The sequence below is a fragment of the Diabrotica virgifera genome, chromosome 3 (assembly GCF_917563875.1).
Source record: "Diabrotica virgifera virgifera chromosome 3, PGI_DIABVI_V3a".
Lineage (NCBI taxonomy): Eukaryota > Metazoa > Arthropoda > Insecta > Coleoptera > Chrysomelidae > Diabrotica > Diabrotica virgifera.
The window spans coordinates 253,331,586-254,474,000 of NC_065445.1; the positions used below are offsets into that span (position 1 = coordinate 253,331,586).

Consider the following 1,142,415-nt stretch of genomic DNA (forward strand, 5'->3'; position numbering starts at 1 on the left):
AATAACGTGATGTTCTCTGATGAGTCAAAAATTGGCTTGGTATCTGATTCGCGAAGAACACTGGTTTGGAGGGCCCCAGGACGACAAGCCCGACTAGAAACAGCCCAACCGCGTGTCCCGTTTGAAAGTGGCAGTATTATGGTTTGGGGTGGTATTATGAGTGGTACACGGACGCCACTGCTGGTTCTGGATAGAAGTGTAACTGGTGCTGTGTACATCGAGGAAGTTTTAAATCCTGTCGTACGTCTATTCCGTGGGGCAGTAGGTGATTAATTTATGTTTATGCATCTTCGCACCTTCTCATCGAACAGCAGTACAAAATTTTTTGGAAGAAGAAGGAATATCTACATTACAGTGGCCCTCGAATTCCCACGATATTAACGTTATTGAACATACTTGGGACATTCTCAAGACACGCATCAAAAAGCGAAACAATCCCCCTATTACACTTCGTGAACTAAAAGATGCTGCTCGTGAAGAATGGGAGAGAATTCCGCAAGCCCAGCTCGACCAGTTAATCGGCAGCATGCCAAATCGCCTAGAGGCATGCATACAGGCCAATGGAGGAAAAACTAATTATATATATATATATATGTATATATATATATATATATATAGTCGATGTATATATATATATATATTCGGGTTCAAAACGTCCTCCGACGTTGTCCGATGCCTTGTTGACAATATCTTCTATCATTGCAGTTTTCATCTTCTAATCCTCGTACACTCATTGATCGTCTTACTCCTTGTATCCATGTCGTTCTTGGCCTTCCTCTTTTTCTGTTTTCTGTGGGTATCCATTTCATAATTTTCTTTGGCAGTCTTTCCTCTCCCATTCTCTGAACATGTCCGTACCACGTTAATTGTTTCTTCTCAATGCATTCTACAACCGTTTCTTGTAAATTCATTCTTCGCTTTACTTCCTCATTTCTAACCCGGTCCAATCTCGATGTTCTACTTGCTCTTCTTAGGGCGTCCATCTCAGTAGCTTCTAATTTTCGTAAAAACTAATTATTAGTTTTATTAAAAATTATTTTTTCTTTACTAATTTATTTTTAAATGTAAGTTGTACTTTCTACGTTGTTCACTCCAAGAGAAAAAATAATTTATTTTTCATATCGTTTATCTGGTTTTGAGATTTATTTAGTATTTTTAAGAATTGAAACAAAATGATGTTTAACTATTCAGAAAAGTTTATATACAAAAATCAATAAAAAGACGAAATATTCCAATATTCCAAACTGTTGGACATATGTGTATACACATTGTCATGGAGGCTACCAGCGTATAAATATTGGCACGAAAATCAAAGAAGATGCTAGTAATACATTATGTTTATAAATATCATTTACAACATTTGCCAATCTGTTCATATAATTCAGTATAATACAATAGTAACCACATCGTTGCTAATTGTAAACGTAATACATAATGGCATATTTCTTTAATATAAAGTCTTTACCCCAGTGAATACCATGTTTCTGTATTAGCCCAATTAGTCAGTAATTGTATTTAATCAACCGTTACCATAACGTGTGGGGGTTTGAATTTTATATGAAACATGACCACACAGACTACATCCGCAGAATATTAACGACCTACATACGCACTGCGTGTTAACTTACACTTAATATTCCAGAGGGACGATGTAGGTGAAACTTCAATCCGAAGTTCTTAATACTATTACGGTTTATCACGTGGCATCATTAGTATGTGCTTCTGATGAGGAATTAAGGAATGACTTTTTTAACATTTCATCTTGGAAGTTTTTCGTTAGATAAGTTTGTTATCAAAGTTGTTTATTTTAGGGAATTTGCGCAGAGTAAATGTTAGGTACGATATCCAAAAGAAACTCTCCAAATGAACGGATGTATTAGAGACTTTTAATCGTATACAGTGACGAGCGCGCTAATAACATAATACATTGCGAAGTAAAGAGAGATGAAACTAGTAGAGGTGGAAATGATCGATATAAATGTATAATTTACCATTACATTACATAGTTTCCCACCTTTAGACGAATCGAAGGAATATGACAACTGTCACTGTGACAGGAGAATTTTATAAAATACTCCCGTCACAGAAGGCTAAAGGTGGGAAACTACAGGGTGATTGATTAGTGGGGTAAAGCTCAACAGATCCGCTATAGTAATAGATAGCAATAAAAGTTAATAACAAAAATTGTAGCCAACTTTGAGCTTCACATTACAAAATTAGTTAGAATGTTACAGGGTGTTCGATAACACAGTGGCAGACCATACTTTTGTTTTTTTAAATGGAACACCCTATATTTTATTTTAAATCCGGAATCCTGTTAACTTCTCCATCAAAAAAATATAAAGGTTTGTTATGTTATACAGAGTATTTACAAAGTTATAACCAATTTTATATGAAAATCGTAACAAGTTCAACACCCTGTATAAATAAAAATAAGCAAAACAGCAATGGTTTATCAATGCCATATTTTTTACGTATTGTCAAAATTTTTAAGAATGATTGATATTGCCAATTTTCTTTATATCAAATACAGGGTGAGTCAAAACGCAAGTACATTATTTTCTCAGTAATTTTAAATGGAATACCCTGTATTTTATATCACTATTGAAAAGTACCTACCATTACCGTACTTTAATTTTTAGACAACATTCCCTATATCTAAATTTATTGGTTTTCGAGATATTTTCATTTTTCAATGGACCAGTAGCGTGGCCACCCAAATCACCAGAATTTAATAAACTGGACTGATTTTTTTGGGGTTACGTTAATAATGAAGTTTATAAAATACCTCCAACAACAAGGGATGAGATGAAAAATAGAACACAAAGTGTATTTCGATGTGTTAATTTACAATTGCTTCGTAAAGTAAGTAGCTCATTCAATGATCGTTTTTAGGCGTGCATAAATGTGTTAGGAGGTAATTTTGAACACCTTATCTTATGTAATTAAATATTAAAAATATTTTATTAAAAGTAGCTTTTAATTTTTTTCCAACATGTTTTTTTGCAAAATGAATTACTGATAAATAATTTTTCGTTCTTTATTTGTTACATTGTTACATTTACATACAAAAGTAGTATTTTAATTGTCATCACAAAATGCTGTATTTTGTGTGTTTTTTTGTAAAATTTATTACCAATCTTCTTTCTTTATTTGTTACATTTACATAAAAAAGTAGTTTTTAATTGTTTCAAAAATGTTGCATGTTGTGGTTGTGTTTTTTTTTGTAAAATGTATTACATACTAATAAATTATTTTTATTTCTTTATTTGCTACATTGTTGCATTAATCACCGGATTGATAATCAGTAATCGTCAATTGTCAATTCAGTCGTGGCTTACTTCAAATTTAGATAAATTTAGACACGTAAAATAATTTGCTCTGAAAAATGAAAATATCTCGAAAACTAATAAATTTGGACATAGGGAATGTTGTACAAAAATGAAAGTACGGTCATGTTACTTTTCAATAATGATATAAAATACAGGGTGTTTCATTTAACATTACTGAGAATATAATCTACTTGCGTTTTGACTCACCCTTTTTTTGATATAAAGAAAATTAGCAATATCAACCATTCTTGAAAATTTTGACAATACGTAAAAAAATCATTGCTGTTTTGCTTATTTTTATTTATACAGGGAGTTGAACTTGTTACGATTTTCATATAAAATTGGTTATAACTTTGTAAATATCCTGTATAACATGACAAGCCTTTATATTTTTGTGATGGAGAAGTTAACAGGATTTCGAATTTAAAATAAAATGTAGGGTGTTCCTTTTAAAAAAAGGTAAGTTTGGTCTGCCACTGTGTTATCGAAGACCCTGTAACATTCTAACTAATTTTATGTAATGTGAAACTCAAAGGTAGCCAAAATTTTTGTTATTAACTTTTATTGCTGTCTATTACTATAGCGGATCTATTGAGCTTTACCCCACTAATCAATCACCCTGTATATAATGTAATGTTAATTTATACGTTTATACCGATACTTTTCACCTCTTCTAGTTTCATCTCTTTTTACTTCGCAATGTATTATGTTTTCCATCTTTTGCGTTATTCTGCCGGATATTAGCGCGCTCATCACTGTATAATATCATAAGAGAGAAAATTTTGTCGGCAATATTTTCGACTGATATGACAGTTTGTTGCCTGGAAATTTTCGCGAATTAAATTTTGACAGTCAAATTTTGTCAAAATTTCATAAATGAAAATTTCCAAAAGGCAACAAACTTGAATAAAACCAGAAGAAAATTTTGCCGGTAAATAATTTTCTCTGGAATGATATTCGACAAGATTATTTCACGAGACAATTAATGCACCTTATCAACGCACTCTTTTCTACTAAAGCATGATTTTGTGTAATATTGCCCTGTAGCATTTGGGAACTCGAAAGTCCAGATTCATTTGTTGTTCTGAGATTTTCGATCAACTTCTGGTGGTGACTGGAATTCAGCTGCCGATATGGTCTTAGAGAGCTTGTATTTGGGTGACCCGTTAATTTAATTCACTCATGTTCATAAACACCTTGCTTGAACAAGGTTGACACAGCTGAAGATTGATAAGAATGGTTTGTTATTTTATGTTTTTTGTGTCTATTTCAATTTTTTCAGCTGACGTTTTTGTCCACTGAGATACGACGTTGATTCCAAGTGGACAGTTTTTGAACCAAGATCCATCCTTCCAGTTGGAGTGAACGGTAAGAAAGAGTCTGTCTGGTAAAATCTTTGGTCTCCTTTTCTTCCATTAATTTTAAAAATAATCTAACTGGGCATAAATTTTCGTTTGATGAATTTCTTACCAGCTATTTGCTGCTTGCCAAAATTTTTGAACCGCCTTAATTTGTTTTGGAAAAAATGCTGTTGTATTCAGTTCGGCCCGTAAATTTTCCCATAACATCAAATTCCTTCTGGAAAAAGTGAATCTTGCAGTTTACGGACTCATTGCCGCTCCAAGAAAGTTCAGATGACCAAAGGTGAAAAAACTTTATTTGTGCTCCATAGGGGGTTTACTCGTCGTAGCTTTGGATGATTTTTAATAGTTCTTCGGTGGAGAATGCTTTTGAAATTAGTTTTCTTTTTTACTAAATACTTTGAAGCTGCCTCCGCTGGGTATCTCTGGCCAATCTTGCACATTTGAAAGATATATCTGTGAAAGGGTCGATTTTTATGCAGTACTCCGTAAAATATTTTTCTTGTACCATTTTTGCTGTAGTATTCCACATTGACTTTGCAGGCGACTCTTTATAGTCTTCGCCATTGCCTTTTATCATGTTAAAAGCATAATCCTTAAGAATATTTGCTAGTTCCGTTATGGTAGTACATCTTTCAAGCGTAAAATTTCTCACCCATAGGAACTCCGAAAATTGAGTCCAAATAGAGCTTCTGGACCTCTGCTTGTTCTATGGGACATTTTTCGAAACCAATTTTTTTATTTCTTTACCTGACTGGCATCCAAATCTTGATTTTTCGTCTGGATTCATTATAGGCTTGGATCCCGAGTGCCAAAAAAAGTTGATTAATAGCAAGCTGAAAATTTTTTAATAGCTTAACGGTGTCTAGTCGGACAAACTTTCATGTACGGGAATACTGGAACAGGGGAAGTTTAATTTGTGAAACAGTTTAAAAATTTGGAACGCCATATTACGAAAACGTCCCATGTATTTTGTTGGACAGAACATCAAATTGATTTGTTACCCTTTCATTAAACTCTCATGCAAAAATCAGACTGCTATTACTAACCAACATGATTCCTGTCATTTGACATATTCTTCGTGTTCCACTCATTAAAATGCCCAGTTGGCGATACACCAGTCTGATTTTTGCATGAGAGTTTAATGAAATGGTATTAAATCGATTGGAAGTTCTATCCGACAAAATATATGGAAAGTTTTCGTAGTCTGACGTTCCAAAATTTTAACCTGTTCCACAAATAAAACTTCCCCTGTTCCAGTGTTCCCATACATCAAAGTTTGTCCGACTAGACACCGTTAAGCTATTATCAAATTTTCAGCTTGCTATTAATCAACTTTTTTTGGTACGCGGGATCCAGGTCTATTATATCTGTCCAAAATTAATTACGTCTCAACAACGTTTGTCAAACTGACAACAATACCACGGTTCTTAGACTATACTAGTATAGTCTAAGAACCGTGCAACAATACAATAACATGAGAATTACCTGACACCTTGGTGACGGATCTGTCATGATGCGGCTATGACGTTTTATCAGTTAAAAATAGTCTAGTGATAGAGTCAGCCATAGATATATTGATTTCCAAAAAATTCTTGGTAAAATAATTATTAACTACTTACTGTAAACATTACACAATGTGTTGATCCGTATGTCGGTCACTATTGTCTATAAACATAATATAACCTTGCCCGTAGCAACCTTGTACTTCCAGCAAATTACACTAAAGTCTTTTTTCTAATATTTGTCGAATATTTATCTAAATAATTGAATGATACTTCTTCTTCTTCAGCCTGGTTGCATCCACTCCTGTACAAAGGCCTCCCCATGAGTTCTCCACTCTTCTCTGTTTTGTGCTATTTGGTGCAAGTTTCTTCCCATTTTAGCTTTGATGTAGTCTAGCCATCGTTTTTGTGGTCTTCCTTTACTACTACTATGTTCGCGTGGTCTTCAGTGTACAATTTTTCTCGTCCACCTGTCGTTGTTTTGCCATGCCCCGTGTCCCACCCAGTTCCATTTCATTTGCGCAATTCTTCCAATTACATCTTCCACCTTCGTCCTGCTTGGCACGTCCTCATTTCGTATGTTCCCTTAGGGATATTCCTAACATGCCTCGTTCGATGGCCCTCTGTGTTATCCTTAATCTACTAGCTGACAACTCTGTAAGTCTCATGGTCTCCATTCCGTAAGTCCTAACTGGTAGAATACAACTATTGAATACCCTTTTTTAGATTTATTGGTATCTTTTTGTTTTTCAACACATCACTGAGTCTTCCTACTACTGCCCAAGTCATTCGGATTCTTCTATGGTGTATTTTTTAACCAGGAGGAGTAAACTAAAAAGACAGATTCACACTAGAATAATAACCAAATGCATCTTCTTTTTTGGTTGATCTAGTTGGCCCTCAACGGTAATCCATATTTTATTAAATTAATACGTCGCTAAAGAGTTCCTAAAACAACTCTTTTTAGAGCTTTTTATATAAAAGCAGACTAACAATCTAAAAATTAAAGGAATTACACAGAAAACACAAAAATCGCCGATATAACTTAATTAACCTATGAAATGTCACTAGTGTCAAAATTTGATGAATGTCATTAGTGTCAAAATTTTATAACAGTGGAGTAAACTTGCCTGCGGTTGGACCAATTACAAACAAGAAATACAGCGCGGTAAATTTGAATCACTCCTCTTGGTTAAAAAACAAACCATAGTTATAGACTAAGAGCCGCTACAGGTGAAATTTCTTAATCATTTTAGGCACGATGGAACCCTATAACTTAAATAGTAGAACCTAAAAGAAAACGTTTGAACACTGTGCCGTCACTTTTCAGTGGCACATGCGTCGACAGTGGCGCATCAAACTTTCCACTTATGGACGGGATAAATAAATTAAAAGATACCCTCCCTTACTAACAGAATTATTTTTTTTTATTTTTTTAAGATCTATGTGATTAACACATAGGATTCAGCGTAATTTTAACCCACCACCCCCTTCCGCCCTGCCCCCACCATCAAAAACTTCATTTTTCGTTTTTATTTTTTTTTTGGTGTGATGCAATCAATTTTAAATTTTCAAAAAATCCACACGCATAGCTGAGGCTTTTATAAAACATGCCTATTTTTAAACATAACCTCAAAAAATTAAAAGAATTTTTTTTTTTTTTCAAAAAAGCGTATAACTTTTTTTAAGGAATAGCTGCAGGTCTAATTTTTTCTTAATCTTGTGTATTTTATCAAACACTATATTTTTAATTTTTTTCAGATTTTTCCGTAAGGCTCTCCATCTTCAAAAATCCGAAAAACGGTTTTTTGGGGGTTTTGGGGGATTTTCCCTATTTTATAGACTTCATAATATATCAAATCAATTTTGTTTTTATAGGTTATATGTAACTTGAAGTAACTGAGTCCTTTAGAATATTTAAAAATCAGAAAAACACGTTCAAACCCCCCAAAACCCCCTTAAAAACAGTTTTTTGGATTTTTGAAGGTGACCAGCGTTACAGAAACATCTAAAAAAAATTAGAAATATAGTGTTTGATAAAATACACAAGACTAAGAAAAAATTAGATCTGCAGCTATCCCCAAAAAAAAGTTATATACTTTTTTCCAAAAAACAAATTTTAAAACTTTTTTGAGGTTATGTACACTCAACCTACTGGTCTATAAAAAATAGACGTGTTTTATAAAAGTCTAAACTATGCGTGTGAATTTTTTGAAATTTTAAATTTTATTGGATCCCACCAAAAAAAAAATAAAATCGAAAAATAAAGTTTTTGATGGTGGGGGCAGGGAGAAGGGGGTGGTGGGTTAAAATTACGATGAATCTTATGTCTTAATCACATAGAACTTAAAAAAAGAAAAAAATAAAATTCTGGTAATGAGAAAGGGGATTTTTTAATTTATGTATCCCGTCCATAAGTGGAAAGTTTGATGCGCCACTGTAGACGCATGTGCCACTGAAAAGTGACGGCACAGTGCTCAAACGTTTTCTTTTAGGCTCTACTATTTAAGTTATAGGGTCCCGTCGTGCCTAAAATGATTAAGAAATTTCACCTATAGCGGCTCTTAGTCTATTATCTCTACCGTTTGATTCTGTTTACCTAGTTTGATCGTATGACCTAGGTATATAAAATATACTCTTTGACACTTTCGATTTCACTTTCATCTAAGTCGATTGTGATATTTTGATTTGTCATCTCTTTTCTTTTATTTAAATTCATTTTTTTGAACTTCTTGAACACATCTTCTAATGGAAGAGTAAATAATTTTGGAGATATGGTGTCTCACTGTCTAACACCTCTTTCCGTTCTTATTTTGCTTGTTGTTAGGCCTTCTGCTACATTTATTTGCATAGTCGTATATGTATTTTAGGAGTATTCTATGTCTGAAATCAATCCTTGCGTTATTCATTCCGTCTAATATGGCCCAGAGTTCTATGGGATCAAATGCCCTGAAGAGGGTCATTGTATTCGTTACACTTTTCTATAAGTGTCCTTAATGTCTGTAGGTGTACTATGGTACTACAACCTTTGCGAATATCGCTTGTTCAACAGGTTGGTAACTATCGAATTTATTTGATATTCTCTTGGTAATTATTTTGGTAAGCAGTTTGTATGGATGTGGTAACAGGCTTATTGGTCTATAACGAGTTTGTGTTTATCTAATTTCTTGTGCAGTAAAAGTACCTACCCAAAAGGTTGGAATAACACCCCCAAAGGGGCACTTGTTCATTAGGATTTTAACTGCCTCCAAAGTAATTTAACCTCCAGCTGTAATCATCTCTTTTGTTATTACGTAGTCTCCAGGAGATTTTCCATTTTCCATTTATTTTAGGCATTTACAATTTCCTCGTTAGTAATTTCTGGTAGTGTTTCAGATCCTACATTTACTTTTCTTCGTTCCATATCATGGGTTTCGGGTTTTGCTACGCTGGAGTATAGTTCTGTATAATAATCTTCAACAATGTTTACTATCGGATTTTTGTCGTTTATAATGATTTCATTTTTATTTTTTATTTGGTGAATTTGTTGTCGGGCTTTGATATTTAGAGCTTTTAACACTTTCATACTTTTTTTTTTCTTTAAAATATAATCGATTTTTTCGGTATTGTTGTCCCTGATGTCTTGTCTTATTCTTGTTTTTTTTTGCTTTGGTAAGTTCCTTATATTCTAGTGAATTTAGATCCATACAGCCTCTGTTCCGAAACATCTGTTGTATTTTTTTCTCTATTTTATTATTTTTGGGTTACGGCATTGTATGGGTTTTTTGACTGCATTAATTACACTCTTTCTTATCGTTTCTTCCAAATCATTTATGTTGTAACGGTCTCAAATTCATCGTCTTTTAAATATATCGGGCCGGTCCTGTGGTGACGAATGAATTAGATGCAAGCGTTATACTGCGAAACACCTTTTTTGTATATATCCCACGATATGATGTTTTTCGTTTGCCGTTCAAATATCAAGAAAGAGCACGTGTTATCTTCGGCTAGCTATCAAAAGGATTTAATGGCATTTTGAGACAAATAGACTGGGAAATGTTTATGTTAGACCTAGAAAGTCGACATAAATAACGTCTATAGTATTGATAAAATTCTCAAGTGTCTGAGTTCTCAAAATTGGCCGTTAGAATTAGAGTCAGCAGTTTCGATGAGAACGAAAAATCTGTTTACGGAAAGTGAGCGTTTTTTTCATTGGTTAAGAAGAAGACTTGTATCTTCGGTGGGATATTCTTATTATCATTTTCTCGCTATCTTATTGGCAGAAGAAATGTTTGGTTTATTTCTATTGGATAAACGATCTGATGTTGGTAGAATGGGAGGTAACTTCTTTTTTTTTAAGAGGGAACCTGGGTTTGAAGGAGAACTGAAAGAGTTAGTTAAGTTTGGTCTGGCAGAGAGTTAAGTTTGAGCTGACATGCAGTGAAGAGTCCAGTTTTCTCTGTCTGTGCCAAAGTTAGGCTCAGATGGAATCTTGTGTAGATTCTGTAGTGAAAGTAGCAGGAGCGATGTGTTTGTCGTAAATACCATACCGGCATCTTCTAGTGTTGTTGTTCCGGTGAAATAAATGATATAGTGTTTCTAGTAGTGGCGTAGAGTATGCCTTTTCCAAGACTAACTTAATTCAATCTTCGCGGGACGTGGTTCCGATCTTTTAACTAAAGTTCAATTGCTCAAACTAATTTTTTATCATCAATTTGATGAAATGTGTCACTAATAATCAAAATAAGCAGTTACTTTGTTTTTATATATCTTTAAGAATTTTATCTTTTATATAAAAATACAACTTGTGTAATAGTACTTTCGATCAGAAATTGTAAAGTGAAGTGAAGTGTCGCCGTATCGCTTTACCAGAGCTCCAACCGAGCTATACACGAGGCCAGCAGCCCACGGCACCACCGCAGATCATCAGGTATTTGTAACAAACTGTTTAATTATTTTTCTTCGAACTTTTGAAAACGCGAAGGACTTAATATGTTTATTCACTTCTTACCAATTCAGTTTTGCCTTTTAACTTTTTTTTATATAAATAAACAGTGAATATGTTTTAAACTTATATGTCTTCTTATTTTGCACAATCTATCTCTGATCCTTATTGTAATAAAACATACAGACTACCACAGACATCAATGGTAAGTACCGAATGCTATTCAATGGAATGTCATTGCAAGTAGTTTTTTTTTGTAATTTTTGTATAGACCTATGGCAATATATTTCAATTTGTTGATGGCGCCCAATAATTACTACTTTTTCTCTTTATATTATATTTTATTTCAAGAACTCACTCCCTTAATTCTCTGATACTGTTAGCTTACCGGGGTAATATGAAAAGTTGTGTAGCACGAAATTTATCAAGCCTATGATCTAGCAATAATGTCTAAGTATATTTTTATGTTTATTAAATTTGTCGTGCTTCAATGTCTTTTTCTTTTAATTGTTTTATTGACTTAAGGTTAGACTCAAGATGTTTCTGGTAATTGGTACTGTGAGTTTTGCATAAGTTCTTTAGTAGGTAGGGTTCTACAACATAGAAGCTTCTGCATAAGTTAGGGATGTTACTGCAATTTTATTATTGTGCTTATTTATGAGAACAAAGACTGAAACAACTTACTGAAATGGTCTTATCCGTCATAACTTGATGTTGGAAAATTAAAACCTAAAGATAAAAGTTAAAAAAATATAAAAGTCGATATCTCAAAACGTTTTTGTCTTCCCTTATTATAATAAGAGGCACTGACCCGTATTAAGACTTTCCGAAACCTTGTATCATATCCCTATTAATATTAAAATACCCTGAAATAGGGCATTCCCGATCGAATTTCACAGCTATCCATTATCCGAAAATAAGGAAGGGACAGTCCAATAATGAACGTCCAGATTCGACAAATTGGGTAAAACTGATAAGTATTTACATCGAGAACGACCTAAATTGGGCCGGGTGGACCCTCGAAAGGACAATCCTTTGATATTGTATTCAAATTCCTGAAGGCCCAATCCGTTTCTATTTTCTATCTATATATACACAATCAGATGAAATGTTTGGGATTACTGATCAATCCCTCTTTCATGCCGATATTGGAGCGTATTCGAGTTTATTTAGAATGATATTTCGAAGGGTAAAAGTACTTTAAAAATATTAAAGCGATTATTTAAATGACCGACTGAAACATCAATATGAGAATACATTAAGACCATCGGTACATAATTCGCAAATATTTTACGGCTATCCCTACTTTTTCTGTCTTTACACGGCAAAATACGTGTAGTAAAATTCTCACTTGTATGGATATGTAAACTTTACTAGACAATGTCATCATTAACTTTAAAGATGGCTTTTGCATGTTCTTGGATAACTGTTACTTGTATAATTAATTGCCTTAATTATTAATTCAGTGAATTAATATGATAATTTTTCACTATGTATTCAGTGATTGTAATAATTTATCTACTGTACAACAAAAACTAATAATCAATCGAGAAAAGAGGAAAAGTGATAAAGTGATTTTTAATAATATACTGTTACTATGAAACGCTTACAATTTTGAACGTCTTTAACAACAAAAAACTTGGATCACTGAATATATCCTGGTGTATTCTCTGCTTTGGATATTCCATAAATAATAAACAATAAATAACTGTTTTTAAGTTCACGTCTTAAATCAATTATTTATCAAATACACTATCAATATTATTTAATCAACAACTCAAAATATTCCCGATGCCATGTCAAATATCACTGATTGTCACTGTCTGACTGACAATATACTGACAATATTCTATTCGACTAAGTGCGTTATATGACAAAGATAGATTTGGAAAATATTATTGTGTTCATTTTTTTCGAATCCTGAAAAAACCAATAAATATTTTTGAAAAATCTAAACGCAGAATGAATGACTAAATTATTACCGAGGGCCAAAAGTCCCTTAAAATGAATAAAAAGTTTATTTTAAATGAGATAGTTGAAATTAGAAATCACACTAAATTTTCTCTTAGTTTTTCACCCCTGTAACTTATTAAGATAAACATTATAGAAGTTTTCAGGGACTTTTGGCCTCAGTAAGAATGTAGCATTTCATTCTGCGATAAAATTTTTCAAAAATACTTATTAGTTTTCTCAGGATTCGAAAAAAATGAATCTCATTTGAATAGCATTGGAGCAGAAACTACGTACCCATCCCCTTAAGTAACTATAGAAAATCAAAAGTTTGTATAAATAGGGGAGTTAATAGAAGTTTGCTTACGGAAAAAGACAAACAAGATGAACTTTTTATAATTTCATTAAGAAATGTAAGAAACAACATTTGAAAAAGTTCTACTCCAGAAGTGGGTGCTTAATTTTTTGAAGTTATATTTCTTTACGCACGATATGAGGGTGAATTTTTATATGTTAAAACCTACGATCCGGGTGCATGCGCATTATAACTTTGTTCTGATTGGATGTTCAAATGACATGTCAAAAATTATCCAATATGGCAGCTGTAGCGCAGCTGTGGTTTGGACGGTTGACGGTTTGGTTATGTATGGTTGTTGCGTTTTAAAATTTGTGGGAAGAGAAACAGCAAAGGTTAGTTAATAGTTATACTGCCTTTTTAAATAGTTTTCATATTATATTTTTGAAGTTATACTTCAAAATGTTTTAATTTATGTATGTATCAGTCCAGAAAAGGTGTGGAAAGAATATATTAGTGTTTTTAAATATATTTTTCTACAAACGTGTTAAAAATGCAATTTTTAGGACTCCATAGGAGAGTTAAAAATGCTACTTTAAAGCACTAGTGCTTTAAAATTTTTAAGGCACTGCAGTTAAAAGTGAATTGTCAAATTGTGAAACGTCAAAATATTTATATTTCATTTATTAACATTAATATTAATAACACAACTTGCGCAATTTGAAAAAGGTGGTTTAAAAGGTTTTTTATTATAATTTTGTGTGTTTGGATTTGTCTTCCTTGGGCGTAAAATAATAAAACATCTATTTTTATATTTCACTTGTCACCGTGATGTCTAATTATGTATATCTGAAAGGTAAGTAGTATGCGGCTTTATGGCCTTGTTGGTAGAGCATTGGACCAGAGATCAAAAAATCGCGAGATTGCGGGTTCAAATCCCGGACGATTCATACTTTTTTCTTTTTTTTTAATATTTGGCATTGTTAAGTTTTGGTTCATTTTTGGTAATTATTGTTAATTTTTGTATTGTAACTGTTGAGTAGGTATATTTATTTCGTTGAAATTATATTATAATAGAAGTATAACTTCTGACGTGCGTGCAAAGTACACACACATTCTATTTTATTAAACAAATGAACTGCGAAATTAGTTGTCTTTTTAAATACCTACCTACGAAAATATAACTCTTAGAATAAAACTGACGTGACTATTAAAAAATTCAGAAAATTTTACACAAAAAATCTTATATAAAGATTTTTCTAAAATTAAATCTGTATCTTCTATAATTTTTTATTTATAACGCTAAAGTCACCCTTCTCACAAACATTGGCGGACTGTATACTTGCGTTCGGCGAAGCGCACGGTTGAGTTATTTTATTTTAATTCTTTACCTAATGAAGCAAATGAAATTTTACAAATTGGACATGAAAGAAGAACAACGAAGCTATCTTATAGTTATAATAAAATTAAGTAAAATATATGGGCGTAAGTACGGTGTGGGCGGAAAATGAGACTTACATGAATTTTGTTTAAAAATTATTTAAAAATGTGTAACTAATACAATTTTTCTTATAAAACTCTCAAACTTGCACAACTTACCTTTCAAATATCTTGCTCAACGATGTTTTATTAAAAAAAAACTCAAAAATTTAATTCAAATGATACGACGTCTCAAAAAATATAATTTTTCAAAACTTCGTAGTTTTACAGAATTACCACCAGTTTAAGACGGTATTACTTAAGTTTTATACAGATTTATTACAATTGTATAGGCGCTTTTATGAAGCTTGGGATGCCGTCTTTAAAATGCAATAAACTATTTTACTTTAGAAATGAAATAAACTATTTCTTTTTGAGAAAATTACGAAAGATAACAAAAATGTAATACAAAAACCGAAAATTACCTGCTAAAAAAATGTTTATAAAAAGTGATCAAAACTTTTTACTGTAAAACTTACCTAAAATGCATTTAATAATAAGCTTCAACAATAATAAATGTTCAAAAAAAATATTTTTTTTAGCTCTTATACAGTATGTCTGCGCAACTTGGAACCTATTGTTAACTTTTTTATTATCAGTTTTACATTGTAAAACTTAATAATACTTAAAAAGTTATTCTTTATAAAATACTCTGCATCATATAATAGGTTTGTTCTAGCATCAGTTTCAAACGGTTTGAAACCATCAGCGAATACTCGACCAGCGCTAGTAGAGGGGATAGCACTGGTGACTGTATTATGTTCTCTTACTGACCAACTGTTTGCTGACGGTTTCTGACTAGTTTGACTGTTTGATAGAACAAACCTATAATCTAAGATGCAATCATCAAATATCAAATTTTATTCATTTTAAACGAAGTATGTCAAAAAATATGAATTTCACTTAGGAGTAAAGTACCTTTATATTTCACAATATCGAAAATTGTTATTAAAAAAAGTTGTTTTGAATTAAAAAGTATGTTTCAGTGTTCAATTACATCCTTCTAATTAAAATATTGTGAATAATAAAGGCACTTAACTCTTAAGAAAAATTCATATTTTTTACATACCTCGTATAAAATTAAAAAAGTTTGATATCTGATAGTTGTATCTTAGACTTTAGACTAGATAGAGTATTTTATGAAGAATAAGTTTTTTTCGTAAAATTGATAATATATTAGTTATCATAATTGAAATAAAATGATGATGGGTACCAGTAATTTGAGGAAAAATCGATTTTTTTTCAATTAGAAAGATATAAATATAGTCGTATATTATAACATAGTTTTTAGTCTATAACTTTTAGTTTATAACTTTTCGTAATAACAATTTTTGATATTCTGGAATATAAAAGTACTTTACTCTTTAACAAAATTCATATTTTTGACATACCTCGTATAAAATTGAACAAATTTGATATCTGATGATTGAGTTTTAGATTTTAGACTATGCAGAGCATTTTATGGAAAATAATTTTTTTTTTTTCGTAAAATTGATAATAAAAATGTTTCCCATATGGTTTCTTGCTACGCAGACATACTGTATAAGAGCTTCTGCATAAGAATTTTCAAATTGTAATGCCATATTCGGATTCAGCATAATCAAAAACAAAATAGAAACATATTGGATCAATGTAAAATGATAAATTCAACGATATTTTTAAAATTATTTATTTATACAAAACAATTGTTATTGTTTAAACAATTATTAAACAATTAGCGGCACAATCTGTGAGTAGAACTTTTTACTTTAACATTTATAATATAAACTAACAAAAAAAGTTTTGCATCAATGCATCTTTTCGTTCTATCTTGACTCTCCTATAACAGCAAATGCAAGTAAGAATAGGTACTTTATTTAGCAACAGTTCAATTTAGAAGCAATTCCAAGAATTTTGTGATGAAAGGTGTTACAAACTGGAACAAGATACTACTATCCCAAAATTGGCCCTCATTTTAAAAGACTGGGCATTCAATATGAAAAGCTGTAAGGTGTAATGGTGAATACTATAAAGAAGCGGTGAATAAAACAATGTGGAACAAAATCGCCAAACTTATTCAAGATTTATATTATAACGAATTTAACCGAGTCACAAACCCTTTTAACCCTTTCGCGCCGTCATACAGCAAGTCGCACCTATATAGGAATACAACTATTTAAAGGTGGGCTTCCCCACCTGTACATTTGAATATGAACATTTGGATCGAACAAAAATACCTTAAATATGATGCAGACGTCTGCATCGCCGTATATGGCGAACGTAAACTCATGATGCACCTGTGTGAATGTCACAGTGTGACAGTCAAGTATGATGCACACGGGTGCATCAACGTATTGGAGGGGTTAAGGATGTGGAATTTAAATCCTCGCGAGATGCTAGAAATTTTATATTCGTTCTTAGTTCTCTTGTCATCTTTTTAGTTCTTATTTCTCTTTTCATGTCCTGTTGTCTTTTGTAATATACTTAATACAATAAAATAAATGTTACCAAAGACTTGAATGTTGTATGTGTTTATTAAAAAATAACCTTGCGAATATCACATGACAGTAAGAATAAATAAAATAATAATGCTCCACTTCTTCTCAAACTTGTTGTTATTGGAAGATAATCTCACCTTCGGGTCGTGAAATTAAAACTGTCAAGTGTCACTTGGGATACAAATAGATAATTTTAGAACTCTCGTGTAATTACTACTGATTATTTCATTCATAGAGATTCTGCCCAATAGATACCCAAGTAGCAATTTGTCGACGCGACAACGTTGTCTACCGCGTCGCAACGTTTTCTTACAACGTTGTTATTGCCTATAAGACGACCCTATTCTGCACTGATTTGGTGGACGATTTTTGAGTTGTCTTGACGTTGCCTAGGCAACCTCCTGTTTAAGCAACATCGTTTGGTAAGCGTTGCATAAGACAACTGAAGCGACTATAAAAAGCACCTGCGCGTGCAATGGTTGCTCAAGGAGTCAGACTAGTTATGTTTTTTTACCTATATTTTTAACACCTGTATGGTGTAGGATTTTACGGAGTAAAGTATTTACTCGGGATACTAATCGATAATTGTAGAGCTCTCATGTAATTACTACGGATAATAGATTAAGTAACTTTAGAAAATCAAAAGTTTGTAAAAAAGAAACTTTCATAGACTTAAATTAGTCAAAATGTACTGATTTATTTTGCTCTTATACTCATTTAAATCTCGGTTTACAGTCTGTCTAATTTACTTACCGTTGTACGTCATTATCTATGTCAGAGATCTAAGTTGACATTGTTGCCAAAGTATAAAAAAATCTTGAATCCATTTTAAATCAGATAGATCACATTGCAAACTTGGATTATACAACAAAACAAATTAATATTCAATGTAAATAAATAAAAACATTAGAAATAGAAAATTAGAATTAAGTTATAATCTTACCTTAAAGTAAATAATAATAAAAACAATAAATATAATAAAACAAATACTTAGAGTAAAGAATAAAAACAAATCTAAAGTGTCAACACCGCAACTGTCAAATAAATGTTACCAATTTATTCCAAAATGTCACCTTCGTTCGATTACAGTTACAGTGTGTTCCGAAAAAATGTGCTTCATAAAAACGCTTTATACAAATTAATCGAATCATATTATTGTGCATTCTTTAAGTTAACATTACTAGAAATCTTCAAATATTATTTCTACGCGTATATAATAAAATACGTCTAGTGGCTGTAATTTCAGTGTACTCGGCAAAAGGATTCTAAAAAAGAACACACCTACCGCCTAAATATTTCGTGTTGGTATCATATGACGTCACGGGCTATGACGCTGATGATGTGCAACGGTAAGTAGATTAGATGGACATAGATAGATAGATCATCATCCTTATAATCCTATTATTATTACTAGGATCTAATGGACTAAGTCTAAAGCTAAACTCGTTTACACACACAACTCCGTTTGGCTATTGTGGCATAGCGGCTAGTTTACAATAACTAATGTTTATTGATATTAGATTTACAGTTGATTACAAGATATATATTCCCTTATACTTCGCTTACACTTCGTTTGAAAATATCTACACAATAATGGGTTTGTCAATAAAGTCATTATACGCCATTTTTATATCGAATCACGCTATAACTCCATTATATTAAACAATTTTAAATCCTTTATATAAAAATAAACAAAGTCATTAAATATAATCACTTATGTTTGCTCACAACATACAAATACATATATATTTTATATATTGTTGAAAAGTCTGTAATAATAAAAAGATTTAATTGTACAATTCTTCCTCTTTAAGTATCGTCTTCCAATCGGAGGACGGATATCATCATCACTATCTTTACTCTATCTACCGCTGCTTTAATGAGTTCTATAGAACTGCATTTAATCCAGTCCCTTAAATACTTCAATCAGAACACTCTCCTTCTTCCTATACTCCTTCCTAATCTTATCTTTCCCTGTATCATCAGCCTTAGCAGTTCATACCGCTGTCCACTCATTAGGTGTCCCAGATATTGTAGCATACTTAGGGGAGATTGGGTACAATTGTATCGCGGTATAAATGTAACACTGCTTCTAAACATCTTGTTTCTGGTCGACTAGTGGTGTAATGTTGACCGTAGTTTGGCGATGTTAAGCAAGGGGGTTTCGTTGTTAGACGAAAATATTGGTTTTTACGCCAGGCGAGTAAAATTAATTAAATCTTGTATTTTTGGATAATCGCTCTAGTTTTAGAGTTATTGTTTAGAAACAGTGGCATAAGAATTGAGTCATATTATACATTTATCAATATATTTATTAAATTGAGATTAGATTTCGTGATCTGCTATAAAATTCTGACAAACCATTGGCATGTCATTGTGGTACAATTGTAACACTAGCAACGGGTACATTTGTAACGTGTATTTCCCATACCAGTATATACATACACATTATAATGTATGTATCACTATGTATGTGTGTATATATATAAATATATACATAAATATATTTATTAATAATATATATGTATATATTGTATTATAAATGTGCATATCTGTTTTGGAAAACATTTTTGATTTATATGTTTGATTTTATTTCAAGTAGTAGTAAGTAGGTCTTTATATAATATTTAATTTTTTATTGGTTTACAAGACACCTGTTTATAAATATTTAATTTGGAAAAAAGTTAGATAAAATTCCATGATTTTGACATTGTTACATTTGTCCCCTTTATGTGTTACAATTGTCCCTTGAATGGGTACAGATGTAACACTTGTTGTTAAGTTAAAATTATGCATTTTTCTAGTCACCTAATCAATAAAACTTACAAAATAAAATTGGAAATTGAAATCAAATGTTCAACCTATAGTCCTCTATGTTTATATCCTACTTATATGTAACATATTTTTAAATAAAAAATTACAAGTAAAACTTGTTACAATTGTACCGGACCTCGCCTACTTATTTTTATTGTGTTTATTATTTCCGTGTTATTGTGTCCGTGCTATTCTATGCATTCTCCTCTAACACCACATTTCAAAGGACTGCAGTTTATTTATGTGTTCTTGCTTCAATGTCCAGCTTTTAAGTCCATGTTGCAGTATCGAAAACAGGTAGTATCTCCATCTTCCCAAGTATTTGTATTTATCAACCCTTTCTATCGGTACATTTCCCAAATGTATGTGTGTTTGTATATTTCTTTCTTTTTTTTTTTTTTTGTTATTATCATAGTCGTTTTTATGTTCATTTTCAGTCCATATTTCTCACAGAAACTGTTTGTTTGGTTTAGCAGTAACTGGAGTTTTTCAGCAGAGTTTGCCATAATCACAGTGTCGTCTGCATATCATATGTTGTTAATAGATCTTCAGTTAATTATTATTCCTTCACTTTGAGATAGTAATGTTTGCTTCTTCAAAAATGGCTTCACTATATACATTAAATAGTAATGGAGACATAATACATCCCTGCTCTAACTCCTCTCCTGATTTCGATTTCTGGACTGAGTTCGTTATCTATTACAATTTGTGCTCTTTGATTCCACCAAAGGTTTGTTATTATTCGAAATTGTGCAATTAAATTCTTCTACAGGTATAAAATAATAGTTTAATATGCTGTAATGATTGATTTTAGGACTTACCATACCATTATAGGAAAAACTACTGACGAGATAGAGGAAATAGCCAGAACAATAAATATGTAAAGGAAGAATGAATTTATTGAATACAGTGGCAGTAATTTCACTTCAGGGCAGGGATAACGAACCTACGTTTAATGCAAACAGCGACGGAAATATGGTATGGAATAACCATCCTATTGTAAGTAAATTAGCCAAGCAACCCCAAAAAAACTTGTGAAAATTCTTCCGCGACCTCTAGTCCATGCGGAAAGTGTCAATGATGAGCTAACAGCATTTTTCAATTTTTTACCGAAGAAAGCGTACAAAGCGGAATATCATACACAAATATTTTTATTAGAACTTCTTCTCTAGTGTTGTTTCTTCGAAGGTTGGCAATCATCAGAGCGATTTTTACTTTTTATACCGCGTTGTTACGTTGATACTACATCCAAACCATTTCCCAGGGTTCTTCAGCCATGAGTTACGTCTCCTTTCTCCCTGGATTTCTCCTAGCAAAATGACCTGGAGTATTAGATATTTATCTTCTCTCATCAAATGTCCCATATACAGGGTGAATTTTAGTGCGGGATCGGTCGATAATTCCATTATGGTATAGAATATCGAAAAAAGTTATTTAGAAAAAATGTAGGCAATGATATTCTCTAGGCTAGGAAAACATGTCCATTTCTACAGAGTGATCAGTAACTGCGTGGTATATCAAACGTATAATTTTTTAAATGGGACACCCTACATATTTGTTCATATTTATATTCCTCTCATAATTCTTGTTCATATAATATAGGGTTTTGCATTACTACACAGAGTATTTAACAAGTTATGACCATTTTGATTTCGAAATCCCTATGAGATTAACACCATGTATATAAAGAAGTAATTCGTAAACAATAATTTGTTTTACATAATAAGATAAACAATATACTGTAGTTTTTAAGTTAAGTTAAACTGAAATCATTGACAACTATTTGTATACAGGGTGAAATACAACACCAAATTACGATTTTCTTAATTTTTTTAAATGGATCACCCTATATTTTATTTTTTCAAAATTTTGTATTTGTGATACTTTTTCATTTTTATATAGCATTCCCTATACCTAAACTCATTACTTTCCGAGATATTTTAAGTTGTCTTCAAATTTCGGGAATACATTAATTTTTTCTAGTAGAAATAAGTTAGTATTGAGTGATAATTAAACAAAATTATTTGTATTCAATAAATAACTAACACAAAATATAAACTATAACAATATGCAGTAAATGTACCAATAAGTGTGATATTAAGAAATTATCATATTTCCCTAATATACAAATCGTATAGTTCCTAAAACAAAAATTTGTCTTGTATATAATAATATAACAAGATTATTTTTATTCAATAAATAACTCACATAAAACATAAATCAAAACAATATACAACTGATGTAACAGTTTTTAGGCTGATATATCAACAGTATTCTAAGCCAAGAAGTTTTTAGTAAAACATTCAGGGCCGGTTGTTCGAAAGCTAATCAACAATGATCATTATCAAATATTTAATTACTGTCACCAACTGTCAAAGTCAACTTTGTTTGGGTTCCTGAAAACATAATATGAAATTACTTAATCAATTATGTTAATAATTGTTATGTTAATTGATTAACTAATCTCATAATTTTAATCAATTATGTTTTCAGCAACCCAATAAAAGTTGACACTGACAGTTTTGGTGACAGTAATTAAATATTTGATAGTGATCATTATTGATTAGCGTTCGAACAACCGGCCCTCAATATTATAAGCACTTTTAAACTACAAAACAAAATTACGATTTTCTCAATTTTTTTAAATAGATCACCTTATATTTTATTTTTTAGGAATGTTGTATTTATGATACTGTTTCATTTTTATATAGCATTTCCTTTCCCCAAACTTCTTAGTTTCCGAGATATTTTTAATTTTCCTCATTTGCCGGAAATACATTCAATTTATAATAAGTAGAAATAACTTAACAAGTAAGTATTGTGTAGTAGGTAATATATCAAATATTTGCATTCAATGAATTTCTAACAAAATATATAAACCATAACAATATTTAATGAATGTGCCAATTAATGTGATGTTAAGGATATAAGTCTAAAGTAAATGTTGAAAATGTCTACTCTCAACGTCTATGTAATTTTGTAACCGATATTCAGATGACCGAGCCACATTTCTTAACATTTTTGTAAGTTAATATTATTAAAAGCTCCTCTTATCCTATTTTTCATATCATCAGGCGTTGTTGAATGCTTCTGGTACACAAGGTTGTTTATATAGCCCCACATGAAAAAATCTATTTTGGAAGAACTGGAGCACCGTCGTGTAAAAACCTCAACCGTCAAAAAAATGTGGGATAATCAAATAATCGCAAACAATAGCACCTTTAACATTTATAGATCACCTAGTTTGACTACGAGTGTTAACACAGTAGGGATTTCTTGATGCATATTAATGAAAATTAGTATGAAAATTATAGTATTAATAACTGCGCGTCACAATCTGCAATTAGGAATGTGTTACTAAAAATTTCTTGGCTTAAAATACAACTTAAAAACTGTTACATCCGTTGTATATTGTTTTGATTTATGTTTTGTTTGTGTTGTTTATTACATAAAAATAATATTGTTATATGTATTACTACTCACAAGACATATTTTTTTTGTAGGAATTTTATGATTCTTGTGTATTAGGGAAATATGATAATTCCTTAATATTATATTTATTGATACATTTATTGCATATTCTAATGGTTTATATTCTGTGTTAGTTATTTATTGAATTAAAATAATTTTGTTATATTATCACTCAATACAAACTTAGGTAATTTTAGTAGAAAAATTAAATGTAATCCCGAAATTTGAAGTAAACTGAAAATATATCGGAAACTGACAAGTTTAGATATAGGGAATGCTATATAAAAATGAAAGAATATCATAAGTACAATATTTCTAAAAAATAAACTATAGCGTAATCTATTTAAAAAATTTGAGAAAATCGTAATTTGGTTTTGTAGTTCACCCTGTATACAAATATTCGTCAATGATTTCAGTTAAACTTAATTTAAAAACTACAGAACATTGTTTATCTTATTATACAAAATAAATTATTGTTTATGAATTACTTCTTTGCATACATGGTGTTAATCTCATAGGGATTTCGAAATAAAAATGGTCATAACTTGTTAAATACTCTGTACAGTAATGCAAAACCCTATATTATATGAACAAGAAATATGAGAGGAATATAAATATGAAAAAATATATAAGGTGTCCCATTTAAAAAATTATATGTTTGATATACCACGCAGTTATTGATCACCCTGTAGAAATGGACATATTTCCAAGCCTAGAGAATATCATTGCCTACATTTTTTCTAAATAACTTTTTTCGATATTCTATACCATAATGGAATTATCGACCGATCCCGCACTAAAAACTCACCCTGTATGTCAGTTTCCTTCTTAATTTGTTGAAAGTACTTCTCTTTCCTTATGCATACGTCCCATTATGTCCCGACAGCAGAAAAGTCTCTTTTATCTTGTAAATGTGCTTCTGGCCTGTTCGATTCTGATTAGTATGACTTAAGAGCTGTCATTGTGTTCATTAATGGTTGGACTTAGTTATTTAAATTTTCATACTCTTTCAATGGCCTGATTCTGTACGTATATCTTACAAATGTCCTGTGCTGTCTTCATTGTACTATTTCGTCTTGCTTGCAGTGGCGGCTTGTCCTATGAGGCAGGTGAGGCAGTGCCTCACCGGTATATCAATCGACTATTTACTTTATTTCGTTGTTTTATAATCAGTTATTTAAATATAATTTCCTAAATACCCTTATTTTTATGAAAAAAATTAAAATCGTACGGCCCTGACTCTTTATCTTCTCATATACCCGTCTTCCACGTGCCATTCCAACTTTCTCAAATCATTACCGTTGAAGCATGCCTCAGACCATCTGCAACAGTATTGGACAACGCCAACAGTAAAACCGGCAAAATTTGAAAAATGTGCCACCGATTCTAGGAACAAAATTCATCCTACCTTGAGGCATGCCGCGGGCTCCGCGCAACGGAATAGGAATAGCCGAACGGCCTCAGGCTCCGCGGAACGGAATGGGAATAGCCGAACTGAAATGACTAAATAGTTCAAACACAAGTCTATTGCAGATCATAGCTTTCTATATACACGCGGTATATACGAATGGATTATTATATTTTAGAAGTTTATGGATATGCATTTAAAACGGTGTTCATTTTAAATCATTATTCATCATCACCTAAAATATTGTTCTGAAGCTATTTCTTTGTGGCATTTATGTAATTTATTATTCTAAATGAGAAATAAGATTATACAATTTAACTTAAAAAATTATTTTATTAAGGTTTCCACTTCCACATCGAACGTTTACATACAAAAGTAGTTTTTCTATGGATGCTATACAATGTGAAACTTCTCTCACTACGTACATACATTCAAAACGAACAATTTCTCAGACTGTGAGATAAGTCGGCCATTGCAGTGAGGAATATTTTTTCTCGCGGGTTTCATACGTAGAATCGCGGTTTCCATGGTAACATGCACAATACAAACACAAATATATTTGTCAAATAAAATGTGTCAAATCAAAATTTACCAGGAATTACCTTTCAAAATTGTTCAAATATAACTGGTAACTATAATTTTAAGTCAATAAAAGTATATAAATACTAAGAATATTAAATACTTACATATGTGTATAATATGTATTTTATTTCAATTTTGGCATATAATCTACATCAAAGCACCTAAATTATTTAATTTTGAAGTTTGAAGTCTTGACAAAAACGCATCCATAGAAAAAGTACAGTGTACAACACGTGAGAAAACGACATATTTCTCCCTCGCTTGATTTGCGGCACTTGCCTCGTACCTCGGCTCATGCGAACAAACTTCTGCGCTCGTGAGAAATATGTCTTTCTTCTCTCTTGTTGTACAATATACTATTTTAAGTGTTTCAAAAATGTTGTATGATGTGGTTGTGTTTTTTTTTGTAAAAATTTTTTGAACATACTTATTCAAATCAGAGTGAGCAAAAGATTTAAGCGAATAATATTGCAACATGATTCCCACAGCCTTAGCTCATTCCCTTTATCTTCCACGATTTTTGAAAAAACGCACACTCTTAATGTTTTTCTGAAGCTATTTTCTTGTGGCATTTTTACAATTTTAAATATTTATAATGATACATGTTAATAGTATTTTGTATTTTGATAACGGCACCCGATTTGGGCGTCGAAACGTTAATAAAAATCATTTTTAAATAATATTGTGGCTTATTTCCCATTATAAATATTTAAAAACGCACACTCTTGTTATGTAGAATTTGAAGTTTTCAATATGGAATTGGAATTCAAAATAACTCTCTGCACTGAGGCTGAAAGCATTTGAGTCGATCGCATTCACTGGAAAGTTTTAGAGAACTAATCGACAGAAAATATTTCTTGAAGATTTTTTGTCCGGAATTCTTTGTGGGGATATCTTGAATAAAAAATTTTTGTAGATTATTTGTCCGGGATTTTTTGTGTGGATTTTTTGTCCGGGGATTATTTGTCCGGGGATTTTTGTGGGGATTTTTTGTCCGGGGATTATTTGTCTGGGTATTTCTTGCCCAGGGATAATTTGTGAGGATTTTTTTGTCCGGGATTATTGGTCCTAGCGTTATGACGTCACAAAATCTACCTTCTGGCCATTAAAGAGAAGCTAACCATATTAATAAAATCCCTCAGGTATAGTGTGCCTCACCACCTTATACGTGCTTATACTATCACGAGCCGCCCCTGCTTGCTTGTGTTGAGCGCATTGACATATTAAGCGTAGACAAGGCATACTCACCATAAAAGTGTAACGCGGAAACAGCATGGAAACACTCGATCGGTGGTCTATCTATCTCTTTTAACCAAGCGATGCCGCGCATGTGACAGACAAAGATGGCTAGACCACTCCATCCTATGTCGGCGTTACACCTCGATGCATTGAGTGGCATATGACTAGCCCGGTCTATCCTTAACATGTCTGTAGGTCCACTTAACATGTCCACTTTATTAAGCAATATCTGTAGGTCTTCATGTGATTCGGCTAAAAGCACTGTATCATTAGCGTATCTCAGGTTATTTATGATCATGTCATTAAACCTAATGCCTATGTTTTGTTCACCCATTGCTTTACTTAATATGTCTTTCGAGTATAGGTATATTAAATAATACTAGTGAAAGTATACACCCTTGTCAAGCACCTCTTTGTATTTTTATTTCTTCCGATGTTATGTCTTCTATTTTGACTACTGCTTTTTGGCCATAGTATAAGTTTGAAACTATTCTTATAGCTCTGAGGTCTAATCTTCATTTTTCTAATGCTTTAATCAGTTGGTCATGTCTAACTCTATCAAAAGCCTTATTATAGTCTATATAACACACGCACAGTTTTTGATTCATATCTAGACATTTTTGCGACAGGACGTTAAGTGCGAATGGTGCCTCCCTTATTTCAAGACCTTTAAGGAATCCAAATTGTGAACCGCTGATGTTTATATCTAGTTTCCTGCATATTCTATCATGTACCACTTTTAGCAGAATTTTCAGTGCGTGACTCATCAAACTTATTGTACGATAGTCAGAGCAACTCTTGGCAATATTCTTTTTTGGTAGCGTTACAAACGTTGATACCAGCCATTCACTTAGTATTATTCCAGTTGTATATAAATATGACATCGATTAACACTACCAAAACATGAATCCTGTCCTCCTCTATTAGTTTGAGAATTTCCGCTGATAATTTATTAGAACATTCAAGGAAAATTTTGTGTAAAGTTTAATTACGTGGAACAATTTTAGCCGTGTTATTTATATAGCCGTGTCGCATCTTTATTATTATTTATGAACGCGTTTTATAAGTAAACAAGTAACAACAAAATTACGTTAGTTTCTACTTTATTATAGGTACGCGCCTTTAATTACTTATTACCTTAAGACTGCATAAGGTATCAAATAGACTAGCTAGGGTATTTAAACTAACAACTAATTTCCCCGGGCAAATCCTCAATTTTAAAGTTACCTAATCCCCAACACAGTTTCCACTAAATTGTAGCAACACAGTCACTTGATAAGAACAAGAGCTTAATGGATTTTAGAATTAAATATCTTGTAGGTACATAACTTTAGTAATTATACTGTAAGTAAATTATACCATGAATAATCTATTTTAGGTGATAAAAAGGTATTATATTTACAATATAAAACAAAAGTATATTAAAGTAAAAGTGGATATTGAGGTGTTTAAAACACGAGCGATTTTTCGACCACGACGGCGCAGCTGGGAGTAATAATGTAGTAGTAGCCTAATAATGTAAAATGGTTAAATTTGTTATGTACAACAATCCAGAATTTTGAGGGACAGTTGGTATGTTACGCAGATGATACTGCACTCATAATTACAGGAAATACTTGGGAAGAAGTGCATTTTGCGACAGAGGTTTGTCTTAAAAATATTAGAATTTGGCTAAATCATAATCTTTTAACTTTAAATGTCGAGAAAACAAAATATGTAACATTTTCCCCAACAGTTACGGACCAACCATCTTTAAAGATTAGACTGCATAATCCCAGATGTAAAGATAATATATGTGATTGCCCCATACTAGAACAAACCCCTGTAATAAAATATTTGGGTGTTATGATTGATCATCACACAAGGTGGTCACATCATATTACCTATGTCTCTAAACGTATAAGAGCTTTAATACATAAATTTTATAAAGTAAGGTTCATCCTATCTAAGTCCAATCTTATTATGATGTATAATTCATTAGTTGAATCAGTTCTAAGATATTGTATAACTATTTGGGGTGGTGCATTCTCTACTAATTTAAAAAATTTGCAAACTACACAAAATATTTTACTTAGAATAATATTTAAAAAACCTAGATTATACTCAACATCTCTACTCTACCAAGAAACAAAATTATTCAAAATACGTCAAATTTATATACACCAATGTCTCCTAAGGACCCAATTTTCAAAAGTAAAAAACAATAAAAAAACTTCAATTACTAGAGCAGCTACTAATCTACATCTAAATACTAATTTATTTAAAAAAACTGTGACGCAGAGATCATTTTCCTATTATGGTCCTAAACTATTTAATATGTTACCAACGCATTTAAAAGAAATTAATATAAGACATAAATTTAGTAAAGAAGTAAAGAGTTTAATTATCAGTAACCCGGAAATGTTTAAAATATTTGAAAATGTTTGAATTTGATTTGCACAACCAATTCGTATTTTCTCCTTTTTTACTCTTTCATCTAATCATCTAATAATCATCTAATAAAAAAAAAACTAAATCACATAAACAGTTAAAATCTAAAAAGAAATGTATCGATTTGCTATTGTTATTGAATGTTTTGATTTATATTTTACTTTAATTTATACATATTATAGACAGTGTATTTAATAAATTATATGTACATTGTATATTATATTGACTGACATCAGTGGGAGGTATCCGACAAACAGATGCCTTGTGTCTAGGTCTGCCTCCGGATGAATCAGTCAGTATACAGTCAGTATAAGTATATTAATTAGGTCTGTTATATGTATATTGTATAATAACTAAGTGGTTGAATAAAAATTACATCAGTATACCTTTCGTTGTTATGGAAATGAAAAAAACAAAAATTAATTTGCAAAGATTAATAATTGTTATTACTAGTTGAATATTGCTTAAAAATGGGTTCTAACATTAATTACTTAAATAGTAAAGAAGAATCGCAGTTAATACCGCAAAAATCGGAAAACGCTTATTAAAAAAATACAAGTTCATTATATAACAAAAGGTAACAGATACATATGAACGAGTTGTTCTTGCTTATCTTCAGAAAGTGTCGGAGCAGTACAAGCTGTCGAGTATGTGGGCTATCCATTCGAAATTGCAAAGTATGTTGAGGATAAACAAAGAGGTTGATTTAAAATTATTTGTGAAAATGCATACGTTTATGAAGGAATTAGCAACAATAATGTGGCCAAGAAGGTGTATGTATTTAAGGAAGACGATTTGCGAAAATTTTTCACAGATTCACCGGCCATTACGTATTTATTTTTGAAGGTGCCATTTGCGCTATCTTTGACTCTTGCAGAAGATATCAATTGTGCGATTTACGCTTAAATGACATCAAGGAAGATGGAATAGTCCAGGGCGCATCTGTTTTGAGATGGACGTTGAGAGGTGACTCAATTTTTTTTTGCAGAAATTGCTTGAAAATTGCTTAAATAATAATATTTGAGTTATCCTTCCACTCAAAATGGTCGGGAACATTGTTTAAATAATCAAAATGTCAAAATATGACGGAAAAATTCGATTTTTTTGTTGGTTTTTTGATTAGAACTTTAAAACTATTCATTTTTGAGAAAAATGGTACTGACATAATAGTTGCATAATTAAATTTCCCACAATATAGAATTAATTAAAAATTTAAAAAATTTGCAAAAAAATTTGCTCTTGTTGCAAAATAGCAATAATTGCAAAAAATCCATACAAAAACAAGTATGGGCATTTTACGTTTTTCAACCATTTATGCTAAACTTAGGACCTTCATATTTCACCCAAAAAAACTTTATGATATAGTAAAATAACACGTAAATTTCATTAAGATCGGTTTAATAGATATTGCAAAATAAATTTTGCAAAATTTTTCGCAAAAAAAATTAATTTTTTTTAATGTTGCAGGACTGAAAATAAAGCCGACAGCAAGTTGAATTTTATTTTGCTTATAGAAGTGTACTGTACCTTTCATTTGCAATTTGCACAATTAAAATTGATTAATTACCACGGCATCAGGAAATTTTTTAAATAAACATTAATTTTTGGTGCTACGCGCAGGACAGCGGAGTTCGATTCACACAAGTTGATTTCCACCAAAATTTCTTCCAATCTTTATCTAATATATTATTTTCTTACTCTATATTTTGTCGTATTTTAATATTTTAATTCCACAAAAATCAAACTAATTTTATTATTGCTTGTGAAATATTGTTTAAACAATTGCATATGTTTAAAAATAATAAACTATTATTCTCTAAGTTAAAATATATGAACAAAGAAAGTTTTTGCTAAAAAAGTATTATTTCAAAGGATAGAGTATGTGTTTTTATTTTGCAATAAACAAATCTATTTATTTATATCGAAATGTAATAAAAATTAAAATGTATCGATCATTATCAAAGGTCATTGGAATGCCCAATCAGAGCAAACTAGCCGCTGTCCTGCGCGTAGCACCAATAATTAATGTTTATTTAAAAAATTCCTGACACGTGGTAGTCAATCGATTTTAATTTTGCAAATTGCAAATGAAAGGTACAGTACACTTCTATATGCAAAAAAAAACTCAATTTGCTATCTGCTTTATTTTCAGTCCTGTAACATTTTGAAAAAATAAACTTTTTTTGCGAAAGCTTAATTGCAAAATTTATTTTGCAAAATCTATTGAACCGACCTTAATAAAATTTTCAATATTGTTTTACTGTATCATTAAGTTTTTCTGGGTAAAATATGAAGGTCCTAAGTGTAGTATAAATGGTTGAAAAAGGTAAAATGCCAATACTTGTTTTTGTATGGTTTTTTCCCAATTATTGCTATTTTGCAACAAGGGTGACTATTTTTTAAATTTTTAACCAATTCTATATTGTAGGAAATTTAATTACGCAACTTTTATGTCAGTACAAGTTTTCTCGGAAATGAATATTTTTAAAGGTTTAATCAAAAAAACGAAGAAAAAAATCGAATTTTTCCTTCATTTTTTGACATTTTGATTATTTAAACAATGTTCCGGACCTTTTTGAGAGAAAAAAATTTGAGTCACCTCTCAACGTCCAAATATACTAATATTTTTACAGATGAGCCCTGGTCTAGAAGCGTATTGCTTATTATTATTCGATCATCTAAGACTGTGATGGCTAGACGTTTTACAGTTGCTCATAGCGATGCAATAATTAATTATGTGCTTTTGGTGAAGAAGTATTGATTATTGAGCCTCAAAAATGTAATTAAAAATCGAGTTCTCTTATGATAAAGAGAAGTGCACTAATCAAGTAGTTGTTATTTATATATGAGGCGCTCAGAGCAACAGTGGCCTAACCCCAAAAACGAAGGGTGCCGTGGCAGTTAGTAGGCATTCGCATCGGGTAAAATTTTTTGGAAAATATGAAAATATACATTGTTTTAAGCTATTTTCCCGAAAAAAATTTGCGGATTACTCATTCATTTAAATAAAAATCAACTTTAAAAATTGGTTTTTTCCATACATAACCTTACTAATTTCAGACATATTTTCCCCCAAATAGAAGTGTATATTTTATATTTGTAGGTACTGATCTTTTATTTATATCTTATTAATCCATATTAGTGCGGTATAATTCATTATTTTTATTAGAATACTGGATTATATTGAAAATATTATAATCCAACAAAATTTTAAATTCTCTCTGTCAACATTTTTGCAATCAAGTAATCAAATTCACAACACAAAATCACAAAATGTTTATGACATTTAGATCGACATTCGACAACGACTGTGCTAGGTTGCCAATTTTTATCGTAAGGTTTTCTGTTTCAAATATTGATGTAATTTAAATAAATCAAAATATCTTTGGAATTTGAAAATTTGTCAAAACAAGATTAGTTGTCATTCACGTTTAGTATCGAAAAATGGATGTAACTTCTTATTTTGATATTAATAATATCACACAAAAAAGCGATTTAGAATTAATCCAACATTTGCAAAGTGTTTGATTAATTAAAAAACAGTTTAAGTGCAAAGAAAGACAGTGTCGCCGTTTATGTACGGTGAGGTCAATGGAGAGATACAAATTAAACTATGTTTATTAGGGTGGGTTGTGATTGCGCGCAGCGGTCAAATACCTCCTGCGGTTCTCTCACTCTATTACCCGTAAGTTAGGTTTGGACCGAAGGGTTAGGTCTTCCTCCTTTCTGATCGCTGCGCGCAATTGCAGTCTGCCCGTTTATTAATTGTAAACTGCCATTTATTATGTAAACTGCCATTACCATTTGCCAGCTGCCAATGTCAACAAAAAAAGAAGAAAATGTCATTGTCAGCTGTCAATGTCAAAAAAAAAAGAAAAAAATATCGCTGTCAGCTGTCAATGTTAACAAAAAAAAAAAGAAGAAACTATCATTACCATTTGTCAGCTGTCAATGTCAACAAAAAAGAAGAAAATGTCATTGTCAGCTGTCAATGTTAACAAAAAAGAAAAAAATGTCTTTGTCAGCTGTCAATGTCAACAAAAAAGAAGAAAATGTCAATGTCAACAAAAAAAAGAAGAAACTGTCATTACCATTTGTCAGCTGTCAATGTCAACAAAAAACGAAGAAACTGTCATTACCATTTGTCAGTTGTCAATGTCAACAAAAAACGAAGAAACTGCCATTATCATTTGTCAGCTGTCAATGTCAACAAAAAAAGAAGAAAATGTCATTGTCAGCTGTCAATGTCAACAAAAAAAACTGTCATTGTCTGCTGTCAATGTCAACAAAAAAAGAAGAAAATGTCACTGTCAGCTGTCAATGTCAACAAAAAAAAAAGAAGAAACTGTCATTACCTTTTGTTAAATATTATAAATGTCATTGTCAGCTGTCAATGTTAACAAAAAAATAAGAAAATGTCATTGTCAGCTGTCAATTTGTAACAAAACATTAAACGCCAACAAAGTTGAAGAAAACTGTAGTGTTAAATTTGAATTGTTTAATTACTACATAGTAGGTGGCACTAGCAATAAATATAAAAATTATGTCACACATTAAAAATCCCTAGATTTCAAAGATAAATCGAGAAAAATCCCTCCTGTACCGATGCCCGTACGGTCCAGGTTTGGTTAGGTTAGGTCCATTTCCCCACAAAAATGCGTCAAAATTTGTTACTTGTAAAACTAAAATTTTTTATAGATTTGGCAACATCCAGCAACGTCACATGTAATTATCAATATGGCGGTCTAAAAAAGTGTATAAAATCCAATTTTCAAAGTCTTTTATTATGAAAACTAATGGATAATCCGCAAAATTTTTTTTTGAGAATAGCTTAAAATAATGTATATTTTCGTATTTTCCAAAAAATGTCTCTCATAGCGGATGCCTACTAACGGCCACGGCACCAAACGAAGTTTTGATTTAAATGCAATCTTTGCATTCGTATTTCCATTATACTTATGGGATGGCGCTACAAATTACGTAGCGCCATTTAGCCAATTATAGAGGTAGGTTGTGTAGACCCTTGTTAATCCGAAGATTTAATGTTGCTGATTTTATTGATATATTAATCTAAAAACCGTCAATTTGCGGCTTAGGCCATTGTTGCTCTGAGCGCTTCATATTAGATCATGTCCCTTGCAAATTACACGTTATCTAAAATTGGACGGTTCGGAGAAATATACGGGACATGCGATTTTACGTACATCCGCTACAATTATGGCGATAAGTGGCATGACAATAGATCAAATCCAATGACAAGTAGGATGGAAATCGGCAGCTGTGGCTACTAGTTACGTTGAAGGAAGTATTACCAATAATAAGACTGTTTCAAACATTATTCAGAGGGCCGTTAATGGAAGTACAACCTCATTGGCTTCCGAGAACGTCTGTAGTGTTAGTAAAAGACATAGTTTATGTTTCCTTTCGATTCAGAGGCGGTTCAGCATCCCAGACAGCTGTTTCTGTCTCTAGACTTCTTCAGTGGGGCTACCTGAATACCTCTGAATCGAAAGGTGTCCTCTTTGAATTCGTCGTCTCTTGTCTATAGATTGTAAAAGTCAGAGATTTAGGATGTTACCAGAAAGTAGTTCCACGAAAAGTTTAGATTTAAATTATTATTTATTATTTTTAATAAATTTTGGATCTTCACTGAGATTTTTGAGTTATGAACTAACTTTCAGATTTTTTCCTAGACGGATGAAGCGAAATGTGAATGCATATTGTAGAGTCCTTTTCGTCTTCTTTATTCGTCGTGTCTTGTCTTATAAATTGTAAAATTCCAAGATTTAGGATGTTACCAGAAAGTCAGATTTAAATTATTATTTATTATTTTTAATTAATTTTCCATCTGGGCTTTCATCTTTTCTTTTCGGTAGTACTAATTTGAAAAGCATTTCCTCTGATTTAAAAAACGGAAATACGGCTTAATGTTTAACTAAACAGCTATATAAAGTTTTTCATTATTCTAAACAAATTCCAAACAAATAACCCTAAATTTCCAAACATATCCCAACGTTTGACCACAAATCGGATAACTTTCCAAAAAAAAACCGACCTTCCTCCTATTCAATATCCTGTATATTATGACTAACACAGTGCCCTTCGCATCGCTTCTTTTGAATAGAAACCGCATTGCCAAAACACACCAACCTCAATATCAACCAAAAATTAGGTTATTGATTCATCTGTGTCTGCACAGGACACAGCATTTAGCTACTCCTGAATAAATAAAAGGGAGCGATATTTATACCCAGACAGTAAAAACGTCAGAATGGGAAAACGTGATAAATTGTTTGATTTACGAGAACCGATTGATGAATGTTAGGCCAAATAGACAATAAATTATTGGAATGTAAACATGTATGTGGTACAGTGTATACAAAAAACAGTGTAGCTGACCTTTTTATACCATTAAAAGGTTTTTAATCATGAATTACAGATGATAAGATGATAGGCTGATGTAGACGACAGAATATTTATAACATACTTATTAAGGGGATGGGCACGTAGTTTTGGCTCTAATGCTATTTAAATGGGATTCATTTTTTCAAATCCTGAAAAAACTAATAATATAAGTATTTTTGAAAAATTTAAGCGCAGAATGAAAGATTACGTTCTTACCGAGGGCCGAAACTCCCTGAAAACTTCTGTAATGTTTATTCTAATAAGTTATAGGGGTGAAAAAGTAAGAGAAAATGTAGTATGATTTTTAATTTTAAATATCTCGTTCAAAAGTAACTTTTTATTTATTCTAAGGAACATTCGGCCCTCGATAATAATTTAGTCTTTCATTCTGCGTTTAAATTTTTTTAAAATATTTATTAGCTTTTTCAGGATTTGAAAAAAATGGACACCATGTCCGTGGTGATATTTTCCAAATCGAACATTCACTATCTTTGTCATACAACGCACTGAGTCAAATAGAATATTAACAAGACAGTGACAATTTTATATATTTGACATGGCATCGGGAATATTTTGAGTTGTTGATTAAATAATATTGATAGTGTATTTGATAAATAATTGATTTAAGACGTGAACTTAATAATAAAAAGTTAATTATTTGATATTAATGGACGATCCAAACAGAGAATTGACCAGGGTATATTCGGTGATCCAAGTATTTCGTTGTTAAAGATGTTCAAAATTGTAAGCGTTCCATAGTAACAATATATGGTACCTTCCATGTCAAATCACTCAGGCAAAAATTTTGGATCTCCGATTTGTCTGAAAATTGGTGTATAGCTTCTGCGGGACGTAAAAATAAGATATTTAAGGTCAAAAAATCTTCTTCTTCTTTTTTTCTCAAAATGTTATTTTATGCGATTTTACAGTGATTTGGTGTTTATTTAAACAAATTTGCATTTTCTCTCGCAAAGTATCAATGAAAAACATAATATTTTAATAGAAAGGACTCAAAAATGTCAATATATGGCATTATAACAAGTTATTTTGAATCAAAACAAGTTTTTGATCAAATTTTATAGTGTAAAAAACGTTAAAATACCGTTTTTAACATTTTCCTCCATTCCCAAAATACGTCATCATCGATTTGGCTGAAAATTTGCCCACAGCTAGCCAAAAGATAGAACTTTAGGTGGTTAGAATGATTTGAATTATATTACAATACCAAAAAAGTTACATGCAGTAATATCAGACTCAAAAGTATATATTAGTCCAGTCGGGATAGCTTTGACCTTGAATGCCGACCTGCCCAAAATTTTATTTTTCTGATCTTTAGGGGAGTCAATAGTAGCCTAAATTTAAAATCAAGAATGAATTCCTCCGTTACGTTAGCCGCCATCTTGATTATAAAGGAGAACCTGTTTTGCTCAATATCTCCGCCATTTTGAACTTTTCGACAAAAATGGTAGGAACTGAAATTGTTCCAAAGAAATCGTGTTTACAATTATTACAATTTCCTTTTAACAATTTTTGTCGTGTGGTCGATATTTTCGAGTTAATTGTGCTTACAGTAGACGCCTATATTTTTGACTATAATATTGCATGTAACTTTTTTGGTATTGTAATATAATTCAAATCCTTCTCACCACTTAAAGTCCTATGTTTTGTCTATCTGTGGGCGAATTTTCAGCCAAATCCCGAATGGAGAAAAATGTAAAAAACGGTATAACGTTTTCTACACTATAAAATTTGATCAAAAGCTTGTTTTGAATCAAAGTAACTCGTTATAATGCCATATAATGACATTTTTGAGTCCCTTTTATTAAAATATTATGTATTCCATTGATACTTTACGATAGAAAATGCAAATTTGTATAGATAAACACCAAAACAATGTAAAATCGCATAAAATAACATTTTGAGAAAAAAAGAAGAAGAAGTTTTTTTGACCTTAAATATCTTATTTTTACGTCCAACAGAAGCTATATACCAATTTTCAGACAAATCGGAGGTCCAAAATTTTTTTTGCTCCAAAATTGAGTGATTTGAAATGGAATGACCCATATATATATTATTAAAAAATCACTTTTAGGCAGGCCGCACATCAAAGAAACATGAAACGTAAATTACGTTTCATGGAAATAAACCACTGCTAAACAAATATACGTCCGGCCATTTATGAGACTCTCCGAAAATAAAACTGTGTCATCAGCATGAACCACACTCGTTTCATTGATAGGCGGACTTTGAGATTTGTTTAACAGTGTTTTCTTTTCATGAAACATGTTTTTCGTTTCATGTTTCATGTTTTTCGTTTCATGTTTCTTTGGTGTTCGGCTTGCCTAACACTTCCTCTTTTCTCGATTGAGTATTAGTTTTTGTTGTACAGTATATAAATTATTACAATCACTGAATACATAGTTAGTGAAACAATTATCATATTTATTAACTGAATTAATAATTTGAAATTATACAAGTAACAGTTATCTAAGAACATTTAAAAGCCATCTCTTTAAAGTTCATAATGACATTGTCAAGTAGTAATGTTTACATATCCATACCAGTGAGAATTTTACTACACGTAATTTGCCGTGTAAAGACAGAAAAAGTAGGGATAGCCGTAAAATATTTGCGAATTATGTACCGATGGTCTTAAGGTATATGTATATGGCTTATTCAGAAGAAAAATGATACAACTCAAAAAATGCATAATTCCAGATCAAATCTTTTAAAATCTACTCCAAAGATCATATACCTCTACCAGGAAAAGTGTCACATATATATTTACTTCCAACTTCATTAGATGGCGGTAGCACCATTATTTATTTGGCGGTAAAATGAATATTTTTATTTCGAAACAATAAATCAATTTCTCTGTTATTGTGACAACATAGTCAAACCATGGCCGATGAGGGAAATCCTCCCTGCATAGAGTTTAGGTGGATGTACGACCGACGACGTGTTTCTCATCGGCCATGGTTCGCTCCGTGAGCTGTAAGCAGTGGCGTACTGAGCATGGTTCCGCGGGTTTCGCGGAACCAGGGCCCGGGCAACGCAGAGGCCCGCTCTAACGCGCTTTTTGCTTCTTTTGTTTCTAATTTGATGGGGACATTGTGAACTATACCCTATTCCACGAATACACGACTGTTTTGGATGATCTTGACAACGAATATTTTACTGTGCAGAATATGAAGAATGAAAGTAAATTGCAAATTACATTGTTGCTTATTGAAATAATTATTAGAGCCATTTACTTTCGTACTTCTTATGTTGCACACTAAAATATTCGATGTCGCGATAATCCAAAACAGTCGTATATTCGTGGAATGACCTATACACAAGTACACACTAAGAAATGTAACTGCTTAATAAATTTAAATTTTTGTGTAGGTACTCATAAATAAAAACGAAGAATGACTATTCATCAAAAAATTTGAAAACAATATAGACAATATGTAGTGGTAAGGATAATAAGGATAAATATAGACACTAATTTCTTTTAAAGCAAATCTCGTCGTTTGATAAAAGATCAGCCCCAACGTTATCCAAGGTTTTTTTTTTATTTTTTTAATAAATAAAAAAATATCAAAAGACTTGTTGGTTCAAAAATGATCTTAAATGAATCACTAATCACGAGTGTATGCAAATTTTGAACAGCCATATCTTATATAACCAATTTTTGTCTTCAGTAAACCAAAAAGTCCAACATATTTACAATAGTAAAACCAATATATTTTTACTAGTTGCAATTTTTGGTATGACCAATAATTTTTAAATTATTCTTGTAGAATTAGTATGTATTTAAAAAAATGTTTTTTAAAAATTTTTAATTTAAAAATAAATTTTTTTTTCAAAAATGAGCACTTTGAACCGATAAAATTTACAGATCATGTAAACAATAAATAAGTCAAGTAATTTGTGAGGCGGTAACGATTAATTTCATTTGGGATGCTAATTAGGGGATGATTTTTAAGATTTTTTTACCAAAAAAAAGGGACCAACTTTATTTTGAGCGTTACACTTAATATTTATGCTAGAAACTAAAAAATAAAAAAATAAATCTTTTTAAAAACGTGAAAAAGCTGTGATAAGTTTTTCCGTAAAGCGCTTCATTTTGTGGTTATTTCACGTTGAAATATTATTCGAATTGGAATTTGACGAATAACAACCTACTTTTCATTACCTACAGCTCTGCTTCTCCTGGGTCTACAGACTTTGCATATACACCATTTTTTCACTTTTTTATAGTCTATATTGTTATTAAGAATGGAGAATAATGGAGAAATAGATGGAGATGGATGCAGTAGAATTAGGCCTGAATGGATGAAGTGGAAGGAAGCGAGTGGTGTGCTGTGTGACAGAAAAATTCCAATGAAGTTGAAGGGAAAATTCTATAAAACAGCCATAAGACTGGCTATGATGTACGGAACTGAATGTTGGGCAGTGATAAAGAAAGAGGAACAAAGAATGCATGTGGCGGAAATGAGAATGCTTAGATAGATAAGTGGAGTGACAAAAAAGAATAAAATTAAAAATGAGTATATTAGGGGAAGTCTAGGTGTGACATTAATTGATGCCAAAATGAGAGAGCATAGGCTGAGATGGTTTGGTCCTGTTCAACGTCGAGACGTTAATCACCCAATACGAAGAATTGTTGAAGTGCAGATTCCTGGAAGGAGTAGGAGAGGAAGACCAAAGAAGACCTGGGGGGAGACGATTAGGCAGGACATGTTGGTAAAGGGGATTAATATTGATATAACCCAAGATACAACTGTGTGGAGAAATGCAATTAGGGAAGCCGACCCGTATAGGGATAAGGCAAAGAGAATAATAATTGTTATTAAAAATATTTTTTTAAAAAGACGTCTTAAAAAGTGTTTTTTTTGTGAAAAATGAACATATTCACACACGAATAACTCGACTTATCTTGAACGTATGTTTTTCACCTCCGAGAAGGAGTGAAACTCACCCCCAGGGCAGAAGCACACATCGGCACAATATGTATCACTTAATATGATTTATTTTACGATATATTATTATTTATATTTAACCTTTATTAAAAACTTTTGATATACAATGAGTATTTTTATTGGGAGGCGGGACCGCATACCAACTATCAGTACGCTATCAGTACGCTATCAGTACGTACGGGCCCGACGATCTATCAGTACGCTACTGGCTGTAAGTCTTGATACATTTCTGCTGTATTTTCATTATCATCATCATTATGGCTTATTCACTCCTGGCGGAGTGTTTGCCGCCCTTTTGGGCTCTCTTATTCATTTGTTGCGGAGAATCAGTCCGCTGTTATCTTTTATTATTATAGCAGCGTGTGTGACTTGGCCCTGTCTACAATTTTCCTCCATTCTTTCCGGTCCTTACAACACTCCTTTAAATTGTAGATTTCTCAGCTTCTTTATTTCTACTAAGACTTGATCTCTCCATCTTGTTTTGGGTATTCCCTTTGGTCTCTTTGTTGTTGGTCTCCAGCCAGTTATTCGCAGTAGTTTCATTATATTACCCCTTTTTGTTTATGATATATTATTTTTTAACAATCTTAGCTAACCAAAGTGTATTTCACTTGGTTAATCCTGGTACGTCACATTACTTTTTACCCTTCCATTAAGCCTTTTATTACGCTCTCCGAATCTGAGTAAGCATTAATGTATTTCCTATAATAAATTCCCGTGTGAGGTCAAACAGCCAATTACCGAACCCTAAAGGGCCTCATAATGCAACCCGACCATTTATGCTGAAATTTATCACGGAAAAGAAACTCGAATCTGTTCGCAGAATATTCAGGTCACTGCCCGGCAACATCTTAGGAAATTATAATAATGGTTTAATGCTGAAGGTTAATGGTTTGGTGCACATTCGAGCTAAATGCCGGATATTATTGCAGCCAAAATTTAAGAGGCCCTTATCGACTAGTGGCTTTTTGGCACGGCTCGAGAATAATACGTTGCAGTATTTTTTGAAGGGCATTTGTGCATGAGATGTACTTCAAATAGGACATAAAATGATATTAGCATAAAACTTTTAAAAACACTGAAACAAAATTAAATATTATCTTTTTCCATACAGGTTAAACCAAATTTTCAGTTTTCTAAGATATCCTGAGATAGTGATGGTGAATGTGGTGATTTTTAAATCACGCCGTGATAAGTGACCGTGATTTTTAGCTCACAGTGATTTTAAGCAGTGACTCTGATCGCCGTTCTTTTATGTACAGTAACAGGTAGTCACAATCATTGTAAATTAAACAACACGATCGCGATTTTTCTGCGTAAGGTTGTACTATAAAAACATATTACTGTTATTGAATATGTTAAACGCAACTAGATAGTTGACCTATATATGATATAACTTTACAATACCAACAATAAAGTACCTAATCCATTTAAAAAGTAATACAAAACTTTCTTGACAACGCTTCCTCTTTAATCAAAACAAATAATAACTCTAAAATATCAAGTTCATTTTTTTTATAATCTTTTAAGAATGATTTTATGAAACAAAAAAATATTGAATACGTCTGCAACAACATAAAGTACATCATATTTCACAGTTCCTAAAATTCACTGTTCGTAAATCCCCATGTTAATGATCGCTGAGAATATCGCAATATTTATTATAAGTATTTGCTAGATCGTTCTTTAAAATTCACGGTTCCTTATAATCGCCAGATGCTACGTCACGTTCACAGTGAGTATCATAACATTTATTCTATAAATAAACACGATTTGCGAGACCGTGAGTGCGAAGTGTAATATCTAATAACTGGTCACCAGTCACCGTTATTGTGGTTACTAAGGAAAGGTCGTTACCAGTGATTTTTAATTCACCGTGAATAAATCACCATTGGTGAAATCACGTACCAACACTATTCGCCAAAGAAAAAAATGCATGAAGGAGATTCAAACCAGTTATTAAGGGTTTTCCTGGAAACAAAAAAATCCCAATTACCAAAATGAAAATGGCTTGTTAAGAAGTTTCCAAAAAGCTAGATTGTCTTGTGAGTGTAAAAATTTCTTTTCTTCACTCACACCTGGGCTATTTCCTAGATAATTTATAAGATTACAGAGAAGAGGTGGAGAGGTTCCATCAAGATATTAAATTAATGTAACAACGTTATTAATGCAGGTGGAATACTACTTTTATGGCTGACTACCTCTGGTACCTCAAGAGAGGCTGTAATCCAGAGGAATCTACATCTAGAAACTCAAGAAAGAGGAAGTTTCTTTTGACCTAATGGCAAGTAATATTATGTTTTAATGTAGTCACCTAACTTAGTGGAGAATTAAAATGGAGTCACTTAACTTATAAAACTAATGATTGTTTTATTTTCTTTGTCCTAATATTTTCATTTATTACGCATAGCTGCTATATCAGACCTGTCTTTTCGTACAAAAGTTAGATGGCGATTTGTGGAAATCCTGTACGCGATAGGGAAAATCAAATGTCAGATTTAGAATGAACACAGCAAACGGGTTCTAAAACACCTTGTAGTAATATTAGTACAAGCCGTATAAAATATGCTTAAACCTCACTCAAAGTTAATAATCAAAAAACCAATGTCATATTGAGAACGCTGTGTCTAGGTACACGCTAACGTGTACGCAAATAAAAAAGTTAGGTACACGCGAATTAAACTTCATCAAGCCAGTGACGTCATTATTTAGCGTGCACAGTGACCGTATATTTTGGTACACGGTATTTTGATATGTTTAGTGTTTATTTGATAGAAAAATATTTGTTATTAAGGGAAGGGAAGCAGAACAATTCATATGTTTCAAACTTAATTGTAATAAATCAATGCATGTTTATTTTATAAAATATATGTTCAGGTTAGCAAAATAAATAATGTATTTAGTTGACATGTCATGTACAAAAAATATTAAAATAATTTTTATACGTAAGTTAATTATTATAATCAACTATTATAAATGTGAAATAAGCCACAATTTAACTAAAAAATGATTTGATTAACGTTTCGACGTCCAAATAGGATGTCGTTGTCAAAATACAAAAATTATTTAGATTAAATAAATTATTAGAAGACATTTTTTAGTAAGCAACAACACTTTGGTCTAATTTAATAGTAATTAATAATTATATAAATTTAGTAGTCTCTTATCTTTTTCATACTGTTTTAAAATGTTGTTAAACTCATTAAAAGAACTACCTAAATACTTGTCCACACTCCATAATTAATTTAAAAATATACACTAAACAAATAAAAAATAAGAAATCTCTTTACTAACCAATATTAAAGTGTAAACATAACGCGATTAAACAAATTCTAACACTCTGACTCTCTGATACTCGTGATATATACTTACCACAGCCACCCACAGCATACACGTGGCTCAAGTTAGCGTGTATGTAAAAAACCAGTAACAGTGCACTCTAAATAGTGACGTCACTGACTTGATGACATTTCGCGTGTACCTAACTTTTTTATTTGCGTACACGTTAGCGTGTACCTAGACACAGCGTATTGAGAATTAACACAGCAAACGAGTTCTAAAACACCTTGTAGTAATATTAGGACACGCTGTATAAAATATGCTCAAAAATCACTCAAAGTTAATACTCGACGTAAATATAAACTCGATCGTCCGTGACTGAAGTAGTGCGTGACTTAGGAATAAATAGTTTAATTTAAACTGTATATAAGTAAACCTTCCGTTAACGATTGCGACATGCCTTGGGCTAGGTCGTTACTATTTGTTGTTGTTTATACACGTAGTTTGAATAGCAGTAAATAAAGTGTAATATAGTCAGATTGGAGAAGTTTTATTATAACGTATTTAAGGACTAAAGGCACCGTATCCCAACAACCAATCATATTTTATTGCAAGCTTTCACTTCTCATTCATCGATAATTTTTTTTAATTGCAGCAATGTGATATTTTTCTCAAACTAAGTTCTCAATCCAGTAGTAAAGAAAACGACAATAAATATCGTTCTCACACCACTAGATTGACAACAGATGGAAACTCTTTGGTTACTACCTCCGCGACTTTCAAAACTTATAAGTCATACGGGTGCCGAGACGAAAATTAACCTTTAACTACCCGCGCATCAAGTTATAACATAACTACACGCGTGGCGTACTTTGTACGCCACAAGAAAATACACTTAAAAACAGCGGATTTGTTTAATTTTTTTTTGAAAAAATACACTTAGTTGTTTGTTATAAACCTTATTCGGCATCAGTGAATACTTGGAGTTCCTTTTCAGTAAGCCAATTGGGATTTATAACTGGAATCATGGAATAACTGGATTCCATGATAAATAAAATTACTAATAAAAAATTTTTTTAAATGTGATTTTTTACAGGAGAAAAAGTATTGTTTACAAAGAAAAATATATTTTTTGCCATAATGACTAAAAAACAATTAAAATATTTACTTATATTACGACTTATAGTAATATAATCCTGGGGTATATTGTCCACCACCGGAAACAACAAATAATAAAATGTAAATTACGATCTTTCCAGAATGCCGATTATAACGAAACTAAAACCAAATTGTAAAGCACATTCCAGTGATAGTTTAGAAAAATAAGCAAGGTCAAAAATTAAATTTTTAAATATATTTCCAGTAGAATTCTTATATCTGGCGTACAAAGTACGCCAGCGCGTGTAGTTAAAGGTTAAGATGAGGAAATTTTAAATAATTCACGTCCCATCTGCTCAGCGTGGTAAAGCTCCAACGAGAAGGTTTCCTAACTACTCCACAAAAGAGTAAATGAATTAAAAATGTATAAACATTTTCAATTTCTTTGCAACCTGAGAATGCAGCCGCATTATACTCTAGTTAAATCGGAGAGTTCAGGAAGAGTCTATACCGGTTTCGAGGATTCTTCCCCTCATCAGTAGACCCATATCCTCTTCTCTCCTATTCAACCAGGTACCTCGATCTGTGCCTTCCCAGATTGCAAAGAAAGAAATGTCACGAATATAGTAGCGACATCTGCTAAGAAACAAACTAAGTTCTCAATTCAGTAGTAAAGAAAATGACAATAAATATCGTTCTCACACCACCAGATTGACAACAGATGGAAACTCTCTGGTTACTACCTCCACGACTTTCAAAAATTATAAGTCATACGGGCGCCGAGACGAACATTAAGATGAGGGAATTTTAAATAATTCACGTCCCATCTGCTCAGCGTGGGAAAGTTCCAACGAGAAGGTTTCCTAAGTACTCCACAAAAGAGTAAATGAATTAAAAATGTATAAACATTTTCAATTTCTTTGCAACCTGAAAATGCAGCAGCATTACACTCTCTAGTTAAATCGGAGTTTACCTACAGTATATCCTAGAGTATAACTAGATGTCGCTACGATATCCGTGACATTTCTTTCTTTGCAATCTGGGAAGGCACACATCGAGGTACCTGGTTGAATTGGAGAGAAGAGGATATGGGACTACTGATGAGGGGGAAAATCACCGAAACCGGTATAGACTCTTCCTGGACTCTCTGATTTAACTAGAATATAATGCTGCTGCATTTTCAGGTTGCAAAGAAATTGAAAAGGTTTATACATTTTTTGTTATTTTTCACTTTAACGATTTGTCTTGCCCACACCTATTTAACTATCTAATTTTTGCTGTGTTTTATAATGTTCTCTACATTTTTCTACGAATGTCTCCATTTCTTTATTTCATATCGTATGTATAAATTCCAACTTCAATATACCTTAATATTTCTTGCACCAAATATAGTGAACTGTACACAGCACTTTCATTCAAAATACATGATATCATTCATAGCATTCGTAGGCTTTCGTTTGAGTGATTGTGTGCTTTGAAAGGAACATTGTTTACCTCGATTGTTTACACCGAGTTATGCAAAGCTCGATTGCAAAATAAAATGACCGAAGTATATTTGTGAGGCCGCAATGTTTTCACCAATTAGTTTGTGTGTACCTTCACTACATTCGGCTTTTATCTCCCTGATATGGTAACTAGTTTTCAGTGATGGAGTAGTTAGAATTCTGTATAACTAAATTCAGGATTTTATTCTTTTAACCAAATTAGTCCTTGCTTGTAAAAATAGATACCGGAATAATGAAATGGACTAACCGTAAAATAGATAGCCTTAACTAGATAATGATATTTGTAAACAAAATTTAGGATTAGCCATAGGCTCATCCTTATCTCCATTATTAGCAGATATGTTCATGTAGGATTATGAAAGAACATTGTACACACATAGTCCAGAAAGCCACTGCGCATCCTCTAGGAAAAATATTCCGATTCGGATGTTTTGCACAATCTTACTCAAAAAGGATTTTTTTTAACAAATTTGCATGTTGCCAGGACCAAAAGTGGGTCAAAAATTTTTTATAAAGTTTTTTTAAAAAGTTCTTTTTTGTTTTTTTTTTCTTAAAATTTTTTTTTGCATGGAACAAAGTTTTTTTAGGGTTTTTGGATCATTCCAAACAGAAAAGGTCTTTAGTGACCTTTCTCTAAAGTTGATAGTTTTTGACATATTTATAAGCGATTAAAAATTGAAAAATTGCGAAATCGGCCATTTTTAACCTTCAAAAACTATGTGAAAAACTTAACATTTGAATGTTGCCAAGGTAGGTAGATATTCTTTAAACATCTATTGATGAAATCCCGAAGAGTTTTTTGCAATACAGTATTCAAAACTCCTTTGTTTTTTAATTGCTAATCACGCGTGCGCGACACTAATTTCCACCGTTGCATGTGTATACAGTGGTTTCACCCCTATTCAGCGGTCCCCATAAGCGCGGTCCCCGATTGAGCGGTCTCAATACAGCGGTGCCCGATTCAGCGGTCCCCATAAACGCGGTCCCCAATAGAGCGGTCTCAATAAGAAAATAATAATATGACAATGATAAGTAATTAGTTTTATTGTAGGATATTATTTTAACCTATTCTTGTTTGAAAATATACAGGTAATATCTAAGTATCTGGTATATACCCCAGTTAATAGGGAAAAAAATCATCGATTTCATGTAAAAATGTTTCACAGTAAATTGGTTTATGTAGAATAATGTTATAAATATTTAGCCTCTAGGCTAGGATAAACTTTTACAATTTTACAAAAACTATTGCATGAATTAATCTAAAAAATTTTTTGCAAATTATTTACTATATTACCCTACTTTTTACGCAATTGCAAAGCTATATATAGGGTGATTTTGGGACAATTTATTGTTTATTTTATAAAATTCATGTTTTATGGTTAAAACTACTGTCCCCAAGAGGGTCCTGTTTTTACTTATTTTCCTGAACGATGCCACTCAAACGGCATGCTGCAGAACCAAACGCCGCTGAAATGGGTCGGTGGAATCGAGAACTGCCGAAACGGGGACTGCTGAAATGGTTACCACTGAACCGGGGACTGCTGAAAAGGGTCGGTGGAATCGAGAACCGCTGAAACGGGGACTGTTAAAATGGAGTCTTACCGTATACAGTATGGTGAAAATGAAAGGAATAAATTCGTTATTTGGTAAACCGGCGACTTTACGGAAAAAACCCGAGACAGGTCGATTTTTATTTTTAAGTTATGATATTGTGGCATATATGGTATACTAGTGACATCATGCGTCTGGGCGTGATGACGTAATCGATGATTTTTTTAAATAAAAATAGGGGTCGTGTGGTAGCTCATTTAAAAGGTTCTTCAATTCTCTATTTAGTAATGTAAACATTTACATAATTATTTGTACATGGTGTCCAAAAAATTTTTATTAATTTAAATTATTTGACAAAAAAACTAGAAGGACACCCTGTATTAATAATTATATAAATGTTTATATTACTAAATAGAGAATTGAAGAACCTTTCAAATGAACCATCGATTACGTCATCACGCCCAGATGGATGACGTCACTAGTATACCATATATGCCACAATATCATAACTTAAAAATAAAAATCGACCTGTTTCGAGATTTTTTCTTAAGTCGCCGGTTTACGAAATAACAAATTTATTCCTTTCATTTGCACCATACTGTCGGTGGAAAATAGTGTCGCGCACGCTTGATTAGCAATTAAAAAACAAAGGAGTTTTGAATATTGTATTGCAAAAAACTCTTTGCGATTTCATCAATCGATGTTTAAAAAATATCTACCTACCTTGGCAACATTCAAATTTTCAGTATTTCACATAGTTTTTGAGGGTTAAAATGGCCCATTTCGCAATTTTTCAATTTTTAATCGCTTATATGTTAAAAACTATCAACTTTAGAAAAATGTCACTAAAGACCTTTTCTGTTTGGAATGATCCAAAAACCTTAAAAAGCTTTGTTCCACGCAAAAAAAATAATTTTAGGAAAAAAACAAAAAAAAACGTTTAAAAAAATGTTTGACCAATTTTTGGTCCTGGCAACATCCAAATTTGTTAAAAGGGGTCCTTTTTGAGTAAGATTGTGCAAAAAATCCGAATCGGAATATTTTTCCTAGCAGATGCACAGTGGCTTTCTGGACTAACAAACAAGAAAAACAACAAGAGTACGGTGGAGATCTGTAGGTTATGGAGATATCGAAATAAACAATAAAAAATAATCAAACAAATTCACCATGAAAATAACATAAGGAAAATTTATTTCAGGAAAATAAATGAAAAAAAATAACAAAAAAGTAACGTAAGGAAAATTTCTAGTGTTTCCGGTTCTAGCGTCATTTGTTTTTTCTCTGCATAGAGCTTTTTTAGATTATCAATATATGTATCCTTTTCTATGTGATTTGGTTCTATTAGTTGCTTTACCTCCGTGTTTTGATGTGTTATAAAGCGCCATATTTCCTTTTGCAGACCATAAAAATAATGTTCCATTTCTTTCGAAAAACGTTTCCAGTGAACATTTTTTATTCATCTTACGAGTGAATGTGTTTGGTTTCTTATTGTCTTCTAATTATCGTATGCCTCTAGCGTCTTGTTTGATATGTATTTTTATATAAGTAAGATTTTTTCTTTCCTTTACTTTTGTAGGCACAAAACCATTGAGTTCTTCGCCTTGTTTTTATTAACCCCACATTTATTACAATCTATCTATACAATCTAAACCTGAATGTTTAGGTAGATAACAGACAATAAGTAATGGGACTGACAATAATTAGGAATGACATGTAGGGAGGCATCCAGTGATGCACCCCTTTTTTAAAACTTAGCCTACAACACTGACTATTTCTGACATAAACTTATACACATTAATTTAATACCTATTGTTCACTTAACTCTACGGAACTTTTCGTTTTAACCTACGAACTGTACGCGCTTTATTCATCAAACTTTTTGCTAACACGTTTGGATGCACTTTAAGTTTCTCTGTATGTTTGTTCGCGCACTTTTTGATGTCATCTTTGACGTATGGTAGTCGGGCGTCCGGATGAATGGCTTCATTGGTTATAAACCATGGAACTCCTAGTATTGATCTCAATATTTTTTACTGAAATCTTTGTACGATTTCAATGTTGAAATGTGCGGCGGTTCCCCATTATTCTATCCCATAAGTCCACACTGGTTTTAGGAAGGATTTGTAGATTAATATTTTATTTTCAGTTGATAGTTTTGATTTTTTGCCCAACAGCCAAAAATGGTTCTTAACTTATGACCCAGTTGTTTTCGCTTAGTAAATATATGCTTCCTCTAGTTTAATCTTCTGTCTAAGTACATACCTAGATATTTGAGTTCTTCCCCTTGTGGGATTCCTTTACCGTTTAAGTATACAGCCGGACATGTTTCCCTACGCGTGGTAAATGTTTAGCGATCTGTTTTCAGCGAGGTGTAGCGATTTGTTTTCACTAATTTTGACTCTCCATTTTGTCATCCATTGTTGAATTTTATTTAGAATATTTTGTTAAGATTTCTGAGGCTATTTTGGGATTTTTGTTGGATGATAGTATTGCCGTATCACCCGCAAATATGGCTGTAGTGATATGTGTACCTGTCGGTAAGTCAGCAGTGAATATAAGGTATAATATAGGTCCTAGTACACTTCCTTGGGGCACCCCAGCGAGAATTTGTTGTATGTTGTATGTTTGTGTATGCATTCTCATACTTTACCTGGAAGTTTCTGTTAGAGATATAGGACTTTAAGAGTATATAGTAATTTTTAGGTAAATTCTGTTTTAGTTTACATAATAGGCCTTTATGCCAGACTTTATCAAATGCCTGACTTACGTCCAGAAATACCGCCAAGCAGTACCTATTATGTTCAAAGTCATCGTTGATTCTCTTTACAATTATATGTACCTGTTGTATTGTTGAATGTTGTTTTATAAACCCAAATTGGTGTGGTGGTATTAGTTTTTTGTTTTCTAGTATAGGCATTAGCTTAGTAAGTGTCAGGTTTTCTAAAACTTTGGATACCACTGGAAGAAGACTAATAGGAGGGTAGATTGTATACTTTCTGGTTCTTTTCCTGGCTTTAGTATCATTGTTATTTGGGCTAGTTTCCATTGTGATGGGAAATTACCTAATCTCATTATAGACTTAAATAACTGTGTTTCGCACACAGTTCTTCGCCTTGGGAGCGATTTATTTTTATTAATGTTACTTGGGATAATAATAGGCGGTTGAAGTGTAGCACTGGCCCTGTTACCTTCCTTGTATACCATAGGCCCTAGATATAGCAGACTACCCTGCTATAATCCCAAAGCCGCGTCAGCGGTATAAAACGGGAGACTATTATTATTAATGTTTCTTTCGCCAAGAACTTCCTTGGTGAAAGGTTTTGGTTTTTATGATATGAACGATAAAAGTGATAACGTTTTAACAGTTATAATCAACAATTTATGTTTTTTTTATCTCATTGTTTGTTACTAATGTTAAAATTTAACTGGGTACGTACTTATTAATAACTTTTTTCTTATACTTGTATTTTAAAAGTTGAAGGAAGAGCAAAAAATAGAAAATTCTGATAATAAAATGTAATGTCAAAACGATAACTCTAACAGCGGTAGTTGAAATGAAATAATATGACATTTTGGTAGACAGCAATTCCTTATTTTTCTATGCATTTTCCTTGACTTACATTGTCGCATCTAATATTTTAGTCACCGCGCTTATGTATGGAGGCTTGGGAAATTCAGTTTAAATCGAAATGCCAATCAAGCAAGGAAGTGTTGGCAATCGATCCCAATATCGTTTAAATTTAAGAAGAGAAAAAAGATGATAGCATGTCTTTGAGGACGGTCTCCGACTAAAAGTATCAGAAGATTTTCAATTTTCTCAAGAGAAATAGAATTTTTAAACAGACGTTTGAAAAGTTTCGGGATAGAATGAAGGTGATTATTATACTGTCGTTTAATAAAAAATGTGTTACTGAAATGTAGGTGCATTAAGCTTAAAGCTTTAAATAATTTTAAGTTAAGCTTAAGAGATGAAATTTAAATTAACTACTTTTAAAGTAACTACAGTTGAATTATATATAAATACATATCATATATACATAGATATATATTAATCGCAGCTGATCAGTTAAAACCCAAATCAGTTATGAGAATGTATCTAAACTAAAATCATTTTTGACATTTAAAGTTTTTATTAGTTTTAAGAAGATCTCTGTTAATTGCTTAATATCTGTTCTTTTAATAACTGTATATTCATTTTAATAAATAAATGCCATTTCCAGGAAAGTCATTTGGTGATATTTCTTTTCATTTTCTAAATAAAATCTTTATAGATTCAAAGTCCATATTATGGCCTTCATTCATAAAATGTGTAGCTAAAGAGCACATGCCTGAGTATAACCTACAATCACTTTTATGAGAGGTTATACGATCTTTAACTTGTCTAGTGGTTTGGCCAATGTATTGGTTTTCACAATCAATACACAGTATACTGTAAAATACTCGGGTAACAGCTCTTTGATGATCTATCTTGCATTCTTGAAAATAGGTTACTGGTTAACCCTGTTTTACTAGCTATTTTGATGTGTAACTGGTTTTTATACACTTTGCGTGAGCTTTGGCGTGTGATGGCAATTGATCTCTCTGATAAATGGTAAAGAGATGACTGAAATTACTTCCGGCATGTCAGCGTTATCGTTAATCTTGCATAATCATTGTGACTTGCACTATTTACAATAGCTGGTGTGACAGATGGAGTGTTATTAAACAACAGTGGTTTATCTACGGGGAGGTAAAAAGGGTAAATTGCCTCCTTCCCTCTAACAAGGTCCAAAATTAAACAAAAAATTTTTTGAAGAATAAAAATATATTAGTTGATATGAAACTTAAACCGCAGACAAACAAATTTAACCCAATACACTCTAGTTATGAAAATTATGGGAACTTAATGCATAGTTCCCATAATTTGAGTTTATTTTTTTATGTCTTTTGGTTGGTGTTTCATTGGAAGTTCCTCCCTTAAGGCAAATTTCTCCTCCCGAGGCAAATGTCTAGATTCGCCACTGATAAACAATAGGTGTTTTAACATTGAAGGACATTAAGAATTGTCTAAAACAGATTATATAGCTTTTTAGATTAGTTTGGTGGAATGAGTCGTCAGCAATTCGTTCGATTCGTAGTTGGCATTTTTTGTTTTACAAGGGTAACCTTTGTTCAGTTTTATGGTAAGGCCAATAATTAGATAATGTATCAAAGGAACATGGATTCTTTATATATAAATCTTCTTTGCACATAGAAATAAGACAGATTTCAAGGGATAATGTCTTAAAAAGTGTTTTTCAGTTAAGAGCGCAGAACTTTTGATGTATTTAAAAGATCACAATTCAGTATTTGAATATCTACTTTCAAATTTGCTTATCTTCTCAGGCTATCTTTCCTTGCCTTTATTCGATAACTTAAATATCTGAACAGTGGCTTGCAAGGCTTTGATGTTAATATAATCACGGCCACGGATAAAGTTAACAGATTATTAAAAAAAGTTGAATTATGGCAGATGTCAATTAAAAACAGTAATTCTGATTCATTTCAGTGAATCATTGTCAAAGGTTCTGCCAGTTTGACCGATGTAAGTTTTCGGACAGTCACCACAAGTTAGTTTGTAAACACCACTCTGTAGTTGCTTTCTTTTCGGCTCTTATTGTTCTTAATATACTTGCTTAAGTTGTTATTAGTTTTGAAAGCTGGTGTTATTCCTTTCTTTTTTATGTATCTGGCTTTTTTTGTTGTTATCTTGCCAGTATATGTGATAGAGCAAAAGGTACTGGGTTCTTTCTGTGGTGGTGGGTAGACTAACTTCAGGGCTTTCTTATGGAGTTTTTGGTTTAAAATTTTGTTAATTTTTTGTTCGTTATAGCCGTTGTTTACTGATATTTGCTTAATGATGTTCAGTTCTATCTCGAAGTTATTTTTTGACATGGGAATTTTTGTCAGTCTATGTATTATAGTATGCTGCTAATTTGTGTTGTGTAGGTTGACCAACTCGGGACAAACAGCTCCCCACTCCTCAACCTGTTCAGTTAAAGACTTTAAAAAGGCAAACACATAGTAAACTAAATCACTTGAGAAAGGCACTCTGCCGAAACAGCTGTAGTCACATAGTTATAATAAATTTTGTGGAAGTATAGAAAACAAACGTTTTCAGTGTTTTATTGTTAGATAAAATAAACTTCCATCAAGTAACGGTCGACTCCATCAGTTATATGTCACATTAAGATGTATTTGTTTATTTTGTAATGTATTTTTGGGTATTTATTTTTGTTTTAAGAGGTAGTCAATCAAGTTTATAATCCTAAATAGACGAAGAATATTATGAAAATTAGGAAGTTTTATTTTTATTTAAACATATTTTTAAATAAGATAGGAATCTCATCTCTTTTAATAGAACCTCCTCAGCACTATAACGCGACCCTCACTTTGGGAATCACTATCTGATAGAAATCCATGAGTATGAAAAGTTTTTTGGCTTCAAAATTTGGGAAAATTATTCTCCTCTACAAGCACTAAACTATTTTAAGTAGTTTTATTTAAATTAAAATTGGTATTTTGGCAACATTTAAAACATATAAGCACCATCATAAGAAGAAAGGCAGATTTTATCGTCAAAACTGAACCACACAGAATATTTCTTCTTCTTCTTTCTCAGAATCCTTAGTGCCCTTCAGGGCGTCGGATGTCGGGTTCCGCCTTTTATGCATTTCTTCCAATCGCTTCTATTGGTGGGCAGGTTCTTCATATCCCTCATACTCATGTGTCTCCTTTCACCTATATCCTGGATATGGTCCATCCATGTCTTCCTCGGCATTCCCTTTTTTCTTTTATTTCCCATTTTGGCTTCATGTACCTTCTTTGTAAGTCTTTTTTGTTCCATTCGTTGTATGTGTCCAAACCAGCTTAATTGTTTGTTTTCGATCTTCCTAATTATCGGTTCTTGTTCCAGCTCTCTTCTTATATCCTCATTTCTGAATCTATCAAACTTCGTAACTCCAGCTAGTCTTCTCATGTATTTCATCTCGGTCGCGTTTATCATTGATTGATGTTTCTTTTGCACAATCCATGTTTCCGTCCCATATGTCATTATCGGATTTACTATGCTGTTATATACTCTGAGTTTAGTTTTGTTGTTTATTTCTGACTTTCCAAAAATTGTATTATTTAAAGAGAAATACACGTTAGTTTGTTGTCTTCTTCAGTTTATTACTTATTGCCAAGTCCGTTTTCCCATCATCTGTTATTATATTTCTCAAATATTCAAAAGTAGATACGTGTTCTATTACTTGTTCTTTTATTACACTAGTCAACAAAAAAACAAAAAAAAAATTGCGACTGATGTTAAAATGGCTGTACCGGGGAGTTTAAAGCGTCCTGAATGCGAATTCAAACACTAAAATTTTCTACCACGTATAGATTTTGAATTATCTTCTTCTTAAGGTGTCGTGCATTTCTACGTAGGGGTCCACGCATACATTGTCTTGTCAGGTGAAATGTTAGATGTTGAGTTATAGAATGCATCAAATATTGCTGTTTGTTATAAAAATTCTTTTATACTATATACACATAAGTTCAGAACTAGAAACAAAAACCATAGTAAGTCTTTTGTACACAAGTTTCGGCCTATCCCAATTTTCCCATAACACTATGTGGATTAATACAAACACACATTTTATCCTGCATAGTAAAAAACTAGGATAGCTCCTGGTTACGGTTCCTAAATATTGTAAGGTTTACCGGCTAGTAAATTCCATTTAAAAAAAATCCATTATTGTAATGTAGAACCTAGGGTTAAGCATGTCCTTTGGACAAGTGAAGGTCTCGAACTAAATCATGTAATTCGGCTTGTTGGATGCAATTCCTCGCTTTCGGGAAAATAAAAATCATTATTTTCTGATACATCATCGGGTTTACTTTTATCGCCATACATTTCCAAATCTTCTTCCCAATTTGCTGGGGGTCCTGGAACTGGTAAATCTTCTCCATGGAAAACCGGTTTTATTGCTGAAATAATATCTGGATATTCAATTTTATGCTTGCCTTTCCTTGGAAACCCAGACACTTTTTGTCATGCAGAAGTAACAGTCGTAAAAACGGTTTAGAACTGATAAGTTTAAATGGATAGGTTTACTGATTAAGGATTACCTTTGGTTTATTCTTTATTTAAATGTTAATGTGTTATTCGTAGACATTAGATATCCCAGTGTTGTTAAATTATGCACAATTTTTAGGAAAAATGTTAATTTGATAACATCACTCACCGATATATTACAAATGACTGTTTTAAAAAAATTTTAGTAAAATACTCATAACTGAAAAATCGTAACTCATTTTTTTTTTTGAAAAAATCATAACTCAAAAATCTTACGTGTTAGGAAATTTTTATCATCATATTTATATTCAGAGAGCAAAAATTAACAAAAAACAGCATTTTGAATTCCAGTCGCAAATTGGTTGTAAGCTAGTGTTATTATATTAGTATTCCTTTCTTTTTTCTCATCTTTTTTGATTATCACAAGTTTTGTTTTGTTGAGATTCATTTCCATTTTTAAATTCTGTATCTCTTTTTGCCAAATATCTATTATTTTCTGCATTTTCTCTACTGTGTCTGTGATTAAAACTATATCATCAGCGTATAGAAGGGAGTTGATATTTATTGCATTTAAGTTTTTATAGCCTACTATGTATTGAAGGTTTCTTGTTTGATCTTTGGTATTTTTGATTAAAGTATCCATGACTATTATAAAGAAGAGGGGGCTTAATCCATCTCCTTGTTTAATTCCCTTATCCCATTTAAAAGTGCCTGATCTTTCTCCATTTATTTGTACTTGGCCTTCTACTTCCATATATGTATATAGATTTTATGACTTTTATCATCTTTTTTTATATATTATAACTTTTCAATATTTTCCACATTATTTCTCTGCTTATCGTATCAAATGCCGCCTTCAGATCAACGAACATAATAAATAATTCATTCCCTTTACGGCATTGTCTCTCTACGGCATATTTAAAAACATAAAAAACGCAAAATAGTGTGTCATTTTACTAGTTTATTGTATTTTAGAAAAACAATTATTATAAAACAGTAACATTCAGAGTAGCTTTTAAGAAGATAAACATTTTTTGGTTGTGCTAGTTGTGTAACAGATTTGGGACAAATATAGGTCAGTAAGACAGTCCACGCTGTCATCCCATTTTAACATAGAAAATTTAAAAAAAGGACTTACATAACACACGCCAACAACACCAACTACGGCAGTAAATCCTTCATCAACTATCCTTATACACTGTCTACCACCGAAGTTCTCGCAATAATTTAAAATTCCATGCTGTTCTGGCGCTCTAACCTAACTTAACCTTGAGGAAAAACCCACGCTGTCACCTCGATTACTTTCTAATACTTTTTGACTTTCCAACTTTGCTCGAACGGATGTTTAATCCAAACGACGCTGACACACGACGGCTACAAGACGCGACATGGCAGTGAATATTCGAACACTCGATGCCCTTTCCGGCCGGAAAAATCACCGTACGTTCCCCGGAAAAGTGCGACTCTCGACTGCGGACCAAGATCTGAGGTCATAGAAGGCTTTGCCAGCATTCTCTGCAAACGAACAGCTGCAAATCGATAGACGATAACGCGCAGAAGTCAAACTTTATTCCCTTGCGCTTTTTTCTCTTACTTCGGGAATCAGATACTTACTATCAGTATTGAGGATTTAATTGATGCAAATTTGATTGAGCTTGGATGTAGGGAAAGCGGAAAATTAGAAAAATTCCTCTCATTCTTTAGTACAAACTGCCAGGTCAAGCAATTTTTCGTTACCAGCAGTGGTTATGTTTATATATTAAAATATTTTTTAAATTCTGCCCTAAAGCTATTTTCTTGTGGCATCATAATAATTTACTCTTTTAGTTGGGAATAAGGCACAATTTTGCTTTGAAATTAAATTTGACGTTATTAAAAAATTATTTATTAAGTCATCAAAATACAAAAAATTAATGAACTAAAGAAATTTTTTGTTTTTGTACCTTGGTAAAAAATGCAACGTTAAGCTAACAATATTCGTAAAAATCATAGCAACTGATTTGTCAATAAGACAACCACCAGTAGCGTACTGATAGATCCGCGGGCCCTGGTTCCAGTTGGGATGCGGGCCCCCGCCCAATAATAAACATATTGGGGCCCCCGCCCCAATAATAAAAACACACATTGTACCTATATTAAAAGTTTTTAATAAACATTAAATATAGATCATCATATATTTATAAAAACTCAGCTAATTTAAAACAGTAAATTAATATTAATCATATCGTTTTTCATACTAACATAATAATTGATTACTTTACTCCAGCAGTTTTTATAAATAATGAAAATCAAAAATTTTCTACATTTAAATCTCCAGTCATAATAATTAAAAACCTTAATATCGAATAACTAAAACCGCTTTTAAAAAATTAATATTAAAATGCAAATTACAACACAAAATGTATTCTCAAATTGCATATATGTATATTGGTAGGGGAGCCCAAGCGGGGATTTTTGCAGTTACTCGAGCGCGTCAGATTATCATATGGGGAGAAACCTGGTACCCTGCAGATGTACCTATACCACATATTGGCTCTTAACACAGGAGAGTTCGTTAAGGGAGGCCCGAAAAAAAAAATCTATCCTTAAAAAACTCGAAATTATCAGATTAAGATAAGGTGAGTTAATTACATGCAAAATATTAAAGTTAATTACAGACAAAATATTAAAGTGATGTATGAAAAGTTAATTGATCTAAATTGTCCTTTACCTGTCAATTTAAACGAAATTCTTTTTCCAAAAAATAAGCAGATGTTAAAATGTCTTTACGAATATGTAACGTCCTGTAAATTTAAATTTTAAATAGGCTTAGATAATAAAATTAAAAATTGTAAAAATATCACACAAAATTGAAAAATGTATTCATTAATATATTATAACACCCTGTAAATTTAGATAATAAGTAGGCTTAGATATTAACTTAAAATTGTTATTGTAATACCATACAAAAAAAACAAATAGTCTGGCTAATTGGCTATGTCAAAGCCATTAATAAATAAATAAAAAATTACATGCAAAAGAGTATACAGTGCTAGTCAAAAGTCCGTACCCCCCTCGTATCTTTTGAACGATTATACCTATAATAGTGAAATTTGGAGGGAGGAAATAAACGGACGTAAGCTTCTTAAAACTAGTCATGACAGGTGACGTAATAGTGACAGATGACTTTACAGCGCCACTGTCACAGATAATTTTAAATGGGATCTTATGACAAGTGACACATCATTTGAAAGGTATTGAAAATACCTATTCAGACATACTAGTTTTGTTTGAGTTTAAGCTAATTTTGATGAATAAATGAAATAATATAAAATTGTAGTTTCGCATTTAATAAATAAAAATTCTAAATTCCAACTATGACTACTTGTCAAAAAGGTTGATGTTGTCGTAAAAACTACTAGAGAATTGAAAAACGTCAGCTTTTTTGACAAAAAAACCATAGGCGGACATTTGAATTTTTATTAATTAAATGCGAAACTACAATATTATGTTTATTTAATTTATTCACCAAAATCAAACTCAACTTAAACTCAAAAAAATTAGTATGACTGAATAGGTATTTTGAATACCTTTCAAACAAGGTATCACTTGCCATAAGGTCCCATTTAAAATTATCGGTCACAGTGGCTCTGTAACGTCATCTGTCACTATTATGTCACCTGTCATGACTAGTTGAGAAGCTTACGTCCGTTTATTTCCTCCCTCCAAATTTCACTATTATAGGTATAACCGTTCAAAAAATAAGAGGGGGGGTACGGACTTTTGACTAGCACTGTATATTTCAAAAATCTGACGATTTGAGCCGGGCGTAAGGAAATGGGTGAGTCCCAAAGTTTCACAAGAGAAAAGCGAATATTTCGCGAAATGAATGACAGATCAAAAAACTAAAAAATATGTGCTCAATATTTTTTTAAAATCTATCGAATTATACTAAACACGACTTGCTATCAGATCGAAAAACTGTAAAATACACTTATTTAATATTTTTAAAAAATCTATCGAATGGCACCAAATACTACCCCTCACAGAGGTGGGTGGGGGGTTACTTTAAAATCTTAAATAGGAGCCCATATTTTTTATTGCAGATTTGGATTCCGTTCGGAAAAATAAGTAAATTTTATTCGAAACATTTTTTCGAATCATGCATAGATGGCGTTATAATCGGAAAAACAGATTTTTGGAAATGAAAAACTAAATTAAAAAATAGCAAGCGCCCACTAAAATGGAAAACTTTACTTAACTTTTTTTGGTTTTAGGACCTACTCTCCACAACCCAATAGGTCCCCATAACGCTCGAGTGACTGCACATTTAGCCCCTACCATATTGCATATATTTATAAATAAGTTAAATAATTAAATACAAACCGCTAGGGAGATAAAACGCTTAAATGAAAAAATAGCAAAAATAAAAACTTGGATAACTGTGGGGTTGATATCTTTAATCAAACGACGAGATTTTCTTTAAATGGATAGGCGCAAATTTGAGCTCCAATGCGTTTTAAAAGCATTCATTTTTTTCTCGAATCCTGAGAAAACTAAAAAGTATTTTTAAACAATTTAAACGCAGAATGAAAGATTGCATCATTACTGGGGGCCGAAAGTCCCTGAAAACTTCTATAATGTTTATTTTAATAAGTTACAGGGGTGAAAAAAAGAGACAATTTAGTGTGATTTTTAATTTCAAATATCTCATTCAAAAGAAAATTTTTATTTATTCTAAGGGACTTTCGGTGCTCGGTAATAATATAGTCTTTCATTCTGCGTCTAATTTTTTCAAAAATACTTATAAGTTTTTTCAGTATTCAGACAAAGTTACTAAATATTTGACACTGATACGGCTTTAGGAAGATTTTGAATTGTTTATTAAATAATATTGATAGTGTATTTGATACATAACTAGGTCATATCAGCTCTTAGATATTTCAAACTGTATTGATTCAACTTACTGACTTCTTCCACACAGGAAGGACGGAAGTTCTGATACGTACCTGTTAGTTCATTTCAGTTATCAAGAATTATTACTTAACAGTAAAAGTAAAGAATGATGATGCTATAAATACAAACAAAAGGATTTTTCGTCGAGTGTATTGTTTTGGGATTAGGTATTTTTATAACACTCCTCAATGCAAGTATAAAACTTGCAATGGCTGTGTCAATTTGCAAAATTTTACAACTTTCTAGTTTACGACTAATCCATGAAACGTGCTGATATAAATATAAGTTTTTGAGTTAAAAGGTACCTACAGGCGGTAATTATTTACATGTGTTGTGAGACCAGAACTTGGGTTCTAGTCACTTTTAGTAGATAAAACAAGTACAGGACCTTCCAAAAGTTTTCCTTGTGTCTAATATTAAATTTTGTTTTTATTTTTTTTTATAAATAGGTATTCTTCGTTTTAATTTGTAAGTACCTACACAAAAATAAAAATTTATTAAGAAGTTACATTTTCTATTGTGTACTTGTGTAGTGCAAAATGTCCCCATCAAATTAGAAAAAAAAGCAAAGAGCACACTAGAGCGGGCCCTGTTTCCGCGGAGCCCGCAGAACCATGCTCAGTACGCCACTGACAACCACATGTAAGGCATTAGAGTAAAATTCTCGCCTTAGTAATCCCAAAGTAAATCACGAGGAAAATACCAGGAAAAACCTCATGATATTAACTCTAGATGGTAAATATTTGGTCCTACATTTACTTTACTCTCAAAATTAACACCAAACTCTGATTTTATATGTATCAGAGTAGTTTCATACTCTTATCCTTTCGAAGAGATAGCAGTTTGAATTCATCTAAAAAGAGTTTATTATCATTAAATTGTACAATATAGATTAATGACAATAATGTAACTAAAATAACTTAACAAATACAAATATAAAAAGAGGAATCAAGAACAATGCTATTTCTTTACACATTTTCTTAAAAATGTCAATAAAACTACAAGTAAACAGACATGCCACCTAAAACTCTAAATAACTTAAAATAATTAAATGCTGTTTTAATTTAAAATAAACGTAGTTTTAATTTTACATATTATATTATTTTAAAATATGAATTATGTATCCTCGATACGTTATTGACTTACTAATCGTGGTATTTTCTTTCTATTGATTTGCTCTTTTAATATGGGTAACCAGATCCTAGTACATTCGGTCGAGGAATTTGAGACAAAATCATTCATTGTTAGTTTTAGATAAATTAGATACGTGTTTGTTGTTTTGAATGTTGTTGAAATGTTGAATTTTTCATACCTTTTTAATTTTTTCGGATGATCTTACTAGATTAGTATGTCAATAACATATCGAGGTTACATCATTTATGTTTTAAAATAACCTACATATAAAATCAGAGTCTGGTGTTAATTTTGAGAGTAAAGTAAATGTAAGACCAAATACTTACCATCTAGAGGTAGTATCAAGAGGTTTTTTTCCTGGTATTTTCCTCATGATTTACTATGGCATCACAAACACGAGATTTTTACTGACAACTTTGAGCGTGGTTGTCTTTTTGAAGACAAATCACATGCTATGATGTTTCTGATGCATTTTCTTAAGTTAAAGTTGATTTCATGTAATCGAATGAACTATCTTCCAATAAATTCGTCCCAGGAAAGCAACTGATAAATATTAGCAATATCATTTTAATGTCATCTACGTTGATATGTAGTGATATATAGTGATGAGCGCGCTAATAACCAGCAAAATAACGCAAAAAAATGGAAATCATAATACATTGTAAAATAAAAAGAGATGAAACTAGTAGAGGTGGAAATTATCGATCTAAACGTATAAATTCACATTACATTACATAGCTTCCCACCTTTAAACATCTGTGACAGGAGTATCTATTTTATAAAATTCTCTTGTCACAGTGACAGTTGTCATACTCCTCCGATATGTCTAAAGGTGGGAAACTATGCAATGTAATCTTAATCTATACGTTTATATCGATAAATTCCACTTCTACTAGTTTAATGTCTCTTTACTTCATAATGTATTTATGTTTTTCTTCTTTTGCGTTATTTTGCCGGTTATTAGCGCGCTCATCGCTGTATGTCCGAATTGTCAATATTGTAGCGTGATTAGTGTAATTACTTCTAATTACAATAAAACTAGCGGTTCGTAATTTATATACGACTTTATTTATATAAGTTACAGACGAATTTATCTTATACACTAAACTTATTCACAAAATATGCCCGTATTTATACCCAGTTGTTATTCTGGAACAATCGACTCCCATCTCGAGCTATCGGCTTGTTCCGCCTACGTGACGTACCTTCCAGAATTCTCCGGCGAGGCCTAGCACATCCGATTACGTCATTCTCGAGGTGTTTACTGTTATACGGGGATCGGCCAAGATTTCTCTTCCGCTACACTGCTCCCCTCTTAAGATCTGAGCGTCTCGATCAGCAACTCTAAATGAAGGCCCAGGATGGCGGAATCTACACGACTCTCCAGCTCTGCATACACCCTTCAAGAAGAAATAACAGTCTACTGTCTTTGAAGGGTACGACATCTTCGGGTTCATGCAACACACAGTGATTTGTACACCAGTTCCTCTGAAGACCACTTCAAGCATGCTTCTCACAATCTTCCAATCCAGATTTTCTACTGCATGGCCTATTTTTGGTAAAGCCAAATTTTTGATGTCATAATTACACACGATTTTCTTCAAATTAGTTAGAGCACGCCATATGTTCTCGTAGCTTGGCGTGTCCGTATAAGACTTTCTGGTCACCATATACAGCAAAGATCGAGGACCATCTTCCAATCGCAGTACTCTTCCAATTTTTGGCTGCTGATTTCTTAACTCGTCCAGGCGGCCGAACTTTCTATTGAATACGGACGATATTCCTTTAGTCATCTCGAGGTCTTGGGCAACACAGTGGGCCAGAGAGACGTTTTCTGGAACACCAAACAGATCTTGCTGAACTTCTGTGGTCACGCCGAATCTAGCACTCTTTCTCGCTGCGTAATTTGACATAAATTGATTAAAACTTGGCTGTGCGACATCTTTCATCTCCTGTTGGAGGACTCGTGCTTCTTCTGTTTCATTTGAGCCAGCATATGGTGCAAGACGATTTATGTGAATAACTTTTGGTTTACCGTTTGGCAACTTCTTAATTCTATATATTACGTCATTTATTTTCTTCTTAACTTCATACGGACCTTCCCATTGTCTTTGCAGTTTAGGACACAAGCCTCGACGACGTTGCGGATTATAAAGCCAGACAAGATCACCTACTTCGAAGCTTTCATTCTTGCATCGAGAATCATATTGATCTTTCATTCTGTCACTGGCTATCTGGATGTGTTGTCGGGCAAGTTCATGAATGTTGTTCATTCGTAATTTCAGGCGGTCAACGTAGTCTTCGCCTGCAACATGTTCCTCGGAAGGTCCGCAGCCAAACTCTAGGTCGCAGGGCAACCGAACTTCACGACCCAACATCAGGCAGGTTCGTGTTTGACCTGTAGTTTCATTTACGGCCGAGCGGTAGGCCATCAGGAATAAATGAATGTGTTGGTCCCAATCTCGCTGATGTTCAGATACAACTTTGGACAAGTGTTTACCCATCGTTCGGTTCATCCTCTCGACCATCCCATCTGATTGAGGATGCAGGGGTGTTGTTCTGGTCTTATTGGCACCAATCAATTTACAAACGTTTTGGAAAAGAGCTGACTCAAAGTTTCGCCCTTGGTCGGAGTGGATCTCCAAGGGAACACCAAATCGGCTAAAGAATTCTTTAACAAGTACCTCTGCAACGGTAGCAGCTTCTTGATTTGGTAATGCATAGGCCTCAGTCCATTTTGTAAAATAATCCATGGCTACCAGGATGTATTTATTTCCAGCATCGGTTTCTGGAAATGGACCTGCAATGTCGATAGCTACTCTTTCCATAGGACTTCCAACATTGTACTGTCTCATGGGTGCTCTCTTTTTACCAACCGGACCATTACCGGATGCACACGGTTCACATTTTCGGCACCATCTTCTTACATCATCTTTACAGTTCACCCAATAGAACCGTTCTCGAACCTTTTGCAGAGTCTTCGTAATACCAAAGTGTCCACCTGATGTACCGTCATGCAACTGACGCAATACTTCTGACACTTTACTTTTAGGTACAATTAACTGAAGCTTAGATTCTGTACCATCATCGTTCTCAAAGGTTCTGTACAGAAGATCATCTTTTAGTACCAGGCAATTCCATTGGCTCCAGTAGGCCTTGACTTCTGGACTACATGCACTAATGTTCTGCCAACTAGGTCTCTCACCTTGCCGCATCCAATCCAATACTCTTTTTATACATGGATCATCTTCTTGGGCGTCTTGTAACTGTTGGGGCTGCCATTGCTCATTAATTACGGTGGTTCGTCTGACGGGGCAAAATCGTTCCTCTAATTTGGCACAGTGATTACAATTCGCACTGCATGGTCGTCTCGAAAGGGCATCAGCATTTGAGTGAACTCTTCCGGCCCTGTGTTCTATCTCGTAATCATATTCTTGTAATCGTTCTAACCATCTTGCCATCTGGCCCTCTGGATTACGGAATTGTATGAGCCATTTTAGAGCAGCGTGATCGGTGCGAAGAAGGAACTTTCTGCCATACAAGTATTTATGGAAATGTTCGCAAGCCTTCACTACACCCAGCAGTTCTCTTCTGGTAACGCAATAGTTTCTTTCCGGTTTCGACAGGACTTTGCTGAAATAAGCGATGACTTTTTCCTGTCCGTCCTGGATTTGGGAGAGAACAGCTCCTATAGCACTGTTGCTAGCATCGGTATCCAAAACAAATTTTCCTGCCTGTCCCGGGTAGCTTAATATCGGTGCACTGATCAGAGCCATTTGTAGTTGTTCGAAAGCTTTTTGGCACTCTTCACTCCATGTATATTCTTTGCCCTCCTCCGTCAACTTTGTTAGGGGCTTGGAGATATTGGCAAATCCTTTGACAAATCGTCGGTAATATGTACATAGGCCAAGGAAACTTCTAATTTCATGTTTATCTTTTGGTACTGGCCAATCTTTAATTGCTTCAATCTTTTCAGGATCAGCTGTTACACCATTACTCGATACAATATGTCCCAAATACTTAACTTCTCGTCGAAACATGTGACATTTCTTCGGACTTAACTTCAAGTTCGCTGCCCTCAATCGTTGAAAGACTTCTATTAGATTCTTGGCATGTTCATCAAAGGACCTTCCAACCACAATTACATCATCCAAGTAAACCAGGCATGTTTTCCATGTTAGACCTCTTAAAACTGCCTCCATTAATCTTTCAAATGTGGCAGGGGCATTACATAAACCAAACGGCATAGCCGTAAACTGCCAAAGCCCTGATCCTATCGAAAATGCGGTTTTCTCCCGATCGGCTGGCTCCATGTCTACTTGCCAATATCCACTTTTTAAATCGAGTGTGGAAAACCAACGAGAACCGGAGAGAGTATCCAATGTATCGTCTATTCTGGGCAAAGGATAACTATCTTTTTTTGTTACCGCATTGAGCTGGCGGTAGTCGATACAAAAACGCGTTGAACCATCTTTCTTCTTTACCAGAACTACTGGTGATGTCCATGGACTGTTCGATGGTTCAATTACCCCTTGTTTGTCCATATCCTTGATAATCTCTTCGGCTTCATCTCTTTTCGCAAATGGAAGTCGTCTAGGCCGTTGTCTGATTGGCTGAGCGTCTCCGGTATTTATTTTATGCGTTACTATGCTTGTTTTGCCCTTATCCTTCTTATCAATAGCAAAAACATCTTGATACTCTATCAGCATAGACCTTACTTTTTCCGTTCGTTCATAGTCAAGGTCTTGGCATCTTTCAATGATCATCTCGACAAGGTCTTTTGGATACTTTGACTTTGATGATTTCTCATTGGTATTCATAGAGCAAATTGAAGCCACGGGAACACACTGCCCGATCAAAGCTCCTCTACTTAACTTAATAGCAGTTTCCCTTAAATTCATAACTCTTACAGGGATCACATCTCGAACTTTTACCAAAGTTTTCGCCGTTAGGAACTCGACATTATCCACATCTTCGACCATCCTTAAACTTCCCTCTCGGCAGTGTCCATCAAGCATGGTCATCAGAATTTTCTCACTATTACCGGGTATGGTTACGTCGCATGTAGTAAGTAAGCGGATGACATCTTCTTTGTCGTCGTGAAAGGGCAACTCTTCACCATTGATCTTGAGAACTCCATTTTGAACATCCAATATTGCCCCCACTTTCCTTAGTACGTCCATCCCCAATATGAATTCGTCGGAGATCTCGGCAATTAATACTTGATGTTCAACTGTGGTCTGGCCAATGGATACTGACATATTAGCCTCGCCATATGTATTAATTAGCTCACCAGTCGCTGTTCTAAGCTTTACTGTTGCAGGTGATAATTTATTATGGTCTCGTACTACATCTGGACGTGCGATAGTTCTCGTTGCACCTGTATCCACCAAAAATGATCTACATCTATTACTGATACGACCTTCGATGTATAAGTTGTGGATTCCACCGGAGGACGTAAGGTTGACAGTTACTATGGGGGCTCTAGTTCTCGAGGTCGGCAGTTGCCCCTTGGTGTCGACCCGCTCTAGTTTTCCGACGGCTGTACGATCTTCTTACAATTACGACGAATGTGGCCTACGTCTCCACAATTCCAACATCTAGGCTCGCGTCTCTTTGGCATCTGATTACTCAATACTCTCCGTATCATTTCTTCCAGACGTTCATCGTTGTGTTCGTCACTTTCTTCAATGGTTCTTATTCTATGGCCTCGTGAAGTTTGACTAGCCGTTTCGTGTTCCAATGCAATAGCAAGTGCTTCATCTAAAACTTTCGGCCTTGCTAGTCGTAAAGCTTTCTGTAGTTCATTATCTTTCAGCCCATTGACGAAGGTATCTACTGCAATTTCGTCTAAAACGCTGTCTGGCACCTCTGGATAAGCCAACCGCACCACACGAGCCACATCTGCTTCAAATTCTTGCAGATTCTCACTTGCTCGTTGACTTCTACTTCGCAGTTGTGATTTGTATACTTGTTGTAGATGGGCATCTCCATAGCGTTTTTCTAGACGAGTGAACAAGGTCTGGTAACAATTTTCTTGACCCTTAGGAATTGATCTTAATATATCTGCAGCATCACCTCGCAAAGCAGCAGTCAAGGAAACAGCCTTTTCCTGTTCGGTCCAATGATTGGCGGTCGCAATAGCTTCAAATTGTCTAAGATATATGGACCAAGAGGACTTTCCATCGAATGGTGGTAATTTGAATCTCATATTATGCGACGTTTCGTCTCTCGGTAGTTCATCTTTCACTACCGGATCTAACGCTGCTGCATTAACTGATGGTTGTACTTTTGTATCGGTTATCATGCTCTCTAGTTGTTTGATCTTTTCTTCTACGGTCTCTACACTTTTCTGCATCTTATCGAATGTTCTAGAAACTTCTTCAAATTTCTCGTCATTCTGTCTACAAACGTCTTTAATTACTTGAGAAACACTTTCAAATTTCTCGTCGCTTTTTCTAGAAGTTTCATCGATCTTTTGAGAAACACTTTCAAATTTCTCGTTGTTCTGTCTACTAACTTCTTCAAGTTTCTCGTCGCTTCTTCTAGAAGTTTCATCGATCTTTTGAGAAACACTTTCAAAATTTCTCGTTGTTCTGTCTACTAACTTCTTCAAGTTTCTCGTCGCTTCTTCTAGAAGTTTCATCGATCTTTTGAGAAACACTTTCAAATTTCTCGTTGCTTATCTTAGAAGTATCATCAATCGTTTCAGAAACAGTTTTTAATTTCGATAAGATTGCTTGTTCTGCTGACTGGAAGTGGAACGTCTCTGGATCATCTCCGTTCTTCGTTAGGACTTCCTCGAGTCGTGCTTGTAGGACTATCTTGAGCCCACTGCTGTCCAGATCCCGTTCCTCTAGCTGTTCACGGAGCTGTTTTACTGTAAGTTCTCGTAGCAACATCTTTGGTCGGCACACACGTACTTTCCAAAATGTCTTTTAAAAGTCTTTCCGAATACCGAACAATCAACGCACTTTAACTATTCCCGACGAATAAAGTCCAAAAGTCTTTTAAAGTCTTTCCGAATACCGAACAATTAACGCACTCCGGTTATTCCCGACGAATAAAGTTCAAAAGTCTTTTAAAGTCTCTCTGTAATTCACTTATTTATATCGCACTAAGTTTACCGAACACCGACACCAACTGTAGCGTGATTAGTGTAATTACTTCTAATTACAATAAAACTAGCGGTTCGTAATTTATATACGACTTTATTTATATAAGTTACAGACGAATTTATCTTATACACTAAACTTATTCACAAAATATGCCCGTATTTATACCCAGTTGTTATTCTGGAACAATCGACTCCCATCTCGAGCTATCGGCTTGTTCCGCCTACGTGACGTACCTTCCAGAATTCTCCGGCGAGGCCTAGCACATCCGATTACGTCATTCTCGAGGTGTTTACTGTTATACGGGGATCGGCCAAGATTTCTCTTCCGCTACAATATGAATGATTCAGATAAAATTAAATTATTGAAAGATTCTTTTAGTAAGCAACAAAAACAAAATTTTTTTAATTTACTAATGTTTTGTATTTTGATAACGATTTTCGAAGCGGAAATCAAAACGTCAGATAAACTTAACTTTAAAATAAAATTGTGACTGATTCTTAACTAAAACAGTAAATCATATTTTTAGTTAATAGCCTTCACTTATAAAATTAGTTAAATTGTCAAAAATTATATAAAAACAGTTTGGTTGATTTTATTTTTTATATACTCTTCAAATACTAAACTAGATAATTCACTCTAATTACTCACGAGTTTCAGTTTCTAATTCTAATTGTCTCATATTTTTAGTTAAATAGTCCGTTCTTTAACGGTAAAATATTGCAAAACCTCTAAATTTTAAAGAACCGCTTGGATTGACATAAAATTTGGCATATACATAGCTAACAAGTCAAAGAACAAAAGTGATATTGTGCCGATATGTGCTTTTGCCCCGGGGGTGGTTTTCACCCCCTCTTGGGGTTGAAAAAATATTCGTCCAAAGTAAGTCAGGAAATGGATAAACTGGATAATTTTAAGTAACTTTTGTTCTATAGAGTTTTTTCACTAAGTAAATACTTTTCGAATTATTTGGCAGTGAATATGTTCATTTTTTCAACAAAATAACCACGCTTTTAGACTGTTTTTCGCAAATAACTCAAATAGTAAGTATTTTGTCGAAAAAACATTCTTAGCAAAAATATAGCCTGTAAAAAACTAAAAAAAAAAATGGTGTATATATCACGTCTCTATACCTAGTAGAAGCAGAGTTATAGCTAATGAAAAATAGGTTCATATTCGTCAAATTCCAAATGGAATACTTTAACGTGAAATAACCAAAAATAAAGCACATTTCAGGGAAAACTCATTACAACTTATTTAAAGTGTTTAAAAAAAAGCTTCATTTTTGTTTTATAAAAAAAATTTCTAGCATCAAAATTAAACAAGTTACGCTCAAAATAAAGATAGTATCTTTTTGTTTTGGTAAAAAAATCGAGAAAATCATCCCCTAATTAGTATCTTAAATGAACTTAATCGTTACGACTTTACAAGACTTGACTCGTGTATGTATTGTTTATATGATCTGTAAGTTTCATCGGTTCAAAGTACTTATTATTGAAAGGGCTGTAGTTAAAAGGGGTTGAACGAGTCACTGATCACGAATGTATGCAAATTTTGAAACACCAAATCTTAATCAATTTTTGCCTAACAGAAAAACAAAAAAATACATGATATTCAGAAAGGCAATGCTGACTTTTTTTGTTTTTCGAGATTTTTGGTATCTCTTACAATTTTTAAGTTTTTTGAAAAAAAGCATATTTTTCAAAATTAAAATTTTTAATAATTTTACTTTGAAACCAAATTTTTTCAAAAATAAGCACTTTGAATCGATGAAACTTACAGATCATATAAACACAACATAAGTAAAATAATTTGTGGAGTGGTAACGATTAATTTCATTTTAATTTGATAATTAGGGGGTGGTCTTCTCGATTTTATTTTTTTTGCCAAAACAAAAGGGGCCAACTTTATTGTGAGCGTAACTTGCTTAAATTTATTGCTAGAAACTTTTTGTAAAAACAGAAATAAATCTTTTTTTAAACACTTTAAAAAAGTTATCATGAGTTTTCCCCAAAAAGTGCTTAATTTTTTGGATATTTCACGTCGAAATATTATATTTGAAATTTGGTGAATATGAATATATTTTTCATTGGCTATATCTCTGGTTCTACGAGATCAAGAGACCTAACGCTACACCATTATTTTTACTTTTTTATAGGCTATATTTTTGCTAAGAACGTTTCTTTCGACAAAATACTTACTTTTTGAGTTATTTGCGAAAAACCGTCTAAAAATGTGGTTATTTTATTGAAAAATGAACATATTCACTCGCAAATAACTCGAAAAGTGTTGACTTGGCCAAAAAGCTCTATAGAGCAAAAGTTACTTAAAATTAGTCAGTTTACCCATTTCCGGACTTATTTTGGACATATATTTTTTCACCCCCAAGAGGGGGTGAGTGTCACCCCCAGGGCAAAAGCACACATCGGCACAATATTACTTTTTTTCTTTGACATGTAAGCTATACGTACGCCAAATTTCATGTCAATCCAAGCGGTTCTTTAAAATTTAGAGGTTTTGCAATATTTTACCGTTAAAGAACGGACCATTTAACTAAAAATATGAGACAATTAGAATTAGAAACTGAAACTCGTGAGTAATTAGAGTGAATTATCTAGTTTAGTATTTAAAGAGTATATAAAAAATAAAATCCAGCAAACTGCTTTTATATAATTTTTGACAATTTAACTAATTTTATAAGTGAAGGTTATTAACTAAAAATATAATTTACTGTTTTAGTTAAGAATAAGTCACAATTTTATTTTAAAGTTAGGTTTATCTGACGTTTTGATTTCCGCTTCGAAAATCGTTATCAAAATACAAAACATTAGTAAATTAAACAAATTTAGAGCAAAAACCGTGAAAGAGTGTAATAAAAATAAATTAAAGCAAATCTGATCAAGTACATGACAAGTATGTAAAATGTCCAACGGACATTCTTGGTGGGTCCAACGGACCCGAGACGCCAATTCTTTTATCATTAACTGATAAAAAAAATTTTATTGAATTTTATGCATCACTGAATTTGTTTAGAAGTATGTTTCCTTTAACATAGTCATGAGCTATTCAAAATATTCATTAATTTTTTTGAAATTATTGCCTCGAAACAATTTTGTCACATAAAGTGGCAACACGGGCCCGTCGGAGCCTATTTGTATTTATACCTAAAGTATAAATCTTTGTTACAGCAGTTAATCTGGCAGTCAGGTAATGTTTTTATGTTTCCGGAAATCCAATAATAAAGTCTAAACGTGTAACAAAAATGTAAACATCTCTTTGATGTGAACATCAAAAACATGCTTACAATAGGTGTTATATCTATTCTTAATGAATTTTAAAAACTGATAATCATTGTTGGAATGCAATAATATTGCCCAACAAAATGCCCAACAATGCCCAACAAAAAGGACAGAAAACAAAAACAAATTTGTGAAATATGCAGTAGAAATGTGTGTAACGATCATTTTATAATTAAAAAAGTTTGTAAGTATTGCAATAAAGAAAAATAAATGACTAATCTATGGTTTTTTAATTTTATTGTTTTTTTTAACCTACTACTTAATAATAATTTAATTTGTCATATCAATTTGCTATTCTAGTTGGGTATAAGCTAATCTTGTGGCTTAGTCCCAACTAAAATAGTAATTGATATGACAAAGTATTAATTTGTGAAAGTAAAATAATAATATTTTTTAGACTTATACGTTTTATTCATTTTGTAAAGATTGTCTTTGTCGGTACTCTATACATGAGCTGCTAATTACCATAATCTTTTTTCAGAAGGGTTTTCACACAATAATAAAAGGCAAAAACAACGTAAGATTTTTCCAGGGTATGCGTAAACATCAACCCCTCTTTTCAAATAAAATGGGTAGATTTACAAAAGTTTTTATTTATTTATTCATTAAGTCTTTATTTGGCTCCAAATGTTTATTACTTGTGAATAAATATTTTTCCTACAAAAGTTTTCTTGCATTTCATTATTTTGTGCAAATCGTTCAGGTAGATCGCACCCTCGAGGTAGACCGTATACTATAGTAGCACCTTTTTTAATCTAGACAATTTAAATTTAACTTTAATAAAAAATCAAAAAAGAATATTAGAAATATATGGGTAAATATGAATAGTATATTCAAGAACAGTGGTGGGCCCAACGGACCCGAGTTGCCCGGTTACGTAAGTAAAATGTGTTGTCCGGATAAGGGATAATCATGATGTGGTCTCTCTGTCTTGGGGCAATTCCGATGTGAGCTATGTTATCAAAGTTAATCTAAGAGCATCCGTTAAAATACCCCTCGAACCTGACCAGTCTCCTCCATCCATACTATGGGGTTTCCTATTAAATCGATATCGCGTGCAAATGCAAACAGTAAGTTGAGTCTTTCTCGATGTAATACTGTAGTCAGCTTTTCGATTATTTCACTTCTTATTATGTGTTCCAGAGCTCAGTTAAAGAGTTGTGGTGCAATCTCACTGTTTTAGTCCATTGTTTAGTGCAGAAATATCTCCTAGTATTGTTATCCAACCTCTCGCCTTACCCTGTAAGAGGGTGTAACACTGCATACTTTATCCAATGCCTGTTTAAAATATATAAGCATCTGATGAAGCTCACGATCAAACTTCCAGCATTTTATCATTATCCGTTTTATTGTGAATATCTGGTCAATTGAAGAGCGGCCCGGTCTAAATCCGCATTGATAAGCCCCAACGATTTTTTCTGTGTATGTTTTGTTCTTTCTAGCAGGAATTTTGCAATGGATTGCAAAGATAATTTTTACAAAGACTTTGTAGGTAGTATTTAGGAGCGTTGTTCCCTGGTAGTTAATACATCGTTTTTGTGGATTGGTGCAATACCCCCTTCTATGCATTGATATGGCATTGTTTCTTCTCGTCAAATACCTATATATCTGATTTATGGTGCAATTTCCGTTATTGTCTTGTAGCAATTTTCACGTTAGCGATGTTATCCAAGGTAATCCTAATAGTACGGGATCCGAATATAGGTCGATCTGTACCCATCTGCTTGCCGGATGAAACATTGTTTTTATTAAATTTCATATAGGGTGGCCGAAAAGGCCCTTTACACCATTGAATTTTGTTTGTTATACTACAAACGGAAAAAATAATAACACAATTGTGTTTGGAAGTTATTTATTAACTATTTGTTTATCTAAAACATCGATGTGTATATCTCCATTGTCTCAACACAACTTGGTACGACGCCATGTTCGTATGCTTACCAAATTAGAAGAACAGCTGAGTGAAGTTCAATTTGGATTCAGAGCAGGACTAGGAACGAGGGAAGCACTTTTCAGCTTGCAAGATCTAATACAGAGAGCCAGGGATGTCAACTTCGATGTGTATGCATGTTTCATAGATTTCGAGAAGGCATTTGATAAAATACCACATGGAAAACTAATCGATATCCTAAAAACATTAGGACTCGATAGTAAGGATATAAGACTCGTCTCAAACTTATATCTCCAACAAAAAGCAACAGTTCGATTCCAAAATGAACTGTCCGAAATCCTCACAGTCGAAAAAAGAGTCAGACAGGGTTGCATACTCTCACCAGCATTATTTAACATATACTCTGAAAACATCTTTAGAGAGGCCTTGGACGAATCAGAAGATGGTATTGCAATAAATGGACAACTTATAAATGATATTAGATATGCAGACGATAAAGTATTGCTAGCAGATAGTGCGCAGGGGCTCCAAAGGATCATGGATAATGTTGTAGAAGCATGTAACAAATACGGCCTAAAATTAAACTGTAAGAAGACAAAAATAATGATCATTAGTAAAAACACCAACATAAACGCCCAAATTACAGTAAACAATCGAGTTAGAGAGAGTACAGAAAATATGCTATCTGGGCTGCAGCATTAAGGATACTTGGGATCATAGCTACGAAATAAAAACTCGTATTGAAAAAGCCATAAGCACTTTTAACAGTCTTAGGAAGATTCTGTGCAACTTGTCTTTAAGTATCAATATACGCATAAGAATTCTTAGATGTTACGTCTTTAGTGTCCACCTATATGGAGTTGACAGCTGGAGCCTGACAGAAGATGCCATAAAACGGTTAGAGGCGTTTGAAATGTGGTGCTACCGACGTATGTTGAGGGTCTCATATATACACCACACAACTAATATAACTATTCTCCAGAGGCTAAGAAAAGACAAAGAAATAATTAACACCGTAAAGAACAGAAAATTGGCTACTTCGGCCACATTATGCGTAATGAAAAATACCGACTGCTACAGTTGATTCTACAAGGCAAGCTTGAGGGCAGGAGAGGCCCTGGACGTAGACGTATATCCTGGCTGGCCAATCTTAGGAAGTGGACTGGTCTAACATCAACTGATTTATTTCGAGCTGCCGTAAATAGAATAAGATGGGTCAATGTGGTCGCCAACATCTCCAGAAGATAGGCACTTTTAGAAGAAGAAGTTCGTATGCTCATCCATCTCAGTATGTCCAGAGTTACTGACGTAAAAGCTTGGCGAACTCCGTTTCGAAGTCCTAATTCACAACATATCTGAGTTTTCTAACCTCCCCTGTAATGAAATCCCACAATGCATTGTCCGCCGTTGTCAAATCTGGACTTTTTGAAGGCCAAGGAATTGGAGAGCCTCGCCCAATACATCTATTCGGTAAGAGTTCATTCAGGCATTTGCGAAAAACGAGATCAAAACGGGTGAGGCGAGGCGCTATCTTGTTGAAAATAAACAGTGTTGGCAGTAACTTGAGCTGTCAATTGCGGTAGTAACTACTCGTTGCTTATTTGCAGATAAATGTGTTAAATTATGGAGCCTTCAAAAAAATATGGCCCAAGCAGATATGTTGAAGTAATTCCAGCCCATATCATAACATGAGATGGGTTTTTTTCACTTCCTCAAAGAAATGAAGGTCGTCCCTTTCCGAGAAATAGGCATTTAGATTTCAATAAATTGCACAGTCATTTACGAACAGAAGATTTTTTTGTCACATGCTCTCGGAAAGCGTTGAAGCAGTCATTGACACGCCTTAATTGTTTACTCACTTGTGGCCACCATCATGTTTCAATCGCAACTACTGTTGTCTGTCTGTGTGACCAGACCGGTGCCCTTGACGATGTGCATGCGCCGGAACGCAGATAAACATTGGCGCGGTACTGAAACATTATTATTATTAGTGTAAAGTGACTTTCCGGCCACCCTGTACATAGACAAATATTTTTAACATAGTTTGCCTATCAAAATCGTGTCATAGCTATCCTTAAGGGGGGCCGCCGTAGGGGTTGAAATAAACATTTCAAGCACATTTTTTTTTGAAAGTATGGTAGAATTATTTTATTTTTAAATTAAATAGGCATATTCAGTACAATTCAATTCATAGAGCATTCAAGAAAAAATTCAAAGAAAAATATTGAAAAATATGCCAACGGTGACAAATTTTTTAAAACAACGCAAAACATAATGAATTTTGCGCTGGACACCAGAACTAATCATTGGATCATGGTAAACAAAAAATTCAAAAATTTTTATTAGCTTATAAGTTTTTCGACGTAACGCTGTCGAGTTTTTTCAGTTTTATCGGATTTTAACTTTTTGATATCACTCAGAAGCCAAAACAACGATTTTTGCAAAAAAGGATGAAAATCAACATATTCAATATTTGTTAAAGAAAAAATAAGCATAAAACAAAAATTATCTCGACATCGTAACCTCAAGGAATGTCTACAATAATTAAAAATATACAAAATTCCAGGTGGGTTGGTCAAGTAGAGTTGAATTACAATGTCTACAGCCATTGTAAAAAGCAATTTTGAGCAATACGCGTTTAAAGTATTGTAAACTTTTTTTTTTCAATTTTTTTTGTGTGTCAAATCGTAAAGTGATGTACACCGAAATATGTTCTTGAATCGTGGAGTAATTTACAAGCTAAAATGAGAACAGCTCTTGACCGTTTCTCACTACGCACAAGCGCGCTGGCGCGAACTTGCTGCAAAGCGAGTGAAAGGTGGGGAGATAGGAAGATAGTGTAGAATATCCCTACTTCGACTCGTTTTGAAGCAGGTTAGCTCCAGCACGCTTGAATGTAGTGAACAACGGTCAACAGCTGTTCTCATTTCTTTTCTAAATTACTCCGCGATTCAAAAAGATATTCCGGTGTGCATCATTTTACCATTTGACAGAGAAAAATGAAATTGAAAATAAAAGTTGATAATACTTTAAACGCTTTTTCCTCAAAACTGCTTTTTTCAAAGGATGTAGACATTGTAACTCAAAAACTACTTGACCGACCCTCCTGAAATTGTGTATATATTTTATATAGACATTCCTTGAGGTAACGCTGTCGAGATATTTTTTGTTTTATGCCTATTTTTATAACAATAATAAATATGTTGATTTTCACCCTTTTTGCAAAAAAACTTTCATTGTTTTGACTTCTGAGTGACATCAAAAAGTCAAAAGTCGATAAAACAAAAAAAACTTGACAGCATTACCAGGCACGTAGGCAGGAAATGTACTTGGGGGGGGGTCCAAACATAACTCAATTTTTTTGTTAGATTAGACGGTAAGGTACTAAAAGAAATGTTTAGAGTAAATTTTAGATTCATCTTTTTGTTAGCAACTAATAAGAGACTACAAAACTGATTTTTATTTTGATAAAAAACAGTGGCGTGCCATTTTTTAATGTAATAAAATTATATTTTGGTCAATATCAACAGTTCAAAAAAAGGTAGAGAATAAATTCTTTTCATTAAATTATATTATCCTCTTTTAAAATATATAAAAATTAATATACTATTTGTTTTTTTTTTCGAAAAAAAATCAAAAATTTACTACCATTTCAGTTAACGCCATCTAGCGGCGACAGCAAACGTCAAAAATTCAAAACCAAATAACCTTTTCTTAGTGCAAATTATGCTCTTTCATATGAGCCTACGTTTGCTAAAATCGGTCAAAAGAAACGGAAGAAATCTTGGTTTGTTTAAAAAAACAATTGAACTTCCCCCACCGCTATATTTTGATAGATAGAACAAAACATTTTAGACAAAAAATGGAGGGAAATGGTCTGTAAATATGAAAATGATATCGATAAACTTTCATTAGACAAAATTCTATAAAAATCCCATTTTCTACTTTTTGTTGGTTGTTACGCCCTCTAGCGGACGTTTTACAAACTCGAAAATAATTTCCAGCAATTTCTTTTGGGTACTTTTATCACGATTTTTTGTTCTCAAACCTATACGACCAATATCTTATGAGATATGGCCGCTCGCTACCCTTACCTGATCACCCTGTACATAACTACTGGTTCGTCCACATAAGTAGGAATAACAATTTTTAATTTTCTTGTTTTTGTAAAGAATATTTTAATTCATTTTCTTTTCAATATTATGGGACACCCCGTATATACGAGTAGGCCAATACCTAATTCAGTGAGTATGTATTAATTTTTATCATTATTTTCAAGTAAAAACCTTAAAGTTTTTTGTATGTAATTACCTGCCTACTCGCCTCATTTTAAAAAGACAATTCGCCAACCAACTCTCTTGGTTAACAGTCACTTACAATCATTCCGAAAAGTGTATAGAAACTCAATATAGTCCTCGCGAGTGATTTATACTTTATACTACTCAGCAATAGCAGTACGAAAAATAGCAGGCCTGCTCCAGCTTGTGCAACGAGAAATGACAAGGTAGGAAATATTTTTATTACAATTTACTTTAAGGTCTGGTTTTTTTACTGTTATTTTTTTTATTCTATTTTAAATTCACCCTATGCTAAACAGTCCACTAATAAAGCTCACTGAGTTAGTAATCTCCTCCAAGATGATTTATTGATCCGTTACGAGCCTGATAGATCCATTTTCTATATTTTTTTCTTGCATTTTTCATTTTTCTAAGAGGGTAATATAGTCGGGGAAAGTTTCTTTTAAACCTGAATTGTTTGATTTTATTGTCATACTTTGCTAATTTACAAAGATCAGAATCAAATTCAGGTTATTTAACCGCATTTCCTTTGACTTTATTTTTTGTTATTCTTTAACATAAGGCGATAAAATATTCTTTACAAAATTAAAATCACGTATCAATTAGTACATTGGTTTTTTGTTTGTGCCGATCGTTAGTGGTACCTATACCTCAGTTAATGTTGTTTTTTAAGTAAAAAAGGAACACATTAATGTAAAAGTAATTATTATTAAATTGTCAACGTCGGCCAATAGACAAATTTTGTTATAATAATTATTATACAGGTTGACTCTATTATAGATGAAACTGTGTGTTTATTTTACACAGTAATTTTTATTTAAAGGGTTTATGTTTTATAATTATTTTTTGTCTATAAATATTCAAATAGCAGAGGACATAGTTTTCTATTTTATTAGCACAAAGTTCGGTTGTATTTTATTAATTTTCGTGTGGTGAACCTATTTTATTTCCTAACGCTAATTTCATATTTTTCTAAATTTATTAATTCTACATTTAAATTTACAAAATGGCAGATAAAATTAAAAAATATCAATCTTTAAGACAAGTTGAAGTGCAACAAATGACTGAAATTCATGCTGTTGCTTTAAAGGTAGCTGCTGACGATAAGAATTTTTACCCGGTTTTGGAAGTTATGTATGAAGGATTGGAAAAAATTCGTGACAATTTTTATGATCTTCATAATAAAATAATTATGTTAGTTTCTGAGCAAGATAATGAGGACGCGCTATTTAAAGTCGAAGATGATTGCCGTAGTAATTTTGACAAATTATATTATAAAATTAAATTAACATACGTGCAAGCCTTTAGAAAATCTTCAACATCAAGTCAGCAAACTACATCAACTTCACAGTCTCAAAATCCTTTACCTATAAATTATTTTAATTTACCGAAACCGGAATTGCCATCTTTCAGTGGAAAAATAACTGAATTTAGAAGTTTTATAGATCAGTTTGATGCTCGCGTTCATACTCTTACTTACTTACAACCAATTGACAAATTTAATTTGTTACTATCGTGTTTAAAGGGTGCAGCGCGCGATGCTGTGGATCATATTGACATCACAGCAAACAATTATCCAATTGCCTATGATCTGCTTTGTGAAAGGTTTAATAATGTTAGGGTAATCGCTGCCAATTTATGGAATAACCTTGAAAGTTCACCACAACTGACTTCAGAAGATCCAAAAGAACTACGCAAGTTGTTAGATACATTTTCGAAAAATGTGGCATCTCTAAATAAGCTAGGACTACCCACAGTACATTGGGATTTTATACTTGTTCAAATGATTTTAAAACGATTAACTGTTTCTTTAGTAACACGTTTTGAGCTTTTTCATAATAATTCAACCATCCCAAGCTATAAAAAACTGATTGATTTTTTAAATCAAAGTTGTCTCGCTTTAGATAATATTGATTTTCACACTAAACCAAAATCTAACTTTTCTAAAAAACCTAATTCTTCCAAATCTACATCATTGCTTGCTCAAACAGAACCTGAACCAAAATGTTCTATCTGTAAAACTAATGATACCCATGCCATTTATAAATGCTCCGTTTTTTTGGCAAAATCTCCTGTAGATCGATTTCAATTAATAAAAAAGAACAAGATGTGTATTAACTGTCTTGGATCACATCGTTCTAGCCTATGCAAATCTACATGGACTTGTCACTCGTGCCATAAAAAACATCATACACTACTTTGCTTCTCCTCTTCTAAGAAAGAAGAGAATGTTCAAGATTCGGCGGCATCCACTTTAAATTCAACGACTGGATCATCCGTTTCTGTGTGTTTTTCTTCCGCTGATAAAAGTACTTTGCTTTCCACTGCATGTATTGAGGTGCTTGATTGTCACGGTAACTACCAACCTGTTAGGTGTCTGTTAGATTCGGGAAGCATGACGTCCTTCATCTGTCAAAAGACCCTTAGGCGTTTAGGTTTACGTCCCATGAAAACTTCAGCTAACATCCAAGGATTAGGTTCTATGCAGTCGACCACTAATTTAGGTGGGGTTACCATTTCTTTTAAACCAGTACGTAAATCTTCTCCTATTTTGACAACCGATGCGTTAGTCTTGACAAAAATATGTGAGGATCAGCCTTTATGTAATTTAGAAGTTAATACTTGGCCCCATATTGCTAATTTAAAGTTAGCAGATGATAACTTCTTTCGTAGAGGATCCATCGACATTCTTTTAGGAGCTGATGTATTCTCTACAATTCTTTTGGATGGACGTATTTACGGCAATCAAGATCAACCTGATGCAATTAATACTATATTTGGCTATGTGCTTATGGGAAAAGTAAATATTTCAAAGGCACCTACTCTTACTTCTTTATTTTGCCAAGTTGAAGATACGGTTTCTTTGGATCAGCAAATAAAGAAATTCTGGGAATTAGAAGCAGTCCCTGAAGTTTTTTGCTTAGCTCCTGATGACGCTAAAGTGGAAAATATGTTTATGAATACTTATAAGCGTGAACAATCAGGACGCTTTGTAGTAGATCTACCTTTTAAGGAAGAAAATCCTGTCTTTCCTAATATTAGATCACTTGCTCTTAGTAGGTTTTATTCATTAGAAAGAAGGCTTCAAAAATCTCCTGAACTTTATGACCAATACCGCACCTTTATGAAGGAATTTGTTGAGCTCGGTCACATGGAACCTGTCCCATTGAATAACTTCGATTCACCTTATGTTTACTATTTATCGCATCATTGTGTTTTAAGACCTGAAAGTCTAACAAGTAAATTAAGGGTCGTTTTTAATGGTTCCGGGCATCTTCCAAATCAACCCTCACTCAATGACAAATTATTCACTGGTCCTAAGCTTCAGACTGACATCTGTACAATTTTGATTAATTTTCGATTGCATGGTTATGTAATTACGGCCGATATTTCTAAAATGTATAGGCAAATTTTAATTAATCCTACTCAAACAGATTATCAAAGAGTACTTTGGCGTTCTAATAATTCTGAACCTGTTCGAGATCTTCGTATCAACAGAGTTGTTTATGGTCTCTCTTGTTCTCCTTATCTTGCTATTAGATGTCTACATCAGTTGGCTAATGATGACGGGGATTCGTTTCCTCTAGCAGCCGAGGCACTTAAAACTGGAACCTACGTTGATGATATCATTTCTTCCTGTCCTAGTTTCGAAAATGCCTTAGCACTAAGAGACGAACTTATTGCCTTACTTGCCAAAGGAGGTTTTGAGTTGAAAAAATGGTCCAGTAATGTACCCGATTTATTGAAAGGATTAGCTGTATCAGATTTAGCAATAAAACCTCTTACATTTAATGATGATATTTCGTCCAAAACACTTAAAGTATTAGGGTTGGAATGGGACGCTTCTTCGGATACATTTGCTTTTAAAGTTCAAGTTTTAGACTCTTCTTGTACAAAACGTCATCTTTTGTCCAATTTAGCAAAAATATTTGATCCTCTTGGATTTTTATCTCCAATAACATTTCTAATTAAACACCTTATTCAAAGAATATGGACTCAAAAGATTGGTTGGGATGATGCTCCATCAAAAGAAATTATCCGTTTGTGGAAAAAATACATTGATGATGTAGCATATTTGAGTAAATTAAATTTACCTCGTCGTTTATTAATTGACGATATTTTACGCTTAGAAGTTCACTGTTTTGGTGACGCTAGCGAGAAAGGTTACTGCGCTGTCTTGTACTTTCGATGCTTATCACCTTCAGGCCAACCTTTTGTTTCTTTTGTTATAGCTAAATCTAAGGTCGCACCCATTAATAAGGGACTTACTATTCCCAGATTAGAATTGTCTGCTGCGGTTTTAGTGGCTCGACTAGTCTCCTTTGTTTCTTCTGTTATTAAAGATAAAGTAGAAATCAAGGAAATATACTGTTATTCTGATTCTGCTGTTACATTACGTTGGTTACAATCTTCCCCTCATCAGTGGAAAACTTTTGTGAGCAATAGAGTAGCTTATGTGCAGGAACGAGTAACTTCTTCATGTTGGCACTATGTTCCTTCTGAAGAAAATCCTGCTGACATTGGTTCAAGGGGTTGCTTACCCTCTGAGTTAATTAACTGTTCCAAATGGTGGGCGGGGCCAACCTTCTTACAATCTGATCCGCTAACGTTCTTTGAACTTAATTCAAAGGAGTCTACTAATGTAAATTTGGAAGTGCGGACTGTCGCATTGATTGCTGAAATTCCCAATAATTTTTTAGATATTTTATTGGATCGTCATTCGTCTTTAAATAGGTGTGTTCGATGTTTGTGTTACATTATTCGTTTTTTCCATTATGTAACCAAAAACCGATATGGTAATCTGGAAATAGGTTGTTTAAGTTTATTGGAGCAACATAACTCCTTACTGGTTTTTGTTAAACGAACACAGCAGATCTTTTTTAATACTTTAATAAATTTTATCCAAGATAAACAGCTGCTTCCAAAAAATTTAAGAAAGCTTTCACCTTTTATCGATGCAAAGGGAATTCTACGTGTAGGTAGTCGCCTAGCTAATGCGCCCATTTCGTATGATCGCAAATTTCCGGCATTACTTCCTAACAGTTGTAAATTAACTGATATGATTATTGAATCTACTCATCTGCAATATCTACACGCCGGGCTTCAAACTGTTCAATACCTAATTTCTCAGCGTTTTTGGATTATATCTTCCAAACGAGCCATTCGTAGAGTACTGTCTAAATGTGTTAAATGTTTTAAGGTGAATCCTTTGTCCCCAGTTCCGTTAATGGGAAATCTACCGCTAGCTCGAATATCTCAACTAAAACCTTTCAGTAATGTTGGAGTTGATTTTGCGGGCCCTTTTCCTATAAGAGCTTCCAAACTTCGAAAGTCTCAAACTCTTAAAGCGTATTTGTCGCTTTTTATTTGTTTCTCAACAAAAGCTCTTCATTTAGAGCTCGTATCTGATTTATCCACTGACGCGTTTTTAGCTGCGTTTAAGCGATTTGTCAGTCGTAGAGGCCGATGTCAACATGTTTATAGTGACAATGGCACTAACTTTGTTGGAGCCAGAGCAGAACTTAACAGATTGGCATCACAAGCTGCTTCTCATGAATCTATTCAATGGCATCTCATTCCCCCTTCTTCTCCACACTTTGGAGGTTTATGGGAATCTAATATTAAGACGGTAAAGGGTCATTTAATTCGCACAATTGGAGAACAAGTACTAACTTTTGAAGAGTTATATACTATTTTTTCTCAAATTGAGGCCATCATGAATTCGAGGCCAATATGCCCGTTAAGTTCAGACCCAAACGATCTTAGTGCGTTAACTCCAGGACATTTTTTGACCATGGAGCCTTTGAGTGCTCCGCCCGAAGAAACGTTGCTCGATGTTCCGCACAATCGGTTGAATCGTTGGCAATTATTAAATAAGTTGCACCAACAGATTTGGGAACGGTGGTCTAAGGAGTACCTCCAAACTCTTCATCAAAGGGCTAAATGGAATTCTCCGTCTCCAAACGTCCAACTAGGTACCTTAGTGGTAATCCGCCAAAATAATATTCCCCCGCTACAATGGCCTTTGGGCCGTATAATTGAGGTTCATCCTGGATCTGATGGTATAGTTAGAGTGGCCACAGTGAAAACTAATAGTGGTATATATAAACGCTCTATAGTAAAATTATGTCCTTTGCCTTTTGAGCCGTAACAATACTGCGTATTGTGGTGGGCGGTTGTGGTTCGTCCACATAAGTAGGAATAACAATTTTTAATTTTCTTGTTTTTGTAAAGAATATTTTAATTCATTTTCTTTTCAATATTATGGGACACCCCGTATATACGAGTAGGCCAATACCTAATTCAGTGAGTATGTATTAATTTTTATCATTATTTTCAAGTAAAAACCTTAAAGTTTTTTGTATGTAATTACCTGCCTACTCGCCTCATTTTAAAAAGACAATTCGCCAACCAACTCTCTTGGTTAACAGTCACTTACAATCATTCCGAAAAGTGTATAGAAACTCAATATAGTCCTCGCGAGTGATTTATACTTTATACTACTCAGCAATAGCAGTACGAAAAATAGCAGGCCTGCTCCAGCTTGTGCAACGAGAAAGGACAAGGTAGGAAATATTTTTATTACAATTTACTTTAAGGTCTGGTTTTTTTACTGTTATTTTTTTTATTCTATTTTAAATTCACCCTATGCTAAACAGTCCACTAATAAAGCTCACTGAGTTAGTAATCTCCTCCAAGATGATTTAACTACTATTATAAAATACGTTACTTACCAATTTCCACTGGTTTCACATGAAAAAATGTTGTAATTTTTTTTTGAGAACTCTCTTGTGGTGCAAATCTCTTCATGATAATAAGAATACAACGGCAAGACTAAATACAGAGTTCACTAAAAAACTCACTCACGAAAACTAAAAGAATTTTAACTTTTAACTACCAACAAACAGTACAATCACAATACAAGTTGAGTCCGCGAGTCTTTACCCGTGCGTCATTAATACCTGGCGAGATAAAACACATACTTTTTATCTAGCATCATTCTCTTCCACGCATGAACCTCATGACAAACCAGCTGCCGTTTGTTATTAAGTAAAAACACACGTTATTTTTATGAACAATCTAGACTCAGTGCATTAAAAAGAGATAGGTACAAAAAAAGACGATTCGGTATGTTTTCATATTTTAAACACAATTTGTTTGACGTTTCTGCTTTGTTTACTTTTGTGGCTGTCAGTCAGTTGAATTTTTTGCGGTTTTTGTCGAATTTTTGCCTTTTGAAGTTTCTTTATATTACACAAACAGTTGTTTTCACAACTAATTTTATATTGGATTTTGAAATTTTAAGGTAAATAATTATATTTTGGCAATTAATATTTAAAACATACAAAGCTAACGTCATTCACACATTAGAGAAATGATTGTGTTTAGATTTCCGTCAAAGTGAATAAAATAACAAAAATAAAATATGTTATTGAATTTTTTTTATAAATTGTTTATTTATTTATTAATCAATAATAATAAAAAAATTTATTAAGCTACTTCAAATGTAGCTGTAATTCTGCACAAAAATTTTGAAGCAAAACTTACATTTGACATTCTATATAATATTTGATAACGTCAAATTTTATAATAAAACCCGTAATCGTAACAGTAGCCACTTTCTGTCAGTTGTTGTTGCGTGAAATAGATTTCCGACTTATTTCGTATGCTTTAAATGATGACGCACGGGTAAAGACTCGCGGACTCAACTGTATAATTGTTTGAAAAACACTTCTTTTATGTAAAAATATTCTTATTTATACAGGGTGTTTGGTAAATAATGGGCCATAGCTTAACCTCAGGTTCCTGAGGTTAAAATAGGCCGATTTAAGCTAACTTACCTTAGTACAAAGTTTATAATAACCGAGATACAGGGTGCCAAAGTTAAACTTTTTTTTTATTTATTATTGAATATTTCCTTACAGGTATGAGATAACAACATGAAATTTGGTATGTGGGGGTTTTTTGGGTCGAGAAAACTAAATTCCCCACCAAAAATTATGTATTACCCAGAGGGCGCCACATACGCCTTTCAGCACTCATTTATTACGTTCAATTTCTTTTATCCCTCACTCTGGATAATTTTGACATTAAAATTTTTATTCTCCTATTAGTTTTTCTTAAAAAATGTATACTTCTTTCATCTCGCTAAACTCAACCGTTTTCGAGATAAACGCATTTTAAATCTGCGATACACCATCATTTTTAGCATAATATCATTGTAGTTACACCCGAAAAATAACTTAAAACCATAAAATTATCCAAAAATGTATCGCACTTCAAATGGAATTTGCGATTCAATGACAAAAATTTGAGAACTGGCACAATTATTATGGTTTTAAGTTATTTTTCGGGTGGAACTACAAATTATGCTAAAAATGATGGTGTATCGCAGATTTAAAACGCGTTTATCTCGAAAACGGTTGAGTTTAGGGAGATGACAAAAGTATACCTTTTTTAAGTAAAACTAATAGGAGAATAAAAATTTTAATGTCAAAATTATACAGAGAGAGGGATAAAAAAATTGAACGTAATAAATGAGTGCTGAAAGGCGTATGTGGCGCCCTCTGGGCAATACATCATTTTTGGTAGGGAATTTAGTTTTATCGACCCAAAAAACCCCCACTTACCAAATTTCATGTTGTTATCTCATACCTGTCAGGAAATATTCAATAATAAATAAAAAAAAAGTTTAACTTTGACACCCTGTATCTCGGTTATTATAAACTTTGTACTAAGGTAAGTTAGCTTAAATCGGCTTATTTTAACCTCAGAAACCTGAGGTTAAGCTATGGCCCATTTTTTACCAAACACCCTGTATTTGTATAACAAAATATCTTAATTTTTATTTCTAACTCAAAAATACAAGTGCGGTCAATGTTTACCCTCGCCTCGACTGTTTATCTTTGAATGACCTGAAATCTTAAATACGGAAAAGAAAATCACATGCAAACAATATTTCATCGTCTGTGAAACAAATCTTTTTAAAAAATGAAATGCATAGCCACTAGCCACTGTTATCTAAATGGATCGAATTACAGCTTATGCATGTTAAGACATATGGCAGGGTTCGATACTTAAAGTCAAGTGCATGCACAGTCAAAGAAATATTTTTTAGTCGAAGTTTTGTTACAATATGCTGATGATTTTAAAAATTAATATACCGTACCCTTTATATGATATAAAGGTATAATATTTTCTAGTAAAAAATAATAATAATTTAGTTCACTTTTTCAAGATAATAATAATAACTGGGATACCACAGCTCTCTTGATACCACAGCCGAGACATTTTTGGGGGGTCCGGACCCCATGGACCTCCCCTTGGCTACGTGCCTGAGCATTACCTCGAGAAATTCATAAGCTAATAAAATATTTTTGAGTTTTTTGTTTACCATGAGCTAATGATGAGCTCTGATGTCCACCGCAAAAGTAATTATATTTTGAGTTATCTTCAAAAATTTGCCACCGTTGACTTATTTTTTAAAATTTTTCTTTGAATTTTTTCTTGGATAATCTATGAATTGTACTGAATATGCGTTTTAATTTAAAAATAAAATAATTCTACCATACTTTAAAAAAATGTGCTTGAAATATTTATTTCAACCCCTACGGCTCCTCTTAAGGACAGCTATGACACGATTTTCATGATACTACGACAACCAGAGATAAAGCCACGCGCATGAATAAGCCTGTCTCTCTCTCTCTCTTCTACGCCTACGTCACTGACCGACAAACGCCAGGCCAAATGTTCGATTTTTAACTTGGGTTTGTTATTTTTATGCAGTTTGCGAAAGTTTTCGTAAAGCATAAAGCTATATTTTCGGGATAAAATTCTTAAATATAATTAGAAATAGTCATTACTGCGCTTTCAGCATGGTATTATTGTTAGTATTAAATCTTTCCGACTACTCTTTCTAGATTTAAAAAAAGATTTCAACATCAATTATATAGCAACATGTAATTTAAATCAAGATTGCTTAGAAGGACTATTCTCAGTAATACGTGCGGTTGGAGGTTTACATGATCATCCGTCTCCTTTGCAATTTAAATACCGTCTTCATAATTTTATTATGGGTCGGAACGATGAAGTTATTTCACTCTCAGCTGATGTAAGTAACCTACCAGAAACAACAAACATGTCACTTCAAAACATGAAAGCAGAAAGCTCTTTGAATCTTGATTGTTACAACAATGACGTAGTAGATTCAGTGATGATAACCGAACCATTCTTTAGTCAATTAAATCTTCCAGTAACTTCAGAAAATGAAAACCATCAAACAGATTTTGAAATGGAAGAGTTGTATTATGATGAACTAGAAAATTTAGCTGGTTTCATAGCTTTCAAATTACGACATGAAGAGAGTTTGGGCAGTTCTACAAATAGTAACACTTCTTCCTCGTGAGTAAATCATCTCTCAGAAGGGGGTTTGGAGAAGCCTTCAGAAATATTACTTACGAACTGTCGTGAACTAGAAAATATTTTTTGCCAATTCAATGGGGACACTATTAAAGTTGGCAGCAAAAATTATCAAAAATCTTTATTGGAAAGATCAGTTTATGTTAAAATATCTGGTGATGTGGAAAAACTAATTTTTAGATATCGGATGTATTTTCGAATGCGAGTTTTGAACCAAAAGTTGAAAAAAAAAGTGTAAAATACAAAAAAAAAATTCAAAAATCGTTACGTAAAATGAATCAAATGTAATATTGTTTTTTTGGTTTTTGTTTTGTTTTTTTGTTGTTTTTTCTGTTTTGTTTTTTTTTTTGGGCCGAGGGATGTGCTCCTTTTCTAGTCGGCGTAAAGCTGAGCGGGAAAAAAACTAATCTCAGAGTTTTGCTTGGAGAGTTTTAGGACTTTGCACCTCCTTAAACCATCCCAATACCGCTGGTTACTCCCAACATTGATTGGGATGTGTAATCTTTGATTGCACCCTTCTCGTGGTGGCCCTGTTGAAACTAAACTTAGCGGATCTAGACTACATAGATAGTCAATAAACAATCCCTGCGGTAATATGCAGATGGATAAGGTTATACCTGGAGAATAGGATAGTAATATCAATTTTGGTTAAAGCAACCTTCAAAGCAAGAGTAGGTACAGGCTGTCCACAAGGAGGAGTTCTGTCACCTCTACTTTGAGCAATCTTGGTAGATGATCTCAAAAATCTCTCCACAGAAGACTTTTTTGTCTAGGTTACACTGACGATATATCAATCGTCATCAGGGGCAGGTTTGCCCAGCTAGTGTCTGGGAAAATGTAAGAAGCCCCAAATATAGTTGACGACCGGTGTAAATAAGAGAGACTGATAGTCAATGCTCAGAAAACAAATCGTGAACTGCACCCAAAGGACAGCACTAGAAGGCTTAAAACTACCGGTGCTGGAAGGAATAGAGATTTCATTTGCCAAAAAAACAAAAAACCTTGGGGTTTATACTGATCATAGGCTGAAATGGAATACTCACATCCTGAAAACCACACAGAAAGCTACTAGGACCTTGGGCAAATGTAGAAGAATGTGTGGTGAGAATTGGGGCTTATTCGACCGTTTAAAAAGGGCCAGAGTAAAGAATGTAATCTAGAATTAGAGGACCACAATAGATCTCAAAAAGTAGCAGCGGAATAGGCTAAACGGCCACCTCTTTAAATCCATCTAAATCTATCTACTTAATTTTGTTTTTGTAATTTTAATACTTTTTTGAAACTTTACTTTTTTTATTATTTGTTAATAAACCATCTTTTATTTGACGCGGTTTATTTAAAGTTTTCTGCATGTCAAGAAATCCCTTAAATTTTTGCAATGAAAAAACTATTACGTTTTTTAGTACAGTACCTACATAATATATTGTATTATTTTACTGGTATGATTATAATAATTCATCAAAGTATAAATTAAACAGTGTAACAGAACAGACGAACGTCAATTTCAGTTGTTTAATAACACGAGAATGTATAAAACCGTATAAAACTCTATGCTTTCCCATAAGTCTCCGTACAAGTTTGTCGGGCGCTGACGTCATGCGCGCACCGGTTAAAAGTTGTTCTCGAAGTGGCTTTATCTCTGGTTGTCGTAGTATCATGACGATTTTGATAGGCAACCCATACTAGAAATATTTGTCTATGTTTGAAATTTAATAAAAAAAATGTTTCATCCGGCAAGCAGATGGGTACAGATCGACCTATATTCGGATCTTAGACTATAAAAGCATCCATTAAAAGACATGAATTATGAGAAAGTAATAAAAACTTCCCTCTGCGGATACCAGAAATAAAAAAGCGTACTTTTTAAATCAGCAATTCAATTTTACACGTTCTAAAACAGACTCCATCTCGAAGAGTGTAATTGGAACAAAAGTTTTCGTATGGATACTCAACGTAAAAGAAAAAAGCTAAAACGGTGAATGTAACGGCCGCTGTATTTTATAATAAATCCCCCTGGCGTTTTTAGTATCCTATGCCCATTATCGTCGTTCCATCCTTAAGGAAAAAACGGGACGGGACAAAAAGTAATAAAATTAAAAGGCGCTATTACAGGGATAGACTTAAGGAATATTGGATCATTCTGTTCACTTTAAATAACGATATTATACTAAGTAAATAAGTAAAAAATAAGAAAACACGTTAAGGATGCTCTAGATTTATTATCTATAAAGGGGTTTTAAAATTAGTTCAGGAACAAAAACAACAATGTACAAGAGAAGAAAAAATTGACTTAGTACGATAGAAATTTCTGTTTAAGGCCATCGGTACATAATTCGCAAATATTTTAGGGCTATTAATACTTTTTCTGTCTTTATACGGTAAAGTATGTGTAGTAAAGTTCTCACTGGTATGCATATGTAAACATTACTACTTGACAATGTCATTATTAACTTTAAAGATATGGCTTTTGAATGTTCTTGGATAACTGTTACTTCTATAATTGAAAATTATTAATTCAGTTAATAAATATGATAATTTTTTCACTAATTATGTATTCAGTGATTGTAATAATTTATATACTGTACAACAAAAACTAATACTCAATCGAGAAAAGAGAAAAAGTGTTAAAGTGATTTTTTAATAATATATTGTTACTATGGATCGCTTACAATTTTGAACATCTTTAACAACAAAATACTTGGATCACAGAATATGTCCTGGTCAACTCTCTGATTAGATCGTCCATAAATAACAAACAATTAACTTTTTTATTAAGTTCACGTCTTAAATCAATTATTTACCAGATAGTATGGTATAGTTAGACCCAAACCTAGACATCCAAAGTGAAAGTTATCCTCCAACACCAAATTGTTCTATATGGTCCACATAATGTTCAGAAAAAAGTCACACCATTTTGAGCGTCGGGTTTGGGGGGAGGGGGTAGAAATCTCCAAATTCGTAGTTTTTTTACGTTTTTCGTCAATATTTCTAAAACTAAACGGTTTAGCATGAACAACCCTCTACACAAAATTGTTTTACATTAAATTTGAAATAAAAAAGGCCCTATGCATAACCCTTCTAAAATGAACGGTTCCAAAGTTACGGAGGTAGTATAGTATAATTGGTCCAAAAAAAGACCTAACCCAGACATCCAAAGTAAAAGTTTTCCTTCAACACCAAATTGTTTTATATGGTCCACATATTGTTCAGTAAAAAGTTACACCATTTTGAGAGTCCGGTTTGGGGGGAAGATGGGGGAGAAGTCGGTAAATTAGTAGTTTTTTTACGTTTTTCGTCAATATTTCTAAAACTATGCTTTAGCGTAAGGAATGTTCTATAGAAAAATGTTCTACATAAAATTTAAAACAAAAAAGGTTCTATACATAATTGTTAACGGTTCCAGAGTTACGGAGGGTGAAAAGTGGAGGTTTTCGATACTTTTAATATTTACCGATTTCTCCCCCCCCCCTCTCCCCCCCCAAACCCGATGCTCAAAATGGTGTGACTTTTTTCTGAACATTATGTGGACCATATAGAACAATTTGGTGTTGGACGATAACTTTCACTTTGGATGTCTGGGTTTTTGGTATAGTTATATCATAAATATTGCCCAAAAATTATAAAAAGTATCGAAAACCTCGACTTTTCACCCTCCGTAACTCTGGAACCGTTGATTTTATAACAATTATGTATAGAACATTTTTTGTTTTAAATTTCATGTAGAACATTTTTGTACATAACATTGTTTATGCTAAAGCATAGTTTTAGAAATATTGACGAAAAACGTAAAAAGACTACTAATTTAACGGCTTCTCTACCATCTCCCTCCCAAACCGAAAGCTCAAAATGGTGTAACTTTTTACTGAACAATATGTGGACCATATAGAACATTTTGGTGTAGGAGGAAAACTTTTACTTTCGATGTTTGGGTTAGGCCTTTTTTTGGACCAGTTATACTATACTACCTCCGTAACTTTGGAACCATTCATTTTAGAAAGATTATGCATAGGGCCTTTTTTATTTCAAATTTAATGTAGAAAAATTTTGTATAGAAGGTTGTTTACCGATTTTTCCCCCTCTCCCCCCCAAACCCGACGCTCAAAATGGTGTGACTTTTTTCTGGACATTTTGTGGATCATATAGAACAATTTGGTGTTGTTCTGAAGCTAAAATTAGAACAATTTGGTGTTGAAGAATAACTTTCACTTTGGATGTCTGGGTTATGCCATCTTTTGGATCAACTATACTATACTAAGATAAACTATCAATATTATTTAATCAACAACTCAAAATATTCCCGAGGCCATGTCAAATATTTAAAATTGTCACTGTCTTGTCATCATATTTTATTTGACTCAGTGCTTTGTATGAAAAAGGTAGCGAATGTTCGATTTGGAAAATATCACCACAGAAATGGTGTCCATTTTTTCAAATCCTGAAAAAATTAATAAATATTTATAAAAAATTTAAACGCAGAATGGAAGACATTATTATTAATGAGGGCCAAAAGTCCCTTAGAATAAATAAAAAGTTTCTTTTGAACGAGATATTTGAAATTAAAAATCATACTACATTTTCTCTTACTTTTTCACCCCTGTAACTTATTAGAATAAACATTACAGAAGTTTTCAGGGAGTTCCGGCCCTCGGTAAGAACGTAATCTTTCATTCTGCATTAAAATTTTTCAAAAATAGTTACATATTAGTTTTCTCACGATTTGAAAAAAATGAATCCCTTTTAAATAGCATTAGAGCCGAAACTACGTAGGTACCCATCCCATCCCCTTAAATGAATATTGATCAAATGAATAGAATAATATATAAATGAAAGAATTAACGGAAATGCAACTAGTGTATAGATTTCCAAAGGATGCTACTACAACAGGGAAAAAGATAGAAGAACCATTAATGTCAATGGATTCAATTACATAGAAAAATAAAATGGCGAAGTCGCCGGTTTAATGAGAGTTTTGGCAAAGCAGAGGGAGCGGCTTTCTTTGCAAATTAAAGAAATGCATAAGAAGGGCTAACAAAATATGTTAAAGGCACGTATACACTATGTTGGTGCTTTGCGCTCCTGCAACTGCTCCATCTAGAACTGCTATCGATCTAGAACATTTACAACGACAGCACGACGATCGGAATTTACATAAAAAGCTTAAGGAGACTGCTGGAATATACAGAAAACGAAGACCAACTATTATAGTTAATCAGGATAACCAGGTAGTGCTAGGTGAAAAAGAGAAAATTCATATATGGGAAAACTATATTCAGGAGCTCTTTCATGACGAAAGACCCATGAGTGAAGTTTATACAGACGACCAGCTGACTGGCCCTTCAATTACTAAAGAGGAAATAGAAAAGGCAATATTATATTCAAAAAACAATAAGGCACCTGGACCTGATGAAATCCCTTCAGAAATACTCAAACTACTAGATGAAAGGGGAATTTCAGCACTACATAAAATATTTAATTTTATTTATGAAACTGGTTGCTATCCTCAGCAGTGGTTGCTCTCTACATTTATTCCCCTACCCAAAAAAGTCAATGCAAAAAGATGTGAGGATCACAGACTCATTAGCCTGATGAGTCACACTTTAAAAATATTCTTAAAAATACTACATCAAAGATTATACAAAAAATGTGAATGGGACATCAGTGATTCTCAGTTTGGGTTTAGGCAAGGTTTGGGAACAAGAGAAGCAATAGTAGCAACACAGGTGTTGGTCCAAAATTGTTACGATCAGAGGAAGGACGTATTCCTGTGCTTTCTAGACTACGAGAAAGCTTTTGATCGTGTCCAACATCACAAGTTAATGCAGATCCTCAAGAAGCTTGATATAGACCAAAAAGAAATAAGATGCATTGAAAACTTGTACTGGTATCAGGCAGCACAATTAAAAATAGACAATTCTATATCCAAATCCATACATATAAGAAGGGGTGTTCGGCAGGGATGTGTGCTTTCCCCTCTTTTATTTAACATTTATTCGGAAGCCATATTTCAAGAGTCTTTGGAAGATGCAGAGATGGGAATCAAAGTGAATGGAGTATTAATCAACAACATACGATATGCTGATGATGCTGTCTTAATTTGCGACAACATAGAAGATCTTCAACAACTTGTCACTATAATCGGAGAATACAGTAAGCGAATGGGATTAGAGATTAATACCAAAAAGACCAAATTCATGATCATCTCCAGAAACTTGGATGCATTTGAAAACTCCACCATAACACTGAATACTAAGTCCATTGAGAGAGTGAGCAAATTCAAATACCTAGGAACGTGGCTTTTTGAAGACTGGGCATCGGACAGGGAAGTAAAATGTCGCATTGAGCAAGCTCGACAAGCTTTCGTAAAATTCAGGAAGGTACTGAGCTGCTCAGAGTTCGACCTTACACTGAGACTAAGGTTTACTAAATGCTACGTGTGGTCGGTGCTGCTATATGGCATAGAGGGCTGGACACTCAAAACGAGGGATATAAACAGATTAGAAGCCTTCGAAATGTGGCTTTATCGCCGTATCCTAAAGATACCATGGACGGCGAAAGTCACAAATGTGGATGTCCTTAAAAGAATCAACCAAGAACGTCAGCTTTTCGAAAACATCAAGAAAAGAAAAACGGCGTATTTGGGTCACATCATGCGAAACGAAAAATAGCAGTTCCTTCAACTTACATAATCCAGGGTAAAATTGAAGGCAAGAGAGGAATAGGACGCAAGAAAATGTCCTGGCTCCGAAACATAAGGCAATGGACAGGGATTACCGACATACAATCACTGATACACATTGCAAGAAACAGAGAGTTAATGGAAAATGTGATCGCCAACATCCATTAGTGGATTTGCATTTGAAGAAGAAGAACTGCTCCACATAGTGGATACGTTGGCGGTTAAACGGTGCGCGCTCCGCCACGTTGCTCCAATCGGTGGCGGTTTATAAGTAGAGGAGCGCATGCCATACCGATTGGAGCAGTTGCAAGGAGCACGGAGCACCAACATAGTTGATTTGTGCCTTGTTTCATATTTAGGACCGAATATTGAATTAACTAATCTCTGTTGAGTTTGAGCCGAATTGCTTACGCCAAAAGACACAACAGTAAAATGAAAGGAACTTCTACCTATGACATTGAAAGTAATTTTTCTCTTCGAGAGGGATCTAGAGGGATTTTGGTCAGAAAGCCGTTCTCAAGTCAACGAAGCCTATAAATTGTGTACCTTTAACCCGGGAGCAGTCGCGCTCACTTCTGTAACGTAAGTAGTCGCGCGTAGAGGAAAAATCTCACAATATAGATTTAAATACGAATTTAAATCAAATTTATATTTTATAATATTTTTATTTACTCGTTATGTTAAAAATATCTATTTCTAACAATTTTAAAGCTAATTAGTTCTCACCAAAGCCATAAATTTCACAAAAAAAAATAAAAAAATTAAAGAAATTAAAAAAAAATAAAAAAAATTCTACGCATTACTACGATCTTCCTCGAGGCACTTACGAGGGGAAAGCAATGTTAAAAAAATGTTCATCAAGTTATCACGGAAAAGGATAAAATGTGAGATTTTTTCTCACGGCGCGACTGCTTCCGGGTTAAGTAAAGAAAAAATTCTATGTACATTGTAAGGGTACATTGCCAATATAAATGAGTCAGATTAAATAAATTATTAGAAGAATATCTTACTAAGCAACAACATTTTTGTTTAATTTAGTATTATTTTCTATTTTGACAACGATACCCGATTTGAATGAATGAATGAATTTATTTGACTACATTACACAATTACAAGGTTTGTAGCAAGTCAGATTTTAAAGATTTAAAATAAACAAGTAAAAACCTATCTATACATAAAATTAGAATATACCTAAAATACAAAAAAAATACCTAAAATATACAAATAATAATTTCACACACAAGTATATAACAAAAATTTCAATTTTAAATAGTATAAAATTATGTAAGTACCATATCACAGATCAGTAATAAAAGATATTAGATAGATGAGTACTTTCCATGAACTTCAATGAAACTTGAAATATTCAAGGTATTCCTCCATTTTTTTTAAAAGCATTTAGACTTAATTTTTTATATAACCTGGCAACAAGTTGTAAAGCTTGTAATCTAAAGAATTTCTTTTGGACTTAGACGGTAACGATTAATTCTGATGGGTGGAATGCATAAAACGTAGTATCTGCTAATGCTTCAAGTATGTACTACATTTTTGAAGATTTTACTATACTTGCAAAGCACTAAATGCTTTTTAAGTATAGTAAAACACTTACAAAGTATTTGTAAGAGTAGCAAGGCTTTTTAACTGTAGTAAAATCTTCAAAAATTTAGTACATACTTGAAGCATTAGCAGATACTACGTTTTATGCATTCCACCCATTATCTGCCTGTCTGGTGTTGTAATTATGAATATCATGTTGTTTCACAAGAGATACAGATCTCCTGTGTATTTCAACAACAACACTAAAAATATATAGGCACGGTAAAGGTAATATACTAAGTTTAAAAAACAAGGGGCGACAATGCTCCAAATAGCTCACGCCAGATATAATTCGTATTGTTCTCTTTTGCAGACGGAAAATCACAAGGAGTCAGATGAATCACCCCAAAGAATAGTTGCATAGCTAATATGTGAATGAAATAATGCATAATAAGTTGTTTTTAATGTATTTATAGTAGCAACTTTCCTTAATTGTCTTAAGAGAAACAAAGTAGAACTTAATTTATTTCTTAAGTTAATTATATGAGGTCTCCAAGTCAAGTTACTATCCACCGTTATCCCAAGCAACTTTACGTTATCCAAGTTTGAGGTATCTGTCATACCTTTAAAACATAAATGTTGGGATTTGCCCTTATTAACCCGCCAGTGGTCGCTATATGAGATTTTCTCTCACGGTTTCAGCAAATTGGGCACAACTTTTTTTCTGGGAAATTATACGTGCTGTAGTTCCTTCTAGTCTCCTAACTATCCTCCCTCGACAACCTAATAGACTCGTCCGCTCAGATAGTGACTCAGTTTACTTAGTATCACCATATTGTTGAGTCAGTGCGCTTCATGTGAGAGATTCTCTCATCAAGCGACCACCGGCGTCACCAACTTTGTATAAAAATTAATTTTATTTTTCCCCTTAAAACCTAAAATGATATCCTTTTATGATGAAAAAAAAGGCGCCGTGGATGTGGTTGATGATATGAAAATCCTATATTTTGTTTCACGGGTTAGTTGTACATGGTCACTTATCATATAGTCCTGTCGCCAGGGGGGGTACAACGGCCTCCTTAATTCAGATGGACTTACCCAAGTTTTTTTTATATATTTTGACCCGTAGAACACGAATTTTTTGGGTAACAGTTGATCCGGATGTCGATAAGATTGTTATAGACAAAGAACTTGAGGAATTACATAACAGCGATTTCTCGCAAAACAAAACATCTTTTTGTATTTTTTGGGTCATTTTATGCAAAAAATATTCCTACAAGTTTTTTCGTAGAATGCATAGTTTTCGAGATAACCGCGGTTGAACTTTCAAAAAATCGAAAAATTGCAATGTTTGAACCCGAATAACTTTTGATTAAAAAATAAAGTAGCAATTCTGCTTACCGCATTTGAAAGTTTAAGTCAAATTATATCGGTTTTGATTATTTGCATTGCTAAAAATTAATTTTTTTATTGTTAAACTAATCTATAAACACATAGTGTTTCCCGTGCCTAATACATGCGTTTTAACGCATGCTACGTAGAAATTGCCTCGCTTGCACTCGTAGCTACTCTACCTACTCGTTCGATTTTAAATGAGAAATCATTGAAAGCATCACTCACATACTAGGTGTTTATAGCTTTGTTTAACAATAAAATAATAAATTTTTAGCAATGCAAATAATCAAAACCGATATAATTTGACTTAAACTTTCAAATGCGGTAAGGAGAATTGCTACTTTATTTTTTAATCAAAAGTTATTCGGGTTCAAAAATTACAATTTTTCGATTTTTTGAAAGTTCAACCGCGGTTATCTCGAAAACTATGCATTCTACGAAAAAACTTGTAGGAATATTTTTTGCTTAAAATGACCCAAAAAATGCAAAAATATGTTTTGTTTTGCGAGAAATCGCTGTTATGTAATTCCTCAAGTTCTTTGACTATAACAATCTTATCGACATCCGGATCAACTGTTACCCAAAAAATTCGTATTCTGCGGGTCAAAATATATAAAAAAAACTTGGGTAAGTCCATCTGAATTAAGGAGGCCGTTGTACCCCCCTGGCGACAGGACTAATATATTTTTCAATGTTAAATATTGGCGGTATCGATAGTCACATTTTATACAAAGATAATAATAATAAAACAGAAAATCTTCGTGTTTTTTTAAAGCAAATGGCTTAGTCGTTGATGAAACCTCAACTTTTTTGTAAAATTTTGTAAAGAAAGGCAAAAGTTGGATATGTGAGAGAAAATCTCACGCGCGACCACTCGCGTTACAACTTACATAGCGACCAATGCCGGGTTAAGCTGAAGTTTATTCGCTAAAAACCAATTTTATGCCTTATTTTCGACAAAATTTGAAATGTATGATCCTCTCCCACTTCCCTTGGCTGGATAAATAAAAGTAGTATCATCTGCGAAGGAAACTGTTTCCACAGGATGCATATAGTTACTTAGATCGTTAGTATATATTATAAATAATAGTGGCCCCAAGACAAAGCCTTGGGGAACGCCATAATTAATAGGTTTGAAATTAGAAATAGAATTATGTAAACTTACAGCTTGAAAACGGTTTGACAAATACGACGTTATAAGTTTCAGGGCGATTCCCCTGACCCCATAGTAACCCAGCTTCTCCAAAAGTATATCGTGCGAGACAGTCAAATGCTTTAGAAAGGTCGCAGAGAGTAATACCGGTTTGTATACCATCCTCAAGATTCGACACTATGTCAGTGACCACATTCATAACAGCATTTGCCGTGGAACGTTTTTGTCGAAATCCATATTGAGTACCACTAAAGAACTTTTTTGACTCAAAATAATGATACAAACGCTTTTTAATTAATTTCTCAATGATCTTTCAAAAAATAGACACAATTGAAATTGGACGATAGTTATCTACAATATTTTTGTCACCTTTTTTAAATAAAGGAACTACTTTGCTATGTTTAAAGCAATCAGGAAAAACACCTGAATTAAAAATAGAATTTACAAGGTTTGTAATTGGAACTATAATGAAGTCACTAGTCTCTTTTATTACTTTGTTATTTAACTCATTAATATCTAAACATTTAGAATTTTTTAAACAATTAATTGTGTCAGATACCTCTTCTGGCAAAACCGGATAAAGATAAAAAGAATCACTGGAATTCGGGAAATTTCTAAAATTTAACAAATCTTTGTTTCACGCAAATGGCAGAGACTTAATTATATCAATTGCAATATTAACAAAAAAATCATTGAAAGCATCAGGAGATAGTTCAGTAGGAGGTGGATCATAAACAGATTTATTCCTTTCGAAATTGATTATTTGGGCGTCCAAACGTTAATAAAATTATTTTTTTTTATTTAATTTTGGCTTATTTACGCATAACTTAAAAATCATAACTCATTTTTTTTAAATCATAACCCAAAAATCTTACGTGTTAGGAATTTTTTACCATTATAGTCATATTCAGAGAGCAAAATATGAACAAAAAACAGCATTTTGCATTCGAGTCGCAAATTGGTTGTAAACTAGTGTAATCTACCTCTCAAACAAAATTAGGTAAATATTAAATGTCTTTTATAATAAATAACGGAATCCATGGCCTTCAAAAACGATTTTTTTTTCGATGGCTCCACAAAGAAGCCGCACCTGTATCCACCAATATACAGAGATACACAATCCAAAAGTTTTTACTAAAATACACCTGCGGAAGGAAGCAAGGCTAAGGCTCTTTGGGACCAATTAACTATATTTCCCGTTCGGAAGGGCGGGAAAATTAACAATTTGTTAATGGATTCAATTAGGAGAATAAAATGGCGAAGTCGCCGGTTTAATGACAGTTGCGGCAAAGCAGAGGGCAGCAGCTTTCTTTGCATTAATTAAAGAAATGCATAAGAAGGGCTGGAGGTCGTTAGGAATTCTAAATGTTTCTGAAAGGTATTTATGTAATTGCTGGAAGAAAAATAATTGACTGGAGAGGCTGGTGGAGATGTTTTTTAATTAAAATACCGAGTAAAGGATGGCTTTGACAGTGTTCTTAGAATTGTAATTCTCTATTGAGGGAATACTTCAAAATAATCTGGTGAATGATAGTTAAGTAGTATTACGGCTTTTTCAAGTAGAGTTCGATGAAAGCCTTACCAAATTAAGAAGTTAACAGGTACATTTAACAAAAAATAGTAAAACAAAAAATTAGGATTGATACTAAAAGCAAATACGAATGAAGTACAAAAAAATGACAAAAATGGAAAAAAATTAATATATTTATTATTACTATACACTCCATATTGGAAGCCGCTGATTTTATTCTTATTTTATGGTAATAAATTAATTTTATTATTAGATTAGTATTACAACCAAACTGCTAACATTAAAGTGGATGACCAGTTGTTACAGGCAATCTACATAGATGAGTAAGACAAGGATGCATTCTGTCCCCGGTATTATATAGCATATGTATACTCTAAACAAATCTTTGAGCAAGCACTGAGAGAATACAGGATGGCGTATTAGCTAACGTAGTACATCAACAACAACAACATTAGATATGCCGACGCGCATATCAATTGTCACGCGTATCATACGTACCTATTAATTCAATCAAATTGTGTTTTGACTAGGAAAGTTTTGGGGTAGTTCTGATTTCTTTCGTTATGTATGTATTTTGGGTTGCTGAATCTGAATATGAGGTTTGCGGACTAAATTTCGTGACGGAACATTGAGTAAATCGCAATAAAAGCGAAAAATTCTGCTTTTTCCGGCTTTTTTTGCTTAAATCTCGAAAACTATTAACTTTAGACTATTAACCATTAGTAAATGGTCGGTCAACAGAAATTAAAGTACTTAAGATTTCTTAAAAATATCACTATTTACTTTTTTTTAGACGAACCGTTCGGTCTAAAGTGCAAGTTGAAAATTGCCAATTTTTAACGGTCTCTGCAAAACCCACTTTTTACATTCCAAAACTTTATTTTTTATTAAAATGCTGTCATTTGATAAATTTACATCCTCCATCCTGTGGAAGATGCCTATATTCTAATTATTACGACAGCTCTTGAGATGACACCGTCAAGTGGATATGTGACAGTGGTGGGGGAAGATATCGACCTTCTGGTCATTTCGATTGGCCTGTGTAGTCCTAAAACAAAAAATATATTTTTTCTGAAACCAGGAAAAGGAAAGGTTTCGCAAAGCTTCAACCCTCATCTGACTGCTGAAAAAATCCTAATGGACCATATCTTATTCCTACAATGTAGGATCGCATGTCATGCGATGAGTGGTTGTGATACTACTTCCGCATTGTTTAATCAGGGGAAACTGAAATTCTTTAAAGCCCTGCAGAAGAACACAGACTTGCAACTAACCATGAAGACTTTTAAAGACCCTAATGCACATCAGGATGCGGTTGCTACAGCAGGAAACATGTTTCTCATATTGCATAGCTCTATATGGAAGAAAAAAGAGACCAGTTTGAACGATTTGAGATACAGGCAATACGTATCTTCATCATAAAAAATAAGATCAACATTGCCTCCCTCATTACCCACTACCGAATCTGCTGCACGACAACATTCACTTAGAGTTTACTATCAGGTACAGCAATGGTTATCTTTATATCAAGCCACACTTGACGAGCAACAAAAAGATCCAAGTGAGTGGGGTTGGAAAAAAATTATTAGTGGTCTCGTGCCAGTGCCAACCACTTTGGACCCTGCACCAAACTCACTACTACGGTATATTTCTTGTAAATGTAAAAAGGGCTTCCAACGCAATTGTGGATTCAGGAAGGCGGGCCTCCATTGTTCCCCAATTTGCACATCACGCGAAGGAATGTGTGACAACATTAAGCTCCCGAAAAATAGTTTTGATATAGACGTAGAAGAAACTGAAGAAAGAGACAGAGGTATGTAGAATCTCACAAGTTATTTCGTCATCATTCATCTCTCCTTGATATATGATCATAAGTCAGTACCTCACCACCTCTTTTATTTTCCAGTAGAACGACTCCTGATGCTGACGATGAAGCAATCAGACTCTGAGCCAGGACACGATGCCATCGAAGTGATTATGAAGTTTTGTGGTATTGAATTTGTATAATTTCGACCTTTTTTTTTCTTTTTAATTATTTGTGCAGAAAACTAGGAGAAATTTATCAAATCACAGCATTCTAATAAAAAATAAAGTTTTGAAATTAGTCCGTTCTTTAACGGTAAAATATTGCAAAACCTCTAAATTTTAAAGAACCGCGTGGATTGACATGAAATTTGGCATACACATAGCTAACAAGTCAAAGAAAAAAAGTGATATTGTACCGATATGTGCTTTTGCCCTGGGGGTGGTTTTCACCCCCTCTTGGGGGTGAAAAAATATTCGTCCAAAGAAACTCAGGAAAAGGGTAAACTGGCTAATTTTAAGTAACTTTTGTTCTATAGAGTTTTTTCACTAAGTCAATACTTTTCGAGTTATTTGGCAGTGAATATGTTCATTTTTTCAACAAAATAACCACGCTTTTAGACGGTAGTTCGCAAACAACTCAAATAGTAAGTATTTTGTCGAAAAAACATTCTAAGCAAAAATATAGCCTATAAAAATTTAAAAAGATGGTGTATATATCACGTCTCTACACCTAGTAGAAGCAGAGTTATAGCTAATGAAAAATAGGTTCATATTCGTCAAATTCCAAATAGAATACTTTAACGTGAAATAACCAAAAATGAAGCACATTTCCGGGGAAAACTCATTAGAACTTATTTAAAGTGTTTAAAAAAAGCTTCATTTTTGTTTTATAAAAAAAATTTCTAGCATCAAAATTAAACAAGTTACGCTCAAAATAAAGTTAGTCCCTTTTGGTTTTGGTAAAAAAATCGAGTAAATCACCCCTTAATTAGTATCTTAAATGAACTTAATCGTTACGACTTCACAAGTTTCTTGACTTGTGTATATATTGTTTATATGATCTGTAAGTTTCATCGGTTCAAAGTCCTTATTATTGAAAGGGCTGTAGTTAAAAGGGGTTGAATGAGTCACTGATCACGAATGTATGCAAATTTAGAAACACCAAATCTTGATCAATTTTTGTCTAACAGAAAAACAAAAACATACATGATATTCAGAAAAGCAAATCTGACTTTTTTTGTTTTTCGAGATTTTTGGTATCTCTAACAATTTTTCAGTTATTTTGAAAAAAAGCATATTTTTCAAAATTTAAATTTTTAAAAATTTTACTTTGAAACCAAATTTTTTCAAAAATAAGCACTTTGAATCGATGAAACTTACAGATCATATAAACACAACATAAGTAAAATAATTTGTGGAGCGGCAACGATTAATTTCATTTAAGTTGTTAATTAGGGGGTGGTCTTCCCGATGTTTTTTTTGCAAAAGCAAAAGGGACCAACTTTATTTTGAGCGTAACTTGCTTAAATTTAATGCTAGAAACTTTTTGTAAAAACAGAAATAAAGGTTTTTTTAAACACATTAAAAAAGTTATAATGAGTTTTCCCCAAAAAGTGCTTAATTTTTTGAATATTTCACGTCGAAATATTCTATTTGAAATTTGGTGAATATAAATCTATTTCTCATTGGCTATAACTCTGGTTCTACGCGATCCAGAGACCTAACGCGTACACCATTTTTTTTATTTTTTATATGCTATATTTTTGCTACGAACGTTTTTTTCGACAAAATACTTACTTTTTGAGTTATTTGCGAAAAACCGTCTAAAAATGTGGTTATTTTGTTGAAAAATGAACATATTCACTCGCAAATAACTCGAAAAGTGTTGACTTGGCAAAAAAGCTCTATAGAACAAAAGTTACTTAAAATTAGTCAGTTTGCCCATTTCCGGACTTACTTTGGACATATATTTTTTCACCCGCAAGAGGGGGTGAAAGTCACCCCCAGGGCAAAAGCACACATCGGCACAATATCACTTTTTTCTTTGACATGTAAGCTATGCGTATGCCAAATTTCATGTCAATCCAAGCCGTTTTAAAATATAGAGCAAAAACCGTGAAAGAATGGACTAAATGTAAAAAGTGGGTTTTGCAGAGACCGTTAAAAATTGTCAATTTTCAACTTGTACTTTAAACCAAACGGTTGGTCTGAAAAAAAAAGTAGATAGTGATATTTGTAGATAATTTTAGGTACTTTAATTTCTGTTGACAGACCATTTACTAAAAGATAATAGTTTTCGAGATTTAAGCAAAAAAGCGGGAAAAAGCAGACACTTTTCGCTTTTTCCGCGATTTACTCAATGTTCCGTCACGAAATTTTGTCCGCAAACCTCAGATTCGGCTTCAGCAGCCCAAAATCCATATATAATGAAAGAAATCAGAACTACCCCAAAACTTTCCCACTAGGGGGCTCGTAGAGTACAAATTGACTGAATTATATAGAATATGGACTACGAAGATCAGCGTTCGTAAAGAATAAGTCTCGTTTCAAAAGTCACCACTTAATACAAAAATTTCTATCAAAATCATTAGACGCTATGTGTTTCCTACGGTATTATACAGAGTGGAGGCTTGGACACTTTCTTAAGCTTTTTTAGGAAAGTTTGAGGCCTTCGAGGTATGGTGTTACAGACAAATCTTAAGAATTTCATGGGTGGATCGTGTGACTAATGTTGAGGTCCTACATAGAATGGGCAAGAAATGTAAGATTATTAACACAATCAAACAGCACCAATTAGAATATCTTGTCCATGTTATAGGAAACCAACAAAGATATGAGTTGTTTCAACTCATTCATCAGGGCAGGATATTCTTAAATATTGACCCTACAGCTGCCATGAAAAATTTTGGTGAAACATTGTATCGTTGACTTACTCCTCGACCTAAACTAAACTTTTCTGTGTCTTCATCTAGTCGAATGCTTGATGTAGCGTTCGCATAAATGTTTTTGATTAGTGACGTATACATGTAATGGTTTGGTGTGAAACTAAAGCAAAACTATAGCACCAAAAGTCTTCTCGTAATAGACACATTCAAAAACCAGTGGTAGGTTGTACTCAACGCATTTTCCATCATCATCGATCAGTTGATGGTTCTTCATTTTCGTTAAAGTTACTCTTACTTCTGACACAGTAATGACTAAAAGTACTTTAGATTCCTGATTTAGAAGAGCACATAAGCTATATATAGAAAATTATGCTCATTTTTATAGTTGATTTGTTCATGAACAGATTAACGGATGTCGCTAATGTTTTTTTATTATTTTAGATTTTTCTTTAGTATCACTGACACAGTCAGTGGCGTAACCAAGAAGGGGGTTTTGGGGGTTGTAACTCCCCCCCCCTTTGGGAAGTACTTTGAGCCCTATACGCCGCTTAACACCATTACTATTCCATACCCCTAGAGATCCTCCAGAAGTTGTAACCCCCACCCCTTAGGATCATCCTGGTTACACCGTTGTACACAGCTGTGCAAAGGTTTACCCAAACTTCTTGTTTGTACTTATAACGGGTAGAGAAAGAGAAATGTTTTCCTTATGTTAAGTTTGAGACACCCTGTAGGGAGGACAAGGTACAAATCTGAGTCAGTAAAAATTAGAGGATGTCAGAAAAATTTGAGGGAGTGAGAAAAAATTGAGGGGGTCAGAAAAATTTGGAGGGTGTCGGAAGAAATTGGAGGGTATTAGAAAAATAGGAAGGACCATAATAACACCAAACATTAAATGTATGTTCCTAGAATGTACACACAGGACATTGAAAACATTCCTGGAATGTCCTCAAAACCACAAGAATGTCCCCTTAATGTCCCAGAAAGTCATGTGTCAGCATTTTAAATATTCCTTGAATGTCTTGTTGGAATATTCCATGAATGTCTACGAATGTTCTTTTGACATTCACAGTATATTTTTTAGACATTCCCTGGATATAGTCGCTGATGTGACATAATACCTCCGATTTGTTTTTTCATGAGTTTTGTAAGAGAGACTACATAATTTTGTCAACAGACCTGTAAAAAACTCCAAAGGATTTTCTACAGGTATATTATTAATATAAAAGAAAATACAAAATTACAACTAATAATATACCTAATATTACAGAATAACAGAAAAATTAAAGTAAAAGCAAATTATTGACAAACGTCACAAGTACATTAGTCAAAATTGTAAAAATATAACCCGACTGTCAACGATAAGTAATACCTAAAGTTTAGGGAGATCGAAATCCGTATCCTAACGTAAGGTAATGCTTAAGTGGTTTAGGCAATTCTTATCGTATGGTGAAATCCGTTTTAGAGTTAGGAAGTACCTAAACCCACTTAGGTAATTCTTAAATATTTAGGTATCGTTGGTGAAATCGGGTATAAAAGCTTTTTTACAGTCACCTCCTGTTTTCATATGATATTTTTTGACATGTTTTGTAGTAAATTCAACTATCTATTTACTACAAACCATGTCAAAATTTACATGTAAAAACAGGAGATGACCCTAAAATAGGTTTTTCGTCTCCTACAAAATTCATGAAAAAGCAGGAAGTCACATCACCGACGATATACGAATCTGGTCATAACTAACCAATTAGTCCAGAGAAATAAGGTTTTTGTCGGGATACTTGAGCAGCCAGGTTACGAATGGATTTTTTGGGTACTATATACCTAATAAATTATAAATACAACAATGCCCGTCACAGTTCGGACGAGAAACTTAGTTATTAACAAATAAGGGTCAAAAATTGCAGTTTTTTCGTTTAAATCGCTACAAGTAAAAATAGGGTAATTAAATATCTTATTTATAATATTTTTCTTTTAGTAGATGAGCCAAGGTTTAAAATAGCGCTTTTTGTATTTTGGTTCGATTCTTTTTTGTTTCGGAAAGTGCAAAATAAGACTAAGGTTTCAAAAATAAAAAATGTGCTATAACTTTTGCGAAAATGGCCCTAAGACCTTCATATTGCACGAAAAGTTGAATCAAACATTCCATATAATGCACAAAAAATTTTAAGACGATTCGTCAATTAGTTTAAATTTTATTCAATTTGTTTATCGGAAAGAGCCTTTTTTCGCAATGTTATTGTTCAGAAATAATAATGACGTAGCAATTCTGTGGAAACCACATGCAAGAGAATAATAGTTATATGTTTAAAATATTGAAAAAATCATTAAAAAGTCGTTCTTATCACTCCGAAAAAAGTTTAGTAAAATAGAGTCATTTTTGGCTTATAAACAATTTGAATAACTTTGTTAATATTGACTACAGCGTAAATCTACTTTAGGATTTCAAAATCTGGCATTTTTATACGAATTTTCAGAAAAAAATTTTGCCTAGGTTAATTAGGTTCAAAGTTAGCCTACTTTTATTATGCATCCACTTTTATTATTTAATTCGCAGTTACTTCTATATACATCAAATTCTATATAAATCAAATTCTCCTGTAACAGTGTTAGTTACCATACTACTCCGAAACGGCTTGGTCGATTTTTATAAAATTTTACACGTTTATCCTGTAGGACGTTGAAGAGGTTTTAATCAATTTTTTATACCCATAAGTTATAAGGGGGGTTGCCCTCTGACATTTCTTTTAATTTTTTTGGACAAAATTATCTACCTTAATTTTATATGATGTAGAATTAAAAAATACATACAACCCTTAATTTTCACTCTTCTATCACCAACCCCTATTTGTTAATAACCATCTATATATTTACATCTATAAAATTCTCCTGTCACAGTGTTAGTTTCCATACTCTTCCGAGACCGCTTGACCGATTTTTATGAAATTATACATGTATATTCGGTAGGTCTTAGAATAGGTCGTAATCTATTTTTCATATCCCTGAGTGATAAGGGGAGTTCCCCCTAACATTTTGCAATGTTAGGTGGGGTTGTGTGTACATAACGTACTCTATAAGACTACGAGTACATACAAATTAAAAAAATTATGATCAAAATCCATCCACAAGTTCCAACGATATTAATCGCAGCATATGTTTGCAGAATCAGTTTCATTTTTTAAGTGCACGTATTTTAGTAATTCCCCTCCACCGACCACGAATTAATTCCGTTCGGACGCCATTTTTAAAGCTTTGTTAACCACTCTGTTGAGGTTTAAACTTTACTCAAACTTTTACACATAACCTATATATCTTCAACTTCAAAATGGCTCTAGTTAGGTTGCTTAATTATTATAGACAAAGTAGCCGTCAATTAAATAAAAAAAAGTGGCTAACTTTGACCGTAATTAACCTAGGCGAAAAGTTTGTCTTCGAAAACTCGTACAAAAATACCAGTTTTTCAAATTCCATTGTAGTTTTAGCCTTCAGTCAATATTGACAATGTTATTCAAATTGTTTATAAGCCAAAAATGACTCTATTTTTGTAAAATGTTTTCGGAGTGATAAAAATAACTTTTTAATGATTTTTTTAAATGCTTTGAAAACATGACTATTCTTCCTTCAAGTTGTTTTCACAGAATTGCTGTATCATTATTATTTTCTGAACAATAACATTGCGAAAAAAAAGCTCTTTGGGATAAACAAATTGAATAAAATTTAAACTAGTTGACGCATCATCTTAAAATTTTTTGTACATTATGTGGACTGTTTGACTCAACCTTTCATGCATTATGAAAGTCCTAAATTCATTTTCGCAAAACTTATAGCAAATTGTTTATTTTCGAAATTTTAGTTTTATTTTGCAATATCCGAAGCAACATATAATCGGACCAAAATTCAAAAAACACTATTTTAAACCTTGGCTCATCTACTAAAATAAAAATATTATAAATAAGACATTTAATTACCCTATTTTTACCTGTAGCGATTTAAACTAAAAAACTCTCATTTTTGACCCTTATTTGTTAATAACTAAATTTCTCGTCCAAACTGTGACGGGCATTTTTGTATTTATAACGTATTAGGTATATAGTACCCAAAAAACCCATTTGCAACCTGGCTGCTCAAGTGTCCCGAACATGGTATATTTTTGCCTTATTTCCCTGGTGTAAATGAGCAATTTTAATTTAACCTAAATTACTACTGTTCCTTAAAATGAAGAGTTTACCCCACAGCGTCTCTTATCTAATCTAACAAGATCGTGCACTATTCTAACATACACAGGCACACAAGCACTATGCTCTGCTTTTCACTATCACCTATCACTCAAACTAGTTCAAAAGGCTTTGCTCTCTTCAATCTTCTAGTTTGCCCAGTAGTATCGAGGAGCTGGATTTCCTCAATATTCTCGTACTTATAAGGTTGTTGCTCAAGACTTTCTGCCATCTTCTTGATGATTATTTCCAGGTTCCATTTCTAGGTCCTTATGGAGATCACTGTTTGTCACATACCAACAATACCAAGGAGCATCTACAATATTTCTCAGTATTTTGTTCTGGAATCTTTGTATAATTTTTATATTATTTGGTCTAGTACACCCTCATAGTGGGCATCCATAAGTCCATACAGGTCTTAATATTTGTTTATAAAGTAATAACTTATTATGCATCCACAATGTGGAGTTTCTTCCAACACTAGCCAATACACTTTTTATATATTTCTTTTGCCTTTCATAGCCACAAGGCTATACGTTTCCTTCCTAGTTTTTTTGTAGACCACTTGTCGATTCTAAAAAAAAATTAAAATGAATGGTAATTTTTCTATTCTTTACAATTAATAAAAATCAAAAGAAATAGGTACTATTTACAGGTAATAATATGCATAACTAATTCGTTTCATAAAGAATAAAGAAAATTGAAAACGGATTTTATAATACTTACATAATTGTTTAAACAAAAGAGATCCAGCCAGAGCAAAACTAACAGACAGAACAGCAAAAAAGCCACTAATTTCCATTTTCCATCCAATCAGAAATTTTTAGGTTATCATGAAATGTGATGACCACGCGACCCTACATAGATACACGCGCGGCAAATTTGAAAATGAACGCAAATTGAATAGTAAATGGGCTCTCTTAAAATATAGGACATTGGTAGTAAGTTCACAGAATGTCTTGTGGTAACATTCCACCAATAATTATGTCAGATGTTCACCGAATGTTCCTTGAATGTCCAGGACATTCAAACATTAATAGAACTTTGATAGTACATTCCTGGAATGTTTTCTGTTGTTAGGGGAGTCAGAAAAAAAGGATAGGATTCTGACTGTCAGAAAAAATTGGAGAGAAATGCGATAAAATAGGAGGAAGTACCAAAAAGTGACTGTAGTGACTGTAGAGGGCAATCGATTGTATCCGCCGTCGCGTGGAGATGGGTAAAATCACTAGTATATGCATGAAAAATACATTAATCGAATTTTTATATTATGTTAAATAACGTAATTCAACATTTTTTCCATAAGTTTACATACGCTATTTACATTTTAGTTTCAATTTAGATTTAATCTTGATATTAGTAGTTACTCCTCGTAACTACTAATATCGAGAAACCCCATATTCCTTCAATTTAATTATAGAGTATCGCTATAATCTAGTACAGTGAATGATTTGACGTCTCACAAAGATAATTCAATTGTCGCATCCAGAATCAAATTAATGTACATTCCGATGCAGTATTGACCATATGCTAATATTTGAAGTTGGCAGCATTGTAGTAGATTTGGGGGGCTTTGTTCCCGTTAGTTTGATTTTCTTCAAAGGTTGTAAAGGCTCTATGGGAAGGACTCTAAGAAATTCAATAAAGGGAATTCAAAGAGATATAATAAATTTTATTATCTAAATGTCATTATGGAAGATACTATTGTGCTTTGAGATGTCTAGTTAAAATAATGTTATGGTTCTTAGTTTCGTGTATAAGGAATACTAACTCCGTGTTTTTGGTACGCTACAGTTATTATATGTATAAGTTCTTGAAGTTATACTTCATTAGGCGCGATTGGAAAAAATGCATCGAGAGTGAATTTTTATAAAAACGAAAGTCTGAAATACGCTCACACCGACAAGATAAAAATGACTGTCCAAAGTTAGTAACTAAATCTTCTAAATTACGTACCAGTTCAAATAAATAATGTAAAAAAATATTGGTGATTTTGTTAACTCAAATTATATACAGGGTTGCGAAAAAGTCTGGCAACACGGTAATTTCTCGGAAACCGCTAGACCGATATTTATAGATTTTGGTGGATAGTGGTCTTCTAATGCGGCCAATATGATAGTGGTAATTATATTGTTGTCAGATCTTCCGTTTTTCTGCAAATCTAATGAACTTTCTTATTTCAAATGGAACGCCCTATATATTTTTTGCGTTTTGACGTCCTTAAGAAATACTGATTATTTTTTATGTTATATTACCTATACCTAAATGCCATAATTTCGGAGTTATTGCTACATTTATTAAAAAAAATTAAACAAATTATAAAAATCAATTTTTTTCGGCTCGGGTAGACATTATTTTAGGTTCGCTGGATCATTGGGGATAAAAAAGACGTTTATTAATTTTTCTCTAAAATTTATCGTTTCCAAGTTATAAACAATTTAAAACACAAATGGTTCAAAAACACAAGTAAGAAATATTATTTTTGGAACTGAAAAGTGTCTATATTCAAGTTCAAACCTTATTTTATTAGCTACCGATAAGTACTTTGGTCTTATTTCATTTTAAAATATTGTTCTTTAGTTGTTAATGCAGCCCGATCGTCCGTCCTCTCATATGCTCTTCATTAATAATAAAAAAAAACAATGTTTTAGAATAAAACGTTTCAAAAATTCTTACAGGAAGCTAATAGAAAAAGGATTGAGCTTGAATTTAGGTACTTCGTGGTTTCAAAAATAATATATCTTACTTGTGTTTTTGAACCCAGAAAATCGTCATTTTTCGATTTTTTTCAGTTTTAAATTGTTTATAACTCGGAAACGATTAACTTTAGAGGAAAATTACAAAAGAAATTTTTTGTTCCCAATGATCCAAAGAACCTAAAATAATGTCTACCCAAGCCGGAAAAAATTTGTTTTTAATAATGTTGTTTAATAATTATTATTAGTGAAATGCTTAATTATGTTTGGAATGGTGGAGATTAAATTGCTTTCAAATATATATTGTAAAATAAAAATTCCACAAGGAAAAAGTTTTCCTGTGGTTGGCTGTATACCATGTAATACAAAAAACAGTAAATCCTTTATAAAAGGTATATTTAAAATCCCTAAAAAGGACTACATCACTGATTGTGATGTAGCCCTTTTGAGGGATTTTAAATATATCTTTTATAAAGGATTTACTGTTTTTTTTTATTGTAAAATACTTATGGGGCAAGTATCATCAAGTAATGAAAATAACTTTAACGCTTTAATTTCATTAAACAAATGTTTGAGTCTATATAATTATTATGCTGATATATCCGTTGTTATATTCTTCAAGAGAAAGCCAATGAATATCACTTGAACTTATACATTGGCTTCGTTGATTATGAAAAGGCATTCGACTCCATAGAACTTTGGGCAATAGAGAGAGCTATGAACAACTGCAGGGTATATTCTCGATACAGAATGCTCATACATAATATTTATAAGAAAGTTACAATGAAAATACAAATAGATGAGAAAACCAAAGCTATACAAATCAACAGAGGAGTTCGCCAGGGAGACGTTATTTCACCAAAGCTGTTCACACTGGGACTTGAAGACGTGTTCAAAGACATTAACTGGGTAGATAAAGGAATAAATGTTAATGGAAGAAAACTGAGTCATTTAAGATATGCTGACGACATTATAATATTCGCTACAAGTTTCGAAGAATTAGAGACCATGATGACGCAACTATTTCAAGCTTCGGGACTAGGTCTTAAGATGAACTTGGAAAAAACAAAAGTAATGACGAATACACCGAACATTCCAAAAATAACGTTGAATGACATAGATAACATAGAAACAGTAAGCGAATACATCTACCTGGGACAGATAATGAAAGTTAACAAAGGAAATCAAACTGCCGAAATTACTAGAAGAATAAGGTTAGCGTAGGCAGGATTTGGAAAACTGAGTTGGATCTTGAAAAACACTAAAATAGAACAATATTTGAGAACCAGAGTTTATGATCAATGATCAGTGTATCCTCCCTATACTTACGTATGGTTCACAGACGTGGACACTCACCAAGGCCAATATGAATAAAATAGTAAAGGCACAGAGAGCGATGGAAAGATCAATGCTCGGGGTGAGGCTCATAGACAAAATAACAAACACATGGATTAGAAGCAAAACCAAAGTAAAAGACGCAGGAGAACAGGCTGCCAAATTAAAATGGAGCTTCGCAGGACACAATGCCCGACTGAAGGATAAAGATGGAATCACGAAATACAACAATGGAGACCGTGGTTAGGAAGAAGAAGTAGAGGAAGGCCACAAATGAGATGGGCCGATGACATAAAGAAGTTTGGAAGACACAACTGGAAACAGGTGGCGCACAATAGACAATACTGGATTGAATTGGGGGAGGCCTATGACCAAAGTTGGATTACTGAAGGCTGAAGAAGAAGAAGAAGAATGTTCTTCAAGAACAAAACAACGTTCTAAAAGATCGCAGTCACCTAATTTAAATATGTTCCGTGTGTTTTTATATCTGATCCTATTTAATTTCTCAACTTTTGTTTTAAAATTGATTTTTTTTTGCAAATTTTTTTTTCAGTTTGATCCTGGGTTTTGGCGCCCCTAAAGGATGGCCCTCGTGTGCGTTGCACACTTTGCACATATGATAGCGGGGCCCTGGTTATATGTAATTCATTATACACTGCTTTAATCGATTCAGATTAAAACAGAGACTCTTAAGTAACCGTCCTTAAACTAAACACAGTTTTCATAAATATAGATAACTTCTAATCCAACATACACCAACTTTGTGTGTACACAAGTCTAGACGGCATTTAAAAGGGATACAGTTGCTTGACTAGATAGGAGCCTGGTGGTTTTCTTGCTTCGAACAAACTTCTGGTTTCTCGTATTTGTGGTTACGTCCACTTTGAGCCATTTCGAGCTCGCTCTTTACGACGCAAAGGACATCTCCAACAAAGCTTTGGCGTATCGTTTGAGGGTTCACTAACAAGCTTCCCCAGTTCGTGTTTTATTTTGAAAGCTATAAGATAATTAATCGAGTTATTTTGAGGATCTTGACTCCCAGAGAATGGTCAGTGTTGACTTTAGTTGACATTGTTTACATTGAATTGTTTCAGTTTTAAACTTTATGGTTAATTTGTTTTTACTCGCAGATGCAGATATGAGCGGACAATTTTTAGGTGTGTATTCAAAGCATGACTGTCAAGATTGTCTGAAATAATAATTATCAGAAATATACAGGGTGAGGCAGATAAAGGGCCTATTAGAAATATTTCGAGAACTAATGGTAAGAAAATCATGAAAATTGGAATACAGGAGTTTTGAAGTTTGAACTATTTAATGAAAATAATTTGGTCTCTTTGCTACTTCCGGTTATACCGGAAGTTAATTGTAACTTCGTTTTTTTAAATGGGACACCCTGTATATTTTTACATTTTTGGATTCTCCTCGATTTCTTCTTTCTTAAAATATAAGGTTTTGTAATATTATACAGGGTAGGTTAAAAGATAATTACGTTTTCTTATTAATTTCGTAGCAAAATTCGCACCCTGTAGGATTGTAGCAGTTTGACATAATAAACTATATTTATGTTCAAATGATTTTTAATATAATCTACTATTGTTAGGAATTATTGGTATAGTTAAATTTTTCATTTTAGTATACAGGGTTGGTCGAAACTCGGAATGAGTATTTTATGAGTTTTCTTAATTGGAACACCCTGTATTTTAATATTGTAATGAAATGATATTTTATGGTACTTTTTAACTTTCTAAGCATTCCCTATACCTAACTGCTTTAGTTTGTGAGTTATTGGTGATTCAAACCAAACATTAATTGCAACACAAAATATGTGAAACTGTATTAGGTTGGCCGTGAAAATATTCAATTAACAAATAATTTTTTGGAACTAAATACATATTAATCTAGACTGATACTTAAAATTGCCAATAATGGTTGAGCTATCAAAATACCATCGAAGCTAAGATTGTTGGTGCGATTAACAATTAAGCACAAATTAAAGCAGTTAGGTATAGGGAATGCTTAAGAAGTAAAAAAGTACCATGAAATATCATTTCATTACAATACTAAAATATAGGGTGTTCTATTTAAGAAAACTCAGAAAATACTCATTCCGAGTTTCGACCCGGAAAAATTAAAAATTTAGCTATACTAATAATTGTTAACAATAAGTAGACTATATTAGAAATCATTTGAACATAAATAGAGTTTATTATGTCAAACTACTACAATCCTATAGGGTGTGAATATTGCTACAAAATTAATAAAAAAACCTAATTATCTTTTAACCTACCCTGTATAATGTTACAAAACCTTATATTTTAAGAAAGAAGAAATCGCGGAGAATCCAAAAATGTAAAAAGATACAGGGTGCCCCATTTAAAAAAACGAAGCTATAAGCAACATCCGGTATAACCGGAAGTAACAAATAGATGAAAATATTTTCATTAAATAGATCAGTCTTCAAAACCCCCTTATTCCAATTTTCATAATTCAGTTGCCTTTACTTCTCGAGATATTTCTAATAGGCCCTTTATCTGTCTCACCCTATACTTTATAAGTATTACAAGAAGGTAAAGACAAAGCTGTAATTTATAATCTACAAAAACTAAGCTGATTCCCTCTTTGAATAGATAAATAATATGGAATACTTCATTCATAGGAGATTCTGACCAATAGAAAGCTACAGAAATAGAAATTAAACTGATAATTTTTGGTAATATCCCGTCGTCAAGTATATTACATCAGATGCCCTTCGTTACTACGAAAAAATACATTCAGTGACATTAATGACAATTGAGGCAAGACCTCAGAGCAACAGTGGCCTAACCCACATCACACAATTTTACCAAAACGCTTTTATTACATTAAAGTTACTCACTACTTAAGTATTTTCAGATGCAGAGTGGCTTAAGTAACCATTGGTTGAGCTACTCTGCATCTGAAAAAATTTAAATAAGGGATAACTTTAATGTAATTAAAGCGTTTTGGTAAAATTGTAGGATGTGGGTTAGGCCACTGTTGCTCTGAGGTCCTCAATTAATGTTTTAAAAATTATAAAAGTGATTACTTTCAACCGTCAAGTATTTATAACAACTGTGTGTTTAATTGTACTAATTTGTACTTACATAAATAAATTACAATAAAATTTTGGTTTTAAACAGTTTTATTCATGAAATAACCGCAACAAATTGCACTCGATCTCTAAAATTATTATCGAATTTTTGCCCTCGTGACACTTTGACATAATTTCACTCCCCTTCCACTCGTGAAATTAAAACTGTCAAAGAGTCACTCGGGAAAAATTCGATAATTTTAGAGCTCTTGTGCAATTACTACTGAAAATACGATGGACATACGATGGTCTGGTATAATTCAACAGTTGCATCAAACCGTTGAGTTTGGTGCAAGAGAGTAGCTTTCGAATTGGTGAAGTATTGAAGAGCGGAAGGCGGAACTGTGTAAATTCTCCAAAATCCGGGATTATTTCCTGTCAAATTTTCGTTATTTTATGTAGTGTACAGGATTTATATTAGCATCCAAAAAATAAGAGTAATCCATATCGATTTAGTTTTTAAAAGTCTCAAACAAATATTATTTACATGTATTGTTTACATTACGTAAATGGGTGACATTGGTTTTGCAATGTAGGCCACTGGTTTTGAAAACAACGGAGGCAGCAATGATGTTACTATTAGTATTTTCATGGTCACATTCAGGTGTAGTCAATCATAACAAAACAATTACGATTTATTTATAGATAAGGAGAAAGTAAAGAAGAGAGATTATTCATTATTCAGACAGCGACGTGGTTAGATCAGATACGTTGTCCACCAACTAGTTACTGTCTTACTTAGTGTTCTAAATAAATATATTTTGCTAAACAGTGTTTCAACTAAATCAACCCCATCATCGGGGGTAACAACAATCCCCGTACCACCATAGTAGTTTTAAATCACCCGGTAGGTAATTCCAATTTTAGTAAACATTTTCTTAAGAGACCGATTTGTAAGATCACCTGACTTTTAGTTAGCTCCACCGGTACTTAAAATAATACCGTAATAAAAACCTTTTTGCCCTGAACAATTCATTTGTACCTTTTCTTTTATGTGGTTGTTTACCTAAACGCTGTTTTGACTAAAGTAGTAGTTTTTTGTGTTTGCAAATATTGTGTCGCCGGTCTGTTTTTATCTTTCATAATCCCTTAGAAGGTCCTACAGAAAAAGTGACCCGTTAGATTGGTCAAATTCAATTTCATCTCGTTTTGTTTGAAAATGTTCCCAAAAACTGTTCAAACCACACACCAAGGTAACTGTAAATTTTTATGTATAAAAAGGAATATTTTTTCGATCCAAAATTTTTCATTGAGTCAGTATGTAGTGAAGTTCGATATTATGTATTGTTATGATCTACTTTTTATTTCTTTAATATCAATTAGTCTTTATTTGATTACTCCAATTAATTATCTAATCAATTATCCAATTGTCACAAATCATACAAAAAAATTAAGAAAAAATCTCAGGGTGCATTTTTTATAATACAAAAAAATATCTAAATTATCTTATGTTTTACTTATCTTCTCTCGTGGTTTCAGTATCTCTTAGTTGGTTCTAATCGGGAAAAATATTAGGAAAAGGAATTAAATAGAAATATAAAATAAGCAAACAGAATTGTCTTTTATTATCAAAATCAATACTCTAAAAATTGATCAAATTTAAAACCTGTGGACACAGCTGTCCGAATGAAATTTTTACCACTTAAATTTATTCTAGTTAAAAAAAAACAATTTATCGGTTTGTTCCCGATGACTTTGATAAAACAAGCTAAACAAACAAATTTAGGTATTCGCAAAATTACCTATACTTCCTATTTACTTTTTGAAATATTGGAATCTTAATTCATATGCTTTTACTCAAAATTTTAGTTTCCGAACATAAAAATATCTTTCACATAAATCGACTGACCTTTTGCTTCACTCACTCTGATGTCTTCTCTTGACCCAAACCAGCTCTCCCTCGTTGACTATGTTAGGCTACCCCTCAAAGCCCTCTCCGTTCTCAAGCTTCAAATCTATTAGCATACCAGCACCAATTCTCCAACAAAACACAAACTCCAAAAATTCTCTCCTCTCCTTCTCACAGTAATACAGAATCAAAGAGGTATTTCGTCTCAATTTGATCTGTCTCTCGTTCCACTTTTCAGCTCGATTCTCCACTATCAAAACACCCACTGGTACTTGCTATCTAACTATCCACTAAAACGTTGACTGCTCTTCAGCGATGCCAATAACATAATGAATTCCTCTTTCCAAATCTATCTCAACATTCAAACAAAACTTTCCCCATTCCAAAGTGCCTAGCCAATCAGAAACATTTATCTCCCACCTTCCTCTCTTTTCATTCGAAAAACAAACAGTCATTCTTTCAAAAATATTCCTACTCAAACTTATGACTTTTCGGAAATTATCTAAATATCCCTATCAATAAACAAACATATTTAAAATTCCAAACTTTCTTTACCTTAATTTCCTAAGAACTAATTACCGTGGCTTCTGGCCTCGTGCATAACAAAACACCGTTATAATCTTCAAATACCCTGAACAATTATGGTCTATTCATATCACTTTCTTTCCAAATGTGTTTTATTTTTCAGGGAAAAAACTTACTAACGATAAATCACTTCTTAAAAACTACTTATAATAAATAGTTACAAATTAATGTACAGGGTGGATCAAATTTATGTGCCCGCGTTATATTAAAAAAAATTAAAATTTTTATTCTATCTTTGATTGATAGATTGATCCACGGTAGTATATAGAGACCTCTGACATATGAGAAGATATTTTCGGTACCTTATAAAGCTTTGGCGTATCGTTTGAGGGTTCGCTAACAAGCTTCCCCAGCTCGTGTTTTATTTTGAAAGCTGTAAGATAATTAATCGGGTTATTTTGAGGATCTTGACTCTCGGAGAATGGTCAGTGTTGACTTTAGTTTGTAGAACAAAACTATATGTTTGCGTCTAACGCCACCTGCTAACGTATTAACAAAGCATATGTTGTTTACCTTTTACAGAAACGTCAAAGTCAAGCTTAATATTAAATTCATATTTTTTTAAACTAAATAATAAATAGGTAAATAATAAAATATCTGTGAGTCATATCCCGGACAAACTGCACGACGTGTCGTCTTAAAATTAGCTTTAATTTAAGTTTTAAGGCTATGGGTACATAATTCGCAAATATTTTACGTGTATCCCTACTTTTTCTGTCTTTACACGGCAAATTACGTGTAGTAAAATTCACACTGGTATGGATATGTAAATATTACTAGAATGTCATTCTACTTGAAAACGTCATCATTAATTTAAAGAGATGGCTTTTGAATGTTCTTGGATAACTGTTATTTTTATAATTGCAAATTATTAATTCAGTTAATAAATGTGATATTTTTTTCACTAACTATGTATTCAGTGATTGTAATAATTTATTTGTACAACAAAAACTAATACTCAATCGAGAAAAGAGGAAAAGTGTTGTGATTTTTTAATAATATATTGTTATGGAACGCTTACAATTTTAAACATCTTTAACAACAAAATACTTGGATCACAGAATATATTATCCTGATGTATTCTCTGCTTGGAACTTCCACAAATAATACACAATAAATAACTTTTTATTAAGTTCACGTCTTAAATCAATTATTTATCAAATACACTATATATTAATAATATTTAATCAATACCTCAAAATATTCCCGATGCAATGTCAAATATTTAAAATTGTCACTGATTGTCAGTGTCTGACTGACAATATATGCTGACAATATTATATTCGGCTGAGTGCGTTGTAAGACAAAGATAGATTTGGAAAATATTATCACAGCATTGTGTTCATTTTTTTCGAATCCTGAAAAAACCAATAAATATTTTTGAAATATTTAAACGCAGAATGAAAGATTAAATTATTACCGAGGGCCGAAAGTTCCTTAGAATAAATAAAAAGTTTATTTTGAATGAGATATTTGAAATTAAAAATAACACTAAATTTCCTCTTAGTTTTTCACCCCTGTAACTTATTTAAATAAACATTATAGAAGTTTTCAGGGACTTTCGGCCCTCGCTAATAGCGTAATCTTTCATTCTGCGTTTAAATTTTTCAAAAATACTTATTAGTTTTCTCAGGATTCGAAAAAAATGAATCCCCATTTGAATAGCATTGCAGCCGAAAATACGTACCGATCCTCTTAAGGTAATTTGTTGTGTGTGAGAGAGAGAAAAAATGGCTTGGATGCGGATCCGTTGGCCACAGATTTTTATTTTATTTTTACCTCAATTTATTAGTTTTGTTATATTTATACCTATTTCACTTAAATGACTATATTTGTTTCTCTCAAGTAGTTAATGAGTAATTTAAATATTTCCATTTTATGACAACTTATTAGATATTCTATACTAATTGGAAAATGAACTTGTGTTTGCCGTAAATTATAATATAATTGATTTATATATCTCTCGTTAATTTTGCATTCAAAGAAAATTGTTATTTTTAAATAATATTGTCCTTTTCATGATCATTTTTCAGTGCGTAACAAATGATAGGAAAAAGGGTAAGTCCGTGATAATACACATTTATGACATTTATTCTAACATGACATTTTAGTTAAATCTGACAGTTGTCACATTTTATTTTCAATTTGGAATAAAGTATTTTCTTTGATTTGTATAGTCTTATAAATTATACAGATTATATTTGTAATATTATTATCTAATTAAAAAAAATATTTTTTATTATGGCGCCATCTATCGACAACTAGAATACTAGAATAAATGTTATAAACGTCACCGACGAAATGTAATCACCGACGTGCCTTTTTTTCTGTCACATACAATTTAATGCGTTAGAAAGAAATCGAAAAACTGTGACGCACTGAAAGATGATCATGAGAAATACTGTACTATAAAATTTCTCTACTTTAAGCCACAACAGCTCCAAATTTCGTGGCTGCGGTTGCTCTAAAATTCCCCATTTAATTGTAGTCCCATACGTTCAGCTACTTTCACTACACTCCAGAAATTTCAGGATTCGTGTGGCTGTTTATTTAGGAACGGCCGTATTATTAAATTGTTTGCACTTACCATTCATCATCCCTGGATACACGTATATGTTTCATAGCCACGTAGACCCAGCAGGGGGGATTTTAGTTAAAGGGTTTTTTGCCTCTTGCCTTTTGGTATTTTAAGTGGAAAAGTTCTATTTGGACATTTTTTAGTTGATATAATGGGTAGAATTAAAACGCAACGGACAAATATTTTTAATTTTCTTTGTCGAGTTGCAGGGTTGTCATGTCGAGTTGTGTTTTTTTTTGTTTTTCTTTTTTGGCTTGGACTATGGTCATTCAGCCAGTCTCAATCAAAAGTAAATGTATTAAAGATATTGTCAATTAGTGAAACTTGGTTATTATAATATTATTACAATTTTTACTTCTTATTTACCTACTAATTACAGCTAATGTACATACTATGTTAAAAAATATAAATATATTATACTACTTAATTTTTATCAAGAACACATAGTGTATACATTTTACAAATAAAAATATTAATATTAATATTAAAATAAATTCATTCTTTTTTGTATTTTATTTTAGTTTTTTTTTGTTTTGTTTTTGTTATGTTTTTTTTGTCACTACGATAGGATGTCAACCCGGATCAACCCCGCGGAGGTTTAAATTCTCTTGTGAATTTTTCTTTAATTTTTTTTTATTTATTTTTTTTATTTTTTTTTTTATTTGTTTATTTTTTTTTGTTTCATGTTTTTTATTATTCTTTTTTTTTATTTTTTTTTTATTTTTTTCATGTTTTTTTATTTTTTAAAAATTTTTTTTAAACATATTTTACAATTACCTATAACTAATTACAATAATATTTTACTATCCGACAAGAAAGATACCAAACAGTCAAAAATTTTCTTTTTATTCAGTGACAGAATAAAGAGAATATTTACAGGGAGTGGGATGTTCTGGTCTATAAAACTTTTAATTAGGTGATTGGTTAGGTGTTTATGCTTTTTGCATTCAAAAAATATGTGGTTCATGTCACTTTTAACCTCACATTCTTGACAAATATTCGAATCTAATATGTTTATTTTAAATAAATGTGCAGGATAACATGCATGTCCAAATCTAATTCTACTGATGGTGGATATGTATTTGCGAGGGAGACTGAAATTCTTATACCAAGGTTTTTCCGGAATAATCGGTTGCATCAAACTGTATTGTGTTGTTGATATGTTACAGTACCTTTCCCAGTGTGTTTTCCAGCTCTTCATCTGTTCAGTTCTTAAACAAGCAAAAGCATCTAGAATGCAGGGCTGATATTTGGTTACTGTTCCATGGATGAGGGAATTTTTGGCTAATTAGTCTACATGCTCATTATGTGTAAGTCCTGAATGTGCTTTGATCCACATAAGTTTTATTTTTGGGTTGTGTTTATTAATTTCAAATAAGATTTTTTTATTAAAAAAATGTATGGATTAGAAGTACTGCAAGGTAGTTGAGGTGTTTGAATAGCAGTAAGCACAGATAATGAATCAGATAAAATTACTGCGGAATTATAGGATGCCAACTTGAAATAAATTAAAGCCTCATATACCGCCGCAGCCTCGGCAGTAAAAATGGAGAAATTTGAGGGCAGTTTAAACATTTTTTCTATAAATTTATCTGGAATTTAAAAGGCACAACCAGTACTATTTGAACTTTTGGATGCATCTGTATAAATACAAACAGATTTTGACCAATTTGTAAGGTAGTTGTTTAAAACAATACTGTTTAATAAAGAGTGCTCATGATAACTGGGTTGTATTATATCTACTTGATTTAGTAACTCAAAGAAATCTTCGAAATCTATCACTTTATTTGCAACTGCAAGTTCAGTATTATTATTCGCAGTGTTTCGAAATGCGTCACATAACGGTGGCGAGTTTTTGTGAGCCCAATATTTATTTGTTAAATCAAAATAATTTAAAGTACTAATTTCTTTATATAAACAAGTGTTGTAACACCGGATCTTAAGAAGAAATTTTTGTTGGATTTGTCGTGTTGGATCCTCAATGGAACGGAAGGATAGCCAACTATCGAAACTTAAGAAAACGCTGACTCTAACTTATAGCTTTATCAACATTAAACATTAAGTTTACAACATCCATACACGTAAAGTTACGAAGATGTTGTTTCGCGGGGTAGTCTTTCAGACACCCATCTCACACGACTGCTAACTAGCATAGTAACGATCTTAATCTTAATATGAACATTAATGCTTCTATTTTACCCCTCTGCGGGCTTTTTATATCTTCCTATAATTTGGACTTTGAAAGTAAACGGTTCGCGAATATCCAAGCGGTACGTGAGGTTACCCAAACAAGCTCCGTCAATCAACCTTCGCTTTGTTTGTGATTGTAGAAACAACATCTTCTGTAACGACCTAATTATGCTTAAATTATCTACAGTTTTTTAAATACATATTATATTATACAGTTAAGGTTTTTTCCCTTACTGTACATCTTCCTTTGGGGTAAACAAAGTGAAATCTTGTTGAACAAGTGAAAAAGTTTAAGTACCTAGGATGTTGGATACAAGAAACTTTAGACCAAGAACAAGACGTTAAATGTAGAATAGAACATAGTTTAGGCGCCAGAGGGGTCACCGTGTTCTTCTTAATTCTGATGGACAAACTCAACGGTTTCATATGGATTTTTGGCTGCTGATTACGAATTTCGAGGGTGGAATTCGATCCGAGTGGTCAAAAAAAGAGTGTTAAAAATAAATTGTTTATAAGACTCTGTTTCAAATAAAGCTTGTTCGTTAATAAAAATCGAAGAAAAAACGTTTACTAAACTTAAATCCAACAGTTGGAACTCAAGATATTGTAAAATTAGTGCACAATGCAAATTGCAAATTGCAAAATAAGTATTTTTCGAAGCTTTATCGATCGTAACTTAGCTTCTACGCATGCAAATGAGCCGTGAAAGGTATTATTTTAAAGCTTCATTAATAAGCTTCTAAAAATAAAGTTTGTTAAATTACTTTATTTTCATTTGTTTTAAAATTATACCCGTTTGAAGTTATAATTTTCTTTAAAAAATTGTACATTAATTTGTTTAAAAGGGTTTCAAGTAAATTTGAGCTGTAAACATTTATACTTTAATTAACAATGATGATAGAAGAACTCAAAAGGAACATTTTGAGCTTTTTAAAATATTCGTAAGTTTATTTTTGGTCAAGATATCGATATTTTAATGGCGCGCAATGAGGCGCAAAATCGGCTCACAGTCGTCAAGTATGTAAGTATTTTTCGACGCTTTATCGATCGTAACTCGGCTTCTACGCATGCAAATGAGCCAGTATGTGATATCCATATCAAAATGGATCGAGTTCTTTTACAGCATCATCATTGCATATAAAACGAGCATTTATGTTGTGGCGGCATACACACAATTGACGTGCCTTGATGATGTAAAAGAACTAGATCCACTTTATATAGATATCATATAGATAATTAGACTCTGAAGCCCCAGAAACTTTTACTTTTACTGCCTACAAGAACAGACTTAGCACCACCATGTAACTGTAAAAATTGCTCTAAGAACTTATGCAGATGTAAAAAAGTTGAGATTGTCTGTATATCTCGATGCAGATGCATGAAAGATAATGTTTGTAAAAATAGTATTAATAAATAATATCAACTTACTTTTTAGTAATATTTCTGAAATATTAGTTTTTAATTTTTTTTTTCTCATTCAGTACAAAAAATAGAAGACAAAGTAAATAGAATGAAAGGTGATACGAGGTACAGTATGAAGATAACACATCTATACCTACATATAAATTATAATTTGCATCGAGAAGTTAGCGCGTGAACCTTTACGCGGTGAGCCAATCTCGCGCCTAAGAGCGCGGCTATTAAAATATTGATATCTTAGCCAAAAATAAACATACGAACATTTTCTTAAGCTCAAAATGTTCCTTTTGAGTTCTTCTATCATTATTGTTAATGAAATAAAAAATTTTAGTAGTTCCAAAATGACACAAAATCTATGCATCCGATAAAAAAGTTTATTTGAAGAAAGTGTATTTTTTTGTTCTTCTTAATGGCGGTACAGGCTCGTTTTTTTAATATTGTATTTAATTACAGAGTAATTTCCACATATTAATATATTTTTCAAATTGGGCTCTGTACCGCCATTCTTTATTATATTACGAATACGTGTGTCAAATATCTCGAAAAAATATTAAAAATTATAGCCGAAATCTTGGAACGCGTTTTCGCTACCTGTTGATCGCTACTGTTTCCTCTTAAAGAATAAATTTTTATAGCTCAAATTTGCTTGGGACTCTTATAAAATTTTAACTTCAAACGGATATAACTTTAAAACAAATGAAGAAAGGGTAATTTAACAAGCTTTTTTTGCAAGCATATTCATCAAGCTTTAAAATCAGACCTTCTAAGGCTCATTTGCATGCGTAGAAGTCGAGTTACGATCGATAAAGCTTCGAAAAATACTTATTTTGCAATTTTCAATTTTCATTGTGCACTAATTTTACAATATCTTGAATTCTAATTGTTGGATTTAAGTTTAGTAAATGTTTTTTTCTTCATTTTTCATTAATGAACAAATTTTATTTGAAACAATATTTTTTTATCTCTTTTAGTTTATGAGCCAGAGCCTTATAAACAATTTATAAACAATTAAATTGTTTATAACAATTTTTTGACCACTCGGATCGAATTCCACCCTCGAAATTCGTAATCAGCAGCCAAAAATCCATAAGAAACCGTTGAGTTTGTCCATCAGAATTGAAAAGGACACGGTGACCTCTATTTGGCGCCTATAGACTAACAGGCAAGAAACACCTTAAAGATGCGACAGTTACTCACTACCCGTAATTTTGATCTGTTCCTACGATACCGCATGATAAAGTGTTATATATATAGTGTACTATTACACGGCATGGAAGCATGGACATTAACAGTCACCTCGGTACGACGTTTAGAGAGCTTTGAGGTGTGGGTATTTCGTCCTATGCTGAAAATTCCATGAAATGAAGAAGTTTTAAGGCGTATGAATAGAAAACGTGAACTCACAGAAATTATCAAGAAACGTAAAACATCATAACTTGGACACATATTTAGACACGAGAGCTATAACTTCAGCTTATTATAGAAGGGAAAATAGAATGCAGACGCGGTCCGGGTAGACGACAAATGACCTGGCTGCGCAACATCAAAGAATGGACAGGATTAGACTTTAAAAGTTTAATAAGAAAAGCCCAAAATAGAGAAGACTTTGCAGAAGATTTTGTTTTCTTTAACATCTCGAATATTTCTTTTTCTTGTAGTGCATATCCGTTTCGGATGTTGGCAACCATCATGGAAATCTGTACTTTTCACACTGCTGCTCTAAAAAGATTTATGGATATTGTGTTGAACCACATAGGTACGTAGATTTTTCAACCAGAAAATCCTTTTTCTTGATTTGAGTTTTCCTTCTACTTTTCTTTTATGATATTTTAATGATTATTTCATTCATAGAGATTCTAGTAATGGACGACAATATAATCGAACAGGTAATGGATTGTAGATAATAATAGCTTTATTGCCCAACAGTTTCCCATTTATAGGACAAATACAGAAAAAAAAATAATCACATAATTCATTAGTATAACATCTACAAAGTAATAGTAGAGACCTAATCAAAGTAAAGAGAAGCCATTTTTAACAAATCATTAAGTGAGCACGAAAAAATATCACAATGATTGCAAATACTATTATAATTCTTACACATGACAAAAAGAGGCGATTTAACTAATATATTTGTTCTTGCTCTTGGACACTTAAATAAAACGTTTGATCTAGATCATAAATCAAATGTTAATGAACTAATTTCTCTCCTTAATTCTAAACTAACCATGTCAACTCTACAACATAATGTATTATTATCACATCCACGGTTAGGATAGATTCCATCAATTTTAAATATCAGATATTTTATAAGTTTTCTCTGTACGTTTTCAATATCTTTTGTATAACAATTATATATAGGATACCAAACTAAACTGCAATATTCTAATTTTGGACGTACTAGAGAATAGTATAATAATTTTATTGGTGTTATGTTGGTGAAGTTTCTGCAATTCCTAATAATGAAACCGTACATTCTCATAGCTTCAGAAACTTTTTGTTCAATATGCAAATTGAAAGTTAACTTGCAGTCAAAAATGACACCTAAGTCTTTGAGGCTATTACATTTTTCCAAAACAGAGTTCTGAATTATATAGTTAAAGTTAACTGTCGTCAATTTCCTGCAAAACTCACTACTTTACATTTTGCAGAATTTAATAGTAGTTTGTTATTAGTACACCATGTATCAATAGCAGTTAAGTTACGCTGAAGTTCTAAGCAATCGCCAATAGTGTCGATCTTACAGAAAATTTTCAAGTCGTCCGCAAAACACAATTTTTTACAGTTAATTTCTTGAAACAAATCATTAATATAAAGTAAAAATAATAACGGTCCTAGATTGGAGCCTTGCGGAACACCAGACTTAGACAGAATTAAATCTGACTTAAAGCCATTATAGAATACATACTGTCTCCTTCCTATTAAATAACTACCAAAGAATTTAATTAAATTAACAGAAAATCCTAAATTTGATAACTTGGATAATAAATACGGATGAACCACCTTATCAAATGCCTTCGAGAAATCTGTATATACGACATCAATTTGTCCTTGTTCATCTAATACTTCAGAAATAAATTGTGTCATCACTACCAGGTTTGTGACGGTAGATCGTTTATCTATGAATCCGTGTTGAAAAGGTGCAATATAGCCGCGAACACACGGATATATACGATTATACAGAACAATCTCGAAAATCTTTGAGAAGTTACACAACAGAGAGACAGGTCTGTAATTAGATATATCAGATTTAACTCCATTTTTAAATATAGGACATACTTTTGACTCTTTCCATATTTCAGGATATTTTCCAGTTTCCAAAGACAAGTTAAACAGTTTTTGAAGCGGTTTGACAAATATTCGTGTACAATCTTTAACTAGAAATGCTGGAATATTATCTGGACCAGTCGTCATTTTATTTTTTAATCTTTTAAAAGCCTCTAGAATTTCATTTTCTTCAAATTTCAAAAAATTAATGGTTGGTAAATTAAAACCCTGAACGCTGATGTCCTCTGGTTCATTATTGTCAGTAGATACATATACTTTTTCAAAAAATGTTTTAAAAGCGTTGACAATATCCTGGGGATTATCAAAAGTATTTCCCTCATAGCACATTTCACCTGGAATTCGCGATGACTTATTTTTAGTATGTACATAAGACCAAAATGATTTTGTTTCAATGGTAATACTGTCATGAATGTTTTCAATGTAATTGTTATATGCAGTTTTAATTTGCTGTTTAATAACTTTGCGCAATCTTTTAAATTCTATGTGATATATTTCGTTTCCTGTTTTTCTATACTTTTGACGGTTTTTGGCTTTGAGTTTAATATTTTTAATAATATCTGAGTGATACCAATTTGGATACTTATGTTTATAATTTTTTTATACCGGAACATATCTATCAACTATTGTATACAATATATTATAAAATTGCTTTAATGCTATATTTACATCATCGTAATTATCTAAAAAGTCCCAATTAGTTTGTAATAGTTCAGAATACAGAGAAGTGAAATTTGCTTTCCGAAAATTATACATTTTCGAATTAGAATTTGGTAAAAACCTAATTTCCTTTTTTCCCAAATTATTAATCCTTATCATAAGTGCAGGATGATGACCATCTTCTTTAACCAGTGAAGAATCATCATGAATAATATCACATTTCTCTGATGACATTACTAAATCCAACAAACGACCTAAGTTATTAGGCACATCATTGTATTGAACTAAATTAAATAAACTTAAAAAATCTAATACAGTTGATGTTTTTATATCTAATGTGCTTTGATCTACAAACTTGGCTACATTGAAGTCACCTAATATAACAATGGTTTCATTAAATATATCCAGTTGTTCTAAACATTCAAAAAAGTATTCGAAGTCTTCAGAACTTAACTTATCAATAATATAAAGAACTAAAACATAAAACTTTCTATAACCAACACAACATTTTACAGCTAACATATCGATTAGGGGAAACTGTAGATCGTATGTGGATACATCGATAACAGACGATTTAATCTCCGTCTTCAGCGCTAATAAGACGCCTCCCCCAGTGGTTTTATCTACAACATCAAATTTTCGATCCTTTCTATACACATCGTATTGATCAGGAAACAACTCTAGACTGGACACATCCTTGTTCAACCAGGTCTCACTTAAAGCAATAATGTCATATTCACCCTCACTTACACTAGTATAAAACTCTGAAACTTTAGAGTTAAGACCACGTACATTTTGGTAATAACATATAAGTTCACATCCTACAACACTGTCGGGCTCTATTGGTTTAAAGGCACTACCTTGGGTATACCATTCATATACTTGATTTTGAAAGATCCATTTCCACTCGCATTCATTGTAGATACTTGGGTGTGGAAATATCTAGCGACAGGCATCTGTGGCAAGAAACAAAACAGCAGGCAACGAAAGCAACGAGAATATCTGGTTTCCTGAGGGATATAATCTGGCGGAATAAATATATGAGCACCGAAAGCAAAGTCCGCATTTATAAGACATGTGTTAGACCCGTACTGACATACGCAGCTGAGACAAGGGCCGAGACAACAAAGACCAAACAAATAATGAGAACAACAGAGATGAAAACCTTAAGATCCATAAAAGGTATCACACTCATAGATAGAATACGAAACGAAGACACATTTAGAGAGCTAGGCGTTCAAGACATAGTGAGATGGACAAGAGCGCGATGACGCATGTGGAGAGACCACGTAGATCGGATGGACCCCGAACGTATGGCGCAATGGGAGAAGACCCAGAGGCCCAACATCAAGCGACCCATAGGAAACCCAAAGCGACCCAAAAAAGATGGTACGAGAGCTGGAACTCCGGATCGCAGCAGAGACTGTAATAGAAGAAACAGGACATAGTCCTATTACACGAAGAAGTAGAAGAAGAGAAGATAGAGATTCTGACCAATAGAAAGCTACAGAAATAAAAATTACAGCGAAAATTACACTCACCCATTTGTCTACTCTACAATTATCGCTTGATTACATCAGCGATTATTTCATTCATAGGAGATTCTGACCAATAGAAAGCTACAGAAATAAAAATTAAAGTGATAATTTTTGATAATTATATTACGTCAACATTACGTAATAATATATATTACGTCAGATGCCCTTCGTTGCTACGAAAAAATACATTCAGTGACATTAATGACAATTACTGTTTTAAAAGTTATAAAAGTGATAACTTTCAACCGTCAAATATTTATAACGACTGTGTGTTTAACTGTAGTAATTTGTACTTACATAAATAAATTACACTAAAATTTTGGTTTTGAACAGTTTTATTCATGAAATAATCGCAGCAAATTGCACTCGATCTCTAAAATTATTATCGAATTGTTTCCCTCGTGTCACTTTGACATAATTTCGCTTCCCTACGGGTCGTGAAATTAAAACTGTCAAAGTGTCACTCGATAAAAAAAATTCGATAATTTTAGAGCTCTTGTGCAATTACTACTGATAATTGCATAGTAGAAATCGAAAATTTCACTGTCATGTTTTTAATTGTTGAATTTTACAACCACATGCTAACAACAGCTTTGTTTATTTAATGTGTCAGTTTGGCATTTCACATATTTGCAAACATCTAAAGGAATCGGGAAATAATGAAACATTTATTATAACTGTGCCCAGGGCCGGCGATAACGGGCCTGCAAGGGATGCACTGCAGGCGGGTGCCCCTGTTTGGGGGGCGCCAGAATGAGCTTTTATCTGCTTGTGTTATGCAAAATACTTAAATAGCAAAATTAATTTTTTAAATGTGGTTTAAATTCGTCAACATACCCTAATCTGTTTTTGTTTATTTTTGCATATCACACATGTAAAATATACAAAAATATGCAATGCCGCATAGAAATGAATGATTTCTAGTAAAATAAACAAGATTCTGATACTGTTTTCTTGCCGCCTGTCTAATTTAAATTTTATGTACCTATTAATAGGTACCAAGCTAAGTATTAATCCCATATAAAAACAAAAACGCCGTCCACACTCTCGCCGAAGTCGATCGAGGTTCAACAAGGACGAGAGTGTAGACGGCCACCTTGTCTAACTTTGCCTAACTTCGTTCTACTTCCGAAATCTGTCGGTCTGGCGCGTCCGAGTCAAAATTTATCTTTGTCGGTATCGCACTGAATGTGTTCCTCGCGAGGTAGAACGAGTGTGTAGAGAGGCACTTCGGATTTCGGTCAACTTTGGCGAAGTAACTTCGCCGAGAGTGTGGAGCCCGTTTAAAGTCCGCACTTCACTCTCGCCGAAGTCGATCTAGGTTCAACAAGTACAGGAGTGTAGACGGCCACCTTGTGTAACTTTGCCTGACTTCGTTCTACTTCCATTCTCTGTCGGTCTGGTCAAAGGGATCTGGCGGTATCGTACCGATCTTTGTCGGTATCGCACTTCGAACGAGTGTGTAGAGAGGGTACTTCGGACTTCGGTCAACTTTGGCGAAGTAACTTCGCCGAGAGTGTGGAGCCCGTTTAAAATAAACATTTTACAAAAAATCTAGTTTAGAGCTCTTTAGATTTGGTATTATTTCATGTGATTATAATACAGGATAGTTTGTCAGGTGTACTCTGCAGTTAAAAAATCTAGTGTTGTATTCAATTAATATAAAATTATATTTGTTAAGTACTCAGTACTATTATTAAAGTACGGTTTCACATTACTGCAGAAGCATAATCTTGAGGTTTAAAGTTAATATTTTCATTTAGTTAAAAATAACAGTGGATTCAAAACAATATCTGGGGTACAAATCGAAAAAGTAAAGCTGAAAAAGAAGAAATGACAAAAAAAAACAATCTTAATTCTCTTAAAAAAGCAAATTTCTTTAAAAAAAAAGCAAATTTCTTAAAAAAGTTAAAGTGAAGTGGTTTTGTCAGATGATGGGCCCAATAAAACTGTAACCGACCTTTATTTTCCGTAGATATTTGCGGATAGCGGGACACCGACTTCAGTCGGTGCCTCGTTGCTCGGAACACACATTTTTAGAACACAAGTCCAAAATCAAGCCATTAATGGGGGAAAAGCTCTTCTATCTACCCCTAAAATCAGGTGGTATAACCACATAAAGTAATACACACAATGTCCCATTACCCAGGACATCCAAGAACCCAAGGTAACGTTCAGTATAAAGCCTCTTCATTCGTTATTTACTGCGATGGGGAGGGGAGGTGGTATAGCTTGAGGGTCAGATAGATACCACTCCAGGTTTTGGGCGGTCAGATAGGTACCACTCCAGGTTACGCAGTCTCACTTCACTGTTCCATTAGAACATACATAATCTCCCTGAGGCTGGGGTTGTATGAGTATCTGTGTGTATGTGTGTGTGTCGGGGGGGGGGGGGCGCCAGTGCTAGTTTTGCAGGCGGGCACCTTATACCCTAGCGCCGGCACTGACTGTGCCTTTAATAATTATTAGTTTTTTTAAGATTGGGTTTTGTTGTATTGTTAAATAAATTGTTTAGAAAATTATTATTTCTTCATTTGATAGTTTCACTTTCTTCTAGTAAATTTTTTCCCTAAATTACACTCGTGCATCAAAATAATCATATAATTTAGCTTTCCAGTGTATTGCCTTTTTAAAAACTACTTTCGTTTATTTTCACATTTTGGCGAAAGAGCCCTCCTCCTTCGGAGTCGGGTTCTTTCACCAAAATATGAAAATGAACTCTAGTAGTTTTTAGGCAATGCGCTTTCAAGCAATATTATCGACAATTTTGATGCACTTGAGTAATTACCTCCGATTATTTTTTGATGATTTTAACTTCCAATCGTATAGTAAGATATTTGATCACGTGTATAATTCTGTCCAATCAGATTAAAATTATACTGAGAATTATCTACTGTAGAAAATTACCGATAGAATTTTTTAAGTAAATTGTTTCTGTTTAATGGCAACCAGTTTCCTAGTTTTGACAACTGTCACATTTAAGAAATTATCCATAATATACGTATTAAAAAATAATCTTACGAATATCACACGACAGTAAGAATAAATAAGAAAATAATGCTTCATTTTTACTCAAATTTGTTGTCATTTGGCAATAGCCACTCGAGCCCTGCGGGCTCTCGTGTCTATTGCCAGACAACAAATTTTCGAAAAACTGTCGCATTATTTTCAATTTATTCTCACTCTCTTGTAATATTATATCCGATAATTTTTGATAATATCCCGTCGTCAAGTTTTACCTCAGATGCCCTTCGTTGCTACGAAAAAATGAACATTCAGTGACATTAATGACAATTCATGTTTTACAACCTCCCAGGCAACCAAACGACGTTTTTATAACGTAGATAACACGTCATAAAAATGACCAATTGACGTGTTTCTATGACGTAGTACTGACGTTGAATATCACGTGTATTTGTCTCATCGATTTGACGTTATAATTGTGACGATTTTAAAACGTAATCGTATCTACGTTTTTTTGACGTCGAGATCGTGACGATTTTCAAACGTTTAAAAGATGACGACCTTCATACGTCGGTAAAATCACGTCTTTAATACTTTCAAAAAGTGACCTCTTTCAGATGTTTCAAAATAGTATAAAAAATAGGTAACATGAAACCTATAGGCCTACTTCACATGTATCGAAGATATACTACCACTTGTTTAAGATCGCTTGTGCGCTAGAAGCAACATTGGTTCTGCATGATTGTACCAGCCCTCACGATAGAATTTTCACTAGTTGTATATACCTACTTACTGTGTTAAAACTGAAACAACATATATGTATATCAAACTAATAAATAATTTATTAACAAATTATCCAGCATAATTAATATCTTAATTTAACGCTGTCTTAATATCTTCATTTAACGCTTAATTAAAAACAAATAAACATAACCTCAAGTAGTTGTCAAGAAAAATTACTGCATTCAACTAACTCACTGAGCAAAAACGCATAAAAATATCCTAATTAACACGTTTCTTCAACTAAATATCTAAATGAAAAGTCTTATTTTATCACACAAGACACAAACCGCGTAAACAATAAATTATGAGAAATTTCTTATGAACATTTTAGCGTTATACCTAAACGAAATTGTTTGGAGTCAATACAAACAAGCAAGCTCCTCCCAATTTTGTGACGTCAGACTTAGGCTGTCTGAAATTAAAACGTTTTTTAAACGTAATTTTAACGTCATTAATCTTACGTATTTAAAATCATCTACAAAAGAAGTCTATATGACGTAATGTTCAAACACGTGTTATATTCAACCAAAAACTGACGTTTCCTCAACGTTATATGACGTCACTTGGTTGCCTGGGCTATCAAAGAGAACACCACTAACAGGTTTAGAAAATATTCAAGCGAAGATATCAATAAAATATTAGTTGAAATGATTTAAAAAAACAGTTTTATTCATGAAATAATCTCAGCGAATTACACTCGACCTCTAAAATTATCGACTTGTTGCCCTCGTAACACTTTGACCTAATTTCACTCCCCTTCGGGTCGTGAGATTAAAACTGTCAAAGTGTCAACTCGGGAAACAAATCGATAAGTTTAGACCTCTCGTGCAATTACTACTGTAGGGGAGTGCACATAGATTTTCACTTCGGAAAAAATCAAACAAGATAGAACTTTTTGTAATTTCATTAAGAAATGTTTAATAAACAACATATCAAAAAGTTCTACTCGAGAAGTGGGTGCTTCATTTTTTTATTAAACAAATGAACTGCGAAATTACATGTTTTTTTTTAAATAACTCCGAAAATATAAATTTTAGAAAAAAACTGACTTGACCATTGAAAAATTCAGGAAATTTTACAAAAAAAACCTTATATAAATAATTTTCTAAAATTAAATTTGTATCTTCTATAATTTTTTATTTATAACGCTAAAGTCACCTTTCTCACAAACATTGGCGCACTGTAAACTAGCGTACGGCGAAGTGCGTTATTTTAATGTAATTCTTTAACTAATGGATCAAATGAAAGTTTACAAATTGAACATGAAAGAAGAATAATTAAGCTATCTTATGGTTATAATAAAAAGAAATAAAATGTATGGGCATAAGTACGGTGGTGGCGGAAAATGAGCCTTACATGAATTTTGTTTAAAAATTATTTAAAAATGTGTAACTAATACAATTTTTCTTATAAAACCCTCAATTTTGCACAACTAACCTTTCAAGCATCTTACTAAATAATGTTTCATTAAAAAAAATCTCAAAAATTTAATTCAAATGATATGACGTCTCAAAAAATGTAATTTTTGAAATCTTCATAATTTTACATAATTACCACCACTTTAAGACGGTATTACTCAAGTTTGAATAGATCTATTACAGTTTTATACCTAAGTGCTTTTTTAAAGCTTAGGATGTAATCTTTAAAATACAGTATATTATTTTACTTTAGAAATGAAGTAGACTATTTCTTTTTGAGAAAATTAAGAAAGATAACAAAAATGTAATGCAAAAACCGAAAATTACCATCTAAAAAATGTTTATACAAAGTGATCAAAACTGTTTTCTGTAAAACTTACCTACCTAAAATACATTTAATAATAAGCTTCAACAATAATAAATGTTCAGCAAAAAAATTTTTTTAGCTCTTATACAGTATGTCTGCGTAACTTGGAACCTAATGATAACTTTTTTATTATCAGTTTTACGAAAAAAAGTTATTCTTTATAAAATACTCTGCATCGTATATAATCTAAGATCCAATCATCAAATATCAAATAATTAATTTTATACCAGGTATGTAAAAAAATATGAATTTCACTTAATAAAGTACCGTTACATTTCACAATATCGAAAATTGTTATTAAGAAAAGTTGTTTGGAATTAAAAAATTTGTTTTAGTGTTCAATTACGTCCTTCTAATTAAAATATTGTGAATAATAAAGGCACTTAACTCTTAAGAAAAATTCATATTTTTTACATACCTCGTATAAAATTAAAAAAGTTTGATATCTGATTGTTGTATCTTATATTTTAGACCAGGGAGAGCATTTTATGAAGAATAACTTATTCTCGTAAAAGTGATAATAAAATAGTTATCATAATTATAATAAAATGATGATGAGTATCCGTAATTTGAGAAAAAATTGAAATTTTTTTTTTCGATTAGAATGATGTAATTGTTTATTTAAACATAGTTTTTAATTTCAAACAACTTTTCATAATAGCATTTTTTGATATTCTAGAATATAAAGGTATGGTATATTTAACAGTAAATGGTTGAGTTCAATTAGTTACCACTATAAACATCCTGGATTAACCGATAATAGTATAAAAGGCCCGGTTTCAGGTAAAATTTATTTCAGGCTTTATTATGGGAGTACCGTCTAGTCAGTGTTAATTGTCAAAAGACCAACTCTGGCTACCTCGGTTGCTTATCGCTCCGGGTGGGTCTTAACAATGGGCCAGGTCAGATAAATTTAATAATATTTACGACCGCACTAATTAAACTCAACCATTTACTGTTGAACAAACCATACTTTATTCTTTAACGAAATTCATATTTTTGACATAACTCGTATAAAATTGATAAAATTTGATATCTGATGGTTGAATTTTAGAATTTTGACTATCCAGAGCATTTTATGAAGAATAACTTTTTTTCGTAAAATTGATAATAAAAAAGTTTTCCATGTGGTTTCTAGCTACGCAGAAATACTGTATAAGAGCTTCTGTCCCTTCTGTATAAGAATTTTCAAATTGTAATGCCATATTCGGATTCAGCATAATCAAAAACGAAATAGAAACATATTTGATCAAAGCAAAATGATGAATTTAACGATATTTGTTTTAAAATTATTTATACAAAACAATAATTGTTATTGTTTAAACAATTAATAAACAATTAGCGGCCAAATCTGCGAGTAGAACTTTTTACTTTAACATGTATATAAACTAACAAAGAAAGTTTTAAAAAAATATAAGCTTGTTTGAATTTTTCCGAAACAATGCATGTTTTCGTTCTAATTGCACTCCCCTATGATAATTTTGCTATTCGGGGCTGAGACCAAACAAAATAAAAGTTACGTATTAATATAGTAATCTCTAATACCTACATGTTATATATTAATATGAATCCCTACATAATATCATAACTAACTGATGACGTCGTAATATCACGCCTCTGCTTTGGTTAAGAAACTGAAACTCACTACTCAAATGGATGATTTATCAGCAATGCATACTAATGCCTGACGATATTAATTTGTCATTTTTAGTTCACAACGACGAAGTCGTTAGTTTAGGGATGAATTTTCGAAATGTAAACAAATAAATTATTCATAGTTGAGAGGTAAATGCGCCAGACGAAACTTGAGGTTTCTAAATTGCTTTTGTACAGAAACTTGCATACACAGTACAAAAGAGTTGAAGTTTATCATTAATTTTACAGGAAAAATACGTAAAATTTAAAATTAATCGTAAAATACAAAGTGCACCAAAGAATTTTGTAAGAACTTTGTATGATGTGGTTACCTATAGTCAAAGAGGAAGTCAATAGAAAGAAAATACCTACCACGATTAGTAAGTAACATATCGAATTAGTACAAATTTTATATTTTAGTATTACTTATTGTATATATATATATATATATATATATATATATATATATATATATATATATATATATGTATTATTGATATTTTTGTTATAATTTAAACATATTAAAGTCAGAATTTGGTATTAGTTTTTTGAAAGTAAATTAAATGTAAGACCAAATACTTAAGATGTCGGGATAGTATCACGAGGTTTTTTTCCTGGTTTTCCCTCGTGATTTACTATGGAATCTCTAACGCGAGAATTTTACTGTCATCGTTGCATTTGGTTGTCTTTTTAAAGACAGATCACATGCTATGATTTTTTTGTGACGGATATTCTTGAGTTAGGATTGATTTCATGTAATCGAATGAACTATATTTTAGTAAAGTCGTCCCAGGAATGCAACTCATGAATATTATCGATATCATTTTAAAGCCTTCAACTTTAAAATGTATAATATACGTCTGAATTGCCAATATAAATGAGTCAGATTAAATAAATGTTTAGAAGATTTTTGTTTATTTTAGTAGTATTTTGTATTTTGACAACGAAACCCGATTTGGGCTTCGAAACGTTAATAAAATTATTTTTTCGATTTAATTGTGGCTTATTTTCCATCTAAATAGTTCACACCTAACAGTGGTGTATTATTTTTATCATTTTTATTTTTATAAAAAATGATTACATAGAAAAAAATCACAAAACAAATAACGTTTGGTTCATCACATGGCCAAAATCGCTTAGATACTTTTTAATCTCAAACGTTACTGACCTACAAACGGTTTTAATAAATTCAAAACTAACGTTGCACTTATATTTGTGCCCGTCCAACACACAGCTGTCGGACACCGAAGACAATAACCTTAATTCCATCAAGCTGGAAATCTGCACCAACAGGTTGTTATTAAATCCCATTTTATTATCTTTCTCGTCCAGGATGGAGTAGAAAATGGCCAACAATCTGTCGAAAACAAACGGCTTAGGGCCCAGTTGAGTGTTTAATTGTTCGCTAACTTGGCTTTTCAATTTCATATCTTTCAACTTCTTTCTCTGTTTACCATGATATTTCATGAAAAGTCTCTTATCGTCTTTGGCAGGATTGTAGCTAGCCAGATAGGCTGCTATAAGCAGGTATTTAGCATAAAACGGTAATTCTAATGAGGGCATGGATTTTTCTTTGGCAGAAGTAGCTGGTTTAGTTGTGTCGATTCTTAAGTAGAGCATTTCTAGCGACGGTTTCAACGCAGGTGCTATATTTCTCCATAAGCCCATAGAGTCTTCTAGAGCAAGTTACTTTTTGAAAGCAGGTTCACAGTATTTCACAAAATTGATTCGAGACATGTATCGGAGCTCAGACAAGTCTTTACAATTTACAAGCTCTATAAAATGTCGACAAGCAGAGGTTTAAGTAGTTTTTATAAAAGTTTAAATGAAAGTCCAAAATCTGGTCAAAGTGTTGGCAAATAAACGTTTTAGGATCCTCAACTCAAAGTCTAAAGAAATTATTTCTAACAGATCGTTTTTGTTGTACTGTCGAAAATGTATCTTTAAAGGCTCGATTCCCCCTGATTTCGTATAATATTTTTCAAACAGGATCTCCGATATCATCACAACTACTAACGAAATTCCAGTGAGTTATTTTAGTCTCAAAAAACAAGGCAGTAGATTATGTTCCATATTTCTGAGCTCATCGGCATTGTCCAAAACCAAAACCAAACCGTCTAGATTCCTTTCCTCGTTGCATTTCTCCACGTTGTATAAAAAGTCCATCATGTTGTAATAAAATAAGTGAGATCCAAGTGTCAATATAATACAATATATAGGTATAACATACAATCAAAACCTACAATCCCATCCAATCAATTATACCTCGATGCATTTTTATCAAATTTTTATTTTTATAAAAAATAATTACATAGAAAAAAATAATGACAAAATAAATAACAAAGTTTGGTTCATCAGATATGACTAAAATCGCTGAGATACTTTTTAACATCAAATCCAACTGATCTACAAACGGTTTTAATAAATTCAAAACTAACGTTGCACTTATACTTCTGCCCGTCCAACACACAGCTGTCGGATACCGAAGACAATAACCTTAATTCCATCAAGCTGGAAATCTGCACCAACAGGTTGTTATTAAATCCCATTTTATTATCTTTCTCGTCCAGGATGGAATAGAAAATGGCCAACAATCTGTCGAAAACAAACGGCTTAGGACCCAGTTGAGTGTTTAATTGTTCGCTAACTTTGTTTTTCAATCTAATATCTTTCAACTTCTTTCTCTGTTTACCATGATATTTCATGAAAAGTCTCTTATCGTCTTTGGGAGGATTGTAGCTAGCCAGATAGGCTGCTATAAGCAGGTATTTAGCATAAAACGGCAATTCCAATGTTGGCATTGATTTTTCTTTGGCAGAAGTAGCTGGTTTAGTTGTATCGATTCTTAAGTAGAGCATTTCTAGCGACTGTTTCAACACAGGTGCTATATTTCTCCATAAGCCCATAGAATCTTCTAAGGCAAGTTCCTTTTTGAAAACAGGTTCACAGTACTTCACAAAATTGATTCGAGACATGTACCGAAGCTCAGACAAGTCTTTACATGCTCTATAAAAAGTCGACAAGAAGAGGTTAAGATAGTTTTTATAAAAGTTTACATCAAAGTCCAAAATCTGGTCAAAGTGTTGGCTAATAAACGTTTTAGAATCCTCAAAATCTAAAGAAATGATTTCTAACAGATCTTTTTTGTTATACTGAGGGAAATGTATCTTTAAAGGTTCGATTCCTCCTGATTTCGTATAATATTTTTCAAACAGGATCTCAGATATCATCACAACTACTAAAGAAATTCCAGTGAGTTGTTTAAGTCTCAAAAAACAAGGCAATAGATTGTGTTCCATATTTCTGAGCTCATCGGCATTGTCCAAAACCAAAACAAACCCGTTAAGATTCTTTTCCTCGTTACATTTCTCCACGTTATATAAAAAGTCCATCATGTTGTCGCATCTCGCGTAGGGCACAGGATTCTTTGGATCGAGCTGATGACCGGATATTTTATTTAAAATTGTCTCGAACAGAATTTTTGATGAGTAACATTCGATAATATTCACTATGGCGTGATTGATACCCAAGTGCTCGAGTGTCGAGGTGACCACAATTGATTTTCCACTGCTTGGCCCTCCATAAACGTAGACGCTTTCAATTTGAGGTTCATCTTTATATGCAAACAGATTATAGAGCAGTTCGATTTGGATATCTCTACATGGCAGGAACTGCCTCAAATTGGATAAATTGTGAGCCATTGTGCGGGGAATACGACAGCTGAAACAAAGGATTCGGTTAATACACAATCAGGTCTCGTAGAAAATTGAATGCAAATTTTATCGTAGATAAAGTTATACATATTCTAGAACGTAAGTTTAATTTGGAAGTTAAATCAACCGCATGCAATATCACAGTAGAGTTACTAGAAAAAGTGGATGTATAAATTTATGTATAAAATAAATTAAATGAGTTCTGCTGTATTACACTGCTCAAAAAATTGGGACACTATTTCTTTATACAAAATAGTCAGATACAGCACATAATCTTGTTATGTTCTCCTAGTAAATTAATGTATGTAACAAGAAAAACTGGTATAATATACAGTATGATGCAAATATATAGAATAAATTCATTATCACGTAGCGCTACAACCCTGGGTGGGTCCTGGCTGACTGTACAACTTTTTTTAAATTGGTTCGGTCTTTCATCAAGCTAGGGTCAAATGGAATGTTCACTTTCCGGAGACCTGCTTAGATGTTATCTCTCCATCGCATTCTGGGACGTCCGAGTGGTCTTCTGCCTGTGGGAATCTCCTCCCATACCAGTCTTACAAGTCTCTCGTTATGAAGTCTGTGCACGTGGCCTGCCCATCTAGTCATAGTGATTTAATTTCTTGAATAATATCGGTGTCATTGTAGAGGGCTTTTAATTCGATATTGGTTCTGATCCTATACTGGTTTGTAAGGTCGTGGTGAGGTCGGACAAGTTCTCCTAAGTATTTTCCGTTCAAAACGTCTGAGCTTTTCTTCGTTTTGAAGACGAAGAAGCGTTTTTGAACGCTTTGGTCATGGTCCGCGTTTCGCATCCATATGTTAGTACAGGTCTGACGATGGATTTATAGATTTTGATCTTGGAACTTCTTGTAAGATTTTTTGGTTTTATAAGCTTATCCAGTGCGAATAGACAGCGATTTGCCGATTGGATTCTGTTTTTTATTTCTTCAGTAACATCGTTGTCAGCTGTGATTATGGCCCCCAGATACTTAAAACGTACTCTTTCGAAATTGAAGGTGTTGACTGTCACATTTTGTCCTATCCTGTCTCTTCGTGCCGTTCTATTTATACACATATATTTCGTCTTCTCTTCATTAATCTTCAGACCTACTTCACTTGGTGCTCCTTCCACCTTGTTGAAAATGTATTTTATAGATAGGACGGAGTCTCCAACGAGATCAACGTCATCTGCGTATGCTCGTAATAGCTTGGGACCTTGAACTGAAAACAGTTCTGTTTTTATTTCGGCCGACCTTATGGTTTTCTCCAATAAAACGTTAAAAAGTAGTGGAGATGACGCATCACCCTGTTAGAGTCCACTTTTGATTTCAAAGCTGCCAGACAGTTTATTATTTACACGAACTTTAGATATTCCACCGGAGGCTGGGCTGAGCGGAGGTTAACTACCCACCCTCGGAAAAAGAAGCTAGTTATGAAAACTGGAATAAATTCGTTATTTTAGAAACATACGACGTATAAAAAATTCTGAAAACACTTCAATCTTAATTTGTGAATTGATATTAATTGCTATATATGCGTTGGACATTACGTCATCAGTATTAGCGTAATGGCGGATACAAAGAAATCGATCATGATAAATACTAATCGAGGTCACGGGACACCCCATTTGAAATATAAGTACATAATTTATGGTTTTCTTACAATTTCATCATATTAGGTCTTAAGTATAGTGAGACTAACAAACGTCAATTACATAACATCTCACCCCTAGTAGCCTATGGATGTTAAATCCAGGTACTGACAAAAAAAAGATGAAGCCCAACAAGTAAATGTTTTGAAAATGATAAAAAGGGATGGACTAACCTTGTTTTTATTGAGTTTCAGTATACGTAACCAGTTTTTATGTAAAATGCAGCCTCGTGGTATTGTTAGCGCAGATAATGGAGTCGTCTTTTTGAAGAATCTAAAGATGTTAGTTTCTTGTATCTTTGCTTATTTGTATCTGTATATATCGAAGGACCAACGATCCATAGCTTCATTGGCGATTTTTTCAGCAAATTTTAGAGACGAATAGTTGTCTGTAGATGATAATTTCCTTTCTAAATCTTTGAACTTTGTTGAATTTCAGCAATCTTTCTGTCTAAAAGTTTGTTATTCGATCACAATATTATGTTTCGCTGTACTTGCATCTCATTCTATAGTGGTAGGTTTAGAAAAAACTGCAAAAATAGGTCACCTGTTTATCTTTACTGCTGTATAGTGTTTGACAATGTCTGACATGTTTTAACTTGGTTTAATTCCAAACATTACTCCATAAGGTCCTCGAGTTCGTCCTAGGATCCATCGACTTTATTCTAAATGTCATCATCACCATCATTCAACCCGGACCTATCCACTGCTGGATATAGGTCTCTCTCAGTATTTTCCATGTATTTCTGTTTTGTACTGTTTGCATACAATTTTTGTGGATCCCTTTTTTGTCATCAGACCATCTTATTGGCGGACCACCTCTACTCCGATATGTTTCTTGTCTTGGTCTCCAGTGTATTATTGGCTGTGTCCACCTGTTATCCGACATTTTAGCTATGTGGCCCGCCCAGTTCCACTTAAGGGTCATAATTCTTTCATTTCCAAATGTACCTATGAGAATTGTGTGTGTTTTGTGTTTTATTCGCACTGGTTTTCACAACCAACTGGCCAGTCAATTTCATAATGATTTTTTAGACTATAACTTATCACTAACTCAGGGGAGTAATGTGTAGTGTGTGTGTTGAGTAAGTGTCTTGTTACTTTGCAAAGTCGACGTCATTTCATTGTCTTTGCAAAGAGACGCCAATTGTATCCGAACATCTGCGGTCCCTATGGTGAGTACCGATCCCACAAGGACGGAAACTATTTTCATTTATTAATTTATAATAAACGAAAAATCTCTGACCCTGGTGAGATTCGAACTCACGATCTCGAACTCGTAGGCGCTCTTACCACTGAGCCACAGAGGGGGTTACCTATGAGAATATAAGCAAATATTCGATATTTCACAGACATACATTTAATATGTTTATATTCATCAAATATCAACATTCTACAATCTCAGAATTCTATTGTAACGTATACATTAAACATCTTTCTCGGAATTACAGAGTAGTACAAGGTAGCTTAACCCTCGAAACCGTGCTCAAGCACCAGATATAAATTAAGAAATACAGCTATCGATCACACGAACACAATACGTCCTTTTTACCCTGATTTCATTTTTTATATACATCTTTTCAATCCATTAATTTAGAGAATAGATTCGATCGGGGTTATGTAATTGATTAATGGGAGTTTTACTCAAAAAGTACGAGAGATATAATGGAAAATATTGCTTAATATTTCTCTCTTAAAGGAAAATGAAATCTCGCGGCTTTTACGCCGGGAATATTTGAAACAAAGGAAACGAGAATAATAGAAAAGTCGTCGTATTTTTAATATACAGAGGCATATTTCTTGGGGTTCCCCAGTAACCCAGATATTCAGGATAAAGTTACAAATATTAATTATTACTTGTATAAGCCACTTTTATTTCGTTCGTTGCCAAAAAATAGAAAATAAATTATGATTTTCACAAGCAGAGGTCAGTAAATTGTGTTTTTGGCTAAGACTTTTAAAAGTAAAATCTGGTCCTGAGAGCTTTTTTATTATTTACTAGCTGACCCGGCAGACTTCGTACTGCCTCAATAGATAAGAACAAACTTTTGTAAACAATAAACTTAAAATAAACAAAAGGAATTCGTAATTAATAAACAAAAAATGCTCGACGTGAATGAGTTTTTATTATTATTTTTAATGAATTACACATAATGTTTGAAGTAATAAAGTTTAGTTAGAAAAAGTTTTAGTCCTGTCGCCAGGGGGGGTACAACGGCCTCGTTAATTCAGATGGACTTACCCAAGTTTTTTTTATGTATTTTGACCCGTAGAACACGAATTTTTTGGGTAACAGTTGATCCGGATGTCGATAAGATTGTTATAGACCAAGAACTTGAGGAATCAAATAACAGCGATTTTTGGCAAAACAAAACAATATTTTGTATTTTTTGGGTCATTTTAAGCAAAAAATATTTCTACAAGTTTTTTAGTAGGATGCACAGTTTTCGAGATAAACGCGGTTGAACTTTCAAAAAATCGAAAAACTGCAATTTTTAAACCCGAATAACTTTTGATTAAAAAATAAAATAGCAATTCTGCTTAGCGCCTTTGAAAGTTCAAGTCAAATTATGTCGGTTTTGATTATTTGCATTGCTAAAAATTTATTGTGTTATTGTTAAACAAAGCTACAAACAACTAGTGCGTGAGTGATGTTTCTATGATTTCTCATTTAAAATCGAACGAGTAGGTAGAATAGGTACTAGTGCAATCAAGACTATTTCTATGTTACATGCGTTAAAACGCATGTAAAAGCACGGGAAACCCTACGTGTTTATAGCTTTGTTAAACAATAAAAAAATAAATTTTTACCAATGCAAATAATCAAAACCGATATAATTTGACTTAAACTTTCAAATGCGGTAAGCAGACTTGCTATTTTATTTTTTAATCAAAAGTTATTCGGGTTCAAAAATTGCAATTTTTCGATTTTTTTAAAGTTCAACCGCGTTTATCTCGAAAACTGTGCATCCTACGAAAAAACTTGTAGAAATATTTTTTACTTAAAATGGCCCAAAAAATACAAAATATTGTTTTGTTTTGCCAAAAATCGCTGTTATTTGATTCCTCAAGTTCTTGGTCTATAACAATCTTATCGACATCCGGATCAACTGTTACCCAAAAAATTCGTGTTCTTCGGGTCAAAATACATAAAAAAAACTTGAGTAAGTCCATCTGAATTAACGAGGCCGTTGTACCCCCCTGGCGACAGGACTATTTGCAGTGCAACAGTTGCAATCTTAAATTTGTTTTTCTTATAATGAATATAACAGCTTTATTTTATTTACATTCAAAACAACCCTGTATTTATAATTGGGTTCGGGGTTGTCCAACTATATAGGTGTTGAAAAATAAAATAAAATTAAAATTAAATATCATTAAATAAAATGAAACAAAATTTCATAAAATTGAATAAAAGTTAATAAAAATAAATAAAACTGAATAAACTTAAATAAAAATAATAAATAAATTTAAAAAAATAATAAAATTAAAAAAAATTAATAGAATCTAATAAAAATAATTAAAATTTAATAAAATGAAACAAAATTAATTAAAATTAAATAAAATTTTATAATTTGCTGCTTGTTCTTTTCGTGTGCTCAGAACTTTTCTTCTGCTTGCCGTTCGTCAGGAAAGTTCGGTAGAGATATTTTTTGAAAGTTTCGAAAAATTAAGAAATTCATATTTTGCCCAAATTAAGTCCAAAAGTTAAACAGTTGCACTTTTCTTCGATGAAATTTGTTGCTCGTTCTTCTTCTGTCCTCAGAATATTTCTAAGGCTTAAGATATTGTATTTTGGACACCGATTGAGCTAGATAAAAATTTAGTAAGGTTCTGTTCGGAATTCAGCAAGGAGTACACCGAATTAATTTCGTATTTTTCACGTCATTATTGTGAGAGTTATGACGTCACACGCAACCCCCTTATGACGTAGAGGTATGAAATATAGACATTAACCTACTCCCAGTCCGGTCGAACATAGCTGCCAAATTTCATAAAAATCGGTCAAGTCGTTTCGGAGGAGTATGGCAACAAACACTGTAAAAAGAGCATTTTATACATATAGCTGTAAAAATTTTGGTGGCTACTAAAATGACAATATAAAACCGTATAAACCTTCCCTGAACTTCCACAAATAATTCAACATCAAAATTAGCCAAATCGGTCCACACATTCTCGAGTTTTAGCGAGACTAACGCACAGCAATAGATTTTTATACATAAGATGCAAAACTTTAGATGGCTATTAAAAAATAACGGTCGAAGATAGAAAAGTGAAAATTTAGGGTTGTATTTACCTTTGCCTTCCACATCACATAAAATTAAGAAAAAACAGTTTGATCAAAAAAATAAAAAAATATTTTAGGGGGCAGCCCCCGTTACGACGTACGGATATGAAAAATACATAACAACCTATTCTCGGTCCGGTCAAATACACGTGGAAAATTTCATAAAAATCTATTCAGTCGTTCTCGAGTTATGTGTTGGTAACTGTCACGACTTTCTTTTGTTTATATAGATGTAAAATATTTAAATGGCCATTAAAAAATAACGGTTAGTGATAGAAAAGTGAAAATTTAGGGTTGTATGTATCTTTACGTTCCACATCATATGCAATTAAAAAAAAAGAGTTTGTCTGAAAAAATAGAAATAAATATAAGGGTGGCAAGCCCCCTTAAGACGCACGGGTATGAAATATAGATAACGACCTACTCCCGGTCCGGTCGAGTACACTTGCAAACTTTCATAAAAATCGGTCAAGTCGTTTCGGAGGAGTATGGCAACAAACACTGTAAAAAGAGCATTTTATACATATAGCTGTAAAAATTTTGGTGGCTACTAAAATGACAATATAAAACCGTATAAACCTTCCCTGAACTTCCACAAATAATTCAACATCAAAATTAGCCAAATCGGTCCACACATTCTCGAGTTTTAGCGAGACTAACGCACAGCAATAGATTTTTATATATAAGATAATCATCACAGTTTTTTATAAACAACCTTTATGAACAAGATCTATATGCTCTTTATTGATTTTAACGTGTAGCCCCATTTTTTTGCTTCTGATTCCTTAGAAGAGGAAAGAAGGAAAAACTTCCTTCTATATCACTTTTTTGACTGTATTAGTTAGTGTCATTTTAACTAATAGTATCCGTTTCTCTGCTATTTCTAGTGATCTCATTGCTTTGTATAGTCCGTTTCGTGAGATGGACTCGTAGGCCTCTTTAATGCTAATAAAACTAAGTATATGCAGTTGTCAAACAATAATCAAGTAGCAAAAACCGAAGATCTAACGGTTGGAACATATACTTTCGAAGGAGTAAGAGACTTCATATATCTAGGCTCACAAATTAACCAAACTATATACATATTCGGTTTCATAACGTCTTACGACGTTGTCCGACTCCCAAACGCCACTGTATTCTGTCCTGAGTTATGTAGGTCTTCATTTAGTTTTCGAGAGCTAATCGCTCTCCTAACTCCCAGATTCCAGCTCTGTGGTGGTAGTCCTCGTTTTTTCATCTCTGGGGATTGCCATATCATAGTTTTTTTTAGGCAATCTTTCGTCCCCCATTCGGCTTACATGCCTATACCATATGAGCTGTTTTCTCTCAATATCCTCAACTATAGTGCCCTCTATACCCATTTGTTGTTTTATTACTTCATTTCCTATTCTTTCGGCTCTTGATATTCTCACCGATCTTCTGATGGCATCCATTTCCGTGGCTTCGACCTTTTTCTTATATTTCTCGGTTATTCTCCATGTCTCGGCTCCATAAGTAGGCTAGTTTTAACCATTGTCTCATATATGTTCCATTTTCTTTTCTTTGATATTTCTTTACTCCATAGAACTCCGTTTAGACATGCTATAGCTCTTCGTGCTTGTATGACTCGATTAACCAAAGTAACTGCAGAAATTAACAGACGTACAGTTGAAAGATTCTAAAAGTGCCGGTGGGAGATGGCGTCTATGCGAAGTATTATAGTCGGTGTATGAGAGTACTTTTTCTCTCATACACAGACGATAATACTACGCATAGACGTCATCCGTCATCCCCCACCGGCACCTTTAGAATCTTTCAACTGTATATATCTAGCAAGTATAGCGGACTATGGATTAAACAAACTTTTAACATCATAGTAACAAAAGCCTAATCTAGCCCGTAGTCGCTTACGCGTCAGAAATGTGGACGATGACAAGATGTGATGAAGAACTTTTAGGCTGTTTTGAACGAAAAATCCTCGGACATATTTATAAAGGCGTACAGGAAAACGAATTATGGCGCAAATGCTATAATTTTGGGTTTTACCGCCTTTATACTGAGCCTAATGTTGGTAGGTCTATCAAACTAAACAGGTTGCGGTGGCTAGGCCACTTAGAGATAATGAACGGGATGGAGCCGTCGAAATACATTTATAGCCAAAGACCGGTTGGAGTGAGAAGAAGAGGCAGACCCAGAGCACGATTAAGGACGGAATGGGACGTTTCATCGCTGCCTTTTTGATGCCGCCGATTCATCGTCAGTCCATTTCATCGCCGTCCGTTTCATCGCGTCCGTTTAATCGCCAGTTAGTCAGTTGATTTTGTATTACAGGAGATGACACGACGTTAAATTCAGTTCAAAACTTATGACAATTAAAAAGATAAAGAATATTATTATATTTACAGTTCTATTTCTACTTCCCTTAAATTTTATACTAAATAGTACTAAATTTGTAGTGTTAAATGGCCTTTGTAGAAATATATATGTATATTCAAATTTATGTAGTGTTAGGTTAGGTCATTTCCTAGAATTCCTAATTAATATTAAAAATAAATAATAAATGTAAATGTCGAAAATTGGTCGGAAATTCGGAAATAAATCATTTAGCGATTAACTGACTGGCGATGAATCGGCCGGCGATAAATTGGCCGGCGATGAATCGGCCGGCGATGAATCGGCCGGCGATGAATTGACGGCATCGAAATGGCGGCGATGAAGCGACCTAGGCCCGATTAAGAACCAGGTGCAAGACGACTTACAAGTACATAGTGTTAAGAGTACGAAATTGGAAAACGAAGGCGAAGGATAGGAAGGAATGGAAGTTACTTCTACAATAAGCCAAAACCCACTGTGGGTTGTAGACAGTGGCGGCTCGTGGTGATTTAAAAAGGATGTTCAATTAAGGAATGTAATTATAGAAACTACATGGAGGAATCAGAGACTACATTTCATTCTGCAGATGTGGAAATACCACCACCAACACTCCAAGAAGTAAAGAATGCAATAGCATCTCTTAAAGATCACAAAGCACCAGGAAATGATGGTATAAATAGAGAATTGATAAAAAAAGGAGGAAACGTTTTACATCAAAATTGTATGACATTATTCTCAGAGTATGGCAACAGCAGAAAATGCCTAGAGAATGGAATGGAAGCGTTATAATACCCATACATAAGAAGGGAAATAAAGAGCAATTCCGAAACTACAGAGGCATATCGCTTATTAGTACAGCGTATAAGATTCTATCAATTATCTTACTAAAGAGACTCACTCCGTATTCGGAAGATATTCTAGGCGACTACCAATGCGGCTTTCGAAGTGGAAGGTCAACAATAGATCAAATATTTACCATCTGACAAATATTAGAAAAAAACTGGGAATTCAACCGAGATGTACACCAAATCTTCGTAGATTTCCAGCAAGCATATGACTCGATAAAAAGAAGCAGACTATGGCTAGCAATGCTAGAAATGGGAATACAAAGAAAATTAGTGCAGCTCACTCAAATGTGCGTGGCAGACTCATATGCACAGGTAAAGATAGGAAACAGAACATCGATGCCATTTAGTATAACATCAGGGCTTAGACAAGGAGACCCTTCATCACCATTGCTATTCAATTTGGCTTTATAATACGCAATAAGTAAAATATCGCCTGAACTAACAGGGGGATTCGCAAATCGAGGATCAAAACTATTGTTGGCCTTTGCCGATGATCTAGATGCAGTCGCTCATTCTACAAGAGACGTAAGAGAGGTGTTTTCACAGCTCGAGGAGGAAACAGGTAACCTGGGCCTTCGAATAAATGAAGAGAAGACGAAATATATGCTGGTGACCAAAAATCCAAGACCAAGAGTTAGGCAGAACGTAACTATTAATGACCACAACTTTGAAGTAGTAAAAGAGTTTAAATATCTGGGAGCAGTAATCACAGATGACAATCACATAGAAAAAGAGGTCTCAGCAAGAATAGCTGCGGGAAATAGAGCATTATACTCCCTATCATCATTATTAAGATCTAAGCTGCTGAAAAGACAATCTAAATTAAGACTGTACATGTCAATTATTCGCCCAGTTGTTACATATGGGAGTGAAACATGGACTCTACATCAGCGAGAAATAAATAAATTGCTGATATTTGAAAGGAAAGTCCTCAGAATGATATTTGGTCCTCAAAGAGATGAATTGACAGGAGAGTGGAGAAGGCGCCGCAATGCTGAATTGGTGACTCTATATGGTACTGAAAACATCGTCAGACATATAAAAGCTAATCGGATAAGATGGGCAGGTCATGTAGTAAGATCAGAGGAAGACAGAGTGCTAAAGACAGTGTTCTTCGAGAGACCAGACGGTAGAAGATCAGTGGGCCGTCCCAGAAAAAGATGGAAGGATGATGTTGAAACCGATCGATCTAGGATTGGGGTACAACAATGGCAAATCGAAGCGCAAGATCGCAGACGATGGAGGGCCATAGTGGATGCGGCGAAGACTCACCCCGAGTTGTAAAGCCAGTCAAGAAGAAGAAGAAGAAGAATTATAGAAACGGTGAATAAAAGCCGCGGGCAATTGCGGCACAGGTGAAAAAATTTTTGGGGAAAAAACCCAGTGGGACTTAGCGGATTAGTGAAATTATTATACTTTCCTGCTTCTCACCAAATTATATATTTACTTATTGCATAGGCGTTCGTTAAAAAATTAACAATAGTAAGTGCTTCGTCTGTTTAAATGTTGTGGAATATTAATCATTTTTTATTATTTTTTTTACGCGCAAGGCGCGTTTTTTTCCTATACCCAGAATCTAGTAATTGGCGAACATCAATATTGCCAATATCTGAGAGTTGCAATTTTTTTTTAATGAATTTGGGAAAAATCCGTGTTTTTTAATTTTTGTTGATAAATGACATAAATCCCGAACGGCCGTTTTTGTCCACTCTGAAGAAATAGTTTCATTCTTTGAAAATACTAAACGTGGAATACAAAACAAATAATGTAGTTTATCACACCCGCACAACTACGAAGTTTTTTATATTGTTCAACTTTAAAGCAACGTTGAAATTTTTTGTTTTTTATAGCACATTATTGTATCTCTGGCCGAGGTGGACCATTATTTTTTATAAGAAGTCGATTTTCAAAAGTATTTGCATTTTATTTTATAAATTCCACTGAATAGAATCCATCATAAAACTATTAATATTGTATTTAAGATTTAACCGTATTTAACTAAATCCCACAACATAAAATTCCAAACTGTGAACCGAAACGGTCCTCCACTGGTCTCTGTGTGCACTGCACAAATCCTCACTGTTTAAATAGGCAAAATGCTTTTTCACGGATTTTAAGATTTCTCTTTCTAACTACAGGCTTAGGTTAGTACTGGCTGGTTCAATTTGAATTCTGTACCAGAGCATAGTATCTGTACTTGCCACGTACATCCAGCGGCGTAGAGCAAGTAACTATGATTAATAAATAAAGTTTTTAATGATTCTATGTCATTCTATGAGATTAAAAAAATATTTTAATAATATTATAATATGTATGAGATTTAAAAAAAAAAACTGTATTTTAATGAACTTTTATTGGGTGTTCACTGCACAAGTGAACCAATGGAGAAACCGCCCCTGGTTGTAGACCCAATGATGATGATGATGGTGATTGTATTTATATTATTATACCGCATGGTATGACGTGCTACGTCATACCAAGCGATAAGAAGTATTAATTTCAAATAAAAATTGATTATAAAATGTAAACTGTTTGATTCCGGAACAAATGCCTAATCTCTGGAATAAGGATTTTTTTATACGAAAATAATATCTAACTATTTGCAAATATGTATGTATTTGTATGATAAAAATTTATTTATTAAGATTTATGGAAAAATCGCATCGCATATTTGCTTGAAAATATGTACATTTTTACATTTTTCTGATATTATGTCAAGTAATATAAAATCGTCTGCTGCAGCTATATACCTATATACAAGAGGATAGTTTCACGGCATAGCATAAAATTTCTACAAGCATAAAATCCTTGTTTATTGCGAATGTCGAGAAAAACAGATGTCCCATTTGCTAGTTCTAGCACGTGTATTATGAGACGGACGTGTCACGTGCACCAAAATAAAACATAAAACTCAAGAAATGTCAGGGCGCTTGATCTCTTGTTGGAGGTGTCATATGACCTGTTTTCTTTTATTGTAGTCGAGTGGTAATTGAAAAGATAATTTAATGTAGCTATTTGGGAAGGCGCTATAAATAACATTTTGGCTTACATGTATTTACAGTTTGTTAATATACAGGGTGAGTTTTTAGTGAGAAATTGGTCGAAAATTTCATTATGGTACAGAATACAGAATAACTAAAAAACTATTTAGCAAAAATGTGAGTAATGATATACTTCAGGCTTGGATAATACGCCTAATTTTTCAGAGAGGTTAACAACCACGTGGCAAAGCAGACAGACATTTTTTTAAATAGGACACCCTGTATATATTCTCTCATAGATATTTAGATTCCTCTCATAATCCACTGTCTTACTATACGGGTGAACAATTGAGGCATGTACATATGCGAAATTATTAATATAATTTCAGACTTGTGTGGACTGTATGTTGAGGTTGCTGGTTCAAGTGGAATTAAGAGAGGGTTATGATAAACAGATAATATCTAAAATTAGAAAAAAATCTTGTGTAAAAGGTATAAATTTTTTTTATTAAAAATCCCTTTAAGGGCTACATCACAGAACATTTTCGATTTTATGACAAAAATCATCATCAGTGTTAAAACAGATTGGATGCCAGCTGAGCCACCAAAGAAATATTAGGGTAAAAACCCTTTAAACATTATACAGTGCTAGTCAAAAGTCCGTACCCCCCCCCCCTTGTATCTTTTGAACGGTTATACCTATAATAGTGAAATTTGGAGAGACAGAGAGCAAAGAAAACAAGAGATTTTAATCAGATTAGATGTATACGAGATGAAAATAATAAAATACTAATTCACGAAAGGATGTCAAAAAGAGATGGAGAAAATATTTTGACAGTTTATTAAATGAAGAATTTGACAGACAGCCTGTGGAGTTAACGGAGACAGTAACAGCAATGGTTACCAGAATAACAAACGCGGAAGTGGCTCAAGCGCTTCAAAAAATAAAGAAAGGAAAAGCAGTCGGACCAGATGATATTCCTGGGAAAGTATGGAGAGCATTGAGAGAGACAGGAATAAGTTGGCTAGTAGGTCTATTTAATAGAATTATGGAAGTTAGACAAATGCCAGACGAATGGAGAAGCAGTATATTAGTACCTGTCTACAAAAACAAGGGAGACATACAACAATGCTCAAACTACAGGGCTATAAAACTACTTAGCCACACCATGAAAATATGGGAGAGAATAATTGATAGACGGATACGTGAAGAAACCGAAATATCCGATAATCAATTTGGCATTATGCATGGCAGATCAACAACAGATGCAATTTTCATTGTAAGGCAACTGATGGAAAAATACAGGAATAAAGAGACCAACGCTCATATGGTATTCATTGATCTTGAGAAAGCATATGATAGAGTTCCTCGAGAGATTCTGTCGTGGGCACTCAATAAGAAAGGAGTCCCTGGCGAATATGTAAAGATTGTGAGAGATATGTATGAGGGAGTAACGACTAGTGTTAGAACAGATGTGGGAGAGACTGATAAATTTCAGGTGAAAGTAGGATTGCACCAAGGCTCGGTGCTTAGTCCTTATTTATTCTCATTAGTTTTGGACCACATAACAGCGAAACTACAGGGTAGTATTCCATGGTGCCTAATGTATGCTGATGATGTAGTGTTAATAGGAAATAGTGAAAGAGACTTAGAACAAAAACTGGAACAGTGGAGACAAGCTCTGGAGGAAAAAGGTTTAAAACTTAGTAGAACAAAAACAGAGTATTTGGAATGTTCATTTAAAGATGGAGTTACTACAAATAAAATGGTATCTTTGGATGGTGAAATGATTGTGAAAAGCAATAGTTTTAAGTACCTAGGATCAGTATTACAGAGTAATGGAGAAATAGATGGAGATGCATGCAGTAGAATTAGGGCTGGATGGATGAAGTGGAAAGAAGCGAGTGGTGTGTTGTGTGACAGAAAAATTCCAATGAAGCTGAAGGGAAAATTCTATGAAATAGCCATAAGACCGGATATGATGCACGGAACTGAATGTTGGGCAGTGAAAAAGAAAGAGGAACAACGAATGCATGTGGCGGAAATGAGAATGCTTAGATGGATGAGTGGAGTGACAAAGAAGGATAAAACTAGAAATGAGTATATTAGGGGAAGTCTAGGTGTGGCACCAATTGATGCCAAAATGAGAGAGCATAGGTTAAGATGGTTTGGCCATGTTCAACATCGAGACGTTAATCACCCAATACGAAGAATAGCTGAAGTGCAGATTCCTGGAAGGAGTAGAAGAGGAAGACCAAAGAAGACCTGGGAGGAGACGATAAGGCAGGACATGTTGGTAAAGGGGATTAACATTGATATGACCCAAGATAGAATTGTGTGGAGAAATGCAATTAGGGAAACCAACCCCGCATAGGGATAAGGCACAGAGAATGATGAGTAAAATTTGGAGAGAGGAAATAAACGGACGTAAGCTTCTTAACTAGTCATGACAGGTGACGTAATAGTGACAAATGACTTTACAGAGCCACTGTGACAGATAATTTTAAATGGGACATTATGGCAAGTGATACCTCGTTTCAAAGGTATTGAAAATACCTATTCAGTCATAATAATTTTGTTTATGTTTAAGCTAATTTTGATGAATAAATAAAATAAATATAAAATTGTAGTTTCGCATTTAATTAATAAAAATTCAAAATTCCGCCTATGATTACTTGTCAAAAAGTTTGACGTTGACGTAAAACTACTAGAGAATTGAAAAATGTCAACTTTTTGACAAAAAAACCATAGGTGGACATCTGAATTTTTATTAATTAAATGCGAAACTACAATATTATATTTATTTGATTTATTCACCAAAATCAAAGTCAACTTAAACCCAAAAAAATTAGTATGGCTGAATAGGTATTTTGAATACCTTTCAAACGAGGTATCACTTCCCATAAGGTCCAATTTAAAATTATCGGTCACAGTGGCTCTGTAACGTCATCTGTCACTATTACGTCACCTGTCATGACTAATTAAGAAGCTTACGTCCGTCTATTTCCTCCCTCCAAAGGACATCGCACACATCTTATGGAAAATATAATGTCACTCAAATTCAATAAAAATACCAATAGATTCGTTTTAAATTAACTATCAAATCTTATCATTGCGCCAACTCTCTATTTTCAAAAATAAGAGCAGAAATTGATATAAATAAATCTGAAATCAAATGGGTAGGTACATAAGTTAGAGAGAGAAAAAATATTTTAAAATACCCAGATTTTCGGTACTCCATAAATCAGCGAATTAGTTTCACTAATCCGCTTAGGCCCAGCGGGATTTAAGCTGTTATGAATAGCACTCAGAGCAATACTGATTGTAAACTAACATTTTATGGACTCCAAAAATGTGATTTCGATAAACTTTAATTGCAATTTGCGCCGTAATTAATCATAATTAAGAGTTGGCGCAATGATAAGAATTGATCGTTATATTAAAACGAATCTAATCGTATAAATTTTATTGAATTTGAGTGACATTATATTTTCCATAAGATGTGTGCGATGTCCTTTCACTATTATACAGGGTGATTGATTAGTGGGGTAAAGCTCAATAGATCCGCTATACTGTCGTGCTAAGCCCAAAGGCGGTAACGGATTTTTTATCGAAAATGAGATTGTTGTATTTCTACTTAGATTATAGATACTTAGAATATTTTTACCAAGTCCTTACAGTTGTATAACTATTATAATCGGTATCTAGAAAATATTTACAAAGTCTTTGGAGTTGTAGAAGCATTATAATATAATGAAACCTACCTAGAAATACAAAAATGTCATTTTCGATAAAAAATCAGTTACCGCCTTTGGGCTTAGCACGGCAGTATAGTAGTAGTAGATATCAATAAAAGTTATCTAATAACAAATATTGTAGCCAACTTTGAGCTTCACATTTTAAAATTAATTACAATGTTACAGGGTGTTCGATAACATCGTGGCAGACCAAACTTATGTTTTTTTTTAATGGAACACCCTATATTTTATTTTATATTCCAAATCCTCTTAACTTCCCCATCACAGAAATATAAAAGTCTGTTACGATATACAGGGTATTTACAAAGTTATAACCAATTTTCTATGAAAATCGTAACAAGTTCAGCTCACTGTATAAATAAAAATAAGCAAAACAGCAATGGTTTATTGGTGCCATATTTTTTTGTTGATTGTGAAAATTTTTAAGAATGGTTCATATTGCTTATTTTCTTTATATCGAATACAGGGTGTGTCAAAACGCAAGTACATTATTTTCTCAGTAATTTTAAATGGAACACCCTGTATTTTATGTCACTATCAAAAAGTACCGTTACCGTACTTTCATTTTTGTATAATATTCCCTATGTCTAAATTTATTAGTTTTTGAGACATTTTCATTTTTTAAAGCAAATTATTAATTAGGGGTCTAAATCCTTGCAAATTTTAAGTAAGGCATGACTGAATTTTTTAAAACTGATAATTTAAGATTGCTGATTATCAATCTGCTAATCAATGTATCAATGTAGCAAATAAAGAAAGAAAAATAATTTATTAGTTATAAATTTTACAAAAAAAAAACAAACACGAAATACAACACTTTGTGATCACAATTAAAAACTACTTTTGTATGTAAATGTAACAAGGTAACAAATAAAGAACGAAAAATAATTTATCAGTACAAAATTTTACAAAAAAAAACATGAACACAAAATACAACATTTTTGAAAAAATTAAAAGCTACTTTTAGTAAAATATTTTATATACATATTTAATTTCAGAAGGTATTCAAAATGAGTTGAGTGAATGAGTTACTTACATTACGAGGCATTTTATTAACACTTCGAAATACACTTTGTATTCAATTTTCATTTCATACCTTGTTGTTGGAGGCATTTTATAACCTTCATTCTTAGTGCAGGGGAAAAACAAAAGAGGAAGACCAAGAGTTATGTGGGTAGATGAAATCAGAAAAGAAGTCGAGAAGAAGGGATTGACATTGGAAAGTGCAAGAAACCTAACGCCAGATCGGAAAGCACGGAGAAAGCAACTCCACCAGCCTTACACCTAAAGGTAGAAAGGCTTAGGACTAAGTAAGTAAGCAATGTCAATCATTTTTAAAAATTTTAACATTAAGTAAGAAAATATGGCATGAATAAGCCATTGACTGTTTGCTTATTTTTATTTATACAGGGAGCTGAACTTGTACCGGTTTTCATAGAAAATTGGCAATAACCTTGTAAATACCCTGCATAACATAACAAACTTTTATATTTTTGTAATGGAGAAGTAAGGAAGATTTCGAATATAAAATAAAATATAGGGTGTTCCATTTAAAAAAAACATAAGTTTGGTCTACCATTGTGTTATCGAACACCCTATAACATTCTAACTAATTTTGTAATGTGAAGCTCAAAGTTGGCTACAATTTTTGTTATTACCTTTTATTGCTATCTATTACTATAGCAGATCTATTGAGCTTTACCCCACTAATCAATCACCCTGTAGGTATAACCGTTCAAAAGATACGAGGGGGGTACGGAATTTTGACTAGCACTGTTATAGTTGCATACTTAAATAAAACTCCTTAGGATGGATATATATTAAATAGAATAAGATACACCTAAGATTGAAATGTAAACAACTCAATTTACATCTCACGTGTTGGAAAGGTCCATACCTTACCTAAGGGCATTATTCTATTTAATATGTATCCATCCTAAGGAGTTTTATTTAAGTATGTAGGAGTTCTATTTTAGTATCCTAAGGAGTTATTTAAGAATGTACTTATGTGATAAAATATTATTTTCAGTAGTTTAACTAATTTTTGGCCAACTAGTCTTACCAGAGCAACATTTAAACAAGGCTCTGAAACCATAGTGGATTGTCAGGAAATATTAGCATTAAATGTAACTTCTTGACCAGATCAACATTCTTAATCATATATCAATGTTTTTAATCAAATATATTTTACTTACTCTATATCAGTCTCTATACCTACAGCCGGTTCCTAAAAAAACTGATACGACTCTTAGTAAGATTTGATCATGTTGAGCAGTGTATTTGATTGATCTGACATTATATTGATTATGACAGACAAATAATAAAATAAACAAACAACAAACAACTGATTCATGAAAAAACTAATAAGTATTTTAGAAAAATTTAAACGCAGGATGAAAGATTACATTATTACCGAGGGCGGAAAGCTCCTTAGAATAAACAAGCAGTTTCTATTGAATGAAATATTTGAAATTAAATATCACACTTTTTTTATTTTCAGCCCTGTAACTTATTAAAATAAATATTATAGAAGTTTTCAGGGACTTTCAGCCCTCGGTAATAATGTAGTCTTTCATTCTGAGTTTAAATTTTTCAAAAATATTTATTAGTTTTCTCAGGATTCGAAAAAAAAATGAATACAATTAAAATACATTGAGAATTTTGACATGCGTCACAATTTTGCATTAATTCAATGTAAAATTTTAAACTGTTGAATTCCAGCTTTCCTAATTATTTGACATCAAAAGACATTAGAAACTATTTGTAGATGATTGAAATCTGTATTGAAAACAACTGTTAAAATTGTTCTACGTAATTAAACATATTCCAAAATTTTGTAAAAATGTAAGACATTTCAGTTTTCAGCCCAAACTTAGGCCACACACAATGCGATAATGTTCACATTTTTGAACTGTCAATATTTTTATTTTATCATCTATTGTTTAAAAACAATACAGTTGATAAGATACCCTCAGTTGCGGAGAAAGTATTAATAATAAAGATTAATAATAAAGTCTAATAACCGTGGAACAGAATAAGCTATCTGACAAATTTTAAGATTTGGCAGTGACATTGACAGTATGTAAATATTAAGTATTTATCCTTCAAAATACACTGCTCAATTTTCTACAACATACGTGTCAAGAGTCCTATCAGTTTTTTTTGGAACCAGGTGTACATACATTATGCTTTAAATTTTGTTTAAAATGAATATTTAGTAATTAAACAAAAAAGATTCCATTGTTCTAGTTTGCGAATACAGTAAAACCCAGCAAATCCGAACCCTGCTAATCCGAACTTTCAGCTAATCCGAACTAACAGAAAGTGAAAAAAATTTAAAAATTCAAAAACTTAAAAACATGTTTATTATACAGAGTAAAACCAGACAATTGAACAATGTAGGATTAATAGGACTTTGACATTTAAAATTTCTTTAAAATGAATATGTACTTTATACATACTGCTTATTTAAATTAAATATAAACTTACGTCAGTCCTCTTGCAGTCAACTTAAATCCAAAAATATTGTCCACACTCTTGCGAGAACATTTTGAGACTCAAAATCAACGACAACGAAAGCTTTGAATTATTAGTTAGGCTAACTTTCGCATAACTCGAACTTTTCGGAATCCGAACAGGCTCTCCCCCCATTTAGTTCAGATTTGCGGGGTTCTACTGTATGTCATTATTCTCCAATTTGGTCTTTGATTTTGTTAAAGTTTTATTTATTTTCTTGTAAAAAACACATTCACATAAAAAAGTATCAAAATATTATTAGTATTAACACATTGGCGGACACATCTTCATAATCACACAGCGATGTCCCTTTGTAAGAGTCAACATAATAATATGTAGTGGTGTCTGTAAATGTGTTAGGGATAGGTTTTACAAAAAATGTGGATTGTCTATTCATTGGTTCAATCACTATTTAGATACAAAAAGTAACTTATTTCTACTAGATATTTGAGACATTTATAAAAACCAGAATGAATCTAAAAATCAACATTCAGATTTCTTCTATTTAGCTTAAATGCCTCGACAACGAATGGCCATTGGCTGGTACATTTTATTTCACAATCAAAGAGTGCAATGTGTAATGTGTGTTGAGTAAATGTGTTGTTACTTAGTAAAGTTGACTTCGTTGTCTTTACTGAGAGACACTAATTATTTACTAAGAGATATCACGAGAAAATATAATATAGAACCATCATATTATGATCAACAGCAACATAAGGAGTAGAAACATGAATCATGACAGAAAAGACAATAAACCTTACATAATGATAACAGAACACTGAGTAGAACGTTTAGTGGAACTATGGTGGGATTGCGTCCAGTAGGAAGACTAACGAAGAGATGGATACGCGAATTAAGAACCAATGCTAAGGATCAGGGAAAGGGGTGCTTAAAGGTGGATGCTGGGGGAGGCCAGGGCCTGACTTGGGCTGTACCTCCACCCATATAGCACACAACGTCTGATGTACGTCCATATAACGTACATTTAAAGTCCAAACGTCCATGGACCAAAACTGGACGTACTATGTACGTACATTACGGGACGTCCATTGGACGTTTGATTTCAACGTACATTGGACATCCATTTGTGGTCCATGGATATTTTACACAAAACGCGACTATTATATTAAGTCCCAATACAAACTAAATGAGAATCTTCTTGACAACTTTGTCGCTCTTCGCGCTATCAGTCGTGAAAGGTGTAGTATTAGGGGATTATCGCTGTTAATTGTTGTGGAATACTGAAGGATGGTTTATTTATGATAATTCACAGAATCGCAAACGTGCTTGTAATATACAACAACGGTACTGACTCTAAAAATAGTTTGGAACAGAAACAGAACAGAGATTAAACCTCTTTTAAGGTGCATGCTTCCTAGGGCGTCATTATCTGAATCTTGTCTTTATGAAAATACATCCTGTGATATATTTGTGTTTTCTGTTTATCGTGCAAGTGCAGTCGTGCATTAATGAAGTTCCTAGTTCCTATAATAAAGTATATATTATAATGAAGTTATAGTAAAGAGAAATAAAAAAGGTCTTTTGTGTAATATTTTTAAGTATCTGTAAGTTTAGTATTATAAGGAACTATTTCCTATAAAAGCTTTTTGCTATGTATTCACAAAAATATGGATATTGGATTGCTTTCAGAAAAGTGCCCTATAAATGTCCATAAGACGTACATTGAATGTACATAAGGTGTACACTGAAAGCTCTAATACAACGTACAATGTACGTTTGTAGCGGACGTTCTATGGACGTCCAATTTTGTGAACTCTGGACATTCGTTGGACGTCCATCGGATGTCCATTGTACCTTAGCGGGACATCCATTGGACGTTCCAATGTACACAGATGTACGTCCATTGGATGTCCATAAAACGTACTTGTGCTATCTGGGCATAGGAGGGAGAAAAGTGTTGTCAATGATATTGAATCGACAATCAATAGAAATAGAAACTGTTAAAAACATTTTTTTATCCAATCATTTTGATTATAATAACTACGGTTTGAATTCGTTAACTCTTGAGTTCATATAGAATATCTTGGCATCTCATAGGATAAGATGAGGTACAGAAGCTGATTTTTAATCAAATTATACAAGAGACAAGCTATCAACTCAATAGGATATAGGGTAAACAAATGATTGCCTCAATACTTAAGATCAAGATGAATAAATTTACTATACAAATAGAAATCTAAGATAAATACATAAATATCATGAAAAAGTTTCTTAGTAACAACAGAATTAGAAAATAGTTAAAAGATATTTTTTATTCTTTTAATGAATGATATATATGGTTATAAATATATAACAGTTTAAACGGTTATAGATGTGTAAATCGCACTTTTTCTACATTTTTAACATTAATATTTTGTTTTTATAAACAAAATACTAAATTGGCGGGAAAGGCACATTTGATAATATAACCTATAAGACTTACCTTTGAATGAATAAATCTCAATATTACTCCAAATCATACGACAGCTTTATATTTAATTCGACAACTAATTAATAATATCACTATATTAACCATTCCTTCAAAACTTTGAGGTATTGTGTTAAAAAAAATTAAAATAAATACTTTATTTTGAAATTCCAGTTGAACAAATTCTGACTACATTTACAATGTTGCCGTTGTGGACACAAAAAAAAACAAACTAATTTGCATAATTGAAATATACAAAATTTCATTATTTATTATTTTATAGTAAAACCTTTGGTAAAAGTCCCACGAATGCTCAGCTCTTATATTTATTTGCTTCAGCAAAGAAATAGATTATATTATAAAAAATATTAAAATTGTTAATAAAATATTACTTTCAAAATAAACTTGGCAATGATGCGTCTAACGTCAAACTAAATACTAGTCATGCGAAGTACCGGTAGATGGAGGAACACAAACAAACAGGGCCCGGATTACGTACACTCGATACGCATCGTATCCGCCATATTTTACTGTAGCGCCTTATGGGAAAATATGGCGGATACGATGCGTATCGAGTGTACGTAATCCGGGCCCAGATTTCTATATCGTTACGGAAATATATGCAACAGGTGACAGCACAAGTAGTACCGTGAGCCAGAAAACAGTGCGCAGGACCGTCTTAAGAAACATAATTTATAATAATAAAAAATATCAACAAAATACAAACAATACTAATACTAATACCTATGATAGGTTGCTGTTTTTTAAACAGTGGCGGCTCGTCAGAAGATGCAAGGGAGGCTTAGCCTCTCCATAAATTTTTTACACACGCTACACTGTTTTGGTTATTTTGAATCGCGAAAAACAAGCACTCTTAGTATTATACAAAATGTAAATTCCACATGATCATTATATTTATATTCATACACACGGAGCATTAACATTAGAACGCATGAGTGCGGTCTCAGTTTTTTCATTATTACTGTAGTCAGGACTGGGTTATCCCGAGATCCATGAACGGAGTCTCAGAGTCTAATGCTCCGCGCAGCGCAACAGCGTTTAACCCGGCATTGGTCGCTAGGTAGGTTGTTACGCGAGTGGTCGCGCGTGAGAATTTCTCTCACATATCCAACTTTTGCCTTTCTTTACAAAATTTTACAAAAAAGATGAGGTTTCATCAACGATAAAGCCATTTGCTCTAAAAAGACACGACGTTTTTCTGTTTTATTATTATTATATTTATATAAAATGTGACTATTGATGCCGCCAATATGTAACATTGAAAAATATATGTGGTAAGTGACCATTTACAACTAACCCGTTAAACAGAATATAGGATTTTCATATCATCGACCACATCCACGGCGCCTTTTATTACATCATAAGAGGATATTATTTTAGGGTTTAAGGGGAAAAATAAAATTAATTTTTATACACAGTTGATGACGCCTGTGGTCGCTTGATGAGAGAATCTCTCACATGAAACGCACTGACTCAACAATATGGTGATACTAAGTAAACTGAGTCACTATCTGAGCGGACGAGTCTATTAGATTGTCGAGGGAGGATAGTTAGGAGACTAGAAGGAGCTACAATGCGTATAATTTCCCAGAAAAAAAGTTATGCGCAATTTTCTGAAACCGTGAGAGAAAATCTCATATAGCGACCACTGACTATTTATGATGTGATATTATGAAATTATGCTTTATGATGATATTATGAAATGTGAATATTAAAAATGGTCAAAAATTTTTCTAGATACTTTACAGTTAGGTACAACCTCCCCTATTGTAAAAATCACGAGTCGCCACTAATTTTAAACGATTTACTAATTAGATTTACGATTTACTAAAACTACTTAGTCGCACCATCAAAATATAAGAGAGAGTAATGGATAGGCGGATACTTGAAGAAAGCGGGATATCCTAAAATCAATTTGAATTTATGCCACGCAGATTAACAACGGACGAAATTAAAAATACAGGAATAAAGAATAAAATACCAAATGGTTTTCATTGATTTTGTGAAAGCATACGATAGATTCCTACAAAGATTTTGTTGCGACCCTTAATACTAAAAGAGCTTCGGGTAAGTAGGTATCTATATAAAGATTGTGATAGTATTACAAGAATATTTGGGGAAGCACCAAACTAGTGTCAGTACAAGTATGGGAATGATTGATAAATGTCATCTGAAAGTAGAAGTGCATCAGGGCTGAGTGCTTAGTCATTATTATTTATTCTTATTAGTGTTGGATCTCCATAACAGGAAAACTACAGGGTAACAGTCGCTGGTGGTTAATGTATCCTGATAATGTACTAGTAGATAGAAAGCTTTAGAAAAGAAAGAAAGAAAACCTTTAAGTGTAGAAGTATTAGTGAAACAAGCAAATGAATATGAATATCTTACGTCTTACACCTTTGGATATGGCATTATTGAACTTTGAAAAACCATTCGACACCGCTGAACATTAGACCGTAATAACTGGTTGGAGAAAGAAAAAATTGACTATATATTCGTATATCAAACCCCAAGTATATAAGAAAAGGCCACTCAAGGAATAAACTGATCCCATTATACAATACCTATATCTGGAAGTTACACAGGGTTAGAGAGGCCATATCAACAAAAGTAACAAAGATGAAACAAAGTTATCATAAATTGAAGACTATGGAGTTACAAAATAAAGAAAAAATCACAGCTTAAACGGTTAGATAGTGCTGGACCTAGATCTAGATGAATGCATCTATTTAAATAGGAGTGGTCAAACTGTGGCTCAAGAGCTACGTGTGGCTCTTTAAATAATTATTTGTGGCTCTCGTAGTATTGTTCAAAGTGATATATAAAAAAGAGTAATTCATCTTTAGATATTTTAAAATTTATTTTTAATTCTTGAAAAGTTAATTATCCCCCGTATAACTTATTCAAAGAACTATTTTTACCGATCACAAGTCTCCAAAAAAGACGATTTATCAACTTTTTTCCTACTACAGTAAAAACCAAAAGTTATTACTTTTTATTGTTTTCTGGAAACACTGGAAAAGAAAGACCCTAACGTGGCTGAAAGTTTACCTCTGAATAAAAAATCATTTATGCAACTCATCAAAAATTGAAAAGAATATGTTCTTTCCATTTCCTTCCTCTTCCGGAAGTATGCAAATAGATTTTCATTTTTAATTTTATCTTTTCGCATTTCCCGGAATTCCATTGTGGAAATAGACCGAAAACTAAGAAAGTTTCATTCGAGAAACCCTTCTCCAAACGAGATTTTCGACCTTTCCTGTAGTTTAGTGTTCGCCATTAGGAAAAAGGCCCGGGCTCGGGGGTTTTTACCACCATACGGGGGGCGGTTAGTCCCATTCTGGGCCCATTTATGCACCCGACTAGAAATTACGATTCTTCGAATCGAATCAGGTGTTTTTGCTGTTCAGTGGCGGCACGTTGATGGCTATAAAGCTGTTTTCTTTATGATTAGAATTGCTTTAAATGTCTGCGATTTCATTTTTCACTCTTCTTTATGTTTCAGATTTCTTCCTCCAGTATTTTGTACGAAACCGGCTTCAGTAGATATCATGGTCGGAGGTTTTTTAATTTTTTTTGTTTTATTTTATACATATCTATAAACGAGACTTTCAATTGAAACTCGTTTCTAGTCCAGTAAAAATTTATTGGTAAATATATTTACATATACACATACTTATTATTATTTTATCAACCGATGTATATCCTGCTTAAAAAATTCTTGTGGCTGTTGCTCGAAGGAATCTTTTACGGCATCGTGTACTTCTCTCTCAGTGACAAAAGAAGTGGACATCACAAGGCGATCGATCCGGACCATAGGGTGGATGCTCTAATATTCTCCATTTCTTTCGTTGTAGATTTTCTTTCACTACATTAGCATGATGAAACCGAGCATTTTTGTGCAGTAGAATGACACCATGTGAAAGCTTATATAGATGTTTACTTAATGGAATGATAATGTACCTAAGATAATAATGACACCAAAATTCGTCGCCAGCGATTATTGAAGAAAGAAAGTCATTACCTACCGTTTTGTCTGTAGTCCGTGAAGTGTTCGAAAAATAAATCCAGGGGCAGGGGTAAGAAAACTTTATTCGAGAAACCCTTCTCAAACGAGATTTTCGACCTTTCCTTCCAGGCAACCAAGAGACGTCATATAACGTCGAGGAAACGTCAGTTTTTGGTTGAATATGTTTAGTGTATAGTGTGAACACACCTTTAGGTGTCAGTGTATTTGTCACATTGTCAACGTCAATCAGATCAGAGCACTTGTCAGGGTCTAAAATAAAACATGTACAAAAGTTTGTAATCATATATGTTTAATAAATATTTACCGTAATCTGTAATCCTTTATTCGATTAGTTATCGGAATATTAAATATTAAACATGGCGCTGCGAAAGTAAAAGAATATTTCAAGAAGGATTGTGACAGATAACTGAAATTTAACAGTGCTTGAATAGAGGTTAGGTTATAAATTCAAATAACCAGAAAAATGGCAACAAATTTAGGCCTGGGGTCTGTAAAACTTCCCCCCGATTTTGACTTGCAAGGGCAGAATGCTGCTACAGAGTGGAAGTTTTGGTACACGGCTTTCGAAGACTACTTGATAGCTATAGGGCAGCATGAGTCAACAGATAGGGTAAAACTGTCCCTATTGAGAAACATAATGGGAACCGAGTCAGCCCGTATTATGACAACATTTAAGATTCCAGATGACCAGGTTGATAAATATGATTATATGATAGAAACGATATCGAAGTATGTGAATCCGAGAATGAACGAATGTTTTGAACGTTATAATTTTTTAAAGAGGACCCAGAAAGAGGGTGAAGTATTCGAACATTTCCTAATAGATTGCAGACACTTGGTAAGAACATGCAACTACAATCGTAATGATCCAGATGAGACGGCAGAAGATAAGGCACTCCGTGATAAAATTGTAATGGGTATCAGAGATACAACAACTAGAGAAGCCCTTCTTAGGATAGATAAACTAACACTGGAAAAGGCCATAAGTTTTTGCAGAACCAGTGAGCAAAGTAAAAGTCAAAATTTACAATTTCAGAGTACAGGAAGCAATGAAACAGGTTTTGAAGTAAATGAAATAAGAAATAACAAAACTGTAAGTACAAAATTTTTAAAAAGTAACAAAAATTTAAAGCAAGGTCATGAGAAAATTTTAAAATCTACTGAGACGTTTCGCTGTAAAAGGTGCCAGACTCAGCACGGCCCCCGCAAATGTCCAGCTTATGGAAAAGCTTGCAATAAATGTGGTATTCTAAATCATTTTTCAAAATCATGTAGGGTAAAAAATGTTAAAAATGTTGAACATGAAGATGGCGACAGTTCAAGTGAAATTTTTGTAGATAATGTAAACTTAAGTAATAACGTTGTAGCTTGTAATTCTAGCAGAGGAAGTATCTGGGAAGAGTTTTTAGAGATTGAAGGGAGAAAAATAAAAACTAAATTGGATACGGGTGCTGACGTAAATATAATTCCTTTAAAAATATTTAAATATGTCAACAAACAATTTAGAGTCAGGCCAACAGAGTACATTTTAAAAGCTTTTGAAGGTACTGTTGCCAAACCGATAGGTATAGTAAATTTAAACTGTAAATTTAAAAATAAGGAAATTTTTGAGGATTTTGTGATCGTGGAAAGGGCAAATCAGGTTCTAATAGGTGGTCAAGCTTGTTTGCATTTAAATTTAATAAAAAGAATTAATATTGTTTCTACTGATAAATTCCAATCAGACATAACCAAACAAACTTTTATAGAGAAAAATATGGATATTTTTTCAGGTTCAGGTGTTTTCCCTGGTACATGCCATATAACCACTAACAAAAATTTTGAACCGGTTAGTCATCCCCCAACTAAAATACCTTTAGCCATACGTGATGCTTTTAAAAGCGAGTTAAACAGATTAGTTAAAAGAAATGCCATAGAAAAAATTGAACAAATTGACTATAGAGCGAGTATAAATAGAATAGTCTTAGTTGAGAAATCTAATGGAAAAATTAGGTTATGTTTAGACCCATTAGACTTAAATAAAAGTATAATTAGAAAACCCCGTACAAATTTAAGTATTGAAGAAATAAGTTTAAAATTAAGTGGTAAAAGTATATTTACAGTCTTTGACTTATCGGAAGGTTATCATCATTTACAGCTTGATGAAGAATCATCCTGGAAATGTTGCTTCGCTACCCCCTTTGGAGTATATAGGTACAAGGTGTTACCTTATGGACTTTCAGACTCACAAGACTTGTTTGAAGAAGAAGTTGAAAAACATTTTGGTGATCTTGAAAATGTTACAATTTGTCATGATGATATGATCGTTTCTGGAGCCACTCAATTGGAGCATGACAAGGCAGTCAAACAAGTACTAGCGAGGGCCAGACAAGTAAACGCAAAATTTAACAAAGAGAAATGATCTATTAAGATTAGATATGCCTTTGCTCCAAATTCCAGTATGTCTGCTCCTATTTTATTAAAACGTAGTTTTGGGACTGAGTGGGGTAATAGGGGTTCCCTACGATTACTTGGCATGTACTTTTCACAAGTTAGAGTCTGATGAGAGAAAATTAAATTTTAGAAGGGAAACTGCCAATGATAAAATATTAAAGAAAATTTCAGATTTTTATTATAATGGTTGGCCAAGAATAAATAGTATTTCACCATTGTGCAAGCCTTACTATGTCCTGAAAAATGATTTATATGTTGAAGCAGGTCTGATTTTTATGGGTGACAAGATATTGGTACCAAATAGTTTAAAGTCTTTTATTTTAAATTTAATACATAAAGGGCATTTAGGCATTAATAAAACTATACATAAAGCTAGGCAGTTATTTTTTTGGCCAAATATGTCATCTGACATTACATTATTTATCAAAAAATGTCGAACTTGTGAAAAGTACATGCCAAGTAATCGTAGGGAACCCCTATTACCCCACTCAGTCCCAAAACTACGTTTTAATAAAATAGGAGCAGACATACTGGAATTTGGAGCAAAGGCATATCTAATCTTAATAGATCATTTCTCTCATTGGATTGAAATATGTCCTTTACAAAATAAAACTTCAGAATCTGTTATAGATGCGATGCAGAATGCGTTTACAAAATTTGGTTACCCTCAGCACTTAATCGCAGATAATTTACCCTTTGTATCATTAAAATGCAGGGAATATTACAAGAACAAGGATATCACAGTCTCTACTTGTACACCATACCATCATCAGAGCAATGGTTTGTCTGAAAAGGCTGTTAGCTTAGGAAAACAAATTTTACGGAAAAGTTTAGCAGAAAAAAGTGATTTTAGAGACTTGCTCTTGGAATATAATAATACCCCTATCATTAGTTTAAAAGCCTCCCCAGCTCAAATTTTACAAAGTAGAACACTTCGAACACAAATTCCAGTGACCCAAAATAAATTAGAACCAGAAATTCAAATGCATATTGTCAATTATCTAAATGAACAAAAACAAAAGATGAAAATACATTATGATAAAACGAGTCCTAAATCCTTAATAGAATATAAAAAGGGAGATAAAGTAGTAGTTAAAAGTAATAGAGATAAAATATGGTATAAGGCAGTTGTTCTAGAGAAAGCTCGAGAACCAAGAGCATACTGGATACGTAAGGAAAGTAATAATAAAGTTATTAGGCGCAACAGCAGTCAATTAAAACCATCTTTAACAAAATCAAATTATGATGCTATGTTGGAACCCGAATTGTTTCCCGACCAGTATATACCTGAACAAAAAACATATTTGAATAATCAGATTCCTATAAGTAATAATGATATTGTAGATGATATCAATCTATTATTTAGGACAATAGATGTTAATAAAAATGAACAAGTAATCTCTGACCCAGGTACTTCAGGTTATCAAAGATCTCGTTTTGGACGATCTATTAAACCCCCAGTGAAACTTGATCTTTAAGGGGAAGGTGTTTAGTGTATAGTGTGAACACACCTTTAGGTGTCAGTGTATTTGTCACATTGTCAACGTCAATCAGATCAGAGCACTTGTCACGGTCTAAAATAAAACATGTACAAAAGTTTGTAATCATATATGTTTAATAAATATTTACCGTAATCTGTAATCCTTTATTCGATTAGTTATCGGAATATTAAATATTAAACAGAATATACACACGTGATCGAACATTACGTCATATAGACGTGTTTTGTAGGTGATTTTAAATACGTAAGATTAATGACGTTAAAATACGTTTAAAAAACGGTTTCATTTCAGACAGCCTAAGTCTGACGTCACGAAATTGGGAGGAGCTTAAACTTAAAAGTTACTAAACAAAACAAAGGTTATATTTCATAGTTTCATGTTTATCTTCATCGTCGTATTTTGCCTATTTTCAATTCATTTGGATTTTGTTTGCTGTTTTTTTGTGTATTTTTTAAAACTTTTGTTTGTCATTTGTGAACTTTATAAACTTACCACAATGCAAAGTGATTATTTAAGGAAATTATTATTGGAAACTCCAGATGTTAGACAAAGGTAGGCCAAACAATTTTTATAGTAGGTAGATACTGTTCATTTTTCCCTGATATTTATCAATAATGATGAATTTTGCAAGCAGTAACAATATTTCTTTTATTGTTTTAGATATTCATTGAAGCTGAAAATAATTGGGGATTTAGATCCATAAAATAAATATACAATTCAGTCATCAGAATTGGATTTTACAGTAAAGTGCATTCTACCAATTACTATTATAGATATTTATACATATCTGGTGGAGTCTCACAGTTATTACTACTCTGAGTAGCAGATGAAAGCATACAAAAGCCTTCAGGCACATAAAAGCCTTTACAACTGGATTTGTTTTGAAAGTGGGAGCAAAAATTGTTAATGATTTCTATATTATTGTTGGAAAGGTATGCCTTTATTTTATTTATTCACCATTAAGAAATATATGGATAACAGTATTAGTGTCTTTTGGATAAAATGGTTTTAAATATTAGATTTATTTACGTTTATATATCTCTATGAGACCAGACATATTGTCGTCCTAATTTGTACACGGTGTAACTCCATAATTCTCTGAAAATGAGTTATTACTGCCATGTGTTTGAAAAAGTCCATACTTCTCGTTTCAAAACGGATGCACATCCATATTTTTATCAGATGAGTAAATAGTGACATCTTCGTATACACCGTATCTCCCTTGCAGCAAATTTAGTACGAAAAATATGTAACTCAGTGTCAAAGCAAAATCGACCGACCTGCTCATGGTGGCGGTTTTTTGAAATTTTATCAGGACGCTTTGGGTATGTTTAAATGAGACATTTAAAAAAATACCGTGTCACGCTAGTGATATTATGTATTAATATAAACAGAAAATAAAAACGCACTTAATCTGATATAAATTCATCTATTTCCAATATTGATTATCAGTTTGATTTTGTATACATAACCTCACTATCGCAGTTTATGTCAATAAATCTTTATTAACGAAAAAGAAAATATTTTCGTTGCACTATAAATTACAGTATAAATTAATAACAAATGAATTCTAACAACTGTATTCGGTTATTATCACTACAAAATAAAATATTCAAGTTTAACAAAATAATCCCATAAGACTCAATGTTAAAACGTCCTGACAAAATCTGACAGCGTGTCACGTGACTGTAAGTAGAGGGGAGACGCACGGAGGCAATTGCAGCTGAGTATGCCCACAGCAAGACAGAAGAAGAACCCAATGAATGTACAGATGTTATAGCTATGCACATGGTTTGGAGATAGCAACATATGCATTCTCTGATGAAAAACTAATGAGTTTTGAAACTGTTCGGCCAGAGTGCTTGTTGAGCTCTCTAAACGAACTGAAATATAAGACGGCTTAAGCTTCGTGTTGCAGCGATATGAAAATGGTTATTCATTTTTAATTATAATGTACTTCTTCATCATGAGTATTTATGTATTAGTCTTTTAAGTGTGTATTTATTGTGTTAATTACTATCAACGTATAGCAATAATAAAGATATGCCTATGTATTTGTATCGTTTAAAGTATGAGTAATTTTTTTTTGAAATTTTTATTTAGCAATATATTACTTATAAACATTCTAACAATAAGCAACTTTGGGGCTCGAAGTAAAAAGTTGACTTTAGGTCAGTCCAATGACTGGACGTCTAGTATGGAAAAAACATGACATGTTTGACACAAACCATAGGGCGTCTGTTATAGGGTTTCCATTCACAGTCATTTGTTTCGAGCTTCCGTCATGTGTCACATAATATTAATATATCTACGTCAAAAGCCCTATAGAGCGTAACACTAGATTATAATCTCATTACGGATAGGTTGGATTTTGCTGCTTTATCACATAGGTCGAGACCATTTTGAGTATTGTATGTATATCAACAGTTTGTTACAGTAATTCTTCTTGACAACTATTTGAGGTTATGTTTATTTGTTTTTGACGATTAGTTTCTGTTAATGAAGTAATTAATTGTGTTATTGAGTTTAATTAAATTAATTTTTAGCCTTCTAAGATTACTTCTAAGAAAACTAGGTTTTTCATATAACATATTTAAAACGTGACAAAAATTACGTAAATTATGGTGGGACAAATCGACCTAAAAACTACGTTTTTCATATCACGTATTTAAAACGTGATGAAAATGACGTGAATTATGGTGAGACATATTCACGTGATTTTCAACGTCGAAGAAATGTGATAAACTGACGTCGTTTGGTGATAATTATGACGTTTTTTCAACGTTTTGTAAACGTTATTTGGTTGCCTGGGCTGTAGTTTAGTGTTCGCCATTAGGAAAAAGGCCCGGTCTCGGGGAATTTTTACCACCATTCGGGGGCGGTTAGTCCCATTCTGGGCCCATTTATGCACCCGACTAGAAATTACGATTCTTCTAATCGAATCAGGTGCTTTTGCCGTTCAGTGGCGGCACGTTGATGGCTATAAAGCTGTTTTTTATGATTAGAATTGCTTTAAATGTCTGCGATTCCATTTTTCACTCTTTTTCACACTTTCTCATTTATGTTTCAGATTCCGACATCATGGTCGGAGGTTTTTCATTTTTTTCTGTTTTGGACTCGTGAAACAAGGTGAATCTCTCTCACCGACACTATTTAACCTCATGTTAAAAGTAATAATAAGAAGGACAAACTTTGAAAACAAAAACATTATTACAAATCAACTTCAACTAGTAGAGTATGCTGATGATCTAGTCATCATAGCGAAGACGAAGATGACAGTTGTAAAAGCAGTTGAAAAATACATCAGGAAGCGAATAGAATAGGGCTAGAGATAAATCAGCACAAAAAATCAACACATGACGATAGGGAAGGACGACACAACTCAGAAATATCTAATAACACAGAATCATAAATTTGAAACTGTATCCACCTTTACCTATATGGGAGTAACAATAGGGAAAACCGGAAAAGAAAGAACAGAGGAAAGAATTCTGAAAAGCAAAAAACATATGGAATGAATAAAAATCTGCTGCGAAGCAAGACTCTAAGTACCTAAGAGAACAAGGATTACACATGGGATGAAAACAACGACGATTAACAAGAAAAAGGAAGATAGACTTCTGAAATTTGAAGGAAAAATAATGAAACCAATACTGGGCCACAATGTAACAAAAGAGGCAGAAATAAGAATGAAAACAAATGTCCAAACTGAAGAAGAATTAAAGAGAGAAAATATAGTCAGATACATAAAATCTCTTCGCTTAGAATGGATAGCACATATTATACAGAGATACCCACAATCAGATATTTTAAAAAGGATACCTAACTGGGCACCACTATGGCCCAGGTGTAGAAGAAGACCTAGAAGAAGATGGCTGGATGATGTAGAAGAAGACATAAGAGAAATTAATGTGAAAGACTGGAAAGTTCAGTGCAAAGACAGGAAGAAATGTAAAGAAGATACGACAGCTGAAAAGACACACATCAAGCTATAAATGACAGAGGTGTAATCTACCTCGCCAAGGCGTTAGCTATAATCCCTAGGGATTGTAATGATTAATGAATGAATCTTAATGCTTAGTTTCTTAGTTTTTTAATAGCTTAATGTTTCATCTTTAATCCTTCTATAACGTGTTCTGAAATAAAAATTTCTGTAACGGTAATCCAACAAACCTAAAAATAAAAATAACAAAGAAAAATTATAGAATTATTTTTATTTAAAAAAATGACAATTATAAACTTTACAATACATTTGTGGTTTATGCAGATATCACGTATTATGGTGGGCGCAAATTGAATCGTTTATTTCAGAAAGGGGTCAAGTGACTAATTTTGACAAAATGAGTTTTTGGTGGAATTTTTTAATTTAAACGTAAATACAGCTTTTGTTGCAGAAAGGAATCAATTGCTGCCATAGGTGTTGCCTTGGCAGCGCAGAGAAATTAGCGTTTAGTGCAGAAAGGGGCCAACAACGCATGACTCCTTGCTTAAAAATTGTGTAACCACCAACGAAAGGGGCCAAGTGCAAAAAATTATTTATTTTTTTCTTAAACGAATTAACAAGAAAATTCCACACCTGTAATTTTGAACCAATCAAAATACGTTATTTTGACAGATCACCATGGCAACGGAGGTATTTTATCGGAAATTTTTTGCTCGTGGGGTACCCAACAGCGAATTATAGTGGAAATTTTTTGACGTTTACAATAACAGAACATTTTTGACAGACTGGTTTTTATTTGTTTACATAATTTAGTTTTGATTCATTTTCTATCACTTGTAGTTACTCAAAACTTATGTAAAATTGAAGAATATACTATTTTCTATCTTGAAATGGTATTCCCATGCAACTACAATGAGTAGAAATTACGAATTTGAAAGCCTAAATAATTGCTGACAAAGCTATGGCGCGCTATTAATCTGTTCATGCAGCTTTGGATTTTCAAATGCAAATTTGGTGTGGAATTTTCTTACCGAATACCACGCGAAGTCAAATTAATATCCGGAAATTTTTTTTTGATCATGAATATTTTTAGAAAATTTCCGGAAATAATTGGACCTCTAGTGGTATTACTAGTGATAATTTTTTGAAAAATACAATACTTTTTGACAAACACTACAGGTTATTAGTGAGAATTTTTATTTTATATAAATAAAATTTTTGTTGAATGTAAACACCAACTTTATTTCAGAAAGGGGCCAAGTGCAAAAAATTATTTATTTTTTTCTTAAACAAATTAACAAGATAATTTTTTGAAAAATACAATACATTTTGACAAACAGTACAGATTTTAGCGAGAATTTTTATTTTATGTAAATAAAATTTTTATTGAATGTAAACACGTTTTTTTTTTGTTTTTCTCAAAAGCAGGTTTTTGTGACTTGACCCCTTTTTGAAATAAACGATTCAATTGCATTCATATGCGAGTTATCCAGAAATATTATATTCATTGGTATGAGGGACCACGCCTAACATGAAGTGTTAATGGAGGGTAAGTACAATGCAATAAGAATATCCTTCCTATTTTTCAGGAGAGGAATTTAAATTTAGGTTAGCACATGACTGGGTTTTGGTAGGGAAGTTTATGGAAATTTACACAAATAGATTAGTTTTTAGATTAGTTTTTAAGAATGTTATTTCTTTGGTGTTAAATTAAATTACAAAGTACAATTGGTCCGAAAAAGAAACAAATAATACAAATCAGTGTTAAAAGTCATGATTCAGCATGAATCTTGAGACATGTGACAGAATATGTGTTCATATGTCTCCGAAAACTGGAGGTACCATTCAGAGAATAAATAGGAAAAGAATTGATACATCTGAAGTATGGTATCGAAGAAGAATGTTTCAAATAACTTAAATAAACAAAAAAAAATACATTTTAAATTTTCAAGAACATAATAATAAAGAGATACTAGTGGTCCAAGAAAAGGCGAAAAGGAAAGAAGAAGTCGAGGGTGACCACTAACACGACTTAAACATCTGGGAATGCTAACAAAGATGATCCAATTAATAAAAATTAGATTGGAATGACAACAGACTAAATAGATTAGCGATTATTTTGTTCATCGGGATATGGCAGGACGAGAAGGATGCAATGGAGGATGTGGCACAGTGGACGAAGTCACTGATACCGAATCTGTGGAGTTGGCTGGACTGTACACATGCGCTTAGACTACTATCTGAGGCAGGTGCTCATAGCATACCGGAGCTTCCGTAGCTACTTGCACAGATTCAAAAAGGCTGAATCGGACAATTGTCTGTATTGTGGGGCTTCGGACAGGGTGTCGCATACTCTTTTCGAACGTGTCATATGGGCAAGAGAAAGGAATGAGCTAGAGAGAGTGTTTGAGTTGGTGAGGGAGATGACAGAGGCGATAGTGTTGGAAGAGCCACGGTGGAACAAAATCCACAACTAAGTGAGAACAGTGCTGTTGATAAAAGATAAGATAGATGCAGTTCTAGCAGGTATTCTATAAAAGCAAAATAATAAGAAATTGAAAGATTTGAAAATGGTGGTAGGTATGAGAGAGCGATAGGGCAAGTGGAATGAGGTGAGTGCCGACCGAGGTGCAGACGAACGATGACAAAGAGTCATCGGGACAGCTTATCACGGATCTGACTTCCTCTTGGAGGTAGGGCCGCGACGATACTGAAATAACGACGATCGGGAGGTACATACGTATGTGTAGGAAGGATAACCAAGGAGACATCTAGTTAGGTTGAGGAAGACGTGGTGGTCGGATGAGTGCGAGTGGCTGAAGTTGGTGTGTGAGTGCGAGCTGTTGAGGATTGGGCAAAGGAAGGACATCGGAGAGAAGTTATGCTCTACTAATGGATGATTCCACCCCGATAGCCTAGTATGAAAAGGTGGGGGGTTTAGCTGGTCCCGACCACATCGGAGCTTCGGAGACAGGAAGGTCCGACTTAGGGCCAAGCTGGTCGACGTGACTCTTGAAGAGGTTTTGCTTAAAAACACAGGACTGTCACAAATATTTACCTCCGTTGTCTGTTTGCAGATTCCCAACCTAATGATGAAAAAAAATATGTGAGATGGTATGGTTGGTCTGGAGTAGTGTGTTCCTGATGTTTGTATCTTATACAATGTATAATATTGATTTATATTGATCTTAAGACGACCTTTTAGAAAATTATATTTACCCGTTCATGTATCTTTCTCTCCAGAAAAACTAAGACTAGAAACTAGGACACTCGAGAGTTTTGAAAAGGAATTGGGAAAGGTCACAGGTGTGACATTCTCTTTTTTGACAAGGGCAAAGCGTTATTGTAAAAATAATATTAAATGGAGCATAAAAATGAATCGGAAAATAGTAGTGAATATATTGAATCGAATGTGATTTTGGCGAGAGAAATATTTGGTAAGGTAACATTAAAGTGCTTGGAGCATTCAAAGGAATAATCGGAAGTGGTGGAATTGCATTTAATTTTTAGATTTGTTATTTTAAAGTGGGTGCAGAAAGGTAAATGCGAAAATATCAGAAAAAAGTGTTAAAGGTTGAAAGGTTAGAATAATTTTAATGGCGTTGGAAAGTTTTGTAACGGTTTGTACGATATCTTCGAATAACAATATCCTAGACTGAAAGTAGATACCTACTTTATTTCTATTCAAAATATGTCACACCAAGATCTATACACTTTTGCAGACGTTCAAGCTAATTAGTAAAACAGGTATTCCAGTCTTCAGTTTACACCTGCAAAATCGCTGATTTAAAGGTATCGATGGTTTCTTCTGACGACTGGAATCGCTGCCCATGCATTAAATTCTTGATATTTGGGAACGTGAAGAATTCAATGGGTCTAAAGTCGCGTTTACACGATGGCAATTGGCGAGACAATTGTCATTGGACAATTGTCATCACGTGGTTGCGGACTGTCGGAGGCCAGTCCAGTTGAAAGAGAAGATGTTTACACGGGGCCAACTATTGCCAGGGCAGTAGACGCTAAAACATGGCCGACTGCTCGTCATCTAGAGGGAACTGGCAAAAAACAAGACAGCACTACTGGCCTACACCGTTCACACGGCGCCAATTGTCGCGACAATTGAGATTTCGAGTAGTGGGGGGCTCACTGGGCGCAGCTCATTGTCCTCAGTCTACTCCCGGAGACAACTGAATTTTGGGCCAATTGTGAGGGCAGTTGGCAAGGCAATTGGCCTGAAGTGTTTACACGAAGACAATAATTTCATGCCAGTCATTAAGTCTTCTGACAATTGTCTCGCCAATTGCCATCGTGTAAACGCGACTTAAAGTCGCGACTTAAAGTCGCGTTTGCACGATGGCAATTGGCGAGACAATTGTCAGAAGACTTAATGACTGGCATGAAATTATTATCTTCGTGTAAACACTTCAGGCTAATTGCCTTGCCAACTGCCCTCACAATTGGCCCAAAATTCAGTTGTCTCCGGGAGTAGACTGAGGACAATGAGCTGCGCCCAGTAAGCCCCCCACCACTCGAAATCTTAATTGTCGCGACAATTGGCGCCGTGTGAACGGTGTAGGCCAGTAGTGCTGTCTTGTTTTTTGCCAGTTCCCTCTAGATGACGAGCAGTCGGCCATGTTTTAGCTGTCTACTGCCATGGCAATAGTTGGCCCCGTGTAAACATCTTCACTTTCAGCTGGACTGGCCTCCGACAATCCGCAACCACGTGATGACAATTGTCCAATGACAATTGTCTCGCCAATTGCCATCGTGTAAACGCGACTTAAGGTCGGGGCCCGGGGCTATACAGTGGATGGTTTAACAATTCGATGTTTTAAAGCTCCGAAAACTCTATTAATTTTTTTTGGGCAATGTAAGCCCTTGCATTGTCCTGATGTGGGATGATTCACCGTTGTGTGTTGCTTTGTCGGAGTTTCGCGATATTTATGTCAACAAAAGATTGAGGTTACATTTGTGTCGGAAAGTTTTATTGGTTTCTCCCTCTAAGCCGCTATACAGGGTGTTCCAGACTAATTTATCCAGGCTATATCTCTTAAACGAATAGAGATTTTCGAATGGGACTCAAACTAATCTATTCCATTTTTAAAACACTTTAATATGGGGTAGAAAAAATCATCCCCTAAATATTCATCCCTTAATTACAACCCCTAACTTTTTTAATAGCACCCTGCAACTAAGGGTTGAATATTTAGGAGATTTTTTTTTCTAAGCAATATTAAAGTGTATTACAAATGGAATAGATCAGTTTTTGTCCCATTCGAAAACCCGTATTCATTTAAGAAATATAGCCTGGATAAATTAGTCTGGGACACATAATTAACAAAAATAAACTGATATTTTCTTGATTATTTACGAACCGATTTTATTTTTAAAAAATGTGTTGAGTAGACGATCGAAGATCACATCCAAAACTATAAAAAATTTGCAGGGTGCTATTAAAAAAATTAACGTTAGGGGTTGTAACTAAGGGATAAATATTTTGGGGATGATTTTCCCAGGGAAATGGAATAGATCAGTCTTTGTCCCATTCGAAAATCTCTATTCGTTTAAGAGATATAGCCTGGATAAATTAGCCTGGGACACCCTGTACACAAAATAAAAGGACAAACTTCGTATTCGTAATGGAACTAAATATCTAAAATACACAGAAAATCTTACCGTTTCAGTATTCAGTATTTCAATCTTACAGTAATCAGTAAAGGGAAAAATTACATATTTTACATAATGGAAGATATACATTGATTGTATTTACTAAATTTTTCCTTCTTTCAAGAGGTCTGTAATTAATTGGTCGCCAAATCCTACAATTCGGAAAACAAAAAAATTTCACAAAATCGTTTTGCCCGCTAGTAAATTAGAGCTGCATGAGGCAGTAGAATAGTTAAAGGTGTTAAAAGGCTACAAACGAGCTAATGCTTTTTATGCATGCATTTTTTCGAATCCTCAGAAAACTAAGTATTTTTGAAAAATTTCAACGCAGAATAAAATTATTACCTATAGGGCCGATTCATAGATTCATCACATTTTCTATAGATGTAGACTGAATTTTAGAAACTCATTTTATATAAAAAAATATTTATTTTAAGGGGAGAGGGGGGGATATGGTTTGGAATTTTTAATTTATTTATTAATTTAAATGAAAGTACATAAATAATAAAAATAAAAATATATATAATTTTTATTCAGTTGCGATGCGAAGGCAAAACAATATTATTTTTCACTTAGAATACGGAGCGCAGTCCAGCACTCTGAACCGACGATTTTCGACTCTTATTGGAGTCATCTTCGGAGAGGCGTAGGCCTGCTGCTCCATACTCGAAGTGACTCACCATGAAAGCTTATCCCCCCATTGCAACTGACGTGTATGGATTAGGTGATTATAGTCGAGGAAATGAAGCTGAAAAAATGGCAAAACCTCGCAATTTTTTCGTCCAGCATCGATTTGTACAAAAATTTGGGATTAGGCTCATTTCACCCTCTAGTTCATTTTGTATATTGAGCCGTTGTACGCTTTTGGTTTTTTTAAGGGTGAAAACTACCCCTAATTGTAAAAATTATAAAATAACATTTTAAACTTTAATATTGTCAACATTTGGTTCTTATTAGTTACATAATGATTGTTTTATGCTTTAAGATATAATATAATATTTCAACCCTTAAAACCACCCTTGTTGAAGCTATATATAAAAAATTTACTTATCCTAAAAGAATAATTTCGGCTTGCATCGATTTACATAAAAATTTGGGATTAGGATAATCTCACCCTGTACTTCATATTCTATATCATGCTTAAGGGCGTTGATTATTTTTAGGGGTGTAAACTACCCCTTATTGTCAAAAATTATATAAAAATATTGTAAACTTTAATATGGGTAAAATTTTTTGATTGGTTAAATAATGATTGTTTTATACTTAAGGATATAATATCATAATATTTCAACCCTGAAAAACCACCCTTCATAACATTACAGTTTTTATAAGTAGATATTTTAATAGATCTATACAAAAAAAAAGTAGAATTAAAGAATTACAAAAACATTTATTTACAGAAAAATACGAATTTACAAATATGTACAAATACAAATACAAATAGTTTTTTAGTCATCTTCCAGTATACGAACCGGTTCTGTGGTATTGTACATACATTGAAAATTATCCATAAGCGGACTATCCGAATTTTTCGAAAAAAAATTTGTTTTATAAACATAGCTCCTTCATTTTTGGCGACAAAAAGTTTATTCAAAAAAGACTTTGTATGATTTTTGAAGAGTTATAAGACTGTGTAAACTAAATTTCGTAAGATCCCTTAGTTTTTAATTAGGGTGGGTTTAAAGGACTCGAATAAGGGGGTGTTTGCTCGTAAATAGAGGTTTTAAACAACTATATCTCGCTAACTGTTCACTGTAATGAAAATCTATGAAAAAGGAATTTTAGTTGCTAAAAAGCTACAATTTAGTAGTCTATAATTTTTTTCGTATTTCTAGTATTTTCGGAGATATTTTGAAGTAAAAGGTAAAAAATGGGAAATTCCAAAAATATCATTTTTTTTAAACTCGAATTTTTATAAAATTAGGCCTTTTAAATAGGTCAAACATTTTGGGTGTATTGATAATATAAATATAAAAGGAATTACAGAAAGGTAAAGACCAACTTTTGATTAGGAGGGTAGTTAGGGGATTGTTTTCACTGATTTTTTTTCACTTTTTTTGATCATAAGTCGCCTAATTTTTAGGCTAGAAACTTTTCATTATTATTTTTTGAGAGGCCTAACTGTATACTTGAAAAAAGATTACTTAAGTTTTCCTCGAAAAATGCAAAGTTTTTCCGTTATTTTACTTTGAATATTTCAAATTATGCATTTGACGAAAAAAGCTAACTTTTAACATGCCGTATCTCGGTTTGTATTGGTCTTAAAGATATTACAGAAAAATAATTTGGTTTGCGTTACTAAAAGGAACAATTTTGATATCTACAATTTTTTTGATTAAATGCATATTTTTCGAGGTATCCTCAAAAAAACCTTTAAAAAAGTCGATTTTTTCATCGAAAAACTGTTACTTTCAAGCGCGAATAACTCGAAAAATGTTAGTTTTACGAAGAAAATATAAAAAACATTTTTTTCTTAGAATTACCTTTGACATCGATTCTGGGTGGCAACCACCCCCAAGGTTTTAGCGTACAGCGGCATGATATAGAAAATGATCCTTGGACTATTCCCTACCTTCTGTAAAAATTTCAAGCAAATCCATGCTGGACGAAAAAATTGCGAGCCAAAATGCTTCATTTCCTCGACTATTAGCGTCACCTGGCAATTGAAAGATAAAGTTTTCAATCCAAATAGCAACATTAATAATATTGAAGAATATTAAAAATATTACCAAAAGATTTTTAAATTAAAAACTTATTCGTTCATTTCCCTGGTGACACCTCCAAGGCTTCTACAGTATGCAAGCCAGATGGATGCTGCAGTGAAGACAAAATGGAAGGAATTCTACACTATGCAATTCACAACCCCGTCTGCAGCGTGGTAAAGTTCCAACGGAAAATGGACCTAGTTACTCTATAGAAGTAATACTAATAAAAATAAAAATGTATACAATTTTTATTCAGTTGTAATGCGAAGGCAAAACTTTCTTATTTTTCACTTAGATTACGGTAATATTAATAACTTCAACAATATACTCTGAAAATTTCACATCGATCGGATCAAAATTACCGGAAATTGAGCAACTTAACGTCCGCGCGTTTGGGCGTAATGAGAAACGTTAAACAGCAGTTCCTCTTCTTTTTTGTAAATTACTCCGCAATTAAAAAACATTCCGGTGTGCATCACTTTACGATTTGACAGACAAAAAAGACATTAAAAATAAAGTTGTCAAAACTTTAAACATGTTTTTCTCAAAACCGATATTTTGACTTCTGAGTGATGGTAAAACTCAAATTTTGTTAAAACTAAAAAAACTCGACCGGAATTTTCTGTTTCACATGATCTAATGACGAGTTCTGATGTCCACCGCAAAATCCATTTTTTAGGTGTCTGTAAAAATTTGACACTGTTAGTAGAGATGCATCAAGTCAAACTAGTTTGATTTTACTCAACAAACTTGACTTGACTTGAAAATCAAACTTTTTGTATAAAAAAGTTTGACTTGACTTGATTTCGATATCTTTAGGTTTGACTTGAATTCAAACATCTTCAAACAGTTTGAAAAGTTTGAATATTACCCAACGTGTTTATTTTTAATTTTAAATGAGACCGCCTACGCCTTTATTCGTTCACTGGCGGATCAACGGAGGGTGGGGGCAGCGGCAGGGGAAATCCCCCCCCCCAACAAGGTCCAAAAATTTTTTTTGACAAATTTCAATAAACATAGAAATGTATTGGCTGATACGATATTTATACCGCAGATAGACAAATAAAACCCAATAAACGCGCCAGTTAGGATAATTATTTAGAAAGCTTAATGCATATTTATACATTTTTTTTTAATTTAAACCCAACATTTGTAGCCTGTAGCCGAAAAAAATTTAAATTGTAGATATAAAACCATATAGACCTGGATCCCGCGTACCAAAAAAAAGTTGATGAATAGCAAGCTGAAAATTCGTTAATAGCTTAACAGTGTCTAGTCAGAAAAACTTTGATATATGGGAACACTGGAACAGAAGAAGTTTTAATTGTGGAAAAGGTTAAAAATTTGGAACGTCAGACTACGTAAACGTTCCATGTATTTTGTCGGACAGAACTTCCAATTGATTTGTTACCATTTCATTAAACTCTCATGTAAAAATCAGACTGGTGTTTATCACCAACTGGGCATTTTAATGAGTGGAACACGAAGAACATGTCAAATGACAGGAATCATGTTGGTTAGTAATAGCAGTCTGATTTTTGCATGAGAGTTTAATGAAAGGGTAACAAATCAATTGGATGTTCTGACTGACAAAATACATGGGATGTTTTCGTAATCTGACGTTCCAAATTTTTAAACTGTTCCACAATTAAAACTTCCCCCGTTCCAGTGTTCCCGTACATCAAAGTTTGTCCGACTAGGCACCGTTAAGCTATGAACAAATTTTCAGCTTGCTATTAATCAACTTTTTTTGGTACGCGGGATCCAGGTCTAATAACCCTATGGTTAGTTTTGAATTTTAAAGAAATGCCAACGAATATACAGCAATATGTACTAACTTTTGTATTGTGGTACATATTTTCGAGTGAACTAGCAGCTTGGTACCACATGTTTTTTCGAACTGGCCCGTAAGATAAATAAATGCCTTTTTTAATAAAAGAAAGTCATAAAAATTCCAAATAATTTTATTTTGAGCTGTTCATTGAAAAACCAAATAGTCTTATTTTATTGTAACCCTTAAGGGCATATGGGTAACATGTCGCTTATCAAAATGTTCAATGTGTTTTAAAAAAAATTTAAACGCAGCATGAAAGATTACATTATTTCTGAGGGACGAACATCCCTGAAAACTTCTATAATGTTTATTTTAATAAGTTACATTGGTGAACATAAAAAGGAAAATTTAGTGTTGTTATTAATTGCAAATATTTCATTAAAAACAAACTTTTTATTTATTCTAAGAGACTTTGGCCCTTGGTAATAACGCAATCTTTCATTCTGCGTTAAAATTTTTCAAAAATACTTATTAGTTTCCTCAGGATTCGAAAAAATAAATATCTATGTACATTTAAAAGTTTTAAATTAAAACACATTGAAAATTTTGACTTTTATGTGGCACTCATTGAATTATTAATTTTCTTATCTTAATTGGCAACTAACATGTCTATCTCGACAAAAAAGTATATCTACTAAATAAATTATTTTTCAAACTCTTTCAAACTAGTTGACAAACAGTTTGAATTTTCAAACCTGTACGATTGACCAGTTTGACTTGACTTGAAATATTTTTCAGAAGGATTGACTTGAGTTTGACTTGAAATTAAGTCAAACTCGAGTCAAGTTCAAACATTCAAGTCAAACTTGTGCAACTCTAACTGTTAGTTTATTTTTCAATATTTTGACTTATTTTTTTTAAATTATTCTTTGAATTGTACTGAATATAATTACTTGATATAAAAATAAAATAATTCTACCACAATTTAACAAAAGAATCACAAACATTTCAAGCACACGTTGATTTTAAACCATGGGGGAATTTAAGAAGAATGTATCCCCTTAATGAATCGTATTGAAATATAATATTTGATTCATTAATATTAATCGTATTTTATTAAAAAATTAATTATTAATTAATACATTTACAATTTTTTACAAATCCTTTCAGCAGTTTAAACCCCAAAAATTACTAATTGTAATAATTAACACTCACTAAACGAACAAGAGCAGATTCTCTACGGTGAAGAACTGGAGTGGAAAACGTCAAAAAACGCATTACGAAGTTGACATGGAAATGGGCAGAACACGTCGCAAGACAGAGAGACAACAGATGTACAAAGAACATTTTAGAGTGGCGGCCAAGGGCAGACAAGCAAAGTCGTGAAAGACCACCTACCAGATGGACGAACGACATTAAAAGAATAGTGACAAACTGGATTGCAGCTGCGCAGGACAGCCTATGTCCGACAATGGACAAATTTGGCTGTGTGATGATGATTCTCTAGAAATAATCATATAACTCTCTGATGATCTCTAATGAGATGTAAACTAGTAAGGGTCTTCATGGCGATCTCTAAACGAACTGAAATGTAACATCTTGATTTCGTTTTACGGCGAATTCTTCTGTATTAGTTTTACTTCTAATTGGGTATCGAGACCAAGTTTTCGTTGGAATTTTGAAATACTCTGAATAGACAGGAAACGCCGTGCAAAGTATAGACCTTCCCGTGTCTTCTTTAATTCAGCATTCATTTGGTTTGCAAGTAATAGAAACCATGAAAGTGTAACTAGAAACTTGGTCTCATTAGAAGTTTTATTCCACCGAAAATAAAACTTCGAATTGTTTACCGTCGGAAAAATTTTTACAGGAAGGCAGAAAAGTGACTCCCAAATTAAAATGCATCTCTTGGACTACGAAGCCCTCTGCAGTTGTGAGAAATATCTAAAAGTGCCCAAAAAGTTAGTTTTTCGTACAGCTAGAAACGTTCCTAATAATGTACCGGGTGTCCACTTATATTTTCCCCCATTTTAACTGCCTATAACTTCTAAACGGCTCAAGATAGAAATATGCGGTTTTCGCTGAAATGTTTTATTTTAGTAAAAGTTTTGTCTGAATGGATTAAATTTTTTATATCGCTTTCAAATACGAAACAAAAAATGGCGGATTTTTGAAAAAAACGTTGTTGACTTTTTTTTAATAGAACACCCAGTATATTTTCTTGTAAATTGAAAGAAAGGCCATTCACCTATTCAGCGATATAAAGTTTTTCAAAATCGGTTGTCAAATGACTGCGTAATTAATTTTTAAAATGAGAGGTGCAACTCTCTAACTAAGCAAATTGTTATTATGTTATGTGATTTCCACATTGCATCTCTCAATTTAAAAATTAATTGCTCAGTCATTTGACAACCGACTTTAAAAATTTTTATATCGCTAGATAGGTAAATGACCGTTTTTTCAAGTTTTTAGGTAAATGGCCATTTTTCGTATCGCTTTTAAATAAAAAATGGCGGATTTTTGGAAAAAAAACGTTACTGACTTTTTTATTAAAACACCCAGTATATTTTTTGTAACTTGAAATAATGGTCATTTACCTATCCAGCGATATATTTTTTTTTAAAATCGGTTGTCAAATAACTGAGCAATTAATTTTGAAAATGAGAGATGCAATGTGGAAACACATAACATAATATCAATTTGCTTAGCTATGTTATTTAGGTATGTGATATCCACGTTGCACCTCTCATTTTAAAAATTAATTACTCAGTGATTTGACAACCGATTTTAAAAAACTTTATATCGCTGGATAGGTGAATGATCGTTCTTTCAATTTACAAAAAAATATACTGGGTGTTCCATTAAAAAAAAGTCAACAAAGTTTTTTTTCAAAAATCCGCCATTTTTATTTTTGTAATTGAAAGCGATATAAAAAACTCAATCGATTCATACAAAACTTTTACCAAAATAAAACATTTCAGCGAAGACCGCATGTTTCTATCTTGAGCCGTTTAGAAGTTATAGGTAGTTAAAGTGGGGGAAAATATAAGTGGACACCCGGTATAAAAAAATTATACAGTGCTAGTCAAAAGTCCGTACCCCCCTCGTATGTTTTGAACGGTTATACCTATAATAGTGAAATTTGGAGGGAGGAAATAAACGGACGTAAGCTTCTTAACTAGTCATGACAGGTGACGTAATAGTGACAGATGGCGTTACAGAGCCACTGTCACCGATAATTTTAAATGGGACCTTATGGCAAGTGATACCTCGTTTGGAAGGTATTGAAAATACCTATTCAGTCATACTAATTTTGTTTGAGTTTAAGCTAATTTTGATGAATAAATGAAATAAATATTAAATTGTAGTTTCGCATTTAATTAAAAAAAATTCAAAATTCCGCCTATGATTACTTGTCAAACAGGTTGACGTTGACGTAGAAACTACTAGAGAATTAAAAAACGTCAACTTTTTGACAAAAAATCCATAGGCGGACATTTGAATTTTTATTAATTAAATTCGAAACTACAATAATATATTTATTTAATTTATTCACCAAAATCAAAATCAACTTAAACCCAAAAAAATTAGTACGACTGAATAGGTATTTTGAATACCTTTCAAACGAGGTATCACTTGCCATAAGGTCCCATTTAAAATTAATGGTCACAGTGGCTCTGTAACTTCATCTGTCACTATTACGTCACCTGTCATAACTAGTTAAGAAGCTTACGTCCGTTTATTTCCTCCCTCCAAATTTTACTATTATAGGTATAACCGTTCAAAAAATACGAGGGAGGTACGGACTTTTGACTAGCACTGTATATTATACTATACAAGTTTTTTTTTTATATTTAAAAACCGTCTTTTTCCAATTTAAAAAGTAAAAGTCGTAATTTTCATTTCACTCTATCCCGTATCACCGTTTCAGATACATTACAATTCTCACAGAAATTCGCTCGGCTTTGCTCAGCAATCACTTTTCGAAGAACGTCTAATCATAATTTAATCTTCAAAGTGTTACCAACGAAAATTATCTGACCAAAACTAATTTCTTCTGGATGCTCATTAAGTGCAGTCGCTTCTTGCCCTACTTTTGTGCACCATCCTCTATCTCTCTCTCTGTCGCTCAGATGTACGCTGTCTCCTTAGGGAAATTATTATGCTTTCTTTTCAGAATAAAACAATGGAGCCAGCGCCGAGTTGGAAACATTTTTTTGTGTCTGTTGTAGATGTTGAATTTACCATAATAGACTGTTTGAATGGCAGTCAGCTTGGAATTAATAATTGAAAATATTGTAAATATTGTCAACAAACTTTACATAAAAATAGGAGGGCGATGGAGTGGAAAAAGTGAAAAACTGAGTCGCTTTTTGTTATGTCATTTTAAAATAGACCTAGTTTGACGCAATACGACCAATTCGATAAATATTTTTAGTAACAGAAATGACGAAATGGTACCTGCACTAAATAGAGTGATAAAAAAATGTAATTGAGATAGGACAAATAATCATATAAATGTATAAATAACTACCAAATATTTTTGCGAATATTACTTAAAAATGGTAGTCAACACATCAATTCATCATCATCATTCTCTTTGCCTTATCCCTATGCGGGGTCGGCTTCTCTAATTACATTTCTCCACATAATTCTATCAATGTTAATCCCCTTTACCAACATGTCCTGCCTTATGGTCTCCCCCCAGGTCTTCTTTGGTCTTCCTCTCCTACTCCTTCCAGGAACCTGCACTTCAGCTATTCTTCATATTGGGTGATTAGCGTCTCGACGTTGAACATGACCAAACCATCTTAACCTAGGCTGTCTCATTTTGGCATCAATTGGTGCCACACCTAAACTTCCCCTAGTATACTCATTTCTAATTTTATCCTTCTTTGTCACTCCACTCATCTATCTAAGCATTCTCATTTCCGCCACATGCATTCGTTGTTCCTCTTTCTTTTTTACTGAACAACATTCATTTCCTTACATCATAGCCGATCTAATGGCTGTTTTATAGAATTTTCCCTTCAGCTTCATTGGAATTTTTCTGTCACACAACACACCACTCGCTTCTTTCCACTTCATCCATCCAGCCCTAATTCTACTGCATGCATCTCCATCTATTTCTCCATTACTCTGTAATACTGATCCTAGGTACTTAAAACTATTGCTTTTCACAATCATTTCACCATATAAAGATACCATTTTATTTGTAGTAACTCCATCTCTAAATGAACATTCCAAATACTCTGTCTTTGTCCTACTAAGTTTTATTTAAACCTTTTTCCTCCAGAGCTTGTCTTCACTGTTCCACTTTTTGTTTTAAGTCTCTTTCACTATTTCCTACTAACACGACATCATCAGCATACATTAAGCACCATGAAATGTTACCCTGTAGTTTCGCTGTTATCTGGTCCAAAACTAATGAGAATAAATACGGACTAAGCACAGAGCCTTGGTGCAATCCTACTTTCACATGAAATTTATCAGTCTCTCCCACACCTGTCCTAACACTAGTCGTTACTCCCTCATACATATCCCTCACAATCTTTACATATTCACTAGGGACTCCTTTCTTATTGAGTGCCCACCACAGAATCGCTCGAGGAACTCTATCATATGCTTTCTCAAGATCAATGAATACCATATAAGCGTTTTTTTCTTTACTCCTATATTTTTCCATCAACTGCCTTATAATGAAAATTGCATCTGTTGTTGATCTACCCTGCATAAAGCCAAATTGATTCTCGGATATTTCGGTCTCTTCACGTATCCGTCTATCAATTACTCTTTCCCATATTTTCATGGTGTGGCTAAGCAGTTTTATAGCCCTGTAGTTTTTACATTGTTGTATATCTCCCTTGTTTTTGTAAACAGGTACCAGTATACTGCTTCTCCATTCGTCGGCATTTGTCCAACTTCCATAATTCTATTAAATAGGTCTGCTAGCGTCAACACATCAATTATTAACTTAATATTACTTCTATATCTTCTTTTTCTTCAGCCTGTCTTCGTCCACTCCTGGACAAAGGCCTCCCCATGAGTTCTCCATTCTTCTCTGTTTTGTGCTATTTGGTGCCAGTTTCTCCCCATTTTTGCTTTGATGTCTTCTAGCCATCGTTTTTGTGGTCTTCCTCTACTACGACTGTGCTCGCGTGGTCAACAATGTACAATGTTTCTTGTCCGTATAGGATATAACCGGAAGTAGCAAATAAATGAAAATATTTTCATTAAATAGATCACCCTTCAAAAGCCCGTCATTTCAATTTTCATGATTCTGCTGCCATTAGTTCTCTAGATATTTCTAATAGTCCCTTTGGCTGCCTCACCCTCTATACATAATCATTTTTCATAAGAGATTAGGAGAGCTACTTTTACTGATGTTGACTATAGTTACTTTCGAGTATTCGTTACAAATCGTTACTTTTGTATAAAGTAATCATTTACAGCAGCGGTTCTCAATCTTTTTGAGTCATGTACCACCAAATACTTTTTATTATTTTTGGTACCACCTAACTGAAATACCTATCTAGCTAGAGCTAGGTGATCTAATTCGGTGCCGCCCAAAATCCCGACAGCCAAAATCCCGACAGCCAAAACACCGACACGCCAGAATCCCGACAGACCAAAATCCCGACATGCAACAATCCTAGCATAAGTAAAAATTCCGACTTTTGTTTAATACTTTTAATACAAAATACTATTGTTTAGTAACAAAAAATAAAAAACAGATGGCCATAAATAAAAAACAAGAAATAAATGTAATTATATGTTAAAAAGAAACTTATCAAACCTGTCGGGATTCTGGCCTGTCGGGATTTTGGCCTGTCGGGATTCTGGCGTGTCGGGATTTTGGCCGTCGGGATTGTGGCTGTCGGGATTTTGGGGTAGACCCGATCTAATTAACTATAATAGTAGTGCTGACTTTGGCTGTTTTTGAGTTTTGTGTACCACCTCAAATAATGATATGTACCACCAGTGGTACATGTACCACAGTTTGAGAACCGCTGATTTACAGTATTCGTTACTTTGATTACTACGATTACTTTTGTATTTGAAAACCGGTAATCATATCGAGAATCGTATTTCTCAGGAGGTAGGTCTTTTGTATAGGTATAGATATAGATCTAGATAAAAATATAGGGTTCTCGCCTTCGATCTTTGTTAACGACATACATTACATATTTTACCTCCATTATACCTCCATTATACCTCCCTCTGTTTCAACTTCTATCTTCTCCTCACGCTCACAGTGTGAGGCTCTGAGGCTCACACCCTTAAAACTCTTCATACAGATAATGATAATCGATAACACTCGTAAAATACCGGACCGATCCGTTACTCGCTGGGATACGATTGGTAGAAAGTAATCAAGTGTACTGGTTGTAGATACAATAGTCGTTACTCGCTCTGATACGATTGGTACGAAGTAACGAAGTAATCAGAGTAATCAAAGTAACGATTTACCTCTGTGTATAGTAATCGTTACTTTCGGTATTCGTAAGTAACGAGTACTTTGTAACGAATAGATAATTTTTCAACATCTCTAGCTACTGGGCAGCCCTCGTAGACCTCCCACGCCGACTGCCACTGGTAGTACGTATAACAAATGATCATTAATGTTATTTCAAAAAGGTTTAAATTTGTTGTCCTGCATTAATTTACAATGTTAATTACATAAAATATCATGTAAACAAGTAAGCCGATGAAATCAACTACTCTGTATTTAAATATTATGTTACATGAGTTTTTCTTCTATCTTTAACAGTATAATGAATGTTGACATCCCCTGGTTAATTGACACTAATAAATCTTTGCCTGCAGAATCATCCTTATTGATCACAACCGAAAGAAAACTCAGTTTTTTACCCCAGTCACGTTTTGTGTCTAATTTACTGTGAGGAAACTCTTTGTTATATGGGCCGAAAGTGGGGATATAAGGTGAAATAACTTTTATCTCATCTATAAATTACCAATTTATCCTTTAGATAACATTGAAGTAATGCCTCTTTATGTCGGACGTGTGATTTACACAGATGAAGCTCTTTTAATTATTAATTGGTCTTTGATCCCGAATTGAAGCAAAACCAAAATTTATGGTTTTTAAATTGACACAAAAAGCTTTTCCATTTTTGGGAAGTCTGTTGGTTTTACAAGACGTAAATGGGTATTGAGATTTACGGTTTCTTTTATTTTGGATGATTGTAATTTATGCAACAATTGCACAATGTGGTGTTTTTTAACATTGTAAAAGTTAATAGCAGGCAGTCAGTGCAGCAATTTCTTTTCAAGAGTGTAAAAGTTGCAACTACATAATATAAAAATTAAATTGACAAAAATTATAATTGACAAAAAAAGTAAGTTGTTTTAAGAAATAAAATGATGTATTCGTATTTTTAATGTTAGTATAAACATTGGTAAAACATATTTTAATTACAACAGAACAAAAACAGGAATCATCATTCTGAACATAGAACTAAAGAAATTTTAAAATATGTATATGTTACAGTTCAAGTTGATTATCCAGTTGGAGTTGACTTTTCCTAGTTAGAGTCAACTCAAACGGCTGGTTTCAGTAAAAGTTGATTATAAATATAAAATGAAGATTTTTATTCAACATTTGCTAGTAAAAGTAGACTCCAACTAGTTAAAGTATACTCTTACCAATGTCATTTAGTATAAGTTGATTCACACAAAGAACCGATTCTACTAGAAATTGAATAATGTTACTGGATATTAGGCCAGAAAATGAAGCATTTTGGCTCGCAATTTTTTCGTCGAGCATGGATTTACTTGAAATTTTCACAGAAAGTAGGGAATAGCCCAAGGATCATTTTCTATATCATGCCGCTGTACGATAAAACTTTAGGGGTGGTTGCTACCTCATCTCGGGGACGGGAATTTTTCATTACATTTTAACCATGGAAATCAATAGAATGTACCTGTTTCTAAGAAAAAAATATTCTTTACGTTTTCTTCGTAAAACTAATATTTTTCGAGTTATTCACGGTTGAAGGTAACAGTTTTTCGACGAGAAGATCGACTTCTTGAGAGGTTTTTTTGAGAATAACTCAAAAAATATTTATTTAATCAAAAAACTGTAGCTTTAAAAATTGTATCTTTTAGAAACACAAAATCCTTTTTTATAATTTTTCTGCAACCAATACAAACTGAGATACGGCATGTTAAAGGTTAGCTTTTTTCGTCAAATGCATAATTTGAAATATTCAAAGCCAAATAACGGAAAACCTTTGCATTTTTCGAGAAAGACTTACAGAATATTTTTTTCAAGTATACAATTAGACATTTCAAATAAAAGTTTTTTGGTTGAAAAATTGAGCGACTTATGCTCAATAAAGTCGCTACCTACTTTTTTCTACGAAAAAATCAGTGAAAACATCCCCCTAACTACCCTCATAATTAAAATTGATTTTCGGCCTTGTGTAATTATTTTTATATACAGAGAAGGGATAAATTATGGAATAAATTCATTTTCTCTAAAACGGACAACTTTGCAGAAAAATCCCAAAACAGGTCGATTTTTATTTTTAAATTTAAATTTGTTGGCATATAGTGACGTCATCCATATAAGCGTGATGACGTAATCGATGATTTTTTTAAATAGGAATAGGGGTCGTGTGGTACCTCATTTGAACGGGTGTTCAATTCTCTATTCAGTAATATAAAGAATAATATCATTATTTATACAGGGTGGCCAAATAAAAAATGTTTGTATTAAATTGGAGTTTAAAGATAAAATGATTTTTTGCAATTTCGTAATTTTTACCCTTTTCTTCAAAATATGTCCGAAGATATGGGAGATACGAAAAAAAGTATAAAGTACTAAATTGAATCTTCTTTGAAAGACAGAAGAGAAGAAACATCTGCTCATGTGTTTGCGTATGTTTGTATATTTAGTTGATTCCTTGTCAGTGTGTTCTACCGTTCGAAGTAAATAACATGTGCTCTGACAATTTTTGTAGAATTACTCAATTGTGTTTATTATAGTAAATAAATTGGTTAGTTTCTTTGAAATTGGGGTTATACTGCAATCCTACTTGTTCTGGGTGCTCGGGGGATGATTGCAACAATAGCCCATCAGTTATAGAAAAAGATGAAGATGACATCGATCTCGATGAAGATGACTAAAAATCTATTTGTATTTTTATTTGTAAATTCGTATTTTTGTGTAATTAAATGTTTTTGTACATAATTCTACTACTTGTTTTTCTGTGTAGATCTATTAAATTACTTATAAAAATTGCAATGTTATTAAGGGTGATTTTTAACGGTTGAAATAATAATATGTTTTTTTTTTATTTTCAGAATGATATGTAACAATACATTATAATACTTACATATTAAATTTAATAATACATTTCTGCAAAAAAGAGATGACAAACAGCTAGGCTGATACAATGAAGTGTCATCCCTTTATTACTATAAACAAAAACAAATGATATATGATATTAAAAAAAATACAAGGGATTGCTATTTACTTTCTTGTAAAATACTTTTGTACTTAGTCTTAAACGTACTTATTAGTAGATATTTTAGATGTTGGGGTACTTGGTTATATATTTTAAAAATCATATATGTGAATGATCCTTGAAATTTAGTAGTTCGGTGAGCAGGTGGTGATATTTGGCCTCTGAAACGAGTATGTATGTTGTGCACATCACTGCGAAACGTAATTTTATTGTATAGATATGGTGGAGACTCATATAATATTATTTTATGATACAATGTGGTCAAATGTAACTCTCTTCTACTCTTCATATTTAACCATTTAGCTTCAATCAGTTTATGGCTAATTCTTTCGAATTTTCTGATACCGTAGATGTACCGGAGACAAGAGTTTTGAGCCCTTTGAATACGTGTTGTTTCTATACTGTTAAGGCACGGACCATATACTGTATCACAATAATTAAAGTGACTGAGAACCATTGTATCACACAATAAAATTTTTGTCTTTTGATCTAAAATGTGACGATGCGGAAAAAGCATTTTTAGATTGGTATAAGCCCGTTTAATGCACTTATTCACATGACTGCCAAATTTGAGATCTGTATCTAATTCTAAACCTAAATTTCGTGCCACATTAACAGATAATACATCAACACCATCAATTGAGACTGATAGTTGCTCTGAAATGACGTCTTTGTTTTTTCCGAACACTAACATTTGAGTTTTATTGGGATTTATGATTAACTGATGTCTTTTTGAAAAGTTTACGAGTTTTTACAATTCTGTATTAATACGTTCATTTGTGATAATACTATCGAACTCGGTTATACTAATTTTTATCTGAGTATCATCTGCATAAATGTAAGCTTTACAATTTTCTAAAACAGTAGATACGTTACTTGCATATAGACAAAATAAAACCGGTCCCAAAACTGAACCTTGGGGCACACCACAAAATATATATTTTTTTATTAGATATTCCCGAACTTGTTTCCACAAACTGAGATCTGTTAGTAAGATAATGTTTAATAAATTTAATAGCATTTGGAGAGAACCCTACATAATGCAAAATATTGAATAATAACTGATGATTTATTGTGTCCAAAAGCTTTTTGTATAATCCACAAGTATTAGTATACTAGAATTTCCCTTATCTATGTCTCGAAGTATGTCATCGGTAACTTCCAATAGCGCTGTTGCACAGCTATAGCCCCGCCGAAAGCCTGACTGACTAGTTGGTAAAATATCATATTGACTTGTATGTTGTTCAATTTGATTTTTTATTATTTTTTCTAAAACTTTCGACATCACAGATAAAATGGAAATAGGTCTGAGTTTACTCATACTACTTATGTTGGATTTCTTAGGCAAAGGAAAAACTTTTGATATTTTCCATTCATCGGGAAAAACTGATAATTCAATACAGGTATTAACAATATTAGTTATGAATGGTAAAATGTATGGGCAACATAGCAAAAGCATGTCAATTTGGAATTCGTCGACTCCCACTGCTTTAGTTTTAATTTCTAGTAAATATTTATACACAGTATTTGTATTAACTGTGATGAAATTCAATAATTCATTAAAATTTGTCTTTAAATTATTATTATAGAAAGGTAATAAGTTCTGATCTGGCTCAGTCATATTACCAGTTACCAAAAGAAAATGATTATTTATATTATTAGGATTATCTAAATTTTGCGGTATTTCTCTATTTGCCGGTTTCGAACGAATATCCAACTTTCTGATTTGTTGCCACATTTGTTTACTATTTCTACCATAAGTATTCAAACAAAAATTAAAATACCCCCTTTTTTCGTTTCTTATTAAATATTGTGATATTATATCCTAAAGCATAAAACAATCATTATTTAACCAATTAAAACCAAATTTTACCCATGTTAAGGTTTTTATATAATTTTTGAAAATAAGGGGTGATTTACACCCCTAAAAATAATAAACGCCCTTGAGCATGATATAGGATAGAATATAAAGTACAGGGCCAGATGATCCTAATCCCAAATTTTTTGGCAAAAATTTGACAAGCATGGTTTTAAGAGTTAAAATATTATGATATTATATCCTAAAATATAAAACAATCATTATTTAATAATAAAAATCAAATGAAGGAGTCCGGTCCTGATAGCAAGCAAATCTTACAGCTTTATATCACTCCTGACAAATTTATAAATTCAAGTAGTTAAAAGTTGAAATATAATTTAATTTTTACATTGTTTGCAAGATAAAGTTTAAATGTGACAGTGTGTTAAAAAACCAACGATTCTGTGAGTACAAAATTGCATTATTTATATCTAACCATAAAATCAGAAGTTAAAAGGCAATATTTTATCGATTTCAATCCAAATTATCGATTATCGACAACAACTTTTTGCTGATTCAAGTAATTAGGCTGCCGTCTAATTTTGTTAAGAGGCCAGGTCCGGCTTCAGATCCGCTGTTCCAATGCATGTAAATTTTCAACGGGACGATGGCTGAACCGGAATTAGCTACTACTTCACGAAATACACCGACTACGTCACATATCTCTTACTCTCATGCATTAAACAGTTTTAAACATCCTTCAAAAGACCAAGGTATCATACTTTCAACCATACAAGGAATACAAGTTTTCGAATATGTAAAAGCTGTTGGATCAATAGTACAGCCCAAAAACGTTATTTGGGCATCCAGAATCGCAAACAACCGCATCTGCATCTACCTCTCGTCTAAATATATAGTTGACCAATTTCTTAGCTCCCACAAACATGTAATTATTGACGGCAACCAAATTGAAGTAAGAAGATTAATAACTCCTGCCCAGAGATTAATCATATCAAGTGTATGTCCTACTATACCTAATAGCATAATTGAAGACCATCTAAAAACTATGGGAATAAAATCCGTCTCCAACATGACGTTTCTACGAGTAGGCATGCAAGACCCGGAATATAGCCACGTGCTTAGCTTTAGAAGGCAAATCTTCATAAGTCCTTTAGAAAATGCATCGATTCCTGACTCATTCCTAATTTCATTCGACAATACATCATATAGATTATACATTTCCATAGACGGTTTAAACTGCTCCAGATGCAAGACGGTCGGACATCAAGATTCTGACTGTCCTTCTTTATCATCATTAAGTAGTCCAATTAATCAAACGGAAACTGACCATCAAGTGAACGTACTCAACTCTGCCAATAAAGAATATAGCCAGCCAGAAGAACAACCACGGAAAGAACACGAAGAAGGTACCCAGACATTAAAGGAACCGAAACTTAACATCACAAAAAATCACGAATTAACATCAGCAACAAACGACCAAACCACTTCCATACAAACAAACAAAGAACTACAGATTTCGTCACAACCACAAATATCCCAAGATTCAGTAATTGAAAGCGATAGAAAAATCTCTGAAGCTATTCATGTTACTAAAAGACAAATTTCCACTTCTCCCGAAATCCTTGAAAATGACCTACCTCCTCCCACTACTGAAAAACAAAAAAATAAAAAGCCTAAAACTCAAGATTCTATTCCAGATATTCTCAATGAAATTAAAGAAAAAATTGAAAATAGAATCCCTTCCTTCACACTTTCATTTCATGAAATATGTGATTTTCTGTCAAATTCCCTTCACTCAAAACATCCTGAACTTATTGCTAAAAATTATTCAAATGAAAGCGATGAAATCAAAGAAATTCTAAACTTTATATATTCTCAAACACAAAATAAAAGTTTAAAAAACAATATTACCAGATTGAAGAAGAAACTACTTCTAAGCAGTCTTTCTTCTACTGACGAAACTGACTACGAATCAAGTTCTCAAGTAAATAGTTAAAATGGCCAATAATACATTCATATTACAGTGGAACCTCAATGGTTATTTTACCCATATAGAATCCATCAAGCTTCTTATAAACGATTATCTTCCTTTAGTCATATGCATAGAAGAAACCCATTTCAAACATCAAAATGTAACATTAAAAAATTATGTTCCTTTTCTAAGAAACCGAGTTACAGATCATTCAAGCGGCGGAACAGCAATTTTCGTAAGGGATGACATAGAGTCAACCGAAATACAACTGCAAACAAACCTGGAAATAGTTGCAGTGTCAGTCACCCACAAAATGAAAATCAATATTTGCAACGTATACTTACCTCATCCTACTGATTTAGATATAACTGAACTAAGCAATGTTTTAAACCAAATTCCACACCCAAAAATAATATTAGGCGATTTTAACTGTCACAACAGTACCTGGGGAAGTAACAAAACCGACAAATGTGGTAATCTCTTAAACAATCTCATCGACAATTTAAATTTAGTGTTACTGAACACTGGCAAATCTACTAGGTTCAATTCATACAATGGTACATTTTCAGCTATAGATCTCTCTTTATGCAGTCCGTCGCTAGCTACTTTATTATACTGGGACACATTGGGGTATTTATATGATAGTGATCATTTCCCTATCACAATAAACATAGATACTAATGATATATTGACTTTTCCAATTCACCAAACATGGAAAATAAAGTCAGCTGACTGGGATTTGTATCGAACACTTATAGAAGGACAAACAAACAACTTTAATTTAACCAATACCGCAAACAAAAATCTGGAACTATTTAATAATATTATTATTTCTGCAGCAACAATCGCAGTGGGAAAAACAAAATCAAGTAAAAGGCAGCCAGTTCCTTGGTGGAATAACGAAATTGCGCAAGCACTTACTTTGTCTAAACACGCTTTCAACGTTTATAAGAAACATAAAACTATCGATAACCTTATAATTTTTAAAAATCTCAGAGCAAAAAGCAGACAATTGATCAAGAAAGGAAAACGAGACAGTTGGAAAAAGTATGTGGCTTCAATAAATCCTTCCACTCCCATAGGCGACATATGGAACAAAGTACGCAGAATAAAAGGAACAAAATACTTCCGAGGCATAGATACGCTATCATACAATAACCAAATGCATTCAAACAAGGTAGCTATTCCAGAAATACTAGCAGATATATATGAACTTAATTCTAGTGATTCCAACTATAGCATATCTTTTTTAGAATATAAAAATCTAATGGAATCGTCAAATATACAAATCACCGAGAGCGACAATCCAATAAACAAACCCATAAGTCTTCAAGAATTAGAATTTTGTTTAAGCGCAAAAAATTCGACGCCAGGACCTGATGATATCCACCCTCTTTTCTTACGAAATCTTCCTCTAAATGCAAAACTAATATTAGTTGATATTTTTAATAATATTTTCATTCAGCACTACTTTCCTGATCTATGGTCGCAAGCAACTATAATTCCAATCCTTAAATATAATAAACCAAAAGACGATCCAAATTCCTATCGTCCAATCTCACTTACTTGCTGTACCTGCAAACTTTTAGAAAAAATCCTTAATTATCGTCTTAAATGGTATCTCGAAAACAATAACCTAATAAGTATCAGACAAAGTGGATTTCGTACGGGTAGATCCACAACAGACAATCTAATAACCCTTGAATCAGCTGTACATGAATCTTTTCTGCACAATCAAAAACTTATTGCCGTATTTTTTGATATAAGAAAAGCTTTTGACACAACATGGAGACATCTTATACTAAAAACACTTCAAGAATGGAATGTCCAAGGGCATATGTTGTCGTTTATTAAAAATTTTCTAGAAACACGAACTTTTCGAGTTAGAGCCAATGGATTCACATCTTCCAGACGAGTACTGCAAAATGGCACTCCACAAGGATCTACTCTAAGTCCTACACTCTTTCTGATTGCAATAAATAGTATTATACATCAAATAAAGCTGCCTGTATTTACTAGCCTATATGCAGACGACTTAGTCATTTATCTAAAAACAAATAATGTAACTCTGGGATCACATATATTGCAAACGGCCTTACATACAATTGAAAACTGGTCGCAAAACACGGGTTTTATATTTTCTGGCGAAAAGACACGTTATTTAATTTTTAGCAAAAGGAAAGACTATCCTAATATTCAATTAACACTTAACGGAGTTATGCTGAAGCAGTCAGAAGAAATAAATTTCTTAGGACTTTCTTTTGAACGTGACTTAAAATGGAAAAACCACGTAACGAATCTGCAACGTTCTTGCCAATCCAGAATTAACCTACTAAAAATGCTGTCAAATACCTCTTGGGGGGCTGATACAACAACTTTACTTAATCTATATAGATCATTAATAAGAAGTAAATTAGATTACGGCTGTTTATGCTACGATACTGCTAACAAAACATCTTTAAAAAAACTTGACTACATTCAAAATACGTGCTTGAGATTGGTTTTAGGTGCCACACGAACTAGTCCAGTAAGTAGTTTACAAGTTCTGGCTAATGAACTCCCTTTAAGCCAACGAAGGCAACTTCTATCACTGAATTACGTTGCCAGAATTTCAGCAAACAAAAGCAACGTAACCTACTCAACAATATTCTACAGAACAAATATATCTTCTGATCATTACGAAAACATTGCAAGAAATATGCTACCATTTCCTGAGCGAACAAAACGTATTGGTTTTAATTTAGAACAGTTCAGTCTCACTATACCCATTCATGTAAATTTTCCTCCCTGGATGATCAATCCTCCAAAAATAGATATGTCTCTAAAAGATCTCCCTAAACATTCCACACATCCTTTCCTTATCCAGCAAGCTTTTAAAAATTTAATTTCCAAATACCCAACAACTCATCGAATCTTCACTGATGCTTCCAAATGTGATGAAGGACATGCTGCAGCTTATATCTGCGGAAACATCAAGTCTACCGTACGAATCCCAACAAATTGTTGTATATATACCGGAGAACTTACAGCAATTCACCAGGCAATGAAAAAATGTGGTTCTATCCATGAAAGCAAATTTGTGATTATCACCGATTCAATGAGCGCATTACTTGGGATAAAACAGCTATATACAACTCACGCTATTCTTCTCAAAATCAAAGAAGAATTATCTTATCTACAGAATCAACAGAAAGATATTCTCTTCATCTGGGTACCTTCCCATATGGGAATAACTGGCAACGAGGAAGTGGACTCTCTAGCAAGCAATGCAACTACCGACCAAAGTATTTCTATCACAGATCAAATACCTTGGACTGATCACAAAGTAAATATCAAAGGTCATGTCCACAGAACGTGGCAAACTACTTGGGATCAGACTAACAACAAACTAAAAGAATGCCTAAGTCAAGTAGGAACTAAACTCATGTTACCAAGAAATAGAAAAGACCAAGTCATCATCAACCGACTCCGAATAGGACATACGTTACTAACACACAAGCATATCTTCAACAAGGAGGCCGCTCCGATGTGTACCAATTGCAACACGCAACTGACAGTGAAACATATAATTATCGAGTGTCCAGTGTACCAGAAAGAAAGGATCGCGTGTGCTCTTAGTGACAATATTAAAAGTGTACTGACTTCAAACCTAAACTCCTTATTAAATTATCTCAAAATGACTAAACAATACACCAGATTGTAAAGCATGTTTATATAATAATATGTATCTTACTGTTTGTGTATGTCCCCCCGCTAATAACCCTTAGTGGTTGATGCGGGTTTATGTGTGTAAATAAAAAAAAAAAAAAAAAAAAATCAAATGTTGACCATAATTAAGTTTAAAATGTTATTTTATATTTTTTTTACAATTAGGGGTAGCTATCACCCTTAAAAAACCAAAAGAGTACAACGGATCAATATAGAAAATAAACTAGAGGGTGAAATGAGCCTAATCCCAAAGATTCTGTACAAATCGATGCTGGACGAAACAATTGCGAGCTATATGTTCAATTCCCTGGCCTATATGTTCAAATTATAATAAGTAGTTGAAACGGTCAAAACAAAGAGACGCACAGTCATTAAAAAAGCACGTGTAATACTCGTTTAATCAACATTTACTGAATCGATCCAGGAATAGTCAACTCCAACTAGTAAAAGTTGAATTAAATTTTTAAAATCAACTTTTACTGCTCGTTTCAGTTGGAGTTGACTCGAACTAGGAATAGTCAACTCTAACTGAAAATCAACTTGAACTATACTGCATGAGGTTTATCAAGCATTAAACAATAATCTCCACACTGCCACTGTTTTTTGTGATTATGCCAAAGCTTTTGATTGTGTAAATCACGACATTTTGATAAAAAAACTAGATTTCTATGGAATTCGAGGTATTTCTTTGAACTGGTTTCAATCTTACTTGGAAAATAGGAAACAACTGGTTAGAGCAAATGATACAGACTCTAGTCTCAAAAATGTTGTATGTGGGGTACCGCAAGGTTCAGTATTGGGTCCTTTACTTTTCCTTATCTTTATTAATGACATCACTAGTTTAAAAATCGATGGAAAAGTTTTTCTTTTTGCTGACGATACCAGTATCACTTGGAGCAACTCAAATATCACAACTCTTCATGCTACTATAACTTCTGATCTACTCACAATAAAATCCTGGTCAGATTCTAATTTACTCTCTTTTAACGTAGATAAAACAGTAGCATTACCCTATAAAGGAACTCTTCAACCCTTACCTCTTCATAACAGCCAGATCAGTATCGTTGATTCTGTAACGTTTCTTGGTATTTTTTTAGATAGCAACCTTAAATGGTCCCTTCATATCGATGTGTTAAGCAAGAAACTATCCTCAGCTTGCTTTGCAATAAGATCTGTCTCTAAGGAAATGGATTTAGCCTCCTCCAAAATAACATACTTTTCATTGTTCGAGTCCCATCTTCGATATGGTCTGCCTTTTTGGGGTTTTGGTACAGCTGCCCAATCCGATGTTATTTTTAAATTGCAAAAAAGAGCAATCAGATATCTGTTTGGCCTCAGAAGAACAACACATTGCAGAGGATACTTCAAAGATCACAGAATTCTAACATTACCTTCTTTATATATTTTAGAAACTGTTTGCTTAATTCGTAAACATCTACATGTTTTTCCAGAAAGACCTAGACATGACTATTCCACCAGAAATTCTACTTTTGACATCTATTTACCGATCCCGTCCAGTGAGTTAGTAAAGAAATCTATATTATATTCTGCAAAAAAACTATACAACCATCTCCCTCTACAACTTAAATCTGCAACATCTTTCCCCAAGTTCCGTAAAATGGCTAAAGCCTATTTATCTGAAAGACCATATTATTCAATAGCAGAGTTTCTTAACCAATAACTAAGAAATTACAGTATTGTTATGTATAAGTAGAATCTTAATCTATATTTGAGTGTCATTATGCAGCAGCATAACTTATTAAATTACTTATTAAATTTCTTAAGGTAGATTACGCAATTTGCAATTTTTTTTTAATTTTGCAATAGATTGTTACTGATGTTTATTTGACTTTATTATGTTTTATTTATATTGACGATTTGTATAATTTTAGTAAATTGTATTTGTTATTGTTTTTATTTATGATTCTTGTAAACTTTGTCTATAAAATTGTTAAATTTTTCATGACAATAAAGCATATTTCTATTCTATAACATATACACTAATTTACGTCGCCTCAGGTTTAACAAACAATTTTTTTTTTCAATATTGGAATGTTTCTTACAAACAATTCCACATAATAGACGGTATTTACTTAATATAAAATTGAAAAATGGAAGGCCAAGGGAGTTCGTCTTTAACCCCAAATTCAGAATTTTTTTTCGTAAAATATAGAAATTTTTTTTTAATACAAAATATGAGGGTATCTAGAATGATATTAAAGTCAAATAAAAAAATAATGAGTTTAAAATTGAAAATATTTCTGAATTTATTAAATAAAAACATAAATTGGGGTCAAAATTACCCCCTAGGTCATCCGTAGGTTAAACAATATGGTGGGTAGTACATATACTACTGATATCTTCTTTAATTATAGCTGTCTACTAACCCTTAAACGCCCAACCTTTTTTAGGTTCCATGTAAGTACGCCGAAGGGTGGGTAAAAAATGTCCACCTCAAAAATAGCTAATATATTTATTGAGAGTTGTTGAAAATGGATTAAACTTAAGAATCTTATTACAACAAAATTACAATGTAATACATCAAAATTAACATACCAGTAAAAGCCAGTAATTAAGATTTGTCGATTTTCTCCACATTCTTCCTTTCAACCTCGTCATTGGCGGATAATTATGTAGAGTATGTAATTAACGTCGATAATTATACGGATTATCTTCCTACCAACGAGAAATTATATAGAAACATTTAGTAACAAATTTTACCAAGAGTGAACTTTTTATGCCCACCCATATTTAACTGAAGATTCTACTTTTATTTTCAAAAATATCGGTAGAACCAAATTAACATTCGATAATATTTAACAATAAATAATTTTTTAAAATTTTTTAAACACGTAATAAATATTATGTTACAAGGGAATACGCATTAGGTGGACATTTTTTACCCACCCTTGGGCGTTTAAGGGTTAAGTGTGAATACTTAATAAATGGTTTTTAATTTTTCAACTTATTTCACTTTTCACACATTCCTTTACTAACTTAATGAGTTTATTTGGAATTATATTTAATGCAACTAAAATGAAACAACAGACAAACAAAGTTTTACAAGAACGTTGTTAGTAGCAGTAGTTATAAGAACGCTGGAATTAGTCTAATAATGGCATTACCCTAAAAGCAATAATTATTAGAACACCATAACTGAATAATTGTTTTAGTCTAGTTTATGAAAATAATGGTTCAAATTATCCACGTGCATTTTGATTAAAGTTCTCACAAACTATTACGAATTTCCATACAAATGTTAGCTATTTCTAGATAATTTCGTTATGTTGGTGGCTTAAGGAGAAGCGTTATCTTTGTAGTTATTAGATTTTATCGTCAAAATTATGCCGAGAAAGCAAATGCTTGTTATATTCCCATTGTAATTGAGAAGTATCGCGGAATATTATGAAGATATTAAAGTAAAGTTAGAGACAAAAGTGCGACAAAGCGTTGCCTGAAGCAGCACTTATAGAGCAATTAGCTCGAACTAAAGTAACAGAAAGGAGAATACAAAATAGCGAAACTTAATGTAATATACAAGTACAGTAGAACCCCGATAAGTCGGCCTCCGATAACCCGGACCTTTTTTAATCAGATAAAACAATTTTTTTTTACTTTGACTGAGTTTTTTACCAAGAAATAAATAATAATGTATACAACTGTAGGTACGTAATTTAGATGTACTATGCAGGTATTCCATGTTTTTGCAATTATAATGGAGTTTATCTGTAAGCATACCGTCTTTTATTAATTTTTACCATCTTCTCCGGTTAACACGGATTTTCGATAACCCGGATCGGCCGCGGTCCCGATTAATCCGATTTGTCGAGGTTCCACTGTATATACAAACAAGAATAAAAAACCGCTAACGGGGGCGGCGCATACAATATTCCAGCTACAAAAGATCTGATATGAATATTACGTGGGGCGAAAATGTATTTTCATTTTGATGCAAAACAAAATTCTAGTTTTATTTTAAAAGATTTTTTCATAATATTTACTAAATTTGAAGTAAACGAAAATGTCGTAATATTCATATCAGATCTTTTGTAGCTGGAATGTTGTATGCGCCACTAATTTTTACGGCGATTAGCGGTTTTTAAATTATTTATAAATTAAATGTAGTTATTTATAAATTAAATGTATAAAGTTGAATGCAATTTTTCTCCATTACACGTTAAGCTTTATAAATGGTCGCCTTTGTCGCATTATCTCCCAAATGACCTAGTACCCATCGAATGAACACTAGATTTTTTTCTATTCGAAATAGATTGAAAAAAAATATTGAGATGGCCGGTAAATGAACTCGGATTGCCCGTTGCCAGATCAAATTAGCGTCGTAACCACTACAACTACATAAACCATTTAGGGAATAATCGTTAATTGGATTATTCTTTTGTAGCTTAATAATTTCTAAACGGCTTAACCGATTTTGTTCACTAAACATGAGTTTGAAACGTATTGACAAGTAGTATCTTATGGTCAAGTATGATCTAAGGTCAAGTGTGATAACTGAAGCTATTACAGGAATTATTGAGCTTGAAAAACCGTTTTTCCATGAGAAATAGATTTGATCATACTTATGAAGCCTATAACTTAAAAATTCGAATTTTCCCGGATATAAGGTATACACCGTTAGGTTCGTCTATAGTCCTTCTACAAACGCTCAGTTATTGGCGTAATTCGTAGATTGAAATTTTGAGTAATTGTCGAAAAACCAAAATTTTCAAAGTTTAGTTTTTCAGTTTTTCGGCTGAGCCGTGTGTATGTCTGATCCTGGCAGCTTAGACACCATTTGAAAGCTTAACTCAAAGCTTTTAATTTGGTGTATTCACTGTTCTCCTGTCTCTTCTTGAACCGAAGATAGTTACTGCCAAAAAATATGCCATTTTGTACCTGCCAAGTCCTATAGCTGGCTTACGGGTAGTCAAAACTCACAAACTACACCGGTTCTGAATCGGCCCTCACCCGCTCTTCAAACAGAAAAAAAATTCAGATCGGTTTAGCTTTTCCACACACATACATACATACATATCCACAAACATTTCCCCTTTTTTAAATAAAAATTGACTTATATTTCTGAGCTCGGTAACTTTTGAACGGTATAACCGATTTTCAAAATTAGACATGCGTTGGAAAGATAATGATCGCTTCTATTAGAAGCCGCAAAGGTCGGAGTGAAATTTTCGAAGTTTTTGGGAGTTTTGGAGACGAGAACGAAAAACAGATCCTAAATAGGAAGGGCCGTAAAATCCATACCCTTGGGTTAAAATGGATGGTTGACATATGAATGGGAGAGTCTTTTCGTAAACTCTAAGATGGGAGTTGGCCCAATTTTCAATTCAGTTAGAGAACATTTCGTGTATATATAGTGTCGCGTGTAGGGGGTGTAGGTGTGCGCCACTGGCGAGAACTGCCGTTGTCTGGTAATATAAATGACGGAAGCTATATGGACTTAATGGAAGCTATATGGACATAAAATATGTTTAATTATATTGACAATAATATAAAAAAATAGGTAAGAAGAAAGGCGTAGAAGAAATTTATTCTTCTTTATACCTTTACAGTCTACAGCCCTGATTAAGCTTTGGTCTCCTTTAAAAGATGTTTACAGTGTTCCATTTTTCCATATTCCCGATCAATTGTCTTCATGTTCTTATTTCCAGTACATAATATCTATAGTACTGTTCGCATTCTCTAGGTATTTTTCTGTGTAGATACAGGTTTTTCAAACATCTATTTTCAGACCGAATCTTTCATCCTTAAAATATGCCCTATCCATTCCAATCTGTTAATTCCAACTGCTTTTATATTCGTTTTTTTTTTGTATAGGTAGTATTATAGCTCTATCTATATAGTGTTCTTATAACTTTTCTTTAATCTATTAGATTCCGATCTTTTGAGTCAGTGTCTAAGTTTCTGAGTTATATGTTGAGTGTGTTTGTGTGTACCTAACAGCATCAGACAGAAGTCAATTTGCCAACGAATGGGAAATTTGAATCACAGTTCAAACTATTAGACTATTATTTGACTACAAAGTTAACCAGTAAATCGTGAAACTTATTTTTCCAAAGCAAGAGTCAATCAAGGTTTGTAGGAAAAACTTTAGTTGAACAAATGAAGACAAAATAGTGTATATGTTTATCGTATTTAGGATATTGAAGGTGTATACCATTTATATAAAAGACAATAATGTAATAGCATTGAAGATATAATTTTGACTTACACATAGCATACAAAACTAAAATCCATTTTGCGCTGTATAGGACGGCTTCAGGAGAATAAAATTTCAATAAGGAAGATGCCAGTAGGGAAAAGTTCAAAAAGGAATACTCATGGAATAATTGACACAAAGTCTGAAAACTCTTGATTGTTGGCCGTCGAAGGCAACACATCTCACTCAGTAATAACCACTATTTACTGCGTGGTAAAAAAACACCGCGACCTTATCTATACGAACTAATTTAAAACGGGAAAAGACCACGAACCTCTCTGTGGAAATTCTGAGGAAACTAATAAATATTTTTAAAAAATTTAAACGCATAATAAAAGATTACATTGTTACCAAGGGCCAAAAGTCCCGGAAAACTTATATAATGTTTATTTTAATAAGTTACAGGCAGTGCCGGTTTAACACAGTCTGCCGCCCGGTGCTGATACGGATGCCGCGCCCAGGCTCAAAAATATTTCTTAACTTTATTTCAATTCAACAAAACATATTTTGAATACAAGTCTATTAAAATAAAAAAAACAATTACAACTTTTTTTGGTTTCAAACTTAAATGAAAACTAACAATATAGGTACAAGGAAAAAATTAAGGGCGAACTTCACAAAGTAAAATAAAAATTTACTTAATAACATTCAAACAGGTAACATCAGGTAGGTAAGCAAATACCTTTACTATTGAAAAGCTTGTTTTCTTGATTTTACTGAAGCGAAGTTTTCGATGATATCACTTATATTTAATTCATTGAGCAGGTCCTCGTTAATGGATAAGACTGCTAAGGAGTTCAAATTTTCTTGGGAAATTGCATTTCTTAAGTAGGTCTTTACCCTTTTTAGTGTCGAAAGAGAGCGTTTGCCACTTGCATTTGCGACCATTATGGAGAAAAAAATACGCAGGCAAATATTAACTTTTCTAAATGAAGATATTAATTTATTTTCGTATAAAGCCTGTACCAATTCTAAAGGAGTGTCTATTTTTAATTGGGGAAGAGACGTTAACAAATGATTTAAATGAACACATTCTTGGGGAAAATACTCGTCCAAATCCTCCTTGTAGTTTTGTTGTAATTCGGTTGCCGATCTGAAAATATCTTCATCTTCCGTAGCTTTTAGTTTAAACAAAAATTCAAATGCTCTTGAACAAGATTTATAACTATCAGATCGGCGAATAATCTCCGACTTAAGATTGTCTATTATACAAACATAAAATTATGTTCGCATTTTTTCTTTTTGGCTTAAGCTTGCCTCCGAATTCATTTCTCCTAATTGCAATTTTTTTGATAATCCTCTTCTCAGCATAATTTTCGTTCCCTGTTAACAACATTCCTAAGGCCTCGTAGTGATCAAAACGATCACGTAAGAAATCAAAGTAATCTGCTAAAGATGATAACAGATGAGCGGTTGTGCTTAAATCCATATTTTCCTTTTGTACTGATTTATTCACTTCATTAACCCTTTGTAAAACGTCAAGCCAAAATGATAAAATTATTCCGTTTTCCAACAAATCAAGTTTTTCCGATAGAGAAGCTGCTTCAACTCTTACTATGTTTTTCTCATTTATATCCGTTGATATTCCAACCAAACATGTTTTAATCAAACCGTAATTGCTTTTTAACGCTTTTACGGCATCAAAACGAGAAGACCAACGGGTTGTATTCACTCTCTTAGGTAACAGTGTCTGCCCCGACTCAGCCGAATCCTTTATTGCACGAGACCATAACTCCCACCTATGTGTAGACACGGAGAAAAAATTGTAGATAGCTTGTACCAACATAAAAAAAGATGTTGCTTCCAAACAACAATCTGCTGCATTTTGGACAACCAAATTTAAAGAGTGAGCTGCACACGGCACAAAGAGAGCTAAATCATTGTAAGCTTTAATACGTGCTTTCAAACCAGAATACTTTCCACTCATATTACTGGCATTGTCGTAAGACTGGCCTCTACAGTTCTTAATATCTAATTTCAAAGACTCTAACATCCCAAAAACTGTTTCCTCAAGTTGTTGTTAGCTATGCCCAGTGTTTTTATAAAATTCCACGAATCTTTCCACGGGATTCCCTTTATGGATGTTGTTTTATGTGCTACTAGATTGAAAACCTACTTTTTTAAAAATAATTCACTTCTCCTCGGGCCGCAAAAAAAATGTCTAAAGAGCCGCATGCGGCCCGCGGGCCGCACTTTGCCCACCCCTGCTGTAGAATGATATAATTTTACGGCGCGCGGCATGTTTGTACGTTATCTGACATTTAGATAACATAAACTGAACACAGTGAATAAACCATATAGGTACGTCGACGTTAATAATAATATTTTATTTATAAATTATTGTTAAGTTTTCAAGTTAATGATAAAACAGAAAAATTTTTATTATTATATCATGTGGATTTGTATGTAAATTTTATTTTACCATAATCATATAATTTCGGAACAGCACGCGCTTCGCGCGTACCGCCCTACAACCTTCAACCGCCCGGTGCTACAGCACCCAAAAGACCCCTGGTTAAACCGGCGCTGGTTACAGGGGTGAAAATAAATGAGAAAATTTAGTGTGGTTTTTAATTGCAAATATTTAATTCAAAAGAAACTTTTTATTTATTCTAAGGGACTTTCGGCCCTCGATAATAAAGTAGTCTTTCATTCTGCGTTTCAATTTCTCAAAAATACTTATTAGTTTTCTCAGGATTCGGGAAAAATGAATACATTTAAAACACATTGAAAATTTTGACATGCGTCAAAATTTTGCATTTTGCTCCATTCCACTTAATTAAATATTGTCTGTGTATCATAGTCCTTCTCTAATCTACCTTAAATCAAAAGCCTAAAAACATATTTACATAACTTTGAAATTATATTAATAATTTTATAAATATATATGTTCATACATGCCCTAATTGTACTGCATGTGTCACATAATATTAATATATCTACGTCATACGTTATTGATATATACCAATGATACAAACCAAAGACGTATAGCGTAGATATGTTAATATTATGTGACACATGACAGAAGCTCGAAACAAATGACAGTCGATGAAAAGCCCTATTCGAAAATGTTGATGGAAAGTAGCTGCTCAGAATCAAATCCTAATTTAGTTGAAAGTGATGGGAATTTATAGATCAATCTATTTAAACATCCTTAATATAATTAAATATGGCAGTAGAGAACGAAAAACAGATTTTAACAATTTTAGGGACATAACGGTAATCAATAAATTGGATAATTTGCCAAATATGGAAATTATAAAGTTACATAATGAAGTGACCAACGGTTCAGTGAAGTAGTTAACTACATAATAATATGTTATAATAGAAAATATTAGATACTTTTAGATATACCTAGTTGCAAATAATTCGTCTTTTTTGCACAAACTTACTCAAAAATAGGTCCTTATAAGAAATCCACAGGGTGTCGGGAGGTGCCGCGGTCGGAAAGTTCTTTAAACAATTTTTTTAAACAAATTAAAAAAATCATTTTTTTCACTTCGGACAATTTTGTTAGATTCTTTGGGTCATTACGAGCAAAAAAGTTCTCTTGTGATTTTTCTCTAAAATTAATTGTTGTCGAGTTATACGCAATTTAAAATATGAAAAACGCTTAAATGGCGATTTTCAAAGCTTAAAAATTATCATTATGAAAGTCAGAAAGTGACTAAATCAAAGTTTAAAGCCCCCCTACGTGATCCTGAAGAAATGTGTGTCATTAATTTATTACTAAGCTGTTTTTTATTATTAACAATGAGCGCTAACAGCGTATTGAGGCGACCGTCAATGATAGTGCGAGTAAGATTCACCATTGGACTGCCGGAATGGTGCATCTCTTTCGCACTCACATTGACAGCCGCCTCAATACGTTGTTAGCGCTCATTGATGATAATTAAAAATAACAACTTAGTAATAAATGACATTAAATTAAATGTAAATACGCTCTACAATAAATGACATTAAAAACAAATCGTCATCTGGGACTGATGGCCTCACTCTTAAAATGTTTTCTGCTCTGCCTGATTGCACTTTAAACCATCTCCACTACCTTAATCAACAGGTCATTCGAAACTGGAGTTTTTCCAAGCTGCCTTAAGACAGTGATAATTATTCCTATACACAAAGGAGGCGATAAAGATCTTGCTTCGAATTATCGCCCTATTGCACTCTTGCCCACGTTGTCGAAGATAATTGAAAGTCTGGTAAAAAAAAGAATCTTATCTTTTCTGTTGAAATACAAATTGCTTACTCCACATCAATTTGGATTCCTGAGTGACAAATGCACGAATGATGCTATGTTCTTCCTTTTCGATCATGTTTACTCCAGTCTAAACAACCATCACTCTACAGCAACAATTTTCTGTGATTTCTCTAAAGCATTCGATTGTGTAAACCATAACATATTGACTCACAAATTACAGCACTATGGATTTAGGGGAAAGGCTCTTAAATGGCTTAAATCATATCTTAATAAAATAAGTAAGTTTGTAAGGGTTGACACGAAGACGTCTTCTTGCATGCCATTAGAATGTGGGGTACCTCAGGGTTCAGTTCTAGGCCCTTTATTGTTTCTGATATACATAAATGACATCTCTAGTCTGAACATTAAAGGTAAAATATGTCTCTTTGCAGATGAGAAACGTGGAGCATAATCTTTATCTGCCAACCCCACGACCTGAGCTGGTTAAGTGCTCTATACTATACAATTCGAGAAAAATGCACAATCACCTGCCATCTAACATCAAATCTATTGCAGCATTTCCCGCTTTTCGCAAGGCCTTGAAAGCTTATTTGCTTGAGAGAGCTTTTTATACAGTGAATGACTTTTTTTATAAACGATTTGAATTCAGCAAATTGACTTACTTGATTATTACTTTCGAGTACTTTTGTACATATTTGCAGCGGCATAGATCTTTTGATTTACTTTCCCTTTTCCTCGTTCGGCTTCTTTTTGCTCTGACGTTCTATACATATTGTTTGCAAAATTTTTAAAATTTTTTAATGTGTACTTAATAACTATAAAATTGTATTTAAGTAGTATAACTCACGCCATTTATTTGGTGTCTGTTTCTGTTTTTATTTTGTTTGTAGTTTTTATTATTTTTTGTTTTTTATTGTATTTTTTATTTTGTATAAGCTTTGTCCACAAATTGTAAAAATTTTTTGACAATAAAGCATACCTACCTACCTAAATTAATGACACAAATTTCTTCAGGATCATGTAGAAGGAGCTTTAAACTTTTATTAAGAAACTTTCTGATTTTCATAATAATAATTTTTAACCGAGTTATCCGATGCCTAGATTTTGTGTCATTTTGGAACTAATAAAATTTTTTATTTCATTAGTAGTTCCAAAATGACACAAAATCTAGGCATCGGATAAAAAAAATTATTTGAAGAAAGTGTATTTTTTTGTTCTTCTTAATGGCGGTACAGGCTCGTTTTTTTAATATTGTATTTAATTACAGAGTAATTTCCACATATTAATATATTTTTCAAATTGGGCTCTGTACAGCCGCAATCTTGGAACGCGTTTTGGCTACCTGTTGATCGCTACTGAATCACCTTAAGCTTTTAAAATGGCCATTTTCCCGTTTTTGAAATTTTAAATCGCGTGTAACTCGACAACAATCAATTGTAGAGAGAAATCACACGAGACATTTTTGCTCATAATGACCCAAAGAATTAAAACGAAATTGAACGAAGTGAACACAATTTTTCGACCGCGGAACCTCCCGGCACCCTGCGGATTTGTTATAAGGACCTCTTTTTGAGTAAGTTTGTGCAAAAAAAAACGAATCGGAATAATTTACCTAACGGGGGCGACGATACAGCCTGGTCTATAAAAAAAAATAAAAAGGCTAACGTACCTATTAATTTAAAATTCTAAATTATTCTGCTGGGTGCAATAGAATACATGGTATCTGACCGGCCTATGGTGAAACAAGAGTACGGTAAGAAATTGGCCTTGCGGCTTGGTAATACTCCTTTATAGATCCCTACCGGATGGGCGAATATGCGTAATAAATGGATGGAAATAAGTAGACCTGTCAATAAATGCTAAGTAATGCTTAAGTCAATTACAGAAGAATTCTGAGTGTACAGAAGAATTCTGAGAATATCGTGAGCCGAATGCGGCACAAACAGAGAGGTTCTGAGAAATAAATGAAAATCCTAAATACCATCAAAAAAAAAAAGAAAATTAGAATATCTCTGACATATTACACGTGGAGAGACATACAACTTGCTCCAGTTGATTATGCCGGGAAAGATTCAAGGAAGGAGAAGCATAGGGAGACGCAGAATATCGTGGCTGGGCAACCTGAGAGAATGATACAGGTACAGATAGATGTACATCAAATGAACTCAGGGCTGCTTTATCCATTAGGCAATATAGGCAGTTGCCTAGGGCGGCAAATTGTGAGAGGGCGGCAAAAATACTGTACAAAAAATATTTGTATATAAAAATTAAAATCGAATAACAAGTAGGTATGTATGTTATCCATCAATGAAATAGAAGTGGGCATTCATTTCTAAATAGAATAAAACAAATTTCATTCATAACAAAAATAAAACAAACATAGCATTCTGTTATCTTAACACTATTAAAAAACCTTCAAAATGACGATTTTTGAAAGTCAAAAAGTTAAGTTGTTGCTTTGTAAACTGCAAAATAACTAAAAATCGTTATTTATTAATAACTTTTGCTAAAACTACATAACTTTGACTGTAGTGTTTCACTCAAAGTTGGGTATTGGGGTACATAACAAACCCTTAAAATTTGAGATATATCCATTAATTAGCTTAAAAGTTATTCTATTTGTTTATCCCAGAGACCTTTGTTTTGCAATAACAAATGATAGAAAATAATGAAGATAGGACAATTCTGCGTATGCCAAATGAAAGTAGAAAAGTGATACTATCAAAATGTATTAAGAAAAGATAAAAAATTATCTAATATAGTAAAAAATCCTAGTTTATAAACATTTAGAATAACTTTAAAAATATTTTCCGTTGAAAACATCTTCTTACATATTAGAAAAGGTGATCCTTTACTCGGAATGGGACGTTTCGATGCCGCCGGTTCATCGCCGGCCGTTTCGATGCCGCCGGTTCATCGCCAGTCCATTTCATCGCCGTCATATCTCGCATTTCCTAGAATTCCTAATTAATACTAAAAATAACTAATAATTGTAACTGTCGAAAATTCGGAAATATATCAGATAGCGATTAATTGACTGGCGATGAATCGGCCGGCATCGGCATCGAACTGGCGGCATCGAAACGGCGGCGGTGAAACGTCCTAGACCCTACTTTACTCGAATCTTTAAAAATGTAGTTCAAATGGTGACTAGTCATGGTAAGTGAAGGGGGAGCTTCTGCGTTGATTGCACTAAATTGTTAATAATTAAAAAGCGAACGCGAACTCTGGGCAGAAAACATGTAGGTTTTCATCCTATAGGTCAACAATAATTAAAAAAGTTGTCAGCTACCTGGCGGGAGCCGACAAATGCATGAGTTCAAAAACTGAAAAAGCAACTTAAAACTACTACCATTTTCTATATCTTGGGATCTACTCAATGGATTTTGATATTTCTTCTTTTAATTTGTATGTACTTTTGTGTACATTACAAATATGCAATTTGTCTAGACATTTATTGGACATTTATTAATGAATAAACAGTCTAATTTTTTTAAACAATTTTTGAAAAAATAATTTTTTCTCAAAAATCCATTTTTTGTAATGATACTATCATTATTAATCATTGAAAAAGTTAAGGTATACTATAATAAATGAATTATGTTCAATAAATTATTATTTAATAAAAATAATTGATTTATTAAAATATACTTTAACTTTTTCTATGATAATTAATGATATGATTAAAAAATTAGATATTTGGAAAAAAATATTTTTTCAAGGAATGTTTGAACAAATTAGACCCTTTATTAATTAATACATTTATAATGAAGTTGCATATTTGTAATGTATGTAGAAATTACATACAAATTTTAAAAAGATTACATACAAATTAAATTGTTAATAATTAAAAAAAAAACGGACGTGAACTCTAGACAGGACACGGGTAGGTTTTCTTCCTATAGGTCTAAAATAACTAAAAAAGTAGTCAGCTACCTGAATATTTCAGTTATTATGAAAATGGTGTAACAGTGTGAAGCAGCTTCAGTGAAATAACAGTTAAAAAATAACGGCTACTGCTATCGCAACACATCCCATCAGATATCACATTTTGTTAATGTTATACGATGTATGTTAAAAAATATAGTCCTGCCGAGTTTTTTACTTACTACAGGGTGTTCCGAAAAGATTGGTCATAAATTATACCACACATTCTGGGGTCAAAAATAGTTCGATTGAACCTAACTTACCTTAGTACAAATGTGCACATAAAAAAAGTTACAGCCCTTTGAAGTTACAAAATGAAAATCGATTTTTTTTTTTAATATATCGAAAACTATTAAAGATTTTTTATTGAAAATAGACATGTATCATTCTTATGGCAGGAACATCTTAAAACAAAATTATAGTGAAATTTGTCCACCACATAAAAATTTTATGGGGATTTTGTTCCTTTAAACCCCCCAAATGTTTGTGTACTTTCCAATTAAACTATTATTGTGGTAACATTAGCTAAACAGTGTTTTTAAAACTTTTTTGCCTCTTAGTATTTTTTTGATAAGTCGCCTTTTATCGAGATGCGGCTTCTTTTTCAAAATATACGTAAAAATGTAAATTATAAGTAAATTTTCAGATTATTAACAGGTCTATAATCGTACGTAACCATATACAAATATGTGGAGGATTCGACAAATATTCAAAATATCTCGATAAACACTGGCTTATCAAAAAAGAACTAAGAGACAAAAAAGTGTTAAAAACATTGTGTTTAACTAATGGTGCCACAATAATAATGTAATTGGAACGTACCCCGAAGTTTGGGGGGAGGTTGAAGGGAACAAAACCCCCATAAAATTTTTATGGGGTGCACAAATTTCATTTTAATTTTTTTTAAGATGTTGCTGCCATAAGTATGCCACATGTCTATTTTCAATAAAAAATCTCTAAGAGTTTTCGATATATGAACAAAAATCGATTTTTATTTTATAACTTCAAAGGGCTGTAACTTTTTTTGTGTGCACTATTGTATATACATAGGTAAGTGAGGTTCAATCAATCTATTTTTGACTCCAGAATCTGTGGTATAATTTATGACCAATCTTTTCGGGACACCCTGTATAATAGTAATATTGTCAAAATAAATGCATGGCGCCTTTTTATAATAGTAATATGTAACATTACGCCTGATGTAAAATGAAGAATATTTTTAACACATTTCCAAACATTATTTGAAGAACCTCAGAACCTAACATTCTTATTTAAATAAAAAATTCTTCTTACATTTTTTTTTCGCAAAAATAGTACAAGCTTGAAGGGCGGCTACTAGAGAATTGCCTAGGGCGTCGATTGACCTAAACGCGGCCCTGAATGAACTGCCAACCTGAAGGACTGGAATTTTCTGCAGGGTTTATTCTCTTAGCTAATTTCTTTCCGTTTTAATGTTAGCTCTTCTGTTAGCTACATAAATCATATCAATTGTGCTCCATTCATTGCCTAGAGGTTAGACGTAGACGTGAAAGTAGGGCTTGATTGTGTGTTTGTGATCTTTGTGGGTATTTCTCAGCGTTCTGCTGTCAAATGGTTATCGGCATTCTTTGTTACCTCCGAGATCCAATACACGGCATTGGATCTGCTGATGTTTCTATATTCTTTTATTTTCCTTGCTTCCATATTCTTAAGAAGAATGGGAAGTAGAGTCTAATCCTTTTTGTCGTCAATAAAATAAGATTGGTTTGAGGAAAGTACTTTATTTTTTTTATAATTGTCACAAGTTAAGAATAAAAAACATGAAAATTCAGCTTCTGATGACAGATACAAAGTCGCCACCCGTTGTCTCTTCATACGTATTCATTTAAGTTGCTACTTCTAATGTTCCTGTTTACGCCTTCTTTCCAGCTTCTTCTTAGGTCCCCACATTTTCTGCGTTACGGCGATATCCATTTAACAATTGTTTTGGTAATCTTCTATCATCCTCTTTACACGACTGTACCCATATAAGTTGGTTTGTCCTAATATCGTCTACAGATATTGTGTGATCCACTTTCATTATTTTTCTGATACGATCATTGGATATCCGTTCTGATATTCTCTCCTGGATTTTCCTGCGCAGTTTCGTCAAAAGTACATTTCTGTGGCTTTTATATTTTGCTCTGTTCTAGTTTTTATTTCCAAAACTCCATTACCATAAGGTATAATGCTCCAGATTATGGTGTTAGATATTTTTTGTTTATTGGTTTTCGAGAGCACCCCATTTAGTATCGATATTGCTGTCCTATGTTTCTGCACTATATTGCGTGGTGCATTGTGCCATCATTCGTAATATGTAAGCCTAGATGTTTATAGTTTTTACAAGGCCTAGTGTGTTCTCTACTTTGTAATATCCTGTATCACTTCTCCTATGTACATAGTTTCAGTATTATTTACGTTAGTGAAATGCAACAATTCGGTTTTAAGACTTTGGTTACCTTGATGGTAACCAAATGATGATTAACCTTGATTTGGTTACATTTTTATCTGGGAATTGATTCAATATTTATTGATTTTATTGCTTAATTCTAAGGCTTAATTCTAAGAAAAACAGAAAAAAAGTGAAGAACAAATAAAGAGGGGACAAAATGGGCGATAGAGAGATAAAAATACTCTGTTACGCTGATGACACCGTGTTAGTAGCAGAGTGCGAAGACGACCTACAAAGATTACTGCACGAGTTCAACATTAACGCAAAAAAAATGAATATGAAAATATCAGCCCAAAAAACAAAAAGCTTAGTAATTGCCAAAGAACCAATAAGATGCAAATTGGAGTTAGACAATCAAATTATACAACAAGTAATGACTTTCAAATACCTGGGAATTAATCTATCAGCCGACAACAATATCGAAGAAGAGGTAAAGGACCAAATAATTAAAGCCAGTAGAACGGGCGGATGCCTAAACGACACAAGTTAAGAAACAAAAGAAAAACAAACACCTAAGATTGGAAACAAAGGCCCGAATATATAAGTCAGTTATTAGGCCAGTTATGACTTACACGGCCGAAACAAGACCAGATACAAGCAAAACACGAAGACATCTGGAGACCAACGAAATGAAGATCTTAAGAAGGATTACTGGAAAAGGACTACAGGATAGGGTAAGAAGTGAGAGACACATATGTGGGGTAGACAATATAAATACCTGGGTAAAGAACGGAAAAGAAGAATGGAATGAGCACATACGCAGGATGTCTGAATCAAGGATACTAAGAATAGCCAGGAACAAGTCACCGTTAGGCAGGAGAAGTATAGGAAGCCCAAGGAAAAGATGGAATGACAACTTAGGGGCAGAATGAAAGGCACCGTTGAAGAAAAACAGTACTGCCTATATAAAAGAAGAAGAAGAAGAAGAAGAAGAAGAAGAAGAAGAAGAAGAAGAAGAAGAAGAATTCTAAGGCTTCCTAAAATTGTTTAAGGGGGACACTATTGTATACTTTTTTAAAGTCTACGTATTATAAACATACCTCTTGGTTTCTCGATTATCGATCTTCTGGCTCTAAAACCAGCTTGTCCTTCTGCTTCTATATCTTTGTACTCTTTTGGATTATATTTTTTACAATTGTTCCATAAACACCGAGTTTTAGATTATCTTCGATTAAATATTTGTGGTTGCACGGATCTATAATTTTTTACATTTTGTAAATTATTTGTTTTTCTATTTTAGGAGTTTATAAACATGAATTTAATTTGGTGAGTTTAGGCTTACACCATAACCATTACTGATGGAGATATAAATTTATTAAAATACTTTTAAAATTGCTGATTCAGAAGCAGAAGTAGGTAATTGAAAAGGTTGGTAGTTTTCGTTTTCCCTAAAATAAATATTCAGCAATTTTAAACTTGACCGGTCGTATTTTGAGTATCCACCCTTATCAGCACCTGGTTTTAAATCTCCAATTTATACAAAACATGCGCATCGTACGGCCCTTAGCCATAAAAAGAGATAAATGGATACATGAAAAACTATTCAATGATCAACAATATGGAAAATATATGCGAATAAAAGACATTTTAGAGCTGGAGTTGGAAGCAGTCGGGTCGAAATGTCAATAACAAACCCCATCGCTTGAAGGGATCGACTTCTTCGCTACATCCATTCCAGAAAAAGGGTTTTTTCGATACGGAACTCCATTTATGATGAAAAATATGATAGAATCGATGGAGTTAGTGCCGGTTTTAAACCCCAGATATTCTATTTAATTTAATTGAATAATATAAAAATATAATCTCTATTATATCTATTCATTCCTGAATTGATTAGTTTTTTTAAATACTTTTAATAATTTTAATATAACTGTAATTAGTAAATAAGCACTGCTTGAGTCAAATTAAGGTATTGGTACAGTGTAAATTCCGATGCACGTCATTATCTACGTCAGAGATTTAAGTTGACATTGTTTCCAAATTACAAGAATTGATTGTAACTCAAATATATCACATAATTATTTCAGAAGTGGATTATACAACAAAATAAATTAATATTCAATGTTTATTTACATAAAAAAAATTAGAAATAGAAAACAAATGTAATAATCTTACGTTAAGAAGATAGGTGCAAACTTTCGGCTCTAATGCTGTTTAAATGCATTCATTTATTTTTTCGAATCCTGAGAAAACTAATTAATATGTTTGAAAAATTTAAACGTAGACTGAAAGACTACATCACTCCCTAGGGTAGAAAATCCCTGAAAACTTCTATAATGTTTATTCTAATAAGTTACAGGGGTGAAAAAAAAAAGAAAATTGAGTGTGATTTTTAATTTTAAACATCTCATTCAAAAGAAACCTATTGTTTATTCTATGGGACTTTCTACCCTTTGTAATGATGTAATCTTTCATTCCGCGTTTAAATTTTTCAATAATATGGATACATTTTCCATTTTCCAAAAAAACAAATGAACATCATGTCCGTAGTGATATTTTCCAAATCGAACATTCGCTATCTTTGTCATACAACGCACTCAGTCGAACAGAATGTAGTGACAAGACCACTAAATATTTGACACTGACAGTAGTATCTGTGTAGTAGATACTGACAGTGACAGTTTTAAAGCTTCCATACCAGTGAGAATAGGAAATAGAAAAAGTAGGAATAGGAGAGAAGTGTCGATTCGCTCGGTAAATTTGCGCCTAGGCTCTTAAAAACAATCTGCCCCGCCTGTGTAGTATAAAAAAGCAAAATAGAATAAAAAACACGTTTTTTATTACTTATTTACTTTGAAATGTGTTGTTTGAAATGTTTGAACAATGTAAAAAAGTGTGGTGTTCTGTTTCCAGATTTAAGTCTTTCTTAAACTTTTTCATCCATCTGGTAGTTTTTTACAAAATCTTTGTTGTTTAAACCTATAAAAAGTGAATCGAAGTGAAAGTGAAGTGAAGTAATTTTAATGCTCAAAAGGCCATAAGATGCTTACATATTAATCACTGTTTGTGTCACTGCTGCTACTGGAATCACTGGCGGAATCCGTTTATATTAATTATAATAGTTACAATTTTCTGTATAGCTTTTCTGTTCTTTAGTTTTTTTAAGTTTTTTGTACTTTCTCCTTGCTTATGTGAATTTCTTCGTTTATGATAATTTCTGGTGTTTTTGGTTTTAACGTAATTTGTTGTTCCCCTGCCTACAACTTATTTAGATAATCGTTTCATGCATCCTTTTCAATGAGTTTTTCAATGGGTCTATTAATTCCTTCACCTGCTCTTTGATCTTTTACATAGCGGCATATTTCTTTTTGCAAACCATAACAATCATGCGTTAGTTCTTTTCAGAAGCGTTCCCAAGGCTTTTTTATTCAACTTATTCTCTTGTATTCGTCGTATACAAGGTTAGCAAGTTTTCAGCTAGGTTAGCACCCTATACCCTATCCCTATACTATTGATAGACTATACTACTTTTGTATTTCCCTACGTCTCCTTTCGTCTTTACTAGTCTATTAATTTGTAAACCATTAAAGTTTATATTAACAAAACACCAAATTTATAACAAAAATTTATTTACAAACAAATTATAAAAATACAATATTTAATACAATTTTTACATAATTATAAAATATCATTATAAATTAACATATATGCACTGTTTGAGCAATTGCATCGTGTTATAAGAATTCTATAAACATTGCACCTACAGAAAAGAACATTGCATCTATGTTTTGATTAAGCAAGATCTCATATTAGTCCTGTCGCCAGGGGGGTACACCGGCCTCCTTTATTCAGATGGACTTACTTAAGTTTGTTTTATGTATTTTGACCCGTAGAACACGATTTTTTTGGGTAACAGTTGATCCGGATGTCGATAAGATTGTTATAAACAAAGAACTTGAGAAATTACATAACAGCGATTTCTCGCAAAACAAAACATTTTTTCTGTATTCTTTGGATCATTCTAAGCAATGTTCTTACAAGCTTTTTCTTAGGAGGCATAGTTTTCGATATAAACGCGGTTGAACTTTCAAAAAATCGAAAAATTGCAATTTTTGAAACCGAATAACTTTTGATCAAAAATTAAAATAGCACTTCTGCTTACCGCATTTGAAAGTTCACGCCAAATTATACCGGTTTTAATCATTTGCATTGCTAAAAATTAATTTTTTTATTGTTAAACAAAGCTATAAACACATAGTGCTAGAGTGATGTTTTCAATGCAACTCCATTTAAAATCGAACGAGTAGGCGAACCTACAAACAGGCAATTTCTACGTAGCATGCGTTAAAACGCATTAAAACAATGTTGTTCTGAAGCTATTTCCTTGTGGCATTTTTATGATTAACTATTTAGTTGGAAATAAGCCACAATTAAATTGAAAAAATAATTTTTTAAACGTTTCGAAGCCCAAATCGGGTTTCGTTGTCAAAATACAAAATACTATTAAAATAAACAAAAATGTTGTTGCTAAGTAAAAAGATTCTTCTAATAATTTATTTAATCCGACTCATTTATATTGGCAATTCAGACGTATATTATACATTTTAAAGTAGAAAACTTTAAAATGATATCGCCAATATTTATGAGTTGCGTTCCTGGGACGACTTTACTAAAAGATAGTTCATTCGATTACATGAAATCAATCCCAACTCAAGAATATCCGTCACAAAAAAATCATAGCATGTGATCTGTCTTTCAAAAGACAAACAAATGCAACGATGACAGTAAAATTCTCGCGTTAGAGATTCCATAGTAAATCACGAGGGAAAACCAGGAAAAAACCTGGTGATACTATCCCGACATCGTAAGTATTTGGTCTTACATTTAATTTACTTTTAAAAAACTAATACCAAATTCTGACTTTAATATGTTTAAATTATAAATAATATTAATAAATAGATCTACAATGAGTAATACTAAAATATAAAATTTGTACTAACTCGATATGTTATTGACTTACTAATCCTGGTATTTTCTTTCTATTGACTTCCTCTTTCAGTATGGGTAACCACATCCTACTGCATTCTACCGAGGAATTTGCGACACAATTGGTTTCATTTAGCATAATTAGAGCCGCTTCTTTGATTTTTCTCTTTTTACTATCTGATTCTTTCAGGACTATACTTGAATCTCTCCACTGAACTCTATGTTCATTATCCCATGCGTGTTGACATATTTGAGATCTATCAAATTCTCTATTTTTAATATAAGACTGATGTTCACTTATTCTAACGTTTAATGGTCTTGATGTTTCACCTAAATAAAATTGTTCGCATTCACAAGGTATTAATGTATAATGTATAATGTATCACATTAAAACAATATTTGTTTATAGCTTTGTTTGACAATAAAATTTTTTTATTTTTAGCAATGCAAATGATCAAAACCGGTATGATTCGGCTAGAACTTTCAAATGCGGTAAGCAGAATTGATATTTTATTTTTTTAATCAAAAGTTATTCGGGTTCAAAAATTGCAATTTTTCGATTTTTTGCAAGTTCAACCGCGATTATCTCGAAAACTATGCATCCTACAAAAAACTTGTAAGAACATTTTTTGCTTAGAATGACAAAAAAAATACGAAAAAATGTTTAGTTTAAAAAATATCGCTGTTATCTAATTTCTCAAGTACTTTGTCTATAATAACAATCTTATCGACATCCGGATCAACTGTTACCCAAAAAATTCTTGTTCTACGGGTAAAAATGCATAAAAGAAAACTTGGGTAAGTCCATCTGAATAAAGGAGGCCGTTGTACCCCCCTGGCGACAGCACTATATGGACACACATGTATATATCCATGTTTGAAGATTTGACAGTTTTTTCCGTTAAAGAGTATATATTATATTTATCAAATCTAAAAAACTAAAAATCCAATTTTGAAAAACTGACATAGTAATAATTAATGCTGTGCAATACTGCACATCGTATTGAAAAATTAAATAAAAAAATAATAAAAAGTCATTGCATTTTCCTTTTATTTCTTATATTAATTTTTTACTAGCGACGACGTCAAAAACTCAAAAAAATGACAGATTTAAATTTAACTCAAGCAAGAAACTAAAGCAAGAAATTCCCAAACACCCAAGAAACGGAAACAATACCAAGTAGAGCAGCTCCAAGATGAAGAGGCAGCAAAAAGAATAAGAGAAGAAATAAACAAGAGATTGGGAAGAATCACGATGGGGAACATAGGGGAGGAATGGGAACCAAGACAAACAACCTAGATACAAGCGGTAGACTTTAGCATTGGGAAAGCAGAAAAAGAAAAAGAGAACACTGATTTGATGAAGACTGATTATCAGAATCTGATTTCAGTTTTGTCAAACGATTTATAAACGAGGTGAATTGGCTTGTATCTTTTAAACTTCTTCTTCTTCATGTACCATGTCCTTTCAGAACGTTGGTTACCATCATAGCTATCTTAATTTTATTCACTGCCACCCTAAATAGCCTGCTTGTATCAACACCATACCAATCTCGCAAGTTCTTCAACCATGAGGTTCTTCTTCGTCCTGGACTGCGTTTGCCTGCTATTTTTCCTTGCATGATATTTTGTAGCAACCTATATTTGGGACCTCTCATTACATGTCCGAAATACTCCAGCTTTCTCTGCTTGATGCTTTTTATGATCTCAGTAGTCTTGCTGAGACGTTCTAGTATTGTGGAGTTTCGAATCTTCTCCACCCAGGAAACCTTTAAAATTATTTTATAGCACCACATTTCGAAAGCCTCAAGGCGATTTAGATCGATTTTATTCACAGTCCAGGACTCGACACCATAAAGTAAGACCGAGAACACGTAGCAGCGAAGTAGGCGGATCCTCAATGCCAATTTTAGGTCTCTGTTACATAACACCTTGGATATCCTTCTAAAAGCGGCTCTAGCCTGCTCTATCCTAGATCTAATTTCGCCGTGACTTTCTGCGTTACAATTTAATTGCTGTCCAAGGTAAACGATTTTATCAACTTGCTCAAGTTTGGTATTATTTACATATATAGACGGTTTTATATGCTGCTGTTTTCTTATTATGAGTATTTTGGTTTTCCGTATGTTCAGATCCAGACCTGTCTCCCTGCAACTCTCAACGACACTATCAAGTGGTGTTTGCAGATCTTCTTGACTAGAAGCTAGGAGTACTGTATCGTCCGCATATCGCAAATTATTGATGACTTCACCGTTCACAAGTATTCCTTCTTGTTTTTCAGAAAGTGCTTTTCTGAAAATTCTTTCGGAGTAAACGTTGAAAAGCAGGAGTGACAAGAGGCATCCCTGCCATACTCCTCTTTTAATATTAAGAGCCTGTGATTCCACACCATCTACTAAAACTGATGTTGTTTGATTCCAATATAAATTTGCAATTATTCGAACATCTCTGCCATCCAAGCCAATGTCTTTTAGAGCTTTGATCAATATAGAGTGCTTAACACGATCAAATGCCTTTTGGAAGTCAATAAAACACAGTATATGTCTACAGATATATCTCGACATCTTTGAGCAAGTACGTTAATTCCAAGCAATGCCTCTCTCGTTCCAAACCCGTTACGGAAACCAAACTGTGTGTCATCCAGGTATTCCTTGCATTTATTGTAGATACGACCATGTATTACCTTCAGAAAAATTTTCAATAAGTGGTTTAAAGTGGTTTTAAACTTAGTAATTATAATTAGAAAATGATATATGCTTAATTTTTGTATAGTAATTTTGCTATTATGAATGCTAATTAACTTAATCCAGGAACCGAAGCTTTTCACCTCGCAATTTTTACAGAATGAATCGATTTGCTTGAAAATTTGAGAATAAGTAGTGAATAGTCCAAGGATCAAAATGTATATGATGCCAAAAGGCGCTTTTGCCATGGGGGTGGTTGCCACCCCATCTCGGGGGTGGAAATTTTTTATTATATTTTGACCACAAAAGTTGATAAAAACGTTCATTCTAAGCAAAAAATGTTCTATACATTTTTTTGATAAAATTAATAGTTTTCGATTTATTCGCTATCGAAAGTGTTAGTTTTATATCGAAAAAATCAATGTTTTACCAATTGTACTCATTTACGATTCACTCAATTTTTGCCGTAGAAAAAATTTTTTCAAACCAAGTTCTTGGGAATTAAATAACCTACAATTTCATTATTAAACATTTTTTCGTATCTCTGATGCTAATCTTTTTATTCTGAAGAAAATGGCATTTTTTACCAAACTACAAAAATTCGTTATTCGCTTTTAACTCTAGTTTTTTAAAAACTTATTATTTTAAGCCACTCAAACTTCTAGAATATATTAATAATACATAAATAAAGAAAAATCAATAAGGCCAATGACTAAAAACACCGCTATCTTACATTATTATGCTTCCAGTTTGATTTCTCCTTTTTTTTTTCAAAAAAATGTATTGATTTTTGAACCGTAACTTTTTTATTTTTTATCTTAGAAAGTTTGGTAAAAAAGAATTTTTTAGGTTTTTACAAGATCTATAAGCATATTATTATTAAATCTTGTAAAAATCCTCAGTCGCAAAAAGAGGTGACTTTGAAAGGGTTGGTAAAGATGGTTTTTGCATGTTATTACAAGTTTTAATTGTCAATAGTTCACTGAATTTTTGCCGCATAAAAAATTTTTGCAAACCGGGCTCTTGAGAATTAAATAAGCCACAATTTCATTATTAAACATTTTTTCGTATCTCTGATGCTAATCTTTCTATTCTGAAGAAAAAGCCATTTTTTTCAAACTACACAAATTCGTTATTCGCTTTTAACTCCATTTTTTTAAAAAACAATCATTCTAGGCCTGTTAAACTTCTAGAACCTATTAATAATACATAAATAAAGAAGACCAAATAAGGTCAATGATTAATTTTAATTAGGGTGGTGATTAGAGCGGTTGCTTCCGATCAGTTTTTCGCTAAAAAAATAGGGACTGACATTCTTTTCATTATAAGTCACTTAATTTTTGAGTTAGAGACTTTTTTCTATTTCTGGAGATATATATTTTTAAATACTTTAAATTAGTTTAAACAAGTTATCCTCGAAAAATGCATAGTTTTCCCGTCTTTCGACTTTGAAACTACAATATTTAGTATTTGACGAAGAAGAGCTAGCATATAATGAAGTATAGCTCGATTGCTATTGGTCTAAAAGAAAATTTAGAAATACGATTTTGTTTATTTTTTCAAAAGGTACATTTTTGTTAGGTAAAGTTGTTTTGATAAAACGAAAAATTCTGGAGTTATTAGCAGAAAACTTATTAAAAACATTGATTTTTTCGATACAAAACTAACACTTTCGATAGCGAATAAATCGAAAAATATTAATTTTATCACAAAAATATATAGAACGTTTTTTACTTAAAATGAATGTTTTTACCAACTTTTGTGGTCAAAATATAATAAAAAATTTCCACCCCCCAGATGGGGTGGCAACCACCCCCATGGAAAAAGCGCCTTTTGGCATCATCTAGATTATGATCCTTGGACTATCCACTACTTATTCTCAAATTTTCAAGCAAATCGATCCATTCTGTAACAATTGCGAGGTTTTGTTCTATTTTAAGCTTCATTACTTGGACTAACTGTCAAATCTTAAATATTAAAGGGTACAAAGAACTGTTACGTTTCTGATTAATTTGAAATTAAAACTTAGTGTAACTGCTTGTACTCCTTATTTTATATTCTACAATTTATGTAACATACTCAGAGTATCACAAAAATAGTCAGCACTAGACTGACTCCTCCAATAGATTGACTGACATTAGACGTTTAATAAAAATTAGATAACCAAAACACTATCCACCGTATACACTTAAATGAGGCTGCAATGTTAGTGCTAGATCATTGCTAAAAGATTCTGGCTGAAGAGACCTATGCACCTACTAACCTCTCAGTTTTACCATTTTTATCTACATCTTCACCATCTACATCATGGAAAGTGACTTTTATTCCTGAAATACAGCAGCCATGCACAATTGATTTTTGTGTTTTGGTCATTTAATTAATAAAATATAAAGTTCTAAACATTTTAGCTATAGTGTGAAATTAAAAAATATATTTGTTTCTTTGCTTAGTGAAATACGGAAAAGAAAAATTTAGTTAAATGATACATATTTATAATATAGCAGAAAGCGGTAAAAGACTAGCCTTATTAAATATTACACATTCACATTGTAGGTACATACCTACATTATTTTTAATTTTAACATGGTATATAAAAATTTGAAGTATATTTACAACATCACAGATACTGATCAGCAATTAAATTGTAAGAATTTTGTTCTTTTAGTCATTTGTACCAAACAGTATAGAGAGAACAATGTGTGCAAAGTTCTTTTAATATAAATACATTTATTTTCACAATCATGAAGTCATTTAAGCAACCCTATCATCAGCATTTAAATAGGTATGTGTTCAGTGGATGAAATATTTAAAACGCTTTATCCATAAAAGCTCTCTAAAAGATAATTGGCACTAACTTTCTATACTCTTCCTCTATAACAGGGCTTCCCAAACTGTGCGTCGCGACGCCCCAAGGCGTCGCGGCTTTGTTCCAGGGGCGTCGCGTGTCAGCGCTGACTTTTATTCGATATTTCAAACTGATATGTGACTGAAAATAATATTAAAGCAAGAATCATATTATACGTTCCAGCACGTAGTGTTTCGTTTCCGAAATATATTGATTTTAATGGTTTCAAATATGAACAATTCATACTGTCCGCAGCGTATAGTATCAGACAACTCTTTGTAAAATCAGGTTCTTCGGACACTACACTACGTGCCGGAATGGTGCGGGCATGATAATATGATTCTTGCTTAACTGGGATAACTGTGTAGGCGTGTGTACGGATGGTGCCCGAGCGATGCCTGGATCCTATGGAGGACTACAAGCTCTCATCAAAACCAAGGCTCCAAGTGTAAAATGGACACATTTTTCATACATAAAGAGGCCTTAGTAGCAAAGAAATTACACCTGAATTAAGTGTTGTGATGGATAGCATTATTAAAGTGGTGAACTACACACGATCCGTGAAATCAAGACTATTCAAGAACTTTGTGAAGAAATGCCTTTAATTTACTAATACAATTTTCGTTAGCTGTCCAAAGGCAACGTAGTCGCGCATGTATACGAATTAAGAAATTAATTTTACACGTATCTACATACAAAATCGCATAATATTGAGCAAGACTTTATTAATTCAAAGTATATATTAGCATACCTCTGGACATATTTAAGAAATTAAATGATCTTAATAAGTCTTTGCATGGAAACAATACTCATATCCTACAATTGGCAGATAAAATTACTGGGTTTTAGAAAAAGTTGCTCTTATGGAAGAGAAAATTAGAATATCAATAAATTGACTGTTTCCCTGCTTTACAAGGTATTCTACAAGAAAAATCGATAGAAATCCTCGATCCCTCTTTAAAAAATATGTTTACGCAACACATGTCATCATTGAGCGAACACTTTGAGAAACATTTTCCCGAAGATCTGGAGCAATATGACTGGGTCGGAAACCATTTACAGTCATCCACACAATCGACACTTTCAACAGAGGAAGAAGAACAACTGACAGAATTGTCCTGTGATTCTAGCCTAAAGCTTTTGGGGCTCAGTTTTTCATGAATATCATGCCATCAGTACTTCTGCATTAAAGATTTTATTATCATTTGCGACTTCGTACCTGTGCGAAACGGGCTTTTGTGAAGTTGCAGTAGTAATTAAAAACAAGTACAGGTCAAACATAAACGTAGAAAAAGAAATGAGATTGGCAATTTCCAAACTGAAGCGCCGGTTCCATAAGCTGTGCTCAAAAAAGCAACCACATCCCTCACATTAACCAGCCAGTTAGGTACATAAATAAATACCCCATTTTATTTTTGTGCCCATTTTTGATTTCGTTCTCAATTTCTAATAAAAATTATAAATGTTCAAATAGTGTTTTTGTTGTACTTAACTATAACCTGTTACTAGGCTAGTACTAAAATTTGTAACTATTATTGGGGGTCGGGTTGAGGGGCGTCGCAAAAAAATAGCAAAATCCCAAGGGCGTCGCAGTACGAATAAGTTTGGGAAGCCCTGCTCTATAACTTTTAACACATATATCTCTGTGTAGCTTATTTTATACATATATATTACTTTCATTTACTGAACTTCTTTACTTAGGTATCTTTTGTTCCCTAACCTATTTATTCGTTGTTTTTTCTTCGTTGTTTTTATGTATCGGACTCTCTTCTTTGCTTGTTGTGTTTTTATTAAAAATGTCTGTATTATTTTATTATAACCTCAGCGGTTTAACAACAAGCAGTCAGAAACCAAGCCTCTGGTTTTCTTGTAAATATCAATCACCTACATATTAATTGTCAATCAATTAAGTTTTCATCTCCAAAACATCTTTTCAAATCATTCGTATCACCTTATACGGTGAGATGATTTTTATAACCAGACAAAACATCGTTCTAATAGAATGTAATCACAATGCCATCTAATGATAGGTCTTTTCATTATAACTGACCAAAATTCTTACAATTTAGCCGCGTCCTTATATATTATTAACTTCTTTTTTCTACCTCCGCCTTGGACAAAAGCTGAAGTACGGGAATAAAAAACAATGAAGGGACAAAAACCTGAAAAAGAGTGGTATTTTAGTAAATGTGTTGAGTCATGGTTACAAATAACAGAGGAGGTTACGTAGGGCTTTAAGTAAAAGGTATAATGTGTTAGTTTATCACAGATAATTAGTATCATAATTATCGTATAATGACTTTCATAATTGTAAAATTTTACATGGAAATTCAATGTATAACTTTATTTTAAAAAGGGTAATTTATAATAATGGCCATAATTACCATAGAAAACACGGTTTTTACAAATTTCAATTCGCCGGTCGGCAACAATAATGACATAACTGCAATAAGCCAAATTTCTCAGGAGAGCAAAAAAAACGATTTTTAAATATTTAAAATAGGGATTAAATGAGGAGTAATTGTCCAGGAGCATAGGTATGGCGTTTATTGTTACAATGATGGCTTTTATTTTTATCCCTATTGGTTTGAATTTCATTATCTTAATTTAATCCCCCCATTTTCAACCCTATCTACAGTTGCGTCATTATTCAACTAAAAAAATAATAAATATTTAAAATAGTGATTAAAAAAGAGTAACCGTCCAGGAGCATCGGTATGGCATTTATTCTTAAACAAATTATTACTTTTGGTTTAATCCCTATTGGTTCGAATTTCATTATCTTAATTTAATCTTTCCATTTTCAACCTTATTTGCAGTTGCGTCATTATTCATCTGAAACAAGGTATAAAATGGTACATATTTCAATAACAACGCAAATACCCTGTAGTGGCTCAGCACATTGTTACAGTTATGTCGCTTTTGTATCATCTATAGGTACACAGTATTGTAGAGGTTATTTACGCAATAAACAGGAATTGACCAAATTTGCAATTACGTCATTCTTGTTACGGACCGGCGAATCGTACTTTCGTTACTTTAACAGATTTTGGTTTGGTTGTTCATAATGTAGATACAATGTAACAATAATAATGTTTAGTAAAATATACGAAAAAACTTTGGAAGTGGAATCATACATTCCCATTATCGAGGTTCATAGGGCACAAAGTCACCTTCTCTGTTGCTCATATAAGTAATTACTGTCTGGCGTATCTAAGTTGCGGGGGTAGGCATTTCTTAATAATGATGAAGGTGGAGAATATATTTCACTGAATTTAAGGAATGGTATAGCAACAATTAATGGTATAGGAAACATGACATAAAAGTCAATAGGCTAATATGGCCAGGCCACCTGGTACGGAGTGATGACGATAGACTCATTAGTAATGTGTTTTGGGAAAGACCTGACGGTAGAAGACCGACAGGACGACCTAGAGAAAGGTGAAAAGATGCAGTCAGAGAAGACCTGGAGAAGATGGAAGTGACACCATGGGAAATAATAGCACAGGACCGGAACCAATGGAAGACAATAGTAAACGCGGCAAAGACTCACGAATAGTTGTAAAAGCCAAAGATACAGCAACAATCTGATGAAGGGCAATAGCGATCACCGGTACTAGGATTCGGCGTAAAGAAAATGATCCTAAACCGGCTTCTTGCTAGAATACCGTAGGTGAAACTGAAACAGTTAGAGGTCTACCTAGAGAGATGCGGAGAGCAAGTAGGAAACTACCTCATTATATTCCTCAGAACATCAGTCCCAAGTGAATTGCGATAGGAAGGCACAGGTATAATCAGTACTAAGTAGAGGTTCACGATATTCGATCAAAATATTGATATTGTATTGATATCGTATCGAAAATCAATACGATACCGATACAATACACACCTTAGCAATATTAATGTCGATACGATACTCATTATATGAAATCAGACAATACTCTTGTATTGTCGATACGCTTGCCTCGATATTATTGAAAATATCGATATCGAAAAAAAAAAAAAAATAAAACGCCACAGTTGTTTAATTATATTTGGTGGAATAGGCATTTAGATAAGTGATCTGCAACTGCAACCCAAGCATCAGCTGTTAAACGGGCTCCACACTCTCGGCAAAGTTACTTCGCCAAAGTTGACCGAAGTCCGAAGTCGAAGTACCTCTCTACACACTTGTTCTACTTCGCGAGGAAGTGCGATACCGACAAAGATCCCTTTGACTCGGACGCGCCAGACCGACAAAGAATGGAAGTAGAACGAAGTGAGGCAAAGTTGCACAAGGTGGCCGTCTACACTCTCGTACTTGTTGAACCTCGATCGACTTCGGTGAGAGTGTGGAGCTCGCATTATGATTACACTGTTTATATCATGTGGCATTTGTGGCAATATTATGGAAGTAAATGATGATGACGCAAAAATAATATTCAACAAAAATAATGAATTGCGATTTATTCCGAATCTCCGTGATTTCTTTATCTTTTCAAAAGTAGTTTTTAAACAATAGATACAGAATTAGTAAGTATTAGTCGTTTCAAAAAGCATTCAGCCATATTCAATTTTTGTAAGAATCTATAAGTTATAAAAATATTTGTAATATTTTTAGAATGTTGCCCATTTGCCAAGCAGACCAAAGTGGACATAAAGAGCCTACACAGCTCAGATGTATAATTATTCTTTTTATGTCGATATTTTATCGAGCATTATATCGATCTCGTATCGAAATCAATATCAATACAATATTTTTATAAGAAAGTATTGCCGATATCGATACTCGATACGATACTTCATTGGCATAACCAATACAATACTAAATACTTAAAAAGTATCGATATTGTATCGTATCGTGAAAACCCTTTACTACTCATGCAGTGATAGCACAGATCCAAACCACATACAGAGGGTTGAAGTGAAGAAATTAGAATAAGCATAGTAATAATAATACACACAAGTCGGAAGAACTAGAGCAATTTTATCAACAGCTAGATGAAGCCTTAAAGATAAACACGTTGTCTACATTCTTCACATGGTGGTTAAAAGTCTCCTCCAAAACGATTATGTCGCCTAAAGGCACCAATCATGTTTTCCAAGATATCCCTCTCAACACATTTTCCATAAGCCTCTTAAATGTCGCTGCAGCATTATAGAATCCAAATATCATATCGTTTAATTGCCACAATCTAGATTCTGTGGTGAAGGCTACCTTCTCCTTATTCACTGCGTCCATTTCTACCTGCCAATATGCAGACTTCAAGTCCAACGTAGAAAATAATTTACTTCCAGCCAATGTATCCAACGTGTCGTCGATTCGAGGCAGAGGATAATTATCTTTTTTGGTAACATTGTTCAACAAACTATAGTCCACACAGAATCTCGTGGTTCCGTCTTTATTCTTGACCAGAACCACTGGAGAGACCCATGGGCTCGTAGAAGGTTATTTCCTGCATATTCTGTATTTTCCCGCGTCTTTCTTTATTTCCTGAACAATCGCTTCAGCTTCCTCTCTCTTCACCTGTGGCAATCGTCGAGCTGTTTGGCGAATTGGCTTAGCGTTACCTGTGTCAATTTTATGTTTGACAACTCTAGTTCTTCCTCTCTTTCCTCATTTTGGTACAAAGATATCACGATACCGCCAAAGAAATTCTCGTAATTTTTTTTCTCCGCCTGATTTAGAGACTGGTCAGCAATTGCGACCATTTGATTGAACTTGTAGTTGGTGATATTGTCGGATATTGTCGTCTGACGGATTATGGACGTCACGGGTACACAAATTCCTACTTTTGTCTCTTTCTTGATGGTGACTGGGTACTCATTGACATTAGTAAGTCTTGCAGACATTTCTTTAGCAGAACTAACCAATTCCTTTCCAACTATGATTCCTCGGCCAACCTCCTCGTCGTGGTTCTAAGCATTTTCAACAACTACAAATCACAGGTTCCTGTCATATCTCATGCAGCATCGACTACCAGATTCCTTCTTCAACGTCTTCAAAAAGAAATTCTTAATATTATAGACCTTAGAAAAATTTTCTTTGGTGCGTCTTTTGTATTTGAACAGTTTTTCAATTATTACCTTTTATTTTTGCACTTATATTAATAAAAAAAGTACTTTTTTGATTTCAAATTATTACGTTTTTTAATAGGGCCACCGTGTAAACATTGAAACACTTTGTAGATCCTAAACGTCTGTTTGAATTTTACCACCTATTAGAGTAAGAATGTCATTTCCATGTTTAACTCCACAACTTGACTCTACAAATTAATGAGAGACTGCCGGCGCCCTTTCTCACTTTTCTAACTCCAGTCGAGAGGCAAGGACACGAAGAATTTTGTTAACAAGGGTCTCTTCACCGGAGAAGAGGACAAGAGATTTGCTGCATGTGTGCGTCTTGGAAACCTTGTCGCCTTTAATTAGTTGGATTTATTATCCGAATTCAAGTGTTGGGTACCTACATCGGATTGTGTTCTTTATGTACTTTACTCTTGCGTTGAAGGGTAAAGTGAATCTGTTTATCGTAGAAGGTACATGTGTGCATTTTATCTAATCGTGTACTGACGAAAAAATGTTTATATTAAGGTTTATTTTAAATATGAAATTTTATGGCAGGAGATTGTACATTTTTAACAAGCTAAAGCTAGTTCTTGTAGCATTTTAATACTAGCACTATATTTAACGGGATTTAATCACAATTTAAGTAGAAAATATGTTTTTTTGACGTTAACTGGAAATTGGAACTTAAAAATAAACGTATTCATAAACATATTTATACAAAAACACATCATTGATGTTAATGTAGGCAAAATTAGAGCTTGTTTAAAGCTAAACCACATTTTTTGTTATGTTGCTATTTGCGATATTATTATATTTATTTTGTTTTTTTGTTTTACTTTTATCTATAGCTGTAACGCTCATATGGTATTCATTGATCTTGAGAAAGCATATGATAGAGTTCCTCGAGAGATTCTGTGGTGGGCACTCAATAAGAAAGGAGTCCCTGGTGAATATGTAAAGATTGTGAGGGATATGTATGAAGGAGTAACGACTAGTGTTATGACAGGTGTGGGAGAGACTGATAAATTCCATGTGAAAGTAGGATTGCACTAAGGCTCTGTGCTTAGTCCGTATTTATTCTCATTAGTTTTGGACCAGATAACAGCGAAACTGCAGGGTAACATTCCATGGTGCTTAATGTATGCTGATGACGTCGTGTTAGTAGGAAATATTGAGAGACTTAGAACAAAAACTGGAACAGTGGAGGCAAGCTCTGGAGGAAAAAGGTTTAAAACTTAGTAGGACAAAAACAGAGTATTTGGAATGTTCATTTAAAGATGGAGTTACTACAAATAAAATGGTATCTTTGGATGGTGAACTGATTGTAAAAAGCAATAGTTTTAAGTACCTGGGATCGGTATTACAGAGTAATGGAGAAATAGATGGAGATGCATGCAGTAGAATTAGGGCTGGATGGATGAAGTGGAAAGAAGCGAGTGTTGTGTTGTGTGACAGAAAAATTTCAATGAAGCTGAAGTGAAAATTCTATAAAACAGCCATAAGACCGGCTATGATGTACGGAACTGAATGTTGGGCAGTGAAAAATTAAGAGGAACAACGAATGCATGTGGCGGAAATGAGAATGCTTAGATGGATGAGTGGAGTGACAAAGAAGGATAAAATTAGAAATGAGTATATTAGGGGAAGTCTAGGTGTGGCACCAATTGATGCCAAAATGAGAGAGCATAGGTTAAGATGGTTTGGTCATGTTCAACGTCGAGACGTTAATCACCCAATACGAAAAATAGCTGAAGTGCAGATTTCTGGAAGGAGTAGGAGAGGAAGACCAAAGAAGACCTGGGGGGAGACGATAAGGCAGGACATGTTAGTAAAGGGGATTGACATTGATATGACCCAAGATAGAATTGTGTGGAGAAATGCAATTAGGGAAGCCGACCCCGCATAGGGATAAGGCAAAGAGAATGATGATGACCTACTTTTAGATATGTCCCTAATATAAACATCTCTTGTGTGACTGTGCATCAGTTTTAGTATTACCTAGTTATTTTTGCCTGCATCAGCATTTGGTGCTTTGACATTACCTTTTTTCATTAGTGTTATCAGATAAACGACAACATTAAGACAAATATTTTGAAGAATGAAAAAATCAGTGATAGAGTTGAAGTTAATGATAAGTGGTAAATTTTAATTTAAAGCCCTAATGTAACGTCCTTAAATATTTTTAATAAAACTATGGCATTTAATTTACCTATATTGATCTTCACTTTCACTGAAACCATCAATTTTGACTACATTCCACTCATCTTTCGCCTTTGCATAACTGAAGGAAATCTGTAACAAAAAAAATTATATACTATAGGTATAATTTTAGTCAGTCACTATGAGTATAGTCATATGTCGTATTCTTTAATTTTTGAAGTTATACTTCTTTAGGCGCGTTGGGAGTAAATTTATATGTGCGCGAATTCATCAAAAGTCTTGGTCCTGAGCGCAGCTGAAACGTTAAACGTGCTCTGATTGGGTAATTACAATGAACTGTCAATAATTCTTGAATATGTCGGTTATGAGTGAACAAATGGTGTGTATATTAGTTTTTATTATTGTGAGGGCAGAGAAAAAAAGCAAGATTAAAATTGAAGTGACTTTTTAAATAGTTTTTAAAAGCAACAGGTACGTAATTCTAAATGTTTCAGTATAGTAATAAAAAATTACATAGTTACCTACCTACCTATTTGGAAAATGTCAAATAAACCTACCTACCTAGTATGTAATGCTTTGATTTACATAATTTGATAAGTACTTATACAGTAGACTCGCGATTATCCGAGTCTAGGTTATCCGAGCCCCTCGGTTAACCGAGGCAAAAGTCATAACCTGTGAGTTACAATTTTCAACCTTGGCGCAACATCGTCGCCTCAAAAAGAGGAATGAAGCTTAGGCAAAAATCAATCAGACTTTTTTAAACAGTAATATTGATAAGGCAAATGTTTTTATCTTTTATAGAAAGTACTGTAAGTATCAGTTTTGTCATTAAAATGTCCGCAGTTATAGTCATTTACGTGTTTTTCTATCAATATAACCAAGCACAGTGTTAACCGAGTTTTTCCGTATCCGAGGTAGTCACGGTCCCAATTACCTCGGATAATCGCGAGTCTACTGTATTATTATATAATTTTTTTTTTCAGAAAATACGTATTTAGTTAAAATTTTTCCAACAATTATTCAGAAATCATTTGTGGCATTTTTCAATATGTTTGTGTGTCTTTTATTCTTTAATTTTTTTTATTTTTAGTATTGTTTTAATAAAAATTTTTGAAAAGTATTAAAATTAGTTTAATATTTAAATAAAATATAAATAAACTGTTTAAAGTATATTAATTTCGTTGAAATCATAATAATAGAAGTATAACTTCTTACGTGCGTACAAAGTACATACATTCTTTTTTTTCATGTATGTTTCTTCCATGATTATTAATGCATCTTAATGCTTCAATTAATATTGGAAGAAAGGATAAACGATAAGCGCATTATAGGTTATTGCTTATGTTCAAAATAAGAGAGCTAAAAGGAAGTACAACGTTAATGGGATTCTATTATCTCATATGGTCAATGGACCTCTAAATTTAAAAAACCCGCGGAGTGCTACCCCTTAAATGGGTGCGTTTTTAAGAAAGGGGTGAATTAGTCCCTAGGCACAGGGTGAATTAGGGTGAGTTCTATGCACATTTAGTACAAACACGTCTACAGGAAAATTGTTCCAGGTTAAATTTACTATCGAAATATCACATTTTAAAGTCAAACATATTTTTTACAAAAATATACTCGAAAGAATAACAACAAAAAACACTTGAAATTTTGACAACGAAATCCGATTTGGGCTTCGAAACGTTAATAAATTCATTTTTTAGTAAAATTGTGGCTTATTTCCCATAAAAAATATGTAATAATAACAAAAAACACAAAAAAAGAAATGTTTTTTGCCCCATAACTTTTTTCCACAGAGATATAATTATGGGCATTGCTTCAGCGAAAAATAATTACCATCATTCCTCGTTAAAATGACGTTTGGTAGAGGTCTCTAGGATTTATAGTTTTTGAAATAAGATTTTTTAAAGTTTGCCGCTTACAGCATTTTTGGGCCATTTTCCCCATTATTTCGCAAACATTGTTCTGTAACTTAGTACACTTAGTAGAAAGAGAAGTCAATTACCTTTAAAATGGTCTATTGTATAAGGTTGTACGACTATTTTTAAGCAAGTTATGCTTTTTCAAGATTTTATACTTTTATAATTTTTGACATTTTTTATGATTATTTTTATAATTTTTCATTATGACTTTTTTCTTGTACATTCTGGTATATACATTGTGGAATAAAAGAAGCATATTTGCTTTACTTTAAAATGGTGTATTGCAAAAAATTCTAGGACTATTTTAAACAAGATATCCGTAGGATATCCAAGGGTATCCGTAATTTGAGAAAAATTTTAAAACTTTTCCGTTTTTTCTCAATTAGAAGAATATATTTCCAAATAACTTTTCTTAATAACACTTTTAGATATTTTGAAATATAAAGCTACTTTACTCTTGTGCGAAATTCATATTTTTTAACATACCTTAAGGTATTTTTTAGGTACCATTTAGGTTTTAAGACTATGCAGAGCATTTTATAAAGAATAACTTTTTTTCATAAAGCTAATAATAAAAAAGTTTTCCATATGGTTCCAGCTTAGTGGGACCTATTGCATGTGTATGTGACATTTTGAAAAAGCATATATTATCTTGTTTAAAAATAGTCCTAGAGTTTTTTACAATACACAGTTTTAACGTAAATAAAATAAGTTTTCTTTTTAATTGCACAATGTATATACCTTAATATACAATAGAAAAAGTTATAATGAGAAATTTAAAAATAATCGTAAAATATATCAAAAATCATTAAAAGTATACAAATTTGAAAAACCAAATCTTGCTTAAAAATAGTCACACGGCCATTAAATGTAACATTGCATATACTTAAAGCTGCGTAGAAAAAAATTACAGAACAATGTTTGCGAAGTAACAAGGAAAATGTCCCAAAATCGCTGTGAGTGGCGAACTTTGAAAAATCATAATTTGGAAACTATAAATCATAGGGACTTATACCAAACGTCACTTTAAAGAAAAAGAATGGAAGTTTTTTTTCTGTGAACCAATGTCTATACCTATATCCCCATTGAAAATAGTTTTGGGATAAAAAACAAAATTGCACCCCTTTAAATGGTAGCACTCCGCGGTTTTTTCATACTGAGAGGTCCACTATATGAAACAATAAAATCCCGTTAACGCTGTAGTTCCTTTCTAAAATATATAATCAATAGCCTATTATTGAAAGAGGAAATTTCTTGTCTTACGAATTTAAGGGAGTGGTTTAATATGAGTTCCATTCAATTATTTAGGATAGTTGTTAATAAAGTTTCAAAAATAAAATACCACAAAAAATGTAACCAGAAAATATCTTCGGAACATTATAAGAAGCTGTAAATGCATTAGTGTACGTCACTATATTGAATAATAGCATGTTAAATAAAGTTCTCTAGAAGTCTAGGAAGCCGTCCCGAAAAAATAAATTACAGAATGAAATTTTTATAAAGAAAAAACTAACAAATTCATAAGCCATCAAATTTCCCGTAACAAATTGTCGTAAAAGAGTCCATAAATAACGAAACAGCCAAATATTAACTTAAGTTAGGAATCATAAATTAAAAAAATTCGAATCTGGTACTGCGGCAGCCGTGCCGCTTGCTGGATAAATATTCAAGCTAACCAAATTTCGACCGATTAACTTAAAGCTACCTACACAAAATTTATTGATGTTTTTAATTAATCTCATAAAACGGGATTTATAGAGGTGAGAATCAACCTCCCGTGGCCAAATTTATTGTTCCCCGTGTTTATTAACTGGTTCTCTCTCTTGTCTTCCTTTTCCTCACCGTAACGCTTGCACTGAAGCCGCTTTTTAATGTTTAATTTAATTTTAATTTAAAAATACTGTTGCTGTTGTCATATGGTAATGAGTGTGTGCTTTGGGATTCTAAATGTTTATAATTGTCGGGTTTAATTTTAGATGCTGTTTCCTGTCTGAACATTAAAAAAAATTGTTAGGGAACAACGTTTTAAATAAAAGAAAAAGAAACGATAAGTAAATATAATATTATATACAGAGTGTCCAGAAACTCTCATGACAAATGAAAAACGGAAATTCCTCAGATAATTTTAAGACAATTTAACCCAATTCACGAAGGGAACCTTAACTGCAGACTGTGCAATAGGGGAACTGAAACAGCACATCATGTACTGTACGAGTGTGAGGCTTTGGATCACAAAAGGCAGGCTATTTATGGACAACCAAAATTAAGTCCAGCAGAATATGCCACCCAACCCATGCTAGGGATGTACAATTTGGTACGTGGAACCAAGGTTGTGGATTGGGTGACATAAAAGGTAGGATGGTTGGCACAATAAGCCCATGAGGCTGCAGTGCCATCGGAGACCTATGTCAGACGACCTCCAAAAAAAAAAAAAAAAAACCCAATTCACCTATACTAAATTTACAATCAAGATGCAGTAGAAGTAAAGAAACCAATACACGTTAAATGCTACTAGGAGCGCTCCCGAATAATAATTTGCAATGTATTGTTGTGCTCTACTTTATCTCTTTATTTAGATTGATTAGCAAATTCTTAATTTAATTAATTATGCATTTACTTTAATCACTGCCTATGTAAAACAAAACTAAATTCAAATTAAATATTCCAATAAATTTTATTCTCAGGGCTAATTTTTACCTTTGATTTGTGGCTTCTATTATTTCTAGTTGCTTACTTCTTCCAGGATGGAACAGGGAAATTAAAAACATTCAATATCATATAAATGTAATATGTTATTTATTTACCAAATAAGCCGTGTACATAGGATTTAAAAAATACTAAATTTAACTTTGTCGCAACAATTTCTTACTTAATAAATCAAACTTTAATTCTGATATCTCTTTGTTTTAACAAAAAAAAAATTATTTAAATAAATTATTATTTTCTCATACTAAATTTAATAAAATTTACTTTTATTCATTTGAATTGAATTCTTAAATTTGAAATGACTAACTGCGTTATAGTAATGTTCAATAAACAAATAAGCAAATATGGTTTTGATATAAACAAATTCTCTCCATTCCGACAAATGATTTGACTAATCTTTTTGTTTCTTCACTTCCTCTTTTTCTGGATTGCGTGGTCCTTGATTCTCCCAACGTACTCTCTGGATGTTGCGAAAAGGTCCCTCTCGTCCAAACTGCTTCCAAAAACAACACACAGGACTTGCTCGAATTCTCTTGCTCAATTTTCTCCTTGCTCGATATCTTGTGCAAATAGATATCAATCAGCTACTCGTTCTAGATAAAACAAAGGAATCTCCCTCGGACCAGGAAATTTAACTTTTCAACCGGTCGACAATTTGGTTTCAACTTGATTCTGCTCGCAAATGCCGATAACACCACTCTACACTGATTTCTCACTTTTGAAAACTCGACTGCTCTCACCAGATATCCATTATACAGTGACCCTCTTTTCTCTCGCAAATTCAGACTCCCACTTTCTTATCCCTTCTACCGATCTTTTCCACCCAATCAAAAACAAGCCTCTCTAAAACCTTTCATACCCATATCTTAAGAACCAAATATTATTCTATATAACTTTCCAATTTGTCAAATTTGAAGAAATATTCTAATTAGTTTTTTCCTACATGCTACTTTTACTTCTAAAAACTAAAACAATGTGTTTGCCATCATTAAACCTTCCCGGAAACATTTTAAAAACATTTTTGTTCTCTCCAAACGATATGTCCACTTTCTAATCCCGAATTGTTTGTTAGTGTACCAATTAATTTCGTCGAATCATTATCACTAATCGTTTTCACTTTCCCGAAACACTGTTTAATAGCTAAATTAGATTGGGATGAGAATCTATGATCTCATGGCCTTTAATATAAATTTTTTTAATGACGAACTATAATTTTTTTTGAATTTCTTTAAAAAACCAATTCTACAACAGTATATACATTGTAAATCCCAAATAATTATTTCCAAAGTTTATACATTGTAAATTATGATTCGGGGGTGCTCCTAGTATCATTTAACCTGTCTTGGTTTGTTTATTTCTACTGCATCTTGAGTGTAAACTTAGTATAGTCCGAAAATGCTTCCTAAGAGAGCTAGAGCTGTTTGAAGATGGCGACTTGTAATTAGTTTTTTAAATACCTTCAGAATGCTTCTATTTAGATAAACGAAAACTGCTACGCCTATTTATCTTCCAGAGATAAATCAATTCCATTAATTGCAAATTTGTAGTACCGGTCATATGCGTCCGTTTTGGCTTAAATTTGAAGCATTTTTGACGACGGATTATTAAATAATAAGTACTCTAGTACTAAAAGGTACTCTTGCTTTAAGTTGGCACCGTTTTCTAGAAAAATCGATTTGAAAATTTTGCCCTTTTTTGAATTTGAAAAAAAAATTGAAGAGTTTTCAAAAGAAAACGGTGTATTTTACCGACTAAGCAAGAGTAACTTTTAGTACTAGAATACCTCATATTTTAATAATCTAGTGTCAAAATTCTTAAAAATTAAAGAAAAAAAAGTTATGCGATAAAATAACCGTTGATCTACATAAAACGGACGCATATGACCGGTACTAGAAATTCGCACTTCATGAAATTGATTCATCTCTGTAAGATAAATAAACTTATCAGTTTTCGTTTTTCTAAATAGTTTTTATTATTGGAAATTTATTTTCAATTTAAAAGCAAAACATTTTTATATCAATTTTTCTAGTGTTCTAGTTAGGTAGTGAACGGTGTTCACTACCGACTTAAAGCATGAGTAACTTTTAGTACCCTGCTTGCCCTGCCCGAAACGGACGCCTATGACCGGTAGTAGAAATTCGAAATTGATGAAATCGATTTATCTCTGGAAGATAAATAAGCATAAAAGTTTTCGTTGTTCTAGAAACATTCTGGAGGTATTTAAAAAAATAATTACAAGACGCCATCTTCAAAGAACTATAGCTCTCCCTTAGGATGCAATTTCGGATTAGGTGATTTGGGTTAAATTGTCTCTGGACACCCTGTATATTGTTGCGAAGCTATTTTCTTGTGGCATCTTAATAAAATTTACTATTTTATTTGGGAATAACCCACAATTTTGGTTTAAAATTAGGTTTATTTCACTTTTCGACTTCCACTTCGGAAATCGTTATTAAAACAGAAAACATTAATAAAAATAAACAAATTTTGTTTTTGTTACTTGGTAAAAATATTCTTCTATTGATTTAATTTTATCTAACTCATTCAAATTGATAATTTACACTTATGTATTATTATACATTTTAAAGTAGATGACTTAAAAATGATATTGCCAATATTTATGAGTTGCATTCCTGGGACGACTTAACTGGAAGATATTTCATTCGATTACATGAAATCCACTTTAACTTAAGAATATCCGTCAGAAACATCATGGAATGTGATTTGACTTTAATAAGACAACCACATGCAATGATGACAGTAAAATTCTCGTGTTAATGATTCCATAGTAAATCACGAGGAAAAAACCAGGAAAAAACCTTATGTCACTATCCTCACCTGGTAAGTATTTGGTCTTACATTCAGTTTACTCTCAAAATTAACACCAAACTCTGATTTTGTATGTACAGTGGAACAGTTTCAACAATAAAAATGTATGTAATATAATATTTGAGAGATAATGGGTATTTGTGTAATTTGAACTACATATACAATAGTAAAAATGACTCATGGCACACGACGTTCATTGTCGTGTTATCAGAAACAACAGGCACCTGTATTCCTTTATTTATTTTAAACTGTCTTAGCGTTGTTTAAAAAAACTAAAAGACTGTTAAAAAATTATTTTTTAAACAATGGTCTTAGTCTTGACTGTTATTAAATAACATAACGTCGTTGCGATTGAGACCGTATTGTGTGTAGTACAGTCGTATTGTTTGCTTCCGTCCTGTAATCATTCGTAAATCTATTCAGATTTTGTGTTTGCGTGTTTTTTTGTCTACGTAATGGCAACAAAACGTAAAAATGTTGTAGTGATAATGAAAAAGAAACTAGAAGCATTAGGTAGAATTGATAAAGGCGTAATTGATACGTAATTTAGGTGTGTACTGTGCATATATATTTCATGTTATTTCAATTATAACGGAGTTTTTCTGTAAGTATACCGTATTTTATTAATTTTTACCATTTTCTCCGGTTAAACCGAGGTTCCACTGTATGATATTTTACAATATAAATGATGTATCGCCGATATATGTTATAGCCTTACTAATCGTGGTAGGTATGTTCTTTCTATTGATTTTCTCTTTGAATATGGATAACCACATCCTACTGCATTTTGCCGAGTAGGATGTGATTATTGTCATTCTTAATTCATTTAAATTAAAGGTCAGTAGTTCAGTATAAAAGCTTTAGTTTACCTGATCTTCAATCATATCCTTCCTGATGAATTTCATCGGTTCCAAATGCGAATGGAACTGGTCTACGACAGTCAGCGGCTGTTTCAACAGGTGTTCTGAAATACAAAAATAAATACAAATTATCAATTAATACGAATTTAGTAAATTTTTTAATAACATAACAATAAATTTTTTTATGATAAATATATATTTTAAAATAGTTATTTATGCGAACGCACGCGATTTTTAGAGCACGAGCGACAACAGAGCCAGTGCTATACATCGCGTAAGTTCGCAAAAATTACTTCACCCACAGTTTCATACAATATGTTATCTAAGAAAAACAAATAAAAAAACTGTAACTCTTCGTGACTGGAATTCATGTCTATTCTACAATTTTTAGAACTTTGACATTTAAAAATCCTAACTACTTTCAAACCACAAAACTGTCAAAAATGTTGTTGTAAGTCATTGCTCATATTGTCATCACTATGACAACGCGAAAGTTAAGGATATTTGATTATATATTATGAAAGTGTGCCAAAAAACCCATTTAAAATTTTTTTTCTCACGCACACTTTAAACCCTTCATGCACTGCTATCTATAATGACAGTTTTCACAAACTAAAAACTTATACATAATATGACATAGAGTAGATAAAAATTTTTATTATTTTTAGAAAAGTTTTTCATTTAAAACTTTTGTTGGGACGGTCGTTTTAGTTTTTTTTTATTTTGATGATTTTACTGTCGTATATTCATTTTATTTGGATATTTTTTTATTTTTGGAGGTTCAGAGGTTCCGATATTTAGCTTTGCTCCATCTACACCCTAATAGTTTATTCATGAATTATACTGCTGTCCTCTTAAGGTTTAGATTTAGCTTTTAAGATAATTGGTCACAATAATAGATAAAAATACTGTTCAAAAAGGAACTGGTAAAAAGCATAAAATCAAAAGTAAATGTTAGCAAAGAGGAACTCAAAGCTGTGAAAGAAGCTGAGTCCATAATAATATGCCAAATTGTAATCTTGGATAAAAGTCAATACCAGGAGAAAATCCAAGAATTGGTCACAAATGGACCATACACAAAAGTAAAAAAAGGATCCAACCATATCACTAGAAAACAAAATATTTATATAAAACACCGCACAAAAAGGAATACCTGACTAAACTAAAAAAACATTAACTCCATACTAGATCCATGGACATCACACCTACATATATGGAGTCCCAAAATTTCAAAGAAAATGGACCCATTAAATCAATTTGCAAGAGTATGAGTTTTCTTTTCAGCAGACTGTCAAAATTCCTCCTAGATATAATGTAGCCTTTAGCACGCAACACAAAAATTAGCGGAAGTAGATTAAAATTCCAACAGTACATATTCCAACACCTATTTTATTAGGTGTTTATTAATTACTCATGCAGATATATCAATTGGAGCGTATATGCATGTCTGGTTGATTATGAGAAAGCCTTTGGTCGAGAACAGCACGCCAAAATGATGCAAATACTAAAAGAAGCAAGAATTAACCACAAAAATCTGAGAACAATTGGAAACCTCTACTGGAATCAAACCGCAAAACTCAGAGTTGGAGGTGAACATTACAAATATATAAAAATTATTCGTGGGGTGAGGCAATATTGTCAAGTATTGTGTCTCCTCCAAACTTCCATCTTTATGCTGAAACAATTAAAAAAGGCATTCTACAAGTCCTTATGAACAAAATCACGTACCATAGTCAACAATATGAACTCAATTGGTTTGTTCCAACAAGCGGCCAAACCAGTCAGAAACTATCAGCAGATAGCAGGCCAGCGCGAGTAGAGAGGATAGCACTGATCACTTTAATTAATGTTCTCTCACCGACCAACTGTTTGCTGACGATTTCTGACTAGTTTGACTGTTGGTTCGAACAGACCTAAAAACGCAAAAAAGACAAATCTCATGATAATTACCAAAAATACATAACAGAAGGTAAATTCTACGTCAACGAAACCCAGTAGAACAATTGAAGTACACAACTACCTCAGCACCATATGAACAATGGACCAACAACCAGGAGATAAGAGGAGATATGCATCGGAAAAGCTAGATCAACTTTCAACCGGATGAAGGCCTTCTTAATGAAGGCCTACTATTGTAACTCATATTCAAAATGCATATTCTCGAAATACATATGTACCAATGTTATGTTTGGATATTGAAGGTGCATATGACTGTGTTAATTTAGATATGCTAAAAGACAAAATGATTCATCAATTCGAAATACCTTCTCTTCTAGCTCAAAATATTGTCAATTTCTACAAAAACAGGAAAATATATATCAGGGTTGAAAATAATAAACTCATTGGACCACGTTTTAATAGCTCAGGTCTCCCACAGGGGTCAGTTTTAAGTCCTTTTCTATTTAATCTTTACACAGCTGATTTTCATAATATTAGTATCGACAATATTTCGTTTAATATAATACAATATGCTGATAACTTTTGTATTTATACTGAATCTAAAAAATATAATGATGGCTTAAACACATTGGAAAATATCCATGAACATTGCCGTGAGGCGTGGTTTAAAAAAAAATGGTTTTGAGTTAGCAAACAACAAGTCTAACATTTGTATATTCACCAGACACAATGTACCTCAAAGAGAACAAATACAATTAAATGATGATTACTTTCCTGTTTGTAAATCAGTAAAATATTTGGGTATGATTCTGGATACCAAATTGACCTGGAAACTGCACGTTGATTTTATGCTTGATAGATGCAGTAAAGCACTAAATTTTCTTAAATCAATTGCAAAAACTTGGTGGGGTGCAGATGTTGAAACATGTCTTTTATTTTATCGTTCATATATCAGATCTATTATAGATTATGGCTCAGTACTGTATGGATCGGCTAGTAAAAATATTTTAGGTCGCATAGATGTTTTTCTAAACACAGTATTGCGCTGTTGCATAGGTGCTATGAGATCTACCCCTATTGAACCACTCTATGTTGAAACAATGGAACCGCCGACTAAATTCAGAAGGGAATATCTCAGTCAAAAATTTCTTCTTAAGATCCGATGTTACAACACTTGTTTATATAAAGAAATTAGTACTTTAAATTATTTTGATTTAACAAATAAATATTGGGCTCACAAAAACTCACCACCGTTATGTGACGCATTTCGAAACACTGCGGATAATAATACTGAACTTGCAGTTGCAAATAAAGTGGTAGATTTCGAAGATTTCTTTGAGTTACTAAATCAAGTAGATATTATACAACCCAGTTATCATGAGCACTCTTTATTAAACAGTATTGTTTTAAACAACTACCTTACAAATTGGTCAAAATCTGTTTGTATTTATACAGATGCATCCAAAAGTTCAAATGGTTGTGCCTTTTATATTCCAGATAAATTTATAGAAAAAATGTTTAAACTGCCCTCAAATTTCTCCATTTTTACTGCCGAGGCTGCGGCGGTATATGAGGCTTTAATTTATTTCAAGTTGGCATCCTATAATTCCGCAGTAATTTTATCTGATTCATTATCTGTGCTTACTGCTATTCAAACACCTCACCTACCTTGTAGTACTTCTAATCCATACATTTTTTTAATAAAAAAATCTTATTTGAAATTAATAAACACACCCCAAAAATAAAACTTATGTGGATCAAAAAAAAAAGAGAAAACTTGAATATCTGGGGCATATAATGAGAGGTAGCAGATACAGGATGCTGCAGTTAATACTCAATGGCAAGATCGACGGAAAAAGAGGAATTGGTCGAAAGAAATATTCATGGCTCCGAAACCTTCGTCAATGGACTGGCTTATCAGCAGATCAATTGTTACATGCCGCACAAGATCGAGAACGATATCGGCAAATTGTTATGGAAGCTACCCACGCCTAAAAATTTGGGCACGGTACTTAAAGAAGAAGAAGGATCAAAGCACATTCAGGACTTACACATAATGAGCATGTAGGTAGACCAATTAGCTAAAAATCCCCTCATCCATGGAACAGTAACCAAATATCAGCCCTGCATTCTAGATGCTTTTGCTTGTTTAAGAACTGAACAGATGAAGAGCTGGAAAACACACTGGGAAACGTACTGTAACATTTCAACAACACAATACAGTTTGATACAACTGATTATTCCAGAAAAACCTTGGTATAAGAATTTCACCCTCCCTCGCAAATATATATCCACCATCAGTAGAATTAGATTTGGACATGCATGTTATCCTGCACATTTATTTAAAATAAACATATTAGATTTGAATATTTGTCAAGAATGTGAGGTTAAAAGTGACTTGAACCACATATTTTTTGAATGCAAAAAGCATAAACACCTAACCAATCACCTAATTAAAAGAATTATAGACCAGAACATCCCACTCCCTGTAAATATTCTCTTTACTCTGTCACTGAATAAAAAGAAAATTTTTGACTGGTATCTTTCTTGTCGGATAGTAAAATATTATTGTAATTAGTTATAAGTATTTGTAAAATATGTTTAAAAAAATATAAAAAAAAAATAAAAAGAAAAAAAAATTAAAAAAAATAAAAACATGAAACAAAAAAAATAAATAAAAAAAAATTAATAATTAAAAAAAATATTAAAGAAAAAATCGCTAAGATAATTTAAACCTCCGCGGGGATGAACCGGGTTGACAGTTGACATCCTATCGTAGTGACAAAAAAAACCAAACAAAACAAAAAAAAAAACTAAAATAAAATACAAAAAAGAATGCATTTATTTTAATATTAAGATTAATATTTTTATTTGTAAAATGTATACACTATGTGTTCTTGATAAACATTACGTAATATAATATATTTATATTTATTAACATAGTATGTACATTAGCTGTAATGAGTAGGTGGATAAGAAGTGAAAAATTGTAATAATATTATAATAACCAAGTTTCACTAATTGGCAATATCTTTAATACATAAAAAAAAGGCCTTCTTCAAAAGCCACAATCTCTCTCGATTTAACAACGGTATATAAAATAGATTGAAAGCGTTTGAAATGTGGCTGTATCGGAGAATACTCTGATCCCGTGGACTGGCCGAATTGCAAATGAAGAGATCCTCAGAAGAGTGAAGAAGAACTAAGATGTCTGAACACCATCAAATCTCGAAAGCTACAGTACTTCGGACACATTATGGAAAATAAATCCAGGAAGAAGAAAAAGTCCCAGGAAGAAGAAGAACATTCTGGTTAAAGAAGCTCAGAACCTGGTTCAACACAACACTGTGTAGCTTTTTTGCATTGTTACAGATAAGATAAGGATTACTACGATGATTGCCAATATTCGTCACGTAGGCAAATCAAGAAGAAGAATATTAGGGGAAGTCTTGAGGTGCTACTGATTAATGCCAAAATGAAAGGGGTTAGGTCAAGACGGTTCTCGCATATTCAACGTCGAGACGTCAAGCGTCCAATAAAAAGAATTGCTGATCTGTCAGTTCATGGAAGGAGTAGAAGAGGAAGACCAAAGAAGACCTGGTGGGAGACGCTTGGCAGGACATGTTGGTAACGAGGGTTGTAACTTATGTAGAAATGTCATTAGTAAAGCCGACTCCGCATAGAGATAAAGGGAAAGAGAATGATATTATCTCAAATTAAGTACCCACTGAGGTGTTATTACACTGACGAAAAAGAAAAAAAACATATTAATAATATTATATTCTGGTAATACTTAAATGATACAACTTAAAAAAAAAATTAAAATCAGATGAGAAATAGTATTGGACAGAGTTAGCTGAAGTAAACAGGAGATACTGTTACTATAGTTGTTATAGTTTATCCCGTTTATTCCTGCAGATTTTTCTTAACACGTTCGGTGACCATCTTGAACAAACACCACATGGCTGGTATGGGTCTACCCCAAAATCCCGATAGCCAAAATCCCGACAGCCACAATCCCGACGGCCAAAATTCCGACACGCCAGAATCCCGACAGGCAGGCCAGAATCCCGACAGGTTTGATAAGTTTCATTTTAACATATAATTACATTTATTTCTTGCTTTTTGTTTATGGCGATCTGTTTTTTATTTTTTGTTTCTAAACAAAAGTATTTTGTATTAAAAATATTAAAAAAAGTCGGAATTTTTACTTATGCGAGGATTATTGCATGTCAAGATTTTGGCCTGTCAGGATTCTGGCGTGTCGGGATTCTGGCGTGTCGGTGTTTTGGCCGTCGGGATTTTGGCTGTCGGGATTTTGGCTGTCGGTATTTTGGGCGGCACCGGGCTGGTATCACGTACTTAAATTTAAATAGTTCATTTAGTAACGCAGTACCTACTACCGCCGACACTCGTGAGTCCAGGGCTGCTTTATCCAATAGGCAATATAGGCAGTTGCCTAGGGCGGCGAATTATGAGAGGGCGGCGAAAATACTGTACAACAAATATTTGTATATAAAAATTAAAATCGAATAACATTTAAGTACATCGTACATCCATCAATGGAATATAAGTGGGCATTCATTTCTAGAAAACAAATTGCATTTTCTTAACACTATTCATTCAAAAAGAACAGAAGTCGTAAATTTAGGGATTATTGGGCCGTCGTCGGCAGCACAGCGAAGGCGGCGGGCGCACTGATATATAATTTTTTTTTAAACTGAATCCTTTTGGGTTATTTGTGGTTGAAAATTTGCCATTTTTATGAAAAAAGTCGCCTTTTCGGACGGTTTTTTTACGAATACTTTAAAAATTATGCATCTAACGAAAGAAACTATATAAAACATTTTTGTAGCTTATGAAAAATCAAAGAGATTCGTTCCTTCATAAGTCTTCTAGTGATAACATAAAAAGAGATATGGTAGGTAAAATGAATATTTTTTGTGCCTGCTCAAATGGGTGTGTTCAACTTAATAACAGAGAAATGGTCGATTCTAAGGGTATAATACTATCAATATCTTTTGTAATTACTGCCTGAAAAAACGACCGCACTGTTAAATTTCGATTACATTCAAACTAATGGGAGATATGGTGCAACAATAAAGGATGACTAATTTATTTTAAGATAAAATGCGAAGTGTGTATATTTTAACCCCTCATCCACCAGATTTAAATGCATCGTTTTGCTTCTACAATACCTTTTACTATAGTGTTATTTCTATGTTCAACAAGTTGGACGGGTTTAAAATGTATGGATTCTGAAAAAAAAATAGGATCAAATTATAGACAGCATTTTTAATTTTTTTTTTAAATCTTCATTTTTCCCCATGTAACTCGAAAATGATTATGAGATACAGTAATGAAAGAAAAATAAAATTGTTATCTAAAAGAAAACCTACATTTTTGAAAGGTATTTTTTACGTATCTCTTATCACTTTCAAATTACATGGAGAAAAAGGAAGATTTTTAAGAAAATTTAAAAATGCGCTCTATAATTTGATCATATTCTTTTCAAAAACCATTCATTTTAAACCCGTCCAACTTTTTGAATATAGAAATAACACTATAGTAGAAGGTATTCTAGAAGAAAAACGATGCATTTAAATTCTGGTGGATGAGGGGTTAAATATACTTCTCATTTTTCCTTAAAATACATTAGTCATTAGTTCTTTGCACCATATCTCGCTTAGTTTGAATGTAACCGACATTTTATTTTAAGTTGAATACACCGATTTGAGCATGCACCAAAAAAAATCTTTTTTCACCTACCATCATCTCTTTTTTTATTAAAACTAGAAGATTTATGAAAAAATGAATTTCTCTGATTTTTCATAAACTACAAAAATGTTTTATTATACAGTTTTTTTCATTAGATGCACAATTTTTATGGTATTCCCAAAAAAGCAGTCTCCGAAAAGTGTCATTTTTCAATGAAAATGGCAAATTTTTAATGGCAGTTATTGCTTAGAATTGGGTTCTCATGCCACTTCCGGTATTAGTTTGATAAAAAAATTTCCACCTCCGACAACGGGTGGGAACCACCCCTAAGTTAAAAGCGTCACAGGATATAGCGTAGACTTTGTTTCTTGAGCTATTCCCTACTTACAGTGAAAATATCAAGTAAATTGATGCAGTAGGATGGAAGTCGGAGCCAAATACCCTTACTGACTGCACTAATAGATACGTACATCATTCATACAAGAATGCATTCACTTAAAGGTTCATTTGCATACCACAATAAAATCACCAATCACCAATAATTGACATATCTAAATATTTAAAGAAGAGTGGATTGAAAGATATTTTCCCTAATTTTGATATTGCTTTGCGCATTTATTTGTACCTCCCAGTTGCCAACCAACGTGTCCGCTGAAAGGTAATTTTCGAAAATGTCAAGAATTTAAAATAGTCATTTGTCCATAGAAAGTGACGTAACAAAGGCGATAAATTATGACGACATTATAGATGATTTTTCCAAAGAAAAATCAAGAAAGAAATCTGATGTGATCGAACTCGAATGCCAATTTTTATGTATTCTTATTTAAATAAAAAAATCTGTTGCAATTTTATTTTGGCAAAAATGGTACATGCTTGAAGGGCGGCTGCTAGAGAATTGCCTAGGGCGTCAATTGACCTAAACGCGGCCCTGCGTGAGTCGTAGGCACCCTTGACGAAACCCTCGTGCCGACACACTGTCGGCGTGGGCAGTGAACGAGTTAATAACGTCAATAATTCCACATTACTACTACCAGTTATTTCTTTTCTAATAAAAGTTTTATCTCGATAATATTACTGAACATACAAACAGCAATACCTCTGGATATTTTTAGGAGTTTACGGACTTCCCTTATAATGTATACCTACGTTAATGAATCACATTAATTTTCGAAAAATGAACCAAACCATATAACCCTAATGAATTTTCATTCGCCGTTTCCGAGGTTATTACCCAAGTCTAATAAAAACGTAATATATCTGTAGGTCGGTGAAATAACGCGAGTGTGGGTGTTACCAACTTAACTTTCATTACGTCCTGCGTTTCGTCACTTTAATTTGATGTAATTTTTTAGGTTCTAATTCAATTTGTTTGACGTTTCCTTAATTTGTAATAACTGGTCTTTATCGTGAACTATCGCAGAAATTATATCATTTGTCTTATTTATAAATGAGTTTTATTTCATCAGCTGTTAAATGTAAAGGTTAATTACCGGTTACCACCAACAAGTGATGGGCTAAAAAAGTGCAATATGTTTTTCTATGATTATGTAATTCTGCAATTAAAGTACTCAAAAAACCTAGAGCAATAAATACACCTGAAAAGAGAATGTGTATATGTAATCGATGAATAAGTACATGAAGATACAGAAAAATTAGAAAATAAACTTGGGTCTTTGCGGAATTTTCTTTAGGAGGTAAATAATCAAAAATATATGACTATTAACAACTAGTGTTAGAAATAACGCCAAGCTGAATCAGGTACTACAATATCATACACATAAAAACACACCTATGTAGATCCTTCAGTTTACGTTTTAGCATTGATTGATGAATATACTGGGTTTTAGTATGGTATAACTAGACCCAAACCCAGACATCCAAAGTGAAAGTTATCCTCCAACACCAAATTGTTCTATATGGTCCACATACTGTACAGAAAAAAGTCACACCATTTTGAGCGTCGGGTTTAGGGGAGAGAGAGGGGAGAAATCGGTAAATTCGTAGTTTTTTACGGTGTAACTTTTTACTGAACAATATGTGGACCATATAGAACAATTTGGTGTTAGAGGAAAACTTTTACTTTGGATGTCTGGGTTGGGGCTTTTTTGGACCAATTATACTATACTACCTCCGTAACTTGAAACCGTTCATTTTAGAAGGATTATGCATAGAGCCTTTTTTATTTTAAATTTAATGTAGAACATTTTTGTATACAAGGTTGTTCATGCTAATCCGCATAGTTTTAGAAATATTTACGAAAAACGTAAAAAAACTACGAATTTACCGATTTCTCCCCCCTCTCCCCCCAAATCCGACGCTCAAAATGATGTGACTTTTTTCTGAACATTATGTGGACCATATAGAACAATTTGGTGTTGGAGGATAACTTTCACTTTGGATGTCTGGGTTATGCCATTATTTGGATCAATTGTATCATACTATTTATGATGTATACAGATTTTCAAAACACCAAACAAAATTGAATTAATTGCAAATAAATTGTATAATGTCTACTGGTATTAAAACGTAATCATCATGTAGATAAATCAACTTTTTGGTATACAGTTTAAGAGTTTAATAAAAGGTTTTTAGTGTTTATGTTGGATTTTGAAGTTAGAAAAAACACACTATTTAAAATAATTACGTACAGAGTTTTACTGTTCGGTTTTGTGCACTTCCATTAATTGGTAAATAAGTAGATATGTATATTTCCGGTGATTTCTCGCAAAACATTGGAAATTACTAGAGAATCAAGCAGCAACTTTTTCTATTAAATAAGTACATTTTAAATGTCCCTAACATTTTGAAAATACTTTTTAAATGCCACAAATAGTTTTAATGGAAAAATCACATTAAGTATTTTCATAGTTTTAATATCGGAATGTAAATTTTGGATTATTTCGATAGTCCGTCTCACCTTGACTTGACAGTATACGAAACATAGGCAATGCAGTAGTTCTTATGGGAGTTTTTAACGCGGTGATGCCGATTTTATCGAAAAGAATTTGTAATCTAACATTAAAGAGATTAAATTAAAACTGTTTTAAAACACTAGAAAGTCGTGCTTAGCTTACCTACCTAGAAAGCCGGAATGGATCATTTTGGCCCCACGTTCTTTAATCAATTAAAACTCAGTTTAAAGAAATTAAATCTACTCTATTCATTGTTTAACACATTCGCTGCCTATCAAAAACATTCGTAACACCATACAGTTTGCAGTTTTTGATATTTGCCACGCATTGCCTTGTTACAGCCGCGGCAATAACTGATATTTTGGTCGTTTTTGGATAGTAACAGTGATAGTTGTTGGTAGACCTGGTGTTGCTAGGCGTAGTTCCAGATTTCGGGAGGCAAGGTATCGGGCCCATAATTCTTCACACAGCCGAAGAATAAACTTACAAAGACTGAGTGTATTTCCAGTTATTTCTTTATAAATAATCCATGCATTTATTGCTTCCTAGTAAAGAATATTATAAAACACGTAATACATAGACCATCGTCTTGAAGTTACTTTTGTAGTATAAAGACGCGTTATTTGGTCCTCTACACCCACAAAATTGTATCTTTGTGTTCACTTGTGTTCACCAACAATTTTATCTTTATTACGTAGATGATCAGTACCAGTACAAGGGTAACCATTTACAATAAACATACATAAATATAATTTTACCCATCCGACAGGAATTTGAAATAAAGGCTCGTCGAATTTCCCAGAAAACGATAATAACTTACACAGGGCCGATTTGGCCCCTTTAGACTTCTATGGTAGATTTGTTAGAAAAACCATTTAATAAATTTAGTAATAGCTATTTGTATAACAAGGGAGGAAAGTGCTACTTTTCCTCCCGAGAATGAAGTTTACTGCCCGACGCGTAGCGAAGGGCAGTAATCATTCAAGGGAGGAAAAGGCACTTTACTTCCATGTTATACATATGGTTTTTCCACCTTCCTCAAATAACAAGTCATTTTTTCATTTTTACTGAATTTATTTATGTAACTAACCAACAAAATTTATTAGAACTAAAACTAACAAGTAGGTACAATATAACTGTCAACTGTCAAATATGAGTCAAATTATTAATGTATACATTGTTAAATCAAAATAACAATTTACTGATTTTTACCATTCTGCAAAATATAGGGTGTTTTATAAATAAACGTTAAAATGTATAGATACTTACGTAATAGAAAATAGATATTGTACAGGGCGTCAATAAGTTATATTTCATGAATGAAATACCATGACGTCACTTTTACTTTTCCTCCCTAGGGAGGAAAAATATTTTCCTCCCTAGGGAGGAAAAGTACAACTTTGCTCCCTACAATCAGGTTCGGAAAAGTATACTTTCGGTAGAGGTAGGTGGAAAACAATATTTTTTTGTGCTAAATAAATCTTTGTATCAAAATATTAAAAGTCATAAAATATTAAACTATTACTGCCTCAAATAAAAAACTACAATAACTTCAAATCGCAACAGGGGCCAAATTGGCCCCTCCGACTTTCTAGTGTTAAAAAGGCAATCTACAATTTTAGGATTTATATGCGTTTAAGTTTATTTGATATACTATAGTAATTACGCATATGAATCTTAAAATTGTAGATTGCCTTTAAAAAACAGTTTTAATTTAATCTCTCTACTGTTCGATTACAAATTCTTTTTAATGAAATCGGCCTCACCGCGCTAAAAACTCTCATAAGGACTGCATTGCCTATGTTCCTTATACTGTAAAGTCAAGGTGAGCCTGACTATAGTTGATATTTTATTGAATGGATTTTTATATAACTAAAAAGTCAACTTACCAATTATATATCCCATGGTGACATCGTCTGGTAGGCGTATTCTCTCACCCGTGCTGATAAACCTTCCCTCACTGAAACAAACAACACAAATTATATGGGGCCATACTTGTATGCAGTGTACAAAATAATAAAAAAAAATTATTAGACAAACGTTTGTTGTCCTATTATTGTAGTTCAATTTTACATATCTACACGTAGGTACTACAAATCTGTTCATTAAAAGAATGATTCTGTTTGTCTCTTGTTGAAGGCCCTTTTGTGTTCTACTATGCGTTTGTCAAAAGTTCTGCCAGTTTGACCAATGTAAGTTTTTGGACAGTCACCACAAGTCAGTTTGTATACACCACTCTGTAATTGCTTTCTGTTTTGGCGCTCATTGTTCTTAATATATTTGCTTTAGTTGTTGTTTGCTCTGAACGCTGGTATTGTCCTTTTCTTTTTTAAAAAATCCATACACATAAAAAGAAAGTGATAACATCAGCTTTCAGAACAAACCACAACTTGTTCAGTTAGAGACTTTAAAGTGTAAACGCATATAGACAAGGCAAAAACGGCGGGTTCGTTGGGAAAAATATTCCAATGAGATTTTTTTGCATAATTACATTCGTGAGACATCCCAGAATAAGGTTCAAGAAGTCGCCCAAGTGAAAAGTGGGCTAAATTTTTTTTAACAATTTTTTTTAATCAAATTGCAAAAATCACTATTTTTGGCCCGGACAATTTTTGTGTAGGTTTTTTGGACCATTCTGGATAAAAAAGGTCTCTTATAATTTTTCTCTAAAGTTGATCGTTTCCGAGTTATAAGCAATTTAAGATTGAAAAAAACGAAAAATGGCGATTTTCAAGGCTTAATAACTCTGTTAAAAGTTATTATTATGAAAGTCAGAAAGTGACTAAATCAAAGTTTAATGCCCCCCTACAAGATCCCGAAGAAATTTTTGTCATTATTTTATTACTAAGCTGTTATTTTATATTTATAAACCATATACTAAGCTGTTATAATAATATTGAGCGCCATGCACGTGGTAGCCGGCCGTAAATGCTGAGTGCGAGAGAGATGCCACTCCGGCAGTCCAATTGTGCATCTTACTTGCACTCACATTTACGGCCGGCTACCACGTGCATGGCGCTCAATATTATTACTTAAAAATAACAGCTTAGTAATAAAATATTGACAAAAATTTTTTAGGGATCTTGTAGGGGGGGCATTAAAATTTGATTTAGTCACTTTCTGACTTTCATAATAATAACTTTTAACCGAGTTATTAAGCCTTAAAAATCGCCATTTTTCGTTTTTTTTTTAATTTTAAATTGCTTACAACTCGAAAACGATCAAATTTAGAGAAAAATTATAAGAGACCTTTTTTATCCAGAATGGTCCAAAAAACCTACAAAAAAATTGTTCGGGCCAAAAAATATTGATTTTTGCAATTCGATTAAAAAAAATTGTTAAAAAAAATTTTGCCCACTTTTCACGTGGGCGACTTCTTGAACCTTATTCTGGGATGTCTCACGAATGTAATTATGCAAAAAAATCTCATTGGAATATTTTTCCCAACGAACCCGCCGTTTTCGCATTATCTAATAATAAAATCACATCACTTGAGAAAGGCATACTTCCGAAACAGCTGTAGTGGCATTAACTTGTAACAAATTTTGTATTGACAACAATAGTTTTCAGTGTTTTATTGTTAGATAACAGTATTATCACGTATTATCACGCTTTATATCAATTCAATGTCAACCACGCATTCATAGAAGTATAATTTCCCAAAAAATAACCGTCCCATTGTAGCTAATAAAAAAAATATCAACCAATTTATTATTATAATATCTATATCTACTCTTGTGGCAATATCTTTTTGTAACAGTGCATCGTTATCTCTACAATGCTGCAAATTTACGGACTGTAACGTCGACGGAAGGCGAGGCTGTTACTTTCAAAATGGTCGATTATAATTTTTTAGCTTGTCAGTTGGTAATAACAAATATTTTAGCATAAACATGTACTTCCTTCGGCCATCTTAAACGTTATCTGTGCTTTAAAACTTTAATTCTGACAGGGAGGCTCTACTAAGGATAGGAAATTTGCATAATTTCGTCTGAACGCCGGGGTTTGTCCTAGTTGGGTCAGAGAGAGCAGCATATGTGCCTCCTGATGAGAGACTAATAAGCTTCGAAACCGGTAGAGGTGCTTGCTGCACTCTCTGATTGAACTGAAATAATGATGCGGCTGTAATTTCGTGTTGCAACGAAACTGAAAATGGTTATTCATTTTCAAAGGAAAAGAGTTGTTTTTGTCTTTCGTTTGGCCCCTAAAGGCGATTAAAATCGAGAGTAAATTCAAATCCTAGCAGCCATCCCAAAACTCGCCTAAAATTATATCTTTTCACCCAAAGTTATCAGTTTACCTGCAGTAATTTGATCTTTAATAAATAACATTCCAAATATTCGGTTTTGGTCCTACTAAGTTTTAAACACGAGCGTATCTTCGTTTAAGTTTTAAGTGAAACATACATTTGGCATTTAAACTACTACATTAAGAAATCCACGAGGAAAAATTTCCAGTAGTTGGCTGTATACCATTTATTACAAAAAACCATGAAATCCTTTATAAAAGGTATATTTGATTTTAACAAATACATATACCTTTTATAAAGGATTTCATGGTTTTTCTACTACATTAAGCTTTTTGTTTTTTCTGGCCGGGGACCAAACCATCACCCTACTACACCTCTCGCAGTGAAGACTCAGTGAGGACAGTAGAGACTGAGGGTACGAACATGCCGAAGATACATGGATGAGCGCGGTGTAGGTCGCGATCGCGGTCGAGGTTTACATCGGTGAGGGGCAGAACATACCGAAGATACCTTCCTTTCAGTGTTCTTTGCAGTTTCCATATAACCAAAATTTATCGCACCCTGATTACAGCAAGAAATGAATAAATACACCAGCCGTATCTCCGGCGAATGTCACGTGGTTAAAAAACCACCAATAAACTTTAATTTGCCACGCGACCACTAGCTTGATCGTGATGTAAAACAAACTATTTTGTTTTGGCATCGACATCGCTGTAAACCGCGATAATAGGTCGCGAGGGTGAACGAGTGACACATCCTTAGTATGTGCGATCTCGTAAGAAAATGAAGGTCTGTTTTGACATCGATGTAGCGAGCGCGGTCGCGACCTACACCGCGCACATCCATGTATCTTCGGCATGTTCGTACCCTAAAGCTTTGGGCCTTTTATTACATGGTCAGGTCATATTTTATTTAATGTTTTGATTGATCAACTAATTTCTTCCCTTTTTCCTAGAAGCCGTTTGTTTTACAGAGATCGTACTGCAGTAATTGGTTTATTCTACATCTTCCAAGAACGATTATATACCTCCCCGAGACTCTTTCCCAGCATCTGTATCAGTTTTATACTAAGTAATTTCTGGTAAATCCAGGGCTTTTACTTTAAAGAGAGAGGTCTAACCTTCTTATATCAATAGTAAGTATACAGCTGAATGACATATCGGCTTTTTCTATTTTTATTTTTAAGGGTCACTCTGTCAGACACGGAAATGTGTTCATACAGTATGATCCTCTGGAGTGCGTCAGCTAAGGAGCATTCCTTAAGCCAAGCGTCCACAGACCCACATCGTACGCAACGGATTTTAGTTTGCCTTACAATGATTGCCGATAATGCGATCCGTACGATGCGGATCAGTGGACGCGGTTACATAAGTTTCTGTACAAGGCAAACTAAAATCCGTTGCGAACGATGCGTCCGATGCGGGTCTGTGGACGCTTGCCTTAGGTAACATTTTTCCCTGTACAATATATGCTTTGGAAACGATGATGTTAGACTCTATAGATAGATAAAACTCGTATGTCTTATGCTTTGAATGAGGTTTCTTTTGTCATACAATTTCACTCTTTTTAATTGCATAGTGTCTATAGTCGTTTCTAGTGTTCGCGATAATCATAACAATTTTATCTTGTTAACGGCTGCACGAAAAAAGATCATCGTTCTTTAAAAAGGCAAGCGTCCACAGGTCCGCATCGGATTAATTTTTCATACTGTTAATGTTTCATACAAAGCTGTTACAATTTGGTTTAAATGGAAAATAGTAACTACATCAGTAAAAGTTTCTTTTAAGATTAATAATTAAAGTTGCCTTTCTGAAATCGGTAAAATATTTTCTGTGTTTTTAAACAGTTTGTCCAAACTGTCCTTGTGTACTTGTAACACACTTTGAATGAGTAATAATTTTAAAATGAGTAATATTTATGATATTTTAATCCCCATAATCAACTTATCATGCGCTGTAATATTTTTACCTGAATATACCTATATATAAAATAAAAGTTAAAACTGAGTTTACTTGTTTCATTACGAAGAAGATCATCATCAAATGCAAATTAGTCGTAGATTAGCTCCCACTGTCCCACTGGGCCAAGCGAAATTCCGAACAGAGTGCGTGGGGTGCGTCCACTGGTCAGCATTTCGAATGATTCATCGGCACGCATCGCAACAGTTGCCTCTCGAAGCAACCCTTCGGCATTACCGATGATGCGATCCGTACGATGCGGATCAGTGGACGCAGTTACATAAGTTTTTGTACAAGGCAAACTAAAATCCGTTGCGTACGATGCGTGCGATGCGGGTCTGTGGAAGCTTGCCTTAAATGTTAAATTATACAGGCAGATTTTTAAGTTACGAAATATTGTTTAATATTATCAACACATTCATATTGATTGTGTATGTGTGTATATACACATACACTGTCCTGCAATTTTTTGTAATGCTGTAAGTCACCCTGAAGTACGGATAAAAAATTATAAAAAATATCGACGTATGGAATTCCAGGTACAACCACGAACTCTACTCATGAGAGATGTTGTAATATGTAATATCTGTTGTAATATTTTCATTAGTTTGTCCTCTTTTACAATGTTAAGTATGTACTCTCTTAGCCCGACCGCACATCAAAGAAACATGAAACGTAAATTACGTTTCATGGAAATAAACCACTGCTAAACAAATATACGTCCGGCCATTTATGAAACTCTCCGAAAATAAAAATGTGTCATGAGCATGAATCACACTCGTTTCATTGGTAGGCGGACTTTGAGATTTATTTAGCAGTGTTTTAGTTTCATGAAACATGTTTTTCGTTTCATGCTTCATGTTTTTCGTTTCATGTTTCTTTGGTGTGCGGCTTGGCTTATAGTCAATAAATCATACATAAACGTCGCTGTTTCATCTTCACTTTTTCAATCACCTACGTAGTCAACAAGGCTTCTTTTTGGTCACTGAATTACGAAATCCGAACTCTATACGATCTATAAATTCTTCACATATCCCAAATGCCTTGATGAATAATTTTTAGATAAAGTTTCAGTTTTAATAACAACTTATTACTCCATTGTAGAGTGCCACAAATGTAGCCATGGCTTTGATATACATATTTTCGCTAGCATTCATTTGATTAAACTTGTCATTTTCGATACCTCCGTCACGTCGCGTGTCTAGTAACTCCATCAATTTCTCTAGTTAACGCATTATTCACTTTTATCGATGTAATTATAGGTGTATTGGAACACATGCACTGTATTGGAATTATTGTTTCACAATGCTGTGAGCCACCCTGTAAGAATGCTGGCACGTACCTACTCATTTTGCCACAAGACCCGCGGGCGATCGAGCAAAGTAATAAGTAGGCTGCATGTGCAGTTTTACCTACAGATCAATAAAGTCGGTGCTTACGGATGTATTCGAATTAAACTGTATTTACCTTGTAGGGCTTCGAGCTTACTTATTATTTTTCTTTTTAATTTTAGTTGGCGAACTATATTATTTGTAACGATAAAAGTGAATTCTAAAATAAATCCGGTAATTCATATTGTGTACAATTTTCATCGAGCTGTTATTTGTATTTATTTTGCAAGGTTTGTTTCTGCCAGACTACTATTTTTTAAGTTATTATAATCGAGTGTATTTTAATCCAGTGCCATTGTACCTCAGGTTTACAGCGGTCCATAGACGCTCAATACCTGCTGCTCATAAATACCAGTATTAAGATTACAAAAACTCCGCCTGCAGTTTTGTTTGGTGTGATCGAGTAGCTCACAGAACTGTTGCCGGTCCCAAGCCCGGATAAAGGAGGAGGGGGTCTACAGCCAGGTTAGCACCCTACTGATAGACGTTAAAACCATAGCTCATAGAAACAGGATTATGCCTCGGAACAGGAATGATTTCATTACGACGACCAACGCGAGAAAAAGGACAACGAATTTATGGAAAAAGAAAAATATACTTCGCATCGGTACTTGGAATGTAAAGTCTCTAAACACAAGAGAGCAGGAAATCACAAAAGAGCTTGTAGAAAAAAATATACACATATGTGCACTACAAGAGATAAAAGAAAAAAGGAAAGGGTCAAATTATGCTGGATGACTATCTGATGATTTACAGTGGTGTTGCAAAGGATACAAGAGCCAAGGAAGGAGTCGCACTGCTAGTTCACAGAAAATTTGTACACCAAGTACAAGAGTGCCGATATATCTCCGAAAGAATAGTTAGTGTAAAAGTCAAACTGGAAGTCAAGCCTCTGAACGTGATAGCGATCTATGCACCTGAGAACAACAGGGATGCCACCATAAGAGAAAACTTCTATGAACACCTTCAGACTGTAATAAGCGAGATCCCAAATGATGAATATATAATCATTATGGGTGACTTTAATGCCCGTGTTGGCAATGACACAGTTCCGGGAATAAAACAACGATATAATGAAAATATCAGAAATGAAAACGGAGACCTTCTGACGGACCTCTGCAGCATAAATGAAATACGAATTAACAATACATTTTTCCCTCACAAAGAACAATACAAATACACTTTTGAAAACACTAGAGGACAAAGATCTATGATAGACTATATTCTGTCGAATAGAGAGTTACACCCGTCTCTAATCTTGGATGTAAGAGCACTAACATCAGCAGAAATAGGAAGCGATCATAAATTGGTATTGTGCAAAATCAGAATGAAAACACATCTATGTGATAACAAAACAGCAGAATACACCACCAAGATTAAAGTCGAAAGCTTACAGGACGACTCCACCAGATACCTATTCCAAAAAAGACTAACGGAAAAAATCATGTATATCACAGCAACATGTATATCACAGAAAGTGACGGAGTCGAAGAAAGCTGGGCAAAAATTAAGTCTAATATCTTAGCCTCGGCCAAGGAAGTTCTTGGTGAAAGAAACATTAATAAAAATAAATCGCTTCCAAGACGAAGAACTCCACGGTTTTGTACAGAAGTGAAGGAAAAATGTAAAGAGAAGAAAAAAGCCTACCTAAAATACATGTCAACTAAAACACAAGAGGCATACGATAATTATAAGACCATAAGAAACGAAACACATTCAGTAGTAAGAAGAATAAAAAACGATCACTGGGAACGTTTTTCGAAAGAAATGGAACATGATTTTTATGGTCTCCAAAAGGAAATATGGCGCTTTATAAGAGGTCAAAGAATGGAGGTAAAGGAACTAATAGAACCAAAACACATAGAAAAGGATACATGGATTGACTATCTAAAAAAGCTTTATGCAGAGGAAGAACAAATAATGCTAGAACCGGAATCACCAGAAATTAGCACAGATGAAGATGTTAATATAAGTGCACAGGAAGTACGAAAAACACTCGAAAAGCTAAAGAACAGAAAAGCTGCAAGTAAGGATGGAATACCAAACGAACTACTGAAATATTGTGGAGCAGCAATGACAGAACAATTAACAACATTAATTAACAAAATCATAAAACACGGTAAAATACCGGAAGAATGGAGAACGAGCGAACTAATCCTACTATTCAAAAAAGGAGATAAAAAGCAGCCAGAGAACTACAGAGGTATCAACTTGTTAAATACTACCCTAAAACTTACAACTAAAATCTTACAAGACATAATGAATCAGAGGATAAGTTTAGCAGATGAACAACAGGGTTTTCGTACTGGAAGATCGTGTACAGATGCAATATTCGTCATAAAGCAAATTACTGAGAAATCACTAGAGTATAATAGACCAGCATTTCTATGTCTGATTGACTTAAAGAAAGCATTTGACAGAGTAAGACTCAGGGATGTAATCCACCTTCTGTATAATAGAGAAATCCCTCTAGATATCATAAAAACTATTGAGAACATCTACCAAAATAACAAGATGGAAGTCAGAATAGATGGACAACTTACAGAACCTGTAGATATAGGCAGCGGAATAAGACAGGGAGACTCATTGAGTCCTCTGCTTTTCAATTTAATCATGGATGAAATTATCAAAAACGTCAACAAAGGAAGAGGATATAGAATGGGAAACAAAGAAGTAAAAATACTCTGCTACGCAGACGACGCAATATTGATAGCCCAAGATGAAGATAGTCTGCAAAGATTAGTCCACAGATTTAACATAAGAGCAAAAGAATTCAATATGACAATTTCATCTCAAAAAACTAAAACTTTAGTAATCAGTAAAGAACCAATCAGATGCAAAATAGAAATTGATGGTATCAGTATTGAACAAGTAATGGAAGTAAAATACCTTGGAATTACATTGTCAAGTTACGGAGACCTAGACAAAGAAGTGAGAAATCAAGTACAAAAAGCAAATAGATTGGCAGGATGCCTTAATAACACTATATGGCGAAACCGACATATTAACACTGAGATGAAGTCAAGAATTTATAAAGCCAGTGTAAGACCAATAATGACATATGCATCAGAAACAAGACCCGATACAGCCACAACACAAAGACTACTGGAAACGGCAGAGATGAGAGTACTGAGAAGAATTACAGGAAATACACTGAGAGATCGAAAGAGGAACGAAGATATTAGAAGACAATGTAACGTACAGTGTATAAACGAATGGACACTAAATAGAAAAAAAGAATGGAACAACCACATAACCAGAATGGGGGAGACACGTGTGGTCAAAATACCACGAGATAAATCACCAATCGGCAGAAGAAGTATCGGCCGACCGCGCAAAAGATGGAGCGACAACCTTCCATAGAGGTATCAATCCGCCAATGAACAAGCAGAATTGCTTATAAAGAGGAAGAAGAAGAAGAAGATTACAAAAGTACAAAAATATTAAGATTAAGAGTACAAAAGTACCTACAGGTTATGCACACTTGCATGGAGGCAGACTCCATACATTCCATAATTGAAATGTCCTCATAGTAAAGGAGTCAACAAAGTATACAACATTTTGAGTTTTAGCACAGTTACCAATAATAAGGAAACAAAACCAAAGAATCTTAAGTTGAGCTAGTCATCATAATCAATGGCGTTACAACTCTTTATGAGTCTGTGCCGCGATTACTATGGTGCCACTATTTTCCATTGTCTAACTTACATTTTCTCCACCCTTTTCAGTCCTTCCTACAGACCTTCTCCCATTTGGTCTTTCCCAAAACACATTGTTATAGGGCCATTGTCTTATTGCCATTGTATTACTACTTAAGCTTATCACATTTCCTGCCGGTATTAGTCTACTGGCCTTTATAATATCTCACTAGGTTTTCCTTTCCGAAGAAAGATTCTAACTGGTTGTTGTGTTTGCGCCTCCATTCGTTTATCAAACTATCTCTGCAAAAACCATTATATTACTAAATTACTAAAGGGATTTTACGTTCCCAAACCAACAATTTGTTTACTTCTTTTTTTCATGTTTCATTTCCATACGCATACGCGACTGTTGGTCGTATTATGGTTTGATACATCTGGAATTTTGATCTCATTAAATGTTGCATTGCGAAGAAAGATCTGATTCCCGCCAGTATTCGCGTTTCAACTTTTCGTTCTATTTTGTTAAATACTTTAACCACTTCAAAGTTATCATGGTTTATAGTAATATTTTGCTTATTCGTCGTCGTTCTTGTTGTGAGCGAAGTACTGTATAAGTACTTCATATTTAGTTTTGTCTTCATATACTTTTAGAGCGACATTCAATGCAGCTTCTTCAAAGCTCGAGAAAATATCCCGAACTTCTCATGCTGATCATGCTACAGCATCTACGTCATCGGCAACAGCGATGTTTGCGATCTTTGCTCCCCGATCAACTATGTCCAGTTTGTTTTCGGATCTTCTTGTCTCAGTCCTGAATTTACGCAGAATGCATTATTTGATGGTTTCCTTTTTCTTCTAACTTGTGTAAAGGGGTAACTTGCACAAACTTTGTCTGATATTAAATATTTGATCAATTACCGATCTTCCAGATCTAAAGCCACATTGGTAGTCACTAACTATTTCTTCGGCGTATGAGAGTAATTTTACTGTCTGTTGAGCTGACAAAAAATGACAAAAGAAGACTACCCAAGTAGCAATTTTTCGACGCATTGGTTGTCAGTACAAACAAATGCACTGTGTACAACGATGCCCAAGAGCATTTTCAGTTGTTTCTGCCAACGTCCCCTACCCCGACTGACATTACGATGTTACAACGTTAAGTAATACCTTTAGTTTTAGTTATGCGGGCAACTAATTTATTACCATTGTGACAACTACTATCACAGTTCAGTTTTTTCAACAATCGCAACGACTTAAAAATGTTATAATGCTAAACTAATTTACGCAATGGCCGACTCTGTAGTTGAGTAGTTGTCTGTCACGTCACAACCTTAGGTGTTATTCTAGAGGTGTGACACGTTTGCGGCAACTTCCAGAGGAGAAAAAGAATTTACTTTATAACCTTATTTTTTCTTATTATTATATATTTTATTTTGATGGAAATTTTCGATTTATTTAACAACCTGTTTATTTGTTTTTTTAATAGCTGGTTTCCATTCCATTGTTTTATCAGTAGATTTGAGATTTGATAACCTTAATCTTTATAACAGCTTTGGTAGACAGTGTTGCCAGGTCAGTTTTTACTCTTTCAGTAGTTTTGTTTTCACAAAAGCAGTAGATTCTTTTTAGGCCATATAAATACAGTAATACAGTGATATGCACATCCGTCCTAAATGTCCCAAGAGGAATTCCACAAAATTTGAAACCTCATTATTCCAAACCACCAACTGGTAATTACCATTTTTTAGCTAAAATCTACTAAATCAAAAACTGAAATATACTTAATGATTTTTGGGATATATTTGGGATTTTTTATAATAAAAACAACAGCTAACTTAAGGGGATAGGCGCAAAATGTCGTCTGTTAAAATGTTCAATGTATTTTAAATGTTTTCATTTTTTGCGAATCCTTAGAAAACTAATAAGTATTTTTAAAAAATTTTAACGCAGAAAGAAAGATTACGTTATTACCGAGGACCAAAAGTTCCTGAAAACTTCTATAATGTTTATTTTAGTAAGTTACAGGGGCGAAAAAAGAAAAAATTTAGTGTGACTTTTAATTCCAAATATCTCATTCAAAAGAAACGTTTTGATTTTTCTAAATAATGCAGTCTTTCATTCTGCGTTTAAATTTTTCAAAAATACTTATTATATAGTTTCCTCATGATTCGAAAAAATGGATCAAATTCTGTTGAAATATACCAAAAATCTACGAAAAAATATTGCCTACTAGAATTTTTTAAAAAATATCAAAAATCTATCAAAAAAGTAGAAATCTACTAAATGTGGCAACGCTGTTAAGGAGAATGATACACTTTTGACACTGGTCACATGACCTCTGTCACCCAATAAGAGGGTGCGTTCTAAAATAGTTTTGATAGTCGGCGCGGCCGGGTTTGGTTGGCAAGTTGTCTTATCCGTCTAAGGTTGGTAATAAGGTATTTTTTAGTAATATTGTTTAATGCGCCATTTTGGTTTTACTTGAGATTTTTGGGATGTAAAGAAAATATAAAACACAGAATATAAAAAATGCAGGCATTTTCTGATACCTTTAAAAGCACCATAAATACATTAAATTTATACAGAATGTCTTTAACATAAATTTTGACTTTTATATTAAAATTTGATTTTTTAAATTTGCATATTTTTTGTCAAAAATGTCATAAAAAAGGAGCGCGTGTGTTTTTTAAAGGTGAAATATCCATATTTGACGGTAATCTGAGATGCGTTTATAAATTTCACATCAGGTAATAAGTCCTTTATGTATTTATATAAATTTAAATACCCAATACGATGTCAAAACAGTTTACTTTTTGGTATTCGCATTCACCATACAAGTGTTAAAAATATAGGTAAAAAAACATAACTAGTTGACTCCTTGAGCAACCATTGCACGCGCAGGTGCTTTTTATAGTCGCTTCAGTTGTCTTATGCAACGCTTACGAAACGATTTTGCTTAAACAGGAGGTTGCCTAGGCAACGTCAAGACAACACAAAAATCGTCCACCAAATCAGTGCAGAATAGGGTCGTCTTCTAGGCAATAACAACGTTGTAAGAAAACGTTGCCACGCGGTAGACAACGTTGTCGCGTCGACAAATTGCTACTTGGGTAGCATTCACGTACCTAGTTTTGCATTTAGTTTTTGGAACAATTCCAAAGTAAATGCATACTCAGTTCATTTCGCAGTAAAATCAGCTTGAACTTTTTCGATATTTTCTTCGTTTTTAATGGATTAGTCTTTTATTGCATACCTACTGAATTTTCAATTTTCGTTAACTTCGCTGTATTACGTATACCTATAAGTTTATTTACGGTTAATAAACTCATATTAAAGTCCGAAAACTAGTTACGGATTTTTTGATCGCCCAGCTAATTACACGATAATGGGCCGCCACTGAGACTGGTCCATTAAATTCTGCATCGAATACATAATTGCGGAGATTGCATACACGTGTGCTGGGCATGTTAGGAAGAAGTCGACGAAAATGAAAAGCGATAGAGAAAAAGCGAAGGAGATGCACTCTTCGGAACAAAAAGAGATGGATGGAAGTGCAAGAACCAACAGCAGGTGGCAATCGACGTTCCAAACCACTAGCTCCGTCATTATATAGAAATTGACAACAAGCGTGAAATACAGAGCGATTCGATTTGGACATAACAGCTAAGCATGGCGAATTCTGGTTAGAAAGGGTTTTTAGTTTTGTGAATTTATTATACCCTTTTAAGGGGAATAAAAGAAAGATTAATTTTTGACGGATTAATGATACTTTTGAACCCATTTTCATATATCAGAGCACACAGCTGAGATAAAATGAATCATTTAATTGCTGATGGTACAACAAATATTTCAAATGGGAGGGTCTTGCATAAACTCCCTATGTATAGCAAATACGTAATTTAGAGTGTACAAAATCATAGGCGTAACCAGGGGGGGTTTTGGGGGTTGTAACCCCCCCATTGGGATGTACTTTGAGCTCTATACGCTTAACACCATAGCCCTCAGAGACCTTCCAGTAGTTGTAATCCCCCTTTTCAGGTAGTTGTAACCCCCCCCCCCCTTAGGATCATCCTGGTTACGCCTATGTACAAAATCATCATTTTTCTGTACTGTACAACAAGAGGTATTTACAAAGAGGTTGACAAGGTGTAGATATGAGATCATATTATACCTTCTGTATACAGAATAAATCACGGCCTCTTATATGGATTAATACAACAAAATAGTGACAAATCTCGCAACTCGCAAGTTTAAGCAAATTTGTAAAATGGTCGAAAACGTCATTTTCTCGTAACACGCACTGCTGTTAACGTTTGTCGTTTTTGATTTTTTTTTTCAATGTGATTTATAAAAATATAGAGCGTCAGAAAAATATAGCAGTAATTTCTTAACCAATAGACAAAAGAAACACTTTTTTATATTTTAAAGTTCACAAAACAAGAAGCAGGACCAAAGTTGATATATTTAATGGAAATAATTGATTTTGCATAATTAGGTATTTACAAACTATTTATAATGGTAGGGGAGCCCTAGCGGGGATTTTTGCAGTTACTCGAGATCGTCAGATTATCATATGGGAAGAAACCTGGTGCCCTGCAGATGTACCTCTACCATATATTGGCTCTTAACACAGGGGAGTTCGTTAAGGGAGGCCCGAAAAAAATCTATCCTTAAAAATACTCAAAATTGTCAGAGGGCCCAGTTTTTCAGTGACTGGTTAAAATTTTGGTTAGCTAACCTAGTTTAAATTTTAACCAATATTTACACCCTCCTAGCGTTTTCAGTGCTTTAAACGAGATTAAAAAAATCTCGGTTAGCTAACCACTTTTTTTCTCATGTTGGCTGCAGTAATTGTAATTGCGCATGTGCAATTCGAGAAATTATGATAAATTTGACAGCATAATACCTATAAACAATTTCATAACCAAATTAAAAAATTATTTAAATCTTCATTTGATTCATAATATCTGCCTCGGTTTTATAACATAAGAGACTATTTACAATTACTGGGACGATTTAGACTTTTTTTGTCGATTTCGCTTGTCAAAGACCACGATGGTATCGCTATTAGGAACAGATTGGCCAGGAAATAAGAAGTTCAACTGTTTGGTAAATAATTATTTTGCTGTAGAGACAATTGTATAATTATCTTTTTAAAATATTACTAATAGGAATCATGCATTAAATCCTGTTACAGTAGGTATGTGTAAACATGTCTGTTACAGTTATGATATCTTTAAATAATATATTTCCTTATAACTCCTTTCCATATAATAACGATATAATAATAATATGTAATAATTTCCTTATAATAACGGGGTAAAAAAAAAAATAGAATATCTCCCGCGATAAAAATAAAATAACATAACCTAACTAATCTCTTCTGTCATGCAATTCTCAAAATAAACAAATTCGACTCTGATGCATTCACTGCACCTATGCGCAAGCGTAACCAAAAAATTCGGAATTAAACCATATAATGGGCATCGGTTAAAATCTTGGTCAACTTAAACGGGTTTAAACGCTAACCTAGTACTGAAAAACTGATTAACCATAAATATTTCGGCGACCGAAAAATAAATAGGTTAACCCATCACTGAAAAACCGGCCCCTTACAAGGTAGGTTAAGGATATGCAAAACAGTGTATGTTTCAAAAATATGACGGTTTGCGCGGGGCGTAAGGAAATGATCGTAACGTTACAAACGTCACATCTTTGTTATTTTATTTTTAAATAATTATTTTACTTTATTTTCTTTAATATTTCATTAGGAATCATTTTCTTCTATTTGTTTTACCTGTTTTCTTCGTTAAAAACTCTTTTATTATCATCTTTTATTATCGTCTTTTATTATCTTCTATTTACTATATCTCTTTTCATCTAAAATCTAAATCATCAATTCAACATACTGCACGTACCCCGTATATTCTTACTCTGTAAATATCTGTCTTAATACGGAACATGCCTACCTTTCTACAGTTCACGCTGTCATTTCAATTCTCAAAATGGTGGTGGTAATCGTATAAAAGGCAATTACAGAGTTGATAATAGCTATATATTTCCAGACTTATTATTCTTTTGGGGTGAGTTTTGTACTCTAAGTTTTTTATAGTCTACTTTTAATTTTTTATAATGATTTTTTTACCTAATCTAGACGTTACTCTCCACGTGTATCAGTATCTTAATTTTAAATATTTCATTTCATCTATTGATTTGCTTTTAGTAATCAAATTATTTAACTATTCCGTCACTATTAATTTTATTTTGTTCCTTTGCCAATAACTACATTTTACGATTATTTGGCAAAGGCTCGTTTTTGGTTTTTCTTCTTGATGACTGATATGTGTCTTTATCTTATAGTTTTTGGGAATATAATCAGCCTTTCTCCCTCCGGGAGCCTCCAGCATCAAACCATCCACACCGGTGATGGAACTACGGCGATACAACAACGAGGACCATGTCATCTGAACTGCAACCACATCACCAAGACTGCAACGACCAACATCGGTAGGCCTGGTGGAATACAGCATTTAGAAGCACAGCGCCAGTTGCAGAAACAGCAGTACCATTCGACATCAAGAAGTTACCATCGAACCAACACCGCAAGCCATGCATAAGTATAATACAGAATTGTTATATTTTGGCAACAATTTGAATATATCTGTTAATGCATTTAATAAGTCACGTTTTTATTATATCAACAATAAACATGATTAGTTAAAAATACTGTTTTGTTTGCTTCATTCCGAATTTTCATAGTTCATTTCGAAGATTAGGACAAGACGAACACACACATGGGAGAGACTGAGCTAAGCTAAGGGTGTAGCGATGGCTATCTTGGATGATTGAGGTAATATTTTCGAATATTATTTTTTATTTCAATTCGCTGGGGTAGTCTATCGCCTTTTTTCGTTTAAAAATTTAACACTATAATGTACCGTTTGTTGTGGATCTCGGTATCTCCCCGTATTCCTCTTCGTTTTGAGTGCGCTGCACCTTTTTATGAAGCACATATCAGTTCGGTTCGGAACCGATATTTATCGGCTGTACGGCTCATAGCGAAAGCGAATGATTGGTTCGGCAATGACAGTTCACTAGAGCGAACGCGACGGGAAACAGTTGTTACATAAAATACAAGTAACAACCTAACATACGGACATCGTCGCAATTAAGGTAAATGTTTAATGGAAACAAACCTGCTAATGGCATAAATAAGTACCATATATCTTGTAGTATTTATGTTTGTTGATCAGCTGTGCTGATTTGTGCTTTGTGAATAGTTCCAATCAAAATTTATAGAGTATTCTAGAGAGTATGTAGAGTATATAGACTAATATAGAGCAGGATTCTCAATTTCTTTTGTGGAATAATATACGCAGTTTCATTTTTACAATTTTATATTGTAAATTTTATATTAAATCCAACCACTGTTTGGTTCTGAGGCTATTTAGCATATAAAAGTTCACTAAAGATGAAATGATAGATCCGAAAACGATCTGAACACTTAAGTACTAAGTTCTGAAGACTTCTTCTTCTTAAAGTGCCTATCCGTTCCGGATGTTGGTGATCATCATGGCTATCTTGACTTTGTTTACCGCAGCGCGGAACAGTTCAGTGGTAGTCGTGTTATACCACTTTCGTCAATTTTGAAGCCAGGAAATGCGTCTTCTTCCCGGTCCACTTTTACCATTTACCTTCCCTGGGAGAATCAGTTGGAGAAGGCCGTAACGTTCTTGATTTCTCACTACATGTCTTAGATATTCTAATTTTTTTGTTTTGATGGTTATGAGAATTTCACACTCTTTTCCCATTCTACGCAGGACTTCCACATTAGTTAATTCGGTCAACCCAGGATATACGTAAGATGCTCCTATAACACCACATTTCGAAAGCTTCGAGCCAATTTATAGATGCAACAGTTAGTGTCCACGCTTCCATTCCGTAGAGCAGATCTGTGAATATGTAGCATTTCAACAGACGGTATTTTGTTTTTAATGATAGTGGTCCCATTGGCTATTTAAATTCGTGCCCATATATGTATATTGCTCAACTCTTTCGATGTTCTGTTGGTTGATTGTTGAAGTTGAGCGTTCAGTATTGGTTTTTACTAATTGTCATAAAGGACCCCGCAGAAACCTTATGGGAAATGGCCCTCTGTCAAATGCTCTGAAATTTTGGATTCTGGTAGTCCTTGATCTGTAGAATAAAAGACTCCATGGTCATGGGCGCGTAGCTCCAAAAAATCATAGTTCTAAGATATAAGCCTCTGAAGTTATAGGTATAGTGAGGACGTTTGAGTTGGAATAAATTCATTTTCTCGAGAATGGGCGACTCTGGAGATAAATTACGAATCAGGTCAATTTTTATTTTTAAATTATAATTTTTTGGCATATATATCATACTAGTGACGTCATTTATCTAGGCGTGATGACGCAATCAATGATTTTTTTAAATAGAAATAGGGGTCGTGTGATAGCTCATTTGAAAGGTTATTTAATTCTCTATTAACTAATATAAACATTAACATAATCATTTATACAGGGTGGCCAAAAATGGTGGAGCTTTTATGAAATAATTTTCCTATTTTTTATCAACTCGTTAACAAGTGGAAATTGCAGCCGTATGCTAGACACGTACAGTGAATTAGATTTGGATAAAAATGATAATAATATATAAAAAGCACCAAATAAGCACAAACATTCAAAAAAGGCATAAAAATTAAAAAAAAAAAAGCAAAAAAGCATAAAAAGTGGTGTCAAAATGACTTATTTTTGCATATTTCGTTCATATTTAAAAAGAAAATAATCCAGCTTGTATTATTTACCATAGCATTATGCTTAGAAATCCGGACTCTAATTATCATTATGTTTTCCTATTTCAATCCCTACAGTATTATGCATACTAAAATCTAATTTACAGAAAACACTCTCACTAACTTCGAATCTTCCGTCTTGCGGATGATGTATCTCGGTACGTGTTCTGTTTGCATGCAAAATAATCCAGGTAGCGCCGACGAAGAGGCACAAGACATGATCTCACGTACGTTTATCGACAAATTAACAGCAAAGAAATTGAAAACGTTTCGTTCTCAAATCGATGTAACCGCAGCATATCGAGCATAGAAGAGCCGTGGAATAAAAAGCAATTTTATTCGGCGGTTTCCGCATCAGATTCAATTCGATTCGCACAATCAGCTCGGAAAAAATGGTTGAGAATAATAAAATTAACGATTACTGAACGAATGATCGTATAAACGATTTGTGGTAAACATATTTTAGATTTGGAAATGATTTTATCTTTTTATCAAATTATTCTCACACAGATTCCAGGAAATATTCTCACACAGATTCCAGATGAATTTTTAATAATAACGCCAGACAACCAAATAAAGAAATGAAGCGGTTATCACAATAAAAATAAAAGTACAGGATGAACTAACTTACCCAATTGAAGCTAGCGATGGGATAAAATAGGGGTATTCCAGTGCCGGCTCGTGATTTTTTCAATAGGGGAGGCTATACCTAACTGTAAATCATCTAGACAAATTTGCACTAGCAAAAAAAATCCGCCAAAAAAATCTGATTTAAAGCCCCATTTTTTATTTACATTTTATATCATCATAATTCATAATTATTTCATAATATCATATCATTTTAAAAATAGTTAGTATAATTGTAAACATAGGCGTAACCAGGGGGGTTTTGGGGGTTATAACCCCCCCATTGGGGTGGACTTTGAGCTCTATATGCTTAGCACCAGAGACCTTCCAGTAGTTGTAACCCCCCCTTAGGATCATACTGGTTACGCCTATGATTGTAAAAGTGTATTACCAAAGTTTGTGTCGTTTATTTGTTAACAATTCTATCTATGTAAGTAGATATGCATATCAAAATAAATACAGATTTGAAGTTTTGCAGTCCATACAGGTTGAAGGTTTACATTGTTTAAGATACTCAACTGAAATTTTTTAATTCTAAAAGCGGCTTACTCTGAGAATGCAAAAACACGGTAAATTACCGATATTTTGCTTTGCACTACAGATATCGGAAAAAGTTATTTAAACAAATTGTTCCAAATATTATTCTAATCCCATATACCAAATTTCATCACAAAATTCGCACTTTTAGTTTTTTCATTATTTGTAGTCAGGATCCTAATATCCGCAGAGGAGGCTGCTGGCCGAAAAATCTCACTTGCCCGATCTCCGGGCAGCGTGTGCGTTAAGCGATGTGCTGCTCTAAGGAGATCGGGTCTCTTTAAACCAGGGGTTCCCAAACTTTTTTGTACCACGCCCCCTTTTTTTAAAGAAAGCTTCTCGCGCCCCCCCCCTTACAATAAATTGTATGCGCCTAAATAGGAACAAAACAAAAACAAATAAGTATTAGCTTGAAAACAAAACATTTATTTATTCTGCCATAAGATACAACAATATCAGTTTCCATAAAATACAAAAATTATTAATAAAAGAAAAATAGATTATGTTGCTTAGTGAGATGAATGTGCTTGCATTTTATTTACTAGGATTCCTAGGCTGAGTTTTAGTAAGTGCACAGCACAAGTCACTAGCAACATCAAGTTTATTCCGATACTTTGTTTTAATTGCCACAAGTGTTGAAAATCGCACAAATAGTTACTTGAAAAAGGCAAATATAAATGAAGAGCTTCCCGTGATACACTAAGATACACTTTGAAATATTTTAACCAAAATGAAGGTTTGGCCATTATAACAAAGTATTTGGCAGAGGAATCGTGCAAAAAATCATTTGGATTTATTTGCAAAGCATCTTCTTGAAGTGATTCATGCAGGGAGTCTATGTTGACATGGAATGGATCAGTTGACATTCTGTAAATAAAATTGTCACAGGTGTTTGGGAAGTATTTCTGGAACTCTTCAATTAGGCTCTCCAAATGGTTTGATATTTGGATTTTCAAACTTGATCCTTCATAAATGTCCTTTCCTCTTCGTGTTTCTTCTGAGATTGGCTCTACTTTAGAGAAATTTGAATAATTTCAGGGATTTGCTGATATTTTACGCCTCCAAAGTGGAAAGCCTCCATCACAATGAGTAACTACTATATTTGAGTCTCCACCCTGCAGTTTTAGGTTGAGGATGTTCAACGAGTCAAAGATGTCTGACAAATAAGCCAATATTACTTGGGTACAATGTTTTTTGAAGGCCATGTTTAGCTCATTTTGCTTTTGATGTTTCAAGGTGATTACTTCATCTCAAAGGTCAAATAATCTTGCCAACATGTTTCCTTTTGAGAGCCATCGTACTTCTGTATGAAGTAGCAGTGTTTTGTGATCACTTTCTAAATCTTCACAAAGCGTTTTAAACAGTCGAGTATTCAACGAACTCTTTTTTTATGTACTTCACTACTTTAATACACAACTTTAAGACAGCCATACGTTCATTTGGAAGGGGTTTTGCTGCCAAGGCTTGTCGATGTATAAAACAATGTATCCCAATCACACCAGCATTTTTCTCTATTACTAATTGCAAATAGCCTGAGCGAAAACCTAGCATTGAAGGTGCGCCATCTGTACATAAACTGATCAGTTTTTGTCAAGAAAGTTCATGTTTGTCAAAAAACTCTCACACTGCTTTCATAACATTAATAGCTTTTGTCGTGGTCTCCAGTTTCCAACTCTGTAGAAAAGAGTAGCTTGTCTTTCATTCTTTCGTTTTGAATATACCGAACATAAACAATTAACTGATAACATTGTGCTATGTCAGTACTCTCGTCTAGCTGAATAGCAAAAAATGGCGATTATTTTACTGCATCAACTACCTGGTTTTGTACGTCTTCGGTCATATCATTAATGCGGCGTTTCATGCACAGTGTTGTCAAAAAGAGGTATTTGAGATAACTTTTGCTTACTCTGCGCTACCAGACACAGTTTGACAAGCGGTTAATATTGAATTTTAGAAAAATATAACTAAATTTAATTTAATGTTCAACTTGTCTCGCGCCCCCCTGATATGTTCTCACGCCCCCCAGTTTGGGAACCGCTGCTTTAAACCATCCTTAAACGCTGCTGGGCTACTCGGAGCATTAGCAAGTGAGATTTTCCGGCCAGCAGCCTCCTCTGCGATTTTAGGATCCCGACTACAAATAATGAAAATACTAAAAGTGCGAATTTGGTGCTGAAATTGTGGGGTTAGAATAATATTTGGAACAACTTGTTCAAATAACTTTTTGCGATATATCTAACGCGAAACGCGAAGCAAAATAGCAAAGTAAACAAAACAGTGTAGGGTGTGTAAAAAATTTATGGGGAGGCTAAGCCTCCCTTGCCTCCTCTGACCAGCCGCCACTGGGGGATTCCCTAAGATTATTCAACCTGATCATGGACGAAATAATAAAAAAATATGAACTAAAAAGGCATACCAAATAGAAGAAAATCAACTGAAAATAATTCTGAATTTCCCTAAAAAAGGTAAAATGCATGGTTGTAACAGCACATCCAATAAGATGTAAATTAGAGCTGGAGGGTCAGATAGAACAACTAATTTTAAATATTGATTGATGAGTTTAAATATTTAGGCATCACACTATCTAGATACGGAAAGCTCGAAACAGAAGTGGAAGATCGAGTGAATAGAGCAATCAGAGCCGCAGGTTGCCTTAATAAAACAATAGGGAGAAGTAAAAATATCGTAAAAAAATGAAAGTCATTATTTACAAAACAGTCATCAGATCAATAATGCCATAAGCGGCAGAAACACGACCTCACACAGAAAGGCCAAAAAGATTGCTAGAAACAGTAGTGTTTAATATCAAATATTCAATTTTCATATCCGATATTAAACAATATTTTTATCGCCCCGTATATCACATTAATGCAATTTGTTATTATATTTGGGCTGCTAATTTAATTAACTATTGCAAATCATAAACAATATTTTTGGCTATGGTACATTAATTTTGATGATTAAATAAATATCATTTGTTCGTTAAGCGCATGGGCCTTGACTCAAATACATATTGCTGCAAAGAAAGAACATTCATTTTAGATCATTCCTTCGATTCATTTCACAGAGAAAACATGTAGTCTCATAATTATCAGTTTATCATTCATCCATGTAAGACAGTAAGAGCATGTAGATTAGTAATTTCTATTGCTCCCGGGTATTAAGTGTCGTTCTTAAATAAAGTTCTTTCATCTTTAATTTGCTGTTTCACTATCGGCAATAAAAGTTTGAGCTGAGCCGAATTTTATTAATGGTCGGATCAGATTCGATTTGATTCGCACAATCAGCTCGGAAAAAATGGTTGGAAATAATAAAATTAACGATTACCGAACGAATGATCTTATAAACGATTTGTGGTAAACATATTTTAGATTTGGAAATGATTTTATCTTTTTATGAAATTATTATTTACCGTTTCTTGAGCAAGCTGCTGGGAATGATTCTCACACAGATTCCAAATGATTTTTTATTAAGTAATAACAACAGCGTTTCGCAAGACAACGAAGTAACAAAGTGAAGTGTTCCGTCTCGATATGAATAGAATAAAAAAATACAAAAATCGGAATATTGAAATACAGCTGTTTCTTTTGCAACTGCATATTGACGGTTCTTCTCGAGGGTGTCGCATGGTGAACACCAAGATCTTTTCTTTTAGTATTAAGCGCAACAGGCCTTGTAGGCCCAGGGCTAAAATGTTTACATTTCTGATTACATAAATAATAAATAACTTAATATAACTTATATAACTTATACATTTTATTTAATTACACATTAGTCTTTTTATACACTTCTTCACACCACCTCCCTCCATCTCCTTCTGTCCAATGCTAGTTATTTCCGTCTCTCAATGTTACTTTTATTCAGGTCTTCGTACACACTGTCCTTCCATCTTTTCCTTGGCCTGCCTTTCCTTCTCTTTTGTATTGGTCTTCGTGAGAGTACCATTTTTGGCATTCTTTTACTTCCCATTCTCTCGATGTGCCCCAAATATCGTATTCGCTGTGCTTTGATCGTCGTCGTGATCGTTGACTTTCTATATAGTTCTTAGAATTCTTTATTGGTTCTTCTTCTCCACTGACCTCCCATTTTCACACCTCCATATATTGCTCTTTGCATTTTTCTCTCCCATCTTTCTAAAAGGGCTGTTACTGACTTTTTAGCACCCATGTTTCGCATGCGTATGTTACTGTGGGTCTGATAACAGTCTTATAAATTCTTATTTTTGTTTTTCTTGATACGTATTTGGATTTCATTAATGTGCGTAATGCTCCATATTTTTTATTTCCTTTAGCTATTCTTGCTTTTATCTCCCCTTCCTCATGGCCATTTTCATCTATTTTGGCTCCCAGGTAAATAATTTTTTTGGCTCTTTTGAACAAGTATGTTTTTTCTACATCTATTTGTATTAAGATGTTATTTTCTTTTTCTTTTTGGATCTCTCCCATTATCATATACTTTGTCTTTTCTTCATATTTATTTTAAGTCCCAATTTTTTGGCTTCTGTTATTATGTTTTTCATTAACTTTTGTAGTTCTTTCTTGCTTGTTGCTAATAGTGTCAGATCATCTGCAAATGCTATGCATTGGTGGCCGTTTTAAAATATCGTTCCTTGCATGTTTATTCTGCTTTTCCTGATTATTCCTTCCAGTGTTAGATTGAATGCAGTTGTTGATAGTGGGTCTCCTTGTAGTAATCCATCCTTGGTTTTAAACTTTTTGGATGTATACCCCTTCCATGCTACTTCATTTGTTGTGTTTTCCATCGTCATCTTTACCATCCTGACAATTTTACTTCCTGCAAGGCTGAACACCAAGATCAGCCCCTGCCAAAATCATAAACCGGGAATCAGAATTAAGGACATAGGCGCAAAATTTCGCCTGTCAAAATGTCCAATATGTTTTAAATGCACTCACTTTTTTCGAATCCGGAATTTTTGAAAAATTTAAACGCAAAACGAAAGATTACGTTATTACCGAGGGCCGAAAGTGACAACTTCTATAATGTTTATAGAAGTGCATAAGTGTATAAGTGACAGGGGTGAAAAAAAAAAGAGAAAATTTAGTGTGACTTTTAATTTCAAATACCTTATTCAAAAGAAACTTTTTGGTTACTCTAAAGTCTAAAGAACTTTCGGCCCTCGGTAATAATGCAGTCTTTCATTTTGCGTTTACATTTTTCAAAAATACTTATTAGTTTTCTCAGGATTCGAAAAAAATGAATACATTTAAAACATATTGAATATTTTGACAGGCGAAATTTTGCGCCTATGTCCTTAAGGCCAGAAATAACACCATACGTCACCATAAGTCAAAACGACATTTTTAGAAATAAAAAATAGCAAATGCCCTGGTAATAGAGGCGATCAAACTAGGTGGAGATAAAATGATGTAGGCTGTTACCAAACTTTGCAACGAATGCATCTACCAAGAAAAAAGCCCGTCTCAATGGAACAATGCAGACACTGTTTTATTGCACAAGAAACGAGACATAAGAGAGCTAAAAACCTGCCGTCCAATCAGTTTATCATATCATGCATAAATAAACTTTTTTTAAAAATTATCAAATTAACTGGAGGCTAAGTTAGATTTCTATCAGCCTAGAGAATAGGCTAGATTTAGATCGGACTATAGCACTAACGAACACTTACTAGGGATAAAGGACCTGATAGAGAGTCTGCAGACTGTAATAAACCCTGGGCACTGATATTCGTGGGCTACTACAAGAAAGCATTCGGTACCATAAACCAGAAGACCAGATGTTAAAAGCAATGACAAACTGCAGAAGAGACCCAGAATACAATATTCCCGGATAAATCTGCAGCATGGAGTTTTGTGAAGTTATACACAGTTTACTTAAAAACAACAAGTCTCTAAACTACAAATAAATTCTGGAAACCATTGTCAAAAATTATAAAAAATACTGAGATACAATATGAGCGCCAAGCTTCATTTTCTGGAACCCATGTTGACTATTTTCCCAAAAATATTGGAACTATCAGCGAGGAACACGCAAAGAGGTTCCATCAAGACAGAAAGGAGATTGAGAGACCTGACCAAGGAAGATGGGATAATAGAATGATAACCTTGAAGAGGGATTAGCTCATAAAATACACAAAAAGAAAACTACGAAATGCAGTTTTCACAGAACGATTTTATCCAAAAAAATAACTATTGCGCAACGTAGATTATACTGAAGTGTGTTTTATGAATATATCAATTTTGTGGTGTAAGAAAGTATTTAATATTATAGTTTCAATATAGTTATTTATGAAACAGTTCGTGAAGTATACTCTTTGCGAACGCACGCGATATTTAGAGCACGAGCGACAACGGAGCGAGTGCTATACATCGCGTAAGTTCGCAAAAAGTACTTCACGCACAGTTTCATACAATATTTTATCTACTCTTCGATAAACAAATAAAAAAAACTGAAACTCTTCGTCACTGGAATTCATTTCTATTCTACAATTTTTAGAACTTTGACATTTAAAAATCCTAATTACTTTCAAACCACAAAACTGTCAAAAATGTTGTTGTAAGTCACTGCTCATATTGTCATCACCATGACAACGCGAAAGTTAAGGATATTTGATTATATGAAAGTGTGCCAAAAAAACCCATTGAAAGTGTGCGAAAAAGAAAATCCCATTTAAAATACATTGTTACTTCACGCACACTTTAAACCCTTCCCGCACTGCTATCTATAATGACAGTTTTCACAAACTTAAAACTGATACATAATATGACATAGAGTAGATAAATAGTTATTTTCCTAACAAGTGCAGAAAGTTATTCTTTTCCGCACGCGACTGCAGTTTGCCGAACAACGCGAAGCGGGAGTTCGGCAAGCAGTCGAGTGCGGAAAAGAGACTTTCTGCAGGAACAATATTTTTTCTAAGAGTCTTTAAAAAATTACCAAATCTTAATCAATTAATTTAATTATTATGAAAATACATACACAAATTAATTCTTTGATAAGGTTGTCAAAACCAAACTTTCAATATAATTAGTTAGCATGACGACGATCTTGGTTTCCATGACGATGATTCAAAACGACTGTTATTGTCTACCGATTTGACTTTCGAATATTATGTCAAAATAATTTTATTTCATCGAATTGTCGCGTTAATTTCATTAAAACAGGAACACAATAACATATACTTGAAATAAATTAGTAAATAATATCTAAATATTAGTTTATTGCATGTATTATAATTACTTTAAGGCCATATTAACATATCTAAATTAACACGCGTGCGGAAAAGTAAAAACCGGTTGCGGAAAAGTAACACGCGTGCGGAAAAGTAACAAGCGTGCGGAAAAGTGAAACTTTCTAAACTAAAATGCGTGTGCGAAAGTAGACATTTTTGCACGCTCGTAGAAAAATATTTTTTCAGTATTTTTGGTAGTTTGTAGGAAAAATTTTAAATACACTTTTTTTGAAAACCTGACGTTTGTTTATTATGAATGTCTCAATTTTGCAGTGTATGAAAGTATTAAATGTAGTCTCAATAAATATTTTTTCAGTATTTTGGAAGTTTCTAGGAAAAATCTCAAATACACTCTCTCTGGAAACCTGACGTATTGGAAAAAAACGAACCACATATTAGTAATCTATACACACACATACTATAGAACACCTATTAAATTTGAAATACTTTTAATGAAAAAAATGTGTATTTGTATTATTTCAAAATAAATTTGCACTTATTGCATTGTTCCACTCGTGTGCACAACATTGATTTTCCAACTATTTTATGCATCTCTGAGTGATTCTAGTCTTTTAGTGTGGGAAAATTCCCTACGACTATTTTTTCGCATTATAACCCTTTGTTGAGACGAAAATAATGAGGTAAATAAGCAGGGACATTTAAGAAATAATTTTGGTGCATTGGTAATTGGCTTGTTCGCGGTACAACGGGCGTTAGTGATGCGTAATATCCGAAAAATGCAGCGGCCTTTTAACGAGCCCATAAAATATTTTGTGGACTTCTGTTTGTGGACGTCCGTAGTCTAAATTAGAATTGTGATCTCTCGGGTATTTCCTAATGAGCACTTTAAAACTAATGTAATAGTGAGGAATCTCGAAGAAAAAACGCCGGCCCTTGATTCCGCGCTATTGTGTAAGATATTACTAATCTCGAAAGCATTTTCATTTGAAAAAATAAATTAAAAGAAACACGTAACAAAATCCTTAACATGACTCTCGATTGGACAACAGAAATTAATGAATAAATATCAGTTTTAGACAATTTCCGAACTAAAAAGAAATAAAGGTTCCTAAAGTGTTATTACGGATTATAAGCATTTTGTTTTTGTTGCTTATTATTTATGATTTTGAACAAGAATGCTTAGTACCCATTCATACAATAGACTACATAAACTACATTGAGGTACAGATATGATATTATTAGGTAGATAGATTGGTAGGTTACTTTAAATATCCAATAAGGTACATACACCAGGGAAATAAGGCAAAAATATACCATGTTCGGGACACTTGAGCAGCCAGGTTGCAAATGGGTTTTTTAGGTACTATATACCTAATACATTATAAATACAAAAATGCCCGTCACAGTTTGGACGAGAAACTTAGTTATTAACAAATAAGGGTCAAAAATGAGAGTTTTTTAGTTTAAATCGCTACAGGTAAAAATAGGGCAATTAAATGTCTTATTTATAATATTTTTCTTTTAGTAGATGAGCCAAGGTTTAAAATAGCGTTTTTTGAATTTTGGTCCGATTATTTGTTGCTTCGGATATTGCAAAATAAAACTAAAATTTCGAAAATAAAAAAATTTGCTATAAATTTTGCAAAAATGAATTTAGGACTTTCTTATTGCATGAAAAGTTGAGTCAAACAGTCCATACAATGCACAAAAAATTTTAGGACGATACGTCAATTAGTTTAAATTTTATTCAATTTGTTTATCCCAAAGAGCTTTTTTTCGCAATGTTATTGTTCAGAAAATAATAATGATACAGCAATTCTGTGACAACAACATAAAAGAAGAATCGTTATATTTTCAACGCATTTAAAAAAATCATTAAAAAGTGATTTCTGTCACTCAGAAAACATTTTACTAAAATAGAGTCATTTTTGGCTTATAAACAATTTGAATAACTTTGTTAATATTGACTGTAGGCTAAAACTACAATGGAATTTAAAAAACTGGTATTTTTATACAAATTTTCAAAGAAAAACTTTTCGCCTAGGTTAATTACGGTCAAAGTTAGCCACTTTTTTATTTAATTGACGGCTACTTTGTTTATAACAATTAAGCAACCTAACTAGAGCCATTTTGAAGTTGAAGATATATAGGTTATGTGTAAAAGTTTGAGTAAACTTTGAACCTCAACAGAGTGGTTAATAAAGCTTTAAAAGTGGCGTCTGAACGGAATTAATTCGTGGTCGGTGGAGGGGAATTACTAAAATACGTGCACTCAAAAAATGAAACTTATTCAGCAAACATATCGCACAACTAGTTCAATAGTGCCACATGTGCAAAACACAATATTCTCGAGAAATGAGCAGAACGTTCTGTAGTAAACGCGTTATGCCCTGTAAATAATTTATTTTGAGAATGACTGGCTTCAAAATTACAATTTAGGTAGCAAATTATACACTTATTGGCTGGATCTTATTACAATTTATTAAAAATAAAACGTAATTATTATTTTGATAGTTATGGCGATGTTGCATTGTGAAGAAAGTCATTTATAAAACGATACCTAGGAGATACGGCGGCAATATAATGAAAAAATCAATTGATTTTTGCAGTTGTGGCCGTATTGAATTATATCGGTTGTATTGTGGCAGTGTATATTATCGCCACATCTCCCAGTTATGGCCATATTGCATTTTCAAAACCTCCAAAAACCCTACAGTGAAATACCGAAGTAACTTACTTTATACTTATCCAAAACAATATTTTAGTTCAGGCTGTATTGCATTAGATGGGCCATTATATAGGCAATATTTTACAGCCTTAACCCAAAATTCGAATTTTTTGCAGTTGTGGCACAATTGAACTAGGTGTGCGATATGCTGCGATTAATATCGCTGGAATTTTGATCATAATTTTTTTAATTTGTGTGTACTCGCAGTCTTATAGAGTACGTTATGTACACACAACCCCACCTAACATTACAAAATGTTAGGGGGAACTCCACTTATCACTCAGGGATATGAAAAATAGATTACGACCGATTCTAAGACATACCAAATATACATATATAATTTCATAAAAATCGGTCAAGCGGTCTCGGAGGAGTATGGAAACTAACACTGTGACAGGAGAATTTTATAGATGTAAATATATAGATGGCTATTAACAAATAGGGGTTGGTGATATAAGAGTGAAAATTAAGGGTTCATTATATCATATAAATTAATGTAGATAATTTTGTCCAAAATAATAAAAACAAAATGCCAGGGGGGCAACTTAGCTTATAACTTATGGGTATAAAACTAGATTAAAACCTCTTCAACGTCCTACAGGATAAACATGTAAAATGTTATAAAAATCGGCCAAGCCGTTTCGGAGTAGTATGGTAACTAACACTGTTACAGGATAATTTAATGTATATAGAAGTAACTGCGAATTAAATAATAAAAGTGGCTAACTTTGAACCTAATTAACCTAGGCAAAAAGTATTTTTTTTCTGAAAATTCGTATAAAAATACCAGCTTTTGAAATCCTAAAGTAGATTTACTCTATAATCAATATTAACAAAATTATTCAAACTGTTTAGAAGCCAAAAATGACTCTATTTTACTAAACTTTTTTAGGAGTGATAAAAACGACTTTTTAACGATTTTTTTCAATACTTTAAAAATATAACTATTATTCTTGCATGTGGTTTCCACAGAATTGCTATGTCATTATTATTTTCTGAACAATAACATTGCGAAAAAAAGCTCTTTGCGATAAACAAATTGAATAAAATTTAAACTAATTGTCGACTCGTCTAAAAAATTTGTTGTGCATTATGTGGAATGTTTGACGCAACTTTTCGTGTAATATGAAAGTCTTAAGGCCATTTTCGCAAAAGTTATAGCACATTTTTTATTTTTGAAATTTTAGTCTTATTTTGCACTTTCCGAAACAAAAAAGGATCGGACCAAAATTAAAAAACTGCCGTTTTAAACTTTGGCTCATCTACAAAAAGAAGAATACTATAAATAAGATATTTAATTACCCTATTTTTACCTGTAGCGATTTAAACGAAAAAACTGCCATTTTTGACCCTTATTTGTAAATAACTAAGTTTCTCGTCCGAACTGTGACCAGAGAACAATAACCACAGTGGTTATTGTTCTCTGCTGTGACGGGCATTTTTGTATTTATAATGTATTAGGTATATAGTACCCAAAAAATCCATTTGCAACCTGGCTGCTCAAGTGTCCCGACAAAAACCTTATTTCTCTGGACTAACAGCCAAAAAGTGAATCTTACTACGTGACTACGTGATTATAATGTAGCATGTTCATTTTTCTTAAATTTAAAATTTTGGTAATTTTGGTCAGACCAGTACACACCTACCCTAGTCCTTGGGTTTTATGTGGGAAGAATGTGTATATTTACGCCCGAAAATCATGTTTCCTTCCACCGTACCAAAATCTCTATCATCAGGTGCTATGTATTTTATACGTTATTATACGGAGTAGAGGCCTGGACACTTTCCGATAGAGATGGTACAGAATAGCATTTTTCGGTAATAGGTTGGAACTGAACCTATTCCAAACAAATACCTATTCCAGAAACCTAATGCGAGTTTCTGATTCCGACGTGAAAATACGATATATCGATCGCCCTAGCTTGTTCCTAGTAGTTGTGCCACTATACCGGGTGTCCACTTATATTTTCCCCCATTTTAACTGCCTATAACTTCTAAACGGCTCAAGATAGAAATATGCGGTTTTCACTGAAATGTTTTATTTTAGTAAAATTTTTGTCTGAATGGATGGAATTTTTTATATCGCTTTCAAATTAATACGAAATAAAAAATGGCGAATTTTTGAAAAAAACTTTGTTGACTTTTTCAATGGAACACCCAGTATATTCTTTTGTAAATTGAAAGAAACGTCATTCACCTATCTATCGATATAAAGTTTTTCAAAATCGGTTGTCAAATCACTGAGTAATTAGTTTTTAAAATGAGAGGTGCAACGTGGATATCACATACCTAAATAACATAACTAAGCAAGTTATGTGATTTCCACATTGCATCTCTCATTTTAAAAATTAATTGCTCAGTAATTTGACAACCAATTTTAAAAAAATTTATATCGCTGGATACATAATTGACCGGTTTTTCAAGTTTTCAGGTAAATGACCATTTTTTATATCGCTTTTAAATAAAAAATGGCGGATTTTTGAAAAAAAAACATTGTTGACTTTTTTTATTAAAACACCCAGTATGTTTTTTGTGTCTTGAAAAAACGGTCATTTACCTATCCAGCGATATAAAAATTTTTAAAATCGGTTGCCAAATGACTTAGCAATTAATTTTTAAAGTGAGAGATGCAATGTGGAAATCCCATAACATAATATTATATCATTTTGCTCAGTTATGTTATTTAGGTATGTGATATCCACGTTACACCCCTCATTTTAAAAATTAATTACTCAGTGATTTGACAACCGATTTTGAAAAACTTTATATCGCTGGATAGGTGAATGACCTTTCTTTCAATTTACAAAAAAATATACTGGGTGTTCCATTAAAAAAAAGTCAACAAAGTTTTTTTCAAAAATCCGCCATTTTTTATTTCGTATTTGAAACCGATATAAAAAATTCAATCCATTCAGACAAAACTTTTACTAAAATAAAACATTTCAGCGAAAACCGCATATTTCTATCTTGAACCGTTTAGAAGTTATAGGCAGTTAAAATGGGGGAAAATATAAGTGGACACCCGGTATTGTCTTGCAATGCATCAAATTCAAACAATCGAACTAGTGGGTACCTGTAATTTTGTATTTTTAATCTAGAGGATGTATTTAATTTGATTTTTAAATATTTTATATTTCTTACCATGTTTTTCCTACAATTCGTAAATCTAAACAACTATTAAAACAAATTTTTCTTACATGTAATTATGGGTTTTTAAATTACCTAATGTCGAGTTTTATTCAGAATTCGTTCATGCAAATGGAAAATGAAGACAGTAAGTTATTATTACAAAAGATAGGATCGATTAGATTATAGTCATATAAATAAAAACATAATGCGAAAGAGTCAAAATTTTAACAGTTTTAAATGACAACTATACACGCCATAAATTAGAAAAATACAGCTGTATTGACCTGAAATTCTTTTGAACCCATCACATTAAACAGATGTGAGATGTTGGAATCGAAACAGACGCCGCCGATGCGTTTCTCTATGAATGGTACCTATTCCGAGACATTAGTACAAGTTTCATTTCAAATCTCTTGCCGGGTCGTTCCGTGTACTCAACTACGGCCGGCGCTGGAATCGAAACCGATGCCGTCAAGTCAAAGTTTTGTCACTTGTAATAGGTACGTGGAATAGTCGATTGAAACTGAAACATAATTCAGACGTGTACCGTGATTCAGACGTACCCGTTCCGCTCCAGTTCTATCATGCCATCCCTAATCGAAACAAACGTCACCGATGCATTCCCTACTAACCCTACGGTGGCTCTCTCGATGTCTAAATGGCTGTGCTAAAACCGAGCGAGAATTCAGTTCGAATTTATTGTAAGTGGCGGATGGCGGTCGATGCGGCGCCGTTGGAATCGAAACCGATGCCGTCGACTTTTTGTCACTGGTGCGTGGAATAAACGATTGGAACCTATTCCGAGGTACCTGCTCCAGTTCCATCATGCCATCTCTACTTTCCGAAGCTTTTTTAAGAAAACTCGAGACATTCGAGATGTGGTGTTACAGAGGGATTTTAAGAATTTCGTGGGTGGATCGTGTGACTAACGTTAAGGTCATTCGTAGCATGGGTAAAGAATACAAGATTATTAACTCGATGAAAGAGCGCAAATTAGAATATCTTGGCCATGTTATGAGGAATGAACAGAGATATGGCTTGTTGCAACTCATTCTTCAGGGCAAGGTATTTGGAAAAAGAGAACCAGGGAGAAGAGGCATATCTTGGCTTCAAAACCTGAGAAAGTGGTTCAATACATCGACAGCCGGACTATTCCGAATAGCAGCCAGCAAAGTTAGGATAGCCATGCTGACAGCCAACATCCGGAACTGATAGGCAAAATAAGAAGAAGAAGAAGACTTCTAGTGTTCCTTTCTTTGTCTTTTCCGGCGGACTTTTTTATTGTTTTTTGGTAAGACTTTTGGCAGAAAGTGGTAGTATAAAATCGTTATTTATCCGATCTAGGTCTTTAGTATATTTTAATTCTATTACATATTTTTGTAGAAGACTGTTTCGACTATCTTATACTAAACAGGTATCATACAGTGGCGTAGGGAAACTATCCAACGTTTCTCCTCATCCGAGGCCAATGAGACAGTCGTACAACATTTTATACACGGCGTTTAGACGTGATTCTCTACGCTTGATTTTATTTTTCTGACCGGATGATTTAGTAAAATGCTTCAATTCGGCACCCATAAAACGTGAAATTGAAGCGGTTTTTCTTTCAATATCCATTAAACCATTACCCGCTCTCTCACGGTGAAACATCATTAAAATTTAAATGGAAATTTAATGAATTTAAAGGTGACACAATGATCGCAGTAAGTGGTGTTTTGTGTAGCGGTTAGACAAAAAATCAATCGCCTTTTAATAACAATTACGCGTTTTATCGAGGGATATAAAACTAAAATACCGCCGCGTTAATGGTGTTATCGAGACGCCATGTTTCTTTTTTCATTCTTTCCTGGAAATAAAGCAATATATTTAGATATTTTTTTTATACAGAGCGTAACAAAAAGGTAGGTCATAAATTAAATCTTATATTCTGGGACCAAAAAAAGTCCGAAAAAAATTCTTAAAAGAAAAACACATTACAAAACACCTAACAAAGAATGGTTCTAATAAGGAAGGTTTCTAGATTTAAATTAGTGTATATTATTATTTTTAACAATGTATTCTGTATCTGTTATATCACGCTTCCTTAGAGGTCGGACTAAAGATTAACATCAACAAGACGCAAATAATCACTAATCTGGTGCTAAATCGTAATATTGTTGTTGATGGAATGGATATTGAGCAGACTGCATCTTATAAGTACGTGGGACATGAAATTCGGTTGGAAAGAGATAACCAGACGTGCGAGCTCCCACGTCGCATAGGATTTTGGCTCCCACGATCGCTGCCCGGGCAGCGTTTGGTAAACTGAGCTATGTATTTAAATCGGACTTACCCATATGCTTGAAAAGGAAAATCTTTGACCAGTGTGTATTGCCTGAACTCACTTATGGAGCGGAAACATTAACACTCACAAAAAAGGTAGTGAACAAGATTCGCATAACTCAGAGGGCTATGGAGCGCCAGATGTTGGGTGTCTCCCTGAGGGACCGAATCCCAAACGAAGAAATACGTCGTAGAACAAAAACAGCGGACGCCGTCGAAAGAATCACGTCCCTCAAGTGGAATTGGGCAGGACACGTCGCCAGATTGTCAGACAACCGATGGACAAAACGTATTGTCGAGTGGAGGCCACGAGACACTACGGAGCAGAGGACGACCACCAACCAGATGGGCTGACGATCTGAAGCGTATTGTCGGCAACTGGATGCAAGCCGCACAAAACAGAGAAAGATGGAAAGAGCTGAGGGAGACCTATGTCCAGCAGTGGACGCGTACGGGTTGATGATGATGATGATGATTCTGTATCTGAGACCTTCCTATTTTCTATTTTCAAAAACACATTAATAAGACAACCAATAAAAATTTACAGGCCAGTTATCACCTATGGTGCAGAGACGATGTGCTTATCACAAAAAGATGCAATGAAGTTAGAAATCTTAGAGAGAAAGATAATTCGACGAATAATGGGACCGGTGAGGATAGGTGTAGGCAAATTTAGAAAGTTAACCAATGAAGAAATTAAAGTAGCCATCCAGAGTGAAGGCATAATCAAGTTCGCCAAGGCGCAAAGGCTCAGGTGGCTGGGACACACCTAAACAGCTAACCCAGACACTACACTAAAACGAATAACCAGCTGGAGACCAACAACAAAGAGACCAAAGGGAAGACCCAAAACACGATGGAGAGATCAAGTCTTAGGAGACATAAAAAGCTAAGAATCTACAATTATAAGGAGACAATTGTAAGGGCTGGATAGAATGGAGGAAAACTGTAGACAGGTCCAAGTCAGACAACACGCTGTTATAATAATAAAAGACCTCTTTTTTTTCTTCTTTTATGATAAAAGACCTCAATTAGGTCAGTTATCACCTATGGTGCAGAGACGATGTGCTTATCACAAAAATATGCAATGAAGTTAGAAATCTTAGAGAGAAAGATAATTCGACGAATCATGGGACCGGTGAGGATAGGTGTAGGCGAATTTAGAAGGTTAACCAATAAAGAAATTAAAGAAGCCCTTCCAGGGTGAAGACATAATCAAGTTCGCGAATGCGCAAAGGCTCAGGTGGCTGGGATACACAGAAAGATCTAACCCAGATTCTACGCTAAAGTGAATAACCGGCTGGAGACCAACAACAAAGAGACCAAAGGGAAGACCCAAAACAAGATGGAGAGATCAAGACATAAAAAGCTAAGAATCTACAATTGGAAGGAGCCAACTGTAAGGGCTGGAAAGAATGGAGGAAAATTGTAGACAGGTCCAAGTCAGACAACACGCTGTTATAATAATAAAAGACCTCTTTTTTTCTTCTTTTATGATAAAAGACCTCAATAACGTCAGTTATCACCTATGGTGCAGAAACGATGTGCTTATCACAAAAAGATGAAATGAAGTTAGAAATCTTAGAGAGAAAGATAATTCGACGAATCATGGGACCGGTGAGGATAGGTGTAGGCGAATTTAGAAGGTTAACGGTTAACCAATAAAGAAATTAAAGAAGCCCTTTCAGGGTGAAGACATAATCAAGTTCGCGAAGGCGCAAAGGCTCAGGTGGCTGGGACACACAGAAAGAGCTAACCCAGATTCTACGCTAAAGCGAATAACCGGCTGGAGACCAAAGGGAAGACCCAAAATAAGATGGAGAGATCAAGTCTTAGGAGACATAAAGAAGCCAAGAATCTACAATTGGAAGGAGCGGTGTAAGGACCGGAAAGAATGGACGAAAATTGTAGACACGGCCAAGTCACACAATACGCTGCTATAATAATAAAAGACATCAGCGGACTGATTCTGCGCAACAAATGAATCAGAGAGTCCAAAAAGGTGGCTAACACTCTGATGATGCTTAGTAAATGCAATTTACATACATTTTCACAATACATTTCCACAAATTTTTCTATTGTAGACTTTTTTTCTGACGTCATGCGTCATCCCGAATATAATGCAAAAAGTTACAAGTCTCTAGGTGCTATATTTAAAAAAGCGATTTATTCCGGTGTTTTTTATTCTAAATTCCCTGGTATAATTATGCTTAATTAAATGTTTAATTAATTTAGCAGTCTGTATATTTTCAACTAAGCTACCTTCGTTATGAAGTTCCTTTACCACAACAAATCTTAAATTTTGTTCATTAAAAGAAAAGTACAGTTGACTTTGTAACCGCTTCGTCGTTAGAAGGCCTTACTTAACAGTTTCCTCGGACTATAAAGATAGCCTTTTCCGACTATTTAAATGCTAATTAGTCAAGAGATCTGATAACTAGGTGAGAACTGCGGGAGCGCGAGTTCTTATTTTAACTCAGAATTCCACGTAGAGGCGATTCAAATGCAAATAGAGTCTTTCTTCACTCGGGCGCAAACAATGGACTATCGTAGATGGAGCGTGTTCCAAGGTTGAGTGCAATCGCGAAAACATATATCCTGTCCACTATTTTATTTATTATTAGAAAGACTCACTGCCACTGGGTGGAGTCGGAGGGTATAGTCTTATCTGGTACATAACTTCACAACAATGTGCGATATTTTATATTAATGTTTAAGCTTTTGAGTTCCAGCAAAAATCGTGTTAACAATGACCTTTTGTTATATATAGTGGTATATGACCATTGTAAATTATATATTATTGCGATTCTTTAACGCGGCCAATACTTTACTTACTTGTGAAATATTTATAACTTTGACGTAGAAAGATTAAACTACTACTACACTACATGTTCGTTTGTAACGTTCTCCGTCTTTTTCGGACTTCCAATCGCCACTTCATCCGATTGTTTCATGAGTCTTCTTCTACGTTCTTTCTCTCAGCTCTTTGTCTATTCCTTCGCTCTAAAATTTTCTCGATCTACCTCGTTTTTTCTTTCCTTTTGGTTGTCATTTTAGTATTTCCTTGGGTATTCGTTATTCATCCATTCCTTGTAATCGTCCGAAGTAGATAAGTTGTTTTGTTGATAAGTCATCCGTGATTTTTCGTTTCATTTCCATTATTTCTCTAATGTGTTCGTTGGCAATTCTTTCTCTTTTAGACCTTCCTGCTGCTCTTCTCCAAAAGTCCATTTTCGTTGGTCTCAACGTTGCCAGTGTTCTTTCTTTCAGTGGCCATACCTCACAGTTGTATAGAGTAGAGTGATACTTTTTACTATAGTCTCATATATCCTCTTTTGATATTCTTTGTTGATGGATTGGTCTCATAAAATGAGACACATACATGACCACTTCAACTTTGGTATCTACCGTAAACCTACACAAACTGATCACGTTATCTATTCCACTTCTAACCACCCTCTCTCACATAAGCTTTCTGCCATTCGTGGTTTTATACATAGATTAAACTCTATTCCTCTATCTACAACTGAATTTAACAAAGAATTGAACATCATCAAACAAATTGCAGTTAACAATGGTTATGACCCAGACATCATCCATAAACTTCAACAGAAAAGAGAACTTAAGTTACTTCAACAATCCGCTTTCTCATCATCTTCCACAACTACTCCAATTTATGCCTTTAAGTATTATCTGTACAAAGTGTTATTAGCTCCATTATGGCTGATACATTCAGTTTGGTTTTTGTTGTTAATGTATCATCCCTTTCTAGTTTGCCTCTTATTATTTTTAAAGTTTTTTCTAGTGGTACATTAGTCAGAAAAATGAAAACATAGAATATTACTGGGAAAATAAAAATAACACTAAAAAGAACTGATTCACGTAGCTTATCACCTTTCTTTGACATCATAACGAAAGAGTTGTCTCGTACTATTCCAATAATCAATTCACGCAGAGCTAATAGAGTCTTCAACGGGCGTGGTGAGATACGTTTTACCTTTTAAGTCAAACTAACTATAACAAAATGGTTTGTGTCTAGATCGAATTTACAAGTAGACACCATTCAACGTTTTTTTGACCCGATGTTCTCCTTTTTATCCTTCGGTTTCTCACATATTTTATTCGAAAAGATCTAACCAATTAACTGTTTTAAATTGCTAGAAAGTTTCCATGTAGAAAAGGCAGTAAGAAAGAAACGTAACATGTTTTTATTGCTGGGTTGGGTAGTGTACCATTTGTATAATAGGCATTACCAGTATATGAAGTCTTTGATAGCACAATTATACTAAAATTAAAGACTGCTGTAGTTGGTATTACTTCTTTATTTTTAAACATGGTAGACAATTCTAAATCAACGTAATTTATAAGGTAATTTCTTTCTTTTTTAAACTGAAAAAGCTTCACTTGTTAGAGTATAAAGCTTGTCACGCATGGTGGGCTATACTATAATATTTATATTACATATACAGGGTGTCCCAGACTAATTTAGCCACGTTATATCACTTAAACGAATAGAGATTTTCGAATGGGACAAAAAGTGATCTATTCTACTTGTAATACACTTTAATATGGCGTGGAAAAAAACATCCACTAAATATTCATCCCTTAGTTACAACCCCTAACTTTAATTTTTTAAATAGCACCCTGTATATTTTTTTATAGTTTTGGATGTGGTCTTTTATCGTCTATTCAACAGATTTATTAAAAATAAAATCGGTTCGTAAATAATCAAGACATCAATTTATTTTTTATTTTTGTTAAGTGTCCCAGACTAATTTATCCAGGCTAAATTTCTTAACAAAATAGAGATTTTTTAAAGGGACAAAAACTGATCTATTCCATTTTAATATTAAACTATTTACACTTTAATATGGCGGAGAAAAAATCATCCCCTAAATATTCCTCCCTTAGTTACAACCCCTACCTTAATTTATTTTTAATAGCACCCTGTACATTTTTTTTATAATTTTGGTTGGGGTCTTCTATCGTCTATTCAACAGATTTTTTAGAAATAAAATCGGTTTGTAAGTAATCAAGAAAATATCAGTTTATTTTTTATTTTTGTCAATTATTATGTGTCCCACACTAATTTTCCCAGGCTATATCTCTTAAACGAATTGAGATTTTCGAAAGAGGCAAAAACTGATCTATTCCATTTGTAATACACCTTAATATGGCGCAGAAAAAATCATTCCCTAAATACTCATCCCTTAGTTACAACCCCTGACTTTAATTTTTTTAATAGCACCCCGTACATTTTTTTTATAGTTGTGAATGTTGTCTTCTGTCATATATTCAACAGATTGTTTAAAATAAAATGGGTTTGTAAGGTATCAAGAAAATATCAATTTATTTTTTATTTTTGTTAAATTAATCAACATAGCCTTAAAAAATAGAATAGAAAAGAAATATTATGTTTATTGTCACTGAAATTAGATAAATCGTCAATGTTACAAAATAAAAGAATGAAAGTAAAACAAAAAAAAATTCTCATTCGAAAATCTCTATTCGTTTACGAGATATATCCCGGAAAAATTAGTCTGGGACACATAATTATTGACAAAAATAAAAAATATACTGATATTTTCTTGATTACTTACAAACCGATTTTATTTCTAAAAGATCTGTTGAATAGACGATAGAAGACCCCAACCAAAACTATAAAAAAATGTACAGGATGCTACTCAAAAAATTTAAGTTAGGGGTTGTAACTAAGGGATGAATATTTAGGGGATGATTTTTTCTTCGCCATATTAAAGTGGAAATAGTTTAATATTAAAATGGAATAGATCAGTTTTTGTCCCTTTAAAAAATCTCTATTTTGTTAAGAAATATAGCCTGGATAAATTAGTCTGGAAACTTAATTAACAAAAATAAAAAATAAATTGATTTATTGATTATTTACAAACCGATTTTATTTTTAATAAATCTGTTAAATAGACGATAGAAAACCATATCCAAAACTATAAAAAAATATACAGGGTGCTATTAAAAAAATTAAAGTTAGGGGTTGTAACTAAGGGATGAATATTTAGGGGATGATTTTTTTCTACGCCATATTAAAGTGTATTACAAGTAGAATAGATAACTTTTTGTCCCATTCGAAAATCTCTATTCGTTTAAGAGATATCGCGTGGCTAAATTAGTCTGGGACACCCTGTATATAGTGCGCTGGAATAAGTGTTACCCCTCAGATTACCGCATTTATTTTTAGCACATAAGCAAAACTCTCGGACAGGTCGATTTTTAAAATAATTACCATATATTATAGCATCAGTGTTTCGAACTTTATTCGATCCGTCTTCAGGTGATAGTCATAACTTTGATTTTTTAAATGGAAAAATACATCATGTGACACGTCATATAAAAGCTTTTTAAATACTGATTACAAGAATGTATGATACTTAGGCAAAATTTTGGTCAAATGCCTTTTAAGTGCATTTATTTCTTTCGAATCCTGAGAAAACTAAGGAGTATTTTTGAAAAATTTAAACGCAGAATGAAAGATTGCATTGTTACCGAGTGCCAAAAGTTCCTTGGAATAAAAAATAGTTTCTTTTGAATGATATATTTGAAACTGTAACTTATGAAAATAAACATTAAAGAAGTTTTTATGGACTTTCTGCCCTCGATAATAATGTAATATTTCATTCTGCGTTTAAATTTTTCAAAAATTCTTATTAGTTTTCTTAGGATTAAAAAAATGAATGCATTTAAAAACAATGGACCAAAATTTTGCACAAGTATTATACATTTTTGTAATCAGCATTTCAAAAACTTTTAAATGAGGTATCAAATTTTACTTTTGTTTAATAATGGTATGTAAGTTTTTTCTTTATACGGTCCACGTTGCCTTTGAAACTTTAGAAATGGAGGCTATGTTTCTTTTGGAGTGATTAGTATTGAATATTAAAGTTTTTATTTCTGCTATTTTCCATGATGTTCTGGTACAACTAGTGTAACGAACGCGCAATTTTTACTAAATTCACAAAATATAGTATAGGACTGTCAGAATATCACTAGAGAGCAATGGAAACTCACAAAGTTTATTATAACTCTAAACGCCAAGAATACAAAATAATAGGCATACGAGTTGCAAGCTAGGCTGGGCAGCACTGACGAACAATGGCATCTGAGTCTGAGTCACGCATTGCCACACATGCGTGTTGCCACTATTGTCAGACTATTTATTGCACCTTCATAAAGTGTAACAAGACAGCCAAATGGATACAAATGCATTAATATATGATACAGCTCAATTATATTATACCCTTCCTCTAAAACATTGAATTTTACTACGTGGCTCTAATAATATGATCACCCACTGTACATACTTTCCCATTCAAAAAATCCAAGTTATGACTGTCACCTGAAGAGGCATCCCGTAACGTTCGAAACATTGATGCTATAATATACTATGATTATTTTAAAAATGGACCTGTCCGAGCGTTTTGCTCATGTGTCAAAAATAAAGAAGTTATTATGGAAGGGGGGTAACACGTATTCCAGAGCACTGTAGGTATAATTAATTATAGGTGTACCAAAAAGGCAGATCATAAATTAAATCACATATTCTGGGAGTAACAATAGTTCGATTGAACCTAACTTACCTTCGTACAAATGTGCTCATAAAAAAGTTACAGCCCTTTTAAGTTACAAAACTAAAATCGATTTTTTCTAATACCTATATAGAAAACTATTAGAGATTTTTTATTGAAAATGGATATGTCGCATTCTTATGGCAGGAACATCTTAAAAAATTAACAGTAAGATTTGTGCTGAATATTTTGTGGTCCCAGAATATGTGATTCAAATTATGACCTACCTTTTTGTTACACCTTGTATATACGGCTACTAAATAAATCTCTAAAAAGTTTTAAAAAACCTGTTCATTTTAGTACATGAGTAAATTTGCCCTCAAAACACACGTTTTTTTGAACTCTTCGTGAAATCTCGTATAAAAGTCTTAATCATATAAAAAATTTTAAATGTTTATTTAGTAGGTAGTAATAAGTCTCATGAAGAGAATCCGGTGGAAATTTAAAAAATTGTTGCAGGAAAGCAGAAAAGTGTCTCTTATATTAAAATGCATTTTTTAGAAGACGCCTTCTGCAGTACTAAAAAACAACTAAAAGTGCCCGGAAAAATATTTTTGTGTACCTCAAATCCTTAAAAATATAATCAATAACCACAGATATAAAAAAAATTCCTTAAAAATATTCAAAAATTGTCTTTCTTTCAATTTTGAAATAATGTAAAAGTTTCCTTAAGCAGTATCTTTCTAAGAAAGTAAAACTTTACAACTCCTCAAAAAAGCATTCGGCTAATTTTGTGGAGCACTGTAACAATTTATCCCCCAAAGCTATTTGAAAAAAAAAAAAAATGTAGTTATATGTTATACCACCGTTGACACATCCTGTACCTCTCCACATTACTCTGTGTAGCTACCCGTAATTTATAGTACGCGAATAAAAAAGTTCAAAACAGGGAGCAGTTGCCAGCAATTTGGCAGCTCTGATCCAGGCCCGAATTTCGAATTGGGTCAAACATTTTGAAGGATGAATAGAATATGCAACATTCTTGCTCGGGGGTTTTACTAAAACTGGAAACCACAAAATTGAATGCATTATCTATTCTAATTGGAATCAGAACTTCTGTGGAATTGAAGTTATTAATTTGATGTGGTCGGAAGTCAAATAACGCGGATTTGATTATATGATGCTGATATACGACGATTCTTTGGCCGTTTGACGAGAGTTGATGGATTCGTCAAATGAAGGTTCCTTCTATGTACAAACATTGATCATTGAAATACAGAACGTATTACACTTTACATAAATACACAAAATAATCATGTACTTCCGGACATTCCGGACAAGCTTCCTTTCCTTTTCCAACGGACTGTTTTCATACACAATAAATATTTAGCCTCCATACTGTATTCTGAAGAAGGGAAATACTGTAAGAAGGAGTGTTCGACAGGGATGTGTGCTTTCCCCTCTTTGGAAGAGTGAGCAAATTTAAATATCTGGGAACGTTGCTTTATGAAGACTGGGCATCGGACAGGGAAGTAAAATGTCGCATTGAGCAAGTTCGACAAGCTTTCGTAAAATTCAGGAACGTACTGAGCTGAGTCCGATCTTCAACTAAGATTAAGGTTTACTAAGTGCTACGTACCGGGTGTCCCAATAAGAATGGCGCTCGGCCATATCTCAGGAACCGTTTATAGTACAGCTTTGGGAAAAAAAATTTTATAACAAAAGTTGCCTCGAGAAAAGCCTGGAAATTATTTTCCTAATTGTAAGTCCACCACTAGAGGGCGTAATTGAATATCAAAAATTAAAAAATCGAAATTTTACAAAATTTGCCTAATGAAAGGGCACTGGAAATCCGATTATCGTAATCTTCGTAAAATTCTGCGCATATTTTATTTCACAAGTTTAAGTCTACCTTTGCAAATAAGAGGTGTGGGTGAGTGGGAACCTTGTTATGAAAAAATCGCTGTAAGTCCGGTTCTGCTTAATCGATTTTTGCAAACTTGGTCTTGTTGAAAACAGCTCTTTTTCGTCAATGTAATATGTAGTTATAATTTGGAAACAGCCTATTACGTAATATGCCGGCTAGGAGGCGCTATTTATTTTCTTTTTAGAAATCTAGTTTTCTTTGGAAAATATTAAATACAAGTATGTATTTTTTTCCTGTATTACAAAATTAGACCAAATTAGCAACAGAATACCGAAAACCTCATGTCGATACCTTTTTTCTATCTCGAGATATATTAAGAAACGTGTAAATTTTAAACATAACTGTTGCTGTCATATAAGTGGAAATATATAGAAGCACGTAGTGTGCTATGGAAAAAAAACAAAGAAAAAAATTTTCCAGATGTCACCGTATATAATAAGTCAAAACAAAATATGAAAAAGTCTACTACTGGGGTGACGTCTTTGGGGATATTTCATTGCATATATTCTAGCCGCATTCCTTATGCATTCAAAGAATGTGGCTATCATGTCAAATTATAAATTTTATATAAAATTTAATAGAAGCAAACCGCAAGAAACCATAAATGAACAAATTTTTATGTTTTACTTATTTGACACATAATTTGACACATGATGACTTTTTGAAGTTAATACTTCTAATAGTTCTATTTTTTTCCATAGTACATTACTTGTTTCCACTTTGACTTCCTTAACTTAGTTTACCGGTGACAATAACAGTTATGTATTTATCTTAGTTGGGAATAGGATAATTGATATTAAAATATAATGAAATAAAAATTAAAAATTTGTGTAGAAAATCTGACGTTTTTACATTTTCTACGATTCATCGAGAGAAAAGCAAATGCTCGGAGGCAACAATTCATGAAAATTTACATATTAACGCTATTTTTTTGGTATTATTTTAAGTATTCAAATTAGTGTAATATTTAAATAAAAATAAAATTAAACTGTTTAAAAAATATTTATTTCGTTAAAATCATAATAATAGAAGTATAACTTCTTACTCGCGTACAAAGTACACACACTCTTTTTTTGTTATATTTTATAGTGTTATTTGTCTTATTGTTGTTTTGATTCATTATATACGGTGACATCTGGACAATGTTCCTTTGTTTTTTTCCATAGCGCACTACGTGCTTCTATATTGTTATGACTGCTTCTTATTAATTTTATATTAATTATTATTTATTTGATTAATTATTTAATTGTCGCAAATCATACATAAAAATTGAATAAAAAATCTCAGGGTGTCTTTTTATACTTTAAAAAAAATCCAAATTATCTCACGTTATACTTATCTTCTCTCGTGGGTTCAGTATCTCTTAGTTGATCCTAATCGGGATAAAATAGGGAAAAGAAATAAAGCAAAATATTAAAATAAAAATACAGAATTGTCTTTTATTTATCAAAATCAATACTCTGAAATCCATCGAATCTAAAAACCTGTGGACACAGATGTCCGAATGAAATTTTCACCACTTAAATTTATTATAGTTAAAAAAAAAACAATTTATCGGTTTGTTCCCGATGACTTTGGTAAAACAAACTAAACAAAACAAATTTATGTATTCGCAAGATTACCTATATTTACTATTTACTTTTTGAAATATTGGAATTTTAATTCATATGCTTTTTACTCAAAAATTTAGTTTCCAAACATAAATATCTCTTTCACATAAATTGACTGACCTTTTGCTTCACTCACTCTGATGTCTTCTCGTGACCCAAAATAGCTCTCCCTCGTTGACTATGTTAAAGGCTACTCATCAAAGCCCTCTCCTTTGTCCAGCTTCAAAACTATCAGCATACCAGCACCAATTCTCCAACAAGCCGGGCCTTCTTTTGACACGTACTCGATTCAAACAACACTCCAAAAATTCTCTGCTCTCCTTCTCACAATAATACAGAATCAAAGAGGTATTTCGTCTCAATTTGATCTGTCTCTCGTTCCACTTTTCAACACTATTCTCCACTATCAAACAGCCACTGGTATCTGCTAACTATCTATCCACTAAACACGTCGAACCGCTCCTCATCGATGCCAAAAACATAATGACTTCTCTTTCAAACTCTCTCAATCATCCAATTCATTTTTCCCCTTCCACATTGCCAAGAATCAAAAACATCGGCTTTTCCATTCGACAAACAAAACAGTCACCCTCAAAATTATTCCGATAATCCTAATTACTTTCTGAGAACTATACAATATTTACTCGTGTTGAAACAAAGATACTAAAATTCCAAATTTCTTTTAAATTATAAATTTCTAGAAATTGATAATTACCTCTACCCTAAACAATCTTTTTCCATTTTAAATCTAAATACATCGTTATTTTCACTTTAATTATTCACAAAAGTCTTTAATGGTTCATCGGAAACTTACATCCAAACTAAATTCTAATAAATTTTAAAACAGCTCAATATACAGGGTGTATCAAATGTATGTGCCCGCGTTATTTAAAAAAAATTAATTTAATTTTTATTTTGCTTTTGATTGATAAAATGCAAACACAATAATATATTTCCACTTATATGACAGCAACAGTTATGTTTAAAATTTACATGTTTCTTAAGATATCTCGAGATAGAAAAAAGGTATCGACATGCGGTTTTCGGTATTCTGTTGCTAATTTGGTCTTATTTTGTAATACAGGAAAAAAATGCATACTTGTATTTAATATTCTTCAAAGAAAACTAGATTCCAAAAAAATAAATAGCGCCTTCTAGCCGGCATATTACGTAATAGGCTGTTTCCAAATTATAACTATTAATTAACGAAAAAGAGCTGTTTTCAACGAGACCAAGTTTGTAAAAATCGATTAAGCAGAACCGGACTTACAGCGATTTTTTCATAACAAGGTTCCCACTCACCCCCACCTCTTATTTGCATAAGTAGACTTAAACTTGTGAAATAAAATATGTACATAATTGTATAAAGCATACGATAATTGGATTTCCAGTGCCCTTTCATTAGGCAAATTTTGTAAAATTCCGATTTTTTAATTTTTGATATTCAATTACGCCCTCTAGCGGTAGACTTACAATTATGAAAATAATTTCCAGGCTTTTCTCGGAGCAACTTTTGTTATACATTTTTTTCCCAAAGCTGTAGTATAAACGGTTCCTGAGATATGGCCGAGAGCCATTCTTCATTCTTATTGGGACACCCGGTACAGTCGGTGCTGCTATATGGTGTAGGGGGCTAGACATTCAAAACGAGGGATATAAACAAATTGGAAGCTTTCGAGATGTGGCTTTATCGCCGTATCGTAAAGATACCATGGACGGCGAAAGTCACACATGTAGATGTCATTAAAAGAATCAACCAAGAACGACAACTTTTCGAAACCATCAAGAAAAGAAAAACGGCGCATCTAGGTCACATCATACGAAATGAAAAATACCAGTTCCTCCAACTTATAATTGAGGGTAAAATTGAAGGCAAGAGAGGAATGGGATGCAATAAAATGTCCTGGCTCCGAAACATAAGGCAATGGACAGGGATTAACGACATACAATCTCTGATACATATTGCGAGAAACAGAGAGTTAATGGAAAATGTGATCGCTAACATCAGAAAACATCATCAAACATCAAAAAACAAGAGATACTGTATTCATATAAGGGAGACGAATATGAAATAGTTCTAGATTATTCCTGTTCTTTTTCGGTATTTTCCCATTGAGTTCGTTGTTTTAACCCTTCACAGTTTCGATCTCATAGCTGGTATTCTTCTCCGTCTTCTTCCTGGAGATTACCGTTCCATTAATTCTTTTGGCTACCTATGGCCTGGAATTATTTGAACATGACCATACCATTGTACTGTTCTGTTTTCCAATTTTTTTGAGTTAATTATCATCCTACTTCCATTCGGTACCGTTTCCTGGGTCCCTATTCTGTGTCTTCTGGTAACTTAAAGACATCTTCTCATAAAGTCCGACTGAACTGTTCTTATTTTATTTCGTATTGTTGTTTTCTTCATTGGTGATGTGCAGTCAAGCAACCACAATTCTCCGAATGCGTTTCCACTTATTTTTCTACGCAAGTGGACTAAATCAACAAGTAGCACCGTATATTTGGCCAGTTGTACCGATCCGTATAGGGTAAGGTTTGTTTGGTGAGACCGTTGTTCCATATCAACCCATGAAGTATTTTTGTAACTTGGTTCTTCTGATGTCTATTTGTTGAAGAATCTCTTCAGACGTGTAGCTCTTTTCTTCAAGAACTTGCTTTTTGTTCTTTGCACGTATTTTCAGTTGCCTGTTTGGTCTTGTTCATTTTTTCTAAGGGATCGTCAATTGATGCTGTTAATGTTGTTCTGAAGCTATTTTCTTGTGGCATTTTTATAATCAAGTATATTCAAATGGGAATTCAAATAATACGAGGAAAATATCAATACCATATGTAAAAGGACTATCCGAGAAACTTAAAACAATAGGAAATAAATTCAACATATCAACAACATTCAAAACAACAAACACATTGAGATCTATTCTATCTAAAACTAAACCTAACAGTGAACAAGAAAGAACAAAGAATTGTATTTATAAAATACCTTGTGAATGCGAACAATTTTATATAGGTGAAACGTCAAGACCATTGGACGTTAGAATAAATGAACATCAGTCTTATATAAAAAATAAAGAATTTGATAGATCTCAAATATGTCAACACGCATGGGATAATGAACATAGAGTTCAGTGGAGAGATTCAAGTATAGTCCTAAAAGAAGCAGATAGTAAAAAGAGAAAAATCAAAGAAGCGGCTCTAATTATGCTAAATGAAACCAATTGTGTCGCAAATTCCTCGGTAGAATGCAGTAGGATGTGGTTACCCATATTAAAGGAGGAAGTCAATAGAAAGAAAATACCACAATTAGTAAATCGGTAACATATCGAGTTAGTACATATTTAGTATTTTAGTATTATTTAAAATTTAAAATATCAAGTCAGAATTTGGTATTAGTTTTGAGAGTAAACTAAATGTAAACCCAAATACTTACGATGTCGGGATAGTATCACGAGGTTTTTCCTGGTTTTCCCTCGTGATTTACTATGGAATCTCTAACACGAGAATTTCAGTGCCACCGTTGCATTTGGTTGTCTTTTTAAAGACAGATCACATGCTATGATTTTTTGTGGCGGATATTCTTGAGTTGGGATTGATTTCATGTAATCGAATGAACTATCTTTTAGTAAAGTCGTCCCAGGAACGCAACTCATCAATATTGGCAATATCATTTTAAAGTCGTCTACTTTAAAATGTATAATACGTGTCTGATTTGCCGATATAAATGAGTCAGATTAAATAAATTATTAGAAGAATTTTTTACTAAGCAACAACATTTTTTTTATTTAGTATTATTTTGTATTTTGACAACGACACCCGACTTGGGCGTCGAAACGTTAATAAAATCATTTTTAGGTAAAATTGTGGCTTATTTCCCATTTGAATATACTTGATGCTGTTATGCTCGTTAGTTTTATTTGTTTGCAATCCGAGCAAAATTTAGTGGGCTAGTAATATTAAATAGGTTACGAATAGGTCATACTCTTACAACTCGTATCCCTCTAATGAATAAAGAATCCATTATATTAGGCAAGATATAGCATATCCTTTTAGAATAAGGCATACACAAATGAATGAAGAAAAAACAGATCCTGCTAAAAACCCTCAGTATTTGATGCAGGGTTATTTGTATTTATATTAAAAAATTTGTTCCGGGTAACAAAAAATGGGGAGATCCTCAGATGAATGAAGAAGAACCGAGAGGTAGTGACCACCATCAAATCTCGAAAGTTACAATACTTCGGACATATTATGCGAAATGAATCCACATATGCCCTTCTACAAGCCATCCTGCAAGGAAAAATATTTGGAAAGCGAGGTCCAGGAAGAAGAACAGGTGTGCTCTATCACATATACAGGCAGGATATCAACAAAAATAGGCAAACATATAAAAAAAGAAAGGAAATAAGGACAATAAAAACCAAAAGAAAAAGTAATTACAGAGTGATGTATACAAACTCACATGTTTAGACGGTCCAAAAACTTATATCGGTCAAACTGGCAGAAACTTTGACAAACGGATAGCAGAACACAAAAGGGCTTTCAATAATAGAAACAGATTCTACGTACGCATTTCACCTTCTAGTCTAGATCATAATCATTCTTTTAATGAACAGTCATAGACATAAAGGTCATAAGCTATCTTTATTGGAATCTATGGTAATGAATAAATTAAAAAATAAAAACATAATTCTGAATGACCAACTTGAGACAAACAGCTCCCCACTCCTCAACCTATTCAGTTAGAGCCTTTATTAAAGTGTAGACGCATAGTATAAACACATCATTTGAGAAACGCATTCTGCCGAAATAGGTGTAGTGACATTAATTTATAATACCTTTTATCGAAATATTGAAAACAAAAGTCTTCAGTGTTTCATTGTTAGATAAAACATAGTTATCTGAAGTGACATTTTATATAAGACCAATCCCAATAACCAATTTATGTCTATACATATAAATTTGTATAATATTCCCATTTTCTACCAAAATACCAAAACGATCGATGAAAGACTCATCGATAAACCTTTTATCGGTCGCATTTTTCCTTCCCAATTAAAATACTTTACTCTGATCGGCTTTTAAAACTAGACCGGCCCACACTCTTTCTATTTCGTTAGAAATTCAAGATTCCGTGCGCCCAATTACGCAAATACCGTCCGAATATTTGCACAAAAAGCTTCTAATTGTGGTACGGCGAAATACCGCAAAATAGCCATAATAAAAAAGGCCAGCAGTCCCACACTTTTAATTGGGTCTTCGGTATTCCGGATCTCATTAATTTTTATCTCTGATTTGCTACGTTTGACAGGGCTGGACTGGCTTATCTAAATCATTCGAATTGGTCATATACATATAAATACATTTTGCGTTTCTTTTTGAGTTTTCTGTTATTCCTCTGATTTAAGTATTAAAAATAATTAAATCAAATAATATAGATCATAACGAAAAAGGAGCCACTAACTTACCACTTTATGTAAATTGTCTATTGCATTAGCTAGGAACTTAAAAATCCACCCAGTAGACATATATAGTTTTTATAAATGAAAGAAAAAAGAAGTTTCTTATCTTTGTTTTTTTTGTATTTAATATAAAAGCAAAACTTAAAAAAAAATTGGAATCACATTTATTCCGTTATAGAAAATTCTGTCGATATTTACGTTAAAGTTGTTAAGAATTAATGATGAATTTTGTTTGATACAGTCGGAAAAATGAAAGAATACCCATGAACGAACATATAAAACACGCTGTATTTTCCTGTCACCGTGTCACACAAAAAATTGGCCAGCGCAAGTACATGTAATAATAATTATTACATGTATATTATTACATGTACTTGCGCTGGCCAATTTTTTGTATGACACGTTGACAGGAAAATACAGCGTGTTTTATATGTTCTTTCATGGGTATTCTTTCATTTTTCCTACTATATAATATTTGGAAGGCCCCGAAAGCGTAGAGTGTATCTCACACAGATTCAAATTGCTAGGACAATAACTTTAATTCAAAAAGATTACCTGCTCCCTGAAATACCAGCAGAACAGGCAGAGGACATATTCTGAACCTTCTTCTTCTTCTTTTACTTCTTGGAGGTCTTTCGATCTGTTTAATTCTGAAGCTGCCTCTGGTTAATTTCCTGGAAGGTAGATTGCCAACTATCCCTCCATCTTTTAGGTGGTCTTCCGGGGCTCTTAAACCGGGCGGGTTGTTCTCTAGGGCAATTTTTGGGAGTCTATTCTCATCCATTCGTCTCACATGATTGTACCACATCCTCTTGCGCTACCTTCCTCATCTTACAATACATATCTTGAATTTTGCATTGCTCTCTAATGTTCGTATTTCTGACCCTGTCATTTCTTGTTCTTAGGGTCTTCATTTCGACAACTCTTAACATCTGTTTCGTTTTGTTGGTGTCTTCGCGTACTTTTGTGTCGTATATCATGATCGGCCGTATGCAAGTCTTGTAGATTCTAATTTTACTACCTGTGCGCATCTACGGATTTGACCAGACTATCTCCCGCAGACATCTTGACAATGCAGATGCTTTGTCGGTCTGACTCTTCAGGTCCTTTACTAGGTCGTAGGTGCTTGATATATCTATGGCCAGATATTTGAATTGCATCACCTGTTCTATTGGGTTGTTCTCAACCACTAACTTACATCTGAGCGTATCTCTTGCTATTGTCATACATTTATTTTTGTTGGTAGAAATGTTCATTTTTAGTTGGCGGCTTATTTGAAAGAACTAAAAGAGCTGTCTCTGAAGACCATCTTCTGATTCGGCAATAATTGCTGCATCATCAGCGTAACACACCATACAAATTCTTTTGTTGCCCATTCTATATCCGAGGTTAAGAGATGTTACTTTGTTTATCATTTTGCCCATAAGTAGGTTAAACAAGAAGGGGAAGAAGGGGAAACTAAGAAGAAAAAAGAATGTGTGTGTACTTTGTACGCACGTAAGAAGTTATACTTCTATTATATGATTATATGATTATAAACGAAATTAATATACTTTTTATTTATATTTTATTTAAATATTAAACTAATTTATACTTACTACTTCTCAAACATTTTTATTAAAACAGTGCCAAAAATTAAAATAATAAAAGAATAAAACACACACAAACACATTAAAAATGCCACAAATGATTTCTGAACATTAATTGTCGGAAATTTTTTTAACTAAATACGTATTTTCTGAAAATAAAATTATATAATAAATATACTTACAATCATAAAATGTATAAAAAAAATAAAAAAAATAAAAGTTTCTATTGGGATTCGAACCAACTTACCAGCGCGGCTAGTATTGGCGTTATATTGGGGTTCACTCGCATTAAACGCTTCGCCACGGAGAGAGTGTGTCATTATGTGCGAAGATCGACTAACTAAACGGATTAAACTTTTGACATTTTTGAATTATGTAAATCAAATTATTTTGATTTTGAATTGAAATGATTTAGAATTGAAAAAATACAACAAAACATAGAGTAAGAAAACAATATATTAGGTGAATATTGATAGAAATTTTGATGGTAATCAAATTATGTAAATAAAAGTATTACATACTATGTATTTTGGTAGGTTCAAATAGGTAGGTACCTATGATACATTTACAATTATTACGTACCTGTTGCTTTAAAAACTATTTAAAAATCACTACAATTATAAACTTTTTTGTTTCTGTCCTCACAACAATAAAACTAATATATTATACATTTGTTTACCTTCATATTGAACAATTATATTTATTATTGACAGATCATTTCAATACCCAATTAGAGCCCGTATAACGACTAATAAATTTCGCAATCACTTGCATCGTGCAAAGTGGCTATGTTCAAATATCATAACAAAATTTGATCAACTATTTTTAAAACACTTACCAGTGTAAGATTCTTTAGCTTTGAATAAGCGAGATCGTAGATCGTCCCGGTTGATTGTTATTATCCACAGTTCTCTACGCCTTCGAGCTAATAGGTTTTTTATCAGTAATTTTGCGGCACTCATACTAGTCACAGTTTGATGGGCTTTCTCATTGGCATGCAACAATCATCTCTTTGTTAATAAGTCCAAAAATATAATATGAAAACTATTTAAAAAGGCAGTATAACCATTAACTAACTTTTTGTTTGTTGTTTCTCTTCCTACAAATTTTAAAACGCAACAAGCATACATTATAACCAAACCACAGTCCCACAGCTGTGCGACAGCTGCCATATTGGACAATTTTTGTCATGTCATTGGAACATCCAATCAGAACAAAGTTGTAATGCGACTGCGCCGGGATCAAAGGTTTTAATCCTATTAAAATTCACCCTCATATCGCGCGTAAAGAAGTATAACTTCAAAAAATAAACATGCATTTTGCCTAATAAAAAAATAGAACACTTCTTCTTCTTAACGTGCCCTATCAAGTCCCCTTGACTTTGGCGATTAACATGGCGAAACTGTCTCTGTCTCGAGCTATTCTAAATAGTTAATGTTGTTCTGAAGCTATTTCCTTGTGGCATTTTTATAATTACGTATTTTTTATGGAAAATAAGCCACAATTTTACTAAAAAATGAATTTATTAACGTTTCGAAGCCCAAATCGGGTTTCGTTGTCAAAATACAAAATACTATTAAAATAAAACAAACATGTTGTTGCTAAGTAAAAAAATTCTTCTAATAATTTATTTAATCTGACTCATTTATATTGGCAATTCAGACGTATATTATACATTTTAAAGTAGAAGACTTTTTTTTTAAAATATCATTTTATATATATTTTAAAAAAATATTATTTATATTTAAAGATATCATTTTAAAGTCTTCTACTTTAAAATGTATACGTATAAAATACGTCTGAATTGCCAATATAAATGAGTCAGATTAAATAAATTATTAGAAGAATTTTTTTACTTAGCAACAACATGTTTGTTTTATTTTAATAGTATTTTGTATTTTGACAACGAAACCCGATTTGGGCTTCGAAACGTTAATAAATTCATTTTTTAGTAAAATTGTGGCTTATTTTCCATAAAAAATACGTAATTCTAAATAGTTGTTCTGCTTTCTTTAAGAAACCACTACGCAATCAGTTAAGTATGATGAAAGGGTTAATGGTATCTCTTTTATTTATTATACTTTTATACATAACTTGGATCTTGGTTTTTAAGATGTCTGTTTCTGGTAATATAGCAACTACATATAATAATTTTCACTAAAAATTTTTGAATTCGATTCTGTATTTGTTGACGATTTTTTATCTTGTGTGACAACTATTCTGGTTCTTTTCCTGATAGATCTGATCGAGCACTTAAAGTAGTATTTCTCTTTTTAATTAATGACCCTATCCCTATCTAATCGGCTGTCAATTAAGAGTATCGTTCGAAATTTGTCGAATAATGTCGGAGGCTGGGGAAAGAAATCTCCGAAATCCGACATAGCCCAGTAAATGAACGGAAATATGGCGATACCGTGTAATTTTCAGGGTCAACTCCGAATTGTATGAAAATTTGTATTTACGTTCTATTTACCATTTTCTTCAAAGTTGAAGTTGTGCCGTTGGTTGCTTTTACTTGGGTGATGAAAATAACCCCTTCTCGGGGTGAAAAAACGCGCGTTTAAAATACGTCCGGAAATGGATAAATTGACTAATTCTAAGCAACTTTAGTTCTATAGAGATTTTTATGTAAGATAATATTTTTCGAGCTAGTTTCGATTGAAAATATTTAATTTTCTACGAAAAAAAAACCCGTTTTCAGGCGGGTTTTCGCAAATATCTCAAAAAGTAGATATTTTACCAAAAAAATATTCTTAGCATAAAGGACATCGCACACATCTTATGGAAAATATAATGTCACTCAAATTCAATAAAATTTATACGAATAGATTCGTTTTAAATTAACGGTCAAATCTTATCATTGCGCCAACTCCATATTTTCAATAATAAGAGCAGAAATTGATATAAATAAATCTGAAATCAAATGGATACGTACATAAGTTAGAGAGAGAAAAAATATTTTATAATACCCAAATTGTCGGTACTCCATAAATCAGCGGATTAGTTTTACTAATCCGCTTAGGCCCAGCGGGGTTTAAGCTCTTTTGAATAGCACCCAGAGCAATAGTAATTGTAACTGACACTTTTACTGACTAAAAAATCTGATTTCGATAAACTTTAATTGCAATTTGCGCCGTAATTAATCATAATTAAGAGTTGGCGCAATGATAAGATTTGACCGTTAATTTAAAACGAATCTATTCGTATAAATTTTATTGAATTTGAGTGACATTATATTTTCCATAAGATGTGTGTGATGTCCTTTAGCTTTTAAAAAAACCAAAAAATGGTGTATTAATGAAGTCCTATTTCTGAAAAAATTTGGCTTTATAGTAAAAAAATGGTTTTCTAAAAATTTTGGAAAAATGAACTTTTTTCAAAATAACCTAAACAGTATTATAGGCCTGCATCCCGCGTACTAAAAAAAGTTTATTAGTAGCAAGCTGAAAATTTGTTAATAGCTTTACGGTGTCTAGTAGGACAAACTTTGATGTATGGGAACACTGGAACAGAGAAATCTTAATTGTGACCCTAAGTAAAAGCAACCAACGGCACAAGTTCAACTTTGAAGTGGAGGGTAAGTAGAAGCTTCTTCTTCTTAAAGTACCGTGACCCAATTTTAGGCGTGGGTAGCTTCTGGGCCGTATACACGACAACGATTTTTCGCAACGATGTGACTGTATAGTGCGTTGGTATCGATTCATCGAATGCGTGGACGCAAATCGAGGCAAATTTTTGGTCGGTGAAAACGGTCGGCAGGTAGGAACAAAATTCGATGAATCGACACCAATGCACTGTACAGTTACATCGTTGCGAAAAATCGTTGTCGTGTATACGGCAGGGGCGGCTCGTGATAGTAGAAGGTGGTGAGGCACACTACACCTGAGGAATTTTATTATTATGGTTAGCTTCTCTAGAAAGTCGATTTTGTGACGTCATAACGCTAGGACAAATAATCCCAACAAATTATTCCTGGACAAGAAATCCCCAGACAAATAATCCTTGGACAAAAATCCCCACAAAAAATCCCGGACAAATAATCTCCACAAATTTTTTAGACAAAATATCCCCACAAAAAATTCCGGACAAACAATCCTCAAGAAATATTTGCTGCAGATTAGTTCTCTAAAAGTTTTCCCGTGAATGCGATCGACTCAAATACTCTCAGTTTCAGTGCATAGAGTTATTTTGAATTCCAATTCCATATCGAAAACTTCAAACTTTACATAACAAAAGTGTGTGAGTTTTTTCAAAAATCGTGGAAAATATGGGGAATGAGCTAAGGCTGTGGCCTTCTAATGAGATAAGGCTTAATGCTGCAATATTATTCGCTTAAATATTTTGCTCACTCTGATTTGAATAACTATGTTCAATGTTCAAAAAATTTTTACAACAAAAACCACAACCACAACATTATAACATTTTTGAAACACTTAAAAACGACTTTTGTATGTAAATGTAACAAATAAATAAAGAAAAATAATTTATTAGTTATATATTTTACAAAAAAAAACACAAACACAAAATACAACATTTTTGAAACACTTAAAAACTACTTTTGTATGTAAACGTCCGATGTGGAAGTGGAAACGTTAATAAAATCATTTTTTTTAGTTAAATTGTGGCTTATTTCCCATTTAGAATAATAAATTACATAAATACCACAAATAAATAGCTTTAGAACAATATATTAGGTGATAATGAACCATATAGCCTCTTCTTCTTTGAGTGCCTCTCCTATCGGAGATTGGATATCATTAGGGCGATTCTAATTTTATTTACTGCTGTTTTGAACAATTCGTTAGTGGTACCATATAGCCATAAACTTCTAAAATATAATAATCCATTCGTATATACCGCGTATGCATAGAAAGCTATGTATGATCTGCAATCGACTTGTGCTTGTAGTCGATTCAGTTCGGCTATTCCTATTCCGTTCTGCGGAACCTTAAGTAAAACAACACGTGTTTGAGGCCGGCCTCAAGGATAGATGAATTTTGTTCCCAGAATAGGTGGCACATTTGTCAAATTTTGCCGGTTTTACTGTTGTCGTTGTCCCATTTTAAGAAACGGTAGACAAAAGGATGGTGTGAGGCTAGCTTCAACTGTAATGATTTGAGAAAGTTGGAATGAAATGCATGATGCATATAATACTGACACGTGGAAGACGGATACAAACATAAAGAGTCAGGGCCGTACCAACTTTAATTTTTTTTTTTTCATAAAAATAAAGTTATTTAGGAAATTTCAAAAAGCTAAATTATATTTAAAAAACTTATTATGAAACAACGAAATAACGTAAATAGTCGATTGATATATACTGGTATACGGCCCACACCATGACAATTTGCCGATATTGTTTTCGATCTTGCGCGGTATGTAATAGTTGATCTGCTGATAAGCCAGTTCATTGACGAAAGTTTCGGAGCCATGGATATTTCTTCCTACCAATTCCCCTTTTCCCGTCGATCTTTCCGTTGAGTATTAACTGCAGCATCATGTATCTGCTACCTCGTATTATATACCCGAGATATTCAAGTTTTCTTTATTTTATCAACTTGATTAAGTCACCTTCGCCTTGACTTCTGTTTAAGACTTCTGTTTGAAATGCGTCGAACCTAAGATATTCTGAGCATTCTACGATATGACTACATCCCGAAGACTTCTAATTTATTCATCATGTTAATCTTCATGATCCAGGTTTCACATCCAAATAGTAATAAAGGATACACATAACATTTTAAGAACTTGATTCTTAGTTGTAAATTCAGCTGAGAGTTGTTCAGAATAGTTAAATTTATTAAAAAATGTTTGTCCTGGTAAAAGGTATATTAGTTTAAAAAGCCCCTATAGGGCTACAAACATATAAACAAAACGTGTTCGCTCTGTAACAAGAGCATATCATCAGCGTAACCTAAAATAAATATAACCGTATTAATTAAAGCAAAAGGTTAAAGTTAAAATGATGACCAAGGTAAAAGCAAAGTTTGGTTATACTTACAAGCACATGGTGAGCCACCCAAAAATACAAATGTTGAAACCTTTTACAAATAGACTAAAAGTCTTATATAAATATAAACATCCTAAAATCCAAAGGATGGATAAAATTCCTATGGATGTGGCTTTAGGGCAACATATGACTCCCACAGGTGGTAAGCGTGTTAATTAATTAGGTCATTGTGTTATAAGAGGTGACAGGCAACTAATAGCGGATGAGATTTCAAAGAGAATCTGTCTGATATCAGGACGACAATTGTCAATGAAACTTATAGTTCTATGAAATGTTGGTTACACTAGCCAATAAAATTTAAAGTTGTTTATTGTGCAAGCAATGATAACAGCTAACATCAGTGTGTTGGAATTATAAAAATACAAGAGTTAGTGAGAATAAATTATTTAAGATGTAAAGAAAGAAGGGGAATTTGAATACCCATAATCATCAATGAGGTGTACTTAAATTGATGAAGCAAAGATAGGCAAACCAAAATACAGGTAAGTTGTTGCGGTTGTGTTAAAAATAGATAATTATTATTTGTGACCCAACACAAATGATGGCTGATAAAACTGGCTGAAATAAAGGTGAGACAAATAAATAGGGGTTGTGATATCAAATACTAAGATATGTTGTAAATGCAAAAAACTTGTTTATAAGTTAATATGATATAGATGGATTCATCAACATGATGTTGTTACAAAAGTAACTATGTCTTTGTTGTATTTATGCTAAGTCCGTTATTGGAGAATTCTCTAGTGACTCGATCTATTAAGGAATTGAAGATCTTCGATACTCTCAGCAATGATCGCGGTTTCGTCTGCATATCTGATGTTGTTAATAGTTTCTCCCCCGATTCGAACTTCACATTGTCCTTCCAATGCTTCATTAAAAATAATTTCTGAGTATACGTTAGCGTTAGACAAAGTTGGGGATAACACACAACCCTGTCTGACACCTCTAAAGTAAAACCTAAAGCCATGCAATTCGAAGTTGACCCTTAAAATTACACGGTATCGCCGTATTTCCCGTTCATTTACTGGGCTAAATGTCGGAGGCTGCGGAAAGAAATCTCCGAAATCCGACAGTGGATTCGAATCGGGTTCAGTGTTCACACATACAATTAAATCCCGACAATCGGACGATCTTTTTATGGCTAGTTGTCCGTTTTTTATCTTCTTTATTGGGATTGTTGAGTTATTATCGGAAAATGGTCGATTCGTTTTAATTAATTTTAGGTTATGTAAATTTCACGCCGGATTTGAAATGTGTCCGTAGATATGGATTACTTAAGAGATTAACCGTCATCACGATAGTATAACTTCATTTGTTGAAGTTTATGATACAAGTTTCTTTTAAACGCTCTTTATATGTGACAGCTTAGGATTTGAATATGTTTAAGAACACATAAGTCGTAAAACAAATTGATAATAATGTTTCGAAGTCAAATCTGAATATATTACTCAGATTTCAAAATTCGGAAAACAAAACACTTTACTTTATTACGATGTTAAGCTGCTCTGCCTCCACTACTTTGACTCTTTGACATCTACTACATATATTATATAAAACTGTGAGGCTTTAAAATGGTATTGCGGGTATTTTGAATATCGTCACCCTAAAGTGCTAACCTGTTAAAAGTCCACTTTTAATGTAAAATAATATTTTTGCATGGTTAGAAAGCTATTTTGTTTTTTTCCATGAGCCGTTAACCATCCAACTCCTAATTATGCCAGAAATACCATCTATTATCTGATACGAAAGCCTGCTATCTGTAAGAATCTGGATTCGTAAAGGTAAATACTGCTAAGTCCTCAACGTTATGCCATTCTTCATGTTTAGACTCGCTACAGTACGGTCGCAAATTTTTGTCGGGAGTGTCCAGTAATAATTATTTATTATTTTTGAAAGTTACACTTAGTGAAGTAATACAAGATGTTTTTTTTTATTTAGCTAATGCCTCGACAACTAATGGTCATTGGCATGGTAGGTACGGTAAATTTTTGCAGTTAGGTACCTAATGTCATGTGTAGTGTGTGTGTTGAGTAAGTGTTTTGTTGCTTTGCAAAGCCGACGTCATTGTCTTTGCAAAGAGGCGCTAATTGTATCCGAACGTCTGCGGTCCCTCCGGTGAGTACCGATCTCACAAGGAAAGAAACTATTTTCATCCATTGACCATCCAATCTCTGACCCTGGTGAGATTCGAACTCACGACCATTCGGGCCTTTCGATCCAAAAGGTAGGCGCTCTTACCACTGAGCCAAAGAGGGGGGTAATACAAGATGTTATTTTTATACTAATAAATTTAATAGTATGATATATTATTGTGCATTGAAATTCATCATCATCATCAATGGTGCTACAGCCCTATGAAAGAGCCTCGACCTTCCCAAGTCTATTACGCCAGTCAGTCCTATCCATTGCCAACCGTTGCCAGTTTGCTGCGCCTATTTTTCTCCCATCCTTATCTACACCATCTTTCCATCTAAGTTTTGGCCTACCCCTATTTCTACTTCCCACAGGTTGTGACATAAGGATTCTTCTAGGAGGGTTGTTATGCTGTGATCTTGCTAGATGTCCTGCATATCTTAGTCGTCCTATTCTTATAAGAGATACTACGTCTTTTCCACCAAATATATGTTTATATCTGTGGTATACCTCGTAGTTGTACCTCCTCCTCCAAATACCATTTTCACAGATGCCACCGAATATGCCTCTCAGGATCCTTCGTTCAAATATAAGCAGAAGGTTTTCATCTGCCTTGGAGATGGTCCATGTCTCCGATCCATATGTCAACACTGGTTGTATAAGGGTTTTGTATATGGTTATTTTTGTTTTTTGGCTTAAGTTTCTGCTTCTCATATGTCTACTCAGTCCAAAATAGCATTTGTTCGCTAGGATTATCCTTCGCTTGATTTCTTCTGTCATGACGTTTTCCTTGGTGATCAGGGAGCCTAAGTATGTGAATTTGTCCACCACTTCAGCATTGAAATTAATTCTCATAAAATCTCATAAAAAACAGATGTCAGATATTTGAAGCGTTTTGAAAAATAATCTGGGGGAAAATATATTTAGAAACAGTCATGTTGTTTCTCTAGCTCCCAAAGGGCGAGAAATAAAAAAAAATCGGAGGAGACAAAAAGGGGACAAACGCTGCAATATTGTTTAAAGGTCAAAGACCATCTTAGAGTGTGTAGAGCCATGTTTTTGAATACGTTGGGAATCGGGAGGTGACCAGTTCATCATTGGAAAAACATTTTTGAAGCTCACGCTTCAAGTATTTTAAAAAAAACTCTTTAGGGACAGAAAAACAGTTTGATATGCATCGTAAATCCTTAACTGAATTTTTAAACTCATTACCAGTTATGGAATCACACTACTGCAGAGCTAGCACAAAGGAAATACCTATTAGCAGAATGGAAATCAAAACAATCTCTCTACGAGTTCTATGTTAACGAGTGGTGCAAATTAAAAAAAAAAAGTAAACCGATGTCAATAGCCATTTTTTCTAATGCCTTTGAAAACGAATTTTTCCTTGTTCCACCCGAAAAAGGATGAGTGTGAAAAATGCATCTGTTTCAAGAATGGAAGTATTTCGGAAGATGAATATAAAGCACACATTCAAAGAAAAACAGAAGCAAGAGAAGAAAAGGAAAAGGACAAAAAGATGGGAAAGTATGTGTTGACAGCCGATATACAAGCAGTGTTGATGGCTCCAAAACCAAACGTCAGTACCTACACTTTATTATAGAACAAAACTACAAGTGCACAACATGTGCTTCTACAATCCAATAAATAGTAATGTATTTTATTATCTTTGGAACGAAGACGAAGGTGGTCTAAATGCCGAAGAATTTGCGAGTATTTGGGTATCATTTTTGGAAACCCGCATTCTTCCCCAAATTGCTAAGCAAGAGAATGAGAATGGGGAGACCATTACTATTTTACTAATGGCTGTAGCTATCAAAATCGCAATTGTGTTATGGCCAATGCCCTACTGAATTTAGCAATAAATCATAAATGGACTTAGCAGGTTAACACTTTAGGCTACGGCTCCACGGGCGAGAAATTGACGCTAGTAGTAGCAGTAAAATGAACTTAAGGTTCCGCGGAACGGAATGGGAATAGCCGAACTGAACCGACTACGCACAAGTCCTGTAGTCGGTACAGTTCGGCTATTCCTATTCCGTTCCGCGGAACCTTAAGTTCATTTTACTGCTACTGCTAGCGTCAATTTCTCGCCCGTGGAGCCGTAGCCTTAGGGTGACGATATGATTGCTTAGAAATCATATGAGCACAAGAGAGAATAGTCCGTATAGCCAGGGATTGGAAGGCCCTTTAAAAGATGGCGAGATAGCTGGCAGTCAACATCATAGCTACAAATACAAGCTCAAAATCGGTAAGAACAGGCCAAGAGGCCTATTAGAAGAAGAAGAAGAAGAAGAAGAAGAAGAAGAAGAAGAAGAAGAAGAAGAAGACAAGAGCTGCTTTGTTCGGTTTGAATGTGCTGGTCCAGAGATGCATGGGCATGAATTAGGATATTTATATATTATAATGTTTTGTAGACTTTGAAAAGGCATTTAATAAGGTTCAACATAAAAAGCTTGTAGATATATTAAAAAGCAAAAATATTGACAGTTGTGACATGAAAATTAGATCTAATCTATATTGGAATCAAACTGCCAAGGTGAGAGTTGACAACCAGAACATCCAAAATATGGAAATACAGAGGGGAGTCCGTCAGGGTTGGGTGCTGTTCCCACTACTCTTTAATGTCTACAGTGAAGCGGTATTTCAAGAAGCATATTTCAAGCAAGAAACGGATTTAATAGAAGGTATATCTATTAATGGAGGAGTTTTGAATAACTTACGTTTTGCAGACGGTACAGTAATAATAATGGATAGCAACAATGATTTACAAAACGTAATGCAGCGCCTTAATGAACGCTGTCATGAGTACGGACTGAAATAGAATTTAAAGAAAACTAAACGCATTATCACGACTAAATCAGCACATGCAAACATCGAATTGACTATTGAAGATACTGCAATTGAGAGTGTGGATAACTACAAATACTTAGGATCATGGATAACATCAAATGTAGACCAAACCAAAGAAATTACTACACGTATTGGAATAGCACCTGCATCATTCATTAAACTTAAAAAGTTTCTTTGTTGTCGGGATATAAGGTTAGAACTACGCCTAAGGACGATTCGGTGTTACTTGTTCTCTACTCTTCTTTATGTCTTGGAAGCGTGGACATTAAAACAAGGCGTCAAGTGACGTTAAATACAATATATATTTAACCACAAAAGTTGTGCACCATCAAAAATTATGTTCATTTTAAATGTTGATTTTCTCATGAACTAATTAACAGATTACCCTAATTTTTTTTTATTATTTTACGTCGTGTACAACGCTGGCCCGTGTTAGATAGATCTACATCTACATATTATATAAATAGACACTTTAGATCACCCGTGTTGAGCTGCCCCCCCCCCACTTGCAAAAATTAAAAAACAAATAGCCCTGATTTATGAGCTATTTATGAGCTCTCATATTCCGCAAACTATAAATTTTGAGCTCGTTCCACTGAGCAGGAATTTAATACCCTAGTGGGGGGGGGGGGGCTGAGTTAGCCTCCCCCACTACTTAAAAATAGGAATATTGAATCGGTTTTTGCGGCAGAATTACGAGCTATTTATGAGCTCTTGAAATTATATAGTTTCGATTTTTGAGCTCATCCCCTTCACCCCCAAACAACTCTTTAATTGATTTAACTTAAGAGAAAGATGCTGAGAAAACTTAAAATATATCGTATTGCGGATATAATTCCTATAGCTTATATACTCTAAGAATAAACTATTTAATCAAGGGCATTTCGCTTATTGAGCTACAACCCCTTCGCAAGAAAACCACCCTATCTTCCCGGCTTAAGAGAAAGTTGTACTTAAAATGCGTTAAACTAATTATTTGGCGACTACATATCATTTAATAATTTATAAGCTTCCAAATTACGCGCATTTAGATCAGTAAATTGCAATTTATTTTGTATAGTGCAGTCACTGAAGGTAAAAATCAACGATTACCTTCAATTTCGGTGAACCTTCATCGATTTTCACGAAAATTGGTCAGTGGTTAGAGGATACGTCAAGAAACAAAGGTGACATGGTACCACCTTGCGCCTTTACCCTGAGGGTGGATACCGCCCCTTCTCGGGGGTGAAAATTATTTTATAAAAAATAACTGCACAAATCAATAAAAGAACAAATTAAAAGCAAAATTTATTATATAAAATTAATAAAATAAGTCAATACTTTTTAAGTTATTAAAGATCAAAGATTTTAATTATTTGTGAAAAAAATGCATGTTTTGAAGAGGTTTTTTGTAAATCACTGAAAAACTGTATGTTTTTACAAAAAAGTTAATAGTAGTTTAATTCGTATAGCTTATATTCTAAGAATAAACTCTTAAATCACGCACCTTTCGATTATATAGCTACAACCCCTTCGCAAGAAAACGACCCCATTTTCCCGGCTTAAGAGAGAGTTGTTCTTAAAATAATTTAAATTGATTATTTGGCGACTACATATCGTTTAATAATTTATTAGCTTGCAAAATATACGCATCTCAATTATTGAATTGCCATTTTCTTTCTATAGTGCAGTCACTGAAGGTAAAAATCAACTATTACCTTCGATGTCGGTAAATCTCCATTTATTTTCACGAATTGGCAATAACAACTTGGGGTTTTAGCCTGGGATATATGTCACCCCTTCTCGGGAGTGAAAATTACTTTATCAAAAATAACCCCACAAATCGAGAGAGGGACAAATTGTAAGCAAAATTTGTTATATAATGTGATTAAAATAAACCAATACTTTTTGAGTTATTAAAGATCAAATATTTTAATTTTTGGAAGGAAAATGCATGCTTTAGAGCGATTTTTCATAAATGGCTCAAAAACTGTAAGTTTTTACAAAAAAGTTTTCATCACCAAAATTGAAGCTAATAAAAAATATAATAAATTGCTTACTTGAAAAACCTTTAATGTTAATTTAAAGTAAGTTATTGGTAATTAAATGTATATTTTTTTCCGCGACTGTTCAAATCTAAGGGTTCAATCTTAAATAACGGGAAAAAGATGCATTTTATAACACTTAGGTACTAAATACTTGTCAAAGTACTTAGAAATACCCATCAAAAATAAGATCCAGAAAAAGTTAATAGTATCAAAATCCGCTCACCAATTTTCGTGAAAATGAATGGAGATTTACCGAAATCGAAGGTCATAGTTGATTTTTACCTTCAGTGACTGCACTATAGCAAGAAAATGGCAATTCAATAATTGAGATGCGTATATTTTGCGAGCTCATAAATTATTAAACAATATATAGTGGACAAATAATTAATTTAAATTATTATAAGTACAACCCTCTCTTAAGCCGGGAATATGGGATGGTTTTCTTGCGAAGGGGTTGTAGTTCAATAATCAAAAGGCGCGTGATTTTAGAGTTTATTCTTAGAATATAAGCTATACGAATTAAACTACTATTAACTTTTTTGTAAAAACTTACAGTTTTTCAGTGATTTACAAAAAACCTCTTCAAAATATGCATTTTTTCACAAATAATTAAAATTTTTGATCTTTAATAACTTAAAAAGTATTGACTTATTTTATTAACTTTATATAATAAATTTGGCTTTTAATTTGTTCTTTTATTGATTTGTGCAGTTATTTTTTATAAAATAATTTTCACCCCCGAGAAGGGGCGGTATCCACCCTCAGGCTAAAGGTGCAAGGTGGTTCCATGTCACCTTTGTTTCTTGACGTATCCTCTAACCACTGACCAATTTTCCTGAAAATCGATGAAGGTTCACCGAACTTGAAGGTAATCGTTGATTTTTACCTTCAGTGACTGCACTATACAAAATAAATTGCAATTTACTTATCTAAATGCGCGTAATTTGGAAGCTTATAAATTATTCAATGATATGTAGTCGCCAAATAATTAGTTTAACGCATTTTAAGTACAACTTTCTCTTAAGCCGGGAAGATAGGGTGGTTTTCTTGCGAAGGGGTTGTAGCTCAATAATCGAAATGCCCTTGATTTAATAGTTTATTCTTAGAGTATATAAGCTACAGGAATTATATCCGCAATACGATATATTTTAAGTTTTCTCAGCATCTTTCTCTTAAGTTAAATCAATTAAAGGGTTGTTTGGGGGTGAAGGGGATGAGCTCAAAAATCGAAACTATATAATTTCAAGAGCTCATAAATAGCTCGTAATTCTGCCGCAAAAACCGATTCAATATTCCTATTTTTAAGTAGTGGGGGGGGGCTGACTCAGCCCCCCCCCCCCCCCCCCCACTAGGGTATTAAATTCCTGCTCAGTGGAACGAGCTCAAAATTTTTAGTTTGCGGAATATGAGAGCTCATAAATAGCTCATAAATCAGGGCTATTTGTTTTTTAATTTTTGCAAGTGGGGGGGGGGCAGCTCAACACGGGTCTTTAGATCACTGGTTGTAGAACAATGGTAGTGACAAACGTTTGATACGCCTTAATATGGTAATAAACAATGGGAAATGTTGTTCTAAAGATATTTTCTGATGGCCTCTTAATACAATTTACTATATTTACTGGGCATAACCCAATTTTACTTTAAAATAAGTTTATTTGAATTTCGATTTCTACTTCAGAAATCGATCTCAAAATACAAAACAATAATTAATTATCACTGCGGTTTTACATTCATCCAGCAGCTTGTCGTGATTTCACAGTTTCTTTATTTTCTAAATAGAAAAAGACTGTATGACTTGTACACACTTCTACTTATATAAATCAAAACGGGAACTGGTGTATGTTTTCAAAAAACTGATAGTGTGTAAAACTTTACTATAATTCAGCTTAGTACTTTCAGCATAGCCATCATCATCATTCGAGCTATCCTATAAAAAGACTGAGTTTAAGAGGCTTATTCATAAAAAATATAAAGGTGTAAAATTTACGTCTCATAGGTATAAATACCTCAAATGAAGAGAAATCATTGAACAAACACATTACAAATTTCAAATTGACCCAGGGATCAACCACTGGTCAGGGAAAAAACCCTTAAAATATATATAATTATTTGATGGATTCGACCGTTACTTGATGGAAGTTCATTTTATCTAACAATAAAACACTGAAAACGTTTGTTTTCTATACCTCCACAAAATTTATTATAACTAAGTGACTACAGCTGTTTCGGCAGAGTGCCTTTCTCAAGTGATATAGTTTACAATGTGTTTGCCTTTTTAAGTCTTCAACTGAAGAGGTTGAGGAGTGGGGAGCTGTTTGTCTCGAGTTGGTCATTCAGAATTATATCTGTATTTTTCAGTTTATTAATTTCCATAGATTCTAAAAAAGATAGCTTAAGGCCTTTATTTTAAATATGCAGAATTTGAAACTCTTCATTGAAAGAATGATTATGATCTAGAAGGTGAAGTGCGTATGTAGAAGTGTCTGTTTTTCTATTGTTGAATGCCCTTTTGTGTTCTGCTATCCGTTTGTCAAAAGTTCTGCCAGTTTGACCGATGTACGTTTTCGGACAATCACCACAAGTTAGTTTGTACACACCACTCTGTAGTTGCTTTCTCTTTCGGCTTTTATTGTTCTTAATATATTTGCTTAAGTTGTTGTTAGTTCTGAAAGCTGGTGTTATTCCTTTCTTTTTTATGTATCTGGCTATTTTTGTTGTTACCTTGCCAGTATGCTCTCTCACATATACTGGCAAGATAACAACAAAAATAGCCAGATACATAAAAAAGAAAGGAATAACACCAGCTTTCAGAACTAACAACAACTTAAGCAAATATATTAAGAACAATAAAAGCCGAAAGAGAAAGCAACTACAGAGTGGTGTGTACAAACTAACTTGTGCTGACTGTCCGAAAACGTACATCGGTCAGACTGGCAGAACTTTTGACAAACGGATAGCAGAACACAAAAGGGCATTCAACAATAGAAAAACAGACACTTCTACATACGCACTTCACCTTCTAGATCATAATCATTCTTTCAATGAAGAGTTTCAAATTCTGCATATTCAAAATAAAGGCCTTAAGCTATCTTTTTTAGAATCTATGGAAATTAATAAACTGAAAAATACAGATATAATTCTGAATGACCAACTCGAGACAAACAGCTCCCCACTCCTCAAGCTCTTCAGTTGAAGACTTAAAAAGGCAAACACATTGTAAACTATATCACTTGAGAAAGGCACTCTGCCGAAACAGCTGTAGTCACTTAGTTATAATTAAATGTGATAATTAAATAATTATATCTAACAATAAAACACTGAAAACGTTTGTTTTCTATACCTCCACAAAATTTATTATAACTAAGTGACTACAGCTGTTTCGGCAGAGTTCCTTTCTCAAGTGATATAGTTTACAATGTGTTTGCCTTTTTAAGTCTTCAACTGAAGAGGTTGAGGAGTGGGGAGCTGTTTGTCTCGAGTTGGTCATTCAGAATTATATCTGTAGTTTTCAGTTTATTAATTTCCATAGATTCTAAAAAAGATAGCTTAAGGCCTTTATTTTGAATATGCAGAATTTGAAACTCTTCATTGAAAGAATGATTATGATCTAGAAGGTGAAGTGCGTATGTAGAAGTGTCTGTTTTTCTATTGTTGAATGCCCTTTTGTGTTCTGCTATCCGTTTGTCAAAAGTTCTGCTTGTCTGACCGATGTACGTTTTCGGACAGTCACCACAAGTTAGTTTGTACACACCACTCTGTAGTTGCTTTCTCTTTCGGCTTTTATTGTTCTTAATATATTTGCTTAAGTTGTTGTTAGTTCTGAAAGCTGGTGTTATTCCTTTCTTTTTTATGTATCTGGCTTTTTTTGTTGTTATCTTGCCAGTATATGTGAGAGAGCATACTGGCAAGGTAACAACAAAAATAGCCAGATACATAATTAAATGTGATAATTAAATAATTATATCTAACAATAAAACACTGAAAACGTTTGTTTTCTATACCTCCACAAAATTTATGTGTTCTAAATAATGGCTACCATTTTACAACTAACAACTGTTACTGACAATATTGCAAAGATGAGGGCGGCAACAAAATCCGTAGCGACCTCTATATTATTAAATAATAATTAAAAATTTGAAAATGACTAAGTTGTCATATGTAGGTTAAATTGGTTAGAAGTTAGAAGTTAATATGAAATTCTAAAGTTAAATTTAAATTACAATCTTTAAGTTTAAAGTAAAAAGTTAAATGTGTAAAATTATCAAAATCATCAAAGTATTTTTAAAGACAAAACCGTAAATTCTGACTAAATATAGAAGTGAGATAGATCAAAACAAACCAAGGAGAAGTACCGTTAACAAGTTCAGAGTTCTAAAGCTGTTTCTTTAAAAAACAATATTATTATTAAATTAAGCCAAATCTAAAATATTTACTTATTTGTAATCAATAAAAAATTCAAGTATATTATAAAGTAGGTAATGTTCAAAAAACTTGAGCAATTGTTGGGCATGTTGAACACTAAAATCTTTATTTTCTGCTCGGCTCCGCATGCGCAGTACTATTTAATAAGTTTACTAAGTCTATGTTGTTAATATTCAAAGGTTAATTAATATTACTTGTTAATCATTCTTTATTCTTCCGCTGTATCATTCCTTACTTCTGAAAAGGGTTTATTTCTGGACCCCTCTGCTTACATAATTTTGTAATATAAATCAAAACCATGAATAAAATAGAAGACAGTAGGTAAGTAGGTTATAAACTTTAGAAGTTTGTTTCCCTAAACTAAGCCAGCCCTCTAGATAATAATAAAATGTACATTTTCAATTAGTAACGTGGCAACTGTGTATGATAAAAGTTAGGTTAGACTAGCAGGAGCAGGTTAATTTATCAGCCGTCTCTTTACATAGAAAACTTTTGTGGGAGTGTAAAATGGCAATAAGAGAAGCTCCATAAAGTTCTGCTAATGGATGTTTAAACAGGAAGTTAAATAGTTCCGACAGAAACGCTGATCTACTGTGTGTGTATTTAAATATTTAAAAAAGGTGGTTGTTTCGGCAAACTATTTAAAGTAGAGCCGATCTAGCTGTTTATCTTTTCAAAGTGCGGGTTTAGCTATTAAAAAGTTATATTGTTCGACCAAATATTTGTTCACAAAATAGTTTTAAATGTTTACATCGACAACAAGGGTGATGGATTGATTTTTATAAGTAATATTTACAGACTTCTTCGTTATTATTCATATTTCTAGATTACTACTGATTTCCTATATTTTTGATGATACCTATTCTGTAAATCATGTTGTAGTAGTTGTAGTGAACGAGTATCCATTCCTATCTTTTATCTTAGTTCTTATGAAAAGAACTCTTTTATACATGATTCCGTCTCTTCTTTAATTTTTTTTGGTATTTCTAGATGCTACAAGTATTTTTTTCTATCGACATACTATCGACACTGTACACTCAGCATAGCAATAGACCTAAGCTACGTGCAAACCAGAGGAGGGATAAATTGTAGTAGATTCTGCAGGAATTCAAAGCTGCTATTATGATGACTGACACTACCGTCCGCATCATCATCGTTGACGTTTTCACAGAGCGCTCCGAATATATTGCATAGCACCTTTCTCTCAAAAATCGATAGAGAGGATTTGTCTGTGTTGGTGTAGGGTTCATGCCACTGATCCATATGAGAGAACGGGGACTATCAGTGTTCTATATAGTTTTACACGAGTTTTTTGAGGCAGACGTTTGTTTGCTAAGTTTGCTAATATTTTGATAGATGAGTCCCCTAGCAGTGCATAAGACTGTACACAGCGAACAGCGAAATTGAATAAAAGATATGTGAATGTTTGGACGATTATAATACAGTGTGTATCAGATAACATACAGGAATCATTAAAATCAAAATGCGCTGCTAAGCAAATAATTGAATCTCTATGTATGACTTACTCGAAGAAAGCTATTTCCACTAAAATAATATTACAGAAATTATTTCATTCATAGAGATTCTGACCAATAGAAAGCTACAGAAATAAAAATTACAGCGATTATTTTATTCATGTGACATTCTGACCAATAGAAAGCTTCAGAAATCTAAATTAAATCGATTATTTTTTAATGATTTTAACTTCCAATCGTATAGTAAGATATTTGATCACGTGTTTAATTCTGTCCAATCAGATTAAAATTATACTGATTATTTCATTCATAGGAGATTCTGACCAATAGAAAGCTACAGAAATCTGAATTAAATCGATAATTTTTGATAATCTCCCGTCGTTAAGTATATTACGTCAGTTGCCCTTCGTTGCTACGAAAAAATACATTCAGTGACATTAATGGCAATTAATGTTTTAAAAATTATAAAAGTGATGACTTTCAATCGTCAAATATTTATAAAAACTGTGTGTTTAATGGTACTTACATAAATAAATTACAATAAAATTTTGGTTTTGAACAGTTTTATTCATGAAATAATCGCAACAAATTGCATTCGATCTCTAAAATTATTATCGAATTTTTGCCCTCGTGATACTTTACATAATTTCACTTCCCTTCGGGTCGTGAAGTTAAAACTGTCAAAGTGTCACTCGAGAAAAATTCGATAATTTTAGAGTTCTTGTGCAATTACTACTGATTATTTCATTCATAGGAGATTCTGACCAATAGAAAGCTACAGAAATAAAAATTAAAGTGATTATTTTTTAATGATTTTAACTTCCAATCGTATAGTAAGATATTTGATCACGTGTTTAATTCTGTCCAATCAGATTAAAATTATACTGAGAATTATCTACTGTAGAAAATTACCGATATAATTTTTTTAAGTAGATTGTTTCTGTTTAATGGCAACCAGTTTCCTAGTTTTGACAACTGTCACATTTAAGAAAATATCCATAATATACGTATTAAAAAATAATCTTACGAATATCACACGACAGTAAGAATAAATAAGAAAATAATGCTTCTTTTTTACTCAAAGTTGTTGTCACTGGGCAATAGCCACTCGAGCCCTGCGGGCTTCCGTGTCTATTGCCAGACAACAAATTTTCGAAAAACTGTCGCATTATTTTCAATTTATTCTCACTATCTTGTGATATTATACCCGATAATTTTTGATACTATCCCGTCGTGAAGTATATTACGTCAGATGCCCTTCGTTGCTACAAAAAAATACATTCAGTGACATTAATGACAATTAATGTTTTAAAAGTTATAAAAGTGATGAATTTCAACCGTCAAATATTTATAACAACTGTGTGTTTAATTGTACTAATTTATACTTACATACATAAATTTCAATAAAATTTTGGTTTTGAATAGGTTTATTCATGAAATAATCGCAGCAAATTGCACTCGATCTCTAAAATTATTATCGAATTTTTGCCCTCGTGACACTTTTGACATAATTTGACATAACAATGGGTGAGTGTAATTTTCAGTAGTAATTGCACATGAGCTCTAAAATTATTGAATTTTTCCCGAGTAACACTTTGACAGTTTTAATTTCACGAGCCGAAGGCGAGTGAAATTATGTCAAAGTGTCACGAGGGTAAAAATTCTATATTAATTTTAGAGATCGAGTGCAATTTGTTGCGATTATTTCATGAATAAAACTGTTCAAAACCAAAATTTTATTGTAATTTATTTATGTAAGTACAAATTAGTACAATTAAACACACAGTTATTATAAATATTTGACGGTTGAAAATCATCACTTTTATAATTTTAAAACAATAATTGTCATTAATGTCACTGAATGTATTTTTTCATAGCAACGAAGGGCATGTGACGTAATATACTTGATGACGGGAAATTATCAAAAATTGTCAGTTTAATTTGTATTTCTTTAGCTTTCTATTGGTCAGAATCTCCTATGAATGAAATAATCGACTTTAATTATTAAACAGTATATAACCCATATTTCCTAACTAAATGTTCTACCTTGCATATCTTTTTTCTTCTTAAAACGAAGTACGAGTTTTAACTAGAGTGTCATTTAAAAATTAAGTAATGAAAGCGGTAGTTAGTAGAAAAAAAAGAGACACTCACCTAGCGAACGGCATCATCTTGGCAGCCAACGCCCTGCTCAAGCAGAATCCAGCCCCACCTGTGGCGAACCAAAATTTAATTTTTTTCTGAAAAAAAAATGAAAAAGCCAATTAGTGGAATTATTATGCGCAACGGGACACTGGAAACATTTAACCCTTGCCGAGAAATAATGGTCGTTTTCTTAAAATTAAAAGACTGTGCACACAGATCCGGCGTAAGGCTATTTGATTAGGTTAATTAGTGGGTAATATGTTGCTAATCAACGAAACTAAAACTAGGTTTGGTGACGAACTGGTAAAATTGCTTCTTAATTACCTATAAGTAAATTATTGGTAAGTATAAAGTGAAATTTTTTTTTCGATCTATACGATTACAACTAAAATCTTTGGCGATTAATTCTTTAAGGTACTGACATCTTCCATACAGCTCTGGTTTATGTGTTGGTGTACGGAGAAGTTTGGCTTCAGACTTTTCTGTCCATTCGCCACAGATCATAACTAAACACGACTCGGTATTAAGTGAGAATCAACAATGATGGGTCGTTCGGAAGTACTTTTTTCCCATTACTGTGTGCAATATCTGTGACAATTTTCTAATTATCTACTGCTCTGCTGATTTTTCCATTCGGTACATTCACTTATAGGTCCTGACAATTTCTGGGCTTGTGAATCACTTGACTTCAAGCTGCTCCATCTAGCAGTGCCTGTGTTCAGTTCTTTATTTTCAATATTATTTCATCGTATCTTGGATCTCCTTTTGGGTATTTTTCTTTCTGACATCCATTCCGTTAACATTCTTTGAGATGCGTTTTTTTGCTTTATTGGATATATGTCCGTACCACCTAATTCTCGACTGTTATTATTCTTGCAATGTTTTCACCCTCCAGTATATTATTTATTTCAAGATTCACTCGTGATATTATTTCATTTTGATTTGGGTCCCATAACCATTATAATTTTTCTTTCAAAAATCTTTAATTTATGCCATACATTACGCATGTCTAATAATATGGTTTTGCCTTTTCCCATTTTTATTGTTTCTTGGATAGTACTTTAGATAGTATACCTATACATTATTGAGTTATTTACTGTGTTGCTGTTCTCTATGGCGAACAGGAACAGGTGTTAGGAATCTGATGTTTCAAGTTGCTGTCCTTAACATATTTTTTGTCCTCTTTATTCGAAGCACATCCTTGGTTTTATGAGCCCTGTTGTATTTATAGTCATCAAATAGGTTGCTAACCTGATCTGAAGGCTGTCCTGTCTTCTATCCAGGCTTGGGAATGGCAGTGACAGCTGATGAATTTCTCAATCCACCTATCAACAGCCCCAGTGGGAGTTAATTATATGTAGTTATAGTAGAGACATGGTTATTAAATGTAGAGCAGTGAAGAACGAAGCATTGTATGCTTCCAGTTTCCTAAAAACCACTGCATTAAGGGTCCACACTTCCATTTGGTAAATTTTTAAAAAATATATAAGACCTTCCCAGCCTACCCTAAAGGCAAATTTAAAAAGAACTCTTAAAAATTACATTTCTAAACTAGCTGACCCGGCAGACTTCGTACTACCTCAATAGATAAAAAAAGCTAAACTTTTGTATACAATACACTTAAAATAAACAAAAAGAATTCGTAATTAATAAACAAATGCTCGATATGAATGAGGTTTTATTATTATTTTCAATTAATTATACATGATGTTTGAAGTAATAAAGTTTAGTTAGAAGTAACAAAGTAAAGTTTGCAGTGCAACGATTACAATCTTAAATCTGTTTATTAATATATCTGAAATTATTAAATTTTTTGGTTTAATTAAATAAAATTTAAAAATAGTTATAAATAAAATTTTATAATTTGCTCCTTGTTCTTTATTGCGCTCAGTATTTTTTAAAGGTATTTTAAAGTATTTTAAATTCATATTTTGCCCAATTTGAGTCTCAAAGTTAAAGTGTTACACATCTCTTCTATGAAATTTGTCACTCGTTCTTCTCGTGTGCTCAGAATTTTTCTAAAGGCGCATTTAAATCGAAGCGAACACGAACGAACGAACGAATTCGTTCGTTAACTTTATTGTATTTGTACAGCGAATCGAGCACGACCGAACGAATTCGTTCGCATTCGCACATGTTCCAACCGATGTCGGTAAGTGAGCGAATTATCAAAGGAAATCGTTGTTACGTTGTTCAATGTGGACAGTGGATAGACGGTAGCGAACGAATTCGTTTAGCAGTACTGATTTAATTTATTTACAAACATTAGTTTGAGAGGGTTGTTTATTGTGTACTTGTGAAAACATAATTTTGCAATATGGAATATGCCTATGAAACCCAAAATCGAAGCTATATAAAATAATAAACAGAAAAACTGATGCTTGTTTTAACATTTCTATAGGAATGGGTTGTGATGTCTCTGAACTAAAAAAATGAATTAGCTTCTGGCATCATTTAGACGAGAAAGACAAAAAGAGGGTTCGAAGTGGTTCGCTTTTAAAAGCCTAATGTTTTTATTGAATAAATTTCAACACAGAAACACTAATGAGGTAACCAAATCAAATTAATTGCTAAAATTAATTAAACGCAAATTTATTTTGATACACCAATTTTACAATTAATTATTTGAACATAATATAGTCATAATATCAAGAGCAAGTAACTTTTTCGAGGAAGAATTTTAAGAAAGCTGTTTCTTTAATATGTTATTTTCTAAGCTCCCTCAAACAGCGTATAATACCTGCTACCTGCTATTTTTGTAAGCTATTATTGTATTAAAATTTACCCAGCAAGAAACACGAAAATAAACTTAAACACAATGTGTGACTGGCACTGGCCCATCTTAAAAACATCTGCGGGCAATATGCACTCCCGATCATCAACGAATGCGAACGTTCGCTTCAATGTAAATGGCCCTACTTTGTAGCGAACGATAGACCAAGTGAACACCTACGAATTCGTTCCTTCGTTCGTTCGTTCGTGTTCGCTTTGATTTAAATGCGCCTTAAGACTTACGGTTCGTGATTTCGGAAACCGATTGAGATAGAGAAAAAATTTAAGTACGGTTCTGTTCGGAATTCAGCTGCTTAATTTCGTATTTTTCACGTCATTATTGTGAGAGTTACGGTGTCATGGGCAAACCGCCTTATGACGTACGGGTATGAAAAATAGAATACATCCTATTTTTAGGCCTGCCGAACACACGTGTAAAATTTCATAAAAATCGGTCAAACCGTTTCGGAGGAATATGGCAACTAACACTGTGACCAGAGCATTTTATACATATAGCTGTAAATATTTTGACGGCTACTAAAATGACTATATAAAACAGTATAAATCTTCCCTGAACTTTCACAAATACATCAACATCAAAATTAGCCAAATCGGTCCAGCCATTCTTGAGTTTTAGCGAGACTAACGAACAGCAATTTTTTTATATATAAGATTTATTGATGTTTCTTCCTACTTTTCCTACTCATGCTTTAATTTCATTAAGTTAACTGTTTGAATAATTGATTAGGCTAAGATAACTGTAATGATCTACTTGTTCAAGAATCTTACAATATAAACAGCAAATAAATGAGGAAATACAAGGTCATAGATGTTGGTCACCACCGCCTTCTCTAGCCTCAATATTATTTCTGCTCTAACGTCGATCATTCTCAAAACAGATGAAAATCTTTTATTTGTATTTCAATAAAAGGTTTTGAGATTAATATTTATAGGCATTTGTGGAATCAGTATCTTGATAGTAAGCTACAACAAATATATTCCTCATATCTCATTGAAAAATACCTCATATCTCAAATCAATGGTATACTGAGGTGGGCAGAACATATCATATTATCAGGACAACACTCTAGGCGAATTTTTAAATTGGAGCCCTGATAAGTAGACATTGAAGTAAGTAAAAACTTGAAAGGATTGAAATGATGGTGTGGATGAATGTGCTAGAAAAGTCATTACGACAAATTGGCAATAAAGAGGACTTAACGACGAATAAGACTTGGGAAGGTTAATTATATAAATACACATTTCAAAGACTGGTAGTTTTCCTGATATTAATTTTTTACATTTATTAAAAAGGCTTATATCATAATACTCGATATCCTTATTTTTCGTAGGGATTTTGCAAAATCGCCGAAACGTCTCTGCAAAACTTGTCAGGATAAGTTTATTTATTAAAAGGAATACGAACCTTTCGAAAATGGCATCTCGAAATTAATTAAGTTCTGTGGTGATGGATTATGGCAGATTACAGGGTGTTGAAAACGTCCCTCTCGATAATAATCTTCGTATGTGGACATTTTAATAATGGCACTGGCCATTATATTGATGGGCAGACGAGAAGCTGATGGTATTAAGATGAGATGTGATGCTATAATGTAAGTTACTGTAAAAACGTACGGATGTTATTATGGAGCAGATAATATATTTAAAGCCTACCGAAAATATTTCTAGTTGTCCAATTTTTTAAAATTTTGATGATTAACTTTGATATTAAAAAAATTTGTCAAATTTATTTTTTAATCTAAAATATATTGTTATGATCTGCTTTCTCTTACTTTTATAATAATTAGTATTTATTTAATCAATTATTCAATTGTCGCAGATCATACATAAAAATTAAGAAAAATCTCAGGGTGCCTTTTTATCATACAAAAAAAAAATAACTAAATTACCTTAGGTTATACTTATCCTTTCTCGTGGCTTCAGTATCTCTTAGTTGATCCTTATCGGGATAAAATAGGAAAAGGAAATAAATAGAAATACCATAAATAATCACATACAAATATCTTTTATTATCAAAAGCAATATTCTGAAAATTTATCAATTAAATCCTGTGGGCATAACTGTCCCAATGAAACTCTTACCATATAAATTAATTTTAATTCAACAAATATTTATCGAAATGAATTTCGACTCAATTCAAGCTTTCTGCTTAACCCAGGTATAAACATACCAAAAGGCACCGCCAGGAAAACATTCCACTTTGCGGTTCAGAGAGCCCATATGAAACGAGTCTTTGTACTCTATGCAGAGTATGGCATTAACAAAATAAGAAAATCTACGGTTTCGTTTTGATTAAAATATTAAAATATTTATCGGTTTGTTATTGATAACATTGATAAAACAAACTAAACAAACAAATTTAGGGATTCGCAAAACTACTTATACTTCCTATTAAATTTTTGAAATATTGGCATCTTAGTTCATATGCTTTTACTCAACATAATTAACTTCTGAACATAAAGAAAAATCTATCACATAAATTATTGACTGAGCTTTTGATTCACACACAATGATGTCTCCTCTTAACCCAAACAGCTCTTCCTTGTTGATTATGTTAGGCTACCCATCAAAGCCCTCTCCGTTCTCAGCATCAATCCAGCAGCATACCAGCAACTAATTCTCCAAAACACGAACCAGGCCTCTTTTGACCAGTACTCGTTAAAAAAAAAACTCCAAAATTCTCTCCTATCTTTCTCACAATAATATTCTCTTTCTTGGACTTTACAGAATCAAAGAGGTATTTCTTCTCAATTTGATCTGTCTCTCGTTCCACTTTTCAGCTATACTCTTCACTATCAAACAACCACTGGCACTTGCTTCTGAACTATTCACGAAAACTTTGACTGCTCTTCCGCGATGCCGGTCACATAATAATCTCCTTTTTCAAACTATCTGAACATTCAACCTTCTCTCATCCCCGTTTCCAAATTGCTAAGCCAATCAGAAATATTTCTCTCTCCCCATTCCTCTATCACATTCGAAAAACCCATGCATCCTTCCAAACAAATACCTCTACTCATGATAATTACTTTTCGGGAATTCTACAAATTTACTTGGGGCTTAAACAAAGAGACTCAAAATTCCAACTTTCTCTACCTTACTTTTCTAAATATAATAATTACCTGTGGCTTTTGGACTCGCCCGTAACAAAGCAACCGTTTTAAAAATTATAATCCCGAAAGAAATTATCTATTCACATCACTTTGTTTACTAATGTCTTTAATTCTTCAGGGAAAAACTCATTAAGGATAAACCCACTGCTTAAAAACTAACTTTTTATAAATAGTTACAAATCAATATACAGGATGTATCAAATTTATGTGCCCGCGTTATATTAAAAAAAAATAAAAATTTTATTCTATCTTTGATTGACAAAATGATACACAATATTATATTATTAGGGCATGCTTATTTTTGAAAGTCCTCCCCCATAAATCATCATCAATGGCGTTACAACTCTTCGAGAGTATTTCTTGCGTTTATTGTCGCACTCCTATCTTCTCCAGATCAGTAACTCTGTAGAGGTAACTTCAATTGTTAATGATGTAAATATTCTAAATAGACTGGGCTCAAAAGAGCCCGAATCCCCTAATTTATAAGTTTACCAATAATGTACATCTCAGCATAAAGGTTAATGGCTCTTGCATAGTAACAAAAACTTTCTACATACTTTTTGTTGTTGTCATTGGTGCTTATTGCTCCTAGGTATTTTAGAACCACTTCAAAATGATGATTGTTTATGGTACCATTTTGCCGTATGCACCGTCGTTCTTGTTTTGAAACGACAATATATTTTGTTTTGTCTTCATTTACTTTCTGACGGATATTTAATGCAGCTTCTTCAAAGCTTGAAAAAACTCACAAAATCTTGCTTTCATCTATTTGGGACATTGTCTCATTTTAGACAGGACGTTAATATAGTTGCTACTATTTCAACTAATTGTCCATGGGCTACCTTAATTAGGTATATTGGAATGTTACCGAGTCCAGGCGCTTTTTACCGAAAGTATACTTTTCCGGACCTGATTGTAGGGAGCAAAGTTGTCCAAAAGTATTTTTCCTCCCTAGGGAGGAAAAGTAAAAGTGACGTCATGGTATTTCGTTCATGAAATATAACTTATTGACGCCCTGTACAATATATATTTTCTATTACGTAAGTATCTATACATTTTAACGTTTATTTATAATAAAAAAACATGAAAATTTTTTTAAGAAACGCTTTTCTTTAGTTACGAGTGACTAAAATTAAAAATATTATAAAAAAATCAACCAAAAAGCAGAAATTAAAAAAATTTAAAAAATCTAACACATTCGTCAAAGAAAAGCGTGGCGCGTATTCATCGAATAAACAGTTTTCGCCCCACGCTTTTCTTTAACGAATGTGTTAGATTTTTTCAATTTTTTTAATTTCTGCTTTTTGGTTGATTTTTTTATAATATTTTTAATTTTAGTCACTCGTAACTAAAGAAAAAGCGTTTCTTAAAAATTTTTTTTCATATTTTTTATTTTTTACCTTTTAGTCTTACACTTTTCAAACATTAAAATATATCGTCATGTTTATTAAAATATGTGTAAAACATATGATGTACTAACATGAAAAGTAGTCGGAATAGGCAAAAGATTTGAAACTTTATTGTTTATTTATAAAGCATAACGTAAACAATTAACGTAAAAAGTGAAATTATGTATAATTCATATAATTACCTACAATCTGTAAAAGTTTCAACTTTCTTCATTGTAAAAAACAAGAGAATTTAAGCATTTTCCGTTAAATTCGTTTTTTAATTTAAACAATAAATTAATAAACATTAAAAAAATTATTGACTATTCGTGTCTGCATATGAATTGTGTTCCCGCGAATGCATATGTCTGCAAATTCTCAGTCATTTGCGTTGAAGAAAAGGCAGTCAAATTAACGTCTAAAAATTTGACCCAAACGATTGAGCGTCTAATGAATACGCCAAAACGAACTCTAATGTTAATTGTAGCACAAAAAGTCTCTACCGGTGGTTTTTCTAAGACTACGATATAAACACGAATTATTTGAATTCCAGTTTTGGTTTGAAGTTTTATTTCGTATCATATTGAAATTTGACACGAATAAGCGCCGATTTTTATATAAACAAATATATTAGCGCTCAAAATTTGAAACTTTATTGTTTATTTATAAAGCATAACGTAAACAATTAACGTAAAAAGTGAAATTATGCATAGTTCATATCATTAGCTATAATCCGTAAAAGTTTCAAGTTTTTACATTGTAAAAAACAAGAGAATTTAAGCATTTTCCATTAAAATCGTTTTTTTTTTATTTAAACAATTAATAAACATAAAAAAATTTTCATTGACTATTCGTGTATTGTTCCCGCGAATGCATATTTCTGCAAATTTTCATTCATTTGCATTGGAGAAAAGGCAGTCAAATTAACGTCTAAACATTTGACGCAAACTATTGAACTAAAGAAAAGCGTTTAAAAAACCCTGTATTTTGCAGAATGGTAAAAAACACTAAATTGTTATTTTGATTTAACACTGTTTGGATTAATAAATAATTTGATTTATATTTAATATTTAGCAGTTGACAGTTATATTGTACCTACCGTATTTACCTACTTGTTAGTTTTAGTTGTAATAAATTTTGGTGGTTAGTGACATAAATAAATTAAGTAAAAATGAAATAATGACTTGTTATTTGAGGAAGGTGGAAAAACGATATGTATAACATGGGAGTAAAGTGCCTTTTCCTCCCTTGAATGATTACGGCCCTCCGCTACGCATCGGGCAGTAAACTTCATTCTCGGGAGGAAAAGTAGCACTTTCCTCCCTTGTTATACATACAAATAGCTATTCCCTGCCCTTTATCGGCAAAACCCTGTAATATTCCTTACAATGATCAGCTCAAATTAACAAAATACTTCTATGTCCCTTAATATCTGTCCTAAGGACTTTTAACAGTTTCCTGCTTTTCTTGATTTTGAGAAAGCATATATGATAGAGTTCCTCGAGAGATTCTGTGGAGGGCACTCAGTAAGAAAGGAGTCCCTGGTGAATATGTAAAGATTGTAAGGGATATGTATGAGGGAGTAACGACTAGTATTAGGGCAGGTGTGGGAGAGACGGATAAATTTCATGTGAAAGTAGGATTGCACCAAGGCTCGGTGCTTAGTCCGTATTTATTCTCATTAGTTTTGGACCAGATAACAGCTAAACTACAGGGAACATTCCATGGTGCTTAATGTATGCTGATGATGTGTTAGTAGGAAATAGTGAAAGAGACTTAGAACAAAAACTGGAACAGTGGAGACAAGCTCTCGAGGAAAAGGTTTAAAACTTAGTAGGACAAAAACAGAGTATTTGGAATGTTCATTTAAAGATGGAGGTACTACAAAATAAAATGGTATCTTTGGATGGTGAACCGATTGTAAAAAGCAATAGTTTTAAGTACCTAGGATCCGTATTAAAGAGTAATGGAGAAATAGATGGAGATGCATGCAGGGCTGGATGGATGAAGTGGAAGGAAGCGAGTGGTGTGCTGTGTGACAGGAAAATTCCAATGAAGTTGAAGGGAAAATTCTATGAAACAGCCATAAGGCCGGCTATGATGTACGGAACTGAATGTTGGGCAGTGAAAAAGAAAGAGGAACAACGAATGCATGTGGTGAAATGAGAATGCTTAGATGGATGAGTGGAGTGACAAAAAAGGATAAAATTAAAAATGAGTTTATTAGGGGAAGTCTAGGTGTGGCACCAATTGATGCCAAAATGGTTAAGATGGTTTGGTCATGTTCAACGTCGAGACGGTAATCACCCAATACGAAGAATTGCTGAAGTGCAGATTCCTGGAAGGAGTAGGAGAGGAAGACCAAAGAAGACGTGGGGGGAGACGATTAGGCAGGACATGTTGGTAAAGGGGATTAACATTGATATGACCCAAGATAGAATTGTGTGGAGAAATGCAATTAGGGAAGCTGACTCCGCATATGGATAAGGCAAAGAGAATGATGATGATGATGCTTTACTTGATTGAGTGTTTTCCTTAAAATTATTTATTTTAGAGCATGTCTTTTCCCACATTTTTATCATTTTTTGCTTTTTTCTTCTCTTTTGATCCTAAAGTATTCTTTTCAGTTATCTGGAGCATTAATTTGTCGCCAGCCATTTCTCGTACAGTTGATTCTTTTCGTCGATAAGTCTTTCGATACTACCACTCCTTCACAGGTTTTTCTTCTTGTAATCTCGGTTTCCTTCCGCCAATGCTTCGATAGTTGCATCTTGTATTGATTTGTTAAAAAAAAACTAAGTTTTCAATCTAATAGCACATAAAACAACATCCAAAACATTTTTGGATGTTGTTTTATGTGCTATTCGATTGAAAACTTAGTTTTTTGATAGCAGTTGCCGCTAGGGCATCCCTGCCATTTCGTTCGTTGCAATCCGTGACTGCACGCCGGGGTTTGTCCTAGTTGGGTCAGAGAGAGCAGCATATGTGCCTCCTGATGAGAGACTAATAAGTTTCGAAACCGGTAGAGGTGCTTGCTGCACTCTCTGATTGAACTGGAATAATGATGCGGCTGTTGTTTCGTGTTGCAACGAAATTGAAAATGGTTATTCATTTTTCATTTGTTTTAATTTTCAAAGAGTTCATCAACTGAACTTACTTTTTCCCTGTATTTAACTTGGATTTTGCTTTTAAATTTCTATTTTGCTTCTCCCCATTAAGGATGTATAATTTAATTTTAATTTTAAGATATTATTAGACGGATTTTCATCCTATAATCAATTTATTTCTTAAGTTATTACCAAAAGGGGTGTAAAATTGATCGGTATAATGAATTTAACTTCATGTGGCCATACTCATTATCATCAGCTTTGTTCGTTCTTGGGATATCCAAGTTGAGAATTTATAATCCAAATTATTCAAATTAGGGGCAACCTTTCGTTTTACCAGATTTAGGTCAATCTGTGGCATTACTCGTGGGTATTATAAATGATTTTTTTATAAATATTAGAATTTGGTGTTATATCCCAATTATATTTCTTTAATTTTATCGTCTTACATTTGTTTTAGCTCTTTTTCAGGTTTAGATTTTGAATACTTATATTATCTTGTAACGAAAATCTTAAATTCCATCTAATTCAGAAAGCAGTAACTTTTATGCGACCCTACATAGAGTAATATTTTTCGTTTAAAAATTTCCGAAAAAAAAAACAGTTTATTTCTCCTGCGGTTTCCTCTTCTACCTGTTTATGACAGTAGAGGTGAAACAGTCCATAATTCTTCAATTTGTTCGTTGGGAAACAGTCCTTCTTCTATTAAAAGAACCCGCAAGTCTACCGTTGAAGCAAGTATAATTAAAAAAATAAATTCATATAGTCGGTTCGCTAAACTCAGACACAACTGGCTAGTGATTTTAGTAAGTAATTTTGCCAATTTGGTAAAATTGGCAAAAAATAATTACTAAATAGTTAGTAATTTTGCCAATTTTGGCAAAATTGGCCAAAAACAAAAAAATTACCTACTAAAATCACTAGCCAGTTGTGACTGAGTTTAGCGAACCGGCTATAGTAAGTGTGTTATTTTGTTTATCCTGCTTCAGCAGAAAATTACTGAGCTGAATACTATCTTACGGTGAAAATATAAAAAAAGAAAATGTACCTGTTAGTACTTTTATTTTCTACCATTTGTACCTTGTGAAGTGCATTGATATAGTACCTATATATCACTATAGTAGTTTTTTATGTTGTATATCCCCGTAGTTTTTATGTATAACACCATTGTTTTCTTTGTTTAAAAATTAATTGAATTTTTACCATGCTTCGTTGATTTCATTTACTGTACTTAGTTTCATCACTCAATTTTTTATATATTTAATTTTTTTCATTGGATCAGTTGTTAAAACAGTGCGCGATTTGAAATCGCACCAAAAACTACCCCTATTTTCTATAATAACTAACCTTTTTGTATAAAGAGTAAATAAAGATTTAAAAACATAGTATTTGCAGTGTCACTGCATTTTTAAACGTGCCGTCTGTTTTTTTTACTCGGAAACAATGTTTTATCGCTTTTGCCTAGGTATACGATTTAAACGTTGGAAAATACTTCAACCCGATGGATATCACAAAAAAATCCCAACATCACACGCTGGCTTTCGACCGTAATAAACAGCGGACATGTTACCTATTTTTTTTGTGTTAAAAAAAACACAAAGTAGTATATGTAGCAAAATCTACTATTCGTCATAATTCGGGGGCATTCGTCAGTAGTCCATGCATCCGTCGAAAATCCGGTGGAACAATACGAATAAAAAACAACCAAATAAGTAGAATTACAGATTACAGTAGTGTGATAACGATCATAGCAGGCGTCCGTCGCTTGTCATGGATACTTTCAGTGAGTTTATCTGATTGGAACTGAGCGACTTTGATATCCAAAAAGTAAAATCATTCTAGGCATCCTGCTGTAAAAAACATCACGACCAATAATGATAATTTAATCATTCTCTGACGTGAAACAATATTCCTAATGAGATTTTTTTTCTACACCCACCAAAATTTTCCATCCAGGTTTTGTTCGTATTATTGTAAAAAACAAAAAGGCTCGGACCCATTCATTTTTTACGATGAAAAGTATGTCTCTAATGTGGCTTGTAAAGTAATAAGCATTGTTACTTAATTTCTAAGTGAAAGTGGCTTACAAAATTTGCTGTATAAATACACAATTGTATACAATGCTTGTGAATGCACAATTGCTGTCCATGACACTTCAACAACCAGGGTACTGAAGCGGACAGGTAATACCTATAAGAACAAATTGTAACTATTTCCTGCGTAGGATCTGGCGGCCATTTCTATTTATAAACAATTTATTGTCAAAAACGGTCTTTTTTTCTTTTTTTTTGCAAATTAATGGAAAACACTAAGACTTATGGTTTTCTTAATACAAATATCTTCGAAAGAATGGAAAAAGCTTTAAAATGGCGTATCACAAAGTTTAATACACTCATTTATTGTTAATATAATTGCGAAAAAAGGTCGAAATTAAAAAAAAAAAATTTGCGATAACTATTGTAAAAATAAGTATAGGGATTTGAAATTTTTGTCAAATGAGGGTTCTTTGGTGCTTAATATTTGACAAAAATTTCAAAGCGATTCATTCAATTGTTTAAATTTTATTCAAATTGTTTATCCCAGAGAGCTTTTTTGCAATAACATAAGTAAGAAAATAATGTTAGAACCATTCTAGAGGTGTCAAAAAATGCATTTATTAGTAATAAATAATTACGCAAAATATGTTTAATTTTTCCTTATAAACTTTTTTATTTTTTGATATAAGAAATTATATATTTTATATTTATTACAATTTTTCATCAATTATCATATAAATAACATTACTTGGTAGTTGTGCACCTAAAAAACGGTAAAAAATAAATTTTTTGAAAAAGTTATTCAAAAAAGGAAAAATCAACATCGATACTTTTGCATAATTATTTATTACTAATAAATACATTGCTTATTCACTTTTTTTAAACCAATTTAAAAGTGAATGTCATGCTCTCTCATTTGACACCTATAGAACGGTTCTGACATTATTATTTTCTGACTTATGTTATTGCAAAAAAAGGTTTCTGGGATAAACAATTTGAATAAAATTTTAACAATTGAATGAATCGCTTTGAAATATTTGTCACATATTAAGCACCAAAGAACCCTCATTTGACAAAAATTTCAAAGCTCTATACTTATTTTTACCATAGTTATTGCGAAATTAATCTTTTTTAAAATTTCGACCATTTTTCGCAATGTTATTAACAATAAATGAGTGTATTAAACTTTTTAATACGCCATTTTGAAGCTTTTTCCCTTGTCTCGAAGATGTCTGTGCTAAGAAAACCATAAGTCTTACTATTTTCCAGTAATTTGAAAAAAGGGAAAAAGGTCATTTTTTGACACTAAATTGTTTATAAATCAAAAATGGCCGCCAGATCCTATGCAGGAAATAGTTACAGTTTGTTCTTATAGGTATTCTAGAGAGCGGAATATATGCAACACAACATTACCAAAATATGCGCATATATATGCATTACTTTTACTACAAATATACAGGTATTTTTTCTAAATTTGTCTAAATATGCAAATGCATATTAAAAATACTCAAAAATAAAACAATATATTAAATATAAACATTAACGTTTAAAAAATTCAACCTACATTTATGTTTAATACATATTTATTTTTCACATAAAAACAAATGAAATGACACACAAAAACTGATATTATAATTAAATTAAGAATCTAAATTATAGTATGAATTTATAATCAAATATTTTTCAAAATTTTGTTTGAAAAAAAATGTTCAAGCACCAAAAAGAAATCAATTTTCATACGAGAAGCTGAAGAACAAAAGCGGAATTGTCTACAATTTGATGGATTTTTGTATTTTGATGCTTCTCTCTATGTCCGTCTTTATAGAAGTAAAAGCGAATTTGTCGAATAAAAACACTCTGTCCAGAAAAATTTCTTTTGTGGGACATGATGCTTTTGTTTGTCAGTTCCTCATTTAAAAAATGAAATGTGAAAATGAATGTAACTTACTATTTTGGAACAGGCCTTGCAAAATACTTTGTCTCCACTTAGCTTTAACTCGGGAAAACACTTTATCCAAGCACTTTTTTGAATGGTAGACATATTTAAATTTAATATATACCAATCACTTCAAAAACACTAAATACGATACAACGTTTACTTTAAACAAATGTTGGCCGGAAACTGACAAAATAAATATTAGACCCTTAAAAGCAGGTAGGTACCTACGACATGCTACGCTAATAAAATAATATTTTTCTGGGAACACCCATAATTGTTAAATTCAGGTAGTAATGGGAAAGTCTAGATAGATAATAATGAGCGATAGATAGATAAATAACGAGCTCGTTCATATCGAAGTTATAAAATTCCAACTAAGAGAGGAAAATTTTAAACTTTTATATAATTTATTTTTAAAATATGCAAAATAAATCGTGTTTAGCTTAAATATGCAATGTTGTGTTTGTTGTCTGAAAATATGCAATATATGCATCTATATGCACTTTGCATATATTCCGCTCTCTAGGTATTACCCATCGAAAAAAAAACGCTCCAGCACCCTGGCTGTTGAAGTGTCACGAACACTGTATATTTTTGTCTTATTACCCTGGCCTATTTCTATCCTATTAAAACTTTGTATTATGTATTTACAGACCGCAAAAATTAATATAACAGTCTATGTATATTTTAATCTGGAAATACCTCAAACAAAATTAAATGCGTCTGCCATATACAGCGAACGTGCGAGAAATGATCCTGAACCCCAAATGGAAAGCATACACGTTAACCACATATATCAGACACAATTAGACCGAGCTCTCACATTAATTTTCTACACAGCTAATTTTAATTACGAAATAATAAATCTTAGCGATCTCCACAATTGTCTAAATAGATTCTAGAGATAGTAAGATTGGTATAACGGTGGGTAATGCCATTCGAAAACAATTGAGAAGCTCTACTTTCGTAGTTCGTACGTTTTCGCATTGTTCTAGATCTCTCTCGCAACAAACTTAACGTAAAACAAAGGAGGTGTCTTACATTACTGTATTTAAAGATATAGTATATGAAGACTGGTGTTCCGGTTATGAAATACTTGTTCAATTGATGGTATCGAGATCAACAAAAGTCAAAGAAACTTCGTAACACCGTGTATTATTAAAATACAGAGTTTAATGAATAAGACACATCGCCGCTTCGCAAGAACGTAAGCTTAAGTCAAAAAAGACGATTTTAGAGGAGAGGCGTTTTAAAATTTTATAGATATGATTATGGGCATAATTCCGAATAACTAGATAAATTTATAAGTGTTAAAATGGTTAAATTTTATCATTTTGTTACCCATATTGGAGTTGAGTCTTTTTCCTGAGAAACATTTACTTCAACTTTGTTAAAACGCTGACCTAACTACAAAAAGGTTCCTTATTTTAGAGAAAATTTTCACAAAAACTAATCGTAAATATAAGAACAGTCGTCCTTGACGAGAAGTAAACACACAAATTGCTTCACATTCTGCGACGTAACTAACTTGGGTCTGTATTGATAGGAAAATGTTAAGTATTTAACTACTTTCGCGCCAAACAAATATAGACACTTGGTGCTATCTCTTAGCGACTATTATTATTAACGTCATAGGTCTTTAGGTTTGTTCCAACACAACTAGAAACCGTCCATGTAACGATCATTGTCCTGCGCAGGACCATGGAACGTATTATTTCGTTCTCATGGAACCCATGAAACGTTAATTATCTAGTAACGTGATCGTTGCATGACGGTTCTTCGTCGTGTTGGAACAAACCTTCACGCGATAGATCAGTGGTTCCCAACCTTTTATGTCTGGCGACCCACCTTCTGATGTTTTTTCATATTCGCGACTCATCCCTCACCCATGATGATATATATGTATGTTATTCAGCTATTTTAAGAGCCACGCCGCGATCCACCTGGAATCTGCCCGCGACCCACTAGTGGGTCGCGATCCACCGGTTGGAAAACACTGCGATAGATACTTTTATTTTTAGTAGATCTGCATTAATAAGTCAATTTCGTCAAATTTTGACTTAAACCTACGTTCTAGAGAAGCGGCGACATGTTAAAAAAATTAAAGTATTAACATACTTATACGTTTGAGAATACATGTAAGAGTCTATACGAAGTAAAATCAAAAAGAGAAAAGAAAAACAGAATTGAAACCAGTAGAAACTATCATTATCATTTAAGCCTCCAATCTCAACTGCTGAACATTGAACATAGACATTTGGCATGCTTTTCCACTTACTTTAAGTTTGCACCATCTGAATCCCATTTGTAGTCAATCTTTTTATCATCGGTCCATTCGTCGGATCTCTGTTTTTGTTAGCTTGTATTGGGAGTCTCCAGTCCAAAATTCTTTTCGTCCACCGATCATTAATTACCCACTCCCATTTTAGTCTTATTATTCCTTCAATAACGTCTGCTACTCCTGATATTTTGCGTCTAGTAGCATCATGTATTTTGTCAGGTATAGAAACCCCTAACAGTATTCTCTCCATTGTTCTTTCCACAACTTATAGTTTACTCACTAGGGAGTTTTTGTTGCTACGTAACGTAACGCATATTCGTATACGTAAAGCAATTAACGTGTCGTAGAGGATGAATGTTAAAATAGGTAGTTTTTGTAACTGACTTAACGTAACGTAAAGCAAATCGTAAAGTCATTTTTAAATTACGTTGACATTAAAAAAATAAAACAATGTTTACACAATATATACAATTAATATACAAATGTAAAAAAAGCTAAATGAATGATGAAATTGTATGGTTTTAATTGCTTCTATTTAAATATAAAAATATTATTTTTCCTTAGGTTAAATTTTTTTTATTTTTGTTTATACCTACTTTTTAGTTGTAAATTATTGTACCTACATCAGAATTCCAGTATAATGTAATAAATAGTTTGGTAATATTTATTTGAAAATTTTAATGAAACTAGGTCATTTGTTTACCTAGTTATTAATTGTGGTGATACTGGTAATCACTGTATTTCTTAAATTAATACAAGATTTGTTTGTTTTGCTTTATTAATAGACAACTTAAAAACAATAAAATTTTAAATCTATTATGAAGTTCCAATTTCCAATTACAAACATAGAATAATTTTACTCAAATAGACTAAACCAATATAACCTTAAAATGTTTATAAACGGGTACTACGCTGATGAAATGTTCATTTGGTAGGTAATCGGGCAAGATCCTCGTGTGCATTCGGTGACTTTCGTCTCGATAGGGATGCGTTCTCACGTACGTATCAGAGCGTTACTTTAGGTAATATGTAACGAGATACGGAAGTTCAACCATTAATGCGCAAGCGTATATGTCAAAAAGATGCGTTACGTTTACGTATTTGTGTGCACAAAAACTCCCTACTATTGTTCTGGTAAGTGCGATGTCACATTATGCGTTTTGACCGGATGCGGTGGAGGCGCATCCGTTTCCAACGCAACGGGGCCGACCTGTCACACTATGCGTTTTGACTGGATGCGGTGGAAACGCATCCGGTCAAAACGCATAAGGGCGATGCCACATTATGCGTTTTGATCGGATGCGGTGGAGACGCATCCGTTTCCAACGCTACCGGACCGACCTGTCACACTATGCGTTTAGTCTCGTGCAGTTGTAAGCGCGTATCGATGTCTCAAAACGCATCCGTTTCCAACGCAACCGGACCGACCTGTCACACTATGCGTTTTGACTGGATGCGGTGGAAACGCATCCGGTCAAAACGCATAATGTGGCATCGCACTAAGTATCTCTGCACCATGTCATCACTGGTAGAAGGAACTAATTAAATACTTTTTCCGATATATTGGAATCTTTGACCTAATCTTTCCAAATGTAGCCAAACTCGGTTAATTCCGCTCTTCAGCTCAATTATTTAGATGTCCAGAATGTGATTATTTTTATAACTTTTTAAACTATTGTAACTATATTTTTTAAATACGTAATACAAACATTCAATCTTTCATGGACAAGCTCGTCATATCCAGTTTTAAGAGTTTAGCGCAAAATTTCGGACTAATGCTTTTTAAATGCATTCAGTTTTTTCGAATCCTGAAAAATCTAATAAGTATTTTTGAAAAATTTAAACGCAAAATGAAAGATTACTACCGAGGGCCGAAATGTCCTTAGAAATAAACAAAAAGTTTCTGTTAAATGAGATATTTGAAATTAAAAATCACAATCAATTTTCTTTTCTCTCTGAATGGATTTAAAAATACGACGCTCTTAATGATAATTTGCACATTAATCGATTCCTATTAATTTTCTTTATTAGTTAAAAACTGCTTCAAGCGGCTAAAAAGCCTGTATCTCAATCAATTCTAGCAACCCCCTCTAGATCTGATTATAGAATTAATGATATGAGTGGCGAAAGTCTCAGGCACAACCCCACAAAAGGCTAGATCCCCACTGGCTAAGACACTCAACGCTGAATAGCTTGATCGGCGCTTTTTAGATTCAACTCAAAAACAACTACAAGTAATTTGTCCAATGCAAAAGCTGAGTAAAATAAACTTTAGGATTTTGTTTGTTTTAAGTGAAGAGACACTAATGCCTGGTTGCACCAACAGATCTTAAGCTCCAGCTTAGCTAAGCTCTACTTATAGATAGGGCCTCCTTGAGTATCACTTACCTTTATCATATCTATTATTATATTATGGTATTCTTATTGTTATATATTATAATTATATTATATTAATTCTTATGATATTCTCGACTTAAGCTTAAGATCTGTTGGTGCAACCGGGCATAAGTGTTTTCCGCCGAAGTTTAAGGTGGAAAGGAATTGGAATGTTTATAACAAAGCTACCGTTCGAGTATTTTTGAGGTACCTACATATTAAAAGTTTATATACAGAATGAAAGTTGAAATACGTGAATTTAAATTTATAGGATTCTTGAATCGTTACAAGTAGTTGGAAATACCGTATAATACAAATTATTAGCAATAAAATACGGCTTATACATGCTTCAGAATAACTTTTGATATTGTGTGATTGTTTTAGTATCTTCATTTTGTAACATTCTTTATTTTTATCAATGACAAAGAATAATATTTTTTTATTTATATATCTTCAAATTAGATCTAGGGAACTTTTTATGTCAAATAAAACAACCCGTATTCAACAAGCCATCATGACAAATATTTTTTCAAAGTATCCACTTACCGACTCGATAAACCGATTGCGTTACGGCCACCGAAAAGGCATCTGACTTTTGTATGGGACAGCTTTCCAACAATGACAATCATTTGCCAAGCACGGCAATGATTGGGACGGATCCGAATGGATCGCATTAACGTCAGACGCGATTAAACGTGAAAGGGACGAAATATCAAAAGGACGAAATCGAGATACGGCGCTGTCTTGAGATGTTGATACAACAACAAATTGACCGACTCGAGGAGACGTAATCTTTTTATATCAGTTCAGGAAAATTGTGATTTTTGGTGTAGAAGTCGAGGGATTCTATTGGCTGGCAGAAATAATGTTTGGAAGGTATTGTCTGGTTCGGTTGTTCGCGTACGGGGAAATATAAAAATGGTATTGTTTAGGAACGAGGATATGAAGATCATAAAAGAATGATGCAAATACTTCTTTATTATATAATTATTATTTACTTTGCACTTTTTACCTTTAGATTAATTAAGATTTTTTATTTATTTTGCAATCTATTGAGTAGCAACAATATACAAAAGTAGTGACGATGAATAAAGACACGAAGGATTTTGCGCAATGGTAAAACCAAAGTAATTACAATTATTATAAAGTTATATAGGAAATTACCAGAGAACGGAAGTTCTCGTCAGTGGCGCACCCACCCCCCCACCCCCGTACACGCGACACTATATATACACAAAATTTTCGATTTTCTAAATCTGACTGAATTGAAAATTGGGCCAACTCCCATCTTAAACTTCAGGAAAAGACTCACCCATTCATATGTCAAGTATCCATTTTGGTCCAAGGGTGTGGATTTTACGGCCCTTCCTATTTAGAGTCTGTTTTTCGTTCTCATCCCCAAAACTCCCAAAAACTTTGAAAATTTAAGTCCGACCTTTGCGGCTTCTAATAGTAGTGATCATTACTTTTCCAACGCATGTATAATTTTGAAAATCGGTTATACCATTCAAAAGTTACCGAGATCAGAAATATGACTCAATTTCTATTTAAAACCGATCTGAATTTTTTTCTTCTGTGTTTGAAGGGGGGGTCAGGGCCTATTCAGAACCGGTGTAGTTTTTAAATTTTGACCAACCATAAGCCAGCTATAGGGCTTGGTAGGTACAAAATGGCATATTTTTGGGGGGTATATATCTTCGGTTCAAGAAGAGACAGGAGAACCGCAATTACATCAAATCAATAGTGTTGAGCTATGCTTTAAAATGGTGTCCAAGCCGTCAGGATCAGACATACACACGGCTCAGTATAGCCGAAAAACTGAAAAACAAACTTTGAAAATTTTGGTTTTTCGACAATTACTCAAAGTTTCAACCTACGAATTGCGCCAATAACTGAACGTTTGTAAAAGGACTCTAGACGAATCTAACGGTGTATACCTCATATCTGGGAAAATTCGAATATTTAAGTTATAGGCTTCATAAGTATGATCAAATCTATTTCCTATGGGAAAAAACGGTTTTTCAAGCTCAATAATTCCTGTAATAGCTTTAGTTATCATAATTGACCTTAGATGCATCAGATACTACTTGTTAATACGTTTCAAACTTATCTTTAGTGATCAAAATCGGTTAAACCGTTTAGAAGTTATTAAGCTACAAAAGCATAATCCAATTAACGATTATTCCCGAAATGGTTTATGTAGTTGTAGTGGTTACGACGCTAAATTTGATCTGGCAACGGGCAATCCGAGTATATTTACCGACCATCCCAATATTTTTTCAATCTATTTCAAATAGAAAAAAATCTACTGTACATTCGATGGACACTAGATCATTTGGGAGATAATGCGACAAAGGTGACCATTTATAAAGCTTAACGTGTAATCGAGAAAAATTGTATTCAACTTCATACATTTAATTTATAAATAACTTTGAAAAACTCCTGATACAAGAATAAAAAACCGCTAAACGCCGTAAAAATGAGTGGCGCATACAATATTCCAGCTACAAAAGGTCTGATATGAATATTACGTGGCGCGAAAATGTATTTTCATTTTGTTGCAAAACAAAATTCTAGTTTTATTTTAAAAGATTTTTCCATAATATTTGCTAAATTTGAAGTAAACGCGCCACAAAAGTGTTTCAAAATTCAAACTGTATCAAACTTACTCTTTTGTGGCGCATTTTACTTCAAATTAGCAAATATTATGAAAAAATCTTTTAAAATAAAACTAGAATTTTGTTTTGCATCAAAATGAAAATATATTTTCGCGCCACGCAATATTCATATCAGATCTTTTGTAGCTGGAGTATTGTACGCGCCACTCATTTTTACGGCGTTTAGCGGTTTTTTATTCTTGTATAATATACATACATGTTATAACTACTAGTTATTAGTTTACAAGTTTAGTTTACTCTAAATGCTAAGTCTAGTGGATTGAATCTCCTTGATCTACGTTGTTCCTGGGAATTGTCTAGTGATCCTGGGTCCTGGGAAAGTGCAAACTGATTTTCATGATGTTCCAGCTTGCTAATGTATGCATTGCTACGTTTTTTGATGACGATGAATAATTCTGTTGTTGATGTACTACAGTGTATTGATGATAGTTCGGAGGATTTTTGATTGGAAGCGTTGAATGATTTCGACGTTGGAGAGACTGGCTGTTACCCATAGTTCCAGCCTATATATCCAGATGAGCGTAAGTATTGCCTTATAGAGTCGCAATTTGTTATCCAGGGATAACCCTGATGAACGACCCATTAATCAGTACATATTATTTTTGAATTGGAGACCTAGTTGCATCCTCTTGGTTCAAATATGTTTCTTCCATGTGAGATTTCTATCCAAATGAATACCAAGATATTTTACCTCGTCGGCTGAAGGTAATTGATGGTATTTAGAGTTACATAAGATCACGTTCCTCTTCGTGTTGTAAATTTAACACGAATAGAGTTTACTTCGTTAACTTTAATTTTTCCATTCCAAAAACCAAAAACCAATCTTGTAGGATCAGCATGTGAGGCTAGGTTTGCAGTATCGTCGGCAAACGTTCATAGCTTTATTTCTTCTGTAGATGGTCTCTCTAGTGATTCCTGAAGAGTTGTAGGTATATCTGCGATAAACAAGAGATACAAGGTAGAAACCAGCACGATACCTTGTGGTACGCTAGCTTTGATAGAACAGAATTTGAAAGTTACCTCTTGATATTTAATGAAGTAATACCTACCTGAAAAAGTAGACTCAAGAAAAATGTAAAAGCTGTGCAGTAATCTCCTTTATATAGACCAGTAAGGATCTGTGAAAAAACGTCTATTTTTGGATGTGAGAGGTGGCATTCGGATTTTTGCAGATAAAGTTAGGTGACACCTTCAGTAATAATAATTGACTTATGCTCCTTCTTAAATATGCCCGGAACATTAATAAAAAAATTAAAATATTTAAAAATTTCGAAAAACGTCGATTTTTTTCTGTTTTCTTTGCTTATAACTTTAAAACGATTCGTTTTGGAACAAAGTCGTACAGAAATAAAATAAAGATAATTGAATTTTGTATGATATAAGACTGGTCAAAAATGTCTTAACGTATTACCTTTTATGCAATATAGCACTAAATACAAAATAAGGGGGCAAAATACGCCTGTTGTTATTCAATGTTTTTGACCACTTTGGTGGCACTTAGAAGCTTAGTAATTCGCTTAGGAAATTCTTTGTAACATACTTAAACTGTGTACCAAATTTTATTAAAATCGACCTAATAGATTTTGCATAATAAATTTGCAATCTAAATGTTTTTAAAAAAGTTCAAATTTTTTAAAATCTTTCTAAACAAAAAGTAGACCATTTAGAAGTTGGCTAATTTTATTACATATAAATAGGTGCTCTACCTATCTAATACACTTTACAGAATTAAAATCGGATTATTTAAGGGGCCTCAGCAATGTTTTAAACTTATAAACAATTTTTTGGCTTATAAACAAATAGCTTTGTTTAATAATAAAAAAATAAATTTTTAGCAATGCAAATAATTAAAACCGGTATAATTTGAATTAAACTTTCAAATGCTGTCAGCAGAATTGCTATTTTATTTTTTAATCAAAAGTTATTCGCGTTCAAAAATTGCACTTTTTCGATTTTTTGAAAGTTCCACTGCGTTTATCTCGAAAACTATGCATCCTACGAAAAAACTTGTAAGAACATTTTTTGCTTAGAATTACCCAAGAAATACAAAAAAAAATGTTTTATTTTGCGAAAAATTGATGTTATGTAATTCCTTAAGTTCTTTGTTTATAACAATCTTATCGACATCCGGATCAACTGTTACCCAAACAAACCGTGTTCTACGGGTCAAAAAATACATAAAAATCTTGGGCAAGTCCATCTAAATAAAGAAGCTCGTAGCACCCCCTCCTGGCCACAGCACTAATTTGTTTATAAGCCAAAAAATTGTTTATAACTTTAAAACATTGCTGAGGCTGCTTAAATAATCCGATTTGAATTCTGTAAAGGGCATTAGATAGGTGGAGTGCTTCTTTATATGTAAAAAAATTGACAAGTCTTTGTATGTTCTAGTTTTTGTTGTGCAAGATTTTAAAAAATTTTAATAAAAAAAAAAGTTTAGATTGCAAAATTATTATTTAAAATCTAATAGTCAATTTTAATAAAATTTGGTGTACGGTTTTAGCACATTACAAAAATTTTCTAAGCGAATTAGGAAGGTTCCAAGTGTAACCTAAGTGATGGAAAATCATTGAATAAGGACAGGCTTGTTTTGCCCCTCATTTTATATTTATTGCTATTTTGCAGCAAAGGTGATAAATTAAGATATTTTTAACCAATCGCATCTGATAGAAAATTTGATTATCTTTGTTTTATTCTTATCGGACTTTGTTCTAAAATGAATAGTTTTTAAGTTATAAGCAAAAAAAGTAGAAAAAAAAACGAAATTTTTTTAAATTTTTAAATATTTTATTTTTTTTATTAATGTTCCGGGCATATTTGAGAAGGAGCATAAATCAATTATTATTAACGAAGTTATCACCTAACTTTATCCGCAAAAATCTGAATGCCACCTCTCACATCCACCTAAAAACAGATCCTTACTGGTCTAATAGCTTTGATAGGAGGTATTCATGCCACAACTTGTCGAATTTATTGACACCTTGTTTAATTACTTATAGGTCATTTATGGCCAGATTCTAATTGTAATAATAATCGTTCTGATGATAATGGGAATTAATTCCGATTTATCTCACTAATCATAAATAATCATACAAATGTCGCTACTAATCCCCCTACTTTACTACATCCTGGGACTTACTTATAAAACTGGAAGAAGAACGTTAAAATGATTAGGCCAACAAATTATAAATTTAGTCCGTAAAAGTTGAAAAGGTCCCTAAGCGCATAAACACGCTCGATTATACCCGTAAAAAGAAGAAGAAAAACAAAACAGAAATAGAAGGTGCTTCGGTTGACGGTCGATTAACTTCAACAACCATAATGACAAGAATATTCGGATCTATTTGCCGCTAAAAAAGTTTAATCAATTCCAAAACACGTACGAGGAGAGCTCTATAAATTCTTATTGAAAAAGAGTTCATATCTTATATACAGGGTGCGCCAAACCTCTGGTTTTCTTTGATTACGGCAAAATTATGGGACATACAAAAAAATGTTTTTAACAAAATTAATGTATATCGAGGCCGTCTATAACTTAAAATTATTTTTGATTATACAGGGTGAGTCAGAACGACGGTACGAACCAAAGTTATGTTTTTTTAAAAGGAACATCCTATATATTAAATCATTTTTAAATATATTTTTTTAAAATATTAAGAATTTATATAAGGTATTACTAAGGTATTTACTAGGCCTAAAATTAACAATTTTCGAAATATGTACACTTTTATTGAGAAAAATGGTAATATTCAAAGGGCTGTGAATTAGGCTGTCAAGGTAATAAAAATGTAAATGATATGTCAAAGTTTTTTTAGTATACTGATATTTTTAAATAAATTAACATATTTGACATATAGCAATAAAATATACAGTGTGATCACTATTTGCAAATACAAATTTTTCTCATTTTTTTTTAATGAGACACCCTGTATATTAGTATTGCCTTTTGTAGTAAATATTACAACCTTTCTTTTGGTATAAGGTTGTATGTACCTAGCATGTTTCGTTTTGTAGATATTTAAAAAAAAACTATATATTTTACGTTTTTGCGGATTTTTTATTAAAAAATTTTTTTGCAAAAAAAATAATTATAATCTGTTTTTAGAAACATACATTAAAATATCAAATATGAAAATAAAAACGTAATTAAAGATTAAAATAAATCGTATACTAGTACAATTCAATTGATTTAATGACTTAAAATTATTTTCCAAAAAATATTTTACCATACTAATGAATGCATAAATTAGTTACTAAATTAAATAAACAACCAAATTTGATATTTACCCTAGTAATTTTTCTACCACAGCAACTATCCTGTACCAAATTAATTGTTAGTTATATTGTATTTACGAGTAAGGTCAGTTAAACTTTTAATTTACCTTTTAAATTTACTTACATCTTGAGAACATAATAATAATTATAAAGTATGCTTTGAAAGAAATGAATGTTAAATGTATCAGCCGAATTATTTATTAATATAAATAGTATTAAATGGTCTCACAATAGCTGGTAATACTTTTGTAGTTGAAATTTTTGTAACAATTTTTTATATTTTAAATTTTAATTTTTCAACCGGACAATTGGTGGATATGACATTTGTTTTGGGCGAAACCATTAGAAATTATTACCAGCTTTTGTGACACGACTACATAGATACTATTTACTTCATAATATACTTCTATAACGTTCATTTGTTTCAAAGCATACTTTATACGTTCTCAAGATGTAGGTAAATTAAAAAGTTATTAACTGATCTTACTCATAAATACACTTTATAACAAAATTGGGTACAATAAAGTTACTAGGGTAGAAAAATGTCTAGGGTAGATTTTAAAATTGGTTGTTTAATTTAATAATTAATTTATCCATATTAATTACTTATTAGTATGGTAAAATATTGTTTGTAACATAATTTTAAACTTATTAAATTCAATTAAGTTGCACTTGCATACGTTTTATTTTAATCTTTAATTACGTTTTTATTTTCATCTTTGATATTTAGTGTATGTTTCTAAAATGAGATTATAATTTTTTTTTGCAAAAAAATTTAAATAAAATTATCGCGGATATAAAATATCCGCGAAACGTAAAATCTATAGTTCTTTTTTAAATATTTACAAAACCAAGCATGCTATGTACATACAACCTCATACCAAAAGAAAGGTTGTAGTATTTACTACAAAATGCAATACTAATATACAGGGTCTTCCATTTAAAAAAAATGAGAAAATTTTGTATTTGCAAATAGTGATCACATTGTATATTTTATGGCTATAAGTAAAAGATATTAAATTATTTAAAAATAACACTATATTATAAAAACTTTGACCTACCACTTAAATTTTTATTGCCTTGGAAACATAATCCACAGCCCTATAAATATTAACATTTTTCTCAATAAAAATGTAAATATTTCGAAAATTATTAACTTTAGGCCTATAAGATCTTATACAAATTTTTCATATTTTTAAAAAATATATTTAAAAATGATTTAATATATAGGGTGATCCATTTAAAAAAAACAAAACTTTGGTTCGTACCGTCGTTCTGACTCACCCTGTATAATCGAAAATAATTTTAAATTATAGACGGTTTTGATGTTCATTAGTTTTGTTAAAAACATTTTTTTGTATATCCCATAGTTTAGCCGTAATCAAAGAAAACCAGAGGTTTGGCGCACCCTGTATAAAAATCAATTGCTGTTCGTTAGTCTCGCTAAAACTCTAGAATGGCTGGACCGATTTGGCTAATTTTGATGTTGAATTATTTGTGGAAATTCAGGGAAGGTTTATACGGTTTTATATAATCATTTTAGTAGCCACCAAAATTTGTACATCTATATTATGTATAAAATGCTCTTTTTGCAGTGTTTGTTGCCATACTCCTCCGAAACGACTTGACCGATTTTTATGAAATTTGGCAGGTATATTCGACCGGACTGGTAGTAGATTGTTATCTATATTTCATACCCGTACGTCATAAGGGGGTCACCCATGACGCCATAACTCTTACCACCACTCTGGTACTCTTACGTACTAGAATGACGTAAAAAATACGAAATTAAAAAGGTAGACTTCTTGCTGAATCCCGAGCAGAACCGTACTAAAACTTATTCTCTAGCGCAATCGGTGTCGAAAAAAAAAATATCTTAAGCCGTAAAAATATTCTGAGGACAGAAGAAGAACGAGCAACAAATTTCATCGAAGAAAAGTGCAATTGTTTAACTTTTGGATATAAATTTGGCAAAATATGAATTTTTTAATAATTCGAAATTTTCAAAAAATATCTCTAAACCGAACTTTTCTGACGAACGGCAAGCAGGAGAAAAGTTCTGAGCACACGAAAAGAACAAGCAGAAAATTATAAAATTTTATTTAATTTTAATTAATTTTGTTTAATTTTATTTAATTTTATTTAATTTAAGTATTTTATTTATTTTCGTTTATTTTATTTTAGTTCATTTTTTAATTCCATTTGTTTTTTTTTTATTTTATTTCATTTTATTAAATTTTATCTATTTTTATTAGATTCTATTTACTTTTATTTAATTTAATTTTTTTTAAATTTATTTATTATTTTTATTTAATTTTTTTAGCTTTATTTAATTATATTTAAATTAATATAATTTTATTTATTTGTATTTAATTTTATTCAGTTTTATTTATATTTATTTACTTTTATTCAATTTTATTTAATTTTGTTTAGTTTTATTTAATTTTATGAAATTTTATTTCATTTTATTTAATGATATGTAATTCTAATTTAATTTTAATATAGTTGGACAACCCCGAATCCAATCATAAATACAGGGTTGTTTTGAATGAAGATAAAATAAAGCTGTTATATTCTTTATAAGATAAACAAATTTAAGATTGTAACTGTTGCACTACAAACTTTATTTTGCTACTTCTAACTGAACTTTATTACTTCAAACACAATGAGTAATTAATTAAAAATAATAATAAAACTCATTCTCATCGAGCATTTTTTTTTATTAATTACGAATTCCTTTTGTTTATTTTATGTGTATTTTATACAAAAGTTTGTTTTTATCTATTAAGGCAGTACGAAGTCTGCCGGGTCAGCTAGTTTTTTTATAAAAATAACTGCATTGTTCTTATCTCTGCAGATCTCATTTATTTATTTATTTTATTTTAAAAATTTTAGTCAAATATATCTCAAAATCAATTCAAAAAGATAAAATACAACACTGAACACGTAGCCCAAGCTAGGATCGAATCACAGAGAACGGCAGTTACAATCACTCAAAATTTCCACCTACGTTTCTAATTATGCCAATAACTAAGGGTTTGTAGGAGGACTCCAGACGCGTCTAACGGTGTATACCTTATCTGGGAAAATTCTAATTTTTAAGTTATATGCCTCATAAGTATGATAAAATTTATTTCTTCTGGGAAAAAAGGCTTTTCATGCTCACTAAATCCTGTAGTAGATACCTCCAGATATCATATTTTACCTTGGGTGTATCAGACATTACTTGTCATTACCTTTTATAGCGATACGCTTTAATTACTATTTTTGCTAAATTTTTAATAACTTTTCTCAAAACGAAATTACATTAGTCATTTAAAATTGACATTTAATATACAAACCATATGCTAACAAGGGCCGTTAAGTTTAAGAAACGAAATGTATCCCTAAGCAGATTGTATAAAATTAATGTTTTTTTCAAGGAAACACTAATAGATTTCGAGGCCAGATTGCCACGCTCTTTATGTCAACTTCTTAAAATACAGAAAGGTTCTCATCTTTTAAAACGCAGATGTAGTAATTTATTGCCTTTCTAGCCATATTGTAAAACCGCAAGCATGGTGACATAATAGAGTGTGGTGGTCTCGCAGTATCGACACAGCATGCGCGCGGTTCACACACACCCTCGCTAAAACAACAACAAAACCCTTACGAGATAATAAACGAAGCACGCTTGTTTACCCAAAAATAAATAAATATATTATTGACAATTGTTTGCGTTTTAATTAATATTAATTTATATAATTGTTTCCGTCAACACACCCACTAACGGAATACTTTCAATCTCATGTTTAGTGAACAAAATCGGTTAATTCGTTTAGAAGTTATAGAGCTCCAAACGTATAATCCATTTAACCATTATCGCCGAAATAGTCTGATGGTTACGAGGCTAAACTTGAGCGGACAATCCAAGTTCATTTGCCAGCCATCCCGATATATTTTTTCAATATACTCAGAACAGAAAAAAATCTAATGTACATTCGATGGACACAAAGAATTATATTGAAAGAAAATTGTTATGGCTAGGAAATGAATTCGAATTGCCCTATCACAAGTTCAGTGTCGTAACCACTAGACCATTTGGGCGATAATGCGACAAAGGCGACTATTTATAACGCTTGAGGTGTAAGCGAGAAACACTACATTCAAGTTCATATATTTAATTAATAAAAAAAACTGTGGAAAAACTCTTGATAGAAGAATAAAAACCGCTAAACGCGGTAAAAATGAGTGGCGCACACAATACTCCAGATACAAAAGAGCTGATAATATGAACATTATGTGGTGCAAAAAATGTATTTTCATTTTGATGGAAAATAAAATTATAAGATTTTTCCATAGTATTTGCCAAATTTGAAGTAAAACGCGCCACAAAAGAGTACATTTGATAAAGTTTGCAGTGTGAGGCTCTTTTGCGGTGCGTTTTACTTCATGTTTAGCAAATGCTATGCTATGGAAAAATCTTTTAAAATAAAACTAGAATTTTGTTTTCCCTAAAATTGAAATACATTTTCGCGCCATGTAATATTCATATCAGCTCTTTTGTAGCTGGAATTTTGTGTGCGCCACTCATTTTTACCACATCGCCACAAATTGTATATTGTATACCATCCCGATGTGTTCTGCCATGACGAGTATGTAATTTATGGCGACTTGCACAGCGACGTGCATGGCAAGGTGCGTGGCGAGGTGCTTGAAGAGGTGCCTGGCGATGTGTGATGATTTACTATACAGTTATGAGCGCGCTAATAACCGGCAAAATAACACAAAAGATGGAAAATATAATACATTGCGAAACAAAAAGAGATGAAACTGGTGGAGGTGGAAATTATCGTTATGAACGTAAAAATTAACATTACATTACATAGTTTTCCACCTTTAGACGTATTAAAGGAGTATGACAACTGTCACTGTGACAGTAGAATTTTATAAAATACTCCTGTCACAGACGTCTAGAGGTGGGTAACTATGTAATGTAATGTTAATTTTTACGATTATAACGATAATTTCCACTTCCACTAGTTTCATCTCTTTTTGTTTCACAATGTAGGAATTATGTTTTCCATCTTTTGCGTTATTTTGCTGGTTATTAGTACGCTCATCACTGTATTTTTACACTTAAGGTAATTTTTTTAGAAGATTAATAACAAACATATTAATTTTATTTGTGATCCAATGACTCGGAACAATGAAATAAAAATGCTCGCTAAATAACTCCAGATAAACTCCTGTAATTAAAAAAACGAATGATATCCATTCGAAACACAAGAAAATATAATGATCTTGCATTTTTTACTGTGGAAGTCGTAGTTATTGGTATTTTTATTCCCAATTAATTTAAAAGAAAATCGCCGACGATTCCAACACAGTACGCTCGCAAATTGGAAAGGGATTTCAAAAATGCACTTTTGTGTTGTGACGGCTGTTTAGATAATTGCGGAGAAAATTAGCAATAAATCTTAATTGGGTTCAGTTTTCGTTGAAAACAAGCCTTTTAAGAAATATAAATATAAGAATTCGCATTTAAAATCAGAGCCGGATTTAAGGCAGTGGTGGCCCCTGGGCAGAATTGGTGTGGGGCCCTACCTCCTACCGATTAAAAAACCATTAAAAAAACTTGATCCACTTTTATAAATATATTTTTAAATAATAAAGAATACATAAGAGCTACAGTATAAGAGCTACAGTACAGTACAGTAAAATATTAAAAATAAACAGTAAATTGTATGGTTAAGGTTAAAGTCCGGGTACTTTTCGAGATTTTTTAATTGAAAATTGCTTTATTATATCGGACATGTCTAGTTGCTTCGTGTTCAATGCTCAATATAGAGAGATGATTCAAACGCTCTTGGCCCATCGTAGACCGAAGTCGATTTTTTTAATTTAAATTTTGAGAATGATCTCTCTCTACTGCAGTTAGTTAGCATCAGAACTAAATATAAACGAACTGTCATCTCAACATTTGGAAACACATCATTCACATTCTTTTCTTTTAACAGTCGGTACATTTGAAATTCTTTACTTATATTTGATGAGCCAATTTCCTCTTTAAATGAATTGAAAAATTCTACATATTGTACCAGTTCGACACCTAGACTTTTATCTAAATCATTGCTATAAATATAGGTAAGCTTCAATTGGGAGTTAAATTTTCCAAATTATGTAAAAATCCAAAATTGGAATGAATCGATTCATATACAGAAAGCCTCCGACTTAGAGAGGAAATGAAGTGATCTATGTATAATAGCGATAAAATTTTGAGTACTATACTTCTCTGATGTTATCATTTCAGTCTGTGGAGATGTTCCATAATCCAGTGGAGTCAGTCGAATATTGCTTAAGAGAATATAAATTCTTAAAGTGCTCGAAGTGCCGTCACTACTGAATTAAGGTCAATATTTGGATCTTGGGGAATACAACTTGTGATGTTTGCCATCTCTTAAGATTTCGTTCCAAAATATTGTAAATATTCCTGTTTCCAATAAACATATTCGATTATAAAAAACATTTGCATACCTGCATCGCTGAGTTTTAAATTGTTGCTCATCGTCTTTTGGAATTTTGAACAATGCTCCTTTAATCTGATTATAACCTTCAGCTAGTGCTTTTGCGGCATCACTTCTAGATGACTATCTAGTAGTATTTACTCTTTTGGGAACAATAATATTTCTGCAACGGTCGGCGTTGTTCTCGCTTTGGCGCAGCTTCTAAACATCCGATATAAGTTGTTTCTATATGTACAGGAAGTGAAAAATACATATAGTTCATATAGTTCTTCTAAGAAACCAAAGAATGCTATGGTAGCAGGACAACCCTCAGCTGCAGCTGTTGCAACAAAATTTAGAGAGTGGGCGACACACGGAATCCACAACGCCAAGATATTATGTTCTCTAATTTTAGCCTGAGCCATTGTATTTTCCACTCATAACTAACGCGTTGTCGTAGGACTGTCCTCTGCAGTTTTTTAAATCGATATCATGTTCTTGCAATAATGTCATTAAAGAGTTATTACCTTCTGCTTTATGACCGTGATTTGGAGAAAATATGAGAAACCTTCCAACAGCAATTAAACCTTCCTTGTACCGAAATATTACAGTTAATTGATTCACAAAAATTATTATATGTGAATAATGTGCTGATATTTTACGTTTGGGGCACCGGGTAGCTGCCCAGCCAACCCTCCCTTAAATTCGGCCCTGTTTAAAATGTTCTGTTTATTATTTTTTTGTTTATACAATTCAACACGTACCAATTGTTATAACCTACGAACAACAGAGTACCAAGTACGTGACTTAATGAAGAGATGACCTCATTAGGGGGAATCTCTATAACATTTTGTAGAAGAATCTTTTAGGAGCGTAGATACGACAATACAGGGCGATCTATTAGTCTGTTCTGACCTGAGTCAAGTTTGATTTTGTAAAAGTGTGAACAACTAATGTAAGTTACTGTACAACTATAATACTCATACAATTTTAGCCCATCACCCCCTCTTCCTATCACCAAAAACATCATTTTTCCGTTTTTAATATTATTATTTTTTTCGGTAACTTGCAATCAATTTAAAAATTTCAAAAAATTCACTTGTATGGTTAGGGCCTTTACAACACATCTATTTTTTTATAGAGGTAGGTTAAGTAGGTTGAGTGTGCATAATTTAAAAATGCATCTTTTTTTTTTTCGAAAAAAGCGTATAATTTTTTCTTTGGCGATGATTGCAGGTCGAGATTTTTTTATTTTGCGTATTTGATCAAAAAACGTTTCTGATTTTTTTTTTCAGATTTTTTCGTAAGGTTCGCCACCTTCAAAACCCCGAACCGGTTTTAGTGGTTTTGAAGGATTTTTCCATTTTATAGACTTTAAAAGAGACGAAATCAAGGTTTTTTTACAGGTTATATAAAACTTAAAGCAACTGAGTGCTTTAGGACATTTAAGAATTGGGCGAAACAATTTTTAAACCACCAAAAAGCTTGATTTTCAGGGTTTAGTGAGTTTTTTAAGTTGTGAAAAATCAATGTTTTTGGGGATTTAAGGTGTTTCGTACAATTTTTGAAGATCCTAAAGAACTCATTTACTTCAAATTATACATAACCTACAATGAAACCTTGATGTAATCTGTTTTGAGGACTATAAAATGGAGGAAATTCCTCATAACCTCCAAAAAACCAGTTTTTCGGATGTTTAGATGTGACGCACGTTTCGAAAAAATCTGAAAAAAAATCAGAAATATATTTTTTGATGAAATACGCAAAATAAAAAAATTAGACCTGCAGCCATCTCCAAAAAAATGGACTTAAAAAAAAGAATGCTGTACATTTAACCTGCGGGTCTATAAAAAACACCAATTTTGTAAAAGCTTCTACTATGCGTGTGCATTTTTTGAAATTTTTAAATTGATTGCAACCCACCGAAAAAAAAACGAAAAAGTGACGTTTTTGGTGGAGGGGGAGGGAGTGGGCTAAAATTGCGCTATTCTTATTTAATAGCAGAACGTAAAAAAATTAAAGTTGGATCTTGCATTAGTAATACTTACAGGTTGTTAAGAAACCGAAATACGTGGGAGAATAGGAATGGTCAAAAATGATATGAGTCGAGTATCAAAACTATCGAGTATCACTCTTTGTCAAAGAATGCCAAAAAATATATCGGTTACGAATCTGAAATATGGACAATGAAATTGGAAGATAGGAAAAGAATTGATGCCTTTGAGATGTGGTGCTGGAGAAGAGTGCTTTGGATCCCATGGACCGATCCATCAATTTGTACATACTTAGTTGTAAATAATACGAAGAGAAAATATAAAATCAAAAAGGAGATCATAAAAATGATCTTAGATAACTTCATGTAAATAGTGCCTTTTAAATTACAACTATAAAACTTCATCCCCACCGATTTTTTACTTTTTTGCGGAAGTCAGAAACAGCGGACAAACAAAAATACTATAAAAGCAAAATATGGGCCCTGGTTATGACTTCAGTAACCGATACCTGAGAGGCTAATAAATATAAGACACTTAATCATAAAATCGCCGTCATATTGAACATAAAATTTTTACTGCAAAAATTACCAAGACCCGCATAACTCATCATTGATTGAACTCAGCACTTGGATATAGAGATGGGACAATTCCTGAAATATTATATAACATAGGACTATGTACTTGCTTTATGTAGATCTAGACTCGTGTTCGAATATAATCGATTTTTTTGTTTTGGAATAATCTGTAAATTTTTACTTAGTTGAAACTAAGAAAACGTATACAATATAGGAAAATATTTACACTCAGAATATGGGAAAAATTGAAAAATAGACATTATGTTAAAACGGAGTATTCTAATAGAAGTGCTATAAAAGAGATGTTTTTTGAGATGGTGTTTGACATAACGAAAGTAGCTTTATCTTTCTCTCCTTTAGGGGCCAATGGATGTGTTTCCTTTCTAATCAGCGTAACGCAGAGCGGGAAAAGAATTAATCGCAGGGGACGAGTTTTGCACGGAGAGTCTTACACCTCCATAAACGGTCTTAAGACCACTGGGTACTTCCAAAAATAATAATGGGTGTATGTAATCTTTGACTGCAAGGTAATCTCAAGGTGATCTCTATATGGCTCTGTTGAAACTGAACAATAACGAATCTAGACTGGAGAAGTCGATAAACAATTCCCAAATCAAGACGTGAGACACCGTGGTGAAGGCTAGACGGTGTCGCAAACGGTGTACAGTAAGGGAAAAAACCGTTTCTGTATAATATAATATGTATCGAAAAAAATGTATATAATTTTAAGTAATTTAGGTTGTTACAAAAGATATTGTTTCTACATACACAAACAAAACGAAGGTTGATTGACGAAGTTTGTTTGTGTAACCTCGCAGAGACTCACGTATAGCTTACTTCCAAAGTCCGAGTTGGAAGAAGAGATAAATAGCCCACAGAGAGATTAAATTGAGCATTATAGTATTGTCATTATTCATAGTAAGATTAAGATCGTTACTATGCTAGTGAGCCGTCCTGCGAGAAGGGTGTCCTGAAGGACTACCCCGCGAAACACATCTTAGTATTGTACCCTCGGAGATCCCTGGGAAAATTTCCACTCAAAATAACAAAATTCAGTTTGGCAACACTGTGTAAATGTTGATAGTAACATATCCTTTTTAAGATAAACAGAAGTATAATTTAGTCCAGACAAATTAATATATTTTTTTGCCAACAAAAATTAGATTTTTCAACCAAATAATGTTTCAAATATGATGTGCAAAATAATTTTTAATTGGGTTCTGCTAATGAGCTTGCTTTTTTGTCATTAAAGTAGAAAAACTATAAATTTCACTCATTAAATCATTATCGTCTTAATTATTTTAACTGTACTAATATCCGTCGGCTAATTTTGAATGATTAATGGGGCTCTTAAAACATTTTATCTGCAGCGGCTTCTGGACTATCTTAAAAATATCGAATTTCATTGATAAAATGCACATATCCCATCGATCTTCGCTTTGACCATAACCTTATGTTGTAAATCATAAATAAAGTTATAAGTTAGAGTCAGTGTTTCAACACTGACATACCAACCCTACAACGTATCATGGCAATCTACCAACCTAACATGGCGACCCTAGCCCTTTAAACCTGGACAGCTGAGACGACAGGACGCTGAGAAGAAATAGTGATGGGAAATAACCAAAACAATGAGAAGGAGGAGCAAGTATTTATAAACCAGGCGGGAAACAGCGGAGGCACCATAGCTACCAAAGAAAAGGGATACGATATATCTATTCCAGAAATATTGGGAATAATAGCGTTTGCCCTAGTATTCATATTCGTCGTATGATTAATGTATAGACAATGGAGAAGGCAGCTGGAACGACAGATCCGACGAGAGGTCACTAGATCAACGGAATTGCTGAGAGTGGATACCAAGTTTCCAGGAACAGCCACGAACCAATGAGAGGGATAAAACACAAAGTGAGTACATTGGTTTACCTTATTATATATCTGTATATTTAATCATTATACAGCTGGCTAAATATATTTCATCTCTTTTTTTTATATTTATTATTAAACAACTTTTCGTTTCGTTTCGTTTGTTTAAATAAAAATTACAATCTCTAAAACTAAAAATAAAAGCAGAAACATTAAACGATCTAACGTTTCATTGTTTTAAATACATAAATTAAATGCATTAAATTATGAGGCAGGTCAAATTTTTTTTTGATTAGTAAGCTAAACGATTATTTATCAATACTTCCTATTGCATAGTGAACTTGAACTTAATACATGAATCATATTGCATAATTTCTACATTTTTCATTAGTTGCTACATCTATTTATAGGTTTTATTTGGGAAACAGGTCGCACTCTATCAAAGTTGGTCTCATGACAGATGCAGAGATTAAGGCAACAAAGCTATCTAGCATCTCTAAAGCTAAAATCGATAATCTGGTGAAACAAGGCCAAGATAACATACAATTCAAAAGGCAAAATCAAGTCCGCTGAAAGAGCAAAATAAATGTCATCAAAGCCATTAAAGTACATGACAAAGCAAAAACGAACTCAGAAGACCATCGGTCCAAAAAGGCCAATATCGGACGATAACACGCCATCCGAAACGGCCAATAACCGAGGTTGTGGTTTTCAGCGAATCCGCCGCTTCTGTTAAGGTCGTAGCAGTACTAACAGGATTCCCAGAAGCAAACATGGATGTGGATAATCAAGGTACTCCAAAAAGCTATCTTGGTGGCTTACGAAGAAAATCTGAAAGCGGGACGTCAGGTTCGCTTTCTGAAGACTATCCAGAGGTTGGGTTTCCTCGAACTTAACTGTGAAGATGATACACGTGCGAGGTGGCTAGAGGAAGCGATATCAACCCTAAGGTCTTGGAGATTCATCTCCCAGGGTTTTGGAGGGGAAAGCTATACCCAAGCCGAACTCATAGACTGTGTTTGTACAAAGGGGTTTAATGGACTTTCTCAATGGATTATGAATTTTGAGGAGAGCTTCAGAAAAAGCTAGTAGCAATTCGATCCAGTGAAACAGGAGAAACTCCCTACACGTGGAGATTCAGGAAGAACTGAAAATTCTTCAACTGTAACCAGTTCACCCGTAAGAACTACTATCCCAGAGTGTGTTGGACCTACAGAAGACGAAGGAAAGTCCACGGAACTAGTACTGGATGCCCAACTGTGTTACAAGAAAGTGAGTAGCTCATAAATATCCGAAATGGTGAAAGAATTCACCAGGGCAAAGGAAGGCGAAACAGTTCTTTACAGAACATTCGCCAAAATGTGTGGCAGACCTAATAAGTCAAGTCAGGAAAACATTCAAAGTCATAGTAGCCTGATCAGTACATGGTTCTCTAAATTTACTGAATATTAACCACAAACGACTCAGTTCATTAAAGATTCAGCTCAGTTAATGGACCTGTACTCATTAAATCACACCTCTATTCGGAACTCCGCAACGGCCACAGTAAAAACTTTGTGACGTGAGTATTTTAATTTGATTTTATTTATTGACATGTCACCTGCCGGTGGTAAAAGTTTGGGAATTAACAACTGCACGCCAATTTCAGCATAATGGATGGAATCGCGCCAACACAAATACTGGATAACCAGTTAAAACAGCGACAATTGTATAACATGGATATTCATCAACATTGTCGCTGATAATTAAGGTTTGTAGTTAGTGTTTAAATTTGTATTGGGTGATGTCAGTTAATTATAAGTCGTTTTGTATTCGTTTTCGCAATTTGCTGTTTTTAAGTATTTAACATAATTAACCAATTTTTCATTTGAAAAACTTCAATTTAATGTAACAATAAAACACTCCAAACTTTAGTTCTCAATACTTTCACATAAATGAAATGTTTAATTTCATTTATGTGAAAACAATGTTTAACTAAATATATTTTAATGGAATACAGTTTTAGCAGAATAGGAAATGAACTTTTAACAGAAAGGTGTGAATATGAAATATGGAAATTTTCATCATCAATGATGCTACAGCTCTATAAAAGAGCCTCAACCTTCCCAAGTCTATTACGCCAGTCAGTTCTATCCATTGCCAACTGTTGCCAGTTTGCTGCGCCTATTTTTCTACCATCCTCATCTACACCGTCCTTCCATCTGAGTTTTGGCTAGAGATGCATCAAGTCAAACTAGTTTGATTTTATTCAACAAACTTGACTTGAGAAAACCAAACTTTTTTTTGTAAAAAAGTTTGAATCGACTTGATTTCGATATCTTTAGGTTTGAGTTGAAATCAAACTTCTTCAAACAGTTTGAAGTTTGAAATCATATTGCGCAACGTGTTGATTTCCAATTCTAATTGAAAGCGTACCGACTTTTGTTTTGACTTGTTTGGATAGGTCTGAATCTGTACTCTGCTACTCCACAAATTAGTTTGTAGTTCATATTAAGAAGTCTATGCTTGGCTTGTTTATTACGTTCGTTTTGAACTGTGTGCTTTGTGAAATAATATCTCAACCTGAATATTTTTCGGCTCAGAATAAGTACCAGAACAAACTGAGTCTGATTTTAAAGGTATTCCCATTGCAAAAATTAAGGGAAAAAAATCTGTAGACGAAGCAGAATTAATTAAGAAAAATAAATATACATACTGATTTATTTGATGTTGCGGCAGGTGATTTCAAAACAATGAAAATTGCAAAGTGCATACTTCTATTATTAGCCCAGTAAATGAACGGGAGATTTGGCGAATTGCATGAAAATTTGGATTTAAGTTCTAATTACCCTCCACTTCAAAGTTGAAATTGTGCCGTTGGTTGCTTTTACTTGGGGGTGACAGTCACCCCTTCTTGAGGGTGAAAAAACATACGTTCAAGATAAGACAGGAAATGGATAAATCGACTGATTTTAAGTAACTTTTGTTCTTTAGAGTTTTTTACTTAAGTCAATACTTTTTGATTTATTTGCCATTGAAAATGTTGATTTTTCGACAAAAAAACTACGTTTTCAGACGGTTTTTCGCAAATAACTCAAAAAGTAAATATTTTATCGAAAAAAATATCCTTAGCAAAAGTGTAACTTATAAAAAACCCAAAAAAATGGTGTATCAGTAAAGTCTATCAATCAAATAAAAAAAAGTTTTAGATCACGAAAAATACGTTCTTATTCGTCTAATTCCAAATCGAATATTTCAAGGTGAAATCACCGAAAAATTAAGCACTTTTCGGGAAAAACCCATTTAAACTTTTTTAAAGTGTTTATAAAGAGCTTTGTTTTAATTGTTAACAAAAGTTTTAGCATTAAAAATAAGCGAGTTACGCTCAAAATAAAGTTGGCCCTCTTTCTTTTGTAAAAAATCATGAAAATCTCGAAGTGTTTAGCTCCCCAAATGAAATTAATCGCTACCGATTTACAAACAATTTACTTACCTATCTATTTTTTATATGATCTGTCAGTCTCAACGGTTTAAAGTGTTTATTTTTGAAAGGGTTATAATTGAGAAAGCTTGAATGGGTCATTAATCACGAGTGTATGCAAATTTTGAACAGCTTTATCTTAACCAATTTCTGTCTTACGGAGAAACAAAATAATATGGACAAATATAATAGTAAAACCTACATTTTTTTACTCTTTAAGATTTTTCTTACCACTAATACTTTTTAAGTTAATTTGAAAAAATGAAATTTTTCAAAATTTTTTAGTAATTTTTTTTTACTATAAAACCAAATGTTTTCAAAAATAAGCACTTCAAACCAATCAAACTTACAGAACATATAAAAAATACACATACAGTTAAAATAGATGGTAAAGCCAAACGGTTAATTTCATTTAGGGTGCTAAAATAGAGGGAGGTTTTCACGATTTTTTTTACCAAAAAAAAGGGGCCAACTTTTTTTTTCAGTGTAACTCGTTTATTTTTGATGCTGTAAACTTTTGTAAAAAACAAATAATAAGCTTTTTTTCGATACTTTAAAAATGTTAATAAGGTTTTCCCGAAAAACGCTTCTTTATTCGGTGATTTTGCGTTGAATTATTCGATTTGGAATTAGACGAATAAGAACGTATTTTTCATGAGCTACAACTTTGCTTCTACTCAATTTGTAGACTTTACTGGTACACCATTTTTTTTTCGTTTTTTTATGGGCTACACTTTTGAGTCTGAAAACGTAGTTTTTTTGTCGGAAAATCAACATTTTAAATAGCGAATAACTCGAAAAGTATTGACTTACGTAAAAAACTTTATAGAAAAAAAGGTGCTTAAAATAAGTAAATTTATCCATTTCCAGCCTTATTTTAAACACGCGTTTTTCACCTCCGAGAAGGGGTAAATGTCACCCCCAAGTAAAAGCAACCAACGGCACAAATTCAACTTTGAAGTGGAGGGTAAGTAGAACCTAAATCCAAATTTTCATGCAATTCGGAGTTGCCCCTGGAAATTTCACTCCAAACGGTCATTTATTGGGCTATATGTAAAAATAAAGAAAAATTACAAATTAGTGAACTAATTTTTTAAAACGACATTGCAAAGTGGCAAAAAATTCATTAAACTTACTCTATCAAAAATATTAGTAGTTCGTTCATAAATTTTTGTTAAAGTAGGTAGATTAAATTACGCTTGGTATGATAAAAAAACCATCCAACGAATTCTTTTAATCAAGTATATTCAAATGGGAATAATAAATAAATAATAAATAATAAATAATACATAATAAATAATAAATAATAAATAATAAATAATAAATAATAAATAATAAATAATAAATAATAAATAATAAATAATAAATAATAAATAATAAATAATAAATAATAAATAATAAATAATAAATAATAAATAATAAATAAATCTTATTTCCCATTTGAATATACTTGATTATAAAAATGCCACAAGAAAATAGCTTCAGAACAACGAATTCTTTGTTTTAATCTAGTAACATTCAAATAAAAATATAAAAAAGTGATATCGATAAAACGAAACTTGCTTGCAAGCAATTCTAAGCGTACAGAAATCATTTTCAAGAAATTTACGACCCTATTTTGACTATAATCGCTCCTGTATCAAGTTACTTTTATATGGCACTCATTGTATTATTAATTTTCTTATCTTAATTGGCAACTAACATATCTATCTCGACAAAAAAAAAGTATATCTACTAAGTAACTTATTCTTCAAACTCTTTCAAACTAGTTTGACAAATAGTATGAATTTTCAAACCTGTACGATTGACCAGTTTGACTTGATTTGAATTATTTGCCTGAAGAAATGACTTGAGTTTGACTTGAAATTAAGTCAAACTCAAGTCAATTTCAAACATTCAAGTCAAACTTGTGCAACTCTAGTTTTGGCCTACTATTCTTCTATGAGTGTTGGTGTTATGGAAATATTAAATACAACGAATTGTTCGCACATCATTTTTCTAGGGTAGGCGGTGCCCTATAGTCCCCCATCATCACTCACCTTTGAATTAAACGGGGAGAAAAATCCTAAACCCTAAAATCCGTAGACGAAACGAACCATTTCAAACAGTTTTATCTAATACAATTTCATACCTGTACAACCAGGAAGGTAAGAATGACTAATTTGGCATGTTTTTAAGCTATTCCAGACCACTTAAAAGTATATATGTCTGATATCTTTAATCTTAAATAATAATACCTTGTGGTGCATACTGTAGATAATTAAAATGAGCATACGGCTCATACCGATAAATATGACTATTTGCAATACACGTCTCGTTTTTCTTCGCGTATACCAATCGATTGGGTGAACGTCCAAAGAGAATTATACTCCACTAACGTCTGTAATTATACGCCTATGTAATAATGCAATACAGTGCATGAATCTTAATTGTAGTTTACTACCGAATGCACAAAATTATAGCCTACCACTTTTCCTTCCATATTCTGAGATGTGTCGTAATTTCTGCCGAATGAATTAGGCCTGGATCCCGCGTACCAACAAAAAGTTTATTACTAGCAAGCTGAAAATTTGTTAATACCTTAACGGTGTCTAGTCGGGCAAACTTTGATGCACGGGAACACTGGAACATCGGAAGTTTTAATTATGGAACAGTTTAAAAATTTGGAACGTCAGATTACGAAAACGTCCCATGTATTTTGTCGGACAGAACTTCCAATTGATTTGTTACCCTTTCATTAAACTCTCATGAAAAAATCGGACTGCTGTTTATCATCTGTTATAATTCCTGTCATTTGACATGTTCTACGTGTCGGACTTATTAAAATGATTAACATATTTGTCATATAAAGTTTGCTATTGAAAAAACTTACAATAACAACCTGCTAGTTTTCACAATCATAAACTTGTCAGGATTACAAGTTCCACAATTAAAATCATGTTCCACAATTAAAACTTCCCCTGTTCTAGTGTTCCCATACATCAAAGTTTATACGACTACACACCGTTAAGCTATTAACAAATTTTCAGCTTACTTAAATAAACTTTTTTTGGTACGCGGGATCCAGGCCTAAATGTAATGGGCGTTTAAACCAAGGCAGAAGCTGATTTAATGAGTGTAATGAAAGCGAAAAATCGAAATTTACTCAGCCGTAAAACATATTTACGTTTTTTGGTACAGAGTACGTGTAATTGCCTCATACAAAAATATTGACTGTAATGAGGCTCTCAATTTGGACTTGAACATTTGCAGCCATTATTTTATTTTACTTTACGTGGTAGTTATTAGAAATTCCTTGAAAGATCAAAAGATCAAATAGAGCCTAAGAATCACAAACAAATAATTTAAAACGCAGGACGGAAGGGCCGCCCGAGAACTTTATCGTACCGATCTATTATCGTACCGATCTATTATCGTTATCGTACTAGATACTGCCATTCTATAAAAATAACAAAGTCACTCGTTATTTTGATATTTTAGAAACACCTTGTATACTTGAAAATATTTTATGGTTCTACGCATCATTAATTCCCGCATTTGAGAAAATGTTCGGGGACACACTATAGATTATTGCATAAATCAATAGAATATTAGTCATACTTTCATTTCAAATTAGTCCATTTTTCTGAGAAATTAATAGTTTACAATATTTGCATTTTACTGCATGGATTGTAATGAAATTTTGGGAGTAGCACAAAGCCCAATCGCCTAATTCAAAGTCTATCCTATATACTATGGCGCTTTTATCGTGGGGGCGGTTGGCGGTTCTCACCACTTCTCGGGGATAGAACATTTTTATTTGCGAATTGCATGGAGCAAAAGGAAGAATTTTAAGAAAATTTAAAAATGCGCCCTATAATTTGATCTTATTTTTTTCACCCGTCCAACTTTTTGAAAGTAGAAATAACACTATTGCAAAAGAAAAACAATGCATTTAAATTCTGGTGAATGAGGGGTTAAATGTATGTACTTCTCATTTTTCCTTAAAGTACATTAGTCATATATTTTTTTGCACCATATCTCGCTTAGTTTGAATGTAACCGACATTTAACAGTGCTCGTTTTAAAGGCCTTTTCAAACACTACAAAAGCATGAGCATTTTGAGCATGCACCAAAAACCAAACTCTTTTTACCTACCATATCTCTTTTTGTATTATATATAGAAAATTTACGAAGGAACGAATCTCTTTGTTATTTATAATTAAAAAAAAAATTTATATAGTGTTTTTAGTTTGATGCATAGTTTTTAAGGTATTCACAAAAAACCGTCCTAAAACGTGTCATTTTTAAATGAAAATGGCCAATTTTCAACTGCGCATAACTCAAAAAGTATTGAGTTCTCAAAAAAAAGTATAGATCAGTTTTTGCTTAAAAATAGGTTCTCTAGCCACTTCCATGCTTATTTTGACCAATAAATTTTCCACCCCCTTGAAGGGGTGGGAATTGCCCCAAGATAAAAGCGCCATAGTATATAGGGTAGATTTTGTTTCTTGAGCTATTCCCTACTTACTGTGAAAATATCAAGTACATCGATGTAGTAGGATGGAATTCGGAGCCAAATACCCTCATTGACTGCCCTATAATAATGCTCTGCTATGATCGCGTGAGAGGACACACACAAGATTCTAGCAAAATTTCAATTTTCTGTAACTTTTCGAGTTTTTGAGTTACAGCAACGAGTTTTATGTCATTGGAAAGATAATTTTACATTCTTTCAAAATATGTAAAAATATACAGGGCGTATGTAAAAAATTAAGATTTATTTTTCATTTCCGGTTAAACCGGAAGCCATATTGTGGGTAAAATTTATTGTGCTAATAGATAATAAAGTACTATATATGTCTGCCAAATTTCAAATTTTAGTTTCTATTACAGAGGTAGTTACGGGCACTCGAATATTTTTTTATAAAAAATTCATAACTCCCCTCCTATGAGGAGTTAAGAAACCTGACCAATGTTATTCAATTTACCGATAGGATATCAAAAATATATCAAAAAATAAACAAATTCCTTGGAGTCATTTTTGAGAAAATTTAGTTCAAATTTATGTCAAATTTTGACCCCTTAAATATAGGCAACCCATAACTTTTTCTGAAAAACGATAATATTCTTGTTATAGCCCCATCTTTAGGCTATATAAATGTTTTTTCAAATTAAATTTATCTTAAACAAATTTTTAGATTGGTAGGGAAATGTGTCGGGTGGGCGGTCGGCCATGCTGGCCGCCATTTTGGATTTGGAAATGTCAAATTCCGTATTTCTATTTATCTATCGATGAGCTAACTTTAAGTTAAATTTCATTCGTTTCGGTCAAAATTTGCAAAAATGGGCCCCAAATAACCCCCCTATTTCGGCCCCCCTTTGAGAGGTTTTTTTCAAAAGCTTAGTTTCTCGACAAAATTCTCTTAAACTTAATCATACCGAATTTCATCGAAATCGGTCCAGTAGTTTTTGCTGGGCGGTGGCGACATACGTACGTACATACGTACGTACATACGTACGTACATACGTACGTACATACGTACGTACATACTTCCGACATGTTTTTTTTATTTGCTTTTTAGACTCAGGGGGACTCAAAACGTCGAAAAAAAGTGAAATCTGAAAAAAATTTTTTTGCACGATCCTAAACTTTATCTATTATACTCATACTGCGTATGTAGTACGATAAAGTAAAAAATCTCTTTAGTAGTAATTAGTAGAGCTTGACGAAGAAGCAGGGTGAACATTAGGCTAATTAAAAGAACGACGATGGGTAATAATATTATATGGCTTCAGAAAAAAGACGGCTGAGAAGAAAATGGCACCAATGCAGAACAACTATGAATAAAACCAGGTTAAATCAAATTCCATTTTTTTCGATCTTCCCAGTCTCCGTCTTCTAATCCTTTCTTAGACATGGCTTCACCGACTTCATTTTTCCAAGATCTTCTCGGTCGTCCTCTTCTTCTTGTTCCTCTTGGGCTACATTCTGCAACCTTGTTTATCCATGTGTTTTCTGCTCTGCGTACGTGGCCGTACCATTTTAGTCTTCTTTCGTCTATATATTGCAGGACATCTTTTTCCACTTGCATTCTTCTCCTAGATTTGTATCTTCCTCTAAAACTGAGACTAGTTTAATGATACGTGGTTCCGATTTTACTATACGGTGCCTGGAGACTGACAGAGATGCTCATGAAAAAACTAGAAGCATTCGAAATGTGTGTACACCGAAGCATTCTTCGTACATCCTGGACCGAACATGCACAGAGGTAATCCACAAAATTGGAAAAGGGAAAAAAATCTTGTGCACAATTAAACAAAGAAAATTTGAGTATCTAGGCCACACATTGGGACACGATAAGTGCCGTCTACTTAAATTTATTATTATCCAAGGAAAAATAGACATCAGGCTGGGGCCAGGCAGGAGAAGATACACGTGGCTCCAAAATCTACCTAAGTGGTTCGGTCAATCTGTTAAGCAGTGCCGTAAGCAAGATGAGAACTGCCGTGTTAATAGCTAACATTCGCAGCAGACAGGATACCTGAAGAAGAAGAGAAATAAAAAATATAGTATGTACAAAGAAACCGAACGGAAGAATTTAGAAAGAAATGCTTCTTCTTCTTCTTCTTCTTTTTGTATAGACATACTTTGTCTATTTTTTCAATATGCCTCTAGTAAGTTGTCGTTCCATCGTTTTCGTGGTCTTCCCACTGATCGTCTTCCTATTGGTGAACCGTCTCTCGGTGTCTTTACTACTCTATTTGTTGTCATTCGGCCTATGTGGTCATTCCATTCTAGGGATGGCGGTTTTTGACAAAACACCGGTTTTCGGTTAAACCGGTTTTTTTACTAACCGTTTAACCTGCCAGTTATAACCGATCAAAAAAACCGGGTATTCCAAAAACCGGTTTCCGGTTATTTTAATCAATATTCAACACCCAATTGGTAACAACGTTACATTTTCATTGCACTTTAGTTTGTGATACTCCATATGTCCGTTTTCAATATAAAGTCTCTAAGTTTTCGATATATTGGAAAAAATCTATTTTCATTTGGTAACTTCAAAGGGCTGTAATTTTTTTGGTTCAATCGATCTATTTTTAGTCCCAGAATATGTGATTTAATTTATGACCTACCTTTATAATAAACTAACTCAATGAAAATTTCGGATCCAAATCATATCAAATAATTGTAAAATACAAAAGGTAGTGAAATTAGATACCTATACCTATAAAACTATAAACATAATATGAAGTAAATTAGACTATATTTATCGTGTATATACTTGTACCTAAGTATATGCATAATATGTAATTATAAAAACAAAAATGTAACATCAAAAATAGTACTTAAAACTTATAAAAACAAATAATTAATCATTGTTAAAATTCTGAATTGGATGTATTATTGTCCTAAATGTTTTTGCAAAGTTGTATTTCTGAAAAACAATAATTCCTTTTTACACAACATATACAAAACTATTTTATTTTTTTCATATTTTTAAGTGATTTCACAGGAATGGTTATTTTCTTCTGGATTTATTAATGATAAAATATAAGCTTATTCTCGTTTGTGTCTGTATAGCCTCTCTATACAATTATAATACAACTATGCAGATGATTGATACTAATACCTATTTTTGCTAGGATTCCCCAATTCAATAAACAAGAGGTGCTAATTCTCAAGTTCATCAAAATAGCCAATTCAGCTTATCACATTTCTTAAACATATTATTTTAGTGAATGTGAGAGTCATTAACGAATATAACATTAATATAAACAAATCAAGAGTTCTTGATCAATTTAAGCAAACAATATTTCTTTTCGGAATTCCTTATTTTTTTCAGAGCTAACTTTTCCGGGTATTCACCGGTCATTACTTTAAAAAGAAAAAACCTGTTAAAACCACGACAAAAAACAACCGATAAAACCGGTTATTGCGAAGTAAAAAATCGGTTTTAGGTTAAAACCGGTAGGTTTTTCCCTCCCTATTCCATTCTATTCTTCTGTTTCTTATATAGTTATTAATGTTATTCACCTTGCATATCCGTCGTATATCTGTACTTCTAGCTCTGTCCCATAGAGTCTTACCATCGATTTTTCGAAGGGTTTTCATCTCCGCTGTTTCGAGCAATATTTTTGTCCTCTCTGTGTCGGGTCGTGTTTCTGCCGCGTATGTCAGAAAGAAATGCAGGAAAGAAATCTGGTACTGAACATGGACTGGACTTTTATTACTGGCGATTGGGGATGAGACGATGCTATATGGCGAGATATTTTAAAAACCATTACTTCAAAAATCGGTTATCGTTTTATAATTGGCATCGTTTAAACCGATAAATATAAAAAGTATTTGGTAGTGATATCTTAAACCAGTTCTTAAACTGTAACGACCCAAAATTTGTCAGAAAATAAAGCAGACCAGTCGCATAATTTATATTCACACATTCCTTATTTATGGAACTAGTTCTCGAAGATGACATATGCGCTACAAAATCCTCGTACGAAAAAGCCAATACCCATTTATAATTCTCTAGCCTGCTTGTGTTGTCAAGTATATTAATGTAACATTCACAGCAGACCCAACCCAATATAGAAAGTCGCATGATGAATGATATCAATTAAAAATACTTAATGGACGATACGATAAACGTTAAGTTCATTTTCTCTTAGTCCAGGTAAATCAGCAAAAAAGATCCTGTTCGGATATAAACTATTCGACGATGATAGAATAATACAAGAAGCCCACAGGGACAAACAGGGCCGAAAATAAAAATGTGTGAATTAGAACAAGCAATTAGAAATGCAAAGACCGAAAAAGCACTAGGCCCGGATCAGATACTCACTGAACTAATTGAATGCTTTGACGGAGAAACACTGCATATACTTTTAGATCTGTTAACAAGTATAGAAAACAGGAGTAGTACAACAGAATTTGTTGCTGTCCACGTTTGTAACACTACCAAAGTCAGTACATGCAACAGAATGCTCCCAGTACAGAACAATTTCCTTAATAAATCACACAATGAAGCTATTCCTCAAAATAATACATGGAAGACTATACAACAAAATAGAAGAAGATATAGATGACACCCAGTTTGGATTCAGAGGAGAACTAGGAACGAGAGAGCCTCTGTTCGCTTTTAACGTTCTCGCGCAAAGACGACTAGATAAGAACCAGGATATCTGTGTCTGCTTTATAGATTATCAAAAGGCTTTTGATAGAGTAAGATAACAGAAACTCGTAGAACTTTTAAAAGAAAAGAATGTGGATAGTCGAGATACAGGTAGGGACTATTGTCAATATGTACTGGAATTAAAAAGTAAAATAAAAATAACACTGGAACTGCACATCTTATGTATATGGGGTGAGGCAGATAAAGGGCCTATTAGAAATATCTCGAGAACTAAAGGTAACTGAATTATGAAAATTGGAATAATAGGGTTTTGAAGACTGATCTATTTAATGAAAATATTTTCATCTACTTGGTACTTCCGGTTATACCGGAAGTTGCTTATAACTTCGTTTTTTTAAATGGGACACCCTGTATATTTTGACATTTTTGGATTCTTCTCGATTTCTTCTTTCTTAAAATATAATGTTTTGTAACATTATACAGGGTAGGTTAAAAGATAATTACGATTTCTTATTAATTTCGTAGCAATATTCACACCCTGTAGGATTGTAGTAGTTTGAGATAGTAAACTCTATTTATGTTCAAATGATTTTCAATATAGTCTACTATTGTTAGCAATTATTAGTATAGCTAAATTTTTAATTTTAGTATACAGGGTGGATCTAAACTTGGAATGAGTATTTTCTGAGTTTTCTTAAATAGAACACCCTATATTTTAGTATTGTAATGAAATGATATTTCATGGTACTTTTTTATTTCTTAAGCATTCCCTATACCTAACTGCTTTAATTTGTGCTTAATTGTTAATCGCACCAACAATCTTAACTTCAATGGTATTTTGACAGTTCAACCATTATTGGCAATTTTAAGTATCAGTCTAGATTAATATGTATTTATTTCCAAAAAATTATTTGTGATTGAATATTTTCACGGCCAACCTAATACAATTTCACATATTTTGTGTTGCAATTAATGTTTTGCTTGAATCACCAATAACTCACAAATTAAAGTAGTTAGGTATAGGGAGTGCTTAAGTAATTAAAATGTACCATAAAACAACATTTCATTACAATACTAAAATACAGGGTGTTCCATTTAAGAAAACTCAGAAAATACTCATTCCGTGTTTCGACCAACTCTGTACACTAAAACGAAAAATTTAACTATACTAATAATTGTTAACAATAGAAGACTATATTAAAAATCATTTGAAGATAAATAGAGTTTATTATGTCAAACTACTACAAGCCTACAGGGTGTGAATATTGCTACGAAATTAATAAGAAAACGTAATTATCTTTTAACCTACCCTGTATAATATTACAAAACCTTATATTTAAAGAAAGAAGAAATCGAGGAGAATCCAAAAATGTAAAAATATACAGGGTGTCCCATTAAAAAAAACGAAGTTACAATTAACTTCCGGTATAACCGGAAGTAGCAAAGAGACCAAAATATTTTCATTATATAGCTCACACCTCAAAACCCCTGTATAACAATTTTTATGATTTTCTTACCTTTAGTTCTCGAGATATTTCTAATAGGCCCTTTATCTGCCTCACCCTGTATAGGTAACTGTACAACCTAAAACATCTAAGGCCGGTAGTCACCAGCTCTCTCAAAAGAAGAAGACATGTCAATCAAAATTTACTTTGAAATCTGACAGCACAATCTTAAATATAACATAAAAAATTAAAACAGTCTCTCTGGCAAACTAAAAACTCTTTTAAAATTTGTGCACGTGAATTTTTGTGAGTGATGTCCCATTTTTTTAAATTTTTAAATATTTTTATACTTTCATAAACATTAAAATAAAAAACAACTGCAAAAATCTAAGACAAACAACTGTTAATTGCAAAAAAAAAACATACATCACTTAGAACACACGAATTAATACCAAATTCCACATTGAACAATATAACAAATAATTAAGAGACTAAAGATACTAGACTAGTCAGCTGTTTTGATGGGGCTGGTGACTTCCACGAATATCTTTAGCTGTAGGACAGTTTCCGTAACTGATATGTAAGTACATACCTATTACTGCAAACTTTGTGTATTTTGATCATATAGCATCTTGTCAATACTCCATCAACCCTTAACTACTTAAGGATTGATGGTATTATATATTAAATTATATACCAAGCAATTCTCATCAGACTGGTCACTCCCAATGGCAAAAGGTCCTCAGTATACACTCTATATAGACTAATAGGTTTGTTCTAGCAAACAGTCAAACTAGTCAGAAACCGTCAGCAAACAGTTGGTCAGTGAGAGAACATAATACAGTCACCAGTGCTTTTTTTTCTCTGATTCTGGCCTTGGTTAACTAGAACCTTTAGCCACGTAATTGTAGAACTTATCACTAAGTCAGGTGTAATGTGTAGTGTGTGTGTTGAGTAAGTGTCTTGTTCCTTTGCAAAGTCGACGTCATTGTCTTTGCAAAGAGACGCTAATTGTATCCGAACGTCTGCGGTCCCTCCGGTGAGTACGGATCCCACAAGGACAGAAACTATTTTCATTCAATAATTTATAATAAATGAAAAAATTCCTGACCCTGGCGAGATTCGAACTCACTACCATTCGGAACTTTCGATTAAAAGATTAGGCGCTCTTACCACTGAGCCACAGAGGGGGTTGTCGCCAGTGCTATTCCCTTTACTCGCGCTGGCGCTGATGGTTTCAAACCGTTTGAAACTGATGCTAGAACAAACCTATTGAGTTCAATACTATACAGTTATTTGGCTTTATTGTATTTAATTTAAACCAAGACATAGTTGTTTTTTATGTTTTTATATATTTATATGTACATTTTTGTCTCTTTTTATGATTTTAGCTTGTAGTTTGTAATTGTGAAGACTTTATGTACTGGGCCTGAAGATGAGGCATAAATTGTAAGCCTCGAAACCGGTTGCCCCATGCTTGTGTAACAACTATTAAAATACAAACTTAAGATTGCGAGTATTGACTTATTTCCTATACCCAATTGTATAATGGATTCACATTGGCAACCCTTTCATCATTTAAAAGGTAAAGGTTCGAATTGAAAATGTCAAAAGTCATGAAAAATTAAAAGAGGTGTTAGACAGGGTTGCGTGTTTGTTTTTGCATAAGAGTCGTAGACGACGACACCGCTATTTTTGCAGACAGTCTAGCTAGAATCTAGACTGTCTAGAAGCACTGCAACGATTAGTAAATTAATAGATTACAGCAAGCCAGTATAAAATATGGGCTACAAAAAATGAACGTTAAGAAAATCAAGTTCATGATTATTTCTAAGCAATGTACAGTAGGAAGGTTAGATATTGAGGGAAAACAAGTAGAAAGTGTGAATAACTACAAATATCTGGGAAGCTGGGTAAATTAAGACAATGACCAAGGTAGTTAAATCAGGACATGCATTGAAATTGCAAGATAAGCATGTATAAAAATATGAAATACCAAAATTCTAGATTAATTTTAATAATAGTTATTAATAAATAATGATATTATCTTTTTTTGCAGTTTGCGAAGCAACAAACTGTCTTTATCTACTCTATCTCATATTATGTACAAGTTTTTAGTTTGTGAAAACTGTCATTATAGATAGCAGTGCGTGAAGGATTTAAAGTGTGCGTGAAGTAACAATGTATTTTAAATGGGATTTACCTTTTCGCATTGTTTTTGGCACACTTTCATATAATCAAATATCCTTAACTTTCGCGTTGTCATGGTGATTACATTGTCAGCACTAAATTACAACAAAAGTTTTGACAGTATTGTGGTTTGAAAGAAGTTAGAATTTTTAAATGTCAAAGTTCTAAAAATTGTAGAATAGAAAAATGAATTCCAGTGACGAAGAGTTACAGTTTTTTTATTTGTTTATCGTAGATAAAATATTGTATGAAACTGTGTCAAAAAGAGGTCCTTATAACATATCCACAGGGTGCCGGGCGGTGCCGTGGTCGAAAAATTTTTTAAACAATTTTTTTTTAAAAAATTCACAAAAATAATTTTTTATTTCCAAAAATTTTTTTTTAGATAATTTGGGTCATTCTGAGCAAAAAAGGTCTCTTGTCATTTTTCTCTAAAATTGACTGTTGTCGAGTTATACGCGATTAAAAATTTGAAAAATGCAAAAATGGCAATTTTCAAGGCTTCATAACTCAATCAAAAATGATTATTATGAAATTCAAAAAGTGACAAAATCAAGATTCAAATACCTTCTTCAGCGTCCTGAAGAGATTTTTCTCATTAATTTATTACAAAGCTGTTATTTTTAGTTATTAACAATTAGCGCTATAGTCCAACTGTATCGTCGCCCCCGTTAACGGAACTATTTCGATTAGATTTTTTTGCACAAACTCACTCAAAAAGAGGTCCTTATAACATATCCATAGGGTGCCGGGCGGTGCCGTGGTCGAAAAATTTTTTAAACAATTTTTTTAAACAAATTCACAAAAATAATTTTTTTATTTCTAACAATTTTTTTTAGATAATCTAGGTCATTCTGAGCAAAAAAGGTCTCTCGTCATTTTTCTCTAAAATTGACTGTTGTCGAGTTATACGCGATTAAAAATTTGAAAAATGCAAAAATGGCCATTTTCAAGGCTTCATAACTCGATCAAAAATGATTATTATGAAATTCAAAAAGTGACAAAATCAAGATTCAAATACCTTCTTCGGCGTTCTGAAGAGATTTTTGTCATTATTTTATTACAAGCTGTTATTTTTAGTTATTAACAATTAGCGGTATAGTCCAACTGTATCGTCGCCCCCGTTAGCGGAACTATTTCGATTAGATTTTTTTTGCACAAACTTGCTCAAAAAGAGGTCCTTATAAAATATCCACAGGGTGCCGGCCGGTGCCGTGGTCGAAAAATGTTTTAAACAATTTTTTTTAAACAAATTCACAAAAATAATTTTTTCATTTCCGACAATTTTTTTTAGATAATTTGGGTCATTGTGAGTATAAAAGGTCTCTGATCATTTTTCTCTAAACTTGACTGTTGTCGAGTTATACGCGATTAAAAATTTGAAAAATGCGAAAATGGCCATTTGCAAGGCTTCATAACTCGATTAAAAATTATTATTATGAAATTCAAAAAGTGACAAAATCAAGATTCAAATATCTTCTTCAACGACTTAAAGAGATTTTTGGCATTATTTTATTACAAATCTGTTACTTTTAGTTATTAACAATTAGCGCTATAGTCCAACTGTATCGTCACCCCCGTTAGCGGAACTATTTCGATTAGATTTTTTTTGCACAAACTTACTCAAAAAGAGGTCCTTATAAAATATCCACAGGGTGCCGGCCGGTGCCGTGGTCTAAAAATTGTTTAAAAAATTTTTCGACCACCGGCCGGCACTCTGTGGATCTGTTATAAGGACCTATTTTTGAGTAAGTTTGTGCAAAAAAATCTGATCGAAATTGTTCCGCTAACGGGGTCGACGATACAGTTAGACTATAGCGCTAATTGTTAATAACTAAAAATAACAGCTTTTTAATAAATTAATGACCAAAATCTCGTCAGAACGCTGAAGAAGGTATTTGAATCTTGATTTTGTCACTTTTTGAATTTCATAATAATCATTTTTGATCGAGTTATGAAGCCTTGAAAATGGCCATTTTCGCATTTTTCAAAATTTTAATCGCGTATAACTCGACAACAGTCAATTTTAGAGAAAAATGACAAGAGACCTTTTTGCTCAGAATGATCCAGATTATATAAAAAAAATTTTTGAAATAAAAAAATTATTTTTGTGAATTTGTTTAAAAAATTTTTCGGCCACGGCACCGCCCGGCACCCTGTGGATATGTTATAAGGACCTCTTTTTGAGTAAGTTTGTGCAAAAAAATCGAATCGGAATAATTGCGCTAGCGGGGGCGACGATACTGCCCGGTCTATATTTTAACTTTCAAAAGTCGCGATTTTGAAGCTTTTTCAATGTTCTAAAAAATCAAATTTTATAATTTTATATCAACGTTTTTGCTTTTTAATGGGGTGAAAAAAAAATCGATAAAATCACGTTTTTTGCACTAAATTGTTAATAATTAAAAAACGGTCCGAACTCTTGACAGGAAACATGTAGGTTTTCTTCATATATGTTATTAACAGTAACTAAAAAAGTTTTCAGAAACCTGGATTATTCAAAGTGCTCAGAAAACCTTACCTGGACTATTATTAATGGACGATACGATAATGTTAAATACAATTTCTCTGTCTTTTTCCAGTGAAACCTGAGACACTTTGGACATGCGAGGCTGCTAATTTGGAGCATTTGATTTAATTTTATGAGCTTGAAGTGGAAGTAGGTGATTGCATTTGGAACTTGTTTTTCAGTGTTTATGAATTGATGCATCTCGCTGGTGTAGGCAGTGTGTAAATTACTTAATCTAGGGAACTGGGGCAGCTAAAGAGAATTTTACACGCGATAATAATATTTTAGTCTTCAGCTTAACAGGTAATTAAAATAGAAGATAAATAGACAACAATACATAGTTATACTAATTTGAATTTATATGGTGATTTGGAACGTAATGAAGCTATTAACATAATGTATCGATAATACTCTTATTTTAAGGGGAAAGGCGTAAAATGTCCGCTGTCAAAATTTTCAATGTGTTGTAAATGTATTCATTTTTTTACGAATACTGAGAAAACTAATAAGTATTTTTGAAAATTCCCTTAAGAAAAAAGTCCCTTAGAATAAATAAAAACTTTCTTTTGAATGAAATATTTGCATTTAAAAATCACACTAAATTTTCTCTTTTATTTTTACCCCTGTAACTTGTTAAAATAAACATAATAGAAGTTTTCAGAGACTTTCGGCCCTCAGTAATAATGTAATCTTTCATTCTGCGTGTAATTTTTCAAAAATATTTATTAGTTTTATTAGGATTCGAAAAAAAAATTAATACATTTAACACACATTGAACATTTTGACAGGCGACACTTTGAGCCTGTACCCTTAAGTTAAACAACGATTGTTATAAATAAAATGTTAGTCTTTTTTGGTTCCGCTATTAAATATTCTTATGGAATATTTACAAAAAATACATTTAAACAAAATTAAAAACTCAAAGTATGGTGGAGGTACATTCATCTCCATATGAATACATGGATTGGATTATTTTATCCTATTGGATATAAATGATGAAGATGAAGCCATAAAATATATTGCTTATCCAAGTTAATCGCTAAGATTTATTTGTAATACACTTTTGTGTATTTAGTTTATTTGTATAATAAAACTTTATTTGTACTGCACTTTGACTGCCTGTAAAAATTACATAGCTTTCTTCTTTGTCAAAACGTGACAAAGAGTAAACTTTAATGCTATCATGTTGGCTGAGTAGATGGCGGCTTTACCTGGTAACTTATATTTATACTGTTGTTCAGAATTCGGTTGGAGTACTGCGCAGGTAGTGTAAAGGATAAACAGTAAAGTTGCAATTTCTACAGGACGCAAGGAAGGAGTATCCACGAGATCACTAGCGCCACATCAACTACAGAATAGCAAACAATATTGACGGGAACGTCTACTAGCTGACGGCTAATCCTTCAAATACTGGACCAAACCAAATCAGATGGCAAATACTAAGCCACAATGGTTTCCTCAGAACCAACACTGGCAGTAGCGTGCAGAAAAATATTGAGGGCATCAATACAAAATCACGAAATGTAAGGTATTGTGCATCCAGGAAGCCCACAGAGACCTGATTGCAGCGAGATCAAAAATCCCAGGCATGAAAAACTTCCACATCACACCACATCACAGTCAGCTTATACTAGGAGACTTTACCAGTCACCAGGAGTTGCAGTAGAAGCATGGCCTGAAACGAGTGGTTTCACATTAATCCATGATCCTAAACTTTTACCGTCATTTTAGACTAGAGTTTGGAAAAGAGGATATAACCCGGATATCTGATTGATATATCAAAATAGTATATTTTATACTAAAAACTCAGTAACTATATAACTCATAACGAAATATTACGAAATATATATAACGTATATAACGTATATAACGAAATCATGGATAAAATCTAAAATAATAACCTTGTTAAAACCAGATAAGGACTCCCAGTAGCTACAGACATATTTCTGTTCTATGTCACTTTTTCAAGCTATACCAGGGACTCACCCTGTCCAAAATAGAAAAAAATGTTGACAAGCACCTCATCCGACAACAAGGAGAATTTAGACCCGGCAAATCTTGCACCCGTAAAGTTCTCGTACTAATAGAACACATTAAGGGCTTAAAAAAATAACAGGGCCTGCTTACGTAGATATGACAGCAGCATATAGCACAGTAACACACAAGACATTGGTCCTCAAATTGTATGACACTCAAGGACCACCATCTGGTTAGGATCGTACATTTTTTAATACAAAACAGACGTTTTTTCGTCATGCTGGAGGACAAAGTAAGTATGTTGAGTGTTCAAAAGAACGGCCTTTCACAGGGAAGTGTTGTAGCACCAATACTTTTCAATACACATACAAACGACCAACCCACGACCACTGAAATCAAGCTCATCCTCTATGTTGACGATCTTGCAATATATGCTCAAGGAAAAAGTTCTGAAGAAGTAGAGGAGAAACTTGAAACTGCCTTAAACAATGATTGCGTACTACTTACAAAATTTCCTGAGACCCAATCCTTTAAACGGAGGAAAATAGATCAAGATGATTAAACTGTGACTGGAAAAATACAAAATACGGACCATCTTCTTACATGCAAGAACAACTGTCCTCGTCGCACCCAACGAAAAAGGTACGTAATATCAATAAAAATGTTAATTCAGACAACAAACGCAATATTTAAAATTTGTCCAATTCTTGGTTTTATTGGGACAACAAAACGATGTTCATCAATTCATTATTTTCGTTCGTTGAGCCAATGTATTACATTTATTGAATGGATGAACATTTATTTTATATACCATAATATCACTTTATTGGTATTACGAACTTTGTTCACTGAGTCAACGAACACTATTTATTGATATTACGAACTCTGTTCACTGAGTCAACGAACACTATATTTATTGAAACAACAACGTCCTTAATTGACCGACGAAGACTATTCGTTGTGTCAATAACAGTGTTATTTCTCCTAACGTATTTCGTTTATTTCTACAATTATTTCCGTTTATTGTTACAATTAATTCCGTTCATTTCAACAATAAATACGGTTTTTTTTACAACCAATTCTATTCATTCTTACAATCAGTTTCGTTCATTGCTACTATGAACGTATTTTATATTAATAATTACTGAATGCAATAGCCCAATGTATGATATTAATTGATTAATAATAATTTTTTAAATCCCCCTTTTTTGTCCTTAACCTAAAGGACTTTACACTGTGTGATTTTTCATATGATTTCACTTATACAGTGTACTGGAATAAGTGTTACACTCCCCCCACCCCCTTATTAACTTATTTATTTTTAGCTCATAAATAAAACGCTCGGACAGGTCGATTTTTAAAATAATCAAAGTATATTATAACATCAATGTTTCGAACTTTACACGATCCCTCTTCAGGTGACAGGCGCGGCGTAACTTTAATTTTTTTAAATGGGAAAGTACGTCATGTGACAGCTTATTTAAAAGCGTTTGAAATAGTGATTCCAAAAATGTATAACACTTTAACCCTTTTTGAGAGCGCAGGTGCAAAATTTCGATCGAATTCTTTTTAAACGCATTCATTTTTTTTGGAATTCTGAGAAAACTAATAAGTATTTTTGAAAAATTTAAACGCAGAATAAAATATAACATTATTACCGAGGGCAGAAAGTCCTTTAGAATAAACTTAGAATAGTAGTTATCAAAGACAGTTATTAAAAGCCAAAGAAAGAATAGGGTATAATATCTAGCCATCAAAGACGCCTTCAAATATTACACGCACAAATAAAAAGTGTACAGATAATCTTCTTCTTTCTTGTATTAATGCTGAAAGTTACTATAATCATTGCGATGAAATCAAACTTTATGTTCAGGTATGTGACCCACACATTTTATGTTTAACGGAAACTTGTATCACTAGCGATTTTTCAGATTCTGAGCTACAGATCCCTGAATATGTAATGTTTTTCATTTTTGTAATACTTTATGATAATTATACAGCGCTCCTTGCCTTGAGAATTCTTATGTAATTTGTACAGGTGTGGAGTGCAATGTTTTTGTTTTGTGTATTATCTATTATGATAAATAAATAAATATCTATCTATCTATCTAACAAAAAGTTTCTGTATGGTATGCCTATTTGAAATTAAAAATCATACTAAATTTTCTCTTTTTCACCCCTGTGACTTATTAAAATAATCATTATAGAGGTTCTCAGGGACTTCAGACCCTCGATAATACTGTAATATTTTATTTTGCATTTAAATTTTCAAAAATAATAATTAGTTTTCTCAGGATTCGAAAAAAAATGAATACATTTAAAAAGAATTCGACCGAAATTTCACGATAATAGACACACAAAAACTTCCTTCTACTACGGACTACACTTGAAAACGATATGCAATAATTATTATTCGGCACTTCGGTAACACAGAGAAGCTAGGGGTATCACGATAAGGAAAAGCTGTTAACTTTCAAATGGTCAAGCAAAACATTTATTGTCTCAACAATTACGATTATTGTCACAATGAACGCATTGATTGTGGGTATTAAATGCAGTAGTAGATTGGTTAATGCATTCGTTGTCACAACAATCAATTTACATCTATTCAATAATCATATATTACTCTATATTAACAACATTTGTACATTGTTTTAATGAAATCTGTACGTTGTCACGATAAACCAAGGTAATTGCTTGTCATCTACGAAATCAAGGACGTGAGTTGCTGCCAGAATTAACAGTATTTATTAAATATACGAAACTAAGTTATTGGCTGAATAAATTGAGTGTTATTGATTAATGTACTCTAGTTATTCTCACAATTATTATTCAATCATTGTGACAATAACCAAATACATTCGTCAATGTCTAAAAGTTCGTTGAAACAACAAATTAAATTGTTGTGACAACGAAATACTATTCAGTAATCACTGTTAATCAATATTACGAACTAAATTTTTTTGAGTGCGGTGTACCCTCTAAGATTTGTTGCTTACCAACAAAGATGAAACAGACGTTGCCCGATACTGGGCCGAAATTATATGAATGTATGGACATGATAAAGTAACACTAAAGCAAACAATTATCTACCAATAATCAATATTTAAAAAACTTGTAGCAAAATAGTACAGGAAAGTCCACTTTTTCCTAGAGGCACACCTGTTTTCCTTCGACAAAAAAAACGAAACCTACTGCCATAAACCTCATATTTTTATTTAAAATAAAGAGATTTACTTCCATAATTAAAATACCTGTAGTTTATATCGTTGTGGCCATATATCATTTAAAACAAATTCAAACAAAAGACTACATTTGGTGTTTCTGGTATCTCGAATTAATGGAATTTTTGTGAAAGTACTGCATCCTAATTATTTTACATCAAAAGTTATGAGAAACTATTTTCAGAGGACTGAAATCTGTGTTGAAAACAGGTGTTAAAATTATTCTACGAATTAAACACATTTCAAAATTTTATAAAAATATACATTTCCCAGAGTATTGTTGTCAAAGTTTAATTTAGACATTAGACCTAAAGAATTTAGATATCCCCATACCACGAATAGACGACCCTCTTGAATTATCGCGATAACGAATATTTTACTGTGCAAAATATGAATAACGAAAGTAAATTGCAAATTATATTGTTGTTTATTGGAGTAATTATTATAGCAAAATACTTTCGTACTTCTTATGTTGCACAATAAAATATTCGTTGTCGCGATAATCCAAAACAGTCGTATATTCGTGGAATACACCATATTAACCATCTTTAAATTGTCAACATTTTTGAAGTTATACTTCTTTAGGTGCGATTGAGAGTAAAATTTCATAATACTGCGCGCATGCGCACAGAGACAGTATGTAGTTGCTAATCTTTCAAGATAGGTATGTATGTATCTGTATCAGCGCAAATAAGTAATTAAAAAAATATATTAGTGTTTTTAGTAAATGTATTATTTATTATAATTTTTGTGTCTATGGATTTGTTTTCCTCTGTAGTAAGATAATAAAATATCTAGGTATAACATTTTCCACTCGATCTATTTGTCACCGTGTTGTGTAATTATATCCGAAACTTACGTGTCACTTACAAGAGGCTCGGTAGCTTAGTTGGAAGAGCGTTGGATCAGAGATCGGAAATACAAATGACCTGTTAAGTATATTTACTTCGTTGAAATTATATAATAGAAGTATAACTTCTTACGTGTGTACAAAGTACACACACATTCTTTTTTATTTTATACTTTTCTTTTTACTATCTATCTATCAATCGGTTTTAAAACGTCTTGCGACGTTGTCCGATGCCTAATTTCCATGACACTCTATCATCCCATTGGCCCTCTCTAAGATCTCTTGCGCTCATCGCCTTCGTTACTCCCTCTCTCCAAGATTTCTTGGGTCTTCCTCTCTTTCTGCGGTTTGGTGGTACCCATTGCATAATTATTTTAGGGAGTCTTGAGTTATCCATCCTCTGGACGTGTCCGTACCATATCAGCTGTTTTCTTTCTATGTCTGTTGTTAGAGAGCCGTCAACCCCCATTCGCTGTCTTATCTCATCATTACGTATTCTCTCTCTGCGTGACACTCCTACTGATCTTCTAAAAGCGTCCATTTCTACTGCCTCCAGTTTTCTTCTGTTGTTTTCGGTTATCCGCCAAGTTTCTGCTCCGTACAATAGACTGCTTTTAATAAGAGATTCGTAGATATTGTGTTTTCTTCTTTTTCCTATTTCATGATTCCACAGTACGCTGTTTAGACAACCTATTGTTTTTTTGGATTGTGTTATTCTTCTCTTTATTTCTTCATCATCTTTCCCCGTTGTGTCAAAAACGATTCCTAGATATGTGTAATGGTCGCAGGGCATGATGATTTCATTATTTTCTAATGTGATGTTCGATACCTATTGGCAGGTATTTTGTTTTTTCTGTATTAATTTCTAGTCCCCACTTTCTATATTCTTCTTGTAATTTCCTTGCCATGTACTCTAAATCATCTTTATCGTTTGCTATAACAACCTGGTCATCAGCAAACTGCAATGTATATAAGCAAATCTCTCCAAGGTCTACGCCCATGCCTCTGCATTTTCGTTTCCACTCTTTCAATGCTTTTGCAACATATATTTTAAATAAGGTCGGTGATACACAACACCCCTGACGTAGACCTTTATTAACCAGGAAGCTTTGCGATAATCTGTTTCCAGTTTTTATTTGTGATGTTGACCCTTCATACAAATTTCTTAAGGCTTTTATTAAGGTGACACTAATATTCGTCTGTCGTAACACGTTCCAGAGTTTGTTTACAGGAACTGTATCGTACGCCTTCTGCAAGTCAATAAACATGAGGTGGGTTTCTTGATTTGTGCTTAATTTTTTTTCTATTAGTTGTTTGAGGCAGAAGATATTATCAGTACAGCTTCTTCCTGTTCGAAAACCGGATTGTTCTTCTTCCTCTTGGTCTTTGTACCCCTTCTCAATGCGGTCTCTAATTATTCGTCCATACAAACGGCTGAATGTACTAGTCACTGATATCCCTCTATAGTTTTCACATTTAAGCTTATCTCCTTTCTTATGGATCGACGAAATATAAGCAATTTTCCACTCGTCGGGTATGGGAGAACCATTTATAAATTGATTTATGCACCAAGTGACGGTTTCAAACAATTTTTGTGATCCACATTTTATTAGTTCGGCTGGGATATCGCCTGGTCCTGGAGACCTACCGTTTTTCAGTTCTTTTATAGCTTTTCTAATTTCTGTCACTTGTATTGTTATATCTTCTCCTTCAATGTTAACCTCTGTTGGTGATTGAGTTAAGTATTCGTCCCTATTTTCTGTCAGTAGTTCCCCATAGTACTTTTCCCATTTTTGTGTGGATATTAATTGAATGTTTGTGCTCTTCCTTTCGTTAGTTCTTATTTTATTGAGGAACTTCCATGTTTCTGTACATTTTCTGCCTCCCAGGTAGGTATTAATTTCCTGGCACTTCTTATCCCACATTTCTCTTTTTGCTTTTACTGTTGTTCTTCTTGTTATTCTTTTGAGTTCCAGGTATTCATCTCTATCTTTTTGTTGTTTACTGCTCAGCCATCTGATATACGCTTGCTTTTTCTCTTCTACGAGTGCTTCTATTTCTTTGTTCCACCATAGTTTTTTACTTTTTCTTTGAGTGTTAAAGCCGAGTGCTTCTTCTGCAGCTTTTTTAACGCTAACGACTACGTTTCCATATACCTCCTCTACTGTTGATGTTTCAGTTATATTCATTAGTTTGCCATCCAGTCTTTGTTGATATAGTATTCTTGTACTCTCTTGGGTCAAACTATCCAAATTATAACTTCTTTTTTCCAAAGTTTCTTCTTGTTGGGGTTGACAATTTGTTTGATTATGTGTTATTTTATATCTAAATGGACAGGTTACTTTTGATTTTACGACATAATGATCTGAACCACATGTTATTCCTCTGTATGCTCTTGTCTCCTGTACTTGCATATTAGTATTTTGTTTTGTGATGATATAGTCTATAATTGATTTTAAATTTCTTGTAGTTTGGGTCCAGGTGTACTTGTGTACATCTCTATGTTTAAAAAATCCATTGGTTATTTTTAATTGATGGTTTTCACATATTTCAATTAGCCTCTCACCATTATCATTCTGGTTTATTTCTCCGTAGGGACCTACCACCTTATTATCTACTTTACGACCTACTCTACTGTTCAGGTCTCCCATAACTATCAATTCTCTTCTATTTCCAATTTTCGTAATTTCGTCGTTAACTTTAGCAAAGAACTCATCTTTGTTTGTGTAAGGTTCATCATCACTGATTGCATAAATCCCAAGTATCGTAATAGGTGTTTCTTTTATCGTTATGTTTACTCTTATTATATTTTCGTCTATTGCTTCAAAGTCAGTGATTTTATGTTTATGTTTTTTGTGTATTAGAACGGATACTCCTCTTTTCGCTCTCTCGTGTTTTGAAACTCCGCTGAATATATGTACATAATTGTTTACTTTTTCTATACCTATCCCTTTCTTCTTTGTTTCGGTTAAGACAACTATATCCATATCTAGTTTTTTAATTTCTTCAGTTATTTCTTCCATCTTTCCGCTGATACTCTGCACATTCCAGGTGCCAATGTTCATAATCCTTTTCCGTCGCCGAAGTCGTTTATTATTTAATCCGTCCGAGATTCCGAGGCAATCTTTAGGCTTTTTGGTATTTTTCTAATTTTTACAAGTGACAGGGAACCGGCCTGACGTCTTAACCCCCTACCAGGAGGACCGGGTAATTTGTAATCAAGGTTTTCTTCCTTTAGATTGGTTGTCTTACAGGACTAAAGAGCCCAATCTGCTCCTTTTCTTTCGCCGTCGATGTTTCTTCGCCAACCAGAATCCACAACCGCCCATTTTAGATCCGATTCTGCAGTGGTATGCCGAAAAAACAGGCCTGCCACTTCCGCCATTGACGCCGAACCGAAGATCCTCTTCTACGCCGTCTCCGCCGTTGTGGTCTTCACCCGTATCCCTGGGCAGGGGTCCGCGTTATACCCCACAGAACTGGGTCCCTACCTGAACTTCGCCACCTGTTCACTCCGGCCTACTGAAGTGAGAGGTGCCCACCCCCGCGACATGGACGCGCCAGGTAGGAATTACCCATGTGAGTGTTAGAGAAGATGGCTCTAACTCTCCATGGGCCGAGTTAATGAACATGTGCGATCCCATGCTCAAAGGCAAGGCATGGGCTTTTTACTAAGAATAAATATTTAAAACCCCGCGGCAAAATAGTACAGATAAGTAAATTTTTTCCTAGAGGTACACATGCTTCTCTTCGACAAACAAACTGTCATAAACTTCTTGTAGTTTAAAATATACCTAGAGAGTTCCTTCCATAATTAAAATACCTGGAGTTTATATCGTTGTGGCCATATATCATTCAAAACAAATTCAAACTAAAGACTACATTTGGTGTTTCTGGTATCTCGAATTAATGGAATTTTTAATTAGTAAAATGACATAACTCACTGCCACTTCTTAGTGCCGCATACAATTATAGAGTCAAATATTTAAAATACTGTCACTATTATCGCTTGTTTTTCGTATCGACGACTTCCTGGTGATTACAAATAGGATTTGAATTCTATTAAAATCGCTTGGCTTCCAGCTTGGGAGTTACGAGGTACAAGGATAATAATTAGTCGATGTAAATCAGCAGGTGAAAGATTTAATGACTTCTGGGAAGAAATGACTTTAAATGTACATATTAGGTGAAATATGTTCACATCTATCTCATTACAAGTTACTTGTAATGAAATAGATGTGATTTATGTACTCGTAAAAATGCAGGGTGCTAGTAAATACATGCAGCTAGACTTCTAAAATGATAGCTTTTAAGCTTCATAGAATTGGTAAATTTATTTTAGAAAGTATAAAATGATTAAATTAATAAGCGCCCAACGACAAACATAATCCAGTACTTTGGTGGAACAACTATGTATCACACAGCTTAATATGTTTGAGATGCACAAAATGAACGAAGGCCGCGTTGCTCAGAAGAGATGGGGTGGTTCTTTGGACATTCTTACTATAAAATTATATTTTCATCCACATTCTTATAGCACATAAACAAAGTTTTTTGGATCGCTACAACTATTGCAAAGAAGCGATAAAACGATTTAAACAAATTGGGAGCAATAGCTTGGTATAGCTGTAAAAAAACTAAATATGTTATGACTAGATGATTATTTTTTATTAACCCTCATAAGGCGGTGCGGGGTGCAGTTGCACCCCAGAACTCCTTTTTCTCGCCTATATTTTTTAATATTTTTTTTTTTATTTTTGTCAATTTTTTTATTCGCATTAAATTCAGTTCTAAACGCATTTCACCCATTACAGCATTTAAAACTTTTTGCGTTTACGTGCTTTTTTGGAAAAATTACTGTAGGGTGCAAATGATGAAAATTTCATATCCTGAATTGAACGTTTCTGATGTTCCACCTGGAGCTAATAGAGCTACGGGACAAGGTGGACGAGGTCGGTGTTACTTATGTCAGAGAAAAAAGACCGAAAGTCCCGGCATAACTGTATTGTGTGTAAAAACTTTGTGTTGTTCACTTTGTGAAAAATTTCGTGTGTTTGTCTTGCAGCGATAATATTTTTTTAATGAAGAAATGAGTACCTATTTTGTAAAATTATGTTTCATAGGAAGTATAATAAGCAAGTCCTAATTATCTATCAAATCAATTTTCCCGACGCGACGTTCACATATAAAAAAATGGATATAAGGATGGGGTGCACATGCACCCCGCACCGTTGTTTACGTAAGAATCTAAGCACCGCCTTACGAGGGTTAAATGATAATTTAATAAGAAAATAAGGCGTTCACCGAATTTTATTTTTTTTATATAGTCTTTTGATCTGTCGCCATCATCATCATGATCATTGCTGTCATCATCATCAGCCATATAGTGAAGCCTCGACCTTCTTAAGTCTATTTGGCCGGTCAGCCGCATCTATGTATTGCCAACCTTTGTCAGTTTGGTACACCTATCTTTCCAGCATCATCATCTACACCATTCTTTTATCTAAGTTTTGGCCTACCTCTTTGGCTACTCCTCACTAGTTGTGACATAAGGATTCATCTAGGAGGTTTATTTTGCTGTGATCTAGCTAGATGTCCTGACCATCTTAGTCTTCCAATTTTATGAGAGATATTATGTCTTTTCCACCAGATATCTGTTCGTGTTTGTGGTATACCTTGTATAGTTACAAACGTCACATCTTTGCTATTCTACTTTTAAATAATTATTTTATTCTATTTTCTTTAATATTTCATTAGTAATAGTTTTCTTCTATTTCTTTTACCTGTTTTCTTCGTTAAAAACTCGTTGGGGCCCTCTTTTGTTATCTTCTATTTACTATATCTCTTTTCATCTAACACCTAAGTTATCATACTGAACGTACTCCGTATATCCTTACTCTCTAGATATCTGTCTTTCATTACGGAACTTGTTTACCCATCTTTATGTACTTGGTCGTCATTTCAAATGTCGTTTTCAATGACAGTGACACTTCATCGCTCGCTGACACTAAGTGGAAAGGGAAGACTTATTCCTTAAAAAGAGCATGAAATTCGAATAATAGCTATTTATTTCCAGACGATCTCTTTCTTGGGGTAAGAATTCAAATTAATTACAATCATTATATTCCTACATGCATACCTATTTTTTTATAATAGTTTTTATAGTATTTTTTATAGCTAACCTTTCATCTTCTAAAAGCATTTAATTTCATTTATTAATATGCTTTTAGTAATCAAATTATTTAACTAGCCCCATCAGTATTAATTTTGTTTTATTCCGTTGCCAATTACTACTTTTTACGATTATTTGGCAAAGGCTCGTTTTTGTTTTTTACTTCTTAATGTTTGATATGTGTTTTTATCTTCTAGTTTTTGGGAACAAAATCAACCTTTCTTCCTTGGGGAACTTCAAGCCATCCTCACCGGTGATGGAACTAAGGCTGACAACAATGAAGACCATGTCATCTCGACTGCAACGACGAACATCTTAAGCTGCAGGGATCTGAGGCCAAACATCTGCCCAGGTCTACAAGAAGTCTACAGCAGTACCATTCGACATCAAGAAGTTACCATCGAACCAACACCACAAGACATGCATAAGTATAGTCCAAGAATTGTTAGTTTTTGGCAAGAATTTGAATATATTTGTTAATGCATTTAATAAGTCACATTTTGATTATATCTTTATTGAACAATAAACATGATTGGATTGATATTGTTTTGTTTGCTTCCATTCTGAATTTTCATGGTTCATATTTAAGATCAGGACAAAGCGAACACACGCCTTGGGAGACTGAGCTGAGCTAGGGTGAACAATATCTATCTTGGTTGGTTGAAATTTTATTTTCGAATGGTGTTTCAATTAGCTGGGTTAGTCTATAGCTTTTCTTCACTTCAACCTTATAGTTATACCCCCTCCAAATAATGTTTTCACAGATGCCACCGAATATTCCTCTCAGGATTCTTGACACACCCAATCATGACGGTAAAATTGTCTCATTAGTAATGACATTTTAAATCATGAGGGAAAACCACGAAAAAACTGATGATACTATCCCGATATGGTAAATGCTTGGTCTTACATTTAGGTAATTTAAGCTCAACATGAACATCAACCTCTAATCTGTTATAAAGAATATAGAGAATTATTGGAAACAATAAAACAACTCGATTAAAAAAAATAAAATATTCAAACCGAGTGGACTGTATGTATACTGACCACAAAACATATTATTGCACTTATCAGTTGCATCTGTTCATTGGAAATACAAGGGTAGTGAAATATATCCATTAATATTGGAGCTGCATTACGTTACGAGTAATACAATTTAAGCAAAAATAGTCCAGTTTACAAATCAGTATATTCAAATAATTGAATAAAGTACCGTCCATAATGAGTTTTGAAAAATTATAAGTGTAGATAGGTAACTACTAACTGTTAATCTTTGCAAAATAAATACTAAATTCATTATTTTTGTCACATTAGTAAAAGTGAAAAAAATGCATTTAAATCTGTCTGATAGTGGTTCGAAACAAAAAGCGTCAGATTAAAAAAAAGTAAGAAGAATGATCGATCTTTTGTAACTACTCCTTTCCACTAACAGAAATGTTTACTGACTTTAAATTTCCGCAGCGCTGTTTCATTTTACAAAAGACAGTAGTTTTGTACGTACAACTTTACTATAAACGAAACTATGAAACGCGACATTTTAGGTAGTGTAGGAATATGCTGTTACTGGAATGAGACGATTACATGCAAACATGAACAGGGACTCATGTTCAGGTGAAAACAAAAACATTTTTATGTATGCCACAGTCTGTTTCGGAAGTACAAAATGAAAAAAACAACGCTTTGGAATTTAAAATAAACTCGCCACAAATTTATGGAAGATGGGTAGTTTTACATGGAGGCAGATACTATTAATAACGCCATTGAAATTGGCAATATCTAGATCGAAGGTGTCGAAACGTCGTGTGGAGAATTGACGAAATTCGTTTTCCAAATAATTCAAAATAACAGAAAAAAATGAAATTTTCCAAACGAATTACAATTTTTTAAACAGTTTTCGGTCTCGTCAGACTGAAGTTTCCAAGTACTTTGTGAGCAGTAGAAATGAAAATAGTCTATTTATTTTACACATTTATTCAACATATTCACGCTTACAAAATACTAACTTACAAAGTACCTAACAAACTTAACTACCTACACATTATTTTGGCGTGGAATGCCACTTTGTGATGTCATAAAGTATTCCATAAATTCTTTTTGAAAAGTTTTTGCATTATTCGAAGCATTTCGGGGAATTCTGCGAAGTTGACTTCACACCAGTATTAGTATTGCTAGCAGTTATCTGTCTCCAAGTGATAGGAAGTATCTGGCCTGTGGAAGAATTCTCGGTATCGAATGATCCTGTAGGTGAATTGAATCGGTGAGAATCATTCTGTGATCGAAATAAATTGTAGAGGCACACGCATGTAAATACTATATTTGACACAGCATCATCAATTTTAACCTCAATTGGCTTACGAAAAACTCTGAATACCGAATTCCTTACTCTCGACAGTCTATAATTGTGTACTCTCCTTGGAGAACCTTTAATCAGATTTCCTGTGAAAGGTTTTATAATGTGACGTGTCAAAGGGAAAGCATCATCCGCCACCAAATCATAAGGAATTGATTTTTCCCGACTAGGCAAAGGTTCATCACTTGGTAAATTTAAATCTTGATTTTAGAGCTTCTTGCTGAAGTCTGTGTTTTTAAAAAACCTCCGTCAGGAGTCGGCTGACCGAAAACCACAAACCTTGGCAGCCGATGCTGACGTAAATCAAATTGTAGTTACTGTCCACAGCTGCCATGAGCACAATGGTATGGGTACCTTTATTGTTGTAAAACTCAGCTACTGTATTTTTCTGGTCGTTGTATTAAGATGTGCTTGCCATCAAGAGCTCCAATATAGTTTGTACAGTTGTTGTCACATTTCTCTATTAATGAACCATACACAGAAGATTGTCATAGTGGTTTTTTGATATCCTTGTATAGTGTTTAAACAACATATTATTGTCGTTGTCTTCTAAATCCTTTAGAATACAAAAATTGCGAGTTTTAAAATAACTCTTCATCCAAGTTGTTTGGTTCAATATTTTACGTTTTTTAACTTTCTTTAATACCAAACATGCAATACTTAGTCCTACTAGCAAAATTACGTCACTTTCATCCATCGTAAATAGACTAAAAGGCACTGTATGTGGACAGGGAAAAGGGACACCAGAAGACATGCCTTAACGAATGTTGAATCGAATGTAGAAAGGAACGTTGAAACGCATGTTGAAAGTGAAAACGCACCAGTGTGGACATATCTAATTTAAAGGTAAGCGACTCGTGCATATCGCGTTGAAACATTATTACATTATTACATACTGTTCCCATTTCTTTATTTATTTCATTCCACTCAATTTTCGATAATCATCTAATCCTTTCTTCAAAAAAATTTTCTCCCAAATAATTCATTTTAACGATATTTACAACATCTATTTGTCACAACTTTTGCAGATCTATATCTATTCAATATCTCTTCCATTGTCTTCACGTCATCTTTGTCAACCTGGTATTCGTTTAGTGTCCAATCATAACCATTTCATTTACTCAACTCGTTCATCCAACAATACATACAATAATTCAATCAAATTTCTCACATCAAGTTATTCTATCAGCCCACCTTCTACTCACATCATCAGGTTTGTTGGGTTGTTGGGTCTCCTGAGTTCCCAATCTCTCAATAATTATTATCATTAATTGTCATAATTGTGATATCAAAGAAATTTTTCATCCACAACTTCATTTATCTATCCACCGTTCTTTTATTCTGTTTTACCTTTTAATTTAATTAAATAAACACATTTTTAAAAAAATTTTCCCCATTTACTCAATAATTTTACTCAACACTTAACTTCATCTGACCTCACTTTAGACATAGCTTAGATACTTTTATCCAATTGTATTAATTTTTCTTTGCCCTAGATTCTAGATGTTATTTTACATAAAAGGACAGAATATAGAAATTTGGACTAAGCTTTAAAAGCAACCTTTTCTTTAACCTTTAAAACAATCTTAGATAATTTATTCTCACTAAGTTCTTGTAATTTTATAATTCCAACACACTGATGTTAGCTGTTATCATTGCTTGTACCATAAATAACTTTAATTTTAGTAGCTGCGTAACCAACATTTCATAAAACTTCAATCATTGACAACTGTCGTCCTGACATCAGACAGATTCGCTTTTGAAGTCTCATCTCTTAGTTGCCTACCACCTCTTATAACATAATGACCTAGTTACCTTTTGACCCACTTACCACGTGTGGGAGTCATATGTTGCCCTAGGGCCGTATCCTTAAGAATTTTATACATCCTTTGGATTTTTCGATGTGTTCATTTATATGAGACTTTTGTCTGTTTTTTGAAAGGCTTTGACCTTTGTATATTTTTTTGGTTGGCTCACCATGTTCGTGTAAGTACAGCCAAACTTTGCTTTTACCTTGTTCATCATTTTAACTTTAACATTTTGCTTTAATTAATACGGTTATACTTATTTTAGGTAACACTGATGATGCTCTTGTTAGAGAGCGAAAACGTTTTGTTTATATGTTTGTAGCCCTTTAGGGCTTTTTAAACTAACATATCTTTTACCAAGAAGAAATTTTTTTATTAAATTTCACTTGAAACATTTTCCTTTTTAGTCAATAATTTCACTACTTATTGTTTTCATATTCCCTGCTGTTCTTTTTATTTTGGTAGGTGACATTCAATCAACATTATGTTTAGGACTAATAACCAATTTATGCTATAAATGATGACTAAATAATGACCTTTTACATTTTTTATAAAATTAGCACCCCACTAAGCGTGTGCTATAATTAATTTAAATTACTAATCAGCGCATTTATTGTTACACTAATGAAATTTACCCTTTTTGCTAAACAAACATTAGTAATTACCGGTTTTAGATATTTTAACAAAAAATACAAGCGGCAAATCATAAAATGGAATCATTGAATCGTACAGCCAGAGGTTGAATTAAAACAATTAAAACTTAATGAATATTTTTGTTTAAACGCAGTCACCAAATGTTCCATTCGCATCTATTGAAAATTTTATAGTACCCGATATTTAAAATGAAATTTGTGTCCAAAAAAAGCAGTCTTCGATGTGGACATTTATGGAATAATTGATTTAATAAAAGTTGGAATGCATATTTTTCATTGAGATTTTAATTGGATCAGTAAAACAACATGTTTTTTACATAAAACCGTCTAATTTATTGTACTAAATTTACAATCAAGATGCAGTAGAAATAAACAAACCAAGACACGTTAAATGCTACTAGGAGCACTCCCGAATCATAATTTACAATGTATAAACTTTGGAAATCATTATTTGGAATTTACAATGTATATACATTGTAAATTATGATTCGGGAGTGTTCCTGATAGCATTTAACGTGTCTTGGTTTTTGGTTTGTTTATTTCTACTGCATCTTGATTGTAAAGGGCCTAGCCGGGTAAGATGGTGAAAAGTGCCCCCAACTCCATTTAAATTCCATATAGGTCACTTTTTATCACATATAGAGGAACACACTTTCTGAAATTTTTAGCCCCCTAGGTGGTCACGTGACCCCCCTAGAGCCTAATTAGGCTTTTTATGTTTTTATTTTTTATCTCAGCCGCGTCAAGAGCTAGCCAAAAACTTTATTTAAAAAAGTTGTAAGTTTCAAAAAGATCTATATGAAAAATTTTTCTTTTAATTTTTTGGCGGGAAGTTCGAATTTTTAAAACAATTTTAAACTTTTAAATAACTCTGAAAAAAAACTAAGACACTCGTTTTTACGAAAATCAATTATAATGTGTATTTTTGCACAATCTTTCACCCTGAATTTTTCAAATTTTTAAAATTGGTGAAATGTACCTTTAAAAATAAAAAACCGCATTTTTTCGGTTTTTTTTCGTTTTTTGATTGTATTTTATACATTTTTTTAAAAAAGGTAACACCGTCACTAGAATAGGTAAAAAAATGAAAAATAATTGGGGTTTGCTTAATAAAATTTTTTTGTAACGCCATCCATTTTCAATATACAGGGCGTTGAAGAAAACAAAATTTTACACATTTTTTACGATTTTGCCGAAACTACTGGCAACATTGCAATAAAATTTGTCAGATTTTAAGAGGTATTTATTGTTCATTTTTTGACATACAATTAAGAATTTTATATTCATCATTGGCGCGCATACGGGTAATGGTCTGAACTTTTTAAAGAAAAAAAGATGGTACCCCACTGACATATTTCAAATTCACAATCATTTTTGAATTCCTCGTTCCATTTGTGACAAAAAATCTATCTTCCCATTTTTTCATACGACGCGCCGTTTTGTTGCAAAAAATAAAATATCTTAACGCTTCCAAAGTATTCGAATAAATTTTTATAATGGATGTACGAGTTTATGTATGTACCTACATACAGTGCGGTGGAATAAGTGTTGCCCCCCCTATTAACTTGTTTATTTTAAGAATATAAGCAAAACGCTCGGACAGGTCGATTTTTATACTAACCATAGTATATTATAGCATCAACGTTTCGAACTTTACGCGATACCTCTTCGGGTGACAGCCATAACTTTGATTTTTTTAAATGGGAAAGTACATCATGTGACACCTCATTTAAAAGCTCTTAAAATACTGATTTCAAAAATGTATAATACTTTAATCCTGTTTGAGAGCGTAGGCGCAAAATTTCGGTCGAACTCTTTTTAAACGCATTTATTTTTTTCGAATTCTGAGAAAACTAATAAGTATTTTTGAAAAATTTAAACGCAGAATCAAAGATTAGATTATTACCGAGGGCTGATAGTCCCTTAGAATAAACAAAAAGTTTCTTTTGAATGATATATTTGAAATTAAAAATCACACTAAATTTTCTCTTTTTTTCACCACTGTGACTTATAAACATTATAGGAGTTCTCAGGGACTTTGGACCATCGAGAATACTGTAGTATTTCATTCTCAAAATATTTTTAAAAATATTTATTAGTTTTTTCAGGTTTCGAAAAAAATGATTCATTTAGAAAGAATTCGACCGAAATTTTGCGCCTACGCTCTCAAACAGGATTAAAGTATTATACATTTTTGAAATCAGTATTTAAGAGCTTTTAAATGAGGTGTCACATGATGTACTTTCCCATTTACAAAAATCAAAGTTATGGCTGTCACCTGAAGAGGGATCGCGAAAAGTTCGAAACGTTGATGCTATAATATACAATATACTATGGTTAGTTTAACAATCGACCTGTCCGAGTGTTTTGCTTATATTCTTAAAATAAACAAGTTAATAGGGGGGCAACACTTATTCCACCGCACTGTAGATGTAGAAACTACTAGAAGTTCGAATGCTTTGTAAGGATTAAGATCTTTTATTTTTTGAATAAAAATGGCGCGTCGTATGAAAAAATAAGAAGATAGATTTTTTGTCACAAATTGAACGAGGAATTCAAAAACGATTGTTAATTTGAAATATGTCAGTGGCGTACTATCTTTATTCTTTAAAAAGTTCAGACCATTACCCCTATGCGCGCCAATGATGAATATCAAATCCTTAATTGTATGTCAAAACATGCACAATAACTACCTCTTAAAACCCGCCAAGTTTTATTACAATATTGCCAGTAGTTTCAGTAAAATCGTAAAAAATGTGTAAAATTTTGTTTTCTTCAACGCCCTATACCTTGAAAATGGATGGCGTTACAAAAAAATTTTATAAAACAAACCCCAATTATTTTTCAGTTTTTTACCTATTTAGTGACGGTGTTGCCTTTTTTGAAAAATATGTATAAAATTGTATCAAAAAACAAAAAAAAACGAAAAAATGCGGTTTTTTATTTTTAAAGGTAAGTTTCACCAATTTTAAAAATCTGAAAAAATTCAGGGTGAAATATTGTGCAAAAATACACGTTCTAATTGATTTTCGTTAAAACGAGTGTCTTAGTTTTTTTTTCAGAGGTATTTAAAAGTTTAAAATTGTTCTAAAAATTCGAATTTCCCGCCAAAAATTGAAAAAAAATTTTTTCATATAGATCTTTTTGAAACTTACAACTTTTTTAAATAAAGTTTTTGGCTAGCTCTTGATGCGGCTGAGATAAAAAATAAAAACATAAAAAGCCTAATTAAGCTCTATGGGGGTCACGTGACCACCTAGGGGGCTAAAAATTTCAGAAAGTGAGTTCCTCTATATGTGCTAAAAAGTGGCTTATATGGAACTTAAATCGAGTTGGGCGCACTTTTCACCATCTTACCCGGCTAGGCCCTTTAGTATAGTTTTTATTTCGTAGAGAAAGAAAATTGTGGTGCACTAACTAAGAATTATTGTATTCGCCAATAGATGTTTCATACTTTTGAAAGAAGATACTACTGAGGATATTGGGATCCATTTGAGACGACGGGATATGGAGAATATTGTTCAACCACGAGGTATCCCAACATTACGAAAAACCCTATATAGCAAAATATGCAAAAATACAAATAGCTGGGCAGGACACGCCCAGCGCTTAGAGGAACTATGGTGGGACGTAGGTAACCCAGTAGGAAGACCAAGGAAGAGGTCAATTGACGAAGTGAGAACCGATGTTAAAGAGATAGTGAGGGTGGACAACTAGAGGAGAGCAGTCAGGGACAGAAATACTTGGAGGCGGATGCTGGAGGAGGCCAGGACCTGACAGAAACCCGGTCCTATCCAAAGACTATGTGTTTTGAACGTAACCATCATTACATATTTTACCGCCTGGCGTGCTGAGTCAGATACCTCCTTTTGCCACTCTTAATTAATTCCCTAGATCATCGGTTATTATATCATAATCGGTTACCATAATATATCAAAAAGCGTCACACTAACATGACTTTTATGAAAGCCCGACATGTAGAATATAATTATATTTAAATAACGCAATTAATAAGTCATTTACGATAATTATTTTTTCTTTTGCATGTTTAGTTCAAAATAAATGTCACAATAAAAACAAATCTTGTTATCACAATACTACGTCTTAAATTTATATATTCGAACTTATTAACATTCTAATTTCATCCTAATTTCGGCGGAAAACACTTAGTCGTCGCTAGTGAAATTAAAGTATTTGTTTCCAATGAAATGCATGAGAAGGAATGGGGTAAAAGTCCAATGATTGTTTATTTAAAACTCGCTGAGCTCGAAGTTAAATCAAATTGGATCTGAGAACAAAGTAAGTTATCAATCGAAGTAGCACAGAAAACGACAATAAATATCGTCTCCATACCACCAGATTGACAACAGGTGGAATACTTTCTTTGGTTACACCTCCTGAGATTTTCAAAATTTATAAATCATACAGGATGCCGAGGAAATTAAGATAAGAGAATTTTAAATAATTCACAACTCATCTGCTCAGCGTGGTAAAAGCTCCAACAAGAAAGATTCTTTAATACTCAAACAAAAGAGTAAATGAATTAAAAATGTATAAACATTCTCAATTTCTTTGCAACACGAAAATGCAGCAGCTGCATAATACTATGGTCAAATCCGAGAGTGCAGGAAGAGTCTATACCGGTTTCGGGGGTTGTTTCCCCCTCATCAGTAGTCCCATATCCTCCTCTCTCAGATTCTTTCACGTACCACACTTTGGGTCTTTCCGAATTGCAAAGAAAGAAATGTCACGGATGAACTAGGGCCATCTACCGAAAAACAAAGTAAGTTATCAATCGAAGTAGCGCAGAAAACGACAATAAATATCGTCTCCATACCACCAGATTGACAACAGGTGGAATACTTTCTTTGGTTACACCTCCTGAGATTTTCAAAATTTATAAATCATACAGGATGCCGAGGAAATTAAGATGAGAGAATTTTAAATAATTAACAACTCATCTGTTATGAATTATTTAAAATTATCTCATCTTAATTTCCTCGGCATCCTGTATGATTTATAAATTTTGAAAATCTCAGGAGGTGTAACCAAAGAAAGTATTCCACCTGTTGTCAATCTGGTGGTATGGAGACGATATTTATTGTCGTTTTCTGCGCTACTTCGATTGATAACTTACTTTGTTTTTCGGTAGATGGCCCTAGTTCATCCGTGACATTTCTTTCTTTGCAATTCGGAAAGGCCCAAAGTGTGGTACGTGGAAGAATCTGAGAGAGGAGGATATGGGACTACTGATAAGGGGGAAACAACCCCCGAAACCGGTATAGACTCTTCCTGCACTCTCGGATTTGACCATAGTATTATGCAGCTGCTGCATTTTCGTGTTGCAAAGAAATTGAGAATGTTTATAATTTTTTTTTGGATCTGAGAACTTTCTTTCTATTGGCCAAATTAAATCGTACCATATCACCATCGCTGAGAGATATGATTCAATTTCGGTTTGGATTTTAAAGGGGACGGGGTCCAGTATCACCAATTCTTCAATTTCTTTCTTTCTTCAATCTTTAGAGATCCAATGTGGGGCAGTAGTGGGTAATGTAGTGATAGGATGCAGTCAATAAAATGTACAGGAGGAAAACAGTTGTTACCATCTATATTTTTTGTAGATGTACATAGTGCAGTGCAGTGCTAGTTTTTTTGTATATCCAATTTTGTATATAAATATATCCAATCCAATATGTAACTATGTTGTAATGTATAATTTCTCTCATAATCTTCTTTTCTCTTGGACATCAAAAACAAAATTCTAATGAATGCTGACGGTAATGAAGTAAATGATGAAGGTAAATGTGACTCTAGTGACTAAGAATATTTCTATTCTATTAATCCTGTCATACATGTATTTCATATTATTCCTACATATTTATTTTTGATAGTATTTATTTTTACTCCCTTTGTTAGTTTAATGATGTGGTGCTCTCAGACTGGGTGCGTCCGTAATGTTAAAGGAAGATAAATTTGTGCGGATTTCTGCATAATATAATGTATTTAATTCTCTTAATAGATTAAAGCACATTTATTCAAAGACACGCACACAACAAACAAATATAAATCAAATACTATTCCATTATATTCCAAATACGGAACTTAATCATACTCGATACGGTAGAAAGAAAAAGAGCGAGCGAAATCAACCTAAGCTATCAGATCGGAGTAACGGGTCCCAGCTGCATAACATCTACACAGATGAACGACTCTCCTCAGTCTTATCATAAATAAATCCATCTCGGTTTTGCCTACAAGAAGTGACCCCGATGGCCTGGTAGCGGACCACGCCTAGACCTTATGCAACACGCGATCATTTTTTGCGATCAGTCTTCTACGCGGCCGACGGTCGCGTTCTGATTCCGCGGAAAATGAAAAATTAGAAGGTAAATGGGTAACGGATCGAGAGAAGTGTTCTTAGCTTGTCTTGATTGAAATTATATGGATGTTAGCTATCTGAAGAACATGTATCTCGTCAATTTAATCAGCCTGTTATCGCTTAGTTTCTACATAAGTTATTTTGAACAAGAATTAAAATTGTTATTATATTTTCCCCATATTTCAATACTTCGTGTTGATTTAATATCATCTCTTTAGATCGACGCTATAGATCGAATGGTAATATGTACATACCAATATTGTGTATTGTGCTTGTTCGAATAATTATTCGAACACGGTAAAAGTATTAAATTTTTTTAAATTTCGCACAAGTTTTTAACTCCGTTTTTGAATTGAAACACTGTTTAGAATTTGAATGCATAGATGTTTCCACTTAGGCATACTGATCCAATTCAAATTTCAGAAACAGGGATTCTGTCGTCAGATTTTATTTACGGGTTTTTAGTCTTTAAACTTAATAGCTACTGCACGATTTATTTTTATTTTATATAGTGCAGTGCTTAAGTAAACGTCTCTTGAAATAAGTTTTGGTTTGTGAAAATACTGTTTTATAATGGATAAATGGTAAAATTAAAAAAAGAACCTATAGTCGGTTCGCTAAACTCAGACACAACTGGCTAGTGATTTTAGTAAGTAATTTTGTCAATTTTGGCAAAATTGGCCAAAAACAAAAAAATTACCTACTAAAATCACTAGCCAGTTGTGTCTGAGTTTAGCGAACCGACTATGATATATATTTGTTTCCTAATTAAAAAAAAAAAGGATTTTCATTGCTATTTGTTCTACCATTGTCAAACGCTAGTAAAGAAAGGGTTTTCAGTAATGTGTTCAATATAAAAACAAATAAAAGAAACCTCTTAATTACATCTACAATTAGGGCTTTATTGGCGACAAAAGATGGTGTCGGTAATATTGGCTGTGTAAAATTTGCACCTTCAAAAAAAATGTTACAATGTAACATATTATGGCAAAATAAAAAATGAGAATTTTGTACTTTATTATATTATTATGTTTTTTGTGTGTTTTGGATTACGTACATGTTTAGGTTTTTAATGATTTAAGCCTTTCAGTTATATTTCTACTCTTTTAGTTGTAATAAATCTTTAGTTGCTAAAAGAGCGTAGGGGCAAAATTTCGGAACAATAATTTTTAAACGCATTCATTTTTTTCGAATCCTGACAAAAATAATAAACATTTTTAAAAAATTTAAGCGCAGAATGAAAGATTACATTATTTACGAGGCCCAAAAGTCCCTTAGAATAAACAAAAAGGTTTTTTTGAATGAGTATTTAAAATTAAAAATCACATTCAAATTTCTCTTTTTTTCTCACCCCTGTAACTCATTACAGTAAACATTATAGAAGTCTTCAGGTACTTTCGGCTCTCGGTAATAATGTCGTAATCTTTCACTCTGCGTTTAAATTTTTCAAAATTACTTATTAGTTTTCTCAGCACTTGAAAACCATTGACCAGAAATTTTACGCCTACACTCTTAATACAGTTGTAGATTTTTGTATTGATTTATTAATTATTTATTTTTCTAGTATACGTAGTTTTAGGTAGTTATTAGGTTTTAATAAAATAATATTTAAAAGTGTTTTTTTTACTTAAAAATAAATAAAAAGGTCCAAATAATGAAATATTTAGATAATTTAACAGTTACAAAAATACTTAATACAAAATACGTACCTACAATATAATAATAGTCATAGGTAATTACATGAATTAACTAGGATACTAGATTTCAATCTATAAACGAAAATTTTTAAAATAAACGGTAAAACAGAAAATCCAGTAGATTCAAAATTATTCTGTAATAAGTAGTCAGATAAAAGAATCACATTGGCAACATTAATTTTAATTACGGAATAATTTTTGACATAGCGTATCCAACGTTGTAACCAGGATGATCCTAGGGGGCCGGTTACAACTACTGGATGGTCTCTGGGAGGTATGGAATAGTAATGGTGTTAAGCGTAGAGAGCTCAAAGTACATCAAAATGGGGGAGTTATAACCCCCTAACCCCCCCCCCGGTTACGCCTATGAACGTATCTTTTCGTGACAAATCGGATATTTTTTGAACGATCATCGGATAATCTAGAGAAATACGGTTGGCAACACTGCTCAAAAGACATATGTTTCGGAAAAGACTTCTCTTCGAGACCTCAAGTGCCACCCCACTACCCTCCAGGCACCATGTAGGTACCAGGGCAACTCGCCATTTTAGGGGCAGTGCGATTTGAGTCGACATCCCAGCAAAACTCCCGTTGCTCGTAGCGCTCAAAAGTGTGAGCAAAGCAGTGTGCACACGCATAGACATTTCTAAAGACTGTAAGTAACACTGAAATTGTAGAATTTGCCTCTCTTTACGATCTAGGTTTTGGTCGATATATTAGTCTTATATTGTTGTTTGTTCCTCTGTATATCCTAGTTTGTTTTTTTTTGCTCTATGTTGTATTTCTCTCTTCAATAAATTGTTTAGTATCCTTTGTAAAAGCTCTTTTTGGACCATAGTTGTAGAAACCCCCTTTATTACAGGTAGTAGCCTCACAGTCTTTTACAACCAGCACCTATAGTTTGTACATATCTCTCTTTTATTAGGACGTTCTTTATGAACGTCCTATCCTCATGTTGTGATAGTATTATTATCTCAACAAGTGGTCCTTCGATCCGGATCCTCTACTTCTCTCTCGCAACCTTCTGTTACGCAGGAAGTGGTCTATTTTCCAGCCCGGATTGCTTCTATCTCTCTCTCTCTCTATCTCTCTATCTCTTATGTGGTCCTTCAATTGTTAGTTCTTAAATTTTAAGCTTTTTCTGCAGATCTTGGACATATTCAAAATACGCTAGTCAATGGGAGCAAGAATAGGATATTACCTCCGAATTCTATCCTACTACATGGATTTTAATGAAATTTGGGGAATAGCCTCTACTTATCTCCTAATTCAAAGTCTACCCTATGTCGATGTGCGCTTTTATCTTGGGAGTGGTTCCCACCCCTTCTCGGGGGTGGAAAATTGTTCGGTTAAAATAACCACGGAAGTGACTATAGAACCTAATTCTAAGCAAAAACTATATTATATTTTTTTTTGAAAACTCAATACTTTTTGAGTTATTCGCAGTTGAAAATTTGCCATTTTCATTAAAAAATGATACCTTTTCGGACGGTTTTTTGCGAATAGGTACCCTAAAAACTATGCATCTCACTGAAAAGAAAAACTACACAAATCATTTTTGTAGCTTACAAAGAAACGAAGAGATTCGTTCCTTCATAAATCTTGCAGTTATAATACAAAAAGAGATATGGTAGATGAGAAGAGGTTGTTTTTTTGGTGCATACTCAAATCGGTGTATTCAACTTGAAATAACAGAGAAACGGTTGATTTTAGGCGTATAATCCTACCAATACCTTGTATAGGGCTTGAAAAGACCTTTAAAATAAACAATAATAAATGTCGATTACATTCAAACTACGCGAGATATGCTGCAAAAAAATTGATAACTAATGTATTTTAACTTAAATGAGAAGTATATTTAAGAAAAAATGAGAAGTATATTAAACCACTCATCCACCACAATGTAAATGCATCGTTTTCCTTTTACTATACCTTTTATTATAGTGTTATTTCTACGTTCAAAAAGTTGGACGGGTTTAAAATGAATGGTTTTTGAAAAAAAAATAAGATCAAATTATAGAGCGCTCTTTTAAATTTTCTTGGTTTCTAAAAACCCTACATTTTGGTTTGGTATCTTTTTTTCGTATCTCTTATCATTTTTGAGTTACGTGGAGAGTTACAAGACTTTTAAGAACATTTAAAAATGCGCTCTATAATTTGATCTTATTTTTTTCAAAAACCATTCATTTTAGGGGTTAAAAATATACTTCCCGTTTTTTCTTAAAATACATTAGTCATCAATATTTTGCAGCATATCTCGCTTAACTTGAATGTAATCGACATTTAATATTGCTCATTTTAAAGGTATTCTCAAGCACTCTAAAAGGTATTGATAGCATTATACACCTAAAATCGACCGTTTCTCTGTTAGTTCAAGTTGTATACACCGATTGTAGCATGCACCAAAAAAAACAAACTCTTCTCACCTACCATATCTCTTTTTGTATTATAACTAAAAGATTTATGAAGAAACGAGTCTCTTTGTTTTTTTATAAGCTACAAAAATATTTTTTTTTTAGTTTTTTTGTTGGATGCATACTTTTTTCGCAAAAAACCGTCCGAAAAGGTGTCATTTTTCAATGAAAATGACCAATTTTCAACCACGAATAACTCAAAAAGTATTGAGCTTTCAAAAAAAAATTATAGAATAGTTTTTGCTTAGAATGAGGTTTTCTAGCTACTTCGGTGGTTATTTTAATCAAAAAACCACCCCTCTGAGAAGGGGTAGGAACCACCCATAAGATAAAAGCGCACATCGGCATGGGGTAGACTTTGTTTCCTGATCTATTCCCTACTAACTCTGAAAATATCAAGTAAATCGATATAGTAGGATGGAATTCGGCGCCAAATATCCTCATTGACTCCCCTAAAAAATCGGGAACGTTGCAACATCTAATTTCTCAAATATATGTAGTTTGAGTTGTTTAACTTTCAAAACTCACTTTCAAAAAGTCAAAAAGATTGTTAAACTTAAAAACTGTCAAGTCCAGTATTATTTCAACATTCATCATTATTTTGTCATCAATTGCCAATTATACTAGAACTCCTCTATATTTTCTAACTTTCTACTCGAATCCTCAATACTTTTACGTCTACGTAGATTAATTTTCATTCTAATCGATTCATATAAATAATCATCATACCTGTAGCTTAGAAAATGAACTTACTAATAAGATCTTATCTTTAGAGCCTCTAATTTCGTTTACTACCTATAAAGTAACTTGATATTCATATTAATTAACCATTTAAAACTAATATTTACCTCAGACCATAAACTTTCGGCTCAGCCTGGCTAATTAACTCTAACGCTGACATATATTTGAGTAATAAAATTAATTAACTTCGAATAAATGCATTTCCTGCATGTCTTGACTGTTTTATTTACATCGCAGGATACGCGCCATTTGATCGAACTACACAAGACAAAATGAAAATATGCTAATTTATTCTGAATAAGGATTGATTTGAACTGCAATTTTACGAAAACAGTTCATCGTCATTTTGTTTTAATGAAGATTTTACCGTTTGATACAGGAAATGCGTCGATGTACTATTTGCGAATGTTTTAAGTGAAATCTTCTCATCCTTCTTGAATAACAACATTGATGTATTATTAATAAAGACTTTCTTCTTCTTCTTTTTCTTTTATATAGGCAGTACTGCCTGTTTTTCTTCAACGGTGCCTTTCATTCTGTCCCTAAATTGTCTTACATCTTTTCCTTGGGAGTCATATACTTCTTCTGCCTAATGGCGACTTGTCCCTGGCCATTCTTACTATCCGTGATTCAGACAGCCTGCTTATGTGTTGATTGCACTCTTCTTTTCTGTTCTTTACCCAGGTATTTATATTGTCTACCCCACATATGCGTCTGATTTCCTCACTTCTTACCCTGTCCTGCAGTCCTTTTCCAGCAATCCTTCTTAAGATCTTCATTTCGTTGGTCTCCAGATGTCTTTGTGTTTTGCTTGTATCTGGTCTTATTTCGGCCGTGTAAGTCATAACTGGCCAAATAACTGACATATATTCGAGCCTTTATTTCCACTCTTAGGTGTTTGTTTTTCCAAAATGTGTCGTTTAGGCATCCGGTCGTTCTATTAGCTTTAATTATTTGGTCTTTTATCTCTTCTTCGATATTGTTGGCTGATAGATTAATTCCCAGGTATTTGAAAGTCATTTCTTGTTGTATAATTTGATTGTCTAACTCCAATTTGCCTCTTATTGGCTCTTTGGCTATTACTAAGATTTTTATTTTTTGGGCTGATATTTTCATATTTATTTCTTTTGCATTAATGTTGAATTCGTGCAGTAATCTTTGTATTTCGTCTTCGCACTCTGCTACTAACACGGTGTCATCAGCGTAACAGAGTATTTTTATCCCTCTACCGCCCATTTTGTACCCTCTTTTTTCTTCACTTGTTTTATTATTGCATCCAACATTATGTTAAACAGTAGAGGGCTTAGTGAATCTCCTTGCCTGATTCATTTGTTTGCTTCTATGGGTTCTGTTAATATTCCTTTGACTTTCATTTCTATTTTATCTTCTTACATATAAATGTAGAATTGTAAATATTTTACTTTATGTTTTTAAATTTCCCTGTATATATTTTTTTCTTAATTATTATTACGAGCACGGAATAAGAGTCTCACACATATGGACCTGCGTCGCGTCGGCCCAGATGGGTGGAACGAATTGGGACTACTTTGTTTTGGGGAACTTTGAATCTTTAAGACCTAATTAAGTAAGAATAACATTTGCAACTTTGAACCAATTTTAATAGGTTAGTTCTAACGAAAGCGAATTAAACCATGAGAAGAGGAGATTAGCAGTAAGAGAATTTTGGTTATTGTGGGAAGAATACGGTAGTCGATTTTATCATCAGAACCACGACAGACGTGTTTTGGGATAATCAAAAAGACGCTTAAAGAGACGCTTTAAGACGTACTTATATATTGACAAGCCGGTCATATATTAGGTAGATAAACGCGATTATTTCAAAGACATTTTCTTTTGTGGGAACTCGTAAAATTTTAGTCGCAATTACACAAACACTTTTACATTTCGTCAATTTAATAGTATCTACAATCTATAATTTAGTTATCTATTTTATTAATTAAAACTGTTAAACATCACACGGACTTTTATTACGGTTGTCTTTAACGAATCCTACATAATTTGGGGGCTCAATCGCGGATCTAAGAAAGACAATTTCGTTATAAAATTCGCGAAATTCCGTAAAGTGACGTGTAATTTAAAAAATCGACGTGACGTATTTTTTTGGAAACTGTTTATGAAAAAAAAACTAAATTTATGATCGTCTCAAAAACAGAACATGGAAATGAAAGGTTAATGATAGAGCAAACCCAAATAGAAAAAGTAAAGACATACAAATATCTGGGAACTTGGGTCGATGACAAAAATGACCAAAGCAAAGAAATTAAAGTCCGAATTGAAACTGCAAGGCAAGCATTTATAAAAATGAAGACACTGCTTACAAACAAAGACCTTCAGTTGCCTCTCAGATTGAGGGCTCTAAGATGCTACATATTTTCTATATTGCTATACGGAATGGAAGCTTGGACATTGAAGAGACAACACATAAGAAGAATAGAAGCGTTCGAAATGTGGTGTTACAGAAGAATATTGAAAATTCAGTGGGTTCAAAGGATTACCAATGTTGAAGTGCTACGACGTTTAAATAAGGAGTTAGAAATTATGAAGAGTATAAAAACTAGAAAACTGGAATATGTGGGTCACATTACCAGAGGAGAAAAATACGAGTTGCTGATAATTATTATGCAAGGAAGGATCCAAGGAAAAAGAAGCATAGGAAGAAGACGAATCTCCTGTTTGAGGAACCTTAGAGAATGGTTTAACTATCAATATCAATTAAATATCAATATCAATATCAATAAATATCAATATCAATTAAATATCAATTCCTTCATGTCTGATCTTTGACCTCTTATCATTTTCCACATTTCCACTGAAGATCTTGTACGTCTTTAACAGAAACGTCTACGATCGTTTCTTTACAGGATTTATAACAAATATAGCAAAATAAAAAGAGACAGAGGAAAGTAGGAATAACCAAAAATTATAACAATTTGTCATTTATACATGTAGATTGTGAATTTAATGAAGAGTCAATTTTATTTTTTTTTATGTAAAAAGCAGGTAAAAAGTAAAAGAGCAAGGTGGCTTTAGAGCAGGATATGGCACACATGATCATTTAAAATAGAACTTAATTGGAAAGAGTGTTGATTATAACAAGCCATTAGTCCTGATATTTGTTGATTACGAAAAAGCTTTCGACAAAATAAGTCATCAAAAAATATTAAAAGCCTTACAGAATGCCGTATAGATCATCGCTATATAAACATGATCAAATATAATATATTATATCGGTTTTATAGCGTTCTACGCCTTTCCGTTCCTAATCGACATTCCTTTCTATTGTGGCAGTCTTCCTGTCTTAGATTTCTTTCCGGCATCGCCTTGGAGATGCCCTTTAACCATATAGTTGCTGGTCTTCCTCGTTTTCGTTTTTCTGTGGGGGTCCTACGTTTAATTGCCAACAAGATGGTCTGGTGACATAAAACGGATCAACAAAAATTGGGTGCAAACAGCACAAAACAGAAATACATGGAAAATACCTAGAGTTTCACGATATTCGATAAAAATATCGATATTGTATTGATATCGTATCGAAAATCAATACGATACCGATACAATACACACCTTAGCAACATTAATGTCGATACGATACTCATTATCTGAAATCAATACAATACTCTTGTATTGTCGATACGCTTGCCTCGATATTATTGAAAATATCGATATCGAGAAAAAAATAAAACGCCACAGTTGTTTAATTATATTTCGTAGAATAGGCATTTAGATAAGTGATCTACAACCCAAGCATCAGCTGTTATAATATTTTAAACTTGCGTGCTTGAAATTGAAGCTCTTGAGAGTGACTAAATGACTGTTATGATTACACTGTTTATATCATGTGGCATTTGTGGCAATATTATGGAAGTAAATGATGATGACGCAAAAATAATTTTCAACAAAAATAATGAATTGCGATTTATTCCGAATCTCCGGGATTTCCCTATCTTTTCAAAAGTAGTTTTTAAACACTTGGCATCTCGTCCTAAGCAATACGCCCTCTGGTGGCTATTGCAGTAACCGAGCTAAGAGCCATTATTTATTTACTTTCACGTTGAAGGCATATTGTCATTGAAGACTTTGTTTATTTAATCAAGTTTAATTGTTGCTGTATATTACTTCATGACTAAACTGTAACATATTACTGTAACTTCATGACCAAAAATAGAACATTAACAATAATAATTACAATCTTTGGTGTACACTAACCTGAGATATTTTTTTCTTATAAAGTTCACTAAAATAAAACTTATAACTAATAAAATTGTCTATTAATCAATAATAATAAACGATAGTCACACAACATATAATTAAATTAATAAAAACACAGATAAACCAACAAAACTAACTCAAAAACACATAAAACTAATGCAACATACAATGTAAACAATTACAATGGCTCTTAGGTCGGTTCAATTTGATACCACATTGGCGCTGCGATCTTAATCCGAATCGCCAATAGATACAGAATTAGTAAGTATTAGTCGTTTCAAAGAAGCATTCAGCCATATTCAATTTTTATAAGAATCTATAAGTTATAAGAAATATTTGTAATATTTTTAGAATAATGCCCATTTGCCAAGCATGCAAAAGTGGGCACAAAGAGCCTACACAGCTCAGATGTATAATTATTCTTTTTATGTCGATATTTTATCGAGTATTGTATCGATCTCGTATCGAGATCAATATCAATACGATATTTGTATAAGAAAGTATTGCCGATATCGATACTCGATACGATACTTCATTGGCATAACCAGTACAATACTCAATACTTACAAAGTATCGATATTGTATCGTATCGTGAAGCTCTAAAAATACCGAGGGATGCTTATATCTAGCAGTGGATAGATCAGGGTTGAATGATGATTATTTGAAAAGTATATAAAGAAGTCTTTAAAAAAAAAAACAAAAAACATTAAAAACTTCAATGGGATGGCTTTGTTCAAACAATTTTTTTTGTAATTTTTACATTTTGCGGTTCTTTATATTAGATTGTTTTATTGATGAAGATTTTCAAATGATAAATAGTTTGTTAAGATTAACATTTACGATAAGAATAAACTACTGATCAAACCATCAACCTTTGTCATGATCCCCCAATTTACTGTTGTTTTATCGCCGATACTGAAGAGATTTACGGCCTCCTACTCAAGAAATATGATATACATCACTTTCAGATGTTATCTAATAAAAACCTATTATCTACCAGCTCGTATACCTCCGCTACTGTTTAATATATAGCAGAAAAATCGTGCAAAAGGGTGCTCAAGCAGATATATTTCGGTAAAGCAGAAATTAGAATCAGAAAGCTCTAAGTGTTACAGTCACGATGTTGTTAGTTGTCATGGCTATCTCGTTTAAAACTGCTGGTTGAATTAGTTTAGTACAGGCTCTTGCTGAATTAAAACCACCGAGTCTTATGTAGATAGTTCCACGATCAGTTGTTAACTTCGGAATCATCAGGTGTCAGATTTTTTCAGTCGTTTACGAGGTTTGTTAATAAAGTTTACGTTCCTTTGTAGACGAGAATAATTATTCTTTTCAAAAACAAAGTACAGTGGAACCTCGATAACTCGGATTAATCGGGACCGCGGCTGATCCGGGTTATCGAAAATCCGGGTTAGCCGGAGAGCATTGTAAAAATTAATAAAATACGGTATACTTATAAATAAAGTCCGTTATAATTAAAAAACATGAAATATATATGCATATTACACATCTAACTTACCTATTATAGTTGTAGTATAGACAGTATAGATAGAGTATTGTTCATTTCTAGGTAAAAAAACTCAGTCAGTTTCGGTTGTGTCAATTTCGTCTGCCATGCGATGTTATGTTATTTAAGAACAGTGGCTCTTTCATTGTTTAAAGTTTAAAAGACCATTGTTCTAAAAATAATTTTTTAAAAGACAGTTGAAAATAAATAAAGGAATAAAAGGTGCCTGTTGTTTGCGATAGCCCGATAATGGATAATGAACGTTCTGCCGCCGCGCGCCGTGTGCCATGAGTCATTTTTACATATTATATTATGGTCAAAGCCCAGTTTTATCAATGAAACTCGATATTTTTAAGACATTCCAGAAGCGGCTACAGATAAAATGTTTTAACATAATACATACATTTTTATTGTTGAAATGTTTGTCTGATGAAAATCGGTCCGGGTTAGCCGGACTTCCGGGTTATCGGGGGCCGACTTATCGAGGTTCCACTGTACCTCTATTTTTGACAATATGAAAATTTTTCAAAAATGAATAACCATTTTCAATTTCGTTGCAATACGAAACTACAGCCGCATTATATTCTAGTTCAATCAGAGAGTGCAGCAAGCACCTCTACCAGTTTCGAAACTTGTTAGTCTCTCATCAGGAGATACATATGCTGCTCTCTCTGACCCAACTAGGATAAACCCCGGCGTGCAGTTACGGATTGCAATGAACGAAATGGCAGGGATGCCCTAGCGGCAACTGCTAGTAAATGACTAAGTTTTCAATCTAATAGCACATAAAATAATACTAAAAATATTACTCTACATTCTACCAGACTGAAAACAATAGGAACCTTCTCTGTTTACACCTCCGAGGCTTCTAAAATTTGCAAGCCATAACGGATGCTGAGACTTAAGAAGATGAGTGATTTTTACAATTTATAATTCACGTCCCATCTGATCAGCGCTGGAAAGTTCCAACGAGAATGGTTCCCTTGCGCTAGGGCATCCCTGCCATTTCGTTCGTTGCAATTCGTAACTGGCCGGGGTTTGTCCTGGGTGGGTCAGAGAGAGCAGCATATGTGGCTCCTGATGAGAGACTAATAAGTTTCGAAACCGGTAGAGGTGCTTGCTGCACTCTCTGATTGAACTAGTATATAATGCGGCTGTAGTTTCGTGTTGCAACGAAATTGAAAATGGTTATTCATTTTTGATTTACATGTTTACTCTGATTGGAGTACGAAGGGAACCATTCTCGTTGGAACTTTACCGCGCTGAGCAGATGGGACGTGAATTATAAATTGTAAGATTCCCTCATCTTCTTTAGCCTCAGCATCCGTTATGGCTTGCAAATTGTAGAAGCCTCGGAGTTGTAACCAGAGAAGGTTCCCAGTGTTTTCAGTCTGGTGGGATGTAGAGTAATATTTTTAGTATTATTGTATGTGAAAACTTAGTCTTTTGAAGTCTTAGTCTAGATTGACTTGAACTTAGTCTAGATTGAAAACTTAGTCTTTTGAAAAAAATTTATTAAGAAAAGTTGATTAGAAATATAAATCAGGTTTCAAAATATTCATGTAGTCTAGATTGAAAACTTAGTCTTTTGAAAAAATTTTATTAAGAAAAGTTGATTAGAAATATAAATCATGTTTCAAAATATTCATGACATTCTTCTAATATCAGATTCCCACTTTAATAGTTCTTACTTTAATACTAAAAATTATTTAATGTACCACACAACACATCCAGAAGCTGACAGGTTAGGCAGTGAAGGAACGGACTAACTTTCACGAAGTAAACTCAAGAAATCAAGAAAAAAGCGAATTTAGCAAAAAGACTAATGCAACCTTATATTTTCAGGCTCTCTAACTAAGACCAAGGAGATCCAATTATACTAAGTCTACGTTAGATCAGTGATGTTATATGCAGTCCTAGTTTGGAGTTTCGTAGCAAAAACTTATTGTAAGACCATGGAAAGAACCTAGAAAGACTCCTGTACACATCACTGAGGGAGGTGTCTGAGACTGATAATAGGACAAGACTCCTTCCACCAAGCCACAAGAAGACTCCTAAAGTCCAGAAGCATCCTCAATAGAAATCTAATCACATCTAAGGATGTACTTACATATATAGAAAAACATAGATTGACTAACCATCTAATCAGGGTCCAACTAGGTGGTTGCCTGTTAGGTTGAATTAAAAAATTTCTATATACTTATATTGTTTGTATGTGTCTGTGGATTAAAGACAACATAAACTGTAAAGCTGAAAAGTTTTGAATCCACTGGACTAATAAAAACCATCAACATCGCACGATACATAGTTCCCTTGTCAGTTGTCAGTATCTTGAGTAGACACGCCCTTGTAAACTTCCTAACTATTGCCCGATAAATGAAGCTTTCGATAAAATAGTTTTCGCCTTTCGCTCCGATCGTTTCTTTGCACAAATGGTCCATTAAACTAGTATAGTTCACCGAGAAGATACCTTAGGTTGAATGAACCCACAATAAGAATTATACCTACTATATTGATACCCATACAGCACAGGTCATTTTTAAGATATCTTATTTACAACCAAATATGGTCTTAATGTCTTGAGCCTTTTAAAAGATATCTTTAAAACGCCAAATTTAAGATATCTTTAAAACGCCAAATTTAAGATATCTTTTAAACATCATCTTTAAGACATTTTTTCTTAAAAATAGGTTATAATTACGAATTTAAAAGTTAGGTTAGGTTAGTAAAACAAGACAAGCTGGTAGCTAAAAGACAAACTCCAAACAAAAGCTTTTTAGTGGTATTTTCCATATCTTGTGATGAAGAATGAAGATATGGTTTTTTTGAGGGATATTTAGAAGACTCCACAAATTTTAATAATGCAGTAGGTTTAGATTTAGATTGTAATATTATTAAAGTAAAAAATTAACTTTGTTATCAAGAGTAAATGCATGTCTCCAATTCAACAGCTTACCATAACAATATGCTCTTAAAAATATATTTTTTAGGTATCAAAGCTTGTTAAAGTAGGAGGGTCAAAAGCCTATGATTTTGTATCAAGAGTTGGAAAATTAATTATCAGCAATAAGCAAGCTTTAAAGTACAGTTGGCTGGGACAAAAAGGCAAACAAAAGTCCTACATGTAAAATTTGAATAGCAATAAACGTATTTTTAGAACCTAATTATTTTTATTAAAAGTTAATTTAAAATATTTCATAAAAAATTAAAAAGAAAGCTATCCTAAATACCTTAATAATAGACAAAAAAGACATCTTTAAGATGTAAGGATTTGTAACATCCGTACATCTTTAAGACGTCGTAAAGATATCTTTCCGGAAATACCAGACATCTTTAAGACGTCTAAAATATCTTTAGTAAGTTATCTTTTAGATTTCTTTAAGATGTCTTTGTGTTATCTGGGTAGCTAATATATGGTTAATTTTAAATTTTTTTTATATGAAGACAATAATTGTAACTGTTCTTCTCCTACTATCTATTTTGTGTTCTCTTCTTTCTTCAATTTGTTAGTTGATTGCTATATTCCATCTATTATTGGGTCCTCTACCGGTCATACCCAAGTATATATCCTCTCCATATTATTTTTAGTAAATCTTTGAAATATTTGTTGTCTATTCCTTTCCATTTCTTCATATTTCCTTTGTTCTCTCTAATCAGGTTTCTTGTTTCTCGCCGTGATGTATAGTTTTCTTTACATTCTGTTGTTTCTTGTTGAAACATAATGTTTTACTTTTTCTGTCTGTCTTGTAGTTTTTCTTGGCATTTTTTAACAAACCATTTCCTTGTTTTTGTCCTGCTTTTTCCTATTACTAATTATGCTGTCTCTCTAATTTATTCTCCATCTGCTGCATTTTAACATCATTGCTTTGGTCTACTTTAGATGTTGTTTCATTGCCTGTACATAATTTCACTGTCCCAATGCTTCGTTCATTTTAAGTGTATGTAGGTAATGATCTTCTGAACTTTATGTTTACTTTCATTAGGTAATGGTTTGTATCACTTTTTACTTCCCTGAGGCATCTTACGTCCACAACATTATTTTCATCTCTAGAACTAATCTTAATTTATTTCAAAATAAAAAAATTTTCGTCATGTCTGCATGTTAATTCTATTGGTGAACCATTTTTGCAATAACATATACCTATTGTAAATAAAATTGGATCTTTCATTTATAAAAAAAAAACCATTACCATTACCATTGTGGAATCAGAGTTTTTCTTGATTTTACCTATTGCAGGTAGGTATCTTCATGTATAACTATATCGTCAGAGATTTCCGACAGTTACAACTTTAATGAACAAAACTTAATTGATTAACTTTTATAAATACAACATAATAGATGGTTAATGACGAGCACATTAAGTTTTATTTATCTAATACTTACTCCACAGGTTCGAAAAACTTCTTAAAGAAGTCGAATTAGGATCCGATTATGTGCCATAGAACATCAGTAATTTTCTAAGAGATTCATTGGAGTATGTACTTGGTCTTGGTGTTTCGGTGACTGCAGTCGTACAATGTTCGCAATTAAGATATTCGGATTAAACACTTGAGATTTATGTGAGCTAGAAGATGCTTGAAACATGTTTTAAATAGTTAGAAGTTGCAGAGGCTATTAAAGACAAATTATATGGAACTTAATTTATCATACCTAATGAGGTGCATGCTAAAGGAGAGAAAAAAATGTATAAAATTAAGAAAATAAGTTTGGCAGACGTCTTTAAAATTATAAGCTCGTCAAAACGGTCTATAAACCTTCTTCTTCTTCTTCTTGTAGTGCCTATCCGTTTCGGATGTTGGTGACCAGCATGGCAATCTGTACTTTGCACACTGCTGCTCTAAAAAGATTTGTGGTTGTTGTGTAGAATCACGTACGTAGATTTTTCAGTAATATGTCGTTAAATATTTTGGTTAGGCGTTGAGTACTGTCGGTGTTAAATAGTTTTATGAGTTCAGCATATGCATTGTCAGGTCCAGGAGCTTTGCCATCTTGTAGTTGTGATATTGCTCTTTCCACTTCATCTGATGTGATTGGTAAGTGGTCATCACATATGTAGGATGGAGGTTGTTCGGATCTAGTATCATCAAAGAGTTCCTGTATTTATTTTGTCCATATTCAGATTTCTTAATTTCTGTCTGTGATGATATTCCAGTGTTGGTCTATAAACCTATATGAGGAAATCACTAGTGTATGTTTTTACCGTATTATATAAACTACATGACTTACACACTGCTCAAGCGCTGCAGCAATCCAACTTTGAATTAAATACCCGATGGAGAGAAGATTGGGAAAGTAAGACAGATCCGCATTACCATAGCCTACCGGACTTCATAGAAAAACCTGGCGAATTTGAGCGTCCCCGTAAGATTTAGACAGCCCTTAATCGAATTCGAACAAACTGTGGAAGATGCGCCGATTCTCTCTACAGATGGGGTAAACTTCCCTCGCCTTCTTGTGACTGCGGCGTTGCAAGACAGACGATCAGACACATTGTTCAGGACTGCCCACGCAGAGCATACACAGGCGACCCTATAGACTTTGTAATGGCAACCGAAGGGTCAATCGAATATATAAAAAAACTGGACATCTGTTTGTCATGCATTGTATAATGCATAAATCTAAATAATATTCTGTGATGTACTTAAGCCATACGCTAAATAAATAAATACATGACTTACCACCGGAGTGGACAAAAGCACGTATTAACAACATCTACAAAAAAAGAAGATACAAAGAATTGTTTAAACTACAGGGGGAAAAGTGGTATAAATCCACTCTCAAGACTATCATCATCATCACTTGGCTCTACAACTCTATGTGAGTCTTGGCCTCGTTTACTATTTCCCTCCATTGTTGTCGGTCCTGAGCAGCTATTTCCCATTGCTGTACTCCCATTTTGCGTAGATCACTGGCTACTGTGTCCTTCCATCTCTTTCTTGGGCGACCAACTGACCTTTTTCCATCGGGCCTTTCCCAGAATGTGGCGTTTAGAAGTCTTTCGTCACTTGATCTTAGCACGTGACCCGCCCATCATATTCTGTTTGATTTAATGTAGCGTACTATGTTTTCATCTCCATATATCGTCTGGGGTTCATCATTGTGTCTTCTTCTCCATTATCCTGTTGTCTCTTCTCTGCAAGGCCCATAGATAGTCCTCAAGACTATGAAAAGACTCTCAAGACTATGAAAAATTAAAATTAAAAAAAGATGACAGATGTAAAATAACAAAATGTCTTTCGTGCAGGCAGATCCTGTATGGACAGCATCTTTTCTCTAAAGCAGGTTGTTGCGAAAAGATTAGACTACAATCTTTCAACTCATGTAGTCTCAAATAGATCCCTCAAAGACATACCACAAGGTGTACCACTTTCAATGCTCTGGGTGGCAATGGAAAAACAAGGAAATAACAAAAAAATTAGCAGTACTAACAGCAATTACTTCAAAATTCTAAAGGATATGGCCAATTCTCTCATTCATGTTTCGATATTTTCGAGTTTTCGAGTAATGATAGTAAAATTAAGACTATAGAGTTAATATGGTCGTGTTCAAATGACAGTTATTATATTAATATAAGTTTGTCTACACAAATAATCAATAAGAGATCCGTTTTGCCTTAAATAGCAAAAATCTTTGAACTTCTGGGTTTATTAAGCCCATGTATCATCATAGGTAAGATGGAACTTATGGTGCAACAAATTAGCCTGGGGATAACAGTTTACTTGAAGGACGGTATTCTAAATGGATCAGCTTGCAAAACAAGTTTCCTTTATTAAACAATTTGTACGATTTGAACATATTATGCAATCCAACAGAATTGCAGTTGTATGGTTTCTGTGGTGCATCAGAGCGTGTATATGATGCCTGTGTGTACTTCCGATAGAAGTTCAGATAAATATGATGGTAAGGCACAAGTTAGTTTCTTGTGTGCAAAATCCAAACCATCAGTATTCCTCACCTGCCTTGCTATTGGCCTAGTAGATACGGTTAAAACATCAATAAGATCAACTATAATAAAGTATGATACAATTGATCCAAAAGATGGCATAACCCAGACATCCAAAGTGAAAGTTATCCTCCAACACCAAATTGTTCTATATGGTCCACATAATGTTCAGAAAAAAGTCACACCATTTTGAGCGTCGGGTTTGGTTGGAAGAGGGGGGGGGGAATCGGTAAATTCGTAATTTTTTACGTTTTTCGTCAATCTGTCTAAAACTATGCTTTAGCGTAAACAATCTTCTATACAAAAATGTTCTACATAGAATTTAAAACAAAAAAGGTACTATACATAATTGTTTTAAAATCAACGGTTCCAGAGTTAAGGAGGGTGAAAAGTGGAGGTTTTCAATACTTTTTATATTTTTTGGGCAATTGATGTTGATTTTGTGTGGTGAGGTTGACGTTTCTTCAAGGGCTTATCACTAACAAATAGCAAATAACTAACTTAATGGCAAATTTTATTTACAAAATACAATCCTGTTAAAGAAAATTTCTTTCATAAGTAATAATATTATAAATTGCCCAAAAAATATAAAAAGTATCGAAAACCTTCACTTTTCACCCTCCGTAACTCTGGAACCGTTGATTTTATAACAATTATGTATAGAACCTATTTTGTTTTAAATTTCATGCAGAACATGTTGGTATAGAACATTGTTTACGCTAAAGCAAAGTTTTAGAAATATTGACGAAAAACGTAAAAAAACTACTAATTTACCGACTTCTCCTCCATCTCCCCCCCCCCCCAAATCGTACGCTCAAAATAGTGTAACTTTTTACTGTGGTATAATAAATAGTGTAACAATATGTGGACCATATAGAACAATTTGGTGTTGAAGGAAAACTTTTACTTTGGATGTTTGGGTTAGGCCTTTTTTGGACCAATTATATTATACTACCTCCGTAACTTTGGAACCGTTCATTTTAGAAGGATTATGCATAGGGCCTGGCCTATTTTATTTCAAATTTAATGTAGAACATTTTTGTATTGAAAGTTGTTCATGCTAAACCGCATAGTTTTAGAAATATTGACGAAAAACGTAAAAAACTACGAATTTACCGATTTCTCCCCCCCCCCCCTCTCTCCCCCCCCCCCCCCCCCAAACCCGACGCTCAAAATGATGTGACTTTTCTGAACATGATGTGGACCATACAGAACAATTTGGTGTTGGAGGATAACTTTCACTTTGGATGTCTGGGTTTGGGTCTAGTTATACCATACTAATACTGCCTTGGGTCAGAACCAGTTCAAATTTGCTAAACACTTTCACAGGCAATCGTGTATCGGAAATATAATCACTAAACTAACGAGGAATTTCGACCAACGATAATACATCAGACTTAATTTCAAGAGGTATGTTTCCCAGTAAAATCGTAAATTCTGAAACATGGTGGTATGGTCCATTTTGGCTAGTTTTAGATTCAGAATTTTGACCCAATGAACAATTTAAAATAGATCACTTACCGGAGCTAAAAACTCAAACTCTGTTGGTTCAAAATGCAAAAGATATTTGGAGCTTTTCGTTTGATCGATTTTCTAACTTCTCTAAAATGTGTAGTCACAATTACATGTTCAGATTCGTTGACAATTTTGCTAAAAGTAATAATCGAAACACCGGTGTTTTCACATTATACAAACTAAAGTATGTATTCCGTAAATTCATTATTCAAATTAACTGAAAATCAATCATTATATAGCAAAATTAAAGATTGATCCAACAATAAGTATCTCACATCAAAAATATGGCCTCACACCATTTTTTCTAGACTCAGAATATTTTGCGCGTTGGTGGTAGACTCACGTATTCTGACTACTATTTCAAAAAACACCGTATGTGGGGTACCTCAAGGTTCAGTATTGGGTCCTCTATTTTTCCTTATCTTTATTAATGACATCACTAGTTTAAAAATCGATGGAAAATTCTTTCTTTTTGCTGATGATACCAGTATCACTTGGAGCAACTCAAATATTGCAACTCTTTATGCTATTATAACTTCTGATCTACTTGCAATAAAAACCTAATCCGACTCTAATTTGCTCTCATTTAACGTAGATAAAACAGTAATAAAGGAGCTCTTCAACCCTTACTTCTTAATAACAGCCAGATTAGTACCGTTGATTCTTTAAAATTTCTTGGTATTTTTTTAGACAGCAACCTTAAATGGTCCTTTCATATCGATTTGTTAAGGAAGAAATTATCTTCAGCTTGCTATGCTATAAGATCTGTGTCGAAGGAACTCAATTAGCATCTTCCAAAATAACATATATTTCTTTGTTCGAGTCGCATCTTCGATATGGTCTTCCTTTTTGGGGTTCTGGTACAATTGTCCAATCCGATGTTATTTTCAAATTACAAAAGAGAGCAATACGATATCTGTTTGGCCTCAGAAGAATAACACATTGCAGAAGCTACTTCAAAGATCACAGGATTTTAACTCATCCTTCTTTATATATTTTAGAAAGTGTTTGCTTAATTCGTAAACATCTACATGTCTTTTCAGCAAGACCGAATCATGTCATGTTTCCATCAAATTCTACCTTTGACGTATATTTACCGATGCCGTGCTCTGAGTTAGTAAAGAAATCTATATTATATTCCGCAAAAAAAACTGTACAACCATCTCCCTCTACAATTTAAATCTGCAACATCTTTCTCTAAATTCCATAAAATGACAAAAGCCTACCTATCCGAAAGACCATATTATTCAGTAGAAGAATTTCTTAATCAATAACTAGGAAATTGCAGTAGGTACTCTTTGTACAAGTAGTATTTTTTTATCTATATTTGGGTGTCATATGCAGCAGCCTAACTTTTAAACTTAGGTATTAGTTACTAAGGTAGACTATGAAATTTGCAATTTATTTAAATTTTTAAATTTTGCAACTGATGGCTTCTCTTTACTTCATTAATATTATTATTATTTTTTATTTAATTGACGATTTATGTAATTTTAGTAAATAATTGTATTGTTATTGTTTTGTTTTCGTGACTTTTCATAAGCTTTGTCGATAAAATTGTACAATTTTTCATGACAATAAAGCCTATTTCTACTCTACTCTACTCTACCTCATTCTAATTAATGGAAATGATTATTTCACAAAATTATCCATCACATATATAGATAAATAAAAGCATTATCTTTACTTCTACATGGTTTTTTACTGCGTTTTATCGTTGATTGAGGTATTGGGTTTTACCCCCAATACCTCAATCAACGGTTTTATGAAATGCAGAACTTAGTTTTTTGTGCAGTATAATATATTTATGTTTGAACTTTGAACATGCAATAAATAAAAAGACGCGTTGAAGTTTGCATACGGACAACTGTTCTCGAATACAAAACTACACTGTGTCCAAGGTAAAAAATAAATCAATGAGTGTCCGTTTGAAGTCAACAAAGTTACTTCCTGGCCGGCAGCCAAGAAGAGTTCTCGGTTACCGCGGCAAAGTTGGTCTCTGGCTCGGGCGCGCCGATATCGGCAACGGCATGCGGACTATAGCACGGCGCGGCGTGGCGATGCGATGGTGCGCCGATAGCCGGCAGTGATAGAGCCGTTTCCACTCGACTGATCGCGCTTTGCTCGCTCGCTCTCGAGCACACGCAGCCGTTCATCATATAAGAGCGGAAAGGAGAGGTTGTTTGGTCTACTAGCCCTATATTATAATAGGACAAAAAAAACAAACACTTTTTAAGTGGAGAGTTACACTTTACACTCAACTCTTCAAAAACACAAATGATTTATCATAATTATTGCTCCCGAATAGAGGAGGCTAGGATAACGCTGCTCAGAGAAAGACTAGAATTCTGTTCATCGGTGTCCTAATGAGAAGTTCATTTTAGCAGAACTCCCAACGAGAACATTAATGTCAAAAACACCCTTGATAGGGCAAGAAAGAATGTTAACCTCCAAGGAGAATTATCTGGAAAGTTTCAAACACATCAAGTAAAACTTTCCTACACACTTATACAACCTTCATCAGGCCAATTATCGAGTACAGGGCATGTCTCTATGCGTCATTAACTTGTACAGCGCCCATGCCGACAGTGTGTCGGCACGAGGGTTTCATCGAAGGTACCGACGACGCACGAGTGTCGGTGGTGGTATTGCGTTACTAAATGAACCGTTACGAGCTTGGGCACATCAGTTGAGGTCTGTTTACGGTATGGTCATCGAAAGAGTTAAACACTAGCCACAAAAATACCATCTTGGCTACCGAAAGAAAAATCCTTGAAAAGGCGTTGCTGGTACTCATCAGTATTAGTACACCCACTGGCTAATTATATCCACACAAAGTTCCCTTTCCTCCAACCATTCTTCTTCATTTAGCCGAAAACGAACTTCCTGATGAGTATTACAACGTCTTATAAGAAACCCCTAAGATATAGTAGATAAGGTAAACTGCAAGCCAAAAACGCTGATCAAGAGTCATTCCCATGTAAGCTGGTAACATCAGAGGTACCTTTCTCTTGCGGTATGTTGTATCACGGTTATTTCTACACCATCTAACATCCTTCACATAGCTTCTTAGCTAATCCACCTTCAATATTCTCACTCCACTGGCAGTTTTGATACTCCATCTTGCATTTACTCTTACTCGTCTTCATTCAATGCTCCTGCACAAAAAAAGGGCAGACCTACCTTGAAGAGGCGAAAGCCCAAACCAGGTCTCGTAACATATTGACTTGAACATGCACTTTTCTTTGATATGGCACTTTATGTTGGCTATGCTGTTTCTATTTCTATGTGACCGATTCCGCATAGGTCAGCATCTACCAATCCTATCAGCTTCAACTCTTTATTTATCTTACAGTGCTCTGATAGGCGGACCTACTAAGGCTTTGACTGTTTCCTGTCTTTGCTTATTAGGTCTGCCGTAAACTTTGGCAAATGTTCTGTAATGAACTGTTTCGTCTTTCTTTGTCCTGGTGAATTCCAATCCTTGTGAACACCCCACTTTCTTGTATCCGTTCTTGTACTGCCTTTGCAATGCCGGTGAAGGATTCCGGTCCAACGAACGGCATTGATGAGCCTTGTTTGGCCATTTTATCTACTTTTTCATTGCTCTTATGAGTCTCGTGCTCCGGTGTCCAGGCTACCGTAACCTTGCTACGGTTTTCTAGTTTATTTAGGGTACCCACACAATCCCATACTAGGTTAGAATTGACTTCTACAGAATTGAGTGCATTAAACGCTGTCTGGATATCTGTAAAGAATGTAAATGAACGGTACGGTCTTTTCTGCCTTTCTATTTCTTCCATGCAAAGATGAATTGCCGTTATCTCCGCCTAGAAAATTGTGATATCCTTAGATAGACTTACTGGAAAATGTATCCCTTGCTTTGTCCCTACTATACAGGCTCCTACACCCTCTGGTGTTTTTGAGTCATCCGTGTACCTGGTAGCTTCCGCTTATATGGATACACATTCCTTCCAATCTTCCCTGCATGGTATATTAATTTTGAATTAATTGTCAAAGCTATATTTTGTAGCTGTTGCATCGATAGGTTGCCCCATTACAATATCTGCTCCTCGATTAGCTTTCTATTGGCAGCACTGTGCGCTTGGATTATGTGTTTGCTGACTACGTATTAATCTGTTTATAACTGATCTCTCTTCACCCTTCATAAAGATATGAAGTGGTAATAGATCAAGCAGGACTTTCAACGCCGCTGTAAGAATTGTTTTTATGGCCCTAATACCGGGTGTCCACTTATATTTTCCCCCATTTTAACTGCCTATGACTTCTAAACGGCTCAAGATAGAAATATGCGGTTTTCACTGAAATGTTTTATTTTAGTAAAAGTTTTGTCTGAATGGATGGAATTTTTTATATCGCTTTCAAATACGAAATAAAAAATGGCGGATTTTTGAAAAGAACTTTGTTTTTTTTTAATGGAACACCCAGTATATTCTTTTGTAAATTGAAAGAAAGGTCATTCACCTATTTAGCGATATAAAGTTTTTCAAAATCGGTTGTCAAATCACTGAGTAATTAATTTTTAAAATGATAGGTGCAACGTGGATATCACATACCTAAATAACATAACTAAGCAAGTTATGTGATTTCCACATTGCATCTCTCATTTTAAAAATTAATTGCTCAGTCATTTGACAACCGATTTTAAAAAATTTTATATCGCTGGATAGATAAATGACCATTTTTTCAAGTTTTTAGGTAAGTGACCATTTTTTATATCGCTTTTAAATAAAAAATGGCGGATTTTTGAAAAAAAAAACGTTGTTGCCTTTTTTATTAAAACACCCAGTATATTTTTTTGTGTTTTGAAAAAACTATCATTTACCTATCCAGCGATATAAAATTTTTTAGAATCGGTTGCCAAATGACTGAGCAATTAATTTTTAAAATGAGAGATGCAATGTGGAAATCACATAACATAATATCATTTTGCTCAGTTATGTTATTTAGGTATGTGATATCCACGTTGCACCCCTCATTTTAAAAATTAATTACTCAGTGATTTGACAACCGATTTTGAAAAACTTTATACCGCTGGATAGGTGAATGACCTTTCTTTCAATTTACAAAAAAATATACTGGGTGTTCCATTAAAAAAAAGTCAACAAAGTTTTTTTCAAAAATCCACCATTTTTTATTTCGTATTTGAAAGCGATATAAAAAATTCAAACCATTCAGACAAAACTTTTACTAAAATAAAACATTTCAGCGAAAACCGCATATTTCTGTCTTGAACCGTTTAGAAGTTATAGGCAGTTAAAATGGGGGAAAATATAAGTGGACACCCGGTATTACACAGACATAGCTTTTGTGTATTACTTCGCAGCCTTATTGCTCTCACTTGTTGCATCTTTGTGCAACGTCACTTACCCATAGATTATTAGTGGTCTAATAACCCTTGTGTAGAACTATAGCATCATTTTGGGGTTGACCCTCAACTCTTACTGCACATCCTTCTAGATCTTCCCAAGGACATCATAGCTTTCTTTGTGGTTTTCAGTATCTGAATATTCGATATAAGCTTATAATGAAAATATATCTCTAGATATTCTGTGTCTTTGGCAAATGAAATCTCTGTTCCTTTAAGCACCGGTGGTTTTTGATTTTGTAATGCTGTCTTTTTTCTGAAGTTGACGATTTCTGTTATTTGAGCAATGATTATCAGTCTTTCTCGTTGACACCACTTATCAACTATTTTAGGGCTATTTGCATTCAACCAAATAGGTACCACCTGGGAAAACTTGCTTCTGACGACGATTGCAATATCATCAGCGTATCTTAAATAGTAAAAGTCTTTTGTGGACAGATTTCTAAGAAGATCATCTACCAAGATTGGTCCAAGTAAAGGTGGCAGGACAGAACTCTTCCTTGTGGACAGCCTCCACCTGCTTTTGCTCTGATGTTTGTTTTATCTAGAGTGGATATTATTATCCTAAAATAAGATAAAAAGAGGAAATTAGGGATAGATATATCGGATGAAAACAAAAAAGGGGATAAATGGCATGAAAATCTTAAAGAATTGAGAGGCGTTGATCATTATAATGATCTGTCAACATTATATTCATGTCGAGTTGTTTGGGCTGTGAACCATCCACATGATGTCGACAGACGACCATCTTGAGTTCGATGGTGTGGTGTTACCTGGACTAGTAGAAAGAAATTACTTACTAGCCTCTGAAGATTTATGATCTACATCCTAAACTTCCAGGATCTGGGAGGGTGTATAACCTTGAGGAGTTCAAGAAACCTGGAAAGGCTGCGCCTGGTGCGCGACTCAAGGTCTCAGATGAAACCTTCTTCTTCTTGCAGTACCGTCTCCCATCGGAGGTTGGCTACCATCACAGCAATTTTAACTTTGTTGGCTGCAGATAAAACCGTTAGCTCGAATATAGCACACAGTTCCAATCGGACACACCTTGTGCAATCAGAATTCACTTCCTAGCAAATCAGAAATCTAGAAAGTGCTCAAGTCTCTGGTTCTCAGCAATCGGAATGCCAGCTCTACGATCGTGGACGTCTATGCAAAGATCAGTTTAGTGATAAAGTGAAACACCAGAAACACTATAAAAGCCCAATTCCGTCTTACTACAGTGAAATGACAAAAACATTATTTTCTAACATGGTCTAAACATGTTATTTAAACTCACATTTACCGCCAAATATGTTTGATATACTTATTAGAGAAAAATGGTCAAATTTTCAGTACATATTTACCGATGGGTCAAAAGACGCAAATGGAACGGGCTGTGCAGTATTCCACGAAAATAACAATTACCATCATCAATATAGCCTACCTATTGAATGCTCAATATACACAGCAGAAATAATAGCAGTAATGTTTGCTGTTTAGTATGTACTACTGAATACAACTAGCAATTATGTTATATTTACTGACAGTAAAAGCGTGGTGGACAGATTGAGTAACATTCAAACAGTCAAACACATAAACCACATTGAATTGAATATTCTTAAAACTCTGTTTGAAACTATACAATTAGGAGTAAATGTAACAATTGCTTGGATTAAGGGTCATTCGGGAATAAAAGGCAATGAAATAGTTGACAATTTTGCTAAATCCAGCTTCAGATATTGATACTTTCAGCAGACAAAAACTTAAAAATAATTGGCAATTGCATTACAGAGAATGTAATACTGGCTCAAATTTTGCTCATTGTAACCCTAGGATATTCTCAAAAAAATGGTTTTACACAGAATATAACAGACATTTTATAAAGACCATTAATCGGCTGAGAGCCAATCATGCTCTTACGCCATCTTACAGGCATAGAATCGGCTTGTCGTCAGATACTCCCAATTGTACTTGTGGCAAAATCGGAAATCTAACACATGTCATATTAGAGTGTCATTTACGCATAAAAAACATAACCGACCTTAAGAAGGAATTAAAAGATTTAAAATGTTTTTTCCTAATAAACCTTAGTACTTTAATATTTACAAATGATATGAAAATTCTTCATCTCATTTATAAACATGTTAAATTATGTAAATACAAGTTATAAACCTAATATGTACTAAATAGGCATAATTTGTTAATGTGGTTTGAAAAAATTAAAAGAAAAAAAAATAATATATAAAAAAACATAAAAAAATAATAAATAAATAAAAAAAAGAAAATAGAAACAAAATTAAAAAAGAATAGAAAAATAAAAAAAAAGAAGTAAAAAAGTGTTTAGCACAAATTAAATTATATATTGAAAAAACAGTAAAATAATTTAAAAAAACAACACAATGTACCATGTATCTATAAAAATAATATTGTAGTAGTATGTACTTATGTTATGAAATAAGAAATTTATGACTATAAATCTGCAATCAATCACAAACAAGTCTGGCTAATGGGCTCTGTCAAAGCCATTTAAAAAAAAAATAAAAAAGAAACACCAGAGTGCAGATGAAGCTAATGAAAGCACGCAAGAATTTTGGGTGACTCAAGACTCAAGATTTTGCCAACAATAATACAATACGTTGGGAGAAGCGACGGCAACGGGCCAAGCAATACCACATTTGCAGAGTTATGAACCAAACGGAGAAGAAATGACCCTCAATCGAAAGTAGCTTGCAGAGTTGCAGGGGCGGCATTGCGAACGCGCCCGGCAGGCCTAGAAGAACAGAAAAAAGCCACCGTAACGTGTAGTTTATAGTTCGCGACTCGCCGCCGTCGAGATTGGTGGGTGTGGACCTCATCTTGTTTCTTTTTGTCTTGATTTGATAGGTTTACAGAGACGACGAAAGGGGGTTTACCTGACCATAAATACACGGAACAAATGCTTAATCATGACATCAGGAAACATCTAGTATTACAATCTTGTACAAACTTAACAACCACGTTGTAAAAATTGGCTAATAGGCACTCCTTGATAATAAAAACGAAATAAAATTTACGCGAGATAACCAAACATGTGAGTTATTCAGAAAAATATGTTTGGGTTGGGCTGAATTCGAAAAAATGAGAGATGCTTTTAAAATAAATGTCCCAATCCATTTAAAAGGAAAGCTTTCAACCAGTGCGTTCTACCAGTCCTCACATCAGGAGTAGAATCCTAATTCTCACAAAAGCACCAGCGTAAAAATGGCTAAAATCACATATATAACAATTTAGAGTAAGTATATCGTATTCAGCAGTATAGACAACAGCATAGAAAAAGCACGAGAAAAGCTCAATGCTAAGAAATGTGAAGACTAAAATAGTTTTGTACTTTCGGCTTATAAAGCCATCTTCAGAGCTATGGTCAAAAAGTTCAAAATACCAGTATGAAGAGAGATCGATCTCATGTACGATACAAAAAGACTTCTATTTCTTATGCAGTTTTTTATTGATGGAAAAAAACCTTGTCTGTCTGTTGAAAAAAATTGCTCAATGTTGCTGTTGGTTTTTGTAGCCGAAAAAGTTAAAAAATCAAAAACGAGCACAAAGGAATTTCACACAAAAAATTACATTACAGACACGGTACTCTTCAGATGGTAGGGTTTCTTGCCCTTACCATGATCAAATATTCGTTATCTGTAATGTAACTTTTTGTGTGAAAGTCCTTTGTGCTCGTATTTGATGTTTTTAACTTTTCCGGCTACAAAACCAACAGCAACATTGAACAATTTTTTTCAACGGACAGACAACTTTTTTTTCTATCATTAAAAACTGCATAAGATAATTATACTTTTATAAAAAAGAACTTTTTATAATAAAACCTTTTTATTATTTATAGGAAAGAATATTGGATAATTTAATGGTAAACGATTTCACGGTTTTGTTATTTATTGTACATATAGGACACAACATGTTTGAAAAGAATAATTAACTTATAAAATATGAATTTTTAGTAGGTTTATTAATTATTGTTATTTCTAATTATGATTCCAAAAATTACACTAGTTTAAAGTAGTATTTTTTATAATACCACGGTTGTTTAAAATTGTATATATAATTTTAAGTATATAAACTTTTAATTATTTAAAAATGAATAACCATTTTCAATTTCGTTGCAAAACGAAAATACAGCCGAACCATATTCTAGTCCAATCAGAGAGTGCAGCAAGCACCTCTACCGGTTTCGAAACTTATTAGTCTCTCATCAGGAGGCACATAAGCTGCTCTCCCTGATCCAACCAAAACAAAACCCCGGCATGCAGTCCCAGATTGCAACGAACGAAATGGCATAGATGCCCTAGCGGCAACTGCTAGCAAAAATACTAAGTTTTCACTCTAATAGCATATAAAACAACATCATGCTATTCTACATCCCACCAGAATGAAAACAATGGGAACCTTCTCTGGTTACACCTCCGAGGCTTCTACAATTTGCAAGCCATACGGATGCTGAGACTAAGGAAGATGAGGGAATTCTACAATTTGCAATTCACGTCCCATCTGCTCAGCGTGGTAAAGTTCCAACGAGAATAGTTCCCTTCGTACTCCAATCAGAGTAAATGTAAATCAAAAATGAATAACCATTTTCAATTTCATTGCAAAACGAAAATACAGCCGAACCATATTCTAGTCCAATCGGAGACTGCAGTCTCTCATCAGGAGGCACATATGTTGCTCTCCCTGATTCCCTCATCTTCCTTAGTCTCAGCATCCGTATGGCTTGCAAATTGTAGAAGCCTCGGAGGTGTAACCAGAGAAAGTTCCCATTGTTTTCATTCTGGTGGGATGTAGAATAGCATTATGTTGTTTTATATGCCATTAGCGTGAAAACTTAGTCTTTTTTTAATTATTTATTAAAACAATTAAAAAAAAAGATACGCAACAGCCGGGTTCCAACTGGGGACCTCTCGATCTGCAGTCTAATGCCACTGAGGCACCATCAATTTGTAGATATCGATTTATTAACGTACTTTAAAATATCATTGCATTAGTCACATTTTTAAAATAGTTTGAAATTAAAAAAAATCGATTTATCCATACAGTGTGATTGGTGAGTGGGGTAAAGCTTTGTAGATCCGTTATAAGTAATAGATAGTAATAAAAGTTAATAACAAAAATTGTAACCAACTTTGATTACAGATTGATAATCAGTAATCGTAAATTGTAAGTTTTAGACAATTATTCAGTCATGGCTTACTTAAAATTTAGAAAGATTTAGACCCGTAATTATTAATAATTTTGCTCTGAAAAATGAAAATATCTCGAAAACTAATAAATTTACACATAGGGAATGTTATACAAAAATTATATTATTGTAATGGTACTTTTCGATAATGATATAAAATACAGGGTGTTCTACTTAAAATTACTGAGAAAATAATGTACTTGCGTGTGCTTGCGTTTTGACTCACCCTGTATTCAATATAAAGAAAATTAGCAAAACAACCATTTACGAAAATTTTGACAATAAATAAAAAAATGTGACGTCAACAAACCATAGACCTTGTGCTTGCTTTTATTTATACATGTAGTTAAACTTGTTACGATTTTCATATAAAATTGGTTATAACTTTGTAAATACCCCGTATAACATACCAAACATTTATATTTTTGTAATCGAAAAGTTACGAAGATTTCGAATATAAAATAAAATACAGGGTGTTCTATTTAAAAAAAAAGATAAGTTTGGTCTGCCACTATGTTATAGAACACCCTGTAACATTCTAACTAATTTTGTAATGTGAAGCTCAAAGTTCGCTACAATTTTTGTTATTAAGTTTTATCGCTATACATTACTATAACGGATCTACGGAGCTTCACCCCACTAATTATCCCTCCGTTACTCGCACACGGTGTGGGAGACCGGGCCTGTAAATAAATTCCTGTAACTCTGCTTGTAGTGGGGATTTTGAATGGCTACTTCGTATAACTCTTCAGTGGTCAATCAACTGTGGGTAAAGTCAGTTCGCAGTGTAAAAAATAGTACTGTCCTTTTGTTATTACGCAACACGGTCCCGTACACCGTGTGCGAGTATTTGTGCACCAATTTTTGTGTTTGGATCACACATCGATATTTTTAATTAGTAAGGTAATTTAAGATCTTTTCCTTATTTTCAATGTTTATAGATTAGTTTATTTATATTTATATATATATAAATATAAATATATAACTTACCCAGAACCATCAGAATGAGGTTTAGGGAGATATGTGGTTTACCAACAGAACAAGTACCAGTCGTAACACCAGGAACTTCAGATCGCTGTGCTGTTTGTGATTGGAAGAAAAATAGAAAAACAAAGTTTTACTGCCAAATATGCTCAAAATATCTGTGTTTGGAACACCATTGTTCCAATGAATGTGACACCATTGTGTATTTCATGTTTTAAAAACGTTAATTAATTTTTATAACTTTTTTTGTTACTACAATTACTCTTTATTTTTAATTTTTTTGTGTATTGAATTAAGATCTAAAGTTCTTAGTAAACAAATTTAACCATATTCAATTTTTTTTTCACTTCCAAAGTTTTAGTATATACATATAAATGGATAACAATGAAAATTATTAAATTTTTGATTAAAGTAATATAATGTGAACACAAACGCATATCTACAAAATTATATGATCATATATTCATTAAATAATTTAATCGTACACAATTTTGCAAAAAAAAATTATTTTAAAACACTGCTGACCCATATTTTTGGACCCGGTCTCCTGCACCGTGCGCGAGTATCCGATCACAAAAAGTTGGCGCGAGTAACGAAAGGTTATTAATCACCCTGTATAACAGCAGTAAAATATTGCATTGTTAGCTAGTTCTAAGCTATCCTGAAAATTTCAGGTGTCTAGGTAGCCTAGAACTATTTTTAAAATGGATTACAAAATTTGCGGAGTCCGTGACACCAACCAACCCAAGTATATAAAAAGGTTTTAAAATAGAAATATTTTTATATCGTACATGGGATCCATCTCTCTTCATAGTGGTATTTTGAACTTTTTGACCATAGCTCTGAAGATGGCTTTATAAGCCGAAAGGGCTCAGATAGCAATTATATATCTTACATACTTCAAAAGTACACTTCTCCACGTTTATCAATGTTAAGAACTTTTGGACTTACTATTCACCAGTATATAAATTTATATAAACTAAAACTCAAAGTAAGTTATCAATCGAAGTAGCACAGAAAACGACAATAAATATCGTCCCAATACCACCAGATTGACAACAGGTGGAATACTTTCTTTGGTTACAACCTCCCGAGATTTTCAAAAATTATAAATCATACAGGATGCCGAGGAAATTAAGATGAGAGAATTTTAAATAGTTCACATTCAAATTTCCAAAACAACCCCCGAAACCGGTATAGACTCTTCCTGCACTCTCAGATTTGACCATAGTATTATGCAGCTGCTGCATTTTCGTGTTGCAAAGAAATTGAGAATGTTTATACATTTTTAATTCATTTACTCTTTTGTTTGAGTATTAAGGAATCTTTATTGTTGGATCTTTTACCACGCTGAGCAGATGAGTTGTGAATTATTTAAAATTCTCTCATCTTAATTTCCTCGGCATCCTGTATGATTTATAAATTTTGAAAATCTCAGGAGGTGTAACCAAAGAAAGTATTCCACCTGTTGTCAATCTGGTGGTATGGAGACGATATTTATGGTCGTTTTCTGTGCTACTTCGATTGATAACTTACTTTGTTTTTCGGTAGATGGCCCTAGTTCATCCGTGACATTTCTTTCTTTGCAATTCGGAAAGGCCCAAAGTGTGGTACGTGGAAAAGTCTGAGAGAAGAGGATATGGGACTACTGATGAGGGGGAAACTACCCCCGAAATCGGTATAGACTCTTCCTGCACTCTCATATTTGACCATAGTATTATGCAGTTGCTGCATTTTCGTGTTGCAAAGAAATTGAGAATGTTTATACATTTTTAACTAAAACTCAATTTATTAAAATAATATTTAAGAAAGACTTAGAAGGGCAATGTGGAGCTCGAATTGGGGGGAGAAACTATTACAACATCGGATATGCAGATGACACATCGATCATGGCTGAAAGTATTGAAGATCTTCAATTCCTTATAGATCGAGTCACTAGAGAATGCTCCAATAACGGACTCGGAATAAATACATCAAAAACAAAGTTACTTGTGGTTAGAAAATAAGACGTCGACCCTAAGCCACTAATCATTAACAATGAACCAATGAATCAAATTACAAAAGTTAACCATTTTAAATACCTAGGATGTTGGATAAACGAGACACTAAATCCTGATGAAGAAATTAAAACTCGGACAGAAATTTCAAGAGGAGCATTTATAAAACTTAGATCTATACTGAGCAATTCACAGCTGAATTTACAACTAAGGATCAAGTTCTTAAAATTATCGCCTAAATATCTCAAAAAATGTTGATGCCGGGGATATGCTGCTATAAGACTAAATAAGTGGTCCAACTGTTTTATACAATATCGTGGACTTAGTTTTTGAATAGATGCAATTTTCAAAGAACGACGAATAACGAATAACCAGTTGCGAATCTGAAAGTATTATTCGAGATGTTAAGTCACAATGACGACCTCTCGTGGATTTCAGTTGAACTAGCTTCAAGGTTTGTTAATGTCAAACGCTGAGCACACATGCATTTGAAACAAGTAGGTAATATTCATTATTTATATTTATGTTTTTTTACAAATTTTATATTATAATGTAGCATCGACGCCAACTTTACCGAAACGCGAGGATTACTTGTTAATAATTTATGTAAAAATAAATAATAAATATGTATTACCTACTTGTTTCAAATTAATGTGCGCTCGGCGTTTGACATTGAAAACCTCCTCGAAGCTGGTTCAGCCGAAATCCTCGAGAGGTCGTCATTGTAAGTTAAAATCGCGAATAAGGAGTCAAACAGAAATCTCTGGAGCTTTATATTTCTGGAGCACTAAGTCTAATTCCAAATTCCAATATACTTTCTCATGACCTGTTAAGTAAGTCTTATTTTAATAAACTTTCTCATGATTCTTTAAGTAATTGTGCAAGACAAACAAGCCCAAACATGTCTTTTTGTTGTTTAGTTTCTCCCTTATCAGTTTGTGACTTATTTGCAGTGTAAACAGCAATAAAAGATTTTACATTTTAATATTGACAAATAGCAAACAGAGATACGACTGTTTGTTGATTTATTGGTAAACAAGCCTGTGTACCATATAGGGCATAGGGCTTATCAATCAGGTATTTCCATTTGTTTCAACGTTTTGGATTTATAAAATCTCGCATTATTTCTGCAAAATTGAAGGATTTTCGTATATGCCGAGTAGGCGGATATAGCTTACATTGTTTTTTCTAAAAATATTTAGAAAGCCTTATTTGATTATTTGAAATTTGAACAGGGATTTAAAAGTTTCGATTACATTTCAAACCTAGATTTAATAGTAGGGGAAGAAGGTATGCTAAATTTGCAGTTACTCGAGCGTTATGGGGATCTATTGGGTTGTGATTATTAGGTCCTAAAACCAAAAAAAAGTTAAGTAAAATTTTCCATTTTAGTGGAACTTTCCATTTTTTAATTTAATTTTCCATTTCCAACAACCGTTGGAAAAATGTCTCGAATAAAAGTTGCTTGTTTTTACGTAAAGAATCCAACTCTGCAATCAAAATTGGGGGCTACCATTTAAGATTTTTAAAGTAATCCCCCACCCCACCTCCGTGGGGGTTCGTGTTTGGTGACATTCGATCGATTTTTCAAAAATATTGAATATGTGTATTTTGAAGTTTTTCGATCTGATGTCCATTTCGCGAAATATCGCGGGGTTCGTATTTAAAATTTTAAATTTACCCCCCACCCCTCTCCGTGGGGGTCGTGGTTTAGTTTTTTGATCTCACATTCATTTCGCGAAATATTCGCTTTTTTGTGAAACTTTGTGGCTCGCCCATTTCCTTACGCCCCGCTCAAATCGTCAGATTTTTTAAGTATACACTGTTTTGCATGTACTTAACTTACCTTATCTTAATCTGACGATTTCGAGTTTTTCGATGGATAGATTTTTTTTTTCGGCCCCCCTTAACGAACTCCTCTGTATTAAGAGCCAATATATGGTAGAGGTACATTTACAGGGTACAAGTATCTTGGTACTGGGGGTTGTTACCCCCGATGATGGGGTTGATTAAGTTGAAACACTAATTACCGAAATATATTTATTTAAGTCACCGTGTACGACAGTAACTAGTTGGTGTCGGGATGGATAATGTCTCTACTCTAACCACGTCGGTTTCTGAATAATGAATAATATCTTCCTTTACTTTTACGTATCTATAAATAAATCCAATTGTTTGTTATGATTGACCATACTTGAATGTGACCGTGAATTACTAATAGCATTATAATTGATCACTTCGGTGTTTTCAAATGCGTAGCCTAGATTACAAAATCAATGGCACCCATTTACGAAATCCAAACAATGTATGTAAATAATATTTGCTTAAGACTTTTAAAAATTAAATCGATATGGATTAACTCTTATTTTTTGGATGCTAATATAAATCTTTTACACAGGTTTCTCCCCATGTGATAATCTGACGCATTCGAGGAACTGCAAAAATCCCCGCTTGGGCTCCCCTACCATAAGGTAACGATAGTAGGGAACTTAACACTAAAATAAAGAGTAATTTAGAACAAGCCAGAAATGCTTTTTTGAAACTTCGTAAATTTCTGACTGATCGCAGGTTGGATTTCAACCTGATAATATAGGATATTAAAGTATTACGTTTGATCTGTTCTCTTGTACGGAATGAAAGCTTGGACGTTAACGGCTAGATCATCAACAAACTTGTAGTTTTCAAAATTTATGCGCTAAATGTTTCGAAGCTCTAGGAAAGACATAGTCAAAAATGAGAAAGTATTAAGAAGAGCGGGGCTCCATGATAGTGAACTTTTTGATTACGTAAAAAAGTAAGACGATTGCATATTTGAAGCACGTATTAGGAGGAAAACGATATATATTTCAGCAACTAGTACTAGAAGGTAAGATATAGGGTAAGAGAGGTCTAGGATTTAATAAAATGTGATGGCTGTATATATAATATTCGTCAATAGCGAAAATAAAATATTTTAATCCTGACTATCTAACATCTCACCTGACAAGACAATGTTCCGTGGACGACTACGCAGAAAAACACAACGGAAAATAATATTATGAGTAGTGGATTTTTAAAAATCGTTCAGGCAGTCCGAAACATAAATCAATCATGTATTGTTCCTCGGTAAAAGTAAAATGTATTATAAATTATATGATTTAGTGTAAATAGTGAATGTAAATAAATTAAAATACAAACTAAATAAATTAAGTGGTAAATTTCGTTATAAGTTAGGAGAATTAAAATCATAACGCATGCATCGTCGTACATAAATATAAATTCAAAAATTTCATTCCAGAAACTTGAGTGAACATCGAAATATTTGTCGTATAGGCCAGGAACCGAAGCTTTTCACCTCGCAATTTTTACAAAATGGATCGATTTGCTTGAAATTTTGAGAATAAGTAGAGGATAGTCCAAGGATCAAAATCTATATGATTCCGAAAGGCGCTTTTACCATAGGGGTGGTTTCCACCCCATCTCGGGGGTGGAAATTTTTTATTATATTTTAATCGCAAAAGTTGATAAAAACATTCATTCTAAGCAAAAAATGTTCTATACATTTTTTTGATAAAAATAATAGTTTTCGATTTATTCGTTATCGAAAGTGTTAGTTTTGTATAGAAAACCAATGTTTTTCGATATTACAATTCACTCAATTTTTGCCGTAGAAAAATTGTTTTCAAACCAAGTTGTTGGGAATTAAATAACCTCCAATTTTATATCGAAACATTTTTTCGTATCTCTGATGCTAATCTTTCTATTCCGAAGAAAATATCATTTCTTACCAAACTACAAAAATTCGTTATTCGCTTTCTCCAATTTTTTAAAAACGAATCATTCTAAGCCAGTCAAACTTCTAGAATCTATTAATAATACATAAATAAATAAGAATTAATAAGGCCAATGACCAAAAACACCGCCAAGTTACATTATTATGCTTCCAATTAGATTTCTCCTTTTTTTTTCAAAAAAATATATTGATTTTTTAACCGTAACTTTTTTATTTTTTATCTTAGTAAGTTTGGTAAAAAAATAATTTTGTAGATTTTTACAAGATCCACAAGTATATTAATATTAAATCTTTTTAAAATCCTCAGTCGCAAAAAGCGGTGACTTTGAAAGGGTTGGGAAAGGGGGATTTTGCATGTTATTACAAGTTTTAATTGTCAATAGCTCACTCAATTTTTGCCGTAGAAAAAATTTTTGCAAACCAGGTTCTTGGGAATTAAATAAGCTACAATTTCATATTGAAACATTTTTTCGTATCTCTGATGCTAATTTTGCTATTCTGAGGAAGAGGTAATTTTTTTCCAAACTACAAAAATTCGTTATTCGCTTTTAACTAGCATTTTTTTAAAAACTAATCATTCTAAGCCGGTCAAACTTCTTGAATATATTAATAATACATACGTAAAAAAGATCAAATAAGGTTAATGACTAATTTTAATTAGGGTGGTGATTACGGGGTTGCTTGCAATCACTTTTTCGCTGAAAAAAATGGGGACTGACATTCTTTTCATTATAAGTCACTTAATTTTTGAGATAGAGATTTTTTTATTTCTGGTGATAGACATTTTTAAGTATTTTAAATTAGTTTGAACAAGTTGTCCTCGAAAAATGCATAGTTTTCCCGTCTTTTGACTTTGAAACTACAATATTTAACATTTGGCGAAGAAGAGCCAACATATAATAAAGTATAGCTCGATTACTATTGGTCCAAGAGGAAATTTTAAAAAACGGTTTTGTTTATTTTTTCAAAAGGTACATTTTTGTTAAGAAAAGTTGTGTTGATAAAACGAAAACTTTTGGATTTATTAGCCGAAAACTTATTAAAAACATTGATTTTTTCGATATAAAACTAACACTTTCGATAGCGAATAAATCGAAAACTATCAATTTTATCAAAAAAATGTATAGAGCCTTTTTTGCTTAGTGAACGTTTTTACCAACTTTTGGGATTCAAGTATAATGAAAAATTTCCACCCCCGAGATGGGGTGTAAAATCACCCCCATGGTAAAAGCGCCTTTGGGCATGATATAGATTTTGATCCTTGGAGTATCCACTACTTATTCTCAAATTTTCAAGCAAATCGATCCATTCTGTAAAAATTGCCAGGTTTTGTCCTATTTTAAGCTTCATTACTTGGACTTAGCGTTACCAGGTGTCCCGATTTGCGCGGGACGTCCCGATTTTCAGGGGTCTGGGGACACGTACCGATTTGTACCTGATCGGGACACCAAATGTCCCGATATTCACCCACGAAAACCAATCTGCAGTGGATGCAGGAGGATTTGCAGTGAATTTTATAACTATATTCTAAAAACAAGGCACTCCTGAAAGCGGCAAAATCGAATGAAAAATATAATTTTAATAAAAATAAATAACTTACTTAATCTACGATTTTTTTTGTAATTCCGTCTGACTACTATTATTATGCAGGATTAAATACAGATTATAGAAACACCTTGTAGTCCAGTAAGTGAACGGGAAATACGGCGATATCGTGTAGTTTTCAGGATCAACTCCGAATTGCATGAAACTTTGGACGGCTTATGCCGTTGGTTGCTTTTACTCGGAGGGTGACAGTCACCCCTAGTTAGGGGTAAAAACCGCTCGTTTAAAATAAGTCCGGAGATGGATAAATTTACTAATTCTAAGAAATTTTAGTTCTATAGAATTTTAACTTGCTTAATACTTTTCGAGTTATTCACGAATGAAAATGTTTATTTTTCGAAAAAAAAAATCACGTTTTCAAGCGATTTTCACAAATAACTCAAAAAGTATGTATTTCATCGAAAAAAATATTCTTAGCGAAAATGTAGCATAATATAACAAAATGAAAAAAATTGTGGAACTTGTCAAGTCTATAGACCCAGCAAAAGCAAAATTGTAGCTCATGAAAAATATGTTTTTATTCGTCAAATTCCAAATCAAATATTTCAACGTGAAATAAACAAGAAATGAAGCACTTTTCGGGAATAATTAATTAAAGCTTTTGTAATAAAGCTTTATTTTTATGTTTTAAAAAAGTTTCTGGCATCAAAACTAAGCGAGTTATGCTCAAAATCAAGTTGACTCCTTTTTACTACTTGAGATTTTTAGTATCCCTAATATGTTTTAAGTCATTTTGAAAAAGGGGCATTTTCCAATATTGTAGAATTTTTTTCTACTATAAAACCAATTTTTTCAAAACTAAGCACTTCCGACCGGTAAACCTTACAGATCGTATAAACAATACACATATAAAGTAAATGGTAAAGCGGTAACGATTAATTTTATTTACAGTGCTAAATAGGGGGAGAAGTTCACGATTTTTTACCAAAAAAAAGGAGCCAACTTTATTTTGAGCGTAACTCGCTTATTTTTAATGGTAGAGACTTTTATTTACTACTGGGCTATTGTTGTTTATTTGTCCCGATCTACAACCCCAAATCCCGATTTGTTTTGGCTTATGTACCGATTAAAAACAAATCGGACCTGGCAACACTACTTGGACTAGTAAGTTTATAACTAAAAAAAATTTGAAAAAAATATTTTTAAGAAACGCTTTTCTTTAGTTACGAGTGACTAAAGTTAAACATATTATAAAAACATCAACTAAAAAGCAAAAAATAAAAAAAATTGAAAAAATCTAACACATTCGTCAAAGAAAAGCGTGGCGCGTCTTCATCAAATAAACGGTTTTCGCATCACGCTTTTCTTTAACGAATGTGTTAGATTTTTTCAATTTTTTTTTTATTTTTTGCTTTTTAGTTGATTTTTTTATAATATGTTTAATTTTAGTAGCTCGTAACTAAAGAAAAGCGTTTCTTAAAAATATTTTTTTCATATTTTTTTATTTTTTACTTTTTAATCTTACACTTTTCAAACATTAAAATATATCGACATGTTTATTAAAATAATATGTATAAAACAGATGATGTACAAACATGAAAAGTAGTCGGAATCGGCAAAAAATTTTAAACTTTATTGTTTATTTATGAAGCATAACGTAAACAATTAACGTAAAAAGTGAAATTATGTATAGTTCATATAATTAGCTACAATCTGTAAAAGTTTCAAGTTTATTCATTGTAAAAAACAAGAGAATTTAAGCATTTTCCGTTAAAATCGGTTTTTTATTTAAACCATTATTAAACAAAAAATTTGTTTAATGACTATTCGTGTATTGTGCCCGCGACTGCATATGTCTGCAAATTTTTAGTCATTTGCATTGAAGAAAAGCCAGTCAAATTAACGTCCAAAGATTTGACCCAGACGATTGAACTAAAGAAAAGCGTTTAATTAATTAATACGACAAAACGAATTCTAATGTTAATTGTAGCACAAAACGTCTCTACCAGTGGTTTTTCCAAGACAACGATAAAAACACGATTTTTTTGAATTCGAGTTGTGGTTTTTTGTTTCGTATCGTATTGAAATTTGACACGAATAAACGCCGATTTATATAATATAAACAAATATATGAGCGTTCAAAATTTGAAACTTTATTGTTTATTTTTGAAGCATAACGTAAACAATTAACGTAAAAAGTGAAATTATGTATAGTTCATATAATTAGCTACAATCTGTAAAAGTTTCAAGTTTCTTCATTGTAAAAAACAAGAGAATTTAAGCATTTTCCGTTAAAATCGGTTTTTTATTTAAACCATTATTAAACAAAAAATTTGTTTAATGACTATTCGTGTATTGTGCCCGCGACTGCATATGTCTGCAAATTTTTAGTCATTTGCATTGAAGAAAAGCCAGTCAAATTAACGTCCAAAGATTTGATCCAAACGATTGATCTAAAGAAAAGCGTTTAATTAATTAATACGCCAAAACGAATTCTAATGTTAATTGTAGCACAAAACGTCTCTACCGGTGGTTTTTCTAAGAAAACGATAAAAACACGATTTTTTTGAATTCGAGTTGTGGTTGTTTGTTTCGCAGGGCCCCCGTTACCATATGTGCAAAGTGTGCAATACACACGGGCGCCATATTTTAGGGGCGCCAAAACATAGGGTCAAAAATTTATTTTAAAACAAAAGTTAAGAAATCAAATAGAATTAGGTATAAATACATACGAAACATATTTAAATTAAGTGACAGCGATCTTTTAAAACGATGTTTTGTTCTTCAAGAACGACTGACAGAGCAGGATAATAAGGATATAGACTTCAATCATTTGTTTTGAAATAGGGACTTTTCAACACTTCTTATTTGTTTCGAGCATGTGTCATATGTCGTATTAATATTAATATTATACACGGAGTATACGACATATGATAGAAGCTCGAAACAAATGAGAAGCGTTGAAAACTACTAAGCGTTAAAGTTATTTTCATTACTTGATGGTACTGACTTACTGACTCCCTAAATATTTTACAATATATAGGTATTTGCAAACAATTTAATCTCCATCCTTTCAAACGTATGCATTTCACTAAGAATTATTTTGACATTGCTTGCATCTGTATGTTTCAAGATCAACGCTTCAAGAAATATTGCCTAGGCTAGCAATATTAACAATTGAACAAGAAATTTTTGCTGGTATAAATTTTAGCGATGTAATTAATGAATTTTCAACAGCAAAGTCTCGGAAAATATCGCTACTAAAATAATTATTAATAGTAATAACTATAACTATAATAATAATTATTAATAGTAATAGTAATTAATAGTAATACTACAATAATATATAATTTTTTATTTTTCCATTGTACCTATATAGTAATATATTATTATAATATAATATATTACTATATACAGTTAAGTCCGGAAATCTTTACCCGTGCGTCATCATTTAATGCATACGATATAAGTCGATGATAAGTCGGAAATTGAAATTTACTAAACGCAACAGGAAGTCACTTACTGTCACTTGCTGTTGCGTTTAGTAAATTTCAATTTCCGACTTATCATCGACTTATTTCGTATGCTTTAAATGATGACGCACGGGTAAAGATTCCCGGACTCAACTGTAGGTATTTATAATATTATAATATATAATAGCCCAGTAGATGAACCGGCGATACCGTGTAATTTTAAGGGTCACCACCGAATTGCATGAAAATTTGGATTTAGGTTCAACTTCCCTTCACTTCAAAGTTGGACTTGTGCCGTTGGCTGCTTTTGCTTGGGGGTGAAAGTTGCCCCTTCTCGAGGCTGAAAAAATATAGGTTTAAAATAAGCCCGGAAATGGATGAATTGACTAATTCGAAGTAACTTTTGTTCTACAGAGTTTTGTAACTACGTCCTACATCAATACTTTTCAAGTTATTTGCAACTAAAAATGTTTATTTTTCAACAAAAAAAAGCACGTTTTTAGGCTCTTTTTCTCAAATAACTCAAAAACGAAGTATTTTATCGAAAAACAAACACTATCAAAAATGTAGCTCATAAAAAACGAAGAAAATGGTATATTCATGAAGTCTATAGACCTAGTAAAACCAAAATTTAAGCTCATGAAAAATACGTTCTTATTCGTCAAATTCGAAATCGAATATTTCTACGTAAAATATCCTAAAAATGAAGCAATTTTCGAGGAAAACTCATTAAACCGTATTATGAGTTCTAAAGTTCAGTTTGTTGCCTTATTTCAAGCACCTACCAAAATACCTACCTACCTTCAAAGAAATAAATAATTAAACATGAACCAAAATGCCTTAAGGGGCGCCAAAATCCTTTTTTGCACACAGGCGCTAGTAGCTCTTACGGGGGCCCTGTTGTTTCGTATCGTATTGAAATTTGACACGAATAAACGCCGATTTATATAATATAAACAAATACATGAGCGTTCAAAATTTGAAACTTTATTGTTTATTTATGAAGCATAACGTAAACAATTAACGTAAAAAGTGAAATTATGTAGAGTTTATATCATTAGCTACAATCCGTAAAAGTTTCTACATTGTAAAAAACAAGAGAATTTAATCATTTTCCATTAAAATCGTTTTTTTTATTTAAACAATTAATAAACGTAAATTTTTTTATTGACTATTCGTGTATTGTACCCGCGAATGCATATGTCTGCAAATTTTCATTCATTTGCATTGAAGAAAAGTCAGTCAAATTAACGTCTAAAGATTTGATGCAAACTATTGAAGTAAAGAAAAGCGTTTAATAATAAAAAATAATATAAATTTAGAGAGAGAGAGAGAAAGAGAGAGAGAGAGAGATATCATTTTTAGAGCTTTTTAAGGAATTTTCAACAATTTTTTCTCGAATCCACTTCTGCTATAGTGTATTCTTCCCAAGAACAAAGAAACCCGTTAACACATTCACTTTTTCTTTCGAACAATAACTTTTTCAAAATAAAACTATCCCCTTTCTCACTATAACAAAGCCATGTATAGTGTATCATCTCTTGAGGATCCGCTTTCAGATATCGCTATTTCGAATATGTAGATAGACACAGCTTCAAAGAGAAGCTTTGCATTTCAATATATCACTTGGCCATGTTGGTCGGTCGAACGAGCGTCGTCTTCCTGTAGTTGGAAACCAATTCAAATTGGACACAAAGTTCAATATAGTAACTTCTGAAATATATTCATAACTTGTATGTAAGAAAGTGGAAATCTATGTAGCGTGAAGTTAGAAATATATTGTGTTGGATTGAATTTGTCGTCTACAAAGTTTATTGACAAAAAAATACTTATTTTCGTTTATAATAAAGTGATAAGGGCGTTGTAGCGTATTATAAACTGCTATGTGTAATTATCTTTATTTAAATATTGTAAATGCGTACTGTTACGATAGTTCCGTCGTAACATTTATTTCACATAGAAAAAAATCCCTTAACCAAAAAGACGATGTATTAAAAATCTAGAAGGTTCTAGATATCATCGAAATATTCCGAAAAATCTGGAACGTTAGAAAATGTATATAAACAGGAGGTTGACAATGCAAGTTGCAGTAGTATTTCATAATTGAGTATGTGAATAGTTCTATCATTCAGTTGGGATGAACATGTCATTCAGTTGGATTCTGACATCTGATAAAAGAGATATTAAGTAATTGTTAATGGTTAATACAAGATCTTCTGAATTTGATAAAGGAATGGATACGTCCGGACCCCTGCATGGCTTTTAAAAGTGAAAGAGGAAGAAGAAGAAGAAGAAGAAGAAGAAGAGAGAAAAAGAGTATGCCAGAAAAGAAATATCTGAAGAAGATGCGTAGACAAAAATAAGAAGAGAAAGAGAAGAGACTTAAACAAGAGTCTCTCTTTGGAAGAGATAAGTGTAGACAAGAAGAAGAGGTGAAGGAGAGACGTACACAGTAAAATGAATAGAAGTCAAGACAAGAAAAGAAAAAAGGTGGAGGAGAAAAGTAGACAAGAAGAGGATGAGAAAGATAAAAGGCATATAAAAGTAGAGGTAAAAATCATAAATAGTTTACCCCAGATTCACGAAAATTTTAAGTTAGAGGTAAGTAAAATTTCTACTAGAATAGACACATAATAAGCACGACAGAAGAATATAAAAAACCGGATTTGAAAATAAAGTAAAACAAAAAAAAAACGATTTAAAACAAGAATAAAACAATTGGTACTGTCAAAATCACACATTGAAAGTATGTTTGGATTTCGTGATAAAGGCTCCTTCTACTTCTTCTTGTGCCACTCCTATCGGAGATTGGAAATCATCAAGGCTATCCTGGCCTAGTTTACAGCTGACCTAAATAGTTTATTAGTGGTGTAGCCAAACCACTTTCTCAAATTCCGCAACCATGACATTCTTCTACGGCCTGGATAGCGTTTTCCTTCTATTTTTCCTTGCATTATGTTTTGAAGTAATGCGTATTGATGACCTCTCATGAAAGCATTGGAAGGGGACAAAATTTGTTCAGCAATATTCCTGGATATCGCAAAAGTATTTGACAAAGTATGGCACGACGGTCTGTTAATGAAGCTAAAGAAAATATTTCCTATGCAACTCGTTGAAATATTGCAGTCATAGCTATGTACACCAGCGAACATTTAGAGTTAAAATGGAAAACGAGTACCTACTCTGAGTTAAGCCAATAAACGCAGGGGTTCCACAAGGTAGCGTGGACCAGTTCTATACCTTTTGTATACATCTGACATTCCGGAGACAGAAAACATTCAACTAGCCACATTTGCTTATGATATCAACAGTCCTGACAATAGGAGCAACTATCCAGGAATCTACGAGTAACCTACAAAATGCAATTAATGGCATAGAACGCTGGTTCAAAAAATGGCGTATTAAGTTTAATGAACAGAAATCAGTTCATATTAACTTCACTAACAAGAAAATCAATAATCTTCCAATTATCTTAAACAACAACATTGTTGCTAATAAGAAAACAGCGAAATACCTGGGTTTAAATCTGGACGTCAAACTCAAAATTTGAATGGCAGGAGCATGTTATAAGAATAAAACTGAACAGTTGAAGATAAAGTATAAAAATCTGTATTGGCTAATAGATAGATACTCTCAACTTTTCATCCAGAACAAAGTACTGATTTATAATCAGATATTGAAACCGGTGTGGACCTATGGTTTAAAATTATGGGGCTGTATCAAAAATAAGCAATTCCAGAAATTTAGAAACTTGGTATGTTCGTAATGACAATTTGCGCAAAGACCTTAAAGTCGAATCTATTCCAAATGAAATTAAAAAAAGTCGCCAGGAGACATAAAGAAAAGCTCCATAAGCATCCCAGTTATTGTCAACCAACCCCAGATGCGAAAGCTCAAGAGCTTGTGTAATGTGTGAAGTTTGCCGGGTTTAGTTAATGCTGTGCATTGTATTGTAGCCACAATAGCAGCAGCAGAGGCATTCATAAAACATCTCGTATCAAGACATGGAGACATGGACAAAGATCTTGTCTATTAAAGAAAACTCACACTACGCGTCTCCATTCGCAATCCAGATTCATCCATTCCAATCCATTCATTCATCTAATCCATTCATTCATCCAATCCATTCGCAGTTATTATTAAGTTTAAAAAGATAAATAATATATAATATCCAAATCTCTTAGTAGAGCAAAACTCTAATAAAAATGCAAGGCTTTTAGATCACTAGAGTTGATAAATTAGTAATTAGAAAACATATTTTTAAAAATATGATGCTACTAACAGATTTCTTGTAAGTTAAAAGATATAGATAAACTTTTTCCTTGTTAATTAGGTCGTATTAACTTGTATCGATCTAAAATCTCGCTCTCCGACTACTATAACTTTGAAAAATAAACTCACAGTCTTAAAACTCCGCGACCAAATTCACTTCCCCAGAAAAACATCGACAATAATAACTCTCTTTCACTTACCACAACTTTTTTCTCCTTCTTGACTATTTCGAGTGGAGCCTGGATGCTGGGTTTCCCCAAATACCATTCATCTCTGGGGTTGTAATCCCCCAGAAATCGGACTAGTCTCGGCACATTAACGTAGTTGTCGTCATCGAAATGACAGAACCATCTGAAACAAGAAATATCGTCAGTCATTATTTGTATGAGTAGTACGGGTTGAAATTTATAGACAATAATAACAGTTTTCGTTACAAACTAAAAAACAAAAAAAATCTAAATGGAAACTGACAGATTAGTACATACTGAAGTTTTAGATTTATTTTCTTTTCTTTTTAAGAGCATTAATAATTTATTTTTGTACGATTTTAGTTTAACTATTTTTTTCTACAACCGTGTTAAAAATGCAATTTTTAGCACTCCATACGAGCGTTAAAAATGCTACTTTAATGCACTAGTGCTTTAAAAAAAATTTAAGGCACTGCAGTTCGTATTGACCGTATACGCTCTGAGCTTCGCTGGTGTCGCCCCTAGCGGATGACTAATTCAACTTTCACCGGTAATTTTTAAATTTATTATTTAATTGTTATCGCTTAATATTTACAACGCAAAAAAGTAATTAAATTGTAATCGATTTTTTTAAGATTTTGCTAATCATTTTGACGTTCTATTGATGAAATATTAATTTCTTACTTCGGATACTTTCACAATTATCGTGTAGATGGCGCCAAGGTTAATAGATTAATTTATAATTACATATTACGGAACATTAAAAAAACTTAAATTCAGTATTTAAAACGTAAGTATATTTAAGGTAAAAATATATACCACAGCTTCGACCAACTAATATTTTTTATAATTAATGTTTTTAATTTTAATTTTAAATTAATCACTTTGACATTTATGTCAAATTTCCAGCAAACGTTTACAGACTTGTCACTACTAGCGCTCGCGAATTTTTAAATATCCCCTCTACGTACGAGCTCACAGCGTATAGGCAATTATGATGTAATGTCAAAAAAATATAAAAATGGTATGTCAGTATGTTCAAGTAAAAGTTTTTGTAGATATTGTCCTGTAATTACGTTTGTAGAAAAAATATTGTATGATATGCGTGTTAAAAAGTACATATTTAAGGCACTCATGTGCCTTACTTTCACATGCATGCCTTAAACGTGTACTTTTAACACTTATTATCATAAATAACTATTAAAAAAATAAAAAAGTTTAGTTTGGTTTCTATTAGGGAACACTGACAAAAAAAGTTTTTTGTCTCTATACAAAACCATTTTTAAGAAAGTTACTGCATATTATATCGAGTAATAAACTCATGGTTGGGATGATTTTATACTGTTTTATTTACTTTTACAAATGTGATGATTTTACAACTATTCTTTGAAATTATTCCTTAAGACACTACATCAATATTAATTCGAGAGATAATAGCAGCACTGTTTTTCGAAAATTCTGCGAACCTTTGGCAACAGTGCGTCGGCAGTACGTGACACTATCAAAGACGAAGGCACAATATTGTTAGAATATACATTGTGATGACAGTGACTATTTCTCTATGTTGCCAAATCAGTCAGTTAAGTTCAATTTCATGTTATAGATAATCTATTTTATTAGTTCTAATGTGACACAAAATCTAGGCATGCGATAAAAAAGTTTATTTGCAGAAAGTATATAATGTATCAAAACGTTTTTGATCCAATCGGACCATCATCAGAGAAAATGTGTACAGAATTGGTGTTAAAACCAATGAACTGTCAATACGGATGGAATGGCCATGTCCCATTCAAATAGTGAAGCAAGATTGACACCAACATACAAGAGAGAGGTCCTAGAGAGAGACAGACAAGGTGTTGGAGAATTTGACAGGCCGTGTAATTTGAGTTGCCTATATAAATGGACCCGATTGAGTCAGTATTTACAGTTCGTTGAATATTTTAACTTATATTTTAACTTGGCTAAGGCCTAATGCTGATTGGCAGTACATATTTCAAAATTTAACCACTTTTTTGTATTTAGGGGATAAATAGAGTACACAGTGCCATACTTGGTGTTTAGATACTTTTCAGAATTGTTATTTGTATTTATCAAAACAAATACCTACTTTCCTAAAGTATTTGGGAGATAAATAATTTTAAAACTATTTAAATACTAAATTAGTGACTGTTTTATACAAAGTGAAGAAGTCCTTGATTATGTTTTTATGTTACTTTTATATTTAGACTTTTATATTTCCCCGATTTAAGTTGATATAGGCAACTCAAATTACACGGCCTGTCAAAGTTTCCACCACCTTGTCTGTCTCTTTCTAGGACCTCTCTCTTAGGTTAAAACCAATGAACTGTCAATACGGATGGAATAGGCACAAAGACAACTAATGCAGCCACGATACAAGAGAGAGGTCCTAGAGAGAGACAGACAAGGTGGTGGAAACTTTGACAGGCCGTGTAATTTGAGTTGCCTATATCAACTTAAATCGGGGAAATGGACCTCATATTTTTTTAACTGGGTTGATGGGGCAGTATTTCCAAATTTAAATACTTTTTTGTATTTAAATACGTCAGAACTCTCTTCTTCATTTAAAGAAGTACTGGTTTTAATCTGTCTTTTTGTCATTGTCATTAAGTGATACACATCATGGCGCAGTTCTAAAACCTACAAAATAGAATATGCCAAAAGCAAAGACTAAAACCAGTACTTCTTTTAATGAAAAAGAGAGTTCTGACGTATTTAAATACAAATGAAGGGATTTAATGTGGTCAGAATGAGAGCAATAGCCAGGGAAAGAGGGAAGATAATCGCCACCTTTCGTAAACAAAAAAATTCATAGCGGTAGACGGTAGTTGAAAGTTGTAGTAATAAATATTTTACATCAAAAGACATGAGAGACTATTTGTAGAGGATTGAAATCTATATTAAAAACAGCTGTTAAAATTGTTCTACAAACATATTCCAAAATTTTGTAAAAAATGTTATTCAGTTTTTAAATTAACATGCCACAGTTAAGTTAGGCCACACACATTGCAACAACGCTTTTTTCGAATTTAATTCTTTATTATAAAGCTTTTTTAAAGAAGTGGCACACGAAAGTTAAAAATATTGAACACAGAGGTGAAACTGATTCAGCAAATTTATTACTACATATTACAATGCTATTACCCTTAATAGACCTGTTGGAACCGTTTCCTAAAAGTGTTTATGCATTGTGGGAGTTTAGTTACAATAGAATAAATTGTAAGTATGTATATACCTACGTAAAATTATTGAAAAAAAAGTAACAATAACATAATCAAGGACTTCTTCACTTTATATAAAACACTAATTTAGCATTTAAACAGTTTTAAAACTATTTAACTCCCAAATACTTTAGGAAAGTAGGTGTTTGTTTTGATAAATACAAATAACAATTCTGAAAAGTATTTAAACACCAAGTATGGCACTGTGTACTCTATTTATCCCCTAAATACAAAAAAGTGGTTGAATTTTGAAATATGTACTGCCAATCAGCATTAGGCCTTAGCCAAGTTAAAATATAAGTTAAAATATTCAACGAACTGTAAATACTGATTCAATCGGGTCCATTTATATAGGCAACTCAAATTACACGGCCTGTCAAAGTTTCCACCACCTTGTCTGTCTCTCTCTAGGACCTCTCTCTTGTATGTTGGTGTCAATCTTGCTTCACTATTTGAATGGGACATGGCCATTCCATCCGTATTGACAGTTCATTGGTTAAAACACACTTTAACCTTTAACTACACGCGCTGGCGTACTTTGTACGCCAGATATAAGAATTCTACTGGAAATATATTTCAAAATTTAATTTTTGACCTTGCTTATTTTTCTAACCTATCACTGGAATGTGCTTTACAATTTGGTTTTAGTTTCGTTATAATCGGCGTTCTGGAAAGATCGTAATTTACATTTTATTATTTGTTGTTTCCGGTGGTGGACAATATACCCCAGGATTATATTACTATAAGTCGTAATATAAGCACATATTTTAATTGTTTTTTAGTCATTATGGCAAAAAATATATTTTTCTTTGTAAACAATACTTTTTCTCCTGTAAAAAATCACATTTAAAAAAATTTTTTATTAGTAATTTTATTTATCATGGAATCCAGTTATTCCATGATTCCAGTTATAAATCCCAATTGGCTTACTGAAAAGGAACTCCAAGTATTCACTGTTGCCGAATAAGGTTTATAACAAACAACTAAGTGTATTTTTTCAAAAAAAATTAAACAAATCCGCTGTTTTTAAGTGTATTTTCTTGTGGCGTACAAAGTACGCCACGCGTGTAGTTATGTTATAGCTTGATGCGCGGGTAGTTAAAGGTTAAATTACATAATTAAAGTATCATAGTTAATTAACATTATGAGACTGTCTATGTTGAAAGATATCATATTGTTAAGCGGATAGACACATTCCTACCCGAAAACTAGCCAAATACCAATACCAATCTGTATCTGTTGACGACCAACTACCTTGTAAGAGGACAAATAACCAACCTTGTAACCAACAATTTCACAAAATTAATAAAAGTGATTATGGAAGATTCCCGTAACAACAGATATAATAAAAATTAGATCACGAAAAAATAATATAATAAAATGCGGTAATGCCACTTGTTGTCAACTGAATTCTTTACGGATAATTTAGCACTAAAATTGTTCCAAAGCTATTAGGAGGAAACACCTCATATTTCTATCCATCTATATATAAAACTCTATTAAAAGTAATAACCAACTAAATTAAGAACTTTCGATCACCACAAACGCCACAAAGCCATTCATTTACAACAAACCGGATCTAAGAAGTAGATTTTTTTGTTACACACATCCAATTTCTTTGCCATAAATGAATACATTTCGTAGATAAAGGCGGCTCCTGTCAGAATGACTGTATGTCCGTAATACTTCATAAATATTTCAGATGATTATAATAAAGGTCAATTTTCTCAGGATGCCGCTGTTGGATGTTACAGAAGCAGTAGATAATGATGTATCGCATTGTGAGGCTGGATTCCTACGATTTACATACAGAGTGACTTGCATTAAAGAGAAAATAGGTGATATTTTTTCCTATATTCATAGATAGATAGACTAAAGACTTTAACTGTGATACTTCGATTGCGTCAAAAGCGTTTATTAGAGTAATATACCATAATACCCAAAATCTACTAAACAATATATACTAACAGTCTGGCCAGGGCCGCCGCCAAGGTGTTGGCCGCCCGTGTGCAACTTAATATTTGCCGCCCTCTTCCAATTTCAACACTTTAGAAAAATGTACCTTACTAGTATTTAAAGAAGTGTGCAGAAGTAATGTGTTGAGTAAATGTCTTGTTACTTTGAAAAGTCGACTTCATTGTCTATCCAAAGAGACGCTAATTGTATCTGAACGTCTGCTGTCCTTCCGGTGAGTACCGATTCCACAAGGATAGAAACTATTTTCACCTATTATTTTTAATAAATGAAATGTCTGTCTGTCTGTTCTCTTCTCCCTCTTTTTCTCTTCCTGTTCTCTTTCTTTCTTCCTCTCTCTTCGTTTGCTGTTTCTCTCTTCCTTCCCTCTTTTTCCTCTTATTTTCTCTGTATTTTCCATTGCTTTTCATTGCACTGGTTCTAGATACGATTAATTCCTTTTCTTCCACTTCTCGTCTCCAGCTTTTCTCCCCTCGAGTTTCGTCCGTTCCTTTTTTCCTCCCTCTTTTGTTTTCTCTTTCGCCCCGCTACTCTCTCTTCCGTCTTTATTGTTTTTCCTTTTTTCTCCCATTTTTCTTCCTACAAGTTGGGTCGTGCTGATCGGTTCAGTGGGGCAGTGCGCCCTTGCCCCTCCAAGGCTATTTCCCACTCGGGTTCGCCGTCTCCCTTAGGCATCGCTTGTAACCCACTATGTTACCCCTGGGCCATCACCCCTTCTGCATGATGGTGTTACACCTTAAGGTTGGGGTGGCGGATGATACATAGCGATCATCCCTATGCATATCCGTTTGATTCAGTGGTTTCCTCCACTGGTTTCAGAGGTTTTCTCCTCGGCTATAGGTTTGGGTATCGGGACGTGTACCTATGTTGGGTAGGGGTGGGTGTCGTATGATAGTTGGGAGTATTAACTATCACACAGGGACAGGTTAGGAGCTTGGCTAGAGGAGAGCGGACAGCTGCTCCAATTTGATGCCTTTTACGATGAACAGGAGAAGCTGAGGAAGTATTCTACTTGAGCGGCCTGTCTACACACGGAGACGAGAAAAATATCTAAAAGTTCGAAAGCCGCCAGCCGCTTTGACTGAAAAAGTATTCCCGGAACTGCTTTATAACTATACTTGCAAAAGAGAAGTGCATACAATAAATAATATTTTATGATATTTTCAAGCAATAGGTCCAAAACCATTTAAAAATCAAGGGTAAAAACCCTAAAGTATCCAGTTTATTTAATAATATAACGTGGTTCGCCCTATCAAATGCCTTGGGGAAATCAGTATATACCCGACATCGATCCTCAAAGGTTTTGACAATTTTGCTTTGATATATAAGTAGATTCGTAAGAATCGACTTTCCCTGGCCCCCGCTCATATACATTCTTGTTACATTCCCAAGTTAGATGAGAACTTAACTATCCAAAACCTATTAGCAATAGAAAATTGTAAGCAACTCATCTATAGTTCATTATTATTCTTTCCCTCTCCGATTTGAAAATAGGCATCCACTTTTTCAAAAATATCACAAACATTATATTTATTTTCAGTACTTTTGGAAAAATCAAATGAAACCGTATAGCCCAATAAATGACCGTTTTGGAGTGTAATTTTCAGGGGCAACTCCGAATTGCATGAAAATTTGGATTTAGGTTCTACTTACCCTCCGCTTCAAAGTTGAATTTATCCCGTTGGTTGCTTTTACTTGGGGGGTGACAGTCACCCCTTCTCGAGGGGTGAAAAACGCCTGTTTAAGATAAGCTCGGAAATGGATAAATTGACCGATTATAAGCAACTTCAGTTTTATAAAGTTTTTTACGTAAGTCAATACTTTTCGAGTTATTCGCAATTGAAAATGTTGATTTTTCGACAAAAAAACTACGTTTTCAGACCGTTTTTCGCAAATAACTCAAAAAGTAAATATTTTATCGAAAAAAATATTCTTAACAAAAGTGTAGTATATAAAAAAAATAAAAAATGGTGTATCAGTAAAGTATATAAATTGAGCAAAAGCAAAGTTGTAGCTCATGAAAAATACGTTCTTATTCGTCTAATTCCAAATCGAATAAGTCAACGCGATATCATCGAAAAATTAGGCACTTTTCGGGAAAATCTTATTAACATTTTTAAAGTATATAAAAAAAGCTTTACATTTTTGTTTTTTACAAAAGTTTCTAGCACCAAAAATTAACGAGTTACACTGAAAAAATTTGGCCCCTTTTTTTATGTAAAAAAATTGTGGAAACCTCCCTCTATTTAGCACCTTAAATAAAATTAATCGTTACCGCTTTACCATTTATTTTAACTGTATGTAAGTATATTGTTTATATGATCTGTAAGTTTGATAGGTTTGAAGTGCTTATTTTTGAAAAAATGAGGTTTTATAGTAAAAAAAAAGTTCTAAAAATTTTTGAAAAATTTCCTTTTTTCAAAATAACTTAAAAAGTATTAGTGATAAAAAAATCTTAAAGGTAAAAAAATGTAGGTTTTGCTATTATAAATATGCTAGTTTCATTTTGTTTTTCCGCAAGACAAAAATTGGTTAGGATATGGCTGTTCAAAATTTGCATACACTCATGATTAGTGACCCGTTCAAGCTTTTTTAACTATAACCCTTTCAAAAATAAGTACTTTAAACCAGTGAGACTGACAAATTATATATAAAACAGACAAGTAAGTAAATTTTTTGTAAAGCGGTAGCGATTAATTTCATTTGGGGAGCTAAACACGGGGAGATTTTCATGATTTTTTTTTACCAAAAAAAGAGGGCCCACTTTATTTTGATCGTAACTCGCTTATTTTTAATGCTAGAAACTTTCTATGAACAATTAAAATAAAGCTTTTTATAAACACTTTAAAAAAGTTTAAATAGGTTTTTCCCGAAAAGCGCTTAGTTTTTCGGTGATTTCACCTTGAAATATTCGATTTGGAATTAGACGCATAAGAACGTATTTTTCATGAGCTACAACTTTGCTTTTACTCGATTGATAGACTTTACTGATACACATTTTTTTTTCGGTTTTTTATAAGCTACACTTTTGCCAAGGATATTTTTTTCGACCAATATTTACGTTTTGAGTCATTTGCGAAAAACCGTCCGAAAACGTAGTTTTTTTGTCGAAAAATAAACATTTTCAATCGCTAATAACTCGAAAAGTATTGACTTACATAAAAAAACTGTATAGAACAAAAGTTGCTTAAAATCAGTCAATTTATCCATTTCCGGTCTTATCTTGAATTTATGTTTTTTCACCCCCGAGAAGGGGTGACTGTCACCCCCCAAGTAAAAGAAACCAACGGCACAATTTCAACTTTGAAGTAGAGGGTAAGTAGAACCTAAACTCAGATTTTCTTGCAATTCGGAGTTGCCCCTGAAAATTACACGGTATCGCCGTATTTCCCGTTCATTTACTGGGCTAGTACGGATATTAATTGTAGAGTTCAAAACTCTAAAAAGATTTTTGTCTACAAAATGTCCCCCTCACAAATTTTGACGTGTTTGTGCATATTTTTACATTTTCTATAGGAACACACGGTAATTTTGACACCTTTTCAAATCGACACACGGTATATTAATAATATACAGTCGAACCCGCTTATTGGAATAGCTTTCGTGCCAATCAGAAGTATTCTTATAACCGGGATATTCTAATAACCGATCATTAGTCGGTAGTAGAAACGTTTCGGTACCTCAAACTTCTATTCCTTAAACCGGGATATTCCTTTAAGAGGTATTCTAATAAGCGGGTTTGACTGTAATGACTAATGACCAAATAAACACTCATTAAGAAATATTACTTAAACCCGAAAACTAAGAAGATTGCATCTATTTACTTATTTGGTTTTTATACACATGTAATAGTAGTTTATTTCTACGTTATATTTTCCATTGCCACGCCGATTTAAATCATCTACGTAAATCACCTACTTGTTGCTCAACATTTTTTATCTTCTATATCAAAGTCGAATAGTTTTTTCGGTAGTCCACACAGTACACCGACTCCTAAACAAATCGAGAATGACAGCTGTGAGTTTCTTTGATGAATAACATGCGTATTCAGGATGGATCTTCCAAGCAAACATGTCTGATAAATACCAAAGGTAAGGGAGCTTGACTTCTGACTGATTAATGATCAAATGCAGATTTAGATCTCTTATTAGATAAAAATGGATTTCGATTGTAAATAGCGACATGAGGAGGGTTCTTTTGAAACAGTTATCTCGTATAAACGGGAGTGGCAAAGGAAATGTAGGAATTGGCTGTAAATACGAAAATGTAGTAAAGAAAATTTTGGTTAAATTTAGAATTTTAGAACTGATACTATTATATACAGTGTGTCTGCGTAACTTGCAACCATATGGGAAACTTTTTTAATATCAATTTTACGAAAAAAAGTTATTCTTTATTAAGTGCTCTGCATAGTCTAAAACCTAAGAAGCAATCATCAGATATCAAATTTTATCAACAGCATACGATGTATGTCAAAAAATATGAATTTCGCTCAGGAGTAAAGTGCCTTTATATTTCACAATATCGAAAATTGTCATTCAGAAAAGTTGTTTGTAATTAAAAATTATGTTATAATCTGCATTTACACTCTTCTAATTGAAAAAATTTTTTTTGAAAATTTTCCTCAAATCACAGACACCTAACATCATTTTTATTTATGATAGCTCCGTTATTATTAATTTTACGAAAAAAAGTTATTCTTTATAAAACGTTCTGCATAGTCTAACAACTAAGATAAAATTATAAGATATTAAATTTTGTCAATTTTATACGAGGTATGTCAAGAAATATGAATTTCGCTGAAGAGTAAAGTACCTTTATTTTTCAGAATATTGAAATTTGTTGTTATAAAAAGTTGTTCAGAATTAAAAACTATGTTTCAATATGCAATTGCATCCTTCTAGTTGAAATATTGTGAACTATAAAGGTATTTTACCCTTGAACAAAATTCATATTTTTTGACAAACCTCGTATACCTATAATTTAAAAAAATTGATATCTTATAATTACATCTTAGTTTTTTGACTAATCAAACATTTTATAAAGAATAACTTTTTTTCGCAAAATTAATAATAACGGAGTTATCTTAAATAAAAATGATGTTGAGTATCCGTAATTTGAGGAACATTTTCAATTTTTTTTTTTTCAATTAGAAGAGTGTAAATGCAGATTATAGCATAATTTTTAATTACAATCAACATTTCTCAATGACAATTTTCGATATTGTGAAATATAAAGGCACTTTACTCTAGAGAGAAATTCATATTTTTGGACATACCTCGTATATTATTGATAAAATTTGATATTTGATGATTGCATCTTAGGTTTTAGACTATGCAGAGCACTTTATGAAGAATAACTTTTTTTCGTAAAATTGATATTAAAAAAGTTTCCCATATGGTTCCAAGTTACGCAGACACACGCAAGTTATGCGGGTATGCACCCTCGGGAAACATCTTAGGGTAGTTGGGGGTAGTTACCCCCTACCAATACGGGTTGCTGAATTAAACAATATTTATAACTACTTGTTTATTACCAACTATAAAGACCACAGTAAATAGTTGATGTGCTCACGGTAAAACCATCTGCTAGTGCATCTGGATTAAGAATGATCTTTTTATTAATACGAATGAATTAGAATGAATCACCATACCTTCATGTTTATATAAACAAACTTGTAACATGTAGTTTGTTTATATTGTCGACTCAGCTTGACCATGACTTACGAAAATATGAATTAGTTGACTATGCAATATTGTCGACTGGTGCTTCTAACAAATCTAGGTGACCTACTAAAATGTAAACAAATGTGTATGTTTTGGTTTCGTTTCTAGTACATTTAAGAATTAAATGAATATGTGTTGATCTCAATTTTGGATGTTGATAAACCCTTACACACTGTATAAACAAGCTTAATCATATCTAATTTATACGCAAACATTCAGATTGTATATTATGTAGTTAATCGACTTAACTACATAAGGGCGACGGGCGTCGCAAACAGAAAATCTTGGGGACTATCACTGTAGGCCCGCTGCTGGTGGCACTCCTGCGTTATGTACTTAACGGATTGGACCTCGCCGGTCAAACTAATCAGATCTAACAGAAGAAACAGTTATTAATCCAGTTTCTAACAACACCGATTCAAATGGATCTGCCTCACAAGCAAACAATAATGAAAGAAATAATTAGCCTCCTAATCTCTAGCAAGACTCAGAAAGAAGTCTCAAATAAGTGCATACAACGAATACTCTTATATTCAATACAATTCTGCGTGTCAACTACTTCCATCGCACCTGGAAAATGGCACAAATCCTAATGATTTTTAAACCAGAAAAGAGTCCAGCAGATCTATCTTTCGGTTCAGCATAGTCTATGTATCGCGTGGTAAGTCAAAACCTGGTGATTTTTGTGTGATACAGTGTAAGGTGCTATTTTGTTGTTCCATCCATTCTCGAGTCCATGTGGTCGTTAAATTGAATTCATTTTCCACAGCAATCTTTGCTGTTTTTATTGGCAGTACTTTCTGTACTCGCTAGTGAGTGAGTGTATGCGTCGTAGTTTGGGTGGTGGAATGTGGCTCAGTACTGGGAGCCATTGTGTAGAGGTAGATTTGATAATGCCAGCAATCATTTTCATTGTATTGTTCGATTGCCCATCGACTTTTTGTATATGTGGGCTGTTAAGTCAGGCTGAAGAGCAGTATTCCGGAGTTGAGAAGACAAGGCCCAGACAGATGATCGCAAGGTAGAAACCGATGCTCCCATATTGTGCCTCACAGCTTCTGGATGATGTTGTTTCTGGATTTAAGTCCGATTTTCCGCTGTATTTGTCAGATGTTCCTTGAAGGGTAGGGTTCTGTCAAGAGTCACCCCAAGATAGTTTGGTGTTTTATTGTAGGCAATTGTGGCGTTTTCGAATTGGATGTTGAGTATTCTTCCTGCAAGCTTGTTATTTAGGTGGAAACTGGAAACCTCTGTTTTCGTAGCGTTTGGTTGGAACCTCCATTTAGGAAAATACTTTCCCACTGCGTGTAAGTCCGCCGTGAGGATTTCTTCTTAAATTATTACAGAATGTAGAGAAATTAGGGAATTAAGGCATGAAGGAATTATAAAATGATAAACCAAGTGCGGCTTAGCTGTAGTTCAAATACCGAGAAGTGTGTTAATAAAAAGAACTTTATGTAAATGCTGAAACTGTTCAGGATATACATTTGAGTAAATTTATTGCGTAAATTTTTAAAAACACATCGCGTGCAGAAATTGCAGAAATATCTTGCCGCCCTATTTATAATAAATATATTTTGAATAGGTTGTAGCAGTACCATTAATTCCATGCTCTCTGAAATGGTCTAAGAATGTTAGAATGTTATAAATCTCGCAACAATAAATCTTAAGTATTCGGTTCCACTGCCTGGTGAGATTTCTATGCATTTAACTTAACGATAATTCCACCAAAGGAGTACGTGAGTAAATGTTGGACGAAAAGTTTGACTTTTTATCTTTTTGACGGTATTTGCAATTGATAAAAATATAAACATTCTTCATATATAAAATACAACTCTCATCTCTGTCGTTTCCAGTAGTCTTTGTGTTGTGGATGTATCGAGTCTTGTTCCTGATGCATATGTCATTATTGGTGTTACACTGGCTTTACAAATTATTATATATTTTATATTTTGATGTACATCCGTACCATTCTCTCAGGTTGCGCAGCCACGATATTCTGCGTCTTCCTATGCTCATTTTTCCTTGAATCTTTCCCTAGCATAATGAGTTGGAGCAAGTTGTATATCTCTCCACGTGTAATATGTCCGAGAAATTCCAATTTTTTGGTTTTGATTGTATTTAAGACTTCCATTTCTTTATTCATCTTTCTCAGAACCTCTTTGTTTGGGACGTGCTCTGTCCATGATATTTTCAGAATTCTTCTATATATCCACAACTCGAAAGAATATGTAAAGGAGTAAAAGAGCAAGCTTTGTGGCGCAGGCGTTGCAACTTATATAGAAGTTTTTGGGAATCTAACGTAAAATTCATCACCAAGATTCAAGACATCAAGATAACTGAGAGGACGATTTAAAATATATTGGCTTTGGCTCATAATGAGCTGTGACGAAACTGATGATGCTGATCATGAATAGTTTAAGGGAATGGTTTAATCTTGGTTCAACTTAACTATCTGGGATAGCTGTGAATAAAGTTCTATATAATGAATCTCTATATAATGATTTCCAACCGCCAATAGGAGAAGGAACTCCAAGGGGAAGATGCCTCAAGCAGCTGGTTAATTACTATTTCATATATGCGCTGAGAATTTAGGAGAACTAACCTTTGGTGGAATATTCGAAGCAAAGTTACAACCGTGCTGTTAATGAAACTAAGACAGCTCAGTGAGATACCTTCTCCCATAAAACGTACTATAAAATATTGTACGACGATTTATATCATGTCACACCGGTGTGAATCGTAAAAGTTAAAGTATAGGTAATATGCATATATATTAAAAATCTACCATATGGGTGTCAACAAATTGTACGGGTACAAAGTTCTCAGATACTGATTTTGACAAATGATCCACATTTTTTAATACTTTTTTTTACAAAATAGAAACTTATCTACAGGAAAAATTTGTTTATGATTAACTTTTACATGATTAAATTTCATGTAACTGTATCTCATTTGAATAGATTAATATTACAGCAATTTTTCATTTATTCTACACTCACCGGCACAAAATTCCGCCACCCAAAATTTTTTATTAAGTTTGACAATCTATAACTTTATTATTTGTACTCCGATTTGGGTATTTGGTATTCATTTATTTATTTATTTACCAAATTTATAGATTTTGAAAAGGCATTCGACTCCATAGAAACTAGGCAGTAAAACAATCACTACACAATAGCAGAGTAGATTACAGGTATACAGAACTAATCTCTAATATATATAGTAAGGCCACAACTTAGATCCAAGTTGAACAAAATACACACCCTATACCTATCAAAAGAGGTGTTAGACAGGGAGATACCATTTCGCCGAAACTCTTCAACCAAGCACTAGAAGACATTTTCAAGAGATTACAATGGGAAGAATATGGAATCATTATTAACGGCCAATATTTAAATCACCTAAGATACGCTGACGATATCGTCCTTATCGCTACAGACAAGGAACAACTACAAATAATGATACAACAACTAGTCCAAGAAGCCAGTAAAGTTGGATTAAATATGAATTACAGCAAAACAAAAGTGATAACAAATCAAGAAGATGAGTTAAGCATCGTAGTTAAACAAAACCAAATAGAAGAAGTGAATGAATACATATACTTGGGACAAATAATAAAATTGAATAGAGACAACCAAACAGCAGAAATAAAGAGACGAACTAAGTTAGCGTGAGCCTCGTTTGGTAAGCTCAGCTTCATATTGAAGAATAAAAAATACCCTCAATATCTCAAAACGAAACTCTACGACCAATGTATTCTTCCGGTCCTTACATATGGATGTCAGGCATGGACGTTCACAAAAGCGAATATGGACAGAATGGCAAAAACACAAAGAGCAATGGAAAGACAAATTATCAACATAAGACTGTCAGATAGAAAAAGAAATTCCTGGGTAAGAAATGTTACAAAAGTTAAGGATGCTACTGAAAAATGGAAATTCGCCGGCCATACTATTAGACAAAAAGACGAAAGATGGAATAAAATTATTACAGAGTGGAGACCATGGACATACAAACGAAAGAGATGGAGACCACAGATCATGGTGTGGTCACCCTGTACCAATAATTATCTTAATGTTTATACAACTGAATAGAGAATTGAATAACCTTTCAAAGGAGCTATCACACGACCCCTATTCTCATTTAAAAAATAGTCGATTACGTCATCACGCCCAGATGGATGACGTCACTAGTATGATATATATGTCAAAAAATCATAATTTAAAAATCGAATAACTTTTGTATTTTACATTTTTTTCTAATTCTGCAAATAAAGCAGTTTACAGGGGGTCAAAATATAGTGAATAACCCTGTACACTGTTGGATAACCCGCAAAATTCACCCGTGAGTACCTTAATGAGGTCCGGATTAAAGTGTTACCATGGCCAGTTCGTAGTCCCGATCTTAACCCAATTGAACACATTTGAATGTAAGTCTATAAACTCTAACCGACTTATGTTGTCAATAAACTTAAAATAAACAACTTGAAACAGATGCCACCGCACTTCTCATATACAGTTGAGTCCACGAGTCTTTACCCGTGCGTCATTAATACCTGGCGAGATAAAACACATATTTTTGATAACTCAAATTTTAACGCGTAATAGGAGTAGTAGCTACTTACTGTCACTTGCTGTTACGTTTAGTAAATTTCAATTTCCGACTTATCATCGACTTACATATTTCGTATGCTTTAAACGATGACGCACGGGTAAAGACTCATGGACTTAACTGTATGTAGTAGCAGTCAGGTGTTCAACAAATAAAAGAATTATCTAATACAGAACAAATTACAAATTACTTATCACCAGGCTATTATCAGTTAAAACTCGAGTCATTCACCGCTCCCACCAATACCAAATTTTCTTTATTGAGTAGTGTTGTTATACGCTATAAACCCATAATCAGCAGTACATCGACATTGTCAACACTGTCGACGACGTATCTGTGACCTTGTCAACGAAAACAAAACCGCTAAAACCAGGTTAGTTTTATTGATGTATTTTTTTGTGGTCATCCCGCGAAAATAAACAACTACTGATATTTATAGTGAAAGGGGTAATAAAAACAAATTTGTTTTTAGTTAGTTCACAGGTTTTTGTTAAGCAGGTTGTTCAATAAAGTAGTGTTAAAAAGTAAGTAGGTATGTATTTTTAAGACAGTATTTTTTTCGAGCTCATCAATAATTATATTCTCCTTTCTAAAAAAAATTTACCCATATTTTTATTTTCATTTTTCATAAATTATTCTCATAAATTATTTTCACAAATATTATTTTCATTTTTCATACCCACATTATAAATCATGAGCATCGACGACGTTGGCTACGATTTTTATTGAACGGAAACTAACCTATCCTATCCAACCAACAGAACAATATTAAAACACCTGCCACATAGTTGCCAAATTTAAAGAAAATCTTGATTTTACGTACCATTTTACTGTATATAAATTATACGGGTACCCCAAAATCCCGACAGCCAAAATCCCGACGGCCAAAATACCGACACGCCAGAATCCCGACAGGCCAAAATCCCGACACGCCAGAATCCCGACACGCCAGAATCCCGACATGTTTGATAAGTTCAAAGTTCCTTTTTAACATATAATTACATTCATTTCTGGTTTTTTGTTTATGGCCATCTGTTTTTTATTTTTTGTAACTAAACAAAAGTATTTACCATTTAATATGAACTAATTTTCTAAATAAAATTTCTAACATGGGTATATGAATTAAATTATTTTGTTTGCCAATTATAGTCCAATAATATAATATGTATAAACAAATCCTGAATTTAAGTTTACTTTCATATAATAGATATCAGCATGTCACTTACAACCTTCCATTTCAGTAAGTATAGCTTTTATATTATAAAATGAAGTGTTTAATGATTTTTTCTTTTAAAATACATAATAATTAGTACCCGTACTTATTAGTAAGTAATTAATTTTTCAATTTCAATACGGTATCCTTATAATATGATTTGGTATTGCATTTGAAAAGGAAACAGTAAATATTCAAAATAATTGATGGATTCGACCGTTACTTGATGGAAGTTCATTTTATCTAACAATAAAACACGAAAACGTTTGTTTTCTATACTTCCACAAAATTTATTATATCTAAGTGACTACAGCTGTTTCGGCGGAGTGCCTTTCTCAAGTAATATAGTTTACAATTTGTTTGCCTTTTTAATCTTCAACTGAAGAGGTTGAGGAGTGGGGAGCTGTTTGTCTCGAGTTGGTCATTCAGAATTACATCTGTATTTTTCAGTTTATTAATTTCCATAGATTCTAAAAAAGATCTGCTCTCTCACATATACTGGCAAGATAACAACAACAATAGCCAGATACATAAAAAAGAAAGGAATAACACCAGCTTTCAGAACTAACAACAACTTAAGCAAATATATTAAGAACAATAAAAGCCGAAAGAGAAAGCAACTACAGAGTGGTGTGTACAAACTAACTTGTGGTGACTGTCCGAAAACGTACATCGGTCAAACTGGCAGAACTTTTGACAAACGGATAGCAGAACACAAAAGGGCATTCAACAATAGAAAAACAGACACTTCTACATACGCACTTCACCTTCTAGATCATAATCATTCTTTCAATGAAGAGTTTCAAATTCTACATATTCAAAATAAAGGCCTTAAGCTATCTTTTTTAGAATCTATGGAAATTAATAAACTGAAAAATACAGATGTAATTCTGAATGACCAACTCGAGACAAACAGCTCCCCACTCCTCAACCTCTTCAGTTGAAGATTAAAAAGGCAAACAAATTGTAAACTATATTACTTGAGAAAGGCACTCCGCCGAAACAGCTGTAGTCACTTAGATATAATAAATTTTGTGGAAGTATAGAAAACAAACGTTTTCGTGTTTTATTGTTAGAATATTCAAAATGTAGTGGTCGGGATTTTTGCTTATGCGAGGATTGTTGCATGTCGGGGTTTTTACCCTGTCGGGATTCTGGCGTGTCGGTGTTTTGGCCGTCGGGATTTTGGCTGTCGGGATTTTGGCTGTCGGGATTTTGGCTGTCGGGATTTTGGACGCCACCGAAATTATACAACTTGTTAGAAGAAGGAACTTATTAATTACTTTTAATGATTTTATTTTTTCACTTAATAATGTGTAATGTGTACAGTTAGTAGTTTTTTGTCATTGTTTGTCAATACCTCGTCATTAATTTATTGTCCCACAAGAATGGAAAATAGCTCATAAACGTCCATATATATAGGATGGTATAATAGGCGAGCGGTTTACATTTAAAAAGGAACTTAAAAACGAAATATTGTACCGGCTAATTTTTTTTTCATTTTTACTGAACCAAACCTTTTATATTTTTAATATGTTTTTCAAAAATAAAATTAATTTTTTTTTCATCAAAAATGAATAACCATTTTCAATTTCGTTGCAACACGAAACTACAGCCGCATCATATTCTAGTTCAATCAGAGAGTACAGCAAGCACCTCTACCGGTTTTGAAACTTATTAGTCTCTCATCAGGAGGCACATATTATGCTGCTCTAAATCAGACTGCTATTTATCACCAACATAATTCCTGTCATTTGACATGTTCTACGTGTACGTGTCGGACTTATTAAAATACCCAACATATTTGTCGGGCAAACATTTTTCTTAATAAACTTATATTATAGCATATATATAACGTTTGCTATTGAATAAACTTAAAAACAACTTGCTAGTTTTCATAAACGTGTCAGGATGACAAGTTCCACAATTAAAATCACGTTCCACAATTAAAACTTCCCCTGTTCCAGTGTTCCCATACATCAAAGTTTGTCCGACTGACAATAAAACACACCATTATGAGGATTCCTTAATAAAAAATTTATTTATTTGGTTTATTTAGTAATTCTCATATTTATACACTTTACCCATTCCAAAGATCCCAAAGAAACACTTTGCTTTTCATCGCTGTATTATTCTTTTTGTATAAATATCATCTCCACTTGTTGATAGCTGTCACTCCGACCGCGAAAATGAGCCCAGCCGATAGAGAATCCGATGTGCAATTTGAGGAAGATGGATTTGGCATGTTCACCGACAGAACTACTGGGAAAAGTGCCTCTTAATGCTTAAGGGCGTGTAAGTTTCATGTTTAATGGATACTACCCCAGAGGAAGCCGCCCAAGTTATTACATTAGTAGAAAATGGACTTAGCCAGCGAGCTGTTGCTGTACAATTGGATGTGACACGCGCAGCGGTTCGAAGAGTGTTCCAACGTTATGAGGAGACTGGATCCTTTCGTAGACGACCTGGAACAGGTAGAAAGCTATTTTCAACTGCTCGTGATGATCGCTTTACTGTGTTAATAATATTAAGAAATCGTCACCTTAATGCCATTCAAGTGCAACAACAGCTCCGTGAAGTAAGAAAAGTGGTTATTAGTCAGTGGACAGAAAGACGAAGACTGAAGGAAAATAATGTGACTCCTCAAGTATCTGCGATTGGTCAAAAACTTACTGCAGTTCATCGTCAAGCACGCCTGCGTTTTGCACGGTATCATCTGAACTGGACAATGGAACAATGAGGATATGTTCTGTTCTCATATGAGACCAGAATATGCCTCTATGGTAGCAACCGAAGAAGGAAAGTGTACCAAAGACGAGGAGAGCAATTTGCAAAATGCTGCATTTAAGAGCGTAGTCCTTATGGAGGTGGTTCTTGCATGATCTTAGGTGCAATTTCTAGAGGGGCATGAACCGACCTTGTTTTCATTCGTAGGGGTAACCGTCTCCACGAGTGAGGAAGCTTAACGGGTGCTGGATACATCGAAGAGATTTTAGCAATACATGTGGTACCTTACGTTGACTACAATGCAGGACAATACAAGACCGCATACCTCAAAATTCGTGCAAGATTACATGACCGAAGTCGGTTTTCGGGTCATGAAATGGTCAGTGTGCAGTTCAGACCTCAATACCATAGAACATTTATGGGATAAGCTAAAATAAATAATCCCAGCTGGACTTCATACGTCAAACTCGAACCCAGAGCTTATTGTCGCAGTAGAAGAAGCATGGCTTAAGATCACACAAGAAACAATTGCAAACTTGATTAGATCTATGCCTAATCGTATGAGAGAAGTTATAAATAATGCAAAAAGGATAATGCATACAGTTGTACTACACTCATTTTAACTTTAGGAGTATGAATGATGTAACATCATTATTCTTTCTAATAGAGGAATAAAGCCAGTGATTGACATGTTGGTAATTTGTTAAATTAGTTAATAGCTAAAAAAAATGTAATTTTTAAGTTTTCGTACAGTTGTCAAAACAAATGCGAATACCCAACCTATTCATTATAGTTGTGAAACGATCCAAAGACCATAAAACAAACCACTAAGCGGATTGCGTAAATAAAAAAATCATTTATTTGGTTTATTTGGTAATTCTCATATTTATACAGTTTACACATCCCAAAGATCCCAAAGAAACACTTTGCTTTTCATCGCTGTATTATTCTTTTTGTATATCATTTCCACTTGTTGATAGCTGTCACTCCGACCGCGAAAATGAGCCCAGCCGATAGAGAATCCGATGTGCAATTTGAGGAAGATGGATTTGGCATGTTCACCGACAGAACGACTGGGGAAAGTGCCTCAGTGAGAAGATTTACTTGGAAAAATGCCAATAATGTTACTGTTCAGGTTATTACTTATGGAGCCACGATCACGTCGATAAGATTGCCGGGGAAGAACGGGGTAGTTGAGGATATTGTTATGGGGTTTGATAACATGGAAGGTGAGGATGTAGTTGTTAAGTAATTTTTATGAATCAATAGGTATCTTTTATCTTGTAAATACATAATTTTTTTAATCTAGCCATACAGATTATTTTAAAAATCAAATTTTGAAAAGAATCTTGTCTGAAAACGATTTCTGGAGTGGAAATTGAAACGTCAAAAAATAATATAATTATAGAATGTAATTTTCATTACAGTGTTCTTCTTAAAATGCCCTTTTCTCCAAGGAGATTGGCTACAACAATTAAGCAAACTCTTCACTGGCTGTTCTTATCAGCTGTTCAAAATTTAGCCCTGTTCATTGTCGGATGTTTCTTAGACGCGATAGTCTTTTCCTTCCTAGTATCCTTCCTAGTTTTTCCCTCGATCTTTCTTTTCAATATTAGTTGAGCCTTCTTCTTCTTCTTCTTCTTCCTCTGTATAAGCAATTCTGCCTGTTCATTGGCGGATTGATACCTCTATGGAAGGTTGTCACTCCATCTTTTGCGCGGTCGGCCGATACTTCTTCTGCCGATTAGTGATTTATCTCGTGCTATATTGACCACACGTGTCTGCCCCATTCTGGTTATGTGGTTGTTCCATTCTTTTTTTCTATTTAGTGTCCATTCGTTCATACACTGTACGTTACATTGTCTTCTAATATCTTCGCTCCTCTTTCGATCTCTCAGTGTATTTCCTGTAATTCTTCTCAGTACTCTCATCTCTGCCGTTTCCAGTAGTACTTGTGCTGTGGCTGTATCGGGTCTTGTTTCTAATGCATATGTCATTATTGGTCTTACACTGGCTTTATAAATTCTTGACTTCATCTCAGTGTTAATATGTCGGTTTCGCCATATGTCGTTTTGTACTTGATTTCTCACTTCTTTGTCTAGGTCTCCGTAACTTGACAATGTAATTCCAAGGTATTTTACTTCCATTACTTGTTCAATACTGATACCATCAATTTCTATTTTGCATCTGATTGGTTCTTTACTGATTACTATTGTTTTAGTTTTCTGAGATGAAATTGTCATATTGAATTCTTTTGCTCTTATGTTAAATCTGTGGACTAATCTTTGCAGACTATCTCCATATTGGGCTATCAATATTGCGTCGTCTGCGTAGCAGAGTATTTTTACTTCTTTGTTTCCCATTCTATATCCTCTTCCTTTGTTGACGTTTTTGATGATTTCATCCATGATTAAATTGAAAAGCATAGGACTCAATGAGTCTCCCTGTCTTATTCCGCTGCCTATATCTATAGGTTCTGTAAGTTGTCCATCTATTCTGACTTCCATTTTGTTTTTTTTTGGTAGATGTTCTCAATAGTTTTTATGATATCTAGAGGGACTTCTCTATTATACAGAAGATGGATTATATCTTTGAGTCTTACTCTGTCAGATGCTTTCTTTAAGTCAATCAGCATAGAAATGCTGGTCTATTATACTCTAGTGATTTCTCAGTAATTTGCTTTATGACGAATATTGCATCTGTACACGATCTTCCAGTACGAAAACCCTGTTGTTCATCTGCTAAACTTATCCTCTGATTCATTACATCTTGTAAGATTTTAGTTGTAAGTTTTAGGGTAGTATTTAACAAGATGATACCTCTGTAGTTTTCTTTTATAGTTGAGCCTATTGCTACTTATTATTTCTCAGTGTGTGGCCTATGTATGATGTTTTTCTAAATTTCACTGTGTTGAAAAGTTCTCATTCCTTGCCTATTCTATGCAGCACTTCTTCATTTGAACTATGCGATGTCCATGAAATTTTGAGGGTAGATCCACATTTCAAAAATCTCCAATTTACTTACGGTTGATGTTTAGGGGGTTTCATCTGCGTAGAGAAGAGTTGACCAAACGTAGCATTTTGATAAACGTATTCGAATTTTGAATTTTATTCGAGAATCACATAGTAGACTTTTGATCTTTTTGAAAGATTTTCTGGTCTGTTTTATTCTCGATCTGATTTCTAGGTTAGGCTGCTATCGATCCAATATCCCAAGTACTTAAAGGACCCCGCAGAAACCTTATGGGAAATGGCTCTCTGTCAAATGCTCTGAAACTTTGGATTTTGGTAGTCCTTGATGTGTAGAACAAAAGACTCAATGGGCGCGTAGCTCCAAAAAATCATGGTTTTAAGATATAAGCCTCTGAAGTTATAGGTACAGTGAGGACGTTTGAGTTGGAATAAATTCATTTTCTCGAGAATGGGCGCCTCTGGAGATAAATTACAAGTCAGGTCGATTTTTATTTTTAAATTATAATTTTTTTGCATAATATATATCATACTAGTGACGCCAAATAAGTATAGGGGTCGTGTGATAACTCATTTGAAAGGTTATTAAATTATCTATTAAATAATATAAACATTAACAATATTATTTATACAGGGTGCCCAAAAAATTTTGTGATTAAAATTAATTGAGACAAAAAGAAGAATGTATATCATTTATTTAATTCGAAATACATTTTATTGTTGTCCGAAACCAGAAAAAAAATGTTTGTTTGATAAATAAATGTTGTTTTTCGCTTAAATTCAATATTAAAGCTGCCACCCACCTGCCTCTTAGCAGTTTGAACATTTAATTTAAGCGAAACGGGTCATGTGATAGCTAGCTCATTTGAAAGGTTATTTAATTCTCTATTTACTAATATAAACATTAACATAATTATTTTTATACAGGGTGCCCAATTTTTTTTTGAATTAAATTAATTGAGACAAAAAGAAGAATGTATATAATTTATTTATTTCGAAATACATTTTACTGCTGTCAGAAAATAGAAAAATGTTAATTTGAAATATAAACATTGCTTTTCGCTTAAATTAAATGTTCAAACTGCTAAGAGGCAGGTGGGTGGCAGCTTTAATATTGAATTTAAGCGAAAAAATATTTATTTATCAAATAAACATTTTTTCCTGTTTTCGGACAACATGTATTTAACATGTATTTCGAATTAAATAAATTATAATTATGTTTATGTTTATATTATTAAATAGAGAATTGAATAAGCTTTCAAATGAGCTATCACACGACCCCTATTCTTATTAAAAAAAAACATCGATTGCGTTATGTTATCACGCCCAGATGGATGACGTCACTAGTATGATATATATGCCAAAAAAATATAATTTAAAAATAAAAATCGACCTGATTTGTAATTTATCTCCAGAGTCGCCCATTCTCGAGAAAATGAATTTATTCCAACTCAAATGTCCTCACTGTACTTATAACTTCAGAGGCTTATATCTTAAAACCATGATTTTTTGGAGCTACGCGCTCATTGAGTCTTTTGTTCTACACATCAAGGACTACCAGAACCCAAAGTTTCAGAGCATTTGACAGAGAGCCATTTCCCATATAGACCAGTAAGGATCTGTTTTTAGGTGAATGTGAGAGGTGGCATTCAGATTTTTGCGGATAAAGTTAGGTGATAACTTCGTTAATAATAATTGATTTATGCTCCTTCTCAAATATGCCCGGAACATTAATAAAAAAATAAAATATTTAAAAATTTCAAAAAATTTCGTTTTTTTTTCTACTTTTTTTGCTTATAACTTTAAAATGATTTATTTTGGAACAAAGTCGTATAGGAATAAAACAAAGATAATTAAATTTTCTATCAGATGCAATTGGTTAAAAATGTCTTAATTTATCACCCTTGCTGCAAAATAGCAATAAATATAAAATAAGGGGCAAAACAAGCCTGTCCTTATTCAATGATTTTCCATCACTTAGGTTACATTTCGAACCTTCCTAATTCGCTTAAAAAAATTTTTGTAATGTGCTAAAACCGTACACCAAATTTCATTAAAATTGACTTACTAGATTTTGAATAATAATTTTGCAATCTAAACTTTTTTTAAAATCTTGCACAACAAAAACTGGAACATACAAAGATTTGTCAATTTTTTTACATATAAAGAAGCACTCCACCTATCTAATGCACTTTACAGAATTGAAATCGGATTGTTTAAGCAGCCTCAGCAATGTTTTAAAGTTATAAACAATTTTTTGGCTTATAAACAAATTAGTCCTGTGGCCAGGAGGGGGTGCTATGGGCTCCTTTATTTAGATGGACTTACCCAAGATTTTTACGTATTTTTTGACCCGTAGTACACGATTTTTTTGGGTAACAGTTGATCCGAGTGTCGATAAGATTGTTATAAACAAAGAACTTGAGGAATTATATAACATCGATTTTTCGCAAAATAAAACATTTTTTGTATTTCTTGGGTAATTCTAAGCAAAAAATGTTCTTACAAGTTTTTTCGTAGGATGCATAGTTTTCGAGATAAACGCAGTGGAACTTTCAAAAATTCGAAAAATTGCAATTTTTGAACGCGAATAACTTTTGATTAAAAAATAAAATAGCAATTCTGCTGACAGCATTTGAAAGTTTAAGTCAAAGTATACCGGATTTAATTATTTGCATTGCTAAAAATAAATTTTTTTATTATTAAACAAAGCTATTTTTTTATAAGCCAAAAAATTGTTTATAAGTTTAAAACATTGCTGAGGCCCCTTAAATAATCCGATTTTAATTCTGTAAAGTGTATTAGATAGGTAGAGCACCTCTTTATATGCAAAAAAATTAGACAACTTCTAAATGGTCTCCTTTTTGTTCAGAAAGATTTTAAAAAATTTGAACTTTTTTAAAAACATTTAGATTGTAAATTTATTATGCAAAATCTATTAGGTCGATTTTAATGAAATTTGGTACACGGTTTAAGTATGTTACAAAGAATTTCCTAAGCGAATTACTAAGGTTCTAAGTGCCACCAAAGTGGTTAAAAACATTGAATAACAACAGGCGTATTTTCCCCCCTTATTTTGTATTTATTGCTATATTGCAGTAAAGGTAATACGTTAAGACATTTTTGACCAGTCGTATATCATACAAAATTAAATTATCTTTATTTTATTTCTGTACGACTTTGTTCCAAAACGAATCGTTTTAAAGTTATAAGCAAAGAAAGCAGAAAAAAATCGACGTTTTTCGAAATTTTTAAATATTTTAATTTTTTTATTAATGTTCCGGGCATATTTGAGAAGGAGCATAAGTCAATTATTATTACTGAAGGTGTCACCTAACTTTATCTGCAAAAATCCGAATGCCACCTCTCACATTCAAAAATAGACGTTTTTTCACAGATCCTTACTGGTCTAATAAGGTTTCTGCGGGATCCTTTATTAACCATTTATTGTGCAAGGTTGAGGTATATTCTGGTTATTTCGCATTGATTTTGATCACTTTGGTGTTCTTAATGTTGATTTTCATACCAAATTGCTTATAGACCTTGTTGGTCCTGTCGATGAGTCGTTGTAGAATTGTAGACCCATTTATTTTCAAGTTAACACCATTCATCTTGATTAGATCCTTGGAATCCTGCAGTACTTCTTTAAATAGAAATTCTGAATAAAGATTAAATAGCAGGAGTGAACAAACACATTCTTATCTAACTCCTGTCCTAATTTTCTGTGAGCGTGGAACCCTCGATCTTAACTCTAGCGTTTTGGTTATGGTATGTACAAGTGTTTTAGTAGTTTGATGTCTTTCCCATCTAAACCGACGTCTTGCAAATCGTAGCATTTTTGGGCCAGAACTAGTAAATTGAACAAATCTTCTCTTCTTCCCATTCTGACTCTGAATCCAAACTTATTGTCTCCGATTATTGTTCGTACTTTTTATAAATTCGGTTATGTACGACTCTTAATAGCTTATATTGGTGGCTTAATCGCATACAAACATGATATTTAACTTAGTCATTCCACAAGAAACCAGTTTCGGAACCTTTCAGAAGTTTGTCTTTATTGAATAACAACATATTTCTATTTTTAAGGTTATTTGAATCACCTAAATCCGTATTTCGGTGCCACTGTCGGTCGTGTAGCAAACAGAACCGGTTACGCCAAAATAACCATCGGAGAAAATACCTACAACGTTTCGGCCAATTTGGGAAAACACCAGCTCCATGGAGGATTCATAGGATTCGACAAAGTCAACTGGAACCATCACGTCCATGGAAAAAAAGTGATACTCAGTTATTTGTCGGTTGACAAAGAAGAGGGCTTTCCTGGAGATGTGCTGACCAGTATTTCCTTCGAATTAAACAACGATAATGAATTTTTGGTGGACTTTAAGGCTACTAGTAGTAAGCCTACTGTTATTAACTTAACCAACCATTCATACTTTAACTTGGCTGGACATGATAAGGGTGCTGAGGAGCTATACAAACATGTTGTGTCGATAAATGCAGATCATACTACAGATGTGGATAAGGACTCTATTCCTACAGGTATATATACATTGTAGTTGTTGAAGTTTCTTATTTAGCTAAACAGTTTTAGCTAATCTAGCTAATTTAGCCAATCAGTCAATTTTCTGAAGTATTGAGAACTTCTTCAAAGTAGTTATAAAATTGATTTACCATTGGTAGTACCGTTTCATATACAAAAAGGTAATAACATTTCTCATCTTCATAAACCTCTTTTTTTTTTCTTCTAGGCAAACTTCTTCCGGCGGTCGACACGGTATTCGATTTGAGAATTCCCAAAGTTCTTGGTGACGTCATCCATAAAATACCCGGCTACGATGGATACGATCACAATTTCTGCATCAACAAAGCTTCTAAGCAACAAAGTACTTTCGCAGCGAGAGCGTTCCATCCTCCTAGCGGAAGAGCCTTGGAAGTTTACACCAACCAACCTGGAGTTCAATTCTACTGTTCAAACAGCATACCTGAGGATCCCAAAAAGGCAAAAGGCAAGTATAGGTATAGTTACATAGTTACTAACTGTTTCGATATGGTTTAGTCCAAGCCTTTAAACTGTATACTTTTTACAACATGGCCAGGAAGAAAGTTTACTTAGATAACTTAGTTGACGTATATTTTGCCATACTAGATTAGATGAAGGATGCACGGGAAGAGGTTACAGAATGGGCAATAAAGAATTTCAAATAATTCTCTATGCTGACAATACGATTGTAATATCTGAAGATTAGGTCAATCTACAGATATTACTCTACAGATTTGAAATAATAGCAAAATAATTTATGAGTATCTTTGTCCAGAAAACGCAGATTATAACAATATTAAGAAAACCCAAACGATGTAAGTTAGTAATTTATAATAAAAGTTTGAAACAAGTCATGCCCTTCAAATATATAGGCTCTAATATTAAGAGCAATAGAAATCTAACAAACACAAGCGATCACTGTAGCTATTAGGATTTCTCCACAACGTAATATGCAGAATCAAATATATGAGCATAGAAAGCAAAACATCAACTTACAAACCTGTGAAAGACGTATTATGACCTACGCCACAGAAACAACCACTACTAATGACTACTAAGTACATGAATGAAGACGCTAAGATCAGTTACTGGTAAAACATTTCAAGATAGAGTGAGGAGCAGCTATATCAGGACTCTGTGTAACGTTGTAAAATGGTATAGAGTCAGGAAACCAGCATGAAGTAATCACGTTGATAGGATGGGTGCTAATAGACTTGCAAATGAAGAGAAATCGATCACCAGCAGATCACGCGAAAAAGCCGCAAACGATGATATGGAAGTTGGCCATCGAAATCGCAACGGACAATTAAAAAGTTAGACATTGTCTTAAAATAATAAGAAGAAGATTAGATATATCAATCACAGCTACACTACAGAAGATCCCAAGGTTTATAAACATTCACGTTTTGATGAAATCTGTGGTTGGTCCAAAAATTGTCTCAAGGACATGGAATGATAATGCATTTGATAAGATTTTTAATCTGTCAGTAGTAGATTTCTATTTGTTTTTTTTTATTCTAGGTGACACAAAACCAGCTACATTGGTTGGGAAACATGGACGCCATTATTACAAACACGGTGCCCTCTGTTTTGAAACTCAAAATTGGCCAGACGCAAGCAATCATGTAAGTATGCACATTATATACCTCTAAATAACAAAATAATTTCAAATGAAAACATAATTGTAATCTTAAAATATGTAAAACGTATCAGTTTCTGTTTCACTTACCAGTTTCGTTAAAAAATTGACAAAAATAATTATGAAAGTCTGCTAATGCAGACAGATTTGCTAATATAGTCCTCATCATCATTATCATTGGCATCACAGCTCGTTATGAGCCAAAGCCTTCTTCAGAAAAATCCTCCACCACCAACCCGCACTTCGTCCGGTCGTTCCGTAGGTTCTATGTTTTTCCTCTCACCTCTTTGTCCATTCCTTCTATCCAACTTGTTTTCGGTTTCCCTCGGTTTTTCTTGTATTTGTCCAACCAGGTAAGTTGTTTTGTTGAAAAGTCATCTGCGATTGTTAGTTTGATTCCCATTACTTCTTTAATGGGTTGGTTGTTAATCCTTTCTTTCCTGGATCCTCCTGTCAGTCTCAAAACTCCATTTACGTTCCTATTATGTTTTTCGTACAAAAGACTTCCTATATTTTTAATTCCTAATTTACAGTGTAAGGCAAGACACGGTGTTTTTATATCTTTAAGCATTAAATATGTTTAAAACTATAATCCCTCTCAATCTCAAGAATATAAAGGGTCCCGGCACGTGATGATTGGTACCTCAAGGTTTGTAATCTATAAGAGATTTACAAGGGAACAAGGGATTATAATTGTTAAAATATTTAAACGTCAAACGCATAAAAATACTTTGTCCTGATTTACACTTTGTAGTTTGATCTGAAATTTATTTTTAGAATAACAATTTTATACCCGTACCAGGTTTCTAAGAGACTGATGAATATTCAGCTCAGCGGGGCGATATTGGTGGAGGTGTAAAATTACATCAACAAGGGATCATTTCAAAAAAACAGGTAGATCCCTTGTTTATATAATTTCACACCTCGAACAATATCACCCCATTGAGCTGAGCATTGTTGACTCTCATTACTACTGTTACTACTTTACCTGTATGAAATAATAAAGTTCATAAAATTTTATTTTTCAGAAAAACTTTCCCTCGGCGATTCTAAATCCAGGTGACACGTATCATCATAGTGTTGTTTATAAATTTTTTGTTAATTAAGATGCTCGAAGACTGATCTATTAATCAATGTTTGCGTATACTATAAAAAAGATAATAAATAATATAATATCCACAAATGTATATTTTTTTATATGTTGTACATTTTGATTGTTTGAAGTGTGAGACCTTTTAGCAAATCTACAAAGTAGCCTTTTTAAGAAAAAATAAAATATATGCAAAAGTGAACATAAAAGAAACATCTTATAAAGGTCCGTCAAACCTGCAAACAGGTGTATGTTCCCAAAAAAGTTGATGGTGTGTAAAAAATTTTTATTAAAATTAGCCGAGTACTTTCAGCACATCACGTGCGATCATCAGAGCATCGTCCTATAGGTATAAATCCTTCATAGAAGAGTAATTGCCAAACAACATATTAAAAATGGATAGATACTGGGCTACACCTTAGATTTAAGGGGTAAAAACCCTTTACAATTATTAAGATCACGTCTAAATTCTTTTTAAAGACTTGAATATACAATAGTGTAGCGCAGCCATATTTTTTATACCCTAGATCTGAGGCTTAGCCCAGTATCTATCCATTTTTAATATGTTGTTTGGCAATTACTCTTCTATGAAGGATTTATACCTATAGGACGAAGCTCTGATGATGGCACGTGATGTGCTGAGCGCAAATCAGCTAATTTTAATAAAAAAAATTTACACACTATCAATTTTCTTGGGAACATACACCTGTTTGTCGGTTTGACCTACTTAGAAGTGTGTACAAGTCATACAGTCTTTTTCAATACATCTTATAAAGAAAGAAATAAACAAAACTTCCTATACGAAGATGATCTAGGCGTCATTGCGCAAGGAAAAACTTTGAGAAAGTGAAAGGCAAAGTAGAATGGGTCCTCCATAACATGCTGAACTATTGCCAAAACAATTTGCTTATACTAAATCAAGCCGAAATGCGAGTAAGCTCATTTTATCTTTGCAATTTGCACATTGTGTCAGTCCCATCTTGTTTATGTGCCTCTTGATGCAACGGTGTCCTGTTAGGAAAGCTGTGATAATTGTCAGATAATTTCTATTCATATTAGTAGATCTTTGGATCTCTTCTTCCAAGGCTCATGTATAAAAACCTTCGAATGCTTGAGAGCCGTTTCTTCCTACCAGTGGTTATCTTTCGTCCGTTCCACCCAATCCGATGTTGTTATTTTTGATGTGCTTCTTGCTATGCCAACGAAAGTTTCTATAAATGTTTCTTTTGCAGCTCCCCTGGCAAGTAAATCCGCGTTTTCGTTTTCCTTCAATACCAGTATGTCTAGGCACCAAGAGTAAACTTACGTTGTTACTTTTTCCGATACGAATCAGATTCTGAAGACAGTCCAACAAACTTGGAATAGCTTTAATTTCCACTTGAAAGATAATAGAGAGATAACATAGGCTTTCAGTAAGCCTTGGTCTGGATTTCCCTCCGTACCCTCCAGTTCCAAGTCCTTCATTAGTTTTAGAGTTGCCTGTATACAAGCATTGATCTGCCATTATGTTTTTCGTTTTACGACTACCATTATTCGTCTTTTCCTGGAAAGGGGGCGGTAATTGACTATTCTATTTAGGTTATATTACTCCTACCTTCGCCTTTTTCTTTATCCAAATAGGTAGGGAAGAAGATCAAGCATGACCTTCACGGTTTAGATATGTCATATTGAAATTTGGGGCATATTAATTTCTATTGACATACTTTCGCATTGGAGTTTTCTATCGACTTCATTTCTTAGAATCCAATTTCTGGTTGTCTGCCCAGCAAATATTCCAAAGATTTAGAAGCTATTAGTTTATGAATGCTACATTTTTATATGGTTTTTATTTGCTTTTCAAGTTTCGGCACCTTGTAATAAAAGAGTTTTGTGAAAGAGTCAAAGAAGGTATTCAAATATTATTGCGATAAACAAAAAATAGATATAAAGTACGACCGTTTTTCAATTGCAACATGGTACTTTAATTAAAACAATAAAATCACATGGTTAGTATTTTACAACTAATAAACAAGTTTATAACATTTTCGTAGAAAATCTAAATTTAGTTGTGGTTTCATAGACTTCTCCAGGATAGAGTAGAGGACTCGGAAATTTTTCCTAAAACAAAATAATATTTAGATACTATACAATTTATAAGTTAAAAATAGATTTTGTATAATAATCTATTAATTAATATATAAAAAAATAAAAGAATGCTATTTTGTGGACTTTTAATTTATGCAAAAGAATAGTATTCTGAATGTTTCAGTTCCACACAAAATATTCTTGCATATAATTTTTATTTGAACTATGCTATACAAATTCTTCTGTAGTTTTCAGTCTGCTTTATTTCCTTTATTATTAGGGCAGTCAATGAGGGTATTTGGCTCCGAATTCCATCCTACTACATCGATTTACTTGATATTTTCACAGTAAGTAGGGAATAGATCATGAAACAAAGTCTACCCTATGCCGATGTGCGCTTTTATATTGGAGGTGGTTCCCACCCCTTCTCGGTAGTGAAAAATGTTTTGGTTAAAATAGCCATGGAAAAGGCTAGTGAACCTAATTTTAAGCAAAAACTGTTCTATAATTATTTTGTGAAAACTCAATACTTTTGGAGTTATTCGTGGTTGAAAATTGGCCATTTTCATTGAAAAATGTCACCTTTTCGAACGGATTTTTGTGAATACCTTAAAAACTATGCATCTAACAAAAAAACTATATAAAATATTTCTGTAGGTTACAAAAAACAAAGATATTCGTTCCTTCATAAATCTTCTAGTTAAAATAGAAAGAGGGATATGGTAGGTAAGAAGAGTGTGTTTTTTTTGCTGCATGCTCAAATCGGTGTATTCAACTTGAAATAACAGAGAAACGGTCGCTTTTTGGTGTATAAGGATACTTACAACTTTTATAGTGCTCGAAAAGACCTTTAAAATGAGCAATACTAAAGCAATACTAAAGCAAATTTAAAGTTGATGACTAATGTATTTTAAGAAGAAATGAGAAGTATATTTAACCCTTCATCCATCAGAATTTAAAAACATCTACAATACTTTTTATTATAGTGTTATTTATATGTTCAAAAAGTTGGACTGGTTTAAAATGAATGGTTTTTGAAAAAAATAAGATCAAATTATAGAGCGCATTTTTAAATTTTCTTAAAAATCTTCCTTTTTCTCCATGTAACTCGAAAATGATAAGAGATACGAAAAAAAGATACCACACAAAAATATAGGGTTTTTCAAATTTCCTTTTTATTTTTCATTAATGTATCTCTTATCATTTTCAAGTTACATGGAGAAAAAGGAAGATTTTTAAGAACATTTAAAAATGCTCTCTATAATTTGATCTTTTTTTTTCAAAAACCATTCATTTTAAACCCGTCCAACTTTCTGAACATAGAAATAACACTATAGCAAAAGGTATTGTAGAAGGAAAACGATGCATCTACATTTTGGTGGATGGGGGTTAAAAATACTTCTCATTTTTTCTTAAAACCCATTAGTTATCAATTTTGTTTGCAGCATATCTCACTTAGTTTTAATGTAATGGACATTTAATATAGCTAATTTTAAAGGTCTTTTCAAGAACTACAAAAGGTATTGGTTGCATTATTCACCTAAAATCGACCGTTTCTCTGTTATTTGAAATTGAATACACCAATTTGAGAATGTACCAAAAAACAAACTAGTTTCACCTACCATATCTCTTTTTGTAATATAATTAGAAGAGTTATGGAGGCAAGTGTCTCTTTGTTTTTTATTACTTACAAAAATGTTGAATATAGTTTTTTAGTTAGATGCATAGTTTTTAAGGTATTCGCAAAAAACCGTTCGAAAAGGTATTATGTTTCAATGAAAATGGCCAATTTTCAACCATGAATATCTCAAAAAGTATTGAGTTTTAAAAAAAATTATAGAACAGTTTTTGCTTAGAATTAGGTTCTCTAGCGAATTACGTGATAATTTTAACCAAAAATTTTTCCGCCCCTGAGAAGGGGTCGGAACCACCCCAAGATAAAATCACAGATTTAAACCTACATTATCTCTAGCCACAACGAGTTCCTGTACCATCTCTCTTGCCGTTTCTAGATCCTCAGCTATTATGAATATATCATCGGCGAAAAGTGATTTATTAAGATATTCTCCATCTATTTTTATTCCCTTTGTAAGCCAATCCAAATGATAATTCTTAAAAGCATGATCCAATAGGTACCGTATTAACAAGTTTAGGTGGCATTGGATCTCCTTGTCTAACCCCTTGCTCTATTTTTATGCGATTATTATTAGTAGATATGTAATTTGACAGTCAAATTAAATGTGCTATCAGTGTTGAGGTTTCTTATTTCGACCTATACTTTTACTTCCATCCATATTTCCCCTTATCATAATAGTGTTTCTTATTTTAATAGTTTTAAAGTTGTCAAAAAACAACTATTGGCTATAAGAGCTCAGTATTTTTTGAAAAAAAAATTATTAAAACGATCTGTGGCATGCAAACCGAAACGTCAAACAGCAGTTATAAAAACTATAATTTTCATTACGATCGATTGTGGCTTAACCCCATATAAACTTAGACATGCCACAATACAGTCGGAAAAATGAAAGAATACCCATGAACGAACATATAAAACACGCTGTATTTTCCTGTCAACGTACCTGTAATAATAATTATTACATGTAATTGCGCTGGCCAATTTTTTGTGTGACACGGTGACAGGAAAATACAGCGTGTTTTATATGTTCGTTCATAGGTATTCTTTCATTTTTCCTACTGTAGTTTCAGAATAAAACCTTTTTAAATATTATGACTGTAAAGTCAAAACTCCACTTACTTGATTAATGGAATCAGGATAATTTTGAGTCTCTAAACAAAAAGCTCCGTGTTTTTTAATAGATCCACCATCCTTTCCAGGAATGCTGTTATTTTCGGGCAAAAAGTTTCCTGTATAAAACTGTACTCCGGGCTGATCACTATACACCTCTATCGATCTACCAGTAGCTGGATGAACGACGCTTGCAACAAAATTGTCGGCGTCTTTCCGGGAATTTTCGCGATTGACACAGAAATTGTGATCGAAGCCGGGTGATTTAGGAACCTTGTTGATTACGTCGCCCAGACGAACCGGCTTCCTCAAATCGAAGGCGGTACCCTCGACCTTTGCAAGTTGACCTAAAAGTATAACAAAATATTAACACATGATTTAAGTCTATTGTTACGATAGTCAACCGCACGTATTCTTATCAGGCCATCCCTGGCCACCAAATAAACCAGTTTTTACCGCTGGAGGAATAGAGAAATTTCTACCAGAAGTCGGTGTTTACTAGAGACCCCACCATAGGCCTGATTCTAATTCATTTCGATGTAGCAATTTAATTTCGAGTTCGAAATGACAGTCGCAATTTATAGCGATTCTTATTTATTTCGATATTAGTTCCAACTGGGGATATTAACGTTATCATTTTGACACTGCTCAGAATTTGGGTTGGTCCTCCTGTTTATTGGATTTATTGGCTATGCAACCACCACAACGTTTGTTGATAGTCTTGGCAAATTATCGAAAATATGTAATTTTGGGAAAAGTTATTTACCAGCTATTTGATTGCTAAAATCGAATCTTAAGATTGGATATATTAGTAATATCGGGTATGACAAGTCCGCAGAAAGTGTGTTATTTTATTTATAAACAAATTAGCACTCCTAAATCTTCTTTTTTTTTTCAATTAGTGCTCTGTAACTCCTAAGATTTTTCCTTTAAACCAAAAACACTCAAATAAAAATTCATCGCAATTTAGTTCTGCACAAAGTTTTTTTTTCCGATTTACTTCAACAAAAATTTTACTTGAAAAATCCGAGTTTTCCCAAAAAACTCTGCAATTTTCAATTAAAATTTTAGAAAAGTAATTATTTATCAATAATTAAATAAATTGGTGACATGAAAGATTTTTTATAGTAGATTATATATCAGAAGGCCGGCGACAATCTAACCAATAGTTTAGCAATAATTAAAATTAAAAAATTTCGGTCGAAATAATAACCAGAAAGATTATCATACACAAAAATAGCCATGATTTTCGTATAAAAAAGCACTACATATACCTATTCAACGTACTTTACAGAATTGAAATTGGACTATTTGAGCGGTCTCAGGAATGTTATAAAGAAACAATTTTTTGGCTTATAAACAAATGGAACCCCTCAGAAAATATCAGATTAAATTAAATTAAGTTAACGCTGTTGAAAAGGGCACGGCTTCTTCTTCGAAGAAAAAAAATCGAATTGAGTGGTTCCAGGAGTGGTCAAATTTGACCGGCATTTGCGACAAAGTTAGAAACAACAGGATTTCAATCTTTGAACCATTACCTTTTTATTCCGGTCCTCTTTGTTGATTTATGTCACCAAGTTATTTAATTATTGCTAAATAATTAATTCCCTAAAATGTTAGTTGAGAATTAAAGATTTTGTTTGGAAAACCCGAATTTTCCGAGGAAAATTTCCGCCGAAGGAAATCGAAAAAAAAAATATCTATGTGCCGAATTAAATTACAGTGAATTTTTATGTGAGTGTTTTTGGTGTAACGTTGAAATCTTCTGAGTTACAGAGCAATAATTGAAAAAAATATTTCGGAGCGCTAATTTGTTTATAAACCAAATAGCACACTTTCTGCGGACTTTGCATAGCTATATTACTAATATATGAAATCTTAAGATTTTATTTCAGCATATCCAGCAATAAAATAGCTGGTACATAATTTTCCTTGTTTTATACTAATTTTCCCAGATTATTACCTTACATCTTTCATTGATAATTCACGTTGTGAACATTCTCAATTATTATATTTCTAATTTAATACTATTCTATCTAATTCCTCCAAAACCAGCAAATTTCCATAAAACCCAGCCATATTAATACCTTTTGCTTTAGTTTTCCTTGCAAGAAACAAACAAAACACATCTTCTAAACTAAACCTAACCTCGCTTTCGGCCATTCATTCATGTCCGTGTCACAATAATTTCGAGTCGAAATTATAATATCAACCACTTTTTTGGAGTCGCTATTAATTTCGATACGGCCATTCATTCATTTCCGTGTCACAATAATTTCGACTCGAAATTATAATATCAACCACTTTTTTGGAGTCGCTATTAATTTCGATAAGTCGCTATTTTATGACATCATTTCGTTAGTTCAACTAAAATCCACAAGGCTCTCACAGTCGCATTTCAACGTCGCCATATTGATTGCGACTTGTTTTGAGTCGAAATTTGAATTAGAATCAGGGCCCATGTCTGTTTGGATTCTAATTCTATTCATTCCAAAGAAGATAATGGAGAATTCGAGAACAGAGTCGGAGTGTATGTAGATAGGATAATCTAGATTTTGCAGTCAGTTTGAAGTAGAAATTGTATCTGAACAAATATGAAAGGGATACGCGAGTGAATAATATAGGTAAAATATATAATGGTAGGGGAGCCTAAGCGGGGATTTTTGCAGTTACTCGAGCGCGTCAGAAAATTACATGGGGAGAAACCTTGTACTCTGGAAATATACCACTACCACATATTGGCTTTTAATACAAGGGAGTTCGTTAAGGTGTCCGAAAAAATTTATATCCTTAGAAAAACTCGAAATCGTCAGATTAAGATAAGGTGTGTTAAGTACATGCTGAACACTGCATATTTAAAAAATCTGACGATTTGAGCAGGGTGTAAGGAAATGGGTGAGTCACAAAGTTTGACAAAAAAAAAGCAAATATTTAGCGAAATTAACGTCAGTCCAAAAACTAAAAAATACGTGTTTGATATTTTTCAAAAATATATCGAATGATACCAAACACGATCCCCCACGGAGAGGAGTGGGGGGTAAATTTAAAATGTTAAATAGGAACCCCAGGATATTTCGCGAAATTAACATCAGATCGAAAAACTGAAAAATAACTTATTAAATATTTTTGAAAAATCTATCGAATGACACCAAACATGACCCCCACGGAGATGGGGTGGGGGGTTACTTTAAAATCTTAAATAGGAGCCACCATTTTCTTATTGCAAATTTGGATTTCTTAAGTAAAAATAAGTAACTTTTATTGGAGACATTTTTTCGAATTATGGATAGATAGCGCTATAATTGGAAAAAACGATTGTTGGAAATGGAAAATTAAATTAAAAAATGAAAAGTCCCCACTAAAATGGAAAACTTAACTTTTTTGATTTTAGGACTTAATCTTCACAACCCAATATGTCCCCATAACGCTTTAGTAACTGCATGTTTAGCATCCTTGCCTCCCCTACTAGAATAGCATAGCTCGCAATAAAGGAAAAAATACAAAAAAAAAACAAATCGTATCTAGACGGAATGAATTTTAATGTAAAATAATTAGCGAAGAAGGAATAAGAAAATAAAAAACCACGCAAACGTTAGATAAAAGAAATTGAGAGAAAAATGGCAGAACGAAAACCGAAGTGTTACAGTTTAACAAATATAAAAACACTAAAGTAAGTTCAAGTGAATGACTGGGTGTCAAATTCAAACACTTTATGGTTTACTTCTAACTACTGTACTTACCTGTAGGAATGAGATTCTCATCAACGGGCGTGAAATGGTCAGCATTAATTCTAACCACATGGTCGTACAGCTCCTTAGCCCCAGCATCATTACCAGCCAAGTTAAAGTAGGAATGGTTGGTTAGGTTTACAACAGTTGGTTTCGTGGTCATCGCCTTGTAGTTTATTATAAACATGTTACTGACGGTTAGTTCAAACGTTACGTTTACCACCAAAGAACCAGGATAGCCTTCTTCACCATCTGGCGAAAGATAACTTAAAGTGACTTTGTTTCCATTGACTGAGTAGTCCCAGACGACCTTATCGAAGCCTTTGATGCCTCCGTGTAGATGATTGAGTCCATTATTTGTAGCTAGTTTGTACTCTTGGTTTTCTATTTTCATTTTTCCTATACAAAATACAAAATATCGTAATGAAGAGTTAAGGAAAAGATAAATAAAACTGTATAGAAACGTTCAGGTTTGAAAATTGCGGAAAAAGAACGCTCTAAAATTACGATTTAGTAAGACAGACTGGGTGGAGAAATTCTTATCACCGGCAAAGCGCATTTTTCTGTGGCTAATAGAGAAAGTGCTAGGGGAACATAGAACAATAGGACCGGTTTCAATAGGGTATAGTCAAATTAGCAAGGCGTACTGAATCTAGTGGACAAATTAATGGTTCATCATCAACGTCAATCTTTCTATACCAAACTATTCAACATCCCCATCCCCAGAGATGATAACGGAACTCTACTCACTTATAAAAATAGTTATTTATAAAACAGTTCGTGAAGTATGCTTTTTGCGAACGCACGCGATGTTTAGAGCACGAGCGACAGCGGGGTGTGTGCTATACATCGCGTAAGTTCGCAAAAAGTACTTCACGCACAGTTTCATACAATATTATATCTACTAAAAACAAATAAAATGTAACTCTTCGTCACTGGAATTCATTTCTACTCTAAAATTTGTAGAACTTTTACATTTAAAAAGTCTTTATTTCAAACCACAAAACTGTCAAAACGTTTGTTGTAATTTATTGCTTACATGTTATCACTATGACAACACGAAAGTTAAGGATATTTGATTATATGAAAGTGCGCCAAAAAACAGTGTGAAAAAGTAAATCCCATTTAAAATACATTGTTACTTCACGCACACTTTAAATCCTTCACGCACTGCTATCTATAATGACAGTTTTCACAAACTAAAAACTTGTACATAATATGAGATAGAGTAGATAAAGATATTTTACATAGATGCAAAGAATATTGTGGACGATTGATGATGGAGGAGAGCACACACGCTCCATCATAACAAGAAGATAAGTATGTACCAGTTTTGGGACTGAACTTGACCTACTCAAAAGGAAGTTGAAGAAGCAATATGAGGCAAAAAATTCATACTGATAGCTGCTGGTCCAGATAACATACCTATTTATATCTAATATCTAATACATTTTTGTGAAACAGTGTGGGAGACAGGTAAATGGCCTGAAGATTGGACAAAATCACTTTATATCACCGTCAAAAAAAAAAAAGAGAATGAAAGAGTTATGTAGCAACTATTGCACAATAGGGAACTTGCACAAAATTTTAAATTCGAAAAAAATGGTATAAATCACAACAGAACATAATTTAGAACCTGTATCAAAAATAAAGAAGTTTTGTTTGTCTTTCGTTTGGCCCCTAAAGACGACTAAAAATTCAACTTATACCAGCCACCCCAAAACGCGTCGTGACGTCACTGGGTTCTGGGTTGTATGTTTACATTCTACACCAATTGTATATATAATTTTGGATTAGACATTATAAACCTCAGTAGAAAATAGTTATGTGACGTTATAAATGTTTTTGATCGTTTGAACTATTCATAGAAAATTTGTACTTTTACAAAATGGTTTTATTTTCAATAGTAAACCTTCTTTCCTTTCCTTCAAAAACTGTATCAAACTGCAATCTCAACAAACTGGTATATTTTATTACAGTGACATACGATAAATGTCATTAGAATATAAATATTTTCCTTTATTCCCCGACGACGATCTGGCTAAATAACCAAGTAGGTGGAGGCCAATAAACTAAAGAAGAAAAAGAAGAATATACGTAAATATAACCATAAACTGAACCACATAGTCAAACTCTGTGACGTCACGGGTCGTTTGAACTATTTTAAGATAAAGAAGACTTTAAATTTGTACTTCTAAATTATTATGAGTTTTTGAAGCGTGAAATTTTGGAAATCTCATTTTTATACAAAACCGAACATTATTATGTAATAAAAAAAATGTGCAAGTTCCCTATTGCTCTAATTGCGCATTGCAGTAATGGTAGGGGAGCTCAAGCGGGGATTTTTGAAGTTACTCAAGCGCGTCAGATTATCATATGGGGAATAACCTGGTGCCCTGCAGATGTACCTACCTCTACCATATTATATTAGCTCTTAACACAGGGGAGTTCGTTAAGGGGGGCCTGAAAAAAAATATATCCTTAAAAATACTCGAAATTGTCAGATTAAGATAAGGTAAGTTAAGGACATGCAAAACAGTGTATACATATTTCAAAAATCTGATGATTGGAGCGGGGCTTAAGGAAATGGGCGAGTTAAAAACTTTCAGAAAAAAAGCGAATAATTCGCGAAATGAACGTTAGATCGAAAAACTAAAAAATACGTGTTCAACCCACACGTTAAATTTACCCCACACCCCTCACAGAGAGGGGTGTGGGGTAAATTTAAAATTTTAAATACAAATACCGCGATATTTCGCAAAATAAACATTAGATCGAAAAACTGCAAAATACACTCAATCAATATTTTTGAAAAATCTATCGAATGGTACCAAACACGACTTCCCACGGAGGTGGGGTGGGGGTTACTTTAAAATCTTAAATAGGAGCTCCAAATTTTTATTGTAGATTTAGATTCTTTACGTAAAAATAAGCAACTTTTATTCGATACATTTTTTCAAATTATGGATAGATGGCGCTATAATCGGAAAATATGATTGTTGGAAATGGAAAATTCAATTAAAAAATGGCAAGCGCCCACTAAAATGGAAAACTTTACTTAACTTTTTTTGGTTTTAGGACCTACTCTTCACAACCCAATAGGTCCCCAAAGCGCTCGAGTGACTGCATATTTAGCATACTTCGCTCCCCTACTATAAGATACTTTTACACGTAATTTACAAATTTTAAACATAAGACAGATTATAGAAAAATTCAGATAATTCGAGTAGAGTAAATGGGGAACAAACCGAAAGTTTCAGGGTCACTAAGAGCGTGAGGCAAGGCTGCATACTAATCCCAATTCCATTCAACATATATGGTGAATAGATAAAGCCGAAGCTACTGCGAAGATCGAATCTCGGCGTGACAAAAAAGACAAAATAAGGAACCAAGACTTAAGGAAAAGAACAGGTATGATTGATGTCGTTGAACATATAGCCAAGCTGAAATGGAAATGGGCAGGTCACATAGCGCGACTGAAAGACTCAAGATGGACCAGAAAACTAATTGACTGGCGCCCAAGAGAAGACAAACGCAGCAGAGGACGACCACCAACAAGCTGGATGGACGACATTAACCGAATATCCAAGAAATGGCAACAAGAAGCACAGAACCGTGAAGAGTGGCGAAGAATGGGAGAGACCTATGTCTAGCAGTAGACAGAAGAGGTTGCATGATGATGATGACTGTGAAGAAGTAAATTTAACAATGGATGTAATAATAAACAGAGACGAAACGCAGAATCATGGTAATTGACAGAATCAAAATCATTCTAACAATGATAGCACCGGTCAGCAATTGCAAAAAGCTCTATGGCAAAATTAACACAAAATTGAAATAGCGACAAAATAATTATCGATACAAAAATTTGGCTGGTAAGAAGTCTAGTTTTTTAAGTTTTCACTTATGCATAGGAATGCTGGACCACTATGGAGAAATAAAAAGATTATAGATGTATTTAAGATATTCTGCTAGAGAAGAATGATGAAAATATTATGGACCGCCCGAAGAACAAATAAATCTATACTGAACCATATTGTCGCTACTATTGCCGCTCCATTGTCAGAATGTGCAATAACGGCAGAAGATATAGAGAAATGGGAGAAAATTAGATAAAATTAGAAAAAGATACCTGTATCAGGTTAACGACTAAGAATAAGAATACAATGATGAAATTACGACTACTGTCCGAACTGTAGTAAGATTCTCCAGAGGGTACATAACACAATCGGAAAAATGTTTCCTAAGCATTGTTCCAAAGAGTTGACGAACACCTGGGGATTATATCCGTGACAGGCCCTAGGAGCATAAATTCTGAAACTTGAAGAACCAAAGTGCAGAAATCACTACAATAGCAAGACTGGCATGGACAGCATTTGGAAAACTCAGTTGGATACTTACTTAAGAACCACTAAATACCTCAAAACTTAAGGAGAAAATTATTCATCCAGTGTATCCGGATTATCACGACATACGGATGTCATAACAAGTACCCTAACTAAGGCAACTATGAACAAACTAGCCACAACTGAAAGGACAATGAAAAGACAAATGTTAGATATAGAACTGTCAGATAGAAGGAGGAAAACGACTGGGTAAGATCAAATACAAAAATCGTCATCATCACAGCAAAAATTGTCAAACTGCTAGACAAAAGACCGAAGCGACGTTCGAATGCCACAATATAACATTGGAGACCCTATAAAGGTAGACGACCAAGAGAAACACGACAGATGAGATGTTGCTCAGGATAGAGAACATGGACGAAACCTTTTCTGAAGCTAAATCACTTTTCCACAAATTATATGAAGAATTATCATTTAATAATAAAAAATAAACACTTTCTAAGAAATCAATAATAATTTAGCACATGATTGAATTTAAATTCAATATAATACTTACCTTTCCCAATTCTGTTAGCAAACCTTCCAATGGTAGCACCGAAGTAAGGATTGTCGGGTTTTAGATACCCATCCAAAGTGTCATATCCTACCGCTATATCCCTGGACTTGTTGTATTTATCTGGCACACAAATCGAAGTAATACAAGCTCCAAAATTAATAACTTTAATCTCGGTCCCAGCTATATTTTTCCACGTAAAACATTTTATTTCGTTGAAACCTTTCTCAGTATCTTTAAGAATGTCGAAAGGTTCAACGGAAAGCGAAACATCGGAAGAAGAAACTGATTTAACTCTACGTGCCATGGTTGCTCACAGGAGTCCTATGGTAACTAATATATTGTTGGCCTTCGTTAGTCTTAAATAAGAGTGCGATAACATGTTGCTTCACCAACAGTTATCACTAAAAGTTTATATTTTTGTATTAAATTATGGAATGCATGACCTTAACCGATACAAATTGAAGTCACGTCACTTTTTACAGAAAAATTAATACTATATGTCATATTATAATCTAACTGACAGTCTAATTTGTTTTGGGCAGGTATATTAGAAAATTACGTCATAATGACAACTTGACATTTTTGTAGTCAATAAAGTTTTTTTTATTTAGCTTAATGCCTCGACAACTAATGACCATTGGGATGGTAGAGTTGATTTTGCAATCAGATACCTAGTGTAATGTGTAGTGTATGTACTGATGAATGTCTTTTTACTTTGCAAAGTCGGATAGAGTAACTACGAAAAAAATATATAAATAAATAATTAATTTAATATTAAAACCATAATAAAATTTTATTTCATATTGCTCTGAATAATTGTAGGAAAGTCAAAATGTTACATAATAAAATTTCTTTAGATAGTCAATCCATGCATCCTTTTCGATGTGTTTTGGGTCTATTAATTCCTTCATCTCCGCTCTTTGACCTCTTATAAAGCACCATATTTCTTTTTGTAAACCATAAAAACCATGCTCCAGTTATTTTGACAAGAGTTCCTAGTGTTCGTTTTTAATTCTTCTTGTCTTTCATCTATTATTCTCTCGTAATCTTCATACTCTTGTTGTGTCTTGTTTGACATATAATTCAGGTAAGCTTTTTCCTTTTCCTTGCATTTTTCTTTCACCCCTGTAGAGAACCAAGGAGTTTTTTGCTTTGGAAAAACTAGCTTTGATCTGTCTTGCTTAGCTGAGTCTAAGATGTTTGCTTTAATTTTTGCCCAGCTTTCCTCGACTCCATTGCTTGATATAATATATGTCTTTCTGCATTTTTCATTTATTCTTTTTTGGTATAAATACCCTGTTGTGTTGTTGCATCTGCAGATTTTTAAATTATATCTTTGTGGTATATTCCACAATTTAATTTTTTTGATATGCTTCTTTTCATGAGCATTTTTCAGTGCGTCACAAATGATAGAAAAAAAGGTAAGTCCGTGATAATACACATTTATGACATTTATTTTAACATGACATTTTAGTTAAATCTGACAGTTGTCACATTTTATTTGCAATTTGGCATAAAATCAAATCAATTGAGTTTATTGCATTTATAAAATGGTATTTTTTTTATTTGTATAGTCTTATAAATTGTACAGATTACATTTGTAGATATATTATATATAATTAGTAAATAATTTTTTTTTCGATTATAGTGCCATCTATTGACAACTAGAATAAATGTTATAAATGTCACCGACGAAATGTAATCACCGACGTGCGTTTTTTTCTGTCACATACAATTTAATGCGTTAGAAAGAAATCGAAAAACTGTGACGCACTGAAAGATCCTGATGAGAAAAAGCATATACAGAGAGAGTCTGTAATTTGGAATAAATTCAATATCTCAAATACTGATCGTTTTTTTGAAAAATGCTCAGACCCGTCGATTAGTATTTCAAATTGTCTTTTTTGACATACAATAATAATGTATACAAGGTTTTCAAATTTAGAGATATGACGGCATGGTTGATTTTCTTAAATGGCAACACTGTCATTTTGATAGCTATTTTGATAGGGTGTGTAAAGTTATACATTGCTGCAAAGTTTCAAATTTTTATTCCCTACCATTTACAAGGTAATAGAAAATATCAAAGTTATGTCTGCAATTTGGAATAAAATTAATAATTTAAATACTAATTGTTTTTTTTTGAAAAATACTCAGACCCGTCGTTTAGTATTTCAAATTATCATTTTTGACATATAATAATAATGTATACAGGGTGTCCCAATTTAGATATGACGTCGTCGTTGATTTTCTTAAATGGCAACACTGTCATTTTGATAGCTATTTTGATAGGGTGTGTAAAGTTATACATTGCTGCAAAGTTTCAAATTTTTATTCCCTACCATTTACAAGATAATAAAAAATAACAAAAATATGAAAAACAAGTAATCAAATGATAATTGAATTTAATTATTTCAATTAAGCAAATGCTCATAATGTTGCCTTTATTGTCAATAAATGTCAATTGTCAATAATATTGTCAACATTATGAGCATTTGCTTAATTGAAATAATTAAATTCAATTATTATTTGATTACTTGTTTTTCATATTTTTGTTATTTTTTATTATCTTGTAAATGGTAGGGAATAAAAATTTGAAACTTTGCAGCAATGTATAACTTTACACACCCTATCAAAATAGCTATCAAAATGACAGTGTTGCCATTTAAGAAAATCAACCATGCCGTCATATCTCTAAATTTGAAAACCTTGTATACATTATTATTGTATGTAAAAATGACAATTTGAAATACTAATCGACGGGTCTGAGAATTAAAAAAAAACAATTAATATCTGAATTATTGAATTTATTACAAATTACAGACATAACTTTGTTATTTTTTATTATCTTGTAAATGGTAGAGAATAAAAATTTGATATTTTGCAGTTATGTATAACTTTACACACCCTATCAAAATAGCTATCAAAATGACAGTGTTGACATTTAAGAAAATCAACGATGACGTCATATCTCTAAATTGGGACACCCTGTATACATTATTATTGTATGTTAAAAAGGACAATTTGATATACTAATCGACGGGTCAGCAATTTTCAAAAAAACAATTAGTATTTGAGATACTGAATTTATTCCAAATTACAGACTCTCTCTGTATATGTAAGTGTTCATTCAGAAGTGTAAGACTCCATACTCCATTCAGATTTTGCACAATACTAGCTTATGATTTCTTGCTCTCTCTTTCGATGTTAGTGCTCTTCCATCAAAAATTTGGAAAAGGAGTAGCGCTCTATTTGAAAGAATGTAGTTGATCACAGATATCCTCTGGTATTTTCAAGGGTTAGTTGAGTTGTTTTTTCTGAGGGAAAAAGAACAAAAAATATTAATAGGTGATTAATTTGGGTGCAGAAGTCCGTCCGAAGATCACCGTTTTCATATCTGACATTCTCCTTGTATCGTTGTTTTATCCCTGGTACTACGCCATCGTATACTTGGAAAAATTTTCGGACCTCACCACGACATTACCATAAACCAGTATAGCATCAGAACCAATATCGAATTTAAAGCACTTTACAATGACACCGATATTGTCCAAGAAATTAAATCACAGCGTCTAAGATGGGCAGCCCACGTGCACAGATTTCATAACGAGAGACTTGTAAGACTGGTATGGGAGGAGATTCCTAGAGGAAAAAGAATGAATTGGACGTCCCAGAATTCGATGGAGAAATAACATCCAAGCAGATCTCCGGAAAATGAACATTTGACCCTAGGTTGATGGAAGACCGAACAAATTGGAAAAGAGTTGTATAGTTAGACAACACCCACCCAGGGTTGATGACGACGTCATCGTCAACACAGGCGTTATAGTCTAAGATACGATATAAGGTCGATTTGCAACGATCTGTTTAATGGATAAAAATTATTGGATATGTAATTTAGCATGTTAACAATTACAAAAAACAAGGGTTGCCCGATCTAATCTTGTTCTAACTACACTTGGGTGCAAAAAATCGATCCAGTGAAAATTTGGCCATTTGTCATGTCTCGAATTTCCTAAACCTGTTCTCCGATTTAAACGATTTTTTTACCATTTTATAGCCTTATTCATTAACAATATCGCTGTAATAATATTGTTGCTAGACAGGTAAACTGTCATTGTATACAGGGTGTACGAATCAAACTGTGTTTTTTTCTCAAAGTTCGCATCACCCTGTGGACTATTCTAGCGTTTATAAAATACTGAAATTAAAAACCAACTATAGCCTCAGGTTTTCTTAACATTTTGTTTTTAGAGTCATTCGCTTATGTTGGATAATAAAAAAGTTAGGTACTTTAACAACTAGCCACGTTCTTCATCACTACAGGGTGTTTCTAAATAAGTGCGACAAACTTTAAAGGGTAATTCTACATCAGAAAATAATGACAGTTTGCTTTATAATCATATGTCCACAAACGCTTCGTTTCCGAGATACGGGATGTTAATTTTTTTTACAAACTGACGATTTATTTATTGCTTTAAAACCAGTTAAGATATGCAAATCAAATTTGGTGGGTTTTAAGACGTAGGTATTGCACATTTTTTTACATACAACTAAAAATGTTATATTGACTAATGGTGAATATTAAATTCTTGATTTCTTGTTAAAAAATGTGCAATAACTACGTCTTAAAAACCACCAAATTTGATTTGCATATCTTAACTGGTTTTAAAGCAATAAATAAATCGTCAGTTTGTAAAAAAAATTGAACATCCCGTATCTCGGAAACGAAGCATTTGCGGACATATTATGATTATAAAGCAAACTGTCATTATTTTCATGTGTAAAATGACCCCTTAAAGTTTGCAGCACTTATTTCGAAACACCCTCCTACTGATGACAAACATGGCCAGTTGTTAAAGTACCTAACTTTTTTATTATCCAACATAAGCGAATGAATCTAAAAACATAATGTTAGGAAAACGTGAGGCTATGGTTGGTTTTTAATTTCAGTATTTTATAAACGCTAGAATAGTCCACAGGGTGATGCGAACTTTGAAAAAAAAACACAGTTTGTTTCGTACACCCGGTATACAATGACAGTTTACCTATCTAGCAACAATATTATTACAGCGATATTGTCAATGAATAAGGCTATAACATGGTAAAAAATCACTTAAATCGGAGAAGAGGTTTAGGAAATTCGAGACATCAAAAATGACCAAATTTTCAGTGGATCGATTTTTTAGCATCCGAGTGTATAATTAATTAATATTTAAAAAATGACATTTTTTTAATTAAAAAAATTCGACCCGCGCACATATTATTTCAGATTTTTTAGGTTATTCTAAACAAAAAAGGTCTTTTGTAATTTTTCTCTAAAGTTTGCTGAAAAACAATTTAAAACTGAAAAAAGAACTAAAAATGACGATTTTCAAGGCTCAAAAACATAAGTATAAAATATCATTTTTGAAATTACGAAGTATCTAAATTCAAGTTCAAACCTTCTTCTATCAGTTCTTGATAAGTCTTTTGGACTTACTTCATTCTGAAACATTGTTATTATTAATGCCCGTCTCCCCATAAGAAACCTTGTTTTAGAATAAAACATGGCTAAAATTCTTATCGAGAACTGATAGAAAAAGGTTTGAACTTGAATTTATGTACCATTGATGCTTACAAAAATGATATTTTTGAAGATATTCTTCTTTAGCGACGAATCGATTGAGGGTAAAATTGTATATCAACCACGCGCCTGCGCACACTGACAGTATGTAGTTCATTGCTAATCTTTCAATATAGGTATGTATGACAATGTATGTATCTGTAACCGTGCAAATAAGTCATTAAAAGAATATATTAGTGGTTTTAGGAAATGTATTATTTATTATAATTCTTGTGTTTTTGGATTTGTGTTTCCCTGTAGTAAAATAATAAAATATGTAGGCATAACATGTTTACAGTTTGTCGCCGTGTTGTGTAATTATATCCGAACCTTACGTGTAAATTCAAGTGGCTCGATGGCGTAGTTGGCAGAGCGGTGGGACAGTGAACGGAAGCACACGGAAGGTCGCGGGTTCTAATCCTGTGGACGATTCATACTTTTTTTTTATTTTTCGTTATTTTAATAAAAATTTTTTGGAAGTGGTAGATAAGAAAGTTACTTTAATTTTTAAATAAAATACAAATAACCTGTTATGTATATTTACTTCGTTTAAATTACCTATATAATAGAAGAATATCTTCTTACGTGCGTACAAAGTACACACACATTCTTTTTTACTTGCGATTTTAAGCCTTGAAAATTGTCATCTTTCGTTTTTTTTTTGAGTTTTAAATTGTTTATAACTCGAAAACGATCAACTTAGAAAAAAATTACAAAAGACCTTTTTTGTTTACAATGATCCAAAAAATCTGATATAATATCTGCTCGGGTCGATTTTTTTTAAATTCATAAAAAATGTCATTTCTTAATTATTAATTAATTATAGTTAGAACAAGATTAGATCGGGCAACCCTTGTTTATTGTACTTGTTAACATGCTAAATTACATACAGTTGAGTCCGCGAGTCTTTACCCGTGTGTCATCATTTAAAGCATACGAAATAAGTCGGAAATCTATTTCACGCAACAACAACTGACAGAAAGTGGCTACTGTTCCGATTACGGGTTTTATTATAAAATTTGACGTTATCAAATATATAGAATGTCAAATTAAGTTTTGCTTCAAAATTTTTGTGCAGAATTACAGCTACATTTGAAGTAGCTTAATAATTTCTTTTATTATTATTGATTAATAAATAAATAAACAATTTATAAAAAAATTCAGTAACATATTTTATTTTTGTTATTTTATTCACTTTGACGGAAATCTAAACACAATCATTTGAATGACGTTAGCTTTGTATGTTTTAAATATTAATTGCCAAAATATAATTATTTACCTTAAAATTTCAAAGCCCAATATAAAATTAGTTGTGAAAACAACTGTTTGTGTAATATAAAGAAACTTCAAAACGTAAAAATTCGACAAAAACCGCAAAAAATTCAACTGACTGACAGCCACAAAAGTAAACAAAGCAGAAACATCAAAAAAATTGTGCTTAAAATATGAAAACATACCGAATCGTCTTTTTTTGTACCTATCTTTTTTCAATGCACTGAGTCTAGATGGTTCATAAAAATAACATGTGTCTTTTTTTAATAACAAACGGCAGCTGGTTTGTCATGAGTTTCATGCGTGGAAGAGAATGATGCTAGATGAAAAGTATGTGTTATATCTCGCCAGGTATTAATGACGCACGGGTAAAGACTCGCGGACTCAACTGTATCCAATAATTTTTATCCATTAAACAGATCGGTGCAAATCAACCTTATACGCTGTGAGCTCGTAAGTAGAGGGGATAATTAAAAATTCGCGAGCGCCAGTAGTGACAAGTTTGTAAACCTTTACTGGAAATTTGCTTTTTGACGTTCTGCATTAATAGTTGCATATTATAGCTTTTAAATGTCTCACGAAAGTTGTTGTATTAAATAGTGTCGAAATACTGGTTACAATAGTAACTGTGTATTCTACAACTTTCCTGTCGCTAAGGATAAGGTGATTCAACGAAAAAAATTAATTGATGCAATTAGAAAAAAGTAAGTAAACACAATTTTGATTTTAAAACGGTAGAAAAATTTGAGCTAAAGGATCAGTTAGCACACTCTCGAATTTTGACGGTTTCAATTTTACAATCCAATCCTGAAACAAAATTTGAATGCGTGAAGATAACGACCAATCACAGCAAACGTAGGATGCCGTTAACTGTCATTCATAAGTTAATATTTAAGAAGTATTATACTATAATTATATTAAATTATTATATTTTTTTGCAGAATAATTTTTTTCTAATATTAGTTGTCAACATAAACGTCAAAACGATAAGCAAAATCTTAAAAATAATCATAATGAATAATAAATTCTGTACTTACTGCTATTAATTATCGATTACAATCCAATTACTTCTTTACGTTGTAAATATTACACGATAAGAATTAAATAATAAGTTTGAAACAACTATTATTTGCTTTTCTACTGTCCTCTTTAAAATTCCGGCCGAAATAGGAACACTAGTCAACCGTTAGATGGCGATAGCAGCCATTCCAGCGAAACTCACAGAGTATAGGCAACACTTTTTCCTTTTCAGAAAATTTCCGGTAAAAGTTAAACTAGTAATCCTGTAGGTAGGTGGCGATACCAGCGAAGCTCGGAGCGGATATCGGATCCTCTACTATTAAGGTCGCCTCATATTATAATGCACGTCGCGTTTTCGGCACGTAGCGTTTCGTTTGCGAAAAATATAATTTAATGGTTTTTAAATTGAAACATTCATATTGTGCGTATAAGACACGTAACGTAGCGTATAAGACACGTTACGTCTGCGTTCGGTTCATTCGAAAACAATATTTTTCGGATGTTGACAGCTACGGGTCGTTTTCCCCTCGTTGTTTATTTAGGTATTTCTTTGAATTTGATACAGAGTATTTAGACCGGTCAGTATCGTCGCCCTCGCTAGCGAAATTATTCCTATTCGATTTTTTGCACAAATTTACTCAAAGAGAGGTTCTTATAACATATCCACAGGGTGCCAGACGGTGTCGTGGACGAAAAATTGTTTAAACAATCTTTTTTAAACAAATTCACAAAAATATTTTTTCATTCGAGCAATATTTTTTTTTAGATAATTTGGGTAATCCTGAGCAAAAAAGGTTTCTTGTCATTTTTCTCTAAAATTGCGAAAATGGCTATTTTCAAGACTTAATAACTCGATTAAAAATTATTGTTATGAATTTCAATAAGTGACCAAATCAAGTTTCAAACAACTTCTTCAAGGTCCTGAAGAGATTTTTGTCATTATTTTATTACAAAGCTGTTATTTTTAACTATTAACAAATACCGCTATAGTCCAACTGTATCGTCGCCCTCGTTAGCGAAATTAGATTTTTTTGCACAAACTTACTCAAAAAGAGGTCCTTATAACACATCAACAGGGTTCCGGGCGGTGCCGTGGTCTAAAAATTGTTTAAACAATTTTTGTTAAACAAATTCACAAAAATAATTTTTTATTAATAATTTAATTAAACCCAAATTAATAATAATTTGAGTTATTCTGGGCAAAAAAGGTCTCTTGTGATTTGTCTCTAAAATTGATTGTTGTCGAGTTATATGGCCATTTCCGCATTTTTGCAAGATACGTTTTTGCTAAGAATAACCCAAATTATCTAAAAAAAAAATCGTTCGTAATGAAAAAAATATTTTTGTGAATTTGTTTAATAAGAATTGTTAAAACAATTTTTTGACAACGGCACCGCCCGGCACCCTGTGGATGTGTTTGTTATAAGGACTCTTTTTGGGTAAGTTTGTGCAAAAACATCTAATCGAAATAGTTTCGCTAACGGGGGCGACGATACAGTTGGACTATAGCGCTAATTGTTAATAACTAAAAATAACAGCTTTGTAGTAAAATAATGACAAAAATCTCTTTGGGACCTTGAAGAAGGGGTTTGAAACTTGATTTGGTCACTTATTGAAATTCATAATAATACTTTTAATCGAGTTATTAAGCCTTGAAAATGGCCTTTTCGCATTTTTCAAATTTTTATTCGCATGTAACTCGACAACAATCAATTTTAGAGAAAAATGACAAGAGACCTTTTTTGCTCAGAATAACCCAAGTTATCTAAAAAAATTGTTGGAAATAAAAAAATTATTTTTGTGAACTTGTTTAAAAAAAAAATTGTTTAAAAAATTTTTCGACCACGGCACCGCCCGGCACCCTGTGGATATGTTATAAGGACTTCTTTTTGAGTAAGTTTGTTTAAAAATATCGAATTGGAATAATTTCGCTAGCCGGAACGACGATACTGCCCGGTCTAATTTAAAAAGTAGTTTTCGAGGCAATTTGTCATGTAAACATGTGTTGTGACAATAAACACATCTGCACCGCACCAAACTGAAACCAACGTAAACGTTCTATGTATGATAATGTGAATGGGCAGTCCGCTTGCCGGTCTGCAAACGCTACGTGCCGAAAACGCGACGTGCATTATAATATGACGCGACCTTTAAAGTCGCCCAGAATGAACATAGTAAGCGCCTGTAGACCGTAAAGTCGACTATCTGCACTCTACCGTCTCATCGTCTGCAAATCGCAGGGTGTTAACTGGACTTAATTTTAATGCCGTATTTCTGATCAGGAAATGCTTTATTAATCATGTGTTTCGAATACATGATAAAAACATTTGGCGAAAGCACAAAACCCTAACCAACTCCTCTCTTTTTTTTCTATATCTTCAGTTGTTGTTTATTTCAATTGAACTGCTGCTTTTTGACTATAATAGAGATGTATAAATTACGGTAAATTTATACAATGGAAATTTTGACTGATGTCTTGAAGTTGTTTAAAAATATCATCAGAATGATTCTTAAAGTAAACAGTAAACAAGTTAAGGTACAGTTCTTACGATATTAAAACACTTAAATAACTCGACAATATTATCGCAAAAGATAAGTAACTATCTTCCCTAATTATTTTGTTAATTTTATATAATGCACTCAACCAGTTAGTAACAGACAAGCAAACATTTAGTTTTATTTTTAATATACTTGTGTAGTGTAGCAATACAAAAAATATGGCAAAAGTCACTCTAACGGAAGATACGTTTGGAAAGATAACCGATGGAAAAGGAAGAACGCAAACCGTTAGACGATTCACATGGAAAAATAAGAATAATGTAAGCGCCCAAGTGATCAACTATGGAGGGTATATAACATCGATCAAGGTACCAGGTTGTAACAAAGAGGTGGAGGATATTACAATTGGTTTTAATGATATCGAAGGTTATCTTAAACCAGAAAACAGGTATTTGATTTTTCTCGTATACAGTGTGGGCCAAACAAAACAGTCCATCTCGATATTTGGCAGTATTTATTAGATTTTAAGAAAATAACGAAACAGGTGGATTTTTGATCTAAGGGGAACACATTTTTAGGGTACATGCATCTGTCATTTGTCAACCCCCTCCCTTCCACTTCCCCACCTCTTATTTTTAAATAAGGAATAGGGGTCGTGTGCTAGCTCATTTAAAGAGTTATTTAATTCTCTATTCAGTAATATAAACATTAACATAATTATTTATACAGGGTGTCCAACAAAGAAATATTTTAATTAAATTAATTGACACAAAAAGAAGAATGTATGTAACTTATTTAATTCAAAATACATTCTACTGCTGCCACAAAACAGACAAATTGTTTTTTGATAAATAAACATTGCTTTTCGCTTAATTTCAATGTTCAAGCTGCCACCAATCTGCCTCTTTTTAGGTTGAATATTGAATTTAAGCAACAAACAATGTTTATTTATCAAACAAACATTTTTTTTGTATTTTGTCAGCAATAGAATGTATTTTAAGTTAAATAAATTACATACATTCTTCTTTTTGTGTCAATTAATTTAATTCAAAATAATTTTTCTTGGACACCCTGTATAAATAATTATGTCAATGTTAATATTACTGAATAGAGAATTGAATAACCTTTCAAAGGAGCTAGCACACGACCCCTATTCCCTATTTAAAAATAAGGAGTGGGGGAAGTGGAAGGGAGGAGGTTGACAAATGACAGATGTATGTACCGTAAAAATGTGTCTCCCTTAGATCAAAAATCGACCTGTTTCTTCATTTCCTTAAAATCTAATAAATAGTGCCAAATATCGAGGTGGACTGTTTTCTTTGGCCCACACTGTATATAAAAAATATACATATTTCCAATTATTAAAATACAGTGGAACCTCGATAACTCGGATTAATCGGGACCGCGGCCGATCCGGGTTATCGAAAATCCGGGTTAGCCGGATTATGGTAAAAATTAATAAAATACGGTATACCTACAGATAAACTCCGTTAGAATTGAAATAACATGAAATATATATAAATATGCACAGTACCTACACTCCTACACATCTAAATTACTAAAAACACGCAAACACAAACGTAAGCAAACGGAAGCGAACAATATACAAGACTGTACTACACACAATAAAGTCACAATCGATGTGATGTTATTTAAGAACAGTGAAACTAAAGACCATTTTTTGGAAATTGATTTTTTTGAATAGTCTTTTAGTCTTTTTAAACAATGCTGTTTGAAATATATAAAGGAATACTACAGACAGCTGTCTGTTGTTTCTGCCGGCGCGGCGTGTGCCATGAGTCATTTTTACTATCGTATAGTTCAAATTACACAAATACACATTATCTCTCAAATATTATATTACATACATTTTTATTGCTGAAATGTTTATCTGATAATTAACTATGTATTTTGATAGGAAATAAGCTACAATTAAATTGAAAAATAATTTTATTAAAATTTCGACGCCTAAATCGGGTGTCGTTGTCAAAATACAAAATACTGAAATCAAAATGTTTATCTGATGAAAATCGGTCCGGGTTAGCCGGACTTCCGGGTTATCGGGGCCGACTTATCGGGGTTCCACTGTACATATAATCATATCATTGACTGTTCTTTTCATAACTATAATCTTTATGATCCTAGTGTTGATTTCGCAAGATTCGTGTTTTTTCGCAAGATCTATATTATACCACAAGACCTTGTTAGAAAAAATAGAAAGAAAGAATAAGACGGCAATATATTTTGACAACTTACTTCTTTACAACGTTCTTCTTCTTCATGGTGTGCTTATCCGTGATGAATGTTGGCGATCATCATGGCGATGTTTATTTTTTCTGCAGATTTGATAGTCGTCAGTATCTCACGATTCTTCTTCATTCTTCTGAGGACATCTTCATAATTTGTGGCACGATCTGTCCACAGGATCTTAAGTATTCTCCGCAACATCTCAACTGCTTCCAATTTTCTGACATATCTTGGTTCAAGGTTTAACACAGTTTAAAAGGACAGAGCAGACGTAGTATCGCAGCATTCTTACTATTATACCAAGAAAGAAGTTGTTGCTCTTGAAGAGTCCAATACCAAGCCCCCAACCGGTTGACTGTGGATCTAGGTTTAATGATCCGCGCTCTTATCTCCTGGTTGTTGGTACATTCTTCATTTATTATGGTGTCGAATTATCGCTTTTCTTGTTAATTATCATAACATTTTTGTTTTCTTTAAATTTATATAGAGTCCATATTGTTAACTGCAAAAGCGTGGAGGAAAACGGATTATGGCGTAGACGCTACAATTTTGAACTTTACCATCTTTATAGTAAGCCTAGTATTGGTAGATATATCAAAATAAACAGGCTGCGGAGGCTAGGCCACTTAGAGAGAATGAATGAGCGTCGGAACACATTTATAGCCAGAGACCGGATGGAGTGAGGAAAAGAGGGAGGCCCAGAGCATGATTTAAGGACCAGGTAGAAGACGACTTGCGAGTGGTAAGAGTGACAAATTGGAAAACCAAGGCGAAGGATAGGAAGGAATGGAGGTTAATTCTGAAACAGGCCAAGACCCACCATGGGTTGTAGAGCCAATGATGATTTTGATTGTTAACTGCAATATGTGATTTTGTTTATAAGGCCTTGTAGGTCTTCTAGGTTGTCCGCAAATACTATGGTGTCATCAGTATATTTGCTGTTCTTTAAACGGTTCCCGTTTAATAGAATGATTTTTTTAATTTCATACAAAGCTTCACTAAAGATAGAACATTTCAGGGTAGATATTGAAGATTAGAGAAAACAAAATACACCTTGCCTCACTCCATGCATGATTTTCACGTATTGGGTATGTTCACATTTCTAAGATTTGCGATCTAATTTCAGTAAAGGTGTCTAATTATTTTCATATCTTGGTTAATCCCTGCTTCTTTTAGTATTTGCATCATCTTGGCGTGCTGTACTCGGACAAATTCTTGCTCATAATCAACCAATGATGCGTATACGTCGCAATTGACGTCTCTGCATCTTTGGAATAAGGCTTGTACTGTAAACAAAGCCTCTCTCGTAAAAACAGCATTTATGAACCCGAACTGGCTGGGGGAAATTTGACTTTCACACATCTTACTGGTTACTATTTTACAATAATTAATGATTTATTTTCAACCAGATACTTCGGTGCTACCATAGGCAGAGTAGCCAACAGAATTGGTAAAGCTCAGATGACAGTTGAAGGAGTAAAATATAATTTAGCTGCCAATAATGGACCAAACCACTTGCATGGAGGTGTTGTCGGCTTCGATAAGGTATTTTGGGAAGCTTCTGTAAAGGGTATGTCTAAAAATAACATAACTGACCATTTTCTTTATAATCGTGTATTTTCTAGATACCAAACTCACCCTCAGCTACCACGCTGCAGATCTAGAAGAGAATTACCCAGGGGATCTTATAGCCAACGTTACTTTCGAACTGACAAACGACAACGAATTCCGTATCGACTATAGAGCGGTGACTACAAAGCCGTGTCCCGTAAACTTCACCAACCACACGTATTTTAATCTTGCTGGCAATGGTACAGGTGCCACTGAACTATACAAACATGCAGTAAGTTTAAATGCTGATAAGATAACTGAGGTCGTAGAGGGCATACCGACAGGTAAGATTTTATAAGGTTGATATAGAAAAAAGTGTTGCTGTGTACAGTGTAACTGATAACAAAAATACATTGCGTTTTTGACGATCTGAAACACTAGAGTTTTTCAACAAAATTAAACTCACTTCTTTTAATAATAAGTCCTTACTAAAGGTTTAAAAATACACTATATTAAGTATTTTATAACGATTGAATTGCAGTAAAAAAAGATCGAGGCGATAATTATCCTTGTGTGGACCAACGGTGACTTCAGAAGAAAACTTATAAATTGACATCAGCGGCCATTTCGACAACAAACAGAAATAAAATTAAATCGTGGTGTTCGATTATTTATACCTTTAGCCAGACTGATCAATAATCGAAGAACGATATAAACATTCTTAAGAAAGTGCTTAAAAAAAGCGTAACTTCTCAATCTCAACTCATTAAATTAGTTATATATTATACTCTTCGGTTTTTAGGTAAACTGCCATGCGTTCAAAACACTGTCTTTGACTTGCGGATACCAACAGTGTTAGGAGATGTCATCCATAAAGTTCCAAACTCTCCAGGTTTTGATCACAACTTCTGCATAACGAGGGGATCTGAACAAGGAAATGCCTTTGTAGGTAAGAAGCCTTTTCAATATGTAAAATAAACAAGGTTTCTCAATATGTGTAGGGAATATCTATCTTCTTTTTGTCTATATCTGCAACATCAAGTGTCTAAGAAAAAAGAATAAATCAACTTTTGCTTAGAAAGGCTTTTGAAGATTATTTATTTTTGTCCAATTTACTGCCAATAGTATCACTATAGACTTGATTATTATTATAGCTAGTGTTTACCATCCAAACAGTGGCAGAAGAATGGAAGTTTACAGTAACCAGCCTGGAGTACAGTTTTATACTAGCAATTTCCTAGCAGAAGCTGATACTCTTAAAGGTAAAGATGGATTTATCAAAAAACACGGAGCCCTCTGTCTTGAAACCCAAAAGTATCCTGATTCTGTGAATCACGTAAGTAAAAATATAAAGCAACTAACTAGCTCAGTTATTGTACTCATCTCATCTCACTTATTGTGCTCACTAATATTTTGGGCTCATATCATTGGGTCAATCCCTAATTCTTATCTTCTTAAAATCCTCATCTTAAAGTCATCTGCGTGCATCTGCATCATAGTCGCCAGTCTCTTAGCTGGTCTTCCCTAATTACCTCTTTCATCAGTGGTATCACATTTGCTGATGTAAATTGAAGGAAAAGTAAATAAAAACAAATATATTGGTAGGAGGAACTACTACCCGGCATTACGTATCAGAGACTGGACAGGATTAAAATATTCTTTTCATAAGGCAAGATATGAATAAAGAATGATAAATAAAATCACAATAGGAGACTATCAAAAATCTATGAAAGAAGTCACAAACAAGCGTATAATGAAATGTCAGGAAAAAACAAAAATTTAATGTTATAACCAGGAATGTAAATAAATAACAAAAAACGTGAAAACCAGAATCAAATGAAAATCTTGTGAAAAAGTAAAAATGAACTACAAGAAAATTACAAGACACAATAAGAGAAAATTCATAGATGATAAAATGCAAAAAAATAGAAAGAAAATATCAAAAAGAAAAAGAATAAAATTTTTATAAAAATATTAAAGAATAAAATAAAAATTATAAGGTAAAACAAACGAATAAAAAATAAAGAACGAACAGTAATAATAAAAGATCAATACTACAAACAAAAGAGGAATTAGAGAAAGTCATACAGACGAGCAAAATGGAAAAACTCTTGGTAGAAGAGGAAGACAAACATAATGAAGAACTCATAAAATGTAAATGAAAGATGAAACTCTGCAAATAATGACAATACATAAAAAGGGAGACTAACAAATCTTCCAAAAAATTATAGAGGAATAATTATCATCCATATTAACTTCGAAAGAAGAAAATCATAAATTAATTCAATAACATTTTTTTAACCAATGGGATCCCTCTTTAGTAGTGGTACTTTTAAAATTTTGACCATAGTTCGGAAGATAGTTTTGTAAGCCGAAAGCGCTCAGTTAGTTTTATACAGGGTGAGTCACCACTAACGGGACGGAAGATTACAGCGAAATGGTAAAAGATTTGAAATTTTTTTAAAATTAATAGTTTGTAAGTTGATAAAAGCTACATTTTAAAATTTATTTTGAAATATACAGGGTGTCCCAATAAATGGCGGCGAATCAAAGTTATATTTTTTTTATGGAATACCCTGTATTTTATTGCATTTTTAATTGTCCGCAAAAAATAAGGTATAGTTTCATAAGGCTTCCCTATACCTATGTACAGAGTGTTCTGAGTTATGTTGACTTTTCTTAAAATGTAAAGTTTTAAAAGAAGGCTTATTCTCAAGTTATTTAAGAAATTATAAAAACATTACTTTTACATTACATTACATTAAAGTGGAAGGTTTTAAGAAGGATTCAAACAACTTGTTTTAAGAAATTTAAAAAAGTTGCTCCATTCAGATTTTCGTCAAAAAAATATGGGTCGATAACGTACTGGCTCAGAATACTGCCCCAAACATTAACACTTCATCGGTGTTGGCGATCAACAGTAAAATATTTGTTTACTGTATCATAATAAAATGAAAGCTATGTCTATTAACTAGACGATTATTATTAAAAGTATGTACGTAGATTCGTCTGTACACAATACATTCTTAAAAAAAATCAGGATCTTCTCCAAATTCTAAAGTCTATAAACGAAAAGTTAAACGTTCCTGTTCTGTCTAATGCTGGTGTAGTTGAGTTTTATACGGATAATAGTGGTTTTTCTTATGTATTCTACATACACTTGTTTGAGTGATCTCTAATTGACTCGACATTTTTCACGTAGGTACTAGTATTTGGGTTTTCCGTAACAGAAAGCAGGACATCAAGTTCGTTGACGTCATCAAAAATAAATGGTTTAATTTTATTTAACTTTTCCTACCTATGCAACATTACTATCGAGAAATTTCTGAAAAACGTCCTTTTTTGGGTGTCCTCTATCAGGATACTTTTAAGCGTAAACTTTAGAAGCTAAGAGAAAATTTTAAAAATATTCCCCAATTCAAAGTAGCATGTCTACTCTTTCATAGATAGTGTGATTATTCATTTTTAGGAACAATTAAATTTGAATGTAATTGGCTCTTCCAAAGCCATTTTTTAGTAAAAAAAAAATTGAATATCATACACGGATGTTTATAGTTTTGATAATTATTGTGATAAACTGACAATGTCATACAATGACATTAATAATCTTTTGTTTTAAAATCGATTTACAGATTAAGAATTTAAATAATTGTAAATTACGCAAAAACTATGACACCTAGGTATAGGACATTCATATACCATAGGAAAGAGGTAAATTTGGTTAGTATAATTATTTATTAATATACATGGTGTTCCATTTAAAATAAGCATCATATGACACATTGAATACTTCAATAATAATAACGATAATGATACTGATACTCCAATACTCTAATAATGTAAATTTTGAATACACTGTAGACAAATGTGTAATAATTAATCATGGAATACATTCAAGCAATATCCAACTATTTAGATGTAAAAGTAATGTTTTTATAATTTCTTAAATAACTTGAGAATAAGCCTTCTTTTAAAACTTTACATTTTAAGAAAAGTCAACATAACTCAGAACACTCTGTAGGTACATAGGTATAGGGAAGCCTTTAATAACTATACTTAATTTTTTGCGGACAATTAAAAAATGCAATAAAATACAGGGTGTTCCATAAGAAAAAATATAACTTTGATACGCCGCCATTTATTGGGACAACCTGTATATTTCAAAATAATTTTAAAATGTAGCTTTTATCAACTTACATACTATTCAATTTAAATTTTTTTCAAATCTTTTACCATTTCGCTGTTATCTTCCGTCCCATTAGTGGTGACTCACCCTGTATATTTTGCACACTATTAAAATATTGTTCGTCCACTTTCCCATGCGTCACGATTTATTTTCAAACAAATTAAGTCAAAACCTAAAGTGAAACGTACGCCGATGTGTGTAGTATCGTGTAGTATTATACAGTATACAAAATGTATATATGTTACAGTTCAAGTTGATTCTCAGTTAGAGTTGACTCCAACTAGTTGGAGTCAACTCCAACTGAAACTAGCAGTAAAAGTTGATTTTAAAAATTTAAATCAACTTTTACTAGTTGGAGTTGACTCTTCCTGGATCGATTCAGTAAATGTTGATTATACGAGAATCTCAAGTGCATTTTTGATGAATGTGCGTTTCTTTGTTTTGACCGTTTCAACTACTTATTAGTATAGTCTGTAACGTCGCCCCCGTTGGGTAAATTATTCTGATTCGATTTTTTGCACAAACTTACTCAAAGAAATACATCCGTATAACAATCCTTATAACAAATACACAGGGTGTCACGCGGTACCGCGGTCGAAAAATTGTTTAACCAATTTTTGTTAACCCATTAACCGCCAAGCAAAGAAATACTGCGATAATATGTAATATATTTGATTAATTAGAGTAAAATAAACTTAAACATTCGTAAAAAAATTGTTTTACACTTTGATAATGGCAGGTGTCACAACAACAAAATGGTTCGTTTTCGAACCTTTGGCGGAAATGAGGTATAAAAATTGAAATACACAATTTTATTTTTTGTGAAAAGTCTCAAAACATTTAGAGTGTAAATGGACCTGGAAGTTTTGATAAACAAAAATAGTATGGCTAGAACATTGCCTACACCTTCTTCAACTTCTTTCTCAAAAAGAAGTCGAACGGCCCTTTATCTTTTTTAGAAATTATTTTAGATATTTCCAGTTTACACTTTGCAATCCTGTATCTTGCACTGTGCCAGTTGCATAAATTCGGCAAATCGACATATTGTCTACAACACTACACATTATAACAAAACCAACAAAACTGAATACCAGAATACCCGTCTTTATAAAGGTACATATCCACTACGTTCGTAATACTGGACCACCGAGGCACTGCCGCACGGTCGTTGGCGCACTGTTGCACGGTCCGGGAGCGCCAACCATTCACTATGTTCACGAACCTCTTGCACTCCGCGTTCCCTGCAACTGCTCCAATCGATACGGTATGCGCTCCTCTATATATAAACCGACACAAATTGGAACGCCAAGGCGGAGCGCGCACTGTTGCACTGTCCGGGAGTGCCTACCATTCACTATGTTTACAAACCTCTTGCGCTCCGCGCTCCCTCCAACTGCTCCCACCGTTACGGAATGCGCTTCTCTACATAAAAACCGCCACCTATTGGACCGCCGAGGCGAAGCGCGCACTTTTGCACGGTCCGGAAGCGCCAACCATCCACTATGTTCACAAACCTCTTGCGCTCCGCGCTCCCTGCAACTGCTTCCATCTACGTGCATGCGCTCCTCTACATATAAACCACCACCTATTGGACCGTTGAGGCTGAGCGCACACTGTTGCATGGTCCGAGAGCGCCAATCATCCACTATGTTCACGAACTTCTTGCGCTCCGCGCTCCCTGCAACTGCTCCAATCGATACGGTATGCGCTCCCTTACATATAAACCGCCACAGATTGGAGCGCCGAGGCAGAGTGCGCACAATTGTACAGTCCGGGAGCGCCAAACGTGTCCACTATGTGGAGCAGTTGCAGGAGCTCGGAGCGCAAGCATAGTGGGTACGTGTTTTTACACATAATAAAGAAATATCCCAACAAATTACTGCCTGTGCATCACCTTGAACTTATTCCTGATCAGACAGGATTATATGTCGACTTCCGCCAATGGTTCGTTATCGAACCATTATTTTCAAACACGAAATTTGAGGACTCAGAAATTTTTTTTTTGTATTTTTATAACAATTATTGTACAAATAGGTTAAAAAATAATGTTTTAATTTATTTGACCACAAAAGTGTTATGCCAATAAAATTACTACAGTAAAAATAAAGTTGTGTCGAAGGATTGAAAATGTCGGACATTTAAAAAATATTTTTGTGATAAAAGCATGAGTTTGGAAATTAAACAAAATTAAATTTAGTTACATTTATATCTTCTGGTTGCTTAAAAAATACAAAGATTTAAAAAAAATTAACGAATTGTCAAAAAAAAATTCTACAAAAAAATGGTGCGTTTTCGCACCTTTGGCGCTAAATGGAACCAAATTCACAAAATTAATTTTTATCTACTCTATCTCATATTATGTAAGTAAAGGTTTTATTGTGTGAAAATTGTAAAAATAGATAGCAGTACACGAAGGGTTTAAAGTGTGTCTGAAGTAAGACTCTATTTTGTATGAATATAATTGCGAAACACTACAGAATTTTACTTTTTGACATACATTTTATTAATAATAAAATAAATTTTGTACAATATTTTTAATAATTAAAGTAAATAAATTTTAATTTCACTCAAATAAATAATCGATTGCTACCATTGACCACTTACATTCAATCTCGGTTAATTTGATTAATAATCGCGGCAGGTAAAGTAACATTCTTCTTTCAATACAACAAAATGTTACTTTACTGCCGAAAATGAGGGCAAATGAGTACAATAATGAATGATTTTAGTGAAGTCAGAAACTAACAAAATCAAAGATTAAAGCTACCTCTATAAGATCCTGAAGAAATTTTTGTCATTATTTCATTAATAAGATATTATTTTTAATTATCAACAATGAGCGCTAAGCGTGTATTGAGGCGGCCGTCAATGTGAGTGTGAGTGAGATTCACCATTGGACGGCCGGAATGGTGCATCTCTTTAGCACTCACCATTGACGGCCGCCTAATACGCACTTAGCGCTCATTGTTAATAATTAAAGATACAGCTTAGTAATAAAATAGTGACAAAAATTTCTGCTGGATCTTGTAGAGGGGGCTATAAACTTTGATTTGGTCACTTTCTGACTTTCATAATAATGGATTTTAACCGAGTTATTAAGCCTTGAAAATGACAATTTTCGCATTTTTCAAATTTTAAATCGCGTATAACTCGACAACAATCAATTTTAGAGAAAAATCACAAAATACCTTTTTTTGCTCAGAATAACCCAAATGATCTAAAAAAAAATACTCGAAGTGAAAAAATTATTTTTGTGAATTTGTCTAAAAAAAATTGTTTAAACAATGTATCGATCAAGGTACTGCCTGGCACCCAGTAGATTTGTTATAAGGACCTCTTTTTGAGTAAGTTTGTGCAAAAAATTCGAATCGGAGTAATTTACCTAACGGGGGCGACGATACAGCCTAGACTAATTTGAACATATTCAGTAACATTTAATTTCTAGAATCGGCTGTTTGTGTGAATCAGAATCAACTTTTACTAAATGGCATTGGGAAGAGTATACTTTTCCTAGTTGGAGTCTACTTTTACTAGTAAATGTTGAATATAAATCTTCATTTTATATTTATAATCAACTTTTACTGAAATCGGCCGTTAGAGTTGACTCCAACTAGTTGGAGTCAACTCCAACTGGATAATCAACTTGAACTGTAACATATACACGTCGACGTTCGTTTCACTTTAGGTATTGACTTAATTTTTATAAAAATAAATCGTGACGCATGGGAAAAGTTAGAGCGGACGAACAATACTTTTCTTTTCCCATTCATTCATTTGTCGTAAGTGTGTAAAAAAACATGTCACTCTCTTTCAATTATTAATAAGTAGAGTTAAATAGTGTGTTATTTTTAAATTGTTCGTAATATTTTCAGGCACACTTCCCCAACACTGTGATATATCCAGGAGAACAATACCATCATTCAGTAATTTTTAAATTTTCTGTCGAAGAGGGAAACAAATGATATTAATAATCTACAGTCTAGAAAATATATTTGGCTATAAATAGAATTCACTGCAATTATTTATGATATAAATAAAATATATAAACCAAAAACATGCAAAATAAATAAATTTTGAATATATTTTATTGTTTTATTTGAAGTGTTGTATTTAGTTTAAATAACCACATTGTTTTTAATTATTTTACATTCACATAGTAAAAAAATATTTGCAACTTTTTTCTACTTTGTAGATCTAGAATTATAACATTATAAACGTCACATGTGCTTTATTTTTATTCAAATAATTATTTCATTCCAATTTCGAATTAGTAAGCAGGCGTGGAATATGATCAAAAAACTTAATGGTGATTCCAGAGAGATGAAAGAGCCATGTGCAATAACGCTATAAGAACTCAAGACCAGGAAACAACTCTCTTGCGAAACCCATTTACCATCGAAGAGCTCAAAAATGGTATTGACTGTATGAAAAATGGAAAATCACCTGGGGTGGACGAAATCCTAACAGAGCAGATAAAACACTTCGGGGAAAAAGCGAGACAATGTGTGCTCGATCTATTTAACATCTGTCGCTCTACCTACCAGATTCCAAAACTGTGGCGTACATCAAAAAGTAGTAGCCCTTCTGAAACCTGGGAAAGACCCTGAACTACCGGGTAGCTACCATCCGATATCTCTGCTATGCCATTTGTATAAATTGTATGAACGCCTCATTTTGAACCGCATCCAGGAAAAATTAGATGCAAAACTAATCCCACAACAAACAGGCTTTAGACCAGGTAAATCATGCACAGGCCAAGTGCTGAACCTAACAGAGTACATAAAGGAGGGATTTGAACAGAAAGAGATAGTGGGAGTAGCCTTGATAGACCTCACAGCGGCCTATGATACGATAAACCACAGAACCTTGCTAACTAAGATCTATAACACTGTGCTTGACTATGACCTGGTAAATATCATTAGATCACTATTGTGTAATAGACACTTCTACGTTGTGCTAAATGGAAAGAAGAGCAGATGGAGAAACCAAAAAAATGGCCTACCTCAAGGAAGCGTCCTGCGCCGTACCTATTTAACATCTACACCAACGACCAACCAATGCACCCTTAGACTGAGAGTTTTGTTTACGCTGACGACCTTGGTATCTCCGTAAAGGGGAAAACACTCACACAAGTGGAGTGGACAATGGAAGTGGCTTTAAACATGATGTCAACTTACTACAAACAAAACTCATTAAAACCAAACCCTGCAAAAACCTAAGTATGTGCATTCCATCTCAACAACCATCTGGCGCATGTAAAACTGAATGTTTCTTGGGAGGGAGAACGGTTGGAACATACTGACAGGCCCAAATATCTTGGAGTGATACTAGACCGGTCACTAACGTATAAATTCCACTGTCAGAGCACGAGACAAAAGGTTTCTACGAGAAACAACCTCCAGAAACTTGTAGGGAGCAAGTGGGGTGCAAACCCCCAGGTCTTAAAGTCAACAGCTGAGGCCTTATGTTTCTCAACAGGGGAATACGCTTGTCCCGTTTGGGGTAGATCTAGACACGCCCAATAAGTCACCACGGCGTTAAATGAAACATGTAGAATAATGACCGGTTGCATGAAGCCTACCCCTCTACCTCTACTGTACCGGGCAGCTGGATTCGCATCACCAGATGACCGTAGATGCGCCTCACAATATGTGGAGAAGTTCACGCAAACTTTCGATGAAAGGCACCAATTATACGGGTTTGACGAACCGCCAGGAACCAGCCGACTTAAATCAAGGAAAAGGTTTATGAGAAATGTCAGCGTCGAACCATAGAGTTAAATATTAGCATAGAGAAAGTGTCATTCAGAGCGAAGTGACGACACCATCTTTTTTATTTGGATTAGTGCTGTTTCACTCTTAAGCATAGTAAAGCTGCTACAGTTGTCCTCCTCTTCCGTGCCTATATTCACACTGAATGTCATCATAGATTTTCGATACAATGTGTTAGAAAGAGATGCAGCAAACCAGTCCATGAGATCTTGTCGTCAGGAAGAGCGGAAAGTAGGCTCCCTCTATGTTAATATATACCTCTATGCGTCGAACCACCCGAACTGTTCCCCCTAGATCCAGAACGACCTAATGGAATGAACTTGGACTGGAGAACCTGGCGGACACTCAACCGCATACGCACAGGTGTTGCCCCTGTAAAACAGAACCTCATTAAATGTGGTATCAAGACAGATAACGACGCACTTTGTGAATGTGGGGAAATACAGAACGTGGAGCACCTGAGAGTATGCAGACTTTGCCCATCACAGTGCACCCTCGATGATGTATGGCTCGCAAATACAAAGGGTGCAGACGTGGCCCGATATTGGGCAGAAAAACTGTAGTCGGACCCAGACACGAAAAAGTAAAGTAAGTCCAATTTCGAACACAAAATAGAAGAAAGAATGGAATAACCAGAATAACATAAGCAGAATGGAGAGACCAGTGTGGTCAAAAAAGCAAGAGATAAATCACCCATCGGCAGAAGAAGTATCGGACGACAGTGAACAAGCAGAATTGCTTATAAAGAGAAGGAAGAAGAAGAATTTCGGTTGATTTTGTTCATCTGTTAACTGTCTGTTTTGTTTTACTATTTCTCTTTTAAATTCAGATGGCGCTCAAATCTGTTGTCAACTAAATATTCTGTTTAATCTTTCGCTTACCTTGATTATTTTCCCAATTACAATCTTAACCATGTTGGAATTCAACTTTATTATTTTTGTTAAGTGTTAGAATACACATGTGGGGTCTCTCTTCATGGCTGGGCCAATTCTCCGAATGCATTAGGGCGATAAACTTTTACCTAAAATTGCACATGTTACAAGGGATGTGAATGCCAGAACTGTATGTTAGTGTTAGTTCTGCGTTCGATAAGTAGTCTAGAAGAATATCTCGTTGTAGAAACACGTATCTTAATTTCTTTGTATATTGTAATATTACGGTTTTTCGGTTAAAATAAATAGTTTGTTTACTATTCTTTGTACATTTTATTATCTACTATTTCTAATAGGTTATGGGCCCAGTTACGTTGTTAGCTCACCTGTATTAAGATAATAATTAAAAGTGTACATTCGCGAAATTTTCGTGTTAACCGAATACATAATGGCGGAGAGTGCGAAATATAACGTCGAAAAGTTGAACGGCAAGAACTATCAATCTTGGAGTTATTTAGTGAAAATGTTACTCATCAATGCTGATCTATGGGAAATAGTTTCGAGTGAGTTACCATTAGAAGCAGATCGAAGCAGTTCTTGGAAAAAACAAAATGATAAGGCTTTGTCAACTATAGCCTTACTTGTTGACGTTAATCAATTAGTGCATATCCGGAACAGGGAATTCGCGCGCGATGCGTGGATAGCGCTAAGGGAGTATCATCAGAAATCAAGTTTGTCTAGTATGGTGTTTTTGTTAAAGCAAATCTGTAGGCTATCGCTAGAGGAGAATGGTGATATGGAAGCTTAGACAAGGAAAAAAGAGAGGACGGGTAACACTCATTTAAAACACACGTTCCAAAAGTGAAGCCAGTTTTTGGTTTGTTTGTCACCAGAAACATGGCGGTCACGTCAAAAATAACAATGGGTTGCCAGTGGTGGGTGTTCGTTGAAGGTTAAAATTTCATAAAAAATAAAGTAAATCATCATCTAAAATTCGTAATAAAAACATATGTATGTATTGAAACGTATGTACGTAATATGAGCAACTTAATAAAACATTTACCGTACACAAATTCTTCATTTTAAATACATTTCATGTTTTTATTTTAAATACTCAATGCATAACAATACCCCAAAGATACGTCGATGATCAAAATCTCTGGTGTCAGTTTGGCTTCACTTTTGGTCAAGGATTACTCGTCCTCTCTCTTTCCTTGTCTAAGTATGGAAGCACACATTAGTTTATTCCTAGAATCGTTGAATAAACTGGCCGCCTTAGGGGAAGAAATTAAGGACAGGTTCTCAGCAGGAATTTTGCTGGGAAATCTTCCAGACTCATACAGTTTTTTGATTACAGCGCTGGAAAGTAGGCCATCGAGTGAATTTACTCTAGAATTTGTTACGAGTAAATTAATAGATGAGTACAGGAGACGTCAGGGAGCTTTGGGAAGAAATCAGGAGGAGTCGGTGATGAAGTCAGTATACGAGGGTAACAAAAATAATGGTACTGCAAGGGCAGAAGCAAGGCAGTGTTATTTTTGTAACCGGAAGGGCCATTTTAAACGAGATTGCTTTAAGTACAAAGCGTTTAAGAAGGAAAAGGCCAATAAAGTCACTGAAGGTACTGATGATGCATGTTTTATGGTCAATTATAGCTCAAGGGACGGAAAAAGGGATTCTGCTTCGTGGTATGTGGACTCAGGAGCTTCGAGCCACATGGTTAATTACAAAGGATTCTATACCCAATTTGACGGTAGCAGAAAAGGCGTTGTAAGTTTGGCGGAGAAAGGGCAATACTCCGAGGTTCAGGGTATAGGAACAGGACTTATTGAGTGCGTGACTGGATCGGGAGTGGAAAATTTAAAAATCGACGAAGTGTTGTATGTGCCGGGATTAGACTCAAATCTGCTTTCGGTGAAAAAGCTAACAAGTGCGGGACATAATGTGCAATTCGATAAAAACGAGTGTAAAATCGCTTTACACGGAAAAGTCGTCGCGAGTGCGGTGCCTTCACCGGACTTATACAAACTTTCAACTGTGGACCATGGATTGAGTGCTGTGGAGCACTCCAGCAACTGTCAACATGCATGGCATAGACGGTTTGGACACAGGGACATAGATGCAGTCAAACACTTAATGGAAAAGAAAATGGCAGTCGGGATTGATATGACAGACTGTAGGATTAGGGAAACTTGTGAATGCTGTATGAAAGGTAAAATTTTACGTAAGAGTTTTCCAAAATTTTCTCATAGCAATACATTTAATATTCTTGACTTATTACATTCGGATATTTGCGGGCCCATGAAGACTGTTACTCCAGGGGGTAAACGTTATATTTTGACTTTAATTGATGATTTTTCTAGATATACAACTATATATTTATTAAATCATAAAAATGAAGCGATAAAATGTATAAAAGAGTTTATAGAATTTGCGAGTAATCAGTTAGGTAGGGTTCCAAAAGTAATTAGGTCGGATAGGGGTGGCGAGTACGTAAATAATAATTTAAGGGAATTTTTAAAGGGTAAAGGTATAAAAATTCAATATACAGCGGGGTACTCTCCAGAACAAAACGGTGTTGCAGAAAGAAAGAATCGATCTCTAGTTGAAATGGCTAGGTGCATGTTAATCGATGCGGGTTTAGCAAAGAAATTTTGGGGGGAAGCGATAGTGACAGCCAATTATTTGCAAAATCGATTACCTACTAAGTCGAAAGAAAAAACGCCCTATGAATTGTGGCATAAAGTAACACCGAATGTGTCGAATTTGCAAATATTTGGATCTACGGTGTATAGCCACATTCCCAAAGAAAAAATGAAGGATAAATTTGATCCAAAAGGTGAGTCACTGATATTTGTAGGTTACTCTGATGAATCAAAAGCGTATAGATTGTTAAATGTAGATACAGAACGTATTACAATTAGCCGTAGTGTGGTGTTTTCCAAGAGAAATATATGCGTCGAGAAAAAGGAGGCAAAAAGTGAGGAAATATCCATTGGGTCCATGATGGAACGGGAAAAAATAGAGCCAAACGACGTAGAAGACAGAGAGGTTGCAAATTTTGAAAACACGGAGGAAATAGAAAATTCTAAGGACACATCTAACACGTATGAGAGCTTAAGTTGGGAAGAATCCCATGACGATGACGGTGATTCTAACTATCAATTAGATACAGATCTCGATATAGAGAATTCAGGTGATCGTAGATCTAGCAGAGTAAATAAAGGTGTTCCACCTGAGCGCTACATAGCAAAGTTGACAAAATTCCAAGAAGAAGAACCAAGAAACTTTAAAGAAGCGCTTGAAAGAACTGATAGTGAAAAATGGAAGCAAGCTATGCAAGAGGAAATCACGTCATTAAGGAAATTTTTTTGTAAAAGCAATATTGATACATGTTTATATATCAAGGTAATAAATAATGAAAGGGTTTACGTACTTATATACGTGGATCACATTTTAATAGCAGCAAAGGATACACAGGTAATAATTGATATATTTGAAGAGAAACTAAAATGTAATATTTATATAAGGAGTTTGGGATTATTACAAGATTATTTAGGTATGAAGATTGAAATGTGCGATAAAGGGATATGTAGTTTAAATCAGGCCAGTTATATTGACAAATTGCTGAACAAGTTTATGATGAAAGATGGAAAAGAGTTCAATATACCGCTGGATGTTGGATACTATAAGCCTAGCAGAGAAAAGCCGGTGAAAAACAGTGAAATATATCAACAACTGATTGATGGTTTATTATATATTGCGGTAAATACTAGACCGGATATATTGGCAAGCGTCACCATACTAAGTCAACAGAATAAAAATCCAAAAGAAGTAGATTGGAACGAAGCAAAGAGGGTGTTAAGATATTTAAAGAAAACTAAATATAAAAAGCTTATTTTAGGACAAGAAGGAACAGATAATGCATTATACGGCTATGCAGACGCTGACTGGGCAGAAGACAAGGGGAACAGAAAATCCAATAGCGGGTATATATTTTTATTACGGGGTTCGCCTATAAATTGGGGATGTAGAAAACAGAATTGCGTGTCTCTATCATCAACTGAAGCAGAGTACATAGGATTGGCTGAAGGATGTCAGGAAGCAATTTGGTTAAAACAGGTTATAAACGAATTTGTGGGTTTAGAGCCGGAATTAGTTATATAGAAAAAGGGGTTGTTAACTTTAGGTATTGTCCTACCGAGGATATGATAGCCGATATGTTGACTAAACCGCTGAATAGGGTTAAGTTAGAGTACTTAAGTAGTAAAGGGGATCTGTTTGACTAATTCAAAAATAATTTTAGTTGCGAGGGGATGTTGGAATTCAACTTTATTATTTTTGTTAAGTGTTAGAATACACATGTGGGGTCTCTCTTCATGGCTGGGCCAATTCTCCGAATGTATTAGGGCGATAAACTTTTACCTAAAATTGCACATGTTACAAGGGATGTGAATGCCAGAACTGTATGTTAGTGTTAGTTCTGCGTTCAATAAGTAGTCTAGAAGAATAGGGAGTTTTTGTGCACACAAATACGTAAACGTAACGCATCTTTTTGACATATACGCTTGCGCATTAATGGTTGAACTCCCGTATCGCGATACGTATTACCTAAGGTTACGGGCTGGTACGTTAGGTTCATACGCATCCCTATCGAGCCGAAAGTCACCGAATGCACACGAGGATCTTGCCCGATTACCTACCAAATGAACATTTCATCAGCGTACTATCCGTTTATAAACATTTTAAGGTTATATTGGTTATTGGTTTAGTCTATTTGAGTAAAATTATTCTGTTTGTAATTGGAAATTGGAACTTCATAATAGATTTAAAATTTTATTGTTTTTAAGTTGTCTATTAATAAAGCAAAACAAATCTTGTATTAATTTAAGAAATACAGTGATCACCACAATTAATAACTAGATAAACAAATGACCTAGTTTCAGTAAAATTTTCAAATAAATATTACCACACTATTTACATTATACCTACTGGAATTCTGATGTAGGTATACAATAATTTACAACTAAAAAGTAGGTATAAACAAAAATAAAAAAATTTTAACCTAAGGAAAAATAATATTTTTATATTTAAATAGAAGCAATTAAAACCATACAATTTCATTATTCATTTATCTTTTTTTACATTTGTATATTAATTGTATATTGTGTGAACATTGTTTTATTTTTTTGAATGTCAACGGAATTTAAAAGTGACTTTACGATTTGCTTTACGTTACGTTAAGGCAGTTACAAAAACTACCTATTTTAACATTCATCCTCTACGACACGTTAGTTGCTTTACGTATACGGAGATGCGTACGTTACGTAGCAACAAAAACTCCCTATTATCTCGTTGTAGAAACACGTATCTTAATTTCTTTGTATACATATTGTAATATTACGGTTTTTCGGTTAAAATAAATAGTTTGTTTACTATTCTTTGTACATTTTATTATCTACTATTTCTAATAAACCATAGGCATATATAAAATGTCTATGGTGTCTATGTTCAACTCCAAGCGACTTTCTGTGGTAGTTCGAATGTTGGGGGTTAATGTATAAATAACAAAGTCAAAAACAGGAAATTATAAAAAGACAATTATGCTTATTGGTGAATTATTAAATATACCTAAAGTCCTAAAGGAATCAGCTTACCCCAAGAAGATTTAACTATAAATGAATTTTGAAGACAAACATCACGATAGTTACAAGATGCAAAAAATATATCCACCTTCATTATTTAGAAGTAAAACTGATATGACAGAAGTCAACACTTGCCAACTACCACATATAAAATATTATTTCGTTGCTTAGAGTTGAGCATACAGTGATGAGCGCTCTAATAACCGGCCAAATAACGCAAAAGATGGAAAACAAAATACATTGCGAAACAAAAAGATATGAAACTAGTGGAGGTGGAAATTATCGTTATAAACGTAAAAATTAACATTATTACATGGTTTCCCACCTATAGACATATCAGAGGAGTATGACAACTGTCACTGTGACAGTAGAATTTTATAAAATATTCCTGTCACAGATGTCTAAAGGTGGGAAACTATGTAATGTAATGTTAATTTTTTATACGTTTATAACGATAACTTCCATCTCCACTAATTTCATCTCTTTTTGTTTCGCAATATCCTTTTGCGTTATTTTGCCGGTTGTTATACTGTACATCACTGTATACAATATAGACATTGGGTGGAATGCATAAAACGTAGTACCTGCTAATGCTTCATGTATGTACTACATTTTTGAAGATTTTTTAATGCATTTTACACTTACAAAGCATTTAATGCTTTAGTAAAACACTTACATAGAATTTGTAAGTGTAGTAATGCTTTGTAAGTGTAGTAAAACACTTACAAAGCATTTGTAAGTGTAGTAATGCTTTGTAAGTATAGTAAAATCTTCAAAAATGCAGTACATACTTGAAACATTAGCAGGTACTACGTTTTATGCATTCCACCCATTGTGTATATGCCTATGTTTAAGATAGTTAGTGGTTAAAGAATCAAAATAAGCAAAAGATTAAACAGAATATTTAGCTGATAAAAGAATTGAGCGCACACTATTTTTAAAAGAAAAATAGTAAAGCAAAACTCATTTTATCTTATTCATTTTATCTCACAATAAAACACTGAAAACTTTTGTTTTCTATACTTCCACAAAATTTGTTATTTACAACCATGTGACTACAGCTATTTCGGAAGAGTGCCTTTCTCAAGTGATATAATTTACAATCAAGACATGTTATTTAATCCCCGTTTAGGCTTGAGCCTCTTCAGGGTACTGGAACTCCCTTTTTTTTTGCGGGAGTGTGTGGAACATGGTTGATTCCAAAGGAAAGCGTGTTGTTGAGAAGTGTGGGTTTAGACGGTGATTTTTTGCTATGTGCTGGGCTAGCTGGAGCGAGCGAGAAGAAATGCTATGTCCTGTATTTGCTAATCTCTGCGTTAGATACCCGCCAAACAGCGAAGGTAGCTGTCACTTGTGGAACGGCTCTTGGATTCAGCTTTTGGGATGCAGTTTGGTTATCTGCGATATAGTAGGGGAGTATTTTCTAGAATTTCGTGGAACTCATCGGGAAGTTCGTTTCTAGCTAATTGAAGAAGTTTAGCCGGAGGGAACGGAACTTTATTTTTGGGAATCCCGGTGAGTCTAAAACCGCGCCTATTGCAAGGTGTTTTTAGGATGTTTTTGGCTCTAATGTTAGAGCCGTTGATGACGCGCATTGTATACTTGCTGCCGAGAGAACGTATTCTGTCGACTATTTTGGGGATTTTAGCGAGTGGATGTACTAGTACAGACGGATACAACCTTCCCTTCCTCAGGCACTTCCTCAGAACCCTACGTTCTGTGGCAGCAATTCTGTTGTTGGCTCGTGGTTATATAATTTACAAAGTGTTTGTCTTTTTAAGTCTCTAACTGAAGAGGTTGAGGAGTGGGGACCTGTTTGTCTCGAGTTGGTCATTCAGAATTATATCTGTATTTTTCACTTTATTAATTTCCATAGATTCTAAAGAAGCTAGCTTAAGGCCTTTATTTTGGATATGCAGAATTTGAAACTCTTCATTGAAAGAATAATTATGATCTAGAAGGTGAACATACGCACTTCACCTTCTAGATCATAATCATTCTTTCAATGAAGAGTTTCAAATTCTGCATATCCATAATAAAGGCCTTAAGTTATCATTTTTAGAATCTATGGAAATTAATAAACTGAAAAATACAGATATAATTCTGAATGACCAACTCGAGAAAAATAGCTCCCCACTCCTCAACCTCTTCAGTTAGAGACTTAAAAAGGCAAACACTTTGTAAATTATATCACTTGAGAAAGGCACTCTGCCGAAACAGCTGTAGTCACATAGTTGTAAATAATAAATTTTGTGGAAGTATAGAAAACAAAAGTTTTCAGTGTTTTATTGTGAGACAAAACATAAAGTTAACAAATTGGAATGAAATAATTATTTGAACAAAAATAACAAACATTTCACGTTTATAACGTTTCAGTATCTGTATACAATGCACTAGATTGTGTATATACGGATTTTTCAATTTCCATTAGTTGTCATAGGAACTAATGTACAATAATTTTACAATGACCAAACAAATTCAATTTAGCTGTAAATCGGCCAAATCCCTCCATAAAACAAAAAAAGTAAAATTGTTTACTCTGTGTTCAGAGAATTACAAATGCAACCATAGACTAACTTGATATCAAAAGAATCAAAAGTAGCCAAGGAACAGAATACTGTAGCATACAGTTAGTTCACTTATTCGTTCAAGAAAAATATAAAAAAGTATTTTGCACATTTCGTTTTGGATATGGCAATAAGACTGGAACAAAACCAATCTTTTGGATACGATCCCTTGTCGTAGGTTTGGTTAAAATTGTGATAATGATCAGAAAAAGTTATAAGCCCCAGAAGAAAATTTGTTCAAAAATTTGTAGTTATTAAAAAAGGAACGCTAAGGCCTAAAAATGTAACATTTCAATGGACTATGCGTTTTTTTGTATTTATTTCAGTGAACATCAAATCACATGTCATATGGTACTAAAATTAGAATAATTTTCTCACATCTTCGACAGAAGTAATTTCTTTTGTTATTTATTACACCTACCAATTTAAATAGTGAGTGCAATAAAAGATTTGACACAGTCAAAAGAAGATAAGCTTATTAAATTCAAATTAAACTGAACGGCCGTATAGTGGTCTCGTTTGCGAAGTGTAATCAGCGCCGAAATAAAAAAGAGACAGATTAAAAGAAGAGAATTATAAAAAGCGAACAGCAGCAACTGAATAAATTATGAAATCACAACGGGGGCACCAATTATACCATTATTGCGTATTCATGGTAGTGATTTATAATGTCCGTTATGAGACGGACATCACCAGATGCAGCGTATGTGGATTGGATTATAATTACACGAACTCGTTTCGGAACATTTCTTGGTCCAATAAAAGAAATTATTTTAAGTTATAACTTCTTTAGGCGCGATTGAGAAAAATGTTGAGATTATGAGTAAATGTACGCGAATTCATCAAAAATGTTTAGCCCTACGCACAGATGAATGACAGCTGATAGGTGATACGTTTGCTCTGATTGGTCATTTCAATGACCTGTCAAAAATTATTTAATATGGCAGCTGTGGGCAAACAAATGTCGTGTTTTAGTTTTTATTGTTCTGAGAACAGAGACAAAAGTAAGTTTATAGTTGCAGTGATTTTTTAAACAGTTTTTAAAAGCACCAGGACTTAGCTCTAATGGTTTAGTATTATAATAAAAAAATATATACCTATTTGGAAAATATCAAATATAGTATTGCTTCGATTTACACAATTTGATTTCCAACAAAACGTCTACCAATCTTCATCAAATATATGTATTGTTTTCTTACTCTATATTTTGTTGTATTTTAATATTTTAATTTCACAAAAATCAAACTAATTTGATTAATTCAGATAATAAGCAAATATGACCAACTGTCAAAAAGTTTAAAACATGCAGCTGGCGTGTCTAATTGGGCACATTTTAATGTGCTTGATTCACAACCTAATATACACGGGTTCGATCCCCAATGCAAATTTTATTTTTTATTTTTTTTATGTATTTTAGGATTATGAGTAGATATTATATATTTTTTTTTTCAGAAAATACGTCTTAAGTTAAAATGTTTGCCAACAATTGTTCCGAAATCATTTCTTTGTGGCATTTTTCAACGTGTTTGTGTGTGTTTTATTAGCATGATTTCAACAACCAACGGGCCAGTCAATTTGTTTTGAGTTCTCTCATTACAAAAAAAAAAGGTTAATTTCATTTGACACGAACGTGGCATAATGGGTCGGCGCCATTTTAATTTAGAGCACCCTCCTCAAATTTTGGAAGCACTTCGGGAGGAGTTAATTAGGATACGGAACACGATACCCCAGGAGGTTATGACCACGTAATAAGAAACGAAACCAGGCGCATCCAAGATTATATTGTCCACCGAAGTGTATCAACACATTATTAATTGATTTACTCCTTTAAATAGGTTTCTGACTGTATAAAAGTATTCCTCTTTCTTCTTCTTTAGCCCAGCTCTATCCATCTTACATATGCCTTCTCCCAATCTATCCATATCTGTCTGTCTGTTTCCCGCACGGCGTGCGTGAAAGTAAATTTTCCCGCACGGCGCACAGTGGGGCAAGAGACAACATAAGTTGGCATTAAATCATTGTCGATATATTATGGCCAATTTTTTTTTCAAATATTATAAGTTGTGTGTACATAAACAAAAACGATGTTTTTTCAATGTTTTCTTCTTCTTCTCAATGTGCCTATCCGTGCCGAATGTTGGCGATCATCATGGCAATCTTAATTTTATCTGCAGCAGCGCGGAAAAGCTGCACAGATGTTGTGTTAAAGCAGGTTCTGAAGTTCTTTAACCAGGATGTTCTTCTTCTTCTTGCTAGGCTTCGCTTTACAAATATTTTTCCTTGAAGGATGGCTTGTTCAAAATTGTTTAGCTCAAAATTTTCAAAGCTGCATGTCCGTAGTTACTACCGATATTGATTTAAATGATATTTGAAGTTTAGTCATTTTAATTTAAAATAAATCTACAGTCTAATTTACTTGTTTTTATGTAGATTTATTATCTAATATTATTTATATCTCAAAACAATTGTGTTAACATTATTTTTGAAAAATTGTTTAACCAAATTGTTCTTTAAAACCATTTACCGCATATTTATAAAAATAACATAAAATTTCGTAAGTAAAATATTGAAAAACTTAAACTACAGATCATCATCAGAATCATCAGATGTGACGTCAACATCTTGCACATTCGGAGATTTGAAGCATAATATATTATGCACTAATATGCAGTGCTTCCACTGGCAGGTCTTCTAATTTCTTTCTTTTTATGTTTCTTTTACTTGTGATCAGTGGATCACTACTAATCAACAAAAAGTGGAATACATCTTAATTTGTTTTGGATCTACTACACTTTCTTGAATTATTTTAATTGAATTATGCAAATAACCAAAAATTAGAATAGAGTGTTATTCAATTTAATTAGGTCAACATAACCTCACAAAAAATACAATTATAAAAAAAGGAGCAAATATGAGCAAAAAGTTTAAATGACTTTTTGAAGAATAATACTCAAGCTTTCAAAATAAAACAAAATTAAAGTTGGATCAGTCTGGGAACACTAACAAATCACTTGCTCTTTTTGAAAAATGCATATTTTGATATTTTGTACAGGTAATTTTAAACAACATATTATAAGAGACTGTATTTACTTAATTATTATATCACATCTGTAATAATATTGTCACTTTCCTGAAGATCAAATATCCGTAGCCAATTTTACTGGTAAATTAACTTTTGACTTGAAATAAGTGGATCAAACGTAAGTCGAATCACGTTATCGCGGCCTATGCATTGTTAACACGGGACCATGTGCTCTTTGCGACGCGTCGCAACTGGTGGAGAGGGATTTAATGGGAAAAAATGATGCCAAATCATATGTAGGATTGTGTACTATTTAATTAAAATGAATGCGACAGAAAATACTGCATTTGGTATTTTCATTTTATGCCAACTTTTTAGCTCTCCTGCCCCACTGTGCGGCGTGAGGAAAAGTAAAATACCTTGTAATATGGCATTATAATATATTATAATACATGCAATAAACTAATATTTAGATATTATTTACTAATTCATTTCAAATCTATCTTATTGTGTTCATGTTTTAATGAAATTAGCGCGATTATTTCATTCATAGGAGATTCTGACCAATAGAAAGCTACAGAAATCTGAATTAAATTGATAATTTTTGATAATTGCCCGTCGTTAAGTATATTACGTCAGATGCCCTTCGTTGCTACGAAAAAATACATTCAGGGCCGGTTGTTCGAACGCTAATCAGAAATGATCATTATCAAATATTTAATTACTGTCACAACTGTCAATGTCAACTTTGATTGGGTTGCTGAAAACATAATTATTGATTACAATTATGAAATTAGTTAATCAATTATGTTAATAATTGTTATGTTAATTTATTAACTAATCTCATAAGTATAATTAATTATGTTTTCAGCAACCCAACCAAAGTTGACATTGACAGTTGTGACAGTAATTAAATATTTGATAGTGATCATTGTTGATTAGCGTTCGAACAACCGGCCCTCAGTGACATTAATGACAATTAATGTTTTAAAAATTATAAAAGTGATGACTTTCAATCGTCAAATATTTATAAAAACTTTGTGTTTAATTGTACTAATTTGTACTTACATAAATAAATAACAATAAAATTATTTTGGTTTTGAACAGTTTTATTCATGAAATAATCGCAACAAACTGCACTCGAACTCTAAAATTAATATAGAACTTGAGAGCTTTTGTGCAATTACTACTGATAATTCGATGAAATAAAATTAGTTTGACATAATATTTATAAGTCAGATCAGTAGACAATTACAATGGTTTTGAATCGTCGTCATGGAAACCAATATCGTCGTCGTGGTAACCCATTATATTGAAAGTTTGGTTTTGACGACCTTGACAAAGAATTAATTTGTGTATTTTGACGTCTAAATAAAAATTGATATAACTCTATTTTTTGTGGCTTTTTCTCCTAACGTACGGCCCTAGAAAAAATATTGTTCGTCGTTCGGGTCAACGGCAGTCTCGTGCGTGAAAGTATCACTTTCCGCACTAGTTAGGAAAATAACTATTTCCACCTACCTCTACCGAAAGTATACTTTTCCGGACCTGTTTGTAGGGAGCAAAGTTGTACTTTTCCTCCCTAGGGAGGAAAATATTTTTCCTCCCTAGGGAGGAAAAGTAAAAGTGACGTCATGGTATTTCATTCATGAAATGTAACTTATTGACGCCCTGTACAATATCTATTTTTTATTACGTAAGTTTCTATACATTTTAACGTTTATTTATAAAACACTCTGTATTTTGCATAATGGTAAAAAACAGTAAATTGTTATTTTGATTTAACAATGTTTACATTATTTATTTGACTTATATTTGACAGTTGACAGTTATATTGTACGTACTTGTTAGTTTTAGTTCTAATAAATTTTGTTGGTTAGTTACATAAATAAACTAAGCAAAAATGAAAAAATGACTTGTTATTTGAGGAAGGTGGAAAAACCATATGTATAACATGGGAGTAAAGTGCCTTTTCCTCCCTTGAATGATTACTGCCCTCCGCTACGCGTCGGGCAGTAAACTTCATTCTCGGGAGGAAAAGTAGCACTTTCCTCCCTTGTTATACAAATAGCTATTTCCTAACAAGTGCAGAAAGTCATACTTTTCCGCACGCGACTGCAGTTTGCCGAACGACGCGAAGCGGGAGTTCGGCAAGCAGTCGAGTGCAGAAAAGAGACTTTCTACAAGAGTTAGGAACAATATTTTTTCTACGAGTCTTTAAAAAATGACCAAATCTTAATAAATTAATTTAATTAATATGAAAATACATACACAAAGTAATTCTTTGACAAGGTTGTCAAAACAAACTTTCAATATAATTACTTAGCATGACGACGATCTTGGTTTCCATGACGATGATTCAAAATTACTGTTATTGTTTACCGAATTGACTTTCGAATATTATGTGAAAATAATTTTATTTCATCGAATTGTCGCGTTAATTTCATTAAAACAGGAACACAATAAGATGCATTTGAAATAAAATAGTAAATAATATCTAAATTTTAGTTTATTGCAAATATTATAATTATTTTAAGGCCATATTAAAATATCTAAACGCGTGCGGAAAAGTAAAACGCGTGCGGAAAAGTAAAACTTTCTAAACTAAAACGCGTGCGCGAAAGTAGACTTCTTGCACGCTCGTAGAAAAAATGTATTATAATATGTATATTTATGCATTTTATTAGACGGACACATTAAGTATCTTTAAGCTTATTTATGCTTTATCACGTCTGCGTACTTAGATATTATCGCGTTCCATGCTTTGGAACGCGATATTGCTTTAAATAATTTTAAAGCTTGTTGAATTTTAGTTTCTACAAACGCAGTCAGAAATGAGGAATTAGAGTAATTAAACTGTTATGCTATGGAATGGAATTTTACTAAAATTCACGTAATCAACATACTGATACCAATAATTATTGTTTGAAGCTCACGTGTTTGTTCAGTTGATCCGAGTTAATAAGCATAAAACTAAATTTCTCAGAGAGCATTTATACATTTACCTACACAAAAATTGTCACAAAAATTACATTTATTTTAATATAACTTCCCCTACGGGGAAAAGGGGTACCACTGCTAAAAAAGCAGCTCCAACAACCGTAATATCATTTCATGTAAATTAAAACGGCCTGACCTAAACTTCACACCGTATCATTACGACAGCCACTTTTTGAGTTGAATTTAATTGGGTATTTCGGTTTGCAGCTTCATCATATACAGAACAAGAGGTGCTATATGATTCGTGTCTCAAAACGGCAACTGTTTTCGCTTCTGGCATGCCTACTTTTTTCAGATGGATACGTATAGGCCTGGATCCCGCGTACCAAAAAAAAGTTTATTAATAGCAAGCTGTAAATTTGTTACTATCTTAATGGTGCGGTGTCTAGTAGGGCTTACAATACCGGGATTCCGGGATCCCGAATACCAGAATCCCGGACGATTTTTGTCCGGTATTCGATACCGGTATTTATAATAAAAATACCGGTATTTCGGTATTAGTTTAATTTATAAAAAGTGAATTGATCCACAATAAACTTTCTTCTAAAATATTTTTTGCTATTACAAGAAATTATTTTTGAAGATAAACAACCAATATCATTGTAAAAAATATTTTTTCTACGAGCGTGCAAAAATGGTTACTTTCACGCACGCGTTTTAATTTAGAAAGTTTCACTTTTCCGCACGCGGTTTACTTTTCCGCACGCGTTTTATTTTTCCGCACGCGTTTTATTTTTCCGCACGCATTTTCTACTTTTCCGCACGCGTGTAGATATTTTAATATAGCCTTATGATAATTATAATACATGCAATAAACTAAGATTTATTATTTACCATTTTATTTCAAATGTATCTTATTGTGTTCCTGTTTTAATGAAATTAACGCGACAATTCGATGAAATAAAATTATTTTGACATAATATTCGAAAGTCAAATCGGTAGACAATAACAGTCGTTTCGAATCATCGTCATGGAAACCAAGATCGTCGTCATGCTAACTAAGTATATTGAAAGTTTGGTTTTGATAACCTTGTCAAAGAATTAATTTGTGTATGTATTTTCATATTAATTAAATAAATTGATTAAGATTTGGTCATTTTTTAAAGACTCATAGAAAAAAATATTGTTCCTAACTCTTGCAGAAAGTCTCTTTTCCGCACTCGACTGCTTGCCGAACTCCCGCTTCGCGTCGTTCGGCAAACTGCAGTCACGTGCGGAAAAGTATGACTTTCTGCACTTGTTAGGAAAATAACTATATTAAACACGTTTATTACACATACAAGTCGTTAATTTAAGGCGAAGGGTTCAGTTTCTACAACCAAATTATTAAATCTAGTCTATGCAAATATGTACATAAAATGAGTTATATAAAAATTCTTAAATTTTTAAGAAGCCGTAAGATTTATCAATCAAAATTGTTTTAACCCTTTTATATTTTTTTTTTCATTTTTTTGTGTATTGTGGTGTATAAATTAGGCTCACTTATTTTCTGAATTATTCATAATAATTGAAAATATTACTTACATACTTATCCCTCTTCACTCCATGCGGAGCATAAGGCGTCAACTCTCTACCTCCATTCTGTCTTATCCTTTGCACTGATTTTTATTTCTGCCCAGGTTTTCCCAATAGCATTAATTTCTTTTTCGACACTTCTTTTCCACCTTTCTAAGGTTAGTTCTTTTCCATAGGTTCCTGGTTAGTTCTTGTCCATAGCTCTTGGTTTGATATACGGTTTGGCCAGTAAATATTAAGAATCTTCCTTAGGCATTTATTTATGAATACCTGTATCTGTCCGATACATTTTCTTGACACTTTCCAAGTTTCTGCTCCATACAGTCTTCACGTTGCTGTTGAATAGTCTTATCTTGGTTTTAATTGTCATCTGACGTGAAGACCACATTTTCCTTAGCATATTGAATGTGTTTTGAGCTATTCCTATTCTCCGTTTTACGTCCCCCTCCGTCCCTCCTTTGTTTTAAAGTTAAATTAATTTACAAATAGCAAATTTCATAAGTAAAAGTGCTATCCTATTATATGCAAAATTTATCCTAGAATCAAATATATAGTTTATCTATTTCCACATTTTTTGTATCTATGTATCCCTACTCTCTATCTAATACTTATTATAAACAACATCTACTCATTTGAAAACAAAATTTAATAGGTTTCATATATTATTTAATGACAAGTCCATATAACAACTGAGGAGAGTATAAATATAACGTGTATATTTTTTATTCATAATACCGGTTTTAATACCGGGATCCCGGTATTTGAAATTTTAAATACCAAATACCGGTATTGAGATTTTGGCTCGGTATTGTAAGCCCTAGTGTCTAGTCGGACAAACTTTGATGTACGGGAACACTGGAATAGGGAATGTATTTTGTCGGACAGAACTTCCAATTGATATGTTACCCTTTCATTAAACTCTCATCCAAAAATCAGACTGCTATTTACCACCAATATAATTCCTGTCATTTGACATGTTCTACGTGACGGACTTGTTGTTTATTTGGGTTTATATAACTGCGGAAATTAAATCCATTAGCCAATTATACTATTTTTTATTTTATTTTATTAGTCATTTTTTCGTATTTTATCCTAAAACTAATTTTTCTTAACGTGCCCTATCAAGTCCTCTTGACGTTGGCGATTAACATGGCGAAACTGTCTCTGTCTGAGCTATTCTAAATAGGTGTTCTGCTTTCTTTATTCCTGTCCACTCCCGGATATTCTTCAACCAAGAGGCCTGCTTTCTACCAATTCCTCTGCGTCCTTCGATTTTACCCATCATAATAAGTTGAAGAATATTATACCGGTCTCCCCTTACTACGTGTCCAAAATAGGCCATCTTTCTATATTTGATGTTATCAAGCAGCTCGCGGGTAGCATTTGCTCTCTTAAGGACTGCCACATTTGTCAGCATAGCCGTCCATGGTATTTTTAGAATACGTCTGTGCAGCCACATTTCAAAGGCCTCCAAACGGTTAATGGTGGATATTTTTAATGTCCATGCTTCGACACCATACAAGAGGACTGACCAAATGTAGCATTTAATCATGCGCTTTCGAAGTTGAAGTTGCCAGGTATCATTACAGAAGAATGACCTCATTTTTAAAAATGTCGTGCGGGCTATCTCGATTCTACATTTTATCTCTTTATCTGGATCTAGTTGTTCAGTAATATGGCAACCAAGATATTTAAAACTGGGTACTCTTTGAATCATATGACCATCAACATATAACCGTGAATCTTGATGGGCCAAACGGCTAAATACCATGTACTTTGTTTTTGAACAGTTTATATTTAGGCCAAACTCTCTTCCCACTCTGTCAATGGCATTTAAAAGGTGTTGTAATCCATTCATATCATCACTTAAAATAACTGTATCGTCTGCATATCTGATTGTATTTATCAGAATTCCATTAACCTTCACACCCCATTCCAAATTATGCAGCGCCTCCTTAAATATTCTATCTGAATACAAATTGAACAACAGTGGGGACAGTATACAACCCTGTCTGACGCCTCTTTGTATTTTGCATATTTCTGTTGATTTTCCATTTATGCAAGCTGTCGCTGTTTGACGCCAGTATAATTTTTCTATGATTCGTACATCTTGACTATCAACTCCTTTATCCTTTAGTATTTTAATTAATTTGTGATGTTGTACTCGATCAAAGGCCTTCTCATAGTCAATAAATACAGCAAAGACGTCTTTCCTTTGATCTCGGCATTTCTGCAATAACACATTTAGTGCAAAGAGTGCGTCCCGGGTTCCCAGTCCATTTCTGAAGCCAAATTGTGTTTCATCCTGGTCTTCTTCACATTTATCTCTGATTCTACTGTGGATGATACGTAGAAAGATTTTCAAGGTGTGGCTCATAAGGCTCATGTGGCTCATTCTATAGTCGCTACAGTTTTTCGGACGTTGTTTTTTTGGTAGGGTTATGAATTCGGACTTTAACCAATCTTCAGGGATATCACCAGTCGAATAAACATCATTGAAAAGTTTAACTAGTATTCCAATGTTTTCCTCATTTATGAGCTTCAACATTTCTGTAGATATGTTGTCGGGACCAACGGCTTTCTTGTTTTTTGCCAATTTTATAGCATGTTGTATTTCTGATTTTAGTATTTCTGGTCCTTCACCTTCATCTAAAGTGTCCAGTTCTTCGGGTCTATCATCATTATACAGTTCATTTATATAATTATACCAGGCAGTTCGGATTTCGTGTTCGTCTATTATCATTTTTCCCGACGAATCGGTTACAGTATGTGGAGTTTTCTTATAATAAAGACCAGCTACTTCTCTAACTTTTTTAAACATATTAAACGTATCATGTTTTTCATTCAACTTTTCTAATTCCTTGCATTTATCCTCCATCCATTTTTCTTTAGCTACCTTTATTTTTTGTTTAATTAGTTTTTGTTTTTCTTTGTATTCTGTTTTGTTATCTTTCAGTTTTCTTCTCTGCTCCATCAATTCCAGGATTTCATCAGTCATCCATTGTTGTTTTTTGTGCCTCTGCATCGTTGTTATATATTTTTCCATTACTTTCCAGGTAAGATCTTTAAACGTGTTCCATATTTCTGTATTGTTTTCATTTGTTGAATTCTTTAGCTGATTATTCAGGTCATTTTCTATTAGCGTTTTGTTGGATGTTGATATATGTAATTTTGGTGTTTTGGGGTTTTCTTCGACTTTTTTGTATTAGTATCAACTAATACTAATATTAATCTCTAATAAATAATTCTACTACTCGTAATAATTATTTTTGTATTTTTTAAATAATTTTTTATAATATTTTTTTTTTCTAAATGATGTTCTCAGAGTTCCACAGCAAAAACAGCAACATTCTTCTTTGGCCCTCTACTTAATTCGACATGTTATACGTGTCGGACTTATTAAAATGCCCAACATATTTGTCGGAAAAATAATTTTTCATATATTATATAAAGTTTGCTATTGAATAAACTTAAAAACAACCTACTAGTTTTCAGTAGTAATAACCCAAGGACATTGATAACTGTTCGAAAAAATTTTATAACAGATTTCGAAAGCTTGTTGCTTGGAAACAGACCGACGCCGTAGGCGGAGGTCTGTTGCCTGTAAGCAACAAGCTTGAGAAAGTTGTTAAAAAATTTTTGAGCATTTATCAATGTTCGAGGGTTATTCGGATAGAAAATTTTTTGCTGGTTATGAAAAAAAAATACAGAGCAGAAACAATTTATTTAAATGTGCAATTAACAAGTATTCTTTGGTATATTTGATTCGATAATTTCATTAATATTCTCATCAGTATTACAACCAAATCGTGACATTTTGAAATATTGAATATTTGAAATGTCAAAATCGAAATGAAACGAAATGTAGGTATCCATAGCTACATGATTGAGTGAAAACAGCCCATGGGATCTGTTTTCAGTATAATGTTGGTTTTATTGGTTGTATTCAATCAGATGACCACAAATTAATTGATTTCATTGGATTTCTAATTGAACAAAAAATTTTCACAATCATAAACTTGTCAGGATGACACGTTCCATAATGAAAATCACCTTCCACCTTCCACAATTAAAACTTCCCCTGTTCCAGTGTTCCCATACATCAAAGTTTGTCCGCCTAGACACCGTTAAGCTACTGACAAATTTTTAGCTTGCTATTAATCAACTTTTTTTTGGTACGCGTGATCCAGGCCTAGTATCTCAGCACAAAAAAGCAGGAGCTGGGAGGCAAAGTTTGAATAACAACAGGATATGCTTTTTACTTTTGTTTTGGGACCTAATTAATGTGCTTGACGTATAGCTACTTTCTCTTTTTATAACAAGTTATAATATATGGTTCTTCTCATAAGTTAATAATTATTAACGGCCAGCATTTTCATGGGAACTACTCAAATGTTACTACCATCAAATAAATCAATATTTTTTTATTTATTGGAACAAATGTTAGAATCAAAATTATGATTTGTCGTATAATGTAATCGAAATATTTACTAAATATTTCTTGTGTTTCTTTCACACTGCCATTAATATTAAATAATAAATCATCAAAACCTTTTCGTAATACATATTATGAATATGCAATACTTCAATGAAACCCACTGGATCAGAATGACGAGGAAGCTGATATAAAAGAGTACCTATAAACTAGTATGCAAAAAACTCTAAACTAGTATGTAAAAAAAACTTGCAAACTCTTATGCAAAAAATAAATAACTTGACAAGTTCGGTCAAGCCAGAGCCGGATTTAAGGCATGTGGGGGCCCTACGCCCCCACCGAAGAAGTTTGGGACATAAGTGCAAGAAATAAAAAAAGCTACTTAGTACAGAAATGGACTTTTTGAGGAGAAGTTGTCAGGTTTTGAGATTAGAACATGTAAATGAAACAATTAACGAACGTATGAAGGTAGAAAAAACTATAATAGACGATATTGAATGACATGGTTCGGTCACGTTAAAAGAATGAATGAGACTCGCTGGCCGAGAAAAATATTAGAGTGGGTTCCACCGGAGAGAAGAAAAAGAGGAAGACCACGGAGAAGCTGGAGGGACAATATTCAGGGGGCAATGGATTCAAGGCAATGAGATGAAGATATGTGTTACGATAGAAAAAATTGGAAGCTGGGTATGGAGTGGCGGCGACAGCCGTAGAAATCCATCATATACAGTGTGTCCAGAGACTCTTCACTTAGTCTGAAAATGCTTCCTAAGGGAGCTAGAGCTCTTTGAAGATGGCGTCTTGTAATGAGTTTTTCTTAAATACCTCCAGAACGCTTCTATTTAGAAAAACAAAAAGTGGTACGCGTATTTATCTTCCAGAGATAAATCTGTTTCATCCATTGCGAATTTTTAGTACCGATCATAGGCGTCCGTTTTGGGCAGGGCAACGGTTATTTTATCGCATAACTTTTTTGTCTTTAATTTTTAAGCATTTTTGACACTGTATTATTAAATTGTGAATTCTGGATAGGTACTTTTGTTTTAAGCCGGTAGGACACACCGTTTTCTAGAAAAATCGATTTTAAAATTTTTCGTTCTTTGAATTTCAAAAAAAAAAATTCAAAAAAAATCCTAAATTTCTAGTACCGGTAATAGGCATCCGTTTTGGGTAGGTCAACAGTTATTTTATAGCGTAACTTTTTTGTCCTTAATTTTTAAGCATTTTTGACACTAGATTATTAAATTATGAAGTATTCGAGTACTAAAAGTTACTCTTGGTTTAAGTTAGTAAAATACATAGTTTTTTTTTTAATTTTTTAAATTTTTTTCAAATTCCAAAAAACAAAAACTTTCAAATCGATTTTTCTAGAAAACGGTGTGTCCTACCGACTTAAAGCCAGTATACCTTTTAGTACTAGAATACCTCACAATTTAATAATCCAGTGTCACAAATGCTTAAAAGTTAAAGTCAAAAAAGTTATGCGATAAAATAACCGTTGCCCTACCCAAAACGGACGCCTATGACCGGTACTAAAAATCCACAATGGATGGAATCGATTCATTTCTGGAAAGTAAATATGCATAATAATTTTCGTTTTTTCTAAATAGAAGCGTTCTGGAGTTATTTAAGAAAAACTAATTACATGACGCCATCTTCAAAGAGCTCTAGCTCCCTTAGGAAGCATTTTCGGACTAGGTGAATTGGGTTAAATTGTCTTAAAATTATCTAAAAAATCTCCTGTCTTCGTTTGTCGGTAGAGTTTCTGGACACCCTGTATAGTGTTTTCCTTTAAAATGATGAAGTAGCAGTATGTTCTTCTTCACTCTATTTGACCCTTAAGCTTCCCACAACTACCACTGTGAATTTATTTATTCCTATTTCCGAGACCCTCATTTTTAATTCCAAATTAATTTAATTAAAATTTTAATACTGACAACATCAAAATAATTAAAATCTCGGTAAATAAAAAAACGCAGTTTTTCGATCGTAAATTCTGATTGGCGTCCAGCTTAATGACACAAGACAGGAAACCTAATTAAAATTTCAAAGCTATCTTGATTTTCGGGGTGTGTTCTACACGAACCCGAACAGAATATCCGAATATATCGATATCAAAGTACCAAACGATGTTAGGTCCATAAAACAAGTTATTTAAAGTAGCAGTCTCCATATTACTGTCATCAGTGGTGTCCCAACGGGTCATTTTTATAAATACGGTGATAATTTAGACCAATTATATTTACCTGAATAATTGTGTTTTTTAACGAGTAGTTTTGTATGTATCTGGAGGAATCAAAAATATGTACTACATGGCATACACTGCGATTGGTTTCTTGTGAGCCTATTTCAGTGTCTTTTTTCAGAGCCGCTTTAAAAAATATTGTTGGTAGCAACAAAACTTAACAGTAGGTAAGAAAGTATTCATTGACAATATGATAATTTACCGAAACCTGTTTTATTAAATTCCCGAATCCAGAAAATTGACAAATTTGGCAAATATCGAACCTGGCTATATCCGGCTAGTAAGGGACCGTTCAAGTATTACGTAACGCAGGTTGGGGGGCGGGGGTCAAAAATCTTCAAGAATTGCGTTATTTAATAGTTAAACGCCCATTACAGTGCGTTACGTAGGGGGGAGAGGGGGGTCAAAAATCTTCAAAAATCGCGTTACACTGATTCTGAGTTGTTATATGGAATTTATCCATCACAGGAAAAAGGTAAGTTAAATTCATGATAAATTCCCCTTTAGAAATTTCAGGTTGATTTAAGCAAATGCAATAAATTATTACTTTCACAAATTTCAGCATTCGCTATTACCAAAACTGATTCTGTTGATTTTTTCATTTTATTTTGTTTATTATCTTGTCAAATTTTTAAATTTTTGAAAACAAGTATGTTCATGTTATAATTTATGTAATAATATGTTTGAACAACAAAATTGTTTTGTTTTTTGTACTGAAATGTGTAAAATTTTAAACAAAACTTTAGTGCAATATACGTTTATATAACAGAAATTTACGGATATCGTTAAAAAACAGATTATCTTTGAGGGCAACAGTAGGACAACTAACTTTTTTCCAATTATTTTTCACTTTTTTATGAATTAATATAAATTGTTATGTAAAGCATGTAAAGTTAGGTACTCAAACAAAATTCCATGTAAATCCATTCAAATATAAAGAAGTTGTTCATTACTGAAGTTTCGTAAAATTTTCAAATGCGTTTTCCTCGAAACTACATTATTTTACATATCCTACTGTTAATGTATTAATGTTTAGAAGATACGTTTAAAAATTTAAACTGTGAGTAAAAAGGTATGGTAGTTCCATTTTATCTTTGCCCATTGCCCAGGCGTCATGATTCATTTTCAAACAAATTAAATCAAAATATAAAGTGAAACACGTCGATGTGATACGTACTGTCAGTTGTAAGTAAAACCTCGATATAACAGACTAATTGGGGGGACGGGGTAACAGGTTTAAAATACACCAAAAAACTTTTTTTTTTGAAATATGTTCAGTGAAGTCCTAAAGTGAAATATCGTCGTGCTTGTAATCCTGCTTTCAAGTTTTGAAAGGAATAAAGTTTCGTTTGCACTTTCGAAGTTTGCTGTTATTTTAATATCTATTCAACTCTCTAAAATTACAAAAATAAAAATGCTTATAATACAGTTGAACTTCGTTATCTGACGAATAGTTATGAAATGAGGATGGAAGTGAAGATAGCGACGAAGACAAAACAACACTGTCAAACACTTTTAGTCAATCACTTTTAGTCATGATGTTTTACCCAGAGTCACCTCCATCTACTTCTAGCCATTGTAAAACATATTCCTCAGCTACTTCTACTTGTCTTCTACTTCTGTTGTCCTACAGAAATCAGGAATTTCCGACCCTTCTAAATCTATGTCTGCATTTTGGCCATAATTTTTTGAACGGATTTTTTGTCTGTTATATCCAGTTATGTCCGTTTAATAGAGGTCTGTTGTATCGAGGTTTTTGGTAACTAGGAAATGGGTATTATCCCCTGGACGTATTTTATAAAGCTATTTTTTTGAAGTGTTTAATCTTTTTTCTCCATTTGGGGAAATTGATGGACTCAACATTAAACAGCTTGAACATCATACAGACTATTACTGGGTACCGGTGATTAATGTATTGGGGTACCCATATTAATATTTCAATCAAAGGTAGTAGCTATGAAGATAAAAATATGGAACGGTAATGAATAAATAATTTAAAAAAAGTTACAACAAAGTTAATATTGTTTTAATTAATTAGTTAATATTTAGATTTAATATTACCTAACAGTGGCGTGCTGGAACTTTTCAAGCGGCCCGGTGATTTTATAGAAAAGCGGCCTCCCATCCACATTTTACCTTCTATTATCAGGATTTTTTATTCATTATTTATAAAACAAAAATGTAAATTATTATTAAATCAAACATAAAACTTTGAATTCAATGAATTTTTTTTTTGAATATGCACTGTTTTTTTATTTAAGAATAAGCAATCTTACAAATAAAAAATATTATCACATGTATGACAATGACAATATTGTTTGCAGTAAGGCAGAAACCATAATTTCCTAAATAAATATATATGAATTTAGTGTAATTACGATAAAAGGAAAATAAAGTTTTTTGAATTTTCCAATTATGCTTTAAATTGAATTTTAATAAATCAATTATACAATAGAGTACAAATACAAGTAGTACAGTACAAGTACTTTAATTTAATAATAATATTTAAATGTTAATACAACGCAATAACCTGTCAAGTAACTGTCAATCAATAATTTCCGCATTAAGACTTTGAGCAAATATTTTACGAAGAGTGGTCTTTAGCCCACCATTGAGTATCTCCTACTAAATTTAGTCTTTTATTTTTGCAATATTTTTTCCAAACGTCCGTTCGCAGATCTATCTCAAAAAAAGAAACAATGCCATTTAATAGTCCAAACATTGTTGATAGTAAACCTCGATTTTTAAATAGGAGCAGTGATTCAAATTTACCGCGCCGTAATGCTTGTTTGTAATTTGGTTCAACCATAGGCAAGTTTACTCCAATAAATTATAAAATTTTAACACTATTGACATTTATGAAATTCTGACACCAATGGCATCTAAAATTCACAGGTTAATTCAAGGCTAATTAAGATATATCGGCGATTTTTTGTGTTTTCTGCCATATTCCTTTAATTTTTAGATTTTTAGTCTGCTTTTATATATATAAAAAAAAACAGTTGCTTTTAGAACTCTTTAGCGACATATTAGGATAATATAATATTTATGGATTACCTTCGAGGTAAGATCGACATGATCATCCAAAAAAGGAGATGAATTTGGTTATTTTTATAGTGACATTATTGGACGTGAATCTGTCTTTTGAGTTCACTCCTTCTATTTAAAAAATGAACCATAGAATTATTACACTTTTAGCATCACAAATAACTAAATTAATTTTGTGAGCTTGACACCAAACAAAAATTTGCCCAGGTGAGAATGATTCCAACCAGGTTTTTAAGCTGGTTAGCTTTAAAAAAGAATTAAATTTTCTTGAAATGTTTTGTTAATATAATTCGATTGTAAATTTAAAAAAATGTTTTGTTACATCTAAAATTTTTTGTGAAAAACATTTATTTGACCGGCCTCAAGAGGCCGCAGCCTCTCGGTGATTGCACCGTTTCGTTTATATGGCCAGCACGCCACTGTTACCTAAGGTTGAGAAGACAATAGACAATGGTAGACAAATACTAAGGTAGAGACAATGAGACGACGTAACGCCTTTGAAATGTGGACCTATAGAAGAAAACTACAGTATCTCGGAGATGTGATGCGGGAAGAGAAGTATGGCATCCTGCGACTCATAATGCAAGGAAAGATAGATGGCAGAAGAAGCATCGGAAGAAGACGAATTTCACGGCTGAAGAACCTGAGAGAATGGTTTAGATGCTGCTCAAAACAACTATTTAGAGCTACTGCCTCAAAAATTAAAATAGCTATGATGATTGCCAACCTCCGTAGCGAAGATTGCACCTTGAAGAAGAAGAAGAAGAAGAAGAAGAAGAAGAAGAAGAAGAAGAAGGTTGAGAAATACGAAACTATCGAGTGAATTACATAAAAAGAATTTTTTTTATTTAACTTAATGCCTCGACAACCAATGGCCATTAGCATAAAAAAAACAATTAATATTTTTAATATATCGCATTTTTGGTCAAACAGTGATACAATTGCAAATTTTTCACAAATTGAGTTATTGTCCTTTTCATGAGCATTTTTCAGTGCGTAACAAATTATAGGAAAAAGGGTAAGTCCGTGATAATACACATTTATGACATTTATTCTAACATGACATTTTAGTTAAATCTGACAGTTGTCACAGTTTATTTTCAATTTGGAATAAAAACAAATCAAATGTGTTTCTTGCATTTATAAAATTGTATTTTCTTTGATTTGTATAGTCTTATAAATTATACAGATTATATTTGTAATATTATTATCTAATTAAAAAAAATTATTTTTTTTATTATGGCGCCATCTATCGACAACTAGAATAACTAGAATAAATGTTATAAATGTCACCGACGAAATGTAATCACCGACGTGCGTTTTTTTCTGTCACGTACAATTTAATGCGTTAGAAAGAAATCGAAAAACTGTGACGCACTGAAAGATGATCATGAGAAAAATAATATCAACACTATGATGATATTACTAATACTCTTCTTTGTCTGGGGACCCAAAAGTCAGTATTGCAACTCTTCCTTTTTAACTAAAACATTACATTTGTTTTTGATAAGTATAAAACCAAACAAACTTTATTAATTTATAAAACCAGATAAACAATAAATGTAAATAAACCAATAAACTGTCACTGACACTGAGAATTATAAAAGTCAAAATTCATATGCTATTAAAGATATTCCTTATTGTTTATCCTTGTTTAACTTATTGTGATTTCTATGAAAAGCGGCTTAATTTTGAGATACTAGTTTCTGTGAGTTAAAAAGAGATCCAGTATAAAAAGTAATTCGTGAATAATTTCATGCATCGGAAAAAATAGCGTAGAAAACTATACTAATATTTTTGTTTTAAAAACTGCATGAAACGTTTTTAGAACTAACATGGTGCCAAAAATAATTATATTAAAACGAATAAATTAGAAAATCACAATACAAATACAGTAGAAAATAAAACTATTAAAATGGGACAATACAATGTCCTACACCATTATATGGTAACAGGTTTTTTTTTTAAATAAAAAAAAAATGGGACAACATATAATAGAACAAGTCAATCAATATATTACATATCTGGGACAACTAGAGCAGTGTTTCCCAAAAATTCTTAGATTGGGGATCCTTTTCGACAAAAAATTAGTTGGTGACCCCCTTGTCTCATCATAACCAGTTCATTAACCATTTAATAATATTGATAAATTAAGAGGAAGATCAGAGATATATCAGAAATAATACACCGTCTAGGATTTGGTATAGTTGTTGATAGAGAAGAATTTACTTCCCTCTTAGGAGTTAACACACTTTTATAGTTATTTAACCAAGAAGTGTATTAATAAAATAAGGGCGATTTACAATTGAGATATTTTAACGCGTGAGCGGAGCGAGTGCGTTAATATTCGAGATTGTTAATCGCCATTTTAATTCACAAGTTCGTTACAAAACTTTTCCGTCGACCGTACTTTTCAGAAATAAAGATATATCCATCTTTTGATTTTTCAAATACACAGTATTTTAAACAATAAAGTAAATAATGACATACATTGACAGATAGTACTAACAGCGGCTACTTGATTTTAAAATTTTTAGTGGGAATATAAATAGGTATATGTTTGGTTGCCTACACCACAGGTCACTGCCAATCACAGAGCGTTATTTATGCAAGCAATTAATTTATGCAAGCAATGTATGTTGTGTTGCCTATAATGAAATCGTTCATTAATAGAAAATCATTCATTAATAGGGGTCATTAATCAATGATTTTGAGGGTGTTATAATTGATCATAAATGAACTGTCGACGTAAAAAGCACATTTATTTTCAATTCATTCATATTTTAATTTATTTATAAAAACATTTTTAAATACAAATTAAATGATGTAAGACCAGAAGTTTAATTGAGCAATTTTACAGCAATATAGTAATACTTTTTACTTGTTATGACGACCCTGTCACTCTTTACGTATGAAGACATTTCGGAACCTACCGATCTAATACATTACAACAAGCCATAAAAAGCTGTAGCCCTTTTGCCTCATTAATTGTTTAATTCACCTGCTAAAAGCACATGAACTGTGCTTAGTGCTTAGTTGCTACATCCGTCGCAATGAGCACCGACTACCGTGAAGAGACAAAGGCAGGAAGCCGAGACACAGGAAGTGTGCGTAAATTCACGTTGGTACTTCATTTATGTGAGAGAAACACTAACAAAGGAAAGGGTATATTTACCTTAAGAATTGGCTTTATGTTAAATAAATACTTATATTTTTAAATGGCTTTAATTATTTACGTCTGTAAATAAAAAAATTATCTTCGGATACGTCATTTAAGCCTTTGTATAACCATCCAAATAAATCATTCCGAAATATCTAAGAAATATTATGTTATATCGATAAATATGAATTTTTCTAAAGATTATTATTTTTAATTGCGTTCGTTACATACACTTATTTTATATTAGCTCTTCCTTTATGGCTACTTACTGTTCGGGGGCTTAGGATCACAGACACTTACAAATCCTTCATATTTTCCCATGTTTCTTCTTCTAAATTTCCTTGTCTCCATTGCTGCTAAGATCTCTATTCCAACTTTTCCTTGGTCTATCTCTTTTTTTTTCAACTGGTTTACTTTTCTTTGTTATTCGCATCCATAATTCTCAACATTCATTGCCACAGTTGTTTTTGTCTTCTTAATCATTCATTAAAATATAATCTAAATAGTGTTTATTCTGTGATTTTGGAATACAAGCAGAAGATGGAAGGCATAATACTTCTTCTTCATTCTCATAACCCTTAGTGCCCTTCAGTGGCCTTCAGTGCATCGGATGTAAGGTTCTGCCTCTTACGCATTTCTTCCATGCGCTTGTATTGTTGGCCAGGTTAATCATATACCTTATAGTTACGTCTCTTTTTTACCTATAGGTATCATGGATTTGGTCCATCCATATCTTCCTCGGCCTTCCCTTTCTTCTTTTGTTTCCCATTTTGGCTTCATGTACCTTCTTTGGTAGTCTCTTTTGCTCCATTCGTTCTATGTAGCCAAGCGAGTTCAATTGTTTGTTTTCTATCTTCCTCATTATCGGTTCTTGCTATAGCTCCAGAATAATTAAAGAAAATTAAAAACAAAAAGGAAATGACAAAAAATGAGAAAAATTAAGGTAACATTAGAAATATGTGAGAAGCAAAAAAATGTATTGGTGAATAGATTACAAATAAATGCAACGAATAACAATAACAACGAATAATGAACTTATTCCACACGTTTGCGACGCACTATACAGGGTGAGTCACATCTAACGCGACGGAAGATTACAGCGAAATAGTAAAAGATTTGGCAAAATTTTTAAATTAGTAGTTTGTAAGTTGATAAAATCTACATTTTAAAATTAATTTGAAATATACAGGGTGTCCCAATAAATGGCCGCATATCAAAGTTATATTTTTTCTTAAGGAACACCCTATATTTTATTGCATTTTTTAATTATCCGCAAAAAATAAGGTATAGTTGCATAAGGCTTCCCTATACCTATGTACAGAGTGTTCTGAGTTATGGTGACTTTTCTTAAAATGTAAAGTTTTAAAAGAAGGCTTATTCTCAAGTTATTTAAGAAATTAAAAAAAATTACTTTTACATCTAAATATTTGGATATTAGTTGAATGTATTTCATGATTAATTATTACACATTTATTTACAGGGTGTTCAAAATTTACAGTTTCATTATTGGATTATTCAATGTGTCATATAATTCTTATTTTAAATGAAACACCATGTATATTAATAAATATTTATACTAAACAATTTTACCTCTTTCGAATGATATATGGATGTCCTATACCTAGGTCTCATAGTTTTTGCGTAATTTACAATTTTCTTAAACGGTAAATTGATTTTAAAAATTATATTTATAGTCACTCTCGATTTTTAAACTACGAAATAAATGTTTGTTTTCTGTATCATAATGAAATGAAAATTATGTCTATTTACTAGACCATTATTATGAAAAATACGTAGATTGGTATGTATACAATACATTTAAAAAGAAATCAGGATCTTCTTTAAAGTCTAAAGTCCATAAACGATAAGTTAAATATTTATCATAATCCTGTTTGGTCTAATACTGGTGTAGTTGAGTTTTATACGGATAATATTGATTTCTCGTAAGTATTCGTAAGTCGTCTGACTGATTTACAATTCACCCATAATTTTTCTTTACTAGTATTTGGGTTTTCCGTGACAGAAAGCAGGACATCAAGCTCCTTGACGTCATCAGAAATAACTGGTTTATTTTTATTTAATTTTCCGTATGCAACATTGCCAGTAGCACGGAATCTTTGAAATCTCTCAAAAACGTAATTTGAGTGTCTTCTATCAAGATACTTTTGAGCGTAAACTTTAGAAGTTAAGATACAATTTTGCAAACACTCCCCCATGCAACGTACCATGTCTACTCTTTCGTAGATAACGTGATTATTCATTTTTAGGAACAATTAAATTTGAATATCATACACGGATGTTTATAATTTTGATAATTACCAGACCGTACTTTCATAAAATGACGATGTCATATAATGAGATACATCTTTTGTTTTAAACTCGATTTACAGATTAAGAATTTAAATATTTGTAAATTACGCAAAAACTATTAGACCTAGGTATAGGACATCCATATACCATTATTTTCTTAGTATAAATTTTCTTAGTAATAAATTTTAGAAAGAGGTAAATTTTCTTAGTATAATGGTTTATTAATATACATGGTGTTCCATTTAAAATAAGCATCATATATGACACATTGAATGATCCAATAATGAAACTGTAAATGTTGAACACCCTGTAAATAAATGTGTAATAGTCAATCATAGAATACATTCAACCAATATCCAACTATTTAGATGTAAAAGTATTTTTTTTATAATTTCTTAAATAACTTGAGAATAAGCCTCCTTTAAAACTTTACATTTTAAGAAAAGTCAACATAACTCAGAACACTCTGTACATTGGTATAGGGAAGCCTTATGAAACTATACCTTATTTTTTGCGGACAATTAAAAAATGCAATAAAATACAGGGTGTTCCATAAGAAAAAATATAATTTTGATAAGCCGCAATTTATTGGGACACCCTGTATATTTCAAAATAATTTTAAAATGTAGATTTTATCAAATTACAACCTACTAATTTAAAATTTTTTCAAATCTTTTACCATTTCGCTGTAATCTTCCGTCGCGTTAGAGGTGACTCACCCTGTATACTATAGGTATATGTGTTATTTTATTAAATAAATAGATTCCATTCTAGCACACATAAATGTAGAACACATAAATCTACATAATATTTAAATTAATACAAATTAAGACACAATATAACAAAAAACTAATTAAAAAATATGATACTGTTACAGTTTCAACTTTCTTTATATTCTGCAATAAAAACCAAATTAATATTTCAATTAAAGTTAAAACCGTCGTTAATAACAGACGAGAGACAACCGACTTCCGACTGTCCATCACAACGACCTCAATCAACGACAGAGATGAGCAAAAAAAGTTAGAAGAAGAATTCTTGAAATTGCTTTACACTACTGTATTACCTGCGTTCACTTCATGTTTGGCCTGTTATATTTTTTCACACGAATGTTACTACTGAGAAACGTATCGTTTATGATGTTGGTTATTTCGTAATTGGTATCATAACCTGAAAGTTCAGAGTTAATGAGTTTAATTTTAAAACGAGACCATACAGAGTTGAATACGAAACATTTTTTTGACCTTTATTTTTGTTTATTCTAGAAAATTGGGGACCGAGACGTAAGACTTTTATATACACTCACCGGCACAAAATTCCGCCACCTACAATTTTTGATTACGTTTGATAATTTATAATTTTATTATTTGTACTCCGATTTTCAAGATTCTTGCACCAGTTTGTAGGTACATGTATTGATATATCTTTGGTATTATTCCGATACCACAAAAATTTTGCTTGAATTGCATTATACGGGGGTGAATGGAAGTGTTATATTTCCTTCTAACTTTAAAAAATTCTGTGGAAAAATGGAAGGGCTGGTTTTGTTTCATAGTCCTGTCATGTTATCCCGGAGGCATCACTAAAATTTGGTTTTTTGAATTATCCGAATATCTCTTTTCTTGTAAGACCAACATTTTCTTGTACCATTTTTTGTAAATAAAAACACTGATTGACTCATAAAATAGAGGTTGGATTGATAAGATTAGAATGGCCCGCATGCAGCCCAGATCTCAATCCTATTGAGTATTTAGGGGATGAATTAAAAAAAGCTATTCGCCGTCATCCTAGACCTCCAGAAAATTTGGTACAGTTATGGCCCTGGTAGAGGAATATCGGGCTATTCCCGACGCAAGCATAACACATCTTTATTCGATGCCAAACAGATTGCGAGCAGTCGTTGCTGCAAGAGGTGGACATACCCGCTATTGAATTGTTTGGTTTTGTTGTTAATTTTGTTTTGTTTTGTTAATTTTAGTGAGTTTGATATTTTTAATTAAAAAAAAACCTTCAAAGCAGTGTTTTTATTTACAGCTCTTACAAGAACAGAGATACTTTGATAATTCAAAAAACAAAACCTTAGTGATACTTCCAGGATATAATACAAAAGGAGTATGAAACAAAATCAGCCCTCAAAATTTTTCCACAGAATTTTTTAAAGTTAAGAGAAAATACAACGCTTCCATTCACCCCCGTATAATGCCAACTAAGCAAAAAATTTTTGTTAGCGGAATAATAAAAAATGACATCAATACATGTACCTACAAACTGATGCAAGAATCTTGAAAATCTGAGTACAAATAATAAAGTTATAGATCAGGGGTGGCCAAACTGTGGCTCGTGAGCCACATGCGGCTCTTTAAAGGATAATCTGTGGCTCTCTACAAATGTACCTGAATTTCTTTTAATTTTTGTGTTTCAAAATGTCTTAAATTACTGCCAACAAATATAAAAGACTAAGTGTAACATCAGGACTGATACGACAAGAAGACCCCTTATCACTGTTGCTATTCAATTTGGTATAAGAATTTGTAATAAGTAAAATATCATCTGAGCTGACAGGAAAATTTGCGAATCGAGGATCAAAACTATTGCTGATGATCTACGTGCAGTTGCTCATTCTACAAGAGACGTGAGAGGTGTGTTTTCACAACTCGAGGAAAAAACAGGTAGTTTGAGCTTTCGAATAAATAAAGAGAAGACGAAATAATGGTAGTAGCCAAAAATCCAAGACCAAGACTTGGTCTAACTATTAATTACCATAACTTCGAAGTAATGCAATAGTTTAAATATCATCAAAGATGACAACCACAAATAAAAAGAGGTATCAGCAAGGATAGCCGCGTATAATAGAGCATTATACTACTCCCTACCATCATTATTAAGATCTGCTATTATTAAGATAAAAAAGCTGCTAAAAGGACAATCTAAATTAAGACTGTACATGCCAATTATTCGCCCAATGGTTACATAATATGGTAAAACATCAGCAAGATATAAATGATTAGCTGGCATTTGAAAAGAAAGTTCTCATTCCAGAATGATATTTTGCCATCAAAGAGATGAATTGACAGGAGAGTGGAGAAGGAGCCACAATGCTAAATTGGTGACTGTGTATGTACTGAAAACATCGTCAGACATATAAAAGCGAAGATAAGATGGGCAGGTCATGTGGTAAGATCAGAGGCATAATCTTAAAAGACTGTGTTTTTTGAGAGACGGTAGAAGACAAGTAGGCCCTCCCATAAAAAGCTGGAACGATGATGAAGAAGCGAAGAATCCTGAATTAGTAAAGGCTGCTTGTAGAATTATTTGCATATTTGAAACGACGATGTGAACTATTTTGTTTCACTGTAAAACTGGTGAAATCCAAACACTGAGAGAAAAATTTAATACCTTTTTTACACTTTTTAAATAATTGTTTAATTGCGGCTCGCGAAAAATTTCAAATTTTGGAAAGTGGCTCGGACTATCAAGGATCTTGGCCACCCCTGTTATAGATTGTAAAACTTAATCAAAAATTTTGGGTGGCGGAATTTTGTGCCGGTTAGTGTTAGTTCCAATGGCATATCAACAAATAAAAATATGATAACAAACGCTAGACTAGAAATTCTAACCTAAAATATTTATTATTATATTTGAATAAACGTGGACGTATGAAAATTAGCTAGTTATTTGAGTAAAATCGCCAGCAGTGGAATAAAATAGGCCTGGATCCCGCGTACTAAATAAAACTCATTAATAGCAAGCTGAAAATTTGTTAATAGCTTAAGAGGGTTTAGTCGGACAAACTTTGATGAACGGGAACACTGGAACAAGGTAAGTTTTAATTGTGAAACAGGTTAAAAATTTGGAACGTCAGACTACGAAAACGTTCCATGTATTTTGTCGGACAGAACTTCCAATTGATTTGTTACCCTTTCATTAAACTCTCATGCAAAAATCAGACTGTTATTTACCACCAACTGAGCATTTTAGTAAGTCCGATACGTAGAACATGCCAAATGACAGGAATTATGACAGATGACAATAATGACAAATACCAACATTCGAACCAAACAGCTTTCTCAAACAGCTGCTATAAATTATTGCAACGTGGCTTTGGCTTTGGATCAAATTGAACCTGCATAGACCGAATGCTAAGTATTTTTACACATATAGATAGTCCAGGGCGCATCTGTTTTGAGATGGACGTTGAGAGGTGACTCATATTTTTTTGCAGAAATTGCTTGGAATTAACTCATATAATAATAACTGAGTTATCCTTCCACTCAAAAAGGTCCGGAACATTGTTTAAATAATCAAAATGTCAAAAAGTTAAGGAAAAATTCGATTTTTTTCTTCGTTTTTTGATTATAACTTTAAAAGTACAGTAATCCCTCTTCAACCACGGGGGTTACGTTCCGAAGAGAAAGGTGTGGTTGGTGAAACCGTGGTTGGCGAGGGATCCACGATCCAAAGACGAATATGACATAATCCCAATTTGGATACGTATATTAGTACATAGAAAGAAATATGATGAAATTATGTACATTATATATAAATGAAACAATAAAATGAGCAGTTAGTCATATCAACAAAAATAAAGACGCAGAGATCAGCGTCTACATTCGCCGGTATTTTAAACCTTCCGAACTATAAACTAATTGCCGTAGTATTAGTACTAAGAACAAGCGCCAGTGGTGTATCATGAGTAATTTAAGGCGATTGGTCAAATTATAAAAAATATATAAAAATAATAAAATATTCTCATTAAAGATTCAACAGATATCGCAACCGCGGATAAGCGAAACCGCGGTTGATGAGTCCGCGGATAACGAGGGATTACTGTATTCACTTCCGAGAAAAGCTGTACTAAGATAAAAGTTGCGTAATTAAATTTCCTACAATATAGGATTAGTTAAAAATTTTAAAAATTGTCACCATTGTGAAAATCGGTTCAATAGATTTTGCAAAATAAATTTTGCAATCCAGCTTTCGCAAAAAAAATTTATTTTTTCAAAATGTTGCAGGACTAAAAATAAAGCAGATAGCAAGTTGATTTTTTTACATATAGAAAAGTACTGTAACTTTCATTTGCAATTTGCAAAATTAAAATCGGTTAACTACTACGGCGTCACAAATTTTTTTAAATAAACAAAAATTGTTGGTGCTACCCGCAGGACAGCGGTGTTCGATTCACACAAGTTGATTTTCACCAAAATTTCTTTCAATCTTTATCTAATATATTATTTTCTTACTCTATATTTTGTTGTATTTTGATATTTTAATTCCACAAAAACCAAACTAATTTGATTATTGTTTGTGAAATATTGTTTAAACAATTGCATATGTTTAAAAATAATAAACTTTTATTCTCTAAGTTAAAATATATGAACAAAGAAAGTTTTTGCTAAAAAAAGTGGTATTTCAAAGGACAGTGTGTGTGTTTTTATTTTGCAATAAACAAATTTATTTATTTATATCGAAATATACTAAAAATTAAAATTTATCCATTATTATCAAAGGTCATTGGAATGCGCAATCAGAGCAAACGTATCCGCTGTCCTGCGCGTAGCACCAAAATTAATGTTTTTAAAAAAAAATTCCTGACGCCATAGTAGTTAACTGATTTTAATTTTGGAAATTGTAAATGAAAGGTACGGTATTTTTCTATATATAAAAAAATTCAACTTGCTATCTGCTTTATTTTCAATCCTGCAACATTTTGAAAAAATGAATTTTTTTTGCGAAAGTTAGATTGCAAAATTTATTTTGTGAAATCTGTTTTGAACCGATCTCAGTGAAATTTACAGTATTGTTTTGTTATATCATAGTTTTTTTTGGTGAAACATGAAGGTCGTAAGTTTAGCATAAATTGTTAAAAAACGTAAAATGCGAATACTTGTTTTTTTATGGTTTTTTCGCAATTATTGCTATTTTGCAACAAGGGTAACAACTTTTAAAATTTTTGGTTAATCCTATATTATAGGAAATTTAATTACGCAACTTTTATGTCAGTGCAATTTTTCTTGAAAATAAATACTTTTAAAGTTATAATCAAAAAACGAAGAAAAAAATCGAATTTTTCCTTAATTTTTTGATATTTTAATTATTTAAACAATGTTCCGGACCTTTTTGAGAGGGAGGATAACTCAAATATTATTATTTAAGTTATTTTCAAGCAATTTCTGCAAAAAAATTTGAGTCACCTCTCAACGTCCAAATGTACTAATATTTTTACAGATGCGCCCTGGTCTAAGAGGCTAGGTTCTAAAAAACATTACAAGTAGTTTTTGTCGATTCTACTGCTGCCTGCGATACAGTCCAAAAGGAAGGAATATTACAAAACTTAATACTAGATTTATTTCTAAACTTATCTAATTTTGGTCTTATTGGTTTTTGCCCTGCTCACTAGGGTGGCCCTTAAAAATGAAATTTAACGATTGTTACTTCTCACCCCCTAAAATTGTTCCAATTATGGAGAAACTTAAATATAAATTTTTATTGAAATCTGAAAATATTTAAAGGTGGCCCCGGGCCCCTGAGACCCCATGCAATTGAAATTAGTCATGTACTACGAATTTCTGCCAATAATGTAAAAGATATTAATAATTAATCGCCTATCAGTTACAATTAAGCACAGGAATAAAGAATATTAAAATTGGTGAAGGTTAAATGGACTTGGACAACAATGATGATGCTAGCGTTGGTGCGGCTGCGACTTCTGAAGGTGAAAACTTACCTAAAAGAGCACGAATCAAAATCATGACTTCTGAACTTTAGTCTTCCCTCGATAGAACCCAGGTATTATACAAGACAGCCACATTTATTATTAGTGATGTAGTATTCAGTCTTGGTCATGATGTAAGCTCGTTAGTCATCAATCGCAACTATATTCAGCGCGAGAGAGAGATAACTCGATTCAAGATTGCAACCAAATTAAAAAAAAAAGACTTTTTAATTTCTGGACCTGTTATTGTTCATTTGGACGGTAAGCTAATGGAGGACTTAACTTTCAAGAAACATGTGGATCGCCTTTCTGTTGTTGTGTCAAATGTCAATCGTGGATATGAACAGATGCTGAGTGTTCCAAAATTACACAATGGAACGGGAATTGCCCAGGAAAATTCCATTTTTGAATGTTTGTAGTAATGTGGTATTGTTCATGAAATCGCAGCTCTATGTTTCGATACTACTGCATGCGACTCAGGGCCGAAGTCTGGAACATGTACCATTCTTCAGCATAACTCCAGAAAGGACTTACTTTTTTTAGCCTGCCGCCACCACATTTCGGAACTTATAGTTGGATCTGTGTTTGATGAGGTAATGATTCATCTAGCCATGATAATCATCTAGCCTCCAAATAAGTATTTTCGAAAGATTCAAGACAGCTGTTCAATTATAGACAAAAGTACTTTTGAACTTTCTTCCAACTGGTTCGTTTCTATTATCCTGGAGCCATGCAGAGGCGAGATGGAGGTCTAAAGTTATCTATGCTATAAAGATGTGGTTGCTTCAAAGCCAATTAATCACAGCTTCGGAGCCGAAGGGAATCGTAAATCAGCGCTCTTCGCAGTCAGCGTATACTTGAGGGACTAGATACAAGCACCATTAGCTATTGAAGCGCCATTCAATGATTTCGACTTAGGAAACAGCTCCTTAACGAAAGAAGTGCCATCGTAACGAGCCAAAAACTTCAAAAACACTTATGATATCTATCTGAACATCTCTTTCCGATGAGTCTTTTTTATTCCAGGATACTTCCAGAATCCAAAAGATTAATGGTTGCAGCTATAGAGAATGAAGCTGCTGAATACCCTCTAAAACGTCCTACTGATATGAAATCTTGTGCATTTTTGGAGAGCAAAGGTCCGAAGAAGTTTTTACTGTAAACTCCAAACAATTCTTCAACATGCTTGGATTTCTTGATGACTTTTTAAAAAGAGATCCGGTTCAATGGAAAGATGATGAAAGTTTCAAGGCAGCTTAAAATATGGTGAAGAATTTCGTGACGACAAATGATAGGACAGAAAGAGGAGTTGCACTAATTGAAGACCTTAACAAAAACTCACTAATAAGGGAGAACAGTTACAATACCTCTTGCAAGTAGTCGCGGATGATCGAAAAATGTTTCCGGGCTCTATAAAAAGCGAAATCTTGAAAACAAAACAACATAAGAAGTAATAACTGTAGTGAATCTTTCTTATAGGTGTTAAAGGTCATAGAAATTATTTATTTTTATTAATAAATTACTAAAATTATTTTATATATCCCATTATTTTATAATGGCAGTATACTAACATGAATAACGAATATACGAAACTTCCAGACCCAGGGCCACCTCTAAATATTCACCGATTTTCATGAAATTTCGCACGTTTAAGTTCGATGTATAATGGAACACTTTTGGGGGGTGAGAGGGTAAAATTTCAAAATTTAAATTTTCTCACATATGTTAAGGGTCACCCCTCGACAACCTTAATTCTATTAAGTAATATTATAAGGTCATTGTTAGCAAGTTGACATTCTGTATGATATCATCCAAATATGATTTTATGGTCTCGTTAACTATATCCATTTCTGGGTCTTTCTGAGATTATTTTTCCAAGAATAGTATGGGGATCTACAATGCTGCTTAGAACTTTATTCTGTTATCATTGAATCGTTGTAATCTAGATATTGTTAATTGTTAGTCCGTTTTCTACAAAAGAAAATATGTAGTAGAATTATCATTAGGAGGAGAAAGAAGAAGAGAGAAGAAAACAGAGGAATAAGAAGAAAAGAGTTCTCCTAAGTGAGAAATATATTCCATTTCAAAGCCCCATCAACAAAGATTGATAACTATCAATAAAAATAACTTTGTTTTTGTTGCAGTTGCAGGTTTGCTCAGCTCTGATATTAATAGTCTGGGCAGATTATCGGAGAATAGGCCATTTTTGGGAGAAGTTATCTATCCAGCAATTTTATTGCTGGAATCGAGTCTTATGATTGTATAATATATTAATAATATAGGTATCCAAAGTCTGCTGATAGTGTGCTACTTTTTTTATAAACAAAATGGCGCCCGAAAATCGTTTTTCTTTCAATTTTTGCTCTATAACTCCAAAGATTTTAACTTTACACCAAAAACACTCAATTAAAAATTCACCGTAATTAAATTCTGCATAGATACGTATTTTTCCCGATTTACTTCGACGAAAATTTTCCCCGGAAAATTCGGGTTTTTCCAACATAATCTTTAATTTTTAACTAAAATTTTAGATGTAATTGTTGATCACTAATTAAATAACTTGGTAATATAAAGCTCTTTTCGTATAGATAATTCCAGAAGCCGATGGAAATTGAATGAACAGTTTAACAACAATTAAATTGTTAATTAAAAATTTACGGTCGCTATAAAAACCACAATTATTACGACACATAAGAATAACTATGATTTTTGTATAAAAACACACTGTACATATCTAATGTACTTTACAGAAATGAAATTGGACTGTTTAAGCGGCCTCAGGAATATTTTAAAATTATAAACAATTTTTTGGCTTATAAACAAATAGAATATCTCGGGAAATATTAAATTAAATTAAATCATGAGAACGGTATTGGAATAAAAGCGGCAGGACGCTTCTTTTAAAGGAAAAAACGTTTGTGACGATTGGTTCCTGAGATAGGTACAACCGGTCAAAGTTGACCGGCATTTACGGCAAAGATATAAACAATAGGATCATAATTTTCGAACCATTACCCTTTTTATTTCGGTATTATTTCTACACACTAATTTTCATATCTTTAAAGTGCTCATAACATATATTATTATAATAAAAACTATCGATATTACGAGTGAAAATTGCCAAAAATAGCAAAATTCCAATAAAAAATTAGGTTGGAGAAAATGTAATCTCAACGTTCAAAATCGGTATACGTTAAAAAAATTCATTTTTACGGCTTCCCATGGAGCAGTTTTCTTCATTCTTTTTTTATTCCCAAGTAACTCGAGTAGAGCTATCTAACTAACGCATTATTAAATGTCAAAGTTGCTTTTGTTTTGTTATAATAAATTAATTTATTTATTACAACAAAAATTTTTAATTTGTTTAAATAAAGATTGTTTAAGTAATTAAACAGCTTTCAAATGAGAATATTTGTGTTCTTAACGTTAAAAGGTGCACTTGTAGTAAGTTTATCTAAAAGAAGTCTACAACTGGAAAAATATCTAGTTTTCTTTTCTTATAAATAAATTATTCTATTATAACAAAACAAAAGCAAGTTTGACATTTAACAATGCGTTAGTTAGATGTCTCTACTCGAGTTACTTCGGAACAAAAAAATAATGAAGAACACTGCTCCATGGGAAGCCGAGAAAATGCATTTTTTTAACGTATACCGATTTTGACTTTGAGATGACATTTTCTCCAACCTAATTTTTGATTGGAATTTTGCTATTTTTAGCAATTTTCACTCGTAATATCGATAGTTTTTATTATAATAATATATGTTATGAGTATTTTAAAGATATGAAAATTGGTGTGGAAAAAGAGGACAAAAATAAAAAGGTGACGGTTCGAAAATTATGATCCTATTGTTCATATCTTTGCCGTAAATGACGGTCAACTTTGACTGGTTGTATCCCAGGAGCCACTTATTACAATTAAACGTTTTTTCTTTTGATTTAATTTAGTTTATTATTTCCTGAGATATTCTATTTGTTTATAAGCCAAAAAATTATTTATAATTTTAAAATATTCCCGAGGCCGCTTAAATAGTTTAATTTCAATTACGTAAAGTACATTAGATAGGTACAGTGTCTTTTTATACAAAAATCATAGTTATTATTATGTCTCATAATTATTCTGGGTATTATAGTGACCGTAAATTTGTAATTAACAATTCAATTGCTGCTAAACTGTTTATTCAATTTCCATCGGCTACTGGAATTATAATGTATACGAAAAAAGCTTTTATACTACCAAGTTATTTAATTATTAATAAACAATTACTTATCTAAAATTTTAGTTGAAAATTAAAGATTTTGCTGGAAAAACCCTCATTTTCCGGGGAAAATTTTCGTCGAAGTAAATCGGGAAAAACACGTCTCTATGCAGAATTTAATTAGGGAGAATTTTTATTTGGGTGTTTTCGGTAGTTGAAATCTTTGGAGTTATAGAGCAAAAATTGAAAAAACACGATCTTCGGGCGCCATTTTGTTTATAAAAAAGGTAGCAGACTATCTGCGGACTTTGCATACCTATATTATTAATATACACAATCATGAGATTCGATTCCAGCAATAAAATTGCTGGTAAATAACTTTTCCTTGTATTGTGCTAATTAGTCCAGAGTATAATAATAATTATTGCATAATCACCTTTGTGTATATTATAGCTCATAGCAATGGTGTTTTGTTATAATTACATGTTAAATATCTCTAAAAATTATTTTTTTCTTTTAAATGATATGGACAACCAATTCCCCAACTACTTAATTCTGACCAGTTTGAAAACTAATCAATCAAATCTTGACTCGAGATTTATCGATAAATAAATACGTTTTTGACTCACGGCCATACAAATACACCTTGTATATTCCATCATTAGATGTTGTTATATAAATTAACGAAACTTTTACTCCATAGTGGCGATTCTTTCTAACGATAAAAGCTGTTAGCAATTGTAAATATAATCAATCTCAGTTCACGTCAATAAAAAAATCCGAGTTCGAATTCAATAATCGAAGGCGCATTATAAATGAAGCAAAAGCATCTTACAAGTATTAGAGTTTATTAATCGTGTATCGAGTTGTAGGATTTGGATGTATTTCGTGTAACCAGTGGTAGCCCTAGAAATTATTTGAGCAAATATTCAACTATGTACTCTGAAAAATAGCAATTAAAGTATATTCTGCGATGTTTTACACAACGAGGGTCTAAAGAACCGAAGATCTAAAACTTCTAACGTTGGAACCAAAATTCTAGTGACAACCTAAATCCGTGCCTTCTACAATTTGCAAGGCAAGCGAACGAAAAATGAATAGACTAGAGAGGGAATCTATTGCATTCCACGACCCATCAATTTATCTAGATAAAAATCTAACGAATTTTGATTCCTATTACTCAAAAAGTGAGTAAAACTAAGTTTTAATGAAGACAGCTGATATTTCATTCCGTTTCAGAGGCAACCACCATCCTCTTACAAATTGGGATCACGTTTCACCCTCTCGGGATCTTCAGAACGGACTGTTGTCTGCTCTGAATCAAAACGAAAACCAACTGTCCTGTCTTAGTAAGCCAAATTACACGAAATAATCTGCTGTTGGAGGCAATAGCGATATCTATTTAACACAACGAGGAGTCTAACGAACCAAAGATCTAAAACTTCTAGCGTTGGAACCAAAATTGTGGTGACAACCTAAATCCGTTACATCTACAATTTACAAAGCAAGCGAACGATAAATGAATAGACTAGGAAGATTTTGATCTGAGTAATTCATTAGCTTCATTTCGATTAGACATTGAAATTGTAACGGTCCCAATGTATATGTTTTTATAGTCGTATAAATATATCAGGTCCGATCCTGTAGTGACGAAAAATTAAACGCATGTGTAATACCGCGAAATTCTTTTTTTTTTAGTTACAAAAGGTTTTTGGTCATAATTTCTTCAATGAGGAGTCTTAGAGTCTGAATTCTGATTATTTTAGAGCCAGAATGTTTATACAAATACATTCCGTAGTAGCTATAAGATTTTCAAGTGTCTTTGAGTCGAGATTAGTCGACAGAGATGAGTTAACATTTTGATGTGAACAATTTCGTAGGAAATCAGGTGAAAGTGATTTATACAGTAGGCAAACGTTTGCTTACAAAACGAATTGAGTAGTTAAATAGTTAGTTAAGTTAGTTCGTTAGATTTTTAATGCAAATAGTGTAAAAAAAAACATAAAAAATAACCTCATCCTTCTTCTTAACGTGCCTTACAAAGTCCATTTGACGTTGGCGATTAATAAGGCAAGATTCTCTCTGTCTTGGGCTAGTCTTAAGTTGTTTGATCGCCGTATCTTGGTGCATTTTCCATCAACCAAGAGGCTTGTTTTCTGACAACTTCCCAACTTTCCTTATTGCATAACCTCATTGTTTCATTTATTTCGGAAAAATGGAAAAACTTAAGTTTTGTATAAACCTAATGTTAATTTGTAAATAAACTTAATGTTTCTTTAACTTAAAGAGTTTTTAAAATGAGTCGACATATGCCTTAAGAACCATTTGTTTTTTTGAAGAACCGAAATTTACATTTTTTGAAAATTTATGAATAACCCAGCACTTCCGGTACCTAAAACAACTGCGTAACTACTTTCATAATTAAAATGTGGTTTAATTATAATAAATGTGGTTTTTACAAAAATATTTTCTTTGGCAAAACAAAAAAGTGTGAAACAAATGAAAAATTTGTCAGAAATAAGTACAGTAGAAAACTTACGGTTTTAACTGATGTCCATATGTATCACTTACCTGTAACAAAAACAAGATATATTAATATTTATGCAAAAATAATAAACACAAACTTTTAATCAAAAGTCTTAATCCATTATTAGGTATAGTCCAGGGCGCATCTGTTTGGAGATGGACGTTGAGAGGTGACTCAAATTTTTTTGCAGAAATTGCTTGAAAATAACTCAAATAATAATATTTGAGTTATCCTCCCACTCAAAATGGTCCGGAACATTGTTTAAATAATCAAAATGTCAAAATATGAAGGAAAAATTCGATTTTTTTATTGGATTTTTGATTATAACTTTAAAACTATTCATTTTTGAGAAAAGTTGTATTAACATAAAAGTTGCGTAATTAAATTTTCTACAATAGAGAATTGATTAAAAATTTAAAAAATAGTCACCCTTGTTGCAAAATAGCAATAATTGCAAAAAAACGGTACAAAAACAAATATTCGCAATTTACCTTTTTCAACCATTTATGCTAGACATAGGACCTTCATATTTTACCCAGAAAAACTTTATGATATACTAAAACAACACTATAAATTTCATTAAGATCGGTTTAATAGATTTTAAAAAATAAATTTTTCAATCCAGCTGTCGCAAAAAAAATCATTTTTTTTAATGTTGCAGGACTGAAAATAAAGCAGATAGCAAGTTGAATTTTTTTTTTGCTTATAGAAATGTATTGTACCTTTCATTTGCAATTTGCAAAATTAAAATCGATTAATTACCACGGCGTCAGGAAATTTTTTAAATAAACATTAATTTTTGGTGCTACGCGCAGGACAGCGGTGTTCGATTTACACAAGTTGATTTCCACCAAAATTTCTTCCAATCTTTATCTAATATATTATTTTCTTACTCTATATTTTGTTGCATTTTAATATTTTAATTCCACAAAAATCAAACTGATTTTATTATTGTTTGTAAAATATTGTTTAAACAATTACATATGTTTAAAAATAATAAACTTGTATTCTCTAAGTTAAAATATATGAACAAAGAAAGTTTTTGCTAATAAAAGTGTTATTTCAAAGGATAGAGTATGTGTTTTTATTTTGCAATAAACAAATTTATTCATTTATATCGAAATGTAATAAAAATTAAAATGTATCGATCATTATCAAAGGTCATTGGAATGCCCAATCAGAGCAAACTATCCGCTGTCCTGCGCGTAACACCAGTAATTAATGTTTATTTAAAAAATTCCTGACGCCGTGGTAATTATTCGATTTTAATTTTGCAAAATTGCAAGTGAAAGGTACAGTACACTTCTATACGCAAAAAAAATTAACTTGCTATCTGCTTTATTTTCAGTCCTGTAACATTTTGAAAAAATGAATTTTTTTGCGAAAGCTGGATTGTAAAATTTATTTTGCAGAATCTGTCGACCCGATCTTAACGAAATTTACAGCATTGTTTTAACTGTATTATAAAGTTCTGGGTGAAATATGAAGGTCCTAAGTGTAGCATAAATGGTTGAAAAACGTAAAATGCGAATACTTGTTTTTGTATGTTTTTTTCGCAATTATTGCTATTTTGCAACAAGGGTGACTATTTTTTAAATTTATAACCAATTCTATATTGTAAGAAATTTAATTAGACAACTTTTATGTCAGTACAACTTTTCTCGGAAATGAATACTTTTAAAGTTGTTCCGGGCCTTTTTGAAAGGGAGGATAACTCAAATATTATTATTTGATTTATTTTCAAGCAATTTCTGCAAAAAATTTGAGTCACGTCTCAACGTCCAAGTGTACTAATATTTTTACAGATGCGCCCTGGTCTAGTATCATAACTATACAAAATAATAAAATCCATTAATAATTCATTAAAATTCTTTAAAAATGTAACACAACAATAAATTTATATCAAATATGGCAAAGAGAACTAGCCTACGTCCTCTTTGCAATGGATTAACTGTGCAAATAAAATAAAACATAACATTAAATGGTAGATACGCAAAAGAGAATAAAAAATACTGATTCCTCCATTTCGATCCTTTCGAACTTGAAAGTACCACTACTAGAATCGGCTGACGAATGCACATACATATAAAGAAAAAATACTCACAATCTTGGAGCTGGAAAGCAGATTAACAACTGTACGTTAACTTTCTCTGTAGTCAACTCCTGAATATACGAGGAGCTCTATACTTAGCTGAGGGGGAACGTAATGCAAAACGTGAAAAATACTATAACTACGTTTGGAGCTAACATTGTATTGACTTTCTGGGCCAGATGTAAGACTTTCTGAGAAGTGCCAGATGTAAGCAATAAATCTGAAATCTCTTGTGGAACCATCTTCTGGTAACGGCCTTAATCTCTACCTTTTACAATTTATAACGCAAGAAGACGACGAATAAAAAAGACGAAGGGGACTCTACAATATGCAGTCACATTCCGTCTATTCGTCTAGGGAAAATTCCAACGAAAGTTGATTCCGTGTACTCAAAATATAAGTAAAATGAAACATTAAAGACAACTTATATTCCATTTAGGCTCAGAGATGATTCACCATCCGCATACCTCCGTTTCGGTTTCTAGAGACATAAGTTGTCTTTAATTTTTAGTTTAACTTGAATTATACTTAAGCATTGGAATTAATTTTAGACAACAGGTTATACGATCGATTACCAAGGAGATTTCTTGCGTCCTCATCGACATCATCCTCCCATCGTTTTCTGATTCTCTCAATAGGTATATTTTCTTGCATTATTCTCTCTCTCTCTCTCTCTCTCTCTCTCTCTCTTTCTCTCCCTCTCTCTTTTAATTGATTTTAACTGATAAAATCTGCTTTTATCAACTTCACCCATAAACTTGTATCTAACGCCACCACTGAATTTAGTGTATTTCCCATTTTTCATAAGCCTACATACCGGGGGGTACGAGAACGTATCCGTCATTAACAATTTTAACGGCAATTAATTGCCAACATGGAGATTGATAAAAGCAACAATAATAAATTTCTCTACGGGGATACTTTTTATGACTAGACCGCCATGATTGATCTGTAAGACGGATCATACGGTTTTTGTTGTTTAGAAAATATATTTACTGGCTATTAGAGTTTGCAATCAGTGTTAACCTCAATTTAAATTTATTACTAATAATTTAACTCAAGTTAGTTTGGCAAAAAAAAAGAAGAACTAACATAATCCCGTTAGACGTTAAGCTGGGGTCCCATGGAACCTTGCGTGGAAAGCCAAGAGAAATAGAAAATATGTAATAAAAAAAGATAACAACTAAAGACGCAACGTGAAATAGCGTTATTTTCCTCAAAATTTGTGATTTACGATCCTTAGGCTAGAACCAAACCCTCTATTTATGACCGGCGTGGATCGGTGCGAAGTCTCCCATCGTGTATCGGTAAATGCACACGGTTTGAAGGAAGTCAGATGCTGATAAATACTATTAGACCAGTAAGGATCTGTTTTTAGGTGGATGTGAGAGATGGCATTCAGATTTTTGCGGATAAAATTAGGTGATAACTTCATTAATAATAACTGATTTATGCTCCTTCTCAAATATGCCCGAAACATTATTAAACAAATTTAGATATTTAAAAATTTCGAAAAATATCTATTTTTTTTTTCTACTTTCATTGCTTATAACTTTAAAACGATTCATTTTGGAACAAAGTCATATAGGAATAAAACAAAGATAATTAAATTTTAAGATAATTAAAAGGGGGCAAAACAAGCCTGTCCTTATTCAATGATTTTCCATCACTTAGGTTACACTTGGAACCTTCCTAATTCGCTTAGAAAATTTTTGTAATGTGCTAAAATCTTACACCAAATTTCATTAAAATTGACTTACTAGATTTTAAATAATAATTTTGCAATCTAAACTTTTTTAAAAAATTAAAATTTTTTAAAATCTTGCACAACAAAAACTAGAACATACAAAGATTTGTCAATTTTTTTACATATAAAGAAGCACCCCAGCTATCTAATGCACTTAACATAATTGAAATCGGGTTATTTAAGCAGCCTCAGCAGTGTTTTAAAGTTATAAACAATTTTTTGGCTTTTAAACAAATTAGTGCTGTGGCCAGGAGGGGGTGCTACGGGCTCCTTTATTTAGATGGACTTACCCAAGATTTTTATGTATTTTTGACCCGTAGCACACGATTTTTTTGGGTAACAGTTGATCCGGATGTCGATAAGATTGTTATAAACAAAGAACTTGAGGAATTACATAATATCGATTTTTCGCAAAATAAAACATTTTTTTGTATTTCTTGGGTAATTCTAAGCAAAAAATGTTCCTACAAGTTTTTTCGTAGGATGCATAGTTTTCGAGATAAACGCAGTGGAACTTTCAAAAAATCGAAAAATTGCAATTTTTCAACGCGAATAACTTTTGATTAAAAAATAAAATAGCAATTCTGCTGACAGCATTTTAAGTCAAATTATACCGGTTTTAATTATTTGCATTGCTAAAAATTAATTTTTTTATTATTAAACAAAGCTATTTGTTTATAAGCCTAAAAATTGTTTATATAAGTTTAAAACATTGCTGAGGCCCCTTAAATAATCCGATTTTAATTCTGTAAAGTGTATTAGATAGGTAGAGCACCTCTTTATATGTAAAAAAATTAGCCAACTTCTAAATGGTCTACTTTTTGTTCAGTAAGATTTTTAAAAAATTGAACTTTTTTAAAAACATTTAGATTGCAAATTTATTATGCAAAATCTATTAGGTCGATTTTAATGAAATTTGGGACACGGTTTAAGAATGTTACAAAGAATTTCCTAAGGGAATTACTAAGGTCCTAAGTGCCACCAAAGTGGTTAAAAACATTGAATAACAACAGGCGTATTTTGCCCCCTTATTTGGTATTTATTGCTATATTGCAGAAAAGGTAATATGTTAGGACATTTTTGACCAGTCGTATATCATACAAAATTCAATTATCTTTATTTTATTTCTGTACGACTTTGTTCCAAAACGAATTGTTTTAAAGTTATAAGCAAAGAAAGCAGAAAAAAATCGACGTTTTTCGAAATTTTTAAATATTTTAATTGTTTTATTAATGTTCCGGGAATATTTGAGAAGGAGCATAAGTCAATTATTATTACTGAAGGTGTCACCTAACTTTATCTGCAAAAATCCGAATGCCACCTCTCACATCCAAAAATAGACGTTTTTTCACAGATCCTTACTGGTCTATATGTAGTACGTACCCCTCCAAACAATCCGACTCGGCTAGGAACTGGTACGGTCAGTGACGTGGTAATTTTGCTATGGAGTGATCTAACGACGACGACATCTAACCAGCTTACTAAAATTTCTACCGCTAATACTGGTGATGTACCCTCGAGGCTGCACATGGATTCGCTCCCGGGTTCAGGTAGGAAGACCTAACCCTTCGGTCATAACTTAACTTTCGGGTATGAGTTTCGGAGCCAACTCGTGTACAATAAAAGTGGTTTTATAGGGGTTGGGAGCAAATCCATGTGCGCCGACCCTCGATACTCAAGTGGACACGTTTCATCGAAATGGTCCGACCGAATTTATCGAAAATTAACTAGTTATTAATATCAGAGTAACGTGAAGCGCCAACTGTGCTCTCTTTTCTTTTCGCTATTATCTATTTTCTATTTCTCTTTACGGACGTGAATTGGCGAAGAATGCCACGCCACATTCCATGGGATTCCGTCTTTAGGCGACACTAGAAAAGGAAAAAGAGTTCCGCATGCGTCATTGAGAAGACAAACTTTTGTCAATCTTAAATAAAATAGAGTTATATTAGCAGATAATAAAAACTCTATAAACATATACATCTAATTTTGATATTTTTCTACATAGGAAGAATTATGTTAAATATTAAAAGATAAAGGAGTTGATGGCCGCGACGTCAGGATCATTGAAAAATTATATTGGCGTCAAACAGCGACCATTCTACTCAATGAGAAGTCGACAGAAGATTCTAAAAAGGGTCAGACAGGGTTACGTTCTGTCCCCACCGTTGTTTAATTTATATTCAGATAAAACCCTTAAACGTCCTTTGTACAACTTGGAGTATGGTTAAAAAATAAATGAAAAACTAACGAATACAGATCACACAGATCATATAGATCTCACTATCACACAGTTATATTAAGCGACGACTTAAGTGGATTGCAATGTCTTTTAATAGTTATTTATGATATAAGTGTAAAAAGTACACGTTTAAGGCACGCATCTGAAAGTCTGCAGAATGAGCGATAGCGAGTTCTGCAATTCACATGAGTGTCTTAAAAATGTACTTTTTAACACGCATATCATACAATATTTTTTCTACAAACGTAATTACAGGACAATATCTACAAAAACTATTACTTGAACTTGACTGACATTCCATTTTTATATTTTTTTGACATTACATCAAAATTGCCTATACGGTCAATACGAACTGCAGTGCCTTAAATTTTTTTTAAAGCAGTAGTGCCTTTAAGTAGCATTTTTAACGCTCGTATGGAGTGCTAAAAATTGCATTTTTAACACGGTTTTAGAAAAAATCCGTTAACATGGTAGGACGAGAAATGGTACTAAAAAAGAATAAAACATTTATTTAAATATTTTTCAACTTCGTAAATAAATTCAATGATTTATAGATTAATTTTGTAATAACTCTGATAAAAACAACAACAAAAATACCTTTTTCTACAACCGTGTTAAAATAGTTATTTATGAAACAGTTCGTGAAGTATGCTTTTTGCGAACGCACGCGATATTTAGAGCACGAGCGACAGCGGAGCTAGTGCTATACATCGCGTAAGTTCGCAAAAAGTACTTCACGCACAGTTTCATACAATATTTTATCTACTCTACCATAAACAAATAAAAAAACTGTAACTCTTCGTCACTGGAATTCATTTCTATTCTACAATTTTTAGAACTTTGACATTTAAAAATTCTAACTTCTTTCAAACGACAAAACTGTCAAAAATTTTGTCGTAATTTATTGCTCATTATGTCATCACCATGACAACGCGAAATTTAAGGATATTTGATTATATGAAAGTGTGTTAAAAACAGTGCGAAAAAGTAAGTCTCACTTAAAATACATTGTTACTTCACGCACACTTTAAACACTTCACACACTGCTATCTATGTATAATGACAGTTTTCACAAACTAAAAACTTACACATAATAATATGACATAGAGTAGATAAATGCAATTTTTAGCACTCCATAGGAGCGTTAAAAATGCTACTTTAAGGCACTAGTGCTTTAGAATTTTTAAGGCACTGCAGTTAAAAGTGAATTGTCAAATTGTGAAACGTCAAAATATTTATATTTCATTTATTAACAATAATATTAATAGTACAACTTGCGCAATTTCAAAAAGGTGGTTTAAAAGGTTTTTTAAATTTAATTTAACCTGTATTATTGCATTTTTAACACGTTTGTAGAAAAAACAAGTTTATGTAACGCTATAATATTTTCGCTAAGAATTTTTAGACATTCCCCTCGAGTGTAGACAACCAGTTCTACCTTTTACGGGTCATAGGTTTCATGGTTTCAGCAATTAACAAAAATATTGTATTTTATAAATTTATAACGTTTGTAGAAAAAATATTGTATGGTATACGTGTTAAAAAGTACATTTTTAAGGCACTCATGTGAATTGCAGAATTCGTGCCTTAAAATTGTACTTTTAACACTTATATCATAAATAACTATTAAATACAGTAAAAAATAATTAAAGTCAAACAATAACATAACATTAAAACATGAACATTGAAAGTAAACATCTCAATACTTTGCTATTATTATCTCACAAATTCACGAAGAACAAATAATTCCAATCGCAAAGAATGAACGTTCATTATCAAAAGCCTTTATTTACTCTTCAAACAATTTAAAACCCCAATATTCCCAACTGCTTATGTTTAGAAAGGTTTTCAAATATCCCGCCCATTGAGACGTCAGACTTAGTAGTCCATTGTCATTATAATGCTCGTATTCTAGACGACACTCGTCGCTTCGCGGCTCATGTGGTATCCGTCATACTCGCATCATAATGATCGTCAATTAATGCTCGTTGCATAATATACTAATGTAAGTAGTTTCTGTTTGTAATATTTTAATATAAATTATTAGTTTCCCATATATGTATAAAAAATACAACACATCAACATTTTTCAAAACTTATAAGTACGATAACAACTTCTTCTAAAATGATTGATAAAAAACAAAAATTCCCCTGTGAACGTTTCAGCTTTGATTGGAATTTTCATCCGATAAATTTCCTATTTAGGGCTCCAGGAAGCCAAATCGAAGACGAAGTTTGCAGAAATTACTTAGCAATTTCTCAAAGGCGTCCCGTACGAATGTTTTGAAACGTTCTGTTTCTCTGTTTCGCTTATTTCTTATGCTCAACGTTATTTTACAGGTGTTGTAGAATGAAATCACTCAACATCTTTCACGTGTTAAATTTTATTGTTATTGCTACCAATAACAATAATTTGTTTAAAAAGTTTAATTTTTTGTTTGTTGTGGACTAAGAGCTAGAAACGTCGGAAAAAAAAATTATTTTAAGACAACTGGTTCTTTAATATATTATTCCCTATGCTTCCTCGAACACCGTACCGGCCATCTGGCTGCTGATACAGGTTGCGTTCATTACTGCTCAGCACATTTGTACACAGGTAAATATATCGAATTTATAATTATTGTAAGACGAAAAATTATTTTGTCATTACTTTTTAAACATTATTAGAAACATGAACTATAATTGCCAGACATTTTTGTGGTTTAAAAAGTAATGACAAAAAAATATTTCGTCCTAAAATAATTTAAATTCAATATACAGGGTGATTGATGAGTGTGATAGAGCTCAGTCGATCCGCTATAGTAATAGATAGCAATAAAAGTTGATAACAAAAATTGTAGCCAACTTTCAGCTTTACATTACGAAATTAGTTAGAATGTTACAGAGGGTTCGATAACATAGTGGCAAACCAAACTTATGTTTTTTTAAATAGAATACCCTATATTTTATTTTATATTCGAAATTCTCTTAACTTTCCCATCACAAAAATATAAAGGTTTGTTATGTTATATAGGGCTTTTACAACGTTATAACCAATTTTTTATGAAAAACGTAACAAGTTCAGCTCCCTGTATAAATAAAAATAAGCACAACAGCAATGGTTTATTGGCGCTATATTTTTTTGTTGCTTGTCAAAATTTATAAAAATGGTTGATATTGCTAATTTTCCTTATACAGAATACAGGGTGAGTCAAAACGCAAGTACATTCTTTTCTCAGAAATTTTAAATGGAACACCCCGTATTTTATATCACCATCGAAAAGTATCATTACCGTACTTTAATTTTTGTATAATACTCCCTATGCCTAAATTTGTTAGTTTTCGAGATATTTTCATTAATCAGAGCAAGTTATTAATTAAGGTGTTCTATTTAAAATTGCTGAGAAAATAATGTACTTGCGTTTTGACTCATCCTGTATTCGATATAAAGAAAATTAGCAATATCAACCATTTTTATAAATTTTGACAATCAACAAAAAATATGGCACCAATAAACCATTGCTGTTGTGCTTATTTTTATTTATACAGGGAGCTGAACTTATTACGATTTTCGTAGAACATTGGTTATAACTTTGTAAATATCCTGTATAACATAACAAACCTTTATATTTTTGTGATGGAGAAGTTAACAGGATTTCGAATATAAAATAAAATATAGGGTGTTCTATTTAAAAAACATAAGTTTGGTCTGCCACTATGATATCGAACACCCTGTAACATTCTAACTAATTTTGTAATGTGAATTTCAAAGTTGGCTACAAGTTTTGTTATTAACTTTTATTGCTATCTATTACTATATCTACTATACGGATCTACTAATCAATTCCCTGATTTTGTATTTACCTGTACAGGTGTACTGCGCAGTAATGAACGCAACCTGTATCAGCAGCCAGATGGCCGGTACGGTGTTCGAGGAAGCATAGGGATCAATATATGAAAGAATCAGCTGTCTTAAAATAGTTTCTCGAAAACGTTGCTAGCTCTAAGACGTATTTTCTTGACTTGTCTGTTCTTGACTTCTTTTAGTATTGATAAAGCCTGCTGCATTTTTCTTCGTTTAGTGATGAGGGCCACTTCTTTGGCTTTTCTCTTTTTGATATCTGTTTCTTTAATAATTATTGATTCATCTTTCCATTGTGGTCTATGCTCCTTGTCCCAGACGTGTTTGAATATCTGGAATATCTCAAAGTCACTGTTCTTGATGTGTGTTTCATGCTCGTTAACCCTGATACTTAGTTGACTTGCAGTTTCTACCACGTAGAAATTGTCGAAAGAAGCGCAAAAGAAACATACTTTGAAAAAAAATGTTTAGAAATTGAAGAGTTGCAGAGAAAACATGATTCATTTAATATGTATAAAAAAATAAAAGAACTCACCGGTCAGAACAAAAAACATGCAAATAACATCGTTGATAGAGACGGAAAACTGATTATCACTGATTTGGATAAAATAGACAGATGGAAAGAATACATTGAGGAACTGTTTAATGATGAAAGGCCCGAGCTTAAAATTAACGAAGTAGTTACAGGACCTGACATAACTATGGACGAAATTGAACAAGCAATAAGATTAGCAAAGACCAGAAAAGCGACGGGACCAGACGAAATACCGAATGAAATAATAAAGCTCTTCGAAAATTCAGGTAAAAGATCTCTCCTTCATCTTTTTAATAAAGTTTATCAAACTGGCTATATACCAACGGATTGGCTGCTGTCGACTTTTGTGACGATACCTAAAAAAGCAAACGCGAAAAGATGTAGTGACTACCGAACCATTAGCTTGATGAGTCATGTTTTAAAGATATTTCTACGAATTTTGCACTCTAGGATGTACCAAAAAATAGAAGAACAGCTTGGTGATACACAGTTTGGATTCCGCAATAACCTTGGGACCAGAGAAGCACTGTTTAGTATTCAGGTTATGGTACAGAGATGCAGAGATGTCGGACATCCGGTTTATATGTGTTTCATTGACTTTGAGAAGGCCTTTGATCGGGTAAAACATACGGAAATGATTGCTATTCTTCAGAAAGTGGGTATTGATGATAAAGACCTACGCATTATCAAAAATCTTTACTGGCATCAACGTGCAAACATCAGGATTGGCTGGGACACGTCTGAAGAACTTCAAATACGAAGAGGAGTAAGGCAGGGCTGCATTTTGTCCCCACTAATATTTAACATCTATTCTGAGTTTGTTTTCAATAAAGCAGTGGATAATGCTCAATGTGGTATCAAAATGAATGGCGTCAATATTAATAATTTGAGATATGCGGATGACACGGTGTTAATTGCGAGCAATTATGAAGAACTTCAACATCTGATTAATAGGATTACCACAACGTGTGATGAATATGGACTCAAGCTAAACACCGCAAAGACCAAGGTGATGGTTGTCAGTAAGACGCCAATACAACCGGAAGTAGTAACAGCTTATGGTGAACAATTAGAAAGAACTAACAGTATCACCTACCTTGGTTGTAATCTAAATGAGAACTGGGACATGAGCAAAGAAATTAGAATACGTATAGAGAAGGCCAGAGCTGCATTCTTTAAGATAAAGAAACTTTTATGTGGAAACAACATTACTTTGAATCTTAAAATTAGATTAGTGAGATGTTATGTGTTCTCTACTCTTTTGTACGGTGTCGAAGGTTGGACTTTAACAGATACTCTTCTCAAGAAATTGGAAGCCTTTGAAATTTGGGTATACCGAAGAATCCTACGAATAAGTTGGGTGGATAGAGTTCGTAACGAAGTTGTTTTGCACCGGATGGGAAAAGTCACAGAAGTCGTCAGAACAGTTAAAAATCGAAAACTTGAATATTTTGGCCATGTTATGCGACACCCAGAGAGATATAATATACTCCATTTAATAATACAAGGCAAGGTAGACGGAAGAAGAGGGCCAGGTCGAAGAAGAACGTCATGGCTTAAAAACCTGAGAGAATGGTATAACAGATCCTCTGCATCCCTTTTCCGAGCTGCCGTTAACAAAATTACTATAGCCAATTTGATAGCCAACGTTCGATAATCGAGCACGGCACATGAAGAAAAAAAAAGAGAAATTGTCACATTCATAGTGTATTTTGTAGATGCAGTTTTTGGATCTTTCTTGTGTGTTGTTGGATTTCGTTGTGGAGAGGATGGTTGGTTGAGACAGAGTGTTGGTTGTTTTGAATATTGTTGTGATATTGTACTTGTTACCTATCCTTTTTAATTTTTCTGATTAGTCCTTTACATATGGTATTGGATGTACAATTGGGTTCAATGAAAGATTCACTCACATTTCATGAGATATTCAAAAATGAAAAAGTTGAGAGCTATACATATCTGGATCTTCTTCTTCTTTTTCTTTTTCTTCTTCTTCAGCCTGTTTGCATCCACTCCTGGACAAAGGCCTCCCCATGAGTTCTCCATTCTTCTCTTTTTTGTGCTATTTGCTGCTAGTTTCTCCCCATTTTTGCATTGATGTCGTCTAGCCATCGTTTTTGTGGTCTTCCTCTACTACGATTGTTCTCACGGGGCTCCAATGTATATTCAGCTCTATTCTGTAACTTTTAACAAATCGAATAGAAATGACCAAGAATGTTTGATATCTATCGCGTCATTTTCGTGTTTGGATTGGCATTCTGTAACGCACATCGTAAGCAGGTTAAATCGAAATCTGCAATTTCTATTTCACGCGGTCAAGAGGGGGTGACAACCCCGCATTGTCAAGCGAAATTTGTGTTCTGTAACCTGTTTGTTACTGGTTCTAAATTTGAAATACGACACCGTTGCCATATCTTCAATTTTTCATACTGTCACATTACATACAGTTGCATTTTTAAGAATAGTTTTGAAATAACAAAAAAGAAAAGTTTTGAAAAGTAAACAATAAAATATTAGTGTAAATATTGGACAAAAAACGTCAAAAGATGATAAATGGTTTTAAATCAAAGTTAATTAAAATTGTTATAAAAAGGAAGATAAACTGCTAAATAAAAAAGATAAATGAAGATAAGATGTATGATGTAAGATACTACTAATAATATACAATCTTAAGATTTGATTCCAACTAAAATAACCGATAAACAACTTTTCCCAAAAACAGCGCCTTTTCTATAATTATTTTCTTTTCTATAAGCGTTGATTGATACAAATACAAGTAAACTGGTAATTCAACGCTACGAGTCTATCTTTATATTTTAAACTTTCTTGTACGATCTATTCTTGTACATTATGCCATTGACTGAAATTGTACAAGAAATAAACAAAAAAAGTTTTGCACTACTGTGACTGGCAAACATTCAGCTGATTCAGCATTCAGATGCCAAATAAATTTTAAGGTTAGGTTGAACGCATACTCGTACTGTCTATACGTACTATATGTCTAAATTAAATATACAATTCCCTAAGTAAATACCACCACAGACTAAAAATTAAGCAGATACAAAAGGTAAAAATACATACTATAAATAATGATAAATAAGTAGTAATACATTCTTTTTAGTAGATATAAAATATAAACGTCAAAACAAAATACAATGCGCTTGCGTTAAGCAAAATTCCGATATCGAAAATCTAATTTTGACAGGGTAAATGGTGTCGAAGCCATTTCTATTCACTATTCCGATTGTTGAGATTCCGAGGGAGTTATGGAATACCGATTTTGACTATTTCTATTCGACTTGGGCACTTCTATTCTGACTTTTATCATTGAAATGAGTTAAAGAATAGGCATGAATGTTTCTAGTTCTAGTCCACCTTTCGTTGTTTTGGCGTGCCACGTGTCCTACCCAATTCCATTTCATTTACACAATTCTTCCTGCACTTTCGTCCTGCTTCGCACTTCCTTATTTCGTATACGTTCCCTCAGAGACTGCCTCAACATAGCTCGTTTGACAGTTCTCTGTGTCGTTCTCAATCTGTTGGATACCACCTCTGTAAGTGTCATGGTCTCATGGTAAAAATACTGCACATCTCTTGAATTGAGCGAGTGGCAAATTATGAAGTTCTCAACAGAATGGGTAAATCCGCAGAATGTGTAAAAAACGGAAATTTTAGTAGGTACTTTGGTCATATTATGACAGATAATGATAAGTATGTTTACTTCAAATCTGGAAGGAAAAGTGCTTGATAATGGTAAAACAAGGTAATTTCTGATTCCACAATCTAAGAACTTAGTTTAATAAGTCAAGAACTGGCTTATTTCGAGCAGCTCTAAAAAAAGTCAAAATTACCATGATGATTGCCAATATCCGGAACGGATAGGTACTACAAGCAGGAGAAAAACAAAGAGATGGACATGGAGCTGGCATACACTGACGAAAAATAAAAATTAACATGACCAGGCAGGCACTCAAGTGGCGACCTGACGAAAAAAAAAAGGGAAACAACAAATAATAGCTGACGAAGAACCACAATAACAGAATATTGAGGAATTTTATAAAGTTCGGAACAAGTCAAGCACAGAATAAAACATAGAAAAACTGGAGAGAATCGATCTAGAAAGTCAACCCCCTTCCATTATTGGTTAAGAACACAAACAAGATTTGATAATAATGAATTTGATTTGATAATTATTCCAATAAAATCCAATTAAAAAATACACACACAAACTGTTTCTACTAATGATGAATTTCTACTAATTCTAGTATTTACACTACCACAGAATAATTCGTACTTAAGTTCTTACTATTAGAAACTAGAATCCATTTTACTGATACGCCGCTGACCAATCCATTTTATCATCTTCACAAGAAATCAAAACTTGTGAAGGAAAATGCGTCCAGTTTATTGGAAATGTTTTGGAAACTATTTCATTTCCAAACATTAAGATTAGCCAAGAAATTTCATTAGTTGAGATTTTAAATCACTTTATGCACTGTGTGCAAAGTTTTAATCCTGAAATATCCAGCACACAAATAAAGAATGCCAAGTTTAACACGAACTTAGATACAAAAAACATTATTTATTAGTTGTAAAATAAATAACGACGGAAAGCACTACAGTCATGAATTTTCATTAAAATTAATGTTTTTGTTATTGTAGATTAATTTAGGAACGTTACATTTTTGTATAATATATCAGTTTTCTGGACTGATACAGTGTGAGGCCACTGAGGAGTAGAATGGGGATAATATTAAGGAGAAAATGGATATAGTATATTTAAACTCACGGGGGTCCCGTGGGCACTTTTAGTTCGCCGCGATTTGATGGTGGTATTATAGGTTTTTTGGGTAGCTGAATTCAATGGAAGTGGTCTGGAAGCCCAAATGTGGTGCGTTTAATTGTTATTAACAAATTATGGTAAAATTAGATGTTTTTCAGGAATTATTAGAAGTCCTGTAAATAAATTGATAGCGTTAAGGTCTTCTCTGGTGTATTTTTGGTCGCTGAATCGAATGCGACTAGTTGCGATTACTCAAAATGTGCTCTTATTTTGTTAATAACAAAATAATTGTTTATTCGCCGAAAAGCTCGAAATGCGTTATCTACAGCAAGTTTGTAGTCTTTTTCATAGTACTTATTTTTATACGCTAAATCGATTGTCACTAGTCGTGATAGCTTAAACCACGTCCGACTTTGTTGTTATTAATAAATTATTGCAAAAATAACGGTTTATAGTACGTTTACTCACGGTTTATGCTCTAAATTTTAAAAAACCACTTGGAATGACATGAAATTTGGCTTGCACGTAGCTAACATGTCAAACAAAACAAGTGATATTGTGCCGATGTGTGCTTTTACCCTGGGGGTGAGTTTCGCCCCTTTTAGGGGGTAAAAAAGAAACCTTTAAAATAAGTCCAGAAGTGGATAAACTGATTAATTCTAAGCAACTTTTGTTCCATACAGTTTTTTCACTAAGTCAATACTTTTCGAGTTATTTGCGAGTGAATATGTTCATCTTTCAACAAAACAACCAAATAACTCGAAAAGAAACATCAGAAAGAAAATTATGTCACTGGACCAATTACATCCAACAACTGTTTAATGATGACAGAAAAGAATTGAAAAGATGCATGGACATTGATCAGGACAAGTAACTTATGTTAGATATTGTAGATTTTAAAAAGGCATTTGATAAGGTACCACATAAAAGCCTAAAGATTTATTAAAAACCAAAATATTGACAGTCGTGACATGAAATTTATATCTAATATACAGGGTGTCCTGAAAAGATTGGTCATAAATTATACCACACATTCTGGGGGCAAAAATAGTTCGATTGAACCTAACTTACCTTAGTACAAATGTGCTTATAAAAAAAGTTACAGCACTTTGAAGTTATAAAATGAAAATCGACTTTTTCCAATTTATCGAAAACTATTATAGATTTTTTATTGAAAATGGACATGTATCATTCTTATGGCAGGAATATCTTAAAACAAAATTTTAGTGAAATTTGTCCACCCCATAAAAAATTTATGGGGATTTTGTTCCCTTAACCCCCCCCCCCCAAACTTTTGTGTACGTTCCAATTAAATTATTAATGTGACACCATTAATAAAACACAACGTTTTTAAAACTTTTTTGCCTCCTAGTATTTTTTCGATAAGCCATTTTTTATCGAGATGCGGCTTATTTTTCAATATATTTAAGTAAAAATTTTATGGGGGTTTTGTTCCTTTAAACCCCCCAAATGTTTGTGTACGTTGCAATTAAACTATTATTGTGGTACCATTAGTTAAACACAGTGTTTTTAAAACTTTTGTCTCTTAGTCTTTTTTTCATAAGTCACCTTTTATCGAGATGTAGCTTCTTTTTCAAAATATACCTAAAAATGTAAATTATAAATAAATTTTAAGATTATTACCAGGTCTCTATAATCGCACTTAACCATATACAAATATGTGGTGGATTCGACAAATATTGAAAATATCTCGATAAACACTGGCTTATCGAAAAAGTACTAGGAGGCAAAAAAGTTTTAAAAACAATGTGTTTAACTAATGGTGCCACAATAATAATTTAATTGGAACGTACACAAAAGTTTGGGGGGGTTTAAGGGAACAAAACCCCCCTAAAATTTTTATGGGGTGCACAAATTTCACTTTAATTTTTTTTTAAATGTTGCTGCCATAAAAATGCCACATGTTCATTTTCAATAAAAAATCTCTAAGGGTTTTCGATATATGAAAAAAAAATCGATTTTCATTTTGTAACTTCAAAGGGCTGTAACTTTTTTTGTGTGCACTATTGTATATAGGTAAGTGAGGTTCAATCAACCTATTTTTGACCCCAGAATCTGTGGTATAATTTATGACCAATCTTTTCGGGACACCCTGAATATTGGAATCAAACTGCCAAGGTAAGACTTGAGACAACTACAACACCCGAGATATCAATATGCAATAGAAGGTATATCTATCAATAGAGAAGTTTTGAACAACTGATGTTTATAATATGTGTATTAACAGACGATAAAGTAATAATGATGGTTTACAGAACGTAATGCAACACCTTATTGAATGTTGTCATGAATAAGGACTGAAGATGAATTTGAAGAAAACTAAATGCATGAGAGACGAAAAATATCCTGGCTTAAGAACTTGAGATAATGGTTTGAATGTAATAGTGCCGACCTATTTAGAGCGGCAGTCAACAGAGTCCCGATAGACATGATGATTTCCCTCCTTCGATAGAAGATGAAACTTGAAAAAAAATAGCCTGATGGAAGCACGACTTTACTCAAACATGTATGTATAATTAAAGTTTAAAACATTTTAGATGCAAAGTTTTGTTTTCCTTAATTGAACATGTTGCATTAAGAGAAGTTAGTAATAAATAAAGTCCGGATTATAAGCATTTTGCTTTTTTCTGCTTTTTTTGCTTATAATTAGGATTTTTAGTAAAAAGGCTTATTTTAAAGATATGTTGCTTATCTTTGTTTATTTTACTTCTTATGATAAACTATAGTGAAATTTTATGTTACTTCCTGTCTTAAGCCAAATTCTATGAAGTATACAGAGCTATAAAACTCTAATAATTCAATAAACCATAAGAATTTTAATCCCTTAGGCTTATTAGATAAACAGGAACACCCATCGTTATACCTGTCATATAATAAACTAATATTTGTCTGCAGACAGCCCAAATTTATTATATTGTTGTAAAATAGTACCCGTACATTTGTCTAAATTTAAATACGCACCAATCACATCTGCAGATGTTGAAAGAACTTTTTCTACGTATAAATATATGTATACAGATAGAAGACATAGCTTTTTACAAGAAAATTTTGAAAAACATATTATTGTTAATTGTTTTTTTTTTGCTAATGGCCATGAATTAAAAATATATTAATATGTTAATTATTTTTCGATTTTTTTTATTATATTATAGCTTAACATTTTGATAATTTTTTGTTTATTGTTAATAATACGATAATTAAAAATAAATGTAATATAATGTTAATGTCCTTTATTCATATTTATATCATTATATCCATGTTTACTTACACGTTTTTTTCTTCTTGAACCTTGCTTATTTCATAAAAACTTTGCTTACTTTTACGACATTTTTTGCTTATATAAGTGCTTATTTTGATCTTTATGTCATGCTTATAATCCGGACTTTAATAAAAAATGTATAAATTTACAAAACGGTAGCTTTAATATACTTTTAAATATTTATATTAAATGAACCAGAAATAGGTACAGTCATTAACAAGGTTAATAAAACAGCCATAAACTCGGCATAGAAAATAAAACAACTAAAACTACATCACTGAGCCGTTAAAGAAGTAAAAAATGTAAAAATTAAAAAGTACCTCTAGCTATTTTGCATTTATAATTTTACGATCCCGTTTAAAAAGTGTATTACGCTGGTAACATCAATAGTCCATTTACTCACGGTTTTTGCTGTTAATTTTAAAGAACATTGACATGAAATTTGGCATACACGTAGCTAACATATCAAAGAAGAAAAAGTGATATTGTACCGATGTGTGCTTTACAAAAAACACACGTTTAAAATAAGTCTGGAATTGGATAACTGACTAAATTCTAAGCAACTTTTGTTGTATAGAGTTTTCTCACAAAGTTAATAATTTTCGAGTTATTTGCGAGTGAATATGTTCGAGTGAATAATTCGCGCAAATAACTCAAAAAGTAAGTATTTTATCGAAAAAAATTTAACAAAAATATAGCTTATCCCTCAGGTTCTTGTAGGTTCTTATCCCTCAAATTCCAAATCGAATGTTTCAACGTAAAATAACCAAAAAATCAAGCACTTTTCGGGTAAAACTCATTACAACTTTTTTAAAGTGCTTAAAGAAAGCTTTTTTATTGTTTTTCAGAAAAATGTCTAAAAGCAAAAGTAAGTAAATTACATACTCTCAAAATAATGTTATTCCCTTTTTTTTTCGTAAAAAAATAGTAAAAATCACCCCCTAATTATCATATCAAAAGAAATTATTAATCGTTACTGCTTCACAAGTTACTTTACTTATACTATATTATATTTATAATCTGTAAGTTTAGTGCTCACCGTAGGTTTAAAGTGTTCATTTTTGAAAAAATTTGGTTATAAAGTATTTTTTTATTTTGAAAAAAATTCCTTTTCTTCAAAATAACTTAAAAATTATTGGTGATAACAAAAATCTCAAAGAGTAAAAACCTATATATTTTGTATTTTGTGTTTTCCTATAAGACAAAGATATTGTTGTTCAAAATTTGCATACACTCGTGATTATCGACTCGTTCAAGCAGTTTTCATTGCAGCCTTTTCCAAAATAGGCATTTGGAACCGATGAAACTTACAGATTATACAAATAATACACAACTAAAGTAACTTGTGAAGCGGTAAAGAATAACTTTATTTGGAATGCTAATTAAGGGGTGAGTTTTGGACGTTATTCTGAGCGTAACTTACTTATTTTTGATGCTATGAACTTTAAAAAAATAAAGTTGTTTTTAAACACTTTAAAAAAGTCGTAATGAGTTTTCCCTGAAAATTGCTAGAGTTTTTGGTAATTTGACGTTGAAATATTCGATTTGGAATTTGACGAATAAGAACCTACTTTTCATTACCTACAACTCTGCTTCTATTGATTTTACAGACTTAACACATACACCGATTTTTTCACGTTTTTATAAGCTATATTTTTGCTAAAAATATTTTTTCGGTAAGATACTTACTTTTTGAGTTAGTTGCGAAAAACTGTTTAAAAACGTGGTTTTATTGTTGAAAAATGAACATATTCACTCGCAAATAACTCGAAAGTATTAACTTACTGAAAAAAAAACTGTATAGAACAAAAGTTGCTTAGAATTAGTCAGTTTATCGATTTCCGGACTTATTATTTTTAATGTATGTTTTTTCACCCTCGAGAAGGAGTGAAACTCACCCAAGGGGCAAAAGCACAAATCGACACAATATCATTTTTTTTCTTTGACATGTTACTATGTGTATGCCAAAATTTCATATCAATTCAAGCGGTTCTTGAAAATTTACAGCAAAAACCGTGAGTAAATGGACTATACGCTGGCAATATCAACATCAAACCGTACCTTAATATGCCATTGGTGTACGTACAGAATTAATTCTTGGCGAGTTTTGAGCGATTGAGAATGTTACCAGATGATGTATATTCGTTCCGAGACATTCTTTAAGTTGTTTTATTTGAAATTGGTATGACAACGTGCCTTAAAAGATTGATTACCAATTGTGAATGGGTTCCGATTATGGAGGTAGCAGTTGACGTTCATTCAGACTGTATTTTATGGTATTTCATATCAAGTACTACGTTTTGACTCAGGTTTAAGTCACCAGGAAATGAATCTCTTAATAATATACATAAATAATGTATGTATATTATAAAGCCAAAAACTTTGCTTAGAAAAAGAACAACAACAGGATACATCCTCTTGAACATAAAGATGAAATTGAAATTAAAGAAGTAAAGATAGGACCTGACATAACTAGAGACGAAATTGAACGGGCAAGAAGATTAGCAAAGACCAGAAAAGCGACGGAATCGGATGAGATACCAAGTGAAATAATAAATCTCCACAAAAATTAAAGAAAAATATCTGTCCTTTATCTTGTTAAAAAATGTACGAAACTGGCTATAGGTACTGACTTTTTTGACGATACCTATAAAGCAAATTCGAAAGCATATAGTGACTACCGAATCATCAGCTTGTTGAGCCATGTTTTAAAAATATTTTTTCGAATTTTGCACTCAAGAAAGTACCAAAAAATAGAAGAACAGCTTTGGAACGCAGTTTGGGTTCCGCAATAACCTTGGAACCAGAGGAGCATTATTTAGTATTCAGGTTATGCTACAGAGACGCAGAGATGTCGGTCATCCAGTTTATATGTGTTTTATTGACTTTGATAAGACCTTTGATCGAGTAAAACATATTGAAATGACCAACCATTTTGACTCGGCACTGCAGTTTTTTCTGTGGTTTGACTGAAATCTTGCTTGTTCTTCTGACTGGTAAAAATAGAGTTTTACTTCCAATCTGCCTGTATTCGAATAAAGAGTTTGTATAGGTGGTTTAGTAAGTTGGTGGGCCTATAGTTTTCAAGAACTAATTTATCTCCTATTTTATGAAGGAGGATTGTAACCGAATTTTTCCATTTATTTGGAATATTTTCGTTATGCAGACTTGGATTAAAAAGTTTTTGGATACGTGACATTAAAAATGGATCTCCTAGTTTAATTGTCTCAATGATTACACCATCTTCCCCCAGAGAACTGTTATTTTTTATATTTTTGAGAGCATGTTGAACTTCCTATCGCGATATACAGTCGAACCCGCTTACCGAATACCGATTATAGGAATATCCCGCGTTGCGGTTCCGAAACGTTTCTATTCCAAGACGAGGCTATTCCAATAAGCGGGTTCGACTGTATATCTGTATATTCTCCGATCCTACATTCTGTAGTTTTCGTATTAGCTGATCGACGAGCTCTGGAATAACTTGACTTTGATATAATGTTTCATAGAATCTTTCTACTATGTTATGTAGGTATGTAATATGCCTGGTCTATCTGAAACTATATCTCCATTTTTTTTTTCATAATTTTTATAATTTTCTCGTTCTTGTATTCTCTAGTGTCTCGTCTGACAGCTTTAGAGATTTCTTTATTGTCTATTTCTTGTGGATCAACATTTCCTTTACTTTTCAGTACTCCAGGATTTTCTATTTTGTGTTTCGTTTCTTTACTATTTTTTTCTTTTTTCTCGGACTTATTGTCCGAGTGTTATTGTATCTACTATTTCTTCATTGAGGTTGTTTTCATCTCTTTTTGTTGTGTTTCTGAGTTATTGCTGATATATCTTTAAGAGTAAAGTACATTCGTTGGGCGTATCCAAGGTTTATTTTTTTTTACTTTTTATCATCTTTAGTCTTTCTTGTTTAATACTGATTTCTATAGTTGCTCGGACCATTATATGATGTTTTGCGACAAAAAATTGATGAATACTATACAAGAATAAAAAACAGCTAAACGCCGTAAAAATGAGTGGCGCATACAATATTCCAGCTACAAAAGATCTGATATGAAAATTACGTGGCGCGAAAATGTATTTTCATTTTGATGCAAAACAAAATTCGTGTTTTATTTTAAAAGATTTTTCCATAATATTTGCTAAATTTGAAGTAAACGCGCCACAAAAGAGTTTCAAAATTCAAACGGTATCAAAGTTACTCTTTTGTGGCGCGTTTTACTTCAAATTTAGCAAATATTATGGAAAAATCTTTTAAAACAAAATTAGAATTTTGTTTTGCATCAAAATGAAAATACATTTTCGCGCCACGTAATATTCATATCAGATCTTTTGTAGCTGGAATACTGTATGCGCCACTAATTTTTACGGCGTTTAGCGGTTTTTTTTATTCTTGTATCAGGAGTTTTTCAAAGTTATTTATAAATTAAATGTATGAAGTTAAATGCAATGTTTCCCGATTGCACGTTAAGCTTAATAAATAGTCGCCTTTGTCGCATTATCTCCCAAATGATCTAGTGTCCATCGAATGTACACTAGTTTTTTTTTTCTATTTAAAATAGATTGAAAAAAATATTGAAATGGCCGGTAAATGAACTCGAATTGCCCGTTGCCAGATCAAATTTAGCGTTGTAACCACTACAATTACATAAACCATTTAGGGAATAATCGTTAATTGGATTATACTCTTGTATCTTAATAACTTCTAAACGGCTTAACCGATTTTGATCACTAAACATGAGTTTGAAACGTATTGACAAGTAGTATCTGAAGAATCTAAGGTCAAGTATGATAACTGAAGCTATTACAGGAATTATTGAGCTTGAAAACCCGTTTTTCCCATAAGAAATAGATTTGATCATACTTATGAAGCCTATAACTTAATTCGAATTCTCCCGGATATGAGGTATACACCATTAGATTCGCCTAGAGTTCTTCTACAAACTCTTAGTTATTGGCGCAAGTCGTAGCTTGAAATTTTGAGTAATTGTCGAAAAACCAAAATTTTCAAAGTTTAGTTTTTTAGTTTTTCGGCTATACTGAGTCGTGTGTATGTCTGATCCTGGCGGCTTAGACACCATTTGAAAGCTTAACTCAATACTATTGATTTGGTGTATTTGCGGTTCTCCTGTCTCTTCTGGAACCGAAGATATATACCCCCAAAAAATATGCCGTTTTGTACCTACCAAGTCCTATAGCTGGCTTATGGGTGGTCAAAAGTCACAATCTACATCGGTTCTGAATCGGCCCTGACCCCCCCCCCTTCAAACACAGAAAAAAAAATTTAGATCGGTTCAACTTTTCCACATACATACTGTTATATTTCTATTTGATATGAAAATTAAATTTTGATAATTATAAGCAGGGTTCAATTTAATATAAAAATATTTTCAATTTTCTCAACCACGGGCATATAAATTTTGAACAACCTGTATACAACAAATTGTTATATTTAATTTTAAGAAGTGATTAAACGAAACTCGGGAAAATGCGCTTAGAATAAACAAAGTGAATGGCGCGTACCATTATCGTTGTTCGTGGAAGGTTCGATCATTAGCCTATGATAAATAAGACTCAGTTGGAATCGATAATAGGTCATTATCGTTGTTCGCGGAAGGTTCGATCATTAGCCGATGCTAAATAAGACTCAGTGGAAATAGAGAATGGGTCATTAAATTTTGTAAATAGTAGAAAGTAATTTTAGAATGGGAATTAACTATTTCTTTTTTGAAATCCATTAAGCATATTTAGAAAGATTAAAAATTGGTTTTGAGGAATACTGCGAATGAGAGTTGGTGGTGGAAGGTTGATTTGTGAATCTGGAAGGGATATTTAGAAAGTAGGTGAATGACTGAAAATAGAGATCAGAATGTTTTGAGCTGTCGAGAAGTGAAGTCCAGTAGTAGACGGTAGTGTACGGAGAGTGAGAAAGCCGGTGTAGTTCCGTGAGTGTGGAGTATCTATCGTGGAACGAGAGGTAGGCCAGGTTGAGAGTAAAGAACCTCCTTGAGCCAAGAGTTCCCGGTAGCAGATTGCAGTTTCGAAAAAGGTAGAACACAGCATCACGACAGAAGCAGGAACGAGAGCTATACGAGCTAGTTTCAAAGGAGAACATTACTGGAAGCCAGGACGAGGTTTTGATCGCAGCCAAGGATAGCAGGAAACGGGTCTTGTGTGAAGACATTCTCAGTTCACCAGAAAAAGGTCAGTCTCATTTGTTTGGACATGAATGTATGGGTTTTTCGTATTAAATACCACATTTAAAATTGAAGAACATAATCAATAATATCAGAAAAGCTTCATCAAACTTAAATAGAATTGTTGCTAATAAATCATAATAGTTAAATGTTAATAAAAACTTTCAATTGGAAACCAAAAGGAAATAAGATTCCCATGTGTAAATGTTATGTTTAAGAATAATAAGATATAGCAAATATTAAGCACTGATTGCCATTTAAATAAAATAAACAATATTTTGATTATAATTGTAACCCATATGTGTGTATTATTTTACTCTTTTCTTTCCTATCCCGATTAGGAACCATTGAGAAATACTTAGAAGCCACGTAAGTAAGTAATTAATTTTATAAAAAGCCCTGAGATTGAAAACATATTGATATGTGATCTGGTAAATTAATTAGATTATTATTAATGCATTGATTAAATTAAATGACATATAAGAATATTATCTCATATCAATAATCAAGATCACATCAATACATATCGACAAACATTTTCCCTTTTTTAAATCAAAATTGACTCATATTTCTGAGCTCGGTAACTTTTGAATGGTACAACCGATTTTCAAAATTAGACATGCGTTAGAAAGGTAATGATCAGTACTATCAGAAGCCGCAAAGGTCGGAGTTAAATTTTCGAAGTTTTTGGGACGAGAACGAAAAACCCTTAGACCAAAATGAATGGTTGACATATGAATGGGTGAGTCTTTTCCTGAACATTAAGATGGGAGTTGGCTTAATTTTCAATTCAGTCAGATTTAGAAAATCGAAAATTTCGTGTATATATAGTCTCGCGTGTAGGGGAGTGTGGATGTGCGCCACTGGCGGGAACTGCCGTTCTCTGGTAACAATCTTTAAATGTGTTTTCTGTCTGTGATAATAAAGTTGATATCTTTTTGGTCTTTATTTATTATCGGGACTTCTAACTTATAGAAGAAGCTATTCATTAAATATAAATTGTCTTTCAATAGAAAATTTAAGAGCATTTCGTCTCTTTCGTTTCTATTCAGTGCCAAAATTTCCAAAAAGTTAAAGATATAATGTAGGTAAATTATATTAACAAAGTAATTTCTAGTCAATTCTAAATAATATCTACATAATTGCCCCATTTACTTCTTGTAATTAATGTTGATTACTAACCTCACAGTATTTGAGATGACATCAGCAACTTTTGCATAAAGAAATTAATTAAAACCTTCTATTAACAGAAAAGATAATAACAATTCCATTTTTGTACAAGTTTATATTGTGTTCGGAGTGGAAAAACTTAATGTCGTGACTTTGTAAATTAGTACATGCCCCTGCTGTTCGATTTAATTAGATACGAGAAGTCTTTAACATCAAATAAGTCGGTGTATAATCACAGAAACATGATTAGTGCATCTACGGATTGATTGAGCTAGAAAATTCTCTCGGGATGCTTTGACTGATTGGAAAGTGGAAATGAAAATAGGTTAACAAACGGACAATGAGTTTATTGTCGTAACGTAATTATTTTTTATAAAATATAGGTATACTTATAATATCCAAAGCTTACTGGAAGGTTTTGGACGATATTCGGAGTAACCTTTTATTTGGGCAATATATCTACTGTTTACCCTTAAAAACACTATCTTTTGCACTCTACGTAGAGAAATGACGTTAAAATAAAAGTAGACTATTACGATTCCTTTCAATTCGAACTCCACCATTGTTCTACATGAGTTTCGAGTTATTTGACTCTCATCGGGAAGACTTGTAGTTTGAACTAAAACTAAATGAAATCTATTTAGCCGTTATAAAAACATAGCAGGCCTGACCACGCTAGCAGCGACCTCTATACGAAGCAACAAGAAGTTAGAAGACTTCTCTTCGATTGCGAAAGAGTTTAATCGGAAATCACTTCATTTGAGTACCCACCACAGAATCTCTCGAGGAAGTCTGTCACATGCTTTCTTAAGATTAATGATCTAATATAATGAATACTATATAAGAGTTGCATACCATGTATACCTCGTCCAATTTACTTACCGTTGCACGTCTTCCGCGCCATAGCCTGTGACACGATACCAACACGAAATATCTAGGCGGTAGGTGTGTTCCCCTTTAGAATCATTTTGATTCTAAAAAAAGAACACACCCACCGCCTAAATATTTCGTGTTGGTATCGTGTCACAGGCTATGGCGCGGATGACGTGCAACGGTAAGTAAATTGGACGAGGTATATGTGTTGATCTGCCTTGCATAAATCTAAAATACCATCGAAGACTGTGTATCAAGTACCTAGGATTGATATTATAAAGTAATGAGCAAATAGATGGAGACGCATGCACTATAATTAGGGTGGGATGGATGAAGTGGAAGGAAGCAAGTGATGTGTTGTGTGACGTGAAATATTTCAACGAAACTGAAGGGAAAATTCTATAAAACTTCCATAAGACAAGTTATACTGCACTTATCTTATCTAATAATATAAATGTTGGCACTTAGAGGGAAAGAGGAATAACAACAATGCATATGACAGAAATAAAAATGCGTAGATGGATGAGTGTAGTGACAAAAATGGATAAAGTTAAGAATGAGTATTATTAATTTATGAATGAGTAGATTTTGATGCATCATATGGTTGGTTGACTCGTTTTAAGAAATGCCATGGAAGAAAAGCTATATGGGGAAAAGCTCAACGGTGGCCAACACGGAGCTAAGGAATTTAAAAGTTAGAAAAGTCTTCTTATATAAGTGATCTGAGCTACAAACACATGAAACACGATTAAGCCCTACAACAATGCTACATAAAGTCAGTGTCACTAGATGTTAATTACTTCAACCAAAAGAAAGGATGTATTATAATAAGGGTGGTTTAAAGCAAAATTTGCACCAGAATTAAAAAAATTGACAATTTTTTGCGTTGTACTTTTCGCAGGAAAATACAGCCTGTTTTATTTGTTGGTTCATGGGTAATCTTTCATTTTTTCTACTGTAGCTAATCTACATGAGGCAGTTCTAAACAGTACAGTGATAAAAGGAAAAGTAAATGAATGGTATGATGAAGAATGTGAAAAAGCAGCTGAAGCAGTGAGGAGAGCTAGACAAATAATGATATTAAAAGAAAATGAGAATAACAGAAATGTGTATAGGGACGCAAGAAGGGAAATGAAAAGACAATGTAGGAGAAAGAAGAGAATATCCCAAGAAAATAAGCTAAAGGAAATTGAAGAAAAATTTCAAACTAAAGAAATAAGGTCATTTTACCAAGAGGTTAAAAGAATGGACAAAGGATATCAAAGCCGAAGCATCTATATTAAGAATGAAAAAGGATTACTAATAAGTAAATGCAACAGCGCAGGTGCTAGAAAGATGGAAAATATTTCGAAGAGCTATTAAATATTGTTGAGGAGGACGAGATGGACATAATACAGAACATGGATGAAAACGATACGATAGTGGAGACGCCAACAAAACAAGAGGTAATGAATATAATCAGCCAACTTAAAAACAACAAAAGTCCAGGAGCGACAGAAATAACAGTTGAAATGTTAAAGGCAGGAAAACAACTGTACGAGCAACTATGTATATGGGCTGGTGAAAAAGATATGGGAAGAGGAAAAAATGCCAAATGACTGGAGGCTGGCTAGAATCCGCCCCATACATAAAAAAGGAGATAAACAAACATGTGAAAATTATAGGGGAATAGCACTCCTAGAGACAGGGTATAAGATATTAGCACAATGCATACGTGGAAGACTGAACGAATTCATGGAGGATACTGTGGGGGAGTACCAGGCAGGCTTTCGATCCAACCGTTCGGTAACAGACCAGATTTTCACGCTAAAAGAATTACAAGCAAATTGCTATGCGTATAAAACTACCCTGTATGCGCTGTTCATAGATTTCAAGCAGGCATATGATCGTATAAATAGAAAAGAAATGTACCGTGCTCTGAAAGAATTAAAAATTCCCAAAAAATTGATTAGCTTGATTGAAATGACGTTGACAAAAATGAAAAGTGAAGTAGTGTGGAAAGACGTCTCAGAGGACTTCGAAATCAAACAAGGACTCAGGCCAGGTGATCCGATGTCAACCACGTTATTCAATCTTGTTCTTGAAGTAATAATGAGGAATTGTAGCATAAAAATGGAAGAAACCATATTTAAAAATGAACATCAATGTATAGCTTTCGCGGATGATCTAACAATATTAGCAAAATCAAAGAAAGAATTGAAATTGTGAAAAAGATAGAAAAGGAAGTAAATAGGTTTGGCCTAAAGATAAATGAAAAGAAAACTAAGTACATGATAATGGTGGATATACAGCAAGACAATGAAGAGTTTATAAAAATACAAGGGGAGAAAGATTACATATACAGTTTTGACAGAGTGGAAGAGTTTACCTACCTTGGTGTGAAAGTAAAGGAAAATGGACATGAAGATAAAGAAATAGAATCCAGAATTACAAAAGGCAACCAGAAATACGGAATGCTGAGATCCCTAATAAGGTCTAAGTTTGTTTCAAGAAAAACAAAAGAAAGAACTTATAAGACAGTGATTAGAGCTACGGTTGTATATGGAGCTGAATTATGGGTTTTGAGAAAGGCAGATGAAGAAAGATTAGAAAGATGGGAGAGGAAAATTCTTCGATCAATTTACGGAGGCATAAATACACAAATTGGATGGAGAAGAAGAAGATTATATTGAACAGGAAACCAGTCGGGAAAAAAAGAAAAGGAATGCCCCGTAAAAGATGGTTTGACAGCGTCTAAGCCGATTTACGTGAATTAAAAGAGAAATTGTAACACAAGAATGTGCCATGAACTGTAAAATGAGAGCTATATATGTATATATTTATAAAAAATATAATGTATTTTTAATAGACAAATTAATATTCTATATTGTATATAGTAAAAAAAAATGTAATTGTGTATTTCACGCCCAGGGCCTACATGGCCTGTTGAGCAAAAATAGCTAATCTACATATTTAATATATTTGTTATATAGAATAACAAACATAATGATCTTATCGCGAACATTTACCATCCAGCCTTATTACCATTTACTTATGCACCATCTAGTTAATTTAAATACATTTAAATAAATAATAATGAAGTTTTTCAATTGACGTGTTAAATTGTCGCTTTAAGTTGTACTAATTCTATCACATTAATCATTTGATTAGTAATAGTATCCTACGCACTTGCACGACGATCGCTTCTCTCTTGATACGGAGATTACTAGAAGTATGTCATAAAGTTGCTGTAATTTAGTGTTACGAACTGCTAAAGAAGTTTAATAATTAAATTTAATTGCTTCTGAAGACATGCCGTGTCCTTGGTCTTAAAGCTTTAATGTAAATGAGTTTACCTTTATTACAGTATTAAGTCGTATTTGTTTAATGGGTGTATTTAAGTATCTATGAAAAAATTGGTTCACTGAAGTTGTAGAAGAGAGTTTCCAATTTAAACGTTGTTAAAAATCTGTCAGGAGTTTTAGTCCAAGAGGCAGCGCTAAAAAATCTCTTTGAATTTACTAAAGCTAGATTTTTCACAGTTGATTACTGTGATTGTGTAGAGAAACATACTGCCGTCGGTCAAGCGAAACGTAGAACAGGGGTTACTGAGAGGGTATCAAAGTTGCTTTCGTACGAAGGTAATTAAAACCATTTACTAAAGCTGAAAATCAGTACACACATTCTAAATTAAATATAAATAAAAGTTATTATAGTCGGTCAGCTGTATGACGGGACAGAGTCGGTCGGTCGGGCCCAGTGAATGTACAGGGTTATTCACTATATTTTGACCCCCTTGTAGGAGCGTTCAAGTATTACGTAACGCAATTTTTGAAGATTTTTGACTCCCCCTCCCCCCCATGTAACGCACCGTAACGTTTTTATGTACCCCCCTCCCCCTACCTAAACGTTACGTAACACCCAAGTAACCATTTGAACCTAAATGGAAAACTAGGTTGCGAAAAGTACCGAAAACTCGGTAAAAGAACTTTGTTAATATTTTAATCTCATTTGAGGTAATAATAAAAACTTACAATCATCATCCAGCCTCACATGTCCACTGCTGAACGTAGGCCTCCTCCCCGCGTTTCCAACCACGTCAATCCTGCGCCGCTCTCATCCAGTTTTTATTTAGCTTTCTTACGTCGTCAATCCATCTTATAGGCGGTCGACCAACGCTTCGCTTGTCTTCTCTTAACCTCCATTCCAATAACCTTTTTGTCCATCGCCCATCTGTCATTCTGGCTATGTGTACTGCCCATCTCCACTTCAACCTGGCTATCCTTTCGATGACGTCAGTCACCTTTGTTCTTCTCCTGATTTCTCCGTTTTTGATTTTGTCTTGCAGTGTTATTCCTAACATTGACCTCTCCATTCTTCTCTGCGTTACTTTTAGTTTGGTAGCCGAGGCTTTAGTTAAGGTAAGTGTTTCTGATCCGTACGTCAAGACTGGGAGGACGCACAAATCAAATACCTTTCTCTTTAGACATGTGGACAACTCACTTTTAAAAGTTTCTCTCAGTTTTCCAAATACTGCCACCCAAGAACGATTCTTCTATTCAGTTCATGTGTCTGCTTATCACTGCTAATCGTAATTTCATGTTTCATGACATGAAATATGTCCAAAACTTACAATAATAATCTTTTATTACTAATTTTACATTTATTTTTTCCCTACTTGGCCCCATCCTTACATACATTTTTGGCTTCATCCTTTATTGTTCTTCTCATGTATTTTTCTATTTTATCTTTTTTAATAAAAGCTTAAAATAAAATAACATATTTATTATTTCAACATTTTATTTTGCTTAGTAAAAATTTTTGTATAACGAATTATATACGATGTTGCCAGTAGTTTCGGAAAAATAGTGAAAAAAATGTGTAAAACTTTTTGTTCTTCAACACCCTGTATCGTGAAAAAGCATGCCGTTACAAAAATGAATTAGTAAGCAAACCCCAATTATTTTTAAATTTTTCACCTATCCTAGAGATCGTGTTACCTTTTTCTGAATCACCCTGTATATATTTATAAGAAGGCGCTTATGGAATAAAATTATTTCTGTCCTTGTTTGAAACAATTTTAAAAACGCTGAGACCCGTAGATTTTCATAGGTATATCAAAATGTGTGCTTTTTAAACATAAATTTAAATGTACAGGGTGATTCACGCAAGCCTACCGTAGTCCATAAGCTTTATTTTTAATGGAACACCCTGTATAGTTTCATATTTTTAAAAGCTGCTTAACAATCTGATTTCATGGTCTTTATCAATAATACAGGGTGATCATTTAAAATTATAATGTATGGAAACCACTTATGGAATAAAATTGCTTGTGTCATGTGTCATTATTTTAGAAAATTATAAAAACGCTAGGATACGTCAACTTTTAAATTCAACTATGGACTATTTAAACATAAATTTGAATATACAGCGTGATTCACTCAAGTCTAGCATAGTCCATTATCTTTAATTTTAATTAAACACCCTGTATATTTTTGTTTTTAGAGGCTGCTTAACAACCTCATCTCAAAAATGCGTATTATGTAGGGTCTATTATGAATAATGCAAGTGAAATTTTGAAATTATGTAAAATTTTGTCACCATATTTCACATAAAACTTTTTTTTATTGGCATGGACTTTATGTCAATCAGCCAGTCACAGCATGACTACATAACAACACATAAAGCATTGAAATTAATAATTCAGGAATCACACCTTAAGGGTAATATTTTTTAAATATCTATCAATTTTCTAAACTAAGTATCAATATAGTGGGTTTTGTATTTAATGCTTTTTATTTAAAGACATTTTTAAATCATTTAACCGCATTTGCGGTAATAATAAAAACTTTTTAGACTTTTTGAGGTAATGATAAAAACGACATTTAATTAATTATTAAAGTATTAATTAATTCACTTTAAGAGGATCGGTACGTATTTTCGGCTGCAATGCTATTCAAATGGGGATTCATTTTTTTCGAATCCTGAGAAAACTAATAAGTATTTTTGAAAAATTTAAACACAGAATGAAATATTACGTTATTAGCGAGGGCCGAAAGTCCCTGAGAACTTCTATAATGATTTAGGTGAAGTTACAGGGGTGAAAAACTAAGCGAAAATTTAGTGATTTTTAATTTCAAATATCTCATTCAAAATAAACTTTTTATTTATTCTAAGGGACTTTCGGCCCTCGGTAATAATTTAGTCTTTCATTCTGCGTTTAAATTTTTCAAAAATATTTATTGGTTTTTTCAGGATTCGAAAAAAATCAACACAATGTCGTGATAATATTTTCCAAATCTATCTTTGTCTTACAACGCACTCAGCCGAATATAATATTGTCAGCATATATTCTCAGTCAGACACTGACAATCAGTGACAATTTTAAATATTTGACATTGCATCGGGAATATTTTGAGTTATTGATTAAATACATATTATTGATATATAGTGTATTTGATAAATAATTGATTTAAGACGTGAACTTAATAAAAAGTTATTTATTGTGTATTATTTGTGGAAGATCCAAGCAGAAAATACATCAGGATAATATATTCTGTGATCCAAGTATTTTGTTGTTAAAGATGTTCAAAGTTGTAAGCGTTCCATAACAATATATTATTAAAAAATCACTTTAACACTTTTCCTCTTTTCTCGATTGAGTATTAGTTTTTGTTGTACAAATAAATTATTACAATCACTGCATACATAGTTAGTGAAAAAATTATCACATTTATTAACTGAATTAATAATTTGCAATTATAAAAATAACAGTTATCCAAGAACATTCAAAACCCATCTGTTTAAATTAATGATGACATTTTCAAGTAGAATGACATTCTAGTAATGTTTACATATCCATACCAGTGTGAATTTTACTACACGTAATTTGCCGTGTAAAGACAGAAAAAGTAGGGATACACGTAAAATATTTGCGAATTATGTACCCATAGCCTTAACAACACTGACAAGAGCAATACATATGTTTCTCTGTATTACGTATAGAAAGAAAACTAGACTGCATAATAAATATGGACTTCATAAAAAGAATAGACGAAACGATTTATGACTCTCTCTTAAAATTTCTTTGGTCTGAACCCAACTGTATCTGTATCTTTTCAGCTTTTGTTCTCCAAAAATGCCAATTATGGCAAACATATGTTACTGTTCTGGATCTGGTGACAAATTTGAAGATTTTTCACTTGAATAGATAAAGATTGTCCTATTGTAGTTGTAGAAGGGCCGGAACATGAGCGGATCATAAGGGGCAGTATAATACAATCTAGGGGTTCTCTGTAAAATATAAACGAAAGTTGCAAAGTTGGGAGATTTTGATTCCGTAGTCTTTTTTATTTACATAAGTTAAAAACAATGTTACGTAACGCGCTGTTCGAACCCCCCTCCCCCCATGTAACGCACCGTAACGTTTTACAAGACCCCCCTCCCCCCAAACTGCGTTACGTAATACTTGAACGCTCCCAAACTGCTTTATTTACAGAATTAGAAAATAATGTAAAACAGAAAAGTTATTCGATTTTTAAATTATAATTTTTTGACATATATAGACGTCATCCATTTGGGCGTGATGACGTAATCGACTATTTTTTTAAATGGGAATAGGGGTCGAGTGCTAGCTCATTTCAAACGTTATTCAATTTCCGATTCAGTAATATAAACATTAACATGATTAATTATACAGGCTGTCCAAAAAATTTTTTAATTAAATTAATTGTTTAACTAATAATTCAAAAAAAATTTTGGACACCCTATATAAATAATGATCTTAATGTTTATAGTACTGTATTCTATTCTATTCTATTGAGAATTGAATACCTAACCTTTCAAATGAGTTAGCACACGACCCCTATTCTCATTTAAAAAAATAGTCTATTACGTCATCACGCCCAGATGGATGACGTCACTAGTACGATATATAATGTCAAAAAATCATAATTAAAAAATCGAATAACTTTTGTATTTTACATTTTTTCCCAATTCTGTAAATAAAGCAGTTTACAAGGGGGTCAAAATATAGTGAATAACCCTGTACATTCATTGGGGCCGACCGACCGGCTCTGTGCCGTCATACAGCAGACCAACTATAATAACTTTTATTTATATTCAATTTAGAATGTGTGTACTGATTTTCAGCCTTAGTAAATGGATTTAATTACCTTCGAAGGAAAGCAACTTTGATACCCTCTCAGTAACCCCTGTTCTACGTTTCGCTTGACCGACCGCAGTATGTTTATCTACACAATTACAGTAATCAACTTTAGCTTTAGTAAATTCAAAGAGATTTTTCAGCGCTGCCTCTCCGTCTATTTGAATCTGTCAGAGGAGGCAAAGGAATCAGAAATCGTAAATTATTATTGTTTGAAAAAATATTTAGTATTTACTTCTTTACTTAAATATTTTTGCTTTAGTATTGTGTGTCTTCTAAAATCTTCATATTTTTAATACTTTCAGATTTTTAAAGACCTCTCTGTAAATTGGCATGCTCATAATTGTTTCTGTTCAGAGAAACATCTGTCCTTAAAGGCGCCCAGGCTTTTATCTAAAATATCAATTTCGAATGGCAGTATCCCGAATGAAGTACGTGCCTCCTAGTGGCGGGATACGGGCAACAATACATTGGCTTATAGGGCAGTCCTTACAGTAGGGATCCTGGCCTATACAGAAAAATGCAGGCGGGTGTGGGGTAATACTGCACTTTGGTTGCATTGGTGGTGTATTGGCTAAACGTGCAGGACAGGGCAGGGTATGGTGCTGATAGAAAAGGCATTCAGGCATCAAATATCCAAAAATCTTTTCAGGCCATAATAATGAAAAGACCTTCTCCAAACGAAATAAAAACTTATACTGAAATGATGGCATCTCCTGAGGTAAAATGTTCCGGAAGTAAAATGAGCCTCCATTCGGATCTCCGGGTGAGGACTATCTCAGGGGGAACACCATTACAGGTTAGAAAAATCAGGATAGGGTCTTGGAATCTTGGTAGTCTTACAGGTAAGAGTCTGGAGTTAGTGGATGCGCTCAAACGAAGAAGAGTTCAAATTGCTTGTATTCAAGAAACTAGGTGGAAAGGACAAAGGGCGAAAGAACTAGGTGATGGATATAAATTGTGGTATGTAGGGAGTAGTAACACTAGAAATGGAGTTGGTATAATTGCTGATAGTGAAATGAAAGATAACGTAGTAGAAGTTGTAAGAACGAGTGATAGAATGATGTCAGTGAAATTTGTAATTGATAAAGAGGTATTGAATGTTGTGTGTGTGTATGCTCCTCAAACAGGTCTGGGTGAGAATGAAAGAAGAGCTTTCTATGATCAATTGGGAGACATACTGAGTGATATTCCAGCGGAGGAGAAAGTTATAATAGGAGGTGATTTCAATGCACATGTGGGCCAAGCCAAGACAGGATATGAAACAATACATGGGGGATTAGGCTTTGGAACTAGAAATGAAGCTGGAGATGACATGCTAGAATTAGCAACAGCATTGGATATGGCGATTGTTAACACATTCTTTAAAAAGAGAGAAACTCAACTTATTACCTACAAAAGTGGACAACATCAATCCCAAATAGACTACTTCATGATAAGGAAAGAAGACATACGTGAATGCAAGGACTGCAAGGTAATAGTTAGTGAGACAGTAAGCCAACAACATAAGCTGCTTGTTCTGGACATCGAAGTAAAAAGCGAAACTAAACAAAAATATCGGAGAGGACCACAAAAAATCAAGTGGTGGATGCTAAAAGATGAGAAGGAAGGTCTATTCAGGGAAAGAATAGTAGAAAAAATATGTTGGAACATGAAAGGAAGCCCTAACACAATTTGGAGAAAAATGGCCAATATTATTAGAGAGACGGCTATTGAAATACTTGGGAAAACGTCAGGAAAGAAGTTTGAAGATAAAGAGACTTGGTGGTGGTCAAATGAAGTACAAGGAAAAATAAAAGAGAAGAGAAAATTATATAAAAAGTGGCAAGAAACCAGATCGGACATAGATCTTCAAAACTATATGGTCGCCAAAAAGGAAGCGAAAGTAGCAGTAGCAAAAGCTAAAGCAGAAGCGTATTCAAACCTATACGATCAACTTGATACCAGGGAAGGCGAAGCCAAGATATATAAAATAGCCAAACAGAGAGCAAAGAAAGCAAGAGATTTTAATCAAATTAGATGTATCTGAGATGAAAATAATAAAATATTAATTCACGAAAAGGATGTCAAAAAGAGATGGAGAAAGTATTTTGACAGTTTATTAAATGAAGAATTTGACAGACAGCCTGTGGAGTTAACGGAGACACTAACAGCAATGGTTACCAGAATAACAAACGAGGAAGTGGCTCAAGCGCTTCAAAAAATAAAGAAAGGAAAAGCAGTCGGACCAGATGATATTCCTGGGGAAGTATGGAGAGTATTGGGAGAGACAGGAATAAGTTAGCTAGCAGGTCTATTTAATAGAATTATGGAAGTTGGACAAATGCCAGACGAATGGAGAAGCAGTATATTAGTACCTGTCTACAAAAACAAGGGAGACATACAACAATGCACAAACTACAGGGCTATAAAACTACTTAGCCACACCATGAAAATATGGGAGAGAGTAATTGATAGACGGATACGTGAAGAAACCGAAATAGCCGATAATCAATTTGGCTTTATGCAGGGCAGATCAACAACAGATGCAATTTTCATTATAAGGCAACTGATGGAAAAATACAGGAATAAAGAGACCAACGCTCATATGGTATTCATTGACCTTGAGAAAGCATATGATAGAGTTCCTCGAGAGATTCTGTGGTGGGCACTCAATAAGAAAGGAGTCCCTGGTGAATATGTAAAGATTGTGAGAGATAGGTATGAGGGAGTAACGACTAGTGTTACGACAGGTGTGGGAGAGACTGATAAATTTCAGGTGAAAGTAGGATTGCACCAAGGCTCGGTGCTTAGTCCTTATTTATTCTCATTAGTTTTGGACCAGATAACTGCGAAACTACAGGGTAGTATTCCATGGTGCCTAATGTATGCTGATGATGTAGTGTTAATAGGAAATAGTGAAAGACTTAGAACAAAAACTGGAACAGTGGAGACAAGCTCTGGAGGAAAAAGGTTTAAAACTTAGTAGGACAAAAACAGAGTATTTGGAATGTTCATATAAAGATGGAGTTACTACAAATAAAATGGTATCTTTGGATGGTGAAATGATTGTGAAAAGCAATAGTTTTAAGTACCTAGGATCGGTATTACAGAGTAATGGAGAAATAGATGAAGATGCATGCAGTAGAATTAGGGCTGGATGGATGAAGTGGAAAGAAGCGAGTGGTGTGTTGTGTGACAGAAAAATTCCAATGAAGCTGAAGGGAAAATTCTATAAAACAGCCATAAGACCGGCTATGATGCACGGAACTGAATGTTGGGCAGTGAAAAAGAAAGAGGAACAACGAATGCATGTGGCGGAAATGAGATTGCTTAGATGGATGAGTGGAGTGACAAAGAAGGATAAAATTAGAAATGAGTATATTAGGGGAAGTCTAGGTGTGGCACCAATTGATGCCAAAATGAGAGAGCATAGGTTAAGATGGTTTGGTCATGTTCAACGTCGAAACGTTAATCACCCAATACGAAGAATAGCTGAAGTGCTGATTCCTGGAAGGAGTAGGAGAGGAAGACCAAAGAAGACCTGGGGGGAGACGATAAGGCAGGACATGTTGGTAAAGGGGATTAACATTGCTATGACCCAAGATAGAGTTGTGTGGAGAAATGTAATTAGGGAAGCCGACCCTGCATAGGGATAAGGCAAAGAGCATGATGATGACTGTTTTTCCTATCGCATGGCGAAGAATCAAACTTTTTACATACCAAGGATGGCCAAATATTAACAAAAGATATCTGGTTGTCATTTTAAAGATAGTAAAAGTCTCAACGATAAGCCAAAAATGTTTGTGGTTTTAACACCCTCTTTAGCATTCTCACCGGATATACTATATGATTTCTTAATCGATGATTCATCTACAGAAGGTAACTGCGCGTAAATCAATATACTGGCCCATAGTTCATTCCAGAATTTTTCAAAAATTACAAAGCACACGGGAGAAAAGAGGAGGTCATAAGTTTGATTATAAGAGGCATAGAATGTGTTTCGGGATACTTTACTAAAGGCAAAGATTCAGCTACTAATGTGGAGTACTCTAACGCCAAACAAATGCCGCTTTTTAAGAAAAAAAGTTATTTGAGTACAACCAAGGAAAGAGCCAAGGAACCATTCGCCGAAACGAACAGATCTTAAGTTAAGCATGCCCGAATCGTGCCTCGACTTCGACTTCGAAAAATCGTTCGACAGGGTCCGACATGAAAAACTAATAGAATTATTGAAAAACAGAGATATAGACAGACGAGATTTACGAATTATCATCAATCTGTAATCAAAAGGCCAATATAAAGATAGAAGAACAAGAGTCCGACAATATTGATATAAAGAGAGGATTAAGCCAGGGTTGTGTTCTGTCGCCGCTACTGTTTAACCTGTACAGTGAAGCCATATTTCAGGAAGCGATAGCGGAGCTAAGTGATGGAATCTCTATAAACGAAAGAATAGTAAATAACATAAGAGTCGCTGATGACACCGTTATAATGGCAGACACCCTGGAATCGCTACAAAAATTGCTAAATAGAATTAATGATTATTGCATTCGATACGGACTAAAAATAAACAAGAAAAAAACTAAATTTATAATTGTCTCAAAAACAGAACATGGAAATGAAAGGTTAAGGATAGACCAAACCCAAATAGAAGAAGTTAAGACATACAAATATCTGGGAACCTGGGTTGATGACAAAAATGACCAAAGCAAAGAAATTAAAGTCCGAATTGAAACTGCAAGGCAAGCATTTATAAAAATGAAGACACTGCTTACAAAGACCTTCAGTTGCCTCTCAGATTGAGGGCTCTAAGATGCTACATATTTTCTATATTGCTATACGGAATGGAAGCTTAGACATTGAAGAGACAACACATAAGAAGAATAGAAGCGTTCGAAATGTGGTGTTACAGAAGAATATTGAAAATTCAGTGGGTTCAAAGGATTACCAATGTTGAAGTGCTACGACGTTTAAATAAGGAGTTAGAAATTATGAAAAGTATAAAAACTAGAAAACTGGAATATTTGGGTCACATTACCAGACGAGAAAAATATGAGTTGCTGTGAATTATTATGCAAGGAAGGATCCAAGGAAAAAAAAGCATAGAAAGAAGACGCATCTCCTGGCTGAGGAACCTTAGAGATTGGTTTAAGTGTAGTTCATTACAACTATTCAAAACAGCAGCCAACAAAGTGACCATAGCCATTATGATATCCAACCTCCGATAGGAGAGGGAACTTTAGGAAGAAGAATCGTGCCTTAGCGTCGTGATGTTGATCGACGTCGATCTGGTACACACCAATGAGCTTCGATGCTAATCGCTCCCGCTAATTAATATATTTCAACCAAAGAGTGTTTTCTTTGTTAGATGATAATTTATCAACTGCCAAATTGTTTTTTCATATTTATTCTTTCATACTTCTTCTTTGCAATTCAATATATTTATTCCACTGCTTGCAATTTACTTAATTAACCAGCTTATTGTCATAAACCCAACATATATTCAATTATTCAATTCATTAGAATTTTTGTGACAAGCTCTAAACAAATGTTGGCAAAAATAATCACCAACCTCCAATGACGTTATATTACTAGGATAAAAACAAAATTATTGCCATATACACCACGATTATTTCATGGCGATGGCGATGTATCTATTCAAACACTTTTTTATATTCAAATCCAATTCAATCTAAACCATGAGATACCAACATTCTTCAGTTCGTTACGTGTCCTAATGAACACATTAAATAAATTTGTTACAGCGATTCTTAAGTATGTCATGAATATTCTGAATTTAGGGACACTCCGTCTCATCGTAGGTCCACTACGACTCCCCTGGGGGCGTGTTAGATACTTATTTAGATATAACTTTTATATTCAAGAAAATAATCGTCGTCTAATTAAGGCTGCTTGAAGTTTATCTCCAGAGAAACGAAGTTCATCAGAAATTCATATATACATTTAAATGAAGCTCGTCATAGACAAAGAAAGGAGGATATAAACACAGAATAAAATAAATAATATATAGAATAGCACTATTTATACAAGACATACTATTTTTTAAATTATTTTACATTGGTTGAAAATACAATTCTACTTAGCCCAGAAACAGACGAGCCACTCTGCAGCGCTACTCCGTGGCGCCACAAAGTGGCTGAGACAGGCGATTTTGTAGCGGCGACGACTACGCTGCGAAATGGCTCGTTTGGAAGGGTTTGGCGTTTAATGTAATCAGTGATAAAAAAAGTAAGTTTGTTCAAGTTCAAATGATGAAACCTGGCTGCCTAATATTTTTGTTTAAAGCGTGTTCGTCAAAATCGTTGTTAGTAATGTCCATAGTTTTAAATATTTTATAAAATTTCAACCATTTTGAAAAAAACACCAATAAACTTCATTAATGGAATTAAGAATCAGACAAAAACAGCTATAACACAGAAGAGAAGCACATAAAAAATCAACCAGTACATCTGGTATCCTACAGCCATAAAATAGTTTGATACAATTTTCAACATAACAAACACACAAATAGTAAGATTCCCAACCTGAGAACTGAGTGAACGTGGTCCTGTTTTAAGGACATGGTGACATTGAATGGATCTAAACAAGTTAGTTTGCAACCCCCTTGTAACTGATATCACACTCATATCTTAGTTTTACTGATATCTTAGTTTATGAAAGACAATTTCAAAAGTAAATTTAATAAAGAAGAAGAGTAGAAACCGCTTGGTAACAGACATTTTATATGGCATTATGCATTCATCCCAATCAGTTTATCTTCAAAAAGGTTGTGTCAATTTTACACCGCATGGTTACAAATATGAACACAATAAATTTGGTACAGTAAAGAAAATGATAATGAACTGCAAAAAGTTAATTAAGTTCACATTAACTGAATAGAGAATATTTTTTTACTTTTTTTTTCTTTTAAATAGATTGTTTGTTTATTATGTTCGTTTACAAAAAATTAAATATATTATTTTTTCTACTTTGTAAATTTTCTACTTTGGCAAAACTGTTCTTACAGAAACATACTTACGAAACGAATTGGCTTGGTGGTCGTGCCTTCTTATATCTTCCATATCTGCATTCCGACCTAAAAGAGAATGTTCTCTTTTCTATCTTCTATACGCTGTGAGCTCGTAGGTAGAGGGGATAATTAAAAATTCGCGAGCGCCAGTAGTGACAAGTTTGTAAACCTTTACTGGAAATTTGCTTTTTGACGTTCTGCATTAAGAGTTGCATATATTATAACTTTTAAATGTCTCACGAAAGTTGTTGTATTAAAGAGTGTCGAAATACTGGTTACAATAGTAACTGTGTATTCTACAACTTTCCTGTCGCTAAGCATAAGGTGATTCAACGACAAAAATGGATTGATGCAATTAGAAAAAAGTAAGTAAACACAATTTTAATTTTAAAACGGTAGAAAAATTTGAGCTAAAGGATCAGTTAGTACACTCTCGAATTTTGACAGTTTCAATTTTACAATCCAATCCTGAAACAAAATTTGAATGCGTGAAGATAACGATCAATCACAGCAAACGTAGGATGCCGTTAACTGTCATTCATAAGTTAATATTTAAGAAGTATTATACTATAATTATATTAAATTATTATATTTTTTTGCAGAATAAATTTTTTCTAATATTAGTTGTCAACATAAACGTCAAAACGATAAGCAAAATCTTAAAAATAATCATAATGCATAATAAATTCTATGCTTAATGCTATTAATTATCGATTACAATTCAATTACTTCTTTACGTTGTAAATATTACACGATAAGAATTAAATAATAAGTTTGAAACAAGTATTATTTGCTTTTCTACTGTCCTCTTTAAAATTCCGGCCGAAATAGGAACACTAGTCAACCGTTAGATGGCGATAGCAGCCATACCAGCGAAACTCATAGAGTATAGGCAACACTTTTTTCTTTCCAGAAAATTTCCGGTATAAGTTATACTAGTGATTCTGTAGGTAGGTGGCGATACCAGCTGCCGCCTGTTATTAAGTAAAAACACATGTTATTTTTATGAACGAATTAGACTCAGTGCATTGAAAAGAGATAGGTACAAAGAAAGACGATTGGGGATGTCTTCACATATTTTAAGTATCATTTCTGACGTTTTGGTTTGTTTACTTTTGTGGCTGTCAGTTTGTTAAATTTTTTGCTGTTATTTTGTCGAATTTTTTCATTTTGAAGTTTTTTATAGCATACAAACAGTTGTTTTCACAACTAATTTTAAATTGGAGTTAGAAATTTTGTAATAAGTTTATTTACGATAAATTTTGACAACGTACAAAGCTAACCTCATTGTTGATACAGTTGAATGCTTGTGTTTAAGGTTCCGCCAAAGTGAATAAAATAACAAAAAGAAAATATGTTATTGAATTCTTTTATAAATTGTTTATTTATTTATTAATCAGTGATAATAAAATAATTTATTAAGCTACTTCAAATGTAGCTGTAATTATGCACCAAAATTTTAAAGCAAAACTTAAATTTGACATTCTATTTATTTGATAACGTCAAATTTTATACTATAACCCGTGATCGGAATAATATCCACTTGCCGTTGCGTTTAGTAAATTTCCGACTTATTTCGTATGCTTTAATGATGACGCACGGGTAAAGACTCGCGGACTCAACTGTATTATAAACTTTTCACAAAAATTATCAAAAAAAAAGACTGGAACCTAAGTTAGACTTCTATCAGTTTAGAAAACAAGCTGGATTTAGATTCGGATATAGCACTAACGACAACTTACTGGTAATAAAAAGCCTGATAGAGAAGTCTGCAAAATACAACAAACCATTGGCACTGATATTCGTGGACTATGAGAACGTATTCGATACCATAAACCAGCAGAAAATGTTAAAGCATTGACAGAATGTCGAATTGAACCATCGCTACAGTAACATGATCAAATATATCTACCAAAAGATAACGGCTATAATAAGACCTGAACAAAAATAAAGTAAATTCTGTATACAGCGAGGAGTACGACAAGGAGACACCATCTCACCAAAGCTATCGACAACTCTTTTAGAACACGCTTATAAGAAGGCAGATCTGAACGAATATGGTATCACATAAATGGAGAGAAGCTTAGTCATTTTTTTGATTTTACTTGATTTACTTGATAGTGCAGTCACTCAAGGTTTTCACCTCTGATTTCGTTGAAACTCCATCGATTTTCATGAAAATTGGTGAGTAATTAGAGTATACCTCAAGGAATAAAGGTGATATGATGCCAACTTGCGCTTTTAGCCTGGGGTGGATGCCACCCCTTCTCGTGGGTGAAAATTATTTTATTAAAAATAATACCATAAGTCGATAGAGGGACAAATTATAAACAAAATTTGTTATATAAAGTTATTAAAATAAATCAACACTTTTTGAGTTATTAAAGACCAAAGATTTTATTTTTTCTTATAAAAATGCATGTTTTAAATCGGGTTTTCACGTATAAATCAAAAACTATAAGCTTTTACAAAAAAGTGGTTAATACTGAAATTGAAGATAATAAAAAATTGAATACATTCCTCACATAAAGAACTAAACTAATGTTAGTTCAAAGTGAGTTATTGGCAATTGAATGTGTATTTTTTTCGACGAGTACTCAAATCTAAGTATTCAAGCTTAAATAACGGGAAAACGATTCAATGCATAAACTAAATCTTTGCCAAAGTACTTCGGAATACCTATCAAATGAGCTTCAGAACTAGGTAATAGCGTCAAAATTAAGCAAGTTATAATGAAAATAAAAGGACCGTTTCGAATATTTTAGGAAAAAGTGAAAAATAAAACATACGCCATTTCCACAAAAAATAAAATTTATAGTAATTCTTACAAGAACTTCTTTGTATTAGCATAAGTAATGTTTTCGATAATTTTGACCGGTTTAGAGTGCATATTTTTGAAAAAAAGATATAATTTAAAAAAAATCATAATTTTTAAAATGATTGTAATTCTCATATTCTTTTGATAATAACTCCAAAAATACTCAATATTCGTAAAAAATTATATATGACCAAATTTTAGTTTTTTCTGTGCCAAATATTTTACCTGTCTTAGTGTTTCCATAGGGTAAAAAATAACCGAGATAGAAACGTTTAAAACTTAAATTTTTGCTGTGGGAACCATGCAATCGGGGTCATTTAACCTTTTATTTTTAAAAAAGTAAAGGGTTTAAAAGATTAGTTTCAACGTGATTAAATAAAACTTGGAATTAGCTTTCAAACAGTTTTTAGGTAAATCTGATATCGTAAACACGAACGGAGTTATTAAAAAAAACAATAACATTTTTTAGGAAAATTTTTAAAAGATAAGTTTTGAAAAAATTTTGGAGCATAAGTTTTAACGCTATCAACATGTTCGGGGGCTCATTTAATAGATATTTTTAAGTACTTTGACAAATGTTTAATAAGTTTATGTTATAAAATGCATCAATTTCCCGTTATTTCAGCTTGAATACTTAGACTTTTTTACTCCCCGAAAAAAATATACATTCAATTACCTATAACTCACTTTTAGTTGACACTAAAAGGTTTTTGTAGAAAGGGGTTTATTTCATTTTTTATTAGCTTCAATTTTGATGATAACTTTTTGTAAAAACTTACGCTTTTTGAGTTATTGATGAAAAATTGGTTAAAAACATGCATTTTTCTCAAGAAAAAGTAAAATCTTTGATCTTTAATAACTCAAAAAGTTTTGATTTATTTTAATAACTTTATATAACAAATTTTGCTTGAAATTTGTCCCTCTATCGAATTACGGGGTTATTTTTAATAAAATAATTTTCACCCCCGAGAAGGGGTGGCATCCACCCCCAGGGTAAACGCGCAAGTTAACACCATGTCACCTTTGTTCCTTGAGATATCCTCTAACCACTCACCAATTTTCATGCAAATCGATGGAGGTTCAACGAAATCGGAGGTAATAGCTCATATCCACCTTCAGTGACTCCACTATGATTACTTTTTAAATATTTTTCTTTTGTGCTTAAAAAAGCACTACACTAAAACCTTATTTCCCGGTCTATCATGCTCGAATTAAAATGGGCCTCGAATGGGCTGGTTTTATCGCGAAGTTTTGAATTAATTGAGATAGAATGACGGGATGAGGCTCTGGGGGAGTTGATGTAAAATTTGTTTAATAAATGTGACTCTAAATGGCCCTACGATGGTATTGTAGTCTTAATGTTTCTATTTGTTGGGAATTATTACGGCTAATGGGGTAAGAAATAATGATAATTCACATTTGTGTTAACCGTTAAGGAGAGAACTTCGGTTAGGGAGAGGGTGAAATCTAGTTCACGATATTTGATTTTATTTACAACGTGATTAATAATAATTATTCCTATTACCATTAGTTAATTATAATTTTTTTGTAGGCTGAAATAATAATGTTAATTATGTTAAACAATGTACTAGGTGCGGCAAAAGTAATCACCAGATATTCTGGTGCTGTAGTTTTTTTAAATGATAAACTTTCATGGCTTATCGATTTGTATTCAGCTTTTGTTTACTTCACAAATGTCAAAACCGAATTTGCAAAAGTTATAGCGTTTTTCAATAGGATGACTATTTTTGCCCCTATATTATTTGAAATAAAAGAGAATTAAAAGAAATAATAAATAGAAAAAGACAAAATGAATGGGAAAATTCAACAAAATCTAGACGTTTATACAATTTTATACCAATATTAGAAAACATTCCAAATTATTTTAATCCAAAACAAGGTTTAGTACACTTTTTAACAGGACATGGACCGTACCCAACATATTTGGAAAGATTTAACTTAAAAGATGATGCATATTGTGAATGTGGAGAACTAGGTACACCAGAACATATAGTGTTACATTGTGAAAATACTATAGAAAATGAAGAACATAGAGAAATGAGAAGAAGATTAGAAAGAATTGAAATAAGAGATATATTACAAAATGAAGAATATTTTGGAATATTAAACAATTGAAGAATATTTTGGAATAATAAACAATCTAACAGAAATAATATCTAAAAAACAACAAGAAATCTATAATAATAGAAGAAGACAACAAATAATCCAACCCTGATGAAGTTGAGTAAGATAAACTTAAAATAAATAAAATAAAATATAAATTCAAAAATAGATATTTACAATTATAATAATAATAATAATTCAATATAAAATAAATAAATAAAAATAATAAATCAATAAATAATTCATTAAATGAAAAAAAAAGACTACCAACTCTCTTCTGAAAATAGAGGGACTGTCTTTATAACTTAGAAGGGAGTTGATGGTACCAAAAATATTTTATGTTTACTTAAATTTGTTAAATGTATTTGTTTGTAAATGTTTGTAATGTAACTAATAGATTGTGGCAAATTAGTTAATAAATTGTAAAAATAGGTTTAGTAGTTTAGTAAAAAATGTAAAAATATAAAAAAATATCTGTAATCCCACCAGGAAAAAACGACCTGGATTAGTCACTAGAGGCCAGGTCATATGTAAAAACAATAAATAAAAAATAAATAAAAAAAATAAATATTTTTGCCCCACCTTGCAACCCACCTGTATGATGTGTGCCCAATAAGAATGGTGTTCATTTCAGATGAACTTCATGGATTATAAGAACAAGACACAGTTCAAATCCGGAAGATGAATAGTTGATATTCCTGACTGCCTATTTCTGACTGTCCTAGCTTCTTTTCTATTTAGCCTGTACATCGCTGATATACCAGAAAGCCGATCAAAGAAGTTTGGTTACGCCGATGACTGGGTCCTTGATCCTTGCAACAAGGTGTAAGTCATCTTAAGAAAAAGAAGAAATCCTCACGGCGGACTTACACACAGTGGGAAAGTATTTCCGTAAATGGAAACGAGGTTTCCAGTTTCCACCTAAATAAAAAGCTTGCAGGAAGAATACTCAACATCCAATTCGAAAACGCCACACTTGCCTACAATAAAACACCAATGTACCTTGGGGTGACCCTATCCTTCAAGTAATATCTGGCAAAAGCAGCGAAAGAACTTAAATCCAGAAACAACATCATCCAGAAGCTATGCGGCACAACATGTGGAGCATCGGCTTCGATCATGCGATCTGCCCTGATCCTTGTCTTCTCAATCGCGGAATACTGCTCTTCAGCCTGGCTTAACATCCCATATACACACAAAGTAGATACCCAATTGAACAATACAATGAGAATGATTGCTGGCGTTATCTAATCCATCCCTACGGAATGGCTCCCAGTACTGAGCCACATTTCACCACCCAAACTACGACGCATACACTCACTTACTAGTTAGTACAGAAAGATAATTGATAACGAGAGCCTGCCAATCCATCAAGATATAGATGCTGCTAATGCTAACCGTCTACGTTCCAGACGACGGCCAATAAAAACTGCAAAGATTGCTGTGAAAAATGAGTTCAACTTAACGACTACATGGACTCGAGAATGGATGGAACAACAAAATAGGAGATTACTCTGCATCACACAGAAACCACCAGGTTTTGACTTACCACGCAACACATGGACAATTCTGAACCGAATCATAACCCAACAAGGCAAATGTGGTTACAGGATGCACAAATGGTGTAAACGGCCATCCCCACTCTGTGACTGTGGACAACTACAAACCACCTGTCACATCACAGAACAGTGTCCCACAAGATCATATCATGGCAGGTCAGAGGATTTCCTAATGGCGACTCCAGAGTCGATAGACTATAAATAAGCTACATGTTCGTTTGTAAACCAATGTACACACACACACACATGCTCGTATCAACCCCAGCCCCGGGGAACATGTGTGTTCCAATGGAAAAGTGGAACCCACATGTCCGAAGATCAAACCGGTCACACCCCGTAATGGAGTGGTACCTATCTGACCCCCAAGCTATACCTCCACCCCTCCCCATCGAAGGACATACCGAATGGGGAGGCGTTGATCTTAATGTTACTTTGGATGCCCTGGGTAATGGGACACCCTTTGTATTACTTCATGTGGTTAAGCCACCTGGTTTTAGGGGTAGCTAGAAGAGCTTTTCTCCCTATTAATGATTAAGTTAATTTTTTACTTTACTTTGGACTTGAGTCCTAAAAAAATGTGTTCCGGACATCAAGGCACCAATCTAAATCGGTGTCTTGCTGTCCAGACCGTGTGTGCTCGGTCACTCAGCCGGCGAATTGGCAAAATAAATTTTGTTCTCCTCGACGGCTGAGCGCCCGAAAGGTGTGGCCATCAAGCCCACGTCTGTCGGTACGTGACCTTGATGCTCACATTCCGCGGCTATGGTCCATTTGACCTACCTGAAGGGTACTTAGTGCCTGAAGGGCGACATTTGTGTTTCGATATTCTGTGGTTATCTCAATTTTTCATTCTTAAGGGTTTCCTCTATATCCAGCTAACTGCTGTCTAGGCCGTCTATGTACCGTTCTTTGGTTTTCGTCGTAGTTAGTCAATTCTCTTAATAATCTGCTAGGATGGTGTCTGATATTGTTAAATATTTCATGTGCTCTTTCGTCTATCATTCTCAGGACTTTCTTTTGTTGCGTATGTCCAAATACATATCTTAATGGGACATATGTAGGTATATTCAGAGCTTCCCTGATCATGTGGTTTTGGATGGTTTGTATTTTTTTCTTATTGGTTTTACACGTGTGCCCCCATGCGGCTGAGGCGTATGTTAGAGTTGGCAAAATTATACAATTTGCCATCCTAATCTTTGTCTTAAATCTCAGTTTACTCTTTCGACCTATTAGCGATGACAGTTGACTCCTAAGGGCTTTAGCTTTGTTGACCGTTTGTTTTACGTGTTCTGTAAAGGTCAGCCTTTTGTCCAACATTACGCCTAGGTATTTGGCTTGATTTGACCATTCAATTTGGGTATCAAATAGGGATAGTACCTCATTTGGTCTGCCTCTTCTTTTTTGGTACATAACGGCCTGTGTTTTGTCAGGATTTACAGCTATTTTCCACTGCACACACCATTCTTGTAGTTCGTCAAGAGCTCTTTGTAGATGTCTTGTTGCAAAATCTGGGTGGGTACTGCTAAAAGCTATCGCTGTATCATCTGCGTATAGACTTAGCAACGATCTGGGTTCAGTTGGGGTGTCTGCCGTATATATGGTATATAGATATGGCGACAACACTGCCCCCTGTGGCACACCAGCCTCCATGGTCCCAACTTCGGACAGGGTTGGCCCTATCCGAACTCTGAACCTCCTGTTGGCTAGGTATGACGAGAGAAGACACGTCATCGCCTCACTATAACCATATTGGTTCATTTTATACAGCAGGCCGTCGTGCCATACCCTGTCAAATGCTTTACTGACGTCTAGAAAGGCGGCCGCTGTATATTTCTTTTCGTTGAACCCTTTCGTGATATATTCTGTTAACCTCAGCACTTGAAGTTCACACGAGTGCTCGGATCTGAATCCGAACTGTGCTTCAGGTATTGTTCCGATTGCTTCAGATTCTTCTTTTAGCCTAACTAATATGACCCGCTCTGCGATTTTGCTTAATGCTGATAATAAGCTTATCGGTCGATAATTCTGTGGAAATGTACCATTTTTTCCTGGTTTTTCAATCATGATTACGTGAGCCTCTTTCCATCTGTCAGGAAAATGTCTTAGTCTTAAGATGTTGTTTATTAAATTTGTTATGTACACTATTGCTTTTCCTGGCAGATTTTTCAGAGCTCTGTTTGTAATCTTGTCCGGTCCTGGAGCTTTTTTAGCATTAGTACGCTTGATCAGCTGTCTGACCTCTTCAGGGGAGGTGTGTGTAATACCTATAATGTCCTTTCTTCTTTTTAGAATTCTACATCTTCGTTCGACTTCTTCTGTGAAGTCTAGATCTTCATCGGGATGATAGTTTTCCCTACATTCTCTTTCTAGCGTGTTTTTCATTACTTCCGCTTTGTCTTCTTCTGTGTACACAATTCCATTTTCACCGTGTAAAGGAGGGATTGGTTTTTTATCTTTTCTTAGTATTTTAGATAGCTTCCAGAACGCGGATTTATTTGGGTTTAGTTGCTGGATATAGTTGTCCCAGTTTTCATTTCGATGATCGTCTAATTGTTTTTTGACTTCCCTATTCAGTTCATTAGCAATTCTTTTGTCCTCTGGGTTTCTTGTTCTGTTGGCTCTTCTTCTTTTCCTGTTTTTCTCGTTTATCAGTTCTTTCAGCTCATTGCTGATTTCCCTGAATCTTCCTTTTGTTGTTGGAGTTTTTTCTTCTGTGTTGCTGTCCTCGATAGCGTTTTGTATCGTTTTTTCTAGATGTTTAACGCATTCCTCTAGTTCTTCTTTTGTATTTATTGTTGGTATTGCACCAATAGTTTCACTTACTATTCTTTTGTAGTTTGGCCAATTTGTTCGTTTTTTCTTATAGGTTTGCAAGTTGTTTGTTTCTACTGCTCCCAGGGTCAGTACAATTGGGTTGTGATCTGAGTCACCCTCATTCATTGAATATATTTCGTATTGTTGACCCACATTTTGTAGAATTGCTATGTCTAGGAATGTGGGAAGTCTGTTTCCACCATGGAAGCATGTGGGTTCTATGGGTCCCGCCACCATCGTGTTTGGTCGTTCTTCGAGATAGCCACACAATATTCTCCCGTTGCGGTTTGTGGTTCTATCGAACCAGTTCGGAGATCTTGCGTTCAGATCTCCTATAATGATAGAGGGCTCTACTGTGTCTAATATGACATTTAAGTCTTCCTTGAAGATTGGATCATTTGGTCTAACATATGCTGAAACAATTTTCAGCATATCTTTTCCTGTCTTGATCCTCACTATGGTGGCTTCCATAGTGTCCATATTCAATTTTATACAAAATATATGTAAAAGTGTCAAGTGCCATACGATAAATAAAAATAAATCTGACTGCCTGTAAAACGGGCTCTCGGCGAAGTTACTTCGCCAAAGTTGACCGAAGGCCGAAGTGCCTCTCTACACACTCGTTCTACTTCGAGAGGAACACATTCAAGCGGTGCGATACCGACAAAGATCCCTTTGACTCGGACGCGCCAGACCGATAGATTTCGGAAGTAGAACGAAGTTCGGCAAAGTTACACAAGGAGGCCTTCTACACTCTCGTACTTGTTGAACCTCGATCGACTTCGGCGAGAGTGTGGACGACGTTTTAAAGTTGTTGATTACATTGAACTTCACTGCTTGTAGTATTCGGAACAAATAAAGAATTTCTGTTGGAGATAAGCTATCCAAAATGAATATTTGTGTTTTAGTTTGATAATAAATTTTTCGAGACCTTTTTGATCCATCGCTTGACCAATCTTAAATAGCTTTCTTTTAAGATCGTTTGTCGCATCACCCTAATATCTTTTCTTTCTTTATTTTATGTTAGTTATTTACAAGTTTTGGCTATTTCGGTTATCTCAGTAACTCTTCATTGATGCAACGTTGGTGTATATTTCTTAGATCTTATTCTAGACACAAACTAAAGAGGTTTGTAGACAGGGGATTTCCTTGTTTTAATGCTTCTTTTGATCTAAAGGTATCTGGCAGTTTGCTGTATGAGAACTTTATGCCCACGTTAGTATATATTATTTTAACTAATAGATTTGATATTTCTAAATGCCTCTACAGTTTCAGTAATTTGCTTGTTTATAGAGTCCTATTGAGCCTGTTTAAAATCTATGAAGACCGCATATAGGGCATATATTATTATATGAAAAAATATAATTATTGCTCTGGATATGTCACCTTATAAGAAGGAATAATGACAGAACACCTAGCAGAACGCTTAGTGGATATATCTATGGTGAGGCGGCCAGTGGAAATGCCAAGAAAGCGGTGGTTGACTGTGGTGTTTAGCGACCATCTCAAACAAAACGTACTACCTCTACAAGTCTACAAAGCAGTCCAAAGCTCCCAGTATTATTAAACATCGCACATACAGTATGTATCTTCTAACTCCCCCTCCTCGACCCAGGTAACCGCTTTTCTTAAAAAGTAATAATATAAGCAATAAGAACTCTTGAAATCATTAAAAAATTATTTGACTTCTCCTCTACATTCACAAACTTATCCCTTGAAATTTAAATAAATTGTTATCCCTTTTCTACGTCACTGATTAGTCTAGATAAACCCACCTCCTATGCATAATCATAATGAAAGGGAAAGGCACAAGGAAAATATGTAGCTCGTTTTTTTTCGCTTTTGTTGGTTGTTCTATTTTTTTCTTTTTTACCTCTTTTGTTGGTCCAGAAGAATGACGGGCGGGTGGTTTGGTAGCCAACGGCTTATTACTCTCGCTCATTTTTGTCAAGTAGATCAAGTTTATCAATTTTTTCGCTAGGGTTCGTGTAGGAGATTATTATTTATGGGGCTGCGTGGGTGAGATGTGTGATAAAATGGGGAGGGGTTTTATTGATGGTGTGTCCTGAGGGCAGCGGGTGTTTCAAAATCAACGTGGACTTTTTTCCAATTTTAATACTACATTGTTCCCATATAATGTATTTGTTTTAAACTTTTTTTATGAACAAATGTAAAGGCTAAATCTTTTTAATATATATTAAGTAATTTTTATGAGAAAGTATTTTATTACTTTTTGTTTTCACTTATTTTGTTATAGTTTGTACTGGAAGTATTAACTAGCAGGGCAGCATAGGCCTCGATCAAAAACAGTTTATTAATAGCAAGCTGAAAATTCGTTAATAGCTTAATGGTATCTAGTCGGACAAACTTTGATATATGGGAACACTGGAACAGGGGAAGTTTTAATTGTGGAACAGGTTACAGGTTTCGAACGTCAGATTACGAAAACGTCCCATGTATTTTGTCGCACAGAACTTCCAATTGATTTGTTACCCTTTCATTAAACTCTCATGCAAAAATCAGACTGCTATTTACCACCAATGTAATACCTGTCATTTGACATGTTTTACGCATCGGACTTATTAAAATGCCCAACATATTTGTCGGGCAAACATTTTTTCATAAATATATTATATAAAGTGTGCTATTGAATAAACTTAAAAAACCTGCTGGTTTTCACAATCATAAACTTGTCAGAATGACACGTTCCACAATTAAAATCGCGTTCCACAATTAAACTTCCCCTGTTCTAGTGTTCCTATACATTAAACTTTGTCCGACTAAACACCGTTAAGCTATTAACAAATTTTCAGCTTGATATTAATCAACTTTTTTTTGGTACGCGAGATCCACTCCTAGCAGGATCATCTTCTCCTTAAAGTGCCGTCTTCTTTTAAAGGTTGGCGCTCATCATAACTATTTGTATTCTGTTAACAGTTGATCCAAAGAGCTGATTCGACGGTCAATTAAAACGCTCCCTGAGATTGCAGAGCCATGGCATTTGTCAGGAGATTATATATTGCTTCTCTGATCTTGAATTATTCATCTTATCATCCTGAATGGAAGATATTCACAATATTTCACCAAATAAAGGAACTACCAAAGAAAATGATAGTGCAACTACTTTTCTACATAATACCGATTCTGCCTAGAATACGCATATTTTGCGAACAACTTTAATCATGCAAAAATTATTCTTCTACTAAAACCGAAGAAGCACGGAAGAGGATCAGAAAGTTACACGCCAACATCACTACTGGAAACACTTGGAAAAATATTGGAAAGGATCATTTACAAACTCTACAAAGGACTTCATAAACTTGCAGAAAGAAGAAGAGTTATCCATTAAGATCAATTCGGTTTCAGAAAAGGAAGACATTGTGAGCTACAACTAACCTAACAGCCTAATTGTTCTTCCTTTTTTTCTTCTTTCTAAGACATAACTCTGTCTGTTTTTTCAATGTGCCTCCAGTAAGTTGTCGTTCCATTGTTTTCGTGGTCTTCCCACTGATCGTCTTCCTATTGGGGAACCGTCTCTCGCTGTCCTTACTACTCTATTTGTTGTTATTCGGCTTATGTGGTCATTCCATTCTTCTCTTCTGTTTCTTACCCAGTTCTTAATGTTGTCCACCTTGCATTTCCGTCGTATATCTGTACTTCTAGCTCTGTCCCACAGAGTCTTACCATCAATTTTTGTAAGGGTTTTCATCTCAGCTGTTCCGAGCTATCTTTTTGTCTTCTCTGACTCAGGTGGTGTTTTGCCGCGTATGTCATTATTGGTCTGACGACTGTTTTGTAAATTCTGACTTTCATTTTTTTCCGATATTTTTATTTCTCCATATTGCGTCATTCAGGCAACCTGCGGCTCTGTTTCCTCTATTCACTTGATCTTCCACTTCTGTTTCGAGCTTTTGGTAGCTAGATAGTGTGATGCCTAGATATATAAACTCCATCAGTTGTTTTATTATCTGACCCTCCAGCTCCAATTTACATCTTATTGGATTTGCCTAATTAACAAAAACAAATAAGCAGGGATGACCATACTGGACATAGAAAAAACCTACGATACAGTTTAGAAAAAAGTCCTAGTCTACAAATTTCCTAAGATGGAAAGAGCTAGGCTGCCTCATTACTTAGGCAACATATGTGATACATATTTGACTAATAGAACTTTTCACGTTTCAACCTATGTCGTCTAATTACACAAGGAAGACATTAAGATATTACGTTACCAAGGTACACACCGACCACGGGCCTGAATTAGTATGCCTAAAGTCAACATAATGAAGACGAAGAAAAACAGGCTTTTTATGACAGTATAATAATATTGTGAAACCATCGAGTGCAAAGATTTGACGGGAAAAAATATGTGTACACCAATAATAGGGAGATTCAGCAAACGTAACACTCGACAATGACAACAGTCAAAGATTAATTGGTCAGCAATACTGGAAGCAGAATGAATTATTGAAAAAAATATCTCTCGAAAAAAAATTGGTGTTTCTACAAGTTTCTATATTCCTTAGAAAATTTAATCAGAATAACAAATACTATTTACCTTACCACTATTTCACAAGGGGAAGGTATGGCAAAAAACCAGATTGAATAAATTTAGAATCTCAATTAAATGTTCCCTGTTTGGGGTGCTACTGGTGTCTGTGCTATTCTGAATATCTTATAGTTCTTGTTTTGTCCTTCAGGAATTGTAAAGGGTATTATAATAGGGCTCATCATTGACGTGGATGTTAAATTAGCCTGCTGAGATTTGAATATGTCTTTTGTTTGCATTAGGAAGGGCGCGTTAAGATTCGTAACAACAGTGGCGCAGAGGTTATTCAATAGAAAATATTGGTTAATTTTAATGTCAAGATTAGGTAATTATTTCAAACATTTTATGGATTTTTGTATCCTGTAATTCTTATAAAAGACCAACTTATATTATCTATTAACTACAAATAATAACGAACTTAAAATGATAGTTCCAGAATGTGTAGTTCAACTTTTCTTCTTCTTATAATGATCAGTTTATTAAGTTCTTCAAGAAACTGTTCAATAGTCCTTAGCTACCAAAACTGTAAGAAGAAGTTAGCAATAAATGATACGAATATTAACGGGTTAATAGGTTGCTACTCCAGGGTAACGGGTAGACATTTTTCTACGATCCTGGTAGAGAATAGGCCTACTTCAGGGAAGCTACCCAGCGCACGCTATCCATGCTTTGCTCTCAATTCCTTACTGAGTGAAATCATGGCCCATCGTCATCTTCATCCTGAAACTTCATCAGGTTATGATACTTCGTCAGGAAAGATAGATGGCAGAAGAAGCATCGGAGAAGACGAATTTCGTGGCTGAAGAACCTGAGAGAATGGTTTGGATGCAGCTCAAAACAACTATTTAGAGCTACTGCCTCAAAAATTAAAATAGCTATGATGATTGCCAACCTCCGTAGCGGAGATGGCACCTGAAGAAGAAGATGCCTTGTTAGCTCCTTTTCCTTAGCTTTCTATCATCCACGTTTGGAGATAGGCCTCTTCCAAGTCCGTCCATCAGTCTCTATCCTGAGAAATATATTTCCTATTTGTTCCGGCTACTCCTTTAATATCATCCACCCATCTTATCGGTGATCTTCCTCTCATTTTGAAGAGTATAAAAACATCTGTTGCTGGATCGTATCCTATTGTTTATTTGTTGTGATCCGTTAGTGTCTTCAGTTATTGTTGTTCCAAGATACTTCTTAAATTCTATGATCCACTCAAAGTTAAAGGCATCGATGCATGGTAATATTCTGTCCGATTCTATCTCTATTTTGGTTATTGCGGCTCATATACATATATGTAGAATTGTCAATATTTTGCCTTAATTTTTAAGACTCGTATATAATTTTTTTTTAATTATTATTACGAAAACTAAATAAGAGTCTCACGCATAAGAACGCATGTGCGGATTAGCTTGGGGATCGGGAATCGGAGTTAGCTGAGACGCAAGATAAACATAAGTAGCCGCCTTGACTAATTTTATTGGTTTTTGTTTATTGGAAAAAGTCGGTACATACTTTGATCCAATTTTAATAGGTTAAAACGGAAAAGGGAGATTAGATATAAGAGAATTTGTTTTAGCGTAGGGATGCGAGAGGGAGTCGATTTGGAGATTCTGAGGAAAGACATTGTATTTGGCAATAATCGAAGGGACGAAGTTTAAGACGTACTTATATATTGACAAGCCGGTCATATATTAAGTAGATAAACGCGATTATTTCAAAGACAGTTTCTTTTGTGAGAACTCGTAAAATTTTGGTCGCAATTACACAAACACTTTTACATTTCGTCAATTTAATAGTATCAATAATTTAATTATCTATTTTATTAATTAAAACTGTTAAACATCACACGGACTTTTATTACGATTGTCTTTAACGAATCGCACATATATTTAGTTTTACTGTCATTAAAAAGTAGGAAAACTGTACTCATATCAAGATTTAAAAAGCCAGAAGGAAAAAAACTGCTACGTCCATGTCGTTGTTCCTCGGTTATGCTAATCGTAGCTTTTTAATAAAGTCAGATAAATACAAAATCAACGAAAGACATGAACCTCGTATTAGCTGTAGAAATAAGCTATCATTTGCGGAAAAGAATTGTTTCTGCGATTAGTGCGCCACCTATCGGTCTACTGTTGTATCATTAGCTAGTCTTTTAAAAAATACTAATTTTGTGTTTCGAAGCATATGTACCGAAACATTTGACCGTTTACAGGGTTCTGATCTGTATTTGTTTTAGTCTGACCGTCTATCGTGAATCGGAGAAAAGTTCATATAAATCTTAGTTAGTTATGCATGTAGAATGGGACTCTGTAATAAAAAATGAGGTTTTTCATTTTCTAAGATTTCAAAGTTTCCCGTCGTCCCACCACCAGAGGTTGAGAGCGGGGTCGTGTTTGGTGGTAATAGTGCTTTTTGGTTATTTGTTTCGAAGTGTACTTTCCGAGATATTAGACCGTTTCCATAATTTTCCGAGGGTATCAGAATAATCCGGTTTTTTTGCCATCTATCAGCAAATCCAAAAAATGTTCCAAATAAAAGTTACTTATTTTTAAATATTAAACAGTGTTTTTAAGTTTTGCGACCAGATGTAAATTTCATGACATATTCGACCAACCTGCTTCTTTTGGCACACCCTATATGCAGCAATTGAAGGGTCGGGGGGGAGGGGAGGAAACGGTTTTAGTCAATTTAGCAAAATTTTTCAGGAGACAAAAATAAAGTTTTTTTTGTTAGAAAGAAGGCATTTTTGTTAGTGGTGTTTTTCGTGGTTGAAAGAGACGGCACTGAACTACAATAATAGCGCCAAAAACTGAATTTCGATATTTTTGGACTAAAAGCGTTTTTCCCCCTGACCCTTCAATTTACATTGTTACTGAGTCCTTTAATATTGTTCTGTAACTTCTTTTCCATCCGGAAAACTAATCATTTTTTTTAATAAGTTTGACATTATGATGTTTTTGATGATTTTTGTTCACTTTCGCAAAAACATGTGGTTAATAACTTCATTGTAATTTCTCCGCCACTGGCTGACATTGTTGAGGTTTCATCTTAGGATAAATCGTCCATAGACTTAGTTTACAACACACCCGCATATGTCGCTATATTCAATCAAGATCCTTCCTCTTCTAAATCCCCTAAGCTATTCAGCCACGCTGATTATTTTATGAATCCAACCACGCAGAACTCTTAACACTCACGGCCAGTGTTGCCAACCACAAAGAGCTGAGCGGTCAGTTTGTTTGTCTTTCTTAAAAGGCACATGGTTGAAAAGGACGTAGGCTGAAGTTTAAAGACGCGAAGGCAAAATAAACTCGGCTAAAAGTCGGCTAGAGTAATAAGCTTAAACGACTCTTTGATATTTATTGTTCTGCGATATTTACTAAATGCCTCAGGAAGCGAAGCCGGAAAAAGCATTTGAAAAATCGAAAAATTACCGAATGCTATTTTTTAAATGGAATATATGGGAGGGAGTAAACAGAAAAGGCGTAGGTACCATGTCGTGGGTATCAAAATTTTTACTGCGTTATGGTTTTTTATTAACATTTACACGCGACATTTTTCATTAATTTCATTATTGTGAAAAACTGCGCATTGTAGATGAAAACGTTTAACAGATGACTTGCTTGAAAATACTTGCTCTAATACTCTAATGAGATTCTCAGCATTAATGTCACAGTAGCCCAGTAGTCCAGGGCGGATCTGTTTTGAGATGGACGTTGAGAGGTGACTCAATTTATTTGCAGAAATTGCTTGGAATTAACCCATATAATAATTGAGTTATCCTCCCACTCAAAAAGGTCAGGAATTCCGGAACATTGTTTAAATAATCAAAATGTCAAAATTCGATTTTTTCTTCGTTTTTTGATTATAACTTTAAAAGTATTCACTTTCGAGAAAAGTTGCACTGAAATAAAAGTTGCGTAATTAAATTTCCTACAACATAAGATTGGCTAAAAATTTTTAAAATTGTTAACCTTTTTGCAAAATAGCAATAATTGCGAAAAAACATAAAAAAACAAGTATTCGCATTTTACGGTTTTCAACCATTTCTGATACACATAGGAACTTCATATTTCACCCAGAAAAACTTTATGATATGATAAAACAATACTGTAAATTTAGTTAAGATCGGTTCAATAGATTTTGAAAAATAAATTTTGCAATTCAGCTTTCGCAAAAAAAAAATCATTTTTTCAAAATGTTGCAGGACTAAAAATAAAGCAGATAGCAAGTCAAATGTTTTTTACAAATAGAAGAATACTGTACCTTGCATTTACAATTTGCAAAATTAAAATCGGTTAACAACCACGGCATCAGAAATTTTTTTAAATAAACATTAATTTTTGCTGATACACGCAGGACAGCGGTATTCGATTCACAAAATTTCTTCCAATCTTTATCTAATATATTATTTTCTTACTCCATATTTTGTTGTATGTTCATATTTTAATTCCACAAAAATCAAACTAATTTGATTATTGTTTGTGAAAAATTGTTTAAACAATTGCATATGTTTAAAAATAATACACTTTTATTTTCTAAGTTAAAATATATGAACAAAGAAAGTTTTTGCTAAAAAAAGTGTTATTTCAAAGGATAGAGTATGTGTTTTTTTTGCAATAAACAAATTTATATATTTATTTCGAAATGTACTAAAAATTAAAATTTATCAATAATTATCAAAGGTCATTGGAATGCCCAATCAGAGCAAACGTATCCGCTGTCCTGCGAGTAGCACCAAAAATTAATGTTTATTTAAAAAAATTCCTGACGCCGTGGTAGTTAACCGATTTTAATTTTGCAAATTGAAAATGAAAGATACAGTATTCTTTTATATGTAAAAAAATCAACTTGCTGTCTGCTTTATTTTCAGTGCTGCAAAATTTTGAAAAAATGAATATTTTTGCGAAAGCTTGATTGCAAAATTTATTTTGCAAAATCTGTTGAACTGATCTTAATGAAATTTACAGTATTGTTTTATCAGATCATAAAGTTTTTTTGGGTGAAAAATGAAGGTCCTAAGTGTAGCATAAATGGTTGAAAAACGTAAAATGCGAATACTTGTTTTTTTTATGTTTTTTTTTTCGAAATTTCTAATTTGCAACAAGGGTGACAATTTTTAAAATTTTCAGTTAATCATATTTTGTAGGAAATTTAATTACACAACTTTTATGTCGGTGCAACTTTTCTCGAAAATGAATACTTTTAAAGTTATAATCACAAAACCAAGAAAAAAATCGAATTTTTCCTTCATTTTTGACATTTTGATTATTTAGATAATGTTCCGGACCTTTTTGAGTGGGAGGATAACTCAGTTATTATTATATGAGTTATTTTCAAGCAATTTCTGCAAAAAATATGAATCATCTCTCAACATCCACATCTACTAATATTTTTACAGATGCGCCCTGATCTACAATAAATGAACGGGAAATACGGCGATACCGAGTAATTTTCAGGGGCATCTCCGAATTGCATGAAAATTTGGTTTTAGGTTCTACTTATCCTCCACTTAAAAGTTGAATTTGTGCAGTTGGTTGCTTTTACTTGGGGGGTGAGAGTCACCCCTTCTCGGGGGTGAAAAAACATGCGTTCAAGATAAGTCCGGAAATTGATAAATTGACTGATTATAAGCAACTTTCGTTCTATAGAGTTTTTTATGTAAGTCAATTCTTTTCGAGTTATTTGCGATTGAAAATGTTCATTTTTCGACAAAAAAACTACGTTTTCAGACGGTTTTTGCAAATATCTCAAAAAGTAAATATTTTATCGACAAAAATATGTTAAGCAAAAATGTAGCTTAGAAAAAACTAAAAGAGTTGTGTATTCGTGAAGTCTATAGATCCAGCAAAGGCAAATTTGCAGCTAATGAAAAATACCTTTTTATTCGTTAAATTCCAAATCGAATATTTCATCGTGAAATAACCAAAAAATCCATCTAAACTTTTTGGGAAAAATTCATCTAAACTTTTTTAAAGTTGTAAAAAGTAAAAAAAAGGGTTATAGTTGAAAAGGCCTGAACGAGTCACTAATCACGAGTGTATGCAAATTTTGAACAGCCATATCTTAACTAATTTTTGTCTTACAGAAAGACAAAATGAAATTAGCATATTTCTAACAGAAAAATCTACACTTTTTTACTCCTTAACATTTTTCGTATCACTAATACTTAAGTTATTTTAAAAAAAGGAATTTTTCCAAAATTCTTAGAAACAATTCTTTTTACTGTAAAACCAAATTTTTCTAAAAATAAGCACTTCAGACCGGTCAAACTTACAGATCATATTATAAACAATAGACATACATTTAAAGTAAATGGTAAAGCGGTAACGATTAATTTTATTTAGAGTGCTAAATAGAGGGAGATTTTCACGATTTTGTTTACCAACTTTTTTTTCAGCGAACTCGTTTATTTCTGATGCTAGAAACTTTTGTAAAAACAAAAAATAAAGTTTTTTTTAAACACTTTAAAAACTGTTAATAAATTTTCCCCGAAAATTGCTTAATTTTTCGGTGATTTCACGTTGAAATGTTCGATTTGGAATTAGACGAATAAGAATGTATATTTCATGAGCTACAACTTTGCTTTTACTCGGTTTATAGACTTAACTGATACACCATTTTTTTTTGTTTTTTTATAAGCTACACTTTTGCGAAGAATACTTTTTTCGATAAAATACCTACTTTTTGAGTTATTTGAAAAACGGTATAAAAAGGTAGTTTTTTTTGTCGAAAAATAAACATTTTCGATCGCAAATAACTCGAAAAGTATTTACTTTTACATAAAAAACTCTAAAACAAAAGTTGCTTATAATCAGTCAATTTTTCTATTTCCGGGCTTATTTTAAACATACGTTTTTTCACCCCCGAAAAGGGGTGACTGTCACCCCTCAAGTAAAAGCAACCAACGGCATAAATTAAACTTTGAAGTGAAGGGTAAGTAGAACCTAAATTAAAATTTTCATGCAATTCGGAGTTGCCCCTGAAAATGACACTTCAAAACGGTCATTTATTGAGCTAAAGAGAGTGAGAATAAATTTAAAATAATGCGACAATTTTTAGATCCTGGGATCAACCTCTATGCGGCCGAGCCAGATGAGGGAGTTGCCTTTGAAGAGACTTGTGGCTTTCTGTGAGGCCATAAGGTTTTTGAAGGATTAGACGTTCGGGGTGGCATCGACAGGAGGAACTCAGATTTGCAGATCCTGCTGATTCTGACAGACATGGGAGCCCGGTGCAACCTGCGCCCCAGAAACTCCGAATACCAGGTTCTTATGGACTTAGTCCGTAAGATAGGGTGATACATGGACCCGCCGTAGGTAGTGTAAGTGTCTGAAGGGCTCACAAGTGGGCCCTGCCCCGATGTATACCAACTTGGGCAAACACGCCAATATGGGTTGTTGCACCCAAACACAGTGTACAAACCAATAAATTTAAACACCACAGCCTTAGTTAAGCATGTTTTTGAGTTTACAGATTTTAGAAAAACAAATCAAAATTTTATTATTAACAATATTGAGTTCTACGTAAATGCACCAATGAGCATATTTTTTTCCTTTAGAGATTTTTTGTAACACTAACTAAGCTATAATATGATCAATATGTCCTTACAATTCAAATTGGGAGTGTTGGTGTAATTTTCTCCTCTCTATAAAAGACAAATAATTTTTGCAATAATTTAGATCATAACAAGAAAGCCGTGAGACTGGACTGTAGGCGGTACAATCTGTCAATAAACTAAAAAAAGTTAAATATTATTTCCTGTGTTTTTGCCTCAAATTCTCTCGCAATATATTACATTTTCCATATTGGCAACATTGTTATCTATACTTAAAGATAATAATAGGCTAGCATAAAAATGTACCCACGTAACTTCATTTTTATTTCAACGATTTATTATGCAATTGCTGTTTCAATTTGAAATATTCTTCGGTGTGAATATCAGACATTTTTCTTACATATATAATTAAAAACAATCTTGGGACTGGCGGCTATAACTGATTGTCTCGATCCATTTTAAATTGAAATTCTAGATGCTACTTTCTCTTTTGTTTCAATTTATAAACGAGGAAATAATTTATGTAGACAGTGAATTTAATCCCTTTAATAGATAATCTAGTTCTGAAGCTATTTTCTTGTGGCATTTTTGCAATTAACTAGTTTTGATGGGAAATAAGCCACAATTTTACTAAAAAAATGATTTTATAAACGTTTCGACACCCAAATTGGGTGTCGTTGTCAAAAATACAAAAAATATTAATGAATTAAACAAAAATCATTTTTTTAGTAAAACTGTGGCTTATTTCCCCTCAAAACTAGTCAATAGATAATCTAGTTTAATGAATAATATGAATATATAATGGAAAAGCTTTGTTGCCGCTTAGATGCATTTAAAACCAAATATATGACGCAATAGCACAATTCATCAAACCTTCCGTGTATGAGTCGGTCTCAATAGAATCTTGCAACGTTGTTTCCTCATATCCCTGCATAATCAGAGACTCGTATTGATACAAATTCACATCCAGATCGGCCGAAGAATGTCTCTTGCTGTTTCCCACGTCGAGTGCATAGCCAGAAAGGCGCCATCTACTCTGCTGGTCATAAACGAAACACGAGTCGATAAAGTGGGTTTCTGTAGGTTCTACTTCTGAGAAACTTTAGAGAGAAGAGAAGAAAGTTTTAGATAAGAAGTTGTGATTGTTTTATTCCCTTTGAGAATTTGGGAACATTATCTATTTTGTCATACCCGTCATTTGTCATCAATACCCGTAGTATAAAGATGAAAATCTTTAATATGCTCACTATCTGAATTATTAGTAAGTGGGAGGACAGTAATCGTGGATGTTTTTAAAACATAAACCTTCAAGTATAAAGTTTTCCAATAGGTTCAGAACTTTCTCCAGTATTTTCTGTAATGCTAATGCTAATGCTAATATCTTTATGGGAAAGATTTTGAAACCCGAGCACTATGATAACCAACGTTCAAAGAAGAAATGTACTAAAGCAGAAAAGAAAAAGAAACAAAAAGAAGAAATGGGTTGAGCTTTCTTATATTCTGATAAATATAACAGCACTAGTAAACTGTACAAATAAAAACATTAAATGCTTTTTGTATCAAAGTCTGGATAGGACAAACAGAAACCGAGCTTAATTCCGTAGACTCATAGAACTATCAAGAATTCTAAAAGGCTAGCGCTAAGATCGCTCATGGGTCTATATCTGATAGATTACGTGATCATACCTAGCTCAAACCAACTAAGATGTTTAAAACAGAATGTATGAACATTCAGTTTTAGTCCACATTTCCGATTTAATTTCTGCTGTTCTTCAGTACCATCTTCGAACACTCTATAAGATATGGATTCCCACTCACCAAATCAAAACTGGTGAGGAACTGCAAAGATCTCCCCAACAACCTGACAAAAGACAATAATGGGTATCGGATCATAGATAGGTGCATGGGAATGAACGAGCAGGTCCGTTGGCAAAACAAGGCTCGAGAGAAACCTTTGTAGGTCAGAGCCTTTTCTGTCGCAACACTAAATATGCTACGAAAAACGAGGTTTCAGAAACGGATGATAAGGAATCATCAACAGAAATTGAGAGTCACGCAAAGGCAAATAGAGACTGAAGAAATAATCAAGAATATTGATAATGAACTCTCGAACAATTTGATAATCCTCGATAAACGAGAGATCAAAACGGTCACTGAAATGGTGACTGGACATTGGCGTCATATACTATACAAACTAGGTAAGGTGAATTAACCATGGTGCAAAAAGTGCGAAATGGAAGAAGATACTGCCATACACATCCTATACCATTGCAATGTGCTAAGTGATGTGAGGCAGCAATCCACTGGTCAACTGAGTTTTGAACCAGAAGAGATCCTAAAACTACCAATAAGAAAACTGTTGGCCTTCGTTGAGGCCACAAGACTCATTAGAGTTAAAGGGAGAAAAACAAGGTATGGTACAAGAGCCAAGTGCCAGAAACATGGATTCAAAATTCCAGATCCATAGCCTTTCTTTCCTTCAAAACTCGTCAGGACGTCTCTATAAACGGAATGACCGTACCTGGTTACTTTCAACATGAAGATCTCTCCTCAAGTAGAGTAAATCACTGTAAAGTGGTATCTTCGCGTATACAGGGTGTTTCATTGGGAAACGGAAATACTTTAATGGTGAATAGAGGTCACCGCGCCGGTTCTAGATATACTAAATTTTTTTGCCCTACCGACTTTTATAACCGAGTTACAGGGTGTTTTATCGATTTTGCCCATTTCTTTCCTAAGCCATAACTTTAGAACCACCCTGTATATTATTTTGATATTTGGTACACATAGGTCTCATTCAAAACTCAAACGACCGACATACTAACCATAAGAAAAATCCAGGTCCGGATTAACAAAAAATTATAAAGTAATTGTGACCTTAAAACAACACCTTGTATATTCAAATTTTGAAAATTTGTTTGCATATTTGGAAAGAGCACATAAAAGTAAGTTTAATGGTTCGCTTCAACTTTTCGGCCAGACAATTTTATGACTTTAATTTTGAAATTATATTGAATTTTTTAAGAACTCTGACATGATGATGATATGATGATGATTATTAAAAATTAAAAAATTAAACATTAAAAGGCAGGTATTATTAACTTTCAGTTATAAATTATTAAAGTTAATGAATAAATACTCATTTTAAAAATAATCAATACTTACTTATCACATTGAAACGACCCAATTACTAATGACAAGAAAAATCCAGGTCCGGATTAACAAAAAAAAAATAAAGTAATTGGGACCTTGAACCGACACCCTGTGTATTGAAATTTTTAAAATTTGTCTTTGCAGTATAAAAGAGCATAAAAAAACTTTAATTCTTTGCGCCGTTGATTTAATTACATCAATTTTGAAATTATATTGAAATTTTAAAGAACTCTGAGATTAAAAACCAGGTATTATTAACTTTTAATAATTTAATGTTAATGAACCAATCTTATTTTAAAAATACTAAATACTTATTTACTACACTGGCTTCATGGATTCTCTGGATTTGTAGCTGTATACACATTATTAAAAATTATAATTGCGAGAATTGGGATATTTTAATGATTTAGTAAAGAATAATTATAAAAAACAGTTATATCCAATAAAAAAAAATGTTTAAACAATTCAACAATTAACACAAATTAAAAATATTTGAACTATAACAGTTGCTCAAAATGTCCGCCATTTTGTTCGATGCATTTCCTTGCTCGTTTTAAAAGATTTCTTACATTGGGATTGTTCTTAATTTTTCTGGCAGCTTCTTGGCACCTTGACAGAATTAATCAATATGATTTCAAAATTGCCGTAATTAAATTATCTGCGCAAAAATTTGACATGCACCTTTTAACGTAGTTTTTTATGCTCTTTTATAATACGCAAACAAATTTTAAAAATTTCAATATACAGGGTGTCGGTTTAAGATCACGATTAATTGGGTCGTTCCAATGTGGTAAATGAGTATTGATTATTTTTAAAATGAGTATTTATTCATTAACTTTAATAATTTATAACTAAAAGTTAATAATACTTGCTTTTTAATGTCAGAGTTCTTAAAAAATTCAATATAATTTCAAAATTAAAGTCAAAAAATTGTCTGGCCGAAAAATTGAAGCGAACCATTAATAGTATATATTAAGTATGGAGAACGGTAAGGGTTTTATACCGATCGAAGACAATTGTTAGGAGGAGGAGCGGAGCGACGACTCCACTTATTGTCTGAGATCGGTTACCCTTAACGTTCGACATGCTTATAACGTTTTTTGCACGATTGATACCATTATAAATTATAAAATTAAACATTTTCGTCATATTGACTAGTTTCATTCATTTTATCAAGATAGATACTTTGATTGTTAGGTAATAACTAGGGAGCATAACAACAATGGAGAATTGAGTTGTTATTTAGTTGTCAATAATTTTAAGTACAATTTTGATTATTATAAATTAAAATATGAGCGAAAGTGAATTTGAAGAAATTGAACGGGCTTGGGAAGAAGGGTGTTCCGCAATTATTCCCGAAAAATCCAAAATCCGTTATCAAAATACCTACCAAAGTTTTAAAAAATGGTGCGAAGGCAAGAATTTAAGAATCGAAGAAAAGACTCTATTAGCATATTTCGTTCAAAGACATATGCAGTTGAAAGCTCCTGGAAGCCTCATGGCAGAATATTCAATGATTAAGTCCACCGTTTTTCTTTATGATGGCATTGATATTTCCAAGTTTTCAACTTTGATCGCGTATTTGAAGAGAAAAAATGTTGGCTATAGGCCTAAGAAAGCGAGCATTTTTACACGGGAGCAATTTGAAAAATTTCTGATGGAAGCACCGGATGAAGAATTTCTAGTTCACAAGGTAATATAAGCTAGTTTAGGTAAAAGAAATACATGAAAATTTTTTCATAATTTGTAGGTCGCAATGATATTGGGAATATCTGGTGCCTGTAGAAGAGAAGAATTATATAATATTACTATGAATGACATCCAACAAACCGATGGTTTAATGATTGTAAAAGTACCCAATACAAAAACGAACATCCAGCGTACTTTTACAAAACCAGACGATAAAATTCCATATTTAGAAATACAAGTAAAATCAAATCATTTGTTATTAAGATACGCCAAAGGAAAATGTTGTGCTCAAGTAATAGGGAAAGGGACAATCGGGGGCTGGCCTTCTCAAATTGCCAAATTCCTAAATTTGCCTAATCCCGAGAACTATACTGGCCATTCGTTCAGGAGGACATCAGCAACGCTTTTGGCTAATAAAGGTGTTGATATCCTCGGATTAAAGCGTCATGGAGGTTGGCGTTCATCGACAGTGGCAGAAAGCTATGTAGAAGATTCTCTTCAAAATAAAATAGATTTTGCCGAAAAAATATTGGGCAATACTAGTAATACTACTAATGTATGCGATTCTGCAGGAGTTTCTGTTAGAAGTGAAACCACAGCCCAAACAAGTGGGATTTCATTAAATAATTTAACAAATTGTACCATAAGTTTCAATATTAATAAATAATTCGTTAGTTTTCTTTATTCTTTCAAAAAATAAATTAAAATTAAGAGATTTTTTAACTCGACGGTAAGTGAATTACTTACCGTCGAGTTGGAGTACTTACCGTCGAGTTGGATTACTTACCGTCGAGTTGCTAGTAAATGTCACCTACTGACGTAAAATCTGTCACGGTAAACAGTCAAAAATGATCAATCGTGCAAAAACTTACATTTTTGTGCTCTTTTCAAATATGCAAACAGATTTTCAAAATTTGAATATGCAGGGTGTTGTTTTAAGGTCACAATTACTTTATAATTTTTTGTTAATCCGGACCTGGATTTTTCTTATGGTTAGTATGTCTGTCGTTTGGGTTTTGAATGAGACATATGTGTACCAAATATCAAAAAAATATACAAGGTGGTTCTAAAGTTACGGCTTAGGAAAAAAATGGGTAAAATCGATAAAACTTAACTCGGTTATAAAAGTTGGTAGGGCAAAAAATTTAGTATATCTAGAACCGGCTCGGTAACCTCTATTCACCATTAAAGTATTTCCGTTTCCCAATGAAACACCCTGTATAACAGCAATAATGAAATGAAAAATTAACTTTGTAATAATAACGTGATCTGAAGGTTGGAGAGTTTGAAGCTCCGAAAGTCATGATTGAAAATGAAAGAGATAGAGTCCAAGTTAGACAGTTAGACGCATCAAAATTCATAATAATACAGAATGTATGAATTGTATCCTTTGTATGAAATCAGACTCACTTGACAAAAAAAAACATAAAAGTTAGTAAATAGATAAAACAAAATGAAACGTTTCTATCACACAGGTATGATAATGATCAAATCATAAAAACTTGTGTTTAACATTCATCTAAACACGTTGTTTGAAGTTTTAACGGGTAAAATATCCGTTAATTTTTCATGATGAGCCGAAGCACCGTGGTGATTAAGTATTTATGAAGTGTGAAATCTGATAAAAGACTTGGAATCAACTGACCACACCGAAAGCCACAACTCGGAGACACTAAGGTTGGCAAATTGAGTAGAATTAATGTCGGTACATTACGTCTGGTTTAGCAGATTAAGGGAGAAACATGAGACTGTAACGCGTTGGGTATGGGTATTGTTACATAGGGATGTGGGCGAATTACTGAATACGGGACTATTTAGCTCTAATGAAATGTGACAGCTTAAAGACACGTTAGGCCGAAACTTGATGATTACTTTATAGGATAAGATTGAGCAATATAAAAATACCGAGTCGTCAAATAAAGGCTATATAGTGATGAGCGCGATAATAACCGGCAAAATAGCTCAAAGGATGGAAAACATAATACATTGCGAAACAGAAAGAGATGAAACTAGTGGAGGTGGAAATTATCGTTATAAACGTATGAATTAACATTACATTACATAGTTTCCAATCTTTAGACTTATCAGAGGAGTATGACAACTGTCACTGTGACAGTAGAATTTTATTAAATAGTCTTGTCACAGACGTCTAAAGGTGGAAAACTATGTAATGTAATGTTAATTAATACGTTTATAACAATAATTTCCACCTCCACTAGTTTCATCTTTTTTCGTTTCGCAATGCATTAGGTTTTCCATCTTTTGAGCTATTTTGCCGGTTATTAGCGCGCTCATCACTGTATAAATATAACAAGAATAAAAAACCGCTAAACGCCTTAAAAATGAGTGGTGCATACAATATTCCAGCTACAAAAGATCTTATATGAATATCACGTGGCGCGAAAATGTATTTTCATTTGGATGTAAAACAAAATGCTAGTTTTATTTTAAAAGATTTTTCCATAATATTTGCTAAATTTGAAGTAAACGCGCCACAATAAAGTAACTTTGATACAGTTTGAATTTTGAAACTCGTTTGTGGCGCGTTTACTTCAAATTTAGCAAATATAATGGAAAAATCTTTTAAAATAAAACTAGAATTTTGTTTTACATCAAAATGAAAATACATTTTCGCGCCACGTAATATTCATATCAGATCTTTTGTAGCTGGAATATTGTATGCGCCACTCATTTTTAAGGCGTTTAGCGGTTTTTTATTCTTGTATCAGGAGTTTTTCAAAGTTATTTATAAATTAAATGTATGAAGTTGAATGCAATGTTCCTCTATTACTCGTGAAGCTTTATAAATGGTCACCTTTGTTGCATTATCTCCCAAATGATCTAGTGTCCATCGAATGTACACTATATTTTTTTCTATTCGAAATAGATTGAAAAAAAAATATTGAGATGACCGGTAAATGAAGTCGGATTGCCCGTTGCTAGATCAAATTTAGCGTCGTAATCACTACAACTACATAATCGATTTCGGGAATAATCGTTAATTGGATTATACTTTTATAGCTTAATAACTTAATCAGTAAACATGAGTTTGAAACGTATTTAACAGTAGTATCTGATGGATCTAAGGTCAAGTATGATAACTGAAGCTATTACAGGAATTATTGAGCTTGAGAAACCGTTTTTCCCGTAGGAAATAGATTTGATCATACTTATGAAGCCTATAACTTAAAAATTCGAATTTTCCCGGATATGACGTATACACCGTTAGATTCGTCTAGAGTCCTTCTACAAACGCTCAGTTATTGGCGCAATTCGTAGGTTGAAATTTTGAGTAATTGTCGAAAAACCAAAATTTTCAAAGCATAGTTTTTCGGCTATACTGAGCCGTGTGTATATCTGATCCTGACGGCTTAAACATCATTTGAAAGCTTAACTCAACACTATTGATTTGGTGTATTTGCGGTTCTCCTGTCTCTTCTTGATCCGAAGATATATACCCCCAAAAATATGCCGTTTTGTACCTACCAAGTCCTCTAGCTGGCTTATGGGTAGTCAAAAGTCACAAACTACACCGGTTCTGAATCGGTCCTGACCCCCTCTTTAAACACAGAAAAAAAATTCAAATCGGTTTAACTTTAAACACACATACATACATATCCACAAACATTCGCTCTTTTTTACATAAAAATTTAGTCATACTTCTGAGCTCGGTAACTTTGGAATGGTGTAACCGATTTTCAAAATTAGACATGCGTTGGAAAGGTAATGATCAGTACTATTAGAAGCCGCAAAGGTCGGACTTAAATTTTTGAAGTTTTTGGGAGTTTTGGGGACGAGAACGAAAAACAGACCCTAAATAGAAAGGGCCGTAAAATCCACACCCTTGGACCAAAATGGATGGTTGACATATGAATGGGTGAGTCTTTTCCTGAACTTTAAGATGGGACTTAGCCCATCTTTCAAATCAGTCAGATTTAGAAAATCGAAAATTTCGTGTATATATATAGTGTCGCGTGTAGGGGGGTGTTGATGTGCGCCACTGGCGAGAACTGTCGTTCTCTGGTAATTCTTGCTTTACGTTATATTAAACAGCACACAAGAGAGGGTCAGCCTGGTGTAGATCATTTTTGGTTGCTGCACTCAATTTTTAAGGAATATTTTTGTTTACCAACTGATTTGGTTTTCCTATGTAGGTCTCTTGTTGTCCTATAGGTACATGTCTCGTGTGTTTACCGACTCTCAGGCTGCCTTGTAGTTGATAAATATCTGGTGAGTATCTATGCAATCATACAATTCAGTATTACATATTTCTAAAGATTATCTGAGGGTAGAAATCTGATAAAATTGTCAACTTTTCACTTCTGCACCTAGTCTGGTATTTTCCAATTATTTTTCTGCATAGGGTGCTATACGGTGGCATAGTAATTTGGAGAATATTTTATACATTTACTTATAAGTTATTTAAATATATCAATTTTCTTATGGATTGTATAATGTATTCCAATTTTCAAGTAAAATGGTCTATTAGACCTATAGTGTTGTCTTTGACAGATCAGACAAAAGAAGAAAGTTTGAGAATTTGAAGCATATATTAGGTAGGATCGAAAAAAACGTTTTTTCGAATTTGATAATGGCCCGGGTGGCAAAAGTTGCCATTCATAAAAGTAAGTTTTTTGCCAAAAAATTTTTTTTTAAATCAACCCCTTCAGGTGCCCCAACCCCCTAAAAAAAAGTTTTTTTTTTGGAAAAATTTTTCGATACGGCCCTACGTGTAAACTCTTCTTGAATGTTTAAAAAGTGTGTGTTCAAAAATTGGAGGCACTCGGAACATTTTTGGAGGTGCCCCAGTTACGTAAAGAAATATGTGTTTTTATTTATTTTGACTTTCAAATATATTTTGGTTACTTTTCACATTATTTCGTTTTATTCAAGTTAATTAAATTTCTATAGTTAAAAATATTATAATAGTTGCTTTTGTTTCAGATACCAAACAAAGTAAAATGAGCGCAAGAACACCTACCAGGAAAACCACCCTTTGTCCTATCTTTGCAACCCTTGCCGAGATGTCCCAGCTAAGACTTCCCACGAATGCGGATATAATTCGACAAAGGCATCATGGCAGGCAAAGATCCACCAGCTTCAATAATAGCAACAGAAACTGCAAACACTCTAGTGAACATCTGGAAGAAGTCATCGGTTCCAACAATTACATTTAAAAAAGTTACTGAGAAAGTAAAAAAATTGAATACTGACTATAGGACTCTACTCAAACCATATAAGGGCAGGCAGCAATCTGAAAGCTACACAAAGAAGCTTACAGATTTAAAACTTAGCTGGGAGGAAACTCTCTTTGATATTGCTAGATGTAAATGTAAAGACCTCAACGATTGCCATTGCTCCAAAGAGAAGAAGATTCCAGCACAAGAAAGGGAATTTGTAATAGATCAGCGAACTACCAGAAACCTAGTAATAGGATCAATTGATGTAGCATCATCCAGGAAATTAGCAAAAAGAAACCAAAGAATGATGGAACGATCTCAAGAACATGAAGAACAATTTGAAAAACGCCCAAAATTAAAGTCTAGAGATACTGCATCTGAGCCAGGAGACTCTGAGAATGAGACTAGGACTGATCCTGGAAAGTTCTCTGACTCTGATCCCCAGCCCTGTTGTTCTTCCACATCTGAAAACGTTACAAATTTGCAAATGAGGGTAAATCTCACAGCTTTTGCTAGGGAGTGCGATCGTTACGGTGTTTCAGACAGAAGCGCTGCATCACTTTCTTCCGCTCTGTTACAAGATTTGGGCATCATTAATGAACAGGACACTTCCAAAATAATAGATCGAAATAAAGTTCGTCGGGAAAGGGAAAAGCACAGGAAAGAATTGCAAAATGAGAACATGGAGGTAGTAGAAGCATTATATTTTGATGGACGGAAGGATAAATCCCTGACACAAACTAAGAAGGGCGATAAGTATTACTATAGTATCATCACAGAGGAACATATATCCTTGGTAAAAGAGCCAGGTTCCATTTACCTCGGCCATTTAGCCGTATCGTCTGGATCAGCTGTCGTCATCAAAGATGCAATATTGGATTTCTTTAATAGAAAAGAAGTATCGACTGAATCGTTAATAGCAGTTGGATGTGATGGCACCAATGTCAACACAGGGACAAACGCAGGAATAATAAGACTACTAGAAATTGCCCTAAATCGCCCTCTTCAGTGGTTTATTTGCATGTTACATCTAAACGAACTTCCGTTACGCCACCTTTTAATCCAACTTGATGGTGTTACTCAAGGTCCGAAAGCTTCCTCTGGTGCCATTGGAAAATCAATACAAGCTTGTGAAACCCTCCCTTTAGTCAGATTCTCGAAAATTGTGAGTAATACTATTCCTGATTTAGATAGAAAGATTTTGAGTACTGATCAGCAATATTTGTATGATATGTTGCATGCAGTAACATCTGGAGAATGCAGCGAAGACCTTGCGAGGATTAAACCAGGACCAGTCGTACATTCAAGATGGGTGACAACGGCGAGTAGAATCCTTCGGTTATATGTCGCATCGGAACATCCCTCCGAAAATCTGGTACACTTAGCTAAATTTATCATGAAAGTATATAGTCCATTATGGTTCAGTATCAAATGTAAGCCATTGTGTACTGAAGGTCCACGACATTTGTGGAGATTGATTGCATATTCAAGATATATGCCGACTGATTTAAGGAAGATAGTAGATGGGATAATACAAAGGAATGGCTATTTTGGCCACTCAGAGAACCTGCTTCTAGCGATGTTGGCAGATACCAGAGAGCACATCCGCAAGTTAGCCTGCCGCAGAATAATTGCTTCTAGAAAAGAGAACAAAAATTCAACATCTGTCAGACAATTTCGCGTACCTCCTTTAAACATGCAGGCAGAGGATTATACAGATATGAAACAGATAGGTCAGAACCACCAATAATAAAGCACGTCTCCGACGAGGACCTGGAAAGTTTTGTATCTGGTCAAGAAACTGCAGCACCCTTTCTAGATTTGTCCAAGTTCCCCTGCCACACTCAGGCCACTGAAAGATGTGTACATTTAGTTACAGAGGCATCATCTAAAGTTTGTGGAGAGGAAAAACGAGATGGTTTCATAAAATCTCGAATCGAGTCCAGGAAGCTAATGAAATCATTTAATTCTAAGTCAGAATTTAAGTTTAAGTAACCTTTTGTTCCTTTTAATAATAATATACGTTATAAGTTAAATATTTGTTAATAATAACATATTTTTTGTAAATCGGTACACGTTCCTTTTAAGGTAAATACGTTTTGGCAGCTTAAGTGTTTTGTTGAATTGTTAGTTTTATTTTTCTTACCTACATTACTGTTCCTACACTCACTTTTAATATTTAATATTACCTTATAGAAATGTAACAAGTCGTATTACCGTCAATAAATGTATTATTTCGTTAATTTGTTTAGATTTAAGCTAAAATTGTATTATCTACATGAAATAGGATTTTTTTATTTTCCGTTAGGTCTTTGGGGCACCTCCAAAAATGTTCCGAGAGCCTCCAAATTTTGAACACAGACTTTTTAAACATTCAAGAAGAGTTTACATATAGGGCCGTATCGAAAAATTTTTCCAAAAAAAAAAATTTTTTTTAGGAGGTTGGGGCACCTGAAGGTGTTGATGTAAAAAAACAATTTTTTTGGCAAAAAACTTACTTTTATGAATGGCAACTTTTGCCACAAGGGCCATTATCAAATTCGAAAAAAAGTTTTTTTCGATCCATCCTAGTATATATAGTTTGTCACTAACACACTTAATATATGAAGAAAAGTTTTATGTATTATATGACCACTATCTGATACAATATGTCGTGTTGGGTCCTTAATGAACGGAAAGGTAGCCAACTCTCGAACTTAGGAAAACACTGACAAATACTATACTTTTATGTAAAAGTCGTTCAGACACCCATCTCGCACAATGCTAACTGTAATAATGATCTATTTAAGCCCTCTTCGGGCTTTTTATATCTTTCTTTACTTTGGACTTTGAAAGTAAACGGTACGTGAGCATCGTTTCTTACTCGCAAGGTTACCCAAACAAACTCCATCAATCAACCTTCGCTTTGTTTGTTATTACAGAAACAACACCTTCAACGACCTACTTATGCCTAAATTATATACATTTTTTGGATACATATCCACAGAGAACGACAGTTCTCACCAGTGGCGCACAACACCCCTACAAGCGACACTATATATACACGAAATTTTCGATTTTCTAAGCCTGACTGAATTGAAAATTGGGCCAAATCCCATCTTAAAGTTTAGGAAAAGACTCGTCCATCCATATGTTACCTCTCCATTTTGGTCCAAGGGTGTGGATTTTACGGCCCTTCCCATTTAAAGACTGTTTTTCGTTCTCGTCCCCAAAACTCCCAAAAATTTCAAAAATTTAAGCCCGACCTTTGCGGCTTCTGATAGCACAGATCATTACCTTTCCAACTCATGTTTAATTTTGAAAATCGGTTATACCATTCAAAAGTTATCGAGCTCAGAAATATGACTCAATTTTTATTTAAAAAATGGAAAATGTTTGTGGATATGTATGTATGTATGTATGTATGTATGTATGTGTGTGGAAAAGTTACACCGATCTGAATTTTTTTTTCTGTGTTTCAAGAAGGTGTGAGGGCCGATTCAGAACCGGTCTAATTTTTGACTTCTGACTACCCGTAAGCCAGCTAGAGGACTAGGTAGATACAAAATAGCATATTTTTTGAGCGTATATATCTTAGGTTCAAGGAAAGACAGGAAAACCGCAAATACACCAAATCAATAGGGTTGAGTTAAGCTTTCAAGTGGCGCCTAAGCTATCAAGCTGAGACATAGACACTGCTCGCCATAGCCAAAAAACTGAAAAATTAAACTTTGAAAATTTTGGTTTTTCGACAATTACTCAAAATTTCAACCTACGAATTGCGTCAGTAACTGAGCGTTTGTAGAAGGACTCAGGACGCGTCTAACGGTGTATACCTCATATCTGGGAAAATTCGAATTTTTAAGTTATAGGCTTCATAAGTATAATCAAATCTATTTCTTATGGGAAAAACGGTTTTTCAAGCTCAATAATTCCTGTAATACGTTCAGTTATCATCCTCGATCTTGGATGCTGGTCAGATACTACTTGTCAATACGTTTCAAATTCATGTTTAGTGATCAACATCAGGTAAACCGTTCAGAAGTTATAGAGCTCCAAAAGTATAATTAGTCCAGGAACTGAAATTTTTCACTTCGCAATTTTTACAGAATGGATAGATTTGCTTGAAAATTTGACAATAAGTAGTGGATAGTCCAAGGATCAAAATCTATATGATGCCGAAAGACGCTTTTACCATGGGGTGGTTGCCACCTCATCTCGAGGGTGGAAATTTTTTATTATATTTTGACCGCAAATGCTGGTAAAAATATTAATTATAAGCAAAAAATGTTCATTATACATTTATTTGATAAAATTAATAGTTTTCGATTTATTGGTTATCGAAGCTGTTAGTTTTATATCGAAAAAATTACCAGAGAACGGCAGTTCTCGCCAGTGGCGCAGAAATACACCCCCCTACACGCGACACTATTATATACACGAAATTTTCAATTTTCTAAATCTGACTGAATTGAAAATTGTGCCAACTCCCATCTTCAAGTTCAGAAAAAGACTCACCCATTCATATGTCAACCATCCATTTTGGTCCAAGGGTGTCGATTTTACGGCCCTTCCTATTTAGGTCTGTTTTTCGTTCTGGCCCCAAAAACTCCCAAAAACTTCAAAAATTTAAGTCCGACCTTTGCGGCTTCTAACAGTACTGATCATTACCTTTCCAACGCATGTCTAATTTTGAAAATCGGTTATACCATTCAAAAGTTATAGAGCTTAGAAATGTGACTTAATTTTTATTTAAAAAAGGGAAAATGTTTGTGGATATATATGTATGTGTGTTTGAAAGTTAAACCGATTTGATATTTTTCCTCTGTGTTTAAAGAGGGGGTAAGGGCCGATTTAGAACCGGTGTAGTTTGTGACTTTTGACCACCCATAAGCCAGCTATAGGACTTGGTAGGTACAAAACGGCATATGTTTTGGGGGTATATATATTCGGATCAAAAAGAGCCAGGAGAACCGCAAATACATCAAATTAATAGTGTTGACTTAAGCTTTCAAAAAAGCCGTCAGAATCAGACATACACACGGCTCAGTATAGCCGAAAAAATTAAAAAATAAACTTTGAAAATTTTGGTTTTTCGACAATTACTCAACATTTCAACCTACAAATTGCGCCAATAACTTAGCGTTTATAGAAGTACTCCAGACGAATTTAACGGTGTATACCTCATATCCCAGAAAATTTGAATTTTTTAGGTTATAGGCTTCATAAGTATGATAAAATCTATTTCCTGTGGGAAAAAACGGTTTCTCAAGCTCAATAATTCCTGTAATAGCTTCAATTTTCATACTTGACCTTAGATCCATCAGATACTACTGGTCAATACGTTTCAAACTCATGTTTACTGATCAAAATCGGTTAAGCCGTTTAGAAGTTTTTAAGCTACAAAAGTATAATCCAATTAACGATTATTCCCGAAATGGTTTATGTAGTTGTAGTGGTTACGACGCTAAATTTGATCTGGCAACGGGCAATCCGACTTCATTTACCGGCCATCTCAATTTTTTTTTCAATCTATTTCGAATAAAAAAAAATCTAGTGTACATTCGATGGACACTAGATCATTTGGGAGATAATGCAACAAAGGTGACCATTTATAAAGCTTGACGTGTAATAGAGGAACATTGCATTCAACTTCATACATTTAATTTATAAATAACTTTGAAAAACTCCTGATACAAGAATAAAAAACCGCTAAACGCCGTAAAAATGAGTGGCGCATAAAATATTCCAGCTACAAAAGATCTGATATGAATATTACGTGGCGCGAAAATGGATTTTAATTTGATGCAAAACAAAATTCTAGTTTTATTTTAAAAGATTTTTCCATAATATTTGCTAAATTTGAAGTAAACGCGCCACAAAAGAGTTTCAAAATTCAAACTGTATCAAAGTTACTCTTTTGTGGCGCGTTTACTTCAAATTTAGCAAATATTATGGAAAAATCTTTTAAAATAAAACTAGAATTTTGTTTTGCATCAAATGAAAATCCATTTTCGCGCCACGTAATATTCATATCAGATCTTTTGTAGCTGGAATATTTTATGCGCCACTCATTTTTACGGCGTTTAGCGGTTTTTTATTCTTGTTATATTATACAGTAAAGTAAGGGTTTTTTCCCTTACTGTACAAATAATTGTAAGTGGGAGGCTAATACCTTTAGATGCATTTAAAACATAAACATTTTCAATATTTTAAAACAAATTTTATATATAAGTCAAAAGTTTATCCAATTAGATACCACTCTCTACAGTATTTTTTTAAAGCTAATATCTGCATGAGAAAAAATTTTGAAACCCAAGCACTATGATCAAGAACGCTCAAACTTATACACTTCCCCAAAGAAATTCATGCACCACCTTAAAAATGGGTTATTTTTGATGTCTTTAGTTTCCTAAACCTGTTGTCTGATCGATTTAAGTGATTTTTTAATATCATCATCATTCAATCTTCGCTTGTTTACTGCTGGACTGGACATAGATCTCCCTCATAATTTTCCATCCATTTCGATCTTATTCCCCTTGCATCCAATTCCTATGACAACGTTTTGACAACAAAAGACTAAGTTTTCAATCTAATAGCACATAAAACAACCCCAAAGAATGATGATCATTTTCCTTTATAACAGCTCCTATAATTTTATTGATTTCCATTCAGACATTTCTCACAACTTTCATTGCTATCTCTTTATTTTTATTTTCTTTAGTTCATCTTTTATTAAGCAATCTTCCCATTATTGATACTGTAAAGCCAAGAGTGAAATATTACAGATAATGCAGTCGCAACAAAACTGATTAATGGAGCTAACTCTGCCCCAGTTTTTCAAATTTTATTTATGCAATAAAAGAGCAAAAATTTGCATACTTTTTACTATTTTTTATAACACTAAAAACACTTTTGCGAAATATTCGCTATAAAAACTTATAAATGCTTTTACACCAGTAATAAAAGAAATAATTATACCTTAAAGCTTTACAGCATCTCTATAATTCAAACAAGTTAATACATACTTTGTACAAACAGTGTGTGAAATTACCTGAACACTTTGTCCCTTTTTTATGACTTCAATGAAGCTGCAGATAAGACCAAGTCGATAAAAAGTCTTCTATATACACATGTTACAAACCAGAACCTACTATTTACACCTGCTGCTATATTGTTAAGTATCCGTTCAAGGTCGCTGATGGAATATAAAAGATACATTTACAGATGGTGGTAAGTGGTAACTTTGCTGGTAAAATAGAGAACATTAATTATGTGTTTTGTAGAACAATAATGAGCGGTTTAAGTTAGAAATGTATTTCGTTTGATTTGTATGTGTATGTGTGTGCCGGTTTTATAATTTTTCGCAAAAGTATATTCGCCACTGTAACAGATATCTGTAGTTTTTCAAAATTTTGTAAAACGCAAGAACTCGCGCTTTTAGAAAAATCAACATTTTCAGTTTTACCACAGAAGATTTTTACTTGTATTATTAAGTGTTTCACTTCTGTTTCGAGCTTTCCACAGCTAGGCTAGATAGTGTGAAGCCTAGATATTTAAACTCCATCACTTAATCTATTATCTGACCCTATAGCTCTAATTTTTGTCTTAGTAAATTTGCTGTTATAATGCATTTTGTCATTTTTGGAGAAATTTTTTTTGGCGGTTATAACAAATTGGTGCAGCATACGTTGTAAATCACCTTCACTTTGAGAGATTAGTATTGCATTGCCCACATAGCAGATTATTTTAAGTTGCTTTTCTCCCATTTGGTATCCGTTTTTAGTTCTTACTTTTTTATTTCATCTATTCATATTGTTACATCATTATGCATATGATTTACAAATATACAAATATACAATATATCGACAAAAATAGTCATCAAAAACGTAAGACATTATTTTTGTCCTGATTTCTTAAAATTTTAGTTAGGTACCCCTTGATTCCTGACTGACACGCCTTTGGAAAATTTTAAAGATCAATAGAATCTAAAATAAACATTAGCTTATTGACAACCACATTGTACACTTCAAACAGTGTCTGTTTTCGTTTCTAAACCATTATCACGGTTAATATCAACAAATTATCCCTGGCACAATATTTTCTTAGTGCGACGGTCTAGAAAAACACTTGTTCGTTCGTTAAATGTTTCTTTATGGAGGTGTTATGGGTGCTGGCTGATGTTTCCAGTCACTTACACAAATTTAAAAATAATAAACCATAAGCATTAACTTTTTCTTTGTCATGCTTTGAATTAAACATTCAATATACTGTCATACTTAATGTTCACTGATAAAATAAATATTTAATAATTATTGTAATAGTCCAGGAGGTACCGTCAAATTTGACCGGAGCATTTTGGCATGTGTTTTTTTTTATATAGTTAGTTGTTCCAAAACTTAAATTATGTGTCAGTTCATAAAATGAAAAAAGGCCAGGAAAATTAATAATAATAGCTACACTTTTATAAAAAAAGAACTTTCTATAATACCACGTTTTTATTATTTATACGACACAATATAAAAAAGTATTATAAAAACAATTATTTTTTAAATCAAACTGTCAATTTTAAAAACAAAAAGGATTTCCGACGCCAGGAATTGAACCTGACCCGCCTGGCTGAAAGCCAGGAGCCAGGTATTCTAACCACTAGACCATTATATGGACGTAAGGCACGGATATAATAAATATTTAATAATTATTGTAATAGTCCGGGAGGTACCGTCAAATTTGACCGGAGCATTTTGGCATGTGTTTTTTATATAGTTAGTTGTTCCAAAGCTAAAATTATGTGTCAGTTCATAAAATGAAAAAAGGCCAGGAAAATCAATAATAATAGCTACACTTTTATATAAAAAAAGAACTTTCTATAATACCACGTTTTTATTATTTATACGACACAATATAAAAAAGTATTATAAAAACAATTATTTTTTAAATCAAACTGTCAATTTTAAAAACAAAAAGGATTTCCGACGCCAGGAATCGAACCTGACCCGCCTGGCTGAAAGCCAGGAGCCAGGTATTCTAACCACTAGAGCATTATATGGACGTAAGGCACGAAGATAATAAATATTTGACATATAAGTTGTAGGGTTTTTTCCATCTACTTTCATATTATTTTTTCTTGCCTAAAAGCCCCTGAATCGTGCCAGCTGACAGATATCTTAGTTATAAAACAAGTACTATCTACCAAAATAAATTCCTTGAATCCGTGCCAAAATCACCGTATAAATTTGACACTACCTCCCTGACTATAAACATAAGAATAATACATCATTTTAACGGTCATTACGAATGGATCTTGCCAGCTAGGAAAGAAAAATATAAATTACATATTATTTACAAAAATCAGAATTATAGATATGTACATATGTATAAATTTTCAATTATAATGAGCCAAAAAGGAAAAAACAACAGTGTACAATAAATAGATAATATAATCTAGATCTAGATTAACCCTGCCAAAACGAAAAATAAAATATTCGATCATTTAATCTACATTTGTTATTTAACACGTTCACTACCACGTTAATAGTATGATCAACACTGATGCTTCCTCGGCAGACCACATTGGTCCGATGGAGCCAACATACATTTTGCCTTACCAGGCTGTGTTGGTCCCATGGCATCAGGTTCCCAGAAATTGGTTCCCCGGTAGATGTCTTCAGATTTTGGCCTTAAGGTAAATACCCACACAGTCAAACAAAAATTTTGTAAAAAGAATACAAGAATTATACACAGGACACAGGGATGACACTCTTCCCGCCCAGGGGCAAATAATCAGGGAATTTTTATAAACGACAAAGGTAGGCCTTCTGATAGATTAGGTATATATGTACACATTAAGGAAAGATATAATGTACCAGTAAATGGTATTGTTATATGGGTATTTTCGTTGTTATGACGAAATATAACAAACAATCGTAAATTTATTTTTGGTCTAAAGCTAAAGATGCATTATGTTAATGGACGTTCAATGTTCAATTGTAGAAGTTTTCTGAACAGCTGATTGGATTGAGCCATATATTTTAAGCAGTCAAAAAATATGTGGTCCAGGTCACTGATTTATTACAGACCTATTACGCAAAGATAACTCTCGAGTATTTTGATATTATGTAAGTGTGCTGGAAAACATATGTGTGACCAAACTGCATTCTGATAGTGGTTATGCTTTTGCGATTGTAATCGTACTTATTGTAGCAACGTTTTTTCCTGAATTTGGTTTCTAGTTTGGTGTAACGTGTTGGATTTGTAAGGTGTATTCTTGCCACAAGTAGGACTATTTTCTCATCGTGTTATATTTTGATATGTTTATTTGTAAATATGTCGTTAATTCGCAATTTATTTGTTCCCCCATTTCCATGCTTTCTTTGGCAATTTTATCTGTGATTTCATTGTGTATTATCCCTACGTGTACTTTGAACCAGAAGAACTTTATATATTTACTTTGAACTTGTAAACTTTTAACAGAATATCAACTAATATTTAAATGCTACAAGAAATCAGCTTCAGAACCATATTTGGCATTGTAAAAATAACTGTATCTGTTAAAACGATGGTTTCACTTTCTTTAATTTATATCGATCGGTTCGTAGAGTGCTGTGGAGATCACTGTCATTATTGCTCTGTGGAAATGTCGCGATCGGTTAAAAAAGTGACTAAGTGGCCGATTTAAAAACGGATGCGGCAATTTGGACCACATAAAACTTTAACGACTTGATAAATTGGCACAACTACTGGCTAAATTAGATAAATTTGAATAAATGTGGAGCTCGACATACGGATACATATACAAAGTGTCCCAAAAATAATACTATGTATAAACATTTTATTACGAATGTGTCAAGCGTAACTTAAGATTCTTTTAAATTCAGTTGCGTACCTATATAGTTAATGAGGAAACGTAAAGCAAAAATTATATCTATCTACTGTATCTCATATTATGTATAAGCTTTTAGTTTGTGAAAACTGTCATTATAGATAGCAGTGCATGAAGGATTTAAAGTGTGCGTGAAGTAACAATGTATTTTAAATGGGATTTACTTTTTCGCACTGTTTTTGGCACACTTTCATAATATAATCAAATATCCTTAACTTTCGCGTTGTCATGGTGATGACATGTGAGCAATAAATTGCAACAAAAGTTTTGACAGTTTTGTGGTTTGAAAGAAGTCAGAATTTTTAAATGTCAAAGTTCTAAAAATTGTAAAATAGAAATGAATTCCAGTGACGAAGAGTTACAGTTTTTTTTATTTGTTTATCGTAGATAAAATATTGTATGAAACTGTGCGTGAAGTACTTTTTGCGAACTTACGCGATGTATAGCACTCGCTCCGCTGTCGCTCGTGCTCTAAACATCGCGTGCGTTCGCAAAAAGCATACTTCACGAACTGTTTCATAAATAACTACTTTGATGATGGTATTTAATTCATGAAATATAACTTATTGACGCCCTGTACAATATCTATTTTCTATTACGAAGTATCTATACATTTTAACGTTTATTTATAAAACACCCTGTATTTTGCAGAATGGTAAAAAACAGTAAATTGTTATTTTGATTTAACAATGTTTACATTAATAATTTGACTTATATTTGACAGTTGACAGTTATATTGTACATACTTGTTAGTTTTAGTTCTAATAAATTTTGTTGGTTAGTTACATAAATAAATTAAGTAAAATGAAAAAATGACTTGTTATTTGAGGAAGGTGGAAAAACCATATGTATAACATGGGAGTAAAGTGTCTTTTCCTCCCTTGAATGATTACTGCCCTCCGCTACGCGTCGGGCAGTAAACTTCATTCTCGGGAGGAAAAGTTACACTTTCCTCCCTTGTTATACAAATAGCTATTAAACCTCGTCAATTAGGGGCATTATGCAAGAAATGACTTATCAACTACGCTATTTTCATGAAACTTTTTCATTTGACGTTTGAAGTAAATTTAACAATAATTAAAATTTTGATGATTTTGATATATATTTAAATGTTGATAGTCTCACGTATTTTTTGTACACACTGTATTTGTATAAATTTGTATAAATTACTAAAAATTACTAAAGTGCGGATGTCCAATTAACTTTTTGATTGTAAGAATTATGGACAAGACTGTCGACTCAAATAAATTTTTGGCATATTAATTAACAAAAATGTAATAACAATGATAAGTCATTATTCTATGAAACATGGTGGCCAAATAAACCTTAATTGTAACAAATTGATGTAAAATTAAAAGTATGTTAATATCCTCTATAAGTATAATTCAAAGAATAACACATTTTAAAACATTATTTAATTCTATAAAATTACCCTATTTACTATAGTGCATCATAATCATCAGAGAATGATGATGAACTGCTCACCGAGTTTGATTAAACTCATTGAGAAACTACACTTAATCACCAGAAAAGAAATACAACCTAAAGAGCCTATAACAAGAAAGCGTAAGAAAATTATAAATAGAAATAAACTGGACCAAAAGTTGGAAGTTAGACAATTCAATAATAGCAAAGAATATTAAAACTATATAAAAATGAGCCTAGAGGGGGCAGCCATTGGACACCAAATTCAGAAACAGAGAAGACTCTCCCTTATTGGTAGGATAAAGAAATATAACGAACAAGAGATAAATACTTACACAAGACGATGCTGAAAACCTGATATACATGTAAGAAAATACAATCCAGGGTGCGAAGAATGTAGTAAGAGAAATATAAAATTAACCTTGGCAACAAAAGTGTAAGATGATAAATGTGGAGAGTATAATAATCATTACGACAGGAAAAGAAAAGAGATATAATATATAGCACCAATTACACCCAATAATTAGGACGAGTACTTCGAAAGATAGTTGAAAGACTGATAAGTTTGTACACACTTTCTTCTTTGTACGGAGAACAAAGAAGTTAGCATTTACAATCAAAAATCACATTTATATTCATAAGATGCACGTGATTACACCTCTATGTGGCGGTACTTTTTTACTATTTGACGTAAGTAAAAAAAGAGTTTTGTACTTCTTTTTCTTACAAGATCGCTTTTTTTATTTTAGCATTAGCTCCGATGATGACGTTTATGTCGAAAGTGCTCAGCTAAAGAAATAAATTATTTACACACTTTGACATACCACATTTTCATTTCCTTTATACTTCGAAAGATTTTTAAATGAAGATAGTCTAGACTTCAAAGATAACACCAAGTCCCATAATATCCTAGCCCCACGTGTTATCTTCTTCTTCTTAAAGTGCCATGCCGTCTCCTCAATGGAGGTTGGCTACTACAATTGCAAACTCTTCTCTATCTTCAGCTGTTCTTATTAGCTGTTTACAATTTAGCCACGTCCATTGTCGGATGTTTCTGAGCCACGATAGTCTTTTCCTTCCTAATTCTCTGTTTCCCTCAATCTTTCCTTTCACTATAAGTTGAGCATATTGTTACTAGTCATTTCTTTCTCTCGATCTTTCCTTTCACTATAAGTTGAGCATATTGGTACTTATTATTTCTCAGTGTGTGGCCTATGTATGGCTAATGCCATGACTATGGCCCAAATCAAGCGATAGAGAAAACATACGGGTACGACGGAGAAGCACATATACTTTTCCTAGACTTTAAACAGGCCTTTGACAAAAATTAAGTAGAAGAAAAATGATCCAAGACTTACAAGAGAGCAAAATACCAAAGAAAATTATAAGAATGATAAAAATGACAATGTGAGATTCCCAAGCAACAAAAGACATCGGAAGAGAGAGAACATAAATGATAAAACTAAAAAATGGAGTAAGATAAGGAGATGCGCTCTCAACGGTACTATTTATTCTATCACCTGACAAGATAATAAAAAAGTTGTCAAGCGCAGGAACTATAAATAAGAATGCAGTACAAATAATAGGATATGCGGACTATATAATCATAATAGCAACATATAAAGGGGCATTAAAGACAACCTTCCAAGAAATAGAAAACGAATCCAAACTGAGAAGATTGGAAATAAATGAAAATAAAACAAAATACACAAATGTAAGCAGGAAAAAGAAGACGACAATAGACGCACACAGCTTCGAAGAAGTTGAAACGTTCAAATATTTGGGAGTATTAGTCAACAGAAGAAATGAAAGTGTAGATATGAAAAGAAGAATTCAAGCGAAACAGAGCATTCTAGAGAAATAAAAAAATATTCAGAGATAAGGAGATGAGCCGAAACAAAAAAAAGAAAATCTCCAAAACGACCATAAGACCAATAGTGCTATACGCTTTGGAGACATTCACATTAACAGCAAGAGAAGAAGAACAGCTGAAAGTTTTTGAGAGAAAAATCATGAGAAAAATACTGGGATCAAAGAGGGAAAACGAAGAGGATGCAAGACAATGGATTAATCACGAAATAGAAGAATGGATAGGTCAAGTCAAGAGAACATAGTTAGAGCAATAAAATCACAGAGAATTAGATGGTATGGACACATAATGAGAAGAGAGAAGAACAATCCGTTAAGAGTTATAACCGAATGAGAATGAATACCACCAGGTAAAAGAACTAGAGGCAGACCTAAACTCAGATGGAGACAATAAGTGGAAGAAGACTTAAGAAGTATGGAAATTAGAAATATGTATAGGAATGAAAATCAAAGAGAGCGAAGAATGGAGAAAGGTAGTGGAAACAGCGAAGTCACACCAGCAACTGTAAAACCAAACTCAGAATGGCCCCCACAAAAAGGATCTTCAAGAGAAAACAGCTTCAGTTTCCTCGGGAGCGTATAGCTTGTATGTATGTATGTATGTGGCCTATGTAGAGGCCCTCACATTTTATACCCTAACTTAATGTTTGTATAACCCGAATCAATAACGAAACGAAATCTCGAGAAAAGTTTATGACAACATTTCGTGTTGTTTTCTTTTGCGAAGTAAATAAACCATACTCTATTTACCTTAATCCATGTCAAGCCAAACAGCAATTAAAATGAAATATGAAAACCGTCATCCAACCCAAACTCAAGAAGAAAACTTTAACTATAAATAAAGCAACTTTCCGACCCCATCTGCTTTTCAATTTTTTCTCGGGAATTTGTAAATATACTTAAGCAAACTGGTTTTAGCTAGGTAAATATGTTATCAAATTACATCAAGTCGCTGATTTTTTAAAATAGGTCATTTCTACGAAAATTGCTTTATATAAATTTAAAGAATGCTTTGATAGACACTATGTTCTTTGCAAACTGCAGGTATTTAAATATAATATACAGGGTGGAGGTGACATTTGCTTTAAATAATCCAAAACTTTGAAATTTAACAGTGGTTTTGTACTTTCAAATTTGATAATTTCATAAAAGTACAAAAAAAAGGAATTTATTATTCTGGTATCGATCCTGTTTATAGGGGAATAGCTGTTACCAACTTAGTGGAGAGGTTGTACGATCGAATAGAAAAGAAAGAATAGAATCAGAATACGAAGACATGGAAGAACAAAATGGATTTCGTGCAGGAAGATCGTGCACTGATAATATATTCGTTCTGCAGCAGGTAATAGCAAAACGGAAGGCAAGGAATCTATCTTTGAAAAAACTGTTTCAAACATTGACGAAAGTTAGTAGCCCTCAGTAGGGAGTATATGGATGCTACCGCAAATATATACAAAAATGCAAGAAGTGTTGTTAAAAAAGGAAACTTTATATCTGAATCATTTCCAGTAACAAAGGAGCTTAAACAAGGATGGTGTCTGTCTCCGACCGTATTTAAAATATATATTCTATCATCGCTATAGCAGTGGAGGAAACAAGTATCCGGAACGGGAATAGACATAGGCAATGGTAAATGTCTAACAACTTTGTTTTTCGCAGATGATCAGGTCGTCGTAGCGAATGATGAGGAAGACATGGACTACATGTTTAGAAAACGAAAGAAAGAATATGAAAAATGGGCCTCAATATGATAATGTCAAAGACTAAAATAGGGGATGATGAAGGATATAAACACACATGTAAAGGATATAAATATCTCGGATTTATAATATCTAAAGAAGGCACCACCAAAAGAGACATCGAAAACAGAACGCAGCAGGGCAAAAAAGCGTTAAACATTCTAAGCTCTCTACTACGGTCCAAAGATTTATAAGACAAAAAACGAAAGTGACAATCTATCGAACCTTGGTAGATCCTATTGTTAACTTATGGAGCAGAAGTTTAGCAAATCACCAAAAAAAGATAGAAAAAGAATAGAAGTAGTAGAAATGGATTATCTAAGGAGAGCGTGTGGTATATCCAAAAAAGATCACATCAGGAATGAAGATATTAGAAGGAGGACAAATACTGTATATTCCAGTGTAGATAGGATTGAAACGAGATAACTAGTGTGGCACGGTGACGTGAAACGAATGAATGAAGATAGATGGCCAAAGCTTCAGTTGCCTGGGAAGAAATGTGCGGCACATAATGAGAGACAGAGCCATTAAAGAAGACGAATGGATGAAACGATAGCACGATAGCGAGGCTTTAGGAACCTCGCTTATAAATAGATTGATCCTGTTTTCTTGTTCAGCTTTTCCCTAATATTCTTCAGTAGATCCACATCTCAAATCCACAGCAATATGGAGAGTGGAGACTTTGTTGACTCTTTCTAACTGTCTTCCATATGCTCTGTCCTTCATTAGTTGTACGTCTATTGTGCTGACAACCATAAATTTGGTTTAGGACTATCAAATTTTAGTTCACATTCATCGTGTGCTTCAGCCATTCTGTTCATGAGTAGTTGCACTCTTCTTCGTTGGAAGCAAAACATATTTGGTCCTCTGCGTATCTTCCTTCTATTTCGTCCAAAGTTTATTTGATACTATATTTTAAGTAGATCTAGATAGATTTTTAGTTATGAAGCAGAGGGAATAAAATCCATTCCTGTCGCACTCTACGCCGTATCTCCACTACTGAGATACGTATTTACGGAAGTCCTGGTCATCAATTCCCAACTCGTGTTGGTTTAGTTTTATAAATTATACGTTTCCTCAGTAAAAATAATAAATAATAATTTTAAGTATCCCAATAAAAATAATCTTTAGGATTTAAATCGGGTGAACAGGGAGGCCATTCAATATTACCTAATCTACCAATCCATCGTCCGGGAAATGTCTGATCTAAATAACGCCGGACATTTAGGTACATCAAAATGCGCTGTAACTCCGTCCTGCTGAAACTATATCTCATTAAAATTGGCTCCAAGCTTGTTTTTTAGGGTAGGTATAATTTCATTTCTAAATAGCACTTCATAATTACCGCTTGTTAAATTTCTCTCTATAAAAACGGTGCAATTAATTGAGTACTCACACTACCTACTATATCCGACATATCATCATCTTGGTGCTACAGCCCTTAGAGGGCCTCGACCTTCTCAAGCTTTCTACGTCATTCTGTTTGTCCCTTGCTTGCATTTTCCAGTTGCCGACTCCGATCTTCTCGGCATCTTGTGTTAGCCCGTCCCCGACATACATTTAGTTTTTGTGGTCTTTGAATATGGTTTTCACATATCGCACCTCCGCTCAAACAGTGTCATAAGTCAAAAAAAGCAAAGTATTGAGAAAACGACGTTTAAAATTTGTGCTAGAACTTTTCCGGGCTTAACTCAAAAACTTTTAAAATTAGTATATAACTATTTTAGTCAGTTACAAAGGTTTATGAAACTCTACAAAATAGTGTATTAATTCTGCTAAAATATTTTAAAAATATATTTTTTTTTGAGTTGTGACACCATACAGATATAACGAAAACTTTACGAAATATTATTTATCAAAAATAAGTACAAAGTAAGTGGCTCTTGCAGTACAGAATATAATAAGTATCATTACATATATTATTATCTGGTTAATAGACTTATACTTTTTAATGATGTAACTTAAAATACAAGTAACAACATTAAACAAAAAATACTGCAAAAAGAAAGATAAATAAGTAATAAATGTATCACTTTTCTTGAGCACATATGCAGATTGTTTTGAACAAAGTAATCACATATACTGTCTTAACTCGACAAGCGACGCTTTATACACATCTTAGATGAACAAATGCCATGCAAAGTCGATATGTGACACTGTTTATGTTAGGTGCATCGTTGATTTTGGTTAATCATATAATGTTATAAACTCTAGTGTCATCTAACGACAAATACTTGAACTATAAACGTAACACTTTTTGAGATAAGGTTTTGTAGTTTTATTAAGCTGTTGGTGTAATAAAACCGATTTCATTTTTTTAGTTGTGACACTATTTGAGCGAAGGTGCGATATCCAGTGTGAATTTACCTTGCCCAAAAAAGTTAAATTTTGGCGATTTACATTCCCACACAGTGTAAATATTGCTTCGACGGAATAACATATTTATATTCCTTGAAATAATTGGATTTTGTAGGATTTAAATCATTTCTTATATACAATACACGCAAGACTGAAGAATAACCTACATCATGTAGATATTTGTGCAGCCCTGCGACATAATGTATGTGGATCTTCAAAGAAACTCTGCATTAAATCTAAAATGCTATTGTAATTTATAAGAGTTTGTCTACCTGTTTTTCTATTCCCGTACCCCTCATCATTAAACCAGTCATTCGCTCTTTTGCATTAAAAACCAGCTTTATTGCAGAGCTTTTAAAAACACATAAAACAGTTGTCAGCTTTTGTCGATTGCCTTTTTGAGTTTTGTAGTGGTCACTCTCATGCATTAAGCCTCTTTTTTCTTTTTGGCCACGCAATTTTTAATTTACTTTATTATTATTTTATTGCGTTCATTACATCTTTTCTCCACAATTTGTTACACTGAAACTAGCTTACAATATGTAATAACAAATAGAAAATCAAAAAGAATTTCTTCTTAAACCACCCCGTAGCGGAAATAGCTCAGTAATGAATATGTTTATGACTTGTAACTCCTTTTTTTCTTTGGGGACAATACCAAAACGTCGTTCTGTATATGGAACGAGCCACATTGTATTTGAACCCACGTTGCATAATTCGTCATTGTGATACAAAATAAAGCTCTCTCTCTGTGTTATTAATGTTGAAAATTTCACAGCGATTTCACTTTACGTTTTGTATACACCGTTTAGGACACAAAGGGCATTTGGAGAATCGTGCAGATATACATACATAATAAAACATGGACTATCATCAAAATGAGGAAGCACGTACAAGTGTCATTAATTTGACATGTGATGAATAAAGCCCGTCTATAGGGGAGTGGTAAATAACAGTTTCGAATTTTTTTGTTGTGTCGTGGTGTAACGTTTTAGGTAAAATATTCTATTCTTGGTGTTTTTATATTTTTACACGTATGTAAACAAAATTTCCTGATGTTCATAATTTAGCGTAGAATTCTAGCCTCCTCCCATTTACTTAATGTGATTCTTAAAAGTCACAAACACATAATAGTATTTACACCGTTTTGTCATTAAAACAAGTTGCGATTCTTGTCCTCTCTGTTTCTAAAACCTGTATACCGTATACCTTAAATATTCCTGTATATCTTGAACGAAACATAATTTAAACATGGAGTAGCTATAAGAACTGGATTGTTCCAAGATGACAGACCAAACATACAGAGCAATATAAATCAAGAAATATCTGAAATTTTAAAATCTGAAGTTCTTCATGCAATAAAATCAGCCAAAAATAAGAAAGCAACGGGACAAGACAACATCCCAACTGACCTCTTAAAAATGACACAAGAAGACCACATCAGTGCTCCAGTTAAACTTTTTAATGACGTGTCTGCTACTGGTGAAATAGATAAAGAATGGCTTATAGCAATTTCGAAGAAGCAGATGGCAAAAAGATGCAACGAATACCTAGAACCAGATGAAACCTAGTTTGGATTTGGGAATGCGTTGGGTAAGCGCCGTGAGGCACTTTTTATCTTAAACGTACTTCTCCAAAAGTGCCGCCGCGACCAACGTTTTTCATGTTGCTTTCGTAGATTACGAAAAGGCTTTCGACATGTCACCACGGCCTTCAATAGTTTTTGTATTGCATAAACACGATAGAAAAAGAAATTCGTCTGAAAATCAATGCTTCTAAGCCAAAATCTATGATATTTAGTCGTCAATCTCACGACAGTGCTTCCTTACAGATAGATCAACAAAATATTGAGTGAGTTACTCAATATTTTGAATATTGAATATACCGAATACAGGTAAACAAATTTCTTTGGTTTGGATTAAGGCTCATTATGGAATTAACGGAAATGAAATAGTGGATAGACTTGCCAAGGATGCTACTACAACAGGGGAAACGATAGAAGAACCATTAATGCCAGTCACTGATCTACGACAATGGTTTAAGAAAAAACAAATGGAGCAATGGCAACTGGAATATGATATATCTCTTAAAGGTGTACGATTTCATGATATCCAACCAAAAATTTATAGAAAACCGTGGTTTAACGACATTACAAATCGGCACTTCATTAAAACCTTAAATAGAGCAAGGAACAAACATGGTTTATATCCAGTTCACAAAAATAAACTAGGGTTGGCCACTTCTCAAAACTGCACATGCGGGGAGTTGGGTACTTTAGAGCATGTGATTTTCGATTGCACAAACTTCCAGATGCTGAATCAACAGTTATATAAGAATCTACAAACAGTAGGAGTTACTCTCCCCACCAATTTAAATTCCATTTTATGTACACGAAATATAAATTTGTATAAAATTGTTTATAACCACTTAAAAAATATGAAAATTGATATTTAAAAATATATATATATATATAAAAAAAAATTTAAAAAAAATATATATATATATAAAAAAAAGAAAAAAAAAATAATAAAAAAAAATAAATAAATATTAAAAAACAATAAAAAAAAACAAAAAAAAAACAAAAAAAAACAAAAAAAAAAACAAAAAAAACAAAAAAATCACACAAAAGGCCTAAACCTCCGCGAGGATGAATCGGGTTTAGGTCTTAGCGCGAAAGAAAAAAAAAAAGAAAAAAAAAATTAATATCAATTAGTGGTTTAGTATAAGTATTTAGTAATAGTGTTTTATTAGTATGTATTTTTAATGTAATGTATGTAATATATGTTTGTGATTATTAAAATATAATGTATATCAGTTAAAATTAGAAAATTGTGTCTATGAAAATAAAAAAAAAAATTTGAGCTGGCCAATTGGTTCAAACCAAGGTCATAAATCTAAACACACACACACACACACACATTTAAATATTTGGGATGCTACATTAAGACCAACTAGGCCCAAGTAAAGAAATCAAATGCAGAGCTGAAGCAGCTCGCACAACGTTTTTAAAAATGAAATCATTCTTCTGTACTATAGATTAAACCTAAAATTACGTCAACGAATGATCAAATACTGGTCATTGTTATTACATAGAACGAAAACCCTTACTCTGTAGGATGATACAATCAACCGCCTCCTAGAAGCGTTTGAGATGTGGTTGCATAGAAGAATGAACGAATAACCTGGACACCGAAGCAGACCAACGAAGGAAGCTATGTTAAATAGAGTAAATGCCGTTCATGAGTTATTGAAAACTATTAATAAAAGAAGAATTTCATACCTAAGTCGGCGCACACAGTGGAGGCGGTTTCCGCTAGCGGGCAACGCTAGCGGGACCCGCTTTTAAACGTTTTCAAAAAGAATGCACGTCTTTAAATGTACACGAACATAGTCAAAGCAGGTCCGCGCGGGCCAACCGCCTCAACCCGCCTGACCGCTTTTGCTAGAATGAGAATTTAGTTTTTTCCGCGCGGTTTTAATGTTTACTGCAATGATAATTTAGTTTATTCGCTCTTTTATAATAAGAATTAATAGTTCTCCATGGATTAATTTTATAAATAATTATTATAATAAACAAAAGTAATAAAGTCAATCTTATTGAAACCGTAATTATGTGTGACTTAGGTATTTCTAAAACCATTCCAGTATTAACTATTAACTAAATCAGTACTTAAAAAATAAATTTACAACAAAACTACTGACCTCAATGTTATAACAAGCCTTTCTTCCGGAAGGATAGCCTGCTTATGTAAATTACACCAGTTTTTAATTAAACGATACTCCTTCTTCTTCTTAAAGTGCCTATCCGTTCCGGATGTTAACAATCATCATGGCTATCTTGACTTTGTCTACCGCAGCGCGGAACAGTTCAGTGGTAGTGGTATTATACCACTTTTGTAAATTTTGAAGCCAGGAAATGCGTCTTCTTCCCGGTCCTCTTTTACCATTTACATACATTCCCTTGGAGAATCAGTTGGAGAAGGCCGTAACGTTCTTGATTTCTCATTACATGTCCTAGATATTCTAATTTTTTTGTTTTGATGGTTATGAGAAATTCACACTCTTTCCCCATTCTACGCAGGAATTCCACGTTAGTAATTCGGTCAACGCAGGATATACGTAAGATGCTCCTATAACACCACATTTCGAAAGCTTCGAGCCGATTCATAGATGTAACAGTTAGTGTCCAAGCTTCCATTCCGTAGAGCAGAACTGTGAATATATAGCATTTCAACAGACGGTATTTTGTTTTTAATGATATGTCTCGACTGTTGAAAATGGGTCTCATTCTAAAGTATGCTGCTTTCGCTTTTATTATTCGCTGTTTAATTTCTGAGTAGTCCCATTCGCTATTTAAATTCGTACCCAGATATGTATATTCTCAACTCTTTCGATATTCTGTTGGTTGACTGTAAGTTGAGCGTTTAATATTGTTTTTAACGATACTCCGCTTTCTCCAAAATATATTTAAAAGTCTCTTGAGTCATTCTCATATACTGGAAGAATCGCATTATCTTTTAATTTTTGAAATAGATGATGATATTCTCCATAAATTAATCTTTCTCGATTAATAGGATGTACATCAACTCTCTTTCTTTTCAGTTTAGTCAAAACAGAATCTAAAGCAATTATATCATCATCGGAAGACGACATTTTGCTACAAGTAGTAGACGCAACTGCCAGATTTGAACGACCTCTCTCGCTTTTACCCGTCTTCACTGTGTTACCATACCCGCGCGCGAGAACCGCGCGGTTTGCCCGCTAGCGGAAACCGCTTTCACTATGTGTGCCGCCTTAAGGCAGATTCTTAGAGGTGACCAGTACAGAATTCTTTAGCTTATCATGAAAGGTAAAATCAAAAGCAACACATTAATTAGAAGGAAGCAGATGTAATGGCTCAAGAGCATTCACTATTGAACAGGTCTACGCAGTGCCGAACAATTATGCCCAATAGCTGAAGACCTTAATTGCCAACTTGTGGAGACCTAATATGGCATCGAAAGAAGAAGAAGGGCTTCGATAGGTAGTTACCGTTGTTTCTCTCGATAGTTCTTCCTCCTCGTACAGTATTAAGTGAACTTCCACCCTCTCTATCTCTCTTTCTCTTTCTCTCTCTCTCTCTCTATCTCTCTCTATTTCTGTCTCTGTATCTCTATTTCTTTCTATCTCTAGCTCTCTATAAAGTTCTCTATATATCTGAAAATTGTTTGAACCTTTACCTAAAAATGATGCAGTTACCATTCCCATAAAAAAATTTTACTTGCTTACGATTTCGTCGTATAAGCGATTCATTGATGCAAAGATTAAATTGAGCATAATATTTTTACAAAATACAACTCGTATCAGATAATTAAAGGCCAGCGCACATGACCATTTAAAGGCCATTTTTACGATTCGGACACCTTCAGTAGGTATAAATTTCCGCTATTTCTGTAATAAAGGCTCAGCAGAATAACCTGTTCCTACAAAGCAAGTAACAGTTATTCTTCCCTGATCTGGCTAAAAGGTTGATCGCAACATTCTTTCTACTTTCACTTTATCCTTAGCTTCTGCGCTAATTGTAATTGTAACATCAACCAACTTCTAAAGCCACTGCTCCACTAGCAAATTTGCTTCTCCACCTGCATTACATGTGATTGAATGTCACCCCCACGCTCTCGAAAGGGCGACTCCGTACACTGAAGAGGCCTAGGGCTAAACGGGGAATAAACAACGTGTCTTTATTCATTCACCTGCTGATAGTCATGGTTATCTTATTTCTGAATCAAATCGCTCTTTATTTGAATATTGTGAATATCTGTACAATATATGGTCGGTTGCCCCAAATACATTAACGAAGGACACCAACACTCAATACCTTTTAGAATAATTGCAATTCCAAAAACTTTGTAAACGACCTTTAATATCCTTAACCAAATTAGTTTTATGGTTCAATATCTTAATATTATGAAGCTTTAATTTTTAAAAAATACTAAGTTTTCAATCCAATGGCATATAAAACAACATAATGTTATTCTACATCCCACCAGTGATATATGTGCCTATTGATGAAAGACTAATAAGTTTCGAAACCGGTACAGGTGCTTGCTGCACTCTCTGATTGGACTAGAATATGATGCGGCTATATTTTCGTTTTGCAACGAAATTGAAAATGGTTATTCATTTTTGACTTTAATTTTTAATTATCATACCAACTGAAATTGCAATTTACTTTGTAATTCAGTGTTCGTTTGCCAAAAGCAGATATGTCCATTTTTGGTACTTTTCAGGAGAGCAAATTCAAATTTCCACGACGGCCACAAAATTACAGTTTTTTCTTATATGTTAACTCACATAAATAGCTGTATAAACATTAAATTCAAAATCAAATACGATATTTTCTAAAACTGTGATTTTATGGACATCATGGACATTTGAATTTGCTCTTCTGAAAAATATCGAAAGTAGACATATCAGCTTTTGGCAAACGGCCACTTTATGTTGCAATTATTGTATTTTGTCCTCCGGCTAATAACCCTCAGTGGTTGATGCTGTTAATAAAAAAAATGTAATCCAAACGACTATAATAAATGACACCAATTTTTGGGGGATGCCACGCATCATTTTCAATCTACGCACTATAATTTTATAAAAAAACTAACGGCTGGTAAGATTAAAAAAAAAGGTTTGTCGGTCAAGGTCAAAAATCGTACTCACTTTTTATCTGTCTTCAGGAAAGTGTCGAACTCCACGGACATCTTGCAGCAAAGCGCTTTCCTGCTGTGAGAAGCGGAGCAATTGGTGTTGATCATATGGCCGTCTATAAACAAAAAATTACAATTATTCTCATACTCCGACAGGATATGTGTCTAGATTAAAATAGTTTTACATGTGCGTATGTACTTAATAGATTTTTTTGATCAGTGGTAATGAAATAAAGGCAGTGACAATGACCTTTAAACGTTTGAAATATGTGTCTGATGACGTCGATGCAGCTTCCGATATCGGGTTTCTGTGTACTATTTTTTTGTTCCTTAAAGTGTTAAAATAGTTATATATCTATGCCAGACGTTTAGTACCAGAAAAAAAGGTTAATAGGTTATATCGTTAAATGAGGTATTCGGAACCTTAAAATAGATTAGATGTAGCTAGGGGCGGTTTTCTTCCCTTCTGCTGTCTGCACATGATTTATGTCTTGTTTAATACCTAATTAACTAAAAGTCGACCAGGGATTAGGAGGTACGTACCCTGTAGAAAATTGCGCTTGTCGTATGGCTGCCAATGATTCTTTGTAATAGTTTCTTTATTGACCGAAAATGAGAAATTTAAGTAACGAGGAAATAATGAAAATAGATAAACCATCAAATGGTTAAAATATTAAAGCAGACAATTTTGGAATTCAAATTATAAAAATATGGTCGTACCTAAATCCCCCCTCAGGATTACATTATTCCCTTGGCTAATTTCCTTCCTAAAGTCATCATCATTATTTTTGCATTTATCTTTACAAGGTTATCTTCTTCGTTATCTTCCCTAATTTCATTTCTCCGCAGGTTTCTGTCTTGGGTGAAATCAATATCAATCTCCTTTACCGAAATGTCCTGCCTAAGCGTATCCCCCATGTATTCCCTGGTCTTTACCTGATATTCCTTATTCCTTCCAGAAACCCGTAGATCAGCAATTCTTCGTATTGGGTGATTAACGTCTCGATATTGAGCATGGCATAACCATCTTATCCTATGCTCTACCCTAAACTTTCCCTAATATACTTGTTCTTAATTTTATCCTTTTTTGTCACTCCACTCACTTATTAGACCGGACAGTATCGTCGCCCCCGCTAGCGAAATTATTCCGATTCGATTTTTTTGCACTAACTTACTCAAAAAGAGGTTCTTATAACATATCCACAGGGTGCCGGTCGGTGCCGTGGTCGAAAAATTGTTTAAACAATTTTTTTAAAACAAATTCACAAAAATAATTTTTTCATTTCGAACAATTTTTTTTAGATAATTTGGGTCATTATGAGCAAAAAAGGTCTCTTGTCATTTTTCTCTAAAATTGATTGTTGTCGAGTTATATGTGATTAAAAATTTGAAAAAGGCAAAAATAGCCATTTTCAAGGCTTAATAACTCGATTAAAAATTATTATTATGAAATTTTAAAAAATGACCAAATGAAGTTTCAAACCCCTTCTTCAAGTTCCTGAAGAGATTTTTGGCATTATTTTATTACAAAGCTGCTATTTTTAATTATTAACAATTAGCGCTATAGTCCAACTGTATCGTTGCCCCCGTTAGCGAAACTATTTCGATTAGATTTTTTTGCACAAACTTACTCAAAGAGGGGTCCTTATAACACATCCACAGGGTACCGGGCGGTGCCGTGGTCAAAAAATTGTTTAAACAATTTTTGTTAAACAAATTCACAAAAATAATTTTTTCATTGGGAACGATTTTTTTTTTAGATAATTTGGGTTATTCTGAGCAAAAAAGGTCTCTTGTGATTTTTCTCTAAAATTGATTGTTGTCGAGTTATATGGCCATTTTCGCATTTTTCAAATTTTAAATCGCGTATAACTCGACAACAATAAATTTTAGAGAAAAATCACAAGAGACCTTTTTTGATCAGAATGTTCAAGATTATCTAAAAAAAAATTTGTTTGAAGTAAAAAAATTATTTTTGTGAATTTGTTTAAAAAAATTGTTTAAACAATTTTTCCACCACGGCACCGCCCGGCACCCTGTGGATATGTTATAAGGACCTCTTTTTGAGTAAGTTTGTGTAAAAAAATCGAATCGGAATAATTTCGCTAGCGGAGGCGACGATACATCCTGGACTATAGCGCTAATTGTTAATAATTAAAAATAGCAGCTTTGTAATAAAATAATGCCAAAAATCTCTTCAGCACCTTGAAGGAGGGGCTTGAAACTTGATTTGGTTATTTTTTGAATTTCATAATAATAATTTTTAATCGAGTTTTAAGCCTTGAAAATGGCCATTTTCGCATTTTTCAAATTTTTAATCGCATATAACTCGACAACAATCAATTTTAGAAAAAAATGACAAGAGACCTTTTTTGCTCAGAATGACCCAAATTATTTAAAAAAATTGTTCGAAATGAAAACATTTATTTTTGTGAATTTGTTAAAAAAAATTGTTTAAACAATTTTTCGACCACAGCACCGACCGGCACCCTGTGGATATGTTATAAGAACCTCTTTTTGAGTAAGTTAGTGCAAAAAAATCGAATCGGAATAATTTCGCTAGCGGGGGCGACGATACTGCCCGGTCTATATTTAAAAGCAGTCAATTCCCGCCACATGCATTCGTTGTTCTTTTTTCTTTTTAACTGCACAACATTCAGTTCCGTACATCATAACTAGTCTAATGGCTCTTTTATAGAATTTTACCTTCAGCTTCATTGACATTTTTCTGTCACACAACAGACCATTTGTTTTCTTCTACTTCATCCATTCAATCCGAATTCTACTGCAGGCATCTCCATCTATTTCTACTTAAAACTATTGCTTTTCACAATCCTTTCACCATCCAAAGATATCATTTCATTTGTAGTAACTCCATCTTTAAATGAAAATTCCAAATATTCTGTACCCTACTAAATGTTCCTCAAGAGCTTGTCTCTACTGCTTCAGCTTTTCACTAGTTCTTACCAACACTACCTTTCACCTAACATGATTAGCATACATTAGGCACCAGAGAATATTACTATGTAGTTTCGCTGTTATCTGAGTGAGCTTGCATCACTCTGTGAGTGTGCATCCAAAAACAAAAATAAAACGCATATAGAAATGGCAAAGTAACATAACACGGTATCAAACATCGTCTATCGTCTAAACATCGTACAAGGACTACACAGGCAGGAGAATCCGAAGATATCTTAATCAGACGTGGGGCCCGACAGGGATGTATACTATCACCTCTGGTGTTCAACATATACTCTTTTAAGAAGCAGTAGGAAAGAACCAAGAGAAAGAAACAAGAGGAAATCTTTCAAGAAGCGCAGATGATGTTGAAACCGGAATTCAAATTAACGGATATAATAACATAAGAAACGCAGACGACACGGCAGTATTAGCTGAGAGTTCCGAAGCCCTCCAGGAGTTAATGGATAGAATCACAGAAATAAGTCAGAGATATGAACTTTCACTAAACATTACGAAAACAAAATGTATGATGATCTCTAAGAAGGAATAGCAATTTGGACGAATCAGTGTAAACGGTCAACAAATAGAAAAAGTAAAAACATACACTAGTGTTGCCCAAATGCAAGACCAAGACGAGACTTAGACAGTCTTGGTCTTGGTCTTGCGCCAGTACACCTGGTCTTGGTCTTGGTATTGCGCTCCCAGTCTTGGTCTTGGTCTTGCAGCAAGAGTCTTGCAAGTCTCGCAGTTGCCCATTAGCCTATTGCATATCTTAGAAGAACAACGTAACAGAGAGGTACATTTTACGCTTGAATATCATAGCCATAGTAAAGACTAGCCAAATTAATAAATATCTAAACAACTGACACCGGGTGGGGTTTGAACCCACGATCTAAAGTGATCGCTGTTATGTTCTAACTAACTAAAGTTAAAACTACCTCTAAAAACACACAAAATTTAATTTGCGTATCTCAGCCGATTTTAGAGCAATAAATAAATCGTCAGTTTGTAAGAAAAATTTGAACCCCTCCCTATTTGGTAAACAAAGCATTTATAAAGTAAACGTTTATGAAGTATTAGTAATTACAGTATTACTCATTAAAGTTTGCCATACTTATTTAAAAACATTCTGTATTGATGAAAAACATGGATAGTTAAAAAAGTACCTAACTTTTTTATTATCCAATATAAGTGAATGAATAAAAAAACATAATGTTAAGAAAATATGAGGCTTTAGTTGGGCTTTAATTTCAGTATGCTATTATTGCATGCTAGAATAATAAGTTAGCATAATGCTAGAATATTCCACAGAGTGAGAAAAAACACAGTTTGATTGGTACACCCGGTATATACACTGACAAAATTGACCTGTCTAGCAAAAATATCTATTATTACTGCGATATTTATAAAGAATAGAATAAGACCAAATATTAAAAAAAATCACTTAAATTTAAATAACAACAGGTTTAGGAAATTTGAGATATAAATAAAGATGGGTGGTGCGTTAATTTCTTGGAGAAGTATACCTATATCGTTAAAATAATATTTCGGTATTATGTCTACACGATATCCGGCATATTATACGGAGCCTTGGCGCTGCATGTCGAAACAAAACTTCCATTTAAAAAATTGAACAAAATATTCTACAATTTCCCTAATAAAACGCTTTGAAACTGTGTATTGTTTGGATGTCGACCTTTTCGTGTAATGGATTATTTATCTATAATATTGTATTGTTAATCATAACATATCCATTTGCCGCCGTATTCCATAACACCAAAGAAGCTTTGTTTTTGTTTTCAAGTTAGGTACTTTTCATGGTTCATTTACCGTTGGCCGTGACACACTGTAAAATGGCCAAATTGCAATTTTTGTTATCGCTTAATCCTTGACGATTTGGAACAGTGTGTATATGTATTGTTTTGGGTATATTTTCGTGTACTTAATCTATTTATTGTTTAGCCCATTTTTTCATTGTCCAGTCACCCTTGGCTTATACAGAGAGAGTCTGTAATTTGGAATAAATTCAATATCTCAAATACTAATTGTTTTTTTGAAAAATGCTCAGACCCGTCGATTAGTATTTCAAATTGTCCTTTTTGACATACAATTATAATGTATACAGGGTGTCCCAATTTAGAGATATGACGTCATCGTTGATTTTCTTAAATGGCAACACTGTCATTTTGATAGCTATTTTGATAGGGTGTGTAAAGTTATACACAACGGCAAAATATCAAATTTTAATTCTCTACCATTTACAAGATAATAGAAAATAACAAAGTTATATCTGTAATTTTGAATAAATTCAATAATTAAAATATTAATTTTTTTTTGAAAAATGCTCAGACCCGTCGATTAGTATTTCAAACTGTCATTTTTGACATTCAATAATAATGTATACAGGGTGTCCCAATTTAGAGATATGACGTCATCGTTGATTTTCTTAAATGGCAATACTGTCATTTTGATAGTTATTTTGATAGGGTGTGTAAAGTGTAAAGTTATACACAACTGCAAAATTTCAAATTTTGTTCCCTATCATTTACAAGATAATAAAAAATAACAAAGTTATGAAAAACACGTAATCAAATAATAATTTAATTTAATTATTTAAATTAAGCAAATACTCATAATGTTGCCCTCAATTATTATTGTCAAATTGTCAATGGGCAACGTTATGAGCATTTGCTTATTTGAAATAATTAAATTCAATTATTATTTGATTACTTGTTTTTCATAACTTTGTTATTTTTTATTATCTTGTAAATGATAGGGAACAAAAATTTGAAACTTTGCAGTTGTGTATAACTTTACCACACCCTATCAAAATAGCTATCAAAATGACAGTGTTGCCATTTAAGAAAATCAACGATGACGTCATATCTCTAAATTGGGACATCCTGTATACATTATTATTGTATGCCAAAAAGGACAATTTGAAATACTAATCGACGGGTCTGAGCATTTTTCAAAAAAACAATTAGTATTTTAATTATTGAATTTATTTCAAATTACAGACATACTTTGTTATTTTCTATTATCTTGTAAATGGTCGAGAATAAAAATTTGATATTTTGCAGTTGTGTATAACTTTACACATCCTATCAAAATAGCTATCAAAATGACAGTGTTGCCATTTAAGAAAATCAACGATGACGTCATATCTCTAAATTGGGACACCCTGTATACATTATTATTGTATGTCAAAAAGGACAATTTGAAGTACTAATCGACGGGTCTGAGCATTTTTCAAAAAAATAATTAGTATTTGAGATATTGAATTTATTCCAAATTACAGACTCTCTCTGTATATAACAAGTGTTGTTGAAAAAACTGAATCTGTTTTCAAATCTATTTTTTGAGTTTGGTTTATTAGAGTTTATTAGGTTTATTAGGTTCAATTTGTGCAGTCGATTCAGAAAATTTAAAATTTAAATTCTGAAAATATTGTGAAGTAAAAAAAATTTGTGAAATAAAAAGAGTGTAGCTGAGTGGAGCGATGAAAAGAAAAATGAAACAAAAAAAGGAAGAAGTTTTGAAGAAGATAATACCCAAAATTTCTTCATTTTTCCATCAACCAGATTCTCAAAGTGATTTAGATTGCAATGGTAAGTACTAGATCTAGATCTCTATCTACTAATGAAACAATAATTAATTCTTATCGAATTGTCGTCTGTAACAGGGGTGGCCAAGGTCCTTGATATTCTTTGATAGAAATTTGAAATTTTTTAAAAGCCGTCATTAAATGCGTATTAAAAAGTTATGCAAAAGAGGTGTTAAAATTTTTTTTACAGAATTTTGTACAGAATATTTATTGAACACGTGTAAATAAAAGTACATATAACCTATTTGTACTAAATTTAAATATTATAAATTTATTTTACTTCTTTTGATAATTCTTTAAATCTTAGTGAATAAATGGTGACAGCACTTCTTAGTAATTCTTTCAGACGCTAGTTAGTTGGTACTGATGAGTAATTGAATTTCAGGAATTTTAAAGTGGAATAAAATTATTCACACATGTCTTCTTCTTCATGTGCCGTGCTCGATTATCGAGTGTTGGCTATCAAATTGGCTATAGTATGTAATTTTGTTGGCGGCAGCTTGGAAAATGGAAGCTGTAGTTTCTCAAACCACTCTCTTAAGTTTCTAAGCCATGGCGTTTTTCTTCGACCTGACCCTTTTCTTCCGTCTCCTTTGCCTTTTATTATTAAATGGAGTATATTATAATTCTCTGGGTGGCGGATTCTTCTCTAGGTGCCGTCTCCGCTTCGAAGGTTGGCAATCATCAAAGCGATTTTTACTTTTGAGAGTGCGGCTCTAAATAATTCGTTGTTACTACATTCAAACTATGCCCTAAGATTCTTCAGCCATGAGTTAAATCAGCTATCAGCTTCCTATAAATCTTTTTCCTGGATTTTACTTACATAATGAAGTGGAGTATTAGATATTTATCTCCTCTCATCACATGTCCCATATATCTCAGTTTTCTTCTCTTAATTGTTAGAAGTACTTCTCTTTCCTTATGCATACGTCTGTCTCATTACCTCTACGTTGGTTATTCTATTTACCCATGAGATCTTCAGCACTCTTCGGTACATCCACATCTCGAATGTCTCCGGTCTTCTCACGTCAATTTTCTTCAGTGTCCACGCTTCCATCCCGTAGTATAATACGGATAGCACATAGCACCTCATAGCATGGCCAAAAAAATATTCAAGTTTGCGAGTTTTTACTGTTCTGATGACATCCCATAATTTTTCCCCTCCAATGTATAACAACTTCGTTACGAACTCTATCCACCCAACTTATTCGTAGGATCCTCCGATACATCAAGGTTTCAAAGGCTTCCAGGTTTTTGAGAAGGAAATCCGTTAAAGTCTAACCTTAGACACCATACAAAAGAGTACACATTCACATAAGTACGGTGTTCCATCGAACATTTTCTAGCACTACCTTATATCAGTTCTTGAAAAGGGCCCCGCGAAAATCTTTGATACGGGGCCCCTGTGGAGAAACGCCACTGCTGCTGAGAAAGAATGTATGACTAAAAAATTTTATTTTTACATTATAATAATGACCTCTCAGTACATGTAAAATGTGTCGAGTGTTCTTTTAATGGATATTTTGATTCGCTATGTATATTTATGGTATTGTTCGTAATGCGCATAAGTCCAATTTTCAAAATTTTTGATACAATTTTTTTTGTTTCTCATAGAGTATCTAAGAATATAGCCGAACTTATATACTCCCTAAAACGACCCTCAGTTCTAACTGCAAGACGCAAGAGTCTCGCAGGCTTAGTCTTGTTCTTGCTCAAGTCTTGCACGGTAAGTCTTGGTCTTGGTCTTGCTAAAATTAGGCGGTCTTGGTCTTGGTCTTGCGAAAACGCAAGAACAAGACCAAGACTGCAAGACCAAGACCGGTTTTGGGCAACACTAACATACACCTACCTTGATACGAACATCAATGAAAATTGGGACCATTCCCTAGAAATCAAATGTAGGGCAGAGAAAGCAGGATCTGCATTTCAAAAAACGGCTAAGCTATTCAAATGTAAAAATTTATCAATACCTATAAAAATCAAGTTACTACGATGTTATCTTTCCTGTACTATTGTACGAAGTTGAGTCGTGGACTCTCACAGACGCCACCTGCAAGTGGCTTTCGAAATGTGGCTTTATCGTCGAATCTACTACGTTACTAATCGGGATGTTTTATTGAAAAGTACAAAAAGAAAAATAGATACATAGATTGTTGCAACTAATTTTACAGGGATAAGTATAAGGAAAACGTGGACCAGGAAGGCAAAAGATTTCCTGGTTGAAATATCTACGTACGTGATTCAACACAACAGCCACAGATCTTTTCAGTGCAGCAGTGTGTAAAGTACAGATTGCCATGATGGTAGCCAACAACCGGAACGGATAGGCACTACAAGAAGAAGAACAAAACATAAATAATTGATTATTATTTATTTTATGTTATTTCTTTGTCTAACTTTAATATAACCAACGTACTTTATATAGTCCTCGTATTTTGAAACACATTTCTTTATATTTTGATGAAGATGATAGATAACAAGAAGGGAGGGCCATAAAAATCAATGATCTGAATGCATTATTCCATTAGATCCGGCTCTGGTAATTTCCTCGTCCGGATAAGACACACCTCTACATCTTGCTGCTTGCTGCGAAATGCACGGTTTATGCAGTAATTGAATAATTCTGAAGCCAGTCACGCCCTGAACTCTATTACCTTAGTCTGGATTTGCTTAATAAATTTTAATGGAGCAGCAAACTATTTTAGTGCCATTTGGATGCGAGAAGGAAACGAAAATCTACCAAAAACCATGGACTTACCTCTGCTGGCAATTAACTTTAAACAGACGTACATAAAAGATGAGAAAATGTTCTGTTAGATTATTATAAACTTCGTGCTTGGTGATGGATTAAGATTAAGAAGATTGGATTCAGAAATTATGTCAGGTATATTTACTTAATATGGTGACCTGAATGCTAGGAATAGAACTATTAAAGGTTTTATACATAAAACGTTAGTTGATCACACACGGAGAGGATTTCTGAAGGCAATTTTAATCCATTTCACCAAATTCATCATTATTTAAATTTCGTCTATTTGCATTATGCCTTTTAGGTATAGTACTTATATTATTTACAACTACTTTTAAACTATTACAAGGTCTGCGCAGACCTATTGAAACAAAGTATACCTACTTAGAATTGAGGCATTCGAAGAAACGTCCACCCACACCATAGTTGTTTCAAGAATATTCTATTTTCAATTTGCATATCGTGCATTTTGTAATTAGAGCCCGGATTTATAATTACTATAATCTTACTATATATAGCAAACACGTAAGACCACACCCAAATAGACATCAAGCAAGAATTGCTCGATTAAAAAAATACAGATCGTGAATTCAGCCTTTTGATAAATTCATTCGATTAACTGGTAGATAGCTTTTCCGATAAAAAAAGTTTCCATATACTGTAGCTGAATTAACGGCTTAACTGAAGCAAGAAGAAATGCACCTGCATAATTTTATAGTACGGTCAAATAGTCCTTTTCTGGGAAAGACATTTAAATTAATATAATATATGGAGAGTTTATCAACAAAGGATGTGGCTTTGTAATAAATGAAAGAGTTTTAAAATAATACTACGGGATATAAACGCAAAAGTAAGCACAGAAGAGTACATGCTATGATGGAAGGGGTTGTATCTACCCTTATGGGGTTGGTTAGCAGGAATACACTTATTGAACCATCAGTACTTTATTCGACGTCAAATACAGTTATTAATACATTGGGTCGTACTCAGCTGATGACGGCACTCAACATATTACGCGAGGCGGCACATATCAGGCAACCCCAAATCTAACTAAATCCCCAAATCTATAAGCGTCTCATTTATTATTTATTAGATTGATATGTTTGTATACATTTTTACTTCCATTTACCTATATGTCAAGTTTAGGTATGATATAATATTATGATTACCGCTTACTTGGCAGAAGTCACCATGATGTGTGTGCCCTACATTCGCGGTAAACAACTGATTGTTTGTTTGATATTTAACATTCTATAAACAATATCGTAATTAACTATTTCGTGTTTTTAAAAGGATTTTGGAATTATCTGAAATATTGTTAAGATATTGTACACGGTGGTAGGAAGATAAAGTCTACATGACGTTACAAAGGACAATGGATCACGAGTGATAAATTTTGCGACAGCTGTAACTTTTAAAGCAAGTAAGTTTGATAGAAAAAAATACACAAGCAGCATGGAGATCAAACGTATAAAAAACAGATAATCAAATAAATCATGTACCTATTGATTGAGGGGAGACATTCTAGTAGCATAATAAGCGTAAGAACTATGAGACGGCTAGATAGCGACACGGACCATTTTTCAGCTTAAACAATAGGTAAGCAGACAAAGATCGAAAGTTGAAATGTTGCGAAGCTGGAACAAGAAGATTTCACATGTAAGTATTCCCACATGTTTTTTCTTTTTAACTATTAGAAATAGCAGATAATAAAAAGTACAAATAAACGTAAACAAACTATTTATTTTATAACCGAACCGTATTATAATAATACACAAACAGAGAAATTAAGATGTGTCTTATACAACGTATACTTCTAGACTAAATATCGAACGCAGAACTAACACTAACATACAGTTCTGGCATTCACATCCCTTGTAACATGTGCAATCTTAGGTAAGAGTTTATCGCCCTAATGCATTCGGAGAATTGGCTCACCCATGAAGAAAGACCCCACATGTGTATTCTAACACTTAACAAAAATAATAAAGTTGAATTCCAACATTAACAGTCACAATTTCAACCTTTTTGCTGTAATCTAACGTGGAAATACTTCATTCTAGGCACTGAAGATGTTTTGAATTAGAACGAAAACGTTTTGCAATCCATTTGGATGATATTTTAGATAGTTTTTAATAAACGATTTTATACCAGTATACAACTTGAAGTTTTTACTTCTGTATGAATTTTTTATTCTTCTTATGTATTTCATCTCAGGCTTGTATCCAGTTGCCGACAATACGCTTCAGTGCCGACAATACGCTGGATGCAAGCCGCACAAAACAGAGAAAGATGGAAAGAGCTGAGGGAGACTTATGTCCAGCAGTGGATGAGTACGGGTTGATTATTATGATTTCATCTCAGCCTCGTTTATCACTGTTTCATGTTCCTTTTGCACAATCCATGTTTCCGCCTCATATGTCATTATCGAATTAACTATGCTGTTATGTACTCTGAGTTTAATTTTGTTATCTATTTTTGATTTCACAAAAATTGTATTATTTAATGAGTAATACACGTGAGTAGCCTTCTTCAGTTTATTACGTATTGCCACGTCCATTTTCCCATCATCTGTTATATTACCCAAATATTCAAAAGTAGATACTTGTTCTATTACTTTTTCCTTTACTATTATATTGGCATTCCTTTCTTTTTTCTCATCTTCATTTATTATCAAAAGTTTTATTTTATTTGCTATTAATATCTAGGAGCAACAATCACCAACGACAACAAAATAGAACGAGAAGTTAAAACGCGAATAACGGCAAGAAGCAGATCTTCCTTTACAATACAATATCTAATATGAAGTTAGTGACACATATTAAGGCCAATAGACTTCTCTCACGAGGTGTAAAAATCCAGATATATAAGATCATATTACGACCAGCATTCGCGTTTGGAAGCGAAACATGGACGCTAACAAAAATAGAAGTAAATAAATTGCTGGTGTAGGAACGTAAAATCTTTCTGAGTGGTATATGCAGACACAATAACGAGTTAAGAGTCTCTCTTCGGTAAAAAAAATCTAGTGAGATATTTAAAGGTCAATAGACTAAGATGGGCAGTACATTTGATACGCAGTGATGTCAGTCGCCTTATAAATAATGTGTTTTGGGAAGGACCAGATGAGAAAAAGGGCTGTAGGACGGCCTACAAAAGGTGGAAACATGACGTCAGAAAGGATTTGGACCGACAAACGTGAAAGGTAATAGTAAACGCGTCAAATATCATCAAATAGGGTTGTTGTCACGATAGCGAATATGGTAACCAGCGTGATTTGCCACGATCTATAACGATCATGGAACTAGAAGAAGGAACTATTCACATGCACGCCCCGATTTCTTTGTTTCTGATCATCGAGATCCACAGGGTTCACCTAATTACACCCATTTCCCTGGCCTCTATATTTCCCTGTTTTCCTTCTGTTATTCGGCAAGTTTCCCAACTGTATAATAGTAAGATTTTCATCAACTACATTGTCTTTAAAAGTCAAATAAGTCAGGAAATAAAATTCGAAATTATTTATCCTCTGAGCTTTTTAAGTTGGAAAAATAAAGCATAACAGAGTGGCGAAATACTCGACAAGGGAAATCTAAAATTGCATTTCACGTCCTGTCATTCACCGTGATAATAATTTTAGCGAATTATTTCCTTTAATATCCACAAAAATGAATAAAGTATAAATTAAAACAAAAAGAAAATATGGTTTAGAATAGATGGTGCTAGTAGCATCTTTGGTAATTATTTTGATTATTTCATTCATAGGAGATTCTGACCAATAGAAATCTACAGAATTCAAAATTAGACTGATAATTTTTGATAATTTCCCGTCGTCAAGTATATTACGTCAGATGCCTTTCGTTGCCATGAAAAAATACATTCAGAGACATTAATGACAATTAATGTTTTAAAAATTATAAAAGTGATGACTTTCAACCGCCAAATATTTATAACAACTGTGTGTTTAATTGTATTAGTTTGTACTTACATAAATAAATTACAATAAAATTTTGGTTTTGAACAGTTTTATTCATAAAATAATCGCAACAAATTTCACTCGATCTCTAAAATTAATATAGAATTTTAGAACTCTTGTGCAATTACTACTGATTATTTCATTCATAGGAGATTCTGGCCAATAGAAAGCTACAGAAATCTAAATTAAATTGATAATTTTTGATAATTTCCCGTCGTCAAGTATATTACGTCAGATGCCCTTCGTTGCTATGAAAAAATACATTCAGTGACATTAATGACAATTAATGTTTTAAAAATTATAAAAGTGATGACTTTCAACCGTAAAACATTTATAACAACTGTGTGTTTAATTGTACTAATTTGTACTTACATAAATAAATTACAATAAAATTTTGGTTTTTAACAGTTTTATTCATGAAATAATCGCAACAAATTGCACTCGATCTCTAAAATTAATATAGAATTTTTGCCCTCGTGACACTTTGACATAATTTCACTCTCCTTCGGTTCGTGAAATTAAAACTGTCAAAGTGTCACTCGGGAAAAATTCAATAATTTTAGAGCTCTTGTGCAATTACTACTGATAATTACCCCGAAAGGATGAAAGGATTTGATTGCAGTTCAGTGCCTCTACCCAGGTGCTCCGATGACGAAACGGTTATTCCGAAATACGTATAAGCACATAATAGAGGCTCTGTACTGTAATCAAATCTAAACCATATTTTCTTTTTGTTGTAGTTTTTTACATTGTCTTTACTATATATTGGTATATTCTCAAACAGCTTTTGAACAAAACAATTTTCAGTACCATAACGAGTCTTAGAGCATCTCGTCTCCTTTTTACAGCATTAGATAATAGACGCATTTTGACCGTACTAGGGAGTGAGTATTCGTTTTCGTTCCGCCAAGGGAAACAAGTACAGGAAATGGAGCGATTAGAGATCTTCTTTCTGTACATTGTGCTTTCGCAGTCTTGAGAATTTTGCCGCTTACAATAAATTTCTTTTTGTAAACTGCAAGAGAACTGCTTGACTTGGTCGCTTAATTAAGTGGATATAAAGTTGGAAGACGAAGACGCAGGTGTAAGATCCTATTTTAATTTAGTTAGCTTGAGACTATGGGCGTTTTTTATATCGAGTTTAAATAAATATAATATATAGATAACAAGAAGACGTAAAAATTTCAGTTTATAAAAAAGAAGAGGGAGAAGCTATAGTGTTCAGGTTGGATTTTTAAAACAGCATCTTGTCACACCGTTCTTCCACCTAAGTATTCTCATTTCCAACACATGCATTTGTTGTTCTTTTTTTCTTTGAGAAAGCATATTATAGAGTTCCTCGAGAGATTCTGTAGTGGGCACTCAATAAGAAAGGAGTTCCCGGTGAATATGTAAAGATTATTAGAGATATAAATTGTATGAGTGATTAACAACTATTCGAAATAGAAGATAATAAAAGGTATGTACACATAAAAGTAAACAAACTATTTATTTTAACCGAATCGTATTATAAATACAATAATATACAAAGAAATTAAGATATGTGTTTCTTCTACAAAATATTCTTACAGACTAAATACCAAACCGAACTAAAACACATTCCTCGCATTCACGTCCCTTGTAACATGATACTTTTATGCAATTTTACGTAGTAGGGGATCGGCCTAATGGTTCTAAGAAGTGGCTCACCCATAAAGAAAGACTCCACGTGTTTATTCTAACACTTAACAAAAATATATTATAGTTGAGTATTAAGTAAATTTCAACAACAACTAGTGTTAGGACAGGTGTGGGAGAGACTGATACATTTCATATGAAAGTAGGATTGCACCCAGGCTTGGTGCTAGTCCTTATTTATTCTTATTAGTCTTGGATCAGATAACAGCGAAGCTACAGGGTAACATTCCCTGCTGCTTAATGTATGCTGATGATAAAGTGTTATGTAGTAGGAAATAGTAGAAAGCGACATAGAACAAAAACTGGAATAGTGGCGACAAGCTCTTGAGGAAAAAAAGTTTAAAACTTCTTCTTCTTCTTCTAGTTCCATGACCGTTATCGATCGTTGGATATCATGTTGGCTACCTTATTCGCTATCGCGACTTTATTAACAGCAGCTCTCAGGCGCGAATACAGAATGGGCTTTAGACCAGTTCCAAAAATTCAAATGAAGCTGAAGGGAAAACTCTATAAAACAGCCATAAGACCGGCTGTGATATATCCTGGCAGGATCGCCATATGTTGGATGAGGGATTTACCCTTATGTGGGGGTGGTTAGCAGGAATACACATACTGAACCATCAGTACTTTATTCGGCGTCAAATACAGTTATTAATACATTGGATCGTACTCAGCTGTTAACGACACTAAACAAATATTACGCTAGGCGGAACATATAGGGCAACCCCAAATCTAACTGAATCTCTAAATCTATTCGCGTCTCATTTACTTATTAGATCGATATGTTTGTATACATTTCTACTTTTATTTCTATGTCAAGTTTAGGTGTGATATAATATGTTTACTGCTTACTTGGCAGAAGTCACCGTGTCATCAAAATGTGTGTAGCTTACATTCGCGGTAAACAACTGATCGTCGTTTGTTATTTAACATTCTGTACACAATATCGTCGTCAATTGTTTCATATTTTTAAAAGGATTTTGCAACTATCTGAAATATTGTTGAAATAATGTACATATATACGAAACTGAATGTTGGGCAGTTAAAAAGAAAGAGGAACAACGAATGTATGTGGCGGAAATGAGAATTCGTAAATAGATGAGTGGAGTGACAAAAAAGAATAAATTAAAAATGAGTAGGTATATTAGAGAAAGTCTAGGAGTGCACCAATTAATGCCAAAATAGAGTTTATGATAGAATAACACCTTGTCTGACTCCTCTTAGGAAAAGAAATGTTCATTTCTTCTGTTAATCTTTTGTCAATTTGTGCTGTAGCTCTTTAGTTATAATAAATGTTGGTGTTTGTTCGTATGTCTTTGAATTATACGTGTTTGTCTTTCATAACAGTTAGATCGAATTTTCCTTTTAATTTCTTTGGAATCTTTCTGTCACATAACACACCAATCACCTTCTTTCATTTCATCCCTCCGCTCCAACTGTATGCATATATATCTATATTCCGATTGTTATAATAAAGGGGAGGTGTCGTAATAAGTATAATATAATTAAAACAGACATTATACTTACTTGTCTTCATCTGAAAGGCCAGATCATCTGTGTCAGTAAAAAACCATGTCTGAAAAAGAGGAAACAACAATTAGTGACCATTGTATATTGCTGAAATTATTGCAGTAAGTAAAATTCTGGGAATTTATGAAAGCTCCCCAGACTTCCTTCCTTTGTTTGCAAACTTAATTACTTGCACTCAGATTCACGGGCCGCTCTACGGTCACATATGACCACTCAACTACGTTAACTTCGAAATTTGCTTTTTTTGTAATAGTATGAGAGCTAGTGCCCCTCCGACCAACGGTATATTAAACAAAATTAAAAAATTTCAAATGCAAAAAAAATTGAATTTCGCGCCAAAAAATTTGGAAAAAAATATTATGCTGTGGACAATAAAAAAATCTTACAAAACGAAAGAAAAAAGAAGTTTCTATGATGATCAGAACCGAAGATACCGCCAAAAAACTAAAAAACACGTTTTAATTTTTGAGAAGTTATGGGTGGGGCTAAGAGTCTAACTTATTTTTTGTCGAATACTATTTTTTGATGTAGAACAACATGGTATTTCTATTTTTGGAATATCGCTAGGGGAATTTTTCACTACCTTAACCTGCTAGGGCTAGAGATCCTTCGAATAAAAACTTGTTGCTGAAGTTTGAGATTATTATGATTTTGTTTATTCATTGCGAAGTTTAAAAAAATTGATACGCGTATTCTATGAGCACAAGTAGGTACCTGACCAGTGAACCGAAAAGTGTGCCATGCACTGGCTGTCATTAAACAAGTGCAATAATCTTTAATGGGTGATTCTGCATAAAAAAATAATGACTGCTATATAAATGTATGTCCGCAAATGCTTCGTTTTCGAGATACGAGGTGTTGAACTGGTTCTTGCAAACTGACGATATAAATTAAAATAAGCTTTATTCTTTACAGTTGAAATTAATTTATAAATGTGCTTGTCTAATGGCCGGTTTCACCTACGACAAATAGTAGTTTATTCTATAATAAAGTTATTCGACCAATAAACTGACATTTCTCCATTTTACTAACGTAAAATAAGACTGTTTTATTTTTTTATCAAATAAATATTTACTCTTCGATTAAATTGGCAAGTTAATCTCGCTGTAATTATCAATAAGAAAGTAAATTCGTCAGTTTAACTTTAAATTATCAGTAGTAATTGCACAAGAGCTCTAAAATTATTGAATTTTACCCGAGTGACACTTTGACAGTTTTAATTTCACGAGACGAAGGCTCGTGAAATTAATGACATGTCAAAGTGTCATGAGGGCAAAAATTCTATATTAATTTTAAAGATCGAGTGCAATTTGTTGCGATTATTTCATGAATAAAACTGTTCAAGACCAAAATTGAAAGCATTTGCTTTCAATGGAAATGAAGCATTTGCGGACATACATTTATCTAGCAAACTGTCATGATTTTTTATGTAGAATCACCCCGTAAAATTTTCACTTGTTTACTGACACCCTGTATATCTTTCGCTAACGCCTGTGAATTTTTTTAAACTTCACAATGAATGAACAAAATCGAAAAAAAAAATTCAAGCTTACAGCACCAAGTTATCTTTTCGGATTTTTTCTAACTTTCAAAAATATAGGGCTATAGGTGATGGTTACCGTACTTGCATGCTATGCATGTTAAGAGCATGTTACGAGCATGCTATGAATCATCAGTATAAAGAAGGATTCCAACGGAACGTGTTGAGGCGCGCTTTACCAGTTTACCAATTTAAACGTCAACAAAAAGAAATAGCAAATATATTATAATAGTGAAAAGAAAAGAGAGCACATTTGACATCCCACATTGCTGTAAAATTAATAAATATTTACTTTGTGATAAAATCGGTCGGCCTATCATGTCCCCAAGAATATCAATGTACACCACCAGTGTTAGCATTAAAAATATTTGTAGGTTAATTCACACATGATAGCAATTTAAAAAACACAACGTCGTTAGACCACAAATTTACCGGCACTGACCGTACCTCCCTTACCCAGTTGGAAGGATCTTGTGTGAGCTTCTGATTTTCTTTGAACTGTGTCATTTTACCGACAAATGACGGGAAATATCGCGCCACTCCACTGGGGCCATAAATAGAGGGTTCGGTATTTAGCTATTAGCTTAAGGATCATAAATTACAAATTTTGAGAGAAATTTCGCTTCACGTTGCGTTGTTCCTCTTCTTTAGTTTTATCTTTTTCTATTACATTTTTCTGTTTCAAAAAGCACGCCTCAACACGCTCCGTTGGAATCCCCCTTTAGAATATCTAAGCTTACAGACATACCGTTACTCGGAGGGTGAACAAGCTCTTGGTCTATCATAAATGGTTACTCAACTACGCTAACTTTGAAATTCGCTTTTTTTGTAACGGATGACTGACTAACCACTGCAGCCGAGTCCCGAAATCGCACTTCCGGTGTAAAATACGTTTAATGCCACGAAAAATGTGAAAAACGATTTGGGAAAATAATAAAATCCGCTTTTCATTACTTCCATCCAGTGAAATTTAAAAAAACAGAAACAAAACGATAGTATTATGGAATGTTCGTTTATTACGTCAGAGGGTTGCAAGTGTGATACAAGGTGGGTTTAGTATTATGTATAAACAGATGCGGAAATTTGAAAAATATATAGAATTTAGGTCGTAACATGTATGAAATATTAAAATATGTCTTTTGTTTTCTCGTTTTATGTTTCTCTTCCTCTTTGTTCATCTCATTGACATATTCGTAATAATGCAGATAGATATATAATTGAGAAAACAGCTGATACAGACAAAGTGTACGTTTTATACTAAATCCAATATATTTCGCCTATTGTCATAGGCATCATCAGGGAAAATGATGGTTAATAGGTATTTTTACATCAGATGAATTATGCACTTAATATGTGAGAATGTTTGTCAAGTTGTTTGAAATTGTTTGAAGCAAATAAAAATTAAAATAATAAAAAAAACTATGACAGAATTTACACATGTTTGACGTCCACAAATTAAAATTATTCATTAAAATATATAAATATGTAATGTTAAATTAAGTAAAATTTATATTTGACAGACCTATGAATTAAAGTAAGGTTGGACATTTATTCGTTGCACAATTTTGTTTTGTTAATGGCTAATTGGTACAAGTTAGTCATTATCCTATTAAGTTTAACAGTTTAAAGAGTTTATCAGCAATCAACATTATTTATCAATTAAGAGACAGATATTAGGCAAACCTGCACTGGCGAAGCGTACATGTAACCATTGTTACCATTGGTAACAGTTAAAATTTGTAAATAAATATTTTATGACTACTATGAAATAATTCCATTTATATTTTTTAAAAATAGAAATATTTGTTAATAGTATCTACCTAATTCAGTAAAATAACCAACTAGACGCACGAAAATATCAGCGAGTTTATGTAAAATCGGTTGCACGTTATTATAATACGCCCTTACCACAGTATAAAGAGGTTCCATATTTATTATACTGTGCCCTTACCGTGCGCCGCGCCGTTTACCACTTCTGTGAGTGGCAACGATAGTAGGATCTTTGACTGGATCGTCTCTGAAAATTTTGCGGGGACGATGGCTCTGAAACCGCGTATTGGTGTTACCAAATTTTAATTTGGTGACGCTAGCTAGGTAGGGCCGGTGTCTATCGGGACAGAAAATACCGACCGTAAGAATATCAGACTTAATAAACGCAATTTTAATTATTATTATAATTATAGGTAATAATTATAATTCCGTTTGTGAAGTCTGTTATTCTTAGGGCCGGTATTTTCTCGATTAAACTCCGGTTAGTTAACCGTACCGGCCCTTTGGATTCGATTATTGCATAATATGCATTATTAATTATTACTTTATAACTTGTAACTGTACTTGCTTATTATACAGATAATATATCTATACCTTTTTATCCTATATAAATCATATTAATCGATTTTAATTACTTGTCTAAATATATTAATTAACAACAACATTATTATAATATGACATATAATAATATTGATTATACAGTACATTGTAGTGTATAATCAATAAAATAAAAATTATTTAATATTTTAGGCTAAAAATGACAAATGAATGTACTGATTAGTATACTAATTATACAATTTGGATTTTTAATAAAGTATAAAGGTGTTATAATACATATTTTACCTAAAAACAACAAATATGTTTTTAGTTTGTAGATACTTTATATAATTTCTTTAATTTTTAATTTTTAAATTTTATTTCATCTATTTTTATACTAGACCTGGATCGCGCGTACCAAAAAAAAGTTAATTAATAGCAAGCTGAAAATTCACAGTGTCTAGTCGAACAAACTTTGATGTATGGGAACACTGTATATATAAAAATATTTATAAAATACATTATATATATATAGATAATATATAATATATCTGGTATATATTTAATATCTGGTTTTGGTAACACTTTAGAAAAAGTCACGCGTCGCCACTGCAAACCTGTTAACTTTGGTTACATCTACTTTTTTGTCCAAGGCTAGTAAATAGGAATATGGTTTACTTATATGCTTAATGTCTGATTTTTTGGTAATACAGTTATCACACTCTGCTATGAAAGCCATCTCCAGAAAGATTCTCTTACTATAATTTTTCCACACCTAAGATTTCAAAGAAACTATAGTCCATTGTGTGATTATTATCATGCATATGTGTGGCAAGAGTGCATCCTTCTGGATGCTAGAGTGTAATCTACAGTCGCCTTTGTGGGAGATAATCTGATCTTTTATGGATCTAGAAACTTTGTCCTACATATTGTTTACTACAATCACTACAAGGGATACTGTAGATTACATTTGTTGTTAATTCTTTATGATTGTGATGTTTATCCTTTAATTTTAAGAACACTTTTTGATGGCCAGAACTGTTTTATTTGAAATTTTTACATATTATTTAACATTCTATACAGCGATTCTCAAACTGTGGTACATGTACCACTGGTGGTACAATTCATTACTTGCGGTGGTACACAAAACACAAAAAAAATTTAAAATGGTACTTAGTAACTCTTGATAATACACATCTAAAAATACAGGGTGTAACAAAAATACAGGTCATAAATTAAATCACATATTGTGGAACCAAAAATAGTTCGATTGAACCTAACTTACCCTAGTACAAATATGCACACAAAAAAAGTTACAGCCCTTTGAAGTTACAAAATAAAAATTGATTTTTTCCAATATATCGAAAACTATTTGAGTTTTCTTATTGAAATCGGACATGTGGCATTATTATGACAGGAAAATCTTTAAAAAAATTCTGCACCTCATAAAAATTTTATGGGGGTTTTGTTTCTTTAAACCCGCCAAACTTTTGTGTACGTTCCAATTAAATTATCATTGTGGCACCATTAGTTAAACACAATGTTTTTAAAACTTTTTTGCCTCTTAGTAATTTTTCTAACTAGTTTTTATCAAAATATTTTGAATATTTGTCAAATCCACCACATATTTGTATACTGTTAAGTACGATTATAGAGACCCTATAATAATATGAAAATTTATTTATAAATTACTAGATTTTATAAGTATATTTTGAACCATATTAAAAAAGAAGCCACATCTCGATAAAAGGTGCCTTATCGGAAAAATACTAAGAGGCAAAAAAGTTTTAAAGACACTGTTTTCAACTAATGGTACCGCAATAATAGTTTAATTGAAACGTACACAAACATTTGGGGGGTGTAAAGGCACAAAATCTCCATAAAATTGTTATGTTAACATATTAAAAAAGAAGCCGCATCTCGATTAAAACTGGTATATCTAAAAAATACTAAGAGGCAAAAAAGTTTCAAAAACATTGTGTTTAACTAACGGTACCACAATAATAATTTAATTGGAACGTACATAAAAGTTTGGGGGGGTTTAAGGGAACAAAACCCCCATAAAATTTTTATGGGGTGCACAAATTTCACTATAATTTCTTTTTAAGATGTTCCTGCCATAGTCATGCCACATGTCCATTTTCATTAAAAAATCTCCAATAGTTCGATATATCGGAAAAAATCGATTTTCATTTTGTAACTTCAAAGGGCTGTAACTTTTTTTTGTGTGCATATTTGTACTAGGGTAAGTTAGGTTCAATCGAACTATTTTTGGTTCCAGAATATGTTATTTAATTTATGACCTGTATTTTTGTTCCACCCTGTATATGTGGTACCAAAAATAATAAAAAGAACTGTAGGTGGTACATGACTCAAAAAGTTTGAGAACCGCTGTTCTATAATATTCTGGTTATAGCTGGATATACGTTTCTTCTTCGTTGATATACGTTTATGAAGCAAATTTTAGGTGTCCTTGGGATATAGTGTGATGATTTATGATATTGTCTTCCTGGATTCTGACTGGATCAGTAGATGATGTGTTAAAAATTATTTTTTTATCAGTGCATGGGCATTAGAATAATAAATAGGATGTAAAGAATGGGTTTATTTTAAAAATGTTTCATATATGACATATAGTTTAAGTATCTTGTATCATAAACCAATCAACCAATAATTGATAACACAGTTTTATATAATAAATATACAGGATGTCCCATTTAAAAAATTATATGTTTACCACGGAGTTATTAATCACACTGTAGAATTATTAGGCATATTATTATCTAAGCCTGGAAAATATCATTGGCTACATTTTTTCTAAATTACTTTTGTGGATATTCTGTACCACAATATATAGGTCTGGATCCCGCGTATGGAAAAAAAGTTGATTAATAGCAAGCTGAAAATTTGTTATTAGCTTAAGGGTGTCTAGTCGGACAAACATTAATATATGGGAACACTGGAACAGGGGAAGTTTTAACTGTGGAACAGGTTAAAAATTTGGAACGGCCAGAACACGAAAATGGCACATTTATTTTGTCCGACAGAACAGACACAAACTCTCCGAACAGAGATTAAACTCTCATGCAAAAATCAGACTGGTATTTATCACCTGTCATAATTCCTGTCATTTGACATATTCTACAGGTTCCACTCATTAAAACGCCAATTTGGTGATAAATAGCAGTCTGATTTTTGCATGAGAGTTTAATCTCTGTTCGGAGAGTTTAAGTCTGTTCTGTCGGACAAAATACATGTGCCGTTTTCGTGGTCTGACCGTTCCAAATTTTTGACCTGTTCCACAGTTAAAACTTCCCCTGTTCCAGTGTTCCCATATATTAATGTTTGTCCGACTAGACACCCATAAGCTAATAACAAATTTTCAGCTTGCTATTAATCAACTTTTTTTTCATACGCGGGATCCAGACCTAATAGATATGTATAAAGTTTTTAGTTTAGGTTAAGAGGAAACAGTAGCGATCGACAGGTAGCGAAAACGCGTTCCAAGATTGCGGCTGTAATTTTGAATATTTTTTCGAGATATTTGGCACACGTATTCGTAATATAATAAAGAATAGCGGTACAGAGCCCAATTTGAAAAATATATTAATATGTGGAAATTACTCTGTAATTAAATACAATATTAAAAAAACGAGCCTGTACCGCCATTAAGAAGAACAAAAAAATACACTTTCTTCAAATAAACTTTTTTATAGATCTAGATAGAACTTTTTTTATAAGAATACGATGATTGGATTTCCAGTCCCCTTTCATTAGGTAAATTTTGTAAAATTTTGATTTTTTAATTTTTGATATTCAATTACGCCTTCTAGCGGTGGACCTACAATTATGAAAATAATTTCCAGGCTTTTCCCGAGGCAACTCTTGTTATAAATATTTTTTTCTCAAAGCTATACTATAAACGGTTCCTGAGATATGGCCGAGAGCCATTCTTATTGGGACACCCGGTACAATGGGGCCATCTTCAAATAGCTAAGAAGATTGTAAAAATGGCATGTCTAGTATAATTTTGGAAGAATTCGGTAATATTATTTCTGTCATCTTCAAACAACTCTGATATATACAGTCATTCTCTTCTTACTTCGCTGTCATTTTACAATAATTTTGTTGTTATTGTCAACTAGAGTACAGATGGAACTCGTTTTGTAGGCTTAGTAATGTTGTTACAAAAAAAGCTTGTTCGTTTGACTGCCACTTCTGCTTTGATTAATCCTCTTTCAACTTTCAAATGAGCTACATTTTTTTATATAAGTGGCCGTATGGTACAAACATTGCGAACTATTAAACAGATTCCACTCAACAAAAAAGCTAATGTACCTACAAGAATTTAACCTCTCTGGCTCATAAATTCAAACGCACCGAGCGACATAAAATGTTACTGTAACAAGTAGATTTTAATTTTTTCAAGTGTCTACTCCTTACTGGGTTTCCAGAGTAGGGCTCTTGAGTGAAAACAGACGTCTGAGATTCTGTCGTGTTTTTCATCACTTGCCGCTGCTGCTACCAAAAAATTAATAGGCCTTGGAGCTTTATAGTCTAGGCACCAGAGGAGTCACCGTGTCCTTTTCAATTCTGATGGACAAACTCAACGGTTTCTTATGGATTTTTGGCTGCTGATTACGAATTTCGAGGGTGGATTTCGATCCGATTGGTCAAAAAATTGTTATAAACAATTTAATTGTTTATAAATTGTTTTATAAGGCTCTGGCTCATAAACTAAAAGAGATAAAAAAGAATGTTTCAAATAAAATTTGTTCGTTAATCAAAAACGAAGAAAAAACGTTTAGTAAACTTAAATCCAACAATTATAACTCAAGATATTGTAAAATTAGTGCACAATGCAAATTGCAAAATTAAGTATTTTTAAAAGCTTTATCGATTGTAACTCCGTTCCTACGCATGCAAATGAGCCTGAGAAGGTCTCATTTTAAACCTTCATTAATAGGCTTATAAACCAAGTTTGTTAAATTACTTTATCTTTATTTGTTTTAAAGTTATACCCGTTTGAAGTTATAATTTTCTTAAAAAAATTGTACATTAATTTGTTTATAACGATTTCAAGCAAATTTGAGCTATAAACATTTATATTTTAATTAGGAATAATGATAGAACAACTCAAAAGGAATAATTTGAGCTTAAGAAATGTTCGTAAGTTTATTTTGGTCAAGATATCGATATTTTAATGGCGCGCTATGTCAAGCAGCCAAGTATTTTTCGACGCTTTATCGATCGTAACTCGGCTTCTACGCATGCAAATGAGCCAATATGTAATATCTATATACAAATGGATCAAGTTATTTTGTAGCATCATTATTGCATATAAAACAAGCATTTATGTTGTGGCGGCATACACACAATTAACGTGCCTTGATGATGCTGCAAAAGAACTAGATCCACTTTATATGGATACTATCCACTATCCACTGGATATCTATATCAGTGATTCCCAACCGGGGGGCGATCGCCCCCTTGGGGGCGGTTTGAGATTTTCAGGGGGCGATAGAGCGAAGGGGGCGATATGGGGGCAGTAGAGAAAAGGGGGCGATATGGGGGGCAGTAGAGAAAAGGGGGCGGTAATGTGGGCGATTAGCATCTGGGAAAAGAGAAATGGGTAATAGAGAAAAAAACAGTACTTTCGATCGGATATCCATAGGATAATAAAATGTAATTAAATGTACACCAATGTAGGTAATAATAACACAAACATCTCGTCTAGTAACAGAGGGCCATGAATCATGATACAATTTATTTCTATAGGTAAGTAATACATTATAATTAATTCTGCATTTTCCTTTTATCGAACTTTCGTATTGGGCGAACATCCGCACAAAAGAGAAAGGGATAGAAGTGGGATAAGAATGATGAGAGTAGGTACCGACCCTGCCGATCTGACTCTAACAAAAAGTGTACGGCCGAAATTGTGGTCGTTCTGTCATATATCTATCCTTTGCCCTTCATTTGTCCAAAGCTGAACGTAGGCCTCCCCCTTATTTTTTCACTCTTCCTCGTTCAATGATAATCCTGTTCATCTGGTCCCAGCATATCTTTTTGGGTCATTCGACTATCTCATCTGTGGGCTGCCCTTTCCTCTTTTACGGTCTCAAGGTCTCCAGTGGATCATCGCTTCATTCCATCTTCCGTCTTTTTGTCTGTTGTTTTGTCACGTTTTCCACTAAAGAGTAGCTGCATGTTTGTTTAGATCTTTCACTTTGGTTTTATTTCTGATCCATGTATTTTTATTTTTGTCACTTAGCTTGATACCCCGCATTTTTCTTTCCATTGCCCTTTGAGTATTGGCCATCCTTTCCATATTTTCCTTTGTGAAGGTCCATGTCTGTGCTTCATATGTAAATATTGATCTTGTCATAGATGAGGTACATAAAATTAAAGCAAAACCAAAGAATGATGTAATATTTCGTACACTCTGACACTCTGTAAAGAAAATGATGAGATATTTAATACATTGCTACTCCAGTCATACGGAAGTCCGCTGGCTTTCGAAAGGGAATTGCTTACGGCGGTTCTGTAGTCTCATGGATACTGTTACCGAATTTCTTATAACTACTGACCCCACACTGAGTACAGCACTACAAGAGAAGCGAAATGACATCGCTTAACTATCAGATATTTCTGAAAAATTAAATGGAACGAATCTGGAATTACAAAGGAAGAACATAAATATGGCCAAAGCGAAGGGAGTAGTCGCAGCATTCATTGACAAACTATCTACTTTTGAAGAAAATATACAGAGAGGAGGTCTGACCAAATTCCCCAGAAATCATCATGTGGTTATTCTGAGGATCTTCAAACATATTTCCTCCACCTTGGAGGGGATTTGAGGTAAATAGCTATTAACCAACATTGAGCCAGTCATAAAGAAATTATGTGAGTATCACCAGGCCCAAGGGAGAAATTAACAATTATTACTAACCATGTTCACCAACACGTGGACAAGATGCAAGAGGCACAAGATCGAAATAGAGGGAAAATTATGAGAGAGATCTTTGTCCAGCAGTAGACAAGGGAAGATTGAATGATGACTTACCATGTATCATTTTACGAAATGTAAAAATAAATCAATATTGTACTGATTAATTTTTTGTTTCAATTTAATTGGGGAGGGGGGCGATTATAGTATTCACAACTGGTGAAACCTGTCTAAGGGGGCGATCATGGGAAAAAGGTTGGGAACCACCGATCTATATGATATAGATTATAGATTATATCTATGTCATATAGATAATTAGGTTCTGAAGCCCCAAAAAGTGTTAGTTTTACTGCGTACATGAACAGACTTAGTACCACCATGTAACTGTAAAAATTGCTCTAAGAACTTATGCAGATGTCAAAAAGCTCAGATTCCCTGTATATCTCGATTCAGATGCATGAAAGAAAAAGTTTGTAAAAATAGTATTAATAAATAATATCAACTTACTTTTTAGTTCTATTTCGGAAATATTAGTATTTAATTTTTTTTTTCTCATTTAGTACAAAAAATAGAAGACAAAGTAGGTAGAATGAAAGGTAATACGAGGTACAGGATGATGATTTAATTGTAAGAATTATATGATAAAATTTTATTAGGATCTTCAAAAATGAAAAATGAAGATAACGTATATACAGGGTGTCCAGAAACTCTACCGACAAACGAAGACAGGAGACTTCTCATATAATTTTAAGACATTTAAACCCAATTCATCTAGTCCGAAAAATCTTCCTAATGTTAGAATATATTCAACTATAAATTATGGTATTCTTATTAGTGTTAAAATGGACATAGCAGTCAAAGTGGGCGGGCTAATTCCCCGAACCTTTTAGGTCGAAAACTCTTACATAGGATTGATTACATGAAAGTATCGTGTTACAAGACATATGGATGTGAAAGCGATTTTAGTAGTTTTGTTTTTGATATTTTTACTTTTACTGTAGTCTCTAAGTATACGTTGTAGAAGACACATCTTAATTTCTTTGTTTGTATATTATTATAATACGGTTCGGTTATAAAATAAATAGTTTGTTTAGTATTATTTGTACCTTTTATTATCTATTATTTCTAATACCTAAGGGAGCTAGAGCTCTTTGAAGATGGCGTCTTGTAACTAGTTTTTCTTAGATACCTCCAGAACCCTTGTATTTAGAAAAACAAAAATTGGTACAAATATTTATCTTTCAGAGATGCATCGATTTCATTCATCGCGAATTTCTAGTACAGGTCATAGGCGTCCGTTATGGGTAGGGCAACGGTTATTTTATCGCATAACTCTTTTATCTTTAACTTTTAAGCATTTTTGATATTTGATTATTATATTGTGAGATATTCTAGTACTAAAAGGTGCTCTTGATTTAAGTCCGTAGGACACACCGTTTTCTAGAAAAATCGATTTGAAAATTTTTCGTCTTTTAAATTTGAAAAAAAAAACTGCAAAAAAGTTTTCAAAAAAACAGTGTTTTTTACTAATTTATACCAAGAGTAACTTTTAGTACTAGAATAGCTCATAATAAAATAACTCTTGACCTACCCAAAACGGACGCATATGACCGGTACTACAAATTCGCAATTAATGAAATCGATTCATCTCTGGAATATAAATAAACGTACCAATTTTCGTTTTTCTAACTGTTTTCTTTTAATTTTTTTGAAAATTCAAGAAACGAAAAATTTTGAAATTGATTTTTCTAGAAAACCGTGTGTTCTACCGACTTAAAGGAAGAGTACCTTTTAGAGATGCATCAAGTCAAACTAGTTTGATTTTATTCAGCAAACTTGACTTGACTTGAAAACCAAACTTTTTTGGTAAAAAAGTTTGACTTGGCTTGATTTCGATATCTTTAGGTTTGACTTGAAATCAAACTTCTTCAAACAGTTTGAAGTTTGAATATCATATTAGGCAACGTGTTTATTTCCAATTCTCTCTGCTACTCCGCCAATGGCGGAAAAAATTTGAAAATTTGCCCGGGGGGGGGTAGGGGGGGTAAAAATAAAACATTAATATTTATCGTCGTACCGTTTTCTTCTTCTTCTTTTTTTTTCTCAAACTATCATTTTAACCGATTTTAAAGTGATTTGGTGTTTATTTAAACAAATTTGCATTTTTTTATCGTAACATCAATGGAAAAAACAACGTTTTAATAGAAGGGACTCAAAAATGTGAATATTAGGCACTATAACAAGTTTTTTTATTTAAAACAATTTTTTGATCAAATTTTAGTGTAGAAAACATTAAAATACTGTTTTTTACATGTTCCACCTTTCCCAAAATATAAGTTCTTCGATTTGGCTGAAAATTTGCCCACACATAGCCCAAACACAGGACTTTAAGTGGGTCGAAGAATTTATATAGTTTTAAAATACAACAAAAGTTACATGCAATAATATCTGAGTCAATATTATACAGGGTGTCTGCGTAACTTGGAACCATATGGGAAACTTTTTTAATATCAATTTTACGAAAAAAAGTCATTCTTTATAAAGTACTCTGTATAGTCTAAAACCTTAGATGCAATCATCAGATATCAAATTTTGTCAACAGTATACGAGGTATGTCAAAAAATATGAATTTCGCTCAAGAGCAAACTACCTTTATATTTCAAAATATCAAAAAATTAATTATAAAAAGTTATTTGTAATTAAAAACCATATTGAAATATGCAATAACAGCTTTCTACTTAAAAAAAAAATTCTTTGAAATTTTCCTAAATTACCGATTCCGAACATAATTTTTATTTATTAGACATGTAATAACTCTTTTATTAATAATTTTAGGAAAAAAACTTATTCTTCATAAAAATCTGTGCATGGTCTAAACCTCAAGATGCAACCATCAGTTATACAAGTTTGTTAATTTTATACGAGGTGTGTTAAATAATATGAATTTAGAAAGAATTTAGAAAGAATATCTTGTTTTTAATTAAAATAACTTGTTATAATGCATGATAATGAATTTTTGAGTCCCTACTAGTAAAAAATTATTTTTCTATTGATATTTTACGATAAAAAATACAAATTTGTTTAGATAAATACCAAGTCATTGTAAAACCGCTTAAAATGGTATTTGAGAGAAAATAGGAAGAATTAAGCAGAAGCTATACACTAAGTTTCAGACAAATCTGAGATCCAAAAATTTTTGTCTGAGTTATTTGACCTGGAATGTACCTTGTTTATAATCTAATATATTATATTTAATAAAAAGTTTCACTAAAAAAAACTAACCAATAACCAGATTAGTACATTCAGGAATTACTAAACGGGAGTTTTACAACTTGTTATAATGAAGAAATGAATCTATACGGATAATTTGACTTTCGAACCGGAATAAAGCACTTTGTTACTCCGAGTTCTCGTTAAGGGAAAAGGTGCAAAATGTCGCCTGTCAAAATTTTCAATGTGTTTTAAATGTAGATATTCATTTTTTCCAGAATGGAAGATTACATTATTACCGAGGGCCGAAAGTCCCTTAGAATAAATAATATCTAAGTTTCTTTTGAATGAAATATTTCAATTAATAATCACAGTAAATTTTCCCTTTTATTTTTACTCTGTAACTTATTAAAATAAACATTATAGAAGTTTTCAGGGATTTTCGGCCCTCAGAAATAATGTAATCTTTCACGCTGCGTTTAAATTGTTCAAAAATATTTATTTGTTTTCTTAGGATTCGAAAAAAATAAATACATTTAAAACACATTAAATATTTTGACAGAGGAGATGTTACGCCTATGCCCTTAATGGTTGCCAAAAAATACTATTTGGTTTATCAATGGACAATTCAAAATAAAAATCATTTTGAGTTTTTATGACTTTCTTTCATTAACAGAGGCATTTATCTCATCGAAATAAACATCTGGCATCAACCTGCAGTTTCCTAGAAAACACGACAATAGAAAAGTATTTCTTAAAATTCAAAACTGACCATAGGGTTATTGGTTTTACAGGCTACAAAATAATGTTATATTTGGGTTTAAATTTTAAATAAATCAATATAGATGCATTAAGTTTTCTTAATTATCCTAAATAGCGGGTTTATTGGGTTTAATTTGTCTGTCTGTGGTTTAAATATCTTCTTCTTCTTTCTAGAAACTTCTTATGGCCCTCAGGGGCGTCGGAGGTTTTATTCATCCTCTATCCATATCTTCCATTTCTTGTGGTCCTTTGCTAACTCTTTCATTTGTTGATGTGTTTTTCCTTTTTCCTGTCCAATTTCTATAATCTGATCGATCCATCTCTTCCTTGGCCTCCCTTTCCTTCTTTTACCATATCTTTTTGATTCCATCACCTGCTTTGGTAGTCTTCCCTGGTCCATTCTGTTAATGTGTCCATACCATTTTAATTTTCTTTTTTTTATATCTTGGTTATTATCGATTCCTGTTTCAGTTTTTGTCTAATATCTTCCTTTCTTATTCTGTCCAATTTCGTTTTTCCTGCTATTTTTCTAATGTGCTTCATCTCCGCTGCGTTTATTGTAGTGTCTATTTTTGCATTGTTTACCCATGTCTCACTTGCATATATTTATTAAAGTTGGTACAGAGATTGCGTTGTATACCTTCAGTTTTATTTCTTTATCTATTTCTTCCTTTCCAAATATTGTTTTATTTATGTATATATGTATGAGATTTCTTGATACATATATCTTTCCATCTTCAGATATTATTACTCCAAGTTATTCATTCAAACGTCGAGACTGTTTCTATTATTTCGTTTTTGCACCTAAATATCATTTGGTTTATTTCTTCCTCTTTCTTTTGGGTTACTATCATGGTCTTCGTCTTCGTTTTCTTTACATTTACCTTTATTTTAAAATTTTCTATTTCCTCCACCCAGATATCGAATAATTCTTTGCATTTTCTCTTTATTGTCTGCTATTATTACTAAGTCATCTGCATATAGTAATCCCTCCATTCTCACTGGTACTAAATTCCTGTACCCTATTGTTGACTGTAATTGCCTTGACCTTCTTTTAGCGCTCTTCATTACTCTATTCATTACTAATATAAACAAAACTGGGCTGAGACTGTCCTCTTATTTTATTCCTCTCCTTAGGTTTATTATTGGCGATCTGTTTCCGTTTATTTGTACTTTAGCAAGTACGTTTCTGCAATATGTACTTTTTACCACGCTTACTATCTTTTACGGGATTGGCAGATCTTCCATTACTGACCGTATTACTTCTCTATTTATAGAATCAAAAGCAGCTTTAATATCTGTAAACGTAATATATAAGTCTTCTCCTATTTCATTTTTCCTTTCAATTAAGTATATTTCTCAGTATGTATATAGTAACTGTTGTTCCTCTTTCTTTACTAAAAGCCGCTTGTTCTTCTTCTAGTTTTCCTTCCAGTTATTTTCTGAACTTCCTTTCTATTATCCCGGTGTAGACTTTATATGCCACTGATGATAAGCATATAGCCCTATAGTTATCACATTCCGCTTCATCTCCTTTCTTGTGTATTGGCATCAATACATTTTCTTCCCAGTTTTTCGGTATCTTTTCTGTTCTCCATGCTTCCCTCAGTATTTCCAGTAGCCAAAGCTTGACACGTTCTCCCACGTACTTCATCATCTCCGGATCTATGTCATCGGCACCTCCCGCTTTTCCAATCTTTATTCTTGCCAATCCTTCTTCAATATCTTTGATATGAATTTCGTCTACTCGATTGTCCCTATCCTCTTCTCTTGCCTGCTGTCCTCTCTCCTCATTTTGTTGGTTGCTTGCCTCGAATTTTTCTTTATAGTGCTTATTCCATATGGTCAGTATGTCTTGTATGTTTGTTTTCAATTCATTTCGCTAATTTCTAATTCCTCTTGTTTTTTTCCATTTTGTTCCTTTCATGCTTCTTATTTTATTCCAAAGTTGTTTATTGTTATTCCCAAAATCTTCGTTCATTCTTCACCGAATACCTTCCAGCTCTTCTTCTTCGCATCTTTTACTAGTTCTTTCACTATATTTCTCTGTCTTCTGTATTCGTCTCTGTTTTGCTCTTTATTTTTGTTTATGTATCGCTTCCACATTTCTTTCTTCTTTTTTACTGCTTGCTTTATTTCCTTATTCCACCATCCAGTTCTTTTATTATTCTTGCCATTCTTTCTTATTTCACATACTTGTTTTGCAGTGTTCCATAACGTGTCTCTCAATTTTTTCCATCTCGCTTCCATATTCCATATTTCCTCATTGTTTTCATGCTGTTCCAGTATTTTATCTGTCTCTCTTTGGTATGTATAACTTCCTCATTTCCATATTTTTCATCTTATGTATTGCTATTCTTGTATATTGAGGACTCTCTATTATTTCCATTAGTTTCATGTTTATCTCTGCTGTTACTAGTCTGTGTTGGGTACCGAGTTCGGCTTCGTTCTCTGTTTTTATATTTTGTATCGTTAGTTCTGCGTCTCGAGGATATACTATGTAGTCAATTATGCTTCTTGCATTTCTTTCTTCTGCTGCTTATGTGTATTTTTCGTTTCTCGGTTGATACCAGAAAGAGTTCATATTTAGACATATATGCTTGGCTTGTTTATTACGTTCGTTTTGAAGTGTGTGCTTTGTGAGATACTATCTGAACCTGGATATTTTTCGGCTCAGAATAAGTACCAGAACAAATTGAGTCTGATTTTGAAGGTATTCCCACTGCACAAATTAAGAGAAACAATCTGTAGTCGAAGCAGTATTAATAATTAAGAAAAATAAATATACTGATGTATTTGACGTAAGGCAGGTAATTTCAAAACAATGAAAATTGCAAAGTGCATAATATAGTCCTGTCGCCAGGGGGGGTACAACAGCCTCCTGTATTCAGATGGACTTACCCAAGTTTTTTTTATGCATTTTGACCTGTAGAACACGAATTTTTTGGGTAACAGTTGATCCGGATGTCGATAAGATTGTTATAAACCAAGAAGTTGAGGAATCACATAACAGCGATTTCTCGCAAAACAAAACATTTTTTTGTATTTTTTGGACCATTTTAACCAAAAAATGTTCCTACAAATTTTTTCGTAGGATGCATAGTTTTCGAGATAAACGCGGTTGAACTTTCAAAAAATCGAAAAATTGGAATTGTTGAACCCGAAAAACTTTTGATTAAAAAATAAAATAGCAATTCTGCTTACCGCATTTGGAAGTTCAAGTCAAAAATGTATTATTTTATTGTTAAAACAAAGCTATAAACACCTAGTGCTTGAGTGATGTTTCAATGATTTCTCATTTAAAATCGAACGAGTACTTAGAGGAGGTAAAAGTGCAAGCGGGGCTATTTCTAAGTAGCATGCATTAAAACGCATGTATTAGGCACGGGAAACAGTATGTGTTTTTATATAGCTTTTTTTAACAATCAAAAAATAAATTTTTAGCAATGCAAATATTCAAAACAGATATAATTTGACTTAAACTTTTAAAGGCGGTAAGCAGAATTGCTATTTTATTTTTTATTCAAACGTTATTCGGGTTCAAAAATTGCAATTTTTCCATTTTTTGAAAGTTCAACCGCGTTTATTTCGAAAACTATGCATCCTACGAAAAAACTTGTAGGAACATTTTTTGGTTAGAATGACCCAAAAAATACAAAAAAATGTTTTGTTTTGCGAGAAATCGCTGTTATGTAATTCCTCAACTTCTTTGTTTATAACAATCTTATCGGCATCCGGATCAACTGTTACCCAAAAAATTCGTGTTCTACGGGTCAAAATACATAAAAAATACTTGGGTAAGTCCATCTGAATTAAGAAGGCCGTTGTACCCCCCCTGGCGACAGGACTAAATATGTAAAAATAAAGAACAGTGTTATAAAATGACACATAGTGAACTAATACTTTAAAACGAAATTGAAAAGTTGCAAAAAAATGCGTTAAACCTACTCTATTAAAAATATTATATTTTGTTGTTCCTTCATAAATTTTTGTTAAAGTAGACTAAATTACACTTGGTATGATAAAAAAACCATTCAAAGAATTCTTTGTTTTAATCTAGTAATAACACAAAAATATAAAGAAGTTATCGATAAAAGGAGACTTGCAAGCAATTCTAAGCATACAACAATCACTTTTAAGAAATTTATTACCCTGTTTTGACTATAATCGCTTCCTATATAAAGTTACTTTTATATGGAACTCATTGTATTATTAAATTTCTTATCTTAATTGGCAACTAACATGTCTATCTCAACAAAAAAGTGTATCTACGAAATAAATTATTTTTCAAACTTTTTCAAACTAGTTTGACAAACAGTTTGAATTTTCAAACCTGTACGATTGACCAGTTTGACTTGACTTGAATTATTTGTCGGAAGGATTGACTTGAGTTTGACTTGAAATTAAGTCAAACTCAAGTCAAGTTCAAACATTCAAGTCAAACTTGTGCAACTCTAGTACCTTTTAGTACTAGGATACCTCATAATTGAATAATCAAGTGTCAAAAATGCTTAAAAGTTAAAGACATAAAAGTTATCCGATAAAATAACCGTTGCCCTACCCAAAACGGACGCCTATGACCGGTACTAAAAGTTCACAATAAATGTAATCGATTTATCTCTGAAAGATAAATATGCGTACTAATTCTCATGTTTCTAAATGAAAGCGTTCTGGAGTTATTTAAGAAAAACTAATTACAAGACGCCATATTTAAAGAGCTCTAGCTCCCTTAGGAAGCATTTTCGGACTAGAAGAATTAGGTTAAAATGTCTTAAATTTATCTGAGGAATCTCCTGTCTTCGTTTGTCGGTAGAGTTTCTGGACACCCTGTATACATAGAAATTATAATTTGTATCGGGAAGTTAGCGCGTGAACCTTTACGCGGTGAGCCGATCTTGCGCCTCAGAGCGCACTATTAAAATATCGATATCTTGGCCAAAAATAAACTTACAAACATTTTCGTAAGCTCAAAATGTTCCTTTTAAGTTTTTCTATCATTATTGTTAATTAAAGTATAAATGTATATAGCTTAAATTTGCTTGAAACCCTTATAAACAAATTAATGTACAATTTTTTTAAGAAAATTATTACTTAAAATGGGTATAACTTTAAAACAAATGAAGATCACGTAATTTAACAAACTCTGTTTGGAAGCTTATTAATGAAGCTTAAAAATGAGACCTTCTAAGGCTCATTTGCATGAGCAGAAGCGGAGATAGGATCGATAAAGCTTCGAAAAATATTTATTTTGCAATTTGCAAATTGCATTGTGCACTAATTTAGTATAGTATAGTTGATCCAAAAGATGGCATAACCCAGACATCCAAAGTGAAAGTTATCCTTCAACACCAAATTGTTCTATATGGTCCACACAATGTCCAGAAAAAAGTCACACCATTTTGAGCGTCGGGTTTGGGGGGGAGAGGGGGGAGAAATCGGTAAATTCGTAGTTTTTTAAGTTTTTCGCCAATATTTATAAAACTATGCGGTTTAGCATGAACAACCCTCTATACAAAATTGTTCTACAATAAATTTTTAATTAAAAAGGCCCTATGCACAATCTTTCTAAAATGAATGGTTCCAAGGTTACGGAGGTAGTATAGTATAACTGGTCCAAAAAAGGCCTAACCCAAACATCCAAAGTAAAAGTTTTCCTCCAACACCAAAATGTTCTATATGGTCCACATATTGTTCAGTAAAAAGTTACACCATTTTGAGCGTCCGGTTTGGGAGGGAGATGGGAGAGAAGCCGGTAAATTAGTAGTTTTTTTAAGTTTTTCGTCAATATTTCTAAAACTATGCTTTAGCGTAAACAATATTATATACCAAAATGTTCTACATGAAATTTAAAACAACAAATGTTCTATACATAATTGTTATAAAATCAACGGTTCCAGAGTTACGGAGGGTGAAAAGTCGAGGTTTTCGATACTTTTTACATTTTTTGGGCAATATTTATGATATAACTATACCAAAAACCCAGACATCCAAAGTGAAAGTTATCCTCCAACACCAAATTGGTCTATATGGTCCACATAATGTTCAGAAAAAAGTCACACCATTTTGAGCGTCGGGTTTGGGGGGAGAGGGGGAAGAAAACGGTGAATATAAAAAGTATCAAAAACCTCCACTTTTCACCCTCCGTAACTCTGGAACCGTTGATTTTATAACAATTATGTGTAGAACCTTTTTTGTTTTAAATTGTATGTAGAACATTTTTCTATAGAACATTCCTTACGCTAAAGCATCTTCTCCCCCATCTCCCCCCCAAACCGGACGCTCAAAATGGTGTAACTTTTTACTGAACAATATGTGGACCATGTAGAACAATTTGGAGTTAAAGGAAAACTTTTACTTTGGATGTCTGGGTTAGGCCTTTTTTTGGACCAATTATACTATACTACCTCCGTAACTTTGGAACCGTTCATTTGAGAAGGGTTATGCATAGCAATGTTGCCAATCGGCGGATAATTATCCGATTTGCGTACCTTTTTGAGAGTTGTCGTATCTTCTTCGTACCTTTAAATAAATCGGATATTTGCGTATATTTTTCAGTGTATCTACCATCTACCAAATCTTTCTGATCCATATATTGCCAACACCAACAACACATTAATTTTCTTTGGTTCCACCGAAATTTTAATACTGGATGAATGTTAGTGACATCCGACATCCGATACTTTTCATCTTTTGACAAAAGGGACATGTGCCAATTCTTTTGTTTAGAATTTAAATGCACAAGTGCCTCCACTTAAGGCATACTAATCCAATTCAAATTTCAGAAACCGTCTGCCCTCCGATGTTATTTATGAGTTTTTAGTTTTTAGTCTTTAAACTTATGAAAGCTAATTCACGCACGATTTAGTTTTATTTTCATTTTATGTAGTGCAGTGCTTAAGTAAACGTCTGTTTGAAATAATCTTTAAACGTATTCATTTTTTTCGAATCCTGAGAAAACTAATAAATATTTTTGAAAAATTTGAACGCAGAATGAAAGATTACATTATTACCGAAGGCCGAAAGTCCCTTAGAATAAACAAAATGTTTCTTTTGAATGAGATATATTTGAAATTAAAAATCACACTCAATATTCTCTTTTTATTTCACCCCTGTAACTTATTATAATAAAAATTATCTTCAGGGATTTTCGGCCCTCGGTAATAATGTAATAATTCATTCTGCGTTTAAATTTTTAAATACTACTTATTAGCTTTCTCAGAACTCGAAAAAATAATGCATTTTAAAAGCATTGACCAGAAATTTTGCGTCTATGCTATTAATGTAGCTGTAGTTTTTTGTATTGATTTATTTATTATTTATTTTTCTAGTACCTAGTTTTAGGTAGTTATTACGTTTTAATACAATAATATTTAAAAGTGTTTTTTTACTTAAATAATTATAATAAATATAACGATCTAAATAATGAAATATTTAGATTTATTTATTTATTTAGAATTTAACACTTACGATAATACAAAATACGAATAATATAATAATAGTAAGTAAATAGTATTTACATACATGAATTAGGTAATCAGCTAGGATACGAGATTTTCATCTATAAATGAAATTTTTTAAACTGTGAAACAGAGAATCCAGCAGATTAAAGGGCCGGTTGTTCGAACGCTAATCAGAAATGGAATCAACTGATCATTATCAAATATTTAATTACTGTCAATGTCAACTTTGATTGGGTTGCTGAAAACATAATTGATTACAATTATGAGATAAATTGATTAATTAATCAATTATGTTAATAATTGTTAAGTTAATTGATCATTAATAATTAATTAATCAGTTAATTATGTTAATTATCATAATGATAATTGATTACAATCAACTGATTGGCGTACGAACAACGAATTTTGTTATTTGATGGTTGTTAAGGGGACTAAAAGAATAACATTGGCAACATTGATTTTAATAACAGAATAATTTTGGACCTAGCGTACCTTTTCGTGATAAATCGGATATTTTTCAAGCGATCATCGGATAATCTAGAAAAATGCGATTGGCAACACTGATGCATAGGGCCTTTTTTAATTCAAATTGAATGTAGAACAATTTTGTGTAGAGGGTTGTTCATGCTAAACCGCTTAGTTTTAGAAATATTGACGAAAAACGTAAAAAACTAGGAATTTGCAGATTTCTCCCCCCTCTCCCCCCCAAACCCGACGCTCAAAATGGTGTGACTTTTTCTGAACATTATGTGGACCATATAGAACAATTTGGTGTTGGATGATAACTTTCACTTTGGATGTCTGGGTTTGGGTCTAACTATACCATACTAATTTTACAATATCTTGAGTTCTAATTATTGGATTTACGTTCGGTAAACGTTTTTTTTTTTCGTTTTTTATCAACGAACAAATTTTATTTGAAACATTCTTTTTTATCTCTTTTAGTTTATGAGCCAGAGCCTTATAAACAATTTATAAACAATTAAATTGTTTATTACAATTTTTTGACCACTCGGATTGAAATCCACCCTCGAAATTCGTAATCAGCAGCCAAAAATCCATAAGAAACCGTTGAGTTTGTCCATCAGAATTGAAAAGGACACGGTGACCTCTATTTGGCGCCTAGACTATTAGGACTTGTACAACTTCTACAAATAATAAACACATGTAGATGGGAACGACGAGCCGTGTTAAGGCAGAGACGCCGAGATCGGTTTTTTTCTAGGTCTGGATTTTTTATTTGAGGTACAACGTGTACAAAAAATTTGACAGATTTGTAGGTATGATTTGAGAATTATTCAAGCAACGAATGGATTAATTTTCATGAAGTGGTCTCTGTTATTTTTACATTTTTTAAAATAATTTTTATCGCCAACCGTCACTAAATTCATTCATTATTGTACTCATTTGCCCTCATTTGCGGCAGTAAAGTAACACTTTATTGTACTGAAAGAAGAATAATTTTACTTTACCTTCCGCTATTAATCGAGATTGAATGTAAGTGGTTGACGGCATTAATCGATTATTTATTTTGAGCTAGCTTACAATTTATTTAAATGCGTACGTAGGTAGGTACCCGTAAATGGTGTGTAGGTACCCGTGAAGCTCTCTTTGCATTCAACGTACTAATCCAGAGATGTTTGGATGTGAACCAGAACATGTACGCCTGTTTCATAGATTATAACAAGGCTTTCGATAAAGTCCGCCACAAACAGCTAATGGACCTCCTCAAACAAAACAATTACAATACAATGACCTTCGAATTATAACAAATCTATATTATAAACAGCAAGCACACATACGCATTAATGAACAGACATCAGAAGAGTTCGAAATTAAAAGAGGAGTGCGACAGGGGTGTGTATTGTCACCACTACTATTCAGTGCATACTCTGAAGAAATTATGAAAACAGCTCTTGAGGGAGAAACAGCAGGAATAAAGGTAAATGGAACGCCAATTAACAACATTAGATATGCGGACGATACTATTATAATAGCAGACAACCTTAAAGACCTCCAAAAGCTAATGAACAAGATAGTTCAAAAAGGGCCGCGGCCTAGGGCCGCAAGCAAAAGGGGGCCGCAGCGTTTTGTAAAAAAAACTTTTTTGGTAAAAAAATTGTCACAACATTGTCAAAAATAGCAATAACGATAAGAAACTCCTTCCAAAAAAAAATAAACGTTACAAGATGCACGCCAAATGGCATGCTGTAAAAGCTATTTTACTTAACTACTGGAGCTACTACGATGCAATTAAAAAAATATCAGTCGATACAGGGGAAACAAATGTGAGCCGAGCTAAAACTAATGGAATCAGTAAACAATTTTTAAAATTAGAGAATGCTATTCTACTAAACATGTGGTACGATATTTTACAACGTTTTGACAAGAGTACCAAAACATTGCAAAAGACTGCTACAGACTTGAATGTGACTTGCAACATACACAAATCCCTAAAGGATTTGAGTCTCAGAGACAACTTTGATTCCTATGAAAAAAAAAAGAGGAAAAGAGTTGTCTAAAAATGAAACCTATATTCTTGAAAAAAAAGACGCCCTAAATTCTTTGATCTTTAATAACTCAAAAAGTATCGATTTATTTTAATAATTTTACATAACAAATTTTGCTTAGAATTGGTCCCTCTATCGATTTCTGGGGTTATTTTTAATAAAATAATTTCCACCCCTGAGAAGTTTGCACCATGTTACTTTTGGTTCTTGAGGTATCCTCTAACTACTCACCAATTTTTATGAAAATCGAGGGAGTGGTGGATTTTATCTTTATTCTCCACAGCTCTATGTGTTCATAAAAAGTTTTATATGTGTTTATCACTATGGCCAATCTTTATTAGACTGTAACAATATTTACAAACATTTGTAACAAAAAGTTTATTTAGTTTTTGGTACTAATGTTACACATCTTGGAATATTTTCTTAGGAATTAAAAACAACTGTACACCCATGCATGGTACATAACCAAATAAAAAGTCTGGTTTAACTGTAAACTCTGTTTAACTGAGTGTTCAAAAAAATATTTAAAATTATTCCTGGTACTGCTTTGAATAAGCATTTCCCACGTTTGGTGTGTATATTGTATATTTGTTTATACGATATTTTTCGACTTTTTTATGATACGCCAATGTTAGTTGTCATTTCGTATAAATTAGAAGAACAGTGCAAATTAGAAGATTCAACAGTAGATCGTATTCTGGGAAAAAAGTTATTTTTTCACTTATCGACTACCTACACAGAATATGTGTAATCGTGTACAGCTGTGGGTAATAAGGGTGTTGACCTTTACTAGGTAAACCAATAAAAATGTTGAATGCTGGGTGGTATATTCGTCAAGAAAATGGAGGCACATACATATTCTTGTTGTAGTTTCAAGATTTCTTAAAATGCTAAAATTTCTGTGTTAAATCTACATTGATTAGCAAACATAAACGTTTTTTGAAACATACCTATAGGTATTGGGCCCACCACTTAAAAAAACATTATTACCTCCCTCATGAGACTGTTTTGATTAAATTATTCATGTCGAGTCAGACAAGATGAGTTTGGTTAGACTGGGCCCACCAATTAGAAAATATATATTACCTTCCTTATGAGACTTTTTTTTTCAGGTAAAGAAACTTTCCTATTTCGGAAAATACGCGGGATCCTGGCCTATACAGGAATATTGTAGCATCCATATCCATTATGTCATTAAAATGAATTAAGCCTTAACTTTGTGACAATGATAGACAAAGCAGGCGGTGTCGGCCGGTATGCGCTCGACCGTTTTGCGCCCTTACCTGAAATCGGCCGGTTTGCGCTCTAATACTTTCTTAATGGAGATGTATAGCTAATTATTTTCTTATATCGACCGTTTTGAGCTCTCTTGTAATCGACGTTTAATTTTATTTTACCATAACGATCAGGTAACGGTTAGGCTAGTAAAATTAGTTTTAAAAAATCATAAAACTATAAAAAAAATGGATATAGTCTAGATGATGTGCACAGCAATTGTAAGGTGGAAACACAAAAAATCTTATGTATGTCTTTGTACTCACTTTATAATGCTAAAAAAATCACGGCTTTTAGATTTCAATGCCTATTTTTTTTATAATTCTCATTATAGAAACACATATAGAATGTGGATAATTTTGTTTTAATTACTTGCTTGTAGCCTGTAGATATAGTAAAAATTGCGATAAGCTTTTATTTTAACATTTAAATTTAATTTAATATCTCACTGAAGTATGTGGTTCTTGATAATATTACGAAAATTAATGTCTAAAGACGGAAATACCCGAAAGTTAAGTTAGGACCGAAGGGTTGGGTCTTCCTCCTTCCCCACAGATTTTGAGTCAGGTAGGTTCACCAGACTATTATTGTAGAATGAAATTAAAATTATATTGCAAGACAGCGCAAATCGGCCGATTAAGGAAACTATAGTAGTTAGATATTTCTATTATGAAAATTGCAAAGCGCAAACCGGTCGATTTCAGGTAAGGGCGCAAAACGGTCGAGCGCAAACCGGCCGTATTCAAAGCAGGCCCATATCTTTGCACAGGTAAAAATCGAAAGCATATACGTTACTTCTAAAAGAGGGGACATTAATAATAAAAATGTATAAAAAACGCTGTATTAACTAGAAAAAATTTCTAACAAGATTTAAACACAAATTATATCAAATAGATACTGTCTTCATTAGAGAAGTATTACAAAACTGTACATTGTCATTTCCTGTTTATAAATCAGTCTTTATTTTAATATTTCCAGTAATTCAAAGTATTTACTCAAGAAGATTTATCGTGAACTTGGAATTACAGGACGTTATACTTTACTTTTCCTGGATGCTATTACAAGATCACTTAAACGTACACAGTCAATTTATCAATTTCTCACGCCATTATCAAAGAGTCAAGAAAAAATTATAATGATATCATATCCTCATGAAGTTTACTTTACGCATTCCTTAAAAATTGTTTGTTTATAGGAGTGTTTGTTTTTATCAATTTTATTTGATATTTTTTCATTGTTTGTTATAATTTACTGTTTGTATTGTGAAAGCCACGTGTTAATTTTTTTTAATTTCTTCATTATTTAAAATTTTAGATTGTCGGATTTTCTTCTTCTTCTAGTGACTACTCCACTAATGAAGGTTGGCTTATAACCGTTGCAAATCTGTCTCTATCTTCTTCTTTTCTGAAAAGCGTCTGTGTGTTGATCCCGGTCTAGTCGCGAATGTTTTTCCGCCAGGATATTTGTTGTCTACCAGGACCCCTTGTCCCCGGCGTTATCAAACTGCCCCACGAACTACCTGGGCCCATTAATCCCCAGTACCTGCTGCCCTATCGCTGAGAAAGTTGGGGATGAAGTCTTAATGACCGGAAATTCCAAATTTGATTATAGTTGAAAGTAAAAATATAAATATTTTCAGTTATTCACTTCAGTTGCAAGTATTACGGTATAGCATGGTACAATAAATTTCCCAGGTATGGTACGTAATGTTCCAAAATCGGTCGCTTTTGCTCATGACGTAGTAAAGATCCTTCTTCACGCAATATTTGAATGTAGTTTTATAGGAAAGACTTTTTAATTTAAAATTTTTAATATAATTTGGCTAATTTAATTTTAGTAATTATAATATATATAAAGATATATACAGGGTGAGGCAAATAAAGGGCCTATTAGAAATATCTCGAGAACTAAAGGCAACAGAATCATGAAAATTGGAATAAAGGGGTTTTGAAGGATAATCTATTAAATGAAAATATTTTCATCTCTTTGCAACTTCCGGTTATACCGGAAATTGCTTATAACTTCGTTTTTTTAAATGGGACACCCTGTATATTTTTACATTTTTGGATTCTCTTCGATGTCTTCTTTCTTAAAATATGAGGTTTTGTAATATTATACAGGGTATTTTAAAAGATAATTACGTTTTTTTATTAATTTCTTAGCACTATAAAATACCTTGTTTTACAGGATAAGTTGTACTATGTTATCAGTATTAAGCAAAAAAAAATGGTCGAAAAATATTTAATATTTTTTGAGATACTGAATTTGTTTATTAAATGTTACTATATTTTCAATTGCAAAAACGCGGTTGTTCCCAAAGAAATATTGACCTGTGTTAAATCTTATTATTTTTATTTTTATGTATATTTTCGATAAGTGTATTGATAAATTCAAATTTCAATTAAACTGCCCCCTAAAATTGCATTTGAAAATTATTCAAATTTGTTTATAATTTGTTTTTTTAATAACGTCGCGGTGATTAAATATTTTAAAATGCCGTTTCTATAATTGGGTTCCTGGGAATTTTTCACTAATTAACAAGTTATTTGTCTTTTTTTCCTCTTCTTTTTTTTTTCTTGGCATTGTATTACTACGGGTCCTTTTTGGGTTAAGTTTCATTAAGAATATCGAATCTCTAAGTTGTAGATTCTAGACCTAAAAATATCAGGATTGGTCTAAAATCACTTAAATCAAATGTGGCTACTTACTGAGCTACAGGGTGTTTTATTTAAAAATTTAAAAATTATTTTTACCAAGTACTTTCAAACTATTTGACGTATCCTTATCATACTTTACAGAAAGTGTGGGTACTATACACTATACAGTCTACTAAATTGTGATAAATAAAAGTTTCTAGCTACCACCAGAGGCGTACGACAGGGACCAGTTAATGGTTGACCCTTCCCAAATTCTACGCCACTGAGGGAATTACTATTTTAGCGAAATTTTTCGATTCTCCAATACTTTCTATGTAAATAATATGCTCTTTACTGGTAATGATTAAGTCATTAGTTTTCGAGATATTGGACGTTAAAAATGAAACGGCATAGTTATTTTGATTCATTAATTCATTCATTTTAAACTTCCAATATCTCTCAAACTGATGACTTTATCAATACCACTTAAGTTATTTACATACAAAGTATTGAAGAATCGAAAAATTTCGCTACAATAGTAATTCACTCAGTGGCGTAGAATTTGGGAAGGGTCAATCATTCACTATCCCCTGTCGTACGCCTCTGGCACTAGCTAGAAACCTTTATTAATCACAATTTAATAGGGTGTATAATAGCCACACTTTCTGCCAAGTATGATAAGGATACGTCAAATAGTTTAAAAGTACTTGGTAACAATAATTTTTAAATTTTTAAATAAAACACCCTGTAACTCAGTAAGTAGCCACATTTTATTTAAAAGATTTTAGTTCAATCTTAATATTTTTAGGTCTAGAATCTACAACTCAGAGATTCGACATTCTTAATAAAATTTAACCCTGAAAGGGCCAGTAGTAATACAGTCTGCGTAACTTTGCACCATATGGGAAACTTTTTTAATATCAATTTTACGAAAAAAACTCATTCTTTATAAAGTGCTCTGCATAGTCTAAAACCTAAGATGCAATCATCAGATATCAAATTTTGTCAACAGTATACGAGGTATGTCAAAAAATATTAATTTCGCTCAAGTTTCTTTATACTTCAAAATATCAAAAAATTTTATTATGAAAAGTTATTTGTAATTAAAAACCATATTCAAATATGCAATAACAGCCTTCTACGTGAAAAAAAAATTTCTGAGATTTTCCTAAATTACCGATTCCGAACATCATTTTTATTTATTAGACATGTAATAACTCTTTTATTAATAATTTTAGGAAAAAAACTTATTCTTCATAAAAATCTGTGCATAGTCTAAACCTCAAGATAAAACCATCAGTTTTCCAAGTTTGTTAATTTTATACGAGGTGTGTCAAATAATATGAATTTAGAAAGAATATAGAAAGAATTCTTTCTAAATTCATATTATTTGATACACCTCCTATAAAATTAACAAACTTGGATAACTGATGGTTGGATCTTGAGGTTTAGACCATGCACAGATTTTTATGAAGAATACCTTTTTTTCCTAAAATTATTAATAAAAGAGTTATTACAGGTCTAATAAATAAAAATGATGTTCGGAATCAGTAATTTAGGAAAATCTCAGAAAATTTTTTTTCACGTAGAAGGCTGTTATTGCATATTTGAATATGGTTTTTAATTACAAATAACTTTTCATAATAAAATTTTTTGATATTTTGAAGTATAAAGGTAGTTTGCTCTTGAGCGAAATTAATATTTTTTGACATACCTCGTATACTATTGACAAAATTTGATATCTGATGATTGCACCTTAGGTTTTAGACTATGCAGAGCACTTTATAAAGAATGACTTTTTTTCGTAAAATTGATATTAAAAAAGTTTCCCATATGGTGCAAAGTTACGCAGACACCCTGTATAACTCCAAGAAGAAAAAGAAGAAGAAAAAACGACAAAAAAATTTTGTTAATTAGTAAAAAAATCCCAGGAACCCAATGATCGAACCGTCATTTCAAAATACTTAATCCCCGCGACGTTATTAAAAAAACAAATTATAAACAAATTTGAATAATTTTCAAATGCCATTTTAGGGGGAGTTTAACAGAAATTTGAATTTATAAATACATTTATCGAAAACATACATAAAAATAAAAATAATGAGATCTTAAGCAGGTGAATATTTCTTTGGCAACAACCGCGTTTTTGCAATTGAAAATATAGTAACATTTAATAAACAAATTCAATATCTCAAAAAATATTAAATATTTTTCGACCAATTTTTTTTGCTTAATAATGGTAACATAGCGCAACTTAGTCTTTAAAATAAGATATTTTATAGTGCTTATTTTAAATGCTAAAAATATTTTTTTGTAAATTTGTTTTTAAAGTTTATATATAATTATTTAAATAAATAGGGGGTCAAATTTAATTTAGTAAGTATTATGAGAAAGATTTATCCTTTAACTTTGCAGAAAAAAATCCTATAGACCTTCATTGGTAATTGAATGACCTCAGCAGTTAAAAAAGTAATTTTTTTGCAAAAATGACTCCTTTTTAATTATTTAAACAATGATCCCCTTGTATGATTTGGATACTTTCTTGAAAATATCTTTTGTACCCACCTAAACTTTGATATAAAATTAGTTTTAACCTGTACGAATTTACATATTGACTTTTTTTTATTTTATTAGGCTAATTTTCAAATATTTTGCGGCAACAAGTTTCGAATATTCCAAACTATATTCTCTCTTACTCTAATAATTTAGTATAAATTACACCAGAAATAATTTAACCAGATTTAACCACGGAATTGAGCCTCTAACTTCGTAGACTTTATTTAATATTTCGCTATAATTCTTTCATATTTCGTGGTATTGTTATTATCAATTTCACTAATCGTGTAATTAATAAAGTATTATATATATACATATAGATATGGCTATATGTATACTGGTTTATAATTAATTAAGCAATAAATTCAGAATGAATTAATTATTCAACAGGATACAATTTACAGCAAACCAAAAACCAAAAGTTGATTATGTAAAATATAGGTACTTAATTGAAAAACGGATACATAATTTAAAATATCATTCATTAATTTGTAACGATGTGTGAGAGTCCGTTTTGGTTTCGGTGGTATTTGTAATTAATAAAAATAATTAAAATACCAGAGTATTCATACAGTGTTTGCCGACACAGGTAGCGCAGATTGCTTAGTTTTAATTTCTTTGTACCATACCTGGTGATCTATATTATGTAATTTTAGAACACCGGTACCTAGAAAATAGGCTCGAAGGTACCGTTGCTCTGTCTAGGTAGATTATGTGCAAGGTCGTGCTTAGAAGTCAGAAACACAAGAAAGAATAAATACTAAACAACAACAAAAAAGAAAATAAGTTTTGTTTTTAAATGTTTCAATCCCAAAAGACAAAAATCCAAAAAAAAGTAGTCCAGAGCCATGTTTCTATTTCATTTCGACTTTATCATTTTGACACTGCTCAAAATTTGGGTTGGCCCTCTTGTTCATTGGCTATGCAACGTTTGTTGAATGTTTGTTTACGTTACATCTTTTATTTGAGTTTATGAATCACGTTGTGAACATTCTCGATTATTATATTTCTAAGTTAACACTATCCTCTCTAATTCCTCCAAAAATAGCAAATTTTTATGAAATATCAACCACTATTTTGAAGTTGAAATTAATTTCGATACATCGAAATTTCATGACGTATTTTAGTTAGTTCAACTGAAATCCACAAGATTCGCAAAGTCGCATTTCGGCGTGTTTTGAGTCGAAATGTCAATAGGGAACTTGCACTAAAAAATTTTTTTGCATAAAATTGTTAATTTATGTTTTAAAATGTTATATTCAAAATATTACGTCTTAACAATGAATAGTGTACGTACAAAATATGGTCAAAGTTCCGCGCCTAAAATTTCCGTTTCAAACAACTTCAAAAGCGAAAGCTGGGGTCTGACATCACAGGCCACTCGTATCGTTTGCCCATTCGGTGGGCTATTGCATTTAATGCAGTTTGGCCATAGATAAATAATATAGTTGAAATATCTTGTTTTGCTCTGTGGCAAAAATGATTTTTTCTGTGACAGGCAAAATATTAACATTTTATCTCTGTTGACACGTATCAAAAAGTTCTTTTTTATGAAATTACTTTTGTCGTTTCTTGTGTTGAAGAACAAAGAAGAAACAAGTAACTTAAAAATAAACAAAAATTTTAGTAATAAAAGTAAGAATAACTAAAAAGTATTGGTGCTACTATAGTATGCGGTCTAAAGTCAGGTTTCTACTATAGCTTGCGGTCTACCGAGGGATGCGGTGTAAGCATAAGCTGAGATGATAAAGATATTAACTTGTAAAATTACAATATTGATTCTTCTTATTTATGCGTATTATTAACTTTGTAAAGAAGGATTTTGTTGGCTATGTACACGTTCTATCGGTACGTCTGCTAATCACCATATTCTTTTCTTAGAAGGCTTTGAACACAATAATGAAAGGCTCCAGTAGGTACTAATAAACATTACAATAAAATATAATCTTTATTATAATGCAAATTACACCGTAATCTTTTCCAGGATATACGAAATCCTTCGATTAGAGGTAGGTAGATCAAACCCACGGGGTAAACCGTATACTATAATATAATGGTACCAAACTATTGTTATAAACGGTTTAAACATGCTTATTAATAACTCTTACTTATTTGCCTTGACACCTCGCATTTCTCCAATAGAATAGCTTTCACTACTTTTTATAAAAGTTGCCACCATGAAGACATCAACGGTAGGTAAGTTAGTCAGATTGACCTTTTAAAAAACCCTCTTCCGTCATATTATGAGTTTTAAACTCTTTACAAAATAGCACTCAACTTTATCAATTTCAGTTTAAAACTAAGCTGATTGGAGAACTACTTATTACAATATATAAGATGAACATAAATAATACCTAGGAATTTTCCATTAAAGACGATTAAAATGTAATACACCCGTGATACCTACCCTAATCGCGTTGTTTCCGACTGCTAGGCCCGGTTGACCGTGGCCCGTGACGTCGAACCAATAGAAGGACGTTCAAGAGCCTCCTAAGATATTTGAATTTTATAGCATTTTCAAAGCGTCGTAATTAGCGTACGGGTTAAAAGTATGTGTTTTTTCGCATGCAAGCGTTTTAAGATCATGTTACCTTATGTTTTTTAATATCATTTTAATATTTAAAAATTTATGCAAGTTCCCTATTAGAATAGCCAAGGTAGTTACTCCACCTTATGTTAAACAAGTTTAAGCTGCAGACTGCACAAGAATATTAAGTAACATTAAATATTTAATAGTGGAAGTGAAAGTAGCATCTACATTGACCAATAAAATTGATATCAAGAAAGCGTTACGGCAGGGCTGTATCTTTTTTCTTACACTCTAACTCTAACATATACTCGGAAGAAGTATTTAAGACAGCGCTAGAGGAAAGTATAGAATGCATAAAGACAAATGGAGAAATAATTAATAGCATAAGGCATAAGGTATGCTGATAACACTGTGATTCTCGCGAGTAGCATGGAGGAGCTGAGTTGCCTGATGAGGGTGAGTTGCCCGAGGACTAGCTCTCGTGCGAGGACTAGCTCTCGGAAGATAGTCACTTGGGGCAGAGAGAGCAAATCTATGCCTCTCTGATGATGCCTCTAACAAGAGGCGAAAATCGTCGATTTAGAGTGCTGGTTTGAGCTCTCTGAACTAAGTGAAGATTAAGACAATTTTGCCTTCGCATTGCAATTGCAACTGAATAAAAATGTTACCTATACATTTTTATTTTTAAATAAAATTTTGTTTTACAAATTTCTAGCCTAAAGGCTGTACGACACTATGCATTTTCTTGTATCATTTCTAATATCGTTTCTGATATCGTTTCTTGTATACATTTTCTTATCATTTCTTGTACGTACATTTGTGCCCTGTATGACACTATGCAAGTTCTTGTATCGAAAATTGTATGAAATTCGGCACGTGATTGGTTGAAATTTTGTTTGTCACCCTGTGTCACGTTATGGTAGTAATGCATCTACAGCTACAGCTGATTTTAAAGATTTTATAAACTTTTAATTAACATTTTAATGTTAACCAGAATTTTACGTTGATTGTTTGAGGTTGATTATTATTTGTGTTTTTATTTTGTTTTGATATTTGTGTTCAAATATTTGCATTAGAATTATCTTCAGTTTGATCCAAATTAGGAACTATTGTATTTTCGTCTATTAAAAAATTATGCACCATGAAACCTAAATTTATAGTGTGAACTAGAGCTAAATATATGTTTATTAGTAGAACAGTAGTCCATACCAAACGGTATATCAATAAAAGATTTATAAATAATACCTACAAAAACACAAATAAATTCATCAATACATGATCCCATTTTCATTTCAGCCGCCATTATGAGTAAGTAATTATGACATTTTAGATGTTTTACCAGCAGGTTTTACGTTTTTGCTCTTTGCGCAGAAATTGGCGCAGTTCTTGTACAAGAATCTGTGTCTGACTCAAATTCTTGTATCGTTTCTGATATCGTTTCTTGTATCTGTGTATGACACTATGCATTTTTTGACATATCAGAAACGATATTAGAAATGATACAAGAAAATGTATAGTGTCATACAGCCTTTAGACTAATAATCTGTATTGCTTAAAAAATGTACGTGAAAACTGTTTTCTATGCCAGTTAGAAATCAAAATATTATAAACAAGTTACTTTAGTGCTTGTACACACTGTATATCGTGTCGATGAAATATTGATCAACTGTTTTTACACATGGCCAATTTCGTTACTAAATATATCACCCATGTGTCAATTCTCTCAATTTATATGCGCATTCTATATTAATAATTATAATGTGGTGAGAATTTTTAATAAAACCGTTTTAGTAAACATTGTTTTTTTACTTTTTTTTATTAAAGTAGTAAATATTACAGAGAATTTTCTATTAAACTGTTTTTGTTTGAGGAATAAAAAAATGTTTATTAGTATTCAATCCAGTTTTACTCGACATATTATGATGCTTATTATATGGATATTATTCTTAAATGGAGACAATTTCCAATTTTACATTTTTTAAGCTGTTAATGGTATTGGAATTTACTTGATACTCAACTAATTATTATTTTTGTTAAGTGTTAGAATAGCCTTCATGGGTGGCCCATTTCTCCGAATGCATAAAGGTCAGTTCGATATACCTCTTACGGAAGATTGCATAAAAGTATCATGTTACAAGGGAAGTGAATGCGAGAAATGTGTTTTTAGTTCGGTTTGGTTTTTAGTCTGTAAGAATATTTCGTAGTAGAAACACGTATCTTAATTTCTTTGTTTGTATATTATTGTTATAATACGGTTCGGTTAAAATAAATAGTTTGTTTACTTTTATTTGTACCTTTTATTATCTTCTATTTCTAATAGGTTCGGGACTCAGTTACGTTTTAGCTCACCTGTATCAAGATAATAATTAAAACTGTACAGTCGCGAAGTTTTCGTGTTAACGAAAATACATAATGGCCGAAAGTGCGAAATATAACGTCGAAAAATTGAAAGGTCAGAACTATCAGTCGTGATTATTTAGTGAAAATGTTGCTCATCAATGCCGATATAATGGAAATAGTTTTGAATGAGTTACCATTAGAAGCTGACTGAAGCAGTTCTTGGAAAAAACAAAATGATAAGGCTTTGTCAACTATAGCCTTACTTGTTGACGTTAATCAATTAGTGCATATCTGGAACAAGGAATTGCGCGCGATGCGTGGGTAGCGCCAAGGGAGTATTATCAGAAATCAAGTTTGTCTAGTATGGTGTTTTTGTTAAAGAAAATCTGTAGGCTATCGCTAGAGGAGAATTGTGATATGGAAGCATACATTAGTTTATTCCTAGAATCGTTGAATAAATTGGCCGCCTTAGGAGAGGAAATTAAGGACAGGTTCTCAGCAGGAATTTTGCTTCCTCCAACTTCTGTCAACTGCTGTCAGCGCCAAGAACGCACGGCGCGCATGTCTATACATACATTAAGAGAGGGTTCGCGACGAAACACGTGTCCTAGTCAGACAGAAGAAAACAGAATATTAAAAAAATCCCAAAAACACGATAATTCAAAAAAGTTCTTGAAAGAAATAAAACATGAATTTCATGGATTACAGAAAGAATTTGGAAATTCATGAAGTCAAACAGCGGAAATGAAGCAGTTAATAGAAATTAAGCATATATCAAAGAAGCATGGACAACAGATCTCAAACAAATAAACCGAACAACAGAAACTGAACATATTTTGGCAACTCCAGAAACAACATAAAATTAATTAACGCAAGTAACAGAAACTAAGATAAGAGAAGCCATAACAAAGTTGAAAACTAGAAACTCGTCCGGAAAAGATGGTATAGGGAATAAAGCTTACAAAATACGGTGGAAAACAGCTTATACGACTTCTTCTTTTTGAGAAATTCTATGCATGGGTAGCTTCCATGTCAATTTGCCGATATTATTGTATTTGCCTTACATTAGACAATCAACATATTTGCAGGATTTGAAACAAAGAATTATTAATGAATGTGAACTAATAAGTCTTGGAAGGATTTATTGTAATTTATTTCCCGTTTTAACAAATTTTTTCTACCAAACTTAGACGTAGAGTAGCAACATAAAATATGATTTTAAATGCATTATCTTTTATTGTACTTTTATGCAAAATTTTCAGGAATAGCGTCTTTTTTTGTTTCAAAGCTATTAGTATATTTATATAAATTAATTATTTGCTATGCTTGTTTCCATTTTGTACGCATTTGTATACAGGGTGTTTCATTAGGAAAGTAACATACGTTAACTGTAGAAAGAGGACACTTAGTCGGTCTCAAAAATACCATACTTAATAGGTCTTACTTCATTAATAACAAAGATACTGGGTGCTTTATCTATTTTGCCATTTTCTTATTTGGTTCATAACTTTTTAACCACACTGTATATTAATTTTATATTTGGCACGCAAATATTCTTTAAGGTGTACAATCAGCTAATTTATTTAGAATTGTAAGAAATCCAGGTCCGGATTAAAAAATAATGAAAAGATATTCCGACCCAAAAACAACAATAATAATTTTAAAATGGATTTTACATTTGAAAAGAGGATGAAAACTAAACTTAGAGGTATACTTTAAATTTTCGGCAAAATAATTTTTCTGGTAAAATTTTGAATTTGAATTCTGAAATTATGTGAATTGCGAGAGCTCTTAAGTAGAAAAAAATTGAAATACGACTTACAACTTGTTAACCTCACTGTATATTTATTTTATATTTAATATGCGAATATTCTTTAAGGTGTCCGATCACTTAATTTATTTAAAATTATAAAAAATCAAGGGCCGGATTAAAATATATTGGAAAAATGTTCCGGCTCAAAAAAAACACCCTGTACATTATTTTTTTAATGGATTTTGCATTTGAAAAGAGGATGAAAAACTAAATTTAGGGGTATACTTTGAATTTTCGGCAAAATGATTTTTCTGGTAAAATTTTGAATTTGAATTCTGAAATTATGTGAATTGCGAGAGCTGTAATTAGAGAAAAATTAAAATGTTGTGGAATATTTGATAACAAATTAATAGGACCATATTTTCCCTCCCACACACACTGATCGGTGAAGTCTATTTAGATTTTTAAAAAAATATTTTACCAGTACTTCTAGGTTATGAAAATATCGATACTAGTCCAGGGCGCATCTGTTTTTAGATGGACGTTGAGAGGTGACTTAAATTTTTTTGCAGAAATTGCTTCAAAATTACTCAAATAATATTATTTGAGTTATCCTCCCGCTCAAAATGGTCCGGAACATTGTTTAAATAATCAAAATGTCAAAATATGAAGGAAAAATTCGATTTTTTTATTGGTTTTTTGATTATAACTTTAAAACTATTCATTTCTGAAAAAAGTTGTACCGACATAAAAGTTGCGTAATTTAATTTCCTACAATATAGAATTGGTTGAAAATTTAAAAAAATAGTCACACTTGCTGCAAAATAGCCATAATTGCGAAAAAAAACATACAAAAACAAGTATTCGCATTTTACGTTTTTCAACCATTTACGCTACACTTAGGACCTTCATATTTTACCCAGAAAAGCTTTATAATACATTAAAACAATACTGTAAATTTAATTAAGATCGGTTCAATAGATTTTGCAAAATAAATTTTGCAATCCAGCTTTCGCAAAAAAAATTCATTTTTTCAAAATATCATAGGACTGAAAATAAAGCAGATAGCAAGTTGAATTTTTCTTTTGCTTATAGAGGTGTACTGTACCTTTCATTTGAAATTTGCAAAATTAAAATCGATGAATTACCACGGCGTCAGGAAATTTTTTAAATAAACATTAATTTTTGGTGCTACGCGCAGGACAGCGGTGTTCGATTCACAAAAGTTGATTTCCACCAAAATTTCTTCCAATCTTTATCTAATATATTATTTTCTTACTCTATATTTTGTTGTATTTTAATATTGTAATTCCACAAAAATCAAACTAATTTTATTATTGTTTGTGAAATATTGTTTAAACATGTTGTTCTGAAGCTATTTTCTTGTGGCATTTTTACAATTTTAACTATGTAGAATGGGAAATAAGCCACAATATTATTAAAAAATGATTTTTATTAACGTTTCGACGCCCAAATCGGGTGCCGTTGTCAAAATACAAAATACTATTAATATAAACAAAAATGTTGTTGCTTAGTAAAAAAATTCTTCTGATAAATGAGTCTGATAAATAAATATATAAGATAATATAATATATAATATAATAAAATATAAGATAAATAAAAATCTGCCGATATAAATGAGTCAAATTAAATAAATTATTAGAAGAATTTTTTTACTAAGCAACAACATTTTTGTTTATATTAATAGTATTTTGTATTTTGACAACGGCACCCGATTTGGGCGTCGAAACGTTAATAAAAATCATTTTTTAATAATATTGTGGCTTATTTCCCATTCTAAATAGTTAAAATTGTTTAAACAATTGCATATGTCTAAAAATAATAAACTTTTATTCTTTAAGTTAGAATATATGAACAAAGAAAGTTTTTGCTACAAAAAGTGTTATTTCAAAAGATAGAGTATGTGTTTTTATTTTGTAATAAACAAATTTATTTATTTATGTCAAAATTTAATAAAAATTAAAATGTATCAATATTTACCAAATGTCATTAGAATGCCCAATCAGAGCAAACTATCAGTTGTCCTGCGCGTAGCACCAATAATTAATGTTTATTTAAAAAAATTCCTGACGCCGTGATGGTTAATCGATTTTAATTTTGCAAATTGCAAATGAAAGTTACAGTACACTTCAAATCTGTCAAAATCGTAATTTTAACCTAAAGATGAAAAAAAAAAGAAATCACGGTTTAACTCGCTACAACTCTGTTCCATTTTAATATTTTTTTTTCTGAAATTTTTACAGCACATATCTCTTACCATTGTGAAGACTATGAAAATTGTTGTAGACTTTTAGTCTTCTTCTCGTAAAAGTTATGAATTTTTAAAAATAAAAGGTGCAAATTCGTGAATTGCAAAGTTAAATCGCAAAAATTAAGTGACAGAATTTAAAATGTATCTATTTGATCACGTCTATGTTAAACTATAGAGTCTAAAGAGAAGTGTTATGGGGAGTTTTTAAATCTAGACGTTTTATAGAAAAAAAAATGGTGAAACTTTTAATTTTAAGAAAAACGTTTAATTTTTTTATTTTTATGGTAAAATTGCGATTTTGACAAATTTGATTTTTTAATAAAAAATTAAGTAATCGTGTGGGGAAAAAAATAAATATGCTATTTTAATTGCCTATTTGTCTAATTTGAAAAATTCATATTAGAGTTTTCAATAAGCGTATACAGGGTAAAATTTTTTCTAAGACCCAAACGAACTAATTTTTTAAAGCCGGACCTGGTTTTTTTCTAGTTTGACTAAATCAGTTGATTGGGTGGTAACATAAATTAAATATTTGTTAAAAAAAAATTTATTTTTGTAATAAAAGTTAATTTTTTTAAATTAATGGTTCACTTTACCAAACTGTTAATTCATAGTCAAATTTGAATTTTTTATAAAAAATTAAGTAATCGTGTGGGGAAAAAATAAATATGCCATTTTAATTGCCTATTTGTCTAATTTGTAAAATTCATAATAGTGTTTTCAAAAAGCGTATACAGGGTGAAATTTTTTCTAAGGCCCAAACAAACTAATTTCTTAAATCCGGACCTGATTTTTTTCTAGTTTGAATAAATCAGTTGATTAGGTGGTAATAGTGTAACGATTGACCAAAATAAGAGACACATCGATCTGACCGTTCAAAAATTATGAAGAATACAAATTTCTGTTAAAATGCGAAACTCGCCCTGTATATTATTAAACAATGGGAGCAGACACTTTTTAATGGTCATTTGTTATTCCCCATAGGGGCCTCTGTACGAGGTAGAAGTATGTACAGTTCCTCATGACTCACCCTGTATACATGGTTATTTTTTGGATCGGAACATTTCTCCAAGATTTTTTTAATCCGTCCCTGAATTTTTTATCATTGTAAATAAATTAATTGATTGGACATCTTAAAGAATATTCACGTGTTAAATATAAAATAAATATACAGTGTGGTTAACAAGTTGTAAGTCGTATTGCAATGTTTTTCTACTTCAAGCTCTCGCATTACACATAATTTCAGAATTCAAATTTAAAATTTGACCAGAAAAATCATTTTGCCGAAAATTCAAAGTATACCACTAAATTTAGTTTTTCATCCTCATTTCAAATGCAAAATCCATTTTAAAAAAATTTAATGTACGGTGTTGTTTTTGGGTTGGCATATTTTTCCAACCGAAAATTCAAAGTATACCACTAAATTTAGTTTTTCATCTTCATTTTAAATGCAAAATCCATTTTACAAAAATTTAATGTACAGGGTGTTGTTTTTGGGTTGGCATATTTTTCCAATATTTTTAATCCGGACCTGGATTTTTTATAATTGTAAATAAATTAATTGCTTGTACACCTTAAATAATATTTTCGTGCCAAATATAAAATAAATATACAGTGTGGTTAAAAAGTTATGAACCAAACAAGAAAATGTCAAAATAGATAAAACACCCAGTATCTTTGTTATTAATGAAGTAAGACCAATTAAGTATGGTATTTTTGAGATCGCCCAAGTGTCCTCTTTCTACACTTAACGTATGTTACTTTCACAATGAATCACTCTGTATATAGATGTATCATATTATTTGGAAGATTAATAATTATATTACCTATATCAATCAATTTCCTCTTGTTACGCTGATTTGCATATTTATTTAAATGTGGCCCACCTTTTCAAGCGATTAATCCAGCCCCATTCAAATTTAAAACAATACCGCAGCTCGGTTAAATGATTCCCTAATGAAACGTCGGACGCAACTTCTACCCTGCAGCCCAATACCCAGAATAATTCAGATGCCATCCTCATCGGAGCATAATCAAAACCCAAAATAGTTCCCCATACACCAAACATCAAGTGGTTTTCGACACATTCAACCAACGGAACTGACAAAACAAAACTCATTGTTCGTAACAATGAACATAAATTCGTCGTGTGCTCCGCGCGCGTATTACCCGTGGGAAAGGGCTTTTCGCCCTTTTTCAGCCGAGCGCTGTCTCTTTTCTTCACCCCCGCGAGCATTATTTAACGGAACGGAGGCACCGGTGACCCAATAGCGAGGGGATGGTGCCGATTAATATGCTGATATGTTTTTGAGAGGGTCACAGTCTGGGAAAATAGGTGAGTGCCAATTATGTTAGGACTAATCGCTGTTCTAGACCCATGAGTTTTAGTTAAATAGTCAAGGGAGATATTTAAGTTAGGAACTAAATATATTAATCTCCCTTTATTAATTAGCATATGCTGCAAACTGTGTTGGACATATTTCTAATTAACATTAGAATCATATACGTTATCTATACATTAATAAACAATTGAACTCTAAGGTAAGACGCATAAAAAGGGGTTGTAGAATAAAGACGTGTACATAATACACTGAACTCTCCCTTGAACGGACAGTAGTCGTTCTGCATAAAGTGTCCATTTAAAGGTGTCCGTTGAAGAGAAAAAAAGTGAACTTAATTTTTTTTTAAATAAGTGCATGTATGTATGTACCTATGTATATATAAAGAGATACTAGTTTAATATTACATAACACAAGTTGTGGATGACCACGCAGCATTGTCTATGAACATTGATTATTGAACTTTTCAATTTTCTCTCTGCATTCTTCTATCAAAATATCATATTTGTACAAAATAGAATTGTGATCCTATCTTTAGAAGCCTTGCCTCCAATGCACCATTCTCCTTTCAGGGTATATGTTTTCTTGGGTAATGCTCTAAACTCTAAAAAATAATCCCGTCTCACCTGCGTTAATAATGTCTCGCGGAGAGTACCTACCTATACTGTCATTAAAATGAGCAGTTTTTCCTTCCAGTTAAAAACTACTAATAAATCTACAGCAGCTGCTTCGCCGCATACAGATTTGAAGGAAATGTAGTGTCGCTTACAAAATTTCTCGAGCCATCCACCAGAAGATTTCATATCAACGCTTAGTTCCCTTGCAACTTCTAATGCCTTTTATTGAATAATTTCACCAGATAAATATTTTTAAAACGCACTTCACAAAATCAATCGAAAACGATTATTTATACGTCTAATGCAGTAGCATCGGTTTTCAAAAAAATTTTTTTGCTTCCAGCTTTCCGTTCTCAGAAAACTGATTGATTAAATCATTTTTACGTTTCAAACTTTCACTGGCTTGATGTTTTCCAATTCCAAATTTTTCAACTAACTGAACCACATCGACTTTTTCTTTCAAACTTAAAAAATCTAAAACTAGACACAAAATTTATTATGAAATTTCATCCGAAAATAAAATATTTAAGAAATTACTCATAAAAATACAACGACGTCTATTGGATATGCTTAATCAGACATCCCGGTTAAAATTCTTAAATCCGTGATCCAGTCAAAACACAATTAAAAATTTCCTGGTGTCGTATTTCTTTCATCAACCAACAAAAACATTAAATTTTTATTACTTATATAGTGTTGATAACCTGAACAGTATCAGTAAATATCAGGTCGTGGACATCTGTATTGATTTGAAATAATAAATGTATAATATACAGACATATACATTTGTAAAATATTTGGAAAAAATGTTAATTTTTTTCATTTACTGTCCGCATTTACATTACACATAATTTACTGTCCGCGTCTGTTGTTGAGAGTGTCCGTCGAAGGGAGTTAAAGAGTACAGGTTCATATATGGCTGAATAATTTTTGTTTTAAAAATCGTCCGTATAGAGGAGGTGTCTGGCGAAGAGAGGTGTCCGTTAAGAGAGAGTTTACTGTATGTGAAATTATTAACATATTTTCAGGCGGCTTGGACTGTATGAGGTTTGCTGGTTTTAGTGGAAAATTTATAGAGGGATTATGATCAACAGATAATATTATTCTTCTTCCTTCTTCCTTCTTGTATGTAGGCTTTAAAGCCTGTTTCTTCTTCAATATTAGCCTCCTAAATTGTTTAAGTATCGCATTATCTTTTTCTTGGTCTGTCAATACTTCTTCGTTCATTTGGTGACTTATCTCGTACTATTCGTACTATCCTATCCTCTGCCATTCTAATATGTTCGTTCCACTCCTGTTTCCGTTTTGTCACCCATCCATTTATGTCTTTTCATTGCATGATCTTATGTTTTCGCTTCTCTCCCTATCCAACAGACTTTTTCCTTATATTCGTCGTGAGTATTTTCATCTCTGTTGTTTCTAGTAGTCGTCTTGTTTTACATGTGTCAGGTCTTGTATGTAAATATAGGTCTAATTGCTGCTTTATACATTCTTGCTTTTGTGTCTTCTCTTAGGTATTTGTTCTTCCAGATGGTGTCATTAAGAGATCTCGCCGCTTTACTTGCGTTTAAGCTTTGTTGTTGTACTTCCTCTTCAACATCTCCGTAACTGGTTATATCTATTCCCAGATATCTAAACCTTGCTTTCTGCTTTATTATTTTCCCGTCAATTTCGATTTTACATCGTACTGGGTATTTAGATGTTGTCATACATTTGGTTTTTTCTGCTGATATTATCATATTGTATTTCTTGGCTGTTTTATTGAAAATGTGTGTTAAATCTTTGAAGATCGTCTTCTGTCTCGGCGATTAATGCGGCGTCATCTGCATAACATAATATTTGGATTTCTTTGTTCCCCATTCTGTAACCATAACCTTTACGTACTGCTTCTATTATTTCGTCCAGTATTATATTAAAGAGCAGTGGGCTTAATACGAGTCACCTTGTCTGACTCCGCTTTGTACTGGTATAAACTGCGTTAGTTTTCCATTTATCTTTGCCTGTGTTCGATTATGAAAATAGGTGTTTTCGATGGTTTGTATAATATTGATTGGTATGTCTCTTCTATACAGTAAATGTAAGACGTCTTCGACTTGAATGCGATCGAAAGCCTCTGTCAGGTCTATAAAACATAGATATGCAGGATCTTCCGGATCTGAATCCTTGTTGTTCATCTGATAAATTTGTTAATTTATTGATTTTGTTGGTTAGGAATTTTGTGGTTAGCTTAAGTGCGGTGTTCAGTAGATTTTAACCTCTATAGTTGTTGGGGTTTTCTTTGTCTCCTTTCTTGAACATTGGTATATATCATTATGCCATTTTTTCATGCGTCTGGTATATTGCAGTGCAATATTATTCCCAATATTATTGACAATATTATAATTTTGACAATTGGTATTGACAATATTATAATTTCATAAAAAGTCTTACCAAAATCCTGATCACTGATCGCGTTTTGATTAAACACATATGCCATTCGACTCACGGATTAAACTGGTTCACGAGTTTTAATTGTTTTTAACGATTATTTGATAACACGCGAGAGAGATATTTGCACTTTTTGCTGCTTTTGCGCGTCAGCAGAGAAGAGCTTGAACCCAAAGGAAAGGTTCAAGTACTTAGATTGATCTGTCCTCAGAGAGCGGTGAGTTACAATCGAATTAGGTGTTCACCTTTAGACGGGCAGTACTAAAAGAGGAAGTGACCTCTCTCGCGATGTCCAAGCATAATTGTCTGTATGTTTAGGAATGAAATCATACATATAATATATATTATATACCTATATAATGTTCTTAAACTCCTAAGTGGAGCATAGAGGTTCAGTGAAAACCTCATTCCAAGACCTTCCTTGATTTCTTATCTCGTCTATGATGGATCTTCTCCACGTTTGTGCTGGGCGACCTCTTTTTCTTTTTCCTTGGGAATTCCACTCTAGGGCAGTTTTTGCAATACCGGAATGAAATCAAGTGGTGAGATATTGGCAAGGGGTGGAGTAAGATTATGTTTTGCATGTGAAAAATTGGAACGCGAGATATGGAACGCGACATTTTCTTCATATGAACGTGTGTAAGTTTCATTTCAATCTGTCAATTAATTCTTTATTTACAAACCATTTAGTATCGAATCGTTACAGAATTTCTTTACAATGGAAAAAATCAAGTATCGTGCAGTGATCGAATTTTCATTTTTTTGAAGGTTTAAAAGCAAAGAAAATGTATGAACAAACGTTAAAAGTGTATGAAGACTCTTCGCCTTCAGTTAGTACAGCAAAAAGATGGGTTGCTTAACTTACGTGGTCGTACAAGTCTTGAACACGGTCCACGTAAGGACATCAAAAACAGCAACACCAAAAATCGTAAAAAACTACATATTGGAAAATCGTCGCGTGACTGTTTAATAGAAGCCCTACACTCAAAAAAATTTAGTTCGTAATATTGATTCACAGTGATTATTGAATAGTATTTCGTTGTAACAACAATTTAACTTTTTGTTTCAACGAACTTTTAAACATTGATCAATGTATTTGGTTATTGTCACAATGATTGAATAATAATTGTGAAAATAACTAGAGTACATTAATCAATAACACTCAATTTATTCAGCCAATAACTTAGTTTCGTATATTTAATCAATAATGTTAATTCTGGCAGCAACTAACTTTCTTGATTTCGTAGATGACAGCAATGACCTTGGTTTATCGTGACAACGTACAGATTTCATTAAAACAATGTACAAATAGAGTAATATATGATTATTGTATAGATGTAAACTGATTGTTATGACAACGAATGCATTAGTCAGTCTACTACTGCGTTTAATAACCACAATAAATGCGATCATGGTGACAATAAACGTAGTTGTTGAGACAATAAATGTTTTGATTGACCGTTTGAAATGTAACAGCTTTTCCTTATCGTGATACCCCTATCTTCTCTGTGTTACCATTATTAAAAAAATAATTCTTTGTTGAAGCATGCTGTTACCTCTGCCGAAGTGCCGAATAATAATTTCATTTCGTTTCCAAGTGTAGTCCGTAGTAGAAGGAAGTTTTCGTGCGTATATTATCGTGAAATTTCGGTCGAATTCTTTTTAAATGTATTCATTTTTTCGAATCCTGAGAAAACTAATTAGTATTTTTGAAAATTTAAACGCAGAATAAAATATTACAGTATTATCGAGGGTCTGAAGTTCCTGAGAACTTCTATAATGATTATTTTAATAAGTCACAGGGGTGAAAAAGAGAAAATTTAGTATGATTTTTAATTTCAAATATACCATTCAAAAGAAACTTTTTGTTTATTCTAAGGGACTTTCAGCCCTCGGTAATAATGTAATCTTTTATTCTGCGTTTAAATTTTTCAAAAATACTTATTAGTTTTCTCAGGATTCCAAAAAAAAAAGAATGCGTTTAAAAAGAATTCGATCGAAATTTTGCACCTGCGCTCTCAAAAAGAATTAAAGTGTTATACATTTTTGGAATCACTATGTATTTAAAACGCTTTTAAATGAGCTGTCACATAATGTACTTTCCCATTTAAAAAAATTAAAGTTATGCCTGTCACCTGAAAAGGTGACAGGCATAACTTTAATTACAGGTGTAAAATTCGAAACATTGATCTTATAATATACTCTGATTATTTTAAAAATCGACCTGTCCTAGCATTTTGCTTATGTGCTAAAAATAAATAAGTTAATAAGGGGGGGGGATGTAACACTTTATTCCAGCGCACTGTATAAGTGAAATTATGTGAGAAATCACACAGTGTGTCCATTAGGTTTAGGACAAAAAAGGGGGATTTAAAAAATTATTATTAATCAATATCATACATTGGGCTAATGCATTCAGTAATTATTAATATAAAATACGTTCATAGTAGAAATGAACGAAACTGATTGTAAGAATGAATAGAATTGCTTGTAAGAATAACCGTATTGTGGGAATGAACAGAATTAATTGTAAGAATAAACGGAAATAATTGTAGAAATAAACGAAATACGTTAGGAGAAATAACACTGTTATTGACACAACGAATATTCTTCGTCGGTCAATTAACGATGTTGTTGTTTCAATGAATAGTGTTCGTTGACTCAATGAACAGAGTTCGTAATATCAATAAAGTGATATTATGGTATACACAATGAATGTTCATCCATTCAATAAACGTAATGCATTGGCTCAACTAACGAAAATAATGAATTGATGAACATCGCTTTGTTGTTCCAATAAAACCAAAAATTGGACAAAGTTTAAGTATTGCGGTTGTTGTCTGAATTAACATTTTTATTGATATTACGTACCTTTTTCGTTGAGTGTGGCAAAATTTCGAGCGTTTTCGAAAGAGCTCTATGTTTTGTGCTTTACTTTAATGTGGTCGAAATATCTACCTCTGTTTTTTTAATATCTTTTGTCATAACAAAAACAAACTTTTAATGACAGCAAAAAGATCCCTCTGAGATGCAAGCTTGAAGTAAAATTTTTCCTTATATAATGTCCCAGACTTTTTGCAATACTTATCGGGACGAAGCTGGAAAATTCTCAATTGGGCATTCATTTCGAATGCTTTTCTTTCCACGTCGAAATAAAAAAAATATACCGCGCGCAATAACGATTCCACAGCCCTTTACAGCAACGGGTATTTAAAAAAACAATTTGCGACTTTCTTATTCAAATATTTCCGCAAGCCTACTGAGAAGCCAGACCTCACACTTTTTATGTATATTAAAACGGTTGTCGAGTTTACTTTGCACCTTTAATTGCGGTTCAAATTGCGAAAAACTTGGAGGAACACATTTTGTTTCCCGATGAGCATGAAATTATAAATATTTAATTTGAAGAGGGTGAAGTGCACGTCGTTAGAGGTTTTTTATTCGATTTTATATTGTTTTAGTACTTAATGTAATTTTAAAGATAATAGGGAACAATGAGTTGTTTCATGGATGTTGAATATGAATAGGTTAGGTAATTAAAATTTGGTAATTTCTTTATATTATTTAACCAATGTTCATAAAAGTGTCCTTTTGATCATTTTTATACATAAACTCTGCATTCCATGTGTTTTTTAACTTTGTTAAACCTTTATGCAGTTAGTACCTTTAATTAAATTAAACTAATTTTGTTATTAATAATTATATCACCTTGATCCTTGCCAATTTGCTATTTCTATTTAATATTTTTCTTATTTAACTGTATATTTAACTGGAATTTTGAAAGATATGGCAAGGAATGTTTGAAAACATTTGATATACAGGGTGTAGCAAAAATACAGATCATAAATTTAATCACATATTCTGGTACCAAAAATAATTCGATTGAACTTAACTTACCTTAGTACAAATGTGCACATAAAAAAAGTTACAGCCCTTTTAAGTTACAAAATGAAAATCGATTTTTTCGAATGTATCGGAAACTATTGGAGATTTTTTTATTAAAAATGGACATGTGGCATTCTCATGGCAGTAGCATCTTAAGAAAAAATTATAGTGAAATTTGGACACCCCATAAAAATTTTATGGTGGTTTTGTTCCTTTAAATCCTCCCCCCCCCCTTCGAAAAATCAGTTTTTATCGAGATATTTCGAATATTTGTCAAATCCACCACATATTTGTATATGGTTAAGTACAATTATGGAGACTTGGTAATAATATGAACATTTATTTATGATTTACATTTTTAGGGCTATTTTGAACCATATTAAAAAAGAAGTCATATCTCGATAAAACTTGCCTTTTCGAAAAAATACAAAGAGGCAAAAAAGTTTTAAAAACACTGTGTTTAACTAATGGTACCGCAGTAATATTTTAATTGGAACGTACACAAACATTTGGGGGGTTTAAAAGAACAAAACCCCCATAAAATTTTTATGTAAACATATTGAAAAATAAGCCTCAACTCACATACAAAATAAGCCACACGAAAGTTTGGAGGGGTTTAAGGGAACAAAATCCCCATAAAATTTTTATGGGGTGCACACATTTCACTATAATTTTTCCTGTTCCTGTCTGATGTTCCTGCCATAAGAATGCCACATGTCAATTTTCAATAAAAAATCTCCAATAGTTTTCGATATATTCGAAAAAATCTATTTTCATTTTGTAACTTCAAAGGGCTGTAACTTTTTTTATGTGCATATTTGTACTAAGGTAAGTTAGGTACATTCGAACTATTTTTGGTTCCAGAATATGTGATTTCATTTATGACCTGTATTTTTGCATGACCTGAGCCTGAAAACTAGACGACGTTGGCAGCAGTGTTTTAGAATGACCTTTACCTCACTATGTCTGTGTATGGTAGGGGAGCAAAGTATGCTAAATGTGCAGTCACTCAAGCGCTTTGGGGACCTATTGGGCCATGAAGAGTAGGTCCTAAAACCAAAAAAAAAGGTAAGTAAAGTTTTTCATTTTAGTGGGGACTTGTCCATTTTTAATTTAATTATCTATTTCCAAAAATCGTTTTTTTTTTAGATTATAGAGCCATCTATCCATAATTCCAAAAAAACGTCACGAATGAAAGTTACTTATTTTTACGTAAGGAATCCAAATCTGCAATAAAAAATAGGGGCTCCCATTTAAGATTTTAAAGTAACCCCCACCCCACCTCGGTGGGGGGTCGTGGTTGGTGCCATTCTATAGATTTTTCAAAAATATTGAATAAGTGTATTTTTCAGTTTTTTCGATCTGATGTTCATTTCGCGAAATATCGCGGGATTCGTATTTAAAATATTAAATTTCCCCCCACCCCTCTTCGTGGGAAGTCGTGTTTGGTACTATTCGATAGATTTTTGAAAAATATTGAGTACGTATTGTCTAGTTTTTCGATCTGTCATTCATTTCGCGAAATATTCGCTTTTTTTCTTGTGAAACTTTGGGACCCACCCATTTCCTTACGCCCCGCTCAAATCGTCAGATTTTTTAAATATACAGTGTTTTGCATGTACTTAACTTACCTTATCTTAATCTGACGATTTCGAGTTTTTCTAAGGATAGATTTTTTTTTCGGCCACCCCTTAACGAACTCCTCTGCATTAAGAACGAATATATGGTAAAGGTACATTTTCAGGGTACAAGGTTTCTCCCCATGTAATAATCTGACGCGCTCGAGTAACTGCAAAAATCCCCGCTTGGGCTCCCCTACTGATATCGCAAAAGATTCCAACATCTGACATGACATGTATACACAGTCGTATCTCTTTGTATAATTATCTCAAGTATTTCTTATAATTTACATGATATCATATTTCAGAGAGATACTTTTACTATTTTTCTATTTTCTGCTTTTTCAGCGTAAAAAATACACCAAATTCATTATGTAGTTGACAACAATGAAAAAATCGCACCCACGCCTCCGCCTATGGACCATTAAACATTGTTCGGTCCTCTTTTGAGTGATACCTTCCAGCTAAAGTTGTAGATATCAAATTTCTAATCTCTGTTTGCATCTCCCATCTCCTGAACCGTGTAGTGCACAGGGTACTTCTCTTCTACCTGTTTTAAAAAATAAATTGCGTTTCTTGGTATGTTTTGAGATAAAGCAAATAAAATTAAACGGTTCATTTTTAAGACAAATATTTGGAAAAATGCGGAGGTGGCTTTTTGTAGAAAGGTTTGTTAAGATTTGTCCACCGTTGAGAAAACCGACTACTTACAGAAAAATATCTCACATAATTCTAGGAATACATTTAATAATATAAAAAATAACAAGCTGAAAATGCGAGCATTATCATAACGAAAACTTTGTTTATTTACGTATTTTAATTCATAATATGGAAAAATGCTATTATGAAAAGTTGTTTAGAATTAAAAATTATGTTTTAATGTGCAATTGTATCATTCTAATTTAAATGTTGTGAACTATAAAGGTACGTTACTCTTGATCGAAATTCATATTTTTTATATACCTCGTATAAAATTAATAAAATTTGATATATGATGGCTGCATCATAAATCTTAGACCAAGAAGAGCTTTTTATGAAGAATAACTTTTCTTCGTCAAATTAAATATAAAAGAGTTATAAATGAAAATGTTGTTGGTATCAATAATCAATTTGAGAAAAATCTTCAAATATTTTTTTTTTAATTAGAAGGATGTAATTGCACATAGCAGACCATAATTTTTTATTCCAAACAACATTTCATATAGTCGGTTCGCTAAACTCAGACACAACTGGCTAGTGATTTTAGTCAGTAATTTTACCAATTTGACAAAAAAAATTAATAAATAGTTAATAATTACTAAATAATTAGTAATCTTGCCAATTTTGGCAAAATTGGAAAAAACAAAAAAAAATACCTGCTAAACTTACTAGCCAGTTGTGTCTGAGTTTAGCGAACCGACTATAATAACAAGTTTCATTTCATAACAAATGGAACAGTCCATTTATCATTAGGTACTCCCATTAAAGGGGAGGCCGTATACTCGTATAAACCTTTCTAAAATTGTTAATAAAGTATTGCTTTCAAAATATACTCAAATTGTATTTTTGAACATCGTATTTATTTTATATAATAATTAAATTCACTATCAAAAATGTCATTGATATTTTATTAATACTTAATTTAAAATTTAGTTTGACATTCACGAAGTGTCAAACTGAAATAATGTAAATAACATATGCTTTGCTTAACAAATTCAGATTTAAAAACTAGCCTACTTACTAGCAACGATTTCAGCTGACATTTAGTGTGTCGGCAGAAAATGAAATTATTGTGACGTCACATTTTAGACTTTGAGGTCGATTATCTCGAAGACGGTTAGAGATATCGAAATGCCGTTTTCAGATTTGGATTCAGAAGACAAAACTACATAAGAATCCATCGTTAAATCTGCTCTGAGTATTGCAGGAACGGCAACGCAATAACACACAGACGACGCGAATTTATAAACGAAAAGTTTTCGTTGAAAATTTGCTACTGTAAACATTTAGGCTCGGTGCACACTTGCGTCTTTTCAAGTTGCGTGCAAGCTGCGGGGGCTAGGCTTATTTTCCAAGTTTTCCGTCAATACACATTTGAACGGATTCTCGGCGTCAATATACGCCAGAAATAAACAGATCTCTATCTACGTTGAAATCCATCCAACGTGTACTCACTGTTTGCCTTATAGCCCGATCAAAGAACACACAATTTTCCGAAAACCACCAAAAAAATAAAGGAAGGATGAAAATTTGGGAATAGGTAGTTGAAATTGTCTATTATTATATAAGAAAAAGTTTACAATTCTAATACATCCCCTCCATTTTACAAAAATTGGAAAATACCGGGTGGAAAATATTTTCTCGGATGTGAAAAAATATACATTCAAAATAAGTCCGGAATTGGATAAAATGACTTATTCTAAGCAACTTTTGTTCTATAGAGTTTTTTCACTAAGTCAATACTTTTCGAGTTATTTGCGAGTATGTTCATTTTTAACAAAAAAAAAAAATATTTTTGGACGGTTTTCGCAAATAGCTCAAAAAGTAAGTATCTTATCGAAAAAAAAAAAATTCTTAGCAAAAATATAGCTTATAAAAAAGTGAAAAAAAAATGGTGTATGCATGAAGTCTGTAGACCCAGTAGAAGCAGAGTTGTAGCGAATGAAAAGTTTATTTATCAAATTCCAAATCGAATATTTCAACGTGAAATAACCAAAAAACGGAGCACTTTTCGGGAAAAACTCATTATATCTTTTTAAAGTGTTTAAAAAATGGTTTAATTTTGTTTTCCAAAAAAATTTCTAACATTAAAAGTAATTGAGTTACGCTCAAAATATCGTTGATCCCTTTAATTTTTTGGTAAAAAAATCGCGAAAATCACCCCCTAATTAGCATCCCAAATAAAATGAATCGTTACCGCTTCACAAGTTACTTTACTTATTATGTATTTTTTATATGATGTGTAAGTTTCATTGGTTCAATGTGCACATTTTTGAAAAAAATTGGTTTTAAAAATAAACTTTTTTTTTCATTTTGGAAAAAATTCATTTTTTTTTCAAAATAACTTAAAAATTATTAGTAATACCAAAAATCTCAAAGAGTAATAAAATCAACGTTTTGCTTTTCTGAATATTTTGGATGTTTTGTTTGCTTGTTAGACAAAAATTGGTTATGCTATGGCTGTTCAAAATTGGTATAGTCGGTTCGCTAAACTCAGACACAGCTGGCTAGTGATTTTAGAAAGTAATTTTGCCAATTTGGTAAAATTGGCAAAAAAATAATTACTAAATAGTTAATAATTACTAAATACCTAATTAGTAATTTTGCCAATTTTGGCAAAATTGGATAAAAACAAAAAATTGGCTACTAAAGTCACAAGCCAGTTGTGTCTGAGTTTAGCGAACCAACTATATAAACTCGTGATTAGTTACTCGTTCAAGCCATTTTAACTACAGCCTTTTCAAAAATAAGCACTTTGAACCGATGGAACTTACAGATAATATAAAAAGAATACATAAGAAAAGTAACTTGTGAAGCGGTAACGATTAAATTTATTTGGGATGCTAATTAGGGGGTGATTTCGTGATTCTTTTTACCAAAAAATAAAAGGGGCCAACAATATTTTGAGCGTAACTCACTTACTTTTATTGTTAGAAGTTTTTTTAAAAAACAAAAATAAATCTTTTTTAAACACTTTAAAATAGTTGTAACGAGTTTTCCCCGAGAAGTGCTCCGTTTTTTGGTTATTTTACGTTGAAATATTCGATTTGGAATTTGACGAAGAAGAAGCTACTTTTCATTAGCTACAACTTTGCTTCTACTTGGTCTATAGATTTCATGCATACACCATTTTTCACTTTTTTATAAGCTATATTTTTGCTAAGAATAATGAACATATTCCCTCGCAAATAACTCGAAAATATGGACTTAGGGAAAAACTCTATAGAACAAAAGTTGCTTAGAATTAGTCATTTTATCCAATTCCGGACTTATTTTGAATGTATATTTTTTTACACTCGAGAAGGAGGTATTTTCCCCCATTTTTGTAAAATGGAGGGGATGTAGAATTGTAAACTTGTTCTTATATAATAATAGATAATTTCAACTACCTATTCCCAAATTTTCATCCTTCCTTAATTTTTTTTGGGGTCAGATTGTTCTTTGATCTGGCTACTAGCACAGACTGACAAGCCGCCGACTTGTTTGCAAGCCGCGGGCACTTGGAGGCGTAGTAGAAACTGGTGTGCTCTCGGTCCACACGGTTTGCAAGTCACTTGCAAGTACCTTGCACGTCGCGGCTCAGATCGAGTGTGCAGTTGCAGTTACTATTATGTACAACTCATGTACTGCTGAACCACCAACGATCGCACGCAGCTTGCTCGCAGCGTGCACGCGGTTTGAACACACGCAAGTGTGCAGTGAGCTTTAGGAAACAATATATAGTCGTTACTTTCATCTTCTGCTTCTATTATAGGTCTAATACTGTCTTCTACTTCTTTCTAGCGTGATCGGTCATGTTTCTAGTAGGCTAGCAGGTAGTAGCAGTAGGAAAGAGACAAGTAAATATCAACACAATCAATAAAATGCCCTGGTTCATGCCGGAAATGAAGTTACTGGCCAAACAAAAGAAGAATGCATACATTCAATAATACGAAATAAAACACCAGAAAATTGAAACAACTACAGAACAGACCGAAACGAGGTAAACGCTAGGATATAAAAGAAATATGTAAAAGAAAACCATTGTGAGAAATTTAGAAAAGAAATGGAAAGAGACTTGTATGGGAGTCAGAGGAAAGTATGGACAGTCAAGGACACCGTACAAACTAATAAAATTACGACACAATATTGGGAAACATACATTAAAAATCAGTATAACGAAAGTGAAGACCTAGAACAAAATGGATATGAGGAGGACAATGACATTGAGATAACAAACGATAAGATAGAAAACATCATAAAGTCCCTTAAGAACAGAAAAAGCCAGCCTCCAGACGATATCACCAATGAGATGCTTATTGCTTAAACACGGAGGGAAAAAATTGCAGAACGAGTTGCTAACCTTATTTAAGAATATTATAGAAGAACAGAGAATACCGAGCGAATAGAATATCTTTTAGGCAAGCCGCACACCAAAGAAACATGAAACGAAAAACATGAAACATGAAACGTGAAACATGTTTCATTGAAATAAAACACTGCTAAACAAATCTCAAAGTCCGCCTACCAATGAAACGAGTGTGATTCATGCTCATGACACATTTTTATTTTCGGAGAGTTTCATAAATGGCCGGACGTATATTTGTTTAGCAGTGTTTCATTTCCATGAAACGTAATTTACGTTTCATGTTTCTTTGATGTGCGGCCTGCCTTAGCGGAAATGGAGGACAGCAGACTCGGTAAAAGCGCAAAAACGAATAACCCAGTAGGTAAAAGACCACAGGGTAGACCACCAAAGCGATGGCGAGAATGCAAATACTGTCTCCATTGTAAAATGTTATAACACATCCTATATTCTGCTTCTATTTTGTTAAGATTGGTTTTTTCTACATTTAACAATTTTTCTTTTGTTCCACATATTGGCTGTTCAATAAGTTTTAGGGTTCAATCAGAAAAACACAATTTTTCACGTAAAATGACAAAAAAATAGTTTCGTATTTAAGTTGTATTTTTGGATGCGATATTTTTTCATGATCACCCAAAAACAAAATGCGTTTCTCAAATTTTTCATAATTTGAACCATGCGCTAAGGGACCGTCCAAGTATTACGTAACGCAGTTTGGGGGAGGGGAGTTTAAAATCTTCAAAAATTGCGTTACGTAATAGGTGAACGCCCCATTGAGGTGCGTTACGTGGGGGGGAGGGGGGTCAAAAATCTTCAAAAACCGCGTTACGTAATACTTCAACGCTCCCTAAGGAGAAAATCAAACTCAGATCTATGTTTAATATACAAAAAGTAAAAGTTTTGGGATTTTCAGTCAAATTTGTGGAAATATTTTAAAAAGAAAGTCGCTAAGTGTTTTTAAAACAACAGTTCCTGTAAAGGTGTGCGGCTTCCTTATTGGCATTCGATTATTTCCCTTTTCACTTTAGCGGGACAAAAAAACAGGAATTCAACAAAAGCTTAATGGAGTTTTCTCTTTATTGGGGTGAATAAGTTATATAAGACAATAAATTAAGAATAATGAATAAGAAAAAACTTTTAAACCAATTCAGGATCTTGTTAAACCTCTTGTAAAAGTTTTCGCCTGATAGATGTTTCTTAATATTATTTCGTATACCCAATTAATGATACAATTAATTGTACCTATATTAACAGTAATGAATGAACATATATAAGTATTAACTAGATATTGGGGTAATAACAGTTCGGTCTGATAATACTTAACTTATGAGTACGATCCCCCCAATTTAACTCGTTAAACTTTGCTTTTTTCATGTTTTGTAGATTGCAAAACTCCGTGTGGAAACCGTGATTCGATTCTCCACAGGGGAGATATATTTTGTTTTTTTTTAATTCGTTTTTAAGTTGTTATAAACGAACGATTCATTTTAAAATATAATAATTTTTCTAACAATGAAAAAAAAAAGAAGGTCGTGGAAAAAGTATAGTATTCTACTCACATGTAATCGCTATTACTCACTCTGATGAATAACGACACTCTCCTTCGGCTCGTGTCGCAAACTTCATTAACGTGAGTAATACCCATCATTACATGCTCGTTGAATAATATACTACATATTATTTATTACCTAGTTATATCATAAATAATTATTGATTAAATTTAGTTTGAGTTTTCAATGCCTTATAATTATTATAAAGCAACTTTTCTGAGTTTCATAGAAACAAAACTACTTAAAATCTCTTCAACTTCCAAATTTTCAGTAGTAATTGCACAAGAGCTCTAAAATTCTATATTAATTTTAGAGATCGAGTGCAATTTGTTGCGATTATTTCATGAATAAAACTGTTCAAAACTAAAATTTTATTGTAATTTATTTATGTAAGTACAAATTAGTACAATTAAACACACAGTTGTTATAAATATTTTACGGTTGAAAGTCATCACTTTTATAATTTTTAAAACATTAATTGTCGTTAATGTCACTGAATGTATTTTTTTCACAGCAACGAACGGCATCTGATGTAATATACTTGACGACGGGAAATTATCAGTAGTAATTGCACAAGAGCTCTAAAATTCTATATTAATTTAAGAGATCGAGTGCAATTTGTTGCGATTATTTCATGAATAAAACTGTTCAAAACCAAAATTGTATTGTAATTTATTTATGTAAGTACAAATTAGTACAATTAAACAAACAGTTGTTATAAATATTAATTTGACGGTTGAAAGTTATCACTTTTATAATTTTTAAAACATTAATTGTCATTAATGTCACTGAATGTATTTTTTCGTAGCAACGAATTGCATATGACGTAATATACTTGACGACGGGAAATCTTGACGACGTCAAGAATCTCCTATGAATGAAGTAATCGAGGACATTATTGTCAATAGCCATAATTGAGAGAAATGTTAGTATGTATATTTTTTGCCACTGTTGAACGATGACAGTCTTTAATAATTGCGATTGCGAAACTGCGATTCGAATTTGTTCTCATAAATAACCCAAAAAGACTATCAAGCAGGAATAAATTGTTTTCGCATCAAGTCCTGAAGATGGACTATAAAATATTTGAACTGCAGCAGTTCATCTTGAATTTCAGGTTCAGTATCATCAGTATAGTTTTCATGTAGTATTGAAGCACACTCCTTTACTTGAGTATCACTCAGTTTTGTAAAAACACACAAAACACAAAATACTGAGTTACTGTTTCGTACGCTGTCAACTGACGACTCAGCTCAATAATTAGCTCCAAAATTGGTAGATTAATTTCAACCTTTAACTTTTCTCCAACATGTAGAAAAACTTCATAGGAATTAGCATCATCAAAATGTAGTTCTCATGCTTGCGTTTATTTACCTACTCTCGTCGGCATATTCAGAGTATTGTAGATCGCAGACCTTCTGCTCGTAGTAAGCAAAATTATCTCTAAGAACTCCAAAAGTCATTTTAGAAGCTGAACTGCAGTTTCAGGTTCAATCTCTTCTCTTTGTAATGATTTACTGACAGCGTTGATGAGTTCTAAAATTGTTGCCCAAAACTCATTAAATATGAATGTTTCTGTTTTGACATTTCTTTCAACAATCACTTAGCCTCATGAACTGTTTCAGCTTTCTGATTAGTGTCTTCAGCAACAGTATGAAGAGCAGATTTGAAGGCGTTGTAACCTTCAGACAAAGTTTTTGTTGCATCAGCACTTGCAGTCTATCTAGTGCTGCTTGTTGTTTTAATGACAAGGTTTAGATCGTGGCGAATGGGATCGCTTAGTTGAGTTTCATTTAAGCATTTGATCGTAGCTTCCCAACGGTGGGTAGAGACTGTTGTACACGGACTGAACAAATCCAAAATACGATATTGCTCCAACGGGTCCAACGCAACTCGTAGCAGCACTTACACTCATTCCACTCAGGTGGAAGACATCATAAATCGCGTTACGAAATTGAAGTGAAATGATCAGGACACGACACAAGACAGAAAGACAACAGATGGACAAAGAAGATTTTAGAGTGGCGGCCAAGAGCAGACAAGCGAAGTCGTGGAAGGCCACCTACCAGATAGACCGACGACATTAAAAGAATAGTGACAAACTGGATTGCAGCTGCACATAACACAGAAGGGTGGATACATCTTGAGGAGGCCTTTGTCCGACAGTGGACAAATTTGGCTGTGTGATGATGACTCCAACTAAAGCGAGTAGAGTTTCACGATATTCGATAAAAATATTGATATTGTATTGATATCGTATCAAAAACCAATACGATACTGATATAATACATACCTTAGCAATATTAATGTCGATACGATACTCATTATTATATCTGAAATCAATACAATACTCTTATATTGTCGATACGCTTGCCTCGATATTATTGAAAATATCGATATCGAAAAAAAAAAATAATAAATAAAACGCCACAGTTGTTTGATTATATTTTGTAGAATAGGTATTTAGATCATAATTATTTATTACATAAAAGTATAAGTGATCTGCAACCCAAGCATCAGCTGTTATAATATTTTACACTTGAGTGCATGAACTTGAAATTCTTGAGAGTGAGTAAATGTCTGTTATGATTACACTGTTTATATCATGTGGCATTTGTGGCAATATTATGGAAGTAAGTGATGATGACTCAAAAATAATTTTTAACAAATACTGAATTGCGATTTATTCCCAATCTTCGGGGATTTCCCTATATTTTCAAAAGTAGTTTTAAACAATACAGAATTAGTAAGTATTTGTCGACTTTCAAAGAAGCGTTCAGCCATTATTAAATCTTTATAAGAATATACATATAAGTTATAAGCAATACTCGTAATATTTTTAGAATAATGTCCATTTGCCAAGCATGCAAAAGTGGGCATAAAGGGCCTACACAGCTCAAATGTATAATCCTTTTTATGTCGATATTTTATCGAGTATTGTATCGATATCGTATCGAAATCAATATCAATACGATATTTTTATAAGAAAGTATTGCCGATATCGATACTCGATACGATACTTCATTGGCATAACCAATACAATACTCAATACTTAAAAAGTATCGAGATTGTATCGTATCGTGAAGCTCTAAAAGCGAGTGTGCGGCACAAAAAATGTAAATTGCAAGTTTGTTAATCTTACACAAATGAGCCTGGAGACCATGGTATTTTCCTGACAAGTAGCGAAAGGGTAATGAAGGAGAGGGTTTCGAGGGGTGCTGACTCATTTGTTGTTCTTGCTCTTACTACTTTTCTAAGAAACCGTGCAAACTGATAGGCAGTACTTTTCCTTCCACCAAACGGCATTCGTTAGCGACTTATTCTCCCAACATAAGCTTTCTATGTGAACAAAAGTATGCATTGTAATATAGTTTTATACGTCCACCATCACTTTTATGGTATTGCCCGATATTTGAATTTTTCAACATAATATAATTTATAATTTTTATTTAAATCTTATTATTATTTTTTCATTTTGGGCCCTGCGAGGCTCCCTTTGGGGCTGAGGTCCCTAGGCAACTGCCTACTTTGCCTATTGGTTAATCCGGCACTGGCAAGCAGTGGCGGATTTAGACATATTTGCCTTGGAGGGGAAATTTGCCTTAGGGGCGGAACTTCCATTGATACACCAACCAAAAAACATAAAAAAGATAAAACCAAACTACATAAAGACTACAAAACGTTTTTAGGTATTTTTTTGTTATCTGTTAATTTTTAGTTATTAAAATTAAACACCGTGTCATCTGTATACAGATACAGATCATGCATTAGTCCGAATACATTCTTGATAGTCCGATCCTGATGAACTAACCCCTTTCTATCTATTTACGTATTACATAGGTCATGCACAATAAACAGGAAGTCATGTAGATTTACATTAGAAATCACGTACAAGGACGTTACTTACGGTGAGGGGTGCGTAAGAGGGGGTGAGGTGGCGGGTGGAAATTATCTAACTAGATCAGATTGAGTATATTCATTTGTTACAGTAATTGACGGGTATGGGAGTCCTTGGGAGCTGCGTGGGAATCGGCGGCGTAGGAAATTCGTCATTGACTGCGTTGTGCGAGGAGAATATGAGAAAGGGAGCTAGTTGTTGTTCCCTGGCTTTTAGATAAATTGATTTGGTTGGTATAAAGATACATGTTAGATGCGATTAATAGACCAGTGGCAGTAATGGAGCAACAAGACATTTAAAATAAGCCTCATTTTTCGAATGGATTTAAAAATGAACGCGTACAACTGAAAATGGAAAGGTACAACAATAATATCTAAATAATTAATTATACTTTTATAAAAAGAACTTTTTTATAATGAAACGTTTTTATTATTTATAGGAGAGAATATAAAATAATTTTAAAAGTGTAATACCACGGTTTAATAATAATTTTTTAAAAAAGTATAATACCACGGTTGTTTAAAATTGTATAGTATATAATACTTAACTTATAAAATATGAATTTTAAGTTTATCAACTTTTAATTATTTATTAAAAAAAATTAAAAAAAGATAAGGAATAACCGTGTTCGAACTAGGGAACTCTCGATCTGCAGTCTAATGCCACTGACCCACCATCAATTTGTAGATATCCATTTATTAACGTACTTTAAAATATCATTGCATTAGTCACATTTTTAAAATAGTTTGAAATGAAAAATCGATTTATTCATACAGGGTGATTGATTAGTGGAGTAAAGCTACATAGATCCGTTATAGTAATAGATAGCAATAAAAGTTAATAACAAAAATTGTAACCAACTTTGATTACAGATTGATAATTTCTTTTTCCCCTTTCTTGTACCCTATCAGGGTGCCGAATTCAGATTGATAATCAGTAATCATAAATTGTCAGTTTTAGACAATTCAGTCATGGCTTGCCTAAAGTCTGGATAGATTTAGACCCGTAATTAATAATTTGCTCTGAAAAATGAAAATAACTCGAAAAGTAATAAATTTAGACATAAATAAAGTACGGTAATGGTACTTTTCGATAGTGATATAAAATATAGGGTGTTTCATTTAAAATTACTGAGAAAATAATGTACTTGCCTTTTGACTCACCCTGTATTCAATATAAAGAAAATTAGCAACATCGATTATTTATGAAAACCATTGCCGTTGTGCTTATTTTTATTTATACAGGGAGTTAAACTTGTTACGATTTTCATATAAAATTGGTTATAACTTTGTAAATACCCTGTATAACATACTAAACCTTTATATTTTTGTAATGGAGAAGTTAAGAAGATTTTGAATATAAAATAAAATACAGGGTGTTCCATTAAAAAAAACAACATAACTTTGATCTGTCACTATGTTATCGAACACCCTGTAACATTCTAACTAATTTTGTAATGTGAAGTTCAAAGTTGGCTACAATTTTTGTTACTATAATGGATCATTACTATAATACATTACTATAATGGATCTACGGAGCTTTACCCCACTAATCAATCACTCTGTATAATAGCAGTTAAATATTGCATTGTTAGCTAGTTTTAAGCTATTCTGAAAATTTCAGGTACCTAGGTAGCCTAGAACTATTTTTAAAATGGATTACAAAATTTGCGGAGACCGTGACAAGAACCAAGCCAAGTATACAGGGTGTCTGCGTAACTTGGAACCATATGGGAAACTTTTTTAATATCAATTTTGTCAACAGTATACGAGGTATGTCAAAAAATATTAATTTCGCTCAAGAGCAAACTACCTTTATATTTCAAAATATCAAAAATTTTATTATGAAAAGTTATTTGTAATTAAAAACCATATAGGCTATTGATTATGTACTATAGAAAGGAACTACAACGTTAACGGGGTTTTATTATTTCATATGGTCAATGAATCTCTATATATCAAAAAACCGCGGAGTGCTACCATTTAAAGGGGTGCGTTTTTGAGAAATGGGTGAATTAGTCCCTGGGCACAGGTTACATTAGGGTGAGTTCTATCCACTTTTGCTACAAACACGTCTACATAAAAATTGTTCCTGGTTAAATTTCCTATCTAAATATAACTTTTTAAAGTCAAAGATACTTTTTTTTACAAAAATATATTCAAAAGAAAAAGCACAAAGAAACCCAAAAGAAAGAAATTTTGTTTTTTGTCCCATAACTTTTGTCCACGGGGATATAGGTATAGACATTGCTTTATAGAAAAAAAACTTCCATATTTTCTCTTTAAAATGATGTTTAGTAGAGATCATTAGGATTTACAGTTTTTGAAATATGATTTTTCAAAGTTCGCCACTCACAGCAATTTTGGGCAATTTTCCTTGTTATTTCGCAAATATTGTTCTGTAACTTTTTTCTACGTAACTTTAGGTATATGCAATGGTACATGTAAGAGGAATAGAAATCAATTACCTTTAAAATGGTCTAATGTATAATGTTGTACGACTTCTTTTAAAGAGGTTATCTTTTTCAAGACTTTTAACGAGTTTTTATATTTTTACGATTATTTTTTAAATTTCCCATTATAACTTTTTTTTCTATATGGTATATATTATATAATATAAAAGAAAGCTTATTCTGTTTACTTTAAAATAGTGTATTATAAAAAATTCTAGGGTTATTTTTGAATAAGATATGCTTTTTCAAATTGTAGTAAGTAGGTACTTGCAACGATTTTTGATTTTAGGATTATTTTTTAAATTCCTCTTTATAACTTTTTTATGTAATTGTGTATTATGATTGAATCTTATTTTTTATAGGTAACACTTTGGATCCACTTCACTCTGCCGGGCAAACTTCAAAATATGGATTAATTCCAATATTTACTGTTAAAGCTCCTGAACCTCAAACTTTGCTTGAAAAATAGCATGTAAATGTACCAAAGGATGTACAAAAAACTGCAGTTGTAGGAAGATAGGAATTAGTTATTCAATATTCTGCAAAGGGTGCATGTGCATGGGTATTAATTGTGGGAACTCTAAGATAACTAAGATGTCCGAGGAAGATATTGAAGCTAATGCTAACGAAGAGATGGACTTTGATTTTGAAAATTTTTTAAATGTCAACGATTAAATAATTTTAACTCGAGTGATGTTTTTTAAGACTAATGTTTATGTAATTTTTGTAAAAGAAATAATTTTAAATAATACAGGTAAAAAATATCAAAGAATCACTCGGTTTCCATTATGTATTTAAATATAGATGATACACCATTTTAAAGAACAGAAAGTAAGCCTTCTTTGTTGCGCAATATGTATATAGATAGTATATTCATGTACAAGAAAAAAAAAGTTATAATGAGAAATTTCAAAAATAATCGTCAAAAATGTAAAAAATAATATTATTTTTACATTAGGTATTATATAATATATAATATATTATATAATAATTTTATTTTATTTTTATATTATATTATAAAAAAATCGTTAAAATTATAAAACCTTGAAAAACCATAATCTCTTTAAAAAAAAGTCGTACGACGTTATACAGTAGACCATTTTAAAGGTAATTGATTTTTATTCCTATTACGTGTACCATTGCATATACCTAAAGTTACGTAGAAAAAAGTTACAGAACAATATTTGCGAAATAACAAGGAAAATTGCCTAAAATTGTTGTGAGTGGCGAATTTTGAAAACTCATATTTCGAAAACTGTAAATCCTAATAACCTCTAGCACACGTCATTTTAAAGAGAAAGTATGTAAGTTTTTTTTCTGTGAAGCAATATCTATACCTATATCCTCGTGGACAAAAGTTATGGGACAAAAAACAAAATTTATTTCTTTTGAGTTCCTTTGTGCTTTTTCGTTTGAATATATTTTTGTAAAAAAAGTATCTTTGACTTTAAAAAGTTACATTTAGATAGGAAATTTAACCAGGAACAATTTTTATGTGGACGTATTTGTACCAATAGTGCATAGAACTCACCCTAATGTAACCTGTGCCCAGGGACTAATTCACCCATTTCTCAAAAACGCACCCCTTTAAATGGTAGCACTCCGCGGTTTTTTCATATATAGATGTCCATTGACCATATCAAATAATAAAACCCCGTTAACGTTGTAGTTCCTTTTAGCTATCTTATTTTGAATATAATCAATAGCCTAATATTCAAATATGCAATAACAGCCTTCTACTTGAAAAAAAAAATTCTGAAATTTTCCTAAATTACCGATTCCGAACATCATTTTTATTTATTAGACATGTAATAACTCTTTTATTAATAATTTTAGGAAAAAAAGATATTCTTCATAAAAATCTGTGCATGGTCTAAACCTCAAGATGCAATCATCAGTTATCCAAGTTTGTTAATTTTATACGAGGTGTGTCAAATAATATGAATTTAGAAAGAATTCAGAAAGAATTAATATTATATGAGACATGACAGAAGCTCGAAACAAATGACTGTGAATGAAAAGCCCTATTGGCAGAGACCACAAGAATTAGTAAAGAGCGCACTAGTAATATTTTGATTGAAGTTTTGAATATGACTGCCTCGTTAAGTGACCATTGAGCAAAACCATGATCATGTGACCACTTCCCGGTAGTGTTTGGACCTTATGAAGCACAATCCAACGGACTTTTGGCGCAATTGGTAACCGTTGATAAAACTTGGATCTGGATAGAAAACGATGGCTAGACGACACCAAATTAAAAATGGGGATAAACTAGCACAAAATAGCACAAAACAGAGACGAATATAGAACTCATGGGGAGGCCTTTGTCCAGCAGTGGATGCAAACAGGCTGAAGAAAAAGATATCAAATAAAATAAAAGAATTTTCTGGAAGAACATGTTTTTCACTTCAAATAAGGTTATTTATCAGAATCTAGTAGTTAAACCAGATATCCCCTCAATGTGTTCCCCTTCGTGTCTGAAAAAGTACTGACAGAATGACAGAAAATAGTGAGTTTGTCAAGTAAACTGAAAACAAACAGTATCGTAGCGTTGACAAAACACAAAATTACTTGCTAGTCGCTCGCTTTACAGCTGCATTGTCTGCGCAGTGGCGCACCCAGGGGGGAGATTTGGTGGGTTAAAACCCCTCCCAGGGCAAATAAAAATATATAAAGAATAGTAGGAACAATAAACTTGTCTTTCACAAACAATACAAAAAAATGTTTATGCCCAAGCAAACCTTCCCTCCCCCCAGAGCAAAATTCTAGGTGCGCCACTGTGTCTGCGATCCATACATGTGCTTTAAATAAAATAGAATGGAAGCACATAATAGAGAGATTTTGCACCTCTTATTTTGCAATTCCGTTATGGTTATCGATATACTACGTCTGCGCAGTAGCGAATATATCGCACCCTCAGTGCAAGACTGCAGTAAGTCAAAATAAGTAAGTTTCGAGATAAAGACGATTTTGTTTACTTTCGTGCTAATATCGGTGAAATAAGACACAAATTTTAAGAAAAATTAACATTTAATTATGATTTTGCATGCTTTTCAGCCTATATTACATTAACTAAAAATAGAAATTTAAATAAAATAATATTAACGCAAAAAAAAATAGGAATTTCAAAGTTACAACACTTTTGCACGGAAAAAATTGTTAATCACTACACATTTAGTATTAGAATTTCAAAGTTACAACAGTTTTGCACGGAGAAAATTGTAAAAAGCGTAGAACATTTACTTTTACATTAAAACCGGCCACCTGCCAACAACGGCCACCTGTACTAACGGCCAGTTTAAAAATTACCCAAACCAATTATGTACAGTAAAACCTGTGTTAACGGCCACCTGTCAAAACCGGCCACCTGAACTAGCCGGCCAGCTTCAAAGTTCCCCAAACCAAAATTTTTGGACTACAAAACCTGGTATTAGCGGCCACTTTTTTATATCGGCCAATAGTTCTGTCATTTTTACTGACCGTTATTGACAGATTTTACTGTATATCTAGACTACAAAAACTGGCATTACCGGCCAACTTTCTATATCGGCCAATAGTTCTTTCATTTTTAGTGGCCGTTGCTGACAACGGCCACTAAATTTTTTGGCTGTTCTTGGCAAGTTTTCTGAGAATAGATATTTTTGACCTCTCAGTATTGTCAATACACAAGTTTTAAGATAACTGTTTTTCCTTTTAAAATCTTATGGAAAATAAATATAATATTACACAAAGGACATAAAATTTACATGAATAGATTGGTCTCGAAAATCTTTGTTTATTGTCTCAGCCGTTAATGGATTACGTAAACGCTCTGTATATTAAAATTAAACACCACAGATATAGATATTAAAATAACAAATATCTTACTGTTTTCATTGCTTGTTATCGAATCCGTTGCAATGTTCCGTGCAAAACTGTTGTAACTCTGTTACATTAGAGTTACAACAGTTTTGCACGGAACGTATGTTCAAAAACGCAAAATAGTTAAACTGTTGTTGTTGTAATATTTAGCCCATAAGGCATTTGACAGTTACTAAAGTTTTACAGGGCATAGGTATGCATGTTTACAATCAAATTCCATGATTACTTCATTTTCATAAAATTTTAAGTTACTGCAGTCTTGCACTGAGGGTGCGATATGATCCGTTATCGTTATTAAACATAAGGGATTCCGTAATTTACGGAGGTTTAAAGTAGTGCTTATCGTTATCGTTATAGTGATGGTTAAATTGCTTTGTTGCCAGAATGTAAAAAAATCAGTAAAATTACATTTACATAGATTCTAATTTTGATTAGGTACCTATAAATTAAAATATCAAAAACTGTTCAAGTATATGCTTAAAATTACAATAACGTTGTGAAGTGAGGTTATGTTTAAATAACGATAACGATGACACGAAAAACCTACTTGACAGGCTGCAAAAACTCGGCTTTTTAACGTTGCCGTAATCGTTATGCTTAATAAAGTTAACCATAGCGGAACCAAAATCAGCGGTTATTTTAAGAGGTGCAAAGTCTCTCTAATATTTCATTCTGGTTTCGTTACATTCTACTTTGCCTGAAAGCAAGGCTTTATTTTATACATAATCGGCAGATACCTCCAATAATGAGTTACTGTTCAATTTAAATGGAAGTTCCTAAAGGGCTTAAGTTTCCAAGGGTGAAATCTATATAACGTTCGATGTAATCTTTGTTAAAAGATCTACCTCTGAGCATAATACTTTGATAATGAATAAACTGTAGGATTGTACGCAAATTTGAATCTGTTTGACAATAAATATTTCTTACAATTTCGGCATCTTTGCTTTTCTCGACATTGATTATGTTACGAATTTATCAAATTAATGGTGTGATATTTCAACAGGGCTGCTTTATCCATTAGGCAATATAGGCAGTTGCCTAGGGCGGCACATTATGAGAGGGCGGCAAAAATACTGTACAAAAAATATTTTTATTTAAAAATTATGGATCTGGGTTCTGTCATTAAAGGGTATGAAGCTCTTTCAAATTACTTTACCGCAAGGAAGCTAAAAAAATTGTGCCCAAATAAAACATATAAAGAAATAAGAAAGAGAAAAAGAAAAATTCAATTTGACAAGGGGCCGATGATGAACCAAACGTTTCAGCTAGTGATGAGATGAATATCCACACATTCTATATTAAAATAGACACTCTGATAAGAGACCTGAATAGAAGTCTGGAATCTTATCGACTTATTTATCAACGTTTTCGTGTCATTAACAGATTTGCCAAAATTAAGCAATGAAAAAATTATTAAAGAAGCTTAAAATCTGATACAAAATAAAGACGACCAAGATACTTCATTCACACATGAATGCATTCACTTAAAGGGTGATTTGGATACCACAATAAAATCACCAATTGACATACTTATCTTACTATTTAAATAAGAGGTAGTGCAGTCACTGAAGGTGGATATGAGCTATTACCTCCGATTTCGTTGAACCTCGGTCAATTTGCATGAACATTTAAAGTGGTTAGAGGATATCTCAAGGAACAAAGGTAACATGGTGCCAACTTGCGCTTTTACCCTGGGAGTGGATTATTTTAATAAAAATTACCCCATAATTCGATAAAGGGACAAATTCCAAACAGAATTTGTTATATAAAGTTATTAAAATAATTCAAAACTTTTTGAGTGGTTCAAGATCAAAGATTTTCATTTTTTGTGAGAAAAATGCACGTTTTAACCGATTTTTCATAAATAACTCAAAAACTAAGATTTTACAAAAATGTTATTACCAAAATTGAAGCTAATAAAAAAATTAAATAAACTCCTTAGTGGAAAAACCTTTTAATGTTAACTAAAAGTGAGTTATAAGTAATTGAATGTAGATTTTTTTCGGCGAGTACCCAAATCTAAGTATTCAAGCTTAAATAACAGGAAAATGATGCATTTTATAACATAAAATTATCAAACATTTGTCAAATTACTTAGAAATATCTATCAAATGAGCCCCCGAACAAGTTGATAGCATTAAAATTTATGCAGAAAATATTTTTCATAATTTATCTTTTAAAAATTTTTCCAAAAAAGTTATTGTTTTTTTTTTAATAACTCCGTTAATATTTACGTTATCAGGTTTGCCTGAAAACCATTTGAGAGTTAATTTTAATGGGTATTAAACCACGTTGAATTTAATCTTTTAAACCCCTTATTTTTTTTTAAATAAAAGATTAAATGGCCCCGGTTACATGGGTCTCGCAGCAAAATTTAAGCTTTACACGTTTCTATCTCGGTTATTTTTTACCCTACATAAATAGTAAAAAGGTAAAATATTTGATACAGAAAAAACTAAAATTTGGTTATACATATATCACTTTTTACGTATATTGAGTATTTTTAGAGTATCAAAGAAAATTAAAATTACGATAATTTTAGAATTTCTGATTTTTTAAAATTATAACTGTTTTTCAAAAATATGCATTTCAAACCTTCAAAATTATTGAAATAATTACTTATGCTAATATAAAAAAATTCTTCTAAGGATTACTATAAATTTTAATTTTTGTGGAAATGGCGTACCTACTTATGTTTTATTTTTCACTTTTTCCTAAATAGTTCTAAAGGGTTCTCTTATTTTCATCATAACTTGCTTAATTGTGATGCTATTAACTTCTACTGGAGCTCATTTGATAGGTTCGTCGAAGTACTTTGACAAGTGTTTAGCAGGTATATTTTATAAAATGCATGGTTTTCCCGTTGTTATTTCAGCTTGAATACTTAAATCTGAATATTTGTTGAAAAAAAAATATACATTCAATTACCCATAACACACTTTGAATTAACATTAGTTTAGTTCTTTAAGTGAGGAGTGTATTCAGCTTTTTTATTATCTTCAATTTTGGTAATAATAACTTTTTTGTTAAAGCTTATAGTTTTTGAGTTATACGTGAAAAACAGCTTTAAAACATGCATTTTTTTACGAAAAAATAAAATCTTTGATCTTTAATAACTCAAAAAGTATTGATTTATATTAATAACTTTGTATAACAAAGTTTGCTTTGAATTTGTCTCTCTATCGATTTATGGTATTATTTAAAAAAAATGTTTTACCAAAACGGGAAAAGTGCAAGTTGGCATCATGTCACCTTTGTTCCTTTAGGTTTCCTCTAACTACTTACCAATTTTCATGAAAATCGATGGAGGTTCAACGAAATCGGAGGTGAAAACCTTCAGTGACTGCACTAAGTGGATTGAAAGATATTTTCCCTAATTTTGACATTACTTTGTACATTTATTTGTGCATCCCAGTTGCCGTTGCCAACGTGTCCGCTGAAAGGTCATTTTCGAAAATGTCAAGAATTAAAAATAATTTCCCATCAAGTATGACGCAAGAACGTGTTAACAATTTATCGATTTTGTCAAGAAAAAAATTTGTTTTTGAAAAGTCTTTTTTTGAAAAGGAGTCTCTGATGTGATCGAACTGGAATGAAAATTTTTTCTGTTATGGGTATATAAACATCGTAGTTTAAATCCATTTTTAGTGTATTCTTATTTAAATAAAAATTTCTGCAATTTATTTTCGCAAAAATGGTACATGTTTGAAGGGCGGCTACTAGAGAATTGCCTAGGGCGGCAATTGACCTAAACGCGGCCGTGTATTTCAGCAAATTTAAACGAGGTTTAATCGAATACATCCACATTAAAACATTTTTTTCTATTCTCATACTATTCTCATACATTTCTATTCTCATAACAAATAATTCCAGTACTAACATCATTATATAATGAATGTCTTAGACAAAGAAGGTTTCCCAATAATTTTAAACAAGCAGAAGTTATAATAATACATAAAGGGGAAGATAAAGATCCTGCCTTACCGAAATCATATAGACCGGTATGTTTATTGAATACAATGGGAAAATTACAAGAAAAATTACTATGTAAAAAATTAAATCAAATAAGAACAGAAATTGGATTACATCCTGGTCAGTATGGTTTTAGGAAAGGTAGATCAACAGAAGATGCAATAAATAAAGTATTTGAAATAGTAAACGAAAGCATAAAAAAGTATGTTTTAATGATCTTTATAGACGTGTCTGGGGCTTTTGACAATCTTTGGTGGCCGTCATTCTTTGAAAGACTTCGAAGAATGAGATGTCCAAAGAATCTGTACGGAAGTCTCAGAAACTACTGTCAAGACCGATATGCAAGCCTAAGCTGTCCAACAGGAAAAAAGACAAAACATATCACAAAAGGATGTCCACAAGGATCAGTTTGTGGACCTATGTTCTGGGATGTAATGCTAGAGGAACTGTTGGAACAATTGACTATAGATCCTGAAGTGCTTGGAAGCATAGCATATGCAGATGATTTGTTGTTGATCATAGATGCAAACTCAAGAAGAGAATTAGAAAATAAATCAAATGAAGTATTAATAAGAGTAAATGATTGGATGAATAAAGTAAAATTAACAATATCAGATTCAAAAACAACATATAGTTTAATAAAAGGAAATTTAGAAAGAGATCCAATTATAAAAATTAGAGGGAAAACAATAAAAAGAAAAATGGAAACAAGATATTTAGGTATTATAATAGACGAACAAAAATTATTTACAAAACACATGAATTGTGTCTGTGAAAAGGCAACAAAGATCATGCATAGCATTGCTAGTCTAGCACAGAAGGAATATAGAATTTCGTTCCGACAGATGAGAATATACCTAAGTACAATACTTGCATCAATTGTAGGGTACGGTTCAAGTGTATGGGCACATAGATTAATAAATAAAAAAAACGCAGAAAAATTAAATAGAGCTCAGAGAGGATTTCTTGTAAGAATGACGGGAGCATTTGGAACAACTGCAACACAGGCACTCACAGTTTTAACTGGAGTAATGCCAATGCATTTAGAAACACAAAAAAGAGCATGTAATTATTGGCTAAAAAAAGAAAGATATGAAAAAATAATACAAATAATAGGATTAGATATACGAAATAAAAGAGAATTAAAAGAAATAATAAATAGAAAAAGACAAAATGAATGGGAAAATTCAACAAAATCTAGACGTTTATACAATTTTATACCAATATTAGAAAACATTCCAAATTATTTTAATCCAAAACAAGGTTTAATACACTTTTTAACAGGACATGGACCGTACCCAACATATTTGGAAAGATTTAACTTAAAAGATGATGCATATTGTGAATGTGGAGAACTAGGTACACCAGAACATATAGTGTTACATTGTGAAAATACTATAGAAAATGAAGAACACAGAGAAATGAGAAGAAGATTAGAAAGAATTGAAATAAGAGATATATTACAAAATGAAGAATATTTTGAAATATTAAACAATCTCACACAAATAATATCTAAAAAACAACAAGAAATCTATAATAATAGAAGAAGACAACCAATAATCCAACCCTGATGAAGTTAAGTAAGATAAAGTTAAAATAAATAAAATAAAATATAAATTCAAAAATAGATATTTACAATTATAATAATAATAATTCAATATAAAATAAATAAATAAAAATAATAATTCAATACATAATTCATAAAAATAAATAAAAAAAAAAAAAAAAAAAACTACCAACTCTCTTCTGAAAATAGAGGGACTGTCTTTATAACTTAGAAGGGAGTTGATAGTACCAAAAATATTTTAAATTGTTTATTTAAATTTGTTTGTTATACGTAATTAAGAGATTATGGCAAATTGTTATTGTAAAAATAGATTTAATAGTTGAGTAAAAAATGTAAAAATATAAAAAAAAAAAAATCTGTAATCCCATCAGGAAAAAACGACCTGGATTAGTCACTAGAGGCCAGGTCATATGTATAAATAATAAATAAAAAAAAAAAAATTCTCATACTATAATAGATCAATTATGATGTCACTACCTGTATCATAATGAACTTCATTATGATACAGATTTTCATGAAGATACAGATTTTTAACCAATAGAATCGCGATATGGCATTCCCGATCAAGATGGCACACGCGCAGTGACCAATGGTGAGTCAAATACATACGCTTTCACAGTTCTTAATATATAAACAAACTGTCAAACTGACAAACTACTTGATTTGTTTCTTCTTCTTCTTCAGATGCAAATCCTCTAATGGATGTTAACGATCACATTTTCTCTAACAATAAAACACTGACAACCTTAGTTTTCTATACTTCCACAAAATTTATTATAACTAAGTGACTAAAGCTGTTTCGGCAGAGTGCCTTTCTCAAGTGATATAGTTTACAATGTGTTTACCTTTTTAAGTCTTCAACTGAAGAGGTTGAGGAGTGGGGAGCTGTTTGTCTCGAGTTGGTCATTCAGAATTATATCTGTATTTTTCAGTTTATTAATTTCCATAGATTCTAAAAAAGATAGCTTAAGGCCTTTATTTTGAATATGCAGAATTTGAAACTCTTCATTGAACGAATGATTATGATCTAGAAGGTGAAGTGGGTATGTAGAAGTGTCTGTTTTTCTATTGTTGAATGCTCTTTTGTGTTCTGATATCCGTCTGTCAAAAGTTCTGCCAGTTTGAACGATGTACGTTTTCGGACAGTCACCACAAGTTAGTTTGTACACACCACTCTGTAGTTGCTTTCTCTTTCGGCTTTTATTGTTCTTAATATATTTGCTTAAGTTGTTGTTAGTTCTGAAAGCTGGTGTTATTCCTTTCTTTTTTATGTATCTGGCTATTTTTGTTGTTATCTTGCCAGTATATGTAAGAGAGCAGAAGGTACTGGGTTCTTTCTGTGGTGGTGGATACACTAATTTCAGGGCTTTCTTATGGAGTTTTTGGTGTAAAATTTTGTTAACTGTTTGTTCGTTATAGCCGTTCTTTACTGCTATTTGTTTAATGATGTTTAGTTCTATCTCGAAGTTATTTTTTGTCATGGGAATTTCTGTCAGTCTATGTATCATGCTATGGTAGGCTGCTAATTTGTGTTGTGTAGGATGGGATGATGAATTGTGTATAGTTGTGTCAGTATGGGTCAGTATGGGGACACAACTATACACAATTCATCATCCCATCCTACACAACACAAATTAGCAGCCTACCATAGCATGATACATAGACTGACAGAAATTCCCATGACAAAAAATAACTTCGAGATAGAACTAAACATCATTAAACAAATAGCAGTAAACAACGGCTATAACGAACAAACAGTTAACAAAATTTTAAACCAAAAACTCCATAAGAAAGCCCTGAAATTAGTGTATCCACCACCACAGAAAGAACCCAGTACCTTCTGCTCTCTCACATATACTGGCAAGATAACAACAAAAATAGCCAGATACATAAAAAAGAAAGGAATAACACCAGCTTTCAGAACTAACAACAACTTAAGCAAATATATTAAGAACAATAAAAGCCGAAAGAGAAAGCAACTACAGAGTGGTGTGTACAAACTAACTTGTGGTGACTGTCCGAAAACGTACATCGGTCAAACTGGCAGAACTTTTGACAAACGGATAGCAGAACACAAAAGGGCATTCAACAATAGAAAAGCAGACACTTCTACATACGCACTTCACTTTCTAGATCATAATCATTCTTTCAATGAAGAGTTTCAAATTCTGCATATTCAAAATAAAGGCCTTAAGCTATCTTTTTTAGAATCTATGGAAATTAATAAACTGAAAAATACAGTATAATTCTGAATGACCAACTCGAGACAAACAGCTCCCCACTCCTCAACCTCTTCAGTTGAAGACTTAAAAAGGCAAACACATTGTAAACTATATCACTTGAGAAAGGCACTCTGCCGAAACAGCTGTAGTCACTTAGTTATAATAAATTTTGTGGAAGTATAGAAAACAAACGTTTTCAGTGTTTTATTGTTAGATGAAATGAACTTCCATCAAGTAACGGTCGAATCCATCAATGATCACATTTTCCATTAACTCTCTGTTTCTTGCAATATGTATCAGAGATTGTATGTCGTTAATCCCTGTCCATTGCCTTGTTTCGAAGCCAGGACATTTTCTTGCGTCCTATTCCTCTCATGCCTTCAATTTTACCCTGGGTTATAAGTTGAAGGAACTGGTATTTTTCATTTCGTATAATGTGACCCAAATACGTGTTTTTCTTTTCTTGATGTTTTCGAAAAGCTGGCGTTCTCGGTTGATTCTTTTAAGGACATCTACATTTGTGACTTTCGCCGTCCATGGTATCTTTAGGATATGGCGATAAAGCCACGTTTCGAAGGCTTCTAATCTGTTTATATCCCTCATTTTGAGTGTCCAGCCCTCTATGCCATATAGCAGCACCGACCACACGTAGCATTTAGTAAACCTTAAAGTTAATTTACACTTTGAGAAGTTGTCACTGCGAGTGAAAAGTGCGAGTGACAAATGGGAAGTGAATAGTAGCGTGTGAACAGAATAGCTGTGAAGTGACAAGTGTGAGTGACAAGCGCGAGTGCGAAGTAAAGTGAATAGAATTGATTCTATTTTTCCTGACAAGTAGCCATCCCCCTCTTTTCGCAACAACTGAGAACAGTGACAACTACGCAGTGTGAAAACAGTTTCGCTGTGACAAGTGCATAGTACGAACGCAGAAAATGAAGTGGACCGAGGAGCAAACTATGCGTTTCGTTGAGGAATTTATACAGTACAAATGTCTTTACGATATACATAGCAAACAGTACAGAAACAAACCATTAGGCGATGCATCTCTTTTAAAAATAAGTGCAAGTATGACCATGACAGACTTCAACAAGTAAATCACTTTAAATTTCCGATGCTATCACTTCAACTATCTCTCTTATAATGTTCCGTATTTGTAAACATTGTTCTTCCTCCATTGTGCACTGACGCGGTTACTTTAAACTTGTCAGAAAGAACTTTGAACTGTGTGAACCTTTACTTGTCACTTCTCACTTAACACCTTCTTGTCAGTTGTCACTTCTTACTTGTACTTTTTACTTCTCAAAGTGTAAATTAGCCTTTAGTCTCAGTGTAAGATCGCACTCTGAAAAGGTCAGTACCTTCCCGAATTTTACGAAAGCTTGTCGAGCTTGCTAAATGCGACATTTTACTTCCCTGTCCGATGTCCAGTCCTCAAAAAGCCACGTTCCCAGGTATTTAAATTTGCTCACTCTTTCAATGGACTTAGTATTCAGTGTTATGGTGGAGTTTTCAAATGCATCCAAGTTTCTGGAGATGATCATGAATTTGGTCTTTTCGGTATTAAAATCTAATCCCATTCGCTTACTGTATTCTCCGATTATAGTGACAAGTTGTTGAAGATCTGCTACGTTGTCACAAATTAAGACAGCACCATGTTGTTGATCAATACCCCGTTCACTTTGATTCCCATCTCTGCATCTTTTAAAGACTCTTGAAATATGGCTTCCGAATAAATGTTAAATAAAAGAGGGGAAAGCACGCATCCCTGCCGAATACCCCTTCTTATATGTATGGGTTTTGATATAGAATGTGCCAGTACTTCATGGTTTTAAGTAGTTTAATGTTTAACATTTAATACTCGAAAAAAAAAATGACTTTATCTCTATAAATATCAATGTTGTAGAAAAAGTCAACTTTTTACTTGACGCTGTCTCAGGTGCTAGCAAAAAAGTCTTTTTATTGCATTTTTATGTATTTTATTCTGCTTGGGCTTGCTGAAAAATATCTTCAATAGATATTAGATGAATTTACAATAACGAGATTTATTTATTTTAAACCTTTTACATAATTCAGTGAATTACTAAGATGAAGGAGTCAATCTCAAGACTAGCGTCTTTTAGTTATCTCCAATTCCATATTAAAGCCTCCTGTGCAGGTGACACTAAAATGTTTTCTGATCCCTCTGTAAATTTTCAATTACTACAAGATGACCTGAATTAGAAATCCAGTGGTGCTTTACCTGGATGTTGCCTCTCATTATGAACAAATATGTAATTCTTCATAAGCGCTTGTTCAAAACAGCGAAATTTCAAAACGATCTTGGTATTATAATTAATGAAAATTAAAACGGTAGCAATATATTTTGCGTATTTCTAAAAAGCAAACTAGGCCAGGGCAGATAATTATAATTTTTGTGACAAAAAAATTAGTAACAGGATGAAACCCATTGAAAAAGGATGAAAATATAACAAAAATGAAAGGAAAAATGATTTTCTTGCGAACGGAGGTCGGGGATAGAAAAGGGGTAAGTTTTTAAGGATTTATGATTACCGGCAAAACTACAAGTCCAATGGAAAAAAAAAAAGTTAAATGACAAAGTTGTAGATAATCAACAAATCTACAATATTTTTCCACAAATATGTGTCCAAGATAACATGTTTTACGTTTCTTGACAGTTTATGTGAGATCACGTTCTCAATTATAATACGCCTTAAAACTTCTCAAAATTTCTTAAAACTTCTCGAATTTTCTCAAAAGATTAAAAAATGCGAAAAATTCGAATTTTTTTAATCATTATATAAAATTTTAAGCAATTGATTTAATTTACAATTAGCGAAAATAGTTAATTTTCTGAATATTAAATATAGAATTTCAAGAGAATTTTATTTAAAAAAATTGACTGCTGCAATTTTTTTAGTTGATTTATTAAATTAATTACATTTCTTTATGTCGTAGAAAATCTCATAATATATAAAGTAATAAGGTACTTATAAAATTTGTAGTGGTTTCACATGCTGAGCGACCCCCTTTTCTTTCAGTTTTTCCTTATAAAAAGTAAGCATACAAACTTTCAATTACAAACAGTATGATGATGCGATTTTCAAGCACATTTCTCAAATGAGGTGAAACGTTTTACAGAAAGCATGTGTTGTGCTGTTGTATTTTGTTTTTGAATATGCTGTAATAATTATAGTAAACTCACCCCTTACACTTCCCGACTTCAGGTCGCCCGTGCATTATTGTTCCTTTAATTTTTGTTATATTTTTTCTCTTTTATAATGGGTCCCATCCTGTTTTTTTTTTATTTATTTTTTCCCTTTTTACCATTTTGTATACCTATGTGATTTGGCCCTGGTCTATAAATATTATGTAATCTGGATTAAATCTTCATAAAATAACACCAAACTTGTGCAGGTAAAATATTAAATACAAACATTTAAATTGATACACACAGATAACAGTTTCTGATTTTTCCGAAACCAAACTCCTGGACAAAATTAATGGTAGGGGAGCCCAAGCGGGGATTTTTGCAGTTACTCGAGCGCGTCAGATTATCATATGGAGAGAAACGTGGTACCCTGCAGATGTACCTCTACCATATATTGGCTCTTAACACAGGGGAGTTCGTTAAGGGGGGCACGAAAAAAAAATCTATCCTTAAAAAAACTCGAAATTGTCAGATTAAGATAAGGTAAGTTAAGTACATGCAAAAGAGTGTATATTTCAAAAATCTGACGATTTGAGCCGGGCGTGAGGAAATGGGCGAGTCCCAAAGTTTCACAAGAAAAAAGCGAATATTTCGCGAAATGAATGACAGATCGAAAAACTAAAAAAAAATGTGCTCAATATTTTTTTAAAATCTATCGAATGATACCAAACACGACTTCCCACGGAGAGGAGTGGGGGGTAAATTTAATATTTTAAATACGACTCCCACGATATTTCGCGAAATAAACATCAGATCGAAAAACTGTAAAATAGACTTATTCAATATTTTTGAAAAATCTATCGAATGGCACCAAACACCACCCCTTACGGAGATGGGGTGGGGGGTTACTTTAAAATCTTAAATGGGAACCCTCATTTTTTATTGCAGATTTATATTCCTTACGTAAAAATAAGTAACTTTTATTCGAAATATTTTTTCGAATTATGGATAGATGGCGTTATAATCGGAAAAAACGATTGTTGGAAATGGAAAAAGAAATTAAAAAATGACAAGCGCCCACTAAAATGGAAAACTTTACTTAACTTTTTTTGGTTTCAGGACCTACTCTTCACAACCCAATAGGTCCCCAAAGCGCTCGAGTGACTGCACATTTAGCATACTTTGCTCCCCTACCATAACGCACCACTTTAATTAATCTAAATATTTACAATATGAACACAAAATAAAACTAAGTTACATTGAAATAATTATAAACGCCTACAAATAAGTCCAACATGACTTTATCATGACCTTAATTTGCCTTATTGTTTCTTTAAAAATTTGTTTTTGCCGGAAATGCGTAAATAAGCTAGCATAACTCCAAATTGCAAAAAGAAAAAAATCAGTAAAGTAACACAATAAAATGCATCTGGGTCAACACTAATACCGTGTAGGCCCTCGTCTACTTCTTATGACTGCATTTATGCGTCGAGGCATGCTTGATATCAAATGTTCAACAAAAGCTTGCGAAATATTCTCCCATTCTTCAATAACGGCCTCAATGAGTTGGTTGTGATTGACAATATGGGGTCTACGACTTCGAATCTTTTTTTTTTGAGATAGTCCCATAGATGCTCTCTCTATAGGATTCATGTCCGGACTGTTAGGTGGCCACTCTAATAATAAAATATCAACATCATTTAGGTAGCCAATAACCTGTCGAGCCACATGAGGACGAACGTTGTCTTGCATGAGTAAAAAATTAGGTCCAAGAAACGGAGCAAAAGGCATTACATGTTCGACAATAATGTTTAAGTAATAATGGGCATTCATAGACCTCGTACGTATGGGGACCAACTCCGTAGCTTCAAAACAAATCCCCCCTCCCAAAACATTTTAGAGCCACTACCAAAAGGTACTTTAGGAGAGATATTGCAGCTGGCAAACCTTTCTCCTCGCCTTCGCCAGACACGCTCATGACCATCTGGAACTTTTAGGCCCACTCTAGTCTCATCGGAGAAAAGAACTCGTTTCCAATCATCGATCGTCCAATTTTGATGCAATCTTGCAAAATTCAATCTCTGAACCCTGTGTTCTCTGGTAAGCAAGGGTTTTTTGGCCGGTTTCCTGTTGCTCAATTCTGCTTCACGTAGACGTTTTCTAACTGTTCGAGACGATATCGCGATATTTCGAACATCTGCTAGTTCATTTTTGAGCAAATTGCTGGTGACTCTCCTATCTCTGAGAGCACGTTGTCTCAAAAAACGATCATCAATTTGATTAGTGCAACGTTTTCTTCCTTGCCCTGGTCTTCGATGGTACGACCCTGTTTCATTATATCTCCTCACCTTGCGACTGATGCTGGAATGATGTCTTCCTAACAAACCTGCAACGTATTGCATTGAATATCCTTCATCTAGGAGAGTCGATGCTCGCACTGCCTCCTCCATTGACAAATTTCTTTGGCGGTTCATTTTTTTATTTGATTTTTATGCAAATGAACTTCCAAACATGCATGTGATGAAAAATATCACAATAAAAAGCGTGTTTCTCACAAGCACTTTGCTTTAATCGGCACTTTTTATGAAAAGTTTAACTCACTTTTAGTCTAAAACGAAGTTTATTACAAATTATTGTTAAAATAAGACTATTATTATACAAATTATTGTTAAAATAGGACTATTATAATATTAGCTTACATAATAACTGACACTGTCAAACAAGGTCCATAGCCAACTTGTCGTACAGTAAATTATCAATAAATAAATACGCTTAGCGTCAAAATTAACGCACCACCTTAAAAATGGGACATTTTTAATGTCTCATATTTCCTAAATCTGTTGTCCGATTTTAGTGATTTTTTAAATACGTTATTAGCTTTATTCTTCAATAATATCGATGTAATAATATTGTTGCTAAACAGATAAGTGTCATTGTATACCGGGTGTAACAATGATAGTGTAGTTTTTCCTCAAAGTTTGGAACACCCTGTGGAATATTCTAGCGTATATATAATATTGAAATTAAAACTCAACTGTAACCTTAAGCTATCTTAACATTTTGCTTTTTGATTAATTCGCTTATGTTGGATAATAGAGTTATGACCGGGTAATATGACCCGTATGCACGCCAATGGTGAATATAAAATTCTTAGTTGTACGTCAAAAAATGCACAGTAACTACGTCTTAAAACCTACTAAATTTCATTTGCATACCTCAACCGGTTTTAGAGCAATAAATAAATCGTCAGTTTGTAAGAAAAAATTCAACATCCCATATCTCGAAAACGAAGTATTTGCAGACACATGTTTATAAAGTAAACGGTCATTATTCTTTCATGCAGAATTACCCCTTAAAGTTTGTCGCACTTATTTAGAAACACCCTGTATTGATGAAGAACGTTGCTAGTTGTTAAAGTATCTTTTTACTATCCAACAATCAAATAAATCAAAAAGCGAAGTGTTAACCCATTTAGCGCCAAAGGTGCGAAAACGCACCATTTTTTTGTAGAATTTTTTTTTGACAATTCGTTAATTTTTTTTAAATCTTTGTATTTTTTAAGCAACCAGAAGATATAAGTGTAACTAAATTTAATTTTGTTTAATTTCCAAACTCATGCTTTCATCACAAAAATATTTTCTAAATGTCCGACATTTTCAATCCTTTGACACAACTTTATTTTTACTGTAGTAATTTTATTCGCATAACACTTTTGTGGCCAAATAAATTAAAACATTATTTTTTTAACCTATTTGTACACCAATTGTTATAACAATACAAAAAAAAAATGTCTGAGTCCTCAAATCTCGTGTTTGAAAATAATGGTTCGATAACGAACCATTGGCGGAAGTCGACATGTAATCCTGTCTGATCAGGAATAAGTTCAAGGTGATGCACAGGCAGTAATTTGTTGGGATATTTCTTTATTATGTGTAAAAACACGTATCCACTATGCTTGCGCTCCGAGCTCCTGCAACTGCTCCACATAGTGGACACGTTTGGCGCTCCCGGACTGTGCAATTGTGCGCACTCTGCCTCGGCGCTCCAATCTGTGGCGGTTTATATGTAAGGGAGCGCATACCGTATCGATTGGAGCAGTTGCAAGGAGCGCGGAGCGCAAGAAGTTTGTGAACATAGTGGATGGTTGGCGCTCTTGGACCATGCAACAGTGTGCGCTCCGCCTCAACGGTCCAATAGGTGGTGGTTTATATGTAGAGGAGCGCATGCATGTAGATGGAAGCAGTTGCAGGGAGCGCGGCGCGTAAGAGGTTTGTGAACATAGTGGATGGTAGGCACTCCCGGACCGTGCAACAGTGCGCGCTCAGCCTTGGCGTTCCAATTTGTGTCGGATTATATGTAGAGGAGTGCATACCGTATCGATTGGAGCAGTTGCAGGGAACGCGGAGTGCAAGAGGTTCGTGAACATAGTGGATGGTTGGCGCTCCCGGACCGTGCAACAGTGCGCCAACGACCGTGCGGCAGTGCCTTGGTGGTCCAGTATTACGAACGTAGTGGATATGTACCTTTAGAAAGACGGGTATTCTGGTATTCCGTTTTGTTATAATCTAGGGTGGAGGAGTAGGGAGGGAGGGGGCTACATAAGGGAGGTTGTGTAGTGTTTTAGACAATATGTCGATTTGTCGAATTTATGCAACTGGCACAGTGCAAGATACAGGATTGGAAACTGTAAACTGGAAATATCTAAAATAATTTCTAAAAAAGATAAAGGGCCGTTCGACTTCGTTTTTGAGAAAGAAGCTGAAGAAGGTGTAGGCAATGTTCTAACCATACTATTTTTGTTTATCAAAACTTCCAGGTCCATTTACACTCTAAATGTTTTGAGTCTTTTCACAAAAAATAAAATTGTGTATTTCAACTTTTATACCTCATTTCCGCCAAAGGTTCGAAAACGAACCATTTTGTTGTTGTGACACCTGCGATTATCAAAGTGTAAAACAACTTTTTTACGAATGTTTAAGTTTATTTTACTCTAATTAATCAAATATATTACATATTATCGCAGTATTTCTTTGCTTGGCGGTTAATGGGTTAAGAAAGTCTAAGGCTACAGTTGAGTTTTAATTTCAATATTTTATATACGCTAGAATATTCCACAGAGTGTTCCAAACTTTGAGGAAAAAACACACTATCATTGTTACACCCGGTATACAATGACACTTATCTGTTTAGCAACAATATTATTGCATCGATATTCTTGAAGAACAAAGCTATAACACAGTGGCGGCTCGTGGCCTTGGAGACAGGGTCGGTAAGGTTTTTTTGTCTCCTCATATATGTATACCATCAAACTAAAAGGCTTAATTCATCGTAGGAGATTTTTTTGTTTTTTGCTTTTTTTTTATTTGATATACTTGACATTCTCTCTTGTTTCATGGTGTTTCGACAATACGTGTTGATTCTTTTGAGACAAGGTAAATCCCGTTTTTTTTTAGGCAGAAATTGGTGGTAATAAGAAAATTGATAAACAGTTTGTTGTAATGAATTGCAGTACTTACTACATAGAATTATACATACATATTGTGCAACTTATCCCACTTTCTGAAAATATTTGGACCAGCATAATTTTTAAGTACCTAACTTGTAATAATAAATATCTTGGAAATTCTTTGGCGAACGTAACTTTTAAATTTTAAATCGTCAAAGAGGTCAAAAATTTGCAAATCTTCAAAATTCGAAAAACGAGTATATATTTGCATATAATAGTAGGTATCCAAAATTTCAAGATATACTTACTCGTTTTTCGAGATATGTATCATGTCGTTGTCTTTTTGGGGTGATTCGGAAATATCAAGCGAATCCAAAACGTCACTGCGTATATATTGGAAACTACTATCATTACGAAAATTTCTGAGATTTTGCACCAGCTTTCGTATTCTATTTTTAGAATAAATAATGTCAGTTGACTGATTTTGAACAACAAGGAATATCTTGGGCAAACTCTGTCATAAAAATATTTAAAAAAATATTGAAAGAGTCATTAGTATTTAAATAAAGTTCTCAAACCGATTGCTTCACGGATCGAGCTTTCGCCACTTTCAAAATCATCGCCTTCGATAATAAAATCAAAAACTTCTAAAAGCTGTTCACGAAAATCTGCTACAGATACTAAAACTATAAGAGATAATCTGCTTAGATAAAACTAACCGAGATTTAAAATTTCATCGCGTCTGACAAACTGTTCGCTTTTTTTTTCGAACCAAATTTGTTCTAAAGCAGTAATCCGTCAGGCCATGGAGTTGGGGTGTTTACATTGTAAAATGGCATGCACCCTACCCTCCGTGCTATGGCATGCTGGACGAGCCATACAGCCTGTAGTCCAACACCCCGAAGTATGAGCGGGAACAAAAAGTGTATTAATACTCATACGCTTATGAAACGCACCTGGCGGATCATAAGGGCCTTCACATTTTACTCTTTTTCAACTAGTCTTGAGTGAAATGTCTTTAATCTTTCCTACCAGCCTCTCTTGGCTACCTCTTCTTCTTCCGACCCCGAATGGCTATTAGGTTTCCGAGGGCAGACGGGTCACTATATTTCTTTCTACAACCTACCTGCTCTTCACCGAATGATTGCCGGTATAAGCAATCCCCCACTTACTGACCAACGGCTTCGGGCGGATGAGTTGGTAAGTGGCAGGGCACTCTTTTGTCCTGAGACTGAGAAATCGGTCTCGAAGGCGGATGAACCCTACAGAATGGTCAACGGTATAAGAATGCAGAAGGCAACGGGAAACCACTGCATTAAAGACTCATGGAGTATCCCTAGAAATCGTCATGGCTTACAGAAATGACAATCAACGACCTACTAATCATGGTTCTCGGATGCCAAGATTCGGCAGGGGAAGAAACAACAGCAACGACAGGGCTTCCCAGGCCGTTAGTCAGCGAAATCCCTGTTCCCTAAATATATACAAATACACCTACAAAATCGCTACATGGAATGTAAGAAGTATGTATGAACCTGGAAAACTGAGGAATATACAGCAAGAGATGATGCGACTAGATATCGATATATTAGGAATAAGCGATACAAGATGGGTCAGTTCTGGCGAACTCAATACAGACAATGGGCGAATCTATTACTCTGGAAGCAGCGACACCCAACACAGATATGGAGTTGCTATGATCCTCAGTGAAAAAGTAACGAGATCAGTAACAGGCTTCGTTCCGGTGTCCGAAAGAATTATAATGTTGCAATTATTGACAGCTCATGGAAAAATGAACCTAATTCAGATTTATGCGCCAACTGCTGACAAAAATGAAGAAGAAATAGAGAACTTTTATAGCGAACTTCAAAAAACATTACAGCTCACAGCATCTAGAGACATAACAGTGATCATGGGTGATTTCAATGCAAAAATTGGCGAAGGAAAATGCTACCCTAATGTAGGGCCATATGGACTTGGCGAACGAAATGACAGAGGGGATCGCCTAATAGAATTTTGCCAGGAACATAATGTTGTAGTCGCAAATACATTCTTTAAATTACCTAAGCGACGCTTTTATACATGGAAATCGCCAGCTGACAAAGACAACAAAATCGTCAGAAATCAAATTGACTACATCCTAATAAAGCACAGATATCGAAACTCAATTCAGGCAGTAAAGGCATATCCAGGAGCGGACGTATCTTCTGATCACAGTCTTCTTATTGCTAGGTTTCAACTTCAACTAAAAAAGACGCAAAAAAGCCGCAACAACAATAAACTTAACATACAGAAACTTAAGTCAGAAGAAACAAAAGAAAATTTGAAACATGAAATCAACACAAATCTAGATAGAAACCCAAGAAATAATTGCAACCTAGAACAACAGTGGCAATTCTTCAAAACCTCTATATTAGATCCAAGTAAGAAAGTACTTACAACAACCAAATGTAAGAAAGAAGAATGGATGACGGAGGAAATTCTAGAGTTGATGAATGAAAGAAGAAAAAACAAAACAATTAATAAGACTCGCTATAAACAGCTTCAAAACCAAATAAGAAGAAAAATTAGGGAGGCTAAAGAAACCTACTTCTCTGAAAAATGTAAAGAAATAGAAGAACTTCAAAACATATATGACAACTTCAACCTACATAAAAAAGTCAAAGAACTAGCCGGAATAGGAAATAGAAGAACCTCAAATATATTGCTCGACAAAAACGGAAATACTATAATAGAGACAGAACGAAAACTACGACGATGGAAAGAGTACATCGAGGAACTATTTCATGACCAGAGAGAAGCTAGTACATCCGTAGATAGCCAAACCGGAGATGTAGGCCCAGAGATATCCAAATCAGAGGTTAGTCAGGCAATAAACTCTATGAAAACCAATAAATCTGCTGGTCCAGATGAATTACCTAGCGAGCTGATAAAGTTGGTCAACGAGAAAAACCTGGACATAATAGTAGAACTGTTCAACGCTATCTATACTACGGGAATCATCCCTAGAGAAATGTTGACATCAGCATTTGTGTGTTTGCCAAAAAAAGTGAATGCCAAAGAATGCAGTGACTACCGAACCATAAGCTTAATGTCACATACCTTGAAAATTCTGCTGAAAATTATCCACGCCAGAGTACACTCTAAACTGGAGCTGGATATTAGTGACACTCAATATGGGTTCCGCAATGGAATGGGCACCAGAGAGGCATTATTCTCCTTCAACGTGCTGACACAGAGATGTTTGGATGTTAACCGTTCTCTTTACGTCTGTTTTATAGACTACAATAAAGCGTTTGATAAAATAAAACATGACCGACTCATGGAAATTCTAAAAACTAAAAACCTAGATGAAAGAGATTTAAGACTAATAACACATCTCTATTACAATCAGCGAGCAATAGTAAGAATTGAAACAGAAACATCTGAAGAAATGGAAATAAAAAGAGAAGTCAGGCAAGGCTGCATACTATCACCTCTATTATTTAACGCTTATTCTGAAGAGGTAATGCGAGAAACTCTGGAAGATGAAACAGTCGGCATAAGAGTAAATGGAGTCTTAGTTAACAACATCAGATATGCAGATGATACAGTAATAATAGCCGATAATTTACAAGACCTGCAAATACTCATGAGTAAAATAGTAAGGTGTAGTAGGGAGTACGGACTCTCTCTCAATATCAAAAAGACAAAGTTTATGAAAATTAGTAAAAACAACCATAATACTAACGAAATCTTGATAGTAGAGGGCCAGCAGATCGAAAGAGTAAAAAAGTACACTTACCTAGGGACACTTATAACCGAAAATAATGACTACACTGCAGAAATCAAAGTCAGAATCGAGAAAGCACGTTCTAATTTTATGAAAATGAAAAAGGTCCTATGTAGTAAAGATTTAACATTAGCTCTTAAAGTACGCCTAACAAAATGCTACGTATATAGTGTACTATACTATGGACTGGAATCATGGACGTTAAATGTAGAGACAATGAGACGACTTAACGCCTTTGAAATGTGGACGTATAGAAGAATTATGAGGGTTTCCTGGGTAGATAGAGTTACGAACAATGAAGTACTGAGAAGAATAGGTAAAGAGAAGGAAGTTGAACTGACAATTAAAGAAAGAAAACTACAGTACCTCGGACATGTGATGCGGGGCGAGAAGTATGGCATCCTGCGACTCATAATGCAGGGAAAGATAGATGGCAGAAGAAGCATCGGCAGAAGACGAATTTCATGGCTGAAGAACCTGAGAGAATGGTTTGGATGCAGCTCAAAACAACTATTTAGAGCTACTGCCTCAAAAATTAAAATAGCTATGATGATTGCCAACCTCCGTAGCGGAGATGGCACCTGAAGAAGAAGAAAGAAGTAATCCGTTTAGGTGAGCTAAACTGGCAAGAAAAGACGATATTCTTTATTTTTTTACACGTATCATGTAAAACTAAATTCATTATATGCGCATAATAGTGAGTAAATAAAGCTTGTGATGCAATAGTTTTAACTTTTGCCTGGAGACTATTCAATTCACCACTCATCACAGCAACGCCGTCATAAGATTGCCCCAGTTTGCCCTACCAATTTATTTTTGGTATCAAAAAATTTGAATCTGTTCTTTAAAACACCAAAAATATATTCTGCCTTATTGCTTTTACTCACATCTGTAAAACCTAAAAACCTCTCATAAATATTACCACGTAACGCGTATCGAACAAAATAATTGATAATTGTGAATGACATGATAATCAGAAGTTTCATCTACTTTCAGTGAAAAGCAAATGGTTTTCTAAATCTCAGATTCAACAACGTTATTCAAAATTTAACTATTTGATTATATGTATTAGTTCATTCTGTATTACGAATACACTTCGAATCAGAAAGTAAATAGGTATTTCTAAAACAATTTTATTAATTCTCTATAATTACTTTGATTTTTAACAAATGCTTCGATCCATCATGTCCACTAAATGATAATTCCTGACAACTTAAAAAAATTACAATATCAATTAAACGACGTAAAACGGCGTGATTATTTTTGACAATTTCTACCGATGCATGCTTCCAAATGAAACACCGACCGGCAGACCGAAATATGCCGTACTTGCCGCTTAACCTGCCATGCCGTATCTGCTATTGCCCACGGAGAGAAGTAATGTTCGCTTGCTCATCGACTTGTTACGTCGTTGAGTTTTACGTGTAAATTGTCAAGCTACGGATGTTAGGGACGGCTAGCCGAAAAGTCAGATAAATGGCTCGGATCATTCATTTTTTGAGAAGTCTGTTATGCGCAGGGATCACTTAACGCTCGGATTGATCAAATTCTTTTAAAAACCATAAATAAAATTTAGTCTGTATTATCTGATAGATTTTTTTTTTATTTCACAGATACAAATATTTAAAAAATCTATATCTATAAACGTGTGGGTCGGCACTGCCGTCCCTGCCGACCCTGACCGGCCGCCACTGCTATAACATATAACATATTAAAAAAATCACTAAAATTGGACAACAGGTTTAGGAAATATGAGACATTAAAAATGTCCCATTTTTAAGGTGGTGCGTTAATTTTGACGCTTAGTGTATTATTGAGAAAAATATGAGTGGAGCATTAATTTTGTGCAGGAGTTTATTTAAATTTTTAATGCACTCCTCTATTAAAAATTAACCATAAACTCGTGTTTAGGGACCTTTAAAAAAGTGAAACGACACAAACATGGCAAGCCTCCCCCTTGGGAACTTGTAGTTATTTATTTGACGAGTCTGGAATCCTGAAATCGAACATATTTCCCTGACTGTTTTTGAAGGGGTCGACATTAAGCTGCCAGAGGGCACCGGGGTAACAGGACGGATATTAGAGGTCAGAGGATAATTTCGGCAGAGGTTGTGTAGCAATTAAGATTAATGAGGTGCCTCTTAGTATATTTTGATGGATTATGTTTACATTTTTGAAACAGGTCGCCGGTTGAGGAGCACCGAATAAAGGAAATGCACGAATAAAAAAATTCAAAAGATTTATTTATAAATTAAGGAAGTAAATTTCGATGTCAATGTACTTACCTTTCTTAAGGGCTTTCTACTTTTAAAATATTACTAAGGAAGTAAAAATCTTTTCTTGTAGGTAGATGGTATATAATTTATTAAAATTTTCTAAAAAGATCCAAGTTGGACTTAAAGTGGGTACATCACTAGTACAAAACAAACGTTTTCGGACTAATTAGTCCATCATCAGGTTAAAAACTTCAGATCCAAAGTAGTTAGAACTAGCTACATAGGTAGGTCGAATGGAATGACCTTACCAGTATAAAAATTTAGCCATTTCGGTTACATCGATGGCGACAATAAGTCGATGTTATAAGAATACAATGTAATGAGACTATAATGGAGTCTTCATCTTGGCATCAAACTGACAGACTGACTACCTATGTAGCTAGTTCCAACTACTTTGGATCTGAAGTTTTTAACCTGATGATGTACTGATTAGTCCGAAAACGTTTGTTTTGTACTAGTGATGTACCCACTTTAAGTCCAACTTGGATCTTTTTAGAAAATTTTAATAAATTATATACCATTTACCTACAAGAGAAGATTTTTACTTGGTAATTTTTTATTATGGTATACAGCCAATGAGAGGAATTCTTTCCTTTTTATTTTATTTCTACTTTTACTTTCTAAATAAGAAAAAAAGACAATTTTTAAATATTTTTAAAGAAAAATCTATTACATAATAATAATAATAATAATAATAATAATAACCTGTGGGAGTTTTTTGTCAGTTCTTCTATCAGGCGCGGCCCCCTGCGAATGGGGGATGCTTTCTGGGTATTCGTAGCGCCAATACCCAGAGAGTAGCAGGGATACTTGCCGTGGAACAAAAACTGACACCTGGCAGTAGGTATAAAATGCACACCCATTAATATGGAGAATTATGGTTTATGTTTAGGATCGCTGCCTGGGGATCGCCAGGGCACGTCTGGAGCCGGCGCTGGACGTGACAGCATGCGGGACGTCGGTGGCAGGGTGTTGAGGAGGCGGGCCCCTGTCACACAAACAGCTACAGCCCAACAACAACCACAAGCGAGCCAAACAACAGCAAGAGCTCCACTCGCTGAAGGTGCTGCGCTGGAACATCAGCCGGCGCTCACTCAAGCGGGACGACCGAGGCAGCGCATGAAATGGACTGTGTCCATTAACGAAAGCATTTTGCGCTTCTATTATAAGGTGACAAACCTCGGTCAAGAAACGATCGGCTACAGACAACAGCTGTATGCCGAATTTTGCAGGGAGTACCCAGATATTCAAGTATCGGAGCAAAGAGTATCAGATCAATACCGGGTAATCATAAGAAACAACCTTATCCCAGAGACTAGACGCAATACGATCAAAAGCGAAGTCGAACGGGAGATTAATAACCAAGAGCTAGTTTTAGATCAAGTCGCTAATGAAATCCTTGAGGAGCAGATTCCTGAGATTCCCATACCAGAAACTCAACCTGACAATACACAGCAGGACAACAACGAGTTGCGCGATAGTCTAACAAACGAAATGGCTCGTGCCGTACAAGAGTTTAATGGAACAAACCCACTTAGCAGACCACCGCTACCACGAATAAACTCTTGTAAGAAACTAGGTGCGCTGTTACAAATTGTGAACACTGAAGTTCTACCCAACTATGTCGTAGAAGCTCACACGTTGGAATATTTGCATATGTTAATCTACTGTGCAGCAACAGCAATTGCTAATGTAATGGGCGTTAAGATCAGAACACGACGGGTTACTAATAGCGAAAGAACTGGTAACAGAATTGCACCCTGGGAAAAAAGATTGCTCGGAAAGATCGAATTATTACGTAGGGATATTGGTATAGTCACAGAATACATACGAGGTGTAACAAGTAGAAAAGTCATCAGAAGAGCTGAAGAAATAATGCTGACTACCGCAAGACACTCAATGTATGATCCAGAAAACAACACAGCCCATCAGTGTCTGGATACATTAAAACAAAAGCTCTCCGTTTATTCAGGACGACTAAGGAGGTACAAAGTTAGTAACAACCGCAAAAGCGACAATGCTCTTTTTGAAAATTCTGAAAAGGCGTTCTATCGAAAACTCAATTCCACTGTAGAACGTGTCGATAAGACTTACCCAAGCCAAGAAGAAATTCATGAGTTTTGGGGAAATCAACTGTCCACGCCAGCTGCTCTTAACAACAATGCTGGATGGATAGAAGATACGACACAGAACTGCCAACACTACACTACCACCCTTTACGAACCCTTCACTACTGAAGAAGTCTCAAATACCATCAAAGAGCTTCATAACTGGAAATCTCCTGGACCAGACGGAGTTCAAAACTTTTGGCTCAAGAAGTTTTGGAGTGTTCATGAATGCTTATCAACACTAATTAATCATGTTATTTCTAATCCGCAGGATATACCATCATTCCTAACTCAGGGAACCACTTACTTAATTCCGAAGGATCAAAATAACACCCAAGATCCAGCCAAATACCGCCCAATTACTTGTCTTCCAACTTTGTATAAATTGGTCACATCTTGTGTAGCCCGGCGTATCTACCAACATTGTGCTCTGAACAATATCATAGAGCCTCAGCAGAAAGGATGCGCTAAGGGTTCCATGGGTTGCAAAGAACAACTCATCATCGACTCAATCATTTCTAATCAGGCATATTCCAAAAAGAGGAATCTTTTTACTGCCTTTATTGATTACAAGAAGGCCTTTGATTCAGTGCCGCATGAATGGCTTATTGATATATTGAGAATATATAAAGTCGATGATAATATAGTGACCTTTTTAGAGCATATAATGACGGAGTGGAAGACTAGAATTCACCTTCAAATACCTGGTGAAAATAACATCGAAACTGAAAATATCGCAATCAGCCGGGGCCTGTTTCAAGGAGATTCGTTGAGTCCACTGTGGTTCTGTCTAGCTATGAACCCACTATCTCAGCTATTGAACTCCACAGACGCAGGTTTTAGCATCAAAAATAACAACAATGTGTTGGCGAAGCTTAATCATTTATTGTATATGGATGATTTGAAATTAATGGCTTCCACTCGAAACCAACTCGACGAGATGCTAAAAACTGTAGAAACTTTTTCCAATGATATTAGCATGCACTTCGGACTAGACAAGTGCCGTATTTTAAATATAGTCAGAGGAAAAGTACAGCCCGGAGGATTCGATATGCAAAATGGCCAGAACATCGAGGCCATGGGTGAAAACGATATGTATAAATATCTTGGAGTAAAGCAAGCGCGGAGAATTGACCATAAACAAATGAAAACAGAGATAACTACTGAGTTTATACGAAGGGTGAAACAGCTGCTTCGCTCACACCTTAATAGTAGAAATTTGTTTAAGGCACTAAACACCTACGCATGTTCCGCGCTTAGCTATTCGTTTGGCATTATTAAGTGGACAAAAACGGACATAGAAAATCTTCAGCGACAAGTAAGAACGCACCTCACAAAGGCACAAAAACACCATCCAAAAAGTGCAGTAGAAAGAACGACATTACCACGGAATTTAGGAGGAAGAGGACTTATGGATATAGGTGAGCAATTAGACAAACAAATTGCTAATCTAAGATCTTATTTTCAGATGCAGGCTGAAACATCTACTCTACATCGCGCTATCTGCGCAGTAGATGACACAACACCGATAAAACTGAGGGAAGCAGAACTGCGCATAAACCACCTTACTAAGGACGAAAAAGTGCGCGCCTGGATGGGTAAACCTCTGCACGGGCGACATCCCAATGAAGTCAGCCAAGATTATGTCGACAATATAGCGTCGAACTACTGGTTGACATCAGGAAAGATGTTCCCTGAAACGGAGGGTTCATTACTGGCCATTCAGGATCAGGTTATACCAACCAGAAATTACCTGAAATATATCGTCAAAGACCCTCAGGTTCAAAACGACAGATGCCGATATGGATGTCAAGCTCAAGAAACCATCCAACATATTACAGGGGGCTGCCAGGCATTTGCTGCAACTGAATACAAGGAACGGCATGATGCAGTAGGAAAAATCCTTCATCAGGAGATGGCTATCAAGCTGGGACTTCTCCAAACCGACCATCTCCCATATTATCAATACTTCCCTGAGAGTATGCTTGAGGATGGCAACTACAAGCTATACTGGGACCGCACTGTGCTCACAGACCAAACAGTGGCGCATAATAGACCAGATCTCGTTTTAGTCAATAAATTAACGAGACAAACAACCCTCATTGATGTGGCGATTCCTAACAACAATAATCTACGTACTAAATTTACTGAAAAGATCGCCAAGTACAGAGATCTGGAAATTCAAATACGGAGACAATGGAGAATGCAAAGTACCCAGACGATACCGATTATTATGTCTACTACTGGAGTCATTCCGAAGACCCTCCTCGAAAGCATAAAAAAGCTGGGTCTTAATGAACATCTTTATAAGACCATGCAGAAAGCAGTACTACTCGCAACGGCCAGATGTGTACGAAAATTTTTGGGAGATACACCTGCATACCAAGTCACCTAGGGCTCGATAACACGGAAAGAGTCCCACCAGAGCTCAATCCTTTTGATACAGTAGGTATCTGGGATGAGTCAATTTTCCCCTTAGAGGGAGTGTGAGCCGTATGGCTAAATCTGATAATAATAATAATAATAATAACCTGTGTAACCCGGCGTATCTACCAACATTGTGCTCTAAACAATATCATAGAGCCTCAACAGAAAGGATGCGCTAAGGGTTCCATGGGTTGCAAAGAACAGCTTATCATCGACTCAGTCATTTCTAACCAGGCATTCACTAAAAAAAGGAACCTTTTTACTGCTTTTATTGACTATAAAAAGGCCTTTGATTCAGTACCGCATGAATGGCTAATAGATATATTGAAAATATACAAAGTCGATGATAACATAGTGACCTTTTTAAGGCATATAATGAGAGATTGGAAGACTAAAATTCACCTCCAAATACCTGGTGAAAACAATATCGAAACCGAAAATATCGCAATCAACCGGGGCCTATTTCAAGGAGACTCGTTGAGTCCATTGTGGTTCTGTTTAGCTTTGAACCCCCTTTCCCAGCTATTAAACTCCACTGACGCAGGCTTTAGCATTAAAAGCAATAATACTGTGGTAGCGAAGCTCAATCATCTGTTGTATATGGATGATTTGAAATTAATGGCTTCCACTCGAGAACACCTAGAAGAGATGCTAAAAACTGTAGAAACATTCTCTAATGATATTAGTATGCAGTTCGGTCTAGACAAGTGCCGTGTTTTGAATATAGTCAGAGGAAAGGTACAGCCCGGTGGATTCGATATGCAAAATGGCCAGAACATCGAGGCCATGGGCGACAACGATATGTACAAATATCTTGGAGTAAAGCAGGCGCGGAAAATTGACCATAAGCAAATGAAAACTGAGATAACTACTGAGTTTATAAGAAGGGTAAAACAGCTGCTTCGTTCACAGCTTAACAGTAAAAATTTGTTTAAGGCACTAAACACCTACGCTTGTTCCGCGCTTAGCTATTCATTTGGTATTGTTAAGTGGACAAAAACGGATATAGAAAATCTTCAGCGAAAAGTACGAACACACCTCACAAAGGCACAAAAACACCACCCTAAAAGTGCAGTAGAACGAACGACATTACCCCGGTATTTAGGAGGAAGAGGGCTTATGGATATAGGTGAGCAATTAGATAAACAAGTTGCTAATTTAAGAACTTATTTTCAGATGCAGGCTGAGACATCTACTCTACACCGCGCCATTTGCGCAGTAGATGACACAACACCGATCAAACTGAGGGAACCAGAAATGCGCTTAAACCACCTTACTAAGGACGAAAAACTGCGCGCCTGGATGGGTAAACCTCTGCACGGGCGACATCCCAATGAGGTCAGCCAAGACTATGTCGACAATACAGCGTCGAACTATTGGTTGACATCAGGAAAGATGTTCCCTGAAACGGAGGGTTCATTACTGGCCATTCAGGATCAGGTTATACCAACCAGAAATTACCTGAAATATATCGTCAAAGACCCTCAGGTTCAAAACGACAGATGCCGATATGGATGTCAAGCCCAAGAAACCATCCAACATATTACAGGGGGCTGCCAGGCATTTGCTGCAACTGAATACAAGGAACGGCATGACGCAGTGGGAAAAATTCTTCATCAGGAGATAGCTATCAAGCTGGGACTTCTCCAAACGGACCATCTCCCATATTATCAATACGTTCCTGAGAGTGTGCTTGAGGATGGCAACTACAAGCTATACTGGGACCGCAGTGTGCTCACAGACCAAACAGTGGCACATAATAGACCAGATCTCGTACTAGTTAATAAATTAACAAGACAAACAACACTAATTGATGTGGCGATACCTAACAACAATAATCTACGTAGTAAATTTACTGAAAAGATCGCCAAGTATAGAGATCTGGAAATTCAAATACGGAGACAATGGAGAATGCAAAGTACCCAGACGATACCTATTGTTATATCTACTACTGGAGTCATTCCGAAGACCCTCCTCGAAAGCATAAAAAAGCTGGGTCTCAATGAACATCTTTATAAGACCATGCAGAAAGCTGTACTACTTGCGACGGCCAGAAGTGTACGAAAATTTTTGGGAGATACACCTGCATTCCAAGTCACCTAGGGCTCGATAACACGGAAAGAGTCCCACCAGAGCTCAATCCTTTTGATACCGTAGGTATCTGGGATGAGTCAATTTTCCCCTTAGAGGGAGTGTGAGCCGTATGGCTAAATCTGGATAATAATAATAAGATCGAGCGTCGAATAGCGTCGAACTACTGGTTGACATCAGGAAAGATGTTCCCTGAAACGGAGGGTTCATTACTGGCCATTCAGGATCAGGTTATACCAACCAGAAACTACCTGAAATATATTATCAAAGACCCTCAGGTTCAAAACGACAGATGCCGATATGGATGTCAAGCCCAAGAAACCATCCAACATCTTACAGGGGGCTGCCAGGCATTTGCTGCAACTGAATACAAGGAACGGCATGACGCAGTGGGAAAAATCCTTCATCAAGAGATAGCTATCAAGCTGGGACTTCTCCAAACGGACCATCTCCCGTATTATCAATACGTCCCTGAGAGTATGCTTGAGGATGGCAACTACAAGCTATACTGGGACCGCACTGTGCTCACAGATCAAACAGTGGCACATAACAGACCAGATCTCGTACTAGTTAATAAATTAACAAGACAAACAACACTAATTGATGTGGCGATACCTAACAACAATAATCTACGTAGTAAATTCACTGAAAAGATCGCCAAGTACAGAGATCTAGAAATTCAAATACGAAGGCAATGGAGAATGCAAAGTACCCAGACGATACCTATTGTTATATCTACTACTGGAGTCATTCCGAAGAACCTCCTCGAAAGCATAAAAAGGCTGGGTCTAAATGAACATCTTTACAAGACCATGCAGAAAGCTGTACTACTCGCAACGGCCAGATGTGTACGAAAATTTTTGGGAGATACACCTGCATACCAAGTCACCTAGGGCTCGATAACACGGAAAGAGTCCCACCAGAGCTCAATCCTTTTGATACCGTAGGTATCTGGGATGAGTCAATTTTCCCCTTAGAGGGAGTGTGAGCCGTATGGCTAAATCTGGATAATAATAATAATAATGACTTTATTGCTTTTTTTTTCAAAAAAAAATACAAACTAGACAAACAGTAATAATTATAATAAAGCAAAAGGCGACGTTCGCTCTTAGATGATGTTCCTAGAAACACCAGCTAAGAAGCGCTCTTCCACGTAACCGCAATACAAATAATTACTATGCTAGTGTAACCTAAAGACCTTATTTACATGCTAAAATAAATTTATCGTATATGATAATAACACTAATTATCTATTTTTATTGAATAAATTTTTATTGAATAAACTTTGCAATCATTCAAACGAATGCAGCCAAATTTACTTGTTTATAATCTAAATTTTAATTTTATGCTATTATTAAATAGAGACTTTTTTACGTTGGATTTAAATTGAGAGATGGGTAAAGTTTTGAAATTTTCAGGGATCATATTGTACAGATTAGCAATATTGTAAGAGAAGCGAGATCGAAATAACGAGGTTTTATGTTTCGGTATATTAAGTTTATTTTTGAATCTGACATTAATATTATGTACTTCTGACCTTTTTTTAACTTTTTTATATAAATAATAGGGCTTTTTGGTTAGCATTATTTTATGAAATAATACTGATCCGTGAAGAATACGCCTGTTACTAACATTTAACCATCCTAGATCCGCAAGATGCTTAGAAGTTGGATTTCGACGTCTGATACCACAAATGAAACGGACACACATATTTTGAATTCGTTGCAAACGATTCTATTCTGATCTAGTTGTGTTAATGCTGGTCCATATATTACATCACAGTAGTTAAACTGTGAAAGCACTAAACTATTGCAGAGCATAATTTTAGTGGTTCTATTAAACATTTGTCTATGTGAGAATAAAAGTTTTAAATTACAAAATGCTTTCTGAATTATTGATGAAATATGATTAGAGAACGTTAGGGAGTCATCTAATATGAGTCCCAGGTTTTTTTCACAATTAGATAGAATTACATTTTCGTTATTGATTTTTAAATGTATTTTATTATTTACTCGATTTTTCTCAATTCTACGTCCAAACAGCATGGCTTTGGATTTTGAGGGATTTATGCTTAAGCAGAATTTGTTTGAAATGTCTGAAATAGATTTTAGTTCTTTATTAATTTTAGAACAAGCATTTTCAACTTCTGATTCTTTAAACTCTAAGTACAATTGTGTGTCATCTGCATAATAGTGAGATTTCATATAATTTAAATAACTTGAGAACTGGGAGGTGTATATCGAAAACAACAAAGGTCCCAATATAGAACCTTGCGGAACTCCTCGTGATAGGTAAATTTTATTTGACGACTTTTTATTTAAAAACACGCTTTGAGATCTTTGATCTAAATATGACTTCAACATTTTTTGCGCTTGTTTATTAAAAGACATAAAATTACATAGTGAGAGAAGTAGAGGGTGGTTAATTTTATCAAATGCCTTCGAGTAATCTAATAAAACTAGTATGCACAGGTAGTTGGAGTCAATATAAGAGTAAATGTCATCTAAAACTTTAAGAAGTGCGGTAGTGCAGCTATATCCAGGACGGAAACCTGACTGATGTTCTGGTAGGAGGTGAAATTTGGTAATGTGTTGCCTAATTTGTTTATCCATCACTTTTTCTAGGATTTTAGAAAAGGTATATAGAATGCTTATGGGACGCAGCTCATTGTAGTCAATAGGACTATCAGTTTTTGGAAGAGGTATGACTTTCGACTCTTTCCAAACAGAAGGGAAAATAGATTTTTGTAGACAAAAATTAAATATGTGAGTAATAAATGGTAAAATGTAGGGGCAACAATAAAGAATCATAGTGATATTAATGTTATCATGTCCAGAAGCGTTTGATTTTATTGAAAGTATTTTTTCATATACCTTTAACTCATCAATTACTGTAAAACTAAAATTATCAACACCAGGAAATTTAGAAGAAGAATAGTGGTTTAAAACGTCAGCATCAGGAATGTCGTGACCACCAATACCATGAACGAAATAATTATTTATAGAATCCGGATCTTGCAAATGATCAGGAATAAATGACGACGATTTTTTATTACTAATGATGTTATGCTTCTTCATTTCTTTCCACATATTTTTTCCTCGCCGTAACTGAAATTCAAAATACGCCTTCTTTTCGCGTTTAATTGCATGATTAACTTCATTACGAATTGATTTGTAAAAATTCCAATGATTCTCATTTTTTGATTTTTTAAATTTTAATAATGCTTTATCCCTTAATTTCATCATATACCTTAATGTGTCTGTTAACCATGGAGCCTTTTTTCTTGTAATTTTAATTTGACGAAGAGGTGCATGAATTTGAAATAAATTTAGAATAGTGGAATTTAATACGTTGATTTTACTTTCAATATCATTAAGTAGATAAATTTGTTGAAGGTCGGAAGCTGCTAGATCTCGATGAAAATAGTGCGGTTCAAAATTTCTAAAGTCACGAAAAGTGAATTCAAAAGGTTTAAATTTTTTTATACTCGGTGATCCAAAGTAACAAGATGGCATGGAGTGATCTCATACTAAAGGACACTTAGTAACTTTTACATTACTGATTTTTAAAGCTTCCGTACATAATATAATATCGAGTAGTTTTGGACCTCTTGTTGGTTGGTCAACAACTTGAGTAAGGCTGTAAGTGTCAAAAATTGACTGTAGAGTTCTACATTGTAGGCTACTCGGTTCTAAAAAATTAATATTAAGATCCCCAGCAAAAACAATATAGTCATATGATGGCGATAATGTACCTAAACATAAGTCAAGATCGTTAGCGAAATCGTGATAAGAAAAATCATTAGGCCTGTAAAGTGAACCCAAAGCGTAAGTTTTATTATTACAACAAAACGAAATCCATAACTGTTCGGAAGTAATATTGTCCAGATTAGTAATAGGTTTAGGCTTTAAACTATTTTTAATATATACGGCAGTACCTCCACCTATTCTCAAAGATCTATCCCGTCTGAAAATTTTGTATCCCGGTAAATCGACTACTCTATTTACAATATTAGGTTTTAGCCAGGACTCCGATACTGTAATTAAGTCAAATTTATTAAACACAGCATCTTTAAAAGCAATAAAGTTAGCCAAGATAGATCTTGCATTTATATGACAAACAGATAATGGCTCATTCATTCTATTAAATAAGTACAAAATCCATCAAAATATATTCAAACTAAATAATACCCAAATTTAAGCGTGTTGAAAAGACGTATTATGAAAATAAAAAAAAAATTTTTACAGATATACTAAGCTGAAAAGAATTGAAAATAAATGTACAATTTTAAAATATTGTTTTTTTTTTAGTTAATGTTGTCTATATAAGCATTCATATAATTTTTAGTTGTTATATTGACGCATAGTTACAAATATTGATATGAACGACATAAAACTCATTTAATTATAAAAATAAATAAATTCCCTAATCACCAGAATACAAAAGAAGAAAAATAAATTAGTATAATCTAGCATAAAAATCTAAGAAACAAAATTAGAGTTCATTCCACCAAAAAGAAATAAAGGTTTATGGTTATAACTTTTATGGTTATAACTTTTTTAATACATTGTTAGGTATACAAAAAAAATTGGCACTTTTAATTGTTTTCCACCACTGCAGAGGGCGCCGTAGTCGAAAAGATGCATTTTAATTTGGGAGACACTTTGCTACCTTCCTGTAACAACTTGTTTATAATTCCAACGGGATTCAATCCGTGAGATCTATTTTGGGGGTGAATTTACCCCTGTACTAAAAAAGGTTTTTTTTTTACTTTTTAAAGGGTTTTTAGTAGTCGTATATATAAAGTATCAAAAAAAAATTAGTTTACTGAGATTGGTGTAGTAGATTGTGAGAAAAACATCTCACAAAATGGTCATATTTATTTTTTCCCTGGTCAGCGATTCTTGGTGCATAGTGGGTTACTTAATGTCCGGTAGCTATTCGGTCAAACCGTTCTTATATATAATAATTTTACCCTCTTTTGCTGTCTCGCTGCTCCTTCTATTGGCTTGAGCAATATGAGCTTCATCAATATTTTCCGACCAATTCGTTGCTATTGCTTTAATCTTTATTTCCATAAGGTGCATGCAATGCACTAGATTTTAATTTTTTGCCGAGGAACTGGGTAATTCAGAATTGTTTTCTGCAGTAAACTGATTATCTTTAAATTGTCTTTTAATATGCTTATTCTAAAGCGTCCCCTTACATCGACTGCCTTTTAAATGTTCATCAGATTCAGGCATTTTTTCCGATTTTCAAAACAATAATTTTCGATAAATTTCAATAATAAAACAAGTGCTCACTATGTAAGTTTTAGAACCCAACTGTCGACTTGCAGCTGCACAGGTCAGGCGTCACGCGCTTTGTTATACAAACGAGTTTTATCTCAGGCAGCTACTGTTCTAAATACTGCTATAACTTTATTTCTGTTTCGACTAACTTAATAAAATTTTAGGACAATATTTCTATGACACCAACGAATGTTTTTACGTAAGAAACAAACATTGATTTTTTTAAAATTAGGGAAGGAAATAAATAGGGATAATTTATTTATAATTTAAGATTAATGAGGTGCCTCTTAGTATATTTTGATGGATTATGTTTACATTTTTGGAACAGGTCGTTGGTTGAGAAGAACCGAATAAAGGAAATACATGAATAAAAAAATTAAAAGATTTATTTTTAAATTTAGGAAATAAATTTCAGTGTCAATGTACCTTTCTCAAGTAGAGTATTTGGACGATGGTATATATACGGCAATTTATGGATGGATGGTGAATAGATTTACGAGGAAAATGATCTTAAAGATCTTACGATGAACTCAAGTTGGCTACTAAGGATCATGAATATCTGATATCTATACAGGGTGTCCAGAAACTCTACCGACAAACGAAGACAGGAGATTCCTTAGATAATTTTAAGATAATTCAGCCCAATTCACCTAGTCCGAAAATGCTTCTTAAGGGAGCTAGAGCTCTTTGAAGATGGCGTCATGAAATTAGTTTTTCTTAAATACCTCTAGAACGCTTCTATTTAGAAAAACTAAAATTGGTATGCATATTTACTTTTCAGAGATGAATCGATTCCATCCATTACAAATTTCTAATACCGGTCATAGGCGTCCGTTTTGGGTAGAGCAACGGATATTTTATCGCATAACTTTTTTGTCCTTAACTTTCATGCATTTCTGACACCGGATTATTAAATTGTGAGGTATTCTAGTACTTAAAGGTACTCTTGTTTTAAGTCGGTAGGACACACCGTTTTCTAGAAAAATCGATTTGAAAGTTTTTCGTTTTTGGAATTTGAAAAAAAATTGAAAGAACTTTTCAACAAAAAACGAAGTATTTTACCAACAGAAAGTAAGAGTAACTTTTAGTACTCGAATACCTCATAATTTATTAATCTAGTGTCAAAAATGCTCAAAAATTCAAGACAAGAAAGGTATGCTATAAAATAACAGTTGATCTACCCAAAACGGACGCCTATGACCAGTACTAGAAATTCGCAATTAATGAAATCGATTTATCTCTTGAATATAAATAAATGTACCAGTTTTCGTCTTTCTAAACAATTTTTTTTTGAATTTTTTTTTTAATTCATAAAGCGAAAAATTTTCAAATTGATTTTTCTATAAAACGGTGTATCCTACCGATGTAAATCAAGAGTCCCTTTTAGTACTAGAATACTTCACAATTTAATAATCCAGTGTCAGAAATGCATAAAAGTTAAGGATAAAAAAGTTATGCGATAAAATAACCGTTGCCCTACCTAAAACGGACGCCTATGATCGGTACTAGAAATTTGCAATAGATGGATTAGATTTATATCTTGAAGATAAATACGCGGACCAATTTTTGTTTTTCTAAATAGAAGCATTCTGAAGGTATTTAAGAAAAACTAATTACAAGACGCCATCTTTAAAGAGCTCTAGCTCCCTTAGGAAGCATTTTCGGACTAAGTGAATTGGGTTAAATTATCTTAAAATTATCTGAAGAATCTCCTGTCTTCGTTTGTCGGTAGAGTTTCTGGACACCCTGTATATATTTTTAAGTTATTTTATGTCACAATTTAAATTTGAAATTAAATTTATTTGACGTTTCGATTTCCACTTCGGAAATCGTTATTAAAATACAAAACATTCTTTCAATTAAATTAAACAATAAATTGTCGCTTATTTCTAAATAAAATAGTAAATTGCATAAGATTCCACAAGGAAGTAGCTTCAGAACAATATTTTTTTAAGTAAGAGGCGTAGAGAAACCTAAATACGTTTGTATTCAACATTACATTTCTCTGGTGCAAAAATAAATTTTGTGAAATTTTATAATTCAATTATTTGTTAGATTGTTTTGGGTCCTAATATTTGCCACCTACCAAGGAGCATCTACAGTGTTTCTTAGTATTTTGTTCTGGTATCTTTGTATTATTTTTATATTGCTTGGATTTGTATATTGCACATCCCCCTAGTAACATCCATAAGTCCATACAGGTCTCAATATTAGTTTGCAAAGAAAAACAGTCTTCCAGCTTAATTCTAAAATGCCGTTCATTTATGTAGAATGTAACACTTTTGTGAATACTGAAACCTTTTAATAATTTATGTATTAAACCTTCATGCCAGACTTCATCGAAAGCCTGTGCAGCATCAATGAACACAATTGAACAGATTTTATTTCCTTCTAGCGATCTTTCGATATTATTTGTAATTCTGTGCAATTGGTCGGTTGTTGAGTATACAGAGTATACAGGGTATACAGGCAGATAAACGGCTTATTAGAAATATCTCGAGAAATAAAGGCAACAGAATCATGAAAATTGGAATGAAGGTGTTTTGAAGAGTGATCTATTTAATGAAAATATTTTCATCTATTTGCTACTTCCGGTTATACCGGAAATTGCGAAAATACTTCGTTTTTTTAATGGGACACCCTGTATATTTTTACGTTTTTGGATTCTCCTGGATGTCTTCGTTTTTAAAATATAAGGATTTGTAATGTTATACATGGTAGTTTAAAAGATAATTACGTTTGTTTCTTAATTTCGTAGCAATATTCACACCCTGTAGAATTGTAGTAGTTTGGCATCAAAAACTCTATTTATGTTTAAATGAGTTTTAATATAGTCTACTATTGTTAAGAATTCTTAGTATGGCTAAATTTTTAATTTTAGTATACAGGGTTGGTCGAAACTCGGAATGAGTATTTTCTGAGTTTTCTTAAATGGAACACCCTGTATTTAACGATTGTAATGAAATTATATTTTATGGTACTTTTTTAAGCATTTCCTATACCTAACTGCTTTAATTTGTGAGTTATTGGTGATTCAAGCCAAACATTAATTGCAACAAAAAATACCTGAAATTTTATTAGGTTGGCCGTGAAAATATTAAATCACAAATAATTTTTCGGCAATAAAAACATATTAATCTAAATTGATCCTTAAAATTACCAATATGGTTTAGCTATCAAAATACCTAAATAGTTAAGAATGTTGATGCGATTAACAATTAAGCACAATTAAAGCGGTTAGGTATAGGGAATGCTTAAGAAATAAGAAAACGCCATAAAATATCATTTCATTACAATACTAAAATACAGGGTGTTCTATTTAAGAAAACTCAGAAAATACTCATTTCGAGTTTCGACCAACCCTGTATACTAAAATTCAACATTTAGCTATACTTATAATTTTTAACAATAGTAGCCTATATTAAAAATCCTTTGAACATAAATAGAGTTTTTGAAGTCAATCTACTACTATTCTACAGGGTGTGAAAGTTGCTACGAAAGTAATAAAAAAACGTAATTATCTTTTAAACTACTCTGTACAACATTACAAAACTTCATATTTTAAGAAAGAAGACATCGAGCAGAATCCAAAAATATAAAAATATACAGGTTATACTCATTTAAAAAAACGAAGTTATAAGCAACTTTCATTAAATATATCACTCGTCAAAGCCCCTTCATTTAAATTTTCATAATTCTGTGGCCTTTAGTTGTCGAGATATTCCTAATAGGCCGTTTAAATGTCTCACCCTATAATAAATTCCCCAAACCACAATAATATAATTGATGTATCGAAACCAGATTTTTCGCTCCAATAATTGGTTTCTCAAGTACTTTCTCAAATAGCTTCGATATCACAAGGAGCTATACTGATTTAAGAATCATAATGATTTCGGCCATTTTCCATATCGATGGTATGTACATAATAATTTAATCTGAATGCAGCATTAATATAATTAGGTTTGTTACTTTTACGATAGCTTTCCGGGGAACATTTTTCAGCCTGCACACTTTCTTCAGGTTAATATTTTTCTTTATTTCTACAACCACTTCTTTTGGTGTAGTTAGTCGAATTTCTTTCCCTAGTTGAACAGGTTCCACCAGTCAATGTATTTTCAAGATATGCAAACTTTTGTGCACTACTTCTGGCCTAGTTTCCATTTTATAATTTAATAGGCGGAGAGTGAATAACAGATATCTAAGTCTTTTAGTAGCTTTTATAAGGAATAATCGATGCTACTGTCCTCTGTTAACTCTTCTAAGTAAGAATTAACTGAATCATTCTTTAGTTGTAGGATAGTTCTTTTGAGTTGTTGACTTGCACGATTTAGTTTAGTCTTATCTTGAGGAGCCTTGGTTTGTTGCCAAATTCTTCTCAGCTTTCTTTTCTCATTGAGTTAAATAAATAAAATATTTACTTATCAGTCTTTATTATAACGCCAAAGGCCGAACGTGCATTTTATCAAGTCCCATATTTATATATACTAAAATAATTTCAAGATATTATTGTGTTTTTAATTTATCAATCAAAGGCAAAATGAAAATTAAATTAAATTTTTTTTAAATAACGCGGGCACATAAATTTGATACACCCTGTATATTGAGCTGTAAATATTTATTAGAATTTAGTTTGGATGTAAGTGGATTTCTCTTTTAATGAGCTTTCCGATGAACCATTAAAGACTTTTGTGAATAATTAAAGTGAAAAGGACGATTTATTTAGTTTTAAAATGGAAATAGATTGTTTATTACGGGAACTATAGAATCCACAGGTAGATGTAATTATCCATTTCTAGAAAAGGTGGTTTAAAAGAAAGTTTGGAATTTTAATGTCTTTGTTTCAAACCGAGTAAATATTGTAGGTTTCTCCGAAAGTAATTAGGATGGTCGGAATAATTTTGAAAATGACTGTTTGTTTGTCGAATGGAAAAGTCGATGTTTCTGATTCTTGGCAAGTTGGAAGGGGAAAAGTGGTTTGAATGATTGAGAGAGTTTGAAATAGAAGTCAGTATGTTATTTGGCAGCGCTGAGGAGCGGTCGACGTTTTCGTGGATAAGTAGTTAGCAAGTACCAGTGGTTTGTTTGATAGTGGAGAATAGTGCTGAAAAGTGGAACGAGAGACAGATCAAATTGAGACGAAATACTTCTTTGATTCTGTATTATTGTGAGAAGGAGAGCAGAGAATTTTTGGAGTTTTGTTTGAATCGAGTACGTGTCAAAAGAGGCCCGGCTTGTTGGAGAATTGGTGCTAGTATGCTGATAGTTTTGAAGCTGGAGAACGGAGAGGGCTTTGATGAGTAGCCTTTAACATAGTCAACGAGGGAGAGCTGTTTTGGGTCACGAGAAGACATCAGAGTGAGTGAAGAAAAAGGTCAGTCAACTTATGTGAAAGATATTTTATGTTCGGAAACTAAAATTTTGAGTAAAAAGCATATGAATTAAAATTCCAATATTTCTAAAAGTATAGCTAATCTTGCGAATACATAAATTTGTTTTGTTTAGTTTGTTTTACCAAAGTCATCGGGAACAAACCGATAAATTGTTTTTTTTTAACTATAATAAATTTAAGTGGTAAAAATTTCATTCGGACATCTGTGTCCACAGGTTTTAGATTTGATAGATTTTAGAGTATTGATCTTGATAAATAAAAGACAATTCTGTATTTTTATTTTAATATTTTGCTTTATTTTTTTTCCCTATTTTATCCCGATTAGGATCAACTAAGAGATACTGAACCCACGAGAGAAGATAAGTATAACGTGAGATAATTTAGATTTTTTTAATAGTATAAAAAGGCACCCTGAGATTTTTTATTCATTTTTTTATGTATGATTTGCGACAATTAAATAATTAATCAAATAAATAATAATTAATATAAAATAAATAAGAAGCAGATCATAACAATATATATTTTTACACTTTGTATAGAAGCTGATTTAATATTTCAACTCAGAAGACAAAGATTAGGTTCTTACTAAAAAAAAACAGTATTATATTTTGCCAAACTATTTTTAAAATCATTTCTATGTTCTTAAACCACAGAAACCATCTAATCAAGAAACTGCCAATTATTATCAACCCCCGTCCAAAAAACAGGTAAAGTCTATTAATTTTTGGTGATAAATTTTAGAAAAGAAAATGACTGGTTTTTGCGTTTCTCGTGAATGCTGACGGCGTCGAAGAAACGACTGGGTGGCGACCAGATGGGTCTACAAATGATACGCCTCAAATATGTTGTAAAATTGGAAATTTTAGAGCAACAGAGGAGGTATAAGAGAATTCTTAATATTTTTGCATAATAGTCGACCACGGCGTCTTTCAAAAATACTTTGTTGTCTTGAAAGGCTGTAAGCCGTTTTTTATTCTTTGTTATTTTTTATCCTCTTTTACACCAAAAGGGCAGTGTCGATTACAGTTAATAAGTGTGTTTTGAACACAATATTAACATCAATAGAAGACTAAAAACTGCCGTTTTCTTCACAAAATTTACTTTATACAAAGATTATAATTATTATTAGGATAGGCATTACTCCTCTGTTGTTTTTTTATTTTTTTAAAAACTCTTCATTTTTCAAATTTTCGTAAACTTCATTTTTTTAAATGCTTTTCTTTAGTTCAATAGTTTGCGTCAAATCTTTAGTCGTTAATTTGACTGCCTTTTCTTCAATGCAAATGAATGAAAATTTGCAGACATATGCTTTCGCGGGAACAATAACGAATAATCAATAAAATTTTTTTTATGTTTATTAATTGTTTAAATAAAAAAACGATTTTAATGGAAGATGCTTAAGTTGTCTTGTTTTTTTACAATGTAGAAACTTGAAACTTTTACAGATTGTAGCTAATGATATGAACTATACATAATTTCACTTTTTACGTTAATTGTTTAGGTACGTTATGCTTCGTAAATAAAAAATAAATTTTCAAATTTTGAACGCTCATATATTTGTTTATATAAAAATCGGCGTTTATTCGTGTCAAATTTCAATACGATACGAAACAAAACTTCAACCAAAACTCGAATTCAAAAAATTCGTGTTTTTATCGTAGTCTTAGAAAAACCACCGGTAGAGACGTTTTGTGCTACAACTAACATTAGAATTCGTTTTGGCGTATTAATTAATTAAGCGCTTTTCTTTAGTTCAATCGTTTGGGTCAAATCTTTGGACGTTAATTTTACTGCTCTTTCTTCAATGCAAATGACTAAAAATTTGCAGACATACGCATTTGCGGGAACAATACACGAATAGTCATTAAAAAAATTTTTATGTTTAATTGTTTAAATAAATAAACGATTTTAACAGAAAATGCTTAAATTCTCTTGTTTTTTACAATGAAGAAACCTGAAACTTTTACAGATTGTATCTAATTATATATGAACTATACATATTTCACTTTTTACGTTAATTGTTTACGTTATGCTTCATAAATAAACAATAAAGTTTCCAATTTTTTGCCGATTCCGCCGACTATTTTTCATGTTTGTGCATCATATGTTTTATACATATTTTAATAAACATGACGATATATTTTATTGTTTGAAAAGTGTAAGACTAAAAAGTAAAAAATAAAAATACACGAAAAAAATTTTTTTAAGAAACACTTTTCTTTAGTTACCAGTGACTAAAATTAAAAATATTATAAAAAAAATCAACTGAAAATCAAAAAATAATAAAAATTGAAAAAATCTAACACATTTGTTAAAGAAAAGCGTGGGGCGAAAACCGTTTATTCGATGAAGACGCGCCACGCTTTTCTTTGACGAATGTGTTAGATTTTTTCATTTTTTTTTTAATTTTTTGATTTTCAGTTGATTTTTTATAATATTTTAAATTTTAGTCACTGGTAACTAAAGAAAAGCGTTTCTTAAAAGACTTTTTTCATGTTTTTTTATTTGGTAATAACTCCAAAAATACTGGATGTACGAAAAAAATTTAAAGGACAAAATTTTAGTTTTTTTAACAAATATTTTACTTTTTTTGCTATTTTTATAGGAAAAAAAATAACCGAGATAGAAACGTTTAAAGTCCAAATTTTACTGCTGTAATCATGTAACCGGGGCCCTTTAACCTTTAATATTTAAAAAAAAATAAGGAATTTTAAATATTAAATTTAATACAACTTTATAGCCCTTGAAATTATCTTTGAAATAGTTTTTGGATGAACCTGATATAAAAACAATTAACGGAGTCATTAAAAACAAGCTGAAAATGCGAGCATTATCATAACGAAAACTTTGTTTATATACGTATTTAAATTCATAATATAGAAAATTGCTATTACGAAAAGCTGTTTGGAATTAAAAATTATGTTTTATTGTGCAAGTATATCATTCTAATTTAAATGTTGTGAACTGTAAAGATACTCGAAATTCATATTTTTTTACATACCTTGTATAAAATTAATAAAATTTTATTCACCATGGTTGCATCACAAATCTTAGACCGAGAAGAGATTTTTATGCAGAATAACTATTCTTCGTCAAATTAAAAATACAAGAGTTACACCTAAATGAAATGATGTTGGTGTCCATAATCTGAGAAAATTCGTCAAATATTTTTTTCCATTAGAAGGATGTAATTTCATATATCAGAACATACTTTTTTATTCCAAACCACATTTTAAATAACAATTTTCCAATATTGTAAAATAAATAATACATACATGATAAAGATACTTTTTACTGATGAACTTTACTTCTCGTAAATTCCACGGCTTGCGCCACGCTTCACGCAACCGTATTTACATAATTGTATTTATAGTTTTATAATCGTGCACTGATTCATTATTAATATAGTATAATATATATTATTGCTTTCAAAATACACTCAAATTGTATTTTTACACATTTATTAAACATATTATTTTATATAATAATTAAATTCACTATAAAATGTCATTTATATTTTATTAATAGCTAAATAATTTAAAAGTTAGTTTGACATTCACGAAGTGTCAAACTCAAATGTAAATAATAACATTTGCTTTGCTTAACAAATTCAGGTTAAAAAAAGTAGCCTACTTCCTAATCAAAGATTTCAGCTGACGTTTAGTGCGTGGTATGAGATAACCGGATTGTGACCATAGAGGTATATATTAACATAGAGGGAGCCTACCTTCCGCGCTTCCTGACGACAAGATCTCATGGACTGGTTTGCTGCATCTCTTTCTAACACATTGTCATTGTATCGAAAATCTCGATGACATTCAGTGTGAATATAGGCATGGAAGAGGAGGACAACTGTAGCAGCTTTACTATGCGTAAGAGTGAAACAGCACTAATCCAAAGAAAAAAGATGGTGTCGTCACTTCGCTCTGAATGACACTCTCTCTATGCTAATATTTAACTCTATGATTGTGACGTCACATTTTAGACTTTGACGTCGATTATTTCGAAGACGGTTAGAGATATCGAAATGACGATTTCAGATTTGGATTCAGAAGACAAAACTACATAAGAATCCATCGATACATCTGCTCTAAGTATTGCAGGAGCGGCGACGCAATAACACACAGACTTTTGCAAATTTATAAACGAAAAGTTTTCGTTGAAAAACAATAACATTTTTTTAGAAACATTTTTGGATCATAAGTTTTGATGTTATTAACTTCTTCTAATTTTGACCGGTTTAGAATGTAAGTATATTTTAGAAAGAAAAAATATGATTTAAAAAATCAGCTTTTTTCATTTTTTTTTATTTTATTTTCTTTTGATAATAACTCCAAAAATACTCGATATACGTAAAAAATGATATAGAACCAAATTTTAGGTTTTTTTAAGATTTTACTTTTTTTACTATTTTTTTAGGAAAAAACAACCCAGATAGAAACGTTTAAAGCCTAAATTTATACTGCGAGAACCATGTAACCGGGGCCCTTTAACCGTTTATATTTAAAAATCAATAAGGAATTTAAAAGATTAAATTTAATACAATTTTATAGCCCTTGAAATTACCTTTGAAATGGTTTTTTAATGGAGCTGATATAAAAAATAAACGGAGTTATTCTAAAAAAAAAATTTTTTGAAAAAATTTTGGAGCATAAATTTGAAACATTTTTGGATCATAAATTTTGATGTTATCAACTTCTTCTGGAGCTCTTTTTATAAGACAAATGTTTAGTAAGTATATGTTGTAAAATGCATCTATGCATGCATAGATTTAAGTGCTCGCAAAAAAATAAACATTCAATTACCTATAATTAACTTTAAATTAATACTAATAGGTTTTTTATTCGGTTTTTGATTAGCTTCAATTCTGGTAATAATAACGTTTTTGCAAAACTTATAGTTTTTGAGTTATTTACCCGCTTTAAAAGAAACATTTTGAAAATTAAAAATTAAAATCTTTGATCAATAATAACTCAAAAAGTATTAATTTATTTTAATTGCTTTAAATAACAAAATAACAAATGTCTCTCTATCAATTTCTTGGGTTATTTATAATAAAATAATTTTCACTCCCGAGAAGGGGTGGCATCCATCCCCAAGGTAAAAGTGCAAGTTGGCACCATGTCACTTTTGTTTCTTGAGTTATCCTCTAACCACTCACCAATTTTCATGAAAATCGATGGAAGTTCAACAAAATCGGAGGTAATAGCTCGTATTATACTAGGATTAATAGCTTAGGGTAAAAATATCTTTTATTGCGTCGGATATTACGACTAATTTCTTATAAATAAAAAAATGTCTTAGATTTTTATGAAAGAAATATATCTACATATCAAAATGTCCAATGAAAAAGCTTTATACGTGACTAATATTTCAATTGTCTCCCATGAGCTATCAAGATTATTGCATATTTCAATTAATTATGACCAATTTATGTAAACCACACGCATTTTAATGCTTGTGTTATTAGAAACTAAAAATAGAAGTCCGTCTATTGCTTAATAGGATCAGTGAGTTCAGGACTGTTTAATTTAAACTGTGGCTGAAATAAAGATAAATTATTAAAAATTCGGATAATTGCTTAAACAAGACAAATGTAGCAAAAATTATTCATCGCAATAGAACACCACTTCAAATTAGCAGTTGTAAGAAAAAAATAGATGCCGTAAAATGTTTAATATAAAAGTGACACTTGTATTTTCCAATTTATTTTGATTACAGTATTCTTACGACAGTAATATTGTATTATTAAGAGTAATGTAACGATGACGTCGTCGAATATTGATCTGGTAAGAGTTTCTGCCCTCTGAGTACTGATCAGAACCTACCGTCTTTTCCCGTACCACCGATTGAGTATTGATCTATCGCTTCCGATCTTCGTCTGTGTCGCGTATTGATCGACCGATTCCATCTCACCTCTTGACTAATAGGAATATAGCCCAGTTGGGATAGCATTTGACCTTGCATTAGGAGCTGCCCCAAATTTTATTTTTCTAATCTTTAGGGAAGGTCAATATTAGTATAAATTTAAAATCTCGACTGAATTCCACCGTTGCGTTAGCCGCCATCTTGATTTTAAACGAGAACCGTTTTTGCTCAATATCTCCGCCATTTTCAATTTTTTGACAAAAAGTGTACAAACTGAAATTGTTGAAAATGCGATTTTTTATAATTTCATTTATTATAATTTTTTTCGTGCGGTCGATATTTTCCGAGTTATGAGGGGAAAATAGTGACAGTTGTAGCGTTATTATTAAATTATTGAATTATCTCGTTTATTATTAGTTTTACAACAAATATATACCTATACAAAAAGGAAGAGAATTAAATTTTGTACAATTTTGATGCCATTCATTTTTTTGATAAAATCAATATTTAAGGTAGTGCGTATGTGGTAAAGGTGCGAGCGTAAGACCTGATTGATTTTGTAGCAATTGTTTTTGTTCAATATCTCCGCCATTTTCAACTTTTCGACTAAAAGTGTAAGAACTGAAATTGTTGCAATTACGATTTACTACAATTTTTTGAGAGAACCAGTAGCGGGTCTGCAAGAAGGGGAAATGGGAAAATTCCCCCAACAGGGTCCAAAATTTAAAAAAAAAATTGTTGAAACATCACGATATATTAGCTGACATAAAACTTCAAATATCGACCGACAAATTCAACCAATAAAACCCGCTAGTTAATAAAATTAAGTGAACTTAATGCATATAATGTCTTTTTATGTCTTTTATATACTTAGTTTGGTTGACGTTTCATTGGAAGTTTCAAAAATCTCTTTATTTTTTTTATGTACAATTATGTCGTAAAGTTAATAATAAATGAGACAATTCAATAATTATGCTTCCCCTCCGCTTCCGTTATTTTCCCCCTTAACTCGGAGAATATTGATCGTATAAAAAAATTGTGCCAAAGAAATTGTAGGAAATTGCATTTCCAACAATTTTCTTTCCCACCATTTATGTCGAAAAGTTGAAAATGGCGGAGATATTAAGCAACAACAGTTCTCATTTAAAATCAATATGGCGGCTAATTCAACCGCGGAATTCAGTCGAGATTTTAAATTTACACTACTATTGATCTCTCCTAAAGGATATAATTATAAAATTTGGGGCAGCTCGGAAACAAAATTCAATTTAATAATTATGCTCCCCCCACAACTTTTTACTATTTTCCCATGTAAATCAACCGCATGAAAAAAATTGTTAAAAAGAAATTGTAGGAAATTATATTTTGAACAATTTTAGTTGAAAATGGCGTAGATATTAAACAAAAACAATTGCTATAAAATCAATCCGGTCTTACGCTCGCGCCATTACCGCATACGTACTACCTTAAATATTCATTTTAGCAAAAAAATGAAAGAGATCAAAATTGTGTAAAATTTAATTCTCTTCATTTTTGTATAGGTACATATTTGTTGTAAAACTAATAATAAACGAGATAATTCAATAATTCAATAATTATGCTCCAACTGTCACTATTTTCCCCTCATAACTCGGAAAATATCGACCGCACAAAAAAAAATTATAATAAATGAAATTATAGAAAATCGCATTTTCAACAATTTCAGTTTCTACACTTTTTGTCAAAAAATTGAAAATGGCGGAGATATTGAGCAAAAACGGTTCTCGTTTAAAATCAAGATGGCGGCTAACGCAACAATGGAATTCAGTCGAGATTTTAAATTTATACTAATATTAACCCTCCCTAAAGATTAGAAAAATAAAATTTGGGGCAGCTCCTAATGCAAGGTTAGGCCTGTTATTCGTCTAACCCGACTGGACTAATAGGCTAAGTATTGATCAGTCTTTTCCACGGTGACTACGCATTGACAAAATATCGTCCTTTGCTTCGCCATCCTATCGCCGTTATATATTTATTTTTCACTGCCATTAATTCAATGTCGCGACGGAGGATATAAAGCTCATTTCGCTAGCAATAGTATTATATGTAGAAAGCTATATTCCAGTAGCATATGCCAATATGTATATTCATTCCAGTTCTTGATTTCTGGTGTCCTTCTCGTCTAATTAATGACTACAAAACATTTATATCCCTTAACCACTGACATGCGATGTATCATATCTTGCCGAAAATATATTTTGCTGTAAAACGTGTTTTATAAAAGATTTCTACGTACCCTCAAGTGGTGCACTCAACGAAAAAGGTACGTAATATCAATAAAAATGTTAATTCAGACAACAGACGCAATACTTAAAATTTGTCCAATTCTTGGTTTTATTGGGACAACAAAACGATGTTCATCAATTCATTATTTTCGTTCGTTGAGCCAATGTATTACGTTTATTGAATGGATGAAGATTCATTATGTATACCATAATATCACTTTATTGGTCTTACGAACTCTGTTCACTGAGTCAACGAACACTATTTATTGATATTACGAACTCTGTTCACTGAGTCAACGAACACTATTTATTGAAACAACAACGTCGTTAATTGACCGACGAAGACTATTCGTTGTGTCAATAACAGTGTTATTTCTCCTAACGTATTTCGTTTATTTCTACAATTATTTCCGTTTATTGTTACAATTAATTCCGTTCATTCCCACAATAAATACGGTTTTTCTTACAATCAATTCTATTCATTCTTACAATCAGTTTCGTTTATTCTTACTATGAACGTATTTTATATAAATAATTACTGAACGCAATAGCCCAATGTATGATATTAATTGATTAATAATAATTTTTTAAATCCCCTTTTTTGTCCTTGACCTAAAGGACTTTACACTCTGTGATTTTTCATATGATTTCACTTATACAGTGTACTGGAATAAGTGTTACACTCCCCCCGTCCACTTATTAACTTATTTATTTTTAGCACATAAGCAAAACGCTCGGACAGGTCGATTTTTAAAATAATCAAAGTATATTATAACATCAATGTTTCGCACTTTACGCGATCCCTCTTCAGGTGACAGGCGCGGCGTAACTTTGATTTTTTTTAATGGGAAAGTACGTCATGTGACAGCTTATTTACAAGCGTTTGAAATAGTAATTCCAAAAATGTATAACACTTTAATCCTTTTTGAGAGCGCAGGTGCAAAATTTCGATCGAATTCTTTTTAAACGCATTCATTTTTTTGGACTTTTGAGAAAACTAATAAGTATTTTTGAAAAATTTAAACGCAGAATAAAATATTACATTATTACCGAGGGCGGAAAGTCCCTTAGAATAAACAAAAAGTTTCTGTTAAATGGTATGCCTATTTGAAATTAAAAATTATACTAAATTTTCTCTTTTTCACCCCTGTGACTTATTAAAATAATCATTATAGAGGTTCTCAGGGACTTCAGACCCTCAATAATACTGTAATATTTTATTTTGCATTTAAATTTTCAAAAATAATAATTAGTTTTCTCAGGATTCGAAAAAAAATGAATACATTTAAAAAGAATTCGACCGAAATTTCACGATAATAGACACACAAAAACTTCCTTCTACTACGGACTACACTTGAAAACGAAATGCAATTATTATTCGGCACTTCGGTAACACAGAGAAGCTAGGGGTACCACGATAAGGAAAAGCCGTTAACTTTCAAATGGTCGAGCAAAACATTTATTGTCTCAACAACTACGATTATTGTCACAATGAACGCATTGATTGTGGGTATCACAACAATCAATTTACATCTCTTCAATAATCATATATTACTCTATATTAACAACATTTGTACATTGTTTTAATGAAATCTGTACGTTGTCACGATAAACCAAGGTAATTGCTTCTCATCTACGAAATAAAGATCGTGAGTTGCTGCCAGAATTAACAGTATTTATTAAATATACGAAACTAAGTTATTGGCTGAATAAATTGAGTGTTATTGATTAATGTACTCTAGTTATTCTCACAATGATTATTGAATCATTGTGACAATAACCAAATACATTTGTCAATGTCTAGAAGTTCGTTAAAACAACAAATTAAATTGTTGTGACAACGAAATACTATCCAGTAATCACTGTTAATCAATATTACGAACTAAATTTTTTTGAGTGTGTGTACCTCCCAACTGCTGTAGTTTTAGTATGGTTCCTTGAGCTACGTTGACGTAACGTTTTCTTGCGGTATCACGTACCGCATGTCATTGTTTACTTTTCTATAGTTAAAAGCAGTCCAGTGTATTCTTTCGCTATTAGTATGGCAGCTAGTTCATCCAGTTGTTCTACCTTCAAGTGGAAAGCACTAATTTCCTGTAAGTCCTGTGGAGTAAGTAATGTTCTCAGAGGGATATAGCTGTAGAGCTAGACGTAACACAGGGCGCTCTGTTCAAAACCTATGCTAGGTAATAGGACTAGGAAAGCTCAAAAATAAAGCAAGAGAAAGTCGCCAAAAAGTAATAACGGCTCGCCACGATCGTTTAATTGTCCATTCAGCTGAAAGACACCCAACCATTTCTCACCTGCAGCTCCAAAGGCAGCTTTTGGAAGCTACAGGTTTAACTCTTTCAGTTGAAACGATAAGAAGAAGATTTCGTGCCAAGAAGTATACAGCAGGAGACAGTTATGGTTCCCGATTTAGCCAGGCAGCACAAGATCGCCTAAATTGGTGTCTTCACCACCAAAACTGGAACATTGGGAATTGACAAAATATGCTATTTTCAGAAAAAGTCAGGAATTGTGTAAAATCAGATGACCTACGAAATCGTGTACTTAGAGGTCGGGAAAGACAAGCAAGAACGAAAACTGTCAGATCTGTTCACAAATATACAAGAGAAAGTGTAATGTTCTGGAGAGAAATTGTGATCCGTAAAAAAACTCCTTTAATTTTCATCCAATCAACTTTAACTGCTCATAGGTATGTTGATAACCTGTAGTTAGGCTCTGGAGAGGTGCAGCAGGAGAAAATTTAATTTTCTTACATGATAATGGACCTCTACGTACCATTAGAGTGACTAGAGACATCACTGAAATTGAAGCAGAAGGTATTCCTTGTTTGGAGTGACCTGCTTGCTCACCCGAGCTTAAAACCCTATAGAGAATTTGTGGGATATGCTTAAAAGAAAAATTAGAGCTCGCCAGGATAATCCACAAAACACCTCACGGCTAGTAAAAGCTGCTCTTGAAGGATGGAGTAACCTACCACAACAAAATGTTGATAATTTGATTGGGAGCGTGCCCACGTAAACTGAAGCTTGCATAAGGACTAGAGGTGATAACACTGACTACCAAAAAAAAACCAACAAAAATAAATAAAAACAATTGAAACATTATTCGTTTTACATGTTGTAAAGTATACGCCACTATGAGATAGCAGATAGATGAATCCATTACTACGGGTCTCACGTAATTATTAACCTTATCTTTGTTTTGAAATTAGAGCAAATTTTGGTTGCAGCATGAAGCCGCATGTAAACCTAACATTACTCTCAGTTAATTAGCGTTATATTCGTCTTCTTTTCAAGAGCATCCCTTGCGATTTATCCAGGAGCGTCATTTGAAATTTTGGTAGGGGGGGCGCAAACATTATATATACAATATATTATTATATGCAAACATAATACAAAATTGATCTATTTTTTTTAATTTCAGTCATTATCAGGGTCAGGGGGCAATTTCCCCCCCCCCCCCCCGACCCTATCAAATGACGCCCCTGGATTTATCGGATGAAGTATATTTCGAAAAGATTTTGAATATATTTGAAAAGTTTAGTATTCTGTTTATAATGGATTGAAACACAGTAGGCCTGGATCCCGCGTATAAAAAAAAAGTTTATTAGCAAACTGAAAATTTGTTAATAGCTTAACGGTTTCTAGTCGGACAAACTTTGATGTATGGGAACACTGGAACAGAGGAAGTTTTAATCGTGGAACGTCATCCTGACAAGTTTATGATTGTGAAAACTAGCAGATTGTTTTTAAGTTTATTCAATAGCAAACTTTATATAAACGAAAAAATATTTGTCCGACAAATGAAACATGAAAGATTTTTTGTAGCAAATAAAATTGAAAAGAATCTAAAAAATAAAACAGAAAAGTTATTTCTTCGTGGACCTCTCAATCAAAGTAAATGCACTAAAAATTCGAAAAGTAAAAAATAAACATATTAAACAAGGACCGTTGTACATAAATATATATTTATAATAAAAAAATAATTAAATGAGAACGCATAAAGACAGTTATTTTATAAAACTGAACTCTTCCGAAGGGGCAAGTTTATGGCAAAATTATGACTAATTCAAAAATTACCTGTTTTCTGGCCAGCTGAAACCAGGTCTTCAATATGATGGGTAACCTCTTATTATGGTAGGTTTTCGTAGTTTTTACGCTAATAAAAACGTCCTCCAATGTCGTGGACGGCGGCTTGGCAGTGGCGGTCACAATTTCACCGACGTATTCTTGAGGGGGTTCGTAATCGGTTTGAGATCGGTCTTCGGCGAGGTTCCGGTCGAGGTAAAACGGTTTCGATTCAGATTGTTCGTTGGTCGATATCTGCAACAAGAAAAAATGGTATCTAATATATATTTTTTCAAAAACACTGTTACCACATATTGGTGTACATTACCACATAATTCAAAACAATTCAATATTAATAACTAATAACAACTTAATCTTACTTGTAAACTTAACTAATATTCTAGCAGCTTTAGCATTACAAAGATAGTTCATAACCTAAATAACAACAACGTAACCAAAGTTAGAACAGAAGACCAATTCACTGAAAATATTCCAACATCGGGAGAAATTTGACAAGGCGACAGTTTAAGCCTCTTCTTGTTTAATCTACTCATGGGCAACATTATAAACAAAGTAACATCTCTTAATCTCGGATATAAAATGGGTAACAAAAAAATTGGTATGGTGTGTTACGTAGATGATGCAGCAATTACTGCCGAATCAGAAGATGATCTTCAGAGACAGCTCTTTCAGTTCTTTCAAATAAGCCGATAACTAAATATGAACATTTCTACCAACAAAACTAAATGTATGACAATAGCAAAAGATCCGCTCAGATGTAAGTTAGTTGTTGAGAACAACCCCATAGAACAGGTGATGCAATTGAGATATCTGGGTATAGATATATCAAGCACCCACGACCCAGTAAAGGACCTGAGGAGTCAGATCAACAAAGCATCTGCATTGTCAGGATACTGCCATCGCCAGTTAACTTGGCGAGACGCACAAACTCAAAATTGCAGAGTGGCTTAGGGGTGGTTATCAGTCTCTGTGACGTTGTGCATATTCTGTCGCCAAGTTACCTGGCGATTGCTCTATCTGGAGGATATAGTCTGGTCAAATCCCGAATATGCGCACAGATAGTAAAATTAGAATCTACAAGACTTGCATACGACCGATCATGACATATGTATGGCATAGAAGTGTGCGAAGACACCAACAAAACGGAACCGATGCTAAAAGTTGCCGAAATGAAAATTCTAAGAACAATAGTGGTGAAAACAAGAAGAGACATTGTATTCAAGATATTGTAAGATGGGGAAGGCAGCACAAGAGGATGTGGTACAACCATATAAGACGAATGGATGAGAATATACTCCCAAAATTTGTCCTAGAAAACAACCCGCCGGGTTCAAGACCCCCCGGAAGACCACTTAAAAGATGGAAAGATAGTTAGCAATCTACCTCCCAGGAAATTAACCAGAGGCACCTTCAGAATTAAACAGATCGAAAGATCTGCAAGAAGTAAAAGAAGAAGAGAAGAACTAATATTCTACTAGGTATATATTTTTTACATTATGTACAAAGACCCATTCCTTCTTATTTCTGGCGTGCGTTATTACTTCTGTCCATGTTGTTCCCCTTTTCTTGAATACATTTCCTAGGGTTCTATTCCATGTTTGTCCCATGTTTCTTCTTTCTTCTTTGCGTTTTTGCCTTCCAAATTTCTTTCAGCGGTTTTGTACTTCTGAAGGTGACCCCAGCAACTAAGTTGCCTTCTTTCTATAAATTCTAAGGTTGACTTTTGATTTCCTATATTATAGTGTTACATGTAGGGTTGTGCACCACTGGCGAGAACTGCCGTTCTCTGGGATATTATGTTAAATAAATAGTTTTAATTACACAATTCTATAATTATTATCCAGCCACTAAGAGGAATAGAAATATTGTAACAGATATATCTAATAAAAAATTAGTACAAGATCTACAGGGTGTAACAAAAATACAGGTCATAAATTTAATCACATATTCTGGGACCAAAAATAGTTCGATTGAACCTAACTTACCTTAGTACAAATGGGCACACAAAAAAAAAGTTACAGCCCTTTGAAGTTACAAAATGAAAATCGATTTTTTCCAATATATCGAAAACTATTAGAGATTTTTTATTGAAAATGGCCAAGTGGCATTCTTATGGCAGTAGAATCTTAAGAAAAAATTATAGTGAAATCTGGACACCGCATAAAAATTTTATGGGGGTTTTGTTCCTTTAAACCCTCCCAAACTTTTGTGTACGTCCCAATTAAATTATTATTGTAGTACCATCAGTTAAACACAATGTTTTTAAGACTTTTTTGCCTCTTAGTACTTTTTCGAAAAGTCAGTTTTTATCGAGATATTTTGAATATTTGTCAAATCCACCACATATTTGTATATGGTTAAAAAGTACTATTATGGGGACTTGGTAATAATATGAAAATTTATTTATGATTTACATTTTTAGGTATCTTTTGATTTTAACCATATTAAAAAAGAAGCCACATCTCGATAAAAAGTGCTTTCTCGAAAAAATACAGAGGCAAAAAAGTTTTAAAAACACTGTGTTTAACTAATGGTACCGCAGTAATATTGTAATTGGAACGTACACAAACATTTGGGGGGTTTAAAAGAACAAAACCCCCAGAAAATTTTTATGTAAAGTTTTAAGAATATTGAATTTAACTAATGGTATCACAATAATAATTTAATTGAGACGTACACAAAAGTTTGGAGGGTTTAAGGGAACAAAACCCCCGTAAAATTTTTATGGGGTGCACAAATTTCACTATAATTTTTCTTTAAGATGTTCCTGCCATAAAAATGCCACATGTCCATTTTCAATAAAAAATCTCTAATAGTTTTCGATATATTCGAAAAAATCGATTTTCATTTTGTAACTTCAAAGGGCTGTAAATATTTTATGTGCATATTTTACTAAGGTAAGTTAGGTTCATTCGAACTATTTTTGGTTCCATAATATGTGATTTAATTTATGACCTGTATTTTTGTTACACCCTGTAAAATACAATTTCCACCTGAAAAGTCTCTTAAAAGACTTCTTTTTTAACAAAAATTCCAGCGCTATCAAAAATCTTTTGAGAAATTTATTCCTTTGAAAGCGTCGTTAATTGCCCAAAGGGTTTCTTATTAAAATCAGCGATAAAATTGATTCCAACCGCCCACCTGCTGTGGTGTTGTCTGCCAGATATTCGGGGGTGGTGATAAAGAGTTGTATGAGGGCGAGGAATTTGATTTTTCTAAAGATGCGGGCTTACGAGCAGTCGCTCGAACGGTGGAAGAGGAAAAAGCTTGCATCTCGGGACAGCAAGTGGAGATCATGCCTATAAGCGTTTATAGCCGATGCCAGCCGAAGTCCCATACGCGAGTTTGAAATATGAAAGGACACCGCACACATCTTATGGACAATGTAATGTCACTCAAATCCAATAAAATTTACATGAATAAATTCGTCTGGAAATTGCAGTCATTTCATATTATTGCGCCAAATCTGAATTTTTATTAATAACGGTGCAAATTGATATAAATAAATTTAAAATCAAATGGTTATGTATGTGAGCTAGAGAAAGAAAAGAGATTTTGTGAATCGACAGTTCATAAATCTTTTTTTCGTATTATCGCAGAGGCTTACTCTTATCTTATAGATAATAAAGTAGGTACCATTTGGTCACCCGCTACAAAGTATATAGTTCGTTCGTAAAAGGATGATGGTCGCCTTTGAAAAAGAATTAAATATAAACTGTTTTTCATTCTTTCTTAGTTTACTCATATTGTGGGTACATGGAATCAACTTTCGATGGAATTTTACCTAGATGAATTGACTGAAGGTGACTGCATATTGTAGAGTACCTTTCACCTGCTTTATTCATGGCGTTGTAAATTGTAGACAGCACGGATTTAGGTTTTCACCTGAAAGTTGGTCCCACAACCCACAAATAGATGTCACTACAGCGTCTGAAAGCGAACTATTTCTATAATTTTGCTTAGGGAGACAGTCTGTGTTCTTCTTGATTCAGAGCAGACCATAGGTCTCTCTAAAGAGCCCAAGAGGCAAGAGGGTAAAACATGTACAAGGATGATGGTCGCCTCTGAAACAATTAAATATAAACTGTCTTTTATTTTCTATATAGTTCGTCTAATCGGCTTAGCTCACGCTGGATTAAGCTGTTTTTAATAGCGACTAAACTAATAGTATTTATGAATGTCAGTGTTATGGATTTCAAAAATGTGATTTCCATAAACTGTAATTACAATTTACGCCGTCATTAATGAAAATTCAGAGTTGGCACAATGATATGAAATGATATGAGAATTTACTACTTGTAAAAGGATACTAAATATAATATTACTTGTTTCGAAATTTCGAATAAAATTAATATGTTTTTTTAAATTTGTTAAGATTTTAATGAAACCTTTAAAATGAACTAAGGTAAAAGTGACTTGTATTGATAATGTATAATGAATTAGACTAATGGGGCCACGAGTGTCTTCTTCTGGGCCATTAGCTTCAGTAAACAGTATTCATCATTTCTCGTTAAATGCGCGAGATATTTAAGCTTAATATTGTTCTGAAGCTATTTAAGCTTACTCTTTTTGATAATGAATGACATCTCTTTTTCCTTTACCAAATTGACTTTCCACGTTTGTAGTGGATTCTTTATAAATATATTCTGAGAATGCCTCGGTACAGTAAAAGTAATAGAACCATTCCATTCGTACCACATATACAATGTGGGCCAAAGAAAACAGTCCACCTCGATATTTAGCAGTATTTATTAGATTTTAAGGAAATGACGAAACAGGTCGATTTTTGACCTAAGGGGGACACATTAGTACAGTAAATACATCTGTCATTTGTCAACCCTCTCCCTTAGCCTTCTCGCACCCCTTATTTTTAAACAGGGAATAGAAGTCGTGTGCTAGCTCATTTGAAAGGTTATTCAATTCTCTATTCAGTAATATAAACATTAACATAATTGTGCAAATACCAAATAAATAAAAATTTAAATAAATGGTAAAAACAGCACACATCGTTTCTCTCCTGGTTACGAGTTGGTGTTCAATAGGATGATACAGCGCTGTTTCGGACTCTCGTCACTCATCAACCATCCGAGTAGAACACGAAATCGTAACCACAAGAGACTCGACGTGTCTGGGGAAATTCACAATTTCAGTGAGGATGTACAAGAGCGCCATCTACTCTGATGGCAGTGCCGCAGGTCATCTCAAAAAGAGAAGATTCCTGCTATCTCTTGTACCGTATAGAACGCGGCGTACATTCTGGTTTCGGCAGAGAGCGCTGCCCAACACTAAGATGTAAATACCAAAGAAATAAAAATTTAAATAAATGGTAAAAACAGCACACATCGTTTCTCTCCTGGTTACGAGTTGGTGTTCAATAGGATGATACAGCGCTGTTTCGGACTCTCGTCACTCATCAACCATCCGAGTAGAACACGAAATCGTAACCACAAGAGACTCGACGTGTCTGGGGAAATTCACAATTTCAGTGAGGATGTACAAGAGCGCCATCTACTCTGATGGCAGTGCCGCAGGTCATCTCAAAAAGAGAAGATTCCTGCTATCTCTTGTACCGTATAGAACGCGGCGTACATTCTGGTTTCGGCAGAGAGCGCTGCCCAACACTAAGATGTAAATACCAAAGAAATAAAAATTTAAATAAATGGTAAAAACAGCACACATCGTTTCTCTCCTGGTTACGAGTTGGTGTTCAATAGGATGATACAGCGCTGTTTCGGACTCTCGTCACTCATCAACCATCCGAGTAGAACACGAAATCGTAACCACAAGAGACTCGACGTGTCTGGGGAAATTCACAATTTCAGTGAGGATGTACAAGAGCGCCATCTACTCTGATGGCAGTGCCGCAGGTCATCTCAAAAAGAGAAGATTCCTGCTATCTCTTGTACCGTATAGAACGCGGCGTACATTCTGGTTTCGGCAGAGAGCGCTGCCCAACACTAAGATGTAAATACCAAAGAAATAAAAATTTAAATAAATGGTAAAAACAGCACACATCGTTTCTCTCCTGGTTACGAGTTGGTGTTCAATAGGATGATACAGCGCTGTTTCGGACTCTCGTCACTCATCAACCATCCGAGTAGAACACGAAATCGTAACCACAAGAGACTCGGACTCGACGTGTCTGGGGAAATTCACAATTTCAGTGAGGAAGTACAAGAGCGCCATCTACTCTGATCGCAGTGCCGCAAGTCATCTCAAAAAGAGAAGATTCCTGCTATCTCTTGTACCGTATAGATTAACACAATTATTTATACAGGATGTTCAAGAAAAAATAATTAATTAAATTAATTGACATAAAAAGAAGAATGAATGTAATTTATTTAATTCAAAATACATTCTACTGCTGTCACAAAACAGAAAAAAATGATTTTTTATAAATAAACATTGCTTTTCGTTTAATTTCAATGTTTGAGCTGCTACCCATATATCTCTTGGTAGGTTGAATATTGAATTTAAGCAACAAACAATGTTTACTTATCAAATAAAAAAATTCTGTTTTCTGTCAGCAGTAGAATGTATTTTGAGTTAAATAAATTACATACATTTATAATTTTTCTTGGACACTCTATAAATAATTATGTTAATGTTAATATTACTGAATAGAGAATTGAATAACCTTTCAAATGAGCTAGCACACCACCCCTATTCCCTATTTAAAAATAAGGGGGTAGTGGAAGGGAGGGGGTTGACAAATGACAGATGTATGTACCGTAAAAATGTGCCCCCTTAGATCAAAAATCGACCTGTTTCGTCATTTCCTTAAAATCTAATAAATCCTGCCAAATATCGAGGTGAACTGTTTATTTGGCCCACTCTGTATTAGTCCAGAAAGCCACTGCGCATCCGCTAGGAAAAATATTCTGATTCGGATTTTTTGCAGTCTTACTCAAAAAGGACTCCTTTTAACAAATTTGCATGTTGCCAGGACCAAAAGGTGGTCAAAAATTTTTTAAACGTTTTTTTTGTTTTTTTCTTAAAATTATTTTTTTTGCATGGAAAAAAGTTTTTTTTAGGTTTTTTGGATCATTCCAAACAGAAAAGGTCTTTAGTGACTTTTCTCTACAAATGATAGATTTTGACAAATAAGCGATTAAAAATTGAAAAATTGCGAAATCGGCCATTTTTAACCCTCAAAAACTATGTGAACAACTGAAAATTTGAATGTTGCCAAGGTAGGTAGATATTCTTTAAACACCGGTTGATAAAATCCCGAAGAGTTTTTTGCAATACAATATTCAAAACTCCTTTGATTTTTAATTGCTAATCAAGCGTGCGTGACACTATTTTCCACCGACAATATGGTGCAAATGAAAGGAATAAATTCGTTATTTCGTAAACCGACGACTTTAAGGAAAAATCCCGAAACAGATCGATTTTTATTTTTAGGTTATGATATTGTGGCATATCTGGTATACTAGTGACATCATCCATCTGGACGTGATGACGTAATCGATGATTTTTTTAAATAAGAATAGGGGTCGTGTGCTAGCTCATTTGAAAGTTCTTCAATTATCTATTCAGTAATATAAACATTTACATAATTATTTATACAGGGTGTCCAAAAAATTTTTATTAAATTAAATTATTTGACAAAAAAAGAAGTAGAAGGACACCCTGTATAAATAATTATGTAAATGTTTACATTACTGAATAGAGAATTGAAGAACCTTTCAAATGAGCTACCACACGACCCCTATTCTCATTTAAAAAAATCATCGATTACGTCATCACGCCCCGACGGATGACGTCACTAGTATACCATATATGCCACAATATCATAACTTAAAATAATAAAAATCGACCTGTTTCGGAATTTTTCCTTACAGTCACCGGTTTACGAAATAACGAATTTATTCCTTTCATTTGCACCATACTGTCGGTGGAAAATAGTGTCGCGCACGCTTAATTAGCAATTAAAAAACAAAGGAGTTTTGAATATTGTATTGCAAAAAATCCACAAGGAAGAACTTCCTGTAGTTGGCTGTATACCATTAATTACAAGTGAAATTTAATAAAAAAGTTTTCTCTTGGTAAAAGGTGTATTAGTTTAAAAAGCCCTAAAGGGCTACAAACATAATATAAACAAAACGTTTTCGCTCTGTAACAAGAGCATCATCAGTGTTACCTAAAATAAGTATAACGATATTAATTAAAGCAAAATGTTAAAGTTAAAATGATGTTTTTGGTCCTGGCAACATGCAAATTTGTTAAAAGGAGTCCTTTTTGAGTAAGATTGTGCAAAATATCCGAATTAGAATATATTTCCTAGCGGATGCGCAGTGGCTTTCTGGACTATATGTAGGTATTATATATGTACAGGGTGTTTCATTGGTAAACGGAAATACTTTAATGGTAAATAGAGGTCACCGAGCCGGTTCTATATATAGTACATTTTTTGCCCTAACGACTTTTATAACCGAGTTACAGGGTGTTTTATCGATTTTGCCCATTTCTTTCCTAAGCCATAACTTTAGAACCACACTGTATATTTTTTGATATTTGGTACACATATGTCTCATTTAAAACCCAAACGACCGACATACTAACCATGAGAAAAATCCAGGTCCGGATTAACAAAAAATTATAAAGTAATTGTGACCTTAAAACAACACCCTGTATATTGAAATTTTGAAAACCTGTTTGCATATTTGGAAAGAGTACAAAAAAGTAAGTTTAATGGTTCGCTTCAATTTTTCGGCCAGACAATTTTATGACTTTAATTTTGAAATTATATTGAATTTTTTAAGAACTTTGAATTATTACAGCTAATGAATAAATACTCACTTTAAAAATAATCAATACTTATTTACCACATTGGAACGACTCAATTACTAATGACAAGAAAAATCCAGGCCCGGATTAAGAAAAAAATACAAAGTAAATGTGACCTTGAACCAACACCCTGTATATTGAAATTTTAAAAATTTGTCTGCGCATTTTAAAAGAGCATGAAAAGCTGTGATTAAAGGCTTATTTGAATTTTTCGCGGTTGATTTAATTACATCAATTTTGAAATTATATTGAAATTTTAAAAAACTCTGAGATTAAAAACCAGGTATTGTTAAGTTTTAATAATAATTTAATGTTAATGAATCAATACTTATTTTAAAAATACTTAATACTTATTTACTACTCTGGCTTTATAGATTCTTTGGATTTGTAGCTATATGCACATCATTAAAAATTAGAATTGCTAGAATTTGGATATTTTAATGATTTAGTAAATAATTAAAAAAACTGCTATATCTAATAAAACAAAAATTCGTTACAATTCAACAATTTAACATCAATTAAAAATATTTGAACTATAACAGTTGCTCAAAATGTCCGACATTTTGTTCGATGCATTTCCTTGCTCGTTTTAAAATATTTCGAACCAATTTTCTAAGTACATTGGGATTGTTCTTCATTTTTCTGGTAGCTTCTTGTGACCTTGACAGAATTAATCAATATGATTTCAAAATTGCCGTAATTAAATTATCTACGCAAAAATTTGACATGCGCCTTTTAACAAGTTTTTTATGCTCTTTTAAAATACACAAACAAATTTTCAAAATTTCAATATACAGGGTGTTGTTTCAAGGTCACAATTACTTTATATTTTTTCCTTAATCCGGACCTGGATTTTTCTTGTCATTAGTAATTGGGTCGTTCCAATGTGGTAAATAAGTATTGATTATTTTTAAAATTAGTATTTGTTCATTAACTTTAATAATTTATAACTAAAATTTAATAATATCTGCTTTTTAATGTCAAAGTTCTTAAAAAATTCAATATAGTTTCAAAATTAAAGTCATAAAATTGTCTGGCCGAAAAATTGAAGCGAACGGTTAAACTTACTTTTTTGTGCTCTTTTCAAATATGCAAACAGATTTTCAAAATTTCAATATACAGGGTGTTGTTTTAAAGTCAAAATTACTTTATAATTTTTTGTTAATCCGGATCTGGATTTTTCTCATGGTTAGTATGTCGGTCGTTTGGGTTTTGAATGAGACATATGTCTACCAAATAGCAAAAAAATATACAGGGTGGTTCTAAAGTTATGGCTTAGGAAAGAAATGGACAAAATCGATAAAACACCCTGTAACTCGGTTATAAAAGAAGGTAGGGCAAAAAATGTAGTATACCTAGAACCGGCTCGGTGACCTCTATTCACCATTAAAGTATTTCCGTTTCCCAATGAAACACCCTGTATAACGCATAAGCACGACAACGCTCCTCCTAGCTGGTATCTGCTATAAACGCTTGTGGTCAGGACTAGGACCCTAAATAGCTGTCCCGAGATGCAAGTGAGGAAAAAGTTTTGTAAAAAGAATCACGTAGCTCCTTGTTTTTTGTCATTAGTATTCTGAGAATGTCGGAAGATGCGGTATGGGTGTTTTGTTACAACTTGCATGCTAAAACATAAATAAACATTTTTATAAAATTTACGTTGGGCTTTGTTGCTTGAATCGTGTCGATGCAATTTTTCAGAATCTGTAGTCTTAAGAATATATGCAAATATGGGAAGACATTGGCAATATAGAGAAATACCGGTCAAATTTAAAATAATGCAATCAGATTACAGTAAATAATATCATAAGGATACAATAAATAATAAATAACGGATAAGTAAAAGTATATATCTGGTGAATTTACACGGGTTTCAGTAAGTCATTGTGTCCGGTTCACATTCACATTATTCCAGTCCAGCATTCCAGTCGAGCGTCGGAATGCTACTGGAATAATGTGAACCTACACTGGAATGTACCATTCCAGTTATCAATCCAATCCAGTTGACTGGAATAACGGTCTATTTTTCATTCCAGCTCGCGCACTCCAACGCCATTGGAATAGTGTGAACTGTCAATCCAGGGCTTGATTATTTGATATTTTTTCTTTTTAGTTCTTCTGCCACTACATCAGTTACATCCTATTTGAAATTGAAAGTTCTTCTCAAGCAACCAATGCTTGAGCCACCCTGCATCTGAAAATACTTAAATAAGGGATAACTTTAGTGTAATAAAAGCGTTTTGGTAAAATTATGGGTTGTGGGTTAGGCCACTTTGCATTTCATAGCGTCAATTATCTTCCGTACAACAGAACTTTTTTCACAAAGCCCTTTTCTCTTATCTTCTTGTTTTTTAATTGAAACTTATAGTAGTTATGTACAACTTGCCATAAAGTTGTTTTGCCAATGTCACCAATGCATTTGATATATGATTTTCCGAAACTCAAACTCAAATCATGAGCTTCAAAATCTCAAATCATGAGATTACTCTGCTATCTGCAAATCCAACTATATCCATTATATGCCTAGAAATATCTCCAGCCCCTGAGAAATCCTCAAACACGTGAACACATTTCACAGCAGATAAATAAAAAAATACATAGAATATACCAGACATATATACCAGATACATATATCAGACATGTATATTATATAGATGGTAATATACCAGAAAAACAGACCATCAACGAATAATGTACGACATACAAAACTCGGTTTTAGAAGAAGTATGAGAGACTCTGAAAACACTTGCAATATGTATTAGCAAAAAATTAGTGGACGTCAAAAAACTCTAGACTTGATGGAAGTTTGACGCAGATACAAAAAATAGAATTATTAACAAATACTTATAACAAATAAATCAACAAACTCGTAAAGGAAAAATTAAACAAACCAAAGAATTTTTGGCCCGAAAACTCAAAATTTGACTAACTGCACGTGACTGAATGTGTGGCTAATTAATTACTGAATTAACTAGATATGTGATTTTGAAAGCAATGCTTGGAATGGTAGGGGAGCAAAGTATGCTAAATGTGCAGTCACTCGAGCGATATGTGGACCTATTGGGTTGTAAAGAGTAGGTCCTAAAATCAAAAAAAGTTAAGTAAAGTTTTCCATTTTAGTGGGGACTTCCCATTTTTAATTTAATTTTTCATTTCCAGCAATCGTTTTTTTTTCAGATTAGAGCGCCATCTATCCATAATTCGAAAAAATGTCTCGAATAAAAGTTACTTATTTTTACGTAAGGAATTCAAATCTGCAATAAAAAATTGGGGCTCCCATTTAAGATTTTAAAGTAACCCCCACCAACCTCCGTGGGTGTCGTGTTTGGTGCCATTCGATAGATTTTTCAAAATATTGAATAAGTGTATTTTTAAGTTTTTCGAACGGATGTTCATTTGGCGAAATATCACGGGATTCGTATTTAAAATTTTAAATTTACCCCCCACCCCTCTCCGTGGGAAGTCGTGTTTGGTATCAGTCGATAGATTTTTGAAAAATATTGAGCACGTGTTTTTTAGTTTTTCGATCTGTCATTCATTTAGCGAAATATTCGCTTTTTCTTGTGAAATTTTGGGACTCACCCATTTCCTTACGCCCCGCTCAAGTCGTCAGATTTTTTAAATATACAGTTTTGCATGTACTTAACTTACCTTATCTTCTTAATCTGACGATTTCGAGTTTTTCAAAGGATATATTTTTTTTCGACCCCCCGTTAACGAACTCCCCTGCGTTAATAGCCAATATATGGTAGAGGTTCATTATGAGGGTACAAGGTTTCTCCCCATGTTATAATCTGACGCGCTCAAGTAAAAAACGCAAAAATTGCGTTACGCAATAGTTAAACGCCCATTACATTGCGTTACGTAGGGGGGGAAGGGGGTCAAAAATCTTCAAAAATCGCGTTACGTAATACTTGAACGATCCCCTACCAGAATTTTAGGGTGATTTTAAAATCTATGCTTGGAATTTTAAAGCGACTATATTTTTTAACTTACATCAAATTCTCTTCTTTATTTCCTCATTTGTGATAACTGAAAACAATACTTGAACATCTGGAAAACAAAAAACAATAGTCATCGTTAAAAATTATATTGACAGTCTTCAAGGTGCCAGGTCTTCCGTTTTTTCTTTGTTTGTTACCTGCTGCCCCTACTAATTTATTTTTTCCTTGAAGATTTTATCAGATAGGAGTAACAATGATGCCGGTAAGAGACAAACAAGCCCGTGCTATGAGTTAGGGGTATAAAGAATATGGGTATTTTTTGCACCATTTGTTCGTGTTTGACGAGGAGGAATTAGAAAGACCAAGTCTACATTGTAAAATTCTTTTGTTTCATTTTGATTAAGTTTCAACGTCGTATTAACTCACTCATTACTTCGTACCTCCATAGAATTATAACCACGTAATAAGACAACAAAAAAAATAATAAAATATCGATAAAAGATGTAAAAGCGTTAAAAGGTGATACATAAATTTCAAAAATCAATGCAAACATGTAAAGAAAACATGGAAAAAGTGAGCGAAAACGTTACAAATCCTAACCTTTAGTCCTTTTTTTTTCTATGGTGAATGAACTTTGAACCCACTGGTTTAGCATTTAGGGATAAAATGTCAAAGTGTGCTGAAGTGGCTATCCTGGAGTATGCTAGATTATACACTGGAGTGCAAAATTAACCGAACACTCAGGTTTTGTTGTATTTTGACGTTTTTATATAATTACGCGTACACGGACAGCATTAAGGTAATTGCTAAATTTTTTAGTTTAAGATGAATAAGAGTTTAACTAAAATAACTAATTTTTTTATTTTTGATAATGTTTTAATAATTTTTTTTGGAAAGTAGTTCCTAAGTATTAAAATTAGTTTAAGATTTAAATAAAATTCAAATATATAAACTGTTTAAAATATATTTAAGTGTTTCGTTGAAATCATTTAATAGAAGTATAACTTCTAACGTGCGTACTAAGTACACAGACATTCATTTTTTGTTTTTGCTGATGACCATCCATTGGTTTTTCTTTATGTTTATTTTCAGACCCATTTGTTGACTATGGTCCGTCACTGAATGTAGGAGTGCCTGTAAATCATCCCTGTCCGTTACTAGCAGAACTGTGTCATCAGCGTATCTCAGATTGTTGATGACAATTCCACTGACAATTGTACCCTCTGTTCTGTCTTCTACTGCTTCTCTGGAGATCTTTTCTGCATACAAATTTATCAGAAGCGGGGAGAGCACACAGCCTTGTCTAACTCCTCTCAGAAGAGGAATTTCTACAGATATCTAGTTGTTAATTCTGATCTCAGCTGTTTGATTCCAGTACAAATTAGCTATTATCGGAATGTCTTGTCCATCCAAGCCTATCATACCCATTAACTTATCGTGTTGAACAGTGTGAATGCCTTCTCATAGTCAACAAAGCAGGCATATACATCAAGAATCTGAATGCTAAACAACACCTCCCTTATACCGAAACCACTCTTGAAACCAAACTGAGATTTTGCCGATGTTTTTTTCACATTTGGTATGTATTTTTGAATGAACGATTTTTAGGAACAACTTTAACACATCGCTCATTAAACTAATTTTTTCTGAAGCTATTTTCTTGTGGCATTTTTATAATCAAGTATATTCAAATGGGAAATAAGCCACAATTTTACCTAAAAATGATTTTATTAACGTTTCGACGCCCAAGTCGGGTGTCGTTGTCAAAATACAAAATAATACTAAATAAACAAAAATGTTGTTGCTTAGTAAAAAATTCTTCTAATAATTTATTTAATCTGACTCATTTATATCGGCAATTCAGACACGTATTATACATTTTAAAGTAGACGACTTTAAAATGATATTGCCAATATTGATGAGTTGCGTTCCTGGGACGACTTTACTAAAAGATAGTTCATGCGATTACATGAAATCAATCCCAACTCAAGAATATCCGCCACAAAAAATCATAGCATGTGATCTGTCTTTAAAAAGACAACCAAATGCAACGGTGGCACTGAAATTCTCGCGTTAGATATTCCATAGTAAATCACGAGGGAAAACCAGGAAAAACCTCGTGATACTATCCCGACATCGTAAGTATTTGGGTTTACATTTAGTTTACTCTCAAAAAGAGGAAGTCAATAGAAAGAAAATACCACAATTAGTAAATCAGTAACATATCGAGTTAGTACATATTTAGTATTTTAGTATTACTTAAAATTTAAAATATCAAGTCAGAATTTGGTATTAGTTTTGAGAGTAAACTAAATGTAAACCCAAATACTTACGATGTCGGGATAGTATCACGAGGTTTTTCCTGGTTTTCCCTCGTGATTTACTATGGAATCTCTAACGCGAGAATTTCAGTGCCACCGTTGCATTTGGTTGTCTTTTTAAAGACAGATCACATGCTATGATTTTTTGTGGCGGATATTCTTGAGTTGGGATTGATTTCATGTAATCGAATGAACTATCTTTTAGTAAAGTCGTCCCAGGAACGCAACTCATCAATATTGGCAATATCATTTTAAAGTCGTCTACTTTAAAATGTATAATACGTGTCTGAATTGCCGATATAAATGAGTCAGATTAAATAAATTATTAGAACAATTTTTTACTAAGCAACAACATTTTTGTTTATTTAGTATTATTTTGTATTTTGACAACGACACCCGACTTGGGCGTCGAAACGTTAATAAAATCATTTTTAGGTAAAATTGTGGCTTATTTCCCATTTGAATATATGTACTTGATTAAACTAATTGTTCTGTATTCTTTGCAGTACTTGCTGTTGGCCTTTTTGGTATTGCAACAAAAATTTATTTGAGTCAGTCTTTAGGGGTAATTCCCGTCTTATATAATATACAGTTAAGCAAATTTTAATTGAAGTGCGATAGGTCTATTTCTTCCAGAGTTTTTAAAACCTCTACCTATATTCCCTATCTGGTCCCGGTTTCTTTCCATTTTTTACACCTGCCATGGCGTGTAAACATTCTACCTTAATGATATAATATTCTGTCATGTGTAGTAATATGTAATATCGTGCGAGACGCTTCTATTATCTGTAAAGAGATTTTCAATATATCTCTTCCATTCCTGCAGTTGTTCTTCTGTGCTATTAAGAATCTGCTGTTACTCATTCATAAGGATGTTCTCATTATTATTTTTATATTGACCAGCTGTCTCTGATTTTCCTATACGTATTAATTGTTCTTTAATTATCTCCAATATTAACGAATTAATAGGTACACAATAAACCAACAACAAGAAGTCTGTGCCAAATTGCTATCTTAATTCAGTATGAGACCTCTTCAGAATTAGAATTTTAAGTGGTGCCAAATAGAATTTATATGTGAAAAAGCCGTGACGAGAATGTAAAATATTCCACACACCTAATCCATCTCACACTACATTACTACTAAATACCCAAATCTAACACGGTAGTTCGAATCCTTCTTCTTTTTACCTGTACCCATTCTTTTAGTAAAAGAATCTCCAAATGGCATCTTAAGCGGCCACGTTTTGAATTCTCGCATGCTTGGGAGTCATCTTATTTGAAATTTATTATTTGTGGCTACCTATTTATTATATTTTAAACGATATCTATTAATTTTTTCCTAACCATGGGTCACGCAACAAAATATATTGTTGGATAAATATCATTAAATCCATATCGGAATCTTTAGCTGTGTTTAGTTATTCGATTATGTCAAATGTAGCTAATAAATTAGACATGTAGACAATTTTAGGGAAAATTTTGTGTTCCAAGTTGAGTTATTTTTAACAGAACTAATCGATTTATACAATAATTATGTTTGTCTATGATTATGACACTAGTTATGTTTCTCGTGTATTTCGTATTCTTCTTCTTAAGGTGTCGTGCATTTCTGTATGCAGGGTGAGTCATGAGGAACTGTACATACTCCTACCTCGTATAGAGGCTCCTATGGGGAATAACAAATGACCATTAAAAAGTGCCTGCTCCCATTGTTTAATAATATATAGGGCGAGTTTCGCATTTTGACAGAAATTTGTATTCGTCATAATTTTTGAACGGTCAGGTCGATGTGTCTCTTATTTTGGTCAATCGTTACACTATTACCACCTAATCAACTGATTTATTCAAACTAGAAAAAAATCAGGTCCGGCTTTAAAAAATTAGTTCGTTTGGGTCTTAGAAAAAATTTCACCCTGTATATGCTTTTTGAAAACTCTAATATGAATTTTGCAAATTAGACAAATAGGCAACTAAAATGGCATATTTATTTCTTCCCCACACGATTACTTAATTTTTATAAAAAAAATCAAATTTGACTATGAATAATAATTAAAAGTTTGGTAAAGTGAACCATATATTTAAAAAAATTAACTTTTATTACAAAAATAGTACATTGTTTACCGGGTAGGAAAAGCTTAACATTCCTGGACGACTGTGAAGATTGCTAAGTCGAGGCGCAAGCCGAGACTTAGCAACACAGAGTCCAGGAATGTGGCTTTTCCTACGAGGTAAACATACTATTTTTCCGCAAATCGTTTAAAATTCGACAGATATTGATTGATTTAAAAAAAACGCGATAATTTTATTCCCAAATAAATGGTGCTTTGAAATTCCTAATAAAATTACTTGGGTTACTATGGAAACGTATTGAGGTTGAATTATCATTTATGTAGAACACTAACAACTGTACGGAAATATCATTTCCTTACAGTAAGGAAATGACATTTCCTTACAGTAAGGAAGTCCTGACTTTTTCTTCAAGAAATTTTGACAGGAATGTCAAAATTTCCTGGCGATTTGCGGAGAATATTTTTTTTGAACAAATATTTAATTTATGTTACCACCCAATCAACTGATTTATTCAAACTAGAAAAAAATCAGCCCCGGATTTAAAAAGTTAGTTCGTTTTGGTCTTAGAAAAAATTTCACCCTGTATACGCTTTTTGAAAACTCTAATATGAATTTTACAAATTAGACAAATAGACAATTAAAATGGCATATTTATTTTTTCCCCACACGATTACTTAATTTTTTATTAAAAAATCAAATTTATCAAAATCGGAATTTTGTTCAATCTACAACTCTGTTCCATTTTAATATTTTTTTTTCTGAAATTTTTACAGCACATATCTCTTACCATTGTGAAGACTATGACAAAATTGTTGTAGACTTTCAGTCTTCTTCTGGTAAAAGTTATGAATTTTTAAAAATAAAAGGTGCAGATTCGTGAATTGCAAAGTTAAATCGCAAAAATTAAGTGAAAAAATTTAAAATTTATCTATTTGATCACGTCTATGTTAAACTAGAGTCCAAAGAGAAGTGTTATGGGGAGTTTTAGATCTAGACGTGTTATAGAAAAAAAAAATGGTGAAACTTTTAATTTTAAGAAAAACGTTTAATTTTTTTTATTTTTATGGTAAAATTGTGATTTTGACAAATTTGATTTTTCGATAAAAAAATTAAGTAATCGTGTGGGGAAAAAATAAATATGCCATTTTAATTGCCTATTTGTCTAATTTGTAAAATTAAAAATAAAAGCTGCAGATTCGTGAATTGTAAAGTTAAATCGCAAAGATAAGTGAAAAAATTTAAAATTTATCTATTTGATCTTAAACTATAGAGTCCAAAGAGAAGTGTTATGGGGAGTTTTAGATCTAGACATGTTATAGAAAAAAATTGTGAAACTTTTAATTTTAAGAATAACGGTGTTTAATTTTTTTTTCTTTTTATGGTAAAATTGCGATTTTGACAAATTTGATTTTTTAATAAAAAATTAAGTAATCGTGTGGGGAAAAATCTTGCCATTTTAATTGTCTATTTGTCTAATTTGTAAAATTCATAGTAGAGTTTTCAAAAAGCGTATACAGGGTGAAATTTTTAATACCGAAACGAACAATTTTTTTAAAGCCGGACCTGATTTTTTTTAGTTTGAATAAATCAGTTGATTGGGTGGTAACATAAATTAAATATTTGTTTAAAAAAAATTAATTTTTGTAATAAAAGTTAATTTTTTTAAATCTATGGTTCACTTTACCAAACTTTTGATTCATAGTCAAATTTGATTTTTTTATAAAAAATTAAGTAATCGTGTGGGGAAAAAAATAAATATGCCATTTTAATTGCCTATTTATCTAATTTGTAAAATTCATATTAGAGTTTTCAAAAAGCATATACAGGGTGAAATTTTTTCTAAGACCCAAACGAACTAATTTTTTAAGGCCGGGCCTGATTTTTTTCTAGTTTGAATAAATCAGTTGATTAGGTGGTAATAGTGTAACGATTGACCAAAATAAGAGACACATCGATCTGACTGTTCAAGAATTATGACGAATACAAATTTCGGTTAAAATGCGAAACTCGCCCTGTATATTATTAAAGAATGGGACAGACACTTTTTAATGGTCATTTGTTATTCCCCATAGGGGCCTCTATACCAGGTAGGAGTATGTACAGTTCCTCATGACTCACCCTGTATACATTACCATGCATTGTCTTGTCAGAAAATTAATTTTTCCACAATCAATTAGCGGCAAATTTCAATTGTGTAGCTGTGGCTCCAATTGAGCTCGTGTCGGCTCGGCTGGAATTTATTCCATATTTTACGGGCACACTGTATATTGAAAATACATATTTGTAGGATGAGTTACTTATGCTCAAACAAAAGTATCAGTCGTAGCGGAAATAAATGAATTAGAAGCAGTATTAAGTATTAGGTCGACCTTTAAAGGTCGCTGCATATTATCATGCACGTAGCGTTTAGTTTCCGAAAAATATGATTAAATGGTTTTAAATATGAACAATTCACACTGTCTGGAACGTATCGTATATGACACATTTAAGTAAAATCAGGTTTTCTGGAGACTAGGTACGCTACGCGCTGGAAACGCTACGCGAATGATAATATGCAGCGACCCTAAAAGCACGTAGCGTTTCCAGCACGTAGCGTTTAGTTTCCGAAAAATATGATTAAATGGTTTTAAATATGAACAATTCACACTGCCTGGAACGTATCGTATCAGACACCTTTCAGTAAAATGAGGTTTTTCGGAGACTACGTGCATATTATCATGCACGTAGCGTTTCCAGCACGTAGCGTTTAGTTTCCGAAAAATATGATTTAAATGGTTTTAAATATGAACAATTCACACTGTCTGGAACGTATCGTATCAGACACCTTTCAGTAAAATCAGGTTTTTTCGGAGACTACGCTACGTGCTGGAAACGCTACGTGCATGATAATATACAGCGTCCTTTAAAGGTCGCTGCATATTATCATGCACGTAGCGTTTCCAGCACGTAGCGTTTAGTTTCCGAAAAATATGATTTAATGGTTTTAAATATGAACAATTTACACTGTCTGGAACGTATCGTATCAGACACCCTTCAGTAAAATCATATTTTTGGAGTCTAACGCTACGTGCTGGAAACTCTACGAGCATGATAATATGTAGCGACCTTTACAATGTAATGATATAACAACTTTACACCATTTAAAGGGTTTTCGCCCAGTTTTAGTGGCTGAACCATGTATACCTTGTAAGCAGCACTCATGATGGAATTGTCACTCCGAAAACGATCTGTGATGTAGCCCAAATGGGTCTTTTTTAATATAAATATACCTTTTATAAAGGATTTTTAATTATTATTGTTTTACCTACACATATTTTGATTTGTTGGGAATTATAGTTGTTACAGGGATATTTCGACAATCCGTAGTGTTCTAATAATCTATAATTATATTTTGAATGTTTATTATATATATAACCGTTTTAATCCATTGATATGATAATATATTAACCCAAATTTTAATAAACTGGACAATAAACAATATTGTACTGATATTCAATATTTACCTACCGAATCAATCAGAACAACATGACTGCAAAATAAAAATTACAGTAATGTACAAAAAGTAGTACAATGCTGATGACAATAAAATACATATTGATATTTTTGTTCTGTAATCCTATAGATTAATATCATTTTTAGAGGCTTGTTTATTTATTTGTGTACTCTACAAATATTTTTATCTATTGGGTGATTGTTTGTTGCTTTAAAAATAAATGAGTTAGTTAAACAAAAAGTATGAGTAGGAAATAAAAGACTAATAGAAAAACGCTCTGGCATTCTATAAAAATAGCAAAGTTACTCGTTATTTTGATATTTTAGAAACACCTTGTATACTTGAAAATATTTTATGGTTCTACGCATCATTAATTCCTGCATTTGAGAAAATGTTCGATGCCATATTTCGGGGACACACTATAGATGTATAGATTATTGCATAAATCAATAGAATATTATAGTCATACTTTCATTTCAAATTAGTTCATTTTTTTGAGAAATTAATAGTTTACAATATTTGCATTTCATTCTATTTCTATTTCTATTACGCCAGTCAATGCGCGAGATTAAGAACAAGATATTACCTCCGAATTCTATCCTACTGCATGGATTTTAATGAAATTTTGGGAGTAGCCCAATCTCCTGATTCTATCCTATATACTATTGCGCTTTTATCATGGGGGCGGTTCCCACCACTTCTCGGGGTGGAACATTTTTATTTTCGAATTACATGGAGAAAAAGGAAGACTTTTAAGAAAATTTAAAAATGCATTCTATAAGTAATTTGATCACATTTTTTACAAAAACCATTCATTTTAAACCCGTTCAACTTTTTGAAAGTAGAAATAACACTATATTAAAAGGTATTGCAGAAGAAAAACAATGCACTTAAATTCTGGTGGATGAGGGGTTAAATGTATGTACTTTTCATTTTTCCTTAAAGTACATTAGTCATTTATTTTTTTTTGCACCATATCTCGCTTAGTTTGAATTTAACCGGCATTTTATGGTACTCGTTTTAAAAGCCTTTTCAAACACTACAAAAGGCGTTGGTAGCATTATACACCTAAAACCTACCGTTCCTCTGTTATTTCAAGCTGAATACACCAATTTGAGCATGCACCAAAAAACAAACTCTTTTCACCTACCATATCTCTTTTTGTATTATAAATAAAACATTTACGAAGGAACGAATCTCTTTGTTATTTATAATCTAAAAAATGTTTTATATAGTGTTTGTAGTTCGATGCATAGTTTTTAAGATATTTACAAAAAACCGTCCGAAAAGGTGGCATTTTTCAATGAAAATGGCCAATTTTCAACTATGCATAACTCAAAAAGTATTGAGTTCTCAAAAAAAAGTATAGACCAGTTTTTGCTTAGAAATAGGTTCTTTAGCCACTTCCGTGCTTATTTTGACCAACAAATGTTCCACTCCTCTTAAAGGGGTGGGAACCGCTTCAAGATAAAAGCGCCATAGTATATAGGGTAGATTTTGTTTCTTGAGCTATTCCCTACTTACTGTGAAAATATCAAGTACATCGATGTAGTAGGATGGAATTCGGAGCCAAATATCCTCATTGACTGCCCTATAATAAAGCTCTGCTATGATCGCGTGAGAGAGGACACACACAAGATTATAGCAAAATTTATATTTACTGTAACTTTTCGAGTTTTTAAGCTACAGCAACGAGTTCTATGTCATTGGAAAGGTAATTTTTCATTCTTTCAAAATATGTAAAAATATACAGGGCGTATCTGAAAAAATTTAGATATTTTTTCATTTCCGGTTCAACCGGAAGCCACATTTTGGGTAAAATTTATTGTGATAATAGATAATAAAGTACCATATATGTCTGCAAAATTTCAAATTTTAGTTTCTATTACAAAGGAAGTTACGGACACTCGAATATTTTTTTATAGAAAATTCATAACTCCCCTCCTATGGGGAGTTAAGAAATCTGATTAATGTCATTCAATTTATCGGTAAGAAATCAAAAATGTTTCAAAAAAGAAATAAATTCCTTGGAGCCATTTTTGAGAAAATCTAGTTCAAAGTTATGTTAAATTTTGACCCCTTAAATATAGGCAACCCATAACTTTTTCTGAAAAACGATAATATTCTTCTTATATCCCCATCTTTAGGCTATATAACAACTTTTTCAAATTAAACTTATCTTAAACCAGTTTTTAGATAGGTAGGGAAATGTGTCGGATGGGCGGTCGGCCATTTTGGCCGCCATTTTGAATTTGGAAATGTCAAATTCCGTATTTCTATTTACCTATCGATGAGCTAACTTTGAGTTAAATTTCATTCGTTTCGGTCAAAATTTGCAAAAATGGGCCTTAAATAACCCCCATATTTCGGCCCCCCTTTGAGAGGTTTTTTTTAAAGCTAAGTTTCTCGACAAAATTCTCTTAAACTTACTCATACCGAATTTCATCGAAATCGGTCAGGTAGTTTTTGCTGGGCGGTGGCGACATACGTAAGTACATACTTCCGACATGATTTTTTTATTTGCTTTTTAGACTCAGGGGGACTCAAAACGTCGAAAAAAAGTGAAATCTGAAAAAATTTGCACGATCCTATAACTTTATCTATTATACTATACTACGTATGCAGTACGATAAAGTAAAAAGGGTTACTGTTAAATTATGGATTTATTACATACAACGATAGAATACAACAACGATGCTTATACAAAGTATAAAATAAATTGAGACTATTAATTAAAACTGAAATTACACAAAACAACAAATTGAAAAAAATAAAACGCCCCCTCATTACTTTAGAATATAAAATTATTCATTGTGCGGAAAAATATAAGAAAATAAAAAAATTGAGTCAGTTAAAACCAAAACAGGAGAAATAATAACTGACAAAAAAGAAATTGATAATGAATTTAATACGCATTAGAGCACATTAGGACAATAAATGCCCATTTGTAATGATCAGATTGAAGAAATAGATAGAATGAAGGGCAGTACCTATGTACTTTTTTCTCGTTGATCAAAGGAAGTGTTAAATGAACTTGTAAAACAAAAAAAATCTCCTGGGGATGAGATCAAGACGGAAACCATCAAAGAAATTATATGGAAGAAATTATTACTCCTTTAACTTTTCTAATTAATTGTTTTCAGAAGAGTTGCTTTACAGAATGTGTTAAATAGGCAAAATCAAATATCTGTTCCTGTTAATAGGAAATAAAAAAGTGATTAATTATAGACCAGTATCTTTGTTATCTGTTTTCTCCAAAATATTTGAAAAAACAAAAAAATTATATTAGTAGGTTTTTTCGATAGGTTTAGTGTAGTATCTGATTGCCAATACGACTTTACAAAATGCAATTTGTAAATGTAACAAATTCAGAAGATTTTGAGTCTAATAAACGTATATTAGTTAATAACTGTCTTTCATACAGTCTCATCTTGTATGTGGGATTTTAGGATGGAGTGGAGTAGCTGATTGTCATCTGGTGACCCTTTAAAATATGAAGAAATGGTTTCTTACACTAATATATTATGGTAAACGAAAAACATATCCCACAGGCCAACTTTTTTATAAAACACAACTTCTTAATGTTCGGAAATTGTATATCAAAATGATAAACGTCAAAATTCTTAGTAAATAATATAGGTATCAGACATGACGTAATCGGTTATCCCTGTTTAACTTATTGTGATTTCTATGGACAAAAAGCTTAGTTTTGGGATACTAGTTTGTGTAAGTAAAAAAGTACCTATACTTCGTCTAATTTACTGACCGTTGCACGCCATGCGCGTCATAGCCTGTGACGTTGCATGATACCAACACGAAATATTTAGGCGGTAGGTGTGTTCTTTTTTAGAATCACTTTGCCGAGTACACTGGAATTACAGCCACTAGACATATTTTATTATATACGCGTAGAAATAATATTTGAAGATTTCTATTAATGTTAACCTAGAGAAATACACAATAATGTGTTTCATTTAATTTGTATAAATGGATTATAAAGCGTTTTTATGAAGCACATTTGTTCGGAACACACAGTAACTGTAATCGAACGAAGGTGACATTTTAGAATAAATTGGTAACATTTATTTGACAGTTGCGGTGATGACACTTCAATATTTGTTTATATTCGTTACTGTAAGTATCTGTTTTATTATATTTACTGTTTTTATTATTTACTTTACTATAAAAAGATCCTCTACTATAAAAATATAAATTTCACCTAATTTTATCACGACTTGGAATAATCGAGGTATCTGACAACTTTTTTAGTTGTTATTGTAGACATATACAAAGAAACCTACCGGCTTCATACCAAGAGTTCGGAGCCGTTTTTTAATTATTAACAATGCAGTGCAGAAACGCTTGCACTGCAAATCTTAAAAGATTATTGTTCTCTATTTCTTAAGTTTTTAGTTATTTACATTGGATATTAATTTGTTTTGTTGTATAATCCACGTTTACAATAATTATGTGATCTATTTGATTTAAAATGGATTCAGGATTTTTTTATACTTTGGCAACTATGTCAACTTAGATCTCTGGCGTAGATAATAACGTGCAACGGTAAGTAAATTAGACGGACTGTATGTAATTCGTGAATAGTTTCATGCATGTGCAAATATCCGTTGGAACAACTGTATGCTTATATGTATAGCGAACTGTTATTATTTTTTATGCAAAATCACTCCCTGAAGTTTGTTGTAGTTCTTTACTAACACCTTATACATATAATATATAAGTATGTATTATCCAAATAGACTACACAGTCACTGTGAATCTCTGTAATTCAGAAACAATTTAGTCCAGGGCCCATCTGTTTTGAGTTGGACGTTGAGAGGTGACTCAAATTTTTTTGCAGAAATTGCTTGAAAATAACTCAAGTAATAATATTGGAGTTATCCTCCCTCTCAAAAAGGTCCGGAACATTGTTTAAATAATCAAAATGTCAAATAATGAAGGAAACATTCGATTTTTTTCTTCGTTTTTTGATTATAACTTTAAACGTATTCATTTCCGAGAAAAGTTTTACTGACATAAAAGTTACATAATTTTTCCTACAATATAGAATTGGTTATAAATTTTAAAAACAGTCACCCTTGTTGCAAAATAGCAATAATTGCGAAAAAACCATACAAAAACAAGTATTCGCATTTTACGTTTTTCAACCATTTATGCTACACTTAGGACCTTAAGTAAGTTGAATTTTTTTTGCGTATAGAAGTGTACTGTACCTTTCATTTGCAATTTGCAAAATTAAAATCGATTAATTACCACGGCGTCAGGCAATTTTTTAAATAAACATTAATTTTTCTACAACCACTATTCAAAGTGCACTTTTCTGCACGGTTTTATGTTAGCAAACTTGATATTTTCTCACAGTATAAGATATTTGACATTAGTGTGCAGAAAAGTGATGTTTCTGTGCCGCAAAGTGACGTTTCTGTGCCGCAAAGTTCTTTTCTGCACAGTTGACTACCTCATTCTGAGTAACGTTATATTCTGTTTACACCGTGGACTACCGCATTCTGAGTAACGTTATATTCTGTTTACATCCGTGGTTAAACTTTAGACAAATATATAACCTATAAGACAATTATTATATTTAATTAACTATAGCATAGAAACTAAATTATGGATGTTACAACTGTTTTATTTTACAATTTTATTCTTATTAAACATTTTATAATTATCAAATAACCAATAAGGATTTAGCAACCTGTGCAAGAGACGTCGAATGAAGTAGGTTTTGTGTAAATCCGTGACTGCATAAATATAATGTCAATAATGTGTAATAATTGTTTAAATTTAAACAAATTAAGGCAGTGCATTAATTTTTTAACTGATTTCTGTGCAATTTATTTAGGTATAAGGAATTTAAATTGATTAGTAGGTATTAATTAAATACAGTTTAAAATTTATCACATAGGTACCTATTATAATTAATCGTCGTTTGGAAATTGTGATTTTTATTTTTAGGAAAAACTGTGCTTGTAGAAAAAGTATAGTGTGAAACACGTGCAGAAAGGTAATTTCTCACTCGTTTGAATTGCGGCACTCGCTTGCGCTCGTACCGCAACTTTTCAAACTCGTGAGAAATTAGTACCTTTCTGCACTTGTTGCACAATATACTATTTTGGAGCTACGCGCAGGAAAGCGGTGTTCGATTCACACAAGTTGATTTCCACCAAAATTTCTTCCAATCTTTATCTAATATATTATTTTCTTACTCTATATTATTTTGTTGTATTTTAATATTTAATTCCACAAAAATCAAAGTAATTTTATTATTGTTTGTGAAATATTGTTTAAACAATTGCATATGTTTAAAAATAATAAACTTTTATTTTTTAACTTAAAATATATGAACAAAGTTTTTGCTAAAAAAAGTGTTATTTCAAAGGATAGAGTACTTATGTGTTTTTATTTTGCAATAAACAAATTTATTTATTTATATCAAAATGTAATGAAAATTAAAATGTATCAATCATTATCAAAAGTGATTGTAATGCCCAATCAGAGCAAACTATCCGCTGTCCTGCGCGTAGCACCAATAATTAACGTTTATTTAAAAAAATTTCTGACGCCGTGGTAGTTAATCAATTTTAATTTTGCAAATTGCAAATGAAAGGTACAGTACACTTCTATACGCAAAATAAATTTCAACTTGCTATATGCTTTATTTTTAGTCCTGTAACATTTTGAAAAAATGAATTTTTTTGCGAAAGCTGGATTGCAAAATTTATTTTGCAAAATCTATTGAACCAACCTTAATAAAATATATAGTATTGTTTTACTGTATCACAAAGTTTTTCTGGGTAAAATATGAAGGTCCTAAGTGTAGCATAAATGGCTGAAAAACGTAAAATGCGAATACTTGTTTTTGTATGGTTTTTTCGCAATTATTGCTATTTTGCAACAAGGGTGACTATTTTCTAAATTTTTAACCAATTCTTTATTATAGGAAATTTAATTACGCAACTTTCATGTCAACACAACTTTTCTCGGAAATGAATACTTTTAAAGTTATAATCAAAAAACGAAGAAAAAAATCGAATTTTTCCTTCATTTTTTGACATTTTGATTATTTAAACAATGTTCCGGATCTTTTTGAGAGGGAGGATAACTCAAATATTATTATTTGAGTTATTTTGAAGCAATTTCTGCAAAAAAATTTGAGTCACCTCTCAACGTCCAAATGTACTAATATTTTTACAGATGCGCCCTGGTCTAAATACTTTCTGAGAGTCTTGGGGCAAAGAGAACTTTTGATCAGCATGACCAAACCTATTAAAAAACTTGTGTTGTACGTATTTGCAAAGTTTCAGCGAATTTACTGAAACCACTTTTATACAGTGTCTGCGTAACTTGGAACCATATGGGAAACTTTTTTATTGTCAATTTTACGAAAAAATGTTATTCTTTATAAAGTGTTCTGCATATTCTAAAACCTAAGATTCAATCATCAGATATGAAATTTTATCGGCAGTATACGAGGTATGTCAAAAAATATGAATTTTTTCAAGAGGAATGTACCGTTATATTTCACAATATCAGAAATTGTTATTAAGAAATGTTGTTCGCAATTAAAAATTATGTTATAATCTTCTAATTGAAAAAATTTTTTTGAATTTTTTTTCAAATTACGGATACCTACCCAACATCATTTTTATTACGATAACTCCGTTATTATTAATTGAATAGTTTATTTCAGAAAGGGGTCAAGTGACAAATCTTAACAAAATGAGTACAAAAAATTATTTTTTTTTCTTAAACAAATTAACAAGATACATTTTTAAAAAATACAACACTTTTTGACAAATACTCCAGGTTGTTAGGTAGAATTTTTATTTTATATAAAATGATTGTTTGTTGAATGTAAACAGTGTGTTTGATTTTCTCAAAAGTAGATACTTGTGACTTGACCCCTTTCTGAAATAAACGATTCAATTTAAAAAAAGTTATTCTTTATAAAAAGGTCTGCATAGTCTAATAACTAAGATTCAATTATAAGATACCACATTTTATCATTTTTATACAAGGTATGTCAAAAAATATGAATTATAAGGATGAAATTGCACATTAAAACACAGTTTTAAATTTCAAACAACCTTTTATATTTTATAACAACAATTTTCAATATTGTGAAAAAAGGTACTTTACTCAAGAAAGAAATTCATATTTGTTGACGTACCTCGTATAAAATTAATAAAATTTGATATCTTATAACTGCATCTTAGTTGATAGACTATGTAGACCTTTTTATAAAGAATAACTTTTGTTCGTAACATTAATAATAACTGAGTTATCGTAATAAAAATGATGTTGGGTACCTATCCGAAATTTGAAAAAAAAAATTTTTTCAATTAGAATACTTAATGTAACTGCATATTATAACATCAAACATTTAATTCCAAATAACTTTTCTTAATAACAGTTTTCGATATTTTGTGAAATATAAAGGTACTTTTCTCTCAAGCGAAATCCATATTTTTTGACATAAGTACCTCGTATGCTGTTGATAAAATTTGATATCTGATGATTGCATCTTAGGTTTTAGACTATGCAGAGCACTTTATAAAGAATAACTTTTTTCGTAAAATTAATAATAAAAAAGTTTCCCATATGGTTCCAAGTTATGGAGACACACTGTATAAGAAAAGTGCCGAGGTCCTTTGCGTATTAAAATAGAAGTTTATCCTGAGCATACAACGATTTTCCAAAGCTAATTAAAATTAACGTTGTACCTACACACATACTAATTTTTTGGGTTTTATAGTTGTTAGAGATATATTTCGACAATTCTAAGCATTATAATAATCTGTAATTATATTTTGTATGTTTAATATAAAATATAATCGTGTTAATCCATTTACATGCTCATAAATTGACCGAAATTTTAATATAACGGGCAATGAATAATGTTGTACTGATATTCAATATTTACCCGCCGATTTTAATCAATCAGTGTAACATGACAGCAAAATAAAAATTACGGTAATGTACAAAACATGAGGAATTACACTACCGATGATAATATAAAACATATTGATGTTTATGCTTTATAGAATAATGTCATTTTTATTAGATTGTTTGTTCTTTTATTAAATATTTTTATGTATTAGGTGATTATCGATTCAATAATAAATGAATCGATTAAATAAAAAATATGAAAAGGAAATAAAAGATTCATAACAAAAGACTTACCTATTAGCAATAGGTACTTATGGTAGGGTAGCCCAAGCGGGGATTTTTGCAGTTACTCGAGCGAGTCAGATTATTACATGGGGGAGGGAAAACCTTGTACCCTGAAAATGTACCTCTACCATATATTGGCCCTTACTGCAGTGGAGTTCGTTAAGGAGGGGCCGAAAAAAAATCTATGCTTAGAAAAACTCAAAATCGTCAGATTAAGATAAGGTAAGTTAAGTACATGCAAGAGAGTGTATATTTCAAAAATCTGACGATTTGAGCGGGGCGTAAGGAAATGGGTGAGTCGTGAGTCCCAAAGTTTCACAAGAAAAAAGCGAATATCTCGCGAAATGAATGACAGATCGAAAAACTGAATAATACACTTATTCAATATTTTTGAAAAATCTATCGAATGGCACCAAACACGACCCCCGACGGAGGTGGGGTGGGGGTTACTTCAAAATCTTAAATGGGGGCCCCCATTTTTTATTTCAGATTTGGATTCCTTACGTAAAAATAAGTAACTTTATTCGAGACATTTTTTCGAATTATGGATAGATGGCGCTATACCTAATCTAAAAAAAGATTGTTGGAAATGGAAAATTAAATTAAAAATGGAAACTTTACTTAACTTTTTTTGGTTTTAGAAACTACTCTTCACAACCCGATAGGTCCGCATATAACGCTCGAGTGACTGCACATTTAGCATATTCTGCTCCCCTACCATTAAGTAGGTACTTTTAAATACAATTAAATAAAAAAATACACTTACTTAAGCAGTCATTTGAGTCGGTTATTACCGAATACCAGTGGCGGCTTTTGGGGGTAGGCAGGATAGGCCGGGCCTAACCAATAATTTTAACAGCTTTAAAATTGAAAAACATATATTCAAAAATTATGTTAATGCATATAAATAACTTTTAAATGTACTAAATCACTCAATACATTAGCTTCCGTTAAAACAACTATGTTATATATTATCACAGAAAGCATTGAATCATATCCAGGCATTTTAAATATCATTAATAGGCCCGTTCGGAGCCGGCCGACCTCGCATAAGCTCTCTGTACAAAAAGCGTTTGAAGTTAAGTCGCTTGCCGGACAACGATTTTTATATTGTCGTGTTATGCTTGCTGTTTAGGCACAAGACGATCGGGCCTTCGCCAACCATCGTTGCCACTTGTAACGTAATTATCGAATTGTAATATAAATTTTCTTTTAAGTTATGATAAAAAAATATGTAACTGTAACATAATCTATAATTATTGTAACATTTTTAAACAAACGGAATTTATTTCTGGAATTGGGCGATAATAAAAGATTCACACAGAATATGGCGCTAAATTTCCACAAAAAGCTTTGGACTCATTGATGGATACATATGAAGTACTTTATAATAAATCCTTATTAAAAACTGAACTGGAGATGATTTTTTCCGCTATTCATCGTGAAAATTTTCACGATAGAGTTTGTTAGAACTAATTAAAAGTATGTTTGACAACGAAACCAATGAAATTCTTCTTGAAAGCTACAAGTTATTTTGTTTACTTGCTACAATATCTGCAACAAGCGCTTCAGTTGAAAGAACCTTCTCCACTTTAAAGCGAATAAACTCATCTCTTCTCGGTGTCTCTTCGAAATACAATAACGCAAAATCGGCTTTCATCACTGTCTACTGATTATAGAAAGACAGAGACAACAGGGGTAAACAAGAGCAATATAAGCAACAGAGAGAAAAAGGAAAGAACAGAAAAAGAGCGGCTGTGCGCGCGAGAGAACGGTCTGGAAAGACGTGCCACGCGCGTAAGCCGAGAGTGGGTTTAGTTGGTAGGCATTGTAAAACGGACGCATCCGGAGACAAGGCCCCCAGAGGGGGAACTGCTTTCGGATGTACTCCGTTTACTCTGAATCCAACCAAATCCAACACACGCCAGGTACGATTCATCTGGTACGGTCTTTAGAAGATTCCCACTCTCACACAAAAAAAAATATGTATTACACACACTGGCGGCTATTTTTTTGGGGGTCATGGATCTTGAGGGTGATTACTTTTCTCTGATGCAAGGTCACTTTTAGTCTTACCACCAATAGGATAAGTGGGTTTTCAAATATTTGGGGGGGGGGGGTCATGACACCGTGACCCCTCCCTCTGGATCCGCCACTGATTACACATAGCTATATGTAATTTGCTGGCTTGGCCTACCCAAAATTTTACCCCACCAGCCGCCACTGCCGAATACTTAATAAATAATTTAGAACGAGGAATCAGAAATGAGAAAAATCACAAACGAAATGTTATCAAGAAAGCTACACAGAAATCATACTCGCTTTCAAAAATTTCTAATCTAAATTGAGACCATGAGAGCCAGAGTGACCTAACTTTAACATTACTTTACATAATCAAAGAAAATCATCAGTAGCTAACAATGTCCGATTGTTTAGTAGTTTTATGTTGACCAAGCCAAGAATCGTTATTGGTCAACATACAATTACTAAAACAATCAGACATTGTTAGCTTCTGATCATTTTCTTTGATTATGTAAAGTAATGTTAAAATCAGTTAGGCCACTCTGGATATCATGGCTTCAATTATACAAAAGAAATGTTTTGAAAAATTCCCATAATGCAAAAGCAACCATTTTCTATATCCCAATTTAACCGTTTTCAACATAACTCAGAATCTCCTGGATACGTTGTCTGCTCGGCATGGAGGCTTTATTAAACATATTTTTTCCTACAACTGCTCCACATAATAGATACTTTGGAGCTCCCGGACCATGCAACAGTACGCGCTCTGCATCGGTGCTCCAATCGGTGGCGGTTTATATGTAGAGGAGCGCATGCCGTATCGATTGGAGCAGTTGCAGGGAGCGCTAACCTAGTAGATGCTAGTGGATACGTGCCTTTAGAGATCAACTACGGGTCAACAAAGGCAAATTGTTTAATGTGGCAGTTTGGGTTTTCCCAATCCCAAACGATTATATAAAGCCTATTTACATACCTATTTAGAATAATAATTATGTGTTGATTCAAAGATTTTAAACTCCAAATCTAAATAAAAATTTCTATTGAAGATAAGATTTTGTTAGAAACTTAGAGATTTTGTAGAACCATGTAGAACATTGTGAGATGTACTGTTTTGAAACTAAGTATAGGTATTTCTTCGTGTATTATCTTTTTTGTTCAAAAATTTTAAATTACGTGAACAAATTCTTGATTTTTGACATTTTAACTTTGATATTTCTTATAATTAAACGGTTTTATACTTTATAATAATCGTCTTACTAAAGGGATTTTTCCAGATGTAGGTAAGTACCTACTAAATGTAACAATAGTGCTAGGTACCACTTTTCAAAAAGGATCTTTAGATGAAATTGTAAATTATTGTTTCGTCTGAATCATTCCCATTTTAGGCAAAAAACATTTTTGAAAGTAAGATTTTAAATGTTTGTTTGATATAAAACGTCTAGAAAAACACAAAATACTTCACTCTAATAAATCTTGCTTTAGGGAAAAGTGTAGCACTACACCAGTTTTACTAGACAAGGCGAAAACGGCGGGTTCGTCGGAAAAAATATTTCCATGAGATTTTTTTTCATAATCACATTTGTAATACACCCAAGAATAAGGTTCAAGAAGTCGCCCACGAGAAAAGTGGTCCAAATTTTTTTTAACAATTTTTTTTAATCAAATTGCAAAAATTATCTTTTTTGGTCCGCACAAAATTTTTTTTTTTAGGTTTTTTAGACCATTCTGGACAAAAAAGGTCTCTTGTAATTTTTCTCTAAAGTTAATGGTTTTCGAGTTATAAGCAATTTAAAATTTGAAAAACGCAAAAATGGCCATTTTTAAGGCCACGGTTATATTGGACGCGTACTCTGACGACTAACGAGTCGGACGTACTCGTGCGTAGTCGGACGAATGAAACAAACACGGGCAGATAAGTAAGAACGGTTATATTGAATAAGAATAAGTAATAGTCGTCAGTTAATGCACGTGTATGCACGACTAATTTTAAAATACAAACTTGTTTGTTTTTCCGTGCGGCAACGTGCGTCTGGACATTGAAAATGGTGGACATTGAAAAATTAATTTTGGGAGTATTCGAAAGACAGGCATTATGGGACCAAACAAATAAGGATTACCACAACCGAGATATGGCTCGTAAGATGTGGATATCCCTGGCAAAAGAAATGGGTGAAAACAGTAAGTATATTTATAGATTTTTGAATTATTTTTAATCTAATATTTATTTAATACATACTAAGGTACTTACAGACTATTTTTAATATTGTCATTATTAAAATATATGCATTTTATATTTTGAGAGGTTAAAAACGATCATATTGAAATGGAACGGACCCAGCGTTACTATTAAAATACGTTTTAAAGGCATTTTTAATATCATATGCTTGTCGATTTGCTCTGTTGTTAATTCTTGATCTATTTGGTTGGTAGGTACGTCTCCATAGTTGATACTGTTTCTGGAAGATTTAATTCCTTTATACCCTCTTGGTCAATGACAATGTTATGAAGAATACATGTACATTTTACAATTATATCAACTTTGTCGGAGTAAACTTCCATATCGTTTTTTAATACTCTCCATTTGGACGTTAATATGCCAAAAGCACATATTTAATTTTTCATTTTGCAAAACATACTATTTACTTCTTAATTTTTAGGTGATGTACTCAAATCAAAATGGCGAGGACTAAGAGATAACTTTAGAAAAGAACTAGCAAAAACAAAAAAGGGCGATCGGGAGATGCTGGTGGAATATCAATACCATCAAAATGGCTTTATTTCACACTGATGCTTTTCCTAAAAGACAACATGACCCAAAGAAATGCTACAGGAAATATTCCTCCTCTCAATAACCAAGAAAATTCATACGATGAAAATGCTACGCCAGATACAATCTCTGAACCTGATTATGATAGAAATCATAATTCTGAATTTAATTCAGATTCAGAATTAAATACTGACACTATGCCTACGACACCCAAGGCTGCTAAAATAGCTCAAGCAAATAAGGACACGGATACAAAGAGTAAAAAAGCTAAATCTTCAGTATATGAAAAAATGATTAGCTATAGAAGAAGAAAATCTGAAAGCATATAGAGAAAAGTGTAAGGAAAGAACAAAGGAAGAAGATAGTGACTTTCATTTCCTCATGAGTCTGATGCCGTACATGAAGAAAATACCCGAAGACCAAAAATTGTCAGTACGAATAAAAATACAACAATTTCTTTTGGACGCCCAGCCGCGTGCTCAGTCTGTCAGGACAAGAACTACTGCAGTGGACCAAGAAACCGATCAAAGCAGGTATCAAGTGGTACTGCCATCAGCTTCATCAGAAAACGAACTAGGATGTTCAGATGTGCGAAAAATGCAACAAGTTCTTTTGGAAGTCCAGCCACGTGCTCAGTCTGTCTGGACAAGAACTACTGCAGTGGATCAAGAAATGGATCAAAACGAAGCAGGATATTCAGGTGTTCGAGAATACTTACATAATTTTCAGTAGTGTAATGAAAGTACTTTATTAGTTTATTTTAGTTTTTATATCCTTACTGCATGAAAAATTATTTCTTTTTTAAGTTTGTATAAAAAATATTTAGTTTAATAAATCATTTCTATAATAATAAGTAATGACTTACCTTAACGTTAATCCCAGTTTCTCTGCTGGTTGAATACACTTTCGAAAGTTCGACTGTTTTTCCAGTCTTCCGGAAATATGAGACAAAATATAATTAAATGTGTCAGGTAACATTCGAAAATATTCAAAAAACTTCTGTGGTTGGGTGTAACAAATCATTCCATATTAAGTGAAACTCGCCATTTTCTTCTCTATTTGTATATAAATCATTTACCCATATTTTTGGGTTTTCCAACATCAAAAGGCGTAAAAAATTATTTTCTAATAAATATTCTTCATCTTCAGCCATGTTTTCTGAACGCAAAGTCGCAGTTATACGCATGCAATCCAACCACCTAGTCGCACTACGAAGGTCGTCCGTTTATGTCCGACTGATTGGTCGTCAGACTACGCATCCAATATAACCGTGGCCTAAGACTTAATAACTCGATAAAAAATTATTATTGAAAGTCAGAAAGTGACTAACTCAAAGTGCTCAAAGTTAAAGCTACATGATCCTGAAGAAATTTGTCTCATTAATTTATTACTAAGCTGTTACTTTTAATTATTAAGAATAAGCCGTAAGAGCGTATTGACGTGGCTGTAAATGTGAGTGCGAGTAAGATGCCCCAATGGACTGCCGGAATGGCATCTCTCTCGCACTCACCATAGACGGCCGCCTAATACTCTCATTATTATGGCTCTCATTATTATTACTTAAAAATAACAGCTTAGTAATAAAATTATGACAAAAATTTCTTCAGAATTTTGTATAGGTGGGGGGGGGGGGGGGAGGGGCTTTAAACTTTGATTTAGTCACTTTCTGACTTTCATAATAATAACTTTTTTTCTACAACCGTGTTAAAAATGCAATTTTTAGCACTCCATACGAGCGTTAAAAATGCTACTTTAAGGCACTAGTGCTTTAAAATATTTTTAAGGCACTGCAATTCGTATTGACTGTATAGACAATTTTGATGTAATGTCAAAAAAATATAAAAATGGAATGTCAGTCACGTTCAAGTAAAAGTTTTTGTAGGTACTGTCCTGTAATTACGTTTGTAGAAAAAATATTGTATGATATGCGTGTTAAAAAGTACATTTTTAAGGCAATCATATGAACTGCAGAACTCGCTGTCGCTCATTCTGCAAACTTTCACATGCGTGCCTTAAACGTGTACTTTTAACACTTATAGCATAAATAACTATTAACCAATTTATTAAGCCTTGAAAATCGCCATTTATCGTTTTTTTCAATTTTAAATTGATTATAACTCGAAAACGATCACCTTTAGAGAAAAATTACAAGAGGCCTTTTTTGTCCAGAATGGTCCAAAAAATCTAACAAAAATTTGTGCAGGCCAAAAATATTGATTTTTGCGATTTGATTAAAAAAAAATTGTTAAAAAAAATTGGACCACTTTTCACGTGGGCGACTTCTTGAACCTTATTCTGAGCGATGTCTCACGAATGTGATTATGCAAAAAATCTCATGAGAATATTTTTTCTAACGAACCCGCCGTTTTCGCCTTGTCTATACAGAAAACTGTGAGATATACATAGTTAATGGCTTGGAGAAAGGTCATTTTGTGTCTTCGGCATTGTATGACTTATCCAAAGCTTTTGACTGTGTTTCTCATAAATTACTATTGGAAAAATGTATACAATACGGTATTAGGGAACCACTCTGAATCTATTTAGATCATAATTAACAAATAGAAAACAAGGAGTTCTTGTACACTGCCGAATATGGGATTCCTCAAGGTTCGATACTAGGACGCACTTGTCTCTTAATTATCTAAACAATTTGTTTCACTATACTTTTCTTATAAAATGTTTATGCTTTGCAGACGATACAGCTCTCATAAAAATTTCAGCCTCTCTTTTTTTTCACAACTGTAACTTATTAAAATAAACATTATAGAAGTTTTCAGGGACGTTCGGCCCTCGGTAATAACGTAATATTTCATTCTGCGTTTCAAAAATAATTAGTTTTCTCAGGATTCGAAAAAAAAATGAATACATTTAAACCACATTGAACATTTTGACAGGCAACATTTTGCGCCTATGTCCTTAAAGGAAAAAAACTGCCATTTTTGACCCTTATTTGTTAATATGTAAATAAAATTCTAGTCCGAACTGTGACGGGCATTTTTGTCATAGTACCTAAAAACCAATTTCCATCCTGGCTGGTCAAGTGTCCCGAACATGGTATATTTTTGCCTTATTTCTTTGATTCTTTGGAGTAAAGTACCTACCTATTAGTTATTAGACTTTTGACTTATCAAAACAAAACTATTTTGTATATTGGCCAAATATATCTATTCTATGCTATGTATATTTACAGATTTGTAAGCCTATCCAGAGCCTCTGCGGCTCTGGCTCAATATCTCTATCTGGCCACAGTTTTTGGTGGATTTAATTTTGGCGGTAATATTTTGATGATAATTTTAGTTAGATTGACAACCAATTCACGACGATACAGGCACTTGATTATTCTACCCATTATTATGCTATTTTGTCAACAAGACAGAGGAGAGTAAATATTTATATAAACCAAACTAAGAAAGTTACTTTATTTATCTACTTCAAGAAAAGAGGTTTATATAAATAAAACTACAGTCGAACCCGCTTATTGGAATAGCCTTCGTGCCAAACAAAAGTATTCCTATAACCGGGACGTTCTAATACTTAACCGATCATTGGTAGATAGTAAAAATGTTTCGGGGCCTCAAATTTCTATTCCTTAAACCGGGATATTCCTGTAAGCGGTATTCTAATAAGCGGATTCGACTGTATAAGAATGTTGTTAATATTTTAAGAAAGACACAAGTAACCTCTACTATTAACTCACCCTATTATTTCCACTGCTAAAAGTCTGGTAAACCAAAAGTACACTATAAGCAAAAAGAACTGCACAACACAGAGTTTGAAAACATTTCTTATATTTGACATTCATTTTGCCGCCACTATTCACCACTAAATAAGTCACCCTTTTATTGATCACAACAATTAAACACCCCTAAACTAGAGCATTCCGCCACGAATGTCAAAAATGTAAACAAAATTGACCGGTACCAGAAATAAACAAATGAAGTCGGCAATGCGCGCGTCTCGAGTCGACAAAATCAAGCAAGCCGACGTGGTCTCTACGCGCAGGGTAGATTGGGACTGATCTGCCCGCGGCTCCATGTTGGTTGGTCGCTCATTCAACCAAGTGGTTACGGGTGGGGGTAGCAGGGGCACACGCCAGCTTGGGCCTCCGTCTTTTCATGTGGTACCGGTGAGAGAGAAGAAAACAACGATACATTAATCGGATTAGGTCTAGCAAGCTAAAGGCCCTTTAATGAAGTAATCACGGTTGTTCAACAGGGATTATAAGAGGGGTGTTTGGCGGGATAAATTTAATTAGAAGATACTTCATTTGTCTTTCTTAAATGAATTTTATTCTAAAAAATATACATTTTTTAAATAAATTATCAATAAATATTAAATTTAATCCAAATAATATTTTAATAAGTTACATAAATTATAAATAATTTATTTACAAATGTGCTATTAGATAAAACTTTAAACATAATCAAAACAAAATTAGAGAATAATACATTGACAACTAGGACAAGATTAAGACTAAAATTTAGTTAAATTTTAATGCATATGTTACCGGCCAAACCCGATTTCAAGATAAACTAGTTTGTCCTGAACGCGTTAGGATAAACTAGTTTGGCCTAGGCCAAACTAGTTTGCAAATGTAAAAAGACTGAAATAGTTTGTAGTTTATACACACTTATGACTACAGGCAAATAGGGAGAAGTGCACTTTTTTTGAGCATTTTTCAACAGTCAGACAAGGTTTTTTTCCCATCAATTAAAAAAACTGCATAAGAAATAGAAGTATTTTTATATCGTACATGGGATCCATCTCCAGTGGCGTAACAAACTCCGTCGGGGACCCCCCGCAGAATTTGAAATGGGGCCCCTTTTAACCCAGGAGCAGTCGCGCCGTTAGAAAAAATCCAACTTTTTATCATTTTCCGTGATAACTTAATGAACAATTTTGCAACATAACTTTCCACTTGTAAGTGCCTCGAAGAAGATTGTAGTAATGCGTAGAATTTTTTTAAATATTTGAAGTTATACTTCTTTATCGGCGATAGAGGGTGAATTTTTTATATGGTAAAACCTAGCGACCGGGCGCATGCGCATTATAACTTTGTTCTGATTGGATGTTCAAATGACATGTCAAAAATTATTCAATATGGCGGCTGTGGCACAGCTGTAGTTAGATTATTTATGGTTGTTGCGTTTTAAAATTTGTGTGAAAAGAAACAACAAACAAAAGTTAGTTAATACCTAGTTATAAGTACTGCCTTTTTAAATTGTTTTCATATACCTATATTTTTGGAAAACTCATTCTAATTTGGTAAGTAGTTTTTATTATAATCATATTGTAATTATACATTTGGATTAGGTTGAAATACATACATTTATTTTCTCAAGAATGCGGATTTTAGAGAGAAATCCCAAATTAGGTTCGATTTTTATTTTTAAATTATGATTTTTTGGCGTAGATTTATTTATCTAGTAGGTATGTAATGCTTTGATTTACATACTTAATTTGATTACCAACAAAAGTTCTACCAATCTTCATCTAATATATTGTTTTCTTACTGTTTTTTTATATTTTTATATTTTCTTCCACAAAATTTAAACTACATAATTTAATTTTCAAAACAACTGTCAAACAGTAAAACGTTCAGTTACCGTATTTTTCCACATGATAAATAATGTGGGATTGGACGAGTGAGTCTACGCTTCGATTACGAATCAAAGTGCCACGAAATTCACGGGTTCAATTCCCGATGCAGGTTTTATTTTTTTATTTTTTTATGCATGTTATGATTGTAAGTATATTTGTTATATAATTTTTTTTTCAGAAAATGCGTACTTATTTAAAATTTTTGCCAACAATTATTATCGTTCAGAAATCATTTTTTCTTTATGGCATTTTTCAATGTGTTTTTGTGCGTTTTATTCTTTTATTTTTTTAAATTTTTGGTATTGTCTTAAAAATCACATAATATGTAGTAGAAGTATAACTTCTTACGTGCGTACAAAGTACACACACATTCTTGTTTAATTTCATTTTTATTTTTTTTTGTGAAATTTATGGCTTTGGTGGGAACCAATTAGTTTTAAAATTGTTAGAAATAGATATTTTTAACATAACAAGCAAACAAAAATATTATAAAATTGAACTTTGTTTTAAATTCGTATTGTTAGATTTTGTTCTACGCGCGACTGCTTACGTGACAGAAGTGAGCGCGACTGCTCCCGCGTTAAACAATTACTAAATACGACTTATTTAACAAAAACTTTTTTGTGTTAGAGTTATCATTCACTGTTCATAACAACTTACATTTCTCATCTTTATTGGTATACCCATTCCAAATAAACAACTTATTTTGTTGTTTTCTGTACAACTTACCGACAATACATTTAATAACCATCTTTAAAAGTAGTAAATGTTAAAACAATTCTTTCTTGATTTCTTATACAGTGTGATTGCGTAGCTTGGAACCTATGGGAAACTTCTTTATTACATATCTATATTACGAAAAAGAAGTTATTCTTCATAAAATGCTCTGCATGGTATAAAACTTAAGTTGCAATAATCAGATACTAAATTTTATTGATTTTATACTAGGTATATCAAAAAATATTAATTTCGCTCAATAGTGGTACCTATACCACCTTTATATTTTACAATATTGAAAAATTTTATTATAAAAAGTTGTTCGCAATTAAAAACTATGTTTAAATATGCAATTATATCATTCCAGTTGCAATATTGTGAACTATAAAGGTACTTAACTCTTGAGGGAAATTCATATTTTTCGACATACCTCGTATAAAGTTGGTAAAATGTGATATATTACGATTGAATCTTCGTTTTGAGATAATGCAGAGCTTTTTATAAAGAATCTGATAAGAATTTTATAAATAATTTTTTCGTAAAATTAAAAAATTAATAATAAAATAGTTATTATAATTGTAATAAAATGATGTTGGTTATCGGTAATTTGAGAAATATTTGGAAAAATTAATTTTTTATTTACAAGTATACAAAATCGTATATTGTTAAATATAAAAGTACTTTATCCTTGAGTTAAATTCCTATTTTTTTACTTACCTGGTATAAAATTGATAAGCTTGGATATCTGATGGTTTATCTGGCTTATTTTGTATCTCAGATTTAAGACCATTCAGAGCATTTCATGAAGAATAACTTTTTTCGTAAAATTGATAATAAAAATGTTTCCCATATGGTTCGAAGCCACGCAGACATACTGTATAAGTGCTCAAAAAAATTTATTTTGAATTTTCAAATTGTAATGTCTGACAGGGCCGTAACTACCATTGGGGCAACCGGGGCAGTGCCTCGGTGAAGGGGGCCCCGCGATTGTAATCGCGTTATACTGCCTATAGGCAATATAACGCGATTAAAAACCTACATTATAGCCGAAGAATGTAAGTAACATTATATGTAGTATATTTTTTATGAAAACAGAAAAGATGTTATATTGATGGTAAATATTTAGCTTAAAATAATGTGATTTCAAATTTTTTTTGTGTTGGTCAACTAAAATAGCAATATGTAAGTAGGTATTTACAGGAAACTTCAGTCATGGGGTACATTAAAATGCGTTTTCAAGTGGTTAAATATCAATTTTCCCGAACTCCTTCTGCTGGGTGATTAACCCCAGACCCCCCGGTAGGGGGCCCCCAGATCACGTTTGCCCCGGGGCCCCCAACATCGTACTTATGGCCCTGATTTAATGACATATTCGAATTCAGCATAATCAAAAAGCAAATAGAAACATTTTTGAACAAAGTAAAATGATGAATTCACCGATATCTTTTAATAGTTATTTATGATAGGTATAAGTGTTAAAAGTACACGTTTAAGGCACGCATGTGAAAGTTTGCAGAATGAGCGATAGCGAGTTCTGCAATTCACATGAGTGCCTTAAAAATCTACTTTTTAACACGCATATCATACAATATTTTTTCTACAAACGTAATTACAGGACAATATCTACAAAAACTTTTACTTAAACTTGACTGACATTCCATTTTTATATTTTTTTGACATTACATCAAAATTGCCTACACGGTCAATACGAACTGCAGTGCCTTAAAAATATTTTAAAGCACTAGTGCCTTAAAGTAGCATTTTTAACGCTCGAATGGAGTGCTAAAAATTGCATTTTTAACACGGTTGTAGAAAAAATTATGTAATATAAAACAGTTTATATTATAATTGAAAAATTATAATTTCAATATTATAATTGAAAAAAGAAAAGAACAAAAAAAAAGAGAAAAAGAAAAGAAAAAAACAAAAAAAAATTAAAAATGCAAAAAAAAACAAAAAAAATAAAAAATGCAAAAAAAAACTAAGAAGATGTAAACCTCCGCGAGGATGAATCGGGTTTACGTCTTAGCGTAGTAAAAAAAAACAATTTATAAAAAATAACAATAAAAAAAATTAATAAAAAAAAAACAAATTAACAATATAAAAAAAAATGCAAAAAAAATACAAAAAAAAATAAAAATTTACAAAAAAAAATGAACAACCAAAACAGAGTATTATTTAGATAATAATTGTAGATAATAATGTTAGTTTGTTATGTATTTAGAGTTAGAAATACAGAAAAAATTCCTCTGATTGAAAAATCAAATTTGTTTGTTTTTAAAATAACAAAATGTCTGGCTAATTGGCTCGGCCAAGGCCATCAAATTCACTCAAAAAAAAACAGTTTTATTGTTTAAAGAATTAATAAACAATTAGAGGCATCTGTGAGTAGAACTTTTCACTTTAAGATAAGATATATAAACTAACAAAAAATGTTTTAGAAAAATATAAGCTTGTTTGATTTTTCCGAAACCGAAACAATGCAAGTTTTTCTACATTGACCTCCCTAAAGCGTAAGTGATATAATTTCCTTATCGTACCGTTCATCTGTTGAGAGATTGTCCAATGATTACACAAGAAAAGTCGTTAATAATTGTTAAATAAATGCGTACATGCGTACCAAACTGATGCAACTATAACCGTAAAACAACACAAACATAAATAATATTCAATGTAAACAACCAATATGAAATTCCTGGCGATAATATTGTATCAAAATACTAAAAGTAGGTAAAGAACAGAGAGAAAGAAAACCCATTTTTAGATTTAAAAATATTGTTCTTAAATTCGGCAAATTGCAATTCTAATATCTTTTAATAGTCACGTACAAAGCATTATATAGTTTATTGTCGCTGCCATAAAATTTCGGTAGGCCGGAAGGGATTAAGTTTCTAGATATTATGAGATGATTCTCTTGGCAAATACGTCTAGTTAGAAATTTTTACGTTTTTAAATTTAAACAGACAACGTAAAAATAATATAACAATAACAGATTTTTACATAATATCAGATGACAAGATGGGGCCCTTAAGCGATTGGGGCCCACCGCAAGCTTCATGCTGCGGGGCCCTCTGTTACTCCCCTGTCCATCTCTCTTCATAGTGGTATTTTGAACCTTTTGACGTAAGTTAAATTTTTGAATTCTAAAATCAATTATTCATTAGAGACCTTTTTATTGTAGCATAGCTCTGAAGATGGCTTTATAAGCCGAAAGTGCTCAGCTAGGAATTATTTAATTTACACACTTCAAAAGTACACTTCTCCCTATTTACCTGCAAACTAGTTTGTCCTAAACGCGATATAATAAACTAGTTTAGCCTAGGCAACACTACTAATATGGACACTTCAGGATAAACTAGTCCGGCTTAGTATAAATATTATAGTATAGGTAATAGGTACCTACAAAGCATAAATAAATAGATATTTAAACTGAATAAAATACTCTGTAATACAAACATAGTTATTAATCAATAGTTATTATATCTCAATCCATCTTTTTTTCCATCTAGTGCTTTGCTGTCACTTAGAATTGCGAAGTGTCATTGCCTTCTTGCACTTGCATCTGTTTGTGGAATAGGTACTTTTTATTGCAGCTGCATTTGATATCTATTTTTTTTTAAATCAAAATTCGACATTTGCCACCAAACTTTTTGAGAGAAGCAGATATAAACTAAGGCTCTAAAATATCGTTAAAGGTTGCAGCTACGTGAGATTCAGTTGGATCAGGACAAGATTTTGTCAAATGCAGCTGTAACAAAAACTGTTCCACAAACAGGTGCAAGAAGGCAAGAAGGCAATGATAAAGAAAGGCAATGAATTACTCCGCAATTCTAAGTGTCACCAAAGCACTCCAGGGGAAAATAAATCATAGTTTTTATAATTTTCGTATAATAATATTCTTGCTTTTATAAATAAAAACATTGATTATTTTTTATAAGATAATTGTTGGTACATACTAATTGTCCATTAGTTTTAACGACGAATCATTATTGTGTTAACAAAAATGATTGTTTGGCAATTACAGAGTATTTTATTCAGTTTATCTATTTTTTTAGCTTTGTACATAGGTATATTATAATGTTTATATTAGGCCGAACTAGTTTATCCTATATTAATATCAGGATACACTAGTTTGTCCTAGGCTAAACTAGTTTTATTATCCTGAAATCGGGTTTGACCGGTAACATAATATATCTATATCAGCTATAGGAGTAAGTAGATATTGACATTATGTACCTACTGACTGATAATACCTACAAGTAGGAAAATGAAAGAATACCCATGAACGAACATATAAAACACGCTGTATTTTCCTGTCACCGTGTTATACAAAAAATTGGCCAGCGCATTGAAAATGTAATAATTATTATTAACATATAAAACACGCTGTATGTTCCTGTCACCGTGTTATACAAAAAATTGGCCAGCGCATGTACATGTAATAGCTATTTGTATAACAAGGGAGGAAAGTGCTTCTTTTCCTCCCGAGAATGAAGTTTACTGCCCGACGCGTAGCGGAGGGCAGTAATCATTCAAGGGAGGAAAAGGCACTTTACTCCCATGTTATACATATGGTTTTTCCACCTTCCTCAAATAACAAGTCATTTTATCATTTTTACTTAATTTATTTATGTAACTAACCAACAAAATTTATTAGAACTAAAACTAGCAAGTAGGTACAATATAACTGTCAACTGTCAAATATAAGTCAAATTATTAATGTAAACATTGTTAAATCAGAATAACAATTTAGTGTTTTTTACCATTCTACAAAATACAGAGTGTTTTTAAATAAACGTTAAAATGTATAGATACTTACGTAATAGAAAATAGATATTGTACAGGGCGTCAATAAGTTATATTACATGAATGAAATACCATGACGTCACTTTTACTTTTCCTCCCTAGGGAGGAAAAATATTTTCCTCCCTAGGGAGGAAAAGTACAACTTTGCTCCCTACAATCAGGTCCGGAAAAGTATACTTTCGGTAGAGGTAGGTGGAAATAATTATTATTACATGTACTTGCTCTGGGCAATTTTCTTTGTGACACGGTGACAGGAAAATACAGCGTGTTTTATATGTTCGTTCATGGGTATTCTTTCATTTTTCCGACTGTATTTTCAATTAAATAATGAATTCTATAAACAAAATTTTGGTCTAGCAATTGGCTGTGCTTTGTCTCCATTATTGGCTAATATTTATGAAAGATTTAGAAACAAATCAAATAGGTATCTTTTCTAAATAAAATTTAAAATCTACAGTATGGTGGAGATTTGGAAATATGTAGATGATGTGAATGGAAGGTTGCGAAAACTCATGGATCAGAGTTGTTGGACTCATTTCTAAATAATATAAACGATAAAGAAGAGACAATAAAATTTACCATGGGAAAGGAATATAATAAGTAACAAATAACACACTACCTTTCCTCGATGTTTTAATTTCAAAGAAGTATACATACTGGGTATGAGACTCAAGTGTACTTATAGAAAACCAACATACCTACCTACCAATCAACAGATATCTAAATATCAAATCACATCAATTATAAAAAGGGAATCACTAAATCCTTATACGATAGAGCCAAAATTACTTATCCTAACAAAAATTCATTCTTAGAAGAAAAATATTTGTTAACATGTATTTTGTTCCAAAAAGGTCATCCTCAGGGCCGCTGCCAGAAAAAAATTTAGGGGGGTCAAAATCTTTAAGTCTCTTTTCTATTCTAGAAATGAATGAAAGAACAAGAAAAATTTATATTTTAATAATCATATATAATACAAAAAAATATTAATCGGTAAATAAAAATTGTAATCTTCTTCGATCTTGACCAAATGTATCAATAATATCTTAAGCTGTAATTATCCAGGGGGGTCGGCGAACCCTCCCTGACCCCCTTGCCGGCAAGCCTGGTCATCCTTTGTCGTTTATAAATAAGGTATTTTCAAGAATGGAACAGAATAACTTAGAACGGGATCCTATAGCATTCACAAGAAATACGAGGAAAATAACCCATAAATACCACACATAAAAGGATTTTCCGAAGCAGTGGCGGCTCGTCAGAGGAGGCAAGGGAGGCTCAGCCTCCCCATAAATTTTTTACACACTCTACACTGTTTTGTTTATCATGAATCGCGAAAACAATAAGCACTCTCACTATTATACAACGTGTAAATTCCATATTATCACTAATTATCCATACGTACGGAGCATTAGCATTAGAACGCATGATCGCGTCTCAGTTTTATTAAATATTATTGTAGGCAGGACCCTGGGTTATCCCGAGATGCATGGACGGAGCCGAGAAGCCCAGCAGTCTCCGTTGCTAATGCTCCGTGCAGCGCAGCAGGCGTTTAAGGAGACCCGGTCTCCTAACAGTGGCATCTACGGCGCCATCACACGCTGCCCGGAGATATACCAAGGGAGGCAGAGTAGCTTCTCGGCTCCGTTGCGTGGTTGCGTGCGTCTCGGGACAACGAATTTTAGGGTCCTGACTAAAAATAATGAAAAATCTAAAAATGCGAATTTTGTTATGAAATTTGGTATGTGGGGTTATAATAATATTTGGAACAACTTGCTCAAATAACTTTTTCCGATATCTCTAACTCAAAGCAAAATATCGGTAATTTATCATGTTTTTGAATTCGCAGTAGGCCGCGTTTAGAATTAAAAAAAAAATCAGTTGAGTATCTTAAAAAATTTGAAGCTTCATTATGTATGGACTGCAAAACTTCAAATCTGTATTTATTTTGATATGCATAGGTATCTATTTACAAATAGATGGAATTGTTAACAAATAAACGACACAAACTTTGGTATTAAACTTTTACAATTAGACTAACTATTTTTAAAATTATATGATATCATGAAATTAAGAATTAGGATGATATTATGAAATGTAAATAAAAAATGGTCAAAAAATGGAGCCTTAAATTACATTTTTTGGCGCATTTTTTTGCTAGTGCAAATTTGTCTAGATATTTTTCAGTTAGGTATTAGCCTCCCCTATTTTAAAAATCACGAGCCGCCACTGATCCGAAGGTTACCCATATTAAAAGAGGAAATCAATTAGAAAGAAAATGTGTCGACGATACATCATTTATATTTTAAAATACGAGTAACATTGTAACATACATTATACCTAAAATCAGAGTTTGGTATTCATTTTATGGTAGTATCATGAGGTTTTTTTCCTTGCGATTTACTATGGGATCACGAACACGAGAATTTTACTGTCATCATTGTATGTGGTTGTCTTTTTAAAGATGTATCAAATGCTATGATTTTTCTGACGGATATTCTAAGATTTTTCTGACGTTACAGTTGATTTCATATAATCGAATGCGAATGAACTATCTTCCAATAAAGTCATCCCAGCAACGCAACTTATAAATATTGGCAATATCATTTTAAAATCATCATATAAAATATGTCTGAATTGTCAATATGAATACGTCAGATAAAATTAAAATAATTAGAAGTATTTTTTTAACACGTAACAAAAACAAAATTTGTTTAATTTTTTAATGTTTTGTACTTTGATAACGATTTCCGAAATGGAATTCGAAATGTCAAATAAACTTAATTTTAAAATAAAATTGTGGCTTATTCCCGACTAAAATACTAAATTGCTCATATAAGGATTTACCTATCCTATACTAAATCTCAATAAGACATGCAGTGCATGTGAACAACGATTTTAGTTGTTAAAGGCGTTTAAAATTTATCTGCTCGTCCCATAGTAACAGTAACAGTATATTATTAAAATAACTTTATCACTTTTTCTCTTTTCTCGATTGCTAGTTTTTATTGTACTTACTTACTTACTTAGTCCTAAGCCTTTCTACCTTTAGGTGTAAGGCTGGTGGAGTTGAGTTTGGCATTGTAGTCTCCATGCTTTCCGATCTTGCGCTAGGTTTCTTGCACTTTCCAATGTCAATCCCTTCTTCTCGACTTCTTTCCTGATTTCATCTACCCACATAACTCTTGGTCTCCCTCTTTTGTTTTTCCCCTGCACTCTCGTTTCGAACACTCGTTTTGTTAGCCTCTCGTTCGACATTCTACACACGTGCCCGAACCATCTAAGTTGTCCTTCTACTATTTTTTCATTGATTGGTTCTAGTTTTAGGTTTTGTCTAATTGTTTCGTTTCGTATTTTGTCTGTCCTTTTTCTGTTTGCTATTTTCCTCAGGAACCTCATTTCCATAGCATTGACTCTGGATTTTTGTCTCCCCGTCAATGTCCATGTCTCGCTGCTATACATGATTGTTGGTCTAACTACTGATTTAACGACTGCCGTTTTTACTTTTTCCGGTATCCCTTTTTTCCCAAAAAATGTTGTTTTCATAGTGTTAAATAAGCTTCCTGTTCGTCCCATTCTCTCGTTTATTTCCATGTCTTGTTTACCATTTGATTCGATTATTACTCCTAGGTATTTAAAATATTCCACTTGCTCTAGTTGTTTCCCGTCTAATTCTATTGCGTGTGTCTTCCTCGTATTTGAAATTATCATTGTTTTTGTTTTCTCTGTATTAATTTTCATATTTATGTTTGATAGTTCTTCTTCTAGGATTTCAAGATTGTTCTGTAAGTCTTCTCTGTTTTCTGCTATCAATACCATGTCGTCTGCAAATAGTAGCTCCGATGCAAATAGTAGCTCCGAGTTTTTATTGTATTGTATATAAATGATTGTAATCACTGAATACGTAGATAGTCAAAAAACAATCGTATTAATTTAATTAATGCCATCAAAGCCATCAAAGAAGACGAGTGGATGGACAGAAAAAGATGGCGGTCGAAATGCGAGAAGCGGCAGAGCCTGTATGGTATGAACCTCGCTTATAGATAGATATAATTAAATTATTGAATACTTTACGCAATTATATAAGTAACTGTTATCCAAAAATATTCAAAAACTGAACAAAAACGCCATCTCTATGTTCCTGATGACGACATCGCTGTCAACTAATGTATACATCTAGTGCATAGCTTATGCGAATAAACTGTAACGTGAACAATTTCTTATTATATGCAAATTCAGCACGCATCAGCAGCATTATTGATGAGGTTCTGGAACGGCTTTAAACAAAAATGTAACATGTAATTCTAGTTACAATCAATTGTGATTTAATCCCATATAAAATAATATATTTAGCATTATTGACGATTGACGACTCACTTAAGTTCTTAATTAATGATGGTCAATATAATATGCTAATTTTATAATCTCGAATAAAGATAAATAACCAATTGCCACTTGTAAAGACCTTAATGTATATCTGGAACTAGAAATGATGGTGCGGATGATACATATCTCGAAATTAGTAATAACACTATTAAATACGGCTATTTTTAACGCATTCTTTTGAAATAGAGAAAGTCAACTTATCACAAAAGTGGACAAAATAAACTAGGTCATGACAAGAAAGAAGATACCTATTAATCTTAGTACCTAATAGATATATCGAGCACTGTATTTTATTAAATCTTTACCAAGTACTTTCGCTATCAGAGCATCTGAAGTAAGCCAAAAAAACGCCATTGTAGAGATAGAAAAAAATATATTGCGTGATAAAAAAAATATATACAGAAAAGAAGATCATCGCTGCAACAGAATCACTTGGAGAGAGAAAAGTAACGAATACTCATATATTAAAGAAGAAAACCCCGTGGTTTAGAGAGGAAGTTAAGATAAAATGTGAAGAAAAGAAGAAAGTCTTTTTACAATACAGAACGAAACAAACACAACAGGCATATAACCACTACAAACGAATCAGAAACGAAACGAATACTTTAGTGAGGCAAATAAAAAGGGACCACTGGCAGAGTTTCTCAAAACAGATGGAACACGATTTCTACGGATCACAAAAAGAAGTATAGAGAATGATCAGAGGTCAAAGAAAGGAGATGAGCGAATTAATAAAAGCGAAACACATTCAGAAGAAAACATGGGCAGACTACTTCTGATCTCTATTTGCTAAAGGCGACGATAATGAACCACCAACACCTAAAGTTACAACAAACGAAGAAATAAACATCGAGGAGGGAGAGGTAAAGGAAGCATTAAGAAAATAAAAAAATAGGAAATCTCCAGGAGAGGACAGAATATCGAACGAACTCCTAAAGTACGGAGGACAAGATCTAACTAAACAACTATTAAAACTAATACAAAAAAATAATAGAACAAAACAGAATACCAAAAGAATGGAGATCAAGCATCCTAAACCTCTCTTTAATGGAGACAAATCGGACCCGGAGAATTACAGAGGAATTAACTTATTAAACACAACATTAAAATTAACAACCAAAGTGATAACAAACAAATTGAATGAAATTATAACATTAGCAGAAAAACAACAAGGTTTTAGGTCGGGAAGGTCATGCACTGACTCTATATTTATAATGAGGCCAAGTTCAAGAGAAATCGCTGGAATACAACAAACCGCCATATTTATGTTTGGTGGACCTTAAGAAAGCATTTGACAGGGCCACATTAAAGGACGATTTGTTATACTCGAGAGAGGTACCTCTAGGAATAATTAAAACAATCGAAAACATCTACCAGAACAACACAATAAAAGTAAAAGTGGACGATTAATTAACTGACCCAATTGAAGCCGGCAATGGAATAAGACAATGAGATTCATTGAGTCCTTTATTGTTCAACCTGATCATGGACGAAATAATAAAAAAAGTAAGAACTAAAAAAGGATACCAAATGGGAGAAAAACAACTTACAATAATATGCTATGCGGACAATGCAATACTAATCACTCAAAGTGAAGATGATTTACAACGTATGCTGCACCAATTCAACATAATCGTGATGCACGACAAATTAAATAAACATGTGATGTACATAAACTTGAAAAAATTCGTGCTACATAATTTAAAATCGCACCGGCGGCTCTAATCATCAAGAGATTTTAGGGTGTGAGTTCATACAACAATATTTAAGCTAAAGAAAAGAAATTATTAATTTTTTGGGCGCCATTAATAGATCAGAATCTATTGCTATTTATCAATATAAAAATTACAAAAATGTTACGAAAAAAATGGTGTCCCTTTGACTACTAATGGTACTTACCCTTGTTGTCTGTGGTAGGCTGCGTTTCCTAATACAATAAGGATACATAGATGGATTGTGCGAACAGAAAAAGACGAAATAAGTTTTAACATAGTTAGATAGAAAATTGTCATTAAACTGAGTTGATTAGAAAAATAAAAAAAATAAGTCTTTCGCGTTTCATCTTAAAAGTTCAAAAAAAAAGAAAAAGGAACGAAACAGTTTATTGCAAAATACCTGGTGATGATCCATTGTTGTTGAATTGCTGGAATCGGGTTAGCTCGCCAGAGTTGTGGAAACGACGAAATCACTTTCACTTTTCACTTTCATTTTTAGAGTTAAAGTACTGTTACATAATTGTTATTATATTATACGAAAAATAAAAATTCCATAGTTCTTTTTGTTTTATGAAAAGAAAATAACCGCATTCATGATTATTAGTGATACTTCTCACTGACTTGATAATTAAACATATTTTATTTAGACCATTGTCTTTTTAAAAAAAAATGGAACTGCGTTCCACGAAGATTGAATTAAGTGCGGTTTATATGAGACATATTAAACGAAAATCTTATCCGCAAAAGTTGAACTAAGTTCTGTTTGCACGAACATATTATACGCCGTACTAAGAAAACTATTCTATTATCGTACCAGACACAACACAGAGAATATACCGGTATGGTATTTAAGACAACATATCGCACTTGCGATTTTCACGACAGAATCTTTAAGATTCCATTTTGCCTATTTAGGCACAGACAAGAAAAAATGCAGGTCTTCACTGCATGACCGCTAGAACTTAATTCCTTTCTTCTTGTCCTAATCTCGGACAAGATTCCTCTCTGCTCTCTATACTCACCTCCCTTTTTCACAGCTATCACCTAATTTGACCAATAATCATCATTCCGAAATTTTCGTACCAATCACATAGCTGGAAAATAATGTTTAGACCAGCCTTATTATGATCATACGTTTCTTTTTCGGCCAATCACCACGAGTGTCCTTTTTGTAACCGTTTAAGGATTCCCACGAAAGTTACTGCGTTGTAATTTTGTGGAATTCTTAGATTTCTATCACTCAAACATTTAGCAATCTTTCCTATTCTTCTTTTTATGAGGCATATCCTGTGCAAAGTAAATACTTTTAGGAAAGCTGTCTCCGAGCTCTAAAGTCTCTTTGTGATTTTACTGCCTGCAATAGCTAAATTATCAGCTTAGGCGTCTAGAATTTCTTAAAATATTAATCCTTCCGCTTTCTTGTGGGTGGCCTAAGAGAAACGCGTTGGGAAGTACATTTCGTCTTACTTCTATCTATAACGACAGAGACGGACTTTTGCGATATTTAGATTGTGATTCTTCGAGCCTGTTTCAATCGCCAGAAAATTTAACAAGATAATTTCCTCACAAAAGACAAAATGCATGGTTATAACAGCAGATCTAAGATATAAATTGGAGCTGGAAGGTCAAATAATAGAACAAGTGATGGAGTTTAAATACCTAGGCATCACACTATCTAGCTACGGAAGGCTCGAAACAGAAGTGGAAGAGCAAGTGAATAGAGCAAACAGAGCCGCAGGTTGCCTGAATGACACAATATGGAGAAATAAAAATATCGGAAACAGAAATGAAAGGCAGAATTTACAAAACAGTCATCAGACCAATAATGACACACGCGGCAGAAACACGACTCGACACAGAGAGGACAAAAAGATTGCTCGAAACAGAAACAGCGGAGATGAAAACCCTTCGAAAAATCGATGGTAAGACTCTATGGGACAGAGCTAGAAGTACAGATATACGACGGAGATGCAAGGTGTATAACATTAATAACTGGGTAAGAAACAGAAGAATAGAATGGAATGACCACATACCACATAAGGCGAATGACAACAAATAGGATAGTCAGGACAGCGAGAGACGGTTCCCCAATAGGAAGACGATCAGTGGGAAGACCACGAAAACGATGGAACGACAACTTACTAGAGGCACATTGAAAAAACAGACAGAGTCATGTCTATACAAAAAGAAGAAGAAGAAGAAAAGAGGATATTACGTGAATGCAAGGGCTGAAATGGCATATGTAGTCAGTGAGACTCTGATTGAACAACGTAATTTGCTTATACTGTACATTGTAGAAGAAGCAAAACGACACCAAAATATCGGAGAGAGCTTACTTACTTACTTTATCGTGTCCGGATATGTCATTCATAAAATTTCGGCCCAGTTTCGGGCTACGTCGGTTCCATCTTTGTTGGCGAGCCACAAATCTTCGAGGGTACACCGATGTAAATGTGCATTTTTTTACGTTGACTTTGAAAAAGCATTGCATGGAGAATCAGGAGAGACGACGACATTAATGAGTTAAGAGTGTAAGCGTAAAATTTGCGCCAATGTGTTTTAAATGTCATTTTTTTTCAAAAATCCGGAGAAAACTAATAAGCATTTTCGAAAAATTTAAACGCAGAGTGAAAGATTACATTATTATTGAGGGTCAAAAGTCTCTTAGAATATCCTAAAAGTTTCTTTTGAATGAGATATTTGAAATTAAAAATCACACTTTCTCTTTTTATGTTCACCCTGTAGCTTATTAAAATAAACATACAAGTTTTCAGGGATTTTCGGCCCTCGGTAATAATGCAATCATTCATTCTGCGTATATATTTTAAAAAAATACTTATTAGTTTTCTCAGGATTCGAAACTTTTAAAACACATTAGGAAATTTTGCACCTACGCCCTTAAGAAAAGTTAATATATTTTAAGATTGGTGAAAAGTCAAAGACTGTCATGGCTGGAATATGTTCAGAGACAAGAATATACAAAAACAGCAAAGAAAATAGGTTTTACAATGGAAGAGAAAAAAAAAGGAAGGCCCAAAACGAGAAAGATTGATAATGACATGGAAGACGACCTGAAAACTATGAATGTAAGTCAATGGAAGAGAAGAGTACAAGAGAGGTTTGAATGGAAGGACACAGGGCCGGCGATAACGGGCCTGCAAGGGATGCACTGCAGGCGGGCGCCCCCGTTTGGGGGGCGCCAAAATGAGCTTTTTTTCTGCCGGTGCTATACAAAATACTAATTTTAAAGAAACCCAAGGACGCCTATGCTTTTTTTGCAGGCGGGCGCCTTGTACCCTAGCGCCGGTACTGGAAGGACATAGCCAGACAGACAAAGACATAACCAGAGTTGTAATGTCAAAAAAAAGAAGTATTTGAAGAATTTTCCCAATCTAATATGAACTTGAAAGCTAGAATTATCAGTGATTTATTATCAGATATTTTTTGATTTTACAAAATATTAAGTTTCACAGTTAAAACTATATAGAACCTGTTTCCAGGAAGGGGTAGGAAAGTTTATAATATATCTACTTTATGTACTTATATAAAAATGTAGAATTACATTTAAAAAAGCAGCTATATCTTCTAAATGAATGACTTTATAAACAAAATTCTAAAACATTCTTAAAGAAAACAAAGCTGTAAAATAGGTAGGTACCTACCTATTTCATTCTATTGACATCCCGTTTTTAATCCAATATTATACTACAAAGAAGTTAGAGTAGAGGGAGTTTTGGAGACCCCTCTAAACGTCTAGAAAAATAAAAAATATATATTTTCGCTTCTTCGGTTTTATAACACATAGTATAAATTTTCATAAAAAAGTTATAAACCGTTAGGAGCAACATTCACAAATTCAGTTTTATTTTGTAACTTTAACACCCCTAACTTTTTCTGGGTGCACTTTGGTATATAAGTATGTTAGCTAGTTAATCGATTTATTTTCGTATGTAACAATCGTGGTATATAAGTTATTACCAATCATCTGTGACACCCAGTATATTCCTTGATTTCTTGTAGATTGGGTCACCTATCATTTGGATGAAGTATTCGTTACTACTTGCATACTACGTTAGAGGCCAGCGATCTCCCTAGACGTCACGACTGATGACAGTTGACTGGAAACACCATAACCTCTCAGAGCAGATATTTGTTTACATTTGATTGTATTGAGTTATTATTAAAATACGATGAATAAACTATTTTAGTAATAGTAATAAAAGTAAAGAAACATGAATTGAAACTATTATAGTTTAATTAATTATGTATTTTATAAATTAGAATTTTAATAAATACTGCCTTAATCATGAAAAAGGAAAAAACAGGGGATAACATTTGTGCTGGAGAATGCAGACCTTATAAATTATAAGTATTTTTTACAGTTCATATTATTTTTTCTGAGATTTAAGTATTATTAACTAATTTGATTTTATTCTTTACAGCCCATCAAATAGTCAGTTTAACAGGTATAAGTTTTGAAAGGAAAAGTATAATAGTAAGTACTATAAACACCTACATAATTTGCAATTGAATAAACACTTTGTTTTGCTTTTAGGGCTTTGTTGAGCTAACCGTAGTTCCTTTGAGGGACAACTTACGTATTATAAAACTAAATGCCAAGCAGTGTCGTATCTACAGGGTCATTCTAAATGATCACTATGAAGCACATTTTCAGTATTTCGATCCATTTTTAGATGTTTGCCAGTCAGATACGGAAACGTAAGTAAAACAATTTTCATCTAGTCATTGTCTAATTATTTGTGCTTTACAGGAGAAGTCTGGAAGCATTTTCTCAACAGCACCTCACAGCTGCGCTACGAGTGGATCCAGATAATAATTCTGGAGAACTAATTGTGACCATACCTCCAGAAGCATCACATCTGGTAGCAGAAGGAACAGCTTTACGAGTTGGAATTGAGTTTTCTCTAGAATGCCCGCAGGGAGGAATACATTTTGTGGTGCCACCCAAAGAGGGAACTTATGCAGAGGTTTGTACCACAGCTTATAACACTTTTTAGATATAATTTCTGAAAATTGGGTCTATTTTATTAACCCTTTTGCTGCGGATGACTTCAAAAGCTGTCATTCGCTTCTTAAGTTGCAAGCAGATGATGTCTTTCAACGCCATCGGTACAGCCACATAACTTACTTTAGTATATCATCAGTTTTGAGCTAACGACGTCTTTAGAGTAGTAGTCTGTAGTTAATACATTGCTTTTTGTTTCCTTTTTTGTGAATTGGTACAATTACTCTTTTTTTCCATTCATCTAGCATTGTTTTGTCCCACTAAATGTCTTGAATTAGCTTGTATATAGATCTATTTTAGTGTTTTAAGCACTCTGCGGGTATTGCATCGCTGCCTGGTCTTTGTTATTTTTAAATTAGATATTGGTCTTTGATTTTAGCTGTATGAACTTTTATATGTTTAATGTATTTCTGCTAGATTTGTTGTTTAACAGTTGATAGAAGATTCCTATTTTTGTTGATCTTTGAAACTTCTTTAAAGAATTGTCTTACTATAGTATTTTTACTACAAAAACGTTATTACGTAGGTCAAAATTTTTGACGTAAGAGAACTGTCAAAACATTAGAATGTGACTTTTCATTATTGCTATGTTTATTATAAACACGGCAATAATGAAAAGTCACATTCTAATGTTTTGACAGTTCTCTTACGTCAAAAATTTTGACCTACGTAATAACGTTTTTGTAGTAAAAATACTATAGGTTGTTTTTTTGATTTTCTTCTATATCTCTGATTATTTGTTCCTGGTACTCCTTCTTTTCCCTTTTCATTAATTTTCTTGTCTCTGTTTTTGTCTGTATATAGTATATACCTTTCACTGTTAGTGTGCAAGCAATTTTGTAGTATGTCTCTTCTAGCCATTTTTCTTTCTTTTATGGATTTCAGGCAAATGTCATTGAACCATTTTTTTGTTATTTTTTTTTGTGTTCTAGTATTTCATCTGATACATTTGTCAAAGTTAATTTTATATTTTTCCAATCAGAGTCAAAGCATGTTGTTATAATCCTCGTTCTGTGTTAGTGCGATTTGTATAGCCTTTTGAAATTTCTACTCTGTCTCATTATCCCCAGAACTTCCATATTCCTTACTGTTGTTTGTGTATTCATAAGGCTTTTTTGGGACGTTAATCTTGTTCTTACCTTTGTTTCATTTTTACCAGAAGATGATCCGTGTGTTCATCTGCCTCTCTTAGGCTTCTTACGTCTAGCCTGTTACTACCCCTCCTGCATGGTTACCAATTAGGGAATAGTTATGCAGTTGTCCTTTTAGTCTGATATAACAGAGCCTTTTGTTAATGACTAACCCTACAACCCCAGATTTTTCTTGAATATGAACTCAGTGCTAAATTGGTGCTCCTGTTCATTTCGGCTGAAAAATACTACACTCACATGCAAAAAAATCGATCCACTTAAAAATTTGGTCAATTTGATGTCACGAATTTCCTCAACCCGTTGTCTGATTTAAGTGATTTTTTTACCATGATATAGCCTTATAGGACTTTTCATTCACAGTCATTTGTTTCGAGCTTCTGTCATATTATGTCGTATAATCCATGTATATTAATATTATACACAGATTATACAACATATGACAGAAGCTCGAAACAAATGACAATCGATGAAAATTCCTATTTATTAACAATATCGCTGTAATAATATTGTTGCTAGACAGGTAAACTGTCATTGTATACTGGGTGAACGAATCATACTATGTCTTTTTTTCGAAGTTCATCACCCTGTGGACTATTTTAGCATTTATAAAATACTGAAATTAAAACCCAACTATAGCCTCAGGTCTTCTTAACATTCTGTTTTGAGATCCATTCACTTATATTGGATAATAAAAAAGTTAGGTCCTTTAACAACTGGCCATGTTCGTCATCAGTACAGGGTGTTTCTAAATAAGCGCGACAAACTTTAAGGGGTAATTTTACATGAGAAAATAAGGACAGTTCTCTTTATAATCATATGTCCGCAAACGCTTCGTTTCCGAGATTACGGGATGTTCAATTTTTTTTACAAACTGACGATTTATTTATGGCTTTAAAACCAGTTGAGATATGTAAATCAAATTTGGTGGGTTTTAAGACGTAGTTATTACACATTTTTTAACATACAACTAAGAATTTAATATTCACCATTGGCGTGCAAACGGGTATTATGACCGATCATATTACCCATATGCACGCCAATGGTGAATATTAATTTCTTAATTGTATGTCAAAAAATGTGCAATAACTACGTCTTCAAACCCACCAAATTTGATTTGCGTATCTCAACTGTAGTGCAGTCACTGAAGGTTTTCACCTCCGATTTCGTTGAACCTTTATCAATTTTCATGAAAATTGGTGAGTAATTATAGGATACCTCAAGGAACAAAGGTGACATGATGCCAACTTGCGCTTTTATCCTGGGGGTGGATGTCACCCCTTCTCGGGGGTGAAAATTATTTTATTAAAAATAATACCATAAGTCGATAGAGGGACAAATTATAAGCAAAATTTGTTATATAAAGTTATTAAAATAAATCAACACTTTTTGAGTTATTAAAGGCCAAAGATTTTATTTTTTCGTAAAAAAATGCATGTTTTAAATCGGTTTTTCACGTATAAATCAAAAACTATAAGCTTTTACAAAAAAGATATTATTACTGAAATTGAAGATAACAAAAAATTTAATACATTCCTCACATAAAAAAGTAAACTTATGTTAGTTCAAAGTGAGTTATTGGCAATTTAATGTGTATTTTTTTCGAGAAGTACTCAAATCTAAGTATTCAAGCTTAAATAACGGGAAAACGATGCAATGTATAAAATATTCCTGCTAAACATTTGTCAAAGTACTTCGGAATACCTATCAAATGAGCTTCAGAACAAGTTAATAGCGTCAAAATTAAGCAAGTTATGATGAAAATAAAAGAACCCTTTCGAATTTTTTAGGAAAAAGTGAAAAATTAAACATACGCCATTTCCACAAAAATTAAAAGTTGTAGTAATCCTTACAAGAACTTCCTTATATTAGCATAAGTAATGTTTTCGATAATTTTGACCGGTTTAGATTGCATATTTTTGAAAAAAAGATATAATTTAAAAAAATCATAATTTTTAAAATTATTGTAATTCTCATATTCTTTTGATAACTCCAAAAATACTCAATATACGTAAAAAATTACATATAACCAAATTTTAGTTTTTTCTGTGCCAAATATTTTACCTGTTTTACTATTTCTATAGGGTAAAAAATAACCGAGATAGAAACGTTAAAATCTTAAATTTTGCTGTGGGAACCATGCAACCGGGGACATTTAACCTTTCATTTTTAAAAAAAGTAAGGGGTTTAAAAGATTAGGTTCAACATGCTTAAATAGCACGTAGAATTAACTTTCAAACAGTTTTTAGATGAACCTGATATCGTAAACACGAACGGAGTTATTAAAAAAAAATAACATTTTTTGGAAAAATTTTTGAAAGATAACTTTTGAAAAAATTTTGGAGCATAAATTTTAACGCTATGAACATGTTCGGGGGCTTATTTAATAGATATTTTTAAGTACTTTGACAAATGTTTAATAAGTTTATGTTATAAACTGTATCAATTTCCCGTTATTTCAGCTTGAATACTTTTTAAGAGTTTTTTACTCGCCGAAAAAAATATACATTCAATTACCTATAACTCACTTTTAGTTAACATTAAAAGCTTTTTCTAGTAAGGGGTTTCTTTCGTTTTTTATTAGCTTCAATTTTGATAATAATAACTTTTTTGTAAAAACTTACACTTTTTGAGTTATTGATGAGAAATTGGTTAAAAACATGCATTTTTCTCAAGAAAAATTAAAATCTTTGATCTTTAATAACTCAAAAAGTTTTGATTTATTTTAATAAGTTTATATAACAAATTTTGCTTAAAATTTGTCCCTCTATCGAATTATGGGGTTATTTTTAATAAAATTATTTTCACCCCCGAGAAGGGGTGGCATCCACCCCCAGGGTAAAAGAGCAAGTTGGCGCCATGTCACCTTTGTTCCTTAAGATATCCTCTAACCACTCACCAATTTTCATGCAAATCGATGGAGGTTCAACGAAATCGGAGGTAATAGCTCATATCCACCTTCAGTGACTCCACTGCTGGTTTTAAAGCAATAAATAAATCGTCAGTTTGTAAAAAAAATTGAACATCCCGTATCTCGGAAACGAAGCGTTTGCCGACATATGATTATAAAGCAAACTGTCCTTATTTTCTCATGTAAAATTACCTCTTATAGTATATAGTATTTTTACTACAAAAACGTTATTACGTAGGTCAAAATTTTTGACGTAAGAGAACTGTCAAAACATTAGAATGTGACTTTTCATATTGCCGTGTTTATAATAAACATAGCAATAATGAAAAGTCACATTCTAATGTTTTGACAGTTCTCTTACGTCAAAAATTTTGACCTACGTAATAACGTTTTTGTAGTAAAAATACTATAGTATAGTTGATCCAAAAGATGGCATAACCCAGACATCCAAAGTGAAAGTTATCCTTCAACACCAAATTGTTCTATATGGTCCACACAATGTCCAGAAAAAAGTCACACCATTTTGAGCGTCGGGTTTGGGGGGGGGGAGAGGGGGGAGAAATCGGTAAATTCGTAGTTATTTAATTTTTTCGCCAATATTTCTAAAACTATGCGGTTTAGCATGAACAACCATCTATACAAAATTGTTCTACATTAAATTTGAAATAAAAAAGGCTCTATGCATAATCTTTCTAAAATGAATGGTTCCAAAGTTACGGAGGTAGTATAGTATAATTGGTCCAAAAAAAAAGCCTAACCCAACCATCCAAAGTAAAAGTTTTCCTCCAACACCAAAATATTCTATATGGTCCACATATTGTTCAGTAAAAAGTTACACCATTTTGAGCGTCCGGTTTGGGAGGGAGATGGGAGAGAAGCCGGTAAATTAGTAGTTTTTTTACGTTTTTCGTCAATATTTCTAAAACTATGCTTTAGCGTAAACAATGTTATATACAAAAATGTTCTACATAAAATTTAAAACAAAAAATGTTCTATACATAATTGTTATAAAATCAACGGTTCCAGAGTTACGGAGGGTAAAAAGTCGAGGTTTTCACAACCCAGACATCCAAAGTGAAAGTTATCCTTTAACACCAAATTGTTCTATATGGTCCACATGTTATGTGGACTTTAAGATTTTTTGTTCTGTTTGTAGATGATTTTAAGTTATTCAAAATAATTCAAACTGTTAGGGATTGCGTAATGATTCAAAGGGATATTGAGAACATTTTATTATGGGGTGACAATAATAAGATCAAATTCAATATAAATAAGTGCTACGTTATGTCTATTACCCGTAAAAGAGAACCAATAGTATTTGATTATTTAATAGGACTGAATGTTTTAAAAAGGACCAGTGAGGTCAAGGATTTGGGTTTGATTTATAATAATCAACTGTCATTTGCTACACATATTGGTAAAGCTGCAAAACGAGCGAACCGTATGCTGGGTTTTATATGTCGACAAACTTGCGATTTTACTAGTATTAAGGGTATAAAAATATTATATAATACTTTAGTTAGACCAATATTAGAATTTGGTTCCATTATTTGGGGACAACAACCTCAAGTACATTTAGAGGCACTAGAAAAAGTTCAGAATAAGTTTCTTCGTTATTTGTATTTCAAAAAACATCATCGATGGCCTGATTATGGAACCATAAGATCAACCATGCTAAGGGAAGAATTTGAAGTTTTGTCTTTGACTAGTAGGCGCAAATTTGTAATGGCAATGATTTTATATAAAATAATTAATAATATTTCAGGTACAATTGATTTACGAATGCGGATACCATTTAATGTTCCTCGAAAAGCAACGAGATATCAGTTGTTGTTTGGAAAAATAAGAACATCTGTTTGCTCTCCTCTAGAGGCCATGTTGAAACTAGCGAACAATATAAATTTAGTAAAAAACATTGATTTTACAATGTCAGTTGGTTTCTATAGACGTATAGTACAAGAGCACTTTAAACTAGTAGATGGATAATAGATATCATTAGTCTAGCTGTTTTTGTGTTAAAGTCTTCTATATCTGCCTATCAATAGTTGTGCTAATGACTGTATATATTAGTTATATTTGTTATATAAAGTTTATGATTATAACTGTCCATGTAAAAAGGTTTTAGGACCTGTTTGGATTTTTATAAATAAATAAATAAATAATGTTCATAAAAAAGTCACACCATTTTGAGCGTCGGGTTTGGGGGGGGGGGGGAGAGGGGGAAGGAATCGGTAAATATAAAAAGTACCGAAAACCTCCACTTTCACCCTTTGTAACTCTGGAACCGTTGATTTTATAACAATTATGTATAGAACCTTTTTTGTTTTAAATTTTATGTAGAACATTTTTCTATAATACATTCCTTACGCTAAAGCATAATATTAGAAATATTGACGAAAAACGTAAAAAAACTACTAATTTACCGACTTCTCCCCCATCTCCCCCCCCAAACCGGACGCTCAAAATGGTGTAACTTTTTACTGAACAATATGTGGACCATATAGAACAATTTGGTGTAGAAGGAAAACTTTTACTTTGGATGTCTGGGTTAGTCCTTTTTTTGGACCAATTATACTATACTACCTCCGTAACTTTGGAACCGTTCATTTTAGAAGGGTTATGCATAGGGCCTTTTTTATTTCAAATTTAATGTAGAACAATTTTGTGTAGAGGGTTGTTCATGCTAAACCGCTTAGTTTTAGAAATATTGACGAAAAACGTAAAAAACTACGAATTTGCAGATTTATTTCTCCCCCCTCTCCCCCCCAAACCCGACGCTCAAAATGGTGTGACTTTTTTCTGAACATTATGTGGACCATATAGAACAATTTGGTGTTGGAGGATAACTTTCACTTTGGATGTCTGGGTTTGGGTCTAACTATACCATACTATTAGCCTTAAAGTTTGTCAGTTTGTCAACATGGCCAGTTGTTAAAGTACCTAACTTTTTTATTATCCAACATAAGCGAATGAAGTTAAGAAGACCTGAGGCTATAGTTGGGTTTTAATTTCAGTATTTCATAAATGCTAGAATAGTCCATGGGGTGATGCTATGACAGTATTACATCTGGTGGCAGAGCTATAGTGCCCTAATTCCGGGATTCATTGGATGTATAATAAACTACCTTCATTTTTCACTATACTTATATTTGAACTTCACAGCATTTATTTAACCATAACAACATTTTATATGTAAATAATAACAATGTCACGTTTAGTGTATTATTGCTTCATCGAATGACTAACAATGGATATCAATGACTCGTCCCATCTTCTCCTCGCTTTTTATATACAATTCTAAATCACAACATGCATGGTTACTATCGGTCAATGCCAATCATAATATGTACCCTAATGTAAACTATATTATGTTTTTGTTTCGTAGAAGATCTGTTCAATGCTAAGGGTTAACGTACCATGTTACATCATCCGCTTTTAGAGAAGAGGGCTTATATCGTCAGATATAAGTCCTCAACTATATTATCACCCTAACTTAACAGAAATCCTATTTTTATCCAAAATATAGCAATAAAATATTTATATTATTCCTTATTCTAATAAATTGGTACCTATTTTATAAGCAGATTAAATCTTATTTACAAATTAAATATATTTTAGTCCTTTCTCCACACTAATTCACTTCTTGTATGAATATAGCCTATTCTTATGAACTTCCTTTACTTTTCCCTGTTTTAACTCAATTTTGCAATTTACTTTACCTATCTCTGATATCCTATGTGGACCGTTGTACAATGAATCGAATTTGGTGTTCTCTTCGTTTTTAATTAAGACTGTCACCTACTTTGAATTTCTGAGGTGATGCTACGATTTGGCTCTGCCCCTGCCTGTTTATTTTTTGTTGTATTAAAATTTTGCTGGCTCTGGTATGCCCAAACTGAAGTTTATACTTAAGCTCATTATAATATGCGTCTATATTGTAGCATGGTTGGATGTTAGAGGTGAGGTTCTCAGGTATATTTGCTGGCCGCCCATATACTAATTCAAAAGGTGTGTACCCATGGTATGAATTGGGGGTGGTGTTGTAACAGTATGTGAACATTCTACACCACTCATCCCAGTCATCCTTACCGTCGTTGATGAAACACCTGACGTACTCGTTAAGTGTGCGATGTAATTTTTCGCAGCTTCCTATCGATTGAGGGTGGTAAGCTACCGAGAAGTTATGTTGGATGTTGAGCATTTTCGTCAAACTCGCCATTATTTCGTTTTTGTATTCCGTTCCTTGATCCGTCCTTATTTGTTTCATTAGCCCGTAAGTGGGTATGAAGTTTTCGAATATACTCCTAGCTATTGTATGCGCCTCCTTGTCCTGCACCGGGATACTTACTGCGTATTTTGTCAGTTCGCAGAGCATTGTTATGCAGTACCGATTTCCTTCTCTGCTCCGTGGGAATGGGCCTACCGTGTCAATATACACTATATCCCATGGTTTCTCGGAAGTGTCCGTTACTACGAATTCCTCTGTATGGCCTTTCTTTGGTTTGTTTACTTGGCATTTGTGGCAATTCTTGATATACAGTCTTACTTCGTTTTCCATATTTTTCCATTTAAAATTTGCTTTTAGTTTCTTTATTAGCCTATTATTCCCTACATGGCCTCCAAACATCGGGTGGTTATGATAGGTCTCTATTAATTGCTGCTTTTCTTTTTCTCCGTTATTGTTCTAGGTACTTCGCAAATGCATATTTCTATATTTTTTAATACTTTATTTCCTTTCTCTATAAATTCTGCGATTGTGCAGTTTGTGAAAATAATGTCATTCGTATATATTTTTATTCTTTTAATTCCTCTAGCCTCCGCAAGCTGATTAAGCTTTCCCAACGCTTGACCTAAATCAAAGTTGGTAAAATTGGTAGGCAGTCTTTGGCAAACCCGTATCCTGTTTCTGATCCGTATGTTCATCTCGAGAGAAATACGGTTATCTACAAAAGACAGGATTGGTAGCTTGTGTGCTTCCAAGTTATTTAGTACCTTCCTTACAGCTTTTCCCTGACTGTAAATGTCAGTCTTTGTTTGATTGGGGAGGGGCTTTGCCCTCTCTTCCTTAGTCCTTGCATTTTTTTTTGCTTGTGCCCTTGTTATTGCCAAGATATGAGTATTATCAATATATAAGTCTTTCAGCTGATCCACGGATATTCTTGAAATACTATCCGCGTAGTTATTATTGCCTGTGGCGTAGTGTATGTCAAAGTTGTATTCCTCCAAATCTAGCCTAATTCTTGTGAGTTTAGATGTAGGTTCTGTCATGGAGAACAGATGGGTCAATGGTTTGTGATCTGTTTTAATAATAAATTTCGGTGCCCCATATAGGTAGCATTTAAAATGATTTATGCCCCAATGTATAGCTATTGTCCTTTTCATGAGCATTTTTCAGTGCGTAACAAATGATAGGAAAAAGGGTAAGTCCGTGATAATACACATTTATGACATTTATTCTAACATGACATTTTAGTTAAATCTGACAGTTGTCACATTTTATTTTCAATTTGGAATAAAAACAAATCAAATGTGTTTCTTGCATTTATAAAATGGTATTTTCTTTGATTTGTATAGTCTTATAAATTATACAGATTATATTTGTAATATTATTATCTAACTAAAAAAAAATTATTTTTTTTATTAGGGCGCCATCTATCGACAACTAGAATAACTAACTTACTGTCTGTAATCTCGGACGTGCCTTTTTTTCTGTCACATACAATTTAATGCGTTAGAAAGAAATCGAAAAACTGATGAAATTAGAAATCGAAAGATGATCATGAGAAAAAGAATAGCAGTTCTTTCATAATTATAGGCTTATTGATTTCACTTTTCTTGAAGGCACGTGATGCATATGCTATGGGTAGATCTATACCATCATAGTTTTGACTCAGAATTGCTGAACATGCTGTATTAGATGCATCCGTTGTCAAAATAAATTGTTTGTTGAAGTCCGGATATTGAAGTATAGGAGGGTTTGTTAATTCCGTTTTTAGCTTCTGAAAATAATTTTCGCACTCTGTCGACCATTCAAATTTCACTTTTTTCTTTGCCAATCTATTTAGAGGTATACAGATTTCTGCAAATTTCCTAATAAATCCTCTGTAATAATTACAAAAAGCTACAAATCTTTTTGCTTCATCAGCGTTTGTAGGGGTAGGATAATTTTCAATTACCGAATATTTTGATTTATCTGGTCGTACGCCGTCTTGAGATAAATCTTGCCCTAAGTAAGTAACCTCTTTTCGGAAGAATTGGCATTTTTCTGGATTTAGCTTTAGGTTGAATTTCCGGCATGTTTCGAATACCTTTCTTAAGTTTGTTAAATGATGATTTTCTGATATGCCTATTACAACTATATCGTCCATATATAGGAATGCTTTTTCGGGTGTCAATCCTGAGAATGCTATCGACATCATTCTTGAAAAGCTATTTGGGCTTATGTTTAACCCAAACGGTAATATTGTGTACTGAAATGATCTTTTCTCTGTACTGAAGGAGGTGTATTTTCTTGAGGCGTTTTCTAGTGGGATTTGGTGGAAACCCGACATTAGGTCTAGGACTGAAAACCACCTAGATCTTCCCAATTGATCTAGAATTGCATCTATGCGCGGTAACGGGAATTTATCTGTGACTAACTTCTTATTAAGTTGTCTAAAATCGATGCACAATCTCCACGCCTTGCTTCCGTCTATTGATTTTTAGGTACTAAAACTACTGGACTATTGTATTCCGACGTTGAAGGTTCTACGATACCTTGCCTTAGCATTTTGTTTACCTGCGCAGTGACTTCCGATGTTTGAGAATGTGGGGTACGATAATTTTTAATGTATACTGGGGTAGTATCCTTCACCCGTAGCTTCTGTTCGTAAAAATTATTATGTGTTAATATGTCGTCTTTTAATGCAAAGATGTCTGTAAAATCTTCACACAAGGCTACTAGTTTCTCTCTCGCATACTCAGGAACTTCTAGATTCAGTGATTCCTGCAATATTTTCTTCCTGTTTTCCATAACATTCTCCACCTTGTATATGTTGAATAGGTTCAGATCCAATGTTTTGATGTCATGTGTATTGATAATCGCACTCTCATAGTTTGTATTCAAAATTTTGATATATGGGTTTTTCCTTGAAATGATCGATCTTGCTATGAAAACTCCTTGTATAATTTCCTGTTGTTCTACGACTATATTCTCATTTATACCTTTAAATCCATTGATTAATCTATAAACTTCGCATCTCGGTGGAATTGCTATGTTGTTCTGATTTGTGTTATCAAGAATATTAAGACTAATGTAATAATCATCGTCAGCTTTTAACGTGTAGTTTCAGGTTGGAATAGTCTAACATAAATTGATATTTGGTTATGAAGTCTCTCCCGATTATTCCATCTGTGGGTATCGGAAAGTCTTTTCTAACTACCTGGAAGCTATGAAGAAAAGTGTTTCCATTTATGTTTAGTAAAGTATCTACTCTTCCTAACGTTTGCAATTCTCCTTGCGTAACTCCCTTTATTTTGACTATTGAGTTTGTTCGTATTGCTTGGCGTGGGAAATCATCCTCAATTTTTAATAAGGAAATATCTGCTCCTGTATCCAGTATAAATGTGTGTATTTTATTCGATATTTTTGTGTAAATTTCTACAAAGTTAGAGAGTGTTAAGTCAAAGTTGTAAATATAATGGCTACTTTCTTTTGTGAGACGGTTGGGATTGACCCTAACCCTATTTCCATTCAAAACCCCAACTGGATTTCCTCAGGCGAATTTTCGCTTGTACTCTCGCTTTCGCAAGTTTTAATATTGGCATTATTTGCTCTGTTAAAATTTGATCTCCCCTATTATAATATTCCTGATTTCTCCTATATCTTGGGTCTCCTCTATATCTAGTACCGTTGTTATTTCGCCATTCTCCTTGCTGTCTCTCATAATTGTTTCTATTCCAATTTCTGCCCTGACCTCTACTACTGTTTCCTCTAAAATTGGTCTTATAGTTCAGCACTCTATTCTGCGGCTCATCTGACGTGTCTATTGACAAAAATTTTGTCAACGCCTCCTGTGGTGTGTCAAACTTCCCTGCTTCCATTATTATCCTTACTTTTTCCGAGCTTGCATTTCGCGTCAATGTATTGACTGTTGCTTCTGCCGCGTATTTTCTAACCAGTTCTCCGGGCATTCCTTCCGCTATATACGCTGTTTTCAGTTGTTCTACCAAATCCTCTATTTCTGTAGCTTATGTTGTCGCGTCCCTATGGGCTTGTTTTTTTCTATTCAGCTTGGCTATTACTAATTTAGGGCTATCTCCTTTTATATCCTTCTTTAATATGTCTATAATTTTCTCGATGGAATCCTGTCGTTATTAGACTTCTTGCTTTTCCAATAAGCCTTGATTTTACCAGTGTTATTGCTGTATTTTCGTGTCCTTCTTGTATCGATTTTACAAATTCTAATGCATCCACGAATGCTTGCAGCTTCCCGATTTCTCCATCGAATTCTCTGGGCAACACCCTACTCGCTGTAGCTAGGAAGTCATTCATATTTAAAGCCATGTTTTCCTCAGATTCGCTGTCGCACTGTGCTTCTACTATATCTTCTTTTATACGTTGTGTAATAGTCTCGGGAACTATTATCCTTGAGTCTAGAGCTTGGAAAGATTTGATAACCTTATCCCTGATTTTGCAGAAATAATTGCTACAAATAGTACGCTGAGCGTCGTTAAGGATTCCTTCGTTCTTGCTTACCAGTGGAATAAACGCGTTATTATGTAGTGATTAGGTTACTGATTATGTCCAATCGTACTACTGTATTTTTGGGTATTGCTTTTTTCAATGCTCTTTTACTCTGTTTATCACTTTCTTTTAACAGGCTATCTAGTTTATCTTGAAAGGTTTCCCAATTGGCCGGCATTTAAATTGAATCTAATCATTGCTCATTATATATTAAAAAAAATTATATTATATTTAGTTATATCATTAGTAAAATGTCATGTTAATGAATATTAAAGAATATTATTATTGAATAATGTTATATTTTAGATTCCCTATAAAATAATGTTGATATCTTATACTCGGGTCCATTAGGATAAATAAAAATTTGAAAATGATAATAAAAATTCGGTAAAGGAAGTATAAAAATTGGATAAATTCTTACTTTGTCTCTTTACACCTGCACCGCTTCTTTGGATTGTCCTCTTAAAGTTTCTCCTCTGCGTCGACTTTGGTTTAGTTCTCTATTGGACGTTTTTGCTTCCCATTTATACCAACTGTTTTCTGCATGTTTTTCCTTCGGGTCCAAAACGGCTGGAGCTTAAGCGCTGGTTTCCTCGAAAGCGGTGCCGACAACCTCCGATCGTAACACTGCGATGAATGACATCATAAAAAACTGTACCATGCAAAATAATAGCGTTGGTTTCCAAGGATGCGTTGGAAGCCACCGCTTGCTGAGCTTGCACATTCCATTGCCCCAGTGAATAACCTTGAATTTTTCACCGTAATCTGACGTAATTCATCGCAGTGCTACGATCGCTGTTTGTCGGTGCCGCTTTCGAGGAAACCCAGGCTTTAGCAAGCTTTTCCAATTAGGCAGACCGCCATATGGCAGTATAACATCTGGTGGCAGAGCTATAGTGCCCTAATTCCGGGATTCATTGGATGTATAATAAACTACCTTCATTTTTCACTATACTTATATTTGAACTTCACAGCGTTCATTTAACCATAACAACATTTTATATGTAAATAATAACAATGTCACGTTTAGTGTATTATTGCTTCATCGAATGACTAACAATGGATATCAATGACTCGTCCCATCTTCTCCTCGCTTTTTAGATACAATTCTAAATCACAACATGCTTGGTTATTATCGGTCAATGCCAATCATAATATGTACCCTAATGTAAACTATATTATGTTTTTGTTTCGTAAAGTTCTGTTCAATGCTAAGGGTTAACGTACCATGTTACAATGCGAACTTTGAGAAAAAAACACAGTTTGATTCGTACACCCAGTATACAATGACAGTTTACCTATCTAACAACAATATTATTACAGCGATATTGAATAATGCTATAACATGGTAAAACATCACTTAAATCGGACAACAGGTTTAGGAAATTCAAGCATCAAAAATGACCAAATTTTTAAGTGGATGGATGTTTTTTTATTACATTAGGGTTTTTATTAACACATTCAAGTCCGCCACCGCCTCTAAGGCGTTGACCTGATTTCCGTAAAAACGCTGGGATCGCCCGAGAGGTTGTGTATGTACCTGATACAATAGTCTATCAATTTGTGTGGCCACTTGATCTTTCTCTCTAATGAGGCCTGTAGTTGAATGTGTTGAGATGTGGCAATATTCCTATATTTTTTTTACACTTCATTGTTCTATGTGTATTTGTATTGAATTATAGGTACATTTATTATACTTTTATATTTTAGAGAGGAGTCCACTTATTTACATATGGCCACCAAAATTCATCTCGATTATGGTTCCCATGTGTAGACAGTTTTGCAGAAACCTGTACTTGGAAATTGGAATTCACGGTAGACGAAGAACTGACAGCTGTTTCTAACGGGGACCTCTTAGAAGTGGTCTACACTCCAGATATGAGAAGGAAAACCTACCACTACACACTAAACATTCCTACTTGTGCACCTAATATATCTTTAGCTGTAGGACCTTTTGAAATTTTTGTAGATCCATACATGCATGAAGTCACTCATTTTTGCCTTCCAAATTTGTTACCGTTGTTGAAGGTGACCACAAGGTATATGCACGAGGCTTTTGAATTTTATGAAGAAACGTTGTCCAATAGGTACCCATATTCTTGCTACAAACAGGTTTTTGTAGATGAAACATATGACGATTACAGGTCTTATGCCACTATGAGTATTTTGAGTGTTAATTTGCTGCATTCTGCAGTTATTGTAGGTAAGTAACAATAATGGAATTTTGAAATTAATAAAATGTTTGTGTTTAGTTGTCGCTTTTAGTTTTTATGTACAGCTGCAGTCATTGAATAGTTTACACCCTTGCATATCTAGTAGACGATTTTTTAAATTTTTTCCTTGTTTAAAGGAGTTTTTTTACGCCAAAGTGACGTTAATTACTAGTGGCGGATCCAGAATAGGTTGATTAAAATTAAAAAATAAAAATAAAAGGTAAATAAATAAAGCAAAATAAATGTAAATATGAAGTTGTAAAATATTCAGTGAGCACAGCTATACAATGCCCTTTTAACGCTTTTTTAAGGTCCATAGGCTCCAAAAAGCAGTGCACCACTGAAGAAATATGTACCATAATGGGTGCATTCTGGGAACATAGAACCTTGTGGTACCATAAGGATGGCAACTATAAAAATGGTATTAAAAAATGGATTCCTACAAAGAAAATGCCCAATTTTTTGACACCAACTACCAACTGAACAGAAATTGAAAGACAACTTTTCCAATAGCAACGTGAAAGAAGAAACTATAAAAAAATGCAATGAGGTTTATGCATTTTTTTTTCTTCAAACAAGTTGGTCGGTTATTTAAGAAAAAACTGTGATTTAACTTCTTCCTAACAATCAGTGGAAAAGGACCAAAAACAACAATCGAACATAATGCAGGCGTGATGGAAATACGAATTTTGTTTTTTTTTTGAGTTTAGTTTTTGTTTTTTATTGAATTGAACATTGAATAAAAATAGGCAACATGTCTAAGTAAGAGAAGAAAAATAATAGAGTCAAACTTGCTTATTGGAATAGCCTTCGTGCCAAGCAAAAACATTCCTTTAACCGGAATATTCTAACAACCGATCATTGGTGGCTAGTAGAAACGTTTCGGGACCTCAAAGTTCTATTCCTTAAACCGGGATATTCCTATAACTCGAGTATTTGAATAAGCAGGTTCGACTGTATTTGGAATTTCTTAGAAATGTTAAATAATAGAAATAATATGCAGAATAAATATTTATTTTTTAGCTATTTATGTATCTATAATCTATTTCTTTTGTTTTAGATCAAGTATATATCACAAGAAGAGTTATGGCTCAAGCTATAGCAGAACAATTTTTTGGATGTTTTATTTCAATGCAAAACTGGTCGGACATGTGGCTCAATAAAGGTATCAGTCAGTACTTGTGTGGTCTATACTGTAAGAAATCGTTTGGTAACAATGAGTACAGGGAATGGGTTCAGAGTAATTTGTTTGATGTTGTTAAATATGAAGAGGATTTTGGAGGAATTGTTCTAGGTATGTTTGAAATATAGCTTAATTTTAACAATCTAGCGTTTCTGATTATGTATGTGTTCTAATTTTTTAAAGTCTTACACCTTCACTGTCACTGAGAATTGAATGGACTTAAAACCAAAGCCACAGCAAAAATGACCACAATATGAAAGGACTGTCAAATTTCAAGAGCATTAAAGATGAGGTTAATCAACTGCTTATGTGAATCTTGGACCCTGAGAAAATAGGAAAGAAGAAACATAGACGCCACTGAAATGTTCTATTGGAGACGAATGCTACGAATTCCTTGCACCGACCATAGGACAAATAATTCAATTTTCAGGGAGCTAAAAGTTAGCCAACGATTCTCTAGTAGAGTTCAACTACAACAATTAAAATACTTTAAACATGTTATGAGAGCACACACAGAAAATATGGAAAGACTCATTATACAAGGAAAGGTGGAAGGCCGAAGATCACGAGGAAGATCCCCAAAAACATGGATCGATCAAATTACAGGAATATGTAAAAGACCTATGCATGCGTTAAAAGAAATGACCAGAGACAGAGATCTTTGGAGACGGACAATACACGACATCACGTCGACCACTACACTCCCTCCGAGGGGTCAGGATTGAAGAGAGAGAAAACCAATTGGACTCTTCTGTGCAGGTTTAAATCCTGTCCAAATCATAATCTTTTTTGTTGTTAGTTCCTTCTTCTCTACTTCTCCTGTCGATGTCTCCATAACCTTCTCGCTACAGTTCTCTTACAAAGTTTTATTGTGGACTTTCTCTCCAACCTCCTCCACTCCTAGAGCCATCCAAACCTCGAAAGTTATTCCATCAGGTCCTACTGGTTCTTCATCCTATTTAACGCCTTGAAAACCTCATCTCTTGCTATTCCCGATATTACATTCTCATTTGGAATCCCGCATCATCTGTCTCTCCTCTGTTGTTCTTCCTTTAGCAACTTTCTAAAGTATGGATACCATTTTTGCTTTATTTCAACATAGGTTCTTAACACTCTTTCATCCGCACTCTTAATCTGCCGTACCTGAGTCAAGTCCTTTGATGACTTTCCTTCCTTTACCAATGCTGTATAACGATTTCATCCCGTCGAGTTTTTTCTACTCTTCAGAAATCTTCAGATGATCTTTCCTTAGCAGTAGCTACAGCGCACTTCGCCTCCCGCTTTGCTACCTTGTACATCTCCTTATATATAGACTCTTTTTTGGATCTGCCAAACCTTGTTTTAGCCTTTTTCTTCTCTCTTACCTTCTGTTACACTTCATTCCTCCACCAAGTTTCTTTGTCCATAGGAGGTCCTTCACGAGATGTTTTTGCTAGCACTTCCTCTCCCACTCTACACACAACTTACTACTACCCAACTTACAGTGAGTATCTCCCACGAGATACCCACTGTTATCTTCCCATCAATCATTTACCTTATCTTTTACCTCGAGCTATTCCATAACTCTTCCCAAATCCTTATCCTTTAACTTCCATCCCATGTAACATTAACACGTCACATGCCAAAGCCTCGACGGTGGGCGCCAGTGAAACATAAATGGAAAATAGAATTTGACACGATGTTGATATGCCATAAGAGGGTGAAACGTGTTACACAATTTGGAGAACAAGTCTACGGTTGCTCAGAATCCGAATAGATATGGGGTGGTTCTTAACAAGATGTTATTAAAATGCTCTTATTAGTTTAGAAATAAAAAAATAGAAAAATCAAAATAAGAACGTCAAATAAAAAGTAATAAAATATTGGGCGCCACTGGTTACCTTATGGGAACCAAAAATATACAAAAAATAGAAATATTAAAAGAAAAGAGCTAACTCAAAAATTAAACAAAAAAACATAGTCAATATCAAATATACAAAATACTTTATTAAATGAAAGCCAATATGGCGTGACTTACCTTATCTATGTCTTTATTCAGCTAAATCTTTGTTGTACTTACGAAACAAGAGAGAAAGGAGAAATAATAAAATTGTATTTTGCAAAACAAACATTTTTTTATTGAAACGAAATGAAATTAAATCTGTGATCTCTTACGGTGTTACAAATAGAGATCGTGTTTACCAGAATAAAAATGAAAAGTTATACATAGAAAAAATAATACCTGGTACATCATAGTCCTGTATCTTCTTGGTTGGTTTTAAGTCCAAGGCACAATTATTCACTTCACTAAATGTCACTTCACAAATGAATTGATACAATAACAGTACATCAGTTTACTCCCATAGTTCATAGAAAAATTCAGCATTGAATTTTTTTTTATAACAAATCGGCACTACTCGAACAAAAAAAATATTTTGTTTTCTAGTTTTTTAAGCGGGATCAAAAAATACTAAAATAAAAGCAATTCCGTGCTTTAACTACGATGTTGAAACTAGTAAATCAAAAAATTCTACTCCTGCACAATTCCTGGATCTGACTGTATATAAGAAAAAAATGATACCAAAAGTGGTATAACAATATCGACATCCGCCTAATAGCAGCGAAAATGCCGGAGTCCACGTCCTCTGTCCGTCACGTATGCCGAGCTGAGTTAAGCTATCAGCTTACCGAAGAAATTTGTAACTACATTTTGAATTCACTTCAAAACCTAATTTCTTGACGGCTCAAACTAGACTTCACTTCTTGACGGCTCTAACGTAACTAACTCTCCTCGTCCCAATTCAAGACAAGATTCCTAAACCAAACGCCCCTTCCAGAAATCAATCGATCCTGCCCATCAACAATTCAACGATCAATTACAAACTTAAGACACTCAATTAATAAAAATCTTGACCAATAAATAAACAAAATCATTCTCAGTCAAACCTCCAATTCGACGCCATGCATGTTTCTCGGCCAATCAAAAACTCACCAACTCATGGATTGAGCGTTACCTTGGGTTAAACTTTTCCCATCAAAAATGTTAAATCAGCTCTATCAACGATTGTCGACTCAAAAACACTTGAACAACCTTATTGCTACTCTGGAATTTATTTATGTAAACATTCGGCTCTAGTGGACAGAATTCAATCTCAAAAAAACATTAAATTCTTTTGATAACTCGCCGAAGAAAAACAATTTGAGGCACTTACGATATCTACGTCACATTCTGCGTAAAAACAGATTATACATTCGACGTTCGTGAGAATCACTAGCATGCATGAAAAGATTCGACAGTCCCTGAAACACAAACCTGGTTCTAACGAATTTAAAATACAGGGTGTAGCGAAAGTGTCAGTGATAAGAAAATACTAGCGACCTTCTCACAGTTACACCCTTTACTTTCTGGTATCTTTCTTGCTTTCCTTTCCGCCATCTTACTTGCTTTCCTTTTCGCCTCACCTTTATGACCATACCATATCATTAGTCGGTGTTGACTAGCTACATACTCGCCTCTTATAAATTTACAGTTGGTAACTTTTGTTTTCTGTAGATCCAAGCCAACCACCTGCACCTTTACCAGTTGGATCCAATCAACCGCAAACCATGCAGAAAACCAATGAAGAAAAGTTCTATTTTTCTATCAGAAATCTCCATACGATGTCGTCAATGTATATAGAAGCTCTGTATAAAAAAGCGTTCTTAGTAATGAGAATGTTGGAACATAGAATTGGTTTGGAATTACTTCTTCAAGTAAGTAATATGTTTATATTAGATTAATAAACATAAATTAATAAACATAAATTAATCTTACAGTTTATTCGCATAAACTATGCACTAGATGTAAACATCACTTCACAGCGATGTCGTCATCAGAAACATGCGAGATGGCTATTCAGTTCAGGTTTTTAATATTTTTAGATAACAGTTACTTGTATCATCATCATCATCAATAGTGCTAAAGCCCTATGAAAGAGCATCGACCTTCCCAAGTCTATTACGCCAGTCAGTCCTATCCATTGCCAACCGTTTCCAGTTTGCTGCGCTTATTTTTCTCCCATCCTCATCTACACCATCCTTCTATCTAAGTTTTGACCTACCCCTACTTCTACTTCCCACAGGTTGTGACATAAGGATTCTTCTAGAAGGATTGTTATGCTGTAATCTTGCTAAATGTCCTGCCCATCTTAGTCTTCCTATTCTTATAAGAGATACTACGTCTTTACCACCAAATATGTTTATATCTGTGGTATACCTCATAGTTGTACCTCCTCCTCCAAATACCATTTTTACAGATGTCACCGAATATGCCTCTCAGGATCCTTCGTTCAAATATAAGCATAAGGTTTTTATGTGCCTTGGAGATGGTCCATGTCTCCGATCCATATGTCAACACTGGTTGTATAAGGGTTTTGTATATAGTTATTTTTGTTTTTTGGCTTAAATTTCTGCTTCTCATATGTCTACTCAGCCCAAAATAGCATTTGTTCGCTAGGATTATCCTTCGCTTGATTTATTCCGTCATGACGTTCTCCTTGGTGATCAGGGAGCCTAAGTATGTGAATTTGTCCACCACTTCAAAGGTAGAGTTATCAACAGAGAATTGGTGACCGATGTTTCTGGCTCTATTGTTGAGTGTTGATGCCATCATCTTAGTTTTCTCCTCGTTTACTTTCAGGCCCATATTTTTTGAGGCATTTGAGAAGGTGGTATACATTTCTTCTAGTTTGCGTGTTGTGCGGGGAACTAGGTCCACGTCATCGGCATATGCCAAAATTTGGGATGATTTATTAAAAATATTTCCTCTGTTGTCTATTCGGGCATCTCTGCATTCTTCTAATTTTCTCCATGTCTTATTGCTCTCCATCTTGGAACGTTTCCAGAGACAATCAATATTTCTAAATTATTTTCATTCCTGTAGGCCACGTGTCCAAAAAACTGAAGAATTCGCTGGAGACAGTCTTGCCTTAATATTAAAGTGGTTTAAAATAGACACGTTTCTGCTGTCAGCAATCCACGGTACTCGGAGCATTCTTCTCCAATACTACATCTCAATAGATCAATCTTCTGACACTATTCTGATCTGACTGAAGAGTCCAATTGTCAGAACCATGCAGGCAAGGCGAAGAGTAATGGTTTTACAAATTGTATTTGGTTCTTGTTGTAATCACAGAACCTATACTAAATTTACAATCAAGATGCAGTAGAAATAAACAAACCATAACACGTTAAATACTACTGGGAGCACTCCCGAATCATAATTTACAATGTATATACATACATTGTAAATCCCAAATAATAATTTCCAAAGTTTGTACATTGTAAATTATGATTCGGGATTGCTGCTAGTAGCATTTAACGTGTCTTGGTTTGTTTATTTCTACTGCATCTTGAATGTAAATTTAGTATAAGTAGTTAATGCTGCCTACCATATCACACTCATGTAATTTATTATGTATCTAGTTTTTGCATTATCTTTTGTGTATCCAAGAAAGTGAAAGAAGCCATTTGGTTTTTAATCGAAGCCTATTTTTATTTTTAGGTATTCAATAAGCAACTGTCCCTAGCTACTAACGCTGCTCAACAGAAGATAGGAAGTGGACTCTGGGGCCATATGTTGATCAGTACAAATGTATTTACTAAAGCTATATTTACTGTCACTGGTAAAGATATGGCCGTCTTCATTGATCAGTGGGTCAGAACTGGAGGACATGCAAAATTCCATTTGACGTCAGTTTTTAATAGAAAAAGGTAAGATAATCATAACAATTGATCTTCTTTCTACTATTTTGATATTTTTTATGTCTAAACCGGTCGTATTGCAGCCAATTGGTTTCTTGTACATTGTGTATGTGTTGAATAATTGCTTTGTTGTTTAAAGTTGTTTACTGAGTAAACTTTACTCATGTACGTACTATTTTGATATATATCTGCCTATTATAAAGTTGCCCTTCTTCTTCTTCTGGTGCCCTGTCCATTTACGTAGATTTTGGAGCCACTCACGTCTTCTCCTGCCTGGTATTAAGCTGCTGTCTGTTATTTCCTGGACAGTCAATTGAAGTAGGCCGTACTTATCGTGTCGTGTCTCACTATGTAGTCTAGATATTCATATTCTATTTGTTTAATTATGCTCACGATTTCTTTTTCAATTCTGTGCATTACCTCTATGTTGGTGACATCTTCGTTCCAGGATATACGAAGAATACGTCGGAACACCCACATTTCGAATGCATCTAGTTTTTTTTTTTCATGAGCGTCTCTGTCAGCGCTCAGGCCTCCGAACCATATAGTAAGATCGGAAAAATGTAGCTAGTGAAATGCTTCAATGCGTGAAAACTTGGAGTTAAGGCTCAGGACGTAGTTCCCACTGATGGCATTAACCCTTCCCATTGCCTGTTGCAATTCATCTATGCTACATTTTCAAGACATTTTTTAAATATTTCCTCGGAGTAGATATTGAAGATAAGTGGGAATAAGATACGCCCTTACGCCCCCTGTGATGTAGCACACTTCTTTCGTTCTTCATGCTTTCAGTAAGTTCATTCCCAATTGTTACTCTTGCTCTTTGGTTCCAGTATGGGTTTGACACAATCCGAATTTCCTTTCGTCAGAACCTGTCTTCAGTAGAATATCTATTAGTTGTTTATGATTAATATTGTCAAATTTTTTTCTAAAGTCGCACTTTTCTGAAGGATCATATTGAAAATGAACCGACTTGTATATATTGTTAAATAATTTTTATGGAAAGATTTTGAAAAATTATTTTATGTCAAAGACCACGAGACCGTAGATTTTCATGACCCTGTATATTTTAACGCTGGTCAAATTTTATAAATAAAATAATTTAGCAGTAAGAAGTGTTTCGCAGAGGAGTAAAATTTGAGTGGTAGAGTTTCTACGAACATTTTATAAATTTCAAAAGAACAGACTACAACGGTTGTTTAGAAAGTTTAATGTATACCGAGGTAGATTTAACAATAGACAATGCTTTCTATAGGGTTTCTTAGAAAGAAATGAAAGTAAACAAATTTGTTTAGTTTAAGATATAGGGTTTTTTTAGATTGCAAATAAAAATAATTTTAATATCTCCTAGAAATTGAGAAGAAAGAAATTCTGTATACAATACTATTTTTTCTTAAGAAAATAAAGTAGGGATATGATGTTTGGTGAATGCGTGTGATTGGCTATGAGAGCGATGGAAGGAGAATGGAGTGGTGAGTTTAAAATTGATGAGAGAAAAGGGAATCATTGTGTAATTACTATCGAAAGAAATCAGTCCGGTTTTAAAGTAGTGTATTTGTGCAAAGTGTGTTAATTTGGTGACCGTGGAAGCAGAATCGTGTGACGAAAACGAGACCGAGTCGAGAAGTCCAAACTCCTTGTGTCCGAAAAGATTCCAGTTTCTGTAAGTAACGAGTAGCAGTATTATATAAACTTTGCACGAGGTACCTAGTTGAGGGGATTCTAAAGATTGATATTGTTTTTATCGAGTCGGAGATTTTAATTTGTGGAGAGAATCCGAACTAGTGCTGTTTTTAAACAATTGAAAGGAGAAGCACATTGGGCAGAATCAGAGGAGCACGTCGTGGGAGAACTAGGACAACACAATCCAGTAGAATAAATAAGGACGTCGGCAAAGGTTAATCAGATTATTTGTGAAAAGAGAGAGTTGTTTTGTATTATATTTCAATCAACGGTATTACATACCATAATTGTTTTTTTTAAGCCACGTCAACTTAATAGTATTACAACATAAATTATTCATTCATAAATAAATTCTTAGAAGATATAAGTAATCAATTTAAAAAGTGGAAATTAAAATTTGTTTTTTTTATTATAATATCGCATCGACCACGCAGGGTCATTAGCGCATTTAGGTTAATGTAACAATAATTTATATAAACAATGTATAAGTTAATAATGATATGTTTGTTACAATGTGGGTTTTAGATCTTTTGAAGTATTTGAGAGTCTTTAAGGTACGAACATATTTTTTTAGTATCTGTATTTTCTTCTAGGGCCTCTTTTAGGGAGTTGGGCATGTTATACTTCCATCGTTCACTGTTATATTTGGGACACTGGATTAAAAAAATGTTTTACCGTTAGATCACTGTTGCACATTTCACACACTGGTTTATTTTTGCGTTGTAGTAAGTAGTCATGAATAAGTCTTGTATGACCGGTACGGAGACGGGTAAGTATCACTTGTTCTCTTCTGTCTTTTATTCTTGGTTTCCAAAGATGTGGGTGTTTGTTAACTTCGTATAGTCTTGATGGAGTGTTGTTCCAAGTTTGTTGCCATTTTTGAATTTTTGTTTTGTTTTAATAGTGATTTTAAATGGTTTTGCACCAATTTGTTACTTTCTTCGGACACAGGGTTAGTTGAAGCACTTTTAGCTAGTTTATCTACAACTTCATTACCTTCAATTCCGACATGAGAAGGCACCCATAAAAAGTGAACTTGGATGTTCTTATTTGAAATGTTTTTAAGTTTTTTTTTAATCAGATTCCATTGAATTAGAGAGTTGAAGATGATGTATTAATAAGTGTCTGTAGATGCGTCACTGTCTGAGTCAGTGTGAATGTGTTGCTTTACTATTTTATTTCTTATTCTAGTGCATTTGACTTTAATTTTTCGATCCTTCAGGTAAGGGTATATGTCAGATAATAGATCTATGACTTCTGTTGTCTCTTCTGTATACATTTTTGCGATACTCAAAGGGTCTGCTGCGTTCTCACAGTTTTCAAAAAAGTCTAATAACTGTTCGTAAGTTATAGGGTACTTGGAGTTTGGGTTGTCAAATAATATTTTAGTGTAACTTAGCATTTCCTCCATTTTTTTTGTTGTGATATTTCGATCTGATTTTATTTTTTTCTCTTTATTTTTTGGTGTTATGAAAGTAGGATCCTCTATAGATGTAGTAGCTGTTGGAGAGATTTGGGAGATTGTGCGTTTGTTTTGTGCTTTGTCTGTGTTTATATGCTGTGTCTTATTTTCTAGGTCGATTTTAAGAGTGTTTGTCTGAGTTTTTTGGATTGGTGGATTAGTTGTTATTTCAATCGGGTCTGTGTTTGGAAATTTATTTTTGATGTTGGATTTCTATCGCTTTCAGTTATTGAATCTTGGGATATTTGTGGTTGTGAGAAAATCTGTAGTTCTTTGTTTGTTTGCGAGGAGATAGTTTGGTCGTTTGTGGGTGATGTTAATTTGGGATTTAGTGTGGTGTTAGGTTTCGGTTTCTTTAATATCTGGGTACCTTCTTCGTGTTCTGTTAGTGGTTGTTCTTCTAGCTGACTATATTTTTCATTGGCAGAGTTATGTATGTTCGCTTGATGGTCAGTTTCCATTTGATTAATTGGACTACTTAATGATGATAAAGAAGGACAGTCAGCATCTTGATGTCCGACCGTCTTGCATCTGGAGCAGTTTAAACCGTCTATGAAAATGTATATTCGATATGATGTATGGTCGAAAGAAATTAGGAATGAGTCAGGAATCGATTCATTTTCTAAAGGACTTATGAAGATTTGCCTTCTAAAGCTAAGCACGTGGCTGTATTCCGGGTCTTGCATACCTACTCGTAGAAACGTCATGTTGGAGACAGATTTTATACCCGTAGTTTTTAAGTGCTCTTCAATTATGCTATTAGGTATAGTAGGAGATACACTAGATATTAGGCCTTGGGCCCGCATATACAATTATTATTTATGACCACACCGTTGAAACTTTTTGTACTTGTTATTTGGGTGAAGTCGGACAAATTTTGAGCTTGGCGCTTTATGGTAGTGGGGCGTTTGTCTGTCAAGCGGTGACGAAGTTGTCAACTTTATGCAAGAAAAAAATTTATTACCACATTGGTCATTCTATTTGAATCAATGGATTTTATCATATAAACAACGAAAACAATTTTGTCGGACAAAAATATTGGGGCATACGACGCGTCGGACACGCTAAATATGTCAAATTTATGAAAATAATAAATTTATTACCACATGGATAATTTTAACGGTATCTACCATAAAGCATTTTTACAATAATGTGGTAACCTTGTCGGACAATTTTCACGGGGCATATGCGCAGTCGGACGCGCCGAAGATGTCAATTTCCTGAAGTTTTTTTATTTACAACCATTTTTCCGACAACATTAGTAGGTTATAAGTAATTATATTCTTAATCAAAAAATCAAAGTGTCGGACAAAAATATTGGGGCAACTCGACAGTCGGACAAAAAATTTAATTTTTATTAGTAAACTATACTTTCAAATTATGCTGGGTTCGTGCATCCCTTATCTTTACAACCATTTTTCCGACAAAAGTAGTAGGTTATAAGTAATTATATTCTTAAACAAAAAATGTAATTGTCTGACAAAAATGTTGGGGCAAACGAACAGAAAACTTAATTCTTTTAGGCTATCGACGAGGAGGTATTATCAAAAAAAAATTTTAAAACAGAGTTTCTCGGTTACTTTTGAATCGATTTAGCTGAAAATTGGTACACACACTAAGTAAAGCATTTAAAAGGGTATGACGTAGGTCGGAACCCAAAATTTTCTTAAAAAATTTTCCGACAAGAGGGAAAATTTTAGAAAAATTGTGATCTGATAATGTGTGTATATACTCCTTGAACAACGACAAACATCGTTCTGTATTTTTTTCTGGAATTAAAAAAAAATTTTCAGCACATGTATCAGGTTATAAGTAGTTATATTCCAAATCAAAAAATCTAAGTGCCCGACATAAATAGTGGGGCACATCCAAAGTCGGACAAAAAATTTAATTTTTATTAATAAACTATACTTTTAAACTATTCTGGGTTCGTGCATCCCTTATCTTTACAACCATTTTTCCGACAAAAGTAGTAGGATACAAGTAATTATACTCTTAAACAAAAAATGTAATTGTCTGACAAAAATGTTGGGGCAAACGAACAGGAAACTTAATTCTTTTAGGCTATGGACGAGGAGGTATTATCCAAAAATATTTTAAAACAGTTTTTCTCGGTTATTTTTGAATCGATTTAGCTGAAAATTGGTACACACACTAAGTAAAACATTTAAAAGGGTATGACGTAGAGCTGTACCCAAAGTTTTCCCAAAAAAATTTCGGACAAGAGGGAAAATTTTAGAAAAATTGTGATCTGATATTTGCGTACATACTCCTTGAACAACGACAAACATCGCTCTGTAGTTTTTTTTTCTCGAAATAAAAAAAAAATTCCGACACAAGTATCAGGTTATAAGTAGTTATATTCCAAATCAAAAAATCTAAGTGTCCGACAAAAATATTGGGGCAAATCCAAAGTCGGACAAAAAATTTAATTTTTATTGATAAACTATACTTTTAAATTATGCTGGGTTCGTGTACCCCTTATCTTTACAACCATTTTTCCGACAAAGGTAGTAAGTTACAAGTAATTAGATTCTTAAACAAAAAATGTAATTTTTTGACAAAAATCCTGGGGCAAACGAACAGAAAACTTAATTTTTTAGGCTATCGCCGAGAAAGTAATATCAAAAAATTTTAAAAGAGTTTTCTCGGTTATTTTTGAATCGATTTAGCTCAAAATTGGTACACACACTAAGTAAAACATTTAAAAGGGTATGACGTAGAGCTGTAGGTTCTTAAAAAATTTTCTGACAAGAGGGAAAATTTTAGAAAAATTGTGATCTGATATTTGCTTACATACTCCTTGAACAACGACAAACATCGTTCTGTAGTTTTTTTTCCAATTAAAAAAAATTTCAGAAACAAGTATGAGGTTATAAGTATTTATATTCTAAATCAAAAAATCTAAGTGTCCGACAAAAATATTGGGTCAAATCCAAAGTCGGACAAAAAATTTAATTTTTATTAATAAACTGTCTTTTAAAAAATACTGGGTTCGTGCAACCCTTACATTTAAAACCATTTTTCCGACAACATTAATAGGTTATAAGTAATTATATTCTTAATCAAAAAATCAAAGTGTCGGACAAAAATATTGGGGCAACTCGACGGTCGGACAAAAAATGTAATTTTTATTAGTAAACTATACTTTCAAATTATGCTGGGTTCGTGCATCCCTTATCTTTACAACCATTTTTCCGACAAAAGTAGTAGGTTACAAGTAATTATATTCTTAAACAAAAAATGTAATTGTCTGACAAAAATGTTGGGGCAAACGAACAGAAAACTTAATTCTTTTAGGCTATCGACGAGGAGGTATTATCAAAAAAAAATTTTAAAACAGTGTTTCTCGGTTACTTTTGAATCGATTTAGCTGAAAATTGGTACACACACTAAGTAACGCATTTAAAAGGGTATGACATGGGTCGGAACCCAAAATTTTCTAAAAAAATTTTACGACAAGAGGGAAAATTTTAGAAAAATTGTGATCTGATAATTTGTGTACATAATCCTTGAACAACGAAAAACATCGTTCTGTATTTTTTTCTCGTATTAAAAAAAAATTTCAGCACATGTATCAGGTTATAAGTAGTTATATTCCAAATCAAAAAATCTAAGTGCCCGACATAAATAGTGGGGCACATCCAAAGTCGGACAAAAAATTTAATTTTTATTAATAAACTATACTTTTAAATAATTCTGGGTTCGTGCATCCCTTATCTTTACAACCATTTTTCCGATAAAAGTAGTAGGATACAAGTAATTATACTCTTAAACAAAAAATGTAGTTGTCTGACAAAAATGTTGGGGCAAACGAACAGGAAACTTAATTCTTTTGGGCTATGGACGAGGAGGTATTATCCAAAAATATTTTAAAACAGTTTTTCTCGGTTATTTTTGAATCCATTTAGCTGAAAATTGGTACACACACTAAGTAAAACATTTAAAAGGGTATGACGTAGAGCTGCACCCAAAATTTTCCCAAAACAATTTCGGACAAGAGGGAAAATTTTAGAAAAATTGTGATCTGATATTTGCGTACATACTCCTTCAACAACGACAAACATCGTTCTGTAGTTTTTTTTCTCGAAATAAAAAAAAATTTCCGACACAAGTATCAGGTTATAAGTAGTTATATTCCAAATCAAAAAATCTAAGTGTCCGACAAACATATTGGGGCAAATCCAAAGTCGGACAAAAAATTTAATTTTTATTAATAAACTGTCTTTTAAAAAATACTGGGTTCGTGCAACCCTTACCTTTAAAACCATTTTTCCGACAACATTAGTAGGTTATAAGTAATTATATTCTTAATCAAAAAATCAAAGTGTCCGACAAAAATATTGGAGCAACTCGACAGTCGGACAAAAAATTTTATTTTTATTAGTAAACTATACTTTCGAATTATGCTGGGTTCGTGCATCCCTTATCTTTACAACCATTTTTCCGACAAAAGTTGTAGGTTACAAGTAATTATATTCTAAAACAAAAAATGTAATTGTCTGACAAAAATGTTGGGGCAAACGAACAGAAAACTTAATTCTTTTAGGCTATCGACGAGGAGGTATTATCAAAAAATTTTTTAAAACAATGTTTCTCGGTTACTTTTGAATCGATTTAGCTGAAAATTGGTACACACACTAAGTAAAGCATTTAAAAGGGTATGACGTAGGTCGGAACCCAAAATTTTCTTAAAAAATTTTCCGACAAGAGGGAAAATTTTAGAAAAATTGTGATCTGATAATTTGTGTACATACTCCTTGAACAACGACAAACATCGTTCTGTATTTTTTTCTCGAATTAAAAAAAAATTTCAGCACATGTATCAGGTTATAAGTAGTTATATTCCAAATCAAAAAATCTAAGTGCCCGACATAAATAGTGGGGCACATCCAAAGTCGGACAAAAAATTTAATTTTTATTAATAAACTATACTTTTAAACTATTCTGGGTTCGTGCATCCCTTATCTTTACAACCATTTTTCCGACAAAAGTAGTAGGATACAAGTAATTATACTCTTAAACAAAAAATGTAATTGTCTGACAAAAATGTTGGGGCAAACGAACAGGAAACTTAACTCTTTTAGGCTATGGACGAGGAGGTATTATCCAAAAATATTTTAAAACAGATTTTCTCGGTTATTTTTGAACCGATTTAGCTGAAAATTGGTACACACACTAAGTAAAACATTTAAAAGGGTATGACGTAGAGCTGTACCCAAATTTTCCCAAAAAAATTTCGGACAAGAGGGAAAATTTTAGAAAAATTGTGATCTGATATTTGCGTACATACTCCTTGAACAACGACAAACATCGTTCTGTAGTTTTTTTTTCTCGAAATAAAAAAAGAAATTCCGACACAAGTATCAGGTTATAAGTAGTTATATTCCAAATCAAAAAATTTAAGTGTCCGACAAAAATATTGGGGCAAATCCAAAGTCGGACAAAAAATTTAATTTTTATTGATAAACTATACTTTTAAATTATGCTGGGTTCGTTTACAACCATTTTTCCGACAAAGGTAGTAAGTTACAAGTAATTATATTCTTAAACAAAAAATGTAATTGTTTGACAAAAATCTTGGGGCAAACGAACAGAAAACTTAATTATTTTAGGCTATCGACGAGAAAGTAATATCAAAAAATTTTAAAAGAGTTTTCCCGGTTATTTTTGAATCGATTTAGCTCAAAATTGGTACACACACTAAGTAAAACATTTAAAAGGGTATGACGTAGAGATGTACCCAAAATTTTCTTAAAAAACTTTCCGACAAGAGGGAAAATTTTAGAGAAATTGTGATCTGATATTTGCTTACATACTCCTTGAACAACGACAAACATCGTTCTGTATTTTTTTTTCCAATTAAAAAAATTTCCGACACAAGTATAAGGTTATAAGTAGTTATATTGTAAATCAAAAAATCTAAGTGTCCGACAAAAATATTGGGTCAAATCCAAAGTCGGACAAAAAATTTAATTTTTATTAATAAACTGTCTTTTAAAAAATACTGGGTTCGTGCAACCCTTACTTTTAAAACCATTTTTCCGACAACATTAGTAGGTTATAAGTAATTAGATTATTAATCAAAAAATCAAAGTGTCGGACAAAAATATTGGGGCAACTCGACAGTCGGACAAAAAATTTAATTTTTATTAGTAAACTATACTTTCAAATTATGCTGGGTTCGTGCATCCCCTATCTTTACAACCATTTTTCCGACAAAAGTAGTAGGTCACAAGTAATTATATTCTTAAACAAAAAATGTAATTGTCTGACAAAAATGTTGGGGCAAACGAACAGGAAACTTAATTCTTTTAGGCTATGGACGAGGAGGTATTATCCAAAAATATTTTAAAACAGTTTTTCTCGGTTATTTTTGAATCGACTTAGCTGAAAATTGGTACACACACTAAGTAAAACATTTAAAAGGGTATGGCGTAGAGCTGTACCCAAACTTTTCCCAAAAAAATTTCGGACAAGCGTTAAAATTTTAGAAAAATTGTGATCTGATATTTGCGTACATACTCCTTGAACAACGACATACATCGTTCTGTAGTTTTTTTTCTCGAAATAAAAAAAATTTCCGATATAAGTATCAGGTTATAAGTAGTTATATTCCAAATCAAAAAATCTAAGTGTCCGACAAAAATATTGGGGCAAATCCAAAGTCGGACAAAAAATTTAATTTTTATTGATAAACTATACTTTTAAATTATGCTGGGTTAGTGTATCCCTTATCTTTACAACCATTTTTCCGACAAAGGTAGTAAGTTACAAATAATTATATTCTTAAACAAAAAATTTAATTGTCTGACAAAAATGTTGGGGCAAACGAACAGAAAACTTAATTCTTTTAGGCTATCGACGAGGAGGTATTATCAAAAAAAAATTTTAAAACAGTGTTTCTCGGTTACTTTTGAATCGATTTAGCTGAAAATTGGTACACACACTAAGTAAAGCATTTAAAAGGGTATGACGTAGGTCGGAACCCAAAATTTTCTTAAAAAATTTTCCGGCAAGAGGAAAAATTTTAGAAAAATTGTGATCTGATAATTTGTGTACATACTCCTTGAACAACGACAAACATTGTTCTGTAGTTTTTTTTTTCTCGAATTAAAAAAATTTCCGACACAAGTATCAGGTTATAAGTAGTTATATTCCAAATCAAAAAATCTAAGTGTCCGACAAAAATATTGGGGCAAATCCAAAGTCGGACAAAAAATTTAATTTTTATTGATAAACTATACTTTTAAATTATGCTGGGTTAGTGTATCCCTTATCTTTACAACCATTTTTCCGACAAAGGTAGTAAGTTACAAATAATTATATTCTTAAACAAAAAATTTAATTGTCTGACAAAAATGTTGGGGCAAACGAACAGAAAACTTAATTCTTTTGGGCTATCGACGAGAAGGTATTATCAAAAAAATTTTTAAAACAGTTTTCTCGGTTATTTTTGAATCGATTTAGCTCAAAATTGGTACACACCCTAAGTAAAACATTTAAAAGGGTATGACGTAGAGCTGTACCCAAAATTTTCCAAAAAAAATTTCCGACAAGAGGGAAAATTTTAGAAAAATTGTGATCTGATAATTTGTGTAAATACTCCTTGAACAACGACAAACATCGTTCTCTATTTTTTTCTGGAATTAAAAAAAAATTTCAGCACATGTATCAGGTTTTAAGTAGTTATATTAAAAAATCAAAAAATCTAAGTGTCCGACATAAATAGTGGGGCAAATCCAAAATCGGACAAAAAATTTAATTTTTATTAATAAACTATACTTTTAAACTATTCTGGGTTCGTGCATCCCTTATCTTTACAACCATTTTTCCGACAAAAGTAGTAAGTTACAAGTAATTATACTCTTGAACAAAAAATGTAATTGTCTGACAAAAATGTTGGGGCAAACGAACAGGAAACTTAATTCTTTTAGGCTATGGACGAGGAGGTATTATCCAAAAATATTTTAAAACAGTTTTCTCGGTAATTTTTGAATCGATTTAGCTGAAAATTGGTACAAACACTAAGTAAAACATTTAAAAGGGTATGACGTAGAGCTGTACCCAAAATTTTCCCAAAAAAATTTCCGACAAGAGGGAAAATTTTAGAAAAATTTTGATATGATATTTGCGTACATACTCTTTGAACAACGACAAACATGGTTCTGTAGTTTTTTTTCTCGAAATAAAAAAAATTTCCGACACAGGTATCAGGTTATAAGTAGTTATATTACAAATAAAAAAATCTAAGTGTCCGACAAAAATATTGGCGCAAATCCAAATTCGTACAAAAAATTTAATTTTTATTGATAAACTATACTTTTAAACTATGCTGGGTTCGTGTATCCCTTATCTTTACCACCATTTTTCCGACAAAACTAGTAAGTTACAAGTAATTATACTCTTAAACAAAAAATGTAATTGTCTGACAAAAATCTTGGGGCAAACGAACAGAAAACTTAATTCTTTTAGGCTATCGACGAGAAGGTATTATCAAAAAAACTTTTAAAACAGTTTTCTTGGTTATTTTTGAACCGATTTAGCTCAAAATTGGTACACACACTAAGTAAAACATTTAAAATGGTAGACGCAGAGCTGTACTCAAAATTTTTCCAAAATAATTTCCGACAAGAGGGAAAATTTTAGAAAAATTGTGATCTGATATTTGCGTACATACTCCTTGAACAACGACAAACATAGTTCTGTAGTTTTTTTTCTCGAAATAAAAAAATTTCCGACACAAATCGGGTTATAATTAGTTATATTCCAAATCAAAAAATCTAAGTGTCGGACAAAAATATTGAGGCAAATCCAAAGTCGGACAAAAAATTTAATGTTTATTAATAAACTATACTTTTAAATTATGCTGGGTTCGTGCATCCCTTATATTTACAACCATTTTTCCGACAAAGTAGTAAGTTACAACTAATTATATTCTTAACCAAAACATGTAACTGTCTGACAAAAATGTTGGGGCAAACGAACAGAAAACTTCATTATTTTAGGCTATCGACGAGGAGGTATTATCAGAAAAAATTTTAAAACAGTTTTTCTCGGTTATTTTTAGATCGATTTAGCTGAAAATTGTTACACACATTAAGTAAAAAATTTAAAAGGGTATGACTTGGAGAATGGAGAAGAAGACACAATGATGAACTCCAGACAATATACGGAGATGAAAACATAGTACGCTACATTAAATCAAACAGAATACGATGGGCGGGTCACGTACTAAGATCAAGTGACGAAAGACTTCTAAACGCCACATTCTGGGAAAGGCCCGATGGAAAAAGGTCAGTTGGTCGCCCAAGAAAGAGATGGAAGGACGCAGTAGCCAGCGATCTACGCAAAATGGGAGTACAGCAATAGGAAGTAGCTGCTCAGGACCGACAACAATGGAGGGAAATAGTAAACGCGGCCAAGACTCACATAGAGTTGTAGAGCCAAATGATGATGATGATGATGATGACTTAGAGTTGTACCCAAAATTAATTTTGGGTATTAACTACAGTTACATTATTAACTACATTTTTTAACTACAGTTAAGAATTTAATATTCACCATTGGCGCGCATACGGGTAATATGAGCCGAAAAATACGTAATTTAATATGAAGTCAAAAATGTATAAAAATTAATTTTTTTTAAATTGTACCAAAACGCCCCATTATTTTTGTCCGACAAGTGATCCAATATGCATTACACATGTAAAAAAACAGTACAAAATAAAAATAACATGTGTGGTAATAAATAAAAAAATTTCAGGAAATTGACATTTTCAGCGCGTCCGACTGCGCATATGCCCCGTGAAAATTGTCCGACAAGGTTACCACATTATTGTAAAAAGGTTTTATGGTAGATTGCGTTAAAATTAGCTATGTGGTAATAAATTTATTATTTTCATAAATTTTAAGTTATTTTTCGGGTGTAACTACAATGATATTATGCTAAAAATGATGGTGTATCGCATATTTAAAATGCGTTTATCTCGAAAACGGTTGAGTTTAGGAAGATGAAAGAAGTATACCTTTTTTAAGTAAAACTAATAAGAAAATAAAAATTTTAATGTCAAAATTATACAGAGTGAGGGATAAAAAAAATTGAACGTAATAAATGAGTGCTGAAAGGCATATGTGGCGCCCTCTGGGCAATGCATAATTTTTGGTAAGGAATATAGATTTCTCGACCCAAGAAACCCGCAGATATAAAATTTCATGTTGTTATCTCATACCTATCAGGAAATATTCAATAATAAATAAAAAAAAAGTTTAACTTTGACACCCTGTATCTCGGCTATTATAAACTTTGTACTAAGGTAAGTTAGCTTAAATCGGCCTATTTTAACCTCAGGGACCTGAGGTTAAGCTATGGCCCATTCTTTACCAAACACCCTGTATGCATAAAAATTACTTTTTATTTTAATTGTACCAAAACGCCCCATTATTTTTGTCCGACAAGTGTTCCAATATGCATTACACATGTAAAAGAACAGTACAAAATAAAAATGACATCTGTGGTAATAAATAAAAAATTTTCAGGAAATTGACATCTTCGGCGCGTCCGACTGCGCATATGCCCCGTGAAAATTGTCCGACAAGGTTACCACATTATTGTAAAAAGGTTTTATGATAGATACCGTTAAAATTATCGATGTGGTAATAAATTTATTATTTTCATAAATTTGACATATTTAGCGTGTCCGACGCGTCATATGCCCCAATATTTTTGTCCGACAAAATTGTTTTCGTTGTTTATATGACAAAATCCATTGATTAAAATAGAATGACCAATGTGGTAATAAATTTTTTTCTTGCATAAAATTGACAACTTCGTCACCGCTTGACAGATAAACGCCCCACTACCATAATGCGCCAAGCTCAAAATTTGTCCGACTCCACCCAAATAACAAGTACAAAAAGTTTCAACGGTGTGGTCATAAATAATAATTGTATATGCGGGCCCAAGGCCTATATGATTAATCTCTGGGCAGGAGTTATTAGTCTTCTTACTTCAATTTGATTGCCGTCAATAATTACATGTTTGTGGGAGCTAAGAAATTGGTCAACTATATATTTAGACGAGAGGTAGATGCAGATGCAGTTGTTTGCGATTTTGGATGCCCAAATAACATTTTTGGGCTGTACTATTGATCCAACAGCTTTTACATATTCAAAAACTTGTATTCCTTGTATGGTTGAAGTATGATACCTTGGTCTTTGGAAGGATGTTTAAAACTGTTTAATGCTTGAGAGTAAGAGATATGTGACGTAGTCGGTGTATTTCGTAAAGTAGTAGTCAACTCCGGTTCAGCCATCGTCTCGTTGAAAATTTACATGCATTGGAACAGTGGATCCGAAGCCGGACCTGGCCACTTAACAAAATTTGACGGCAGCCTAATTACTTGAATCAGCAAAAAGTTGTTGTCGATAATCGATAAATTGGATTGAAATCGATTAAATATTGCTTTTTAACTTCTGATTTTATGGTTAGATATAAATAATGTAATTTTGTACTCACAGAATCGTTGGTTTTTTAACACACTGTCACATTTAAACTTTATCTTGCAAATAGTATAAAAATGAAATTATATTTCAACTTTTAACTACTTGAATTTATAAATTTGTCGGGACCGATATAAAGCTGTAAGATTTTCTGTTTTCTTTTTATAATAATAATAAGAGCAATCTACCGATTCAATCGAATGGATTTGGTTCACAAAGGAGATAATAGAATTAAAGGTTTTTTTTTATGATTAGTAGGGAGTGCAATTAGAACGAAAAGATACAATGTTTCGGAAAAAATCAAACAAGGTTATATTTTTCTAAAACTTTTTTTGTTAGTTTATAAATATGTTAAAGTAAAAAGTTCTACTCACAAATTTCGCCGCGAATTGTTTATTAATTGTTTAAACAATAACAATTTTTTTGTATAAATAATGTTAAGAATATGGGTGAATTCAACATTTTATTTTGATAAAAAATGTTTTTAATTTAGTTTTGATTATGCTGAACCCGAATCTGACATTAAAATTTGCAAATTCAAAATGGCGCATTCAAAATGGCGGATTTTTTCTAAAAATCCTTAAAAAGTAGTTGTAAAATCTGAATTTTTTTTATAAAACGTGTTTGTTTACATATATGTGGACATTTTTGAGAGGTTGCTGAACCTGAATCAAATTTTGATTATAAATTATAAAATGGCAGATTCAAAATGGCGGATAACTTAAAAAATAGTTGTAAAATCATAATTTCTTTACAAAATGTATTTATTTCTACATATATTTATTTTTGAGAGCTTTGATAAACCTAACTTAAATGTTAACATTATAAACTATAAAATGGCGCATCCAAAATGCGGATTTTCTAAAAAGAACATAAAAAAGAACATTTTTCTAAAACATTTATTGTCTTTATTTTTAACAGGTTGTTGAATCTGAATTAAAGATTAAAAATTTAAATTGAAAATGGCGGATCCAAAATGGCGGATATTTAAATGAAAAACAAGTAGAATACAATCAAACAAATATGGAATTTCATTCTTAAAAAAAGATAAACAAATAATTTTCACAATAATATTAAAAATTAAAATGTATTAGAAAGAATATTAAAAAAAAAAACAAATTTTTGATTAGAAGGATATAATTACATATTGGAACATAGTTTTTAATTACAAACAACTTTTCTTTATAAAATTTTTCGATATTGTGAAATATAAAGGTACTTTACTCTTGAGCGAAATTCATATTTTTTGACATACCTCGTACAAAATTAACAAAATTTGATATTTGATGGTTGCATCTTATGTTCTATATGATACAGAGTATTTTATAAAGAATAACTATTTTTCGTAAAACTAATATTAAAAAAGTTATCAATAGGTTCCAAGTTACGCAGACATACTGTATAAGAGCTAAAAAAATTTTTTTTGTTGAACATTTATTATTGTTGAAGCTTATTATTAAATGTATTTTAGGTAAGTTTTACAGAAAAAAGTTTTGATCACTCTGTATATACATTTTTTCAGCTGGTAATTTTCGGTTTTTGTATTACATTTTTGTTATCTTTCTTAGTTTTCTCAAAAAGAAATTGTTTATTTCATTTTTAAACTAAAATAATTCAGTATTTTTTAAAGATTTCATCCCAAGCTTTAAAAAAATAGCAAAAAAATTGTATTATATTTATTCAAACTTGAGTAATACCGTCTTAAAGTGGTGGGAATTCTGTAAAACTACGAAGTTTTAAAAAATTAAATTTTTTGAGACATCGTATTATTTGAATTAAATTTTTATGATTTTTTTTGAACGAAACATCGTTTAGTAAGATGATTAAGAGGTAAGTTGTGCAAATTTGAGAGTTTTATAAGTAAAATTGTATTAGTTACACATTTTTAAATCATTTTTAAACAAAATTCATGTAAGGCTCAATTTCCGCCCACACGGTACTTATGTCCATACATTTTATTTCTTTTTATTACAGCCATAAGATAGCTTATTTCATCTTCTTTCATGTCCAATTTGTAAAATTTCTTTTGATCAATTAGTTAAAGAATTACATTAAAAAATCTCAACCGTGCACTTCTTTCAACGCTAGTTTACAGTGCGCCAATGTGTGTGAGAAGGGTGACTTTAGCGTTATAAATAAAAAATTACAGAAGCTAGAGATTTAATTTTAGAAAAATCTTTATATAAGGTTTTTTTTTGTAAAATTTTCTGAATTTTTCAATGGTCATGTCAGTTTTTTTCTAAAAATTATATTTTCGGAGTTATTTAAAAAAACATCTAACTTCGCTGTTCATTTGTTTAATAAAAAATGAAGCACCCACTTCTCAAGTAGAACTTTTTGATATATTGTTTATTAAACATTTCTTAATGAAATTACAAAAAGTTTTATCTTGTTTGATTTTTTCCGAAGTGAAAATCTAAATGCACTCCCCTATAGATAATAAATTTTACAACAGAATAAAGTTTAGCATAAATTTAAATTTTGTATATTTTGTGGTATAGTATCTAAATAAATCGTAGTTAGAAAATTTATATGAGTTTTGAGTATATTTATTTTCCCTGTTTGTTCTGGATAAAGCAAGCAACGAGGAATACTAGAAGCCACAAAATAAAGGTAATACATACAATCAATTAGCCCTAAGAATAGGTTTTACATATTGAAAAAAAAAATTAATTTTGTTTTGTTTTATGAGTAGCAATTAACACAAATAATTAATTAATGTAATTAATAAAAGGCATCTTAATTTCATAACAAGAAGAAAATTCAGATCAATAAGAATATATTGATATTTTTTTAGGAATACAATCGAACTGGAAATACGACAAGATGCAACATCATCCTTAGGGATCCGGAAGTACGTTGGACCCCTCTTAGTTACCCTTCAGGAATTAGATGGTACCTTCAAGCATAGTTTGCAAATAGAGAACACGGTTGTGAAATCGGACATAACGTGCCATTCAAAAAGTCGAAGGAATAAGAAAAAGAAAATTCCTTTGTGCACTGGCGAAGAGGTTGATATGGATTTGAGTGCAATGGAGTAAGTTTTTAATATGTATTTATAACTGCGAGTGCCAATTCATGGCTACTCTTACTTTATTGGCGGCCGCACTGAAAAGCTCTGTAATATTTGTTTGAAACCATCCTCTCAGGTTCTTCAATCAGGATATCCTTCTTCCAAGACTTTTCTGCCACAAATTTACAACATTGTAATACTAACTATTCTACTAACTCTCTCTCTCTCTCTCTCTCTTGTCGTTTCCCCATTACTGAGGATCGTGATTTCTTCCAATATTCCTAACAATGTTTCTCCATTGGTCTCTATCTTCATCCGCTCTAAGAGCTTCGCAGAATGAGTTTCCAGCTGAATTCTTTATTTGGTCGAACCATCTAGTTGGTGATCGTCGTCTTGATCTTCTCCCCGGAACGTTTCCAGAAACAATTAATCTCTCCAAGCTGTCGTCACCTCTGCGAACCACGTGACCAAAGAACTGCAGAATTCGTTGCAGACGTATTGTGGACATCCTTTTTTTATTCTTGAGTTGGTTTAGAATGGAAACATTTGTCCATGAGCTGTCCAAGGTATGCGCAGCATTCTTCTCTAGCACCACATTTCAAAGGCATAAATTTTTTGGCGCTCGCATGCGCGAAGAGTCCAAGTCTCTGCTCCGTATAGAAATATTGAGAATACAAGGACATTCACCAGTCTCATCTCGATATTTTGAGAGATAGATCTGTCTTTCCAAACTTTAGTTAGGCGACTCATCGCATTTTTTGCCATACCAATACGTCTCAGAACTTCTGCTTCACAGTTACCATCGTTAGTTATACTAGACCCGAGATAGACAAAGGTGTTTAGTATCTGTTATCCCTGTAACATGTTAGTCAGTTGAATGGTGTCGAATCTGTCGACCACCATTATTTTTGTCTTAGCTTTATTGATTTTCAGACCAACTGTATTGCTTTCATACACAACTCTTCGCAGGAGATCAAACATTTCTTGCTCATTTGCTGCTATAAGTGTAGTGTCATCAGCAAATCTTAAATTGGAGATTTTCCTACCAGCCACTATTACTCCACCGGCCCATCCTTCTAAAACCATCCTCATGACATGTTCACCATAAATGTTAAATAAGTCAGGTGACAACACGCATCCTTGTCTAATACCAATTCTACTAACTGTTCTAATATAAATACTTTTTAGTGATTCGCCAGTTTTATGGATACGTCTGGACCCGGAAATGACCCTTCTGAGGTCAGTTGTTATAGAACAGCCTGATTACCAATGGCAGTACCAACTTCGACACGAGAGAGATGTTACAGCGCAAATCGAAGCTATAATTGCTTTAGAGCGATATCCCACTCCTCCGACTCGTTTAGCTCTAACTGACACCATCGAAAGTGAGCAGTGTTATTACAAAGTTAGATGTAGAGCGGCCAACTGTTTAACAAAGGTAAGATATTGAATCTTCTTCTAGTGTCGACTACACCAATGAAGCTGCTGTTTTAGCTACTACTACATCTAGTTTAAATCTTAGAAATCTTGCTGCTGCCCCTCAATGCTTATCTAACAGTGTTACTAAAATAAAGGTGAATGGAAATAGAGCTGAAAGTTTAATAGATACAGGTAGTTCTGAGTCATATATCAGTAAGAATTATGCATTGTCTATAAAAGTGAAAACATTTAGAAGTCATGGAAGCATACTAATGGCTTCAACAGCACTTAGATTGACTATCTCAGGACATTGCTTTGTTAATTCAGAAATAAACGGACATTCCTATAAAAATGTCAAATTATCAATAATTCAAGATTTATGTGCTGATGTATTAATAGGTCACGACTTGCTTAAGCAACTCTAGAAATCACTTTTGCTGGCTCAAAAATGCCTTTAGTTATTGTCCGTGTGGATAACGTCTGTAGTTTGGCATACTTAAATATAGAGCCGCCCAAATTATTCTCCAATCTATCAAATGAGTGCAAACCAATAGCAACTAAATCAAAGAAAATTTTCAACTGAAGATAGAAAATTCATAACTGACGAGATAAAGAATCTCCTATTGAATGGAATCATAGAAGAAAGCAACTCTCCTTGGCGTGCACAAGTACTTATTACAAAAAGTGAAACGCACAAAAAGCGAATGGTGGTCGATTATTCACAAACGATTAATAAATTTACTTACTTAGATGCCTATCCTCTCCCAGATGTTGAGGATATTGTTAGAAAAGTAGAAAGATATTCTGTCTTCAGTACAATTGATCTTAAAAATGTGTACCATCAAATTCCAATCAAAAATGAAGAGAAAATATACACTGCTTTTGAAGTCAACTGCCAACTATATCAATTTTGCCGGATCCCTTTTGGGGTAACCAACGGAGTGGCCTGCTTTCAAAGGGTTATCGATGGTATTATTAAATCCGAAAATTTAAAAGGAGTATATGCCTATCTTGATGATATTACTGTTTGTGGATTAAATCAACAACAGCATAATGAAAATCTTAATAAATTTATGGAAGTAGCGAAGAAATACCATTTAACAATAAATCAAAATAAAAGTTCTTATACACTAAATTCAATCAAACTTTTGGGGTATCAAATAGAGAATCAGACCTTAAAACCTGATCCTGAAAGACTTGAACCTTAAAGAAGTTACCCTTACCAAACGATTCACAATCACTAAAGAGAGCTGTTGGAATGTTTGCACATTATTCCAAATTTATCCCACAATTTTCAGACAAGATACTAAAACTAGTCACATGCAGTACTTTTCCTTTAACAAAACTAGCAGCTGAAGCTTTTCAAATTCTTAAATCTGAAATTATTTCTTCAGCTGTTACTACAATTGATGACAAGATTCCTTTTGTTGTTGAATCTGATGCTTCAGATTTTTGTATTGCTGCTTCTCTTAGCCAAGGAGGAAGAATTGTTGCTTTCTTTTCAAGAACTTTATCAAAAAGTGAAAGAAATCATTCATCAGTGGAAAAAGAGGCTTATGCAATAGTGAAAGCTCTTAGAAAATGGAGACATTTCTTGATAGGTAAACATTTTCGACTTATAACTGATCAAAAGTCTGTGTATTTTATGTTCAATATGCGCCACACTAGTAAGATAAAAAATGAGAAGATTATCAGATGGCGCCTTGAACTATCATGTTACAGTTTCGATATACAGTACAGACCAGGAGTTGAGAATGTTGTGCCAGATACTTTCCCACAAGTGTGCTGTACAATAAATCCTCGACCAAGTCTATTTGAACTCCATCAATCCTTGTGTCATCCAGGAATCACCACAATGGTCCATTGCATAAAGACACGTAACTTACCATATACTATTGATGAAGTCCGTGAAATGACCAATCGCTGTCCTATCTGTGCAGAAATGAAACCAAAGTTTTTGAAAACTCAAGGGAGATTAATTAAAGCAACTTCGCCTTTGGAAAGATTGTCTCTGGATTTTAAAGGACCGCTTGCACCTAGATCTCATAACAAATATATCCTAACAATTGTTGACGAATATTCTCGATTCCCCTTTGTATATCCATATCCAGATGTTTCAGCGAAAACTGTTGTGAAGTGTCTTACAAAACTTATTCTCTTTATTTGGAATGCCTAGTTACATCCATTCAGATCAAAGGGGCCATTTCTGTCTCAAGAAGTAAAAACGTTTCTCTATTCACAAGGAATACCGACAAGCCGAACAACATCGTATAATCCTGAAGGCAATGGCCAGACAGAAAGATATAATGGAATTATATTGAAAACTATTTCTCTTGCTCTTAAAATCTAAAAATTTGAAAACTGAACAGTGGGAAGAAGTAGTTGATATAGCTCTTCATTCAATTCGTTCTCTTTTGTGTACAGCTACAAACAGTACCCCTCATGAGCGAATGTTTGATCATTCTAGAAAAGCTTTAAATGGAACTGCACTTCCTTCATGGTTGATAATCCCTGGAAAAGTGTTTATGAAAAAGAATGTGAGGCACTCCAAATATAACCCTCTTGTTGAAGAAGTGCAACTGATTGAAGCAAATCCGAACTATGCTATTGTTAGACGTGAAGATGGTAAAGAAACAACAGTTGCTTTAAGACAACTTGCACCACGAGAAGATGTATCTCTACTTGACTGTGACAATGTTACTGGATTGGAGTCTGAGCTTTGTAATGAACAGTTTATCAAGGATTCACCAAGTCCTAGATTGAGTGATACATGTGAGGAAAATGCAAATATTTCTCCTGTTAACGTTCTGGAAGAGGGTGGCATTGAAACTGATTTGAGGGAAGAAAAAGACATTTTTATTAGAAGAAGTACAAGGGAAAGAAACCCTCCTGCTTACCTTGAAGACTTTGTTGAAAAATAAAGCTGGGGTGAATGTAGTAGTCTGTGAACTATGTTTGATATTTCTCATCTTAGTTACTGTCATGTGCTTATGTCATGTTAATTGTAATTTCATTAATAACCTCATGCTGATTTCTTGTATATTAAAACCTAGTTTATAAAGGTTTTGCAGTTTCATTACAGATATAACGTTACCATCAAAAATCGAATTTCCAGATTGTGTCTTTGGTTACTCAGAAATGTTCTCATCTTCAAAAAGGCTTGCGCTTACTCTATTGTTAATCGAATTTCTGATTGCGGATTTAGATCTTCTTTAATCCAGACTCCTAAGTATTTCATTTTGTCCACTTGTTCAATATTTTCGTTTTTTATCTGGATCCTTATAATGACCTTGCCCTTCTTACTGATAACCAAACCATTGTTTTTGTTTTCTTAACCCTTAAATGCCCGTGATATGAAAATAACCATAAATGCCCATGTGGGGTCTCCTAGGGACCCCACTAAAATTTTCAATTTAGTAACGTCATTTAGCACTGACTAAAAGGAAAACACGGTTAAAAATAATTTTAAGCATATTTGAATAATTTTTATTTATTTTTCATACAAAATTAACGGCTTTTCTAGAAACAAATTATTTTCAATTCGAACAAAATTAAAATTAAATAATAATATAAGCATATAACTTTTAGTTGCAATTTTTACATACAATAGTTTTTTCTTCTTTTCTGTGCACCTGGCATATAAATTTTTTGCAAAAAGAGCAAACGGTATTCACTTTTCTGTCACAGTTTCGCGGACACTGGTAACAACGAGCACGTTTCTTAGCTGAATGGACGGATTGAGTTGCAACTTCGGTAGTTGGGTTTACCATTGGTATGCCACAATCTTTTAGAGCAGATTTTACATAGGCTTTATGTTTTATATATTTCGCTCTTTTTTCCATGTTGTTTCGAGCAAGCTCAGCCCCTAATTGTAACAGGAAAATACGTCTTCGTGAAAAATTATTTTTCTTCCAATCAGGATTTTTTTCAATGTATAAAATATAGGCATTTAGTGCACATATGTCTATAATATTCATAAAGAGCCTGAATGGCCAACGAGCAGTTCTTCTTTTACAGGAATATTCCCTAATCAGTTTGTCGGCATTATCAACACCACCCTTGGTATTATTATAGTCTAAAATCATCAAGGGTTTGTTTTGAGAGTCTTGACAAATTATATCACTATCGTGTTGACTTGAAAGAAGATGTACCATCCTGTGTATTTTAGGTATGTACGAAACCATAGCTAATTCTTTAGTAAAAGCAAATATTGACGACTCCGCAGGTCTTTTTGTCAAACTTAGTTGTGGTGGTGTATCAGGTTTATTTTTGCGGACGGTCCCAAGTAAAGTAAGGTTTTTAGATAAAAGATATTGAGCAAGAGGAACACTGGTAAAAAAGTTGTCAGTTGTAATTCCTCTCCAACTGCCATGATATGGTTCCACCAGATCTTTCACAACACGAAATCCCTGATTTTTCTCTATTGTACCACCTGGTAGTTTTCCAAGGTACACCTGAAGTTTTGATAAATAAGATGTTTTAACATCCGCGGCAGCCCAAATTTTTATCCCATAGCGGCAAGGTTTTGATTTTATATATTGTCTAAAAGGACACTTTCCTCTAAAACTCACTAACTGTTCGTCAACGGTTATATGTTCGTATGGTTCAAAGGCTTTGTCACAGTTAGAGACGAACATGTCCCAAATTACTCGTATCGCCGCTAACTTATCCTGTTCCTTCCGCTCCACCCTGGTCACTTTGTCATCAAACCTCAAGAAACTCGATAATTCTTCAAATCGGTTCCTAGCTAATGCGGCTGTAAAAAATGACCGGCGTATTGAGGTGTCTGTAGACCATATCTCTCGTGTCGATTCTTTCCCACACCTTAAAGCACCAGCTTTGATAAGTGCTCCTAAAAAGCTATCCAGTTCATTGTTGGTAAGTACCGTCCACTCTTTTTTGTTATTCGGATGTTTTTCGTTCCACTCTTGATAACGCCTAACAGCTTCTTCATTAGTATGAAGGCATATGACATTCTTCATCTCTTCGGTCAAAAATAAATTGAAATAGTCTAAAAACGTGTTGGAATTTTTACTATAGTTTGTTAAGCCTAGATGTACATTTATAATATTTTTTTGTTGCCTCTTGGATCTCACGAAAGGTAGGCTATTCCACTGCATTCCAGATTTGGATGTATATGTTGGACCACTAACCTCACTAATATTATCGTCCACTTCGGTAGGTTCTGCATCTGATTCCTCGTCATTGTTGACTTCTAAATTGTCCTCAGTTTCCGAAACATTTTCCTCAAAAACATCTTGCTCTTCGCTATCTGATTCGTCGGTAATCTCATAGTCGAAATCGGAGTCTGATATCCCTTCTTCTATATTTCGGATAATTTTTTCATGTTCTTGGTCGCTTATTGTCATTTTCATTCTCTTACGGTCCATTTTTCAATGTAAACTGACGAAAAATGTTAAAAATAATAAAAATATTCTGGTGCCTCTAAATGCCCAATCGGGGTCACAGCGAGACCCCACTTATCTAAATCTCTCTTACAGACCACTGCACCTCACGAATGTTCGTGGTATACTAGTTTAGGAGACACGTCCACACAAATACCTGATTGCGCGGTTGCCAAATGTTTCAAATAAAGATATTATAGCCAAAAATGTATGTCTGGGGTCCCATAGTGACCCCGATTGGGCATTTAAGGGTTAATGGTTATTGTTAAACCAAACTGTCTCCTTTTCCAGTATCACAAATTGTGTGATACGGAATATGAAGATATGGAGGAGGACCCATATTTCACATTCACATTCTAGTTCACCACCACATTTTAGTTCGTTTCTAATTGTTTTATTTAGTTCCACGTATTCTTGAGAATAGCGTTTGTTTTCCACTAGAGGTTGTTTTCTTTCCTTCATTAGGTGCTTAGTTTCGTTACTTATTTTGTCTTCTTTAGTTCTCGTTTTCGTTGCGACCTGTAGTCCGGCTTTGAGAAGATTTTCTTTTTTTTTTAACTTTGTCAATTTGTTGCTGATTATGTCGATTCTGATCAAACTTCTTGACCTTGATTCTGGATCTGATTCAAACTTACTCGCTAAAACTTTTCGGAATTCTTCTCCATTTATTCCTACTTTGAAGGCATATATCCGCGTTGTTTTGTTGTAAGTATCCTTTTTCAAGAAGTTTTTTGTACACCTGAAAACCTTCTTAACAATTTGAACAATAATAGGGAACTTGCATAAAATTTTAAATTTGAAAAAAATGTTATAAATCACAACAGAACATAATTTAAAACATGTATCAAAGATAAAAAAGTTTTGTTTGTCTTTCGTTTGGCCCCTAAAGACGATTAAAAGTTCAACTTATACCAGGCAGCCCAAAACGCGTCGTGACGTTACGGGGTTACCTATATGTTTACATTCGTAAACAAAATTGTATATAATTTTAAATTAGACATTATAAACATCAGTAGAAAATACAGTTATGTGACGTTACAAGTGTTTTTGATCGTTTGAACTATTCATAGAAAACTTGTACTTTTACAAAATGGTTTTATTTTCCATAGTAAACCTTCTTTCCTTTCCTTCAAAAACTGTATCAAACTCCAATCTCAACAAACTGGTATATATTATTACAATGACATACGATAAATGTCATTAGATATAAATATTTTTCCTTTATTACGCGACGACGAGCTGGCAAATATATATATATATATATATATATATATATATATATATATATATATATATATATATATATATATATATATATATATATATATATATATAAGTAGATGGAGGCCAATAAACTAAAGAAGAAGAATATTCCTAAATACAACCATAAACGGAACCATATAGTTAAACTCTGTAACGTCACGGGTCGTTTGAACTATTTTAAGATACAGAAGACTTTAAATTTGTACTTCTAAGTTATTATGAGTTTTTGAAGCGTGAAATTTTGCAAATCTCGTTTTTATACAAAACTGAACATTATTATGTAATAAATAAAAATGTGCAAGTTCCCTATTGTAACATAAATATAATCGTTTTTTCTTTAAAAATATTTAAAAATTATCTCTTTTTTCCAATTTAGAAAATTCAAAATTACCAATTTAAATTTCCCATTTAAATGGGACTAAATTTACAATTCAGTCCCCTTCTTGCATCTTATAGTATATTTCAATAGTAAACTGAACAATTAACAAATTTTCTATTAATTTTTTTTTATAAATTCACTGTTTTTACTTACTTTTAGGTTGCAAATGCAATGGTAGCTAACTGGGCCGGTCCTCCGGCGATGTTGGCGATATTCCGAAAATTCTTCGGGTCTTTTGCAGCTCCACACATAATTCGACAAAACAGCTTTCAAAATTTCCAGCACTATTACCTTCAGAAAACTATTCCTCTAGCAATGGCTGGTTTACGAAACACCCTCGGCATTTGCCCTCCTGAAGTGGTTCGCTTCTTACTAGATTTATTCAAGTACAACGACAACTCGAAGAACCGGCATTCCGATAATTACTATAGAGCTGCTTTGGTAGAAGCTTTAGGTGAGTAAAAATATTACATCAACTATTTTGCCACAACAAGATCCCATTTCCTATCTCCCTAATTCAAGAAAGGTCTCGAATTCATTATTTATAAAACCAGGGGCCTGATTCTAATTCATTTCGACAGTCGCAATTTCATTTCGACACCGCCATGACAGCAACTGGGGATATTAACCTTATCATGTTGAGACTGCTCAGAATTTGGGTTGGCGCTTCGGTTTCTTGGATTTTGTTGATAGTCTGGGAAAATTATCGAAATAATAGTACCATTTTTGGGAAAAATTATTTACCAGCTATTTTATTGCTAAAATCGAATCTTAAGATTGCATATATTAGTAATATGGGGTATGACAAGTCCGCAGAAAGTGTGTTATTTTATTTATAAACAAATTAGCACTCCTAAATCTTCTTTTTTTTTTTCAATTAGTGGTCTGTAACTCCTATAATTTTTCCTTTGAGCCAAAAACACTCAAATAAAAATTCACCGTAATTTAGTTCTGCACAAAGTTATTTTTTTTCCGATTTCCTTCAACAAAAATTTTACTCAGAAAATCCGAGTTTTCCCAAAAAATCTGCCATTTTCAATTAAAATTTTAGGGAAGTACCTAATTATTTATCAATAATTAAATAATTGAAGACATGAAAGATTTATTATAGTAGATTATACAGAGGGGCTAAATTATGGAATAAATTCATTTCTTTAAAACGGACGATTTTGGAGCAAAATCCCGAAAGAGGTCGATTTTTATTTTTAAATTACAATTTTTTGGCATATATTTCATACTAGTGACGTCATCCATCTGAGCGTGATGACGTAATCGATAATTTTGTTAATGGGAATAGGGGTCGTGTGGTAAGTCATTTGAAAGGGCGTTTAATTCTCTATTCAGTAATATAAACATTAATATCATTAGGTATTTATACAGGGTTGCCAAAAAAAAATTTTGAATTAAATTAATGGGCGCAAAAAGAAGAATGTATGTAATTTATTTAACTCAAAATACATTGTACTGCTGTCAGTAAATAGAAAAAAAGGTTTATTTCACAAATAAACATTTCTTTTCGCTTAAATTAAATCACAAACAGCCTCCCTCCTACCTATTGGCAGTTTGAACTTTTAATTTAAGCTAAAAGCAATGTTTATTTGCAAAATAAACATTTTTTTCTATTTTCTGACAGCAATAGAATGTATTTTGAGTTAAATAAATTACATGCATTCTTCTTCTTGCGTCAATTAATTTAATTCAAAATTTTTTTTGGCCTCCCTGTATAAATATTGATATTAATGTTTATAATACTGAATAGAGAATTGAACGCCTTTGTAAATGAGCTACAACACGAACCCATATTCCTATTTAAAAAAATAATTACGTCATCACGCTCGGATGGATGACGTCACTAGTTTGAAATATATGCCAAGAAATTTAATTTAAAAATAAAAATCGACCTGTTTCGGGATTTTTCTCTAAAATCGTCCATTTTAGAGAAAATGAATTTATTCCATAATTTAGCCCCTCTCTGTATATCAGGAGACCGGCGACAATCTAACCAATAGTTTAGCAATAATTAAAATGTTAATTAAAAAATTTCGGTCGAAATAATAACCAGAAAGATTATGATACACCAGAATAACTATGATTTTCATATAAAAAAGCACTATACCTATTCAACGTACCTTACAGGATTGAAATTGGACCATTTGAGCGGTCTCAGGAATGTTATAAAGAAACAATTTTTTGGCTTATAAACAAATAGAACCCCTCAGAAAATATTAGATTAAATTAAATTAAGTTAACGCTGTTCAAAAGAGCACGGCTTCTGTGTCCTTTTCGAAGAAAAACAAATTGAATTGCGAGGAGTGATTCCAGGTATAACCGGTCAAATTTGACCGGCATTTGCGACAGAGTTATAAACAACAGGATTTTAGTCTTTGAACCATTAGATACCTTTTAATTCCGGTCCTCTTTGTACATACAAATTTTCATATCTTCAAGACACTCATAACAAAAAAGATTTATGTCACTGTCACCAAATTATTTAATTATTGATAAATAATTACTTCCCTCAAATTTTAGTTGAAAATTAAAGATTTTGTTTGGAAAACCCGAATTTTCCGAAGAAAATTTCCGTCGAAGGAAATTGGAATAAATTATCAATGTGCAGAATTAAATTACTGTCAATTTTTATGTGAGTGTTTTGGTTTAAAGTTAAAATTTTCGGAGTTATAGACCAATAATAAAAAAAAAGATTTCGGAGCGCTAATTTGTTTATAAACAAAATAGCACACTTTCTGTGGACTTTGCACAGCTATATTACTAATATAGGAAATCTTAAGATTTGATTTCAGCATGTCCAGCAATAAAATAGCTGGTAATTAATTTTCCTTGTTTTTTACTAATTTTCCCAGATTATTACCTCACATCTTTCATTGAGTTGATGATTCATGTTGTGGACATTCTCAATTATTATATTTCTAATTTAATACTATTCTATCTAATTCCTCAAAACAAGCAAATTTCAATTAAACCCAGCTATATTATAATACCTTTTGATTTAGTTTTCCTTGCAAGAAATAAACAAAACACATCTAAACTAAACCTAACCTCGCTTTTGGCCATTCATTCATCTCCGTGTCAAATAATTTCGACAGTCGCCATATTGAAAGCGACTTGTTTTTGGTCGAAATTTGATTTAGAATCAGGGCCCAGTTGATAAATCTGAACTGATCCAAACAATCAATAGTATCAAAAGCAAATCATCCTGTAGTACTGATGGACTATCTATAAAAAAAGAATGTGCGTGTACTTTGTACGCACGTAAGAAGTTATACTTCTATTATTATGATTTCAACGAAATTAATATACTTAACAGGTTATTTGCATTTTATTTAAATATTAAACTAATATATATATATATATATATATATATATATATATATATATATATATATATATATATATAACAGGTATATCTACATCCTCAAATAATGTAAGTACCAAAACATATAAATAATTTTTTAGTAAGGTTGTTCTGTGATATGCGGTGTTTATAGTGAGAGTATTAGCTCTGCATTTCTCAGAGCAATATTTTGTTATTTTTGTGTTTCTGAGGATCCTAGACACCTAGTTTAGTGAGAGAAAACTATGGTGTTTTGGATTTTTGATGGCACAAAGATAACAATTTTTATTGATTTTAGTTAGACTAATTGTTAAATACTGTATATTTATATTTGTAGTTTCCCTGAAGATGATAATAAACATTATCGAAAGCTTGGAATTATTATAAAGAGTTTTCTTTGAGATTGCTGCTACCCCAATATTTCAACTTTGTTTTATATATATATATATATATATATATATATATATATATATATATATATATATATATATATATATATATATATATATATATATAAAGAATATGAATCGTCCGGGATTTGAACCCGGGACCTCTTGATCTCCGGTCACACGCTCTACCACTGAGCTATATCCCTTTTGATTTGACAGGTTACAAGATTTCTCATACATACTGACAAATATAATACAAAAATACTTTAAATATACTTACTATTATTATAAAATATCTTATTCCCGAGGAAGACAAATCCAAAGACACAAAAATTATAATAAATAATACATTTACTAAGAACACTAATATATCCTTTTATATGATATAATATGACTTATTTGCGCTGACAGCGCTGATACATACATATCTTGAAGGATTAGCAATGAAATACATACCTAATGACTAGCTATTTGTATAACAAGGGAGGAAAGTGCTACTTTTCTCGGGAGTAAACTTCATCCTCGGGAGGAAAAGGCACTTTACTCCCAGGTTATACATATGGTTTTTCCACCTTCCTCAAATTAATAACAAGTCATTTTTCATTTTTACTTAATTTATTTGTAACTAACCAACAAAATTTATTAAAACTAAAACTAACAAGTAGGTACGATATAACTGTCAACTGTCAAATATAAGTCAAATTATTAATGTAAACATTGTTAAATCAAAATAACAATTTACTGTTTTTTACCATTCTGCAAAATACAAGGTGTTTTATAAATAAACGTTAAAATGTATAGATACTACGTAATAGAAAATAGATATTGTACAGGGCGTCAATAAGTTATATTTCATGAACGAAATACCATGACGTCACTTTTACTTTTCCTCCCTAGGGAGGAAAAATACAACTTTTCTCCCTACAATCAGGTCCGGAAAAGTATACTCTCGGTAGAGGTAGGTGGAAAAATTATTTACGGTAACAAACAGACAAAGTGAAGTATAATAAATATACAATAAAATGTTTTAATAATACTCATCTTACTCCTGAGGAAGACAAATCCAAAGACACAAAATTTTTTTTTTTTTTTTTTATTTAAAACACAAAACCACATCAACCGCGCAGGGTTATTAGTGGATATGACAATACAAAGTATTACATTAAATATATAATACAATTTAATTTAATATTATACAATTTGATGTCTTTTAAATATGTTAACACTGATGAAACTTTTTTGGTGAGGATTGTCTTGAGGTCATCGTCTGTGATTCTATGGGATCTTCTTTCTTTTTGAAATTGAGGACACTCTTAATGTGATTGGCTTAGCTTCTAGGTCTGTTCTTACAAGGATGGCTACTCCGCCACTTGCCTGTTGTGCTATTCTATTTTTTGGAAAACATTGGTAGTTTTGAAGATTAATATTGTATTGCTTAAAATGGGTTTCTTGAAGACATAAGATCTTAGGGCATGTTTCGTTTATTAGAAGTTTTAATTGTTCTAAATGGGTGTAGAACCCATTGATATTCCACTGTAATATATAGGGGTTAGATTAGACATTTTCGAGTTCTGACTGAGAATGTGTTTCATCGGTCTCTTCTGTGGAAGAGAAATTATTGGGGCTTAGTTTCTTTCTTAATCGAGTTATATTATTTTTTAATTTTGAATTGTGGGTATAAGCGTGAACAAAATTAAGGATCTGAATTAATTCGGCTGTTTCGTTCGAATAGTTTTTTGAGGTTATTTCGGGATGTTTTGCGTTTAATGTGTTTTCGAGAAAGTCACATATTTCGTCGAAGTTAAGGACAAATGGTGGTGATCTGTTTGCGATTTTGTCTTTAATTGTCTCTAGGGAAAGTAAAAGTTCATCTCGAGAATTTCTTTTAGACGTTTTTGTTTTTTTCTTTGATTTCCTTGTTACTGGAGAAGTGAAGATATGAGAATCGGTCTGTGTGGTATTTTCGTTGATTTCTGGAGACGATGAGATGAGCCTTTTTGGATGTTTTGTGACGTTTGGAATAATTTTAGGTTGTGTTATTTCTAATGGAGTAAGATTGCTGATCTTGTTGGAAGTTGATGATGTTGTTATTTTTAAAGTGTTTGTTTCATTTGTATTATTTGTAGGTCTTGACATGTCGTCAGTTTCTATGGTAGATTCTAATTGGTTATTAGAGACCTGTACGTCTGGGATCTGATCTAATACGTTTTGGGAAAATGCTGGGTGATCGTTAGAGGTGGATATTAAGGCTTTGTCAGAAGGTTTTTGTTCTGTTTGGTTATAAGGTAGATTTGTTATATATTGTGTGTTTTGGGAGGTTTCTGGAAGAGCTTTAGAAGTGGTTGGATTAGAATTGGTTGGGTCAGGATTTGTTGTATTAGAAGTGGGTGGATTAGAATTGGTTGAGTCAAGATTGGTTGTATTAGAAGTGGTTGCATTAGAAGTGATTGTATTAGCATTGTCAGGACATTCTGTTTCCTGGTGACCAATAGTCTTGCATTTTGAACAGTTGAATCCTTCTATAGAAAGGTATAGTCTGTAAGTGGTATTATCATGAGAAATCATGAAAGAATCGGGAATGGACATATTTTCTAAAGGTGTGATAAATGTTTGCCTTCTAAAACTCAAGACATGGCTGTATTCGCTTTCAGGCATTCCTACCCTAAGAAAAGTCATGTTAGAGACGGCGCTTATACCCATTTTACGTAGTTCTTGTTCAATTAACGTGGTTGGAACAGAAGGACCAGCGTTTGATATTATCAGTCTTTGAGCTGGAGTGATAAGTCTTCTTATTTCTACTTGAGTTTCTTTTATATTGACGTATTTGTGGGATTGCAGCAATGAATCAACCATATTTTTAGAAGAGAGATATATACATAATCTATTATTGGCTATTCTGGAAGCGAAAGATACGTTACGTGGACCAACTATTGAACCGACGGCTATGATGTACTCTTGAACTTTGGTTCCTTCAATACTAGAAAGAACTATGGCTTCGTCTTTTGTTGGTTGTTTAAACGTGTTAACAACACTGGAATATGAGATGTGAGATGTAGTTTGTGTAGTGTTCATGGTGTTATTCGAAGTCATGTTTGATTAATTTTGGAGACGTTGCAAGGCCGGCCCTGTCGCCGGTTCAAAAACCGGTGTGGATCTTGGCCCAAAACTGGTCCTATTTATATTTCTTGGATATTTTATAGGTTATATTATTATTAATATAAATATAATAGATGTGGTTTTTGGTACTCACGTCAGGTTTGCGGGGTTTACATGGTGTTTCCACTATAACAATGTGGAGGAACTAACAAAATAATTTTAAACTGTGTTTTTATCATTTAAAAACTGATAAATATCGCAGCGGTTTACAACGTGATGTATATTATCATTGTCAGGACCGTACTCCCGACACAAAAATTATAATAAATATATTTACCGAAAACACTAATATTATTCTTTTCACACCTTTTCTTGCACTGATATATTTATACATTTCCAGAGTGCCTAAAGACAGCCATCCTTATTACTCTTCATGAGGGTGGTGAAAAATCTAATACCTACAATATAGATCTAGTGCACAGGGGCGGTTTCTCCATTGGTTCACTTGTGCAGTGAACACCCATTTAAATTTCATTAAAGTTTTTTAAAAATCTCATAAATATTATAGGATCAATAAAATATTTTTTCTTAAATCTCATAAATATGATAGTATGTATCATTAAAATATAACTTTATTAATCATATAATTTATTTGCACTACACCGCTAGATGCACGTGGCAAGTGCAGAATTCAAATTGAACCCAGCCCCTATACAGTAGCACTCAATTTAGCATCTTCCAAAATAACATATTTTTCTTTGTTCGAGTCGCATCTTCTATATGGTCTTCCTTTTTGGGGTTCTGGTACAGCTGCCCAATCCGATGTTATTTTCAAATTACAAAAAGAGCAATACGATATCTGTTTGGCCTCAGAAGAATAACACACTGTGGAAGCTACTTCAAAGATCACAGGATTTTAACTCTTCCCTCTTTATACATATATTTTAGAAACTCTTTGCTTAATTCGTAAACATCTACATGTCTTTTCCGCAAGACCGAATCATGGCTATTTCACGAGAAATTCTACCTTTGACGTCTATTTACCGACCCCGTCCTCTGAGTTAGTAAAGAAATCTATATTATATTCCGCAAAAAAACTGTACAACCATCTACCGCTACAAGTTAAATCTGTAGCATCTTTCTCCAAATTCCGTAAAATGACAAAAACCTACCTATCTGAAAGACCATATTATTCAACAGAAGAATTTCTTAATCGACAACTAAGAGATTACAGTACCCCTTGTACAAGTAGTATTTGTTTATCTATATTTGGGTGTCATATGCCGCAACCTAACTTTTAAACTTATTAGTTACTAAGGTAGACTATGCAATTTACAATTTATTTAAATTTTTAAATTTTGCAATTGATTGTTTCTGTTTTACTTCATTATTATTTTTTTTAATTATATTGACGATTTATGTAATTTTAGTAAATTGTATTGTTATTGTTTTGTTTTCATGACTTTTTATAAGCTTTGTCGACAAAATTGGACAATTTTCCATGACAATAAAGCATATTTCTATTTCTATAGGTAATACCATAACACCAGTGGTGTCCGTTGTTGCGCAGGGTACTCCTATAACGGCTGAAAGTCTCAGCACAGAAACGAAGTTGATCCTGGAAGAGATCACCAGGCTGTTGAATTTAGAAAAAGCATTACCTTGTTATAAATATACAGTGTCAGTGGCTTGTTTGAAAGCTATTAGGAAGTTGCAGAAGTTTGGGCATTTGCCAAGTCGGCCGACTCTGTTCAAGAGCTATGCAGCTTATGGTCATTTTATTGGTAAGTAATACCTTTGTGTTGTTCTGAAGCTATTTCCTTGTGGCATTTTTATAATTAACTATTTAGATGGGAAATTAGCCACAATTAAATTGAAAAAAATAATTTTATTAACGTTTCGACGCCCAAATCGGGTGTCGTTGTCAAAATACAAAATACTACTAAATTAAACAAAAATGTTGTTGCTTAGTAAAAAATTCTTCTAATAATTTAGTTAATCTGACTCATTTATATCGGCAATTCAGGCATATATTATACATTTTAAAGTAGAAGACTTTAAAATGATATTGCGTTCGTGGGACGACTTTACTGAAAGATAGTTCATTCGATTACATGAAATCAACCCCAACTCAAGAATATCCGCTATATTGAGATCTATCAAATTCTCTATTTTTAATATAATTTCAACAACATTCAAAACAACAAACACATTGAGATCTATTTTATCTTAAACTAAACCTAACAACGAACAAGAAAGAACAAAGAATTGTATTTATAAAATACCTTGTTAATGCGAACAATTTTATTTAGGTGAAACATCAAGACCATTAAACGTTAGAATAAGTGAACATCGGTCTTATATTAAAAATAGAGAATTTGATAGATCTCAAATATGTCAACACGCATAGGATAATGAACGTAGAGTCCAGTGGAGAGATTTAAGTATAGTCCTGAAAGAAACAGATAGTAAAAAGAGAAAAATGAAAGAAGCGGCTCTAATTATGCTAAATGAAACCAATTGTGTCGCAAATTCCTCGGTAGAATGCAGTAGGATGTGGTTACCCATACTGAAAGAGGAAGTCAATAAAAAGAAGATACCACGATTAGTAAGTCAATAACATATCGAGTTAGTACATATTTTATATTTTAGTATTACTTATATATCTATGTATTATTAATATTATTTATAATTTAAACGACATATATACTATATATTATATTAAAGTCAGAATTTGGTATTAGTTTTGAGAGTAAACTAAATGTAAGACCAAATACTTACGATGTCGAGATCACATGCTATGATTTTTTTGTGACAGATATTCTTGAGTTGGGGTTGATTTCATGTAATCGAATGAACTATCTTTCAATAAAGTCGTCCCAGGAACGCAACTCATAAATATTGGCAATATCATTTTAAAGTCTTCTACTTTAAAATGCATAATATATGTCTGAATTGCCGATATAAATGAGTCACATTAAATAAATTATTAAAAGAATTTTTTATTAAGCAACAACATTTTTGTTTTTATTTAGTAGTATTTTGTATTTTGACAACGACACCCGATTTGGGTGTCGAAACTTTAATATTTTAAGTGAAGAACTCTCGCTAGTATTTTCTATGTGTTCACATCAATCTTTTTATCCTTAAGGGGAACGGACCAAAATGCAAAATTTTGACGCATGTAAAAATTTTCAATGTGTTTTAAACGTATTCATTTTTTTTTCGAATCCTGAGAAAACTAATAAGTATTTTTGAAAAACTTAAACGCAGAATGAAAGACTACTTTATTACGGACGGACGAAAGTCCCTTAGTACAAATAAAAAGTTTCTTTTGAATGAAATACTTGCAATTTAAAATCACACTAAATTTTCTCTTTTATTTTCACCCCTGTAACTTATTAAATAAACATTATAGAAGTTTTAGGGACTTTCAGCCCTCGGTAATAAAGTAATCTTTCATTCTGCGTTCAAATTTTTCAAAAATATTTATTAGTTTTCTCAGGGTTTGAAAAAAATACATTTAAAACACATTGAAAATTTTTACATGGGTAAAAATTTTGCATTTTGCTACGATCCCCTTACGACCAAAATTTCCAGCTTAAGGATTTCCACACAAGAGTTTCCAGGCAACACACAGAAATTACTAGCGAGAGTTAAGGATAAAAAGGCTGAAGAAACTGGTTTCCATTTTTCGTCTCATTACTTTCCTGCTCTTAGTCTGTGTAATTCTTTCATGATAAAATTTCCTAATATCTGAAGCAACAAGAAGTCAGGACACTTCTCCTCGATAGCGAAATAGATGAGCTGTAAATCCAATCTTACTGGAAGCTATTGGACGATGCTAGGAATAACCAATCAACGGAATATCCTTTTATTTTGAAAATTGAAGAAAAAAATCTTCTGTGTAAAAGGTATATTTATTTAAACCCCAATAAAGGGCTACATTAAAACAGAACGTTTTCGCTCTAAAGAGAGTATCATCAGTGTTCTAAGCAAGCTCTACATGCTAAGCCACCAAAAATACATGGGTTAAAACCATAGATTTAAGAAGAAATGGGGTTTTCATTAATCTGAGGGTTAAAACCCTTAAAATGCCGACCAAAGGTCTTACATTGGTGTGTTATATATTAAACCCTGGCGATGGGTGAAATTTAAACAAGATATACCTCAAAGCATCATATGACTATATCACGAGTATGTGGGTTGTTGAGTTGATTTCTCTTTGTGAAGACAGAGAAATGACAGATAAACTGATCAGTTGGCTTTCACCTTTCCCTTCGTGAAGACAGAGAAATCAACTCAACAACCCACATACTCGTGGTATAGTCATATGATGCTTTGAGGTATATCTTGTTTAAATTTCACCCATCGCCAGGGTTTAATATATAACACGCCAATGTAAGACTTTTGGTCGGCATTTTAAGAGTTTTAACTCATGTATTTTTGGTGGCTTAGCATGTAGAGCTTGCTTAGAACACTGATGATGCTCTCTTTAGAGCGAAAACGTTCTGTTTTAATGTAGCCCTTTATTGGGGTTTAAATAAATATACCTTTTACACAGAATATTTTTTTCTTCAATTTTTGTAATTAATGGTATACAGCCAGCTACAGGAAATTTTTCCTTATGGACTTTTATTTTGACAATACACCTACAGCTAACCCTTGAAAAGCACCATCTTTTGCACTCTTTACGTAAAAAAAAACATTGAAATGAAAGTACATTATAGATGATTGCATTTTTTATCTCCACCATTGTTCTAGATTTGTTTCTATGTATTCACCTCTTATCAGAAACACTTTTGGTAGTTCTTCTAATTCGCCATCGAAGAGAAGTCTCCTGACGTCTACTTTCACTCCTGATATAGTCTGGGCAGATTATCGGAGAATAGCCCATTTTTGGGAAAAGTTATTTACCAGCAATTTTATTACTAAAATCGAATCTTATGATTGTATGTATTAATAATATGGGTATGCAAAGTCTGCAGATAATGTGCTACTTTTTTTATAAACAAAATGGAGCCCGAAAATCGTGTTTTTTTCAATTTTTGCTCTATAACTCCAAAGATTTTAACTTTACACCAAAAACACCCAAATAAAAATTCACCGCAATTAAATTCTGCATAGAAACGTGTTTTTCCCGATTTTCTTTTACTAAAATTTTCCCCGGAAAATGCGGGGTTTTCCAACAAAATCTTTAATTTTCAACTAAAATTTTTGATAAGTAATTGTTTATCAATAATTAAATAACTTGGTAATATAAAAGGTCTTTTCCTATAGATAATAATTCCAGAAGCCCATGGAATTCAAATAAACAGTTTAGCAACAATTGAATAGGTCATTAAAAATTTACGGTCGCTATAATAACCACAATAATTATGATACATAAGAATAACTATGATTTTTGTATAAAAAGACACTGTACGTATCTAATGTACTTTACAGAATTGAAATTGGACTATTTAAGCGGCTCAGGAATATTTTAAAATTATAAACAATTTTTTGGCTTTTAAACAATTAGAATATCTCGGGAAATATTCAATTACAATAAATCATGAAAATAATATTGGAAAAAAGCGGCAGGACGCTTCTTTTAAAAGAAAAAACGTTTAATTGTGATAAGTGGTTCCTGAGATACAACCGGTCAAAGTTGACCGGCATTTACGGCAAAGATATAAACAATAGGATCATAATGATGTTCGATCCGTCACCTTTTTAATTTTGTCCTCTTTCTCCACACCAATCTTCATATCTTTAAAATACTCATAACATATATTATTATAATAAAAACTATCGATATTACGAGTGAAAATTGTCAAAAATAGCAAAATATTAATAAAAAATTAGGTTGGAGAAAATGTAATCTCAAAGTTCAAAATCGGTATACGTTAAAAAAATGCATTTTTTCAGCTTCCCATGGAGCAATTTTCTTCATTCTTTTTTTGTTCTCAAGTAACTCGAGTAGAGCCATATAACTAACGCATTACTAAATGTCAATCTTGCTTTCGTTTTGTTATAATAAATTAATTTATTAGTTATAATAAAAATGTTTAATTTGTTTAAATAAAGATTGTTTAAATAATTATACAACTTTCAAATGATAATATTTGTCTTTTTAACGGTAAAAGGTACACTTGTGGTAGGTTCACCTAAAAAAAGTCTACAGCTGAAAAAAATACGTAGTTTTCTTTTCTTATAAATAAATTAATCTATTATAACAAAACAAAAGCAAGTTTGACATTTAATTATGCGTTAGTTAGATAGCTCTACTCGAGTTATTTGGGAACAAAAAAAGAATGAAGAAAATTGCTCCATGGGAAGCCGAGAAAATGATTTTTTTTAACGTATACCGATTTTGAACTTTGAGATTACATTTTCTCCAACCTAATTTTTTATTGAAATTTTGCTATTTTTTGCAATTTTCACTCGTAATATCGATAGTTTTTATTATAATAATATATGTTTTGAGTATTTTAAAGGTATGAAAATTGGTGTGGAGAAAGAGGACAAAACTAAAAAGGTGACGGTTCGAAAATTATGATCCTATTGTTTATATCTTTGCCGTAAATGCCGGTCAACTTTGACCGGTTGTATCTCAGGAACCACTTATCACAATTAAACGTTTTTTCTTTTAAAAGAAGCGCCCTGCCGCTTTTTTTCCAATACCATCTTCATGATTTATTTTAATTGAATATTTCCCGAGATATTCTAATTGTTTAAAAGCCAAAAAATTGTTTATAATTTTAAATTATTCTTGAGGCCCCTTAAATAGTCCAATTTCAATTCTGTAGATACGTGCAGTGTCTTTTTATACAAAAATCATAGTTATTCTTATGTATCATAATTATTGTGGTTATTATAGCGACCGTAAATTTTTAATTAACAATTCAATTGTTGCTAAACTGTTTATTTATCTATATGAAAAGAGCTTTTATATTACCACGTAATTTAATTATTGATAAACAATTACTTATTTAAAATTTTAGTTGAAAATTAAAGATTTTGTTGGAAAAATCCGCATTTTCCGAGGAAAATTTTCGTCGAAGTAAATCGAGAAAAACACGTCTCTATGCAGAATTTAATTACGGTGAATTTTTATTTGGGTGTTTTTGGTGTAAAGTTAAAATCTTTGGAGTTATGGAGCAAAATTGAAAAAAACACGATATTCGGGCGCCATTTTGTTTATAAAAAAAGTAGCACGCTATCTGCGGACTTTGCATACCTATATTATTAATATAATATACAATCATAAGATTCGATTCCAGCAATAAAATTGCTGGTAAATAACTTTTCCTTGTATTTTGCTAATTTGCCCAGAGTAATAGTTATTCTCGCAGTACAGGTTTACACTTTTCATTATTTATCATGACCAAGAACTCTGGTAACATGCTTTTTTCAACATTACTTTCCATCATGATTTACACTTTTCCTTTCATATTTTAGATGTACGATTATCTGCCATGGAATGTTTAGCAGACTTCGTGCGAGCAGATGGTAAATACGAAGATTTGCAGTATGTGTTGGATTTCCTTGAAAATGATCCAGATCCTGGTCTCAAGCACAAATTAGCTACCCTCTTGATTAAGAATCCTCCGTTTAAAAGAGCACACCGAAGTAAAGTCGACGTGCCAGATCTTGTAGAAAGGATATGGTCCAATATAAAGTAAGTCAATTTTACTAAGTAGTGAGTATCAGTTTAGGGACCGTTCAAGTATTACGTAACGCAGGTTGGGGGGGGGGTCAAAAATCTTCAAAAATTGCGTTACGTAATAGTTAAACGCCCATTACACTGCGTTACGTAGGGGGGGGGTCAAAAATCGCCTTACGTAATACTTAAACGCTCTCTTATCATAAATTTGAAAAATACTAACAATTCAAAGTTTTGTTTTCGAAGAAATAAACTTTTAATGAGGCCTATTTTCTGGTTATGCATTCGTGGTTTCTATTACTTGCAAACCATACGAAAATTCCAACGAAAAGTAGGTATCGATACTCAGATAGGACTAAAACTAATATAAAAGAATGTCGTCGTGAAATGAAAACAAGAGATGTATTATATTTCAATTTGTTCAGAGAGTGCCATAAATAATCTTATTAGTTTCATTCTTATTAGAAATCATCAGCGATTATATACACATACATATGGATATCTCTGAACAAACTAAAATAAACCCAGCCTACTAGTATCGAATCACGACTAATAAATAGATATGGATGCCATAGCGACATCTGCTTAAAAAATCTGTTTTCTTTTCTCTTTTTTAACAGTTTTTTAGTTCTATTTTCCGAACATTTTGTTGTAGATTTTGTGTAGTTTTTAGTTGTAGAAGTACTGGAACGACTTTATTTAGTTTTAAGCAGTGAATAAATAAACATGAGTGCATATAAAGTTGTTGGTAGACAATACAAATGTTGCTAATTGGTACCTAGACGCACAGTGGAAGGTACAAGCAAAAGGGTGGCAAAATAAATAATATAGGTCCACTTTCCCTCAAGGGGTCTGAGTTAACCTACTGTTTAGACGTTTTCCAAGCGTAAGCAACATGGACGTAGTTATTTAGCATTTTTATAGGACGTTGTAGCATTTAACCATTGTTTTTGTCTCTCAGATAATAACTTATTTAGTTGTTTTATATGTTTGTCTCTCAGACGATAACTTATTTAGTTGTTTTATGTTTTTTTCTCACAGACAATAACTTATTTAGTTGTTTTACGCCTAAAATGTAGTCCTGATGGTAACCGATAAAACTGAACTTTATCATGAATACTTTGCATTCCACACTTCAAAACACAACAGAAATGAAGCATATTATCTTTTTAGATTAATTCCTCTAGCGAGAATGTTAAATTAATTCTTGCACAAAACAAAATTACAAAGAAATGCAACTAAAATGATCTAAAACACATTAGAACTGATGAGCATGAGAATAATATTTATGTTTGCCTCCCCGCTGTCAGATTGGTTTAATTTTAACAGCATGTTGGAATGGCCTATTACAGAAGCCGGCAACATTTTTAATGTAAAGAGTGAAATACTAAATTAAAAGTTCATGGCGGGCGCCAACTATTTTTTGACCTAACAAATATATAAATATAAACGTATAAAAATATACGTTTTGAATTTCTTGTCTAAATTAACAATAGTTTAAGGGCGCATTAAAATTTATTGAAGGGCGCAGTGGCGCCGCGTTGCCGACCTCTGGCCTATTAGATTAAACACTTGTTGACACCTGACAGCAGCCTAGTTATATTGGCCATATGTTGACAACTGACAGGATACGCTTATACGTGTATGCCCTTGTGCAAAAACAAACAAAAAAAAGAAGTGTTGGATGAGAAGTATACTTTTTCGTCGTAAATAGAAATTAATTGTAAGATTTCATCATCGGCCTAATGTCACGCACTCACTTTTTAGCAAGTCACTGTTTACTTTTTCATTACACCAAACTGACATTAGTTACAGCTCTTCTGGGCGTAGACAGAAGACTGGAGATTAGATCTCGAGTACAGAAATAAGCTTGTTCGAGAGTGCTATTTTGTCTCAAATGGACAATTATTTTTTAAGTCACAATGTTTTGTATAGACATTTGTTAGAAAAAATAGAATGTGTGTGTACTTTGTACGCACGTAAGAAGTTATTCTTCTATTATATAATTTTAACTAAGTAAATATACTTAACAGGTTATTTGTATTCTATTTAAATATTAAACTAACTTTCTTATCTACCACTTTCAAAAAAAAATTATTAAAACAACCAAAAATAAAAAAAAATGAATCGTCCAGGATTGGAACCCGGGACCTTTCGATCTCTGACCGAACGCTCAACTACTAGACCACCGAGTCGCCTGTAATTGACACGTAAGTTTCGGATATAATTACACAACACGGTGACAAATAGATTGGGTGGTATCGTGATAAAAATATTATACCTACATATTTTATTATCTTACTACAGAAGAAGAGAAATTCAAAGACACAAAAATTATAATAAATAATACATTTACTAAAAACACTAATATATTCTTTTAATGACTTATTGGCGCTGATACAGATACTATCTTGAAAGATTAGCAACTAAACGTCATACTGTCTGTGTGCTCATGCGCGCAGATTTATGAAAAATTTTACTCTCAATCGCGCCTAAAGAAGAATAACTTCAAAAATTTCGAAAATTCATAGTAATGTTTGCCTTCTGTTTACTTAACCATCTACATTATATAGAAAGACACATCTAGTTTTTGTACACAATAAATTTTAATGACTTCTTAATTATTTACAGCGGTATGTTATCCCACGACACAAGACTTCGTTGCGACTTGGTAGACATTTACTATACGCTTTACGGAACTAAACGGCCAGTTTGCCTTCCAATTGCTGAGCTTCACGACATCATGAATCCCAGCAAACATGACGGAAGCAAGAAAATTAAGCTACCCCCGATTCCCAAAACGGTACCACAACCGACTGAACAAGTTAAGATAAGGACCCCGTCTCCAACAATACGGGAAAGTACCTCTCAGACTTTGATAATGGAAACAGTTGATATGGATATAGAGGTTGTGGCTGGCGAAGAGAAGATAGTAATTAAGGTGAGTTGGCAATTTGTTATACAGGGTGTAACAAAAATACAGGTCATAAATTAAATCACATATTCTGGGACCAAAAATAGTTCGAATGAACCTAACTTACCTTAGTACAAATATGCACATAAAAAAAGTTACAGCCCTTTGAAGTTACAAAATAAAAATCGATTATTTCGAATATATCGAAAACTATTGGAGATTTTATTGAAAATGGACATGTGGCATTTTTATGGCAGTTTACGTATTACTACGTTATTACGTAGGATACTGGGCCCAATAAGTGAAAATAACAACTGGCGAATTAGGTATAATAGAGAAATATACGAGCAATATAGCGAACCAACTCTAGCACAACACACTAAACTGCAGAGATTACGGTGGGCAGGGCACGTGGTCCGCATGCATGAGAATAGAATCCCCAGAAAATTGCTGAATGCAAGAATGCAGGGAAGAAGACCTGTTGGAAGACCTAAAAAGAGATGGGAAGACGAAGTCGATGAGGATGCCAGGAACTTCCTGGGAACGCGTTCATGGAAAAGAACAGCGGTAAATCGAAATGATTGGAGAAGCTTATTGAAGGAGGCCAAGGCTCGATTTGGGCTGTAGTGCCATTGGTTGTTGTTGGAATGGCAACAGTGGTTACATGGACGCTTCGCCAGTGAATTTGACATCATAATTTGATGATTCAATATGTTTTTTGTGGAAATATCGCATACATTTGATCACGGCGATATAGAGGCCACACAATCTCAACAATGTTACCCATAGCCCCATTAACGAGTCCTTTTTCGACAATAATGTTAGCTCGTAATATTACTCTTTCGCCGACGAATATCTCCAACTCCTTTAGTAATCTACCTATAGGGTCTATCTATAGGGGGGAAAGGGATGGTCTGGAGCATTGGAGCGTGGTGGAGTGATTCCTATATGACACGGATTAATACACCTCGATCCAATGAATTGTTGCACCCGGACTCCATTTTTAGGAGTGAACAGGTCTCACAGACTGGGTTGAATCAAATTGCTTGTTTGCTTACTCAAAATGCCATATCTCACCTCGTAATGGATCTGGAATTCCAAATTAAATTTAAAATATATAAATAATATATATAAAAAATAAATAATTTCCAATATTTCCCTTAAGAGGATCGGTACGTTTTTTCGGCTGCCATGCTATTCAAATGGGGATTCATTTTTTTCGAATTCTGAGAAAACTAATAAGTATTTTTAAAAAATTTAAACACAGAATGAAAGATTACGTTATTAGCGAGGGCCGAAAGTCCCTGAGAACTTCTTTAATGTTTATTTTAATAAGTTACAGGGGTGAACAACTAAGAGAAAGTTTAGTGTTGTTTTATTTCAAATATCTCATTCAAAATAAACTTTTTATTTATTCTAAGGGACTTTCGGCCCTCGGTAATAATTTAGTCTTTCATTCTGCTTTTAGATTTTTCAAAAATATTTATTGGTTTTTTCAGGATTCGAAAAAAATGAACACAACGTCCGTGGTAATATTTTCCAAATCTATCTTTGTCATACAACGCACTAATGCCCGGTTGCACCAACAGATCTTAAGCTTAAGTCGAGAATATCATAAGAATTAATATAATATAGTTATAATATATTACAATAAGAATACCATAATATAATAAGAGATATAATTATTGATAATAAGGTAAGGATCTAAAATTATGGTGCAACTCAAGTGATACTCAAGGAGGCCCTATTTATAAGTAGAGCTTAGCTAATCTGCAACTTAAGATCTGTTGGTGCAACCAGGCATTAGTCGAATAGAATATTGTAAGTCAAACACTGACAATCAGTGACAATTTTAAATAATTATTTGACATGAATCGGGAATATTTTTAGTTGTTGATTAAATAATATTGATATATAGTGTATTTGATAAATAATTGATTTAAGAGGTGAACCTTATAAAAAGTTATTTATTGTGTATTATTTATGGAAGAGAATACATCAAGATATATTCTGTGATCCAAGTATTTTGTTGTTAAAGATGTTCAAAATTGTAAGCGTTCCATAGTAACAATATATTATTAAAAATTACTTTAACACTTTTCCTCTTTTCTCGATTGAGTATTAGTTTTTGTTGTAGGTACATAATATACATTATTACAATCACTGAATACATAGCTAGTGAAAAAAATATCACATTTATTAAGTGAATTGATAATTTGCAATTATACAAAAAATAACAGTTATCCAAGAACATTCAAAAGCCATCTTTTTAAGCTAGTTATGACATTGTCAAGTAGAATGACATTCTAGTAATATGTACATATCCATACCAGTGTGAATTTTACTACACGTAATTTGCCATGTAAAGACAGAAAAGGTAGGGATAGCCGTAAAATATTTGCGAATTATGTACCCATAGCCTTAAAGTTGTGTGTTAAACATTTTCTTTGATTTGAAAACATTTTCTTATGACATAGAAATTGAAACAACAAAATAATTTATAATTTTATATTGGGTCCTATTAATAATGAAAACGTTTTATAATAACAACTTCTTTTTTATAAAAGAGTAATTATTATTCATTTCCATTTTATTTTACTTTTGTATGTTTGTACTACGTCTATGAACTTTAACTTTCATGAATTATTAACCCAAATTTTGATATTTCAGGAAGAAGAAATCATGGATATAAAAATAGAAACTTCCATGGTCCAGAAACAGGAATACTTCTCCGACAACTCGGTGTCTTTACCGGGTCTAGGACAAAGCGGTCCGATCGGTTTCGAGCCGGGCATGTTCAAAAAAGAAGATGAGGCTAGGCACAAGAGCGAATCACCGGGAAAAATGAAGAAAAAGAAGAAAGATAAGAAAAAGCATAAACACAAACATAAACACAAACACGAACATAAACATAAGGATAAAGAAAAAAAGGAGAAGGATCCGAATAAGTTGAGGTTGAAAGAAGATACTTTGAGCTCGATGAGCTCGACTCCTAGTCCAAATCCCATGTCTATAGGAAGCGCAGAAACAATATAACTTGCGGAATAAGGGTAACGCCTATACATGTTACGAATGAGTCTTATAGTAGAGTGCCACAAACGTAAGTTTGGGAATGAGACGTAGTGTTTCGCGCAGGTGGTCCTGTTTCTACCAGTCACGGAAGGAAACAGGTATCTTTCTCTTGTCGTTTCCCCATTACTGAGGATCGTGATTTCTTCCAATAATCCTAACAATGTTTCTCCATTGGTCTCTATCTTCAGCTGCTCTAAGAGCTTCGCAGAATGAGTTTCCAGCTGAATTCTTTATTTGGCCGGACCATCTAGTTGGTGATGGTCCTCTTGATATTCTCCTCGGAACGTTTCCAGAAACAATTAATCTCTCCAAACTGTCGTCACCTCTGCGAACCACGTGACCAAAGAATTGCAGTATTCGTTGCAGACATATTGTGGACAGCCTTTTTTTAATCTTGAGTTGGTTTAGAATGGAAACCTTTGTCCTATGAGCTGTCCAAGGTGTGCGCAGCATTCTCCTCCAGCACCACATCTCAAAGGCATCAATTTTTTGGCGCTCGCATGCGTGAAGCGTCCAAGTCTCTGCTCCGTATAGAAATATTGAGAATACAAGGGCATTCACCAGTCTCATCTTGATATTTTGAGAGATAGATCTGTCTTTCTAAACTTCAGTTAGGCGACTCATCGCATTTTTTTGCCATACCAATACGTCTCCGAACTTCTGCTTCACAGTTACCATCGTTAGTTATACTAGACCCGAGATAGACAAAGGTATTTACTATCTGGTATTCCTGTATCATGTTAGTCAGTTGAATAGTGTCGAATCTGTCGACCACCATTATTTTTGTCTTGGCTTTATTGATTTTCAGACCAACTTTATTACTTTCGTACTCAACTCTTCGCAGGTGATCAAACATTTCTTGCTCATTTGCTGCTATAAGTGTAGCACGGAGTATAGGAAACAGATATAGCACGTATGTTTTTTCTCATGAGGATCTTTCAGTGCGTCACAGTTTTTCGATTTCTTTCTAACGCGTTAAATTGTATGTGACAGAAAAAAAACGCACGTCGGTGATTACATTTCGTCGGTGACATTTATAACATTTATTGTAGTTGTCAATAGATGACGCCATAATCGAAAATAAAATAATTTGCGAATTATATAATATATCTACGAATATAGTCTGAACAATTTTTAAGACTATACAAATCAAAGAAAATACCATTTTATAAATGCAATAAACACAATTGATTTGATTTTATGCCAAATTGCAAATAGAATGTGACAACTGTCAGATTTAACTAAAATGTCATGTCACTAAAATGTATATTATCACGGACTTACCTTCTTTTCTATCATTTGTGACGCACTGAAAAATGCTTATGAAAAGAAGCATAACAAATAATTATCTACGTACTATAGATTAAAAATACTTTTTCATAGGTATTTTCAATGAAAGGAAAGAATGAATTTGTCAATTTTTATTTTCATAGTTTGTAACCGGTAGTTCTTTCAGGACAACAGACTTAGTAAAACACAGGTTAAAAAAAAGTAAATATATTCAGGATATTTATATACAGTTCAAAATTAAAAATAACAAAATACAATATCATTCTATCTTCGTCCCGTTCCGGAGCGAGCTGCAAAAGAAATAAATTTATAAATATCACAAGGAAAAATTCCTGTACTGGCTGTAAACCATAAACTATAAATCACAAAAAATAAAGACCTTATCTTGTAAAAGGTATATTTAAAATCCCTAAAAAGGGCTGTATCACAACCAAACGTTTTCGGAATCAATATTCCATCATCTGTGATGTGATAACACTGATCATGAAATATTGATTCCGAAAACGTTTGGTTGTGATACAGCCCTTTTTAGGGATTTTAAATACACCTTTTACAAGATAAGGTTTTTATTTTTTTTTAATAAATTTATATTTTTAGCAAAAATATAATAACAACACAGTATACAGGGTGAGTCATGAGGAACTGTACATACTCTTGCCTCGTATAGAGGCTCCTATGGGGAATAACAAATGACCATTAAAAAGTGTCTGCTCCCCTTGTTTAATAATATACAAGGCGAGTTTCGCATTTTGACAGAAATTTATATTCGTCATAATTTTTGAACGGTCAGATCGATGTGTCTCTTATTTTGGTCAATCGTTACACTATTACCACCTAATCAACTGATTTATTCAAACTAGAAAAAAATCAGGTCCGGCTTTAAAAAATTAGTTCGTTTGGGTCTTAGAAAAAATTTCACCCTGTATACGCTTTTTGAAAACTCTAATTACCAGAATCTAGTTCCCCACCCGATTACTTAATTTTTTATAAAAAAATCAAATTTTACTATGAATTAAAAGTTTGGTAAAGTAAACCATAGGTTTAAAAAAATTAACTTTTATTACAAAAATTAATTTTTTTTTAACAAATATTTGATTTATGTTACCACCCAATCAACTGATTTATTCAAACTAGAAAAAAATCAGGTCCGGCTTTAAAAAATTAGTACGTTTGTATACGCTTTTTGAAAACTTTAATATGATTTTTACAAATAAGACAAATAGGCAATTAAAATGGCATATTTATTTTTTTCCCCACATGATTACTTAATTTTTTATAAAAAAATCAAATTTGACTATGAATAATAATTAAAAGTTTGGTAAAGTGAACTATAGATTTAAAAAAATTTATATTTATTACAAAAATTAATTTTTTTTGAACAAATATTTAATTTATGCTACCACCCAATCAACTGATTTATTCAAACTAGAAAAAAATCAGGCCCGGATTTAAAAAATTAATTCGTTTTGGTCTTAGAAAAAATTTCACCCTGTATACCCTTTTTGAAAACTCTAATATGAATTTTACAAATTAGACAAATAGGCAATTAAAATGGCATATTTATTTTTTCCCCACGCGATTGCTTAATTTTTTATTAAAAAATCAAATTTGTCAAAATTTTAACCTAAAAATGAAAAAAAGATGAAATCACGGTTTAACTCGCTACAATGTTCCATTTTAATTTTTTTTTCTGAAATTGTTACAGCACATATCTCTTATCATTGTGAAGACTATGACAATTGTTGTAGACTTTCAGTCTTCTTCTCGTAAAAGTTATGAATTTTTAAAAATAAAAGGTGCAGATTTGTGAATTGCAAAGTTAAATCGCAAAAATTGAGTGAAAAAATTTTAAATATATATTTGATCACGTCTATGTTAAACTATAGAGTCCAAAGAGAAGTGTTATGGGGAGTTTTAGATCTAGACGTGTTATAAAAAAAATGGTGAAACTTTTAATTTCAAGAAAAACCTTGTTTAATTTTTTTTATTTTTATGGTAAAATTGCAATTTTGACAAATTTGATTTTTTTATAAAAAAATTAAGTAATCGTGTGGGGAAAAAAAATATGCCATTTTAATTGCCTATTTGTCTAATTTGTATTATTCATATTAGAGTTTTCAAAAAGCGTATACAGGGTGAAATTTTTTTTCTAAGACCAAAACGAACTAATTTTTTAAAGCCGGACCTGATTTTTTTCTAGTTTGAATAAATCAGTTGATTGGGTGGTAACATAAATCAAATACTTGTTTAAAAAAATTAATTTTTGTAATAAAAGTTAAATGGTTCACTTTACCAAATTTTTAATTCATAGTCAAATTTGATTTTTTTATAAAAAATTAAGTAATCGTGTGGGGAAAAAAATTAATATGTCATTTTAATTGCCTATTTGTCTAATTTGTAAAATTAATATTAGAGTTTTCAAAAAGCGTATACAGGGTGAAATTTTTTCTAAGACCCAAACGAACTAATTTTTTAGAGCCGGACCTGATTTTTTTATAGTTTGAATAAATCAGTTGATTAGGTGGTAATAGTGTAACGATTGACCAAAATAAGAGACACATCGATTAACCTTTCAAAAATTATGACGCCCTGTATATTATTAAACAATGGGAGCAGACACTTTTTAATGGTCATTTGTTATTCCCCATAGGGGCCTCTATACGAGGTAGGAGTATGTACAGTTTCTCATGACTCACCCTGTATACAATCGCAATCTCGCTATTCGGAATCAATCTATCTACATAATTACACACTCAGACTCGTAACTTATCACATTTCAATCCAATGCGATAACAATCAAACCCCGACATACCACCATCTCCGGATGGGAGATAGTCACTACCGCTTATACGGATACAGTCACTACAGAGCGCGCCCACCTTGGCAAAGTTCCGATTCAATCCATTGCATCTCTGCCGTTTGAGTTCTTCCTGGTTCAGTACGCCAAAAGGAACTTATTTTATGATTCTCCTTTCTCGTCTTAAATACACTCTCGGTAAGCATCCAACGGAAAGGTGACATGTAGTGGGGTTCCGCCGGTATGGAAACTCGTTCGATTCTCTGCGGTTGATCTGCCGAACGCCGGCTGCAGGCATCATATCATTACAAAAAAATCCACGAGGAAAAAGTTTTCCTGTAGTTGGCTGTATACTATATATTACAAAAAACATCTAAAATCTTTTATATAAGGTATATTTATTAAAATTCCTACAAAAGGGCTACATCACAGAACTAGTTTTCGATCGGATGACCGATCATCATTAGTGCTTACCTAAAATGCGTATAATCTGATAAGATAATGCAAAGTTTTTAAATTTTGACTACGGTTTTAAGAAAAGGTTATACTCACGTGATTCTAACATGCTAACCACCAAAATACAAAAATATATGGGTAAAAACCCTTTAAAATTGATCGGTCATGGAAAGATAGATAAAATATGTGAACTTAAACATGGATCTACAAAATATTCCATGTACCTATTATGCTCCAGGTACCATTTGAGCCCAAAATTGACATGGCAGAAATGACAGTTCCACAGAAAGTTGAAAAATTTACCTGTTAGTTATGTAGACTCTGGTGTAAAGCTTGTTAAATAGGGCTTTTCATTCACAGTCATTTGTTTCGAGCTTCTGTCATGTGTCACATAATATTAATATATCTACGTCATACGTTATTGGTATCTGGAATGATACAAATCAAAGACGTATGGCGTAGATATATTAATATCGTGTGACACATGACGGAAGCTCGAAACAAATGACAGTCGATGAAAAGCCATATTGAGAACAGTAACGTCAATCACTCCACTGTGATAAATAATCATTTAAAATAAAATTAAACTTGATGTTATAGTTATGAAAATGTAGTCAAGTATCATGATACTATGACAGGAAGATATGCACACTTGCAATTCTAAATTTAATCGACTGGCGCATGACGTCACTGCGAGACTAAACCAGGGAACTTGTGTGTATCTCTTATTTTGACGATGAATCATGTGGCAACTCTGTTTCATTACTATAAATGAATAACTTGAAACTTGAACTGTTAACGGTGAGTGGCCCTTGATGCCATATATTGCACTAAGAATTCATAACTAGTTACTTTATGTGAATACGTCGTTTGAAAATGCATAATTAATTTGTAAAATTAATTATAGAAATATATGAATCTACGATTTGATTGTGTACATTACAAACAAAATAAATAAAGCTACAAGACGTAAATTAAATATTATACAAAGCCGGTAAAACGTAAATAATTTGAAAAATAAACGAATAGCTTATCATACTTCAGACCTTATGAATATTATTTAATATTATTTATTTATTTATGATATTATTTGACACTTTTTGTAATTTTTCTCTTGCGGATATTATAATTTACTTGTTTTGCCGCTTCTAATAGGTTTTTCAGATGTTTATTAATTTTTAATCTACTGCGATTATAAGTACCTACAAAAAATATATTCCTGTTCACTACATTTAGTTACAAATTCCAGGGTTGGTTTTAGTTAAACCACCCTCAGAAACGTGGTTTACCCAAGTAAACGATTTATCGTTAGCATCCGGAATCCCATCGTCTTAACGTTCCTACAGCTGGAAGGTGGTAGCTTCTTTTTCTTAATAAACGATAATACCTTGTCCTGCGTGCAAAGAAACTGAAGCAATATCTTCAATTGGCCACTTAATTTGTTTTTAGTTTTTAATTTTTTTAACTGCCCTTTAGTAAAAATTCTTTCAACTGTACTTTTTTCGTCCTTCTCTCTACTAAGAAGTTCCTTCAATTTTTTATTTTCAGTTTGCAAATTCTTTATTTGTTCCATGGCTTTTTGACTATGTCGTATTCACTGAAATTAAATAATTTTTAAGTAGATCATAACAAATATGTATTATGTAAATTTGTAGATTTTAAAAGGTTTTTTCTCTTACATTACAGTTTGAGTAGCGATATCAGGTTGACATTTGACATTTCAGGTTGTAGTTAATTTGTATTTTCTCTGTGATAAAAGTTAAATATATAATAAAAACATTTCATTACCATATTCGTAGTAAAAAATACATCCAAAATGAGTTATTTATGGAGCTATCAAAAATAAAGTGTTACTTCGAATTCAGAGTTCTATTAAAATGGCCATTAGTATCTATAGAAACATTTTGTCTGTCGTTAAATTGTGTATAAAATCAAAATACTTACATGTTTTTTAATATATTTCTTATCTCTATTCTTCTTTTGCGTGTATTTTCAATCGATGTTTTAGCACTTGGGGTCTTTATTAAATGAAGAGAAGGTATTGCATCATTTCTTAACTTCCACTTGTTGTCAGGTAATCCCAATAGTTTTTCTTTTAAACAATAGTCAGCTTCTACAAAATATTTTGAGCATATTCTCGTGGTGTCTACATTAAATTTGTCTCGCTGAAAACACTTGGAGACCCACACTTTACGTATGTGTTTGTCTCTAGGAAACACGAAGAAACGACACTTCGAAAAAGTTTTACTTTTTTTATTATTATTGTTTAAACAACCCACCACTGCACAATAAATAGTAAACAAAAATTAGTCTTCTTTATAAAGTAGGTACAGATAGCCGAGAGCAACTTGCGTTCGATAAACAAATTAGGTAATATTAACACAGTAAACTGAACGTTTTCACCACAAAATTTATATAACTATAAAATATAAAAGTTTTTACTACATAAACGAATCAACAAAAATCTCATTCAATACGTTTTGAAGCAACACGTGAGACATAACTATTGTATTAACACGAATGAACATGAACACAAATAATAAAGAATTCAACTTGGAGCCAGGAAAGTTGTTTCTGGTTTACGTCACAGTGAGCGATAGGGATGCAAGACCATCATGCGCGTTGATTTATCTTCTTGTCATAGTATCATGGTCAAGTATGTTGTTAATGAAGGTGGTAGGCAATCCACATTACACATAAAATCGAAAACTGTGAACTCGATAATAAATCCTCTTGTGATCAGACTTAGGATTTAGAAAAGCATTTTTATGTTGATTTAAAGTTATCGAATTTATTTAAATAGTTGGTAGTTGTTGGAATTTGTGTAAGTTCAAGAAAAGATCACACTAGGGGCGACAGAAGTGTAAAAATGTCTCAAATAATCTAGGAGCGATATATCATTAAAAACAAGCTCAGACTTAGGCGACTAATTCCCAAGGACCGCGCAGGCTACCCGGAACTCTAAGGGTTTGAAACCAAACCGTCATAAGATGTAGTTAACAGTAGGGGGAGGAGAGGATTTAATATAAGGTGTATATGAGAAAATTAATGTGAATGGAACATGAACGGGACCCAAAAAGAAAAATAAGACTTTTTGATTTGGTTTTAGTATGAATGGGTGTTAACAAGTGGTATGTTATGGTAATGGCAGATTGAATAGATGGGGTGAAAATAGTCATATGTAGAATTAAGGGGGATATCAGTAATTGATATATGTCACTGGATAGATGATAGTGGTTTGATGGATGAAGATGAAAAGAAGATTATAAGTCCCAATATTATAATTACTACTACCAATATACTAAGAACTAATCTAAAAATTACTTAATAAAATATCCAACACGACCAAATCAATAAGTCAAACACTCTGTGCGATACATGCTTCTAAAAATACGACACTGGTAAGTAGCGTACTGGTTGTTCCCATAGTAACACTAGTAAACACGATCCATTGCGCATCGTCGAGGTATTAGTCATATTCTCAAACTTAAGTTTATTGCAATATACAATACTCGTCATATCTTTTTACAGTTGAATCCCTGAATCTTTACTCGTGCATCATAATTTAAAGCATACGAAATAAGTCGATGATAAGTCGGAAATTGAAATTTACTAAATGCAACAGCAAATAACAGTAAGTGACTTGCTGTTACGTTTAGTAAATTTCAATTTCCGACTTATCATCGACTTATTTCGTATGCTTTAAATGATGACGCACGGGTAAAGATTCAGGGACTCAACTGTATATATAAATCTTTCAAACTTATTTTTCGCTGTTTTAGATGTCACGGAAAAGCGGGGAAATTTTTTGTGACTTTATGCGTACTTTTATCCTCATAGTTAAATTGAGGAATTCATCTACCAAATGTTATGAAGTGTGGGCTTAAAAACTCTTCAAAACTGATTGGAATAGTGAGACAAACATTATAATAGAAGAGACAAGTCGTGTTACAAGGAACTGCTCTATATACACAACCTGTCAATAGATAGCTAATCAGCCGTGTGATGGATGACCGAAGTTATCTTTAACGTAAAGTTATCCTGTAGTTAAGTTATAATCCTCGAATTGGTGTGATGTATCATATTTAACTTAACTACTTTTGTTATTTCTTGACAGTTCTTGAGTTATCTGATATATCAACTGTCACTTTATAACGCGACGTTAAACTTCAAGTTATGAGATAACTCTGTAGTTATGTAAGGATATGTAAGGTACGGTTCATCTTATGACTTGTTTTTAGACAGAAATCAAGTGAATTTAAAAGCTAATAATTCATTCTGTAATATAATAATTAAGAATGTGGTTCTTTTCATGAGCATTTTTCAGTGCGTCACAAATGATATAAAAAAAGGTTAGTCCGTGATAAATACACATTTATGACATTTATTCTAACATGACATTTTAGTTAAATCTGACAGTTGTCACATTTTATTTGCAATTTGGTATAAAAACAAATCAATTTTGTTTATTGCATTTATAAAATGGTATTTTCTTTGATTTGTATAGTCTTATAAATTGTACAGATTATTTTTTTTTATATAGAATAGTATAATATTATTTAATATTATATTATTAGCGCCATCTATTGACAACTAGATTAAATGTTATTAATGTCACCGACGAAATGTAATCAGCGACGTGCGTTTTTTTGTGTCACATACAAGTTAATGCGTTAGAGAGAAATCGAAAAACTGTGATGCACTGAAAAATGCTCATGAAAAGAACCATAGAAGGGTAATACAATTTTAAAAATTATACAAAAATCAAATCGAGAGATATGTTGAAATTTTATTTTAAGTACCTACTGAGCTTTCTATCCAGAGTTGCCAGATGATATTTTATAAATCCCCCACAAATTCCCTCAAATTGAAGCTCAAGTACCCCAAATTTAAATTTTTGCGCATTTTAATAAATTAATAGTCAAATAAAGAGAACAGTAAACCAAAATTATACTACTTATCAACGAGGGCCCTGGAAATAATTAATAATTCCTATCGTGTTTGATTATATGAGAGTATAATATACAGTTCTATGTACATTCGCAAATTTAATTTACCATGACTCCTTAAAATCCCCCATAATTTTCCGCCCCAAAAAATCCCACTACAATTTCTGCTTAGAAAAATTTCCCTAGACGCTTTCAAATTACCCCAAAATTGTGGGAAAATACACCAATCTGGCAACCCTGTTTCTGTCTACCGTTTGAAACGCCACCGAACCCGAACAACTGTTTGCTGTTCGGTCATCGCCGGTGGCCGACGATGGGTATTTACTTACGGTCGTCTACCCATCCTGTAGCATGTTCCGAACAATCTCTCGCGCTTACTCCAACTTGTACTATTTCTACATAAGGTTTTCTTTGTTACGTCAAACTTTGTTCCTCAAATGTTATTTCTAATATAACGTTGAAAAAATAACTGTCTCATAACTGTGAAGAATGCATCACACCGAATTTTACCCAAACAGTTATGGGCATCGTTATACCTGAGAGTAATCTTAACTTTAACTCAAACGTTAAAGATAACTTCGGTCATCCATCACACGGCTGAATATTTCAAATTTGATGTATATAAATATTTTTTAAATAAAAATCACTAAGATTCTGTCATATTTTTTTTATTTAACAGTTTTTTAACGAATTTTTTCGTTTATATTTGAACTTCATTCCTGTTCTGTTTCTATGAGCTGTATGGTTTTAAAGTCTATCAGTAGGGTGCTAACCTGGCTGTGTAGACCTAGCTGAGAGATGGATAGAGGAATGAAGACATTAGAAGAAAATGTAACGTACAGTGTATAAACGTATGGTCACAAAATAGACAAAAAAGGATGGAATAACCACATAAGCAGAATGGGGGAGCCAATTGGTAGAAGTATTGGCCTACCGCACAAAAGATGGAGTGACAACCTTCCGTAGAGGTATCAATCCGCCAATGAACAAGCAGAATTGCTTATAAAGGAGAAGAAGAAGAAGATCTTTGAACTTTTAGTGACAGACGTTTCAAGCGCCTATAAAACAAACATGATTAAATTTATTTCTCATTTATGTATCATTTTGTGGATCAATCAGTTCATATTGAACTATTATAACCTTTTTTCATTCACATTTTCTATTAGGATATATAGCCCAGTAAATGAACGGAAAATTCGGCGATACCGTGTAATTTTCAGGGGCAACTCCGAATTGCATGAAAATTTGGATTTAGGTTCTACTTATCCTCCACTTTAAAGTTGAAATTGTGCCGTTGGTTGCTTTTACTTGGGGGGTGACAGTCACCTCTTCTCGGGGGTGAAAAAACATACGTTCAAGATAAGGCCGGAAATGCACAAATTGACTGATTTTAAGCAACTTTTGTTCTATAGAGTTTTTTACGTAAGTTATCACTTTTCGAGTTATTTGCCATTGAAAATGTAGATTTTTCGACAAAAAAACTACGTTTTCAGACGGTTTTTCGCAAATAACTCAAAAAGTAAATATTTATCGAAAAAAATATCCTTAGCAAAAGTGTAGCTTATATAAAACCCAAAAAAATGGTGTATCAGTAAAGTCTATCAGTCAAATAAAAACAAAGTTGTAGCTCATGAAAAATACGTTCTTATTCGTCTAATTCCAAATCGAATATTTCAAGGTGAAATCACCAAAAAATTAAGCACTTTTCGGGAAAAACCCATTTAAACGTTTTAAAGTGTTTATAAAAAGCTTTGTTCTAATTGTTAACAAAAGTTTTAGCATTAAAAATAAGCGAGTTAGGCTCAAAATAAAGTTGGCCCTCTTTTTTTTTGTAAAAAAATCATGAAAATATCGCCGTGTTTAGCTCCCCAAATGAAATTAATCGTTACCGCTTTACAAACAATTTACTTACCTATCTATTTTTTATATGATCTGTCAGGCTTACCGGTTTAAAGTGTTTATTTTTGAAAGGGTTATAATTAAGAAAGCTTAAATGGGTCACTAATCATGAGTGTATGCAAATTTTGAACAGCCATAGATTAATTAATTTTTGTCTTACGGAGAAACAAAATAAACTACCATATTTACAATAGCAAAACCTACATTTTTTTACTCCTTAAGATTTTTCTTATCACTAATACTTTTTAAGTATAATAATAATTAAGAATATGGTTCTTTTCATAAATTTTTAGAAATTTTTTTTTTATTATAAAACCGAATGTTTTCAAAAATAAGCACTTAAAACCAATCAAACTTACAGATCATATAAAGAATACACATACAGTTAAAATAGATGGTAAAGCCAAACGATTAATTTCATTTACGGTGCTAAATAGAGGGAGGTTTTCACGATTTTTTTTTACCAAAAAATGGGGATAACTTTTTTTCAGTGTAACTCGTTTATTTTTGATGCTGTAGACTTTTGTAAAAAACAAATAATAAGCTTTTTTTAGATACTTTAAAAATGTTAATAAGGGTTTTCCGAAAAACGCTTCTTTCTTCGGTGATTTCGCGTTGAATTATTTGATTTGGTATTAGACGAATAAGAAGGTATTTTTCATGAGCTATAACTTTGCTTCTACTCAATCTGTAGACTTTACTGGTACATAAATTTTTTCGTTTTTTTATAGGCTACATTATGCTAAAAATATTTTTTTCGATAAAATATTTAATTTTTCAGTTATTTGGGAAAACCGTCTGAAAACGTAGTTTTTTTGTCGAAAAATCAACATTTTTAATCGCGAATAACTCGAAAAGTATTGACTTACGTAAAAAACTTTATAGAACAAAAGGTGCTTAAAATAAGTCAATTTATCCATTTCCGGCCTCATTTTAAACACGCGTTTTTCACCCCCCGAGAAGGGGTAAATGTCACCCCCCAAGTAAAAGCAACCAACGGCACAAATTCAACTTTGAAGTGGAGGGTAAGTAGAGCCTAATTCCAAATTTTCATGCAATTCGGAGTTGCCCCTGGAAATTACATTCCAAAACGGTCATTTATTGGGCTAATAGGGCAACTGGAGAATTTACATTAACCAAGAAATACGAACACTCATTGGACAGCTTTTGCTAAAAAGTGTTTAATCAGTAGATTACTATAGATAAATCATGACTAAGTGGTAACTACGAATATAGATAGAAAGACACTTCACCCGTCACTGTCTATTTTACTAAAAGACTACTGAGTGCGCATGTGATCTCCCCTTCACCACCGCGACCGTAACATAACTCGCCAACAAACTATTACTGTTGAAACATGAAAAAATCTTAAAAAAAAACCCATGGTGAGAAAGTGCGAAGACTGTAGAATTATAAGCCTTAGGAGCCATTTACTTAAAACATTTCTAAAGGTCATTCACAAAAGAGTATATCGTCGGTGATTCTGCAAAATTAAGGGAACTAAATGCCTATACGATAGTTACGATTTATGTCTTTGATGTACCTAATCTTAGTTTATTTTTTTGTCTTTTGATTGGTTTTTTATTGGAAGTTCCCCCTAAGGCAAATTTCTAGATCCACTGCCTCTGGCACGAAAAAATCTTCGATTCTAGCCGGCAATTCCGAAATGGCAGACGGTGGATCTGTCTGACTCCTTCAGCATTCCCCATATGTACGCATCTGGTGGCGTTAGTTCTGGTGAGTGGCAACTGCCAAAATGATCGCGCAGTATTCGTAGAGACTCCCTGGCAGTGTGACGGGTTGTCCCGTCCTGCTGAAACCATTGTTAATTTTAAGCTTGGGCCGTTTTCGTGACCTTTTTCGTATGACCGAAAATAGTACTCCGCCATAAATTTTTTTTTTGCAAAACTGAACCATTCTGAAGCTCCCAACAACCAGTACTATGAAAGAGCAAACAACGAGGATAATTAATAACAAGGAAGAAAAGAAAAATGAAAACAAATGTCAAACGAGAATTGGTACATGGAATATAACCTCGATAATAGGAAAGGAACGTGAATTAACAGAGGAAATGGAAAGATTTGAGCTGCAGTTGATAGGAATAAGCGAGACGAAAAAGTAGGAAATGGAATTGTCGATATTGGAGGGTAGCATATACTATACTATTCCGGAGTCCAGATAGGACAAAGGGCAAAAGAAGGCGTGGGAATAGTTGTAACGAAAGAAATGAATAGAAGAATAACCAAATTCAAACCAGTATCATCAAGAACCATATACATAAAAAGAGTTATAAGAAGAAGAATGTCACATAATACAGGTATATGCACCGGTAGAAGGAACAGAGCATGAAAAAACAGAACTATTCTATGATGAGATACAAGAGGAAAGCAACAACATCATTTTACTAGGAGACTTGAATGCACTAATAGGGCTTTTCATCGATTGTCATTTGTTTCGAGCTTCTGTCATGTGTCACATAATATTAATATATCTACGTCATACGTCTTTGGTTTGTATCATTGGTATATAGCAATAACGTATGACGTAGATATATTAATATTATGTGACACATGACAGAAGCTCGAAACAAATGACTGTGAATGAAAAGCCCTATAGGAAATGATGAAAATATGGCATTAGGCTGCCTTGGAAGGTATGGTGAAGAGACAATAAATAGGAATGGTAGAAGAATGATAAGTTTCTGCCAAATAAATGACTTGTTAATAGGTAATTCTTTCTGGTATCAACCGAGAAACGAAAAATATACATACGTAGCAGAAGAAAGAAATGCGAGAAGCATAATTGACTACATAGTATATCCTCGAGACGCAGAACTAACGATACAAAATATAAAAACAGAGAACGAAGCCGAACTCGGTACTCAACACAGACTAGTGACAGCAGAGATAAACATGAAACTAATGGAAATAATAGAGAGACCTCAATATACAAGAATAGCAATACATAAGATGAAAAATATGGAAATGAGGAAGTTATACCAAAGAGAGATCGATAAAATACTGGAACAGCATGAAAACAATGAGGAAATATGGAAGAGAGATGGAAAAAATTGAGAGACACGTTATGGAACACTGCAAAACAAGTATGTGGAATAAGAAAGAATGGGAAGAATAATAAAAGAACTGGATGGTGGAATAAGAAAATAAAGCAAGCTGTAAAAAAGAAGAAGCGATACATAAGCGTGTGGAAGCGATACATAAACACAAATGAAGAGCAAGACACAGACGAATACAGAAGACAGAGAAATATAGTGAAAGAACTAGTAAAAGATGCGAAGAAGAAGAACTGGAAGGATTCGGTGAAGAATTGAACGAAGGTTTTGGGAATAACAATAAACAGTTTTGGAATAAAATAAGAAGCATGAAAGGAACAAAAAGGAAACAAATAAGAGGAATTAGAAATGAGCGAAATGAATTGAAAACAAACATACAAGACATACTAACCATATGGAATAAGCACTATAAAGAAAAATTCGAGGCAAGCAACGAACAAAATGAGGAGAGAGGACAGCAGGCAAGAGAAGAGGATAGAGACAATCGAGTAGACGAAATTCATATCAAAGATATTGAAGAAGGATTGGCAAGAATAAAGATTGGAAAAGCAGGAGGTGCCGATGACATAGATCCGGAGATGATGAAGTACGTGGGAGAACGAGGCAAGCTTTGGCTACTGGAAATAATGAGGGAAGCATGAAGAACAGAAAAGATACCGGAAGACTGGGAAGAAAATTTATTGATACCAATACCAATACACAAGAAAGGAGATGAAGCGGAATGTGATAACTATAGGGCTATATGTTTATCATCAGTGGCATATAAAGTCTACACTGGGATAATAGAAAGGAAGCTCAGGAAAGAACTGGAAGGAAAACTAGAAGAAGAACAAGCGGCTTTTAGGAAGGAGAGAGGAACAACAGATAATATATACATACTGAGAAATATAATTGAAAGGAAAAACGAAATAGGAGAAGACTTATATATTACGTTTATAGATATTAAAGCTGCTTTTGATTCTATAAATAGAAAAGAAATATGGTCAGTAATGGAAGATCTGCAAATCCTGCAAAAGATAGTAAGCGTGGTAAAAAGTACATATAGAAACGTACTTGCTAAAGTGCAAATAAACGGAAACAGATCGCCAATAATAAACCTAAGGAGAGGAATAAAACAAGGGGACAGTCTCAGCCCAGTTTTTGTTTATATTAGTAATGGTTAGAGTAATGAAGAGCGCTAAAAGAAGGTCAAGGCAATTACAGTTAATAATAGGGTACAGGAATTTAGTTCCAGTGAGAATGGAGGGATTACTATATGCAGATGACTTAGTAATAATAGCAGACAATAAAGAGAAAATGCAAAAATTAATCGATATCTGGGTGGAGAAAATAGAAAATTTGAAAATGTAGGTAAATATAAAGAAAACGAAGACCATGATAGTAACCCAAAAGAAAAGGGAAGAAATAAACCAAACGATATTTAGGTGCAAAAACAAAATAATAGAAACAGTCTCGACGTTTGAATACCTTGGAGTAATAATATCAAAGGATGGAAACATAGATCAAGAAATCTCATATAGAGCAAAAAAAGCAAAAAAGATCTACTATGCACTAAATAAAACAATATTTAGAAAGGAAGAAATAGATAAAGAAATAAAACTGAAGGTATACACAACGCAATCTCTGTACCAACTTTAATATATGCAAGTGAGACATGGGTAAACAATGCAAAAATAGACAGCACAATAAACGCAGCGGAGATGAAGCAGCTAAGAAAAATAACAGGAAAAACGAAATTGGACAGAATAAGAAATGAAGATATTAGACAAAGACTGAAACAGGAATCGATAATAACCAAGATACAAAAAAGAAAATTAAAACGGTATGGACACATTAATAGAATGGACCAGGGAAGACTACCAAAGCAGATGATGGAATCGAAAAGATATGGTAAAAGAAGAAAAGGGAGGCCAAGGAAGAGATGGATCGATCAGATTGTAGAAATTGGACAGGAAAAAGGAAAAACATATCAACAAATGAAAGAGTTAGCAAAGGACCGCTTGAAATGGAAGAGACGGATAGAAGATGAGTAAAACCTCCGAGTGGCCCTGAGGGGCATAAGGAGTTTCGAGAAAGAAGAAGAAGAAGATTCTGCAAAATCTCATATGAGAATTTTTTTCCAGAAGTTAGTTTTTTGCCCTGTCAGAAACTCCATTAAAAAATACACATGTTAACGTAATGAAAATGTCATTTCGTAACTATGTTAACGTAATCAGGTTTCTTGACATTTTCATTACGTTAACAAGTGTATTTTTTAACGGAGTTTCTGACAGGGCAAAAAACTAAATTTTGAAAAAAAAAATCTCATACGAGGTTTTGCATTATCACCGACGATATACAAAATGCGACGAACAACTAACAAGAACACAATTCGGATTTCGTGATGCTCTGAGAACACAGGAGGCCTTTTTTGCTGAACAAGTGCTACTTCAGAGATTCAGGGATGTAAATTGTGAGATATTCGTATGCTTTATAGATTACCAGAAAGCATTTGACAGAGTAAAACATGACAAATTAATAAATCTAATGCAAGAAATTGGAATTGACAACAACAATCTGAGAAGTATCAGAAACATTTATTACAATCAAACGGCCAAAATCAAAATAGAAGACCAGTTAACTGATAAAATTGCAATAGAACGAGGAGTACGACAGGGCTGTATTTTATCTCCACTGTTATTTACTGTTTATTCTGAATGGATATTTAAAGAAGCTTTGTGTGAAAGGAATGTTAATAAACGGTGCACCATTCATGAATGGTTGAGTAACATAAGATATGCAGATCACACCATAGTTGTTGCCGATAATCTGAATGATTTGCAGGTATGAACAAATCGCATAACAGAAGTCAGCAACAGAAACGGACTAGCTATTAACATTAAAGAAGCGCAAATTTATGACAATTACTAAAAAAAACAATACTGAACTCTCAACTTACAATCAACCAACAGACTATCAAAAGAGTCGAATAATATACATATCCTGGGCACAAATTTAAATAGCCAATGGAATCAGGCAACAGAAATTAAACAGTGAATAATAAAAGCAAAAGTAGCATTCGTTAGAATGAAATTTTCAACAGTCGAGACATATCATTAAAAACAAAATACCGTCTGTTGAAATGCTACATATTAACATCAGTTCTGCTCTACGGAATGTAAGCGTGGACACTAACTGTTGCATCTATGAATCGGCTCGAAGCTTTCGAAATGTGGTGTTATAGGCGCATCTTGCGTCCAACGCATATCCTGGGTTGAGCGAATTACTAATGTGGAAGTCCTGCGTAGAATGGGGAGAGAGTGTGAAATTCTCATGACCATCAAAACTTAAAAAATTAGAATATCTAGGACATGTAATGAGAAATCAAGAACGTTACGGCCTTCTCCAACTGATTCTCCAAGGGGAGGTAGGTAAATGGTAAAAGAGGACCGGGAAAGACGCATTTCCTGGCTTCAAAATTTATGAAAGTGGTATAACACGACTACCACTGCACTGCTCCGCGCTGCTGTAAACAAAGTCAAGATAGCCATGATGATAGCCACTTCAAGAAGAAGAAGAAGAAAACATGAAAGAGTGGAGCAACAAATTCAACAGACTTAAGTTTTTGCGTTTTATAAAATTAGAGATCAAATCCTACATACTCATGCACCATAGTAGCAATTTGATTCATATAATATTACGTAATTCATATAATATTATTTATAATAATCAAATTCAAAGTAGCAATTCAAATAACTATGTATAGTATATAGGGCTTTTCATTCACAGTCATTTGATGGTCATTTGTTTCGAGCTTCTGTCATGTGTCACATAATATTAGGGAGTTTTTGTGCACACAAATACGTAAACGTAACGCATCTTTTTGACATATACGCTTGCGCATTAATGGTTAAACTCCCGTATCGCGATGTTAGGTTCATACGCATCCCTATCGAGCCGAAAGTCACCGAATACACACGAGGATCTTGCCCGATTACCTACCAAATGAACATTTCATCAGCGTACTACTCGTTTCTAAACATTTTAAGGTTATATTGGTTATTGGTTAGTCTATTTGAGTAAAATTATTCTGTGTTTGTAATTGGAAATTGGAACTTCATAATAGATTTAAAATTTTATTGTTTTTAAGTTGTCTATATAATAAAGCAAAACAAACAAATCTTGCATTAATTTAAGAAATACAATGATCATCACAATTAATAACTAGATAAACAAATGACCTAGTTTCAGTAAAATTTTCAAATAAATATTACCACACTATTTACATTATACCTACTGGAATTCTGATGTAGGTATACAATAATTTACAACTAAAAAGTAGGTATAAACAAAAATAAAAAAATTTTAACCTAAGGAAAAATAATATTTTTATATTTAAATAGAAGCAATTAAAACCATACAATTTCATCATTCATTTATCTTTTTTTACATTTGTATATTAATTGTATATTGTGTGAACATTGTTTTATTTTTTTTAATGTCAACGGAATTTAAAAATGACTTTACGATTTGCTTTACGTTACGTTAAGGCAGTTACAAAAACTACCTATTTTAACATTAGGGAGTTTTTGTGTACACAAATACGTAAACGTAACGCATCTTTTTGACATATACGCTTGCGCATTAATGGTTGAACTCCCGTATCGCGATACGTATTACCTAAGATTACGGGCTGGTACGTTAGGTTCATACGCATCCCTATCGAGCCGAAAGTCACCGAATGCACACGAGAATCTTGCCCGATTACCTACCAAATGAACATTTCATCAGCGTACTACCTGTTTATAAACATTTTAAGGTTATATTGGTTATTGGTTTAGTCTATTTGAGTAAAATTATTCTGTGTTTGTAATTGGAAATTGGAGCTTCATAATAGATTTAAAATTTTATTGTTTTTAAGTTGTCTATTAATAAAGCAAAACAAACAAATCTTGTATTAATTTAAGAAATACAGTGATCACCACAATAACCATACAATTTCATCATTCATTTATCTTTTTTTACATTTGTATATTAATTGTATATTGTGTGAACATTGTTTTATTTTTTTTTAAATGTCAACGGAATTTAAAAATGACTTTACGATTTGCTTTACGTTACGTTAAGGCAGTTACAAAAACTACCTATTTTAACATTCATCCTCTACGACACGTTAGTTGCTTTACGTATACGGAGATGCGTACGTTACGTAGCAACAAAAACTCCCTAACGTTAAAATCATTTCCGTTATTCAATATTCATACTGCGCATGCTCCATTGCTAAAATAACGTTACCGTATTCTCCTCGAGTTACTTGATAACTCTCTATATATCTACGTCATACGTTATTTTTATATACCTTGACACCTTGACACAAGCTTGACACAAACCAAAGACGTATGACGTAGATATAATATTAATATTATGTGACACATGACAGAAGCTCGAAACAAGTGACAATCGATGAAAAGCCCTATATGTATTCAATGTATTCAATGCATCGGGGTGTAACGCCGATATCAAGTACGGTGGTCTAGCTATCTTTGTCTGTCGTGCGAGTGTGAGCGTATCTACCAAGAGGTGGGAGTAATGGAACGACAGTTACACAGAGGCGGCAGACATCATATGCTAGAGAGAGAAAGTTAAGCGCCGGTAGAGAGAGATGGATAGACCACCGACCACAACTGCTCCGCGTTACGCTATTTTTCCTTAGAATATAAAATAAATCTTTTTCCGAGTTGGCTAAAACAGAGGAGAGGAATCGAGATAGGACGACCTTGAAATTTTTGTACACGATTTTGCCTGTTTGCTTGGTTTCTCGCTAGGGCGGCGGTGGCGTAGAAATAGATGCTACTTTTGCATTGGAGTGAATGTGAAAATTTCGAAAATAATTAATTATTCGTAGTTAATATAAGATTATTGGTTTTGGTGGTTAATATTATTTAAATATGAGTGCCAAGAAAGCTTACACTAAAAGAACTTGCTTCGTACCGGGATTTATATCGAGTTATCGTTCCGATAAAAAATTTAAAAGGGAACTTCATGAAGTTAATAAAGACTTTTTATAAAGATTTGTCTTTATGTTATTTATAACGTTCGTGGATTAAACCTATTCGTTTGTATGTTATTTCCTTCGGTGTAAATAAAATTTGTGCCTATTATTGGTTTTTATTTTAACCTGAAAATTATAGTGATAATAGTAGGAGGATCTTGAAAGTTTTTCTGTCGAAACAATGCATTTTTTGAGACAAAATATTTCACAAAAATTAACATTAATTTTATAAAAGTCAGACTATCGTCTGCGTAGTTTATAGACATATATTTTTATTAACTAAATTTAAACATCTGATAGGTAAGCTTTCAGAATATAGATAAATGAAGTATTCAAAAGAAAAAGCAGTTTAAATTTTGATAAAAAGAATAATTAAAAAGAATTGATCAATAAACTTCAAATTATTTAAATAACTTTTTAAACTTTTTAAAAACAATTACGTACAGTTAAGTCAATTTTTTCAACTAACAAACTTTTTAATATCAGTTACAAAGATATTAAAAAATTAATTTGCAGTTGAAATACCATTGGTATATAAATGTGGCAGTTAGATAATGTGACAAAATATTTCCGCTTCAAAATAAGCTGTCCTACATATTAAAGTAATGACAAATTTAAATTTGATGTCACATCTCCATCTACAATGGTATAAAAAGAATACACTTTTTACCACACGTCGATATGTTATAAGGTTAAAATAATTTATTTTTGGCATAAAACATATTCAGCTACAATCCACCAATAAATTAATGTCTAATTACGCTAAAAACAAAAATAAAATGAGTTAAATATTAAATAAGTCCATAAGAGCTAATGTATTTGTAGCACCTATTCGAACACTTGCGCCTCTAGCGGCGATTGCTGAAAGTTGAATTAGAGGTTGAAAAGTTAGCCCACAAACGATGCATTGCGTTTCCACTCCTTCTTTACAGGTCTCCATAGCCAAATCTATGAGTATAGGGCTTTTCATCGATTGTCATTTGTTTCAGGCTTCTGTCATATGTTGTATAATCTGTGTATAATGTTAATATACACGGATTATACGACATTTGACAGAAGCTCGAAACAAATGACCGTGAATGAAAAGCCCTACTTTTCCCGCCTTCTAGTATGTCAAGTGTCACTGCTGTTGCGTTTTCTAACTGTTTCTAACTTTTCTATGCTGATGCTGTGAGCCAGTTCTGTTTTTTGTTTTTTTATTTTAATTTGTTGCTGTAGTGTAATTACTAAACATACTAAAGCGATTTAACTTTTTGGCTGTATAATTATTATTAAAGTACATAAAATCAAGTCTAATCAAATGGAAGTGAAACAAGAAATTAGTGAGGAAACGTGTAAACTAGAAATAGAGTATAATGACTTGGATGATGCCCTTTTGGATGGCTTTAAATGTGAAGTTAAGGAGGAATGTAACAGGCAAAGTACACATGACACAAACGATTATTTAGACTTAAAAGAACATCCCAAACATACTGAAATAGGACAACATGGAAATAAACTTGACCCATTTGAAGAAAACCAAGCAAAAGGTTAGTAACAATAAAGTAGTACTACTTGAAAGTACTTAGCCTAAGGCATATGCAAAGGCTTCATAGTGTTATAATCCCTAGGGATTATAGCTAAGGCCATGGTGTTCAAAATCCTATTCTTGGGTGAGGTGGATTATTCCTCTTGTCATTTATGATAGCTTGTTATTGTGTGTCTTTGCTGCTCCCTTGGCACTGAACTTTCCAGTCTGTAAAATTAATTGTTTCTTTATACCATACAGGGTGATTAATTAGTAGCTCAATAGATCCGCTATAGTAATAGATAGCAATAAAAGTTAATAACAAAAATTTTAGCCACCTTTGAGCTTCACATTACAAAATTAGTTAGAATGGTAGAGTGTGTTGGATAACACAGTGGCAGACCAATCTTATGGTTTTTTAAATGGAACACCCTATATTTTATTTTATATTCGAAATCCTGTTAACTTCTCCATCACAAAAATATAATGGTTTGTAATGTTATACAGGGTATTTACAAAGTTATAACCAATTTTGTATGAAAATCGTAACAAGTTCAACTCCCTGTATAAATAAAAATAAGCACAACAGCAATGGTTTAATAATGCCATATTTTTTATTTATTGTCAAAATTTTTAAGAATTATTGATATTGCTAATTTTCTTTATATCAAATACAGGGTGAGTCAAAACGTAAGTACATTATTTTCTCAGTAATGTTAAATGGAACACCCTGTATTTTATATCATTATATGCCATAATGATAACGCCGAAACTGCTGTTAGAAATAACGTGATTACTACAGACATTGATGTCCTTAAGGAGGACATTATCAACTTAAAGAGTGCAATGGAGGATCTGACCGTAAATGGACTGAATACTGATGTTCCTGCCTCAAGTAGTAACAGCAAAGTTTCCGAGGATTCATTGGTTTCTGAACTCCAAGAACGATCCAGGCGATCAACCAATATCCTACTTTTTAATGTTACCGAATCCAACAATGACATGGAGGCTGCCACAGAAATTCTCAAAAAACTTCACCATGAACCTATTCCTATTCGCTCCGCCACCAGAGTTGGCAAAAGGAATAAATTTGGCTGTAGGGCTTTAAAAATCACGGTTCCAAGCAGCTATGATGTTCAAATGGCACTCAAGGGTAGATCCAAATTAAAAGGTAGTAAGATCTTCATATCGAGCGATTTAACTAAACTACAAAGGGAACACGAACTCAAAATTAAGAACGAGCTGAAGACCAGAGTCGATAATGGCGAAACCGATCTAAGGATCAAATACTTGAATGGAGTGCCGTCTATAGCTTCAAAAAACTGAAAAATCTAAAACTCAATACTGTTCCTCCCAATGACCACAAAATCAGTGTTTATTACCAAAATGTATGTGGCCTTCGGACAAAGCTTAGCAAGTTATTGGAAAATACTCAAGGATGCTTTTACAATGTTTTGGTGTTTACGGAGACCTGGCTAATTGAGGGAATTACCGACGCCGAGTTGAACCTAGCGGACTTTAATGTCTACAGAAGTGATAGGTCATCTTCAACCAGTGCCTATTCTAGAGGAGGAGGCGTTCTTATTGCCGTATCCAAGCAATTGAATAGTAAGCATTTGCCATCTTCACTTGATATCGAGCAACTGTTTGTATCCATTATCAATGGTAACGAAACCATTATTCTCGGCACTGCATATTTTCCCCCAAAAAGTGACTCTGAGAAATTTTCCATCTTCAATGACAATGTTGACAACACAGTCAACAATTTCAATCCATCTCAACTATGCCTTTTGGGTGACTTTAATCTGCCTAATGCATCGTGGTCTCATGACAATTTCAGTTCATCAGCCACATTTAATCACCTTGCTACTCCTAACGAAAGAACATCCATTGAGATTATCTCAAATCTATCCTGTCTGCATAATCTATACCAGATTAACGTTTGCCCAAATACCTCTAATTCTTTATTAGATTTGATACTGGTCCAAAATAAAGATATCGCCGTTGTTGAACCTACAGACATTTTAATCCCTCCTGACCAATACCATCCCCCACTGGTGTTTGAACTACCCATAACTACCAGATATAATGAGGGACTTTTACCGGAGGGTTACTATCATGACTTTAAATCAGCAAACTTTTCTCTAATTAAAGGCTATCTCGATTGTGTCAACTGGGATACTTTAATGATTGGATGTTCAGTCGATGAAATGGTTAACATTTTATATGATATTCTGTACTCAGCCATTGACATCTACGTTCCTGTTAAAAAATTCTCTTCTAGAAAATTTCCTATCTGGTACTCTTCGGAACTAAAATCGTGTATTATTAGAAAGAAGACAGCACACAGGAGACTTAAAGAGTCCAAGCTGCCAAAAACCAGTTACCTTTACAAACAGTTCTCAGAGCTCCGATCTCAGTCCCAGATACTTACCAAGCGTGACTATTTAAACTTTACATTGTCTACTGAAAACTCTCTTCCCGGCGGTCTGAATAAGTTTTGGTCTTTTATCAATAACAAAAGAAAATCAAATGGAATTCCTTCTGAGTTATCTCACAACGGTAAAACTAGTTCATCTGGCAAAGATATGAGTTATCTCACAACGGTAAAACTAGTTCATCTGGCAAAGATATTGCGAATTTATTTGCTGATTTCTTTTCATCAGTTTATTCCTCTGTTGTTGTTGATTTCCCCGAAGACATCACTTCTTCACCCTTAAACCTATCATCATGTAAACTATCCATCTCTGACATTTACTCTAAACTATGTAACCTCAATCCTTCTAAAGGCCCGGGACCTGATGGCATCCCATCAAGCTTGCTCAAGTACTGTGCATTTAATTTAGCTCGGCCATTATTTCTCATCTTTAACAAGTCTTTAGCTAGTGGAAGCTTTCCAAATGTTTGGAAGACCAGTTTCCTATTGCCCTTACACAAAACATGTGACAAAAGTCTTGTGTCCAACTATAGACCTATTAGTATCCTAAACTCTATTCCTAAACTATTCGAATCACTTGTCTGCGATTTCCTTACACCCTCTTTGAACGGTGTTCTATTGGAACAGCAGTTTGGTTTCAGGCACCATAAGTCAACTGAACTCAATTTGCTGACATATACTAACTTCTTACTGAACGCCTTGGACGAAGGACTACAGGTGGACGCCCTGTACACCGACTTCTCTAAGGCTTTCGACAGAGTTAATCACAATATTCTATTAGAAAAATTGCAGCAATTAGGGATACATGGTTCACTTCTGCTGTGGCTTAGGGAATATCTTCTGGACAGAAAACAAATCGTCAAGCTCTACAGCTATTTTTCCTACGAAATAGTTGTCCCTTCGGGCGTACCGCAGGGATCTCATCTTGGACCTTTGTTGTTTAATGTTTTTATTAACGATATAAAAGACTGTTTCCAATATGCGAAATTTCTTTTATTTGCTGACGATGTTAAGTTTTACTGCCACATTAGGAATCCACTCGACTGTTTAAGGCTTCAGTCCGATTTGAATCGGTTGAATGAATGGTGCAGCAACAATGACATGGTTCTCAACTCCTGCAAATGTTTTCACATTTCATTCACGCGTTCGAAAAGTCCTATCTCCTTCACTTACAAAATAGGTGATATAAATATCACAACAGTCACATCCATAAAAGATCTTGGAGTTACACTTGACTCTGGACTATCTTTCAATATTCATATAAGCAATATCATCTCAAAATCGCTTCAACTGTTAGGTTTTATTAAAAGATGCTCCCAAGACTTTAAGCAGTTGAGATCGTTTAAACCAGGGGTGTCAAACTCAATTTTGCAGAGGGCCATATATTAAATTCAGAATGTGTCGGCGGGCCAGATTCAAATAAAAAAAAATGTACTGAATTATTATAACATTTTATTTAATAGTATACTTATAATATACGGTTGTTAAAAATCATATCAAAGTTATAAAAGAGGGTAATTATTTTGAGCTCGAGGATCCAGATACCTGACTTCTCTTGTTTTTGACAAGCTCATTGATGTCAGGTATCATATTCGTTGTATTTATTTTAAGAATTGATTGGAGATGTTCATTTGTAAGTCTTGTGCGATGTTTGTTCTTATTTATTTTCATGACGGAAAACATCTGCTCACATAAATAGGTGCTACCAAACATGCACAGAATGCGTGCTGCATGCTTTTTTAATTCCGGGTAGTTATCCAAACTCTTGAAATATTGTGTATAAAATGTAAGTGCGTTAACCTCTTTAAATTTTTCTTTCAAAATACTGTCCGATTGAAGATCTATCAACTCCATTTGCAAATGAACTGGTGCCTGTGAAGCTTCAAAATTGAATGGATTGTTGAAAATTGGGAATTCCATTTCATTCATTTTGTGGAAGTCTTCAAAACGATTGTTGAATTCCGTGATAAGATTTTGCAGAAGTTGAGAATATTGATTCAATTTTTTTTGATCCACTGTGCCAAATGATTTTAAATGAGGGAAATGATCCAAAGTTTGATTTTTTACCTGATTTTCCCACAGCCTCAACTTTGTTTCAAAGGCTTGAATACATGAGTACATTTGAGTGACAATCAGATTTTTACCCTGTAACTTTACATTCAGATCAGTCAAGTGTTTATTCATATCTACCAAAAAGGCACAATCAACCCACCAGTCATTGTCATAATCAATTGGGTTGCCTTTTTCTAACATGAAAGCTTGAATAGGGTCACGTAATGCAAAAAATCTTTCTAAAACTACTCCTCGACTGAGCCAACGAACTTCGGTGAAATAAGGGACATCAGAAAACTTTTCGTCCAAATCTTGTAAAAACTGCCTGAACTGTCGGTGATTTAGTCCTCTGCTCCTTATAAAATTTACTATTTTAATTATAGGTTGCATGACATGGTCCATTTTTAAATGTTTGGATGCCAATGATTCCTGGTGAATTATACAGTGAAATCCCACAAAATTTCCTGATGTTTTCTGTTTTAATTTAGTTACAACGCCCGAATGTTGGCCAACCATGGCAGGAGCGCCATCCGTAGTTGTGCTGCTAAGTATATTCCAATCGAGTCCATATTCTGCCATCAAATGCTCCAATGCAGAATAAATATCATTTGCTGTTGTAGTACCTGTCAATGGAACGCACTTTAATAGTTCTTCAGTTATTTCAAAGTTACTGTTAATACCTCGTATAAAAACAGCAAGTTGAGCTGTATCAACAGTATCAGTGCTCTCATCAACAGCCAGTGAAAAGTTTGTAAATTCCTTAATTTTCTCCTTCAGTTGAAGAACCAAATTTTGAGATAAATCATTTATTCTTGAAGCAACAGTGTTTCTTGACAGCGAAATATTTTGAATTATTGACTTTTGAAATGGAAATGAAACATCGGCAACTTTCAACATACAGTCTTTAATAAAATCACCATCAGTGAAAGGTTTTGATCTCTTCGCGATTTCTAATGCAATAATAAAACTTGATTTCAGGGCATCTTCGCTCTCAGTATTAGCTTTAGTAAACATCGATTGTTGACCTTGAAGTTTAGATTTTAAAGATGACAATCTGTCCATTCTTATTTTTTCAGTGTAACAATCGAATTTTGATTTATGATTCGTATCATAGTGTCTCTTCAAGTTAAACTCCTTACAAACAGCAACTGTTTGATTGCAAATCAAACACAGTGGTTTACCTTTCCATTCTATGAAAAAATATGCATTTTCCCATTTAGACTGAAAAACTCTACGTTCACTATCAACTTTACGTTTTTGTGACATTATGCCGAAATCGTAACAAATATGGAACTCGACACAATTATGGATATCGCACACGCACGACACAAACAAATGTACAATACCTTCTCAACCACTACTTCGCAACTGACTCACGTGACACGTCGACGCACTTCTTTTATATCGATAAGGAAAGTTCTAGTCTAGACTCGAAGCGCATGGAAGATTCTATTGTTCTCAACAAAAATAATAGGGTGTTTCCGCTAAGAGATGGTGTTACTGTCTATCTCTCTCGCTTGTCTAGGCACGCGCTGCCTTTGAAATGACTTATAAATGTAGTGTAGTGTACGCATTTTAAAACTTCCGTAGAGCAATCGAGTGAAGTCTAAAAGCTCTAAAAAACATGATTCTTCTTTCTGTGACACATTGCGATCGCGGGCCGTATCTTTGACATGACTGGTTTAAACTGTTGTACTGTGCAATGGTGAGGCCAATCGTGGAATATGCATCTTGCGTCTGGTCACCCGCCTATGAGACATACAACTGTAAGATTGAAAGGATCCAGCACCTATTACTTAGGTTCGTCGCATTCAAAACAAACCGTAGAGACTGGAATTATATGGATCTTGAACTAGAACTTAACATTGACACCTTATCAAGCAGACGGAAAAAGAAGGACATGTACATGTTGTATAATATTATAAATTCAATTCACGGCTGCCCTGAGCTCCTTGAGGAAGTAGGTTTACATATTCCCTCCAGAATCACACGTTCAAGATCTACGTTTCATACTCCCATCAGCAGAACTAACTTCACTGCAAATTCTTTCATCTCGAGGGTTTCTAGACAGGCAAATGCTTGCTCCAATTGTGTGGATTTCTTTGCGGATAGTTCGCGATTTTTAAAAACGCTAAAGGATTGCACCCTCTAGTTTTATGTTCTTGAATATTTTAAACTTGTGATTATATATCTTTACCTGTTATTATTACTTTTTGACTTGCTTTATTGTCGTAGTGTTTATTGTATCTTATTGTATTTTACGTATATTTGTAATATTTTGTTAGTTCTTCATATCTTCTGTAATGTTTTATTGTAATGAGCTTTGCTCGTAAATATATATAAATAAATAAATAAATTATTGAAAATTAACATTAACATACTTTAATTTTTATATAGCATTCCCTATGCCCAAATTTATTAGTTTTCGAGATATTTTCATTTTTCAGAGCAAATTATTTTAGGTGTTTAAATTTATCTAAATTTTAAGTAAGCCATGACTGAATTGACAATTGAAGATTACCGATTATCAATCCAGTAATCAATGTAACACTGTAGCAAATAAAGAAATAACAAGCTGACAATGCGAGCATTATCATAACGAAAACTTTGTTTATATACGTATTTAAATTCATAGTATGGAAAATTGCTATTACGAAAAGTTGTTTAGAATTAAAAATTATGTTTTAATGTGCAAATATATCATTCTAATTTAAATGTTGTAAACTACACTGCACGTCATAGAAAACGGGCACCCCAAAAAATGGGTCATTTTTCATGTCTCATATCTCGTAAACCTGTGGTCCGCTTTAAGTAATTTTTTCAATATCTTATAGCATTATTCTTTAACAATATCGCTGTAATAATGTTGTTGCTAAACAGGTAAATTTTCATTGTATACCGGGTGTACAAATCAAACTGTATTTTTTCTTCAAAGTTTGCAACACCCTGTGGAATATTCTAGTATTTATAAAATACCTACTGAAATTAAAACCCCACAATAGCCTCAGGTTTTCTTAACATTCTGTTTTTTTTTATTCATTCGCTTATGTTGGATAGTACAAAAGTTATTAGGTACTTTAATAACTAGACATGGTCTTTATCAGTACAGGGTGTTTCTAAATGCGACAACCAGTGCGACAAACTTTAAGGGGTAGAATTCTGCATTCAAAATAATGACAGTCTGCTCTACAATCGTATGCCCGCAAATGCTTAGTTGAGATATGGGATGTTGAATTTTTTCTAACAAACTGACGATTTATTTATTGCTTAAAAATTGGTTTAGATATGTAAATGAAATTTGGTGGGTTTCATGACGTAGTTATTGCACGTTTTTTGACATACAATTAAAAATTTTATATTCACCATTGGCGTGCATACGGGTAATACGATCGGTCTTATAACCCGTACGCGTGCCAATGGTGAATATAAAATTCTTAATTTCATGTCAAAAATGCGCAATAACTATTTCTTAAAATTCACCAAATTTCATTTGCATATCTCAACCGGTTTCAATGCAATAAATAAATCGTAGGCTTGTAAGAAAAAATTCAACATCCTGCTTGGAAGCGAAGCATTTGCGGACATATGTTTATAAAGCAAATGGTCATTATTTTTTCATGCAGAATTACCCCTTAAAGTTTGTCACACTTATTTAGAAACACCCTTTACTGATGAAGAACATGGTTTGTTGTTAAAAACTTTTGTATTATCCAATATAAGCGAATGTATCAAAAAACAGAATGTTAAGAAAACCTGAGGATATTGTAGGGTTTTAATTTCAGTATTTTATAAATGCTAGAATATGCCACAGGGTGTTGCAAACTTTGAGGAAAAAACACAGTTTGATTCGTACACCCGGTATACACTCAAAATTTACGTGTTTCGAATAAAGCTATAAGATGCTGAAAAATTACTTAAATCGGACGACAGGTTTAGGAGATACTGGACATCAAACATAACCCATTTTTGGGGTGCCAGTTTTCTATGACGCGCAGTATAGGTATAAAGATACTTTACTCGAAATTCATATTTTTTATGTACCTCGTATAAAATTAATAAAATTTGATTCATGATGGTTGCATCATAAATCTTAGACCAAGAAGAGCTTTTTATGAAGAATAACTTTTCTTCGTCAAATTAAAAATACAAGAGTTATAAATGAAAATGATTATACCATTTGTACCATATAGTACCTATCCATAATTTGAGAAAATTCGTCAAATATTTTTTTCCATTAGAAGGATGTAATTTGATATATCAGAACATACTTTTTTATTCCAAACAACATTTTATGTAACAATTTTCAAATATTGTGAAATACATAATAATATATAATAATATCATCATCATTCTCTTTGCCTTATCCCTATGCGGGGTCGGCTTCCCTAATTGCATTTCTCCACACAATTCTATCTTGGGTCATATCAATGTTAATCCCCTTTACCAACATGTCCTGCCTTATCGTCTCCCCCAGGTCTTCTTTGGTCTTCCTCTCCTACTCCTTCCAGGAATCTGCACTTCAGCTATTCTTCGTATTGGGTGATTAACGTCTCGACGTTGAACATGACCAAACCATCTTAACCTATGCTCTCTCATTTTGGCATGCCACACCTAGACTTCCCCTAATATACTCATTTCTAATTTTATCCTTCTTTGTCACTCCACTCATCCATCTAAGCATTCTCATTTCCGCCACATGCATTCGTTGTTCCTCTTTCTTTTTCACTGCCCAACATTCAGGTCCGTGCATCATAGCCGGTCTTATGGCTGTTTTATAGAATTTTCCCTTCAGCTTCATTGGAATTTTTCTGTCACACAACACACCACTCGCTTCTTTCCACTTCATCCATCCAGCCCTAATTCTACTGCATGCATCTCCATCTATTTCTCCATTACTCTGTAATACCGATCCTAGGTACTACAGTTTATCATTAAAAAGTACCTACATATCTTTACTTTTTAATGATGAACTGTAGTACTTATGGAATAGTCTATTTATCATTTAAGGGGAGGCCATACCTATACTTACTCCTACAAATGTTTTGAAAGTTATTAATACATTATTGCTTTCAAAATATACTCAAATTGTATTTTTATACATTTATGATACATATTATTTTATATAATAATTAAATTCACTCTAAAATGTCTTATATTTCATTAATAGCTAAATAATTTGAAATTTAGTTTGACATTCACGAAGTGTCAAACTCAAATGTAAATAATAACCGATGCTTTGCTTCAGATTAAATAATAATTATTACTAGCCTACTCGTAACGTATTGATGTTTAGCTTGTTGAAAAGTAGCCTACTTCCTATGATTTCAGCTGACTGACGTTTAGTGCGTCGCGTCGGTAGGAAATAACCCGATTGTGACGTCACATTTTAAACTTTGAGGTCGATTATCTCGAAGACAGTTAGAGATATCGAGATGCCGTTTTTAGATTTGGATTCAGAAGACAAAACTACATACGAATCCATCGATACACCTGCTCTAAATATTGCAGGAGCGGCAACGCAATAACACACAGACTTTTGCGAATTTATAAACGAAAAGTTTTCGTTGAAAATAATTTATTAGTAATACATTTTACAAACAAAAACACAACCACTACATGCAACATTTTTGAAACAATTAAAAACTATCTTTTTATGTAAATGCAACAAATATACAAAGAAAATTAGTAATAAATTTTACAAAAAAACACACAAACACAAAATACGATATTTTGTGAACACAATTAAACACTACTTTTGTATGTAAATGTAACAATGTAACAATGTAACAAATAAAGAACGAAACATAATTTATCAGTAATACATTTTGCAAAAAAACATGTTTGAAAAAATTAGAAGCTACTTTTAATAAAATATTTTTAATATTTAATTACATAATGTGTTCAAAATTATCTCCTAACACATTTATGTACGCCTAAAAACGTTGAATGAGCTACTTACTCTACGGAGCATTTGTAAATTAACACATCGAAATACACTTTGTATTCTATTTTTCATCTCATCCCTTGTTGTTGGAGGTATTTTATAAACTTCATTATTAATGTAACCCCAAAAAAATCAGTTCAGTTTATTAAATTCTGGTGATTTGGGTGGCCACTCTGCTGGTCCATTGAAAAATGAAAATATCTCGAAAACTAATAAATTTAGACATAGGGAATGTTATCTAAAAATTAAAGTATGGTAATGGTACTTTTCAATAGTGATGTAAAATACAGGGTGTTCCATTTAAAATTACTGAGAAAATAATGTACTTGCGTTTTGACTCACCCTGTATGTGATATAAAGAAATTTAGCAATATCGACCATTCTTGAAAATTTTGACAATACCTTAAAAAATATGGCATTAATAAACCATTGTTGTTTTGCTTATTTTTATTTATACAGGTAGTTAAACTTGTTACAATTTTCATATAAAATTGGTTACAACTTTGTAAATACCCTGTACAACATAACAAACCTTTATATTTTTGTGATGGAGAAGTTAACAGGATTTCGAATTTAAAATAAAATATAGGGTGTTCCATTTAAAAAAACATAAGTTTGGTCTAACACCCTGTAACATTCTAACTAATTTTGTAATGTGAAGCTCAAAGGTGGCTAAAATTTTTGTTATTAACTTTTATTGCTGTCTATTACTATAGTGGAGCTATTGAGCTTTACCCTACTAATCAATCACCCTGTATAGTTCTTCCACTCTAACTTTTCCCATGCGTCACGATTCATTTTCAAACAAATTAAATCAAAAATCAAGTGAAACGTACATAAATGTGTAGGTCATTGATACATACTGTCAGAGTCATCATCGTCGTCAGTAGCTCGACAACCCTTTTTGGGTTCTGGCTTGCTCTAAGATTTTCTGCCATTCTGTTCTCTTCCTTGCTTTGTTCTTCCAGTTGGTAATCTCAAGTGTTTTCAGACGTATCATATTTCAGACGTATAGAAGTGTTCCATGTATCTAAGTTTGCGTCTTAGCTTTGACTTTCTCCCTACTGGTGTCTGCCTCATTATATGTTTTGGTGTTTCAGTCTCCAACATCCGTTCAACATGGTGTACTGTCAGAGTGTCAGTGGTAATAATTAGGAAATGGCTATTATCTTGTGAATATATTTTATAAAGTTATTTTATTGAAGTGTTTAATCTTTTTTCTCTATTGAGGATGGACTTAACATTAAACATAAGACCTATAAAGCTGCTATCAATGGTCAATAAATTTGCTAATCACTTCTCTATAGTCTTCTCAAATATAAAGGCAATACTTCCTGAAAAATCTTATAGCCAAATTAGCATAGATGGTCCTGTGATACGTGTATTTGAGGTTTTGAAAAGATAGGGACTCTTCCTAATAAGCTAATGATCGGTGCTGATGGCATCCCAAATCTTGTTTTAAAACAGTGCAAATATTCATTATCTCAGCCATTGTGTAAACTGTTTAATTTGTCTCTATCCTATATTTAAAACCCACTTCAGAAATGAGGTTAAAAACTATTGTAGTGTGTCTGTACAATCATCTATGCCAAAGTTATTTGATAGTCTCATGTATAATTATTTGAACTGGCATTGCAAACTGCAAACAAATCATTATTGACGAACAACATGGTTTTAGACGAGGTCAATCCACAATGACCAACTTGCTTGTAAGATGTTGGATGCCTTGGAGAAGGGGTATCAGGTTGAGGCTGTGTATACTGACTTCCCCAAGGCATTTGACAAGGTCAGTCACTTATTATTGGTTGAAAAGCTAAGAAATGTAGGTGTCTCTGATAGGTTGGTGAAGTGGTTGCTTAGTTTTTTGAGTGATAGAAGGCTAGTAGTTGAAATTGGTAACTTTATATCTAGAGTGATTGAGGTATGTCCAGGGGTTCCCCAGGGGGGCACTGCTCTCCTTTGTTATTTAACCTGTTTGTTAATGACCTTAAAAAGGTCTATGAGTATTGTGACTTTCTGATGTTTGCTGATGATCTCAAATTATTTTTGACTATACGTAATGAACTTGACATTAGTTTACTACAAAAAGATCTGGATAGTCTCTCTCAGTGGTGTGAACAAAATCTCTTAGATCGTAATATTTATTTATTTATTTATTTATTTATTACGGGATGTCCCCATTTTTACAAATAACAAAAATAAAGTATCCTAACCATAACACAAATACTAAACTAAGTATTAAATAAGTAATAAAAATTGTTAAACAAATGATTATAATTTAAGTAAATTAAATTTTCTGAAAATATTATTAAAATGAAAATCTCTGACAATTAAAATCAAATGAAATGAAGACTCCAAGGTAAAGGTCACTCATCTTCGATTCCTTACATACTCAGTCAGGCAGTGCTTAAATCTTACAAAACTTGTATCCACCAGATCATAAGATTGACTAAAGTCATTTCCCAGTGTCTGAATCCTGTTAATTGGAGAGAATTTGCCATAGTTGGTGTGATAGCATTTTATAGAAAATACGGGCATGTCTCTAAGAATTCTAGTGCTACATCTAAAGTTGATAAGACTTAATAAATCAGAACAGTCGGTGGTATGATCAAGTAGTTTATAGAGAAAAATTAAATCACATTTAGTTCTGTAGTCTTCTAAGGAACTGATATTTAGCCTTGACCTTAATTCCACCGAAGACATGTTCTTTAAGTTTAATCTATAAGCACAAATCCGGAGAAACTTATTTTGAATTTTTTCAAGGGTGTAAATATGGTTAAAATAGTATGGTGACCATACTATAGAAGCATAAGACAGGATGCTACGGACGAAAGTAAGATATAAAATTCTATATGTAGGTACGGAAAGATCTCGAGAGTTTCTTGTGATAAAACCTAGAGTCCAGTATGCTTTATTTGACAAATTGTTAATGTGTGGGATAAATGACAAGGAACTGTCAAATAACACCCCCAAATCTTTTATTTCAGTCACTCTTGATAGAACGCTTGTATTAATGTGATAGTCAAACACAACATTATTTTTAGATTTGCTAAAGGATATAACAAAACACTTATCTTTATTTAACTGGAGACAATTGGAAAGAGACCAATTGTATAGAGAAGTCAAGTCTTTTTGGATCCTTAGACAATCAGACAGATTTGAAACTTGGAAATATAGCTTAAGGTCATCGGCAAATAGCAAAAACTGACAAACTTTTATTACCTCAGAAATATCATTAATAAACAAGTTAAAGAGCAGAGGACCCACATGTGAGCCTTGTGGGACCCCTGAACTGACCAAGATAGGAATCGAAAGTGAACCCTTTATAAAAACAAACTGAACTCTTTCATCAAGATAACTACTCAACCATGAAAGAAACCATTCAGGAAAACCAATACATCTTAATTTAAAGATGAGTAAAGAATGGATCACTGTGTCAAAGGCCTTCGAGAAATCAGTATAAATGGAGTCCACTTGGTACCCATCTTCGAGAGCCCTGACAATGTAATCATGATATAAGACAAGATTCGTAGACGTAGATTTACCCTGCCTAAATCCATGTTATTTATTTATCAACGGGCAATCACCCAATTAAAATACAGTATAAACATTAATCACAGGAGATTTATAACCTAACCTAAAGTAAATTTAAAAACTTTAATCATACAAACTAGGAACATTAAATAAATAACAAACATTAACAAAAAATGTACAAAACACAAGGATATCAAGTTATCACGCACAGTTTTTAAGCTGAGTTTTAAATTTATTTGGAAAACTGAAAATTTATTTGAAAAATCTAGGTGTTCTGGACATGAAGGAGTTGTGTCCGTAGTTAGTGCGATGCGGTCTAATGTAAAAAGGTTGAATTAGCCTCGTTTGTCTACTGGGAACATGGAGGCTAATTTTCTCCAATAGTTGAGGACTAAAATTATTGGAGTGTAGTATATTATAAAACATTGTGAGATCCTTATGCATGCGTCGGATTTGGAGAGAGGTTATGTTGAGTGACTTTTCTATATTAGAATAGTTAATTTCATCAACCCTCTGATTTTGTTTAGATGCAACAAATCTTAACAACTTGTGCTGAACTCTCTCAATAGCTAGAATATGGGTGTTATAGTGTGGAGACCAAACACATGAACAGTAATCTAGGTGAGGTCTCACAAGTGAACAATACAATACTTTTATGGATGGGATATTTAGAAAGTCTTTTGCACAACGTTTGATAAACCCTAAAAGTTGAAGTGATTTTGAGACAATAGATGAGATATGGGGGATGTAGGATAAGCTGGAATCGAGCACAACACCTAGGTCTTTTATCTGAGATACAGAGTCTAAAGGACAATCCTTAATAGTATAGATATGATTTGCAGGAGTTCTATTTCGACCAAAAACCATTAAGTGACACTTTTTAACATTAAGTTCCATTCCGTTGTTATCACACCAATAGCTCAACCGATCCAAGTCAGATTGTAATTTTTGACAGTCACCATCATTCTCGATTTTCAAATATAATTTTAAATCGTCAGCAAACATTAGGAAAAAAGCAAAGTGGAAACAGGAGGCAATATCATTAACATAGATATTGAATAGAAGGGGTCCAAGGTGTGACCCTTGTGGCACTCCCGAAGGTACCTTAATTTCAAACGATTGAAAACCCTGAACACGCACTATTTGTATTCTTTCAGATAGGTAGGATAACAACCATTCTAAAAGTTCACCCTGGATACCCAGACCTCTCAACTTATTGATTAAAATCTTGTGATTTACCCGGTCAAACGCCTTTGTAAAGTCTGTGTATACAGCATGAACCTGGAAGCCACCTTCAAGAGATTCCACAAGGAAGTCGGTAAATGACAATAAATTAAGTTCAGTGGAGCGGCTAGAGAGAAATCCAAATTGCTGGTCGATAAAACAGCATCTTAAACTTGCTGACAAATAGTCACAAACAAGACTCTCAAAAACTTTGGGAATACAACTCAGAATGCTAATCGGACGATAATTGTTCACTTGAGACTTATCTCCAGATTTTAGTATTGGGGTAATAAAGCTAGTTTTCCAGTAGTCTGGGAACATCCCGGTCTTTAATGACAGGTTAAAAATGTGAAAAAGAGGTCTCGAAAGTAAAAAGCTTAAGTGTTTAAGAAAAGAAAGTGGAAGACCATCTGGACCTGGCCCCTTGTTGCTATCCAAAATGGAAAGTTTTTCATATATAGACGAAATAGAAATGACAAATTGAGATATAGTAAATTGTGATAAGTTGATGTCACCAGAATCTAAAATATTATCCTGCAAATCACAATCTCTATCACTATAAGTTTTTGAAAAGTATTCAGCAAACAAATTAACAATTTCTGTACCACTAGAACCAGTGATATTATTATAGTGTACAACTGATGGTATATTAGGTTTGCTATTTTTATTACTAACAAATTTCCAAAAATTTCTAATATTATCCCTGAGAGATGATTCAGTTAATGCAATGTAATCACGATAACATTGTTGTTTTAAGCGTTTACATTGAGCCCTTAATGCAGAAAACTCATTAAAGAGAGTGGGGGATTTAGTTCTTAGATATTCTTTGTGAACTTTCTTTTTCTGAATAATCGTAACTTTGAGATCAGGAGAAAACCACACCGGAAATTTCTTTGCTGAATACTTTTTAACAGGAACATAAAGATCAATTGTTAAGTATATAATATCGTAAAAAATACTGATCATGTCATCAAGAGACTTATTTTTAAACAAATTATCCCAATTAAATTGAGAAAGAAAACTTGTAACATCTAGGACGTTCATCGCATGGAAATCTCTATAAAAAGCATCACCAGTCAGTCCAGGCTCATTTATCAAGAGATTTCTACAGTGCCAAGTAAGATATTTGTTTAAAATTAATTCAAAAAGTTTGGGGATGGCAGATAACATAACAACAGGCCTATAATTTTTTATATTGTCTCTGTCACCGTTTTTAAATACCGGAGTTATATAACTGTCACGCCACTTACTAGGGAAGGTATGTAGTCTCAAAGATAAATTAAATAATACATGTAAAGGTTTAGATAAACTGTAGACACATCTTTTTAAAAAATATGTTGGAATGTTATCAGGGCCATAACTGAGTTTATCCCTGAGACCATTTATAGACTCAAAGACTTCAGAAAGTGAAAATTGAATAAACGGAATGTCGACTGAATTTTTTAATTTAAAATCGTAGTTACTTAAATTAACATTGTCTGAGCGATAGACACTAGAGAAATGGCTCGCAAACAAGTTTGCTATTTCCTCACTTGATTCTGCTGTCAAGTCATTAAAATGCATAACACTTGGAATTCCATGGCTTTTATTCAATGAGTTAACATGATTCCAAAATTGTTTTGAATCTGAGTGGATAGATTCCTCAATGTTGGAGATCTAAGATCTATAGCATTGATTTGTTAATGTTTTGCATTGTGTTCTAAGATCTGAAAATAAGGTATAATCAGCAGCCGACTGAGTGTGTTTGAATCTAGTATGAGCCATTTTTTTTGAAATATCAAGTTTTTTTAATTCTGGAGAAAACCAACGAGGAAATTTTGAAGGTTTATATATTTTTCTCGGAACAAAAAGTGATATTGCCTTGAGAGACTACTTCATAGAAATGATTTACTGAGATATTAATATTTGCATCATCAAAAACATTATTCCAGTCAACAGAAGAAAAATAATTATTTAGACCCACAAAATTTGCATTACGATAGTCAAAAAATGTAGTATTATATTCTAATTGTTTAACATTACCACTAAAACTAAGATCACAAGTAATTGCCACATGATGAAAATTATTGGAAAGCAAAGTGTCAACTGCTTCATAGACTGACAGTTTCTGAAAATCTTCCATACTGTGGAAAATGAGATCCAAAAATACTCCACGTTGATTTGGTATGATATTTGATTGCCTCAGGTTTAGGTAAGAGAAGCATTCACATATCAGCTTTGCTGGATAGTTTTGTGGGCAGTCAACGAGCAAGCCCTCTTCATTTGAGTGAGCCCAAGAAGCCAGTGGTAACCCAAATAAATACACAGGTACGTCTGGCCTATTGTTTCTAATAGTTTCAACTGCTGAGCAATGACCAAGGTAGATATTGATAAATGCTTTCAGATTTAATTTCATAGGAAAAGAATAGAATACCATCATTTTATTCTACAAATGGGCAAAATCTTAAAATAAATGAGGTAGCTAAAGACTTGGGTATACTATTTGACTCCAAACAGAATTTTAGTAATCATGTTGTTCTGAAGCTATTTTCTTGTGGCATTTTTATAACTAACTATTTTTAATGGGAAATAAGGGGAATAATGGGAAAACATGATTTTATTAACATTTCGCATGTCATTGTCAAAATACAAAAAATATTAATGAATTAAACAAAAATTTTGCTTAGTAAAAAATTCTTCTAATAATTTATTTATATCGGCACTTCAGACATATATTATACATTTTAAAATAGAACACTTTAAAATGATATTGCCAATATTTATGAGTTGCGTTCCTGGGACGACTTTACTGAAAGATAGTTCATTTGATTACATGAAATCAACCCCAACTCAAGAATATCCGTCACAAAAAACTCAAGAATATCCGTCACAAAAAATCATAGCATGTATTCTGTCTTTAAAAAGACAACCACATGCAACGGCGACAGTAAAATTCTCGCGTTAGAGATTCCATAGTAAATCACGAGCGGAAACCAGGAAAAAAACCTTGCGATGCTATCCCGTCATCGTAAGTATTAGGTGTTACTTTAGTTTATTCTCAAAACTAATACCAAATTCTGACCTTAATATGTACAATATGTTATAAATAATATATATATATATATATATATACAAGCTGTACGCTCCCGAGGAAGCTGAAGCTGTTTTCACTTGGAAGATCCTTTTTGTGGGGGATCATCCCATTCTGACTTTGGTTTTACAATTGCTGGTGTGACTTCGCTGTTTCCACTACCTTTCTCCATTCTTCTCTCTCTCTGATTTTGCTTCCTATATTTCTAATTTCCATACTTTTAAGTCTTCTTCCACTTGTTGTCTCCATCTGAGTTTAGGCCTGCCTCTGGTTCTTGTACCTGGTGGTATCCATTCGGTTATAACTCTTAACGGATTGTTCTTCTCTCTTCTCATTATGTGTCCATACCATCTAATTCTCTGTGCTTTTGTTGCTCTTACTATGTTCTCTTGACCCATCCATTCTTGTATTTCGTGGTTCATCCATTGCCTTGCATCCTCTTCGTTTTCCCTCTTTGGTCCCAGAATTTTTCTCATAATTTTTCTCTCAAAAACTTTCAGCTGCTCTTCTTCTCTTGCTGTTAATGTGAATGTCTCCAAAGCATATAGCACTATTGGTCTTATGGTCGTTTTGTAGATTTTCATTTTTGTATTTCGGCTTATCTTCTTATCTTTGAAAATTTTTTTATTTCTGTAGAATGCTTTGTTTCCTGCTTGAATTCTTCTTTTCATATCTACACTTTCATTTCTTCTGTTGACTAATACTCCCAAATATTTGAATGTTTCAACCTCTTCGAAGCTGTGTGCGTCTATTGTCATTTCTGTCAGTTGCGTCTTCTTTTTTTTACTTACATTCATGTATTTTGTTTTATTTTCATTTATTTCCAGTCCTCTTAGTTTGGATTCGTTTTCTATTTCTTGAAAGGTTTTCTTTAATGCCTTTTTATCTGTTGCTACTATGGTTATATCGTCCGCATATCCAATTATTTGTACTGTATTTTTATTTATAGTTCCTGCGTTTGACAACTTTTTTATTATCTTATCTAATGATAGAATAAATAGTACAGTTGAGAGCGCATCTCTTTGTCTTACTCCATTTTTAATTTTTATTATTTCTGTTCTCTCTCTTCCGGTGTCTATTGTTGCTTGGGAATCTCGCATTGTCATTTCTATCATTCTTATAATTTTATTTGGTATTTTGCTCTCTTGTAAGTCTTGGATCATTTTTCTTCTACTTAGTTTGTCAAAAGCCTGTTTAAAGTCTAGAAAAAGTATATGTGCTTCTCCGTCGTACTCGTATGTTTTCTCTATCGCTTGTTTTAGTGTATGGATAGCATCTATCGTGGATCTTCCTTTTCTGAAACCGTACTGGTAGTCTCCTATGCTTTGTTCTGTGTATATTGTTAGTCTGTCTCTAATTATACCAGTCAGTACTTTATATGTTACATTCAGTAAATTAATTGCTCGGTAGTTTTTACATATCCTGTGGTCTCCTTGTTTTGGGATTGTCACAATAATTCCTTTCTTCCATTCTTCGGGCATTGTTTCCTTATTCCATATATTCTGTATTAGTTCATAAATCTTTCTGTATAGTGCTTCACCCCCGTATTTTATAAGTTCTGCACATATTCCGTCGTCTCCCGCTGTTTTCCCGTTTTTCAGTTTGCATATTGTATCTTTTACCTCTGTATAGGTCAATTCTTCTTCTTCACCTTGTTCCGGGTTCATTATTGTTTCTCTTTCTTCTTCTACATCCGTTTCTTGATACATTTCTTCGAAATACTTCTGCCATGTTTCTGCTTCTATGGCTACATTAGCTGTCCGTTTTCTACTACCTAGCTTTAAGTATTGGTACAGTGGTTTTGAATTGTGTCTCTTATTTTCTGTTTCGATCTCGTTCATAATTTCGTCTACTTTTTTATTTTTCTTTGATTTAAACAATTTCTTTGTCTTTTTCCTTTGATCTTGGTATTTTTCTCGTTCCTCTTCTTTACCTGTGCTTAGCCATTTCAATCTTGTTTTATTCTTTTCGTCCACTGCTAGTTTGCACTCTTCGTCAAACCAATTGTTTCTTCTTTCTTTTTGCATTTTTCCAACTACTTTCTCTGCTGCAGTGTTTATTCCTTGTTTGATTTTTTTCCACTGCTCCTCCATTTCTTGTTCCTCCTTGAACTGCATCTCTACATTTACTTCTTTTACAAATCTTCTTTTTACTCCTTTATCTTTCAATTTATCTACGTCCCATCTTCCCTGTGCTTTTCGTCTTTCATTCTTTGTTGTTTTTATTTTACATTTTGCAATCACTAGCATATGGTCCGAATCGATGTTTGCCCCTCTGTGAGATCTCACGTCATTTATCGACTGTTTGTGTGACTTTTTAATAAGTACATGGTCTATTTGATTCCCCTCCAGACTGCCTGGTCTCATCCATGTTATCTTGTGTATGTTTTTGTGTTTATATCTCGTGCTACTTATGTCCATGTTTAATGCCGCTGCTAAATTACATAATCTTTCTCCATTATTGTTTGTTGTGCTATGTAATGAGTTTTCCCCTGCAACCTCCCTAAAGCATTTTTCTTTACCTATTTGTGCGTTGAAATCGCCTATAATAATTAATATATCTTCTCCCGGGATTTTTTCGGCATTTTCTTCTAGTGTTTCATAGAACTGTTGTTTTATTAAGTCATCACTGTTTTCTGTGGGTGCATAGACATTTATTATGGACAACTTGTTCGGTTTGCTGTTTACTCTTATGTATGATAATCTTTGACTTATGGGTTTAAATTCCATAACTTTATGCCTCATTTCCCCTAACACAATAAAAGCAGTTCCTCCATATCCTTGTTTTTCTTCTCCAGCATACCATACTGTATAATTTTCTTTTTCGATTTTTCCATGTCCCCCCCACCTGGTTTCTTGAATTCCTGCAATATCTATATTGTATTGTTTCAACTGTGTCGCTAGCTCTTCCATTTTTCCTTCTTCTAGCAGTGTCCTGACGTTCCATGTTCCAATTTTTTTTTGTCATTTTTTTAATTCTCTTCCTTTTTTTTGTATTTTTCTTATTATTTTGAATATACCGTGACTCATTTACCTCTTCGTTTGCATTGTCTGTTTCCTTTTCATCCATCCGTTCTCTTTTGTCTAGTTTTTTGGGACATTTTCAATTTCTATAAGTTTATTTTCTCTTGCATTCCATTTTAGCACTTTGTCATTTATTTCTAATTTCTGGTATCTGATTTTTACTTTTGCTCCTTTGCTTCTCTGTTGTTTTGCTATGTCTCTGATTTCTTTTTGTATCTTTGCTTCCTTGAACGTCAGCGCTGCATCTATGTATATTTCTCTACAGTCTCTTGTGTATTTGAGTTTACCTTTTTCTTGCAGTATTTTCTGTTTGTCTTCCCAGCTCTTCGTTTCTATTATACATTTCTTGTATCCTATCTTAAACGCACTTTTAACTTCTATTTTCAGTTGCAGCTCTGTTTCCATCATTTTTTGTATGTTTTCTGTTAGTCTAACTTCATCTTCCAGATCTACCTGAATTCCTGTTATGATTAATTTATTGCGTATTTTTTCTTTATCGATCTTCTCTAATCTATTCTCCATGAGTGTTAACGCTTTTTTGAGTTCTTCGTTTTCTTTCTCCCATTTTTGTTCTTTTTTTTCTACTTCTCTTTTTAAATTTTCTGTTTCTGCTTTGTTTTGCTTAAGCTTCTGCTTAATATCTTCCAGTTCGTTTTTCATATCCTTGATTTCATCTTTAATCTCTGTTTTGCTTTCCAGAATATCTTCTTTAATTTCTTGCCTCATCTGGCTCAGCAATATCTTAATCTCCTCCATGGCCGTTAATATTGTACTTACTTTTTTTTATGCGCGTGTCTGGAGCTTTTTTGCTTTTATGTTGCTCTTCTTTGTCTTCTTCAATCGAGCTGTCGTGCTCCGGTTTGTGTCTTTTTCCTTCTGTTTTATTTTCTTCGTTGTTCATCTATTTGTCTTGTTGTTTGTTTTCTAGACTGAAAATCTTTATCAATATAATGCGAGAAAAATATATTTTTAGTTCACTTAAAGCTTATAATATACACAAAAAATAGGAAAATGTAACCTGTGTCTAATAGTAATTTTTATTATTATTATCTTCTTATTTTTAATTACGTTTTGGTAAGGTCTCAGATATTTTGCACACGTCGGCAACGTCGCAGAATATTTGGCCGTACTTCTGTTTGCTAATTTATTTATGGCTTTCAGTAATTAAATATTCATTAATGTTTAATTATACACGTTTTTGTTATATTCAATGTTTGTTGTATTTGTAACTTAAAAAAATACTGTTCTGTATAATATTCTTGCAAATCTCCTCTCTTACGTGTATCAAATTAACAAAAAGATGACTTACAGTTGAAATGTTGAATTCACCACACACTTTGTGAAAATTTCACCAAAAACCAATGTTTACTTCCGTACTAAAACAACTTTTTTCACCAGAGAGCAAATCAACTTGTGTTCACACCAACTTTTAACACTCGTTCGTTTTTATAACTAACTATTTTTAATGGGAAATAAGGGGAATAATGGGAAAACATGATTTTATTAACATTTCGCATGTCATTGTCAAAATACAAAAAATATTAATGAATTAAACAAAAATTTTGCTTAGTAAAAAATTCTTCTAATAATTTATTTATATCGGCACTTCAGACATATATTATACATTTTAAAATAGAACACTTTAAAATGATATTGCCAATATTTATGAGTTGCGTTCCTGGGACGACTTTACTGAAAGATAGTTCATTTGATTACATGAAATCAACCCCAACTCAAGAATATCCGTCACAAAAAATCATAGCATGTATTCTGTCTTTAAAAAGACAACCACATGCAACGGCGACAGTAAAATTCTCGCGTTAGAGATTCCATAGTAAATCACGAGCGGAAACCAGGAAAAAAACCTTGCGATGCTATCCCGTCATCGTAAGTATTAGGTGTTACTTTAGTTTACTCTCAAAACTAATACCAAATTCTGACCTTAATATGTACAATATGTTATAAATAATACTAAAATATAAAATATGTACCAACTCGATATGTTAATGACTTACTAGTCGTGGTATTTTCTTTCTATTGACTTCCTCTTTTAGTATGGGTAACCACATCCTACTGCATTCTACCAATAAATTTGTGACACAATTGGTTTCATTTAGCATAATTAGAGCCGCTTTTTTGATTTTTCTCTTTTTATTATCTGTTTCTTTCAGGACTATACTTGAATCTCTCCATTGAACTCTATGTTCATTATCCCATGCGTGTTGACATATTTGAGATCTATCAAATTCTCTATTTGTAATATAAGACTGATGTTCACTTATTCTAACATTTAATGGTCTTTATGTTTCACCTAAATAAAATTGTTCACATTCACAAGGTATTTTATAAATACAATTCTTTGTTCTTTCTTGTTCACTCTTAATAGGTTTAGTATTTTATAAATACAATTCTTTGTTCTTTCTTGTTCACTGTTAGGTTTAGTTTTAGATAGAATATATCTCAATGTGTTTGTTGTTTTGAATGTTGTTGAAATGCTGAATTTATTTCCTATTGTTTTAAGTTTCTCGGATAGTCCTTTTATATATGAAGGGCATAGGGGAAAAACCCCGTTACTCAATTTTTTCAAGAAATGGGCCGATGACGCTATCCAGTGGCTTCAAAGGAATAGTTTTTAAACATTTATTAGCTTTTGTACAAAACACCGTCGATTTACTAAAATCCACGTTAGAAAATATGCGGCACTGGGTGCCGCATATGCCGAAAAAACAATAAATGATTGTTTTTTTTGAAAATTACTTTTTTTGACTGACTGGGTTTTTACCATGTGCCCTTCATATGGTATTGATATTTTCCTCGTATTATTTCTTGTGAATGCTATAGGATCCCGTTATAAGTTGTTCTGTTCCATTTGATTCAATCTTGACAATTCCTTATTTATAAATGATAAAGGATAATCATTTTTTAATAAAACAGATGTTAACAATTGTTTTTCTTCTAAGAATGAATTTTCGTTAGAACAGGTAATTTTGGCCCTATCATCTCTCTCTTGGACCATCACTCCTAGTGGAGTATTGGGCGCATCTGCGTTTCTTGGCCGATAGTGTAAGACGGCTGGTGGCCAGCTCAGCGCGTCTTCTTGTGTTTATTCTCTGGTTAATCTGCGTACCAGTTCCTTCCATTCTCCTCTGTTTCTTGATTTGTTTTTCACTTCCCCCCAACTTAAGCCGATTCTGTTGTGTTCTCTGGTTACTGTTTTCTTCCAAGTATTATCTGGTCGTCCCCTCTTCCTTGTACCCTCAGGTTGATATTCGAGTGCTTGTCTTGTGATGTTACTAGGATCTTTTCTTAACGTATGGCCGATCCATTTCCATTTCTTCTGTCTGATTGTTGCTATTATACTGGTTTGTTTCGTTCGTTTCCATAGTTCTTCATTTGTTATTATATTAGGCCAGTAAATTTTTAAGATCTTTCTTAAGGACCTATTTACAAAAGTCTGTAGCCTCTTTGTTGTGCTTTCGTCGTGCTTCCAAGTTTCTGCTCCGTAGAGTAATATGCTTTTTACACATGTATTGAATATATTGATTTTTGTTGACTCTGTTATTTCACTTGTTTGCTAGATTTTATTTAACGCATTGAAGGCGAATTGTGCCTTCGTTATTCTTGCTTGTATGTCTTTCATGCATCCTCCTTTTCTTTCCATGATTGATCCCAAATAAGTGACTTTCTCTACTTCTTCAATTTCTTTGTCTTTTATTTTTATTTTGTTAATTTGCGGGTTATCATTTTTTAAGATTTTTGTCTTCTCTGTATTTATCCGGAGACCAATCATATCAGAGTACTGTGTTAGCTTATCGACTTTTGTTTGCATGTGAGTTCTGTGTTCTGTTAACAGGCAGACGTCGTCAGCAAATTCAAGATCTTCAAGCTGATTAAAGAGGTTCCATCTAATGCCTGTCCGATCATCCGTTACTTTCCCCGTAATCCAGTGTACCAAGATAAGGAACAAAGTAGGAGATAAGATACAACCTTGTTTAACACCGCTTTCAATAACTATTTCTTCTGTGATTGCTCCCTCGTGTTCTAGTCTAGCTTTATACCCATCATAAAACAGTTTGATCAGGTTAATAATTTTTGTTGGTAGACCATACTGTCTTAAAATTTTCCACATTTGTTCCCTATTGACTCGGTCGAAAGCCTTTTCAAAGTCGATAAAACTTAAATTTATGTCTTTCTGCCATTCATTAGCTTGTTCTAGGATGATTCTTAAGGTGCATATGTGATCTATAGTAGAGCGTTTAGCACGAAAGCCTGCTTGGTTACTTCTCAGTTTCTTGTCCAATTCTTCTTTCATTCTTTCGAGCAGAATTTTTGTTGGCACCTTGGATGAGGCACTTAATAGAGTTGTTGCACGCCAATTTTTACAATTACTCAGATCTCCCTTCTTTGGTATTTTTATTATCAGTCCCTCTTTCCATTCTTGTGGCAGTTCTTCGTTGGCCCATATTTTATTTAAAAGTTTATGTAGCATATCTATGGGTTGTTCGGTGTCTGCTTTTATCAGGTCGATAGGTAAATTATCTGTTCCTGCGGATTTGCCATTCTTTAATAATTTAAGTGCGTTGGCAATTTCCTCTCTTGTAATTACCCCAGTGTTAACCTCTAATTCTTGTATTTCAATTTGCTCATCCAATTCTTGGGTTCGGTCATGTTTGGCGTATATTTCTTCAAAGTATTCTCTCCATCGTTGAGTTATTTCTTTCTCAGATTTAATTAATTTTCCTTGTTTATCTTTTATTTCTCTTACACTTCTTGCTCGATTGCCTGTTAGGTTTCGTATAATCGTGTATTGTGTTCGTAGATCATTATCTTGTGCTGCTTTCTCTGCTGATTTTAGCATTTCGCTTATGTAATTCCTTTTATCGTTTCTGCATGCCTTTTTCACTTCTATGTTTTTTGCTTTGTATTTTCTTTCAAGGATCTCTTCTTCCCTTGTTCCTTCTTTTTTGCAATATGTCTTTCTTGATTTTCTTTCTTTCTTCTATAAGCTGTAACATGTCTAGTTATCCATTTTTTATTTTCACTTTTTTTCAACCCTATCATATTTTTGGCCCTATCATATAAGGATTTAATGATTCCATTTTTAACGTTGATATTGTGATTTGATTTGTAATTGAGATATCTGTTGGTGTGTGTTGGTTTTCTATACACTTGAGTCTCATATCCAGTATCCGTCTTTGGGACTAAAACATCGAGGAAAGGCAGCGTGTTATATGTTTATTATATTAGTAATCATATAGATAGATTAACAGTAAAAGAGAATAGGATGTTAGGTTTTACACTAAGATTACCTTTGGAGGCGGTGAAGACAGTATATGTTGGGTTGGTAAGATCACAGCTTGAATATGGGTCAATTAGGCTGGTCAATCCATCTTTGAGACTAAAACATCGAGGAAAAACCTTTCATCTGTTGTCTTCAACAAAAATGAACTAGAACTTCTTAATCTAGGACTCAAATACTCCATTCCTAGAAAGGTTTCTGAAAAGGACCTTCAGAGTCTATCCATTGAGCTAGATATCATCATACAAAATCTTTCTGTCCCATTAAATAAAAAAAACTTCAATTAGAAACTCATGTTACAAAAATTATCAATAAATTCAAAAATAAATATATCCCATCTGCCACTTCTTCTAACATATCTAATTCATATTTCTCATCAAATACACCTAATAATACACCCTCATTCAATCTACCATCTACTTCTCAAAACACTTACTTCACCTCTTCTTTTCCTTCACTTTCAGATAAGAAACGTTTAGACCATCTCAACACCCTGAAATCTATTAAAAACAAAGTCAAATCCAACAATCTTATCATAAGTAAAGCAGACAAAGGGAATTGTTTAGTGATTCTAGACCAAAATATTTATCATGAAAAAGTCACTACCTTCCTATCTGATAATAATTTCACTCTACTTCATGTGGATCCTTCCAAAAAGTTCATAAACAAACTTAAAGACAACCTCAAACCTTTCACAGAATTTTTTTCAGAACATGATGCACCTTATTACAAAACACCCAACAATCCTTTGACACCCAGACTGTATGGTTTACCTAAGATACACAAAGAGGATATTCCAATTTGTCCAGTGGTTAATTTCATAAACACTCCAGTGTCAATCCTTTCTAAATTCATACTTAACCTTATCAACACTATGACGAATTTTTCCCCTCGTGTCTCAGTCAAAAACACCAATCATCTAGTCAATAAACTTCAACAAATTAATCTTCATCCCAACATTACTATGCTTACATTCGATGTCAGCAATCTTTTTACTTCAGTCCCCAAACAAGAAACTATTAATCTGGTACATTCTATTCTTAGAGCCAGCTCCATTACTATGTCTACTACCAATTCAATCATCCAATTATTACAATTTTGCTTAGCTCAAGGTTTCTTTGTATTTAATAATGCATATTACAGGCAACCTGATGGCCTAGCTATGGGTAGTTGTCTATCTCCTCTCTTAGCTGATATATTTATGGATCATTTAGAATCCACACACATTATGAAAAATCCTGAAATTCTACACTGGTTTCGATACGTAGATGATTTTTTAGTTTTCTTAACAGGACCCTCCACATCAGCTGAGCTATTGCTTTCTAAAATTAATCAAATCCACCCCAACATTAAGTTCACTATGGAACTTGAATCATCCGATTCAATTAACTTTCTCGACCTCACCATCACCAGATTAAATGACCACTTTGATTTTAGTATTTATAGGAAACCAACACAGACTGATCATGTCATACCCCTGTCTTCAAACCATTCAATGTTACATAAAAACTCTGCCTTCCACAGTTACATACACCGTCTAAAAACCATCCCCCTATCTCAATCTAACTACACTAAAGAACTCAACAAATTGCTTTCAATAACGGTTACGAACCGAACCTTATAACAAAACTCCTTCATAAGAGACAACTGAGGGTTCTGATGGAGGCTGCGTTTCCCAGGGACCTGACCACCAGACCCATTTATGCTTCATTACCTTTTTATCAAGGGAGCCTTTCCGGTGATATCAGTAATATTATCAAGAGATCAGTTGACAACGTACACATCTCTTTTAAAGTTTCCAATAATTTAGGACAGTGTCTTTCCAACTTCAAAGACCCTATCAACTACATGAATCGTAGTGAGGTTTATAAACTTCAATGCTCTGACTGCGATGCTACGTACAGCTGGTTCCTAAAAAAACTGATACGACTCTTAGTAAGATTTGATCATTTTGAGCAGTGTATGATTGGTCTGACATTATATTACATTTATTATGACAGACAAATAATAAAATAAACAAACAAACAGCCATTTTTTGAGGTTGAAGTTATCTGACCAATTTTAAGATTTGTCAGTGACAGTGACAGTATGTAAATAATTAGTATTTATCCTTCAAAATATAATAAATTAAATGTAATTAAATTCATATTCATTATATCGCACCTCATCAAAAGCTTTTTACAAGAACATAGTCAGCGATTTTGGTATGGCTTAGAGCCAGACTACATCAAGATCGCCTATAAATCGTGCTGGTAGTGGTAATTGCCTTGCAGCGAGACCAAAAACAAAAAGAAGAAGAAGAAGAAGAAAGTACACTGCTCAATTTTCTACAAAATACGCTTTAAGAGTCGTATCAGTTTTTTTGGAACCAGCTGTACATAGGAAGAACTTGTAGGTCACTAGCATCTCGTTTCCTTGAACACACAAAAAGCGAGAACACTTCCACCTTTTCTCAACATTTAAAACAAAACAGTCATCCTCTAACATTCCGGAAAATGTTTCTCTAATACACAACATACCACAAAAGAATTTCTTAAGACTGGACCTATACGAGGACTTGGAAATAATTAGAGAAAAGCAAAGAAGTGTTAACCGTCATGTGTCTTTCAATCGTGATTTCAATCCCTTATATCGTCAACTTTTTTCTTAACATAAATTTCCAAACTTCTTTGCTGTTCCCAAATTCTTTTTCATTTATATTAACTTTTCCTCCATGTTTACTTATCTAACAGTTGACATTTCTAACATCCACATATTATCCCTTAACTTCTACTAGTCTTCCAAAATAATCTACATTAACTTTTTTCCACAGTTTTGATTAAATCAACTAGTCACAACTGATCTCACTTTGATCTCGTCCACCCAATTTCACAACATATCGACTCATACTACTTACAGTCGGAAAAATGAAAGAATACCCATGAACGATCACATCAATCACTTATTTTGTATTTGCTGTCTTTTTCTATAAATAACAAACGTTTGTTATAAAAAAAGATAGCAAATACAAAATAAGTGATTGATGTGATCGTTCATGGGTATTCTTTCATTTTTCCGACTATATCTCAATTTCAACAATACTTTGATATCAGACTTCCATATATTACAGACTCTCTAATTTACTATGCCAATTAGTATGTACAATTAAACCAACAACTCCTTTTAATTCATAGTAAATTAAATTTTCATCAACACAGTTGGACTTACAGTGGAACCCCGATAAGTCGGCCCCCGATAACCCGGAAATCCGGCTAACCCGGACCGATTTTCATCAGATAAACATTTTGATTTTCAATATTTTGTATTTTTCAATTTAATTGTCGCTTATTTCCCATCAAAATAGTTAATTATCAGACAAACCTTTCAACAATAAAAATGTATGTAATATAATATTTGAGAGATAATGTGTATGTGGGTAATTTGAACTATACGATATTAAAAATGACTCATAGCACACGCCTCAGAAACAACAAGCCACCTGTCTGTAGTATCTATTCCTTTTTATTTCAAACTGTCAGCATTGTTTAGGAAAGACTATTTAAAAATTCTTTTAAAAACAATGGTCTTTAGTTTTCACTGTTCTAATAATAACATTACATCGTTGTAACTGTATTGTGTGTCTTGTATTGTTCGCTTCCATTTGCTTACGTTTGTGTTTGGTGTTTTTTTTTAGTAATTTTAATGAGTAGGTACTGTGAGTGCATATTTATAAATATATTTCATGTTATTTCAATTCTAACGGAGTTTATCTGTAAGTATACCGTATTTTATTAATTTTTACCATATTCTCCGGCTATCTCGGATTTTCGATAACCCGGATCGGTCGCGGTCCCGATTAATCCGAGTTATCGAGGTTCCACTGTACTTCAATTTGAATAGGAACCACAATCATCAACTGATCCATATAAATAAAACATAGCAAAAATATCTCCACTTAATTATTTGGTCCCAGATGTTCTTTAACATAAATGGATCCATTATTTGCTAACTAATTCAACTTTATTTGAATTATGTATAGATGGCTGCATACATTCTGGCTAGTTCTCTATTTACATTATAAAAATCATTTCATACTCTACCTACATCTTACATAATCAAGGTACTTAAATGTAATTATAGCCACAACTTGTTGATGTTTGTTACTACTGTGTATAAATTAAAAAAAAAATCTTTTACTACAATTGGTTGGCTGTGTTAATACAGGGTAACTTCTACTTCACGTTGTCCGTCTGTCTTTTGACACCTTTCAGAAACATCACTCATTTCGCATTCAGTTGCCATTAAGTCATTGAAATGTAAACAACTCAATTTGGATCCCACGTGTTGGGAAATTTCAATACATTATCTTAGGGCATTATCCTGGTTGCCATGTGACCATCACAGGGCTTTTTATTGAAGTATGCCCTTTTAAGGTATCTATCTATGTAAAGGGTTTTTACCCGGATATTTTTTTTTGTGGCTCAGCTAGCATCCAGTTTGTAAGTACATATAACCAACTTGCTCTAACCTTAGTCAAAATTTAAATACCAACTTTATATTCATTAAATCAGTTAAACTTATTTTTAGATCTAACACTGATGATGATTTTTTATAAAAATCGAAAACGTTTTGTTGTGATGTAGCCCTTTTAAGGGATTTTAATAAAAAAAAATTATACTTTTTACAAACGATTTCTTTCCAATTTTGTGATTGATGGTATACAGCCAACTACAGGAAAAATATTTTCTTTTCCTTGTGGATTCTGAAAGGCAGGGTGTTATTATATGTTTATTATATTAGTAATCATGTAGATAGATTAACAGTAAAAGAGAATAGGATGTTAGGTTTTACACTAAGATTACCTTTGGAGGCGGTGAAGACAGTATATTGGTCTCCTCAGTATAATGTCTATAAGTCGTTAGGGGAGAGTGTCCAACATAAATTTCTACGATATTATAATTATATGTTAAATCTGAATATGATTTCTGACCACAACTATTCTCATATTTTAAAATATCAAACTGGATACATTAGAAAAAAGAAGAACCATGTTAAATATTTGCTTTGTTTTCAAACTATTACATGGAATTATATCATGTCCAGAAATTCTTTCACAAATCAAATTTTCTGTTCCTAAGAGAATGCTACCACAAAATAAGTTATTTTTTATTGGCTTTCTTGCTATGTACATTCTTTCACGGTTTTTGCTGTACATTTTAAAGAACCGCTTGGATTGACATGAAATTTGGCACACGGATAGCTAAATGTCGAAGAAAAAAAGTGATATTGTGCCGTTGTGTGCTTTTGCCATGGGGGCGACTTTCAGCCCTTCTCGGGGGTGAAAAAATATATGTCCAAAATAATTCCGGAATTGGATAAACTGACTAATTCTTAAGCAACTTTTATGCTATAGAGTTTTTTCACCAAGTCAATACTTTTATTTGCGAGTGAATAATATGTTCTTTATTCAACAAAATATCCACGTTTTTAGATGGTTTTTCGCAAATAATTCAAAAAGTAAGTATTTTCTCGAAATAACATTCTTAGCAAAAATATTGCCTGTAAAAAAATTAAAAAAAGGGTATATATATGAGGTCTCTATACATAGTAAAAGCAGAGTTATACGTTATACCTAATGAAAAATAGGTTTATATTCGTCAAATTCCAAATCGAATATTTTATCGTGAAATATCCAAAAAAATTAAGCACTTTTGGGGAAAACTTTTTAAAATATTAAAAAGATCTTTATTTTTGTTTTATAAAAAAATTTCTAGCATTAAAAGTAAACAAGTTACGCTCAAAATATCTTTGGTCCGTTTTGTTTTGGCAAAAAAATTGGAAAAATGACCCCCTAATTAGCAATTTAAATGAAATTAATCGTTACAGCTTCACAACTTACTTTATTTAAGTTGTGTTTATATGATCTGTAAGTTTCATTAATTCAAAGTGCTTATTTTTGAAAAAATTTGGTTTTAAAGTTAAAATTAAATTTTTTTTTAAAAACATGTTTGGTTTCATAATAACTTAAAAAATTGTTGGAGATACCAAAAATCTTAAAGAACAAAAAAAAGTCGGCTATGCTTTTCTGAATATTTTGTATTTTTTTTTTTGTTTTCCTGTAAGACAAAAACTGGGTAAGATTTGGTGATTCTATATTTGCATACACTCGTGATTAGTGACTCGTTCAAATCCTTTTAACTGCAGCCCTTTCAAAAATAAAAACTTTGAAGCGATGAAACCTACAGATCATATAAATAATACATATAGTCCGTCCGCTATAACTTTTCCCGTGCGGTACGATTCATTTTCAATCAAATTAAGTCAAAACAGAAAGTGAAAGGTACGCCGCTGTGTGTAGTATATAGTACACAGTATACAAAATGTATATACACATCGACGTTCGTTTCAATTTATGTTTTGATTTAATTTGATTGAAAATGAATCGTACCGCATGGGAAAAGTTATAGCAGACGAACTATATACGAGTAAAGAAACTTGTGCAGTGGTAAGGATTAAGTTCATTAGATATGCTAAGTAGGGGATGATTTTCCCGTTTTTTTATCAAACCAAAAGGCACCAACTTTATTTTGCGCGTAATCCAAAAGGGGGTGAAACTCACCCCCAGGGCAAAAGCACACATCGGCACAATATCACTTTTTTTCTCTGACTTGTTAGCTATGTGTACGCCAAATTTCATGTCAATCCAAGCGGTTCTTTAAAATGTAGAGGTTTTGCAATATTTTACCGTTAAAGAACGTACTACGTACTACTACAAATTATGGTAGACACTCATTCATGGATTAGTCCCTAGAGTTTTTGAACAGAGAAGATATATTGGATGTGTTTAATAATTCTTTGCAGTCATTTAAAAGAACTCTTTTGGAAATATTTTAATGTTATATTGCTATTACCTATGTACCATTTTACTAGTGATAACTTATGTACCTAATGGATTTATTATTTAACCCATTAGCGCCTACAGTCACCATATGGCCCCAGCTGTAAAGGTATTATTAACACAATAAAATTATATAGCCCAGTAAATGAACGGGAAATTCGGCGATACCGTGTAATTTTCAGGGGCAATTCCGAATTGCATGAAAATTTGGATTTCGGTTCTAATTACCCTCTACTTCAAAGTTGAAATTGTGCCGTTGGTTGCTTTTACTTGGGGGGTGACAGTCACCCCTTCTTGGGGGTGAAAAACATATGTTCAAGATAAGACCGGAAATGGATAAATTGACTGATTTTAAGCAACTTTTGTTCTATAGAGTTTTTTATGTAAGTCAATACTTTTCGAGTTATTTGCCATTGAAAATGTTGATTTTTCGACAAAAAAACTACGTTTTCAGACGGTTTTTCGCAAATAACTCAAGAAGTAAATATTTTATCGAAAAAAATATCCTTGGGAAAAGTGTAGCTTACAAAAATCGCAAAAAAATGGTGTATCAGTAAAGTCTATCAATCAATGAAAAACAAAGTTGTAGCTCATGAAAAATACGTTCTTATTCGTCTATTTCCAAATCGAATATTTCAAGGTGAAATCACCGAAAAATTAAGCACTTTCGGGAAAAACCCATTTAAAGTTTTTATAAAAAGCTTTGTTTTATTTGTTAACAAAAGTTTTAGCATTAAAAATAAGAGAGTTACGCTCAAAATAAAGTTGGCTCTCTTTTTTTTTTGTAAAAAATCATGAAAATCTCGCCGTGTTTAGCTCTCCAAATGAAATTAATCGCTACCGCTTTACAAACAATTTACTTACCTATCTATTTTTTATATGATCTGTCAGTCTCACCGGTTTAAAGTGTTTATTTTTGAAAGGGTTATAATTGAGAGAGTTTGAATGGGTCAATCACGAGTGTATGCAAATTTTGAACAGCCATATCTTAACCAATTTTTTTCTTACGGAGAAACACAATGAAACTAGCATATTTATAATAGCAAAGCCTTTCTTTTTTTACTCTTTAAGATTTTTCTTAGCACTAATACTTTTTAAGTTATTTTGAAAAAAGAAATTTTTCAAAAATTTTTAGAAAATTTTTTTTACTATAAAACCAAATGTTTTCAAAAATAAGCACTTCAAACCAATCAAACTTACAGATCATATAAACAATACACATACAGTTAAAATAGTCAACTTTTTTTTTCAGTGTAACTCGTTTATTTTTGATGCTGTAAACTTTTATAAAAAATAAATAATAAGCTTTTTCTTGATAATTTAAAAATGTTAATAAGGTTTTCGCGAAAAACGCTTCCTTGTTCGGTGATTTCGCGTTGAATTATTCGATTTGGAATTAGACGAATAAGAACGTATTTTTCATGAGCTACAACTTTGCGTCTACTCAATCTGTAGACTTTACTGGTACACCATTTTTTTCGTTTTTTTTATAGGCTATACTTTTACTAAAAACATTTTTTTCTATAAAATATTTAGTTTTTGAGTTATTTGGGAAAAACTGTGTGAAAACGTAGTTTTTTTGTCGAAAAATCAAGATTTAAATCGCGAATAACTCGAAAAGTATTGACTTACGTAAAAAACTTTATAGAACAAAAGGTGCTTAAAATAAGTCAATTTATCCATTTTCGGCCTTATTTTAAACACGCGTTTTTCACCCCTCGAGAAGGGGTAAATGTCACCCCCCAAGTAAAAGCAACCAACGGCACAAATTCAACTTTGAAGTGGAGGGTAAGTAGAACCTAAATCCAAATTTTCATGCAATTCGTAGCTGCCCCTGGAAATTACACTCCAAAACGTTCATTTATTGGGCTAATAATAAAACAGACAACCAACAGTACATTTACCGCATGAATACTTTATTTAGACTTGTCTGAACCTGCGTTGATGAATACTCATCAGTGTTTTATTAGATTTCGCAAGCTAAGGAAGTTAGAAAATCGTGTTATAGTAAAATGTGTTTGATAATGGACATCCGATTTATAAAAGTATATTTTCAGTACTTGTTTTTGGGAATACTAGGATCATTAAAAGATCTTAAAATATAACGTAGTTATATTATAATTTTTGTATCAATATTACAAGCGACAGTTAAAAATTAGTGTAAATATTGTTGTACCCATATGGGCCCACTAGGCAGATATGTAGTTGTTTTTTGGTAATTTCACTGAAAAAGCACTAGAGGAAGATTTAGATATGGCATATGAAGAAGATGATGTAACAGGCATGTTTTTTGAGTTGGCTGAATCAAACTTGAATGCTCGTCAACTTTCTGCAGGTGCGGAAGTTGTATTTGCAAACTCTGAACGTCTAGGAGATGGATAATAAGACGTAGAAGAAAGTTATGATAACGATTGGCAAAACGTAAATAATTCTAATTTAGTTAAATAAAAACTAATACAAATTCCCAAATGGTAATTTCTCTGCCAGAACCTACAACTTACATATATTGACGAAGACCTTCATTATATGCCGTGCAACTTTCCAAAAGGGATTACAGTACATATTCAGAGATGAGTTGCGTGCAACTGTTTGAATTATTTATAACTGATATGTTGCTAGAAATGATAGAACCCAACGTGACACTCCCTGAATTGAAAGTATTTTTGGCAATTCTGTTAGTAAGCGGACATAATAAGCTACCACCCAAAGCAAGCTATTGAGTCGGCATACGTTCCAAAAAATGGTACTGACCAATATTTACGTATCTCATCGACGACGTAGCCCTTCAAAATGCTTGGGCGATACATCGACAATCAGGGAGGAATATTAGTCTCTTTAGAAGGAGTGTAGAAGAAGTATTTGTGCATTTGTCAGGTAAGAGTATATTTATGCTCTTTAATAAAAGAGGTCTGCAAGTAGATCAATGTGCGGACAGAGGAACAGCGAATGGGTATCGGAAGACGGAGAACGTTGTAAACCGATAGCATATATATAACATAAGAGTATATTTTATACAAACTCAGAAAATGTTCTATTCAATTTTCAATGGGAAGTAATTTTCGAGTATCTGATTGAATCAGGTTTGACTGCAAGGATCATCTCTACCTGAGGGCAAAAGGAACAGGTGCGTCATGCCAGCTTACAGTTCAAAAGGATGCACAATGTACGCAAAGTGCAACGTTGAACTTTGTATTTCATGTTTTAAACATTTCATAAAAATCGGACAAATTAATGAATTTTTTCCATATTTGATCTTGCCAAACGCCTAGTGGTTCCATATGGGATCACCTTTTTTTTCCAAAACAAAAAGATTTTTAATGTTTTGGCTTAAATTTAAGAAAAATAAGTTGTTTTTACATAGTTTTACAAAAAATTATTGCATATAAAAGGAATTTTTCTTTTCTCGGAGCTAATGGGTTAAGTAACTTTGGAGTTTTTGTTAATTTTGGAATATGTATGTGTGTGTGTATATTTAGTCAGTTTGTATTTTAGGTTATCTCCAAGACGAACATAAAATGGAAATTATGGGGACACTAATTGATTCATCTTACGATGGAAATTATACAACTCAACAGGCTGAAGGAAAAACAAATCAAAATATGAAAGGTCTGACTGGACAAAGACCTTACAAGTGCAATATTTGTTCTAAGCAGTTTAGCCAAACAAGTCATTTGAAAGCACATTTGAGAATACACACTGGAGAAAAGCCTTACAAGTGTGAAATTTGTTTTAAGCAATTTGTTCAATCAAATGATTTGAAAAGACATTTGAGAGCGCACACTGGAGAAAAGCTATACAAGTGTGAAATTTGTTTTAAACAATTTAATCAAACAAGTCATTTGAAAACACATTTGAGAGTGCACACTGGGGAAAGACCTCACAAGTGTGAAATTTGTTTTAAGCAGTTTACTTTAGCAAGTCATTTGAAACCACATTTGAGAGTGCACACTGGGGAAAAACCTCACAAGTGTGAAATTTGTTTTAAGCAATTTAGTGAAGGAACTCATTTGAAAAAACACTTGAGAGTGCACACTGGAGAAAAACCGTACAAGTGTGAAATATGTTTAAAGCAGTTTAGTGGAGCAGATAAGTTGAAAAATCATTTAAGAATACACACTGGGGAAAAACCTTACAAGTGTGAAATTTGTTTTAAGCAATTTAGTGAAGCAACTAATTTGAAAAGACATTTGAGAGTGCACACTGGAGAAAAGCTATACAAGTGTGAAATTTGTTTTAAGCAATTTAGTCAAGCAAGCAGTTTGAAAACACATTTGAGAGTGCACACTGGGGAAAAACTTCACAAGTGTGAAATTTGTTTTAAGCAATTTAGTGAAGCAAGCAGTTTGAAAACACATTTGAGAGTGCACTCTGGGGAAAAACCTCTCAAGTGTGAAATTTGTTTTATGCAATTTACTGAAGCAACTAAGTTGAAAAGACATTTGAGAGTGCACACTGGAGAAAAACCTCACAAGTGTGAAATTTGTTTTAAACAATTTAGTGAAGCAAGCAGTTTGAAAAAACATTTGAGAGTGCACACTGGAGAAAAACCGTACAAGTGTGAAATATGTTTAAAGCAGTTTAGTAGAGTAGATAAGTTGAAAAATCATTTAAGAATACACACTGGGGAAAAACCGTACAAGTGTGAAATATGTTTAAAGCAGTTTAGTGGAGCAGATAAGTTGAAAAATCATTTAAGAATACACACTGGGGAAAAACCTTACAAGTGTGAAATTTGTTTTAAGCAATTTAGTGAAGCAACTAATTTGAAAAGACATTTGAGAGTGCACACTGGAGAAAAGCTATACAAGTGTGAAATTTGTTTTAAGCAATTTAGTCAAGCAAGCAGTTTGAAAACACATTTGAGAGTGCACACTGGGGAAAAACTTCACAAGTGTGAAATTTGTTTTAAGCAATTTAGTGAAGCAAGCAGTTTGAAAACACATTTGAGAGTGCACTCTGGGGAAAAACCTCTCAAGTGTGAAATTTGTTTTATGCAATTTACTGAAGCAACTAAGTTGAAAAGACATTTGAGAGTGCACACTGGAGAAAAACCTCACAAGTGTGAAATTTGTTTTAAACAATTTAGTGAAGCAAGCAGTTTGAAAAAACATTTGAGAGTGCACACTGGAGAAAAACCGTACAAGTGTGAAATATGTTTAAAGCAGTTTAGTAGAGTAGATAAGTTGAAAAATCATTTAAGAATACACACTGGGGAAAAACCTTACAAGTGTGAAATTTGTTTTAAGCAATTTAGTGAAGCAACTAATTTGAAAAGACATTTGAGAGTGCACACTGGAGAAAAGCTATACAAGTGTGAAATTTGTTTTAAGCAATTTAGTGAAGCAAGCAATTTGAAAACACATTTGAGAGTGCACACTGGGGAAAAACCTCACAAGTGTGAAATTTGTTCTAAGCAATTTAGTCACGCAATCAATATGAAAACACATTTGAGAGTGCACACTGGGGATAAACCTCACAAGTGTGAAATTTGTTTTAAGCAATTTAGTGAAGCAGGCAGTTTGAAAAAACATTTGAAAGTGCACACTGGACCATACAAGTGTAAAATTTGTTTTAAGCAGTTTTCTCATAATCATACTTTGAAAGGACATTTGAAAGTACATACATGAAAGAACCTTGTAAGAGGTTTCCCAAAAAATTTGGGGATCTTGAAAGATTCCAAAAACTGAATTTAACTACATATGCGCTGTGAGCTTCACTGGTATCGCCAACTAGCGCAGTGGTTCCCAACCTTTCTCCCATGACCGCCTCCTTAGACAGATTTCACCAGTTGTGAATACAGTAGACTCGCGAGGTAACTGGGACTGTGACTACCTCGGATACGGAAAAACTCGGTTAACACTGAGATTAGTTATATTGATAGAAAAACACGTATATAATCATAACTGTGGATATTTTAATGACAAAATTAATAGAGTACTGTCTATAAAAGATAAAAACATTTACCTTATCAATATTACTGTTTAAAAAAGTCTTTGATTTTGCACAAGCTTTATTCCTCTTTTTGATTTTGAGACGGCGATGTTGCGTCAAGGTTGAAAATTGTAACTCACCTGTTATGACTTTTGCCTCGGTTAACCGAGGGGCTTGGATGACAGAGACTCGGATAACCGCGAGTCTACTGTACTATAATCGCCCCCCCTCCCAATTTTGAAACAAATAATTAATCAGTACAATATGTATTATTTATTTTACATTTTTCGTAAAATGATAAATGGTTAGCAATATGTTAATTTTTCTCTTGGGCCTGGTGTTCCTCAAATAAATTCAACTTCAAATCCCCTCTTTCTATTATATCGAGCCTATTTCTTTGTTTGTTTGTGTTTCAATATAAATACAGAACTAAGACCTTTCTTCATAAGATATAGAATAGAATAGAAATATGCTTTATTGTCACTGAAAATTATACAATTTTATGGACAAAGCTTAACATAGAGTCACAAAAAAGATATACATAACAATAACAAATACAATTTTATAAAATTAGATAAATCGTCAATAAAAAAAATATAAACAAATTAAAAAAGTGAAGTAAAAAACAAAAACCAATATATTGCAAAATTACTATAAATTGCAAAATTGAACATACAACATAATATAATAAAACACAAACAAAGGAACTAATAAGTTTAAGCTGCTGTATGTGACACCCAAATATAGATAAATACACTTTAGTTACTTGTATATTACTGTGATTTCTTAGTTAGTCATTAAGAAACTCTTCTACTGAATAATATGGTCTTTTAGATAAATGAGGTTTTGTCATTTTACGGAACTTGAGAAAGGATGTTGCAGATTTGAGTTGTAAAGGGAGATGGTTGTATAGTTTTTTTGCGGAATATAGTATAGATTTCTTTACTAACTCAGAAGACGGGATCGGTAAATAGACATCAAAAGTTGAATTTCTGGTGGAGTAGTCACGATGAGGCCTTGCTGGAAAGACATGCATGTGTTTACGAATTAAGCAAACAGTTTCTAAAATATACAAAGATGGAAGGGTTAAAATTTCGTGATCTTTAAAGTAACTTCTGCAATGGGGTTGTTCTTCTGAGGCCAAACAGATATCTTATTGCTCTTTTTTGTAATTTGAAAATAACATCAAATTGGGCAGCTGTACTAGACCCCCAAAAAGGAAGACCATATCGAAGATGAGACTCGAATAAAGAAAAATATGTTATTTTAGAAGATACTAAATTGAGTTCCTTCGAAACAGATCTTATGGCATAGCAGGCTGAGGCGAGTTTCTTACTTAACAAATCGATATGAAGGGACCATTTGAGGTTGCTGTCTAAAAGAATACCAAGAAATTTTACAGAATCAACGGTAGAGATCTGGCTGCTATTCACAAGCAGGGGTTGAAGAGCACGTTTATATGATAATGCTACCGTTTTATCCACGTTAAAGGAGAGTAAATTAGAGTCAGACCAGGTTTTTATCGTAAGAAGATCAGAAGTTATAGTTGCATGAAGAGTTGCAATAGTGTAGTCGCTCCAAGTGATACTGGTATCATCAGCAAAAAGAAAATTTTTTCCATCGATTTTTAAATTAGTGATGTCATTTATAAAGATAAGGAAAAGTAGAGGACCCAATACTGAACCTTGTGGTACTCCACATACAATGTTTTTGAGACTAGAGTCAGTATCATTTGCTCTAACCAGTTGTTTCCTATTATCTAAGTAAGATTTGAACCAATTCAAAGAAATACCTCGAATTCCATAGAAATTAAGTTTTTTAATCAAAATGTTGTGATTTACACAATCAAAAGCTTTGGAATAGTCACAGAAAACAGTGGCAGTATAAAGATTATTGTTTAGTGCTTGGTAAACCTCGTGAAGTACAGAAAACATGGCATCAGTTGTACATTTATTAGTTATGCCGAACTGATTTTGTGATAAAATATTGTTATCAAAGAGAAAGGACATAAGTCGGGTTTTTATGAGCCTCTCAATAATTTTGGAGAGTACCGGTAGTAGGGCAATAGGTCTATAGTTGCAGGCATTATATTTTTCGCCACCTTTATGAAGAGGAATAATGTCTTTAGGAACTCTGGAAATTTACCGTTTTCAAAGGATTAATTAGTGACACGAGGAGTTTTAACCCATTATCTGTGAGATTTGAGAAGATTTTTATGGATAGTCCATCAGTACTACAAGATGATTTGCTTTTCATACTATTGATCGTTTGGATCAATTCAGATTTATAGATTGGTCTTATACAGAATGAATTCGAGACAATTTCTGAATTAGGGAGATAGGAGATGGGATCTTGTTGAGACTGAATAGTTGATGTTATATTTTTACTCACGTTAATAAAGTATTCGTTTAGATTTTCAGGGTTTGGAAGGGCAAATGTTTGAGCTGCGTGGGCTTTATTTCGAAGATCGTTTATTATGGACCAAGTTTCTTTTGCAAGACTTTTGGAGCTTCCCAGACGATTTTGATAGTAGGCTTTTTTAGCTGATTTGATGAGTTTTAGGTATGTGATTCTGTAATTGGTGATATATTGAGTGACAGAGACGTTGGTAGTAAATTTTTTGATATAAAGTAGTGAACGCATATTTTTTGCTGATATGCGGATACCTTTGGTAGTCCAGGGTTTGCGACGTTTTGGCTTAATCGTAATTAAAGGAAATGCCTTATTGAAGATTCAGACAAGCTTCTCCAAAAAATCACTGAAATTATAGTCCACGTCCGTAGAAGGAAAATGCCAGTCAGAAGTTAAACATAAATTTTGGAATTTATGAAAATTCCGAGCGAAAAAAATCCTACCTAAACGTCGGGTTTTCGAGGAGGGTTTGCTGAAGATGTTAAATTTCGTATATACTGCTTCATGATCCGATAGTTCCGCATTAATAACTGTAGAGCAGACAGCAAGGGGTGAGAAATCGGAGACAATATAATCAATTATGGTAGATGTAGTTTTTGTAATCCTTGTAGGAGAATTAACGTGCATTGAGAGACCATATGATTCAAATATGTTGACCAAGAACATTTGGGTAGCACAAGCAGCAGCATAATTTATGTTGTAAGTCTCCGCATAGAATTTTTCTGCTTTTGTGAGGCAAGTCATCTAACAAATTTAGCAGGTTCTAAAAAAATAATTCCACGGAAGAGTCAGGTGATCTATAGATGCAAATAATGTAAAGATTAAGATTTTTATTAAAAACTAAGGAAAATTCAAAGAAGGCTTCATTCAACAAAAAGTCATATTTTGTTATCAGAGAAAAATCATTGTTTGCAGAAAGAATTAGGGTGCCTCCATGACATCTCTCTACAAAATATATCTCTGTATCTCTCTACAAAAAAGGCTCGTTGACTTTAAGCCAGTGTTCCGTAACAGCAACTATCTGGGAAAATCCTAATTCCTCTAGAAACAAAAATAATTCGTCAGTTTTATTTCTTATAGAACGAATATTAATCAGAACCATACTAAAGTTGTCATCACTAAAATTATTCGAGGTTTCTAGTTCCTCAGAACACGTCGTATTATTTAAAAATATATGTTGTGGGGAATGCTAATAATAGTAATATGATTGCATTCCACAAGATTGGATACACTTCTTTTATCCGCGATCAAACTCTCATACCAACACTCCCGAAACATACTTTCAGAAGGACATGGCGTTGAAACTTCCACGCTGAAAAGATCGACCAATTTGGCATTTTCAGACTAGTCAAACCTTGGAATCGGGACTGCAGATCTTTTTTCAATGTTTGAAGGTGGAGGCAATATGTTTAAAGATTCTCAGAATCACCACAAGAAGATTTAAAGTGGGGGAATTTGGTCAGATCTCTTCTCTGTATATTTTCTTCAAAAATAGATAGTTTGTCAATGAATGCTCCGACTACTTCCTTCGCTTTGGCCATATTTATGTGCTTTCCTTGTAGTTGCAGCTTCGTTTCATTTAATTTTTCAAAAATATCGGATAAGTAAGCGACGTCTTTTCTCTTCTCTTGTAGTGCTGTACTCAGTGTGAGGTCAATAGTATTAATAAATTCAATAACAGTATCCATGAGACTGAAGAACCGCCGTAAGTAATTACAAATTAGAAAGTCAGCAGACTTCCGTATGTCGTAGCAATGTATTAAATATCTCATCATTTTCTTCACAGAGTGTACGAAATATTCGATCATTGTTTGGTTTTGTTTTAATTTTATTTACCGCATCTATGACAAGACTACCACAATGATGAAGTTTGCGTTATTCATCAGAGTGAGTAATAGCCATTACATGTGAGTAGAATACTATACTTTTTCTACGATCTTCTTCTTTTTTTCATTATTAGAAAAATTATGAAACTTTAAAATAAATCGTTCGTTTATTGATAACTAGAACAAAAAAAACTAAAATCATTTTTTATTGCAAAATTTAAGCAAAATTAAATAAGCAAAATTAAATAAGCAAAATTAATAAGCAAAATAAGCAAAATTATAAAAATAAACAGTTTCTTGACTATTTCTTTGTTTTATCTCTTCAAGTATAACAAAAGAAACAAAAATTTAAGTTTAAATCTACAAAATATCCACTAATATAAAATATTAAAGGAATACCGCTCGGAGATGGAGGAGTTGGAGGTACCGAGGTTTTGGAGGGAAATGATAAAAGTTTCTTAAGGGGCTTCCTAGCTTGGGTTGCCTAGGGGTCTCAAGATTCTTAATGCAGGACTGACGCTTCATATTGTAAATTGTAGAGTTTCACTAAAACGATGTCAATAAAATATCAATTATAAAGCATTATTCATTATAAAGTTTCATTTGTTCAGCTGAATAATTACTGTCACTCTGTTACCTAAATCCTAATCCGATTATTGTTTTTCTTAATGTTTTCGTAAAACATGGAAATTACATTTCTTTGTTGTTTAATTTGGGACTTAAGAAATTGTCCAAATATTTGGAAAGTATATTTGGTTTTACACTTTAAATAAATAAAATCGTAAAAGGATTGTAGCTACAATTTTTGTTAAAAATATACATTATTATATATCAGTGTTTTTACAAGAAAATTTTTATTTCGTTCTAAATGAGTACAAAAATTCTTTTATTATTTTGCTTACTCTATTTTATTTATGGTAGGAGAGCAAAGTATGTATGCTAAATGTGCAGTCACTCGAGCGTTATGGGGACCTATTGGGTTGTGAAGAGTAGGTCCTAAAACCAAAAAAAGTTAAGTAGTTTTCCATTTTAGTGGGGACTTTCCATTTTTAATCTAATTTTCCATTTCCAACAATCGTTTTATTTTTAAGATTATAGCGCCATCTATTCATAATTCGAAAAAATGTCTCGAATAAAAGTCACTTATTTTTACGTAAGGAATCCAAATCCGCAATAAAAAATTGGGTCTCCCATTTAAGATTTTAAAGTAACCCTCCACCCATTCTCAGTGTGGGGTCGTGTTTGGTGCCATTCGACAGATTTTTCAAAAATATTGAATAAGTGTATTTTTCAATTTTTCGATCTGATGTTCATTTCTCGAAATATCGCGGGATTCGTATTTAAAATTTTAAATTTACCCCCCACCCCTCTCCGTGGGAAGTCGTCTTTAGTATCGTTCGATAGATTTTTGAAAAATATTGAGCACGTATTTTTTAGTTTTACGATCTGTCATTTATTTCGCGAAATATTCGCTTTTTTCTTGTGAAACTTTGGGACTCACCCATTTCTTTACTCCCCGCTCAAATTGTCAGATTTTTTAAATATACACTGTTTTGCATGTACTTAACTTACCTTATCTTAATCTGACGATTTCGAGTTTTTTAGGCATATATTTTTTTTCTTAACCCCCTTAACGAACTCACCTGTATTAAGAGCCAATATATGGAGGTACATTTTCAGGGTACAAGGTTTCTTCCCATGTAATAATCTGACGCGCTCGAGTAACTGTAAAAATCCCCGCTTGGGCTCCCCTTCCATTACAATAAAAAAATATATCAATTTTACATTAACTGATTTTTTTGAAACTTAACTATTTACCCTTAATTGTAGGTGATGGTGTAGAGGTCGTATATAATATTTTTAATGATTTCCACTTGTCCACTGTTCAATTCAATTTTTTTAGCACGAGAACCTTTTTTTTGAAGTTATACTTCTTTAGGCGCGATTGGGAAAAATGTTGTGATTGGGAGTAAATGTAAATGTGCGCGAATTCGTCAGAAATTGTTATCGCTACGCGCAAATATGTTATACGTTCGCTCTGATTGGGCATTTCAATGACATGTCAAAAATTATTCAATATGGCGGCTGTGGTTAAAGAATGTGTTGTTGTCATTTTTATTTATGGTTATGGTTTAAAACCGTTTATTCGATGAAGACGCGCCACGCTTTTCTTTGACGAATGTGTTAGATTTTTTCATTTTTTTTTAATTTTTTGCTTTTTAGTTGATTTTTTTATATGTTTAATTTTAGTCATTCGTAACTAAAGAGAAGCGTTTCTTAAAAATATTTTTTTCATATTTTTTTATTGAAAAATATGTATACAATTGTATCTATCAAAAAACAAAAAAAATCCGAAAAAATGCGTTTTTTTATTTTTAAAGGTGCGTTTCACCAATTTTAAAAATTTGAAAAAATTCAGGGTGAAATATTATGCAAAAATACACGTTATATATATTTTTTGTGAAAACGAATGTCTTAGTTATTTTTTATACTCATTTAAAATTTAAAAATCTTCTAAAATTTAAATTTGCCGCCAAAAATTAAAAAAAAAATTTTTGGACAGAATTTTTTAAAGCTTATAACTTTTTTATTAAAAGTTTTTCGCTAGTTCTCGATGCGGCTGAGATAAAAATTAAAAACATAAAAACCCTAATTAGGCTCTAGCTAGGTGGATCACATGACCACCTAGGGGGCTAAAAATTTCAGAAAGCTAGTTTCACTATATATGCTAAACGGTGACCTAAATGGAATTCGAATCGAGTTGGGGGCAGTTTTCATCATCTTACCCGGCTAGGCCCTTTGTGCTTATAATTTTTCGGAAACGAAGCGAACTTGAATTGACTATTTCTTGTTGTATTTTTATAATACATACGACAGAATTTGGTAATAGTAGGCAACCAATTATTCAGACACTTATCTACTATTGGTAAACGGTAAACAGCATTTAGCTATTTTTGTAAATTATAAATTTACGCTCGGTTTCATAATCAGTTAAAGTGGACTTTAAATTTTATGTTGGTACCTTTATCAATGCAATTCATATGGGTAAATGTCAACGTTAAAGTGAACTTTAGTTAATGTTCACTTTAAGTTGATTATGAAACCGGGCGTTAATCTCGAGTGTTGATAATTATAATTTTTACTAATTAGAATAAAAAAAGATCGTAGAAAAAGTATAGTATTCTACTCGCATGTAATGGCTATTACTCACTCTAATGAATTACGACACTCGCCTACAGCTCGTGTCGCAAACTTCATCATCGTGAGTAATCACCATCATTACATGCTCCTTGAATAATATACTATGATACACTCACGGACAAAAATATTGCCTATTTTGAAATTAACGTGTGAAATAAAAATTTTTGTGCTGCCCCCAGAGTCACAGAAATATGAGCTCTTTTACCGACAAACGAACACAGAAGATTCCTCAGATAAATTTAAGACATTTTAACCCAATTCTTCTAGTCCGAAAATGCTTCCTAAAGGAGCTAGAGCTCTTTGAAGATGGCGTCTTGTAATTAGTTTTTCTTAAATAACTCCAGAACGCGTTTATTTAGAAAAATGAAAATTGGGACGCATATTTATCTTCTAGAGATAAATCGATTACATTTATTGTGAATTTCTAGTACCGGTCATAGGCGTCCGTTTTGTGTAGGGCAACGGTTATTTTATCGCATAACTTTTATGTCTTTAACTTATAAGCATTTTTGACACTGGATTATTAAATTATAAGGTATGCTAGTACTAAAAGGTACTCTTGCTTTAAGTCGGTAGAACACACCGTTTTCTAGAAAAATCGATTTGAAAAATTTTCGTTTTTTGAATTTCCAAAAAAAAAATTAAAAAAAAACCATTTAGAAAAACGAAAACTGGTACGTTTATTTATATTCCAGAAACGAATCGATTTCATTAATTTCGAATTTCTAGTACCGGTCATATGCGTCCGTTTTGGGTAAGTGAAGGGTTATTTTATCGCATAACTTTTTTGTCTTTAATTTTTAAGAATTTAGATTATTAAATTGTGAGGTATTTTAGTACTAAAAATTACTCTTACTATAATTTGGTAAAATACACCGTTTTTTTTGAAAATTTCTTTCAATTTTTTTTCAAATTCAAATAACGAAAACTTTTCAAATCGATTTTTATAGAAAACGGTGTGTCCTACTGACTTAAATCAAGAGTACCTTTTAGTACTAGAATATCTCACAATATAATAATCCAGTATCAAAAATTTTTAAAAGTTAAAGACAAAAAAATTATGCGGTAAAATAACCGTTACCCTACCCAAAACGGACGCCTATGACCGGTACTAGAAATTCGCGATGGATGGAATCGATTTACCTCTGGAAGATAAATATGTGTAACAATTTTTGTTTTTCTAAATAGAAGCGTTCTGGAGGTATTTAAGAAAAACTAATTACAAAACGCCATCTTCAAAGAGCTCTAGCTCCCTTAGGAAGCATTTTCGGACTAAATGAATTGAGTTAAAATGTCTTAAAATTATATGAGGAATCTCCTGTCTTCGTTTGTCGGTAGAGTTTCTGGACACCCTGTATAAGTGGTATAATCGGATAAAATTTAATATGGGCTATATGGTGGCAAATTTAATTTTTAAATTGAATCTCATCAAGGGTAAGTATTCACTATTCTACCAAGATGAAGACCTGCATCATGGTGCATTAACACGAATTTATTATGCAATATGGCTAGCAAATGGCAAAACATGATCTTCTACAATGTTTTTAATGTACATATCAGCTGTCATTCACCCAATCGCCTCCACAAGTTCGGTATCTCCTTTCCACTAATGCCAATCCATAGCATTATGCCGCCACCACCAAAATTAGCACCCTGTATGAGGTTACATCTGGCATACCGTTCACCATATGGAAGCAATATTTTCAAAACTTCGTCTACAGAAGAGTTGGCGAACAGTTTGTCAGTTGTAATCTCATACAGAGCGTTAGTTTTGGTGGTGGCGGCATAGTGCTACAGTTCGGTATTGCTTTGAAAGAACATACCGAACACGTGGAGGTGATTATGCGAATGCCAACTGAAAACGTGTAAGAAGATCATGTTTTGCCATTTGAAAGCCATATTGGATATGACATATTGGTGCTAATGCACGTCTTCACATCTCGTTAGCATAGTGAAGACCTATCTTGATGAGATTCAATTTAAAAATTATAAAATAGAAATAAAAATGTATACCATTTTTATTCAGTTGCAATGCGAAGGTAAAACATTCTTATTTTTCTCTTAGAATACGGAGCGCAGTCCAGCACTCTGAATCGACGATTTTCGACTCTTATTGGAGTCATCATCGGAGAGGCGTAGGCATGCTGCTCCGTACTCGAAGTGACCAACCATGAAAGCTTATCCCCACATTGCAACTGACGTGTATGGATTAGGTGACTAGCGTCATCTGGCAATTGAAAGATTAAGTTTTCAATCCTAATAGCAACATTAATAATATTGAAAAATATTACTAAAAGATTTTTAAATTGAAAACTTATTGGTCCATTTCCCTGGTGACACCTCCAAGGCTTCTACAATATGCAAGCCAGATGGATGCTGCAGTGAAGACAAAAAGGAAGGAATTCTACACTATGCAATTCACAACCCCCCGTCTGCAGCTTGGTAAAGTTCCAACGGAAAATGGACCTAGTTACTCTATAGGAGTAATTCTAATATAAAATAAAAATAAAAATGTATACCATTTTTATTCAGTTGCAATGCGAAGGCAAAACAATCTTATTTTTAGACTAGAATACGGAGCGCAGTCCGCTCCCTTATTGGAGTCCAATAAGAGTCGAAAATCGTCGATTCAGAGTGCTGGACTGCGCTCCCTCTTCTAAGTGAAAAATAAGATTGTTTTGCCTTCGCATTGCAACTGAATAAAAATGGTATACATTTTTATTTTATATTAGTATTACTCCTATAGAGTAACTAGGCCCATTTTCCGTTGGAACTTTACCAAGCTGCAGACGGGGATTGTGAATTGCATAGTGTAGAATTACTTCCCTTTTGTCTTCACTTCAGCATCCATCTGGCTTTCATATAGACGGCCGGAGTGTGACGTTACGGCCAACTGCGGCTATGTTCAGTGTTATTGTCGCTTTCCGAACAAAGATTCTAAATACGTTGAAAAAATAGAGTTTACCGAATCTCAAGACTTTTTAAGTAGTATAAAGTTAAAATTTTTCTTCCTGCGCTATTTTTTATGTTTAATTATAGTGTTTTTTAATTTCACTATCTTAATTCGGTCTCCTAAACGTTACTTCACCCATACATACATTTTATTGCTATTTATATAAAACATCATGCTTTATTATTTACAAAACCTTGTAAAATTGTTATAGTAACTATAACAATACATATTGCAAAAAACGGAAATATTCTTTGTAAAAACTGAAAAAACACACTAAACAACGTTTGTTTGGAAAGGTTTGGTAAAAATCTGACATATATGCCAATAAAAATTGACACTTCTACGTCATCACTCCGGCCGTCTATTGTAGAAGCCTTGGATGTGTGACCAGGGAAATGGACCAATCAGTTTTCAGTTTAAAAATCTTTTAGTAATATTGGTAGGATTGAAAACTTTACCTTTTTAAAAATTATACTAACCAGTATATAGCCCAGATCACATTTAAATTCGATTATAGCATTTATGTGATACTTTAAAACATCACATTTGGAAAAGAAATTCTATTCTTATGATACAGTGGGCCTAAGGATAGCAGCAAAAAAAATTATTCCACATGCATATGCAATATTTTTGTTCGTGAGTATATTATTTACTTCTGCTGTCTTAAATTTTACTATCCTTTTATTTGATTATTAAGTTTCTTATTTTTGCATTTTTCTATCGCATTATTTTTAAATTCATTTTTCTTTACACTCAAAAATATTTATATTATAGTCAGTTTGTATTGTAGGTTATCTCCAAGACGAACATAAAATGAAAATTATGGAGTCTCTAATTGAACATTCATCTTACGAAGGAAATTATACAAGTCAACACGAAGAAGGAAAACGAAATCAAAATATGAAAGGTTTGACAGGACAACGACATTACAAGTGCAATATTTGTTCTAAACAGTTTAACCAAACAAGTAATTTAAAAGCACATTTAAGAATACACACTGGAGAAAAGCCTTACAAGTGTCAAGTTTGTTCTAAGCAATTTTCTGAGAAAGGTTATTTTAAAAGGCATTTGTTAGTGCACACTGGAGTAAAATCTTACAAGTGTGAAATTTGTTTTAAGCAATTTAGTCAATCAAGTGATTTGAGAAGACATTTAAGAATACACACTGGGGAAAAACCTTACAAGTGTGAAATTTGTTTTAAACAATTTAATCATGCAAGTTATTTGAAAAAACATTTAAGAATACACACTGGGGAAAAACCTTACAAGTGTGAAATTTGTTTTAAGCAATTTACTGAAGCAAATAATTTGAAAAAACATTTAAGAATACACACTGGGGAAAAACCTTACAAGTGTGAAATTTGTTTTAAGCAATTTAGTCAATCAAATGATTTGAAAAAACATTTGAGTGTGCACTCTGGAGAAAAACTATACAAGTGTGAAATTTGTTTTAAGCAATTTAGTCAAGCAAGCAGTTTGAAAACACATTTGAGAGTGCACACTGGGGAAAACCCTCACAAGTGTGAAATTTGTTTTAAGCAATTTAGTCAATTAAGTAATTTGAAAAAACATTTAAGAATACACACTGGGGAAAACTCTTACAAGTGTGAAATTTGTTTTAAGCAATTTAGTGAAGCAAGCAGTTTGAAAACACATTTGAGGGTGCACTCTGGGGAAAAACCTCACAAGTGTGAAATTTGTTTTAAACAATTTAATCATGCAAGTCATTTGAAAAAACATTTAAGAATACACACTGGGGAAAAACCTTACAAGTGTGAAATTTGTTTTAAGCAATTTAGTCAATCAAGTGATTTGAAAAGACATTTAAGAATACACACTGGGGAAAAACCTTACAAGTGTGAAATTTGTTTTAAACAATTTACTGAAGCAACTAATTTTAAAAGACATTTGAGAGTGCACACTGGAGAAAGACCTCACAAGTGTGAAATTTGTTTTAAACAATTTAATCAAGCGGGTCACTTGAAAAATCATTTGAGAGTGCACACTGGAGAAAACCTCACAAGTGTGAAATTTGTTTTAAACAATTTAATCAAGCGGGTCACTTGAAAAAATATTTGAGAGTGCACACTGGAGAAAAACCTCACAAGTGTGAAATTTGTTTTAAGCAATTTACTGAAGCAAGCAGTTTGAAAACACATTTGAGAGTGCACTCTGGCAAAACACCTCACAAGTGTGAAATTTGTTTTAAACAATTTAATCAAACAAGTCATTTGAAAGCACATTTGAGAGTGCACACTGGGGAAAACCTCACAAGTGTGAAATTTGTTTTAAGCAATTTACTGAAGCAAGTAATTTGAAAAAACATTTGAGAGTGCACACTGGAGAAAGACCTCACAAGTGTGAAATTTGTTTTAAACAATTTAATCAAGTATGTATTTTGAAAAGACATTTGAGAGTGCACACTGGGGAAAAACCTCTCGAGTGTGAAATTTGTTTTAAGCAATTTAATCAAGCAATTCATTTGAAAAAACATTTGAGAGTGCACACTGGAGAAAATTCTTATAAGTGAGTCCAGGTCCACCGCTACCATGTGTGGTAAGTGTGCATCGCACACAGGCGGCCAAAAGCAGGCCACTGATGATAATACTTTTTTAAAACGAATATAAATTCAAATAATTAAATTGTAGTGATTCAGATAATTCTGTAAACTCTAATATTTTACACAATAATTATATTATTATTATTACCTTACATATTAAAATGAATTTCATGTATTGTTTATAAATTTTTTTCCTCCTAATATAATATACAAAAATGTCAGAATTAGTACATTGTCAGTACGACAGGGATCTCGTGAAATAAAGTTGTCACAGCGCCGAAAAAAAAAAGTTGAAAATTGGGGTGGAGCAAAGCCATTCGTAAGTAGACGTTAAAGAACGATCTCCTCAGAATTTTTACAGTGTTGCATTGTTTCTTTTACTCGCGCTATTTAAATTTGATTTTATTTTTTTTCGTTTTTTTATTGTTCTACGTTTTGCATTTGTATATTATGTTTTAATTATTTTATTTTTATTCATTTTATGCAAAAGTTCTTTTTGGAACTCTAAAATTAAAAACTGTAAAGGTAAGTGATTAATAATAATTGTAATATAAAAAAAGTAGATATACTTAAATTAGTGTTATTTAGTTGAGGCCATGAGAGCCTGAGTGGCCTAACTGATTTTAACATTCCTTTACATAATCAAAGAAAATGATCAAAAGCTACATATCAATGTCCGATTGTTTTAGTATTTGTATGTTGAAAAATAATGATTCTTGGTCAACATAAAACGACTAAAACAATTGGACATTGTTAGCTTCTGATCATTTTCTTTGATTATGTAAAGTAATGTTAAAATCAGTTAGGCCACTCTGGCTCTCATGGCCTTAATTGTAGCATGGAACTTAAAATTAACTTATCCGGACGACCTGTTACTAGTCAAAGTCGAGAAATAATTGCTAATGTGTTAGCCTTCATGAAAAAGGAAGCTGAAGAAGGTGTCACAACACCTCATCATAGCATAAAAGAGCGTGTGGTAGCAGCGACAGGTGTTTCCGAAAGTACACTAATCTGTAGAGTCTCAGTTAAACTAAAATTGAACAAGTTATGTCTTATAGAAAGTAGTAAACAAATACCTACACCATATTTTATATATGGTATCCATAACAGCTTCTTTATGTTGGCACTAATGGAATATATGTAATTCCAGGACAATGCTCCTCGTTTTCCTCTCCAAGAAAACATTATAACAGAAAAAAGAAACAAACATTTGAAGACATTGACAAAGAGGTGTTAAGGCGTATTATTCATATTTGCATACGAGCGATTTATAAGTAGGTACCTCAGTTAAAAAATATTCTGTCTAAATTCAGAGATGGTGGAGGCGATCAAGATTAATTATAAGAGACACTGGTTTCCGTTGGAGAAAATAAAAAACAAATCGAAGACTTCTAATGGAAAGATATGACATCCATAAGCTTCGTACCTATACACTACTTAAGGGCTGTTAATAAGTACAGAGAAGAAGATCGACCTGTAGTGTAGATGGATGAAACATACGTACATTCACTCAACACAAACAACGTTACTCATTAATGCTATTATTGTTTCAGAATTTTCAGTAATATTTTACAATAGATAATGTTATACATACCTTTTAAATTATTACAATGATAGTAAAAATCAGATAATTATTGCGTTATTTAAATATTTGTTTTGAAACGTTAAATACTTAGTAATATACTTAAATAATTAGTAATACAGTTTTCCAATTAGGATCTTTTAAAATTAAAGTGCTTTCCTTTCATTCTATACAATCTTTTAAAAATTTCTTACCTGATTATGAATCTACACGTCATGCAGAGTGTCAATTATTTAAAACTTATTTCTTTAGATATCATACTAAAAATACACAATATTACTGTGGTCATTTAGATATTGACAACATTGCGGTACGAACAAAGCGGTAATATTCGTGTAAATTTCATCTTTTTCTGATCGAAGGCTTTCTTTGTCTGCGCAGTACAAGCTCCGCCCATTTCACGAGATCCCTGTCGTACAGTACCTACCTACAGTGGTTCATGGCAAAATTAGCAGTGCCGCAACGCACTGCTAATTTTTGTTTACAAAACCTAAATTCTCTATTTTTTTTTCTTTTCTTAACCAGTGCGGGTACGGCGTTCCCGCACCATGACACCACTGCCTACCTAGTAGGAAAAGCTTAACAATCCCGGACGATGCACAGTGGTTCCAAATGCTGAAACGTGGTCATGAGGTAAAATAAAAAGTTTTTCCTCCTAATATAGTATACAAAAATGTCAGAAATAGTACATTGTGTACAGTACGACAGGGATCTCGTGAAATAAAGTTGTCACAGCGCCGAAACAAATTTGAAAATTGGGGTGGAGCAAAGCCATTCGTGAGGAGACGTTAAGAACGATCTCAGAATTTTTACAGTGTTGCATTGTTTCTTTTACTCGCGGTATTTAAATTTGATTTTATTTTTTTTTTTTCGTTTTTTTATTGTTGTTCTACGTTTTGCATTTGTATATTATGTTTTAATTATTTTAGGTTTATTCATTTTATGCAAAAGTTCTTTTTGGAACTCTAAAATTAAAAACTGTAAAGGTAAGTGAATAATAATAATTGTAATAACTTAAATTAGTGTTATTTAATTGAGGCTATAGGAGCTTGAGTGACCTAACTGATTTTAACATTACTTTACATAAACAAAGAAAATGATCAAAAGCTACATATCAATGTCCGGTTTTTTTAGTATTGGTATGTTGAAAAATAATGATTCTTGGTCAACATAAAACGACTAAAAAACTCGAACATTGTTAGCTTCTGATCATTTTCTTTGAATATGTAAAGTAATGTTAAAATCAGTTAGGAAACACTGGCTCTCATGGCCTTAATTGTAGCATGGAGCTTAAAATTAAATTATCCGGACGACCTGTTAATAGTCAAAGTCGAGAAATAATTGCTAATGTGTTAGCCTTCATGAAAAAGGAAGCTGAAGAAGGTGTTACAACACCTCATTATAGCATAAAAGAGCGTTTGGTAGCAGCGGCAGGTGTTTCCGAAAGTACAATAAACTGTAGAGTCTCAGTTAAACTAAAATTGAACAAGTTATGTCTTATAGAAAGTAGTAAACAAATACCTACACCATATTTTATATATGGTATCCATAACAGCTTCTTTATGTTGGCACTAATGGAATATATGTAATTCCAGGACAATACTCCTCGTTTTCCTCTCCAAGAAAACATTATAACAGAAAAAAGAAACAAACTTTTGAAGACATTGACAAAGAGGTATTAAGGCGTATTATTCATATTTCCATACGAGCGATGCATATAAGTAGGTACCTCAGTTAAAAAATATTCTCTCTAAATTCAGAGATGGTGGAGGCGATCAAGATTAATTATAAGAGACACTACACTGGTTTCCGTTGGAGAAAATAAAAAACAAATCGAATACTTCTAGTGGAAAGATATGTCATCCATAAGCTTCGTACCTATACACTACTTAAGAGCTGTTAATAAGTACAGAGAAGAAGATCGCCCTGTAGTGTAGATGGATAAAACATACGTACATTCACTCAACACAAACAACGTTACTCATTAATGCTATTATTGTTTCAGAATTTTCAGTAATATTTTACAATAGATAATGTTATACATACCTTTTAAATTAAATAAAATAATTTTGCCGAATTTTTTACTGTTATATTAAAATGAATTTAAATTATTACAATGATAGTAAAAATCAGATAATTATTGCGTTATTTAAATATTTATTTTGAAACGTTAAATACTTAGTAATATACTTAAATACCTAAATATGTACTTAAATAATTAGTAACACAGTTTTCCAATTAGGATCTTTTAAAATTAAAGTGCTTTCCTTTTATTCTATACAATCTTTTAAAAATTTCTTACCTGATTATGAATCTACACGTCATGCAGAGTGTCAATTATTTAAAACTCATTTCTTTAGATATCATACTAAAAATACCCAATATTACTGTGGTCATTTAGATATTGACAACATTGCGGTACGAACAAAGCGGTAATATTTACCTACCTAGTAGGAAAAGCTTAACAATCCCGGACAATGCACAGTGGTTACAAATGCTGAAAACGTGGTCATGAGGTAAAATAAAAAGTCCCTTTTTAGGGATTTTCATGTTTACAGTTGTTTTCTCATACTATCGTTAGAGTCATAATACGCAGGTATAAGGATCAGACCGGATCTATTCTTATTCATAACTCCGGGACAAGTGAACCATGTACGACCTAATGTTGGCCGGCAGTGAAAGTCAAAAAGGACGCGTATATTGAAAACGCTGTAAATCGCTTTGATAGTTGATCAATCTTATTGCTGTAAAGCACATTATTCTTTTTCAAGTATGTATTAATGTAAGATAAAAGTTGACTAAAGATTTGATAACAATAAATGCATAAAATTTATTAATGAAAAAACAGTAAAAATATACTTGAAATGATTAACTATTTATATGGGAAATAAGCCACAATTTTACCAAAAAAAGATTTTATTAACGTTTCGAAGCCCAAATCGGGTTTCGTTGTCAAAATACAAAATACTACTAAAATAAACAAAAATGTTGTTGCTAAGTAAAAAAAATTCTACTAATAATTATATTATTATAAAACCTTCTATCTAAAACCCGATTTGGGCTTCGAAACGTTAATAAAATCTTTTTTTGGTAAAATTGTGGCTTATTTCCCATTATAAATAATTAGTTGATTATAAAAATGCCACAACGATATAGCTTCAGAACAATTTTATTAACGTTTCGACAAAATTACTTGTTCTAAAGAAAACTCATTTTTAGAAGAAAAACAATAATTGTTAAGGTCTGTTTTATTAAAAAATGAGTTTTTTTAAAAACCTTTATCGTTTATAACTAAGGAATTATCAGGATTGGATCGAATGGAACAGAACAACTTGGAGCGGGATCCTACAACATTCACAAGAAGAAGTATTACGAGGAAAATATCAATACCATATATTAAAGGACTACCCGAGAAACTTAAAACACTAGGAAATAAATTCAACATTTCAACAACATTCATAACAACAAACACATTGAGATCTATTCTATCTAAAACTAAACCTAACAATGAACAAGAAAGAACAGATAATTGAATTTATAAAATACCTTGTGAATGCGAACAATTTTATTTAGGTGAAACATCAAGACCATTAAACGTTAGAATAAGTGAACATCAGTCTTATATTAAAAATAGAGAATTTAATAGGTCTCAAATATGTCAACACGCATGGGATAATGAACATAGAGTTCAGTGGAGAGATTCAAGTATAGTCTTGAAAGATACAGATAGTAAAAAGAGAAAAATCAAAGAAGCGACTCTAATTATGCTAAATGAAACCAATTGTGTCGCAAATTCCTCGGTAGAATGCAGTAGGATGTGGTTACCGAAAGAGGAAGTCAACAGAAAGAAAATACCACGATTAGTAAGTCAATAACATAGGTACATATCTACTTAGTACATATTTTATATTTTAGTATTACATACTTATATATCTATAATATGATTTATAATTTAAACATATTAAAGTCAGAATTTGGTATTAGTTTTTTGAGAGTAAAGTAAATGTAAGACCAAATATTTACGATGTCGGGATAGTATCACGAGGTTTTTTCCTGGTTTTCCCTCGTGATTTCCTATGGCATCTTTAACGCGAGAATTTTACTGTCATTGTTGCATTTCCCAGATAGCAATATAAACTTGTTTCAAGCTTGCAACAAGTTTGATACATCAAACATGAAAGCTTGCTGCAGTTTTGCCATGGCAATTTTGCAAGCTTGCAGCAAGTTTAAATCAAACTTGCTAGTTGGTGTGTGACAAACTTGCATGAAGGCCCCGTCTCACCATCAAATAATTGACAGTTATTTGATCAAACTTGACAGTCAAACTTGACTAGTGACACAAACTATACATACTAACTGTCACTTTGTGTCACTAACTGTCAAGTTTGATCAAATTAACTGTCAATTATTTGATGGTGAGACGGGGCCTTAAAGTTTGTTTTTTCAAACTTGATACAAACTTGATATAATAAACTTGCTGAAGGTTTGTTTTTGTTTTGTTGCATGAAGTTTGTATTTTCAAACTTGATACAAACTTACTTAAGGTTTGTTTTGACATACTAGCCACAATTTGAATAAAACAATGTGAATAAAAAATACAATACCATTTTATATAACTATTTATTCAGTAATCACTCAACTAAAATACAATCTATTGTCTAAAATTATTTATTGGAACTTACATTAAACCCGCTAGCTTCAGATTCCGATGTTCAGTTTTGTCTTTGTCTCAGCTCTGAAACAAATAAAAGAAATTGTTATAAAGTCTTGCTGTGTGAACAGAATTAATATTTGCTATTAAAAGAGACAAAAACATGTTAAAGTAACAATTTTACAATAAAACCTAAAAGTTGTTTATAAATAATAATTATAATATGTTTATTTTGGATAGTATGTATGTAAATACAGTTTAGAAGCTACGAACGAAAGACATAAAAAAACTTACCTAATCACCACAAGCAGGTGGGTCTATGAAAAACTGAAGAAAACAAGCTTCAGCTTAGTAATTAAAGTAATAGTCTCGGAGAATTGTACGGTAAATGTTGTAAAAAAATCAAAGAAAAATATCATTATAGGATAGGATATACCTAACCACAAATTATCACCGCTTCTTGGCAGGATGGCAGGGTTACTTTTCCCGTGTTGCCAGCTGTCGAGTAAGCTTTTTCCCTCAACGTACCTTAAAAATTCCCACTTTTATGATAAAATTCCCTCCTATGCTCCTATTTAAAAAATCTGTGAAAATATGTTGAATTATTTTTAAATATTTTGATTTTTATAAATATTTTACAATTTGGACTGGAGCAAAGATTCCCTTATAAGTTAACTTTTTCCCTTTTATGTTGAAAATTCTCGTAGAAAGGGAAATTTACCACAGGTGGCAACACTCTCGTTTTCGTGGGCATGACATCAGTCAGGGTAACGAACGAAACCGAACCGAACCGACCGTAACGTGTAATAGATGGCACGCGTGACATGGCTTTGCAACTGTACGCTTGCAGCAAAGTTGCTACAAACTTGAATCATCATCTTTGTCATAACAATATTGCAGCAAACTTGACACACACTTGCCTCGTCATATTTGACGCAGCAGTTTAAAATCAAAGAAGAATCAAACTTGCCACAAGTTTACATGCTATCTGGGTTGGTTGTCTTTTTAAAGACAGATCACATGCTATGATTTTTTTGTGATGGATATTCTTGAGTTGGGGTTGATTTCATGTAATCGAATGAACTATCTTTCAGTAAAGTCGCCCCAGGAACGCAACTCATAAATATTGGCAATATCATTTTAAAGTCTTCTACTTTAAAATGTATAATAGATGTCTGAATTGTCAATATAAATGAGTCAGATTAAATAAATTAGAAGAATTTTTTACTAAGCAACAACATTTTTGTTTATTTTAGTAGGATTTTGTATTTTGGGAACGACACCCGATGATGAGGGCGTCGAAACGTCAATAAAATTATTTTTTTCAATTTAATTGTGGCTTATTTCTCATATAAATAGTTAATCATAAAAATCTCACAAGGAAATAGCTTCAGAATAAATGTTTATTAATCTTAAAATGTACAGTGAGAAGATACATAATCACATTAGTTTAGCTGCCTTTAACTGCCTATGCATTGCTGGCATAGTTTGAATACAACACTGTGAAATGACGCATATTAGATGATTCTGGCGATTTTTGCATATGTAAGGGCGGTTGTACCTAAATTATAGGTGCTAAATATTGTACATCAAAAAGAAAATGAATTGGTAATCAGCAATTTCAAAATTCCCCTATTATACAGGGTGTCCCGAAAAGATTGGTCATAAATTATACCAGAGATTCTGGGGTCAAAAATAGATTGATTGAACCTCACTTAACTCTATACAATAATAGTGCACACAAAAAAGTTACATAATAAAAATCGATTTTTTTTCATATATCGAAAACAGATTTTTTATTGAAAATGGACATGTGGCATACTTACGGCAGCAACATCTTAAAAAAAATTAACGTGAAATGTAGGCACCTCATAAAAATTTTATGGGGGTTTTGTTCCCTTCAACTCCCCCAAACTTTTGTGTACGTTCCAATTACATTATTATTGTGACACCATTAGTTAAACATAATGCTTTTAAAACTATTTTGTCTCTTAGTACTTTTTTGATAAGCGAGTGTTTATCGAGATATTTTGAATATTTGTCGAATCTACCACATATTTGTATATGGTTAAGTACGATTATAGACCTGTTAATAATCTGAAAATTTATTTATAATTTACATTTTTAGGTATATTTTAAAAAAGAAGCCGCATCTCGATAAAAGGTGATCTATCAAAAAAAGATTAAGAGGCAAAAAAGTTTTAAAAAGACTGTGTTTAACTAATGGTACCACAATAATAGTTTAATTGGAACGTACACAAACATTAGGGGGGTTTAAAGAAACAAAATCCCCATAGTATTTTTATGTAAATATATTACAAAAGAAGCCGCATCTCGATAAAAACTGGCTTATCGAAAAAATACTAGGAGGCAAAAAAAGGTTTACAAACGTTGTGTTTAACTAATGGTAATACAATATTGAATTAATTGGAACGTACATAAAAGTTGGGGGGGGGGGGGCTTTAAGGGAACAAAACCCCAATAAAATTTTTATGTGGCGGACAAATTTCACTATAATTTTGTTTTAAGATGTTCCTGCCATAAGAATGATACATGTCCATTTTCAATAAAAAATCTCTAATAGTTTTCGATATATTGAAAAAAATCGATTTTCATTTTGTAACTTTAAAAGACTGTTAACTTTTTTTATGAGCACATTTGTAATAAGGTTGGGTTCAATCGAACTATTTTTGACCCCAGAATGTGTGGTATAATTTATGACCAATCTTTTCAGGACACCCTGTATAATATTTCAAAAAAATATGCGTTTAAATTAAAATTTTCGAATTTCTTTCGGCCATATTGGATCCACTATTTTGTTTAAAAAAAAAGCACGTCCGCATTAGTAAATTTTTCGTGCGTACCAGCTGTTCGTCGCAAATATTTGCGTGCTCGATGTAAATTATTGTGCTAGTGTGGACGTCTTCGTACCATAAATCGGACGCAAGAATTTTCGACGCACACGCTCCATCGGTTATCGTTTTCGAGCGAAGATCAAATTCGAGCACCGCATCCTTACTGGTAAAAATTTGCGACGAACCATTAGTTCAACACGCACGAAAAATTTACCAATGCGGATGCGCCATTAGATTTGTAATCAGCGACCTTAAACTACTAAATTTGACAAACACTACTAAGCGTTTTAAGGCTATGGGTACATAATTCGCAAATATTTTACGGCTATCCCTACTTTTTCTGTCTTTACACGGCAAATTATGTGTAGTAAAATTCTCACTGGTATGGAAACTGCAGATGTAAACATTAGGTTGACAGTGACATTGTCATTAGAAAGGTAGAGATGGCTATTTCGGTTTCGTTCAGTTTTTGAATGTTCTTAGATAACATTTACTTGTATAAATAATGGATTATTTTTTCACTAATTATGTATTCAGTGGTTACCATTATTTATATACCTACTATACAAATAGTTGAAAAAGAAAAAAAGTTGTATAAAGTTATTTTAATAATGTCCTGTTACCATGGAAAGCCTAGATAAGGTTTGAACATGTGAAGAACTGCGTTGTATAAATGTAGTATTATTCAATTAATTTATAAAGACTTTATTTATTTCTTTATTTGCGCAAATTAAAATATGGGACGTTGTTACAAGAAATACTGAAAGCGTTGTTACTGAAAAGCGAAGAAATAGTCGGTTAGCTCAATTGAAGTAAGTACTTTTTTACATAAATCAAATTAATTACTTTTGTATTTTTCAAATTAATTTTAAATTTATAGTGAAAATATGATCTATAAAATCTATCGGTAAACCAATAATTTTCGCATTAAATTTTATTCTCGTTTAAAGAAGTAAACTATATGTTGGATTGTTGGAAGTTTTTGCCGATTGTAGATATGTTTGTGGTCATATCAATTGATCACATCAAATGATTTATTACTATGATCACTACAAAGCGTAGCTCCAGCCGTGTCTGCATTACACCAATCTTGATGGAATTAGTTTTCCATGTGCTTGTGATTTGTGAATTCACATTTTTACGTACCAAATTATTAGATTTGTACATGAGTAAAAATGAGTGACTCACAATTATTAAATTTGATTTGATAAAAGAATGACCCCAAAAATTAAGAATCTTCTTCTTAGTTTGTAAATTTTTCTATGACACACATTCATAAATGCTGCCGTATTGTAACAAAAAACACCTACGCCGAAGACGTCCACCCATCAACTTCACTTAAACTGAAGCAAAATACTACTAAACAAGCACATACTTCAAAAGCGTAGTACATTCTTCTATGTAGGCTGGTAAATAGTAGCAAATACTACGGAGAAAAGCAAATGCTTTTTAAATGTAGTGAAATCTTCAAAAATGTACTACGTACTTGAAGCATTAGCATTTACTACATTTTATGCCACCATGGGCACTTTACTTTATAGCTAAACTCGTACCTATTTACGGTTATCGGAACAAACTCTTATAAAATAATACTTTTATTTGAAATTTAATGACTTGAAATACTTGGATTTTCCATAAATAATATATAAACAATAAATAACTTTTTATTAATTGTACGCCTTAAATCAATTATTATTTTTCAAATACACTATCAATACTATTTAATAAACAACTCTTTGATTGATTTTATTATCATCGTAAAAGCGTTAAAAAGCAGTAGCAGAATGAACTGCTATATCAAAATAGCGGATCGGACACATCTCTACTTGTCACTGTCTTGAGTCTTGTCATAACATTAATATTCGAATGAGTGCATTGTATGACAAAGATAGCGAATGTTCGATTTCCACGGACTAGGTGTCCATTTTTTTCGAATCCTGAAAAAACTAATAAATATTTTTAAAAAATTTAACAAAATGAAAGATTAAATTATTATCGAGGGCCGAAAGTCCCTTAGAATGTATAAGAAGTTTCTTACGAATGAGATATTTGAAATTAAAAATCCCGCTACATTTTCTCTTAGTTTTTCACCCCTGTAACATGAGTTTAAATTTTTCAAAATACTTATTAGTTTTATCAGGATTCGAAAAAAAAATGAATCCCCATTTCAATAGCATTGCAGCCGAAAATACGTACCGATCCTCTTAATTGATATTTTCAATTTCTTTTCGCCATATCGGATCTGCCATTTTGTTAAAAAAATAGTCAGATTCGTTATCAGTGATGCCAAAAACCCTTAAGCACGAAAGTAATTCCAAAGTGTATGGAGAATATACGCTTTTAAAGATTCATGACTATCTTTTCGGCATTTGGAACCACAAATTTTTACGCATAATGACTAAATCAATCCGATAGATTTCTTCGTATAATTTTAACGACTATTTGAAATTTTCTTTCTCATTATTTTATATTTTCCGTTGATCTTGTTTTAGTGCGTTGTAAACAATGCCATCGAGGCGCAAGCCGAAACCAGGAATACATAATCCGGGAATGTGGCTTTTCCTACAAGATACATACAATTTTTCCGAAAATCGAACATTTAAATTATATTAAAATAAACACGTTAAAATTTTCAAACAGTCGTATTATTATTTTGAAGCATTTGCTTATTTTTGACATTATTTTTGGTGTTTTATGTGATTTGGTCTTTACTTGTGTTTGATGTGATTGTAATCATTTTAAAAAGTAAAATTACCTAATTTATATTATTACATTTTTGGTTTCAGATTACTTTATAATGTGTTGAAATTATTGAAAATAAAGTTGTTCTTTAATAAATTTGTTCTGAATCTGCTGTAAGGAAATAGCTATTTGTATAACAAGGGAGGAAAGTGCTACTTTTCCTCCCGAGAATGAAGTTTACTGCCCGACGCGTAGCGGAGGGCAGTAATCATTCGAGGGAGGAAAAGGCAGTTTACTCCCATGTTATACATATGATTTTTCCAACTTCCTCAAATATCAAGTAATTTTTTCATTTTTAAATAATTTATTTATGTAACTAACTGACAAAATTTTTCAGAGCAATCAAACTAACAAGTAGGTACAGTATAACTGCCAACTGTCAAATGTAAGTCAAATTATTAATGTAAACATTGTTAAATCAAAATAACAATTTACTGTTTTTACCCATTTTGCAAAATACAAGGTGCTATACTAAATGTATAGGCCGTCAATAAGTTATTTCATCAATGACATACCATGAAGTCACTTTTACTTTTCTTCCCTGGGGAGGAAAAGTACGACTTTGCTCCCTACAATCAGGTCAGGAAAAGTAGGTATACTTTCGGTAGAGGTAGGTGGAAAAAATATTTTCCACCTACCTTTACCGAAAGTATACTTTTCCGGACCTGATTGTAGGGAGCAAAGTTATACTTTTTCTCCCTAGGGAGGAAAATATTTTTCCTCCCTAGGGAGGAAAAGTAAAAGTGACGTCATGGTATTTCATTCATGAAATATAACTTATTGACGCCCTGTACAATATCTATTTTCTATTACGTAACTATCTATATATTTTAACGTTTATTTAAAACACCCTGTATTTTGCAGAATGGTAAAAAACAGTAAATTGTTATTCTGATTTAGCAATGTTTACATTAATAATTTGACTTATATTTGACAGTTGACAGTTATATTGTACCTACTTGTTAGTTTTAGTTCTAATAAATTTTGTTGGTTAGTCACATAAATAAATTAAGTAAAAATGAAAAAATGACCTATCCCTAATAGCACACGACGTCCAATGGACGTCCAAAATAGGTCCATTTTTGGTCCTAACGTCCATGGACTATAAATGGACGTCCTTTGGACGTCCCATGTTGGACGTCCTTCGGAAGGAATAAATATGGACGTCCTTTGGACGTCCGACGTTGGACGTCCTTCGGACGGAATAAAAATGGACGTCCGACGTTGGACGTCCTTCGGAAGGAATAAATATGGACGTCCTTTGGACGTCCTTCGGACGGAATAAAAATGGACGTCCTTTGGACGTCCGACGTTGGACGTCCTTCGGAAGGAATAAATATGGACGTCCGACGTTGGACGTCCTTCGGAAGGAATAAATATGGACGTCCTTTGGACGTCCGACGTTGGACATTCTTCGGACGGAATAAAAATGGACGTCCGACGTTGGACGTCCTTCGGATGGAACAAATATGGACGTATATATACTGGACGAAATACGGACAATTCCCTAATAGCACACGACGTCATTTGGACGTCCAAAATAGGTCCATTTTTGGTCCTAACGTCCATGGACTATAAACGGACGTCCCATGTTGGACGTCCTTCGGAAGGAATAAATATGGACGTCCTTCGGACGGAATAAATATGGACGTCCGACTTTGGACGTCCATACTGGACGAAATACGGACGTTTTATGAACGCTTATATTGGACACATTATACCAATTACGAGATCAAATAGCAAAATAATTCAATAAAATATTAACTTGCGTTAACTTTACGTTAATGAAATACAGTCAAACCTGTCACTAACGGCCACTAAAATGAAAGAACTATTGGCCGATATAGAAAAGTGGTCGTTATTGCCAGTTTTTGTAGCCTAGATATACAGTACAACCTGTGTTACTGGCCACCTGTACTAACGGCCAGTTTAAAAATTCCCCAAACCAATTATATCTAGACTACAAAAACTGGCAATACCGGTCACCTTTCTATATCGGCCAATAGCTTTTTCATTTTTAGCGGCCGTTACTGACAGGTTTTACTGTAATTAGTGTGGGGAATTTTTAAACTGGCCGTTAGTACAGGTGGCCGGTGTTGGCAGGGGGCCGGTGTTGGCAGGGGGCCGGTAACACAAGTTTTACTGTAGTTTAAATCGATTAGATCGAAAGATTAAATCTTAATTCAAAATTGTATATTAAATTATTACAATTATAAAACTATATAGTTTAATATCCAAAACATGTTTTGATTTCATGTAATGTAATGAAAATCTTATTTGTAAATTATTGGTTACAATGTTTAACAACAGGAAATATTCAAGAATAAATAAAATAAAAGTTTCCCCTAACAACAAAACATTCCAGGAATTCTACTATCAAAGTTCTATTCCGTGAACATCTGATTAAATTATGGCTGGAAAGTTACCACAAGATATTCTATGAAAAGAGTACAATGTCCTCCTGGAGGGGTAAAATTTTCCATACTCTAAAGAGAGGCCATTTACTATTCAATTTGCGTTCATTTTCAAATTTGCCGCGCGAGTATCTATGTAGCGTCGCGTGGTCATTGGTCATCAAGTCATCAATTATTTCATTTTCATCATAAGATAACCTAAAAATTTAGTAACAATTTTGATTGGAAAAAAATGCATCGATAAGGGGGTGAAAAATGGAAATTAGTGGCTTTTTTTGCTGTACTCAACTGTACTGTTTAGTATGCTAGTTTTGGCTATGGCTGGATCTCTTAAACAATTATGTAAGTATTATAAAATCCGTTTTCAATTTTCTTTATGAAACGAATCATTTATGCATGTATTACCTGTAAATATTTTGATTTTTAATTGTAAAGAATAGAAAAATTACCGTTCATTTTAATTTTTTTTAGAATCAGCTGAAAGTGGTCTACAAAAAACCAGATATAACCAAAATAAAGATATAAAAAGTGTATTGGCTAATTGGAAGAAACAACATTGTCCATGCATAATAAGTTATTACTTTATAAACAAATATTAATACCTAGGAATGGAACCTGGATATAATCATCAAGAAGATAGCAGGAATCCCGACAAACAACTTAAATAAGTACAAGAATATTGAGGAAATCCTCCTCGATACTACTGGGCAAACTAGAAGATTGAAGAGGACAAAGCCTTTTGAACTAGTTTGAGTGATAGGTGATAGTGAAAAGCAGAGCATAGTGCGTGATGTGGCTGTGTATGTTAGAATAGTGCACGATCTTGTTAGATTAGATAAGAGACGCTATCGGGTAAGCTCTTCATTTTAAGAAACATTAGTAATTTAGGTTAAATTAAAATTGCTCATTGGTCAGTTATGACCAGATTGCTTTTTTTATGTTTGGCAAAAAGGGCGTAAGTCAGAATTGCACATTGCTAATGTTTTGATGATTTCTGGACCAGCAAAAAACTGTTGTAGACGTAAACTGTATGTACCAATAAAAAGAGCCGATTTTTCTGGTCCAGAAATCATCAAAACATTATCGATGTGCATTTCTGACTTAAGCCCTTTTTCCCAAACATCAGAGAATTGTAATGTACAAATTCTTCTATCTGATTTTTCATGAATTTTGTAGGAGACGAAAAACCATTTTTAGGATCATCTCCTGCTTTCACATGTAAATTTTGACATGTCTTGTAGTAAATAGATAGTTGAATTTACTACAAAACATGTCAAAAAATATATGAAAACAGGAGGTAACCATAAAAAAGTTTTTAGTCTCTCTTACAAAACTCATGAAAAAACAAATCGGAGGTATGTCACATCAGTGACTATATCCAGGGAATGTCTAAAAAATATACTTTGATGTCCCAAGAACCAAATATAACCTTTATATATATATACAGGGTGTAACAAAAATACAGGTCATAAATTTAATCACATATCCTGGGACCAAAAATAGTTTGATTGGACCTAACTTACCTTAGTACAAATGTGCACAAAAGAAAAGTTACAGCCCTTTGAAGTTATATATTAATAGCACCAAGGGCCTTAGAGGCCCATGGCTTGAAAAGTTTGTTTTTTCTTCATTTTCACGTTTCTTTATGTACTGAGATCTTCTCTGGCTTGATATGTGATTTTTCTCCATTCCTTCCTCTTATTCATTTTTCTTTTCTGACCCTGTAACACCATTCTTTCCAAATCTTTTTCGACCTCTTGCTTCCATCTATTTTCCGGTCTTCCTCTTCTCTTTCTTGAAGCTATAGTGTAGTTTAGTACCCTTTTCGGAGTCCTCGTTTTTGGCATCCTTTCAATGTGACCTCGTGATCTAAGTCTCTGTGCCTTTATCACTCATTTGAAGTTACAAAATGAAAAGTGATTTTTTCCAATGTATCGAAAACAATGTGCTTTTGTGCACGTTTCAATTTAATTATTATTGTAGTACCTACCATTTAAACAACGTTTTAAAAACTTTTTTGCCTCTTATTGCTTTTTCGAAAAGTCAATTTTTATCGAAATATTGTGAATATTTGTCAAATCCACCACATATTTGTATATGGTTAAGTACGATTATGGAGACTTGGTAATAATATGCAAACTTATTTATGCTTTACATTTTTAGGTATATTTTGAACCATATTAAAAAAGAAGCCAGACTCGATAAAACGTGCCTTATCGAAAAAATACAAAGAGGCAAAAAAGTTTTGAAAACACTCTGTTTAACTAATGGTACCTCAGTAATAGTTTAATTGGAACATACAACATTTGGGGGGTTTAAAGGAACAAAACCCCCATAAAATTTTTACGTGGACATATTAAAAAAGAAGTCGCAACTCGATAAAAACTGCCTTATCTGAAAAATACTAAGAAACAAAAATATTGAATTTAACTAATGGTACCACAATAATAAAATTGAATTGGAACATAGACAAAAGTTTGGGAGGATTTAAGGGATCAAAACCCCCATAAAATTTTTATGGGGTGCACAAATTTCACCATAATTTTTCTTTAAGATATTCCTGCCATAATAATGCCACATGTCACATGTCCATTTTCAATAAAAAATCGCTAATAGTTTTCGATATAATCGAAAAAATCCATTTTCATTTTGTAATTTCAAAGGGCTGTAACTTTTTATGTGCATATTTGTACAAGGTAAGTTAGGTTCATTTGAACTATTTTTGGTCCCAGAATAATGTGATTTAATTTATGACCTGTATTTTTGTTACACCCTGTATATACAGCCCATTACGCACCACCTTAAAAATTGGGCATTTTTGATGTCTCGAATTTCCTAAACCTGTTGTTGCATCTAAGTGATTTTTTTTATAATATTCTAGCCTAGGCCCTAGAATATGTTACCTCCTTATGCTTGTCATGCACAGGGAGCTATACTGTAATATATATTATATCACATTACTATAGAGAGCGATATGATATAATATACATATATTACAGCATGACAAGCTTAAGGAGGTAACCTATAGCCTAGGCTATAATATTATAAAAACATCACTTAGATGGGACAACAGGTTTAGGAAATACGAGACATCAAATATACCCCATATTTAAGGTGGTGCGTTAATTTCTTGGAGAAGTGTATTGTAATTTAATGTAAATACTGTAATATCCAATAATTGTAATTTGATATAAGATGAAATATAAGTTCCTTAAAAAATATATTTTTTATTTCCCACAATACATTCTCCACAGGTCTAAATATCGTCGCTAGACGTCCACCGAATGACCTTCCAGGACGTTAGATGGATGTTCAGCAGCAAGACATTGGACCAAACTGGGACATCCTATGAATGCCCAAATGACGTCCACCGAACGTCCCCTCCGACGTTAGGTGGACCTCCATTGGACGTTTAACAACTTGGCCTTTGGACCAAAATTGGACGTCCTGTTAAGGTCCAATTCACGTCCCCTAGGACGTCCGATTAAGGTCCAATTCACGTCCCCTAGGACGTCCGATTAAGGTCCAATTTACGTCCGATTAAGGTACAATTTACGTCCGCTTAAGGTCCCATTTACGTCCGATTAAAGTCCAATTTACGTCCGATTAAGGTCCAATTTACGTCCGATTAAGGTCCAATTTACGTCCGATTAAGGTCCAATTTACGTCCGATTAAGGTCAAATTTACGTCCTATTAAGGTCCAATTTATGTCCGATTAAGGTCCAATTTACGTCCGATTAAGGTCCAATTTACGTCCGATTAAGGTCCAATTTACGTCCCCTAGGACGTCCGATTAAGGTCCAATTTATGTCCGATTAAGGTCCAATTTACGTCCGATTAAGGTCCAATTTACGTCCCCTAGGACGTCCGATTAAGGTCCAATTTGCGTCCGATTAAGTTCCAATATACGTCCCCTCGGACCTTAGATGGACGTCCAATGGACGTTCGGTAGCGCGACATTTGGACCAAAATAGGACGTATAAAGGACGTTCCTCGGACGAAAACGGACGTCCAAAGGACGTCCCTAAAGTCCGTGAAGGACGTCCAATGGACGTCCATTGGACGTCCTTGTGCTATTAGGGATTATTTGAGGAAGGTGGAAAAACCATATGTATAACATGGGAGTAAAGTGCCTTTTCCTCCCTTGAATGATTACTGCCCTCCGCTACGCGTCGGGCAGTAAACTTCATTCTCGGGAGGAAAAGTAGCACTTTCCTCCCTTGTTATACAAATAGCTATTCCTTACAGTAAGGAAATAACATTTTTCTATGAATACTATAACTACAATGTGCAACTTCTCTTGCTGCTTACATACATTCAAAACGAACAATTTCTCACGCAGTAGAACAGTCGGCCATTGCAGTGAGAAATGTTTTTTCTCACGGGTTCTCCGCTGGTTTTTCATGCACAATACAGACACAATTATTGTTGTTAAAGAAAATGTGTTAAAGCAAAATTTACCAGGAATTACCTTTCAAAACTATTCAAATATAACTGTTAATTATAATTTCAAATAAATAAAATCCAAATCCCAGTAGAAAGCTTAAATACATAAATGGTGAAACCTTAGACATTATCGTAGAATTGTTTAACACAGTGTACAAAACAGGAAATATACCAAAACAACGGTTACTCTCCACCTTTTTCGCTATCCCTAAAAATACAAACGCTAAAGATTGCAGTGAATACAGAACAATATCATTAATAAGCCACATTCTCAAATTATTCTTGAAAATAATACATGGTCGTATAAATAAAAAACTGGAGGAAGGAATAGATGATAGTCAGTTTGGGTTCAGAAACGGACTAGGAACCAGATAGGCATTATTTGCTTTTAATGTGTTATCTCAAAAATGCATGGATATGAATGTGAATGTGCACGTTTGTAACGTTTTTTTTTTGAAAAATGGCTTTGACAGAGCCAATTAGCCAGACTTGTTTGTGATTGATTGCAGATTCATAGTCATAAATTTCTTATAAACGTAAGTACATTCTACAATATTATTTTTATAGATACATGGGTACATTGTGTAGCTTTTTTTTATTTTGTTTTTTTTTTTTAATTATTTTTCTGTTTTTTTAATATATAATTTAATTTGTGCGAAACACTTTTTTTTACTTCTTTTTTTCTATTCTTTTTTTATTTGTTTCTATTTTTTTCTCTTTTTTTTATTTATTATTTTTTTGTTATTATTTTATTATGTGTTTTTTTATATATTATTTTTTTTTATTTTTTCAAACCACATTAACAAATTATGCCTATTATATTACGTTTACAACTTGTATTTACATACTCGTAATATAACATGTTTATAAATGAGATGAAGAATTTCCATATCATTTGTAAATATTAAAGTATTAAGGTTTATTGGGAAAAACATTTTAAATCTTTTAATTCCTTATAAAGGTCGTTTATGTTATTTATGTTTAAATGACATTCTAATATGACATGTGTTAGATCTCCGATTTTGCCACAAGTACAATTGGGAGTATCTGACAAGCCGATTCTATGCATGTAATATGGCGTAAGAGCATGATTGGCTCTCAGCCGATTAATGGTCTTTATAAAATGTCTGTTATATTCTGTGTAAAACCATCTTTGTAACGTTGATTTTGAGAAAGCATTTGACAAAGTAAGACATGAAAAATTAGTCCAAATTCTAAAGACAAAAAACATTTAGGTAGGTACAAAAGGGACTTACGAATAATAACAAACCTTTACTGGAATCAAAGAGCACGAATTATAATAGATAAAGAACCCAGTCCAGAAATTGAAATCAGCAGAGGAGTTAGACAGGGATGTATTATGTCTCCATTACTCTAAAGTATATAGTGAAGCCATTTTTGAAGAAGCATTACTATCTTAAAGTGAAAGAATAATGATTAACGGAAGATCTATTAACAACATAGGATATGCAGATGACACCGTAATTATGGCAAGCTCTGCTGGACAAACTCAAACTACTACTAAACAAAACAAACAGTTTCTGTGAAGAATATGGACTAAAAATTAATATAAAAAAGACCAAATGCATGATAATAACTAACATACAAACAAGTGAACATTTGGGAAATGTGCCGATAGAAAGGGTTGATTTTTTGATAAATACAAATACCTAGGAACCTTAATTTCAGAGAAAAATGGTCAAACAACAGAAATAAGGACCAGGATAGAAATAGCAAGAAATACGTTTGTAAAAATAAAAAGAGTTCTCTGCAACAAAGAATTTGGATTGAAACTGAGAGTAAGAGTTTTGAGATGCTACGTGTTCTCGATACTATATGGACTTAAAAGCTGGACATTGAAGCAAGAACACATAAATTAGCTACAGTCATTTGAAATGTGGTGTTACAGAAGGATGCTTAGGATTGCATGGACACAGAAGAAAACGAAGATAGAAGTATTGCGAGAAATGGGTAAAGAATGTAAAATAAACACAATAAAAATAAGAAAGTTACAATATCTGGGACTGGGACACGTAATGAGGGGACAGCGATGCCAAGACTGATAATGCAGGGAAATATAAGAGGCGGACGGAATATTGGAAGAAGAGTGTCATGGTTGAAGAATTTAAGGGACTGGTTTAAATGCAGTTCCATGGAACTCTTCAGAGCAGCGGTAGATAGGTGAAAGACGGCACTTAAAGAAGAAGTTAAAATAAAAATGTATACCATTTTTTTAGCTAATTACCTTTCAATTGGTAGATGACGCTAGTCACCTAATCCATACACGTCAGTTGCATTGTGGGGATAAGCTTTCAAGGTTTGGTCGCTTCGAGCAGAGAGCAGCAGGCCTACGCCTCTCCGATGATAATTCCAATAAAAGTCGAAAATCGTCGATTCAAAGTGCTGGACTGCGCTCCCTGTTCTAAGTGAAAAATAAGATTGTTTTGCCTTCGCATTGCAACTGAATAAAAATGGTATACATTTTTATTTTAGTTTATATTAGTATAACTCCTATATAGTAACTAGGTCCATTTTCCGTTGGAACTTTACCAAGCTGCAGATGGGGGTTGTGAATTGCAACTTTTTAGAATTCCCTTCCTTTGTCTTCACTGCAGCATCCATCTAGCTTGCAAATTTTAGAAGCCTTGGAGGTGTTACCAGGGAAATGGACCAATAAGTTTTCAATTTAAAAATCTTTTAGTAATATTTTTCAGTATTATTAATGTTGCTATTAGGATTGAAAACTTTACCTTTAAAGAAGAAGCTTCATGCTAATGCATGATAACGCTCGATGTCACACAGCGTGGACTACGAACTGGCCAACACCAATATGACAAGAATGAGTCCCATCGAACACATATGGAATAAAAATTGAAGAAAATCTTCTGTGTAAAAGGTATATTTATTTAAAACCCTAATAAAGGGCGACATTAAAAGACAGAACGTTTTCGCTCTAAAGAGAGCATCATCAGTGTCCTAAGCAAGCTCTACATGCTAAGCCACCAAAAATACATGGGTTAAAACCCTTAAAACGCCGACCGAAAGTCTTACATTGGCGTGTTATATAATATACCCTGGCGATGGGTGAAATTTAAACAAAATATAAGTACCTCAAAGCATGATATGACTATACCACCTGTATGTGGGTGGTTGAGTTGATTTCTCTGTCTTCACAAAGAGAAAGGTAGAAGCCAACTCAATGGCATATGGAATGAGCTCAAACGCAAAGTTCGGGTTCCTAATCCAGCTACCTGTGGCGGAGTTAAAAACTGCATTAGATAAAAAGTGGGAAGCAATTCTTTAGCAATCAGTCAGAAAATTAATAAGGTCCTTAAGATCTGGAAAAGTGTAACACAACGCAGAGGAGGAAATACCTTTTATTAATTTTGATTTTTTATGTTAATTTACTTTCATGTTCATTACATAATGACTTTTATGTACAGTGGAACCTCTATAAATCGGATTAATCGACATCGCGGCCGATCCGGTTTATCGAAAATCCGGGTTAGCCGGAGAATATGGTAAAAGTTAATAAAATACATATAAATAATAAACAAATACACATTATAATTGCAAAAACATAAAATACATATTATGCACAGTACATACAGTGCGGTGGAATAAGTGTTGCCCCCCCCTGTTAACTTGTTTATTTTAAGAATATAAGCAAAACGCTCGGACAGGTCGATTTTTAAAGTAATCATTATATATAATAGCATCAACGTTTCGAACTTTACGCAATCCCTCTTCAGGTGACAGACATAACTTTGATTTTTTTAAAAGGTAAAGTACATCACGTGACACCTCATTTACTAGCTTTTAAAATACTGATTTCAAAAATGTATAATACTTTAATCCTTTTTGAGATCGCAGGCCCAAAATTTCGGTTGAACTCTTTTTAAACGCATTTATTTTTTTCGAATTCTGAGAAAACTAATAAGTATTTTTGAAAAATTTAAACGCAGAATGAAAGATTAGATTATTACCGAGGGCTGACAGTCCCTTAGAATAAACAAAAAGTTTCTTTTGAATGATATATTTGAAATTAAAAATCACACTAAATTTTCTCTTTTTTCCACCACTGTGACTTATTAAAATAAACATTATAGGAGTTCTCAGGGACTTTGGACCATCGAGAATACTGTAATATTTCATTCTGCGTTTAAATTTTTCAAAAATATTTATTAGTTTTTTCAGGATTCGAAAAAAATATTGCCTTTAGAAAGAATTCGACCGAAATTTTGCGCCTACGCTCTCAAACAGGATTAAAGTATTATACATTTTTGAACTCAGTATTTTAAGAGCTTTTAAATGAGATGTCACATGATGTACTTTCCCATTTAAAAAAATCAAAGTTATGGCTTTCACCTGAAGAGGGATCGCGTAAAGTTCGAAACGTTGAATGCTATAATATACTATGGTTAGTTTAAAAATCGACCTGTCCGAGCGTTTTGCTTATATTCTTAAAATAAGCAAGTTAACAGGGCGGGGGGCAACACTTATTCCACCGCACTGTATAAATTACGTACAGTTGTATACAGTATTGTTAATTTCTTGGTAAAAACTCAGTCAAAGTGAAAAAATATTTGTTTTGTTTGATAAAAATTGGTCCAAGTGAGCCGGATTTCCGGGTTATCGGAGGCCGACGTATCGGGGTTCCACTACGTATTCATAGCATGTTCTCTCACATATACTATTAAGTTATCTTTGTTATGTTCTTTAGTTACTAACTTTATAAATATTGGTGTCATTGCAATAAAAATTACTTGTGTTCACAATATTTTACTTCTGATTTTACCCATTTATATGTGCAGGTCCGGCCCCAGGGATGGGCGAACTGGGCGGCAAATTTAGGGGCGGCAAATTTTAGAGAACAGCAAATTTTTGAAATTGAAGAAATAATAAATTAGGTTTTTAATATTATAAAAAATCAATATTATGAACACGAGCGGCAAAAATATAACTGTAAAAACGAGAATTAATTAAGTGAAACAATAACAATTCCAGGGCTCATTCGACGGGAAATCCACAACACCGCCTTCTTTCTTCACCGCATAAGAATAGAGGGATCAGAACTACCCGTCCCCACCGTTTCCTCCCAGGATTGTTTTTATGGTTCAGGTGAAGTAGCACCGACTGATAACTGATATCTGTTAACAAGTTTCCATAGATTATAGATGTTTTTACCGTTAACAATTTTATTGTGTGCTTTTATTTCGTTTAATTGTATAGGCTTGTAGGTATTTTACTGTGTTTAGTTTTTAAATCAATTTATATCAATTGTTGTATATGGTAGTTTCCGTACCGGTGTGTGCCAAGATACTCTTAAGTATTTGGTGTTATTAAAAATAATTGTGTAAGTTGCAATAATGGATGATAAAAAACGTCTTTCTGGTAGTCAGTACAGGAAAAGAGAGCAGAGAATGACATGGAAACAAAAAGGCTTAAAATTTCCCTAGGTAAATTTTTATAACCGTTACACACTGATGCCGAAAATATTGCTCAACCTAGATAACATACAGCTGCTAGCGCTCCATTTGAGTCTGATAAAATTCACCTAGACCTAGGTCTATCATCTGCACTTAAGTCTACTGCCGCCCCCTCCCAGTCCAACGCAACGACAGTCACCTAGGACAATCATGAGCATCTACGTCAGCTACTGATGACACTACTACTGTCACACAGGTAACAATGTTGTTATTGATTATGATCCAGTAAAAGGGCAAAATAAAATTAATGATTTGGTTAGAACAACTTTGGTAACAATAGGCCCCCAGCCAAAATTATCCATGGCAGAGGTTTGGTTGTACTCGAAAGATAATTTTTTAGATCGTAGATTTACAACTAAATACTACAATTACAAAATGTTTAATGGTGAAACTGTTGAAAGTGGTTAATTTATACTAACACAGACAATTCTGTGTATTGTTTTTTGTGTAAAATATTTTTCAATGTCAAAATTAAATTTACTGAAAATGGATATAATAATAATTGGAAACATATGGCTGAAGCTTTGTCCAGCCACGCTAAGCCTTCAGCTCATCTACAGTCACAGCGACAGTGGGTAGAACTAGCAATTAGACTAGAATCGGGCAAAACCATAGACGAAGAAATCCAGGAAGTTCTAAATTCAGAAGCTCGTCATTGGAAAAATGTAATAGAAGGACTTACATCAATAATATAGTTGTTAGCACATGTGTGTCTTCCATTGAGGGGCGATTCTGATAAACTTTTTCATCACAACAATGGTAGGTTTTTAACCAATGGAAAATGTGATTCTGTTTTACAAGAGCGCATTAGGAGAACTACGAATGGTAGTAACAAGCAGCATCACTAGTTGGAATAACGTATTTTAAACGAAATTATTCAGCTACTCCATGATCAAATCAAAAATAAAATTTCAGATTAGGTACCTACAATGGCAAATATGTGTATATGAATGTGCAAATATAGTAATGAGTAATGTAGTAAAATTTCATTAAATAATTGAAAATATAAATGTGTTTTTAAATGTGTATCGTTCAAATAAAGTGGAAAATGGTTTAGTAAATAATTTTGCACAAAGCACACATCAATAAAAAGACAATCGCGGTTTAAGTTGGCGATCGCTGAAGGAAGGTGATCTGTCATGGGTCTACCAAGGGGTGGGGGGAGGGGGAGGGCGGCAGTCGCCGATCTTGCCCTGGGCGACAAAATCCCTAGGGCCGAGCCTGTATATGTGGATAGTCACTTGCCAGACAGCGAGTCAAAATATAACTTATTTTATTTTAAGTGTAGAAGAAACTTAATGCAATAAGTATGCTAATAATATCGTGAAATATAAAAAATTATAAGGCAAAGTAGATTACGGTTTTAAAAATAAATGGAACATCGATATTTTAAGACACTAATGTACTTATCACGTGTATATTTTTACAAAAATAATAGAGATTGCAGTATTTGTGAATTTTGCACTTGTATCCAAGATATAAAAAATTCAGTTTACATAATAATATGATACTACATGTAATATGCAATAATATTTAACTTTGGGAGGTTATCGATATGTAATTTTAAGAAATTTAACAAATTCTTAATAATAATTGAAAATTTATTACACGCGAACTATATAAGTACTTAGATAAAGAAATGGGAAGTCCCAGATGTAAACAATAAATCTGAAAATTCTCGTGGAACCACTTTTTGGTAACATCCTTAATCTCTGCCTTTTACAATTTATACTTAAGGCAAGAAAATGACGAATAAAGGAGATGGAAGGGACTCTACAATATGTAGTCACATTACGGCTATTCGTCTAGGAAAAATTCCAACGAAAGTTGATTCCGTGTACTCAAAATATGAGTAAAATGAAACATTAAAGACAGCTTGTTTCATTTATAGGTTCAGAGATGATCCACCATCTCTCCAGACCTCTTCAGTGGGTCCAGTACCGGCGCTAGGGTATCAGATGCCCGCCTGCAAAACTAGCACAGGTCGCACTCCGTAAGAAGATCAAACCGGTCGCACTCCGTAATGAAGTGGTACCTATCTGACCCCAAGCTATATCACCACCCCTCCCATCGCAGTACATAACGAGTGATGACGCTTTGTACTGAACATTACCTTGCATGCCTTGGATAATGGGACGTCCTCTGTGTTACTTTCTGTGGTTAAGCCACCTGATTTTGTGACTTGACCATCAACAAATTGTGTGGATGTGGATGTCCCCGGTAAATTAGGTTCGGCAGTGGCGGCTCGTGACCTCAGTATGCGGGTAGGCTACACATATACTTCGGGTAGGCGACAAAAAATATCCTACAGTTTGTAATACATTTTGAGCCGTCTTGCAATACTAAATGTAATCTATGAGCGCAACAATGTGTAAAAATTGCTTTTGGAGCATCTACTTTAATTTTTGATTGTAATCCGTTTAAAGAGCCAGCCATTACACTTGCACCATCGTAAAATTGAGCAATTAATTTATTTTTGTAATCATTTGGCTCAAGCACGTTTGAAATTAAACTATATAGAGCGTCTGCAGATCTATTATCGCTAACATCAAAAAACCCTAAAAATCTTTCTGTTACATGACCAACTTTGTTAACAAAACGGATTGTTAAAGTACACTGTGATTTTTCGGTTATATCAGTAGTATCGTCAGCTAGTATAGAAAAAAATTGACTTTCATTAATTTCTGTTGAAATTTCATTTTTTACGTAATCGGCAAGACAATCTATTACATCATTTTGTATTGTTTTTGACAAACCCGTAAACACCCCTTCTATTTTTTAACATGATCCTGGATTTCCTGATCGCGTTTAACTACTAAATTAAAAATTTCTTTAAAATTACCCATATGGCTCTCATCACGACCGCGAAATGTAAGTTCTTGTTTTGCTAAAAGAATTGTAACATCAATTTCTTCAACTTCTTCAATCTTTTTCAACTTCTTTTCACACAAAATCTTTTCACTGTCAGTAGTTTGTTTATTTTTTTCTAACCGTTTTAAATCTAAGCAATTGTTTAAATGTTCTTTCGAAGATTCATGTTTTTTACACTAGCTGATAAATTTTTCAAATCTGAATATCCCTGACTCACCCAAACATTTTGCTTCAAATTTGAGAGCAACAGACAAGGCCAACAGAAAAGTGAATTTTTAAAATAACTTCCGCTTAGCCATTTATGATTTTCATACCATATTGTTTTAAACGATCTCGAAAATGGTTGATTGTCTTTTGTCTTATCTGTGGATAAAATAATTACTAATCTTTCTTGATTTTGGCGCCTTGAAAAAGGCGTCTCGATCAAACTGCATATTACATCGTTTAAAATATTCATATTCGATGACTAAAGTTTTTCCACCAATAAAACTAACACACCTACGTTTCAACAACGTCAAATATTACTTATTTTATTTATGTATCAAATAATAATTTATTATTCGAATAAATTGATAAGTTAACAATTAACCTCGCTTTAAATTTTTAATTATCTATATAATCTAATAACACATTATTCAGTTTTCATAAACAAATTTAAATTGTCCTACCTAGTTTTATTCAATACTTAACCTACTAATAACAGCCAAAATCAAAAAACAATTATTTTAAAACAGTTTCACAAGACACAAGAGAAGCAACTGATAAAATTTTGTAGGTCCGGCTATAAGACTCTGTGCCTATCCGCCCGTTCAAAATCGTAGAATACGGTCGCTACGAGCAGACCTGCAGCAGGCCTGCTCGCGTAAACAGAGAGAGATCGCACGTCAATTCGGTGTTGGCGTCGTTCTATTTCAGGCTACGTTCCCGAGTGCCTGACCAAGGAGAATATAGAATCTATACAGTACTACTGATACTACAAGGAGCGTACAATAATTATAACTACGGAGAAAATTTTTTGGATATTTTTAAAAATAATTGGATAATTTTTGCTATTTTATTGTAGATATTGTGTCAAAATTTATAAATTACAATTTTGAAATAAGTAATTTATATTAATAATTTATATTATTGTATTACATTTGAAGAGGGTAGGCGGCGCCTACCCCGACGGGCCACCCCTGAGGTTCGGTTACAGTGTTGTTGGACTCATCATTATCATTGAGTAAAACAACATCACTTTTAACTTTTTTCAGAAATTGGCTAAGATAACCAGATTGTTTTTTGCCATTTCTCCTTTTTCGACGTTTCTTTTTCTATTTTGCGCCCCAGATAACTTTTTTTTGGATTCCATTTTTATTTAACTAAATAAAAATAATAATTTCTCAAAATTACGCCCCTGCAGTAATAATAGTACTGAGTACTTCATCATCATCATCATCATCATGGCATCTACAGTCCTAGCGGAGTGATTGCCGCCCTCTTTGGGCTCTTCCGATTCGTTTGTCACGGTGAATCAATCCGCATTAACATTTTGGTTTTACAATTGGTTGTGTGACTTTGTATCTTCTACAATTTTCCTCCATTCGTTCCTGTTTTGCTTATGGTTACCCATTCTCTGACTCCCATCTTCTTAAGGTCCTCCACTATCTGGTTCTATCATCTAGTTTTGGGTCTTTCTCGTGGTCTGCCTGATACAGGTCTCCATTTGGATATTTTCTTGATAACGGCTTCTGGATTCCTCCTTTCTATATGTCCCATCCATCTGAGTCTCTGTGCCTTGATAAATCTGACGATGTCTTCTCCTTTCAGAAGTTCTCTTACTTCGTGGTTGATGAGTTTTCTAAATTCATTATTACCTAAGTTTAGTGGTCCTGCTGAGTACTGAGTACTTACTAAATATAATTTTATATTATGTAATTGAATGAAATGCAACACTGATTATGTTCTTTTTACCGCACAGTAAATTTACAAACTGTTTATATATTTCTATTCACATAGAATACCTATTACTAATACTTAATTGAAGTAGCTTTGAACTTGAACTGTTAATCTTATATCCACTGTTTATTTGAAATATTGCTTATATGGGATTAATATTTAAGACGGGCCGCTGCAAGAAAGTAGTTTCAGAACCTTGTTTATTTTACTGCAAATCGAACATTTTCGCTGGGAACTGCTCATACAAAATTTACAAACATTTGAATAAAATAAAGCGTGAGTATATGTGTGAAGATATTTGGTGTTTTGAAATATAATATCTTTGCCGGCTGTGCTTTGACCAATAAATTATATTACTTAGTTACATGGTAGGAATTCTATGGCTGTATATTTTTGTATAATTTACGTATGTAATAATATGCAAGAATAACAGATACAGATTAGGGATTATGAGGAATTTAAATCACATTTAAAAAATTAATTTCTCTATTTTAGTATTTTTGACACCAGGAAAAAGCTCATTTTGGCGCCCCCCAAAGAGGGGCGCCCGCCTGCAATGCATCCCTTGCAGGCCCGGTATCGCCGACCCTGAGTGGGTCTATATGAAGACCTCTAAATCGAAACGAAGCCAAGCTGTCTGGTTTTTCATTGTACTCATATTTTGAGTACGCGGAATCAACTTTCGTTGGAATTTTTCCTAGACGAATAGACGGAATGTGACTTCATATTGTAGAGTCCCTTTTGTCTCCTTTATTTGTCGCTTCCTTACCTTATAAAGACAAATTGTAAAAGGTAGAGATTAAGGATGTTACCAGAAAGTGGTTCCACGAGAATCTTCGATTCAGAGGTGTTCATGTAGCCGCACTGAGGAGGTCTGGAGAGACCGAAACGTACGTATGTGGATGATGGTTCATCTCTGAACCTAAATGAAACAAGCTGTCTTTAATGTTTCATTTTACTCATATTTTGAGTACACGGAATCAACTTTCGTTGGAATTTTTCCTAGACGGAATATGACTGCATATTGTAGAGTCCCTTTCGTCTCCTTTATTCGTCGCCTCCTTACCTTATAGAGACAAATTGTAAAAGACAGAGATTAAGGGTAAGAACAGAACAAGTGGGTCGCGGTGGAGGTGTAGGTCGATGTCGATATCCATGTAAAACAAACACATTGTAGTAAATGGAAGAGAACAGAGCAGGTAAGTCGCGGTGGAGGTTTAGCGCGATACCATCTAGGAGGCTTAAATCGATGCTTTTGAAAATAAAATGAGTTTGTTTTACATGGATGTCTACTGCGCGGCCTACAAGGATGCTTCCCTGTGATTGGTCCGTTCGAAGCCAAGTTGTCATTAACTGCGCTATCTGAGTTGATACTTAATATAATCCCTTTTTTGTATTCAGTTTATTTTTGAATTTCTAAAGTAATTAAATTCAAATCTTGAATGGGTTGAATGTGAGAGTTCATTTTAAATGAAGTAAAAGTCAGACTTACTCTCAATCTTTATTATAACTTCCGACGACCGGTTTCGCTCTTTAAAATTTGTAGAGCATCTTCAGGTCAAAGGTAACAAGTTACAAAATGCTACAAATAAAAACAAGAGTTAGACCATTGTCTGGTTGTAAAAGATGCTAAAGATCCACAAGATCAAGCCAATGTTGAATAACATACATAAAAGTAGCGAAATAGCATACCTCTGCATATGCATGCAAACACGGGGGGTGGTAAAAACGTCCCCCAAACTCACAAACACATGCAGAAGTATGCTATATATAATCATGCAATTATAACGTGTCGTACTTACATTCGGGTACAAGGAGCTACTAACTCAGTATTCATTATCATGATGTTTCTATTAAAGTTATGTTAACGGGATATGGTGGAATAGATGGAGGATGCAGCAAAGGTAAACAAATTTATGGGATTTAGGAATTCTTGAGGGTGATGAGATAGTTGGTGTTAGTTAACCAACAAATCTGTGCTTGTTATTATGTTTGTGTAGTTCAAATTAGTGAATGACATATATACAATTTTAATGTGTGTTGATTTTAAAGATTTTATTTCTATGTATTAAACGATTTTATTTTAAAATAAAAATGTATACCATTTTTATTCAGTTGCAATGCGAAAGCAAAACAATCTTACTTTTCAATTAGAATACGGAGTGCAGTCCAGTCCCTTGAATCGCGATTTTCGGCTCTTATTGGAGCCTTCATCGGAAGGAACGTAGGCACTGTTCTCCATATTTTAACTGATTCGTATCGAGAGGTTTTCCCACCCATTGCAACTGAAGTGATGATAGTAGGTGGCTAGCGCCATCTGGCATTGAAAGACGAAGTAGTTTTCAATCCTAATAGTAAATTATTAATATTGAAAATATTAAAAATATTACTAAAAGATTTTTAAATTGAAAACTTATTGGTACACTTTCCTGGTGACACCAGGAGACACCTTCACTGCAGCATCCATTTGACTTGCAAATTGTAGAAGTCTTGGAGGTGTCACCAGGAAAGTGTACCAATAAGTTTTCAATTTAAAAATCTTTTAGTAATATTTTTAATATTTTCAATATTAATAATTTACTATTAGGATTGAAAACTACTTCGTCGATTTTATTTTAATTTTATTTATATATATATATATATATATATATATATATATATATATATATATATATATATTAAAAGAATTCTATTTATTAGTAAATGTATGATTGACAACGTATGGATCAAAAATGTGGCGAGTATTTATTGTGTATGTTAGAACTTATTGTGTATGTTAGTTCTAACATACACAATAAATACTCGCCACATTTTTGATCCATACGTTGTCAATCATACATTTACTAATAAATAGAATTCTTTTAATATATATAAATATAAATAAAATTAAAATAAAATCGTTTAATACATAGAAATAAAATCTTTAAAATCAACACACATTAAAATTGTATATATGTCATTCACTAATTTGAACTACACAAACATAATAACAAGCACAGATTTGTTGGTTAACTAACACCACCTATCTCATCACCCTCAAGAATTCCTAAATCCCATAAATTTGTTTACCTTTGCTGCATCCTCCATCTATTCCACCATATCCCGTTAACATAACTTTAATAGAAACATCATGATAATGAATACTGAGTTAGTAGCTCCTTGTACCCGAATGTAAGTACGACACGTTATAATTGCATGATTATATATAGCATACTTCTGCATGTGTTTGTGAGTTTGGGGGACGTTTTTACCACCCCCCGTGTTTGCATGCATATGCAGAGGTATGCTATTTCACTACTTTTATGTATGTTATTCAACATTGGCTTGATCTTGTGGATCTTTAGCATCTTTTACAACCAGACAATGGTGTAACTCTGGTTTTTTGCTCTACATGCTCTAGATGCTCTACAAATTTTAAAGAGCGAGACCGGTCGTCGAAAGTTATAATAAAGATTGAGAGTAAGTCTGACTTTTACTTCATTTAATTATATTCAGTAAATTTTTGAAATATGAAGGAGGATCTGATTATTTACAGCTGACATTTCATCACTATCATCACTTGACTGACACAACATCGCAAAAGCAGTCTTTTTGTCATTCAAATTTCATTAAAATACTTCACTTGATATAATAGTGGTTCTAGCTCGACTGACAGTGCAGGTGACCTCCGTGCTATGTGCTTTCGACATCGACCGCGACTTAACTAGTAGCATCCACCGCGACCTACACCTCCACCTCGACCCACTTGTTCTGTTCTTACCCTAAGGATGTTACCAGATAGTGGTTCCACGAGAATTTTCAGATTTATTGCTTACATCTGGGACAGGCTTTAATAGATGTCTGTACAGCGTCCGATACGCGAGTTGTTTTTATAATTCTGCTTAGACAGCCTGGTGTCGATGTCGTTTCAATTCAGAGATGTTCTTGTAGCCCCACTGAATATTTCAGTGGATCATCTCTGAACCTAAGGCTAAGGCTCCGCGGGCGACAAATTTACGCTAGCAGTAGCCGTAAAACGAACTTAAGGTGCCGCGGAACGGAATAGGAATAGCCGAACTGAACCGACTACGCACAAGTCCTGTAGTCGGTTCAGTTCGGCTATTCCTATTCCGTTCCGCAAAACCTTAAGTTCGTTTTACGACTACTGCTAGCGTAAATTTGTCGCCCGTGGAGCCTTAGCCTAAATGAAACATCTTCTTCTCTTCTTAAGGTGCCTATCCGTTCCGGATGTTGGCGATCAGCATGGCTATCCTAACTTTGCTTGCTGCTATTCTGAATAGTCCGGTTGTCGATGTATTAAACCACTTTCCCAGGTTTTGAAGCCAAGATATTCTTCTTCTCCCTGGTCCTCTTTTTCCAAATACCTTGCCTTGAAGAATGAGTTGCAACAAGCCATATCTCTGTTCATTCCTCATAACATGGCCAAGATATTCTAGTTTGCGCTTTTTGATGGTGTTAATAATCTCGCATTCCTTGCCTATTCTACGTAGAACCTCAACATTAGTCACACGATCCACCCACGAAATTCTGCTCCAACAAAATGCGCCTGTAATACCACATCTCGAATGCCTCGTGTTTTCTCAAAGAAGCCTCAGAAAGTGTCCAGGCCTCTACTCCGTATAATAACGTAGAAAATACATAGCATCTGATGATAGAAATTTTGGTAGCAAGAGGTAAATCGTGGCTTCCGAAAAGAGACTTCATCATTATGAACGCTGATCTCGCTTTTCCTATGCGTTGTTTTATTTCACCTGAGTGGTCCCACTGGCTGTTTATGTTGGTACCAAGGTATGTGTAGCTGTCGACCCTGTCAATTAGTTGTTGGTTAACCAAAAGCTGTGTATTTAATATTTCGCGCTTACTGACTACCATGTACTTTGTTTTTTTCGTATTGAGATCAAGTCCGTATTCTCTACTTATATCTGATATGCGCGACATTATTCTTTGCAAACCATCTAGACTGTCTGCAAAAACTACAGCGTCGTCGGCATATCTAATGTTGTTCAGACGCACTCCATTGACTAATACGCCTTCCTGTAGTTCTCCCAGCGCTTGTTCGAAGATACATTCAGAGTATATATTAAACAGCACCGGGGACAGGATGCATCCTTGCCTCACTCCTCTATCTATGGAGACTGCCTCTGTCAATTGGTCATCCACTTTAATATTGGCAGTTTGGTTGTAATACAAATTAATTATATATGATCCTCAAGTCTCTATCATCTACTCCTGCTTCTTTCAACATGTTTATGAGTTTATCATATTTTACTCTATCAAACGCCTTTTTGTAGTCGATAAAACAAATATACACGTCACAGTCAACATCCCTGCATCTTTGCATAAGCACTTGGACAGCGAATAGAGCCTTCTCGGGTGCCTAAGGCATCGCGAAATCCAAACTGCGTCCATGATACCTGTTCTTCGCATTTTTTATATATTCTGCCGTGTATCACTTTAAGAAAGGTTTTGAGTAAGTGGCTCATTAGGCTAATTGTTCTGTAGTCTTTACATGTTTTGGCATTTACTTTTTTGGGTAAAGTTACGAAGGTCGACTTTAACCAGCTTTGGGGTATTTTTCCAGTTACGTATATTTTGTTGAATACAGTTGTTATCCATTTTATTCCTTGTTCATCCATAAGTGTTAGGAATTCTACATAAAACTGGTCAGACCCTACATCTTTACCATCTTTAGTTGTTTTAATAGCTGACGTGACTTCTTCAATGGTAATCGGGGGTCCTGTTTGGCATTCAGTGTCTTCAATGGTATTCTGTCTTTCATCTGCAAAAGTCACTTCCACGTATTTCTTCCACGTGTCTAGTTTTTCTTCCACACTTAACAGTGGTTTGCCTTGGTTATCTGCCAAACACCTAACTCTTCTAGGTTTGTATAAGCCTGCAGCTTCTTTAACTTTTTTGTGCACATTGAATGAATCGTGTTTATGTTGCAATTGCTGGATTTCCGCACACTGTTCTCTTAGTCGTGTATCCTTAGCTATTCTAATTGCTTTTTTGATCTCTTTATCTATTCTTTTGTATAATGACATGTCCTGATCTTTGGACTTTCGCCTCTCTTCCATCATATCTAAAATCTCGTTTGTCATCCACGATTTCTTTTTTATTTTTGGTGGTTTGAGGAATTTCTCACGTATGTCTTGTGAAACTATATGCAACTTTTCTTTCTCCTGGTCCATTACATCCGATTGAATAACGGTATTCAAGTTGTTCTGTATATACCGTTTTACACTCTGTTCTGTGTTTTGGTCTTTTAATAGCCTGTTGTCGAATTTTGGATTGACACTACGTCTAACCTTCTTTAGCCTGAGCTTAATTTTGCCAATCAGTGGGTTATGGTCTGACTTGATATCAGCTCCTGGATATGTCTTGACTGATGTTATGCTGTTACGGAATCTTTTATTAATCATGATGTAATCTATTTGATTTCTCACTATGCGGCCTGGAGTGTCTTGAGGTGATTTCCATGTATATAATCTTCTGTAAGGGAGTTTGAAGTAAGCGTTAGTAATCACAAACTCTTATTCTGCCACAAATTCACCCAGTCGGTCTCCTCGCTCATTTCTTTCCACAAGTCCAAATTGCCCTATGAATTCTCCCGATTGTCCCCTACCAATCTTGGCATTTAGATCACCCATAATCAAAATTAAATTGGGGAGGCATTTTAAGGTGTTGGATAGTTCATTATAAAATTATTCAATTATCTCGTCCGGTTTGTCAGCTGTAGGGGCATATACCTGGATAATGTTAGTTGCAATTGGGTAAGTATTAAGTTGAAGGAGGAGTATTCTTTCCGATATAGGTACAACATTTTTAACATGCCTGGCAGTTTCTTGATTTAAGATTATACCTACCCCATTTTCGTGTCTTCCATTAGGGTTACCTGAATAATATATGTGATGATCATTAATTTTACATTGCCCAGAGTTCGTCCATCTCATTCCACTTATTCCCATTATGTCTACTGATAGTCTATCCATCTCCTTGATTGCATTATGAGTCTTACCTGCCTCGTATAATGTTTTAACGTTCCATGTGCAGATCGTGAGGTTTATCTTTACACTATATTGGCAAGGATTTCTTCTGCTGGCGACCGAGAAGGCCTTGCCGTCTTGTGATTGTCCTTCTCTGCCGGATCTTGGCATCCGTAAATGAAACATAAGCTGTCTTTAATATAAGTATAGCTATTTGCTGTATTTGTATAATAATGGAGGAAAGTGCTACTTTTCCTCTCGAGAATGAAGTTTACTGCCCGACGCGTAGCGGAGGGCAGTAATCATTCGAGGGAGGAAAAGGCACTTTACTCTCATGTTATACATATACGGTTTTTCCACCTTCCTCAAATAACAAGTAATTTTTTCATTTTTAAATAATTTATTTATGTGACTAACTGACAAAATTTATTGGAGCACTAAAACTAACAAGTATGTACAGTATAACTGTCAAATTTAAGTCAAATTATTAATGTAATCATTGTTAAATCAAAATAACAATTTACTGTTTTTACCATTCTGCAAAATACAGGGTGTTCTATAAATAAACGTTAACATGAATAGATACTTACTTAATAGATAATAGAATATTATATAGGGCGTCAATAAGTTATTTCATCAATGACATACCAGGACGTCTCTTTTACTTTTCCTCCCTAGGGAGGAAACGTACTTTCCCTCCCTAGGGAGGAAAAGTACGACTTTGCTCCCTACAATCAAATCAGGAAAAGTATACTTTCGGTAGAGGTAGGTGGAAAATTAGTTATTCTGAATTCTGAAGCTCTATCGAGATTCATTTTGACACATTCGGAATAGGAAACGTACAACACAAAAATTCCTACCTCCACACTATTAGCTGCTCAGATCAACTTGATCTTTCATTAAAAAAAGAAGAATTATTGGAAATAGTGGGAGTGTATACTAAATTCATAAAATTTTGTGGAATTTATTTGTAAAATAATGTTCTCATTTGTTATCAAAACATTATAATGGTGAAAATAAATATCTAATTATTGATTGTCGTAACGTTTATGTTATTTATGTCCGTTTACTATTAATAATATCGGCTATGAGCAGGTATGTTTGGTTTTGTAGTAATTTCCAGTCACGTCTAGCAGCCTAACTTCCCAAAAAAATTACCAACGTCACTAGACAGTTGTGTCTCAGATTAGCGAATCTACTTTACCCACAATTAATCAGATACACCATAATTGAAGCGTAACATATGAAAGCCATTAAATATGTCTACTCCTATTTCGGTTCACCTGTACAGATTCTTAGTAAATCGATGTTCTTCTCTTTTTTTGTTGTGTAACGATGTGCTGTCCACCCAGCGTTCTTGACCAGCTAGGCAGCAGAGGACCGAACGCGTTTCCATACCAGCGCATCCCCACTGCGTGTCACCTCTTCAAGGGGTGATGGCTACCGAGAGTATACTTAAGAAGATAATCATTATCAACCCGTACGGGCTCACTGCTGGACATAGGCCTCCCTCAGCTCTTTCCATCTATCTGTTTTGTGCGGCTTGCATCCAGTTTTCGATAACATGCTTCAGATCTGCTTGGTGGGCATCCTCTGCTCCGTACTGATCCTTACCGTGGCCTCCACTCGACCATACGTTTTGTCCATCGGTTATTTGACAATCTGGCTACGTGTCCTGCCCAATTCCACTTTAGCGTCGCAATTTTTTCGCCAGCGTCTGTTGTTTTTGTTTTACGGAGTATTTCTTCGTTTGGGATTCTGTCTCTTAGGGAGACACCCAACATCTGGCGCTCCATAGCCCTGTGAGTTACGTGAATCTGGTTCGCTACCTTTTTTGTAATTGTTAATGTTTCGGCTCCATTAGTGAGAAAAGGCAACACACTGGTCAAAGATTTTCCTTTTGAGGCATATGGGCAAGTCCGATTTAAATACATAGTTCAGTTTATCAAACGCTGTCCAGGCTAATCCTATGCGGCGTGGGAGCTCGCACGTCTGGTTATCTCTTTCCAGCCGAATTTCATGTCCCAAGTACTTATAAGATGCAGCCTGCTCAATATCCATTCCATCAACAACAATATTACGATTCAGCACCAGATTAGTTATTATTTGCGTCTTGTTGATGTTAATCTTTAGTCCGACCTCTAAGGAAGCGTGATATAATTTGTTCAACATTATCATTGCATCATCCATACGATCGAGTATAAGGACGATGTCTTCAGCGAATCTCAAATAACTGAGCTTCGCTCCATTTATAGTCCAGGGCGCATCTGTTTTGAGATGGACGTTGAGAGGTGACTCAAATTTTTTTGCAGAAATTGCTTGAAAATAACTCAAATAATAATATTTGAGTTATCCTCCCACTCAAAATGGTCCGAAACATTGTTTAAATAATCAAAATGTCAAAATATGAAGGAAAAATTCGATTTTTTTATTGGTTTTTTGATTATAACTTTAAAACTGTTCATTTCTTAGAAAAGTTGTACTGACATAAAAGTTGCCTAACTAAATTTTCTACAACATTGAATTGGCTAAAAATTTATAAAATAGTCACCCTTGTTGCAAAATAGCAATAATTGCGAAAAAAAAACATACAAAAATAAGTATTCGCATTTTACGTTTTTCAACAATTTATGCTACACTTAGGACCTTCATATTTTACCCAAAAAAACTTTATGATATATTAAAACAACACTGTAAATTTCATTAAGATCGGTTTAATATATTTTGCAAAATAAATTTTGCAATCCAGCTTTCGCAAAAAAAATTCATTTTTTTTAAATGTTGCAGGACTGAAAATAAAGCCGATAGCAAGTTAAATTTTTTTCTGCTTATAGAAGTGTACTGTACCTTTCATTTGAAATTTGCAAAATTAAAATCGATTAATTACGACGGCGTCAAGAAATTTTTAAAATAAACATTAATTTTTGGTGCTACGCGCAGGACAGCGGTGTTCGATTCACACAAATTGATTTCCACCAAAATTTCTTCCAATCTTTATCTAATATATTATTTTCTTACTCTATATTTTGTTGTATTTTAATATTTTAATTCCACAAAAATCAAACTAATTTAATTATTGTTTGTGAAATATGGTTTAAACAATTGCATATGTTTAAAAATAATAAACTTTTATTCTCGAAGTTAAAATATATGAACAAAGAAAGTTTTTGCTAAAAAAGTGTTATTTCAAAGGATAGAGTATGTGTTTTTATTTTGCAATAAACAAATTTATTTATTTTTGTACGACCGTTTAATAACGTGCTCATTATTCGCTATTTTTTCATAGATAATAGCACCTATTACTGTACCCGTGAGTAATAATTCATTACTCACGGGCTAAAGTTACTCACGGGTCATTACTCACGGGCTGAAGTTAGATTCAAGTGACGCATGCCACTTTTAATATTAATCGTATATAAACTGCCAATAAAATTACTTAAAGTTGTTTATTTAATACAATAATTATTGTAATTTATATCAATAATTAACTTCGAAAAATTTTTAAAGGAATTTTAACTGTAACAATGTCAGTATATTTTTTACGTTTATAGCTTGTTTACTAAAAATTTTGATGTTTATGATTTATTTTAGTGACAGTGATATTAGCTCATTTTGTTTATGTTAATTGGAATTTATAACTAATATTGTATTTATTTTTCAAGTTATATTGTGTTAAATATGTTATAACATATTAGGTATAGTTATATTATTATATTATCTAGTTAAATGTAAATATACATTATAACTATTGAAATACGTCCACCGACAACAGCTATTTCCTATTTATTAGATTAATTGACAGTAGGTACAAATTTAAGCTTATAATTTTTTGGAAACGAATAGAACTTATATTGACTATTTCTAGTTGTATTTTTACAATAAATAATAATTTGGTAATAGTAGGCAACCAATTATTCAGCCACGTACTAGGGGTAAATAGCATTTAGGTATTTTTGTAAATTATTATAATTTAAACCTCGAGTAGTTGATAATTAAATTTTTTACTAATTAAAATAAAAAAAAGGTCGTAGAAAAACTATAGTATTCTACTCGCATGTAATGGCTATTACTCACTCTGATGAATTACGACACTCGCCTACGGCTCGTGTCGCAAAATTCATCATCGTGAGTAATAGCCATCATTACATGCTCGTTGAATAATATACTATTATATCGAAATGTAATAAAAATTAAAATGTATCAATCATTATCAAAGTTCATTGGAATGCCCAATCAGAGCAAACTATCCGCTGCCCTGCGCGTAGCACCAATAAAAAATGTTTATTTAAAAAAATTCCTGACGCCGTGGTAGTTAATAGATTTTAATTTTACAAATTGCAAATGAAAGGTACAGTACATTTCTATACGGAAAAAATTTCAACTTGTTATCTGCTTTATTTTCAGTCCTGTAACATTTTGAAAAAATGAATTTTTTTTGCGAAAGCTGGATTGCAAAATTTATTTTGCAAAATCTGTTGAACCCATCTTAATGAAATTTACAGTATTGTTTTACTGTATCATAAAGTTTTTCTGGGTGAAATATGAAGGTCCTAAGTGTAGCATAAATGGTTGAAAAACGTAAAATTCGAATACTTGTTTTTGTATGGTTTTTTCGCAATTATTGCTATTTTGCAACAAGGGTGACTATTTTTTAAATTTTTAACCAATTCTATATTGTAGGAAATTTAATTACGCAACTTTTATGTCAGTACAACTTTTCCCGGAAATGAATACTTTTAAAGTTATAATCAAAAAACGAAGAGAAAAATCGAATTTTTCCTTCATTTTTTGACATTTTGATTATTTAAACAATGTTCCGGACCTTTTTGAGAGGGAGGATAACTCAAATATTATTATTTGAGCTATTTTCAAGCAATTTCTGCAAAAAAATTTGAGTCACGTCTCAACGACCAATATTTTTACAGATGCGCCCTGGTCTATTATGTTAATACCATATTCGTTTAGATCTGCTTTCTTAAAAGTGTGTTTTAAAAAGGTTGTGAATAGCTTTGGTAAGATGGTGTATCCCTGCCGTACTCCTAGCTGTATACAGAATGTATTTGTAAGAAGAGAATCGAGGATCATAAAATCAGTTCGAATCAATGTACTGAATTGAAAGGAACTCAACCCAGCTGCAGTTATGCGATGGAATGAATCGGAACCTGCCGAGGTGAAAGTGCTCTGTAGTGAAGAGGCTTTTGCCGGAACCGCAGTGAGTAGGAGCTGCCATTTCCGACCCGGAATAGGCGGATGGGTAACTGTGTGTTGATGTTTGATTGTGGTTACACTGTACTGAAGTGTAATGGTATACGAGTCTGAGTGTGTAATTATGTAGATAGATTGATTCAGTGAAGCGTAACTCTGCGTGACTGCTATTTTATATACTGTGTTATGTATTTTATTATTCTAATATCGTTATTATTATGTTTCTGATGATGGTAATAAATACAATTTTATTTTTCTTCTGCAGACGTCCGCCTAGGGAGCTTTCCCCGGAACGGGGCGAAGGTAGAATTATATTTTATTTTGATATTTTTAATTTTACACCGTATACAAATATCCTCAATATATTTATTTTATTTTAACCTGTGTTTTACTGGGTCTGTTGTCCTGAAGGAGCTACCTGTCACAGTTGAGAACACTATACTGCACAAACGGCGGCAAATTCAAATTTTTTTCGTATATTTTAGGACACCCTTTATAAACCCCTAACTAATTTAAAAAAAGTTGCACGTGACAATTTTGCGATAAATATTGATACCTATCCTTGAGATGACCGATTGCTAATGAAATTTTTGGGTATAAGGTGACCTTTAACATCCAAATCTGATTCGATGACAAATTGGTTAAAAATATATTCACTGATATTGATTGTTACGCAAGTCAATTTATTTTATTTCGATTTTTTAAATATCACTTGTTTGTAAATATTGAACTGCATTCTATTCTGAAAAACAAATTTTATCTTGGCGAGAGTGACATCTACAAACAAAACTAAATAGATAAATAATAATTTTCCTCCAAGGTCGTCCTGGAAGGCCAAGGAAGAGATGGAGTGACAACCTGGATATCTGATGAGAACATAGGCGCCCATACACACGGGCAGGGGGGGCCGTGCCCCCCTAGCTTTTCGGGAAAGAACAAAAATTAAATTTATATTACATAAACTTATTTTTGTCAAAAAATTATTGGATAATTTTGAGAGATAAATTGGAAACAACATATTTATTAATAAAAGAATTCACATATTGGGTAATTAATAGTTTAACAGAAAATCTGTGTATCTGTGTGTCAGACACACGCAATCTGCGACAGCGGTCTATATGGAATGTGCATAATACACATTTCGCAGTCACGGTGTGCTATTAACAAAAACATTAAAAGAGATTAGAAACGTGGGAACATAATATATACTGTAATCGACACCCAAAATTACAAATTAAATGAATCATTTTATCATTTATAATACTGCAAAGAAACTCATATCAGCAAGAAATCCGATCTCTGACCGATAATCACTAAAGAGCCATTTGTATTTAAGAACTGGCACTATAAAGATAAAGTGTAATATCTGTGAAGTGATTATATTTGTTTTCTATTAAGTTTTGTGTACAACGAACAGAACCATCTTCATAAGCAGAAATAAATTCATATTGAAAAATAATTTTTAAAATTTATTGAACATAGTCAAATTTTAGTTTGCAAAAGTCTTTTTTTAGTAAGTAGATTATTTTTAAAGTGTACATTATGATGAACAGAACAATTTTATTTAAATGAAAAGCAGGTGATCTTTCATGACGAATGAGTGTTATATACAGGGTGTCCCAAAAGTAGCGGAAAGGTTTAATAATTCGCGAAATGAACATCGGATCGAAAAACTGAAAAATATGTGTTAAATATTTCTCAAAAATCTATGCGATGACACTAAACAAGTTCACCACTTCAACCCCTGTAAGTGGGGCGGGGGTAAATTTAAAATCTTTAATGGAATCCCTAATTTTTGTTGCAGATTTGGATTTTCCTTGTAAAAATAAGCAAATTTTATTCGAGCCGTTTTGCAAATTGTGGATAGATAGCGCTATAATCGGAAAAACGATATATCGTGATACCATAGCAAAATTATAGAAACGGTCTAATATCTCGAGAAATATACTTCCAAATGAAAAACTAAAAAACACTTTTTTTTCAAAAATCTATAGAATGACACCAAAGAGGATTTTTCATTCCACACTCTGGAGGTGGGGTGAGAGTTAACTTTAAAATCTTAAATACGAACCCCCGTTTTTTATTGCAGATTGGGTTTCCTCCTCAAAAAATAAGTAACATTTATTCGAAACTTTTTTTAGAATTGTTGAAGGATGGCGCTATAATCGGAAAATGCGATATATTTGCGCCATCTATCAACGATTCTAAAAATGTTTGGAATATATGTGACTTATTTTTCATAAGGATTCTAAATCTGCAAAAATAAAGGGGGCTCCTTTTTAAGATTTTAAAGTAAAAACTAGGTTCGACACATACTCATGGTTAGTCTACTCGCCAAAGTTGAAGGCAGGGCTTTCCAAGCATTGGATTCTTTTCAAACGGGTTTTAAAGAGCGGCGCAACTTTTGTGGTACCCATGACATTTCCATTTAAAAACTTGGTCTAGTATTTAAATGTATGAAAAATTTCTCACAACAGGGTTCAAACTAGGTTATTTAGGTGGTTTAAACTACAGTAGACTCCCTCTATAACGAGAACTGAAATGGTGGACTAATTATCTCGTTATAAGCGGATCTCATTATATCAAACAACAATAATATTAAAATGTTTTGATGCCTCTTACGTAGTTTATTAGGTGTCGATGGTCAACCTGAACAGTGAACAATGAGACTTCGCCGTCATAAATTGTAAATTTCCTATAATATTCAACATCGGTCGATAAACAGGCAGAAGTTTATTACAGGTGGCCGAGTTTATTACAGCACTGGCCTCGATAATAAGACAGATGTTGGGAAGTTCTATGTACAGGCAGTTGGGGCATTTATTTATGTATGACCATTACGACGCTAAAAACAGGTAAAGACACGTATTCTTCGATTTCAATTTTCCTCGTTGTAACCAAATATGCCTCGTTATAGAGCGTTATAGTTCAATAGGAATTTCATGGGACACCTAATGTACCTCGTTATAAGCGAAACCTCGTTATATCCGTGTTCGTTATAGAGAGAGTCTACTGTATATATTGTCATCCGAAATATACAAAATGTAATGTGCAACATCTTCACGTTTGGCCCCCCCTAAAAATTTTTATATGGGCGCCCTTGGATGAGAAGGCACCCGAAGATGGAACAGGCGCGAGCCTATTAAGGAAGCGGGAAGAAGAAGAATTATTTTTCAATAGACAAGGGCATTTAGCACAAAATAAATCGATTTTTAAATATAGCACAATCAAGACTCGTTGTTTTATCCCCGTTTAGGCCTAGGCCCAGTGGCGTGACAGGGGCCCCCTATCAAAGTTTGTCGCAGGCCCTTTTCCACGACTGATATGGGATAGTGCCAAAAAAATGTTCAACAAAAGCAGCAAAACCGCGTGTGTAGAAAATAGAATAGAATAGAAATATACTTCATTGTCACTGAAAATTTTACAATTTTATGGACAAAGCGTAGGTACAAAGAGTAGGAAAAAACAACAACAAATACAGTTTACTGAAATTACACAAATCGTCAATATTATTAAAAAATAAAAGTACTTTGACAGCTTATTAAATGAAGAATTTGACAGACAGCCTGTGGAGTTAACGGAGACAGTAGCAGCAATGGTCACCAAAATAACAAACGAGGAAGTGGCTCAAACGCTTCAAAAAATAAAGAAAGGAAAAGCGGTAGGGCCAGATGATATTTAGTATGGTATAACTAGACCCAAACCCAGACATCCAAAGTGAAAGTTATCCTCCAACACCAAATTGTTCTATATGGTTCACATAATGTTCAGAAAAAAGTCACAACATTTTGAGCGTCGGGTTTGGGGGGGGTGAGAGGGGAGAGGGGAGAGAAATCGGTAAATTCGTAGTTTTTTATGTTTTTCGTCAATATTTCTAAAACTATGCAGTTTAGCATGAACAACCTTCTATACAAAAATATTCTACATGAAATTTGAAATAAAAAAGGCCCTATGCATAATCCTTCTAAACTGATCGGTTCCAAAGTTACGGAGATAGTATATTATAATTGGTCCAAAAAAAGGCCTAACCGAGACATCCAAACTAAAAGTTTTCTTCCAACACAAAATTGTTCTATATGGTCCACATATTGTTCAGTAAAAAGTTACACCATTTTGAGCGTCCGGTTTGGGGGGTAGATTGGGGAGAAATCGGTAAATTAGTAGTTGTTTTACGTTTTTCGTCAATATTTCTAAAACTATGCTTTAGCGTAAATTATGTTCTATACTCAAATTTTCTACATAAAATTTAAAATAAAAAAGGTCCAATACATAATTGTTATAAAATCAACGGTTCCAGAATTACGGAGGGTGAAAAGTTGAGGTTTTCGATACTTTTTATATTTTTTGGGCAATTTAAAATGTAATTACTGATGAAAGAATTTTTTTTGTAAATAAAATTTGCTATTTCAGTGGCCGATGGTATGTTAGTGAAAAGCCTTTGAAGAAATGTCAACCTCACCACCCAAAATCATCATCAATTGTCCAAATAATATAAAAAGTATCGAAAACCTTAACTTTTCACCCTCCGTAACTCTGAAACCGTTGATTTTATAACAAACATGTATAGGACCTTTTTGGTTTTAAATTTTATGCAGAACATTTTTGTATAGAACATTGTTTACGCTAAAGCATAGTTTTATGCCGGATTTATACTCAGCTATTCCCACTGCTGCTGCCGCTGACGGAAATATTGCCCGAAATACGATATCGATGCGAGTGAGGTGTTTACATCAGTTCCTCGCCGTTCCTCACCAATGCCTTCACAACTCATTACCGAATGACTCACAAGAAAGGAATGTGATGACAGCATCGTCTTGCTCCCTACTCCCTACTCACTTGACGCTTTGCCGGCGGCAAGTGAGAGAGAGAGTAGTTGAATGTGAATACCCACTCGTCCTCGCGCTGCCTCCCTTTGACTTCCGCCACAGAAAACCGACTCTTGGGGTATGTAGGTGCAATAGCAATAGCATGACGAGCAGCAGCGCGAGTGACCTATTTACACATTCACGCTGCCCACTTCCCTGTCCAATTCCCTGCCGAACAGGGCTGAGTATAAATCCGGTATTAGAACTATTGACGAAAAACGTAAAAAAACTACTAATTTACCGACTTCTCTCCCATCTCCGCCCAAACCGGACGCTCAAAATGATGTAACTTTTTACTGAACAATATGTGGACCATATAGAACAATTTGGTGGTGGAGGAAAACTTTTACTTTGGATGTCTGGGTTAGGCGTTTTTTTGGACCAATTACACTATACTACCTCCGTAACTTTGGAACCGTTCACTTTAGAAGGATTATATATTGAACCTTTTTTATTTCAAATTTAATGTAGAACATTTTGGTATAGAAGGTGGTTCATGCTAAACCGCATAATTTTAGAAATATTGACGAAAAACGTAAAAAAACTACGAATTTACCGATTTCTCCCCCCCTCTCAGCCCCAAACCCGACGCTCAAAATGGTGTGACTTTTTTCTTAACATTATGTGGACCATATAGAACAATTTGGTGTTGGAGGATAACTTTCACTTTGGATGTCTGGATAATGCCATTATTTGGATCAATTTTATCATACTAATTTCTGGGGAAGTATAGAGAGCATTGGGAGTAGTGTTGCCCAAATGCAAGACCAAGACGAGACTTAGAGAGTCTTGGTCTTGGTCTTGCGACAGTACACCTGGTCTTGGTATTGGTCTTGGTATTGCGCTCCAGGTCTTGGTCTTGCAGCAAGAGTCTTGCAGGTCTCGCAGTTGCTCATTAGCCTATTACATATCTTCGAACAACGTAACAGAGTAGGTCAATTTTAAGCTTTAATATCACAGCCATAGTAAAGACCAACCAAATTAATAAATATCTAAACAACTGACACCGGGTGGGGTTTGAACCTACGATCTAAGCGATCCGTGTCTATGTTCCAGCTAACGGAACTTATTATTAGGAACTTACGTATTTTTTCGAGTATTTGCCATTGACAATGTGTGATTTAAACAGCATTCAATTCGGTGACAGATGTGCACAATATGAAGGGTCAGAGGGAAAAAGAATGAATGTCAGTTTTTGGTCATTTTGAGATTTTTGTGCAATCTGCTAGCTTTGAAAGAGTACTATCAACCTGTGAATGGACAAGGGGAAATAAATATGATAATCGTCTTAAAATCACAAGATTGGACGCAAGGGGTAAAAACAATGAATATGAAACTTTGTTTCTCATTTTACCGAAAATGCTTGCAGACAGACATTCATCGTTCTTTCCCCTGGCCCTTCATATGTTAATGCCAGTTCTCATTTTGGTATGATACCGAATACCAAACCGAGAATTATACACTTCTGCAAGAAATTAAGGCACCTCCTTAAAAATGGGTCATTTTTGATGTCTCGAATTTCCTAAACATGTTGTCTGATTTAAGTGATTTTTTAATATTATATAGCCTTATTCGTTAACAATATTGCTGTAATAATTATTGTTGCTAGAAGTTAAATTGTCATTGTTTAGGTAATTACCCGATAACTTATCGGTACTAATGAGTGTACCAATAAACTGCGTTTTTTTCTCAAAGTTAGCATCATCTTGTGGAATATTCTAGCATTTATAAAATACTGAAATTAAAACCCAACTACAGTCTGATATTTTTTTAACATATTGTTTTTTCATTCGCTTATGTTGGATAACAGTAAAGTTAGGTATTTTAACAACTAGCCATGTTTTTCATCAATACAGAGTGTTTTTAAATAAGTATGGCAAATTTTAAGGGGCAATTCTAAACAAACGGGCCATGTTACCCGTATGCGCGCCAATGGTGAATATTAAATTCTTAATTGTATGTCAAATATGCGTAATAACTACCTCTTAAAACCCACCAAATTTCATTTGCATATCTCAACCGGTTTTAGATCAATAAATAAATCGTCAGTTTGTAAGAAAAATTTTAACACCCCCTATTTCGGAAACGAAGCATTTGCGAACATACATTTATAAAACAAACTGTCAAATTATTTTTCGTGCAGAATTACCCCTTAAAGTTTGCCATACTTATTTAAAAACTGGCAATTTAAAAGTATTGATGAAATACATGGCTAGTTAAAAAAGTACCTAACTTTTTATTATCCACATAAGGGAATGGACCAAAAAACAAAATGTTAAGAAAATATGAGGCTACAGTTGGGTTTTAATTTCAATTTATAAATGCTAGAATATTCCACAGGGTGTTCCAAAATTTGAGAAAAAACAAAAATACAGTTTGATTGGTACACCCGGTATAGTTTGATTTTGCGCTCGTCATCCGTAGCAACCGTCCAACCATACAAATACAATAGGGCTTTTCATCGATTGTCATTTGTTTCGAGCTTCTGTCATATGTTGTATAGTCTGTGTATAATATTAATATGCACGGTTTATACGACATTTGACAGAAGCTCGAAACAAATGACTGTGAATGAAAAGCCCTATACAAACACATTGAATATTCAAACTGAAAGATACAACAGTTAATGTTATGACATAATGACAGATATACAATAGTTACAATAAAGTTAATGATTTAAAAATAGTTTTATTTTATTTAGTGATTGTAGAGAAAATATTGTAGTGACATGAAATGTAAAAAAAGTGACATTATTGCTTTCGAGTAATTAACTCTTACTCTCAAGCAATAATGTACCTACCACTTTTCGCTTTTAATACATAAATAACTATTAAATATTAACCAATACTATTGACTGTAATACATCCAACTCCTAGAGAAATCTGGAAGCACGTTGCCACTAGCGCCGCTGTCGGCTTGAGTTGAACTACGTTTTGACAACATAAAATTTGGCGTAAACATTCAAAGGGCCTAGCCAGGTAAGATGATGAAAAATGCCCCCAACGCGATTCGAATTCCATATAGGTCACCATTTAGCATATATAGTGAAACTCACTTTCTGAAAATTTTAGTCCCCTAGGTGGTCTTGTGACCCACCTAGAGCCTAATTAGGCTTTTTATGTTTTTATTTTTTATCTCAGCCGCATCGAGAACTAGCGAAAAACTTTAAATAAAAAAGTTGTAAGCTTTAAAAAGTTCTATCCAAAAAAATTTATTTATTTAATTTTTGGCGGGAAGTTTAAATTTTAGGACGATTTTAAAATTTTAAATGATTATACAAAAATAACTAAGACATTCGTTTTCACGAAAAAAATGTATAACGTGTATTTTTGCATAATATTTCACCCAGAATTTTTTCAAATTTTTAAAATTGGTGAAACGCACCTTTAAAAATAAAAAACCGCATTTTTTCGGTTTTTTTTTTCGTTTTTTGATACAATTTTATACATATTTTTCAAAAAAGGTAATACCGTCACTAGAATAGGTAAAAAACTGAAAAATAATTGCGGTTTTCTTAATAAAAATTTTTTGTAATGCCATCCATTTTCAAGATACAGGGCGTTGAAGAAAACAAAATTTTACACATTTTTTACGATTTTGCCAAAACTACTGGCAACATTGTAATAAAATTTGGCAAGTTTTAAGAGGTAGTTTTTCTGCACTTTTTGATATACAATTAAGAATTTTATATTTATCATTGGCGCGTATACGGGTAATGGTCTGAACTTTTTAAAGAAAAAAGATAGTACGCCACTGACATATTTCAAATTAACAATCCTTTTTGAATTCCTCGTTCAATTTGTGACAAAAAATCTATCTTCCGCTTTTTTCATACGATGCGCCATTTTTATTCAAAAAATAAAACATCTTAACCCTTACAAAGTATTCGAACTTCTATTAGTAGTTTCTACATCTACATACATAAACTCATACATCCATTATTATAAAAACTAATTCGAATACTTTGGAAGCGTTAAGATATTTTATTTTTTGCAGCAAAACGGCGCCTCGTATGAAAAAATGATAAGATAGCTTTTTATCGCAAATTGAATGAGGAATTCAAAAATGATTGTTATTTTGAAATATGTCAGTGGCGTACTATCTTTTTTTCTTTGAAAAATTCAGACCATTACCCCTAAGCGCGCCAATGATGAATATCAAATCCTTAATTGTATGTCAAAACATGCACAATAACTACCTCTTAAAACCCGCCAAGTTTTATTACAATGTTGCCAGTAGTTTCGGCAAAATAGTAAAAAATGTGTAAAATTTTGTTTTCTTCAACGCCCTGTATCTTGAAAATGGATGGCGTTACAAAAAATTTTTATTGCAAACACCAATTATTTTGAAATTTTTTACCTACTCCAGTGACGGAGTTACCTTTTTTGAAAAATATGTATAAAATTGTATCAAAAAACGAAAAAAAAAAAACCGAAAAAATGCGGTTTTTTATTTTTAAAGGTGCGTTTCACCAATTTTAAAAATTTGAAAAAATTCAGGGTGAAATATTATGCAAAAATACACGTTATATATTTTTTTCGTGAAAACGAATGTCTTAGTTATTTTGTATACTCATTTAAAATTTTAAAATCGTTCTAAAATTTAAATTTCCCGCCAAAAATTAAAATAAAATTTTTTTTCGCACGGAACTTTTTAAATATTACAAATTTTTTATTTAAACTATTCAAAAAGGATTGTTAATTTGAAATATGTCAGTGGCGTACTATATTTTTTCTTTAAAAAGTTCAGACCATTACCCGTATGCGCGCCAATGGTAAATATAAAATTCTTAATTGTATGTCAAAAAGTGCAGAACAACTACCTCTTAAAACTTGCCAAATTTTATTACAATGTTGCAAGTAGTTTCGGCAAAATCGTAAAAAATGTGTAAAATTTTGTTTTCTTCAAAGCCCTGTATCTTGAAAATGGATGGCATTACAAAAAAATTTTATTAAGCAAACCCCAACTATTTTTCAGTTTTTTACCTATTCTAGTGACGGTATTACCTTTTTTGAAAAATTAGTATAAAATTATATCAAAAAACGGAAAAAACCGAAAATATGCGGTTTTTTATTTTTAAAGGTGCGTTTCACCAATTTTAAAAATTTTTAAAAATTCTGGGTGAAATATTATGCGAAAATACACGTTATATATTTTTTTCGTAAAAACGAATGTCTTAGTTATTTTTTTATAATCATTTAAAATTTTAAAATCGTCCTAAAATTTAAATTTCCCGCCAAAAATTAAAAAAATAAATTTTTTTGGATAGAACTTTTTAAAGCTTACAACTTTTTTATTTAAAGTTTTTCGCTAGTTCTCGATGCGGCTGAGATAAAAAATAAAAACATAAAAACTCTAATTAGGCTCTAGGTGGGTCACATGACCACCTAGGGGGCTAAAAATTTCAGAAAGTTAGTTTCACTATATATGCTAAACGGTGACCTATATGGAATTCGAATCGAGTTGGGGGTACTTTTCATCATCTTACCCGGCTAGGCCCTTTAATTTTATAAATTTTTGAATAACGAGCTAATTTTGCTAAATTAAATTAAAATAAAAATAGTTCAAACACTTATACAAAAACAATAATAAAGCAATTTTATAAATGTAAGGTTAGATTGCTCTGGTTATCCTCAGAGACATGTAAAGGATAGACTTGGCTAGATGCCACTCAATGCATCGGGGTGTACTAACGTCGATATATGATTCAGTGGTCTCGCCATCTTTGTCAGTCACATGCGCGGGATCGTTTGGTTAAAAGAGATAGATAGACCACCGATGGACTGTTTCCATGCTGTTTCCAGGTTACGCTTTTTTGGTGAGTATGCCGAGGCTACGCTTAATATGTCAATGGTTATCCTACTCATACCGCTAGATGGCGCTATTTTTGAAGCAAAATGCTTCCTCAAAATTAAGGGGAAATGTCAAGAGTTGTATGTATTGCAGTCTATAGTATTTGATTATATTATTGCAGTCTATAGTAATATTCTGACAAATATTTGTATAAATATTGATGTTTATATAAATATAAATATTCTGACAACTGTTAGTGTTAGATTTAACTAAAATGTCATGTAATTATTTGCGACATTCTTAAAATCCTATATGATGTCAAAATTAATGACACACGAAAAAAAGGGTCTGGAACGGAGTATATTCAGAGGGTTTTTGGGATCACTGAACACGAATATATCAGAACTGACCTCCGAAGCACCTGGTGCTCAGGGTTGCTGCTAAGGTACGTCAACTGGAGTTTCAAGGGTTTTCGGCTCTCGATTGATGCAAACAGATTAGTTGTATGGTTTTTGGGATCGCTGAATACTAATACGTCATCAGAACCAGTGCCGGTTTTACCTAACTTCGGGCCCTGGGCGCTGGAGGTTTAGGGGCCCCCTTCATTGCTATTAGTTGTCAGTTTTTTTAACAAGAAAACACATGCATTAACTATAAAGTTTTATCGTAAAATCCATAAAGTAAAAAATACTTTTAAAAACATAAATAAAAAACAGAAAGTTCCACAAAACAACACATGACAAGCAAACAAATATATTCTAAAAAATACATAAAGACAAAATTAGATCACTTTTTTTCTTGACTTGGCATTCGCAAACTTCATTCTCTATATACAATAGTGATAATGCGTCTAGGTTTTTTGGCCCAAATTTGACCTTAAACATGTTTTTATTCTTTTTAAAGCCGAAAAAGACAGCTCACCTGACGCGTCAAATAACTTTGCAGTAAAGTTAGGATATTGGGAAAAGTTGCCTTTACATCCTGGATGACATCAAATTTTTCATAAATTGTATGTTTATTCATATTTTGGCATAAAGTTAGAAAATGGGTAATTTCATTATGCAAGTTCTCTTTGGTTTCATCAACATCGTTTTTATGTTTCTCGCATAAAGTATTAATTGACGTCTTGACTTCTTCTTTATCTAGAGTAAAATAACATCTAAAAGCTGATGTCACACACTTGTAGCTTTCAATTCGCGATTCTGAAAACAGCGACTAATTTTCTAGATCCTAAATTTTCTGCGACAGCGATTTTTTTGTCGCCGCGACTACAAATCGCAAGTGGAGTGCTAGCCTTAGAAGCCACTGTATAATGCCAAATTGCAATTTTTGTAATCGCTTTACTTTTTAATGTATGAAAAAATGTGTAACTATTGTTTGGGTATTGGCATTTTCGAGAATAATCTATTCTTTATCTATAAATTAGATGTATGTATATCTATTTTTTTCTTTCGTTTAACTATTTTAAAAGAACTTATTTTAAAGCCGAAAAGTGAGATATACCTATTATTATTTAAGCCCCACAATTCAAAATGAAATTATTAGAAACTAAAAAAACTCCGTTTATGCGATTATGTTGGATACAATTTTAGAGACATAGCTAAATCTGACAACTTTCTGTATTTTTTGGAAAAGGGCCCACCACAAACACTGAAACGGGGCCCCTGTGGGGCTAGGCTACGCCACTGTATATAGGCGTGAAGATATGTAACAATATAAAAAAGGCTTTTGCAGTGTATTGGTGTATCTGCGTATGAGATTTTTTCGGAGAATATGTAGATTATTTAGCGTCTTTATTTTTTTTTAATTAAAAGGAACGGGCCCCGGGCCCCTGGGCGCCCACCCCAAGCGGCCAGTGGATAAACCGGGACTGATCAGAACCAACCCCCGGAGCACCTGGTGCCCAGAATCAATGCTGAAACACGTCATCTTCTGGAGTTTCGAGGGTTTCGGCACTAAATTGATACAAACAGATTACTAGTACTCGGGGGGTTTTTGAGGTTGCGAAAGATCGTTTGCAAAGCTGTATAAAGAGTTAGAAACACCAGAGGGGATCAAAAGATTGAAATTAAGAGTGCGGATAAAAGAGTGTTAAGATCCGATGTTCAAATTAAGCAAGGATGGTAGAAGTTCTTAATTGTAATAAAACTGCAGGGTCCCACTAATCAGTAATACTTGTTAAGGGAGCCACTAAGTTCAAAAAAAGTTCTTTCGGTTTTTTATAACCTGTTTTGTGTTTTATAAATTTCCCTACAGCTATTGAGTGCTCTTAATTAATTTATTCTAAACTAATTAACGCAATTATCGCTACAATGTAGTAGGTCAACTATCAACACGATGTGGAATAAAAATCTTAACGTAGTGGTAATTTATGCTATCAAATATAAACAAAAACATTACATGATTTATATAACTGGAACCAGTTTTGTACTGCTCATCATGCAAATTTTCTTAGAAGTTATTCAATTAACGGCACGTGGTGTAAAAAATGTAGATTGACCAGATATATATTATGTAAATATGTAGTGTTGAATTCGCGTATACATTATTTACTGATATGTATGTTGTTTCATACATTAAATTGAGTTGTGAATAGTAACTTAATCTTCCAAAGGTTATACTTTTTTCTTCCCTGGATCCGTTTGAGATCAAAATATTTCCGTTATTACTTAAGCTGAAGCTTATTGTATTTGCTGTCCAGTGTAGTGTATGGGGGAAAGATAAGAGAGAAAGGAAAAGAAAGGCAAAAGAAATAAAAGTAGATCTCCCACACGATACACGGACCATATTGTTGCTACTATTGGCGCTTCATTGTCAGAATGTGTTGGAATGGCAGAAGATACAGAGAAACGGAGCACATTGTAAATATCTGCTTCGCAGTTGTCTAGCTGTAACATGATGTGATCTGCGGGGTTCGTGCACCTGGGCGTCCTGGAACTGGTCTTCTTGTGGATTTTCTTTACCTTCTTGTGTATTTTTTTACCACTTGCAATGCGATGGCTTGAACACACGATGACATTCCAATAGTGACTCGAGCAATCATATGGAACCTTTCTCATTAGACGGCCGTTGGAACGTTCAGTGAAATGAGAAAGGTTCCATATGATTGCTCGAGCCATTATTGGAAAGTCATCGCACGTTCAAATTCTTAGTGTGTCAAACATGGGCGCCCATACTCATGGGCAGGGGGGGCCGTGCCCCCCTAGCCATTCGGGTGCTTTAAACTATAAATATGGTTATCCAAAGTATTCATAATGTAATGTGCAACATCTTCACGTCTGCCCCCCCTAAACATTTTTTATGGGCGCCCGTGGTGTCAATCGAGGGTTACTGTTTTTTTTTCGGTAAAAACACGCTTCAACTTGAAATGTTATGGGTTTGTAGACACCTAAAGGAGATAATAGACGAGTATGATAAGATTCTGTAAAAAAGTTATAAATTATTTTTAACCTTTTTTCTGTTTCAAAACTTATGCGATACTTTTTGTAATTTCTGATTTACCCTTTCAAAAAAACAAAAATATTGTTTATCAAAAAGCATTGATTAAACTTTTTTCATCATTTACAAATGGTAGGGGAGTCCAAGCGGGTATTTTTGCAGTTACTCGAGCGCGTCAGACTATTACATGGGGAGAAACCTGGTACCCTGCAGATGTACCTCTACCATATATTGGCTCTTAACACAGGGGAGCTCGTTAAGGGGGCCCGAAAAAAATCTATCCTTAAAAAAACTCAAAATTGTCAGATTAAGATAAGGTAAGTTAGGTACATGCAAAAGAGTGTATATTTCAAAAATCTGACGATTTGAGCCGGGCGTAAGAAAATGGGTTAGTCCCAAAGTTTCACAAGAAAAAAGCGAATATTTCACGAAATGAATGCAGATCGAAAAACTAAAAAATATGTGATCAATATTTTTCAAAAATCTATCGAATGATACCGAACACGACTTCCCAGGAAGAGGGGTGGGGGGTAAATTTAATATTTTAAATACGAATCCCGCGATATTTCGCGAAATGTACATCAGATCGAAAATCTGAAAAATACACTTATTCAATATGTTTGAAAAATCTATCGAATGGCACCAAACACGACCCCACACGGAGGTAGGGTGGGGGGTTACTTTAAAATTAACTCTTAAATAGGAGCCCCAATATTTTATTGCAGATTTGGATTCCTTACGTAAAAATAAGTAACTTTTATTCGAAACATTTTTTCGAATTATGGATAGATGGCGTTATAATCGGAAAAAACGATTGTTAAAAATGGAAAATTAAATTAAAACTGGAAAGTCCCCATTAAAATGGAAAACTTTACATAACTTTTTTTGTTTTCAGGACCTACTCTTCACAACCAAATAGGTCCCCATAACGCTCGAGTGACTGCACATTTAGCATACTTTGCTCCCCTACTAAAAGTATCAAGAGGTTCTTTAATGACAGCTAATTAAGCTAGCAATTGAATTTAAAAAAGTTAATTTTAATGACGTTAACCATTTCGTAAAAATTCTGGGCTTTATAGGAACTGAAAATTATTTAAATAAATAATAATTATTGCGTAGTTTGTAGAACTTATTAACACGATGTCGTAAATTAGTTTTTGATCTTTAAATTTTTACCGATAATCCATAATGTGTTCTGTAAGATATAAAATCGATTAAGACTTTTAGACTTATGTTACGAAATAAAATTATTTAAAGAAAAGCTATTTTTCTACGGCCGTGCTAAAATAGCCACTTTCCCGCACGCATTTCCTTTCCGAAAGTTTCATTTTGGCCGCACTAGTGCGGAAAAGTAGAATACCTTGTAATGACTTTATAATACAGGGTGATTCACTAAGAATGTACAACCTCTGAGTTGTAGATTCTAGATTTCAAAATATTAAGACGTAACCCAAATCAGTCAAATAAAATGTGGCTCGTTACTAAGTTACAGGGTGTTTTATTTAAAAATTTAATGGGGTAAATTTTTTGTCATACTTGGCAAAAAATGTAAGTATTGTACATCCTACTAAATTATGATAAATAAACGTTTATGGCTACTACCAGAGTACCTACCAGCGTTTACCCTTCCCAAATTCTACGCCACTGGCGAAATTTCTGTTTTAGCGCAATATTTTGATTCTTTCATTCGTAACGTTAAAGTCGTTAGTTTTCGAGATATTTGAAGTTGAACATGAAACGGTACAGCTATTTTGATTAATGTATTGTGCCTCATCATTTTTAACTTCAAATATCTCGAAAACTAATGATTGTATCGGTACGAATGAAGAGTATATTATTTACATAGAAAATATTGGAGAATTAAAAAATTGCACTAAAATAGTAATTCTGCCAGTGGCGTAGAATGTGGGAAGGGCCAACCATTCTCTTTCCCTGTCGTACGCCTCTGGTAGTAGCCAGGTAGGTTTATTTAATACATTTTAGTAAGGTTTACAGTACCTACACTTTCTGCCAAGTATGATATGGATATATAAAATACTTTTAAAGTTATGGATACAAATAGTTAATATTTATGTAATAAGGATATTTGATTTAAAAATTTAAAAATTATTTATACCCAGCACTGTAAAAGTATTTGAAATATCATTATCATACTTGCCAAAAAGTTTAGGTACTGTACATCCTACTAATTATTGTTAAATAAACGTTTCTGGCTACAACCAGAGGCGTACGACAGGGGAAAGTGCTACGAGAGGTTACGACAGAATTGCTATTTTAGCATAATTTTTATATTCTCCAATACTTTCTATATAAATAATATACTCTTCATTCGTAACGATAAAATAATTAGTTTTCGAAATATTTGAAGTTAAAAATGAAAGAGCGTTATACGGGAGCGCCCTTGGGGTCCATATGGGTACGCTATGTTTTCAAGCCTTTCACATCTTATCGTTTTTAAATGGAGGGGGTATCAGTGCCTTCACACGTTTGTAGAAAGTGTAAATGCCTACTAGTATTGAAATTATTTCAGTAGAGTGAACGTGTTATTTGCTTTGTGAAAATTGATGACTTTTTCGATGTTCATGGACTAAAAGATATTTTGAGGTAGTTTTTCAATTATCAGTTTATTTTTGTGTTATTACGTTATTAACGGTTGAAAGTTTATAAGAATATACAGTTTCATGAATTTATGTTTGTGCAAGTTGCATTTATTTGTAACTTTTTCATGCTGTACCCATATGGACCCCGTGGGCACTTACACTTTTTTTTTGTTTCAGTCCCGGGTTCTCGCTACATGAAGTAATAGAAGTTTTTTAAAAGACGATGAAAATATAGCCCCAGAAAAAATCTTTGTTGAACCTCCACAATTAGTGGAGTCACTGAAGGTTTTCACCTCCGATTTCGTTGAACCTTCATCGATTTTCATGAAAATTGGTGAGTAGTTACAAGATACTTCAAGGAACAACGGTGACATGATGCCAACTTAAGCTTTTACCCTGGGGGTGGATGCCACCCCTTCTCGGTGGTTAATAGAAATTTTTTCTATTAAAAATAATACCAGAAATCGATAGAGGGGCAACTTCTAAGCAAAATTTGTTATATAAAGTTATTACCATAAATCCGTACTTTTTGAGTTATTAAATATCTAAGATTTTATTTTTTCTTAAAAAAAATGCATGTTTTAAAGCTGTTTTTCACTTATTACTTAAAAACTATAAGCTTTTGTAAAAAAGTTATTATTACCAAAATTAAAGATAATAAAAAATTTAATACACTCCCCACTTAAAAAACTACACTAATGTTTTTTCAAAGTCAGTTATGGGTAATTGAATGTATATTTTTTTCGACGAGTACTCAAATCTAAGTATTCAAGCTTACATAACGGGAAAACGATGCATTTTATAGAATATACTTGTTAAGCACTTATAAAAGTACTTCGGAATACCTATCAAATGGGCTCCAGTAGAAGTTAATGGCTTCAAAATTAAGCAAGTTATGATGAAAATAACAGAACCCTTTCGATTTTTTTAGGAAAAAGTGAAAAATAAACCATACGCCATTTCCACAAAAATTAAAATTTGTAGTAATCCTCACAAGAATTTCTTTAGCTTAACATAGTTAATGATTTCAACAATTTTTACCGGTTTTGAATGCATATTTAAAAAAAAGATATAATTTAAAAAAATCAGAATTTTTAAAATTATCGTACTTTTCATTTTCTTTTGATAATAACTCCAAAAATACTCAATATATGTAAAAAATAATATATAACTAAATTTTAGTTTTTTCTGTTCCAAATACTTTACTCGTTTTACTATTTCCGTAGAGTAAAAAATAACCAAGATAGAAACGTTTAAAATTTCAATTTTGCTGCGAGAACCATGTAACCGGTGCCATTTAACTTTTTATTTTTTTTTTAAAGTAAGAGGTTAAAAAGACTAAATTCGACGTTTTTTAATAGCCCTTGGAATCAACTTTTAATTAGTTTTTAGGTAAACCTGATGTCTTAAAAATTAACGGAGTTATTTACAAAAAAACAATAACATTTTTTGGAAAAATTTTTAAAAGATACATTTTGAAACATTTTGGTGCATAAATTTTAATGCCATCAAATTGTTCGAGGGCTTATTTGATAGATATTTCTAAGAACTTTGACAAATGTTTAATAAGTTTATGTTATAACATGCATAATTTTCCCGGTATATAAGCTTGAATAATTAGATTTGGGTACTCGACGAAAGAAATAACCTATAACTCACTTTTAGTTAACATGGAAAGGTATTTCTAGTAAGGAGTTTATTTGATTTTTTATTAGCCTCAATTTTGATAATAACTTTTTTGTAAAAACTTATAGTTTTTGAGTTATTTATGAAAAATCGGTTAAAAACATTTGGCGAATGTTAAATGTTTCTCACGAAAAATTAAAATTTTTGATCTTTAATAACTCCAAAAGTTTTGATTTATTTTAATAATTTTATATTTAACGCATTTTGCTTATAATTTGTCCCTCTATCGAATTGTGGGGTTATTTTTAATAAAATAATTTTCACCCCCGAGCAGGGATGGCATCCACCCCCAGGGTAAAAGCGCAAGTTGGCACCATATCACCTTTGTTCCTTGAGATATTCTCTAACCACTTACTAATTTTCATGCAAATCGATGGATGTTCAACGAATCAACGAAATCGGAGGTAATAGCTCATATCCACCTTCAGTGACTGCATTAAATGTAATGTACTGACTGATGAAGAATCTGGAGACGAGGATGAAGGTGGAACTTTTCAACATTTACCTGGCAAGCAACTTTTAGCACCCGCAGAGCTCGTTTTTACTAACGGTCGTATTGGTGGTAATTCAGATGATGCTATTAAAGAACTGTCGAATATTTCTTCATGTGTTTCTCATCAGTTTACACCAGGCCCCAGTACCTCCTCAACTACGAACGATAATAGTAATAATTATTCAGAAAACATTGACCAACGAAATGTAAATACAATTCCAGAATTTATTAGTTCTTGGTTGGACTATCAAAGAGAAAATTTACAAAATATAGAATATATTGAAGTTGATATATTGAAATATATAAAAGGTGATTTTCCTACATCGAGTTATGAACTTTTCAAAAATAAAACTCCCATCGAAGTGTTTGAAATGTTTTTTACCGATGAAATTATTGAACACTGGTCTCAGGAAACTACTAGATATACAGCTTTTAAAAATCAATATCACACACGATGAAATAAAATGCTTCATAGGAATCCTTATTTTGAGTGGTTACAATTCAGTCCCATCTAAACGTCACTATTGGGAGAAGTCCGAAGATATTAGAAATACCTTGGTATCGAGAGCTATGAGAAGAAATATATTCCTGTCCATCATGAAGTTCATTCACTGTTCCGACAACACTAAACTGGATATAACCGACAAGTTTGCGAAAATCAGACCTCTAATGAATATGATCAAGAAAAGATTCCTCGAACTTTTTGTGCCAGAAGAAAATTTAAACTTCGACGAAAGTATGATAAAGTATTTTGGAAAACATAGTACTAAACAGATCATTAAAGGAAAACCAATCCGGTTTGGATATAAGGCTTGGTGTATTAACACAAAAGAAGGTTATTGTGTGACATTTGATATGTATCAAGGGAAAAATGCTACAATTACTGATGCTTATAGCACAAGTTTTGGAAAGGCTGCTTCTCCCTTTGTTAAATTTTTAAGCGAATTTCCTGAACCAAAAATGAAGTTACCGTATTATTTTTACTTCGATAATCTCTTCACTTCAGTAAATCCATTCAACTTCCTTAGTTTTAGAGGCTACCAAGCTACTGGTACAATGAGAAGTAACAGAATTCCTAAATTAGAAATCGAAGCAGCTCGTTAAAGAAAGAGGCAAGAAGCAAAAACTAAATCAAACGTTAAAAAAATATTTCCCCAAGTACTTCATCCACAATTATTAAAAGCCAGAGGACAATACTGTAGCGCCATAGAAAGAAAATCAAGTATGTTTTTTGTTAGATGGAAAGACAACGATGTTGTATCAGTAGTTTAAACATGTGTCATGGTCTTCAACCTGTACGCCCTGTAAAGAGATATTCCAAGGAACAACATAAAAATATCCAAGTACCGCGGCCGTTTGTAATAGGAAAATATAATGAGTATATGGGGGTAACAGACCAAATGGACCGAAATTTAACTTGAGTAAATAAACATACGAGGAAAAAAGTGGTGGTGGAATCCATTTACATATCTTATTGGTTTGTGTGTCATTAATGCTTGGTTAATGTACCTCCATCAAGACCCAAAAATGTCCCAGTTAACATTTAGGCGCAATTTAGTACAAGTATATTTGACAAAATGCCAAACTATTACTTTACGACCAAAACCAAATCTTTCCCCTCAAGCTAACTCGAGAAAAGTAATACCATACGATATGATAACATTGGACATTTGGTAGATTCTACTAAAAATGGTAAAAGACGAAGATGCGGGTTAGAAAGCTGTAATACATAGTAAAGTGAGAACAGTGAGCATCAAATGTAATGTTAGATTTTATAGGTTTTTTATTCAATAAAAATACAATAATTTTTTTGTCATATTTGTTCTGTGATTTAATAGATTTTTCTTTTAATGCCCACGGGGTCCATATTTATACAGGGCAAATTCAATATTTAGCATTGTCAAAATTTTTTTTAAATATTTTTCTAGTGTTATCTAAGCCATTTTTGGTGGTTTTTGAAACATACACAAACATAAACAAAAAAAAAAAAAATTAAGGGCGTTGCCAGGTTAATCAAAATAGCTGTGTCGTTTCATTTTCAACTTCAAATAATATCTCGAAAACTAGTGACTTTATCGAGATGCTACGTGTTTTAGATACTACAATAATATGTGGTGTTACAGAAGGATGCACACAAGAAAACGAACACGGAAGTATTGCGAGAACATAATCAAAATAAAAAGGTTACAATATCTGGTTATGTTTTACACGTAGTGAGGGTACAGCGATATGAAATGCTAAGACTGATACTGATAATACCTACAAGGAAAGATAAAAGGATGAAGGAGTATGAGAAGAAATATAGTGTATGGTTGAAAATTTGAAGGAACTGGTTTAAATGTATTTCAGAGCAGCTGTAGTTGGTAGATAAAGTAAAGATAGTGATGATGATATAAAACCTCAATTGGGAGACCGCATTTAAAGAAGAAGACTTTTAACAAGAAACACATTTTTCTCTAAAAATAAAAATGAAAAGTTTCTCCTCCTTGGTACCCCTTTCGTGGACACACTGTATGTTTATTACATAAAATGAAAAAACTATCATAGTATTACAACGTAGTAAAACATGATTAGGTTAACGGGTGTTTATCAAACGTAGTAAATTTAAGCACTTTAAGCATGTTTTACGATAAAATACAAAATTAAAATAGAAACTTACAATTATTTATTGAAGCGGGTTATGTCTGAGTTAAGATAAAAAAATCTGCTGAGAAGTACAAGTGATAGAAGATAAAGCGGAATGTACCAACTATTGGTTTACAATGAATTTTACAGGCTTTATACGTGTCAGTTTAATAGTTTTTGCATAATAGTTTTGCAATCCAGTGTCTGCAAAAAAAATTAAAAATTTGCAAAATTATACTGGCCCCAAAAATAAGTACAGTCGAACCCGCTTATTGCAATAGCCTTCGTGCCAATCAAAAGTATTCTTATAACCGGGATATTCTAATAACCGATCATTGGTCGCTAGTAGAAACGTTTAGGGACCTCAAATTTCTATTCCTTAAACCGGGATATGCCTTTAAGAGGTATTCTAATAAGCGGGTTTGACTGTACTTTAAATAGTAGAAAATGTTAGTGTTTATATAAAGAAAAACTCAAGCTCTTAAACGTAATTTGAAAAATTGAAATTGGTCAACAAGGAAAGCCTTTTTAACAGGTTGACTGCCAGGCGGTCGTATACGACCGACAGTTCAATAAGTACTTCATGCCAGGGAGCGGCGGTCGTATACGACCGATTTGATACCGTCTGTGATATAGTTCCTGTTTTGCCAGAAGTTGTGTAGAGAAGCGGAATTAGGTATTGCAGTATTCTACCGCTGTGGCATACAGTCGTCGCATATACATAGCAGTTTTCATTTTGGCAGAATAGGGGAGACTGAAATTATATCGAAATTTTGACATGTCTTTATTTTGGGTAAAAAATATAAAAAAAATGTCATTGTCATCCCAAACTAAATAACATACAAAAGTTAAATAGGAACATGAAATAAATTAAAAATTATCAGTTATTTGGAATGTTTGTTGAAACAATCTAGACAATGGTGTGGTTGACCTTCACAAGTGTCTCAGTAAGTTACTACTTTTTTGACCCGATTTTTTGTTATGTTTCCCCGAATCATTTTTCATTTTATCATAATGGTTCTTTTTTCACCAAAGTATGAATTTGCATCGATTTTTTTGTAGTTCGTCTTAATTTGTTGTTGCTTCCATTCGGAATCACTATGTGGCTCAATGTTGTCTTCATAATTTAGGAGCGACTTTATTACATGCCCTCTAAATTCAGTTATTTTTATCTTTTTATCGGCTAGTTGGTTGAAAATAATGTGAGAATTTACGAGTGATGTACCAAGAAGAAATTCCACAGCGGACTTCGTGTACCATTTCAGTGATTTTCGTAGGGGTGAATTATTACTTGCCATCTGGTCTGACTGGTCAATTCCCTCATTGTATTCCATTACAGCCTGAGGTATATGAACAACACCACTTCGTCGTTGAATTGCCTGAGTTTCGGTAGTGTGTTTAGTAGATAGTAACAAGACATCTCTTTTATCCTTCTACTTCAAAACGCAGATGCCTCTCTCGTCTTCCAACCCAAACGTTTTCCCTTTTTTCAATTTTTTATTTATTACTTCTTTTTTTTTTGTTTCCACGGCGATTTGCTCTTAGTACTGTATTAATTCTTTTTTGTTGGTAGGAACACATAGATGTAGTCTAGATTCGTTACTGATATGCAGCGTAACTTGCCTGTAATCCAGCTTCCACAGAATAGTTGAAACTCTTGTGATTTCCAATAGGTTTTTTCCATGGGAGTTGTTCGTATCCATCAGCCTGGCTTTGGTGATCTTCATTTCCCTGTATCCCTAAAAATTAGACGAGCACGTCGTCTTACTAACAATCAAACCTCTACTGATGAAATATTAGTCAAAGCAAAGCAACCACTCGGCGGAATAATACACGACAAATCTCATCATGAACAGAAAGACCGCCCGAACGACCGCTTGGCACCACGGGAATAAGTATGTCGCCTACGTCCCGGCGGTCTTATTCGAACGCTGCCATATTTTTTCAAAAATTTGCAGGCTAGGGAGCAGTAGAAGACGAGCTAGTCAGCATAAACAAGGTATCGTACCATCTATTTACATGCACACCCATACATCTAATTAATTGATAAATTTGCTATTAACTTTTTTCGATATAATTATATAAAACCAGCACCTGTAAAAAAATAATTATCTTTGTCCTTCTGGTCAATACAATAAATGAACCCCTCCAAAGGTGCTCAGTCCCAGGATCTCCTATATTAGCGGAACCCGATTTTGTATCAGATCGCGAGGAAACGCAAAGGAACCCAACCCGAATAGGAAGTGAACTAGAATATGAACCTAACCCGAATAGGAACCGCACAGCAGCAGGCCATTTACGTATTGTGACCACCGTTTACCGAATAACGCAAAAATACTAGTATCAGATGTAACCAGCAAGAAAATGTGGCTATCCACTGTAGAAAGCCTTAGCACACTATCTCAATGGATTTGATGGAACCATGCCCAAGATCTACAGAGGGGAGCATTCTTGACAATCATCCAAGAGTAGACTTCCATAGTATTATGAAAGATCCTGTATATTTGTAACTAATTTTAAGATATAAATATTCTATATAAACAGATATAATGAACTTTGTCACAAAAGTTCTTCTTCTTTTAGTTATTAAGGTATCCTGCCAGTCTATTTGCTTTTTGGACTTGATTTCTCTCTTCTTTGTCCAGTTCTCCGTAGCTGGACAGTGTAATAATTCTAAGGTGTTTTATTTCCATTACTCGTTCAATACTAATGCCGTCAATTTATATTTCATATTTGATTGGTTCTTTACTGATTACTATTGTTTTAGATTTCTTAGATGAAATTATCATACTGAATTCATTTACTTTTATGTTAAAACTGTGGACTAATCTTTGCAGACTATCTTCATCTTGCGCTAGCAGTATTGCGTCGCCTGCGTAACAGAGTATTGTTACTTCTTTGTTTCCCATTCTCTATCCTCTTCCTTTGTTCACGCTTTTGATGATTGATCATTAGAGAGCGGAATATATGCAACAAAACATTACCAAAATATGCGCATATATATGCATTACTTTTACTACAAATATGCAGGTATTTTTTCTAAATTTGTCTAAATATGCAAATGCATATTAAAAATACTCAAAAATAAAACAATATATTAAATATAAACATTTATGTTTAAAAAATTCAACCTACATTTATGTTTAATACATATTTATTTTTCACATGAAAACAAATAAAATGACACACAAAAACTGATATTATAATTAAATTAAGAATCTAAATTATAGTATGAATTTATAATCAAATATTTTTCAAAATTTTCAACTAGCAACTTTTGCCTTCTATCACTAAAAACGTGTTTGGACACAGAAAAAGTTCGTTCTACATCTACTGATGTTATAGGACAATATTTTAATTTAGGCAGTAAACTAATTTGCCAAGTCGTAAGATCTTCAGAAAAGTTGCCTTCAAAAATACGTACAACTTTCCTCACACAATCGAAGCCCTCATTTTTTTCTAAAACATTTTTTAATTTATTTCTAATTGTAATCCCTGTATTTCCGGGAATTTTTTGACAATGAGCAGAAAAAGTGTTAAAAAGATTAACCGAATCACTTAATTGTAAATTCCTTTAAAAATTCCTCATTTAAAAAGTGAAATGTGAAAATGAATGTAACTTACGATTTTGGAACAGGCCTTGCAAAATACTTTGTCTCCACTTAGCTTTAACTCGGGAAAACACTTTATCCAAGCACTTTTTTGAATGGTAGACATATTTAAATTTAATATATACCAATCATTTCAAAAACACTAAATACGATACAACGTTTACTTTAAACAAATGTTGGCCGGAAACTGACAAAATAAATATTAGACCCTTAAAAGCAGGTAGGTACCTACGACTTGCTACGCTAATAAAATAATATTTTTCTGGGAACACCCATAATTGTTAAATTCAGGTAGTAATGGGAAAGTCCAGATAGATAATAATGAGCGATAGATAGATAAATAACGAGCTCGTTCATATCGAAGTTATAAAATTCCAACTAAGAGAGGAAAATTTTAATCTTTTATATAATTTATTTTTAAAATATGCAAAATAAATCGTGTTTAGCTTAAATATGCAATGTTGTGTTTGTTGTCTGAAAATATGCAATATATGCATCTATATGCACTTTGCATATATTCCGCTCTCTATTGATCATCAATGATTAAACTTAGGAGCATAGGACTCAATGAGTCTCCCTGTCTTATTCCGCTGCCTATGTCTATAGGTTCTGTAATTTGCCCATCTATTCTGACTTTAGTACATTCTTTCACGGTTTTTGCTGTAAATTTTAAAGAACCGCTTAGATTGTCATGAAATTTGGCATATGCATAGCTAACAAGTCAAAGAAAAAAAGTGATATTGTGCCGATGCGTGCTTTTGCCTTGGGGGTAAGTTTCACCCCCCTTTAGGGGGTGAAGAACTATATGTCCAAATTATGTCCGGAAATGGATAAACTAACTAATTATAAGTAACGTTTGTTCTATAGAGTTTTTTCACAAAGTCAATACCTACTTTTAGAGTTATTTGCGAGTGAACATGTTCATTTTTCAACAAAATAACCACGCTTTCAGACGGTTTTTCGCAAATAATTCAAAAAGTAAGTATTTTGTCCAAAAAAATGTTCTTGGTAAAAATATAGCCTGTAAAAAAGTAAAAAAAATGGTGTATGCATGAGGTCTCTATAGCTAGCAGAACCAGAGTTGTAGCTAATGAAAAATAGTCAAATTTAGTATTTCAACGTGAACTATCCAAAAAATGAAGCACTTTTTGGGGAAAATTCATAACAACTTTTTAAAAAAAGCTTTATTTCTGTTTTTATAAAAAAAGTTTCTAGCATCAAATGTAAGCAATTTACGCTGAAAATAAAGTTAGTTTTTTTGTTTTGGCAAAAAAAATCGGAAAAATCACCTAATTATATTAGCAACTTAAATTAAATTAATCGTTACCGCTTTACAAGTTATTTTACTTATGTTGTGTTTATATGATATGTAAGTTTCATCGATTCAAAGTGTTTATTTTTGAAAGCAATTGGTTTTAAAGTAAAATTTTTAAAATTTTTAATTTTGAAAAAAATGCTTTTTTTTTCAAAATAACTTAAAAATTTTTAGAGATAACAAAAATCTCAAAGAATAAAAAAAGTCGGCTTTGCTTTTTTAAATACTTTGTATTTTCTTGTATTTCTGTAAGACAAAAATTGGTTAAGATTTGGTGTTTCTAAATTTGCATACACTCGTGATTAGTGAATTGTTCAAGCCCTTTTAACTATAGTCCTTTCAAAAATAAGGACTTTGAACCGATGAAACTTACATATCATATAAACAATACATACACGAGTAAAGAAACTTGTGAAGTGGTAACGATCACATTCTTTGAGATGCTAATTAGGGGGTGATTTTCCAGATTTTTTTACCAAAAAAAAGGGACCAACTTTATTTTGAGCGTAACTTGTTTACTTTTGATGCTATAATTTTTCTTATAAAACAAAAATAAAGCTTTTTTTAAACACTTTAAAAAAGTTAAAATGAGTTTTTCTAAAAAAATGCTTCATTTTTTGATTATTTCACGGTAAAATATTCGATTTGGAATTTGACGAATATGAACCTATTTTTATTAGCTAGAAACTCTGCTTCTGCTATGTACAGAGAACAAATATATTCACAATCTTCTTCAGTTTCTTGCACGCTTTATTTTTGAGAAGAATGTTTTTTTTTTCAACAAAATAGGTACTTACTTTTTGAGTTATTTGCGAAAAACCGTCTAAAAACGTGGTTATTTTGTTGAAAAATGAACATGTTCACTCGCAAATAACTCGAAAAGTATTGACTTAGTGAAAAAAACTCGATAGAACAAAAGCTACTTAGAATTAGTCAGTTTATCAATTTCCGGACTTATTTTGGACATATATTTTTCACCCCCGAGATGGGGTAAAATTCAACCCAGGGCAAAAGCACACATCGGCGCCATATCACTTCTTTTCTTTGACTTCTTAGCTATGTGTATGCCAAATTTCATGTCAATTTAAGCGGTTCTTTAAAACTTAGAGGTTTTGCAATATTTTACCGTTAAAGAACGTACTACTTACATTTGGTTGTTTTGGTAGATATTATTAATAGTTTTTATGATATTTAGGGGAACTTCTCTACTGTACAGAAGATGGACTACAACCTTTAGTCTTACTCTGTCAAATGTTTCCTTTAAGTTAATCAGACATAGAAATGCTGGTCTATTATATGCCTACTATTAGTGATTTCTCACCAATAGCATGCTATGACAGTGAAGCATGGGTCCTGAAAGAAACATCCAAAAACAAACTCGACACATTCGAAAGGAAAGTACTGAGGAGAATACTAGGACCTGTGAGAGAAAACGGAATCTTCAGAAGTCGATACAACAACGAGCTTTATCAACTTTATAAGGAAACACTCTTGTCGGACTTCATTAGAATACAAAGATTGCAATATTCCGGACATGTGATAAGAATGGGAGAGGATAGGCTACCAAAAAGAGCACTGAACGCTAGAATGCAGGGAAAAAGACCGGTTGGAAAGCCAAGAAAACGCTGGGAAGACACAGTAAACAGCGGCGCACAATAGGGTGCATCGAAAAAGGCGAAAATTTTTTTTTTGCGATGGAAAAGTAATACCTCACAAAAGTTGCCCAATCAACTGTTAAGTATTTTGGTAAAAATTTTTCGAAATTGGAAAATATCTTCTGCCCCCCAAGACAATTAGAAATTTTGAAAAAATGTTAACAGACGAAAAAAAAATTTTATTTCGAAACGAAAATGTAATAGCTCACAAAAGTTGCCTAACACACTATTTAGTATTTTAGTAAAATTGCGTTGAAACAAAAAAATATTTTCTGTCCCCCACGGCAACTAAAAATTAGAAAAAATACATTAATATGCGAATTTCTTTTGTAAGGGAAATGTAATAGCTTATGGAACTTGAATAAATAAATTCGGTTTAAATTGGAAAATATTTTCTGGTTTCACAAGGCTATTAAAAATGTAACTTAAGAAAAGTATACTAAAATATTCTTTTAACAAAAAAGCCTAACTTATCCGTCTCCCTGATGTCACCCAAGTTTTTCAATACTAAAATAAATATAAAGCAAAGTACAAAATTAGGTATATAAATATTACAAAAAATATGGTAAAAGAATTATATTCGAAGATATCTTTCGATTTACCATAGTGAGCCATAGTTTTTCTGGAATCAATTCGAGTTTTTATAAATCCATCCCTCGAATACGCTCCACAAACTGCTAGAGAAGCTTGTGTCACAAGCTTGACACATCGTTCTACACATTGTTTGTGGCAGTGATATTTCTCAATCTTAAAAGGGTCTAATTTAGGGTTCTTAATAAAATCTCGCAGATTGTCACTCGAAAATCTAGAGATATAGGTGGTTCTGTAAGGTGAAATTCTTGTTAGTTAATTAACTCAAAGTAGTCGTTTGAATAAAAATTTTTATAGGAGAAAGTTTGAAGACCCTCACGTTTTTTGATTTGGTCACTGGCAAACTTCTTTTGATGTCCAAAGGCCCAAGGGGTAGATCATTTGAATGTCGCAGACATACAAACCACTGAAGCGGTTTTTTTAGGATGTTCTGCTAACAGCCGTATTACATCACCCTTAACGCCAGTATTTACGACTGTTTCGTCACATGCAATAGCTTGATTTGATACTTTCTGATATACCAGACAGGGGATACCCATATCCGAAATATTTACACCCTGGCTCATGCACAAGTGTTATGTGTTCTTCCACGATCGATTGACAACAAAACTTGGTACTGTTTTTTACTTGAGCTAAAGTTTTGTCTTTGCGTCGGTAACTTTCTTCTTTTACCGTGGTTCTCTCTGATTATATTTTTTGTTTTTATTTTCCTATCAATCGAGCTTATCACCATTTTTCTGGGACCTCTTTGATTTAATAGAAATTCGCGCTCATACAGAGGCACTTTTTGAGATTTGATACAAAGACAATTAGGTAATCAGAGTGTCACATTTGCATGCTGCAAGATCGAAACGTGTAGTTTTACTTTTGTTCTTAAAGCATTCAATTTTATTTTTGTAAAATTCACTGTTTTGCTTGTTCTTAAGTGGTTTCATAAGTTTCATATTTATATTTGTCATGATAGGCTTTTAAAAGCTGAATACTTCTTGTATGTTAAATAATTGGAATTAAAGCCTTTTTCCATATTTCCTCCAATTTAATTGCAACCTGTTCGGCAATACCAGAAAATTCTGGCTCTTTCTTGCTGAGTTTTTTATCCTCTTGCAACCACAAAATTTCATCGCTTGTTTGTATTTCGGTAAAACATTTTCAGGTATATTTGGTGGTTGCCCAAACATGGGGGGTCCACAGAACATCTTGATTTTATTCCACATGGTCCTGGTTTATCTATTTTAAAAATCTTTAATTTACAAACAACAACAATAACAAAGTAAGGCATCGCACCAAACATAAGTGAAAATTACACGCACGGACTCACGAAGCGGGACATTTCAAAGGGGTTGGGGAGACTGAAAAAACAAATAAAACTTTAAATATCGTTTAACTTTGTAATTGACAACATTTTAAGTTTTCTTTAATTGATCTTAGATCGAGTTAGCACATATTTTATTCCAAATAATATAAATTGAATTTTCCATAAAAATCAGATATTTAATAAAATTCAAGGTCGTTCGGGCAGCAGAAGATTATCTTAGAAAAAAAAAATTAAAAGTACTAATATGCTGAAAAATAACACTAGCAACTCTTTCACACTATTAGATATAACATTTCCAACTTTTATTTTTTCGATGCACCCTAGCGCACAAGCCCTTTTAGGAGTCCGTGTTTGGAGAAGAGCAGCCATAGTCAAACAAGGGTAGAGGCAAAAAATAAAGGAAGTCAAGGTTAAATTTGGCTGTAGTGCCGTAGTGACGAAGAATAAGAAGACGTGATTTCTCGGTAATTTACTTCTGTACATAATCTTTCAGTACGAAAACCCCGTTGTTCATCTGCTAAACTTATCCTGTGACTCATTAGTTCTTGTTGAATTTTAGTTGTAAGTTTCAGGGTAGCATTAAAAAGTTGATACCTCTGTAGTTTTCTGGCTGCTTTTTACCTCATTTTTTGAATAGTAGAATTATTTCGCTTAATTCGTGTTTTATACTTTTGTTAATTAATGCTGTTAATTGTTCTGTCACTGCTGCTCCACATTATTTTACAAAAGTTGATCACCCTGGAATATTTTTAAAGCCCAAACGATTACCTAATATATCGGTCCTTTAAAAGTGTTACAGGTTCATTATAAATATTCACTAATTTAAATCCATTGAGGTTAATAAATTGTGTAATTTGATTCCTACACCGAATCCCAATTTGGATTCTATATGTCAGGGTCTCAGCATCAGTTCATTCACCCTACCAAAATAAATTTGATGTATGTATACATTGTATATTATTTCTTAACCACATGTTCGCAAGATCCACATTGCCAAATAAAAATATGCAAATGCGTTTGTACATTAGGTGTATTGCGTCTTTTAAAATAACCGACTGAACTGTACCATCTTTTTTATGTTCAAGGATAATGAATGATAATTAATGTGTACGTATGTTTGGGTGCACTTAAAATTTGTATTCTCCACTTTTTTTATCAGCTATTAAGTTATGACACATGTATTATTACAGTGGTTATTAATCAGAAGTCAAATTAATATTGTTTAGAGCGAGAAGTTGAAACGAGAATAATGGCAGGAAACAGATCTTTCTTTGCAATGCAACATCTAATGAAGTCAAAACTTCTTTCACGAGGTGCAAAAATCCAGATATATAAGAATATAATATGACAAACAGTCTCGTATGGAAGCGATACATGGACGCTAACAAAAAGAGAAGTAAATAAATAGGGATGTTCACAAAAAATTAAAAAGTCATTTCAAACATGTAAAACGATTAAGAAACACCCTAGGAATAATTGTCCAAAATTTCAACAAAATTGAAAAAGCCTTTCTATAAAAAATCTTTATTAGAAATCTAGCATTATTTTAAATTGCAAGAACGCTTCTCTATCGGCCTGACGTCACTAGTTGCATACCCCAAGCGCGCGCCATTCTCATAGTGTTACTGTTTACCTGTTTGACGTTTCAGGTCATTTTATTTTGTTCTCTTCTTGTTTTATCAGGGTTAAAGTGGAGTTTTATAGTGAATTTGTTTAGTTTAGTGGATAGACTGTTTGTAAGGACATATTTTGGGTTTTACAAAAATAAACAAATAAAATGGAAGAAGGTTTTCAGAAAGCCGATTCGTATAAACTACCGACTGTAGTGTAGATGTAACAATGATGTATGATTTATTGGCATCTTGTAAAAAAATAAATCTACCACAGCTTTACTGAGTGTATATTCCATATAATTTTCCATGTCTTCTTTAAGCTAAAAAAATAAATGCTTAATACTCCACAAAAAAAATAGAGAAAGTTGTATGCATGCATTGTACGCATGCATATTGTATACATACATTGGCTGGTTATTACTTTACCTTGGTTAGGTGTATTAAAAATATTTTTTGCACGATTGATCATTTTTGACTGTTTACCGTGACAGATTTTACGTCAGTAGGTGACATTTACTAGCAACTCGACGGTAAGTAATCCAACTCGACGGTAAGTACTCCAACTCGACGGTAAGTAATTCACTTACCGTCGAGTTAAAAAATCTCTTAATTTTAATTTATTTTTTGAAAGAATAAAGAAAACTAACGAATTATTTATTAATATTGAAACTTATGGTACAATTTGTTAAATTATTTAATGACATCCCACTTGTTTGGGCTGTGGTTTCACTTCTAACAGAAACTCCTGCAGAATCGCATACATTAGTAATATTACTAGTATTAGAATAATTGCGGAACACCCTTCTTCCCAAGCCCGTTCAATTTCTTCAAATTCACTTTCGCTCATATTTTAATTTATAATAATCAAAATTGTACTTAAAATTATTGACAACTAAATAAAAACTCAATTCTCCATTGTTGTTATGCACCCTAGTTACTACCTAACAACCAAAGTATCTATCTTGATAAAATGAATGAAACTAGTCAATATGACGAAAATGTTTAATTTTATAATTTATAATGGTATCAATCGTGCAAAAAACGTTATAAGCATGTCGAACGTTAAGGGTCACTGATCTCAGACAATAATTGGAGTCCGTCGCTCCGCTCCTCCTCCAAACAATTGTCTTCGATCGGTATAAAACCCTTACCGTTCTCCATACTTAATATACTATTATTCTTCTTCATGTGCCTTGTCCGTTGTGGACGTTGGCTATCATCATGGCAATTTTAATTTCATTTGAGGCGTTTCTGAATAACTCGATCGATTTTTGTCCAAATCATTGGCGTAAGTTTTTAAGTCATGAGTGTCTTTTCTTCCGGGTCCGCGTTTGCTCTCTATTTTACCTTGCGTTATCAGTTGGAGTATACGATATTTATCATGCCTCATGATATGACCGAAATATTTAAGATTTCGTTTCTTAATTGTAAAAGAAATTTCTTTTTGTTTTCCCATTCGACGCAATACCTGTACGTTGGTGTGGGTCGCCCAGGATATTTTGAGGATACGTGGGTACACCCACATCTCGAATGCCTCTAGCTTTTTCATTAATGTTTCCATTATTGTCCAGGCCTCTGCGCCATATAGCAAGACCGGAAATAATAACATTTTAGCAGCCGCATTTTTAGTGGGAGAGATATTATGTCGCAATGGGTGAAAATATTTCTCATGCATGTTGTTAAATGTTGCTATGTCCTTTTCAACTCTAGATCTTATTTCGGTTGTTTCGTATTTCGAGTTGACAACTGTTCCAAGGTAAAAAATATTTTTGAACTTGGGTATTATACCCAATACCCAATATATTTATACCCAACTTGGGTATAAATATATTTTCATTTCAACCAATCTTTTCACTAAATTATTAATGATTTTAATATAATATAAAGTCATACCTACATCCACATGTAGTTATTTCAAGGTTTACTTTTACTGTATGTATTATTAGAATCCCGTTTTTAGGAATATCCCAGTTTAAGGAATACAAATTTGAGGTCCCGAAACTTTTTCATTTACTCTTTAAGGGGGTAGGTGCAAAATCTTGGTCCAATGCTATTTAAATTCATTCATTTTTTTCGAATCCTGAGAAAACTAATAAGTATTTTTGAAAAATGTAAATGCAGAAAAAACAATTACATTATTACCAAGGGCCGAAAGTCTCTGGAAAACTTCTATAATGTTTATTTTATTAAGTTAGTTCTTTAAGTTAGTTATTTTAAGTTCTAGCTGCAACAAACCATTCCTTTTCTGTTTTAAATTGGCTGGAACGGTAATAAAAATCTTGTCAGAACTGTTTTTTGATGTATTTACACACCCAGGAACAAAACACCACTTATTTGGCTTTATTTTTAATAATTAAATATGTAAAAAACTGCGCACATTCAAATACACTGACTAAATAAGTATACAAAACTAGTCGTCGATCAAAGACGTTACGACTGCTGACGTCACAGACCGTAGCCTCGCTGCAGGGTACCGTTTTTCTAGCCTCCAAGAAAATCAACATTATGAACTCATTTATCTTAAAAAATATACATTTTTAAACAGTTTTATGATTGTTACGTTTTTATATACCTTGTAATCTATTGAATTTAACTATATTTAAAAATTAGTGAACATCCCTATTGCTGGTGTGGGAACGTAAAATCCTTCGAATGATATATGGCCCTTGCAGAGACAGCGTGACAAACGAATGGAGGCGCAGATACAATAACGAGCTAGAGTCTCTATTCGGAAAAGACAATCTAGTCAGATATATAAAGGCCAATAGACTCAGATGGGCAGGGCATGTGATACGCAGTAACGACAATCGCAGTATAGAAAAAGGTGGAAAGATGCAGTCAAAGAAGATCTAGAGAAAATGGGAGTGCGACAATGGGAAATAGTGGCACAGGACCGACAAACATGGAAGGCAATAGTAAACGCGGCAAAGACTCACGAAGAGTTGTAGCGCCATTGATGATGATGATGAAATTAATATTGTGTAAAATTACATGTGGGAGAGGCTATTTTATCAAACATTTATTCGGAGTACTTCTTCTTTAAGTGCCGAAGTGCCGTCTCCCAATCGGAGGTTGGATATCATCATCACTATCTTTACTCTACCTACCGCTGCTCCGAAGAGTTCTATGGAACTGCATTTAAACCAGTCCTTTAAATTCTTCAACCATGATACTCTCCTTCTTCCTATGCTCCACCCTCCTCTTATCTTTTTCTGTATTATCAGTTTGAGCATTTCATATCGCTGTCCCCTCATTACGTGTCCCAGATATTGTAACTTTCTTGTTTTTATTGTGTTTATTATTTCGTATTCTTTAGCCATTTCTCGCAATACTTCCATGTTCGTTTTATTTCGTGTCAATGCTATTCTAAGCCTCCTTCTGTAACAACGCATTTCAAATGACTGTTAGTAGCTTATTTATGTGTTCTTGATTACACGTAGGTATTAGAAACACAAAATTAGTTAAAATTGAAATAAATACTGTTATCTGATAGAGAAAGGAATATTCGGCCTATAAAAAAACCAGTGAGATATGCTCCTAAAATCTGGGACATAGATAACATTGAACGAAAATATAAGTATAAGTAGGTAGTGGCTAGATACTTTTCTGCGATATCCTGCCAGGGGATAGATCAACTTAGGGAATAGTACATCTGTCCACGCGATCTCATGAATTTCCTCAGCCTCCCATCGGGAATGGGAAATCTTTGACCAGTGCGTGTTACCTGTACCTATTAACTTATGGAGCGGAAACATCACTGAAAAAAAAAGTAGTAAACAAGATCCGCATGGCTCAGATGACTATGGAGTGCCAGAGGTTTGATGTCTCTCTGAGAGACCGAATCCCAAACGAAGAAATACAAATCAAAAAGTGCTATTTGTGGAAGATATAGCAATAATGGACGTAACTATTCGTAACTAAGGATTCGAAAAAAAATGAATGCATTTAAAAAACATTGGCCCGAAATTTTGCTCCTACGCTTCGTATACAATAATTTTGTGTGTTCAAAAAAGGTGATGGCACTAGGTAATTTTTTGCCACCGATATTTGAAGTTAAATTGGATTTAAACATGTAGTTAAATATATCATATTTACTCGTAAATCCATTTGATTTAGTATGGGCCCGACTATAATGCAATATAATGGTAGGGGAGCAAAGTATGCTAAATGTGCAGTCACTCGACCGCTTTGGGGACCTATTGGGTTATGAAGAGTAGGTCCTAAAACCAAAAAAAGTTAAGTAAAGTTTTCCATTTTAGTGGGCACCTGCCATTTTTTAATTTAATTTTCCATTTCCAACAATGGTTTTTTCCGATTATAGCGCCATCTATCCATAGTTCGAAAAAATGTTTCGAATAAAAGTTGCTTATTTTTACGTAAAGAATCCAAATCTGGAATAAAAATTTGGGGCTCCTATTTAAGATTTTAAAGTAACCCCCACCCCACCTCCTTGGGGGGTCGTGTTTGGTACCATTCGATAGATTTTTCAAAAATATTGATTAAGTGTATTTTGCAGTTTTTCGATCTAATGTTTATTTTGCGAAATATCGCGGAATTTGTATTTAAAATTTTAAATTTACCCACCACCCCTCTCCGTGGGGTGTTATGTTTGGTATAATTCGATAGATTTTTGAAAAATATTGAACACGTATTTTTTAGTTTTTCGATCTAACGTTCATTTCGTGAATTATTCGCTTTTTTTTTGTGAAATTTTTAACTCGCCCATTTTCTTACCTCGCTCAAATCGTCAGATTTTTTAAACTTGCACTCTTTTGCATGTACTTAACTTACATTATCTTAATCTGACAATTTCGAGTATTTTTAAGGATAGATTTTTTTTTCGGGCCCCCCTTACCGAACTCCCCTGTGTTAAGAGCCAATATATGGTAGAGGTACATCTGCAGGGCACCAGGTTTCTCCCCATATGATAATCTGACGCGCTCGAGTAACTACAAAAATCCCCGCTCGGGCTCCCCTACCATAAGAAAAAAATATTGCTCTTTAGAGCAAAAACAAAACAAAAATTATAGCGATATCATATATAATAAATCATGTAAATAAGGGGGAAAACGATTATATTAAATATTTGCCAACAGTAAATAAGCTAATTAAAAGTATAGGAAATGCAAGTGATGCAACTGATAATTGATGTAAATTAGTAAATAATTTGAATTAGGTGTTACATAAGTGATGACAATAAAAATATATGTAAGTTATTAAATACTTTGAATTAGGTATTAACTGAAATCTTTATTTACTGTATTTATACTCTTAGTAAAATATACAAAATATTCCATTTAAAATATTACCTACCTAATATCTACAGAATGATCAATTTCTGTGACAATGTGTAATATAGGCTTTTATATAATATAAAATATATTATATACAGGTTGTCCAGAAACTCTACCTACAAACGAAGACAGGAGATTCCTCATATAATTTTAAGACATTTTAACCCAATTCATCTAGTCCGAAAATGCTTCCTAAGGGAGCTAGAGCTCTTTGAAGATGACGTCTTGTAATAAGCTTTTCTTAAATACCTCCAGAACGCTTCTATTTAGAAAAACAAAAATTGGTACACATATTTATCTTCCAGAGATAAATAGATTTCATCCATTGCGAATTTCTAGTACCGGTCATAGGCGTCAGTTTTGGGAAGAGCAACGGTTATTTTATCGCATACCTTTTTTTCCTTAACTTTTATGCATGTTTGATACTGGATTATTATATTGTGAGATATTCTAGTACTAAAAGGTACTCTTGATTTAAGTCGGTAGGGCACACACTTTTCTAGAAAAATCGATTTGAAAATTTTTCGTTTTTAGAATTTGAAAAAAAAAATGAATTTTTTTTTTCAAAAAAACGGTGTATTTTACTAACTTATAGCAAGAGTAACTTTTAGTATTAAAATACCTCACAATTAAATAATCTAAAGTCAAAAATTCTTAAAAAAATATGGACAAAAAAGTTATGCGATAAAATAACCTTTCACCTACCCAAAACGGACGCATATGACCGGTACTAGAAATTCGCAATTATTAATGAAGTCGATTCGCCTCTAGAATATAAATAAACGTACCAGTTTTCGTTTTTTTAAATAGTTTTTTTTTTAAATTTTTTTTTTGGAAATTCAAAAAACGAAAAATTTTCAAATTGATTTTTCTAGAAAACGGTTTGTTCTACCGACTTAACCCAAGAGTACCTTTTAGTACTAGCATATCTCAATTTAATAATCCAGTGTCAAAAATGCTTAAAAGTTAAAGACATAAAAGTTTTGCGATAAAATAACCGTCGCCCTACCCAAAACGGACGCCTATGACTGGTACTAAAAATTCACAATAAATGTAATCGATTTATCTCTAGAAGATAAATAAGCCTACCAATTTTCATTTTTCTAAATAAACGCGTTCTGGAGTTATTTAAGAAAAACTAATTACAAGACGCCATCTTCAAAGAGCTCTATCTCCCTTAGGAAGCATTTTCGGACTAGAAGAATTGGGTTAAAATGTCTAAAATTTATCTGAGGAATCTCCTGTCTTCGTTTGTCTGTTGAGTTTCTGGACACCCTGTATACAGTATGGTGCAAATGAAAGGAATAAATTCGTTATTTCGTAAACCGGCGACATTAAGGAAAAATCCCGAAACAGGTCGATTTTTATTTTTAGATTATGATATTTTAGCATATTATATATCACACGCGTGACGTCATCTATCTGGGTGTGATGACGAAATCGATAATTTTTTAAAATAAGAATAGGGGTCGTGTGCTAGCTCATTTGAAAGGTTATTCAATTCTCTATTCAGTAATGTCAACATCAACATAATTATTTATACAGGGTGTCCAAAAACAATTTTTTAAATTAAATCAATTGACAAAACAGAAGACCGTATCTAATTTATTTAATACAAAATACTTTTTACTGCTATCAGAAAAGAGAAAAAAATGTTTATTTGATAAATAAACATTGCTTTTAGCTTAAATTCAATGTTCAAGCCACCTCCCACTAGGCACCTGCTTTTTGGAAGTTTGAACAATTAATTTAAGCGAAAATCAATGTTAATTTTTCAAATAAACATTTTTTCCTGTTTTATGACAGTAGTAAATGTATTTTGAATTAACTAAATTACATACGTTCTTCTTTTTCTGACAATTAATTTAATATAAAAAAATTGTTTTTGGATACCCTGTATAAATAAAGATGTTAATGTTTATATTACTGAATAGAGAATTGAATAACCTTTCAAATGAGCTAGCATACGACCCCTATTCTTATTTAAAAAATCATCGATTACGTCATCACGTCCAGATGGATGACGTCACTTGTGTCATATATCTGTCAAAATATCATAATTTAAAAATAAAAAGAAGACCTGTTTCGGGATTTTTCCTTTAAGTCTCCAGTCTACGAAATAACGAATTTATTCCTTTCATTTGCACCATACTGTATACGAGTACATATCGCGTTAAAACGTGCGCCGACGTCTTGCGATTAATAATTTCCTTTCTTCCCTATTTGTCCACATGTCATTCTCCAGGCCTCCTTCTCTCATGTCCTTGTCAATACCTTCTCGCCAACTCTTCCGTGGTCTTCCTCGTCTTTTTTTTTTCTTTTGGGTTCCATTGTAACATTTTCTTTGGGATTCTATTATTAGGCATTCTTGGTACATCCTCGTACCATATTAATTGTTTACTTTGTATTTCATCTGTGAGTTCATGTCTTATTCCCATCATTTATCTGATTCTTTCCAGTAATCCATCTCTCCCAAATTCTTTCGCTCTTCTCCAGTAATCAATTTCTGTGGCTTTTAATTTTTGTTCGATTCGTATAATATAAGGTTTGTTCCAACACGACCGAGAACCGTCACGAAACGGTAACGCTCCTGCGCAGTAATCAAAATCCGTTCCAACAAAAATATGATCGTCATCGGATCGTCCATCCCACTGTTCCAACAAGAATTGTGATCTTTTAGTGACGGTTTCGTGATGATCATTTCAGTAATCGGGAAATAGGGTTTTTCATTGATTGTCATTTGTTTCGAGCTTTTGTCATGTGTCACCTAATATTAATATATCAAGGGCATACGTCTTTAGCTTTTATCATTGGATATACCAACAACAAAATACATATTGATAGATAAATCAGTTATCAGTCAGGTAACCGTTCCAACATCGGTTTCCAAATTACCGTCATGGGACGATAACTGGGCGATACAATTACGAACATGCGCACAACAAACGGTACAAGTAGTTTCGTGACGGTTTCTGGACCGTCCAAAAGTTCATGTTGGAACAAACCTATAGTATTCGTAGGTATATTCGTAGGACATAGGCTTTTATAAAATGTGAAACATATTGTATATGTAACTAAACTACACTAAAATTAAAAAGACGAGTTCCTTGGTAAAAGGTATATTTAAAATTCCCTAAATAAGGGTTACATTACATCACAGAACGTCTTCGGATTAAAAATTCCATCATCAGTGTCAGTGGCGGCTCGTGGTAATTTAAGGAGGGTGTTCAATTAAATAATGTAATTATAGAAACGATGAATAAGCGCCGCAGACGAAAAATTTTTGGGAGCCTCGCCAAAAGATGTTCTGTAAAATGAAACCTATCTTTGACCCGATTAATCAAGATGTCACACACTTTTTTTGTTTTGTGCAGAATATGATACCTACTGAATGATGGCGCTTCTTCGGTGGTGAAGGTGGACGATGAAGTTACGAATATTGAAATGGCTTTGTCAAAACTGTTTTAAAATCCGTTTATTTTAACGGCATCCAGAGACCGAGATTGAAATTATAGTTTCATTCTTTGAAAACACTAAACATGGAAACAAAACAAAGAACGTACTTTATTACACCCGCATAATCACGAAGTTTTTCTATATTGTTCCACTTTAAAACAATGTTTAAACTTTTTATTTCTTATTGCACATTCTTGTACAAAGTTTATCTCCGGCCAAGTTAGTCCATTCTTTTTATAAGAAGTCGATTTTCAAAAATATTTGAATTTTCTTTTATAAACTTCACTGAATAAGGCTCCGTCCTAAAAAAACTACCAATATTGTATTTAATAAATTCCCACAACAGAAAATGCCAAACTGTGAATTGAAACGCTCCGCCCCGGTCTCTGTGTGTACTGCACAAATCCTCAATGTTTTAAGATAGGAGAATCGCTGGTTCATGGATTTAAGATCTCTCGTTCTTCTACAGGTTTACTGTATAGTGGCTGGGTTCAATTTGAATTCTGCACTTGCCACGTGCATCTAGCGTAGCGGTCTAGTTCAAATAAATTATATGATTAATAAAAACAGTTATATTTTAATGATACTATGATATTTATGAGATTTAAGTAAAAATATTTTAATGATACTATAATATTTAGGATATTTTTAAAAATCTGTATTTTAATGAAATTTGATTGGGTATTCACTGCACAAGTGAACCAATGGAGAAACCGCCCCTGATCAATGTTACTAAAAGCCAATAATATGCAATATGCCTGAGCCACCAAAATGTTTTGGGTAAAAACCCTTTAAATGTTGAAAATTGTTATCATATAGGTACTACATATTTTTAATAATGTGATGTTGAAAATAAATAAATAATTATTAATTAATTAATTAATTATTATAAATATTTATTGATGTTGCAAATATTCCTGGATATTACCCAGGGCAATACAAGACGACAAGACTCTTCCCACGTGGTTGGAATTTAAGGATTGAAACCTCACATATTGGAGTTAAATGGCCAATTTTTTTTTAACTAGATATCTCTGTATACATATTTTGGATGGAGTTTTAGTATACTTTGTGACTCATATCTAAATGATATGCTTCCATTAGTATTACTTAACCATGAACTTGGATTATCTAATTTTGGCGGTACAAATATTTAGAAACTAACAGGGTTATTGGCATAACACACGTGGCTGATTATAAATAAATATTCATACAGATCTTAAGTTAGCAAAACAATTTTTTTAATTTCAACGGAATAAATTGACATTCAGTGTAAATTGTTATTGGAACTTGTTTTAGTTGTGAGTTTTTAAAATTATTTTATTTAAAGCAAATGATATTGTTTTGGATATACGGCAAGATAATGTTCGTGTTGCTTCATATCGAATCATAGTGGGTCAAATTTTTTCTGAGTAAATACGTAAAATAAAAGGCACGTGTTGGGGAACATACCACGTAGAAAAAAGTGTAGATTTTAACTTAAGGGAAATGGAGCAAAATGCAAAATTTTGACGCATGTCAAAATTTTCAATGTGTTTTAAATGTAATATTTTTTTTCTAATCCTGAGAAAACTAACAAATATTTTTGAAAAATTTAAACGCAGAATGAAACATTACATTAATACCGAGGGCCGAAAGTCCCTGAAAACTTCTATAACTAGGGGAGTGCAATTAGAACGAAAACATGCATTGTTTCGGAAAAATCCAAACAAGCTTATATTTTTCCAAAACTTTTTTTGTTAGTTTATATACATGTGGAAGTAAAAAGTTCTACTCGCAGATTTGGCCGATAATTGTTTATTAATTGTTTAACCAATAACAATTGTTTTGTATAAATAATTTTAAAAATATCGATAAATTCATCACTTTACTTTGATCAAATATGTTTATATTTTGTTTTTCATTATGCTGAATCCGAATATGGCATTGCAATTTGAAAATTCTTATACAGAAGATCTTATACAGTGTCTGCGTAGCTAGGAACCACATGGAAAACTTTTTTATTATCAATTTTACGAAAAAAAGTTATTCTTAATAAAATGCTCTGGATAGTCAAAAATATAAAACTCAACCATCAGACATAAAATTTTATCAATTTTATACGAGTTATGTCAAAAATATGAATTTCGTTAAAGAGTAAAGTACCTTTATATTCCAGAAAATCAAGAAATGCTATTATGAAAAGTTGTTTTTTTTTTTTTTTTGAAGTTATACTTCTTTACGGGCGTAATGACGGTGAAATTTTATATGGGAAAACCTAGCGACCGGGCGCATGCGCATTATAACTTTGTTCTGATTGGATGTTCAAATGACATGACAAAAATTATCCAATATGGCAGTTGTGGGACTGTGTTTGGTTATAATGTATGCTTGTTGCGTTTTAAAATTTGTAGGAAGAGAAACAACAAACAAAAACTTAGTTAATGGTTATACTGCCTTTTTAAATAGTTTTCATATTATATTTTTGGACTTATTTACATAGAAGAGATGATTGTTGCATGCCAATGTGAAAGCTCATCAAACTGTGACTAGTATGAGTGCCGCAGATCTCGCTTATTCAAAGCTAAAGAATCTTTCACTGGTAAGTGTTTTATAAATAGTTGATCAAATTTTGTTATGATATTTGAACATAGCCACTTTGCACGACGCAAGTGATTGCGAAATTTATTAGTCGTTATACGGGCTCCGATACCTACCTTGAACCTACCAAAATACATAAGTAGTATGTAATACTTTTTTTTACATAATTTGATTACCATCAAAATTTCTATCAATATTCACCTAATATATTGTCTTCTTACCCTATGTTTTGTTGTATTTTTTCAATTCTAAATCATTTCAATTCAAAATCAAAATAATTTGATTTACATAAGTTAAAAATGTCAAAAGGTTAATTTGTTTAGTTAGACGATCTTCGCACATAATGACAAGCTGTCTCTGTGGCGCAGTTTTAATGCGAGTGAATCCCAATACAACGCAAATACCAGCCGCGTGGTAAGTTGGTTCGAATCCCAATAGAAACTTTTATTTTTTTATTTTTTTATATATTTTATGATTGTAAGTATATTTATTATATAATTTTATTTTCAGAAAATACGTATTTAGTTAAAAAATTTTCCGACAATTAATGTTCAGAAATCATTTGTGGCATTTTTAATGTGTTTGTGTGTGTTTTATTTTTTTATTATTTTAATTTTTGGCACTGTTTTAATAAAAATGTTTGAGAAGTATTAAGTATAAATTAATTTAATATTTAAATAAAATATAAATAAAAAGTATATTAATTTCGTTTATAATCATATAATCATATAATAGAAGTATAACTTCTTACGTGCGTACAAAGTACACACACATTATTATTTTTTTTTTATTTACATTAACGTGCTCGGCAACTATGGCCACTCGCACGGGACGATTACAAACAAGATTACAAGAGGTATAATTAAAGAGCATTAACAAGTTATGTCATAAAAAAAAATTAAAGTTTATGATACAATGATATTTTTTTTAAAAACTGAAGAACTCTGTCTAACTGGTTGGTATCACTTAGAATGTCACATAGCTGCGGTTTTAGTTTGAGCTGTTGTCTTACTACACTGAACTGATGACATTCGGCATAAGTGATCTTTGTTTTAATTTACCATCTCCTACTAAATATGTAGCTTATGCAGAAAAGTTGTTTGAAATTAGAAACTATGTCTAAATATACAATTACATCATTCTAATCGAAAAAAAAAAAAATTCAATTTTTTCTCAAATTACGGATACTCATCATCATTTTATTACAATTATGATAACTATTTTATTATCACTTTTACGAAAAAAAGTTATTCTTCATAAAATACTCTCCCTGGTCTAAAATCTAAGATAAAATCCTCAGATATTAAACTTTTTTAATTTTATACGAGGTATGTAAAATATGAATTTTTCTTAAGAGTTAAGTGCCTTTATTATTCACAATATTTTAATTAGAAGGATGTAATTGAACACTAAAACATCTATCTAACATGATGTACACATCTAAATTACTAAAAACACGCAAATACAAACCTAAGCAAACGGAAGCGAACAATACAAGATTGTACCTACTACACACAATACAGTCACAATCGGAACGATGTTATGTTATTTAAGAACAGTGAAAACATAAGAATATTGTTTAAAAAAGAATTTTTTAAATATTCTTTTAGTCTTTTTTAAACAGTGCTAAGACAGTTTGAAATAAATAAGGAATAACAGGTGCTTGTTGTTTCCGATAATAACGTCGCTCTGCTGCCGGCGCCGTGTGCCATGAGTCATTTTTACTATCGTATAGTTCAAATTACACAAACACACATTATCTCTCAAATATTATATTACATACATTTTTATTGTTGAAATGTTTGTCTGGCGAAAATCGGTCCGGGTTAGCCGGACTTCCGGGTTATCGGGGGCCGACTTATCGGGGTTCCACTGTACTGCATTTTACTATCACTTTAGGGATACAACCACTATATAAACGAATCCGGAACGAAACGGACGCTTTAGTCAGTCAAATAAAAAGAAACCACTGGAAGAGTTTCTTAAAACAGATGGAACACGACTTCTGAATTTGCTCATGAATTCTCCTCTGCTTTGTCCTCTGATCATATGGACAGTGATCAGAGGACAAAGAAAAGAGATGAACGAACTAATGAAAACCAAACACATTCAGAAGCAAACTTGGCCAGCCTATTTTCGATCTCTATTTGCTAAAGGTGACGATAACGAACCACCAACACCTGAAGTGACAACAAACGAAGAAATGAACATTGAAGAAGCAGAGGTAAAGGAAGCATTAAGGAAATTACAAAATAGGAAATCACCAGGAGAGGACGGCATATCGAAAGAGCTCCTAAAGTACGAAGAACAAGATCTAACCAAACAAATATTAAAACTACAAAAAAATAATATAACAAAACAGGATACCACGAGAATGGAGATCAAGCATCCTAATACCTCTCTTCAAAAAGGGAGAAAATCGGACCCGGAGAATTATAGAAGAATTAAAGATACACTAAAATTAACGACCAAAGTTATAACAAACAAACTCAATAAAGTTTTAACATCAGCAGAAGAACAACAAGGTTTTAGGTCGGGAAGATCACGTAACGACGCCATATTTATAATGAAGCAGGTTCAAGAAAAATAACTAGAATATAACAAATCGGCATACTTATGTTTCGTGGCTCGTGGACCTTAAGAAGGCATTTGACAGGGTTAAATTAAAGGACGTTATCTATTTATTGTACGCAAGAGAGGTTCCTCTAGGAATAATTAAAACAAAAATATATACCAGAACAACACAATAAAAGTAAAAGTAGATGAAGAACTAACTAACACAGTTGAAGCTGGCAATGGGGTAAGACAGGGAGACTCCCTTGGTTCTCTATTGTTCAACCTGATCGTGGGTGAAATAATAAAAAAAAGTAAAAACAAAAAAAGGATACCAAGTGGGAGAAAAACAACTTAAAATAATCTGCTATGCAGACGACGCAATACTAATCTCTCAAAGTGAAAATGATTTACAACGTATGCTGCATCAAGTTAGTATAACCGCTAGAAAATTTAACATGTTAATTTTCTCAAAAAAGACTAAATGCATGGTTATAACAGCAAATCTAATAAGGTGTAGATTATATTTGGGGGATCAGATAATAAAACAAATCATGGAGTTTAAATATCTAGGTATTATCACAATATCTAGCTACGGAAAATTTTAAACAGAAATGGAAGATCAAGTGAATAAAGGAAACAGAGCCGCAGGTCGCCTGAATGAAACAATATGGAGAAATAAAAACATCGGAAAAGAAGTGAAAGGCAGAATTGACAAAACAATCATCAGACCAATACTGACATACGCAGCAGAAACCCGACCTGATACATAAAGGACAAAAAGAAAGCTAGAAACAGCAGAGATGAAAACACTTCGAAAAATCGATGGTAGTCTAGTTAGACTCAAAAATAGGAGTGAGGCTACAATAATTACCATCAAGCTGACAATTGGTAGGATTGTTCAAAATACCATCATAAATTAAATCTAAAAAGTCCTCATAAATCCTACCCGTGCTAAAAAATTTACGAGGGGTCAAAGGCTACCAAATATGGTTTTTAGTGATTTTCAGCGAAACAGTAAGTTTTATCGTAAAATTAGTTCTAACAAAAAATGTAGGTTAGATAATTATCTATAAAAAATATTTTAATAGTTTTTTTCCTAAGAGCTACTGTTTTTGAGATACAACGATTCAAAGAGTTGAAAGACTTCTAATCGTCATAATATATGTATTAGTACACCAGGTATATACATCACTGAAGCTGTAATACAAGTAAACATAATATTCTATCGGTCAACTTAACTTATATTACACATATTAATATAAGATTATAAATATGATAATGTTTCTACTATACAGCTTGCGGTCTACCGAGGGATGCAATGCTGTATTATATTACAGTGCCAACAAAAGAATCTTTACAAAGTGAATGTAACGCGAAAATAATACGAATTATTTGAATTTTACGGCTTAATCCCAACAAAAATAGTAAATTGATATGACAAAGTATTAACTTATAATAATTCTTTTTATTTATGCGCCTTAGTTCAATTTGTAAAGATGGGTTTTGTCGGAATAAACACGTTCGTCGGCTAATCTAATCACCCTACCTATTCTTTTCTCAGAAGGGTTTGAACATGGAAAAGCTCAACACCAATCGGAAATATATTCATCGAAAAGTTTATCTACTTTTGCAAAATGTTAAAATCATATACTATTTTTACACGCAATAACTGGCTGTGATACGACATCTGCATTTTTCAAGAGGGGTAAAACGACTGTTTTTAAATGAATATGCTGAACTTGAATATGCTGAAGTTTAAAAAAAACTAATTCAACTACACATGAAGTTATTTCCAACGGAATTAGCTTTCTTCTCTCTATGTATGGAGCGCCTACGAAAACTATGTGCTTAGATAAGTTTCGATATGCATGTTTTTTTAAAAGTACTCGAAACAAAAAACAAGTGCAGTTATCTTGTCTTCCTCCAACCTCAGCGGCTGCTCATCAACACCTTTTGCGGGTATACGAGTATTACCAAGTTCAAGTGTGGCTTGGTTATCAGCTAGATCCAAAAGACTGTGGATGGAAATTAGTCGACAGTTCATTAGAACCAATTCAAACTTTACTCCTCCCTGCGCCGGAAAAACTCCTGAACACAATTTTTTGCAACTGTAAAAAGGGATGTAGCGCTAAATGTGGTTGCAAAAAAGTTGGACTGTTTTGTTCGGTAGCATGCACTAATTGTCAAAACCGGTCGTGCTCCAATGTTGAATCACCAACAATTGAGGATTCATTTGATTCTATCGAGGAGCCATGCGATGTGTCATTATTGGGACAATTTACTTGCACCCAGGATGAACAAGAAGAAGAAGAAGAAGAACAAGAACAAGAAGAAGAAGAAGAAGAAGAAGAAGAACTAGAAGATGAAGAAGAGGAAGAAGAACAATGAGAAGAAGAACAAGGGAAGCAGAAGTATTAGAAAATTATGAACCAGTTTGATAAATTTCCCCTTTTTTAAATTTATACCACTTTATATAACTTTTATCATTTTTAACCCTTGCCAATATCAATTATTAAATAGCTTTAAATTAAACAGAGTCATAACAGATCCGTAGAATAGGCCTACTGGGGAAACCACGTTAATAAAACGCGCTAAGTACACTACCTCAAAGGTGGTGTGGAAACGTGTGCGCATATTATGACGATTACCACTTTTTAAATCGTTATATCTCAAAAACGGTGGCTCTCAAGAAAAAAAGTAATAAAACATTTTTTATAGATAATTATCTAATCTACATTTTTTGTTAGAACTAATTTTACGATAAAACTTACCGTTTCGATGAAAATCGCTAAAAACCATATTTGGTGACCTTTGACCCCGCGTAAAATTTTTAGCACGGGTCGGATTTATGAGGACTTTTTAGATTTCATTTATGATGGTATTTTGAACAATCCTGACAATTTTCAGCTTGATGGTAATTTTTGTAGCCTCGGATGCGTAACTTGACCGGAGTAATATACAAAAAGTTTAACTTTAGTGCAATAACAAAAAAAAAAAAATATTTGCGTATAAACTATATAGACTGAGGCAGATAAAGGGCCTATTAGAAATATCTCGAGAACTAAAGGTAAGAGAATCATGAAAATTGGAATACAGGGGTTTTGAAGTATGAACTATTTAATGAAAATATTTTGGTCTCTTTGGTACTTCCGGTTATACCGGAAGTTGATTGTAACTTAGTTTTTTTAATGGGGCACCCTGTATATTTATTATACAAGGTAGTTTTAAAAGATAATTACGGTTTTTTATAAATTTTGTAGCAAACTTCACACCCTGTAAAATTGTACTGATTTTATATATCAAAAATTCCGTTTATATTCAAGTGATTTTTAATATAGTCTATTATTATTAAAATTTATTAATGTAGCGAAATGTTTAATTTTAGTATACAGGGTTGGTCGAAACTCGGAATTAGTATTATCTGAGTTTTATTACATGTATTACTAAAACACCCTGTATTTTAGTATTGTAATGAAATTATATTTTAGAGTACTTTTTTATTTCTTAAGCATTCCCTATACCTAACTGCTTTAATTTGTAAGTTATTCGTAGTTCTTTTAGCCAAACATTAATTGCAATAAAAATTACGTGAAATTTTATTAGGTTTGCCGTGAAAATATTCAATCTTAAATAATTTTTTGAAAATAAATACATGTTAATCTAGAATGATCCTTAATTTATTAATATTGGATGAGATACCAAAACGCCTACGTTGTTAAGATTGTTGGTGCATAAAATATTAATAAAAACAAACCATATTATACCTAGGTGGCTATGGCTTTGACACTAAACTTGATTAAACATTAGACATTATATTATTTTTATAGTTCCAGTTGCTTTGTTACCATTACTAATATAAATTTTTGTAATGGGGAACTGATTAGTAAAGTTTTTGTTCTATGAGAGTATAACAAAAATGTACTACTACCAATAAGAATTTATCATCTGCAACTCCCTCATAGACGACAGCCAAGAAGAGAAACTTTTCAAAGTTGACTAGAATAGTTTCGACGTACTAGACACTTATTAGATTACGAGAACGTTCATACTAATATGCAGATTCTCAGTGACACTAACATTTAATTCATTTTAATCATTTACAATAGTTTTTGTTCGATCAGATTTCTTGTAATCTAAATGTCCAGTTCGTTGAAACCGCTCTAGTAAATTTTGAAAAGTTTCTCTTTGTGGTTCTCATTTATCATAGCATTGCTGATGATAAATTCTTATTGCTAGTAGCACATTTTTATTTGTTATACTCTCCTAGAACAAAAACATCTGAATCAGTTCCTCATTAGAAAAATTCATATTAGTAATGGTAGTAAAGCAACTGGAACTTCAAAAATAGTAGAATGTTTAAGCAAAGAAAATGTTTAAGCATATTTAGTGTCAAAGTCATAGCCAACTAGAATATTGTATGTTTTTATTAATATTACACACCAACAATCTTAACTACGTAGGTATTTTGATATATCAACCAGTCCAGTATTAATAAATTAAGGGTCAGTCAAGATTAATATGTGCTTATTTTCTAAAAATTATTTATGATTGAATATTTTCACGGCAAACCTAACAAAATTTCACGTAATTTTTGTTGTAATTACTGTTTGGCTGAAACAACTACGAATAACTTACAAATTAAAGCAGTTAGGTATAGGGAATGCTTAAGAAATAAAAATGTACTATAAAATATCATTTCAATACAGGGTGTTCCATTTCAGAAAACTCAGATAATACTCATTCCGAGTTTCGACCAACCCTGTATACTAAAATTAAACATTTCGCTATATTAATAATTTTTAATAATAATAGACTATATTAAAAATCACTTGAACATACATGGAGTTTTTGATATCAGTAGAATTCTACAGGGTGTGAAATTTGCGACAAAATTTATAAAAAACCGTAATTATTTTTTAAACTACCCTTTATAATATTACAAAACCTCATATTTTAAGAAAGAAGACATCGAGCAGAATCCAAAAATGTAAAAATATACAGGGTGTCCTATTAAAAAAAAAACGAAGTTACAATCAACTTCCTGTATAACCGGAAGTAGCAAAGAGACCAAAATATTTTCATGAAATAGATCATACCTCAAAACCACTTTATTCCAATTTTTATCATTCTCTTACCTTTAGTTCTCTAGATATTTCTAATAGGCCCTTTATCTGCTTCACCCATATAAAAAATCTAACTGAACTGCTGTTGATATATTCGATTGATATTAAATTAGTCCAGGGCGCAACTGTTTTGAGATGGACGTTGAGAGGTGACTCAAATTTTTTTGCAGAAATTGCTTAAAAATAACTTAAATATTAATATTTGAGTTATCCTCCCACTCAAAATGGACCGGAACATTGTTTAAATAATCAAAATGTCAAAATATGAAGGAAAAATTCGAATTTTTTATTGGTTTTTTAATTACAACGTTAAAACTATTCATTTTTGAGAAAAGTTGTACTGACATAAAAGTTGCGTTATTAAATTTCCTACAATATAGAATTGGTAAAAAAATTTAAAAAATAGTTACCCCTGTTGCAAAATAGCAATAATTTCGAAAAAAAAACCATACAAAAACAAGTATTGGCATTTTACGTTTTTCAACCATTTATGCTACACTTAGGACCTTCATATTTTACCCAGAAAAACTTTATGATATAGTAAAACAACACTGTAAATTTCATTAGAATCGGTTTAATAGATTTTACAAAATAAATTTTGTAATGCAGCTTTCGCAAAAAAAATTCAATTTTAAATTGTTGCAGGACTGAAAATAAAGCAAACAGTAAGTGGAATTTTCTTTTTGCTTATAGAAGTGTACTGTACCTTTCATTTGCAATTTGCAAAATTTAAATTGATTAATTACCACGGCGTCAGGAAATTTTTTAAATAAACATTAATTTTTTATGCTACGCGCAGGGGAGCGGTGTTCGATTCACACAAGTTGATTTCCACCAAAATTTCTTCCAATCTTTATCTAATATATTATTTTCTTACTCTATATTTTGTTGTATTTTAATATTTTAATTCCACAACAATCAAACTAATTTAATTATTGTTTGTGAAATATGGTTTAAACAATTGCATATGTTTAAAAATAATAAACTTTTATTCTCTAAGTTAAAATATATGAACAAAGAAAGTTTTTTCTAAAAAAAGTGTTATTTTAAAGGATAGAGTATGTGTTTTTATTTTGCAATAAACAAATTTATTTATTTATATCGAAATGTAATAAAAATTAAAATGTATCAATCCTGTCCTGCGCGTAGCACCAATAATTAATGTTTTCCGCAAATCGCCAGGAAATTTTGACATTCCTGTCGAAATTTCTTGAAGAAAAAGTCAGGACTTCCTTACTGTAAGGAAATGTCATTTCCTTACTGTAAGGAAATGATATTTCCGTACAGTTGTTAGTGTTCTACATAAATGATAGAAAAGTTTGACAATTCAACCTCAATACGTTTCCATAGTAACCCAAGTAATTTTATTAGGAATTTCAAAGCACCATTTATTTGGGAATAAAATTATCGCGTTTTTTTTAAATCAATCAATATCTGTCGAATTTTAAACGATTTGTTGAAAAATAGTATGTTTACCTCGTAGGAAAAGCCACATTCCTGGACTCTGTGTTGCTAAGTCTCGGCTTGCGCCTCGACTTAGCAATCTTCACAGTCGTCCAGGAATGTTAAGCTTTTCCTACCCGGTAAACAATGTACTATTATTTAAAAAAATTTCTGACGCCGTGGTAGTTAATCGAGTTTAATTTTGCAAATTGCAAATAAAAGGTACAGTACACTTCTATACTTAAAAAAAATTTCAACTTGCTATCTGCTTTATTTTCAGTCCTGTAACATTTTGAAAAAATAATTTTTTTTTGCGAAAGCTGGATTGCAAAATTTATTTTGCAAAACCTATTAAACCGTTCTCAATTAAATTTACAGTATTGTTTTACTGTATTATAAAGTTTTTCTTGGTGAAATATGAAGGTCCTGAAGGTCCTAAGTTTAGCATAAATGACTGAAAAACGTAAAATGCGAATACTTGTTTTTGTATGGTTTTTTTCACAATTATTGCTATTTTTCAACAAAGGTGACTATTTTTTAAATTTTTAGCCAACTCTATATTGTAGGAAATTGAATTACGCAACTTTTATGCCAGTACAACTTTTCTCAGAAATGAATACTTTTAAAGTTATAATCAAAAAACGAAGAAAAAAATCGAATTTTTCCTTCATTTTTTGACATTTTGATTATTTAAACAATGTTCCGAACCTTTTTGGAGGGAGGATAAATATTATTATTTGATTTATTTTCAAGCAATTTCTGCAAAAAAATTTGAGTCACCACTCAACGTCCAAATGTACTAATATTTTTACAGATGCGCCCTGGTCTAAATAGTAATTTTTAATAACAATATTGTCTTGCTTCGCTTAAAACATAAAATATTCATATCAACAAAATTAAAATCTCCAACGAGTATTTTTATACTATTTTGCTGAAAGATATAATAATTAAATAGATATAGCTAGAATTCGTAGAAATTTGTAGGAAATAATATTCTCTTATCAAATGGCTTGTTTTTTTGGTTAAGTATTTAACAACAACTGTCGGTTAGTTAAAGCTTGGATTTAATTCAATAGGTACCTGGGGAATACAATATTTTGGAAGATGATAATATATTTTTTATTATGTTTTCAGAAATTTAGAGTTGCCAAATTGTATAGATACCAATAACACTAAATAATTATTGTTATAGAAAAAAATATTCTTCTTTTTCTGGTGCCGTACGCTATGCAACGTGTAGGTCTGTCGTAATGTTGTACCAGTTTCTTATGCCTGTGAACCATGTAGTCCATTCTTTCACGGTTTTTGCTCTAAATTTTAAAGAACCGCTTGGATTGACATGAAATTTGGCATACGTATAGCTTACATGTCAAAGAAAAAAAGTGATATTGTGCCGATGTGTGCTTTTGACCTGCGGGTGACTTTCACCCCCTGTTGGGGGTGAAAAAATATATGTCCAAAATAGGTCTGGAAATGGGTAAACTGACTAATTTTAAGTAACTTTTGTTCTATAGAGCTTTTTCGCCAAGTCAACACTTTTCGAGTTATTTGCGAGTGAATATGTTCATTTTTCAACAAAATAATCACATTTTTAGACGGTTTTTTGCAAATAACTCAAAAAGTAAGTATTTTGTCGAAAAAAAACGTTCTTGGCAAAAATATAGCCTATAAAAAAGTAAAAAAAATGGTGTACGCGTTAGGTCTCTGGATCTCGTAGAACCAGAGTTATAGCCAATGAAAAATAGATTCATATTCACCAAATTCCAAATAGAATATTTCGACGTAAAATATCCAAAAAATTAAACACTTTTTGGGGAAAACCCATTTAAACTTTTTTAAAGTGTTTAAAAAAAACTTTATTTCTGTTTTTACGAAAAGTTTCTAGCATTAAATTTAAGCAAGTTACGCTCAAAATAAAGTTGGTCCCTTTTGTTTTTGCAAAAAAAAATCGGGAAGACCACCCCCTAATTAGCAACTTAAATGAAATTAATCGTTGCCGCTCAATAAATTATTTTACTTATATTGTGTTTATATGATCTGTAAGTTTCATCGATTCAAAGTGTCTATTTTTGAAAAAAATTGGTTTCAAAGTAAAATTTTTCAAAAATTTAAATTTTGAAAAATATGCTTTTTTTCAAAATAACTTAAAAATTGTTAGAGATACCAAAAGTCTCGAAATACAAAAAAAGTCAGATTTGCTTTTCTGAATATCATGTATTTTTTTGTTTTTCTGTTAGACAAAAATTGATCAAGATTTGGTGTTTCTAAATTTGCATACATTCGTGATCAGTGACTCGTTCAACCCCTTTTAACTACAGCCGTTTCAATAATAAGGACTTTGAACCGATGAAACTTACAGATCATATAAACAATATATACACGAGTCAAGAAACTGTGAAGTCGTTACGATTAAGTACATTTAAGATACTAATTAGGGGGTGATTTTCTCGATTTTTTTACCAAAACCAAAAGGGACTAACTTTATTTTGAGCGTAACTTGTTTAATTTTGATGCTAGAAATTTTTTTTATAAAACAAAAATGAAGCTTTTTTTAAACACTTTAAATAAGTTTAAATGAGTTTTCCCCGAAATCTGCTTCATTTTTGGTTATTTCACGTTAAAGTATTCCACTTGGAATTTGTCGAATATGAACCTATATTTCATTAGCTATAACACTGCTTCTACTAAATAAAAAAACGTGATATATTCACTATTTTTTTAAATTTTTTATAGGCTATATTTTTGCTAAGAATGCTTTTTCGACAAAATACTTACAATTTGAGTTATTTGCGAAAAACCGTCTAAAAGCGTGGTTATTTTGTTGAAAAAATGAACATATTCACTGCGAAATAACTCGAAAAGTATTGACTTAGTGAAAAAACTCTATAGAACAAAAGTTACTTTAAATTAGCCAGTTTACCCATTTCCTGACTTTGTTTGGACGAATATTTTTTAACCCCCAAGAGGGGGTGAATACCACCCCCAGGGCAAAAGCACATATCGGCACAATATCACTTCTTCTCTTTGACTTGTTAGCTGTGTGTATGCCAAATTTCATGTCAATCCAAGCGGTTCTTTAAAATTTAAAGGTTTTGCAATATTTTACCGTTAATGAATGGACTATATCCTCTCCGACCTTCAATTTTGCCCATTAAAATGATTTTTTGAGTCCTCTTCTCTTAAATTTATTCATGGATGAAATAATAAAAAGCGTCAACAAAGGAAGAGGATATAGAATGTGAAACAAAGAAGAAAAAATACTCTCTTACGCAGACGGCGCAATGCTGATAGCCCAAAATGAAGATAGTATGCATAGATTATTCCACAGATTCAACATAACAAAAAAAAAAAAAAAGAATGTGTGTGTACTTTGTACGCACGTAAGAAGTTATACTTCTATTATATGATTTCTTAAAAATAAATATAGGGTGAGGCAGATAACTGGCCTATTAGAAATATCTCGAGAACTAAAGGCAACAGAATCATGAAAATTGGAATATAGGGGTTTTGAAGGATGATCTATTAAATGAAAATATTTTCATCTCTTTACAACTTCCTTGCTTATAACTTCGTTTTTTGAAATGGGACGCCCTGTATATTTTTACATTTTTGGATTCTCTTCGATGTCTTCTTTCTTAAAATATAATGTTTTGTAATATTATATAGGGTATTTTAAAAGATAATTACGTTTTTTTATTAATTTCGTAGCAACATTCACACCCTGTAGAATTGTAGTAGTTTTACATTTAAAACTCTAATTACGTTCAAATGATTTTTAATATACTCTACTATTGTTAAGAATCATTAGTATAGCTAAATTTTTAATTTTAGTATACAGGGTTGGTCGAAACTCGGAATGAGTATTTTCTGAGTTTTCTTAAATGGAACACCCTGTATTTTTGTATTGTAGTGAAATGATATTTTATAGTACTTTTTTATTTCTTAAGCATTCCCTATACCTAACTGCTTTAATTTGTGAGTTATTGGTGATTCAAGCTGAACATTAATTGCAACAAAAAATACGTAAAATTTTATTAGGTCTGCCGTGAAAATACTCAATCCCAAATAATTTTTCAGAAATAAATACATATTAATCCAGACTGGCCCTTAAAATTACCAATAATGGTTTAGCTATCGAAATACCTACCTAGTTAAGATTGTTGGTGCGATTAACAATTAAGCACAAATTAAAGCAGTTAGGTATAGGGAATGCTTAAGAAATAAAAAAGTACCATAAAATATCATTTCATTACAATACTAAAATACTTCCATTTAAGAAAACTCAGAAAATACTCATTCCGAGTTTCGACCAACCCTGTATACTAAAATTAAAAATTTAGCTATACTAATGATTCTTAACAATAAGAGTATATTAAAAATCATTTGAACGTAAGTAGAGTTTTAGATGTCAAACTACTACAATTCTACAGGGTGTTAATTTTGCTACGAAATCAATAAAAAAACGTAATTATCTTTTAAAATACCCTGTATAATATTACAAAACCTCATATTTTAAGAAAGAAAAGAAAGTAAAGTAAAAATATATAGGGTATCCCATTAAAAAAAAAACGAAGTTATAAGCAACTTCCGGTATAACCGGAAGTTGCAAAGAGATGAAAATATTTTCATTTAATAGATCGTCCTTCAAAACCCCTTTATTCCAATTTTCATGATTCTGTTGCCTTTAGTTCTCGAGATATTTCTAATAGGCCCTTTATTTGCCTCACCCTGTATAGTTTAAACAGTTTGTTTTAATTTTTTTAAACACCTAACTAATTTTGTGCTTACCGCTTTCAAAAAAATAAAAAAAAAGTATAGGATTGCTCCGGACTCGAACTCAAGACCTCTAGATCTCTGGACGAATGCTATACCAAATACGCTACGAAGACTGTGTCTGTATCGGTTCGGACGTACCTAATAACAATTCACGGTAACAAACAGGCAAGGTGAAGTATAAAAAAAATATACAATAAAATGTTTTAATAATACTCATCTTACTCCTGAGGAAGACAAATCCAAAGACACAAAAATTATAATAAATATATTTACTAAAAACACTAATATATTCTTTTTACACCTTTTCTTGCACTGATTTATTTATACATAACTTGAAAGATTCAGCAACTAAACGCCATACTGTCTGTGTGCGCATGCGCGCAGTGTTATGAAATTTTACTCTCATTCGCGCCTAAAGAAGTATAACTTTAAAAATCCAATATGACAATTTCATCTCAGACAACTTAAACAATAGTAATTAGTAATCAGTAAAAAACCAATCAGATGTAAAATAGAAATTGATGGTATCAGTATTGAACAAGTAATGGAAATAAAATACCTTGGAATTACATTGTCAAGCTACGCATATCTGGACAAAGAAGTGAAAAATCAAGTACAAAAACCAAATAGACTGGCAGGATGTCTTCATAACACTATATGGCGAAACCACATATTAACACTGAGATGAAGTCAAGAATTTATAAAGCCAGTGTACGACCAATAATGACATATGCATCAGAAACAAGACCCGATACAGTCACAGCATAAATACTACTAGAAACGGCAGAGATGAGGGCACTGAGAAGAATTACAGGAAATACTCTAAGATAAATAAAAATAAATTTCGACCACGAGTCAGGATTCTGTTAAACGAGATACGATAGTACCAAGCGGCGCCGCTAGGAGGAGCACTCCAACAATGCGTCTCAGAATACTTTAACGAAACGTGGTCATTTTGTACTCTAAACCGAGTAAGGTATGAAAAAGAAAATAATCGTTTTCGTTTTGATTCAATTCGAGTCTCTTGCCATGCTCTGACACCGTGTTTCGGGGTCTCTACCCCTTATCAAAGAGGCTATGCAAGTAGACTCTAAGAGATCTAAGAGATCGAAAGAGGAGTGAAGGCATCAGAAGACAATATAACGTACAATGGTTCAACGAATGGGCACTAAATAGAAAAAAAAGAATGGAATAACCACATAAACAGAATGGGGGAGACACGTATGGTCAAAATAGCAAGAAATAAATCACCAATCGGTAAAAGTATCGGCAGACCGCGCAAAATATGGAGTGACAGTGACAACCTTCCATAGAGGTATCAATATTAGCTCTTCTTTATCTGTACACCTGAGACACCTGAATCGTCTGAGACACCATATTTCAAACGCTCCAATACGGTTTAGCGACGATATGTCCTACAATACCGCAATACTTTAATAATTGGACATAGGACTATCGAGCAGTGAAAATATGTTTTGTTCACACTGTTCACAGATAAGACCAGAACTCAGTGCTGAAAGCGCAATTGACGAAAGTTCGTCTACCTATATAAGAGTTGGGGAACGGTATTCCAGTTTCAGCCTCATCCAGAGCGTTAGTTTTGGTGGTGGCGGCATAGTGCTATGGAGCGGTATTGCTTGGAAAGGACATACCGAACTTGTGGGGTTTATTGAGCGAATGGCAGCTTACATGTACCGGGTGTCCCAATAAGAATGGCTCCCGGCCATATCTCAGGAACCGTTTATAGTACAGCTTTGAGAAAAAAATATATATAACAAAAGTTGCCTCGGGAAAAGCCTGGAAATTATTTTCATCATTGTAGGTCCACCGTTAGAGGGCGTAATTGAATATCTAAAAATTAAAAAATCAAAATTTTACAAAATTTACCTAATGAAAGGGCACTGGAAATCCAATCATCGTAGTCTTCATAAAATTCTGCGCATATTTGATTTCACAAGTTTAAGTCTACCTTTGCAAAAAAGAGGTGGGGTGAGTGGAAACCTTGTTATGAAAAAATGGCTGTAAGTCCGGTTCTGCTAAATCGAATTTTGCATACTTGGTCTTGTTGGAAACAGCTCTTTTTCGTCAATGTAAGTGTCTTATTTTCGAAATAGCCTAATAAGTAATATGCAAGCTAGGAGGCGTTATTTCATTATTTTCAGAAATCTAGTTTTCTTTGAAAAATATTAAATACAAGTATGCATTTCTATCATGTATTACAAAATTAGACCAAATTATCAACATAAACATAATACCGAAAACCGCATGTCGCTATTTCTATATCGAGATATCTTAAGAAATGTGTAAATTTTAAACATAACCGTTACTGTCACCGGTAGACGAGGTTAAGGAAAAGTAGTGTGCTATGGAAAAAACAAATAAACATTTTCCAGATGTAAACGTATATAATTAATAAAAACAACAATAAGACAAACGACACTATAAAATATAACAAAGAAATAAAAGCAACTACTTACTTAGTCTTAGTGACTGCCTAAATATTCAAATTGTTGCCCATCATTTTCGATGTAAGCATTTACTCTTTCAAGAGTTAATTGAATAGCAACAGATATAACTGTTTTAGACTTTTATTTATGGGGACGGATTAATGACCTTGATTTTGCCGCTAGGCCCAGTACTCGAGAAAACATGGTCTAGAATCTAGAGAATACGAAACGCCATTCAAAGCATTGCGAAAGCAGAAATTGAGACTGCTGTTCAATCTACCCTTGAAAGAGTAAATGATGGGCAACAATTTGAATATTTAGGTCGTCACTAAGAAGTAAGTAGATGCTTTATTTTATTTGTTATATTTTATAGTGTTGTTTGTATTATTGTTTTAATTAATTATATACGTTTACATCTGGAAAATGTTTCTTTGTTTTTTCCATAGCACACTACTTTTCCTTAACTTGGTTTACCGGTGACATTAACAGTTGTTTAAAATTTACACGTTTCTTAAGATACCTCGAGATATAAAAAAGGTATCGACATGCAGTTTTCGGTATTATGTTGCTAATTTGGTCTAATTTTGTAATACAGGATTAAATATGCATACTTGTATTTAATATTCTTCAAAGAAAACTAGATTTCCGAAAATAATTAAATAACGCGTCCTAGCTTGCATATTACTTATTAGGCTATTTCGAAAATAAGACACTTACATTGACGAAAACGAGCTGTTTTCAAAAAGACCAAGTATGCAAAATTCGATTTAGCAGAACCGGACTTACAGCCACTTTTTCATAAGAAGGTTCCCACTCACCCCCACATCTTATTTCCAAAGGTAGACTTAAACTTGTGAAATCAAATATGCGCAGAATTTTATGAAGAATACGAGGATTGGATTTCCAGTGCCCTTTCATTAGGTAAATTTTGCAAAATTTTGATTTTTTAATTTTTGATATTCAATTACGCCCTCTAGCGGTGGACCCACAATTATGAAAATAATTTCCAGGCTTTTCCCGAGTCAACTTTTGTTATAAATATTTTTTTCTCAAAGCTGTACTATAAACGGTTCCTGAGATATGGCCGAGAGCCATTCCTATTGGGACACCCGGTACATTGGACATTTTAGAATATCACTTTTTGCCATTTGCCAGTCATATTGGACATGATAGGTTCGTGTTAATGCATGATAATGCAAGTCCTTATGTCGCTAGAATATAATGAATACTTACCTAAATGAGATTCAATTTAAAAGATTATGTTGGTCACCATAAAGCCCCTATCAGATTTAAATCCGATCGAGCATTTAATAATACTTTAAAACATCGCATTCGAAAAAGAAATTCTATTCCTATGACACTTGGAGGGTTAAGGAATGCAGCACAAAAAATTTCACTTCACACGATAATTTCAATATATTCCATATTTGTGTCCATGAATGTAGGTGTATTATTAGTTTCATCATCAATCAGCCAATCGCGTCCACTGCTGGGCATAGGCCTCCCTCAGTTCTTTCCAGTGTTCTTTACACTGGGCTGCTTGTAGCCAGTTTCCAGCTACTCTTTTTATGTTGTCGGTCCATCTAGTCGGTGGTCGTCCTCGGATTCTTTTATAGTTTCTGTAGTCTAAGTAATGAAGCTTAAAATAGGACAAAACCTCGCAATTTTTACAGAATGGATCGATTTTCTTGAAAATTTGAGAATAAGTAGTGGATAGTCCAAGGATCAAAATCTATATCATGCCGAAAGGCGCTTTTACCATGCGGGTGGTTGCCACCCCATCGCGGGGGTGAACATTTTTTATTATGTTTTGATTGCAAAAGTTAGTAAAAACATTCATTCTAAGCAAAAAACGTTCTATACATTTTTTTGATAAAATTAATAGTTTTTGATTTATTCGCTATCGAAAGAGTTAGTTTTATAAAATCCACGAGGAAAATAAACTTCCTGTAGCTGGCTGTATACCATAAATCACAAAAATACCAAGTTTCTTGTAAAAGGTATATATTAAAATACCCTAAATAAGGGTCACAATACAAAACGTTTTCGGATTAAGGAATCCATCATCAGTGTTTAAAAGCCAAAATTTGCATGCCTGAGCCACCAAAATGTATCGGGTAAAAACCCTTTAAATGTAAATAATAAGGATGTTTTACATATTTATATAAAATTCATTGGATGATATAGATAAACCTGGATGTTACCCAGGGCAACACAGGACTCTCCCCACGTGGTTGGAACTTTGAATTGAAATACTTTGAATTGAACATATTGGATTGAAATCCAATATGTGAGGTTTTCTCCAAAAAAAGTTCCAACCACGTGGGGAGAGTCCTGTGTTGCCCTGGGTAACATCCAGGTTTATCTATATCATCCAATGAATTTTATATAAATATGTAAAACATCCTTATTATTTACATTTAAAGGGTTTTTACCCGATACATTTTGGTGGCTCAGGCATGCAAATTTTGGCTTTTAAACACTGATGATGGATTCCTTAATCCGAAAACGTTTTGTATTGTGACCCTTATTTAGGGTATTTTAATATATACCTTTTACAAGAAACTTGGTATTTTTTTTTTTTTAGTTAGTTTTATATCGAAAAAAATCAATGTTTTTAATAAGTTGTCTGCTAATAACTCCAAAAGTTTTCGTTTTATCAAAGCAACTTTACTTAACAAAAATGTATCTTTTAAAAAAATAAACAAAACTGTTTTTTTTATTTTCTTTAAGGCCAATAGTAATCGAGCTGTACTTTATTATTATGTTAGCTCTTCTTTGTCAAATGCTAAATATTGTAGTTTCAAAGTCAAAAGACGAATAAACTATGCATTTTTCGAGTATAACTTGTTCAAACTAATTTAAAGTATTTAAAAATATCTATCTCCAGAAATAAAAAAATAGTCTAAAAAGGGGTAGTTCCCTGGGTTGGCGGTATACTTTATAGTTAAACAAACTGGAACATGAAGTAAAAACCACTTCTATGTAAAAGGTATATTTACTAAAAATTTTTAGAATCCGAATGGATTCAATAAAATGAGTTCATCAGAACGTTTTCAAACCTATCGGTCCATCATCAGTGAATTTGAATACTTGCAAAATAGCCCCAGAACCAAACAATGGTTGTGATTATAAATAAATCTGCATTATGTTAAAATAAAATTAAAGTGGCTAAACGCCGATCTTCAGGGATTAAACCTCTGGGAACATGGTGAAACCTATAGCTAAAAAAGTAAGTGACTTATAATGAAAAGAATGCCAGCCCCTATTTTTCAGCGAAAAAGTGAAAGCAACCTCCTAATCACCACCCTAATTAAAATTAGTCATTGGCCTTATTTGGTCTTCTTTATTTATGTACATATTATTAATAGGTTCTAGAAGTTTGACCGGCTTAGAATGATTAGTTTAAAAAAAATGGAGTTAAAAGCGAATAACAAATTTTTGTAGTTTGGAAAAAAATGGCCTTTTCTTCAGAATACAAAGATTAGCATCAGAGATACGAAAAAATGTTTAAATATGAAACTGTAGCTTATTTAATTTCCAAGAACCTAGTTTGCAAAAATTTTTTCTACGGCAAAAAATTGAGTGAGCTATTGACAATTAAAACTTGTAGTAACATGCAAAAACCACCTTTACCAACCCTTTCAAAGTCACCTCTTTTTGCGACTGAGGATTTTAAAAAGACTTAATATTAAACAGGCTTATTGATCTTATAAATTCCTATAAAATTCTTTTTTACCAAACTTTCTAGGATAAAAAATAAAAAATTTACGGTTAAAAAATCAAAATATTTTTTTGAAAAAAAAAGAAAAATCTAATTGGAAGCATAATAATGTAAGTTAGCGGTGTTTTTAGTCATTGGTCTTATTCATTCGTCTTTATTTATGTATTATTAATAGATTCTAGAAGTGTGACTGGCTTAGAATGATTAGTTTTAAAAAAACTGGAGTTAAAAGCGAATAACTAATATTTGTAGTTTGGTAAAAAATGCCATTTTCTTCAGAATAGAAAGATTAGCATCAGAGATACGAAAAAATATTTAAATATAAAATTGTAGGTTATTTAATTCCCAAGAAATTGGTGTGAAAAACTTTTTTTCTACGGTTAAAATTTAGTGAATCGTAAATGAGTGTTATCGAAAAATATTGATTTTTTCGATATAAAACTAACACTTTCGATAGCGAATAAATCGAAAACTATTAATTCTATCAAAAAAATGTATAGAGTATTTTTTGCTTAGAATGAATGTTTTTATCAACTTTTGCGGTCAAAATATAATAAAAAATTTTCACCACCGAGATGGGGTGGCAACCAGCCCATGGTAAAAGCGCCTTTCGGCATCATATAGATTTTGATCCTTGGAGTATCCACTACTTATTCTCAAATTTTCAAGCAAATCGATCCATTCTGTAAAAATTGCGAGGTGAAAAGCTTCGGTTCCTGGACTACTGGGCCTCCATTCCATGATTCGTCTTGTCCACCGTCCATCTTGTGCTCTGGCTAAGTGCCCTGTCCAGTTCCACTTAAGCGTAGTAATTCTTTCGATGACGTCTTAAACTCCTGATCTTTGCCTGATTTGTTGGTTTGTTATATGGTCTCGAAGGCTCACATTCAGCAATGCATTTTCCATGGCTCGTTTTGTAACTCTGAGTTTATTCGCGGATTATTTTGTCAGTGTTAAAGTCTCTGCTCCATCAGTTGGTATTCGCGGTGTGCAAGTACTTCTAAGGGATACGTGAAACGATCGTGCGCGAATAGCGGAGAAATATTGCAACTTTCTTAAATAATTCATATTGTCAATTGAAATTGTCAAATTGACGTACATTTCATATTTACTGTCATTGAAGAAGAGAAATTATATGTTGCTCCACAATATTGATATGATATGCAATTATTATATAAAGGTAAATATAATTAACCCCCTCTGTGGCTCAGTGGTAAGAGCGCCCAACCTTTGGATCGAAAGTTCCGAATGGTAGTGAGTTCGAATGTGACCAGGGTCAGAGATTTTTTCATTTAATATAAATTAATAAATGAAAATAGTTTCTGTCCTTGTGGGATCGGTACTCACCGGAGGGACCGCATACGTTCGGCTAAAATTAGCGACAATGACGTCGACTTTGCAAAGTAACAAGGCACTTACTCAACACACACACTACACATTACACCTGAGTTAGTGATAAGGTATACAATTACGTGGCTAAAGGTTCTAGTTCTAAACCAAGGCCAGAATCAGAGAAAAAAAATAAAGGCTATAGCGGGATAAGATTGTCAAAAATGCGCCCGCACCGATCAGCCCCGCTACTTATTTTTTCGATGAAGGATATAAAGTTATGCCCTCATGCAAATTTTTAGCTTCTCAAAGGTCCTAGAACCTCTTAAATCGAAAAAAGAAGAATTTTTAGGTTTTATTTTTTTTGTGAGCGCAACTTTAACTTAAAAAATCTGAAAAAATTCGAGATGATGTATATTTTGAATACAAAACAGGCTGATTTTTTTCAGATTTCTGTAATAAAAAATGAGCCCAGGAAAAATTTTCGAAATTTTCAAAAATTTTTTAGGTTATGTAAATATAATTTGGCCAAGTTTTAAATAGTATTTTTTTATGTATCTTTTGTCGTTCTTTTGAATGGCAGAGGCAAAATTTTTAATATCTGAGCGGAAACAACGAAAAAACTGAAAAAACAGTTTTTGGCTGTCTCGAGATGCATCTCGGGACAGCCAAGTTTAGGATTTAGGATCCTGACTACAACAACTAAAAAAAGCACTAAAAGTGTGAATTTTGTCATAAAATTTGGTATGTGGGCTTATAATAATATTTGGAACAGCTTTTCCAAATAACTTTTTTCGATATCTCTAACGCGAAGCAAATCGAAAATTCACCCTGTTCGTGGATTCGCAGTAGACCGCGTTTAAAATTTAAATTTCAGTTGACCATTTTGAAAATTGTGAACCATTAACCCGTATGACTGTGCCAAATTTCAAATCTGTATATATTTTGATAGCCGAAATGTAGGGGTGTCTTCATCTTAAATGCGACAAACTGTATATTATCAATTTGATAATTTATTGCAACTAATATAGTCGTATTTTTTATACCTAGATTCAAAATATAAATTCAAAATACTGACTAATTCACTAATTTTATCATAAAAAGTCAAATTGATTGCATTGAAGTAATGAACCAATTAATGCGTATTAATATAAATATTATTAAAATAATTATAATATACAGTTAGTTTTATGTATAGAAACCCTCAATTATCTCGGAAACATCTTGCATAATTTTTATAGGTTTTGGTGGGTAGGGGTTTTCTAATGCAGCCGATATTATAGTGATAATTACATTGTTGTCAGATCTTCCGTTTTTCTGGAAATCTAATGAACTTTCTTATTTTTTTTGCGTTTTGAAGTCCTTAAGAAATACTGATTATTTTTCATGTTATATTCTCTATACCTAAATGCCATAGTCTCGGAGTTATTGCTACATGTGTTTAAAAAAAAAATTAAACAAATTATAAAAATCAATTTTTTCGGCCCGTGTAGTTACATTTTTGGATCATTGGGAAGAAAAAAGGTCTTTTGTAATTTTTCTCTAAAGTTAATGGTTTTCGAGCACCAAACAATTTAAAACTGAAAAAAATTGAATAATGACGATTTTCAAGGTTCAAAAACACAAATAAAAATATTATTTTTGAAACTGCTGAGTAGTCAAATTCAAGCTAAGCCCTTCTTCTAGGGGCTCGCTATAACATTTTTTGGCCCATTTTATTCTAAAACATTGGTTTTTAATAAAATTGTCAGTGAAGCGCATATGAGAGGACGGGCGATTGGGCTGCATTAACAACTAAAAAATAATATTTTAGAATGAAACAAGCTTAAATTACTTATTGGTAACTGATAAAATAAGGCTTGAACTTGAATTTGTGTACTGGACAGTTTCAAAAATAATATTTTTGATTTGTGTTTTTGAACGTTGAAAATCGTCATTATTCGATTTTTTTCAGTTTTAAATTGTTTATAACTCGAACTCGTTTAGCTTTAAAGAAAAATTACAAAAGAACTTTTTTTGTTCCCAATAGTCCAAAGAACGTAAAATAATGTCTACCCGGGCCGAAAAAATTGATTTTTATAATTTGTTTAAATTTTTTTTTTAAATAAATGTAGCAATAACTCCGAAATTATGATCTTTAGCTATAGGGAATATAACATGAAAATAATTAATATTTCTTTAGGACTTAAAAAAGCAAAAAATAGAAAGGGTATTCCAATTGAAGTAAAAAAAATTAGATTTTTAGAAAAACGGGAGATCTGACAACAATGTAATTATCACTATAATATCGGCCGCATTAGAAAACCCCTACCCACCAAAATTTATAAAAATTGTTCTAACCGTTTCCGAGATATTTGAGGGTTTCCGTACATAAACCTCACTCATATTATATTATTACACATTAATTGGTTCAATACTTCAATGCAATCAATTTGAACTTTTATGATAAAATTAGTGAATTAGTCAGTATTTTGAATGTATATTTTGAAACTAGATATAAAAAATACGACTATATCAGTTGCAATAAATTATCAAATTAATAATATACAGTGTATCGCATTTAAAATAAAGACACCCCTAATATTTCGGCTATCAAAATATATTCAGATTTGAAATTTGACACAGTCATACAGGTTGATGGTTCACAATTTTTAAAATAGTCAATTGAAATTTAAATTTTAAACGCGGTCTACTGCGAATCCACAAACAGAGTGAATTTTCGATATGCGATTCGGTTTTCTTCGCGTTAGGGACATCGAAAAAAATTATTTGGAAAAGCTGTTCCAAATATTATTATAAGCCCACATACCAAATCTTATGACAAAATTCACACTTTTAGTGTTTTTTAAGTTGTTGTAGTCAGGATCCCAAATCCTAAAATTGGCTGTCCCGAGATGCATCTCGAGACAGCAAAAAACGGTTTTTTCAATTTTTTCGTTCTTTCCGCTCAGATATTAAAAATTCTGCCTCTGCCATTCGAAAGAACGACAAAAAACACACAAAAAGATACTATTTAAAAGTTGGCCAAATGATACTTACATAACTTTCAAAATCGATTTTTCTAGAAAACGGTGTGTCCTACCGACTTAAAGTAAGAGTACCTTTTAGTACTAGAATACCTCACAATTTAATATTCCGGTATCAAAAATTCTTAAAAGTTGAAGATAAAAAAGTTATGCGATAAAATAACCGTTGCCCTACCCAAAACGGACGCCTATGACCGGTACTAGAAATTCGCAATGGATGGAATCAATTCATTTCTGGAAAGTAAATATGTATACAAATTTTCGTTTTTCTAGATAGAAGCGTTCTGGAGGTATTTAAGAACAACTAATTTTACATGACGCCATCTTCAAAGAGCTCTAGCTCCCTTAGGAAGCATTTTTGGACTAGGTGAATTTGGTTAAATTGTCTTAAAATTATCTGAGGAATCTCCTGTCTTCGTTTGTCGGTAGAGTTTCTGGACACCCTGTATATCTTTATTACAATTTTTTATCAGTTATGATATAAATAACATTACTTGGTAGTTGGGCACTTAAAACAGGGTAAAAAAGTTAAGTTTTTTCGAAAAAGTTATTCAAAAAGTTTATAAGGAAAGATTTACGGTAGAGAAAAGTCGCCAATTATGGAATGCCATTTTGTTTTGGGGACATAAAATAATACTTTTACAGAAATGAAAACAATTTAATGTTATGACACATCAGTCATACATTTTTATGTAGTAATTAAAAGCCTTCTATTAAATATCTTAATTAACAAAAAAAAAATCGAACAAAAAAACAAAATCCCAAATGAGTCACCAAATATGGAATAGGTACCTATATATGGAATATAGGCATAAACCAACATATCAATAACAAAAATGACATAAACATCTGAGATCAAATAAATTTAAATAAGAAAATTGTGAAAAATGAAAGAAGTAGCTTAATTCACTTGCAGACATCACAGATCCATGTATGAAACTCTGGACTAGCACAATCATAATGAGCCCACTTACACTTAATCCACTATTCCATAATTAGGCACCAACGACTGTCCATATTTGGATTTGTACATTAACTCAAACTAGTATCAATATTTTTTCAAGTCGTAATGTTTCAATTAATTACAGAAGGTCATAAAATATCAAAATAAAGGTACTATTGATATATGCAATAGCATAACAAGTCTGTATTCATGCATAATAACCAATAATACTCGTTGAATATATTTACCTTTGAAATTTTCTGCGAGACGATAAAACAAAACGCGCCTGTCAGACACGTATCGTTCACGCATCTGACACAGAGGTGTGAATACGATAATAAAGAGAGCGACTGAAATAAAGGATGGTCTTGTAGTGCGCTTCCAACTTATATTTTCGGAGAAATCAAGGAATTCCATATTAGGGCACTATTCCATATTTGGTTACTTTCCTCTACTTTTGCATAACTATTTATTACTAATAAATGCATTTTTTATTCGCTTTTTTTAAACCAAGTTGAAAATATAGCTCATGCTCTTCGATTTGACACCTGTAGAATGGTTCTAACGTCATTTTTTTCTGACTTATGTTATTGCAAAGAAAATGCTCTCTGAGATAAACAATTCTAATAAAATTTAAACAATTGAATGAATCGCTTTGAAAGTTTTATCACATATTAAGCACCAAAAAACCCTCATTTGACAAAAATTTCAAACCTGTACATTAATTTTTACAACAGTTATTGCGAAAATAATGTTTTTTGCAATTCCGACCTTTTTTCGCAATTATATTAACAATAAATGAGTATATCAAACTTTCTAATATGTCATTTTAAAGCTTTTTCCATAATCTCAAAGATATTTATACTAAAAAAATCATAAGTTTCACTGTTTTCCATTGATTTGAAAAAAAAAAGGAAAAAATGCCATTTTTTGACAGTTAATTGTTTATAAATAAAAATGGCCGCCAGATCCTAAGCAGGAAATAGTTACAATTTGTTCCTATAAGTATTACTTGTCCAAAAAACGCTTCAGTGCTCTGGCTGCTGACGTGTCACGAACAGGGTATATTTTTGTCTTATTACCCTGGCCTAACATGGGAATTAAACTTTTTAGAATATAGCATAGTTTGCCAAATGCTGCCCATGTCAGACCTACTTGCCTCTGTATTTCATGTGTTTGATTGACTCTGCTTATTTTGATCTCTTGTCCCAGATATTTGTAAGTGTCTGTTTGTTGTATGGTATTATTGTCAATAGTTATATTTCCACTCATTACGAGATTTGTCTAGTTTGGTTTCCTCGAAGTTTATTTTTAAACTAATTATTAGTTTAGTTGATGTCAAATGAAACAACAGATTATATTATGATACTTTTTGTTTTAAAATTTTGAAACTATTTTTGATAACACGTATAGTCCAGGAACGGAAGCTTTTCACCTCGCACTTTTTACAGAATGGATCTATTTGCTTGAAAATTTAAGAATAAGTACTGGATAGTCCAAAGATCAAAATCTATATGATGCCGAAAGGCGCTTTTACCATGGGGGTGGTTGTGACCCCATCTCGGGGGTGGAAATTTTTGAAGTTATACTTCTTTACCGGCGATTGAGGGTGATTTTTTTATATGTTAAAACCTATCAGCCCGGCGCATGCGCATTATAACTTTGTTCTGATTGGATGTTCAAATGACATGTCAAAAATTATCCGATATGGCAGCTGTGGTTTGGAGGTAAAGGTAAAGGTAAACAAATGTATAATATATTAGTTTTATTGCTGTGAGGACAGAAACAAAAAAGTTTATAATATTGTAGTGACTTTTAAATAGTTTTTAAAAGCAACAGGTACGTAATAATTGTTAATGTATCATGGGTATAAACTTACCTATTTGATCTGCCAAAATACATAGTATGTAATACTTTTATTTATATAATTTGATTACCATCAAAATTTCTATCAATATTCACCTAATATATTGTTTTTTTACTCTATGTTTTGTTGTATTTTTTCAATTCTAAATCATTTCAATTCAAAATTAAAATAATTTGATCAATTTTCAAAATATCAAAATATCACAAGTTTAATCCGTTTAGTTAGTCGATCTTCGTAAATAATGACACATAGTGTCCGTGGCTAAGCGGAGAAGGCGAATGAATTCCAATACCAACCGCTCTTATCAGCGATGGTTCGAGTCCCAATAGAAACTTTCTTTTTTGTTTTTTTTAATACATTTTATGATTGTAAGTATATTTATTATATAATTGTATTTTCAGAAAATACGTATTTAGTTAAAAAAAATTTCGACAATTAATGTTCAGACATCATTTGTGGCTTGTTTAATGTGTTTGTGTGTGTTTTATTCTTTTATTATTTTAATTTTTGGCACTGTTCTAATAAAAATGTTTGAGAAGTAGAAAGTATAAATTAGTTTAATATTTAAACAAAATATAAATAAAATGTATATTAATTTCGTTTAAATCATATAATAGAAGTATAACTTCTTACGTGCGTACAAAGTACACACACATTCTTTTTTATTATATTTTTACCGCAAAAGTTAACAAAAACGTTGATTCTGAGCAAAACATGTTCTATACGTTTTTTTGATAAAATTAATAGTTTTCGATTTATTCGCTATCGAAAGTGTTAGTTTTATATCGAAAAATCAATGTTTTTCTATATAGGTACTTATTTACGATTCACTCAATTTTTGCCGTAAAAAAAGTTTTTTCACACCAAGTTCTTGGGAATTAAATAACCTATAATTACATATTTAAATATTCTTTCGTATCTCTGATACTAACCTTTCTATTCTGAAGAAAATGGTATTTTTTACCAAACTACAAAAATTTGTTAAGTATTCGCTTCTAACTCCACTTTTTTAAAAACTAATCATAACTAGCCAGTCAAACTTCTAGAATCTATTAATAATTAGTCCAGAAAGCCACTGCGCATTCGCTAGGAAAAATATTCTGATTCGGATTTTTTGCACAATATTACTCAAAAAGGACTCCTTTTAACAAATTAACATGGTTCTGGCATGTTGCCAGGACCAAAAGGTGGTCAAAAATTTTTTAAACGTTTTTTTGTTCTTTTCCTAAAATTATTTTTTTTGTATGGAAGAAAGTTTTTTTAGGTTTTTTGGATCATTCCAAACAGAAAACGTCTTTAGTGACTTTTCTCTAAAAATGATAGTTTTTGACATATAAGCGATTAAAAATTGAAAAATTGCGAAATCGGCCATTTTTAACCCTCAAAAACTATGTGAAAAACTGAAAATTTGAATATTGCCAAAGTAGGTAGATATTCTTTAAACATCGGTTGATGAAATCCCGAAGAGTTTTTTGCAATACAATATACAAAACTCCTTTGTTTTTTAATTGCTACTCAAGCGTGCGCGACACTATTTTCTACCGACAGTATGGTGCAAATGACAGGAATAAATTCGTTATTTCGTAAACCGGCGACTTTAAGGAAAAATCCCGAAACAGGTCGATTTTTATTTTTAAGTTATGATATTGTGGCATATATGGTATACTAGTGACGTCATCCGTCTGGGCGTGATGACGTAATCGATGATTTTTTTAAATGAGAATAGGGGGAGTATGGTAGCTCATTTGAAAGGTTCTTCAATTATCTATTCAGTAATGTAAACATTACATAATTATTTATACAGGATGTCCTTCTACTTCTTTTTTGTCAAATAATTTAGTTTAATAAAACATTTTTTGGCACCCTGTATAAATAATTATGTAAATGTTTATATTACTGAATAGAGAATTGAAGAACCTTTCAAATGAGCTAGCACACGATCCCTATTCTCATTTTAAAAAATCATCGATTACGTCATCACGTCCAGATGGATGACGTCACTAGTATACCTTATATGCCACAATATCATAACTTAAAAATAAAAATCGACCTGTTTCGGGATTTTTACTTAAAGTCGCCGGTTTATGAAATAACGAATTTATTCCTTTCATTTGCACCATACTGTCTCGGTGGAAAATAGTGTAGCGCACGCTTGATTAGCAATTAAAAAACTGAGGAATTTTGAATATTCTATTGCAAAAAACTCTTCGGGATTTCATCAATCGATGTTTAAAGAATATCTACCTACCTTGGCAACATTCAAATTTTCAGTTTTTCACATAGTTTTTGAGGGTTACAAATGGTCGATTTCGCAATTTTTCAATTTTTAATCGCTTATATGTCAAAAACTATCATTTTTAGAGAAAAGTTACTACAGACCTTTTCTGTTTGGAATGATCCAAAAAACCTAAAAAAACTTTTTTCCATGCAAAAAAATAATTGTGGAAAAAAAACAAAAAAAAAAAACGCGTTTAAAAATTTTTGACCACCTTTTGTCCTGGCAACATGCAAATTTGTTAAAAGGAGTCCTTTTTGAGTAAGATTGTGCAAACAATACGAATCAGAATATTTTTCCTAGCGGATGCGCTGTGGCTTTCTGGACTAAATACATAAATAAAGAAGACTGAATAAGGCCAATGACTAAAAACACCAGCCAACTTACATTATTGTGCTTCAAATTGGATTTCTCCATTTTTTTAAATATTGATTTTTTAACCGTAACTTTCTTATTTTTTATCTTAGAAAGTTTGGTAACAAATAGTTTTGTAGATTTTTATAAGATCTATACGGCTGTTAATTATAAATCCTTTTAAAACCTCAGTCCCAAAAAGAGGTGACATTGAAAGGGTTAGTAAAGGTGGTTTTTGCATGTTATTACAAGTTTTACTTGTCAATAGCTCACTCAATTTATAACGCATGAAAAATTTTTGCAAACCAAGTTCTTGGGAATTAATTAAGCTACAATTTCATATTAAAACATTTTTTCGTATCTCTGGTGCTAATCTTTCTATTTTGAAAAAAGGGCATTTTTTACCAAACTACAAAAATTCATTATTCGCTTTCTAAACTCCATTCTAAACTCCATTCTTTTAAAAAATAATTATTATAAGCCGGTCAAACTTCTAGAACCTATTAATAGTACACAAATTAAGAAGAACAAATAAGGTCAATGACTAATTTTAATTAGGGTGGTGATTAGGAGGTTGTTTTCGATCACTTTTTCTCTGAAAAAAAAATAGGGACTGACATTTTTTTCATTATAAGTCACTTAATTTTTTATCCAGATACTTTTTTTGTATTTCTCGAGATAGATATTTATAAATACTTTAAATTAGTTTGAACAAGTTATCCTCGAAAAATGCATAGTTTATCCGTCTTTTGGCTTTGAAACTACAATATTTAGCATTTGACGAAGAAAGGCTAACATATAATAAAGTATAACTCGATTACTATTGGCCTTAAAGAAAATTAAAAAAACCGTTTTGTTTATTGTTTCACAAGATACATTTTTGTTACGTAAAGTTTTTTTGATAAAACGAAAACTTTTTGAGTTATTAGCAGAAAACTGATTAAAAACATTGATTTTTTCAATATTGTTCTGAAGCTATTTCCTTGCGGTATTTTTATAATCAACTATTTTTAATGGGAATAAGCCACAATTTTACCAAAAAAATGATTTTATTAACGTTTCAAAGCCCAAATCTGGTTTCGTTGTCAAAATACAAAATACCTACTACTAAAATAAACAAAAATGTTGTTGCTAAGTAAAAAAATTCTTCTAATAATTTATTTAATCTGACTCATTTATATTGGCAATTCAGACGTATATTATACATTTTAAAGTAGAAGACTGATCTGTCTTTAAAAAGACAACCAAATGCAACGATGACAGTAAAATTCTCGCGTTAGAGATTCCATAGTAAATCACGAGGGAAAACCAGGAAAAAACCTCGTGATAGTATCCCGACATCGTAAGTATGTCTTACATTTAATTTACTTTCAAAAAACTAATACCAAATTCTGACTTTAATATTCTATCTAAAACTAAACCCATAGGCGTAACCAGGATGATCCTAAGGGGGGGGGGGTTACAACTACCTGAAAGGGGGGGGTTACAACTACTGGAAGGTCTCTGAGGGCTATGGTGTTAAGCGTATAGAGCTCAAAGTCAAGCGCGGCTCCTCCTTAGGGTCAATTGGTCAATGACCCCCCTAAAATAATCTCATAAAAATACCAATTTTATTAAAAATATCTTTTATCTAAAACTTCACTCTGAAATATAAAATTCTCTCTCAGCAGTCTGCATTGGCAAAACAAATATAATAGATATAATAACGTCGCGCCTCGCGCTATACACAAGCCCGTGGCTGGGCCGTATTTTAAATTGTCTATATACAGTTCTTATGGCTTATGGACAAATGCATGTAAAATAGAAAAGAGACGGCAGATAGCAATTTCGTGGGCGAGAGTGGGAGTGACCTTTCCGTCGTATACCTCTAGTAGAGTCGACGGCCTCACGTTTAGTTAGTTACCGTCTGCTGACCGCACTTCACGGCAGGTCTATATCGATCGCGGCGTATTTGCGTAATTTATTTTGTTTTGTTGGATTTTTTTGTGATTGTAACAAAAACAAGATGAGTGTTGTTGACGAAATAATTGCCTTAAAATCTGCTGGAACACTAAATTATGAACGGCGGCTTGAGAAAAAAGAAAGTGGTCGACCAAAACCAAACATGAATTTAAAACAAACAACAAAGGATAGGGGTAAGGACATTCAAAGATATTTTAAAGAATCAATGTACAATTTGTGTGATTGGATTTGTGGCTGCAGTGTGAGAAATGCATTTTTTTGCTATCCGTGTTTACTGTTTTCGAATGACGCTGTATGGGCGAAAAATGGAGTAACTGACATTAAGCATTTAAAAGTGAAAATTACAAAACATGCCTCTTCAACTACTCATATAAATTCATCAATGAGTTACGCAAGTTTAGGACGTGTTAACATAAGACAGCAACTTGATAGTGTATATCGTAAATCTGTGCATGACTTTAATGAATTGGTATCTAAAAATAGGTATATTTTAAACAAACTAATCGACTGTGTAAAATTTTGTGGAGTTTTCGAAATTGCATTGCGCGGTCATGACGAAAGTGACAGCTCCAATAATCGTGGAATTTTTCTGGGCCTTATCGATTTTGTTTCTGAACTGGATTTAATGTTTAAAGAACACATTGAAAAAAGTACAGTATTTAAAGGAACATCGAAAACAATTCAGAACGATATTTTAGAATCAATGTTAGCCATTGTGCATACTCATATCATGAAGGAGATTGGCCAGACAAATTTTGTGGCCATTCAAGTAGATGAGACCACAGACAGCTCCAATAAAACGCAGATGATTATCATATTGCGATATGTATTAACTGGTATTGTACATGAAAGATTTTGGAAATTTGTTAACCCCCTAGGTACTACAGCACAACATTTAACTAATGTAATATTGGAAGAACTTCAATTATTAAAAATTAATGAAGCACCTGAAAAATTGATTGCCCAAAGTTACGATGGTGCATCAGTCATGAGCGGTAAACTGGGAGGAGTACAAACAAAAATTAAAGAAATATACCCAAATGCACACTTCATTCACTGCTATGCCCATCAATTTAATCTTATCCTCCAAAAAGCGGCGAGTCAACACAAACCGATAAAAATATTTTTTGCAAATTTACACGGATTTTCGTCCTTTTTCGGCCGATCTCCAAAACGTACGATGGTTCTGGATAGAGTGGTTAAAGTAAGGCTACCTAAAGCTGCGCCTACTCGATGGGCTTTCAATACAAAATGTGTTGAAATTGTATACACTTATAAAGATGATTTAAAATCTTGCTTAGAGGAAATTATTGATGAGGAGCAAGATGGTAACAATATAAATCAAGCAACTGGTTTAAAAAGACATTTGGAAGATGAGCATTTTTTATTTTGGTTAAATTTTTTCCATAAAATAATGCCCCATGTTGATATATTGTTTAAACAATTGCAAATGCGAGACATTGATGTTATATCTGTCAAAAATTGTATCCTGTCTTTTAACAACAATATCCAAATAATTAGAAATACTATTTTGGAATCAGAAGTACCAAGCACATCAACAGCAAAAAAAAGAAAAACTACTGCAGAGGATCCAAAGCGACGAACTGCACTTGAAATTTGTGATATTATTATATCTGAAATAAATCACAGGTTTAGTTTCAATGATCATCTCATGATTTCACAGTTATTCTACATAGAGAAATTTGAAGCATACACTACCAACTTTCCGCAAAATATTTTAAAAATGGTGACGGCTAATTATCCCACAGTGAATATTTCCAAACTAAAATCGGAACTTGAAGTCTTATATTGTCGTGAGGATTTTCGCAATAGTGCTGGTGCAGTAGCCATACTTCAGCTTTTTATTAACATGAATTTGTCTGAAACATTTTCTGAAGCAGTGAAGTTATTAAATATTTTGTGCACACTCCCTATGACAACCGTGGAAAGTGAGAGATGTTTTTCTACTTTAAAAAGAGTAAAAACATTCCTGCGTAATACGATGGGACAACCTAGACTTAGTGCCTTGTCTATGCTGAGCATCGAGAAAACGCTTGTCAAGAGCATTCCAAATTTCAATGAGAAGGTCATAGACTATTTTGCAGAACTAAAGGATAGAAGAATTGACTTAAAATATAAAAATATTTAAAGTAAGTTTCGTTTTAATAAATTTACAATTTATTATACTATAAATATTCCTATCTATATATCAGTCAATAACCTGTTCATACCATTTTTCCTATATTTTTTAAAAGATTTACTCTAAAAAAAGACAAATTTAATTTTCGGAAAACTAGGGTAAATAGTATTGAGTTTTATCTAAGTCTGTATTTTTTATCTAAAATATAAATGCTAAAAGATCTTTTAAATACTTTAAAAAATCAACAGTTTGAAGTTTTCAAACCAAAATGACCCCCCTGAAGATTGACCCACGAGCCGCCGCTGCTCAAAGTACATCCCAATGGGGGGGTTACAACCCCCAAAACCCCCCTGGTTACGCCTATGACTAAACCTAACAATGAACAAGAAAGAACAAAGAATTGCATTTATAAAATACATTGTGAATGCGAACAATTTTATTTAGGTGAAACATCAAGACCATTAAACTTTAGAATAAGTGAACATCAGTCTTATATTAAAAATAGAGAATTTGATAGATCTCAAATATGTCAACACGCATGGGATAATGAACATAGAGTTCAGTGGAGAGATTCAAGTATAGTCCTGAAAGAATCAGATAGTAAAAAGAGAAAAATCAAAGAAGCGGCTCTAATTATGCTAAATGAAACCAATTGTGTAGCAAATTCCTCGGTAGAATGCAGCAGGATGTGGTTACTTATACTGAAAGAGGAAGTCAATAGAAAGAAAATTCCACGATTAGTAAGTCAATAACATATCGAGTTATTATATATCGAGTACAAATTTTATATTTTAGTATTACTTATTGTATATCTATGTATTATTAATATTATTTATAATTTAAACATATTAAAGTCAGAATTTGGTATTAGTTTTTTGAAAGTAAATTAAATGTAAGACCAAATACTTACGATGTCGGGATAGTATCACGAGGTTTTTTCCTGGTTTTCCCTCATGATTTACTATGGAATCTCTAACGCGAGAATTTTACTGTCATCGTTGCATTTGGTTGTCTTTTTAAAGACAGATCATATGCTATGATTTTTTTGTGACGGATATTCTTGAGTTGGGATTGATTTCATGTAATCGAATGAACTATCTTTTAGTAAAGTCGTCCCAGGAACGCAACTCATAAATATTGGCGATATCATTTTAAAGTCTTCTACTTTAAAATGTATAATATACGTCTGAATTGCCAATATAAATGAGTCAGATTAAATAAATTATTAGAAGAATTTTTTTACTTAGCAACAACATTTTTGTTTATTTTAGTAGTATTTTGTATTTTGACAACGAAACCCGATTTGGGCTTCGAAACGTTAATGAAATCATTTATTTGGTAAAATTGTGGCTTATTCCCATTAAAAATAGTTGATTGATTTTTTCGATATAAAACTAACACTTTCGATAGCGAATAAATCGAAAACTATTAATTTTATAAAAAAATTTATAAAACATTTTTTGCTTAGAATGAATGTTTTTACCAACTTTTGTGGTCAAAATATAATAAAAAATTTCCACCCCCGAGATGGGGTGGCAACCACCCCCATGGTAAAAGCCCCTTTCGGCATCATATAGATTTTAATCCTTGGACTATGCACTACTTATCCTCAAATTTTTAAGCAAATCGATCCATTCTGTAAAAATTGCGAGGTTTTGTCCTATTTTAAGCTTCATTACTTGAACTACATAGTAACGAAAAATTCCATTCCTAATAAGAACACCCATTGTTTATTTTGGCTTACTTGTTTCAAGCCTTCATAATTAAAATATTTATCAAAATATAGACCTAATGGTAGGGGAGCCCAAGCAGGGATTTTTGCAGTTACTCGAGCGCGTCAAAAAATCACATATGGAGAAACCTTGTAGAATTTGTAAATTTACCCTGTAAATGTACCCCTAGCATATATTGGCTCTTAATACAGGGGAGTTCGTTAATGGGGTAAGAAAAAAAATCTATTCTTAGAAAAACTCGAAATTGTCAGATTAAGGCCCGGTCTTTTCACCTCCGAATAAAAGTTATTAGGAAGTTTATCTGACAGATAAAAAAAGTAGCGTCTTTTCACTCTGGAATAAAGTTATCCGGCAGATAAATTGACATTATATGTCAAATATTTAACTGCCGAATAAAGTACCGAATAAAAAGTTATTTGGAGGATAAACTTTGCTTTTTGTATATTTCATGGTTTCTGGTTACCAGGAAACTAAAAATATAACCTAAAATCTTGTTGGTTTGATTGAATTTATTGCAAAAGTAAAATTTTGTTCTTTCTAAAAATTCTCAATCACAAATTATTTGTTATTTTGTTTTTTATTTATACATACCTACTGTAATTTTTTGAGCAGAGTTATTAGATATTAAATTAAGGATGGGTTATACTTTGAGAAAATTATAATAGGTATGTATTATTGTATAGGTACCTACCCAACTATATTCATTTACAAAGGAAAACAAGTTGTAAAAAATAAGTACCTATCTTAAAGATACCCACCAGAATAATCTGTGAAACATGAAATTGGTAAAAGTTTTACCTCTAGTTTTGTTAAAAAATTGTTTATTTTTCTCATTTTTAAAAGAATGGTTTCTTTGAATTGCCATATATTTTACGATTCCAAAATGAAATGTATTGATACAGTAGCTAGAATTATGTATGCACATGGTTCTCAAAAACAGTAGATACATACCTTGAAAAGAAAGCTGCAGAGTAAAGTATCCAAAACATACTGGGTGTATATCATGAAATTCTCAAAATTTTCAATAAATCTATAGAATATGAGGAAGACTGATTTTATATTCTAACAATTTCGTAATACTCCCTGAATATGTTTTAAATAGGTAACTTCTTACTAATATTTTTTGTGTCAAATATAAATAATTCTGTATTATTGCTGTTTAAATTCAGATCATAGCAATGGGTTGTTATTTGGAGATTCTGATCGTCCCCTGAAACCATTTTTAACGAGTCCACAAATACATCCCTTTTTGTATATGGCAGAAAACAAAACAATTAAATTGATTCAATTGTCCTATCTTACACTGAAGCAATATATTTATAACATAGAGAGATGAAAATGAAGACAATTTTGAAAATTAATTGCTAAGTATAGACCAGAAATAAGCTAAATTATTGAATTTACTGAAGTTAAGATGTTTGATAACCTTAAAAAATTTTTGTGTTAAGCTTGTCATGGACGGGTAGCTATACTAAAATACAGGGTGTCCCGAAAAGATTGGTTATAAATTATACCACACATTCTGGGGTCAAAAATAGTTCGATTGAACCTAACTCACCTTAGTACAAATGTGCTCACAAAAAAAGTTACAGCCCTTTGAAGTTACAAAATGAAAATCGATTTTTTTCAATATATCGAAAACTATTAGAGATTTTTTACTGAAAATGGACATGTATCATTCTTATGGTAGGACCATCTTAAAACAAAATTATAGTGAAATTTGTCCACCCCATAAAAAATTTATGGGGATTTTGTTCCCTTAAACCCCCCCAAACTTTTGTGTACGTTCCAATTAATTCATTGTTGTGGTACCATTAGTTAAACACAACGTTTTTAAAACTTTTTTGCCTCTTAGTATTTTTTCGATAAGCCAGTTTTTATCGAGATGCGGCTTCTTTTTCAATATATTTACGTAAAAATTTTATGGGGGTTTTGTTCCTTTAAACCCCCCAAATGTTTGTGTACGTTCCAATTAAACTATTATTGTGGTACCATTAGTTAAACACAGTGTTTTTAAAACTTTTGCCTCTTAGTATTTTGTTCATAAGTCACCTTTTATCGAGATGTAACTTCTTTTTCAAAATATACCTAAAAATGTAAATTATAAATAAATTTTCAGATTATTAACAGGTCTCTAGAACCGTACTTAACCATATACAAATATGTGGTGGATTCGACAAATATTCAAAATATCTCGATAAACACTGGCTTATCGAAAAAGTACTAAGAGACAAAAAAGTTTTAAAAATAATGTGTTTAACTAATGGTGCCACAATAATAATTTAATTGGAACGTACACAAAAGTTTGGGGGGGTTTAAAGGAACAAAACCCCCATAAAATTTTTATGGAGTGCACAAATTTTACTTAATTTTTTTTTTAAGATGTTGCTGCCGTAAAAATGCCGCATGTCCATTTTCAATAAAAAATCTCTGAAAGTTTTCGATATATGAAAAAAAATCGATTTTCAATTTGTAACTTCAAAGGGCTGTAACTTTTTTTGTGTGCACTATTGTATATAGGTAAGTGAGGTTCAATCAACCTATTTTTGACCCCAGAATCTGTGGTATAATTTATGACCAATCTTTTCGGGACACCCTGTATATCTCATAAGCTCACTCTCTATAGTAATGAGTGAAGCTGCATACATGGAACTATAATGTATATTATGGTTCAGTTTATGCAGGCTCACTCATTATTATAATAGTGAGCAATATGACATGTAATATATCTATTATAGTATACCTCCTGGTCAGTAACAAGCTTTATGGGGAAATAGAAGGATCATTAATATACATGTATCATTTTTTATTCTTTATTTAATTGTCCTTTGTATAATTTAATTTTTAAATTTAATAAATCAATAAAATTTTTGTGTCTTGCTTCTGCCCTTTCATTTTCTCTGGCACGCTTGTGTTGTACCCTTTCCTCCTCTTTTTCTATCTGAAGCAATGTTGAGTATTAGCGTTGTTCTTTTTTGTAATACATTCTCTAGTTTATTATTGGTAGCTTACTTCTGGAACTAGCTTTTTTCTTTAAGAAAGCAGGATTCCATCTTCTAGATGTTTGTCATATATGTAACTAATTTTTTTATTTAGAAAAGTGAAAGGTATATACTAACAAATATTAAAATTAGGTTTAATTCTTGTTATTGGGATTCTTTAATTTACCATGTAAATTATCCAATATTTAAAAATATTGTGCTTTGATATACATAGTTGGTTTATCCCTAGTTTACTATTCAATATACCAGTTGGATGGATTATAAATCTGTAGCGTTTTGACAATGATTGATATGTACATCTAGCCTAATTTTTCAGAAGAGCATTTTGAAAGTTTGAATCATGTTTTGCCAACCCGTTCTGGCCTACCTAATACAGTAGAACCCCGATTATCCGTGCTCCTCAGGACCGAAGGTGGCACTGATAATTAAAAAGCACGGATAATCCGAACATGTATTTCTTATGTACAATACATACGTATACACTTACACATATGTACCTACCATAAAAAGATAACAGAAAAAATAAATCTTTCATTATGAGTCTCTCTTTCGTCATATAGAGTTTCCATCAAGTGATTTACGATGACGCTATTTTGATAAAACCTCAAAAATGCAACTTGAGTAATAGAAAATCATAGCACGGATAATCCCCACCCAGATAATCGGGGTTCTACTGTAAGTTAAAAGGGGACATATCTTTTATACAAAAGATATGAGGAACCAAGGGGGTTTTACCTTTATCATACACATACCAACCTCTACCAACTTGAAGAAATGTTACTAAATAGCATATCAAGCAAATAATCTCATTCTGGCTAAAATCAGACATAATATCAAGTTTTGCTATACCACTACAGAAATATAATATTGAATTTAAATAAAATTTTTCCCCACATTAACAAATTTTTACAACATTGAACAGTAATAGATATTAATAATCATGTATGTACATATATCTAATAATTATGTAAACAAAATTACCACTGCATCTGTTTCATTAGCTAGCTTGTCTTTATTTAAACTTGTCTTTGTCTTCTTTACATACAAATCAACAGTTTTCCACTAATTTAAAATTCATTTACCTCTTGTTCAAGCTCTCCAGTAAACTTTTTCACCATAATCAATGTTTTCTTTCTAAAACAATATTATATTGTTGTCTGATTAAAATATGGAAATGTATTTCTAATCCTTATGACTTTATATACTTATTTTTTTAAGTTTTAATTCTTTGATTTACTTACATTTAAAATCACCTTGATTATGTGAATCTAATTATGTTATGTTAGGTTATAAAAGCTGAAATTATAAAAATAAACACAAATATCAGGTGTGTTCCGAATCCAAACTTACTTTTAAGCTTATCTACCGGATAACTAACTGGAACATAAATTGACGTGAAAACACGGGCACATTTTATCTGACGAATAAATATTTATCCTCCAGATAGCTAATTGCCAGATAAAGCATATTTATTCAGAGGTGAAAAGACCGGGCCTAAGATAAGGTAAGTTAAGTACATGCAGAAGAGTGTTTATTTAAAAAATCTGACGATTTGAGCGGGGCGTAAGGAAATGGGCGAGGAGTCACAGTTTCACAAAAAAAGCGAATATTTCGCGAAATGAACGTCAGATCGAAAAACTAAAAAATAACTATTCAATATTTTTCAAAAACCTATCGAATGATACCGAACACGATCTCTCACGGAGAGGGGTGGGGGATAAATTAAAATTTTTATATAGAAACCCCGCGATATTTCGTTAAATGAACATCAGATCGAAAAACTGAAAAATACATGTATAGTATTTTTACTACAAAAACGTTATTACGTAGGTCAAAATTTTTGACGTAAGAGAACTGTCAAAACATTAGAATGTGACTTTTCATTATTGCTATGTTTATTATAAACACGGCAATATGAAAAGTCACATTCTAATGTTTTGACAGTTCTCTTACGTCAAAAATTTTGACCTACGTAATAACGTTTTTGTAGTAAAAATACTATATTCAATATTTTTGAAAAATCTATCGAATCTAACGACCCCCACGAAGGTGAGTGGGCGGTTACTTTAAAATCTTAAATAGGAGCCCCCATTTTTTTTTATTGCAGATTTGGATTCCTTACGTAAAAATAAGTAACTGTTATTCGAGACATTTTTTTGAAATATAAATGGATGGCGCTATACGCTGTGAGCTCGTACGTAGAGGGGATATTAATAAATTCGCGAGCGCCAGTAGTGGCAAGTCTGTAAACGTTTACCGGAAATTTGACATAAATGTCAAAGTGATTAATTTAAAATTAAAATTAAAAACATTAATTGTAAAAATATTAGTTGGTCAAAGCTGGTATATATTTTTACCTTAAATATACTTACGTTTTAAATACTGAATTTACGTTTTTTTAATGTTCCGTAATATGTAATTATAAATTAATCAATTAATCTCGGCGCCATCTACACGATAATTGTGAAAGTATCCGAAGTAAGAAATTAATATTTCATCAATAGAACGTCAAAATGATTAGCAAAATCTTAAAAAAATCTGTTACAATTTAATTACTTTTTAGCGTTGTAAATATTAAGCGATAACAATTAAATAATAAATTTAAAAATTACCGGTGAAAGTTGAATTAGTAATCCGCCAGGAGCGACATAAGCTCAGAGCGTATAATCGGAAAAAACGATTGTTAGAAATGGAAAATTAAATTAAAAATGGAAAGTCCCCACTAAAATGGAAAATTTAACTTTTTTGGTTTTAGAACCTAATAGGCCAGGGTAATAAGACAAAAATGTACCCTGTTCGTGACACTTCAACAGCCAGGGTACTGAAGCGTTTTTTCGACAGGTAATACTTATAAGAGCAAATTGTAACTATTTCCTGCGTAGGATCTAGCGGCCATTTTTATTTATAAACAATTTAGTGTCAAAAAATGGTCTTTTTTCGTTTTTTTTTCTAATTATTGGAAAACAGTAAGACCTACTTATGGTTTTCTTAGTACAAACATCTTCGAGAGAATGGAAAAAGATTTAAAATGGCGTATTACAAAGTTTAATACCCTCATTTATTGTTAATATAATTGCGAAAAAAGGTCGAAATTTCAAAAAAATTTATTTCGCAATAACTATTGTAAAAATAAATATAGAGCTTTGAAATATTTGTCAAATGAGGGTTCTTTGGTGCTTAATATGTGACAAAAATTTCAAAGCGATTCATTTAAACGTTTCAATTTTATTCAAATTGCTTATCCCAGAGAGCTTTCTTTTGCAATAACATAAGTCAGAAAAAAATAATGTTAGAGCCATTCTACAAGTGTCAAATGAAAGAGCGTGAGCTAAACTTTCAAACTGGTTTAAAAAAAGTGAATTAAAAATGCATTTATTAGTAATAAATAATTACGCAAAAGTATCGTCAATTTTTCTTTTTTTGGACCCTTTAAACTTTTTGAATACCTTTTTTCAAAAAAATCTATTTTTTACCGTTTTTTAGGTGCATACCTACCAAGTAATGCTATTTATATGATAATTGATGAAAAATTGTAGTAAATATGTATAATTTATTATATAAAAATAAAAAGTTTATAAGGAAAAATTGAACATACTTTTGCATAATTCTTTATTACTAATAAATGCATTTTTATTCACATTTTTTAAACCAATTTGAAAGTTTAGCTCATGCTCTTTAATTTGACACCTGTAGAATGGTTCTAATATTATTTTTTTCTGACTTATGCTATTGCAAAAAAGCTCTCTGCGATAAACAATTTGAATAAAATTTAAACAATTGAATGAATCGCTTTGAAATTATTGTCACATATTAAGCACCAAAAAACCCTCATTTGACAAAAATTTCAAAGCTCTATACTTATTTTTACAATAGTTATTGCGAAATTATTTTTTTTTAAATTTCGACCTTTTTTCGCAATAATATTAACAATAAATGAGTGTATTAAACTTTGTAATACGCCATTTTAAAGCTTTTTCCATTCTCTCGAAGATGTCTGTACTAAGAAAACCATTACTGTCTTTCATTAATTTGAAAAAAAAAAAAGGGAAAATGGCCGTTTTTTGACACTTAAATTGTTTATAAATAAAAATGGCCGCTAGATCCTACACAGGAAATAGTTACAATTTGTTCTCACAGGTATTACCTGTCGAAAAAACGCTTCAGTACCCTGGCTGTTGAAGTGTCATGGAACAAACCTTATTACCCTGGACTATAATCTTCACAACCCAATAGGTTCCCATATCGCTCAAGTAACTGCAGATTTAGCATACTTGCCTCCCCTACTATAAAAATATTATTTATCAAATGTCTGTCCTTATTTTGTAGCAAAAATGCAAAATTTTTTATGCATATCCCGATAGTTACTATTTAGATAAACAGGAAAATTCCTTGATGGCTTTTGTTCCAAAAACTGGACTTTAACTTTATTTACAATAGCTGCATGACAAGTATCATCGAACTTTATAATTTATTTAAACGTAAAGTTTATCTAGTACTTGTGTAAAGTACAATTTTTTTGGGATATGGGAACAAAAAATAAATTAAGATAAAAATATGTCGTAGCGATATTGTGACAAAGGCTTTGGAATGAGACACGTGTCAAAAAGCTAATGAATTATAAACAATTATATGATAGTATGTACATTTTCTTAAAATTCTGGTTAAAAATCAATTCTTTGCTTCTTCTTCTTCTTTTGGCATCATAACCCTGGATAGTATTTGATTATCTGGCTGTGGTTCCATTCAGACCTCTATTGTGCCCTTCTCCTGCATGGTTTGCAGGTTACCTTCCACGTCATCGAATGATCTTGTTCTGGGTATTTCTTTTTCCGCCTTCTTATGGGCTTCCATTGTAACCTTTTCTTTTGGTTTTTATATCTTCCTATCTTTGGGCATGTCCTAGCCATGACAACCTTTGACGTTTTACAAATCATACAACATCGTGCTCTTCATTAAATTCATTGGTCTGGTATTTATTTTTTGATTCTCCTTCTGATTCTCCATGTGCCGTACTCCTCTTGCACCGGACCATATACTTTTCTCATTATCTTTCTATCGAATGTCTTGAGTTGCTGTTTATCATTTTTTGTCGTTACTCAGGTGCATATCCATAGATTATTATGGGTCTAGTTAATGTTTTGCAATTATCATTTGTAATTTTTTGCTCTATTATGATTCAATTAATCGTGCAACATTATGGAAGGCAATGATCGAGGTCGGCGTACCCAAGAAACTAGCCGCGGTAACACAAATGTGTGTAAGTAACTCCTTTGCACAAGTTAGAATAGGGGAAAAATATCAAATCTTTCTGCGTAAATTCTGGACTGAGACAGGAAGATCCGTTGTCCCCATTGTTGTTTAACCTGGCCTTAAAATATGTCATGAGAGAAATGTATCCCAAAATCAAACCAGACATAACTGCTCGGAGAGCAAAAATTATACTCGCCTTTGCCGATGACGTAGACGCAGTAGCACAATCAACATTAGAAATTAAGGATATTTTCTCGAGCTTTGAAGAAGCTGCATTAAACATCGGTCTAAAAATAAATGAAGACAAAACAAAATACATTGTCGTCTCAAAACAAGAACGACGGCGAATAAGGCAAAACATTGCTATAAACGATCACAACTTCGAAGTGGTTAAAGAATTTAAATATCTAGGAGCAACAATCACAAGTGACCACAAATTAGACCGAGAAGTTGAAACGAGAATAATGGCAGGAAACAGATCTGTCTTTGCAATGCAACATCTAATGACGTCAAAACTTCTTTCACGAAGTGCATAAATCCAGATATATAAGACCATAATATGACCAGCAGCAGTCGCGTATGGAAGCGAAACATGAACGCTAACAAAAAGAGAAGCAAATAAATTGCTGGTGTGGGAACATAAAATCCTTCGAATGATATATGGCCCTTGCAGAGACAGCGTCACAAACGAATGGAGGCGCAGATACAATAACGAGCTAGAATCTCTATTCGGAAAAGAAAATCTAGTCAGATATATAAATAGGCTATTGATTATATTTAAAATAAGAGAGCTAAAAGGAACTACAACGTTAATGGGATTTTATTATATCTTATGGTTAATGGACCTCTAAATTTGAAAAACCCGCGGAGTGCTACCATTTAAATGGGTGCGTTTTTGAGAAAGGGGTGAATTAGTCCCTAGGCACAGGGTGAATTAGGCTGAGTTCTATGCACTTTTAGTACAAACACGTTTACAGGAAAATTGTTCCAGGTTAAATTTACTATCGAAATATCACATCTTATAGTCAAAAATATTTTTTTTACAAAAATATACTCAAAAGAATAACAAGAAAAAAACACAAAAGAAAGCAATTTTGTTTTTTGCCCCGTAACTTTTTTCCACAGGGATATAGGTATAGGCATTGCTTCAGCGAAAAATAACTACCATCATTCCTCGTTAAAATGTGGTGTGGTAGAGGACTCTAGAATTTACACTTTCCGAAATAGGATTTTTCAAAGTTCGCCACTTACAGCATTTGTGGGCCATTTTCCCCATTATTTCGCAAACATTGTTCTGTAACTTTTTTCTACGCATCACTAGGTATATGCAATGGTACACTTAGTAGAAATAGAAGTCAATTACCTTTAAAATGGTCTATTGTATGAGGTTGTACAAATATTTTTAAGCAAGTTATTATGCTTTTTCAAGATTTTATACTTTTAGGATTTTTGATATTTTTTATGATTATTTTTAGAATTTGTCGTTATGACTTTTTTGTACATTCAAGTATATACATTGTAAAATAAAAAAAGCATATTTTCTCTACTTTAAAATGGTGTATTGCAAAAAATTCTAGGACTATTTTTAAACAAGATATCCGTAGGATATCCAAGGGTATCCGTAATTTGAGAAAAATTTTTCATTTTTTCCAATTAGAAGAATATAATGGCATATTATAACATAATTTTTAATTCCAAATAACTTTTCTTAATAACACTTTTCGATATTTTGGAATATAAAGCTACTTTATTCTTGAGCGAAATTAATATATTTGAACATACCTCGTACACTATTGACAGAATTTTATATCTGATGATTCCATCTTAGGTTTTAGACTATGCAGAGCATTTTATAAAGAATAACTTTTTTTCATAAAGTTAATAATAAAAAAAGTTTTCCATATGGTTCCAGCTTAGGTTCCTATTGCATGTGTATGTGACATTTTGAAAAAGCATATCTTGTTTAAAAATAGTCCTATAATTTTTTACAATACACAGTTTTAACGTAAATAAAATAAGTTTTCTTTTTTATTGCACAATTTATATACTTAAATATACAATAAAAAAGTTATAATGAGAAATTTAAAAATAATCGTAAAATATATCAAAAATCATTAAAAATTATACAATTTTGAAAAACCATATCTTGCTTAAAGATAGTCACACAGCCTTTTGCGATAGTCCATTTTAAAGATAATTGACTTTTCTTTCTATTAAATGTAACATTGCATATACCTGAAGCTGTGTAGAAAAAAGTTACAGAACAATGTTTGCGAAGTAACAAGGAAAATGTCCCAAAATCGCTGTGAGTGGCGATTTTTGAAAAATCATAATTTAGAAATTATAAATAATAGGGACTTATACCAAACGTCACTTTAAAGAAAAAAGATGGAAGTTTTTTTTTCTGTGAAGCAATGCCTATACCCATATCCCCATTAAAAAAAGTTTTGGGAGAAAAAACAAAATTGCTATCTTTCGTGTTTTTTTCTTGCTTTTCTTTTAAATATATTTTTGTAAAAAAAAATTTTTAACTTTAAAATGAGATATTTCTATAGTAAATTTAACCGTAAACAATTTTCCTGTAGACATGTTTGCACCAAATGTGCATAGAACTCACCCTAATTCGCCCTGTACATAGGGACTAATTCACCCTTTTCTCAAAAACGCACCCCTTTAAATGGTAGCACTCCGTGGTTTTTTCATACTGAGAGGTCCATTGACTACATGAAACGATAAAACCCCGTTAACGTTGTAGTTCCTTTCTACAATACATAATCAATAGCCTAAAAGGCCAATAGACTCAGATGGACAGGGCATGTGATACGCAGTAACGACAATCGCCTTATAAACAATGTGTTCTGGGAAAGGCCAGATGCAAGAAGGTCTGTAGAACGGTCTAGAAAAAGGTGGAAACATGCAGTCAAAGAAGATCTAGAGAAAATGGGAGTGAGACAATGGGAATTAGTGGCACAGGACCGACAATCATGGAAGGCAATAGTAAACGCGGCAAAGACTCATGAAGAGTTGTAGCGCCATTGATGATGATGATGAATGTTTTGCTTTATCACAATTTCATCAGTCTTTTCTTGGAATAGTACGTACGATTCCCATTGGCAATACGTGCAATAATTTCGTTACTTACGAAATTATTTTTATTGATTTCTGTGCCCAAATACTTAAGGGCATCCACACGTTTGATGGTATAGTTGTCTATAGTCTATACGATATTATTTTTATTGTCAGGTTCTCTTTTGACTGTCACGTACTTGATTTTTTTTTCACTTATTTTAAGCTTCGTTTTTCGTGCTTCGGGCTCAATTTCTCTGATTACTTCCATTATACGTTGCTTACTCCTGCTAACAGCTATATCATCTTCATATGCAGTACTTTTTACCGATTTGGTATTTATCTGGTCGGTTACATTGGTTTTTCTTTTCTGACGACTGCCTCAAGAATTAGGTTGAACAGTGTGGTTGATAGTGTAGCTCTCATTAGTTTTGGACCAGATAACAGCGAAACTACAGGGTAACATTCCATGGTGCGTAATGTATGCTGATGATGTCGTGTTAGTAGGAAATAGTGAAAGAGACTTAGAACAAAAACTGGAACAGTGGAGACAAGCTCTGGAGGAAAAAGGTTTAAAACTTAGGACAAAAACAGAGTATTTGGAATGTTCATTTAAAGATGGAGCTACTACAAATAAAATGGTATCTTTGGATGGTGAAATGATTGTGAAAAGCAATAGTTTTAAGTACCTAGGATCGGTATTACAGAGTAATGGAGAAATAGATGGAGATGCATGCAGTAGAATTAGGGCTGGATGGATGAAGTGGAAGGAAGCGAGTGGTGTGTTGTGTGACAGAAAAATTCCAATGAAGCTGAAGGGAAAATTCTATAAAACAGCCATAAGACCGGCTATGATGTACGGAACTGAATGTTGGGCAGTGAAAAAGAAAGAGGAACAACGAATGCATGTGGCGGAAATGAGAATGCTTAGATGGATGAGTGGAGTGACAAAGAAGGATAAAATTAGAAATGAGTATATTAGGGGAAGTCTAGGTGTGGCACCAATTGATGCCAAAATGAGAGAGCATAGGTTAAGATGGTTTGGTCATGTTCAACGTCGAGACGTTAACCACCCAATACGAAGAATAGCTGAAGTGCAGATTCCTGGAAGGAGTAGGAGAGGAAGACCAAAGAAGACCTGGGGGGAGACGATAAGGCAGGACATGTTGGTAAAGGGGATTAACATTGATATGGCCCAAGATAGAATTGTGTGGAGAAATGCAATTAGGGAAGCCGACCCCGCATAGGGATAAGGCAAAGAGAATGATGCTGAGTGTGGTTGATAGTGTCTTCCTGTTTCACTCCGATATAAATAGGGGAGTCACTTCTTCATCTACTCTACTGTGGTTTTTGGTCTCTGCAACTTAATTTTTGCGAAGCTGATATATTTGGTAGGTATATCCAGGTTTGGAGTATCTTGGAGCATTTTCTTCATTTTGATTATTCACGCCATCAAAAGTTTTCAACTGTTATATGGATCTATCTCGTAATTATAAGCTTTTTTTAAATCGCTCTTAGTATGAATATGTATCTGTGGTGGTTCCATTTGATCTGAATCCATTTTAATAATGACTGATTGTATTCCCTGAATATTCTAATAATCCATTATAGAAATCAACAAACTTACTGATAATGGACCACAGAATCTAAAAGCCGGCAAGAGAAGAATAGCTTTAGACCATAGGCTCTTCCAGGACCCATCCAGTAAACCAAAGGGATCCCTGTGCATTAATGTTAAGATATTGAAAGTAGCAACTTGAAATGTTAGAAGTCTATGTAAATAGTAAAATAGCGAACTTAGTCCTTAACATGGATAACCAGCAAATTAATGTTCTCAGTATCAGTGACGTACAGTAGTCAGAGTCAGTAAAACAAATTACAAATAACGGAACAAAGAAATAGAATATGCATTGAATATTTAATACATTGAAGGCAACTTAAAGTGGAAAATCTTCGATAGAATCTTCTCTTCTTCGTCAGACTTTCCATTGGGAGTTTATAGGGCTTTTCATTCACAGTCATTTGTTTCGAGCTTCTGTCATATTAATATTATACACAGATTATACAACATATGACAGGAGCTCGAGACAAATGACAATAGTTGAAAAGCCCTATTACACAATCTCCAGTGGAGTTGCTTATGTTAACAATTTGTAATACCAACTTGGAGGTGAAGATAGGGATTTAGTAGGAGAGTTAAGTAACGTATGTCCCTAAAGTTTTCGGAAAATTTTAGATTTAAAAGTATTATTGGTAGGAAGCATTGGATCAAGTTGCCATTGGAAACCAAGGTTAGTAAACAACCTAAACGATATAAACAATGTCAGTTTTGACAAATACGGTTTGTTAAGATGTCGTACAAACTTAATATTCGTCAAAGTAATTATCGTTTAGTTGGACATGTACCAAAACGCGATATTGTAAGAATTTTTAGTTCTCAAAATATTTTTTGTCAACGATATAGCAGACAATTAAAGAGTGCGAAAATGGTATATCATGCCTTAATTTGCCTAAAAGTGGAAGACCAAGAGTTTTAACTCCTACTCGGGAACATAGATTAATTCAGAGTATGGAGAACCAATTAGGAAAGTCTTTGTGAAATGTTGGCCGAAGATATACTGTTTCACGAATGATTGATATAAGTAGAACAATTTCTAGAAATAATTTAAAACGATATAAAACAAAAAAGGCTCCTAAGTACACACCAGCCCAGTTAGAAAAAATTCCTAAATGTTGCCGTGCATTGAGACGTATTCATTTTCCTGGTCAATGACGGATTTTATACACGCAATGTACAAGATGCACCGGACGAAGTTAGGTTTAAGGGAAAAGTGAAATTGGCCGATAAAATTTTGGTATGGTGTGCCATCTCAGAAGCTGGTGTTTTATAGCCGTTTGTTGGGCGTGTTCGCGGTTAAGCTCTCAATGCTGACATTTACGTTGACAGGTGTCTTAGAAAGCTTGCTCAATTTGTATACCGAGTGTCCACTTATATTTTCCCCCATTTTAACTGCCTATAACTTCTAAACGGCTTAAGATAGAAATATGCGGTTTTCACTGAAATGTTTTATTTTAGTAAAAGTTTTGTCTGAATGGATGGAATTTTTTATATCGCCTTCAAATACGAAATAAAAAATGGCGGATTTTTGAAAAAAACTTTGTTGACTTTTTTTTAATGGAACACCCAGTATATTCTTTTGTAAATTGAAAAAAAGGTCATTCACCTATCTAGCGATATAAAGTTTTTCAAAATCGGTTGTCAAATCACTGAGTAATTAATTTTTAAAATGAGAGGTGCAACGTGGATATCACATACCTAAATAACATTACTAAGCAAGTTATGTGATTTCCACATTGCATCTCTCATTTTAAAAATTAATTGCTCAGTCATTTGACAACCGATTTTAAAAATTTTTATATCGCTGGATAGATAAATGACCGTTTTTTCAAGTTTTTAGCTAAATGACCATTTTTTATATCGCTTTTAAATAAAAAAGGGCGGATTTTTGAAAAAGAAAGTTGTTGACTTTTTTTATTAAAACACCCAGTATATTTTTTTGTGTCTTGAAAAAACGGTCATTTACCTATCCAGCAATATAAAAATTTTTAAAATCGGTTGCGAAATGACTGAGCAATTAATTTTTAAAATTGGAGATGCAATGTGGAAATCGCATAACATAATATCATTTTGCTCAGTTATGTTATTTAGGTACAGTAGGAAAAATGAAAGAATACCCATGAGCGAACATATAAAACACGCTGTATTTTCCTGTCACCGTGTCACAAAGAAAATTGTTCAGGGCAAGTACATGTAATAATAATTATTACATGTACTTGCGCTTGCCGCATTTTTTGTGTGACACGGTGACAGGAAAATACAGCGTGTTTTATATGTTCGCTCATGGGTATTCTTTCATTTTTCCTACTGTATGTGATATCCACGTTGCACCCCTCATTTTAAAAATTAATTACTCAGTGATTTGACAACCGATTTTGAAAAACTTTATATCACTGGATAGGTGAATGACCTTTCTTTCAATTTACAAAAAATATACTGGGTGTTCCATTAAAAAAAAGTCAACAAAGTTTTTTCAAAAATCCGCCATTTTTTATTTCGTATTTGAAAGCGATATAAAAAATTCAATCCATTCAGACAAAACTTTTACTAAAATAAAACATTTCAGCGAAAACCGCTTATTTCTATCATGAACCGTTTAGAAGTTACAGGCAGTTAAAATGGGGGAAAATATAAGTGGACACCCGGTATACTCATCATCCCAGTGATGAAATCGTATTTTGACCGACTAAGCGTCTACCATTACGCCAGGAGAACGACTGATTGGTTAACTACTCAAAATATAAGTTTTGTTCCCAAGCGCGACAACCCTCCAAATGAGCCTCAGGCGAGGCCTATAGAAGAGTTTCGGGCTGTTTTGAGTCGAATAGTGTATAATAATAGCTAGGAAGCAAAAATGATGATCAGCTAAGGCGAAGAATTTTGCAAAAATTTCGTGGGATTGATTTAGAAACAGTCCAAAGGCTTATTGCACATGCAAGATCAAATTTACGTGCCATCCAAGATGACGGACCTCTTTCTGTTCTATTAAAATACATTATAAACCTTAAATATGTACACTTAATTTCCTGTATTTAGTTCATAAAATAAACTTAATTTACGACTAGAAAATACATATTTATTTTTTCCGAAAACTTTGGGGACATACGTTAGTTCCAATAGGATGCAGGCTTACTTTTTCCAAGCCTTCATAATTAAAATGATTATCAAAACAAACACCTAACAATATTTATCAAATAACTGTCCTTACTTTAAAACTTAACTTTAAAATATAATGTAAATGTTAGATTTATCTAATACTTGTGTAAAGTTTTTTTTTGGCACATGGAAACGACACATTTCGTAGCGATATCGTGACAAAGGCTTGAACTCTTTGGTATGAGACACGTGTCGAAAGTCAAATTTATTATAAAAATTAATACATCAGTATTGTATATCGAAGTACAAAATACTCGAAGACCA

General features: G+C 32.9%; 7 protein-coding genes, 1 long non-coding RNA gene and 1 pseudogene across 12 annotated transcripts; 4 read left to right on the forward strand and 5 right to left on the reverse strand.

Annotated features, from left to right (window-relative positions):
• Positions 1-130,088: 130,088 nt before the first annotated feature.
• Positions 130,089-141,022, reverse strand: LOC126882723 (uncharacterized; annotated as a pseudogene).
• A 103-nt stretch (positions 141,023-141,125) lies between these two features.
• Positions 141,126-164,615, reverse strand: LOC126881711 (origin recognition complex subunit 5-like). Its single transcript, XM_050646131.1, has 2 exons — positions 164,407-164,615; positions 141,126-142,573 (listed from the first exon to the last, which is right to left on the reverse strand). Exon 2 carries the CDS (start codon positions 142,552-142,554, stop codon positions 141,208-141,210), a length of 1,347 nt encoding a protein of 448 aa, XP_050502088.1. The 5' UTR covers positions 142,555-142,573; positions 164,407-164,615; the 3' UTR covers positions 141,126-141,207.
• A 60,207-nt stretch (positions 164,616-224,822) lies between these two features.
• Positions 224,823-845,157, reverse strand: LOC126882394 (fringe glycosyltransferase). The gene is made up of 10 exons (XM_050647309.1): positions 844,858-845,157; positions 806,545-806,787; positions 686,821-686,869; positions 670,337-670,439; positions 459,461-459,611; positions 334,545-334,630; positions 260,672-260,742; positions 248,263-248,357; positions 239,980-240,062; positions 224,823-233,887 (listed from the first exon to the last, which is right to left on the reverse strand). Exons 1-10 carry the CDS (start codon positions 844,960-844,962, stop codon positions 233,827-233,829), a joined length of 1,047 nt encoding a protein of 348 aa, XP_050503266.1. The 5' UTR covers positions 844,963-845,157; the 3' UTR covers positions 224,823-233,826.
• On the forward strand, positions 468,686-489,275 carry LOC126882391 (galactose mutarotase-like). Of its 5 annotated transcripts, none has more exons than XM_050647305.1 (7): positions 475,225-475,374; positions 475,474-475,533; positions 479,922-480,170; positions 485,997-486,452; positions 486,662-486,919; positions 487,975-488,078; positions 489,121-489,275. In XM_050647305.1, exons 3-7 carry the CDS (start codon positions 479,942-479,944, stop codon positions 489,196-489,198), a joined length of 1,125 nt encoding a protein of 374 aa, XP_050503262.1. In that variant the 5' UTR covers positions 475,225-475,374; positions 475,474-475,533; positions 479,922-479,941; the 3' UTR covers positions 489,199-489,275. The 5 variants fall into 5 exon arrangements, with proteins under 5 accessions (XP_050503259.1, XP_050503260.1, XP_050503262.1 ...); XM_050647306.1 differs by having other exon boundaries at positions 475,474-475,525; XM_050647302.1 differs by lacking the exons at positions 475,225-475,374; positions 475,474-475,533 and adding an exon at positions 468,686-468,752.
• Positions 491,120-502,974, reverse strand: LOC126882392 (galactose mutarotase-like). The gene is made up of 4 exons (XM_050647307.1): positions 502,623-502,974; positions 497,733-498,119; positions 494,002-494,339; positions 491,120-491,279 (listed from the first exon to the last, which is right to left on the reverse strand). Exons 1-4 carry the CDS (start codon positions 502,924-502,926, stop codon positions 491,196-491,198), a joined length of 1,113 nt encoding a protein of 370 aa, XP_050503264.1. The 5' UTR covers positions 502,927-502,974; the 3' UTR covers positions 491,120-491,195.
• On the forward strand, positions 513,153-525,084 carry LOC126882393 (galactose mutarotase-like). The gene is made up of 6 exons (XM_050647308.1): positions 513,153-513,466; positions 516,675-516,835; positions 516,891-517,160; positions 517,619-517,765; positions 517,971-518,152; positions 524,875-525,084. Exons 1-6 carry the CDS (start codon positions 513,237-513,239, stop codon positions 524,962-524,964), a joined length of 1,080 nt encoding a protein of 359 aa, XP_050503265.1. The 5' UTR covers positions 513,153-513,236; the 3' UTR covers positions 524,965-525,084.
• Positions 845,158-862,510: 17,353 nt separating the features above from the next.
• On the forward strand, positions 862,511-942,058 carry LOC114342650 (transcription initiation factor TFIID subunit 2). The gene is made up of 16 exons (XM_050647310.1): positions 862,511-862,747; positions 862,823-862,877; positions 862,938-863,101; positions 863,154-863,370; positions 877,903-878,395; positions 879,466-879,699; positions 883,121-883,320; positions 885,110-885,318; positions 902,754-902,993; positions 904,158-904,407; positions 911,595-911,889; positions 919,805-920,056; positions 925,716-925,935; positions 928,552-928,861; positions 931,505-931,884; positions 940,232-942,058. Exons 1-15 carry the CDS (start codon positions 862,689-862,691, stop codon positions 931,868-931,870), a joined length of 3,564 nt encoding a protein of 1,187 aa, XP_050503267.1. The 5' UTR covers positions 862,511-862,688; the 3' UTR covers positions 931,871-931,884; positions 940,232-942,058.
• Positions 942,059-953,545: 11,487 nt separating this feature from the next.
• Positions 953,546-994,489, forward strand: LOC126882395 (zinc finger protein 271-like). The gene is made up of 2 exons (XM_050647311.1): positions 953,546-953,930; positions 990,861-994,489. Exons 1-2 carry the CDS (start codon positions 953,702-953,704, stop codon positions 992,993-992,995), a joined length of 2,364 nt encoding a protein of 787 aa, XP_050503268.1. The 5' UTR covers positions 953,546-953,701; the 3' UTR covers positions 992,996-994,489.
• Positions 994,490-1,012,363: 17,874 nt separating this feature from the next.
• On the reverse strand, positions 1,012,364-1,012,953 carry LOC126882396 (uncharacterized). The gene is made up of 2 exons (XR_007697320.1): positions 1,012,779-1,012,953; positions 1,012,364-1,012,568 (listed from the first exon to the last, which is right to left on the reverse strand). It is a non-coding gene; the product is annotated as an uncharacterized LOC126882396 (long non-coding RNA).
• Positions 1,012,954-1,142,415: the final 129,462 nt, after the last annotated feature.

Bases quoted from the DNA above. Each gene is read 5' to 3' on its own strand.
- LOC126881711 (XM_050646131.1), bottom strand. From the start codon at position 142,554: ATGGCTCACAATTTATCCAATTTGAGGCAGTTCCTGCCATGTAGAGAT.
- LOC126882391 (XM_050647302.1), top strand. From the start codon at position 468,692: ATGAATAACATGCGTATTCAGGATGGATCTTCCAAGCAAACATGTCTG. The intron at 468,753-479,921 runs GTAAGGGAGCTT...ACTTGTTGATAG, and splicing joins ATGTCTGATAAATACCAAAG to CTGTCACTCCGACCGCGAAA. The intron at 486,453-486,661 runs GTATATATACAT...TTTTTCTTCTAG, and splicing joins TAAGGACTCTATTCCTACAG to GCAAACTTCTTCCGGCGGTC.
- LOC126882392 (XM_050647307.1), bottom strand. From the start codon at position 502,926: ATGGCACGTAGAGTTAAATCAGTTTCTTCTTCCGATGTTTCGCTTTCC. The intron at 494,340-497,732 runs GTAAGTACAGTA...TTATACTTTTAG, and splicing joins TGAGAATCTCATTCCTACAG to GTCAACTTGCAAAGGTCGAG. The intron at 491,280-494,001 runs GTAAGTGGAGTT...ATTTTGTTTTAG, and splicing joins ATCCTGATTCCATTAATCAA to GAAAAATTTCCGAGTCCTCT.
- LOC126882393 (XM_050647308.1), top strand. From the start codon at position 513,237: ATGGCAAAAGTCACTCTAACGGAAGATACGTTTGGAAAGATAACCGAT. The intron at 513,467-516,674 runs GTATTTGATTTT...ATTTTCAACCAG, and splicing joins TATCTTAAACCAGAAAACAG to ATACTTCGGTGCTACCATAG. The intron at 516,836-516,890 runs GTATGTCTAAAA...TGTATTTTCTAG, and splicing joins TTGGGAAGCTTCTGTAAAGG to ATACCAAACTCACCCTCAGC.
- LOC126882394 (XM_050647309.1), bottom strand. From the start codon at position 844,962: ATGAATGTCAAATATAAGAAATGTTTTCAAACTCTGTGTTGTGCAGTT. The intron at 260,743-334,544 runs GTGAGTGTCTCT...TGTTTGTTTCAG, and splicing joins AAGATGATGCCGTTCGCTAG to TGAGGGAAGGTTTATCAGCA. The intron at 248,358-260,671 runs GTAAGTTGACTT...TTTGTATTTCAG, and splicing joins CACCATGGGATATATAATTG to AACACCTGTTGAAACAGCCG.
- LOC114342650 (XM_050647310.1), top strand. From the start codon at position 862,689: ATGAAAAAGGAAAAAACAGGGGATAACATTTGTGCTGGAGAATGCAGA. The intron at 862,748-862,822 runs ATAAGTATTTTT...TTTATTCTTTAC, and splicing joins GAATGCAGACCTTATAAATT to AGCCCATCAAATAGTCAGTT. The intron at 879,700-883,120 runs GTATGTTTGAAA...TGTTTTCTGTAG, and splicing joins TTTTGGAGGAATTGTTCTAG to ATCCAAGCCAACCACCTGCA.
- LOC126882395 (XM_050647311.1), top strand. From the start codon at position 953,702: ATGGAAGTGAAACAAGAAATTAGTGAGGAAACGTGTAAACTAGAAATA. The intron at 953,931-990,860 runs GTTAGTAACAAT...TTTGTATTTTAG, and splicing joins TGAAGAAAACCAAGCAAAAG to GTTATCTCCAAGACGAACAT.